Raw genomic sequence first — 992500 nt, forward strand, 5'->3', positions numbered from 1 at the left:
TAACTAGAGATACGACAATTTGCACAGTGCATTCACTTTTTTGGGGGTTTCTCTTCCCCACTTTCAAAAAAATCATAACTCTTTCTTTTTTTATCCATCACTGTAGCGGTGTGAGGGCTTGGTTTTTTTGCGTTATCAGTTGTATTTTTCAATTTATTGTACCATATAATGTGCTGAGACACTTTTAAAAAATTCTAAGTGGAGTGAGATGGAAAAAACACACAATTCTGCCGTCGACCTGCAATGACGTGACAAGGGTAGGGTGGTCTTGTTTATATGGTGCACGCACTGCAGCAAATATTACTGTTAAGAAAATTGTAGATCAATGTATCAGTTAATTATTCTATATTGCATTGTAGAGCATGATACTGGTATGAGTAGTTAAAGGGTTAAATATAACCCTTCTTTAGGCCTCCATGTCTTCTCAGGAAAGATGATAGTCTACTAGACCCCCCATGTATGCATATCTATAGACAGGAAGCTACACACTACAGGGGGTAAGTCTGTAAAGTATTACATGCATTCCTTTCTCCTGAATTCATAGTGGTCTCATTGTATGTAATAGATACACCCTAAAAGGTGTAACTTATGTTAATCATTTTTTATCTTAAGCCTATCATATATTCTATCCATCTTGAAGGTATATACGTTTTGCTATGATGTCATTTAGGCTATATATGCTTTGTCCACCTCAGAATAAAGCAGAAAATCACTTGATACCATATAAAGTTGGTTTGATTGAATTTCTCCTGGATCCAGACTTCTGCACGGGATCTGGATCGTTTCTCTTTGATAACACATAAATTCCTCCTTACATTTTTGGTCCTTCGAGCCGGAATCACTCACTGCAGAGGGAGAGGACAGCCTGGCTGTGAAAAGGTGGGTCTGAAGTACTCTCCGATCATTAAAAGACCTCCGTCTTGCTTAGACGTAATTAGAGGCCAGTCGGGCATCCTGTCTGAAACAGTGACGTTTTCCGAAACTAGCCGGAGATTTGGAAGCCTCCAGATAACGTGTAGTAAGTATAGCAATGGTTGAACTTCTCTCTCTCTTCTTCGTCTTCTTCTTCTTCTGTATACTTTAGTGTTAGTAGAATTTACAATGTGTATTGTAAATGAGAGGCAATCATAGACGAAGGGACAATAGCAGTAGTCTATGTGAAATGTGTAAGGTAAATGAGAAGTATAGACGAATGGGTTGCCAAAGGGGCAATAGCAGTAGTCTATGTGAGACCATAGCCATTGTGAGAAGGCTACAGGAAAGAATTAACTCCGTGCGACACGTAAAAAGTGGTTAGATGACGTCATGGGACACAGGGGTGTCCAGGAACTTTACTCCTTATCTTTCTATTACTTTCTCTTTGATATTGTGTTATAGAGTAACTAAGATATGAAGAGGGCGGCCGCCTACTAATATAATGTACTATTTGTATTGCTGTCTTATATTGCATGAAGCGAATGTGTGAGGAGGAGATGGTAGATCCCTTCTATAGTATAATCAGAAGGGAATAGGAGGTTATATAATGAGGTACATGGTTACCCTGAGGATGGGATCCTTGCAGGATGTTTTGCAATATGCAAAACATGCAGAAGAATGTGATATGATGGTTCAAGAAAGTCAGAGAGGTTATTGGATAGCAAGAGGATGTGAAAGTAGAGACAGAGGAAGAAGCAGATGTGGGATGCAGCTCAGGGATTTAAATGTGTGTTGGAATTATGGAAAGTCTAGTGATTTTGCCTGAGAGTGCCCTGAGAAATAATGTTCTCAGCGACCTTGGGGAAAAATGACTAGGAGGGGTCGATGTACAACACTTGGAGGATCTCATGGCAATCTCCACTGCCTGAGATAGATCTCCAGGTGAATGGGCGGATGATTACTTTCCTGGTGGCTCAGGAGCGACCAGGGCATTAATACATCCCAATATGTGGCCAATATAAAATGTAGTAATAGTCATATCCTGGTAAAAGGGGTTAATGGCCGGACCCACAGGGAATCCCTCTCTGAACCAGTTATAACAGACCTAGAGACAAATAAGCCTGTGAAATGTCAGATTATGTAGTCTTGAATATGTCCAGTAAATGTGTAGAGATGAGATATTATGATAGAATTAGGTATACCTTCACCAGGGTACCTCAGGGCTGCTGTGAATCTCCAACAATGTTCTCCCAGGCTATGTCAGCACACTTAGCCCAGTCCCAGCCTCTTAGAGGTAGTCAGCTACTACTATATGTTGGTAGCCAGCAGCAGACAGTGGAGAGAATTGTGGGGGGGACACAGTCACACTCTTGAGGTTTATTTATGAGCAAGGCCATAAAGTAAACATGTAGAAACTCCAATATTGTCAGCAAACGGTTAAATATTTGGGGTATAACCTGTCAGATGAAGGTAGGCAAGCAATTCTGGAGGTCCCAAAACTATGAGCAAATGATGTCCTCTTTGGGAATGACAATGTTACGTGTGCTGCTGGGATTTGTTGTTCTATTGTGTTTCCAGCAGCACAGCACTCACAGGGTTAATGATTGAGCTGGCTGGGTGTGGTACTGTCTGCTAGCCAATCCCCTGGTCAGTCTATATGGCCCCTCAGGTGGGCAGTCATGAATGCTTGTCTGGTGAGGTTTGCAGTGTGATCAGGTTCATGTCCATTTGTACGTTTATATTCTGTCAGTTTTGTGTTAGCTTGCTGTGTGTCCTGCTATCTGTGTCCTGTCCTGTTGCAGCGTGCGGTGTGAATGGTGTCCGGTTCTGCTGGACTCCTGGGTAGTGTAGGGACTAGCAGTATAACCAGGAGCCATGAAGTGGCCTGCTAGCTTTCAACATCTTGTACAACATGTCAACTAATACCTGGTATTTATATTCAGCTTCCAATCTGGTACTAGTGGTTGCATGTTGTATGCAGTGTATTCTGGGTCTGTCATGTGGCATGTGAATGCATCCTGTTCTGGTGCGTGGCTCCTAGGATCAGCTAGGGCCCAGATCCGAAGACCGCTGGGCTGCCCTTATTAGGGCAATGTCCCCGCTTAGGTAGGGCCACTGCCATCCTCCCTTGTAGCACAGGGTCAGTTGCCTGAAACCGGTGTGAGTCCCGTGTGACCCTGGTGATACCCGTGTGCGTCCCCTTTGGTCATGATCATGTGGGTTCCGTGCTTTGCCTGCCCACACGATCGTAACAGACAAACTTCTACAGCTCCTGGATCTCCTGCATCTCTGACAGCGCTTCTTACCAGACTCTGGTGGGCACATCAGTCTGGGGGCTGCTGAACTAGAGCAAGCCCTTTGTGCTAACTGTTGACTCAGGAGAAGGATATATCACCTCTGTGTTAACTCAGGGACACGGTGGAAGCAGACTAGATCCAGTGGCCGAGCGCCTCCCACCCTGTGTACAAGTGGTAGTCAGACCTTCTGCCACTATAGTGCTGTCCCCCCACACACTGAGTACCGCACGCAGTTAGTTATACTCATATCTTAGTCCTTCTAGACATCCCCCTGCAGGGCACTACTGCTCACAGCCACACCTGACAACCTAGGGATGTACTACGCTCCATCCATGCTACCTTACTGCCTATTCTTCAGACGTTCCTTCATACAACTGTCTAGGAGAGATGGCACATAAGGTGTTATCCAGACCAGATCTGCAGGATGTATCTCTTGTAGATGCTGAATACACTCTTTGTAGATGGGCTGTACATCTCCGTTAAAAAAAAAAATTAAAAAAAGCTATCTTACCTAAATTGTTCTTCAGATGTGCAGCAGTTTTGAGCCATGGCCTGTGTCATGTCTCAACAGGGGGGATGGTAGCACTCATATGGAAAGTGTTCACGAGCCTAGGGGTTTACAAACTACTTAAAAAAAAAATTTTTGTCTTGTATTATTTGTGCTAAACAATGCAGAAGGGAGTATAAGACCAGGAGGGGGCGCCGTCCGACACATGGGGGATGCTGGGAGAACTCTGGGTGTAACTTCTATAGAAGGAGTGACGAGCGCCATACTGGTAGATCTGCTCCCTGACCTACTGACTGCAATCCCTGCTAGCCATCATAAACCGCTCCTGCAGTCACACAGTTCTGCCGTCACAACGGCTAAATGTCTGACCATTGTCTATGTGTATAGCATCTCTCACTCTCTACTCCGCCATACTGTGCACATCTCCACCCCGCCATTACTGTGCACATCTCCAGCCCTTTAGCTTCTGTATCCCCCCCTGTCCATGTAAGCGCTGCGGGATATGTTGGTGCTATACACAAAGATTATTATAGATGTGTGTCAGATGAGGGACTTGTTGGCATTGCACACAAAGGGGTAAGGCGTGGCTAGATGCTTGCCTGGCTTGATCGTACTCCTAGTCAGGCCAGGTCCCTGGCGGCCATCTTAGTACTAGTCATGGCCTGCGGCCATTTTAGTACCTGCTGTAATACCTTCGGCCCGCCGCCCAGACGCCATCTTGGCTCCTTACATCCCATAGCTGTACCTTCTACCTGGCATCCCAATGCTTGCACTTGTAGTACACAACACCAGTGATTAGTGCCTTCTCTGAACTGCATAGGAATAGTCAGCAGCCTCCATCACTGTCCTCTGTGTGTTGATGATATGTTGTCTACCTGAGGTGTGCGCTATAAGATGGGGTCAGTATGATACTGTGGGATATTTAGTCGTAGCAGAGGAATATGTAAGGTCTCCTTCAGATAAGTGTCAGAGGGGACAGGTTGCTATGGGTGACGGTAGTGAGGGGACAGGTTGCTATGGGTGACAGTGTTGCTGACAAGGACCAGGGATAGTAGGCAGCCGGACAGAAGGGATGATTACATGATGCAGACAGTCCTGGGATCACACAGTGAGGGAATGAAGGTTTACAGTAGTATTAGATGAAGATGACAATGGCCTGAGTGCTGCTCTGTGTGCTGGGGTCAGCTCACAAATGGTTAAATCATCTGTTACATGGGAATGCTTCTTTCACCCTCACCCCCACCTTTTAGCTTTAGAGTTCAGTGAGAAAAAGGGAGGGGGGGAGTGTGACTGACTCTAGCCATGCTCTGCTTGCTTGATATGAATAGACCTGTAATGAAGATGATCAGGAGTGAAGTTTAGTATAAACCTGTGTGAACAGGGAACGTCCATTCTTGCTGTTATTTGTGTACATGTCAGTTCTGTGATTGGTTTGCAGTGATTTTGATTGTTAAATGGTGTTTTCAATGTGATAATGTCATGTAAGATATAATAATAATAATGAAGTTGTTGATAATGTGAGAGCTGAGTGTCCCTATTACGGGAAGGATAGCACAAGGATGCTGCAGTTAGCTGAAGGAGTCCAGACACAGCTAAAGCTCTGTTTATCTTACTCCATCACCTCTCCCTGATAAGAGAAATTCCTGAGGGGGGTTGTTAAGGTTGGAGGATCAAGCGACTGCAGATGATTGGAGTAGTAGTAGTTGTGTGAATCTTAATGTTATGCAGTAAATATTGTGTATAGAGAATTATATGTTATTAATAATAATAATAATTATATGAGATGGGAAGACTTGACCGAATGATAGATAAAAGTTAATGACAAGTCTTCAAGCTGTGATGAACGTAAAATGTGTGATTAAGCTTCTGAACTGTACCTACCCCCCACAGATAAGTGATCCATGTTATACATTGAGTTTGCTGTTTCCACCTGTGAGCGGGGACCAAATACCTGCTGTTGCCTCTGATCCTGGGGTTATACTTGCTTCGCGCTACCTGGTAATGGGACCGAGGCAGACTACGGGAGACTGCCTGAGGGATACTGTGCGGAGAGGAGAATCGTAAGGGCACGCTGTCTCTGGGATATGGCCTGAGCTACAGAGAGCACGCGCAGATGTGTGATGGTTGTGTGGTGACCGGGCCTAGAACAGGTGCCAGGTACGGCCCCTAACGGGATTGTGCTTGGTACAACTGATAATGCCTATATACCTCATGACCTCCGAGGGCAACAGCAAGGGCCGTGTCTGGAGAACTAGGAACACCTCTCCCAAAGGTTCCTCTGACCCATCGGGGTCCCAAGGGGGGTACCGGACGAGTATGGGACGAGAAATCGGATGGCTGCAGGGGGTTTGAGTCTCTTCTCGTATGGTGGGTAACAGTGAATAAAGATGTAGACCGGATTAATTACACATACTATAACCAACAGAGATTTGTTAATTATACAAGAGATGCAATCAAGGGCCTAGAGGAACAACTAGGACACACCTTACACTCATTGCATGGCAAAATAGAATGGCTCTTGTTATATGTTACTAGCAGAGTTTGTAAAATGATTGGAGGATATTGTTGTACTTTCATTCCTAATAACACAGCACCTGATGGTAGTGTTACTCGAGCACTGGAAGGGTTAAATGCATAATAAAATGAACTAGCTGATAACTCTGGAATAGACGATCCATTCACAGACTGGTTGGAAAACTTGTTCGGACACTGGTCACAAGTCATATACTCCACATTAGTCTCTATGTCAGTATTTGCTCCCATTCTAGTACTCTGCGGTTGTTGTTGTATTCCATGTATTCGAGGACTGTTACAAAACCTTATTAACACTTCCATCACCAAAACTATGTTCCAAAATATACAAGATGACGAAGAACAAGATCACTTACTGGGTCAGGTGACCACCTCTGTCTGACAAGTGATGGGTAAAAGTTGTATGAAGGAAGCGCCATTTTTCTTTGATGATTTTGAAGTGTGACATTTTGATTCCAGTGCGTTCTGATTGTACCGGAGGAGCGCTCTAATAACTGAGTGACATTTCAATAAATAAGATTTTATATCATGATGGACAATCATTTATATATGAAGAAAGAAGCATCAATTGGATAATAAATCAAGGCCAAGCTTCTCTTGGAGGCGGGCCTAATTGTGGGTACAATTGGTGGAATGACTTTTATATATATATATCAATGCAATGCTTTTATATGAAATAATTATATACTTAGTCTTGAAGTGTGAACCCAGGCATCCTGGTAATAAAGCTTCGGGCCGTAGCCAGGGGAGTCTGTGGTAGAGTCATTATATATGTGTATTACTGTTATACTGTGTTGATGTATTGATCTAAAGTGGGGAATGTTAAGAAAATTGTAGATCAATGTATCAGTTAATTATTCTATATTGCATTGTAGAGCATGATACTGGTATGAGTAGTTAAAGGGTTAAATATAACCCTTCTTTAGGCCTCCATGTCTTCTCAGGAAAGATGATAGTCTACTAGACCCCCCATGTATGCATATCTATAGACAGGAAGCTACACACTACAGGGGGTAAGTCTGTAAAGTATTACATGCATTCCTTTCTCCTGAATTCATAGTGGTCTCATTGTATGTAATAGATACACCCTAAAAGGTGTAACTTATGTTAATCATTTTTTATCTTAAGCCTATCATATATTCTATCCATCTTGAAGGTATATACGTTTTGCTATGATGTCATTTAGGCTATATATGCTTTGTCCACCTCAGAATAAAGCAGAAAATCACTTGATACCATATAAAGTTGGTTTGATTGAATTTCTCCTGGGCCCAGACTTCTGCACGGGATCTGGGATCGTTTCTCTTTGATAACACATAAATTCTCCTTACAATTACATGATAACTTTATTCTATGAGTCAAAATTTATATAGTTTTTAGAATTAATAAAACTTTTATAAACTCATTTCTCCTTTTTTTCAGTACACATAGGGGACTTGAACTTGCGATCGCTCCTGCAGTATGATGTAATACCATATTTGATTATGGCAACCAAACGTCACTCCGTAATGTCATTGTGGGGGCATTTGGGACCCCCAAACTCTATATTGACAGATGTATTTAAATACCCCTATCCCCTTCCATACAAACCCCACACGCCCAGGACGTAACTATATGTCCTGGAGCATTAAGGGGTTAAAAAAGGACTAGAGATGTCCTCATAGCAGTGGGACTGCCTACATAGCTTGGCAGCAGAGGCTGATGACATCTTTCTACGGTCTGATGATCATTCAGGTCAAATGAACATTTGTAGTAAAGTTCTTGCTCGACCATTGGGCCATGTAAGGGGCTCTAAAAATGACCAGTCATGTTCTCCTGTAAGGCACGCTGTCTCCAATTAAGGCCCAATGAATTGCAGAAACCGCGCGGGTGTTAGTGTGACACCAAGTTCAGGATACTGTGAGGTCTGCTACTCTTCTCTGCCGCCCTCTTTCGGCAGAACACTCAGAGGCTAACTCTTCTTTTCTTGCTTCCTCACCCAGGGACATGTGACCCGCCCTGCCAATCAGTCTATTAAAGGAGATGTCCCGAGGCAGCAAGTGGGGTTATACACTTCTGTATGGCCATAATAATGCACTTTGTAATATACATCGTGCATTAATTATGAGCCATACAGAAGTTATAAAAAGTTTTTTACTTACCTGCTCCGTTGCTAGCGTCCTGGTCTCCATGGTGCCGACTAATTTTTGGCCTCCGATGGCCAAATTAGCCGCGCTTGCGCAGTCCGGGTCTTCTGCTGTTCTCTATGGGGCTCCGTGTAGCTCCGTGTAGCTCCGCCCCGTCACGTGCCGATTCCAGCCAATCAGGAGGCTGGAATCGGCAGTGGACCGCACAGAAGAGCTGCGGTCCACGAAGATAGAGGATCCCGGCGGCCATCTTCAGCGGTAAGTATTGAAGACACCGGAACGCCGGGATTCAGGTAAGCGCTGTGCGGGTGGTTTTTTTAACCCCTGCATCGGGGTTGTCTCGCGCCGAACGGGGGGGGGGTTTAAAAAAAAAAAAACCCGTTTCGGCGCGGGACATCTCCTTTAATCAGCTTTTCTTCTATCTTCCCTGCTGACCACTACGTGGCATTAAAGGTTTATGTTCATGTAAACCATGCATTCGTTATATTACTCCATTCAGTTTTATTACTGCATGACTATCACTGTGCAATTAATAAAGCGCAAATAACCACAAAATGCTCATAACACTTGGCTACCCCTCTACAGTTGCACCTGGGCCCTGGAGCCTTTGGGGGCCCATAAGATATCTCTACCACCAGTATTATAGTTAATAGCCCTGTTACTCACCATGCATTGAGGAGCAACAGCTTCAAGCTAAGCCAGTTAGGTTATATTTACAAGGGCAAGAAACTTGTGTGAGTTCCATCCTATCCAATATGGATGGAACTTGCATGGGAGAAAGACTCATTGTTTTAACCCCTTTGTGACTGCTAATGTGCCTTTTTACGGCAGTCAATAATGGGCTTAAAACCTGAACATACTTTTTTTTAAGGTTGGTCTCAAAAGGGGCGGATTGGATTCTGCATACGGGAGGACTGCAGCAGATTCCAGCTGTGAGCCCGGCCGGCAACCTGCGTACCTGATTTTCTCTGTATTGCAGTAGTTTTTCTTTTAATGTTTGTATTTCCCGCGCCGTCGCTTAGCGATGACATGAGTACCCACGGGCCATAAGCAATGTTAATTGTGCATGGGCTGTGGGTTGGATGGCCTCCATTGACTTCAATGGAGTTCGTCCGCACAGAATCTGTGGGTAAATAGAGCACGCTACGATTTTTCCTCCGCTCGTAGAATATGCAATTCGTATCCGCGGGTGTGAGCGAAAACGCGATTTTACATTCTTTACAATGCCCGTGTTTTGCCGCGGATCCTCCATGCGGTTTTCAATACTGGATTCCGCAATTGGAATCCGCCGTGTGAGCCCAGACTACGGCGGTTGCTTTTCTGACTACTGACAGCCAGGCTCCTGGTCTAACTGCCAGGAATGGAGAAACCTTAGATTTTGGCAGTTTAACCCCTTTTATGCCACAATCAATAGCAACTGCACCACATAAGCAGATGACAGGGGAAAGGGACTCTTTTTGTCACCCATCGGCACCACACAATGCGATCATGATGTACCAATGGGTTCCCATAGCAGCATAAGACTGACATAGGCCTCTGTGTCTGCCATATTACTTGGTCGATTGGATCCCGCCTCAAGCAAAGTCGAATAGCCTGATATTATAGACAATGTAGAATGCAATACTTAAGTAATGCAGTGTACTATCCTCCCGATCGAACAATCACATCTTCAAGTCCTCTTGAGGGACAACTTTTCGCATTCTTCGGAATGCATCACCCATTGATTTCCGTGGGACCTTTAATGCCTCTCACGGTGAATGTGATGCGAGGTTTCACATTGAAACACTTCCGGTTCTTTTGCGCGTGAGAGAATTGGAATTTCACAGATGTAATGCAAGATGTATTTGCCTGAAAATCGCTTTGCATCTGCGGGTAAATCGCATGCTCAGAAGCGTGATATCACGACCCGATATCACGCTCGCCCCTGTGTGTAGGTAGCCTTAGAATGTGGTGATACAAATTCAATTGTTTTTCCTTAAAAACTTTTTACTTTTTTCGCTAAAGTAGTAAAACATTAAAAAAAAATCCATATAAACTCAGTATGGCAGTAATCATGCCGATCAGATAAGAAAGTTGTCGTTGTTTTTACCGAATGGTGAACGCCGAAAAAAAAAAAAACCCAAATAAAAGTGGCAACATTTTTGGAAGTTTTTTCCATCCCCTCCAAAAAATGTAATACAACGCATTATATGTACCCCTGAGTGGGGCCATTAAAACATACAACTCGTCCCAAAATAATCCAGCCCTCATATGGCGATGTCAACGAGTTATGGGCTCTTGGAATGCGATTATGAAAATGGCTTGGTCCTGAAGGTACAAAATAGGCCGATCACTAAGGGGTTAAATGTGTTTATACACAATTGCAGCATATCTAATTATTTCCTATAGAAGCATGATTTGCATGTGAGTGCGATGCATTTTTTTTTTCCATTTCAACTTTTTGAACAACATGCAATTTTTTTTTCATGCGTATCAAAAATGCGAGTGCAGTGAGGCGAATCATGAATTTTTAATACCGAAATGCATGGCAATTGCAGAAAGCTAGAGTGTGATAGGTCACCAGCCATTTCAGACGGCCGGTACGGATCATAGCTGTGCATGAACAAGGTTTTTTTTTTCCCTTGCCAGCCATTCAAACTCTGCGCCATAGCACAGGAGCTTGAGGAAAACAGCGGGAAGATAGGTGCCGCCCGACCACACAGTATTAACTAGGGCAAGTGCTATAATTTCTTGCTCATACTATTAGCCAGCGAGAATACTGCTAGGGCGCACGTTTAGTTTAGCCCCGTTATGCGGCTGTGATTATGCACCAACCTATTCCGCAGCGCTTTCAGGTAATTTATTTATTACCCCCCATCAAGCTGGGTACTTATTTTACAGACCTCAAAGGAATGGAAGGCTGAGTCAACCACCAGGGATTGAAACCATGCAGGGATTGAACTCACAACCTTCAGGTCATGAGTGAGAGCTTAGGACTGCATTTCTGCTGCCATAACACTCTGCACCACATGAGGCTCTATTACACACCCATGTAAGGAAGCCTAAAGAAGTTATCCAAAAACCTAAAGTTATTCCCTATCCACATCCTACTGATGGCAATAGCCACGCAAGTGCGGTACCGCTCCATTCCCTTTCAACAAGACTGCCGGAGGTAGCCAAGTACAAGTGCTCGGCAGTTACAGTTAGCCCCATTGAAATGAATGAAGCAGTGGTCAGACACACTCGGCCATCACTTTTTTTTCATGTGAAATCTAAGATGCAGTTATGAGAAGTGGACGAAAGTGGACTCTATACTTAGGATCAGTGGGGGGGGGGGGGGCTCAGCTGTGAGACCCCCATGGATCATAAAGTTATCCCCTATCCTGTGAATTTTAGATAACTCCTTGGCTCCTCCACTGCTTCTTCACATGGGCGTGATTTTGACTCTTTATACGGCCATGAAAATCATGGCCACCTAACAGGACGAAATCAAACCATTGATTTCAATGGTTTCCTTTTCATTAGCGGTACTCTTTTATACACAGGCAGCTATTTAGGAGTTTTTGCCCCTCATTAGTTTGCAGTAGGGTTCTGGCTTGGCTAGTAATATGCCTATGAGGTGACTCAGGAAGGGTATCGTCTCTCCTTAAGGACAGCATCTAACAGGTGGCGCTACAGAGGTATTGTTCCATCTTCCTTATTTGCATATATTTCCCAGAGGACCATGCATGGCCTTATAAGTCTCTTCACACCTTCTAAGTGCTCTCCCTAAGGAGTGATGATACCCCTTCCGACAGCCTTCAAAGTTTCACTTTTGACTTCAGTGTTCCTTTAGTGCCCCTTTACACGGGCCAATAAATCGTTCAGAGGAAATCCGAACGATCATTATTCAGAGTAAATGCACGCCCCCATCGAATGACGAATGAGAATTCATCCGCTTCCCATTCGTCACTCAGTTTCGGCACGCATAAAAACTGAACGACGATCAGCCGTATAAACAGGCAGTTCTTCATCTATGAAAAACTGCCTGTTTACTGTGAATGGAGGCAGGTGGGCCAAAACGATCCCAGGGCCAATTCCCCTCCAGTCACTTAGCTCATTCCTACGTAAAAGCGCAGGAATGACCTGTCCGGCATCTGCGCCCTTAACCACCCATCCCGGCATGCTAATAAAGGACGTCTTGTTTTAAATTCACGCCGATCCCTTTTTTCTATACGAAGCCCATTTGTTACAAAGTGTCCTGCGGTGCTTTATCTGCAGAGATAATGGTTATTTCCAAGATGTACTGGATTAAGAAGAGAGACATCTAATCTGGTTTTTGGATCCCGGCGAGACTACCGCTGTCAGTTTGAGCCTGGTACATTGTAGTTGCCTTCACTGACAGCTGGCTGTGTGCTTGTCTCTGCTGCCCATGTTCTGGGATATTGTAAAGCATAATTAATCTCTGGAGTTATTTTCACTTCAGCAGCTCTTCTACTGCTGTCTGTCTATCCCAGATATCCCCGACTCTCCGCTACTAAGAGATAAAAATATATGTGTCTATGCGATAAGAAATGTGGCACATCAAAAAAAAATATATATAGAAATCAGTTTTTGCAATCTGTCGGCTTTATGTATCTTTTTTTTTATTGTGTTTTTTTTATTTGTTTTTTCGAGCCTTCTAATGGATTGCTCTTCCGTGTCACCACCGCACTTACATATTTAACTTTGCCTATCCGCTTTACTATCTGAATGATTTCTCGGATGCAGTTTATTGCTACCCCGGAGGCATCTAAAATATCCTCCCTCTCCCTCCACCCATCACCGTCTTTCTATAACCGAGGTCTTCCACTGATGTGTTGTGGATATTCAGACAAATATATTCACAGTGTGTGATGCTTTTCCAGCCTCCCCCCCACCCCTTTCCCTCATCACCTCTGCTGCTCTCGCATCGAGGACTGAATCTGGCACCGTCTGGGTTTTGTGTCAGAGGGAAGGTGGGTGGGTGAAGATCTGAGAAAGAGAGATATTAATGCAAGCGATCGGTCATCAAGGAACATAAAAAAAAAAAAAAAAGACTCCGGTGAAAATCTACCTCCAGGGACTGCAAGACACCGGCTGCCGCACCAGTTAACACACAGCTGAACGCTGGTCTGAAATCCTTTTTTTATTCGTCAATCTGCTTGGTTTTTGTTTAATCACATTTCTTTCCCTGTCTGCGTGTGAGAACGAGGTGGAGATGGAGCAAGAGGGAGAAAGGATGAATTCCGATTCTATTGGCCGGTGTCTATTTCTCTCTCCACCCACAGCAGTTCCACCTCACCTTGGTGTCTCCCCACGCACATCCAACCCTCCTTATCGCAATGAAGAAATCTACAGCCAGAGTTTCTATGGATTGTATTTATAAACATTTACCCCCAACTGGCGATCGTTGAGTTGACAGCAAGCTTTGGTGGTGGGGAGGGTTGAGAGAACTGAGGGAGCTGCTGCTTCTACTCCGGTATTTCATGTAGAGAGGTTTTAAAACACACATTAAAAAAAATATATATATCAAACTGGAGGTGACAAGGCTGTACCTCCCAAGTGGAAAGATGGATCTGAAGGAGAGCTCCAGCGAGGACAGCCTGGGGAGCCTCCACCCGTCTAGTATTCAGATCTTTGCCAACACCTCCACACTCCATGGGATCCGGCATATATTTGTTTACGGCCCGTTGACACTTCGGCGCTTTCTGTGGACAATTGCCTTTCTATGCTCACTGGGCCTTCTTCTTCTGGAAAGTTCAGAGAGAGTGGCCTTTTACTTCTCCTACCAACACGTTACAAAAGTGGACCAAGTGGTGGCGGACAACCTGGTCTTTCCCGCTGTCACCATCTGTAATTTCAACTCCTACCGGTTCACTAAAATCACGACGAATGATTTATACCACGCGGGAGAACTGCTGGAGCTACTTGACGTCAATGGTCATATACTTGAACCTCATTTGGCCGACCCGGAGGTCTTGGCTGTTCTGGAGGAGAAGACCAAATTCAAGCAGTTCAGACCGAAAACCTTCTGTATGGAGGAATTTATGGAGCGAACGGGCCATGACCTGAAAGATATGATGCTTTACTGCAAGTTTAAAGGACATGAGTGCAGCTACAGAGACTTTCAGACCGTGAGTACTTTTTACCTGCTATTAATGAGCCTATGCTACTGCTTTGGAACGTATAGCCTGATGGGCCTAAGTATGCAATAAGTTACTTGTATCCTTTGTATATCATGTCCTATGGATTTTATTGGAAGGATGTAATCTTCATATGTGTACGTTTCTGTCTATTCTTCCTTCTGAGTTTACTCGAGTCCGGTTGCAGATGTTATAGTCGAACCTCCTTGCAAAGGCTTAATTGGCACTTGATAGGCTGTGCAAGGGTTCTAGAGATCCCAAGTCAGAGTGACACATGGCCACAAGGCCTGCCAAATTCCTGTCTGATATAATGCACTGAAAGTCCGAGTTATACACATTCCTGCTTGTCCGCATCGTAAAGACAAAGCCAGAGGGCTTAATAAACACAATTGTTTGGCTCAGCTGGAGAGCTGGCTCTTCGGGGAAGAGTAGGCCAAGGTCAACAGGTGTCAGGCTTGGAACAAATAATTGGATGGATGGAATCAAACAATAACTGTATTCATCTCCGTGTGAATCGATCATGTCATTAAGTTGAATTTATCGTTTTCCTGGGTTTGCTACAATTCTTGAATATTGTCATTCACCTCATTCGAGGTTTCATGAGTTCATTAAAATTGCCGTCTGCCTCTGTAGCCCACGTCTACGGAGCGATCTGATTTATCATTTCCTGTAGGATCAGAGTTTTGTCATGCCGGCTTTTGACTATACGTCTCACTTTTCCTCTGGTATGCTGAGAGTTGGCTACATCGGTTAAAGCAAACGGTGGCTGATGTAGATCCCTAGTTGGGTTTAGCATGGACTGGCATGGAGTCAATGTGCGGCGCAGTTCTATAGGATGTAAGTCTTGTTGGTTATTGAAACGCATTCATTTTCTGTTGCCTCCAAGTAAACACTGGCAGTGGGTAGGTTAAAAAAATACGGTTTTGCTGATAAATATTGCACACGGTAAGGCTTTGTCTAAGGATTTATCTCCCATGCTGGCTTATCTGTAAAGCTCCTTTCAAGAAAACTTATGGCTGGTAATTAACAATTGCTCTTTGCATTATCTATACATTGCAATTTATGGCTACGGCAGTGGAAGAGATTGCAGATACTCAGATCCTATGCTATGTGCTGGTGCATTATGTGTGCTTGCCTTAAAGGACTCCTCGGGACAAAAGTGATATTATGTCTAGTGCAGGGCCCGGGGGGGCGGAGCATGGCACAGGAAATCAGAGGACACCAAAGTGCAAATCCCTATGGCAGGCTCCGCCCCCTTTGACCCTGTATTACATCATAATATTATAATTTCACTGAAATGCTTGAAAAAGATTCCCGTAAGGCCTGGAACACTCAGTGATAAAGTTTCGATGTGTTTTACTTAGTTTGATTGCTTTTCTTTAGCCAAAGCTGAACTTTTGTTGTACAGATATGTTTTAGGGTACTTGGTTGGTTTGGTTTTCTAGCTGTAATTAAAGTTGACTTCTTTTTTTTTTTTACTATTGGCAGTTGGGTACATGGACATATGGAAATATGCTTTCGCATGGCCTCGTTCATTATGCATTAAGGCCTATCCGGGATGCATGCTAATGGTGTTCTAACGTTGACATCTGACATATAGAACAAATGCAGTCGTTTCTTTCTATCCGCTTCTTCCAAGCTGCATTGTATTAACAAGCTTAAAGGCTGTTCCATTAAAATTTGCAAACTGATTTGCCAACATGAGACCTTGAAGTTGTTGTAGATGGTACCGCTGTCATAAACTCATCTGCACTCATATAATGTATGTAAGCTCATGGATTACCATTTCTGGTCCTTTTCCATTTTTAGATGTGTCAGTAAAAATAAGCAGTGCACCCCTCCTCTACGTAGCAGACTACTGGGGTATTAGGTCTTGCGGGGGATTAAGGGAGCTTCAACCATTAGGCCAATTAGGCAAGTGCCTAAGGGGGCCGAAACAGGGAGGCCTAGGAAGATGTGAAGAAGGATTCATACATGTTGACAAAAAACGTTCAATATTAGGAAATTGAGATTGTTAGATACAAAATCAGGTGACATGAACTGCCACTTCCTATTTTGCGGATTCTTACACAGAAGTATCACGCGTGTGAGAAGCGGGTGTGTGCAGGTAGGTCTTTTTGTGAGTCTGTGAGAACAGAAAACTAAGACAGGGAAGTTGTATCAGATTTTATCAGTTCAGTAAGCAAAGAATTAACCACGTCCTGCCCCATGACGTACATGTATATTATGGGAGGAAAGAGGTTGGCACCAAATGCCGTACATGTACGACATGTAGATGGTGAGCGGTCTGGAGCTGAGTCACGCCATCCACAGCAGAAGTCAGCTCTAACCGGCAGGGTTCCTCTGCAGCGGCGAGGATCGCAAATTATTGTAAGGTTCTGCACATGGACAGAGGAAAGACATGTCACCATTACACACTAAATGGGAAACCACTGGGGGACACCGACATCGAATAGGACTTGGGGGTTTTAGTTATCTGTTAGCTTAACTGGAGCAACCAATGTCAGGCAGCTGCTGCCAAGGCAAATAGGATCATGGGGGGCGTCAGAAGATGTCTAGGGGCGCATGATGAGAACCTTGGTCCTCCTCTTTACAAGTCACTGGTCAGACCACACAGGGAATATTGTGGACAGTTTTGGGCACCGGTACTCAAGAAGGACATATCAGAGCTTGAGCGGGTACAAAGGCGGGTAACTACAGTAATAAATGGAATGGGTGGACTACAATAGGTTATCAGAATTGGTGTTATTTAGTTTAGAAAAAAGATGGCTGAGGGGCGACCTAATAACTATGTATAATATATAAGGGGTCAGTACAGAGATCTCTCCCATCATCTGTTTATACCCCGGTCTGTAACAAGGGGGCCCTCTAATAACTATGTATAAATATATGAGGAGATAATACAGAGATCTTTCCCATCATCTATTTATACCCAGGACTGTGACTGTAACAAGGGGCGCCCTCTACATCTAGAGAAAAGAGGGTTTCTACACAACATAGAAGGGGGTTCTTTACTGTAAGAGCAGTGAGACTATGGAACTCTCTGCCTGAGGACGTGGTGAGGGAGAACTCAATAAAAAAGTACAAGAGGGGCCTGGATGCCTTTCTTAAGTGACATAATATTATACGTTATATCACTGATTACTCAGAAGGGTCGGTGATCCGGGGATTATTCTGATTGCTAGATTGGAGCCAGGAAGGAATTTTCCCCCCTAAAATGAGGAAAATTGGCTTCTACTTCATTGGGGGTTTCTTGTCAACATGGGAGGGTGGGGGTAATAGGCTGAACTAGATGAACATACGTCTTTTTTTCTGCCTTACATACTATGTTAATTCTGATTTGTGCTGTTAACTCTTTACATGCCATGATCACAGCATGTAAGTGGTTAACAGGGGGAGTGATGTCACCAGTAGAGATGAGCGAGCATACTCGCTAAGGACAATTTTTTCGATCGAGCATTGTCCTTAGCAAGTATCTTCCCGCTCGGGAGCAAAGTTTCGGCGGCAGGCGCGGGAGAGAGGTGAGTTGCGGCCATGAGCAGGGGGGAGCGGGAGGGAGAGAGGGAGAGAGAGATCTCCCCTCCGTTCCTCCCCGCTCTCCCCTGCAGCTCCCTGCCCACCACCGGCAGCCGAATCTTTGCTCCCGAGCGGGCAGGTACTCGCTAAGGGCAATGCTCGATCGAGCAATTGCCCTTAGCGAGTATGCTCGCTCATCTCTAGTCACCAGCCCTCTGCATGGGGTAGAGAGGAATCTGGTGTGGCTCATTAATATGCATATATTCACTGCCCCTCCTCACCCTGCTTCCGATTGACAAGTCTCTCCATACCATTGTGCATACAGACAGAGAAACCTGTCATTCAGTAGGGAAAGAGTTGTAAGTATATGAATATTAACCCCTTCAGGACGCAGACGTTTTTTTCATTTTCAGTTTTCCTCCCCACTTTCAAAAAATTCCAAACTCTTTTATGTATCCCTCCACGTCGCTGTATCCGGGCTCGTTTTTTGCAGGACGACATGTATTTTACAATGGTATCATTTAATATACCATATAATGTACTGAAAAACTTTAAAAAATTTCTAAGTGGTGTGAAATGGAAAGAAAATAGATATTCCGCCATCTTTAGGGTGTCGCGTACACACTGCAGCAAAAATGACATGATAACTTTGTTCTATGGGTCAGAACGATTACTGCGATACCAAACATAGTTTTTTTTATTGTTTGCTGCACTACTTTAAAAAAATAATATATATTTGAAAAAAAAAAAATTTCTGCAGCCATAACTATTTTATTTTTCTGTTGACACAGCTGTGCGGGCTCATTTTTTGTGGGATGTCCTGTCATTTCCATCGGTACCGTTTTGGAATACATATAACTTTTTGATCTTTCTTTATTAGGCCGCCTGCACACGAGCGGAAATCCCGCTGCGTGATTTCCCGCGGGATTTCCGCTGCTGAAAGTTTGCATAGGAGTGCATTAAAATACGCACTCCTATGCAGACGGCCGCGGTTTGGCCGCGCGAAATCTCGCGCGGCAAACAAACCGCGGCATGTTCTAATTTTCTGCGGGGCACGCACTCACCCGGCCGCCGGCTCCGGTCTGCGCATGCGCCGGCTGCGCGGCAGCCGGCACATGAAAGAGCCGGGGCCGCCAGGCGCGGGTGAGTACGCGCTCGCCCCTGCAGGCGCTCGGGTCGGATCGCGCGGCGAGAATTCTCGCTGCCGGATCCGACCCGCTCGTCTGCAGGCGGCCTTACATTTTTTCTTGGAGATGGAAGGACCAAAGAAGCGCAGTTCTGGCTTTGCATATTTTTTTTTTTCCGGACAACGCTCACCATGCGAGACAAGGAGTGTGTTACTTTGGTAGATCGCACTTTTACGGAATACCAATTTTTTTTTAATGTTTAGATTTTTTTTTAAATTATAAATATGGGGAAAGGTTTTTTTTACTTTTTTAATATCTTGTACTTTTTTCTAATAATTAAATTTCTTTCGGGTGCATTCAGACGACCGTATATCGGCTCGGTTTTCACGCCGAGCCGATATACGTTGTCCTCGGGTGCAGGGGGTGGAGGATGGAAGAGCCAAGTGCAGGAACTGAGCTCCCGCCCCCTCTCTGCCTCCTCTCCGCCCCTCTGCACTATTTGCAATGAGAGGAGGCGGGACGGGGGCGGGGCTAAAGTCCGGGAATTAGCCCCGCCCCATCCCACCTCTCCCCATTGCAAATAGTGCAGAGGGGCGGAGAGGAGGCAGAGAGGGGGCGGGAGCTCAGTTCCTGGCCCTGGCTCTTCCATCCTCCCCCCCCCCCCCCCCCCCCTGCACACGAGGACAACATATATCGGCTCGGCGTGAAAACCGAGCCGATATACGTTCGTGTGAATGCACCCTTCAACTGATTTTTACATTTTCTTAGCTGGACTTGAAATTATGATCGTTTGATCGCTTTTTCAGTATGATGCAATACCACAGTATTACATTATACAGCACTTTGGCAGGCAGTCTATTAAGCTGCACCACAGGCATGCTTCATAGACAATCATCCAATGCAGCCCAGGAGTTGGGGAGTGGGCGGGGCTCATTCAGAATCCCGCCAAACTGATCAGGAGATTTCACGTTGATTGTGGCTGTTCCCGGCGGGGGTCAGCTATGATGATCGTCCGTCACCTGCTTTGAAAGGAGTAGGATCGCCTACCGATCCACTCCGTGCAAACGCTTAATGCAAAGAACGTAACTGTGCAAGCTGTGTTGTTAAGGGGTTAATGAGCTGCCTCTGACTTTTTTCTGTCTGGGGCTGTAAACTTTGAATTTGAAGTTTTCTACAGCCGCCCAACTAACCAGTATCAGCAATAGAGCAATGAAATCAGCATGTCTATAGTCGCCTGAGGACCATTAGGGAACTAAGCGGTCCCCTTTAAATTCCTAGTACTTGGGACTGGTTCATATGAAGACTGAATGACGATATACGAAACTAAATGTTGTGTAAAAGCAAAGAAAAGACATAAAAGTGCAGTAAGGGCAATTAAACCAGGCATTAAATGTTATGTAGGAGTCATTATGTTCCTAGAGAGAATCTCCGCGTGCCGCCGCTTACATGTACTGTAGATTAATTCTAGACAGGACATTGCCCAGGAAGGCTACAGGTATGACTATACCAGAGGCGTAACTTGAAGCTCCCGGGCCCCGATGCAAAACCTGTAACAGGGCCCAAACTATAATGCTTTATTCATAGTACTGGGCTCCCTATATGGAGAAGAGAGGCCTTATGGGCCCCCTAAGGCTCCTGGGCCCGGGTGCAACCGCATCCCCTGCATCCCTTATAGTTACGCCCCTGACTATAACCCCATAGTGTAGTAAGTACTACTGCAGGTATATACTGGACATGCATAACAGCGCTCTTCTGTAAGTAGGGAAATGACCGGACTCTACTGTAATGACTAATGAATGTCACCTATGGGTAGATGATAAATGCTTTTTGTGGTATAACCTCTTTGAAGAGAACATCTGAGCTCTCCAGGCGTGTCTGTTTTAGTAAAATTAGTGTGCTATCCATGAAATAACACTTCTGGAGCATCGTTTCTTATAACTCTGCATTGTACTGTTCCTCTGTTACTCCTCCTGGAGATTTATGAATACGTTACCAGTTTTGAAGGTTTCTGACATTGTTTAATAAGTGTTGATTGTGCCAGATTTGTGTAGAGACACACCTCTTTGACATGGAGAATGGTAAATCTCAATTGTCCGTTTATAGATGCATTTCCAGGAGGAGTAACAGAGGAATGTTAGGGTCCGTTTACACCAACCGATTTATCATTTGAATAAGGGAACAATGTCAGAGTGTTTATAAAGGTAGGTGAATTGTTGCCTCGTTCACATGAGAAATCATTTGGTCGTTCACATACGCTGTATAACTGAGAACGACTGAAGGAGCGGTATTTAAAGCGAACGATTAGCGATTGAGCCAACAATGATTTTTATGCCTGCAGGAAGTGAACGACGAACGAAAAGCAAACGATTTATCGTTCATCCGTTGGCTGCGGAATAATTATTGTTCGTTTTTGCTTGTTTAAACACGTTTTTTGAACGATAACCGTTGCGTGTAAAAGGGCCTTTACAAGGCAAACTTATAAGAATGTGGGCCCCAGCACGCTTTTTCATAGGGAATACCAATATTTACTAAAACATGGTTAGGATTCTGACACATCCTCTTTAAGTGGTCCACGCACTTTGCAACAACTCTTTTTATATGGTCGTCAATGTGATAATTAGAAAATATGCAAATCACTTTACCTAAAGAGATTTTTTGTGCTGAAAAGTCCTTCTAAAGTTCGGGCAACTGGGGTGCTCCCTTCTTTCTCATTGGTTGTCCAATGCCTGTTGTCATGTGATGTGATATCTACCGTATCTCTAGTAACAGTCATAACAAGACTGATAACAGGACGTGGAGGAAGAGGATGACCCATGCTGAACGTAGAAGTCTATAGAGAGTAGAGGGGGAGTTGCTAGAGGGAGAGAGAGAGACTCACATAGTTGCTGATGCTTATGGTGAGTAATTTACTGCCACACAGTTACTGAAATCACATTTGCACTGCTCAGCACTTTTGTATAATGTCCTGCATGATATATAAATCTGTATATATATATATATATATATATATATATATATATATATATAAATATGTGTGTGTTTTAAACAGAGTAGGGGCGGACTCACATGAGCGTGTATTTGTGTATATCTGCACGCACAATGCACAGAGAATAGAACCCATTGTTTTCAATGGGTTCATTCTCACTTTCGCTTTTGCATGCACATTTTGCATGCTAAGAACTCCACAACAGGCTCTATTTTGGTACACATTTGCAAATCAAATGCACCATAGGAATCTAATGTGATGAGACCCTACCTAAAAACAGAGCGCTTACCCTGATAAGGGCAACCCCGCTTTAGAAACCTGGGGACAATCCGATACCCGCCTAAATGTGCAATATGCTCCTCAATTTAGCGGGGAATTGAAAACATCTGCACTAAATAGGCTACACAGCCTTTTTAAATCACGGTGTGGGTGTCCCACGCTAATGTGAGCGGTCCCTAGTTGCACAAAAATACAGTAAAATGTTCAGAAAATGCAACGTTCGACATGAAAAAAGTCACGGTATTGTGCACGGTTTTTGTGCTTGCGCTCATGTGATGGGAAGGGAGGAAAAAGGGGCAACAGCATGGTAGTCTTGGCGTATATGCCTTGGGACCCATGCCGTCTGAACGGGCGCACAAACATTTCGCCCCAGATGATAGCATATATTGGCAGGCCATGAAAACGCTGGTCGATATACACCCCTGGGAAAGAGCCCTAGTACTGATGTATAAGGTTCTCCATGATGCTGTTACCTATAAGAGTGTGTTACAAAGAGATAGGGGAGCAAAATTTCCTCTTTCTGCTCTTCTGACCACCTGGGGGTGCAATGTTGTTTAACCCTTTCAGGACCAAAAAGTTCTTTCCTTTTTCATCCCCCGCCTGCTAGAGCCATACATTTTTTCATTTACATAGCCGTATTAGGCCTTGTTTTTTTTTTTTTTTTTAAGGATGAGTTGTAGTTTTAATGGTACCATTTAATGTACCATATAACATACAGAAATACCTTTAAAAACATTTAAGTGTGCAGTGTAAGGAGACAATATAGTAGCCATCCACACCCACCAGCTGAGAGATAGAGAAGAGATCCTGCTCTCATATGTGTGGAGTGTATGGAGACATCATAGCAGCTGTCTACACCCACCAGCTCAGAGAAAGAGAAGAGATCCTGCTCTCCTATGTGTGCAGTGTATGGAGACATCATAGCAGCAGTCTACACCCACCAGCTCAGAGATAGAGAAGAGATCCTGCTCTCCTATGTGTATAGTGTATGGAGACATCATAGCAGCAGTCTACACCCACCAGCTCAGAGATAGAGAGGAGATCCTGCTCTCCTATGTGTGCAGTGTAGGGAGACATCATAGCAGCAGTCTACACCCACCAGCTCAGAGATAGAGAAGAGATCCTGCTACCCCATGTGTACAGTGTATGGAGACATCATAGCAGCAGTCTACACCCACCAGCTCAGAGATAGAGCAGCCATCCTGCTCACCTATGTGTGCAGTGTATGGAGACATCACAGCAGCAGTCTACACCCACCAGCTCAGAGATAGAGAAGAGATCCTGCTCTCCTATGTGTACAGTGTATGAAGACACCATAGCAGCAGTCTACACCCACCAGCTCAGAGATGGAGAGGAGATCCTGCTCTCCTATGTGTACAGTGTATAGAAGACATCATAGCAGCAGTCTGCACCCACCAGCTCAGAGATGGAGAGGAGATCCTGCTCTCCTATGTGTGCAGTGTATAGAAGACATCATAGCAGCAGTCTACACCCACCAGCTCAGAGATAGAGAGGAGATCCTGCTCTCCTATGTATGCAGTGTATGGAGACATCATAGCAGCAGTCTACACCCACCAGCTCAGAGGTAGAGCAGCGATCCTGCTCTCCTATGTGTACAGTGTATAGAGATGACACAGCAGCTGATGTACACCCTCCAGCTCACAGAGCACTGCGAATTAGAGATGGGGCCTGCAGAGAGAAAAACTGGTGATAAATACAGCATAAAAGCCATATACCGGACAGATATAGTGTTATTCCCCGTGTAACACACACGGCCTCCTCTTCTGAAATGTCATCTGAAAAGTGCTGGGATGCTGTAATAATAACTCAGCCTACAAGCAAAATAATAAGAGAAAATGGCTTGTACACTTCGAATGTACAATTGGGGAAATTTTATCTATTTCGGGTGATTTTTCGCTCTTCTTTCTCTTCTATCTAGCGGTTGTGATCTTATTTTGATCTGCGCGGCTCTTTTATTCAAGCAGTGTAGATAATGGCTCCACCACCCGTGCCAGAATAATATTTTTCAATTTTTATGTGGATTCCATTTGGGAGCAAACTCACAATGACATTAATTCTGTCCTTCAGCAGACACTAATGGACCGCGCACACAGCTAGCAAGCATTTCCATGACTTGCAATACGGCGGCCAATATAAATGTAGTTATCGGTGTACGGAGATGATGGAATTGCTGATCAGAAATGAAATGTTAACTCCCTCTAGAACTCTTTGGTTTACTCAATTGCAGTTTCTTATGTTTCAGCAACACTGTGGGTATAATGACGTAAATAGAGGTGATTAGCTCTGGAGGAAGGGAGGGGGAATATGTTAATTTGTTCACTGTAATGAGCTAAACTGGGGAACTGCACCATCATAATAAGCTTCTTAATGACACCATTTAGCATAGGCATACACTGCATGCACGGTGTACAGAGATCGCTTGTGGTTTGTCTAAAGCTGGCCATACACTAGAGACTTTGGATGACTGAAAAGGCTAATTTAGACCATTTTCTAACCACCACCGGCGCCTTTTTATGGCATGAAGGAAAGTCAAAGATGCCATCCGATGGAACATGCCAGTCAAAAAGTTGATAAGGGTTGTAGTTGAAAAGTCATTCGTGGCAAATGGCAATCTGCATCCCATCGATGTTGGCCCAGGCCTGGTCACACATCACAGCCGGGATCAAGCACTCATTTTATCTATATTGTCATTTTAACCCCTTAGTGACGGAGCTTTTTTGCTTTTTTTCCTTTTTTGTTTTTTCCTACTCCCTTTTAAAAAATCATAGCTCCTTTATTTATCCATCGACGTCGCTGTATGAGGGCTTGTTTTTTGCGGGATGAGTTGTATTTTTCAATGGCACTATTTATTGTACCATATAATCTACTGAAAAACTTTTAAAAAATTCTTAGCGGAGAGAAATGGAAAAAAAACGACATTCCACCATCTTTCGGTGCGTCCTGTTTCTACAGCGCACAAATTGCAACAAAAATGACCTGATATTTTTATTCTATGGGTCAGTACGATTACTACGATACCAAACTTGTATAGTATTTTTTTTTCTGTAGTACTTTTATTTTTTTTTAAAGATATTTAATTTTTTTCAATTATTTTCTGCGGTCATTTTGTGCGCGCAATACCTTTTTTATTTTTTCGTTGATGTAGTTGAGCAAGGGCTCATTTTTTGAGGGATGTCCTGAAGTTTCCGATAGTATCAATTTGGAATACATACGACTTTTTGATCACTTTTTATTGCGTTTTTTCTGGGAGACAGGGTAACTAAAAAAGTGTATTTCTGGCGTTCTTTATTTTTTTTTTTCACACGACGTTCACCGTGCGGGAAAAATAATGCACTACTTTGATAGATTGGACTTTTACGGACGCGGCGATATCAAATACATATTTTTATTTTATGATTTAGATTTTTTTAATAATTGATATGGCAAAAGGGGGGTGATTTAAACTTTTATAACTTTTTTTTTTAAACAATTAAAAAAACTTTATTGATCTTTTTTTTTACTTTACTTTGAAGTCCCCCTGGGGGACTTTAACATGCGATGCTTTGATCGCTCCTGCAGTAGGACGTAATGCTATAGCATTACGTCATACTGCTTTTTTACAGGCAGTCTATGAAGCCACCCTGTGTGGATGGCTTGATAGGCAGTCTGCTAAGGCAGCCCTGGGGCCATTCATTAGGCCCCCGGCTGCCATGACACCTGCACGGCTCCCCCGATCTCACCTTGGGGGGGCCGTGTTCGGGGCATTTCAAGGGTTAATAGCCCCGATCGGCCGAACGGCCGAGCGCAGCTATTGCCCGCGGGTGTCAGCTGTAATAAACAGCTGATGCCCGCGCTGTATGGAGGGATATAGCGCCGCTACCTCCCTCCATACATGTCCTGCAACAGCAGGACGTAGTTTCCCGATGGGGCGGTCATTAAGGGGTTAACATATCCAAGACAGGAGAAGCTGAAGAATGGTCCCAGAGACCCAAAGAAGACGGACATGCCTTCATCGACTTCAATATGCAACATGTTTCGCTGACCAATTGACCAATTCATCTGGTCACTTAATTGGAAAGTTGACTGCATTGCTGGAGAACAGGACCCAGAAATGATGGATATGCCTATTCTGACTTCAATGGACAACGCGTTTTGGTGTCACTGACCAACCTGATCACACATTGAAAGAATAAACATAAAGTTGTAGTTGACCATACACTGACCTGATATAAAGTGTCAACACTACACCAAAATGCGTTGTGCATTGAAGTCAATAAAAGCACATCCCTCATCTTTGGGTCTCCGGGTCCGGTTCTCCAGCAGCGCGGTGAGTGACTCATGATGGTGTCAATTAGAGATGAGTGAGCACCAAAATGCTCAGGTGCTCGTTACTCGAGCCAAGCTTTTTGTAATGCTCGAGAGCTCGGTTCGAGTAACTAACCTCATTGAAGTCAATGGGAGACTCGAGCATTTTTCAAGGTGCCCCATGCTTGGCATAGGGGATGGTTTTCTCCCTCCTCCTCCCTCCCCCCTCTCTCTCTCTCTCTCTCTGAAATTTACCTGAGCACCTCGTGGTGCTCGCTCAAGTGACGAGTACTTTCGAGTATGCTAATGCTCGATCAAGCATCATGCTCGCTCATCTCTATTGTCAATTCGACACCAAAATGTATTATCCATTCAAGTCAATAAAGGCATATCCCTCATCTCTGGGTTCTGTTCTCCAGCAGCGCCGTCAGCTCCTCTTCTGTCTTGGATAGTTACTCAGAGATGCCAGTCACCAGTCCAAGGCTATCGGCCTTGCTGTGCCTTGAGCATAACTGAGGCAGGTATTAATTTTGCTTACTATTCTCTCCATTGATTGTTAATCAACTATTGAACCATAGAGCGCTCCTTTTTGTTTTAATACAGTATTTCAACTTACGGCATTGTCATCCAGACGTCAGCCTTCATACACCAACCATGAACAAGTCATTCAGGAAATGGACATCTGAAATCCCCAATGTACGGCCAACCTACATCTTTCTGTTTATTCAGTCAGCATGGGATGGGGTTGGTCGGTCAAGCAGAGCACTTGTGGCAGCTTGTGAGAGCTACATATTCATTGCTACACTTCTCAAGCAATGAAATCAATCATGGAATAAGTTTCCCAGCTACAAAAAGTAGCAGCTTCATTGCATTACTGCCACCTTAGGCTACAGTCACACGGGCAGGCGCGATATTGGGCCGAGAAATTCAAATGTGCGTTTTACCTGCGGGTGCAAGGCATTTTTCATGCAAAAATGCCTTGCTTCGCTTTAGTGATAAAACCCCTATAAAGTTTTTTTCCCCTCTTTGATTCGTACAGAGTCTGAATAAAATGGCGCCATATTACGAATGTATCGTAGCTTAGAAGAATATGAATCCCATGCGAGAATGCCTGAGTAGTTCTGCTGTAAAGAGTCCCTATGACACTGTAGTATGGACTGTAGGGACTTGGTGTGCAATGATCTAGGCCAGTGTTTCCCAACTCCGGTCCTCAAGGCACCCCAACAGGTCATGTTTTCAGGATATCTTATGATAAGGACACCTGTGGCAATGTCTGAGGCACCAACAATAATTACTTCACCTGTGCAACACTGAGGAAGTCCAGAAAACATGACCTGTTGGGGTGCCTTGAGGACTGGAGTTGGGAAACACTGGTCTAGGCTATGTGCACACAGTTCTGCCTTGTGTTTGAGGTCTGAGTCCTATAGTAAAAATGGTTTGGATCTACTATCCTTAGCATCTGACTACTTTGCTTCTAAAGTTTTACTAGTTGGCTGAGTACTTCCTTCCAAAAATTTCAAACCCATTTACTAGCACAGTGAGGGCATTTATTCAGTACTCAGATACTACCAGGGCTTATGATAAGGCTGATATTATATATAGCTAATTAGCTACTTAAGAGTTCATTAGCATGTAAATGAAAGCTCCTGCTGTATGCAGATGACAGCGGGAGTGCTGTTATCTGCAAACAGATGCTTTGTTCTCTGAGTTGTCAGCGGTATTCCGCTGAGAAACCCAAGCGGGATAGCAGCTGAGAGAATACTATCAGCGCTATCCTGCTGAGAACTCAGCGTGTGTGCTGATTAGGCTCATCGCTGACTTCAGGCTGGCTTGAAGTCAGAGTTGAACGAATAGTGCACGAAAAGTGCACGATGGGCAGGAGTTTAGACACAGCGATTATCGCTGAAAAGATGGCTTTTGTGTGAATTTTGAGCGATAATCATTGTGTCTAAATGGGCCTTAAGTCTTCCCCTAATCTATCCCTGACGCTGACCCCATCACCAGACACCACTGTCCCTTAGTGTCCCTAATGATATCCCTAACCGAACCCTTATCTAAACCCCTGACCCTGACAAACAATGAAAGACCACTAAGACCCAGAGACGAGGAAACCAAACTGGAGCAACACTGAACTAAGAAACAGGACAAACACAAATATAACAGGAGGGAGCAGAACAAAACCTACAAGGCTAAGAAGCAAGAGCTGAACTAGAAATAACCACACAAACAAGACTAACAAGAAACAAGCTACAGTACTAGAAGCATACAAGGAATACTGGAAAAAAATGCACATAGATTTTGCTATGACTAGCAACACATTGCAGGAGCCAGGAATATTTAAAAATTAAACATACTTTCAGGTGATGTTTTAAAATAATCTACAAAGTGTATACATGAGGAATAACACTATATCTGGTCATTATGACTTGTATTCTGCATTTATCACCTGTTTTCAGTTTTCCTTGAGCTGGTGGGTGTAGACAGCTGCTATGATGTCTCTCATACACTGCACACAGCAGAAGAGGATCTCTTTTTCTCAATCCCTCATAATATACACCTTCATAGGTTATACAGCAGTACTGAACAGTGTAGATGTGATTCCAGCATTTGTGGAAATCACTTACTAATAGCAGCAGCCACATCTCTGCCAGTTTTTCTGTCCCATTTCCTTCTACAGCAAATTCCTTCTAGCCCTTTCCTCTGCATAGATCTCTATCCGCAGCATGAGACAGCACTCATCCCCCTTTCTATTTTGTCTTGCTGTTTCACTTCACTTGACAGCAGGTAGAAAGTAAGAGAAACCCCTAGTGGCCAGCACTTTTGAGGGATTTTTCAGTACATTTAGATAAATAAAGTGATTTGTACTTTTGCTAATTATCACATTGGCTATCATATTAACAAACATCGTCTCAAAGTGCGATTACCATTGAAAAAGACACCAGCCAATCAGGAACTCCTCTCCAAATGAGGCTGCAGCAGTGTGTTCACCTAACCGACTCTAATGGATTAGCTGTGGTATAGTTGTATAGTAATTGCCCCCAAAACAAACGAGAAGAAGGAAATGACGGAAGGGCAGAATTCCTACTGATACCGTTGGGATAGAAAGGATAGCAATTAGAGATGAGCAAGCATACTCGCTAAGGGCAATTACTCGAGCGAGCATTGTCCTTAGCGAGTACCTGCCCGCTCGAGAGAAAAGGTTCGGGTGCCTGCGGGGGAGAGCAGGGGGGAATGTATAGGAGATCTCTCTCTCCCTCTCTACCCCCTGCTGACTCCCGCAACTCACGGCTCACCCGCACCGGCACCCAAATCTTTTCTTCCGCGCGGGCAGGTACTCGCTAAGGACAATACTCGCTTGAGTAATTGCCCTTAGCGAGTATGCTTGCTCATCTCTAATGGCAATGATTCTGAATGCTATTTCTAACATGCGGGTCTGACCTCTGGCATTGCCCAGCAGCATGTAATACCGTATATCTCCCAATAGGCATTGAAACTCTCGGTTTGTTTCCTTATGGTTTCATTTTCCAATAGAGTTTGCCTTATTTGCTCGCCTTATCGAGAGCAGCGAGATGAGATCTCCGAGTTTATTGCGGACAGCTGTTTAATTAGCAGTTATTTATAACTTACAACCAACATTTTCTTAGGGCTATTAGGAATTTCATATTATCTGTTCTACAGCTTGGAGAAAGAAAAATGGGGTTATTCATTATAAAATACGGCAAGTATGTGAAGTAATGGTGGCCATTAAAATCTGCCTCTGCCTGCGCTCCTTCTCTGTAGTTTAAATATTTAGTTTGTTATTTTAACTTAAAGCGAAGAAGGGGGGGGGGGGGGGGAATGCTGGAATAAAGTAGATGGTAGAAATGATGGGAGTTTTATGCATTGTTCTTTTTCCGGAAGCAAGGAAGAATATTATCTGCCTACATTTAATTTTATTATGCAGTGCTGCAGTTTCGGCTTTCTGGCCCGCTGACAGGCTTAGTGGTAAAGTCATAAAATTGTCGGTGCTTTCATGTATTCATCAAAATAGAAGTACTTTTACTCCCTCCCAACATGCATAGGGCTATATAATAATGCTCGCAGTGGCATTTAAAGAGTTATTGACGGTGGCATGTAAAGGGTTAACAGCTGGCACCCGCCCGTAACATGAAGGTAACTCAGCTGATACTCACTGTGGATGAAGCAGGCCTGTGGCACATCTTTATGGGATTCTTTTTGAAATACAGTATACTGTAATACCATAGTATTGCATTATGTTGTTTTTTTTCTGCAGTGATAGAAAGGCGGGCTTGATTAATTGTTATAATGAGCCGACATCCTGTACCTCACCTATGACATCACCGATGCAGGACTGCCACAGTACTATGTGATGCCTTGTCGGAACACAGCCGGAAGTGGCTGATCTGACTTCAAGGTACCAGTAAAAGATTTAAATCCCTGGATAGCCCCATTAAGATAACTTTCTGCACCTACTCACCTCTCCTTGCCCCTCTTGGATGCAGGTGAAGGACTACCAGGTTCTGGTAGATGGAAGTCAGGTGATGATGTGGCCAATCAGAGGCAGCAACATTACTGTCCCAAACTCTTAGCATCATGGCACTCAGGATGTGAGCTCTGTTGCAAGGAGAGCTGATGGTGATTCTGCAACCTCTGGTAGGCCACAGGATCACCTGACTTTTGCCAGGCTGTCTACCCAAAAGCCGTGGATGTGGTAGCCGTTCATCTGTGTATTTGAGGGCCAAGGCGTGTATGCTTTAGTTTTTCATTTTACAATGGGCCTGACTGTTTGGAGAATTTTCTTTGTAAATGCAAAACCTCTTTAAGTCAGCAATAGCTTTTAATGGCTGAAGATGAGGTTACTTCTTGTAGAAAGCTTTCATACTCAAGATAACTTTGCTACATCCGTCTCCTAGAGTCTGGTTTGATCTGATCATTCCTTATTGGTATCCCCCTTTCCTTAGCTCATTGTTTGGCTTGCTTGTTTGGCCTCTTGTCTGGATCTTCGTGCCCCCTTGTTCTCAGAGATAGTATTTCAGTAAGTATTTCTGAAGGCTACTTGTGGACAGTGATGTCTTGTGTTAGGGTCAGTGTCAGGGAGAGGAGACAGAAAGACATTGAGAGAGCCAGGATTTATCTGGTTCTTATTTCTATTCCACACCATCTGCCCCTATCTCCATTGCCAGTTTCATCATCATCATCCGCTTACCATAATTTTTGTCTCAATCATATAAGGCTGCAATTGGTGGAGTTGCAGTGTGATTCACAGGTTGCTGCGGTCGCACAATATACAACCTCCAGCAACCTGCACTGTGACACCAATGATTTCAACTGCAGTGCAATGTCACTGTTTTGGTTGCATGACACCTGTTTTGGCCAAAGTCACCATATAGCCATAGCTTAACCGTAAGACCCTAGACTTCTATTGCTGTTTCTATTGTATCGGTAAGTACTTCATATCTATTATTCTTGCAACAGTCTGGTTGTTGAAATAGTAGTCGAAGGCAGACCTCGCCCCTGAGGAGCATAAAGGCCCTTTGACCATATGAGAAGACACAATTGTAAGCGGTACATGGTAGGGGGAAGTTGTTACAAATTGTGCATTGGGGTCCACGACCTTAACATTCCACCTCAGTGCTCAAGAGTGGTACAGAGAAGCACAAAAAAAGAAAAGTTACCCATTAGTAAGGGAGGGCAGGTTTCCAATCGTGACGCCAGTACCCGCCCGGTGACGTTAAAGAATAAAATAGTGCTTAAGAAGAAAGCTTCTCAATTGTGTAAACCAATTTTCAGGTTACCATCTCATGGGGAGCTACAGTAGAGTTCACTTGCTGCTGTTGATTTGAAATCTGTTAAAATAAATTGGCAATACATGCCGAGCCGTTAAAATGCTTCCATATGAAGGAACCGCCTCAAATCGCCCATAAATGCTATGTGTTATTTTTGCTGCCTTGTTAAGATAATAACCAAGGTTCATGGTCAGGTTTGGCTGATAGACGTCTACTCCCTCCTGGAAATTTGCAAAGCCGAATTGCCAGCAACCGGACACCCCCCTTAAATTGTACCCATCAATGATATGTGGTGGAGTAATGGCCAATGTTACTGCTGCGAATATGTCTAATTGGGAAAAGAATTGCAAAGTTTGCCTGCGTTGTGTGAACCTCCGTTCAGGCATTGTGTTTTCAGGGTTTGTTGCTTTTGTGCTCAGCCATTACACGATGGACTTTGTAATTGCAGATTCCGAATTCGGAGAGAACAAACAAAATGAATTTTATAAAGAAGCCAATTTCTCGATCAATGGCACGGCACAGTTTAATGTGTCTGATCCTGGCCTTTGCAAGCAGCACTCTGATTTCATTGAGAGCAGGAGGCTGCATTGGAAATAAACAGCTCTGGGGACGTATTGCTGTCTAAAAACTCAATATATTTGTGACCTTGACTTTAATTTAATGGGCTGTAAATACAAAGTACTTAGGAAGGAGTATTGTCACTTGTTACTTCACCACACCGGCTCCCTGATATGTAGTGTCACCCCGCCAGTAATTCATTTTGGTGGTTTTTAGTACCTACAGTAATATGACGGGTAAATAAAAAAAAATGATCAGGTGGTAAAGTGATCTCAAAGACTAACTAGAGTGTGACCCGTGATCAGGGCCGGCTATAGGTTTATGTGGGCCCCTGGGCCACAGAGTTTTAGTTGGCCCCTTTGCAGTGCATCACTACTCATGCAGTGGAGCATCTGCAGTCTCTTGTTCACCACGTTACTCTAGAAAAAAGACGGCTCAGGGGCGATCAAAAAACTATGTATAAATACATGAGGGGACAATACAAGGATCTCTCCCAGGATCTGTTTACACCCAGGACTGCGATGGTAACAGGAGGGCATCAGCTACGTCTAGAGGAAAGCAGGTTTCATCACCAACATAGAAAGGGGTTCTTTACTGTAAGAGCAGTTAGATTGTGGAACTCTCTGCCTGAGGAAGTGGTGATGGCAAAATCCATAGAGGAGTTTAAGAGGGGACTTGATGTCTTTCTGGAGAGGAAGGATATTACAGGATATAAATCTTAGGGTAATTGTTAATCCGGGTTTACAGACAGGTAGGAACTATTAGGGGTTGATTCAGGGAACAGTCTGATTGCCATTAGGGAGTCGGGAAAGAATTTTTTCCCCAAAGGGCTATTTGGCTTCTGCTCTTGTTTTTTTTTGCCTTCCTCTGGATCAACATCACAGGAGGATAAACAGGCTGGATTAGATGGACATTGTCTTCATTCGGCCTTACGAACCATGTTACTATGTTACATCATGGTATTCCCTCCACCAGGCTTCACAGTTGAAGTTTTTTTTACTGTCCTTCTTGGGTTTCTTCTCACTTCTTTTAGGATTATTCTTGGAGTGATTTTAAAAGGACACCCACTCTTGGGGAGATTGTAGATCCAGTTGCAGATATAGATCCATCTGCAGATAATTTGTCTAACCGTAGACTGATGTACATGCAGGTCTTTAGCAATGTTTTTGTAGCCTTTTCTATCTTCATGTGTCTCTATAATATTTCTGAAGTTTTTTCAAGGTTGTTTGCATTGAGAAATGCTCTACACTAACCTAGCTCTTTCGAGAAGAACAGATGTGTCAGTAACCAGGCTTTGCATGACTTTATTTAACAGACAAAGCGCTGTGAAAGGCACATTTCTACTTTTAACTCCTTAAAGCGAACCTGTCATGTCTTTTATGTGGTTCTCACTGAGGGCAAAATAAAATACTGACAGACATGCGGATTTGAGAGTGCTGTCACTTACAGCAGTGTTTCTCAACTCCAGTCCCCACGGGCCCCCAACAGGTCATGTTTTCAGGATTTCCTCAGTATTGCGCAGGTGATATAATACTTGTTGGTGCCTCAGATGTTCTTACAGGTGTTTTTACCATAGGATATCCTGAAAACATGACCTGTTGGGGATCTGTGAGGACTGGAGTTGAGAAACACTGACTTATAGGATAATGTGTAGTGAGGTTTTTTAAGAACTTACAGCTTATTCCTGCTGCTCCCAGCAAGAGATGAGTGCAGTTTATTCAAAAGATTCTGCCAGCCCTGCCTATCTGTTTTGATTGACATTTATATAGCTGTTACACTAAATACTGCAAAAAACTACTACAGACGGTGGGCAGGACTACCTACACCACATGGATAAACTGCACTCATCTCTCATGACCACTAGAGCCAATGAGAGGCTGCAGCTTTACTGATGGTTCTCCTGACATCAGCGCTGACATCTTGAGTGCCATGAGGCAAGAGGTTAAAAAATGTGATGCTGCAGCTTTTTATTGGCTGCAGCAGTCATGTGATTTCCTGTGATATCATCTGTCACAAAAATCACCGGGACTGCAGTGGGCTGCAGCACTGGATCCCAGCAGCTGTGGAGTTTTAAGTATGTCTGTGTTTATTATTTTCATGCAAGGAGTCCTATTGAAAAAAGGGTTTCTAATAACCGGACAACTTCTTCAAGGTGTTAGGGTTTCTGCTGGGATCTGTGGTACTACATTGGGGTTCCAGCTGCTCAGCCCTACAGGTGGGGTTGATTGAGCTGGCTGGGTGTGGATTGCTCCAGTTAGCCAATCCCCAAGGTCTGTTGCTCATATATACCAGCTCCCCTGCTAGAGGCTACGGGGCTTTTCGCTGTTTGTTCAGTGTGTTCAGTGTCATGCTCCTGCGTGTCTGCGGCTCTCAGCATGTGTGGTATGAACTGTGTCTTGCTGTGGGTCCTTTATCATCTAGAACAAGGTAGGTCCCTAGGTTCCAGCGTGGTGTCATCCCTATCGGAACGATCGCCTCGCATTGCAGGCAGGTTAGTTGTCTGGAGTTAGTTGTCTCATTAGTATAGGAACCCGCAAAACAATGAGGACCTGTGAAGTTGGCTTGCGAGCTTAAGTGTCTTGGCCAAAATCCAAACTAATACCTCGTATTGTATCTATTCCATCTGTTTATACATGCAGGTATGCTTGGTGCCTGTTTTGAGCATTTATCAGCTGTTGGTTTGTGTCTGTCCATGAGTATGAAGTCCGTTCCGCAGTTCTACTGTTGGGTCTGGTTTTGCCGGTTCGTGAGTGTGAATGGCATAACGTTTATGTCTGTTTCTCAGTCATGTTCGCGAGTTTCGTGTCCAGTCTACAGTTCTGCGGTACAGTCTGAGTTCACCTGCTGGCGAGTTTCATGACCAGTTCGCAGTTCTGCAGCTCACGTGCCGGTAAGACTCTGCAGAGTGTTCATGTCCCAGTTTGCCGCTAACACTATGCCACTTTTCCTACCGTAGCTCGCTTTAATTCTAAGTAATCTCTCTATTTATTTGTATTACACTAATTGTTGTCTTTATTCGTCTTTTTGCACGTGTTATCTTGTTATGGTGTCATGGCATAGCAGAATATTCTATAGTTTTCTGGTCAATGAAAGTTTAACTTTTGGGTCCCCTGTCAATTCCGAGAATGAGGTCCCTTCAGTCTTTTTACCTGCAAAGCAATACTCTGATCCATGCACTCTACAGGGAACTTCAACGCAGCAGGTGACCGAGAGCGTGCTGGTGCAGGAAGATGTATGATGGATGAGAAGGAGGCGTCTCAGCAGTCAGATCCCAATGGATTAGTAAATGATGGCTTGTCCTGAACATATGTCATTACTGTATGCCTAATGAGGAAAAAAACCCTCCAGCACCACGTCAGACTCTGTAGTAATGAACGGCACTCATTTCAGAGTTTTGGACATGGAGAGACACCTGTGTTTCTAAGACCCTGAATGACAACCCACTCTTTTATGCCCCCTTCCTGAATTGGACTGTCACTCTTATGCCTCTGCCACAGCCGTAGACCTTTTACACAGGCCAATAAATCGTTCAGATTCCGGAATCCAGCAAGAGTCTGAACAATCATTCAGTGTCAATGCATGAACCGACTGAATGATAAATGATAATTCGCTCTCTTATCATTCATCATTTAGTTTCTGCATCCATAAAAACTGAAGACGATCGGCCCTTGTAAACAGGCAGTCGTTCGTCTATGAAAGACTGCCTGTTTACTGTGAATGGAGGCGGTTAGGCCAGAACAATCCTTGGCCCCCGATGATCGTTCCTGTGTAAAAGGCTAAGAAACTAGTATCTCAGCACTGCTCTCCAATGAAGATCATAGGACAATGGGATGAAATATCCAACTTTTCTTTTATTACATGAATTAAAAAACAGCAGTTATGCGTTTCGGGGTGAACCCCTTCATCAGTCAGGCTGGTATACAAAGAATAGTCAAGATGATTGAAACAATTGCAAAACACAGAATGTGCATTGCCAGATATAGAAGGGGGTAAAACGAGCAAAATAATAGAAACATAAAAAAAAGCAAATAAGTGATATGACTAAATAAATAATACAAGTAAATGTAGAGATAATAGCAAGAAGATGCATCTTAAAACAGGAGCGCATAAAAAAATACTGCGAATACATTTGTGCATCATATAAACAACTAGCTGATATACCCGACTTCACCCGAGTTAATTTAGTACAGGTGATTACTTGTTGTTGGCAGTGAAGATTTTATGAAGTCATGGTTACTTCAGAGGAACCGAGGAATAAAATATATATACACATAGAGGAGCGTTAGTTTGTGTTCAGACTGCATGTACCGATGTCCCTCTGCAGAATGTACCACACTTGTCACTTTTTACCCTTAAAGGTAACGTCCCTTTTTCTTTAAATTTACCCCCAGAGTGGAGGTTGCAGCCCCTTCTTTTCCTTAAAGGCATGCTCCATCCTTGCAGTCCATGTCCGTTTCCTTATGGACTTTACTACCTTTCAGAATATACACATAGAGGTCAGTTAGATTCTCCTCAGTATATACACACAGAGGTCGGGTATTTTCTCCTTAGTATATACACATAGAGGTGAGGTGGATTCTCCTCAGTATAAACACATAGAGGTGAGGTAGATTCTCCTCAGTATATACGCATAGAGGTGAGGTAGATTCTCCTCAGTATATACACATAGGGGTGAGGTAGATTCTCTTCAGTATATACACACAGAGGTCAGGTATATTCTCCTTAGTATATACACATGGAGGTGAGGTGGATTCTCCTCAGTATAAACACATAGAGGTGAAGTAGATTCTCCTCAGTGTATACACATAGAGATGAGGGAGATTCTCCTCAGTATATACACATAGAGGTGAGGGAGATTCTCCTCAGTATGTACACATAGAGGTGAGGTAGATTCTCCTCAGTGTATACACATAGAGTTGAGGTAGATTCTCCTCAGTATATACACAGAGAGGCGAAGTAGATTCTCCTCAGTATATACACATAGAGGTGAGGTAGATTCTCCTCAGTATATACACAGAGAGGTGAGGTAGATTCTCCTCAGTATATACACATAGAGGTGAGGTAGATTCTCCTCAGTATATACACAGAGAGGTGAGGTAGATTCTCCTCAGTGTATACACATAGAGGTGAGGTAGATTCTCCTCAGTATATACACATAGAGGTGAGGTAGATTCTCCTCAGTGTACACACATAGCGGTGAGGTAGATTCTCCCCAGTATATACATATAGAGGTGAGGTAGATTCTCCTCAGTATATACATATAGAGGTGAGGTAGATTCTCCCCAGTATATACATATAGAGGTGAGGTAGATTCTCCCCAGTATATACACATAGAGGTGAGGTAGATTCTCCTCAGTATATACACATAGAGGTGAGGTAGATTCTCCTCAGTATATACACATAGAGGTGAGGTAGATTCTCCTCAGTATATACACATAGAGGTGAGGTAGATTCTCCTCAGTATATACACATAGAGGTGAGGTAGATTCTCCTCAGTATATACACATAGAGGTGAGGTAGATTCTCCTCAGTATATGCACTCAGAGATCTGTAAGAGTCTCCTCAGTATACAAATCATTTCCCTGGGCTTTTGTGGTTTCTGAGAAAAGAACTATCGCATCTATAGCAGATTTTCGTAGTTTTTCATGCATTGAATTGTAGATTGATGTTGTGACCTCTTTACTTTTCCTATTTAGGACATAAAGAATGGTTGTGCCAAATTTCGTGTTTGTGCGGTACAGATGTGTGTTATTAGTTATATTACATAGGGGGTCACATACTTTTGCACGTAGAATTGAATAATCAAGTTGCTACCCCTTTACCTTTCCTATTTAGGAGTGGAAGTTAGAGAATTAGTGATGAGTCAGTCCGTTAGTCAGTCAGTCATTGAGGCCTTTCGCCTTTACATATATAGATGTGAGATATCAATGTTAAAAAAAGCAGAAACTGATAGAAGTATATAAAATATAACAATATAATAGAATAAAATAAGAGATAAATAATGACATATTGGGGCCGTATAGTAAATGCATGAAAACCAAAGTGCACATAATACAATACAGTCACTAAAATTAAAACGCAATACATGTATATATTATTTATTACATTTTTATTTTCCATTTTTTTTACATTTTCGATGGCTTCTGGAGTCGCAGTATTCAGCTTTCCCATCATTTATCTCACCGCAGAAGCCCCCAGGTTACTTTTATTTAGGGGTGTTTTCACGTGCCCTTTTTTCCCTCTCAACTATCGCAAAATGGTATCAGAAAAAGGCACAGTTTTGCATAATCACATTTTTTTTGCTGTGTTTTGTGATAATTGCGCTGGCACCCTACAAAACTACGGAATTAGTGTGTTTTTATTGTTTACCTGAATAATTGTTTTTGAACTACATTGATTATTCCTGTCTATAGTGTTTTCAAGTGCTTCTTGCTTATTGACTGACTCTTTGGTAGTAGAGGCAATCACAAGCATTCTATTGACATGATGATTAGGTGGTTCTCATTACTTGATTGCTGGCCTCTGCTCAATTATGTTACATGATTCTGAGATTACTTGTAGCAGGGGATTTATTTATTGACGTTTGTATGACTCCAATGCACATAATCAAGACTGGGTTCACAGGTTGCAGCTATGGGGCACTGCTTGTGATCTTGGGGAAAGTGTAAGGATGGTATGACTGTCAATGATTGTTTATGGTTCATTTGATGTTCTGCTGTGTCAGTGATTTGTAAACTACTACTGTGACTTTAAAGAGGCAAGGTAAGGAGGAGCAGCTTTCTGAGCAGAAGGAGGAGACAGGAAGTGGTCAGTCTGTGCAGCTATGCTGCATTGTGAGGCGCTCAGGATACTTCCCTGAGTCTGCGCAGCTATACTGCAGTGTGAGGAGCTGGAGATACTTCCCTGAGTCTGTGCAGCTACACTGTAGTGTGGGAGTTAGGAGTGTGGGATACTTCCCTAAGTCTACGCAGCTATACTGCAGTGTGAAGAGCTGGAGATACTTCCCTGAGTCTACGCAGCTATGCTGCAGTGTGAGGAGCTGAGGATACTTCCCTGATTCTACACAGCTATAATGCAGTGTGAGGAGCTGGGGATACTTCCCCGAGTCTGTGCAGAACACTGTAGGGTGAGGAGCTGGGGATACTCCTCTGTGTCTGTGCAGCTATGCTGGGGATTGAAGAGCGAGGGGTACTCCCTGGTATAAGCGAAATTGTAGTGCAAAGGATTAGCCCTATGGGGTCTTTAATGGGACACTTGTTTCTTTTGGCTAAAGGCTGAACTAAATGCAAGCATTGGAAAGACGTCTACCTAATTGTTCCCCTCCTCTTTTCTGTCTGACAATGTTGATATGATACAGAGCTGCTGGTGACTGGGTAAGGACTTTTGATAAGCTTTTTACATGGGGAAAAGAGGATTGTAACCAAGTAAGGATATTGAGAAACCTGAAGTATGGTTACTGGACTATTAATGCAACACCACTAATGCAGATCCTCATCAATAGCCAACCAGTACCCGACTCTGAGTGACCTCGGAACAAGACTTAAACCGTTTATCTGTTTTCTTTTAACATTTCATTAAAGTTTGCTACTGAAAGCAGACATGTCAGCTCTAAGACCCTATGGGAACTATTCTCGGAGCCTCTGTGCTACGTACCAACACCGTCTTGGGTCACTGGGAAAACCCCAAACCAGATACCAGGGCCCCTTCACAAAAGGACAGGAGAAGTGCATGAAAACCACATGCTTTACCAGTACTTGCTGAAAATTCATGGCAATTTATGGTTAACATGTACAGTTTTGTAACACAGCACATTACCTCCTCATGGCTGCAACATGAGGACCCGGTCAAAAGAAAAGCAAAATACTGACTGCAAACTAGACCCCTCCTGCTTTATGAACTTTTTAGAAAGGACCTGTCATGTTCTTGGGTCAACCAGGATAGCTGCATAGCTTTGCAGCTTTGGCCCCACCAACTACATTACAGGTTTTCTTTTGTCTCTACCCCCTCCCTCCCCATACTAACATTTGACTCCCAGCACTTTGAATGCGTCAAGTGGGCAGTTAAAAGCCAGTTCGGGGATGGGCAGGCCAAGGGGTGCAACTGCCATGGGGCAACTTTAATTGTGCAGTTCCGCTGGGCCCAGGAGCTAAAGCAATGGGTGAGCCCAGACAAAGGCCCTGTCGCAAGAACTCCCCACATAGGAAATGTACAAGGGGCCTGTTATGGGTCGCCACCACATCGCGCAGAGTCCACCTTCTTGCTCAGGAACTTTTAATTAAACAAGTGATGCAGGACAAGGTTTAATCTCATCAACATCAAAACAGCGGGTACCGGCTGAGAGAGGCAGAGATAGCAGAGATTGCAGCTCTTTCCACAGCATTCCCTTGTAGTGGTTCCGATGCTCCATGACGTTGCAGACCTCCAACAGGTGGTCCTGCCGGCCAACAACCGGTACGGAGGAGCTGCAGCTTCTCCTTCTTTTCCTTGGCACAAACTTCCCCATAACTCCTTATACTATTACTGCAACACTGGCCGTAGGCTTGCATCCAGTTTTTAATATCTCCTTCCTCTCGCTATTCTCGTGGGAGTTAATGCCCCAGCAATGCCTCACGCCATTCCTGAAAGAAACAGTATGTTTTTTTTCTTTCCTTAAAGAAGCAGCACAAATAAAAATGCACTTAGTACATAACTTTGTTAATGGATCATTAAGCAGAGCCCCAAACCCCTCTGTCAATCCATTCTTACCTCATTTGGTGATGGTAAGCAGCAGGCTCTCCTGATCCCGAGGGCCTCTTTAAGGGTGGTTTCACACCTGTGTCGAGGGTTCCGCTTTCCTGCTCTCGGAATCCCCGCGGATGAACGGCTCCGTCTTAGGATGGAAACCAACACCACCAAAGGTTCCCATTGACTATAATGGGATCTGTTCGCTTTCCGCTCAGCTTCCCTGACTTTCAAATGGAAGAAGAACCACTGCATGCAACGCTTTTTCTCCCGGCATTTTTCGCCGAATCTGTGGCGGAACCTCCAACACAGATGTGAAACCACCCTAATTTGTAATAAACTTGGGCGCATATTTTCATGGTACTTTAAAAATTGTAAAATTTGTCAAACAGCAAAAAATTGGGGGAAATTTATTAATAATGATTCACCATGCACCAGAATCCCCCCCCCCCCAATGCAATCTGAGCCAGATTCATCAATAGATTGGGGGTTAAAGAGGTAATTCCATCTCCCCTTTTCATTGTATTGTCCTACTATGCACAAAATAAACATATTTCCCCACTTCAAAATAATAGCTTACCCCGATGTCATCTGTATTACACTTTATTATTTGGCTTCTTGTTCTCCGGCTTCTCTCAGCGAGTGGTACTTAGGTCCTTCATTACATGACCAGCAGGGGGTACTATAATAGGCATCAGAGTACCGCTTGCCTCTGTGTGCACGCTGCCCATGCTGCTATGTATATTAATTGCAACATAACAAGTAACAACAATGTGTCAAGTCTGGTTACGGTGCAGCCTGGGAGCAGCCCTATTCTCATGCCTGTTGTACTGCAGAGAGGTAGCCGGGGGCTACTGAATATGGCCTCCCAATGTGCGCTCCCAGGAACCCGGACAGATGCATTGGCGTCTAAGCAGGCTCATCTGCGCCATTCTGCAGCACCATGGCGGTAGCCATAGGTAACCAGAAAGTTAAAAAGTAGAGGACCCAGACTGAAGTACAATAGGGGAGCTTTATCAACCCGTTTTTGGCACAAAAAAGTGGGAACATTTAGCACCAGCTGCACTTGCACAAATTTGTGCGATTTTTCAGAACAGTATGCCGCTCAGCGACACTTTTCCAAAGAGAAGGCGTAACATGTAGGGATGGAACAGAAAAAAGGGGTTTGGTACGGTGTTAGTCAGTAGAGCAAAACGTGATTGTTCCAAGTGAGAGAAACCAAGGAATCTTGTAGATATGATACCTTTTAATGGCCAACAAAAATACATGATGTTATAGCGAGCTTTCAGACCTCTCAGGGTCCTTCCTCAGGCTTAATGGCACAAATCTAGAGACATATTTAATAAATACACATGATCACATGGAAGGGCACGAACATGGTGTACTTAATTTGCCATTATACCTGAGGAAGGACCCTGAGAGGTCTGAAAGCTCGCTATAACATCATGTATTTTTGTTGGCCATTAAAAGGTATCATATCTACAAGATTACTCGGTTTCTCTTATTGAGAACAGTCACACTTTGTTGGGATGGGTCATGAATTGGCATAATATATCTCCCCAAATGTATGAATAGCTACCAGTGGTACTGAACTGACATTTGAAGGCAATTGCATATATTTAAAAGTTTACTAAAGGGACAGACTTAAAGGGGTTGTTCAGTTGTCCGGTTGACCACAGGATAGATCATCAATCACAGATCAGTGATAGTCTGCTGCCTGGGTTCCCGCCATTCAGCTGTTCGCCAGGCTGGTGTGCTCATACACTGAGCTGATTTCTGCAGGAAGTGGACAGCTCTGTTCCCACTGCAGTGGCCAGGCTTGGTATTACAGGCAAGATTCCCATTGAAGTGAATGAGACCTCTGTGTGCAATACTAAGGCTGGCCACTGCAGGGTGATCGGAGTTGTCTGCTTCCTGCAGAAATCAGCTGAGTGTATGAATGCAATACCTCAGCAAATTGCTGATCAATAGGGGGATCCAGACGTCAGAACATAACCAACATTTTTCAACAGATACAGGCAAAAACTTATATTTTTTCAGAAAACTAAATACTGGTAAAAGTGCCCCGAATGAGCTGCCATTGGCATCTGAATCACGCCTGGATTTTGTCCCTTAGCATAGGAGTGGCTTGTTAGCGATTCCCTGTATTTATGAATGTCTGGTGTTGTATTGTAAGAAAGGAGCGCACTTCCGCTAGACTTGGCCCGGCGTAGCGCTCATGTCTTTTTTCTAACATTGTATAGTACTGAATCATTTCTCCATGAGTGAACATTTTGAAGAATGTCTCAGACATCACTGAAATCTGTGACATATTCCCATAGTATTAGATCTTGTCACTGCGGCGCGGCACATGTAAGGCGGGTTTGTGGATGAATGTTTATAAGTATTGTGGAGGTGGATGCACTATGTGACGCCTCAGTGCATGCATGCTTCCTCTCATCCATGGGAACGTTAGATGTGCTACACCACAAATGCACACGAATGCAGTCTACCTCTGCAAGACTCAAGGCCCCCTGCACTCCCTTCACCAAAGCTTAACCCTTGAGGTCTTGGTCCTTTTTTTTTTTTTATTTCCGATTTCTCCCCCCACTTTCAAAATTGATAATTTTTTTTATTTTTCTGTACACAAGGCTGTCTGAGGGCTTGTTTTTGTGGAATAATGTATTTTTCAGTGGTACTATTTAATGTACCATATAATGTACTAAAAAACTTTAGAAAATTTTTAAGTGGTGGGAAATAGAAAAACAGCACTGTCATAGTGCTCAGTGAGGAGGGGACAAAAGAATCCCCTTCCACAGCTGTCACAGAGAAGCATGATGCCATCCCATTGCTTTCAATAGGGCCGGTGCTATTGCCGCCCCATTGAAAGCAATGGGAGCGGATCTCTATCCCCTGCTGCGTCTGTGACAGCTGCAGCAGGGAATTCCTTGGATGTGAAACCCCATATAGGCTGTCACATCCAGAGGCTTCATCTTGTTGTCAATGGGGACGGTGACAGCAGCGCCGGCCCCATTGAAAACATAGGGAGAGGATGCGTTCCTCTGCCACAGCTGAGTACTGCCATTCATTGAATTAATTGAATGGCTGAGCGCTGCCTGTGATTGGCTGAGCACTGTGACCAATCAGAGGCAGTGCTCAGCTGTCATTCAATGGATGAGAGCTGCCTCTGATTGGTCACAGCACTCAGCCAATCACAGGCAGCGCTTTCTGGAGGTGGGGATTCAATCCCTGGCCACCAGAAGACAAATGAAGACTGCCAAGGATGGGGAGAAAAGTCGGACAGCGCTTCTAGGTGAGTTAATGTTTTTTTTTTTCTACAGCTAGGGATGATATTCAGGGAAGGGCTTTTATTTCAAGCCCTACTCCAAAAATCAGCCCTGTAGGGGTTGCCTTCATCCCACTACTCTCAATGGGGTGGCAGCATTGTCAATGGGATGACATCGTGGTCCTCTGCCACGGCTGTGACAGCTTTGGCAGGGGATTCTTTCATCCCTGCTGCAGTCCCCTCATCACTAAACACTGTGACAGTGCTGTCACAGTGTTCAGTGATAAGGGGATCTTTGTGGAGCAGCTGCGCCTCTACAAGCACAGCTGCTTCAGTAAAACAAAGCTTTGGTCACGCGCATTTTGCTGATCCGTGGAGCGCTTTTTTTTGTGTGCACATAGGTGTGCAAAAAACAACGCTCGTATGCCTAAGAGCTCAAAAAGTAAAACATAAATATATGTATTGTTTTTCTGCTGCTGTCGGAAGACAGCCATAACTTTTTTTTATCTTTCCATCAATATACTTGTATGAGGGCTTGTTTTTTGCGAGACAACCTGTGGTTTCTATTAGTACCATTTCAGAGTACATGCAATTTTCCGATTTTTTTTTTTACATTTTTTTTCTTGGAGACTGCGAGACAAAAAAAAGCACAATTCCGGCATTATCTAATTTTTTTTCTGACAATGTTCACTGTGTGAGATAAATATATGCGTGACTTTGATAGATCGGTCTTTTACAGATAAATATGCTTTAGTTTTTTTAGTTTTTTTTATAAGTATGGGAAAATATTTTTTTTCAACTTTTAATGCCTTTTATTTTTTCTAATAATCAATTAAACGTTTTAAACTTATTTTTACTTTTTTTAGCTCCTTTGGGGGACTTAAACTTGCGACCGTTTGATTGTTTATACAGTATAATGTAGAATCATAGAATAGTTGAGTTGGAAAGGACCTTAAGGGTCATTGGGTGGCAACTCACGATCTCATTGTGGGGGATAAGTTCGGGACCCCTGAACCCTAATCGGGAAATTCAAAGGGTTAATAGCTGCAATGAGTGTAAACATTGATCGGGACTGCTGCCAGCGGGTGTCAGCTGTCGGAAACAGCCGGAACCCGCCCTGTATGTAGCGGGATCCCCACTGCATACAAACCTTGACATTGTATGGTGTATGTGTATGCCCAAAAGTGTCAAGGGGTTAATTTGGGTAATTTGTTCCCTAATGTTGCTCAAGTTACACCTGGAGCGCAAATGCTTGTTTGCTTCCTATGGGGTTGCTTAGGGCTGAAACACTAGTTTCTCAGGAGAGACACCCATAAGGGCACTGCAGCCCAAAGTCTTTGTGGTAAATACACATGCAAATGTCAAAGCGTACCTGAACTCTCCAATGACTTTTTGGAATAAGTTGCCGTGGGTGGACTGCATGTTACACTTGAAAATTACACCTTTAATTAAATTAAATGCATGGATGGATGGATGAATGGATGGATGAAGTGGGAGGGGCCACAGCCTTATTGAACAATAAACATTAGAGAACAAAAGATACCCTGAAGGGCCATTAACCACAATAGATCTTGTCCAGATGGCCTGAAATGCTAACCCATGTAGGTTATCCAGCACCCTCAGGGCTCATGACCGCCAGCTGTGACATCTGCAAAGAACAAGAAAACTGTACGAACATCTACCCATAAACAGCACAATGCTAACACGTTTAACAACAAGCCGAATAAGCCAGCTGAACTGGTGTACTTTAACGAGGGGTGTTCTGCACGCTGTTCCAGGGGGTAAGAGGAGGAGTCACTCCCATCTCCACTTCTTTATAGGACCCTTGTCCCCACCTCCTCCCAGCCAAAACAGCCAATCCTGCTCTTGTGCCCTTTAACAAATTGAGGGAAAGGGGGAAGGAATTAATTCCATCAGCTCCATGGCAGTCCTTACCCCCTTAACTGTATGATTTAGTCGCTCAATACACAAGGTATAACACTATTTCTGGACATATTATGACTTAAATATGGAATTTTTCAGCAGCTTTCCAGTCTGCAGGATCTATCTCTGAGTTTCAGGTTTGCCTGAACTGGTGGGTGTAGACTGCTGCTATGATGTCTCTGTACACTGCACACATCGGAGAGCAGGATCTCTTCTCTATCTCTGAGCTGGTGGGTGTAGACTGCTGCTATGATGTCTCCATACACTCCACACATATGAGAGCAGGATCTCTTCTCCATCTCTGAGCTGGAGGGTGTAGACTGCTGCTATGATGTCTCCATACACTGCCCACATAGGAGAGCAGGATCTCTTCTCTATCTCTGAGCTGGTGGGTGTAGACTGCCACTATGATGTCTCCATACACTGCACACATCGGAGAGCAGATTCTCTTCTTTATTTCTGAGCTGGTGGGTGTAGACTGCTGCTATGATGTCTCCATACAGTGTACACATATGAGAGCAGGATCTCTTCTCTATCTCTGAGCTAGTGGGTGCAGACGGCTGCTATGATGTCTCCATACACTGTACACATAGGGGAGCAGGATCTCTTCTCTATCTCTGAGCTGGTGGGTGTAGACTGCAACTTTGATGTCTCCATACACTGCACACATCGGAGAGCAGGATCTCTTCTCTATCTCTGAGCTGGTGGGTGTAGACTGCCACTATGATGTCTCCATACACTGCACACATCGGAGAGCAGATTCTCTTCTTTATTTCTGAGCTGGTGGGTGTAGACTGCTGCTATGATGTCTCCATACAGTGTACACATATGAGAGCAGGATCTCTTCTCTATCTCTGAGCTAGTGGGTGCAGACGGCTGCTATGATGTCTCCATACACTGTACACATAGGGGAGCAGGATCTCTTCTCTATCTCTGAGCTGGTGGGTGTAGACTGCAACTTTGATGTCTCCATACACTGTACACATAGGAGAGCAGGATCTCTTCTCTATCTCTGAGCTGGTGGGTGTAGACTGCCGCTATGATGTCTCTATACACTGCACACATAGGAGAGCAGGATCTCTTCTCTATCTCTGAGCTGGAGGGTGTAGACTGCTGCTATGATGTTCTCATACACTGCACACAAAGGAGAGTAGGATCTCTTCTCTATCTCTGAGCTGGTGGGTGTAGACTGCTGCTATGAGGTCTCCATACACTCCACATATAGGAGACCAGGGTCTCTTCTCTATCTCTGAGCTGGTGGGTGCAAACGGCTGCTATGATGTCTCCATCCACTGCATACATAGCAGAGCAGGATCTCTTCTCCATCTCTGAGCTGGGGGGTGTAGACTGCTGCTATGATGTTCTCATACACTGCACACAAAGGAGAGTAGCATCTCTTCTCTATCTCTGAGCTGGTGGGTGTAGACTGCTGCTATGAGGTCTCCATACACTGCACACAAAGGAGAGTAGGATCTCTTCTCTATCTCTGAGCTGGTGGGTGTAGACTGCTGCTATGAGGTCTCCATACACTCCACACATAGGAGAGTAGGATCTCTTCTCTATCTCTGAGCTGGTGGGTGTAGACTGCTGCTATGAGGTCTCCATACACTCCACACATAGGAGAGCAGGATCTCTTCTCCATCTCTGAGCTGGTGGGTGTAGACTGCTGCTATGAGGTCTCCATACACTCCACACATAGGAGAGCAGGATCTTTTCTCTTTCTCTGAGCTGGTGGGTGTAGACTGCTGCTATCATGTCTCCACACACTATACACATAGGAGAGCAGAAAAAGGAAATTTTGCTCCCCTATCTCTTTGTAACACACTCTCATAAGTAATAGCATCATGGAGAACCTTTTACATCAGTACAAGGGCTCTTTCCTACAGGCATATATCGGCCAGCATTTTCATGGCCGGCCAATATACGTTATCATCTGGGGTGTAATGTTTGTGTGCCCGTTCAGACAGCATGGGTCCCAAAGCATATATGCCGAGACTACCATGCCGTCGCCCCTTTCCCCTCCCTTCCCATCGCAGACTCACTTCTGCTCTTCTCCTCGCTCGTCCTTTGCAATGGGAGGGGGCAAGACGGGGGTGAAGCTGAGCACCGGCCCGTCCTGCCTCCTCTCATTGATGGCTATGGACAAGGGGCAGGGAGAGGGTGGGAGCTTAGCTCCATCCACATTCTGCCCCTTGTCCGCAGCCAGCAAGGGGAGGAGGCAGGACGGGCCCGCACTTAGCTTCACCCCCGTCTTGCCCCCTCCCATTGCAAAGAACGAGCGAGGAGGAGAGCAGAAGTGAGTCTGCACGGGGAGGAGGAGAGCAGAGGGAGGTAGTTTAGCAGCCACACTGCAAAACTCTCTCCCACCTCCGGCCGCTGCCATGTGCTCCCATAGGAGCTCATGCAGCGGCCGATGTATTCCGGCCCAAAAGATAGTTCCAGGACTATCCTTTGGGCCCGACGTAAAAAAGCCCGGTGCTATATTGGCCGGCTGGGCGTTTTTACATTTCAGGAATACAGCCATGTGATCTGATGCATTGGAATCCAAAAACGATGATAACTTTTGCTAGTTGCCACATTGGCGATCACATAAGCACAAGTTTGTAGAAAGCGCAGTCCCTATTTAAGGCATGTTCACAAAAAAACGTAAAAAGATAAATAATTGTTGAAATGATGGCTTGATCATGTGGATCAGAGATATTCCTTACATGGTAGTCAGACCACAACTGCAAGTTACATGTGAAGTCTTGTTCAGTCTGGCAGCACATAATTAGTATTAATTAGTATTGTGATAATTTTAGCTTATGTTCCCCTCCCTTGGCTGTTGGGCCGCTTAGTCTGTCATTCTATGTGCTCTTTCCCTGTCTCTCTGACATTCTGTGTGCAGAGTTGTGGGAACAGATGTGAGATATTGGGGGTTTACGACTAGTTCTGGGAGCCACCGATAACACATCAGTAAGCGCCTTTGCTTTTGGAGATTGGGTGAAAATAATTGCATCCTGCTGCTTTTTTTGTTGGCCGACAGAATGAGCCGCGGCTTGTGTTGCAAATGATAGGGCTGTTCTTTAGAGAGCCGTGCATTAATAGCTGGTGAATTAAACCCCTTATTTATAAAACATCAATATGCTTAAGCACGTTGCACCGAGGTTGTTTTCCTTGTTCATTTATATAAAATTGCAAACGAATTGGCGATATTTCTTTCCATTTAAGTGACTGGAACTCTCTGCATATTAGACTTAAAATCGACCTCATTTGTCACCGAAGCTTTAGAGCTATATAATCAAATGCAGAGCTCCAAATGCCCTGCAAAGACATATGGGCTTATGCCAAGACGACATCCCCCTATAAGGGCACTTGAACATTATACACTTTAGGGCCACCCTCTATGCCGCAGAATGGAGAGCTGATCAGTAAGAACGGCCCCCATCCTGTCAGACCTTCTACTGTTGTAGTGTTACAGGACTACTATTCATGTGAAGGGCCATCCTGTAGGACTATATCCCCCCCCCCCAAAAAAAAAATTTCAGACCGGTGGCGGCTTCCTTGACAAAATTAGCTTTTTGCTGGAGGTGCCAAGAGCAGAACTTAAGTCCCATTAACACGCAAAGATAATCTTTTAAAGGACTGAAAGATTTTGCGATCTATTTGCATAAAGTGATAATGGCCATTAATGGCCATTAACACTTTATCAGCTTCATTTGCATGTAAAAGGGCTTCCAGGAGCTGTTTGCAGAGCCCAAGGTGTGATTAATCACACTGCCAGCTGTGCACACAGCTGTATTGTTTTGCTCTCTGACTGCAGATTACAATGTTATCTACCGTCTCTCATGGAGTTAACAGCCTGCGGTCTATTGAGAGATACTTTATCTCTTGCTAGCTGAATGATGGATTTTAAGTGCACCTTAAAATCATCGTTCAAACGAAAAGTGCACAATGCCCTCATTTACATGTAATGGTTACCACTCATTTTCAGTCGTTTGAACTAACTTTGAGCAATAATCGTTACATAGAAATGGACCTTTAGGGTGATTTGCCCTGGCCCCAGATTCTGGAAGGGGTTGTGCATCTTGGCACAACCTCATACAATAAGGTTGCCAATGCACCTTCAACAACTGTTGGCTGAACTATTGGTTAACAACTGTCAATCGTCCTAAACACCGCATTTTCAAAGGAGTTGTGCATCTAATGATAACATTTTGCCTGCCTACAGCCAGTACTAGAGGAAGTTTAGCAACATCTACTTTAACTTTTTGAAACTTTTAAAGAGGCTGTCCGACCCCATGAATTATTTTTATGAAAAAGTTTACAATAGTTTAAAATTAGAGATAAGCGAGCACGCTCGTTTAAGGCAGATATTCGAGCAAGCATCGGTCTTCTTGAGTAACTGATTACTCGTCCGAGCAAATGCAGGGGGGTGGCGGGTGTTAGCAGGGGTGAGAGAGAGATCTCTCTCACTCTCCCCCACCGCCCTCCGCCGCTTCCCTGCATTTGCTCGGATGAGTAATCAGTAGAGATGAGCGAACGTACTCGGATAAGCACTACTCGTCCGAGTAATGTGCTTTATCCGAGTACCGCTGTACTCGTCTTGAAAGATTCGGGGCGCTCCGCTGCTGACAGGTGAGTCGCAGCGGGGAGCGGGGCAGAGCTGCGGGAGAGAAGGAGAGAAAGATCTCCCCTCCATTCCTCCCCGCTCTCCCCTGCAGCTCCCCGCTCCGCAGCGCGTCCCGAATCTTTCAGGACGAGCGGGGAGGTACTTGGATAAAGTACATTACTCGGACGAGTAGTGCTTATCCGAGTACGTTCGCTCATCTCTAGTAATCAGTTACTCAAGAAGACCGATGCTCGCTCGAATGTCTGCCTTAAACGAGCGTGCTCGTTCAGCTCTATTTAAAATGAGTAAAGTAATAATGCTCCCCTTCCTCTTCCCCGGTCGCTCCTGTGACATTCTTCTCCTATTTCCCACTAGTGTCTGTGCTTATTACTTCAGTGTTGACATGTCAGCACAATATGTGACGGCTGTAGTGGTGATGTGATGACACCACCAAAGCCACCGCTACAACTAGTGACTGGCTGCAGCGTTCACATGTCAAGTTGACACGTCGTTACTGGAGCAAGAAGAACAGAGACTGGCAGGGAACCTTGGAAGCAGCCACAGGAGAGCAATAAGGTGAGTATTACTTATTTTGTTATTCAATAACAATGTAACTACTTCTTAAAAATTTTCAAGACTTTGGACAGCCGAAGTCTTTTTTTTCCCCATGTAACACTTTCTTAAAAGTCCTTACCCGGCCACCAGTAATGTAGTCTCTGGCAGCTTTGTATCACATCAATGTTGTGAGGCAGAAGAGAGGAAGGGAACAAGGAGGCATTCAGCTCAACCTTTATCCAAAAGAAATGTCCTGTTGAGGAGCTCACACCAGGGAGTATCCTTTGCTCCTAACTCCACAGCATGGTTGCACGGACTCCGGGGAGTATCCCCCGCTCCCCACACTGCAGCATAGCTGTACAGACACATGAGAGTATCCCCAGCTCCCCACATTGCAGCATAGCTGCACAGACACATGGGAGGATCCCAAGCTCCTCACTATGCAGAACAGCTTAACAGACTAACTATTGCTTGTCTCTTCTTCCTGCTCAGCTGTTCCTCATTTCCTCCCCTCTTTAAAGTCACAGTAGTTTACAAATTACAGACACAGTAGAACATCAAATTAACAATAAAATAGTCAGCAACAACCATACACCCCTCACACATACATTACATGTCCATAACCTAACCATTGTCTAGCCAAATTGGGTCCACAGAGATATGTATCTAGATGTGTGGCCACCAGGTCAGACCTAGGAGGGGATAAGCAGGGAGGGAAAATGAGATGGTAGTCACGGTGGCTCTGCTGCTCTTCCTGGAAAGGTGGCAAACACGGTCTGGCGTGGCTGCACACATTGGCAAAACTTTGGCAGTTATCACTGCGTATTGCTCGTGGGTTGGGCTGGGTAAGATCTTGTCTTGACGCTAGACCGTATATGGGTAGGGACCCATTCCGAACAGAAATAATAAATATTAAAAGTGGAGAACTAAACAAAAATGGGGGTGGTAGTCCCTGCTCCCGGAGCGTTAATTGGGGTACCTCAGTGCAATATGTTGATAATGGGAAGACACTCCAGGCCACAGACTTTAGATGATTAAACAATGTAACTCTTAATTGCATGGAGAGAGATAGTACTTGACGTTGCAGTGATGACATAGATTGGATTAAATTCATTTGAGTAGATGAAAACTTTGAATTATTTTTTGTAGACATTGATTAACTTCTGAACTTTCCTCAGGAGATCAGCACAAGATATTGCATCTGTAAATTTCTGGCTTTTCTTCCTGGCTTTGACTATTGCATTGCTCATGAATTAACGATTTGACTTGACTCCTTTCCTCTCTTTTTCTGTCTCTAGCTCTCTCTTTCCTTTTCTGTCTTTGCTAACAATTTTGGTGGCTTTACTACTCACACTTAGATGTTCAACTTCCCACTGCACTGGCTATTGTAGATGTCCTCCTTGTTCCTCCCCAGTCTCTATCTTGTGGACCTCTTTGCTCCAGGGCTAGACTACTTCAGATGAGTGGCTGAGATCTTCTCCGTGTTCCCCCCCCCCCAGTCTCTATATCAGGCTTCCCTAAAATAGACTGACTAACCCCTCCCACTCTCTACCTTTTATACTCTTCCTCCTCACCAATCCTGAGCTAGGGGAAATCTAACTATCCAATCCCTCTTCTAACTAGGGGTTAGGGTGTATTCTGCTAGGTCCTACAGGGTTAGGTGGTAGGAACACTAAAAATTAACACATTATTGATCATTTAAAGTGGTATACACCTAATTATACAAATATACATACATACATTAACAAAGTAGCTGTAGACGTGCTATGGAACCCCTACTCTGGGGTACTACAGATGCTGAGTTCCAGGTTTGATTTTTTCCAAAATATTTAGATACAGAACTATTGCAGCAAACTGAATGTTTCATCCAGGTGAAGGAAAGCCCAGTTAGGACTCTCTTGTATACAATGTCTCCATTACAAAGCTATACAATTCCAAGAGCATAGTCAGGAAGTGTTGCATGAAGATGTTGGCAAATCTCCTTTTGAGAAATCTTGAAGAAATCACTTAATAGTTGTATTAGTATCATTCACAATAGTTTGAGAGTTTGTCCAAAATATATTGGTACTCCAGATCCCTCAAGCCCCGCTATGATTCAGCCACACTATTCCGGTAAGGACATCTGTAGATGTAGCACAGCAGATTTTTCATTTTGCACACCGTGCCATTACAGTGGGAGTACATCTTGATGTGTTGTCTGCTATTTTCCATAAGACTGTACTTGAAACTACCAAAGTATCCTAACCCAGTGAGTTATCATACTTCACAAAAAATATAAAAATGAGACATACGATAAAAGTTTCACAGCTTCTGTATTTCAAACCTGCATCAAAATTAACCATCTTCATGCATAGAGTCTTGCTCATTCTGCAACATTAAGTTTAAGAAGACTGAAATAGAAGGGTGGGGAGTCTGACTCATAAATATAGTCTACCAGTCTGAGAAATCTCACAATGTAATTGTGAATTTGTCTTCTCGGGAGTATACCTGTCTGATACTCCTTCTACAGATGTCAATTAAACTCAGTAAATTGTAGGTTTAAAGGCATTGCCTTAGGAAACACATTAATAGCAAATCGCTAGCTTAAGCTATCAATGTCCAGTCTTCAGTGGTCTGACCACTGTGACCACTAGATCAAAGTGGTAACAACATGATTTAAAAGGGGTTTCCTGGGACTAAACTATTAATGACTTCAGGAGAGGTCTTCAATAATTGATCAGCAGGGGTTCACTACTTTGGATCCCCGCCGATCACCTGATTGAAGAGGCTGCAACACTCCAGTGAGTGCAGCAGCCTCTTCCCATGCCAGTTATGTCACATTCATTTGTCATGTGGCCTGGGAGCAGCTCTGTCCCATTCAAGAGAATGGGATGGAACTACGATACCAGGCACAGCTGCTATGCAGTATACAGCATTATACCTGGTATAGGCTGAAGTGATACTTGTGCGCTGCTGTTCTTCAATCAGCTGATCAGTGGGGATAAGTGATAGACCCTCACTGATCAACTATTGATCATCACCCATCTTGAGAAGGGGGTCATCAATAGTTAAGTGCCATAAAATCTATTTAAGTGTTATGCCATCTTGTGTTCTCTCAGCTTTTTTCAGAGGTCACAGGGCTGGCCATTGACTATAATGGGCTAAGTGGAGATAACAAGAGATAAAGTGGCACCACAATGTGGTTATTATTACATGATGGCCATTTAGATGAATGGCCAAAACATATGTTTTAACAATCATAGACATTTAATATCTGAAGAAAATTGCACAACTGTTGTTCATACTAACCACGTAAAAATACAAAGTTCTTAGCACATATTTTGATCAAAACATGTGGACCCATCCGCCACATACATGGAAACATTACTGGACAGGTACCTAGGTCTAAAAGCTACCTCACTTTGGACTAGAGGCCTCCATTGGACTCTGGGAAAGCTGGATACCTGGCTATATAAATTCATTAACCCACCTGGGACAGATAGGCGAATGGAGTGCCAGACAAAAGTGAGAGTAGGCACTCCCCACAAATGCAATACATACAAAAAACAGAAGTCAGCACTTCCAACAAATAAATGTGAAGGTGCATGGAAGCCTTGGCTGCAACACATACAGTAACAGAAGCACACGCTTCTGCACTCATAAACATTTAATATCTGAATAAGATTGCACACTCGTAGCTTATACTAACCACACGCAAATGCAAGGTTCTTAATGCATATTTTGATCAAAGCATGTGGGCCCATATGCGAATACAGAACAGCTCAAATTGGCTAGAACATGAGCTGCTCACACCTGTCCCTAGCGGATCTCCATTTATGATGTCCATGAGTCCGAATAGGGCATATGAAGAGTTGTTTCTGTAATAAGGATGCGGTAGGCATGTTTTTTTGTTGTTGTTGTCCTGAGAAGCAGCCGGAAGTGGGAGGGGCCAAAACAGATGAATGGAAGTAGAGTGGCAATCTATATAAGATACCGCAGTAGTTTGCAACGCAGCAGAAAATAAGTACTAAGCATGCCACTGGAGTGAGCTGTCCATCTAGCCCAATGTTTGGAGAAAGACCAGTGCGGAAAATGAGATGCAATTTAGAGAGTCGTAGCTACCAGGGAAATTATATATAGACTCTGCTTCAGTTGCTTAGGTGAGAGCGGACCCCGATCAGACATTGAGTGCACTATCGATTGTGAACTAGCGGAGAATAATACTGATTCCTGCTTGTTCATTGCTCCTGCTAATAAAGAACATTTTCTGCAAGAAAGATGAGTCCGCATGCTGGTAATCTGCCTCCTTACCGTATCCGGCCTCAGCTGGAATTCTCCCAGAAGTTCCGTTACCTGCATTATTTAAGCGACCAGTCAAATCCTGTTTCAGGTGGAATTTTGCTGTAAGTGGGTGGTTCATCCCACCAAACCCACTAGAAGAAGATGATGAAGAAGGTGTGGGGCTCAGCAGTTAGCACTGTTAACTTGCAGCGCTGGGGTCCTGGGTTCAAATCTAACAGCATCTGCATGAAGCTTGTTCAGTATGTCCTCCCTGTCTCTCATAGAGATCACCTGTCCTTATATAGCACATGCATATCATGCAGCACTCTGCTCAGATTTGAACGTAGGACTCCAGCATTGTTAGAAAACTTTTTCCTTTTTAAAAAGTTTACCAAGATTTCTAACATTGTATTTTCACTTTGTTACTATGAGGTATTAACCCTTTGCAATCTAATTTAGGATTCAGGGCTTCCTAGGGGGTTTTCTCTTTCTGCCATTATACAATGGCGCCATCTGTTGGCTAGAGGCAGTACTGCGGTATGGGACATGCTGGAGAGGCCCCCGACAACAGAGCGGCTAGTAATTAATGTACAGTAAGAATACTCTGCCGGACATCTTCCAACATCAGAGCTGTACAGCCTTCAATAAGAATATCTTTACACGTCAGGCAGTGGATTGGAAAGGGTTAAAGGGGTTGTCCCGCGATAGCAAGTGGGGGTATACACTTCTGTATGGCCATATTAATGCACTTTGTAATGTACATTGTGCATTAATTATGAGCCATACAGAAGTTATTCACTTACCTGTTCCGTTGTTAGCATCCTCGTCTCCATGGTGCCGTCTAATCTTCAGCGTCTAATCGCCCGATTAGACGCGCTTGCGCAGTCCGGTCTTCTCCTTTGCTGAATGGGGCCGCTCGTGCCGGAGAGCGGCTCCTCGTAGCTCCGCCCCGTCACGTGTGCCGATTCCAGCCAATCAGGAGGCTGGAATCGGCAATGGACCGCACAGAAGCCCTGCGGTCCACCGAGGGTGAAGATCCCGGCGGCCATCTTCACAAGGTAAGTATGAAGACGCCGGACCGCGGGGATTCGGGTAAGTACTCTCCGTTTTTTTTTTTTTATCCCTGCATCGGGTTTGTCTCGCGCCGAACGGGGGGGCTATTGAAAAAAAAAAAACCCGTTTCGGCGCGGGAGAACCCCTTTAAGTAAGGAATGATGTGAGGTGGGGGTTGGGGGGGGGTGTTTTGGGGTTTTTTTAAATTTGCACAAGGCCATAACATAATTTTTTTTTTTTTAAGTGAACGGGTCTGAACACTTTTGGGACCCACTGTATTTTATCCAAAATTTGTGTTACAGTTCCTCTTTTGTGGGATCGGACCAGACAGGTTAGCCTTTGCTTCTATACATGTCAGTGAAACTTGAAAGTCCGTGACCTTGTCATTGTCAGTGTCTTTCCTCTGACCACTTTGGGTGAGCACTAACCGGACCTACTGTTCTAGAGATGCTCTGACCCAGTTGTTTGGCCATCATAATTTGTTCTCTGTCAGACATCAACTTCTAGAACTGACTGTTCTTGAGGAGGAAGAAGAAGCACGGTGGCTCAGTGGTTAGCACTGTTGCCTTACATCACTGGGGTCCTAGGTTGAAATCAGACCAAGGGCAACATCTGCATGGAGTTTGTATGTTCTCCCTGCGTTTGTGTGGGTTTCTGCTTCATAATAATTACTATTATATTTACATTTATTGAAGAGGAGGAGAAAGAAGAAGCATGGTGGCTCAGTGGTTAGCACAGTTGTCTTGCAGGCTCAAGGCTCAAAACTGACCAAGGGCTGCATAATGTGTGTGTGTGCGCGCGCGCACGCTATACAAATAAAGGTAGTTACTACAAAACACAGGGAAAGCATAGAAACTCAATGCAGGTGTTGTCAGATTTGAACCTAGAGCCCCAGCACTGCAAGGCAGGAGTACTAACCGCTGAGCCACCAGACCACTACCCAATCAGCTTTAATGATATTGGTAAAGTTCCTGTTTAGTTGACCTAACTAAGCTTTCTTCTGAAATTCAGTGAACAGGTCAAACCAAACTTTTCAAAAGTTTGCTTATCTTTAGTTACCTGACCAAAGGTATGTCCCCATGCTAATGACATGTCTGCAGCTAAAACCTTAACAGGCCCATCCAATAACCTGATTGATTGTGTTAAAGGAGTTTTTGAGTTGTGAGCTATTGATGGCCTATTCTCAGGATAGGCCATTAATAGCCGATCGGCTGGGATCTGTGGGTGGATCAGCTGTTTGCACGGCCATTCCAGTTAGACACTTTCAGCTAAAAGCAAACAGCGCTATTCTCACTGCAGTGGCCAGACTTGGTATTGCAGGCCAAGTTCCCATTGAAATAAACAGGGACTTCACTTTCAACATTGCATGCTTAGTAATATTAAATTCCTATGTAAAATCTTAGAGACTATTGAGTCATCACAGAAATTAGGGATTGATGAAGAGGAGGGTGCATCTCATAAATTAAAAGAACATTTCGGATTGCAGTTAGTTTTTTTTTCATTGTCTCCTGATACCATACAGTTTCCAAACATTACCTAAGCAATTATCTGTTATTAGGAAGGGAGAATTCCTAGCTTATTGTATTTCATTACATACAAATATTAATATAATTTCCCTAATTCATAGATACATTTACTAGAGATGATTGTATCATTTTCAAGCCTCGGGACACTAATGGTTATTAGAATTGCCATAGTAACCATCATAGACAGCCGGTAATAGGATTCCATAGGGGCAATATGAAATAACAGGAAGAAAATGTACCGGGTTGGAAACCTTAAATGACCTGTTTGCTATTCTCATCCAGCCTCGGTTGCGACTTGCAACCCGTAGTGTCAACAACCTGCGACTTCACCACAACACCATTGGCTTCAGCCTGATGTGTGAAGGCTCATTTGTTAGCCATTAAAAGCTATCATATCTACAAGGCAACTTGGTTTCTCTTACCAAGAACAATCACATTTAACAAGTTTCAGGGCTACACAGACATTTTTGGTCGGGCAACACTTGTCGTAGAGAAAAGTGCCGACTGGCTAATTCCTGGTGTCAATGAGACCAGCGCTATCTGCTTCCATTATAGTGGCATGGTTTGGTACTGCAGGCAGAGCTGCCAAGAAATGTAATTGGAGGTGTGCCTTAATGCTCACCCAGCGCTGCACTAGGGGCAGCGTAGACTACTTCCTGCACTGCCCATGTTGGGAATCAGCTGATCAGTGGAGGTCCCAAGCAGCAGACCCCGCCAATCTTTTATTAGTAACCTATCCTAAGGATCAACAGAAAAATCACGCAAAGTTTATGGTTTAACCCTTTGCAATCCAATTTTGGATTCAGGGGTTCCTAGGGGGTTTTCTCTTTCTGCAATTTTACAATGGCGCCATCTGCTGTCTAGAGCCAGTGCTGCGGTATAGGACATGCTGGAGAGGCCCCCGACAACAGAGCGGCCAGTAATCTACAGTAAGAATACCCTGCCGGACGTCTTCCGACATCGGAGCTGTACAGCCTTCAATCAGAATGTCTTCAGACATCAGACAGTGGATTCGAAAGGGTTAAAGTACCTATAAAATGGGCAAACTTTGCCAAAGGTCATTGTTTATCAGTCTTTCACCTCTCTGTTAAAGAATTTCAGAACACTCATTTCTGCTGAAATGATTTTATTCAGTAAGCCTCGGTTCACACAGGACTGTTTCACCACGGAAATCTTGCGGTTTTGCGGCAGCGAAAAACCGTGGGATAAGCGCAGCTCCAAAACCCGCAGCGGGTTTTGGAGCCGCTTTGCCGCATGCTTATCCGCCTGCGACCGGCTCTCCCATAGAGAGGAGCGAGGCCGCAATGGAAGAAAAAAAATTGATATGCTGCACCCCAGGAATCCGTGCAGCAGCAGCAGCCAGCTTTGCCGCGACGGATTGTCCACCCCGAGTGGATGAGATTCTTGACAAATCCACATGGCTGGCTAATCCCAGGATTAGTGACCGCTGGTGGATTTGCCGGAGCAAAATTTCGTAAGGAAATTTCGTGGCAAATGCACCCTGTTTGAACCCAGCGTAACAATGATGAGCCACAGTAAGGCGTGGTGTGCCTCTGTGCTAAATGAACAGTTCAGAAAACTTAGAGTTTGAAGCTTGAGTTTCTAATTGCCTATTAAATATCTTGTTACTCCATCCTACAGAGCTGTGGAATGATGTGGGGATGACATTTTAATTAGTTATACTTTGCTACTCAATTATTCATTGTGTTCATTCAGGTACTGGACTTTTTGAGTTGCGTTTTGCGTATTTGGGTATTCATGTAGTTAGATGAGATTGATTAGTGAAAGCGATAGAGTTGATTTTGGTAAGATATTGGTACCCCCAATGCATGTACACAGAGCAACAAATAAAGTGAAACATGTTATAGATTAACAGGGTTATCCAGCCTTTAAAAACGGATTACCTATCTTCCAGATAGACCATCAATATCTGATCGATGGGGGTCTACCACCCGGGATCACTGTCAATCAGCTGATTGAAAGGATTGTCATGGCCTCGGAAGTGCCACAGCCTCCTCAATGTTTGTATCTGAGCAGGGACGTACCTAAAGGCTCAGGGGCCCGGGTGCAAAAGTTCAGCTCGGCCCCCCCATCCCTCACACCGGGCCTCCACCCCACACCCCCCGTACCCATACCTAGATCGTGCTGCATACATGATCTGCCCCTTGGCGTAATCTTTCCAAACATGACGCATTTCCTGCACATGAAAATTTGTAACCCCACAGGCCACTCACACACACCACTTTTTACCGCTATTAGCGTGGTGTCCTGAGCGCCGTACTAACCACAGTACAACACTCCCATTGATTTTGATCAGGTTACTTAAACCTGCGCTTGAACGTGGTGTTTCTAACACTGCGATTTTCGAGAGCTGTCTGTTCTATGTTCGCGTTTTCGTGGTTTTTAACACACCTCCTCACAATGATGGGGTGCATTAAAAAGCGCTGTCACACGCTGTAACCTGTGTTCAAAAATGCTGCTTCAAAATTCCTGTAAAAATGCCACGATTTCAAGCTGCGTTTTTTGAACACATGTGTGAGAGCGGCCTTAGAGGGGGTCATGTTTTTGTTGTACTTTAGAACCACAATTAAGAAAAACACATAAAAAACCTGCAAGCAGTATTTAAAGACCACCAATGTTATTAAGAAGGTGCAGATAATTAAAAACTGCATATGGTTTTGATGCGTTTTTTAATTGTGTGTGAAGGGTGAAATTATATACAGTAAATCCAGGGAGATGTGTAACTTATATCAGAGAGATAGATAGATAGATAGATAGATAGATAGATAGATAGATAGATAGATAGATAGACATATATACACATACCCTGGGGCCCGGACCACTTCTTCTTTATGTGACAGCAGCAGCACAGGCAGATGCAGCAGCTTCCGTTCAGCAAGAGGCAGGGGGCAGCACATGATCACATCATCACTGTGCCCTGCCGGCCCATGTGACTGCCTCCCTCTTCCTCCCCCCTGCTCTTCTAGGCTTACTCTCAGGCTGGCCATTCTGCCTGCTTCGTGATTGGAGCCTTGCTACAGACAGAACGACCAGCCATTGATGCACTCAATGTGCATATGTGCATAACGGAGGGCGGCCTCGGGGCCCCTCTGGGCGCAGGGGTCGGGTCGCCACCACGACCCCTGACGCTATGCCTAGGTATCTGAGAATGATTCTATCAGTGCTCAGAATGCTTTATTATTTATAGAGGCTATTTTGAGTACTACAGGCTTGCCATGGCCCCATCAATTAGCTAATCAGTGAAGACTCCGAGTGGTGTACCCTCACCGACCAGATATTGATGGCCTATCCTGAAGACAGACCATTTATTTTTAAAGGTCGGATAACCTCTTTAACTGTTTAGGTGATGATATGTGAATATGACAAATATATATATAATTTCTAAAGGTAGGTAATTAGTAGGTGAACTAAGGAGAACTTCAGAGATAGTGATAAATGTTGTGGATGTGACAGTAGGGGTTTCTGAAGTTTCTCTTAAAAGGGTTATCCCAAAATATAAAGTTATCCCCAATCCATAGGATAGGGGGTAAATTTATTATCATTGGGGGTCTCACTGCTGAGACTCCCGCAATCCTAAGAACAGGGATCCCATGTCCTCCTCTTCTTATCACTGAAAGGTCGCCTCTTCCAACCGAAGTGACGGCAGACTGAACAACTCATGATCGCCCACTAATTTCTTCCAGGTTTCAAGCAGCAGGCCCTGGGGCTCCAAAGACGGCCAGGAGAAACTACTAGAGTAGATGAATATGCATTTTTCCCTTTCCTTTACACCATTTTAAAGGGGTTGTCCAGTTGTAAACTATTGATCACCTATCCTCGGGATAGGTCATCAATAGTAGATTGGTGGGGGTCTGTCACCCATATGCCCCACCAATCAGCTGTTCGCTAGGTCAGCGTGCTTGTGCCCAGAGCTCTGAGTTAATTTCTGCAGCAAGCACACTGCTCTGTTCATATTATAGTGGCCAGACTTGGTACTGCAGGCAAGGTTCCCATCCCTTTTAAGGGGAACTTAACTTGCAATAGCAAACTCTGCCACTGCAGTTAGAATAAAGCTGTCTGCTTCCAGCAGAAATTAGCTCGGACTAACCTGGTGAACTGTGATTAGCAGTAGTGATGAGCAATGGATTCCCGATAATCTACTATTGATGACCTATTCTAAGGATAAGCCATCAATAGTTTACAACTGGACAGCCCCTTTAAAGGGGCTGTTCAGAGTTAGAAAAATCTGTCCGCTTTCTTTCAAACACAGCGCCACCATTGTCCATAGGGTTGTGTGTGGTACTGCAGCTCAGCTCCACTGAAGTGAATGAGAAGTGAGCTGCAATACCAGACACAACTCACGGATAAGGGTGGCACTGTGTTTGGAAGAAAGCAATCATGTTTTTCTAATCCTTGACTACCCCTTTAAGTCTGTAAAAAGTTTTTTAAGTTCTGTAAAACTCTTTTCATTTAACTTCCTGTAGAAGGGACTATTGAAATAGAATGAATGATGAGGCAAGGAAGAGTTGAGAACTACAGAACCACAAGTATATTCCTGATATTTTGTGTTCAGAGAACACCAAAGGTGAAATATTTGCCAAGTTACTATTAATACGGTCCCCTCTGTTTTCCTAAATAGCCCTGCACAGAAGTCTGTGATGTGTAAATGTCTTATTAATGCGATCAATCTGAGTGAAGAACATGGGTAATCTCTCTCCACTTCTTCATGTGCATTTGTATAAATGATTTGGTAATTGGGCGAATCTTTTGAAGTGCAAGCAGAAGTCGTGTATTTGTCACAGTGACATCCCTTCTTAAGTCAGGTCTGCTGGGTAATAGATCGCTCCCTCTTTAAAATGTAATGTTTCACTTTTAATAGGATCATTCTTGTGGCTAAATCATTCCACTTTATGTATATTTCATAGAGCCGTATTTACTTAGCATATGGATGAGTCTCTTTGAATGGTGATGTATAATTGAATCAAAGATATTAATTTGGGGATATGCAACTAGCAAGATAAGTGACTTATTATGACCGATAGCTAATATGAAGAAGAAGCGCCGTGTGCCTCACGGATAGCAACTAGACAGGCTGGAAGTGACTCAGTAAGGGGCTGGTAGGTTGTCTCTGGTATCTGGAGCCATGCTGACTGCACAGTTGCTGGAGGGTGCGTGGGGGAGGATCCATAGAGCGTTGATCAAGATGGTCCCATAGATGTGAAATTGGGTTCAAGTCTGGGAAAGTAAGGGGTTAGGGAAGTACTTGGAAGTCATGCTCTTCCAACCACTATCGGACATTTCTAGCTAGCCATAGTCTTGCTGGAAGATCCCATCTGTTCCTGGGAAGGCAAACAAGGTGTATGTGATCTGCAAGGATGGATCAATAACCAGATTGGTTCAGTGTAGCCCATAGATAAGCGGCCCAGAAAATGCCATGAAGAACTCCCCAGACCATAACGCTGCCACCAACAGCTTGTGTTCCTCCAGCAAGAGTTGCAGGATGTTTGTTCTCTGATGTTTCTTGCCTGTCACATCATTGTCCATCCGTTGGATGAAGCAGAAAACATGGCTCATTGGGGAAAGCAACGCTTTGCAAATCAGCGGTGGGTCCAATTCCAATACTGCCATGCGAATTGGAGCCTTTTCTTCCGATGTACCTTTGTTAGCAAAGGTGCAGTGACCATCCATCTTCTTCAGAGCCCCATATGCAGTTGGGTTCACTGAACTGCTGTTTTCGACACACGTCTGGTAGCCCCCTGGTTCATTTGCATGGTGAGCTGCTCCACTGTAGCATATCGGGTGGCCCTCACACACCTTCGTAGCCGATGTTCCCCTATATCAATGGCACTCGGTGCTTAGCAATTTCCACGTTGGTTATCACCAATGGTGCCATTTGTCCACTCATGATACCCTTTCACCACCAGAAATACCACCACCCTTGGCCTAAAAGCCAATAATCCTCCCTTTCACAACTCTGATAAATCTCCCCTTTTACCCATGACAACAATGAGTAATATGTCAGCAGACATCCCATCGTACACTTTATATACCCGCCAAGCCAGCCTACAGCACGTCACTTACTTCATGGGCCATGCGCTACCAATGTCTAAAGTAGAAGGTGGTCATAATAATAGGACTCGACCATGTATAACCTTTTTTTCCCCGTTTTCTATATGGAACATTAGGGCCAAAGGAGCCCCACCAAAGATTAACATATGGAACCAAATCCTACTTTTGATTCTTGCTCAGGGGTCCACTTACCAGGATAGTGTAATAGCGGAATATTTTTCCTTTCCCTTTTCTCATTTCGGTGCTGGATTACTGGAGCAGAGGTAACATATTCTTTCTTTGTTTTCCTTGTTATGAACTTGATGTGAAGTTACTGAAGTCGGTGCTTTCTGTTGCAGTTGCATGAGCAGGTTCTGCTGCACTTATACATTAGACAACAGAACAGTCACTTCAGTCCTCCTGGGCTCGTTGAATTCTCCATTGCCGTTCCGCTCACATCACTTCTCTGCAAACACTGACAAAGCTAGTGTCACCACTTGCCAAGTTCACTGCCAAATGTCCCCAGCTAGGGCCATTAGTAACTCCTGAGTAGCTAATGACTTCAAAGGTCTTTAAATTATTCTTGGAGCCATAGCAGTGTGTGAAATATTTAGCTTCTGTTTCGTCTTCTCACAAGCAATGTGGAAATGAATGTTTTATTGAAGGTCTGGAATGTGAAAAGAGTTTTCTTTTCAGCTCCTTCTTCTTCCATGCTTGTCTACTTAGTCTGACTGGTACACAGCATACGGAATATTTTGTTTAGTTATTGTATATGCCTTTCTAATAGATTCTAGGTGGCCATGTACTATTAAAGAGCTTTTTGCGCATCACTTTTTCTAATGAAATGCCATAAAACACTGAATACTTGAGGACCAACCTCTGGGGAGACTTTAACTGGTAGTTGCTTTAAAGCATATCCGCTATTGCATGTGACTTTCAGAATAAGCTGCCTTGTGTGAACATGAGGAATTATACTATATCTGGTCATTATATGATTTGTATTCTATATCTCTGAGCTGGTGGGTGTAGACTGCAGCTAGGATGTCTCCATACATTGTACACATAGGAGAGCAGGATCTCTTCTCTATCTCTGAGCTGGTGGGTGTAGACTGCTGCTATGATGTCTCTGTATACTACACACATAGGAGAGCAGGATCTCTTCTCTATCTCTGAGCTGGTGGGTGTAGACTGCTGCTATGATGTCTCCATACACTGTACACATAGGAGAGCAGGATCTCTTCTCTATCTCTGAGCTGGTGGGTGTAGACTGCTGCTATGATGTCTCCATACACTGTACACATAGGAGAGCAGGATCTCTTCTCTATCTCTGAGCTGGTGGGTGTAGACTGCAGCTATGATGTCTTCATACATTGTACACATAGGAGAGCAGGATCTCTTCTCTCTATAAGCCCACTCCTACATACAAGCCTTCTCTCTTCCTGTTTCTCGGCTGTGTGCTGCCGTCTTTAGCGTGTCCGTGGTGAGAAACAATGGATTTTTGCAATGTTCCTGAATTGCAGGTGGTATGTTCAGGGCCTGAGACTGGAGTTGGGGATAAAGGAGAGGTCAGAATCAAGTGTAAACTCAAGGCACCGGGCGTGCTGTCTGGGGTTATGATGATACTGGATACTGATATGGATATGTTGAGGGGAGGTCGGCTCTGACAGAGAGTGGAAAGACTAAAAGGTTTTTGAGAGGTTAAGTTTGAGAAAGAGGGAGGATATGGTGTTAGAGACAGCAGACAGACCGTCGGTGATGTGTTGGAGGAATGATGCTGAGATGTCGCGGGAGGAGGTGTATGGTACGATCGTGTGGGCAAACTAAGCACGAGGCCCACACGATCGTGACCAAGAAAGATGCACACACGGATGCACATGGGTTTCAGGCTACTGACCCTGTGCTACCGGGAGGATGACATGGCCCTACCTGCGTGGGGACATCGCCCCAATAAGGGCGGCCCAGCGGTCTTCAGATCTGGGCCCTAGCTAATCCTAGGAACCACACACCAGAACAGGACAAACAAACATGTCACAGGCAGGGACAGAACAACAGGACACACAGAGCCAGAAAACATAGCATACAGCAGCCAAAATGCAAGCACTAGTAACTGATGATAAGCTGAATATAAATTCCATGTATTAGTTGACATTTTGTACAAAACATGGAAGCTAGCGGGCCAACTTCACAGCTCCTGGCTATACCGCCAATCCCTACACTAACCAGGAGTCCAGCAGAACAAACTGACACAAAACTGACAGAAAATAAACGTACAAACAGACATGAACCAGCAAGACCCCAAACACACAGCAAGCTGCAACAGACAAGGATTCATGACTGCCCACCCTGAACACCAAACACACAGCAAGCTGTAACGGACATGGATACACGACTGCTCACTCTGGACACCAGAAAGAGACTGACAGGAGCTGGGTTCATATGTGAGCAAAGACCCAGGGGATTGGCTAGCAGGAGATCACCACACCCAGCTAGCTCAATCATTCACCACCTGTGTAGCTGTGCTGCTAAAAACAATAGTACTACAGGTCCTAGCAGCACAACGTAACAGTGTTTAGTTGGATGTCGTCAGCGTAGAGATGGTATTGGAGGCCAAATCTTTGGATGGATTGACCAATTGGGGGTGTGTAGATGGAGAAGAGGAGGGGGCCTAGGATAGAGTCCTGGGGGACCCCAACAGCGAGAGGAAGTGGGAAGGAGGTAGAGTCTGCTCTGTGTCTCTTTGGCTAGCTTCACATTCTATTAATTCATGGCCAATATTTATGGTGATACATTCCCTTTAATGAATGAAGGATTTAAGGATACACAGGAGATTGATTTTGATATGGAAAGAAGTCTTTTATAAACCGAGTAAGGCTTCTGTATTGCATTCATTCATTCTGGAAGTCTCTAAGTACAATGTGTTGTATGAGCCAGCTGTCTCTGTGAAGTAAGGAGCATTGCCATACCTGAGATTCGCACTGCTCGGAAGATAGCAGGACATTTTAATTTGACATCTCCTGAATAAAGTGCTCCACTCAGGTTTCATAAAAAATAAATGTGGATTCTGAAAGAAAGGTGTTTGAGATTGCAGAACTGAATTTTTCTATTACTGTTTCTTCCAGACTTTATTCATGCAGCCATATTGTGCTTCCAAGTTAACATCGTAGGTTTAGCATTAAAGTTGGAATTGGATTTCATCATGGAAACTCAGCAATACTTCCCTGAACGGTTTCTCCTTTGTGAAAGGTTCATATGAGGCATAAATACATAATCCCCTCGTTTGAGAAAGTCACTTTCTATTTTGATCTCTAACCTGTAATAATCTGTGATCTCTGGAAAATAAGCGGATACTGAAAACTAAACCTGTAATGAGAATGGAGCTGCCACGGTGATGGTACACACGCTAACGGTGCTCATTAGCGATGAGCCAGCGTACTCGTTAAGGCAAATTACTCGAGCAAGTATCACCATTTTTGAGTACATGCCTACTCGTCCGAAAAGATTCGGGGGCCGACGGGGGTGAACAGTGAGTTGCGGGAGTGAGAGCAGGTGGGAATGGGGGGGGGGGGGGCAGAGAGAGAGAGATCTCCCCCCCCCCCGCTCTCCCCCACCGGCCCCTGAATCTTTTCGGGCAAGTAGGCATGCACTCGAAAATGGCGATACTCGCTTGAGTAATTTGCCTTAGCGAGTACGCTCGCTCATGTCTAGTTCTCATACATGTTGGATTCACATTGGTTGGTCTAATAGAATAAGAAGGATCAGTAAGTATGTTGAATTTCAACATGCCCAATCTTTTTGCTTTCATGGGAGATGAGCCATTTCCAGAGGTGTCAAGAAGCAGCTTGTTCGCCTCTCCCAATAGAGGATAGATGCATATTTGGTTAGGCATCTTTATGTGGATTGGGAGGAACATCTGTTGGCTGAACAACTATAAGGCTGATAGCTATCTGAGGTTTATGGCCACCTTTAGCTCTAACCTACGACTGGACCTTGTGTTGTGATAAGCAGGAATTCTCCTGTTGTTTCATGATCTTCTTTCTGCTATGTAACTATCCCACAATTGATCCATTAGAGTGGGCCTGCTGAGCTCCCTACAGCAGCCCTGGTTACTTTGGAGAGAAGTTCCTGATTGGCTAGCCTTTCTTTAAATATCCCTTGCTTCTGCAGTGTGTTGCTGGTTATAGCATAAGCTATTTGTGTTTAAATATAGTATTCCTTGTTTGCTTCTAGCATCTTTTTCATAGTCTAGCCTTAATATTTTGTCAGTGTGCTCCTGCACCTGTGGTTATTTGTAGTTCAATCTTTGCTTCTTTGTCTGGTTGTTTTGTAGTTGCTTTTTCCTGTTTTTATCTGTCTTTGTCTTACTTCTTAGTTCAGCTCTATTCAGTTTAGTTTTCCAGTTTTTATATGCTTAATGTTTCGAGCTTGGTTCTAGTATAGTATTTATTCACTGAGCTGTTCTGGTGTGGGTATGCTGCTATTGTGTTGCTTTTTGAACAGGCAAAATACAAGCAGACTGCCTATCAGTGCAGTGTATATCATTTATTTCTTACAACCAGAGACGGGAGTGCAAAAAGAATTTAGAACAGGGTGCCATTTAATTTAATGCCGGAACTCTATCTACCGTGTTTCCCTGAAAATAAGACAGTGTCTTATATTAATTTTTGTTCAAAAAGGTTTAACTTTTTTTTTACATGTATAGCTGCCTGGACACTATTTAAATTTACTTTTTAAATTAACTGTTAGCAGGGCTTAATTTTGGAGTAGGGCTTATATTTCAAGCATCCTCAAAAAGCCTGAAAAATCATTTTGCATCCTCAAAAATTCTGAAAAATCATGCTATGTCTTATTTTCAGGGTATGTCTTATTTTCAGGGAAACGGGGTATATTTGATAGTTTTGTTTTGTTTTGTAGGGAACACATAATATTTTTCTTTCTGTACAACACATATTTGCTTTTGAGGGATGTTTTATGCTATTGTCTTTTTTAGTCTTACACTTAAGAGTTTTATGGGTGTAAACTATTGGTGGCCCATCCTCAGTAGAAATCATCAATGGTAGATTGTGGGGATCCGTTGCCCAGTACCTCCACAGATCAGCTGTTTTCCAGTCCAGTGTGCTTATGCACTGAGCTGATTGCTACAGGAAGCAGACAGCTGAATTTCCACTGCAGTGGCCAGGCTTGGTATTGCAGGTAAAGTTCCCATTCATTTCAATCGAAACTTGGCATGCAATACCAAGCCTGGCCACTACAAGAGTTGTCTGCTTCAAGCAGAATTCAGTTCAGTGCATCAATGCAAACGGTTGATCGGCAGGGGTCCTGGGCGATGGAACCCAGACAATCTACTATCAATGACTCATCCTGAGGATAGACTATCAATAGTTTGCAACCAGAACAACCCATTAACCCTTTCCAATCCACTGTCTGACGTCTAAAGACATCATGATTTGAGGCTGTACAGCTCCAATGTTAGAAGATGCCCATCAGGGTTCTCTTACTGTATATTGCCAGTCTCTCTGCTGTCGGAGTCTATCCAATGTGTCACCTCATGCAGTACTGGCTTTAGCCAGCAGATAGCGCCATTGTATAACAGCAGAAAAAGAGTAAGCCCCCTAGGAAAACCAGAATACACATTGGATTGGAAAGGGTTAAAAGTAGTAATACACATTGAGTTTAGTGATACTTACTGACCACCTAATGTGTACATGGGTGTCTGATATATGATTACAGATGTTAGGGGAAAGAAAGATAGGACATATTGGCTTTACTGATCCCTTTTTTTTACTATCAAGATTATCCACCGTCTGGTAGCAACTTATTCCTCTCTCCTTATTAAGAACACATGCGCTCTGGGCTGTGCATAGATACATAGGAGGGTGGGGGACATTGGCGGAATAGCTGTTGGTTATCTAAGATGTAGGGTCAGTTTTAGACTATAATGTAGCAATGTGTAACAAAGACCCAGAGACACAATGCTATATATAAAACTTAGTATCTTACATATTTATTAGGTTTATGGCCTGAAGTTCTAATGCCTCAATAGGAAGCAATCACAGACTTGGCTAGTTAATCTCAAGTCAAGCCTTTTATAACATTTTCGGAAAATATAGTCAATATTCGCCCCCCGGAGTTTCAGCTCTTCTAATATACATTCTTTAGTAAAAGGAATTCAATATATGCTGAAATTTAGCAAAGCGGAGGCTGACTTGATTTTATCATGACGTTGACACGGACTTGAACTTTCTGCAGTTTGCAGCCAGATGAAAGGTCTTTAAAATGTAATGACTGCATTGAATATTAATCCTACCTAAAACATTTATTGTTCTAACCCAAATTCCAGAATTATGTCCCTTAAAATATGTAGTCTAACACTTGTACTGCTAGAAAACTAATGGATAATCACCGAAAACCAGGAAACGGAACAGGGATTAAAAGGGGTTCTCAGTTAACCGCTGATGGCCTGTCCTTAGGATAGTGTCTGATCGATGGAGGTCTGAGCCCTGAGACATCTACCAATCAGTGCAAGACAGACACGGCAGCCATGGTTCCTTCACTGTGATCAGTAAGAATCCCAATAAACCCCTTATAGCCACAAGACATACAGTTACATAATAGGTGATCGGGATTTGTATGGATCGGGATTGAGAGCCAATCCTACTCCATAAATTATGAGTGCCAGCTGTCTTTGACAATTTATGCCCACCCGCAACAAATGTGATCAGTTTGAACGTTAATCGCGGCTGTTAACCCTAAAAAAAAGTCACTAGTGGCCCCACCTTCTGGAGGCCCCCAGGGCTGCCATGTCTAATTGCCTATCAAACCCCTCCTGTGGTACTCCTGTGGTGTGGCTTGATAGACTGCCTGTCAAAATGAGATATAAAGCAATACAATGGTATTGCATTATACTCTAAGGCCTCCTTCATGTGGGCGACACCGCATCGCTGCACTGTGCGATATCGCTGCGATTTTTTCGCAGCATTACCGCGATTTTGTAGCGCTACAAAGTAGCATGTGACGCTACAAAATCACGTGACTTTGTAGCATCACATGCAAGGATTTTCGGGGGGGGGGGGGGGGAGGTGAAATATAAGCCCTACCCCATAAATAAGCTGTAACTAAAGGAAAAAAAAAAGTATACATCACCTCTTCCTCGCTGTCCGAGGTGCCGCGCAGCTTCTTCCCAGGTCCCGGCACTGATCTTCTTCTTCATCTTCTGGCCCGGGGATTGAAAAATCCCTAGCTGCTGGAAGCGCTGGCTATGATTGGTTGACACTTAGCCAATCACAGCTAGTGCTCGAAGAATGGCTGTGATTGGTTCAATCACTGCCATTCATCGAGTGCTTGCTGTGATTGGCTAAGTGTCAGCCAATCACAGCCACCGCTTCCAGGAGGCGGGGATTTTTGAATCCTTGGCCAAAAGAGAAGAAGATCAGTGCCGGGAACTGGGGAGAAGCTGCGGCCGGGCTGACAGCTCGTCTAAGGTGATGTATGTGTGTTTTTTTCTGGCAGTTAGGGCTTAGATTATAGCTTTGACAGTAGCATTTGCTACTGTCAAAGTTGCATCGCATCGCATGCAAACCACGTTTTCGTGCGATGCGATGCAACAGAGAGGAAGGCTCCATAGGGAAACATGGGCTACAAAATCTCGTGTGTCGCGGGCATATCGCCGGACCTGCAAGGTTTGTGTGTCGTTTTGTGGCAGGCTACAAAACATCTCATGTGTGAAGGAACCCATAGGAAACCATGGGCTTCACATACATTGTAGCAATGCTACAAAATCACGCGAGTTTGTCACCTGTGTGAAGGAGGCCTAAAAGCGATCAAACAATCACAAGTTCAATTCTCCTATGGGGACTTAAAAAAAAACCCCTTTTTCAGCACATTAAATGGTACATTTAACAACACAATTGAAAAATATAACTCATCCCACAAAAACCCTCCGACAGCTGATGGACCAATAAGAAAAGTTTTTGAAAGTGGGGGGGAGCCGAAAACCAAAAAAAAAGGGCTGCATCATTAAGGAGTTAATGTTTTAGCCCCAGAGAACCCTTAAGTACCAATAATCCTTTACAACAGCAGATAGTACATAGCAGGCATACATGTGGTTACTTGTACATATGCAACTGTTCTAAAGAGAATTTCTTAATCCAAAATGATTTTAGTGTTAGCTTTCTTGGACATTTTTTGTAATATTAGCACAGAAAGTCCAAAAAGGAACATTTAAAAGGGTATTCTGGGCACAGACTAACATTTTAATATCTAATGTACATCATCACAATAAATCATTCTGTAATAGGTACTGGGTCTAGCTACTTTCTTCATTTTCTATCTGTCACATGACCCTCCGCTCGAAAAATATCCCTATTCCTCTGACATTTTGTCCACTACTCCTCTGCTATCCATAGCCTCCAGCATCCTGTGAGCAGTGCATGATGGGAGGACAGGTAGAAGTACTGCACTGTACACTGGAAGTTGTAGTAACAGTCTGTTGCTGTGTTTACTGCGGAAGTGACACATGTACACACGGCGGCAGATCGGCGCCCGCACGGGACAAAGAAGAAGAGGGTCCAGAGAGGCAGATAAAGGGTACAGGTTGCTGCTACTTAACTGCACCCAGGGGCGTAACTATAGAGGGTGCAGGGGATGCGGTTGCACCCGGGCCCAGGAGCCTTAGGGGGCCCATAAGGCCTCTCTTCTCCATATAGGGAGCCCAGTACTATGAATAAAGCATTATAGTTGGGGGCCCCGTTACAGGTTTTGCATTGGGGCCCAGAAGCTTCAAGTTATGCCTCTGTGCAGCATGGTTTAGGTATGGGTACGGGTACAGATACAGATAGAGGGGGGGCCCCAGCTCACGTTTTGCATCAGGGCCCCTGAGCCTTTAGTTACGCCCCTGACTGCACCACCTAGATGTCAGCATTTTCAGAATTTCCGTTTTGTGCCTGGAAAACCTCTTTAGGTAATCATTACATCACTGTTACCTAGGAAAAACAGGTACCCTCTATCGGGGCTGGCTCAGGCTTACGTGGGCTCTTGGACCACATTGAACCACCTTTGCAATTCATAGGCCCTGCTTTGCCTCTTGAGTCATTTATAGGCCTCCTGTGCCCGCTGAATCACTTGCGCTCCCATTGTGGCCCCTGATACATTTATAGGTTCATTATTCCCCCTAAGCATTTAATATGGCTCCAGTGTCGGCAGGCAATAAAATAATAAACTCACCTCCATCATGCTTCCACAGCTTCCTCCGTATCTCTCTCCCTTGGCCTCTTCTGGCCAGGATCTTGCAGAACAATGCAGGTGGTGTGATAATATCATTTTCCCTACCTGGGGGCAGAGACGTTGCCAGGCGATGGACCAGAAAGCGCTTGGCTCCCTGCAGTGCTGCTGTTATAGTCAATTGTATCCACATCTCTAATCCATGGATACAATTGATTTAAAAGAGCAAGGACCCGTCAAACCCATTCCTGAAGTTTTCCTGGACCTATACTTAACCGACTCACTGGACCTAGAGATGTAGTCTATTAGAGCACTCCATACTCCCCGTACTCACCTGATACTTCTGCCTGCGTCATCTCCAGTGCCATCTAAATAAGATTTCCATGGGCACATACAGCGGGGTAGATTTACTGGTATTGTCTAATAGTTAAACAGTTCAAAATTAGACTTGCCAGTTCTAGAATGCGCCATTTATCGCAGTGGCACATGCTGGATGATAAAGCTGGTGCATCTTTACACATTTCTGTCTTTGTACCGCCTACCGCATTACATGGCTTACGTTATATGCGTCTTATGGCACAATTTTGACATATGATGTCACATTTAGGGCACTCACTCTTTCCTGTATAGCTACCCCTCTTTCCCATGAAGCCCCAACCCCTTTTCTGACATGCCGAAAAAAAGTGTCAAAAACACATCATAAATGGGGTTCAAAGCATGGAAGACAATTTTTTGGTGCAATTTGCATCAGAAAACTCATGCATTTTCAATAGTAAATCAGCACCGGTTTGTCTTAGTGAATGCAAGGTGCTGCAGCTTATGGATGATGCAACCAAACCTGAAAAAACATATTTAGATTGAATTTTACTTTAAGTTTGTTTCCACATGCACCCAAACCTCAGGTGGTTAATTTCAGCTGAAGCGAAGTTGATAAACCCCCTAAATCTACAACTGAACACTAAATAAGAGTCTGAAACAACAGTGGCAGTGTACTACTGAAGCACGGTGGCTCAGTGGTTAGCACTGTTGCGTTGCAGTGCTGTGGTCCTAGGTTCAAATCTGACCAAGGACAAGATGTGCATAAACTTTGTAAATCTCCATGGATATGTTGTCCTTGGTCACATTTTAACCTAGGACTGTAGCAGTGCTAACCAGTCGGCCACCATGCTTCACGACTCCCCTCTTTTTGGAGCGGTGGTCAAACCAAACTCTTTAAAATGTGCTCATATCTAGCAGACAGGACACGTAGATTACCCCTCCAGCAACAGGCGACAAAAACATGGTCAGCTCACCTTAACGAAAAGTATGGGTCTCAGGGCATCTTCTTATAATGCAAACTTCGAACATGGCCCAAACCATCCAGGATAAACATTCCCAAAAGCAAGGGCAACCAGCTCCCCACTACTGTGCATAGCCACCCACTCGGAGGCTCAGGTCCTGCATAGTCAGGCAACCATCAAGTAGAAAAGGACAGTTCCTCCAGCTCCAGAATCAAAAGCATCTTTATTGGAGACCATTAAGGTTTTGAGAATCTTGAACCCAACGCGTTTCAGAAGTAACAGATTCCTGGGCTTACTATTGTGCTGGATGAACGTTCCTTTTCTAATCTGGAATACAATAAATGATTCATTGCCGGTCTTCAATGCAACATTTGAAGTTTGTACTTTCTGTAAAATGGTCTTGATATGCCGAAGCCCTAAGTATTCCCTCCTGCATTGACGGAGAGCTGCTGAGATGGCACCACTGTCCCGTAGAACCATGGTGTCCATCATCCATCATCGCTCCTGCTAATTATATGTTTAGATTTGTGTGTCTGCATTTTAATCCCTATCCCTTTTCCTTCCCTGTAGGGCGATTGTTCTTGTTCAACACTTTCCCAAAGTTGACAAATGTCTTTTTTACTTGATGCGATCTCTCTCAGTTTCTCTGAATGACCTTGAGGGACTTGCTTCATCCTTTTCCCTGTTAAATAATTAGTTTGCAAGCTGTTCTGCAATTAGATGCCTATGTGGGGGTGTGAGAGAGAACGGCCTTTGGTTCTAGGAACATGTCGTATTATCACACAGGAAGGGTCTGCCACCAAGTGCAAGAACTAGCATGTGAAGGAATCGGTACCAGACAGGAACGTCTTCATAGCCAAGGTGATATGACATACCAGTGGAACGGCCAGCTACAGGATGAGAGGGTCCTAGGCAGATGAGTGGTAGAGTGATGTTAATGACAGATTGCTAATTAATTTGAGAGTGTTCATATCTCCAAACTTTTGCGCTATGAAGGGAGGGACATCTTTATGTGATGGATATGCCCAATTAATGCTATGCCACGCCCACATCCCACAATACTACCCTTCAGTGACCCCTCCCCTCATGTGAGAATAGGACTTGTAAAGTATGGTATCTCACACATCACACAGAACACAGATAGCGTGTCCATGCGTTGTGCAATGCCAGTTACACCCAAAGGTCTTGGGTGCAACTTGCTATCGGCCATGTAAATAAGGCATTAGTGGCCTCAATAGTAATAGTGTCCCTGTTGGCGGTCCCAGTAATAACAGTGACCCCCATTAGTAACCCCAGTAGTAACAGTGTCCTCAGTAGAAATAGTGACCCGGTTAGTGGCCCCAGAAGTAATAATGCCCCCAGTAGTAATAGTGGACCCAGTCACTTCACCTTCTATGCTGCCTCTCCGCTTTATATACTATCCCTCCATATCCCAATGATCTTGCCTGGCCTTAGTCCCAACCAGGGGCTTAACTATAGAGGATGCAGGGGATGCGGTTGCACCTGGGCCCAGGAGCCTTGGGGGGCCCATAAGGCCTCTCTTCTCCATATAGGGAACCCAGTACTATGAGTAAAGCATTATAGTTGGGGGCCCTGTTACAAGTTTTGCATTGGGGCCCGGGAGCTTCAAGATACGCCTCTGGTCCCAACAGCCAGTCATGTGTTGGACGGCACATGACAGCTGCAACCAATCATTGGCCTCCGTCACACTAACACTAAAGCAAAGGATGGTTGCAGCAGGGAGATCAGCGGGATCAGAAGGGAGGGCTGGCAGAGTGGAGAGACAGCGGGCAAGGTGAGTACAATGTGGGACTTGCCTCCTGCCACCCAGGACTGCGGCAAGGTGTCTCAAATCCAGGACTGTCCCGCAGAATCTGGGACGGTTCAGATGCATGAGTTTTAAGTTCACAAAGGATACTTGTAATATCACAATATCAGTGGACCCTTCTTTTATTATATAACTTTGGGGGAACTTATAGTTCTGGAGAAACGGTTTAACTATTAATTGGGGAAGTAAACAAAAATAAACTGGCGGAGGCACAAACTTCCAGTTTATACAATTGGAGGCAAATGGAAAAAGTCCAACTTCTCTTTTATTAATTGTGACCCAGCAAAAAGAACACGTTTCGGGGCAAAGAAACACTTCTGTGTAATCATTCACTCTCATAAGAACAGTGTGCCCCCCCAGCTAAACCGAGGAAGGGGTTATTAACCCAATAGCGCGTTCTTTTTACTGGGTAGTAGTTAATAAAACAGAAGTTGGACTTTCTCCATTTGCCTCAAAGTGTATAAAATGAATTAGAAGTTTGCGCCATCAACAGTTGTTTTTGGTTTGCTTTTCCAATCACGACGAATACACCCGCTACTCGTGGATGTGGCGCGTTTACTGGATTGGCAGCACTTCCGTGATCACCCCAAGCCACTAAGGATTTACCTATCTAACTCAGTGGTAGCTCCACCCACAATTATTTTGCATTCTATCTTTAACTATTGATTACCTATGCTCAGGATAGGTTATCAATATCAGCAGGGAACAGGGTTCCACTGCTCAGGCTGCCTGCCAATCAGTTGATTCCCAGGCCTACTGTCAGCAAAGAAGCAAATAGTGCTGTCCGTATTGCAGTGGCCCAGACTGGTACTGCAGACACAGCTCTCTTTGAATTCAATGGGAGCTGTACCTGTAGAACCAAACTGAGCCAATGCAATGTTGACAGCACTATCTGCTTCCAGTGGTGTCCACACTGATAGCAGGCCTGGGGGATTTTAAATGGTAGACCCCAAAGATCAATTATTGACCTATCATGCGGAGAAGTAGTCAATAGTAAAAGTCCTGGAGAACTCCTATCATGTAGCATGAGCTCCATAAACTAAAGTTATGGGCTCATAGGAGAGGGGTCGTTGAGTTTAGGGTGTCGGTCAAGTTTGCAGTATTTGTAACGTCAAGAGGAATACATTATTCTTCCTGAAAAACCCGATGGGAACCCTGCGGCGGAAGTTTCAACAGAGCCTGATATTGCAGAAAACACAAAGGAGAAGTCCAGAGAACTCCTAAGATCGTCGATTCTTCTACCGGCTAAGTCTGGAAATTACATTTATGATTATTGTGAATGGAATAGTAGAATTTGGGTTTTATAGTATAATGGTCCGAAATTCTGTATCATTCTTCACCGGCCTTCTTTATGTTCTACCAAAGAAAGAAATCTTTAGTCTTGTAATGAGGAAGCCAAGAAACAGCTGGTGATCAACACAGTCAAAAAACCTCAAATGGCGAATATTAACATTTTCTCTTCTTATTCATGAGACATGGTGACATCAGTCATGTTCTAGGTCATAAAATTTCTCTTCCAATATAGGTTTTCTGCTTCCACATGGTTAATTCTGTGTAAAACATCTCAATCCTTCTTGCCTGTAGTCATTGGGGAAAGAGATGTAATATTTTGACATCTGCTCCACTGGATCTGAAGCCCGTGGGATAAGATGTTCTACATTTACTGCAAAAATCGTGATGTTCTCTGGATCTGTATAGAATCTGTAAGTGGCCAATTCAGTTCAGTACTCAACACATTTTTCAAGGCCTTGTATTTTTCCTTGAGTAATGCCAACAAAAAAAAAACCCATGCCGTGGAACTCCGGGGTCATGGTCTTTGGTTGTCACATTTGTTTTGTCTTTGAAATTGGCAGATAAGTCTAGTCTGGACATGATATAGCCCCCTATTCTAGGAAAACTGGGTGACAGCCTCTGAAAGGGCTATAAGATTGGGCACTGTTAGGGCTCTTGCACACTGGCGGTAGAGAGAGGAGATGGAGCTACAGGGGATCTCCCACATATCTCCCCATATTTGGAGAGATAGGGGGCAGAGCTAGAGGGTTCTCATGGTGATTCTTCTGTAGCCAAGAGGGTGGCCCCCCTTTCCTGGCAAGAGAAGAATCACTAAGAGAACCCCTCTAGCCACGCCCCCTATAGCCCGGCGCCTCTCCCCTCGCTTCCAGAGAAGCCCTGGGAAAGCCCTCTAGCCCCGCCCCCTATCTCTCCAAATATGGGGAGATATGTAAGAGATGCCCTGTAGCTCCGCCCCTTCTCTATCCTTGCTTCGGGGGATTCTGAAGCTGTTTTGCTATCTTCTCCCATTGATTTCAATGGGGCCGGCACTGATTCAGCTGGCCCCATTGAAAACAATGGGCGATATCGCAGATTTTTTTTTTATTGCAACTTGGCTTGAGTGAACACATCAGACATAAGAATGAAACCATTGAAAATCAGTGGTTCCATAATCATGCATTTTCACTCACTCTCGCATAGGCCGCACAACACACCGCAAGCTGCGATAAATTCTGCGCCGAAATCTATAGGCTACTTGTAATATTTGTTGCAGAATTGAAAATGGCTTAAAACCTGTCTGCAATTCCTGTGGATTTGGCTGCGTCCTGCGGCGTATTTTCGTCCCATATGAAAGGTCCCTTACGGGCAACAAGAATGCTCTTTCTGGTTCGTCTTCCCCTGTCTACTAGTTTGTTGTTTACCCTACAGCAGGTTCCTCAGAGAGGGTCAGCCGATCTTACTGCTCCAGCCTGGTCTTAGTTTGGAAGAGGAGTTTGTATTAGTTTACCTGGCTTCTGCAGTGTGTTGCTGCTTATAACGGAAGATATGTGCAGCTAAATCTAGTATCCTGTTTGCTTCTAGCTTCTTGTTTCTAGCCTAGCCTTGTGTTTATTTCTTGTCAGCTTGCTCATGTAGTTTTGTAGTCTAATCCAATCCTCTCTTCTAACCTTGCGAGTAGCTTGCTTGTTTTCCCCTGTTTGCATCTCGCTTGTCTTGCTTCTACTTCAGTTTTGCTCAGTTTGGTTTTCTTGTCTCTGAATCTTAGTGCCCTCGCATTGTTTGTCAGGATTAATGTTTCAAAGAGGGTTTCCATTAGCTACACTGTAATTGAGGGTTACTCAGGGACAGTGGTGTCTGGTGTTAGAGTCATTGTCAGGGATAGAGTCGGAGATGATTTAGGGAGAGCTAGTGTTTGGGTCAATTATTTTCAGTTTGTTCATCTGTTTCATTATCTGAAAAACATCAACATCCTCCATTTTGGCCATCATCTGATTACTCTCATCACCCTGTTCCTGTCATCTTTTAGTGGGTTCCAATTTTTGCATTATGTGCTAGTGTTGATATATCCTTCATATATTTGTTCCTTCGACTGTCTATTTGTCACACTACATGGCTCTACTGTAAGTCTTAGGCAATCTAAGCCCTAAGAGACTAAATCGGCACCCAGTATAGATGACGTCTATACAGTTCTGCCTTCTTGTATCCAGCCAGTGTCATTACAGACAAATAACAGGGGTGGGGAAAAATCTGGAAACACCGTAGGAAAGTTACATGGGATTATAAATCCTATTTCAATAAGACATGTAGAGACCGATTTTAAGTGGAGGTAATATGACACAGATGCTGCGGGGCAGAAGTAAACATCTGCCCAATCAACAAGATCCCATTAGTAAGGGGTTTGAGTCACTCAGCTGCTGTTACCAGCCGGCTCCCAAAACTACCCTGAGCAGGGCAAGAGGTGAAGTCAACACCAATTTTGCGGGAAAGCTTTCAGCCAAGCAGTAAAAGCAGCTCAGTGCTAATGACTAAAATCTCATGCCTTTCGTATGGTCTCTCCATATTTTTGTCCACCCTCTGTATATCCTGCTTTAAAGCAGTTGCCCTGTTGTAAGCTATTCTATCCCTATCCTCAGAATAAGTCATCAGTAGTAGATTGGTGGTGGGTCTGTAGTCTGGGCACCTTACTGATAAGCTGTTGGCCAGGCCAGTGTGACAGCTCCATTTGTGCTGTAGTGGCCAGGCTTGGTGTCGCAGGCCAAGTTCTTGTTGAAATCAGTGGGAACTTTGCCTGCAATGCCGAGCCTGGCCACTACAGTAAGAACGGAGCCATCTGCTTCCTGCGAACATCAGCTCTATGCATGATCACACTGGCCTGGCAGACAGCTGATTGAAAAGGTGTCGGGGTAACAGATCTACTATTGGTGACTTATCTTGAGGATAGGCCATGAACAGTTAACAACTAGACAACCCCTGTAAAAACTGATGTGGATAAGAAGCTGCTGAATGATAACTGGGAATAGAAAGAAAAGCTCAATTCTCTAGCATGAAGTTCTTTGCCAACTTTAAAAGTCTGTATAGGGTCACAAGAAGGCGTTTTATACCTCGGACCAGGGCTAGGTATTGGTTATGTGAAATAGATATGGACAGGGGGTGATAGGATGGGGGTGGGGGGTGGGGGGGGGTTCAAGAGAAAATGAGACACTGTTATCTATAGTACATCAGCAATGCAGATGGAAGATGGGAAAATACCTCTTTAGCGCCACCTATTGGAATGTAGCTTCTCTATAGATCAATGTTTGCTTCTTTGACAACACATCTTTATGGAGGAGACTCTGGCCTGACTTACATGTTGATGGCTCCTTCACACGGGCATATTGCGTATTTCGGTCTACGAATATGCAGCGTATTCACGGACCGTAATTCGCCGTTTCTCTGCCTATTGACATGTACACAAAAAGCAAGAATTTGCAGTGATTTCCTGCAAAAATGTGTAGCTATTAAATGCGGATTCAGATGGACGGATTTGCGCACGTTTTTGCACGCACAAAACACAGAGAATAGAGCCCAATGAGTCAATGGGTTCTTTGACATGATCACATGATCATTTCAGTCGTGCGCCAAAAAATAGGTCCTGCTGCATTTTCCTGTGTATTTACGCACCGGTCACCATAGAAGTTTAAGGGAGGTGTGCAAAACGCTGCGCAAAATAACACATCTGGACCTGATTAGGGTATATAAATGAGAACGGAGGGGTGGAAGGGTGTCGCATGCGTACATGAACAGGGCCTGCATGTGCGAAAATGTACAATGCTATGCGCAGAGACATGCGCAAATCATCCTCGTTCAGACATAGAGTTAGGCCGGCCGCACACGGATGTCTTGGCGCGTGGACATTCTGAACAAGCAGCACGCAGTGAAGAAAGCCCATTGATTTCGGCTGCGCAAAAAAAAAAAAATTGCTTTATTTTCTTGCGTATGAGCGCACCAAAGTTCCCCGTAGAAGTCAATGTGGGATGCGTAAACGCACGCACAATACGCAAGGCGATACGAGAAACACTGCGTAATTGTGCTGGAAAAAAAACATATCTGGAAATAATTAGCCTTTTCAATCGGTGCGTTTGTTTGCTGCCCGCGCAAATGTACACGCCCGCCGGCGGGAAAATTACAGGCACATATGCTGACACCCACACAAAAAAGTCTCATTCATAGCGCAAAAACGTTGCACTAAGGTGCAAAAAATTGCGCATATGTCCGTGTGCAGCCGGCCTCATAGGGAAGCTACCTTTGAACAGGTAACACATTTTAGGATCTTCTATTTGCATACGTCATTTCCCAGGGAGCTTTGCACTGCCTGCAAGTCTTCCGATGCCATCTTGGTGGTCTCCACAAGGAAAAGCGGCCATTACCCCTCCAGACTTTAGCAATGGCTGCATTAAAACGCTTCATGGCAACATTTACTGAAAAATGTCAGAAAGCATCAGAAACGTGTCACAAAAGGGACTTTTCACACGGGACGGAATCGTCAGCAGAGTAGATGTGGATTTTGTCAATAAGGGAGGTCTCACATGAGCGCATTCGCACCGGCAATGTGCAGTAAATAGAAACCATTGACCGCAATGGCTTCCTTTTACAGATGAGCGAACGTACTCGTTTAGGGCGATTTCGCAATCGAGCATTGCTTTTTTTGAGTAACTGACTACTCGGGCGAAAAGATTCGGGGGGCGCCGGGGGTGAGCGGGGGGTTGCAGAGGGGGGTGGGGGGAGAGAGAGAGCTCCCCCCTGTTCCCCACTGCTGCCCCCCGCTCCACCACGCCGCTCCCCGAATTTTTTCGCCCGAGTAGTCAGTTACTCGAAAAAAAGCGATATTTTTGGGCGCCATCTGCACAAAATCATGCGTGGATAGAATTGTGACGCGGAATGTCCGTGCGGAGTCATTCCGTCCCGCATGAAAGGTGCCTAGGAGACCCCTTAAACCTGTACCCCCATCAGTGCTTTTACACGCAGGGACGCTTCCTCCATGTGAGCCCCTCCACCTGCCGTAGGATGTATTACCCAGCAGCCCCCCTGTATCCGATGAGACGGCGCCGGTTTCCGCAGCTCCGAGCGTGCGTGTTGGAATGGGCTGATTTAATTTAGCCAGTGATTGAGCTAATGGTAAATGTAATAATTTGGAATGTTGCGCCGCGCCACGAGGATAATTGTGGTCACTCAGACAAGTATAATGAGCAGCTGGTTCTCGTGTTCGTCTCCTCGCTAATATGCAGTGCTGTGCACGATCAGTAGTTACCTGCACTGTAACATTACCCGCCACGTTTATAAGCGCGCTCTCATCACGCCGTATTCTCTCAGCGCCGCCACATCAAAATTTCCCTCTGTTGGCGTTTCTTCACATGCACTCATATTGGGCACTTTTTACCCTAAAAAGCCAGTCTTTTTTAAGTGTGCATTCACACTTGTGATAAAATTGCGTGATTTTCACGCAGTGCGAGAGTGAGTTAAAACACAGGACTATGAGACCCGCGCTTTTCAAAGGTTTCCCTCACATTTGCGATGTTTTCACTCATGAGATGTTGTGTGAAAAAAAACGCCTTTCTTTTTGGATTTTGCGTTTTTTCATCGCCCGTGTTTCCCCATGGCGCCTCCTTTTTGTGGCATCACAAACCACGAACTTGTGATTTTTGTGCAAACATTAGAAAGTCCTTTTGACTTTTACGCTAAAAATTCACAGAAAGATCGCACGAGAAAATCGCAAGTGGTGGCGATGATTTTCCGAGAAAAAGCAGCGCTGACGCTCATAAGCGTGGGAAAAAAGGCGCGATTTTGATGCAATTTTCTCACAGCAAAATCGCGTTCCCCAGTGTGAAGGAGCCCTCAGGCTGCGGTCCCAGAAATCTCATGGAATGTCCGCATCGGGACCGCACGGAAATTGTGTAAGATTTCCGTGGCAGAAAGGTAGCTTCGCCGCCTGCATCCTGCTGCGGCCATCTCTCCCCATAGAGAGGCGAGAGTGCGAAGCGGAAACAGCGATAAAATTAAAATGCCGCAGCTTTGAATTCCACGCAGCATTGAAGAGCGCGGGTCTCATAATTCTGCGTTTTCACTCACTCTCGCATCGCGCGAAACTCGCACTATTTTATCGCAAGTGTGAAGGCGGCCTAACTTGTACATACGTTTTTTTACAGTTTTTTTCTTTGCCACGCATTCCCAGCAAGCGTTTTTTTTCTGCCATTTTTCTTATCCAATCGAGAAGATTATGGAAAACGGCAGACGGTGCGTGCGCAGTTTCTATTCGTGCTATGAACGAGGCAGATTTGTGTGCACATCGGCAAATTTTACGCTCGCAGGGCTTTTTGCGCGGGGGACACAACCACACCCCAATTTAAAAGACCATTTAGCCTGATGAGGTCCACGCTTCTCTTTTTTTTTCCATGTAAATTCTGCGCATTTGCTCACCCGCCGTCGACCTTTATACACAGAAAGATAGAGCAGGTCCTATTTTTTTGTGTGCGAATGAAATGCGTGCGCAACACACGTTCACGAAGACAAACGCATTGGTGAACCCAACGACGCACGCAAATACGGTCGTCTGAAGAAGACTTAAACTAACCATTCCTTAGGCCGGATTCAAACGACCGTATTTGCGCATGCAATACACAGTGAATAGAACCCATTGATTTCAATAGGTTAGTTCACGAGTGCATATTTTGCGTGCGCAATTGTCGCGTATTTTGTATCGAGCGCAAATGTGTACAGTAGAGTTAAAAAACGCACAACCAAGCTACGCCTAATCCGTACATATGCACACAAATACGCTTATGTGAATCTGGCCTTAGGGATCTCTGGCTTTGGCTTCGGCTGTATGTGCGAATTGCAATCTTAGACCGGACACACACGGAGCGGTTTGGTATTTTTGGGGGAGCAGAATTTTTTATTTTTTTTTCATTGCTTTGGCAGTTTTTTCCCCCATTGCATTTTTTCGTGTTGCCTTGCGCCAGCCGAACGCGGGAGAGGAGGCCTCATGGCGGATTGGAACTTTAGAAATCCAATTCACATTGTGTACTATAATTAACCTGTGGTTTTAGTTGCAGTCAAGCTGCGACTTCAGCGGAGAAAGCCTGCCGACCGTGAAACAATGTGGTTTTCCATGTAAATCAATTCCAGGACGGTTTCTCGGGATTGGTGCTATAAAAAGAAAACAGCGATCGCCATCGGAGCACATATATTTGCATGCATTTTATTTTTGCTCTGCTGTAATGCTGTATCTGAGGGCTGCTTAAGGCCAGCTTCACACGGGCATAGGCGTATTTATGTGCACCACGTATTTGCGCAATGGGCATTGTGTATTTATGCCTGCATGCACGTGCAAAAACAGTCATCCGAATAAGCCCTAATACACTGCGCAAATACATAGTAACATTATATGCAAGTCCGAAAAAAGACATATGTCCATCCAGTTCAGCCTATTACCCCCCAGTGTTGATCCAGAGGAAGGTAAAAAAAAACAATGAGATAGGAGACAATTTTCCCTATTTAAGGAAAAAAATTCCTTCCTAACTCCATTCTGGACTTCGATGAACTAGCTGGGATGATTGACAGCCCAGTCAGCCAGTGAGTAACTTCCTTACGCTATTTAAATCAGTTCCTCCTTGCTGATGGTGCTCATTATACTCTTTGTATTCTGGCCCTGTCAAGACTCAGTCTTGCACTATCAGCATAGTGGCTATTGTCAGTATCCGCTGTCAGTGTTCAGCACACTGTGTTCTGTGCTTCCATAGTCCCTGGTCCGGTTCCCTGGTTTCTCTCTGACTTCAGACCTTGTCACATGCAAGCAGTGGGGTCGTCCTTTTCAGGGCGAGTGCCCTGCTTCATGGAGATCCAATTGGGAAGATCCAGGGTGTTCCATTCAGATCAGTACCATTGTGTTCTGTTCGGTTTTGCATCTAGCTACCGTTAGTCTCCAATATACACATCTGTCCAGACTGCTCTGGTACCCTGCTCACCTTTGTTTCATTAGCAGTTCTGGACAGATGTGAGACCCCTGTTCTCTTATATTGGTCACTAGAGAAAAACTTCACTGATAACAGAAAATTAGAAGGGTAAACCCTAGTGACCAGCACATTAGAGGGACTTTTCAGCACAAATTTCTCATTTTAGGCAAAAAAGTGATTTGAACTTTTGCTAGCTATCATATAAGCACAAGTTGTTTGAATAGTTATGGACCATAAAAAGACAATGGGCACCATGATGGCGTTACTCAGAGAGACTGACATTTCCTTTCCATTACACAGACATAAAGGGAGGATGAAGAATATAGTTAAATTTAACAACCTCACAAAAATATTAAAGGGAATGTGTCATCGGAAAATAGTGTCTTGTTTAAATCAAGTTTTATGTGAAATACCTCTTTAATTATGGGCGAATTTTTTTTAATTCTGAGAGCTTCTGTAGGTTTTCAATGTTACAATCTCATATATATATATATATATATATATATATATATATATATATATACACTACCGTTCAAAAGTTTGGGGTCACCCAACCAATTTTGTGTTTTCCATGAAAAGTCACACTTATTCACCACCATGCGTTGTGAAATGAATAGAAAATAGAGTCAAGACATTGACAAGGTTAGAAATAATGATTTGTATTTGAAATAACATTGTTTTTACATCAAACTTTGCTTTCGTCAAAGAATCCTCCTTTTGCAGCAATTACAGCATTGCACACCTTTGACATTCTAGCTGTTAATTTGTTGAGGTAAGCTTGAGAAATTGCACCCCACGCTTCTAGAAGCATCTCCCACAAGTTGGATTGGTTGGATGGGCACTTCTGGCGTACCATACGGTCAAGCTGCTCCCACAACAGCTCAATGGGGTTCAGATCTGGTGACTGCGCTGGCCACTCCATTACCGATAGAATACCAGCTGCCTGCTTCTGCTGTAAATAGTTCTTGCACAATTTGGAGGTGTGTTTAGGGTCATTGTCCTGTTGTAGGATGAAACTGGTTCCAATCAAGCGCTGTCCACTGGGCATGGCGTTGCAAAATGGAGTGATAGCCTTCCTTATTCAGAATCCCTTTTACCCTGTACAAATCTCCCACCTTACCAGCACCAAAGCAACCCCAGACCATCACATTACCTCCACCATGCTTAACAGATGGCGTCAGGCATTCTTCCAGCATCTTTTCATTTGTTCTGCGTCTCACAAACGTTCTTCTTTGTGATCCAAACACCTCAAACTTGGATTCATCCGTCCACAACACTTTTTTCCAGTCTTCCTCTGTCCAATGTCTGTGTTCTTTTGCCCATCTTAATCTTTTTCTTTTATTGGCCAGTCTCAGATATGGCTTTTTCTTTGCCACTCTGCCCTGAAGCCCAAAATCCCGCAGCCGCCTCTTCACTGTAGATGTTGACACTGGTGTTTTGCGGGTACTATTTAATGAAGATGCCAGTTGGGTACCTGTGAGGCGTCTGTTTCTCAAACTAGAGACTCTAATGTGCTTATCTTCTTGCTTAGTTGTGCAACGCGGCCTCCCACTTCTTTTTCTACTCTGGTTAGAGCCTGTTTGTGCTGTCCTCTGAAGGGAGTAGTACACACCGTTGTAGGAAATCTTCAATTTCTTAGCAATTTCTCGCATGGAATAGCCTTCATTTCTAAGAACAAGAATATACTGTCATGTTTCAGATGAAAGTTCTCTTTTTCTGGCCATTTTGAGCGTTTAATTGACCCCACAAATGTGATGCTTCAGAAACTCAATCTGCTCACAGGAAGGTCAGTTTTGTAGCTTCTGTAACGAGCTAGACTGTTTTCAGATGTGTGAACATGATTGCACAAGGGTTTTCTAATCAATTAGCCTTCTGAGCCAATGAGCAAACACATTGTACCATTAGAACACTGGAGTGATAGTTGCTGGAAATGGGCCTCTATTCACCTTTGTAGATATTGCACAAAAAACCAGGTATTTGCAGCTGGAATAGTCATTTACCACATTAGCAATGTATAGAGTGCATTTGTTTAAAGTTAGGACTAGTTTAAAGTTATCTTCATTGAAAAGTACAGTGCTTTTCCTTCAAAAATAAGGACATTTCAATGTGACCCCAAACTTTTGAACGGTAGTGTATATATATATAAATAACTAATATCTTGCAGTACTCTAGCTGACCGCTGAGCCTAATGATAGCCTGATGTTTCCTGTTCTGCAGAGAAAACTTTTCAGCAGTCATGTCATCATCATCACAGGCAGGATTACAATGAAAAGTAATGTCCAGTGTAGGAATGCAGTACCAGAAGTGGTCTCTAGGAGTATTGAGAACAGGTTTTGAGAGGAAAACTCCAGCACAGAAGGGTTTTTGTCCTAATTAATCAGCTAACACCTGGGCGGGTCTGGCTGCAGTACAGAAAAGCTCATGAGCTTCTGAGCTTGATTCTTCATTCTGGGATACTTTGTCCCTGGGAGAGGGTCCTGAGAGGTCCATTGCAGAACGAGCCATAGTCCACTGCTGAACCCTTAATGCTGGCTGAGAAAACTATGAAGCTGACAGGGGTGGACGTCCCCTAGGTTGACACTCCACATGGGTATGATGTGATGGACATTTACACTGTATGTTAAGGCACTAGGCTTGTGTAGTGGACTCTCTCATTGAAGTCAAAGTATGACGATATGTTAGGGGATTTGGAGTCCAACAGGCAATGCAAAAGTGTTTCAATTATAATTCAATTTGTAGCAACAAGATTCAACATAAACGATAAAACTGAGTTGCAATATAAAAAGATCTGATTGGAATCTGCAGAGCATTATGGATTACCAGCAGCACGGAGTAGATGACAGTCCAAGTAACAGGACGCCAGAAGAATCAGAGTCGCAAAATAAAGAATAACAGAATCAGGAAGACAGGAAACAGGAAGTTGGGAAATCAGATAGCCCAGCGATCACTGCGATTGGCCACAGAGCCGATGAAAAATGAGCTAATCCCTGGCTGCAGAAAACATATGACTGAGACAGCGAAGACAAATAAGACGGAGTAGCATAGTGGTCAAGGCTGTGAAGCATGACCCGCGGCTCAGAGTTCACAGCTCCAAGTAAACACAGCTCCTGACATAATGAGTCCCCCCTCCTGTGATTGTGTGTTCGGCCCTTTAGGCTGCTGTGCAGAACAGAAAGTCTCAGACTATTATTAGGCTCTGTGGCCAGAGGGAAAACTGCAAGATGCAGTATTAGGATTTTTCTTCAATGTAGAAAGCAACATGGAAAACTAGAAAACAAAGTTTAAAAAAAACATTTAACCCCTTAACAATGGCCATATAGGTCTTCTTACAGCAGCCGTTCAGGGTACTTCTGATGTACTGTTTTTTCTATGGTGGCACTACAGAAGAAGCTAGCAACACTAAGCTGTCCCATTGCCTAAGGCTGTTTCTAGCATCCTAGGCATTGGGTGTCAATTGGAGACCAAAAGCGTCGGCCTCCTACCACTTCATCCCCTATGCCATGGTCACTACTGGCCGTGATATCTAGGTAGGTTGGAAGCATTGAAAAGCATTGGCTCTATGTAGATGCGGATCGCAAACGCAACTGACAGATGCGCGTACAAATGCCCGTGTGACTGAGCGCTCAAAATGCGACAGATTTATCATTCAGTGATAAATCTGGCATATTTTAAGACTGTCTATTCTGAGTTTGCACTGTCTAACTTTTAGACAGTATTAGTGAATAAACCCCACTGAGTCAAGAGAAGGTGTTCGCCCCTTCTTTCTCCATGAGGAAACAATCCCGGGGATCTCGTACCTGGACATACTACAGATATAGCTTTTGACACAGATAGTGATGATAGTAAACTTCTTCTTCCTTGTCCTCCATGATCCCCGGACCGGACGTCTTGTGGTTTTAAACCTTGGAGTGTTCATAGAATCCTAGAATGGTAGAGTTGGAAGGGACCTCCAGGGTCATCTGGTCCAACTCTCTGCTCAATACAGGATCCACTAAATCATCCCAGACAGATGTCTATCCAGCCTTTGTTTGAACACTTCCATTGAAGGAGAACTCACCACCTCCCGTGGTAACCTGTTCCACTCATTGGTCGCCCTCACTGTCTAATATCTAATCTGTGTCTCCTCCCTTTCAGTTTCATCCCATTGGTTCTAGTCTTTCCTTGTGCAAATGAGAATAGGGCTGATCCCTCTGCACTGTGACAGCCCTTCAGATATTTGTAGACCGCTATTAAGTCTCCTCTCAGCCTTCTTTTTTGCAAGCTAAACTTTCCCAGATCCTTTAACCGTTCCTCATAGGACATCATTTGAGGTGATAGAGTCAACATGCCCACCATGATCTGCGGCATCCTAGAAGCCATTGCATCCATCAGTCGGAATATGCTACAACATGTATGGCACAAACTTGACTACTAGTTCCATGTGTGTTGAATGACAAAGGGGGGTCACATTGATCACCTCCAAACATTTATGATGTTGTGAAGCAAAACTTTTTGAGTTTCTGTTTCCAATTCTATCAATTTTATGCATTAAACGGGAGTTATGAGGGTTTCACATCTGGAAGAGGATTTGTAATAACCCAGAATATTGTATCCACTACATCCTTTTGTAGTATGGCAACTGCACCCGCTAAATATTACCGTGAGCAAACAGTTAAAAAAAATGTGCAGGTTGCTTGCTGTGTAATTACCATTGGGGCTGCTGTGAGTAATACACTACTTGATATACATAATCAACGGCAGGGCTGATGGCTATAATAATGTGATTTGCCTGTAAGCTTTTGTATGCTGACACAATTATGGTGCAATGAATATTTGAAAAGTGAGGTGTGATGATAATACGGAAGAATATTCCGGCATGCACTCATGTTTGCATTTATTTAATAGTGATTAAACTGACCTTGCTTAATTGGTTCGGCAAACTTATCCTTGTGCTGAGATTGTCATCTTAAATAAAACCAGTAAAAATAAGAAATGACGGCAACTACTAAAACAAGCAGGACAAGCGGCGCCCTCCTTCTTAATGACTTTGCTTTTTTTTAAGTAGAATTTCAGCATTATTCTATCAAGTCTTCTATAAATGGTAACATTTATATAAAGTATATGGTTAGCCTTCAGCTATGAGCTACAGCTATTGGAAACTTCAAATGGTCTTGCTAAAAATGTCTAAAAGTGGCCTCAAGTTGTAGGTGGGTCTGAATTACTAGCAGAGGGGCGAATACAAGTATTACCTGCTGCTGGATCTGTGCTTTGAGATGTCAGCCGTTCGTTGCTTGTTTCTTGGGGTCCGGATGAGCTGAGCGCAGCGCACAATTGCACCAGTTCAGTTCTTTATCAGAAAGGAAGCAGAGCAGGATGCTGAAATTAGAGGCGACGCTGCAGCCACCTGAGGGCGAGCACCCACTGGCGTTTGCGTTTTCCGCGGGAAAAAACGCAGCGTTTTCGCCGCGTTTCCCGCGATTTTTCCGCGCGTTTTCGCGGCTTTTCCATTAATTACCATTGACTTTCATGGGTGCATTAGGAGAAAAATAAGGACACATATGCAACTGACAGTTCCTATGTTAAAAACGCAAACGCAACGCAAAAAAAACGCCAGTGGACAGGAACACATGTTATCTCTATGCCTGTGCAGGAAAAACGCAAAACGCAGGTAAAAAAACGCCAGTGGGTGCTCGCCCTGACGATGACAGGGGCGCTAACACCACCTCCATGCTACATAGCGTTCTGTAATGGAGGGTCCTCTGCTGCCGCCAGCCTGCGGCTGCTCCCTGGAGCCCCTGAACCAGTGGGAGAGCGGGGTCTGTAGCAAGTGCTCCATCTTATATCAACCCTAATTCAGCTGCAGTAAGCCCACTAGAGTGCAGCTGGTCCGTGGATCCGTCCAGGCGCTGACGCCAACTCTGCCTGACTAAATTGGCCTACGTGATTTTTACCCACAGAGTCTATGGTAAATCTGCCTTTATAAGCAGCCTTGGGACACTTGCAAAAATGTCTAAAATGTGGCCACCATGTAGCCCCAGCCTTATGTGAAGTTTAGCCCCAATTTAATGTATATGTGGAAAAAAGCTTCCAATGTATACATTAAACTGAGGCTGTGACAGCTGCCTAAAGGCCCAGTTACACGGAGCGATGATCGCTCCAAGATCACTCAAACGATGGTTTAAGTGACAGCATTTAGCAATCATTTTGCATAAACTATTAAGTAACTACTCAGCTACCTAATAGCAATTTTGTATGCAAATGAAGCCTTAGCTGAAAGCAGTTAATAGCCTGAGGGCTCTTATCTGCATTCAGTTTCTTTGTTCTCAATGCTATCAGCACTCCCCGTGGAGAACTGCCAATAAGGCTGAACAACGATTTTTAGGCTGGCTTGAGTTTAACGATCAGCTAGCAATGCACGAAAAGTGCATGATTGCCGTTTGTGAAAAAAGCTGTGCACAAGTGGCCAAGAGCCCTACCACCACTCCAAGATTCAACCAAGTATTTAAATACGCCATTGATCCAGACTTCAGATGAGAGTCTCTCTTTTTTCCTATCATGTTGTCTACTGCCTGTTGTCATGGAAATTCTGCCCTCAGTAACAGAAATCAAGATAGATTACAGAATGTGTGTGAGTGGTGTTGTCTTATGCTGCCTGTAAAAGTCTATTGAGGGAGGGGGAACTTCTGCAGAGGGAGACAGGAGAGAGACTCACACAGCTATGCTATTGCAGCTAATAGTGAGTGCTTACTGTCTCACAGCTACTGAAATCACATCTACACTGCTCAGTACTGCTGTTCATTATCAATCATAAGGATGTTACTGTAAGATTGTGCTATAGAGAGGTAGAGAAGTGATCTTGCTCTCCTATGTGTGCAGTGTATAGAGAAAACATAGCAGCAGTCTACACCCACCAGCTCAGTGATAGAAAAGAAATCCTGCTCCCCTATATGTGCAGTATATGGGGACATCATAGCAGCAGTCGACATCCACCAGCTCAGAGATAGAGATCATGCTGTCCTATGTGTGCAGTGTATGGGGACATCATAGCAGCAGTCTACACCCACCAGCTCAGAGATAGAGAAGAGATCCTGCTCCCCTATGTGTGAAGTGTATGAAGACACCATAGCAGCAGTCTACACCCACCAGCTCAGTGATAGAAAAGAAATCCTGCTGTTCTATGTTTGCAGTGTATGGAGACATCATAGCAGCAGTCTACATCCACCAGCTCAGAGATAGAGAAGAGATCCTGCTCTCCTATGTGTACAGTGTATGAAGACACCATAGCAGCAGTCTACATCAACCAGCTCATAGATAGAGATCCTGCTCTCCTATGTGTGCAGTGTATGGAGACATCATAGCAGCAGTCTACATCCACCAGCTCAGAGATAGAGAAGAGATCCTGCTCTCCTATGTGTACAGTGTATGAAGACACCATAGCAGCAGTCTACATCAACCAGCTCATAGATAGAGATCCTGCTCTCCTATGTGTGCAGTGTATGGAGACATCATAGCAGCAGTCTACACCCACCAGCTCAGAGATAGAGAAGAAATCCTGCTCCCCTATGTGTGCAGTATATGGAGACATCATAGCAGCAGTCTAGACCCACCAGCTCAGAGATAGAGAAGAGATCCTGCTCTCCTATGTGTGCAGTGTATGGAGACATCATAGCAGCAGTCTACACCTATCAGCTCAGAGATAGAGAAGCGATCCTGCTCTCCTATGTGTGCAGTGTATGGAGACATCATAGCAGCAGTCTACACCCACCAGCTAAGGGAAGACTCAGAATTAGAGATGGAGCCTTTGGAGGGGAACCTAATATTAAATGCAGGATACAACTCATATATTAACCAGATCCTCATGTATACACAGCAGTTTATTCTGAAATGTCACCTAAACTACAGGTACACTTTGAGCTCTTTTACAATCACTTATACAGTATTTGACTGTAGACTTGTGAAGTAAGTTTTGATTTTGGTTTACATAAGAGTATTTTCCATAACTGAGACAGTCTGCTATCAAGCCCAATCATCCGTGGAGGGTTATCATTCTCTTTTATTCCTATTTTCTGGTCCTGAGTGAGGTAACAGAGCAATATATTGTAAGCAATCAATTCACTCCTTTGACAATATGTGAAAGAATGGAATTTCTGCAGTAATAGTACACAATGTTTCAGTGTCTTCTGACCTTAAATTTCAAGTGCAATAAAAGTTAACAAACACTGTAAATTCTATAGACAGCAGACCAGGGTGCAATATATCTAAAAGCAAAATCACAGCACAAAATTAATGGGCAACCTTGCTGTGCGGAGTCAGCTATGAGGGCGGTATGACTAAGATTGTCCTGCTCGGCAGTCACCCATGTGTAGACCCCAGAGAAGCTGGCGTTATTAACTTGCTGAACCTTCAGACTGATGATGTATTACTTCAAATCTAACATCTCGGGGAGATCCATATATGAAGTGATTCTGGAAAACAAGTTTAGATATAAATCTTCAGTCTCCCGACTTGTTGGCCATTTCTAACTAATCTTCTGACTGTAAAGCACAAATTGTTACTTTAATCTTTATTAAACAGGTTGTCCAACTTGTTTTTTATTACTCTAATAACCCCTCATGTTGTTCAACACAAGTTCGTTAACGCACAACTCCACCGATGCACTGGTGTTTTCCACAGCGCCATGTTATGTCATCTCTGACATCACCCGTGCCTTCTGGCCTAGTGGTGTGCCGTACATCAATAACATGGGCTAGGAGCAGGTAGTCCAAGTCTTGTATATTGGATGTCACTAGTGACGTTCCGTTTGGGGTGTGAAGATGGCAGGAGATTGGCTGCAGCGGCCATGCGAGTATACAAATGTAGTGTGCAAGGAGTGGGAGGTGACATTCACGGTGGCGATTATGGTATATGTGCCTCTTTAACTTGGCTACACTACAATTAAAGGCTGGGGTTTGGTGGTAAGGTCTTTGCTCCCTGGGGTGACATTTTGGTGCAATGTGATACTCTCAGTGTAACGGGGTGCAGGGAAACAAAAAGGGTAACCATTAGCTCACATTTTTTCATCATCTAGATAGTGAAGGTCCAAGTCCTTCACAATCCAGTTGTTCTGTCTTGAAGGCGGTGGCTGTAAGTGCTGCTGCCTCTCTATTTGCTCTATACTGCTGATGTGGGGTTTTCACTTGGAAATCTTCAGCCTGCACTATGTACCTTTTCTCCTCCAGAAGTGACTGTTCAGGACTGTGAGGATCTATCCCCTAAACCAGCGGACTTGCTCACTTTGCACTACCTAGCCATCTGCTCTCTTCTTCTAAACTGACATGTCTAGAACATTACAAGAACTCATATAACTTTTACTTCTCCAACCAGCCCAATGCTGACTGGCTGATGGGTAAGAGGCTGTATTATTAGACTGCCCTATGCTTATCTAAACGAAACAATATGCTAGCCACCACTCTCAAGAGAAAAATTTTAAAAAAAATCTTGTTATTTGTATAGCACCAACTTATTCCGCAGCGCTTTCAGGTAATTTATTTATTACCCCCCACCAAGCTGGGTTCTCATTTTACCGACCTCGGAAGGATGGAAGGCTGAGTCAACCTTGAGCTGGCTACTTGAACCATGTGGGGATTGAACTTTCAACCTTCAGATCGTGAGTGAGAGCTTAGTACTGCATTCTTTAACACTCTGTGCCACACAAGTGTAGACTAGACTATAAGACATTACCCAGAACTACCAGTACAATTCTGTAATATATTCCAAAGAAAACATATAGAACCAATTCACATACACCGGACTCGATTTCAGAAAATATATAGCATGGAGTAGAGGAGGAGAAGCTACTTCAGCCATAGGTGGATCAAAGACACGAGATTATCTCCAGCACTCATATAGGACCTAATAAAAGCTTGACCTTTCTTGTATATTCCTTAAAAGTATCTTCACAGGAGCAGAGAGATAAAACAAGTCACACTATTTATGCATTTCAAGCTCATACTCAGGAAAACCCATTACTGCTAACTCATTGTTGCATGCAAGAAGTAGCCATCCGGCACACATTATAAAGGAGAATTTATGAGGGCCGGGCGAATGTGCAGTAATGATGGTGATTATACACGAGAATGCCGGTACATTACCAGATGCTTGTGTTACAGGGGTTATGGAGATACATTGATTAACCCCTTAGTGACAGTCAATATGCCTTTTTAGTGACCTCACTAATAGGCTTTAAACCTGCACATACGTCTTTTTAAGGTGGTGGCCCGGCTGACAGCCCGGCTCCTGCTCTAGGAGATGAGGCACCTCAGATTCTGGCAGTTTAACCCTTTACATGCCATAATCAATAGCAACTGCAATGTGTAAGTAAATAAGAGGGGTAGTGGACTCCTCCTGTCACCCATCGACTTCCTGCCATGCAATGACAAGGAAATAATGGGTTCCCATGGCAGCCAGAAGCTTGACAAAGGCCTTCATGTTTATCATGTAACTCAGTCTGTTAAACCCCGCCTCTGACAGAGTCTAAGGCCTTCTTCACACAGGCGTTTGCAGAAATGCAGTGTTTTTCAACTCTGCGTTTACTGTGGTCTCAGCAGCATCGTCATGCATTTTTTACAGCATTTTGGCACAGCTGAAAACGCAGCCAAGGAAGCTGAAAAAAAACCAATACTCACCTAGCAAGCGCCGTCCGGGTCCCTCCAGCTGCTCTCTGGAGCACCTGTCATTGCCATCAGTGCAAATATTGCTAGTGACGGGGTTCAAAGACCCCGCCTCCAGCAAGAGATTCCTCTGATTGGCAGAGCTTGTGGGTTCAGCCAATCACAGCCAGCACTGGATGCACCAATCACAGCCATTCATTTAATGGCTGTGATTGGTTCATTGAGCGCTGGGTCTGATTGGCTGAGCCAGCACTTGATGAACCAATCAGAGCAATCTCTTGCTGGAGGCAGGGTCTTTAAACCCTGTCACTAGCAATATATGCACTGACGGCAATGACAAGTGCCCGGAAGCCTGCCCGGAGTTCTATAGAAACGCGGGAGGGACCTGGACAGCGCCTGCTAGATGAGTATAGATTTTTTTTAGGTAGTGTAGCTAGCGCTTGCGTTTAGCGCTGTCAAAAACATGGTACCAAGTTGTGCCACATTTTTAGGAGCACTAAAGCCACTTCCCCATTTATTTCAATGGGCAACGCAGGGCTAAAAACGGTCAAAGATTGGCAGTGATGCATGTTCTTAGCGCAGCATTTTGACGCTTGTGTGAGCAGCCCCACTGTAATCAATGGGAGCGTTGTACAGCGTTTAGCGCAGTGTTAAAAAAGGCAGCACTGGACGCTGTACAAAAATGCCTGTGTAAGGCAGGCGATTGACACAAGCGTGTTTATGTGCATACAGTTGTGCGCACAAAACACGCTCCTATTAGAAACATTGATTCCTTATGGTGTGTTCAGATGTTCGTGTTTTACAGTCGTGCAAACCCACGTACCTGCAAAACACAGGACATGTGTGCATCATAGGTCCATGGTGCGCGTCAATATTCCCCGCCGGAAGAGCCCTTGTCACTGAATACTGTGACAGCACTGTCACAGTGATCAGTGCCAAGAGGACTTCCCACGGGGAGTAAAGAATCTCCTGCCACAGCTGTGACAGCTATTGCAGAGGATCGCGATGTTCTCCCATTGCTTTCAATGTGACCAGCACTTTAAATATAAGCCCTTCCCTGAAAATCATCCCTAGAATGTGTTAAAAATTAAAAAAAATTATATTCACCTCTCCGCAGCTGCCAGGGCTCAGGCGCGTCTACCCTGGCTTCTCCCTGCACTGCTCTGAAGCTCTTTCAGCAGGTGGGGATTTAAAATCCTGGCCTGCTGAAAGGTCTGTATCTGATTGGCTGAGCGCTCAGCCAATCACATGCAGCTCTCAGCCATTCATTGTATGACAGCTGAGTGCTGCCTGTGATTGGTCACAGCACTCAGCCAATTACAGACAGCATCTGGCCATTTATAGAATTCAATGAATGGCCAAGCATATCTTATATGAGTGCTGGAGGTAACCCTGTGTTTTGGAACTGATAATTATGTAGTGACACTTTTGGGCCACTGCACAATCACATCACTGTTGCAGTCAATGTAAATAAAGACTTGAGGATAGGCCATCAATAATTGACCTTTTAACTGCAGATATATTATTGAGGCTTTCCTTTTGCGAAAAACCTTGATCTTGTTGGGAGGACTCATAAAATGATTGCTAACTAGTACTAAGTGAAACAAAACAAAAGGACTCTATTTCGAGTCTGAAAAGTTTGATTTGGCACAAATGGGTTTGATTTGCTCAGCACTAGTCCTGACACTGGGGTATAGCCTTGCCTAAGAGCCATAAAAGCCCTGCATATCACTCTCTGTTATGGCTTTCAGATAGTGTTATAACCCAGTTTTAGGAGTTTTGTGAGCTTTTGGTTCAGTTCGAACCAATTTGGACCGAACAAAATGTTTTACAAAACTTCAGTGAGCCAGGCAAACCGAACTTTTCAAAAGTTCACTTATCAATAATGTTAAGCCTAAAATACCTTGTCTAGCAATTAATGGTCTGATCCCCCATTGATATAAATATAAAACTCTTGGACGCAGGGTTGTGAAGCTGGTTAAGTGAAACTTCCTATTCTGACCGCGGCTCCTCTATATATCCAATTGCAGCAACAAATCCGACTTCCCCGGAGATGGCTCATGTATAACTATTAATACAATTACTGTAGGAAAATTGGAACTTAAGAGTTAATATCCATATCTACATATACTGTATAATATTAAATATTTTATATCTTTACTTTGGAATTGATACATTTCTACCGACTCCACTCAAAATGGACTCCAACTCACAACTCTGACTCCATAGCCCTACTTGTAAGATCAGACTTCTTGGCTCCACTCATGACTGTAACAACCATTCAAACAACCATTGATTACATAGTCAATGACTTTTCAAAGAACTTGTGCTTATGTGATATGGAATTCTCCATTGCCATCAGAGGAAATAGTTGTACACAAGTGGCCAAGAACTCCACTAACCTACAAGACTCAACCAACTATTCAAAAATAGAAGAAAATATATGGACAGCACTCCAAACAATAGTAGGTTAGTGGATTGGAAAAGGACTCACCTGGTGTGGACTGCCCATCGGGTAACAGGCGTCTACACTGCCGGTCCAAGTCGGCTTTATATGTCTTTAAATATCCAAAGCACCGAATCCCTGAAGGTCTTCAACACCCAGGTAGAGCGTCAGAGGGGAAATCCTAGGGTATAGGAAACACCTGGGTGGTATAAAACAGAACAGAAGGAAATAAAATCCCCGCGCTCTAGTCGAATGGTTAATCAATGGAAAATTAGGTTAACTTACTTCTTAGAGGAGTCCGCTGTGGGATGGGACTCCTCTAAACTCCAGAATAGCCTGCAGTAAAACCAAGTAGATGATGCAGAAGTCTAGTTTCTTCTGTCAGACTACAGTCAGCTTTCCTCCTGCCTCAAACTAGATTCCCGCATGATCTACTTGGTTTTACTACAGGCTATTCTGGAGTTTAGAGGAGTCCCATCCCACAGCGGACTCCTTTGCGAAGTAAGTTAACCTCATATTAATTGATAAATCATTCGCCTAGAGCGCGGGGATTGTATTTCCCTCTGAACTATTCAAATACGCCGCTGCACCAGATCTCAGATGAGAGGTGTGAGTGCAGTTGTCAGCTTTATTCCATGACTAATGAAATACATGGAGGTACTGCTTTGGCCATAGTATGGCCTTTCTTGATCCAATGTGATGACTAGAAAAAGGTTTCAAATCACTTTATTTACCTAAAATGATGTTTTTGTGCCGAAAAAAATCACTCTAAAGCACTGGCCAATAGGAGTCTCTCTTGTGCACTGTCTGTTGTCATGTAAAGTCTGTCTCTAGTAACAGAGTTTGGGGGTGTTGCCTTGTGCTGCCCATAGAAGTCTATTGAGAGAGGCCGGTTTCACACATCCGAGAATCTCGTGCGAGCTTGGTGCGTTGCGACACGCACAAAACTCACGTAAATATTAACGCCATTCTTTTAAATGGAGTCATATACATGTCCTATCGCTTCACGGTCCTCAAATGCATCGCCAACTGTTTGACAATGGGATAGTAAAACCCATTGAACGCTGCGTGATGTGCATGTGAGTGCGATACAACGTTTCTCATTGAAAACAATGGGAAATAGGTGTCAATCTTGAAAGCCGCGCTGGAAGATTGCTACTTCACAGAAGTGATGGAAGGCGTTTTTGCCAGAAAAACGCCTCTCATCGACGTAAAAACGCATGTCATAAAGAGTTCACACACACACAGAGTTCAATTTTTCAAGGCTGAACCGGGAAAATCAGTTTTTTTGAAGAGCAACGTGCAAAACAGTTCAAAACGATTTACATCCACCGTCAGGACACTGGTGCAGGAGGACTTGTGGTGTGACACGGAGGAATCACAGGATGACAGATGAATCCACAGGCAATGTTATCTGTGGAGTTCTGCTCCCGGCCACTCTTCTTCTCTCTCTCCAACTCCCTACCGGTACACACTGACATTTATGGACACTCACTCAGCACTGCACGGTGGGCTCTCGCATACTTGCAGTTCTCCTAGTCTTCAGCATAGAGGCCTGGGTAGATTGGGCCCAGGGTACACACATGGCATTCGCTCTGCCTCTTCCATCTTCGCTACACCAAGACTGAAGGTGTCTGTGTGGAGCCAGGCTCCCCAACTAACTAACCAACCTTTCCCTCTCATGCACCTTGCAAACATAGATATATAAAACAAGGTCACAAGACATACAACAAGATACATTTTCCAGCCATAACCCAGACAGTAATCCATTCAGTGCTGCAGCTATGCAATACACATCATATTCACTCACATAGAAGACAGTGACAATACATCTTGTAATGTGGTCAGCAGACGTACAATCTTTGCATTGTTAGGCTACGTTCACATGGAATGAATTTGCTGTGGCAAATCCACAAAATCTACAGGTAAATCTGCAGAGGCAAATCCATAACTAGTGCAGACATTGACACAAATTTACCGCCAAGTAGATAAAAAGTGTACTTACCTTCCCAGTGTTCTTCCCGTTCCTGTAAGGACGCTTGTCATATCTCTCGCTAGTCTCTTTGTTCTGGCCTCCAGCGATGATGTATCGACACAAGTGACTGATGTCACCTGTCTGGGGAAACCCCCGAAACCAATCTGTCCTCAATCCACAACTGGAAGTGACATCCTACGGATTTAAAAATCTGCACCATAGGTTGATCTCTGCACAGAAAACTTCCACAGTAGAAAAGAGTAGCAGCATAGTCCAGTATTGCAGTGTATTAGCATTTTTTGATATTGCCTCCAGCAGGCTCTGGGCTGCCATGCTGGCCTCTCGCCACGCCGGTATACTGACGGGGCTCTAACTGTTCAGACATCTCATCAGAATGTGGCATCTAAAAAGTTAACTGCCACAATCAGAACTAATGCCGATCATGGCAGTTACTGGCGGCTGTCTGAAACCACTTATAGCCGCCAGCTATGGAGTGGACTCTGTTTCCGAGCCCGATCCATACACTCATCACGACCGCCCGATGTAAGTTTACCATTGGTGGTTGTGAAGTCGTTAAAGCGGTTGCCCAGGATTGAAAAGACATGTTTGCTTCCTTCCAAAAATAATGCCTCTCCAGTCTATGGCTTGTATCTCGTATTGCGGCTCAGCTCCACTGCAGTGAATGCAACTTAAAAGTGCAGTTCCACACCCAACCAGCAGGCATATGTGGAGCTGTTCTTAGAAGAAAGCAGACATGTTTTTCTAATCCAGGACAACCCCTTTAAATTCACCAGATCTTTGGTGGTTCATCAATTGTATGAAATCGTCTGGCCACAGGAAGCATGAACAGAATCCAGGGGGAACGCAATACAAGTAATCGCTGTGGTCGCCGCTATATACCGCTTTCTCCCTCAGGCATTTAATCATCATGATGTTATGATTGCTTATGTTGCTTCCCTTTGTCTCACTTGATTGCGAAATATGAATAGAATCATCTGACTTTTCCAACTTTGTCATTTTCGAATACTATTAACTCAGTCACTGAACTGAATCTTTCTTACAACCCTTAAAGCCGGTCAACCGTGTGCGTTATGTCCCCCGTGACATAAAATGTTATCTGGCCAATGACAGTGTTCGAGTTCAAGGAATATTTTGGCAAACCTGTGTAGTTCTTCAAGACTATATAATATGCTTCAGTTACTTCTATATGAGAGACACACTGAGTGACCCCTTTATTAGAGCCCTGGCCCTCTCATGATTGTCGCATCCCTGTTACCCATGGATCAGTTTCAGTGTGAATCCACATAGATGGGAAAATCCAGTGATCTGAGCGACTTCCAACGAGGTACGGTCATCGGTGCTAGACTAGCCGGGGGCCGGGATGTCACTGCCAACTGTGTGGGGTTTTCTCATGCAATGGTGGAGAATATACAGAGGATGGTGTGATCTAGAAAAACATCAAACAAAACAACTTGTCACTGAAAGGGATCAGAGGAGGATGTCAAGAACTGTTCTGACCACTAGGTGCTGTATAGTCAAGCAAAGTGCAGCCAAATACAACACTGTTGCCCCAACTAATGTGCCTGAAAGTACAACTCTTTGGAGGGAATTCAAAAAGTGTTTTACACCAGAATTCTGGCTTGACAACGGCACAAATTTTGTTGCAAGCCCCACTTAAGCCGAAATTTGTGACTTTTCTGGGGGGGAGGGGGAGTGTTATGCCTTCCTCACCACTTTTACATAAAGGGGACATGGCCAACTTGGACTGACACATCTATATATAATTTACACCACTGACTGGTATAAATTATACCAGAGAGGTACAGCAGGTTGGACCTGGTATACATTTCTGTCTAGGCACCCAGAGATGCGTCTAGATATATGAAGAGGTGTGCCTCGAAAGGAATTTTAGTAAGACCGGTATTTAAAATACTGATCTTAATAAATTTCCCAATCGTTCCTTCACACGGTTTGGCTATAACAGCAAAAGACCGGTTCAGGCACGATTGTTTCTAAGAGAAAGGTGAGACTCAAGCGGGCAAAAGAGCTCCAAAATTGTATTACTGAGTAGCAGAAAAAAAATCACCTTATCAGATGAATCCAGATTTTCGTGCTGATTGGAGGTCAGAATTTGGCACAAGCAGCATGAATCGATGACCCCTTCCTGTCAGCTGGTCAGAACATGTCAGCAGCTTGTTATGGGAATAAATCATATTCCAGACAATATCACTGGTTTGCTACAGTTTGGGTATAATGAGAAGTTTCATGCATGAATATATGTATTTTAACTGACTGGTGTTATCCGTCAGTCCCCAATACTCTTCTGCTTTATTCAAAGAAATACAATACAGATATAGTTGAACATGATGCACCAATTACATGCACCCCCCCACCCCCAACATCATAACAACTCATGATTGGCCTAGTATGTAATGACGCTAATGATTAACTGGTGTATGTCGCTATGTGAACATGTAATTCCTATATACCCAAGTAGCATAGACTTTATTAATATTCCAATCTGAACCAAAGGAATTCAGTAAGATAAGAAGTTCCTCCCCTTCATAGCTACCACTGGGAAGATGGTAGAGGGTTTAGCTTCAACATTGTACTTGTACATACCAGGGTATAATATTGAGCTCGTTAACCATTTAACTTCTAGCTATTTCCTATGAAGGTGGATATATGAATATATATATGTTTGCCTACGCGGATTTAAGAAACACATTTATATTATTACTACAACAACCTCCATCTAATTTGCAGCAACTACAAGAAGCTTCCTGTCCACGGGGGCCGATATTCCTGCAGAATGATTTAATCACCAAATGGAATCTACACCTTGAGAAATTGCTTCAGTTCTGAAGGCCAAAGGACTCCAACGCCCTACTAGATGGGGGTCTCCCATAAAGTGACCATTCAGTGTATATCCATTAGCCTGGAGCCCATTGGCGCGGTCTACTGCCATATTTATGGGTAAACAGCTCTTAAATGGAGGGATGTTTTTTTTTTATCCTCACGTCTTACATTTTAAGAAATCTTTCAAACGTTAATTTCTCGCCTTGTCTTCAGAGGGAGGGTTCCCCGCTGTTACAGTATTTCTTCTGATTCCTGTCTCTTCTCTCTGGTTCTTTCCTTGTGTTTGTGTATTTTGTTCCTACTTTTCTGTATAATTACACTAATATGGATTACGGAACGACAGGTTTACTTTTATGTAACTTTCAAGTCTGGCCACACAGCTGCCTTCCCCGGATTCTGCTTTCTTCCCATTTCAAGCTGTTCTGGAATCAGCCACTTAGCACCGTGCCATTAATTTTTCTTCATCCATACATAATACCTTGCAGTAGCTGTTTTGTCCTCTTCATTCAACATCAATTTTCTCTTCTTCTCTTCACATCCATATAAAATATGATTAGCGCCGTACACTACAGAACGTAATCCTATCCTTCTTATCGCCTTAGGCTTCTCGTTATCATATCTTTAAGATTGTAATCTCCTTCTTTTCCATGTTTTTAAGCGTTTTTTTTTTTCCACTGAGGGTATGTTTTACTCTTTTGTTATGACTTTGTAGATCCACAACAAGATAGGAGGAATTTAGCTGAAACTTTTCCACTGTTGCCTGCTACTACAAATGTTGGAACGAGAGATGAGCGAGTAGTGCCTTAGCCGAGTATCTTCCCGCTCGTCTCTAAAGATTCGGGGGCCGGCGCGGGTGACAGGTGAGTTGCGGCAGAGACAGGGTGAGAGAGAGATCTCCCCTCCGTTCCTCCCCGCTCTCCCCCGCTGCTCCCCGCCCCCTGCCGCCCCCCCGAATCTTTAGAGACGAGCGGGGAGATACTCGGCTAAGTCAATACTCGCTCGAGTAATGTGCCTTAGCGAGTATACTCGCTCATCTCTAGTTGGAACAACTTTTATTAGGTGTTCAAAAGTTTTACAAGTATACAACATGCTCCAATTAGAGTGCAAGTATAGAGTGTAAGGCAACGAAGAAGTAGAAAAGTATCATCCTAATCAAGCCTGTAAGCAGGACTGGAATGGGCCGCGGTCTAACAGCAACTGTACATTAAAACACTGAAGCAGGGTGGGGGGGTCATGTAGCGAGTAGCCATATATAAGTGGAGCTAGTCACTAAGGGGGCTTTTAGATGGGATGAAATGAAAACACAGTAATGACGGGACATGGAAGGGATCTATTATGGAGAAGAGCTTTCCATGGATTCTGAACTAAATTATAACCTGTAATGGTAAGGAGAAGAAAATAAGGACCTATCCAAAGCAAACACACTTTAGGACAGAGCCACCAGGTAGGATTCTTTTCACCGGGTACCTGGCCTCCCCTAAGTCAATTGAAAGAATAGCCAGGAACCGCTTTAGCTATATGGGCTGGAGACGGATACCATCTTGTGAGGACCTTGATATTAATTTCTAGCATCAGGGTGTTCAAGAGCCTTGAGGAGCAAGAGTTCCATACCCTAGACTACTCAGCGTCAGTGAGCTCCTCACCTATGTCAGCCTCCCATTTAGGAACATATGACAAGTCATGGCAGGAATGTGTTTGGGTAAGGTGGGAATATAGGAGAGAAATAATTCCCAGAGAGTGTGGGTCTTGACGGGAACTCAGCTCAAACACAAAGGGCCTCTTACTACAAATGTTCGTACTCATTCTAAAAACTTAACCGATCAATAAATACACACCTTATGTTCTTCAGCATGCAGAATTTTATGATATCAGTTTGAAAATATGATATCTTGATATCACGTCTGTGCAGGTAAAAGAAACCCACGATGCCCCGTATTAGCGTCAACAAACTGGACAATAGACGGACAGAACAGATGCCGGACTGGGAATTCTTTCCCTAATCGAATAAGGACTTGGTGGGCCTCTGCCTGAAAGCAGGGTGATTGTCCTGATAAGGAAGTCCCGTGTCTTGCATCTGCTGGTCCTAGTCGACCCTAGATGACAACTGGAGATAACAGACACAAGAACATGTCAGACAGAGAATGGTGCCACACCAAACACAACATGAAACTGGCATCTCCATACCTATGGATGGAGGGGATTTGAGCACCCAAGGACAATAAGGAGAAAAGACAGGACAAAGCTCTGGTGTCCGCCTATCAACGGACGGAGCAGCACAAGCAGAATGAGACTCTGCAGTCTGCTCACTAACAGACGGGTTGGACAAACAGACATAAACCAGGTATCCAACAACCAGTCGGATGGGTGGATTACATATCAATGGACAAATGGACAGACAAGCAACTAGATAAACTAAGTAGTAAAAAAATAGTAAAAAAAAAATTAAAATATAACTACCAAAACCCCAGCTTTCCCCCTTTACTATGTAAAAAAAAAATTTGCATATGTGGTATTGCTGTGTTCGTAATGACTCAGATAAAAAAAAAGTTAGTACATTATTTAACCTGCACAGTGCATGTCATGAAAAAAAATACAAAAAACATGATGAAAAATAGTTAATTTTGTTTATCGCACCTTCCATAAAATGGAATAGAAAGTGATCAAAACATTACATGGATCAACAAATGGTACCATCAAAAAGTGTGAAGAAGTTGCAAGAAAAAAACCCCAATACCTATATAAATTTCGTATTGACATAATCGTAGCGGCCTGCAGAATTAATTTAACATATCTCTGTGCTGACCACCCCATTGCTACTGCTTTTGTGGGCTGCTGCTGTCACACTTCCCTGGGCCTGCTGGCCTCCCATCTCCGCTGTTCTAAGTGCAACCACCCCGATGCTGCATTCCCTGTCCACCCTGCTATCATCTCCGGACCCACTGCCCTATCACCTTTGGTTTGTCGAACACCCTTCGCGGTCCGCTGCTGTCACACTTCCTGCCCTGTCCCCGCTGGCCGGGCGGCGTTCGGGCCCCTATCTATGCTGCTGTCAGTGCTGACCACCTCGCTGCTTGCAGAGTGCCCTGTCTCCGCTTCCCTGCAGCATCGGGGAGCTCACATACCGAACTGCACAGACAGGAGCCCAGCCAATCAGCAGCTGTGGGCGTACCGTATACCTCCCACAGCTGTATCCCAGCTCTCCGCCCATTTTTGTGGTGGAAACAAGATACAATAGTACCGACCCCGGGGTAGCCACAGGCCCCTGTGAGAGAGAGAAGACATTCCGCAGAGTTGAGTGTCCGCTGTCTTTGCTGCAATCGTGAGTGTGAACAGGGAGAAAGAGAAAGAGAGAGAGAGAGAGAGAGAGGGAGAGGGAGAGAGGGAGAGAGAGAGAGAGACTTTTAAATAGACTTTTCTCCCCAATCCCCCTAAAAAATGTAATAAAGTTATACGTCATATATACCCCAAATAGATGGCATTAAAAACAAGCCCTCATATGGGACGTTGGCGGAAAAATTAAAAAGTTGTGGCTCCTGGAATGGGACAATGAAAACAACTGAAAAATTAGGCGCAAACAGGCTTTGTCACTAAAGGGTTAAATCAGGGGTGTAACTATAGAGGATGCAGGGGATGCGGTTGCACCTGGGCCCAGGAGCCTTAGGGGGCCCATAAGGCCTCTCCTCTCCATATAGGGAACCCAGTACTTTGAATAAAGCATTATAGTTGGGGGCCCTGTTACAAGTTTTGCATCGGGGCTTCAAGTTACGCCTCTGGGTTAAATTAACCATTAATGGTGATACAATGGACTGGCAACATATAGTTTAATTGCTTCTCATGACATATTTTTAGAGCCTAATTCCAACTGTCTGAGAAAGAGGCAGCTTTGCTCTCGAAATGTGGCACGGCCCGGCATAAAATAGAATTGTTCTCACGTTCATCTTTTCTAAGTCCACTTTCTCTATTGAGGTTTTGCGCCTTAATCCTAGTTTTTGTCATGCCTTTAATCCATATACTTGACCCCTGCTACTACCACACCTCCACCGTTTACAGCAGCTCTGCCCACCCTTCATTTCTTCTTTGCAATTACATCCACAGAAGATCTGTTCTTCGTTCTCCAAGATGTCTGGAACCTCCAGCCGAGTTCCATCAAAAGCTTTGTCCAAGTGTCCCTAGAAGAACTGATGCTAGTCGGAAGACAGAGGCTGGACCCTTCAAATACTCATAGGATTCAGTTTTCTCTTTTGTTCAGTCACTTTGCACTTTATTACCTTCCAAGAATAAACTATTAACCCTTCTATATCTGAAATCATTCCTACTCTGCAGCATTTCTTCCACACCCGCCTAAAACTTTTGCACAGTTCCGTGTGACTTTGTAGACCCAAACCAAGATAGGTGGAATTCAGCAGAAACTTTTCCTCTGTTATCTCTTGCTACAAATGTTCATAGTCATTATAAAGACTTAATTGATGGGTAAGTATAGCACGCGCGCCGTATGTTCTTTAGCCTGGAGAATATTAGGACATCAGCTTGAAAATATGGTATCTTGAAATCCGGAGCTACATAAACAGCAGTTCCATTGATTTCTTATAGTATGACTAGTACTCCTCAGGGCTGGAATAAATTTAAGCTCCCCCACCTATGAGCAGAGAAGTACATGCACATCATGGCCTCAGACACAGGCTTATGTGATGGGATGCAGGGAAACCACAGGCAACTGTAATTCCCTGCAGTCTGCCTACTCTATGAGAAGACTGCACACACTATTATAGAGAGAAAGTCGGATAATTCTCCATGATTGGAGGGGATTACAAGGGAAAAAAATCAACACCCTACCTAGAAGGCCAGAAGTAGTTTTTTTTCTTCACTCAACTGCCCATATTTAGGCCTCATACACACATTACATAAGCATGGATCGTGTTCAGGGATACAAAGAGATCGAATATAGCAGTTGTTAGCATGACTGTCGCATCGTGATAACTCGATTTACACCATTGTTGTGCATTGTGCTTCACACCTTAAAGGGACCTGCCCTCTTTTTCACTGATGATCTGTCCTTTGGAGAGGTAAGTTGAACAAACGTCCCGCTTTAGGCGGCACAGTCCTGCTTTGGGGCCATGTGTCCTGCTTTCCCCAGGGTCGCGGGTGGGACAGCCAATTGTAATCACTCACTGCCACCACTGTGGGATGGACACACTGATGTCAGTGTGTGCATCCGGGATATTCCTTCCCTGATCTCTGCTTGCTGATTCAGCTGGAGGAGAGGGCCACACTGCCATCAGTATGTGTGTCCCGCAGCAGCGCCAAGCGAAGGAGCAGTGGTGCTTTGAAGACAAGAAGGAGGTAAGTATATGGGTTTCAGGGGGGGCTCAATTACCCTCTGGGGCTACTGTGGGGGGTCACTGTCACTACTGGGGTCGATAGTAGTAATAATGTCCCCTATATCAACCCCAGCAGTAAAAGTATAACTACTGAGGCCACTGTGGGGGTCACTATTACTACTGGGGCCCCTGTGGGGGGTCACTATTACTACTGAGACCACTGTGGGAGTCACTATTACTACTGAGGCTACGGTAAGGTTTACTATTACTACTTAGGCCCCTGTGGGACACACTACTACTACTAAGGTCCATGTGGGGGTTACTAGAGGGACCAATATAGGAGACGCTATTACTACTAGGGCCACTGTGGGGGTTACTGTTACTACTGAGGCCAATATAGGAGAAACTATTACTACCGGGGCTGATATAGCGGTCACTATTGCAACTGAGACCACTGTGGGAGTCCGTATTACTACTGGGGCCAATATAGGGAACGCTATTACTACTGGGAACGATATAGGGGACACTATCACTACTGAGGCCACTCTGCACTTGGCAGTATACCTGAAGCTGACTTATGGTATGTTTACATTTGGTGAAAATGCTGCGGAATGTCCGAAGCTGAAATTTCAGTGGCAAATTTCACAGCATTTCCGCATCCAAAAAACAGTCAAATCTGGAAATCAGCTGCATATCGGTATCCCTGACCACACCCCTATGTCCCGCTTCGTCCCTTGGAAAATCTGGTCACTTTAGGAGGGGTCATCAGTACTTGATGGATGGGATCCGCCTCTCGGGATCCCCATCCATCAGCTGATTGTCCAGAGGGCCAGATGTTGTCATTAGCCGTCAGCACAGGAACCGAGCTGCTAGGACACTTCCTACTTCTCTCCTGGTTGGACCCCACATCAAGTCCTGACCAAGAGAAGAGTGGAAAGTGCCGTAGCAGCATGGCTCTCCCATTGCTTTCACTGGAAATGAAGATGGCGCACGTGATTCCTCCCCGATCCGCTAATGAGAACATCTGTCCCGCTGCTCTAGGCAGTGGACTGGATGATCAGAGGACAGGTCAACAGAGAAAATAAGAGCAGGCCACCTCTTCAGGGACGCAACCTTTATTTTTATTTTTAGATTTTGGGTTTTTCTTTCCCACTTTCAAAAAATTCATAACTCTCTTATTTTTCAGTCATCGTCGCCATATGAGGGCTTGTGTTTTGCGGGACGAGTTGTATTTCTTAGTGGTATGATTTAATGTACCATATAATGTACCGACCGGTCCCTCCCCCCCCCCCCCGAAATTCCACCATCTTTGTGGGGGTTTTGTTTTTACGGCGTAAACACTGAGGGAAAAAGTGAAGGTACAATAACAACAATAGCAGATTAAGATTGTCCTTTTTTTGCTTTCAAAAAATAATATATCTTTGAAAAAAATATATATTTTCTGCCGCCATGATTTTTTAAATTTTTTCGTTGATATAGTTGTGCGAGGGCTTGTTTTTTTGCGTGACGTCCTGTAGTTCCTATTGGTACCATTTTGGAGGGCATATGACTTTTTTGGTTGCTTTTTTATGTTTTTATTCCTGGCGAGGGGGTGACCAAAAAAGGGCAATTCTGGTGGAAGGTGTTGTATATTTTAACATGTGGCAGCACTCTGGAGTACATGTAATATGTTGCATTTTTGGGGGAAGGAGAGTGGGAGAAGTACATAAAGTCCTCCATTTTTTTTCACATTGCTCACCATTCGGTAAAAATAACATTAGAACTTTCTTAGCTGGATCAATGTAATAACGGCGATACCATTGTTATTTATTGCATTTATATTACTGTATTTTTGTTTATTTTTTACTGCATTTGCACAATAAAAACACGTTTAAAACAAAAAAAATGATCCCTGCATCGCCGCATTCTAGGTTACGGCACTTTTATTTTTACGGTAACAGCTCTGTGAGGACTTGTGTTCTAGCTTTCATTGGTACCATCTTGAGTTTTGTATGACTTTCGGATTACTTTTTATTATGTTTATTGGTAGGCGAACAAAAGAAAAATAGCAATTCTGGTGTAACTCTTAAAAATTATTCTTACAGCAATCCCTTTGTAAGATAAATAACAAAATATTTTCACTGTCTGGGTCGTTACAGACGCAGTAATGCCTACTATGTGCTGCTTTTTATATATTTTTTCCTTGGTGTTTCATCCATTTCAGGGCTCATTCAGACAGGCGTATGTCGGTCGGGTTTTCATGCCAATATACGCAGTCCCTCTCTGCAAGAGGAGCAGGCAGGTCTGGCCGGGAGCAGTGCACTGAGCTCCCGCCCCCTCTCCGCCCCTCACCACTATTTGCAATGAAAGAGGGCGGGGCAGGTGGCACTTAGCTCCACCCTGCCCCACCTCTCCCATTGCAAGCAGTGGTGAGGGGCGGAGAGGGGGCGGGAGCTCAGTGCACTAGCTTCAGACCAGGCCCGCCTCCTCCCCTTAAGAGAGGGACAGTGTATATCATCAAGGCGTGAAAACCCACCTGTCTGAATAAGCCTTGAAACAGGTTTTCTGGGGAAAAATATGTATTTTTTTTTATGTCATTTTTTTTCTTTCACTTAAACTTTATTGAATTTATATTACACTCGTTTTTAGTCCCTCAAGGGGTCATGAAGATGTGATTGTACATTACTTATGTAGTGCATTCTACTAAGCCTATGGCAGCAGCCTATTAGACTATATATTGGAGGCGGGGCCTAATAGACTAGACATGAGTTACATGGCAAGCTTGTCAGTCTTTCAGTTGCCATGATAACCCATTGGTAAGTTGTGATCACACCGTGTGGTGCCAATAAGTGACATAAAAAGCCCCCACCCCGTGTTATCTGCTTACATCTATAGGTGGAGTTGATTATAGCATGTAAGGGGTTAAACTGCCAGGATCTGTTCCCCTATGTTTCTCTCTCCCTGGCTGTTAGAGCAGGAGCCTGTCTGTCAGTAGTCAGTCGAGCCACCGTCTTAACCCCTTAAGGATCAAGCGCCGTAAATATACGGCGCTTAGTCCTGGGCTTTAATCCCCATGATAGCAGATGTACGGTGCGGGATTAAAGCCTCTGCTCCTGCAATCAAGCAGAAGCAGGTTGGGTCCTCGCTGTCAGACACATTCCTAAAAATTGCCTGGTCCTTGGGGCTTATTCAGATGACCGTATTTCCGCAGATATTATCGGCACGTTTAAAAGTCACACAGAAAACGCGACCATACGATGCGTTGGATTTCAATGGCTTCATTCAGACGAACGTGCTTTTTCCACGCAAAATATTAGTGCAAGAAAAAATAGGTCCTACTTGATCTTTTTCGGACACCTTTTTTACATGGTCTTGCCTTATCTTCAGCCGTGTTACACAGCAAGCTCCCACAGGCTTTTATGAGAGCAGAAAAAAAGTGAGGGGAAGGGAGTTAGCCAGCATACAAGAAAAGAAGACCGCTGTATAAGCGAACATAGAAATGCATACATTTGTGTGAAGGAGGACTTAAGGGGTTAAAAAGATGCCTATGCAGGTTTAAAGCCGAACAGTGGGGTCAGTAAGAAGGTGCATTGCAGTCACAAAGGGGTTAATCTTCTCCTGCAGACTTCGGCTCCAGAATGTGAATTTTGGTGCAGCATTTTCTGCGTTGTTATGTGCATCTTGCAGAAATATTCCGCATGTGTGAAAGGTCCCTGACACACTAAAGTCTGAGGTGGCCCTCTGTTAGGGCAAGAACTGACAGCTGTATGTGCTCACCGCTACAGAATAAAACAGCGGGAAGATAGGCCCTGTCTTACCTCTTCTGCATGCAGTATTGATGTCCTATGTTTACTTGGGCGTACTATACCGCTAATGAAAAGAAAACCACTAAAATCAGTTTCATTTCGTCCCATTTAGAGATGAGCGAGCATACTCGCTAAGGCACTTTACTGGAGCGAGTAGTGCCTTAGCCGAGTATCTCCCCGCTCGTCTCTAAAGATTCGGGGGCTGGCGCGGGTGACAGGTGAGTTGCGGCGGGGAGCGGGGGGGAGAGAGAGATCTCCCCTCCATTCCTCCCCGCTCTCCCCCGCCGCCCCCCTAATCTTTAGAGACGAGCGGGGAGATACTCAGCTGAGGCACTATTCGCTCGAGTAATGTGCCTTAGCGAGTATGCTCACTCATCTGTAGTCCCGTTATGTGGCCGTGATAATCATGGCTGTGTAACGGAAATAAACAGAGGTGTAACTTGAAGCTTCTGGGCCCCGATGCAAAATCTGTAACAGGGCCCCAAACTATAATGTTTTTTTCATAGTACTCGGCTCCCAATGTGGAGAAGAGAGGCCTTAGGGGCCCCCTAAGGCTCCTGGGCCCGGGTGCAACCGCATCCCCTGCATCCCCTATAGTTACGCCCCTTGGACTAAATCACACCCATGTGAAGAAGTTCTTACTTTGTTTATGCCCATCACACAAGGGTGTAGTGTCCCAGAACCAGAGTCCTTGTTACCCCCAGTGCAAAGTTGTCGTGTGGTTGCATGAAGCATATTTCTCACATGCATAATAATATACATTGTTTGTTCCTTGCATTGCACTCTTATATTTGCAAGACTTTGCATAAATTGTACAGATGAAATGTGATGTTGGTTATCAGGCACGTCCTTCAGCAAATTTTGCAGAGTTGCATCAGTGTTTGCAAAACCAAATTGTATCAGTTTTGCAGGACAATCCCCGCGAATGTGGGAAGAGCCAGACAGAGTTTATTGTTTGGAGTGTAGAGCGAGAGAGAAGGAGTGCAGCCTGTCAGCTCAGTGAAAAGCCATGAGAAAGAGCCCATGAAGTCTTTGCCCACCCTGCCATTTGTGCAATGCTGATTTTTTTGCCAGTCCATGCTGTGAAGGGAATTACTGTGTCATGAGCTCTGAGGTAAAGGGACAGAGCTGAAGCTATAGAAAGAGAGGATAAGTTGTACAAGGACCCTCTGCGTACGCCGTGTTTTTTAACCTCTGGTGGAGACAGTGCTAGTCAGCTACCACGCTGATGAATCATCCCCGCATGCGTTCTTCCAGGTATTGCATGATGAAACTACATTGTGGGTAACAAATGGGTATTGTAATGCTATGTGAGTGGAGCGCCATATCAGAGGTTAATCTAAATTGGATTGTGCATGTTAGCAAAGATATTCCTGTTACCAACCAAGTAGGAGACATTCTCCAAAACATTATAGGCTGTAGCTTCAGTAACTCTGCTAAAGCAGCCACCTTAAAGGCATGATAACCAAATTCATCTACTGCTGTTTTGTAATACCTCATGTTCAGCTATGATCGACTGTTGTAACCTGGAATGTGCATAACAAGCTACAGTAAAGTTTAAAGTTGTTTCACAAAATCTCAGTGTCAGAAGTCAATCCTGCACTCCATATAACTGAAGCAACTCGCTTGACAAAAAGTATGGTGTGCAGCCTGGGACCCTCAGGTTAGTGAAGTCACACTGCTACGTGACATAAGAACTACAGCCCCTGCCAGCCTGCTGTATTAACCCCCGGTGCACCACAAGTGTACTTGTGAGCACTGTAGTGCAACTCTTTGCACACTGAAGGACCCCTTTTTTGCACGCGTATCAGCAAATTTTACTGCACTTTTCTGCCCACAAGGCATGTTCATTTGCTTGCCTCAAACAAAGACGCACCAATTGAAATGGCTAATTAGTCTTAGTGAGTTCCAGATGTGTTCTCTTTCCAGCGGAATTACACTGCATACTATGCATCTCCTTGCGTATTACATGCGTATTTGTGCACCCTGCATTGACTTCTATGGTAAGTTTTGCTGCACAAATGCACAGAAAAGTAGAGCATGCTGTGTTGTTGGTTTTTTTGCACAACCATAATGCATACGCAAAATACGGAAATGTGAATAAACCCAATTGGTTCTATTCTACTCGCTCAAATACACCCGTGTGAAGGAGCTCTTAGGCTGGGTTCACACAGGACGGATTTGCCGTGGTTTTGCCGTGTTTTTCCATTGCGGTTTTGCCACAGAAGAACTGCTTCTGCGGCAAAATCGCTTCAAAGGTTAATTTGAGCTTGCGGATTTTTCTGCGGATTTTTATTTCAGACTCAATAGCACAGAGTTAAATGGTACCCCCCCAAAAAAACGTTTCATGCACTAATATGGTCTGTAGCGGCTAAGCGTATTAGCGCATGCGCCCATGAGGTTTTGCTCCTAGGGTCTGCGGAGGCATTTCTGTACGGAGGGAAAAGAAGACAGCTGGCCCTAATTTGGCGCTTAAGTGCCATTCTGTTCCCCAGGAAGGGTGTAACACGCGAGCATGGGAACTGACATTTCAGTCAGTGCTGTTCACTGGCCCTTGCATATTAGCCCGTTCACTTGCCATCTCCCAACCTAGTTTATGCGTAGCGGCGAGCGTATTAGCGCATGCGCCCACGTGTTTTTGCCCTTAAAGTGAGGAAAATCTGCCCTGTTATAGTGGCCGTATACAGAGGCTTGCATCTATATACAGAGAGCTCCTGATTTGCCCCTCAGATATACGAGAGGATCGCTTCCTTTTGAGATTACAGCCGTAGCTAACAGCATGACTTGGACGGAAAGAATTGAGAGCAAAGCCAAATAGCCCAAAGCAAGACTCTGAAATCAGACGAGAGCGTAGCTTGAAAACGGGGTAGAAAAGCATGTTGGATCTTAAAGAAGGTGAAATGTTGAAATTAAAGCTCAGTTTGTCTCCTTTGAGACCCGGGAAACTGGAGTGCGGAGTTCTTTCTCATATGTTGGAGGAAGGCGCCCATGAGAGTCAGAACAAGGCTTTATAGAAGTCCTCGTAATACTTGTGGAGCCCACACACAGAGCGGTAATACAGATCATTGTAGAGTCCGGTTTAGGCTAATCCCCTCTAAGTCCCAACTATTTCCTTGACCCCCAAAGTTCCCCTGACCATTTTCCTCCCCTCTCTGCCTCACCCCAAATAACGACATGGACACCTAAATTCTTTGGATAAATCTGGCCATAGTCTTGTGTCGAAAAATGCAAGAGTGGAGGTCCGTGAAGCCACAGAAATCTGGTGCCACATATATCTGGAATTAAATAATTGTTTTACCCCCCATCCGACACCTCAGTGGCACCATTATCCTCTACTGGTGGCTAACTTAAAGATTGCCAACTCCCAAGGACTCAATCCCATCAGAGCTGAAGACAATTGTTCCATCAAGATGGAAGAAAATGGTGGCTATCTTCACCATGACTCCCCACCAACCAACTTAAAGGACTCCACAGCCGCTGTGACATTGCAACCTTCCCTCTTTGTAATATGCCATGCTTAAGACCTTGCTACCTGACAACTTTAAAAGAACCCTCCCGAATTCTTCATATGCACTAACAACGACCATGATACACTAGCTGTCCCGGCACTAACTGACGCTCCCAAGCACTGAAATGCATTTTTGATCCCCTAATGCTGGGTTCACACAGGGCGGATTTGCTGCGGTTTTTCCATTGCGATTTTGCCGCAGAAGAACTGCTTCTGCGGCAAAACCGCTTCAAAGGTTAATTTGGGCTTGCGGATTTTTCTGTGGATTTTCGTGCGGAAAAATCCACAGGCGTTTTTTTCCGCAGCGCTTTTTTACTTTTTGCCGCGTATTTGGTGCGGATTTGGCTGCGTCCATAGAGGTCTATGGACAAAAAAGCGCTGCGGAAAAGACCACAGAATGAACATGCTGCATCTTTGAAAACCGCGCCGCAGTTGCATTTCCGCACTGCGGCTGTGCGGAATAAATCCGCACTGTGAGAACAGCTTTTTGGCAAATCTCATTTGTGCTGCATTGCACTGCAAACGCAGCGGATTTGCCGCAGTGCGGATATGCAACGGCAATCCGCGGCAAAACCGCAGCAAATCCGCCCTGTGTGAACCCAGCCATACACTTAAGCCTTCAACTTCGTGTCCTACAATCCCTGTCATGAGGGCCTCCACCCACGGCCTATCGCCTCTGCTTAAGTCTTGACTGTATAGTAGTCTTCGTATTACAGCGCTTATGCTATGGTGCCATACCGTACCTTCATACACCGCTGCCGTTGTGAGCATCACAATAGCACGCACATAGGTGCGGGACACACCTCCTTCATGATTTAAAAGGCTATGTAGCCTAATTAGTTCCATATGTGTTCTTTTTCCCGTGAAATTGCGCAATTACATGGGTAACAGGTGCGCAATGTGGCCCCCCCTATAGGCTCCTATGGGACCTTTGGTGCACAAAAAATGAGAAATTAGAACGAACACATCGCAATCAATGGGTTCTACTCTCTGAGTATTGCATGCGCAAATGCGTCCGTGGCAAGCCGCCCTTTTTGTCGTGCACTAAAACCGCATCCGAAATGCTGCATGCAGTTTTATTGTAGTTTAGCACAAATCATGGTAAAATTGAAGTTTTTATCGAAGCCTTGCCCCCCCCCCCCTGTTTTAGGGCTGTTACTCCCGTCCGTGACGCCGGTACCCCGACTCACGTGTATGTCAGACACAGGGGACTACAAAAGCTTTTTCCGGCACATTTTCACAAATCCGCCAAAAATCATTGCGGCGCGCTCCATTGTTCGCCTTGTACACGGGGCTATTCTACTAGAAGCGTCGCTCAATACACCGGAGTCGCTGCGGCTGTCATAAAAGTAATTCTTAGATTGCAGAGTCTACATAAAGCTTCTCACTTGTTACACGGAGATGAAAGATTTTTCAATTACTGCAAAGTTGAAAAGGAATAAAAACACATAAAGCATAAAAATCTGGTGGTTGCCGACTGTATGGAGGGAAAGCGTCTGTGAAATCTGGACATACAGCAAACATCAGAGACGCCGCGGCGTGTAATCCGTTCAGAGCGGAGATCGCTGCACTCTAGGTATGGAACAGCGGTAAGAGCCTGTAGGGGGCGGTACGATATCGGGTGGGGTAAAGCATCTCGAACAAAGGGCTACAGTGGCAGCTGCAAACCCAAATGTAGGGGGTGATGCATAAGCGTGGAAAAATATTTATGCGCCCATGCAAATGTTTAATGACACAAGCAAATATTTTTTGAGCTCGAGCTAAGCCACGCCCTTTTCATGAGAATTACCGGCCAATCAAGTGAGAGGGCTTTCTTTTCTGGAAAATGCTGAACCGTAAGTAAGGTCGACCTCCATAGCAATAGTGGGTGTGCAGGGATCGTAGTTGTTATACAGGCCTATTACCTGTAGAAACTCTGCAGCAACTAATACTTAACTCCTTAAGGACCAGATACTTTTTAGGCATTTTACCCATGTGGTGGTTTTATTGTCCTATTGTTTTCCTTTAGCTACCAAGGTTATTTTTGCTGCATTTTTTTTCTGTTGCATACAGGTCTATTTTTTTTATATACATTTTCACTGACTTTTTTATTCAGTTTTTTAGTTTTATTAGGGGTATAAGGGTAAAAAAAAAACAGATTTTTCAAAATTTATAGTTGTTTATATTTTAAATTTAGTATATTTATACTTCAATAAAGTATGAGAATGGGTTGCTCATTTTGTTTCAGGCATTTTGATATATAATTCGTATAGTTTGGGATTTTAGGGCGCATATGGCGGCGGTTTAGGTTGGCGTCGGCGGTGGGTCATTTACTTCATATATACAGTATATATTTCTGTAATTTATTTCATCTATTTTTGTAACTATTTTTTTACCATCTATGTCCCCCATGACATCATATAAGTTCTCTGCGGGTCATTCACATTATCTTTTTTTTCATTTCACACTTTTCTTCTGTAGCTGGGGCATCCATAGCAGCTGCATCCATAGGAGCCCCAGTTACAGGGGAAAAGCATCCCCCTATAGTGATATCAGCCACTAACAGAGATATTCTGTGTCTGCTAGGTCCCTGCAGCTCTGCTGTGGCAGGCACCACCCGGCGGTCATGTGGTCACCATGTCGAATAGCCGAAATAACACTTCTGCTTTCTCCATTCCCCACATAGTGTTCATAGCGCTATGTAGCCTGTAAAGGAGAAGGCAGAAGCGATCAAAAAACGCTTCTCCTCCGGGTCCTCGGCTATCACTAACAGTCTGCTGCTTCTAGATTGCAGAAGCTTTAATACCACTCTGTATTTTTACTGTCGGCCGAGATGAAAGTCCAGGACCAAGCACCGTAAATTTACGGTGCTTGGTCCTTAAAGGGCTAAATTGACACTGCTCCGAAGTCACGACGGAGGCCAAGTGCTGTACATTATCAGGAGCCTTAAGGGCAAAGTTGCTAAGTACAGTTATAACATGCTGATAGCATGGGGGTGTTAACCCTTCCCATCCTGTGAACTACAGTGCAGTCTACTAGAGCCAGGCAGTGCAGAGTATCTGTTTCATAAGGCCGTTGTTCTTGTTCTCTTAGTGACTAGTATTCACAGACCGGAGCTAGAGCAGTTACCATATTACTGTAAAGCGAGCGTTAGACCGCTCTGACATCTGCGCTGGAACCTCGCAGTAGGTCTTCTTCTGGTAAAATGACGGACAACTGAGCTGAAACTGAACGGATTCCATTATAGATGGACCCGCTCAGCAAGGGGATTCCCCTTTCCTGCTCCCCGAGTAGAGCAGGTAGATGGAATTCCTGCAGCAGATGTGAAAGCAGCCTAAGTCTAGTTTCACAGCAGCGATCATGATTTTGCCGTGAGAAAATCACGGCAAAAATCACATCTTTTTTCCCGCGATTTAAACGTGTGATTTTTTATCGTGAAAGGAAACCATTGTAAAGGCCCGCTTACACGCAAAGATAATCGTTCAAAAGATAGGCTTTGAGCAATTGTTTTGCATAAACTGCTAATGGGCACTAATGTCCGTTAGCAGTTTATCACCATCATTTGCATGTAAATGAGCCTCCAGGAGTTGCATGCAGAGAACAACAGGAGATCTGTTCTCTGCATTCAGCTCCTTTGTTCTGCAGTGGGCTTTCTGCTGAATACAATGTAATCAGTGCTCCCATGGGGAATACAGCATCATGGACAGCAAACACAGCATGCAGTCTGTGTTATCTTCTCTCCGGCTGAGCCATGGATTTTATGCTCACCTAAAAATCATTATTCAGTTGTGAAGAGTGAAAGATGAGAGCATTTACACACAACGATTATCACTCAAACGATGGCTTTCGAGCGAATTTTGAGTGATAACGCTGCGTGTAAATGGGCATTAAATCATTGGTTTCCTAATGGTTTTTTTACTGACCGATTTTCTTGCCCGTGTGAAACCACCGTAATCGCTTATTTCCTCTTATTGCTCGTCTGCTCTCATACCAGTTTTGTTACCCTTTGTGTATTCTAAAATGAACCATGTATATTTTTGTAATTCCGTTGGCTCCATCATATCCTGAAACCTGCGACACTACTATGATCTAAATTACATGATATCAATAGGAAATAAGACTGGACCCGGAATAGCCAACTTTGCATTCAAAAGTCGAAGAGAAAATCGGCAAAGATGGGCAAAGAGGAATTGATTGGAATGGACTTCCTTCCTCAGCCGCCGTAGGTTCCACGCCAAAATCCGCAGGTCTACCTGCCATGCTGAATTGAAAGTGTTTTAAAACCTGCCTTCAATACTGCATCAAAATCTGCAGTCAGACCTGCTGGACTTTGATGTGGAATCCCACAGCTGAGGATTTGACTGCGTCCTGCGGCGTAATCCTGTCCCATGTGAAGGTCCCTCAGAGGAATAAAGTTAGGAAACAAAGGAGCACTAAACAACAAGACGAGGAACTTGGGTGGAATTTGCAGAAGTGCCTTATCCTTACATGGGGAGGGGACTAATTGACTTCTATGGGAGACTTTCCTAGGCATGCTCAGTGATCTCTGCATTGTATCTTGTGGGCTTTGATTAGTTGAACCATTCTACTCCCTGTTCAGTGAAGCACAACTGCAGCAGCAGACCTCCTCCCAACCGCAGAGCATCACACAGCTGACTGCTCACTCATGCAGTCACCTCATGGACATACACTCATCCATTTTTACTGCATGGCTCCAGTAATGCGCAGCGGGGTTCCAGCCGGAGAGCGCAGCCGCCTCCCTCCGCTAGCATCCTGTCATGCTGAATAATTGTTCAATTTTGTAAAGCCTAACTCCACTCAAGACCTAATCATTCACAGATTGCTGTAGTTACTCTGAATATTCCACTGCTTCTTCCCCTGGTCACTCTCACAGGCGTAGGCGCCCTGCCCCTAAAAAATAACTGCAAGCTGGCCGGGCAGCAACCTGACAAGTATTGAACTCACTCCGTCTGCAGGTCCCTTATGGTGACCACCGTTGTGGTAAGCAGTCTGTGACCCCTGAATGCTTCCCACCCCCACTGTGTTCTTGCTACGAATGGAGTGAGTTTAATGCTTGTCCGATTGCTGCCTGAGGTCCACTGCAAGGGACACTATTAACACTCGAGCCACATTGGGGAAACTACTACTACTGGGGCCCCCAAGGGGGCACTATTATTAATAGGGCCAACATGAAGGTCACTATTTCTATTGCAGTAACTATATGAGACATTATCACTACTGGGGCCACTAACGGGGTTCCTGTTACTACTGGGACCACCATGGGTGTCACTATTTCTACTGGGGCAACTATACATGACACTTTTACTAATGGGACCACTAAGGAGGACACTATTACTACTGAGGCCCTTAAGAGGTTCAGTGTTACTGCTAAGAACACTAACAGGATCACTATTACTAGTGGGGCTATTAAGAAAGGGGTTCACTATTACTACTGAGACCACTAACGGGGTTACTTTTATTAATGCAGACTATTAAAAGGGCACTACTACTGGGACTGCCATGGGGTCACTATTTCGACTGGGGCAACTATACATGACACTTTTACTATTGGGACAACTAAGGTGGACACTATTACTACTGAGAACACTAACAAGATCACTATTATTACTGGGGCTATTAGAGAAGGGGGGCACTATTACTACTCAGACCACTAACAGGGTCACTTTTACTACTGCAAGCCATTAGGGGGCACTATTACTATTGGGTCCACTACTTGGGGCTCTATTATTCTGTCACTTCAGACAAGTTTTAATGGTTCAAAGATGTGTTGCATTTTTGTGCATTGGCGCCCACTATGCCTATAATATGAGTGGGTTTTGTGTGGGGTGAGGGCGCTATTTCACACTTCACCTCAGGCAGTAGAAAGATTTTGGGCAGCCCAGGGGTCCAGGAGGTTGATGGAGTCTGAGAAAGGCTGCAGAAGCGAGGGGCCAAAGATGTTTCCGCAGTAAACTCTCCAGTTGTTAGGAGAAATTGTAATAACGGTCTGTTCCACATGGAGAAGAAAAGGAAAGAGAATGGCTACAACCAGAGAAGTTATCACTGGATTTAATGGGGTTGTCCAGTTGCAAACTTTTGATTGTCTATCCTTATGATAGGTCATAAGTAGAGATGAGCGAACGCGTTCGTCCGAGCTTGATATTCGTGCGAATATTAGGGTGTTCGGGATGTTCGTTATTCGTGACGAACACCATGCGGTGTTCGGGTTACTTTCACTTCCTTCCCTGAGACGTTAGCGCGCTTTTCTGGCCAATTGAAAGACAGGGAAGGCATTACAACTTCCCCCTGCAACGTTTAAGCCCTATACCACCCCCCTGCTGTGAGTGGCTGGCGAGATCAGGTGTTCGCCTAATATAAAAGTCGGCCCCTCCCGCGGCTCGCCTCAGATGCGGTGTGAGTTAGATGAGGGACAGTGCTGTTTATACCGGAGCTGCTGTAGGGAAAGAATTGGTAGTTAGTGTAGGCTTCAAGACCCCCCAAAGGTCCTTATTAGGGCCACTGATAGCTGTGTGTTGGCTGCTGTTAGCAGTGGGATTTTTTTTTTCTCAAAATCGCCTCTGCAGACCGTTGCACCTGGCATTAGGGACAGAAGTGCTGCATAGGCAGGGAGAGTGTTAGGAGTGAGTGTAGCCTTCAAGAACCTCAACGGTCCTTTCTAGGGCCATATTTATCCGTGTGCAGTACTGTCCAGGCTGCTGTTAGCTGTGCTGCATTTTTTTTGGGCTTCTCAAAATCGCCTCTGCAGAGCATTCCACCCTCCATTGATACTGCAGGGAAAGAATTGTATAGGCAGGGCCACAACACAGTTGTTATTCATTGAATATACGCAGTGCTGCCTGTTGGTGGGAAAAAACTGAAAACAAATCTATTTGTCCAGCCTGTGTCCGTCCTTACGCCTGTGGAGACGTGTGAGCTGCGTGAAAAACATTGCTAAATCATACGCAGCCAGCTACGCTTTACTGCTGGGTTCGCCATTTGCTTTCCTTAATTGGGAAAAAAAATACCTGCTCTGCCACAGTTAATAACTCTGCTACCCTCACGTTCTGTGACACATAAGCAGGGACACAGCACAGTTATTAAACTTCTCAGGTTCATTGAATATACGCAGTGCTGCCTGTTGGTGGGAAAAAACTGAAAACAAATCTATTTGTCCAGCCTCTGTCCGTCCTTACGGGCGGTGGAGACGTGTGAGCTGCGTGAAAAACATTGCTAAATCATACGCAGCCAGCTACGCTTTACTGCTGGGTTCGCCATTTGCTTTCCTTAATTGGGAAAAAAAATACCTGCTCTCCAAGAGTTATAATAACTCTGCTACCCTCACGTTCTGTGACACATAAGCAGGGACACAGCACAGTTATTAAGCTTAGATAATTCATTCACTAGAGGCAGTGGGGCCTTTCGTTTTCCAAAAAGGGCAAAAATTATATTTGGCCTGCAGTCTTGCGCCAATTTATTTCCTGCCTGGGAAATCTAATCACTGGTAATACAGCATGCTGAGGGGTAGGGGTAAGCCTAGAGGACGTGGACGTGGACGTGGCCGAGGACGCGGAGGGCCAAGTGAGGGTGTGGGCACAGGCCAAGCTCCTGATCCAGGTGTGTCGCAGCTGTCTGCTGCGCGATTAGGAGAGAGGCACGTTTCTGGCGTCCCCACATTCATCGCCCAATTAATGGGTCCACGCGGGAGACGGTTATTAGAAAATGAGCAGTGTGAGCAGGTCCTGTCCTGGATGGCAGAAAGTGCTTCGAGCAACCTATCGTCTACCCGCAGTTCTGCGCCGTCCACTGCTGCCAATCCGAATCCTCTGTCTGCTGCTCCTCCTTCCTCCCAGCCTCCTCACTCCACTACAATGACACCTGCTCAGGAGCGGGAACACTCCCAGGAACTGTTCTCGGGCCCCTGCTTAGATTGGGCAGCAGCGGTTCCTCTCCCACCAGAGGAGTTTATCGTCACTGATGCCCAACCATTCGAAAGTTCCCGGGGTCCGGGGGAAGAGGCTGGGGACTTCCGCCAACTGTCTCAACAACTTTCTGTGGGTGAGGAGGACGATGACGATCAGACACAGTTGTCTTGCAGTGAGGTAGTAGTAAGGGCAGTAAGTCCCAGGGAGCAGCGCACAGAGGATTCGGAGGAAGAGCAGCAGGACGATGAGGTGACTGACCCCACCTGGTGTGCAACGCTTACTCAGGAGGACAGGTCTTCAGAGGGGGAGTCAAGGGCATCAGCAGGGCAGGTTGCAAGAGGCAGTGCAGTGGCCAGGGGTAGAGGCAGGGCCAGACCGAATAATCCACCAAGTGTTTCCCAAAGCGCCCCCTCGCGCCATGCCACCCTGCGGAGGCCGAGGTGCTCTAAGGTCTGGCAGTTTTTCACAGAGACGCCTGACGACCGACGAACAGTGGTGTGCAACCTTTGTCGCGCAAAGCTCAGCCGGGGAGCCAACACCAACAGCCTCACCACCACCACCATGCGCAGACATATGATGGCCAAGCACCCCGCAAGGTGGGACAAAGGCCGTTCACCGCCTCCGGTTTGCACCCCTGCCTCTCCCCCTGTGCCCCAACCTGCCACTGAGATGCAACCCCCCTCTCAGGACACAGGCACTACCGCCTCATGGCCTGCACCCACACCCTCATCTCCGCTGTCCTCGGCCCCATCCAGCAGTGTAGTTCAGCGCACCGTTCAGCCGTCGCTTGCGCAAGTGTTCGAGCGCAAGCGCAAGTACGCCGCCACGCACCCGCACGCTCAAACGTTAACCGTCCGCATCACAAAATTCATCAGCCTTGAGATGCTGCCGTATAGGGTTGTGGAAACGGAGTCCTTCAAAAGTATCATGGAGGCGGCGGCCCCGCGCTACTCAGTTCCCAGTCGCCACTACTTTTCCCGATGTGCCGTCCCAGCCCTGCACGACCACGTCTCCCGCAACATTGTGCGCGCCCTCACCAACGCGGTTACTGCCACGGTCCACTTAACTACGGACACGTGGACAAGCACAGGCGGGCAGGGCCACTACATCTCCCTGACGGCACATTGGGTGAATTTAGTGGAGGCTGGGACAGAGTCAGAGCCTGGGACCGCTCACGTCCTACCCACCCCCAGAATTGCGGGCCCCAGCTCGGTGGTGGTATCTGCGGAGGTGTATGCTTCCTCCACTAAAGCACCCTCCTCCTCCTCCTCCTCCTCTGTCTCACAATCAAGATGTGTTAGCAGCAGCATGTCGCCAGCAGTCGGTGTCGCGCGGTGTGGCAGCACAGCGGTGGGCAAGCGTCAGCAGGCCGTGCTGAAACTACTCAGCTTAGGCGATAAGAGGCACACGGCCCACGAACTGCTGCAGGGTCTGACACAGCAGACCGACCGCTGGCTTGCGCCGCTGAGCCTCCAACCGGGCATGGTCGTGTGTGACAACGGCCGTAACCTGGTGGCGGCTCTGCAGCTCGGCAGCCTCACGCACGTGCCATGCCTGGCCCACGTCTTTAATTTGGTGGTTCAGCGGTTTCTGAAAAGCTACCCACGCTTGTCAGACCTGCTCGTAAAGGCGCGCCGGCTCTGCGCACATTTCCGCAAGTCCCACACGGACGCTGCCACCCTGCGCACCCTGCAACATCACTTTAAGCTGCCAGTGCACCGACTGCTGTGCGACGTGCCCACACGGTGGAACTCTACGCTCCACATGTTGGCCAGGCTCTATGAACAGCGTAGAGCTATAGTCGAATACCAACTCCAACATGGGCGGCGCAGTGGGAGTCAGCCTCCTCAATTCCTTTCAGAAGAGTGGGCCTGGTTGGCAGACATCTGCCATGTCCTTGGTAATTTTGAGGAGTCTACCCAGGTGGTGAGCGGCGATGCTACAATCATTAGCGTCACCATTCCTCTGCTATGCATCTTGAGAAATTCCCTGCAAACCATAAAGGCAGCTGCTTTGCGCTCAGAAACGGGGGCGGGGGAAGACAGTATGCCGCTGGATAGTCAGGGCACCCTCCTGTCTATTTCTCAGCGCGTACAGGAGGAGGAGGAGGAGCATGAGGAGGATGAGGAGGAGGGGGAAGAGACAGCTTGGCCCGCTGCTGACGGTACACCGGCTGATTGCCTGTCATCCTTTCAGCGTGTATGGCCTGAGGAGGAGGAGGAGGAGGAGGATCCTGAAAGTGATCTTCCTAGTGAAGACAGCCATGTGTTGCGTACAGGTACCCTGGCACACATGGCTGACTTCATGTTAGGATGCCTTTCTCGTGACCCTCGCGTTGCACGCATTCTGGCCACTACGGATTACTGGGTGTACACACTGCTCGATCCACGGTATAAGGAGAACCTGCCCACTCTGATTCCCGAAGAGGAAAGGGGTTCGAGAGTGTTGCTATACCACAGGACCCTTGCGGACAAGCTGATGGTAAAATTCCCAGCCGACAGCGCTAGTGGCAGAAGGCGCAGTTCCGAGGGCCATGTTGCAGGGGATGTGCGTAGATCGAGCAGCATGTACATCCCAGGCAGTGCAACAGTCTTTAAGGGCCTGGCCAGCTTTATGGCTCCCCACCAAGACTGTGTCACCGCTCCCCAGTCACGGCTGAGTCGGCGGGAGCACTGCAAAAGGATGGTGAGGGAGTACGTAGCGGATCGCACGACCATCCTTGGTGACGCCTCTGCCCCCTACAACTACTGGGTGTCGAAGCTGGACACGTGGCCTGAACTAGCCCTGTATGCCCTTGAGGTGCTTGCTTGTCCTGCGGCTAGCGTGTTGTCGGAGAGGGTGTTTAGTGCGGCTGGGGGAATCATCACCGATAAGCGTAGCCGCTTGTCAACCGACAGTGCCGACAGGCTAACACTCATCAAGATGAACAAAGGCTGGATTTCGCCAGACTTCTGTTCTCCACCAGCGGACAGCAGCGATACGTAAGCAATACGTAGGCTGCACCCGCGGATGGAAGCTACGTTCTCTCTCACCATCCAAAACGGGGACATTTCTGCTTCATCAATCTGTGTCTAATATTCCTCCTCCTCCTCCTCCTGCTCCTCCTCCTGAAACCTCACGTAATCACGCTGAACGGGCAATTTTTCTTAGGGCCACAAGGCTCACTCAAATAATTTTTCAGAACAATTTTTATAAGTTTCAATTAGCTTAAAAGCGTTGGAACTTTAACTTGAACCAATTTTTCGTTACACTGGGCTGCCTCCAGGCCTAGTTACCACTTAAGCCACATTAACCAAAGCGATTCACCTGCCATCTTGGTTGGGCATGGCCAATTTTTACTGAGGTACATTAGTACTGTTGGTACACCAATTTTTTGGGGCCCTCACCTACAGTGTAATCATAGTAATTTCTATGTTCTTCGCCTGCACTCATGGTACAGAAAGGTGTGTGGGGTTGGCCTACAGTTTAGCTACATAAATGTCACTTGTGCCTTGGCTATACTAAGGCTACTGAAATGGAACGAAGACTGCGCTCCCGCTATACTGCTGCTTCAGAATTGTTACTGGGGCCTGTCTTGAGTGCTACTATTGCTTACATGGAACGAAGACTGCGCTCCCGCTATACTGCTGCTTCAGAATTGTTACTGGGGCCTGTCTTGAGTGCTACTATTGCTTACATGGAACGAAGACTGCGCTACCGCTATACTGCTGCTTCAGAATTGTTACTGGGGCCTGTCTTGAGTGCTACTATTGCTTACATGGAACGAAGACTGCGCTCCCGCTATACTGCTGCTTCAGAATTGTTACTGGGGCCTGTCTTGAGTGCTACTATTGCTTACATGGAACGAAGACTGCGCTCCCGCTATACTGCTGCTTCAGAATTGTTACTGGGGCCTGTCTTGAGTGCTACTATTGCTTACATGGAACGGACACGTGGAGAGGACACGTAGTGCCTCAAAAACATCCCCCTCCTCCTCCAACAGGGAAAACATTGTTGGCAAATGCCTTTGCATTGGTTCGTCTGGTGGCAGTCCAAGAATTTCACCTTTACCGACACTACAAGAGAGCCCCCCCACCATCCCCCCGCCACGGCCCACTTAATCCTGGCCACATTCCGAAAACCAACAAAATACAACCGTGGTACTAGGTCCGCAGTCACCACCACATTACCACCAACGCGGTTACTGTTAAGGTGCATATAACCACGGACACGTGGAGAGGACACGTAGTGCCTCAAAAACATCCCCCTCCTCCTCCAACAGGGAAAACATTGTTGGCAAATGCCTTTGCATTGGTTCGTCTGGTGGCAGTCCAAGAATTTCACCTTTACCGACACTACAAGAGAGCCCCCCCACCATCCCCCCGCCACGGCCCACTTAATCCTGGCCACATTCCGAAAACCAACAAAATACAACCGTGGTACTAGGTCCGCAGTCACCACCACATTACCACCAACGCGGTTACTGTTAAGGTGCATATAACCACGGACACGTGGAGAGGACACGTAGTGCCTCAAAAACATCCCCCTCCTCCTCCAACAGGGAAAACATTCTTGGCAAATGCCTTTGCATTGGTTCGTCTGGTGGCAGTCCAAGAATTTCACCTTTACCGACACTACAAGAGAGCCCCCCCACCATCCCCCCGCCACGGCCCACTTAATCCTGGCCACATTCCGAAAACCAACAAAATACAACCGTGGTACTAGGTCCGCAGTCACCACCACATTACCACCAACGCGGTTACTGTTAAGGTGCATATAACCACGGACACGTGGAGAGGACACGTAGTGCCTCAAAAACATCCCCCTCCTCCTCCAACAGGGAAAACATTGTTGGCAAATGCCTTTGCATTGGTTCGTCTGGTGGCAGTCCAAGAATTTCACCTTTACCGACACTACAAGAGAGCCCCCCCACCATCCCCCCGCCACGGCCCACTTAATCCTGGCCACATTCCGAAAACCAACAAAATACAACCGTGGTACTAGGTCCGCAGTCACCACCACATTACCACCAACGCGGTTACTGTTAAGGTGCATATAACCACGGACACGTGGAGAGGACACGTAGTGCCTCAAAAACATCCCCCTCCTCCTCCAACAGGGAAAACATTCTTGGCAAATGCCTTTGCATTGGTTCGTCTGGTGGCAGTCCAAGAATTTCACCTTTACCGACACTACAAGAGAGCCCCCCCACCATCCCCCCGCCACGGCCCACTTAATCCTGGCCACATTCCGAAAACCAACAAAATACAACCGTGGTACTAGGTCCGCAGTCACCACCACATTACCACCAACGCGGTTACTGTTAAGGTGCATATAACCACGGACACGTGGAGAGGACACGTAGTGCCTCAAAAACATCCCCCTCCTCCTCCAACAGGGAAAACATTGTTGGCAAATGCCTTTGCATTGGTTCGTCTGGTGGCAGTCCAAGAATTTCACCTTTACCGACACTACAAGAGAGCCCCCCCACCATCCCCCCGCCACGGCCCACTTAATCCTGGCCACATTCCGAAAACCAACAAAATACAACCGTGGTACTAGGTCCGCAGTCACCACCACATTACCACCAACGCGGTTACTGTTAAGGTGCATATAACCACGGACACGTGGAGAGGACACGTAGTGCCTCAAAAACATCCCCCTCCTCCTCCAACAGGGAAAACATTCTTGGCAAATGCCTTTGCATTGGTTCGTCTGGTGGCAGTCCAAGAATTTCACCTTTACCGACACTACAAGAGAGCCCCCCCACCATCCCCCCGCCACGGCCCACTTAATCCTGGCCACATTCCGAAAACCAACAAAATACAACCGTGGTACTAGGTCCGCAGTCACCACCACATTACCACCAACGCGGTTACTGTTAAGGTGCATATAACCACGGACACGTGGAGAGGACACGTAGTGCCTCAAAAACATCCCCCTCCTCCTCCAACAGGGAAAACATTGTTGGCAAATGCCTTTGCATTGGTTCGTCTGGTGGCAGTCCAAGAATTTCACCTTTACCGACACTACAAGAGAGCCCCCCCACCATCCCCCCGCCACGGCCCACTTAATCCTGGCCACATTCCGAAAACCAACAAAATACAACCGTGGTACTAGGTCCGCAGTCACCACCACATTACCACCAACGCGGTTACTGTTAAGGTGCATATAACCACGGACACGTGGAGAGGACACGTAGTGCCTCAAAAACATCCCCCTCCTCCTCCAACAGGGAAAACATTCTTGGCAAATGCCTTTGCATTGGTTCGTCTGGTGGCAGTCCAAGAATTTCACCTTTACCGACACTACAAGAGAGCCCCCCCACCATCCCCCCGCCACGGCCCACTTAATCCTGGCCACATTCCGAAAACCAACAAAATACAACCGTGGTACTAGGTCCGCAGTCACCACCACATTACCACCAACGCGGTTACTGTTAAGGTGCATATAACCACGGACACGTGGAGAGGACACGTAGTGCCTCAAAAACATCCCCCTCCTCCTCCAACAGGGAAAACATTGTTGGCAAATGCCTTTGCATTGGTTCGTCTGGTGGCAGTCCAAGAATTTCACCTTTACCGACACTACAAGAGAGCCCCCCCACCATCCCCCCGCCACGGCCCACTTAATCCTGGCCACATTCCGAAAACCAACAAAATACAACCGTGGTACTAGGTCCGCAGTCACCACCACATTACCACCAACGCGGTTACTGTTAAGGTGCATATAACCACGGACACGTGGAGAGGACACGTAGTGCCTCAAAAACATCCCCCTCCTCCTCCAACAGGGAAAACATTCTTGGCAAATGCCTTTGCATTGGTTCGTCTGGTGGCAGTCCAAGAATTTCACCTTTACCGACACTACAAGAGAGCCCCCCCACCATCCCCCCGCCACGGCCCACTTAATCCTGGCCACATTCCGAAAACCAACAAAATACAACCGTGGTACTAGGTCCGCAGTCACCACCACATTACCACCAACGCGGTTACTGTTAAGGTGCATATAACCACGGACACGTGGAGAGGACACGTAGTGCCTCAAAAACATCCCCCTCCTCCTCCAACAGGGAAAACATTGTTGGCAAATGCCTTTGCATTGGTTCGTCTGGTGGCAGTCCAAGAATTTCACCTTTACCGACACTACAAGAGAGCCCCCCCACCATCCCCCCGCCACGGCCCACTTAATCCTGGCCACATTCCGAAAACCAACAAAATACAACCGTGGTACTAGGTCCGCAGTCACCACCACATTACCACCAACGCGGTTACTGTTAAGGTGCATATAACCAGTCTGACTGGGGCATGCAGACACCTTGACAGAATGAATAGTGTGTGGCACATAGGTTCCCCATTGCTATGCCCACGTGTGCAGCTCCTGATGGCGGTGGCACAGGATTGTATTTCTCATTGCTTCTGTACAGCATTGTGGGCTATCGCCCCGCCCCTATTAAAGAGGGTCGCTACCTAGCCGTGCCAACCCTGTGCAGTGTGTGCCTGCGGTCCCTCGTCGTGGCAGACGCACTTCTAAATAGACATGAGGGTGGTGTGGCATGAGGGCAGCTGAAGGCTGCGCAGGGACAGTTTGGTGTGCGCTGTGGGGGGGAGGGGGGGCGGTTGGGCAGCATGTAACCCAGGAGAAGTGTCAGTGGAGTGTCATGCAGGCAGTGATTGTGCTTTGTTGGAGGTAGTGTGGTGCTTAGCTAAGGTATGCCATGCTAATGAGCGCTTTTCAGAAGTAAAAGTTGTTGGGAGGGGGGGGGGGCCCATTCTTGCCGCTATTGTGGCTTAATAGTGGGACCTGTGAACTTAGGATGCAGCCCAACATGTAGCCCCTCGCCTGCCCTATCCGTCACTGTGTCATTCCCATCACTTTCCTGAATTGCCCAGATTTTCACACATGAAAACCTTAGCGAGCATCGGCGAAATACAAAAATGTTCTGGTCGCCCATTGACTTCAATGGGGTTCGTTGTTCGAAACGAACCCTCGAGCATCACGGGAAGTTCGTTACGAATAACGAACACCCGAACATTTTGGTGTTCGCTCATCTCTAGTCATAAGTAATACATCAGCAGAATCAGTCCCCCGAAAACCCATATGATGAGCGATTCTCTGGGCTGCTGTGCTTGTACACCGAGCTGCTTTCTGCTCGAAGCAGGCCACTCTATTTGCACTGCAATGGCCCAGCTTGGTATTGCAGGACAAGTTCCCATTGAAATAAATAACTTGACCTGCAATACCAATCCAGGCCACTACAGTGAGAACGGAGCTGTCTGCTTCCTCAGAAATCAGCTCAGTGCATGGGCCCACCAGCCCAGAGAACAGCTGACAGTGCCGATCCAAAGCGACTGACCCCCTATCATTCTACTACTGATGACCTGTTCTGAGGATAGTCCATCTATAGTTCACATCTGGAAACCCCTCTAACTATATTGCAATCACATACAGATGGTGCTACTGTCAGATGGTTATTGTATGGTGGAATCATGCAATATGTTACCTTACCACAGTCCCTCTTAGGATACGCTCACACAACAGATTTTAAGGCACGGAAAAAAGGAAATGGGGATACGCAAATGTGTGCAAAATACGCTGGGAGATACGTGAAACACTGAGGAATTGCGCAGGAAAAAGAACACATCTGGAGCTCATTAGACTAATTAGCCATTTCAATAGGTGCGTATCTGGCGAGTGCAAAAAGAACAGTAAAATATATCAAAGCACGCGCAAAAAAGAACAGCTCGCTGCGCAAAAATGCTATGTTCATGCGTGCGCAAATAAGCATAAGCTTGTGGGACGCTATCCCTTCACATTATTTATCCCGCATGGTGAACGTCATCCAGAAATAAAATAAAAATGCCAGAATTGCGCTTTTTTTTGCTACCGTCTTTAAGATTTTTTAAAAATAAAAAGCGATAAAAAATATATTACTATTTGAGGGCGGCTTCAGACAACCGTATATCGGCCGGGTATTCACGCCGGCCGATATACGGTGTCTCTCTCTGCAGGGGGAGGAGGCTGGAAGAGCCGGGAGCAGTGCTCTGAGCTCCCGCCCCCTCTCTGCCTCCTCTCCGCCCCTCTGCACTATTTGCAATGAGAGGAGGCGGGACGAGGGCGGGGCTAAGTTCCCGGAAATTAGCTCCGCCGCTGATCAGCCTCCCCTCATTGAAAATAGTGCAGAGAGGCGGAGAGGAGGCAAAGAGGGGGCGGGAGCTCAGTACACTGCTCCCGGCTCTTCCAGCCTCCTCCCCCTGCAGACAGAGACGCCGTATATCGGCCGGCATGAATACCCAGTAGTGATAGTGCAAAGTTTTTCAGTACATTATACGATACCATTAAAAAATACACCTCGTCACACAAAAAAACAAGCCCTCATACAGCGACGTCGATGGATAAATAAAAGAGTTAGGATTTTTCGAAACAGGAATTTAAAAAAGGGGCGGTCCTTAAGGGGTTAATATTCCAGTTTTCTGTTAAGCTACTGATTAGGTCACGTCTGCTGTAATTAGAGCAATGCAGTAGATGCCAGTCCTCAGTGTAGAAGCCTCGCCTCGGTCTTCCACGAGGAGGTTATATAATGTCGGCCTCTCGCTGCATCAGAAGGAGGGTTCCCGCGCCTCATTCATGCATTATTTCGCCGGCAGTGTTACACGGACGTCTGGCACATGGGCACATGTTGAAGCCTTCCATCTGTCCGTTGTGTCACCATCCTATCTCCGACGCTCCTCCGACGTCACCGCCTACCTGCAATGGAGACAATCAATTAAAAATATCTTGCAGGGTCAATTTGTGCCTTCTACACCGCAACGCCTCGGGTTGCAGTTTAGTTGCTAAACTCTAATTTTGCCATCCCAGCCTGCCGCTGCACATTAGATTGCAAGTTCTTGGCAAGAAAGGGAAGTGGAGACGTTAACGCTCCCCTCCATTGTATAAATGCCTAAACATGCATTTTCCGTGCGCCTATGTGATGCTGATATGAAGGGACAGTGTCTCCCTGTACTCTCCACCCCCACCCCCCCATTCCCTCCAAGCGCATCCCCTACATCTGCGGGCGTCCCCGGGCTGTCACTTCTCATCCTCCTGACAAGAGTCAAGAACTGAGAGAATCCATCAGAGCAGAAATTGGAAGGAGGAGGGCGGTTGGAACCGCTGCAAGGATGCTTGATACAAATGGGAGAGGGCTGCGTGTTACTGCTTTGTGGGGAGGCCAGTCTGCATTACTCTTCTGTTCGGGGTCTTGCGGTCTATGATTTCATGGTTCATAGTCATAGGATTGTGTTGTTCCGCTGGTGGGGACAACGTAGGTCTGTTGTGCGTCTCACATAGTCAACACATCAGCGCATGCTTTATAGGTAGGACTGTTGGCGTGTCGGGTGGCAAACGGCTGGTTAATCTTGGCCTAAACTCTACGAACTGCGGGCATGTGTACATACAGCGCCCGCCTTAGGTTAGATGGCGTGCGGTGCGGAATTTTTTTTTTTTGTGCCCCCATCATAAGAAATAGGACTATATTTATAGGCAATCTGCTGTATAAATGCTTGTGGTTCATTTCTGGGGTGCCGGGCAATCCTGCGGGCTGAACTGCATGTGGCGCTAGTAATAGGTTATAAGGCACTACACATTGCGCACGTCTTGCATGTGCAGAAAGTACAGTAAAATATGCAGATGCACACGCAAAAAAACAATGTTCGTTCTTTGAAAACGCTGCACTCATGTAAATTCGGCCTAATACCAAGCAGCCCCCAAAATGTGGCCCAATTGATTTCAATGCGAGCTGTGCCTGAAATTGCAAGTGGCGGCAACTACACGGAGGTCGGCACGGAGGCTTCCACTCCGAGCTCTATGTATTTGCGACGTTGACAGCATGCGCCCGCTCAGCTGATCAGTCGGGGTCCCGAGTGACGGACCCCAGCTGATCAACTATTGATGACCTATCCTGAGGACAGCTCATCAATAGTATCCTGCCCGGAAAACCCCTTTAATTCAGTATGAACAAGACGCTGCCACACAAAGGAAGATCATCCTGCCAGATGAACCTAAAAGGGGTGATCAGCCCCAGTCTAAATTGCCTTGTGCCCTCCCCTACAAGTTGGTGGCTAGTGCCTGGGGCAACCACATAGATTGCATGTAGCTATGGCTGGCATGTGTGCATATGGGGCTAGTTGTTTATAGATGGAGCTAGTTGTGTATAGATGGGGCTCGTGGTGTGCAGATGGGGCTCGTGGTGTGCAGATGGGGCTCGTTGTGTGCAGATGGGGCTAGTTGTGTATAGATAGGCGAGTTGTGTGCAGATGGAGCTCGTTGTGTATAGATGGGGCTTGTTGTGTGCAGATGGGGCTAGTTGTGTTCAGATGGGGCTAGTTGTGTATAGATAGGCTAGTTGTGTTCAGATGGGGCTAGTTGTGTATAGATGGGGCTAGTTGTGTTCAGATGGGGCTAGTTGTGTTCAGATGGGGCTAGTTGTGTTCAGATGGGGCTAGTTGTGTGCAGATGGGGCTAGTTGTGTATAGATGGGGCTAGTTGTGTATAGATGGGGCTAGTTGTGTGTACATGGGGCTCGTGTGCAGATGGGGCTTGTTGTGTATAGATGGGGCTCGTGTGGAGACGGGGCTCGTTGTGTGAAGACGGGGCTCGTTGTGTGCCGATGGGGCTTGTTGTGTATAGATGGGGCTCGTGTGCAGACGGGGCTCATTGTGTGAAGACGGGGCTCGTTGTGTGCAGACGGGGCTAGTTGTGTATGGATAGGGCTTGTTGTGTGCAGATGGGGCTCGTTGTGTGCAGATGGGGCTCGTTGTGTGCAGATGGGGCTCGTTGTGTGCAGATGGGGCTCGTTGTGTGTAGATGGGGCTTGTTGTGTGCAGATGGGGCTTGTTGTGTGCAGATGGGGCTAGTTGTGTATGGATAGGGCTTGTTGTGTGCAGATGGGGCTCGTTGTGTGTAGATGGGGCTCGTTGTGTACAGATGGGGCTAGTTGTGTGCAGATGGGGCTAGTTGTGTGTAGATGGGGCTTGTTGTGTGCAGATGGGGCTAGTTGTGTGCAGATGGGGCTAGTTGTGTGTAGATGGGGCTCGTAGTGTACAGATGGGGCTCGTTGTGTGTAGATGGGGCTCGTTGTGTGTAGATGGGGCTCGTTGTGTGCAGATGGGGCTCGTTGTGTACAGATGGGGCTCGTTGTGTATAGATGGGGCTCGTTGTGTATAGATGGGGCTCGTTGTGTACAGATGGGGCTAGTTGTGTGCAGATGGGGCTAGTTGTGTGTAGATGGGGCTCGTTGTGTACAGATGGGGCTCGTTGTGTATAGATGGGGCTCGTTGTGAGCAGATGGGGCTCGTTGTGTCTTGCCTGTCACTATTTAGCTATTTTCTTCCTCTGTTTCATGTATCTTTGAATCCGAGCCTCTTTTATGCCAAGAGATGAAAGGATGTAAACCAGTTTATCTTTGTTTAGAACATAAGCATTAAAATTTAACCTGCTCATGTTTATTTCATGGTTGTTTGCAGATCAGAAAGTTGTGCAAAGAAAATGGGTTTCCGGCTCAATCTGTAATATTCTGGGGAGCGCTGTTATGGGGGGCTCTAATATCACATCCACTATCCGTGTGACCCACCGTTGCCCTATCTGTGCCGTCCAGGAATGAAGCCATGAAGCTCTCCATCACTAGGAACATGCAACTTTTTGGCATCTAGTCTTTTCGGCTTAGGCCGGCTGCACACGACCGGGTTTGAATTGCGGACTCCATCGTCTCGTGTGGCATTCCGCACCGATTCAAACCAGTAGAGCATCCACATGTTCGCTCACACGAGTGGATAGCGACTGCGATTTTCCGTTCACAGAAAAAAAACGCAGCATGCTCAATTTATGCGCGGATTCCACGTGGACGGCTTCCATTGAGGTCAATGGAAGTTGTCCGACCTGCGGCCCTTCCGCAATTGACATTGCGGAATGGTCGCGGATTTTGCCTCATCACTAGGCGATGACGCGGGAAAAGCAGGAGTTTAAAGAAAAAAAATCTTTACTGCCCATGTCCGATGGCGAGCCGTGCGGACCATCCACAGTATAGAAGAGAAGACCTAATGACAAGTACGTGCGGACGCCGGCTGGGCACAGGGTCGGATTCCATTGTGGGCTCCCGCATGCGGAGTCCAGCCGTTCACATGCAGCCGGTCTTAATCTTGCAGTTTTCTCTTTGAGGAGTAACCCCCAGTCACTGTCAAAGAGACTCTGTCACCATATTTTTGCAGCCCTCACTGAGAGCACCATGAAGTAGTGACAGGCACACTGTTTGCAGTGATATGTCTGCTGTATGTATCTGTGCAGTATTTTGGGAGAAACTTGCATTTTGGGCAGCAGCACATAGAGGACTACAGGAAGTAGTCTTGGATATTCATGAGCTGCAACCTAGTCCCACCCATCCTGCCCACCAGCCGATTATTGGCAGATCTCCCTATGCACAGTAGGAAGTAGATAGCTATCCATCAATGGCTGGAAGGCAGCTCATGAATATCCAGGACTACTTCCTGTAATCCTCTATGCGTTTCTCCTAAACTACTGCACAGATCCACACAGCAGATACATCACTGTGATCAGTGTGCCTGTCACTACCTGCTCTCAGAGAGGGGTGTAAAAAGATGGTGACAGAGGCTTTCAGTGGTCACCGGAAGTAGTTAAAACAACTTATTAGTGAGGATTAAAGAGCCCAGTCACAGATTTAGCTTTGTGCAGAAAACATTTAACCCTATCAGATCCGTAGCGGATGTTACGGTGCTTTTACATGGAACAATTGATTATTCGCACGACTGAATGATGTCAGAGTCCGCTCACAAAGCCTGTTTGTACAGGCAGATGAATCGTTCATTCACAAATCATTCAGTCGTTCACATTCTGCGTAGCAGTGAATGAGAATGACTGAATGACCGCTATTTAAACTGAATGATCAGCGAATGAGCCAACGATGATTTTTTATGAAATCATCTGCATGAAATGAATGATGTAGATAAGGGAATTAATTATTATTAATCGCTCAATCGTTGGCCGTGCTTGCATGGAATGGTTATCATTCCACTACAAAATCTGTATGTATAACTGCGAATTTTGATGCAAAATTGCAGGCTGATTTAAACCATTTTCATTCACATGGGGAATTTACAGCGACTTGCCGCGTAAAAGGGCTCTTAAGAGGAGAGGCTGTCCCACTTCTCACAGGAAGCAGACAGCTCCGTAAATTGCACAGTGGCCTGGCTTGGTACTGCAGGCTTCAATTCCCTTCAATAGGACTCAGCCTGCAGTACCAACCCAGACCACTATGCAATGTTTGGAGCTGTCTACTTTCTGCAACAAAATAACTAGAAGTGGGATAACCGTGTCAAAATCCGCCATGGACACATCTGCACCAGGATCCTCTGCATATTTTCCTTACCAAGCTGGTGTATCAGGATCTTCTTGTATTTTTATTCCTTGCCAAGATCTCTGCTTGTTGTCATCAGCGCTGTCTGTTGTGTACAATCAGAGGCTAAAAGCTCACACAGACCTCATACTTCTCACAGCTATATCCAATCCTATGTGAGACGATTGTGTCAGTTTGCTAGATTTGCTACAATGTATCAATATAGGTAACATACACTGATTGGCCGCTTTATTAAAGCCCCCATGTAGTAGCTTGTTGGGCCTCGTTTGGCCTTTAGGTCGGCAGCCATTCATTGTGGTGTAGATTCTACTAGGTGTTACAATCGTTCTGAAGGAGCCGTTCTGCAATATTTAGCTCTTTTGCCCACTGCAGTCTTGCCTCTCTATTTCTTAGACACAATGGAGCTGGAACTTTGTTGTCTCCTATTATAGCCCATCTGTGCTGAGGAACAATGACTTTTGTATTCAGATGTGTTAGTTGGTGCTCCAGCATTCTACTCAGCTGTAATGTGTTTAACAGTTCTTGACATCCTCCTCTGACCCCTTTTGGTGATGAATTGTTTTCATACACAGGATCCCCTTTCGCTGGATGTTTTTCCCCGATCATACCATTCTTGGTATATGCTTCATGCCGTTACATAAGAAAACCCCACACGTTTGGCAGTGACATCCCGGCCCCGGCTAGTCTAGCTCCGATGGCCCGGCCTCGTTGGAAGTCGCTCAGATCGCTGGATTTTCCCATCTAATGTGGATTCACACTGAAACTGATCAACGGAAAACTTGTCACGTGATTTTATGCTGCACTCCGAGGTCACGGCCCTATTTTCCATACGGGGAAACTCCAATCGTAAAAAGGCCGGGGTTCTAATAAAGGGGTCATTTACAGGATGCCAATCTGGAGCACAGACTATTTAGGCTTACATTGTCTTCACTGGATACAATTGTAGAACTTGATACAATCGGAGCTCGCAGTCACTAAATTCTTCTGACCGTGAGCAAAGGTCATGAAATTGGTAATAAATATTAAAAGTACATTAGAACACTGCTTAACTTGTCATTAAGCGACAATTAATCTTTATTTGCATAAAACTGGAAATCCCTTTTACATTTAGTGTGTGAGGTCCTTAAACAAAGAGGCTAATGTATTACTCCTGGAGAAGCCAAGTAACCTACATAAGTCACCACCAGTGTCAGCCTTCGGTTAGATGGCACCCTGTGCAGAATTTGTTTTGGACACTCACTCATCATTAGAAAACAACTACATATATTCCACTGATAGTCAAGATGGCAGCATACCCACACCAGAACAGCTCAGTAAATAAATACTGCACCAGAACCAAGCTCAGGACATAAATACAGCACCAGAACCAAATTCAGTACGTAAATGTAGCATGAGAACTAAGCTCCTAAGCTCATAACATAAATACAGCACCAGAACCAAGCTCATAACATAAATACCGCACCAGAAACAAGCTCATAACATAAATACTGCACCAGAACCAAGCTCATAACATAAATATAGCACCAGAACCAAGCTCATAACATAAATACTGCACCAGAACAGCTCAGTGAATAAATACTGCACCAGAACCAAGCTCATAACATAAATACAGCACTAGAACCAAGCTCATAACATAAAAACAGCAGCAGGACCAAGCTCATAACATAAATATAGCACCAGAACCAAGATCATAACACAAAAATACCGAACAAGAACCAAGCTCATAACATAAATACTGCACCAGAACAGCTCAGTGAATAAATACTGCACCAGAACCAAGCTCAGTACATAAATGCAGCACCAGAACCAAACTCAGTACGTAAATGTAGCATGAGAACTAAGCTCATAACATAAATACAGCACTAGAACCAAGCTCATAACATAAAAACAGCACTAGAACCAAGCCCATGACATAAATACAGCACCAGAACCAAACTCATAACATAAAAACAGCAGCAGGACCAAGCTCAGTACATAAATACAGCACCAGAACCAAGCTCATAACATAAATACAGTACCAGAACCAATCTTAGCACATAAACACAGCACAAACCAGCCTCAGCACATAAATATAGTACCGACTATATTATATAGTATACTATATATAACTAAGCAATTGTGTTGGAGGGGTGCCAAAGGACTGACCCCGGCGCCTCAGAACATCAGATGGGAGAAGCCAGAGCCAGGAGGAGGATACTTCATGTAGCTTCATTAGACAATGCCACACAAAGAAAAAAGATCAGCTATCCCAGCGGACCTAAGCCTACATCTAAATGGTACCCTCCCTACAAGATGCTAACCGGTGCCCGATGCTACGGCCAACCATAGTCACCATCGTTGTACTCTTCTCACATGACAACTTCCATGTATTGAAGTATTACCCTAGAGTTACTTCCTCTTATTTTGGTCTGATATGTGCATTTTCTTGCCTATCATTCCTCTTCACAATGTATAAGTGTGGCAATCTCGTGCTGCTCCTGGCATTGGAGTATTGTTTCCGTGCCATCTTAGTGGAGCGATGTGACGCGTACCTTTAAACACTGCGCAGCGATCTCCTGTTATACTTGGCACGCTGCCATCTTGATGAAAAATCTTCCTATCGCATTCCTTTCTCATATATTAATCCCCTGATATTTGCAGTTTGGCAGAGATGGTGGAATTACAGACATAGCGTATAAGTAGTTCGCCCGGCGCATTCCGCGTCTCATGCATTAGCATTTTTCTCCTTCTTGTAATGAATAGTATCAATAGGATGTTGGACAGAGATCATTTTGTTTTCCGTGCCGCTCTCCTGCTTTTCGCTACAATATGGCGTGCGTTATCTAATATACTTTACAGAAAATATCAGACGCACACAGATCCTGCATTACGTTTGTTCGCAGTTCGCTTTAACCCCTTAGCATCCTGGGTATATGTAGATCCTGGGTGCACTGGGTCTGTATCGAGCTGAGCCTGTTCCATACATGGCCGGTGTTTTTTGACAACTGAAGCCTGGCCCCAACAATCATGATCAGCTGATCATAGCTGTTGACCCTTTAAATACCCAGTTTGGGTTAGGGTGTCCCAAATGCACCCCATCGTGATGGGATCACAAGTTGCCATCCAGGTGTCATGGCAGCGGATGGGCTTCTGAAGGCCCCCAGGGCTCCCATGAATTCCTGCCTATTAAGTCTTGCCTATGGCCTGACTTAACCCCTTGAGTGGCAGGTTTCCTACCACCCTGTCGTGCCCACCAGGGCAGGTTTTTTTAAATGGTCTAATCATTGAATTTCAACTAGTTTTGCAGTTGCGTCTCAAGAGCCATAACTTTTTCATTTTTTCATTGACATGGCCATATAAGGGCTTGTTTTTTGCGGGACAAGTTGTGATTTTTTAAACAGGGGGGAGGAAAAAAAGAAATGGGGAAAAAAGAAAAAAAGGGGCCATGTCATTAAGGGGTTAAATAATGTATTAACTTCCTTCTCTGGGTCATTACGACGCACACGGATACCACATGTGTGATTGTATTTTTGATTTTTTACAAAGTAAAGGGAGACAAGTGTTTTTTTTTTTTTTTTAATAATTTTTTTACTTTTTTTTTTTTTTTTATTTTTTAATTTTTTTTAAATTTTTTGTCCCTTTAGGGGACTTCCACAGGGACCCATCAGGACCCCTGATCACATTCCGGGGGTCCGATGGTGACAGCCCTTTACATGCTGCAGTGACAACCCTTTACATGCTGCAGTCACATAGACTGCAGCATGTAAAGGGTTAACACAGCAGAGATCGGAGGTTTTCTCTGATCTTTGCTGTAAGAGCAGGTACCTAGCTGTCCTCTGACAGCTAACAACCAGCTCTCCCTGCCACAGAGACCATCCGCTTGCTTCTGACAAGCCGATGGTCTCTATGGCAACTTGTAAACAAAGCAGGACATTGCCGACATGTCGGCAATATCTTCTGCTGGTTTTTCAAAGCCCTTGCACTGCTCTGTGTGGGTCTGTGCAGGCAGAGCACACTGTTGCAGCTCCCATAGTGATACATAGCCCGGAAATCTTCCGGGCTATGTTGCTATGAGCAGTGGAGCTCGTCCCGGAAAATTTCCGGGCGTGCCACTCAAGGGGTTAAAGGGGTTTTATCACAATTACAAGTTATCTCCTATCCACATAACTTCGTTGGGGTCTCAATCCTGCCAATCTCAAGAATGGGACTCACACGTCCTAGTCTGCCTGTTACTGCGAGAATGGCTTCTCCCTTTGCAGTGACATCACTGCAAATGGAGCGTTGGCCGAGCGTTTCAATGAGACTGATGGAAACAGCGGAGTGGGTGCTGCTCAGTTATTTCCACCGTTTCATTGAAAGTGAATGGAGTTATAGTGTGCAGCACTCCACTCAGTCTCCTCCTCACTGCTGCTTGGGGCAGTAACCCCGCAGTGAGGAGGAAGGGAAAATATGGGAATCCCATTCTTGAGATTGGCGGGGGTCTCAGCGTTGAGATCCTCAACAATCAGCCAGCTAAATCAGGGCTTTTAATAGAATGCCTGCAGAATTACCATATACTGCAATTCTAAAGTATTGCAGTGTATAACATAAGTGATCAATCAGAAATTCAAGTCTGCAAAAAGAAGCAAAAATATATATCTTATTTTTTACATTTTTTTTGTTTAATTATTGTAAAAAATAAAGTTTATAGTTAAAAAAAAAAACCTTCTTGTATCTATAATTAAAAATCAGGATAACCCCCCCAAAATATATTTGGTGTCTCCATGTCCGTAAAAGCCTGATCTATCAAAATGACGTATCCCTTCACAGATATAGATAAAAATTAATAACGTTTATTAAATTACTTAAAAGACATTGGTTTACATTGACAAAAAACAACACACACATCAAGACGGAACAGGGAAGAGAACCCAGAAAGAGTCTCCTGGTTCGGAGTTAGGTGGGGAATTAAACACCTCAATAGTACATAGAGGTAAGTATATTCATCCCTTATAGTCTATATAGGAATAGTCCATAGGTGTTAGTACAGACAAGTTTTGTCCAAGGATAGATGGTGCAGGGCACGTCAAATCTAGAAATATGAATCGTGCTTGGATGTATTCGGACAAGGTATGTATGAATCCTTATATAACCCTATGATGAATCCCCAATGGTACCACCATTATTGTTCAAAACTAGAGTTATTGTTTACTGGGTCTGGTCAAAGAGTTATTCCGATATTAACCAGAACCCACGGAAACAAGCTCTTTGTACCTTGGTAGTATTAAATCTACCAGCAAGAGGCCGAAATTGGCCCGGTCATGCAGCAAGTAGGAGTCTACAAGCTCACAGCTTGCTGTTATGCCAAGAGTATATTCGTGCTCAGAAGTAGGCTTTTGTACCTTGGTAGTATTAAATCTACCAGTCAGAGGCCGAAATTGGCCCGGCATGCAGCAAGTAGGAGTCTACAAGCTCACAACTTGCTGTTATGCCAAGAGTATATTCGTGCTCAAAGGTAGGCTCAGAGTATATTCGTGCTCAAAGGTAGGCTCGACGCGTTTCCCTATCCGATTTTTTGGATAGTTCCTCAGGAGCAAAAGGTACGTATACCGTCAGTTCATATGTAGTCCTTTTTGCTGTGGACCAATCAGCACCAAGGTAGGTGAAGAACTATAGACCAATCAACACCAAGATAGGTGAAGAAACCATAGCCGGCCGCTCACCATCAGAGCCGCAGGCACTATCTCTTGCTCTCCTCACCTTGACCACACACCCGAGCCCCATCTGACTGTGGATGGGACTATCTGTAGGGGTGCTGTTGTCTCTTTGTTCAGGCTCTTTTCTGTATACGCTCTGCTGGGATTTAACCCTTGAAGTTGCCAATTGGGTTATCTTTTCCATCCTCTTAAACCTAACAGAGCAACCACTGAATGGTATATGGAGTACCTACTCCGGCTGTTTAGAGATTGACATACAGCCATATCACTACCAGATCAGTGGAATTGGGGTACTATATTCCCCCCTTCTTTTCGAAATATTACAGAGCCATTATAGAGTGATAAATGGAGCATTTGCTCCGGCTGTGCAGAGATTGATATACAGCCGTATCACTGTTATTTTAGGCGCTAAGAATTAACCGGTAAGGGATGTTGCTTACGCAACCCAGTACAGGTTTAATGGCAGATTTAAGCACGTAGCCAAAATATACTCTCTTAAAGCAGACTCACAATAGAGATTACCTACACGGACACAATCTCTTGTGTAGTAACTGCCACATATTAAGGGCTACTTGGCCTCAGCTTATCTCACTAATGACTGATCATTCAATAGTACCGACAGCTATATTTTAACACCAGTCGGTCTGACAGTCAATGTGGATACGCGATCTAGCGCTTACTGAGAGCACGAGAAATAATACATAACCGTATCTCACGGTATTTTTCAATTAAGGAACGGGTGGTTAAATGATAAATCCACCAAAAAACTTTCTACTTAGACACTGGTTTCTTCACCTATCTTGGTGTTGATTGGTCTATAGTTCTTCACCTACCTTGGTGCTGATTGGTCCACAGCAAAAAGGACTACATATGAACTGACGGTATACGTACCTTTTGCTCCTGAGGAACTATCCAAAAAATCGGATAGGGAAACGCGTCGAGCCTACCTTTGAGCACGAATATACTCTTGGCATAACAGCAAGTTGTGAGCTTGTAGACTCCTACTTGCTGCATGCCGGGCCAATTTCGGCCTCTGACTGGTAGATTTAATACTACCAAGGTACAAAAGCCTACTTCTGAGCACGAATATACTCTTGGCATAACAGCAAGCTGTGAGCTTGTAGACTCCTACTTGCTGCATGACCGGGCCAATTTCGGCCTCTTGCTGGTAGATTTAATACTACCAAGGTACAAAGAGCTTGTTTCCGTGGGTTCTGGTTAATATCGGAATAACTCTTTGACCAGACCCAGTAAACAATAACTCTAGTTTTGAACAATAATGGTGGTACCATTGGGGATTCATCATAGGGTTATATAAGGATTCATACATACCTTGTCCGAATACATCCAAGCACGATTCATATTTCTAGATTTGACGTGCCCTGCACCATCTATCCTTGGACAAAACTTGTCTGTACTAACACCTATGGACTATTCCTATATAGACTATAAGGGATGAATATACTTACCTCTATGTACTATTGAGGTGTTTAATTCCCCACCTAACTCCGAACCAGGAGACTCTTTCTGGGTTCTCTTCCCTGTTCCGTCTTGATGTGTGTGTTGTTTTTTGTCAATGTAAACCAATGTCTTTTAAGTAATTTAATAAACGTTATTAATTTTTATCTATATCTGTGAAGGGTTTCAAAAAGTACATATAGATTCTCATACCACTGTGACTTCTTATCAAAATGACGTATCAATTATCCTGCATGGTAAATGTTGTCAGAAAAAAATACAAAATACCAGAATTGTGCTTTTTTGGTTATCCCAAAAATGTAATAAAAAGCGATCAAAGTTTCATATGTGCTCCAAAATTGAGACCACGGGAAAGTCGGGACAAGAAAACAAAAATGAAAAAACAAAAAAGGGCCGCGTCCGTACAGGATTGTCTGACTTGTAAGAACTCTAGACAACCCCTTCCCCGTGCATTAAAGTAACAAGTTGTGATGCGCTCACCTCTCCTGCTGTTTCCCAAAGCGGTGCTCGGTCCTCCGCTCACGTCTCTGTTTACAGCTCTAGTCCCGCCCAGTCCAATGGACATCACAGGGGCTGCAGCCAATAAAAACAGAACTCAGCAGTAGATCACTGAGCTCTGTGATTGGCTGCAGCCCTGTGACATCCTGTAAACAGGGTGGGACTGCAGCTGTAAACGGAGACGGGAGCGGAGGACCGAGCACCGCTGTGGGACATAGCTGAGAGCAGAGGCGTAACTTGAAGCTCCTGGGCCCCCGATGCAAAGCTTGTAACAGGGCCCCCAACTATAATGCTTTACCCATAGTACTGGGTTCCCTATATGGAAAAGAGAGGCCTTATGGGCCCCCTAAGGCTCCTGGGCCCGGGTGCAACCGCATCCCCTGCATCATCTATAGTTATGCGCCTGGCAGGAAGCAAATCATGATTTGTTATTTTAATGCATGGTAAAGGGTTCTTCAGAGTTCTTACAGATAACCCCTTTAAGGGGTTAAATAATGTCCATCCATGTGAGCCTCCAATATTTTGCGGATCAGTCTGTTTTCAGGTGGCAGGATCTTGTTCCGATCTGTGCCGTTTAGTGAATGTTATGCCTTCGGAATAGTCAATAGTCATTGCAGCCTTGCTGTTTAATGAGCGCTCTTCCTGAGCAGTCTAGGCATGGAGGATAATGATCTGTTAATTGCTTGTGAGAGACACATATAGTCTAATGGCAGAGGTTTGGTTACATCCTATCATTCAATGAGGAGCATTGAAAAACAAAAAACGCTGGATCGGTGTAGTCTTCATTTTGCTCACTAGAGTAGATCACACAAAGGGTAACATAGTATGCAAGGCCGGAAAAAGACATATGTCTATCCAGTTCAGCCTATTACCTCCAAATGTTGATCCAGAAGAAGACAAAAAAACAACGAGCTAGAAGCCAATTTTTTCTAACGTAAGATCACATTTAATAGATGCAGGATCAGTTATGAAGGAACATGGGAGCGGGGTCGGGAGGGGGAGGGGGGGGGGCTCACCTTCCACCGTCCCTGAGGCCTTTTTGGTAATTTGGTAATCCTATCAAGCTAAAGGTTCTTTCACACGGGCACTGCAATTTTTGGCCTCTCATATCGCTGCAGAAAATCGCATGAACAAGAGTCAGCCATGACCAAGTCACAGTGCATCTCCTGTTTTCTCGTCCATTTAGACGGCTGGGGGAAGAGAGTTCAGCTTCATGTCCTCCATGCTGGCAGAGCATTTCTTTCTGGAAGCGGAGCTTAATTCCTTGCCTCCAGCAAACATAATGCTCTGATTGGCTAGCCAGCAGCGGCATCAGCCTATTAGAAGCCAGCGCTGGGTTAACCAATCACAGCTATACCAATGACAAGTGGCAACTCTAGTGAGAGGACGAATCACAGGGGGTTCACATGGGGCCCAGGTCCCATGGGTGAGATTTTTTTTCCATGAAGAGTCCAACAACTTCAACCACTCCCCAACTTGCGCCCTACATCGCGGGTCACTGTATGGAGCAGGCTTTCCTTGACAGCCAACATCGTCCCCCAACAGCCACAATCAGAGATAACAACCTTTATGGCTGTTAACCATTAAAATGCTGCTGTCAATTCTGACAGGGGCATTTAAATGTCCTGATCGGGATTGACATGTCCTGAATGGCCCCTCCTACAATTCAGGTGTAAAAGGCAGTGGAATGAATACTGTTAAGCTCCGCTTGGTAGGAAATACAACTAACCATCTGCCTGGATCCACCGAATGTTCCCCAGACCAGAAAGGTGACAATCATAACATGTCATTTTTTCCACCTGTAAATTGGCGTATTTGCTGTTTTTTTTTCTCTATTTCACCCAACTTTAACATTTTTCCAACACACTATGTGGTGCGTTACATTGTATCATTAAAAAATACATCTCCTCCCACAAACAAACAAACAAGCCCTCATGTGGTTATATTATAGGAAAAATGAAAAAAGTTACAGTTCATAGACCGCGGGGATAAAAAAAAACACGAAAAATGGCTTCTAGTTACAGAGTTAACCCATTCCTGGACACATAGTGGATGCGCTTCTTACTCTCTCGTGGTGCGCTGGTTTATACAAGTCATTCACAAACATGAAACAAAAGAGTTTGGAAGGAAAAGTTTGCAGAGATGTAAGAATAATCGACTTATTCATACAGCGCCAAAATATTCCGGCGCTTTTCTTCCACAAAATATAAAGTATATACAGATTGACAGACACGGCCTACGAATCTTTCGCCAAAGTCTTTAAGAAAGCAGGAGACACAAGGAGGGAGGGCCCTGCTTATTAGAGTCTGCAGAAGTGCTTGTTTTATACAGTGGACAGACGGATGTGAATACCAAGGGGATTGTATCTAATACCGAATGATCCGCTACCCAGCCTTCATCTGAGAAAGAGCGAATATGAAATTAAATTGAGTTAGTATGAACTGGAGGGCATGCGATGTACGGTCAAGGTGTTTTTATAAGCAGTAGACGATCCCCATTGCATAGTAATGGCGCTCTACTGGTATATCGCAGTACGTATCATAAAACATTGTAACAGTTACTATTTTATTAAAGGGGTAGTCACATCTCAGGAATCCCATTTCAATGTGTTCAAAATCGCAAAACAATGCACTCACCCATAAGATGTCTATTTCCATAATGCTCCGTTCTCCAGGTGTTGATTCCTTTGCTCTCTGGTTGTTTATTGGTCATTACCAGCGAACAGACCACCTCTTCTATGGAAAGAGCAGTGGAGGCCAGGACTTGTGCACTTCTTTCATCTGTATCTGGTGCCCGGAATCCTAGGAGCGCATGGAGCCACCCCAGCTACCACTGTGCTGTGCTATTTCTTTCCATAGAAGAGGTGGTCTCTTCCTTGGCAACAATCAGAGAGCAACGGAATCAATAGCTGCAATGCCTGGAGAACGGAGCATTTTGGAAATAGACATCTTATGGATAAGTGGATTGTTCTGTGATAGACATAGGATTGCTGAGATGGGAATGCCCCTATAATTGTCATTCTTATAGCACAGAGGTAAGAGGGTATCTGTTCTGCTATCTACGTCTCGAATAGTACTGCTTCTAAATTAAAGGTCTAGTCTAGCATTGCAATGAATTACTAGATTACTGCAAAGCATTAATAGTCTTAATTAAAAATATCCTCCCATTTTATGTATACAGCACCTATGCAGAACAATGTGTCTCCCCGGTTACATACTTAACCCCCTTAACCCCCTCCCTCCCCATGACATAAGGGTACATCATGGGAGCGGGGTACTTCCCGCAAAATGACGTACCCTTACGTCATAGAAATAGCACGAGATCATGACTGATCTCGCACTATCCCGCAGCGTCAGCATCCAAGATGCGCCCCCGCTGTTAACCCCTTCACTGCCGCGATCTATATAGCGCTCCCTCTGTGAAGTTGTCGGGCTCTCGCGATATAATCGCAGAGAGCCCGGCCTGTTGCCATGGCAGCTTGTCTCACAAAAAATAAGCCCTCACAGAGCTCCGTACATAGAAAAATAAAAGAGTTACAGGATTTTGAATGCAGCGATATAGAAAAAAAAAAGATTTCCAAAAAAAGGGTTTTTATTGCAGAAAAGTGGAAAAACCTAAAGAAAATATAAGAATGTTGGTATCGTTGTAACCGTACCGGCCCGCAGAAAAAATGTATTGTGTCATTTATGCTGCATGATTAACGCTGTAAAAAAAACAAACCCAAAAATCTACGGCCGAATTGATGCGTTTTTTCTCCCTGTTATCATAAAAAATAAAATAAAAGTTTTACAATATAGTCTATGTACCCAAAAATTGCACCAATAAAAACTACAGTTCGCCACGCAAAAAACAAGCCCTTATACGGCCGCGTTGAGGGTAAAATAAAAACGTTATGGCTTTTGAAAAATGGAGATGGGGTTATCGCAGTGATTGGTTTATTGAGCGCCGGCTGTGATTGGCCAGCGCTCGATCCAATCACAGCGCTGACGGCGGGGAGAAGACTGCAGCAGCTAGCCGCACCGCCGGGGACAGCATCGCGCCGGCGACACAGACGCTGGCTGATAGGGGAGTACTGTTTTTTTTTTTTTACCAACTATATACTGGAGTATAGCTCGGCTTATACTTGAGTCAATAAGTTTTACCAGTTTTTTGTGGTAAAACTTACTGCCTCGGCTTATACTCGGGTCGGCTAATACTCGAGTATATACGGTAGTTTGTTTCTTATGTAGTACTACTTAAAAATAAAACACCTTTAAAAAAAAATTGTTTTCTCCCACATCTTCTGACTTTCTTAGTTTTCATCAATGGGGGTGTTTGAGGGCTCGTTTTTTGCGAGGTGACCTGTATTTAGTATTGATACCATTTTGGGGTACATATAACCTTTTAATTGCTTTCAATTTTTTTCTTGGCGTCAGGGCGACCAAAAAAGCTCAATTCTGCTATTCGTATTTTTTTTTTCTGACAGGGTCACTAATGTGATGTTTTACTAAATTGGACTTTTATGAATGCAGCGAGTTATACCTTCTATTGCACTTCCGGCTCCGACCCAATGTGGACTGACCTGTCAACATCCGACCTGCTGCACTAAGTGCGCGGGGGGGGGGGGGGGGGGGGCTGACATCAGGTGATCCTTGGTGGGTCCCTAGGTCATCAATATGGCAAGAGGTTAAATGCCCGGAATACCGCTTTAGGCCATTAAAAACTTTTGCTATCTCATCTTAGCACAACAAAACCCATGCAGTGAACGGGCAAAAAGTTATCCCAACGCGTTGCGTCTCAAGTTACAATTTCCTGCATCTGTAATGGTTGACCGTTTAGTCCTGGGGACGGATCGGGGTCAAACAAATCACATAGAACTTGCTACGTTACATAAATAGTACATTGAATAAAACTTGAAGCCGACGGCCAAGGTTTGATGTAGTGGAGCCGGTTCTGTGACGTTGACAACGAGGCCGGCGTATTCCAACGGCTGCACATTCCACTGATCGTAATCCGGTAAAGCTGCTCTAAAATGCGGTGAGATGGGAGATCCCAAGCATGACTGCACCGCTGACAAATGTTCTGCAACCTCATGGTGCTGTCACATCCATACAGAATCTCTATATCCAGCATGAGTGAAATGATGGATTGTACCGCCACGGCAAAGTTGGCCCTAGTAGACTAGCGACCGGCAGAGTAAGGGTCAAAAAAATCAACGGATCATGCATAATAACAACGTGCTTTTATAAGGGCAGGCTCACACCAGCGGAATGTAATAGCATTGATTACGTGCGTTTAAACGCAACGTTGCTGAGCGGCAGAGTGTGAAATGGAAAAAAAAAGGAAAAAAAAGATCAGGGTTGTTAACCCTTTCCAATCCAATTTGTATCCCGGTTTTCCTAGGGGGCTTACTCTTTTTCTGCCATTATACAACGGCGCTATCTGCTGGCTAAAGCCAGTACTGCATGAGGTGACACGTTGGATAGGCTCCGACAGCAGAGAGGCTGGCAATATACAGTAAGAGAACCCCGACGGACGTCTTCCAACATCAGAGCTGTACAGCCTTGAATCATAATGTCTTCAGACGTCAGACAGTGGATTGGAAAGGGTTAAGGGTTCTGATTGGATAGCAGGGATCCCCAGAGGTTCGTCCAATGGTGGCAGGAATGTATTTACAGAAGTCTTCCACCTGGAACCTTAGAGTTGATCCTCTTTCGTTGTCTACCTGGTGGCAGTACAGTGGCGTCAGTTATGTCTTACGAGATACAGTAGAGTATATATTATATATATATATATATATATATATATATATATATATATATATAGATAGATAGATAGATAGATAGATAGATAGATAGATAGAGATAGATATATACATATATATAGATGCCTTTACTTCTCTCTCTATGTTAGCATATTTAACATCCTATTGACTGAGGTTCTTGCTCGTCATTCAGTTTCAGCCAGCATGAAAATCATCACCAGCCCATTGACTTCTCGTGCCGTTTAGACACCGATCTTCAGTCTTTCACATGGGAATGTACGAGAACTGCGCATTTCTCAACGAAAATCATGCAGTCTAAACAGACGGCCTCATTCACTTGGGCAAATCTTCCCATGTGAAAGCGGCATAAGGGCTCCTGCGGACGAGCATAGGTGCAAAAACATATCTGCGCAGTGAAGGTGTCTTCTTTGTGCGTGACTACTGTGTGCATTTGTGCAGGCATCGTCTGTTGATGTTGCAGCTGTGCCGGTATCATGCCCTCGCGTTCAGGCCAGGTTCCAGCTGTTTCCTTGTCTTTCCTGGTTCTGAGGTGCGTGGTGTCAGGTGAGTGATGGCAGCTCTCACCTGGTTCTAGTTGTCCAGCCCTTTAAAGTCTGGCGCTGGCCAATTTAGTATCCTCCTGGGATTGCTGGAGCGCCTGTTTGTTCCTGTGGACTGCTGCCAAGCTAAGTACCACCGCTGCTATTCTTTGCTACTGTTCTTTTGTTCAGTGTTCTCTGGTAGGGACTTCTTGGTGACTGAGGTTGGAGGGTCCACCCCTTATCAGAGCGATCGGCCTGCTGATTAGGTAATGGCCCCTCCTGGGTAAGGGGACTTGTTTAGGGATTTTCTCTTTTGGTTTCGTTACGCACTCATCGTGCTTCATTGTGTTCGTTTGCGCGTCCAGTTTGGATGTAACAGTTGACTTGGGTAGAGGAATCCCCCTGCCCTAATTTAAATGGCAATTAATCCAAATTAGTTGACAGTGTCCGTGGGTATCTGCAGTGGTTTGCACATACCCTTACATACATATGTGCACATTTGCGCTCCCCTATACCCTCCAATGACTAACTTTGGTGCGCGAACGCACCAAAAAATAGACCATGTTGCGTTTTTTTTTCACGCAAGCGAAATGCACTTGTAAAAAAGCACAGTGGGAATGAAAACCCAATGTCTAATGCGCTGATTTTTTAAGCGCAAACACGTCTGTGTGAATAAGCCCTATGTGTCTGATATGAACTTTGCACATGCTAGTAATCTCCTATGGCTGAGAAAGAATCTCAGGCTTGTGTCAGAGAAACATATTTGCGCAGGTTTTCATTCGCGTGCTCTTCTTTCCTTTGCATTTGCGCACGAAAATAGTAGATATGGAACTCATTGACTTAATTGCCCATTTCAATGAATGGCAGCGTGCTTGTGCATTTTTTTGTGTGCGCAAATGCACATGATTTGTGTACAGTAAAGTACGCACTTTTGCGCACAAATACGAACTGCCCATTGCAAAAATGCATAAATGTGCTTCTGCCTGTGTGAAACCGGCCTAATGGTGATTCACACAAGCAATTTTCACAACCATTCACTGCCACATTTGCAGCTGATGGCGCATTGGCCCGTTACGGTCCACGGGGTTGTGCACAACTACGTTTTTTATTTTATACAAGCTCTGCTATTCTGCTCCAAATTTTTGGACAATAGTCCCCCATTCCAGGTATTGGGTGCCAAGGCGTGCCGGGGGTTGCCAACCGGAATTTTTCTTATTGCGGGACAACTCATACGAAACTTATGGACTGGAAAGCATAATACTAAAGATCAGAAGTTCTGCAGTCGGATACTGACTCATACTCGTTACCAGCATCTACTGCGAGCTGTAGAATAATTAGAATAACCTGCGCAAGTGTCAACAGCCTAAAAAAAAACACAAACGCATCTATTTATTTTTTTCACGGACACCAGAAAAAGTGTTTTTCTGGACTATCCAGGAATTTCTGGACGGTTAGCAACCCCGCTGGGTGTCCGCAAAAAATGGAGCTCACATGTAGGACATCCGCATTGCTCTATTTTTCAATGATCATTTCTAAGGGCTCCTTTAGGCTGGCAATCGCGATTTTGCCGCAAGAAAATCTCGGCAAAATCACATCTTTGTTCCCGCGATTTTTGAGCGTCATTGATGCTTTTTTTTTAATCAATGGGTTCTATTATAAGTGGGTATTGCATGTGGAAATGTTTGTACGTCATACGCTGGGCAGATATGTTTGTGTGAATAAGTTCTTCAGCCTGTGTCACACGGACATATTTGCACAGTCTTTTGCGCGTGCGAAGCTGGCACGCCCAATATACAGTGAAAATAACCTATTTATTTCAATGGGTTCCTTCACATAAGCCTATTTTGTGTAAACATTCCGCGTGTGTGCAAAAGGACAGGGCATGCTCTACTATCCTGTGCATTTACGCAGCAACGGTCCCCGTAGGCTCAATGAGCGCGCAAATGTGCAATGTACTGCGCAATTCTGCCGGAGAAAAAGCACATCTGGACCTCATTAAGCTAAATAACTATGGAAGGGGTTAAGCAGATGGGCGCTTGTGCTAATGCGCTCGCCAGTACAGAGCGAGAAAGACGGGGCAGGTCCTATCTCTTCACACCAGTACTATTAACGCACGAGAATCACGAGAATGAAAAACGAAACCATTGAAATCAGTGGATTTGTTTTGTCCCGTTTTGCGACTGTAACTTTCACGGCCACAAAAGGGGACAAAAACACGCGCAAATGTTTAAGCCGTCATTCAGGGAGTGTTCAGCTGCTGTGTGGAAATGAATGTGCCCTGCTGTGCAAAAAGTGCATTACAATGCGCCAATAAACACGCAAATCAACCCCAAGTATATGTAAGCTGGTCAGAACTGAGATCACATGACCATCTGAGGGAAAAAGGCGAAAGATTAAGACAGAACGAAATAACTAACCGATGTAACACAAGTTGTATATACTGAGGGGCTAGCTGTATCCTGAATGAATGTAAAACTATCTGTGCAACTGGGTTTTCAAGAAATATTACAACTGGGGCCACTAAGAGGGACACTATTACTACTGGGGCCACTAAGAGGGACACTATTACTACTGGGGCCACTAAGAGGGACACTATTACTACTGGGGTCACTGTGGAGGACACTATTACTACTGGGGCCACTAAGAGGGACACTATTACTACTGAGGCTACTAAGAGGGACACTATTACTACTGAGGCTACTAAGAGGGACACTATTACTACTGAGGCTACTAAGAGGGACACTATTACTACTGGCGCCACTGTGGAGGACATTATTACTACTGAGGGCCACTAAGAAGCACACTATTACTACTGGCGCCACTGTGGAGGACACTATTACTACTGGGGCTATTAAGAGGGACACTATTACAACTGGGGCCACTAAGAGGGACACTATTATTACTGGGGCCACTGTGGAGGACACTATTACTACTGGTGCCACTAAGGTGGACACTATTACTACTGGGGTCACTGTGGAGGACACTATTACTACTGGGGTCACTAAGGGAGACACCATTAATACTGCAGTCAATAAGGGAGACACTATTACTACTGGGGCCATTAAGAGGGACACTATTACTACTGGGGCCACTAAGATGGACACTATTACTACTGAGGCCACTGTGGAGGACACTATTTTTACTAGGGTCACTAAGGGAGACACCATTATTACTGGGATCACTAAGGGAGACACTATTACAACTGGGGCCACAAAGAGGGACACTATTACTACTGGGGCCACTATCGAGGACACTGTTACTACTCAGGCCACTAAGGGGGCCACTATTTCTACTTGGGCCACTAAGTTGGACATTATTACTACTGGGGCCACAAAGGTGGTCACTATCACTACTGGGAGCACTATTACTACTGGGGCCACAAAAGTGGTCACTATTACTACTGAGAGCACTATTACTACTGGGGCCACAAAGGTGGCCACTAAGGTAGCCATTATTTCTACTGTGGCTGCTTTTGCTACTGGGGCCATGAAGGGGGGCACTATTGCTACTGGGGACACTAAGGGGGGCACTATTGCTACTGGGGACACTAAGGGGGGCACTATTACTACTGGGGACACTATTACTGCTGGGACCCCTACCGGGAGCACTATTACTGCTGGGACCCCTATTGGGAGCACTATTACTGCTGGGACCACTATTGGGGTGATTATTACTATTGGGCCACTATGGGGGACACTGTTACTACTGGAGCCACTAATGGGGACATTCTTACTACTTAGGACACTGAGGGGGACACTGTTATTGTTGGTGCCACTAAGAGGGTGCCACTAGTTGAGGCCACTAGAATAACGGAGGTAAAAATATACATCATGTTAAGCCACGCCCCAAACCACTCATTTTACCTTGGCCAATATTTTTAGTTACAAGGGTGGCAACCCTACCCGAATGCCCATCCTTAGAAGGTGCTCACACGTCGGAAAAATAAATATCCCAGTGGATTTCGCTGCACATTAGCTGCTGATTTCGCATCATTGAAAGGGGTGGAATCCACAGTAAGACTCTGCACCTGAAATGTAGACTTTTAGAGGCGTGAAGAGAAGGAGGCTATAGAACATAGGATATAATCCATCACCGAAAAACCTGGCTTGGATCTGAATGGTCTTTTGGAGACGTCCCATTGTATACACTATGCCGTAAAATATAGCGCCGGCGTTCCTTCTTGATTACACGTAGGCTTATCCGTTCTGTAGCCTTCATCCATATTTCATTAAATAAACAGTAGCAATCTCCAGCTGCATTACAATTTCGGCTAACGTAATTCCGAGCGCTCGCCTTCTAAAGAACGTTGTCACGGATAATTTGTGATGTACATTTATCTACGTTGGAGAAATTGACGGAGCCTGCCATCATCTGAGGCTTGATATCAGACCCAAAATTTATAGATGATCATGGCACTGAGTGAGCATCTTTTATGTGTCTATGAGATCATAGGATGTAAACTCTACCGAAATTACCTCTAAATCACTTATTAGAGCTCTTCGGAGATTTGGCAAATAAGTCATGGCAGCCGGCTAGAGGCAAAGACATTTTCCGGGCTCGAGTGCCTCCCTGGCAAGAGCCTACTTGCAGGTGGACGGTAGGCTGAAGAGGATGCCCAGGTCAACGCAACGGGGGAAAATGCCACGGGCAGCACTTTATTTGTGTAAGACCGAGAAGATGTCTGCCAATGAATGAGTAGGACCGAGGAGAGCTAGGAGAGGTAATTAATTTATAGAGTCGTTAATGAATGCAACTCTTCCAGGGCACAGCAGGGAGAGCCATTCCCCCGTGATCTTCGCGTTCTTAAAGAGGTTTTATGGGAAGCCTCGGGGAGTCATTTATCATGGCAGGCAGTGGAATAGATCTGTGGTTGGGTGGGTGGGTGGGTTATAGATTGAGAAACGGTTGGGGGGGGGGTTAAAAAAAATTAGGGAGAGGAAAGCAGAGATTTTGGATGGCCGTGCCGGTCTCATGCTGCATCAGTGTGCATGTGAATAATTCAGATTATCGCATGCAGAGCCGTATGTGAGAGGAAGTCAGCGGGAAGGAGGGATGCTGACTAGTTTATGTCTTGCAGAGGGGAGAAAAAAAGTAGAAGACTAACAAGTGAGACGTGGGGGTTATTGTGATGGAAATCTCACCGCATGAAAGCCATTTTCCAGGCGCTTCTGATAGCAGTAGGTGACTTGATGCATGCGTTGCGTTTTAAGATACTTACAAGATACTTTTTTCTCTTCTTAATCTAATCCAAATCTTCACTCTTCAGCTGTCCGGAACTGGAGATATCAAAGTCAACAAACCATTTCGAGAAGGTCTCCAGAGTCCTTTTAACTTACTGTAAGATATCATTGTGTTGTCACGCAGTCATTGTTAACTGCTTTCCCAAGGAAAAGTAAAGAAAAGAGACGTATTCTTGTATTCCGCGCCGTTCCTTAACAACTTAATGTATCGGCGTCTGCTAGAGAGGAAATAGAGGGCACCTAGCTATTAGGGAGTCATTGTGCAAGATGATGTTACGGCCGCCGATTTCTTCACTGCTTCTTATCCAGACCCATTGATGGTTGCAGAAACTGTTTTCAGATTATAGGTGTGTGCTAGTAGTACACCTTCATACTAAAGAGGTTGTCCAGTTGCCAACAATTGTTGATGGGGCTATCTGCAGGCCATTTATCATGGTGCGCTTCCGTCACGGCTCACGGGCTCTCGCAGTCGTGATGGTTCGCTGCCGAGCTCCAGCTCCTTCTTCTGCTCCCTCCCTGAGGTCTTCCTGTAGGACTCATACATGCTCCCCATTCTCTTGAAGGGCCAGTGCGCATTCCCATAACCCGTTCCCCTACGATCCTGTTCCTGCACTGCTTGTATTAGGCATCCACACCCAAGAGTGAATGCTGAAGCTATTGGTCCCATACTACCATAAAGCACCAGGTTGGTCATGTTCTGGTTCTGACTCTTGCTTGACTTTCACTATTCTGACTTCTGTGCTCCCTGACCTCGGCTCTGTAGTCTGGACTTCATTATTGCTCGCTGCCTGCCCTGACCTTCAGCTTAGACTTTGTTATTGCATTTGTGCCACCAAGCCTGATTTCTACCCATTTTCCCACTACGCTTATGTTCACACCATCAGGTAGTGCACCTCGGCCCAGTGTAGCATCAGCAGCCACATAAGCTAGACTATCTATGCATGTAATGGCTTGGGAACCCCGGTAGAAAAGCGGTATCCCGCATGAAATCCGGGGCTCACCAGCTACTGCCACTCCCAATAGCCACAGCCAAACCAGTGTATGGCAAGGTGGATCTACATCCACATGCCTAACACCATCAATAGTAGATATATGGAAGTCCACTGCCCAGGACCCCCTTCTGGATCAGTTGTTTGCTGGTCTGGTGCATTCATGCATTGAGCTGATTTCTGCAGGAAGCAGACAGGTCCACTTTCACAATGTTGCGAGGTGAAACCCATCACTACTAGCTCTGATGCTCTAGTTTGCTCTGCATGGTTAAGGTTATTGTATCACTTTGTATGTGCTGTATCTTTAAGAAGGGGTGGGATCCCTGAGGGCAGGAAACAGAATCTGCAAAGCACCATGTCAGAGTGGTGCACTGCTTTTGGAGGCCATGAGTCTTCTGCACAGTGGATTATGAAGCCTTACTGTTTTGGCCCGCTGTTGCTGTGCTTTGTCGGAGAGGCTTGACAATAATTGGGCATATCGCACTGTTGGGTGCTGCGTAATAAATACGGAATTCAAGCCCCGTAGGTGCTTGCAGAAATGTCAATGCGGACTAATTCCACCCAGTATGAAGGGTACTTGGAAGCTTAACTATAGGGAGTGCAAAGGTTGCAACTGCGTCGGGGGCCTGCAGTCTGATGAGCCTGCCCACAACAGGTCAGGATACTCTGTCACCAGTCCTGCTTTGACCTCCAGAACATCGGAGGATTAGCCAGTGTTTCCCATTGTTTTCAATAGGAAACCTCGCATCGCATTCGCATGCATCACGCAAAAACATAGAATCACTTGTATTTTTGTGACTAAGGGTCCCCATAGAAGTCTATGAAAATAATACATGACTGTTGAAAAAAAAAAATACTTATACATCACCTGGGAAGCGCTGTCATCTTCTTTGGTGCATCTTCTTGCATGTCCTTGCACTCTTCTTCTCCTTGTCTTCCGGACGGGGATTTAAAAATCTCCGCCCCCTGAAAGCGCTGCCTCTGATTGACTGAGCGCTGTAACCAATCAGAGGCAGTGCTCATTCAATGAATGACAGTTGTGCGCTGCCTCTGATTGGCTTATATTTCAAGCCCCCTCCGGAAATCCTCGCCACGGGGAGTCCCCTGCCACTGCTGTCACTGCAGTGGCAGAAGACCGCAAGCATCTCCCATTCATTTAAATGGGGCTGGCGCTGGTGAATAGGCGAGATTGCCAAAAAGAATGGACATGCCGCGATTTTGTTTTAACGCTGCATCGCAAGCGTTAAAACATCACACATGTACATGTACGTATTTGGAGCCATTGGCTTCATAATTTCACGATTTCTCACCGCGCTGGGAAATTGTGCGATTCCCTCACCGGTGTGAAGCCTGGTTGGATTTTCGTGCCGCATGCCTACTTGAGCGGGTGGTTCGCAGGAGTGGGTGAGTATATGTATATATATATATATATATATACATAAAAAAAATCAACCAGCTCCATCACATCCACTAACAGCACCATAATGGCGCCGCGGGACGCGACGGGTTCCCTTTAACGCAAGTATCTTTCCTCCTTCAGCGGATCGCACATAAGATAACGTGATTCATCCGGTACCGAACGAAAAAAATGCAAATCAATGGAGATCTGTCATCCCTTTATTTGAAGCACCCAGTGTTCTTGTACCCGTACGGCTTAGATTCCGTCTTATCAGTGAAGTCAGCGGTTATTACACATAATGAAATATTCCGAAAATGGCGTCCTCCGCTGTGTATCGTGTGGACCGCGCACGTTATTACTTCTTGTGTATCAGCCTAACATGGAACGATCACTTGGCGCTCCGACCGGTAACTAAAGTCATAAATACAAGCCATATTTATCACAGCAAATCCCCGGCGTCATTTATCTGGCTCTTGGCGGCGCGGATGTACTTAGTCCGGCCTCGCCGAGCGGCTTTATCACTCCACAACATGCCGGCTCTTCATGCTTTGTTTGATACACAAGTGACTTTTTGGTTTGTTTTTGTAAAACGAAATGATTTTTTTTTTCTTGAAGTGATACGATTATACAAATTATATCGTGCGCTAAAAGGGCTCCTTTGGGGCTTATTCTCTATTTGATTTCTCTACTTGTTATCGGAGAGAACGAGCTTCTCTATTAGTTGGTGACTAGACGGGAGAAAGCCTTGGCTCATCCTGAAATCAACAGATTGAGGAGTTGGAAAAAAAAAGCAAAAAAAAATGCTTAAATAATACAATAGAAGATGGTGTCATTGGTACTTGGACATGAAGCTTCACAGAAGACAATAATTAAAGGGGTTGTGAACGATGGATGGCCTATCTGCAGTGGGGATCTTCAACCCTAGATCTCCAGCGATCTGCTGTTCCATGGATCAGTATGCTTGTATGTTGAGCAGACAGCGCCGTTCTCACTGTAGTGGCCAGAGTTGGTATTACATGCAAATGTCTCATTCTTTTCAATAGGAACTTTATGTGTAATACCAAGTCTGGCCACTGCAGAGTGAACGGAGCTGTCTGCTGAAATCAGCATATTGACCAGTTGTGCATGGGGATCCTGGGAAGCAGACCCTCACTAATCTATTATTGATGGCTTATACTTTGGATAGGCCATCAATCATTTGCAGTTGGACAACCTCTTTAAGCACCAGTTTAGTCCTGGAGTTTGGAAAGTACTGACATTGATTTCTTGTTTATTATGTCGTCTTCTATCATGGAGTTTATGGGCTGAAAGTAGGTGACCCGATGGGTCCATTAAAAAATTTAGAATGGGCGGACTACTTAGTGCACCACTCAATGAGCGGCAGCTTTCAGCACGATAGGGGAGGTAAGTAGGACACTTACATCCTCGGACTCAGAGGCTCACCTGCTTCCACAGCCCATAGGTTCAGCTTGTAGGGCTAAAGGTAGGAGATCCGATTCCATTTAAATGTGGCTGCCAGAATTGACAGCTACAGTTAAAGGGTTAACAGTTACAATTCAGCGTGAACTTCAATTGCAGCTGTTGTAAGCAGGTGTCAGCTGTCAAAGACTGCCGACATTAGCCATGTATACTCCCTGTGCACCTAGGATGTGTGTATATATATATACATGCCCCGGGACATGATGGGGTAAAAAGAACTGGAGAATATTAGTCGACAGCAAACTGAATGGTTGAATCGATGCCAGGCGGCTGCTGCCAAGCAAAGAAGATCAAAAGGGCCATCGATGTGCGTTATTGTTTACAGCTTTATAGAAAAGGCGTACAAGAGAGACCTACAGATGTAGCAGTCGTTAACATGACCGGCGCACCGCGAGAAAGAGGCTTAAAGGGGATGTGGGAAGAAAATGACCTATAGCAGAATCCTATTTTACGTTAACCATATTTAACCCTTTAAGCATGTGGCCTATTTTGGACATTTTGGGGGGATTTTTATCTAGATATTTCAAAAAGCCATAATTCTTTTATTTTCCCGCTGCCCATATTTTGCGCGGCGAGCTGTAGCTTCTATTGGTACCATTTGTGGGTACATATAATGTATGGTAAAACTTTTATAATTTTTTTTGGAGGGCAGGGAGAGAAAACACATCAATTCCAGCATTGTTTTTTATTTTGCAGCCTAAGGGCTTATTCACAGCAGCGTATATCGGCCGCTGTTTTCACGGCCGGCCGATATATACGCTACCATCTGAGCTGTCTTCCCCCTTCCATCCCCCCCTTGCCAGTTCTCTGCCTCTCCTGTTGAAACAACATGCGATGGTCATACGTGTAAATAACGCGATGCGATGCATTTTTCTCGGAAACGCATCGCACCTCGCAGGCAAAATCGCAGGTTTACAATTGCTATAACACTCTGAATTTCTCCGAACGATATCGCACTCGCCCACGTAAATACCGCCATAGGCTGTATACACACGCGCGCTCAGGATGTCGCTAAGTGAAAATCTGGCGTGTTACACGCATCACACTTACTTGCATTTTTCACGTGCGTGAAAAAAATATCTAGTAGCTCCAATATTAAAATGCTAGAAAAATCGCCCTCGTATGGGGACCGCGCGGCGCGAGAGTTTGAGAGGTTTTTCAGGTCCCATAGGAAGCAGCGGGCAATTCTTGAACAAGAATCGCCAAAAAATAGGACTTGCAGTAATTTTTCAATCTTGGACTTGCGGTCCGTAAAAAAAAAAATAATCGCTAGTGCGTATAAACGAGGTGATTTACGCACCGCGTGTGGAAAAAAAATCGGCATGACCACTTCCATTGCCACCCATATGTTCTATCTTTCGTAGGTGCGGATTTTTGCGCCCTCCCAGTGATTCTCATTTGCATTTAGATCAATACGTTCCTGTACAATACGTACAAAAATATAACATACTGCGCTTATTTTTCCCCCCGACTGAAATGCGCACGCTAAAAACGCGCACGTGGACGAATCCATTAATATACGTGGTCTAGTCATTGCCTATTGTGTGCGCAACTTTGGCAAATGTAATATGCAGCGCAAATGTGTTCGTGTGAATAAGCCCCCAGAGACCAGACCTGGCATTGGTGTGTCAGCGGAGAGCCGGCCCTGGAACTCGCAGACACTTCTGCCGCACGGAGATTCGCATCTGTTGTTTGTTTATAATAAAACGACACTGACAGAGGCCGCGTTCCCAAGGGGCGTTAAATTGAGTACTGCGCCATTCATCCAGGAGCATTAGGTAAATGAGAACATAACGTTTACTAGCGATTAGGTCATATTATAGGTAATTGCCTGTCTAGAGATGCCGGGGACTGCGACAAAACCGGAGCAAACGGTTAATTGCCAGGAATTATATCTGCAGTTATGTAAATGAAGGCGGGGGGCCCGGACTCTGACCGCAGCGCGAGGCAATAACCGTATTACATAATGGGCTGTAATATGTATGAGCCCGGGGGGATTATGTGACCTCGGATGCCATGTGATATGGAAGGTTCGCATCGCCGCCAGAAACCCCTCATTAACGTGTTGAGAAGGGAGGAAGACAAAACATAACCCTTATTAACCTGTGAAATGAGAATGAGGACCTTTCACACGGGACGGGATTACCCCGCAGGGCGCAGCCAAATACGCGGCTACCCAATTCCACACTGCAGGTTTGGAAATGGAATTATAGGCAGAATTCGGCTATTTTCAATTTCGCATGGGGCTGAATATGTAGTGGCCCGGAGTTGGGGTGTCTTCAGAGTAGCTGTAGGTCCGTTTTGTGTAAACTGCCTTGGGTGTACTTGTGTTCTGTGTAGGTGCTAACAAGCTGTGTTGTGGCAACTCTGTTTCACCTAACTTGTGTGTTGTGTGGGGTCTCATGGGAGTTTAGGAGTAGGTGGATTCCGTGAGTAAAGAAAAACATGTACGTCCGGTTTTGAAAACTATCTTTGTCTGTGGACTCTTTTATTTAGCAACGAGTAACCATTTACTTGAAAAGAGGTACTGGCGTCACGAGACAACATCAATAGGACTGTTCACTATCTGCATGTTCTTTTTGCACTGCATGCGACCGAGCTGGACCACGTTCCGCCATTCTTGGGGAGAGATCACAGAGCCACCTGTGACAACCACTTTGAGTACCCTGTGGTCTCACCTGCAACGGCCAGCCTCGCTCGGGTGCCGCAAATATTCTGCAAGAGGGCGTATTCCGCAATGCTGTTACGGAATGTTCCGTCCTGTGTGAAATGTCCCTTAAAAATCCATTTCTATCCAAATGTTGATCTAACTAAAATTACATTGCATTCATTCACTCACTGTTAGGCACGGGCGTATGTGTGCATGGAAATGTTTCAATACGCAGAAGACAGAACCCATTGATTTCAATGAGTTCATTCTCAAGCGCAGGTTTTGTGTGCGCAATTATGTTTCACAAAGTACCATTTACGTAGGAAAAGAACACACGTAGAAGTCATTAAACCAATTGGCCATGTCAATGGCTGAGAGCATTGGGGCATGGTTTTTTTTTTGGCGCACGCAATTGGGCACGCAAAAATACAGTAAAAACCGCTATTAAGCACCTAAATATGCAACCGCTGATAAGCAAAATCTCATACACTCATGTGACACAGACCTTGGTTAGGGTAATGTCTGCGGAAATATAGGGTAGATTTATTAGGACCGGTAAATCATACATTTGCTTCACTTGCGAATACGGCTGTGTGCCCCTACTCTAAAGATAGGGAATGTCTGCAGCACTGCATAGGTATAATCCCAGAACAGGAGCCCAATACAACACACACATGTAACATCACCTAATATCCGGTTTTGTCCTCATTGGGGCTCACAATTTTTTTTTTTTTGAGTGTAGGAGGAAACAGGAGTACCTGGAGAAAACCCATGAAAATATGGGAATGCGGTATAAACTCTATACAGATGTATAGAGTTTGGGATTTGAACTCAGGCTCCCAGCACTACAAGGCAACAGTGCTAACCACTGAGCCACCATGCTAAAGCTGCCAGCTGTCCCAGGAAGCCACTGGAGCTCAATCTGCAATCCATACATATGTGACCGCATCTGTATGTTTACTTATTCTTACTTAACATCTTGCAGTAACATTTCAACCCTGCATGTCGTATGTAGCAAGCCGAGGCGTAACTAGAAGCTCTTGGGACGAGATCCAAAATCTGTTACAGGACCCCCCATCTACCATGTGCTAATTATAATACTGGTGTCTAATGTGATGGAGTGGCTTTTAGGCTCCAAAAGGCTCCATGGCGCGCCATTGACTGTTACCCCTGCAACTGCAGTGACCAACCCAGACAAAGGAGGTATTATCCGTATATGGGCAGGGACCCAATCCGGCCAAAAAATAAAAATACAAAAAGTGGAGAGCTAAACAATAAGTGGTAGTACTCCTTGTCCTCCTGTAGTGTCGTGTGGTACCCCAGTGTGGTTGTTATAGGTGGTGGGAAGCAATTCAGGAAGCAGACTTTAGATGAAAACAATTCCAGACTTTATTAGGAGATTACTCCGGCTCCAGAACAGTTACACAATTCCAATTATGGGGACATCATTGAGATCACAAAGTCTATGAGTATCATTCATTATTGATTCCGTTAGTGGACGTGTACTGCAAAGTGTTAACTGACGACTTTCCTTTCCTTCCCTTATTTCTCTGCATTGTGCTCTCTCTCCTCTGAACTCACTTCTTCTCTTTCCCCTCTAAACAGTTCTTGGTGTTCGTGTACTCACACTTAGATGTTCTGGCTTCCCACCACACTGGCTGTCCTTCAAAATGGACTCCTTGTTCCTCCCCGATCTCTATCTCTGGCTCTCTTCTCTGCTGACTCCAGGACTAGACTGGCTAACCCCACCTACTCTCTATCTTTTATACTCTCCCCACTAACCAATCCCGAGCTAAGGGAAAACTGCCTAACTAATCCCAGGCTAGTTAGGGGTGACTGACAGGTGTAAAAGCAGGTTAGGGTGTACTATGTGCAGTCATGCCACCGTAGGTGGTAGAAACACCAGACATTAACACTTTAGTGCCCATTTAAAGGCATATACCCATAAGTACACACATTTTGTATATTAACAGATACATATATACACCTTACATGAGGTAGCAGATAGTAATGCTATGGGACCACAACTCTGGGGGACTACACAACCACTATTGCTACGCCCCTGGTAGCAATATTCGAATTACAGAAACAGCCAAGGGAGAGATTATTACCTGGGATACTCCTATTAATCTTATCTCTACTATATTTGCCCTTTTTAAACGTGACTGCCTTTATTATGAGCTAATGTATAATAAGATATACAAACTTTTTTGCAAGATTTGTTCTAAAATGTGCATCTTATAGTCCAAAAAATACCCGAATAGCAGAACTAAATGAAACAGCAAGAAATGACGCCTTCCCCGCATTGTAAGCCACAACGGAGACTACTGTGAGCGTCTGACATTGTATCGCACCATTATATCTCTCCCAATGTTAAAAGGGAATATTTATGAACTTCTTGTCTCGCTCTGGATTCCTGGCTCTTGTGTGCCGGAGGAAAGGCTTGTATTCTCCCTATTAGGGGGAATAAAATCATATGCTTATTGGGAAGCGGCGCTTCAGCGTTCATTATAATGATGGATGACTTGGATGCCGCCATACTGTAAAATCATCATTTTTATGTTCCCTCCAATGCCTCCTCCGACATTATAGAGGAAGCTGTGGGACATTGTGATGGAAATATCCTCACCTTCATTTTATTCACCGGATCCTCCAATGCAGAAATGTCACCTTTTACAAGATTCCCATGTAGTATGCTGATGATGATGATGATTATCCGTTCAGTCGCTTCCGACCCTCGGTCACTCCATGGATCAATGTTATCCTTGCATTTCTGTCTTTTATGGCTTCTTTCAGTTCGGTGATTGATATGTTGTTGGTGTCCTTGATTGTATCCAGCCATCTTTTTCTTTGTCATCCTGATCTTCTCTTCCCACTGACCTTGCTGAGCATCAGTACTGTTTCCAGTGATTAGCGCGCATCACGTCTCCAAAAAAAGAGAGCCGCTATTTGATGATTTTGTGCTCTAGTGATATTTTCGGTGTGAAGCGATCTAACACTACCTTGTTTGTTGTCATGGCGGTCCAAAGTATCCGTAGTGTTCTCCTCCAGCACCAGAGCTCAAACGCATCAATTTTCCCTCTGTCGGTTTTCCTAAACATCCAACTTTCGCAACCATACGTAATTATGGGAAAGATGATTGCATCGACCAGTCTGGTTTTTGTTGCGATGCTAATATCCTTGCTTTTCCAGATCTTTTCCATTCCTTGCATTGCATTCCTGCCAAGTGTAGTAATCCGCCTCTTGATATTGGGTCCAGATTGCCCGTTGCAATCAATTTTGGATCCAAGGAAGATGAAATCTTGGACCGACTTCTTCGTTGTTAATTTTTATGTTCCCTGTACCGTTGCCTACCGCGGTCATGACTCGTTCTCTTGCTGTTGAGGTTCAGTCCCATGCGTTCGCTTTCCTTTTGCACTCACTGGATAAGGTATTCCAGGTCCCTTTCACTTTCTACAAGCAGGGTGGTGTCATCTGCATATCGGTGGCTGTTGACATTTCTGATACTGATTTTGACTCCGATTTCTGATTCATCCAGATTGCATCGCCTCACGATTGTTTCTGCATACAGATTGGGAAGGACTGGTGATAGAAGGCAGCCTTGCCGTACGCCTTTCTCGATTCCATACAAATCGGTGTTTCCATAAGCTGTCCTGACTGTTGCTTCCTGGTTGTGGTAAAGCGACCTTATAAGCTGTTCAGTATGTTCTGGGACGCCCATTTGCTTCAGACACTTCTAAAGCTTGTCAAATACCTTGCTGTAGTCGATGAAACACATGTACACATCTTTTTAATACTCCCGGGTCTTCTCCATGATCCAGCGCAGGTTCGTGATTTGGTCTCTGGTGCCGCGTTCTTTGCGGAAGCCAGCTTGAACATCCAGCAGTTCCCATTCAAAAATTATCTCAATACGTTTTTGTATGATCTGTAAAAGAATTCTGCTGGCGTGGGGTCTGAGGGCGATGGGGCGGGAATTGGAACATTCTTGAGCACCACCTTTTTCGGAAGTGTGACGAAGACAGATCTTCTCCAGTCTTTTGGCCGCGGTTTGGAGCTCCAGATCTTCTGACATAGGTACTATGCTGATTACTGCTAAACCATCCAATTGGCTTTCTCCCACTTCTTTCAGTAAAACACACCCATTACATTCTGGACGTTGCAGCTCAAGCATCCAGAGTCACCTTGCGCTCTGGATCAGCGCCTGCGCCGCACTTGGGCATCCGAAACGTGTACTGGCATACTCTTGTCCATTCACATCATCAATGACCTTCTACGCGTGCACCATTAGTGCTGACCCTCAGGGCAGAGACATGAGCGTATTGCAAAATGTGCTCGCTCCTGCACAACTTTTTTTTGTTGCAGCGAACGAGTGTACTTTACGCACGTGCTTGGCCAAGTACTGTGCATATTTGTGCAGGCACTGCTAGCTCACATGGGCGGAGAATCATCCTGGCATGATTTACATGGTTATTAAGCCAAACAAGGTGTTCATGGGCATGCACAGCGTTTTGTATACACCCACGCGAACATATGTGTGCATATGCGCACCTCCCATTGACCTCTATGGATCTCTTTAGGGTGCAAATGCACACAAAATAAAGCAGGTCCTATTTTTTTTTGCGCCCAAGAGAACTGCACGTGCAAAAAAATGAGAATGTTATACATCTTCTTGTATATAGTGATATGGAGTGTGCTGGTATAACCTGGGTATCTCCTGTATATAATTATATGTAATGCTGGTATAAGTTACACATCCTGTATATAGTGAACTAGGTATAAACTGGAGATCTGTATATAATTATATACTTACAGCTGGTATAAGTTATACACCTCCTGTATATATGGAGCACGCTGGTATAACCTGGGTATCTCCTGTATACGATTATATATGTACAGCTAGTATAAGTTATACATCCTGTAAATAGTGATATGGACCACACTGGTATAACCTGGGTATCTCCTGTATACGATTATATATGTACAGCTAGTATAAGTTATACATCCTGTATATAGTGATATGGACCACACTGGTATAACTTGGGTATCTCTTGTATACGATTATATATGTACAGCTAGTATAAGTTATACATCCTGTAAATAGTGATCTGGACCACACTGGTATAACCTGGGTATCTCCTGTATATCATTGCACACTTTACACACAATTAAAAAAAATGGGGAGAGTTCTTGCCTTTAGCTATGCTCCTGGCCGGGACGGAACTGTGTGATATTGTAGGACCGCATAGGGGTTAAGGAGGGGGTTTGAACCGCTGTATACTCGTCGTCCTATGAAGTTTTGGCTGTGCGGTGTGATTCTTGTTTTCTCCTTTCCTGGGAGGTTGGTAGCAGCCATCCATTCCTCCAGCGCTGCGCTTTGAGCTGTGCCCTGAGCCATTTGGAAGTTTTATGCTATTTATACTTCTACAGCAATGACTTGCATCTCAACGTGAGACGGAAACTCGTACTGAAGATTTATACTTTCTCTAGATTGTCAGTGATATTATGAAATTCGTGGAGATGTGAAAATTTACCACTCAATTGAATTTCATCTTCTCCTACAATTTGTGAGTCATATCAGTTGATTCCCGCGGACAGTAAAGAACGGAGAAATAAGAGCTACTTGGTCAGACTGACAGGGTGTCGAAGGAAAATTTACTGGGGATGAACGTGTCTGCAGTGTATATTAACCTGTTAAAGCAGATTTATAAAGTGCATGTCGGCGTCGGTAGCCTGAATGGAAAGGAAATGTCTACAGTCATATGAGAGGAGGTTTACCTGATAGAGAGAAGATGTTCATAGACTAAACAATGCCAGTCCAGTCACGGCTTTAGGCGTTTAGCATTCAAGTGTCTGAATGGCTCAGAAATTAAGGTTGGAGGTAATGTCGGTAGTGGCTGAACTGCTGTGCCACCAGCCCTTTGCTGGGAGGATTGATATACTTGTGTAATATACAGTATTTATAGCTAGTGTTGAGTTAACGGAAAAAGTGGAAACCTGTTGTGGGTCGAATTTTACTAAAAGTTTGGTTCGGAATGAACCTAAAACTCTGGTGGTTCATCTTGGCTGAACCTACAGGAAGAAGGTGATGAAGATAACAACAAAGACTGAGAAGACAACAAAGGCAAAGAAGAAGACGAAGAAGATGGCAAAGACGGCAAAGATGAAGAAGACAATGAAGAAGAAGATGAAAAAGAAGCCAACGCAGACAAAGAAGTCAACCAAGAAGACAAAGGCAACAAAAGAGAACACGACGAAGGCGATGATGAAAACAAAGAACAAGACTATGAAGACCAAGAAGATGTTGAAGACCAAAGACTTTTTCTTCCTCTTCCTTTTGTTTCTTGTCCTGTTCCTTTTACTTTACACTCTTCCTCCTCATTCTATTCCTTTTCCTCCCTCCTCCTCCTTTTTCTTCTACATTATCGTTTCCTTATAACAGCTTATAAGTACTTAGTTGCACTCCTAGTAGAGATGAGTGAGCATACTTGCTAAGGGCAATTACTCGAGCGAGCATTGCCCTTAGCGAGTACCTGCCCGCTTGAGAGAAAAGGTTCGGCTGGCGGCGCAGGGAAGCGGTGAGTTGCGGCAGTCAGCAGGGGGGCGCGGGGGGGGGGAGAGAGGGAGAGAGAGATCTCCCTTCCGTTCCTCCCCGCTCTCCCCCGCAGCTCCCTGCCCGCCGCCGGCAGCTGAACCTTTTCTTCCGAGCGGGCAGGTACTCGCTAAGGGCAATGCTCGATCGAGTAATTGCCCTTAGCGAGTATGCTCGCTCATCACTAACTCCTAGGTGACCTATGACTGTTATGGTAGGCTTTTACGGCTCTTAGATAGTGTTATACGCCAGTTTTAGGGGTATTGGTGAAGTTCCGGTTCAATTCCATTTCCATTTTGCCGAAATTCAGTTGCTTAATGCTATTTCTATCTAGAAGACACTTTTCTCTGAGTTCCAGAACTGGCAATCGATGAGGTGTCACTACATATGATTCCATCAGGATAAGGTTTTGTAATAGATGGAGAGAAATTGGCATATCAAAGTTTAGTACATAGTCAGCACTATATAACTAATAGTAGGCATATTAAAGGGTGAAAATTGTTGCTATCCGTTACAGAGTATCTATACTGAATGATCATTTTATTAGAGCCCCCCATCTAGTAGCGAATTGGACATCCTTTAGCCTTCAGAACCGCAACAATTCATCATTGTGTAGATGGTAGATGTTGAAATCATTCTCCAGAAATATTGGCCCCTGCGGACAGAAAGCTTCTTGTAGTTGCTGCAGATTAGATGGTGCTGATATGTTCTGACCAGCTGATAGGAAGGAGTCATCATTTCATGTTGCTTGAGCCAAAATGTAACCTCTCATCAGCACGGTGCAACAGAAATATGGATTACTCTCACCAGGCAGTTTTTCCACTGCTTAGTGGCACAATTTTTGTGCTCTTTTGCCCACTGGAGTTCTACCTTACTATTTGACTTAGACTTGCTGTTGTAGCCCATCCATGCTTGCTATACTTGAGCAAGACAGACCAGGTTCTTGTGCATGAGAATGGAGCTTTTGGCGCTCCCAAACACGTTGCATCCTTCCTTCTGTACTGCTAAATAAACGTATTTCTATTTGCTCATACCACAGAGGTGTCTCCTTTGTTGACCAACCCTCGCTGATCTCATAAGATTTTTTTCTTATTGTGGTCTGCACCTGTGTCTATCTTAGGCAGTGTCATTTAGTGTGCTTGTAGGTCTCCCTGAGCGCAGGAGTTATTTTTCTCTTTTCCCTTTTCACTGGTCATTGTTGCTGCGCCCCAGTTCTTCTCCATGCATGCTCTATGTTGATGTCCCCTCCAGGACAGGGTTTCCTCCACCTATGAAAGCTTTAAAGGAGTTGTCCCGCGCCGAAACGTTTTTTTTTTCAATAGCCCCCCTGTTCGGCGCGAGACAAACCCGATGCAGGGGTTAAAAAAAAAAAACAGACAGTGCTTACCTGAATCCCCGCGCTCCGGTGACTTCTTACTTACCTTGTGAAGATGGCCGCCGGGATCTTCCCCCTCGGTGGACCGCAGGTCTTCTGTGCGGTCCATTGCCGATTCCAGCCTCCTGATTGGCTGGAATCGGCACGTGACGGGGCGGAGCTACGAGGAGCCGCTCTCCGGCACGAGCGGCTCCATTCAGAAAAGAAGAAGACCGGACTGCGCAAGCGCGTCTAATCGGGCAATTAGACGCTGAAAATTAGACGGCTCCATGGAGACGAGGACGCCAGCAACGGAACAGGTAAGTGAATAACTTCTGTATGGCTCATATTTAATGCACAATGTACATTACAAAGTGCATTAATATGGCCATACAGAAGTGTATAACCCCACTTGCTTTCGCGGGACAACCCCTTTAATACACTACATTTCTTACTCTCTCACGCTGTGAACCATCACTGGTTTACTTCACTTACTTCCTGGCTACAAATATCTGAGGCGCTGTCCAGACCATATTTTGGATTCTTTTATCTTACATCCAAGCTAAAGACAGCCCAACAGGGTACTAGAGCTTCCATGCTCACCCGTATCACATCTTGTACCCAAGCTAGAGGCAGTACAACAGGGCACTAGAGCCTCCATGCTTGCCCGTGTCACATCTTGTATCCAAGCTAAAGGCAGCCCAATAGGGTACTAGAGCCTCCATGCCCACCTGTATCACATATTGTATCCAAGCTAGAGGCGGTACAACAGGGTACTAGAGCCTCCATGCCCACCCATGGTACAACAGCGTACTAGAGCTTCAATGCTCTCCCGTATCACATCTTGTATCCAAGCTAGAAGCAGTACAACAGAGTACTAGAGCCTCCATGCCTGCCCGTATCACATCTTGTATCCAAGCTAGAGCCGGTACAACAGAGTACTAGAGCCTCCATGCCTGCCCGTATCACATCTTGTATCCAAGCTAGAGGCGGTACAACAGGGTACTAGAGCCTCCCTTCAAAGGGTCATTTTTCTGCAATAGATGATCATTTTGCTCTGATATGTAATCACTTATATCAATGTTACAATCACACAGAGAAAGTTTCATTCCATTCTGACATTTCTAGGGGAGGGATTGGTGCTCACGATGAGTTTAATATGATATAGATGCAGAACAGTCTATGGTATATGAAAGAATGAAAGTAAAGGAAAGGGATGTTGAAATTTATGCACCCCGCTAACAATAAGGGTCATGGTAGGTGAGGTAGAAATCTCACACATAAGTTATGTACAGATTTAGCAAATGTTAAATTGACATTGAATGTGCTACAATAACTACAATGTACTTCATTGCTGTAAACGGAGTTATCCCAATACACTGGTCATGTTAATGATTGCTACCTCTGTAACAAGTAGTGTTCAGAAAGTGACGCCCTCACAACACCGGAGCATCTGGTTCAATTTTTAAATTCTTGAAGCAGATGGATTTCCTGAAATCTTGTGGATTTAGTGAGGAGTTAACTTGTACAAAGTTTGGTCAGCTGATTCGCCAAAACTTGGCAAAAAGATTGATTCGGTGCAAATTAGTTCAAACCAAATCGGAACTTCATCCTCAACTGGGGTATAACACTGTTTAGTAGCTATAAAAGCCCTGTATAACAGAAGGAAGGATAAGAAGAAGGAAGAAGAAAAATAAGCATAAAAAGAATAGGGACTAGAGAAAGAGGGAAAAGAAAAAAGGGGAAGAGGAAAAAGAAAGGAAGAAGTTTTCTTTTTCCTACTCCTCTTCTTTCTCTTCTTCTAGTGGATCCAGCCATCATCAACCGCCTGAGGTTCAAGTTCACGCCAAACCAAACTTATGGTAAACTTTGACCTGAAACAGGGTTCTACTGTTTTGGTTTGCCCAACACTAGTGTTACTATGTCAGTGACAGCGATTGATACTCCTGACAGATTTCGGGCTCTTCTTTAGGGCCCTCATGACGTCATTTTTTAAATTTTAGTATAAATGATCACTAGAGATGAGCGAGCACCAAAATGCTCGGGTGCTCGTTACTCGAGTCGAACTTTCAGTGATGCTCGAGAGTTCGTTTCGAGTAACGAACCCCATTGAAGTCAATGGGCGACCCGAGCATTTTTGTATTTCGCCGATGCTCGCTAAGGTTTTCATTTGTGAAAACCTGGGAAATTCAAGAAAGTGATGGGAACGACACAGCAACGGATAGGGCAGGCGAGGGGCTACATGTTGGGCTGCATCTCAAGTTCCCAGGTCCGACTATTAAGCCACATTAGTGGCAAGAGTGAGACCCCCCCCCCCCCCCCACTGTCAGCATAAAGATCGTTCTCCTCTGCCATAGCTGTAACAGCTGTGGCAGAGAAGAACGATGTTAGCCCATTGAATTCAATGGAGCCGGCAATACAGCCGGCCGCTGAATACTACTCACAGCTGTTCAGAGCAGTTCAGGAGGACTGCCGCTGGCCGCGCTGAACTCCGTCTGCCGGGACCAGGTGAGTATATATATATTTTTTATTTTTACACATTTCTGGATGAATTGCAGGGAAGGGCTTATATATTTAAGCCCTTCCCGACAATTCATCCCGCGCACGCCGGCAGCCCATTGCTTTCAATGGTCAGTGCTCGTTTAATCGAGACGAGTACCGCGTGGTGCTCGTCTCGAGTAACGAGCATCTCGAGCACCCTAATACTCGAACGAGCATCAAGCTCGGACGAGTATGCTCGCTCATCTCTAATGATCACACATAACGTTTATGCAACCATACACAATGGGGTCCATTTACCAATAAACGTGTAATTCAATGTTAACTTCTCAATGACTGAAATCCCTTAAAAATGTGTTTATCCTAAAAATCTTCTGTTGAATAGAATGAGAATGAAACCCGATATCGCTATTAATATATGCAGAATCGGAGCCCCCCCCCCCCCCATCCCTTTCTACTGGCTCAGCTCATTCGGTGACCCCTTCTTTGTCATCATCTTTCCAGCCCATTTCTGCTGTCTGGTAATTGCTAGACTCGGAGATGGAGCTGTAGTTTAATAAAAGCCTGAAGTTAATGCCCATGATTTATTAATACCGTGGAGGTGGCTGAATTTAAAATGAACATTTATTTTGTTCCGTTATTTTAGATAAAGTTTATATCAATTATTCACGCAGTGAAATCTAATCTCGGGCTGACCATAAATATTCTCTCCATGCGCAATAAGTTGTGTAGAAACCTCCAGACACTGTATGTACACATCCACACCATGTTTATGTCCACAGGTTCTTGGAAGTGAGATTGAGACAAAACCATAGACTGTTATCATTAAAGCGGAGACCAAAGGTACAAACTTTGGTCTCCGTTTCAGCAGGTTTTGGCTAATTTTTGTGCTGGCTACAATAGCCCCCTGGACCATGTTATTGTTTCCAATCCAAATGCCAGTAGTGAACCATATATGGCTGTCATTGCTAAAATGAAGATGAAGGCAACGGGTTTTGGCCTCCGTTTCAGCAAGTTTCCATTCCTTTCGCAGTTGACTGGGCTTGTTTAGTGTTGTTGACTATTCTGTCTGTCGCAGATGGTGGAAATACACAAACTTGCTGAAATGGAGACCAAAGTTTGTAGCTTTGGTCTTCATTTTAGTAACGACAGCCTATGGTTCTATTTGGGGTGCCGTCTGAAATCACAATGGAAGCCGGGGACATCAATGTGATCTGAATGCACCCTAAGCCTTTTTTCACATTGCGTTCTTCGATCCGGCTCCATCTCAGGTTTCTATTTTCCATACATAGGGATAGGAACCATGAGAAACGGAGTGAGAGTGACCAGACTCTCCTTCCCATTTTTTGGGGATGCCCTTGTATCTCTAATTTTTGAGAGGGAGGTCATCGCATCATATGTAGAGCCTTGCATATAGATTCCCAAGTCCCTGGTTGTATTTCTCTTGCACCTCGCTGATATCAGAAGTGCCGTGAATCCATTACTAAACATCTTATAATTGCGGCTAGATCTTGTATCCCGGATCTCTGGAAGTCCACTCCACCACCTCCTCTCCTGCATTGGAGCCACAGAGTGGACAATATGCGGGAACTGGAGGAGCGTACTGCCTTGTAGCATGGTAGATTTGAATCCTGGTATGTGACTTGAACCCCATGGATGATCTTTCAGAACTCCCAGGAATATTGTGCTATTGGGAATGTACATTGAGTCTCTGTATATGTCTGTTAGCGGGTAAATAATCCTCAGACGCGGCGCCTGTTCGTGCCTACTTCTTCCTCACCCCCCCCCTTTTTTTCTTTTTCTTTATCTCTCCGTTCCTCTCTTCCTTTTTATCCTTCTTTCTTTCTGATCTAGTTTTTGCCCTTAATAGAGGTAATTATTAGAGATGATTGAGCACCAAAATGCTCGAGTGCTCGCTACTCGAGTCGAACTTTCAGTGATGCTCGAGAGTTTGTTTCGAGTAACGAACCCTATTGAAGTCAATGGGCGACTCGAGCATTTTTGTATATGACTGGTGCTCCGCTAAGGTTTTCATTTGTGAAAATCTTAGCAAATCACCAAAGTCATGTAAAAAACACAGAAATGGATAGGGCAGGCGAGGAGCAACATGCAGGGCTGCATTTCGGGCTCCGAGGTCTCACTATTAAGCCAGAATAGTGGCAAGAGTGAGACCTCCCCCCCTCCTGCACTGTCAGCATAAAGATCGTTCTCCTCTGCCACAGCTGTAACAGCTGTGGCAGAGAAGAACGATGTTAGCCCATTGAATTCAATGGAGCCGGCAATATAGCCGGCTCCATTGAAAGCAATGGGCTGCCGGAGAGCGCAGGATGAATTTTCGGGAAGGGCTTAAAAATATAAGCCCTTCCCTGAAAATCATCCAAAACTGTGTAAAAAGTAAAAAAATATATATGCTCACCTTGTCCCGGCAGACGGAGTTCAGCCGCGGCCGGTCGGCAGTTCTCCTGAACTGCTGTGAGTAGTATTCAGCAGCCGGGGATTTAAAATCCCCGCCTGCTGAATGAGCTGCCTCTGATTGGTCACAACTAGAGATGAGCGAACACCAAAATGCTCGGGTGTTCGTTATTCAAAACGAACTTCCCGCGATGTTCGAGGGTTCGTTTCGAATAACGAACCCCATTGAAGTCAATGGGCGACCGGAGCATTTTTGTATTTCGCCGATGCTCGCTAAGGTTTTCATGTGTGAAAATCTGGGCAATTCAAGAAAGTGATGGGAACGACACAGCAACGGATAGGGCAGGCGAGGGGCTACATGTTGGGCTGCATCTCAAGTTCACAGGTCCCACTATTAAGCCACAATACCGGCAAGAGTGGCCCCCCTCCCAACAACTTTTACTTCTGAAAAGCCCTCATTAGCATGGCATACCTTTGCTAAGCACCACACTACCTCCAACAAAGCACAATCACTGCCTGCATGACACTCCGCTGCCACTTCTCCTGGGTTACATGCTGCCCAACCGCCCCCCCTCCCCCCCACAGCGCACACCAAAGTCTCCCTGCGCAGCCTTCAGCTGCCCTCATGCCACACCACCGTCATGTCTATTTAGAAGTGCGTCTGCCATGACGAGGGACCGCAGGCACACACTGCACAGGGTTGGCACGGCTAGGCAGCGACCCTCTTTAAAAGGGGCGGGGCGATAGCCCACAATGCTGTACAGAAGCAATGAGAAATAGAATCCTGTGCCACCGCCATCAGGAGCTGCACACGTGGGCATAGCAATGGGGAACCTATGTGCCACACACTATTCATTCTGTCAAGGTGTCTGCATGCCCCAGTCAGACCGCGGTTTTTAATTCATAGACACAGGCAGGTACAACTCCCTATTGTGAAGTCCCTGTGGACCCACAGCATGGGTGGCTCCCTGGAACCCACCGGCGGTACACAAAAATATCCCATTGCATTGCCCAACACAGCTGAGGTAGTAATGTCGTGCGTAATACAGGTGGGCTTCGGCCCACACTGCATGCCCCAGTCTGACTGGGGTTCTTTACAAGTGGAAACACATGCATTTATAGTTCCCTGTGGACCCACTGCCTGGGTGGGTGCCAGGAAGCCACCGGCGGTACATAGAAATATCCCATTGCATTGCCCAACACAGCTGAGGTAGTAATGTTGTGCGTAATACAGGTGGGCTTCGGCCCACACTGCATGCCCCAGTCTGACCGGGGTTCTTTACAAGTGGAAACACATGCATTTATAATTCCCTGTGGACCCACAGCATGGGTGGGTGCCAGGAAGCCACCGGCGGTACACAGAAATATCACATTGCATTGCCCAACACAGCTGAGGTAGTAATGTTGTGCGTAATACAGGTGGGCTTCGGCCCACACTGCATGCCCCAGTCAGACTGGGGTTCTTTACAAATGGAAACACATGCATTTATAATTCCCTGTGGACCCACAGCATGGGTGGGTCCCAGGAAGCCACCGGCGGTACATAAATATATCCCATTGCATTGCCCAACACAGCGGATGTAACGTCAGCTGTAATGCAGGTGGGCTAAAAATTAATTTGATTACACTGTAGGCGAGGGCCCACAAAAATTGCTGTATCAACAGTACTAATGTACATCCAAAAAATTGGCCATGGCCAACCAAGATGGCAGGTGAAACCCATTAATCGCTTTGGTTAATGTGGCTTAAGTGGTAACTAGGCCTGGAGGCAGCCCAGTGTAACGAAAAATTGGTTCAAGTTAAAGTTCCAACGCTTTTAAGCGCATTGAAACTTTTAAAAATTGTTCAGAAAAATTATTTGACTGAGCCTTGTGGCCCTAAGAAAAATTGCCCGTTCAGCGTGATTACGTGAGGTTTCAGGAGGAGGAGGAGGAGGAATATTAGACACAGATTGATGAAGCAGAAATGTCCCCGTTTTGGATGGTGAGAGAGAACGTAGCTTCCATCCGCGGGTGCAGCCTACGTATTGCTTACGTATCCTTGCTGTCCGCTGGTGGAGAAGAGAAGTCTGGGGAAATCCAGGCTTTGTTCATCTTGATGAGTGTAAGCCTGTCGGCACTGTCGGTTGACAGGTGGGTACGCTTATCTGTGATGATTCCCCCAGCCGCACTAAACACCCTCTCCAACAAGACGCTAGCCGCAGGACAAGCAAGCACCTCCAGGGCATACAGCGCGAGTTCAGGCCACGTGTCCAGCTTCGACACCCAGTAGTTGTAGGGGGCAGAGGCGTCACGGAGGACGGTCGTGCGATCGGCTACGTACTCCCTCACCATCCTTTTACAGTGCTCCCGCCGACTCAGCCTTGACTGGGGAGCGGTGACACAGTCTTGGTGGGGAGCCATAAAGCTGTCCAGGCCCTTAAAGACTGTTGCACTGCCTGGGATGTACATGCTGCTCGATCTCCGCACCTCCCCTGCTACCTTGCCCTCGGTACTGCGCCTTCTGCCACTAGCGCTGTCGGCTGGGAATTTTACCATCAGCTTGTCCGCAAGGGTCCTGTGGTATAGCAACACTCTCGAACCCCTTTCCTCTTCGGGAATGAGAGTGGGCAGGTTCTCCTTATAGCGTGGGTCGAGCAGTGTGTACACCCAGTAATCCGTTGTGGCCAGAATGCGTGCAACGCGAGGGTCACGAGAAAGGCATCCTAACATGAAGTCAGCCATGTGTGCCAGGGTACCAGTACGCAACACATGGCTGTCTTCACTAGGAAGATCACTTTCAGGATCCTCCTCCTCCTCCTCCTCCTCCTCCTTCTCCTCAGGCCATACACGCTGAAAGGATGACAGGCAATCAGCCGGTGTACCGTCAGCAGCGGGCCAAGCTGTCTCTTCCCCCTCCTCCTCATCCTCCTCATGCTCCTCCTCCTCCTCCTGTACGCGCTGAGAAATAGACAGGAGGGTGCCCTGACTATCCAGCGGCATACTGTCTTCCACCGCCCCCGTTTCCGAGCGCAAAGCGTCTGCCTTTATGCTTTGCAGGGAATTTCTCAAGATGCATAGCAGAGGAATGGTGACGCTAATGATTGCAGCATCGCCGCTCACCACCTGGGTAGACTCCTCAAAATTACCAAGGACATGGCAGATGTCTGCCAACCAGGCCCACTCTTCTGAAAAGAATTGAGGAGGCTGACTCCCACTGCGCCGCCCATGTTGGAGTTGGAATTCGACTATAGCTCTACGCTGTTCATAGAGCCTGGCCAACATGTGGAGCGTAGAGTTCCACCGTGTGGGCACGTCGCACAGCAGTCGGTGCACTGGCAGCTTAAAGCGATGTTGCAGGGTGCGCAGGGTGGCAGCGTCCGTGTGGGACTTGCGGAAATGTGCGCAGAGCCGGCGCGCTTTTACGAGCAGGTCTGACAAGCGTGGGTAGCTTTTCAGAAAGCGCTGAACCACCAAATTAAAGACGTGGGCCAGGCATGGCACGTGCGTGAGGCTGCCGAGCTGCAGAGCCGCCACCAGGTTACGGCCGTTGTCACACACGACCATGGCCGGTTAGAGGCTCAGCGGCGCAAGCCAGCGGTCGGTCTGCTGTGTCAGACCCTGCAGCAGTTCGTGGGCCGTGTGCCTCTTATCTCCTAAGCTGAGTAGTTTCAGCACGGCCTGCTGACGCTTGCCCACCGCTGTGCTGCCACACCGCGCGACACCGACTGCTGGCGACGTGCTGCTGCTAACACATCTTGATTGCGAGACAGAGGTTGCGGAGGAGGAGGAGGAGGAGTGTGCTTTAGTGGAGGAAGCATACACCTCCGCAGATACCAGCACCGAGCTGGGGCCCGCAATTCTGGGGGTGGGTAGGACGTGAGCGGTCCCAGGCTCTGACTCTGTCCCAGCCTCCACTAAATTCACCCAATGTGCCGTCAGGGAGATGTAGTGGCCCTGCCCGCCTGTGCTTGTCCACGTGTCCGTTGTTAAGTGGACCGTGGCAGTAACCGCGTTGGTGAGGGCGCGTACAATGTTGCGGGAGACGTGGTCGTGCAGGGCTGGGACGGCACATCGGGAAAAGTAGTGGCGACTGGGAACTGAGTAGCGCGGGGCCGCCGCCTCCATGATACTTTTGAAGGACTCCGTTTCCACAACCCTATACGGCAGCATCTCAAGGCTGATGAATTTTGCTATGCGGACGGTTAACGTTTGAGCGTGCGGGTGCGTGGCGGCGTACTTGCGCTTGCGCTCCAACAGTTGCGCAAGCGACGGCTGGACGGTGCGCTGAACTACACTGGTGGATGGGGCCGAGGACAGCGGAGGTGAGGGTGTGGGTGCAGGCCATGAGGCGGTAGTGCCCGTGTCCTGAGAGGGGGGTTGCATCTCAGTGGCAGGTTGGGGCACAGGGGGAGAGGCAGGGGTGCAAACCGGAGGCGGTGAACGGCCTTCGTCCCACCTTGTGGGGTGCTTGGCCATCATATGTCTGCGCATGCTGGTGGTGGTGAGGCTGTTGGTGTTGGCTCCCCGGCTGAGCTTTGCGCGACAAAGGTTGCACACCACTGTTCGTCGGTCGTCAGGCGTCTCTGTGAAAAACTGCCAGACCTTAGAGCACCTCGGCCTCTGCAGGGTGGCATGGCGCAAGGGTGCGCTTTGGGAAACAGTTGGTGGATTATTCGGTCTGGCCCTGCCTCTACCCCTGGCCACCGCACTGCCTCTTGCAACCTGCCCTGCTGCTGCCTCCCCCTCTGAAGACCTGTCCTGAGTACGCGTTGCAAACCAGGTGGGGTCAGTCACCTCATCGTCCTGCTGCTCTTCCTCAGAATCCTCTGTGCGCTCCTCCCTCGCACTTACTGCCCTCACTACTACCTGACTGCAAGACAACTGTGTCTCATCGTCATCGTCCTCCTCACCCACAGAAAGTTCTTGAGACAGTTGGCGGAATTCCCCAGCCTCATCCCCCGGACCCCGGGAACTTTGCAATGGTTGGGCATCAGTGACGATAAACTCCTCTGGTGGGAGAGGAACCACTGCTGCCCAATCTGAGCAGGGGCCAGAGAACAGTTCCTGGGAGTCTTCACGCAGCTGAGCAGGTGTCATTGGAGTGGAGTGAGGAGGCTGGGAGGAAGGAGGAGCAGCAGACAGAGGATTCTGATTTGCAGCAGTGGACGGCGCAGAACTGCGGGTGGACGATCGGTTGCTCGAAGCACTTTCTGCCATCCAGGACAGGACCTGCTCACACTGCTCATTTTCTAATAACCGTCTCCCGCGTGGACCCATTAATTGGGCGATGAATGTGGGGACGCCAGAAACGTGCCTCTCTCCTAATCGCGCAGCAGTCGGCTGCGACACACCTGGATCAGGAGCTCGGCCTGTGCCCACACCCTGACTTGGCCCTCCGCGTCCTCAGCCGCATCCACATCCTCTAGGCCTACCCCTACCCCTCAGCATGCTGTATTACCAGTGATTTGATTTCACAGGCAGGAAATAAATTGGCGCAAGACTGCAGGCCAAATATAATTTTTTCCCTTTTTTGAAAACGAAAGGCCCCACTGCCTCTAGTGAATGAATAATCTAAGTTTAATAACTGTGCTGTGTCCCTGCTAATGTGTCACAGAACTTGAGGGTAGCAGAGTTATTAACTCTGGCAGAGCAGGTATTTTTTTCCCAATTAAGGAAAGCAAATGGCGAAGCCAGCAGTAAAGCGTAGCTGGGTGCGTCTGATTTTTTTAACGTTGTACACGCAGCTCACACGTGTCCACAGCCCTTAGGACGGACAGAGGCAGGACAAATAGATTTCGTTTCCCTTTTTTTACACCAAAAGGACCCACTGCGTATATTCAATGAACATGAGAAGTTTAATAACTGTGCTGTGTCAATGCTAATGTGTCACAGAACTTGAGGGTAGCAGAGTTATTAACTCTGGCAGAGCAGGTATTTTTTTCCCAATTAAGGAAAGCAAATGGCGAAGCCAGCAGTAAACCGTAGCTGGGTGCGTCTGATTTTTTAACGTTGTACACGCAGCTCACACATGTCCACAGCCCTTAGGACGGACAGAGGCAGGACAAATAGATTTCGTTTCCCTTTTTTTTACACCAAAAGGACCCACTGCGTATATTCAATGAACATGAGAAGTTTAATAACTGTGCTGTGTCCCTGCTAATGTGTCACAGAACTTGAGGGTAGCAGAGTTATTAACTCTGGCAGAGCAGGTATTTTTTTCCCAATTAAGGAAAGCAAATGGCGAAGCCAGCAGTAAACCGTAGCTGGGTGCGTCTGATTTTTTAACGTTGTACACGCAGCTCACACGTGTCCACAGCCCTTAGGACGGACAGAGGCTGGACAAATAGATTTCGTTTCCCTTTTTTTTACACCAAAAGGACCCACTGCGTATATTCAATGAACATGAGAAGTTTAATAACTGTGCTGTGTCCCTGCTAATGTGTCACAGAACTTGAGGGTAGCAGAGTTATTATAACTCTGGCAGAGCAGGTATTTTTTTCCCAATTAAGGAAAGCAAATGGCGAAGCCAGCAGTAAAGCGTAGCTGGGTGCGTCTGATTTTTTAACGTTGTACACGCAGCTCACACGTGTCCACAGCCCTTAGGACGGACAGAGGCAGGACAAATAGATTTCGTTTCCCTTTTTTTACACCAAAAGGACCCACTGCGTATATTCAATGAATAATAACTGTGTTGTGGCCCTGCCTACACAATTCTTTCCCTGTAGTATCAATGGAGGGTGCAATGCTCTGCAGAGGCGATTTTGAGGAAAAAAAAAATATGCAGCACAGCTAACAGCAGCCAGCACAGTACTGCAGACGGTTAAATATGGCCCTAGAAAGGACCGTTGAGGTTCTTGAAGGCTACACTCACTCCTAACACTCTCCCTGCCTATCCAACACTTCTGTCCCTAATGCCGGGTGCAACGCTCTGCAGAGGCGATTTTGAGAAAAAAAAAAAAAAGTCACTGCTAACAGCAGCCAACACACAGGTATTACTGGCCCTAATAAGGACCTTTGGGGTTCTTGAAGCCTACACTAACTGCTATTTCTCTCCCTACAGCAGCTCCGGTACCAGCAGCACTGTCCCTCATCTAACTCACAAGGCATCTGTGGCGAGCCGCGGGAGGGGCCGACTTTTATACTCGGGTGACATCTGATCTCCCCAGCCACTCACAGCAGGGGGGTGGTATAGGGCTTGAACGTCACAGGGGGAAGTTGTAATGCCTTCCCTGTCTTTCAATTGGCCAGAAAAGCGCGCTAACGTCTCAGGGAAGGAAGTGAAAGTAACCAGAACACCGCATGGTGTTCGTTACGAATAACGAACATCCCGAACACCCTAATATTCGCACGAATATCACGCTCGGACGAATACGTTCGCTCATCTCTAGTCACAGCCTCACCAATCAGAGGCAGCTCTCACTCACCCATTCATGAATTCATGAATGGGTGAGTGAGTGCTGCCTCTGATTGGCTCAGCGCAGGGACCTGTCATTCAGCTGAGAGCTGCCCCTGATTGGTCCCTGCGCTGAGCCAATCAGAGGCAGCACTCACTCACCCATTCATGAATTCATGAATGGGTGAGTGAGAGCTGCCTCTGATTGGTGAGGCTGTGACCAATCAAAGGCAGCTCATTCAGCAGGCGGGGATTTTAAATCCCCATCTGCTGAATACTACTCACAGCAGTTCAGGAGAACTGCCGGCCAGCTGCGGCTGAACTCCGTTTGCCGGGACAAGGTAAGTATATATATTTTTTTTATTTTTACACATTTTAGGATGATTTTCAGGTAAGGGCTTATATTTTTAACCCCTTCCCGACAATCATCCCGCGCTCGCCGGCAGCCCATTACTTTCAATGGAGCCGGCTGTATTGCCGGCTCCATTGAATTCAAGGGTCAGTGCTCGTTTAATCGAGACGAGTACCGCGTGGTGCTCATCTCGAGTAACGAGCATCTCAAGCACCCTAATACTCGAACGAGTATCAAGCTCGGACGAGTATGCTCGCTCATCTCTAGTAATTATGGTTAATTTCAATTTACATATAGTGTTAATGTTATCATGTTCATTTGGCAGATTAGTAGAGTTCTTTGCTTCTGTGTTTGGGACACTACTTTTTTTTTTAACCATTGAATTGTGTTTTTCCCTTTACTCATTCTTGAAGCTGAGGATGAGTTCCGCTGTGCTTCGCCTTGTTTCTTATGCCTTGGTTTGACTCGTCTACTCTTTGATTTGTGATAGAACTGGATATTTTTGAAAATTAAGAATTTTTTTAAAAGCTGTGACCAGACACATCCTTATAGGGTACTTCCATAAAGCATCATAGTAAAGAGAAGCTAGTAGTTGCATCTAAAAACTCACTATTCAGACCGCCCCCAAAAATGTGTTAAATGTTAGATACAGTCGCGGAGCATCATTAGTCAGCCAGAAGCACTCAGAGGATTCACTCTTCAGCTACTTACTACTATATAAATTAATTGAGAACGATCCTGTTCAGCTCGAAGGAACTGACACGTGAACTGCCTCAATGCATACGAGAAACGGTAATTAGCATAAAACACGTGCGCTATTCTGCCCCTCATCACAGAACGGGGGGCTTGTTTAGTGGGTACAAATACATAATGGCAGTAAATCATCATCCCGCCACTACAATGCTTGACAGTTGATGAGGGAGTTCTTGGAGGAAGCTGAGACTGGTGATTGAAAACGTATCCAAGCATCGGTAACTCTTAGTCCAGATTCTCGGTGGCTATTCTCATAAGAGTCTGTTTTATTACAGCGCTTTATTGTTTTTGCTGGAAGAACCCATCAAACTTGTTGTGCTTTTGTAGATTGACTGACATTATGGCTAGGGCAACCTCTCACAATAATGTCTCTATGATGGAGGTCCACTGCTACGTACCCACTCCACTGCCTTTGCCTCTAGAGGGCTTTGAACAACTTTGAGTTTTTTTAGGGTATTTTTCACCCAAAAGGATCGGTCCTTAATAGTTGATTGGTCTGGGTTTGCTGCTCGGGACCCTGGCACCGCTGCAGAAAGGGATCGGATTGAAAGACGGTGCTCCGCTCCCTGTATAGTGGCAGTCACTTGTAACTGTAGGTGGCTGGAGTCTCATTGAAATCAATAGGAGTGGCACCTGCAGTTACAAGCGCCGGCCACTATACAGGGCTCCGAGCAGTGGCTTACACTCCGACCCCTGTGTATCATGATGCTGACAGCAGATGCCTGATCAGCTGATCAGCCAGGGTCCCAGCAGTGGAGAACGACAAAATAACTATTGAGGACCAAATCTAAGGATAGGTCCTCAATAGAATTTAGCATGGAAAACTTCTTTAAAGCTATCCTCTGGTTTCGGACAAAATTCTGTCTAAGCACTGGAAGAGGTAGGGTATATTACCTGCAGTTGTCCTTTTCTGCCATGCTTCCAAACAACGGGACCGACACGGTCCTGTTGGTAGTTCAAGATGGCCGACCCTATCTTCAAACTATCTGATACCTTACAGTGCATTGATAGTGTTGGCTACCGAGCGGGGTCGATAGGCAATGAAGACAGCCGAAGGGACACAGCACTTGGGTAGGCGATGCAGACTCTTCAATTCAGCGATCATTGGGGATCTCAGCACCCGGACCCCCACTGATCTAAACCTTTGACATGTCAAAAGTTTTTAAAAAGTGCAGCTACTCTTTGAATAACTAAAATAGCCCCATTCTGTGTCATGATCAATATGGAGAATGGGGCTCAGTTGCTGAAATCAGCCAGTCACCCAGCCCTCCTTGCACTGGCGTCACTGATGTGGAAGTGCCGACACCGCTGGACCCCAACTGAATCGGGGTACAGTAAATAAGTGGAGTATCTCTCTGGATAAACCCTTTTAAGCTCATGAAGAACATACTCTAAGTGTAGGATCTGTATGTCCAAATCTCAAGCACTCAGTCATATTTACTCTTCAGTTCTTCTTTTGTTCCTTGATGTATTATCACTCAACGGGTGAACATTTTGCTCGGAGCTCAGCAGCCATTGATCCCTGTGCTAATACATGCAGGGTGTGTATTCACACGAGCATAGAAAATTAGGAAAAAGGGTTTTGTTGTTCCGCTTTACAGAGCAGAGTGAGACCTTCTACTATTGGGACTTGTTTCTACTGCCGAATTCCATATTGTGCAAAGCTATGAAGTGTGCTGCGGATTACTTTATGGACTATAGGTGACGGTAATATAAAGGTAACAGAGCACAGGGTAAGGTTCTATCACGCCATCCTGTGTTGTGCTGCTTCTTGCAGTTCCATCATTTGTATGTAGGTGTTTGATAGTATCAGGCCAGCACATTCTCTGGTGGACGGGTCTTCTTTTGACCCCTCCAAGCATTAACTAATGAACAAGCTCACATTATGTGGCCGAAGTATGAGGTTCTCTGTTTCGTAATTTTGCCCTCCAATGAAAACTTTAGTCTGATGCGGTCTAGGACTGTCCCGTTCGTGATCTTGGCGGTCCAAGGAATTCATAGGAGGTTCCTCCAGCACCAAAGTTCTAAAGCATCAATCTTCCTCCGGTCCATTTACTTCAGTGTCCAACTTTCGCAGCAATAAGTTGTGATTGGCAAGATGATTGTGTTGCCTATCCGGCGTTTCGTTGCAGTGCTGCTTAAGTCTTTTTCCAGATCTTCTCTTTACTTAACATTGCGCTGCGACTAACGCGATTCATCTTTTTTTTTTTTTAATCTCAGGTCCTGATTTACCATTGTGGCGGTCAATTTTTGATCTGAGGAAGATTAATTCTTGAACCGCTTCTATTTCTTCATTGTTGATTGTGATTTTTCCTGTACCGTCACCGGCTGTCATCATGATCTTAGTGTCCCTGATACTCAAATACAGGCCGCTTCTTTACTTCCTTCTTTAGTTTTAACATAGTAGCATAGTATGTTAGGCTGAATGAAGACAATGTCCATCTGGTTCAGCCTGTTTCCACCCTCTAGTTGATCCAGAGGAAGGCAAAAACCCCAAGAGGTAGAAGCCAATTAGCCCATTTGGGGGAAAATTCCTTCCCGACTCCATAGTGGCAATCAGACTAATCCCGGAATCAACCTCTGGTAATTCCTACCTAAATGTAAGACCCGGAACAACAACCCACTGATTCACGTAATGTCTATCCTGTAATATCCTTCCGCTCTAGAAAGGCATCTAGTCTCCTCTTAAACTCCTCTATGGATTTTGCCATCACCACATCTTCAGGCAGAGAGTTCCACAGTCTCACTGCTCTTACAGTAAAGAACCCTTTTCTGTGTTGGTGATGAAACCTGCTTTCTTCTAGATGTAGTGGATGCCCTCTTGTTTTGGTATCACTTGTTCAAGATCTTCCTGACTTTCTGCCACAAGGTTTATCATCTTCATATCTGAGACTGTTGATATTTCTTACACCAATCTTGACTCTGATGTTGGATTCTTCTAAATAGCGATGCCTAAAGATCTCCTCTGCATACAGGTAGAGCAATGCGGGGGTAAGGTGCAGCCTTGGTGACGCCTTTACCAATTATGATAAATATATAATGCTGTATATTGTAATATAGTACATGTTGTTAACCAAGTGCTCTTGCAGAAGCATTGGGGGGCTGAAAAGGAATGTATAATCTTTATTCTTTACTAATTAAAACCAAATACTAGTGAAAATTTTCAATTTTTCTAACTTGTTCTTATTTTCTGATATGTTGATTTTTTTTTTTTAATTACATTTTTTGTAAATCACCATGGGGGCGGCCATCTTGCCTGAGCTGCAGTTAACTGCAGTTAGAGCTATTCTTTACAGCAGAGCACATGGGCCATTCACACAATGACCAGCAGAGGGCCTGTGGACTTTTATGGGAGAGTGTTGTGGGCGTGCTCTGTGACCTGTGCAGAGGTTATTGTGCAGGGAGGGGAGGAGGTGAGCTGTGAGCATCATATTGTGAATGGCGACTCCTGTGCTATCTATAGATAGGTGTCAGCTTTCATTGTATTCTTCCCTCTGAGGATAATGAGATGATGGCTGAGATTTGATCTCCACAGAACAGGAAGTGTCAGACTATTAGTAGACCTAGGCTTGCTTCACACAGGTGTAAGTGCATTTACATGCGCATTTGTATTACATATGTATGCGTTGCAGTTTTATACAAGCTTGTGCGTTTTTTTTTACTGATTTTTTTTTTTTTTGTGCCTGCATGTAATGCGTATTTGCGTGCGCAAAAAAATACACAAGCATGCTCCCATTGATTTCTGTGGACATTTAAGTTAAATTAGTTTAATATGTACTATACTCGTTCACGCAAAATACTCTCATGCGAACAAACCCCGTTGAAATCAATAGGAACGTGCTTGTGTGTCTTTTTGCATGCGCGAACATATACGACATGCGCACACAAATACAGTAAAACACACATGCGTGCAAAAACACAATGTCCATCACACATATACACAGCGCAAATGCGCTTACACCTGTGTTACCAGCCTAAGGGCGTCGGCACACGACCGTATGTGTAGATCCGCTAACAAGAGGATGATGTGATTGTGCTCTGAATGGAGCGTGATCGCCTGCTTTTGCGCATCCAAGCTCATTTTACTGTACATTTTTGCACTGCTGGGTCTGTTCACATTGGTGTGGGAGACACCCATGCCAGTTTTGAAACAGCTCATCAGCCTAATTAGTCCCTTGTATGAGCTATTAACACTGTTAAACTGTTGCGATAGACACCAGTGAGCCTCAGGTACACAAATGCGCACAAAAGTAAAGAATGTTGCATATTTTTTTGCCTGATGGAAATACGGGCTCTAAAACGCCCCAATGAGGGAGCCCATCAAAATCAATGGGTTCAATAGTCTGTAATTTGTGCAAAATCGCCCATGAGCAGGAGCCCTAAAAGGGGCTATTCTGATGATCAAAAATGGGATTGACAAGGCAACTATTAGGTGGATTCACAACTGGCTGAGTGATCGTACTCAAAGAGTGGTCATAAATGGCTGCACATCCAAGTGGAAGAATGTATCAAGTGGGAACCACAAGGCTCTGTCCTGGGCCCAGTGTTGTTCAACATTTTTATAAATGATCTGGAGGAGGGAATTGATGGGAAACTGATCAAATTTGCCGACGACACAAAGCTAGGAGGGATAGCTAACACTAGGGAAGAGAGAGAGAGGATTCAAAAAGACCTAGACAAACTTGCACAGTGGGCGGCGACTAACAGAATGGTATTTAACCAGGAGAAATGCAAAGTCCTACATCTGGGCAAGAAAAATGAAGAAAGCGCATACAGGATGAGAGGAATTGAGCTAAGCAGCAGCACATGTGAAAAAGACTTGGGTATACTAATAGATCATAGACTGAACATGAGTCAACAATGTGATGCAGCAGCCAAAAAGGCAAACACAATTCTGGGATGTATTAAGAGAAGCATAGAGCCTAGATCATGTGAGGTAATTATTCCCCTCTACTCTTTCTTAGTTAGACCTCATCTGGAATACTGTGTCCAGTTCTGGGCACCCCACTTTAAAAAAGACATCAACAAACTGGAGCAAGTTTAGAGAAGAGTTACCAAGATGGTGAGCGGTCTGCAAATCAGGTCCTATAAGGAACGGTTAAAGGATCTGGGAATGTTTAGCTTGCAAAAAAGAAGGCTGAGAGGAGACATAATAGCCGTCTACAAATATCTGAAGGGCTGTCACAGTGCAGAGGGATCAGCCCTATTCTCATTTGCACAAGGAAAGACTAGAAGCAATGGGATGAAACTGAAAGGGAGGAGACATAGATTAGATATTAGACAGTGAGGGTAATGAATGAGTGGAACAGGTTACCACGGGAGGTGGTGAGTTCACCTTCAATATAAGTCTTCAAACAAAGGCTGGACAGACATCTGTCGGGGATGAGTTAGTGATCCTGCACTGAGCAGGGGGTCGGACCCGATGACCCTGGAGGTCCCTTCCAACTCTACCATTCTATGATGAATGGTCTGGACCACCCTGTATGTTACCAGAAGACGTAGAGACATTATAGAGGCAGCAGATTAACTAGTAAGAAACTGACCAATCAATACTTCAGACCTCAGCGATTGGTTGGCTGCAGCTCCTATGATGTCCCGTAAATCGGGCAGGACCGCAGTTATAAACACAGACGGGCATCGGCATGGAACACAGCGGGGAGAGGTGAGTATATGACTACTTCTTATGCGGAAGGGGTTGTACTGAGGTATTAATCCTTTGCAATCCATTTTTGGATTCAGGGTTTCCTAGGGGGTTTTGTACCATTATACAATCACGCCATCTGCTGGTTAGAGCCAGTACTGCGATATGGGACATGCTGGAGAGCCCCCCCCCCCCCCCCTCGACAACAGAGCGGCCAGTAATCTACAGTAAGAATACCCTGCCGGACGTCTTCTGACATCGGAGCTGTACAGCCTTCAATCAGAATGTCTTTAGACGTCAGACAGTGGATTGGAAAGGGTTAAAACTCAGACAACCCCTCTAATGGAGATTGGAGTTAATGTATGTAGACCGTTGTCATTGTGCGCACCATAGAATCATGCTGAGTGATAAAACATGGAGCATTGTGTTCCTTCATTGTTCGTCTCAGTCCTTTTAACTCATTTAGATGTTAAGTGGATGCTTTCAGTCCTCGCTCTAATGGAGATAGCAAACAAGTATATCCACTGGGTATATATGAGTATATTGGCGCCCTGTGTTTAGGTTGACTAAATTCGTATCTTCAGTAGACTAACCCCCTCATTAGGCCGGGAGCAGGTTCGCTTCTGCTATTGACGGGTGTCATGCGATCGCTTTCTACTATTTCGTTTTTTGCCTTTTGGTTTTCCGTTATTTCTTATCTTAGTGATTTTGGAAGATTGCAGGATTATAGACTCCAGCAGGGCCGTAACTATAGAGGGTGCAGGGGATGCGGCTGCACCCGGGCCCAGGAGCCTTAGGGGGCCCATAAGGCCTCTCCTCTCCATATAGGGAGCCCAGTACTATGAATAAAGCATTATAGTTGGGGGCCCTGTTACAGGTTTTGCATTGGGGCCCAGAAGCTAGAAGGTATGCCTCTGTGCAGCATGGTTTAGGTATGGGTACGGGTACAGATACAGATAAAGGGGGGGGGCTCAGCTCAAGTTTTGCATCAGGGCCCCTGAGCCTTTAGTTACGCCCCTGGACTCCAGTATCTTCTTCAACATATCAGGATATTTATGGGCCTTTTAAGTCTTTTTCTCTCCTACCCAGATTTTTTCAGTTAGGATGAAGTCCGGACGTAGCCGCCATTACCATGGCGGGCGAATCGCGATCACCCGATTTACGGAATTGCAATTGTAATTAAGTTATTATAATGCATTATATATCAAGAAGTGAACGTTTGCCACATCCGTATCATCTCCGAGAATTGATCAGTTCATGATAGAATGAAAGAGTAAACAATAAAAGGGTCTTTACCAGGAGACTGGCGCATCCGAAACATAGGCACAAATTACAAAAGAGAAGTGTCTTCCATGGTTCGCACCAGATTGATCATGATTTAAGTCCCTTTCGGACAATTTTTACGACAAAGGGGTGTGTTTTCTTAAGGAGGTGTGGCCTAAATAAGCCAACTATGCGCCAACAGCTTGGCACAATTTTTGCCATAAACTAAGCTGACAAAGTCTGCATGAAGTTAGACGGATCAGTTTGATGAGACCTCAGATTTATCATCCAGATGATGGCGCTGTGATAAATCTGCTACATCTCTCAGACTGTCTAGTGTAAGTCTGCAGTCTCTTAGACAGTATTAGTAAATCTACCTCATTGTGTATAGTGCTGTACTGCAAATGGAAGGGTGAAGGCACAGGGGCGGATTTGAATGGCGGAATCTGGAGCAGCTGACCGCCTCTGGATTCTGCAGCAAATAACTTGTGTCAGGCAGTGTACCGACCTATAGTGTCATACAGTGCCCAGATAGTGTCATACAGTGCCCAGATAGTGTCATACAATGCCCAGATAGATAGTGTCATACAGTGCCCAGATAGTGTCATACAGTGCCCAGATAGTGTCATACAATGCCCAGATAGATAGTGTCATACAGTGCCCAGAAAGCGCCATACAGTGCCCAGATGGTGTCATACAGTGTCCAAATGGATAGTGTCATACAGTGCCCAGATAGTGTCATACAATGCCCAGATAGTGTCATACAGTGTCCAAATAGATAGTGTCATACACTGCCCAGATAGTGTCATACAGTGTCCAAATAGATAGTGTCATACAGTGCCCAGATAGTGTCATACAGTGCCCAGATAGTGTCATACAATGCCCAGATAGATAGTGTCATATAGTGCCCAGAAAGCGTCATACAGTGCCCAGATGGTGTCATACAGTGTCCAAATAGATAGTGTCATACAGTGCCCAGATGGTGTCATACAGTGCCCAGATGGTGTCATACAGTGTCCAAATAGATAGTGTCATACAGTGCCCAGATAGTGTCATACAGTGCCCAGATGGTGTCATACAGTGTCCAAATAGATAGTGTCATACAGTGCCCAGATAGATAGTGTCATGCAGTGCCCAGATAGTGTCATATAGTGCCCAGTTAGTGATATATATAGTGCCGGGATAGTTAGTCATACAATGCCCAGATAGTGTCATACAGTGCCCAGATGGTGTCATACAGTGTCCAAATAGATAGTGTCATACAGTGCCCAGATAGTGTCATACAGTGCCCAGATGGTGTCATACAGTGTCCAAATAGATAGTGTCATACAGTGCCCAGATAGATAGTGTCATGCAGTGCCCAGATAGTGTCATATAGTGCCCAGTTAGTGATATATATAGTGCCGGGATAGTTAGTCATACAATGCCCAGATAGTGTCATACAGTGCCCAGATAGATATTGTCATACAGTGCTCAGATAGTGTCATACTGTGTCCAGATATAGTGTCATACAGTGCCCAGATAATGTCATACTGTGTCCAGATATACAGTGTCATACAGTGCCCAGATAGTGTCATACAGTGCCCAAATAGTGTTATATAGTGCCAAGATAGATAGTGTCCTACAGTGCCCAGAAAGGGTCATACAGTGTCCAAATAGATAGTGTCATACAGTGCCCAGATAGTGTCATAAAGTGCTCAGATAGTGTCATATAGTGCCCAGATAGTGTTATATAGTGCCAAGATAGTTAGTGTCATACACTGCTCAGATAGATGCTGTCATACAGTGCCCAGATTGTGTCATACAGTGCCCAGATAGATAGTATCATACAGTGCCCAATCAGATAGTGTTATACAGTGTACAGATAGATACTGTCATACAGTGCCCAGAAAGATAGTGTCATATACTGCCCAGATAGTGTCATACAGTGTCCAGATAGATAGTGTCATACAGTGCCCAGAGAGTGTCATACAGTGCCCAGAGAGTGTCATTCAGTGCCTAGATAGTGTCATACAGTGCCCAGAAAGAGGGTGCCAAGATAGTTAGTTTCATATACTGCCCAGATAGATGCTGTCATACAGTGCCGAGATTGCGTCATACAGTGCCCCGATAGATACTGTCATACAGTGCCCGCCCAGAAAGATAGTGTCATATAGTGCCCAGTAAATGTGTCATACAGTACCCAGATAGATAGTGTCATACAGTGCCCAGAGAGTGTCATACAGTGCCCAGATGGATAGTGTCATACAATGCCCAGATAGATAGTGTCATACAGTGCCCAGATGGATAGTGTCATACAATGCCCAGATAGATAGTGTCATACAGTGCCCAGATAGATAGTGTCATACAGTGCGCAGAGAGTGTCATACAGTGCCCAGATGGATAGTGTCATACAGTGCCTAGATAGATAGTGTCATACAGTGCCCAATCAGATAGTGTCATACAGTGCCCAGTAAGTGTTATACAGTGTCCAGATAGATACTGTCATACAGTGCCCAGATAGTGTTATACAGTGTACAGATAGATAGTGTCATACAGTACCCAGAAAGATAGTGTTATACAGTGCCCAGATAGATACTGTCATACAGTGCCTAGAAAGATAGTGTCATATACTGCCCAGATAGTGTCATACAGTGTCCAGATAGATAGTGTCATACAGTGCTGATAGTGTCATACAGTGCCCAGAGAGTGTCATACAGTGCCTAGATAGTGTCATACAGTGCCCAGAAAGAGGGTGCCAAGATAGTTAGTTTCATATACTGCCCCGATAGATACTGTCATACAGAGCCCGCCCAGAAAGATAGTGTCATATAGTGCCCAGTAAATGTGTCATACAGTGCCCAGATAGATAGTGTCATACAGTGCCCAGAGAGTGTCATACAGTGCCCAGATGGATAGTGTCATACAGTGCCTAGATGGATAGTGTCATACAGTGCCCAGATAGTCATACGGTGCCCAGATAGTGTTATACAGTGCCCAAATACATAGTGTCATACAGTGACCAGAAAGAGAGTGTTATACAGTGCCCAGATAGATACTGTCCCTTTCTGGGCACTGTATGACACTATCTGGGCACTGTATGAAAGTATATATCTGGGCACTGTATGACACTATTTATCTGGCGACTGTATGACACTATCCATCTGGGCACTGTATGACAGTATATATCTGGGCACTGTATGACACTATCTGGGCACTGTATGAAAGTATATATCTGGGCACTGTATGACACTATCTATCTGGCGACTGTATGACAGTATATATCTGGGCACTGTATGACACTATCTGGGCACTGTATGACACCCATCTTTCTGGGCCTGTATGACACAATCTATCTGGGCACAATATTACACTATCTGGGCACTATATGACACTATCAGGGCATTCTATTACACTATCAGTCTGGGCACTGTATCACTATCTGGGAACTGTATGAAAACTATATATCTGGGCACTTTTTGACACTATTTATCTGGCGACTGTATGACAGTATCTATCTGGGCACTGTATGACACTATCAGTGTCATGCAGTGGCAAGGTAGTGTCATACAGTGCCCAGATAGTGTCATAGAATGCCCAGATGGATACTGTCATATAGTGTCATATAGTGCCCAGATAGTGGTATACATTGTCCATATATATAGTTTTCATACAGTGCCAAGCAGATAGTGTCATACCGTGCCCAGACAGATAGCATCATACAGTGCCCAGATAGTGTCATACAGTGCCCAAATAGATAGTGTCATACAGTGCCCAGGGAGATAGTTTTGATACAGTGCCCATATAGATAGTATCATGCAGTATCCAGATATTTAGTGTCATACAGTGCCCATATATATAGTGTCATACAGTGTCCAGATAGCATCATGCAGTTTCCAGATAGATAGTGTCATACAGTGCCCAGAAAGATAGCGTCATATAATGCCCAGATAGTGTCATACAGTGCCCAGATAATATCATACAGTGCTCAGATAGTGTCATACAGTGCCAAGAAAGAGAGTTTTATACAGTGCTTAGATAGATAGTGTCATACAGTGCCCAGACGGGTAGTGTTATACAGTGCCCAGATAGTCATATGGTACCCAAATACATAGCGTCATACAGTGCCCAAATACATAGCGTCATACAGTGCCCAAATAGTGTCATACAGTGCCCAGAAAGAGAGTGTTATACAGTGCTCAGATAGATACTGTCATACAATGCCCAGATAGTGTCATACAGTGCCCAGATGGATAGTGTCATACAGTGCCCAGATAGATAGTGTCATACAGTGCCCAGATGGATAGTGTCATACAGTGCCCAGATAGTCATACGGTGCCCAGATAGTGTTATACAGTGCCCAAATACATAGTGTCACACAGTGCCCAGATAGTGTCATACAGTGCCCAAATAATATCATACAGTGCTCAGATAATATCATACAGTGCTCAGATAGTGTCATACAGTGCCCAGATAATATCATACAGTGCTCAGATAGTGTCATACAGTGCTGATAGTGTCATACAGTGCTGATGGTGTCATACAGTGCCCAGATAGTCATACGGTACCCAAATACATAGTGTCATACAGTGCCCAAATACATAGCGTCATACAGTGCCCAAATAGTGTCATACAGTGCCCAAAAAGAAAGTTTTATACAGTGCTCAGATAGATACTGTCATACAATGCCCAGATAGTGTCATACAATGCCCAGATAGTGTCATACAGTGCCCAGATGGATAGTGTCATACAGTGCCCAGATGGATAGTGTCATACAGTGCCAAGAAAGAGAGTTTTATACAGTGCTTAGATAGATAGCGTCATACAGTGCCCAAATACATAGCGTCATACAGTGCCCAAATAGTGTCATACAGTGCCCAGAAAGAGAGTGTTATACAGTGCTCAGATAGATACTGTCATACAATGCCCAGATAGTGTCATACAGTGCCCAGATGGATAGTGTCATACAGTGCCCAGATAGATAGTGTCATACAGTGCCCAGATAGTCATACGGTGCCCAGATAGTGTTATACAGTGCCCAAATACATAGTGTCACACAGTGCCCAGATAGTGTCATACAGTGCCCAGATAATATCATACAGTGCTCAGATAATATCATACAGTGCTCAGATAGTGTCATACAGTGCCCAGATAATATCATACAGTGCTCAGATAGTGTCATACAGTGCCAAGAAAGAGAGTTTTATACAGTGCTTAGATAGATAGTGTCATACAGTGCCCAGACGGATAGTGTTATACAGTGCCCAGATAGTCATACGGTACCCAAATACATAGCGTCATACAGTGCCCAAATACATAGCGTAATACAGTGCCCAAATAGTGTCATACAGTGCCCAGAAAGAGAGTGTTATACAGTGCTGATAGTGTCATACAATGCCCAGATAGTGTCATACAGTGCCCAGATGGATAGTGTCATACAGTGCCCAGATGGATAGTGTCATACAGTGCCCAGATAGTCATACGGTGCCCAGATAGTGTTATGCAGTGCCCAAATACATAGTGTCATACAGTGCCCAGATAGTGTCATACAGTGACCAGAAAGAGAGTGTTATACAGTGCCCAGATAGATGCTGTCCCTTTCTGGGCACTGTATGACATTATCTGGGCACTGTATGACTATATATTTGGGCACTTTATGACACCATCTTTCTGGGCACTGTATGACACTATCTGGGCACTGTATGACGCTATCTTTCTGGGCACTGTATGACACTGTATATCTGGGCACGTATGACAGTTTATATCTGGGCACTGTATGACAGTTTATATCTGGGCACTGTATAACACCCATCTTTCTGGGCACTGTATGACACTATCTATCTTTGCAGTGTCCAGAGAGATAGTGTCATACAGTGCCCAGATAGATAGTGTCATACAGTGCCCAGATAGTGTCATACAGTGCCCAGATAGTGTCATACAGTGCCCAGATATATAGTGTCATACAGTGCCCAGATAGTGTCATACAGTGGCCAGATATATAGTGTCATATAGTGTCCAGGTAAATAGTGTCATACAGTGCCCAGATAGTGTCATACAGTGCCCAGATAGTGTCATACAGTGCCCAGATATATAGTGTCATACAGTGCCCAGATATATAGTGTCATACAGTGCCCAGATATATAGTGTCATGTAGTGTCCCGGTAGATAGTGTCATACAGTCTCTCCTCTCCAATCTGTCCTGTGTTGATTGGATGACTGCATAATAGTTTGCACTGAGCATGTAGCTCCACCTTATCCTAGTCTGGCAGACTGCATTCTATCAGGGTTTACGGTAATCGTGCCCATCAGGTATTGCATTTTTTGGGGATCTTTCAGTAAAATTTCTGTAGTATCATACGGTGCTCAGATAGTGTCAGACAGTGTCCAGATATACAGTGTCATACAGTGTCGAGATAGTTTCATACAGTGCCAATGGTGTCATACAGTGCTCAGATAGTGTCATACAGTGCTGATAGTTTCATACAGTGCTCAGATAGCTTCATACAGTGCCCAGATAGTGTTATACAGTGCTGATAGTGTCATACAGTGCTGATGGTGTCATACAGTGCCCAGATAGTGTTATACAGTGCTGATAGTGTCATACAGTGCTGATGGTGTCATACAGTGCTCAGATAGTGTCATACAGTGCTGATAGTTTCATACAGTGCTCAGATAGCTTCATACAGTGCCCAGATAGTGTTATACAGTGCTGATAGTGTCATACAGTGCTGATGGTGTCATACAGTGCTCAGATAGTGTCATACAGTGCTGATAGTTTCATACAGTGCTCAGATAGCTTCATACAGTGCCCAGATAGTGTTATACAGTGCTGATAGTGTCATACAGTGCTGATGGTGTCATACAGTGCCCAGATAGTGTCATACAGTGCTGATAGTGTCATACAGTGCTGATGGTGTCATACAGTGCCCAGATAGTGTTATACAGTGCTGATAGTGTCATACGTGCTGATGGTGTCATACAGTGCCCAGATAGTGTCATACGGTGCTGATAGTGTCATACAGTGCCCAGATAGTGTCATACAGTGCTGATAGTGTCATACAGTGCCCAGATAGTGTCATACAGTGCTGATAGTGTCATACAGTGCTGATGGTGTCATACAGTGCCCAGATAGTGTCATACAGTGCTGATAGTGTCAAACAGTGCCCAGATAGTGTCGTACAGTGCCTAGATATATAGTGTCGTACAGTGCCCAGATATATAGTGTCATACACTGCTAAAATAGATAGTGTCATACAGTGCCCAGATAGTGTCATACAGTGCCCAGATAGTGTCATACAATGCCCAGATAGATAGTGTCATATAGTGCCCAGAAAGCGTCATACAGTGCCCAGATGGATAGTGTCATACAATGCCCAGATAGATAGTGTCATACAGTGCCCAGATGGATAGTGTCATACAATGCCCAGATAGATAGTGTCATACAGTGCCCAGATAGATAGTGTCATACAGTGCGCAGAGAGTGTCATACAGTGCCCAGATGGATAGTGTCATACAGTGCCTAGATAGATAGTGTCATACAGTGCCCAATCAGATAGTGTCATACAGTGCCCAGTAAGTGTTATACAGTGTCCAGATAGATACTGTCATACAGTGCCCAGATAGTGTTATACAGTGTACAGATAGATAGTGTCATACAGTACCCAGAAAGATAGTGTTATACAGTGCCCAGATAGATACTGTCATACAGTGCCTAGAAAGATAGTGTCATATACTGCCCAGATAGTGTCATACAGTGTCCAGATAGATAGTGTCATACAGTGCTGATAGTGTCATACAGTGCCCAGAGAGTGTCATACAGTGCCTAGATAGTGTCATACAGTGCCCAGAAAGAGGGTGCCAAGATAGTTAGTTTCATATACTGCCCCAATAGATACTGTCATACAGAGCCCGCCCAGAAAGATAGTGTCATATAGTGCCCAGTAAATGTGTCATACAGTGCCCAGATAGATAGTGTCATACAGTGCCCAGAGAGTGTCATACAGTGCCCAGATGGATAGTGTCATACAGTGCCTAGATGGATAGTGTCATACAGTGCCCAGATAGTCATACGGTGCCCAGATAGTGTTATACAGTGCCCAAATACATAGTGTCATACAGTGACCAGAAAGAGAGTGTTATACAGTGCCCAGATAGATACTGTCCCTTTCTGGGCACTGTATGACACTATCTGGGCACTGTATGAAAGTATATATCTGGGCACTGTATGACACTATTTATCTGGCGACTGTATGACACTATCCATCTGGGCACTGTATGACAGTATATATCTGGGCACTGTATGACACTATCTGGGCACTGTATGAAAGTATATATCTGGGCACTGTATGACACTATCTATCTGGCGACTGTATGACAGTATATATCTGGGCACTGTATGACACTATCTGGGCACTGTATGACACTATCTGGGCACTGTATGACACCCATCTTTCTGGGCCTGTATGACACAATCTATCTGGGCACAATATTACACTATCTGGGCACTATATGACACTATCAGGGCATTCTATTACACTATCAGTCTGGGCACTGTATCACTATCTGGGAACTGTATGAAAACTATATATCTGGGCACTTTTTGACACTATTTATCTGGCGACTGTATGACAGTATCTATCTGGGCACTGTATGACACTATCAGTGTCATGCAGTGGCAAGGTAGTGTCATACAGTGCCCAGATAGTGTCATAGAATGCCCAGATGGATACTGTCATATAGTGTCATATAGTGCCCAGATAGTGGTATACATTGTCCATATATATAGTTTTCATACAGTGCCAAGCAGATAGTGTCATACCGTGCCCAGACAGATAGCATCATACAGTGCCCAGATAGTGTCATACAGTGCCCAAATAGATAGTGTCATACAGTGCCCAGGGAGATAGTTTTGATACAGTGCCCATATAGATAGTATCATGCAGTATCCAGATATTTAGTGTCATACAGTGCCCATATATATAGTGTCATACAGTGTCCAGATAGCATCATGCAGTTTCCAGATAGATAGTGTCATACAGTGCCCAGAAAGATAGCGTCATATAATGCCCAGATAGTGTCATACAGTGCCCAGATAATATCATACAGTGCTCAGATAGTGTCATACAGTGCCAAGAAAGAGAGTTTTATACAGTGCTTAGATAGATAGTGTCATACAGTGCCCAGACGGGTAGTGTTATACAGTGCCCAGATAGTCATATGGTACCCAAATACATAGCGTCATACAGTGCCCAAATACATAGCGTCATACAGTGCCCAAATAGTGTCATACAGTGCCCAGAAAGAGAGTGTTATACAGTGCTCAGATAGATACTGTCATACAATGCCCAGATAGTGTCATACAGTGCCCAGATGGATAGTGTCATACAGTGCCCAGATAGATAGTGTCATACAGTGCCCAGATGGATAGTGTCATACAGTGCCCAGATAGTCATACGGTGCCCAGATAGTGTTATACAGTGCCCAAATACATAGTGTCACACAGTGCCCAGATAGTGTCATACAGTGCCCAAATAATATCATACAGTGCTCAGATAATATCATACAGTGCTCAGATAGTGTCATACAGTGCCCAGATAATATCATACAGTGCTCAGATAGTGTCATACAGTGCTGATGGTGTCATACAGTGCTGATGGTGTCATACAGTGCCCAGATAGTCATACGGTACCCAAATACATAGTGTCATACAGTGCCCAAATACATAGCGTCATACAGTGCCCAAATAGTGTCATACAGTGCCCAAAAAGAAAGTTTTATACAGTGCTCAGATAGATACTGTCATACAATGCCCAGATAGTGTCATACAATGCCCAGATAGTGTCATACAGTGCCCAGATGGATAGTGTCATACAGTGCCCAGATGGATAGTGTCATACAGTGCCAAGAAAGAGAGTTTTATACAGTGCTTAGATAGATAGCGTCATACAGTGCCCAAATACATAGCGTCATACAGTGCCCAAATAGTGTCATACAGTGCCCAGAAAGAGAGTGTTATACAGTGCTCAGATAGATACTGTCATACAATGCCCAGATAGTGTCATACAGTGCCCAGATGGATAGTGTCATACAGTGCCCAGATAGATAGTGTCATACAGTGCCCAGATAGTCATACGGTGCCCAGATAGTGTTATACAGTGCCCAAATACATAGTGTCACACAGTGCCCAGATAGTGTCATACAGTGCCCAGATAATATCATACAGTGCTCAGATAATATCATACAGTGCTCAGATAGTGTCATACAGTGCCCAGATAATATCATACAGTGCTCAGATAGTGTCATACAGTGCCAAGAAAGAGAGTTTTATACAGTGCTTAGATAGATAGTGTCATACAGTGCCCAGACGGATAGTGTTATACAGTGCCCAGATAGTCATACGGTACCCAAATACATAGCGTCATACAGTGCCCAAATACATAGCGTAATACAGTGCCCAAATAGTGTCATACAGTGCCCAGAAAGAGAGTGTTATACAGTGCTGATAGTGTCATACAATGCCCAGATAGTGTCATACAGTGCCCAGATGGATAGTGTCATACAGTGCCCAGATGGATAGTGTCATACAGTGCCCAGATAGTCATACGGTGCCCAGATAGTGTTATGCAGTGCCCAAATACATAGTGTCATACAGTGCCCAGATAGTGTCATACAGTGACCAGAAAGAGAGTGTTATACAGTGCCCAGATAGATGCTGTCCCTTTCTGGGCACTGTATGACATTATCTGGGCACTGTATGACTATATATTTGGGCACTTTATGACACCATCTTTCTGGGCACTGTATGACACTATCTGGGCACTGTATGACGCTATCTTTCTGGGCACTGTATGACACTGTATATCTGGGCACGTATGACAGTTTATATCTGGGCACTGTATGACAGTTTATATCTGGGCACTGTATAACACCCATCTTTCTGGGCACTGTATGACACTATCTATCTTTGCAGTGTCCAGAGAGATAGTGTCATACAGTGCCCAGATAGATAGTGTCATACAGTGCCCAGATAGTGTCATACAGTGCCCAGATAGTGTCATACAGTGCCCAGATATATAGTGTCATACAGTGCCCAGATAGTGTCATACAGTGGCCAGATATATAGTGTCATATAGTGTCCAGGTAAATAGTGTCATACAGTGCCCAGATAGTGTCATACAGTGCCCAGATATATAGTGTCATACAGTGCCCAGATAGTGTCATACAGTGCCCAGATATATAGTGTCATACAGTGCCCAGATATATAGTGTCATACAGTGCCCAGATATATAGTGTCATGTAGTGTCCCGGTAGATAGTGTCATACAGTCTCTCCTCTCCAATCTGTCCTGTGTTGATTGGATGACTGCATAATAGTTTGCACTGAGCATGTAGCTCCACCTTATCCTAGTCTGGCAGACTGCATTCTATCAGGGTTTACGGTAATCGTGCCCATCAGGTATTGCATTTTTTGGGGATCTTTCAGTAAAATTTCTGTAGTATCATACGGTGCTCAGATAGTGTCAGACAGTGTCCAGATATACAGTGTCATACAGTGTCGAGATAGTTTCATACAGTGCCAATGGTGTCATACAGTGCTCAGATAGTGTCATACAGTGCTGATAGTTTCATACAGTGCTCAGATAGCTTCATACAGTGCCCAGATAGTGTCATACAGTGCTGATAGTGTCATACAGTGCTGATGGTGTCATACAGTGCCCAGATAGTGTTATACAGTGCTGATAGTGTCATACAGTGCTGATGGTGTCATACAGTGCTCAGATAGTGTCATACAGTGCTGATAGTTTCATACAGTGCTCAGATAGCTTCATACAGTGCCCAGATAGTGTTATACAGTGCTGATAGTGTCATACAGTGCTGATGGTGTCATACAGTGCCCAGATAGTGTCATACAGTGCTGATAGTGTCATACAGTGCTGATGGTGTCATACAGTGCCCAGATAGTGTTATACAGTGCTGATAGTGTCATACGTGCTGATGGTGTCATACAGTGCCCAGATAGTGTCATACGGTGCTGATAGTGTCATACAGTGCCCAGATAGTGTCATACAGTGCTGATAGTGTCATACAGTGCCCAGATAGTGTCATACAGTGCTGATAGTGTCATACAGTGCTGATGGTGTCATACAGTGCCCAGATAGTGTCATACAGTGCTGATAGTGTCAAACAGTGCCCAGATAGTGTCGTACAGTGCCTAGATATATAGTGTCGTACAGTGCCCAGATATATAGTGTCATACACTGCTAAAATAGATAGTGTCATACAGTGCCCAGATAGATAGTGTCATACAGTGCTGATAGTGTCATATAGTGCCCAGATAGATAGTGTCATACAGTGCCCAGATAGTGTCATACAGTGCCCAGATAGATACTGTCATACAGTGCTGATAGTGTCATACAATGCCCAGATAGATACTGTCATACAGTGCCCAGATAGATAGTGTCATACAGTGCCCAGATATATAGTGTCATACAGTGCCCAGATAGTCATACGGTGCCCAGATAGTGTTATACAGTGCCCAAATACATAGTGTCACACAGTGCCCAGATAGTGTCATACAGTGCCCAGATAGATAGTGTCATACAGTGCCCAGATATATAGTGTCATACAGTGCTGATAGTGTCATACAGTGCCCAGATAGATAGTGTCATACAGTGCTGACAGTGTCATATAGTGCCCAGATAGTGTCATACAGTGCTGATAGTGTCACACAGTGCCCAGATAGTTAGTGTCACACAGTGCCCAGATAGTGTCACACAGTGCCCAGAAAGATAGTGTCATACAATGCCCAGATAGTGTCATACAGTGCTAATATAGATATTGTCATACAGTGCCCAGATAGTTAGTGTCATACAGTGCCCAGATAGTGTCATATAGTGCCCAGATATTTAGTGTCATACAGTGCCCAGATAGATAGTGTCATACAGTGCTGATAGTGTCATACAGTGCCCAGATAGATAGTGTCATACAGTGCTGATAGTGTCATATAGTGCCCAGATAGTGTCATACAGTGCTGACAGTGTCATATAGTGCCCAGATAGTGTCATACAGTGCTGATAGTGTCACACAGTGCCCAGATAGTTAGTGTCACACAGTGCCCAGATAGTGTCACACAGTGCCCAGAAAGATAGTGTCATACAATGCCCAGATATTGTCATACAGTGCTAATATAGATATTGTCATACAGTGCCCAGATAGTTAGTGTCATACAGTGCCCAGATAGTGTCATATAGTGCCCAGATATTTAGTGTCATACAATGCCCAGATATATAGTGTTATATAGTGCTAAAATAGATATTGTCATACAGTGCCCAGATAGTGTCACACAGTGCCCGGATAGTGTCATACAGTGCCCAGATACTGTCATACAGTGCCCAGATAGATAGTGTCACACAGTGCCCAGATAGTGTCACACAGTGCCCGGATAAAATATGAGTGAAATCTACGTCACTGGTAGAAAGCACTCCAGAATTGTAGAGCAGAACCATCTTTCAGACTAGAACCCTCATTGCGCACGACGCGCTGCCGGTTGGGACCAAGTCCGCTGCTGCTTCCTTTGTTGAATAACGTCTTGTAAGAACAGAGGGTGATGGCGGCTTTTTAACTTCACAATTAAAATTCACACTTGCTGTAATTACTGATCTCGTGTTTTAGAAGGAAGGAGCTGGCATCTAAGATTCCACTTCTTACAGCACTTTCCTTCTGAGAGCTTTCCTCTGTCTTTCCAGCTCTTTAGATCATTCTGAATGTCTGATTGATTGAATTAGAATACTTTTGATTTGTATCAAGATTCTCCGACTTTCTTCGTTTCAGTTTAGGAAAAGGTAGAGCAAATCTGCCAAGTGTTTCCATGCAAACCCCCACCGCACAGCCCCCGTTATACCATACAAGGGGTGTTCCGTCAAGTACTGCCATGCCTGGGAGAGAAACCCTGGCCCTCGTCCAGATTCATCATCCTGGTAACAAATCTTCGAAGGAGCCAAAGTAATTTCCCTTTCTAATAACATAAAACAAAATTCTAGGAAGTTTCTACAAGATGGCATTTAACTCCTGAGAGCAAAACATATCTCTTCCGACTCGGTGCTTTAGCTCATATATGGTGGTTTTCCAGATTGTCTGCTGCCATTGGAAAAGGGTGGAGAATGTATTAATTCCAGGCAAAAATTAAATATTCTATTAACCACTTTGCCTGCCCTACTTCAAAGGGTTGTACAAAGATATAAGGTTATCCCCTATCCTCGTACTCGGCAATTTCCGGCACAATCATTTAAATGAATGGGGTAGAGTCTTCAACTCTACTCTTGTGGGAACGAACTGTGTCATGGCGCGCCAATCATCTACTATCACTGTGCACCACTCATCTTCGGTTGCAGCACGCTACTCTCCTTCAGCTGCTTTCGCATCTAGGGTCCTCGCTCACGGCAGATTCCATGTTAACTTCTCAATTAGGTCTTCCGTCTCTATCTGAAGAGCGCGCCTACTCAGCATGCCCTTTTCTAATTTGTCTCCCACCAATTATCTTCTAGGTCCGGCTATAGCCTGTTCCTTCAGCTATCTGGCTTTAGCCTATTTTCTGATAACCCTGACTTCTCCATCCTTACCCTTGGCTAGATTTACTAGACCTCACTCCCTGCTCATTGCCTGCCTTGACCCAGACCGTCTATATTGTATCTGAACCTTGACCTGTTCCTGACTATCGGGCTGAAGTTCATGGTACCAGCCCTGATCTTTGGCTTGTCCTACGGTTATGTCTGTGTATTCATCCTCCTGTAACACGCCTTGCTGTAGTGAAGCACCAACCTTCTCTTCAGTGAGACTAGTTCTGTGAGTGATGGCTTGGAGTCCCCACAGCAAAGACCAGATCCCACCTGAAGGGGTAAAGGGTAAATCCATGGGGACCCCAGTTGCTGTTTTCAGATCTAGCCCCAAGGCAAACAGTCTGCTCGATAAAAGTTGGGGCCTCAATTCTCGTGACTGATGGGAGTCCCAGTGGGTGGACCACCGCCGATCACAAAGTTATAACCTATCCTATTAACAGGGGATCATTTTACATCTTGGTACAACCCTTTTAATGCCAACATTTAGAAAATTAGATGTTCTCTGTTGCTAAGTGGAAAATTGCAATTAGTTGGACACGTTCTAACATCCCATATTCAAGAACCATGGCTAAAATCCAAAAAACTCAAAGTTTCGAAAAAGGATGAGTATTATGAGGATAAACTTGGCAAATGTGAAGCCCTTTGACCCGCAGTCACTTTACCTGCAGACCTTATGATTCTTCTCTTCTATCTCCCTTTTCTTAGTTCTATTCTTGATGGGGATTATATTCTACTTTTCCAATTCCAGCTCTCTCCCAGTTAATTTATAATTTTTTAGAGAATCCTCTAATGTTTAACACTTTGTGTTTTGTTGCTTTAGTGCAAGAGCCCGTTAGCATCTGTGTGCCATGATGCGCTGCCTTGCTACTGTGGGGCAGCGGTTGGGTGCCGTCATCCTCCACACACTGCACATCCTGTCTTTTCCACCACTGGTTCCCTGTTGCGTGCCTGTAGGGTTCCCATGTGCTCCTGCCCCCTTTCTTAAAGGGCCAGTGGACGCCCCTCTTATATTTCCATGGAGGATGCCTAAACAATTGGTCTCATTAGCCATTATGACCAAGTCCCTGTAGTGTTCACCTCGGTTCTGACTTCCTGCTTGTGTACCCGTTTGTCTGAATTCGGTGCTCCCTGACCTTGGGTCTGTAAACTGGACTTCGTTATTGCTCACTGCCTACCCTGATCTTCTGCTTGGGCCTCATTATTGCACCTGTGCTACCTGCTCCGACCATGGCCAGTCCTCTGGGTACGCACCCGTTCACACCATCGGGTACCACAGCATCAGTAGCCACTAGAGGCCTAACTTGAAGCTCCTGGGCCCCAATGCAAAACCTGTAACCGGGCCCCCAACTACAATACTTTATTCATACTACTAGGCTCCCTTAAAGATAGGCCTTATGGGCCCCCTAAGGCTCCTGGGCCCGGGTGCAATTGCATCCCCTATAGCCATATTGCCAGTACTATCTCCAAAGTAACAGCTTGGGAACCACAAAGCAAAGACCATACCCCGCTTGAAGACGTCAAGGGTGTTAATCAAGGCTCCCCAAGGGAAGCCTCTTCAGATAGCCCTAAATCAAACCGGTGCGTAGAAAGGCGGATCCACAGCTGTCTATCTGGCACTGTGACTTCACTACTTTCTAGGAACCGCTGATACTAGAAATAGCTTAATCCTCGCTGGACAATGTTTGATGTCTTGCATGTGACCTAGTTCTTTTTTCCCTTGCATCCCTCCTTCCCCTTATCGTACTTTCTGTCTTCACTATCCCATTTCCCTTTGCTTATTATCCTACATTATTGATGGCATTGGCTCCGTCTCATCTGTTTGCCTCCCAAGTTGTGGGATTTTTTCTTCTTCTGAAAACTCAACAAAAGTTTGAATTAAAATAAACTTCTTCTGCACTTCTAGTTCTGGTGGAGGCACACAGCTCATACTAGTTCTGGTGGAGGCACGCAGCTCATACTAGTTCTGGTGGAGGCACACAGCTCATACTAGTTCTGGTGGAGGCACGCAGCTCATACTAGTTCTGGTGGAGGCACGCAGCTCATACTAGTTCTGGTGGAGGCACGCAGCTCATACTAGTTCTGGTGGAGGCACGCAGCTCATACTAGTTCTGGTGGAGGCACGCAGCTCATACTAGTTCTGGTAGAGGCACGCAGCTCATACTAGTTCTGGTGGAGGCACGCAGCTCATACTAGTTCTGGTGGAGGCACGCAGCTCATACTAGTTCTGGTGGAGGCACGCAGCTCATACTAGTTCTGGTGGAGGCACGCAGCTCATACTAGTTCTGGTGGAGGCACGCAGCTCATACTAGTTCTGGTGGAGGCACGCAGCTCATACTAGTTCTGGTGGAGGCACGCAGCTCATACTAGTTCTGGTGGAGGCACGCAGCTCATACTAGTTCTGGTGGAGGCACGCAGCTCATACTAGTTCTGGTGGAGGCACGCAGCTCATACTAGTTCTGGTGGAGGCACGCAGCTCATACTAGTTCTGGTGGAGGCACGCAGCTCCTACTAGTTCTGGTGGAGGCACGCAGCTCATACTAGTTCTGGTGGAGGCACGCAGCTCATACTAGTTCTGGTGGAGGCACGCAGCTCCTACTAGTTCTGGTGGAGGCACGCAGCTCCTACTAGTTCTGGTGGAGGCACGCAGCTCCTACTAGTTCTGGTGGAGGCACGCAGCTCCTACTAGTTCTGGTGAAGGCACGCAGCTCCTACTAGTTCTGGTGGAGGCACGCAGCTCCTACTAGTTCTGGTGGAGGCACGCAGCTCCTACTAGTTCTGGTGGAGGCACGCAGCTCCTACTAGTTCTGGTGGAGGCACGCAGCTCCTACTAGTTCTGGTGGAGGCACGCAGCTCCTACTAGTTCTGGTGGAGGCACGCAGCTCCTACTAGTTCTGGTGGAGGCACGCAGCTCCTACTAGTTCTGGTGGAGGCACGCAGCTCATACTAGTTCTGGTGGAGGCACGCAGCTCCTACTAGTTCTGGTGGAGGCACGCAGCTCCTACTAGTTCTGGTGGAGGCACGCAGCTCCTACTAGTTCTGGTGGAGGCACGCAGCTCCTACTAGTTCTGGTGGAGGCACGCAGCTCCTACTAGTTCTGGTGGAGGCACGCAGCTCCTACTAGTTCTGGTGGAGGCACGCAGCTCCTACTAGTTCTGGTGGAGGCACGCAGCTCCTACTAGTTCTGGTGGAGGCACGCAGCTCCTACTAGTTCTGGTGGAGGCACGCAGCTCCTACTAGTTCTGGTGGAGGCACGCAGCTCCTACTAGTTCTGGTGGAGGCACGCAGCTCCTACTAGTTCTGGTGGAGGCACGCAGCTCCTACTAGTTCTGGTGGAGGCACGCAGCTCCTACTAGTTCTGGTGGAGGCACGCAGCTCCTACTAGTTCTGGTGGAGGCACGCAGCTCCTACTAGTTCTGGTGGAGGCACGCAGCTCCTACTAGTTCTGGTGGAGGCACGCAGCTCCTACTAGTTCCGGTGGAGGCACGCAGCTCCTACTAGTTCCGGTGGAGGCACGCAGCTCCTACTAGTTCTGGTGGTGGCACGCAGCTCCTACTAGTTCCGGTGGAGGCACGCAGCTTCTACTAGTTCTGGTGGAGGCACGCAGCTCATACTAGTTCTGGTGGAGGCACGCAGCTCATACTAGTTCTGGTGGAGGCACGCAGCTCATACTAGTTCTGGTAGAGGCACGCAGCTCATACTAGTTCTGGTGGAGGCACGCAGCTCATACTAGTTCTGGTGGAGGCACACAGCTCATACTAGTTCTGGTGGAGGCACACAGCTCATACTAGTTCTGGTGGAGGCACACAGCTCATTCTAGTTCTGGTGGACGCACACTGCTCACATCATAGGCTGGACAACGCAGTGTTACACGTGGAACCTTATTGGATGTCATTGTACCAACAGTCTTCTATCAGCTTGTGCCGACTGTACTGTATATGCACACACAAAGCGTATTTGCAGTCCTGAGATCTTGGCTCCGAGGAGCATCAGCCTACTGTATAGATTTCAGAACGTAATTAGTGTAGGACTCATTAATATAAGTACAAAGGTTTAGAAAGTACAGAACCCTTCGAATTAAAACTGCAATTCATCAACACAAATTGCATTTCTAATAATTGAACAGCGTGCTTTGTCATGAGCCGGCCCAACTTACAATTCATCGCTGCAGTCAATTTATATCATATACTACTAGAGTATCCTATCATCTTTCATATGCAGTAGACTCTTGCAGTTGGAGGTTGATAAATAAACAGTATTTTGGGTATTAGAGGGCAAGTAAAGGTAAGAATAAAGCCTTGTGTTGTGCAGAGTGCAGCAGTATGCAGTCCTTAGCTCTCACTCACAACCTGAAGGTTGTGAGTTCAATCTCCACTTGGTTCAGGTAGCCGGCTCAAGATTGACTCATCCTTCCGAGGTCAGTAAAATAAGTACCCAGCTTGCTGGGGGGTAAAAGATGGCTGGGGAAAGGTAATGCAAACCACCCCGCAAAAAGGGTCTACCAAGAAAGGGTCGGTCACGACTCGGTGCATGCACCGTAAGAATGACATAGTGCCATAACCAACAATCTATACACATTAACACTGATATTTTCCATTCATACCAAACATGAATTTCTTCGTCAGTCTTCATTGCCTTTTCAGTTATTTTTCAGTTGTAGGCCTTCATTTAAAACGTTGTCCCAAATTATTACCTTCACATAACATTTTTTCCTGTTCCACCATCGTAGTGATGTAAAAATTTCTCCTTGCGGCTTGTCTCAATATTTGACAGTTTGACCTTTTCTCAGATTCAGCATTTATGCCTGGCTCTTATTTTTCATGCCTTGAGTAGTATTTGTTGCTTTGGTTAAAAAGCCGAGTTTCAGATTAATTTACATTGTTTGTGCAAAATATTTGCTCTTATTAACTTTTTTGGCTATTATTGAGTGATCATGGCCGGCTGTAGCTACATGTAACCTGTAGCTTGGGGGAGGGGGGCACACGGAAATCGGCTTGGGGCGGTTCACCTGGCCAGATAATCTTCCTCCATGTGGCTCTATCATTTGTAGCTACTTTAATCATCTTCCACCTGGCTCTGTCTCTTCACCTCTGATGTTCTGAGGCATCATTCTCAGCCCATCGCCGCCCCACAACATAATCACTTAGTTCTGCTACTGTATTTAGTTTATGAACTTGATTCTGGGACTGAATTTATGTTATGAGCTGGATTCTGATGTTGTATCTATGTACTGAGGTTGGTTTTGGTGCTGTACATATTTTATAAGCTTGGTTCTGGTACTGTATTTATGTGCTGAGGATGATGCCTGCTGTATTTATGTATTGAGGTTTGTCCTGGTGCTGTATTTATGTTATGAGCTTGGTTCTGGTACTGTATTTATGTGCTGAGGATGGTGCCTGCTGTATTTATGTATTGAGGTTTCTCCTGGTGCTGTATTTATGTTATGAGCTTGGTTCTTGCGCTGTATTTATGCGCTGAGGTTGGTCCATGCTGTATTTCTGTTATGAGTTTGGTTCTAGTATAATATTTATTCACTGAGCAGAATACTAGCAAACGGCCTTTCTGTTGAATATAAAAAAATTTTTCCTAAAAAAATAATTCTAACTAGTGTGGAAGGCGAGGCCTGGCAAGTCAGACAAGGTCACTATTGCTAAGGCCACTTTTGTTCTTACAAAAGAAGTTTGGCAGCCTGAAGTTGGTGGGATACCCTCATTACTTCAAATGATCGCCATTGAATTTTTTCATATCTTCCATAGATATGAGACAGAGCCGTAGACATGCACTACCACCTATTCAATCACCGGCTACCGTGTTGTTTGTTTTTTTTTGCGCACCTACGTGGGCAAAAAAAGCGATCCACGCATTATCAAAATGCACGTGACAGTAGCTTCGTGCACATTGCTTTCAATGAAAGCAATGAGATTCAGGCAACCCCCGCAGTGATTTTCGGGGAAGGGCTTGAAATATAAGCCCTTCCCTGAAAATCATTCCTAGGTGTATAAAAAAAACCCCAAAACAAAACATTACCCACCTAGCAGCGCTGTCCGGGCTCTGACGCGTCTTCTCTCTTGCATGCCTGCATTGATCTAAAGCACTTTCTTCTGGCTGGGGATTTAAAAATCCCCGCCTCTTGAAAGTGCTGGTCTGATTGGCTGAGCGGTCAACCAATTGAATGACTCTTATTGTCTAAACACTGTGACCAATCACAAGCAACGCTCAGCTGTCATTGACGACATGCAAGAGAGAAGACGCGCCGGAGCTTGGGCAGTGTTGCTAGATGAGTAATGTTTTTTGTTTCTTTTTTTTCTACACCTAGGGATGATTTTCAGGCAAGGGTGTACATTTCAAGCCCTTCCACAAAAACCACTGCGGGGGTTGCCTGCATCCCATTGCTTTTAATCAGGCAGCTGCAACGCCGGCCCCACTGAAAGCAATGGGAGAACATCCTGATCCTCTGCCACAGCTGTGGCAGGGAATTCTTTAACTCCCGCGGGGAGTCCGATCATCACAGAACACTGTGACAGTGCTGTTACAGTGTTCAGTGATGAGGGCACTCCCCGTGGGGACTCAAAACATGCAGCATAGATCTTACCGGGGCACGCATGTCTTATCTTTTGCAGGTGCAAAGATTTTGCGCCTGTAAAAAACGGACGTGAACACATCATAGGGAACCAATGGTTCTATCAGGCACGTTCGCTCTTTATTGCGCACATAGGTGCACGCCCAAAATTGCTCATCTGATTTCGCCTTTAGGTGGAAAAAGGGTCAGGGGAACCCCATCATGGAGATAGATGAGGCTCCAGAGGTGAAAGCCGCATGTGTCAGACATTCATGGCATAATCTTTGTTTAAGATTAGAAGTTCCAGTTCCACCTACAAACATAGTGCCGCACCATGCCGTCGTTGCTCACATCACTCACCTGCTGCTGGGGCCGCAGTTGGGCTGCATTATCGTCAACACTCTGCATGCCATGTCTTTTCCTCGGCCCAGCCCCTGTGTCAGCTCATTGGGCTCCCATTCGCTTCTGTTCCGGAATTTAAACAGCTAGTGCACGCTCCCTATCAATATCCCCCTCCAATCCCCTTTTACCCCAGGCTACATTGGGCATCCACACCCAAGGGTGGATGGCTAAGCAATTGCTTCCTATCTTTGCGACAAAGCTCTAGTAAAGGCCCTTGTAGACAGATTTATCGTTCAACGAGTGAGTGATGTCAGATTTCCCTCGTAAGGTTCCACATCAAGCCTCACCAAGAGACAATTTGACAAAAGTTTAAGAAGGAACATTTTATAAAAAACATCCAGAATGAGGAATATACTGATCACAACTTTAAATCTCTATATAGGGTTATTACAAATGATCTTCTCGATTTGAAGCACTCCTAACTCCCATGTAATGACTCTCAGTTACGTAGATTTGGCATCAGTGGAAATGGAAACTGAAAACATTTTGTTGCTCAACATCAAAAATGTTTTCCCCATCAGAGGTGATCAGTGTGGCCCCCTTTGTCACTCGACACACATCGAGCCGGTAGTCAAGTTTCTTCCATACACATTGTAGTGTATCACGACTGACTGATATAATGGCTTCTGGGATGCCGAAGATCATGGTGGGCAGTAAGGGTGGCATGTAGACTTTAACACTCTACCAGAGGAAAAAAATCACAAGGCGTAAGGTCCGGGGAACGTGGAGGCCAAGGTAGACATTCACTACTGTCACCACCTGCACGACCAATCCATCTGTTTGGTGGTCACTTCTGGCTTCACTGTGAAAATGAAGAGCGGGGAAAGGGGTGCCATCCTGTTGGAAGATGAACCCTGGGATGTCCTGTTCCAGCTGCAACAGAAGCCATATCTGTAGCATCCAAGTAAGAAATCATTGTTTCCTCATGGAACAAGAAGGGGCCGGATACTTTCCTACAGGCTAAAACACATTCACCATGGTGGAGTCGTGCATGACATTAAGTTTATTAACTGCGTCTGAATGTTTCAAATCAGGAAGATCATTTGTAATAACCCTGTATTTGCCCGAGCCGTCAGTGGGACCCTCATTTTTAGATAACCTTGGTAAATAAGTATTGAGTAGTTATTATAGGATGGGTATCCAGGTGTGTTAATTTTTGAGGATAATACCCTCAGCAGGGGCCAGAATGATGGAGAGGTTCAGTTTATCAACCACTGTGTTGACCAGATAAATACCCTTATATTCGGGTCAATGAACATGCACAAATATTCGTTCACCTGATTATTGGTCCATGTAAACAGGGCATCAACCAGCCAACAAAAGAGCAAACAGTTGGCAGCACATCTCCTTGTGTGAACGGATGATGTGCTGCCGTCAGAGCTGAAAGTGTATGGGGAACGGTTGACTGTTCATCCCCATAATGTCTGAACCAGTGTTCCTTCCGAGCTGGACTTATCCTACCTGGCCTACACAGGCACAGATATAATGTCCCAACAGGATATACACACAGTATACTAATGCGGATAACACAAATATATATATATATATATATATATATATTATATATACAAAACCAAAAATGGGGAAGAAAGGAAATCTGACCCTAACATACTGATGGAAGACAGCCATGCCTCTACGCAGGGTGATAACCCTGATGAGGACAGCCCAAAATCATGAGCTGGGTTGACCCTGACTTTCCCTTGATGGTAACAAAGAATTTGGCAAAGGTTAGATGGATTAAAAATGTATAAAACACAGTTGCACAAGGAAAATATATATATAATCTCACATCAGATAGAGTAATCACTAGGCAGACTATTTGGATAAATATACAGGTCAGGATCAGGAACCGCCGACTGAACCAGAAACCACTCCAGGCACAGGGTGTTCAGGCAAGAATCATACAGGAGTCAGATAGGAGTCAACCAGAATACAGACAGGAGTCAAACAGGTTTTCAATGTAGAGTTCAGACAACAAGTCAGACCACATCAACCGATGCAGGAGTATAACTGGCGTCCTTTGAGAGGAGGGGTCAGAATAAATATATATGCACAGACAAATGGTGATTTTCTGACTGGGCAGTCCCACCTTACAGCCATGTAACCAAATACATATTTCATTAGCAGCCACTTGTGTAGTACAGTCATCCACTACAACATCTTCCATGCTCTGTGCTCCTCCCCTCCTTGTTTAGAGCATTACATGACAATGCGCAGTTCATACACCCGACCAAAACAGATAATACAGCCTTTAGCGGTGTCAAGTCCTCCACAGTTAGGCAATATTAAATCAACCCTTCGGTTTCGAGACAAACTCCTATGCCTGGGCAGTAAGGGAGGCAGTTGTATATTACCTGCAATTGTACTTCTCTGCCATCCCTCCAATCTACTGGTTTCGGGACCTATTTTTGGCTGTCCAAGATGGCTGCAAGAATTTTATAGCCACCTTATATATACACAGTGCACTGCCCTCTGATTGGCCAGTGTTGATCAAGTGAGCAGCTCTGACCAATCAAAATAGGTATAGTGCATTGGTAGTCTAACACTAGCAATGTCCTATGGGGATTAAGTAGTTTGAAGATTGTGTTGGCCACCTTGGATGGCCAAAAAACGAACCCAGAACCTGCACATCATGTGGTCGGCAGAGAAGAACTGCAGGTAATATCCCCCCCCCCCCCCCCTCCCATCCTCCTTGGGTTCCAGAATAGAATTTTGTCCTGAAACCCAAGGCTTTCTTCAAGGCACCGTGTTCGAATGCTAAGAGTTGACATCAAAGACCATCGAAAACTTTATACTGTTGGAGACTTAAAAGTTATTGATTACATACGTTTGCCCCCAAGTCAATGTATCTCCAATCCACAGGAAACGGTTTGAATTGCTTCCATTTTGGGTCATTTTCTACCATATTTTTACTTCTACAATCCGACTCGTAGTAATCTATTCTGATTGCCCATTCCTTCCTGCAATAGCCTGTAAGTACATAATGCGGATACATTTAGGGACACACTTTCAGTGAAGCGAGCGGTTTGGAATGAGTGCGGCTGTCATTTCGGCTTTCGCCCTGGTATATATATAGGCACGGTATGTTCCGTATAACTATAAAGATGATGGCACGCAGCACATTGTGTGACACATAAACAGAAGGGTGAACTTTGTAACGACGCCCACACATTGTGTAAAATAGAAAGCGTTCTGTATATATTCTGTATGGAGTCCTGCATGCTCATCTAGATGAAGAACAAGACTACTTTACTGTATATGTATTATAAGTCCCCGGGGCACAACTATTGTATATGGCTTATCCTGAGTCTGCACTGTCATTCTCTAAGGCCGCTTTCATAATAACGGCCAAAATCCGTCGGCCTATGAATTTATGTGCAGTTTAGCAGAGCTGCTGCAGGTCAGACACGGCATCCACATTACAGCTGCCTGAAATGATCCTATACTGATAGTAAAGCATCTATAAAGAACCTGTCAGCTCCTTTTTTTTCTCCTTAGACACGTACAATGGTGAGCTAGCATTTTTTACCCTTTCTTTTAACCCCTTCAGGACCAAACCTATTTTGGCCACAAGGACACAATGATTTTAAGGGGATTTTCATCTCCAGTTTCCCAAAGCAATAACTTTTTTTTCATTTTTCCATTGACATGGCCGTATGAGGGCTCGTTTTTTTTTGGAGGGCAGAGAGAAAAAATACATCGGTTCCGCCATTGTTTTTTCTTTTCTTTTTTTTTTTTTTACAGCGTTAAATACGCAACATACATGACATGATCATTTTTTTCTGCGGGTTGGTATGTAGAGATGATCGAACATGTTCGGCCCCGCCCCTTTCCGCCCAAACACCGAACTTTGCGAGTACTTCCGTGTTCGGGCGAAAAATGTTCGGCGGTCGCCGTGGCAGCGCGGGGGGGGGGGGGGGTGCGGCGGGGAGTGGGGGGGAGAGGGAGAGAGAGAGGGCTCCCCCCTGTTCCCCGCTGCTGCCGCCCGCGCTGCCACGGCGACCCCCGCCCCCCGGCGGCCCCCGAACATTTACGCCCGAACACTGAAGTGTTCGGGAAAGCCGGTGTCCGGGTGCGTAAGTGTCCGTAACGGACACGTTCGATCATCTCTATTGGTATGATAACGACAATACCAAAATTATATTTTTTTTAGGTTTTTCCACTTTGGCACAAAAAAAATTTGGCCTTCATCGCATGAATGGAATGCTATGGATATGTTTGGTTTACTTGATTATGGGGCGGTCATCTTGCCTGAGCTGCTGGTATAGTGACCTTCTGGTTCAAGAAAGACCAAGATGGCTACACTGCTTCTCTGACTACCTGACGTACACTGTGCGAAGATAGTCTAAGACATTATATGCTGCTCTAATTGGCCAGCAATGTTCATGTGAGCAGCACTGGCGAATCAAGCAAAGAACAGTATCTTAGAGTGCATATATGCCACAAATGCACAGTTTAGATCAGGTAGTTAGAGATGTGGTGCTGCCATCTTGGCTTGCACAGGAGAGTCATGGAATCCTAGAATGGTAGAGTTGGAAGGGACCTCCAGGGTAATCGGATCCAACCCCCTGCTCAGTGCAGGACCATGCAGTCATCCCAGACAGATGTCTGTCCAGCCTTTGTTTGAAAACTTATATTGAAGGAGAACTCCCCACCTCCTGTGGGAACCTGTTCCACTCATTGATCCCCCTCACTGTCTAATATCTAATTTGTGTCTCCTCCCTTTCAGTTCAATTGCTTCTAGTTTTTATTTGTGCAAATGGGAATAGGGCTGATCCCTCTGCATCGTGATGGCCCTTAATACCGCTATTAAGTCTCCTCTCGGCCTTCTTTTTTGCAAGCTAAACATTCCCAGATCCTTTAACCCTTTCCTCATAGGACATGATTTGCAGACCGCTCACCATCCCGGTAGCTGCAGTTTCCAGTCCTTCCGTGATTCTTCTGACTGGGACTTAGATTACCATATTGTCCTATGAGTCCGGTTCAATACAACAGTGGGAGGTCCTGATACTGCAGCTTAAATATACACGCTAAAATGCTCCCGTGTTCGGTCTTATCATTGCAGTCCAGAAAGAGAAGGGATTTAACGGAACTGTCAAGAAATTTACTCTTTATTAAAAGTCTATCGTGTTTTACTGGCAGGAACAATTAATATTTCCCCATCGTAAACACTGTGGGGCTTATATATTATTGGAAATTCAAAAAATGTTTAGACCCTTTACAACTTTTTTTTTGCTGTGTCCAACAAAGGGACATTAGTTTGTAAAAAAAAAAAAGGGGTGGGGGGGATGTCCTAAACTGCCCCAAAAATTGTGCCAATTTTTGGGGCAGTTTAGGACATCCCCCCTTTTTTGGCACAATGTTTGACATAAAGGAAGTCATCTTAAAGGTGATCTAAACTTTGGCTAGACAGTCTTCAAATTCGGCAGATTTATCCTGCAGCAAAAAAAAAGAAAAAGAGAGTGAGTGACCTACTAGATGCTGGTGGGTTTCTGCCCAGCTGGAGGTTCAGAGTGTGGAGAGTACAGAGGGGGCCCTATTATTATTGGGGTCACAACTATGGGTATTATTACTACTGGGGGCACTATTACTTTTCTGGTCACAACTGGGGGCACTATTACTATTGGGGTCAATACTGTGGGCACTATTACTATTGGGACAACTACTGGGGGCACAACTACTATTAGGACTACTATTAGTATGAGGTCCACTACTAGGGACACTATTACTATTGGGGCCACTATTAGTATCAGGGCCACTGCTGAGAGCACTATTACTGTTGGGAGAAAGTTACTATTTGTGTAACTAATAGTGACAGTACTGCTATTGGGGCCACTATTTGTATTAGGGCCACTGCTGGGGGCACTATTACTATAGGGGCCACTGAGGAGGCGTTTACTATTGGGTTCACTACTGGGGACACTATTACTATTGGGACCACTATTAGTATTAGAGCCACTACAGGGGCCATTATTACTATTGGGATCACTATGGCCACTGCTAGAGGCACTATTATCATTAGGGCGACTCCAGCGGGATGGGGGGGGGGGTTAATTATGCATTTACCATATTCGAGCCACTGCTGTGGTCACTACTACTATTAGGGTCACTATTAGTATTAGGGCCACTACTAGGGACATTATACTATTGGGAGCACTACTCGTATTAGTGCCACTGTTGGGGGCACTATTATTATTGGGGCCAATGAGGGGACAATTATTATTGAAGACACTACTAGGGACATTATTACTTTTGGGACAAATATTATTAGGGCCACTGCAGGCGGCACTATTACCATTGGGGCCACTGATGGTGGGCAGTTAGTATTGGGGAAACTACTAGGTGACATTATTACTGTTGGGGCCACAATTGGGGGCACTATTTCTATTGGAGCCACTACTAAGTGCGCTATTACTATTATGACCACTACTGGGGGTACTAATACTATTGGGGCCACTGAGGGGAGCACAATTACTAGTTGCGGCTACTAGAATAACGGAGGTAAAAACATACGATGTTCTAGTCCACTCCCTCTAAATACACCCCATTTACCTTGGATGGGATTTTGGGGGAACAAGGATGGCAACCCTATATACAATGTAGCAAATATTCAACGCATTACGACAATCTAACTGCAGTGATCCGGTTATCACGATGCCGACAATTGCTCCATATTCCATACATTGTACGCTACATTTGAGAAGACATATGTCTCGCATTGTGAGGCCGGAGAACGTGACTTGGCTTCTGTTCACCAGCGTCTGCAAGAAGTGCACAATGTGCAGTAATCCTGTGTGTGTTGGGTGCCCTCATCAAGCATTTATTAGAGGAAATATAGCAAATAAACGTCCCCTTTGGATTAGCCGAGTCAGGCAGAAAGTCTCAAAATGTCAAGAATCCAACCCGTTACCATGGAAACAATCTCCACAGAGAGATAAATGAGCTACGCTTACACCAAGCAATAAGCGACTTGCACATTAGAGTCTCGACATGCATGTGTACCTCGCTCAATGTGTCCTTCCTCATCCTCTATCATAGACGTTCCCCCCGGTTACCGAACTCGCTGGGCTTCTCATCATGTATTCCAGCGTGCGGCTAGGGGAAAAATCCGCGGACGCTAAATTATAGGCTTTTGTCAAGTTTGCAAACTTAAGCAGGACGAATGCAACATGCTGCGCAGCACTATGGGGGCAGCGGCTTCACAAATGACATAGGGGGGCTGCCAAAGAGCCGATGTATGGCATGTAATGGGGAAAACAGACCACTAGCTCAGGGGGTCAGCCTCATCTTCACCGAGGGTCACATCAGCATGGTGGATGCCTTCAAAGGACCGATTATAAGGGTCATTCACACGGACGTATTAGTGCGCTGTATGAGGGCGGCTTCCCACGTGCGAGATACGGAGAATATAGAATCCATTGATTTCAACGGGTTCATTCTGACTTCCGAAAAAAAAAAACAACTCAGCATGCTCTATTTTAGTGCGCATTGGCACACCAAAGGCCCGATAGGAGTCTATGGGGGTGCAAACATGCACCCGATACTTACGTAATTGTGCATTGCGCTGGCTGTTTTTTTTCCGGAAAAAGAACACATCTGGAACTAATTTGGCCTTTTAACCCTTTGCAATCCAATTTTGGGTTCAGGGTTTCCTAGGTGGCTTTCTCTTTCTGGCATTAAACAATGGCACCATCTGCTGGCTAGAGCCAGTACTGCGGTATGGGAAATGCTGGAGAGGTTCCCGACAACAGAGCGGCCAGTAATATATAGTAAGAATACCCTGCCGGACGTCTTCCGACATCGGAGCTGTACAGCCTTCAATCAGAATGTCTTCAGACGTCAGACTGTGGATTGGAAAGGGTTAAACAACGGGATGGGTGTGTTCCACACCCAAGTGAGATGTCCCTATCAGCGCAAGAAGATACAATAAAGTGCGCAAAATGCACTTCAGAAAAAAACGTCACATGCTGTATTTTTGGCTGCATTTGTGCATCTAAGGCAACATTTGCGCAACAGAACCCCGCGAAACTGCGCGATAAACAGTGCAATTTAACGGGGAAATCTGTCACACTGGGGACTAATTAGGCTGCAAGGAAAGTCCTAAGCAGCACAGACAGTACAGTTAAATGTGTCGATAGCACACAATAGCACGACCTTCACAACGCAAAAAGTCACGCTAATGCGAGCGTATATGCGCCTATGCTCGTCTGCAGGAGCCCTTAGGCATGTACTTTTCATGCACGTAAAAGCCCATTGATTTCTACTGGGTCACTCAGACGCGTATTGCGTACGTGAAAAAAAAGGAGCATGTCCCATTTTGGTGTTTAGTACGCATGTAATACGAAACAATATAGCCTATGCAGATTTATCATATTGTGTATTTTATGTACGTGAAAAATATGCACATAACACGCAGATCACATACGTCCGTGTGATTGAGGCCGTAGGCTGCTTCCTGGTGAAAGTATTACAGGTGCAAAAATATGGCCGTATTATGGACAAGTGGCCGAGCCCGACCGTGGGTCTGCTGACCAAGACAGCAGCGTCATGGAGCGCAGGGGCCTAACTCATTAAAGGGGTTATCCAGGGCTTTTACTACTGATCGGCAGGGTTCCACTGATCAGGATTACTACCATTCAGGTGGATGCCGTTGAACAGGGGACACGTGTTGCATGTACTTTCTCCTGCCTTTTCCCCAGATAGATGTCATGACACGGTAAGGCTTTATTACCAATGTTATATTGCCACCTATTGATCTCTGTTCGAATCACACTCAAGGATGTGTAGTGCTAGAAGGTAGAGTGGGTCATGTGGTGGTGGTCTTGTAGGACGCCAGGATGACCCTGCTCATGCTGAGTATATACAGCTTAGTTCTGCACCATGTTGGAGTTGTTGTTGGCGCCTTCCTGAGAAGGAGAGAAGACAAGGCTACCGGTGGGGGACTGCCCTAGCTCCTCCGGTAGGCTTTGGAGACCTCAGCTTACAACTCTTGCCCTGGTGAGGAGATTGCCTCAGTCAGAGCACTCGGCCTTGCAATTGTTTTGTGTCCTGAGGCTCAGTGCCCCACCATCACTACCCCTGTCCTAGGAGTGGCAACTTCGCACAGCCGTCTGAGTGAGTTACCGCAGCTTGGAGCACCATGCTAGCGGTTATTGTTGCACTATTGAAACCTCCGTTCTGCGGCACGGACGGCTCAGAGCCCGATTTAACTTCTGAGCTATCCCCTGGCTTATGGAGTATTGTTGTTTGGTAAGGACTGTTTGTTGTGCTGCCAATTATCTCCGTAAGAGGACTGTGTTTATAATTAGCGACGCTTGGTTCAAGTGCTTCACCCCCGCAACATCAAGACATAAGAGTTATTCCGGACCGGTTGCACAGGCAATAAGAATGGTACTATAACATGATTACTGCTGTTTAATAAAACACACGTTGTAGAGTTACTGAAGTTATGGCGTATGTTTCCGACCCATTTGGCCCTAAGCCAATGGTCGCGCTTACTACAGGCTTGTGACTGCCAATATGTAAAGACATATGGATATGGAGTTTGTCTTAGGCAGGAAACCTCCCCAACTAGGGAGCATGTAGCCAGCCCACGCCCTCTGTTCGTCTCAAGGTAAGACACCCATCTCCTGAAGGGACAGAACCTTCTCTCCCCGGGTGACCCTCCTTATTCATCATCAGTGTGGACAGTGCTGCAAGCAGATTGCGCTGTCAACATTACAGGAGCTTGATTTGGTGTAAGGTGCTACCCACAAGGACATAATATAGGCAGCCTCTATGCATAGGGGATAATGGATGGGTGCGAGTTCGCCCACTTTCCTACAGTCACTAGAGCTTGGCACGAAGTGGCGCAATGGCTGGAATCTGGTGGCTAAAGAGCAATCAAAGCTTTCATAGTTCAAATCCTCTACAGGGACATGGAAAAAGATAAATAAAACAAAAACAATTACAAAAAAAACCCTTTTTTGCGCACTTTCCCGTTTGTATAATTTTTTTTTTCTAATTTAAAAATTCTACCTATTTGGTATCATTGTATCTGTTATGACCAGTACAATACATAGAACACACTATTTATCCTGCACGGCAAAAAACGTAACCCCCCTCCTCCTAAAACATGGAGACAAAATGCTCGTCGTGTTCATTTTGCCATAAGTCACCGGTGGCAGAGTATTCCCCCAAATAGGAAAACTAGAATTCACTGAAGGGGAAATAAAAAAAAAAACACAATGAAAGTGATAAAAAAAGACCCATGTACCCCAAAATGGCACAACTAAAAAAGAGGTTTTCCTAAAAAGGAGGTTTTATTGTTCAAAAGTGGAAAAACCTACACAAAGTTGGCATTGTCTTAATCGTACCAGCCTACAGAAAAAACCTATCATGTCATTTATACTGCATGATTAACACGACTTAAAAATTAACAATGGCAGAATTGATGTGCTTTTTCTTCCAGCCCTCCCCCTAAAAATGTATAAAAGCTATACATTAGAACAATCACTTAATTTAGGTGATACTCATTGGTTATAGTAGCCTCATCAATCAGGTATGCCTAATTATTGGTCGGCTTTCTTCTCTGATGCAAAGAGAAACACTCAGATGATGATCCCAAACTTTTCTGTGTCACATTTACTAAGTACATCTTATATAGTAAACTTAGTACTGACATGAGCTGATCACGAGCTCACCCCATTAGTATCCAATCAAAATATAAGAAGCCTTTCATAGTAAGGTTATGGGGCGAGCACATTAATAAGCGCTTCATAGAGAATTTCTTATCAGTGATGTAACATAAAATAATTAAGTGAAAAGATGAACCTTTGATAGGGAACATCCAGTACATAGACCAGGAATAATGCCAGTACATCTGGAGTGCAGGGTTACATTTGTCTACTTCAAAAGAACAGTTCATTATTCAGTGTTCACTTGTTGCTTTGTGAACTGTGATGAGAACGAATGATGTAATACAATCACTTGTTAAAGAAAAATGTATTATTAGAAATTGTATTTTTCCGCCGCTTTATGAATGATAAACTGGTTAAAGGAATGATGTGCTTTTAAACCATTACTAGTTACTTACACTTTATGCAATACATTAGATGTACGCAAAAACTCCAGCTCATCACACAAAAGCAAGCCCTCATACGACCAAGGTAAAACAAAAAAGTTACGGTTTTTGAAAAGTGGACATGAAAATCCTCCCCAAAATTGTTGTGCCCCTATGGCCAAAATAGGCCGAGTCCTTAGGGGGTTAATGTCCTCTCTGTTGAGAACTCGTTTTCTCCAGTCTGCTCCCCTTATACAAATTACAATGTGGTGATTGTTTTCTATGGTTGTAAATAAACAGGGCTTTCCTTCATCGCTGCAGACTCCTTTCATCTCAGCCAGAATGGAGGGATTCCCCTGCAGGGGAGCTGGAGGGATATCTCTGCTGCAAGGAGATCCCTCCATTTGACCTGCAGATAGTCCTCTCTCCCCGCTAAGAGAAAATACCTTCAGCCCCGCAGAGATGAAGAGAGTCCCTAGCGATGAAGGGGGCTCCCTTCATCTCGCTCTCTCCATCTCCACGGGACTGGAGAGTCCCCAGCGATAAAAGGGGATTCATAGAGAGAAGAGAGTCCGCAGCAGAGACGGCGATACAATTGACATGTTGCAAATTTGAATTTCGTCCCGCATGTCAGTTTTCACGCAGCATGTCTGCAGCGGGCTGTCAGCAGCGTGTGAATGAGATTTTTGCAAATCTCGTCCACCTTACTGCTTAGTCTCAGGTTTAAAAGTGCATGCGGGAAGTCCGAAAGGAAATTCTGCGGCAATTCCGCCCCATGTGCACCCAGCCTTAAAGGAAATGTATCATCTATATTTATTTTTACAAATTAAGACCAGTTAGTGTAACATTTTCCATTTCTCTAATCTGTTTGTATTTTCTGATTGTAGATTTTTTTTTTACTTGTTGCCGGAACATGACGATGGGGGCGGTCATCATGACTGAGCTGCAGTTAGCAGTAATTAGATATGTGCTTTACAGTAGCTTTATGGGCCATGGACACAGCAGACAAGATGTAACTCCTTTATTTCTATGGAAGACTGTTCTAGGCATGCTCTGTGACATGTGCAGAGGTCATTGTGCAGGGAGGGGGAGGAGGTGAGCTGTGACATCACCTATTGTGAATGGTGGATCCTGTGTTATCTATATATAGGTGTTGCCATCATTGTAATCCTGCCTGTGATGATAATGAGATGACTGCTGAGAAGTTTTCTTAACAGAACAGGAAGTGTCAGACTATTATTAAGCTTTCATACGGGATGAAATTAGTCCGCACGGATATTAGTGCATCACAATTTTATCCTTATGAAGCCTGAATTCCACATCTGTTAAAATCCGCACATCTTTACTCTAAAGCCGCAAGATTAAATTCCACAGCAGAATAGCTTTCTACAGCGGCATCGAGGAATCTTGTGGAATTGTTGTTGCCGATTTCTAACATACCGGAGATGGAATTTCGAAATGAAAGTCTGTGGAAAATGCGCAATAAATTTCGCAAGACGAAGAACAAATTCCGCAGTTAAAAAGGCAACTAAATTTGCACCAATTGACAAAATCTGCATCTGCGGTGCGTCCTGCGGACAGTTCTGTCCCGTGTGAAAAGTTCCTAAGTGGTGAATGTGAGAACTGCAGGATTTCAGGATTTTTTTAATGTACAGTATATGCTCACACTGAAAATGTAACACAAAAATCACCAAATATTCTTCACAGGTCATTTTCTGTTGAAATATTCCCTTTACCTAAGGTGACCAGATGTCCCGATTTATGCGGGACAGTCCCGCTTGGGAACCCTGTGTCCCGCCTTCTACAGGGTCCCAAGCGAAACAGCCATTTGCCCAACTTTCGGGACACCTGGCAACATTAAAGTAATTATCAGCTGGGGTGCCGCGGCTCCCCAGCTAATAATCACTCAGGGACCTTTCTCCCCTGACCTCTCCTCCTTGGTTCCGAAGAAGTAGAGGAGAAGTCAGGAGGCGCTGCTGCAGGCGCACACACTTCCACCCACAGCAGCACTGAGAAGAGGAGCAGCGGCGCTCTAAAGACCAGGAGAGTAAGTATATGGGTTTCAGCTCTATTAGTGCTGGGGCTACTGTGGGGGTCACTGTAACTACTGGGGCTACACTAATACCGCTGAGGTCACTATTACTACTGGGACGGATATAGGGGATACTACTACTACTGAGGCCTTTTGAGGTCACTATTACTACTTTGAGCACTATGGGGGACACTATTATTACTGAGGCCACTGTGGGGGACACTATACTATTGTTGCTGCTGTGGGGGATACTGTAACTACTGGTGCTGCTGTGGGGGGGGGACTATTACTACTGGGGCTGCTGTGGGGGACACTATACTATTGTTGCTGCTGTGGGGGATACTGTAACTACTGGTGCTGCTGTGGGGGAGACTATTACTACTGGGGCTACTGTGGGGGACACTATTACTACTTTGGGCACTATTGGAGACAATATTACTACTTTGAGCACTGTGGGGGACACTATTACTACTGGGACCACTATTACTAATGAGGACAACATTACTATTAATGTCACTATTACCACTGGGACTGATACAGGGAACATTATTACTACTGGGGCCACTGTGGAGGTCACTATTACTACTGGCTCTACTCTGCAAGTGACAGCATATCTTTGGTTGACTTATGGTATGTTTACACGTGGCTGAAATGCTGCGGAATGTCCTCAGCAAAAATTTCCGGCAAATTCTGCAGCATTTCCGTATTCAGAAGCAAACAACATTTGTACCATTGGTGTGGATTTTGACTGGAAATCTGCCACGTATCCGCAGCTGATTCCATACTAGGTGGAGCTCTGCTCACCTCCTCCGAAGGCTTCCTGCTTTCAGTGTTCCCCAGCTTCCCTTTCCCAGTGGCCTGGTCAAGTCATGCTGGTCAGGCAAGGCCACTGCAGGCCTTCGGGAGCCGTTAGCTAGGGAGCTCAGACAGCGGGCAGCCTTTGGAGGAGGTGTGGGGGAGTGCCACAAAGTATGACATAAGCTGTGGATACACGGCTGATCTCCAGTCAAAATCCGCACAAATGATACAGATCTTGACTGTTTTGGGATGTGGAAATGCTGTGGAATTTTCTCCCAGCATTTTTTCAAACTGCCCTGTATATTTTATAACGGCGGAGGTAAAATCATATGTCGTTATAAGCCCCGCCCCTGACCACACCCCTCCGTCCCACTTTGACCCTGTGAAAATTTGTCACGGGGGTCAAAACTGCACATTGCCACATTTGCTTTATGCTTTTTGGTAATCTGTTTTTTAAAAGTAAAGAGTTTTAAAAATAAATGTTTTTCAGGGTAACGGGCCGCTCAGCACACTGTTACAATGTGCAAACTCAACCTTAAAGGGGTAACCAGAGCAGTCACTAATGTTGACCTACAGGAGGAAAGCCTTTTCTTATACTTTCAGCTCTGACCACCGATGGGGATGTCCAGACCGGCTGCACTGACAAAAGACCCGAAGATCAACTAATCAGCAGAGGTCCCGAGTGGCAGACCCCCACGATCAATAGTAAAAGTCATAGAAAACGCCTTTAACACCACAAGACGGTCAGTTACGTCTTGAGTCTGTGGCTGCCAGTGATAGCAGACATTTACCACAACAGCCACGATCAGTGCTGTTGGTAATTACAGCTGTTAACCTTCTAAATGCTACGGTCAATGCTGGCTGTGGTATTTAAATGCCCCTATCGTTGTTCAGGGGTTCCAAACAACCCTCTGCATGCCTTCATAGACTCCCTGTCAAAGTGCAGTATATACAGTAGTATTACATTATACTCTATACTATAAGCGATCCAATGATCAAAAAATGTAAGAGAAAATGTGATTAATTGGGAAAAAAAATCAAATAAAAGTTGAAAAAAACCTTTTCCTGTTTTGCTAAGAAAAGACAAAACATATTTGGCATCGCCGCATCCGTAAATGTCCAGTCTACTAAAGTAACGCATTTTTGATCCCGCATGGTGAACATTGTTAGAAAAAAAACACACAAGGCCAAAATTGCGCTTTTTTGGTCACAAAGGAAAAATTTGATAAAGGGCTTATTTAGACGACCGTATATCGGCTGGGTTTTTACACCAAGCCGATATACGGTGTCCTTGTCTGCAGGGGGGGGGGGGATGGAAGAGCCAGGAGCAGGAACTGAGCTCCCGCCCCCTCTCCGCCCCTTGCCACTATTTGAAATAGCAGGGGGCGAGACGGGGCGGAGCTAAGTCATGGAGTTTAGCTCTGCCCCCACCCTGCCCCTCTCATTGCAAATAGTGGTGAGGGGCAGGGAAGGGGCGGGAGCTCAGTTCCTGTTCCTGGGTCTTCCATCCCCCCCCCCCTGCAGACAAGGACACTGTATATCGGCTCGGCCTGAAAACCGAGCCGATATACGGTCGTCTAAATAAGCCCAAAAAGTGATTTAAAAAGTCATAAGTACTCCAAAAAGACAACGATAAAAAAAGACCCCTAAAACAACTATGTTAACGGAAAAATTGAAAAAAACGTATGACTCAAAAGTTGGCAGCAGAAAATAATTTTTAATTTTTTTTTAAAGTAGCACAGTGAAAGTAGAACTATAGAAATTTGGTATTGTCATAACCATACTGACCCATAGAGTAAAGCGGCGTCGTAAAAACAAGACCCCTCCCAAAAATGGCGAAATAACGTTTTGTTTTTTTTTCTTTTCACTCCAGTTTTTAAAAGTTTTTCAGTACATTCCTCGGTACATTAAATAATACCATAGACCAATACAACTCATCCCGCAAAAAACAGGTCGTCCTCGGACCACTACATGGATAGTAAAATTAAAGTTATGATTTTTTTTTGAAAGTTAGGAGAAAAAAAGCGAAAATGCCAAAAAAGGGTCTTGTCATGAATGGGTTAAAGGGAACGCCTTAGGTGAGCATATACATAAAATTGTATTTCTCTTCTATAAACAAGCATGTGCATTCACCGGAGGCAAACGGGTCAGTTAGTTGCTATGTAACTGCAATGACTAGATGCAAGCAGAGGAATGAGGAACGCTTCCATTACCAATACTTGAATGTCGCCTGCGGTTCCGTATTAGCAATAGTATCAGCAAGTGGGTGGCCAAAAACAAATGCAAGTCTCACCCTCCCCCCCCCCCCCCCCATAAACATAAATTTCACACAGTTGGTGACTGCAAAGTATTATGATAACGCTCAGCAATCATACATTTCCCGATGCGAAGGGAGTCCCCGCGCTTTCAATCTCCCGGAACACTGCAGTGCCTCGCACAGCGAACAGTTCATCAATAATTGTGTGCTGGCAGACTGCAAACCCCAGGGTGGCGGCACAGTACATACACGCACATTGTGACTATAGACAATGATCATCTAAGTGATGTTGTGTTATTGCGAGGGTGTGTGACGGAGAGAAGCGCTAGCAGATGGAACTCATCTTTGTCAACTGCTAATTATCCCAAGCAATTAAACCCTTTCAGAGCCGAGATTAGTCAGAAGTTGGGAAGTATTGTTAAAAGTCACACGTTTCATACTTTTCAATACTTTCCAGGAGGCCCCCGACGGAGATGCAATATTGTGTACCGATGATCAGCATATATTATATTTAGGGTGGTCTAGGGTATTTTTTTTTAGAAAAACACCACTGCAGTCTTTGGAGCCAAAATCAGAAGTGGATTCAGAAGGAACAAGAAATATAAAGGAAGGACGTCTACCTCTCCCCACTGTCGGATCCACTTCTGGTTTTGGGTCAAAGACTTTTCACATCTGTGTCAGAACCTCCGGCCGGAGATTCCAATACAGAGCTGACTCAAAATACTGGAAGCAAAAGTGCTGCAAAAGTGGGGAGGTAAACGGAAGGACCCCGTTATAGTCAATGGGGTCTGTCCGGCGCTGTTTGGTTCCATGCTGAGACAGAGTCGTTGGGCCACGGGGATTCCCCTTTCCTGCTTCTAAATGCAGTAGGAAAGTGGAATCCCCAATGTAGGTGTGAAACCACCCTTTCCCTACTCCAGTCCTTAAGGCACCCCAACAGGTGGTGTGCAGCGTCCGAGGAGCGGGCCCTCAGCCTAGGAGACAGTGGAGTAGGGTTTGGGCCTGGTCACGGGGGTTCTACAGTCTCCCACCCTGAGGGTAGCATGGGACCCATCCACACAACTGAGGTAAGGCCTACAAAAGGGTAACTAATAGTGCAGTTTAACTTGGTGAAGGGTTGTCACGGGTGATGCCACCGTTCTTCATCTGCAGTGAATCCGTGTGATGAAAGAACTGATCCACACTCAGAGTAAGTTTAACTAGCAAACGGTCGGCAGTGCTTCTTTACTTGTAAAAAACGTATTTACAGTCCAACACGATACAAATAACGCCAGCAGGATAATTAGTGTAGAAATCACAAAGTGGTGCGACAGGGAGGAAATCACGGGTTCCCAGAGGAATCTACAGTCCCAGTTATCTGTAGGGCTCCGTGCCCGGCACAAACACCTCTTCTACTCAACAGCTCTCTACAGGTCTGCACTCACGTTTGGCATACACTCCACACTGCGATGGCGGTTCACTCTCTCTCTGTTTCTCCAGATAAGGTAGCGAAAAGGCAGCACTCCAGGCAGCCAATAGATATGTATAAAGACCTTTATTAGCCCATGGTCATAGTGCCAGCGACGTTTCGACCCTAAGAGGGTCTTTTTCAAGCTGTCTATTTCTCAGTGGGTCAACACCACTTTTTCTCTCTCTCTGTTTCTCAGTGGGTCAACACCACTGGCATCTCCTGGGTGTAAAAGGGGCCCAGGGAAGGCTGAGGTCACCATTCAGCCTCTTCCATTCCTAGCCACACAGGACTGATGGTGTCTGTGTGGCTCCCTGGCAGCTCAGAACAGAAAAAGCACAGACAGGATAAGACCCTTGCACAAACCTTGCCATCACATATATAAAGCACGATCACATGACTACGGTAACAACATGATACATTTCCAGACATTCTCATATACCAGACAGTTAACCCATTCAGTGCTACAGAAGTGCAATGCACATCATATTCATGCAATTTGAAAGATACTGACATTTCATAGCATGAGACTAATGTATTCATACATTATGGAGGGGCCCGTTGTTCTGGGCCACTACACGTTTTCAGGATTTCCTCAGCGCTGCACAGGTGTAATTCTTGACATAGCCACAGTTGTTTTTACTATTGGATATCATGACCTGTTGGGGTGCCTTGAGGACTGCGGTTGGCAAACACTGTGCTTAGGGTTTCCTTATTTTTTATTATGAGATACAGCATTCTGTACAACATCGCTGAATGCGATGAATGAACATGTTACAGCCTGCGCTGCCATCAGCTTCACATAGTAGGATGGAACACGTACACGATATGGCCTTCATAAAGATGTTTAGATGCATTTATCATGCATTACACGGCACCCGCACTAAATGATTGTCCATTAGCTGTGGTTTTACATTGTTTTATGTGTTTTTACAGTCTGGCTCTGAGCCTGCACCTATACACGCAGTCTATTGCACTGGGGTTACCAGCTTGGGCAAAAAAAAAATACCGGCCAAGTTAAAAGGGTATGTGGTTTAGGGCTGTGGTGGGTTTGTTGTGACATGATTTTTCATGATGTGTGTTTTTGCATCCATTATTCTAGTGGCTACAATTTGTAATTGTGCCCCTCTGAGTGGCCCCAATAGTAGCCCCAGTAGTGACCCTGTTACTAAGAGTGCCCCTAGTAGTTGCTTCAATAGTAATAGTGCCGCCAGTTGTGACCCTAATAGTAATAGTGTCCCTAGCAATGGACACAATAGTAACTGTGCCCCCCTCAGTGGCCCCAATAGAAGTAGTGCCCGCAGTAATGACCCTAATACTAAGAGTGGCCCAATACCAATAGTGTCTGCAGTAGTGGTCCCAGTAGTAATAGTGCCACCAGTAGTGGCCCCAATAGTAATTGTGCACCCAGTTATGGCCCCAATATTAATAATGCCCCGATTAGTGGCCCTAATACTAATAGTGGCCTCAATAATAATAGTGCTCAGAGTAGTGGTCCCAATAGTAATTGTGCAACCAGTAGTAGCCCAAATAGTAATAGTTCCACCAGTTGTGGCCCCAATAGTAATTGTGCACCCAGTTATGGCCCCAATATTAATAATGCCCCGATTAGTGGCCCTAATACTAATAGTGCCCTCAATAATAATAGTGCCCAGAGTAGTGGTCCCAATAGTAATTGTGCAACCAGTAGTAGCCCAAATAGTAATAGTTCCACCAGTTGTGGCCCCAATAGTAATTGTGAATCCAATTAGGGCCCCAACAGCAATAGTTCGCCCAGTAGTAGCCCTACTACTAATAGTGGCTCAATAATAATAGTGCCTGCAGTAGTGGTTTCAATAGTAATTGTGCAGAGAGTTGTAGCCCCAATAGTAATAGTGCCACCAGTAGTGGTGCCAATAGTAATTGTGCAGAGAGTTGTAGCCCCAATAGTAATAGTGCCACCAGTAGTGGTGCCAATAGTAATTGTGCACCCAGTAATGGCCCTAATACTAATAGTGGCCGCAGTATTGGTCCCAATAGTAATTGTTGCCCCAATAGTAATAGAGCCCCTAGTACCCTAGTACTACCTCCAGTAGTAATAATCTCCCCAGTTGTGGCCCCAATAGTAATAGAGCCCCTAGTACCCTAGTACTACCTCCAGTAGTAATAATCTCCCCAGTTGTGGCCCCAATAGTAATAGAGACCCTAGTATTACCTCCAGTAGTAATAATGTCCCCAGTTGTGGCCCCAATAGTAATAGAGACCCTAGTACTGCCTCCAGTAGTAATAATGTCTCCAGTTGTGGCCCCAATAGTAATAGAGCCCCTAGTACTGCCTCCAGTAGTAATAATCTCCCCAGTTGAGGCCCAAGTAGTAATAGAGCCCCTAGTACTGCCTCCAGTAGTAATAATGTCTCCAGTTGTGGCCCCAATAGTAATAGAGACCCTGGTACTGCCTCCAGTGGTAATAATGTCCCCAGTTGTGGCCTCAATAGTAATAGAGACCCTAGTACTGCCTCCAGTAGTAATAATGCCCCCAGTTGTGGCCCCAATAGTAATAAAGCCCCTTGTACTGCCCCCAGTAGTAATAATGTCTCCAGTTGTGGCCCCAATAGTAATAAGCCCTCTCTGTGCTCATCACACCTTGCACCTGCAGTAGTGCAGCGACCCCACAGCCCCTAGTATGTAACTCACTTTCTCTGTCTCTTTAGCTTCCATCCAACCATCATAATCAGAGTTGTGACGCATGACCTCTCCTCCTGGCATCTGCAGTGCACACAGGGCATGCAGGAACACAGACACCGGGAGGAGAGGTCAGGGCTTAAAGCTCTCATTACGGCAGAGGGAGTGAGTGGCATAGCAAATGCTGTCCGGCCATAGATGCTCTCAGCTAACAATTATTTTTACAGGCCATTAACAAGATAAATACTGGCATCGGCCTTCGGATTTAATTACCAGCCAGGCCATCGAGTAACTGGCCGGATGGCAAGCACAATTGCACATAATTATAAGGTGATACTTGTATGGACATCATCGTCCATTTAGTCCGTTTTTTTTTTCCTAAAGGGGTATTCATTCCTGCCCTGGGAATCCTATATCAATGTGTTTGAAGTCACAAACGAAGTACATGACCCAGTGTATTTTTATTTTTGACGAGGTGGATTTTTGTCATGGCATCTTGGTGAGTGGGGGGTCCTTGGAGTCATTGGAAAATTGTGTGTGTGGGGGAGTTGGGTGGGCACGGTCTCACCTGATAAGACTCCCTCCTTAGTGTTAATGGTATGCTATCTGGTGCGGTTACTTGGCTGGTGGGGGGGGGGGGGCAGTAGACTCCCTCCGCCTTAAGTGACGGTAGTGGTAGCCACCCCATGGGCGGTTTGAGTTGCCTTTGAACCTGTTGGTCCAGCTGGGGCAGGGTTTCATGTTTCATAGTTGCACCAGGGTTTCGTGGCTCCAAGGACCTCCCCTCGTACTTTGTATGATTATTGTTAATTTTTTTGTACCGTTTGTTAATAAATTGGCTGCTGTGGCCATTTAAGCCAAATAAGCAGTTGTCTGTCTTTATTGGGTGGGGTGGCTGCAGTGCAGGTTACTCTGGCCTCCCCGGGTCATGGGAAATATAAAGGAAGGACTGCCAGAAGTCCATCCTGCAGGAAGGAGAAGTAGGGACCATTTACACGAGATGGAATTAGTCCACGCGAATATTGCTGCATCACAATGTTATCCCTATAGGGCTTGAATTCCGCACCTGTTAAAGTCTACTTGTCTTTACTTCAAAACCGCGAGATTAAGTGCCATAGCGGAAAAGCTTTCTGCTGCGGAATTAAGAACGACTTGCGGAATTGTTGTTGTGGATTACTAACATATAGGAGATAGATTTCCACTATTACAGTCTGCGTAAAAAAAAATCTAGAAATTCCGCAAGACAATCCGCAGAACGCATTCTGCATTTAAAGACGCAACAGAATCCACCTCTAATCTGCACTAATTGACAAGATCTGAAACAACGCTGCGTCCTACGGATAATTCCGTCTCGTGTAAAAGGTCCCAACTTCTCCTTCCTGCTGGATCCACTTCTGGCTTTGGATTGAAATACTGCATCAAGAACTGCTGTGGTCTTTCCAATACACGCTGGGTGTAAAATCGCCCCAAAATGATGAATTGTACTGGATGACCTCTAAGACTGTAGGGACAATTCATGACCGTGTAGAGATTTCAGCGAGTGCCTGTGGTTTTTTTACATATGCAATACGTATATTATTTTCTACGGCCATAACACAAAGGTCAGAGCGCCTGTCTGAAGGTGATGGGTGCCGAACTCAGAGCCGTAGTATTGTAGGTGCACAGTTATTTAACTCCTACCATATCCATTTATGAACTCATAATCGGGGCTGTTTCTAGGGAATTTGGCCAATAGAGCGAATAAACACCCTCCCGTCAAGAATTTCAATACCATTATATGGTATTTGTGACATCCATAGTGGGACTATGGAAGAGGCTGACATCCTTCAGCCTAACCTGAGTCTGCTCTACCCAGGATGTACTGGTGTTACCACTAAAACACAGAGAGAAAGAAAGCACCTGAAGCTTGAGTGTTGACCGGTAGAGTGTAGGAGAGAGAGAGTCGCCGTGAGTGGGATCGCACAGATAACTAGGACTGTGGATTGTCTGGATTACCTCGAGAGAGCCTCCCTGTCACACCACCTTCTTAAAGTGTACTTTGTGCTGAGCTACTGTTATCTTGTTGGAGTTAAGTAAACAAACATTACCGACCATTCCTGGTTTTGTTCAGAAAGTTTCCCTGTGTGTGGACTATTTATTACAGCTTCAGGATTTACCACAGAGGATGGAACAGTGGCGTCACGAGTGACAATGAGCTTTAAGGTAACCGTTAGTTACCCTTTCCCTGTGAGCTCCCCCAGCAGTAACTTGGACAGGTGCTGAGCTACTGGCATGGGAGGAGATGGTAGAGCCATCATGACTGAAATCCCTATCTACCCCACCATCTCCACTGCTATGGGCCCACTCCTTGGACGCTGCAGTGGGTGGGTGTCAAAGGCCATACACATAATAGGCACTGTGAGACCAAATGCTCTTCAGCCAAGCTACTGGAAATGGTTTCCGATAGACATAGGAGCCTCTGCCAATGGTGCCACCTGTCTCAGGATGGCGGACAATGAAACAGTTGGAGCTGCTCATGCGTGTCGGATACTCAGATAATCCTCTCCAATGGTGGTCTGTCGGGGGTCCTGAGCCTGGTCACCTTGTGTGCCCTCACACATCCACTGATGGCAACACCTCCTAACAGCCTGGTCAGAATGGCGCGGATGGCTGCAGTTCGTCAATATAGCATTCAGCTTCTCACATCCCAATAATGCGCCTCTCTTCGACCCTGGTAACGGGTGAAATCTTTTCTCTGTGTCGTAGAGGCATCTAGTGGCCAACAAGCTCTACACAAGCAGAAGAAGAGGTCACTACATACAAGGAGCCTCCGAGAGCCTTTATAGGCCAAGGAGGGAACTATTTTTGGGCCTCTGGTGACAAGACCCTTCATCTAATAATTCTAATCATTTACAGATCTGCCTGAGATGTAGCTGCATGCCCAGTTTTGCAGAAAAACAACAATAACTTGTAGGTACTTGATTGTTTTTGACAAATAGCGTATTTTTTTCTAACTCCAGGCAGCCGTTTTAAGGTATCCGTTTTCTTCATGTCTTGTCTGTAGCTGCGAATGAGACATATCAAATATCATCCATCAGAGGTAGATGGGCTACCGGTTGGCAGTAGCTGTAAGTCTTACTCCGCCATGCAGGTGCACCACCTACAATAAGTAATCATGTAGCTTGTTTGCTCTTGCAGGCAGAGTTTTTAGGAAATATGTTAGTGCTGATTGAGGACTAGAGGATCATTTCAGATTATTGTGTTTCAATTGCTACATAAAGTGTCATGGAGAATGAAAAATGTTTCTCCTCTCACATTCTACATATTAAACAGAAATTGGATCTAAAAAAAAATTACATTACTTGTATTAAAGTGACATTCGGTGTGATGAGCTTGGAAAATGGGAATTGTTGTAGAGTCGTAACCTTCGTGTTTTTCTTGTGTTATATTTAAATGAAAGTTATAAAAACTGTCAATCTTCTATAGTGAGGAATAGGGATTCTGCCATACAAATACAGACTAGAAAGCCAATAAAATACCAGCCTGATTTACCTGACCTTTACACTGTCCTACCAGAAGTAATTGGACATCTGTACAAGAATCAACAGTAGTATTTATTTCCATATGTTAGTACTTAGTGGGGCTCCTTTGGTCCTAATGACATCAGATACTTGCTGTGGCATACTTTCTGCTAATGGCTGATACACCCCACCTGGTATTTCCCTCCAGTCATCCTGCAAATGTCTGGCAAGTTCTCTCAAAGAAGATGGTTGCTTTTTATATTTCCTGACCTGACAGTCCAGGTTTGTCCCAAAGATGCTCAGTAGGGTTCAGGTCGGAACTCTGTAGAGCCAGTCCAATCGTGGAACATCCATATCCTCAAACCAATGTAAAACAGCGTTGGATTTGTGACAAGATATGGCTGACCATTCCCAGAGTATTCCTACATTGTCGGCTGCACATTATCATGTAGAATGTCAGGGTACACCTCAGTGTTCATGGTTCTTGTCTCTACAACCAACAGACCGAGACCATGCCACGTAACACATCCCCAGACCATAACAGAGCCTCCACCGTGCTTAACTGTTGGCACAACACACTCAGGCAAAAGCCGTTCCCCAGGATCCCCCACACCCAGGTACCCCCTTGTGATGTGGAGATGTAGTAGTGTGATTCATCACTCCATAGACCGTTCTTTCATTGCTCAACTGTCCAATAACAATGCTCCTTGTTCAGCGTCCTGTAGGGTGACCCTGGACACAGGGCATACGTTGAGGAGCTAGAAGGGCAAGATGGACACTGGTCACAGTGGCAGTCACCACACTCCCTCCCGGAGGGATGCACGTAGACTCGGCCAGGGCAGGGCTGGGCCTCTGCCGGGCACCCCTCGAAAAGGGATGCCCAATTACTTTGCAAACAGGTATAGGGGTTGTCATGGGTGATGCCACCATTCCGTTACCCACCAGAAAGACCCTAGGTGGTAAATAATCAAGCCACAGGCTTGAGTAATGTACCTCAGTTCCCTGGGAATGGTCAGGGCCTGGCAAAACTCTACTTTGCATAAACAATGGGTGAAAGGCACAGTTTACACTGAACGGACGTGCAGGCAAGCAACAATATTATAGTATCTCTACACAGTGATCCCTAGGCACACGACGTCCGTGTAGGAACAGTAGGATTGAAGTATCACTACACGGTGATCCCTAGGCACAGGATGGATACACAGGAACAGCAAGATTAAAATACCTCCGCGGGGGGTTTGGCCTTAACTCACCACCAACACACTCATGAACTCTCTCTTTTGGAGCTCACTACTCTACGGTCACTGGCATACAGATATTCGGGAACCACTCTTCCTCCATACTTCACCACATGGGAGTTGAAGGTACCCCCATGTGGCTGGCACTCTCAATGGAACTCCCAGAATCGAAAAAGCAAAAAGCCCTCGACACACCTAAGGCACTCATATTTATATCCTCACTTACACCATGCCACAAGACAAATTGATACATTGCAGGCATCTCCCAGTCTCTTGCAAACACTTAACTCCTCATTTGCTGCAGCTGTGCAATACACGCATGGCGCACCAACAAAAGACAGTACATTTATGACACTTATGGAGGGGCCAGCAACATAGACTTCTAGCCGCTGCACAATTGTAGTTGGGCCAATTCATCTTCTTTGACAGAAATCGCTAGATGTTTACAGGTTGAATGGAGGAAAATACCAGCTGAAGTGTATCAGATGTTAGTAGAAAGTATGCCACAGCGAGTATCTGATGTCATTAGGCCCAAATGAGCCCCACTAAGTGCAACGACAGAGACAAAAGGCACTTCACTGAGGAGATGGCAGGGGTAGTTGTTAGGGATGTCACGGTGGCACTACCAACTCCTCCACTGAGGGACGCATGCAACCTTGGCCAAGGCGCCGCCAGGCCTCTTCCAGGCAATGCTGAGGCAGCGGTTACCTGAATAAATGGTGTAGTGGACTTGAAGAAATATGTCACGGGTGACGCCACCGTTCCTTACTCTGTAGGATGTTCGACGGGAAAAGTAAGAGAGTCCACACACGGTTAACTTAATAACTTCAGTCGCTAGGAACGGTCAGTTTTCACACCTACACTGGTGTGGAAATTTGCTTTCAGATTTGATAAACTCCCACACCAGTGCAGGGAGAACAAATTACGGAGGTGAGGGAGGAGGACACAGGAGATGAAACCGGGCATACAGGCTTAGCTATCTGTATGACGCCCCTCCTGGACACGCACACCGGAGGAGTACAACACTCCACTGACACTCAGTTGCAGACAGTTTCTGAATAATTAAAGGGGTTGTCCCGCGCCGAAACGCTTTTTTTTTTTTTCAACAGCCCCTACGTTCGGTGCGAGACAAACCCGATGCAGGAGTTAAAAAAGAAAACCGGACAGTGCTTACCTGAATCCCCGCGCTCCGGTGACTTCTTACTTACCTGGTGAAGATGGCCGCCGGGATCTTCTCCCTCGGTGGACCGCAGGGCTTCTGTGCGGTCCATTGCCGATTCCAGCCTCCTGATTGGCTGGAATCGGCACGTGACGGGGCGGAGCTACCAGGAGCCGCTCTCCGGCACGAGCGGCCCCATTCAGAAAAGAAGACCGGACTGCGCAAGCGCGTCTAATCCGGCGATTAGACGCTGAAAATTAGACGGCACCATGGAGACGAGGACGCCAGCAACGGAACAGGTAAGTGAATAACTTCTGATAACTTCTGTATGGCTCATAATTAATGCACAATGTACATTACAAAGTGCATTAATATGGCCATACAGAAGTGTATAGACCCACTTGCTTTCGCGGGACAACCCCTTTAACAGCGGACTCTTTCTCTTAGTGTAGGGGTCCTGGAATTAGGTCATCAGGATACCTCTCTTCCTCTTCCATTCTTCACCACCTGAGGGTTGAACGTACCCCCATGCGGCCTGCACTCTCCCTCCACACACAACCTTTGAAGCAATGGAATCTCCTCTCTTACCTGTCACTCACATATATACCTTGCATACCCACGTGCCAACATGACTTGTTACAATTTCCAGACATATCCCAGACATTCACAGACATTAACCTCTCACATGCTGCAGCTGTGCAATACACATAACTAGAGACAAGACAAGACAATTTGCACAGAGCATCCACATAAAAGATATGACATGTATGACAGTTATGGGGGCCAGATATATAGACTTCGAGGCACTACATAAGTACTAACATACGGAAATAAATACTTGCTTAATTGTGCAATTACTTTGGTAGCTTAAAGGGGTTCTATCATTAGAAATAAAAATCAATACTTACCTATTCCTCCCTTATCAGCCTTCTTGATGCATTTTCTCCTCGCTGATCTTCTCCTGGTTCCTCCAGTCCACCGGGTCACCTCACCTCCAGCCTCTTCTTCTTATTATGTAGCATCCATTAGCTACAGTTCACTTCCTGCAAGGAATGCCGAATTCTCTGCTACCTGCTTTATCATACAGGCGCGGGCTATTACTGTAACCTCGCATGCGTGTTGTCTCGCCACTAGTGTTTCATATAGTTGGGGTTGCCACCTTTGTCACGAAAAAATACCGACCATGGTAAATGGGGCGTGTCGGGGGTGTGACTTGGGGCGTGGCTTATCACAATTTTTTTTCGCCCTCCTTTATCTCCTGGATCCTGTGCAGCCGCTGTGCTCATGCACGGGATCCAGGCCAGCGTGTTCTCGTGAGTAGATGGCGTTTAGTGTGAATCACACATAATCTACTCGTATACAATCTACACATATCTATATATATAAAGACGAAAGCCCCCTCTGACTCACTCACTGACTGACTCGCCACTAATTCTCTCACTTCCTGATGTCGTAGAAACATGAAATTTGGCACGAGCATTGATTATGTCATTAATAGGAAAAGTTCAAGGGTCCCAACTCGGCTATTCAATTCTAGGCGCCAAAGAATTAGCGTCCAAATTTTACATACGGAATATAATTTTCTCACTTCCCAATGTCATAGAAACTTTAAATTTGGTACGAGCATTGATTATGTCATAAATAGGAAAAGTTAATGGGTCCCAACTCGATAATTCAATTCTAAGCGCAGAATTACATTTACTGAGCTCCCCGTGTGATTCCTGACTCCTCCCACACAGGGTATCACATGACGTGACATCAGCGTCGGTTCTGGAAGCTGCCGGCTCTCAGGTCTGTGTTTCCCCTGATTTCAGGACTGCCGGAGTAGGGTTAACCGGCGCTAGGGGGCAGTGCAGGCTCTGAAAATACCGGCCTGTAACAGGGCCGGTAAAAAAAAAATACCGGCACCGGCCTGACAGAAAAAATACCAGCCAGGCCGGAGGATTACCGGCTGGGTGGCAACCCTACATATAGTATATGAACAATCGCGGCGAGACAACGCTAGGCAGTGAACGCTATGTTACCAGTGAAGTAGCGTACATTGACCTGCACGAAGCAGAATGCCACGAATGTATGCTACATAACAGGAAGAAATCGATGTCGCCGGCTTGTGGTGAGGTGACCCGGAGGGCTGGAGGAGCCAGAAGAAGATCGGGGAGTAGAAGATACGGTAAGAAGACTGATGGCGGAGGAAAAGGTAAGTATGTATTTTTTTTTTCTAATGACGAACCCCTTTAATGTAGAAGCATCAAGTGGGTCATCCAAAGTCAACAATCCTGCACCAGGCGGTAAGGAGAATCCTGACTATACCTGTGTATGGGGATTTCGCCCTGGCATGTATATTTTATTTCGTGTAAAAGCAAATTAACATCACTGTCTCTGTAGAAAGTTGTTTTAATGCACTGTGTGAGGAGGTGCGATTCAGAGGTTGAAACAACTCAACTCAGTTTAACAGTAAGGAGTTGATAACACAGTCCATTACTAAGGAGACTTCCTCTCACAACTGTTCTGAGGAAGGTGTGAGCCACAACGCACGAAAATACTTCCAGGCTGTTTACTTGGGTCACGGAGCTAAAAATCATGGAAGCCGCCTGAGAGCGAGAGAACCTAGCCGGCTGGACTGATTTTAACTCTGTTGGCTCAACCGAAATAAAGGCTCGCAACCTTGTGAGTGAGACCCTGCACCGCGCACCTGCTACGTAGAAGAGCCAAGACTCCTTAGGGACCAGTCACACGGGACGGGGTTATGCCACAGGACGCTGCCAAATCTGTAGCTGTGGAATTCCACACCAAAATCCACAGATTTTGATGCAGAATTAGGTTTTAAGTCATTTTCAATAATCCGCAGGTAGCCTATGCATTTTGGTGTGGAATTTACCGTGGCTTGTGGTGCGTTGTGCGGCCTATTCCGTACTGTGTGGAAGGTTCCTTACTCGTTGCCGAACCGCTGAGTTCCATTCTGGAGAATCTGTGACCAAACCTACTGTGCATAATGAGTTTCCACTGTGTAACGGTGCTACAGTATACATCAGCATGAAGGAAGGTTCTATAGCAGACCGAGCAGTGTAGATGATATTTCAGTAGTTGTACATGTAAATCACTTAACAGTTAGCTGCCGACACATCTGTGTGTGAGTGTCTCTCATTCCCTCCTCCTTTGCTTTCCTTAGACTTCAATGGGCAGCATGAGTTAACACTCTACTCAATCTCTTCCATACATCTGAACAAGCTTGTTTCTGAAGCATGTGTGTGGACTTTTATGAAGGCCATTAAAATACATGGGACAGTCACAGTAATTTATACAGCAGATTTACTAGAAGTCAATAGTGATGAGCAAGCATACTTGCTAAGGGCAATTGCTCGAGTGAGCATTGCCCTTAGCGAGTACCTGCCTGCTCGAGAGAAAAGGTTCGGCTGCCGGCGGCAGGCGAGGAGCGGCAGGGGAGAGCGGGGAGGAACGGAGGGGAGATCTCTCTCTCCCTCTCTTCCCCCCGCTCCCCCCTGCTGACTGCCGCAACTCACCGCTCCCCCGCGCCGGCAGCCGAACCTTTTCTCTCGAGCGGGAAGGTACTTGCTAAGGGCAATGCTTGTTCAAGCAATTGCCCTTAGCGAGTATACTCGCTCATCTCTAGAAGTCAACGATGTGAGCCAGTAGAACAAAATGTGCACCAAAGAGAAAGGACATGGCGCGATTAATTTGGATTTATTTATTAATGCAAATTAATCACACCATGTCTCTGCTCTTTTGTGTATATGGATGTTTCTTCAGATATATTTTCTTATGCTCTTCTGATGAAGGGGTGTAAGTAGTCGCAACAGCCAGCATTGTTAACATCATCATGTTGTTAGCCATTAAAAGGTATCCTATCTACAAGATTACTTTGCTTCTCTTACTGACAGCAATAACATATTTTTCTTGCCATGTTGGTAACTGATTTATTTTTTTATGAAGTGTATCATACCCGCTGCATTTCTGAAGAAAAGGCTACAGACCTTGGATATTGGACTAAATATAGAGGATTAAAGGGTTGTCCAGTTGTGAACTATTGATGGCCTTTCAACAGGATAGTTCAGTAATAGTAGATTGACAGGGGTCTGTAGCTAGGGACCTCTGCCAATCAGTTGTTTGAATGTGCTTGTGCCTCAAGCTGATTTCTGCAGAGAGCAGACAGCTCCGTTCTCACTGCAGTGGCCAAGCTTGATATTACAGGCAAAGTTTCCACTGAAATGAACTTGGCCTCCAATACCAAGCCTGACCACTGCAGTGGGAACGGAGCTGTCTGCTTCCTTCAGAAATACAGTTTATTGTATTAGCACATCCACCCAGGAAACAGCTGATCGGTGAGGGGGCCCTAGTGGCAGACCCCTGCCAATATATTATGGATGACCTCTCCTGCTGATAGATCAACAATAGTTTACAACTGGTCGGTCCTTTTACAAATTTTTAATTCCAGTACTCTTGATTTCAATCATTAAAGGGGTTATCCAGGAAGCGGCCGTCAAGATACAAGCAGGGTCAGAGCGAAAGCTGGCCCTGTGTAGTGGCCAGCGTTCGTAATTGCAAGCGCAACTATCATTGCATTCAATGGAAGCTACATTTGTAATTGAAGGCTGGGGTCCCATTGATTTCAATGAGGGCTGCGCCTGCACTACACAGGGGTTAGATCAGTACTTCCGCTCCAACCCCAGTGTATCCCAGCTGCCACTTCCGGAATAACCCCTTTATGGCTGCCCAGTTTTTGCCCTACATCTTTGTATAATGGACAGTGATTGGCTGTAGCGGTGAGTCTGTATACAGAATTTTGTCAACGGCAGCCTGTTAACCCTTTCCAATCCACTGTCTGACGTCTGAAGACATTCTAATTGAAGCCTGTACATCTCTGATGTCGGAAGACATCCAGCAGGGTATTCTTACTATATATTACTGGCCGCTCTGTTGTTGGGGGACCTCTCCAGCATGTCCCATACCACAGTACTGGCTCTAGCCAGCAGATGTCGCCATTGTATAATGGCGAAAAGAGAAAGGCCCCTAGGAAACCCTGAATCCAAAATTGGATTGCAAAGGGTTAATAGAGTTGGCAGGAAGAACGGGAAACGCGGCGCTAGAGGGTCGGGTGTCCAGAGACGGCGAATATATGTTTTTTAATTATTTTTCACCTCTGCCCGCTGTTTAAACCAAAGAAAGAATAACTCTGAAACCCTCCTTTAAAGAGCAGCCGCATCCATGTGTCATCACCGGTAATAACCCGGAGGGGGTTTATGTTTGTCGTCTTGTTGTTTTTTTTGCTTTTATGAGCGAACACATTGGAGCTGAGGTGGCAGACAATTGCCGTGTTTGTAATATAATGCACGGAATCTTGTAACTTGTGATTCCTTGATTCTTCGCTATACTCGTAAATGCAAAAAAAAATGGGGCCTATTAAAAATAATAGAGGAAAGCAATAAAATGCTTTACAAACCTTTCCCTTCAGTATATTCCGTTTTATAGGCCAACCTGTTTATTGGTTTACGCTGGTGGAATATACTAGAACATCATATAGATTGACACCCAACACGTGTTTATTGACTTGTTGAATTATGGATCTGAGAACATGTTTGAAGTACATTCTGCAGATGGGTACATAGCTTCCCAATGTACAGGCAAGACGGGAAGAATTCCCCAAGACAGATCTGTTTCCCTGAAATTAGTCTTGACATCTACCATAAAGGATTTTGAAACCAGTGCGGCATAACTGAAGTTGGCACCGGAGTAATCAAGTTTTTATTTCTTATTTGTATGTTTTGTTGGCATTTACAGCGGTTGTCATATTGGATTATTATATTGTCTTCATTTAGGCTTCTTTCATTTCTCTGTTAGTGGCTCCAGTGTAGATCCAACATGAAATGCTATATGAAAAAGTCATTCACGCAAGACTTTATCATCAGGTAAAAACACCGGACAACTGAATGGACCACATGGCCTGCAATACCAAGCCTCACCACTGCAGTGGGAACAGAGCTGTCTGCATCCTGCTGAAATCAGCTCTTTTTATAAGCATGTAGACCAGCAAACAACTGATTGGTGGGGGTCCTTTTGATCTGTTATGGTTCCCCAATCCTGCTGATAGGTCAACAATAGACTTTTGTACCAGTTGTACAAATTTCTTATTTGTACGTTTGTTGGCATTTACAGCAGTTGTCATCCTGGATTGTTATAATAGTACATTATCTTCATTTAGGCATCATTCACATCTGTGTAGGTGTCTCCGTTTAGAGCCTACTGTGCGGATCCGACATGAAAGGCCAGATGACGAAGACTTGTATTCAAGACGCAGGAACCGAACTGACCACATTATAGAACCACGACTCCAAAACAGTTGGGACGCTGTGAAATGTAAATAAATGTGAAGAAAAGAAAAATACAATCATTCGGAAATCTCATCTAACCATTTTTAGTCTCAGTACAACATTTGCGAGACGTAAAAACTCCCAGACTGCCAATATAGCACCGTGCATTTTTACATCGAGCCCAAAACATAGTTCCGGAACTATGTTTTGGGCCGGAATACGTCGGCCGCTGCATGGGCTCCTATGGGAGCCCATGGCAGCGGCCGTAGGTGGGAGGGAGTTTAGCAGCGTGGCTGCTAAACTACCTCCATCTGTTCTCCTCCCCTTCTCCGCGCAGGCTCACCTCTCTTCCTCCCCGCTCGTTTGGTGCAATGGGAGGGGTCAGGATGGGGTGGAGCTAAGCACCGATACACCCCGCCTCCTCCTATTGATGGCTATGCACAATTGGCAGGACATGGGCGGAGCTAAGCGCCTGCCCTGTTCCCACCCATTGTTCCTAGCCATCAATAGAAGGAGGGGCAGACCGGCGCTTAGCTCTGCCCCATCCCGACCCCTCCCATTGCACAGACAGAGCGGGGAGGAAGAGAGGTGAGCCTGCAATGGGGAGGGAGGGGAAATGGGAGATGGCCTGGTGAGGTCGGCGCATTTGGCCATATGAACGTGCACACAAACATTTGAATTGTGTGTCCGTTCACCAGTTTTTCCGCCCCCCAACGTAGCGTATATCGGCCAGTCGTAAAAAACGGCCGGCCATTATGCGCTCGTGTGAAAGAAGCCTTAGAGAGGCAGAGTCTCTCAGAAGCAAAGATGGTCAGAGGTTCACCAATCTGTGAAAAACGGCCTAAAATTTGGAACAATTTCAGAAAAACAATCCTCAGCATAAAATTGCAAAGACTTTGAATAGTCCAACATCTACGGTACATAATATCATCCAACGATTTAGAGAATCGGGAGAAATTCATGTGTACAAAGGACAAGGCTGGCAGACAATACTGGGTGCTCGAGACCTAACCTTGTACACAGAAGGAAGTATATACACTGAATGGCCACTGTATTAGAGCCCCACCCAGTAGAGCATTGGCCTTCAGAATCACAGCAATTCTCTATGGTGTAGGTTCCGTTAGGTGATGAAATTATTCTGCAGGAATATCGGCCCCTGTGGACAGGAGTTCTGTGTAGTTGCCGCAGATTAGATGGAGGTGTTCTGACCAGCTGACAGGAAGGGGTCAGCGATTCATGCTGCTTGCACCAAATTCTGACCTCCCATCAGCACGGTACAACAGAAATCTGGATTTATCTGACCAGGAGATGTTTTTCCACTGTGCAGTCATACAATTTTTGCGCTTCTTTGCCCTCTGACGTCTAGTATTTCTGTCTCTGACACAATGGTTCTGGAACCGGTCGCCTGCTGTTATAGCCCATTTGTGCTAACGAATAGAGATGAGCGAACGTACTCGTAATGAGTACTTACGCACCCGAGTACTGCCATTTTCGAGTACTTCAGTACTCGCGCGTAAAGATTCGGGGGGCGCCGGGGGGCGGGGAGAGGCGCGGCGGTGCGGGGGGTAGCAGCGGGGAACAGGGGGGAGCCCTCTCTCTCTCCCTCTCCCCCCCACTCCCCGCTGCAACCCCCCGCGCCGCCACAGCGCCCCCCGAATTTTTTCGCCCGAGTACGGAAGTACTCGAAAATCGCGGTATTCGGGCGAAAAAGGGGCGGGGCCGAGCACGTTCGCTCATCTCTACTAACGAACTGCCAGTTGTGCGGTTGTACATGTTATTTGGAGCACTAATGTTGCATTTGACTACAGTTTCCTTGAGTATCAGTTGACAGCACCTGTTCATGAGAACGATTCCTGACATCCTCCTCTGACTCCTTTCATCGACGAGTTCTTTCCGTCCACAGGATTCCCTTTCGCTGGATGTTTTTCCTCAATCACGCCATTAACTGAACACTCTCCACAGCGTTGTATGAGAAACCCCACAATGATGGTAGTTTTTGAAATATTGGCCTAGTCTAGCACTGATGACCAGACCTCATTGGAAGTGTGAGACTATGGTGATACAGTACATTTATAAGTGTACTCAAAAGTCTCTGCCATTACCATTAAAGATTTAAAGCCCAATTTCAAATACCCTATTAGGGAATGCTGGGTTAATAGAGGTGGGTTCCCCCATTCAGGACCACTATATATTAGTTAGGTTGATGAAAGGCTTCAAAGAATGTGTCTGTCTTGGGGAATGATGTTATGATCAACGCGTGAGGACCCACTGTGCCAACTAACCGGTTTGACTTTGAGTTAGACCTAAGGGCATTATCCTGTCGGCTCCCTGGTATTCACCCTTTAACCCCTGTGCAGGGATCTGGCCTTCACTGTGGGGAACCGAACAGGCCGCTATTTCCTGGAATAGTCTTGGTGTAGTTGGCGGCTGTCCTATGGGGGTCGGCGACACTGGTGCAAAGCACCACGAGACAGGTCAGAGTGCACATTCAGGATACGGTCCAATGTCGGGGCTGGCGCTGTACAAAGTAGATCCAAGTAACAATTCCAATGGTCAGGGCAGGCAGAGTTCATGCAAATCTAAGTCCAAGGGTCGGTGCATAGAAGTCGGAAGCAGTATACCTCTGGGAGCAAGAAACAAACGAACACCAAAGCTCAGGCAAGGAGGGGCATCTCTGGCCCAGTTACATATAGAGGTGTGGAGAGATACAGCTGCACACTAGGCCATACACTGGCCGAGTCAAGCACACAACGCCAGGCTACAGTAGTATTACATATACTGTAGGTCCTATGAATCAGGATAAGACCCAGGGACAGTACTCGGGTTGTAAGGTGGCCTTGACTTTACCTTCCAGTGTGCAGTGGTGTCTTTCTGCATCTGATCTGAAGATTGACTGGGAGAGTCACATTGGAGAGATGCTTTAACAGGTCACTCCAGCAAAAACACAATTTTTCATCCCTACTCCACCTGTCTGTCACACTCTGGACGCTTGTGATGTATACTGCGGTCACTTACATGCAGCCTCCTGCCTGGTACTTATCAAACACCATCCTGATGATGAGATTTCTACCTGCTTTCTCTTTCACTATTTTGTTCTATCAATCCCATGATCTATCAGCACAAGATCACATGGGCAGCTAGAGCCTGTACCATCTCTGCCTGCTAGGAGGATGCTGAAACTATCACTACTCTGTATATTCACTTATAAATAAGCTATTGACCATAAGTAAATCGTCAGGAGAGTGAGCTGTCATCTCCTTCATTATAACTGTGTGACAGGAGCCACTAATCCTCATCAGTAAGGCCTTTCACTGCATGTGTATGTGCATTTTTGGTGTTTTTGTGTACTTACGCATTGTTGACTTCCATGTTTCATCCATATTCATGTGATTTTTACTAATAAAGTAAAAAAAAAAACGCAAGAAGACTTATTGATGTAACTTTTTTCTCCCACTGTCTCCTGGCAACATATGTAAAATCGCAGTAAATATACTCGCAACTGCATATTTCAGCGTTTTTCCATGATCTCATAGACTCTAATGGGGACATTTATTTCAGTGGAAATGAGCCAAAAATGCAATACCTGATAAGGTGCAAACCAGGCGCGATTGCCATAAGACCGGCCGTAGGGTCGGCACAATGGCCATAGAACCTAACAATATGCAGCAAGCCAGACTACAAACCAGAGGAGCTAGACTGTCCACTGTAGACTTATATGCAGCCACCCACTCAACCAGCCCAGATTGGGGAGGGTTCCAAGATGTCAGCCAGTGCAGCCCACTGTTGAGATACGGGGCAACCCACTGCCATGTCAGTGTGAGTTGTCATCCTGTATTGTGGGATGCACCCATCTATTGGCTGGCTTCTGTGGTATCGTTCACATTGCAGGTTTAGTTGCATGCAGTCGCTCCTCCCCAATCTGGGCTGGGTTGAGTGGGTGGCTGCATATAGGTCTGCAGTGGACAGTCTAGCTCCTCTGGTTTGTAGTCTGGCTTGCTGCATATTGTTAGGTTCTCCGGCCATTGTGCCAACCTTACGGCCATTGTGCCCACCTTACGGCCATTGTGCCAACCTTACGGCCATTGTGCCAACCCTACGGCCATTGTGCCCATCTTATGGCCATTGTGGACCCTACGGCCATTGTGCCTACCCTACGGCCATTGTGCCTAGCCTACGGCCATTGTGCCAACCTTACAGCCATTTTGCCAATCCTACGGCCATTGTGCCCACCTTACGGCCATTGTGCCCATCTTACGGCCATTGTGCTCATCTTCTGGCCATTGTGCCAACCTTACGGCCATTGTGCCTACCCTACCGCCATTGTGCCGACCCTACGGCCATTGTGCCTACCCTACGGCCATTGTGCCGGCCTTATGGCGATTGTGTCTGCTCTGCACCTTATCAGGTATCGCATTTTTGGCTCTTTTCCAGTGAAATATGTTTTAATGGGGAAATTGTGTCTATGATAAGAACCAAAATGGACGGGCTGCGATTTTTTTTTTTTTACATATCTAAAATACGTGCGTAAAACATGCAACTGGATGCACCAATGCAAATGAATGGGGTTGAATGTTTTCAATATTACATGCATAAAAAATACTGATGTGATGCGGACCGCGAATACACTTGTGTACATGAGACCTAACTGTGCTAGAAGTTCCTGTATGCTTTGTTACTATTTACAGCAATGTCCAATAAAGGTAAAAGAAAGCTTAGAACAAGATTCCGGCCGCATTAGTGAAGATAAACGGGCCGCAGTGTTGTGTAGGAGTCCAATGATATCCCTATCTGAAAGTCATCGAGTATCACAGCTGTATTTAGTGCATAGAGTTTATCGCACTTCAGTAAAGTTGTATAACATGGGGACTGGATTAAACTCAGACTGTCCGAAATGTTACATGGACGGTGCAGGTTTTATGTATATGGTCCGGGATTGTGGAAAATAGCGTGAATTTTGGAACGGGGCACCAGAGATTAAGAAATCTATCTTGTCAATATGGGTCCTATTCCCAGAACTTGTATACTGGGTATTATTGATGGGCCTGGCGGGTATACTCTTCTGGGAACTCAGAGTATTGTATCATGAGCTGTTGCTGATTACTGCCTGTTGGATGCAGCCGGCCAGTGGGAGATTATGTTGCAAAGATAGAACTTCTTATCTTTAGAAAGGGAGAATTATCGAAAAAAGAGGCTGTTTGAGCATGGGCTCTTTCACACGAGCGTATATCGGACCGCCGTTTTCACGGTCGGCCAATATATGCTACGATCTGATGCATTAGATTCCAATGCATCAAATCACATGGCTGTATACCTGCAACGTAAAAATGCCCATCCGGCCAATATAGCACCGGACGGTTTTACGTTGGGCCTAAAAGATAGTCCTGGAACTATCTTTTGGGCCGGAATACGTCGGCCGCTGCATGGGCTCCTATGGGAGCCAATGACAGCGGCTGGAGAAGGGAGGTGGGAGGGAGTTTAGCAGCGTGACTGCTAAACTCCCTCCCTCTTCTATCCTCCCCTCCGGCTGATTGCAATGGGAGGAGCCCTGTCCTGCCTCCTCCCATTGCTGGCTGCGGACAAGGGGCAGGGAGGGGGCAGGAGCTTAGTTCCGCCCCCGCCCTGTCCCATTGCAAACAGCCAGAGGGGAGGAGAGAGGAGGCGAGCCGGCGAGGGGGATTTAAGGGAAAACGGTAAAAGCCTCGGCGTATAACACTCATTTGAAAGAGCCTTAAAGGGGTTGTCCCGAGGCAGCAAGTGGGTCTATACACTTCTGTATGGCCATAATAATGCACTTTGTAATGTACATTGTGCATTAATTATGAGCCATACAGAAGTTATAAAAAGTTTTTTACTTACCTGCTCCGTTGCTGGCGTCCTCGTCTCCATGGTGCCGACTAATTTTTGGCCTCCGATGGCCAAATTAGCCGCGCTTGCGCAGTCCGGATCTTCAGCAGTCTTCTATGGAGCCGCTCGTGCCAGAGAGCGGCTCCGTGTAGCTCCGCCCCGTCACGTGCCGATTCCAGCCAATCAGGAGGCTGGAATCGGCAGTGGACCGCACAGAAGAGCTGCGGTCCACGAAGACAGAGGATCCCGGCGGCCATCTTCAGCAGGTGAGTATGAAGACGCCGGACCGCCGGGATTCAGGTAAGCGCTGTGCGGGTGGTTTTTTTAACCCCTGCATCGGGGTTGTCTCGCGCCGAACGGGGGGGGGGTTTAAAAAAAAAAAACCCCGTTTCGGCGCGGGACATCTCCTTTAAGATTGGGGAAATTTGGGGAAGATGGTCTGATACACATAAAGGATCGTTCACATGGTTTGCTGTTGTATTGAGGTATTTTAGGAAAGCGGATGGAATTTGGAGGGGTGAGAAGAGGGAGCAGAGGGATGTTTTTTTCTTTCTTTCTCATATTTTGTACGTGTCTAAATATTATTTGCAGTTGGGGAGATTGTGATTTGCTTAAATACAGCTATGATGAATTATATGGCTTGGGTGGGTAATGACATGTTCTATATATATTATACTTATGTACGAGAAATGTGTAGAAATTACGGGGTAATTGCATTCAAAAATATAATTTCCATAAAAATGATCTAATTAAAAAAAAAAAAAAACCCTCTTGACTCGCACTATTCTGAGTTTATGCTACATTTACCGTCTCTTTATTCTGTTACTCTGATGCTTATTGGGTAACTTTTTGCTATTCCCAGTTGGCATGAAGCAGCAGAACCACAATCTGGTCAGGTGGCGATGTGCAGCAGCTTGTGTGCGAGATAATTACAGGGACTTTGTAGCGCTGAGCTCACCTCCCGGGGTGAAGTTTGGTTCCATCTCCGCTCCAGATTGTGCTCTGCAAATTCACTATCCTCAGCAACCTGTTTACCTCCATAGCGATTACAGCTTGAGACTAAATTCCCAAAATTCATTGCCCTTTTCTTTGCCTTTCGACTATGATCAGTCCTGATTTTGAACAAAATTGCCCAAGTGTTCCACCCCCAGTGCTTCGGCTGTGACTGCTGTGCTATAAGAAGTTGGGGTCATGGCTTTTACTAATGCCCCCATTAACAGAACTGGTCTGTGACAAAGCCGAGCCTGTGCCAGGCACTCCCGAGGGTGCATGCATACCAGGTTGAAAACTACTTGCTAAGAGCAATGTGTTAAGTAGGAGCTTAAAACAGTTGTGCCAAGTTATAAAGTCATCCACAGCACAGGGCATAACTTTATGATCAGTGGGGGGCCGACCTCTTGATCCCAAGAACGGGGATCCGATCAGTCCTTGAGTAAATGGAGTAGAGGTCATGCAGGTGCGCTGATGCTCTTTTGATTTCAATGGCAGTGCCAGAGATGACCGAGTTCAAGTGCCTTCAGCAATCGTCAGCGCTTACATTGAAGTGAATGGGTGCAGCGGCGTGCCTGCGCGACCTCTGCTCTGTTCACACAGAGATGAGCCACACCCTCGCTCTTCGGATCGGTGGGGGTCCCAACTGTCGGATTCCCACTGACCATAAAGGTATCTCCTATCCTGTGGATAGTGGACAACGTTAGAACTTGGCAGAACCCAACTAGTTGGAATGTGTCAACAGAAAATGATCTGCTATATCATTCAAGCTTTTCCATTAAACATACTTTATAAGAATTTTGGTGACTTTTCATTTTATTTCTGATGTCATCATGATCTATAATAAAAAAAATCCTGAAATCCTGCAGTTCTCACATTGACCACTAAGCCTAATGATAGCTCTTAGTCTGACACTTCCTGTTCTGGTCTTAGCCCCTTAAAGCTCCAGGATATACAGTTAAGTCCTGGGTGTGCGGTGGTTTGCATGAAGGGGGATCTAGAGCCGATCTAGAGCTCAATACAATGCAGGAGCCGGCTGTTTCTCATAGCTGATAGCCACCATCAGCGCTCACACTGATTGTGGCTGTTAACCCTTCAAATGCTGCTGTCAATTCTGGTAGTGGCATTTAAATCAGAGATGAGAGTTTGAAATCAATGGCACCTCAGCCTGCTGCAGGGGTCGGAGCAGCAGCCTCCACTCCGACCTCGGTTTACCCCGGCACTGCATCTATGAGACTTTTATGGCCTATCCTATGGATGTGGGTACCTTTGTTTTATGGTTTGCGTTTATAGCCATTGTTTTACCTTACCGATGATGTGAATCAGCCACCAGCCTTCATTTCTGCAGATACCTCGCAGCCTTCATGGGCTTCGCTACTGTATTTCAGGTATAGTAAGTGCAAAAGACATTCCAAGGATATGGTGACCTGATGACTTCGCACCTACAGTATCTGACTCACAGTCCCTGGAGCTGATGGGATTTAATTGATGTTCTGTACCTGCGATGTTTCGTACAGGCTAGATAATTCCCAGGAGCCAGGTCACTAATGCTCCCAAACTTTCTGGTGCAGAACTTTTTTAGTTAGTATCAGAAAAAACAGCACGCTATAGTACAGAGAGCTAAAGGGGTTATCCAGGCAGCACCCGCTGGGATACACCGGTCGGAGCGGAAGAGCTGCTCCGACCACTATGTAGTAGCTGGTGCTCGAAATTGTAAGCGCAGCTCCCATTGAAATCAACGAAAGCTGTGCCTGCAATTACAAGCACTGGATGCTACACAGGGGTCAGAGCAGTGCTACCCCTCAGACTTTGGTCTATCCTGACGGGCGCTGCCTAGATAACCATGCTGGTATAACCTGGGTATCGCCTGTATATAGTTATATATGTACAGCTGGTATAAGTTATTCATCCTGTATATAGTGATGTGGACCAGGCTGGTATAACCTGGGTATCTCTTGTATATAATTGTATATGTACAGCTGGTATAAGTTATACATCTTCCTGTATATAATGATATGGACCATGCTGGTATAACCTGGGTATCTCCTATATATAAAAAATAACATATGTACAGCTGGTATAAGTTATACATCTTCTGTATGTAGTGATATGGAGCATGCTGGTATAACCTGGGTATCTCCTGTATATAATTATATATGTACAGCTGGTATAAGTTATACATCTTCTGTATATAGTGATATGGAGCATGCTGATATAACCTAGGTATCTCCTGTATATAATTCTATATGTACAGCTGGTATAAGTTATACATCCTGTATATAGTGATATGGAGCATGCTGGTATAACCTGGGTATCTCCTGTATATAATTATATATGTACAGCTGGTATAAGTTATACATCTCTCTGCATATAGTGATATGGAGCACGCTGGTATAACCTGGGTATCTCCTGTATATAATTATATATGTACAGCTGGTATAAGTTATACATCTTCTGTATATAGTCATATGGAGCATGCTGTATATAATTGCATACTTTATACACAATTAAAAAATTCATCAAAAACCTGCCAAGGGGTTAAATCATATATGTAAATTTGTTTTGCAGTCGTATGCAGCACGATTTAGGTATGGGTACGGGTACAGGTGGGGAGATGAGCTGAACATTTGCAACCCAGTAGTGTTGCCATAGCATGAAATCAACGGGCAGAAGAAATCACAAAGGACCGGATCTTACTGTTAGGCAGTTTTGCTAAATTAGGCCCAAAAAGTTTTATTCTGCCGTAGTCGTCGCTAGGGGAATATGAGACGAAATGGAACAAAGACAAGAGAGGGTTTTGTGTCCTTGATTTTTACGTCTACCAGTCTGTTAGTGAGCAACGTCATTTTCGATGTACAGCGATGAGGTGCAGCCAAGACCCATCACCATCTCAGAAAAATTGCTGTTTTACTAATTGCGATGTAAGTCCGATTTTTTTAAGACGAATATTATATCATGCGTTTGTGTGAATACAGCCTAAAAAACATTTAGTATCCGGCAATAATGTGGTTCATGCAATTGATATAAGGTGACATACCACTGAATGGGCATTTTATTAGAGACCCCCATCCAGTAGAGCATTGGACCTTCTATGGCCTTCAGAATCGTAGCAATTCATCATGGCGTAGATTCCACTAGTGGTGAAAACGTTCTGCAGGAATATCGGCCCCTGCGGACAGGAAGCTTCTTGTAAGTACATAATGCTTTCCTGATATCATCCAATGTGTTGTCTCTGCAAAAGGGAATAAAAAGTACTCTCCGCTTATGTATTTGCCGCAGATTAGTTGAAGGAACTGGTGCAACAGCCTGGAATCGGAACGGGTAGCTCTTGTGGTATCTCCAGCTTGTGTCACGGTGGTGGCTACCCTACCTTGAACTGGGGCCTGTGCAGCAGACGGATTACCCAAAAACAAAAGATTGTTAGAGCAATTGTCACGTGACGCCAGTGCCTCTGAGAGTGATGTCATTAGTGAAATAAAGAGTCCAAGTCAAATAATCTTTGCAAACGCGGAGGCACACAGTTTTACCATCTCTTTTATGTTGATGAAGACTACATACACGGAACGGTTCTTTCAGACAGTAGAAACTCCAACCGTACTTTACACAGTCATGTAGCAACCGTTTTTGATTCCTTAACTCTCTCTTTCTATTCCTCTCTCCCTCTGCAAGTAGATGATGTGGGCAATCTAAGTTATCTGGTCGTCGCCCTGAGCAGTTATTTGTGGAGGAATTGGCAGGGCTTGCCAGAGGGCACACTTGGATCTGCGGATAACAAGGCTCGTTTTCCTTCCGGTTGTGTGGGTCTGCCCTTACTCCGATACTGTCCGGTAGGGTGGAAAAAGACTCCTGCGGCCAGTCTCAAAACTTGAGTTCTGCTTGAAAAGATCCAGCTCAGGGCAAGCTGGACCTGAAATGAGCTCCAACTGGATTTTGAGCTCAGACTTAACGAGATACCTCAGGGGCCTGCTTCCCCCCCCCCCCCCCCCGAGGCTCTCTCCTTCTCCTCATCTTTCCTCTTCTTTCTTTTCCTTCTTCTTCTTCTTTTCTCTTTTTCCCCTCACCCAATGTCTGCCCTTTCATTACATTTCTCCTCAACCAATCCTGAGCTAACAGAAGTTACAGCACCCAATGCCAGGGCTAGCTAAGGGGTAATTGACAGGACACTGAGTTGGTTAGGCCAATTGATACACCAACAGACGCAAGTTGGACAATACCACCAGACAATGACATTCACACGGGCAGACCGGATTCCACATATGGGAGGGCCATACCAGATTCCGTGTGTGAGCCCGGCCGGCGACCCCGCGTACCTCAATTTTCTGTATCGCTTATAACCACAGCAGCAAGCCGTCACTCATGAGAGGTCCATTTTTTTTACTGTTTGTACTTCCTGCGCCATCGCTTAGTGATAACGCAGGTACCCGTGGCCAATACGCAATGCTAATTGCGTTTAAGCTGTGGGTCGGACGACTTTATTGACTTCAATGGAGGCCGTCCGCTCAGAATCCTCTGCAAATAGAGCATGCTATGATTTTTTCACCACTCAAGGAATCCGCAATTCGTAACCGGGAGTTTGAGCGAAAAAGCGATTTAACATGCGTTTCAATGCCCGTGTTTTGCCGCGATCCTCTGTGCGCATTCCGTAATTGGAATTCGTCCGTGTGAAGCCGGCCTATTACACTGGTGCAGTAACTCTTTAATGCTTCAACTACTGTCTAATTTTCTTACCCTAAAATGGGCATACTTCCGCCCTCCTTTTTACAGCACCCCCCCCCCCATCTTACTCGCTTAAACTTTTTCCTATCCAAATCTCAGCTCCCGAAGTGGCACTGCCATACCGATGACTATTTTCTCTGTAAGCGGAGAGTATTTTTTCTTCCCTTTTGCAGAGACGACACATCGGATGATATCAGGAAGGCATTATGTACTTAAACCTGTTGTACCTGCTCCATTCCGTGTGCATTATGCTTTATAGGCAGCAGGAAGCAAATCTCTTTATTCATATTAGATAAACAGTAATATTAGAATATCAGCTTCCGCCGCTTCCTGAGGATTTATAGTCAGTGATAGCCGCGCAATTTATCAAACCGCTACTGTAGATGTAGGCAGATCTCTCTTTAAATGACTAGACGAGATGTTTTTCATATTTCCCGTAACTGAAGTGAAGCGGCGGCACGATTGTCTCTCTAATCGTTTGTTTGCATCTTTCATTCGCGCCTTACGGGGGATATTTCAGGTGGGGATATCATATACACTGCATTATGGGTAATTACATGCTGATAAATAAAAAGGATGTTAGGCTAGCTTCACACGGGCATATTTGCATGCGCCAAAAATGCCCGTATAAGGGGAAAAAAGTACGTCCGTGTGACATTAGCCTGCATCTGAGATGGACAGAACCAGCGCAAGGAAAGAAACTATTGAATTGAATGGGTTAATTCAGATCAGATCAGAGCAGAGAGATGGAAACCCTGAACTGACCCTAACACCGGTGTGAGAGCAGCCTAACAAGTCATCTCCTATCCACACTATAGGGATGATCAGTGGGGCCTCACTGCTGGGACCACCACTGATCTCGATACTGCAGGTGAGAGAGAACAGGAAGAGGTGGAACCCCCCCATCTGCAGGATCGGTGAGGGTCTTACCGGTGAGACCCTCACTAATCAGCAGGTTATCCCCCATTCTACGCTTATCATGTACATTCGTTCTTCTCTTCTTGCCCGTTCTGGGACTTTCTCTGGAGTTTCATGCAGTTCTTTAGAACACATCAATGACCAATTTTTTTTCGTGCTGTTGAAGCCAAATCTTCCGTTCCTTGATCTCTCAGATCTCTTATCCCTTGTCACTATCACACAGTACAAGAAACTGTTTAACCCCTAACAGTCACATTAAAACTGGAAAGTCCCTCCCAAATATTTTTTCTTGAAGATTTTGAATTTATCTCTTGTGTAAATATATTTGGCGCAAAACTCAGTCGCCTTAATGCTATTTTTAGTCCCTCGGCGACAACTAATTTAAGTCTTAAGAACCAGTAAATTGTTTCCCTTTTTGCGTTCCGGCGGCCGTAACATTTTCATGTTCTTCGTCAGTGTAGCTGGATGGCATCTTGTATTTTGTGGGACGAGATCTAGTTTTTATAGGAACTTATTTCGGGTCCAAATAATGTATTGGATAACTTTTATACATTTTTTTCTTGTGGGGTTCATGAAAATTGATTTGGGGATTTATTTTTATGGTGTTCCTATAGAAACACTTTTGTTCATCACCACACTTCGTGTTTGTCACCACATTCCAAGAACAGAGTATTTTATCTTTCTGTTGGCAGGTCTGTATGAGGGCTTGTTTTTCCGCAGGATGACTTGTAGTTTTTATTGGTACCATTCTGAGATCTATACAACTTTTTATACTTTTTGCTCCTGATTTGGGAAAACGGATGAACAGATTAACCCCTTAATGACACGGCCTTTTTTGGGCTTAAGGACGCAACGCTTTTTGGCGGATTTTCTTCTCCATTTTTCAAAAGTCATGACTTTTTTTTATTTTTCCATCGACGCGGCCGTATAAGGGCTTGTTTTTTGCGTGGCGAGCTGTAGTTTTTATCAGCGCCACTTTTGGGTACATAGACTATATTGTAAAACTTTCATTATTTTTTTATGATAACAGAGAGAGAAAACGCATCAATTCTGCCGTAGATTTTTTTTTACAGCGTTAATCATGCAGCATAAATCCATTTTTTCTGCGGGTCGGCACGGTTACAACGATACCAAAATTCTTACTTTGTTTTAGGTTTTTCCACTTTTCTGCAATAAAAACCCTTTTTTGGAAATCTTTTATTTTCTAAATCGCTGCATTCAAAGTCCCGTAACTTTTATTTTTCTATATACGGAGCTCCATGAGGGCTTATTTTTTGTGAGACGAGCTGTAGCTTTTATTGGTACCATTTTGGGGTACATACGGATTTTATGATCACTTTTACTGCGTTTTTAAGGAGGCAAAATGCTAAAAATTAGCATTTTGCCTCAGTTTTTTAGCGTTTTCTATTAACGCTTTTTTCCGTGCACAGTCAAAAGCATGTGCAGCTTATTGTACGCGTCGTTATGGACGCGACATTACCAAATATGTGGGGTTTTAATTTCTTTTTACCTTTTTTTATGCTAATATGAGAAACTTTTTTTTTTTACATTTTTCTTTTTTATTCATTTTTATTATCCTTTTTTTACAACATTTGTGTCTCTCTGAGGGACTTACAGTATAGCACTGATGATCACTGTGATAAGACATGGCAGGGCTACTGCCCTGCCATGCCTTATCGCTTATACAGCGATCACAGGCTATGGCAATACAGGACGCCAGTGTCTGGCGCCCTGTTGCCATGGCAACCAGCCGGGCTCTCTGCGATTATATCGCGAGAGCCCAGTGATGTCACAGAGGGAGCGCGCTCCCTCGGTGAACACCTCCCATGCTATGATCTCTATAGATCGTGGCAGGGAAGGGGTTAACAGCGGGGGGCACATCTCCGATGCACCCCGCTGTAGCAGCGGGAGGCCCGCTATGACTGACAGCCGGCTCCCGCTGTGGGATAGCACGAGATAATAAGTGATGTCGCGCTATGCCCAGGACTTAAGTTTACGCATGAGGCTTGATAAAGGCTAAATTGTATAGCCGAAACGCGTTGTTATTTTCAATAAAACTGCCATCTTGGAATCCTACCAATACGAACCCATCTGCATTACTACACGCTAACCAGGATTTTAGGGGTGTCAATCACACTGACACCCCTATGAAGTAAGTTCCTTTCTGTTCTCTCTACATACCTAACTACTGGAGCACCAGGGCTTTTTTCCTTGTAACAAAAATTATGCAACTCCTCCAAACTGCGCACATGGACAGGATTTATCTAAAAAGGACCTGACACCAAGGCAAAGATGGCAAAATGGGAGAGAGTAAGGCAACCCACCCTACTGATATAGCGTGCACAGGACTTATCACTACGGGCCTGATGCGGACGCCGGCCAGTCAGCAGGAGAAGGAAGGACACACAGGTACATCCCGCACGGGTCTACAGCAAATTACATCCACTGGGCGCACCACGCCGCAGAACGGACACCGGGCCAGAAATACAGACTGCATAACGCAGGACGGGTAACAGAGAGATGGAACTCAGACACAACATGCATGCCACCAAAGCTGTATGGAGCCACCACACCCACCGTACAAGGGGAAGGACCACCAGAACACCTATCTGGCCTATAAGGAAAGTTGTGGCCGGCATCACCAGCTCGCACCACGCACATGAAATCAGATGTTTGGAGGGCGCACCTGCCAAGGCAAAGGAGAAACCTGTGAGTGGCTGCATTTGCACGGTCACCGTACACCAGGAGGGGAGGAACAGCAGGTGTCCAAACCATCTGCGGCGAAATACGGGGAAACTTGCTCCAACAACCGCATGCAACAGACACTACAGCACAGTGTGTCTAACATACATATGAACACCATACTAAGAACAGGACTATCCACACCTGATGTCCGGCCACCTGCACAGACACTGGACAAGACAATGTTCACATACTCCTATCATACTACAACATACCCATTCTACATGTAGCAACACATATCAACATAGAACATACTAACATAGATGTTGCACAACATAATGCCATAACATACAACATGATGCATACAACATAGCATAGCAACATATAACATACCATAGCAACATAGATGTTGCACACCATACAACATACTAGCAGAACATACTGCATACAACATACTGCATACAAACATACAACATAGTACACACCCAGCCAGCTCAATCAATTAACCCTGTGAGGGCTGTGCTGCTAGGAAGCTTAGCACTACAGATCCCAGCCCCACATGCTTTGTCACTCACTCTCGCATCACAGGGAAGTCGGATCTCTAGTGGGTGTAAGCCCTTACACTGATATGATCAGCCCTTACCCGCTGGTGATGGCACAGGTGCTGGGTTTTAGCTACTTAGCGCACACAATCACTCTGCAATAAATCAGTGCCAGCTCGCAGAATCTACAGTACCTGCCATTTGTACCGCACGTTGACGGCACAGATGACATAAAAACCTTTATGGTAGACTTTTGTGTAATCTGTGTAGCAGAGATGCTGACGTTTCATGTCAGTTTTTTATGTCACCCCCATCTACCCTTCTTGTTTCCACTGACTTTACTTTACAAACCACACGAGGACTGTCTCTTGAGATTAATGGCCCGCTTGACTTTGCTGCAAGCAAATGAAATCAACAAGGCTTTTATGAACAACCTTGAAAATAAAGACTTCTGGTAAAAGGAATCTCATACCTGTGTGATATAACTAGACCGTACAAGAATGGTAGGCTGTGTTCTTCAAAAGACTGAAGAGTCGAGAGAGAGTGCTTCATGCGTATAGGCAACGGCTTCACTCCAATGTATATTGTGTTTGACAAGTATTTAGGTATAAATGGATTGGAATGCAGGTGTATTGTTTATAAGTACATGTACAATAATACCTAGAACTATCATTCCTTAATATAAGGCCCCATATACATTAGACAACAGTCATCTGAACCCAACTGCTGCGACCAGTTGACTGTCCTCTGAGGAGATAAGCCGTTGCCAGCAGAGGTATCTGGCTGTGGATTTCTCCACTGTCCCCATGTAAAACCCTTGATTGTTCAGTCAAACTAAATGTTCATGTATGGATGTGGGATTCAGGGGAATAGCCATTGGCTAGAGGAACGTTTGGTCATCAGCTAGTTAAACTGCAAGGAAAACTTTCAAAAAGTCATGTAAGTGATAAGTTTTTAATGTCTGTACGCATTCGCTTGACTGTATTATGGTTCTATGCAACAGTCACACATTGAAGAGTTTTGGGGGGGGGTTTAAAGGGGTTGTATCAGAATAGCAAGTTATCCCCCTATCCACAGGATATCCACAGGATAGGGGATAACTTGCAGTTCTAAGGGGGTCTCACTGCTGGGTGACATCACTACGGAGGGATAGGAGAGTCGGACTCGGAAGTCCCGTTCTCCAGATCAGCAGAGGTCTCAACGTTGAGACCCCCACCAATCAGCAAGGATTATCCCTATCCTGTGGATCATCTGTGTATAAGGGATAATTTGCTATTCTGATACAACCCCTTTAAATACTTATTATGACCTATCCTCAGGATTGGTCATCAATGCACTATTGATCAACAGGGGTGTGCAATATGGGCCCCCAGCAATCAGTTGTTTTCGAGCCTGCTGTCGTGCGCAGATGGAGCTGTAAGCTGACAGCTCTGTCTGCATTGCAGCAGCCTGGGTTAGTAATACATTACCAGCCCTGGCTGCTGCAAAGTATAAGAGACTGTCAGCTTCCACTGGCAATGGGCCTAATGAAAGCTAATCGCCCCGAGACCCCCACTAATGTGCTGTTGATGACCGATCCTGAGGATAGCTCATCAATAAAGTGTAACTGTGCTTTTGAAAAACACATCATAGGGACATGTCAAAAGCTTTGATCACTGGGAATTTGGGTGCTGAGACCCCCACTGATCGCTAGAATGAAGCAACTGCAGTGCTTGCTAGCTGAAGGCATACTCCATAGAAAGTCTATAGGTCCATCTTCAGCTAGCCAGCAGTGGTAGTGCTCAGATGAGTGCTGCATCTGCTTCGTTCTAAAGCTTGGCGGGGTCTTAGCACTCAGACTCACAAGGATCAAAACTTTTGACATGTCCCTATGTCAAAAGTTTTTCAAAAGCACAGTTACACTTTAAGTCCCTAAAAACCCCCTTAAGTGCCGAGGGCGAGATCTGACGCTGTTCTGCTAGATCAGGAAAGCCTTTCCCAAATAGTTCTTTGGAAAAAACTTTCCAGATTTCCTGAGACACCGGCCAATCACGTTCTTGGCACTATACCTACAACTCCTTGACAAAGATGCACTAATGCTATATACATCAGCCCTAAGAGTAGCATGTTATATGTGAACCGGTATATCAAATACAGAGGTAGCAAAGTTTAAGTTTCTTTTACAGGGGGTGATTTTTGGGTGCAGATGTCCCAGCGATAATCATTCTTGTGCTTTTACACAGGAGCAATCATAGCATCGGAGCGAACCGGGGATTATTTTGGCCGACCCACATCCATTCACATTAAGAAGGTTAAGGGGCGACCAAATAACTCTGTATAAATACATGAGGGGACAATACAAGGATATCTCCCATAATCTGTTTATACCCAGGACTGCGACGGTAACAAGAGGGCACCCTGTACGTCTGGAGGAAAGCAAGTTTCATCACCAACACAAAAGGGGGTTCTTTACTGTAAGAGCAGTGAGACTGTGGAACTCTTTGCCTGAGGATGTGGTGATGGCAAAATCCATAGAGGAGTATAAGAGGGGACTAGATGTCTTTCTAGAGCACAATGACATTACAGGATATAGACATCAGGTGACCAGCGGGTTGTTTATCTCAAATGTTGATCCAAGGATTATTCTAGCTCCCATATGGAGTCAGGAAGGAAGGTTTTCCCCCATAGGAGGTAATTGGCTCGCTGTTTTTTTTTGCCTTCCTCTGGACCAACAAGGGGGAGGTTAAACCAGGCTGGACTAGATGGACATTGTCTTCATTCAGCCTCACATACTATGTTACACTGAACGATAATTCTTCAGATTCCTGCGATCTAATGAGAATTGAAACGATGATCGTCCCACATAAAAGGGCTGTAATTTGAGACTTAGGCCTCTTTCACACGGACGCTGTGATTTTGGCCGCCCACATTGCGGCTGAAAATTGCATGAACGAGAGGCAACCACGATCATGTCACGGCTGCATCTTCCGTTTTCATGCCTATTTAGATTGCTGAGCTACGGCCCAATATACCGTCGGATGGGGGGAGAGAGTTCAGCTCCACTAAACTCCCTTTTTCTTGCCCCCTTCTCACTGCTCCTTACCCGCAAGGGGAGAGGGCGGGAGTTTAGCAGAGCTAGTCATGCTAAACTCCCTCCCCCTCCCTCCCCAGCCAATGGGAACTGCCAGTAAGGGGTGAAGGAAGGACTTTAGCAATCTGAACAGCTGCTTAACTCCCTCCCCCTTCCCTTTTCTAACGCTTTTCATAGGCTCTGAAGGAGTCTATGGGAACAGCCATCGTATTCCCGCAAAAGATAGTGCAAGTCCTATCTTTTCCTGTCGTGCGTAAAAGCGGCCGTCCAGAATGCGCACCGTACGTGCTATCCGGCCGTGCCAGAAACTCGCCCATCTGAACAGATGCATTGGAATCCAATCCAGTGCTGGCGATAAAACGCTGATGTGAAAGAAGCCTTAACGTATTAAGAAAAAGTTATGTCCTGCCTCATCAATTGCTTTTCAATGGCCTTTGATGTGTTTGGGTAACAACAGCTTTGCAGTGGCTGAAGTTAACGTGTTGCAGAAAGTTATCACACCGAAGTTAAACTTTGCTATACATTCCTACCTCGTTGCGATCCCCTATGCAGCGCCTTCTACTTCATGCCTTTGAGTTCATCATTACATTAAAAAGACATCTCTTTTCACTGCCGCTAACATTACTTCTGTGTTCTTAAATGGATGAGGAAGCGTTCAGTCACGAAGTGTCCCATTTCTTCAGAAATAGCAGCACTCACCCTGTAAAGATAAAAGTAAGGCCAGCACCTTTTCTCGAGAGCAGCAGGAAGCTCTCCGCTATAACACAATAATTAGGAGACAATTAGGCAATGGGCCCTTTCAGATCAATTCAAATTAATCCTCTTAAATGTTTCTCTTCTGATCTCCTGCCAACATAAAGCCCTTCACCGGCTCTCCTCCTCGGTAATCCTCCATCTCCTAGACAGGCCCCCTTCCCGCTCACACGCTGTTGCTCTCCTTGGCTGTTCTAGCCTTTCGCTCATTTTGCTATAATTTGTTCTTCACCTCTGCAATCATTTCCCAGCCAGATTTTTCCCCAGTAATCCACTCTAAGCCCGTTGCATTCACTAATGGTTTTCTGTCAGTAATTTAATCTCTTTGATCTTCATTTTGGTGCTCTATGCTCACTCAGATTTCCTCTTATCAGTAGGTCTCCCACTACTCAATCGATTCACCTCTAAAAACTTTACCAGCTGTACTCAACTACTAGATCTCTTCAAAGTGGATGAAAGCAGTTGGAATGGGCGCTGCTCCCAAAGATGACTGACAAAAGGGGTGACAAATTCTGAAGAAGATCCCTTTCTGCGGTTGAAACATCTGAAGGGGTTATCCAGGTTATGAAAGGCCATCCAAAAGGTCCCCCATGGTGTAAAATAACAAAGGAGCTGATACTCACCTCTCCCTACTCATGCCCCACCGGTGCCTTGCTGTTTACAGACTGCAGTCAGTCTTGGAGGCAAGTAGGAACTTTCAAATGTTGATCTAGAGATTATTTTGACTGCCATTGTGAAGTCGGAAGGATTCTTTCCCCCCAAAATGGGGTAAATTGACTTCTGCCTCATCAGGGTTTTTTTTAGGTAACCGGCTCAAGGTTGACTCAGCCTTCCAGCCTTCCATGGTCGGTAAAATGAGGATCCAGCTGACTGGGGGGTAAAGATGACTGAGGAAGGCAATGGTAAACTACTCCGCAAGAACAGTCTGCCAAGAAAACATCACAATATGACGTCACCTTAGGAGTCAGTTATGACTTGTTGCTTGCACCAGGGAACTTTACCTTACCTATGTTGACTGCAGCCTCTAAAGATGATGTCAGCAGGGAGACTGGAGATGCCAACAAGGAACGAACAGGGAGAAGTATCAGCTCCTTTGTTATTTTACTCCATGGGGGACCCTTTTGGATGCCCTTTTGGACAACCCCTTTAAAGCACAATCAGCAGCACTACCCCAAATGATATTAGCATGCTGCAAAGTCCTAAGGTTGCACTGCCAAAACCTTCAGAAATGACCAAAACCATAAGATAGGACTGCACACACGTCTTGCATTTGCAAAAGGTTGTAGACATGTTTATTCCAGATGTATCAGATGTTCACAGTACATTCAAGCAACGTTTCAGGCAGCATAGCCCTTTATCAAGCAAACATCAAAAACATCAAAGTCTGGCGTAAAGTAAATGGAGTATAATTCCAAGAGGGATTGGTGGTTGCATTTGCCAAAAGACACTGGTGAGGTTTGGGGAAAGGATCTATGGTCGTGACCATTTACTCTACACCAGACTATGATGCTTTTGATCTTTGCATGATAAAGGGCCTTGGTGCCCAAAACGTTGCTTGAAAAGTTTCTTTTACTTTGATATCGCAACTAGTTTTGAGCTTTGGGGAAGGGTCTCTCGGAAGTCCTGAGAAAAGGCTGTCAGCTTCTTTGTAATCCCAGGAGATCATTCACATGATGATGTTTTCTGAATTCCAATAGAAAAGTTGAGGGTTAAAAGGGGAATTTGCTCCTTAAATAATGTTTAGTTTGTTACTTTCCATATGAGAGTTTTAGGCAGTATTATTGGGCTTCCTGGATTCTTCCTTAAGCAAACCCTCTCTCACCACTTCCCCCATGGTGTAAAATACCAAATCGGCGGTTACTCACCTCTCTCCGCTCCCCGTTTGTCCACCGCCTCTGGTCTCTGCTGTCTCTGTTTACAGCCTGCTGTGATAAGAAATATACCCCCCCCCCCCTTCTCCTCTGGTCCTGGGGCAGATTTTAGTTGTGAAACTGGAGTGTTGCCTTCAGCATTCCTCTTGATACAGTTTCCCATATGCAAAAAAGAACAAAAAGTAATATAACTCTGTCCTCTTCTTGTATAATTCCGATTCACCTACTACCTCTTAATTCATCCGATCACTCCAAGACTCATAATGACTCAACTTATCAAGCCTTAGTGCCTCTAATCTTCTCCCCACATCTAGTCTTATTTACTCTCTTCACCGCGTCTTCCAACGTTGTCTTGATTTTTCAATTTCCTGGCTAAATAAACTGTACTTGCAGATATAATATGTTGGATCAGCTTATCGTTTTCTGTAGAAGCCTAGAAAAAAAAAAACCTAGTGGGAGTAAATCAACCCAAAACCGCAGAACTTTATATAACAATTGTCTACACAAAACTCTTTTACAGTTATGAGATCCCCCCAGTGCGCCCCTCTCCCCCATCCTCTAAAACAGCTGGGAATTTGCATTAGGGTAAATTATATTGGGTCCCCCGGTGTTCGATATGCTTCATCTCGTATTTTGTATAGAGGTCTCTGGTTTGCCGACTTCTGCTACATAAACTCCGATTGATCCTATTCCATTTATTTACAGTCCAATCTATCTTCATATCCAATCCAATACTTCTGAATGACTTACTGTTTTAATGTCCTTGTAAATATGTGCGCTGCCCCGTAGGCGTATAGCTCATCTCATTGTCTTCGCAGTAAAAGTTATACTTACTGCTGTATTATGGATCCGTAATACATTAACAATAGCCTACAGTCTGCCAATATGGAATCCTTAAAGGGAATGTGTCATCAGTCATTTTTTTTTTTTTATGTTACACATATATTTCAGAATTTTTGCTCATTTTCTTTTTCACGATCTACGAAAAAAATCCTGAAATCCTGCAGTTCTCACACTGACCACTAAGCCTAGTAATAGTCTGGCACTTCCTGTTCTATAGAGAAAACGTCTCAGCATTTATCTCAGTAACATCACAGGGAGGATTACAATGAAAGATGACACCTAAATATTGACAACACAGGATTCACCATTCACAGTAGGTCACAGCTCACCTCCTCCTCCTCCGCCCACAACATTTTCCTATAGAAGTCAATGGGTCAGCTCTTATCCATTGCGTCTATGGCCCATGATACTATTGTAAAGCATGACTCTAAATGCTGTTAACTGCAGCTCAGACAAGATGGTTGCTACCGTATTCATCTATAGACAATACAAATTAAAATAAAAACATACAATTAGAAAATAAGAACTAATTACAAATATGGAGTGTCATAGACCGGTTACATAATTATTTTATGTTAAAACGAGTATTTAATAGTTTTTGATGATTTTTTTTTAGATGTCACAATCTATAAGAAAAATCCTGAAATCCTGCAGTTCTCACACCGACCACTAACCCTAATAATAGTGGGATACTTTGTGTTCTGTAGAGATAAACTTCTCAGCATTCGTATAGGTAATACATTCCCATTAGGCTGGTTTCACATGAGTGTATTGTGACATGTCTGTAATGTGGATCTGTAATACGGCCGTGTTACAGATTACATTACATGCGTATGACATCAGTATCTGATCTGTATTTTCCTTCATTGACTATATTTCCTACTGAGCAAATACGGATGCGTATTTGCCTGGTAGAAAAGAATACAGATGAAAGGAAATACTGATCCAACGGATGCATCCATATGTTAACCACTTTCCATAGACTACAGCAGGCTACATTTTGTAAACAGGGCTATGGAATATACACCCATGTAAACAGATTAGAGATGAGCGAGTATACTCGGTAAAGGCAATTGCTCGAGCGAGCATTGCCTTTAGCGAGTACCTGCCCGCTCGAGATGAAAGTTTCGGGTGCCGGCGCGGGGGAGCGGTGAGTAGCGGCAGTCAGCAGGAGGGAGCGGGGGGGAGAGAGGGAGAGAGAGATCTCCCTCCGTTCCACCCCGCTCTCCCCCGCCGCTCCCTGCCCGCTGCCGGCAGCCGAACCTTTCATCTCGAGCGGGCAGGTACTCGCTAAAGGCAATGCTCGCTCGAGTAATTGCCTTTACCGAGTATACTCGCTCATCTCTAAAACAGATCCATAGATCTTCATTAGCTCCGTATTACGGTCTTCAAAACGGACCAAATACAGAGTAAAAATACACTGACACCAGCCTCGAAAGAGATAGATAGTTGCAGGCTGCTTCATTGAATGTCAAATGATGGATATTGTTCCCTGGAAGCGTAAGATGATCATTAGTAATCCTCTGCTTTATCGGTTGCAAAGAAACAAAGGGTCTTGTTTTCGGTTTGTCTTGATGCCTCTGATTGCACTTACATCACCGTCGTACTGTTTGCTGAAGGGGAAAATGATTTTCTAGGTGGAAATCAATGTTGTTGTGGTAGATATCTTGCAGGGTTTGGCCCTTTAACAATCAATGTCCCTCTCAATCATAAATGGTGTAGAGTGAACCAAAATGGTAGAACCCTGTTCCAGATTGAGTTTGGTAGCCCCAGTAAAACGTCTCTTCTTTTTCCTTCTTTTTTCTTTTCTGTAAAGAAGAGAAAAAGAAAAGAAGAAATAAATCTCTCTCTTCTTCTTTTTTCTTCTTTTGTTTCTCTTCTTCCTCTGCTTCCTCTTCTTCTTCTTCTACTCCTTCTCCTTCTCTTCTTATTCTTCCTCATCCTCTTCTGCTTCCTCCTCTTCTTCATCATCTTCATCTTCTTTCTCCTCATCTTCATCTTCTTCCTCCTCCTCTTCTTCTTTCTCCTCCTCTTCATCTTCTTCCCCCTCCTCTTCTTCTTTCTCCTCCTCTTCATCTTCTTCTTCCTCCTCTTCTTCATCTTCTTCCTCCTCCTCTTCGTCTTCTTCTTTCTCCTCTTCGTCTTCTTTTTTCTCCTCTTCGTCTTCTTCTATCTCCTCTTCGTCTTCTTCCTCCTCCTCTTCTTTGTCTATTTCTTCCTCCTCCTCTTCTTCTTTGTCATCTTCCTCCTCCTCTTCATCTTCTTATTCCTCCTCTTCATCTTCTTCCTACTCCTCATTTTCTTCTTCATCATCTTCTTCCTCCTCCTGTTCTTCTTCGCCGTCTTCTTCCTCCTTTTGTCCTAGTCTTCTTTCTTCTCCTCTACATCTTCCCCTTCTTCCTCCTCCTCTTCTTCTTCATCTTCTTCCTTCTCCTCTTTGTCTTCTTCCTCCGCCTCTTTGTCTTCGTTTTCCTCCTTCTCCTCTTCTTCTTCTTCTTTATCTTCTACCTCCACATCTTCTTCCTCCTCCTCTTCTTCATCTTCTTACTTCTCCTCTTTGTCTTCTTCATCCGCCTCTTTGTCTTTGCCTTCCTCCTCCTCCTCCTCTTCTTCTTTGTCTTCTACCTCCTCATTTACTTCCTCCTCCTCTTCTTCTTCATCTTCTTCCTACTCCTCTTCTTTGTCTTCTTCCTCTTCATTCCTCATTCCCATAGTTTTTTTTTTGAGCAGGTGAAAAAGGCAGTGAATACATGTGCAAAAAACAAAAATGCAAGAAGTTCCGAATACACATTGTATGCGCACAGTTCCAATCGGTGAAAACACTGCACATTTTACTGACTGAAAATGCTTTCACCCGTGTGAATGAGCCCTAGATGTAACTACTCCTTAACATGGCTATGGAGCTCTCTGTACTATGATGGGGTTTCTTCCCTTCCACTTCTTTAGCACAGAGCTTCCTACCTTGGAGGGTGGCTATGGTGCCCGGGTAGGGCTGTCAGAGCTAAGCCAACACCTGTGAGCTGCTGAACAGAGCGGTGTGGAGGTGCGCCGAAGCTCAGAATCCAAGATGGTGCCCGTTCCCTGTGCTGGTGTTATCCTCTCTGCCAAGCACTCTCTAGGGAAAGTGGAGAGCCGGTCCTTCTGGGTCTGGACCTCATCAAGGGCCACCTAAAATAATGTGGAGGGACGTATTCGGCTGGCGGGCTTTGAGTTTGATGCGTGTGTTATAGGGTGATCTGCGGCAGAGAACCAACTCCTCCAGACTCTGGTTTCTGCATCTTAAATTATTCACACGCTAAGTTAGTTTTGCATTAAGATTCAGAATGTCATTTATTTCATCCCACTTCTGTGGCCTCTTCTCATTCCGTTTGATGTATGCAGTCGAAATCCTCTACTGTTTATTAAGGAAATTGAGGAAATAAGTCTGCAGAGAACAATTTATCAGTATTGATTCCTAAAGTTAATTAACCTCATTTATTAATAGAATATAACTTCCTTTCAGAAGGGCTCCAACATCTTGAGCGCCGCCCCCATCTTACTGATGCCTGGCACGGCTTGTGGCTGAGGTTCAGATCCAATAATATATGTTTTAGAGGGCAAGTAAAGCCCTGGCTGGACAGACATATACTTCAAAAACTACATCCTATATGTCCAACAGTGCTGCATATAATCTACAGTCATGGCGGGCCCGGGCAGTGTCGGTGCTGCACACGTTACTGGAGCCCTTCTCTAAGGGTATCCGGCAGCAAAAATCATCATATTAGCAAAACTCAAAAATAGCGGGACCGGTCATGGCCTCAAAACCTCCGCTCTCATTACTACCGCTGCCCTGATGGTAGCCCACCTTGTTTTTACTAGCACTCTCCATTTACTAAATATTGGTTTATCATCTTTCTATGTGGGATATGCAAAATGAGGGCTGGATTACCCTAAGGATAGGTCATCAATAGTGACCCGCTGGTGACCCGCTGCTTTGGATTCTTGTGACGATCAGATGATTACCTGACAGCTGTCAGTGTAGCGGGCCGGATGTCATCTATAGCGGACTTTACTCTCATTGAAGTCACTTGGAGCTGAGGCCGGGTATTACACTTTCGGCACTTCTGCCTCCAACACCGGGGTTGGACGCGGAAGTGTAATAGGAGGTTTCATCTCCCTTTGATTTCATTAAGAGTGAAGTCCGCTATGGGACTTCCTGTCCAGACTGCAATGGCGACATCTAGCCATCTGCATCCTTGGGATTGGTCATTAATGTTTTTGCCTGGAAAACCCCTTTAGCATTGGGTGGGCACTGTTGCTTTGATACAAAGAGTTTGCCTTCTAATGATGATACTGTCCAATCAGCGTGGACAGGGTCAGAGCGGCTATTGGAGCGTGATCTTGTGAGATATAACCTCTGTCATGACATCACACCCAGTTTCCAAAGCCAGGTGAGTGGAGTATGGCAGCGGAGGACCATCTTCTCCTCCTCAGAAGATGAAGATTCTGAGAAAGGAACAGGAGCAAAGGAAAGATGGACATTGAGTTGTCAGTCCACCGGTAACCAGAACGGAGGAGAGAAGAATGCCGAGCTGACCGCCACTCTGACGGTGTCCATGCTGATTAGACAGTGTCAGAGCCAGAAGACCCCCCCCCCCCCCCCTTGCATTGAAGCACTGCCATTCACCTTGTAGGCTTTTTTAGCCTTTACTTACATAAGTGGAGCAGAAACAGGCAGCACCAATATCTATGGAATGGGGTGGCTAGTAAAACATAGTAGACTACCATCAGTACAGGGGCACCAAGGGACTGGTAGTGGGTTCTTCCTTTCTTTGAGAAAGGTTTTCCTAACCTCACAGGAAGGGATCAGATCCAACCCTTGGCACTAAATGGAAAGCTCTTGAACGGAGGGGTTGTCCACTTTGGAAAAATGCCCATGGGACAACTATTGGCCAGATAATTGCTTGGAAGAGCAAATGCAAAGTCGGTCCTAATAACTTATTGATTAGTCGCTAGTCATTTAATTTCTCAAAAATAGTCGCTGGTTGATCAAAAGTCATTCGGTGGAACGACTTGCATGGAGATCCCCTCTAGGAATGATATGTCAGCGAACAATAAGTGCTCAGCGTAAATGCAAACAGACGACTGGCATTAATTAAGTCCAGCGACTTATCGGAATGACTATCTGAGTGAAGGTAACTTTATGGTTATAAATGGGATAAAGGATCACAGGCGGAAGTTTTCTTTCACAGGCAAAAGCAGAATGAGATGGAAGGTGGTGAGTGTTCACTACTGCCCCCCTGTGGCAGCTGTCAGTTAATTCCATTCCATTCTCCAGCAGTTTCTCATGTCATCCTTGCTATGCATTTGTAATCAGTTGCTGTCTGCATAACATATGTCGGTGCCATCTATGAGGCTGGAAGAATGTCTTTGGGAAGTAGAAGTGTATTTGCAGATATGGCAGATCTGAGTTTGTCATGTAGCTGTGTCTTTTGTGTGCCGTGATCGATCAATGTTAACAAAACCCCAAACTTTCCTGTGCTGGAAACTTTTATTTCCATCCGCCTGCTTTGTTCTGTGTCAGCTATGACCTTGTCTTCTTTTGGTATTGTAGTTGTTCCTGGCAGCAACTAAATTACTGCAGAGGTTCTTTAATAGCAGTAGACTTCTCTTTCTTCATAGAGTTAGTTTCACACAAGCATTTATGTGCCCGTAATATGGACGAGCGTCTCACCCAGACCGCCGGTCTACTGACCCAAACTCAGAGCATCATAGATCCATTTACATCCATTTAGGCACCTATTATATGGACAAGTATTCCTGCACGATTGTGGGCCTATTGCCCTAAATGGTTTCCTCATCCCTCTCCCTTCCTTTCTCCATATACTTCTATAGGTAACGTGTCATCTACCTTCTTCACTTCTTGCTATCTGTCTTATTCTCTCTGTTACTAGAGACAGATATCACTTGACAACAGGCAGTGGACAGCAAATCCGACGAAAGGGAAAACCCTATGATGCTTTGAATTTGGGTCAGTAAACCAGTGGTTGGGCTGGAACACTCATCCTTAATACATTCGTGTGAAACTGGCCTATCTCAGACTTCATAGAAACATCGATATTGTTGTTTCTCTGTACCCTCCTCTGTTCTTGTTTTACTCCTACTTACTCTTACCAATTTTATACTAGGTTCCATCAGTGCATGAGAACCTGGGAGAGTAAAGGTGGCCAAAGATATTAGATGAATGTCGGCTGAATCCGCTGGCATGACCAACCATCCAGTATGTATGGGGGTGTTCCAGCTATTCCTTGATGACAGATGTTGGGAGAAAGAGGAATTGGCCATGTTGGATTTCACTATTATTAGCTGCATTTACATTTGTGTGAGTTACTGTTCCTCTACAGTGGACTCCTCCTTCCCCTCCTCTCCTTTCTCCATAGACTTTTATGGGCAGTAGGGGTCAATGAGTCATCAACCTCCTTCACCTTCTGCTATCTATCTGTCTGTCTATCTTCCTATCTCTACTACTAGAAACAAACTTCCCTTGACAACAGGCAGTGGACAGTAAGTTATAAGACAAGTAGACCCCTAGTGGCCAGCACTTTAAAGGCCATGTTGGATTTCACTACAATTAGTTGCATTAATGTCTTTGTAAGTTAATAACCCACTCCAGTGGCTTTCTCCTTCCCATCTCCTCCTTTCTCCATACACTTCTATGGGCAGTATGAATCAATGAGTCATCAACCTCCTTCATTTTCTGCTATCTATCTTACTATCTCTAATACTAGATACAGACTTTATTTGACAACAGGCAGTGGACAGTTAGTTAGAAGAAAGGGAGACCCCTAGTGGCCAGCACTTTAAAGGGATTTTTCAGCTTAAAAATGTTATTTTAGGTTAAAAAAAAGTATTGCAGTTTTGCTAGTTATTACACAATCACAAGCTGTCTCAAAGTGGGGTGACCATTAAAAGATAGAAGAAAAATCTAAAAATCCGCTGAGCTTTAATACAGTAATCTGAGGAATGTCACCTGAACACTGTAATAAAACTATTTCCCTTTAGGCCGCTCCCGTATGGGTGACACGATATGGACACCAGAAAATAGCAGCAATATTGCATCGGTGGTCCGTGTGATATCGCTACATTTTCTCACGGTGATAATGCGATTTTGTGGCGCTACAAAGTCGTGTGACTTTTTAGCACAACAAGTGAGGATTTTTTGGGGGGGAGGGGGGGATTGAAATATAAGTCCTATCCCAAAAATAAGCTCTAGCTGTGTTAAAGACCCTCCCCAAAAAACTCACACATATCACCTTAGCTCTGGCGCGTCATCTCTCCGGTCCCTGGCAGTTGTCTTCAGGCATTTCTCCCTGGTCAGGGATTTGTAAATCCCCACCTCCATGAAGCGCTGCCTCTGATTGGCTGAGCGCCACGGCACTCAGTCAATCAGAGCCGGCGCTTGATGAACCAATCACAGCTATTCATTAAATGGCGAGGACAGAGGAGAGGACAGAATTTGGTTGTAGATGGATCTGGATAAGTTGGGGCAGAAAAGTGGCAAATGAGGTTTACCACTAATAAATGTGCGGTTCTGCACACGGGCAGATGAAATCCATGTCACCATTATACACTAAGGGCTCCTACTCAGTAGCATTTCTTTAGAGCTGCGATATCACTGCGTTTTTTTCAATGGGACTTTCTAATGTTAAAATCGCATCACACAAAAATGGCAAGTTTGTGGTTTTGCAGTTTTTGTGTGATGCGATTTTAACATTAGAAAGTCCCATTGAAAAAAACGCAGTGATATCGCAGCTCTAAAAAAATGCTACTGGGTAGAAGCCCTAAATGGGAAACCACTGGGGGACACTGACATGGAAAAGGACTTGGGGATTTTAGTTAACTGGAACCTTAACTGAAGCAACCAGTGTCAGGCAGCTGCTGCCAAGGCAAATAGGATCATGGGGGGCAACAGAAGAGGTCTAGGGGCGCATGATGGGAACATTGTTCTTCCTCTTTACAAGTCACTGGTCAGACCACACATGGAATATTATGGACAGTTTGGGGCACCGGTACTCAAGAAGGACATATCAGAGCGTGAGCGGCTAATAATAATAAACGGAATGGGTGGACTACAATACCCAGAGAGGCCAATCAGAATTAGGGTTATTTAGTTTAGAAAAATAAGGGGCGACTTACCAACTATGTATAAATATATCAGGGGACAAAACAGAGATCTCTCACATCATCTGTTTATACCCATGACTGTAACAAGGGGGCGCCCTCTACATATCGAGGAAAGAGGGTTTCTACACCGACATAGAAGGGGCTTTACTGTAAGAGCAGTGAGACCATGGAACTCTCTGCCTGAGGATGTGGTGAGGGAGAACTCAATAAAAAAGTACAAAAGGGGCCTGGATGCCATTATTAAGCGATACAATATTATGTGTTATATCACTGATTACTCAGAAGGGTCGGTGATCCAAGGATTATTTTGATTACCAGATTGGAGTCAGGGATGAATATTTTTCCCTTAAATGAAGGAAATTGGCTTCTACCTCATTGGGTATTTTTTAGAGATGAGCGAGCACCAAAATGCTCGGGTGCTCGTTACTCGAGACGAAATTTTCGTGATGTTCGAGGGTTCGTTTCGAGTAACGAACCCCATTGAAGTCAATGGGCGACCCGAGCATTTTTGTATATCGCCGATGCTCGCTAAGGTTTCCATTTGTGAAAATCTGGGAAATTCAAGAAAGTGATGGGAATGACACAGCAACGGATAGGGCAGGCGAGGGGCTACATGTTGGGCTGCATCTCAAGTTCACAGGTTCCACTATTAAGCCACAATAGTGGCAAGAGTGGGCCCCCCCCTCCCAACAATTTTTACTTCTGAAAAGCCCTCATTAGCAAGGCATACCTTAGCTAAGCACCACACTACCTCCAACAAAGCACAATCACTGCCTGCATGACACTCCGCTGCCACTTCTCCTGGGTTACATGCTGCCCAACCCCCCCGCACGACCCAGTGTCCACAGTGCACACCAAAGTGTCCCTGCGCAGCCTTCAGCTGCCCTCATGCCACACGCTGGCCTCATAGCCACACCACCCTCATGTCTATTTATAAGTGCGTCTGCCATGAGGAGGAACTGCAGGCACACACTGCAGAGGGTTGGCACGGCGAGGCAGCAACCCTCTTTAAAAGGGGCGGGGCGATAGCCCATAATGCTGTACAGAAGCAATGAGAAATCCAATCCTGTGCCACCTCCATCAGGAGCTGCACACATGGGCATAGCAATGGGGAACCTATGTGCCACACACTATTCATTCTGTCAAGGTGTCTGCATGCCCCAGTCAGACCGGGGTTTTTTATAAATAGTCACAGGCAGGTACAACTCCGCAATGGGAATTCCGTGTGCACCCACAGCATGGGTGGCTCCCTGGAACCCACCGGCTGTACATAAATGCATCCCATTGCAGTGCCCATCACAGCTGAGGTAACGTCCGATTAAATGCAGGTGGTCTTCGGCCCACACTGCATGCCCCAGTCTGACCGGGGTTTTTAATACATAGACACTGGCAGGTACAAATCCCTAATGTGAAGTCCCTGTGGACACACAGCATGGGTGGCTCCCTGGAACCCACCGGCGGTACATAAATAAATCCCATTGCATTGCCCATCACAGCTGAGGTAACATCAGGTTTAAAGCAGGTGGGCTTCGGCCCACACTGCATGCCCCAGTCAGACTGGGGTTCTTGAGAAGTGGACACATGGAGTTACAACTCCGTGTGGACCGACAGCATGGGTGGGTCCCAGGAAGCCACCGGCGGTACATAAATATATCCCATTGCATTGCCCATCACAGCTGAGGTAATGTCATGTTAAATGCAGGTGGGCTTCGGCCCACACTGCATGCCCCAGTCAGACTGGGGTTCTTTAGAAGTGGACACATGCAGTTACAACTCCGTGTAGACCGACAGCATGGGTGGCTCCCTGGAACCCACCGGCGGTACATAAATATATCCCATTGCAGTGCCCATCACAGCTGAGGTAACGTCCGATTAAATGCAGGTGGGCTTTGGCCCACACTGCATGCCCCAGTCAGACTGGGGTTCTTTAGAAGTGGACACATGCAGTTACAACTCCGTGTGGACCGACAGCATGGGTGGCTCCCTGGAACCCACCGGCGGTACATAAAAATATCCCATTGCATTGCCCAGCACAGCTGAGGTAACATCAGCTTTAATGCAGGTGGGCTAAAAATTACCAGGATTACAATGTAGGCGAGGGCCCAAAAAAATTGGTGTACCAACAGTACAAATGTACCTCAGAAAAATTGCCCATGCCCAACCAAGAGGGCAGGTGAAACCCATTAATTGCTTTGGTTAATGTGGCTTAATTTGTAACTAGGCCTGGAGGCAGCCCAGTTAAAATAAAAATTGGTTCAGGTGCAAGTTTCAATGCTTTATTGAATTGAGAATTGAAACGTATAAACATTGTTTACAAAAGTTATATGACTGAGCCTTGTGGGCCTAAGAAAAATTGCCCGTTCGGCGTGATTACGTGAGGTTTCAGGAGGAGGAGCAGGAGGAGGAGGAGGATGAATATAATACACAGATTGATGAAGCTAAAAGGTCCCCGTTTTTTATGGTGATAGAGAACAATGCTTCCATCCGCGGGTGCAGCCTACGTATTGTTTAGGTACCGCTGCTGTCCGCTGGTGGAGAAGAGAAGTCTGGGGAAATCCAGGCTTTGTTCATCTTGATGAGTGTTAGCCTGTCGGCACTGTCGGTTGACAGGTGGGTACGCTTATCCGTGATTATTCCCCCAGCCGCACTAAACACCCTCTCTGACAAGACGCTAGCCACAGGACAAGCAAGCACCTCCAGGGCATACAGCGCGAGTTCAGGCCACGTGTCCAGCTTCGACACCCAGTAGTTGTAGGGGGCAGAGGCGTCACGGAGGACGGTCGTGCGATCGGCTACGTACTCCCTCACCATCCTTTTACAGTGCTCCCGCCGACTCAGCCTTGACTGGGGAGCGGTGACACAGTCTTGCTGGGGAGCCATAAAGCTTTCAAAGGCCTTGGATAGTGTTCCCCTGCCTGTGCTGTACATGCTGCCTGATCTCCGCGCCTCCCCTGCTACCTCGCCCTCGGAACTGCACCTTCTGCCACTAGCGCTGTCGGATGGGAATTTTACCATCAGTTTGTCCGCCAGGGTCCTGTGGTATAGCATCACTCTCGAACCCCTTTCCTCTTCGGGTATGAGAGTGGAAAGGTTCTCTTTATACCGTGGGTCGAGCAGTGTGTACACCCAGTAATCCGTAGTGGCCAGAATGCATGTAACGCAAGGGTGACAAGAAAGGCATCCTAACATGAAATCAGCCATGTGTGCCAGGGTACCTGTATGCAACACATGGCTGTCCTCACTAGGAAGATCACTTTCTGGATCCTCCTCCTCCTCCCCAGGCCATACACGCTGAAAGGATGACAGGCAAGCAGCATGGGTACCCTCAGCAGTGGGCCAAGCTGTCTCTTCCCCCTCCTCCTCATGCTCCTCCCCCTCCTCCTCCTCCTCAACGCGGTGAGATATAGACATGAGGGTGCTCTGACTATCCAGCGACATACTGTCTTCCCCCGGCTCTGTTTCCGAGCCCAAAGCGTCTGCCTTTATGCTTTGCAGGGAACTTCTCAAGAGGCATAGCAGAGGAATGGTGACACTAATGATTGCAGCATCGCCGCTCACCATCTGGGTAGACTCATCAAAGTTTCCAAGGACCTGGCAGATGTCTGCCAACCAGGCCCACTCTTCTGTAAAGAATTGAGGAGGCTGACTCCCACTACGCCGCTCATGTTGGAGTTGGTATTCCACTATAGCTCTACGCTGCTCATAGAGCCTGGCCAACATGTGGAGCATAGAGTTCCACCGTGTGGGCACGTCGCACAGCAGTCGGTGCACTGGCAGATTAAACCGATGTTGCAGGGCACGCAGGGTGGCAGCGTCCGTCTTGGACTTGCGGAAATGTGCGCTGAGCCGGCACACCTTTCCGAGCAGGTCTGACAAGCGTGGGTAGCTTTTCAGAAAGCGCTGAACCACCAAATTAAAGACGTGGGCCAGGCATGGCACGTGCGTGAGGCTGCCGAGCTGCAGAGCCGCCACCAGGTTACGGCCGTTGTCACACACGACCATGCCCGGTTGGAGGCTCAGCGGCGAAAGCCAGCGGTCGGTCTGCTCTGTCAGACCCTGCAGCAGTTTGTGGGCCGTGTGCCTCTTCTCTCCTAAGCTGAGTAGTTTCAGCACGGCCTGCTGACGCTTGGCCACCGCTGTGCTGCCACGCCGCGCGACACCGACTGCTGGCGACGTGCTGCTGCTGACACATCTTGATTGCGAGACAGAGGTTGCATAGGAGGAGGAGGAGGAGGAGGAGGGTGGTTTAGTGGAGGAAGCATACACCGCCGCAGATACCACCACCGAGCTGGGGCCCGCAATTCTGGGGGTGGGTAGGACGTGAGCGGTCCCAGGCTTTGACTTGGTCCCAGCCTCCACTAAATTCACCCAATGTGCCGTCAAGGAGAGTGGCCCTGCCCGCCTGTGCTTGTCCACGTGTCCGTTGTTAAGTGGACCTTGGCAGTAACCGCGTTGGTGAGGGCGCGTACAATGATGCGGGAGACGTGGTCGTGCAGGGCTGGGACGGCACATCGGGAAAAGTAGTGGCGACTGGGAACCGAGTAGCGTGGGGACGCCGCCGCCATCATGTTTTTGAAAGCCTCAGTTTCCACAAGCCTATACGGCAGCATCTCCAGGCTGATCAATTTGGCTATGTGCACGTTTAACGCTTGAGCGTGCGGGTGCGTGGCTGCGTACTTGCCCTTGCACTCAAACACTTGCGCTAGCGACGGCTGGACGGTGCGCTGAGAGACATTGCTGGATGGGGCCGAGGACAACGGAGGTGAGGGTGTGGGTGCAGGCCGGGAGACGGTAGTGCCTGTGTCCTGAGAGGGGGGCTGGATCTCAGTGGCAGGTTGGGGCACAGGGAGAGAGACAGTGGTGCAAACCGGAGGCGGTGAACGTCCATCGTCCCACCTTGTGGGGTGCTTGGCCATCATATGTCTGCGCATGCTGGTGGTGGTGAGGCTGGTGGTGGTGGCTCCACGGCTGATCTTGGCGCGACAAACCTTGCACACCATAGTTCGTCGGTCGTCTGCACTCTCAGTGAAAAACTGCCAGACCTTTGAGCACCTCGGCCTCTGCAGGGTGGCATGGCGCGAGGGGGCGCTTTGGGAAACAGTTGGTGGATTATTCGGTCTGGCCCTGCCTCTACCCCTGGCCACCGCACTGCCTCTTCCAACCTGCCCTGCTGCTGCACTTGCCTCCCCCTCTGAAGACCTATCCTCAGTAGGCTTAGCAAACCAGGTGGGGTCAGTCACGTCATCGTCCAGCTGCTCTTCCTCCGAATCATCTGTGCGCTCCTCCCTCGGACTTACTGCAATTACTACTACCTGAGTGATACACAACTGTGTCTCATCGTCATCGTCCTCCTCACCCACTGAAAGCTCTTGAGACAGTTGCCGGAAGTCCCCAGCCTCATCCCCCGGACCCCGGGAACTTTCCAAAGGTTGGGCATCGGTCACGACAAACTCCTCCGGTGGGAGAGGAACCATTGCTGCCCATTCTGGGCAGGGACCCGAGAACAGTTCCTGGGAGTCTGCTTGCTCCTCAGAATGTGTCATTCTAATGGAGTGAGGAGGCTGGGAGGAAGGAGCAGCAGCAGCCAGAGGATTCAGAGTTTCAGCAGTGGACGGCGTAGAACTCTGGGTGGTCGATAGATTGCTGGATGCACTTTCTGCCATCCACGACAGGACCTGCTCACACTGCTCATTTTCTAATAAAGGTCTACCGCGTGGAACCATTAATTGTGAGATGATTCTGGGGACGCCAGAAATGTGCCTCTCTCCTAATCCCGCAGCAGTCGGCTGCGATACACCTGGATCAGGAGCTCGGCCTGTGCCCACACCGTGACTTGGGCCTCCGCGTCCTCGCCCGCGTCCACGTCCTCTAGGCCTACCCCTACCCCTCAGCATGGTGTATTACGAGTAGAGCAGAAACAGAACGCTGTAATTAAATGTGCCGCTTATTGGCCTGTGGTTGGAGGCTGACTTCGCTTACGAAACGCACAGCAGAGCCAAGAAACAATTTTGCGCACGCCTGTAGTGAGACGTAGGTGCGTATCACTGAGCTAGTGGAATTCACAGCTCAGAAGCAGTCAAGTGGCCAAAGGCCAGTAGTAGGCCTTAAGTATTTTGCTTTTTTTTTTTTTTAAATGCTGAGCTGATACAGCAGACAGATACTGTAGGCAGCTTATAATATTATGTATACTGTTTCCCTCTACCGGGATGACGGCGGTGATGTAATGGAGACAGCAGAGGCAGGAAACAATTTTGCGCAAGTCTGCTGTAACGCTTAGCTGCGTATTAATTAGGACTACTACCCCCAGCAGACAGATACTGTAGGCAGTGTATAATATTATGTATACTGTTTCCCTCTGCCGGGATGACGGCGGTGATGTAACGGAGACAGCAGAGGCAGGAAACAATTTTGCGCAAGCCTGCTGTAACGCTTAGCTGCGTATTAATTAGGACTTCTACCCCCAGCAGACAGATACTGTAGGCAGCGTATAATATTATGTATACTGTTTCCCTCTGCCGGGATGACGGCGGTGATGTAACGGAGACAGCAGAGGCAGGAAACAATTTTGCGCAAGCCTGCTGTAACGCTTAGCTGCGTATTAATTAGGACTACTTCCCCCAGCAGACACGCAGTAAACTGTACACGGTCACAGGCAGCCCAAATATAGTATTTTTCCCCAATATTTTTGAAAAAGCCCACTGCCTATATAGCCTGTATATCTCTTTCCCTGCCTCACCAGTACTGGCCTTATACTCTGTACAATGACTGCAGACTGCGGACGCAATGCTCTGCACGCCCGATATACAAAAAAAAAAAATTGTGCAACACTGCTAAAAGCAGCCTCAACAGTACTGCACACGGTCAGATGTGGCCCTAAGAAGGACCGTTGGGGTTCTTAAAGCCTAATATAACTCCTAACGCTCTCCCTATAGCAGCTCCACCATCCGCAGCACTGTCCCTGATCTCTGTCAGAATGCATCTGTGGCGAGCAGATTTAAATACTCGGATGACACCTGATCTTGCCAGCCACTCACTGCAGGGGGGTGGTATAGGGCTTAACGTCGCAGGGGGAAGTTATAATGCCTTCCATGTCTTTCTATTGGCCAGAAAAGCGCGCAAATGTCTCAGAGATGAAAGTGAAAGTAACTTGAACATCGCGTGGTGCTCGTCTCGAGTAACGAGCATCTCGAACACGCTAATACTCGAACGAGTATCAAGCTTGGACGAGTACGTTCGCTCATCTCTAGTATTTTGCCTTCCCTGGATCAATGTAGGGGGAATAGGTGAATTGGATGGACAGATGTCTTTTTTCAACCCAACATGCTATGCTACTATGTAATATGTATATTCACATGTGTAATTTTGCTTATCGGACATGACAAATTCCCTTCAAGAAGAATGGCGGAGACAGCTACTTAAGAAAAAACAAAATAGCACTTTGTCTTTACATATGTAACTGAAACATCCATGTCACTGGGTAAATCAGGGCTGATAGCTGCTGGGTGAGTGACTGTCTATTAGTACTTAATGGGAACAAGGGCAGGGGGCTTATAAACACCTCTCTTGTGCAATAAGAAAGGTTGCCCCGCCCCTCAGGAACAATCATCCATTTACATCATTAGAGTCTATTTAGGGGTTCGTTTGTTTAAAAATAACATCCTATCCACTGTCCATTTTTTTCACTCCTATTTAGCAGTGTCAGTCCTGTTTTGAACAATCGTATCTTTCATTACCCATCAGGCTGCCCTTTCATTCTTAAACATTTATCTAGAAAGCTTTTAGCAAGACAAAATAAAATATAACTTTTCTTTTGCATATTACAGGTTAGATCATAGCTGGAGCGACTAATACGTATTTGAACAAGGGCAAAACACCCTTTAAACACCTCTCTTATGCCCCGCCCCTGAGGAGCACTCCTCCATTTACATATTTAGATTCTATTAATTCTCTTGCAAGTTTGTCTTAAATAATATCCTCCATTCTTTCCATTTCTTAGCACTTCTCCTATTTATCAGTGTTAGTCATGTTTTGAACAATGGCATCTTGCATGATCTATCAGGCTGCCCTTTCATTGCGCGACCTTTATCTAGAAAGCTTTTATGAAGATGCTTATTAACTGAGACATCAAGGCTCGCTAAAGGTTTCTTTATGCAACTTGAAGAAAGCAAATTCAGCTTTAAAGATGGGAGAAACATATAAAATACCCTGCTAACAGAAAGCCCCACGCACACGCTTGTTAGTCATTGATAGTCGTGGAGCCGCACACTGAAGATGCTGGGTTTTTTTTTTCCACTGCGTTCTTCAAATTGCAAAACGGAATAGCGCTGCCTCTCTTCTCCTCAGAGCTGCGAGGATGGCTCATTGTGTAGGATGATGTGTAAGGTGTGAATTATTCCAGATAAGTGTTTTAAGTGGACCCACCAGCGGCGCACAATGGATGCCATTATTTTCTTCATTTGTAATTAGTGCCATATCTTAGTCACTAAGTGCATATTATCCGGTGACATCACTCGTCTTGGTGAATAGATACCAGGCTGCATTTGAATAACTAGCGCTTCATCCCACACATTTACTGTTAAGGAAAATGTCTTTTCTCTTTTGTCTATCGCCAAAGTACCGCAAATCTATAAATGCATTGAAAGCAGAGTCATGTTTGATAGTGTCAGCTAAGAATGAAATTACCTAATGCACTTTCTTAACTCTCGACGCAATCAGCCACGAGGGAAATGCAAGAAATGAGTAATGAGAAGAACCCTCGGGGTCGGTTAATGTGATAATTTGATGGATCGCATCTATTCACCGTGCTGATTATTGATTTAACTAGCGTCATGTTAATGAAAGAAGATCTCCAACCCAGAAGTGTTCTTTCTTGCGGCGCTGTGAGTGGGCACGGATCATGCAGCAGTATCGTCATCTGCACTGCAGCTTCCTAGCTGCAGTATGAGCCTCTGTTGGGCCGCTGTGAGGTTCTGGAAGCCGAACAGGTGACACCAGCTATAGGGGGGCGTTTTAGGAGGAAGCAGAGTCGATGGCTGAGTGAAATGGAATTGTATGTTTGCATTTGCCAAAGTGTTGAATGTTAACAGCTTCTACGTTGGGCAGGACTCTAGAGATGAGCGAGCATACTCGATAAGCAAACTACTTGAGTGAGCAGTGCCTCATTCGAGTACCTGCCCACTCGTCTCTAAAGATTCGGGTGCCGGCAGGGGTGGCAGGTGAGTTGCGGCGGTGAGCAGGGGGGAGCGGGAGAGAGAGATCTCCCCTCCGTTCCTCCCCACTCACCCCTGCCGTTCCCCGCTCCCTGCTGGCACCCGAATCTTTAGAGACGAGCGGGCAGGTACTCGAATAAGGTACTACTCACTCGAGTAGTTTGCTTATCGAGTATGCTCGCTCATCTCTAATAGACTCCCATGTGCGAATAATGGAAGGACAGATAAGATATGAGTCTTTTTTGCCAGAGTGTTGCCCGAGGGTAAGTTGATCGTAGGGTGTCCCACTGCTGGAACCCAAAGAAATCAACTTGAATCTGCAGGGGAATCTGCTGAAAGTGCAAGGCCACCTAAGGGGAAATGAAGCATTTTGTACACTAAATGGTCCCTTGAAGGGGTTGCGCCATAATTGCAAGTTATCCACTATCCACAGAAGAAGGGATAGCTTGCTGATCAGTTGGGGTCTCACCACTTAGACACTCCTTGATCCAGAGAACAGGGGTCCCTTGTCACTCATCCTCCTCACTGGAGGGTTGTTGCTCCCCCTCAAAGTGAGGAAGAGACTGAATGGAGTGCTGGTCATGCAAGCACACTACATTTACTTTTAGTGGGATAGCTGAACGGCACCCGCTCCGGCACTTCTATCTGCCCCATTGAAATGGATGGAACGTTGACCGCGTATTCTCAGCCAGCGCTCTATTTACAGTGACGTCAGTGCGGGGAGGAGAGTCAACATCCATAGAGTGAGACACCGGAGTCCCGTGCTTGACATTGATGGAGGTCTCAGCAGTGCAGCCCCGCGGTCCTCCTCGGCTTTGTTTTGGATTGTCTACCAGAGACTGCTGTGGTCATGTGCCGTTCTCTTGGTATCACCACTCAGATGCTGGGAGCCATGAGGCCAGGAAAACAGCACATGCCAGGCTTTCTGTGGATCAGTTTCAGTGTGAATCCACATTAGATGGGAAAATCCAGCAAACTGAGCGACTTCCAACGAGGCCGGGTCATCGGTGGTAGACTAGCCAGGGCCGGGATGTCACTGCCAACTGCGTGGGGTTTTCTCATTCCACAGTGTGGAGAGTATACAGAGAATGGTGTGATCGAGGAAAACCATCCAGCGAAAAAGGATCCTATATATGGAAGCAATTTATCACAGAAAGGGGTCAGAGGAGGATGTCAGGATTTATCCTGAGCAACAGGCGCTGTGTAGTCAGGAGCAGCCAAATACAAGCAGCTTCCTGTCCGCAGGGGCCGATATTTTTGAAGAGCAATTTCATACCTAGTAGAACCACTGCCATAACAAATAGCAACAGTTATGGAGTCCAAGGCGCCACTAGATGATTGTTTTTAATAAAGTCGGCATTCTGTATAGTTCTCATTGGCATCGGTGTGCAGTCTGTGTAATGCATGGTCTAGGCCAGAGCAACTTACTAGCTTGTTGTTCACAGGCTAGCTGTCACATGTCCTAAGTTAAAGGGGTTTTCGGGAGAATTTACTATTGATGACCTCAGAGTAGGTCATTAATGGTTGATTGGCTATTGAAGACTATAGATCCTAGGGCCTGCTGTCAGTGCAGCTGAGCTGGAAATCCGTATTGTGGTCCAAGCTGGAGGTGCAACAGAAGGCATTACTTCCATTAAAAAACAATGGGCGTGATGCCTTCTCTTACACTTCCGGCTACAAACCCAGTGTGGACTCTGCAATGAGAGTAAGCCGGGGGATCAGCTGATTGTCAGTAGACTCCGACTGCTCAACTATTTATGACCTACTCTGATAATAATAGGTCATCAATAGCAAATTCCTAGAAAACCCCTTTAAAGAGAACGCATGGGGGCATTCACACGTCATAGCCAAACTGCATGTGTGGCTTCAATTTCTGCAGAATCCCAAGGTGTGAATGCAACCTAAAAGGCCAGAAGCCCCTCCATGTGACATCCAACAACAGAGCGCATCCAGATGGGGGCAAATACTTATTGTTACTATGGTATAGATTGCACAGAGTTCTACAGCACTTCCACCCGGGGGGGGGTTCTACCCTCTTCGGATGCCTTAGAAGAGCGGCGCCGGTGCCTTCATCTAGTAGTAGCTGGGAGTAGACAGGTTACTTTCCTATTACTTAATCGTCCCATCATTTACTTTAAATGTACCAGAGAGATCCCTTTAAATGAAGAAGTGTGCGGCGGGCTCATAAGGAAGCCGTTTGCTTCGGGAATAATATTGCCTATAACATATCTTAAAGATTGATAATTAATACGGTTCAGATGAATAATACGGCGCTCGATACAAGCTGATTAACTCTTTTATTAGTTGTAAAATGAAGATTTCAAATGATTTCACTGCTACTGATGTGACCGGAATAAATGAATAACTTTACCTGCTCAATCGCTTCCTGCTCCCCCTGGTGGTAAAAGCTCAATATTGCAGTGATTTTGTAACATCTGCAGAGCTCTTCCTGTGTGGAACTGAAAGAGTTAAAGGGAATATATCACCTATATATTTTTTAAATACATTTTTCAATTGTAGGACTTTATATTCTGCGGTCTATACCTGATTATGGGGGCGGCCATCTGCATTTAACAGCAATGAGAGCATTTAGAAGATATGCTTTACAGCAGCTTCATGGGCCATTCACACAATGGACAGTAGCTGACCTATTGACTTGTATGGGAGACTTTTATAGGCATGCTGTGTGACCTAGGTCGAGGTCATTTTGAAGGAAGGGGGAGGAGGTGACCTGTGTTATCTATGTACACATGTTTACTTCCCAGTGTAATCCTGCTTGTGATGTTAGTGAGATGACTGCTGAGAAATTTTTATACAGATGAAGAAGTGACAAACCATTATCAAGCTCTGGTCAGTGTGAAGAATGCGGGTTTTTAGGATTTAAAAAACAAAAAAATTGTGACCAAGAATTAAAAAAAGAAAAATCACCGAAAAAATCTTTAAAAATATGACCTGTTATATATATATATATATATATATATATAATAGGTCATTTTCTGATGACACATTCCCTTTAATACTAAAATAATGGTAGTTTATGCTTCCACAAGTGTCTTCTAGATTAAAGGGAATGTGCCATTCCCTTTCATCTAGAATTGAATGACCTATTGTATAAATCAAGCTTTTATGCTACAGCTATTGTTTCAAATGTTAACCCTTTCCAATCCAATTTGTATCCTGGTTTTCCTAGGGGGCTTACTCTTTTTCTGCTGTTATACAACAGCGCAATCTGCTGGCTAAAGCCAGTACTGCATGAGGTGACACATTGGATAATCTCCGACAGCAGAGAGGCTGGCAATATACAGTAAGAGAACCCAGACGGACGCCCTCCAACATCGGAGCTGTACAGCCCTAAATCATAATGTCTTCAGACGTCAGACACTGGATTGGAAGGGGTTAATGATTTATTTTAAATTTTCAATGTCACAATTTATATTTAAAGAAAAAAATCCTGAAATCCTGCAGTTCTCACACTGACCACAAGTCCTTATACTAGTCTGATACTTTCTGCTCTGTAGAGAAAACTTCTCCACAGTCATCTTACCAATATCAAAGGCAAGATTACTCTGAAAGGTAACACCTATATATAGATGACATGGGATCAACCATTCCCAATAGGTGATGGTCACATCTCACCTCCTCCCCCTCCATGCACATAGCACAGAGCCTTTCCCACAACACTTTCATAGAAGTCAATGCACACTGGAGAGTGATGTCGCTCTCGCAAACCTTCCGAAACCCCTGGATGTAAGGCACTTTCATGTGAAAACAGCCTCGCATCCCTGCAGGGGTTCCCTTCATCCCATTGCTTTCAATGGGCCTGCAGCAGCGCCGGCCCCATTGAAAGCAATAGGAGAAAATCATGATCCCCTGTGGCAGCTGTGGCAGCTGTAGAAGGGGATTCCTTGGATGTGAAACTGCTGGATGTTGTTACATCCAGGGGCTTCACCTTGTTCTCAATGGGGCCAGCGTCAGCAGATTGCGATCCCCTGCTGTAGCTGTGACAGCAGCGGCAGGGGATTCTTTCATCCCTGCGGGGAGTCCCTTCATTACTGAACACTGTGACAGCAGCAGCAGGAGATCGCGATCTTCTCCCTATGTATTTAATAGGGCTAGGGCTGCTGCCATCAGCCCCATTGAGAACAAAGTTAAACCCGTTTATTTGACAGCATCCATGTGTTTCTCATCCAAGGAATCCCCTGCTGCAGCTGTCAAAACGGCAGCAGGGGATCGCGATCTTCTCCCACTGCTTTCAATGGGGCCAGCGCTATGTGAAGGCGCCCTAAATGCTGTTAACTGCTGGTCAAGTAAGATGGCCTTAATGGTTGGGTGAAAACTGATAGATTGGTGGGGGTCATTCACTGGGACCCTCACTGATCCAGAGAATGGGAGAGCCATGTCCCCCTATTTCACAGTTTGTCACATTCTCGCATTTCTGTAGTGTAGTGGGGAATGGAGCCGCTAGTCACACATGTGCAGCAGCGCCTCCCTTCCTCTCAAGGGTGCAGGCAGATAGCTGAGCGCTGGGCTCAACTATCTCTGTTTGCTCCATTCATTTCAATGGGGCAGACGGATAGCTGAGCCAATACAGAGATTCCTTCACAGATCGGGCACAAAATACGCAGCAGCACTTTTTCTTCTGGGCAGTTGATTAGAAAGTGATTGGACCCCATTATAGTCAGTGGAGTCCGTTCAGGGCTGTTCAGTTCTGTCTTAACCCCTTAAGGACCAGACACTTATTAGGGATTTTACCCATGGGGCGGTTTTACTGCCCTATTTTGTTTCCTTTAGCTACCAAAATTATTTTTGCAACTTTTTTTTCCCATGACATATGGGGCAATTTTTAAAATATCTTTTTCACTGACTTTTTTCCCGTTTTTTACTGTTATTGGGGGTAAAAAGCTAAAAAAAAATTTTTTTTTAAATTTGTAAATTTACGCTAAAATAAAGTATAGGAACGGGTTCCTCATTTTGTTTTGGACGTTTTGATATATAATATGTATGGTTTTGGTTCACAGGGCGCTAATAGCGTCGTGTTTGGGTTATTTTCTTTCTTATGTATGTATTGTTGTTTTATTCTGTAATTTTGTTTTACTGATGTATGTAATTATGTTTTTTTACTATCTATGTCCCCCATGTCGTCATATAAGACCTCTGGGGGACATTCACATGTTTGCTTTTTTTATTTGATACTTTCCCACTGTAGCTGGGGCATCCATCGGAGCCCCAGTTAAAGGGAAAAACATCCCCTGTAGTGACATTAGTCACTTGCAGAGCTGATCAGGGTCTACACGGACTCTGCAGCTCTGCAGTAGCAGGGAATCTCGGTGGTCATGTGACACTGGGGCTCGCATAGTGGAAGAAACACTTTCACTTTAGTACATTGCGCTCATTGAGCGATGTGTACTAAAGAAAGGAGGCGGCAGAAAGGGTTGACAGCGGCCAACTCGTGCTGCTTCTGATTGATTACAGAAGCAGGAGACTTTAATCCCCACCGTAATTTTACATACAGCTGAGCTTTAGGCCTCCTTCACATGAGCAACAAAGTCGGGTTGCTACAATGCTACAAATCGCATGTATGTGAAGCCCATGCTTTCCTACGGGTTTCCTGCACTCATGCGATGTTTTGTAGCATGCAATAACCCGACACAAAAACCTTGTGGGTCCCTCAATATGCATGCAACTCGTGAGGTTTTGCAGTCCATGTTTCCCTATGGAGCCGTCCTCTTTGTTGCATCGCACAAAAACATGGTTTTTGTGCAGCACGATGCAACTTTGACAGTAGGAAATCCTACTGTCAAAGCCATAACCTAAGCCCTAACGGCAGGAAAAAATTTAAAAGACCACGTACATCACCTTAAAAGCGAGGTCTGACGCTGCTGCAGCTTCCTCCCAGTCCCCGACACTGTTTCTATTCATCTCTTCTGGCCGGGGATTGAAAAATCCCAGCCTCTTGGAAGCACTGGCTGTGATTGGCTGACGCTTAGCCAGTCACAGCCAGTGCTCGATGAACCAATCACAGCCATTCATCAAGCGCTGGCTGTGATTGGCTAAGTGTCAGCCAATCACAGTCACTGCTTCCTCCCCGGCCAGAAGAGATGAAGAAGAAGACTGCCGTGGACTGAGAAGAAGCTGCGGTGGAACCCAGGACAGTGTCTCTATACTTCTATACAGTGATGTATACTTTTTTTCTGCAGCTACTGCATATTTTCAGGGTAGGACTCATATTTCAGGCCCCCTCCCCACCCGAAAATCCTTGCATGTGGTGCTAAACACTTTATAGCACTACCAAATCGCGTTATCATCACGAGAAATCGCAGCGATATCACACTAACCAGCGATTTTCTCACTGCGATGCCGTGTCGCCCGTGTGAAGGAGCCATATATTTACAGTGCTTGGTCCTTAGTGGGTTAAGGCAGAGACGATCAGCCATGGGGATTCCGCTGTCCTGCTCACCGAACGGAGTTGGCTAGATTTACCTTGGTTAGTTATTTACTAGAGATGAGCGAACGCGTTCGTCCGAGCTTGATATTCGTGCGAATATTAGGGTGTTCGGGATGTTCGTTATTCGTGACGAACACCATGCGGTGTTCTGGTTACTTTCACTTCCTTCCCTGAGACGTTAGCGCGCTTTTCTGGCCAATTGAAAGACAGGGAAGGCATTACAACTTCCCCCTGCAACGTTTAAGCCCTATACCACCCCCCTGCTGTGAGTGGCTGGCGAGATCAGGTGTTCGCCTAATATAAAAGTCGGCCCCTCCCGCGGCTCGCCTCAGATGCGGTGTGAGTTAGATGAGGGACAGTGCTGTTTATACCGGAGCTGCTGTAGGGAAAGAATTGGTAGTTAGTGTAGGCTTCAAGACCCCCCAAAGGTCCTTATTAGGGCCACTGATAGCTGTGTGTTGGCTGCTGTTAGCAGTGGGATTTTTTTTTTTTTCTCAAAATCGCCTCTGCAGACCGTTGCACCTGGCATTAGGGACAGAAGTGCTGCATAGGCAGGGAGAGTGTTAGGAGTGAGTGTAGCCTTCAAGAACCTCAACGGTCCTTTCTAGGGCCATATTTATCCGTGTGCAGTACTGTCCAGGCTGCTGTTGGCTGTGCTGCATTTTTTTTGGGCTTCTCAAAATCGCCTCTGCAGAGCATTCCACCCTCCATTGATACTGCAGGGAAAGAATTGTATAGGCAGGGCCACAACACAGTTATTATTCATAGAATATACGCAGTGCTGCCTGTTGGTGGGAAAAAACTGAAAAGAAATCTATTTGTCCAGCCTGTGTCCGTCCTTACGGGCGGTGGAGACGTGTGAGCTGCGTGAAAAACATTGCTAAATCATACGCACCCAGCTACGCTTTACTGCTGGCTTCGCCATTTGCTTTCCTTAATTGGGAAAAAAAATACCTGCTCTCCAAGAGTTATAATAACTCTGCTACCCTCACGTTCTGTGACACATAAGCAGGGACACAGCGCAGTTATTAAACTTCGCAGGTTCATTGAATATACGCAGTGCTGCCTGTTGGTGGGAAAAAACTGAAAAGAAATCTATTTGTCCAGCCTGTGTCCGTCCTTACGCCTGTGGAGACGTGTGAGCTGCGTGAAAAACATTGCTAAATCATACGCAGCCAGCTACGCTTTACTGCTGGCTTCGCCATTTGCTTTCCTTAATTGGGAAAAAAAAATACCTGCTCTGCCACAGTTAATAACTCTGCTACCCTCACGTTCTGTGACACATAAGCAGGGACACAGCACAGTTATTAAACTTCGCAGGTTCATAGAATATACGCAGTGCTGCCTGTTGGTGGGAAAAAACTGAAAAGAAATCTATTTGTCCAGCCTGTGTCCGTCCTTACGCCTGTGGAGACGTGTGAGCTGCGTGAAAAACATTGCTAAATCATACGCAGCCAGCTACGCTTTACTGCTGGGTTCGCCATTTGCTTTCCTTAATTGGGAAAAAAAATACCTGCTCTCCAAGAGTTATAATAACTCTGCTACCCTCACGTTCTGTGACACATAAGCAGGGACACAGCGCAGTTATTAAACTTCGCAGGTTCATTGAATATACGCAGTGCTGCCTGTTGGTGGGAAAAAACTGAAAAGAAATCTATTTGTCCAGCCTCTGTCCGTCCTTACGCCTGTGGAGACGTGTGAGCTGCGTGAAAAACATTGCTAAATCATACGCAGCCAGCTACGCTTTACTGCTGGCTTCGCCATTTGCTTTCCTTAATTGGGAAAAAAAATACCTGCTCTCCAAGAGTTATAATAACTCTGCTACCCTCACGTTCTGTGACACATAAGCAGGGACACAGCGCAGTTATTAAACTTCGCAGGTTCATTGAATATACGCAGTGCTGCCTGTTGGTGGGAAAAAACTGAAAAGAAATCTATTTGTCCAGCCTGTGTCCGTCCTTACGCCTGTGGACACGTGTGAGCTGCGTGAAAAACATTGCTAAATCATACGCACCCAGCTACGCTTTACTGCTGGCTTCGCCATTTGCTTTCCTTAATTGGGAAAAAAAATACCTGCTCTCCAAGAGTTATAATAACTCTGCTACCCTCACGTTCTGTGACACATAAGCAGGGACACAGCGCAGTTATTAAACTTCGCAGGTTCATTGAATATACGCAGTGCTGCCTGTTGGTGGGAAAAAACTGAAAAGAAATCTATTTGTCCAGCCTGTGTCCGTCCTTACGCCTGTGGAGACGTGTGAGCTGCGTGAAAAACATTGCTAAATCATACGCAGCCAGCTACGCTTTACTGCTGGCTTCGCCATTTGCTTTCCTTAATTGGGAAAAAAAATACCTGCTCTGCCACAGTTAATAACTCTGCTACCCTCACGTTCTGTGACACATAAGCAGGGACACAGCACAGTTATTAAACTTCGCAGGTTCATTGAATATACGCAGTGCTGCCTGTTGGTGGGAAAAAACTGAAAAGAAATCTATTTGTCCAGCCTGTGTCCGTCCTTACGCCTGTGGAGACGTGTGAGCTGCGTGAAAAACATTGCTAAATCATACGCACCCAGCTACGCTTTACTGCTGGCTTCGCCATTTGCTTTCCTTAATTGGGAAAAAAATTCCCTGCTCTGCCACAGTTAATAACTCTGCTACCCTCACGTTCTGTGACACATTAGCAGGGACACAGCACAGTTATTAAACTTAGATAATTCATTCACTAGAGGCAGTGGGGCCTTTCGTTTTCCAAAAAGGGCAAAAATTATATTTGGCCTGCAGTCTTGCGCCAATTTATTTCCTGCCTGGGAAATCTAATCACTGGTAATACAGCATGCTGAGGGGTAGGGGTAAGCCTAGAGGACGTGGACGTGGACGTGGCCGAGGACGCGGAGGGCCAAGTGAGGGTGTGGGCACAGGCCAAGCTCCTGATCCAGGTGTGTCGCAGCTGTCTGCTGCGCGATTAGGAGAGAGGCACGTTTCTGGCGTCCCCACATTCATCGCCCAATTAATGGGTCCACGCGGGAGACGGTTATTAGAAAATGAGCAGTGTGAGCAGGTCCTGTCCTGGATGGCAGAAAGTGCTTCGAGCAACCTATCGTCTACCCGCAGTTCTGCGCCGTCCACTGCTGCCAATCCGAATCCTCTGTCTGCTGCTCCTCCTTCCTCCCAGCCTCCTCACTCCACTACAATGACACCTGCTCAGGAGCGGGAACACTCCCAGGAACTGTTCTCGGGCCCCTGCTTAGATTGGGCAGCAGCGGTTCCTCTCCCACCAGAGGAGTTTATCGTCACTGATGCCCAACCATTCGAAAGTTCCCGGGGTCCGGGGGAAGAGGCTGGGGACTTCCGCCAACTGTCTCAACAACTTTCTGTGGGTGAGGAGGACGATGACGATCAGACACAGTTGTCTTGCAGTGAGGTAGTAGTAAGGGCAGTAAGTCCCAGGGAGCAGCGCACAGAGGATTCGGAGGAAGAGCAGCAGGACGATGAGGTGACTGACCCCACCTGGTGTGCAACGCTTACTCAGGAGGACAGGTCTTCAGAGGGGGAGTCAAGGGCATCAGCAGGGCAGGTTGCAAGAGGCAGTGCGGTGGCCAGGGGTAGAGGCAGGGCCAGACCGAATAATCCACCAAGTGTTTCCCAAAGCGCCCCCTCGCGCCATGCCACCCTGCGGAGGCCGAGGTGCTCTAAGGTCTGGCAGTTTTTCACAGAGACGCCTGACGACCGACGAACAGTGGTGTGCAACCTTTGTCGCGCAAAGCTCAGCCGGGGAGCCAACACCAACAGCCTCACCACCACCACCATGCGCAGACATATGATGGCCAAGCACCCCGCAAGGTGGGACAAAGGCCGTTCACCGCCTCCGGTTTGCACCCCTGCCTCTCCCCCTGTGCCCCAACCTGCCACTGAGATGCAACCCCCCTCTCAGGACACAGGCACTACCGCCTCATGGCCTGCACCCACACCCTCATCTCCGCTGTCCTCGGCCCCATCCAGCAGTGTAGTTCAGCGCACCGTTCAGCCGTCGCTTGCGCAAGTGTTCGAGCGCAAGCGCAAGTACGCCGCCACGCACCCGCACGCTCAAACGTTAACCGTCCGCATCGCAAAATTCATCAGCCTTGAGATGCTGCCGTATAGGGTTGTGGAAACGGAGTCCTTCAAAAGTATCATGGAGGCGGCGGCCCCGCGCTACTCAGTTCCCAGTCGCCACTACTTTTCCCGATGTGCCGTCCCAGCCCTGCACGACCACGTCTCCCGCAACATTGTGCGCGCCCTCACCAACGCGGTTACTGCCACGGTCCACTTAACTACGGACACGTGGACAAGCACAGGCGGGCAGGGCCACTACATCTCCCTGACGGCACATTGGGTGAATTTAGTGGAGGCTGGGACAGAGTCAGAGCCTGGGACCGCTCACGTCCTACCCACCCCCAGAATTGCGGGCCCCAGCTCGGTGGTGGTATCTGCGGAGGTGTATGCTTCCTCCACTAAAGCACCCTCCTCCTCCTCCTCCTCCTCTGTCTCACAATCAAGATGTGTTAGCAGCAGCATGTCGCCAGCAGTCGGTGTCGCGCGGTGTGGCAGCACAGCGGTGGGCAAGCGTCAGCAGGCCGTGCTGAAACTACTCAGCTTAGGCGATAAGAGGCACACGGCCCACGAACTGCTGCAGGGTCTGACACAGCAGACCGACCGCTGGCTTGCGCCGCTGAGCCTCCAACCGGGCATGGTCGTGTGTGACAACGGCCGTAACCTGGTGGCGGCTCTGCAGCTCGGCAGCCTCACGCACGTGCCATGCCTGGCCCACGTCTTTAATTTGGTGGTTCAGCGGTTTCTGAAAAGCTACCCACGCTTGTCAGACCTGCTCGTAAAGGCGCGCCGGCTCTGCGCACATTTCCGCAAGTCCCACACGGACGCTGCCACCCTGCGCACCCTGCAACATCACTTTAAGCTGCCAGTGCACCGACTGCTGTGCGACGTGCCCACACGGTGGAACTCTACGCTCCACATGTTGGCCAGGCTCTATGAACAGCGTAGAGCTATAGTCGAATACCAACTCCAACATGGGCGGCGCAGTGGGAGTCAGCCTCCTCAATTCCTTTCAGAAGAGTGGGCCTGGTTGGCAGACATCTGCCATGTCCTTGGTAATTTTGAGGAGTCTACCCAGGTGGTGAGCGGCGATGCTACAATCATTAGCGTCACCATTCCTCTGCTATGCATCTTGAGAAATTCCCTGCAAACCATAAAGGCAGCTGCTTTGCGCTCGGAAACGGGGGCGGGGGAAGACAGTATGCCGCTGGATAGTCAGGGCACCCTCCTGTCTATTTCTCAGCGCGTACAGGAGGAGGAGGAGGAGCATGAGGAGGATGAGGAGGAGGGGGAAGAGACAGCTTGGCCCGCTGCTGACGGTACACCGGCTGATTGCCTGTCATCCTTTCAGCGTGTATGGCCTGAGGAGGAGGAGGAGGAGGAGGATCCTGAAAGTGATCTTCCTAGTGAAGACAGCCATGTGTTGCGTACAGGTACCCTGGCACACATGGCTGACTTCATGTTAGGATGCCTTTCTCGTGACCCTCGCGTTGCACGCATTCTGGCCACTACGGATTACTGGGTGTACACACTGCTCGATCCACGGTATAAGGAGAACCTGCCCACTCTGATTCCCGAAGAGGAAAGGGGTTCGAGAGTGTTGCTATACCACAGGACCCTTGCGGACAAGCTGATGGTAAAATTCCCAGCCGACAGTGCTAGTGGCAGAAGGCGCAGTACCGAGGGCAAGGTAGCAGGGGATGTGCGTAGATCGAGCAGCATGTACATCCCAGGCAGTGCAACAGTCTTTAAGGGCCTGGCCAGCTTTATGGCTCCCCACCAAGACTGTGTCACCGCTCCCCAGTCACGGCTGAGTCGGCGGGAGCACTGTAAAAGGATGGTGAGGGAGTACGTAGCGGATCGCACGACCATCCTTGGTGACGCCTCTGCCCCCTACAACTACTGGGTGTCGAAGCTGGACACGTGGCCTGAACTAGCGCTGTATGCCCTGGAGGTGCTTGCTTGTCCTGCGGCTAGCGTCTTGTCGGAGAGGGTGTTTAGTGCGGCTGGGGGAATCATCACAGATAAGCGTAGCCGCTTGTCAACCGACAGTGCCGACAGGCTAACACTCATCAAGATGAACAAAGGCTGGATTTCGCCAGACTTCTGTTCTCCACCAGCGGACAGCAGCGATACGTAAGCAATACGTAGGCTGCACCCGCGGATGGAAGCTACGTTCTCTCTCACCATCCAAAACGGGGACATTTCTGCTTCATCAATCTGTGTCTAATATTCCTCCTCCTCCTCCTGCTCCTCCTCCTGAAACCTCACGTAATCACGCTGAACGGGCAATTTTTCTTAGGGCCACAAGGCTCACTCAAATAATTTTTCAGAACAATTTGTATAAGTTTCAATTAGCTTAAAAGCGTTGGAACTTTAACTTGAACCAATTTTTCGTTACACTGGGCTGCCTCCAGGCCTAGTTACCACTTAAGCCACATTAACCAAAGCGATTCACCTGTCATCTTGGTTGGGCATGGCCAATTTTTACTGAGGTACATTAGTACTGTTGGTACACCAATTTTTTGGGGCCCTCACCTACAGTGTAATCATAGTAATTTCTATGTTCTTCGCCTGCACTCATGGTACAGAAAGGTGTGTGGGGTTGGCCTACAGTTTAGCTACATAAATGTCACTTGTGCCTTGGCTATACTAAGGCTACTGAAATGGAACGAAGACTGCGCTCCCGCTATACTGCTGCTTCAGAATTGTTACTGGGGCCTGTCTTGAGTGCTACTATTGCTTACATGGAACGAAGACTGCGCTCCCGCTATACTGCTGCTTCAGAATTGTTACTGGGGCCTGTCTTGAGTGCTACTATTGCTTACATGGAACGAAGACTGCGCTCCCGCTATACTGCTGCTTCAGAATTGTTACTGGGGCCTGTCTTGAGTGCTACTATTGCTTACATGGAACGAAGACTGCGCTCCCGCTATACTGCTGCTTCAGAATTGTTACTGGGGCCTGTCTTGAGTGCTACTATTGCTTACATGGAACGAAGACTGCGCTCCCGCTATACTGCTGCTTCAGAATTGTTACTGGGGCCTGTCTTGAGTGCTACTATTGCTTACATGGAACGGACACGTGGAGAGGACACGTAGTGCCTCAAAAACATCCCCCTCCTCCTCCAACAGGGAAAACATTGTTGGCAAATGCCTTTGCATTGGTTCGTCTGGCGGCAGTCCAAGAATTTCACCTTTACCGACACTACAAGAGAGCCCCCCCACCATCCCCCCGCCACGGCCCACTTAATCCTGGCCACATTCCGAAAACCAACAAAATACAACCGTGGTACTAGGTCCGCAGTCACCACCACATTACCACCAACGCGGTTACTGTTAAGGTGCATATAACCACGGACACGTGGAGAGGACACGTAGTGCCTCAAAAACATCCCCCTCCTCCTCCAACAGGGAAAATATTGTTGGCAAATGCCTTTGCATTGGTTCGTCTGGCGGCAGTCCAAGAATTTCACCTTTACCGACACTACAAGAGAGCCCCCCCACCATCCCCCCGCCACGGCCCACTTAATCCTGGCCACATTCCGAAAACCAACAAAATACAACCGTGGTACTAGGTCCGCAGTCACCACCACATTACCACCAACGCGGTTACTGTTAAGGTGCATATAACCACGGACACGTGGAGAGGACACGTAGTGCCTCAAAAACATCCCCCTCCTCCTCCAACAGGGAAAACATTGTTGGCAAATGCCTTTGCATTGGTTCGTCTGGCGGCAGTCCAAGAATTTCACCTTTACCGACACTACAAGAGAGCCCCCCCACCATCCCCCCGCCACGGCCCACTTAATCCTGGCCACATTCCGAAAACCAACAAAATACAACCGTGGTACTAGGTCCGCAGTCACCACCACATTACCACCAACGCGGTTACTGTTAAGGTGCATATAACCAGTCTGACTGGGGCATGCAGACACCTTGACAGAATGAATAGTGTGTGGCACATAGGTTCCCCATTGCTATGCCCACGTGTGCAGCTCCTGATGGCGGTGGCACAGGATTGTATTTCTCATTGCTTCTGTACAGCATTGTGGGCTATCGCCCCGCCCCTATTAAAGAGTGTCGCTACCTAGCCGTGCCAACCCTGTGCAGTGTGTGCCTGCGGTCCCTCGTCGTGGCAGACGCACTTCTAAATAGACATGAGGGTGGTGTGGCATGAGGGCAGCTGAAGGCTGCGCAGGGACAGTTTGGTGTGCGCTGTGGGGGGGAGGGGGTGCGGTTGGGCAGCATGTAACTCAGGAGAAGTGGCAGTGGAGTGTCATGCAGGCGGTGATTGTGCTTTGTTGGAGGTAGTGTGGTGCTTAGCAAAGGTATGCCATGCTAATGAGGGCTTTTCAGAAGTAAAAGTTGTTGGGAGGGGGGGGGGCCCACTCTTGCCGCTATTGTGGCTTAATAGTGGGACCTGTGAACTTAGGATGCAGCCCAACATGTAGCCCCTCGCCTGCCCTATCCGTCACTGTGTCATTCCCATCACTTTCCTGAATTGCCCAGATTTTCACACATGAAAACCTTAGCGAGCATCGGCGAAATACAAAAATGTTCTGGTCGCCCATTGACTTCAATGGGGTTCGTTGTTCGAAACGAACCCTCGAGCATCACGGGAAGTTCGTTACGAATAACGAACACCCGAACATTTTGGTGTTCGCTCATCTCTATTATTTACTTATTTCTGAAACCGTCTGGCGTTCTTCTCCTCAGATGGGACATGTGATCTCATTCCGACCAGAATTATTTGGCTTTATGTTTTCTCAAAAACTTTATGTTCTCTGGACTTTACCAGACAAGCTCTCCATAGGGAGTACAGAAACTCCCATCATAGTTGCTAATAACAATTAGAAGCGCCTGTCACATAGTTATAATGAAGGAGATGACAGTCCCCCCTCCTGACTGTATACTTATGGCCTGTAGTCTATTTAGTTTAATATAGAATACAGATGGTAATGACAGTGTCCTCCCAGCAGGCAGAGATGATATTGGCTCTATCTGGCCATGTGATGCTATGCTGATGCATCCTAGGAATGTTAGCAGAGCATTGAGAAAATGAGCATGAAGAAATCTCAGCATCAAGATGGTGCCTGATAAGAATCAGACAAGAGGCTGCACTGCATGGAGGTGACTGTAATATATAGAGGAGTGTGACAGGCAATCGGGTTGCATGTGGGCAAAAACCATGAAACAAATCTGTATGTTGCAATCCGCCCAGTGACACCGCTAATCAGCATGGGATGGCGAGTGCCTATGTAATATCTAAGCCATAAAATCTCACATATCGCACGGATGAATAGTTTAACGAAAATGCAAGTTTATTTCTATAGCATCCCATGAATGGTGGAAGACTGAGTAGAGTGGACATCCGGCCGGCTCTGCTACCCTACATGAATACATTATGTCTTTGGCCCTGTTCACATCTGTGTTGTGAATTCTGCTTTAGGAGCTGAAAATGAAATTAGCTGTGATGTGTTCACCACATGATGACACAAACTGCACCCGACGGACTTCATAGACTTATAACGGGGTCCATCAGGTTCCATCATAATGTCCGCTGTATTGCTGCTGCAGAATCGGCAACAAAATCTGCAACAGAAACTCCTGATGGAGCCTCCAGTGCGGGCGTGAACTATACTGAACGGGCCGAAAGTAATCGGACACCTGAGCAACAATCAGAAGGAGGATTTATTTCCATATGTTACTGGTAATACTTAGTGGAGCTTCTTTGGCCCTAATGACATTGAATACTCTCTGTAGTATACTTTCCACTTACATCTGATACACTTCAGCTGGAGTTTCCCTCTATTCATCCTGCAATCGTCTGGTGAGTTCTCTCAAAGAAGATGAATGCTGGTCATATTTCCTGACCCGTCATTCCAGCATTGGATTTGTGACAAGGCACGTTGTCTTGTTGGAAGTATGGCCGACCATTCCCAGAGTATTCCCACATTGTTGGCAGCACATTATAGTCTAGAATGTCACCTCTGTGGTCATGGTTCTTGCCTCTACAACCACCGGACTGGGACCATGCCACATAACACATCCCCAGACCAGAACGGAACCTCCGCTGTACTTAACTGTTGGTACAACACACTCGGGTAAAAGGAGTTCCCCAGGATCCTCCACACCCAGGTATGTCCATCTGATGTGAAGACTGAGCAGCTTGACTCACCACTCCACTTTTCCATTCCTTAAAGGGGTTGTCTCGAGGAAGCAGTGACATTTTTTTTTTGCCCAGTCCCCCTTATTAAGCATACATTACTAATCACCCATGTAAATGACTTTTCTAATCGGTTTCTACTTACAGTTCCAGCGTTTCAGCAACTTATAAAAAGTTTCCCCAAGATGGCCGCCGGCTCTTTTCCCGTCGCTTGCTGTAGCCCGACGTGCGCGCTCCCGAGACGCTACCAGCTGTGTCTCCCTGACAACCAGACGCCCCGCAGCCGCCGACCGGACCCACCGCGGCTGCCGACCACGGCACACGCTCTTGGACCACAGTCACCCACCGCCAGGCAGCAGGTAACCGGCGCTAGGCCCCGGCTCCCCAGCGCTAGGCCCCGGCTCCCCCGCGCTAGGCCCCGGCTCCCCCGTGCTAGGCCCCGGCTCCCCCGCGCTAGGCCCCGGCTCCCCCGCGCTAGGCCCCGGGGCCACAGCGGTAGGCCCCGGGGCCCAGCGGTGGGCTCCGGGGCCACAGCGGTAGGCCCCGGGGCCCAGCGGTAGGCTCCAGGGCCGCAGTCCGTCACTCGTCACCCCCGTCAGTCCGTCACCCATCACTTACCTGGGCGGCTGAGCGGCACTGCTGGGCGCCTCAAGTTTCTGCACCTTCCTCTAAGAGAGGATGGTAGCAGAATGGCCGCTCCAGCGCGCTCCCGAGAAGATAGAGCTCGTCTGCGTATGCGCAGAAGAGCTGTAGCGGCGAGCACACTGAAGCGGCTCGTGCTCAGAGCAGAAGACCAGACTGCGCAAGCGCGTCTAAAAAAGCAAGCCGCCAGCGAAATTAGATGGAACCATGGAGACGGGGACGCCAGCAACGGAGCAGGTAAGTGAATAACTTCTGTATGGCTCATATTTAATGCACGATGTACATTACAAAGTGCATTAATATGGCCATACAGAAGTGTATAACCCCACTTGATTTTGCGAGACCACCCCTTTAAGGGCTCCTGCACACCTGTGGTTTTCTTGCATGTTTTTTTCACATGATATCGCTGCGTTTTTTCAACATGATTGTCAATGGGACTTTCTAATGTTAAAAACACATCCCAAGTTTGTGCTTTGCAATTTTTGTGCGTTGCGTTTTTTAAAAAACGCACAAGAAGAACACAGGAGCCCTGACTGTCCAATGACGATTAGACATGAGCGAGCATACTCGCTAAGGACAATTACTGGATCGAGCATTGTCCTTAGCGAGTACCTGCCCGCTCGGGAGAAAAGGTTCGGCTGTCGGCGCGGGTGACAGGTGAGTTGCGGCAGTGAGCAGGGGGAGCAAGGGGGGAGAGAGGGAGAGAGAGATCTCCCCTCCGTTCCTCCCCGCTCTCCCCCGCCGCTCCCCATCGCCGGCAGCCGAATCTTTTCTTCCGAGCGGGTAGGTACTCGCTAAGGGCAATGCTCGATCGAGTAATTGCCCTTAGCGAGTATGCTCGCTCATCTCTAATGACGATGCTTTTGACACCATTGTAGATGGGCCAATACATTTTCTTTGAGAGAGCTTGCCAGACATTTGCAGGAAGAATGGAGGGAAATACCAGCTGAAGTGTATCAGACGTTAGTAGAAAGTATGCCACAGAGATTATGCAATTTCATTAGCGCCAAAGGAGTCCCACTAAGTACTAACATATGGAAATAAATTTGATTCTTGCTCAGATGTCCAATTACTTTGGGTAGAATAGTGTATCTTACGCAATGTATTTACAAATGTAGACACCTTTTTAATGTAGGTTATCCCTATGTATATCTAATAAAATGGTGTTTAAGATAGAACATGGAATATCGAGTGCCTTCACGACTGAACACCGATTTACAGTCCAGTTTGACATTCACACATAATATTCCAATGAAGGTTGATGTTCCGTCGGTCCTCATCCCAGCCAGGACCTTCACAATTCACTGTAGTCACGGACCGACCATGGTCTGTTTAACCTTTGCTGGATAATAGTGAGAAGAAAGAGAGCTGATGCCATATTTCACATTCTCCAAAGTCTCCCTGGACTCCCCGGCTATTGGATCTGCCTCTCTGCTCAGTGAGAACAATTTGTATCGCAGCTTTGTTACATTGTTGCAGCTGCAGTTAACCTTTAGGGTCATGATGTGATTTGACAAGAGAGAAGCACTTTTAGCCAGCGAGATATGGAAACAGCAATCCTGGATCGCCGGTATAATCTCTGCTGACATTCACTTATTTACTCCTTTTACATTGTGTTTTCTGACTATTTATGGCCAATGATGCGGGGCATGAATGATTTGATGGCGTGAGATTTAGCAGCCGTGCCTTTCTTTACAGGGGCGTAACTATAGAGGATGCAGGGGATGCGGTTGCACCCAGGCCCAGGACCCTTAGGGGGCCCATAAGGCCTCTCTTCTCCATATAGGGAGCCCAGTACTATGAATAAAGCATTATAGTTGGGGGCCCTGGTACAGGTTTCGCATCGGGGCCCGGGAGCTTCAAGTTATGTCTCTGTGCAGCATGGTTTAGGTATGGGTACGGGTACAGATACAGATAGAGGGGGGGGGGGGGGGCCCACTCACGTTTTCAATCAGGGCCCCTGAGCCTTTAGTTACGCCCCTGATTATTTATGATGCTTTTTTACCCAAACTATACCGCTTGGCTCTGGTGATGATAGGGCAAAGGCCGCTTTAGGCTGCCTGTACATGGTGGGTCAAATCCTGCAGCGGAATCCCGCCCTGGCGGCTGCAGCGGTGTCCGTGCGTGCTTGCTTTCTTTTGATTCATCAGTATGCGGATGGTCCGCACGTCTCGCCATCGGACATGCGCAGTACAGATTTTTTTCTTAAACTCCTGCTTTTCCTAGCGAGGACGCGGAGTCCGTGACCTTTTCACAATGTTAATTGCAGAAGTGTCACGGATCGGACGACATCCATTGAAGGAATCCGTGCAAAAATGGAGCATGCTGCAATTTTTCAGCCGCAAGCGGAAACCGCAATTGGTTTCCGATCGCGTGCAGGAAGAATCGCTTTTCCATTGCATGCTATGGACAGTATTTGCTGCGGAATCCAGTGTCGGACATCTGCTCCGGATTTTGCAATGCAAATCCACCCGTGTGCAGGCCGCCTTATAGTTGCATACATAAAGGGGTCTCATAACAAATATAGTGTCACGACTCGCCGGCGCATGCTCAGTGTCATCCTGGCACTAGACGTCAACAATAACACTTTTCTGTGGGTGTGTGGATGGATTAGTTGGCTGGGAGGTGTGTGTCCCAGCCGACCAATCAGCATCTGTCTATGCATATTTATTCCGGCTCCTCCTTAGAGAGGACGCTGGTTATACTTCTAACCTGTAGGTGTTTCTGGTCACGCTGGTGGCTCCTGTCCTGTTCCACTATCAGATAAGTCTGTTTGGTGTAAAGGATATTTTGGGGTGCTGTGACATCTATCTGACTATTTTGCCAGTGTATTTCATCTTTTCTTTGCACCCTTGTTTCCATCTATACCCTAAATTTGGTTATTATCTGCAGCAAACATTATCCCTATTTTCCAGCTTGGGAGAGTCAGGGTAGCTCCAGGTTCCTGACATGGGGTCGCCCACATCAGGGCGAGTGCTCTGCTTTTAGGTAGGGTCTCATCACATTAGTCGGTTAGGGTCAGATTTCCTGTTCCCCCACTTTTTGTTCTCGTTATTCGTATTTTTGTTCCCAGCGTTAATACATTGTGTGTATGTTCATCCTCTTAAGGACAGCAATTCACATTCAATACGGATGAGCTATTTCACTTCCAGCTTGAATGTAACATATAGCAATTATACCTCTTGACACCACTACACTTCTAACCACCAAGGCTTGAGTACGTAAATAAAGTACATTTTCACTTTGTAGGCTAGCATTGTACCTCCTGTGGAGACTGCATCTCTGCACAAGTTACCAGCAGCCATTTACATAATGGCAAGACCAACAAGAGTGCCCACCCTCTACATGAGCCACATAGCAACAACATGGGTTGCCTCTATAGTATGAGCTCCTTTTCCTCTCTGCAACATAAGAGGGCAGTGTTGCTATAAGATATATTACCATGTTGTGGAAATGACCTGAGATCCTATGTGGTTTCATTGCAAATTTTTCAACCTTGGTACTGCATTACAAAATCTGCAGTTTTCCCTCAAATCTTTACGCAAATTCTGTAGCTTGAGTGAATTTGTAAAACTCCAATCAAGTTTGTTGTATCTGCCAAGATCTGCAGATTGTCTCCTGCTTTATTGTTCTCTACTGCTTTCTGAGTTTGCTGTTGTGGAAGTTGTAATGCAACTGTTCTCACAGCTGAACGGTTGGAGGGGATAAGCAGAGCACACTGATGAGTCTTAGTCACAGAGGAATGTCTGATTGGTTAGTTTCTCTATAAATACTTTTGGTTTCTGCAGAGTGGTGCGGTTGATAGCTGTGACAACTTGTGTTCTATTCAGTATTCCTTGTTCTAGTTTGTCCATTCGTTGTGTCTTGCTCCTTTGTTATTTCTAGGCTGGTCTGTGGTTTGATTTATCACTCCTTGTTTGTTTCTGTCTGCCTTGGTTCATATTTCAGTTATTGCTTATTAGCTTCTTGTCTGGGCCCCAGGGCAAGGCAACACTGTTATGGTATTGACTGAACCACCATGCTTCTTCTTCCTCCTCCTTCTCCTTCTTTCTTTTCCTCTGGAGGAAAAGAACAAGGAAGAGAAAGGAGGAAGAAGAGTAAGTAAGGAAGCATAGTTGCTTAGCACTGTTGCCTTGCGGTGCTGGGGTCCTAGATTCAAATTTGACCAAGGACTACATCTAGAGATGAGCGAGCATACTCGGTAAGGCAATATACTCGAGGGAGCATCGCCTTTTTCGAGTACCTGCTGGCTCACTCTTGAAGATTCGCCGTGGCCGCGGGGGTGAGCAGGGGGTTGCAGAGGGGATCGGGAGGGAGAGAAAAAGAGAGGGATCTCTCTCACTCTCCTCCCCACTCCCCCTCGCTGCCGCGTGCCGCCCCCGACCCCCGATGAATTTTCAGGGATGAGCCAGCAGGTACTCAAAAAAGGCGATGCTCTCTCGAGTATATTGCCTTACCGAGTATGCTCGCTCATCTCTAACTACATCTGCATGGAGTTTACATGTTCTCTCTGTGTTTGTGTGGGCTGTTTCTACATAATAATAACCTTTATTTATATATATTGCATACATTTATGCAGGAGGTAGGAGGAGAAGTTAGATCCATGGTGGCTCAGTAGTTACCACCGTTGCCTTGCAGTGTTGAGGGGGCCTAGGTTCAAATCTGCATGGAGCTTGTGTGGGTTTCTTCTTCTTAATAATCCCCCCTATTTATATAAACCATACATTTATTAGAGAAGAGGAGAAAAACAAGACATTTCAGTGAGTATGGCTGAACCGCCTGAGGTTCAGGTCTGCACCGAACAATCAGCGAAGTTCGACCCAAAACAGGGTTCGACTGTTCCATTTGCTCAACACTAATGTCGATAGTAAGGAGTTGGCTGAGGTCTTGACTATCCTCCTTAGGCCTATACCTATTTCTGAGGGGGTTGGGGGGATCAATTTTACATGAACTAGTCACCAAAACAGTATATGGAATGCTACTATATGGAAATCTTGTATGCAGCCTGAAAACTACCGAGTTAACCTCCATGTAAGCCATTTGTTGCCTGCATGACTGAGAGCACAAATGTCAGCAGGTCTTTACATTTAGCTTTGATTTCTTTCTCCTAAATAATTTAGGACTATTTATATTCTCCGACATCAAAGGATTATTGCCTAATATAATTTCATAGAGAAAACAAATGTTCTCGCTCAGTGACAGAATATTATGCCTTACAGCAAAGACCATGCGGCAGAAGCAGTGGAGACGGGAACAACACGGGTTGTGTATAAGTGAAGGCAATTAATAGCTAATTCCATAGGAGATTAAACATTCCATTACAGTGAAGATCCGACTGTTTTCTTACACTGCAGCTGGTGCGCGGAAGTCGGTACAGACGCACAGTACGCCATTTCGCCATCCTGTAGAGCAGACAGATGTGGGCAGAACATTTCTATGGAGGGTTTTGCTGCATAATGTCCTAGCCGCTAATAAAATGCTTAGTGTTGTTGTCCTAATTGATAGCTGCTTTCGGTACGTTCTAATAGGCATTTACGAGTGGGGTCTTCAGAATCGCCCTTGGAGAGCCAACACAAAAAAATGGCTGTTGGACAACGGTCATCCAATCAGACTCTACTGGAAGAGATTGTGAAAGGGTGAGCAGGTCCTCCCACTGTGGTCAACTGTGGGAATGGCTGGACGGAGGGAACCCCTATGTGAACACGTAACAGAGAAATTAGACCCACTGATATAACAGTCAAGGCAGTGAAGACAAGAGAAATGCAGTCCTAAGCTCTTGCTCACGACCTGAAGGTTGCTAGTTCAATTCCCACATTGCTCAAGTAGTTGGTTCATGGTTGACTCATCCTTCTGAGGTCAATAAAATGAGGACCCAGTTTGCTGGGGGGTAATAAATAAAATTACCTGAAAGCACTATAGAATAAGTTGGCACTATACAAATAAGATTTTTTTTTAGGTATGCTACACCATTACTGCACAAAACAAGTGAGGAGATTTCTTCTAGAAACAACGTCACACCTTGCCTACAGGTTGTGTCTGGTATGGTTGGTCAGCTCTATTGAAGTGAATAGGGCTGAATTGCAATACCACACACAACCTGTGAATAGATGTAGAGCTGTTTTTGGAAGAAAGCAGCTATGTTTTTGAAATTTGTATATGAGACTTGAAAGGGTGTCTTACAACAGGTTTTACCTATCATGCCAAAACCCCAGGCACAGCTCGACCTGAAATGTATGATAGCGGATGGCCATGCATTTGCACACCACTGCTCCATTCGCTTCAGTGGGACTACCGGAAAGAGTTGCGTCGGCTGTCTGCGGCAGATGCACTAAAGTCAATGGAGCGGTGGTGCACATGTGTGACCAACCACTTCCATATACCTAAGGGCGAGCTGTGGCTGGGGTATCTGCATGTCAGGTAAAACCTCTTGAAAAGCAACCCCTTTTAGTAAAATATGATGTTGTGTTCTATTTTTTTTTAAGTGGGAGGGGGGCAGGCACTGTACACAGGGGTGTGTGGGGAGTTCTTAATATGAAGGAATGCTACTGTACTGTTGTAGAGACCCAGACCTAGGAGGTATTAAGCAGCGAGGGGGAAAATGAGATGGTAGTCACAGGGGCTTTATTGCGCCTCCTGGTAGCTGGTAAAAATGGTGGTCTATTGGGCTTACCTAATAAAGTGGTAAAAATAATAAATAAACTAAAATAAACCATAGTCAGCTGTTCTGGCCTGCTAACCAAGGAGTCATGTAGGGTAAGATGTTAGTTTGTCGTGACGCCAGTCCGTATATGGGCAGGGACCCATTCTGGACAAAAATAATAAAATAAAAACATGGATAACTAAACAAAAATGAGGATAGTAGTCCTTGTCCCTGAAGAGTTGGTGTGGTACCTCAGTGTAGTAGGTCGATGATGGGAAGAAACTTCAGGAAGCAGACTGTAGATGGTAAAACAGTTCTTAAGTATTTATTGGCAGGGAGACAGAGAGTACTTGACGTTGCAGTAGTTACATCACTTGCATTATATTCACTTGATGTCGATCATACACTTGCATTACACTTGAAGACATGGGTCTATAAATAAGTGAGGAGACTCAAATGGCCACGCACGCTCCTCTGGGTAATATGCAAATAAGGGAGATGGAATAAATCCTCCACAGTGCCACCTACTAAAAGGCAGCATTCCTTCGAGTCAAAGTGGGACTTTTTATACAAGTCTTGCTACAATGACTGGGAATCAAAAGCAAAGCCAGACCCCATGTACATACAGCTGTTTCCGGGTTATTGCCCATCATCAGTGTACAGTAGGAGTCTGGCTTTTGCTAGTGAGAGGCCTGGGACAGGGGTTCTTTTGATTCCCAGTCATTGTAGCAAGACTTGTATAAAAAGTCCCACTTTGACTCGAAGGAATGCTGCCTTTTAGTAGGTGGCACTGTGGAGGATTTATTCCATCTCCCTTATTTGCATATTACCCAGAGGAGCGTGCGTGGCCATTTGAGTCTCCTCACTTATTTATAGTATATAGTTGCTCTCCCTAAGGAGAAAAGAGCGTTTCTGACCCCTGTCCCAGGCCTCTCACTAGCAAAAGCCAGACTCCTACTGTACACTGATGATGGGCAATAACCCGGAAACAGCTGTATGTACATAGGGTCTGGCTTTGCTTTTGATTCCCAGTCATTGTAGCAAGACTTGTATAAAAAGTCCCACTTTGACTCGAAGGAATGCTGCCTTTTAGTAGGTGGCACTGTGGAGGATTTATTCCATCTCCCTTATTTGCACTTGAAGACATGAAATGCTTCTGACCCTTTTCTGAGGGGGCTGCCATTAGCTTGCAGCTTTATCTCCCTGGCTTTGACTGTTACATTGCTACTGTGATTATTGTATTGATTTCTTGCCTCTCTCCCTCTGTCTTCACTGCTCACACTCCAACACAAACTTGGCTTGTTAGTACTCACACTTGATGTTTCCTTCCCACCGCACTGACTCTGGTAGCTGTTCTCCCTGGAAGACTTTGCGAGAATGTTCTCCTTGTAACTTCCTGATCTCTATCTCTGGCTGTCTTCTCTCAGCTATCTCGAGGACTAGACTGGCTCCAGGACTAGACTCTTGCTGATGAGTGGATAAGATTAGAGATGAGCGAACCTACTCGTTTCGAGTAATTACTCGATCGAGCACCGCGATTTTAGAGTACTTCAGTACTCAGGTGAAAAGATTCGGGGGGCGCCGGGGGGAGGTGTGGCGGCACGGGGGGTAGCAGCGGGGAACAGGGGGGAGCCCTCTCGCTCTCCCTCTCCCCCCCCACTCCCCGATGCAACCCCCCACTCACCCACGGCGCCCCCGAATCTTTTCGCCCGAGTACGGAAGTACTCTAAAATCGCGGTACTCGGGCGAAAAAGGGGCGTGGCAGCGTAGGCTCGCTCATCTCTAGATAAGATTTTCTCCTGATTCCTCCCCAGTCTCTATCTCAGGCTCTCCTGGAATAGACTGACAGACCCCGCCCACTCTCTACCTTTTATACCTATTCTATGCACCAATCTGGAGCTACGGGGAACTCTTTCTATCCAATCCAAGCCAGCTAGGGGAGACTGGTAGGTATGGGAGCAGGTTAGGGTGTTTTATGCACAGTCATGCAGTGGTAGGTAGTAAGAACACCAAAGATTAACCCTTTCCTTAATCTCTAATTTTCAGTCCTCTCTGAGGTGGTGGGTGTAGACTGATGCTATGATGTCTTCATACACTGCACACATAGTAGAGCAGGATCTCTTCTCTATCCCTGAGCTGGTGGGTGTAAACTGCTGCTATGATGTCTCCATACACTGCACACATAGGAGAGCAGGATCTCTTCTCTATCTCTGAGCTGGTGGGTGTGGCCTGCTGCTATGATGTCTCTATACACTGCACACATAGTAGAGCAGGATCTCTTCTCTATCCCTGAGCTGGTAGGCGTAGACTGCTGCTATGATGTCTCCATACACTGTATACATAGGTGAGCAGGATCTCTTCTTTATCTCCAAGCTGGTGGGTCTAGAGTGCTGCTATGATATTTCCATACACTGCACTAGGGATGAGCGAGTATACTCGCTAAAGCACTACTCGCTCGAGTAATGTGCTTTAGCTGAGTATCTCCCTGCTCGTCCCTGAAGATTCGGGGGCCGGCCCGGGGAGCTGCGGGGGAGAGCGGGGAGGAACGAAGGGGAGATCTCTCTCTCCCTCTCTCCCGCCCACTCTCCCCTGCTCCCCGCTGCGACACACCTGTCAGCCGCAGCGGCACCCGAATCTTCAGGGACGAGCAGGGAGATACTCGGCTAAAGCACATTACTCGAGCGAGTAGTGCCTTAGCGATTATACTTGCTCATCCCTACACTGCACACATAGGGGAGCAGGATCTTTTCTCTATCTCCAAGCTGGTGGGTCTAGAGTGCTGCTATGATGTTTCCATACACTGCACACATAGATGAACGGAATAAAATCTTTATTTATTTCTCTGTAGCACACCACAATAATTATACAACCATACTGAGCAGTGTAGATGTGATTTCAGTAGCTGAAGCTAAGTAAACACTATTTTTCATTAACTCTACCATCTTAGCAGTTTTCAAACCAGGTGGCTCTGATACTTCTGTTTCTTGGCTCTACTATATCAGTCTTCAGTCAACAAACGGTTAATCCTTCCTGCTTTGGGCTCCATCACTCCTAACTAGAGATGAGCGAGCACGCTCAGATAAAGCAGTTACTCGATCGCTCTTCTCGAGTAACTGCTTACTGGTCCAAGCAGGCTCAGGAGGGCTGCGGGGGTGAGCGGGGGGCGGCAGGTGTTAGTGGGGTGTAGAGAGAGAGAAACATCTCTCTCACTCTCCCCCCCGCCACCCCCCCAGAGCCTGCTCGGACCAGTAAGCAGTTACTCGAGAAGAGCGATGCTCGCTCGAGTAACTGCTTTATCTGAGTGTGCTCGCTCATCTCTACTCCTAACCCATCTGCTGTTTTCAGTTTAGTTTGCTATATAATACTGTCTGCTCCCATAGTCTGTGCTTCTTTATCAATCCTATGCTCCTCTGTATGCTCCTATATACTGGTCTCTGTTCTGTTCCTGACCCAAGCCACCTTGTCTGTTCTTGTCCAATTTTGGCTTCTGCATTAGGGTGCCTACCCACTAGCAATATTTTTTCTTGCGCTGCGAGATCAAGTGCCTCGCAGCGCAGAGAAAACGCCGCAATACCGCACACTGTTTTCAATGGGTTGTGTCTTATTAGCATATTTCTACCCAGGACTGTGACGGTAACAAGAGGGCATTCTCTACGGTTAGAGGAAAGTAGGTTTCATCACCAATAGGGATGAGCGAACGTGTCCGTTACGGACACATCCGCACCCGGACACCGGCTTTGCCGAACACTGCAGTGTTCGCGCGTAAGTGTCCGGGTGCCGCCGGGGGGCGGGGAGATGCGCGGCGGCGCGGGCGGCAGTAGCGGGGAACAGGGGGGAGCCCTCTCTTTCTCCCTCTCCCCCCCACTCCCCGCCGCACCCCCCCGCGCTGCCACGGCGGCCCCCGAACTTTTTCGCCCGAACACTGAAGTGTTCGCAAAGTTCGGTGTTCGGGCGAAAAAGGGGCGGAGCCGAACGTGTTCGCTCATCTCTAATCACCAACACAGATGGGGGTTCTTTACTGTAAGAGCAGTGAGACTGTGTAACACTCTGCCTGAGGACGTGGTGATGGCAAAATCCATAGAGGAGTTTAAGAGGGAACTAGAAGTTTTTTAAGAGTGCCATGATATTACAGGATATAGACATTAAATAACCAGCGGGGCTGTTGATCAGGGGATCTTCTGACAGCTAGGGATTATTCTGCCATTATTGAGTCGGGAAGGGATTTTTTTCTCCCAAATGGGCTAAATTGGTTTTTCCCTCATTATTATTATTTTTTTTTGCCTTCCTCTAGATCAACAAGGGGGGGTGGGGGTGAAAACAGGCTGAACTAGATGGACATTGTCTTCTTCCTGCCTAACATACTATGTTTCTATGTCACATGTCTTAAACCATGCTACATAAGATGCAGGCCTTGGAGATGTCAGCTATAGCTTGCAATATGAACTGCATGCTAGAGCCCTGTGTAGTGCAGAGTGCTAAGGCAGCAGAAATGCAGACCACTCATGACCTGAAGGTTGCAAGTTCAATCCCTGAAAGGTTCAGGTAGCCAAGGTTGACTCAACCTCCTATCCTTCTGAGGTTGGTAATGTGAGTATCCAGCTTGGTAGGGAATGATAAATGACCTGAAAGTGCTGTGGAATAAGTTGGCACTATACAAATAACAAGACTTATTCTTATTGGATATATAGCTTAAAAATACCGCTGCACACAAGCCGTCCATCATGAAATGCAATGTATTGACCAGTTTACAATTATGCAAGGAGCATCGTCAGTGGACAGTTGAGCAATGGAAGAACGTTCTATGGAGTGATGAATCGTGCTATTCCATCTTCACATCAGATGGACATACCTGGGTGTGGAGGGTAGTGGGGTTCACCTTCTGCCTGAGTGTGTTGTGCCAACAGTAGAGTACGGCAGAGGTTCCGTTATGGTTTGGGGATGTGTTACGTGGCATGGTGTCGGTCCGTTGGTTGTAGTGACAAGAACCATGAACACGGAGGTGACCCTGACATCTAGACAATAATGTGCTGCTGGCAATATAGGAATACTCTGGGAATGGTCGGCCATACTTCCAACAAGACAACGCTCCTTGTCACACATCCAACGCTGTTTTACGTTGGTTCGAGGATATGGATGTTCCACGATTGGACCGGCTGCACAGAGTCCGACCTGAACCTACGGAACATCTTTGGGATGAACTGGAACATTGGGTCAGGAAATATGAACAGCGTCCATCTTCTTTGTGAGAACTCACCAGACGTTTGCAGGATGAATAGAGGGAAATACCAGCTGAAGTGTATCAGATGTTAGGAGAAAGTATACCACATCGAGTATCTGATGTCATTAGGGCCAAAGCAGCCCCAATACGTTTTACCATATGGAAATAAATACTACTTTATATTCTTGCTGAGATGTCCAACGACTTTTGCTAGGCTAGTGTAATCTGAATCGGGGTTCTCAGACCCCCCAAAATTTGCATTAAATCAGAACTCTTAATATAAACTAATGTAAGAGCTCTAATAGGTGAAGAACCCTCTAATTGGGGAACAGAGGGCTCTTCGGAAATGGGAATAGACCTAAGAGGGCTAGTTGGAGCCTTAGTGGACCTCTTATTGGGTCTTGCTGGCATTTGGGCGCAGGTACTCCATAGGACAGCAACACTCTAGTCTGTACTGATAGAAAAACACCCCGTCCCAGGACCCCCTCATATAGACAGACGCCGGGCCATGTTGATGGGACTTTATTTAACCCAAACAGTGACTGTACTATGATAACAATTAACTGTTTAAACCCCAGGAACTGCTCCAGACTTCTTGCCCTGTACCTTCATCAGCATCTTAGTTGCTGCCTTCTTAGTAGTCAGGGAAGTCTTACATCTGCGGTGGTCAGCGACAATATAAAGTCTTGTAATCTGAGCGTTTACCACTAGATGTAGATGTTGGACCAGAAACATCTCCTTCATGTGAAGTCGGAGCCCCGCACCGCGCCGGCAAAAAATGGACTAATTTTCTGTGTCATAAGAGGGGGATTTGAGTTAATGCTGTGGAATTTATGTTTTTCCTCTGACTGCTCCATGACATTTCTTCATAGGCCGATGACAGCAGACAACAAGGATTAGAAGAAGAAATAAAGTGCGAAGCAAGCCAGCGCATCGCAGAATGCCGCCTGCGCCAATTACAAATGCCGGACAGGAAAAAATATAGACTTGGGGGCATCCGTCTCCTCGTTGGTGCCATCGCCAACTCCTCCTAAGAAATTAGGGCATGGGTAATGTGTTTGGAAGGCATGTAAAGAGAGTAGATTAAAATGGGCTGAAGGCGAGGCGGTACGGAGCGGAGGGATCGGCGCGGCGCACACACGGAGGTTTTCTTTTCAGAAAGTGAACAAAAGAATTAGAATCAGTTTCGGCCGACTGAGGAGGAACTTCAGACGGAATATTCAGCGTGTGGAGACCTTCCGATCCACGAGGGACTCTGCATCAGCGGCAGGATGTCGCTGTTTACCAATACTGCTGCCGCTCGTCAGCCCAAGGTTTATCTCCACTCCTCAGTACCGCAGCCGGCGCACACCTCCACGACCAACTCATTATTCCGTTTTTTTTTTCTTTGTCGCATTCCCAGAGCTGTAGTGTTTTAATTCTTCCATTAACACATTAACATAGGGCTTGTTTTTTGCGGGTCAGGTTGTGTTTTTTTCATTTTTGGTTCATTTTTGGTTACATATCACGTATTGTGTAATTTTTATTTATTTATTTTTTTAGGAAAATTGCGATTAAAAAAAAGACATTGCGCCATTTTTTTGGGGGGGGGATTTCACTTTTATGGCGTTCAGTGCACAAAATAAATCAGGGGATAATATTAATCTCTTGCTCAGCACGATTCCGGCGATACTGAGTTTATACAGTTTTTTTTACGTTTTGATGGTTTTATACACAAAAAAACTTTAAAAAAAATTTACTTCCATGTCGCCGCATTTCAAGCGCCGTAGCGTTTTCATTTTTCCATTGATGTTTTTTCGCAGGATGACCTCTAGTCTTATCAGATTTGGGGGAACATATAACATTTTGATTGCTTTTTATTCCATTTTTTTCTAGAGGCAAGATTAAAATAATTAGTTTAAAAATTTTTTTGCAGCGTTCACCGTGCGGCATGAATGATATGTTAGATTCATTCTGCAGGCCAGTACGATTATGCCAATGCAAAATTTATATAGGTGGGGCTTTTTTTTGTAACTATTACGACTCGTTTGCGTGCGGGCGGCCTCAAGGCGAGTTTGACGATTGTGAGGTATTTATTTTTAACAACTTTTTAAATACTTTATGTTAACTTTTTATTTCTTGTCCCACTAGAGCAGTGGTCCCTAATCTTTTTTGCACCAGGGACTGGCTTCAAGCAAGACCATTTTTCCATGGCCTGGCGGGGCGGGGATGAGGCAGGGCTTTGATCATATGGGGGCGGGGCTATGCAGCGCTACTTAGCAGTGCTATATACCAAACAACGCTGTAGACCGGGGGTGCTGGCGGGACCTCGCTGTGCAGCGCTGTAGACCAGGTCCCCACCAGGAGGTATGTCAGGAGCCGCGACACTGTGGCCAGATCGCCGCCCCACCGCGCCCCACATAATATGCTATGCCGGTGATAACGCAGAATCCGTGACCTGTCCATGGGTCTTTGCCCGTTGCACATTCCGCAGCAAAAATCCGTTCTTGTACAGGCAGCGTTATAATACACTATTATACTACAGTATAGCTGTGTACTATAAAGCCTATGAAGCTCAGCCGGAGGCTGATCGTCATAGGTTACTGTAGCTGGCAGTCCCAGAGGCCATATTCAAGCCTCCGGGTGGCATAGAAACCCATCAGGACCCCATGATTAAATTGCGATGGCTTTTAGAGGGAGCCCCCTCCCTCTGTCGGCCCTTTACATGGTGTGGCTGCGCTGACCGTAGTGTGTAAAGGGTTAAGCAGCGGGGATCGGAGGTTTCTCTGGTACCCACTGTTTCAGCATGGGACACCCTTGCTAGGCTTCTGGTGCAGCCACAGTAAAAAGGTGATTGTATCAGACTAAAGCCCTTTAACTGCCCCTGTCAAGTCATATAAGTAGTCGTTAAGGGGTTAAAGGGTTAAAGCTATGCGGTATAATTGTATAGTTTGGGGGAGGGGGAGTTACAATGGTGTCAGCTGACCGTCAGTAAGTGCATAAGTGAGATGCATTAATCATAGACCCTAGGAGCTTATTATATGCCCCCCCAACCAGAGTCCATAGAAGCCAATTACTGATCCTGGAAGATGGTGCGATGTCAGATGCCCTGCCTGTAGGCTTGCCAACCAAAAAAGCAAAAAGCTCTCCTGGCTGTGCCAATTATAAATTGAAAGGGATTCCCTCACAAAACTCCAGCCAGCCAACTAATTCAGACCCTGCACTTCAGCTTGCGGGCATTTCGTTGGAAGCTTATTACTCCCGTCTAATGTAATCCTTGTCGGACACTTTGTAGACACTCCTGCTTATAGTGCAGTTTAAGGGATTCTGTCACCGCGATACTGAAATTGCGCTGTGAACAAAGCGTCATCGGCCACATGGCACACGGACCGAGCAAGTAGTTATTAAAGGCGGACGACTAGTTATTGCTGGTAATACTAACTTTTATAAAGTGGCGCCAATGGGCCTCGAGCCATTGAGTTGGGCCGTCTGAGCTCTGAGTTATGCTGACGCCCTTCCGTCGCTCCTGCACCCCCAGATAGCCGCTGATATCAGAGCAAGCTATGTGCCTCTCACCCACCTGGGCGCGGACATGCGTGTTGGAACGGAGGTGTTTTACCCACCTGGGCGCGGACATGCCCGCTGGAACGGAGGTGTTTGCACCTCGACTACAGTGATACGTTGCGCATGCGCCAACACCCGCCTTGTAGAGCTTCTGGGTGGGCCAGAGAGCCACACAGTGCAAGTGTGGGATTTCCTTGCTACTTGTGCTGACCCCTACAGTTATAGGGTAGGGCTAGAGTGATGGAGGGGCATTAGCAGAGACAGGGCAGTGTGACTCGGAGTCAGGATCCACATGTGGGAGGCCTGCTGTGGATTCCAGCTGTGAGCCCGGCCGCTAACCCTGTGTACCTCCCTTAACTGTACTGCGGATGACCGCAGAGGCTCACAGTTAGTCATGCGTAGTACAGTTTTTTTGCATTTGTTTATGTCCCGCAGGTACCCGCAGCCCATACGCAATATTAATTGCGATTGGGCTGTGGGTCGGACACTTTCATTGACATTAATTGGGACCCTCCACTGCTTCCGCAGCAAAATACAGCATGCTGCGATTTTTTTCTTCCGCTCACGGAATACGTAATTTGTAACTGCGAATGTGTATTGAAAATACATGCCTTTCAATGCCTGCGTTTTACCACAGATCGGCCACAATACAAATCCGGTAGCATGAGCCTAAAGCAGCCCTCAGATGTCTCTGCTTCAGGACTGGAGGGGACGGGGGTATATCGCCTGCAGTTGTTTTTTTTTGTCAATCCTCCAATCCACCAGTTCCAGGTCCTGGTTTTGGCCATCCAAGATGGCTGACGCATCTTTAGACTACCAAATCAACACAGTGCTACCGATGCACCGATTTGCTCTCTGATTAACAAGAGTTGTTCATGTGATCAGTACTGACCAATCAGGACGAAGTCAGACAAGCGTTTTTTTGCACACACCTATGTGGAACTATTGGTTTCCTATGGTGTGTTCACATGTCCGTGTTTTACAGGCGCAGAATACTCGCACCTGCAAAAGATAGGACATCCATGTGGAGGATAGGTCCATGCTGTGTGACAGTGTTCAGTGATAATGGGACTCTCCTCTCATCACTGAACCCTGTGACAGTGTTCAGTGATATGGGGATTCCCTGCGTTTGTGTGAATATGCTGCGCAATTTCATGAAAAATAGAACACATCTGCACCTCATTAGGCTGAATATCCTTTTAAAGCAGGGCGGGGGTATATTGTGCGTATGTATGAAGTGGCCCTGGGTGCTCAAAAAAGTACAGCTCTATGAGTAGATATGCATTCGATTCAACCTCGTTCACCGTGCACATATTTGCGCATACGCTCGTCTGAAGCCGCCTTCAGTCAGTGATATACACCAAAGTTATGGACTAGTGTTGAGTAACCCGAATTAGTAGAACCCTGTTTTGGGTAGAACTTTGCTAAAAGCTTGGTTCAGGTTCGTGCCAAACCAAACTTCTAGCAAAGTTGACCTGAAGCAGCGGCCTTTGGTTCGGATCGCTCAAGACTAGGACAGAATTGTGAGCCCTACTGTGCATCAATGTACAACTATCAGCGGAATTATTCTAATGGAAGATTAGATGTAGTTTACAGTATTGTATTATAGTGACAGCACTTAATTGTATTCTTCCGCCCAATGCACAAGAAGAATGTGCTTGTTAAATCTATAGCAGATGATATTAGTAACGGCATCCAACAGGCGCATAGAGAAACCAATAAAAAGACCAAAATGAAGACATAAAAGGAATAAGAAACAGCAGATCACAGGGAAGAGCATGCAAATAACAAGTGACTAGAATACAATGTATTGTTTGAATGTAAGGAAGGGCAATCATACATGTACCCTGATTGGCCACTTTATTAGAGCCCCCGGCCCTTTCACAATTGGAGCTCTCCAGTAAATGATCCCCAGAGTAAGACATAAAATCAAGTGACAAGTATTTTGTGGATCAGTTTCTGTGTGAATCCACACTGGGGTCTCTAATAAAGTGGCCAGTGAGTGTATAAGCCAGTAGGTCATCAGGGGCTGCCTACTTTATATATAGTGGTCAGATAATGGATGGAATGTCAGAAGTGATAATAATTCATACACTGAGTTGAAAAAAGGACTTGTTATACCCAAACTCAAGAAGGAGTCATTATTAGGAATGATGAAAGTCTCATCATGCATAGCTAAATAATCATTTGGCTTTTTTTTAAACTAAAATATGCACTATTAGCAATAAAAAATCTAGCTAAAAAGTGTGTGCTCTTTGGTCCAATTTCACAAGGGTCTGGTATGACCAGACCCCTCTAACTGCTTCCATAATGATTGATCATAGCGCAAAAGCACTGCAACTGATCATTAGGATCAGCAACCCAACCAGGAAAATTGATTCCTTGCCTGCATAGCTTTGTTCCGGGTGTTTCTGAGTATCACAAGCTCTGACCTCTGAAACTTCCTCCCGGTGTCTGCGCTGCATGTATAGGAAGTGCAGTATTGCTAACATCAGTAGGAGGTGTCAGAGGTCTGTGATTCTCAGCGGCACCTGATTCTACACAGGGAAGGCAAAATACTTTCTGGTTGCTGCCCCACCAGAGGTACTGGGGGCACTCTTACCACTGGGGGCCACTGTTACTACTGGAGGCGCTATTACCACTGGGGACTATTACTACTGGAACCACTCAGTGCTCTTATTACTACTGGAACCACTCAACACTTTTATTACTACTCTGCGCTGTTATTACTACTGGGGGAAGTATTATCGCTGTGGGCAGTTATTACTGTTATTATGTGACACTATTGTTACTGAGGGCACTATTACCATAGGGGACCGCTATTACTACTGGAACCACTAGGGGCTGCTATTACTATGGGGTGCTGCTATTACTACTGGGGGCACTATTACAACTATGGGCTGTTTTTGCTTATGCGGTCACTATTACCATTGGGGACCGCTATTACTACTGGAACTACAAGGGGCCTCTATTACTAATGGGAGCTACTACTGGGGGCACTATTACTATTTGAGGGTCACTGCAGCTATCCATGTCCACTTCAAACTAAACCCTCTACTCCTTTAGACCACTAAGTAAATTTTCATTAGTATGAAATATTTTTTTCATGTTTTCTATTGTCTAAAACTGGGTGCATCTTATAGTCCGAAAAATATGGTATCTTCATGCTTTTAGAAAAACCTCCCAGGTGAAGCATGGACCCCTCCTGGAATACATTTATTCTGTCAGTACAAGTTCTATTCCGATGTTTCTCTAGTAATAATTATGTAATTATCTAATTGAAGACATTCTTGCAGGGTTGGAAGAGTCATGATGCAAATTACAGCATTTACATGGGGCTAGAGAACAGATGAGAAAATTGGAAAATCTATTGTAGCTGAGGGCATTAATAGGGAGGCAATTTGAAGCTAAAAGATTATAGAGGTATAATAATTAGTCAATCACAGCAAGAAAAAAGCTCGGCCACCATGGCTGGTCCATACTAATACCGAGCCCTGGTTAGTTCGGAGAGGGTGCTGCATGAACCTTGCTGCCTGCAAAGTGAGCAATGTAGTTTTAAAGAAGTGAAATAGGGTGTTCTGATGGGCCGGATTTAGTGCAGGGTCAACCACCCCAAGACCTACACAGGGTAGGACAACCTTCCGCATGAATCTGTGGACTGCCCAAAGCTAACTTCTACTGCTCCACACCATGTGCTTACACCAGGTGCCCGATCAGTTGATCGGTTGGGTCCCAAGCGCCGGACCCCAGACAAACAATTTTAATGACCTATCCTGAGGGTAGGACATTCTCATGAGGATAGGTCATCGATAGCATTTGCCTGGAAAACCCCTTTAACATCCTGACAAGAGGATTCAATAGCTACATGTAGAGTGTGGGGACATCCTGTTGGACAAAGAGTTGGTCACATAGGTCAGTCATCATGGTCGTCATTACATTCTCATGTTGGTTAAGTGGAATGTGTCATCAGAAAATAACTGCTGTGTATGGCCGGTCTCACACGGGCGATCTAGATTCCCCTAGTGAGAACCTCCAACATCTAACCCCAGGTGGCGACCCAGTGTACCTTCACTTTTCTGTATTGCGGATGGCCACGGACGTTTGCCGATGGTCATGCGCAGTACAGATTTTTTTTTTTGTATTTCCTGCGCCGCCGCGTATGGGCTGTTCATCGGACGCCTCCATTGACATCAATATAGGCCGTCCATGCATTTTTTCAATGTGTGCGGAATACCGCGGCTCGTCCATGCAGATGACGATCACAGATTCCGCAATTGAAATTCAGTCATGTGAGACCGCCCTAAGTCAAGTTTTTATGTTACACATATTTAAGTCATGTTGGTGGTTTTTTTAATTTTGGAATAGCTAAAAAAAAATAAAAAACTGAATTCCTGCAATTTTCACACTGAACAAGCCTGATAATAATCTGATACTTCCTGTTCTGTAAAGAAAACTTTTCAGCAGTCATCTCATTGAACGTATTTGTTACCATGCAGGGCGGCGCAGGGTCCCGCGGTCAGCGCGCACGGCTCCGGCGTCCTGGAGCTCTGACGCCGGGGCTCTCCCGGCGACGTGGAGCGGCTGGTGTGCGGCGGCGTGGGCGTGTCCACCCGTAGGGCGCCGCCCACACTCCACCACTCTTGTGCAGTAGGAGGGGAGCTGGCTCCTCCCACTCTCCACCCCTGGGGCGGAGTCTTCTAGTTAAAAGGCTGGCAGTGTCCTGAGCTCACTGCCAATTATTGGTTCTGCTAGCATCTAGTCGGTCCTGTCTGCAGCTAAGTCTCAGCTCAGCCTCTAGTTGGCCTGTCAGCTTCCATTTCCAGCTTTGCTTACTCTGCATGTTCTGTTGGTCATTTCCATCTGCCTTCTCTGTCGGCACTCTGTTCCCCCCATCAGTTAGTCACATCTTGTCAGTCGCCAGGTCCCTAGCCAGTGCAGGGACCGCCGTCCAGTTGTCCGCCTGGGGTTAGCCAGGGCCGAGGCAAGTAGGCAGGGACAGTGGGGTGCGGGAAGATCAGGGCACCCCACCTGGCGCTCGAGGGGGTCAGAGTGCCATAACAGTATTTTTAAAGAATTTTTGATGATGTTTTTTTTTTATTTTCAATGTCATGATCTACATTTAAAAAAATATCCTAAAATCTTGCAGTTTTCACACTGACCAAGTCTGGTAATAGTCTGACACTTCTCATTCTGTAGTGAAAACTTTTCAGCAGTCATCTTATTAAACGTATTTTTTAAGAATATTTGATGATTTATTTTTTTTTACATTTTCGAAGTCATGATCTCTAAAAAAAACCCTAAACTGCTGGAGTTTTTCACACTGACTTAGGGCTATTTCCGACGACCGTATATCGGCTGGGTTTTCACGCCCGGACAATATACGGTGTCCTTGTCTGCAGGGGGAGGAGGATGGAAGAGCCAGGAGCAGGAACTGAGCTCCCGCCCCCTCTCCGCCCCTTACCACTATTTGCAATAGGGGAGGGCGAGATGGGGTGGAGCTAAGTATCGGCAATTAGCTCCGCCCACGTCCAGCCCCTCCCATTGCAGATAGCGGCAAGGGGCGGGGAAGGGGCGGGAGCTCAGTTCCTGCTCCTGGCTCTTCTATCCCCCCCTCCCCTGCAGACAAGGACACCGTATATCGGCTCATCGTGAAAACGCAACTGATATATGGTCGTCTAAATAAGCCCTAAGTCTGATAATTAGCTGAAACGTCCTGTTCTGCAGAGAAAACCTTTCAACAGTCATCCCACTGGCAGGAGTACACTGAGATGATCCACCATTCACCATATATGATGTCACAGCTCACTACCTCCCCCTCCCTGCACAATGACAGAGCAGGCACATAACACCCTTCCATAGAAGTCAATGAGTTTATTCCTGTCCATTCAGTCTGTGGCCCATGAAGCTGCTGTAAAGCACATCTCTAAATGCTGTTAATTGCATTGCTCCTATGGAAGAAAAAAAAATCATCAATCAGAAAATAAAAACTGATTAGAAAAAGGGTTTTAATTAGTTAAAAAAAAATCTAAGTGATCTATTCCCTTTAAGGGATAAGGAGAACATCAAAGGTTAATCCCGAGCTTTCTGCCGCCTCTTCTTCTATGTACTGTACCTGATTTGCATTACCTCGGGAACTCTTCATGAGCTTAATGTTTCTTCACTTTGTTGTTGCCTTAGTTTGATAATCCTTTCAAGGTGTAAAAACGGTAGTCGGGCTTCATTCCATCCATCTTCGTCCTACCGGCCCCATATATATCTCCTGTAGTCAACATTAGTGGCGCACGGTGTAAGTAAATCGTGATTTAGCAATGCTATGGTGACAAATGTGCCGTGAGAGACGGGGAGGGGAGAGTTATGGTAGGTGACAGAGTCTGCTCCTGATTATTCTCTCCTGCAAAGACAAAAAGGTCAGACTTGTCTCGGCGCGCCGCTGCCTCCTACATTCTGCACCTGTCTCCAGTTAATCCCGTAGCATTTTGAATGCCCCCCTGCTGCAGTTTGTCTATTTGCGAGAGTTGACTATTTTTACCTTCATCATTTTCTTCTATATCTCCCTGTAATTATGCTTGGGATGATTGTCTTACTGCATGACCCCGCTGTGCTGCTGACAGATGGCATGATATTCTCTACAGAGTTGGCTGATCCATCACGCTTTCTTCACCGATGGCAAGGAGTCCACATCCTGCTATAGAATAGCTGCTCCAAGCGTGCATGAGACACTTATGAAGTCATGCTTTCATTATGTTGCGAGGCCTGTTAAAAGGTCAGATATTGACTCATAGGGTAGCTATATTCCAATAGATGGCGCTGTGGAGGCATTATTCCATCACTCATTTGCATAGTTTTTTTCCCCAGGGTGCATTGCATGACCTATAAGACTTCTTACGCCTTTGTGATGCTCTCAACAAGATGAAACGATACCCACTTGGACGTACGGAACAGAGGATGTTGCATTGCAGAGAGCATGATGTAGTATGTGTAGAGGGGTATCCCATAGTCCTCCTGAGGTTGAAGTGTTTTAATTGTAAAACAATTCTGTTATAATTAGAGATGAGCAAATGTACTCGGTAAGGCCGATTTCGCAATCGAGCACCGCAATTTTCGAGTACTTCACTACTCGTGTGAAAAGATTCGGGGGGCGCCGTGGGTGAGTGGGGAGTTGCAGAGGGGAGTGGGGGGGGGGGGAGAGGGAGAGAGAGAGAGCTCCCTCCTGTTCCCCGCTGCTACCCCCCGCTCCACCACGCTGCCCTCTGCCCCCCGACGCCCCCCGAATCTTTTCACCCGAGTAGTGAAGTACTCGAAAATCGCGGTGCTCGATCGAGTAATTACTCGAAACGAGTACGTTCGCTCATCTCTAGTTATAATATATTCTGTTAACTGTGGGGAGAAGATACAAATATGCTGAAGAACTCCTGGGGGTGGTTGTTGTTGCTGAATACTATACAAAGAGTATGTGTATGCTCCTGTAGAGGGGTAACCCCTCTATGTAGCTGTTATATCCAAGATCTGCTAGGAGGTACTAGCTAAGATGTTGTGCCACCTAGTGCCTAAATAAATTGTTAGATTGTTTTCTTGCAATTGTTCTTGTTGAGTTGTCTGACTGGATGGGCAGAATCAGGTAACTGAGAAGTGTGATCACGTGAGTAGGCATCTCTCTCAGGGCGGTTACCCACTGGCAATAGGCTTCCTTGCGATGCGAGAGCGAATGAAAACACATGATAAAGAAACCAATGATTTTCAATGGTTTCATTCTCATTTGCGATGTCTTCCCTGCAGCCTCGTAGCTCTAGGAAAATCTGTGATATTGCCCATTGAAATCAATATGAGAAGATTGCGAAGCAGGCTAGAAATCCTCCATAGAGAGGAGAGAGAGGGGGTCGGAGCTACAGGGGATCTCTGACTTGTCTCCCCATATTTGGAGAGATAGGAGGTGGGGCTAGCGGGCTTTCCCGAGGCTTCCCCGTGAGCAGGGGCGGGGCTTGAGAGAGGATGGGGCTACAGGGGTTATCGTAGGGATCCCTCTCTAGCCAAGTGAGGGGGCGGGGCTAGCGGGAGATAATGAACCAAAATCATTGGTTTCATTATCATGTATTTTCACTCACTCTTGCATCGCTGGAAAGTCTATCGCCGGTGGGTAAGAGCCCTCAAGGAGATAAGGCGTTACAAGAAGAGGAAGAAAGATGATGTGTGCTTGAGTGTCTCTCTCAAGCAAAGGCTGAAACGCCATACGGGCTTGGTTACAGTGCCCCCCTTATGAGTGTAATGGGGTAGCACTAAAAATGCTCCACCTTACCATAGACAGTGGCTCAGCTGCTGCCATAAGTGGCTTGAAAGATGTGGCATTTAGCACCACCCCTTCCGGTTCAGGACCCATTCAGGTAGGGGAGTAGAGACTTGTTGAGTGCCGAGACAGGCGGAACCTGCTGGCACCAAGAATACAAGCGCATGAAAACGCTGTGTAGAGAGGCCTTGCTCCCTGCCAGACCGTCTGGAAGGGTGCAAGCAGTTATAAGTAAAAGTGCTATGCTATGTGAGAAGACGCCGACCCTTCCCTTGAGAACAGCGGTGATGCCTCTAGTGCATCATGACTAGTTCAGCCCCCATGATAGGGCAGTATTGCGGGGCTAGGCCTGCCTACAGTCACAAAAGTTTGAGATTTTTCTAAGCACCCTATACAGGGAGTAAGAAGTGCGTCACAGGCTGAATGACAGGTAAAGAGTGTGGTAGAGCAGCATCTGTGTGAGTGACCTAGCACACTGAGCAATGGGAGCAGCACAGAAGAGAGATGACAAAAGGCCCGGTTGATGGGGGCCAAAGCTGGTGAACCAAGAGGGCCAAAGGATGCAAACAAGCTGCACTGAAGGAGAAAGAGTTTCCCTTCCCATGGGGAGCTCGATCTCCGAAGAAGATGACATCATCATGGAGCTGCAGGGTACGAAAGACCAGACCGACAACTAATTAGTGTGCGCACACTTAGTACATTGATGGACAAGTGTAGACTGGGAAAGTACCTCTACGGAGGTGATGCAACGTAACGTTAGAGTTAGCATGTGACACAATGCGTAGAGATAGTTGTGTTAGATAATCACCATATGCGTAACGAAGTTCAGAAGTAAAGTGATGTCATGTGAAGATGTTGTAACGGGAGGTCCAGACATTTGAAACAGAGGTGTCAGGCGCCGAAGTAAAATGTACGTGAGACAGGAATGTTGTAATGAAGATGTATCTCATGCATCTACAGTGCATTAAGCCCGCAGTGACACGGTACTCCCAAACTGGTGATGTACGCTGGCACTTACGAGGCCGCGATGTTGACATGTCATGGACCTTGGAGGATGTAATGATAAGTATGATAAGTGTGGAGTACTACAAGTAAGTTGCGAGAGAGTTTGAAGTGCCTTGTCTCGTCGAAGTGAGGCACTGATGTGGAACTATGGATATATGGAATAAGTGTGGAACCAAGTTAAAGAAGTTGAAGTAAATTATAAGTGTGATTTCCGATTATATTATGCAACATTTAAGTATGAAATGTCCTCCTATGGAGTGAGACCAGTTTGTGCGCTGCCTCCATCTATTACCGCCGGCCCATACACGACACCAACCGACTGCTTCATGAGCGCATGGTGTGGTGCCACCTACCATTAGGCACATTAGGCAAAGCCATTTTCTTCATCATGTGGCTCCAGCTAGCACACTGCCATAATGGCTGCCTGGTCCTGCTCATCCATCAATAAGAAAACACCTATATTCGAGTGTCTGAGTTTAATACATTAAATGTAAGTATCACACAAAAGTCCAGTTATGTCTCAATGTCTGACCCTTGCCCCGGTGGTACAGAAGGCTGCTCATTCCGTCAGTCCCCCATCCAACCACCTATACACTCTGTGTGGTAAAGATGGGTCGCAACTGTAAAGATAAAGGAAGGAGTGATACAATGCCAGAGAAAGTTCTATCATAGAATCCTAGAATGGTAGAGTTGGAAGGGGCCTCCAGGGTCATCGGGTCCAACCCCCTGCTCAGTGCAGGATTTACTAAGGCATCCCAGACTATGCTGAACAGTAAAGGCAAGTACTATGATCACTGTCTGGGTAAGATCCTGACTGCAGCCACGGCTCATCCTCCTGAGCCTATGCCTGATCCTAAGAACCCCTGCCTGACAGTCTCCATTAGCTGTGTGGGCTGTCTAGTAGCACACGGGAGCGTGAGCCCAGCAGACACATGGTAGCAGGCCAGTGACTTGGCGCCGGCACTAGTGTGTAGAACAGGCAGCCTGCAAGCAGCACGATGGCTGCCATGGAGTGACAGGAGCTCCAGAGAGAGAGAGTAATGGGAGCAGCACAGGAGTGCGCTGGAATCTGGAAAAGGCCCTGATGACCCGGGGCTGAAAATGTCACACCACATGGAAGGAGTGGCATTCTACCTTCCTGCAAGGGGCTTGGTGCCAGAAGCAGATGACAGTGCCATGGACATGAATTCGATGACAGTGCCATGGATACAGATGTGACTATGCTGAGGGATGCGTATGACCAGCCCTATGACAGTCTCACGTATGTGCTAGGGCAGATGTGTGAAAATCAAGGCCCACTGCCTGTTTCCAGCCTGCCGTGTTGTTTTAAGTGGCCTGTGACAAAGTCTGAACATGGAAAGACCATCTCTTCACTCTCCCCAGAAAACACAGCCAGCGTTTAGCAGAGAGGACGGTGCCAGCACATAGAGCGGGTGCTATCCTGGAGTCTGAGCTTCGGCGCACCTTTACACTGCTCTGTTCAGCAGCTCACAAGTGGTGGCACAGCTCTGACAGCCCAACCAAGGTAGGAAGCTCGGTGCTAAAGAGGTGGAAGGGAAGAAACCCCAACATAGTACAGAGAGCTCCATAGTCATGTTAAGGAGTAGTTACATTTTTAGGGCTCACTCACATGGGTGTATGCAGTTTTAGTAGGAGAATTTCACAGACCCAAACTGGGCATATTCATCTTACGTGCGGGAAAGATAGGGCAGGTCCTATTGTTTCTTGGCTGTACAAATCATGGACAGGAAAAGAGGTGGTGAAAACGAGACCACTGAAATCACATAGAGATCAGAGGTTTCAATTTGGCCTGTTATATGGTTGTGATCATGGCTTACACAGATGGACATGTTTCAGACCCATTATGTGGCTGTGATAATCATGGCCGCATAACGGGACAAAATGAAACCATTGATTTCAATAGTTTCATCTTCACTAGCGGTATTCTCGCACGTTAATACTACGAGCAAGAAAAGATAGGGCAGGACCAATCTTCCGCTATTCTTTTCAAACTCCTTCGCTATGGCAAACGCCTTTGTGGAAATAATATGGATACAATTATGAGTATGGAATACTACTACGAAGATATTTAGTAATGAGAGAGCTCAAAGTGCTGTGTCTCACCGAGGGTTCCCCTGATGTGTATATGTGTGGTAGCCAAGAGCCGACCTTCATGAGGAGACAGCGGGGAATTAGGATCGTTGTCAACGGCAGCTCTACTATCCCTCCTCTGAATATCCAAATGCGGTCCAGTGGCAAAATAATAGAAATAGTAGTAACCGTTATAATTTGAATGTTCGCCAGTGCCTCTTAAAGGTAATAAAACATCAGAATCAAATAAAGAGTCAATAGCAGCAGCATAGCTTGAAGCTTCTGGGCCCCAATGCAAAACCTGTAACAGGGCCCCAACTATAATGCTTTATTCATAGTACTGGGCTCCCTATATGGAGAGGAGAGGCCTTATGGGCCCCCCAAGGCTCCTGGGCCCGGGTGCAACCGCATCCCCTGCATCCCTTATAGTTATGCCAGTGGTCAATAGTTCAAGTGTTGTTTGAACCGGAGGCACACAGTTTACTTAAAAGCTGTAACATTGTTTTTTTAGTAAATGCTGTAACAGTCTTAGGTGACAACAGATTTGGCCCATCTTTCCCTCACAGTCGCCAATAAACTTCTGTTCGCTAACGCTCCTTCCCCAGAAGCATGGTAGTCATCAGTCTCAGTTATCTGACGGGGGCTTGTACAAGGGAGGACTCTCGGCATGGCAGAGGATATACGGACAGTCTTTCTCTATTTCTTAGATCCTCTTGTAATGGACCCAATGGTCATTCCACGCACTCACTCACGCCATACTTGTACTCCAACCGTCAGACGCAGAGTGGGTCTTGTCTTACACTTCTGTAGTTAAGCGGGGGAGTGGGTAACATTCTCCGCCGTTCCTTCCCAGAAGCTCTAACGGCCCTTCATCCCCGGAGGGGTCACATCCCATTTCCAGGTGAGATGGGTTTTAGCTTTTGCCTATGGCAGCATCGTAGCTGAAGTCTCCTCTACACGTCCTCCTTCCCCAAATACATCTTGCTTCTCTTACCTTTTTCCTCCTTTTGCCCAGCCCCCTAACTTGCCCACTCTCCATTTGCACAACCCCGAGCAGGTTAGGGTGACAGGAGCATAAAACACTGATCTAACCTAAAGAAACACATGCAGACACAGACAACGTGCAAAAGAGAGCCAAAAAAGTGCTGTAGGGTCATTGAAACTGCACGAGTCGCTGACACAAAGGGGCAGTTGCGCTTACCCCACCTTATGAACATCTCTGCTAGCTCCACCCCCTACACTTCTCGCTATGGTGGTCTTCAGGGCTCTTTCCTTACTGCAGCCCTACAAAATACAACAACGCATGGAGCAGAATCTAATGATGACAGCTGCAGCTACATTACCGAAGTATTTTGATGACCTTCATGGACTTTATCTCTCGGCAATAACTCCGATTTATTTTGCCGTCACCTCTTGCACATCATTGCCTGAGTTGATGTACAAACTTCTCGGGATGTGATAACGGTCATCTTGAAACAGACTTTTGAATCTCTGGAGATGTTCTTCACTGGAAATGTCACATTATGAGTTGAAGATGACGTTACGTGGTAGATTTATCATGCTGGTGCTCTCTACAGCTTACTGAGACCTTTCTGGGTGATAAAGACTTAATACATAAAGTCTGGGACAGAGTTCTGATGACTGCACTCAGAATTATCCAAGTACTAATGATAAAGCTATAAATCCTCCCGGGCAGCACTCAGACTCGACAGATTCTCAGAATGATAATGTTTCCGAGCCGTGTCCTAGTGTGCCTCCAGTCTACACACCAGAGGACAAAGACGTTATGGCGCAGATCTACCAATACTGTCTAATAGTTGCACATCCAAACTTAGGGCGGCTTTACATCTATTGGCCAAAAAATTGTTTAAATGAGTCATTTTCAGAGTTGTTGGGACCTATTTCTGTATTCTTAAATAAAACATATTTTTGTTAACTCCATGGCTCCATCGTATCCTGGAACTTTCATCACGCACCACAACTAAAGGACCCTTAGGCTAGACGGTCTTAAAATGCGCCAGATTTATCCCATGCTGGATGATTATTCTGGTTCACCTTCGGACACCTTTGTCTATCTTTATAGTAGGCATTGGTTACTTAGATTACGGCATTTTGTTGCACGATGCTACAATTAGGCTACATCTCTTTCCTGGTAAGTCGTGCCCCCCTTCCAGGAGAACCATGGCGGAGTTTCAGCCAGAAAACAACTATGGGGGGGATTCATGAAGGGTTTCATGCCTGGAATCTTGGTGTTAGGACAGTTTCACAAGGCCGTCAAAATCACACGATTTTCTTGCGACGCGACAGTGCTACAAATCGCATGTGTGTGAATCCCATGATTTCCTATGGGTTCCTTCACATTAACCATGTTTTGTAGGCTGCTACATTACAATAAAAAAAAAATCGTGGGTTGCTAAGCATTACCGCAATTTGCGATGTTTTGTAGCCCATGTTTCGCTATGGAGCCTTCCTTTCTATTGCATTGCAACTGTGTTTTCATGCGATGCAACTTTTACAGTAGGAAATTTTACTGTTTGAGCCCTAAAATAAGCCCTAGCTGCATAGTAATACAAAAAACCAAATACATCATCTAACAGCCGCTGTTCTCTCCAGGTCCCCAGGCACTTCCTCAACAGGGGTTCAAATTGTCCGCCTCCAGGAAGCGCTGGCTGTGATTGGTTCTCGAGCGCCTCGGCTTAGCCAATCAGACCCAGCGCTTGATGAACTAATCACATTGAACTAATCATCATTGAATGGCTGCAATTGGTTCATCAAGCGCTGTCTCTGATTGGCTGAGCTGAGGTGCTCAAGAATCCATCATAGCCAGCGCTTCTTGGAGGTGGGCTATTTGAACCCCTGACATGACCAGGAAGTGCTACAAGCAAGCGCCGGGGACCTGCAGAAAAGAGAAAAGACGCGGCGGAGTGAACAGCGGCTGTTGGGTGATTTTCTTTTTATGCAGCTACGGCTTATTTTCAGGGCAGGGCTTATATTTACTTCCCCCAAAAATCCCAGCAAAAGAGCGCTACAAAGTTGTGCAACTTTGTAGCATCACAAATTTACTATATCGCCACATGGAAACCCAGCGATATTACACGGGCCACCGAAGTGATATCGCTGCGTTTTCTTGCGCGATATTGTGATGCCATTTGAAAGAGGTCTTAAAAATTCGCTAATTTTGGCACAAGTCCCCTATGCCAATCCCGGAATGACACATATATGTATACTTTGCATCAGAAGCTGGCATAAATTATACAGAAATGTACGCCAATTCAGACCTGGGCCTGGGTACTGTAGGCGCATGAGGGAGCTGAGATGTACCTAATAAATGAAGAGGGGTGCACCAGTCTTAATAAATTTCCCCCAAAGTTGCTTACAAGCCAATCCATCTTTTACCATTGAATCTTATAAAACGTTTTAGCTCTATCCAAAGCGGAGACACTGCGGGGCAGATTTACTAATGCTGTCTAATATTCAGAGTAGATATTCTGCAAAGACGCAAAACATATCATCCTCATCCTGGATAGGGAATTGGCTGCGTCTTTAGATATTATTGTCTGGGTTTACACCACCTATCAGTTGGCTTACCATGAGCCCAAATTTGGCACACTTTGGTGCATTCTAACCGGTCATGGCCTTTGAGCTCCATATACTAGAATATGGGGCTGAAAGATGATAGAACGGGGAGTCTGTGCAGCGGTGTTTGATACTCCAGTGCTCTTTTCAGTCCGCTGTATGAGCGCGCTCTCCAATTCATCTCTATGTGTTCAGCAACTTAATATATGAGGTAGTGGAAGACTTTTTAAAAATTTATAAGTGGGGCGAAATGGGTTAAAAATGCAATTCCACCATTTCGGGGGTAGTGAAGTGTTTTTTATGGCATTCATGTTGCAGTGAAAATGACAAGCTAGCCTTATTCTGTGTTTCATTATGATTACGGTGATACCAAATATATATATATATTTTTTTTTAATGTAGTAGTGCTTAGAAAAAGAAAACCCTTAAAAAATGCCTTTCTGTCGTCATCTTTTGCCCCCCACAATTTTATTTTTCCACCAATGGGGCTGTGTGATGGCTTTTTTTTGGGGGGGGGGGGCACCTGTAGTTTTTATTGGTACAATTTTGGGAGACATATGACTTTTTGATCACTTTTCATCCCATTTTCACATGGAGATGGGGTGAGCAAAAGTGTGCAATTCTGGCATTGTGTCATTTTTTTCTGACAGTGTTCACGGTGCAGCATTAATAAAGTGGTGTTTTGATTAATTGGAACTTTATATATGCATCAATACTAATTTTCACCTTTTTTTCGATATGACAGCTGGGAATAGGGTTTTTCTTCATTTTTAGTATTTTTTTTTGTAATAATTACAAATAACTTTTTGACTTATTTTTACATGTTTTTGTCATCACCGTAGGAGACTTGAACTTCCCATCGTTTGATCCCTTATACAGTATAGTGCAATACTGTGTCTGTATTTTAACAAGCTTCCTGTTACAGACATGCCACAGGCACGTCTTAATAGACAAACAATCACAACTACCCTGGGGGTCTTCAGAAGGCCCAGGCTTGTATTACTCTAGGACAGCATCTTACTGCAGTGGGGCTGTTCAGGACATTTAACCCTTTCCAATCCAATTTGTATCCTGGTTTTCCTAGGGGGGCTTACTCTTTTTCTGCCATTATACAATGGCGCTATATGCTGGCTAAAGCCAGTACTGCATGAGGTGACACGTTGGATAGGCTCCGACAGCAGAGAGGCTGGCAATATACAGTAAGAGAACCCCGACGGATGTCTTCCAACATCGGAGCTGTCAGCCTTAAATCATAATGTCTTCAGAGGTCAGACAGTGGATTGGAAAGGGTTAAATCCCGATTGACTAAGACGGCGGCATTTAAAAGGGTTAACAGCCACAATCGGTGTTATCTTCAATCGCGGCTGTCGTGTGTGGCTGTAAGCTGTCGAAGACACCCAATAACTACCATTTACGGATCGGGCTGAGCCTACTCCATACACAGCATATACTGTGGGCATCTGTATACATCCTATCTGCATGGGGCATAGAAGTTAGAATGTATATAGCTGCCAGGGAGGGGTTAAAGATGCAACAAATGTATCAACATTATGCCACACTTGATAAATTTGTTGCTTCTATAATCTGTAGAAGGGAAGAAAAACTGCCAGAAAACCGGCGTCAATAATCCCCCCGATGCTAAATAACCCCCATTGTATGGACTAGATTCCCATATCCAAAGCAGGACGTGTGATGTGAGAGCCGCGCGCGGGTCCTTTGTGCGTGTGAAAATTTCACTTCAAAGGATGTGACAAGGGCCCCAGGAGTCTGTGTTTGGCTGGTTGCTAGCTGAAATCACTGTCCCTATCCTCCTCCTTCCTCCTGCTGCCGGCTTGACATTTTCAGTCTATCCGTGTGTCTTAAGGGGTCTATGCACTACACGCACACGGACTCATACATCATCCGCTAACATGTAGGAGGCTGTCAGTTCTCCATGCTGAAACCATTCTGCAAGCCAGACTAGACAGTTTGCATAAAGCCTAAAATTTGGAACGGCATTTGCCCACGCAACGTCCAAGTCCTTGAAATCCCCCCTATTAGAGATGGAGGAAGCAGTCAGAGGCCATCAGCTGCTCGAAAAGAAGCAGATGCTAGGGCAACCTTCTCTGGGGGTCATTTAGAACAAAACATGGGGGTCTGGGGATAGAAATAAAGCAGACAGACGGGCGCGGATTCCTGCAGGAGCGCTCATTACGAAAAGTTCTACCGCATCGGTTAATGAAGGATTCTGAGGTCTTTATACTGAAGACGTGGATTGGCACGCTTCCTGTAGCAGTCATAGAGCTTGTGCTTTCATCATGATTGCATTGTGGCATTCTACCATAAAAGGGTTTTCTATATAGTAACTATACGCGGGATAGTTAAACAGCGGGATCCTCCGGGGTCAGGGCTGTGGCTTCTTTTCAGGTCTGTGATGTTAAAAGGGGTCACTACGACAGAGCCCTCCACCCCAGGACTGGGTTGGTTGATGGATGTTGTAGCCTCTGGGAGGTCAGCGGCCTACCTGGATCTCAGGATGGGGAGTCCTCTACGGGGCACCTGGCGTCCACATTATCCACCTGGCTCGCAAACGTTTTCTCAGCCACCGTCTTGTCTCCCGCTCAAGTTAACCGGTTCTCTTTCTGGTACTCAATGAAATCGCATCTTGGCAAGCACGACATCCGGCCTAGTTTCACGGCCTGATAGCGCACTCGCCCATGTGAAATTAGCCTAAGCCCTCAGTCCATCACAGATGTGGTTCTGAAGGGAGATGCCTTCTGCGACTTGCTATATACAGTGATATGTAAAAGCTGCAGAAGCCAAATGGTGCAACATTTTTAACACCCTTTTGGAAAAATGATGGTCAGCCCAACATACATGCATTTAAGTGAAAAAATGACCCCAAAGCCAACCAGAGCCTCTAATGTCGGAGTCCAGCTGTGCAGCCATAATTGCTTCAATCTAGCAGCTATCCTAACGCAATGTTGTCCCTCAGTGTTGACATTAAAGTCATGTTTTTTATTTTCCCGAGTTCGATGTGTGTAATTCTTGCTTACTCAAAGATGAGACAGTTCAGTTTGTGGGTTGGAAGGATACAATTATTGAAAGTAATGAAACGGGTGACTCATTCTGCATTGACATCCCTTCACTAATGACCACCTCCAAAATGTAGAGCACTAGTGGAAGATATCTACCAGCGGGATCGGATAAAGTAAGGGGCATTCTTGAGATGGATTTTGCTCTTCTAGTCACTTACTGCATCTCTTGGTTGAGATCTTATGTATAGCACCATAACATAAATAGTCTCACCCTAAAAAGTTGATAATTTTTTAAAAAAAACTAAAATAGGTGTCTGAGATGAGTTAAAAAAAATGCATCCAAGAGTACCTTAATTTTTTTTTGCTTCCCTTTGTGGTTAAATATTACCCAAAGGTGGAGCTTCACTTTAGAGGGGTTTTCTGGGCAAATACTATTGCCGTTCAGGACCTCGATCGATCAGCTGATGTTGCATCCACTGAGAACGCTGGTATGCACAGGGGCCGGACTGGTATCAGATCCTCCACCTCTTGTCTAGTGGCCAGTGCTTGTAACTGCAGGCATAGCTTCTATTGATTTCAATGGAAGCTGCTCTTGCAATTACAAGCGCCAGCCACTACAGAGGGGTTAGAGCAGCGACTTCAGCTCCAGCGCACTGTCAATGGGCACACAATCAGCTGATCTTTCAGGGTTGGGAGTGGTGGACCCCAGCGATCCACTATTGATGACCGATCCTGAGGATAGGTCAACTATATTATTTTTCCCCGGAAAACCCCTTCAAGGGAATTTCTCTAATTGATGTTGGAAAGTAGAGTTCTTTTTGATGTTTGATGTTTCCAAACAGAATGATGATGTGCGACCAACAGCGGTTATCTGCAGGATACGCTTTACTGCTAAACTCCTAACATGATTGAAGCTAAAAGAATATCATCCCAGTAGACTTTAGTCATCCTTTGTGAATATTGTATGATGTTTAAATACAAAGATGTGAAGATCTGTGATCAGACTGCAATTATACAAATTAAACACAACTGCTTTTATTAGGTGTAATTGCTTCATCTGCCTCCAGAATCCAAATTGTCGTATTTATAGAGCGCATCGCATACATTACGTTACTGCAGACTTTTTTTTTTGTCTTCGATATTATCCACTCGGCAGCTCCCACTGTGACAGGTGGAAGGTCTGAGCCGTGTGCAAAGACTTCTCACCTCTCTAGTCTCATCTTACTGTATAAAGTGCCAGGCATGTCAAACTACAGCTTCTTAGAGACATTCCAACAGTAAGTGTTAACTGCAACATGCCACTTATGTAGGAAAAGTTACAAATGCCTTTTCATAGACACTCAAGTATTTATATCTGGGGGAAATGGGAAATATACAGTATATATTATACATTTGAAGAGCTTGTCTGGTGAGTAGAGGAAAATGTCTAGCTTTCCAGTAAGCCAGGAAAACTGTGCCCCCTACAGCCCCCAGGAGCAATTATAAGAAGCAGATACAGGCAGAGTAAATATCTGGTGTGGTGACTTACTTTGTTTTTTTTCTTCTCCATGCAGCCCAGACCACCCTGATGGTTTCTCCCTGTAGAGATTGCTGCTGAAACATCTTTTGACCAAAGCATAGCTGTAGTGGGTGCAGAAGCAGCAGTTGCACCCGGGATCTGGGGTCTGCTGTGGCCCAAAGGTCTCTCTGTGAACTATAATGACCAAATGATAGTTGACTTCCAGATCAGATTCCATAATTAAAGCCTACCCCCAGGTTAGACGCCATAAGTAAAGAGAGCCTGTCACCACAATCTGTTTATACCTTCTAAAAGCAGATGAAATCTGCATTTCCCAACTAAGTTTCTTCTCCTCAGTGCACCATGCATACCTGAAAAATGAACACTTTGATTGTACCCGTGCCATATGCGAATAATTAGGATTTGGTCTGATTGTTGGGCCAGACCATTTACAGTGTGCTGGCCGGACCGTATATGGAACCCCTGGTAACTCCCCCAGCACCACCCCTCTCTTGGCAAGTGTCGTACAGATGTTCTCCATGTCATCACAGCGGCAGTCAAAGTCTAGCGCATGCACAGTTTCGCCCGAGATCACATGCACAGTAGGAATTAATGAATCCGACAGATGTACTGTGTATGCGCCGATCTTGGACATAATGGAGCATGATTGAGACTTTGACTGCCACTGTGATGACATGCAGAATGTCTCCACATCACTTGCCGAGAGAGCAGTGATGTTGAGGGAGTTACCAAGGGTTCCACAAACGGTCCAGCCAGCCCACCACAAATGGTCTGGCTCGCCCACCATACCGAATCTTTGTTAGTTGCATACAATGTGGGAACAATCAAATTGTTCATTTTGTAGGCATGCATGGTACACAAAGAACAAAAAAGTTAGTTTTGATATTTCATCTGCTTTTAAAAGGTTTAGACAGATTACTGTAAGAAAAAGTAGTTCCCTTTAAAAAAAAAACCTTATATCAAACCCCATAAATAAAAAAGGCCTCAAATCAGACCCCATAATTAATAGACACCCTAGGCTGGACCAGACAAGAGGCCCCAGATCCAACCCAATAGTGAATATAGCTCCAGTTCTCTTTCAGGCCTCATACCATGCAAAAGACAATTGCTCACCTCTTCTAACTCCTTCTGTCCAAGGTCCACTGATCTGTGAATGCTTTGGGTGCCACCTCTGACCCTGATGCCACTCCAGTCCTTTGGGATCTCCTCTGCTGCGGATGGTACACTATCTCCTGACACCGATGCACACTACATCTAGAAGTGGGCAGCATCGGAACTCAATGCAGTGCTCAAGCCCATTAATCAATGGTGGAAGATATTGTATAGAGTGGTAAATGTGGCAAAAAAATCACTAATAAAATTGTGCCGCTTTCTCCTTTCACCTACAACAAAGTGGCACCCTAAGGGTTGGCCACCCTTGCCTATAATTTGTCCCAGCCTTGCTTCCAAAAGCTGCTTCCCTTTTTTCCATTTTTCATAGTTTAGTCACCTGAATGGGTTACAGCTGCTATTTCAGGCACAACCTAAACATAAAAGTGGAGCTGTTCCCAGAAAACAAAACAGGACAATCCCTTTAGCCATTAACACATGCACAGTTTTTGATGCAGTTTTTTGTCCCAAAGCTAGAAGTGGATCCAACAGGGTGATCTGGGCCACCCGGAGAAGAAAAGTAAAGTGTGTCACAACACTAAATATTTACTCTGCCTGTATCTACTGCATTTAAAATGTGCTTTAATCTCTTTTCAAAATATCATATCCCTTTTGACCCCTCTTCTGGTGTTGACTCAAAAAACTGCACCAAAACTGCATGTGTGATTCTAGACCTAAGACAAAGGTATGCTGTGTAAACAGTAGTGTGTACAAAATGCTTATGAAGGGTTAACTTAAGGCAAATTCATTGCATCTCCTGTAGGCTTTTGCAATACCGGGCTTCAGGGGCTGTACACTGTATCTGCTTGCCAACTGTGCTTGATAACTGGGTGGCTGCACTCTGCAAATTGGCGCTGCTGGACTGCGGTTAGCAGGTGGATCTCATAACAGGCGCAACTCTTAAACTCCGTGCTGATGTGTTATTTGTTGTACATTGGGTCAGTGTCACACAGCTGTAATACAGACACGACACCCACTAAACCTTCCATCACTGTCCGCTACCATGTGTGGATCACCAAGGGCTCCAGTACAGAAAACTGCATTGTAGCATCCGTATTGCTGCTGTGTGAAACTGCTTTTTACTGACGCGATTTTTGCCTGACGCGAAAGACAGTAAAAAAGGAGACTATGAAACCAATGATTTACAACGGCCTCCTTCCCATCTGCAATGTTTTCACTGATGCGACGTTGAGAGGACCAAACATCGTCGCATGCTGTATCTTTTTGCGTTTTGCCTTTTTTTTATCACCCATGTTTCCCTATGAGCCCGCGTTTTATCGCATCGCACAAAACATGCACTGTGATGCCATTTTAACATGAGAAAGTCTTATTGACTATATAAAAAATGGCGCGATTTTATCGCGGGCGGCAGTGATGCGAGATTATTCTCAAAAAAAACTTTGCTGATGCGTTTTCTTGTGGTAATATCGTGACTTTATGTCACTACAAAGTCACGCGACTCCAGCGCTCTCTCACTGGGATTTTCGGGGAGGGAGGACTTAAAATACAAGCCCTACTCTGAAAATAAGCCCTGGCCTACCTTTTAATGGCTACCAAAAATACATGATGTTACAACAAGCTTTCGGGATATCGCCCCCTTCGTCAGGCTAATGAATGAAACTAGTTTGGATGGCACATAATTATAACATACAGATGCAGAGGGGGGGGGGGCACCCCTCGTGATCTAAATAAATGTTCACACACTGAAATTTGGAATTAAAAAAAAACACAAGACAGTCTGAGCAGGGAGACAAACACTAAATCAGTCCACTGAGCTGAGAAATGCAACAGTTAAAAGGTATCATACCTACAAGATTGCTTGGTTTCTCTTACTGAAATTAATCACACTTCACTCTACTGGCTAAGACAGTAACAAACCTTTTTTGCATGTTGATCAATGAGTCGTGGTACTAATTGTTTCAGGTTGATGGTAGGGTTTGTGTGTGGGGCAGACTTAAAGGGGTTGTCCCTCCAATCAGGAGGCTGGAATCGGCAATGGACCGCACAGAAGAGCTGCGGTCCACGGAGGAAGAGGATCCCGGCGGCCATCTTCACCGGTAAGTATAGAAGTCACCGGAGCGCGGGGATTCAGGTAAGCGCTCCGGTAAGCTTTCTTTAGGTCCCTGCATCGGGGTTGTCTCGTGCCGACCGGGGGGGGGGGGTTGAAAAAAAAAACCCCGTTTCGGCGCGGGACAACCCCTTTAACAAAACCTTGGACTCCAGTTTTCAACAAGGCACTGTGCAGGCTGATGGTGGTTCCATACTGGTGTGGGGTTGTTCTCATGGCATGGGTTGGGTCCACTGGTCTGCCTTAACACATCATTGACTGATGCCCGCTAGGCTTCACTGCTTGCTGACCATTTCCAGCCCTTCATGGACTTCATGTACCCCCACCATGATGGGTATTCCTGCAGGATAATGCACCGTGCCATCAAGCCCAAGTTGTCCACAATTTGGTCAAGGAGCATTCTGGAGAGTTTCTATGAATGGAGTGACCTGCACGCATTAGCCCAATCAGGCATCTATGGGATGTGTCAGAGAGGTCCATTCACACCCAAGATCCTGCACCTACAAAAAGCACGGAGCTATGAGTGGCTATCCAGACGACTCAACATCCCTCCCGATGTCTTCTGTCCACTTATGGAATTGATGCCATGTCCGAATGCTGTGATTCGCAGGGCTAGAGGGTGTCCTACAGGATATTAGTTCTTGTCCCAGGACTTCTGTGTAAGTGTATATTAAATGTCCAGCAGTCAATCATTTCCCTAAGTGGAGGTCGACGTTGAAGATAATTGTGGTTTCTCATCGTGCTTTAAGATGGAAGTGAAATTTGGGTTTTACAAGGAGAATTAGAGGTCATTCTTATGTGGAACTTCTACATTTATTAGGAATCAGAGACAACAATGTTGTGAGCCATCAAGAAAATGAATTTGGAAAATTACCTCCATCCGAAGCTTCTCTACTTCATTGGTCCTTGGTGAATTATTAAGTTCAATTCAGTGGAAAACAGATGTACTTTAAATCTTTAATTACTGTCTCTTTTCCAGTTTTATAAGACTTTTCAGATGCTTTTTTTATGTCACCTCAGAACATTGGCTGTCAAATAATCCTGCAGCCTCTCGACTATTATAAATATCTTCTAGATAGCCCTATCTGATGAGAATGGAAGATGTAAAATACTACTTGAGTTGTCTGGCATAGCAGACTATGTTAGTTGAAAGGGTTGTCTCACTTCTAGCTGTTTTGCTACAGGAAGCAGACAGCGCCATGCATTGCTCAGTGGCCCAGGCTGGTACTGCAGTAGGACTGAGCCTGCAATATCAAGTCATGCCACTGCACAATGCATAGTGCTGTCTGGTTCCTGCAGTAAAACAGCTAGAAGTAGGTTACCCTCTTTATTAATGAGCTTGGCAAGCATTGGTATCCAGAGGTTCATGGATCTTCACAAGTCACCAAAAACATACTTATATCAACATGTACACTGAATGACCACTTTATTACAAATCCCCATCTAATAACATGTTGGACCTCCTTTGACCTTCAGAACTGCAGCAATTTGTCATGGTGTCCATCCAGTGATCAGAGGACCTAGAATGTGCCAAGAAAACTTTCCCCAGACTATTATTCGACCTCCACCGGCCTGAAAGGAAGAGGTCATTGATTCATGCTGCTTGTCCCAAAATCAGACTCTCCCATCAGCACAGTGCAAGGTCTGGATTTATCTGACCAGCTGATGTTCTTCCACTGCTCAGTGATACAATTTTTGTGCTCTTCTGCCCACTGGAGTCTCGTCTTTCTGTTTCTCTTATGGTCTTTCTGTTTCTCAAACTGGTCGTCTGCTGTTATAGCCCATCCGTGCTAAAGAACAGCAGGTTGTGCGTTGTGACATGTTAGTTTGAGCCCCAGCATTGTATTCAGCTGCGGTTTCCTTACTGTGCAGTACCTGTCCATTAGAACAATTCTTCACATCCTCCTCTGACCCCTTTTGGTGACGAGTTGTTTCCGTCCATAGGATCCCCTTTCGCTGGATGTCTTTACTCAATCACACCATTCTCAGTAAACTCTCCACATCGCTGCATGAGGAAACCCCACCAGATTGACAGTGAAATTCTGGTCAGTGTAGCACTGATGACCAGACCACGTTGGAAGTCACTGAGGATGCTAGATTTCCCCATCTAATGTGGATTCACACTGAAACTGATCCACAGAAAACTTGTCAGGAGATTTTATGCTTCACACCGGGGTCACAACTCTTATTTCTAGTGTTTAGCAAACCAAAATAGTTGAGCCCTGTGTCAGGTCGAATTTTGCTGAATCTGGGGTGGTTCATGTCGGCCGAACCTATAAAAATAATTCTTTTTTTTTCCTTTTTCTTCTTTTTTCTTTCTTCCCATTTTTTTCATCCTCTCTTCTTTTTCTGTCTTCTCCTCTCTTCTTCTTCCTTCTTCTCTCTTCTTCTTCCCTCTTCTTCTTCTTTCTTCTTTTCTCTTCTTCTTCTCTCTTCTTCTTCCTTCTCCTTCTTCTTTCTTCTTCTTCTCCCCTACTCTTCTTACCTCTTCTTTTTCCCTCTTCTTCCCTCTTCTTCTTCCCTCTTCTTTTTCCCTCTTTTTCCCCCTCTTCTTTTTCCCTCTTCATCTTCCCTCTTCATCTTCCCTCTTCATCTTCCCTCTTCATCTTCCCTCTTCATCTTCCCTCTTCTTCTCTCCTCTTCTTCTCTCCTCTTCTTCGCTTCTTCTCTCCTCTTCTTCTCCCCTCTTCTTCGCTTCTTCTCTCCTCTTCTTCTCCCCTCTTCTTCCCTCTTCTTCTTCCTCTGTCTTCTTTTTCCCTCTTTTTTCCCCCTCTTCTTCTTCCCTCTTCTTCTCTCCTCTTCTTCTCCCCTCTTCATCTTCCCTCTTCATCTTCCCTCTTCTTATTCCCTCTTCTTCTCTCCTCTTCTTCTCTCCTCTTCTTCTCTCCTCTTCTTCTCCCCTCTTCTTCTTCCCTCTTCTTCTCCCCTCTTCTTCTCCCCTCTTCTTCTCCCCTCTTCTTCTCCCCTCTTCTTCTCCCCTCTTCTTCTTCTGTCTTCTTTTGCCCTCTTTTTTCCCCCTCTTCTTCTTCCCTTTTCTTCTTCCCTTTTCTTCTCTCCTCTTCTTTTCCCCTCTTCATCTTCCCTCTTCTTCACTCTCCTCTTCTTCTCCCCTCTTCTTCTCCCCTCTTCTTCCCTCTTCTTCTTCCCTCTTCTTCTTCCCTCTTCTTCTTCCCTCTTCTTCTTCCCTCTTCTTTTTCCCTCTTCTTCTTCCCTCTTCTTCTTCCCTCTTCTTCTTCCCTCTTCTTCTCCCCTCTTCTTCTCCTCTCTTCTTCCCCCCTCTTCTTCCCTCTTGTTTTTCCCTCTTCTTCTCTCCTCTTCTTCTCCCCTCTTCTTCTCCCCTCTTCTTCCCGCTTCTTCTCTCTTCTTCTTCCCTCTTCTTCTTTCCTCTTCTTCTCCACTCTTCTTCCCTCTTCTTCCCTCTTCTCCTCTCTTCTTCTTCCCTTTTCTTCTTCCCCCTTCTTCTTCTCTCTTCTTATGTCTTCTTGTTATTTTCTCTTCTTGTTATATACCAGTTTTAGGGGGATTGTTGAAGTTTCGGTTCAGTTCGAACTAATTTGGACTGAACCAAACTTTTTGCCCAAATTCAGCGAAGCGGTTGAATCAAACTTTTGAAAAGCTTGATCATCACTACTACCGTAATTTCCAATCATGAAAGGGTCGGGGTCTCTAATAAAGAGGCCGTTCAGTGTATTTTCAGTAGGACTTGTGGTCATAAGCACCTGTCACAACTTTTGTAACACCAAGTTAAGCGCCACCTTGACACATGCTTGGGTTCTTGACTCTTGCCAGAGGGCACATTTTTAGTCCCTGCCAACAAAGCTAAAGTGCGCCCTGAATGCATCTGCAGCAATAAATGATATTTAAGATGTTAAAATGAATATAAAAATGCTTTAAGTTTTGGCAGCAGAAAAAGGACGGCGGCGCGCGACTTAAAAGGGTTAAGGACAAGTGGCTGTCTGCTTTAATGATGCCCCCTCCTCCTCCTCCCTCCACATGAACAGGTAATGTAATTTATTTCTGATGCTGTTTGATTTATAATCACAATCCTGGGTATTATAAGAGTAAATCCTCGCAGATTGCTTTCTGACCTCATTAGTAAATACAGAACCATCAAAGATGGATGAAAGAAAGCCCTCGTCACGCTCTGCCGAAATCCTACAGGTTATGTTCATAAATATCAGGCGTTACATTGAATCAATCCCCAGCAGCCCGCTGAATGCCGCTGATTTACCGACATTTTACATATCAATACTAATTTTACCTATCAATAGGAAAGACGATTTAATCTTCAGGATGGAGAGCTCTCCGAGACGCGCAGATGCTTCATTACCATTTAAAGTAAAAAATACAGTAGAGCAAAACTTGCTTTAATTGCTCAATCAAGTAACAAAATATGGGATTGGTTTCCTTACCCGAGGCTACTATCAAGTGGTACTGCTGTTATTTATGTGCCGAGTTTGTTATTGAGGCTGTATTTACATACTGAGCTTGGTTCTGGGTCTGTATTTATATTACAAGCTTGGTTCTACTGTTGTTTTTACTTACCGAGCTTGGTTCTGGTGCTGTATTTATGTACTGACTTTGGTTCTGCGGCTGTATTTATATTATCACCTTGGTTCTGGGGTTGTATTTATGTTAAGGGTTTGATTCTGGGACTGTATTCATGTACTGAGCTTGGCTCTGGTTGTGTATTTATCTTATGAGTTTGGTTTTAGGGCTATATTTACGTACTGAGCTTGTTTCTGGGGCTGTATTTATGTACCAAACATGGCTCTGGTGTTGTATTTATCTAATGAGTTTGGTTTTGGAGCTGTATTTATGTCATGAGCTTGGTTCTGGTGCTGTATTTATGTACTGAACTTGGCTCTGGTGCTGTATTTATCTTATGAGTTTGATTCTGAGGTTTTTATTTATGTACTGGGCTTGGTTCTGGGGCTGTATTTATGCTTTGAGTTTGGTTTAAATGCTGTATTTATGTACTGAGCTTAGTCCTGGGGCTGCATTTATGTGATGAGCTTGGTTCAGGCCAACATTTATTCCTTATGGTTTCTGGTGAGGAATGCTGCTGCCTTGCACAGGTGGGATACCTATCTATGCAATATGTTTTTTTTTTCTTATGATGGGCGCACCACAAAAATTCTGCACAGGGTGCCATCTAACTTAAGGCCGGCACCGCCAGGCTCCTGTGACATGGGAGCGGCGGGGGATCAGGTGAGGTGAGTATGGCTTAATTTATATTATTCCACCACAGTGAGCAGATATGCAAAAAAAAAAAAATCCCCGGAGAATCTTTTAGGCCCTCTGTCCACATCAGCATTGCTATGGAAAGCGTCGGCACCTGTACACGAGTGGAGAATCATTGCGATTCTCCGCTCGTGGCGGGCAATTTGCAGCATACTGCGAATTGCCCCGATTCTCCGTAGTCAGCCTATCTATTAGATAGGGCTGACCGGCGGAGATTCGGCGGCGGCTCCTGCTCCCGAGCGGCGGCTCCCATGGCAGAGCTTCGCCGTGGGATACCGCAGCACCTGTGGACAGCCGGCCTTAAAGTGTTGGTCTAGTTTACATAAAATGTTTCCGGTACACTATAAGCATATTATAAGTTCATACTAGTTCAGGACCTCCACAAATCAGCTCTAGCAGAGAGAATGGCTGCAAAGAACATCTTTTTTCTCTGTTGGGCCCAGCACATCCATATATTACATGCCGGCACCATGTAATGCTTCATCTCTCCGGTGGTGAAGCTGCAGGGTAATTGCGCACTTGCTGTTGGGTTTTCCCGAAGACTAAGCAGCAGGACACAATGGGACGTGTCTAGCAAAAAATAATTGCCTCCCTTAACACGTGCCTCCGGTTGTGGCGTTACCTGGTTTTATAGACTGTTTTAGGAAACTGCAGTTCTCTAATATAGCGCACCATTCTCTCACTGGATCCAAAGATACAGAAGGGATTGGGGAAATCAAATTCCTGCAGCTTTCCCGTCAGTCCGCCAACAGGCCGCATACTGTTTTATAATTGTCTGTAGCCCGCGCTTCATATAGACCAGCTTAAATGATTGTGTAGATGTCAACGGGTACTAAAAGCAACCGCAGAGAATATGATTTCCTCACGTCTGCCCTGCTCCTGTTTAGGATTCCTACCGCCTGCAGCCTGAGCGCGTCTGCTGGCGAAAATATATATCGGGGAACTGCAGATAAAGGAGCTAAAACACCTCTGAAACTGGAGCTTCGGGGACGAGATTGCATCACATGCCACTATAAATTGGAACAAGCTGTTGCCGTATTATTGTGGCTACTTGGAAACTACACTAAATGGCCACATTATTACACACGGTCGCAGTTTACTTGTATGGAGCCGTGACCCCGGAGCGCCGTATAAAGTCACGTGACCAGTTTTCCCATATTAAATGGAAAAATCCAGCCATCTGAAGGACTTCCAACAAGAGTTGATTCTTGGTGCTAACGGTGCCTAGCTGCTTTGGGGGAAGGAATATGTTCACACACTTCTCTTCATCTACACAGACCTTTGCATGGCCGTCTATTTCGGCCTCAGGGTAAAAGTGGGAAGGGAGATTCGCTCTCCTTCCATACACTGTGGGGTCCTTGGCCGCTCCTGCATCCTCAATGGCCACCTTTTCACAGACCCTTCTCAGGCCCTCTTTATGGCTTGCACCACTCCTCCAATCTTCTGTGCCACAAGTTAGTTAACCCAAATCTATTTGAGCCCCGGGCTGCTCAACTCTGGTCATATCTGCAGCCTGCACCACTTTAAGATTCTCTAACTTCCTTCTCTAAAACAGTTTCCCCCCTTCTGTAGCTGCTACGTCACACTCCACTGGACTGTGATGCGGTTCTCAGCTTATATATGAGGCTGCATCTAGACACTTTTGGAAGAACTTCGGAAGATTTCTCTAAACTTCACAGTAGTGATGAACTAGCTGCATTACCACTGCATCACTCAAGGGGGCAGAGGCTTTTCCTGATGCTTGCAGTACCCTGTCTCTCCCCACTCTAGTGCTAAATAATAAGGCTAACTGCAACGAAGGAAAACCCTATCCTTAATAAACTTAAAGGGGTGGTCTCGCGAAATCAAGTGGGGTTATACACTTCTGTATGGCCATATTAATGCACTTTGTAATGTACATCGTGCATTAAATATGAGCCATACAGAAGTTATTCACTTACCTGCTCCGTTGCTAGCGTCCTCGTCTCCATGGTTCCGTCTAAATTCGCTGGCGGCTTGCTTTTTTAGACGCGCTTGCGCAGTCCGGTCTTCTGCTCTCAGCACGAGCCGCTTCAGCCTGCTAGCCGCTACAGCTCTTCTGCGCATGCGCAGACGAGCTGTCACTGCTCGGGAGCGCGCTGGAGCGGCCATTCTGTACCATCCTCTCTTAGAGAGGGGTGCAGTAACTTGAGCCGCCCAGCTGTCCCGAGAAGCCGCCCAGCTGTCCCGCCGCCCTGCCACCCAGGTAAGTGATGGGTCGGGGAGCCTCAAGACAGGTGAAGGCCCCGGAGCCTAGCGCTGGGCCCCGGAGCCTTCACCTGTCTTGAGGGGACTGCCACTGGGCCGAGGGGACTGCCGCTGGGCCGGGGGGACTGCCGCTGGGCCAGGGGGGCTGCTGCTGGGCCGGGGGGGCTGCCGCTGGGCCCCGGAGCCTTCGTCTGTTGTCAGGGGCCTAGCGCGGGGGAGCCGGGGCCTAGCGCCGGTTACCTGCTGCCTGGCGGTGGGTGACTGTGTGTCGTGGTCGGCCGCGTTCAATCCCGGGGTCCGGTCGGCGGCTGGGGGGCGTCTTGTTGTCAGGGAAACACAGCTGGTAGCGTCTCGGGAGCGCGCACGTCGGGCTACAGCAAGCGCGGTGCACCATGGGAAAAGAACCGGCGGCCATCTTTGGGAAACGTGATATAAGTTGCTGAAATACAAGAACTGTGAGTAGAATCCAGCTTTACAACCCATTTACATGTGTGCATAGTTATGTATGCTTAAAAAGGGGGACTGGGCAATAAAAAAATTCCACTCTTGCCTCGAGACAACCCCTTTAACCAGGGAAGGAACATGCCTAAAAAGCAGGCAACCCATCCTGACAAGGACGAACCTGACCACGTACCCCGCCACTAGTTAACCCTATGTGGGATAGGGGAATAACATAGAAAACAAGATGAAATAAATATAAACTGTTATACTCAGCTTTGCATAGTCACAGGTAAACAGGGGAACCAGCCCCAAGCTTCTGGCTTCCTCCACCACCAGCGGAGGATGGAAACTCTAATGAGACAACTTCCACATGACACCTGATATGCCCTGATAAGGACGGCCGCGCACTGGAACCTATGGACCCAACTGCCCAGGGTGGAAAACGAACCAAGGCAGGATGCAGTTCATACAAACACACTAGGAATAGCATGCAACACAGAACAGGACTGTTCATAACTAATTTCTGGTCACCTGCACAGACCCACAGAACACATCACTGTTCACACACATATACACTGAACATGCCTGTTCACACTTGATGTCCGGCCACCTGCACAGACACTGAACATGCCTGTTCACACCTGATGTCCGGCCACCTGCACAGACACTGAACATGCCTGTTCACACCTGATGTCCGGCCACCTGCACAGACACTGAACATGACACTGTTCACACCTATGCATGCACAACACATAACAGGCATGCAAGAAAACCAAACCCTAGAGTGAAGGGATACCAGATTCCTCTTGCAGAGAGGCTGGTATATATGTGCAGCAGACCAGTGGGAATTGGCTGGCTGGAGAAATCCACACCTAGCCAGCATAATAATTCCACACCTGTGAAGGTGTGCTTCTGGAAACCTGTAGAACGACAGGTCAAAGTAGCACAACCTGACAGAATGGCAACAAGAGATGTCACACCTGTGTCATATGGAGGAATTACCTGCGGAAAATGCAAGGACAGCAGATCAATTTGTGTTCGTATGGCAGCCATGGATAGAATTTGAGTTCTCCACAGAGATCCAAGCCTTGTTCTCTTAGACATGATGAATATAGGTGCCATTTGTGGGCCATCAGAATGGCAGGGTTAGCAATACTAAACTTACCTGCTTTCCCTTCACCCCTTCCCTCTTTCCCTTGTTTTACTTCTTCTATCACCCCGCCACCACCCTTACCCCCACACACATTTTTTTTCTCTTTCTTCTTTTCTTATATGGGTGAAGATAGGATTTAATCTTATTGTCAGGCCAAGTACTACCTGAGGTACTTAATCTACATCCTCATCCGAAGGTGTTAGATACTTACCTCCCCGCCGCAGCCGTGACCCCCGCGGGGATGAAGAACACATCTGCCACGTGCAGCAAATGTTTCCTTCATACCCGCTAGTTAAAAGAATTCCCTGCTGCTAAATCTGCCACATCTGTGACAGATGCAGCAGGGAATTCTTCAATTCTCTACCGCAGCTGTCACACATGTCAGCTGCGGTAGAGGATTCTGCTGCCGGCAACCTGTTCAATTGATTTCAGGGAAGGACTTTAAATATAATGGTGAGGTGCTCAGCCAATCACAGGCAGCTCTCCCCAAATGAATGACGGGCGAGAGCTGCCTGTGAATGGCTGAGCACCTCAGCCAATCACATTCAGCTCTTTCAGCAGGCGGGGATTTTAAAAACCCACCTGCTGATAGATCAGCACCACAGTGCAGGGGACAGCAGGAGAAGACGTGGCTGTGCCCCGGCAGCTGAAGGGAGGTGAGTATCTATTTTTTTGTTCTTTAAAGCACTTTTACTGGATTTTCAGGGAAAGGCCTCCCTGAAATCAATTGCCGGTGGTGCCAGCAGCAGGATCCTCTACCGCAGCTGACATGTGTGACAGCTGCGGTAGAGAATTGAAGAATTTCTCTGCTGCATCGGTCACAGATGTGGCAGATTTAGCAGCAGGAAATTCTTTTAACTAGCGGGGATGAAGGAAACATTTGCTGCATGTGGCAGATGTGTTCTTCATCCCCGCGGGGATCACGGAAGCGGCGGGGAGGTATGTATATATCTTTTTTTACACTAAAATGTTTCTTTTTCAGGGAAGGGCTTATATGTAAAGCCCATCCCTGAAAAAGAATGCAGGGGGCCGGCAGAGCATTGTTTTAATGGTGTTGCAGGCAGCAGCCGCGGCTCCATTGAAAACAATGCGTGCATTCCCAATGGCGCACGCATGTCCTATCTTTGCAGGCACACGCCTGTAAAACACGGACATGTGCACACACCATAAGGAATAAATTGTTGCAAATAGAAGCGTGTTTTTGTGCGTGCGTATGCATGTACAAAGACACGCTCATGTGAAGCCACCCTAAAACTGATTGAACAATAAATTTGCTTTCACCATAATCATACTAAGGGCTTATTCAGACGTCTGTATATCGGCCGGGTTTTCACGCCCGGCTGATATACGCTGTCCGTCTCCCTCTCTGCAGGGGGAGGAGACGGGACAGGCTGAGAGCAGTACATTAAGCTCCCGCCCCCTCTCTGCCTCTCACCACTGTTTCAAATGGGAGGGTAGGGATGGGGGCGGAGCTAAGTTCTGCCCCTGCCACACCACCTCCCACTGCAGATAGTGGTGAGGGGCTGAGAGGGGGCAGGAGCTTAATGTACTGCTCTCAGCCTGTCCCGCCTCCTCCCCCTGCACAGAGGGAGAGGGACAGCGTATATAAGCCGGGCGTGAATACCTGGCCGATATACAGATGTCTGAATACGCCCTAACTGACAAGTTCATATGCCATTTTTACTGAACTCTGAATGCTGTAAAAGCAACCAACCCCCCCAACTGCCAAAAAAAAAAATGTCACAATTGCCTCTTTTCTTATTTTTCCCACAATTTTTCCCATACATCACATGGTGCCTTAAGAGGTACTATTAAAAAATCCAACTCCCTCATACTGCCATGTCAATGGGAACATTTGAAAAGAGATGGCTTTTGGAAGGCGCGGAGGGGGATGGGGGGGGGGGCGAAAAAACAAAAACTAAAAAAATGAAAAGCCTCTGGTCCTGACAGGGTTAAACCTTTTTTTTGTGTGTTTGTGTGATCTAAAGACTACCTTTTCTAGTTGCAGAATTTCCACATTTGTCATTTTTACGCCTTTTCTGCTGCAGAAAGATATGATATTGGCGACTGCACCGCGATCCACACTTTCACGAGGCTTTAGCGTGCAGAGCCCGTGCCCGATGCGTACAGCGGCGGAGTGTTTTAGCAGCAATCAGGGTCCATTGAAAAGACATCAGGCATAAAAAAGGCTGCAGAAGCGAATATATTGGCCAAATGAAGCAGACAAACCAGAACATACTGGAGGACGGAAGGGCTAAATGGCTGTATACCCCTTTATATTAACCCTACGCGGAGATGCGTCTGCTAGACAGTTGTTAAGCCCCCGCTTTGGCGCAAAGAAACAAATTGCAGAGCCACCCAGGGCCCGGCGCTTGAAGCACTGCGTGGGCAGACAAGGTGTAACAACACCGGGGATGCCGAGACAGGAGTGATTGCAGGAAAACGATCCTGAAGATGATTCCGGGAGGAGAGATATCAAAGGCTTTCATTACAGCGCTGTATGGTAGCTGAGAGCAATCAGCATTAATCAGACCCCCGGAAAACCACTCGACAATCCGGAGGGCCACAGGGCAGTTGTTTAAAGACTAATAGGATTCTTCAAAGCAGACTGCATGAAGGCAGCAAGGAACCCTCCCAGCTACTAGGATGGGGGGAGTGGGAAGACCTCAGAACCTTGTAGGGGGCTTATTGTAGAGGAGGGACTATTACAGCAAGGCTTAGGAAGATACGGGCGCGTTTATTAAGACTGGCATGGTGCTGCTAGGTATGCCGGAGCGGGATAGTAAATGTGAGAATGGGAAGATACGCTATCAATCAGCTGCATCATTTTTTACTTTTAACGAGCCTAATAATGTCTTAAAACTGGCATAAACCTCTTATAGGGCTGGGTCCACACGGGGCGGAATTGCTGCAGAATTTCTGTATGGAAATTCCGTTGCAATTTTAGGGTGACTACCCACTACAGTTTTTTTTCACTGTGAAATTCGCAGACTTTTTTTTCTGTAGGGGTCTATGGGACTTGTAATGTTAAAATTGCGATCACGCAAAATCGTGATTTCGCAGTAAATTGCGATTTTGCGCGATCGCAATTTTAACATTACAAGTCCCATAGACCCCTGCAGGAAAAAAACGCTGCAAATTTCGCAGTCAAAAAAAAAAAACTGTAGTGAGTAGTCACCCTTAGGGCGCCTACCCACTTGCGATTTTTTTTCCTGCGATGTTTTGCGTTTTTTCTCAAGAGCAATTAGTATAGAATGTGTTCTTGTCCATCTGGGGTTTTTTTTTCCGTTTCGTGGGTTTTTTTCACATAGGAACTGTCAGTTGCATATGTCTCCTTATTTTTCTCTTAATGCACCCATGATTGTCAATGGAGGGCTGCAAAAACCGCGCAAAAAACGCCACGGAAAACGCGCAAAAAAACGCGCAAAAACGCCGCGTTTTTCACGCGCGAAAATCGGCAACGCAAGTGGGTAGTGGATAAGATTTGCAAAAAATGTCGTTCATACACTGCCAACAAGTCACGCTGAAACTGACATGCGGCGCGGAATTCAAATCCGCGACATGTCAATCTTAGGCCGGCTTCACACGAGCGTGACGGGCTCCGCCGCGTAATATTCCGCAGTGAAGCCCGTCACGGCGCCCCCCAGAGACCCCATACTTACCAGCGGAAGATAGCGTGAAGACGCTTCCCCGCCCACCGCCGTCACGTCATGTGACACGCCCACCGCGTCACATGACGCGGCCGGCCGTGTCACGTGATGCGCCGGCCGCGTCATATGACGCGCGGCGGTAGGCGGGGAAGCGTTTTTTCACACTATCTTCCGCTGGTTGCAGCGGGAGATAGCGTGAACGGACGGCTTCCATTGACTGCAATGGAAGCCGTCAGCGCGTACACCCGCGGCAAATAGAACATGCTGCGGGTGAGAACGGGAGATTTCACGGTGCGAAATTCCGCGGTGGAATTCTGCACGGTGAGCATTGTGCTATTAGGTTCAATAGAACCTAATAGCAGGGGGCAACGTAGCGGATTTTTGCCGCGAATTTACGCGGCGTAAATCCGTTCGTGGGAAGGAGGCCTTAGGGCTTATTTAGACGACCGTATATCGGCTGGGTTTACACGCCGAGCCGATATACGCTGTCCTTGTCTGCAGGGGGGGGGGAGGATGGAAGAGCCAGGAGCAGGAACTGAGCTCCTGCCCCTTCCCCGCCCCTCGCCACTATTTGCAATGGGAGGGGTGGGATGGGGGTGGAGCTAAGCACCCTTGCTTGGCCCCGCCCCCATCTCACCCTCTTCTATTGCAAATAGTGGAGAGGGGGCCGGAGCTCAGTTCCTGCTCCTGGCTCTTCCATCCTCCTTCCCCTGCAGACAAGGACACCGTATATCGGCCGGGCGTGAAAACCCAGCCGATATACGGTCGTCTAAATAAGCTCTTAGTGCCGTTTCCGCTGCCGTCTCTCTTTTCTCTATGGATATTTCTGTAGCAGAATAAAATTCTGCGCCAAATTTCCACTGCAGAATCTTCGTGCCGTCCCACTGCGGATATTCCACGAGATTTCTGCCCTTTGTGAACCCACCTAAAGGTTATTGGGAGTGCAGAGAGTAGGACAGTTATGTAATAGGGAATAATGTAACCCCAGCCGGCCTCAGGTAAGTGTAACTGCTGTGGTCAAAACCTAGAATATTAACCTCTTCATGACTGCTGATGTTAAATTTACATTGGGCGGTTGTGAATGGTGTATGGAGCATGTCCACTCCCTAACTGGCGGCTATTAGCTGTTTCTGATAGCTGCTGGTAACCGCCGCGATCAGGACTAACTGATTTGATGCCGCAGTCAAAGCTGACCAGACATCTAAAAAGTCAGCAGGAAGGGGAAAACCCCCTCCCATGCCACATGAGCACCTGCCTGCGACGCGATCAGGGGGTGCCGATAGGCTAGTATCGAAGCCTGGAGCTAACTGAAGGTTCTCACGGCTGCCATATGTAGATGCTTATCAAGTGCTGCCTTTTGACAAGGCTTGAAAGGCAACAGCAAAAATCACAATATACTGCAATACTGAAGTATTGCTGTATGTAGTACAAACAATCAAATGATCGCAAGTTGAATTGCACTGTGTGGAATGTTAACCCCTTAGTGACGGAGCTTTTTTGCTTTTTTCCATTTTTGTTTTTTCCTACTCCCTTTTAAAAAATCATAGCTCCTTTATTTATCCATCGACGTCGCTGTATGAGGGCTTGTTTTTTGCGGGATGAGTTGTATTTCTTAATGGCACTATTTATTGTACCATATAATTTACTGAAAAACTTTTTAAAAATTCTTAGCGGAGAGAAATGGAAAAAAAACCACATTCCACCATCTTTCGGTGCGTCCTGTGTCTACGGCGCACAAACTGCAACAAAAACGACCTAATATTTTTATTCTATGGGTCAGTACGATTGGTACGATACCAAACTTATATAGTATTGTTTTTGCTGTAGTACTTGTTTTTTTTTTTTTTAAGATATTTAATTTTTTTCAATTATTTTCTGCGGTCATTTTGTGCGTGCGATAACTTTTTTATTTTTCTGTCGATGTAGTTGAGCGAGGTCTCATTTTTTGCGGATGTCCTGTAGTTTCCGATAGTATTAATTTGCAATACATACAACTTTTTGATCGCTTTTTATTGCATTTTTTCTGGAAGACAGGGTAACTAAAAAAGTGTATTTCTGGCCTTCTTTATTTTTTTCGGACGACCTTCACCGTGCGGGAAAAATAATGCACTACTTTGATAGATCGGACTTTTACGGACGCAGCGATACCAAATACAATTTTTTATTTTATGATTTAGATTTTTTAATTATTTGATATGGCAAAAGGGGGGTGATTAAAACTTTTATAACTTTTTTTTTTTTTACAATTTAAAAAACTTTATTGATCTTTTTCTTACTTTACTTTGAAGTCCCCCTGGGGGACTTTAACATGCGATGCTTTGATCGCTCCTGCAGTATGACGTAATGCTATAGCATTACGTCATACAGCTTTTTTACAGGCAGTCTTTCAAGCCATCCTGTGTGGATGGCTTGATAGTCAGTCTGCTAAGGCAGCCCTGGGGCCATTCATTAGGCCCCCGGCTGCCATGACACCTGCACGGCTCCCCCGATCTCACCGCGGGGGCGCTACCTCCCTCCATACACGTCCTGCAACAGCAGGACGTAGTTTTACGATAGCGCCGTCACTAAGGGGTTAAAGTAAATTAAAAACTTTTCCCATTTTCCCCATAAAAGTCTAAACAATAAAAAAGCTCATATTTGGTATTGCGGTGTACAGTAAAGCCTGAGCTATTGACATATAATAAAGGTTGTAGGAAAAAAAAGGACGGAATGCCAGAATTGTAATTTCTTTTTGCTATCTCAGCTCCAAACAGGGTGCTAGACTGCAGTGTGCAGGGGGAGCAACAGGTACATGCAGGCTGCGAGTGATCGGCCCCTTGGAGGGGTCCAGACGGGGCGGCAAATGAGGACCTTCTGCACAGAAATTCTGCATCATTTACAGTAGCAGCAAAGTGAATGGGATTCTGAAAATGCGGAAATAACCCGCACAAAACCCATGCAGAAATTGATATGTGGTGAGTAGTGATGAGCGAGCATACTCGCTAAGGGCAATTACTCGAGCGAGCATTGCCTTTAGCGAGTACCTGCCCGCTCAAGAGAAAAGGTTCGGGGGCCAGTGGCGGGCAGGGAGCTGCGGGGGAGAGCGGGGAGGAATGGCGGAGAGATCTCTCTTTCCCTCTCTCCCCCCCGCTCCTCCCTGCTGACTGCCGCAACTCACCGCTCCCCCGCGCCGCCACCCGAACCTTTTCTCTCGAGCGGGCAGGTACTCGCTAAGGGCAATGCTCGCTCGAGTAATTGCCCTTAGCGAGTATGCTCACTCATCACTAGTGGTGAGGAATTCAATTCCGCAGGATGTCAATTTTATTGCCGTTTTCGATGCGGAATTCACCGCTTCTCAATGGGGGAATTCAGTGCACGATAAAACACGCTTCAAATTCTGCACCAAGTGTTGCTGGTTTGGAGGCAGGCTTTATGCGGCTGATCAGCAGCAGTACGCCCGATGCGGACATTACCGACAAATCAGCCCCCATGTGGACCCAGCATTGGGTGGTCCCGGCCATTGGGCCTTCTTCCTGTGTGTGTCAGTGTCTGCAGGGTTGATCTACATGAATCCTCATCCTTCTGGCTCTTCCCCGCTGATGTTCCTGTGCTGGGATGTGACGCCGGTTGCAGGATACGATGCTGACTACGGAGTTACAAAACAGTAAACTTTTTATTTTGGCGAAGAACTGAAAGAAAACAGTATTATGCAGTTCAGGAAACAGTTTGGAAAGCAATTGTACTCTCACAATACGGCTGTGCTAGTCGGAACGGTTACTGCTATTATGTGCGTTCTGGAAATAACAATATTTCACACCTCGTAATAGAGAATTACAATGCTAGGAACACACTGAAGATGAGATAACTCGAACTGCACCACAGTCTATTAGAACAGCAAATCAGAACTTAACGCTCACAGTTAACAAAATACTCTCTGCAACCGCTGGAATTGTAAGGAAGTTAACCCAAAAAAATACACAGACCCAGCACTCAGCTGAAAACTCGAGCCTGTTTGCAATGTCCAGCATCCCAGAGGATCGCATTCATCTTGTTACCCCTAACAGCAGGCTTGTTAAGTTTCTAAAGAGTTGTAATAAGTCTGCACGCTTTTAATGAGGCCGGCTTCACTTACAGTCTGATGCTAATGAAATCCTCAAGGTAAGGGCAAAAATACATGAGAGTTTTTTCTCCCCTTATACGGCCGTGATAATCATGGCCGTATACCAGAATAACACAAAAACACTGATTTCAAGAGAAGGTCAGTGGTTTTGTTTTCACTATTGGGATTTCTCGTCTGTGAATACTACATGCGGGGAAGATCAGGCAGGACCCATCTTCCCGCGGCTTGTTTCAAACTCCGGCACTCTGGCGCAGAGTTTGAAAAGTCGGTGAAGGGGAAGAAATTCCCCTCGTTCAGGTGCAACTAGGTGTAGTTGCGCTTACAGCAGTGTGTTTTTACCCTAATTCTGTATAGCTTGATTTGTGGGCTCTGCAGGACAGCTATATACTCTCTCGCCATTCTGCAAATCATTGCTCCCCGTAGCAGCTTCAGTAGCAGCCTCTCCACAGTGTTGGGCAGATACTTTGTCTCGGTCCTGGGAACCCCAACAATACTGTTACCTCTAGGTTACTCATGAATTGGCGAAACTCCAGAGGAACTCAGAAACAGCAAGAGCAACATAACACAATGACTGACAAACACCCAAAACATGAACCTTGTATACCTATATGCATAACCAGATGGAATTGATAGAGAATTGATCAGGTATTAGTTCGTATTTTGGCCAAGATACGTAAGCCTGCGAGCCCACTTCAAGGGTCCTTGTTGCCTCGCAGGTCCCTACTCTCACAAGACAACTTACCTTAGGAGTCCTGCTTGCAAGCAGGGTGATTGTCCCAATCAGGAAGGTGCAACGCTGGTACCTGGGGACCTGCCTCACCCTTGATGGTAAATGATCCAAGAGGACAGAACACAGTTCACACCAACACAGCATGTAATGCATACAAAATGGAACAGTATAAAGAAATGGTCAGGGAGGCGCTTCAGATGGCTAATAGGGAGAGTATATTAAGGTGTCCACATAGAAAAATGTGATGAATTGGAATAAAATAAAATGACTCACCCGGTGTATGGTGAAAACTCCTGTGGAGAGGAGTCTCACCAACACCTCCTAGTCCGAGTTGGCTTATCAGATCGCTGTAGGAGCTTTCCTATGGCGTCCAAGCCTTATCACTAAATGGAACAGGACTGTTCATACTACATGCCTGGAACCCAGAAAGACACACAGTACACATTGCAACTCACATCCACAGAACCACCATGAGGAAACCAGCTCCCACTAGCCAGGGGGCTGGTATATATGTGCAGCAGACCAGTGGGTATTGGCTGGCTGGAGAAACTCACTATCCAGCCAACTCAATTATCCCACTGGTCATGTAGCACACTCCCAATTGCTCCCTAAGGTAGGTGATGTCTTCTGGTAGAGACACACTATTCACGTCACCGCTGCATCATAGAGGAGCCTCCTTTTGAGCACTTTATACGCTCTGAACATGGCATCTGTAGCGCCTTCCTTCCCCGCTATGTCACTGGCTAGCAGAGGACCTTCGAATATAGTGCTTAGTAGCGTGCCTTATCTTTTTTCTGCTGGGTCCTGGGCAGGGGGCAGGGTTTAACTGTGGTGGCTGGGAGCCACGTGTATGAGTGGTGAGCCACATAGTTTGTGCTTCCCCCTTACATTCCGAGCTGTCACTAACGGCCATCAGCATCCTTGCAACACAATCGCTTAGTTTTGCTAACATATTAATTGTTATGAGCTTGACTCTGGTTCTGTATCTGGCTGCTGAGATTGGTTTGTGCTGCATTTGTTATGAGCTTGGTGGTGGTACTGTGTTTACGTACTGAACTTGGTTCTGGTGCTGTATTTATGTGGTGCTATATTTATGTATCGAGATTGGTTCTGGGGCTGTAGTTATATACTGAGGTTGGTTCTGGGGCTGTATTTATTTATCAGGGTTGGCTCTGGGGCTGTAGTTATATACTGAGCTTGGTTCTGGTGCTACATTTATGTGGTGCTATATTTATGTATCGATATTGGTTCTGGGGCTGTAGTTATATACTGAGGTTGGTTCTGGGGCTGTATTTATTTATCAGGGTTGGTTCTGGGGCTGTAGTTATATACTGAGCTTGGTTCTGATGCTACATTTATGTGGTGCTATATTTATGCATCGAGATTGGTTCTGGGGCTGTAGTTATATACTGAGCTTGGTTCTGGGGCTGTATTTATTTATCAGGGTTGGTTCTGGGGCTGTAGTTATATACTGAGGTTGGTTCTGGGGCTGTATTTATTTATCGGGGTTGGTTCTGGGGCTGTAGTTATATACTGAGCTTGGTTCTGGTGCTATATTTATGTGGTGCTATATTTATGTATCGAGATTGGTTCTGGGGCTGTAGTTATATACTGAGCATGGTTCTGGGGCTGTATTTATTTATCAGAGTTGGTTCTGGGGCTGTATTTATATACTGAGCTTGGTTTTGGTGCTGTATTTATGTTATGTGCGTGGATCTGCTGCAGTATTTATTCACTGAGCTGTTCTGGTGTGGGTATGCTGCTATTATGCTGCTTTCTACCCAACCAAAATATAAGTAGACTGCCTATCAGTGCAATATATATCATTTTGATGGGGGACCAAAAAAAATGCAGCACAGGGTGCCATCTAACCTAAGGCTGGCACTGTATGTAGCCTATGTTACTATGCAATAGTGGTCTTTAACCTGCAGCTATTGTACAATGACAGTGTGACTCCTGCTGGGCCCGGCAGTCTGTTGCATCCTGAGAGATGTGGTTTGACAACAGCTGAAAAGCCCCAACATCATCATACTGACAAATCTGTTATCGTCCCATACCCACAAAAAGGAAAAGAGCAACAGAAAATCCATATGAAGTATTTAGTAACTTTGTAAATATTTTGCTTTATGTATTGTATATCAGTTGTGAGTCGAATGATGATTTCTTCTCCATTCACATCGGAAATTCAGAATTCTGCGTGTTTCTGATTAAACAGGTTGTACCACAAATCACCAATAGATATTACAGTATCTCTTATCCACGGAATAGGGATAACTAGCTGATCGGTGCCGGTCCGACCTCTGGGACTCCACAGATCATGCAGGCCCACGAAGGTCCCTGAGTGACTGGAGTGATGGTCAAGCATGCACGCTGCCGCTCCATTGATTTCAATGGGACTGACACACGTGTTCCCGTGATCAGTGGGCGGCCCAGTGGATGGACTCCAGCGATCAGTTAGATGCCTCCGATTCTCCTATAGGGGATAACCTCTATTGGGGGGACAAGTGCATTGTGGGAGCTCTGATCTCAGTTACATTTAGAACTAAGCTTAGGTCACACATCTGACAGCAAATTGGGAATAAGCCAGAGTTTGGTTTAAAGGTCAACCAAAGAATTTTGTTTATAGAGAAAAGAATATAAAGGAACACAAATACCAATTAAACGTCAATAGAAAGCAGGGAAGTAAATCTGCAAAAAAGGGAAACATTTATGAAGAGTTTTTTCGAGAGGGGGGTACATTGATGACTTATCCCCTTGGCCGCTCTTGTCACTGTCCTGTGGGTCTCCATTCCCTTCCTGGAAGCACAGTCACATGATATGAGCAGTACCAGCGCTGAGCCGGAGCATGGCTGGATGCCAGGAGGTGAACTGAAACTGACAGCAAGTGGGGAAGACGAGGAGAGCAAAGGGGGGAGTATAGGAATTTTTTTACTTCATTGGGCCACAGACTGTGTGAAGGGGCCCAAAGCTGTTGTGTCCTCCTTATTTCCTCCTCATAGAGTGTAAGCTCTTGTGGCCTCCTTAGTTCCTCCTCATAGAGTGTAAGCTCTTGTGTCCGCATATTTCCTCATAGACTGTAAGCTCTTGTGTCCCCATATTTCCTACTCATAGAGTGTAAGCTCTTGTGTCCCCATATTTCCTCATAGAGTGTAAGCTCTTGTGTCTCGCTTATTTTTTTCCCCATAGAGTGTAAGCTCTTGTGTCTCCCTTATTTCCTCCTCATAGACTGTAAGCTCTGTGTCCCCATATTTCCTCATAGACTGTAAGCTCTTGTATCCCCATGTTTCCTCCTCATAGACTGTAAGCTCTTGTGTCCCCATATTTCCTCATAGACTGTAAGCTCTTGTGTCCCCATGTTTCCTCCTCATAGACTGTAAGCTCTTGTGTCCCCATATTTCCTCCTCATAGACTGTAAGCTCTTGTGTCCCCATATTTCCTCATAGAGTGTAAGTTCTTGTGACCTCCTTATTTCCTCCTCATAGACTGTAAGCTCTTGTGTCCCCATATTTCCTCATAGACTGTAAGCTCTTGTATCCCCATGTTTCCTCCTCATAGACTGTAAGCTCTTGTGTCCCCATATTTCCTCATAGACTGTAAGCTCTTGTATCCCCATGTTTCCTCCTCATAGACTGTAAGCTCTTGTGTCCCCCTATTTCCTCATAGACTGTAAGCTCTTGTATCCCCATATTTCCTCCTCATAGACTGTAAGCTCTGTGTCCCCATATTTTCTCATAGAGTGTAAGCTCTTGTGTCCCCATATTTCCTCCTCATAGACTGTAAGCTCTTGTGTCCCCCCTATTTCCTCATAGACTGTAAGCTCTTGTATCCCCATATTTCCTCATAGACTGTAAGCTCTTGTGTCCCCCTATTTTCTACTCATAGACTATAGACTCTTTCCTCACCTAAGGCCTCCCCCCCTCACTTCTAAAGGTCATTTGGCATTAAGGGGTCTCATCCTGCAGAGCTTCTTCATCCCTCCTGCCCTCCGGCTCGGCACTCGCTATACTTCGACTCTCTAAGCACTGAAGCTGCCGGGAGGGAAGGAGAAGCTCTGCAGGACGGTACACAGCCTCAGTGTTGGATGGCAGTGCATATGGGTGTTAATGAATTTAACTTTTACTGCCATTGGCATATTAGGAGGCCCCACTGGGGCGGCAGGGGGGAGTGGAGCAGTGCCGCCGGGTGTTAGAGTAATTTTGTGGTAAAAATGAGAAGGGGCTGGCTGACCGGGTGAGGGACCATGAGTACCTGGTGATCAACCATTGAGGATGCGCCATCAATAGTATTTGTGCCAAGAGGATACAGTCCTATATTACCTGGACACCAGCATGCAGTCCGGCTTTGTTCTCTAACCGCCTCCAGAAGGCAGGATGCGATAAACACTACGTTTTGCAGGAGTTTAGGGGTTATAAAGTGCTATCGCAGTAGTTGGCATCACACCGACGTGCGGGATCGCCTTCTTTAAGTGTTTGCAGGAACTTTGTAACATTGTAACAACTTTCTGATTCATTAGATACAAGGGCTCTCTGCAGAAAGCGGCGCGGCTGTGGATATATGTACATCGAAGACCCTAGAGGCTAAAGGCAACCTTTGATCAGGATCATTATGTGTTCTGTGACCCGTTATCTGTTATCTCCGGTCATTTGGGTATAGGCGGTTGCTATGACAACTAGTACAGATACAAATGGGGCATCTGCAATGTAGAGAGTACGGGCAAAGGGTTGGCATAGCAACCAAAGAGCATGAAGTGCCGTAGCCGTCCTAAAGTCTTTGGATCCGAGCGAGTATCCTTACTGCATCTCACCCTTTACAGAGACCAGAATCTAACAGTTATCGATGCGACTGCAGAGCGCCGTGCCGCATTTATAATGGAAGCAAAAGTTTTGTCTTGAAAGAAGAAGTTTTAGTTTTGCTACAACATCTTAAGAAACTTTTTTTTTTAATTTCATGTTTTTCCTCCCCACTTTCAAAACATTCCAGCATTTTTATTTCTCGGGTCATATGGCTTGTCTTTTTTTTTTGCTGGATGACTTGTATTTTTCAATAATGCCATATACTATTTAGAACATTTTCTAAGTGGGACAAAGTGGATAAAAGCGTAATTGCGAATTTTTGGCGCTTTTTTTAACGGTTTTCACTGTGTGGTGGAAAGTAAGGATCATTAAAGAGGTTGTCCGATCCACAGCAGATAACTTACTGAAGAGTGGGGGTCTGATCGCTGGGACCACACTGATCCCAACAATGGCTGCCTGGAATATCCCGGATTGAACTGAGTTGTGGTTGCACGTCTATGCTTAGGGTTGACACCCAACTGGTAAACCACTGGTCCAGCTGGTAATATACTCTAGAGACTGGTGCCGGTAACCACAGCAGAAAGCACTAAAACTCATTCTGAAGTTACTGTTGGAATGGTGTTGCAGCACTTTTGGAAAGTCCTGACTCCTCCCCCAACCATCTGCCGTCCGACTATACATCACGCAGACATCAGGAAGAGGAGTAAGGATATTCCATGGGTACAGCAGTGGCATCCCAATAGGAGTTTGTTATAGTTCTTAATAGAGGCATAACTAAAGGCTCAGGGGCCCTGATGCAAAACGTGAGCTGCGGCCCCCTCTCTATCTGTATCTGTACCCGTACCCATACCTAAACCATGCTGCACAGAGGCATAACTTGAAGCTCCTGGGCCCCAATGCAAAACCTGTAACAGGGCCCCTAACTATAATGCTTTATTCATAGTACTGGGCTCCCTATATGGAGAAGAGAGGCCTTATGGGTCCCCTAAGGCTCCTGGGCCCGGGTGCAACCACATCCCCTGCACCCTCTATAGTTACGCCCCTGGTTCTTAATGATATGGTTGCTGCCTGGCCGGAGGTTCACAAGTGGGGAGATAGCAAAACGACCGCAATGGCTGATTTTTTGAAAGGCATGAATTGCTCAGCTCTACTGGTGTGATGGATTTGATTTCCTCCCATAATTCGTCAGGGTCTTTGCCGATGGTGCTGAGCACTTCTAATCGGTTATTCACTTCGTGAAGGGATGTTGTCTGTATCGAAACGGCGTATTGCTGGTGACCCTCTGATGTTGCTGAATCTGAGCTTGATTTTTGTGACCAGTATCTGATGATCGGAGCCGCAGTCTGCACCCGGAAGTGTTCTCACAGCCAGAATTGAGCTTTTCCAACGCAGTTGACATGGGAAGTAGTCGATTTGGTTTCGGTGCACTCCACTTGGAGCCGTCCATGTGTAAAAAAAACAGCGTTTCAGCTGCTCAAACCGTGTGTTCATGATCGATAGGCAGTTCTCCATGCAATATTGGACTATACGGTCGTCAGCATTATTCCGTTCACCCAATCCGAATTTGCCAACGACTGGTAAGTCTTCTCCAGAGCTGATTTTTGCATTGAAATCCCCTGTTATAAAAGTGATATCCTTGGCAGGGGCCTGACTGATTGCTTGCTGGAGATCGGAATAGAATTTTTCAATGTCCTCATCTGTTGCATCGGTTGTGGGCGCATAAACTTGCAAAACTGTGACAGAACGAAGATTCCCATTGATGCACATGGATATGATCCTATCGTTTATGGCATTGAAACAATGGACAGCTTTGACGTCTGCCTTGTTTGTGTTGAATGCCACTCCATTGTGTCTGATGGTGTCATTGCCGGAGTAGAATACGATGTCTCATGGCTATTGAAAAAAACGTTGCTTGTCCAGTGAAGCTCACTGATACCAAACAGGTCGATGTTGAGCCGTTCCACTTCATTTTTTAGGATTTCCCATTTGCCCATGTCCATGCCACGGACGTTCCATGTGCCAGTGTTGTGAATCTTTGACAAAAGCAAATGAAACCTTTCACTTGGAGCTGCATCAGCAGATCAGCATCTGAATGGCTTTGTCCTGCCCACGTCATTAATGCCCGGGGTATTCGAGTTTTGCTCTTGTTCTTCCATTAAATATTTTGGCAGTGGTAGTGGAGTAGTTTGCCATGGCTCTCCCCACCCCTCCCCATTTATCTGGGCTTGGGACCAGTACACAGCTGTTGCTAACAATACGGCTGGGATTACTGGCACCAGTAAGAGGGCACTATTAATTTTGGGGCCACTAAAGAGGTCCTTAATGCTACTGGGGCCATTAAAGGGAATCTATCGCTACTGGGGCCACTAAAGGTGCTCTAATCCTTCTGGGGCTAATAAAGGGGGAGCTATTACTATGGGGCCACTGAGAGGGGATATCATTACTACTGGAGCCACTAGAGTAATGGAGGCAAAAACATACATCATGATAAGCCATACCCATAGCCACACCCCTACATTTCACGCCCTTTTAACTGGGACAGCATTTGTAGATGGCAACCCTCTGTGTGCTGTTACTCCATCTACTGCACTGGGACTACCAGAGCTACAGTAGCTGAGGTCAAGCCCTTGGCTATCTCCAGCAGTCCCATTGAAATTAATGGAGTTGAGTTTTTTAGATGCCTAATAGGACATCTGGGAAGGGGCTTAATTCATGAGACAACCACTTTAAGTCATGTGCGTAGCTAAAGATGTCCAGTACATAAAGTATTCAGATATTTAGGTAACATATATCAAATAATGTCATAAAAGCAGACAAGATGCACAGTGCAATTTATTAGGGATTATAAACATAAACCGCTTTCATAGGGCAGGTATAAAACGAGGTTCTATCGACTATAAAAAGATAATCACATCGGGCCTAATGTTGCCAGTTAAATTACCACTCCTGCACTTACACTCCCAAAGTCATTAACAACAAGATATATTGGCACATGCATCACTTCTCTAATGGTAAAAAAACAACTTGCAAATGATGATTTAGTGCACTGATTCATATAATCATGGAATCGTAAAATTAGAAGGGACCTCTAGGGTCGTCGGGTCCAACCCCCTGCTCAGTGCAGCATTCACTAAATCATCCCAGATAGATGTCTGTCCAGCCTTTGTTTGAACACTTCCATTGAAGGAGAACTTCCCACCTCCTGTGGTAACCTGTTCCACTCATTGATCCCCCTCACTGTCTAATATCTAATCTGTGTCTCCTGCCTTTCAGTTTCCTCCCATTGCTTCTAGTCTTTCCTTGTGCAAATGAGAATAGGGCTGATCCCTCTGCACTGTGACAGCCCTTCAGATATTTGTAGACAGCTATTAAGTCTCCTCTCAGCCTTCTCTTCTACAAGCTAAACATTCCCAGATCTTTAACCGTTCCTCATAGGACATGATTTGCAGACCGCTCACCATCTTGGTAACTCTTCTCTGAACCTGCTCCAGTTTGTCTATGTCTTTTTTAAAGTGGGGTGCCCAGAACTGGACACAGTATTCCAGATGAGGTCTGACTAAGGAAGAGTAGAGGGGGATAATGACCTCACATGATCTAGATTTAATGCTCCTCTTAATACAGTCCAGAATTGTGTTAGCCTTTTTTGCTGCTGCATCACATTGTTGACTCATGTTCAGTCTATGATCTATTAGTATACCCAAGTCTTTTTCACATGTGCTGCTGCTTAGCCCAATTCCTTCCATTCTGTTTGTGCTTTTTCATTCTTCTTGTCCAGATGTAGGACTTTGCAATTCCCCCTGTTAAATACTAATCTGTTAGTCACAGCCCACTGTTCAAGCTTGTTTAGATCTTTTTGAATCCTCTTTTGTTTCTAGTGTTTGTTAACTGACATCATCTACAATATTAGTTCTCATGGATGACCCCAGTGATATTTTGATGGTTTGCTCCAAACAATTAAAAGGAATGTTCCACTTTTAAGATTGATGGCCTATCCTCAGGATTAGACATTAATAGCTAAATGATGGGGTCCCTATCTGCTGGTTGTAAAGCTGATGTTCCAATGTATGGGGCTACTTTGTTGGCGGAAGCAGCTAGCGGCATACATTGTGCAGTGGCCCATCTTGGTACTGCAGACTTATTGGCAGTCACAATAGGTCATCAATCTGAGAGTGAGAGAATGCCTTTAAGCCCTTGGCGACATTCAATGTAAATGTAAATTGTATGTGCATGGGGTCAGTATGCAGGATGCTCAAGAGCCAAGCCCACCTTGACAGCCGATACCTGTCCTCAACTGTGCAGTCGCTCAATTGAAGCCTAGAAATCCTAAGCTGTTTGGTTGCCTTGGCAGCCAGGGGCCTTATGAAGGCCCCTAGGACTGCTATGCATATCTGCAAAAGGACAGTATACTGCAGCTCTATAGTATTACGGTATATTGTATTAATTGATAAAATAATTGCACATTCAAGTCCCCTTAGTAAGCTTAAAAAGAAAGAAATAAGTGAAAAAAAATTTAATAACTCCAAAAATACAAAAAAAAGTAAACCAAAAAAACTTTTTCCATATTTATAATGAAAAAAAAGGATAATATTTTAAAACACATTATTTATACTACAAGACAAAAATTCCCCTCTCTTGGCCATTCTATATTCAAATAAAAATGCAGTTAAAAACTATCAAACAGTCATATGTACCCTAAAATAGTACCAATAGAAACCACAGGTTGTCCTCACATAGGTAGATCAATAGAAATTTTTTTTTTAAAGTTCTGGTGTTCAGAAGACGGTGACAGGAAAAGAAAAATGGAAAGATATTTCATTTTTTAAAAGTAGCACAACACAAAAATTAAATAAATATATTGTAATCGTACTGAGCCACAGAATAAAGTTATGTTGTTTTTGTCACTGTGTATACGCTCTAAAAAACCAGAGCCCTCCCACCACCTGGGATCCCAATGCTGGATCTGTGTGCTCATGCTCTGTGCCCCAGTTTTTTTTTTTTTTGTCTTTTCAATGGTCTTTGATGTGTAAGATCAGATAGACTGTGATAGATCACAGTTAAAGGGGTTGTCCAGTTGTAAGCTATTGATGGCCTATCTGCAGGATAGGCCATCAATAGTAGAACAGCAGGAGTCTGTCACCCACGACTCCCTTTGATCAGCTTGTTCTTAGGCACTGAGCAGAGTTCTGCAGGAAGTAGAAAGCTCCATTTCCACTGCAGCGGCCAAGCTTGATATTACAGGCAGAGTGCCTATTCACTTCATTTGGAGCTGTTCCTGTAATACCAAGCCTGTCCACTGCAGTGGAAAAAGAGCTGTCTACTGATTAACTGGAGTCGTGGGTGACAGACTCCTTCTGATCTACTATTGATGGCCTATCCTGCAGATAGGCCATCAATAGTTTACAACTGGACACCTCTTTAACTGTGATCTATCACATTCTATCTGATCTTACACAACAGAGACTGCAGTAATAGTGACCCCCACAGCAGCCCCAGCAGTAATAGTGACCCCCACAGTGGCCCCAGCAGTAATAGTGACCCCCACAGTGGCCCCAGCAGTAATAGTGACCTCCACAGCAGCCCCAGCAGTAATAGTGACCCCCACAGCGGCCCCAGTAGTTATATTGACTCCCATGGACTGCAATGACTCCCTAGGACTGCGGCCCCAGTAGTTATAGTGACTCCCACAGTGGCGCCAGTAGTTATAGTGACTCCCACAGCGGCCCAGTAGTTATAGTGACTCCCACAGCGGCCCCAGTAGTTATAGTGACTCCCACAGCAGCCCCAGTAGTTAAAGTGACTCCCACAGCGGCCCCAGTAGTTATAGTGACTCCCACAGCGGCCCCAGTAGTTATAGTGACTCCCACAGCGGCCTTAGTAGTTATAATGACTCCCACAGCGGCCCCAGTAGTAATAGTGACCCTCACAGTGGCCCCAGTAGTAATAGTGACCCTCACAGCGGCCCCAGCAGTAATAGTGACCCCCACAGCGGCCCCAGTAGTTATATTGACTCCCATGGACTGCAATGACTCCCTAGGACTGCGGCCCCAGTAGTTATAGTGACTCCCACAGTGGCGCCAGTAGTTATAGTGACTCCCACAGTGGCCCAGTAGTTATAGTGACTCCCACAGCGGCCCCAGTAGTTATAGTGACTCCCACAGCAGCCCCAGTAGTTATAGTGACTCCCACAGCGGCCCCAGTAGTTATAGTGACTCCCACAGCGGCCTTAGTAGTTATAATGACTCCCACAGCGGCCCCAGTAGTAATAGTGACCCTCACAGTGGCCCCAGTAGTAATAGTGACCCTCACAGCGGCCCCAGCAGTAATAGTGACCCCCACAGCGGCCCCAGCATTAATAGTGACCCCCACAGCATCCCCAGCTGTAATAGTGACCCCCACAGCAGCCCTTGTAGTAATGCTTTTACTATTGGGGCCGATATAGGGCACAGTATTACTAATAGTATCCCTTATATCAGCCCCAGTAGTAATAGTGCCCCCCTGAGACCCATATACACACCTCCTGCTCCTCTGCTCAGCGCTACTGCTGGCGCTGATCCCAGGTGCATGCTGTGACATCAGTGCGTGCGTCCAGACGCCTTCTTCCCTCGGCTCACACAGAACCAAGGAGGAGACGTCAAGGGATGGGGAGGCGGATCCCAAGTGCACACTGATGTCACAGTGTGTGCCTAAGATCAGCACCGCTAGCAGCACCACTGAGTGAATACCGGCAGGGGAGCCACAGCCCCCCAGCCGGTATTCACTTCCGTGGTGAACGGCCACTGGTGCACGTGCCAGCAGGGAGGGCTCTGCATGCTGCCTCTGCCACGCATGTAATAGGTTCACCAACACTGTTCTAGCGTATATTTGCTAATTAAAAAAAAATAAACAACTATTATTTTTTTTTTATATATATTTTTTAGCTTTTTACCCCCAATTAAATTTAAAAGTCAGTGAAAAAAATCGCCCTATATGTCACGAAAAAAAACACAGCAAAAATAATTTTGGTAGCTGAAGAAAAACAAATAAGCAAGAAAACCTCCACATGGATAAAATCAGTAAAAAGTGTCTGGTCCTTCAGGTACAAAACAGCCTGGTCCTTAAAGGGTTAAGATGCAGGTAGATGTGCTTATGGCAATAAATCTTTTGTTCGCCTTATGCAGTGAAGGAGCTTGTACATAAAACTAGAGAACCCCAAATAAGAGAAACGTAAAGCTGTCAATCAGGAGTGAGGAGCTTGGAGTCGGAGTTAGTGTTTTGTGAAGTTGCAGTCTGTAGAAATATACCGACTCCATTAAACAATATATATTAATACATGATGTTACCCCTGATACAGAGGCGTAACTTGAAGCTTCTGGGCCCCAATGCAAAACCTGGAACGGAGCCCCCAACTATAATGCTTTATTCATAGTAGTGGGCTCCATATATGGAGAAGAGAGGCCTTATGGGCCCCCCAAGGCTCCTGGGCCCGGGTGCAACCGCATCCCCTGCATCCTCTATAGTTACGCCCCTGCCCTGATACCATTTTACTACACACAGATGCCAACAGCAGTTTTCCTATAAGCCCCACATCAACATAACTGTCTATCTGGGACTATTGTTCTAATAGAGGGGCTCAGATATGTGGCTCCACGGGAAACTAAGGATTAGCCAGGCTGTAATGCAGCCTACAGGACTGGGAATATGAATATATGGAGCGCGTCTCCTGGGAAGCAAAGAACTGGACATGGTGTAATGCAACCTACACAATTCTAGCTCCCCCATCATCAGACGTTGAGGGACATTTGGCCTCTTCTCTTGTATATTAGATTGTCAATCAATTTTCTTAAAGCAGGATCAGTCAACAAAACTGTAATTGGCATGGCCATCTCAAGTTGCGAAGCGTAACTTGGAACTGCTGGGAATCTTCCATGCCCGGTATGGTATTAGTGCTGTACTCGGTGCACAGCAAAGACTACAAGCTACAGATGTGTCCACAATTAACTTCTACAGCTAGGATGGAGTACAATCCGGTGAAGGTCCTAATAGAAGTCTTTTATGTTAGATAACTTTTATCGATCCAGAGTTTCCACTAAGCGTTACAAATCAGTACTGGATTCTTCCTCAGGTGGAACGCGCAGCAGAAGCTCCGTAATCAATAGAGGTTATCAAACAGAAAAGCCGTTTTCAGCGACTTCTATTAGGACATGTGCCAGACTGTACTCCATCCTAGGTGTAGAATCTCATCACAATCTCTTCATCCGAACCCCAGGTGTTTGGCATCTGTGGAGTCGGCAGCAGTCTGAGGAGTGTTGATCATGCCTCTATGATGTTGTGTATTCACTACTAACCCAGGTAAGTCGTCATTGTATTACTTATCTGGTAAAATCTTCACATGTTGCGCTCATTCTCTCTTTTATGTACACTCAACTTTACAGAGTCCAAGGTTCAAATCCCATCAAGGATGACATCTGCATGGACTTTATAAAACTCCATCCAGATGTTGCACTTGGTCAGATGTGAACCTACACTCCAGCACTGCAAAGCAGCAGTGCTAACAACTGAGCCACCACACAGAACCTTTCTGCTCCAGAGAAGGAGAACAAAAAGAATATATACAAAGCAAACATAAAAACACCATCCAGATGTTGCCCTTTGACAGATTTGAACCTAGAACTCCAGCATTGCTAGGCAAAAGTAATAATAACACTTCCTCTTTTTTTCTTCATTCTCCAGAGAAGAACTTGGAGAAAAGCTATAATTATAAACAAAAAGAGAACATACAAACTCCATGCTGATGTTGTCCTTAATCAGATGGAAACCTAAAACCCCAGCTAGCCAATGAACCACCACACTTCTAATCCCTTACTCCTCCTGCTTCTTCACTGGAGAAGAAGGAGAAAAAGAAGGATGTTATGGATTTTAGATTGTGGATCCACTGGAGCGACCTACCAGGCTGGGGTCAGTCTTGGAGAGGTTGGTGGCTGACACATCAGATAGATGGACTGTTATCAGAAACAGGGAGACTGACACTTGGCTGCAGAGGGAATGGCAGACCCGTACCTATAAGCAAAGCAATTGCCCCGATAAGGGCGGCCCTGCGCTGGAACCTCGAGTCCGAGTATCCCTGATTGGACAGGAACAGGAAGCAGACAAAGGAGCACACAAATGTAGGATAGAGCAATGGGAAACCATACACAGCAATGGGAATTGACAGAAAATAAACATACAAACAGAACAGAAGGCCTGAAACAGACCCAACACAGAGAGGCAGACAGGACACAGATCACACAGAACTCAGACTGCTAAGACAGAACAGAGTGACCAAAGAAAGCTGAGTGTCAGGAACTAAAAAACACCAATACTGAGGCAACACGGAAGTGCATCAGGTTCAAATCCCATCAAGGATAACATCTTTATGGACTTTAAAACAACTCCATCCAGATGTTGTCCTTGGTCAGATGTGAACTCAGCTTAAATGCCTAATTAGCACCTCAGGTGAGCTGACAGCAGAGAGTTGGCTAATGCTCTAAGTGCTGGATGAATGGACGCTAGCAGGTGCCTGGTACTGCATGAAGGTGGCAGAAAACAATCAGCGACCATACAGTACATCCCTCTTTATGCCCCCTCCTTGTCCTGAATCTATCAATCCTGGAAACAATCCCCTAGGGCTGTACATTATTTCCTTAGTGGGGAGTCCACGGCTTGTCGCTGAAGGTACAAGGAGATTGGATTGCTATGTCCAGCTACAGGCAGGAACCCCAATCTAGAGCCAGGAGGGGCTTCTAGCAGGTCCTGGAAATGCAAAGCACCGAGAGAGGACTAACAGACTATAGAGGCACACGGACAGATATACAGAAACAGAATCATAACTGGCAACCATGCCAGCATAGACAGATCAGAAGGCCTAGAACAGACTCAGCACAGAAACACACAGACACATATACAGATACGGAATCAGAAATAAAACAGTCTGACAAAAGAACACACAGGACTTATCAGCACAGAGAACATGTACACAGAACAGATATACACGTCACACATGTAACGTCTGTTACGTCTCTCACACCTGAAGATCAGCGGAATCCATGGTCTCAGAATACTGTTACAGATTTATGGATAATGGATCCACTGGACCAACCAACCAAGCTGAGACCTGTCTTGGAGAGATTGGTAGCTAACTCCTCAGATGGATGGACTGTTGCCAGGAACAGGGAGACTGAGCCTTGGCTGCAAAGGGAATGGCAGACCCCTACATATAAGCAAGGCGATCGCCCCAATAAGGGTCGTCCCTGCGCTGGAACCTCGGTTCTGACTATCCCTGGTGGGGTAACACACATAGGAACAGGCAGCAGACAAAGGAAACAACATACAGACAGATCTGATACGCAAGAAGCCTCAGACAGAACAGAAAGCCTGAAACAGACCCAACAGAGAGAGGCAGACAGGACACAGATCACACAGAACTCAGACTGCAAACACAGAACTCAGCAACCGGGGCAGAACTGAGACCGAGCAGAGTGACCAAAGAGGGCTGAGTGTCAGGAACTAACAAACACCAATTCAGAGGCAACAGGAAGTGCATCAGGTCAGCTTAAATAGGGGAGCAATGCCTAATTAACCCCTCAGGTGAGCTGAGAGCAGAGAGCTGGTTAGCTCTCTCAGTGCTGGATGAAAGCAGACAGGGAGGGCAGAGGAACACTAGCAGCTGCCCAGAACAGCATGATGGGGGGAGAAGATGAGCAGTGACATTACTAAGGAGAAGGAAAGAAGATCTTATTCTCCATCTCTGTGCTCCCTTTTTCCTCCCTCTTTGCTTTCTCCTCCTTCACCTTCTTACACTTCTCCTCCGTCTCCTTCTTCTCAGTTTTTAGCATGGTTTCCTTTCAGTGCTGGGGTCCAAGGTTCAAATCTCTCCACGGAAGACATCTGCATGGACTTTGTAAGCTCACTTTGTGTTTCTCTGTCATCTCCTCCTGTAGACAAGGAAGACCAAGCACGGTGCTTAAGTTGTTAGTACTTCTGCAATGCCTAAGTTCTAGTTGCAAATGTATCAAAGGGCAACATCTGGATGGTGTTTTATGTATCTTTCCTGCTCTGGAGCAGAATGGTTGTGTGTGGTGGCTCAGTTGTTTGTAATGTATTTGCCTTACAAGAAAACAAATAGAAAGCAAATAAAATGTCATACGGTTCAAAAAATGGCACTAATAAAAGGTATAACTTGTCCTGCAAAATAAAAACCCTCACACAGCACCATTGATGAAAGAAGTAAAATGTCAGTGGTCTTTGAATGTGGTGATAGAAAAATTATTGGTTTTTACATAAGGGCTTATTTGGACGACCGTATATCGGCTTGGTTTTCACGCCGAACCAATACATGGTGTCCTTGTCTGCAGGGGGTGGGGGAGGATGGAAGACCCAGGAGCAGGAACTGAGCTCCTGCCCCTTCCCTGCCACTCGCCACTATTTGCAATGGGAGGGGCGGGGGCGGAGCTAAGCGCCAGGACTTAGCTCCACCCACGTCTCGCCGCCTTCTATTGCAAAGAGTGGCGAGGGGTGGAGAGGGGGGAGCTCAGTTCCTGCTCCTGGCTCTTCCATCCTTCCCCCCCTGCAGACAAGGACACCGTATATCGGCTTGGCGTGAAAACCGAGCCAATATACGGTCGTCCAAATAAGCCCTTAGGGTGCAAAGTTGCAAAAAACACTGTATAAATTTGGTATAGATCTAATCGTACTGACATCAAAATGTGGTAAATGAAGACTAGAGCTCATCCCGCAAAAATCAAGCCCTTACACAGCTCTGTCGCTGGAAAAATCAATATTTTATAGCACCTGGAATGCGGCAAAACAAAGCAAATCTTAAAAACGAGAGCGAGAGATGGAATTTCTTTTTTTTTCTTCAAATCCACCTTAAAAAAGATTGTAATACAACTAGAGTGGGGCGAACATGCTCATCCGAGCTTGATGCTCGTTCCAGTATTGGCATACTCGATGGTGCTCGTTACTCGAGCTAGTACCACGCTGTGTTCGACCCCGCCCCGTTTTGACCCTTCCCCGCATTACCACTTCCTGCTGAGAGAGAAAGAAAAAAAAAAGCCCGGAACCCGGCGGGTCCATTGCAAAAATGCTCGGGTCTCCCATTGACTTCAATGGGGATCATTACTCGAATAGAGCTCTCGAATATTACAAAAAACTCCACTCGAATAATGAGCACCCGAGCATTTTGATACTTGCTCATCTCTAAATACAACATATTATATGCACACCAAAATGATGCCATTACAAAATATAACTTGTCCCACAAGAAACAAGCCCCTATACGGTTATGTTGGTGGAAAAATTAAAAAGTTATGGCTTTTAGAATGCCATGATGAAAAAAAACCCTGAAGAATTGGTTGCTCGTTAGGGCATAACATGGGCGTGCCACTAAAGGGTTAATGTTTACTGCCACCTAGTAGAATGTATACAACTTGTGATTATGCTATGAGGGAGCGGTTGGCTACATTGACACTCGAAGTCTCCGGTGCAGCAGAGATAGGTGTCTGAAGCAGACGCTCTCCTCCGGCCTCTGGCCCAGTGATGTTCTTTGGGAACATGTGCCCCAACAGCACCCATGTTACGTGTTGGCATGCATTACTCCACCTCAGCGAGGGGGTTTGGCCTGCAGAAAGTAGCAAACTAACATTGTAGCTTTACAATGTTACCAGAACTATGTTTGCAGACAGACGTCTGACTTCCGTCTAGTAAGTGCGCCCATGCCGCCACCTGAATGGACCAAATGCACCAAATCGCCCGTTCCTGATGTGGCCGAGAGCATTATAAGAAACATCCGATAACGGTGGGAAATTCCACTAGCAGGCCCGTTTTGATGCCTAACCCAACGGTTGTCTCCAGCTCACCCGCGGCCCGATCCCTTCTGTGGCACCCGGAGTCAATCACTCATTTTCATCTATTTGTAGTGCGGAGACACATCAGCTTCTGCCTCCTACTCAGGTCCCAAATAACTCTGGACGTCTTACTGGGCACCCAGTGCCAACATAGTGCCACCTCAGCCTTGTTGCCTTGGCATCGGTGACTTACTGATGTTGCTAGGCAGCGAAGCGCTCATGTAGGAAGACACATTTTAACTCATTCTACGTTATTAGGGCTCTTATCTAGAAACTGTAATCTTTCTTTCGGGTCACGGATGGAAACATTGTAACCAATCATAAATCTACCGGAGATTATTGTGAAGCAAAACATATTTATTTATTCTCGCGGGATTTTTTTTTACAACAAAGACTAGTTTTTTATTTATTACAACCCAGAAAGCGCAAAAGATTACAGACTCAGGGGGCAGATTTATTACTGCGTTGTAGTAGAATTCTACCGCAAGCTGCGCCTTTTTTGTGCAAATCAATCTGGGCAGATTTACTATTGATTTGCACCAATAAAAAAGAGATGTTCCGTCTCTCACTTCACTTTTCAGAAGTGTCTAGAATAATAGCCGGGGTTAGTGGGGGGAGGGGGGGGATGTTTTTAGAGACGTATGAAATATGCAAATTTTTAAAGAGTCTCAAAATTGTCATATTATTAACCGCTTAAGGCCGGCTTCAGTGCGAAGAGAATAGAATCCGTTGATTTCAATGGGTTAATTCACGTTTCCAGATTTTGAAGCGCAAAAAAACACTCCGCGATCCCCCACCGTATGTGTCAGTCGTGCGGAGGATTGCTACTTTTTGATACAAACACACCTCGCATCTGTGGCAAAATCGCATGTTGGCGACCGTGATATTGGGCTGAGTTTCTCGGCCTGATATCGCACTTGAACGTATGAAATTAACCTAAGGGCTCCTGCAGACGGACGTAGGCGCAAATATGCTTGTGATAGCGCAACTTTTTTACTTTCGTCCTATTGCGCGCATATCTACGCTGTTTTCAGTACTTTCTGCGCTGTCCCGGGGACCGTCCATAGCAGCGCGGGACACACCCGTGCCTTGATTTAAAAAGGCTGTGCAGCCTAATTAGTCCTTGGTGTTACTGAGTTTCCCGCAATATTGCGCAGTTCATTGCGCAGTTCTGCAGAGATTTTTTTAACCCTTTCCAACCCACTGTCTGACATCTGAAGACATTATGATTTAAGGCTGTACAGCTCCGATGTTGGAAAACATCCGTCGGGGTTCTCTTACTGTATATTGCCAGCCTCTCCGCTGTCAGAGCCTATCCAACGTGTCACCTCATGCAGTACTGGCTTTAGCCAGCAGATAGCGCCGTTGTATAACAGCAGAAAAAGAGTAAGCCCCCTAGGAAAACCAGGATACAAATTGGATTGGAAGGGGTTAATACCCGTTTCCACAGAAATTGTTTTCCGTTTTATCAGGGGTAACGTGTACAAAAAGTTGATTTTGCTTACATTTCTACTTCTTTAATTTTAAATGGCGTACACTTAAGCCACTCACACACATGCGTTCAGTTAAACGCCGATCGGAACTGTGGCATTTTACCGCAATTTCGAGCTGCGTTTTTGAATACATGTCGCAGCGTTTGATAGCGCTTTTTAGAGTACCCATGCATTATGATGGGTGATGGGGTGCGTGAGAAAACGTAACAATGGTGCTCAAAAGATCGAGGTGTTACAAATGCCACATTGGAGCGCCGGTCTGAAAAGCCCCATTAAAATCAATGGAAGCATTGTACCACTGTGCTCGGGACGGCACACTAATCGCGGAAAAAAGCGGTGCGCGTGAGAGCGGCTTTACGCTAAAATAAAGTACAGGAATGGGTCCCCCATTTTGTTTCAGAAGTTTTGATATGTAATTTGTATGGTTTCCGATTACCGGGCGGTTAGTGGGACCATTTATGTTGGCGAGGGGCGCCGTCTGTGATCAATATGGCTATAGGAGTGCGCTCGTATTGGGAGGGCTTATGGGTAACTGTTGCTTGCGCAGTGATAAAACAACCGGCAAGACGTCACTGCGATGAGGGGAGGGGGACCGGACGGGACACTTGGCTCTCGCAGATCCCCGGAAGGGAGGGTGGTTGTAAATAGGTAGACGAGACATCATTCGAGTTCAGTTTTTTTGACCTCAGAGCCTCGTCCTATAAAATATGGCTTGCGTACACGGCATAAGTACTCTCTTAACATCCCTCGCTCATCACTTCTCTTTTAATTGCTTGCAAATAACAGTTTTCTAGCCAGCCTTCCCTTATAAATTACATTGGGGCAATTAAGTTATTATCGACATTCTCTTTCTCCTCCTAACACGATGCGCTTGTAATGTTCCCTTTTCGACAGGCTGACCCGGCATCATCACCGGCCTCGGTCATATTCATCTGAACCCTCCGAACACTTCCAGCCCCGGTCATACACATTAAGTAGACAGTAAAATCACAGGCTCAGTGATTTAAGCATTAGTCCATTTCCATTAGGCTTCACCACGGGGCTTTTAAGGTCCTTCTGAGCTATAGATACAGTAGAACAGAACATCACGAGTCTTCAAACCCGTTTCTACTTCATTTCTAGTGTTTGTTATTTCTTCCTAATGGCAGAAAAAAAAAGGACTGGATGACTCATGAATGACTTTTACCCGGGCCGATAAATAGTTCACATTCCCACATCCAGCGGAAATCCGAACCATTATCGTTCCGGGTAAATGCCCCGACTGGATGACGAATGAGATTTTGTTCGCATTTCCTTTGTTGTCCACCTTCTGCATGCAAACAACTCAACGGCAGATCAGAATGGAGTTGGGTGGGTCGGAACTATCCATGAACGATCCATGTAAAAGCACAGGAACGGTTATCGCTGGGACGACCAGTTGGGCACCTGCACCCCTCAGGTCATGCCATGTAAAAGGACCCTACGGCACACATAAATGCACAACTGTGTGCAACAGGAAGTCCTAGTACTCCCATCCCAATGTTGGTGATCCACATATGCAGTATACTGCAATACTATGGCAGGTTCTCTATTAGGACATGCTATAGGCACATCTTAATAGGCAACAATTACTGCAGCACTGGGGCCTTCAGAAGACCCCAGGCTGTCATGACACTCAATCAACACCCTCATCATGTGATCTCATCTTGTGTGTGTGTGTGTGTGTGTGTGGGGGGGGGGGCATTTGTGACAGTTAGATGGCGTTGTCAGAATTGACAGTGGCCTTTAAAGGTTTAAAGGGGTTATCCCAAGATAAGACAGGTGATAAAGGTCTCATCAGTGGGCTTCTTACTGCTGAGCCCCCCACCATTTCGATAGATAGTGCAGTTGGGCACATGGCATAGAGGATATATGGAGTTGAGTAATGTAACACGGGAGTGCATCCACTAGTATGATGACGATGTATGTACATTTTAGACGTGTGACGCTTTTAATACGCAAGAACTCTGCTCCTGCGGGGCGTTTGAGGTCGACGCCTATGGCCATAAAGAATGATGGCTACTAGGTATGTAGCAGTTGCACTGTTAAAGTAAAACAAGAAACACTGTTTATTATGCTTATGTTCAGTAAAGTTATTATTGTAGAAAAAAATTTGCCGCTTCTGCCTTTCTCATCGCCACGCCATCCTGAACCCGTGTCGAGCCATCACCGTGCGAAACCGGTTACATATGCGCCACCAATTGACAAGCTGCTGGCTCTAGCATCTGTTACGGTGGAGGTAAAAACAGCCAGAACAAAAACATGTTTGTTAAAGATCATGAACATCTGCGGCGAGAAACTTTTTTTTTTCCTTTTAACCTGAGAAAATGATATATGGACTTTATATTCGGTGCACTTTCTCACCCATCTCTGTGCTCAGTGAAGTATTAAATGTCACACTAAGAGAAGCAGCTGCTTTCAAAATCTCTATTCTTGCTAAGTACATCAGTTGCATTCACATTTACAAAGTGCTATTAATACATGGGATTAAATACCCATACACATACCGTATATCTATCTATATTATTGCTGGGCTTTCTATATATTCCTGCTGGAACCTTCAGAGAGGATGCATGGTCGTGTTTTTTTTTACTTTGCTGCTGTGGATGAACATGAACTGAACTAATTAACTAAGTAAATACTGGGTATAAAAGGCAGGTCCTGTTCTCAGGTTCTGGCGTGACTGCAGTTTTTACAGAGAGCCTTGTGAGGAGTGAGTTGCCCCAGTGCTACTAGAGAGCTGGAGTTCCTGTACCAAAGAAAGAGAAAGAGAGGGGGCAACTCAGATTCCTAAAAGGTGCTACCCAGCTCTTGCCATGCAATTGTCAGAGGGTGGTTTGCCGATCGTCCAAGGAAATATTAGCTGTAATTATTGACCACAAGTCCCAAGCTGTCATCAGGAGAAAGGCCACCAGCTAAAGCAGATAGACTGACAGCCAGTATCCAGTTATTCAAGTTTCGATGTTGTGTAATCGTGAGTACCATGACCCAAGCTCATCACCAGTAAAATAGATTATTCTGACTTCGTTGTTGTACAGCCTCCCCAAAGGTCCTGTGCTAGTAATTTGTTGAGGGGACAGTGACTGCAGATTTTAGTTAGTAGACTTAGTTATTTGGTTACTGAGGTTCCTCCAAAAGTATTGTAAATCCCCGTAGTAAAACTTTCTCTTCTAAAAAGTAGAATAATATGTGTTACGTGTGCTGCTGGGATCTGTATTTCTAGGCTTCCTAGCAGCACAGCTACAGGTGGTTGAGGGTTAATTGAGCTGGCTTGGTGTGGTACTTCCTGCTAGCCAATCCCCTGGGTCTGTGCTCACATATAAACCCAGCTCCTGGTCAGTCATGAATCGTTGTCTGTTGAAGTTTGCTGTGTGATCTGTGTCTTGCTGGTTCATGTCCATTTGTACGTTTAAATTCTGTCAGTTTTGTGTTAGCTTGCTGTATGACCTGCTATCTGTGTCCTATCCTGTTGCTGTGTGAACTGTGTCCGGTTCTGCTGTACTTCTGGTTAGTGTAGGGACTAGCAGTATAACCAGGAGCCATGAAGTGGCCTGCTAGCTTTCCACGTCTTGTACAAAACATCAACTAATACCTGGTATTTATAGTCAGCTATCATCTGTTACTAGTGGTTGCATTTTGTATGCTGTGTATTCTGTTGTACAGTCCCTGTCATGTGGCATGTGTATGTATCCTGTATGGTGCGTGGCTCCTAGGATCAGCTAAGGGCCGAGATCCGAAGACCGCTGGGCTGCCCTTATTGGGGCAATGTCCCCGCTCAGGTAGGGCCATGCCAACCTCCCGGTAGCACAGGGTCAGTTTGCGAGAAACGCGTGCACGTACCCAGTCCTTCTTTGGTCACGATCGTGTAGGCCCCGTGGTTAGTTGCCCACACGATCGTAACAATATGATTATGCGTCAACCATGGACATAATAGAAGCATACAGGGAACCTACCTATGATGCAGAAACACCCCCTTTCACACGGGACAGAATTAATCTGCGCAACCATTTCTCTGTCACAATGTAATCCCCACGGGGCTTGAATTCCGCACCTGTTAAAATCTGCACATCTTTACTTCAAAGAGATTAAATTCCGCTGCAGAAAAGCTTTCTGCTGTGGAATTAGGGACGTCTTGCAGAACTGTTGTTGCACATTTCTAACCTACATAGTTGTAATTCCGCAATTTAAGTCTGTGGAAAAAAACAAGAAATTCACAGAACCCATTTTAACCTAGTTAAAAAAGCAACAATATCCGCACTAATTAACAAATCTGCATCTACGCTGCATCCAATTCCATCCCAGGTGAGAAGTCCCAAATTCCTGTTATATGTGGCATGATGGCTTATGTGAAAGGCCATGCCTATTAGCACGAAGGTCCGAAGTGGTGCTCGAAGACACAACATCTGTTCATGAGTATGCAAGCTGTGTGTCACGGTACACTGCAGCTCTCACTGGAGCCATGGTCGGGCGCCACTATACCCCGCAGACTGCCTGCCATGCTCAGTTCACTCCATTCTCCACTGCTTCTGCTTCTTATAGGGCATGCATGCGCTCCTGTCCCTCCTCTTCAAATGCACATGTCCCCATTAGGTCCCTCCCTAACCAGCAGCAATTTCCTGCTATATTAGGCATCCTCTCTGCATAGAGGACACCTAAGCAGTCCATCTCCGTTAGCCATTGTGGCAAAGCTGATGTTCATGTATATTCTGGTATTTGACAGCTGTTTGACCCTCAACTACTTTAACTATTTTGCTCCCTGACCTTGGCTCTGATTACTGGACTATGCTATTGTGGTGTGCAACTGCGGAGGGGTTGATGGCTGTAATTGCAGTAGCGGTGGCACCATAGCTCCCCTTACTGACGCTGGCAGCAATCGACAAAAGTAAAATGAAGTCTAAGTATGGCATTTTAGGCTACCCATCAGTCGGGTAGGGTATGGTAATATTAATGTTGTCAAGTTTGGGACGCCAGCCCGTGTACAGTCCGAAACCTGTTCTGAGCAAAGTAATAAGTAAAAATGGAAACATTTAAATAAAACGGGAAATGAGCCTTCCTCCTATAGTGCGGTGCATATACCTCAGTGCAGATGGTGGGTTGGTGAGAAGGGAACTCCAGGAGTCAGGATCAACATGAAAACAGTAATACAATTTATTTGCATCAATGGATCTTCAATAAATTATGCTTCAGACATTAGGAATAGATTCACTCTGGGGAAGATAGCTGCTGGGAAGTAGAGGAATGACATCTATATGCTTGTATTGGTAATAAAAAGGGCACAGGAACCACATTTGTACACTATGCTTTGCCCTTTTGCTTCTCTCTTCCTCTTGTAGTTTAAAATATCAATCTCCTTTCTTCTGCTGCTATTGTTACTCAAACTGTTTCTTTTACTTTTCTTTTTTCTTCTCTTATTACATCAACTGATTCTTCTTTCCTTTTTTTTTGTCTGTCTCTGATATAACCCACTTCTTTAGTACTCACACCTCTTCCTTCTTACCGCACTGCCTTTTCTTTCACCTGATCCTGCTTCTTGTTTCCTCTTTCTTCAAAAGCTCAACTCCAGACTGACTTGCTCTTACTAACACTTCCCCTTTTTCCTCTGAGTGACGACTCTCAACCTACCCATGCGGAGGGCTCATCCTCTAATCACAGGAAGATCTCCTTGTTACCTGGTTAAGTGATTGGGTGCAAAGTGAATTACCAAGAAGAATATGAATGAAAAACAAGCAACTAACATTCTTAAAGTAGTACACACATATTTCAATAAAACAATTGCATTACCTTCTGCAATGGGAAACTACACTATTACTCGCATACTGCCGTGACCATCTGTCTGGATCTCGTTTTTGCTTCTATGCCACCAGCACTTACCATTGCCTATCTACTACTCTCCAGTTCACACCATCAGGTACCGCGTCTCAGCCCTGCACAGCCCCAACTGCCACACCACTGGGACTATCAGAGTAATAGCCTGGGGACCCTGCAGCAAAGAACATATCCCGCTTGGAGGGCTCAAGGGGGAAAACTGGAGTTCCTCAGGTGCTGCCTCCTTAGATAGTCCAAAGCCAAAATGTTGTGTGACAAACTGGGTCCACATCCGTCTTTCTAAGGCTAGTTTCACATGGGTGATTGATAGTTTGCTGCAAGAAAAGTGCGGCTAAATCACGTCTTTGTTTCCACAATTTTTGAGTAAGTAATCTCACATCGCATTGCTGCTGCCTGCGGTAAAATCGCACATTTTTATCGCGAAAGTCAATGAGACTTTCTAATGTTAAAATCATATCGCAAAGTTAGTTGCCAACCGAAAATTGCCTAAGACCATGTGAATGAGCCCTCAGGGTGGTTTCATATGGACAAGACAATCGCGTGATTTTTGCACAATTTTCACCTTAAAAAAGCAGATTAGGAATCTGGTCGAAGAGAAAACAAGAGGATCTGCTATCTTGGACCTAATTCTTACCAACATGGAGGAAATGGTTGAGGAAGTAATGGTGGCTGGGACCTTAGGAGGCAGTGATCATGATATCCTTGAATTTTGGATAAAATTGGGAGGAAGACCTTAGAAAACTCAAACCTCAAGGTTGGATTTCAGAAAGGCAGATTTCAATGAACTCAGAAAGAGGATAGGAAGAATCCAATGACTGGATGTTCTTAAGGACAGAAATGTCCAAAAAGGTTGGGAAATATTGTGAAATTAGATTCTCAAAGCACAATCGTTAACAATCCCTAAAAGAAGCAAGAATGGGAAGCATTTAAAGAGACCAGGATGGATGAAAGCAGAACTTGCATACATGTTAAAAAGGAAGAAAAATATGTTTATCAGATGGAAAGAGGGGGGAATAGCTAAATAAGAATATAATGGGGTCTGCAGAAAGTGTAGGGCAAGTATCAGAAAAGCTAAAGCTAATAATGAATTGAAGCTTGCAACAGAGGCCAAAAGCAATCAAAAAGGATTTTGAGGGTATGTCAAAAGCAAAAGAAAAGTCAAAGATGCTATTGGATACTTACAAGATTAAAATGGTGAATTGGTTAAGAATGATGTTGAGAAGGACGTACTTTTAAATTCCTATTTTGTGTCTGTTTTCTCTCAGAAAGTAGATGTAACATCAACTGATCTTCCCTGTGCTATTGGGGGGGAAAGAATGCAGGCTATCTGTAAGCAGAGAAATAGTGAGGGAACACTTAGCTAACTTAAATGAATTAAAGTCTCAAGGTCCAGATGAATTACATCCTAGGATACTAAAGGAAGCAGCAGAGGCAATTGCTGAACCATTGGCCATAATCATTGAAAATTCCTGGAGAACAGGAGAACTCCCAGAAGATTGGAAAAGGGCAAATGTTGTCCCTATCTTCAAAAAAGGGAAGAAGGTGCATCCAGGAAACTACAGGCCCGTGAGTCTGACTTCTATACCTTTGAACAAATTATTAAACAACATGTATGCAAGTACTTGGATGAAAATGGAGTAATTAACCAGAGCTAGCATGGGTTTGTAACAGACAAGTCATGCCAGATGAATCTAATTTCCTTCTATGACAGAATCACCGACTGGGTTGATCAGGGAAATGCGGTGGATAGAGTATATCTTGACCTTTAGTAAAGCATTTGACAAAGTATCTCATACCATTAGAGATGAGCGAGCATACTCGTTTGAGTATTAGGGTGCTCGAGATGCTCGTTACCCGAGACGAGCACCACGCGGTACTCGTCTCGATTAAACGAGCACTGACCATTGAATTCAATGGAGCTGGCTATACAGCCGGCTCCATTGAAAGCAATGGGCTGCCGGCGAGCGAGGGAGTGAGACCCCCCCCCCCGCACTGTGAACATAAAGATCGTTCTCCTCCTCTGCCACAGCTGTAACAGCTGTGGAAGAGAAGAACGATGTTAGCCCATTGAATTCAATAAAGCCGGCAATACAGCCGGCTCCATTGAAAGCAATGCGCTGCGGGCGATCGCGGGATGAATTGTCGGGAAGGGGTTAAATATATAAGCCCTTCCCTGCAATTCATCCTGAAATGTGTAAAAATAAAAAAATATATATATACTCACCTTTCCGCTGCAGCCGGAGTTCAGCTGCGGCCGCCGGCAGTTCTCCTGAACTGCATCTCTATACTATTTAGCAGCCGGGGCTTAAAAATCCCCGCCTGCTGAATGAGCTGCCTCTAATTGGTCACAGCCTGACCAATCAGAGGCAGGTCTCACTCACACACCCATTCATGAATTCATGAATGGGTGAGTGACTGCTGCCTCTCATTGGCTCAGCGCAGGGACCAATCTGATTGGTCCCGCTGAGCCAATGAGAGGCAGCAGTCACTCACCCATTCATGAATTCATGAATGGGTGTGTGAGTGAGACCTGCCTCTGATTGGTCAGGCTGTGACCAATCAGAGGCAGCTCAATCAGCAGGCGGGGATTTTAAATCGCCGGCTGCCGAATACTACAGAGAGCAGTTCAGAGAACTGCCGCCGGCCACCGCTGAACTCCGTCTGCCGGGACCGGGTGAGTATATATATTTTTTTTATTTTTACACATTTCTGGATGAATTGCAGGGAAGGGCTTATATATTTAAGCCCTTCCCGAAAATTCATCCCGCGATCGCCCGCAGCGCATTGCTTTCAATGGAGCCGGCTGTATTGCCGGCTCCATTGAATTCAATGGGCTAACATCGTTCTTGTCTGCCACAGCTGTTACAGCGGTGGCAGAGGAGAACGATCTTTATGCTGACAGTGCGCACGGGGGGGGCACTCTTGCCGCTATTGTGGCTTAATAGTGGGACCTGGGAACTTGAGATGCAGCCCAACATGTAGCCCCTCGCCTGCCCTATCCGTTTCTGTGTCGTTCCCATCACTTTTGTGAATTTCCCAGATTTTCACAAATGAAAACCTTAGCGAGCATCGGCGATATACAAAAATGCTCGAGTCGCCCATTGACTTTAATGGGGTTTGTTACTCGAAACAAACCCCCGAGCATCGAGGGAAGTTTGACTCGAGTAACGAGCACTCGAGCATTTTGGTCCTCGCTCATCTCTACATACCATACTTATTGAAAAAAATGACCAAATATGGGATCGACAAGGCAACTGTTAGGTGGATTCACAACTGGCTGAGTGATCGTACTCAAAGAGGGGTCATAAATGGCTGCACATCCTAGTGGAAGAATGTATCAAATGGGGTACCACAAGGCTCTGTCCTGGGCCCAGTGTTGGTCAACATTTTTATAAATGATCTGGAGGAGGGAATTCATGGGAAACTGATCAAATTTGAAGACGACACAAAGCTAGGAGGGATAGCTAACACTAGGGAAGAGAGAGTATTTAAAAAAGATCTAGAAAAGCTTGAACAGTGGGCATCAACTAACAGAATGATATTTAACAAGGAGAAAAGTCCTACATCTGGGCAAGAAAGATGAAGAAAGCACATACAGAATGGGAGGAATTGTGCTAAGCAGCAGCACATGTGAAAAAGACTTGGGTATACTAGTAGATCATAGACTGAACATGAGTCAACAATGTGATGCAGCAGCCAAAAAGGCAAACATAATTCTGGGATGTATTAAGAGAAGCATAGAGTCTAGATCACGTGAGGTAATTATCTCCCTTTACTCTTCCTTAGTCAGACCCCATCTGGAATACTGTGTCCAGTTCTAGGCACCCCACTTTAAAAAAGACATAGACAAACAGAAGCAAGTTCAGAGAAGAGTTACCAAGATAGTGAACAGTCTGCAAATCATGTCCTATGAGGAACGATTAAAGGATCTGTGAATGTTTAGCTTGCAAAAAAGAAGGCTGAGAGGAGACTTAATAGCTGTCTACAAATATCTGAAGGGCCGTCACAGTGCAGAGGGATCAGCCCTATTCTCATTTGCACAAGGCAAGACTAGAAGCAATGGAATGAAACTGAAAGGGAGGAGACACAAATTAGATATTAGACAGTGAGGGTGATTAATGAGTAGAACAGGTTACCACGGGAGGTGGTGAGTTCTCCTTCAATGGAAGTATTCAAACAAAGGCAGGACAGATATCTGTCTGGGATGATTTAGTCTCTAAAGATTCGGCTGCCAACGCGGCGGTGAGCAGGGGGGAGCGGGGGGGGGGGAGAGAGGGAGAGAGAGATCTCCCCTCCGTTCCTCCCTGCTCTCCTCCGAAACGCTCCCCGCCCCCCGCCGGCAGCCGAATCTTTAGAGACGAGCGGACAGATACTTGAATAAGGCACTACTCGCTCGAGTAGTTAGCCTTAGCGAGTATGCTCGCTCATCTCTAATGTAGAGTAGTCGTACATGCAAGGTGTGAATAATATAGACCCAGCCAGCTCTGACCACAGACATGTCTGCAAGGCGATGAAGAAGCGAGAGAAGTATACAGTTGCAACCAAAATGATCCAACCCCCTTTGCAAATTAGCTTTATTTGCCAACTTTACAAACTTTCAGCTGTTTGCCAAAAAAACTATTAAGCAAGAACAATTTAAATGGCTGAACACAAATATAACAAGCGGGTTCTCCATAATTCCCCATAAAATGCCACTTTTACTGACTACCGCAGCCTCCGAATTATCCAACTTCCTTATAAGAAGTGTCTTTAGTACCTAGTAGAGCCCTTTTTACTGTTATGAGCTGCCGCAGACATGATGTATAGCCAGACAGCAGCTTCTGACAGCGATCCTGAGCAATCCTAGCCCATCAGTCATAGGCAATGGCCTCCAGGTTTATAAATCTGGCAAATTAATCTGATTTGCATCTGAGGTTGAATCATTTGGATTGCAACTGTACACAACGGCATCAGAGGACTACACTCAGGGACTGTTTGTAGTCTGTTACCATGGCAACACATAGATCAGCTTAAGAGCCTCAACAGACGAACATAATTTTGTTCAATTGTTTCATTTTCACACAGGAGGGAATTGCCCGCAGGACGCAGCTCGGATGCACTTTTTGTCTATTAGTGCGCGTTTTGTTGCGTTTTTATCTGCAGAATGCATTCTGTGTAGAGATGAGCGAGCACGCTTGGATAAGGCAGTTACTAGAGCGAGCATCGCTCTTCTCGGGTAACTACATTATCGTCCGAGCAGATCTCTCTCTCTCTCCAACCCCCGCTCACCCCTGCCGCTCCCCCGAGCCTGCTCGGACAAGAATGCAGTTACTGCCTTATCCGAGCAAGCTCGCTCATCTCTAGTTCTGCGGAATTTCTTGCGTTTTTCTCCGCAGACTTTACTTGCAGAATTACATCTCCTGTATGTTAAAAATCTGTAACAATTCGGCGAGGTGTCCTTAATCCGGCAGTAGAAAGGGTTTTTTTGCGACATCTAACCTTGCGGTTTTGAAGTAAAGACAAGCGGATTTTAACGGGTGCAGAATTGAAGCGCTATAGCGATAACATTGCGATACGGAATTATCCGTGCGGTCTGATTCCGTCCCGTGTGATTGGTCCTTTAGGTATTGTTAATACGGACTATTTGCAAACTTACTTCATTTTTGGTTTTGGATGCAATAGAGCGCAGAAACAACTTGGCCGACGCTGACAGTTGATGGGAACAAGAATCTATACAGTTAAGGTCACAAAACTAATTTTCTACATCATAAAAAGGTGCAAAATATTAATTGAGAAAGTGTTCCTCGCCGGGCGGCGGACAGCCGGCTTGTACTGTGCCACCTGCAATTATAGCACTTGTGTTGGCTGCATGGGGGACAATGTATTGGGCGAGCGTCATCCCACATTACTCTATACACACCTGATTGCATTTGTATTGCTATATACCAGAAGTCTTTGACCTTTTGTAGGTTGCAGGAAACTGTCACTATGACAGACTGACTATTCAGAGGACAGACGTCTGTCCATGGGTTGTGCCTCATACTGTAGCTCAGCTCTATTGAAGTAAATGGGCTGAGCTGCCATACCACACACAACCATCGGACAAGTGTGGTGCTGTCTTTACAGGGAAGCTGCCATGTTTTTCTACCCATGTAAAACTTCTTAAAAATGTTTCCAGGACTCTTTCTTAATGATGAGCTATCCTTAGTTTAGGTCATCAATAGTTGACCGGTAGGGATGCGCCACGTGGGATCCCTGACAATCAGCTGATCAACAGGTCCACTGTTAACCCTTTCCAATCCCATTTGGATTCAGGGTTTCCTAAAAGGCTTTCTCTTTTGTGCCATCTGCTTGCTAAAGCACTGGGAGCAGATAGCGCTATGCATTTTGCAGTGGCCTGGTTTGGTAGTACAGGCACCGCTTTTTATTGAATTCATTGGAAGCTGTGCTTGTGGTACCAAAACGGGCTGCAGTAATGCTGACAGGACTGTCTGCGTAGGTAGCGGGCCTAGCAATCAGCTGATTGGCCGGGCTTCCGAACAGCGGACTCAACTTTTGATGACCTATTCTGACGCTAGGTCACCAATAGTAAAAGTCCTGGACATTCCCTTTAAAAAAATATCCTATGACCTACCTTGAGTCACCTTGAGACATTTCTATGTATCTGTATGGTTGAGAAAGGCCTTCTGGTCGAAACGTTGTTGCTATTATTTCCTTAGAGGAGTAAAGACTTTTAAACTTTGCACCTTGAATGCCGTCATGTCTTTCTTCTATGGTTACAGCAGTGGCGGACGTCGGAGCTACAGACCAAGTGAGTTGAATGCTTGTCGCTTTGCTGCCAATTATTTTTAGCGGCCATTAATAGTAACGGTAAAGAGAAATCCTGCCTTAAAGGGGTTGTCTCACGCCGAAACGTTTTTGTTTTTTTTTTCAATAGGCCCCCCGGTCGGCGCCAGACAAACACAAGGGATGGGTTAAAAAAAAAAAGTTTAGTAATTACCCGAATCCCGACTTCTTACTTACCTTACCAAGATGGCCGCCGGGATCTTCACCCACGATGCACCGCGGTTCTTCTCCCATGGTGCACCGTGGGCTCTGTGCGGTCCATTGCCGATTCCAGCCTCCTGATTGGCTAAAATCGGCACACGTGACGGGGCGGAGCTACGAGGACCAGCTCTCCGGCACGAGCGGCCCCATTCACCAAGGAGAAGACCGCACAGCGCAAGCGCGTCTAAAATCGCCAGAAGACAGCGAATTTAGACGGATCCATTGCGACGGGGACGCCAGCAACGGAGCAGGTAAGTGAATAACTTCTGTATGGCTCATAATTAATGCACGATGTATATTACAAAGTGCATTAATATGGCCATACAGAAGTATATAACCCCACTTGATTTTATGAGACAACCCCTTTAATTACTGGCTGGGCTAGTGAGTTACCTCTTGGCTCCTGCCTGAGGCAGCAGGCTCAAGTTGCCTCATGGTAGGGTTGCCCCTTGGCCAGGGGCGTAACTAAAGGCTCAGGGGCCCTGATGCAAAACGTGAGCTGGCGCCCCCCCTCTATCTGTTTCTGTACCCGTACCCATACCTAAACCATGCTGCACAGAGACATAACTTGAAGCTTCTGGGCGCTAATGCAAAACTTGTAGCAGGGCTCCAACTATAATGCTTTATTCATAGTACTGGGCTCCCTATATGGAGAAGAGAGGCCTTATGGGCTCCCTGAGGCTCCTGGGCCCGGGTGCAACCGCATCCCCTGCACCCTCTATAGTTACGCCCCTGCCCTTGACACACCCCCTGTTTGCCTGCTCTGCAACCTCAACCAATGATCAGGCAGTGAGTCTGATCCTAGTACCAAGATCTAGTAATACTATGCCTTTCTGGCCTCAGAAGTGCATTATAGTATTTATAGCTGCCAGCAGCTGGGCAGCCACATGCTGGGGGTACAAGAGCATCTTGTAGCTCTCATGCCAATCTAAAAGATTGTTTGGCTAATGCAGGACCCTTGTAGGACAAGAGCGAACACTGATCTCAGTTGCTGACTTTACTAATGCATTCCTAAGTTCTTCATCATTAATATCATCGAGGCAACAGGTGCAATTTTAGAATTGCAGTAGCACAAAAACTCTGAGCAGAATGGCCAGCTATCTTGTCGGCTGTGTAATAGCTCTGCAGAGATCACCCTTTTGTATTTGAGATTTGGATGGGAGCCCGGCACAAGCTGACAGAGGCTGGAACATCTCCACCTCTGATATACACCACACATAAATGGGATGTGTGTGCACAGCAGTGATTTACAGACTCCTTCACATACTGGGCTGAACTGTGGCTCTTCTACAGGATGGCTGCCGTTATGTACGATGGGTGTGCCTGGCTGCGCGACAAAGGAAAGTGCTGAGAGGATCAGACCCCATGGAGGGAGGGAAATAAAATATTTAGAAGAAATGTTTGTCGATTAAAGATGAGATTCTCTGCCGGCGACAGAACCGCTGCACTGCGAGGCACAGAAATATAGGCTTTAGTATCATGAAACGGCTACTGGGCTCCCAGCTAATGCCAGTCACTGAAGACTAAATTACAGATACGGTTTATGGCGCCGTCATAGGAAGGATTGGATCCGGTACATGCTGGACCCGTACGGCGCCGGATAGACCCCTTTCACTATAATGAGGTCCGTCCAGCTTTCTGATATTTTTTTGGATGAAACACCCTTAGGCAGCAATGGCATTCGAGCGGGCCGTCTGCTGTTATAGCCTAGCCACGCTAAGGAGTTGTGCATTTGGACACATTTGCTGGAGCAGCAGCATTATAATTGGCTACAATTTGCTTGACTGTGCACCATCAGAATAATTCCTGACATCCTCCTTTGACCCCTTTTGGAGACATGTTTTTTACATCCACAGGTTCCCCCTTTTGCTGGATGGTTTTTCTTGATAACACCATTCTCCCTTTACCGTCAAAACTGCAGCAATTCATAGAAGCATCCATCCGCAAGTATCAGAGGACCCAAGGTGTGCCAAGGAAACATCACCTTCACTATTACGCCATATCCACGAGTCTGACAGGAAGGGGTCATCAATTCATGCTGCTTGTACTAAATTCTGACCTCCCATCACTACGGGGCAATGGAAATCTGAAGTCATCTGACCAGGCAATGGTTCCACTGCTCAATTTTTGTGCTGTTTTACCAACCTGTTTCGCTTAGACACAATGGCGCAGGGACTAGTCATCTGCTGTTATAGCCCATCTGTGCTAAGGAATGCCAAAGTGGAAGTTTGGACACTTTAGTTGAAGCTCCCGCATTGTATGCAGTTTGCTTGACTGTACTGGGCCTGGTCATCAGAACAATTCTTGACTTCCTCCTCTGACCACTTTTGCCTCCCGTCAACACGTTGCAACAGGAGTCTGCATTCATCTGACCCGGAGATGTTACTCCTCTGCTCAGTGATACAAGTTTTTTACTTTTTTGCCCACTGGAGTCTCACCTTTCTGTTTCTCTTGGAAAGAAATGGCGTTGGAACTGGTTGTCTACTGTGATAGTTGTATGTTCAGACACATTAGTTGAAGCACCAGCGTTGTACTTGGCTGCAATATCCTTGACTTTGCTGTGCCTGTCTGTCAAGATGATTCTTAACATCCTCCTCTGACCCCTTTCGATGAGTTGTTTCCTTCCACATGATCCCTTTTTACTGGCTTTTTTCCCCCGAATATGCCATTCTCAGTATGCTCTCCACACCGCTGCATGAGAAAACCCCACACAGTTGGCAGTGAAATCCTGGCCCCGGCTAGTCAACCCCCAATGACCCGGCCTCGTTGGAAGTCACTCAGATCACTGGATCTTCCCATCTAATGTGGGTTCACACTGAAACTGATCCATGGAAAACTTGTCAAAAGTTATGCCCAAATTTAAATAAGATACACTGATTAATGAAATTATATGTTTTTGAAAACAAAAACGAAAAACAGTTTTTTTTTCCCAAAGTGGCGCCACTCTTGTCCGCGGGTGGTAAGTGGTATTACGACTCTGCACCATGTACTTGAAGGATATAATGCACGGCTCATGTAGAAAGGCAGTGCTGTTTCAGGAGAGAAAAAACTGAGCAATTTTCTCCTACGGCCCTCTGACATCTCCTCATTATCTGCAGTTTCCTAATATACTCGCACTAGAAGAATCGCTCTGCCTGAAAGAACTCTTCCTGTCTATCTTCTTGCCAGCCGAGCTCAGAAGAAAATATCTATTGTCAGCACTGATTTTTCAGATTTTTGGGGAAGAGGATGATGCTCATTGCAAATCCACAAAGGAGTAGACCTTAAAGGGGTATTCTGGATTAATGGATGTCAGTCCCTGTATAATGGGAAGTTCTGGAAGTTTCTAATCAAGGTCTCCATTTGTTGCGTTCCTTACAGTGGATTTCAGTTACGGTTTTGCAGGGTGAATTCTGCGCCAAGAATTCAACAATGAATTCATTGCTTGTCAACATAGCCTTAGACGCTCTTCATGTAAGAGCTCACCGGCATTGGCTTCCGGGCTTCCCCGGTTTTCAAGGTCGGTGGTAGCCTGGTGGGTAAAAGGCTGGTCTGATTTCTGGGCATGGAGCGCCAGACTGAGCTCAGCCAGGGAAGCCATAGACATTTTCTCCTCAAATGCGGACAGTGGGAATATAAGGGACTCATGTCCTGGTTCCGTCAGTTGGAAGACCCTGAGGTGGTGGCTGGACTCCCCCTCGGTTCAGAGGATAGGGGAGCTACCTTGTGTGCTTCTGGTGGCACCTGCTGGTTACCCTGATCTGGGCTGGATAGCTGCAGCTGCTTTATGTCTTCCCCCAAGGACAATAGTTCTGGGGTCGGTACCCTCTATGGGGTTGCCAGGCTGTAGACCCTAGGGTAGGCCTGTCTGTATCACTAATTAAATAGGCTGTTGACGTAGCATGGCTCATTAACTGGTTTAATTCAACAACATTGTCAGTATGAAACATCTTCTGCTTCAATAGAAGTACAATCTTGGGATTGAACACAAACAGGGTTCGAGTAGCGAATCAAACAGTCTCTGTGCCTGACTTAGAAGATATATCCCACCTGTGTTTGTGTCTATTAGCACGGAAAGCCTCTGCAATACTGAGGAAATCCGGAAAATATGACCTGTTGGGGTTAGGAGGAGTTGGGAAGTACTGTCTTAGAGCATGTCTCTGGCCCCAGGCAAAACACCCCTTCCTGTCTCCAGCCTCCTCCTCGACTCCTCTGCACCACCAGCCAATAGAATCACACTTACTGAAATTACATTTAGAATAGCAGAACTATTACACTCTTTCACCAAAGGTGGTGCTCAAGACCACAGATCAAAAAACTGCATAAAATAGTATCACTGAACTGTAGATGACTATGGAAAGCAGGGCACGATGAGCCGCACCTCACTACACTGTTTCGGGTGAGGGCCCGGTCTTGAAATAGGTCCGATTAGCAGCCATAGCCCGGGGATTTGGGGGGTAGTTGACATAGGCCACAAGAGGCACCATTGCTGAACAAAACAAGTTTTTTATTGGAACTGTAACAGCAGCTGTAGGACTTGTGTCCCGGTCTTGTGGGGTAACTGAGTCTTTTTTTTCTTCTATGTAAAATGGGTTAAGAACAGAAAGAAAATAGTCAAAACTCCATGTAAATGGGATATCGGCCAAGTCCTCTCCCCGGTTAACCGGGGTTTGTCCAACTCAGAGTTTGTTGACACGGGTTCACAGTAAACAGGGGGGCAGGAACTGCTTGCCTTCGGGTAACCAAACTTTCTAACTTTTCTCAAACTTTTCTCAATGCGTTAGTCCCTTTCCTGGAGGGCGCCATCCATAGGACCGTCTGCAGCACCATGAGGACAGACTTCCTTTGTCCACCTCTGTCTTACACCAAGCTGCTCTCTCAACTCCTTCCTATCCCTTCCTACTTCGCTCCTGCCTCCTCTTAAAAAGGCAGTGCAGTTAAAAGGACAACATCATATTTAACCACTTGGTGACCGCTCATGCGCCTTTTTACAGCACTGCATCGGAATCCCAACACTTGTCTCCCGTGGCAGTAGGAACAGCTTGGGACCTGTGAAACCACCCATCCCCGTTTGACCCATTACATACCGCTATCAGTGCCACCACGGCATGTAAAAGGCTAACAGAGGGCTGTGATCATGATGATTGCTATGGCATCAAGAGGCTAGAACATGGCCTCCAGGTCCACCATCTACTGTAGCCTATGAGGCCGATCCTCCAGTTGAGACTCATCAAGCCATATAATACACTGCTACACTCAAGTATAGCAGTGTATTATACCAACGATCAAAGGTGATGACTTTTAAGTCCCATGGTGGACAAATATAAAAAGTGAAAAAAAGTGTAAAAAAAAAAGAGTAAACTAAGAATCATAAAGCAAAATAAAAATAAAAAATGTCAAATCCCACCGTCCCTCCTTTAGGCTCGATTCACACGAACGTATATTGGCTCGGTTTTCACGCCGCATAACAGGACTAAAGCCCGCCCATGTGTTTAAGCCCTTACATGCGGGGCACATATGCCCTTGTGAGTGGGCCCTAATGGGAGATATACAGAATTAGCTATTTTTGACATGTTTTTATTTTTTTCACGGCGTACACTGCGTTGGTTAAATCATGTACTAACGTTTTCCGTAGGCCGCTATGAACGTGGTGACACCAGGGTAGTGATGTTCTATTGTGATGTTCTATTGTTACATAATAAGGCTGGATTCACACGAATGTATATCGGCTCGGTTTTCATGCCGAGCCTATATACGTTGTCCTGATCTGCAGGGGAGGGGGGAGGATGGAAGAGCCAGGAGCAGGAACTGAGCTCCCGCCCCCTCTCTGCCTCCTCTACACCCCTCTGCACTATTTACAATGAAAGGAGGCAGGAAGGGGGCGGGGCTAAGCTCTGAGAATTAGTCCCGCAAATAGTGCAGAGGGGCGGAGAGGAGGCAGAGAGGGGGTGGGAGCTCAGTTCCTGCTCCTGGCTCTTCCATCCTCCCCCCCCCCCCTGCAGATGAGGACGACGTATATCGGCTCGGCGTGAAAACCGAGCCGATATACATTCGTGTGAATCCAGCCTTATTATGTAACAATAGAACATCACTACCCTGGTGTCACCACGTTCATAGCGGCCTACGGAAAACGTTAGTACATGATTTAACCAACGCCGTGTACGCCGTAAAAAAAATAAAAACATGTCAAAAATAGCTAATTCTGTATATCTCCCATTAGGGCCCACTCACAAGGGCATATGTGCCCCGCATGTAAGGGCTTAAACACATGGGCGGGCTTTAGTCCTGTTATGTGGCCGTGAAAATCACGGGCGCGTAACGGGATGAAACAAAGCCGTTCATTTCACTGGTTTCATTTTCACTATCGAGATTCTTGCGTATTCACAGTACGGGCGAGGACAGATAGGGCAGGACCCATCTTACGGCTTAATTTTTTTCAAACTTGTGCGCAATAGCGTGATGTTTGAATAGTACAAAAAGAATCCCCGGTTCATGCACAAATACGCTCCGTAGCGACGAGCTGATTAGCACTTGCGCCCATGTGTTTTTGCCCCAACACCCGGGACTAATTAGGCTTTCCCGCCTACTAAGCAGATTGCGGTGCGTCGTGCGACCCGTTCTATCCCGCAAGAAGACTGGCTGGACGGCTCTGCCGCTGGACGCGCAGATTGGTTAATGTCACCTGTGATTCCAGTAGTAGCGTTAGCCATGGCTCCGCCCCTTCTAATTACCAGTTTTCTAGAACTTTACTATATTCTTCCTTGACTGCCAGGAACAGATCTTTGTTTCGGCGAGTTCCACATTACAGCGCAGGCATCTCAGGGCTCGCTCATACGGGCGCAACTGCGTTTCAACCGCGTAAATATCTTGTGTGTTTACGCAACCAAAACTTGCTTACAACACGTATTTTCCAAATATTTTGCAAAAAAAGCGCCCGTCCACTTCCTGCGCCGATAGGCCAGATCCGCTCCTGGAATCCCTATAATTTATTTGCGGTGTTACTTAGGGGAATATTTCCGTTTTCTTGTCACGTTTTTGACATTTAGCAATTGACATGTTTTTTTGCTATTATAGACTCACCATTTCACTGGAACACTCACTGAGTTTACTGTTGGATTACATGTCGTAGGAAGAGGTAAATGTACGCCTTGTACAGTATATACTGAATGGCCACTTTATTAGAGACCCCCATCTAGTAGCGGGTTGGACTCATTTGGCCTTCAGAACCGCAGCAGTTCATTGGGGCGTAGATTCCACTGGGTGATTAAATCGTTCTGCAGGAATATTGGCCCCTGCGGACAGGAAGCTACTTGTAGTTACTGCAGATTAGATGGAGGCGCTGACATGTTCTGACCAGCTGACAGGAAGGGGTCATCCATTCATGCTGCTTGTGCCAAATTCTGACCTCCCATCAACATGGGGCAACAGAAATCTGGATTAATCTGATCAAACAATGTTTTCCGCTGCTCAGTGATACAATTTTAGTGCTCTTTTGCCCCCTGGAGTTTCACCATTCTGTTACTCCTGGACACAATATACCTGGAAGCGATCATTAGCTGCAATACTCCAAGGAGCAACGAGTTATGCATTCAGGCACATTAGTTGGAGCACCAGTGTTGTATTCAGCTGTTATTTGCTTGACTGTGCAGCGCCTGTTTATCAGAACGATTCCTGACATCCTCCTCTGACCCCTTTTGGTGAGGAATTGTTTTCATCTACAGGATCCCCTTACGCTACATGTTCTCTGTATACTCTCCACACCATTACATGAGAAAACCCACGCGGTTGGCAGTGACATCCCGGCCCCGGCTAGTCTAGTAGTGATGACCAGGCCTCACCGGAAGTACATACAGCCTAATAGTACAAGTGTTTGGTTTCTTTAACAGCATGTTAGTGGGGGGTAGTGATGCTGCCATGACCGTGTGTTCCAGAAAGATGAGACTAGTCAGTGGTTGAGCAAGATGTGGTCAACATCCACTTCACATGTGCCACATTGTGGGGAGATGTAGTGTTCCATCTCCCTTATTTGCATATTACCCAGAGGAGCATGAATGGTCTTATAAGTCTGCTCACTCACTCACCACTTTCTAGGTGCTCTCCCTAAGGAGAAAAGATAGCATTCCTGACCCACATCACAGACCTTTCGCTAGTCACACCAGAAACCTACTGCACAATGATGAGGAGCAAACACCCCAAAACAGCTGTCTGTGTATGGATTCTGGCTTGGCTTTCAATTCCCAGTCATTGTTACAAGTCTTGTATAAAGAGTCTAACATTGACTTGCAGGAATGCTGCCTTGTAATAGGTGGCGCTGCAGAGGTATTGTTCCATCTCCCTTATTTGCATATTACCCAGAAGAGCATGAATGACCTTATAAGTCTCCTCACTTACCTGCTCTCTCTAAGGAAAAAAGATAGCATTTCTGACCCACATTGCGGGGAAGCATGGAGCCCAATGGCCCTGGACAACCACTCATGTGCTGCCACCTGTTGCCCCCTATCTCTGCCGCTGCCCGTCAGGCCTATCCCTACTCTTGTCTTCACTGAAACCGATCAACAAATAACTTATCATGTGATTTTATGCTGCATTTTGGGGTCACGGGTCTAGTAGCCAATCGTGAAAGGGTCGAGTCTCTAATAATGTGTCCATACCGAGGTGTGTGATAAGGATGGCTAGCAGACATCGATGTTCATGGGATTGTCTGAATTTTGGCGGTTTGTACCACCTTATTGCAGAGTATAGTCTCCATCATCTACGGCCCTTACCCTTTGTCCGCTGGAGCATTCCAGGTAATAAGGAAGAGCCTGTGCTGTCAGCACAATGCAGCAGCCGCTCATGACACCTGTATTCTGTCACCGGGGAATAGAGAGCCCATTCAGTTATATAACATTATCATACTGACATCTCCAAAGAGAGCAAGCAGCCGGGATTTGATTTATGTGAAACTGTCTTCCATTATTAATTGCTCTAACTCATAAAATAAAGTGACTTCTGACTTTTTGAAGTATTTGTGATATATGAAATCCTCTAATATATAAAGAAACCTTCATTGTCTGCTATCTTAATATAAAAAGTGCGACATACAAAGAAAGCCGATCTGCATCTGCAAAGTCACTTTAACATAATCTAATGATAAAACTCTGGATTTTTCAGACTAAAAGATGCACTTTTTAGCAACAAAAAAGTGTATATGCCATTTGTTTCCATGTCAGGAGGGTCTGGCAGTGCCAGATGCCTCTAACTGCTTCCATAATGAGCAGGCACAATGCTTTTGCACTCTGATTGATCAAAAGGACCACCAAGCCTACCCAAAGTACTTGTCCTCACTCTGCGGCTCCGGTCTGGCCGACGCTGAGACTGTGACCTGTGATCCTTTGACCTGGCGACTGTGCTGCGTACGGGACATGCAGTAATGCAGAAGCTGGGGGGGAGATAAGGGGTAAGAGTCTCTGATAATCAGCGGTAGCCAGACCAGAGCTACAATGGAAGGTAAAGACCTTCGTGGTGGGGTTGCTGGAGGTACATGGAGCACTTTTATTATTGAGGCAACTATTACTACCGGGACCACTGGGGGGCACTTTTACTACTGGAGGCACTATTACTACTGAACACCACTATTATTACTGGAATCACTGAGGATCGCTAATACTACTGGGTCCACTCGGGGCAAATATTATTACTGGGACTACTGAGGGTTATTATTACTACTGGGACAACTGGAGGCCGCTATTACTACTGGGGGCCACTATTACTACTGGGACAACTGGAGGCCGCTATTGCTACTGGGGGCACTATTATATAATCCTAGAATGGTAGGATGGAAGTAACCTCCAGGGTCATCGGGTCCAACCCCCTGCTCAATGCAGGATCACTAAATCATCCCAGACAGATATTTGTCCAGCCTTTGTTTGAAGACTTCCGTTGAATGAGAACTTGCCATCTCCTGTGGTAACCTGTTCCACTCATTGATCACCCTCACTGTCTAATATCTAATCTGTGTCTCCTCCCTTTCAGTTTCATCCCATTGCTTCTAGTCTTTCCTTGTACAGATGAGAATAGGGCTGATCCCTCTGCACTGTGAGAGCCCTTCAGATATTTGTGGACAGCTATCTGTCTAATATGAAATTATCACTGGAATCATTGGGGATCACTTATATTACTTGGACCACTGGGGCAATGATTACTACTGGGAACCACTATTACTACTGGGTTAATGGGGGGCACTATTTCTACTGGGGAATGTATGATTACTATAGGGGCCACTGAGAGGGAGCATGATTGCTATAGGGGCCACTGAGAAACAATGCAATTACTTTAGGGGCCACTAAGAGGGGATGCAATTACTATAGGGGCCACTGAGAGAGAGTAACATTACTATAGGGGCCACTGAGATGGAATATGATTACTATAGGAGCTACTGATTAGGAGCATGATTACTATAGGGGCCACTGAGAGAGGGTACAATTACTATAGGGGGCCACTAAGAGAGGGTATGATGACTATAGGGGTCACTGAGAGGGAGAATAATTACTATAGTAGTCCGCTAAGAGAGTGTATGATCACTTTAGAGGGCACTGAGAGATTATATGATTACTATAAGGGGACACTGAGATGTGGCACTATTACTATAGGGGCTACTGAGAGAGTGTATGATTACTGATTACTATAGGGGCCACTGAGAGAGCGTAGGATTACTATAGGGGCCACTGAGAGGAAGTATGATTACTATAGGGGCCACTGAGAGAGGGTATGATTACTATAAGGGCTTCTGAGAGAGCGTAGGATTACTATAGGGGCTACTGAGAGAGCGTAGGATTACTATAGGGGCCACTAAGAGGAAGTATGATTACTATAGGGGCCACTGAGAGAGGGTATGATTACTATAGGGGCCACTGAGAGAGGATACAATTACTATAGGGGCCACTGAGAGAGGATACAATTACTATAGGGGCCACTAATAGAGGATACAATTACTATAGGGGCCACTGAGAGAGACTAAGATTACTATAGGGGTCACTGAGAAAGGATACAATTACTATAGGGGCCACTGAGAGAGTGTATGATAACTATAGGAGCCACTGACAGGAAATATGATTACTACAGGGGCCACTGAGAGAGGGTATGATTACTCTAGGGGCCACTGAGGAAGGGTATGATTACTCTAGGGGCCACTGACAGGGAGTATGATTACTATAGTGGCCACTGAGGGAGGGTATGATTACTCTAAGGGCCACTGAGGGAGGATATGATTACTCTAGGGGCCACTGACAGGGAGTATGATTACTATAGTTGCCACTGAGGGAGGGTATGATTACTCCAGGGGCCACTAAGGGAGGGTGTGATTACTATAGGGGCCACTTCTTTAGCTCACCAGTGCAGTTTTAATATCCTTTTGATTTACACCCTATAGTCCTTTTTCTGGAATGCCTATAAACTCAGTAGGAGGTTTTCTTGCCGTTTCATTTCCCTTTTTAGACATCCGCGATAACAATGTTGGCAACTTTAAAATCCGACTGCACATTTCCATCTGGCCACCAGGAGGAGCAGCAGCACATGCCTACGCACAGGAGCCCACATTTGTATGCGCCGCTGCGCTCCTCTCATCACACACGAGCACCACAGTTGACCGGAGGGAGATAGGGAGAAATACAGGTCTTCCCCAAATAGCGATTCTGTTAAGCAGGCAGTCTAGCCTTCCTTCCTGCGCAGTATGTCACATCTGGTACTCCGGGGGCTTCTGTCCGACCGCTTTTATACGCCTTCTCATCATTAAAATCTCGCGGCTCTGTTGATTTATGAAGTGCTTAAATCTAACGGCTGCTTTTCACTTCTTATTTATCGTTACGGCGGCGCTGCTGGAGACGCTGCGAGCCCTGAAGCTGCTGAACTACAAGAGCCAACAATTCCCGCAGCCTGGTACTTGTAGTGCCACAAAAGCAAATTGTGTTCTAGCAGTAAAAAAGCTCTGGATTATTCATTAGGAGCCCCGGCTATCCCCAACCCCTCGGACCACCAGTATTGCAGTGCAGAGGTGGGCAGCCTGTAGGGTCTAGTGCACACAGTGTACATCAGGCAGTCAAAGAAACGGCACAGAGATCTTCGACCACAGGGGAGCTTTAACCCTTTCCAATCCAATTTGTATCCTGGTTTTCCTTGGGGGCTTACTCTTTTTCTGCCGTTATACAACAGCGCTATCTGCTGGCTAAAGCCAGTACTGCATGAGGTGACACGTTGGATAGGCTCAGACAGCAGAGAGGCTGGCAATATACAGTAAGAGAACCCCGACGGACGTCTTCCAACATCGGAGCTGTACAGCCTTAAATCATAATGTCTTCAGACGTCAGACAGTGGATTGGAAAGGGTTAATGGGGTTTTTCAGGTTATTGAAAAATTGGAGGGAGGGCAGGAAATATTTTGCTCACACAATACACAGCGAATAGAATCCGCTGATTTCAATGCGCAACATGTTCTATTTTCGTGCGTATTGCGCATGAACATAGCACATATTAAACTCATTTAACTTACCTACCCATTGAAATCATTGGGGGCGCGCTTACGTGTTTTGTTGTGAGGGCAAATATGCACGTAAAAAATACAGTAAAACACGTGTAGGCGCGCACACAAAAACGCAACGCGCATCGCGCAAATGTCGAGATAAATGAGCTTATGCCCATATGAACCCGGCATAAGGGCGCTTCTCTCCCCTCTGGATAATTAGCGCTGCAGCACCAAGAGCGCAGTGCCCACTGCAACTACTAGTGAGCGCCGCCATTGCTGGTCAGGTGATGCAGAAGTGGGTTGCCTGTCACCGGCAGAAAGATGGCAGTCCTCTGTAGCGGTTGTCAGATGATGGTGTGCGCAGGTGAGGCGAGCGTTATCAGCTGCAGGATCGCAGAATCCGAGTCCAAATCTGCACCAATGGTCTGGATTTTACTGCAGAAATGCTGCAGATTTTTCCGTGGATTTTCCGCTATGTGTGAACGCATCCTAAAGAATGATTTTACTCTTAAGTGGACGGTGCAGCTAGAGACTGATCAGTATAGTTTAGTTTGATATTTTTAACCTTTTCCTACCCTCTCCCCAATTCAATAGTACACAGCCTGCAGTTCCAAGCTGGGCCACTGTACAATGTACGGAGCTGTCTGCTTCCTGCAGGCCCTCTCCTATGGACCTGTTTAAAGATAAACGGACCCCATACACACATTAGCATTTAATGTAACTAGTTCAAGACATTTTCTCCCGCTCAGTTTTTAGTACATACAGCAGTAATTTTTTTCTGTTTCTCAAGTATTCGAATATCTTTGTGTCTTTTTTTTCGTGAGACTTTACTTTTCTGTCATTTTTATGTAGTTTTTTTTGGTGATATCTGAGGGAAATGCAAAGAAAAGTAGAAACAAATGTCTGTTTTTCACTTTTACTCTTTCAATAGCAGAAAGTGCCGCTAAGTTGTGTTTTTCGTGTTTGGCCCCTCCGGGCTCCTTCACACGGGCGTATTTGTGCCCGCAATCTGTAGAGAATAGACCGCATTGATTTTAACGGGTTTGTTCACATTTCTGTATTTTGCACACACATGTCGGTCACCGCATGCGGTACTCTTCTGCGCACAGAAGGTCGCCATAGAAGTCAATGTGTGCTGCGCAAATGTGCTCAGAATACGCAGGGAGATGCGTAATACGCTGTGTGATTGCGCTAAAAATAAAGCATACGGAACTAATCGGCCATTACAAGCAGCGCATTTATATGGACATCTCTGCGGGTGAAAAAAGGACAGTAAAACGTGCGTGCGCGAAAAAGGATCGTTGGTTCCGCAAAAACGCAGTGAATGCCATTACGCATACACCTACATGAAGGGGCCCTTATAATCATTGTAATGCTGATCTCACACCTGCGTTAGGGTCAGTTCACAGTTTCTGTCTCTCCGCTCTGTTTTTCGAGTAGAGAAACTGAAATATAACTAAAAACAAAGGATCCGTTTTTTTCCTCCCATTGATTTCACTAGGGTTTTTAAAAAACGGAAATTCTTCTGTCTGTTCCATTCCATCATGGATGAAAAAATAATGCTACAGATTGCGCCATTTTTATGTCTTTGGAAACCTGACAAAAGGGAGACAAACTGAAGGCTTTCTATTTGCTTTCCGTTTTTTTTGAACCGCATTGAAATCAATGGGAAAAAAAAACATATCCTTTTTTTTTTTTTTTTAGTTTTATTTCAGTTTCTCTCCTCCAAAAATGGAGTGCAGAGGCAGAAACCCTGAACTGACCCTAACGCAGCCTAATGTAAGGGCTATATATTTGTGGGTCATTAGGGGTGGGGTTAGCGGTGTGATGCCTCTTTTTAGGAGGGGGTGGGGCATGATAACATTGTAATATATATTTTGTATTATAGCTGATTTCTCCGATAAGTGGCCCCTAGAGGAAATACAGGGTGCTGAAATACTGTGTTGTCATTGGGTGACCATCACATGACCATTGGGACCGAAGCAGGACTCCTCATGGCGGCTTGCTATATTGTACCAGAGCCCTGATTGAGCGCCATATACAGATGTGACAAAGTTTAACAAAACTTTTAATGCCTTGGGCTAACTTTCTGTGCAGCAGTTTGTTTCCCCTTTCAGTTACTTCTTGCCTTGTAATGGATAACATAATATAACTGTCTGCAACCAGTCAAGCTGCTACATATGTATCCAGCTAGCGGCACAGCTGGCCGCCTTCTCCTATAGGTATACGAATAGCGTGCAATTGCAGACTCTGCAGGTGGTTTAGAAACGTCTCCGCAGAGCCAACCGCGGATTGACCGGACGTTCTAAGATGTTCGTGTTCCTCTAGTAGCTACATTTTAAAGATTCCGTCAAGAGAATAGAATGTAATCAGCGATGTGCCGAGTGCCGACCGGCATGCACGGCGATCAGTGCTCATTTGTCTTTTACAAGGGCTGGAAATTGCCGGTATGGGGATGAGCAATCCTTCCAGCGACCCTCCATCCTCGGAGACCCAACCTGCAAGTGTTTTTATGCTTACCGAAAAGCAGTAATCAGCCGGCAAACAAGCGTTCGCATATTCATTGGCTAATCATGGTCTCTTTTAAAGAGCTCCACAATTGGGTGAAGGCGTGTTCATATCCAATAATTGCGCAGCGTAAAAGAGCTTTAACGCTTATGGGGTCAAAGTAAGTGACCCGCTGAGTCCAAGGATGTAAGTTTTATACTCACCTTCCCCGCTGTTCTCTCTGTGTCGGCTCTCAAGCTGGCCGCTGCAATCCAATCTGTAGACTACAAGGTGCGACTAAGTAGTCCTCTCATTCTATGTATGTGACTCAGTAGTCCACCAGAAGCGATGGCAGTTTTGACAGCTGACTCAGAGAGAAGGTAAATATAAAATTTACATCTCCACATTCATCTCTTTGAGTCCATGAACAAAGCTTATAAGGCACGAAGTACTGAAAGATTCCCTTTAAAGAGCTTGTCCAGTTGTAAAATGATTGATGACCAATCCAGGAATCCAGTCTTACACCCAGTAATTTGGTGGACCAGTGTGCTTGTGCACTGAGGGAATTTCTGTAGGAGGAAAACAGCTCTGTTCGCACTGCAGTGGCCGAGCTTGGTATTACAGGCAAATTCCCCATTGAAGTGAATAGTCTGCAATACCAATCAGCTGCGTATCTAAGTGGATCTCAGAAGATAGAGCGCTCCTCTCACCTCCAAAGTCTTCGTGCTGTCAGTGCTTCCCGGTACCTGCCGGCCTATAATGAGCATAGTGCCACTTGTTAGGTGGCACCACTTCCACGTCAGCTGACCAGCGGGCTGCACTTACCACAAGTCGCCGGGTGCCATGTAGCGCTAACAGTGCAAAGTCTCAGAAGGATTCCGCAGACATTCAGCCTGTATCAGTAACGCCCACCACCGGAAGAAGACTCCTGATTCATTCGGGTACCTCCTCATATGTTGGCGCTATATAAGGAGATATCAGTATCACAATTAACATGAATGTGCTTTAATTCTCCTCCATAGAAGTCCTTCTATTAAAATCTTCCTCTTGACTACAACACATATATTATTTGACTCCTCAATTTGAGAAGACGTTATTATCAGCAATGCAAGAGCATCCAGATATCTTGAGACGGATGGTATTTTGTGCACGGTGTGCTCTGCTGTCCGAATCCTGTTAGAGTTGCTTCTATTCTAGACTTGTTGGTAATTTAGAGCTCTCTGTTGTACTTAGAGAAATACGGTAATGCAGGATTGCACTGGTGCACAAATAGAGATGCCTGTGTGCAGCAGAGACGGCGAGCGAGGGACACATGATGTGCCAGCGCTTTGGAACAACTTAGCAGGACTGACCCTCACACTGGATTTACTCCCCTGCAGGCAAGATGTGCGCCATTGCATGTAAATAGCATCAAGTGCTAGCCGAAATGTCTTGTGCAGAAGGACAGAAGCTTTGAGTGCTGTCTATCTGTCTGTCTGGTGAACACATCTCATACTGGGAAAGGCAAAAAGGCTCTGCATCTCCAGTGCTGAGGACCTGATGCTGACGGAGCTGTCCGCAGTGCTGAACTCACCCAACCCATCTCTTGCTTTGGATTTTCAAAGTTTAGTTGGATGGAAAGTGCTGCAAGTCATCCGGATAAAACTAATGGATATCCGTGTGGCCGATTCTCTCGTGTCTAGTGACTGAGTGCATAGAGCTAGGCAACATTCCTTGGCCAATCAACCAGAGATTAGAGACGTCCTTGCCAAGTTTTGCAACCTTTCCGAGTCTTGACATTACCGGTAACAGCTTCACACCCCGTGAACCTTTAATAATGAATGTGCTTTGATGTTGTCGTGGCCGATCTGCTTAAAGTCCAGGAGCAAATCCTTGGGGAACGCAAAGTGAAAGACGCCATGGAGGATGATAGGCTTCAGATTTTCTCTTGTGACCTGCAAAATGGACAAGATGACGGTTGGGTAGCCCGTAGTACTTCATGCCTGGAAAGCATCTAACTGCAGTGGAAATGGCACAGGTATGTTATTAGTGCCAACTGGGCTCATCGGGCAAGAGTTTATCTTCTAATTGCTCACCTTCTCGGAAGGTTGGCAAAGAAAAAAAGGAGATTTTCCGACTTGTTCTCTAAATGCTTCCCACCGTCATGGCAATCTGGCTTTGCAGGAAAGGAGAAATGTCTTTCCCTATCTGAAGTGTGTGGGAGACAACTAGTTGCTTGTGTGTTATTACCGAGCGTTCATTTAAGGAGGTTCCTGTTTGCTGATTTACAAAGGGAAGGGTAAAATGACTGTCAGTACTTTTTCGTGCTTCTTCCCAAGAGATTGATATACGTAAGGAAGAAAGAACAGAAGTCAGCAGAGCATAGGCTACTGGGGGTAATTGTATGGAGAGGGTATTGACCACCCTGCTATGCCAACTTTGCCTCTGATCTAAAGCCAGCTTGGGTCTTGCTGGATATTGCATTTTTTTTAGCTAGCAGTCTGGGCATTCCTTTGACTGAATGAATGAGGGGGTGGTGGTACTCAGCTGTGCTGCCGATGCCCAGTGCGAGATGCCCCCCTGCTGGTGAGTCCCTGGGGGTGTGTCATGACTCGAGAAGAGAGGATCCGGGCTTCAGCTGGCAGCTGCCCCTCAGGTGCAGCCAGAAGAGATGCCCAAGAGGTGCCGCCACCGAAATGCTATACTCAGACACAGCAACGCCGTGCCTTATCGCTGCCCTCTTTAGAGCACACCAAGCTGCATGGCCTAAAATACATTTGCTCGCCAAGATTAGCATTTCAACGAAGAGCATTTTGGTTCCTTGCCTTCTTCACGTCACTGGGGCTCTTATTGTCTTGGTCATCCAACAGGCTGCTCTACTGGTTGTCCTTTCCGTCTCACACGCGTGTGCAATTGGAATGGAGCAAGGAACTGGCTTTTCCCGCTGTTACCCTTTGCAACAACAACCCTGTACGATTTCACCGGCTCAGCAAAAGCGATCTCTACTTCACGGGTTACTGGTTGGGTCTCCTCTTGGCCAACCGTACGGCTCGTCCGCTTTTGTCAGAGTTACTGCCAGAGGACAAACAGAAGTGGTTCCACAAACTGGCTGATTTTCGGCTTTTTTTGCCACCTCGGGACTTTGATGGGATCAGTGTTGGATTCATGGACAGACTGGGTCACCAGCTGGAGGACATGCTGCTTTCTTGTAGATATCGAGGAGAGGCTTGCGGCCCACACAATTTCTCCACTGTGAGTGTTATTACTTGTTCTGTTCCATCACATTAATCTAGTAGACGTTGCAGTCCGGGGGTCGGTACAATGTACCCCTCGCATCCACAGGAAAGCATAAAATTGTCAGATTTATTTGCAATTTTAACGATTTAGCTCTATTGAGAAAACTATTTTGTATTCTCTTCCATACTTGCTTTTTCTGTATGTATACAATGCAAACCTTTATATGTTGACTATGAATGGACCATTTGTGGATGCACTAAGATTATAGTCATATACTACAACATTACCTTTGCTGATAGTAGCAGATGATTTATGGAGCCATGAGCCACGTCTTTATTCTCTCCCCTGTTTACTCCCTTAAGATTGAATGGAGCCGACTCTGGAAGAATACAGGCGCTCTGTTGTAAATGAAAGGCTATAACATTTCCCGTCCTGTAATAAGCACTGCTGAGAGTGATGGTATGGACGGATGTGTCCTCCATTAATTCGTTCCTTAAAGGGGTATTCCAAAGATTGGACGATTTTTTTTCAAGTTTTCATTGGATAGGTAAAAACTGATAGATCAATGGGGCTCCAACCACTGGGACCTCCATGTATCCCAAGAACACAAGGTCCTGTTTCGCCATTCTTCATTTTTGGTGGCATCTCCCACCTGCAGTGATGTAATTTAACGAATGCATGGCCACCACTCCATTAATGGCAGTGGGCTGACGCAAGATAGCTGAGGGTTTTTTACTTGGTTATGTTCGGCAATCCCGTTGAAAATGAATAGAGCGACACTGTGCCTAAGCGGCCGCCGGTCCAGTCAGTCTCCTCCTCCACATTGCAGGGACTGCAGTGAGGAGGATGGAGGAATTGAGACCCCCTTTCATGGGAACAGTAAGAGTCCCAGAGCTCAAAACTCCATATATCTATCAACGAAAACTTGAAAAAAGTGTCCAGCCCCAGAATACCGCTTTAAGTTGACTAATCACAAGATGAAAACAAAAACAATGTATACATCTAGTGGATGACATCCATTTCTGTAGGCTTCCATGTCAAAACATTTCTTAAAGTATACGTTTAACCCACTTTTTTTTTAACGAATGGCCATAACCAATGCCTCCAATGCCATCATCACCCATGTTTTGTATCCTTCAAATTTGGAATCCTTAAAGGGTTTGCACCAGGATCGCAAGTTATCCCTTATCCACAGGGAATAACTTGCTGATAAGTGGGGCTTGACTGCTGAGATTCCTAGCAACCCCGTGGGGGTCCCGTGTTCCCTGACCTTACGGCAGCTCCCGCAGTGAGGCGGAGACTTTAAAGAAACACTAGTCGCACAAGCGCACTGCCACTCCTTTCATTCTCAGTGGGACTGCTGGAGATGGCAAGCACTTGGGTATGTCCATCACAGCACTGAAATGAATGGAGCCGTAGCCAACTATGCTCGGCCAGCGCTCAATTCACTCTGACATCACTGCAGGGGAAGAAACGACCCTGCAGTTACAGGTAAAGTGGAACATGGGACCACTGTTCTCAAGATTGGTTGACTGAGACCCCCATAGATCAGCAAGTTATTCCCTACCCTGTGGATAGGGGATAACTTGTGATTCTGGTACAACTCATTTGAAGGGGTATTCCAGGCATTTACTATTGATGACTTATCCATAGGATAGGTCATCTCTAATTGATCAGCAAGGGTCAACAGATCAGCATCCTTGTTGATCATCTGATCCTCCAGCACAACCAAGCCGGATATCCTCATTGTTGGTCAGGGGTAAAAGTGTAATAGAAGGCATCACTCCCATTGAATCCTGCACTGAGCAGGGGGTTGGACCCGATGACCCTGGAGGTCCCTTCTAACTCCACCATTCTATGATTATATAAGTCAATGATTGCAAAGCATCCTATTACACTTCCAGCTCCAACCCCAATGCACATTCCCAGCTCCATTGCACAGCCACTGGGCCCGAAAATCAGATGATCAGCGCGAATCTCAAGTAGCAGATGCCTACCGATCAACCATTGATAACCTATCCTGAGCATAAATGCCTGAAAAACCCCTTTAAAGGAGTTCTCCAAGAACTGAAAAATATGGTCACTATCCCTGCAACCTGAGAAACCCATCCTAGAATGTAACAAGGATGAGTTCAACGCATCAGTAGACCAGAAGGGGAAGGGGCTGGACTGCGGGCAGACGGCAGAGCCACACTGTTTGTTCCTGTCAGGCTTAGCACCAGTTAGGCTCCTTTTAGATGAGCCAGTTCTCATTTGAATGAACAAGTGGCGTCACCGCTAGCTCATTCACTCGCGTGCAACCTGTTTAGACGGGCAGGCACATTGCTGGCCCATTCAAAGAAGCATCATTCAGAATCCTTCAGTCTTTTACATTTGGTGTATAAGTGAATGAGAAGGACTGAATGAGTAGTGTTTAAACTGAACGATAAGTGAACGAGCCGACGATCATTTTTGTGCCTGCTTGATATGAATGTTGAACGAAAAATGAATAAATATTGTTCGTCATTCAGTTGTTGGCTCTGAATGATCATCGTTCCCTTTCACTCATTTGAATGAATTTCTGAGCGATAATCGTTCTAAAAGCGCCTTAAGCCTAACATGCATGAACATTGTGACATTAGGCACTGCCCTGCCCCACGGCCCTACACCTTCACCCTCCAGTCTAGAACTGTATTGAACTCCTCCTAGTTACATTCTAAGATGGGTTTCTCACAAGCTGCAGATATGGCGGTAATATTATTCCATAACCTGGAGAAGCCATTTAAGAAAATTTAAGAAAAGTTAAAGGGAACCTGTCACCTCCTATAAGCACCAAGTTATGGTGCCTATAGGACCGGTTTTGCAGAGTCCAGGGGTGTAATATTATTTACTTACTGGGCTCCTCATTCCTGCGCTGTCACCCGGGAGGTTGGCGCTCCATCTATCAGTAGGACTTCGTTCATTCAGTCAGTGTACACACGCTCCACTCTTCTCTATGGGAATACGGACAGAATGAAAAGAGTAACGCTAATGGATGGAGCACCAACTTCCATGGGGGGGCAGTGCGGGAATGAAGGCCTGGTAAGTATAAAATGTACACCCCTGGACTTTGCGGGACCGGTCCTATAGGCACCAGAACTTAGTTTAAAGCTAGACACATCTCTAGGTATCACTAGGGGTAGCTAGGACTAGTTGTACATACTGAATGTTCTCACATAGTACTGCAGGTGTCACACAGTATCGGCAACATTGTAACCTAATGTTACCGTATTCTAGTGAAATGTTAGCCATCTGCAGAGTGACTTCATCGATGTTACAATATGTTTCAGACTGTTTTCTGGGGATTCTTAGCATGTATTAATGTGTTATGCTTTTAACGTTGCTTAAATAGGTTATGCCTACATCGAAAGTTATCCATAGGATAAGGGATAACTGTCTAATTGGTGGGGGTCCAACTGATGGAGATTATAGGGGTCTCGAAGGTCCTTGAATAACTCGTCTATCTCCAGCGGTCCGACTGAATGAATGAGGTGGTGTGAGCATGCTCAACTGCTGCTCCTCTATTACTTTGGGACCCGTTCTCAGGATCATTGCTGGTTCCAGCTGAAGGTCATCCTCTGTCCTGTAGATAGGGGATAACTTTCAATGTTGGCGCAACCCCTTTAACAAAAATAACCTGATGTTAAATCTACAAAGCATTTTCCCAACCCAAATGCAGATGGAATCACACTGCTGTTTTGCAAGACCTCTAAAGTATCAGTTGGTCATCTTACTGCCTATCTAGGTGTGTGTTCTAGATTTCTGTCTAGTAGTGGGTTTGTCTTATGGGTCTTCTCTTACCTTTGACTCAACATACTGTATCATGAGGTGTGAGAGGAGCCAGATGAGAAAAAAAAGGATTACATGATACTCTGCCGGGAGATGTAAATGCTATATTCATCTATATGTGACTGACTGGTGGTTGTGATGGGAATTGCAGCCTATCAAGGGCTTTGCTAGCATGTTTGTTTTGTGGGAAAATGGAGTCCTTAATCTGTGATAGTAGGACAAGAAATACAGTACTTGTGCAGATGTCATACTCTTCTACTCTATGGTTTGTAGGCAGCAGTGATGAGTGAACTTTTGGACATATGGTTCAGCCAGCTTGCCGAAACTTTTGCAAAAAGTTTGGTTTGGTCCGAATTAGTTTGAAGTTTGTCAAAACCCCTAAAACTTCTCTATTTGCACATACTTGCATCTGTTTAGGCCCTAATGGAACGCATTATCGCATGAACTGTTTTTTTTTTTGTGACTATTCAAACTCCGCGATAATGTGCGCAAGTTTGAAGAAAAAAAAAGCAGGAAGAAAGGTTTTAACACTGAGAATCCTAATAGTGGAAACAAAACCATTGAAATCAATAGTTTTGTTTCATCCCATTTTGCAGCCGTGATTTTCATGGCCGCAAAATGCGACAAAATCACGCCCATCTGTTTAAGCCCTCAGGGCGAAAACACATTGCCGTCAGTGCAAATACGCTTGGCAGTACGGAGTGTAGTTGTGCCTGACTAAGGAAGATTTTTTTCGCCCTCGTCGGCAGTTCAAACTCTACAGAACAACGCAGGAGTTTGAAAAAAGAGGCAGGAAGACAGTGGCTGTCCGATCTTTCCCGCACCATGTATTCACTACATGCGGGGGAGATGGGGTAGGACCTATCTTTTCTCAGCAGTAGTATTCACGGCCGAGAAATCCTCACAGTGAAAACAAAACCACTGAACCCTTATAGACGTCAGTGGTTTTGCTTTGCCCCGTTATACGGCTGTGATTATCAGGGCTGTATAAAGGGAGAAAAACACGGCCATATGTTTAAGTCCTATAATGTGGAAATCTATACTTGATGAGACTTTTCACACAGGATGGGATTGTCCACAGGATGCAGCACAGATGGGGATTAGTGTCAGTGCATAGTAATGTAATTTTTGCGCTCGCAATGCCAATTCACACGCGTGCGTGATCCTCCCTTTCCATGTAATAGAATGGCTATGTAAAGTCTAATTAGAGCCAGCTGTCTTCTTTTCCCTGTGTTGTCTTGATTTTGTTAACCTGCCATAGATGTCTATGGCAGCTTTCTGCATAAGTTGGTCATATTTTGGGATAGTTTTGCTGGTGTTTCTATCTGCCCTCTTGTATCTGTATATCAGTAAGTATACAGCCGCTTTCTGGGATTTTTTTTTTGTCTGTTTATAATCCCTTTTTCTGTGATTGTAATGATGTTAGTGTAGGGACTCACAGGTAACCGAGGACCCTTGACGTGGGTTGTGAGCTCACGTATTTTGGCCAAAATATTAACCAATACCTTGTATTTATCAGTAACATGCAGTGCGGCTTTGAATTCTGGGAGAGCCCAGGGTGCCAGTGTGGCTCACCTATGGGGTGCAGGGCAACCCGCTGGATTCAAATATGGTATCACTAATAGGTCGTAAGCCTGCATGGTGCACTGCACGTACCATGTGGCCAGACACCCTGTATATGCCCTCTTTTTGCAAGTATAGTACTAAACAGCTGCCCCCTCAGTATAAGGAAGGTGTGTGAGTGGTTGTTCATCAGTACCTTCACCTTTGCTACTGCTCCTCCATATAGCAGTTTGACCATCTGCATGTCGAGGGATGTGGTGCTTCTACCTGCCCTCTTGTATCCGTATATCACTAAGTATATGGAGCTGTCTGTGATTTTTTTTGTCTGTTTCTATTTCCCTTTTCTGTGATTTTGAAATACGCAGCGAATGGAACCCATTAATTTTAATGGGCTTATTCACATGATTCTTTTTTTGCGTGTGCATTTCAATCATAGGTAAAAAAAAGCGCCACACACTCTACTTTTGTGCACATTTGTGAACCAACGGTCCCCATAGGAGCTTATCGAGGTGGGCAAATGGGCACATATGTACATGCAAAGCGCTGCAAATACTGTACCTCCAAACACTGGCACCTTGTATGGCTTAATAGCCATTTAAATCAGGGTGGGGTGACTTCGCATGTACTCAAAATATATACACATATATATTGGAATACGCTCATGTGTCTCTGCCCTAATTTTACATAAAAGTCTGCATTGAGGCATGCAGAATTTGGTTTTGAATTTGCTATGCTGCAAATTTCACCACATGTCGCGGCACTAATCCTCCCATGTGAAAGGTCCTTAAGTGCATATTGAGAGCAGCGTATGTTATGCTCACCACTGGTCGACACTATAAGGCTGCATTCACACAAACGTATATCGGCTCGGTTTTCACGCCGAGCCGATATACGTCGTCCTCATCTGCAGGGGGGGGGGACGGAAGAGCCAGGAGCAGGAACTGAGCTCCCGCCCTCTCTGCCTCCTCTCCGCCCCTCTGCACTATTTGCAATGAAAGGAGGCAGGACGGGGCGGGGCTAAGTTCCAGAAATTAGCCCTGCCTCGCCTCTCCCAATTGCAGATAGTGCAGAGGGGCGGAGAGGAGGCAGAGAGGGAGGGAGCTCAGTACCTGCTCCTGGCTCTTCCATGCCCCCCCCCCCCTGCAGATGAGGATGACGTATATTGGCTCGGCGTGAAAACCGAGCCGATATACGTTCGTGTGAATCCAGCCTAAGGGCTCCTTCACACAGGTGAAGGCGTATATATGTTGCAAGGATGTGACATGATTGCGCTGTGAATGGAGCGCTATCATGTGCTTTCGTGTGCGTATTCGTGCACTCTACTGTACTTTTTTTATGCTGCTGGGCCCATTCACATTGGCTTAGGAACACCTGTGCCCTGATTGAAACAGCTGGGCAGTCTAATTACTCCTTGGTGTAATCGATTAACACCACAAAATCGTGCCATTCAGTTTAGACGTCTATAGCGCCTTGGGCGCACAAAAGTGGAGCACGCCGCGTATATTTTATTTCACGCAAAAAGCTAAATGTAAGGGAACTAATTGAAATCAATCTATTCTCAATGGTTTGCGCAAATGATTTTGCGCAGGCGACATCGTCCGTCTGCAGGAGCCCAAAACTGTAAAGCCAACTGTGTGGAAGCATCAAGTCAGACCTTTCCTCCAGTCTTCACGAGCGTGCGCCCATTTGCTGATGCTACGCACGCTACACGTATATGATAAAGTTGCCTTATACCGCCTATAGTCAAAAAGACCGATCCAGCGCTAATACTGGTGTCCTATATGACTTCCTGGATGATCTGCACCTATCGCAGCAGAAGGAGGCCACTTCCTGTACCCTTTCCTTACTTCAGCCATAGCAGCGGTCCCATGGGACTTAGAAGGATGCAGAAATCAGATTTCTGCTTCTCCCGTGCTACTCTTCAACTTTGCAATTGGGTTTTTACTCTCTATCTCCTACAGGAGCCACAACACAAAATTGAAATCCATCTTCCGGGGCCCCCGAGGACCCATGCTCCATACCATCATGGTCTATGCCTTCCTATTTAGGTACCTTGGGGCATCATAGATTTTTGCTTATGATGATGCTGGAGTTTATAAACTGTATCAAAGCTCGGCACGGCGCCAGTAATGTGACGGGTGACACCTGATTCCTGGAGTCTTCTCATCTCTTTGATCTGTTCTATCGTGACTTTCACAAGAGACCATTGATCTTCTCTCTTGCAGAAAAACACGACAAGATGTGTCTGTGTCATTTGTTGATTGCGCATAAAGAATATCAATGTTGCAGCGAGTCACGTTGTATGGCAGCTGTACACCGCCATATACTGGATGCAAGTTCGACGGGGCAGCGGCTCATCATCAACCTTCCTGGCGATCCATGAAGTCAAGAAATACCTGACACTTCTCACTTCCGCAGCTTGATATGGTTGGACGTACCTCCATCAACTCACGAAGCAGTGCTCCCCCATCTTTAGCTTCTGCAAAACTACAACTCCCAACATATCCTTACAGCCTGCAGCTTTAACCCCTTCACACAAGAGGCCGTACATGTACTCCCTCCAGGGGGTGCATGGAGCGGGTCCTGCTGCAGCTGAGACCATCGGCAATAGTCAAAATGAACACTAATGCCGATAACGGCCATTTAACCCCTTAGATGTCACGGTTAAAGGTATTGTCTGACTTTTGTTTTCCAACTACAGAAGCCCCTTGCCCCAAAGTATATTTCACACATGCACTTATTGTGGTGCTGGAGCGCCAAATCGGAGCTCCACCGCCAAGGTCTGCCACCCGTGATATCACCTGGTCTTCTATCCCAGTGAAGTCTCTTAGAGATGATGAGGGCTTCTAGAAGCCCTGGCAGGGTTATGGGATGGCACTAATGATGTCCTCTTGTGGGGCTGCTATGTGCTGCAGTGGCCTGTCCGTAAACAACTACATGATCACTATAGACAACATAAACAAAGTGACCGTAAAACGGGGTAGCAGCACGTCAGCTGAGAGGTGAGTTTGTGTATATACAGTATATATAAATTTAATATATATTTTCTATCTCCCCACGGCCACCAATGAATCCTATATCAGAAAAACCCTTTAATAATGATCGCTACATCTAAGCCGGTAGATCGAGGGCGTCCTCCTCCCCATCACTCCATTGGCCGCTCTGCAATATGATCGCTGGGAGCCGTTGGTTGCCAGACCAGTCTGTAACCTAGTGAAGGCTTTCCAGGCTGCCATAGAATCAAGCCTATTTACCCCTGCCTGTGGTAGGGCTTAATAGGAGATAGAAGTCCAATATAGCACAATAATAATAATCTTTATTATATAGCGCCAACATATTCCACAGCGCTTGCTGCAATACAGAAGTACTGCAGTATATTGTACTAGCAATCACATTATTCTAAGTTCAAGTGCCCCATCGAGGCCAATAAACAATTGCAAAAATAAGTTAATTAAAAAATTTTTTTTAAAGAAATTCAAAAATGAAAAAACCTCTTTTCCAAACGAAAAAGTAAAAAACTAAAGAATAACAAAAATAATTGCATTGTCACCACCGTAAAAGTCTAAAATATTAAGATATAGTATTATTTATCCCAGTGAACAGTGAAAAAAAACTATGTAATGCCAGAATTGGGCTTTTATTGGTTACACCATCTCTAAAAAAAAAATGGTAGCAATAGAATCTATAGGTCACCCTGTAAAATATGCACAGACGCACGCAAAAAAAACGCAAATGCATATGTAAATATGCTTATGCTTTACTTGTCTTAGTTTATACTAGTTTTTGAGCCAAAACTTTGGCACACCTTTTAGCGCATGCGCATGCATTTAGGCCACTCCCTCCTTTTACATGAAATCCCTCCCCCTTCTTGCCAAGTGACACCCCCTTTTAGACTGATTGAAAAAAAGTGTCTTAGGGACCTTTCACACAGAATATAATTGTTCTGCAGGATGCAGCAATTTGCCGCTGCTTGAATCCACATGGCTAAACGTGGATTTTGATGCAGAATTGCCTGCGGAATGAGGCTTCCTGCACAGGGCCGAGCGCGGTATCAGGCCGTGAAACTTGGCCCCATACTGTGCTTGGGAACGTGTGATGTCCCTGCGGATGGGAGGCATTTTTGTGTCAAAAACGCCTCCCATCAGTTCAGTACAGTCGCGATCCTTTGGCTGAAAGCCGCGCGGATTGATTAAAGGAAGTAGCAAGACATAAAAAAAGCTACCTAAATTTGGCATCGCCGTAACCATACGAACCCGCAGAATAAAGCGATCACGTCACAGGGGGTGCAGGCAGGGGGGGAGGGTAACAGTTGCTACCAGGCCCTGTAGTCTTAGGGGGACCAAAGGCACCTCTATCACATGAGAAGACACCAGTAATAATACTTACCTCCCCATATGGTAGGTCAGGGGCCTTGTTACAAATTTAGCATTGGAGCCCAAGACTGAACAACAATGGTGCAACTGCATATTTTTTCCCATTTCACCCCACTTAAAAAAACTTCAAAAAGTTTTTAATACCTTATAGAATACATGAAATGTTGCCATTAAAAATACAATTTCTTTGTTGATACAAACATAAAACAATCGCGGCTCTTAGAGAAGACGACGATAAGACGATGAAAAGGAAAAAAACTCTAAAAAGTTCAGGTCTTCAAAGAGTTAAAAAATATCCCCATCTAATATATTTCTTTTTTTCTTGTATTTCTCTGTTATTGTGAATTTCTCAAGGTCTCTGGATGAGATGATGTCCATTCAGGACGCACGCGGGCGGTACGGCTCATTTAATGGCTGGGAACAATGTCTCACTGCATGCGCTGGCGGTTTTCTGTAACCAGTGGTTACATGTGTTGTGCGGTTTGTCATGGCGGAGTCATGTAATAAGAATTGCGCGGCGCGGGGTTTAGAGGTGCGTTTTTGAGTTTCAGAGCTTCAGGAAAATTCCATTTGCAAATTTTTACGATGATAACAAAAAGCCTTCACTGGATATTGAGGAGATGGGAGAAATTTGTCATTGCGGGTTACAAGAGACCTCTGTGACTCGGGAAGCCTTGTCAGCTCATAAATAGTTATTAGGAGCCGCTTTCTTTTACGAGAGTGTTTTGTGACTATCGGCACGCTCATCTCATTTCGAGTCAACCAACGTGACCCGAGCCGGAGAGCTGTTGTACATCACAGGGAAACCGTTCACAAGCGGCTGCCTACTTCTAGGGAGGAAGCCAAGCAGATCGGGCAATGGATGGAAACCAAAGGCTTCGGCACTAAATATAATTAGCTAGATTACATGGAGCAGACAATAAAGAGAGAGGCTGGAGAGGGCAGATGAAGGAACTGCAGGTAGGCAATGGGCAAACATAAATTATGGAGACGGGCATGTATGGCTTTAACCCTAAAACCAATCTGGTTTATTGATGTAGCTATATGGCCAGATGGACTAGCGGCTCTGCAGGATAGGCTACTAGATCAATGGGGGTCTGCCATCCAGGATCTCTACTGATCAGCTATTTACCGGGCTGGTGTGTTCTGCTTTGAGCTGATTTCTACAGGAAGCAGACAGCCCTGATCTTACTGTAGTGGTCAGGTATGGTATTACACACAAAGGTCTCATTCACTTCAATGGGAATTTTACATGTAATACCAAGCCTGGCCACTGCGGAGGGAACGGAGCTGTCTGCTTACTGCAGAAATCAGCTCAATACACTGATGCTTAGGTCCAGAGAAGATGATCAGTGGAAATTCTCGACCTACGGTTAATGATAGGACATCAATGGTTTGCAACTGGACAACCCCTTTAAGGCCACTGTATACATCAGCGTCCAGTTTTATGACCTGGCTTGAGATAGATTTCATTGGGTCTTTTTCTTCTCAGTTTGCTTCCGTCGCCTCCATTCCACTTGGTTTCCATCTTTTTTAGAGAACACAAGAAATCTGAGGCCCCGTTCACATCTGTACCAGGACTGCAGGCCAATTTCATTGTCCGGCTCTGTATTCCCGGTTCTTCTCTATGGGAGCAAAAAGAAAAAAACGCATCATGCTCGCATGAACATGCACGCTTCATGGGAGGGCGATACGTTTTGGCTGTCATAGGGAATAATAGGTGATTTTCACGTGTTTTATACACGTATGACATAGACACGTATGACATATGACATGGACATTTTCTAGCAGTCCTGAAAAATCGGTATGATTTTTCATGCTTTTTTGCCATTTTCACTGAACATTTCCATCCATTTTGCATCCGTTTGCCATATGTGAAAAGAATAGCATTAATGTACAGGTCCGCACCTACTGCTTCTCTTTATGTTTTTTATGGACATGCTGCAATATTTTTTTTACTTGGACTTTCGTCCAATGCAAAACGCAGATGTGAATATCCCCATGCGGATTAATGTGTTCGGTTTTCATGCAATTTCAGACCGATTTTTTTTTTTTTGGTACCACTTTCAGGTGTGCCAACTACCTTGATGGATACTGCACCTCCTCGTAAGGTTACTTATTGGTGATGTGGAAATTGTACTTATCACAATTCCCCACCCAGAACTCCTCCTTAGTTATTTTCAGACATCCTAGAGACCTTTCCGAAGGGAGCAAAGAGACCCCTCTGATTCCCTTATTAAAGAGACAGTGATGTATGAGAAGCCACCGGAGCTCTTCATCACTGTTGCGCTACTGCAGCACCGTCATGACACAACGTCATTGTAACGAATGGCTCATCTGCCGGAGCAGAACATTAAAGGGGCCAGCCACTCAACTAAGAGTCCCATTTACACGGCTCAGTAACAGCCCTTTCACATCCTGCCCAGAGAATTAGGTATGTGTCCCCCATCTAATATGAATCGGCCTTTGTCCGCTGATCGGAAGCATATTCCCGAGGCCATGTTGTCGGGCAAATGTATATTCCTACAAGTCAAGCTTGATGCCCCATTATTGGGCCATGTAGAAGGCCTAAATGGGTTATTCTAAAATTGACTTTTATCAACTAACCACAAGATTAGCGCCAAGACCCCAACCGACCTTGAGAACAAGGGTCCCGTATCAATAACCTCCCTGCAGGCTCACTGCAACCCCTGCAGTGATGGAGGATTGATTGAAGTGGTGGTCAAGCATGCACAATGCCACTCCATTCATCTTCAATAGGAATGACAGAGATACTGCAGCTGAGCGCTTGTACTTGCCTAATTCTGTCAGCGCCACTGAAATGAATGAAGAGGCACTGCTCATGGTTGACCACCACTTCATTTAGTCTGCACGTCACTGCAGGGGGTGCATTGAGCCCACAATGAGGAGAAGAGGGGGAAACCAGAACCCCATTCTGGAGATTATTCACAGTGAGACCCCCACTGATCAGATTTTTATCACCTATCCTATAGATAGGTGATAAAAGTCAATTTTGCAAATACCCCTTTAAGCATTACTGCTCCTTCTTTCAGTGCCGGTAGAATACCTAATTTGGTAGTCATGCACATCATTCAAGTCATGGCGTCTTGTTGGAGAGTGCTCCAATAATAAGCTAAGCACAGGTGAATCAGCTGTAATATGTAGGGATATCTAGTAGCATGTCTTCAATGCCCCTGCAGCACCTCCGCAGGGGAAATTAAGCATTACACAGCCAATTGGCTATATGTGTAATGCATAATTATGTTGGGTCCTCCAGAGGGAGAGACTCCTTTTGTAGCCTCTTCAACTATAGCATATGTGAATTTTTATTTTATTTTTTACTGTAAAGGCAAGCATGGTGTAATATGTTTTACAATGGAGAGGAATACAATAAAAAGTCTGTCAAGCAGTATGTGTTTGAAACTTTAAAAATCTGTAATTGAAAAGTAAAGCCCAGCAAGAAAGTCCAGCAATCATACAGTACACTACCTAATATGTTCTCTGATACCAGCCTTCGCTATATGGGTTCTATTAAAGGGGTTGTCTGGGAAGGCAAAAAAAGGCTGCTATTAGTGTAGCCTGTAGAAATCTATTCTAGTATGGAATTGTAGGGTTAGGCTCTGACCCTGCCCATGGCCCACCTCCTTCTTTTATGGGCCGCACATGATTTTCCTGTCCTAGGACTGTTTTCATTGACAGTAGCTGCTTTATGCTAGTCCTGGACAACCCCTTTAAGTAACACTGTATGGTTACTGTTGTAACAATGCCGCCTGAATGCTAAATGGCAGACCTTGACTTCACCTTTAGCAGGCTCCTTTCCTGTTTACCAGCAGTGTTTCCCAGTATTCAGATACCTCCAGGATTTACAAAAGAGCTGAATAATGTAAAAACCAAACAACACAAGAAATATAGATATGGCACACATATGAATGCAGAGCAAACATGAATGTAACAAGGGACTTTTCATTAGATGACAGGCACAGAGGGTTATGGCAACCAAATAATGATTGAGAAGATAATGAAACTCACAGTGCAGACTGTAACAGATACAATATTATGGAACCAAAATAACAACCAGAGAAATGCTGACCCTAACACTGGTTCTCCTTGTATTTCAGCCTACTCTATCCCTGTCAGTTTCCATCAACACCAAACCCTGATATCTCTAAACAGTCCAAAGTTGTCCCTATGGATGACCCTGTCTAAAACACTATTCCTGGGAACAGGAAGGCACTAGGACTCAGAGAAGAGGGGGGAAAATAAATGCAGGAATTACAAAAAGGCAATTGAAACAAAGAAGGAAAATTAGATAAACCCCAAATACAGACTGAACTGGAAAATTAAAGAGCAAAACACACTGACTGGGCAGACTAGAAAAGACTGGACTAGAAAACCAAGGAGCAGGATACACAGACTGGACAGAATAGACAAGAGTAGACTAGAACAAGGTACTTGGTACCAGAACAAGGAATACTGGAAAGAGTACAGGCTGTCACAGCTATCAGCTGCACCACACTGCAGTAACCAAAAGTATTTATAGAGAAGCTAACCAATAAGACACTCCTCAGTGTAACAAGGCTGAGCAATGCGGTCCACTGATCCCCTCCAACGGATCATAGCATAGATCTTAACAACAACTTAGAAAGCAGGCGATAATGATGCTGCAGGATTTCTCCCGCTGATTATAACAACTGTTTAACTGATAATTAAAAATTCTCCATCATTTTTGCAACTCGGGAAACTGTTTGGTGTAATTACACTATCTGCTAACGTTTACATTCTCGCATGGGCTGATCACACAAATTGGTGATAAACTGCTTTTCTCCGATAAGAGGTTCCACATCAGTCCCTTTATTATATGAGATTGTTTCTAAAGTCATTTCTCAAATTAACCCCTTAAGGACTCATTCACATGAGCATATTTGTGCTCTTGATTCCCCCCCTTTTTTATGTGTGTAATACAGAGAATTTAAACCCCTTTCATTCGCATTGGGGTAGTCAGACATGCATTTTTCACCCGCGTGAAAAAAAATCACACCATGTCCTATTGGGGTACTTATTATGGACCGAGATTGCCTATTAAAGTCAATGGCATTATGTAAATATGTATTTGTGCATGAAGGCAGGTAAAATCAATGGGCCCTTCTTTTTTTGTTTTTTTTTCTATGTGTGAAAAATGCTATGAATATATGTGTAAGAAAAACACAATAAAGACGTCTTCAGATGACAGAATTTGCATGTTTTTCTGCAATACGCAGAGAGTAAAACCCATTGATGTCAATAGCTTCTTTCACATTAAGGATTTTTTGCATGCACTTTGTGCGCTTGCAAAAAAAAGAATAGCACCTGCTCTATCTTTTTGCGTATTGTGCAGCAAAGGTCCCCATAGAAGTCTATAGGAGGTGCGCAAATGCGCACTCAATGCGTGCGTAAAAGCGCAAAAAGTGCAGTACCATGTGCCAAAATGCACACAAATCAAACTTGTTCATGGGCAAACATATTGACTGAAGTGTGCGCAATTATGCATATGGTTATTTGAAGCCACCCTGAGGTCCAAACACGCAGTGAATATGCACAGTTTTGGTCTGTGAAAGCGCTGTCTATTTCACGGACCAAAACTGCATATGTGCGTGGGAATAAGCCCTAAGGAACCTTTCACATGGGATAGAATTACACTGCAGGACGCCGTCAAATCTGCAGCTATGGAATACTTTGTAGTACAGAGTTATGGACGTTATGGACATTTTTACATTTTCGTTTATTTTTTTATGAAAAATCTAAACATTTTGATACCATGCTCACAAATGACTACAGCATCTGCAGGGTTAAACGGCATAGAGAAGTGGTTAGATGAGCAAGTGCCCATCTTTCACTCCTTTTCTGGGATAAAAAAAACCCTAATATATGACAATCAGAGAGAAAATATGTTCTCTGATTGATAACATGGGAAGGTGATAACTAGAGATGAGCGAGCACCCAAATGCTGGGGTCCGCGTTATTCGAGTCGAGCTTTTCGAAAACTTCGAGAGCTCTACTCGAGTAACGAACCCCATTGACTACAATGGGAGACTCGAGCATTATTGTATGTGGGACGCCGGGTGCCGAGCTTTTTTTTTTTTCTAGGTTCGTTTCTCTCTCTCTCTCCCCTGCCTGCCAGACAAAAAAATTGCCAATGACGCGTGCTGCGTCGCGGTGGTGAGGTTCCAAAACAGGCACGTCACAGCGGGGAGGAGCCAAAAACTTGGGCAGGGGCGAACACGGCTTGATACTCATTTGAATACCCTAATACTTGAACGAGCATCAAGTTCGACAGAGTACGTTCGCTCAACTCTAGTGATAACATGACCAAAAGTCTGTTACCCCTCCCCTGGGATAGACAGGAGAATCACAGAGCTTCTCTGCGGCCTGCTCCCACCCCCGTTGTCTCCTCCCCACTCCCATCAGACATGGCAGCTATAACTTTAGTGTTTCGGAACCAATTCAAATGGCTGCAGCTCTGGATCTATTGGTGCTACCAATACACTTTTGGGACCATTCTAAAACAAAGATTACTGGCTTTAAATTACATCAAAGGAATTAGAGATGAATTAATAGCTCTCGGCACTAGAGTCAAGAAACAAAGAAATTAACTCCCTACTGGCTCAGATTTCAAGCTCAGAAAAACTACCTAAAAACACACCAAGAAGCAAAACCCAGGTAGAATTGAAAAGTGAAAAAACACCCTTAATATAAAAAAAGCAGAAAAAATGCTTTTTGCATCCAAATATACAATTTATATCACGGAGACAAGGGATCCAAAATAGTGTCAAACTGTATTAAAAAAAACAAAAAGAAAAACATTTATCTATAGGATAAAAGACCCCTCAGGAAAAACAAAGAGATTTTTCATTCAATAAAAATACTTCCTGCGCTCACAGAACTTTAAAATCGCATTTAAAAGAAAAAAACTTTTTTTCCTTCAAAAGAAGGAGACTTACTTTGAAGGAGGGGGTTATGATGTCCAAGGAGGGGGAATATTGGACATCATAACCCCCTCCTTCAAAGTAAGTCTCCTTCTTTTGAAGGAAAAAAAGTTTTTTTCTTTTAAATGCGATTTTAAAGTTCTGTGAGCGCAGGAAGTATTTTTATTGAATGAAAAATCTCTTTGTTTTCTATATGGGGGTTCCATTTATGGATCCCTGAGCGACTCCCAGCGTCTCTCCTCCAAACAAGAGAGGATATTTTGCATACAAATACAGAACTTGAGAAGATCCACGTTGAGGTGAGATCTTGAAGGTATTATACCAGTTTTCTTTTCTCCTTTCTTTTGGAAGTATAAGGAGAAGTTTTGTATATCTTTCCTTTGGCGCTGTTTTCCGTTTTTTCTTAAACCTCAGGAAAAACGACAGCTTCTACTGCAGACATACCCAAGGAATTTGAGAAATTTTATAAAACTCTATATAACGCATCTGATAACACCGCACCAGATTCCCACGACTCTACTATAAAGCTTCATTAACATTCCTAGAGAACCTTAGACCGCTGAAATTGTCTGATGAGGAGTAATGCAATTTATTGCACCCACTCTCCAACCCTGAGGTGGCTGCAGTTCTCGCCTCCATCCCCAATGGGAAGAGCCCAGACCCACACAACTTACCAATTTTGAATTACAAGAAATCCTTTAACATACTCGTTCCTATTTTCACAAAACTCTGCAATTCTCTCCTAAGGCCCCCTGTCCACAGACCTGATTTCGCCGGCGGTAAATCACCGGCGAATAATCACGTTGTCTGAAGCTTTCCATAGCGTTGCTATGCCACGTGTCCACAAGCAGAGAACCATTGCGATTCTCGGCTCGCAGCCTGCAATATGCAGCATGCTGCAAATTGCCATGATTCTCCGTGGTCAGCCTATCTGTCAGGTAGGCTTGACCGCAGAGATCCGTCTGCCGGCTCCTGCTCCTGGGCGGTGGAGATCTGCCGTAGGATACCGCAACGCCCGTGGACAGGGGGCCTAATGGGGTCAAACATTCTTAAACAAAACTTAGAAGCCTTTTAACGGTAAACTGGGAATACATGATGTTCACTTATGAAGTTTGGCTTCCCTGACCGGTTCATTAGGGCTATGTTTACCCTTTACTCTAACCCTTCAGCCAGAATACACATAAACGGAGCTCTTTCGGATTCTTTCCACATCAAAAACGGTACTAGACAAGGCCAATTATCCCCTACACTATTTATCTTAGTGAGGGAGACCTTGCTTCATGGTATTAAACAGAGCTCGGACATAGAAGGATTAAAGATAGACAGCAGTACTCATACTACATCTGCTTTTGCAGATGATCTCATTCTTATGACCAACCAAAAAAAGCTATTTTCGACCCTTTTGACAAACTTTCTAACTTTAAAGTCAACTTTGATAAATCGGAAGCTTTAAACATCATGACACCAGTCGATATCATAACAACCTCACCGAAACAATAAGCCTTCAGATGGCCCCCACTCAGGTATTAAATATTTAGGCACTCTAACACCGCCCTTCTATAGAGTGCCAACTACACACCTCTCCTTAGAAAAATCCAAACTCAACTCCAACATATAAACATACCATTGTTATCATGGATGGGTAGAAAAAGTCCACTTTCTACCTATGAACTACCATATAATTGTTACACCTTACAAACAGTACCGATAGACGTCCCTGGCTTATTTTTCTCCCAGATACATCACTCTTTAGGAAATTCATAAGGAATGAACAGAAGCCACATTTACCCTTCTCATATATGTCCCAAAAAAGACCACAAGGAGACGTTGGCCTTCCAAACCTATTTTTATATTATAAAGCGATACACATGTCTAGATGTATCTCGTTGGTGGACCCTAAATCAGACTCATCTACACTCAATTTAGAGAGATTCTTATTAAATCCAGATAACCAATTTATTTAAGCCTGGGTTCACACGGGACGGAATCCCGCCGGAAATATCGCGGTTTGGCTGCAGCAAAAACCGCAAGATTCCCGCTCTTTTGCTGCGTCCGTGCTCCCATAGAGGAGAGCGCGGCCGCAGCGGAATGAAAAAAAGAATGGACATGCTGCATATTCTGAAACAGCGACGAGGTTTCTGAGAAATCTCGTCCACATGGCTGGCTAATCCCAAGATTAGCGGCCGCGGGCAGATTTGCTGCGGCAAAATTCCGCACGACAAAACCGCGGCAAATCCGCCCTGTGTGAACCCAGCCTAATAGTCCAACTAATCTTTTTCGAACAAACCTCAACACTTAGCCCAAGGCACGATTAAGGTTTTAAGATCCCTACTTCTAGAAACATCTGATCGCCTTAAACTCTCACCACTGACCCCTGCTTCAATGATCTCCTCCATGTTAGCTAATAGACCACTAAGAACAGTTGGGTCATGGTCAAAGCTTAACTCTTTAACAATACATGAAAACATCAAGGGCACCAAAATAACTAATAACTAATCAAATGATCACAATTATGCCAAATAGCCCACTAACTTCTATAGAGGCCATAGACATCTACAATTTACTGAAGAAATTCTAGGGGACTTGTCACAACAAGCTCGGAAACCCACTATGGTTAGAGACTAGAGATGAGCGAACACGTTCGGCTCCGCCCCTTTTTCGCCCGAACACCGAACTTTGCGAACACTTCAGTGTTCGGGCGAAAAAGTTCGGGGGCCGCCGTGGCAGCGCGGGGGGGTGCGGCGGGGAGTGGGGGGGAGAGGGAGAGAGAGAGGGCTCCCCCCTGTTCCCCGCTACTGCCGCCCGCGCCGCCGCGCATCTCCCCGCCCCCCGGCGGCACCCGGACACTTACGCGCGAACACTGCAGTGTTCGGCAAAGCCGGTGTCCGGGTGCGGATGTGTCCGTAACGGACACGTTCGCTCATCCCTATTAGAGACCTATCTTTCCCTCCCGATGTGACTAAAGAAGCTCATGACACACTTATACAAGGGTTTGCTTCTAAAATCTTCCTCTGACAAGCCATGGTTTCTCAGGGAAAGAGACCAAGAGACCTGGAAGTCTCCTTCAACAAAGACGAAACTAAAAAAAAATTGTAAAACTCACATGGATTCTCCGGATGCATTCCCATTCAGGAGAATTCTTATAAACTACTCACTACATGGTACAAAATGCCATTATTCAGAGTCAATCTTGTGCCATCTGACATCTGCTGGAGGTGCGAATTACAGAGGGGCACAATTCTCCACATTTGGTAACAATGTCCAAGCATTAAAATTTTCTTGGAAACAATCAACCAACATATAAACAGAATTTGTGTGACCTCCTACACATTCTCTCAGGAGGAAATGCTGCTCTTGAAACCCTCAATTCACTTTAGGCCTTCAAAAAAATCTTAAGCAACCATCTTAATTTCCGATGCCACACTCCTCATCCTACCGTGCTGGAGAAAGAAAGAAGTACCCACATTGTCCCAATGGAAAGATGGGGTGTCACAGATACTCCTCTTTGAGGAAGTCACTGCCTGGGACTCGGGAACCAGATTTAACTTAGTGAAATTATGGTTACCATGGTTAAACTATCTAGAGAAACGAAACTAATAATCCAACTCTAGCCAACGTATGTCCAAGTGCCGCTCTCAACCTAACTCACTAATAATTATTCAAGTAGTTATTATACTCAAGTATGGCCTCTAACTATTCCAATGCCCCTTCTCTTTACTGTTTTCTTCTCAAGATTTGGCAATAATTGTGTGTTCTGTAGTCAGTGCTGAAACACATCAATCTACAGGAAATTTAACTGTACCACCAAGGACATCTATGGACTCATAACTAATACTTCAAGTGTTCTGACAAGGACCTGTGTGTCTACCAGCTTGCTTGTTACCTGGACCAGCTGTTTACAGGCCCCTTTTTGTATGTTTACATTCAATAAAAAGAGATTGTTTAAAAAAAATGACATCAAAGGCGTGTCAGTAGAGGTTATAGAACCTGAGCTACAGCCATGTAAAGTAGCTCAGTTCATCCAAAACTATAATGTTTGTTTCTGCAGGACTTTTGGTGGTGGTTATCTGTAGGGGGGTTAACACAGGATAACAGCCTATACAATAGAGTCGTGCCATTTATTTTTTAATCGTGTTCCATGCTATAGCACAGTACATTCTGAGAGTAATGTTTCTGGTTCTTTTCGCCCGTATGTCTATCCTTAGCGGCTGTTAAGTGTTCTGTAGGAAATAAATGAACATATTATAATGACGGTGACTCATTCGTTATGTCATATTGTTCTGGTCTTCTACATTTGAACTTAGGTCTCATACTTTTATTAATTGCTGAGTCGAACATAAGCAGAACAAAGCTCCTTAGATAATGAGATATGTTAAAGGGAACCAGTCATTCTGTAAGAGTCATGGATGATGAGGATGGTGGTGTGTCCCTTAGGGGATGATGCTCTACAGGCTCCCTAGGTAATAGAACACATCTCCTAGGCCTAGGGTCAGGATGAGATCTCCCTGGTCACTCAACCTCCCTTAGACATCTACAGCTTATAGGATGGCTTGGGGCTAGATGTAAATACCCCGGGTGTAAGTGTCTTTCTTCATAAAGTTAAAGTTTGAAAAATTCGATTCCATGCTCAAAAACCAATAACTTTTAGTGCAAAATAGTTAGGAATATGGCTTCTATGGAACTTCTGGGGTGCAGAGATTAAACACACTTCCGAAACAGTAAAAGGTCTACGGTAGGCTATAGAGTTTCGCTCCTGAGCACTCTGCCGATGCGTTGGTTTAAAAGTTCCTAGGCAGGGTTTCTTCCTGCTATGTCAAGACTATCAAAGCCCTACTTTAGCTTTACCTCTATTAGGCCTGCTGCGAGAGAGGACTTGTGGCTGTGAGCTCCGGACTGTCGGTGCACATGTATATGTCTCTCTATCATCATCTCTATGTAGCAGTGCTAACGCATGTTGCGTTAGTGCACTAGTCTGTTAAAGAGGCACGCCGAGCTGCAACTGCGTAGCACCACCGCCATCACTCTGAACGGCAGTGGCCACACTACGATATTAGCGTAGTGAAGCCGAAAGGTGCCCAACGGTCTGCACTACAAATGTAGGGCACCCGCTACACATAGAAAGCTCCCGAGTGGTTGGGCCATGGGCAAGGCTTAGCCCGTTATTTCCTAAAGTGGGGGCAGTTTCTTCATAGCGGTGATGCACTAACCACATCCCCACTGATGATGTCAGGAGTTGGATCTCCACTGATGATGTCATGGGCTGGAGTCTTCTTTTCAGTGCTATGAGCATTACCTTGGGATTTCAGCATCTACCGTAGTAAGCACGGATGTTAGTCGTTAAGAGGAGGTCCAAATCACACAAGAATGGTGTGATTAGGTAGTACTGCTAAGCCCACCCCAATGACACCAGGCAGTTACTCTATAAACACCATGGTCCATGATAAACTTAGTTTCCAGGACATGGTTGAAATATTGAATAAAAAGTCCTATTCCACCATGCCCTTAGTTTAATATTGCAAAATCTGATGGCAGGTTCCCTGTACGTTGACACTACATGATATCTCATTAATTGTGGACATAAATTATTTTGCATTGCTATATAGATCGGCAGGGCGGCCATTTATTCTTAATAATCTTTCCAATACTTGTGAATTATGGTGGTCATTATTAAATCATCAGAATACCATTTATCTCATACTGTGGAAACCAATTATTTCTATAACCTGGCAAACGGTAATGAGCCATGAGGATTTCCAAGCAGGAACGATTCTATTGACAATCTATGTATTGATTGTTAATTATCACTTTTACCCCTTCAAGCTGGGAGAATTACTCCTAAATGGTCACATCTAACCATTCATAACCCCATGTGATGCCGCTGTAGAGAGGAAGACTCCATCCAATTAGAACTTGCTAGTGAAACGGAAAATACCTATGATAACCCGAGGTGCAGAACTCTCTCAGTGATATAGAACTGTTTGCAACAAGGGATTCTGAGTTTTGTGTGTTCTTGCATTGTTTCTTAAATGGTCACCATGGTTTAAGACAACTTGTCTTAATATGATAACTAATGTAGATAGTAGCAAAAGGGAAAATCAGTTTATTTACCTAAAATTGTATTTTTTTTACTGAAAAAATTCTCTAAAGTGCTGACCGCTAGGGGTCCGCTTTACTTCTAATTTGCCATCCACTGTTGGTTTTCATATGAAGTCTGTGTCTAGTAACAGAGATGACAAGATGGAACACAGGAAGTAGAGGAACATGAGGACTCATAGACTTTATCAAGAGAGGATGGAGGGGGGTAGAGGAGAGAGAAAAACTCAAACAAAGGTATTGCTGCTAATAGTAAGTGATTTACTGTGTCAGCTACTAAAATCATGTCTATACTGTTCAGTACTTCTTTAGTATCCTCAATGATGCTGTTATTTCTGTCTGCGTGTTACAGACAGTTGGGGAGCAGGATGTGTTGTTTTCATCATGTACACTCTATAGGATCATAGCTGCAATTTACACCAAGCAGCTCAGAGTGAATTGAAAATTGGTGATACAGACTACAAAGGATTCCTATGGTGCTCAGTGTTCAGGTTAGGAGACCTGTGGGCAGACCAGGACATTCATCCATATAAAAGGGGTTCTGTTATTAAAAAAACAAAAACAAGAAAACAAACAATACTTACCTAATCCTCCCCTGTCAGTCCCCTTACTGCATCTTCTCCTCGTCGATCAACTCCGGGTCACCTCACCGCAGGCTGGCCAATTCTTCTTCTTCCTGTGACTGTGTTCATTCTCAGCAGTCTCCTTTCTGCAGGTCAGGAAGAAGGAGGAATAGGTGAGTATTGATTTTTTTTCTAATGACAAAACCCCTTTAATGATGCATAAATGAGCTTGTAATACGCACCTTTAAAAAATGGCCTCATGCTGTACAATGCATTTGACAGTTTCGTGTCATTTTTTTTAATGAAGCCACGCCCCCTCACCATAAATGTCATCTTCCTGGACAGCAATTCTGCTTCATTCTGCGAATGGCCACCATTGAGGATGGGTAGGTGACATGACCCCGTCCTTCAGTACCTCCCACTGACATGCACTGCATCTGCATCAGTTTCTGTCCTGGCAAGTCCCAATCACTTCCTACCAGATTAATTTTAATTCCAGAGAAATGTTCTCAAAGGAGTTTTCCTAAAAAAAGGAATTGAGGGAAGAAAGTGTGTTAAAAAAACAAAAACAGTACTCAACTTCTGAAACGTCCCTCCATTGCCACCAGTCTGATCCTGGCAACTCCGGTCAGGTGCATTGGTCACATGGTGTTTGTCATTCACATGACTGCTACATCCAGTCACTGATCTCTGCAGTCACATGTCATTCATGCAGACATGACTGCTGAGGCTGCAGCGATCACATGAAGAATGAATGGTGTGTGATCACTGCAGCTGATATAGGACCAACAGGACTGGGGTGTTCGGACATTTCTAAGGTGAGTACCGTTTTTACTCTCTCCTACACATTTTTCTCCCTTCTGGAATTTTTTAAAGTTGGAAAACCCCTTTAAGGGCTCATATGCACAGTCGTATTACAGATCCATATAACATCCGAGATACATAATACAGCACCTGTAGACGTCTCTGAGGCCATATTGTACCTTTCTTTGCCTCCGTTTTCAAATCCTATTGCATCGCTTCTACAGGAGACTATCTCTGTAACAGAGTGCCATACGGCATGTGCCGCTGCAGGGCTACGTGCCAATGGCTCTGCTGTGCACATGAGGCCTGTGCTGTACGGTAAATCAGGATTGTGGTGTAGGGATTATTTTCATAGTCCTGCAAAAGTTTTTATAGGCATGCCATTAGCAGGGAGCTGAAATCTGGTACAGAAGAATACATGAATATGTATAGATGTAATAAAGTTTCACTTGACTGTGATAACTTCCTGCAGCAAGTTATCTTATGGTAAGCCATTGAAAAGCTGTTGTTCTCTTATCTTAATGCAAGAAAGCCCATTGTAAAGCTTTTTAAAGTGCAAACAAGCTGTAGCACAGGAAGTTATCACAGTGCTCTAAAGGTCAATTTAAACTTAGCTACATCTGTATCCAGGGAGGTTCCTATCATGAGGCAACTTGAGCCTGTTGCCTCAGGCGGCACCCTGCAGCTTTAGAGCTACTGGCTGAAAAACCTTATCAGCAGCTATTGTGCTGCTACCTTAAAAAAAATCAAGCATGCGCTTCCTTAAGTCCTTGAAGAATTGACATTTTTTGGCTTTTCTTTTCCATTCTTGCCTTTCAAGAACCATAACTTCTTTATATTTCCATCAATATAGCGGTCTGAGGGCTTATTGTTTGTGGGATTTTTCAATGGTACCATTTACTGGACCATAAACTATATTGTCTAACCTTTAATACCATTTAAGCGGACTGAAAGGACGTGTTTACTTCATTCTGTGGCTCAGTGCAGTTACAGTAATACCAATTTTAAATAGTTTTTTGCTTTACCGCTTCTAAAAGTAGAAAACTTTACTTTAAAATTTAGCTTTTTGTCACCACATTCTGAGACTTACAACTTTTTTTTTTCACAGGGCTGGTTTTTTGCAGAGCGGGCAATAGTTTTTATTGGTACCATTTTTGGGTACATATGACTTTTTGATCACTTTTTATTCTTAATCCTTTTGCAGGACAGAGGGGTGTTAAAAAATGCAATTCTGGTGTTGCGCATTTTTTACAGCATTTACCTACAGTATAGGTAATACAATATTTAGTAGTTCAAGCTTTTACCAATGTTACAACATCAATTATGTTGAATCTTTTTGTTTTGATTTTTTCATGCAAGTACAAGGCAAAAAGGGCAATACAGCTCACCACGTCTTGATCATACAAGTAAATTCTCATGTTCTCCTGTGTGATCAGAGACAGTAGACAAGGAAACAACCAGATCCCAGGTTCTTCAATATGATGCAAAAACGAAAAATAATTTGTTCCAGCCCTTAAAAACAAATTATCTTCATTCAATTCAAGGTAAAAACCATGGAGACATGCCACAGCGCTCGAATGTAACAGAACCTAGCATTCCTGCCTAAAAGGCTGCTGGTAAAAAGTACAATATACTGCAGTACAGGATTGCAGCATGTTATATAAGCGATCAGGAGATCACAAGCTGAAGTTCCCTATGGGGACTAAAAAAAAAAAAGTAAGAATAAGTTTAACACAGTTTTTATAAGAATTCAAAAAATTATTAAAATAAAATATTTTCCCAGAATACAAATAAAAAAAATCAAATAAGAGGAAAAAAAAAAAAAGTTTGTTGCAGCACAAATAATTTTTCTTCAATCCAGATTAAAAACATGGAGGTGTGTCACAGCAATGAAAATGTAAAGGAACCACGCATCTCAGCTTTAGGGCTTATTCACAGGAGTCTATATTGGCTGCCGTTTTCACGGTGGCCAATATAGGCTATTATCTGGCTAATATACGCTATTATCTAAGCTGTCTTCCTCTTTCCCTCCCCCTCGCCGGTTCACCTCCTCTGTCCTCCCTTCTGGTTGTTTGCAATGGAAAAGGGAGGGTTGGGGCGGAGCTAAGCTCCCGCCCCTTGTCTGCAGCCAGCAATAGGAGGGGGGGAGTGGTGGAGCCTAGCTCTGCCCCGCCCATCCCATTGCAAACAGCTGGAGGAGAGAAGAGAGGCAGAGAACCGGCAAAGGGGAGGGGAAGGGGGAAGACAGCACAGATAGTAGCATATATCAGCCGTCCATGAAAACGGCGTCCGATATACGCTTTTGTAAATAAGCTCTTAATAAGCATATAGTAAGAAAAAAGGAAATGATGTAGTCATCTGATTGCTCCGCCCTCATGAATGAATATGCAAAGCACTAAGAAATGAACATTAAATTCCAACAAACATTGAGCCCTTGAGGAAAGCGGTCTGTAAACTCATTATCGATTACGCCTCGCGGGAGAGGAGCTTTTTGAACCAATTACCCCCTCTAATGTGGCGGGAGACTCTTTCAATACCTGTTACTTCTAGCATGCTGACATCACCTTGGTGTAAATCCAAAAAGTACCTTGAGGCAGCAGATAAAGCCTGATAGCATTAGTATTAGGTACCGTACCTGCAATGTGTTCAGCTATGTGAGGTGCAACCTTATAGATTCCTTTACAGTTACAACGCAGCGCCATATCTTCATGTTTTTAACCTGGATTGAATAAATATTTTTTCTAAAGTGCTGGAACAAACCAATTTTGGGAGGGGGGGGGGTGTTTGCAACATATTTGATTTTTATGCTCCTACTGGGAGGAGTTTTTTTTTTTTTTTTTAATATTCTTTTAAATCCTTATAAAAGCTCTGTTAAATTTATGTGTACTCTTTTTAGTCCCCATAGGGGACTTGAGCTTGTGATCTTCTGATCACTTGTGCAATATCCTGCAATCCTTCTGTACTGCAGTTTATTGTACTTTTACCAGCAGCCTATTGGGCAGTAACACATGCAACCCTGGGAGCCTTTCAAAAAACCACAAGCTGCCATTGTAACATACATGCTGCGGTTAGAGCTCTGTAGCTGCAGCTCATCCTGGCTGGTTATGCACAAGCTCTAGCCGCCACACCGAACTCCACTTTCAACAAGGTGGCGCTGCTTAGGCTTCCTACACACAGCCGAGCATGACATTGGGCCATGAAACTTTGTATCAAAAATGCCTCCCATCACTTCAGTGCATTTGCGATGAGTTCCGAGAGAACGCCAAAAGATAGAACATTCCGCAATTTTTTTTCCAAAAGAATGGAGTTCATATTCATGCATCTCGCAACACACAAATCTTACGCGATTTTCACCGCCGCGTGAAAGCGGCCTTAGGGGAGTGGCCCACCTTGCCTTATGACAGATGCGCCCATGGATGGAGGGGGGCGCCTTTCTATAGTTGACCTCAGTCAGCAGGCTAGGTTCACCCCTGTCTGCACCTATGTGCTGTATATATGTAATGGAAATTACCGATGAAGCTTCATAGCGCAAATATCAAATTTCCTCCGAAAATAATAGGAAAGTCTGCAGCCTAAAATGTTTGCAATTAATCCATAAAGTCAAACAAGCAAATACAAAAAACCCCATCTAAATATTTGCAAATATCGCCAGCTGCTTTCCCTCGTTGGAGCACTAAAACAAATGAGGGGACGTGCGCTTACTGAAAATTACACAGCGGCGGCAAGAGGCGCGGATTAGGGATGAAGACGGATGGGGTGCCTTTTACTCATCTGATGCTTCCCTTCCATTGATTAGATTAGCAGCAGCTAATTGCTGCCGTCAGATGACTGTAACATTTACAAAGTGATAAAAGACGACTGATAAATAAAAGCTGCCTGGCATTTTCAGGTCATTATGCCAAAGTGGAAACGGCATCCTGAATGATGTAATGATGTGCTTTTTCATCTGCAATTACTCTTAACTCACAAACTGTATCAACGGAGTATAAAAGGAGTCATTTACCTTACTAGTTATAGGGCGTTTAAAGTGGCACAAACTTTTCAGGCAACTTCTCCTCTTCTAGTAGCTTGTGTTAGTCGCATCATTTCTGTAATATACTTTCATTAAACATTTTGCTGCTTTACTACTGTAAATCACATTTCAAATGGCTGCCACTAGGGGTCTCCATTCCAGCTTCTCTGCAATTTACTCTCTATTGTTAGGTAACAAGGATACAGATATTTCCATAGCAACAGGAGAAAGGGCTATCTTCAGAATGGTATTCCCATGCACTCAGAGGTTGCAGGTTGACAGATCTGCAGACACTGTGATAACAATCTCTGCCTCTCCTGTGTGCATTTATACACATTATATTGGGATTACTCACCATTTGGCCAGAATCTTGAATTGTCCTTGGAGAGCATAGGGGCGGACATTCAGATACTGGCGCCCTGCTGACTGGACCACAGACTGTGCAATATAGCATGGAAAGTCAGGGCAAGGAAGTGCAGGACAGTGAATTACTGGCAGAATTGTAAGCTTGCTACAAATGGCTTGACAAAGGCTCTTGGAATAGGAGCTGAAACATTGCGTGTAGGTGTAGGTAGGATAAGGTTTCAAGCTTTACCCTGATTGCTGTTGGACATCTCCTTTTACATATATTTGGCACAGTGGATACTAGATCCATCCACCATCTGACGTGCAGGTGAGCGCTCCAGCCACTGTTGGGCCTTATCTGGAGTGCTGCTGACATCATTATAATTCTTAAGACATGAAAGTACACCAGACATCACCAGGGTGAAAAGGGGGCACTACAAGTGCATGAGTTAAATGGATGCTTTCACCAGAGTGCAGGAAGTCCAGCTCTGCTACCCTGGAGGATGAGTCCTTCTAGTGGGATCTACGGTGTAACCAATTCTGCAATGCTTGACTCTTGGCTCTTTTCACAGGCGAAAGGGCGCTGACCAGTAAAATTCTGGTTATATTGTATCCCGCATGGTTGCCAAGTAAAGTTTTGTTACCTTGTGACCTAAGAAACTTGCAGTCGGAGCACACCCCAAGTGGCCTCCTGTACCGGCCAGTTATCACCTCCCTATCAACTGACTCCTCCATGCAGAGGGCATATAATGTCTCCCCTTGCCTTGATACCCAAACCGCTGAACCTGGGACCCCCGTTCACCTGTACCTATCAGACATTTATGGCCTATACTTTTTGATATACCATAAATAATATTATTAACCCTGTAGCCCTTGGGAATGGTTCAACATCACAATGTGGCCCTTGGACCAGAAAAGTGTGCATCTCTGCTTTAGATAATAGATGACGGACCTGTACTTCCCCCCCCCCCCCCCCTTCCCATACAACTTTTACTAACTCGCCTAGAATGAACAAAAGCAAGCAGAACAGCGTTCATTGTGTTACTTTTTTGTTCGTCACTGGATAGACAATGGCATCTTCCATTGTTAGTATGCACGGATGAAGCATTATGGGAATTGTAGTTCGGTGACAGATGGTGTATCCATCATGATGCCTGTAGACATTATCCATCTCTTCTTTATCAGGCCGCTGTTTCAAGGACAGAGATGTCTTCCTTGAATAAATACTTTGCTTTTCGTATTGTTTAATCGCCATGCTGTTGGAGTTCTTGTCCCGGCGTACATTAAAATTAATTACACCGTTTTCCAATGTCTGTCTGCAGCCATTTAAAACTGTATGGAGGATTCACAACATTAATGATGATGTGATAACAAGAACACGGTTTTAGCTTCATTTCTCCGCCAACAAGATGAGAGCAGAGATTTCTATGCATCTTCTCCTGACCTGTCCTTCCTATGATTTATATCAGGCTAAGAAGTCCGCGGCTGCCAAATGTCCCCATGTACAGGACGAGACTTTGAAGTTTTCCTTCTCCTCCGGCAATGTCTTATTTTTTTCTCGGCCCAACTTTATCATATCTTCATCTGTGAACTGATGGAAAAACAACCTTTAAGAGTTTTTTTTACATTTTTAACTTGCAAAACTTATCAAACAATTTTCGGGGCATTACATTTTACTTATATTTATGTGAAATCCAGATGGAAATAGGGATGTAACAAACAAGAAGTTTGCTGATAGCTTACTGGGTAAAAAAGTCCTTCTTAAGCAGGGCTGTAGCCCTTTAGTACATCTTTACCAATGCTCATCTCCACCATTATTCCACCTGGGCCAGAGGGGAAAGAGTCGGCCCCATCCTGCTCCCTCTTCTGCTGCCGTAGCTGCCCTTTCCTCCATCTCCTTCATTGGTCATGCAGTAGCCTCTGAGCATGGAGAGGCAGTTTCGTGTAGGGTAGTAGCACGACTACTTCAGGCCTCTCCTCCACAATTGACAGTCGGGCTGCAGGATTCAGAGCTGGGAGTGGGACATGGAGAGTAGAAGCTGAACCGCCATCATCACTACCACCTTCACCGGCATTGACATCTATTCAATATTCCGCTGTGTCCCAGGTCAGCAGTCAGCCCTGCATTCCCAGTTATAGGAGCATAAAAAAATACCACCCCAACCATCTACAAACAAAGAGTCTGAACACAAGTGATGCACAGCTGCTAGCAATGGAAATGCTGCACTTTGGGCTAGTGGACATAGAAGCCTTCTGCAGCGTGACGCTCCATACTAACCCACAGTGCCATTTCTTTGCCCAGAAAACCATCCCTGCCCTGTGCAACCTTGTGAGTGATAACATGTCACTGGTTTTGAAGAACCCTTTGAAGAACCCTATCAGTGGCAGGATGTACCTAACGCAGACATGTAGTCCAGCAAGTATGGCCAGGGGCATTACATATCCTTAACAGCACACTGGATCAATGTTCTGCAGGTGGGGCATGAAGCCGAAAGTGGTGATCCATGTTTCATGGTAACCTCAAGAGTTACAGGACATTCATCCTTGTCTGTTCCTTCCTCACGCCTCTCCTCCACCTCTACATACCACTTTTCAACACCCTCCACATGGGCACAGATATCTGTATGTGACAAAATCCGGCCTCCATACAGCAATGTACGTGGTAAACGCCAAAATACTGTCCTAAAACTCATATATCTAGGGGAGCGCAGTCACTTGGCCGAAGAGCGGTTGATGGCTCTGCAGGTCGAGGATGACACGTGGCTAACCCCGCACAATCTGAAGCCAGGCAAGGTCGTGTGTGACAATGGTCCCAACCTGCTGGCAGCCCTTCGCCTCGGCAATCTCACACACATGTACCTTGCCTGGCCCATATGATGAACCGGGTGGTGCGGCGCTTCCTAAACAATTACCCAGGTTTACATCCAGTGCTGGAAAAGGCCAGGAAACTACTCACACTATCAGCGCTCACACCCAGCCGCCTCTAGTCTAGCGGAGGTGCAGCGGCAGTTCGGACCACCACCCAACCGTCTCATCTGTGACGTGCCTTTACGGTGGAGTTCCATATTGCATATATTGTAGAAGCTAAGTCAGCAGAAGTAGCGATCACAGAGTACCAGATGGTTTATGCCATTAGCAGACGCTGTATGGAGGTCGGTCAGTTGATGCCTGTGGAGCCGCTGCAGATCAAGGATGTGTGTGCCGTTTTATCCAGCTTTGAGGAAGTGACCAAAATGGTCAGCCATCATCACATACTGATCAGTGTGACCGTCCCTATTGTCCGCCTGCTGGAACAGATGCTACAGGACCTCAGGGACAATGACGTGCTGTTGTCACAGGAGGAGGAAGGGATACCAGTTTCACAACTGTCTGGCCAGTCCGCCATTACTCAACTGGAGGAAGTGTGGCTTTGGGCAAGAAAGGGGGCATCTTTTCCAACACGTTTCTCCACCCATGGGAGAAGTATAGAGGAGGGGGATAATATAGGACCAGAGTCAGGGGAGGGTGCTATACAACGTTTTCACCTGATTTCTGCACCCCCATGGTACTTCTTCACTGATTAGTTGACACGCCAGTAATTGATACTCACATATGACTGAGCATAGATTTATATCAAAGACCACAATGTGCTCCTGCTGGTAGTGGAACGGCTGCTGCTCTCCTTCTCTTGCTTCCGCCATGTTTCCTCCTCCTACTGCCCTCCAAATGAAAAATATTTCAATATGGAAATTTACCCTGACAAAATCATTTTTCAATGCCAAGATGCCAACAAATAATAAAACAAGACATTTAACCGATATCCGGCATTCAGAACGACCCAAACAAAGATGTATTTTTCCCGTATTGCAAATGATGTAAAGAAGAATGTAAAAGTGAATTCCAGAATCACTATTTTTCCTTTGTCTGCCTCCTAACAAACTCAATAAACAGCATTCCAGAAGTTTCCGGTATCGCAAAATGGTTCGAAAGAAAATCTACAATTCCTCCCACAAAAGCGAGGTATCACACAGCGTCGCTGCTAGGAATATGAGAATGTTCCGGGTCTCGGAATGCAGAGATGTAGATTCCATTTTTTTGCCTTTACAATAGTGTTGTATTGTGAGAAAGTAATAAGAATAAATATAGGATCAGAATAACTGGACTGAACCGCGGATCGCAGTCACAGTATCATGTCACTGATACCGCACGGGAACGCCGGGGGGAAACAACGCCAGGATTGCTGTTTTGCTGATTCTGTATCAAAATATAGAAGAATAGTGGCAGCATACAGGGATATCTTAAAAGTAGTCAAATCTTTATTTTCCCATGATCTAAGAAGGTAGGCTACTAGAGATGAGCGAGCGTACTTGGTTCAGGTGTTTTTGCACTCGAGCACCGCTTTTTCCGAGTAACTGACTACTCGGATGAAAAGATTCGGGGGTGCCAGGGGTGAGCGGGGGGTTGGAGAGGGGAGTGGGGGGGGGAGAGAGCTCCCCCCTGTTTTCCACTGCTACCCCCTGCTCCACCACGCCGCCCCCCGGTGCCCCCCGAATCTTTTCGTCCGAGTAGTCAGTTACTCGGAAAAAGCGGTGCTCGAGTGCAAAAACACCTGAACCAAGTACGCTCGCTCATCTCTATAGGCTACGTTTCGGCCCTGAACAGAGCCGAATTCAAGTAATTGGACCCCTGAGCAAGAATCAAAAGTAGTATATACTTCCATATGTTAGTACTTAGTGGGGCTCCTTTGACCCTAATGACATCAGAGACTCTCCGTGGCATAATTTCTACTAATGTCTGATACACTTCAGCTGGTATTTCCCTCCATCCACCCTGCAAACATCTGACAAGGCGTTGGATAGTGTATAAATGGCACATGGTAAGTGGTGGGCCCTATTACAGACTTTACATTCGGCCCCAAATGCCTCTAGTTAAACTTTGTGTGCCCGTTCAGCCTTTCTGTCTGGTTCACTAGACAGAACTTTTGCTGGGTTTCATTTCTCTATTTCCTCAGGTTCCATTTCCTTTCCGGCATTTTTTGCTGCACGGAATAGCGTAGGCTTTTGATTTCAATCCAATATTGTCTGGAATATTGAAAATATAATTGAACTTTATCACCCGCCGGCCTGTGACTTATTTCTCTAATACATCTGAGCTGCTCATTTGCGATTTATCATTTTGACAGCTGTCATTATGGCGGTGTACTCAGATAAGGCATTGACACCATTTTTCACTCTCGGATATTTTCAGATTTGCTTATTTATAGAAAGTTGGCAGACTGCCTCTGTTCATGTGTCTTGTCATGCCTGAGGATCGTTTAGCCATCTGTTCACCTGGACTAAGTTAGTAGCTGAGGCTTCACGGATTTTGTGTACAAATTAGGAGTTCTGCAAGGGTACGAGAGTGAAAATGTTATTAAACTTTTATAAGAGAGGACTACCCACTGAGCGTTCTGATACGCAGTCCTGGCAAGGTTAGATAAAGAGTGAAGGGAAAAAGAGATAGGAAAAGTTGGTAGGTGTCAAAAAATGTGTAAAAAGTTGGAAAAGAAAGAAAGAAAATCGTTTTTCTTTTTTTTAGTTTTAAGGCCCGTCCTCACTGACGTACAGTCATCCATAAAATGGACACATTTTTACTTCAAATGCAGATGAAAATGTAGCGCTTAGCATTCTTATAGACTACAGTGGGTTATATGTAGTCAAACAATGCATACATTGGGCTGTGTTTAGCCAGGCATACCTTTCTGTGCATTGATTTTTTTTTTTTTTTTTTTTGAGGTTGGGGGGGGGGGGGGGGGGGATTAAAAAGCCTAGCTTACTACACTTATGGAAATGTATACTTTTTTTAAGATTGCAGTCAATGAAGTATTTTATGGTTGTACGTTTCCATATGCTTAACCACTTAAGGACACGGACATAAGGACGCTACCATTTTTGGGGGATCTTCATTTCCACTTTCCAAGAGCCATAACCTTTTCAGTTTTCCGTCGACACAGTTGCAGCATGTAAAGAATTAACAGCGGGAGTTGCTATGCTTATGCAACCCCACCGTTGCAGCGGGAGGCCGGTTATCAGTAACAGTCGGCTCCTGCTGCCAGATGGCGCAGGCTCATTTCCGATCCTGTGCCATCTACATGGCGTTAGGGTACGTCATATTGCGTTAAGTACCCCGCTTTCATGATGTAACCTTATGTCCGGTGGCGTTAGGGTGAATGTGTCTTTAAAATGTGGCCTATTATATAAATCACATTTTTGTGTTAAACATGTTTTTAAGAATTTTTGGTGATTTTTTTTTATTTTTATTTTCGGCCACTTTTAAAAAAGTGGGTAAGGCATGTGTATTTGCGCACAGCAAACAAAAAAAAAACCCACTGATGCTTCCAGCCATTGAAATGGCTAATTACTCTAATGACTTCAGTATTATACTCTGTTTAATGTGTATGTTTTTTGTAATCAGATGCCTTAAAGAACAAAAACGTGTCGAATTACAAAATTTTATGAAGAAAACGGCACGCATGATTTTAAAAATGTGAACGTATGCTTAAAATGTGGGCGTTTTTAAACATTTTTTCATGTACGTTTCTCGCATACATGAGTAGGAAAGGAGAGGGGTGGAGCAAACCCGATGGTATTGAAGGTTTTGATCCCAGATGGTGTCTGCAGACCAAAAAAAAACCTTAGGGTGGGCTATGAAAGTTGAAGGAGTTGTGGGGGTGCTGTCAACCAGGAGAGCCCACCAATGGTGGGCACGACAGTTATGTGAAGAGTTACAGAGGGAAAAAAGACTGGTGGATAGGCGCAACTCTCTAAAAAACATAGTGAGATGGTGGGATATATTATCTAACATCTCTTTTATTGCGTGTATTAAAAACCAGCATAAGATACGCGTTTCGGGGGGGAACACCCCACTTCAGTCACACTGGGTGGGGCATCACTTCTGGGACTTCAAGAATACGGTTCCCAGAGAGTGCTTGTGCAACCAGTGGTGATGCTGGAGACACGCCAGGAAAAGTGGAGAATGGAACTTATGTGAAAGTGTCAGTGTGTATGGCCCTTTAACAATTTATCAGTTGACTACTTGGAGAATGTGTTTTGATATACTATAGGACACTTTTTCCTCACTCCTACAACAAAAGGGTGTGGCTTTGTGAAAAGGGTATATGACCTAAATTGTGCTAAAGTTGCAGCAAATTGTGCCAAAATTGTTGCACAAATTTTGGCTTAAACTAAGCCCATTAATATGTGGAATACACTTATAAGAGATAGTCTTAAAATTGCCAGATTTCACAGCCAGCATAGGTCACCATGACGAACCGGCACATTTTAAGACTTCGGGGGACATTTAGAAAGGGCTGGTGAAGAAAAGTCACAGATTTTGGTGGAAAAAAATTGTGACTTTTCGGCTTTGTGTGCCACTCTCCCTACTTCTATTACAAAGTTAGCAGGCTTGTCGGGAGGGGGCATGGCTGCCCCAGATCAGCACATTTATGTATAATTTATGGCAGAAACTGTGATTCAGATTTCTGTGTTGGCGCACGGTGGCACCAAGATGCGTCTAATATATGAAGAGCCATGCACCTCTTCATATATCAGTTGCATTGTTTGCCAGCGTACATTATATAAAGACCAGTCTTGGTAAATTTCCCCCTGTCTGTCTTAGTTTGCACTGTCTAACCTTTAGACAATATTAGTAAATGTACCCCATTGAGTCCAGGACTCTTTAGAGACCATTGCTCTTCAGTTTGGTAAAGATAGTTCTTTAGGGCCTTGGCCATGTTTACAAAAACCAGTTAGAACCAATTGGACTTCTTTCTGATTGGATTTAGAAATAGATGAGATTCTACTTGTAATGTCGAGAATTGCTGATTCCGATAATCCTGACCAAATCACCAACTCCACATGCAGGAGCACATTCTGAAACATGGAGCCCTTGCCATCATTGAATGACTCTTGTAGCGCTCTTTAGCTCTTCTATCAACACACCGGCTTGTCTCCACTTGTTGGTCGTTCCGTAGGTTAGACTCTCTTGACTTTGTTTCAATTTGCTGCTCACTTCTAACAAGAACCTCTTTGCTGGAGAGTGGTAGACTGTGGGTTTGGAAGCCGAGTAGTTTCAGCTATATCAGATATACATCATTTTGTATCGGCTCCATGATCACCGTATTTCTGGTATTTGGCCTCGCCACGTCGATATGTGGTTTGTCATGTAAAGTAAAACTAGAGACTCTGGGGACAAATTCAACATATCCGGTACACCAGCCTTCTGGCGTAAAATAAAAATGTTGTAAACTTTTGGCCATTTTTGAACTGGCCTTGCTAGTTTTCCAAAAAGTGGGTGGGCATCCGCTGAAGACGGCGTGACTGCCCGTGTCCCAGAAAATTCACTACACCTGACGTATAACAAATTTATTAAAAGGCATGCACCTCTTAATAAAATGTTGCATCTTTCTGCAGTGGGCACATATAAAATGCCGGTTTGGTAAATGTACCCCAATGTTACCACAGGTAGATCATATTGGGGGAAAATTTAATCTGTTACTAGTAGAGATGAGCGAGCACCCAAATGCTCGGGTCCTCGTTATTCGAGTCAAGCTTTTCGTAAAATTCAAGAGCTCTATTCAAGTAATGAACCCCATTGACTTTAATGGGAGATCGAGCATTTTTGTATGGGACCCGCCGGTTGCCGAGCTTTTTTCCCCCTGTGTTCTCTCTCTCTCCTCCGCCAAGCCAGTCACAAACTACCATTGACGTGCGTAGCGGGGAAGGGTCAACTCTGACACGTCAACGGGGGGGGGAGGGGCCAAAACTGGGCCGGGGTCGAACACGGCGTGATGCTCGCTCTAGTAGCGAGCACCATCGAGTATGCTAATACTTAAACGAGCATCAAGCTCGGAAGAGTACGTTCGCTCAACTCTAGTTACTAGGTTCATGCTGCCCGAATCATGCGCTGTTGCATTTCCAAGTAAGCATACTTTGAAGTTTGACTCACACATGTGCTTTGAGTCACGGGGTGGACCGCGTTGTTCTCTCCCCGTCTGTATCATGAACAGTGACAGCTTTCTCCCTGTTTGTGTATAGGAAGCGAACTGTCACTTTAGATTATTCGGGCAGGGAAAGGCCCGTGCGGCCCACCCCTGTGACTTTCTTCCCCTGCCCAACGGTATCCCGGGGCTGCGGCGTATATATGCCGCAGGCCCGGCCGTCTGGACAGGCGTTAAAATGAGAGATGCAGCCGTGACTTGGTCATGGCAGCCTCTTGATAATGCGATTTCTTTGCCACGCTGTGGCCAGACGAAAGTCGCAGCGCCCATGTAAAGGGGCCCTAAAGTTTAACATGGGACGTAATTGGGACCATCTTATCCCGTGCTCTATAGTGTACCTACAAAGTTATTATTGGAAAACACTTTATATTGCTGACTACTAGAGATGAGCGAGCAATGCCCTTAGCGAGTATCTGCCCGCTCGGAAAAAAAGATTCGGGTGCCAGCGGGGGAGAGCGGGGAGGAACGGAAGGGAGATCTCTCTCTCCCTCTCTCCCCCCCGCTCCCTCCTGCTCACTCCCGCAACTCACCGCTCCCCCGCGCCAGCAGGCGAACCTTTTCTTCCGAGCGGGCAGGTACTCGCTAAGGGCAATGCTCGCTCGAGTAATTGCCCTTAGCGAGTATGCTCGCTCATCTCTACTGACTACATTGGGTAGTAGGCGGGTGCAGCACAGGGTAGAACTTTATACTGTGCTTGTAACAATAGAAGTAGGCAGAACCCCCATGATATATTATAACTACTAAATCCTATACAAGTCTATGGGAGAAATAACTCACTCCGCTCCGTCACGTCCCCCAAAAGCACCATAGCTTAGTTATGGTACTGTGGAGACATGACAGGTTCCCTTTATTTTACTCATATCTGTTGTTGGAATGGTTGCTGGAAAAAGTCTCCATTCTCTATGTACTATAGTTATAATGTATTTAGGGGGGGGGGGTCTCATCCAGCCGCTGGGTCCCCCAGCAGGCAGGACCCGCAGTATATGTGTGCTGCAATGACATCTATAAGCTTCCCGGCAGTGGTTTAATTGTGGGCGATCCATACGTAACATGGAACCAAAGTAGGGCAGCCACAGGCGATATTGTTCCTGATGACAAACTTTTCTTCTCGTTAACATTTAAATGGGTTGTTGTTTGCATCATGTTGAATTTATTTGCATATTTTCAACTTAAATTGGAAGAGAACAATATAATTAGTTTTAATTAGAATACAATACATTTCTTCTGAGTCGAAAATTATAGCCCGCCTACACCCCCAGGTAACATACTGACAGGATCCAAGATCAGCATCGGGCTCTAATAGTACGGTGACTGATGGCAGTTTTTCTTCTAGTCGTCAGACAAAACAACTAATATGTTATTGTAATTCTGCAGTGATTTGTTAAAAATCATTGAATGTAAATTGGTAAAGTGCTTGTTCCCCTCTCCTTCTCACTGCACCCTCCACAGTGAGGAGAATGAAAGGATCCGCGATCATGCATGGGCGCCAGTCCTTTCATTTTCAATGGGACTGCTGTAGATAGTGAGCGCTTGTACTTGACTATTACCGCCAGCCCCATTGAAATGGAGCGTTTTTGCGCATGCACAACCACCACTCCACTCATTCTCTGCGTGAGACCCCCACCAATCAGACTTTTATCACTAGTGATGAGCGAGCATTGCCCTTAGCGAGTACCTGCCCGCTCGAGAGAAAAAGTTTGGGTGCCGGTGTGGGGGAACGGTGAGTTGCGGCAGTCAGCAGGTGGGAGGGGGGGGAGAGGGAGAGAGAGATCTCCCCTCCGTTCCTCCTTGCTCTCCCCCGCAGCTCCCTGCCCGCCGCTGGCAGCCGAACTTTTTCTCTCGAGCGGGCAGGTACCCACTAAGGGCAATGCTCGCTCGAGCAATTGCCCTTAGTGAGTATGCTTGCTCATCACTATTTATCACTTATCTTATGGGTAGGTGATAAAAGTTGTTTTTTGGCACAATCCCTTTCATTTTCAAAGATTTCCAAGGGTCACATCATCGTTTATGGAACCAGTCACATTGTAGGGGCAGTCCAATCTGTGGGTAGCATGGAGAAGCTGAGCAGATCAATCCCTGCCCTTTCTATGCTTTGGAGTCCTACTAATTGATTGACAGTTTTCACCATATCGATCTGCTTACAAATATAGCCGTCAATCACTGCTAGGACGGCCCACTGGACTCCTCAATAAGATAAAGTATACGGGGCTTCATAAATGGAGAATCATTACATCTCTGACTGTTATGGGGACTATACGGGCTACACTTCTAATTTATTGACCATCAGCCACTATATAACTTCTTCAATCTTCACCGGGTATAATTGCCCTATATTCCCAGATCACATCAGTCTGTATATGAGCCTGTATACATTTCTTACTGTGCCTTTTATACTTTCATTTGCAATATGCACTATCCTACCTAATTGGACACCTGAGCAAGAATCAAAAGTAGTATTTATCTCCATAGGTTAATACTTATTGGGGCTCCCTTGGCCGTAATGACATCAGATACCCTCCGTGACATACTTTCTACTAACGTCTGATGCACATCAGAAGGGATTTCCCTCGATTCATCCTGCAAAGTTCTCTCAAAGAAGATGAATGCTATTCGTATTCCCTGACCTGATTCCAGTTCATCCCAAAGATGTTCAATGGAGTTCAGGTCGGGACTCTGTGCAGCCCGTCCTATTGTGTAACATCTATATCCTCAAAACAATAGAAACCAGCATTGGATGTGTGACAAGGCTTGTTGTCTTGTTGGAAGTATGGCCGAACATTCCCAGAGTATTACCACATTGTGAGCAGCACATTATTGTCTAGACTGTCAGGCTACACCTCCGTGTTGTCACTACAACCAACGGACCAAGACCATGCCACGTAAGACATCCCAGGACATAACAGAACCTCTGCCGTACTTTACTGCTGGCACAACACACTTGGGCAAAAGGCTTTCCCCAGGCTCCTCCACACCCAGTTACCTCCATCTGATGTGAAGATGAAGTAATGTGATTCGTCACTCCATAGAACGTTCTTCCATTGCTCAACTGTCCAATGATGACGCTCCTTGTAATATTGTAGACAGGCGATGCATTGCACTTCATGATGGACGGTTTGTGTGCAGCGACATAACCCATATGTCCAACAGCATGCAGTTCCCATCACAAACTACAGCTGACACCTCCAAGGGTCTGCACCTTATGTAGCATGCTTTAGGACATGACATGCTAATAAGACATGATCCATTCTACTGATAGGAATGTCCAAATACCTTTGGCAGGATAGTACAAGCAGGCAGATAAGCTCTAGTTTACATGAATGCACCGTAGCACAATTATTTGTGATATACTTGCGTTTTTATATACTATCAATTAAAGGGTAACAGTTTGACTTGTATTCCTGGGTTTCTGAATGGTGTTATTGACTCTTTTTCTACTACTTTTGCTCTTTTTTGCTCTTCCACCATATTCCACCAGCTGTCGACTACCACCGAGCATTGTCTACCTAGATCTTAGGAGTCAGTGATTGGATGTAGCTATTATTTTACTTTTTTTTTTTTTTTTTGCTAAATTCCCTTTAAGAACAATTATAATTTGCTTTTATTACATTTACAAATACTTTCCCAAATGTAATATTTAATGCAATTGTTTTGACTGATCCAAGCAAAACTATGCAAACTTTCCTCCGGTGGAAATACGATTGTGAAGTCGTGATAGTTTCCTGGGCAAAATCCTTGGATTCCGTGCTGGCAAATCTATTATTGAGCAATGCAGCAACAGTGTGTAAACTCCAAGTGGCCCTAACATGGTCTCTGCATTTCCCTGACCTACTTTTTTTGCTCAGTGCCGAGGGGAGAGTTATAGTTTCTGGCAGCTGCCAAGACCACTACCGGTTCAAGAACAACAGCATAGCAAGCTGTGCTAGTAAGAGACCTATGGAGTGTGATCAAAAAGGATGATACATGCAGAGTTCCTACCAGGCTCCAAATTAGCTGATCTCATTCTGGTGCCATGTAGCTTGGAGCTTGAGACTTAATTGTATTTTTACATTCACGACCAAAATAGAATTGGACATGTACATTGTGTATGTGCCAGTGAATGTCTATGTGGAGCAGGGAGATTAGCCTGGTAACGTATGTGGGCTTGCCCTGGATTTACAAAGATTGGAGAGCTTGCGGGCCATCCTCTTTGGAGTAATTGCTCAGGGATTGTACATTGGACAACTACTTTTTATATCATTTGCCATCTGTCCTTTAGTGCCAATCATTTATGGATGGACACAGCCATAATGAAAAGTAAGCTGTACTGCGGATGCATCCTATATTCGGACCCTCATGGGTTGTTAAAATGCCCCTGCATTATGGCGGTCTGAACCGGTCCTAATGGTGATGATGGTAATGATTATAAATGTCCATATTAAATTCCAGGAGGAGATTGTCTCAGAATGGGATTTAAAGAGTACCTCCATTGGCGGGAGATGCAGCGGTACTACCTTTGGAGTCTCATATGGAAAGCTCCCATTCTACCAAGCCTTAGCACATCAGACAGTTGCCTCAATATCACCTAGGGCCATTTTAACACTTTGGGTCCAGTGCAAAAGTGTCATGATTGATTCTGTTTCTAACCCCCTTTCGAGAATGTTAATGTGCCACAACAGATAAGACTTATACTCATCTGATCCCCGCACACTGCAACAACATCCAATCACTGACTCCTGAGATAAAGGGAGACTATGCTTGTTGGTCGATGTCTAATGGAATACAATAGCAGAACAAAAAAAAGCAAAGATATTGAATAAAGAGTCAAGCACATCTGTTGCTACAGCTGTGCTCTCCTGGTTTGACCAATAACTGATGCTTCATCTCTTTTGATGCATCTGCTCGCCTTTCCCTCCTTCCAGTTTCCTTCAGTTCAGCTGCTCTTCTGATCATAGGACTGCCTTTCTTCCCACTTCCTTGTTCCACTGCAAACCAGTTCTTTACATCAATGTTCCAAACCAGCCCCACTTCTATCTGACCCAGACCACCATGAAGATTTCTCCCAACCATAACTTGTCTCTTCGCACTCTCCTTATCTTGCCACTACCTCTAATGCTCCTCTCAGTTATCCAGACACAGTAAGTGCCCTCAAACAGTAAGAATTTCTGTACTGTGCCCACCACAAAACAATAACCTCTTCTGCCCCCACAGTAATAAGCCCCTGTCTGTCACCATGGTAATACGCCCCCAGCCTTGTGTCCCCACACTAATAAGTCCCTACTCTGTATCCACATGGTAACAAACTCCTGCTTTATGCTCCCATCAAAATAAACCCCTCTGTGCACCCAAAGTAATAAACCTCTCTGTGCTCACATAGTAATAAATCTCCCTGCGCCCCCATAGTAATAAGCTTTTTTCTACCCCCTAATAGCTGTCCTGTGCCCCTATAGTAATAAGTCTCCCTGTGCCCCCATAGTAATAAACTTTATTGTGCCCCCAGAGTAATGTCTCCCTATGCTCTCAAAGTAATAAGCCCCTATGTGCCCCCATAGTAATAAACCCATATGTGTCCCTGTACAAATAAGCCTCTATGTGCCCCCACAGTATTAAGTATCCCTGTGCCCCCATAGTAATAAACTTACTTATGTCCCCATAGCACTAAGCCCCTCAGTGCTCCATAGTACTAAGCCCCTATGTACCCCATAATAAAAAGCTTCCATGCACCCCCATAGTACTAAGCTCCCTTGTCCTATCATAGTAATAAGTCTCCCTGTGCCCCCATAGTACAAAGTCCCCATGTGCCCCTATAGTAATAAGTTTACTTGTGCCCCCATAGTACTAAGCCCCTCTGTGCCCCATATTAATAAGCTTCCTTGTGCCCCATAGTACTAAGCCCCTATGTGCCCCATAGTAATAAGCTTCCTTGTGCCCCATAGTACTAAGCCCCTATGTGCCCCATAGTAATAAGCTTCCTTGTGCCCCCATAGTACTAAGCCCCTATGTGCCCCATAGTAATGTCTCCCTATGCCCACATAGTACTAAGCTCCTAGGTGCCCCTACAGTAATAAGTCTCTCTGTGCCCCTACAGTAATAAGCCCCTCTATATTCCCACTTCTCTCTTCTCTGCAGCACTTGTTAATTTTTCTTTAATTACCTCTTTTTGCCTGCACTTATTACTTATTTAATCAGCAGTTCTTGCACACCTCCCAGCGCCTTGCTGACACGGTTCGCATCTTCTGTACCCTTCCTCTGTCTCTAGCTTCTCTCAGAGGAGCCGAAGAAGGGGAGGAGGATGGATTAAGTGTGACTGAATAAGTAATAACTGCAGGGAGAAAGAGCTGATTAAAGAGACATCCCCAGTGTTGCAGTCATTCAGTTAGTGGGGGCACATTGCAGCCAGGGGGGCCCAACCTGAGGACCACTTACCCTAAGCCTACAATAGCCCTAACATGGCCAGATCTGATTTCATTTACGCTAGTCTTTAACCTTCTCTACATTGTATAATAGAACTAGTTTTTCTGTTTGAATCGAACCATTCGGTGCCTGAAATTTAATACGAGCCTTTAGTCATCTCCATCTATCTAGGTCACGACGACCTCCTAGGGAGCAGCTTGATGATGAATGGTGCTACTTCCAAAAACTAAAGCCGGAGTATTCAATTGTGAGCAATTAATGGTCCTTCTTCTTCGATTTTATTATTTCTCTTTTTTTTTTTTTACTTCTTGTCTCTTTTTTTTTAATTCCATCATTTTCAAATTTGCTGCAGTTTTACTTCAAAACACAAAATTAGCTTAAATGGGATGGAATCCTAAACGCTCCTGAAAGAAGACGAAGCCAAGAGCAGCGCCGGCTGCCAGCTGACATCATCCATATCACTTTGAACATATAGTGATTTCTGAAATGAATCATTTGTGTTAATTCTGCTCCATTCCCAATTAGAATCTCGGGGTATTTCTGCTTGTATTAGGATGTAGAGACGGGAGATCATCTGTATTCAGAGCGCACCGTCCCCGCCATCTAAATTCCTGTACTAATAACGCCTGCTTGTAAAATCCCCACCCGAACAATACAGAACGGAACATAAAAAGAAGATTGGATTGGGATTAATTACCCAAATAACTTCAATTTCAAGAGAAGGATTTAGTGATAACGGCACGCGGACATTTTAATTTATAATCTACTTTGTTGATTAATTAGCGCCGACAGGAGTGTAAATAAAGCCATGCTGCGAGGATAACGCCTGTGATGTCTTTTCGAGGGGCTTTTGATTATCTAAATGGGACTTTTTCGACAATTAGGATAGAGAGACTCCAAAGGAATGTTTCACCTTATATATTTTACTAATTAAACCCAGTCAGTAAAACATTTTCCGTTTTTTTTAATCTGCTTCTATTTTCTGCTTATACATTTTTTTTTAAAATCTATTGTCTATACATAACTTTTGGGGCGGCCATCTTGCCTAAGCTGCAGTCAATGGCATTTAGAAATAGGCTTTACAGCACCCTATGCGCCATAGACACAATGGACAAGAGAAGGAAAATTGCCTTTTTTGGGAGAGTGTTGTGGGCGTGCTCTGTGACCTATTGTTACGGTAGGTCTTGATACGCCAGCCCAGGTGCCCTAGATCTCATCCACAACCCCTGTCACTGCCTGCTTGCCTCCACTCCTGGCTAACCCCAGGTGGGCACCTGGGTGGCGGTCCCTACTCTAACTGGGGTCCGAAAAAGGGACGCTGGTGTACCTGGATAGAAAGGGTAGAATACTGACAGAAATGGCAGATGTAAATAACCAACACGAACAGTACTAAACAGAACTGAGGCAGATGGAAAAACCTGGCGGATAATAGCAAAGTATAGCAGACAAGATGACAGAAGCAGGAGACCAACCGAGGCAGACTAGCTAGCACACTGAGGGAAACCAATAACTCACAGTGATTGTCAGTCTCTGCCCGACCTCTAAACAAAAGCCTCCGCCCAGGGGCGGAGACAGGGAGACAGCCAACTCCCAACAGAACATAATAAAAGGGAGCTCGTGCACGGCAGCTGCACTCACACATGACGGCCAGGCACCTGCGCCCCCGGCAGCCGGACAACAAGCCGGGGGGACGCTCCCCGACCACGGGACCCCACACAACGCCGCCCTGGGAAGACCAGCAACCGCCGCATGGTAACACCTATGCAGGGACGAGTAGGAGGTAATGATAATGAGATGACTGCTAAAAAGCTTTTCTCTACAGTACGGGCTGTTATTAGACTATTATTAGTGCACACAGCGCTATTATTTCGTCCTATAAAATGCCAGACAGACAAACAGAAACCAAGCGGACCCTATTATAGCTAATGGGGTCCGTTCAGTGCTGTTTGCTATGTCATATGACAATTCTGTCTATTATTTGGCTTCGTGGCCAGTGTGAAAACTGCAAGATTTCAGGATATTTTTTGTTAAATATATCTCAGACTATTATTAGTGCATTCAACTCTATTATTTTGTCCTGTAAAATGCCAGTCAGCTGGTCAGAAACCAAGCAGACCTTATTATACGCAATGGGGTCCAATCAGTGCTGTTTGGTTACATCATATGACAATTCTGTCTATTACTTGGCTTAGCGGCAAGTATGAAAACTGCAATATTTCAGGATTTTTTTGGTTAAATATAGAATATGACATCCAAAATTTAAAAAAAATGCAGGCAGAATGTCAGAAGACATGGGAAGGACCAGAAGGGCACTTGGGGAGACATGATGTTAGTGGATGCCGCTAAACAGCCTTTTGCCCGAGTCATGTAAACCAGCAGCCGGATGCAAGATAGGTGACCAATGCATATTAATTATAGCTGTATTGGGCCAATATAGAACTAATGCAGCTTAGATGAAGAAATCTGGAAGACCCCTTTAACATAAAAACTTGCTTAATACAATACCATTTTCTGATTAAACATTCCCTTTAAGGACAGAGCTGATTTTGTTTTTTTCTTGGTGTTTCTGTGCAAATTGTGAGAAGTAAGGTGGTGATACTTAAAGTGTATGCTCAGTTTTGAATGTAGATATAGGAGTAATCTACAGAAAGAGCTGAAAAACTATGCAAATACACTCAATTACTTGTACTTAACCAACCAGTTCAGAGCTGCATTAACAATTCTGCAGACTTCAAAGCTGAAATTATCTATCATTCCTTCTGGCTCATTGCCCATACCGAACTTGCTTTTGTGATTTACATCCTAAGAATTGTAGTCTTTATGCCAGTTATACAATAATCTGATGTGGGAAGAGCCAACTGTCTCATTGTATTACAGATGCTGAGTTAAAGGGGATGTTGAGTTTACAAAAAGCATTCTAGGTACTCTATTAGGAAACTAAGTTAGTAGCAAGGGATCCCTTGGTGAGCGTCACCATCTCTTGGCCAATAGAGAACAGCTAGAAGGAGCGTCTTCGAAAAAGTAAAGATTGTCCAAAGCAGAAGACTCCTGCTTTCACTGGCAACCAGAAGAACTCTGAATACAGCTCTGGATTCTACTACATCCATTAACTCCTTCAGGACACGGCCTACTTTAGACCTTAAGACACAACAACTTTTGGGAGATTTTCATCTTCACTTTTCAAAGCCTTAACCTTTTTATTTGTCCATTGACATGGCCGTATGAGGTCTTATTTTTGTGCTGTGAGCTGAAGTTTTTATTGGTACCATTTTCGGGGTACATATAGTGTATTGAATAACTTTAACTTTTTTTTGGAGGGCAGGGGCACATCAATTTTGGCATTTTTTACAGTATCAATCATACCATGACTACATAGCAGAGGGCCAATGGGGTGTGCCCTCTCTCTGTGAACCCTTTACATGCTGCGATCAACATCGATTTGGGTATGTAAGGGGTTAACAGCGGGGATCGGTGTTGTAGCAGGAGATTGGCTGTCAATCATAGCCGCTTCTTCTACAGATGGCACTGGCTCAACTTCTGAGCACGCACCACCCACAGGACGTAAATTTACATCCTTTAGCGGTAACCCCTTTCCAGCCAGGATGTAAACTTACATCCCGGGTCGGGAAGGGGCAAAATGGGTCACCCTACAGTAGACTTCTAACACCTATCTACAGGATAGGTGAAAACTGGATGCAGTGAGGAGTCCAGAGAGACACTGCTGAGACCTCAACAGATCATAAGAATGGGGGTCCTGTGTTGCCCTGCACCATTCGCAGCAAGGAGGAGCCTGAATGGTGCAGTGGCTGCCGGTCCATTCATTTCAATGGGACTGCCAGAGGCAGCCAAATTCAAGTACTCGGCTATCTGTGGCAGTACTATAGAGACCACCACTGATCACTAAACCAGGGGCAGGACCTGTGCATGATACAAGCTGAGTGCCATACTGCCAGTGTGCAGTTGTGTTACTCCATGCCCCATCATATCGGACATAGGAGTATGCCTGGGTAAGACTATGCATACATTTGGGGCAGCAAATGCTTTTTCCACTTAAATGCATATATTTGAGGCTGCTAAACATTTTTACAGAGGTTGATTAAAAATTTGTCTTTTGCAGCTTCTACATATCACTGTATATAGAAACTGCACTCTCATTCTCAATAAGAGATTCGTCACTGAGGCTTGACTGATGGCTTAGGGTCCTTTTACATGGGATGACCTGTTGGGTGCAGATGCCGCCCCAGGCTGTCCCACCCATGATGCTTTCACACAGGAATGAACATGCTAGTGAATGGAGGTTAAGTGCGCCGGGGATCGTTCCACTCCACTCACCTCCTTTCACAGTGAACAGGCAGTCATTCATAGATGAGCGACTGTCTGTTTACACGGGCTGATTGTCATTCAGTTTTTATGCCTGCAGAAACTGAGCGATAAGAGGGTGAATACCTGCTTGTCATTCATTTGGTGCATGCCTTTACACTGAACGATAATCATCTAGATTCTCGCTGCATCCTGGAATATGAATGGATTTTCGACCCGTGTAAAAGGGCACTTAGTTTTCAGCCCTTATCTCGTCACTCCTGCACATTCTTATCAGCTAATTTATGACCACAACAAAGATAAACTAACTTTCATAAGAAGGTTCAAGAATAGAAAGAGCAAAGATAAACTAAGTCTAGCCTCACTTACGGATCTTCTATTGAGACTAGGGGCTCTTTTACACGGAACGACTTGTCGAGCCCAGATACACGATAAGTTGTCCCAGAAATAATAATTTCCTCTGGATGCGGGAATCTGAATGATTTATCAGCCTGCGTAAAAGGACCCTGAGGTCTCTTTCACATAGGCGTTGTTTAAATGCTCAAGTAACCACGCTAAAACAGAGCTGCTGAGTGTTAAATTGGGTGAACGAATAGCAGCCGCGAGAACATCGTAGGTGCTATTCACGAGTATGCCGCACCCTCCCTTTGCCAGCCGGCTCCCATAGGAGTCTATGGGAGCCTCTGGCGTTGTGTCGTCAACAAATAGTCCTATCTTGTCCTAGCTTTTCAAAGAGAGAAATCTTTTGACACGCGATTTTTTGGGGCGCATCAAAAAATCATTCCTCTGAGAGAACCCATAAGAAACCATTGATTCTTTATGATGCGATTTTTTGAGGTGCCTGTTCAGCGTCAAAAGAGCGCTTGTGTGAAGGAGGCCTTAGGCTAGTTCCACACGGGCAATCATGGTTTTGCCGTGAGATTGTGATTGTGCCTTGTGATGCGATAAAAAGGAGGCTCCATAGGGAAACATGGGACATAAAAAAAAACTGCCCATCGCAGAAAAATAGAGCAGCCGCGATTTTTTGGTCTCATAACATCGCATCTGTGAAGACATCGCAGAAGGGAAGGAAACCATTGAAAATCATTGGTTTCATAAATCTGCTTATTGGTACTCACCCTCGCATCACGTGAAAATCGCGCAATTTTCTCGCCCGTGTAAAACCAGCCTTAGACGGCAGTGTCTATATACAGGGATATATTAAAATCAAAAATAATTCTCATCGCAAAAATCTGCAGTCAAGTGAAAAAAAATTGCCCCCAAATGTATCCATAGTCCTCAACCCCCATAACAAAGCCTTGCTATCCATGTAGGTGTAGTCTGTAATAATGGAATAATACCATGCAAGGGCGTAACTAAAGGCTCAGGGGCCCTGATGCAAAACGTGAGCTGGGCCCCCCCTCTATCTGTTTCTGTACCCGTACCCATACCTAAACCATGCTGCACAGAGGCATAACTTGAGGCTTCTGGGCCCCAATGCAAAACCTGTAACAGAGCCCCCAACTATAATGCTTTATTCATAGTACTGGGCTCCCTATATGGAGAAGAGAGGCCTTATGGTCCCCCCAAGGCTCCTGGGCCCGGGTGCAACCGCATCCCCTGCACCCTCTATAGTTACGCCCCTGATAGCATGATGCACCAAACCATACTGTCTCCTTAGATACTTTGTTATACTACAGTGGCAAACATTACAATCTTCTGTGCCGTTTCTCGCCTTCAGCTGTCATAAAACTGTAAAAATGCTCAATAATGGAAGACACAAGATTTTTTATTGGTTGAGTGTCAAAACATTCTAGAACAAGGCATGTTCCTTCCTGCGGTGTGGGAAGAACTTGAATATGCAGCTTTGCAAATGTCCTTTTTAATAGATCCCCCTGTAGTGAACAGGCAGCAAACTAAATAGAAAGCTCATTATTTTGTATCACAACCCGCTGATAATATTGATTAATGACACCAAAGCTTCAAAGGAAATGAGCTCAATGTGAACCTGAATGAGGCGGCTGCTCGGTGAAGAACAGAGGACCGCCGTACCTGGGAGCTGTGCCTAACGCTAATGTGCGGCTGAAACTTGAAACAATTTCCCTCTTACTTTGAGGTTTCCTATTGCTGTGTAGGCGGCTCTCTGCAGCCCACCCGCTGATTTGAATGAACACCCCCATTTATACTTGTAACAAAAACTATTATTGTATTCGCCTGGTTATTTTATGTTTTATACCCCCTTGGGTTGCAGGAAGGGGTTAATGGGAAGCAGGAATAGGCGCACGGTGGTTGACCACATAGCAGTTGCCACTCACATCGGAGTCTCTACCTCTGGAGTAGATTGTAGAGCTGTGGCCAGCGTTGTAGGCCCACCGGAACATCACTGCGCATCTATGGCACTTCAAATGGACTACTTTATTCAAAAGGTATATAATGGTTCGCAGAATCTGGAGAGTCGGTAAAGGAAGCAGCATCTTAGAATTCTGCATCACTTGCGGCAGGGACCCTCCCGGGCTCTCTCTGCCATCAGGAACTCATTTTTCCGGGCAGCAAAGAATTCAGTAGTCCAGTCTTTCAAAAGCATCTGGCACGGCTCCTGCAGTTTCCTGGCTTGATCGCGGCTCACTTGATCCATGCACGCTGAGTGGGCACGACTGCTCTCAGCCAGACTCCCCTACTTGGCGGTGGGCTTGACTACATTTATCACTTCCGCCAAAACAGACCTGTGTCTCATTTCTTCACTCTCTGACCACCTGGCGGGGCAATGTTGTTTTTAAACTTTCAGGACCAAAAAGTTGTTTCTTTTTTCATGCCCCGCCTGCTAAGAGCCATACATTTTTTCATTTCCATAGCCGTATTAAGCCTTGTTTTTTTTGTTTTTTTTTGAAGTATGAGTTGTATTTTTAATGGTATCATATAACATACAGAAATACCTTTAAAAACATTTAAGTGTGCAGTGTAAGGAGACAATATAGTAGCCGTCCACACCCACCAGCTGAGAGATAGAGAACAGATCCTGCTCTCATATGTGTGGAGTGTATGGAGATCATAGCAGCAGTCTACACCCACCAGCTCAGAGATAGAGAAGAGATCCTGCTCTCCTATGTGTGCAGTTTATGGAGACATCATAGCGGCAGTCTACACCCTCCAGCTCAGAGATAGAGAAGAGATCCTGCTCTCCTCTGTGTGCAGTGTATAGAAGACATCATAGCGGCAGTCTACACCCTCCAGCTCAGAGATAGAGAAGAGATCCTGCTCTCCTATGTGTGCAGTGTATGGAGGCATCATAGCAGCAGTCTATACCCCCCAGCTCAGAGATAGAGAAGAGATCCTGCTCTCCTATTTATACAGTATATGAAGGCATCATAGCAGCAGTCTACACCCACCAGCTCAGAGATAGAGAAGAGATCCTGCTCTCCTATGTGTGGAGTGTATGGAGACATCATAGCAGCAGTCTACACCCACCAGCTCAGAGATAGAGAAGAGATCCTGCTCTCAAATGTGTGCAGTGTATGGAGACATCATAGCAGCAGTCTACACCCACCAGCTCAGAGATAGAGAAGAGATCCTGCTCTCCTATGTGTAAAGTGTATGGAGATATCATAGCAACAGTCTGCACTCACAGGCTCAGAGATAGAGAAGAGATCCTAGTTTCCTATATGTACTATTTATGTAGACATCATAGCAGCAGTCTACACCCACCAGTGCAGAGATAGAGAAGAAATCCTGCTCTCCTGTGTAGTGTATGGAAACATAGCAGCAGTCTGCACCCACCAGGTCAGAGATAGAGAAGAGATCCTGCTCTTCTATGTGTACAGTGTATGGAGACCTCATCACAACAGTCTACAACCACCAGCACAGAGAGAGAAGAGATCCTGCTCTCCTATATGCATAGTGTATGTAGACATCATAACAACAGTCTACACCCACCAGCTCAGGGAAAACTGACAAACAGAGGTTGAGCCTACAGAGGGGAAAACTGGTGATAAATGCAGGAGACAAGTCATATAATAGCCAGAAATAGTGTTATTCCTCATGTACACAGAACAGCCTAAAAAATCTTCTGGAAGATAACAGATATGCTTTAAATATCAATATTCAGCAGTTCCCTACATATTACTGTAAATTGTACAGTTCCGGATAACCAGATATTCCAAAGCTTTCAGCATTTGTAATGATTCACTTCATCCTCCCACTCATCCTTTATGAAATACACTGAATGTCTTTTATTGATACTCAATCAGTCAGGAGAAACAGTGAACATATTGTCCATCTCACGTCTCTCCAACGGCACCAGGCAAACTCTTCTTTCATCCACATGACGTAGACTAAAGGCTAGAGACACCTGCAGCGGGTGGCAGACATATTCCGAGACTGTCCCGTACATCGGAACGGGAATTGCAGAAATCAATGCCCATGCTGTCCAAACAACCCCACGGCTCCCTCCTGTGCCATCCCCTAATTCACTAGGTTCTCCTTGATGGCGTGCCACCTTTTAGCATGCTGTTGTAACACTAACATTGTTGCCAGTATCTACGAGATGGGTATATTCTGCAGGTTATTCGGTCTGCTTGCCAAGGTTGAAGCACTCATCAGTTGTGTCCTCTCCCTTGCCAGTGTGTGATTACAACCTGGCATCCCTTTCCCCCTGCCCAGCTGTCTACGAAGGCAGGGCTGATGTTGCCCCTGCCAACTGAGGGCAGTTCAGGGCAGAATGAAGAGAAGCTGGAAACTTGTTGGTGTATTAGTTTAAATCGCTTCTTTCTCAGATCCCTCATCCTCTATACGAAGCTCGTTAGTCTGCAGCGGGCTCCGTCTGCCAAATCTTGCATCTGTTCCCCAAACAGGCTCCAAAATTAGCAATATTCTGAACACTGAGCTGCACCTGCTCATGACTGCGTCGTCTGTCTCCTCTGTGCATGGGTTAATCAACTAAATGCCGCTGCACACCAAGGAGGGACCGCTGTGCTGGGAAAATAAAACAGGGGAAACCAAAAACCATGATTAAATAGGATGAGGCTGACTTAAAGGGGTCTTTTTCATTAAAGGGGATAGAAAAATGTGGCTGTTTTTTTCTTCAAACATAGCGCCACCCTTGCCCATATGGTTGTGTGTGGTATTGCAGCTCAGCTCCATTGAGCTGCAGTACCAGATACAACCTGCAGACCAGGGTGGTGCTGTGTTTGGAAGAAAGTAGCCATGTTTTTCTAACCCTGGACAACCCCTTTAAGGACATTGATTCCCTATCCATAGGATAAGGAATAAATGTCTGATCAGTGGGGGGTCCAACTAGTGATGCTAACTGCCTGATGTGAATGGAGAAGCGGTGTGCATGCTCGACTGCAACTCCATTCACTTCTATGGGATAGGCAGTGATGATTGTAATCGCTGTAAGAACGGCTTCACTTGGGAGAATTTCCGCACTGATTTCAATGGGCTTGTACACATCTCTGTAATTTCCGCGTGCATTTTGCGCATGCAAAAAAAACACAGCATGCTCTACTTTTGGGTGCATTTGCCATAGCAGTCTATAGGGGGTTTCCAAATGCGCACGCAATATTCACGGAGATGCGCAATACGCTGCCCAATGCCACTGGAGAAGGACACATCTGGAACTCAGACTATATAGCCCTTTAAATCAGAGCGTGTTTGTCTGCAGCGCGCAAATAAACATGCCCTGCGGGTGCAAAAACTGCAGTGAAGTATGCCGACACGCGCGCAACAAAAAACTCATTCAAAGTGCAATTAGGGCTTCTTCATAGGCGCAGGTAGCGTGACTTTTTCTGCTGTGAAGGTTGCGCTATTGCACGCGTATAGGCACTTTTAAGTGTACTTTCTGTGCTGCCAAGGACCATTCACATTGGCGCAAGACACACCCGCACCGCGATTAAGAAGGCTGTGCAGCCTAATTCGTCCCAAGTGTTATTGATTTTAATCCCTTCCTGACTCCTGGAGCTCCTTTCCACTGGGCACCATGCTACACTATGGCATCAATCCCAAGAGCAGCACATACCATCCAGTCCCCGTCATTCCCTGTAGTGCTGCCGGGTGGGAGTTATAGACTGCAGCCATCGGGATACTAGCCTCCTGCTCTGGCTCACTACAACTGGCAGCAGTACATCAGTCAGTAATGAACCTTTCTATGGTATACTTAGAGATGAGCGAGCACGCTCGGATTAAGCAGTTACTCGAGCGAGCATCGCTCTTCTCGAGTAACTGCTTACTGGTCTGAACGTGCTCGGGGGTGGGGGTGAGCAGGGGGCGGCAGGTGTTAGCAGGGAGTAGAGAGAGAGAGAGAGAGAGAGAGAGAGAGAGAGATCTCACTCTCCCCCCCCCCCCCCGCCACCCCCCCTGAGCCTGCTCGGACCAGTAAGCAGTTACTCGAGAAGAACGATGTTCGCTCAAGTAACTGCTTTACCCGAGCGTGCTCGTTCATCCCTAGATACATGTCTCTTTTAATGCCCATAAGTCCTACATACCTCTAGAAAAACAGTTTTAAAACTCCAACAACATATGTTAATTAATTTCAAACGATCTGGTGGACATAGTTGGACCCTTCCAGTCGCCCACTCCGCTGAAAACATACTCCTCTCTGTGGATGACATTCAGGCAGTATGCTCCAAATCTTGGCTTTCACCCAGGGGCGTAACTAAAGGCTCAGGGGCCCTGATGCAAAAGGTGAGCTGCCCCCCCCCCCCCTCTATCTGTATCTGTACCCGTACCCATACCTAAACCATGCTGCACAGATGCGTAACGTGAAGCTTCTGGGCCCCAATGCAAAACCTGTAACAGGGCCCCCAACTATAATGCTTTATTCATAGTACTGGGCTCCCTGTATGGAGAAGAGAGGCCTTATGGCCCCCTAAGGCTCCTGGGCCTGGGTGCAACCGCATCCCCTGCACCCTCTATAGTTAGGCCCCTGCTTCCACCACTCTGTATGCTTAGTAAAACCTGGCATGTTTACCCAAAGCAGGGCAAAACCAACTATGTATGTGCCACTGCAAGGATTAATGTTGAGGGAAGCGAAACAGTTGAACCCTGTTGTGGCTCAAAGTTTGCTAAAGGTTTGGTTCAACACAAACCCGGACCTCAGGCGCATTGTCTCGGCCAAACCTACTACAAATTCCTCCTCCATGGTACGTACTGTTGCTTTGCAGTACAGGGGTCCAAGGTTTAAATTTGACCAAGGATAACATCTGCAGGGGTCTCTACAACCGTTCATACAGACTCCATTCAGATGTTGTCCTTGATCAGATCTGACCCTAGGACTTTAGCACTGCAAATGAACACTGCTAACAACTGAGCCACCAGGCTTCTTTTTCCTTCCTTCCTTCTGAAGAAGGATAAGCAGCAAAAGAAGGTGGAAGAGGAGGATTTTGATGGCCCTTAGACAGTTTTATACACCATTTTTAAGGGCATTGGTGAAAGTCTGGACTCATTTGAACTGAACTTGTTGTTGAAATTCAGTGAACCGGCCATACTTTTCAAAAATGTGCTCAACGCTCCCCAGGATACATAGCGCAAGCCAAAGATTTGGAGCAACTTGTAGACGATGTAGGGACGTCATCCGCATTGATGAAGGGGTTGTGTTTACAGAGGACAGGAACAGTCCAAGTACTCTGGCGGGCCTGTTTGGAACAAATTAACATACTGTACAGTACAACATTTTTTAAAACCCGCTTTTCTATAAGTATGCCGGGCTTACAGGCACTAAAGTGAAGGTTTAGAAACGTTCATTGCTGAGACTGATGTTCTGCTGCCAAGGGTTCAGAAGGGCAAATCCTGGAGATCGGTTCCATTTGGAAAGCGACCAAACATTCTCACGGTTATTATTCAACATGAAGACATAAAAATATAAGATTAAGGCTTATAAAGTTTGTTTTTACAGTCTTCTCTTTGGGTAGACCCATCCCCTGAGCCTCAGGTGCCAACTCATGGGTTTCATGGAGAAAGTGTTAAAGCAATTATGCCTGATCTCCTTGCTTTGTGTAGTAAACTTTAGTGAGGGATCAGCATGCGTTAAATTCATCCTACACACAATAAAACACAAATGCCGGTAAAGTGGCCGGATTATTGCCCATTTCCAGCTTGGGTTGTAAAGATGGAAATTCAGACTGACAAAGGCACACTGCTTCCAGTCTTCTAAAGTTACCTCGTCGTCCTGGGAAGTGCCCTGCCGGGAGACTGTGTGAGTACGAGCCGAGGCGAGAGGCTGCAGATGTTCTGTGCCTCCTGGGAACACATCACCAGGCGCTGGATGGACGGCGTTTACCAAGGTCAGGGATACCGCTACAGAAACTAAGTACTTGGCGTTACAAATGTGTCCCCTCGATTCCCGTGTCTGGGACTGGCACGTTACTCCTAAAGGAATACATATCCGTGTGCCAGACTCTCATGTTTCAGCTTTTGTGACTCTTGAGAATTTGTTAGGAAGAATCTGGCGATATACAGATATATCAATCATTAGCAAGACTGGCACTTCATGATAACTAGATTTATAGCATTGTAGTACATTGTAGTCAAGTTATTATAATGCATTCAATTAAATCTGTAGGAGGCCCTTACCAACATGTGAGCAATGCACCTGATATGACATGCTGTCCATAGAGATTCCACATAACTACCACATCCAGAATCAAGCTGAGTGCATAAATACAATACCAGAACCAAATTCATGACATAAATTCAGCACCAGAACCGAACTCATAATATAAAAAGAGCACCAGAACCAAGCTGCGTACATAGATACAACACCAGAACCAAGCTGTGTATGTAGAACCAAGCTCGTAACATACAGCACCAGAGCCCAGATACGTAAATAAATACAATACCAAAACTAGAACCAGAAGCGAACTCATAATATAAAGAGTACCAGAACCAAGCTGCATACATAGATACAATACCAGAACCAAGCTGTATATGTAGCTACAATACCAGAACCAAGCTCATAACATACATACAGCACCAGATCCCAGGTAAGTAAATAAATATAATACCAAAACCAAACTTATAACATAAATACAGTACCAGAACCAAACTCTTAATCTAAATTTAGCACCAGAACCAAACTCATAATAAAACAGCACCAGAACCAAGCTGAGTACACAGATACAATAGCAGAACCAAACTCACAACATCAATACAACACTAGAAAAAGACTCATAACATACATACAGCGCCAGATCCAAAATAAGTACATAGATACAATACCAGAACAAACCCCATAATATAAATACATCACCAGAAACAATCTTATAATATAAATACAAGAGCAGAACCAAGCTCATAACATACATACAGCACCATGGCCATGATAAGTACATAAATACAATATCAGAACCAAACTCATAACATAAATATAGAACCAAGCTTAAAACATAAATATAGCACCAGAAACAGCTTCATAATATAAGTACAGCACCAGAACTAATCTCAGTACATAGATACAATACCAGAACGAAGCTTGTAGCATAAAACAGCACCGGAGCCAAGATAAATACATAGCTACAATATCAGAACCAAACTCATAACATAAATACAGCACCAGAACCAAACTTAGTACATAGATACATTAACAGAACCAACATCATAACATAAACATAGCCCCAGAACCAAGATAAAGACGTAGATACAATATCAAAACCAAACTCCCAACATAAATACAACACTAAAACCAATCTCATAATATAAATACAGCACCAGAATCAGGCTCAGTACATGGATATAATACCAGAGCCTAACTTGAAAATAAGTATAGCACCAGAACCAAGCTCATAACATACAGGAAATACAGCTACAGAACCAACCTCATAATATAATTACAGCACCAGAACCAACCTCATAATATAATTACAGCACCAGAACCAACCTCATAATATAATTACAGCACCAGAACCAACCTCATAATATAATTACAGCACCAGAACCAAACTTAGTACATAGATATAATAATAGAACCAACCTCATAACATAAATACAACATTAAAACCAACCTCATAATATAACTACAGCACCAGAATCAGGCTCAGCATGTGAATAGAATACCAGAACCTAGCTTGTAACATAAATATAGCAGCAGAACCATGCTCATAACACACAGTAAATACAGCAACAGAACTAAGCAAATGTGTTGCTGATGCACCAACAGACTGACAGCGGGGAACATCAGAAGGTAGAAGACAGAGGTGGGAGGAGGATAATTCATGGAGCTCCACAAAATGCTACAGATCATCTGACCGGGCGGACTTAAGGGGAGTGACCCTCCCCAGCGACATCCGCCTGGTGCTCCCCTACAAGCTGGTGGCTGGCGCCCTGTGGGGCTAAGGCCGGCCATGCAGAGGACCAGCACTAGTCCAAATAAAGATGCTCCATTGTTGGGACTTTATGGCGAATCTGAGCCTTTGCTAGAACAGACAAGTCAAGAGATCTGAGAGATCCTCATTAAACCTTCCTTTTCCTGCCGTTGTGACCGGAATAAGTTATTACTGTATATTTTAATCCTAAACAGGAGTGCTGCGTACCGCCGGAGCAAAGCAAGGACGCTTCTCCCCGTCGAAGGGAAACTTTGCTCGCCTCCTTCCGACAGGATGCAGTGGGAGGAGGCAATGCTGTTTTTTGACATTGACATTGGCATTTCATATGACCGTGTGAATAAAGCCTGGGAGTTTGTGACAGCAAGCAGAGGAAGAGACGTTCGTCTGCCAAGCACGCGGCGTGTAGAGCAGACAGCCTGCGAAATGTTTGTTTATTGTGGCGCTGCGCTGACAGAAGTTGCTATTAGCAGGGAAACTTTAAAAGAGAAAACATAAAGGCTTCAACAAATTTGTGCTGAGAGATTTCCTCATCTTAGATGTTGGCACTCACGTCCTCCTCCGCAGAGCTCTACAGCGGGGGTTCAGCTCCGGGCGCTTTGGTGCTCTCAGATAATGCAATTTCAAGGTTGATGTCCGGGCATCAATTAAGGAGCAACATTGTGCCGTGGTAAGAAATGGATACCAGGTGCTTTATAAATGGTTTTCTAATATGCTTACAAGAGGTCGGAGGAAAGGACAGGCGCCCACATTACATCCAGGTCACAGATGCGGGGAGCCAGATGGCGGCTGTAAGCTTCACTTTGTGAAGTTCATAGTCTGTACTTACAGCGTTTCCCCGAAAATCAGACAATGTCTTATATTAATTTTTGTTCAAAAAGGTTTACCTTTTTTACATGTATAGCTGCCTGGACACTATTTAAATTGACTTTTTTAATTAACTGTTAGCAGGGCTTCATTTTGGAGTAGGGCTTATATTTCAAGCATCCTCAAAAAACCTGAAAAATCATTTTTCATCCTCAAAAATTCAGGAAAATCATGCTATGTCTTATTTTCAGGGTATGTCTTATTTTCAGGGAAACAAGGTAGTAGATGCTTCCTGTAGCGGAATGATGAGGTTCGAGCGATACTTTCTATCGCCAATTGGACATTTTAGAATGCTCTCCTGTGACGAAATACATGGATCGGCGCTGTTTTTCAAGGTCCATTGTGAAGCAAGAAATAAAATTGGTTCTCCTTCCGTTTTTTTGTTATTTACGTGAAAAAGACGGATGACACGCATAAGTAAAAAAACCAGACATATACAAAATACAGATGACATACCGATTACAATCGGTCTGTTCTTTGCAGACTGAAATCAGTCACGCTCATCCGAATAAGGTCATAAGATCCTTTTATGTTAAAGAATGAAGTGCCAATGATCAGGGCTGGGCAATGTGGTTCGCAAGCAGATTAGGAAATTGACTCCGCCCCCGCAAAACCTGGAATTGATTAAAAGCTAACTAACTAATGAAAGAGATTGAAACCCATATTAAAAGAAACAGTGACATGCAAAATACATATTTAATTTGGTGACTAACTTTGCTTTTCTTCTCCATTTGGCCCAGACCAACGTGGTTCGTAAACAGAATAGGAAATTGACTCCGCCCCCGCAAAACCTGGAATGGATTAAAAGCTAACTAACTAATGAAAGAGATTTAAACCCATATTGAAAGAAACAGAGACATGCAAAATACATATTTAATTTGGTGACTCACTTTGCTTTTCTTCTCCATTTGGCCCAGACCAACGTGGTTCGTAAACAGAATAGGAAATTGACTCCGCCCCCACACAACCTGGAATTGATTAAAAGCTAACTAACTAATGAAAGAGATTTAAATCCATATTAAAAGAAACAGAGACATGCAAAATACATATTTAATCTAGTGGCTCACTTTATTTTTCTTCTCCATTTGGCCCAGACCATCCTAGTGATTTCTTCCAGAGACTGAAAAGTTTGCTGCCAAGACACCTCTAGCCCTCTGGGTGTTCATCTGCTACAGGCACTGCAGCTTGTCTTGATGCTGATGCACACTACATCTTGACATGGGCAGTGTTGGAGCTCAGTGCAGGGCTGATGCCTGGAGCAGAGGAGGACCAGATGGGAGAGAGGATTGGTGAGCAGTATAAAAGATGGCTCCTGCTCCCAGGGACTCCTGTAACAATGAGCGCTTCCATTACTGATAGAAGCGCTCATTGTATAGAAAGTTAATAGAAAAAAAAATCTATAAAATTGTGCCCAATCATACTTGTGGCAAGACAGTGCTCTAGGCAGTCACCTACTCTTGACTACGATTAGCACTCATCTAACAGGCATCCAAAAAGATCAATTCAGACTCTATTAGGGGGACAAACAATTGTCTATACAGTGGTTCGTCCCCCATAGAAGTACCTTCTAGAAGCCTTGGAGGAGTCCACCATTCCTGCCAGGAAGGGTAGCCTTCTTAGTGGAGATGTGAGGGTTGTGTGGGAGGGGAGGAATTGGGGGGAGACTTGTCTCAACAGCTGCAAGAAGGAAGTCACGGATGGCTATCTGTAACATGGTTTAAAGGGGTCGTCCAAGTATAATAGAAAATTAAATACAGCCCGTGATATAAAATACCCCGCCCCCCCAAAAAAAACCTCACCTCTCCTCTCCACTAGGGAAAGAGTTTACTGGCTCCTGCGGCGGCCCTGTTCTCTGTTAACAGCGGAAGTCAGCTGACTGTTGTAGCCAATCAGAAGTCATAGCATCACTGCCTGTTCTCCTGGCATCAGCGAGCACATCCTGAGCACCATGATGACAGGAGTTCCAATTGGTGACGTCAGGCAGTACCTCTGACAAATTCGGCATACCCCAAGTTGGCGCGGTGTGACTAGGGGCCTCAAGTTCTGTGGTGTTGATTGCCATCCTTTACTCCCTCAGAATTCTTCTCAGCTGCATAATGATTTACCTGGTTATTACTATATATGAAAATCTTTGGTAATTTTTGATATTTGGTAGAGATGAGCGAGCGTACTCGGCCACGCCCTTTTTTGGCCGGAGCACCGCGATTTTCGACTACTTCCGTACTCGGGCGAAAAGATTCGGGGGGCGCCGTGGGTGAGTGGGGGGTTGCAGCAGGGAGTGGGGGGGAGAGGGAGAGAGAGAGGGCTCCCCCCTGTTCCCCGCTGCTACCCACCGCGCCGCCACACCTCCCCCCGCCCCCCCCCGAATCTTTTCACCCGAGTACTGAAGTACTCGAAAATCGCTGTGCTTGATCGAGTAAATACTCGAAACGAGTATACTCGCTCATCTCTAATATTTGGTTAATAAAGCGGTGGCCATTTTATTTTTTCGGCATCACTCAGCATCATGAGACTTTATTTAAGGTGGGTTGGGCAAAGAAGGGAGGGGGGGGGGGTATTAGGAAGTACCCTGTCGGAGGACGCGCATCTACAATACCCCAATCAGGTAAAAACAATGACAAAACATTTCCAATTCCCCTTACAATCCAAGGAATGAACATTTGCTCATCATCAAGTGATCGACGCTTCCTTCACATGGCTTGATGATCGGGCAAAAGACCGTTCCTAGGAATGTTCTTATCCAATCATGGGGCCGTGTAAAAGGCGCTTTAGTCTTAGATGTTCTTAATTATAAACCTAAATGTTCCTTTGTACCTAAAGAGTAACTAAAATGTAACAAGTGGAAGCGATGCATTTACTTGGGTGGGGATAAGATTAGAGTAAGCAGATGAGGTTTAAGATGTTTTAAGCGAGAAGCACTAATGGGAATATTCAGTTTCTAAGTGTGCACTGAAGTGACAAATGTAGCAAGGGATGTCAGTCATACACTGTGAACACAAGGTTGGATATAAATATCCGTGTCTGGCAGGAAAATGTTCATCGTAGCCATTTTGTGACTCTGAATTTCATGGTGAGATATGTTTTATAGCAGAAGAAGCAATACTCAGAATCTCACAGGCATAGAAATTGGGAAATGCTTCATGGAATATAGTGCCATACGGAGGTGATGAAGACTTTGTAGTATGGAGTTCTTATGGATGGTGGATGGAATTTATGAAGACCGGTGTTGGAATTCTGCATGCTAGTAAACTTTTGAAAAGTTTGATTCGCCTGGTTCACCGAAAAGTTAGGTTCGGTCCGGATTAGTTCGAACCAAACCAGAACCTTACTAATCCCTCTAAAACTAGTGGAAAATTGTCTAGAAGCCATAAAACAACTTCTTCTTCTCTTTCTCTTATCCCCATTCTTCTTCTTCACCCCCTTTTCCTCCTTCTCTTCTCTGGAGGAAGAAGGAAGAAGAAGTAGGGAGGCTCTGTGGTCTTCAGTGCCTACTGCTGAGTCACAGGACCACCACCTTTTAGTGGGTTCGGCAAGGATGAGTCACCCAAAGTTTGGGTTTGTGCCGAACCAAACTTTTAACAAGGTTCAACCCAAAACCAGGGGTCTACTGGTTCGGGTCGCTCAACACTACTGCATGCGCACACTAATGTTTGAAGAGGTGCACACCTCATCCTACATTAGATGTATCTCTTGCCATCTTTGCTCCTAAAGAGGAATGTATGTCAGATAGGAGGTGGAGTCGATTTCTGGAAATTATACTTAATGGTGTTGTCTCATGAAAGGTTTTACTTGTCATACAGACACATCAGCTGTAGCACAGTCACAAAGTCAATGGGACCTCCTGGGATAGCTGAGTTAGCTATCTCCAGTGGTTCCATTCTCTCCAGAAGTCCCATTGAAGTGAATGGAGTGGTATTGCATATATGTAGTTTTTCCTTCATAAATCCCCCTATGGTTGTTGCTGCACAGTCTCTAAGCATGCCTTATGATTAAAGCTATATTCTGGTAATATCAAGTTATCTCTATCTTAGGCTAGTGGATAACTACTTCATCGGTGGGGATCCAAACACTGACCTTTCAAGCACTCGGCTATCTCTAGTAGTTCCTATTGAAATGTATGGAGTGATTATTGAGTATGCGTGTTGCCAGTCACACTGGGTGACACGAACCCTTATTCTGGCGATCAGTGGGGGTCCCAGAGGTTGGACACCACAGATCAGATAGTTATCCCCTATAATATAACTTGATATTACTGAAATGTCCCTTCAAAGGGGTTGTGCCTAATTATAAAGTTATCCCCTATCCGTAAGATTGGGGATAACTTCATGATATGTGGAGGTCTCACTGCTGGAACCCCATCAATCCTAATAGCAAAGTCCAATGGGTCCCCGAGTCATTTTAATAACAATGCTGAAGATTACTAAATTCAAGCTCTTCAGCAATCTCCAGCACTGTCATTGAAATGAGCACCGGCACGCCTGCATGACCTCCACTCCATTCACTCTGGGACCAACTGGACCCCTTTCTTGTGATCAGTGGGAATCCCAGTGTTCGGATCCCCACGATCATAAAGTTACTCCCTACCTGTGAATAGGGGATGACTTTATAACTTGGTAGAACCCCTTTAAAGTGACCCTCTGGTTCTGGGAAAATAACTCTGTCCTGGAGCTGGAGGAAGTGGGGGGGTACATTACCTGAAGTTGTTCTTCTCTTCTAGCCCTCCGATCCATTGGTTTCAGGCCCTGTTTTAAGTCATCCAAGATGGCTGATGCAATCTTCAGACTACCTAATCCTCTCAGTGCATTGGTAATGTAAGACTAATAATACACTATAGTAGCTCTTTGATTGGCCAGAACTACTCATGTGTGCATTAGGTGGACAACAAATTGCTGCAGACATCTTAGATGGCCAAAAGCGGGGCTCAAACCCGGCGGATTAGAAGAACAACTGCCTCCCTCTCTGGACCCAGGACAGTTCTGTCCAAAAACCAGAGTGTTGCTTTAACCCCTTCCTGATACAGGATACAAGTTTACATCCTGGCTGGGAAGGTAATTTCACAAATGCATGTAAACTCATGTCCTATGGAAGGCACAGACTCAAAAGCTAAGCCCCTGCCATCCACAGCTGTGACTGATAGAGGGCCTCCCGCTGTTATATGGTACGATGTTGATTGTGGCGTGTAAAGGGTTCACAGAGGGAGGGCGACCGTGTCTGCCATGGCGTATGATCGCTAATGATAGTGATAATACATCGCTGTACAGAGGTACATAGTGATCATAGCTTCACAGGTTCAATTCCCCTACAGGGGCATAAAAATATTAAAAAAATAACAGTAAAAAAGAAATAAGCCTAAAAAAGTAGTAAGAAAAAAAACCTTTTGTGGACTTTTTCATTTTTATCTATATAAATAATAAAACCCACATCGTTGGCATCACCACATCTGTAATGACCAGTACAATAAATTGAACGCACTATTTATCCTGCATGCCAAAAACTGTAATGCAACCCCGTAAAACAATCAGAGCAGAAATGCTTATTGTATTCACTTTACCTCCCAGGAAATGCACTATAAGTGATCAAAGAGCAGTATGTACCCAGTGGCAATGTTGGCGTGGGGAAGGGGGGGGGGGGAGGGTCCGGCTGCCTCGGTCCATATAAAAGTCCAAAAACCTTTATTTTCCATGAATTTTGAGCAATAACATGGAAAATTAGTGGAAACACGGCAGCTACTGGCAGCACACTCACTACTAACACGCTGGCCTAGTAGCACTATGTGTCACCATAATGTCCATACGTATACCATACATATACCCAACCGTGTGTCAGTCTGGGGGCGTCCTTCCTTGTCAAACTCATGACTGTACCACAGCCTGGTCTACCACAGACGTCAGGCTTTCAGCCACCCTCTCGAGGAGTAGCTCCAGCTCTCTCTCAGTGCCTTGCCTAACTCTGGCTTTCAGCAGGGAAATTCAAGCCCTCTAAAGGCCTTCGTGTGTACTGCACGTCTACAACTTCAAAATGGTACCAATAAAAACTATAGCCCATGATGCAAAAAGCAAAAAGCAATCTCTGTTTATGGACAAATAAAAAAGTTCTGATGCAAAAAAAAATCCAATAACAATAATTTCCCAAAAAATGTATACTATTGGTATTGTTCTAATTGTCATTGTCATGTCATATATATCGTATGATCTTGCGCGCATATATTTGCACCTGCAATTTTTGTCCGTGCCCCATACGCACAAATAGGACAATTGATTTTGATGATTTTGTTCGCAAGCGCATATTTTGCGTGTGCAATTGCATCACGCAAAAATACGCAGCATGCTCTATGGCGTGCAAGAGAACAAAAATCTGACACGCATTAAAGAATTTAGCCATTTCATCCGAGCATCAGTGGGTATTTTTTTTGCTCAATTGACTTGCATGCACAAAAAAGAATATAAAAAAACACAGTTGCACGCGCTAATACGCAACTTTCATTCCACAAAAATGCGCACCAATACACATGCGCCCCTGTGAATTCGGTCTCAGGCCTCGTTCACATGAGCATTTTATCGCGGCTACCGTGCTGCAATAAAACTCTGGACAAAACTCGCCACCGTCTGAAGCCTTGGATTCCAATGCATCCATTCAGATGGGCGATCTTCCAGTGCGTAAAATTGGCCGGCCGGAAAAGATAGCGCATACAGTTTGAGTTCCGGCGGGCCGCTCTTACGCGAGGCCGGAAAAGATAGGACTTGTCTATGAGAGCAGTCAGGAAAAGGGGGAGTGGGAGGTGGGAGGGAGTTTAGTAGCGGCTCGCGTCGCTAAAGTTTCTTCCACTTCCCTTGCCGGCAGTTCCCATAGGCTGGGGAGAGAGGGGAGGGAAATTAGCATGGCAAGCGCCAGAGGCGTAACTTGAAGCTTCTGGGCCCCAATGCCAAATATGTAACAGGGCCCCCAACTATAATGCTTTATTCATAGTACTGGGCTCCCAATATGAAGAAGAGAGGCCTTATGGGCCCCCTAAGGCTCCTGGGCCCGGGGGCAACCGCATCCCCTGCATCCCCTATAGTTACGCCCCAAGCGCTACTAAAGTCCCTCCCCCTCCTTTTGCTGTCAGCTTCCATAGGCTTCTATGGCAGCTTCTACTGCCGCAATCATCGGCAAAGGGCAGGGGAGAAACTTTAGCAGTGCTAAGGTCTCTCCCCTCGGTCAACGGAATTCCGGGCTGCGGCGTATATACGACGCAGCCCAGCTGTCTGAATGGGCGAGGAAGCGTAGATTTATCCGAGACTGGCTCACGGCTTTCTCTTGTTCATGCGATTTCTTGGCCGCAATGCTGGCGGTTGAAAATCGCAACTTCCGTGTGAAAGAGCCCTTAGACTAACTTCTTTCCCCCCGTCAGCAGGGCTTACATCTGAATGGCAGTGGTGACTAAACACAACAATCTATAGTTCTGTTCTCATATTTAGCGCAGTTGCCAGCCAATAGATACAGCTGGGAGCGTGCGGCCACCTTATGTCTGAGTCCCCGCATGCACTGCTTGGAAGATTGCGAATCTGCAAATAAGCATCAGTCAACGGGGCCGAGAATATTTGCACAGCGTGCGATGAAAAGCAGACACGACTGAAATGTTGGGATGCTCAGCATGCAGGCGGCGGACAGACGAGGCACAATGTCTGACTGCCCAACCATTTATTCCACGGGACAGCAGACTACCGATTCCACTTCTGCGAACACTAATTGATACAACGGGGAATTAGGAAATGTAAATAGCCCGACTTTCTCTAATCTCGCTGTTTGTAATAAGTCGTGCGGTTTGTCACGCGGCCACCTCAACTTTTTTCCTTACTTTATGTGAAAGTTAACGGCTCTAATTTACGTCAGGCCGTATTTAGGAGGCTACATGAGGCGGCCATGTTGAATTTTTCACGTTTATATTATATTATGCTACTTCTAAAAATTAAAAAATGTAGCAAGGAAAAAAAAAATGGCTATTTCGTTTCATATTCTGAAACCCATAATTTTTTGGTTTTTACACTGATGGAACTGTGTGAGGGTTTTTTTTGTTTGGTTTTTTTTACAGGACGAGCTGTAGTTTTAATTGGGACCATTATGGGGTATGTATGACTCTTTAATCACTTTATATTCAGTTGTTTGAGTGGTGAGGTGACCAAAAAAATTATTTCTGGCATCACAAATTTTCTGTCTTGCAGCATTGACTGTGCGTGATAAATAATGTGTTATTTTAATATTTTTCAGATGCAGCAATACCGCATATGTTTTATTTTATGTTCTGATTTTACAATGGAAAAACTCCAGAAAGGGGCTTGAATACTTAATGTATCTTTTTTGTAATATTAATTTATTTTTTTTCCATCCCATTAGGGGACTTGAACTTGTGACTGTCTGATTGCTTGTAGAATTTACTGCAATACTTCAGTATTGTGGTATATTATTCTTCTGATATTAGCCTTTTAAGCTAAGTTACTGGACTCAGACTTCTCCTTCATCCCCCACTTACAATCTCTGGCCCGAACCTGCCACATGCACCTCAGGAGCATTGCAAAGATCTGTCCGTTCCTGACCACGGACACGCTAAAGACACTCATTGTCGCCCTCATCCATTCCCGACTCAACTACTGCAACTTGCTGCTCACTAGCCTTCCCTGCAACAGACTCTCCCCTCTCCAATCCATACTAAATGCGGCAGCTAGACTCATCTTCCTATCCAGCCGCTTCTCAGACGCTTCTGCACTCCTCCAATCGCTGCACTGGCTGTCCATACATTACCGAACTCAACTTAAACTCATCACCCTCGCCCACAAAGCTCTCCACAGCGCCGCACCACCATACATCACCACCCTCCTGTCCATACATCACCCAACCCACGCGCTCCGCTCTGCCAACACAGTCAGACTAGACATCCCCCTAATACAAACCTCACATGGTCACCTCCAGGACTTCACCAGAGCAGCACTGACCCTATGGAACGCTCTACCCCAAGACATCCGGACAATCCCCGACACACAGAACTTCAGACGTGCCCTGAAGACTCCCCATTTCAAAGAAGCATACCAACTTTCCTGAATTAGTCCCCACCCTCAAATTTCGCCCATCATATTTATTACCTGCTTGCATACCTCCCCACCCAGTCGGTACTGAACCCCCCATGGACTTGAATGCGCTGCGGAATAAGTTGGCATTATACAAATAAAGATTATTATTATTATGTCACAAGCAAGGCTTAAAGGGGTTATTATACCAAGACTATAAGATAACTTGCTTAAGACCCTCACCAATCTCGAAAATGGGGTCCCGAGTGTCATCCACTACCATTATAAAGTCATCACTGGTGATGCTGTAGCTGGTGGGCAAGAACCAGTATGTAGTAAACCCACTCCAACTAGTCCCCTGGATGTACCCGAGGTCTCAGGCAAGCTAATATACAGACACCTGCCCCTTCAACAACCCCCTTGCTGCCAGCCTATCTCCGCCCCTTCCAACATTTGCATGACTCCGTCAGCTACCCCATTTGGTCATGGCTAGAGATGAGTGAACGTGCTCGTTTAGAGCAATTACTCGTACGAGCATCGCGTTTTTCGAGTAACTGCCTACTCGGGTGAAAAGATTTGGGGAGTGCCGGGGGGCGGCAGGGTGGAGCAGTGGGTAGCAGGGGGGAACAAGGGGGAAGCTCTCCCCCCCCCCCCCGCAACCCCCTCACTCACCCCCGAATATTTTTGCCTGATTAGGCAGTTACTCCAAAAAAGCGATGCTCGTTCGAGTAATTGCTCTAAACGAGCGCGTTCGCTCATCTCTAGTCACGGGCCACTTTCTCCACACAGTCTAAGGGTCTAAAAACATGTGCAAACATGGCCGTGTGAATTTGCAATGTGTGAATGAGCCCTTAGAGTGCAAAAACTAAATTGAACAGTTACATAACCATAAAGTCCCCAATATATAGTCCATCACATACCTATTATTGTACTTTCCATACCGCTCCTACACATCCAGCAAAAGTGACTGCCATAGGGGAAGTCAAGTGCTGCTGTCTAGTATCCGGCCGTGTCGTACCACACTGGTGGTCTCCTTGGTTGGGCTCTTCTCTTACCTCTCAGGGTTAAACATGGTTAATCAGCCGTTCTCAGGTACCGCAGTCATTGATTGATGGCTCCATGCATGAGGGAAGGTTGGCAGATATGTGCACTCGCAGTTCTTTTTGGATATCTAGAGATATGAAGGCGAGCGCTCCCGGTTCTTGCAGCGTACCGGCGGCCCTGGAGTGTGGGGAAATGCGGCCAGGAAGGCCCTATAAATGTCTGGTTTCTTTATAAGCCATTAGTGGGAAGAGATAATAGCTGCAATGTTTGGTCATCACTTTCCAGAAGGAGAGGACAGATTTAGAAATATTTGGATGTTTGGGGCGCAGTGAAGCGGATAGACAGAATTGCTCTTTCTGTGCTCTTCTGGCAAAACAATCTGAGAGCAGCAGGATGGAAAAGAGGGTCTGGAGCGCGTGCCAGGATGTAACTGCGCTGGAACATGTCACATTACACACATGACTCTGGAAGCCGCTCCTACAGCTTGGTTTGTCAAGCTGTCTGTTCCTCACAAAATCTTCCCGTAGAAGAGAACGGCGTTATATGGAGGGCGAAGTATGGATATTTGATGATTTTTTTCTGGCATACACTTGAGGATTCCCTATAAATTAGCCATGTATATACAGCACAATTCCTGCATGGTCATACTTAGCCAAAAACAGCAGTGAATGCAGACGTAAATCCATCCATGTAAACTATGAGCAGCTATAATTACATTAGTCTGCAGTGATCCTGAGTTATATCCTGTATTATACTCCAGAGCTGCACTCACTATTCTGCTGGTGGAGTCACTGTGTACATACATTACTTATCCTGTACTGATCCTGAGTTATATCCTGTATTATACTCCAGAGCTGCACTCACTATTCTGCTGGTGGAGTCACTGTGTACATACATTACTTATCCTGCACTGATCCTGAGTTATACCCTGTATTATACTTCAGAGCTGCACTCACTATTCTGCTGGTGGAGTCACTGTGTACATACATTACTTATCCTGTACTGATCCTGAGTTACAACCTGTATTATACTACAGAGCTGCACTCACTATTCTGCTGGTGGAGTCACTGTGTACATACATTACTTATCCTGTACTGATCCTGAGTTACATCCTGTATTATACTCCAGAGCTGCACTCACTATTCTGCTGGTGGAGTCACTGTGTACATACATTACTTATCCTGTACTGATCCTGAGTTACATCCTGTATTATACTCCAGAGCTGCACTCACTATTCTGCTGGTGGAGTCACTGTGTACATACATTACTTATCCTGTACTGACCCTGAGTTACAACCTGTATTATACTCCAGAGCTGCACTCGCTATTCTGCTGGTGCACTCACTGTGTACATACATTACTAAAGCTCCATTTACACAGGACGATGCCCGACACTCGTCCCTGTGTTTCCTTGCTCCTGCACGGGAGCTAGCAGAGCTGTCCCATTCACAGGGCGGCCAGCAGGGGCGCTACAGAAAGGCCGCTGTTTAAACTGCACGATAAGCGACGAGCTTCACCGCTCATCAGGCAGTTTAAACAGCGGCCGTTCTGTAGTATACTTACGCTCGTGTGAATGAGCCCTCCGGCTGCAGTCAGACTGAGCTCCCATCCTAAACAATCCCAATCCATCACCCGCCCCGCGGCCGTCCGGATATTGGTCCGCTTTATATGTACTTTCCATTTGCACTAGTTCGGCGGAGTCAGTGGGGGCTTAACGGCTCCTGAATGGAGATTACTCTCTTTTTACTGACTTTTAGGCTTCTCATTTTATTGTTAATATTTGTGTTTGTTTTCCGCTCGTTTCCCGGAGAGCGCGTCCGTCTGTAACGTCTCGCGGTCTCCTCCGCCACGCTGCTCTATCCCTTCTGTATCGCTGGAACGAGTCCTTCTCTGTATGAAGTCACAGTTTGCGAACAGACTTGTATCTCTCTCCTCATCTCTATTCATCCCTTCATCTACTTTTTTTTTTCTTTTAGCCTTTTAGAAAGTGATCCTCAGATGAAAGTAGTTTGCACCTCCTTGCAGGAGTTGTATAAATGTACACTCTCCCTCCAAAAGTAAATGAACCCCTGAGCAAGAATCAAAAGTAGGATTGATTTCCATATGTTAGTACTTAGCGGGGCTCCGTTGGCCCTAATGACATCAGATCCTCTCTGTGCTATACTGTTTACTAATATCTGATACACTTCGGCTTTTTTTGGCGACTTTTGGCTGTCCGCATCGTTTATGAAAATCGCATGAACAAAGAAAGACGCAAGAAAGTCGCGGCTAAATCTGATGCTTTCTCGCCCATTTACACGGCATTTGCGGTGTATATATACTGTAGCCCAAAATTCTGTGAAAGGGGGGGGGGGGTGGGGAGAATTTAGCGATGTTAAGCTGTCTCCCCCTTCCTCTGCCGGCTGATCATGGCAATAGAAGTTCCCATAGGATTCTATGGGAGCTGCCGGCAAAGGGTGGGAGGGTGATGTAGTTGATCAGCGCTAATCACTGCTAATGTCCCTCCTCCTCCCCTTATTGGCAGCTTCCATAGACTTCCATGGGAGCTGCCAGCTGATCATGGCCAAAAGATAGGGCAAGACCTATGTAAAAACAGCTGGCTATGTTTTCGGGCTGGCCGATTTTACGCGCCCGAAAATCGCCCAGCTGAACGAATGCATTAGAATCCAATGCTTCAGATGGCCATGATTTTCGGACAACATTTTATCACTGGTATTTGCCTTCATTTATCCTGCAAATGTCTGGTGAGTTCTGAGAAAAAAGATGCATGGACCTGTCAGCAATAGTGCAAGGAGCGTCGTCATTGGACAGTTGAGCAATGGAAGAACATTCTATGGAGTGTGAATCACATTACTTCGTCTTCACATCAGATGGAGGTACCCGGGTGTGGAGGATCCTGGGGAATGTCTTTTACCCAAGTGCGATATACCAACAGTTAAGTACGGCGAAGGTTCCGTTATGGTCTGGAGATGTTTTACGTGGCATGGTCTCAGTTGTGCCAAGAACCATGAGCATGTAGGTGTACCCTGACATTCTAGACAATAATGTGCTGCCGACAATGTGGTAATACTCTGGGAATGGTCGGCCATACTTCCAACAAGACAACGGGCTTTGTCGCACAGCCAACACTGTTTTACGTTGATTCGAGGATATGGATGTTCCACGATTGGACCGGCTGCACAGTGTCCCATCCTGAACCTACTGAACATCTTTGGGACAAACTGGAACGTTGGGTGAGGAAATATAAATAGCGTCCATCTTCTTTGAGAGAACTCGCCAGATATTTGCAGGATGAATGAAGGGAAATACCAGCTTAAGTGTATCAGACATTAGTAGAAAGTATGCCACGGGGATAATCTGATGTCATTAAGGCCAAAGGAGCCCCACCAATTACTAAAATATGGAAATACTAGTTTTGATTTTTACTCAGGTGTCTGATTACTTTTCTCATTTTGAGATTATATATGACAAGCCGGGTTCACTCGCCTCTGGATCGCCGTTCACACGGTCAGGAAGTGGTGCACCTCACGCGCAAATAGGCTTCAGGGGACTGAAGTTTCTTTAAATCTTTGGCTCCTACCAGTCCGGGTGACAGACCCAACTGGTTCAATGTAAAGCTCATAAACACCCCCACCTGGGTGTGAGGTTAGTGTTGTCATCCTTGACAACCTCAGGGCCTTTGCTGGTCCTCACTGGACCCCAGCTTGCAGCCTGTCCTGTTCTACCAAGCTGTAACTTCCCCCTTGGTTCTGGCAGGAACCGGCTTATATGCACCCAATTCCTGCTACACCCATCAGGTGTTAACCCTATCTTTCCCTTTCCAGGTATCAGACTGCCTGACTAGCACCCTCTGTAGGCCATACTGATACTGTACCACTACAATATATATATATTTTCATTAGAAAACATTAGGGCTTATCTAGTAGAGCTTTGGACTTTTTTGGCCTTCAGAACTGCAGCGATTCATCATGGTGTAGATTCCACTAGGCAATAAAATCATTCTGCAGGAATATCAGACCATATGTACAGAAATCGTCTTGCTGCAGATTAGATGGAGCTTCTGACATGTTCTGACCAGCTGACAGGAAGAGGTCATCGGTTCATGCTGCTTGTGCCAAATTCTGACCTCCCATCAGCAGGGGGCAGCAGAAATCTGAATTCATCCGACCAGGTGATGTTTCTCTGCTGCTCAGTGATACAATTTTTGTTCTCTTTTTCCCACTGGAGTTTCGCCCTTCTGTTTCTCTCAGACAACAATGGCGCTGGAACCGGTCAGAAACATACACAGATTTTTTCTTGTGTAGCTAACATTCCAATATAGTGTGCCTACAACACCATACTCATGGGAACAACACAGCTGAGTTGGGGAGTTGCTGTGCCGGACTCTCACACTACTGACTGATGATAGTTAACATTTTTCCTGACTAACAAAACTTCAGCTTTACAGGAATCCAAAAATTCACTTTTTTTTGATCTTGTAGAGCTGCCTTTTTGTTAGCGAAGTAATATCCTCATTGGCTCTCAGGTTGGAGGACCTTACCACACAAATCCCTACCTCTTAGATCCACAGACTGGAGGGAGTGAAGTCTTTCTAGTGTAGCTATAAGGATCCCGACACACCAGAACCTTTTAAAAGGATTCTCCATCTTAGGGCTTAAACAGTCAACAAATGTATTTTGCGCTCATGCCTACGCAAATACTGAGTGTATATGTGTAGGCACCATTTATTCACACGGTCGCGGGAATTACCTCGCGCTAATTTTTACCCCACCAAAGGCAGTGCCGGTGATCATGGGTTTGCACAGCGTTTAGTGCATACCCGCGCAGGCAAATGTGCGTGTTTGCGAACCTCCCATAGACCTCTCACCATCTTGGTAACTCTTCTCTGAACTTGATCCAGTTTGTCAATATCTTTTTTAATGTGGCGTGCCCAGAACTGTACACAGTATTCCAGATGAGGCCTGACTAAGGATGAGTAGAGAGGGATAATGACCTCACATGATCTAGACTCTATGCTTCTCTTAATACATCCCGGAATTGTGTTTGCCTTTTTAGCTGCTGCATCACATTGTTGACTCATGTTCAGTCTATGATCTATTAGTATACCCAAGTCTTTTTCACATTTGCTGCTGCTTAGCCCAATTCCTCCCATTCTGTATGTGATTTTTCTTGCCCAGATGTAGGACCTTAACATTTCTCCTTGTAAAATACCAAATCTGTTAGTTGCTGCCCACTGATCAAACTTGTCTAAAGTATTTGAATCCTCTCTCTCTCTTTTCTAGTGTTAGCTATCCCACCTAGCCTTGTGTCGTCGACAGATTTGATCAGTTTCTCCTCAATTCCCTCCTCCAGATCATTTATAAAAATGTTGCACAACACTGGGCTTAGGACAGAGCCTTGCAGTACCCTACTTGATACATTCTTCCACTTGGATGTGCAGCCATTTATGACCTCTGTTTGTTCTAAAGGCTAAAGAAGATTGAATCTGCTACTAGATTGGTGTTTCAAATAAATTGCCACTTATATTCTATAAATGTCAAAAACGGTGAAATACCCCTTCAAGGGTTCCTAATAGGATATGCAGGCAGTACACGAGCCATACGTCTTTAAACGGACTGTGGCAGGTTATAAAGTAACTTTATGATGGGTGTGGTTTCAATCACTGGGACCACCACTGATCATGAAGATGGAGTCCAAGCAGTTCCTGCTCCATTCACTTCAGTGGCGGCTCTGGAGATTGCTGAAGAACATGAACTCAGTAATCTTCAGTGCTCTCATTGAAGTGAATAGACTGCCGCTCCATTGACTTGGGAACCAACCAGACCCCGTTCTTAGGATAAGTGGGGATCCGATTCCTCACCGATCATCAGCTTATCCCCTATTGTGTGAATAGAGGATAACTTTATAACTTGGCACAACCGCATTAATGACATAAAATATAAGCTAAGCCAATCTGCCCACTGATGAGTTTACCCATGGCATCCATAATGGGATGTCTCCATCTAGAACACATAAAATTCTGTATGGTATTTTAGAAAACTTATAGAATAGGAAACATTGTTTGCAGAACTTTTCCCTAATTATCTGTACAGCCATTTCATACATTTGGAAACATAAACCTTGCGAATGTATCACTTTTATGGCAGTTCTGTTTCAGTATTAAAGAGAGTGATGCCAGGTTTCGGGTACTTTTTTATGACATTTGTCTTGACCTCACGTACCCTTCGTTTTGTTTGAACAGTTGTCTTTTGCGGTACGGGTAATGGTGCACCGTAGGACAGACCCGCGGAGTTTTTCTTTAATATAGCGCCTACACGGCTGCACAATGCAATCATTGTTGTAGAATTAACACAGCTATTCCTGTGCTTTATGAATCTCTCCCCCAGCGCTGGCTGTAAAATTAACTGCGCCTCTCATTGCCTCCCTTCTGCCATTAACGGAGGTACTTGCACGGAGAGGGGGCTGTAAAATACACACTTTATTACACACACTAATCACTGAAGTTGTGGCTTTCACAGAGATGCCAGGGAATGGTAGAACATTAGGCCAGGTAAGGATGCCAGGGCGCCGCTTCTAGAACTGATAAAGGGAAAAGAAGGCTCACGTATTGTTCAGGGGCCCTCTGGTATTATCGGACCTGGCCATTAAACTCATAAAAGGTTAGAATGTAATGCTGGCTTTTACTCATTGTGGTTATTACATACACTGAATGGTCACTTTATTGGAGATCCGCATCTAGTAGAGCGTTGAACTCCTTTGGCCTTCAGCAATTCCTCATGGCGTAGATTCCACTAAGTGATGAAATCATTCTTCAGGAATATCGGCCCCTGCGGACAGGAAGCTGCTTGTGGTTGCTGCAGATTAGATGGAGCTGCCGACATGCTCTGACCAGCTGACAGGATGGGGTCATCGATTCATGCTGCTTGTGCCAAATTCTGACCTCCCATCACTACAGTGCAACAGAAATCTGGATTTTTTGTTTTTCCACTGCTTAATGATACAGTTTTTGCACTCTTTGGCCCACTGGAGTGTCATAGTAACATAGTATGTTAGGCTGAATGAAGACAATGTCCATCTAGTTCAGTCTCTTTCCACACTCCCTTGTTGATCCAGAGGAAGGCAAAAAAAAAACCCAATGAGGCAGAAGCCAATTTAGCCCACTTGAGAAAAAAAATTCCTTCCCGACTTCATAATGGCAGTCAGAATAATCCCTGGATCAACATTTGAAAATTCCTACCTGACTCCAAGCCCCGGATCAACAATCCCGCTGGTTGTTTAATGTTTATATTCTGTAATATCATAGCGCTCTAGAAAGACGTCTTGTCACCTCTTAAACTCCCGTAGGGATTTTGCCATCACCACGTCCTCAGGCAGGGAGTTCCACAGTCTCACTGCTCTTACAGTAAAGAACCCTCTTCTATGTTGGTGATGAAACCTGCTTTCTACTAGACGTAGCGGATGCCCTCTTGTTACAGTCGCAGTCCTGGGTATAAACAGATCATGGGAGAGATCCTTGTATTGTCCCATAAAGTATTTATACATGGTTATTTGCTCGCCCCTTAACCGTCTTTTTTCCAGGGTGAATAATCTCAATTTCATAGCCTCTCTGGGTGTCGCCTTTCCATTTCTCTTAGATAGATGACCACCACTCTCGTTGATCACCGCTCGTCATTGGGACTTTATCTTTCAATGTTAAATACCCTTGGCCAATGCATTGGTGGCCAATGGAGGAAGGTTTTTGTGTCCTTCAGTCCAGCTGTTTGTTTACAAGGGTGATGCTACTAAGCAGCCTGGACAACGTTGTGCTCCTAGATTGCTCGTTTTGGGCACTTGACTATTTCACTGCAAGGGTGTAATGTCTACTGCAATCTTTCCTTCCGTCTCCAATATTTTGTAGCTTGCTGAACTCTTTTCTGCCTGAGATTTTCCTTGTTGACTTAAATCACAGTTTTAACATGTGGATTTCCTTCATATCAGCTATAGTCTCCTGTCACACCTGCACCAGGGATTTATGAGATTACCATTGTTTGGTTTTGTTCTAGTAGCAGAACAACGGAAATACTGGAAAATGTTAGATATTGCACAAAAGATATGGCACACATATGGAGAAGAACGGACCTCATTGACTATATTGGGGGGTATCCGGGTTTCAGCATACTGACTGGCATTGTACCATATGAAACATCTCTGCATGCTGCATAATGTCATCTGGGATCTGGGCCGGAAGCCCACTGATACAGATGTGAATGGGCCTTATGATGTTTCCATATGGTATGCTCACATGTAGCAGACTAAATCCGGATGCAGATCTGCAGCTGATTTCACCCTTTCAATAGAAGACATTATAGAAAACTGAAAGGGAGGAGACACAGAATAGATATCAGACAGTGATCAATGAGTGGAACAGGTTACCACAGGAGGTGATGGGTTCTCCTTCAATGGAAGTGTTCAAACAAAGGCTGGGCAGACATCTGTCTGGGATGATTTAGCGATCCGGCACTGAGCAGGGGGTTGGACACGATGACCCTGGAGGTCCCTTCCAACTCTACCATTCTATGAAAAGGCATTTGTATATGTATCAAAAGTGGCTTCCTTTTAACCCATGTCTAAGATAAAGCTAGTCTAATGTAAGGTGCAAAATAAAAGGTCACGCTCTGTTTTGTGCGAATTTGCGCACCAAAGAGCCCCATAAAAGTCTGTGGGAGGTGTGCGAATGGACACATATGTATACGCAGGTCTGCGCAAAACGCTATGCAAACCTGTCCCTACCAGAAGCTTATTTGGCTTAATAGCCATTTAAATCGGGGCAGGATGATTCCCCCCTTCATGTGAACTAGTGGTGCCTGCGCACAGAATTGTGCACAGGCACGGGCGCAAAGTACACTCAGTCTCTACACAAAAAATTGCACACGAGTAAGTGTATTTCGTCTGAAGCTGCCCTTAAACATGCAATATCCACAGTGAAAATAGAAAAATGACATTGCACTAATATGAAAATCACATCTGCATGCCAGTTCAATGCAATTTTTTTTTGCTCCCATAGAAATTAACAGGCGATGTTTCAACAAGAATCACCCTAAAAATAGGACATGCTGTGATTTTGCAATCTTGGACCATCAGTCCGAAAGACAAATCCCTCATGTGACTAAACACATTGAAAGTAATGCGTAATTATTACATATGAGTTCCTTCCATATCTCTATTGGACAGATCTCATGCGTGAAAACCACCAGGCTGGTTTCACATGGGCTAGCGCGATATTGGGCTGAAAACCTCCGATGCGAGGTGTTTCATGTGCGCTAGAGGATGGGAAATGTTTCCCATGGATTTCAATGATAAACCTCGCGGGAGCCATTGCATAGAAGGTCCCATTAAAATCCGAGAGTCGCGAAAAAATAAGACATCCAACAATTTTTGCAATGCTGGAGGGAAAACATTGTTCCTGTGTATGACTCAACTTAAAAGAATGGAGTTCATATTGTAGACTTAGGCTACATTCGCACAGGCAAGTGCAATATCGGGCCAAAAAGCTCTACCTATAACAGGGTTCTACTGGTTCAGTCCGCTCAACACTACAAGTGAGTCATGGTGGCGGCGCACCGTAACACATTTATTCTAGATGTATGGTATTACCCCTGGCTTCCCATAGTTTATGCTATTCCAGTCTGCCCAGCCGGTCAGCTGTTACTCTTTGGACATAACCTGGAGACTCTTTGCAGCCAAGTCCAACCATGAAGCGGGGCAAGTGCGAAGACCAAGAACTCTCAAAGACTCTACGAAGTAAAGCGATCAACGCCAACTCCGACCACTGTGGCCTTTTCCGATGGACAAGCTAGACCTATCCTTGAGGGACATTGCGGCAGGCTCATCAATGAAAACGCTCTACAACAAATGTATCAAACAGCTTCAACCATTTTTGAAGATGCTGAAAATCCCCGAGAGCCTTCTGGATTTGGTGTTTCAGAAAGGGATGTTATGGGATGAGCCATGAGATGAAGACATGGTTAATACATCTGTTCTATTAAAGCCGCTGGGATTGATAGACTGCACACAGATGTCAATATATAACTTTAGCTATAAGACACCGCTGATCATATAATCGTTCAATTCCGCCGCTTAGTAACTGCTTCATACTGCGATGACACTTCTATCAGTCACTTCTCTCTCAAGTGCATCTCCTGTAGGCACGTTGTCTTTTAATTTCTCTATCCTCCAGCTTGGCTAATTCTAGCTAATAAAGCCCAGTCCCCTGCAGACCGATGAAATAATCCCGGCAAACAGCTTTCAGATGTAGTAATCTTGCTAGCGTTGGCCTGCGGTGCCGCGGCTCTTACCGATATTGTTAAACAAGTTCCCTACTTCTCAATATTTCCATTCTGGCTTGCTAATGAGACGAGGAATGGCGCTCCGAGGCCTGGGTAAACAAGAGCTAACAAATAAAGCAGCAACATGTTCCTAGAACCTACTTGTTCCAAAACACAATTTTCTGGCTCACCCGGCGCCGCACAAAATGGAAATAGCCTGGAAATCAAAGCTGCTCGGATCACCTAGTGTTCACCTCCAATAGGCAAGTAGGCAGGAGCGAAGGAAACATGCCGGCCTGATAAGAAGGGATGGTAATTGGTAAGGAAATGTAATGTGTGCTCTCTCCGAACTTCTCACAATTAGGGATTTCAGCTATTTACTGAAGTTACTGCTGCCCGACGGCAAGGAACGGCATTGCGATAAGTCATGAAATGCTCCTTAGGAGCAGTCAGCAGAAAACTCAAAAGAGGCTGATTGTATGCTCATCAGAAGGACGGTGCAGGAAGTAATTAATCGGCCCTAAATATTTAGCATTTTAGTGCATTTTAGTATTAAAGGCAAAGAGTGAATACTGATTCTGTGACCATGGTGGACCTGGCTCTGTAGTGTATAACCGATTCCTGCCCGCCTGTAGACTATAAACATCCAAGTGGCCCATGTTGGCATTGAAAGTAAGTGAAACTTTTGGAAAGGGTGTATTCACATGGGTGAGGGCGGTCTCAGACGGCCGTGGGCGCACAATATGCAGAGAATAGAACCCATTGTTGGGTTCACTCTCATGAATGTGTTTTGCGCATGTGCAAAAAAATAGGACCTGCTTTGTTTTTCTGCGTAGTTGTGCCACAGAAGCCTCATAGAAGTCTATGGGAAGTGCACAAAAGTGCAAAATGCTGCACAATTTGGTAAAAAAAGGACACATCCGGACCTCATTAGTCTAGATATCTTTTTAAATAATGGAAGGGGTGTGTCGCCACACATGTGAACTGACCCTGCGTCCGCAAAAAGTAATGTACTTTGGGCTGATATGAACGCACATTTATGTAATTAAATCTCGCTCACTGCGGAAATATGTTGTGTGGAAGCTGCCCAATTGCACGTATGGTGATCTGAAGGCGCCCTTTCACATGACTTTTCATGGACATGAAAAAAAATTGCATGTGGTTCCAGTAGTAAAATGATTTAAAAACAGATTGCTTTGTCATGCAAACACTCATAGCATGCGACTGTGATCCGGTTTTGGAACACTCCCACTGTCAAACATGGAGGAGGAAGAATGATGGTCTGGGGCTCTATTGCTAAATCCAGAGTTGGCAACTTGCAAAGGATGAGTGGCGCACTGAATAAAAAAGGCTATCACAGCATTTTGATATGCCATGCAATACCTTCTGGTGTGCGCCTCTTTGGTCAGTGGTTCATACTACAGCAAGTCAATGATCTCAAACATACTTCTAGGTTATGTCAGAACTATTTAAGAAGACAAGAAGAAGCCATTAGGTGTCAAAGAATTGAATATCCTACAGTCTTTGGCATGAAGTGGACAGAAGGGTGAAAATAAAGCAAAAACAAGTGCAGCACATTTGTGGGAACTTCTGCAACAATGTGGGGAAGAAATTCCTGAACAATATCAGAATGCAATTGTAGAAAGAATGACTGGATAGTGTAAAGCTGTTATATCAGCTGGAGGGGGCGACTGTGAAGAGTCAAAAATCTAGATTTAATGTAGTGGAACAAAGGTAATCCATTATCTTTATTCTCTGCTTTCATTTAAAAGTACATTTGAGACATTAAACTCTGTAAATATAAATAAAAACTGGAAAAATTGAGGTATTCCAAAACTATTGACCGGTAGTATATAAGCATCTCAGACCTTACAATAGGGGTGGGTTCACCAGGGACAGGCACGGCGTTTCCACAAAAAGTTGAATGATTTAACTTTTATTCAAGATACCTTTCAATGCATTTTAGGAGTCAAAGTTGATTATCCCTTCATGTGGAATATACATTCATATACAATTCACATGAGCTTGTATATAATACTTACAGTGAGATCCTGGTGCTAGCTGCTGCAGTGTTCCGGACATGACTGGAAGTACCCGTGACTGGAAATCCAGCCAGAAGCAGGGATGCACTCTAAGGCCTCGGTCAGACGACCGTTTTTTTGCCGCGATTTGCGGATCGCATGCGCATCCACAAATCGCGTGACCGGGGCCGAAAAATCGCCCAAAAAATCTGCAGCTAGCAGCGTTTTCGGTGAAAAGGCCCCGATCAAAGGAGCGCTGTCCAACCCATTGCAATTCAATGGAGCCGGCAATACAGCCGGCTCCATTGAAAGCAATGGGCTGGCGGTGAACGCCGGATGAATTTTCGGGAAGGGCTTAAAAATATAAGCCCTTCCCTGAAAATTGTCCAAAAATGTGTAAAAATAAAAAAAATATATATACTTACCTTGTCCCTGCAGCCGGAGTTCAGCCGCATCCGGCCGGCAGTTCTCCTGAACTGCTCTGTGTAGTATTCAGCAGGCAAGGATTTAAAATCCGCACCTGCTGAATGGGCTGCCTCTGATTGGTCACAGCCCTCACCAATCAGAGGCAGCTCTCATTCACCCATTCATGTACACTTTCTTTTTTAAATCCAGCCCCTAGAAGTTGTTGCCATTTTGCTGTAAACTTGGCATGCAGATACAACTTGTCACCTGAGGCCCTAAAAGTGGTTCCCCCCTTGGCCTATAAAAGGCTCTCGGAGGCTCCTTGTGTGTAGTGACCTCTTCTCCCGCTAGTGTAGAGCTTGTTGACTACTAGACGCCTCTACGGCGTAGAGAAGAGATTTCTTTCAGGTAACAGAATTTGAGAGTTACTGGAAAGCAACAACCTTGGATGCTCATATCAATGAATTGTGCCCCACCGGGCCATTCTGACCAGACTGTTAGGAGATGTTGGAACCAGTAGATATATGAGGGCACACAAGGCAACCGGACTCAGGACGCCCCCGAAAGAACACCAGTAGAGAGGACTGTCTGATTGTCCGACAACCAGAAGCAGCTCTAACTGTTTCGCTGTCCAGCATCTAGAGTCAGGAAGCGCCATAATTTCAGCCATTTCTGGATGCTTGGCTGAAGGACATTTGGTCTAATGACGAAACATTATGTGTTCTGCTTTTGACATCCATCATCACCTCGGTTTGCAGTGATGTCGTTAATGACTAAACTAGACTGCTAGAGAGTGGAATCGGGTTGTCTTCAGTGATGAATCTAGTTTGGGCACTGATAACGGCCGTGTTCGTGTCTGGAGACCTAGAGATGAGCGCCTCATTTCTGTCTTTGCTCTAGAGTGCTACACTGCCCCCCCTGCTGGTGTGATAGTCTGGGGGGGCCATCATATATAATAGTCAATCACCCCTAGTAGTGGTATGAGGGACAATAACAGCTCAGCGATATGTTTAGGACATCCTGCAGCCACATGTGTTCCTCTCATTGCTGGGCTTCCAAGAGGCAGCAGAATAATGCTCGGCCGCACACACAAGGGGGTCACAGGAAGCCCACACAAAATTGCCAGAGTTCTGTGGCTGCCCGGTCGTCAGATTTATTGCCAATAGAACATGCATGGGACCATCTGAGATGCCAATTTTGACAGCCTATGAGTTTTCACGATCTAGAAGCTGAGTTGTAGCAAATACCAATATGCCGCAGGATACCATATAGAACCTGTTTGCCTCCATGCCCGCCTGTATTGCAATTTGTATCCAAGCTACAGATGGCCCAACAGGGTACTAGAGCCTCCATGCCTCTCCATATTACATCTTGTAGTCAAGCTAGAGGTGTTACAACAGGGTACTAGAGCCTCCATGCCCGCCCATATCACATCTTCTGTCCAAGCTAGGGGCGGTACAACAGGGTACTAGAGCCTCCATGCCCGCCTGTATCACATCTTATATCCAAGCTAGAGGCGGTACAACAGGGTACTAGAGCCTCCATGTCCGCCCATATCACATCCTGTGTCCAAGCTAGGGTCGGTACAACAGGGTACTAGAGCCTGCATACCCACCTGTATGACATCTTATATCCAAGCTAGAGGCGGTACAACAGGGTACTAGAGCCTCCATGCCCGCCTGTATCACATCTTATATCCAAGCTAGAGGCGGTACAACAGGGTACTAGAGCCTCCATGCCCGCCTGTATCACATCTTATATCCAAGCTAGAGGCGGTACAACAGGGTACTAGAGCCTCCATGCCCACCTGTATCACATCTTATATCCAAGCTAGAGGCGGTACAACAGGGTACTAGAGCCTCCATGCCTGCCCATATCACATCCTGTGTCCAAGCTAGGGGGGGTACAACAGGGTACTAGAGCCTCTCTTAATGGGCTCAGTTTTCCACAATAAATTCTCCTTTTGCTCTGAGATTGTAATCATTTACTTATATCAACGTTCCAATCACACAGAGAGAGTTTCATTCGATTCTGAGAACATCTACGAAAGGGATTGGTTTTTTTTACAATAAGCGTATATTTCTGATGAAGGGGGCATCAATTCTGACTCCCAAAGAGCGTTGAAATGTATCTTGAACAAAAGTTTTTTGTGGAAACACTGTGCTGACACCTGGTGATCTCATCCCAATTCTAAGGCCTGAGATCCCTATATGTCCCCTTTCTAGGATTCTAGAGGGTCAGCCTTTGACAGCATGAGGCTCCTCTCCTAGACATGATATTTTAATCCCTATATACTTGCTCTTCCCATCAGCTTCTCCTGCTCTGAGGACCATATGTGTTTTTCTTTCTGTGCCTTATAATAGTTGGTGCTGTAGAGGTATTGTTCCATTTTCTCATTTACATAAATTTCCCAGAGGAGCATGCACGGCCTTATAAGTTCCTCACACCTTCTAAGTGCTCTCCCTAAGGAGAAATGATACCCCTCCTAATCCATGTTCCCTGTCACCCTCAAGGAATCGGTGGGTGAAGGTGAGATGTATGTGCCAACGTTAAGCCACAGAGCAAGCTCTCTTTAATTCTGCCAGTCACCATGAAGAATTAAGCACTAAACACACAGGGCACGGCACCGACTAACCATGCATATGATGAATCATGCTTGATGGGTTAATGAATAGGATGCTAGGCAAGGTGATGGAGGTTAACAGAATTCATGCTTCTAAGGGCTTCCATCCACCAATTCATTCAGAGGGCATTTCAAATGCCTCATTAAAAAAAATAGAGCACACCTTGGCAATGACTCTGCCCGTCAGCCTCTTAAAGATATGTTTTACAAGTGAAAGAAAAAACCTCTTTCATTTCAAGTGAGATGGGGACCTACAGATCACGGATGCCAATCTCTTTACATTTTTTGCTCCGCTGTGAAGTGAATCTCTCAGAAGTGTTTTTTTAGCGAGAACAGGATTATAGGTCCGCTGTCAGACTGTGCGTTGCCCCCTTCTCTGGAAATGGCCAGCTAATCTGTTAATCCCCTCACCTTAAATGCACCTGAACACACAGAGAATACGTAGAAGGCACATGCCCGGAGAATAAGCGCCCAACGGAATTCACCCTTAAGGAAAATATGTCACTAACCATGACTGGTACGGTGAGCACCTAGGATGTGTCTCCGGTTTCGGATCCCACGCTGTGCTAAGGATTTTTTATCTTCTGTCTCTTCCAAATATTTCTTCACGTACGAGAGAATTATTTCTTCTCCTCAATTTTTGGATTTGAGCGAAACTGCAAGGAAGCAGATGACTTGGGAAGGGTGAAGAGATTTCATCAGCTCGGCTTGAGCTATTTTTGGGCAACCATATAGGCAACAATCGACTAAAATGGTCCTTCAAGAAGCCATCCAGATGAATCCATTAGTTACTGGCCATTGCAAGAGCCATAAGCCGTTGACATAGCCGTACGAGGGTTTGCTTTTTCGTAGGGCAAGTTGTGTTTTTTAATGGCAGAACTCTAAGGTACATATAATGTGTTGTAGAACTTTTCATACATTTTTTGAGGTGTTATGGGAATAATATCATATTCCATGTACTCCACTGTCTGCTCCAAATTGGTTATAATGAGAAGTTGCATGCATGCAAATTCATCTGACGCTGACTGTATATTGGTCATCCTCTAGTACACTTCTGGTTTATTCCCATCATAACGGTACAGATATAGTTGAACATCACACATCAATACACATGTACGCCCCCGACATCATAAGAACTCATGATTGGCTTAGTATGTCATGAACGCCCCAGATGTATGTCGCTACCAAACACGTCACCTCTAACTAGATGAGAACAAACCACACTTATACTGTGCTCAGTATCCAAGTACCTTTTCCTTATCAGTGTATGAGGTCCCAGTCCCCCCCCCTCAGACAGGTTTCCCATGAGAAAGATGCGGGAGAGTGTAACTCAACATTCTGCTTGCACATTCCAGGGTATACTATTGAGCTTGTTAACCATTTAACTGCTAGCTATTTCCCTTGAGGGTAGAGTTAGGAATATATATATATATATATATATTTACTGGTAACATCTGGAGGTACCTGTGACTTTTGGATTCCTTTTCATTGCATTTTTTTTGCAAGGCCAACATAAGAAATCTAGCAGTTCTGGCATTACTTTTTAAAAGTAGTGGAAGATAGTGTTCAGTGATTCTTCTGTCCACAACACTTGCTCCCACTCATTTGTAGTCAAAGAATGACACTCCAAACACCATCGTAGGCGCCGAGGTGCAGTCACTGCTATGATGTTGTGTGCAGCCGCTCGTCCATGGTCACCCTTCGCATGCAGTTCCCTACAGATGGTTCTGGTGCTCATGGATGTTCCGCGAGACCTCCGGAGCGAGGGCAGTTGGTGTCTTCACAGCTCCTACAAGGCTTTGTGGTTCACATTCTGACAGTTTATGAGGTCTCCCCAAACTTGGCTGCACTGCACACATACAAGATGTCTTCCATTTCCAAATGACATTGCCAACAGTGGAACTTGGAAGGTCAAAAAGTGCTGCAATGTCCCGTAGTGATTGGTTGTTCAGATTTCATCCCACCCCATTGTCAGCTCTACACCTGGTGGCATTCTGATGGTTTCTGTACTGAGATATGCTTGTGTGACACTCTCCTTTATACCTAATGCTCATGCATCCAATTTGTATATGCTCCTCACCTGATGGCACAGGATTGGTGGGGGGCCCAATACTTTTGTCAATATAGTGTATCTCTGACAGTCCCATTAAAATGAATAGAGCAGCAGTGCACACGCTCCTCCTAACTGAGGGCGTTGCAGTGAGAATGAAAGGAAGACTGTCAGGAGACCCTCGTTCTTGAGATTAGTGGAGGTCCGAGCAGTCAGACCTCCACCAAATAGACATTTATCACCTATGTCACTTATGGATAGGTGATAACTATTGATTCTGGGACAACCTCTTTAATTACTTCTCTCCTGATCTGATCTGGAGAGATGCAGCCCGGTGAAATTATACAACACCCGGTAAGTATTGTGCACAGGTTCTATTAATTAGAATTGGACCTGTGCACGATACTCGATGGACACCATACAGTTGCTGAGGCAACTATACTGCCCAGCATGCAGTTGTATCTCATCTCTCTCGGGCAGGACAGTATGCCCGAAGAGACACCTTAAAGGGGTCGAGGCAAGTTATAAAGTTATTCTCAATGCACAGGATAGGGAATAACTTTACGATCAGTGGAAGTCCAACTGCTAGGACCCCCACCGATCCTGAGAGAAGGGAACCGGTCGGCCCCCGAGTGAATAAAGCAAAGGTTGTGCAGGTGTGCTGCTTGTGCGTTGACAACACTGGAGACAGCTGAAGGGTTTGAACTCGGTAGTCTTTGGTGTTGTCATTTAAGTGAATGGATCGGCAACACACCTGTGCAACTTCTGTTCCATTCACTCGGAGACCAACCAACCCTTCGATTTTGGGATTAGTTGCGATCCGGTTGGTCCCCGAGTGAATGGAGCAGAGGTTGTGCAGGTGTGCTGCTCCTGTGTTGACAGCACTGGAGATAGCTGAAAGGTTTGAACTCAGTAATCTTTCGTTTTATCATTGAAGTGAATGAATCGGCGGCACACCTATGCAACTTCTGTTCCATTCATTCGGAGACCAATCGACCCTTCGATCTTGGGATTAGTGGGGATTCCAGTGGTCGGACCCCCACCGATCATAGCGTGATAACTTTATAGCCTGGCACAACCCCTATTCGTATGGTCTATTAGGGCATATGAACATCATAGAGTATGGCCCCTCACCCAGAAGCTCAAACGAACCACCACTCAGTAAGAGCACTGCCGTCCTGGTAGACCTCGTGCTGTCTTGGTATTACAGGACAGCCATTCATATTTATATGGCCATCCTGTAATACTCCTGATGCACAAATTTGTGGCTGGCTACAGCTTCTCTCGGCAAAATAAGCAGATTGTGGAAAGTGCCAGGATTGGGACCTGGAGCGATCATCTGATTGCCCCAGGCCATGCATTGAAGGACGGACTATACAAGTTGGCACAACCCTTGTTGAACACTTCTGATGTGATCGCAAGCTTAGAAAACAGCTCCGGTGATCTTGTTGCATGTTTCTAATGTTCTTGATGTGCATTCATGTACTTTGGCCGTGCTCTACGCGGGATTACTGATTTCATTGTAGCAGACATGCCGACTTTCAAGTCTGCCTAGTAGCCTCTATTTCCATGGTGACAAAAGGGTTATTTTTACGAGCTTTAGGATGTATTTTGGTCCTGATGAAAATGAAGCGAGATGGCGCAGTATGGATGCTTCACTGTGCACATCCGTCAACTCGTCTCCATGTGTCCTGATACCGCCAAGTTGCAGAACATGCAAATAGGTGGGAGGGCGCAGACTGACATTAGTAGGACACCGCGGCTCTAAAATAGATGACATTTCATGCAGACAACAGTCATCTCATTCTCCAGATAAATGGCAGGGCGACAGGCCCACGTATCCAAATAATCTGCACAACTGTAAGGTACAGAGGACGCACACAATTCCACCTGTCAGAAATGTAAAACGTCTTCATCGCGATTCGAGTGAAGGATTTTTTTTTATTCTATAAAATGCGCCACGGTTGCCTGCTTTCATTTTTCTATTGTTAGATTCCCTGAAGTGCTCGGGGGATTTCCTGCAGATTGAGGTTATACCTTTAGACCACACAAGAGGAATATGAAAAACGGAGAGAGAAGCCAATTAATGCCACATTGTTCTCCATCCTCTCCAAGATGAGACCACTTACATAAAGCGATGCATGTAGATAATATGATAATGAAGCTAATAATTGACTGCACACTTGCCAGATAGAAGGATGAGGCTGGAAAGTAATTCTGTGATTTGTAGTTCAAAGCAGCCAAGAAAAGGTGAGGTTTCCAGAGCTTAAATGAACACGCTTAGCAAAACACATACCGTATCATGCCTAATGCAAGACATGAGCCGGCAAACAGTACAAAGGAGAGAAGTCCTGCGCCCGCTCACCTCCTGCGCTGTAAATACACATGTGGCGTCCGAGGCGCGGGTCCACAGCCGAGGGGATGGCGGGGAAGGTAAAGACCTTGTTGCGTTGGGTCTACCATCTCCTCCCCTGAGGGTAGCTCGGAAACTGACCACGTTACTGCTGGGGGAGGTCAGTAACCAGAGGTTACCTTGAGTTTCTTTAGTCACGCGTGACGCCACCGTTCCATCCTCTACTGTGAATCTTGATGGTAGAATAAAGTAGTTCACATACAGGGAAACGTTCTGGACAAACCAGGAACGATCGGTAATGTCCATTTACTGTAACTTCTGCAAAGTCCACTTTACAATAATAGTTAGATACAGCAAAAGAATGTGGTCTGACAGGGAGGATTCTTGGGGTATTCTGGATGATTCACAGTCCTAGTTATCTATGTGATCCCACTCCCGGCAACTCTCTCCAACTCTCTACCGGTCAACACTCACGCTTCCTGTGCCTGCATCCACCAAGCAACGATCCCTCTCCTCATTCAGTGCTTAGTGGTAGCACCGGTATATCCTGGCTAGACTGGTCTCAGGCAAAGTATAAGAGAATCGCTTGGCTTCCTCCATTCTCTCCACACACAGATTAATCTCTGAAGTGCCTGTGTGGCTCACTTACTGACTTCTCTGCTCTCTGATTCCTCACTTGCAGACTTGTCAGAAGAACTCCTTGCACTGCCACGGACTTGCATGGACTCTCTAGCATGCCCCTTGTAAACACATATATAAGTCATAGTCACATGACACACAAAGTGATACTTTTCCAGACATAACTCAGACATTAACCCATTCATTCCTGCAGAGGTGCAATACACATAATCCTGATGCATACTACACATAAGACACTGACAAGACAATGACAAGAGTCAGACATAAAACATTATGGAGGGGCCTCACTCACTCTGAGCCACTACGTACATTTGCACACACGGACTTAACTATAGGGGATGCAGGAAATGCAGTTGAACCCGGGCCCAGGAGCCTTAGGGGCCCCATAGGCCTTTGTTCTCCATATAAGGAGCCAAGTACTATGAATAAAGCATTATAGTTGGGGGTCCTGCTATAGGTTTTGCATTGGGGCCCAGGAGCTTCAAGTTACGCCTCTGCGTTAAGGGGTTAGGAGAAGTTGGAGGGCCCTAAGATAAACCTTTGCACCTGGACCCGTAAGCGTTTAGCTTCGCCCCTGTTTGCATATGTAGCAAAGTTTAACTTTTGTGATGAATTTTGTCTGACCTTAAGCCATTGAAAAGCTATTATAATCGAAAGCCATTGTAAGGCTATTGATCACTTTTCCTTTCACTTTCTCTACTGCTCTGCTCTAGCAGTAGGGCAGGAACTGCCCTCTATTTATTTATTTTTTTGGTTTCTAGGCAAGCAGGGACCAGCACATAGATCAAGGCAGCAAACACTCCTCCCCAGGCACAGAGGGGAAACACTGTACCTTAAACAGTGTAAAACATTACAAAATAATGAATGCAATATAAAACCGTGCAATCATCATCAACATCTGTGCACAAACAGTATACATTCCTTTACACATTAAGTCTCGAGTTACACTTTGCTACATCTGTGCAGTTAGACTAATTGGGAGTCATCAAAGCAGCTTGCAATTCTTGTTGCCATGCGTACCCAAGGTGAAATCTTCGGTTGGAGATTCGGATGAAATGAGAGGAAGAAGAAGAAGCACAGTCTATAACGACGGCCCGCAACCTCTGGCCCGCCAGCTGTTTGGTAAAACTATAGCTCCCAGCATGCTGAGAGTTGCAATTCTGCAGTCACTAAGCACTGGCATTGCATGCCGGATACTTTAAGGGCGTATGCGTTTTTGTGGTCGCCTGACTGCGACGTAAAATCGGGTGAATGAAGAAAAGACATGATCAAGTCCCGAGTCTAATTAGCATCTTCTCGTCTATTCACACGGCCGGGTGCGACGTAGTAGCGAAAAAATACGCTGCAGCCCAGAAATCCCTTGCTCTGCATAAATCCTCGGAATGACTTCAAATGCCTGAATAGAGGCACATGTGAGCCTTTCTGGGTGTTGCACACAGCTGAACTCCCTCCCCCTCCCTATTTTTCCAGCTCCCATAGGAGTCTATGGGAGCCATCAGTGTATATCGGTCAAAAGATAGATCTAGACCTATCTTTTCCAGCAGCATATAATTGCGGTCACCGATTTTGCCGATCACCCTGACATGGAAACTACATGTGAGCAGCCATGCATGTATTTCAGTGTCCAGGTGATTGAGCACAGCGAAGTGCTGATAGGTGATGCCCCAGAGACCATGCTGTTATCGTGAGGTCAAAACATATAGGAAAGTTCATGGGCTGTACTGGTGAGCAGAAGCTAGAGCATATGTAGTGCAGGACAGAACACTATTGAGGAAGCTCTCTAGTAGACATAGCAACGTCGCTTAAAGGGGTAGTCTGGTTGGAAAAAATTTTTTGTCCTATCCTTAGGACAGGTCATCAATAGTATACCCGCAGGGGTCAGATGCCCAGGACCCCTATGTGCTGAGGTCAGCATACTCGTGCACTGACTTGATTTCTGCTGGAAGCAGACAGCTCTGTTTTTACTGCAGCTGCCAGGCTGGGTATTGCAGGCAAATTTCCCATTCATTTCAATGGGAACTTTGGCCTGCAATACCAAGGCTGGCCACTGCAGTAACAACGAAGCTCAGTGCACCAACTTGGCAAGCAGTTGTTTCTCAGGAATCCTGGGTGACAGACCCCTGCCAATCCATTATTGATGACCTTGCCGGATGATAAACTATAAGTAATTTACAACCAGACGACCCCTTTATGGGTGCGTTCACACATCGCTGATTGGCTGCAGATATTGGCACAATAACTTTAATTCGGATTGAAAAGGTGAAATCTGCCGCAGATCTGCGCCAAAATCCACAGCAAATCAGCAATGTGTGAACACACCCTAAGCGATGCTGTGAGAGCCCTGGTGTTTGAGACGGCAGGGATTTGTACTGTCACCCGGTCATTTGGGTACGCCACGGAACAGTGGGACTAGCTTCACGTGGTCACCCAGTCCGCCGCTCACTGCGTTTGCCAACGTGCCTAGTTCCTACAAAAGGAAATAGTGGACAGATTCATAAACGCTTGTTTTTGAGAATTCAGATCAGCATCATGTGACCATTTCCGCTGCGCTCCATCACCACGCTGCTATATCGGAGCGGCCTGGGACTGGATGCCCCTCCAAGAACAAGCTGAATTACATCCCTTGCCATTCGGGCTGTTACCCTCACTACCACCCCTATCCGGCTGGTCCATACCCGGACCTCGGTGCATTGGCATAAGCCCATTAAAGGGAATATGCCATGAGAAAGGGACCCATTGTATAAATGATGTTTTTATTAAACAAGTTTTTAAAGAATTTTTGGTGATTTTTGTTTTTAAATTTTCATATTCATTCTGTCTATGACCCATCAGGCTGCTGTGAAGCCTATCAGTAAACAGTAGGTCAGACAGATGACCGCCCCCTCATGATCATGTACAGGGAACAGAATAAAAAAAGTTACAATGAGATAAGAAAAAAAAAAAAAGTGAAAAATTAAAAATGTTTCACTATCTGGTTAGAATTAGTAACAAATCCTTTTTGTCGATACATTCCCTTTAAGGCTCGGCCTCTTCCCTGTTCGCAGTGCAGCCCGGTAATACATGTGCAGTCCATGACTCCGGAGGATAATCGTAATGACTGTGAGATAAGCTGCGCCCCCGCCTCTCGTTGGCAGTGCCCACTCCAGTGCGCGGGGCTGGCAGTTACAGGGTAGGAGTACACAGCAGTAATTGAAATAGAATCCATCTGCCAGTCGTGGGCTGCAGAGGTTCCAGCGCTTCCAATTATCAACTTTGTCTGCGCTTCCTAGCCCGGCGTGAACCCTGCGCTGCGGACTCTTCCTGCCAGTCTCTATTCTCTACGGCTCGCTCGCCTTGAAGTTGGCTGCACTTTGCTTTCTCTTTGTCCTCTGTCTCTTTCCCCCAGCCGCTGTCTGTCTTTATGCCGTCTTCCTCTTTCTGCAACTCGCTTGCTCTTATATCCAAAGTTGCACCAAATCCCAAAAACTAGCGGCGAACTGGCGACATCCGTCTCCAGGGCGCCCTGACATCATCCTTGTCTTTGTGCCGTCTGACTAGGTCCTAAAGGTCTGCAACCCCTCCAGTCATCCTTCTCTTGTCAAGGCTGCACAGATGGACCTGCTGTTGAAGATAGTCAGCAGGTGAGGCGGTTAAAAAACAGATTTTTCCCCCCCCCATTTTTTCTCAAAGGCATTTTTTTCCGGAAAAATTGAAAAAGTGTGTAGAATATGTGATAATATATCTGTGACACGGTATTCAAACTATATAACATAAGAATGGCTTTTCGAAAAAAAAACAAATTTTTGTCCAATTTTTCTGTTCCCCCCCCCCCCCCTCCCATGCTTTCCTATCTCTGTAGGGGCGTTTTAGTGCATGAACAAGGCAAAATAGTTTTTTTTTTTTCTCTTTTAGCGTTCAAATTTTGTGCGGGTAAAAAAAGCCGGAAGATAAAAAAACTACATGCGAGAAAAATAGGGCGAGTCCTGTAGTATTAACACGAGAATCCCGCTAATCGAAATGAAACCATTGGAATCGAGGGGTTTCATTTAATCCCTTTTTGCAGCCATGATTTTTACAGCTGCGAACCGGGACACAATCACGGCATCTGATCAAGCGGTTAACTGGAGCTTTTTTTGACATGTGAAAAACAGATGGCACATGGATGGCACACAACCATGACACCCCCCCCCCCCCCCCCCTACACACACACACAAATGCAACAAACTGGGGTGATGTCATATTAGTGAGTTAGGGCAAGCACATACGGGCGTACGAGCAACTATGCTGGCAGCTATGGAGCGTAGTTGCGCATCACCGTGTATTTTAAAAACATTTTCGGGGCTTCATATTCTGCACCATAGCACATGAGTTTGAAAAACATAACAGGAAGATAGGCCCTACCCTATCTTTCCCGCATATAGTTATGTCACAGTGCAGGGATAATACACATGGTGATGTCACAGTACAGGGATAACACGCATGGTGATGTCACAGTATTGAGATAATACACACAGTGATGTCACAGTACAGGGATAATACACAAAGTGATGTCACAGTACAGGGACAATAAACACAATGATGTCACAGTACAGGGATAATACACACAGTGATGTCACAGTACAGGGATAATGTACACAGTGATGTCACAGTACAGGGATAATGCACACAGTGATGTCACAGTACAGGGATAATGTACACAGTGATGTCACAGTACAGGGATAATGTACACAGTGATGTCACAGTACAGGGATAAAACACACAGTGATGTCACAGTACAGAGATAATACACACAGTGATGTCACAGTACAGGGATAATACACAAAGTGATGTCACAGTACAGGGATAATGTACACAGTGATGTCACAGTACAGGGATAATACACACAGCGATGTCACAGTACAGAGATAATACACACAGTGATGTCACAGTACAGGGATAATGTACACAGTGATGTCACAGTACAGGGATAATGCTCACAGTGATGTCACAGTACTGGGATAAAACACACAGTGATGTCACAGTACAGAGATAATACACACAGCGATGTCACAGTACAGGGATAATACACAAAGTGATGTCACAGTATAGGGATAATACTTACAGTGATGTCACAGTACAGAGCTAGTGAACACAGTGATGTCACACTACACAGATAACAAACACAGTGATGTCACAGTACAGAGATAATACACATGGCGATGTCACTGCACAGGAATAATGTGCACAATGTTGTCACACCACAGCGATACTACACAGGGGGATGTCAGTTCTGCTTACCTCTGAGGAAGCTATCTGTGTATAGCGATACGCGTGGGGATTTTACTTTGTGCCGCCCTTTTGTTTGTTTGGGCTATATTTATTTTTTCTCCTCGGCAGCCCTTAGGGCTCTCATACAAGCGTTTTCTCCTGTGCGCCGCAGGTGTATCTCCCACGCTTTGCATACTGCTGTGTACTGACAACTTCTCATACACTACCTTGGTGTGTATGTGTGCGTAATACCTTCCAAGATAGTGCATGTTGCCTTCTTTTTTTTTGCATGCGGTGTGTGTGAGAGGCGCCGTGGAGAAAGCCCTTATAATGGGGTCTAGTAATTGTATATGTTTCTTTATATCAAATGTTGATGTCACTATTTATGTACTTGTCTGCACTTTATCTTCTAATATATATATAATGCCAGTCACAGGGACGATAGATAGATAGATAGATAGGAGATAGATAGATATGGGATAGATAGATAGATAGATAGATAGATAGATAGATAGATATGGGATAGATAGATAGATAGATAGATAGATAGATAATAAAAGAAAAAATTAGGGTGGCGCTCCTGAGAATTAGGCTTATGCACACAGCTTGTTATAAGTGCACTTTAAGATGGTGTTTCCACTTACCCGGTGTATAGCAGAGACCTTGGCTAAGATCTCCACTAACACCCCAGATCCAGTTGAGCCTGTAGAGAAATAAGTCCTGCCGGAGGTCCTTTATATCCCACTGGGCTAGACTGTGGGAGAGCTATGCGAATCCTGCCGTCTCTCTATCCAGAGAGCCGCTGAATAATCAAGTAAACTGTATAGGAAAAAAACTGGATATCGCGCTCCTTAGGAAATGCACACCCCGGTCAGCAAGTTGTTCTGTTCCACTACCTTTAATCCTGTACAACGCGTTTCGTCTAGCGACTTTTTCAAGTACATAATAATCATTTAAAACACTGCATCTATATATACATGACAAGCATTGCTGGTTATTACCTTAGCTGATTGCATTCTCGTGGCTCCCGTCCTCCTCCGGCGTCCAGCGGCGTCCCGCCCCCATACACTGCGTACCTGTGTTGAGGGAACATGTGATCCTGACGTCGCTACGTTGGGCGCCGCCCCCTGTGCGGGGAGGAGTGAAGACGGGTGAAGCCACGGCGTCTATGGGAAGAGAGTTTCCATGGTTACACATGTAAACGGTGTCTCTAGCCTACACCGTGTACTGTTCATGCCGTTGCTGTGTAACCCACATTTCTGCTCTATCTTCCTTCTATTGCAGTATCCTTTATAAAGATATAGTTAGAGGACAATAAAACAGCCCCAATAGTCCTAAAAACAGTATTTCTATATATGCATATACACATTATGAACTTTTACTTATGCACAGAATTTGATACATATATATATCTCCTGCATTCCTATACCTATTAATACCTGTATTTACCTTAAAAGCCCTAAATTATTTTATTTATAAATATAAGTTTAAAAATCCCAACTAATTATTTTAGGTATATATATATGTATCATAACATATCCTGCACATGCGTATATTAACAGTATACATTTATCTTAATAAAAATTATCCCTTATAATCATAAATATGTAATTATAATTTTTCTAAAATTTCGTTTAGTCCCTTAGGGACCAATGTATTTATCCTAAAAATCCAGAACATCTCCTTTTCCCTAAGTTTCTGGGTGGAGATGTTCTGGATGTATTCAATTGGAGTCACTCGCAAGCCCGTAGAATTTTTTGCATGTGCTATAGCGAAATGTCGCGATATACTATGTTTTATATAGCCTTTGTGTATGTTACTACGGTGCTGGTTTAGCCTTTCCCGTAGAGTATTCACCGTCCTCCCTACATATCTAAGTCCGCAAGGACATTCGAGCATATAGATGACCCCTTTAACATTACAAGACATTTTTTGTTTTATTATAATGTTCTCTCCATTTGTTAATTTTATACTCTTGGCTCCGTGATTAATATTTGCACAACATTTGCACCTCTTTTCCCTACACTTATAAACCCCTCCCCCTTCTGGATGTGCTTGAAGTTCTATTTCTCTATTACTTTTTCTCTCTTTTTTGGGGCATGATGGTGCGATAAGATTTTTTAGGGTTTTGTTTCTCCTAAATATGCAAGGAGGTGCCTTTGGAAGGCTATCTTCCAAGAAAGGGTCTTCCTTCACGATAACCCAATTTTTCTTTAAGATACGCTGAATATTACCGGATTGTGTACTATATTTTGTTACGAAAGATGTACAGAATTTTTCTTTTTTCATTGTTGTTTTCTCACTGGTTTCTATCTGTTTCTGTGAAGGTCGGGTTCTTTTTTGCTTTAATACCCTCTCATAGGCTGAGTTAACCAGTTCTTTAGGATATCCTTTTTCTAAAAAACGTGCTTCTAAAACTTTTGCCTGTACCTTAAAGTCACTTTCTTTACTGCAGTTCCTTTTAATCCGCTGGTATTGGCCGTATGGTATACTTCTTTTCCAATTTTTTTGATGGCAGCTATAATAGCTCAGGTAACTGTTAGTATCTACCTTTTTAAAATGCGTCCGAGAAACTATTTTCTTATTCTCCCCTTCTAGTTCTAAATCCAGGTATATCGCCTTATGTGCACTGATGTTATATGTAAATTTAAGCTGAAATTCATTTTCAGCCAAATTTTCAATGTATTTCTCAAGATCTATTTCCTGACCGTTCCAGATGATTAGTAAGTCATCTATGAAACGTTTGTAGAATACTATTCTAACATCACTAAACCTATCCCTCTCGAATATACCCATAACTAAGTTTGCGAAACTAGGTGCGCATTTAGTGCCCATTGCAGTCCCAGTTCGCTGGCGGTAAAAATCGCCGTTATAAGTAAATATATTCTGTTTCAAAATGAATGTTAGGCCTTCCTTCAAAAATTCTCTTTGATGAGTGGGCATTAACGGATCTTCACTGAGTATTTTTTCTATGGCCTCTACTCCCCTTTTATGGTCTATGTTCGAGTATAAAGCCTCTACATCTATTGTACACCAAATAAACGATGGTTGCCACTCTATATCTTCCACCAGCTCCAATAGGTGTCCCGAATCTCTAATGTGGGAGGGGAGACTTACCACATATTTTTGGAGCTGGCGATCGATATACTCTGACAATCTATGTGTGATGGCCTGCATACCTGCAATTATAGGCCTCCCTGGGGGATTGTGTAGGTCTTTATGCACCTTAGGTACATGATAGAAATAAGGCGTTCCCGTAGGCGTTTCCTTTAGATATTTAAATTCCATTTTTGACATGCTATTTCTTTCGTATGCTGTTTGTATCAAAGAATAAAATTCTTTCATAATTTCTTTCGTTGGATCTTTTTTCATTTTTTGATAGTATTTCTCATCCCCTAAAATCCTCATAGCTTCTGTATGGTATTGGTCATACCCCATAATTACAATGGCTCCCCCTTTATCGGCGTTTTTTATCACGATGGAATCTTCTTCCATCAGTTTTTTTAGGGTGTTCCTCTGCTGTTTTGTTAAATTATGATTCATATTTTTATTATCCTTACACATAATTGTGAAATCTTTCATCGTTTTATTGTAGAACATTTCTAAGTATTCCCCTCTGGCCTCTATGGGGTGAAATCTACTCTTAGGTCTTAAATCCGTAATTATGGGTTCCTCTATATCAAATTCCCTATCTTTCAGTTGGTCCATGGTTTTTATACCTGCATTTTTCTTTTCCTGTATTGCAAAATATCTGTTTAGCGTTATCTTGCGTATAAAGGAATTCAGATCGATAAATAAATCAAAGAGGTTAGACCCCCTAGTTGGGCTGAATGACAATCCTTTAATCAATACCTCCATTTCATTCCTTTTTAACTTATATTGTGATATATTAAATATACCTTTTGCTTTTGCTTCGTCGAAGCTCACTATCTCCTCACCCCGTGATTCTGTCCTTCTATTCTTTTGGGAAGTGCGGGCCCCACCCCTTTTGCCCCTCCTTCTTCTCTTCCCATTTTTTTCTTTATAGATACTGTATTTATAGGTTGATAAAATTGATGTATCTTTGTTCTTGCTCCCATTATCATGGGTCTCTTGCTGGATTGTATTCCTACAGTGTTTTTTTCTGTGGTTGTTTTCATATTTACTATCTCCCGACTCAAAGGGGACGATGTCAACCCTGGTTCCTGGGATGTCAATGATCCTCTTCCCCCCAAAAAAGGAACCTCCATTGTATCGTTGTGTTCAAATGAGTGTCTACCCGACCTTCCCCTTAAACTCAGGTCGATAATCCCTTCCATATCTGGGGGGGAGTTTGCCATGGGGGAACTCAAGAGTATTTCTTCCACCTCACTTGGTATAAGTGTGGGTGTCCGCAATCTCTGTTCGTTCCCCTGTTTTCTTCCCTTTCTTTCCACCACACTGCATGTGGTGGAATCAACTACATATAATGACTTACTATGTTCGTCTAAATATTGGCCCATTGTTTTTATTGATCGCATTGGGGTTTGTTGAATGGTGCTCCTAGTATATTCCCTAGTGGGTATAATCGGGTCTGTTTGTGTATTATTATCTACCACCCGCTTATACTCCCTATTTCTTTGATTTGTACTAATATGTCTATTTTTTGTATGAAACTGTTCCCCCCTGTTGTTATTATGTCTCTTGTATATACTGGGAGATGATCTCCCTGTCTCATACCTGCCATTATATCCTTGTCTATTTGTTGTTCTATTATGATTATGTTCTTCATTCCTTCTTCTTGGCCCCCACTGAGTCCCTCCATCTCTCTGGTGTCTCTGTATATCATAATTTATATATTGTGGTATGTATCTCTCATTATGATCATATTGAGGCCCTCTATAATGTGGCCTGTCTCTTTCCCTCCTAGTCCCCCTTATATTCTGTACTGGCTCTTTATATGTGGTTTCTTCATGTGGTTTATCTATATCTTCAATCTGAGCATTTCTTTTCTTCTTATAATCCTTAGGGAAGAATACCTTTAATTCATAATCCTTATAATCCCTTATAAGTTTCCTAATTTTCCGGGATATAATTTCCTTTTCATATTTCTCTACATGTTTATAAATTTCTTCATAAGCCTTAGCATCATTACATGGTATGATCTCCTTCATTTTAAGGGACAATAGTGACAGACGTTTACTTATCAATTTAGACATCATCAGGTTGGCGAACGTATGTAGCATCAATACCCACTGTCCAGAAAAATCCCCATCTTGCGGAAAGGCCGGAAGAATATTCACTCGTAACCCTCTGGGTACCAATTTGTTCAAATCATAAATTTTGAGGAATATAATATCTAGGGAATGTTTCCAGATGTCCTGCATCGTTCTTTTCATATAATATACCTCTTTCCCCACTTCAATGGGGTTTGAAGTGGTTTCCCATATCAGATCGTCATCATTCAAATGAGGGACTTTATTAGCATCCACATCTTTCAAATTCCTCTGCATTTCTTCAATCGCATAAATTATCCTAATATCCATAGTTGACCAGTAATCTTTTAATTTCTCCATTAATTTGCCTTTATTCGGTGCGCCCACTCCTATATTATACTCCGGAACTCCAAAGAAGTCCGTGATAAAACAGATAATAAAAGAAAAAATTAGGGTGGCGCTCCTGAGAATTAGGCTTATGCACACAGCTTGTTATAAGTGCACTTTAAGATGGTGTTTCCACTTACCCGGTGTATAGCAGAGACCTTGGCTAAGATCTCCACTAACACCCCAGATCCAGTTGAGCCTGTAGAGAAATAAGTCCTGCCGGAGGTCCTTTATATCCCACTGGGCTAGACTGTGGGAGAGCTATGCGAATCCTGCCGTCTCTCTATCCAGAGAGCCGCTGAATAATCAAGTAAACTGTATAGGAAAAAAACTGGATATCGCGCTCCTTAGGAAATGCACACCCCGGTCAGCAAGTTGTTCTGTTCCACTACCTTTAATCCTGTACAACGCGTTTCGTCTAGCGACTTTTTCAAGTACATAATAATCATTTAAAACACTGCATCTATATATACATGACAAGCATTGCTGGTTATTACCTTAGCTGATTGCATTCTCGTGGCTCCCGTCCTCCTCCGGCGTCCAGCGGCGTCCCGCCCCCATACACTGCGTACCTGTGTTGAGGGAACATGTGATCCTGACGTCGCTACGTTGGGCGCCGCCCCCTGTGCGGGGAGGAGTGAAGACGGGTGAAGCCACGGCGTCTATGGGAAGAGAGTTTCCATGGTTACACATGTAAACGGTGTCTCTAGCCTACACCGTGTACTGTTCATGCCGTTGCTGTGTAACCCACATTTCTGCTCTATCTTCCTTCTATTGCAGTATCCTTTATAAAGATATAGTTAGAGGACAATAAAACAGCCCCAATAGTTGAAGACGGGTGAAGCCACGGCGTCTATGGGAAGAGAGTTTCCATGGTTACACATGTAAACGGTGTCTCTAGCCTACACCGTGTACTGTTCATGCCGTTGCTGTGTAACCCACATTTCTGCTCTATCTTCCTTCTATTGCAGTATCCTTTATAAAGATATAGTTAGAGGACAATAAAACAGCCCCAATAGTATCCTTTATAAAGATATAGTTAGAGGACAATAAAACAGCCCCAATAGAGAAGAAGGAGGGGCAAAAGGGGTGGGGCCCGCACTTCCCAAAAGAATAGAAGGACAGAATCACGGGGTGAGGAGATAGTGAGCTTCGACGAAGCAAAAGCAAAAGGTATATTTAATATATCACAATATAAGTTAAAAAGGAATGAAATGGAGGTATTGATTAAAGGATTGTCATTCAGCCCAACTAGGGGGTCTAACCTCTTTGATTTATTTATCGATCTGAATTCCTTTATACGCAAGATAACGCTAAACAGATATTTTGCAATACAGGAAAAGAAAAATGCAGGTATAAAAACCATGGACCAACTGAAAGATAGGGAATTTGATATAGAGGAACCCATAATTACGGATTTAAGACCTAAGAGTAGATTTCACCCCATAGAGGCCAGAGGGGAATACTTAGAAATGTTCTACAATAAAACGATGAAAGATTTCACAATTATGTGTAAGGATAATAAAAATATGAATCATAATTTAACAAAACAGCAGAGGAACACCCTAAAAAAACTGATGGAAGAAGATTCCATCGTGATAAAAAACGCCGATAAAGGGGGAGCCATTGTAATTATGGGGTATGACCAATACCATACAGAAGCTATGAGGATTTTAGGGGATGAGAAATACTATCAAAAAATGAAAAAAGATCCAACGAAAGAAATTATGAAAGAATTTTATTCTTTGATACAAACAGCATACGAAAGAAATAGCATGTCAAAAATGGAATTTAAATATCTAAAGGAAACGCCTACGGGAACGCCTTATTTCTATCATGTACCTAAGGTGCATAAAGACCTACACAATCCCCCAGGGAGGCCTATAATTGCAGGTATGCAGGCCATCACACATAGATTGTCAGAGTATATCGATCGCCAGCTCCAAAAATATGTGGTAAGTCTCCCCTCCCACATTAGAGATTCGGGACACCTATTGGAGCTGGTGGAAGATATAGAGTGGCAACCATCGTTTATTTGGTGTACAATAGATGTAGAGGCTTTATACTCGAACATAGACCATAAAAGGGGAGTAGAGGCCATAGAAAAAATACTCAGTGAAGATCCGTTAATGCCCACTCATCAAAGAGAATTTTTGAAGGAAGGCCTAACATTCATTTTGAAACAGAATATATTTACTTATAACGGCGATTTTTACCGCCAGCGAACTGGGACTGCAATGGGCACTAAATGCGCACCTAGTTTCGCAAACTTAGTTATGGGTATATTCGAGAGGGATAGGTTTAGTGATGTTAGAATAGTATTCTACAAACGTTTCATAGATGACTTACTAATCATCTGGAACGGTCAGGAAATAGATCTTGAGAAATACATTGAAAATTTGGCTGAAAATGAATTTCAGCTTAAATTTACATATAACATCAGTGCACATAAGGCGATATACCTGGATTTAGAACTAGAAGGGGAGAATAAGAAAATAGTTTCTCGGACGCATTTTAAAAAGGTAGATACTAACAGTTACCTGAGCTATTATAGCTGCCATCAAAAAAATTGGAAAAGAAGTATACCATACGGCCAATACCAGCGGATTAAAAGGAACTGCAGTAAAGAAAGTGACTTTAAGGTACAGGCAAAAGTTTTAGAAGCACGTTTTTTAGAAAAAGGATATCCTAAAGAACTGGTTAACTCAGCCTATGAGAGGGTATTAAAGCAAAAAAGAACCCGACCTTCACAGAAACAGATAGAAACCAGTGAGAAAACAACAATGAAAAAAGAAAAATTCTGTACATCTTTCGTAACAAAATATAGTACACAATCCGGTAATATTCAGCGTATCTTAAAGAAAAATTGGGTTATCGTGAAGGAAGACCCTTTCTTGGAAGATAGCCTTCCAAAGGCACCTCCTTGCATATTTAGGAGAAACAAAACCCTAAAAAATCTTATCGCACCATCATGCCCCAAAAAAGAGAGAAAAAGTAATAGAGAAATAGAACTTCAAGCACATCCAGAAGGGGGAGGGGTTTATAAGTGTAGGGAAAAGAGGTGCAAATGTTGTGCAAATATTAATCACGGAGCCAAGAGTATAAAATTAACAAATGGAGAGAACATTATAATAAAACAAAAAATGTCTTGTAATGTTAAAGGGGTCATCTATATGCTCGAATGTCCTTGCGGACTTAGATATGTAGGGAGGACGGTGAATACTCTACGGGAAAGGCTAAACCAGCACCGTAGTAACATACACAAAGGCTATATAAAACATAGTATATCGCGACATTTCGCTATAGCACATGCAAAAAATTCTACGGGCTTGCGAGTGACTCCAATTGAATACATCCAGAACATCTCCACCCAGAAACTTAGGGAAAAGGAGATGTTCTGGATTTTTAGGATAAATACATTGGTCCCTAAGGGACTAAACGAAATTTTAGAAAAATTATAATTACATATTTATGATTATAAGGGATAATTTTTATTAAGATAAATGTATACTGTTAATATACGCATGTGCAGGATATGTTATGATACATATATATATACCTAAAATAATTAGTTGGGATTTTTAAACTTATATTTATAAATAAAATAATTTAGGGCTTTTAAGGTAAATACAGGTATTAATAGGTATAGGAATGCAGGAGATATATATATGTATCAAATTCTGTGCATAAGTAAAAGTTCATAATGTGTATATGCATATATAGAAATACTGTTTTTAGGACTATTGGGGCTGTTTTATTGTCCTCTAACTATATCTTTATAAAGGATACTGCAATAGAAGGAAGATAGAGCAGAAATGTGGGTTACACAGCAACGGCATGAACAGTACACGGTGTAGGCTAGAGACACCGTTTACATGTGTAACCATGGAAACTCTCTTCCCATAGACGCCGTGGCTTCACCCGTCTTCACTCCTCCCCGCACAGGGGGCGGCGCCCAACGTAGCGACGTCAGGATCACATGTTCCCTCAACACAGGTACGCAGTGTATGGGGGCGGGACGCCGCTGGACGCCGGAGGAGGACGGGAGCCACGAGAATGCAATCAGCTAAGGTAATAACCAGCAATGCTTGTCATGTATATATAGATGCAGTGTTTTAAATGATTATTATGTACTTGAAAAAGTCGCTAGACGAAACGCGTTGTACAGGATTAAAGGTAGTGGAACAGAACAACTTGCTGACCGGGGTGTGCATTTCCTAAGGAGCGCGATATCCAGTTTTTTTCCTATACAGTTTACTAGATAGATAGATAGATAGATAAGGGATAGATAGATAGATAGATAGGAGATAGATAGATAGATAGATAGATAGATAGATAGATAGATAGATAGATAGATAGATAGATAAGGGATAGATAGATAGATAGATAGATAGATAGATAGATAGATAGATAGATAGATAGATAGATAGGAGATAGATAGATAGGAAATAGATAGATAGATAGATAGGAGATAGATAGATAGATAGGAAATAGATAGATAGATAGATAGATAGATAAGGGATAGATAGATAGATAGATAGATAGATAGATAGATAGATAGGAGATAGATAGATAGATAAGGGATAGATAGATAGATAGATAGATAGATAGATAGATAGATAGGAGATAGATAGATAGGAAATAGATAGATAGATAGATAGATAGATAGATAGATAGATAGATAGATAGGAGATAGATAGGAGATAGATAGATAGATAGATAGATAGATAGATAGATAGATAGATAGGAGATAGATAGATAGATATGGGATAGATAGGAAATAGATAGAGAGATAGATAGATAGATAGATAGATAGATAGATAGATAGATAGAGATATGGGATGGATAGATAGATAGATAGATAGATAGATAGATAGATAGATAGATCTATCTATCCATCCCATATCTCTATCTATCTATCTATCTATCTATCTATCTATCTATATATTATTTATGGGATATATGTTGGTAACGATTCTTTACCGACATAAATGTAGTCTTTATTATATCTTTTACTTACATTATAGATACTTTTTATATATTTTGTATGTTGATCCACAGTTGGGAGTTTGACCTTTAACTTTGCTGATTGTTTGCTGTACCATCATTGGTTGCAAAGACTTTTCTGTTTTTTTGGTTTTCTTGCTTGTTTTTCAGTGTCTTTGCCAAACAAAGTTCATTTTTTCATGTTGTATTCGCTCTTTTTAAGTATTGTATTGCTTTCCCTTTTTTCCGTTCTGTATTGTCTCGTTCTGTTTATTGCGGTTTTCGGTTTTTATCTCACTTCCTTGGTTAGACACTTTAATGATCTGTCACAGAAAGTTACACTAACCTTTTACAAAAGTTGTGCCATTATCTTGAGAGCCTTCCCCGGGAGAGACGTGTGATCCGTTAGATGCTGTGATTGCTGGAGCCCGGGCCTGTCTTACGGCACGACATAATAAGGACGCTGCGGCATTGTCCGGGTCAGGCGTCTGCGGCGCCACGCTTTATTCCTGTCTTATCATTTCCATTGCCTCTCGTTTCCCGCAGAACATGATAAATTGTTTGCATTTCTAAATACACAACGAAGGGTCCGCTAACATCTTACATCTCTCATATCTAGCACCGCTCCCGTCCTCCGCGCTGCTGCCTTTACTGACCAGTGTAGAAGACCGACGGGAATGGACATTATGTCTGATGAACTCCAAAGAGGTTTCCATCCCACAAACTTTCCCCGGTGGTCATATCCCAGATTCCCAAATTTCTGCATGTAGGACGATCCAGCACTGAATGTCGTGTGAAAAGGCCCTTAAAAGGGTATTCAGGCAATTCCAAGTGAATGCTATATGCTTCATAAGGCCATTGATATTTATAACATGTAGTTTTGCTATATAATAGTATGACTTTTTTACACAGCTGCATACATATCACTTTACCGGCAGCCTCCGCCCCTCTTAGTTCTCCACCGCTATCCAATGGTTACGTCCTGTAGGCACCGCTGTTTACTGGTCGGGCATGCTCAGTGCCTTCAAATCCTGCAATGACAACACAGATTATACAGCTGTGTATGCGCACTTGCCGGTAGCTGGCAGAGGGGCATTGTGGGAAATGTAGTTTTTGAACTCTCTGATGGCCATTTTCAATAACAATGTGGAAATGTGAATCTGGCTGGAAATCAGCGATGATGCAGGTCAGTGAAAAAAGGTACCGGAGTTCAGTTTGATGATTTAGATGGACATTTCGTATAATGGCAATAAGTTGGAAAGTTAGAGAAAGTTTCAAAGTTCGGATCAAGTGAAGATAATGATCCCCTAGGGCATAATGCCAATATTAGAATCCTATATGAAGACAACTAAAGTCCCACCAAAATGTCAGAAATGTAACAAAAATTGTTTATTGAGAATCACAAATATAATAAACGCATTAAAAAACAGAACATAAAGGAAATGCAGCAACAATACAAGGGAAATCCATCCCCTCCGGTCACACATATAAGAGGATCCCAAAGAAAGTCGCTTGTATAAATCTACAGTCCCAATGTCATGCATATAGGAAAGTGTTACCTCGTGATCGAGGATCTGGAAATCCCTGTGCCTTGATGCGCATGTTTCACCCTTAGCTTCATCCAGGGGGTCACATCCTGATCAACCGCCTACTGTTATTGCAGCGCGGCTGGAACGTCCACATTGGTGATCAGGGCTGGAAGTGTCATTGATGGCTTCACTCTCATTATACTTCTATTACACTTCAGTTTCCAATCACAATGAGGACCCAGAAGTGTAATGGAAGTATCACTCCTATTAACCCCTTCAGTGGCAGGTTTATTATTATCATGTCATGCCTCACAGGGCAGGTTTTTTAAGTGAGTCAACAGTGCAAGTAAAAACCCCAGAAGATTTCAGATGACAGCTCATTGCTCTGCACATTTCAGCACTAGAGCTGTCCATGAAAATCTTCCGGGGTTTAACTGCATGGTCAGTGCAGCAAGCCCCGGAGATTTTCCGGACATGCCACTAAAGGGGTTTATGGAAATGAGGCCTTTCTGGCATTGACCACTGATGCGGATGTCTGGCCCTGCTGGACTGTCAGCGAGCCTGAGCACCCTCTGCTGATCAATTATTGATGGCCTGAAGATAAGTCATCAATAATAATTGCCAAGAATACCCTTTTAAAGTGCTGTTCCCATCTCTAGTTTTCAGGGTTGAGATGGAAAAACCTAGCCCTGTTTTTCTGACCACCTGCTTCAGTGCGGCGCTATTTATGTAGCTCTACACTGATTCCGTAGCTCTCATTCACTTCAATGGGAGCTATACAAATAGTGCTGCGCAGAAGCAGTCGGCTGTTTTCATAGTTACCGTTCCTGTGGTCAATAACTAATACCCCATTTACACTGATAGATGATCGCTAAAAAGTCGCTCAAACGATAGTTTGAGTGACAGTTTTGAGCAATCATCTTTGCATAGTCTATAGTAGCTAAATAGCTATTTAAGAGCTATGCAGGTGGAGCGGGACACCGCCACTATCACTCAGCGAACAATACAGCTGTTCTGCATAAGCAAACAGCTGTATTGTTCTCCGCGCTTACAGGTCGCATCCCGCTGTGAACTACCAGCCAGACACGAGCTGAAAGAATCTTATCAGCTCTGCCGACTGTGATAACAGCCTGCACGGCTGATAAGAGTTCTTCGCTCAATTCTAGAAAACTAGAATTGAACAAGAAACGAATCGTGCAAGAAAACTGCACAATGTCCGTTCATTTAGGCGCAACGGTTATCGCTCAAAAGACGGCTTTGGCGAATTTCGAGCGATAAGCGGTGTGTCCAAATGGGTCTTAAGACAGCGGATTCCCATAAAAAGCCGAGATGGAAATAGCCCTTTAAGGACAAATATAATAAAAAAAAACAGACAATTTGCATATTTTAATACTTTTTGCAAACTTTCTCATGTACTAAACCAATCCATACTGATGTTTTTGGAAAATTGGTGGAATGCAGTGATTATTATTATTATGTTGAGTTTTACGGCCAATCTCTGCCCCTTATGTTTAACACTTTGAGTGCACACAACCCCCAGCCATGAGATTCCCTACAGAGATGTTAATAGAAGGTTCTGTATCCCACCATCGGCATTATGCGGGGTTAATATACCGCTCCCAGCACTGCAGGTTAACTCGATGCTCCGCGGGTTCATTGTCCATCACTCAGAAAGTACATCAGGAGACTCATAGCATAAGGTGATCTGAGACTGTAAATTCCCCCCAATTACGTTGATGGGGGTGAATATGTTATCCGCCCGGGGGATGCAGAGAGAGGTGGATGAGCAGCGAGAGATTAATGGCCGTTTTTATAGATGGCTGTACTTCTCAATATAGACAAATATGAGCCGAAATTGCAGCTGTCTCCTTCACGCACACCAGCGATAAATAAAACTGTCTGCTGCCAGGAGACGTAGCGCCAATCTGCTCTGCCAGTCACACGGAACTGGTAAAGTTTGGGATTCTCTATTCCATAGTATACAATGATAATCTATGACTATATGAAATTGTGAGCGGTTCTTCGGTTAGAGAATGCGGATCAATGAAGCCGAACCCATCACTACCAAATAATGGTGGGACGAGCTGAAGATATTTCGTCAGTTCAGTCTTAATTTACTCCCTGGCTTGCAACGAGCAGTAGATAGATAGATCTTGATGTCTACGGATGTAGCGAAGTTTAACTTGACCGTAACTTTCTGCAACAAGTTATCTTATTTCAAGGCAATGAAACGTTATTGTTATCTTAACACATTGAAAATCAATTGAACGGCCCAATACATAGTGGCGCAGAAAGCTACCCTAACATGTTAAGTGTCAAGTTAAACTTTGCTACATCTGTACATTATAAATATATCTTAGGAATACAATTCCTTTCCTCGTCTCCAATTATGTGACCGTCTTAGACAGGAGTCCCCCACTTTGGATCTCCTCCCTTAGCCCAACTGGTACACCACTAACAAAGAGTGACTCCCACTTTGGTGGTTGGGTATTTACATGGCCAACCAATCATTTTAATGCTTGGCATCTTAGACTAGACCTACATGGAGACATGATGATCGCAAAGTCCTATAATGAGCTCGCAGGTAACGATTGTCTATGTGATCGCATTGCAGCATGTGACATTCCCGCGACTTTGACGTGACCAAACCTGTTGGCTTTTTGGTTGCAGTTTGGAAGTTGCACACAACTTTTCTACTAGAGATTACATTGTAAACCACCGGCGACTTGGTCACGAGATGTCTGCAATTTTGTGGAGCAAAATCCCAGCTCTAAATTAGTCACGCAACAAGTCACAGACAGATCTCATACGTTATTTGGTTGTGCTACTTGTCTAAGACTTGGTAACACATATAACCGCGTAGCCCTTGTATAATACTGCATTGGCGTTTACAACACCCAACCTCAACGCCCCCATTGATATTCACTATTGGGTTTGACATCCATATCTGTGTTTGCCTACTTCTTTAAGGGTGACTGCTTTAGAGCTGTGTTTTTAATTACACTTTTGTATATAACATCTACAGTAGTCAATTGTTTCCGCACAGTGGGGGGGGGGGGGGGGGATTAATTAAAGTGGTTGTTCAATAGTTTGAATGAAAAAAGACAAGCCATAAATGTTCTTAAAGGAAGTCTATTAACTAATTCCTGCCCATTAAACTCAATATACCCACGCATGAGCGAGTGAATGATGCTTAACATAGAAAGGCCATATATTAATTAGCTTGGGACTATCTGGTCGGCTGTTCACAACTATCAGCAGTCCGCGCTTTCTTCCTCCATCTTCTGCTAAAAACGCCCCCCTTTTATGCATTCCACATATGGCGCGCCTGCACTGCACTGAGGATGGCGCATGTGTGTGATGTAATTCCTGCCAAGGAGGAGTCATAGTACATGCGTCAGTGTGGTTTAGGCAAGCTGCAAGTACAACGCATGACGTCTCCAGCAGCTGGAGTCATCTATCATCATAGAAAGGGGCGTTTTAGGCAGAAGAGGAAGGGAGGGAGAGAGCCCGGACCGCTGGCAGATGTGAACCACCCATCGAACGGTCTTAGGCTAATTAACATACGGTGCTGGAAACTTTCTGAGGCTTCATCTAGGGATGGGAGTGACAGTGCACAGAGTTAATGGTACTTACTTAAAGGGGTTGTCCCGCGCCGAAACGGGTTTTTTTTTTTTTCAACTCCCCCCCCCCCCCCGTTCGGCGCGAGACAACTCCGATGCAGGGACCTAAAGAAAGCTTACCGGAGCGCTTACCTGAATCCCCGCGCTCCGGTGACTTCTATACTTACCGGTGAAGATGGCCGCCGGGATCCTCTTCCTCCGTGGACCGCAGCTCTTCTGTGCGGTCCATTGCCGATTCCAGCCTCCTGATTGGCTGGAATCGGCACGTGACGGGGCGGAGCTACACGGAGCCGGCATCCTGCACGAGAGGCTCCATTGAAGAAAGCAGAAGACCCGGACTGCGCAAGCGCGGCTAATTTGGCCATCAGAGGCCGAAAATTAGTCCGAAACCATGGAGACGAGGACGCCAGCAGCGGAGCAGGTAAGTATAAAACTTTTTATAACTTCTGTATGGCTCATAATTAATGCACAATGTACATTACAAAGTGCATTAATATGGCCATACAGAAGTGTATAGACCCACTTGCTGCCGCGGGACAACCCCTTTAAGCTTCATTCAGTCACTCATGCGTCACTATAAAACTATCAGACAGCTTCTTACAGTTAACGATGGAGAATAATGAGCAGCATAAGGAATGTTTTTCCATAAAAAACGAATTGCATCGGCAAAGATGCTTCTTTATCGGCTCCAAACAATGTACAGCAACGTTTCAACCCTATCCAGGGTCTTTGTCAAGCTGCACAGGGTTGAAACGTTGCTGTACATTGTTTGGAGCCGATAAAGAAGCATCTTTGCCGATGCAATTCGTTTTTTATGGAAAAACACTCCTTATGCTGCTCATTATTCTCCATCGATGACTACTTCTCTGGACTACGAGCTCTGCATTTAATTGTTACACCTCCCACATGGTAGTGGTTTCTCTTGGAGTGCTGCTGAAATATCATTATCTGAACTTCTTACGGTTAAGGCTGGATAAACACATTAAATGTATTTGGCGGGATCCGCTAACCATCCAATGTTCATTAAGGCCACTTGACTCTGCCTTGATGGTGATGTTGGTGAAGATAAGGTCTGGGCAGTTGGATTTCCTAATCCTTTTGGTTCATGGGGGGGATAACAGCTTTCTACCCTCTCTGGACTCAATATGCTCACATGCTTGGCCAAGCGTGCATGTGTATGAGGAATCGGGCAAGACAGCTATCAGGCAAACGCTTATTTGGCCGACAGCTACCTAATGTGGATGGACAGCCTAATGCCCCGCGGTACAGAACTTGTAATTTGCAGGGCAGGATGCACTTTTACTATAGTAATAGGCACACCTGTTGAGTAATATGGTATAGTCTAGCGTTAACCTTGTTTACTGGCGCTTCTAAAAATACAAAAAAAGTAGAAGCCCTCACACAGCCATATCGGCGGAAAAATAAAAAATCATGGTGGGCAGAAGATGGCGGCAGAAAATAATTTTTTTTCAAAGCTAATTAAATTTTTGAAAACTATATAAAACTGGTATAAACTATATAAAACTATACAAACTTGGTATTGCCGTGATCGTACTGACCCACAGAATACAGTTATCACATCATCATTGACAGTGTGTACACCGTAAAAACAAGACCCCCTAAAGATGGCGGAATTGCAGGGTTTTTTTTTCCCATTTCCCTCCAGTTAGAAATTTTTAAAGGTTTTTCGGTACATTTTATTGTACATTAACCCTTTCCAATCCACTGTCTGACCTCTGAAGACATTATGATTTAAGGCTGTACAGCTCCAATGTTGGAAGACATCCATTGGGGTTCTCTTACTGTATATTGCCAGCCTCTCTGCTGTCGGAGCCTACCCAACGTGTCACCTCATGCAGTACTGGCTTTGACCAGTATATAGCGCCATAATATAACGACAGAAAAAGAGTAAGCCCCTAGGAAAAGCAGGATACAAATTGGATTGGAAAGGGTTAAATAGCACCATTGGAAAATACAACTCATCCGACATAAAAACAAGCCCTCAGAGGGGGGGGGGGGGGGGGGTAGAATAAGAAAAAAAATTGATACCTAAACTGTAATTCTCAACCTCCCCTATTAGACTCTCTCCGTCTTCCCCAATATTGCTAGATCCTTCTTGGCAAAGCGTAAGATGCTATTTTTGTAGCATTTGTTAAAATCAGTATTTGCTGAAGGTTAAAAGAATCTCCTTCTCTTCCGAGGAAGAGCCTCTGGCTGAGGTCTTTATCGTCTAAACCAGTTAATAAGATCAACCTTTCATGAAAAACCGCACACCGCAAAGAAGACAAATCGTAGTTTGTTGGGAGTCTGAATTATCTGTCTCCAGAATAGCGCGAGGCTCAAACGCTAATTTAATAGATTCTCAGTTAATTAGCCTTAACCATTTCAATAGAATCAATGGTACATTCTGTGCCGAGACGTCTTCTCCAGACTCCACCATCGATGAGCGGGTTAAGTACGAAGTCGATGAGTGGACAACCGCGTCATATGGACCATTATTAATCTTTTTCTAAATCCTGGGGCCATCTGTGGACATGGCGACGTGTCTCATGAATAAGATCGATACTCGCCAAGACAGATGAGGGAGCTGATTCTTTATAAAAGGAGACAGGAAGTGATGTGTTTCACCGGGAGAAGATTCTCGGCAGCGCAAGATATTTCTTTTTGCTGTCGTAACTCTACAGATTGTTGATACAAAATTGTTCTTTTAAGCATAGAACAGAATCATCACTTATTGCCTGCGAGCGGATAGGATTCGCAGAGCGCCGCATTGAGGGCTAGGACGGGGCTTGTTCTTCTTCCTGTATGGAATACATAGGAACATATTGTGGAAGGCTGAAAAAGAAGGCATATGTCCATCCAGTTCAGCTTACTACCACCCCCCTCCCCATGTTGATCCAGAGTCATAGCCATAGAGGGCGCAGATATAGCAGTTGCACCGTGGCTCCAGTTTCTGAGGAGCCACTAGTATAAGGCTCTGGATGGTCACTTTTTTGGAAACCCCTAATGTAGTTGCATGTTGGACCTCATTTCGCCATGGCATCTATCCACAAGTATCAGGGGACCCATGGTGTGGCAAGAAAAACTTCCTCACACCATTACTCCACCTTGACCAGGAAGGGGTCAGCGATTCATGCTGCTTGTGGCAAATTCTGATCTCGCATCAGTACGGTGCAGCAGAAATCTGGATTAATCTGACCAGGTGATGTTCTTCCACTGCTCCGTGATACAATTATTGTGCTCTTTTGCCCACCGGATGATAAAAGCCTTTCAGTTTGTATCTTTTAATGACTAAATACGGAATGAATACAGACCCATTGAAGTAGATTGGTGTATTCAGACGTACTTATGTGCATATTTTACACGCATTAAAAAAACACAGTGTATAATATTTGTCACGGACCAAAATCGCCCATGAAAATCTATGGGAATGTCAAAAAGTGCAGTGAAAATGGATGTTACCTGTGTGCTTACTGTGTTTTTTAAGCATGTTGCCAGGAGGCAGAAGAAAAATAGGTGACAGAACTCAGTGAGTACGCAGCGTAACAAATGCACATACGCACCAAATACGCACATACAGCCATGTGAATGAGGCCTTAGGTAGCAATGGCACTGGAATTGTCCGTCTGCTATAATAGCCTACCTCTGGTAAGAAATGGCGAGTTTTGCATTGGAGCACCAGCGTTGTATTCGGCTGCTTTTGACTGTGTAGTATGATTCCTGACATCCTCTTCTGACCCCTTTTGCTAATGAGTTGCTTCTGTCCATAGCATCCCTTTTCGCTTGATTTTATTCCTTAATCACACCATTCTCTGTATACTCTCCACACGGCTGCAAAAGAAAACCCCATGCGGTTGGTAGTGTCATCCTGACCCAGCTAGTCAAGCCCCGATGACTGGCCTTGGAGGAAGACGTTCAGTTTGCTGGATTTTCCCATCTAATGTGGATTCACACTAAAACTGATCCACAGAAAACTTGTCACGTGATTATACCGCTCTCCGGGGTCACCAGGATAATTTCCATACAGGGAAGCCCCAATTGTGAAAGGGCCGGGGGCTCTAATAAAAAGGCTTTTCAATGTGTATGGGACAAGGTTAGAGATGAGCGAGCACCAAATTGCTCGGGTGCTCGTTACTCGAGCCAAGCTTTTTGTAATGCTCGAGAGCTCGGTTCGAGTAACATACCTCATTGAAGTCAATGGAAGACTCAAGCATTTTTCAAGGTGCCCCTTGCTCGGCATAGGGAATGGTTCTCTCTCTCTCCTGAAATTTACCCGAGCACCTTGTGGTGCTCGCTCGAGTGACGAGTACTTTCGAGTATACTAATGCTCGATCGAGCATGCTCGCTCATCTCTAGACATGGTGAATGGAAGACACTGCTACAGATTTAGAATTTGGTTTTCAAAGCTTCAACTTCCATCCGTTTATCAATAATGAATCAAGCTCAACAGGCTACCCAAGATGCGGCCGCTACATAGACGACGCTCTAAAGATGAACATTTCTACTTTATTGCTTAAAGGGGTTGTCTCGTGCCGACACGGGTTTTTTTTTTTTCCATAGGCCCCCCGTTCGGCGCAGGACAACCCCAAGGGATGTGTTAAAAAAAAAAACATATTACTTACCCGAATCCCCGCTCTGCGACGTCTACCTTCTTCCTTCACCAAGATGGCCGCCGCAATCTTCACCCACGATGCACCGCGGGTCCTTTCCCATGGTGCACCATGAGCCCTGTGCGGTCCATTGCCGATTCCAGCCTCCTGATTGGCTGGAATCGGCACACGCGATGGGGCGGAGCTACGTGATGATGCATAGAAGGGGGCGGAGCCAGAACGCCGCTCGTGCCTGGACCGAGCAGAATGGGAGAAGACCGCACAGCGCAAGCGCGTCTAAAAAAAGCAAGAAGACATCAGAATTAGACGGATCCATGGCGACGGGGACGCTAGCAACGGAGCAGGTAAGTGGATAACTTCTGTATGGCTCATATTTAATGCACGATGTATATTACAAAGTGCATTAATATGGCCATACAGAAGTGCTGAACCCCACTTGCTGCTGCGAGACAACCCCTTTAAGTTTCAAAAATTGAAATAAGTTGGAACTATCAGTCCCCTCTAAGCCATGCCTAATTAGTACTTTATCATACTGGCCTCTCTGTTTCCAATCTCTTCTCCCGAAGACAGTTAATTGGAGTGAGTGCCATCTCCAAAAGACTTGACTGCCGCTCTCACAAGACAGTTGACACCAGACATTGCCGTGCGAGGGTGATTAGCCGCAGATTTATATATATTTTCTTTTAATTCTCCATTTAACTGCAATGTTGTCCCGGAAAGTTATACAGCCGGAAAATTCCGTAACTTTCGAATCAATACTATAGCCTAAGGAAATGCTGAGCAATGTATCCAATTTAGTCATGGGTTCTGGACGGAGACATGCAAATGAGAAGTCTTGGCCCGCATGTCGTGTCAGAGGCGTATAGAGATGTTTTTTAGACGATGCTTAGTGAATGTGATGATACATGCAATCCTGAACCTGACACACAGTGAAATGTAGAGCCTGGGCTTCCTGGAGCTCATTATGAGAGATAACTGGAGGCATGTCCCGGGGAGAAGAGCTGAACATTACACAGTCATCCCGCGAGGGAAGGTAGGCTTGTCGTTAGGAAAGTGTACCTTCTGGGTAACAGCAGCGCACACTTAATAATTAAAATTCAGCTGTGACTGCATATCAAGGATCATCAATGCTAAAAAGTACTGGAGGAAAAAAAAACATGCTACGGAAAGTCTGAGCCTCCGATTTCCTTTTTTTAACATGATTTCATTGCATTGTAGTTAACTCCTTAGTGACGAGCCTATTATGGGCCTTTCATCGTCGCATTGCAAGAGCCATAACTCGTATGAGGGCTTGTATTTTTTGGGACAGGGGTCTCGTGTGATGCAGGGTGTTAAGGCAGCAGAAAAGCAGTCCTAAGCTCTTGCTCATGACCTGAAGGTTGCAGGTTCAATCCCCGCCTGGTTTAGGTAGCCGTCTCAAGGGTGACTCAGCCTTTCATGCTTCTGAGGTCGGTAAAGTGAGTAGCCAGCTTGGTGGGGGTAATGAATAAATTACCTGAAAGTGCTGTAGAATAAGTTGGCGCTATACAAATAACAAGATTTATTTATTGTGCGTTGCACAACTTTTATTACATTTTCGGGGCGGAGATGGAAAAACACCCCCAAAATTCCGCTATTGCGTTTGGATTTTGACTTTCTGGCATAAAATGATGGTTTTCTTATCTGTATCAGCGCTATTACTGGGATACTAAGTTTATAGAGATTTTCTTAATTTTGACTACTTTTGCACAATAAACACACGTTTTAAAAGAAAAACAATGGAATCTGCATCGCCGCATACTAAGACCCATAACAGGTTTACTTTTCCGGTAACGGAGCTGTGTGGGGTCTGGTTTTTTTTGCGGGAAGAGTTGGAGTTTTTATTGGAACTATTTTGAGTTAGGCCGCCTGCACACGGGCGGAAATCCCGCGGCGGTATTTCCCACGGGATTTCCGCCACTGAAAGTCTGCATAGGAGTGCATTACAATACGCACTCCTATGTAGACGGCCGCGGTTTGGCCGCACGAAATCTCGCGCGGCAAACAAACCGTGGCATGTCCTATTTTTGTGCGGGGCACGCACTCACCCGGCCGCCGGCTCCGGCCTGCGCATGCGCTGGCTGCGCAGCAGCCGGCACATGAAAGAGCCGGGGCCGCCAGGCGCGGGTGAGTACGCGCTCGTCCCTGCAGGCTCTCAGGTCGGGTCCCGCGGCGAGAATTCTCGCTGCCGGATCCGACCCGCTCGTCTGCAGGCGGCCTTACATGTGACTTTTGGGTGCTTTTATTATGGATTTCGGGAGGCAAACAAAAGAAAAATGGGCATTATTTTATAGCGTTCTCCGTGTATAATAAATAGTAGAGATGAGCGAACGTGCTCGTTTAGAGCAATTACTCGAACGAGTATCGCTTTTTTAGAGTAACTGCCTACTCAGGCGAAAATTCGGGGGGTGGCGGGGTGCAACGGGGGGTAGCAGGGCGGAACAGGGGGAGCTCTCTCTACCCTTGGTTCTGGTACTGTATTTTTGTACTGAGTTTGGTTCTAGTGATGCATTTATGTTATGGTATTTATTCTAATGCTGTATTTATGTTATGAGCTTGGTTCTGGTGATGCATTTATGTTATAGGCTTGATTCTAGTACTGAATTTATGTTATGAGCTTGATTTTGGTGCTGTATTTATGTACTAAGTTTGGTTATGGTGCTGTATTTATGTTACACGCTTGATTCTGGTGCTGTATTTAAGTATTGAGATTGTTTCTGGTGATGCATTTATGTTATAGGCTTGATTCTAGTGCGGAATTTATGTTATGAGCTTGTTTCTGGTGCTGTATTTATGTACTGAGTTTGGTTCTGGTGCTGTATTTATGTACTGAGTTTGGTTCTGGTGCTGCCTTTATATTATGGGTTTAGTTCTGCTGCTGTATTTATGTTATGAGGTTGGTTCTAGTGCTGTATTTATGTTATGAGGTTGGTTCTAGTGCTGTATTTATGTTATGAGGTTGGTTCTAGTGCTGTATTTATGTTATGAGGTTCGTTCTGGTGATGGATTTATGTTATGGGCTTGATTCTGGTGCTGTATTTATGTTATGAGTTTGGTTTTAGAGGTGCATTCATGTTATGAGCTAGGTTTTGGTACAGTATTTATTCACTGAGCTGCTCTGGTGTGGGTTTGCTGCTATCTTGCTGCTTTCTTCACAAGCACAATGCAGGCAGACCACCTATCAGTGCAATATTTCATTGCTATTTCCTTCAGACGTGGTTGGGGGGCTCCATACAAGGTGTTTTCTAACTTAAGGCTGGCACTGGTCAATACAGACCCAACGCCAGGAGCCTAAAGACCATATATTGTATATACATACATTGATTGGCTGCTTTATTATAGACCCCCATCTAGCGGCATGTTGGACCTCCTTTGGCCTTCAGAATGGTGTTAGTACGGCTGCACTGTAGCGGGTCGCACTGTTTTGTCATTCTGCAGATGAGCTACGGTGTCGGCCTCCATGAAGATGGCATTCACATCATGAGCCTTATATCTGTCTCGGCTGAGTAATTGCGGTTGGCCCGGGATCGCCATTCCACGCTGTCACGCTGACGGCTCAGAGTACGCCTGCATCCTGCCGCTCACAGTTTGTCTTTCTCCAGCACGATGTTGTCAATTACCATCGGCATTGCGCCTGCGTGTCGCTCCGGAATCCACGCTGTCCGCCATGAATATCCCCAACGCTGCTGCTATCTCTATGATATCTATGCTACTGCATGGATATTATATCCTCCTAGCGGGGATATACTTGTTACGATTGATGGACTAACACTTGGGTGTGAACATCTCTCCAGGCTCTGCTGACACTAAGGCTACATCATTGCAGAATATCCTCAGCGGAAATTCGCATAAATGCCGCGCCATTTGATGTGGATTTTGACATTGACTATAATGTAGATTTTGGTGTGGATTCGCCCCTCATTAGAAGAAGCACCAACGTTCCGCCGCTTTAATTGACTTGCTGCGTTTCAATATCCACACGGGTTTTGCGCGGATTTTTTGGCACTTTGCTGCTGTAAATACTGTCATTTCAATGTGTTCGTTAACAAGTGCGTATTTTGCGCGACTCATTACATTGCGCAAAAAATATGCAGCATGTTCTATTTTCCGATACATTTGCGCAGGGAGATAGAACATACGGAACTTATTCCACTAATTGGCCATTTTAACGGTTGGGACTGTGGTTGCGGGTTTTTTATGTGCGCACAAATGAGCATGATTTGCGTACACAAAAATACAGTAAACAGCGCAGCAGCACGCAAAAAAACGCAATAACCAATGCGCATATGCCTGTGCGAATCAAGTCTATGGGTAGACTTAAATGGGAGTACTGCGAACACAACAGCAGAGAGTAGAACACATGGAGCTCAATGGGTTCACTTTCAGCTTTCGTTTTTGCGTGTACAACAAAAATGCAGCGTGCTCTATTTTAGTGTGCTCACCAAAGCCCCATGCCAGGTGTCGGGGGGGGGGGGGGGGGCACAACACACCAAAGCAGCGTCCCGTTGGGTGACTCCGGATATGGGGCATACATTGAGGAGCTGGGAGGGTAAAGTGGTCACTTATCACGGTGGCACTTACCAGGCTCCCTCCCGGAAGGACACACGCAGCCTCGGCCAGAGCAGCGCTGGCCCTCTTCCGGACACCCCTAGGGGAGGGATGGCCAATAAACATGGAAACAGGATAAAAGGTTGTCACGGGTGACCCCACCATTCCGTCACCCACTGGAATGACCCTCGGCGGTAAATAAAGAAGCAGCAGAATCTATAACGTACCTCAGGTTCCAGGGAACGGTCAGGGCCTGGCAAAACTTTACTTGCAGAAAACTTGGTACAAGGCACAAATGCAAAAGACGGGCGTGCAGGCAAAACAGCAGATTAGAGGTCAAGGAGGAAACACAGGATGACACCGGTCCTGCAGTCTCAGTTATCTGACAGCAACCACTCCTGGCAGGGGAACTCTCCAGAGGAGGATAGGGGTAGGGTCACTCCACAGACACTCATGTAGGTCAGTACCTCTGCACGGTGATCTCAGCCTTTTTCTGGACACGCGCACTCTCAATCTCTCTCTCCCCCACGGTTCCTGGTATAGGGACCCTCAGGAACTGCTCCTCTTCTTCCATCACTTCACCACATGAAGGTTGAAGGTACCCCCATGTGGCTCTCTGCAGAAGACTCTGTGATGGAACTCTAGACTCTCACGCAAATCACTCATACTTATAAACAACATAGAGCATGTGACAGGACATAAATTGATACATTTGCAGACATCTCCCAGTCTCATGCATACATTAACCTCTCACTTGCTGCAGCTGTGCAATACTCATAACTAGACAACTTTGCACAGCGCATCTACAAAAGACATGACATTTATGGAGGGGCCAGCAACATAGACTTCTGCCCACTACACCAAACTCATGCAAAATTCTCGGCCGTGTGAAATCAGTCTTAAATGGGAAAAGTTGGCTTCTACCTCATTGAGTTTTTTTTTTGCCTTCCTCTAGATCATCACTTGGGGGGAATGGCTGAACTGGATGGACGTATGTCTTTTTTCAGCCTAAAATACTATTACTATGAAACTATTGATGATCTCTCCTGAGGATCAGACATTTATTGGAAAAGTCCCAGACAACCCCTTTAACAACTCTGTTACATGGATTCATTTATGCCTGTGGGACGTATACTTCATGCGGAGCCTTCCAAGTCCACAGTATCTCATTTCTTAGCATCTATATTCAAAGTTCCCTACAATATCCCCTATTTGCACCTTTCCGCATATGTATGGCTTGTAATTAGGTACACTGGGCTACCTACACTCAGGCTTGTGAAACTTGGCCCGATATCATACTTGTGAACTTGTGAGCCTTGCGAGCGTTTTATGCGTGATGGAGAATCGGAAGTGTTTCCCATTGATTTCAGTGGGAAACCTCACATCACACTCGCATGCACATCACACAGCATGGGAGGCATTAAAGATCCCATTGAAATCAATGGGCGATGTGCTCCGGGGAATGCAAAAAGCTAGAGATGCGATGCAGGAAAACATCGCTCGTGTATATGACTCCATTCCAATCTCGTACGATTTTCTCTGCCGTGTGAAACCGGTCTTAGTCTTAAAGGAGATGTAAGAATATAATGGCAGGTGCAGCTGTGATAAAATAATAAATCAAGTAGTGCTTACCCATCCTCAGCCCCAGCAATTCAGCACTGCAGCCCTACTGTTGTCCCATTCTCTATTGCAACCAATCAGAGGCCACCGTTCAGGACTCCTGGCATCATGGCGCCCAGGATGTGAGTAGTTGTGAGGGCACCCTGGTATCTGGCTTGGGGCTTCCCTAGTGATCTGGGATGGTGTTGGTAGCATGGAGGCTCCGGGGATATCTCACAGAGGGTCCGGTTGCCAAGATGCATGCTTTCAGTAACAAGCTTTAACCCTTTCCAATCCACTATCTGACGTCTGACGACATTATTATTTAAGGCTGTACAGCTCCGATGTTGGAAGACATCCATCAGGGTTCTCTTACTGTATATTGCCAGCCTCTCTGCTGTTGGAGCCTATCCAAATGTGTCACCTCATGCAGTACTGGCTTTAGCCAGCAGATGGTGCTGTTGTATAACAACAGAAAAAGAGTAAGCCCCCCTAGGAAAACCAAGATACAAATTGGATTGGAAAGGGTTATTGAGGCATTCCAAAAAAAACTAGATAAACATTTTAAGTCAGTTTCTGGGGCCTTTCCTCTCCAGCAGCATGCAAAGTGACACAAAAGGAGAGAGATCTGTCACTCTGCATGCTGCCGGTGGGGTGAGTCCGGCGTGGCCCGCCTCCGTGACTCGGGGCTCAACTTCATGAACCTGGTGACAGAATCCCTTTAACAAAATAACCATTTCCTCATTGTCTAATGTATCGTTCCCTACGTGCCATTGGTGTCACCAACTCCAGGCCGGTGACAGTTTCCCTTTAAGGACTTCCTAACTTGTTCATCAGATGTATGCCCCGCGGCTTAAAGACAATGTTCTATAAATTGACACTGACAGAACAATTCATTAAAATCTAAAGGATTGTCTTCCCAGCAGCACAATAAATACATTAATGTAAAATGCTTTATCTTAAAAACAAGTAGTTATTGATTGAGAAAAAAAAAGCGCCATCCCACATAATAGAGGTAATAAGACATCCCGGCCGAGCTGCTCAGCCGCGGGAATCCATATCCGCGGAGCCCTCACTTCCAGTAATTATAGCCAATTATTACTAGGTGCAAAATCGGGGAACTAGCAAACAGAATGAAAAGAGCACTTTACGTGTTTTACTTGGATGTCATTTCTTGATTGGGACAATTATCCTTTCATCCTAAACTCCCCACTTTCTCCTTGAGAACAAGGAGTGAGAAAGCTTAGTTAGCTAGTTAATAACCACTGAAGTTCTTGTCATTTCATCCAATTACGGCAAATGAAAGCTCGGCTTGCAGTTCATGCAAACAAGATGCCTCCCGTTGGTATATGCCGCCTGCGGCCATCCTTTGTCTTTCTGTCTCTAGTCCTTAGCGCCTTAAGGCCCTATTCACATGAGCCGCGTCCGGAAATCGCGACCATCTAAAGCATTGGATTCCAATGCATTCATTCAGATGGGTGATTTTCCAGCACGGAAAAATAGCGCATACCTTGCGGATTCCGGATGTCCGCTTTTACGGCGGTTGGAAAAGATAGGCCTTGCCTATAGAAGCCTATGGGAGTTGCCGGCAAGAGAAGGGGGTGAGATTTTAGCAGTGGTTAATGCTGCTAAACTCCCTCCCACCTCCCTACCTTTGCCGGCATCTCCCATAGGTTTCTATGGGAGCTTTTATTGCCACGATCAGCTGACAGAGGAAGAGAGATTTTAGCATTGCTAAACTAACTCCACCCGGCCGATGGAAAGCTGGGCTGTGGCGCACCCCGCCGTCTGAATGGGTGAGAAAACGTAAGATTTAGCCGCGACTTGGTCACTGCTTTCTCTCGTTCATGTGATTTTTGGCCGTAATGTAGAAGAGCCCTAAGAATGTGACCTTTTTTTTTCATTTTCATTTTTTACTCCCCACTTTTAAAAAAGTATGAACTCTTTTATTAACCCATTAACTTTGCTGTATGAGGGCTTGTTTTTTGCAAACAAGTTGTATTTTTCAATGGTGCTATTTAATGGACCATATAATGTACTGAAAAACTTTCCAAGTGGGGTGAAATGGAAAAAAAAAACTATGAAAATGTGGAAAAATGGAAAAATTCCGCCATCCTTGGGGTCTTGTTTCTACGCTGTACACACTGTAGCAAAAATGGCATGATCACTTTATTCTGTGGGTCAGTGCGATTATGATGATGCCACATTTATATAGTTGTGCTTTCGCTGTACTACTCTTAAAAAATTAAACATCTTTGGAAAAAAAATAAAATAATTTCCGACAGACAGACAGAAGTTTGTATTCTTCCGTCAGATCTTTGCAGGGTGTCCTAGAGTTTCTATTGGTACAATTTTGGAATAGATATGGCTTTTTATTACTTTTTTTTCTTGGAGACGGGGTGACCAAAAAAGTGTAGTTCTGGCCTTGTGTGTTTTTCTCAGTTGACGTTCACCGTGCGGGATAACCAGTGCATTCGTTTGATAGATCAGACTTTTACAGATGCCCATTTTCATTATAAATATGGGAAACATTTTTTTAAAAACATTTACTACTAGTGATGAGCGAGCATTGCTCTTAGCGCGTACCTGCCCACTCGAGAGACAAGGTTCGGGGGCCGGCGGCGGGCAGGGAGCTGCGGGGGAGAGCGGGGAGGAACGGAGCGGAGAGCTCTTTCTCCCTCTCCCCCCCCCGCTCCCCCCTGCTGACTGCCGCAACCCACCGCTCCCTCGCGCCGGCACCCGAACCTTGTCTCTCGAGCGGGCAGGTACTCGCTAAGGGCAATGCTCGCTCATCTCTATTTACTACCATTTTTTTAAATAAGTAATAAACCTTTTCCTTACTAATTGTTAATTTTTAGTTCCCATGGGGGCCTTGAACTTGCGATTGTTTGATCAGTCCTGCAGTATAATGCAATACCATAGTATTACATGATACCGCAATCTGACAGGCAGTTTATAAGGCCACACCACAGGCTGTGAAGTTATAATATCCCATTATGCACATTAGGCAAACATTAGCCAAACCCACACATTTTGGCCAACCATGTAATGGGTACGGGAGTGCCTTAGCTTTCTCCCAATGAGAGACATGAGGAAAAGAATGGTTAGGCATGCTCTATCCTTTTTTCTCAAGGAGGATAAACTGCCGACAGAAGTGTTCGTCACCATCTTAAAAGGCACTAACTTTTCAAATAACTTGTGCTTAATAATAATCTTTATTTTATAGCGCCAATTTATTCCGCAGCGCTTTCGAGGCACACGGGGAACACAAACAATACGGAAATTACAGAAATTACAAACATTACATGTGGTATTCAACTATTTGAAGAAAAAGGGGGTGGGGCAAGAGGGAACACAGCAATGCGACAGTAACATATGATAGACAATTTTTGGGACACAAACGGAGTGGGGTAGTACAGGAGGTGCGGGGCAGGAAGTGTACTCGATAGGCAAGAGTGGAAAGCTGTATGGAGGAGCAGGGGGCGTATTGCAGGGGTGGGAACTAGGTGAGGAGGTTTGATATGCCTCTATGAAGAGGTAAGGCACATCTGAAGTTCCGTGTATCGGGGATTGTTCGCATGTTTTTTGGTAGAGCGTTCCAGAGGATCGTGCTCCTCTGGAGAAGTCCTGAAGGCGAGTATGTGAGGTGCATATTAGAGGGATGTTTAGGCTGAGTGTGTTAGCTGATTGGAGTGTGCGAGGTCAGTGACGTATGAACAGCAGTGTCTGCAATTTCCACAATCTTTGCCTCTCCTTCTGTTACAGCACCTGTGAGTGTGTGCACACATTACTTTGGGTTTACTAATCATTTGGCCAGAATGTCTATGAATGTCCAACTCCTACAATCGTCCTGGGACAGCATAGGAGCGGGCAATTAGATACTATATCCTTGCTGATTGGACCAGAGACAGTACAATGCAGCTTTTGAAGTGAGGGAAAGGAAATACAGGACAGTGAACTACTGGCAGAATTCTAGGCTTGCTACACTCCCCCTCGCTGATAGTGGAAAGTGCACAGCAGGGCAACAGAAAAATGGGGAAGACCACCTGAAATCAGAACTGGCAGACACGAAACAGTGTGCAAACAGCAGGAAATGAGCGGGCAAAGAGAACCTGGTGTATTTTTGAAAATCTATTGAAAACTCAGATATGCCTTTTCAAATATCATTCAGACAGTCGCTCAGAAAACTCACTAAGGCCGGCTTCACATGTGCGTAAATTGACTTGGCAAGGCCCCACTAATTGCATAGCATGGCCACCATTGAAAGTGAATAGTAGCAGCTTAAAGGTGCTGGGTGGTCTGTGCTGCAGATGTTGTGCACCACCCTTCAAAGAGAGCACTCTTGCATGACATACTATAGTAATAGGATTGTTAAGCGCGGCCCAATCTTCAGAGTGACCACCGCTGGAAGCGGAATGTAAAAAATACATCACCCGGCCCCCCGTCACGTCCCCTAACAGCGCCATAACTTAGTTTATAGTGTTGTGGGAACATGACGGGTTCCCTTTAAGGTTGAATTTCTCTTTAAACTTCCAATTTGCAACCAGCTCTCTCTCATCATCAGGACAGAACGAGGAACAGACGCCATCAGTCTGTCTCGCCTCTGACAAATTAGTAATTTTAATAAAAGGTGAGACAGCAGATGAGAAGCGTGTGTACAGCCGGCCAGGCTGGAGGAAGGCGTGGATCGCTTCCATGGAACAAGAATAAGGGATCAAAAGCAGACATCGGATGGCCGAAGGGTGTGTTTGTTCAAAGGATGACTCGCTGTGCGGTCTGATGCCTGCGTCTAGCAAAGGGGCTGGAAATGCCGCTGTCAGCATCTTGTGATAAGTGTTCAGTCTTCTGAGCTGGATAACACACAATGGGGAGAAGGTAGAGTTTGGATGAAGAAAGATTCTATTTTACGGCTTTCTTAAAGGAACAGTACCCTAGAAGTGTAACATGAGTCAGTAAAAAATAATATACAGGACCCATTTCCTTTAATGTTAACCTATTGGGGTACATTCAAACCGATGAAAATCTGCATCACAAGACGCATAAAACTGGCATAACTATGAACGCCATTCTCTTCAATGGACTTATTCGCATGAGCGCTACTTTTTCCTTGCAGCAATGCTGGGAGGATAAAGATTGTAGCATGTTCTTCTATTGTTTGGCGTTCCTTTAAAATACCTCGCCTATTGTTTTCAATGGGACCTTAAAAGACACCGTATGGCACTCGCATGCCGTGCAATGTGCATGCAAGTGTGATGTGGCTGAAAGTGGGATCGCTACTTCCCTGAAGTGATGCGAGGCATATTTGACACTAAATGCCCTGCATGCCCAGATACTTTGCACATTGGTGAGCCCGATATTGGGCTGAGTTTTACGGCCCAATTTTGCGCTCACCCATATGTCATTAGCGCCAGAGAGATGCTTTCCAGCAGTCTCATGGGTCATAGATACAATGGGCAGGATAGGACCTACTGGCTTCTATGTGAGGGGTAGGGGGGACCTCTTACCATCAGCTATTCTGAATGGTGGATCCTGTGTTATTTATGCATAGGTGTAATTCTGTCTGTGATCATAATGAGATTTGGAAACTTTTTTGCTTTGTCTGACAAAGGGGGGTCATTTTATGGAAAAGGTGGTAAGGCCAAAACTGCGGCAAAAAAAATTCTCAAAGCAATGCACCATTGCATGGAACAAAGTAATAGGTGATATAAAGTTAGACTAGGCAGCCTTAACATTTGATCTATTTAATATTGAGCAGAGTCACCATGGCGCATTTTAGGACTGTCTAGTCCAGTGATGGGCAACCTTAAAGCTTGGTGTGTCAAAATTCGCCAAAAAAAACGAGCATAACTCGGGTGGTGTGTCACTTCGAGAAAAAAACATAAATTTGCGATATTTATAGTATAAATAACAAAAATGTATAATTGTAATATATAACTGTATTTAATAAACCCAAAACACCTATAGCACAGGCCCTCGCCTCTCGCTGCCTCCCCCCCACTTATCTTAGTAATGGTGAGCCCCCAGCAGTGACAGCACCCCCCCCAGTGGCCCCCAGCGGTGATAGTGCCCCTCACAGTGGCCCTTAGCAGTAACAGTGCCCCCCAGCAGGGACAGCGCCCCCCCCCCAGCAGTAATCCCCAGTGGAGATAGTGCCCCTCACAGTGGCCCTTAGCAGTCACAGTGACCCCACAGCAGCCCCCAGCAATGATAGTGCCCCCCAGCAATGATAGTGCCCCCCAGCAATGATAGTGCCCCCCACAGTGCCCCCCGAGACCCATGCACTTACCCCCTCCATGTCCTGGAAGCTCCGCTCCCCCTCTAAACTCCGCGCCCTCCAGCAGCAATGATCTCCGGCGCACACTGTGACGTCAGTGTGCTCCCGGACGCCTCCTCCCCCAGACGATCTCGCGGAGCCAACATGTAGGAGACGTCAGGGCAGGGAGAAGGAGGATCCCGGCTGCACACTGACATCACAGTGTGCGCCAGGAACAGTGCTGCTACCCTGTTTCCCCGAAAATAAGACGGTCTTATATTAATTTTTGCTCTAAAATATGCGCTATGTCTTATTTTCAGGGGGTGTCTTATTTCGCCGCAGCAAATCCGTCTGTGGCTGCTAATCCCTCAAATGGCCAGCTTTGTGGACGAAATTTCTTAGAAATCTCGTCCACATGGGACAGCAAATCTGTCACGGCAAAGCTGGGAGAAGCCGGTGTTGTGGTGCGGATTCACCGGCCACAGAAACGGAAAAGCGTGCAGCCAGGTCGCTTCAAAACAAGCGGCTGAGTGCTGTGGGTTTTGAAGCAGCGCTTTCCCGGCGGAAATCTTGCTGTTTATGGCTGTGGCCAAACTGCGAGATTTCCGCTGGAAATACGCTGTGTGAGAACCCAGCCTTAAGAATCACACACAGGGTGCCTGACTCACACACAGAGCCATAAAAAAATAAGGCCTGTAAAGTAACGTACCTGTCTGCAGACAGAAGTTCCTGTACCACTTGTAAGCAGGGATGGTATTGCAGCTTCCGGCCATCAGGGGGAGCTCATCACAGCAGACATGTACAGCAGGAATAGAACGTACAGTATGGACTTTTCCAGCCAGCAAGGGGAGCTCACAACAGCACACTCGTACAGCATAGCAGGGACAGGATAACAGCAGACTGTCTGCAGATCTACCTATACATCTGGAGGTAGGAGACAACGGGGATGGCAGCAGGGGACAGGCCTCTTGACTTGCCTGCACACTTTACTATGCCTTACTATTGGCGTGTGTCTTATATTTGGGACTTCTGCAAATTTCAGGGGGTGCCTTATTTTTTGGGGGTGCCTTATTTTCGGGGAAACATAGTAGTAGTGCTGGTTAGTGAATACTAGCAGGGGAGCCGCGGCCCCTGCCAGTATTCACTAACGGGTTGAGCGGCCGCGTGTTAGCAATTATGGCGTGTCATAGGTTTGCCATCACGGGTCTAGTCTAAGTTTGTACTAACTGTTAGACAGTATTAGGAAATCTACGCCGATAACTTTATATATACAACAGGTCATTTTCTGGTGACAGTCCCTATAATACGACTTCAAAGTATCTACTATTTTTCGCTATTGAAGAGAGAAGGTCTTTATGGCTTTAATGAACTCCTGAGACATTGCAATATAGTGTAAGGACCAAGCTGCAGACAAGACTGTGATGGGAGAGAGATGGAATTGATTCTGCCACTGCGACAGAATTTAATTTATAGGTAGTTTACTGTAAATCAATGAATGCTTTAAATGGTGGCTGTGACCTTACACGTTGTCCATAGACTGTTGGGTTTGCATGTGTGAAGCGAACCAAGACAGGCATCTATATAGAAAAGATCTGTCTGGGAACTAAATGTCTACCATACACACTCTTTGTAAAGAAACAATCCCGCCCCTAGAAAAAGTTGTCATTTTGCTGTAAAACTCGACATACAGTTACATCTCAGGCAGATATACAAATAGTTAGAGTTGTGGTGTTTAGATGAACCGTCTTGTCACCGGAGGCTCTAAAAGTGGTTCCCCCTTGGCCTATAAAAGGCTCTCGAAGGCTCCTTGTGTGTAGAGACCTCTTCTCCCGCTTGTAGAGCTTGTTGGCCACTAGACGCCTCTACGACGCAGAGAAGAGATTTCACCCTGTTACCAGAGTCTGAGAGAAGGTGAATTATTGGGATGTGAGGATTGTCGTATTGGCGAAGTGCCGCCACCTGGGCTATTCTGATCTGATTGTTGTTGGTAGGTGTTGGGACCAGTGGATTCGTGAGGGCACACAAGGTGTCTGGGCTCAGGGCACCTGGCAGACCACCAGTGGGGAGGATCATCTGATCGTCCAACAAGCATGAGCAGCTCCAATTGTTTTGTTGCCTACCATCCAGACACAGGTGGTGCGATTGTTACAGGCCCCTGTATCTGTTGGAACCATCTCCAGGTACTTGGCTGAAGGACATTGGTCTCATGTAGAGATGAGCGAGCACCAAAATGCTCGAGTGCTCGTTACTCGAGTTGAACTTTCAGTGATGCTCGAGAGTTCGTTTTGAGTAACGAACCCCATTGAAGTCAATGGGCGACTCGAGCATTTTTGTATATGACTGGTGCTCCGCTAAGGTTTTCATTTGTGAAAATCTTAGCAAATCACCAAAGTCATGTAAAAAACACAGAAATGGATAGGGCAGGCGAGGAGCAACATGCAGGGCTGCATTTCGGGCTCCGAAGTCTCACTATTAAGCCACAATAGTGGCAAGAGTGAGACCCCCCCCCCCCTGTCAGCATAACGATCGTTCTCCTCTGCCACCTGTGGCAGAGAAGAACGATGTTAGCCCATTGAATGGGCTGCCGGCGAGCGCGGGATGAATTTTCGGGAAGGGCTTAAAAATATAAGCCCTTACCTGAAAAAGAAAGATTTTAGTGTAAAAAAGAATAAAAATGCAGGCATTCTCTTCAATGGAGCCGCTGCTGCTGCCGGCGACTCCATTGAAGACAATGGTCCGCTGGCACACCTGAATTCTTTTTCAGGGACGGGCTTTACATATAAGCCATTCCCTGGAAATGAATTAAAAGTGATTTAAAAAACAAAAAAAATAGATACTCCCCTCCCTTCAGCTGCCGGGGCACAGCCGCATCTTCTCCTGCTGTCCCCTGCACTGTGGTGCTGAACTGCTGTCATTTAGCTGAGAGCTGCACTGAGCCAATCAGAGGCAGCATTCACTCACCCATTCATGAATGGGTGTGAGTGAGATCTGCCTCTGATTGGTCAGGCTGTGACCAATCAGAGGCAGCTCATTCAGCAGGCAGGGATATTAAATCCCAGGCTGCTGAATACTACAGAGAGCAGTTCAGGAGAACTGCCAGCTGGCGGCAGCTGAACTCCGTCTTCCGGGACCAGGTGAGTATATATATATATATATTTATTTTTACAAATTTTTGGATGAATTGCAGGGAAGGGCTTATATATTTAAGCCCTTCCCGAAAATTAATTGTGCGATCGCCGGCAGCCCATTGCTTTCAATGGAGTCGGCTGTATTGCCGGCTCCATTGAATTCAATGGGCTAACATCGTTCTGCCGGGACAAGGAGAGTATATATTTTTTTTTTACTTTTTACACATTTTAGGATGATTTTCAGGTAAGGGCTTATATTTTTAAGCCCTTCCCGAAAATTCATCCCGCGCTAGCCGGCAGCCCATTGCACCACGAGCGTGGTGCTCGTCTCGAGTAACGAGCATCTCGAGCACCCTAATACTCGAACGAGCATCAAGCTCGGACGAGTATGCTCGCTCATCTCTAGTCTCATGGCACCCATTACATGTACTGTCTTTGACACCCAAGAAGGACATGTCAAAGCTTGAGTGGGTTCAAAGAGGGGCAGCTAAATAAGGAAATGTAGTGGGTAGACTACAATAACCAGAGAGGTTATCAAAATTAGGATTATTTAGTTTAAAAAAAAAAAAGACTTCTGAGGGGTGATTTAATACTTATGTACAAATATATCAGGGGACAATATATAGATCTCTCCCATCAACTATTTATACCGAAGACTGTAACAAGGGGGCACCCTCTATGTCTAGAGAAAATAAGGTTTCTACTCAACATAGAAGGGGGTTCTTTACAGTAAGAGCAGTACTTGAACTTGGCTATCTTCAACGGTCCCATTGTAATGTATGGAACAATAGTGCACATGTGCAACCATTGCTGTCTCCATGTCAGAACATGCCATAGTGTCACTCATGGGATCAGTGGGGGTCCCGGCCATTGAAGTCCCACCCATCTGAAAATGGTCCTCTACTCACAGGGTAGGGGATCACTTTAAATCATGGCACAACCCCTTTAAGGGTAATGACCAGGGCTTCTTTAGACTCACATTACTCCCATCCCGTATGAGGTTCCTTGACATTCTAATAGAGATGAGTGAGCACGCTCGGTAAGGTGAGTTACTCAAGCCTCGCTCATCTCAAATAACTATTTCAGGAAGGGGGTGGCGGGGGTGAGTGGCGGGCAGCGTGGGGTAGCCGGGGGGGAGAGAGAGAGATCTCTGTCACTCTCCCCCCCACTCCCCTCTGCTCTCCCCCCCCCCCCCCCGAGCATGCTCGGAGGAGAAGGCAGTTACTCGAGATAAGCGAGCCTCGCTCATCTCGAATAACTACCTCGGGGGGGGCGGCGGGGGTGAGTGGCGTGGGGTAGCCGGGGGGAGAGAGAGAGATCTCTGTCACCCCCCCCCCCCCCCCACTTCCCTCCGCTTCCCCCTTCCCCCCCCCCCCGAGCACGCTCGGAGGAGAAGGCAGTTACTCGAGATAAGCGAGGCTCGCTCAAGTAACTCACCTTACCGAGCGCGCTCGCTCATCTCTACATTCTAACCATTTTATTGGGCCCATACACGTGCAACCAAATGTTCCAATACGTTCTGTCAGGTGAGTTAATTCACTCTTCGCAAACTTTATTTTTCCATGCCTCAAAAACATTTTGATCTTTTTTGATCTCCGTTGATAGAACCTTGTCAATGGGGAATGTTGCAGATGGAGTAAATGCATTCATCTCCACATCCCTTCCGTTTTATTCTCGCCCTTTCTTTCCCAAATGTATTCCTTCAAGAGTTTAATAAACCAAACATGAAGTGGCCGCTCTCCCGCTGGCCCATGAAGTACCTTTAATGTAATCTAAAAATTAGGGATTTATATAAATAGATTGGGAGCGTGGGCTTCAGAAATTGTGATCGTCATTAAGATTCCAGCCTCATGCAGGGGAAAGCGGAAAAAAGACTTCAGAATAATTCTGCATTTATAAGGTAATGGAGAGCTCCGAGCAATTAGATCTTGGCATTGATGGCCATTTAATATTTACCGCATAAATCCTGGAAAAAAATCGCCGTTGGATTAGTGGCACCATTCCGATGAACATTTTATCACAGTGTTGTGTTTTCTCTATGAGGCGCATGAGAAATCATCAAACACAACAGGAAGTCGCTGTAATTTCTTTATGATTAATGATTAGTTAGTCAGGTGTTTCTTGGCACAGAACTCGCCAGTGTCTTCAATGCAATTGGATGATTTTAAGGAGGAGGTATTTATTCCAGTGTCTCAACATAACTTAAAGAAGTTTTCCAGGACTCAAGCATTGATGATCTGTCCTCAGTATAGGTCATCAATATTAGATCGGTGGGGGTCCACCCAGAGGCATAACTTGAAGCTCCCGGGCCCCAATGCAAAACCTGTAACAGGGCCCCCAACTATAATGGTTTATTCATAGTACTGGGCTCCCTATATAGAGAAGAGAGGCCTTATGGGCCCCATAAGGCTCCTGGGCCCGGGTGCAACCGCATCCCCTGCACCCTCTATAGTTACGCCCCTGGGCCCACCCTTCCAGATCCCCACTGTACAGCTGAGCATGAGTGTGAGCACCATGGCCTCTTTTCAGGTATGTGATGTCACATTTATTGGTCACATGGCCTGAGAGCAATTCAGTTCCCGCTCTCAAGCACACACATTTATACCTTCTCTCATACCACCAGACAAGACAGAATTGCTACATTTACCAAACAGTCAGCTCAAACTTTGCAGACATTAACCCATCACACGCTGCAGCTGTGCAGTACACACAAAGAATGACAAAACCGTTTTGCACAGAGCATCTACATAAGGCTTCTTTCGCACGAGCGCATATCGGCCGGTCGTTTTCACAGCCAGCTGATATACGCTGCGTTGGGAGTGAAAAATCTGGTGAACGAGTGCACAAATCAAACGTTTGTGCGCCCGTTCATATTGCCTAGTGAGGCCGGCGCAAATGCGCCGAGCTCACCAGGCCATCGCCCATTTCCCCTCCCTACCCATCGCAGGCTCAGCTCTTGTTCCTCCCTGCTCGTTGTGTGCAGTGGGAGGGGGCAGGACAGGGTGGAGCTAGGGTCCACCCTGCCTCCTCCCATTGATGGCTATGGACAAGGGGTGGGCAGAGGGCAGGCACTTAGCTCGAGGAGTCAGAGAGGACTGGTGCTTAGTTCCACCCCCACCCCGGCACCTCCCATTGCACAGAACAACCGGGGAGGAACGAGAGGTGAGCCTGCATGCGGGAAAAGGAGAACAGAGGGAGGGAGTTTAGCAGCCACGCTGCTAAACTCCCTCCCACCTGTGGCCGCTGCCATGGGCTCCCATAGGAGCCCATGCAGCGGCCGATGTATTCCAGCCCAAAAGATAGTTCTAGGACTATCTTTTGGGCCCGATGTAAAAACGCCCGCCACTATATTGGCTTTTACGTCTCAGGAATACGCCTATGTGATCTGATCCATTGGAATCCAATGCATCAGATCACAGCGCATATCTGATCATACATGTATGACATTATGGAGGGGGCCACTACATATGTACATCAAGGGTGGTTTGATAGTTTTTGGTGTCATTTTTTGAACCAAAATTAGAAGTGGATTCAAAAGGATGGTAAATATAAAGGAAGGACTTCTACTGCTCCTTCCAGCTAGACTGGCTGCTCCACTTCTGGCTTTGGCTCCAAAAAACTGCATTGAAAACTGTAGCTTTTTCCCCAAAACTTATGTTTAAAAGTACCCTTAGAGAAATAAAAGTAATGATATACAACATAATTCCCAGATACAAGTCTTCACTATGCATTGATCCTGATTTAGTTTTTCTTCCCCAGGCTGCCCTAGAGTAATTCATTCAGATAATCAGGAGAGTACAGTAAGTGTCTGATGTCTCTCGAACTGCATTAAGTAATTGATTCTAAATGTATTTGCTTAAATCATTTGGGAAATATCTGGTGCAGAGCTCATGCAAAAAACGTATAAAATCTCAATCAGCAATAAGTCCAGGTCCCTTCCAACGCATAAGTCACAGGTCTTGAGAACTTGTGTTAGTATAACCCCCGGTAGCCCCTTCCGCAAGGCAGAGAAAAATAGTGACTTTCATACTTTCCTCAAATAATAGAATCAGGAAGAAAATCTGTCTCAGATGATGTCGGAGAAAAGAAGGATTGGAGGCTGTCAGATTGGACTATCTGATTTGGCTTTGGGCTACCTCCTGATGGCAGCACCTAGGGGTTCCTTGGATTTCACCCTTTAACCCGTCCAACTGGGATCTGGTCTTAGCTGCAGGGGCCCCTAGGCTGTTACCCAAAGAGTACTCTCGGTTTGGTGGTAGCTGACATTCACAGGTCAGATGCACCAAATGGTGGTACTGAAGTAGTAGGCAGGGGTGTAGCTAAAGGCTCATGGGCCTGGATGCAAAAGTTTATCTTGGAGCCTCCCAACTTCTCTTAACCCCTTAACACAGAGGCATAACTTGAAGCTCCTGGGCGCCAATGCAAAACCTGTAACAGGACCCCCAACTATAATGTTTTATTCATAGTACTAGGCTCCCTATATGGAGAAGAGAGGCCCTATGGGCCCCCTGAGGCTCCTGGGCCTGGGTGCAACTGCATAGTTGATATACCAAGCTGAAGTCAGGACAGTGAGTTAGGCAGAGGGTCAGGACAGGCAGCACATGGATATAATGCGGTCAGATTAGAAGCTGGGGTCAGAACTGGAGAAGACAGGAAAGCTGGGTAAGTCAGGCATAGGTCAAACCAGGAATCAGTCAAGATATCAAAGCACCTTTGCAAAACCATATAGAACTAATTTCTCAGCCACCCAGAAGTAGGGGGGGGGGGGGGCTTTAAAGGGGTTGTACCAGAATCACAATTTATCCCCTATCCACAGGACAGGGAATAACTTGGTGATCAGTGAGGATCTTACTGATCTCAAGAATGGGAGTTCCGGGTCCCTTTTTGCCTGATACTTCTCTGCTCGCAGTGACATCAGACTACATGGAGCCCTGGCTGAGCATGCGAGTGCCATTCATTTCAATGGGGCTGACAGAAATACCTGAGCACTTGCCACTCAGCTATCTCCGGCAGTCACATTGAAAATGAATGCAGTGGCAGCACACTCAGCACTCCATTTAGTCTCCTCCTCATTTCGGGATGCAGTAAGCCCTCAGTGAGGAGGGCAGGAGACACAGGACCCCTGTTCTCAGGGGTTGTGGGGTCTCAGAGCTGAGTCCCCACCAATCAGCAAATTATCCTCTATTCTGTAGGATAGGAGATAACTTGTGATCCTGGTACAACACCTTTAAGTAACTTGGGTGCTGTATGGATTGGTCAGGAATCCGAAAGCTGGGTATGCACACTGGTATGTGTACACCCTACCTCCAGCAGTGATAGGTGCCCTAACAAAACAGGTGTGTGGCGTCTGCTGCTGACGACCATGACCGGCGGAAAGAGAAGGTAAGAAGAGCTGCCACTGACTATAAGATTGAATTTCAACATCCAATCCTTTTATTCCCCGGGAGATAAGCCACCAACTTATCTCCCTAAACACATGAACAGTCAGCAGTGGATTCCTGTGCATGGTAGAACTGCCGAAACAGCTATTGCCAATATGGTCATTCAGCTTTTGAAGGTATATGGCCACCTTTCGTCTCCTTACTTCTGAGCCCACTCTTTCAGAAGACCACCATGTGCCATAGTTATATATTACTGGTGTAACTGCAACTTCTACACGTCCTAAAGCGTAATATAAAAATATCAGTTTCGGTAAATATATTTAGCCTGCTATTTTCGACCCTTCTGGTGGCATTTATAGTTATTTCAGATATATGACATAATTAAGTAATATCTCTAGAAATAAAATGTGGCTTCAAAGAACCTAAATTTGTAGCGATGAAGAATCTATTCTATGTTGTTATTCCGCCGGTCTGTAAAACAAAAACCTCAAATCCATTTCTTCCATATTATTCTCTCTAAACAGTAAGTCATCTCCCATAGGGACGCCAATCTTAATTAAGCAGCGAGCGACTTCGAGAGTCTGATAATGAGCTGTACACCATCACTAAGAAGAGACGAAGTTTTATTCACTGGCTGCTTGTTGTAGTAATGACCATGGCTGGAGATTATTTATGACTCCGCGGGAAAGATCATTTACTGGTCAGCGCCTTGAAGGATCAGTAGTGCAGAAAGGAGAAGAAGCAGTGAACGTTCTTCCACTTTGCTGCTTTTCACATCATCGCGTCTGACTAGCAGATTTCCGTTTTTCAATATATTCCATAAATAATCTGTGGTGTTGGGCCCCGCCGGGTGTGATATCAGAACTATCTGCTCCAATTAATTAAATCCCCCCTGCTGTTCACCACTCCCCTCTCACAGGGTAAGTCTTGTGCAGAGGCAAAGAGACTGTAATGGTATCCCTCTCCCCTCTCACTGCCGCAGGTCCATCCCCCTCCACTCTCACTGCTGCAGGTGCATCCCTCTCCCCTCTCACTGCTGCACGTGCATCCCCTCTCACTGCTGCAGGTGCATCCCTCTCCCCTCTCACTGCTGCAGGTGCATCCCTCTCCCCTCTCACTGCTGCAGGTGCATCCCTCTCACTGCTGCAGGTGCATCCTTCTCCCCTCTCACTGCTGCAGGTGCATCCCTCTCACTTCTGCAGGTGGATCCCCCTCCCCTCTCACTTCTGCAGGTGCATCCCCCTGCCCTCTCACTGCTACAGGTGCATCCCTCTCTCCTCTCACTGCTGCAGGTGCATCCCTCTCCCCTCTCACTGCTGCAGGTCCATCCTTCTCCCCTTTCACCGCTGCAGGTGTATCCTTCTCCCCCCTCACTGCTGCAGGTGCATCCCTCTCCCCTCTCACTGCTGTGATGCATCCCTCTCCCCTCTCACTGCTGCAGGTCCATTCCCCTTCCCTCTCACTGCTGCAGGTGCATCCCTCTCCCCTCGCACTGCTGCAGGTGCATCCCCCTTCCCTCTCACTGCTGCAGGTGCAGCCCTATCCCCTCTCACTGCTGCAGGTGCATCTCCCTCCCCTCTCACTGCAGCAGGTGCATCCCTCTCCCCTCTCACTGCTGCAGGTGCATCCCTCTCCCCTCTCACTGATGCAGGTGCATCCCTCTCACTGCTGCAGGTGCATCCCTCTCCCCTCTCACTGCTGCAGGTGCATCCCTCTCCCCTCTCACTGCTGCAGGTGCATCCCTCTCCCCTCTCACTGCTGCAGGTGTATCCCCCTCTTCCTTGTGCCATTGGTTAAATGCCCATAAATATACGTATATTGTTTATTTATTTTACCCATTTATACAGCATATACATTTTCTGCTGCGCTGATATGGGTTTTTGTACCTTGTTTTATGGCCCTGCCAGGACTGCCAGAGAGAAATCACATGACTTTGTTCACTCTTTCTACTACACTTCCAGCTCAGATTAACAATGTGGATGCCCCGCTCTGTTACACTGACAGCAGCCAGAGGACTGGCTATTGGGTGGGGGTCCCGAGTGGTAGACCCTGCCAATCAACTATTAATGACCTATTCTGAGGATAGGTCATCAACAGTAATATCCAGAATACCCCTTCAACCCTTTAAGGACACAATCTATTTTGGCCTAAAGGATTTGGGGGGGATTTTCATCTCCACATTTCAAAAGCCAGAACTTTTTTATTTTTCTGGAGACATTGCCGTATGAAGGCCTGTTTTTTGAGTATCAAATGCTAATTAATATTGGTACTATTTCTGGGTGCATATAACGTATTTAACTTTTTTTTTCGAGGTCAAGGAAAGAAAACACATCAGCTCTGCTATTGTTTTTTCTACAGCCTCAGGGCTTATTCACAGGAGCATATATCGATGTACACTACCATCTGAGCTGTCTTCCCCCTTCCCTCCCCCTCGCCGGCTCTCTCCTCCCCTTTAGGAGTTTGCAATGGGAGGGGGAGGGGCTAAGCGCAGTCCCTTCCCACCCCCTACCATTGCTGGCTGGGAACAAGAGGCATTGGGGGTGCGTGAGCTGAGCTCCACCCGGTCTCCTCCCATTGCAAATAGCTGGAGGGGAGGAGTGAGGCAGAGAGCCAGGGAGGGAAGGGGGAAGACAGCTCAGACGGTAGTGTATATCGGCTGGCCGTGAAAATGGCGGCCGATATACACTCGTGGGAATAAGCCCTTAATCATACAGAATAAATGACATGATACTTTTTTTTCTGCAGGCTGGTACAATTATGATGATACCCAAAAAAATTTTTCCCCCGATTTTCCACTTTTGCACAATCAAACCCTCTTTTAAAAAAAAACAAAAAAAAATTATTTTACATTGTTGCACAACTTTTTTATTTTTTTATGGAACGAGCTCTGTCAGGGCCTGTTTATTTTTTGCATGACTAGCTTTATTTCTATTGGTACCATTTTGGGGTATATATGGCTTTTTGATCACTTTTATTGTGTTTTTTGGAAGACAAAATGAACAAAGTAAACATTTTACCTCAGTTTTTTAGAGTTTTTTAATGGTTTTTGCCATGCAGGATGAATAGTGTGTTCAATCTATTTCACAGTTCATTACTAATAACGAGGTAGAGTTTGGACCTTGTCACAGGGCTTTACCATCTCCCACCCTGAGGGTAGCATGGGACCCGTCCAAGTTACTGCTGGGGGGAACTTTCACGGGGCTAAGCCAGTATGTGGTTTACCTTTAATAGTCTTTTGTCACGGGTGACACCACTGTTCCTTCCTCCGTGGTGAATCCGGATGATGAAATAAGTGGTCCACACACAGAGGGAACTTTTAGGAGCAAAGCCGGGAACGGTCGGCAGTGCTCATTTACTTGAGAACTATTTACAGTCCAACATTAGAAACACATGCCAGCAGGAAAAGGGTGCAGAATCACAAAGTGGTGCAACAGGGAGGAAATCACAGGATTTCAGAAGAGTCTACAGTCCTAGTTATCTGCGGGGTTCTGTTCCTGGTACAAACTCTTCACTCTGCCAGCTCTCTACCAGTCGGCACTCACATTTGGCAGGCACTCCACGCTGCATGATGGCTCCACTCTCACTCTTCTCCTCAGTGGTTCCGGCTACCACTGGCATCTCCTGGGTAAATCAGGCCCAGGGAAGGCTAAGGATACCTTTCAGTCTCTTCCACTCCGGCCTACACAGAACTGATGGTGTCTGTGTGGCTCTCTTGCAGATCCTACAAAACGCTCCTCTCACTAGCAAGACCGGAACAGAACGATCCTTGCACACACCTTGCAATCACACATATATAACACAATCACATGACAAACAACAAGATACATTTTCCAGACTTCTCACATACCAGACAGTTAACCCATTCAGTGCTGCAGCTATGCAATACACATCATATCCGTACACTGACAACACATAGGCACAAGACCAATGCATTCACGCATTACAGAGGGGCCCCGTTAACTCTGGGCCACTACACATCCACAGGATGCAAGCTTACGTCCAGTTGCATTAAGTACCATCCTTCCAGGATGTAAACTTACATCTTGTGTCTTTAAGGGGTTAAACTGTGTCAAGTCTTTCCATTTACGGCATCACATATCAAAACCGATTTCATATTGTTCTACACTAGATGGCTATTTTTGGAGGCTGAGAAGGTTACTGAACATTTAGAGAAGGCGTCAGACAAGGAAAAGGTAATGACATGCTTCTGAAAAATGAGGAAGATGATGGATTTCCCTCGTAAGATACATTACAACAATTTTTTTTTAGAATACTACATATGTACTAAAATCCTGGTGAAATCACCGGAGCCGGGGGAATACGTTACTCATCATGTCCTTTCATACCTATTTGTTAGGCACATTATTATTCCATCACTTAGGCTTCATTGATTTGTTGCATTTTATCTAATTAAGCACTGAACACTTTGCATATTCTGATCACAGGACCAACATAAACCGCCCCGAGGCTACATAAACTGTTAGCAGGAAGCAACGCTAATTAATAAATGTTTCCCTTTTGACAAGTGTTGATCAACAAGGTCAACGCTCGTTTGCCTGACCTTCACACAAGCCAATTCAGGCGCCATGGGGGGGGGGGGATATTTTGACATCGTTGTCAACAGCACATCTCCCGTTCACACGGGGGTAGTCAGCTGTCAACAGCGGTTATTTTTTTGTGCCGCATGAAAAATGTGATCAACCGGCGAATGAGCAATTAGATCTGAACCGGTCAGAATTGGGATCACATGACCATCTGCGGAAAGAGCGGCCAGAAAGAAAAAACTAAGCAAGGTAACACCAGCTGACATATATATTGTGGGGAAAGCTGCATAATGATTAGGGGGGTGGGGGATCATCGGAATGGCTCTTTAACCTCTTAACACCACAGAGCATAAGTTTATGTCCTGAGTGTAAGGTACTTAACGCAACAGGACACAAACTTACATCCTGTGGATGGCACGGGCTCAGAAGTGACTGATAGATGGCAGAATTGATGTTTTCTTTTTCTTCCTGCTCTCCCCAAAAAATGAATGAAAGCTTTATTAAATTATTATACATTATGTGTACCCCAAAGATAGTACCAATAAAAACTATAGCCAAATAGACCAAATACTTAAAAGGTTAAAGGGATCTTGTAGGGCCCTATGAGCACCATTAACTAAGTTTATAGGCTCATTGCATCGGACCAGCTGAGTTCGGGGTTGGTATTATTATAAGCACCTGCCTTCCCGTTCCAGCGCTGTCAGACTGCAAACATAATGCTTGTAGCATGGAACTGATTCCTTCAGCGCATGTATCCATTGTGATATAATGAGAGGGCAGTGGGCACATGCTGAAAAGATTTGCTCCATACAACAAGCGGCGAGTTTGTGCTCTGGCAGTGTCAGAAGGGGAAGGCAGGTCCTGTGAGCCTATAAACTTACATGACTGAGGTTAACTAGACTTACATCCACTGTGGCCTGGCCACCTTGCTACTTTAACCCCCCCCCCCCTCCAATTAGACCATAGTATATTTATTGGATATTTTGGCCACGGCAGCCACTTTATTTAAAAGAATAACCATACATATTAACTTTTTTAGAATATGGAAAGGAGGTCCTAGGAGCCACAACAAAAGGGTCTGGTGTTTCACACATAAAATCGAACCTTGCCTCCAACCATACACCCAGCTCGGAGAAACCACTTCCCCCCCCCCCACCTCCACTCTATTACTGGGGGGATAGAATATCAAAAAATTATCCAGGCCACCTAGGATCCCTTCCCTGGCCTTACCCAACACACCAGACCCAGTCCACCCAATGTAAAGAAAAAATGGCTTCAAGGCCACCCCCCACCCCCCATCGGCCACAGGCTGCCATGACATGACATGCACAATTACCACCAGACATATTCATATCACTTGAACTTCTTGAAACTCATGGAAGGGCGGGAGTTACTCTTCTTGCTTTATTCTTTCCTGAAATGGCGCTCCCACCTAAAACTTCCCCATTTTATCACTTTCCCTAATTCACTCCCCTAATACTACCTCCCCCAATCCCCATCTTTTCCTTCCTTAATCTCCACACCCCCTTTTTCTCCCACTCTCTCCTATTAGCTCTTTCACCCCTTTTGGCTCCCTAGCAACTCTTACATGTAGGCCCCCCCAAATGTGGCCCTGTACTTTATTGGACTAATAGGACATGACAAGATCCCATGAAGTTGACACTGTCTAAATATCAGATAGTCTTACTAACTCTGCTCCATTATGTACAAAATATCTGAGATGACGGTGTTCTACTCAAAGATCCTTTCTGGCCTAAAAGTTGACCGGCGCACCTATTAATTAGGCCTGACAAATGTCAACCTTTACTGCCGGCTGGATGAAAATGTACACTTTTTTTGCTTTTACACCATGATTATCTATAAATTACTGTATTTATTAAAAGTTAATGACATATAATCTAGGACTTACAACTTTTCCACATTCTGCCAGAGTGTACAGAATTTAAATGGCCCCTGGAGCCGAGCAGGATGACTACAGAGATGATCCGGTCATTAGACAACCCCTTTATTAAGCTCCGGTATATTTCGCTGCGCCTCTAGGGAAATTATCTGCATATAACTTATTTATTCCTTGTCGCCATAGTATCTATCTATCCATCCCATCCCTTCATCCTCATTAACCATTCTATACATCCGGATACAACTGTTTGTAACACTTCCACTCTGAGCCTCCTTCATGTTGCCACCTTTTCTTCCCTATTGCATCGGAGTGTTTGATATAAATCTCATTCTGTTACCTGTAGTTTAATATCATCTCTTTGTTTCCCTGGGGCTCTCCATGTGCTATAAAATAATCTCCTCCACTGTATTTTGTTTAATCTATTAATGTTCTGTGTGAAAAGCAATTTCGCTCTCCCATTCTAGCTTTTCTCCTGTTAGACAATGTTTAATGTTTTTTTTTTTTCAGACTTCCGACAAAGGCTGACTGGCTTATAGGCGGCCCAAAACGAATGTACATCTATACAAATCACTAATAGGTGACACCCAATTTGACAGCTTGAATTATTTTAAAAGGCTAGATGCATCTCTGTTCTGTTCACAGAGTCGGAGTTGCGTTTACACCCTCCTCAAATGTCATTACCGTATGAGATCCCACCTGTCGCTGCTGGGAGTGTGTCCAATATATCCATTACCTTTTGCTATACAGATTGTTAAACCATGCTGTCATTAAGTCTTGTACCTTTCTATTCATCCTGCTAATGGAATGATTTAGCGAGTCCTAAGACCCTATGGTTTCACTGTCTTATGCAACTTATAAGGTACCTTGGAAGGGTGAAGCTAACCAATGTGAGAGGAAATATCTCAAAGCATGTCTCCCTCTGAACAACATGGGTTTTTAGGAAGTAACTATGGTCACAAACATGACCTGGAAGCAATCACAGGGGTTGACTTACTTCCATTCCGTCATTCCTGCACTCATTGCAAGATATAGCATAAGTCATATCTCGATACAGTCCTTCACACCCTCAAAAATACTCTCTGCCACCAATGACCTAGGCAGGCCTGCCTCCTTAAGTTTAGCAATGCAATGGGCCACTCATTGGACTCCAGTAGCCAAAACTTACACTCTTATCTGGGTCTATAGGTTTTTTTTATAAAGCAACAAGGACTGAACTTAATACATTTTAAGCTTTATTAAAAAAAGTAAGAATTCATATAAAATTAGAAATATGCAGATATTTCCCCATGAGGGACTCCTAGGAGGAGCTATGGCCGCCATATTTCATAAAATGATTCTGGCCTGATCCAGATGGAAGCAGATGCATATGACTCGGCATCATCTACCAATTCTGGATATATGATTCTCAGTCTACACTCGGCAAATAAACCGGAAACTTCAGTTATTAATTTCCCCATTGGGTTACCAGATGGGATAATCCAGGGATGAGTCAACGGAGGGATTGTGTATTTGCCTCAATAGCTAGGACAATTAGGAGGCTCCATGTAATAGACGTTTGGTTACAAACTGCTTAGCTGTTAGGAACAGGAAAAATATACACATACTCAGAGACCGTCCTTGTTAGCAAAAGAGAGATAATTGGACCAAAACCGCATATTCATAACTTTACCAGAAAACTCATGAATATTGATGAACTTGACTTGAACAGGATATGTGGAAGCAGGAATATCATACTCCGTAACAAACATGTTTTAGCAGTGAAAGGCACCCCCTACATGGTCAAAAATCAGTGATCACTTACAATGTTAACCCTTTCCAATCCACTGTCTGACGTCTGAAGACATTCTGAGTGAAGGCTGTACAGCTCCGATGTCGGAAGACGTCCAGCAGGGTATTCTTACTGTATATTGCTGGCCGCTCTGTTTTTGGGGGCTTCTCCAGCATGTCCCATACCGCAATACTGGCTCTAGCCAGCAGATGGCGCCATTGTATAAAGGCAGAAAGAGAAAGCTGCCTAGGAAACCCTGAATCCAAAATTGGATTGCAAAGGGTTAAAAATTGGATGAGTGGTGCGGGAACAGACTTGCCAAGATACTTAAAAAAAAGTATTATTGTTGCGTGTCGGCACTGATCCATTACCAAAACGTGTGGTACTGTCTTCAATGAAATGTCATTGGAAGTATTCAAGCAAGTCCATTCCTAGAGTGCGAAGTTCCAGCAGAGCTCGTTCCAAAGAAAGAGCCTCTTCTCTGTTGATCCGTTGCATCAGTACTCCCTGCATGAGGTATTCCCAACCAATCCGGTGGCGGGCCACCTGTCCCATAGGATCATCTTGCAAGCTCTCAATAGTGCAGTGCCTAATAATGCAACCTCTCCAGGGTTGTATCAGTAAACCTTATACCTCTGGCCCTTGTTCCAAATGTTTTTTCCCAAGGGACATCCCAGTCTTTTTGCTTTTTCTATGCAGCCCCATAGTTTAAATAATGTATTTCTGCAAACCGCTTACACATCTCAACATGCATAAATAAACATTTTAATCTGTAGTAAAATTACAGCTTTTTGTTGGCACTTCACTTGAGCTAAATGTCATATCACATCGCCATAAATAACAATATAAAGTAGAAAGCTCATCGTTTTTCATAATCGGCTGGTAATAACTGCCGCATCTGCAACTTGTCATCACTCGAAAAAAAACATAAAATGGTCTCCTCTTTCACTGCACGTCTAGAAGAATTTTAACGAAACATCCCAATATAAATATATATTTTCCTCACCACTATGAGTGGTATTTGCCTTCCTCAACCTCGGTCCTCTACCAGAGGCTTAGGAGTTTGAGAGTCCTGCACAGGACCTTAGCTGTCCCTAGTATTATACTTGTCTGCTCGAATGTTGTTCTTGGACTTGTTGGAGTTGTTTCCCCACCTTAGAGTTACAACCCCAAGTGCTCCTACCACCACTGGAACCACTTTGACTTTCACTTTCCACAGTTTCTCTGGGTCTTCTTTGAGGCTCTGGTACTTCTTCATCTTCTCATGCTCCTTCTTCTTCATGTTGCTGTCACTTAGTATCACTACATCCATCACCACCGTGGTCTTCTGGTCCTTGTCAACTATCACAATGTCTGGTTGGTTGGCCAGCTCCTGTTTGTCTATCCGTATCTGGAAGGCCTGCAGGGTCTTAGCCCTCTTAGTCTCCACAACGTTCTGCGGAGTCTCCCGTTTGGCTTTGGAACAGACAAAAAACTCATAAAACATGAAACAATGGATCTGCTTGGGATTTTCCGCAACGAATCCATAGAAAATCTACAGATTTTCATTTGAAGATGCTGCGGATTCAGTGCGATTATAGATTAATCAAAATTTAACTTGAGCGTGACGCCTTGCTGTGACCCCTTAGTGACCAGCCTATTTAGTTTCTTAGAGCTCATTCACATGAGGGAAATTGTGCAGATAACTTACATGCGCCAAAAAACTAGATTAGAACCAATGGCTTCCAATGGAAAGAATTTTAGGCATGCAAAAAAATCACACCTAAAAAGAAAAGACATTAGCCACTGAAATTTCCTGCTGCACCAAAATGTAGGTCTTGACCTATCTTTGGTCCGCAGAGCGCAGGAGTGTCCATAGACTCCTATGGGAAACTATGCGAGCTGGCTGGATAAGGGAGAACAAGGGACTCCCCTGCAGCGGGGATTGATGGGGCTTCCCTTGTTTTTCCCTGCAGGAGAAATCCCTTGAACCCATCCATCCCCACTGCGGGGGAGTCAGAGAGAAAGATGAAGGTAAGCCCCACTGTAGAGATGAAGGGGGTTCCCCTGTGGCTTCCCTTCATCTCACTCTCTGCAGTGAAGGAAAGTCCCTCTGTGGAGACGAAAGGATTTCCCTGGGGCTTCCCTTCATCTCTCTCTCTCATTCCAAAGCTGCAACGCATTTATTCTGCAGCATGCAGCTCTGGATTGTGTAAACTCAGGACTTGACCAAGGAAAATTGTCCATTCACGCGATTTTTTGCACAGTTAATCGTGTTTTTTTTTTTTTGCGCGGCTATCTTCTGCATTATTTTGAAGCCCATGTAAATGAGCCTTTAAGGTTCAAGGGACTTTTATCATTGCAAGAGCCATAACTTGTTGACCTCACCGTATGAGGACTTTGTTTTTTGGTTCATGTTGTATATTTTAATGGCAGCACTCTGGGGAACATATCATGTGTTGTAGAACTTGTATTACATTTCTTTGGTGGGAGATGGAAAAAATGTCCAGAAATGCTGCCAATGTTTTAGGTTTCGTTTTTACAGCGTTCACCATTCAGCAAATATAACGGATCCATTATGTGATAACTTTCACATCTGGAACAGCACGATTACTGCGATACCAAGTTTATATAGATTGCTTTTATTATTTGCTGCTTTTGCACAATAAAAACACGTTTTTAAAGAATAACAATTGAATCTGCATTGCTGCAGTCTAAGACCCATAAAACTTTTATTTTTCCGCCATCAGAGCTCTGTGAAGTCTTGTTTTATGTGGGAAGAGTTGTACCTATTTATTAGTATTAGTATGAGGTACATGTGACTTTTGGATGAATTCAATGTATGGCTGAGTGCTGCCTCTGATCATCTGAGCGCTGTGACCAATCACAGGCATCACTCAGTTTTCATTCAATGAATGGCTCAGTGCTGCCTGTGATTGGCTGAGTGCTCAGCCAATCAGACCTAGCACTTTCAGGAGGCGGGGATTTTTAAATCCCCGGCCAGGAGAAAGTGCTTCAGAACAGTGTCGGAGAGCCAGCGAGAAGATGCGCTGAAGCCCCGGCAGTGGTGGAGAGGTGATGTATATATTTATTTTATTTTTTACAGCAGCTAGGTATGATTTTCAGGGAAGGGCTTATATTTCAAGCCCTTTCCCGAAAATTCCTATAGGGCCAGCCCCATTAAAAGCAATCGGCACGGAGCTGCGATCATGCGCATTTTTAACATGTGTGGAGTGCATTTTTTTTGCGCACATAGTCGCTCATCTGATTGAGCCTTTAAAGTCTATTTGTCACTTCAGTAAAAAAGCATCGCTAAGGGGTTAACACAGCAAAAGCTATTGAAAAGCTATTGGAAAGGCAAATAAACTGTGGCCCAGAACTTTTTCTTAACGTCTTCTGTGTCAAGTTATACTTTGTTACATTTTTATTCCTTGTGCTTATCAGTCCAAATTCGGTTGTATGGCTTGGGGTCCTCTCATGACTACGGGGTAAGAGCTACGATACTCAAACATCGCCTGCATTAATAAGTGTCATCGACGAGAGAATATGGATCAGTAAACACATGCGATTTAGTGTGTATGATGGGGCATGCACAAGATAATGTAAACTGGTGTCTCAGGGAACGTGTCCGTGGCTTTAGAGCATTTCTTATGTGTTATGGTCAACGTTTCGTGTTTTTATACATTTTTCCCATTGGATGAGCTGGACCTTGTCTTTTTCCTTCCTTGTTGGTCAAGCGTGTCCGTGCGTTACAACAGATAGTAAGGCTATTGAACAAAAAAGAGAGAAATCCATACATGCACAATACCGTGGCCACAAAACGTGGGGGGTCGTCCACCTTGGAAGACGGCAAGTTACGCTTTTTCCATTACTACACACTGCAATGAAAGTGGGGTCTGCAGTGTAAAATCTGCCATCGCCTGAACGCGATCGTGAATCCCCATAGCTCTCACATCTGATGTGTAGTAGGCATGCAGGTTCCAGCAGCTCCCTGGAAGAGGCAGAAGTTCTTGTTTTGTTCTAGTTTTCAAGTATTCTTCTTTGTTGCGGAGAAGCGCTGGGAATGCCCTTTTGACAAAACAGTCTTTCTATAATAAAATAGTCTCTGTTCCCTGCACAGATGGCTTCCCCGCCTGTCTCCAACCTTCGTGTGAGTCAGGCATAACTTCATATAATACGATCTTTCTGTCTGATCCTGATATGATTGCTTTTTCGCCGTCTCAGAAGAAAAATTGTATTTTCACTTCTCGGCAAGAAAGATGATTTTTATTGTAGTCCTGACAGATAGAAAACTGTCAGATAATGGACCCGGAGGCGGCTAAAGAGTTAAGTAAAGCGACGAAGCAGGAGAACGTCAATATGGTGTTCTATATAAATATTTCCACGCAGAAATGCATTGAGCGCTCGGAGCAAATTCAGTAGACCTCAAATATGGTGGGCTGGCTTGGTGGGTATATAAGGTGCGATGGGCTGTCTGCTCACATATCAGTCGTTGTCAGGGGTCAAAGGGGCGATTTAGTAGAGTTGCAAAAGGGATGATCATTGGCTTTCAGCCCAAGGGGGGCTGTATTACTCAAACAGCGCAGTTTGTTAACTGTTTGCATGATGTTGTGGTGAAAGTGTATCGTGAGTGGACAAAAGCCACCATTGGGAATAAGCAATGTGGAGACAGTGGAGCACCACTTGCCATTGATGTGAGAGATGAACATGGGCTACGAAGGTGTGCAAAGGCCGACTGATACGCTATAGTAGAGCAGCTTACCATGAAAATGAACCAGGGGGCTACCATACATGTATCTAAAACAACAGTTCAGCGAACCCTACTGGAGCAGAAGGATGGTCATTGCACCAATGCCAACAAAGATGCATTGGAAGAAAAGGCTTCAGTTTGCACGGCAGTATTGGAATTGGACCTCCGCTGATGGATAAAGAGTTGTCTTCTCTGATGAGTCATGTTTTTGCTTCATCGAATGGATGGACGTTGGCGTGTCAAGCGAGAAACATCAGAGAACAAACATCCTGCAACCATTACTGGAGGAACATCAGAAACATCAGAGAACAAACATCCTGCAACCATTACTGGAGGAACAAAAGCCGGTGTCGGCAGCGTTATGGTCTGGGGAGTCTTTTTGTGGCGTTCTCTGTCCAGCTCGTCCATGTGGAAGGCACTCTGAACCGATCTGGTTTTGAATCCATCCTTGCAGATCACGGACACCCAGACATGCTGTTTGCCTTCCCAGAGGCAGATGGGATCTTCCAGCAAGACTATGTGACACAGATAGAAATGTCCAACAGCGGTTGAAATAGCACAACCAAGACTTCCAGGTTCTTCCCTGGGTCCAAGACTTGAACCCAATTTAGCATCTATTGGACCACCTTGATTGTCATGTTCACTGTATTGATCCTCCCCCACCCTCCATCAACTGTAGGATGCACTTCAGACACTCGAGACCACCTACCCGTCCCTTATGGAGTCATTCCCAGCCTGTTGAGCTGATGTCCTTACGGCACACAACAGTTACTCTGGATATTAGCTGGTGGTCATAATAACGTGACTCGACCCTGTAGATGATATGAGATATAGATACTGTAGATAGAAGTATATAGGTAGATTATAACCCCTATTGTAAATTAGGTTTATTTGCCAATTTACAAACGTTCAGGCATCTGCAAAAAAAGAATCAAAGAAGAACAATTTAAATGGCTAAACACAACTAATATAATAAGCGGCTTCTCCAAATTCAACACAAAATGCCCCATTTAATGACTAATGCAGTCACTGAATTATTCTACCCACCTGAATAGAATTCGTCATAAGAGCACATTTGCACAGCAGGTGTTGTCTAAAGCACACCTGATATAACTAATCAAGGGCTTTGTTACTTGCATCAGGTGTGCTTAAGATAAAACACATCATAGTACCTGGACTGGCGAGAGCTTTGTTGACTCTGACATTTGATTGCGTGTTAGAAATATGATTAAGGCCCAATGTCCATGGGTGGATTTGATTTGCGGAATCCCGCGTGGGAGATCTGCAAATCAAGTCGCCCATAAGGAAGCATGGGCATCTGCAAATGAATTAAAGCATACAAGTTTGTTTTACGGACCTTTTCGCAGCATGCTGCATTTCAGTGTGGTTCCCACACGGACGGCTTTCATTGAAGCCAATGTAACCCATCCGATCTGCGGCACACCTGCCGCTGACACTGTGGACGTGGCGCAGATCCCGTGGGAAAGCAGGAGCTTGAAAAAAAGCAAACTGTACTGTGCATGTCTGACAGAGAGCTATGAGGACCATGCATAGTACAGCAAACCCAGAAGGGGAGAGATCCGCGCGGACGCCGCTGCCGGGGAGATACAGGTACACAGGGTTCACTGGCTGTGCCCATGGACATGAGGCCTAAGTCAGGAAAGTGGTCCAAAAAGTTAAGAGACAAGATCATTGCCTGAAGAAACAAGGAAAAGGATACAAAAAGATAGTAAAGACACTCGGTGTTCCTAGACGTACAGTTGGAAGCATAGAGAAGTTTACAAATTAAACATTAGAGGAACATTGGCTATAATGGATGTGGCAGAAAGAGGAAGCTATCACCGGCTGCCACCAGATTCCTGAGGAGGCAGTTGCTCAAATAACCCCTCAAATAACAGCAAAAGAGCTGCAGCAAGATTTGGTGGCAGCAGAAAATGTCTCTGTCTCGGTTTGCATAGTAAGGCATATACTAAATGCTGAAGGTCTTCACATCTGCACTCCAAGTTGTCACCTCTACTGACCCAAAAGCGCAAGAAAAGTTGCTCCAATATGCTGAAAACCACATAAATAACCCATAGAAGTTTTGGGATTTTGTTCTGTGGAGCGATGAAGCAAAAGTGGAACATTTCGGGTGTCTGGATCAGCGTTCTGTCTGGAGGAGGAAGATGAAGTAGATGCTGCAATGAACCCCCTGCCTATATTGAAGCATGGCGGCGGCTCGGTGATGCTCTGGGGCTGCTTTGCTTCCTTTGGCGATGGAAACCTGCAGCGTGTGGAGAGCAAGTTGGATTTAATCTGGTATCAAGAGATGCTAAGAGAAAACGTCATGTGAGGAAGATGAAGCTTGGGCATCGTTGAACCTTACAGTAGGATTATGATCCCAAGCATGCTTCAAGGTCCACCAAGGCTTAGTTTCATAAGACGTTTTGACTTGAACCCCATAGAAAATCTTTGGCGGACTGTTAAGAAGGAAGTTTCAGCACACAAACCCAAGAATTTTCTTAAACTGGAGACTATTGTCAATGAGGAACGGGCTAAGATTCCTCACTATTGCTGTTAGAAGCTGCTCTCTGGCCATGTATCAGCTCATAATGGCAAAAGGTACTCTACGAACTATTCAAGACACTCGTCATGAAGAGGTTGGATAATTCTGAGACTGCAGTAATCAGTAAAAGTGGCATTCTGTGGTGAATTTTGGGGAAATCGCTTGTTCTACTTGTTGTGTAACTAGTCACATCGCTCTTGTTTGATTTCTTTGTGGTAAACAACTGAAAGTTTGTACATTTGGCAAATAAACTTAATTTGCAAGGGGTGGTGGGGAATAATTGTAACCGTAACAGTAGATGGCTATGAGAAGGATGGATGGAGGAAGGTAGACAGACAGAGCCTCCCTTACTGTGCTCTGAATGTAACTGCTTCCTAGTATTCAGAGCCAAGTATAAATGGACGCCTGACTGACCTCATTTTATCAAAACCTCCCTCCCTGCAAAAAATCTACAGCAACTTTTGATTAAAATTATTGATCAGTGAAATAAAGAATGATCTGATTAATTTATCTCTCTCACATAGGATGTACCGCTCCCCGACAGCAGCAATCCATCCTGCTCATTCTTCTTCCCATCTCCAGGGATGTAGACGGAGATGGGGTTGTCTATGCCAATCCACTTGAGGTATTACAGGTAGATGTCCCTACTACATACAGTATTTAGTTAAAATTAAAAGGATTGGCCTACTTTGGAGAATCCCTTACCATTAGAAGATTCTACAATGGTGAACCGATCACAGAGGGATCACTACTGGGACCACAAATCATTAGCTGTGGGCAGAGGCATAATTTGAAGCTCCTGGGCCCCAATGCAAAACCTGTAACAGGGCCCCCAACTATAATGCTTTATTCATAGTACTGGGCTCCCTATATGGAGAAGAGAAGCCTTATGGGCCCCCTAAGGCTCCTGGGCCCGGGTGCAACCGCATCCCCTGCATCCCTTATAGTTACGCCAGTGGCTGTGGAGGACTCTTGTAGAAACTGTTCTGTTCCTCACCGGTAACATAAAGTATCACACAAGTCCCACGAAGACCAATGGGCTGTCCGTGTCACTTATGTATATATAAAGTCATCTACAGTCAGAGACTCACTTTCCAGTTGCTTTCCATTGTGGTTAATAGGCGAAGGTCTTAAACGGGGAAGCCCTCTCTAGAGGTTTTGGAAAAGGCAGCTATAATCCTACCAAAAATGTCAGTCCTACGTATTTATTAATGTGTCAACCCCAAATCCATCTCCGAGACGGGACTGCAGAAATTATCCTCAAATTGTTTATTGAAAATTACATATATAAGAAAAACATAAAAAAAACAGAACATGACGGAGATGCAGCATTAATACAAGGGAAATACATCACCACTAGAGATGAGCGAGTATACTCGCTAAGGTACATTACTAGAGCGAGTAGTGCCTTAGCCGAGTATCTCCCCGCTCGTCTCTAAAGATTCGGGGGGCAGGGAGCGGCGGGGGAGAGCGGGGAGGAACAGAGGGGAGATCTCTCTCTCCCCCCCCCCCCCCCCCCCCGCTCCCTCCTGCTCACCGCCGCAACTCACCTGTCACCCGCCCCGAATCTTTAGAGACGAGCGGGGAGATACTCGGCGAAGGCACTACTCGCTCGAGTAATGTGCCTTACCGAGTATATTCGCTCATCTCTAATCACCAGGTAACGTATATAAGAAGTTCCTAAAGAAAATCATGTTCATATCCACCTAAAATAGGTGCAACCAAGCTCAATGTCATGCAAAGTGTTACCATGTGATCAAGGGTCTGCAAATTCCCGTGCCCCGGCGCACACGTTTCGCCCTTTGCTTCGTCCAGGAGGGCTTCTAAGTGGTACAATACCTATATAAGTCTGTAATTTTAGCAGGTGGGCCCATCGGAAGTGTATGCATATAGTCCTCGAGGCTTACCTTAGGCAAGTTAGTTCTCTCGAAGAGCCAGTAGAAGTACTCACAGGAGCAAGGATTGGGTCAGGTGAGACAATAAGAGGACATGGAGTGCGCTCTTTGCCCTATGATTACTTGTCCTTTTTTCAACAAACTCAATGGAGAAGTGCAATTGGTCACAACTGCAAAATGTTTCTTCCAGTTTGGGTCTCCCGGGCAGATAGTGCTGCGTCTTCTGACACCGCTCATCGGCACTTTAGTCCGCTGAAAGTTACTTCTTGACAGGGTTATAACACCCATAGTAAAGAGCAGCTTCTGTCGCCGAATCCTGGCAGCCCACGGATGATACCCTCAGCCTTTCTGCCCAACAAGAAGTTTTGCCGTGTCTCACACCTCAGCCTGCAAACATGGAATCCTATATAGGCTCCTATCCTTGTAAAATCTCACGAGACGTCTGCCATCACCACCCTACACTCCAGAAGCATTAACCTCTTAAAGAAACAATTATAAGGGAACGTTCACACATATCGGAAAATCTGCGTCAAAGTCTACTTTATTGGTGCAGATTTTGACTGTGGACATGCAGCTGATTTAAGCCTCCACATTGGGGTGCTCCTCTCACCTCCGAGGACTGAGCGCTCTCTGCCAGCCGTAAGAGCACAGCGTCAACCAGCAACTGCTACTGAGCTCTGCCTCCGCTGGTCAGGTGATGCGGAAATATCACCGGGAAAGAAGTGGCGGTGCTCAGTAGTGGTTGTCAGGTGACGGTGTGCTCATGCACTCTTGGGAGTGCAATGTTTCACATGTTGTGCTCACCTTTGCAGATTATGCGAGACACAACATTGATTAAGCCAAATCAATAGTGTCCAGGACTGCTGCCGGCTCCGATCCTCTCTAACCAGGATGTCTATGGGTAATGGTAATCGATTGGATTTGGAGTTGATCGGTGCCATGTTTGACTCATTCCATTGAAGTAGTTACCAGAGAAGAATGCCTTGTGACTTTAATGGTAACTACTTCAGTGGACCATGCCAACTAGGGCATTGGTCAGCTCCAAATTTAGCATTTTGGTAGTTCCGTAGTTTGCCTTGTACAATCAGATTTGTACCGAATCTTCAATCACTGCATTTTTCATATATTTCCCAAGATTAGCTTCTTTTATGAGAGATCAGTGGTTGACCTTTAAGCTTCTGTATGAATATACGTCGTCCCAATTCCTGCAATGGAAGTGGCGTAGCTTTATTATTAGGGTATAATGGCTATAGATTCTCTACCAGATGGAAAAACATCCAGGAAATTGCTGCCTTCTAAACCTCCTCCCTCCCGTTACTTCTCCATGTTGGCGTTTGCATGTCTGCGTAATATTTAAAGGTTATCTCTCATCATCCATCTTGGAAAGGAAAATTGGCAAACTGAAGCCAGATCTTCTGAAGCCTGCCATAGCCCATTTTACTGCTTACTTCATTTGCCCATTAAGTCATGATTTTCCATTGCTTGGAGTGCCAGCTTTTCTCTAAGATCTCATATCGTTTCTTCTCTTCGCATTCTCTTATTTGCTTATATGGTTTGCTATGCGATTCTTCTGAACATGTCTGTTTAATAGTCACCTAATCACTATCCTTACTGCCTTTGGCAAGGGCTATACGATGGAGCAAGGAAGTCCATTTGGTGGGAGTTCAACCATTGGAGGTAGCTTGTTTGGCTGTTGTCTGTAATGGGCAAACTACAAAGCCTTAAGAGAAGTTTGAGCAGAACCAACAGGAAACAAAATAAGAAAACTTTCCAAGCACCTCTTATATTTTGTTTTGTGATCAGTGGGGATCACACGGTTTTTCTGGAGGCAACATGATTGGTAATTGCCTATAGTGGGCCAACTATGAAGCCATAGCAAAAAGACTGAGCAGAAACAATCAGAAGCGTAGTAACACAAGACTTTCCTGGCGCCTCCTCCATTTTGTTCTAGTGATCAGTGGGGGGGGGGGGGGGTCACATAGTTTTCTGGAAGCAGTATATTTGGCCATTGCCTATAGTGGGCCAATCACAAAGCCTCAGGAGAAGGCTGAGCGGAACATCAGGAGACAAAGTACCACAACACATTCCTAGAACATTTTAATTTTTTTCTAGTGATCAGTACTGGTCACATAGTACAGAGTCCCTACTGAGATTACTCCTCTAAAGGGGTAGCCTCATGACCAAGATTGGGTTTATCTGGATAGAAAATCAAAGTTTTGAAGCAGTTTGTTTCAAGTTGTCCACCTGCTTCTTTTCCATGGCAATGCCTTAGTTTTACACCCTTGTTGCCATTAGACATGGCCCTCAGTGTTCCTTGCATTGGTTGCTGGCCATACACGGCTTGCTTTGTCTTGCTCTGTGCAATAGGTACAAGTCCCGAAAGTGGTTGGACCTGGGCATGCATAGTTGAGCAGAGCAAGCTTGCTGTTTTGAATGAATCAGGATCAGAGGCATCGGGTCATCAGGGCTGTTTGCTAGGAAAAGCGTATGTCGGTAACAGGTGGGAGATAGCCCACCATTTATGGAAAGGCTTTACACAAGTTCAGTTAAACAAGCAAGAATTTACTAAGTATCTGATAAAGGAAGCTATGGCAATAACATACAATAGTATTATGTGGACACAATGGAATCAGTTATTAATGATTAATTAACGCTATAACTCAGTCCGTACCGTATGGATGAGATACACTTAATGCCGCGCGTACTTTTGGAATATCACAGCCAATTTCGTTGCCAATATCCCGTGGATATGGGATAACGTTTAATCTTGGTGAAGCCCCTTTAACTATATATTGTATGACTATTAAGTCTAATTCTAGGTGCTGAACAATGTGATATGGTGTATGACATCCGGCCTATACTCTCTGCTTAGTTGTGTTTTGTATATTTACCATGCTCGTTATTTTGGTTCGGTCAGATATGCTGAATTTGGGGATTTTGTCTACTCCTATATACATCTGTGTACTTCTTGTCAATTGTGTTAACAAACTTTGTAGGCTCACTTGATAGTCTATCACCGGAAAATGACTGCTGAACTACTTCCAACTGTGCATTGGCGCTCTGGTGATAAGTATTAGCCTACCTTCTCTTTTTGTAGCGGTGCAGCTGTGGTCCAAGAGTTACGAGAGTTTACAGGTTCCCCGCACCATATGCAGATAAGCTACAATCCATCCGATGGGCAGACTTGCGGGTCATTATGGTTCAGGCTCTCTGCCGCTGGGTCCTTCTCAGCCCCTCCCTTGTCTAATGATTGGTGCATACACAAATGGAGGGGCTGAGTAGGACCCAGCGGCAAACAGCCTGGACCAGAACGAACTGCAAATGTGCCCATTTGTCGAATTGGAGTTGATCTGCATACGGCGCGGGGAACCTGTAAAGTCTCCTAACTCCTGGACCGTGGCTGCACTCCTACAATAAGAGGAGGTATGTTACTGCTATCGCCAGAGCGCCGTTGGGAGTAGTTCATTGGCGATTTTCCAGTCAGACTTTTTTTTAATATCACGAACAAGTGGTAAAGAGGGATTGTCATCATCAAGGGGTATCCTTTCATCTCCGCTAGGCTGGTACTCCCTCTGCACACAGCAGTAGTTACAGAAATAATCATTTTTATGACCCTAAGAAACACAATTGGAATGTCTGCATTACCGGCTTCTTCATTTCTTTGCTTGTTAATACAAATTTCAGGGCTTCTTAGCCGTCCCCAGATAGAATTCTTCTAAAACTAACATGACTATAAATGTGTCTGTCAATTTTAGGGCCATTTAAACACCAGCCTTTAAGTTAGAAGATATTAAAAAGATATGTGAAAATGTGACTGCAAAGTGCCGCACCGTGACGAAGAAATCCTGCACTGTGCGCAACGAGCGGCTCTCTCTTACCATTAGTTGCAGCCTTTTCAATCATTCGGGTTCTAGTAGTTGCTTTTCTGTATATTTATTATCAATTTAGTCTCCATAACATTACTCTCTGTCATCATCTCATTTGTTTTTGAATAGAAACTAGGTAAAAAGTGCAAAACATGGGATTATTACTAGTATTCTTCATGTTTATAGGACTTTGGTTTAAAGTCAACCTAACTTTTTAAGTAACTTTTCAGAATAAGCTGCTGTGTGTGTAAATGCGGAATAATACGGCATCTGGCCATTATGTGACTTGTATCCTGGATGTATTATCAGTTTTCCCTGTAGTAGTCTCTATCTCTAATTCTCAGTTCTTTCTGAGCTGGTGGGTGTGGCCTGCTGCTATGATGTCTCCATACACTGCACACAGAGGGCAGCAGGAACCTTTCTTTTCTATCTCTGAGCTGGTGGGTGTAGACTGCTGCTAAGATGTCTCCATATACTTCAGACATAGGAGAGCAGGATATCTTCTCTATCTCTGAGCTGGTGGGTGTAGACTGCTGCTATGATCTCCATACACTGCACACATAGGAGAGCAGGATCTCTTCTTTTTTATCTTTGAGTTGGCTGATTCTAAGATATTGCCATACATTACAGACATAGAACAGGATCTCCTCTCTATCTCTGAGCTGGTGGGTGCAGACTGCTGCTATGATGTCTCCATACACTGTACACATAGGAGAGCAGGATCTCTTCTCTATCTCTGAGCTGGTGGGTGCAGACTGCTGCTATGATGTCTCCATACACTCCACACATAGGAGAGCAGGATCTCTTCTTCTCTATCTCTCTGAGCTGATGGGTGTAGACTACTGCTATGATGTCTCCATACTCTATACACATAGGAGAGCAGGATCTCTTCTCTATCTCTGAGCTGGCAGATGTAGACTGCTGCTATGATGTCTCCATACTCTATACACATAGGAGAGCAGGATCTCTTCCCTATCTCTGAGCTGGCGGGTGTAGACTGCTGCTATGATGTCTCCATACTCTATACACATAGGAGAGCAGGATCTCTTCCCTATCTCTGAGCTGGCGGGTGTAGACTGCTGCTATGATGTCTCCATACACTGTACACATAGGAGAGCAGGATCTCTTCTTCTCTCTGAGCTGGTGGGAGGAAACTAGCTGCTCTGGCCATACACTGTACATGGAAAAACTGCAGATTCTGATCTCTGTACTACACAGGAGACATACCTGCATCAGGGAAGACATTACAGCAGTGCTGAACAGTGTAGATGTAACCACAGTAGCTGTGAAACAGTAAATCCACATTGAGAGTTCCTGGCATGAACATCGATCCAATGATGCCTCCATGCTAGAGTTGAGCGAGCATACTCACTAAGGGCAATTGCTTGATCGAGCATTGCCCTTAGAGAGTACCTGCCCGCTCGGGAGCAAAGATTCGGCTGCCGGCTGCGGGGGAGAGCGGGGAGGAACAGAGGGGAGATCTCTCTCTCCCTCTCCCCCCCCTCTCCCCCCTGCTCATGGCCACAACTCACCGCTCCCCCGCGCCGGCACCCGAACCTTTTCTTCCGAGCGGGGAGATACTCGCTAAGGACAATACTAGAGCAATTGTCCTTAGCTAGTATGCTCACTCATCTCTACTCCATGCATGTATCACAGCCACTTTGGCTACTTTGAGTATGCTTTCACATAAGCCGCACTGCCAGAACTTACGTTTACTTACTTCAGTCCTAGCAGCGGTCCTACAGGACTTAGAGAGACGCGGAAAGTGTATTTCTGCTTCTCCCATGCTACTCTTCAAATTAGTAAATGGGTTTTACTCCTTCGCTCTTACAGCTTCCACAACACAAAATTGAAATGCAAGTTCCAGGGCCCTCAGAGGCCCATGCGCCATACCGTGATGTAGCACATCCATGCCTTTCTATGCAAGTACCCTATTGCTACTTCTCTATGGCACATTAGTACTGCGATATAGTGCCGGATCTGTCTTTTGACTACAGCCTGTATAGAGGGACTCTGAGTATACATATGCTCCTGGTACGGCTTCCTTGCTTTCCTTCTTGTCCTCGTAGACTTCATCTAATTCAAGAGTTAATAAAGTTTACTGACATGAATATTTAGTAGTTCGGGGCTGAACTGTCAGTGTTGTGATGACTCTATGAGAACATCAGAAATACGATGGGCACCTCCACCACAATGTTCTTGTACCTCGATAAATAAAAGAAAGTCTTCATCTGCGGGTTAGACGTCTACGTAGAATACAAGCCGTAGTATGCCAGGCTTTTATTAGTCCGCCTAGAAATGAATATGTATTCCAAGTTTCAGCATTCACCTCTTGCTGACCCTCTCCAGAAAGACATATTTAAGAAATTCTTTCTTATCTCTTCTGGCATTTCCTTTGATCGCGTCTTGCTGTTTTTGTAGAAACTTTGCGCTGACTTAATTCAGTAGGAGTCAATATAAACAGGCCCAAGCTTCTTGGAATTGGTCATGTGTTGTCAGCTAAGGCCTTCATCACTCTTGGTTGAAGTGATGCAACCCAAAAAAAAAACCTGCTTGTGGGTGGGCTCCCAGGGATTGGCAGACTGGTGTTTATCAGCTTATATTTGACTTCTTACAGTTGATGTAATTCGTTTTCTTTAGTAACGTATTTCAACTGAACGGCCGCATTATTAAAAGGGTTGTCGGCCCTTTTGTTCACTGTATGCTTTGGATAGGTCATCAGTAGAGTTGAGCGAACATACTCTGCCGAGCTTGATGCTCGTTCGAGTATTAACGTACTCGATGGTGCTCATTTCTTGAACGAGCATCAAGCCGTGTTCGACCCGCCCCAGTTTTTGGCCCCTCCCCGCTGTGACGTGCCTGTTTTGGCCCCTCCTCGCCGCGGCGCAGCACGCGTCATTGACAAATTTTTTGGCTGGCTGGTGAGAGAGAGATAGAGAGAGAACCAAGCTAGAAAAAAAAAAAAAACCTCGGCACCCGGCGCCCAACATTCAAAAATGCTCGAGTCTCCCATTGTAGTCAATGGGGTTCATTAATCGAGTAGAGCTCTCCAATTTTACGAGAAGCTTGACTCGAATAACGCGGAGTCAAGCATTTGGGTGCTCGCTCATCTCTAGTCATCAGTAGTTGATGGACAGGGGTCTGCCGCTTAGAAATGAGCGAGCGTACTCGGTTCGGGTGTTTTTGCACTCGAGCACTGCTTTTTCCGAGTAACTGACTACTCGGACAAAAAGATTCGGGGGGCGCTGGGGGTGAGCGGGGTGTAGCAGTGGGGAACAGGGGGGAGCTCTCTCTCCCCCCCCCAATCCCCTGTGCAACCCACCGCTCACCCCCAGCGCCCCCCGAATCTTTTCGTCCGAGTACTCAGTTACTCGGAAAAAAATCGGTGCTCGAATGCAAAAACACCCAAAAAGAGTACGCTCGCTCATCTCTAATCCCTGTCCATCAGCTGATCGTCTGGCCCGCTGTGCAGTGCAGTGGGCTGGAAGTTGTCATAAGCGAACTGGAAGAAGTGTGGAATCAATTGGAGAGCAGCGCTGGAACGGCACATCCAGTCCAGAAGATAGGTCATCAATGGGCAGACAACATAAATGGGCAGACAACATAAATGGGCAGACAACACCCTTATCTCAATCTACACCAGAGGTTATTCATTTCTTTATTTAGTTTTTTTTCGTCCCCGCCTTCCAAGAGCTGTAACATTTTTATTTTGCCATCAAAACAGCTGCATGAGAGCTTTTTTTTTGGAAAGGAAAGGGGGGGGGGGGCAAGTTGTATTTTTTTATTGGTACAATTTAATGTAATGCACTAAAAATGTTTAAGTGGGGTAAAATGAAAAAAAAAAAGATTTTTTTTTTGGAAAGGTCTCGTTTTTACGGTGTTTATGCTACAGTAAAGATGACATATTAACCCTTTCCAATTCAATTTTGGATTCAGGGTTTCCTAAAAGGCTTTCTCTTTTTGCTGTTATACAACAGTGCCATCTACTGGCTATAGCCAGTGTGTGCGCTACAGAGAGGCTCCCACAGCAGAGTGGCTGGCAATAGTTGGTAAGAATACCCTGTCGGACGTCTTCTGACCTTGGAGCTGTACAAGCTTCAATCAGAATGTAGGAAGATGTCAGACAGTGGATTGGAAAGGGTTAGCTTTGTACTGTTGGTCAGTAGAATTACAGTGATACAAATTTATATTTATAGTTTTACTGCTTTTAAAAAGTAAATTAACTTTCTTTTTTAAATTGCCTTCTGCTGATTTAAACTGCGGCATCTAAATAGTTAAGTACTGCAATCGGAGCTAGCTCCAATCACGGCAGTTGCTGATTGCTGTCAGCTGTCAAACACTGATAGTCTCCGGGTATGGAGCGGATACGGCTCCTGAGCCCACTCCATACACCATTCACAACTGCATAACATAAATTTACCATTGTTGGTCGTGAAGCAGTTGGAGACCCTCATCTAGTAGAGCGTTGACCTCCTGTGGCCTTTAGAATGACAGTAATTCATCGTACTGTAGATTCCACTGAGTGTTGAACTCAATTTTTGGTAATATCGGCCGCTGCGGACAGGAAGCTTCTTGTAGTTGCCGCAGATTTGATGGAGGTGCTGACATGTTCTGACCAGCTGAGAGGAAGGGCTCAGCGATTCATGCTGCTTGTGCCAAATTGTGACCTCCCATCAGCACGATGCAACAGAAATCTGGATTCCCCTGACCAGGAGATGTCTTTCCGCTGCTCAGTGATACAATTTTTGTGCTCTGGAGTTTTTCCTTTCCGTTCCTCTTAGACCCAATGACAGTGGAGCCGGTCATCTGCTGCTATAGCCCATCTGTGCTAAGCGACACCAAGCTTTGAATTTGGACATGTTAGTTGGAACGCCAACATTGCATTCAACTGCAATTTCCTTGACTGTGCAGCACCTGTTAAACAGAATAATTCTTGACATCCACTTCTGACCCCTTTTGGTGACACCGTTACACCAGAAAACCCATGTGGTTGGCATCCCGACCCCGGCTAGTCTAGCACTGATGACCAGGACTCATTGGAAATTGCACAGATTGCTGGATTCTCCCATCTAATGTGGATTCTCACTGAAACTCATCCATGGAAAACGTGATTTTACGCTCCGGGGCCATGGGGATAATTTGCATAAAAGCAAACTCGAAATGTGAAAGAGACGATTGCTTTAAAAAAGTGGTTCTTCAGTATATATTCGTGTGATAAACAAGCCCTGTTTCCCTTGACTCGGCTCATTTTGGAAATGGAAGATAATGCAAAAATCCATCTATATGCGTCTGGCTTGCCAGCAAAGGATGTCAACTTGAGAAGAGTAATAGGAATGGATGTCAAACTCGGGCTCAGTACTAATCCATCCTATAGCAGTGATTTCATTTCAGCATTCACAAACATGTAGAAAACGTCTCATATTTAATGATATATTGAGATAAATCAAATAATAATTGGGAATATGCACTAGAAGGCTCCTCCTTTGCTCATCCTAGTTAATGAGCTGTCACGGCGCTCTCCTGCTGTGCGCTCAGTACAACTTCCTGTCACCGGTGGCTTACATGATGCTGAATGAGAACTTGGAACTTGTTGAATTAGTGCGAGATATATTCACAGCTTTATGCAGATTACTAAATTAGACACCCCCTTTCAAAATAGGACCTTAATCAGCTCATTGCCCCGGGTCCCGCTCCTGGCAAAAAGCTAATCTGGTTATAGAAAGCCGAAGCCAGTTGTGCGGTTATTCCAGAGCAGCTGCTGCTCTCATACAGCCCAATGGACAGGAGGGACCCATTGACATCTATGGGAGAGTGTTGTGGGCATGCTTTGTGACATTTGCAGGATGGGGGAGGAGGTGAGCTGTGGCTAAAAGCTATTGTGAATGGTGGGTCCTGTGTTATATATACAGTGGTTACTTCTCAGTGTAATTCTGCCCGCGATGAGAATGAGATGACTGCTGAAAAGTTTTCTCTACAGAACCAGCTCCCTGGTGTCTGTCCTTGGCTCATTCACACATTTACCCTCTCTTTGTATATTCCAGTTCTCTCTTTTGCTTGCACTTCTGACCATCATGTCTTCTACGCTGCCTGACCACGGCTCTGTATTGCTTACTGCCCACACTGACCATCTGCTTTGACCCCCATTATTGCTTCTATGCCACCAGCTCTGACCATTGCTACATCCCTGGATATGCATCTGTTCAAGTATCGCGCCTCAGCCCTGTGCAGAGTAAGCAGCCCTAGTACCAGGACTATCTGTGCAAGTAACGGATTGGGACCCCTGTAGCACAGACCGTATCCCACTTGAAGGGATCAAGGGTGAAAATCGGGGTTTCCCAGGTGCTGTCTCCCCAGACAGTCCAAAATCAAATGAGTGTGTGACAATGCGGATCCACATCTATCTGCCTGATGGATTCCCTTCAACCAGTGGGTTGAGCTTTCCTGTTGCCATAACAGAGCAGGAAAGTACAATTGAAAGCATTAGTGTGAAGAAGCCCAAAGTGGTCAATGTGAAAACTGCAAGATTTCAGGATTTTTTAAAATAGAAATCTTAGCATCAAGTTACAAAAAAATATATTTCATATAAAAACTTAATTCAAGCAAAAGGTAAATTTCGGACAATGCGTCCTCCATAAAGGCTGACGAAGAGGCTAAACAGAATAATGAAGCGTCAGGTCAGCCGTGGTCAGGATTCCTGATTACACCTAGCTAAGCGTGCCATGCAGTGTGATTCTGGATGGCGTCTCCCTAGCGGTTTACTATGATTATTGTCAAACAGCCTGGCGCTATTCTTCTAAAATCTCGACTTTGAACATCTTCAATGACTTTACCGATGATGAATCTTACGCTACGACCCTGTAAATGGAACTTTCTGTGTGTAGGATGAAGGAAGGAGGTGTCATTCCCCGGTTTATTGTTCTCCCCTCCACTAATACGCCCGCATTCGGTGTCACAATTACTCCTAACATTTTATTGTTGGAACCGTCTATCCGATCTCGGCTGCAATAAAGAAAGCCGCGAAGATAGCGGATGTCTTATCCTATAAATCAGCCGATGCTGGAGTAATTTAGGAGGAAAACCTTATCACGGAGGTGAGGAAGATGAGGTGAACGGCACCCAGAGGAGTTCCCTTATGTCGCTCTGTGTATTTTGTATAAAATGTCTCTGCTAATAAAAACTCCTCATATATTTTCTGCTGTCGAGTAGCAAAGAAAGGAATAGAAAATTAAAGGAAAAATCCCTCTGTGGGGAAATCCAAATGTTAAAGGCCGGATTACAGATGAGCTGTGCATCAGCCTATGAGGAGATAATGTATACAGGACATGGGGCTTACAGCTTTCTGCCAAGATGTACCAATCTACTAACATCCTTCCACATACATCACCCATGCAGAGCTGTAGTTATTGTATGTCGGCGGAGTGCATGTTACTTCCCTCTTCACATGCGCCGGTGTGAGTCAATGGAGTGCTGGCCTGAGAGTTGGCATTGCAGATACACTGTCCTTCCAAAGTAATTGGACACATGAGAAAGAATCAAAAGTAGTATTTATTTCCATATGTTAGTACTTGGTGGGGCTCCATTGGCCCTAATGACATCAGATAATCTCTATGGATACTGTCTGCTAATGGCTCATACAGTTCAAGATGGTATTTCCCTCCGTTCGTCCTTAGCTGCAAACTACTGATGACCTATTCATAGATAAGCCATCAGCAATAGCAAGGCAGGGGTCCACTGCCTAGGTCCCCTGCTGATCAGCTGTTTGGCGAACCAGTGTGCTCATAGACTGAGCTCATTTCTAAAGGAAGTAGACAGCTCTGTTCTTACTGAAGTGATCAGGATTGATATTACACCCATTCCCTTCAGTCACAACTTTGCCTGTAATACCAAGCCTGGCCACTGCAGTGAGAACGGAGCTATCTGCTTGCTGCAGAAGTCAGCTCAGTCCACTATCACATTGGCCTAGCGAAAAGATGATCAGTGGGGTCCCAGGTGGCAGACCCCTGCTATTGTATTATTGATGGCCTATTCTATGGATAGGCAATCAATAGCTTACAACTGGAGAACCCCTTTAAAACAATTGGATGTCCCGTAATCAGAGTATAGTAACTGCTGTTGTTCTTCTCTCCCAATGTCCCACCGATCTGTTGGTAAGGTATCTTGTTTTCAGGCATCCGAGATGGCCATGTAATTTTATAGATATCTAGTGTACACTGTGCTCTCTGATTGGCCAGAATTGATCACATGAGCAACAACGGCTAATCAGTAAGCAGGTATAGTGCGTTAGTAGTCTGAAGACTTTGTCAGCCCTCTTGGACGGCTGAAAACAGGATCTGGAACCAGCGGATCAGAGGGGCATTGGCATAGAAGACCAACAGCAGAGAATACAACATTCGTTCTGGTCCCAGGACAAAATTCAATCTTGAAACCGGAGGGTCATTTTAACTCTTCTTGAATCTCGTTAAAGTCTCCAATTTTTCAGAAATTGGAAAAGCGTACTTTTTGGCGGTTACTTTTTAACATGGGAGCTTATATGGGAAAGATAGGCAACAGATGGCATCTGTTGGAGGCATCCAGTAGAAACGTTTACATTAATCGTACATGTTATATAGAAGCCAGTGGTAACAGATGGTCTACGGATGGCATCCATCGAAGGCATTCGTAGGACGTATATGCCTTTTTTCTTTCCTCAGGAGTTAGCGGAGGACGCTTCTGTATGAGTGCCATCTGCAATCTAGAGGAATACTTCTACAGATCTCAGGGCACTTCTGGGCCGCATCTGTCACTTGCTATGAAAATTGGAAAGCAACAAAAAGTCTGTGTGTAGCCTCGGGTCAATGGGTATAATTCAGCAATGTGGTTCTACGGCCAAAAAATGTGTACCCCTCTGTCTGCCAACACCTACCCTACTAAAACTGAACAACAAGTTGGGTACATGCTTTACAATTTTAGTAAAGCATGGCATTCGGTAAAGATGTCGCGAGGCTCGGTTGTATCTTTCCAAACGTTTCCTCTAGACAGTCATAATCATTGACCTTGCGAAATTAGTTGTAGAGGAATTGGCTTACCATGAAATATGACTGTGGTAGGAACATTCGACTGTAGGCTCCACTGGGAGATGCAGCAATGTGCAATATAGAGAAAGATGAAATCTAGATCAGCCCCGCACTGGGAGAAGTAGAGGGCAGCCTGTCATACCGCTAGCTACACATCTTGGTTGATCAATCTTTTATGAGGGTGATAGATTAAATATTGTCTTTTGATGAATTATTAACACCCTGACTCTTCTCCCTTTCTAGGTGTTCACAAGATATGGTAAATGTTACATGTTTAATTCTGGGCATGACGGCCGCCCTTTACTGACCACTGTAAAAGGAGGGACTGGAAATGGCCTCGAAATCATGCTGGACATCCAACAAGACGAATACCTTCCCATCTGGGGAGAGACAGGTACGTGGCTCTATATAAAGGTCTTATGTTATGGCTTTCATCTTCGATGCTCTATATCATCCATGTAATCTGTCCACAGAATAGTCATCAATAGCTGATCGGTGGAGGTCTACCACCTGGGATCCTGGCCAATCAGCTGTTCACAGGACCTGCTGTCACCCGGTACAGAGCAGGAAGCAAATAGCTCCATACATTGTACAGTGGCCTGTCATGGAAGTGTAATTCAGGACGCGTCCCAGATAGGTGGTTAGGGGAAACTGAGCGCCCCAGGCCACCCAGTTCATGCATACGGTAGCTTTGGGTAATAAAGCAGAGGATGGGCCTAAACCAACGCTTGGTCGCAGGCATTGCCCATGATAAAAAGCACATACAGTGGTGAGAGGACGCGACCACATAGTGAACCAGTCCGTAGTTCAGAACATGCTGTAATTTTTTAGTTTTCTCTCATCCACGTGGTTCATCACAGCCATGGGTGGACGGCACTGATTCTGTCAGAGGTCCTGTGGTGAAACTGGCAGCGTGTTGCCTTCAGCCAGTGGGATCGGAATCCGTCAGATACTTGGCATTAACTTGTGTCCAAGGGTAACTCCCTAATGTCTGAGTGTAACTCCCTCGTTGAGGGTTCGGTCCCTAGGAATGTATACCGCAGTGGAATATCCACAGCGATCTGGTTTTCTGAGTCCTTCTTCAGCAGAGTACTCCCACTAACTGACTATAGGCCCTCTGTACTTCCGGAGCCCGCTCAGAGAAAAAGTACATCTCCATTCTTACCACATGTTCCCCGTTATAATGACAGGCACACAATAAACATAGTGGTATATTCAAACAAGAGAAGCAACACAAGTACAGCATTGAAGTGAATGAAAGGTGTTCCAGCAATACCACACTGGGCCACTGCATAATGTATGGAGCTATCTACTTCCTCAGTAGTATTAGTGGCCCCCCACAGTGGCCTCAGTAGTAAAAGTAACCCAAATGCAGTGGCCTCAGTAGTAATAGTAACCCCTATAGTAGCTCCGGTAGTAATAGTGACCCCTATAGTAGCCTCATTGGTAATAGTGAGCATACCATTGGCCTTAATAGTAGTAGTGACCACCCCCCAAGGTGGTCTCAGTAGTAACGATGACACCCCCCCCCCACAGTTGCCTGAGTAGTAATAGTGACCCTTCACAGTGGCCTCAGTAGTAATAGTAACCCCCCACAGTGGCCTCAGTAGTAATAGTGACCCCCCACAGTGGCACCAGTAGTAATAGTGACCCCCACATTTGCCTCAGTAGTAATAGTGACCACCACAGTAGCCCCTGTAGTAAGAGTGACCCCCACAGTAGCCTCAGTAGTAATAGTGACCCTCCACTGTGGCCTCAGTAGTAATAATGACCCCCACAGTGGCACCAGTAGTAATAGTGACCCCCACATTTGCCTCAGTAGTAATAGTGACCCACCCCAGTTGCCTCAGCAGTAATAGTGACCCTCCACAGTAGCCTCGGTAGTAATAGTGACCCTCCACAGTGGCCTCTGTAGTAATAATGACACCCCCATAGTGGCCTCAGTAAGTAATAGTGACCATCCACAGTGGCCTCAGTAGTAATACTATTACTACTGGAGCTGATATAGGAGACACTATTATTAATAGTGTCTCCTATATTGACCCCAGTAGTAATAGTGACTGCATCATGCAGAGGAAACTTCCAGAGTGTGATAGGCAATCAGGTGAGGGGGCAGGGATGGAAAAATGTGTATTCACCCTTTAAAAATGTTCCACACAAACACGTTAGGGCTCACGCTCTTGTCAGCATTTTGCTTTTTGTTTTTAATGGATCCTTTTTTAAAAAAAATGAAATAGCCAAACAGAATTAAAATGGAACCAAACAAACTGCAGTTTCTGGTTTTTAGACATATCTGTCACAAAAATGGACCATTTCTATCAGTTTGTTTCTGTTTTAATGCATTTGCATCCATTTTTAACAGATCTGTTGTTTTTCTCTTATCTTTCTTCCCTTCTGTGAATGCTCATTAAAAATGGATCCCTTAAATGGTAAACAAAAATGAGACTAAACGGAAACCTTTCCATTCATCCATTAGGTTTGATCTAAAAAAAACAAAAAGCAGAAGGGTCCTTTCTAGATGCTTTCCATTTTTTAAGTAGAAAGAAGAGTTGCAAAATGTGCTGTTTTTCTGTTAAAAAAAATGGAAAGCCTGATGGAATGGAACCGGCCTGAGCATGGCTGCGGCTCAGAAAAGCATGAGAATCAATGGGAAGTAAGATGGAACCGCTACTTTTTGTTTTACTGCTCATTTTATGGAACAGCAAAATGGAAAAAAAAACGCTGTTGTGATTGAACCCTAATCCCTATCTACAGGAGAGGGGGTAATTAGATGTTTGATGGGGTCCAACCACTTTGATCCCAACTAGAGATGAGCGAGTATACTCGCTAAGGCACATTACTCGAACGAGTAGTGCCTTAGCCGAGTATCTCCCCGCTCGTCTCTAAAGATTCAGCTGCCAGCGCGGGTGACAGGTGAGTTGCGGTGGGGAGTGGGGGGGAGCGGGGGGGGGGGGGGAGAGGGAGAGAGAGATCTCCCCTCCGTTCCTCTCCGCTCTCCCCCGCCACTCCCGCCCCCCGCCGGCCCCCGAATCTTTAGAGACGAGCCGGGAGATACTCGGCTAAGGCACTACTCGTTCGAGTAATGTGCCTTAGCGAGTATACTCGCTCATCTCTAATCCCAACCAATTCCAAAAACTGGGATCCCTAGTGTTGGTTAAACATGTGCGCTGCTACTCCATTAACTTCAATGGTACTGCCAGAAGTAAAGGGCTTGAATTTGGCTACGGTATCTCCGGCGGTCTTATTGATATAAGGGTAGTGGCGGTGCACATGAATCACTGTTGCTCCTCTCCTTCTGGGGCACTCCAGACCTCAATTCTCAGGTTTGGTTGGAGTCCCAGTAATTGGACCCACAGATCAGCTAGTTATCCTAGGGATAACTTGTCATCGTTGGACAACCTCTTTAAGGGGTTTTCCAGCTCTTAAAAAAATGATGACCTATCCACCTGACAGGTCTTCAATAGTTGATCAATTGGAGTCCATGACTCGGAACTGCCAGGCCAACGATCACCCTGTACAGAGCAGGAAGCAGATGGCTCCATACACTATGCAGTGGCCCCAAATGGTCTTTGTGATACAACCCCCTTAAACAAAATACAGATCCCTTTCTTTTGGGTGGTTCTTCTAATATCCATTAGCCCAATCGGTATTTTGGATTCTTGAAGGCAGCCATTTTGGTTGACTGTCTAGTGATGCTAGGTTACATCTTGAAGTGTTCAATTACTATTAACATCAGGTTATGCTACAACAAGAAGAAAAGCCCAAGCTGTCAAGGATGAATCTATAATGGTAGCATTTATTGACGCTGCTATGTCAGGAATATATATGCATAATATGTAGACAGCTACCAAACACAGAAGTACCGGGGATACGTGTGTTATAAGGATACAACTCAATAGGTATACAATAGTGGAGGTATTGTAGTATCACATCACACCCACCAATGGAAAAAATTCTAATTGTGCATGAAAGAGATTCCTCTAATGACGTTCCGATCATAGGGGTGACAACAACTAGTTAAGTCCTCGCCAAGGCGGACGGGTCGCTGTTTGAGAATCGGTACACAAGGTTAAAGCGCATTTCTGCAAATAGAAATGATGGAACAGTTGAAGGCCAGGTTACCGGTTTGCCTATATTGTATTGTACACAGAATATCGAGCTGTTATTGTGCGCCTCGCTCCGGATACTAGGTGTGTGGGTAGATGCTGGAACGGCTGATGGATTCGGAGATTGAATGCAAGCGGCAGGACAGCGGTTTACAAGTAAACAATTAACAATCGGACCATTGACGTTCCTGCTTTATATCTGTGATATTGTGATTAAGAAGTGCTCCTTTATTATTTGTGCAGAGCCGAAAAGTTATTTCAATGGACCTCCTTCTGCTCGTTTGGCATTGGAAAATGTCAACGCTAACGCTCTCAACATCCCCCTCTCCGAAATAGAAGCCCCCTATGGTTCTATATTACAGGGAACATGCTACGTAGAGGGGGATGTGGATACACCTGTTGTGCCTGAGGAACAGAGTGCTATTTGGACTGGCAAAGCATCAAGGTCTTTCCATCTGTCCTTGGGATCAACATATTCGGGACAGGCATGGTGTCTTCTGAACCTGTGATTCCCTCTGGCAGCAGCCCCTACTAGCAATTAAACTGCTCAAAGTTATCTTGCTAATGAGCATGTTGAAGCTGTTTTCGAGAGAATTGCACATAGCGCATGGGGAGGCTAGGGGATGGCATGTAAAATGAGTGCAGGGACAGGGGAATTGTAGTCTGAAGGGTGGATTAGGTAAGAGCCAATCATGCCAGACAGTGCGGAGCTTTAATAGGACTACTGTGTGCCATGCTGTGCCTTGGACATTGGCAAAGCGGATGGAGTGAATACAGGACTCTATCACTATAAGCAAAGAAGAAAGCAGATATGGCGCACCCCTCTCACAAATAGTAGTCAAGACCAAGGATAGATCCGTGATCTCGACTATTAGTCGTGAAAGGGGCTGTTTCATTTGCTCAGTCTTTCTGCTTTCCTCTTTGCCTATGTTGATACGCCCGTTCATAACTGTGGTGTTCTCTGAGCTGGCAGAACCCTAGAATTCTGTCTCATTTATCACTAAAATGTGAACCCCCTAGTCTGCTGTCATAGCTCCACTTCTTTCTGTACTTCTTTTGGATACTATCGCTATAGAGCTCTGATGCACTGATGATTCATTCATAGAGAGAAATCCTACTACATTGTTAGCTTCTGTTTTCTAGGTTGTTGGGGTGGTTAATATGACCTGTTGGAGGGCGTCAGCGGAGTACACTGCTCTGCTTTGTTCAGAGAGGAGAGTTTGATTGATTAGCCTTTCTATAAATACTTTTAGCTTCAACAGTGTGGTGCAGTTGATAGCTGTGACAACATATGTTCTTTCTAGGATACATTGTTCTAGCCTGTCCATTCATTGTGTCCTGTCCTTGGTTTGCTAGTCCAGTCTTGTCTAGATTTTCACTCTGAAAATTCAAAGTCTCTGACTGTTTAGCTTTTCCTTAAAGGGCTTGTACAGGAATGCCACAAATTGGCTACGGTCCATGCAGCCTGTCTCCCAGTACTCAGATACCACCAGAACGTATAGTAGAGCCAAGTAGCATAACGACTGGATGTTACAAGAAATATTGATATGAAGCACTTTCAACACCATAAAACACAAATGCCATTAGGGACTCATCATTAGATGACAGTTTTTTTTTCAATGGAAATCCAACACTGATGTGAATGAGCCGTTAGAAAGGGTGAGACTAGATGTTGTGCATAATGTGGGTTGTGTTCCCCAACAGGAATCCGTTATACTTGGGTCATAAAAACGAAACCAATAAAATCTAGTGATGAGCGAGTATACTCGCTAAGGGCAATTGCTCGAGCGAGCATTGCCCTTAGCGAGTACCTGCCTGCTCGAGACAAAAGGTTCGGGTGCCGGCGGCGGGCAGGGAGCTGCGGGGGAGAGCGGGGAGGAACGGAGAGGAGCTCTCCCTCTCTCCCCCCCGCTCCCTCCTGCTGACTGTTGCAACTCACAACTCACCACTCCTCTGCGCCGGCACCCGAACCTTTTCTCTCGAGCGGGCAGTTACTCGCTAAGGGCAATGCTCGCTCGAGCAATTGCCCTTAGCGAGTATACTCGCTCATCTCTACTGAAATCCCATAGAGATCAGTGGTTTCATTTTGTCCCATTATCTGGCTGTGATAATTTTCTCATCTGAATCCGCCTTTAGACCGCGTTGTATACCGGTTTTAGGAGTATTGATGAAGTTTCAGTTCTCTTTGAGTTGATTCGGACCAAACCAAACGTTTTGCTCAAATTTGGCGAACCGGAAGAATTCAACTTTTTCAAAGTCTGCTCACCACTACTCTTGATATAAGCGTATTGACTGTCACAAAGCAAAATGTAAACTTATGCTGACTACATCCTGATCCTAGTGGATCAACAGATGCCCTATGGGGACAGCCTACCGATGGTCCGTTAAGGCTTCATGAACTCGAACAGATTTTTGCTGAAGAATCCGGAGCGGGCATCCGCCTTCAGATACCGCAGCAATAACCCTCCATAGCATGTTAGGGAAAAATGATTCTTCATGCACACGAGTGGAAACCAATTGCAGTTTCCGAATGCGGATGAAAAATCGCAGCATGCTGCATTTTACTACAGTTCCCGTATGTATGGCTTCCATTGAAGATAATGGAAGCCGTCCGACCCGCAGCCCATCCACAATTAACATTGCGGACGCGACGCAGACTCCATGGGAGAAGCAGGAGTTTAAAAAAAATCTGCGCTGCACATGTCCGACGGCGAGCCGTGTGGACCATCCGCAGTACAGAAAAGCCGGAAGAAGACAGGTCCACACGGACGCCGGTGAAGAGGATGACAGGTGCGCAGGGTCACCTGCCGCAGTCAGGGCCGGATTCCGTGCGGGATTCCGCATGCAGAATCTGCCCTGCCCACGTGCATGCGGCCTAATATAGAAGAGCAGTCAGGAGGATCTCTGATGCATCAGCAAATTGAAATGCAGGCAGATTACAGACTTCTGCAAGATGTAGGGCAGCCTCAAGGAGTTTATGGTCCCCATCAGTCCGCACATATATTCTGAGCCATCGTCCCATTTCCATAATGCTTTGTATTCTATGTGATTTCCTCACACCTTTGGGGTATGTATATATAACATTTGAATATTCACAGCCTTGTTAGTCTTTATTACCGTTCACCCATGTGTGTTAATTTATCACATTTATTAAAAGTTGATCATGCAGAAAAATCCATTAGTCGCCCCAAAGGCTGATTTGCTGACAAAGGATGTGGCACATTTGATGTGTGAGCTGATACAATAAGTTGCTCAGATTCTAGTCGAAGACACTTTATTAAATCTTTCCTGAGCAAGAAGAACATAAACCGGAGCTGCGAGTCAATAGGAATCCCGTAGTAATGTGCGGTACAACTTATTAAACCCGGACAGGATGCAGGAAATATTTTCAGAGGAAAATTGTTGCAAGAAGCATATGAAGTATGCCGGAGCAGCGCTCCCTCCATATGATCAGGCATACTCGTACATGTACTCCTGGAAATGCCACATGTGGCCTGGAAGGAGTCCATTTATAGATCATCCTGTGTTTCCCATTAATTACTCAACTAGCGGCCCACTCAATGCAGATGAATTCCTGGAGAGTCATTTAAGATGCGTCATGTTCAGAGGTGAATCCCAATTCTGCTATGTATAAAGAAACTGTGCATAGGAATGCTAAGATTATTCATTGCTTTACTGAGGTGGGTCTATCTATCTCTTATCTATCTATCTCATATCTATCTATCTATCTATCTATCTATCTATCTATCTATCTATCTATCTATCTATCTATCTCCTATCTATCTATCTCATATCTATCTATCTCTTATCTATCTATCTATCTATCTATCCCATATCTATCTCTCTCCTATCTATTTATCTATCTATCTATCTAGCTATCTATCTATCTCTTATCTATCTATCTATCTATCTATCTCTTATCTATATATCTATCTCATATCTATCTATCTATCTATCTATCTATCTATCTATCTCTTATCTATCTATCTATCTCATATCTATCTATCTATCTATCTATCTATCTCATATCTATCTATCTCATATCTATGTATGTATCTATCTATCTATCTCTTATCTATCTATCTATCTATCTATCTATCTCATATCTATCTATCTCATATCTATGTATCTATCTATCTCATATCTATCTATCTATCTCATATCTATCTATCTATCTATCTATCTCATATCTATCTATCTATCTATCTATCTATCTATCTATCTATCTATCTATCTATCTCATATCTATCTATCTATCTCATATCTATCTATCTATCTATCTATCTCATATCTATCTATCTATCTATCTATCTATCTATCTATCTATCTCATATCTATCTATCTATCTCATATCTATCTATCTATCTATCTATCTCATATCTATCTATCTATCTATCTATCTATCTCATATCTATCTATCTATCTCATATCTATCTATCTCATATCTATGTATGTATCTATCTATCTATCTCATATCTATATATCTATCTCATATCTATCTATCTCATATCTATGTATCTATCTATCTCATATCTATCTATCTATCTCATATCTATCTATCTCATATCTATCTATCTCATATCTATCTATCTATCTATCTATCTCATATCTATCTATCTATCTATCTATCTATCTATCTATCTATCTATCTATCTCATATCTATCTATCTATCTATCTATCTCATTTCTATCTATCTATCTAGCTCATATCTATCTATCTATCTCATATCTTTCTATCTCATATCTATCTATCTATCTATCTATCTATCTATCTATCTATCTCTCTCATATCTATCTATCTATCTAGCTCATATCTATCTATCTATCTATCTATCTCTTATCTATCTATCTATCTATCCCATATCTATCTATCTCATATCTATCTATCTATCTATCTATCTATCTATCTATCTATCTATCTATCTATCTATCTATCTCATATCTATGTATCTATCTATCTCATATCTATCTATCTCATATCTATCTATCTATCTATCTCATATCTATCTATCTATCTATCTATCTATCTATCTCATATCTATCTATCTATCTATCTCATATCTATCTATCTATCTATCTCATATCTATCTATCTATCTCATATCTATCTATCTATCTATCTATCTATCTATCTCATATCTATCTATCTATCTATCTATCTCATATCTATCTATCTATCTATCTATCTATCTATCTAGCTCATTTCTATCTATCTATCTAGCTCATATCTTTCTATCTCATATCTATCTATCTATCTATCTATCTATCTATCTATCTCATATCTATCTATCTATCTATCTATCTTTCTATCTCATATCTATCTATCTATCTATCTATCTATCTATCTATCTATCTATCTCATATCTATCTATCTATCTATCTATCTATCTAGCTCATATCTATCTATCTATCTAGCTCATATCTATCTATCTATCTATCTATCTATCTATCTATCTATCTGTCTTAATAATAATAATAAATAATAATAATCTTTATCTGTATAGCGCCAACATATTCCGCAGCGCTTACATAGACAGGGGATACAGAAAGACAAAAGTACAAACATTACAGAACCACGGTTACATAGTAATCAACTGATGGAAACAATAGGGGTGAGGGTCCTGCTCCAACGAGCTTGCATACTACGAATAGTGGGGTGATACTGAAGGTAAAGGGGCTGGAGATGTGCACGGTATGGGGAGGTGGAGAGTGAGGGATGCTATACACACAGACAGTGGTCAGACGTTTAGCCGTGTGATGGCTGAAACAGTATGACTGCAGGAGCGGTTTATGATGGCTAGCAGGGATTGCAGTCAGTAGGTCAGGGAGCATGTTATCAGGTGGAGTACAGAGAGGTTTGTTTAGGGAATTCGGTATGCCTCCCTGAAGAGGTACATTTTTAGAGCACGCCTGAAGTTCTGTGAGTCCTGGATTACTCGGGTATCCTTTGGTAGTGCGTTCCAGAGGACCGGTGCTGCTCTGGAGAAGTCTTGGAGGCGGGAATGAGAAGTTCGAATTAAAGGGGCGCTCAGTCTGGTTTCGTTAGCAGAGCGGAGAGCCCGGGCTGGGTGATGGATTGAGATGAGGGAGGCAATATAGGGGGGCGCTGCGCTGTGGAGGGCTTTGTGGATGAAGGTAGCGAGCTTAAATTGAATTCTGTATTTAACGGGCAGCCAGTGCAGTGACCGGCACAGGGCAGAGGCGTCCGAGTAGCGGCTGGACAGGAAGATGAGCCTGGCTGCCGCATTTAGGACGGATTGGAGAGGGTGGAGTCTGGTGCAGGGGAGGCCGATCAGCAACGAGTTGCAATAATCGAGACGGGAGTGGATGAGGGCGACAATAAGCATTTTTAGCGTGTCCACAGTGAGAAATGAGCGGATTCTTGTGATGTTCTTGAGGTGCAGCTGACCTGTTCAGGCCAGAGACTGAATGTAGAGGGGTAAATGATAGATCAGAGTCGAATATGACCCCAAGGCAGCGGGCATGTTGTCTAGGAGTTATGGTGGCGCCACACACTGAGATGGAGATGTCAGGATGAGGTCGGTTAGTGGAGGGTGGAAATACCAGTAAGTCAGTTTTAGAGAGGTTTAGTTTTAGGTAGAGAGAGGACATGATGTTAGAGACAGCAGACAGACAGTCGGTGATGTTTTGGAGTAAAGGTGCAGAGATGTCACAGGAAGAGGTGTATAGCTGGGTGTCATCAGCATACAGGTGGTATTGGAGGCCAAAACTCCTGATGGTTTGTCCAATAGGGGCTGTGTAGATGGAGAAAAGAAGGGGGCCAAGAACCGAGCCTTGGGGGGCCCCAACAGCAAGGGGAAGAGGAGGGGAGGTAGAGCCAGCAAAGGAGACACTGAAAGAGCGGTCAGATAGGTAGGAGGAGAACCAGGAGAGGGCAGTATCCTTTAGGCCAATGGAGCGGAGCATACAGAGGAGGAGTTTGTGGTCAACAGTGTCAAATGCTGCGGAAAGGTCGAGGAGGATCAGTAGGGAGTAATCGCCCCTCGATTTGGCTGTCAGTAGGTCATTGGATACCCTTGTAAGGGCAGTTTCTGTCGAGTGTTGAGGTCGAAAGACAGACTGTAGGGGGTCTAGGAGAGAGCTATAGATGAGCTGCCGCCATACACTGAGGCCATTTACACACAGCTGAGAAAATCTTTTAAATGGGGTCATACACATGAGCGATTTTTATTTATTTTTTTCCTTTATTCCCCTCACTCGTACACCATCCATCGGTAGGTGCACACTATTGTGATGTCTCCTATTGAAAGCAATGAATGGGAGACACTATATCTATATCATATCTATCTAATTATCTATCTATCTATCTATCTCATATCTATCTATCTATCTATCTTATATCTATCTATCTATCTATCTCATATCTATCTATCTATCTATCTTATATCTATCTATCTCATATCTATCTATCTATCTCATATCTATCTATCTATCTATCTATCTATCTATCTATCTATCTTATATCTATCTATCTCATATCTATCTATCTATCTATCTATCTATCTATCTATCTCATATCTATCTATCTATCTATCTATCTATCTATCTATCTATCTATCTATCTCATATCTATCTATCTATCTCATATCTATCTATCTATCTCCTATCCATCTATCTCATATCTATCTATCTATCCATCTATCTCATATCTATCTATGTATCTCATATCTATCTATCTATCTCATATCTATCTATCTATCTATCTATCTCATATCTATCTATCTATCTATCTCATATCTATCTATCTATCTCCTATCCATCTATCTATCTCCTATCCATCTATCTCATATCTATCTATCCATCTATCTCATATCTATCTATGTATCCCATATCTATCTATCTATCTATTTATCTATCTATCTATCTATCTCATATCCATCTATCTATCTCCTATCCATCTATCTATCTCCTATCCATCTATCTCATATCTATCTATCTATCCATCTATCTCATATCTATCTATGTATCCCATATCTATCTATCTATCTATCTATCTATCTCATATCTATCTATCTATCTATCTCATATCTATCTATCTATCTATCTATCTATCTATCTATCGATCTATCTCATATCTATCTATCTATCTATCTATCTATCGATCTATCTCATATCTATCTATCTATCTATATATCTCATATCTATCTATCTATCTATCTATCTATCCATCTCATATCTATCTATCTATCTATCTATCCATCTCATATCTATCTATCTATCTATCTATCTATCTATCTGTCTATATTATTTATTAATATCTAGGCCTTACTACTTGTAGGCAAGCAATCAATAATCTAATGATCAAAATTGTTGATGAGGAAGAAGATCATTCATCCGGAGGCATTGTTGGTCTACATGGACTTCTTACTAGTAGTGCCTCCAGATGCACCATTTTTTTCCTCTTCAACCAATTTAACCCCTAGCAGTTTACGATGAGCTCTGTTCATTTTGCCCAAGGCATTTCGAGCTGGAGGGTTGAGATGCAGCGTATGTACTTACTACAAGCTTTGATAAATGTTGAGCTTTCAACACAACACGGTAAAGTGGGAAGATTTCACACTTAAAGCAACTCTCCAGTTCTGGAGACCAGAGGGAGGTGGGAGTTATATTGCCGTCTGCCGTCCTTTCTCTGTATTCTGCTGGCGATCTGAGGCGAAGTCAGTACACGCACAGCTGGACTGTGATTTATCAGAAGGGACTGCGCACGCATTCTAATCCATCTCTACGGGAGTGCGTGCGCAGCCTTCTGACAGCAGTCAAGCTGATATGTGTGCTGACCTCACTGGGGACTACGCAGGAAGGTGGGACCTGGTAAGTATGACACAAAAGCTCTCCAGACTCCACATCACCGAAACTAGAAGCAATATAACTTCTAATTGATGACCGGGTCCCTTTAAGATTTTTTTGTCAACATCTATCCTTTTTAAATGCAATTTCTAACCCCGTTTGTAATATCCCTTATGCTATCCCTTACAGCACATGCTTATTTTCTGGAAGTGTAATCAAGCTCCCATGTACAGTAGTAATACTAGGTTTCGATTACAACAAAATGACCCCTGACTGCGAGTTACCATCCAAACCAATATGTTGGACATTTTGTGGGCAGCTAATTGATGGATAGGAGCCAGATCTGTATAATTTCTGCCCTTGCTCCACACTTCTATTATTCCGTTGCGAGAGGAAACATTATCTGCCGTCGCCGTTTCCATAGATCAGTCATGAAATAAATATAAGGCTTCTATTTCATAAAAAAACAAATTCCGATGGCGGTAAGACAACTTCTATTAAATCTGCAGCTCCGTAGCTTGCCAGTGGGATCATTGAAATTCAATGACCAATCCCATCAAATCTCTCCGAATCCCTTCAGACTTTCCATCTGACGTGTATTAAAATGCCAACATAAATAGACGGATCAGTAGTCATGCTCGAGCAGCAATAACCCAATGGGGGCGGTTATCCCCCAGGAGGATGATTTCATCTTGTATTGTTGGTTTTTTGTTGCTTTCTTAACCCCATTTCTTCGTGTAAACTCAAGGCGGCGCGTCCGTGGTTCATTCCCTTTCTTTTATTCTCCGTGATCCGAGCTTACATCCAGCTAAACATTACACTTTGCAATGCATAAGCTCATCTTGGGCTGATTCCAGTTATCTGAGCCTGAGATGTATCGAGTTCCAGAACTGAATGTATTGTTTTATTTGCTTTACATTCGCCGCGGCTTTGGAGCTCATTAGTATTATTTATATCGTTGTAGGACATGAATAGTAGTAATACAATACAGCAAAAAGTATCCTAATGAAGGATGTCAGACTCGGGAGAGTGCCATCACTGCGTCCAAATCTGATTCGATTCCCTCTCTCTCTTATTGCTTTGCATCGGGCGTAGGGACTGACGATCAGGCTGGCTGGATAATTAGCTAATAGAAATTAGATTTAAGGATGGAGATTAAGATGAGGGGTGAAATAATATACAGTAGTGTGGGAAAAGTTTTAGGCTGGTGTGGAACAGGCGCTGAAAAGTTCGAATTACTGTATATACTCGAGTATTAGCTGACCCGAATAGAAGCCGAGACAATAAGTTTCACCACAAAAAACTGGGAAAACGTATTGACTCAAGTATATACTGAGTAAAAAAAACCTCCATACTTACCTCCCAGTCTGTGCAACAAGCTGCTTGAATTCTCCCCACTGTCATCCCCACCGTCCTCTCTGCTCGACTCTGTAAGCACTGTGATTGGATTGAGCACCAGCCAATCACAGCCGGTGCTCGATCCAATCACAGCGCTTATTTACACAGTGCTGACGGCAGGGGATTTAAAAGCTGAGCAGAGGGAGGACAGTGGGGAGAATTCTAAAGCAGCTTGATTGGCTGTGAATGATCGAGTGCCGGCTGTGATTGGCTGGCGCTCAATCCAATCACAGCTCTTACTTACGGCGGGGGATGACAGAGCTGACCAGAGAGGACGACGGGGGATAACAGCGGAGAGAATTCAAGCAGCCTCCCGCACCACCGCCAGAGACACAGACGCTGGCTGGGAGGTGAGTATGGAGGGTTTTTTTTTAACCTTTCCCTGACTCGAGTATAAGCCAAGGGGGGCTTTTTCAGCACAAAAAAATGTGCTGAAAAACTAGGCTTATACTCGAGTATATACAGTATATCAAAAATCGAAGGCGTCTGATTGGCTACAAATTTATTCTGCAGCAGGACAACAATCCCAAACATCCAGCCAATGTCATTAAAGGGGTTGTCTCGCGAAAGCAAGTGGGGTCATACACTTCTGTATGGCCATATTAATGCACTTTGTAATATACATCGTGCATTAATTATGAGACATACAGAAGTTATTCACTTACCTGCTCCGTTGCTAGCGTCCACGTCTCCATGGCTCCGTCTAATTTCGCTGGCTTCTTGCTTTTTTAGATGCGCTTGCGCAGTCCGGTCTTCTGCCTGGTGAATGGGGCCGCTCGTGCCGGAGAGCTGGTCACCGCATCGTCATCGTAGCTCCGCCCTGTCATGTGTGCCGATTCCAGCCAATCAGGAGGCTGGAATCGGCAATGGAACGCACAGAGCCCATGGTGCACCATGGGAGAAGACCCGCGGTGCACCATGGGAGAAAACCGCAGTGCATCCCTGGGAAAGGACCGGCGGCCATCTTAGGGAGAAGATTTTTTAAACTCCTTATTTCGTCAGATCGGTGAGTAGCAAGTGGTTTAAAATCGCTTTAATTTGCTATTTTATGCCAGGGGGGTGACAGGGGGAATGGGGGAATAAGGTTATTTAAAATTTTGATGCTTGCCGCGAGACAACCCCTTTAAGCACTATATGGCCCTACAGAGCCTGGATCTCATCATCATCCAGTCTGTCTGTAGGAGACAGAAGGATTCGAGCAAGCCGACATCCACAGAAAATCTGTGCTTAGTTCTCAAAGATGCTTGGAACAACCACTCTGTTGAGTTTTTTCAAAAACTGTGTGCAAGTGTCCCTAGAAGAATTGATGCTGTTTTGAACACAAAGGACGGCCACACCAAATACTGATGTGATTCATATTTCACTTTTGTTCATTCACTTTGTAGTCTGTTAATTGACAAAAAACTTTTAACTTCTGTTTCTGAAAATTTCTTACATTGGTAAGATGGTAAATTTTTTCCACACCTGCCTAAAACTTTTGCACAGTACTGTAACTCTAGTAAAACGTTGGAGTTTTATACCACGAATAGATTGGAAATGGCGGTTTTATTTACAGATGTAGCAATCGTTTACAGAACTGGTGCATCTTCATAAGTTGATTGTAATAGAGTACAGTGTAGTTAAGTCATCATAATGCGTTAAATGTCAAGTGAAAGTTTGCAAATAAGGGAGATGGAATAATACCTCTACAGTGCCATCTACTGGAAGGCAGCATTCCTTCAAGCCAAAGTTAGACTCTTTATACAAGCCTTGTAACAATGACTGGGAATTAAAAGCAAAGCCAGACTCCATGTACAGACAGCTGTTTCAGGGTATTTGCCCTTCATCAGTGTACAGTAGGAGTCTGGCTCTGCTAGTGAGACGCGGGTCAGAAAGTGAACATTTGTTACATCTGCATTACTAAGTATTGCATTCAATTAATACAGATGAGCGAACTTTTCAAGAGTTCAGTTCCGCCTGTTTGCCAAATTTCATCAAAAAGTTCAGTTTGGTCTGAATTAGTTCAAACCGAACCAAAAGTTCCTAAAACCCCTAAAACTAGTATTGAATTAGTTCAATGATGATGTGAGATAAGAGGGAGTAGGAGGAACTCCATGTAAAACTCTATGCAGATGTTGTCATTAGTCATAGTTTAACCTTGGACTAGGGGGCTTCAAGGCAACAATGCTAATCACTGAGTCACTGTGCTTCTGTTGTTTCCTTTTTCAAAAAAGGAGAAGAACAACAAGAAGAAACACAAACTGAACATACAAACTCCATGCAGATGTTGACCTTGGTTAGATTTAAAGCTAGGAATCTAGCACTGCAAGGCAACAGTGCTATTTACTAAACCACCGTGCTTCTTCCTCCTTCCCTGGAGGAAGAGAATAATGAGAAGAACAAGAAACTCAAAGAGAAGATACAAACTCCATGCAGATGTTGTGTGGTATCCAAGACCTGAGGCACACGCTGAGGAGATGGCGGGGTAGAGATGGCACTTGTCACGGTGGCTCTACCAAACTCCTCCTCAGCAAAGACAGCACTAGGCCTCTTCCAGGCAACACTGGGACAGTGGTTACCTGTATAGGGATGTGTAGTGGACTTGAGAAGTTGCCATTCATGATCACCGTTCCTTCACACTGTTGGATGTCCATCTGGAAAATAATAGAGTCCACACATAGTTATATTTGAATACTTCAATCACTGGGAACGGGCAGTGACTGGAACTTTACTTCTTCAATGCAAACTTCACACACCAGTGCAGGAAGAACAGTTCAGAAATGGTCAGAGAGGAGAACACAGGATGACAATGGGCCTACAGTCCTAGTTATCTATATAACTCCGCTTCTGGACACACACTGAAGGTGGACACAGCACTCCGCTGACGCTCACTTGCGGTTAGTAATTTGAACCGTACACGGTTGGCTCCTTCTTTCACTCACTCTCAATGTAGGGGTCCTGGGCTGGAATCATCAGAATACTTCTCCTAGGCTTTCATACTTCACCAAATGAGGGTTGAAGGTACCCCCATGCGGCTGGCACTCTCCCTCCACACTCTACCATTGAAGCAATGGAACTCCCTCTCTCACCTCTTGCAACCACATATATATCATATAGCACTACGTAACAAGACAATTGGTTACAATTTCCAGACATATCACAGCCATTCACAGACATTAACCTCTTATATGCTGCAGCTATGCAATACACATAACTAGAGACAAGACAATATGCACAGAGCATTCACATAGAAGACATGACATGTATGACAATTATGGAGGAGCCAGATATATAGACTTCAGGCCACTACAGTTGTCCATGGTCAAATGTGAACCTATTACTCCAGCACTGCAAGCAACACTAATAATGCCTGAACCACCGTGATTATTTGGCTTTCCTCCTCCTCATCTTTCTTTCTACTCCAGTGGAAGAGAAGAAGAACAAGAAGAAACAGAAACACAGGGAGGGCATACAAACTCAATGCAGATGTTATTCTTGGTGAGATTTAAACCTAGGACCCCAGCCCCAAAAGGCAACAGTGCTAACCACTGAGCCACATCCATTAAACCAGGGGTCCCCAACTCCAGTCCTCAGGGACCACCAACAGGTCATGTTTTCAGGATATCCCATGGTAAGAACACCTGTGGCAACGTCTGAGGTGCTGATAATGATTACATCACCTGTGCAATAGTGAGGAAATCCTGAAAACATGACCTGTTGGTGGTCCCTGAGGACTGGACTTGGGGAACACTGCATTAAACCACCGCCACTGCAGCTGTCATTGTTTCAGGGCTCTTAGACACTGGTTAGTACTTGTTTTAGTGGCTTTTATGAATGTCTAGTTTTAGTAAAATTCAGTCCTAAACAAGGTTCTTTTGGTTCAGTTTGCTCAACACTATCAATTGTTCTTAAAAGTTATGGACTACTTTCACAAGGGAATTATTTTCATTTTAAGCATCTGTTTTGGGCTGACCAACATTTTCGTAATAGGGATTAATTAAAAACTATGCACCATTTGTCTTCTACAACTTTTACATATCACTGTATGTAGAAACTGCTTAACTGGAAAAGAGCCAAAAATGCGATACCTGATAAGGTGGGGAGCAGGCACGATTGTCGCTAAGCAGGCACAATCGCCATAAGACCGGCACAATGGCCGTAGGGTCGGCACAGTGGCCTTAGGGTAGGCATAACGGCTGTAGGGTCGGTACAGTGGCCTTAGAGTAGCCACAATGGCCATAGGTTAGGCACAATGGCCGTAGGGTCGGTACAGTGGCCTTAGAGTAGGCACAATGGCCATAGGGTAGGCACAATGGCCGTAGAACCTAACAGTATGCAGCAACATAGTAACATAGTATGTAAGGCTGAATGAAGACAATGTCCATCTAGTCCAGCCTGTCTATCCTACTGTGTTGATCCAGAGGAAGGCAAAAAACCCCAAGGCCAGAAGCCAATTAGCCCTTTTGGGGAAAAAATTCCTTCCCGACTCCCTAATGGCAATCAGATTGTTCCCTGGATCAACCCCTAATAGTTCCTACCTTCCTATATACCCGGATTAACAATTAACCTAAGATTTATATCCTGTAATATCCTTCTTCTCCAGAAAGACATCAAGTCCCCTTTTAAACTCCTCTATGGATTTTGCCATCACCACTTCCTCCGGTAGAGAGTTCCACAGTCTAACTGCTCTTACAGTAAAGAATCCCCTTCTATGTTGGTGATGAAACTTACTTTCCTCTAATCGTAGCGGATGTCGTCTTGTTACCGTCATGGTCCTGGGTGTAAACAGATCACGGGAGAGATCCTTGTATTGTCCCCTCATGTACTTATACATGGTTATTTGGTCGTCTCCTAACCTTCTTTTTTCTAGAGTAAATAGTCCCAATTTAGATAGCCTCTCTGGGTATTCCAGTCCCATCGTTCCATTTATTAGTTTAGTTGCCCTTCTTTGAACCCCCTCAAGCACTGTGACATCTTTCCTGAGCACCGGTGACCAGAATTGTACGCAGTATTCCATGTGAGGCCTGACAAGTGCCTTATATAATGGAAGGATAATGTTCTCGTCCTTCGCCCCTATACCTCTTTTAATGCACCCCAAGACTTTATTTGCCTTTGCAGCAGCTGACTGGCATTGGGTACTCCAGTTTAGTCTATTATCCACTAATACCCTCAGATCCTTTTCCATATCACTTTCCCCCAGTGGTACCCCATTAAGTGAATATTGGTGACATCCGTTTCTCCTGCCCATGTGCAGAACCTTATATTTATCAACATTGAACTTCATTTGCCATTTTCCTGCCCAAGCCCCCAGCTTATCCAGGTCCATTTGTAGCCGCACATTGTCCTCCGTTCCATTAATTATATTGTATAATTTTGTGTCATCTGCAAATATTGATATTTTACTGTGCAGCCCCTCTATCAGGTCATTGATAAATATGTTAAACAGAGTGGGGCCTAATACTGAACCCTGTGGCACCCCGCTAGCGACTGTGGTCCAATCAGAGTACGAACCATTTATTACCACCCTCTGCTTTCTATCATTGAGCCAATTTTTTACCCAATTACACACGTTTTCGCCCAGTCCGAGCTGCCTCATTTTGTATATTAGCCTATTATGTGGCACGGTGTCAAAGGCTTTAGAGAAGTCCAGATATACAAGATCAATAGATTCTCCCTGGTCCAGCTTAGAGCTTACTTCATCGTAGAAACTGATCAGATTTGTCTGACATGAGCGACCCTTCATGAATCCATGAATTCCCTTATTCTCCTTAAGGTACTCATCGATGGCGTCTCTCAGAATCCCCTTGAAAAATTTTCCCGTTACTGAAGTGAGACTTACTGGCCTGTAGTTACCAGGCTCACTTTTGCTCCCTTTTTTGTAAATTGGAATCACGATGGTAATGCGCCAATCCAATGGTACTATACCGGTCTTGATAGTGTCCAGAAATATTAGGTATAGCGGCCTAGCTATCTCGTCACTTAGTTCCCTTAGTATCCTTCGGTGTAATCCATCTGGGCTCGGCGATTTATCAATTTTAGTTTTCTTTAGACGCTTCCGCGCCTCCTCCTGCAAGCCAGACTATAAACCAGAGGAACTAAACTGTCCACTGCAGACTTATATGCAGCCACCTACTCAACCCAGCAACCCAATTTAGCTCCACTGGTTTATAGTCTGACTTACTGCATATTGTTAGGTTCTACGGCCATCGTGCCGACCCTACGGCCATTGTGCCGACCCTACGGCCATTGTGCCGACCCTACAGCCATTGTGCCAGTCTTATGGCGATCGTGCCTGCTTAGCGGCAATCGTGCTTGCTCTGCACCTTATCAGATATTGCATTTTTGGCTCATTTCCAGTGAAATATGTTTTTGTGTTCCCCCTCACCTCTGTGATTTTATATAGAAACTGCAGTCCAAATCTCAATAGGAGATCATTCAGTGGACTGATGGCTTAAGATCCACTTACACGGAGAGAGGATCGCTCAGAAATTGCTAAAAAGCCATAGTTTTAGCGATAATCGTTGCGTCTAAATGTGCGCTCATCATGCACTTTTCGTGCACTGCTAGCTGATCGTTAAATTCAGGCCAACCTAAAAATCATCGTTCAGCCTTATCAGCAGTTCTCCATGGGTAGTGCTGATAGCTTTGATTCCCCTCGGAGCCCCCTCGGGCTATCAACTTCTTTCAGCCAAAGGCTTCATTTGCATACTAAAATGCTATCAAGTAGCTGAGTAGCTACTTAAAAATTTATGCAAAATAATTGCTCAAAGCTGTCACTCAAACTGTCGTTTGAGCGATATTTGAGCGATCATCGCTTCGTGTAAATGGGCCTTTAGTCTTCCTCTGCTCTCTCCTCCCCTGCATCTTTGTTGTGATCATTAGTTAGCTGATAAAATGTAGAGCAAGAGAAAAGGTAAAGGCTGAAAAACTAAGCTGTCAGTCCAGCCTCACTGATGGATTTCCTATTGAGGCTTACACTGCAGTATCCAGGGGCGTAACTATAGAGGATGCAGGGGATGCGGTTGCACCCGGGCCCAGGAGCCTTAGGGGGCCCATAAGGTCTCTCTTCCCCAAATAGGGAGCCCAGTACTATGAATAAAGCATTATAGTTGGGGGCCCTGTTACAGGTTTTGCATTGGGGCCCAGAAGCTTCAAGTTATACCTCTGTGCAGCATGGTTTAGGTATGGGTACAGGTACAGATACAGATAGAGGGAGGCCCCAGCTCACGTTTTGCATCAGGGCCCCTGAGTCTTTAGTTACGCCCCTGGCAGTATCTATATATAATATAGAAGCTGCAGAAGACAAACCGTGCAACAGTTTTAATTTAAAACCTATTGCAAAAATGATTGTCAGCCCAAAATACCTGCATGTAAGTGAAAATAAATTGCACCCAAAAGGCGCCCATAGCCTTTAAGGGAATGTGTTATCAGAAAATGACTTATTGTTTAAATCAATTTTTAATGCTAAAGGGAATCTGTCACCAGGTTTCACCCTTGTAAACCATTGGCGGTGAGTTATAGCTTAGGAAACTCGCATTCAAAACATGTTTACTACTCGACAGTTGGCTACTCAAGCACTTGCTATGTCGACTATATTCTTACAATCAGGTGATAATGTTATATCTAATAAGTGCGAAAAGTTATGATGTTATTGTTCTTAATTCTCTACTGTATTATGTGTTCTGCCAATTTTCTCCAGCCCCTGGTCTCCTAGCAACATCCAGGGAAGTGGTTAACAAGACTCAGCAAAGAGTGGATAGCCTGGAATTGGCAGCCTGGATTCCCATTACAGGTTGAGCTACTGTGGCAGTATAAAAGAGAGGAGTGGGCAGAGTTAAAGGAGTCTAGTCCAGGGAAGCCTGAGATAGAGACCAGGGAGGAATCAGGAGAACATCGTTACTTAATCTTCTAAATACAGAGCTAAGCTTGAGAGAGGCCAGGGAGGAACAGCGAGAAAAGCCAGTGCGGTGGGAAGCGGAACATCAAAGTGTGAGTAACCAAGGACCAGTTGTTTGGAAGAGTTAGCAGTAGAGAAAGATAGAGAGAGTAAAGGAAAATAGTTTGTCCAAGAGAAAACTGCAGCAAGAAGCTAGTACAGACAAGTAAGTCAGAAACAGTCAGTTATTTGTAATCCCAGTCAGAGGAATAAAGCTGGAGTGTAAAGTATGGAGGTCAAAAAAGTTGAAATTTAATCCTCCCCTCCCAAGTCTAATTAAAGTGTTTTGCTAATGTCAAGTTGCCTTAATCTACTTCAAGTAACTGTAATTCAAGTTGTGTCACTGCTGCCAAGTAAAGAACTCTCTCTCTCCCAGCCAATAAAGTGTTACCAGCTAAATCCTGCTCCCTGAAGTGACTTCCCACCATCTACACCATCTGCACTGAGGCACCACACTATACACTCCAGACAAGGACTACTACCTTCATTTATGTTTAGTTCTCCACTGTTTATATTTATTATTTTGTTTGGAACAGGTCCCTATCTGTACACGGTCTGGCGTCAGAAGAAAATAACATCTTCCTCTACCTGACTCTGCAGTAGCGCCCCACTGGGGCATCACCAGCTTACCCTGCATGATCTTAGGGGCAATATGCAGTGAGAACTGCCAAAACTTACCACTGTGTAGCACCACATCAAGACCATATTCACCAACTGTCCAAGACAAGCAGCATAGCCACCGTAACGATCATCTTAGTTTTCCTCACTGCTTAACCCCTCCTAGGTCTGTCTTGCTGCACATCTATGTATTAGTACTCATTAGCCCTGCATGTCTTCTGACATTAACTGTAGACTGTATTCAGATGGCCGATTATGAGTTGCTTTTGAGAAATTTGTGCACAACTCGCATTGGACAGCACACAGACAACCGTTTCCGAGCAGCTGGATATTCGTGGAAAATGCATATCGCACATGCAATTCTCATCTATTAAAATGGACAAGAATAGCCCATGCAATGATTTCTTTTAGACCTATCTGTGCAGGCAATGTCCTACTCCCTGCACCACCAATGTGGGGAGTGTATGACTACACTTCTGCCTTATCATTTTGTACTATTTTACAAACCATCAACTGCTGCTGTTGAGGACTACTTTAGGGAAATCACCAGTGGATATCCTTTGGAAAATCCATAGCCCTCTGAGGGGTTTCAATGTTTTAAGGCAAAGATGGAACAATATCTTCAAGTCGGCCCCTCAGTTTAACTTTGTTCACACTTTGTCCAGACGTCTATACGCAACATACCCATACCCAAAATGTATACACCAACGATTCTCAACTCTAGTCCTCAAATATTTCCAAAATGTTAAGAGTTGGACTCCACAATATCTTCTCGCCATTCTCCTTGCCAAATAACCTTATTCTAAACAATTCTTTGTGATTATGTTTTCACCCGAAGCTCAGCACTTGTCCCAGCCAACCTGAGCTGAAAGGGCAGGTCAAGTCCTGCTGCTCTGTGAAGGTCACTATTGGAGACGCTGTCTAATACTTCAGTTATATTGAATTAGAACATGTCCTGCGATCAGCGAATGGCTCCGGGTGCCTCTACAGAGCTAAAGCAGATTATGTCCTGTTCCTGACTGTGAGAGGCAATTTTATATACCACTTGCTCCTCTATGATATTATACTATACATTCAGCCCTGTTACCTGGATGGACTTCACAGAGGGGGCAGTATAGAGTCAACTAGGAAATATAAGCCCAATTCACAGAGGTGACTACCACTAAAAACGTATTTTATTAAATATATTAAGACATAAACTGGGCACTACAAAGACAACACACAGCAACCAGGTACCTCCAGACACAGATTCGTTATAGGAGGATAAGGACCTGGAGTTATTTGATACTTGATAAGCGATAAAAAAAAAAAAAAATGTTTTATGATAACAAACAAAAACACTCTACCCAAGATGGATTCAAAAAAGCAAAGGATAGTTCAATATAGGAGCCAAAAGAGCTGGTTTATTCTATGTGTAAACAAGGCAGGGTTACCATTTGGACTCTCACTTGTGATAGAACACTATCACTATCAGTGATCAGGACTCAGGCTCCAACAATTGAGCGTCCTGAATTGTTATGGGTGTCGACAAGACAGGATCACCATCTAGGTATTCACTTATGATGATCAGTACTTGAGTAAGCCAGTACAAATACTCAGATCAGTACTAGAGTTGGTCAGTACTTATACTCTACGCGTTTCACCATTAATTTGTTGGATCATCAGGAGATACAGTACTTGAGTCATAGGTTCAAAGGTAGAGGGAATGAGAAATCCCCGAGAGAACATCAAACTAATATATAAAAAGCTGTATCTAAGATGAATACAGCAAAACTTGTGTAGTGATCAGGATAAATATCCTTATTATAGGAGAGTTCTATACTCTCAATTAGGGCATTAAGGTAACTCTTAGGGTTGGGGGCCTGCCAAAAGGTACCTCTAAACAAGGAAGCTTATCTTGTGTGCTAGCGGTTAATAGCTAGATGATATATGTAGGTACATAACGAGAGGTGTTTATTTCAAAGTATGCCCGTCAATACACGCACAGAGGTAGAGTAGAGCGTCCCCGAAAATATGGGGGGGGGCACTGCTCTCAAATATCTGAGCGCTAGAGAGATGGTATAATGCTTGTCATGCACAAGTAGGATACTCAAAGTAGTTAGCGTATCGAGTTAGAATTTAGGTCATCAATATGGGGATAAGGCATAAAAATATGTCCTGATCTCCTGACCCAATTAATTGCACTTAAGCAAACAAGAATAGCTAAAGTGCTAGATTCCAACCCAAAGTGCTCGCATTAGAGGTCATATGAGTCAAACTCTCCTGACCTAGTTGTAGAAACACTTTTAGACGCTGTGCATGCTCTCAAGATAGACAAGCCATAAAGCTAGTTTCCTAGTAGTTAGATTTCCCTAGCCTACCATCAAGGCGATGGGTCATACCTTTTTCTTTGCTCTCTCTTGAGCCCTATATCTGGGGGGTTTGCTGGGGTTGCTTGCCTGAAATCTAACTACTAGGAAACTAGCTTTATGGCTTGTCTATCTTGAGAGCATGCACAGCGTCTAAAAGTGTTTCTACAACTAGGTCAGGAGAGTTTGACTCATATTAATGTCATACCTCCATACTAATGACCTCTGTGCAAGCAATTTGGACATCTAAAAGTGCTTCTACAATTAGGTCAGGAGAGTTTGACTTATATTAATGTCATACCTCCACACCAATGACCTCTAATGCGAGCACTTTGGGTTGGAATCTAGCACTTTAGCTATTCTTGTTTGCTTAAGTGCAATTAATTGGGTCAGGAGATCAGGACATATTTTTATGCCTTATCCCCATATTGATGACCTAAATTCTAACTCGATACGCTAACTACTTTGAGTATCCTACTTGTGCATGACAAGCATTATACCATCTCTCTAGCGCTCAGATATTTGAGAGCAGTGCCCCCCCCCCATATTTTCGGGGACGCTCTACTCTACCTCTGTGCGTGTATTGACGGGCATACTTTGAAATAAACACCTCTCGTTATGTACCTACATATATCATCTAGCTATTAAAGGAGATGTCCCGAGGCAGCAAGTGGGTCTATACACTTCTGTATGGCCATAATAATGCACTTTGTAATGTACATTGTGCATTAATTATGAGCCATACAGAAGTTATAAAAAGTTTTATACTTACCTGCTCCGTTGCTGGCGTCCTCGTTCCCATGGAGCCGACTAATTTTTGGCCTCCGATGGCCAAATTAGCCGCGCTTGCGCAGTCCGGGTCTTCAGCAGTCTTCTATGGAGCCGCTCGTGCCAGAGAGCGGCTCCGTGTAGCTCCGCCCCGTCACGTGCCGATTCCAGCCAATCAGGAGGCTGGAATCGGCAGTGGACCGCACAGAAGAGCTGCGGTCCACGAAGGTAGAAGATCCCGGCGGCCATCTTCAGCAGGTGAGTATGAAGACGCCGGACCGCCGGGATTCAGGTAAGCGCTGTGCGGGTGGTTTTTTTAACCCCTGCATCGGGGTTGTCTCGCGCCGAACGGGGGGGGGGTTAAAAAAAAAAAAACCCCGTTTCGGCGCGGGACATCTCCTTTAACTGCTAGTACACAAGATAAGCTTCCTTGTTTAGAGGTACCTTCTGGCAGGCCCCCAACCCTAAGAGTTACCTTAATGCCCTAATTGAGAGTATAGAACTCTCCTATAATAAGGATATTTATCCTGATCACTACACAAGTTTTGCTGTATTCATCTTAGATACAGCTTTTTATATATTAGTTTGATGTTCTCTCGGGGATTTCTCATTCCCTCTACCTTTGAACCTATGACTCAAGTACTGTATCTCCTGATGATCCAACAAATTAATGGTGAAACGCGTAGAGTATAAGTACTGACCAACTCTAGTACTGATCTGAGTATTTGTACTGGCTTACTCAAGTACTGATCATCATAAGTGAATACCTAGATGGTGATCCTGTCTTGTCGACACCCATAACAATTCAGGACGCTCAATTGTTGGAGCCTGAGTCCTGATCACTGATAGTGATAGTGTTCCATCACAAGTGAGAGTCCAAATGGTAACCCTGCCTTGTTTACACATAGAATAAACCAGCTCTTTTGGCTCCTATATTGAACTATCCTTTGCTTTTTTGAATCCATCTTGGGTAGAGTGTTTTTGTTTGTTATCATAAAACATTTTTTTTTTTTATCGCTTATCAAGTATCAAATAACTCCAGGTCCTTATCCTCCTATAACGAATCTGTGTCTGGAGGTACCTGGTTGCTGTGTGTTGTCTTTGTAGTGCCCAGTTTATGTCTTAATATATTTAATAAAATACGTTTTTAGTGGTAGTCACCTCTGTGAATTGTGCTGTTACCTGGATGGAGCACATGTATGTACACTGAATGACCACTTCAGTAAAGACCATCATCTAGTAATTAAGAATCACCAGCTGTATGCTAATTGCTTCTGAATAGTCCAGTGGGCATACCTGGACCATATCAGCCGCCCAGATTCTTCTCTGTAAACCGGTTCCTCTGCCTTTGATTGAGCATACCTAAGTCATCCACAAGGCATGGAAGATGCCAGTGTCATGGAAGTCAGAGATGGACTGGCAAAGTCATATTTCATTATATATATTTTCGCAGTTTTCGCTCTGGTCACTGCACTAAAGACCTGTTTATACCCCCAGATTGTTGGGCACAAATATTCTTCTGAACGATCATTTGCCTTCTCCTTGAGTTCTGTAAAAGGTATAATGTTCAGCTGATGAATGAGCAAATCCTGGATTGTTGGCTGATTGTTGGCTTTCAGCAAGCATAAAAATGCTTACTGATCATCAGTGCATCTTCCCGTGTGAGATGTACAGTCAGCCTCTAGGGACAAACAATCTTAGTTATGTTCTTTCATTCCCATAGGCGACTCTCGGCCCATTTAAAACAAAATTAAATGAGCACTGATCAAACGGCTTGTCAATCAGCGCTTGTTACATCAAGCCGAGAATTCAGACCATGTTAAAGCTCTCTAAATCTGGCACTTTCTATTTCATGCAGAGAACATTTCCTCAGTCATGGCATTGTTGGATCGTGCCTAACTGGTGGTTGGGGTATGTCCATTTCCACCAGGAGGTCCAATGGTAGAGGAGCAGCGGGTTGAACAATGGCCGGAGCTGGCAGAGCTGACTGGCCAAGACTATTCTTCTGGTTGCCATTGTTCCCTTTTCTGCAGTGGCAAAGAAATAGGAAATTAAAACCTTGTGGCCGGGGATCAACTCAGATTCACTGGAGGCCAGTGTTGGCTCTCATTGTATTGCACCTGTGATAAGATGGGTGGGTGAGAGCTTCTCGGGAAGACGGTACATGGATGATTCTTATTCACCTTAGACACTTCAAAACTTTAATACAACAATAAGTAACAAGGCCGTACCAGCTGGTAGTAACCAAGAGAATCCAGTGGTGGTAAACAGCAATATAAGCCCTCCCATGCTAAAAGTTCCAGTTAGGCTTTTTAGGCCGTATCCAGTTGCAATGCCAAGGAACTAAGCCTTACCAGCCTAGCAAGTCCTGGTGGCTAGGCGTGACAGTTGCGGTGACCGCAAATAATCCAAGTCCTCTCTTTAATCTCAATGGCTAGTAATATCTTTTCAAGCTGGTGGTTCTGCTCCACATATCCGTGTAGCCGAGTAAATCAAAGCAGGTGAGGACGAGGATATCTAGAACCAGGTACCAATCGTTCCAAGAGAGAGCAGTCTGAGTGCGCTGACACTCCTCTTAATGCCCATAGGGTGACTGGCGCTGGTGTCTTATAAGAACCAGGCTTGAACTGATGACCTGCGTCCACACATTATCGCTGCTTGCCTTGCACTGATCTCTACAGCCGGGTACTAACCAGATAGACCCGGAATAATGGGAGGAGTGCCCTCACATCACAGTCCCCTCTCCGTCGCTGGTCCTTCAAGCATCGCTGTTCTTGAAGCAGTATCACACACAGTAACATTACACTTCGAATTAACATAGTCCTGGAACATGACCCCCCTTACAGCATTATCATCACAGACAGGGTTACCATGAAAGGTAACACGTATATATAGATAACACATTGCCATTTATGTGGTCACAGCTCCACTCCTCCCCTCCCTGCACAGTGATCTCTGCACAGAGCATGCCCACAACTCTCTCCCATATAAATCACTCCGGTCCATTGTGTCGGTGGCCTACATAGCTGCTGTACATTTTTAGGCTTAGTGGTTAGATTGAAGATGGTATGATTTTTTTTGAACATACTTAGTGATATGGAAAATGTAAAAAGTCACCAAAAATGAAAAAAAAAACCCCTATGTTTTACATAAAAACTTATACAATAGGTCATCTTCTGATGACACATTCCCTGCAAAAGGCGGATATTCCATAAGTGACACACATGTAAAAGCATTACTCAGAAAAAATAACGCCAATATTAAATGACTCAAAGAAAAAAGAATAAACATTTGTAATGTGCTTTTCTCACAAGAGACTCAAAGCGCAGTTTGTAGATGATACACAGCATGAATAGGTCGAAAATAAACATACAGCATATGCCTATTAAAATCTTTTTTGGAATGAGCAAGTAGGAATTAGAAGCAAAAATTCCCACGCTCTGGGTGGGTATGTAATATGCAAAGGAACAACCAATATTAGATAGAAAGTCGACAACACTTGCTTCATAGAGGAGTCCATTTGACCCGAAGGACTCCTCTGTTATCTTGGTCAGCATTGAAATCCCCGAAGGTTAACGCCAGCTTCAGGAATATTTGTGTCTATTTATTTTATAATATGCATAATTTATAATGTAAGGATGAAATATATCATGCCTCGCATTTCAGAAGCTTGATAAAGGAGGACCCTTGACCTCTGAAACTAAAGATGAGCGAACACCAAAATGTTCGGGTTCGCGTTATTCGAAACGAACTTCCCGCGATGTTCGGGTGTTCGTTTCGAATAACGAACCCCATTGAAGTCAATGGGCGACCAGAACATTTTTGTATTTCGCCGATGCTCGCTAAGGTTTTCATGTGTGAAAATCTTGGCAATTAAAGAAAATGATGGGAACGACACAGCAAGTTCTCCTCTGCCACAGCTGTAACAGCTGTGGCAGAGAAGAACGATGTTAGCCCATTGAATTCAATGGAGCCGTCAATACAGCCGACTCCACTGAATGCAATGGGCTGCCGGCGATCGCGGGATGAATTGTCGGAAAGGGGTTAAATATATAAGCCCTTTCCTGCAATTCATCCAGAAATGTGTAAAAATAAAAAATATATATATACTCACCTGGTGCCGGCAGAAGGAGTTCAGCGCGGCAGGCTGCAGTTCTCCTGAACTGCTCTGAACAGCTGTGAGCAGTATTCAGCAGCCGGGGATTTAAAATCCCCGCCTGCTGAATAAGATGCCTCTGATTGGTCACAGCCTGACCAATCAGAGGCCAGCCCTCACTCACACCCATTCATGAATTCATGAATGGGTGTGAGTGAGGGCTGGCCTCTGATTGGTCAGGCTGTGACCAATCAGAGGCATCTTATTCAGCAGGCGGGGATTTTAAATCCCCGGCTGCTGAATACTACTCACAGCTGTTCAGAGCAGTTCAGGAGAACTGCAGCCTGCCGCGCTGAACTCCTTCTGCCGGCACCAGGTGAGTATATATATATTTTTTATTTTTACACATTTCTGGATGAATTGCAGGAAAGGGCTTATATATTTAACCCCTTTCCGACAATTCATCCCGCGATCGCCGGCAGCCCATTGCATTCAGTGGAGTCGGCTGTATTGCCGGTTCCATTGAATTCAATGGGCAAACATCGTTCTTCTCTGTCACAGCTGTTACAGCTGTGGCAGAGAAGAAGGATTTGTCTTCTATATGTTCTCAATGGGGTTGGCGCTGCTGCCGCCGGCCCCATTGAGCGCATATAGAAAAGATTTCTCAGAAAAGAAAGTTAAAGTAACCCGAACATCCGAACATCGTGTGGTGTTCGTTACGAATAACGAACATCCCGAACACCCTAATATTCGCCCGAGCATCAAGCTCGGACGAGTACGTTCGCTCATCTCTATCTGAAACGTATTGCACTATATATTTTATACAGCCCTTTGGGTTGAATGGACTTCTCTACGAAGTAAGGGTTGTCAACTCTCAATCTAATAGTGGTTGTTACTAGAGATGAGCGATTATACTCGCTAAGGCACATTGCTCGAGCAAGTAGTGCCTTAGCCGAGTATCTCCCTGCTCGTCTCTAAAGATTCGGGGGGCGGCGGCGGGCAGGGGAGAGCGGGGAGGAATGGAGGGGAAATCTCTCTCTCCCTCTCTCCCCCCCGCTCCCCGTCGCAACTCACCTGTCACCCGCGCCGGCCCCCGAATCTTTAGAGACGAGCGGGGAGATACTCGGCTAAGGCACTACTCGCTCAAGTAATGTGCCTTAGTGAGTATACTCGCTCATCTCTAGTTGTTACGTTGCATATTAAATACCCACCTGGACCGCGGGAATTGTGTCTTCTAATTCCTACTCGTTCATACAACAGAGGTTGTTCTACTACCTGGGGAGTTGTAGTTTCACAACAATTGGAGACCACCATTGTATCTATAGTTTGGTAGTAGTATTGTCCTCTACTAGCGCAGTAAAGGTCCTGTTGCACGGGCTGATCGTCGGACATGAACGTTCCACTGCCCAATAATCGGCCGGTCTGAATGTGCTGCCATTCAAAAAAATCATTGCTGTTGGCATCACATTCCCCTTGTAAACGGGGAAGGTTCTACCGATAATTCTGATATTCTATGTGGACGAACGATCATTTGTTCCCTAATAGAGTCTGAATCATGTGATGGCTGGGCAGACAAGCACTGATCTCGTTGATCGGCACTTGTCATCAGGAGCACATTGTCTAACGTCAAAAGGCCTTACTTAGAGGAGGACACATTCTATTAAATTCTAGATGTGGAAATTAGTTATTACTAGAGATGAGCGAGCACGCTCGGATAAAGCAGTTACTCGAGTGAGCATCGCTCTTCTCCAGTAACTGCTTACTGGTCCGAGAAGGCTCGGGAGAGGGGGCGGTTGGGTGCGGAGGGGGGGGGGGGGGAGTGAGAGAGCTCTCTCTCTACCCCCCACTAACCCCCGCCGCCCTCCCAAGCCTGCTCGGACCAGTAAGCAGTTACTCGAGAAGAGCAATGCTTGCTTGAGTAACTGCTTTATCCGAGCGTGCTCGCTCATCTCTAATTATCACCAAAGCTTGCACAATAATCACAGCTGATATGTTCACTTAGGGTTTCTTCCATCTTCTGCTGTTTGTTGGAAAATGATAACACAACTCACAAGTATCTGCCATGTATCTCTTGGAACTCAATTAATTTTCCCAGATTTAAAGGCACAGATCAGGGAAGGTCTTGCTAACCAACCCAAGGAGTAAACTATGGAATTATTGTAAGAATTCTAGTTCATTCTTATCCACAATACACCAATCAGCCATAACATTACTACCATCTTCCTAATATAGTGTAGGACATTTCTTGTACCACCAAAACATCATTGACTCATCAAAGCATGGACTTCACAAGGCCTCTGAAGGTAGCAAGACGTTAGCAACAAATATTTTAAGTTCTGTAATTAAAGTGTGGCCCCTATGGATCTGAGCTATTTTTGCAGCACATTCTACAGATGCTTGATGAGACTGAGATCTGGGGAAATTGGAAGCCAAGCCATCACATTCAACTCTTTGTCATGTTCCTCAAACCACCCCTGAACAATTTTTCCAGTGTGCCAAGATATTTTATCCTGTTGAAAGAAGTCATTGCGATTAGGGAATACTACGGACATGAATGGGGGTACTTGGTCTGTACAATGGTTAGGTAGGTGGTACATGTAATATCCACATGATACAAAGACCCAAAGTTTCCCAAGAGAATATCGCCAAGAGCATCGCACTGCCTCCACCAGCTTGTCTTCCTCCCATAATGCTTCCTAGTGCCATTTTTTTCCCAGATAAGCAAGTTACACACTTGGCCATCCTCATGATATAAAACATGATTCATCAGACCAGAACACCTTCTTCCATTGTCCATGATCCAGTTCTGATGTTCACTTTCCCATAGTAGAAGCACTTTCAATGGTAGACAGGAGTCAGCATGGGCATTCTGACCAGTCTGCAGCTATGCATCCCTTTACACAGCAAGCTGCAATACCTTGTGTGATCTGACACTTTTCTATCATAGCCAGCTTGTGCAACCATGATGTAAGAAAGGAGCCCAGGTTTGCGTTTGTGCTGTGATGAGCTCTGTTATAGTTGTTATAGTTACGTAATTTGGATGCTGTAAGAGTAATTTTTGCTATTCGCTCTACATTACTGCACTTTCTATATTGCCCTATTGAGTGTTGTATATGACTTTCCATTGGCTGGAGAGTTCAGGTGGAAGTTTTGGAGGACTTGAGATGATAGAGAGCTGCAAACTTGAGAGCAATTCCAGTGGTACTGAGCCTCAAGAGGGACTACACTCCCAGGAGAGAGAGCTTCCAAAGAAGTGAGGAGTCAGCTTGGGGAACCGAGTGAGACGTGTGCTGGAGCTTCTGGATCTGTTAGAGAGGAATAGTTGCACAAGAAAAGAGGCAGACATTATTTCAAAAGTGCAGCTTCATAATGTGCCAGAACCGACATTGCTGAGAGAACAAAGTTGCAGAAACCACAGCTAGAGAGACTGTTACAAATGATTTACATAGTCCTGTAGCTTTGCAAATCTAGGTACCCCCAAAAGACATCCAAAGATGCGTCACCTGAATTCTAAGACAGAACACACTGGAGATATATGTAAGTGAGGCCGGCCCTCAGGGAAAGGCCCGATGTGTGCACATGGGTAGTGACTGAAAAGCATGCTTGCCAGTTGAAATACACAAGCTGACACTAGAGGAGCACATATTTATCTTCAAGTTGTGGACAAGTTATTGGGCAAAGCTTGCGGGCAACCGCCATTTCTGGGTTGAAACGTTGGGTGGTACTACCATGTATTCTACAGTTGAAGTGTGTTGCCGATCTTTGTGATGTATAACAAATTGTTTCCATACCCCACTCACATTAGAGTTCGGCATATTCCTAGAGTCAGTTAGGTTGTCTAATGTTCCTGAATAACCGCATATTATTTATCTATTAACAGAAGCTTCTACTGCAACCTTATCTCCAAGATCATTTGTTAAAAATGTTTTAAAAAATGTATTTTTGTAAGGGTGCCTACCCACAAGCGATATTTTTTTCTTTCACTGCGAGAGCAAGTAAAAACACACGCCTCGCAGCGCTAAGAAAACTCTGCGATATTGCTAATTGCTTTCAATGGGGCTGGCAGCAGCGCTAGCCCCATTGAAAACATAGGGAGTATATCGCGGATTTCTGCCACAGCTGTGATAGCTGAGGAAGGGGCTTCCTTCATCCCTGCGAGGACCGCTCAGCCAATCAGCACAGCCCTTTCAAAGAGCTTCACAGCAGTGCTGGAGAGCCAGACAGAAGATGCACCTGAGCGGCGGAGAGGTGAGTATATATATATTTTTTTGTTTTGTTTTTTATTTAATTTTTTTTTCACCACCTAGGGATGATTTTCAGGGAACGGCTTATATTTTAAGCCCTTCCCCTAAAATCATCGCTGCGGGGGTTGCCTGCAACCGACTTCTTGTAAACGGGGCTGCAGTAGCGCCGACCCCATTGAAAGCAATGCCATAGCATCCTGGACTTCTGCCACAGCTGTCACAGCTGTGGCAGAAGTCCGTGATGTGCTCCCTATGTTTTCAATGGGGCTAGTGCTGCTGCCGCCGACCCCATTGAAAACACAGAGCGATATCGCAGATTTTTTTCTCTACATTGCGAGCCCGGAGTGAAAAATCGCAAATGAGTATCAAGTCACTGAAAACCATTGGTTTCATAATCATTGCTGTTGCATCACAGAACAAATATCACTAGTGGGTAGGCACCCTTAGCCCAGGGTGTCCACATTGTACCCTGATTCCTGTGTCACCTGCCCCTACCGCGACAATGACTCTGTTGCCAGTTGACCGGTTGACCAGTTGACCTTCTCCAAGGTACTAACCACCACATCCTCGGAACATTCGGCTCTTGTTAGAGTCACTCAGATCTTTACGCTTGCTCATCTTTCACGCTTTCAACACATCAACTTCTAAGAACTGGCCGTTCTCTTGCCGCCTAATATATCCCAACCCTGACAGGCACCATCGTCACGATGGTAATCCATGTTGTTCACTTCAGTGGTTTTAATCTTGAAGCTGATGGGTGTCTATCAGGCATTAGTAGGCAGCACCATTACCTGCTGAGCGTGTAGGCTCGCTTCTGCTGTACGCACAGTATGAGGATGGCCTCTCGGGAATGGAAGTCCCCATGCTGCGATAATGAATCATTCCAAATATCCATCATCGTTCACTTGGGAAGACTTAAGAGAAGACACATCAAATTGTTTAATGTCCAAGCAGAAAACAGAAATAATTGACATCACAGCCGACTCTTCGTTTACTCTTCTCGTGAAGCCATGTAAATAAAAAGATAATGAGGGCCCACGGTGGCAATTTAGCCATCACAAAGAAGGTAGAAGCCGGCCAGGAGTCTGTTGTGTCTCATCTAATAAGAAATCACTCATAGTTGGAGAAACCGTTTGTATATTGCTGAGATTTGCAGCCGCCGCCGTGGAAAGTAATTTACAGTATAAGTGAGGACGTGGCACTCGTGGTCACGCCGTGTATTTCTGGGTAAATATACATTAATATCGCAGATATCAAAGCATGGACGTATTCTAATTATATTTAACGAACCCAGTGAGAGAAATCTCATTTACAATTCAAATCTATTAAATATGTTTTGGTGACAAGTTTGTAGAGAAGCGAGAAAAAAAACTGAAGATCTATAACTAGCGGCGCTCGGAATGGGTTTAAAGGAAGATTCAATTTAAAGAACATTTTGTAAACATAGTCACACTGAGATAGAGGTAGGAATATTGATGCGTCCGAAGACTCGGTAATAGCATTGTTATTTCTGCCTACTGCAGGGCACTCATGTTTATTACTGATAGAACAGCAATTATCATCTCCGCTTTACAGGAGGGTAAGAATTGTTGTTGAGGACTGTCAACTTTGGGAATTAAAGGGGCTGAAGCAGAACTTCTAGTTATTTCTAGAGATGAGCGAGCATACTCGCTAAGGGCAACTACTCGAGCGAGCATTGCCCTTAGCGAGTACCTGCCCGCTTGGAAGAATAGATTTTGGTGCCGGCGAGGAGGAGTGGTGAGTTGCGGGAGTGAGCAGGAGGGAGCGGGGGGGGGGGGGGGGGGGGAGAGGGAGAGAGAGAGATCTCCCCTCCGTTTCCCCCCGCTCTTCCCCACCGCTCCCCGCCCCTCGCCGGCACCCGAATCTTTTCTTCCGAGCGGGCAGGTCTCTCTCTCCCTCTCTCCCCCCTGCTCCCTCCTGCTCACTCCCGCAACTCACCGCTCCCCCGCGCCGGCGGCCGAATCTTTTGTTCCGAGCGAGCAGGTAGTCACTAAAGGCAATGGAGTAGTTGCCCTTAGCGAGTATGCTCACTCATCTCTAGTTATTTCCTGTACCCAAGATTCAAAGGATAGGGGATAACTTGCTGATTGGTGGGGGAGTCAACGTTGAGATCTCAAGAATGGGGCTCCCGTGTTCTGCTCTCCTGTCACTGCCAGGTCACTTCTCTCTCTGCAGTGACATCACTCTGAATGGAGCGTTGGATGGCCATGTATGTCAACGCTCCGTTCATTTCAATGGGGCTGAAGGACATACATGAGCAGGTGCTGCTCTACAGTCCCATTGAAAGTGAACGGAGTGCCGATGCGCTTCCATGACCAGCGCTTCTTCCAGTCTCCTCCTCACTACGGGGGGTACAGTAACCCTGCAGCAAGGAGGATGGGGGACACGGGAGTCACGTTATTGAGATCAGCGGGGGGCTCGGCAGTGAAAATGGCACTGATCATTGGGTTATCCTTTACTGTGGATAGAGGATAACGTGAAATTTTGGTACAACTCCTTTAACTCCATAAGGACCAGGCTGTTTTGTACCTTAAGGACCAGACACTTATCCAAGATTTTACCCATGTGGTGGTTTAACTGCCCTATGTTTTTTCTTCAGCTACCAAAATTATTTTTGCTGCGTTTTTTTCCCCGTGACATATAGGGCTATTTTTTTAATATCTTTTTCACTGACTTTTTTTCCCAATTTTTTAGCTTTATTGGGGGGTAAAAAGCTAAAAAAAAGATTTTTTTTTAACATTTATAGTTTTTTAAATTATTAAATTTGCACTAAAATAAAGTACAGGAATGGGTTCCTCATTTTGTTTCGGATGTTCTGATATATAATATGTATGATTTCGGATTACAGGGCGCATACGGCGACTGTTTGGGTTTTTGGTTTTCTTTTTTTCCACTGTAGCTGGGGTAGCCATAGGAGCCGCATCCATAGAAGCCCCGGTTACAGAAAAAACATCCCCCTGTAGTGACAATAGTCACTGGCAGAGCTGATCAGGGTCAGTTAGAACCCTGCAGCTTTGCTGTGCCAGGGGATCCCTGCAGTCACGTGACTGCTGGCTCGCGTAGTAGAAAAAACACTCCTACTTTCATTCTTTAGTACATAGCACTCATTGAGCGCTGTATACTTGGAAAAGGAGAAGGCAGAAGGGGTTAAAAACCACTTCTCACTCCTCCTCTGGGTTCTCAGCTGTGGCTAACAGCTCACAACCCATCCTGCTTCTGATTGATTGCAGAAGCAGAGGCTTTAATCCCACGCCCCGTATTTTCCCTATCGGCTGGGATTAAAGCCCAGGACCAGGCGCTGTAAATTTACTGTGCTTGATCCTTAATGGGTTAAGTAAGAAAAAAAAAAGTTACAAATTGTTAACTCTAGTTTTCTAGTGCAAAATAATTAGATTTTGGCATTGAAGGTACAATATGTTTTACTGTTCCTATGCCAAGAACTTATTTTTAGTTAAATGGGATTCTGAGACTTAAATGTTTTTCTAGGACATGAAAAAAAGCGTTAAACGGGCTTAAGATTAAATAAAATTGAATACTCACCTATCTTGGCTGCTTCCTGTCCGGTAGGGGCAGGTGACACCGGAACCAGAGTACAATTTGGTCACTAGGCTTACAAAAGCTTATATATATATCACGTGTTTTCTATTTGAGGTGTATTGCTGATTTTTGTGATTTATAGAATATTTTTATAATATTCTGCACACATAAGAGTTGCGCTTAAAGGGGTTGTCCTGCGAAAGCAAGTGGGGTTATACACTTCTGTATGGCCATATTAATGCACTTTGTAATGTACATTGTGCATTAATTATGAGCCATACAGAAGTTATTCACTTACCTGTTCCGTTGCTAGCGTCCTCGTCTCCATGGTGCCGTCTAATTTTCAGCATCTAATCGCCGGATTAGACGCGCTTGCGCAGTCCGGTCGTCTTCTTTTCTGAATGGGGCCGCTCGTGCCGGAGAGCGGCTCCTCGTAGCTCCGCCCCGTCACGTGCCGATTCCAGCCAATCAGGAGGCTGGAATCGGCAATGGACCGCACAGAAGACCTGCGGTCCACCGAGGGTGAAGATCCCGGCGGCCATCTTCACAAGGTAAGTCAGAAGTCGCCGGAGCGCGGGGATTCGGGTAAGTACTGGACGGTTTGTTTTTTTTATGCCTGCATCGGGTTTGTCTCGCGCCGAACGGGGGGGCTATTGAAAAAAAAAAAACCCCGTTTCGACGCGGTACAACCCCTTTAACCTTAATTAGAGTTAGTGAGAGTATCCAACGTCTCTGTAATAACTTCATACTGCTTATCTATTAACAGAAGCTTCTATTGCCGACCTATTACACAGGATTACTTACCCTTATACCTTCCAAGAAAACATCATCTGCATCCCTTACATATGGAACTCAGAAGAAGTGGCGGGCGGTCACGTGCCATTTATTCTGCACATGACCGCTCAGCCATTCAAAGGCATTAGTGGTGATTCTTCAATGGAAATTGGAGTCAGAAATCCGCACTGTTGTAGTGCTTTTTTTGCAACAGATTCTCATTTAAAGATGCCACAGATCCGCCCACAGATTAGACCTCTTCTCTGTCTCTTTATTGGCCTTGGCAGAGAAGAGGTCTGGCTTGGTTAGTGAAATAAGTCAAACAGCCAGTCCCTTGTGATGACATCATCAACAGCCAGAGAGGGGACGAAGACTCCACTCAACGAGACTCAATGTTTTATGAATTTTATGGCGCTCGCTATGTATTTGCCAAATCTGGCGTAATTTTATTTCCCAATCACCTGAGGTCTATGTGATTTTTTTTTGCGCATCTCTCATAAATTGTGGTGCATCTCAGCTTCTTATGCCTCCTCTAGTGACTGTCTCCTGCCCGGCGTGTGCAGCATTCAGACACCCTGGCAGGTAGTGTGTTAGGTCAGTGTTGCCCAACTCCATTCCTCAGGGACCGCCAACAGGTCATGTTTTCAGGATTTCCTCAGTATTGCACAGGTGATGTAATTATTGTCGGTGCCTCAGACATTGCCACAGGTGTTCTTGCCATAGGATATTCTGAAAACATGACCTGTTGGTGGTCCATGAGGACTGGAGTTGGGGATGCCTGTGTTAGGTGACTGAGGTGATCAGTGCAGGACAGACAGGTCAGCCAATCGTTACCATAGTACTTGTAAAATCCACAGAATCTCCAATGTGTTATCTCTCACAAACCCAGGGAGCTTTTATGTATCTCTGCCAGCAGCCTAATCAGAGTGACTTACTTTTGGTGATCCCAATTTTTATTAGCTCCTCACAGTAGAATTTGTACCTTATCCATGCCTTGGGATCCACTTTGCGTTTAGTTCAGTTGTGCTTTACTCGTGGTCTCCACACACAAAGGCTAAGTCTCCTTTGCGGGTGTCATGGCCCAGAACACCATCCTGGTCCCCTCCATAAATGTCATACATGTTTTGTCCTATGTAGGTGCACTGTGCAAGGCTCGTCTTTTTATATCCAGTGTGTGTGTTGCACAGCTGCGGCGCTTGAGAGGTTAACAGTAATAAAATCATTGACTGCTTGTAAATGTATCACTTTGTCTTGTCATGTGGTATGAGAGAAGGTATAAATAGGAGTGATTGAGAGCGGGAAAAAGAGATCCATCTTGCCTGCTACAGAGTGCTAACACAGAGCCACATGAAAGCACCTTCAGCTTCCATGTAGGTGAAGATGGAGGAAGAGGAGCGACATCCCATAGCGTTTGGAGTGTGGATGTGAGTCCCATCATTAGAGAAAGAGAGCCCTACCAAAGTTCTAATCAAGGTACCCGTTCACACTACGGGCTTTTCCTGTGCAGCCATCCTTCGTTAGGATCACCGCACAGAGGTACTTTATTGTGACACCCATGTTCCTGCCGTGTGGGGTGTGACTTGGCTAAGCCTCCTTTAACAATTGTTTGCCAGAGAGTCTGTGGAGCGACCCCTATCCCCCTTCCTCCTCTGGAGTGCTCCCAATACAGGACCGGTGACATACAGATAATGTGGATTGTAGGACCATATTCATCCTGTGTATCCTCCCTACCTCTGAGCTGTAGCCTGCTAATGTTTTACCGTAAATTTTACCTGCATTACCTTTTGTAGGATGTTTATTGTTAAGTAAAACTTATACCGGGCCCTAACCGTTCCTGGGGACCCAAGGTACTATACACAAGTCTCTGTGTTCATTTCTCTGCCGCGTAGCATACCGGTGTGTGGGAACGGTGGCATCACGAGTGATAAGTACTACTACTCCCCCATCTCGTTTATTGACATTGCCTATCATAGGGGTGTCGAAGCTGGCCTGCGATCCTGCTCTGGCCTTGGCTGTGTGTCATCCCTCTGGGACCAGAGCCTGCTAAGTGCCACCATGACAAAACAGCACTTATCCCTCCCAGCTCTTCACAATAGCCAGGTGCCCAGGGTCACCTCTCTGGGGCGTTGCACAGGCTAGTAACAATCCTGCAGTGTTGGGTGCTGTATGCTGACTGAGCAGATAATTCACTACACTCTCTGCTTTGCTCCAATTCTACACTCTCTCTACTTTGATTAAATGGTTTACTGTTGTAAACTTTGGGAAACTTTGGCGCATTTTGTAAAATTGTGGCGCACCTACTAGTTTTTCCATTGCTTCTAAATATTCACCACATTTTTTAAGCCCCGTTCACCTCTTTCATAAATATGGTGTAGATTACATCTGTTGGGAACTAGTATCAAACCAACGCAAATTACATCAAATAAGCCCCACTGTGGTATAAATATGACAAAACTTGAACCACTATCCAAAATAATATATTTGATGATTCCAGTAGATTTGATGCAAGCTCATTAGCTAGATGTGGCCTCACCTTTGTGCAATTCACCATACCATATGGCAGACATAGCTGTTTGGCGCGTCAGCGGTAAATGATAATAGACGGACTTATTAGGATTTGTCCAGATGAAGAATTCTCAATCTGCTTCTGAGTCTCCTGGGTATTTACCAACAGCATCAATGCTCCTTCTGACAACCAGTCCATACCAACAGCTGCACTCCAAATGCTGTCTGAGTGCAGCTATATGTCTAACTACTAACCAGGGTCTACGATGATGGGGGTGGATGCAGTTGTCAAAGAGATTATAGAATTCATCACTTGCAAACCCTATGAAGGTCTCCAGTGGGGATGGATATCATCCAACCATGTAATCCAGTATAATTGGACTATGATCCTTAGAAGATGCCTTTTATAGATCTCTTATATTGTCATTTCAGTCTGGAAAATGGCCCGTCGGTATCTGTAGAGTAGACATATTTAGATAGAGCACCCGTTCTACGTACTGTGCATAGTGTACAGTATAAGTGAGTGATAGCTTCCCCATCCTTTATGCATATTACAAATAAAACAGCTGTGTGTAAATTGCATCTATCATGAAAGAAGACCCAATGTAACGGAATATTGCCAGAATAAACATTTATAGAGGTAATACATTTCCGATCGTTGGGGGTTTCACCATGGGGACCCTCACTGGTCATGACAATGGAGTCCCCTATCCCATATCATACCCTGCTTTCATTAAGAGCACCAGATGTCCCGATTGAAACCCTGTGTTCCGCTTTCTCAAAGGTCCCAAGCAGGACAGTCGTTTGTCCCACTTTCTGGACGTCTGTCCCGCTTTTGTCCTGCTTTCAGGAAGCTGGGCCACCATTAAAGTGATTACCGCTGAACGATTATCGCAGCTTCCAGCTGGTAATCACTTAGCGGCGCCGCTGCCGGATGCACATGCTAACGTCAGTGTGTGCATCTGGGATATTGTTCCCCTGAACTCTCCTCTTTGGTTCTGCAAGAGGAGAGGAGAAGGGAAGAGGCACTGCTGTGGGCGCATACACTTCCACCCGCAGCAGCATTGAGAAGAGGAGCAGCAGTGCTCTGAAGACCAGAAGAAGGTAAGTATATGGGTTTCAGGTGGGGCTCTATTACTATTGGGGCTATTGTGGGGGTCACTGTTACTACTAAGGTCGATATAGGGGACACTATTAGTAATAGTGTTCTCTCTATCAGCCCCAGTAGTAATAGTATTACCACTGAGGCCACTGTGGGGGTTCACTATTACTACTGAGGCCTCTGTGGAGGCTCACTATTACTACTGAAGCCACGGTGTGGGGTCAATTTTACGACGGGTCCACTGTGGTGTGATGTAAGTAGAGGAACCATAAAGTGACACATGAAGAGTCTACAGATCTGAAGCCTTAATGACTCCATGACTGTCAAAGGGCTTTGTGCATGAGGCCTTAAACTATAACTCCAGACCTGCCCATACACATGGACGTTCAGCTAACCATGCATGTGTTCTGAATACGAAAAAAGCCGCTGGCACACACCTCTGATTGAAATTTATCTCCCCTAAGAACAGAAGGATCAGATATGTTGAAATGTAGAGGCTCAATTCTTTTTTCCCCTGACACTCCTGAAATCAGGAGAGAGTCAAAACACCCCCACACGCATTAGATAGCCTGCCGAGCATGCAAAAAACTGCCAGCTCTGGCTGATATTAATCTAATGTGTATGGCCAGCTTTAGGTTAACTTGTAGGCTTGTGACAGAACCACAGGTAGCCTAGTGGTTTCATGATGAATTTAGTCAAATGACTCGCTCATCACTATTTCTCCCCAGTCTGCTGTGAGAGTGGCTATGAATAAGGGCATGGCCAGCTCCAAGTTTGCATTTATAGGTCCCACTGTGCTGATGTCGTATGAAGGACAGGCAACACAGGAACCGGAGTACGATGCGGACACCGGGCTCACGAAAAACAAATTATCAACAAAGAATTGTAGAATTCTTAACAAAGATTATTTGTAACGAAGAATTATTAACAAAGGAAAATTGGTTATGAAGGGAGAAGATATTATATGACTTTAATGCTAGAGCTTCGACTGGCTATGCTAACTAATAAGCATGACACATGAACTGGCACAAAGTCCTTGTGGCTTTTCTTTAGGTCTGTGAAAGTACATTTCTGTGCGCACGAGCTAATAGAACTGCAGACATCTAACTAAGTTACACAGTATGTCCCTGACTAGCAGGCCTGCTTCCTATCTAACACCTGTTGTCTGTGTGTGCATACTCGCTTTTCATAGAGGTCCACTCTCACTCACTGGCATTCTCTTTTCAATTGTCAGGGTGATGAGTTCCTCAGCGGCCTCTGATGTGGGTAACTGTTAAATGATATGTGACGTTTTCAGAAGTGATCCCTCAGGCTGTAAGCTTTAGGATTCTGCAACACGAACTTCTACAGCAGAACTCTCTCTCAGTAGTCCTTCCTGACACAGGGTTAGTGCAGACAGTAGTATACAGCCCAGTCACTCAGCTACACTCTATTGGATAGTCTCTTTCTCACACCACCATCCGTCTCACCCTAAACTATGGGAACTCGGGCCAGTTCCATCCACAGAGTCTCATTGTGGTTTCAAAATATTCGTTAGTGCGAATAAACATACATTCGGGTGTACAAATTTTTGGCAAATGCTTCCATATCCAGGAGAGACCCTCTCTATATCCACTTAGTAATTTATAGGCCCTTTAGTACCCCTTTAGCAATTTGTAGGCCTGTTCTGCCCCCTTATTAATTCACAGGTCCAGCTGTGCTTCCTTTATAATTTATAGGTCACACTCTGTTCCCTAAGTAATTTATAGGTCCTGTTCTGCCCCTTAGCAATTTTTAGACCCATCTGTGCCCCCTTAGTATTATATAAGCTCTGCTATGCCTCCTGAGTCACTTATAGGCCGCACTGCATCCCCTGAAGTATTTATTGCACCTAAGCAATTAATAAGGTCCTACTGTATCATACTGATTTCAAAGAAGAAAGGACCAGATCCATAGGCGTACATATAGGGGGTGCTGGGGTCGCGGTTGCGACCCGGCCCCTGAGCCCCCGGGGGCCCTCTTTCACACGGACTGACCGCAGTTACTTTCATTAAGGTCTCTGCGCCGGCCGGCAGCTTCTCCTGTACACCGGCGCTTCCTCCCGGACCTCCGCTCAGACTCCTCCCCTCTGCAGGAGAAGCTGCCGGCCCACGCGCATATGTTTCTTTTCAGCCCCACTTCTGTAGCCTTGAGTACTTCCAGCAACCTCATTGCTTGTTGGGGACACACCTTCCTTTCAGATGTGCCCGAGGATACAGTTACACAGATCCGCCGTGTATTCACTGCTTCTCGTGCTTCCACAGCTCTGTGAATACACGGCAGATCTGTGTAACTGTACTCCTGTCAGCACCTGCTTCTCGTGCACAGCTCTGTGTAACTGTATCCTCGGGCACATCTGAAAGGAAGGTGTGTCCCCAACAACCAATGAGGTTGCTGGAATTGCTCAAGGCTACTGAAGTGGGGCTAAAACTGCGGTCAGTGTGCGGGATGGGGGAGAACGAGGGGGACCCTGTGTGATGGGTTGAGGGGTGGGGGAGAACGAGGGGGACCCTGTGTGATGGGGGTGAACGAAGGGGACCCTGTGTGATGGGGCGGGGGAGAACAAAGGGGACCCTGAGTGATGGGGGGGGGGTTGGGAGAGAACGAGGGGCACCCTGTGTGATGGCGGGGAGAACGAGGGGGGCCCTGTGTGATGGGGGGGGAGAACGAGGGGGATCCTGTGTGATGGGGGGAGAACGAGAGGGATCCTGTGTGATGGGGGGGAGAACGAGGAGGATCCTGTGTGATGGGGGGAGAACGAGGGGGATCCTGTGTAATGGGGGGAAAACGAGGGTGATACTGTGTGATGGGGGGGGGAGAGAATGAGAGGGATCCTGTGTGATGGGGAGCATGAGGGGCACCCTGTGTGATGGGGGGGAGCACGAGGGGGACCCTGTGTGATGGGGGGTGAACGAAGGGGACCCTGTGTGATGGGGCGGGGGAGAACGAGGGGGACCCTGAGTGATGGGGGGGAGAGAACGAGGGGCACCCTGTGTGATGGGGGGGAGAACGAGGGGGGCCCTGTGTGATGGGGGAGAGAACGAGGGGGATCCTGTGTAATGGGGGGAAAACGAGGGGGATACTGTGTGATGGGGGGAGAGAACGAGAGGGATCCTGTGTGATGGGGGGGGGGGAGAATGATGGGGATCCTGTGTGATGGGGAGTGGGGGGTGGGGAACGAGAGGCATTCTGTGTGATGGGGAGTGTGTGGGGGGAAAACAAGAGGCGTTCCGTGTAATGGGGAGTGGGGGGGTATAAGGGGCATTCCGTGTGATGGGGAGTGGGGGGGGGGCGACGACGACAAGGGGTGTGATGGGGAGTGTTTAGAGTGTCAATGTGTATGGAAACAATGTATTGCGTATGGGCGGTTTATCACATGCAGCCCATACAAGTGTACAGGGCTCACGTTGCATGGTACACAAAGAAAGAGAGCATGCTGGGATTTATTTCTCTTGCATATCTACACGCAGTCCATTGACTTTCATTGACTTAGTTCACTGCGCACCACGTGTGTGTGCCCAACGCACGCATAATAGGTGGTGAAAACCTGGCCGTGGACATGAGCCCTAACATGTTATATAAAGTTAGCTTATGTTGTCTCTATTGTATGTATTGTTATTATGCTGTCTCCAATGTATATATGTGTGTATATATATATATATATATATATATAAATTTTCTTTCCTGAGGAAGCAAAGCATGCGTTGAGGCTTTTGTTCTGGATGTTTTAAAACTCTGCTAATCCCTGATTACTAATGATCTATTGATGGGTCATTTAAAAAAACTGTAATGTAGCTAAAAGTGATGTGGAAGGAGAAGCCGTGAAAAGGAGTGGGGGTTGGAGGGGTCTGCAGGGGGGCCCCAAGCTAAACTTTTGCACCTGGGCCCATGAGCCTCTAGCTACGCCCCTGACCAGATCAATCCCACCCCTGAATAGGCTTCTTCTTTCTCAGTGGGTCCAGCACCTGTCCAGGTTTGTCAAATGCAAATGCTGGCCCAGCACAAGGGAATCCACCATTGCAGGTCACAATTGATAATTTTACAACTCTGAAAATAAACTTTTTGCTTAATTTCTTAAAAGTTCTAAATGTACAAATTATAATTTTTATTTCTTACTATTTTGTCATTAAGATTTAGACTATAATGGCCCCAGAAGAAGAGTACTGCGGTGCATTATTGTATCTGTACCGGTGTCAGTACAGTATTAAGTCACCGCCATTAAATCACTGTGATATTCCAATCATTCTAGTGATTTCCTGGAAGAATGCTAAAGATTTATTCTGGCTTTTTATGACAAAATGTGACTTATCCTGGAGATTTTATTTAAAATTCTGGTTCTAAAGTTTCCTGCGTGTAATTTCTCCTTGAACCGTCCTTACAGTTAGATTGTATTTCCTGTGATTTGATAATTACGACTGCAGAGAATGGATCTTTTTATAGTATATTTTTCTAAAAGCTAATGTGTGCAAAAAACAGACTCGCCAAGACTCATCCCAAAAATAACAAGTCCTAACTTGCTGTGTGCTTTATTTCTCATTTAGGAAGTTGAGAGTATATTGACCAAGGACATGGCGGAGGTTACAGCAGGGACAATGATGATGCCCAGAGATAGAGATAATCTGCTCTGACTTTTCAGTGGCCAGAATTTAATTACTATGATTCAGCTGTGTTGTACCAAAAACTACCTCTGACAAAGACCTAATGCACACAAGTGTGTAAAGACTCCTTATACATTGAATGGCCACTTTATTACAAAGTGTGAGATACACTGACAGGCCAAAGTCCTGGAATAGCAGTTTGTAATTGGATTATCATAGAATGGTAGAGTTGGAAGGGACCTCCAGGGTCATCGTGTCCAACCCCCGGCTCAGTGCAGGATCACTAAATCATCCCAGACAGATATTTGTCCAGCCTTTGTTTGAACACTTCCATTGAAGGAGAACTCACCACCTCCTGTGGTAACCAGTTCCACTCATTGATCACCCTCACTGTCTAATATCTAATCTGTGTCTCCTCCCTTTCAGTTTCATCCCATTGCTTTTAGTCTTTCCTTGTACAGATGAGAATAGGGCTGATCCCTCTGCACTGTGACAGCCCTTCAGATATTTGTAGACTGGTGCCCGCCATGTTTCAATGCTCAATGACCATTTGTATCCCTTCATGGACTTTATGCACCCCCACAAAAGTGGGATATTCCAGCAGGAAAATACACTGTTAGGCCCAAGGTGTCTACAATTGATTCAAAGAACATTCTTGAGAGTTCCTACAAATGGTGTGGCCTGCACGTTCACTCGACATAAGCCCAATCAAGCATCTATGGGATGTGGTAAAGAGGTCCATTCACATCCAAGATCCAGCAGCTACAAAATAGAACAGATCTGTGGATGATGACCCAAAAAGCTCAACATCCCTCCAGACACTTACTGTCCACTTGTGGAATCCATGCCATGTCAAGCTGCTACACTTCACCCATAGTCCTACACAATAATAGTTCCCATCCTATGACTTTTGGCCATTGTAAGGAGAAAAAGTAAGATTTTTGGCTGCAGTGCTCCCGTGTAGATCCTTTGTTCTCCTTTGATTAAATTCTTCATTTTTTCAGTCGAAGTATGCCAGGAATTCTTTCACCTGAAATGATCTTGAAATTATTCACAACTCTCATCACGCTTTCACACATAAGAATTTTACCGTCTGGAATGTTTATTTTGTAGGGATTGCCATTTGTGATAACATGTCTTTCTTCTTTGGATGAGCGCATCCAGAACTTTGAAATAGAATTTTCCGTGATAACCAGTCGGTACAGTCAGAGATTTCAGCAGTGCCTTTCTATCCTATGATGCCCTAGAGACGGTTGACCCTTGTGCTCCGTCTAGCGTTTCAACCATTGACTTCAGTAGCTTCTTCAGTGTCATGGTTCGTCTCCCAGAAGATTCTTGTCCTGCAACTATCTTTAGGGAAAATGACCTGATCTAGATGATGAAGACATGGCTTCCTACCGGCAACACCACTGTATAAAGGACTGCACTCAGGACCCTGAAAAGCGAAGAATGGTTGCGCAATGGTGTTAAACGAATCCCTAGTTTTTCTCTTTGAGATCACACTGTGTTATCTTTATTTTATTATTATCTTTAGACTTTATCTTTAGATTTCCAGTCTTTGTTGTACAGTTCTCTATAAGCTGGCAGTAACAGTCAGAGTAACCCTAAGGGTTCATGCACTTGGCATATGCATTGATGTTGTAAAGCTGCATTATTACAAACCCTAAGGCACTTTTTGTTTTGCCATATGATGCCTCTGCCAGAAAGCTGTTCCGTAGGTAAAGATGTCCATAATAAAGCATTCACTAGCCATTACTGTGTGCTACTGTTTCTTTTTTTAAAGGGCCACCCTGGGAAACTCTTTATTGTTTCCTTGGAAGTGGGGTTTACCATACAGAGCCTACTTGGGTAGATAAGATACTTACCAAATGTTATATTAGTTAAATATCCCCCCCCCCTTTATTCCATATTGTCTCCGCTAATGCTGATCTGAATCCTCCAGCAGACCAAAAGTCACAATCTCTATTGATTGTGTGACTGAGTTTGCGGCTCTAATAGGAATGGATAGAGGAAGTCACTTCTGGTCCACACAACAGATGGAGGAGGATTCTATGAGTCACAGTGGAGCAGTGGTAGGTAGACTTTGCAGTTGCTACAGGGCCCATGGTGAGGGGGGTCTAGCCATGATGCATGTCTCCACATCAACCCCTGTCTCCCAACAATGATCCCCACCACTGTTCTCCTTCTGACTTGGCACAACCTCTCTTGGGTGGGGTGGTGGCCAATGTCACTTCACTGTTTTACTTAGGGCTCACTTCCAAGAACAGGCGAGTTGGCAGCTTTTGCACTGGGAAGCTGAATATCAGCCAGGCTCAGCAACAGTTATTTTGCTAGCTGAGCAGCCTGCTTTCCTTTCTTGTGGATCTGTACACTGCAGTAGTGGAGAGCCAGAGATAATATCATTGGTAAGCACACAAGACTGAGAGCCCCTTAGACACCCACCGAGAGGGTCTCTCTGATATGGTGGTGTGGCGTTGTGTTTATGGACTGGAGAGAGTCGGGTATTTTTTTTTTTTGCTATGTGGCCCCATAATTTCTATGTATGTGCCTAGAAGTCACATGGAATGAAAGTGGACTGGAATTGATATCTCATCAGTATAGCATTCAGTAAGTAGTGTATATCATCGCCCCCCCAGTAGGCAATTGTACCCTGGGGCAAATGTAGAAAAAGTTTCTCTGGAATGACTCTTTAAAAATTCATATGGTTATTCACATGAGCCCTAATATATTTTACATAAGTGATGGGCAAACTTTTGAAAAGTTCAGTTTGGTTGGTTCGCCCAACTCTTGCAAAAGGATTGATTTGGTCCAAATTAGTTCAAACCGGGACTGAAAGTTCACCAAAACCCCTAAAACTGGTTATAACACTGTCTAAGAGCCACAGACACCCTATATAACACTCTGAGTATTATGGAGAGCCTTTTTGGCTCTCAGACAGTGTTATGGACTAGTGTTGAGTGAACTAAACTAGTAGAACCCTGTTTTGGGTAGAACTTTGCTAAAAGTTGGGTTCAGCTTCATGCTGCATTCAACTTTAAGCACAGTTTGACCCGAAACAGGGTTCTACTGGTTCGGCTTGCTCAACAACATTCTTCATAGTGTTCTCCGTAGTGCAGATTCCAGTGTAAGCCTTTCTCAAGTTTTCTAGCCTACAACTTGCCTAGAAATTTGACGAGTCTGAAACCCAATTTACGACTTTTCCCTAGCAGGTATAACGTTTTCTCAGGGAATACTGTGACAAATGTGGCCAATACTATTTCAGTCATTAATACAAACACGGATCCATCACAACAATATACTTTGTATAGACGACATTTCCTGCCGCCATTCAGTCAAGTCCTCGGGCCAAAGCAGTCTCACTTACAAATCATGAAAGTCCCAAAAATGTGATTTATTTGTCCAAGACATTTCTAATAATATGAGCTTATTGAATAATGTTGGCCCCGCTCTGTAGTCTAGTGCAGGAACGCTCAAACTGTGTAAAAAGCCCTCAGCTTGAACCTCCAATTTGCCATCCTCGAAATCTGTTCTCATATCACAGAATGTTTCTGTCACATTTAATATCCTTATCGTTTACACCAGAGAGCACACGTTCCCACACTTATCCCGTTATACAATATTTCTTTATTGCATTTTAACAAGAGCTAATATAGAAAGCAGGGGGAAATATGAGAAATGAGCAATGAAATAAAGAAAAAGCAAGCAGAAACGAATTAAAAAAGTCTTAAAAGATAAATGCTTATTCAGTTCTGCTCTGACATCTATCGAACCGCAAACAGACAGACATCTACCAGCATACGAGTCTTCCTGCTCCTTACAGAGAGACCGTTCCCAAGGATCAAGAGTTTAGATCTTTGCTACAGGACAAGAATTCTGTCTTCCAGTCAATGACTGACCTTAGGTATGTGCAACCCATGTGGTCACACAGGGCTCCATCCACCAGTTTGTGGAAGGGGGACCAGGCGGATGTAGGTTGGGGCCAGGGGCGTAACTATAGAGGATGCAGGGGATGCGGTTTCACCCGGGCCCATAAGGCCTTCGGGGGCCCATAAGGCCTCTCCTCTCCATATAGGAAGCCCAGTACTATGAAAAAAGCATTATAGTTGGGGGCCCCGTTCCAGGTTTTGCATTGGGGCCGAGGAGCTTCAAGTTACGCCTCTGGTTGGGGCTGATCATCCCCCTTAGGTCTGCCTGGCCAGATGATCTTCTTCCTCCTTGTGGCAGTATCTTGTAGGTCTACATGAATCCTCCATCTTCTGGCTTTGTCTCCTTCTCTCTGATGTTCCAAGGGGCCACTGTCACCCCATTAGTGCCCTTGCAATATGATCATTCCTTTGTGCTACTGTATTTATGTTATTTGGTTCTCGTATTATATTTATATACTGTAGTTGGTTCTGGTGTTGTATTTATGTTATGAGCTTGCTTCTGTTGCTGTATTTATGTTATGTGCTTGGTTCTGATGCTGCATTTATGTACTGATCTTGGTTCTGGTGCTTTATTTATGTACCAAGCTTAGTTCTAGTTCCGAATTTATGTACTGAGCTTTTTCTGGTGCTGTATTTATGGTATGGGATTGTTTCTGGTATTGTATTTATGAACTGTAGGGATCATAAAAAACAGAAAGAGGGAGGGGTTACTTTATGTAATATCCTAATTAAAGCCCACACTGCAGGAGGATATATGGGAGGGAGATGAACATATGGAGTCTGTATAGGTAGAGATGAATGGAGGAAAAAACAATAATAAAATCCTCAGAGTAGTTCTCTATAGACCCCCAAATATAATAAAAGCTACTGAAGATCTATTGTTATTATTGAAACAAATAGATGAAGTGGCAAATAACAATGCGGTAATTATTATGGGGGAATTTAACAATCCTTATAAAAAAAAACTGGGTTTTACGTTCGTGTGGGCAACTAAGCACCGGGTCCACACAAACATGACCCGAAAGCACGGGTTTAGGGACAACTGGCCCCATACTGATAGGAGAATGGCATGGCTCTACCTAACAAAGCAGAGCAATTGCCTCAATAAAGGCAGCCCCATGCTGGAACCTCGGCCCTGCTCTCCCTGAAGGGGGGACTCTCACAACCAGCGAAACTGACAAAATGCACAAACTCACCACACAAACCTTGCACTCTACAGCAGATGGAAAAGCTGAATATAAAAAGCGAGGAATTAGTTCTTGCATTGGCCAATTAACTTAAGCTGCAAGGCCACAGCTAAGATATTGCTATTCATGAATGAATAGCTAAGAGCTATTTGTCATTGGCTGAGCGCTCAGCCAATAGCTAAGCACTAGCTGCTATTGGCTGAGCCCTCAGCCAATCAGCACAGCCCTTTCAGGAGACGGGGATTTTTGAATCCCCGCCTGCTGAGAGAGCTTAACAGCAGTGCAGGGGAGCCAGCCAGAGGACGCCTCTGAGCGGCGGAGAGGTGAGTAATTTAAAGAAAAATTTTTACCACCTATTGATGATTATCGGGGAAGGGCTTATATTTCAAGCCTTTCCCCGATAATCATACTGCGGGGCTAGCCAAAAAGCAGTGCTTTTAATGGGATCGGCAGCAGTGCTGATCCCATTGAAAGCAATGGGATAGCATGCCGCAGACTTCTGCCACAGCTGTGACAGCTGTGGCAAAAGTCTGCCACATTCTCCCTATGTTTTCAATGGGGCTAGCGCTGCTGCCGCTAGCCCCATTGAAACCACTTGCGATATGCCGGTTCTATACCGGCCTCTTTCTTACGCTGCGAGGCGAGAGTTTTCCCGTGCTCTCGCAGCGCAGGAAAGAAAATATCGCCAGTGGGTGTCCACCCTAACAATGATATTCTTGGAATTAGCAAATTGCACTGGACAGGTAATGGATATTTTCAGCCGATGACATCACATTGCACTATGCCGGACACAAGGAAATCAAGAGGAATGGAGTATCCTTATTACAAACAAGCAGACCTCAAAGGCAATAGAACGTTTTAGAACAATCAGCGACCATATCATAGCTATCCGGATATGTGGTAAGCCAGTGAACATCTCAGTCTTACAGGTCTATGCCCCAATGACTGATACTGAGGAAACCATTGAAGATTTCTATGCCGACGTCCAGAAAACTCTAAACGAACTGCCAAAGAAGGACATCATTTACATTATGGGCGACTTCAATTCCAAAGTCAGCAGCCAGCCAGCAGCAACCATCACATGAAGATCTGGGCTTGGTGAAAGAAATGAAGCTGGTGATCACCTGGTACAGTTCTGCCAAGAAAGTCGGCTCAGTATAGCAAACACATGGTTTATGCAACCCAAGGGCTGACTGTTCACATGAACATCTCCCAATGGCCACCATTGAAATCAGACTGATTACATCCTGTGTAATCATCGTTGGCGAAGTTCAGTTGTTGCAATAAAAACCTTTCCTGGCGCCGACTGTGGCACTGATCATGAACTCCTTGTGGCTAAGATCAAGATCAAATTCTGTAGCATTAAGAAAGGCGCTCCATTGAGACAATTCGACACCTCTAAAATCCCCCAATCATACACTATGGAGGTAGCAAACCGATTTGAACTGCTTGACACATCAGAAAAGTATCCAGAGGAACTATGGTGCAATATACAGTCCACAGTTATGGAAACAGCCAGTAAGCATCTCACCTATAAGAAGCAGGAAAAATGACACTACTGGTTGTCCGAGCAAACCCTCAGAATAGGCGATAAAAGAAGAGCAGCAAAGGCGGCCGGCAACAAAGACGAAGTTCGGCAACTAAATGCCGATTTTCAGCGAGCGGCAATGAAAGACAAGAAAATGGACTGGAATGAGCATTGCAAACAACTCAAAGCAGAAGCCATGAAATGCCATATGTGAGATCTATTCTCACAGGTCAAGATGGCCTGAGAACGTTTCATGGCATGCAACAGCGCAATCAAAGCTAAAACTGGGTAGGAACTCAATGACCAACAGAGTATCAAGGATAGGTGAAGGGAATACACAGAAGAACCATATGCCTGCAACCACATACCTGGACCATTGCGTGAGGTGGAGCCTGTGGACTTGGAGCCTCCATTATGGAGTCAGAAGTGGTTATGGCAATAAAACAACTAGCCAAACATAAAGCACCGGGCATAGATAACATACCGGCAGAGCTAGCGCTGCCAGTGCCAGTGAAAACCATCACAGCGCTGTGCCAGGCAATATGGGCATCCACATAGTGGCCACAGGACTGGGAAAGATCTGTCTTCATCCCTCTGCCAAAGAAAGGCGACTTCCAGAATTGCTCCAACTACCGACAATAGCCCTCATTCCACATGCAAGCAAGAGCCTTCTCAAAATTATACGGGAAAGACTGAGATCGGTAGTTGACGCGGCGCTCCTTGATGCACAGGCAAGAATCCGGTGAGGACGCGGCACCCGCGACCATATTGCGAACTTGCGATGGACCATGGAAAAAACTCAAGAATGCCAGAAGAAAACTGACATGGAAAAGGGCTTAAATACCAGGAAACAATACAAGGATCTCTCCCATGATCTGCTTATACCCAGGACTGCGACGGTAACAAGAGGGCATCCGCTACGTCTAGAAGAAAGATTTCTCCACCGACTAAGGCCGGCTTTACACAACCGGATATGTGATATTCCTCGCCTATTGAAATGATAGAACTTTCGCATGTTCACTCAGATAAGCGGAAAGCAATTGTGATTTCCGCAAGCGGATTCAAAACTGCATGTTCTATTTTTGTGTGGAAGTCAATGGAAGCCATCCGACCCGCGGAGAACAAATATTTAAAGAAAAAAACTTGTACTGCGCATGACTGATGGCAAGCATCTGCGGTCAACCGCAATACAAAAATGACAAAAACATATGGTTGCCGGCCAGGGTCAGAGACAGAGTGCGCTGCAGGCTCCCATATGCGGAATCCGACTCATTCATGTGCAATCGGCCATAGAAGGGCTTTTTCTTACTGTAAGGGCAGTGAAATTATGGAACTTTCTGCCAGAGGATGTGGTGATGGTGAACTCACTAGAGGAATACAAGAGGGGCCTGGACACCTTTCTTGAGGGTTACAATATTACATGTTATATCACTGGTCACTTCAGAAGGGCCGCTGATCCGAGGATTATTCTGATTGCCAGATTGGAGTCTGGAGAAATCCCTTGAATGAGGAAAATTGGCTTTTACCTCCTAGTTTTTTTTGCCTTCCTCTAGATCAACATTGGGGCAGGGGGTAATAGGCTGAACGGGATGGACATGTCTAACATGCTATGTTACTGGTGCTGTTTTATGTAATGAGCTTGGTTCTGATGCTGTATTAATGTATAGAATTTGATTTGGGTGTTGTATTTATGTACTGAGCTGAGTTCTGGTATTGTATTTTTGCTATGACCATGTTTATGGTGCTGTATTCATGTACTGAGCTTGGTTCTGGTATTGTATGCAAGTTCTGAGCTTGGTTCTGGTGCTGTATTTATCTACTGAGCTCGGTTTCGGTGCTGCATTTATGTACTGAGCTTCTTCTGTTGCTGTATTTATGTTATGAGCATGGTTCTGGTATTGTATTTAAGTGCTGAACTTGGTTCTGCTACATAATATGAGCTTGCTTCTGATGCTGCATTCATGTTATGTGCTTGGTTCAGGAAGTGTATTTGTTATGTGCTAGGTTCTGGCACTGTATTTATGCACTGAGCTTGTTCTGGTGTGGTATTTATGTTATAGGCTTGGTTCTGGTGCTGTTTTTATGCACTGAGCTTGTTCTGGTGTAGTATTTATGTTATAGGCTTGGTTCTGGTGGTGAGAGAGAGAGAGAGAGAGATTGGTTCTGGTGCTGTTTTTATGTACGGAGCTTGGTTCTGGTGGTGTACTTACGCACTCAGCTTGTTCTGGTGTGATATTTATGTTATAGGCTCGGTTCTGGTGCTGTTTTTATGCACTGAGCTTGGTTCTGGTGCTGTTTTTATGCACTGAGCTTGGTTCTGGTGCTGTGTTTATGCACTGAGCTTGGTTCTGGTGCTGTTTTTATGCACTGAGCTTGGTTCTGGTGATATATATATATATATATATATATATATATATAGAGAGAGAGAGAGAGAGAGAGAGAGAGAGAGAGAGCTTGGTTCTTTTTTTTATGTACGGAGCTTGGTTCTGGCGGTGTACTTATGTTATGAGCTTGATTCTGGAACTTCCAATTTACCATCTGTTCTCATATCACAGAATGTTTCTGTCGTTTCTAATATTTTCATCGTTTACACCAGAGAGCGAATGTTTCCACACTTTATCCCTTTATCCAATATTTCTTTACTGCATTTTAACTAGAGCTAATATAGAAAGCAGGAGGGAAAGTGAGAAATGAGCAACGAAGTACAGAACAGGGAAGCAAAGGGGGATTAAAAGAAGAAATGCTCATTCAATTCTGGTCTGACATCTATTGAACCATGCAGGTAAAAATGTAACCGCTCTTCGCTGAAAAATTAGCATGTCTGAGACATCCGCAGGTACGGGCCGGCGCTCAGATATAGGGAGATTATGATAAAGTGCGTAAAGTTTCTTGTGTCATGACATCCAGAATACATGCTGATGACCGCACACCTCCGGACTACTTCTATGAACTGAATGATAAGTGCAGACATTGTATACACTTTATTAGAGACAGGGCCCTTTTATGATTGGAGCTTCCCTGTATGCAAAACTAGGCACATGACCCCAGAGTGTGGCGTAAAGTCACATGACTAGTTTTCTACGGATGAGTTTCAAATTAGAACGGGAAAAGCGAGCCATATGAATTAGTTCCAATGAGGCCTGGTCATTGGGATTAGACTAGCTGGGCCAGGATTTCACTTCTAACCTCGTGGGGTTTTCTCATGTTCCGATGTCGAGAGTATACTGTGAATGGCAAAACATCCAATGAAAGGCGATCATGTGGATGTAAAATACTCATCGGCTAAAGGGATCAGAAGAGAATATAAAGAATCAGGCGCTGCCCAGTCAAGCAAACTGCAGCTGAATACAACGCGGGTGCTCCTACGCACACATCCAAACACACATTTTGGTGTCCTTCACATGGATGGGATATAGCAGCAGACGACCAGTTTCAGCGTCATTACTAAAAAAAATAAGGGAGATGGAAGAATACCTCCGCAGCACCACCTATTGTAAGTCAATGTTAGACTCTTTATACAAGCCTTGTAACAATGACTGGGAATTGAAACCAAGCCAGAATCCATACACAGACAGCTGTTTCGGGGTGTTTGCCCCTCATCAGTGTGCAGTAGGTTTCTGGCTTGGCTAGCGAAGGGCCTGTGACGTGGGTCAGGAACACTATCTTTTCTCCTTTGGGACCTTTAAAGAGTCTAGGATTGACTTGCAGGAATGCTGTCTTCCAATCAGGGGTGCTGCAGAGGTATTGTTCCATCTCCCTTATTTGCATATTACCCAGAGGACCATGACTGGCAATATAAGTCTCCTCACTCACTTTCTAGGTGCTCTCCCTAAGAAGAAAGCATAGCGCTTCTGACCTACTGCCTAAGAGAAACATGTGAGAACACGGTGGGCAAAAGTTTGCCAAAATTGAATCACTAAGCAGTGGAAAACCATCACCCCGTTAGATGAATCCAGATTTCTGTTGCAACGTGCTGGTAGGAAGTTAGAATTGGGTGTAAGCATCATGAATCGGTGGCCCCTACCTGTCCAGTAGACAACCACTTCCAATGCCTGGACAGAATTATCTGCAAGAAGCATGAATCAATGAACCCTTCAGCTGTTCGGAGGATATCACTACCTTGATTAACTACTAGAAGCATCCTGTCCGCGGGGGCCGATATTCCTGCAGAATCTACGCAATGATAAACAGTTTTGAAGGCCAAAGGCGTCCAACGCCCTACTGGAGGGTCTCTAATAAAGTGAGAATTCAACATATTTATCCCTGGCTCCATGCTGTACTACCCTCCTCCTCCTCATATGTACGTGCTCCAGTCAAATGTGACTTTACGATATTTATTTTTCAGACTTGTTTTTAATCACAAGTCCTAACTTTGTTCCGGTAAACTCCTAATTTCCCACTAGACGAAATTGAATTTTCCGTTTTTTGTTGCTAGACTTCTAACCCCTCCATAAAGCAGATTGGCTGTATAATTACAGATAGCAGCTGCATTCTGTACATACCGAATTAAAGCTTTACATACAATATCAATGCTTCATCCTCCCATTAAATGGACTAATGGGTTGAACACCCAAGTGAACCGAGTTGCTAGGTTCTCCGCACTGAAATAGCACCGATGAACACACATAATTTCCTTCCTCTGTGATCTGCCAAGACAGATTTGAACCAGCTGAGCTCCGTACCATCCAGGCCACAAAATTCCTGTAGGCACTCTTTTAATATTCATAGTATACAATATCAAATGCCGCCGACAGATCAAGGAGAATTAGGATTGAACGTTCAGTCATCAGAAGATCATTCAGTACATGAATCAAGGCAGTTTTGGTATAATGTGATTTCTTGAATGAATTGGGTCATGGAGGTGGTTGGTTCACCAGTTGTCCTGTGTTGACCTTGTCAACCCTTCATTAGCTGTATAATTTGGCTGTAACGAGTGTTTGCCTCGTACTAAAGGCAGTTTTCCTTCTCATTCCCTGAACGAATATTGTCCTTTCCAGGTCATCGCGGCTTAGAAGGAGGCACGTTGCACTGTGTAATGGAACAAAACCTACATAAATGTGCAAAAAAAGAGCCATTAAGAAGTCCTCTTGAAGCTTAAATCCATGACTCGTCAGAATCACAGTTGAGGACTATCATTATATTTAATCTTATTACCACATTAAGGGCGCAATTACAGGAGAGCCGTTAATGCTGGTGAAATAGGGCTAATGGCCAAGTTGCACCTGGATTTGCAGGTTCAGCATGGTAATTATTGGGAAGTTGTGGTTGTTAGTGGTGGCCATTAGCACTCGTGTGATAGGGCTTTCACTGGAGTATATGATTGGCACCTAAGGGATCTTTAACTGGGTCCACCTACTGTACATCAAGTAGTTAGCTTTACTAGAACATGAAATCAAAGCTGTAAACTAAGCAGGAACCTCTTTGAGAAAGATGTCTATCAGCATACAAGTCTACCTGCCCCTGGTGACAGTCCGGGCTTTGGGGTCTGGGCTTTATGTCTTCTCTACAGTACCAGAATTCAGTTTTCCAGTCCATGGATGGCCTTAGCAATGTGCAACCCATATGGTCGCACTTGTAGGAGAGCACTAGGCAGATGTAGGCTGGTGGTGATCAATCGCTCAAATGGATGCATCCAGCCAGATGATCTTCTTCTTTCATGTGGAACTATATAAATCATCCACCTCCTAGTTCTGTATCCTTCTCTCTGATGTTCCGAGGTTCCATTGTCAGCCCACAGTGCTCCGAAAAAAAATTGCATATTTCTGCTACTGCATTTATGTTATGAGCTTGCTTCTGCTGCTGTAATTATGCAATGAGCTTGGTTCTGGTATTGCATTGATGTACTAAGCTTGGTTCTGGTGCTGTATTCATGTTCTGAGTTTTGTTCTGATGCTGTATTTACGTATTGAACTTTTTTCCGATGCTGTATTTATGTTATGAGTTTCATTTCGGTGCTGTATTTACGCTACGACTTTGGCTCTACTGCTGAATTTATGTACTGAGATTCTTTCTGGTGCTGTATTTATGTGCTAACATTGGTTCTGCTGCTATATTTAGGTATTAAAGGGGTTGTCCCGCGCCGAAACTGTTTTTTTTTTTAACCCCCCCCCCCCGTTCGGCGCGAGACAACCCCGATGCAGGGGTTAAAAAAACAACCCGGGTAGTACTTACCCGAATCACGGCGGTCCGGCGTTTTCATACTCACCTGCTGAAGATGGCCGCCGGGATCCTCTCCCTCCGTGGACCGCAGGGCTTCTGTGCGGTCCATTGCCGATTCCAGCCTCCTGATTGGCTGGAATCGGCACGTGACGGGGCGGAGCTACACGGAGCCGGCATTCTGCACGAGCGGCCCCATTGAAGACAGCAGAAGACCCGGACTGCGCAAGCGTGGCTAATTTGGCCATTAGAGGCCAAAAATTAGTCGGCTCCATGGGAACGAGGACGCCAGCAACGGAGCAGGTAAGTATAAAACTTTTGATAACTTCTGTATGGCTCATAATTAATGCACAATGTACATTACAAAGTGCATTATTATGGCCATACAGAAGTGTATAACCCGACTTGCTGCCGCGGGACAACCCCTTTAAGCTTGGTTCTGATGCTGTTTTTATGTACATAGCTTTTTCTGGTGCTGTATATTTCTATTGAGGTAGGTTCTGGGGCTGTATTTATGTTATGAGCTTGGTTCTGTCACTGTAACTACCGTTTTCCCCAAAAGTAAGCCCTACCCCGGTTTTCGTGGGAGGCTTGAAATATAAGCCATCCCCCGAAAATAAGACCAACCTAAAGTACATGAAAAAAAAACATCAATACTCACCTGGCCCGCGGCGTCTGAGTCCCTTGCGATGGTCCCTGGTGCTGCGGTGTCATCTGCGCTGAGAAATCCTCTTCTTTCTGATAATGCAGCTTTGAATACCCCGCCTCTAGCAAAGCGAGCGCTGTGATTGGATCGAGTGCCAGCCAATCAGAGACGGCGCTCGATCATTCACAGCCATTCAGTGAATGACATCACTGAATGGCTGCAATTGGCTCATCGAGCACCGGCTGTGATTGGCTGGCGCTCGATCCAATCACAGCACTCGCAAAGATATCTCAGCGCGGAGGACACTGCAGATTGCCGCATTCCCGGCGGAGACGATCGCTAGGCACGGAGACGTCACGGACAAGGTGAGTATAGTCCCCCCCCCTGAAAATAAGACACTGTGCCTCTTTTGGGCAGTGTCTTATTTTTGGGGAAACATGGTAAGTACTGAGGTTGGTTTTTGGACTGTATTGATGTTATGAGCTTGGTTCTGTCCATGTATTCACGTTACGAGCTTGATTCCAGTGTTGTATTTATGTACTGAGCTTGGTTCTGGTACAGTACTTATTCACTATGCTGCTCTGGTGTGGGTATGCTGCTGTCTTGGTGCTTTTTGCACAAGCAGAATACAGACAAAATGCCTATCAGTGCAATGTATATAGTTTTAGGGGGCACTAACAAAATTTCGCCTGCGGTGCTATCTAACCGAAGCCAGCACTGCTCAAGGCCTAAAGATAGGCAGACTCCTGAGTTTTGATCACCCTCCATACTTAAAAAAAAGTGTCATTAGCCAATCCATCTAATACGCACCAAGACATATGCAAATTAGTCTGAACACATTTACTAATAAAGGTATACCGGCAGTTATGTCCCGACGTCTATGACTTCTTTGACGAGGAATGAAGAGCATCCCTGATAATGACTAGAGACGGCGCGCATCACTTCTGGTATGATGGTGATGATGGTAGCTGTTATCTACGGTATATCCGAGCCCAAAACAAGCCCCAATGTCATTAGTTGCTGCCTACTTTTCTAGTCCAAACGTGTCCCAACATTTCGGATAAGTGACATCCAACGCGTTTCCGGCCCTAACACCACCAAATCCAGGCAGGTCGCTCGTTCTCCTAACCTCGCGTCCACAGTGCCCAATTAATAAGAGAGGAGATCCACCGGCGGTTCTCCTCCCGCAGTATACCGGTTGGATAACGCCTCGGTTTTCTCTGAAGAACATTCCTCTTGTCTTATGTTATTTATAACCGGGAACATCTGCACTTCAAACCGCAGAGCTTCAAACATTTCATTCGTCTCTCTGGAGCCATTTTAAGAACAAACTCAATTTGTTCGCTTCCATTAACTGTATAATTGATATATGTTGTGATTTTTTTTCTCTTCGGGAAATGACCGGCTTTCATTTGGTAAGAGAAGAATATTTATAGTATTTCATCCAATTACCCGCGGCCGGGCAGGCAGGAGGCCGCTGTAATCGCCGGGAATGGCTGTCTTCTATATTCCTGGCATTGTGGCGTTATCAGGAGGGTATTGTCTTCTGCAAGTCAGTCGGGATTCGGTTCGGCCCCGGACGAGATATAATTAGCGTACAGATTGAAATTTCTAATTCCATCTGGGTGATTTCCGTCTGACTAAAGGGCGAAGATACATTTGCTGTGGATGTTTAATATCTAAATTATACTTACAACGGGGCAGATGTCAGGCTGGAGGGCTCCAATTATGGAAAGGTGCGAAATTAATGGCGCTTAAAAAGAAAGCGCTGGAACGGCTCCAAGGCTTAATGACAAAAATACAATGAAAAACATATTATTAAACATCTGATTATAAATGTCGGCTGTGTATTACCAGACCGTTGTCTCTACGTGTCTCTATGTCTTCTGTGAGGCCGCGCTCCCATTTATCTGGCAGTCCGGCAAAACTGAAGCCAGAACTGATCCCATAGTCTTTTATCCGGCGCATCACTTTTGATGACAGATGTCTCCTTGTACCGGATAGAAAAATGTTGCATGAAGCGTTTTTCTGTTCGGCTGTGGATACCAGAATACTGTGCAGAGTGCGCCAAAGTGTCATTGAATGTATCCGGCTATGGCAGAAAACCACTGGTGGGACACAACTGATAATTTGGCCCCGGCATTGAAGTGGTTGGCCAGTTGTAAACTATTCATTAGTAGATTGGGACCCGGGACCTCCACTGATTAACTGTAACTGGGTCTTTGTGCTCTTGCACTGAGCTAACATTTGCAGGAAACAGACAGCTCCGTTCTCACTGCAGTGGCTAGGCTTGGTTTTGCGGGCCAAGTTCCCATTCACTTCAGTGCCGGTAATACCAGGTCTGGTCACTGCAGTGGGTATGGAGCTATCTGCACAAGTAGAAAAGCCTAGTTACAGGTGATCGGTGGGGATCCAAGCCGGTGGACGTTTGCCAATTTACTATTGATGACCTATTCTATGAATAGGCTATTAGTAGTTTACAACTTAACAACCCTTTTAATAACAACGTTGCAGCATATTGAATGCAGCATACAGTGTTTACCCCTTTCTTAGTTGTATAAGTGAACATACTAAAATGGATATCTTATGGAAAAGTCTACACTACTTCCAAGTCTTGCCTATTCTACTCGTTAGATGATTCTTTTTGCTCCTTAAAGCCACCTTCTAGTCCCAGAACTGGAGGGTACAGTTATACTACCTGCGGTTGGTCTTCTGTGCTGATTCCCCTCCAATTTGCTGGTTCTGGGACCCATTTTTAGCCGTTCAAGATGGCCAATGCAATCTTCAGACTACCTAATTTGTTGACTACCAATGTATTACACTTGGTCTATGATTGGCTAGTGGTGATCACTGGATCAGCATTGGCCTATCAGTGAGCAGTGCACAGTGTACACTAAGTTTAGAAAATTGCACCAACCATCTTGATGACCAAATATGAGACCTGGAACCAGTGGATTGGATGGACATTGACAGAGAAGAACAACAGCAGGTACTATACCCTCCTCTGGTCCCAGGACATAACTATCTCCCAATTGGACAACCAATAGATGGTGGCATACCCTGATATAGTCTTGGCATGGTACAAATGCAGAAGTCATACCGTCACATACTGCAGAGGGAATAAACCATAGAAAACAGGCAACACAAACCTGAAGATAAAATGCAAAAATACTCAGTAGGAAGTCTCCATATGTGTACAGCTGAGGCAACGTTTTGAGCAAAAAGGCCTTTGTTAAGCCAGTGGAAGGACGGACTGGTAACATAGGTTGCCGCATGAGCAGCCATTTATAAGGAAGAGGTTATGGTCACGTTTAATGCATAATTGCTGAGGGTAAGACCCTTAGGACCCTCACCGATCGCGAGGCTGGAGGCCCTTTATCCCCGGTTTGAGTAGAGCAGCGGTCAAACTTGTGCACTGCCGCTCCATCTAATGTCTATGGAACTGACAGAGATCCCCTCGTACACGATTGAACCAAAAACAAAGATGCATGTAAATAAGTGTCAAGACATGGGCTTGAAGGCCTTTACCCATTAAAGACATTCATTCCCTATCTACAGTAAAGGGGATAAATGTGTGATCACGTGTAGTACAACTTGTGGGACCTTTCGGATCTTGAGACCAACTCACCTAAATGCTCGATGCGAATGGACTGGTGGAACCGCACTGCTCCATTCACTTCTATGGGACGGAGGGAGAAGTGAACGGAGAGATGGTCACACATGTCCACCAGCAGTCCATTCACACTGGGCATTTAGGCGCGTTGATCTCAGGATCGCTGGGGGTCCCAATGGCCTGACCCCTAGTAACCAGACATTTATCCGATATCCTGATTTCTGCTAATGGAACAGTGCTACCGATACAAAGAAGAATGGTAGAATAACTCCATTCATCCATCATTTATCAACCTGTGAAGCCGGAGGACAGGTATCTACTACCTATTATGTCACTAGCCAGACTTTTACTCTTAGTTGACTTGTTTTATGGGCCATTTGATGTCGCTAACGGAGTTTTATGTAAATTAGTCATCAGGTAATGAACATTTATGCAACTATCTCATATACTTTGGCCTCATTTATCACACCTGTCTAACACATCAGTTCAAGACATAAAAGCTGAGCTCTGATGGGTTGCCACAGGCAACAAGGCCCATTTTGCTGAAGGTTTTGATAAATCAGGCCCTCTCCGTAACAATTTCTCAGCAACTGATAGAGATGTACGGCGTGTCACACTGGATGGGTATATGCATGCGTCGTATCTGTAAAGTCGCAGCAAAAAGCATACTTCCATCTGCAAAATGTGAACAGACTGTGGCACGGCTCAACCCTCCTAACAAGCGGTGCACCTCTGTGAGGCCAGAGGCGTAACTATAGAGGGTGCAGGGGATGCGGTTGCACCCGGGCCCAGGAGCCTTAGGGGGCCCATAAGGCCTCTCTTCTCCATATAGGTGACCCAGTACTATGAGTAAAGCATTATAGTTGGGGGCCCTGTTACAAGTTTTGCATCGGGGCCCAGAAGCTTCAAGTTACGCCTCTGTGTGAGGCAGACATGTTACGAGCATTTATGGGACACAGGGAATTGCCACAATCTGCCCTCGGTCTAAGCCTTTAACCCCTTAGGGACATGGCATATTTTGGGCATACGGTAGGGACGCAACGATTTTTGGGAGATTTTCATCTCCACTTTTCAGAAGCCATAACTTTTTTACTTTTCTGCCGACACGGCCGTATGAGGACTTGTTTTTTGTGTGGAGAACTGTAGATTTTATATGTGCCATTTTTGGGTAGATAGACTAAAACTTTCATTCATTTTTTTTGATCGCAGACAGAAAAAAAACCCCATTAAATTCTGCCATTTCCTTTGGGCCACATGCTTCCATTCCTCTGCTTATGCAGGTACACTGGGCATTTATTTTCCTTCAACATTTTGAAGACTTTCTTTTAGGGCTCACACCCACTTGCGTTTTTTTAACTCTGCGATATCGCTGTTGTTTTTTTTTTAACCCAGTTGTCAATGGGACTTTCCAATGTTAAAGACGCATCCCAAGTTGGTGCTTTACAATTTCTGTGCGTTGCGTTTTTAACATTAGAAAGTCCCATTGACAATCGGTGAAAAAAACGCGCAAGAAAAACGCCAGTGTGCAGAGCCCTTACTCTGTCAAGGAAATCCTCATCTTCCTGTTACAGATTTTGCATTTAGCCCCCCTACATTTAGCCTCTGCCTAATCTTTTAAGATTCTAGCAATGCCCCTGGCAGCTATTGCTGCCTCGGTGGGCTTCCTAAGGGACCCAACGATGCAGAGGAAGGTTTTGCAAGGGCCGGACTTTTGCATCCTAGCCCAGGAGCCTTTAGCTACGGCTCTACAATAGGGAAATGGTGTCACAGTATTACAGTCCACATCAACTTCCTCCGAAACCTCCCGTCACCCAGTAGTGTCACATCTTTGCTTTAAGTAGAAATCACATTTATTCCTCCGAGTTTCCTAAAATAGATGAATGTAAGAGAATAGCGCAGAACGCCTCCACTGTTGGAAGGAAAGGGATCTCTATTCCATGTGCTCACAATGATTACAACCTGATTTCAGCTTAGACAGTCAAAGTCCCTTTGTTGTAATCCAGAAGCCAAAAATGTGCCCTGAATATGTCCAACTCACATAGGTAGATGGCTCGTTAGGAGGGCTAACCATAAATAGAGCAGTGGTCAAACCTGTGCACCACCACTCCATTTAATGTCTATGGGACCGACAGAGATCCCCTCGTACACAATGATTGAACCAGAAAATCCAGAAACAGCACCACACCTGTCCACAGGTTGTGTCTGGTATTGCACATCTACCCACTTCAATGGAGGTGCGCTGCAATAGCCAAGCATAAAGAGTAACCAGCTCACCAACCATGTATATCAATCCTCCAAGCACGAGCTCCGTTGACCTGACATGAAGAACAGAATATATGAAAGATAGCCATCATATTCCCGGATATTAAAGCATAGGCAACAAATACCTAGTATCTAGAAACCAATTCTGATATGTCTCTGGCGGGTCAATGCACCCTTAGCTGTGACTGAGGCACATGGATGTGCCAGAAACGCGTCAGCAATATCTCTAGATGCCGGCATTTGTTGCCAATCTATGTTTTACTATTTTTTGGATAAATTAAATTACGTGATTATAAATATATTTTTTCAATCCGGGAAAAAGCTGGTTATTTTTTGTACATAGCTGAGCAATACCTGCAATACCTAATACAACCTGTGGACAGATGTGGCACTGTTTATGGAAGAAACAGTCTATCTATAAAGAAAAACGCGCTATAAATTTATAGATGGGTCATTGATGCTTTGTTATCATTTGCTTTATTCGGAAATAGGAAGTTTACAGCAGCTCACCTGAGTTTCGTTGGCTTAAAGTGACCTTGTGGGACAGGAGGGAGTGGGAGGTATATTACCTGCAATTGTTGTTCTCCACCATCCCTCCAATCCTCTAGTTCCAAGTCCTGTTTTTGGCCGTCCAAGAGGACAAAGGCCATCTTCAATGTACCTCAGAGCATTAGTAATATTAGACTACCAATGCACTATACCTGTTTTCTGAATGGTCAGAGATGTCCATGTGATCAGAGCTGGCCAATCAGAAAGCAACACACAGTTTGCATTAGGTAGTTAAACAATTGCTGAAGCCATCTTAGATGGCGAAAAACCCAGCCTAAAACCAGCGGATCAAAGGGAATGCAAAGAAAACCACTGGAGTTAATATACCCTCCTTGCCCTCCTGTCTCAGGACAGAATTTTTCTCAAAACCAGACTGTTGCTTCATAGGGGTTTTCCAGGTGAGAACTATTGGTGAACTATCCACAGGCCAGGCCATCAATAATTCAGACCCAGATAACCCCTTAAAGGCTACAAATACCTGTTACAGAAAATCTGCTGCAGATGCACTTGCGGTCCCTACTGTGTTTCCCCGAAAATAGGACAGTGTCTTATATTAATTTTTGTTCAAAAAGGTTTAACTTTTTTACATGTATAGCTGCCTGGACACTATTTAAATTGACTTTTTTTAATTAACTGTTAGCAGGGTTTAATTTTGGAGCAGAGCTTATATTTCAAGCATCCTCAAAAAGCCTGAAAAATCATTTTGCATCCTCAAAAATTCTGGAAAATCATGCTATGTCTTATTTTCAGGGAAAGAGGGTAGTACTGTCTTCACAGCCTGGATTTTTTCCACTGTGAATTTGAAATACGCATTACAAAAAAAAAAAAAGCATCCTTTCCCTTCTTAAAGGGCTACTATGGTGAAACAAAAACATTTTTCCATCCCTGCCCCACTCACCTAATTGCCTATCACACTCTGGAGGTCTCCTTTGTATATGGCCTAAATAAGCTAAAGACCATAATCATAATCATCTAAGATCTCCTCTATTATAACTGTATGACAGAAACCTCGATCGCTGAGCTCTGTTATTGCCTGCAGTGCCTGTGACATCTTTTAAAGTGGGCAGGACTGCAGGCTGTAAACAAACAGAGCAGTGGCGTACCGAGCAGTGGTGTGGACATACAGGAGCAGGGAGAGGTGAGTATATGTCTATTTGCTATTTTACTATATGGGGAACAGACTGTAAAACTATATCTCAGACTACCGCTTTAACTTGTGGGCTTAATTTACCTTCAAGGTATGTCATGCAACTTGGACACTTCACACCCATCAACCTTTACTGTGATTTCCTAATCATCACCTTTCATCTTATACACAATCTGTAGTCTTAGAACTCTAGTTTATCATCATGTCAATGCCGTGCCTTCCCCCCATTTGTCATCCTGCCTGTAATGTAAATTAATCACCCCATGTCTCTGTTCTGTTGTGTATAAATGTTATAATCTGACTATTGCTTAATGAAGGGGCATTAAACAACCTCCAAAGCTTGCATATATGCCGTATATACCGTATATCTGGATGCACCCAGATCCTAGACGACAGAAAAGAGGAAAATGTATTTCATGCTAATTAAGGTTTCCTTGATCGTTTAAACAAGTGGAGGGACTAACGTCACTAACTTTGATCTCATGGTCCAAATTCGGAGTCCCATGTAATGGCGGGCAGTGGGTTTTAATGGGGTTCTTAAAGACAGGACACTTCAAACGGGGAGGTTAGATTTGTGAATTAGCATATATTTTACTAGAGACAAAGAAGAAAGAGCCTTAGAGGAATCTAATGAGGAGGTCTGCTAATGATAACTCTGAGAAGTTCCGAAAACTCATAAATAACCCATGTGGAATAGTCTTCAATCCAGGCAGATAAGTATGGGGGGAGCCCGGGGGCCTCTGCTGCCTGTATATTTCTCCATAGTATGCTATGAGATGATGGGTTATTCAACGCTGGTTACATGAGAGCAGGAGGCTTACCCACAAGGGAACTATTTGAAACAGCGGCTCATTGGGTTGTCTGCTCACTCCTGCTTAAGAATTCGGGGCAGGATGGTACCGGCAGCCACACAGAGCTGGCCTACTGATGAGAAGACCAGGGAGGAGGAGCACATGGTACACTAAGGGCTCAACCGGGATTAACTCTAGGAAATGCTTCTTTGCTGGCTGTTAGTGCCAAGGAATTCGGGTGATATTTTAATAAATGGAGCGCCCATAGAGTGAGATGGCAGTTCCGGGCAATCAGGTACAAGTTATGGGGGTAGTTCTTGTCTCCTTTGCTGGGTAAAGTGCTCTATGGACGCTCTGCTCACACAATATGGAAGTGGTCACCCCCCCACCTTCCCCGACTCTCGAGTATAAGATGCACAAACATTTTAGCGAGATCTATTCTTGCTAAAAAATGAGTCTTATAGTCCAAATAACACGGCCAATAAAGGTATCACCTCTAATCATTTTTTTAATACAAGAATATTTAACATTACTGAGATTTTTCTGGCTATCACGGTACAAGATTATACAGGAAGAAAGAATATAATCGTCAGCTGGTCACAATGAGATCACATGACACACCTGAGGAAAGGACTTCAGGAAGTAATAACTAAACAAGTTAGTAGTGCCTCATGTATCGACGACCTCTCGGACCAGAAATGGGCACCAGACATGTAGACATCACTCCAGACACTTGCATTTCATTAAAACGTACTGAGTCCATAATTCAGGGTCCACAAACCCACAGGGTCCCCATCACTAAACCCATATCTAGAGGGCATCCTCCTCTTTCAGACTGGGTGACGGGTCCCAAAGTGGTCCACAGTGGACCTCAGGCTCCAAGTCTCTGATGCAGTTCCTTTATTGCCTCTCTGGCTAGCAGCCAGCTTTCTGTCTCCTGAGTGTGACAGGAACTGATCTTTTATCTTACTTCCTGACACACCCAGATGTTTTTTCTTTCTTTTTTTGCAGATATCAGAATGCCTGTTTAACCCCGTCTGCAGGCTTCTCTGTACACTGCACTCCTACAATACTTATATATACTGAGGGACTAGATGTATAATAAATGGGGGAAAAATCACAAGAGTGGCCCTTTAACATGGATCTGCATCAGGAATTCTGCATTCACAATTTGCCCATTAACAAAGTCTAATTCTGCTGCAGCTTTTAGAAGCTATAGCCACACACAAATATCCATGACAGATTCCCCCATGTGAATATACCCTAGGGTTTCCATAGCCCCATTAAACTAAACCTCAGCATTCAGACTCTAAGACCCATTTACCCTACCCAATCTGTGTCTCCACCTGTCTTTTTGGCACACGAGTAAGACAAACAGTTAATATAAATGCATTCGATACACTGTACACGCAGCAAATATATCATCAGCTCCTGCTAAATGAAAAACAAATGGTGATTGTCAAGTGTTAATTACCTAAAAGAAGTTACGGCACAATAAAATGAGGCAAAGCAGGACCCATTACTGACGTTCAGTCTCCTCAGTAGTTCCTCATCGTTGGTTTAGTTGCTTGTGCTTTATTCTCATCTGCTCTCCTTGCTGTGATGTTTTAGCACCTTGCAATGTGTCTATGGTTATACAGGAGGAGGGAGGAAGAAGCAGCCTGAGCCTCAGGGGAGGGTCCTACAATGTGGTACGCACAAGCGGGCGAAAGCCCCCGACCACGGTGGGTAGGGGTTGCAAGATTTGGCCAGTAAAACAGCAGTATTACTGACAAGATCGTCCAAGCATTTGTCACCATGGGTGGGCAGGACTTCATCTACATGCACTTTACTGCTTCATGGGTGGAGTAGGAGCAGTTTATCGCTTTGTGGGTGGGACCATGCCCAACCCTCAGACTCTCAATAGATAGTGCAGCTCTGCTACAATTACTGTATCAGTATTGCTCAATGCAGCAGAGATATAAAGGTACTAACTAAAATTTTGGAACACCATAATGGGACACTTTAAAGGTTTTGACTCATCACAGGCATCCCTTTTAAGGGGTAGTCCAGTCTTTTTCTCCACTGATAACCAATGCTCTGCATAGGACATTAATAGTTGATGGATGGATGCCTATTAGAGATGAGCGAACGTGTTCGGCTCCGCCCCTTTTCGCCCGGACACCGAACTTCGCGAGGAATTCCGTGTTCGGGCGAAAAAAGTTCGGGGGTCGCCGTGGCAGCGCGGGGGGTTGCGGCGGGGAGTGGGGGGGAGAGGGAGAGAGAGAGGGCTCCCCCCTGTTCCCCGCTGCTGCCGCCCGCGCCGCCGCGCCTCTCCCCGCCCCCCGGCGCCCCCCGAATACTTACGCGCGAACACGGAAGTCCTCGGAAAAGCCGGTGTTCGGGTGCGTAAGTGTTCGTTAAGAACACGTTCGCTCATCTCTAATGCCTATCCATCAGCTAATCATCCAGCCTACTGTCAGTGCAGTGGGCTGGAGGTCGTCATCAGCAGACGGGCGCTGGCTTTACTCCCATTGAAATCTTAGGGTGTGCCATGCTTCTATTGCCCTTCCTGCTCCTTGTTAGGGACGGGATGTCCAGTTCTGTCAATAATAATAGCAGCATGCCAATAATAGCAGCATGGCACTCACATTTATTTGAATGGGAGTGTATGCCAGTGCTGCTACTATCTCCCTCATCTACTTATAATGACAACCGGCCCCATGCAGTGATAGCAGGCTGGACAATCAGCTGATAGACAAGGATCCCAAGCAGCAGACCCTCGTCTATCAACTACTGTTGATCTATCCAGATGATAGGTCATCAGTTTCAAAAAGGCTAGACTACCTCTTTAAGGCTGGGTCTGGGAGCAGTAAACATGTTTTGTATATTTTTTACCAATCTTCTCTCCCAGCTGGTCCTCCTCTGCTCCAAGCATTGGCGTTGGCCCTGCTCTGAGTTCCAACGTCACGACATAGTGTGCATCAAGGCATGGTACAGCGCCCGCAGCAGAGGAGGACCCAGAGGACTGGAAATATTTTGGCAGCATACTTCGCAGTCTTTGAGAGAAATCACCAGGACGGTCTGGGCCAAATAGAGAAGAAAATTAAAATGAGTCACCAAATTAATTGTTTATTCTGCCTGTATCATCTGCTTCTTTTAAGAGGGGTTGAAATCTCTTTCATTAGAGCAGAATTCGGCTTTCAATCGATTTGTAAGGGTTGAAGGTCAATTCCCTAATCTACCTAGGGCTCTGAATCACCTTATTGACTATAATGGAGTCCACCATTTTATCGGAAAATAGCGCTGCATGCCGCACTATTTTTCCAAGCGGGGATATTTCATGGAAGTTCCATCAAATATTAGACTTATCCGAGTCTAGAATAAGACGGTTGTAGAGCGGTAGACAAATGCTGGCTGGGAAGCAACATTCTGCATACTGATTGGAATAAGTGGACTCTTTAAATGTATGAGACTCAGCAATGATGCAGTTCTTCAGTCGGCTTATCAGAAGTTACTTGGCCAATGCTAAACTAACCACGGAAAAAGGATTTTGCGAAGGGAAATAAAGGAGATTAATAAAATAGTGGAGTCCCTGCTGTAATTGGCTGGATCGTTCTGCTGCCTCTGATAGCCGAGACCGCACTCTGTTTTATTTAACCAGCATCCGCCTGGGGAGGTGTGCTCAGATAAGATGAACGAAAACCTTTATCCCTTCCCCACTTCAGTGTAATCGCCCTGTGCTGCGAGAAGAAGAGCCGGAGATGGTTTCCTGTTTCATAAAACAATGAAGAAGAGCAGAGAATGTGACAACAGATAAGACTCATCCGCTTTATTCCAACCGGCGGTACAACAAATGCTATTGTGTCTGTGTTGGATGACGCGCAGCAGGTTTGTGCCACCTGTACTCTCCAGCTGTTACTACAAACACCATCATCCGCCTTCACTGCACGCACGGTATCAGGCTGACAACTCCCAACCCGAGGGATACGGGCTCCTTTAATCTGCCGCAGTTACTGAAGCTCATGCATTCCATGACCAATCGCTTTCAATTCCCGGTCATTGTTGCAAGGCTTGTATAAAGAGTCTATCATTGACTTTAGGTACTGCTGCCTTCCAATAGCTGGAGGTATTGTATCATCTCCCAACCCGAGGGATATGGGCTCCTTTAATCTCCCGCAGTTACTGAAGCTCATGCATTCCATGACCAGTCGCTTTCAATTCCTGGTCATTGTTGCAAGGCTTGTATAAAGAGTCTATCATTGACTTTAGGTACTGCTGCCTTCCAATAGCTGGAGGTATTGTTTCATCTCCCTTATTCCCATGACCAACATACACTCAACTAAAGTGATCAACTGTATAAATCAGGTTTTTATGTTAGACATATTTTTTAATGATTTTTTTTATTCTTTTAAGCTTTCGCTGTCGTGATATATATTGTAAAAAGAAATCCTGAAATCCTGCAGTTCTCACACCGACCACAGAGCCTGATATTAGTCTGACACTTCCTGTTCTCAGCAGTCATCTGATTATCGTCACAGACAGGCTGATACTCTGTGGCTCCTTCACACGGACGTATTTGTGTACACAGAATCTGCACGCACCATACTCTGTGAATACAACGCACTGATTTTAGTGGGTTTGTACATATTTTGCGCAAAAAAAGGGTAGACCATTTCTATCTTTTTGCATATTTGCGTACCAAAGTCAATGGGTAAATGCACATGCAATATGCAAGGAGATCTATGTAACTAATTAGGCATATCAATCTGTGTATTTGTTTCCCACGCACAAATAAACATGCCCTATGGGCACAGAAAGTGTAGTACAATATTCCCATATGTGCGCAAAAAAAGCCTGGTTCATAGTGTTAAAACATTGCGCTCAATTGCACTTATGTCTGTGTGAAGCTGCCCTAAAGGTGGCATCTATGTATCGAAAACACAGTATCTACCATTCATAATAGGCGATGGCCACAGCTCACCTCCTCCCCTCCCTGTATTGTACCTCTGCACAGGTTACAGAACATGCCTACAACAGTATCCTATAGAAGTATAAGAGAAGTCTCCATGGCGTTTTATTTGTCATATTAGACAGTTTTATGAAAACGTGCTACTGTTTCTTTAAAGAGGTTGTCCGAGTTATATGAAGTGCCTCTTAACGAGTCCCCATACTGTAAAAATAACAAAGCAGCTGATACTCACTCTCACCTTCGCTGCTGGTTCCGGGTCTCCGCTGTTTATTTACAGGCTGCAGTTAACCTGTGATGTCCTGTAAACCTGCCACTCCGGCCAATTACAGCTAGAATCTTTGAGTGCCGTCATTGACTGCAGCAGTTTGTTTGTAGACAGCTCAGGATGACTGCAGCTTCTGCAGATGATGTCAGCAAGGAGACCAGAGCCGGCAATGGAGGACAAGCGGGCAGCGGGGAGTATCAGCTGTTTAGCTAGCTTACAGCATGGTGGTACCATCTCGTTGGTGCAGTGTGTGCAAGATGTTTGCTCATGAGGGAGAGTCTCCCGGCAGGCACAGAGTAATGCCTGAGCGACAATGAAGAGGCAGTGTGCCGCTCTGAAGATGTTTGTTCGGAGAACTTGTCCAGACCCGTATTGATCTTCATTGCTACCAATTTCTCTGTACTCTCTAGTCCGCACACACAGAGTATAGTTGAAAACAGAGCCGGGAACGGTCGGTAATGTTGCTTTACTTGTAATCTCCAACCTCCAACAATAACAGTTCATCAGGACATATGCCAGTATACAGCACGGGTGCAAGTAAAATGGGTAGGGAGGCAGAACACAGGATGAATACCGGGCCCACAGTCCTAGTTATCTGTGCATCTCTGTCCTGGAAAAGGCACACTTCTTATTCCTCTGGACTCTCAACCTGCCAACACTCACTCGTTCAAACGTCTCTCAATGCTGCTTGACGATCTTCTCCTTCTCTCTCACACGCTTTAGGCTGCACACCCCTGAGGGTAGTCCTCAAATAGCCCTCAGGCCGTCCTCTCGGCCTCCTCCATTCTGGGCCTCAATAAGGCAAGGCACGGTTTCTCCTAAGGCCTAGCAGACTCGCTCATGGCCTCCTCTGCAGAACTCCAGACAGACTCTCCTAGACTTGCTCTCAGACTGGCTTGCACTCACTAGACTCCACTGACTAGACTAGACTCTCACGAACTCTGCAAACATTAATGGAAAGCATGGTCAGGTGACCACAGACTCACAACACAAAGTGATACATTGTTAGACAGAGACAGCTCACTTCCAGACATTAACCATTTCAGTGCTGCAGAGGTGCAATACATGTACTTCATGCACACAGAAGTTACAGACAATACAAATGCACAAGACAAACATGAAAGACATTCTGAAGTGGCCTATGAGTCTGCTCACTAGACTACCATTCCATGATTATACCTGGGAAAGGCAACTGCTAAAGGAGAAGCTGAATTCCGCTATTCAGGATCCAGCCAATGCTGTTACACTTGACAACGGAAATAATGAATGCATACCTGACGCTTAGACCCCATTTACACTGACAGATGGTCGCTCAAATGATAGTTTGAGTGACAGTTTTGAGCGATCATCTTTGCATAGTCTATAGTAGCTAAGTAGCTACTTAAGAGCTATGTAGGCGGTGCGGGACACCGCCACTATCACTCGGCAAACAATACAGCTGTTTTGCATAAGCAAACAGCTGTATTGTTCTCCGCGATTACAGCTGACATCCCGCTGTGAACTACCAGTGGGATGCGAGCTGAAAGAATCTTATTAGAGCCACCGACTGTGATAACAGCCTGCCCCGCTGATAAGAGTTCATCGCTCAATTCTAGAAAACTAGAATTGAGCGAGGAACGACTCGTGCACGAAAACTGCACCATGTCTGTGCATTTAGACTCGATGATTCTCGCTCAAAAGACAACTTTGAGTGAATTTTGAGCCAAAATCGTTGGGTCTAACTGGGCCTTAACATGTAGGGATTCAAAGACCCCCTATGTGGAATTTTACCCTTAAAGGTTGGAAATAGTGTGAACCAATCTATCTTAATTGCTAAGACTACAACAAGGGGGGGGCAGATTAATATGATGGAAGTGTGCTGGGTTATTGGCTATCAGGTGAGCGGGTAAAATGTGGTCTTTGAGGGTAATTTCCCTATCTCCCTCCAAAAGTGCCTTAGTGCATTGCATGCATCTTGTAGTCAGGCTGCTATCGCTTGCAGTGACGGGGTTAACATCTTGGTGTGGAGTTTAATCTTCCGTCTATATATTCCACTTCCAGACATTTATTTAATTAAACCGGGCCCAAAATAGCATAAAGCAATTCATTAAGAATATGTAATCAGTCAATGGCGCAGGCCCTGAATCATTGTCCTGTGCCGAGCCGAGAACGGTATTCAGGTATGTGACAAGCGGCGGCCTTCTGCTCCAGCAATAATTCACGTATTCAATGCCATTCAATGCTCGGCTCTCCTTCACCAGTCAGAACTAAAGGCCGTATTATATAGATATTGTAGCTGACAACAAGGCTGCATTCATCACGACAAGAGGACTCCAGGAATCCACCCGTTGTTGTCGCACCCCCCCCCCCCCCAGCGGCTTTCATATGTAGATACCATTGATCTCGCAGCGATCCCCATCAGCCTCCCGGTCACGACTATAGACTTTGTTTCATCAATGTTAGTATTTTGCCAAAAGGGGGATATTTTCAACCAAGACCCGTATGCCTGAGCCCTCCATGTTTCCTTAGTACATAAGACAGGATCTTCGCTGAAGCGCCACCAGCCTCGGGGATATCAGAAATTCAAAGTAAATTTATGGCTGCAGTCACCGGAATAGTTCACCCATAAAATGGATCCCTCCGCTGTGCGAAGATGAAAGACGCTCCCGGTACAATTCTCTACTGCTTCTTGTCAAAGAGACCGCTAACACTTATTCTTCATATTTGTCACAGATAACTAGACAACCATTTTGCCCTGGGAAATCTGCGGCCCCCCAAAGCGTAATATTCATTTATAGAGGCACGTCACTAAATATATAGTGAATGGACATTTCATTAGAGACCCCATCTAGTAGAGCGTTGGACTCCTTCGGTCTTCAGTACGCAGCAATTCCTCATGGCGTAGATTCCAGAAGTATTAAAACCAAGTCTGCAGGAATATCGGCCCCCGCGGACAGGAAGCTTCTTCCAGTTGCTACCGATTAGATGGAGGTGCTGACATGTTCTGGCCAGCTGACAGGAAGGGGTCATCGATTCATGCTGCTTGTGCTAAATTCTGACTCCCATCAGCAACAGAAATCTGGATTTATCTGACCAGGTGATGGGTTTCCACTGGTCAGTGATACAGTTTTTGCACTCTTTTGCCCACTGGGGTTTCTCTTAGACACAATGGCGCTGGAACTGGATGTCTGCTGTTATAGCCCATCTGTTTTAAGGAAAGACGAGTTGTGCATTTAGGCACATGACTTGGAGCACCAGAGTTTTATTTGCTTGCAACTACCTTGACTGTGCAGTGCCTGTTTATCAGAATGATTCCTGACATCCTCCTTTGACCCCTTTCTGTGAGTTACTTCCATACACAGGATCCCCTTTCGCTGGATATTTTCCTTGATTGCGCCATTCCTGGTATACTCTCCACACCCTAACACGAGAAAACCCCACGAGGTTGGCAGTCTATGAAATCCTGGCCCCGGCTAGTCTAGCACCGATGACAGGGCTCGTTGGAAGTCGCTGGATTTTCCCATCTAATATGGATTCATATATTGCAACTGATCCACGGAAAACTTGTCCCGTGATTTTATTCTGCACTCCGGGGTAACGGGATAATTTCCATACAGGGAAGCTCTAATTGTGAAAGGGCCGGGGTCTAATAAAGGGGTCGCTCAGTTTATACAATCCCAATGATAAGACTGCAGGGCTGTATACTATTGGCAGGTCTTAACAGACAGCAGCTGGTCCGCAGAGTACAGGCTGCAGCAATCACCGTAGCTCTTTTCGGGCTCACGGGGGGATAAATTGTCGCTGCGTATTATACATATATTTCTTAGACCTCTTTCACACGTGCGTTACGATTTTCGCCAAAATTCGCATGAACATAAAAGCTGCCGGCTGGACTCCGCAGCGTATGAGCTATCTTTTCAGGCTTACCGATTTTACGTGCCGGAAAATTGCCCATCTGAATGAATGCATTGCAATCTGATACTTCGGATGGCCACGATTTTTGGGCGACGTTTTATCAAAATGGCCGCGATAAAACGTTCGTGTGAATAAGGCCACAAACGCATGAACCGCGGACCACTCACAGCTGCGGGGGTTTTTCATGCGCTTATTACACGCCAGGATCCGTCTCCTAGAACGCTTCTCCTCGGCGGTGGTGTTTGTACGTGCCTGACAGATTGCTCTATCACTCATCTAGCAGATAGCAGGAATCATTAGTGCTAATTATATAAGCAATTCTTTTTATTCTTCTAGTGATTACTGGGGGAGGCAACGGGAGGAAGTAATGGAGTCTGAAATATCTCCGTCTTTACACGCAGCTCAGATGAATGAAGATATTGCTTGTAAAATCCGTGCTCCAAGTCCCACTGAAAAGGCTGGTAATGGAGGCTTTACGAACCGCCGCCATGTGTGAAATAGTGTATATATCTGAGGTTTAGTGCCCCGATGGGGAAGCTGTTAGTATGGACGTCATCTATGGCAGTACAGTCCAGGATGGAGATATGGGAAGAGGAGAAAACAAATGGTGGCTACAAAATGTATTGCCACGAGAATAAAGTGCATACGAGTCGCGGATAATACACTGCAGTAAATTGCAGTGCACTTAATTAACTTTGTAAAGTATTTCATGCAGAACCAGAAAAAATGGAACGTGCTGAAGTTGTTGACAGGTACAATAACTTTCTCTCCAGTGGGCTTGTAGTGTTGATTCTAGATAGTTAATGGAAACCCAAGTGCAACAATAAAGCAGTCATGGTTAAAATATACCCTGAACAGACACTTTATTAGAGACCCCCATCTAGTATTACATTGGACGTCTTTTGGGGTCATCGATTCATGCTGCTTGTACTAAAATCTGACCTCCTATCAGCATGGTGAAACAGAAATCTGGATCCATCTGACCAGGTGATGTTCTTCCACTGCTCAGTGATACCAATTTTATGTTCCTTTGCCCATTGGATTCTCGCCTTTCTGTTCCTATGAGACACAATGGTGCTAAAATTAGTGATCTGCTGTTATAGCCCATCCGTTCTAAGGAACTCCAAAGTGCTCAGCCTCGTTAGAGTGAGGAGTGTCTGGTTGGACCACCTCTCTATAAATGCTCTTATTTTCTACTACAGTGTGGTGCTGTTGATAGCTGTGACAACATGTGTTCTATCCAGCAATCCTTGATCATGCTCCAAGTGTTACGTCTCCTTCATACGTGAACTCATGAATAGAACTCACGGACAGACATAAACCAATGACTGAGAAATGCCCAAAACATTCACCCAGCATACCTGCCCGCATAAGCAGATAGAATAGATATGGTACAAGGTATTGGTTCATATTTTGGCCAAGACACTTAAGCCCATGAGCCCGTGACAAGGGTCCTCATTGTCTCATGGGTCCCTACTTACCTCAGGAGTCCTGCCTGCAAGTGGGGCGATCATCCCAATAGGGATTGCCCCATGCTGGAACCTAAGGACCTAACTCACTCTAGATGGTAAATGAGCCAAAGCAGGAAAGGACACAGTTCACACCAACACACCAGGAATTGCATGTAACACAGAACAGGACTGTTCATACCACATGCCTGGCCACCTGCACAGACACAACAGAACATATCACTGTACACACACATAGAACATGCAAAAAAAGCAAAACCCCGGGGTAAAGGGAAACCAGCATCTTCTAGCCAGAGAGGCTGATATATATGTGCAGCAGACCAGAGGGATTGGCTGGCTGGAGAAACTCCACACCCAGCCAGCACAATTAACCCACACCTATGAAGCTGTGCTCCTGGAAACCCATAGAACAACAGATCCCAGCAGCACAACCTGACTCCAAGAACCTTGTTGTAGTCTAGTCTGTCCAGCCAGTTGTTGTATTCAACAATAATTTCCTTGACTATATAGCATCTGTTCATCACAATGATTCCTGACATCCTACTCCGACCCCTTTCAAGTTGTTTCCATCCAAAGGATCCCGTTTCACTGGATGTTTTTTCCTGATCACACCATTCTCTGTATACTCTCTACACCACTGCATTAGAAAACCCCATGCGGTTGGCAGTGAAGCCCCGGCTAGTCTAGCACCGATGACCCGGCATCGTTGGAAGTCACTCAGATCGCTGGATTTTCCATCTAATGCGGATTCGGAGATAATTTCCATATAGGGAAGCTTCAATCATGAAAGGGCCGGGGCTCCACTAAAGTGGCCACTCAGTGTATACTGATTGGTGCATACTTAACCTCTGTGCAACCGGTCATGATTTCTGGGTCAAGAGGTCCATTTTCTTATATAAAGTTTAAAAGTGGTTGTCTCACATTAAAAAAAATGTCCACTCTTGTCCATTGGTTGTCTCTGCTATTGCCGCTCGGCCCCATTCACTTGTTTTTGGAGCTGAGCTGCAATACCAGATACTACCAGCGGACAAGACTAGCGCTGGAAACATACAAGCCTAGTTTTCCAATCTCTTGCAAAGCTTTTACTGGAAAGGGGAGATATACCATAATGATCTAATCAAGTGACTATGGCATTTAATAAAAAAACTTTTGTCAAGTAGTGATGCTAATCCTACAATCAGTCCGAGGAGTCAGTAGGGTATAATCCACCGTACGTCCTTATATACATTGTACATTCTTGTTAGTGTTGTGTTGGATATTGTGCTCCATGGAGGGACTATTTGCTCCACTCTCTCAGTAACACTATCAATCAGCGGCTGAGATGTATCTTGGATGTATCTTGAAGTCCGTGAACTGTGATGATTTGTTTTCCATCTTGGCCCGTGTGAGATGATCCATGGGGTTGTCAGGTACTGTACAGAATGTCCAATAGTCATCTGTGTGCCGGCGCCTAATACATAATACACTTGTCATTACAATGCCGGTTGACGGGGAAGAAGTGAACTTCAGCTTTCTTGCATCTCATCAGAGATGGAACAGAGATATTTACCTGGTGGCAGAAATGCAGTCGGTAATTGTGATTTTCAAAGAAGGATTGTCCTCCATTTAAAATGTGTTCACATGTAGTGGAAAAGTGGCGGATTTACACTAAAATCTGCAGCATTTCTGCATCAAAAGCTGGGTCAAAATCAGCACCACTGGTATGGATTTTGACTTGGATTCAGCTGCAGGATGTCTTTCAGCTACAGCAAGTATTTAATAAGAGCAATTAAAAGTACTTATCCCCGTTCCTGCTTTGGCGAAGAGCGCCACCCATTGCCTTTGCCCCCCTAAGTGCTACTGAGTGACTTTGACTTTTCACAGCACCTAACCAGAGTGGATTTAGTCAGGTCATGCACAAGTGTGCTCAGAGTTCAGGCAGAGACTTAATTCAAAGGTACGTCTTGTTACCTCCCTTGTGAGCCTGCTGGGAAAGACCGCACTCCTGCAACCAGTTACCCATTCAACCACCAATTTCAGAGGAGACACCTGAAGTAATTGGGTGTTCACCATTAAACCTCACCAATCTGGGCATCGCTGTATGGTCCCCAGGCCATTACTTTGGAAGGGGTCTCAGTAATATTGTAGCTGTCGCTACTATAGACCTATGGTACCTGAGGGGGAGCGCAGTCAGACAGTCCGGGCAGACAAAATTGTCATCACTTTAACAAGCTGAGATAAGGAGCGGAAATGAGACCATTATCAGCCAAAGCCAGGAACCATAGAATCAGGACACACTTAGGACCTTAAAGGGGTTCTGTCATTGGAAAACAAAAATTCTACACTTACCTATTCTTTCCACATCAATCTGCTTACCGCGTCTTCTTCTGTTTCCCGCAATCCCCCCGGGTCACCTCACCACAAGCTGTCCGAATCTTCATCTTCCGGTGTTGAAGCGTTCATTCTCTGCAGTTTCCTTCCTGCAGGGCAATGTACCCAGTCACTAGTGATGTAGCGTTCACAGCCTAGTAGGGAGTGCCGAGCTATTGCCGAGACTGCACATGCGCACTGTCTCTCTGCAATAGTATATGGACTCTCGCTACGAGACAGCGTACATGCGTAGTCTTGTCAATAGATCGATATTCCTTGCTAGGCAGTGAATGTTATGTCAATAGTGACGGAAACTACACTGACCTGCCGGAAGAAGAATGCAGAGAATGGACGCATCATAACAAGAAGAAGAGGATCCAGCCGGCTTGCAGTGAGGTGACCCCAGAGACTGGAGAAGATCAGCCAGGAGAAGAATGCAGAGAATGGACACATCATAACAAGAAGAAGAGGATCCAGACGACTTGCAGTGAGGTGACCCCGGAGACTGGAGAAGATCAGCGAGGAGAAGATGCTTGAAGAAGCTGCCTGGGGAGGAATAGGTAAGTATTGAGTTGTTTTTTTTTATTTTTTATTACAAAACCCCTTTAAAGCAGGACAAAATGACCACAAACTCAAGCACCCTCTATAGGGAGAGGGTGTCTAATATAGCCAGAAGATAAGTGCATGATGTGTGTCACAGTCTCCAAGATGGGTAAACTGGTGGCTGCAAACGAATATGATCGGTGAGGGAACCTGACTATAAGTGTTCAGTTTCCCTTTAGCGCCACCACAGGGGAAGTTAAACATTACACAGCACCTATCCATACCAGTGGGTTGTCTGTGTAATACAGAACATGACAGGTAAGGTCCTCGAGTGCGAGAGATGCTCTTTATAACTGCTGTCCTCTTTGGCCAGGAGGTGAGAGTCCTGCACAGAGGACCCCCTCTGATGAACCAGCTGATCACCGGACATCTCAGTGGTGAGACCCTCACCAATCTCGATATCGGGGGTCCCATGTTCCTCGTGCTCCTCACTGGAGGGGTTCCTGCTCCACCCAACAATGAGGAGGAGGCTGAATGGAGCGCTGATTGTACAAGCACATTAGAGCTTCATTTGCTTTCAATGATAATTTCCGGCACTCCTATTGACATTAATGGAGCGCTGACTGCACATGTTCGGCCAGCGCTCCATTTAGAGTGACATCACTACTGGGGGAAGAAACAACCCCTGCAGGAGAACCCAACATCAGAGTCCCATTCTCCAAATCGGTGGGGTCTCAGCGTAAGACCCCCAAGCTCAGCAACTTATAAGCTTGGTGCAGCAGCTTTAGCTTACAATTAGGGTATAGGCAGAGGAATCGAGGTGATCAGTCATATATTACCTTCTATCCCCTTTTCTATCCTTCACTTGCAATATGGCAGCCTGAATCAGCGTGTTTATTGTAAAAAGCAACAAGGTTCCTCCTTGATTTAGCTCTTGCACATCACCCACAATGTCTGCTCCTGGCACCATATGGCAGACTTGTAATGCATGGCTCTAACTGCACATATGGCTTCATGCCCAGCCTCAACTTTTTCTTCTAAGCATCATCTCTATGTGGTTTGGGTTTCTATTATCCACAAGAGATATACATTAATTATCAGATTTAGCTTGTAAAACCAGTTAGTTATCCCGACAATGACAACATGTAATAACAATCTGCCACATTGGAGTTGAATGGGAATATATTCTTTAATCTCGTGTTCGTGCAATCTCCGATGACTTTTCAAAATAAGCAGCTGTCTGTAGATGAGGAATAACACTATTTTATAATCATTATATGATTTACAACCTGCATTTATCAAAGATTTTCCCCTCTGCAGTTTGCATATCTAATTCTCTGTCTTTTCCTAGCTGGTGGGTGTAGACTGCTGCTACCATGTCCCCATATACCACATACATAAAAGAGTAGGATCTCTTCTCTATCTATGAGCTGGTGGGTGCAGACGGCTGCTATGATGTCTCCATACACTGCACACATAGGAGAGCAGGATCTCTTCTCTATCTCTGAGCTGGTGGGTGTAGACTGCTGCTATGATGTCTCCCTACACTGCACACATAGGAGAGCAGGATCTCTTCTCTATCTCTGAGCTGGTGGGTGTAGACTGCTGCTATGATGTCTCCCTACACTGCACACATAGGAGAGCAGGATCTCTTCTCTATCTCTGAGCTGGTGGGTGTAGACTGCTGTTATGATGTCTCCCTACACTGCACACATAGGAGAGCAGGATCTCTTCTCTATCTCTGAGCTGGTGGGTGTAGACTGCTGTTATGATGCCTCCATACACTCCACACATAGGAGAGCAGGATCTCTTCTCTATTCCTGAGCTGGTGGGTGTAGACTGCTGCTATGATGTCTCCATACACTATACACATAGGAGAGCAGGATCTCTTCTCTATCTCTGAGCTGGTGGGTGCAGACGGCTGCTATGAGGTCTCCATACACTCCACACATAGGAGAGCAGGATCTTTTCTCCATCTCTGTGCTGGTGGTTGTAGACTGCTGCTATGATGTCTCCATACATTGTACACATAGGAGAGCAGGATCTCTCCTCTATCTCTGAGCTGGTGGGTGTAGACTGCTGCTATGATGTTTCCATACACTGTACACATAGGAGAGCAGGATCTCTTCTCTATCTCTGAGCTGGTGGGTGTAGACTGCTGTTATGATGCCTCCATACACTGTACACATAGGGGAGCAGGATCTCTTCTCTATTCCTGAGCTGGTGGGTGTAGACTGCTGCTATGATGTCTCCATACACTATACACATAGGAGAGCAGGATCTCTTCTCTGTCTCTGAGCTGGTGGGTGCAGACGGCTGCTATGATGTCTCCATACACTCCACACATAGGAGAGCAGGATCTTTTCTCCATCTCTGAGCTGGTGGGTGTAGACTGCTGCTATGATGTCTCCATACACTGCACACATGGGGTAGCAGGATCTCTTCTCTATCTCTGCTAATGGGTGTAAACTGCTGCTACAATGTCTCCATACACTGCACACATAGAAATGCAAGATCTCTTCTCTATGTAAATTGCTGCTATGATTTCTCCATACACTGCACACACAGGAGAGCAGGATGTCTTCTCTATCTCTGTGCTAGTCGGTGTAGACTGCTGATATGATTTCTCCATACACAGCATACATAAGAGTGCAGGGTCTCTTCTCCATCTCTGAGCAGGTGGGTGTAGACTGCTGGTATGATGTTTGCATACACTGCACACATAGGAGAGCAGGATCTCTTCTCTATCACTGAGCTGGTGGGTGTAGACTGCTGCTATGAGGTCTCCATACACTGCACACAGAGGAGAGCAGGATCTCTTCTCCATCTCTGAGCTGGTGGGTGCAGACTGCTGCTATGATGTCTCCATACACTGCACACATAGGAGAGCAGGATCTCTTCTCCATCTCTGAGCTGCTGGGTGTAGACTGCTACTTTGTTGCCTCCATACACTACAAACATAGGAGAGCAGGATCTCTTCTCTTTCACTGAGCTGGTAGGTGTAGACTGCTGCTAATTTGCCTCCATACGCTGCACACATAGGAGAACAGAATCTCTTTTCTATCTCTGAGCTGTTGAGAGACGACTACTGTTTTGATGTCTCCCCATACACTGCACATTGAGAAAACAGGAGATTCAGCTCTGTAATTCCCTTTACTGCAAACAGTCAGAGGATACTAGCAAGTACTGAGCAGTGTAGATGCGACTTCAGTAGCTGTAAATCACTACTATTAGTTATAGCTGTGTCTATGTGAGTCTCTGCTTCTGTAGCCCTCCATTCCCTCCTCTCTTAATAGATTTTTATTGGCAACATGAGAGAACACAAACCTCTACTATCTGTTATCCATCATGTTATCTCTGTTATTATAGATGGACTTCACTTGAAATGATGCAGTGAGCAGCAAATTAGAAGGAAGGGAGACCCCTGGTGGCCAGCACCCTGATTATTTAGCATAAAATCAACATTTTAGGTGAATAAAATGATTTGCACTTTTGCAAAGTATCATATTGGACATTAGCTGAGCACAGGTTTGCCGACAGTTAATAACCATTTAAGATGATGTAGCAGATTTACCTACAGCCCTGTGCAAAATGACATATAAACACATCGGAACACAATCGCTAATAGCAGTACATCCCTCCATGGGAAGCCAGGGTAGGATACTAGTGTAGTATACCCCATATTACCCAGCAGGCCCTCAGTGGGATGCAGTGCGGCTCCCGAACAGCAAACAGCAGGTTGTCGGCTGTTTCTACCCTGAAAATAAGACATACCCTGAAAATAAGGCATACCATGATTTTCCAGAATTTTTGAGGATGCAGAATGATTTTTCAGGCTTTTTGAGGATGCTTGAAATATAAGCCCTACTCCAAAATTAAGCCATGCTAACAGTTAATTTAAAAAGTCAATTTAAATAGTGTCCAGGCTGCTATACATGTAAAAAAGTTAAAGGGGTTGTCCCGAGGCAGCAAGTAGGTCTATACACTTCTGTATGGCCATAATAATGCACTTTGTAATGTACATTGTGCATTAATTATGAGCCATACAGAAGTTATAAAAAGTTTTATACTTACCTGCTCCGTTGCTGGCGTCCTCGTCTCCATGGTGCCGACTAATTTTCGCCCTCCGATGGCCAAATTAGCCGCGCTTGCGCAGTCCGGGTCTTCTTCTTTTCTGAATGGGGCTCCGTGTAGCTCCGTGTAGCTCCGCCCCGTCACGTGCCGATTCCAGCCAATCAGGAGGCTGGAATCGGCAATGGACCGCACAGAAGCCCTGCGGTCCATGAAGACAGAGGATCCCGGCGGCCATCTTCAGCAGGTGGGTGGATTCAGGTAAGCGCTGTGCGGGTGGTTTTTTTAACCCCTGCATCGGGGTTGTCTCGCGCCGAACGAGGGGGGGGGGTTAAAAAAAAAAAAAACCGTTTCGGCGCGGGACAACCCCTTTAAACCTTTTTGAGAAAAAATTAATATAAGACACTGTCTTATTTTCGGGGAAACACGGTATTCAGAAAACAAATGGCAGAACTGATTAACCCTTAAGAGTGCTTTTAGACAGGGCGGTATTAGTCCGCACAGACAATGTTATCCCTATGGGGCTTGGGTTCTGCACCTGTTAAAATCCAGCGTCTTTACATCAAAAACGCAAGATTGCGGAATTAAGGACGTTTTGTGGAATTGTTGTTGCGGATTTCTAACATGAAGGAGATGTAAATCTGCCATCATAGTCTGCGTTAAATACGAAACAAAATAAACACTAAAGGCTCCTACAGACGAGTGTATGTGTAGATATGTTCGCAATAGCGTGACGTGCTGGGAAGGGAGCGCTATTGTTCGCAAATCTGCGCATTCTACTGTACTTGTCTACGCTGCCGGGAATCCATTGAAATCAATAGGTTACATTCCCTGCAACTTGCGCAAATGTAAGCGCTAAAACACCCTTCAGCAGACGCCCTAATGGACAAAATATGCATCTGCGCTGCTTCCTGCGGACAATTCCTTCCTGTGTGACAGTAAAGCGGATAAGACACTTTTACATATCTTAACCCCTTAAGGACCAGGCTGTTTTGTATCTTAAGGACCAGATACCTCTTAGGGATTTTACCCATGTGGCGGTTTTACTGCTCTATTTTTTTTCCTTTAGCTACCAAAATTATTTTTGCTGCATTTTTTTTCCGTGACATATAGGACTATTTTTTTAATATCTTTTTCACTGACTTTTTTTTTCCATTTTTTAGTTTTATTGTGGGTAAGAAGCTAAAAAAAATCTTTTTTTTATCATTTATAATTTTTTTTAAAATTATTTTTATATTTACACTAAAATAAAGTATGGAAATGGGTACCTCTATTTGTTTCGGACGTTTTGATATATAGTATGTATGGTTTTGGTTTACAGGGCGCATACGGCGACGGTTTTTGTTTGCATCTGCTTTGTGTTATTCTCTTTCTTTTGTATGTATGGTTGTTTTATTGTGTTATTTTGTTTTACTGATGTATGTAATTATGTTTTTTACTATCTGTGCCCCCCATGACGTCATATAAGACCTCTGGGGGACATTCACATGTTTTTTGTTTTTTATTTATTTGACACTTTCCCATTGTAGCTGGGGCGTCCATAGGAGCCCTAGTTACAGGGGAAAGCAACCCCTGTGGTAACATTAGTCACCTGCAGAGCTGCCAGGGTCTAGTCTGACCCTCCAGCTCTGCAGTAGCAGGGAATCCCGGGAGGTCACATGACCCCCCGACGCTCCCGTAGTGAAAGTACATGTTACTTTCACTTTCCCCATACAGTGCTCATAAAGCACTGTAAATCGGGGAAGCAGAAGGCAGGAAGGGTTAAAACCCCTCCTGCCTTCTGCTCCGGGTTATCAGCTGTCACTAACAGTTGATAACCCGTTCCTGTCTCTGACTGATTGCAGAGGCAGGAGACTTAAAGCACCGCTGTAATTTTACTATCGGTGGTGCTCTAAGCCCAGGACCAGCCGCCGTAAATTTACTGTGGCTGGTCCTAAACGGGTTAAGCATGCGGTGGTTATATGACCCTATTATTGGGCTACCAACATTATTTTTGCTGCTTTTTTATATAGACATAGTGCTGTTTTTTAATACACCTCCCCATTTTCTTTGTGTTTTTCTCTTACTAGGGGTAATATGTGCAAAAAAAGAAAGATTGACAAAAACATTTAATTAGTAACATAGCATGTTAGGCTGAAGAGAGACGATGTCCATCTAGTTCGGCCTGTTTCCCCCCCACCCCCCACTGTTGATCCAGAGGAAGGCAAGAAGAAACAATGAGGCAGAAGCCAATTAGCCCATTTGGGGAAAAAAATTCCTTCCCAACTCCATAATGGCAGTCAGAATAATCCCTGCATCAACGTTTTGATAGTTCCTACTCCACATCTGAGCAGAGCGTGCCAATGTGGGGGAGACCACGGGTTATCAGGATGGCTGTCATGGTTGGCTCTGTGATCTCTCCTGGCAATGGCGGTAAAGTGCCTGACTCGGTTGTGCACGGTGACAAAAGAATCAATATAGTAAACACAATTCAACAGTGGTTTGTCACGTGACGCCAGTACCTCTGCAGGAAGCTTGGGGTTAATGATGAAATAACGGACACGAGTCCTGATAGCTTTAGTTTGCAAATTGGAGGTACGCAGTTTACTGGCTTTTGAAACTGTTGGACAATAACAACAATGGCAGACTTGCAGATTATGGGAGACTTGCAGACTATGGCAGAGGTATTTACTTGGCATACAGTGGATAACATTGTTTTACAAATCCAGTTCAGTACATTTAACAATTTACTCTTCAGCGTTCTCCCTATTTGTTCCTAGAGGTTAACTAACAGTGCTCCCACAGTCCTAGTTATCTGTTGGAGTGTCTGATCTGAAGGCTTTATGGTAGTAACTGAAGCTGGTTTGAAGCTGGGCCTCTCTTACTTTCCCTGAATATATTTGAGCAGGGTTCAGTGTAACTCACTGTTAGATGAAAAGGTCCCCGTTTCTTCCTCCACACTGTGGGTTGATTTAGAAACTTTTTTAATCCTGGCTTCCTACTGCAGGCAATGTTCTTCCACTCTGGTATGTCTGCGGAACACCTCCTGCACGTCCTGCTCTGACAACACATCCGCTCCCTTCCTCCTCCTAACTACGACTCCCCCCTCTTCCTGTTGGTTCTCTTGCTCTTCCGATACTCCTCCCCTTAGCATCCTGTCTCGCGCTGTGCTTTTTCCCGATCTTGAGACTCTCACCCTTCCCCCTCTACCAATGAGTGTCTGTTCGACAAGCAGCCAATCATCAGCCAGCTGTTGCCAAGCAGTTAATTGAGCTTGTTGAAAGAAAGGGGAAAGATAGGGCTTTCTGATGTACAGCACCTTCTATGTCTCTGACTGATCATGTAGAAAGGTGTTCACAGGACAATGAGTGTGTGGCTATTCTGGAGGACCCTCCAGGCCACTATACTACCTGACTCCAAGACCCGAATCAATAACCCCACTGGTCACCTAATGTCTATATCCTGTAATATATCTATCAATTTTGCCATCACCACTTCCTCAGGCAGACAGTTCCACAGTCTCACTGCTCTTACAGTAAAGAACCCCCCTTCTGTGTTGGTAATGAAACTTGCTTTCTTCTAGACATTGCAGATGCGCTCTTGTTACCGTCGTAGTCCTGGGTATAAACAGATCATGGAAGAGATCCTTGTATCACCCCCTCATGTATTTACACATAGTTATTTGGTTGCCCCTTGACTGTATTTTTTCTAGGGTGAATAATCCCAGTTTTGTTAGCCTCTCTGGGTATTCCAGTCCTCCCATTCTGTTTATTAGTTTGGTTGCCCTTCTTTGAACCCCCTCCAGCACTGTATCATCTTTCCTGAGTAGCGGTGTCTAGAACTGTACGCAGTATTCCATGTGGGGCCTGACAAGTGCCTTGTATAGTGGAAGGATAATGTTCTCGTCCCTCGCCCCTATACCTCTTTAGTATATTAACGCTTTCCCATTTTGTTTCAGATGTTTTGATACATAGTCTGTACAGTCTCTGTTTACGGAGTAGATATGGTGACGGCTTGGGTTGGCGTGGGGAGGGGTGTTTTTTAAAAAATTTCTTTAAATATATTTGTATTTTATTATAGAGTTTCTTAACGTATTTTTGTCTATATTTTTAAACCTACATTTTCCCCATAACGTCATATAAGACCTCTGGGGATATTCACAATATCATTTTCCCCTTATCTCTCAGTTTTCCTGTAGCTGCAGGATCCAGATGAACTCTAGTTACAGGGGAAGACACCCCACTTTAGTGATGGAAGTAGCTTCCATAGCTGGGTTAGGGTCTGCTATGAGTATGACCCAATAACTCTGCCATGTTGGGTGGGACCACATGACTGTTGGGTTCCATAGAAGAAACAGCACTGCCACATCCTGTATTCTCTACATAGAGTTTATTGAGCACTAGTTAGCTTACAAAAGAGAAGGTAGAACTGTTAAAAACCACTTCTGTGCTATAAACCCCTTCTGTCTCAGATACCCGAGCACCCGACCCGTTCCTGCTAGATGGCAGGAGCTTTAAACCCATGTTGCATACTTACAATGGTGCAGGATTAAATCCTCAGGACCAGCGCAGTATATTTATGGCACTTGGTTCTTAACAGGTTAATAGATCGGTCTATCAGAAAGTGACTTTGTTAGCCACATTCTGTTGGAAAATTGTGATGCAGCGTCTGAGTAGCGGGTCCACAGCCAAGGAGATGGCGGGGTAAATAAGGATGATTTTGTCACAATGGGTCTACCATCCCCTCCCCTGCGGGTAGCTCGGGACCCGTCCAAGTTACTGTTTGGTGAGGTCATAGGGAATGTGTAACGGAAGGTTACCTGTAGAGATGAGCGAACCTACTCGGCCACGCCCCTTTTTCGCCCGAGCGCCGCGATTTTCGAGTACTTCTGTACTCGGGCGAAAAGATTCGGGGGGCGCTGTGGGTGAGTGGGGGGTTGCAGCGGGGAGTGGGGGGGGGGAGAGGGAGAGAGAGAGGGCTCCCCCCTATTCCCCGCTGCTACCCCCCGCTCCGCCACGCCACCCCCCGCCCCCCGGATCTTTTCACCCGAGTACGGAAGTACTCGAAAATCGCGGTGCTCGATCGAGTAATTACTCGAAACGAGTAGGTTCGCTCATCTCTAGTTACCTGAAATCCTCTTGTCACTCGTGACGCCACCTTTCAATCCTCTGCAGTGAATCCTGGAGTTGTAATAAAGCAGTCCACACACAGGGATAACTCTCTGGACAAACCGGGAATGGTCATTAATGCCCGTTTACTGTAAACTGTTAAGAACATGCATGGTACGACAGTAGATTGGCACAGATACAACAGGAGAAGGTGATGTGACTGAGAGGACTCTCGGGGTAATCCGGACAATCCACAGTCCTAGTTATCTGTATGATCCCACTCCCGAAGACTCTCTTCTTTTCAATTACTCTCTACCGGTCCACTCATGCTTCCTGTCCCTTCATTCGCCAAGCAACGATCCCTTTCTCACTCAGTGCTTAGTGGTAGCACTGGCACATCCAAAGTAGAATAGTCTCAAGCCAAGCTATAGGGAATTGCTCGGCCTCTTCCATTCTCTCCCTCATGAACCAATCAGTGTCTGTATGGCTCACTCGCAGACTTCTCTTGCTGACTCTCTTTTGCAAGAGGACAACCAGACAGATCAGACAAAACCAGACCTTGGTACACCCAGAACCAGACCTTGCAACCACATATATATGACGCGATCGCATGACATACAACATGATACATTTCTCAGACATAACCCAGACATTAACCCATTCAGTGATGCAAAGGTGCAAATACACATCACAAATGTATACTACATAGAAAAAACTGACAATACCATTACACGAGACAATCACATAACATTATGGATGGGCCCCGGTAACTCTGGGCCAGTGAGAGGTGTCAAAAAAGTAGGAGGGGGCTTCATAAACATGGCATTCACGTCAAGCTTCATTTTTTCCAATGCAGTGACCAGATAACAGAAAAAACTGTAATGCACAGTATAAGACCCTCACTACTAAATGTAAGGCAGTGTATGTGCCGTGGGTAGCGGAGGTATTCCGCGGGTCTTACATATGAGGAGGCACGCCGGAGGCATTCAGCGTCTTCTTTTGCAATGAATACAAACGTTATTGGCCCACTGCCCCGGCGCCTCCTGGCCTTTTCTTTTACTAGGTTTGTCTTCTAATCCTATCAAATGTTCATTGTTGTTGCTGAAATGAGATCCTGCAGGTCCCCTGATGTACAACATCCTGTCTACTAACAGTATTTAGTGTCCCCAATGAGTAAATCTCTCTTCCAATCTTGTCAGCTCGCTTATTAAAAGGGCCGAAACTTATTCCTCCAGTCTCTTTTCATCTTCAAGATTTCTCTTGTTTTCTCCAAACAGCTTACAAGCAATGAGACTTGTATTACATACCTGAAAGAATCTCAGAAGACGCAAGAAGAAGGATGTTGTGAAAGCCTCAGAGGCTCGCTTACTATGCAGTATATTCATATCAAATCTCCCAAGTACGGCAACTTACAGCGTAGGAAGCACCGTGCCCATTATTTCTGGAGGACAAAACAGTGCAGTCAACCACATTATTCTCTCCTCCAAAGGTAATAAGAATGAGCGGAGACAAAAGTTGGCAACTTTGGTCTCCATTTGATTAATGAAAGGCAATGGTTCCATCTGAATACCGATTTCAGCAATTCAGACGAATCCCAAAACGGAAAGGCTTGGTGCAAACTAGAGCAGGGAAAGAGAAGTGATGACCCTGTGGATGGATCGGGGCCAGAAGAGTAATATCCACTCTGGTAGTATCTCTCCACTCCGGCTCATCATCGGGATCCCAAGTGACAACCTCTACAAGTCACAACTCCTTCAATCCCATCCAGCTCCGTGACGTACATGTATTGCATGGTTGGATGGCGATCCCGTAAAATGTTGTCCATGTATGGCCTAAGAGCTGAGTCTGCACCATCTAAGCGCTATACAATATACAGTTGGTGCTATACAAATAGATATTATTATCTACAGCAGGAACCAGATATGACTGACAGCCGACGTAACACTGCAAGAGCGAGGAATGGCGAGAACTCTAATCTCCACCATTAATCCCTTACATGTCGCAATCAGTGTTGATCACAGCATGTACAGAGTTAACAGAGGGAGGGAGCTCCCTCTGTGACATCATCAGCACTTCGTCACGGAATCTTGTGTAAGGCTGCTTTCACACGGGCGACAAAGTCACGCAATTTTCTCGTGATGCGACAGCACTACAAAGCTGCTACATTGCTGAATATTGCTGCGATTGGTGATGTTTTGTAGTCCATGTTTCCCTATGGAGCCTTCCTTTGTTTTGCATTGCGTGCAGTGCGGTGCAACTTTTACAGTAGGAAGTCCTACTGTTTCCCCTAAAATAAGCCCTAGCTGCATTAAAAATACCCAAACCAATACATTATCTAACAGGCACTGTCCACTCCGTCACAGTTCTCCTCAAGTTCTCCTCAAGTTCAGCCGACGCTTCTTGGTCAGGGGGTTCAAAAACCTGCCTTCATGAAGCGCAGGCTGTGATTGGTTCCTGAGCGTTGTGGCTCAGCCAATCACTGCATCACTCGATGAACCAATCACAGTCATTCAATGCGTTACATTGCAGTGATTGGCTAAGCCGTGGCGCTTGAGAAGCAATCAGGGCCAGTGCTTCCGGCAGGCGGGAATTTTGAACCCACTGACCAGGAAGCGCTGGCTGAAGACTGCAGACAAGTGATACGGAACTGCCAGGGTAGAAGTGTGGCGGAGCGGACAGTGCCTGTTAGCTAATGTATTGGTTTGGTTTTTTTAATGCAGTTAGGGCTTATTTTCAGGGTAGGGCTTATATTTCAAGTCCCTCTGAAAATCCCAGCTGAAGAACACTACAAAATCACGATATTGCCATAAGAAAACGCAGTGATATTGCACAGAACACAGATGCAATATCGCTGCAGTGTTTTGTCTGAATGATGATAAGACCACAAGTTCAGGTCCCCTACAGGGACATAAAATAAGGTGAAATAAAATATAGTAAAAAAAAAAAAAGATGCAGAAAGTAATAAAAAAATAAACTGTTTGCGCATTCATTTGGTATTGCTGCCTCCATAAGGACTCATACAATAAATCAAACACACTTTTTCATCTCACGCGGCAAATGCTATAAAAAATTTAAAAAAACCAGCCAAAATGCTCTTTTGATCATTTTGCCACCCAAAATAACACAATAAAAGTGATAAAAAAGTGATATGTGCCCCACAATGGTACCAATAATAACTACATCTCGTCACACAAAAAAAAAGCTTCTACTCATCTCCGTCCATTGAAAAGTTCTGAATTTTTGAATGCAGCAATGCAAAAAAAATTTCTTCCAAAAAAAGAGGTTTTATTGCAATAAAATTGAAAAACCTAAAAACAAAGTTGCGGTGTTATCATAAGGCCTCCCTCACACATGAACATGGCAAAGCGCCACAATTTAAGTTGCAGCGCTTTGCCGCGTCTTACCTTAGTTTTAGTCCGCAGCAACGCCGGCTTCTAGCACTCCTCATCATTTGTGCTAAACGCCCCAAAATAGAACAGATTCTGCTAGAAAATTACGGCGCTGAAAAGTGCCACGTTCGAGCGGCTGTCTGAGACGGTGTGAACAGCTCCATTGAAAACAATGGGAGCTTCTGACAGTGTTTCACACCGCTAAACGCTGAAATAGACATATATGTGTGAGGGATGTTCAGTAGGTTCTGTTATGGTGTGAGATTGTTTTTGCTGCGAAGGACTAGGGCCATTGATTATAGTGAAGTCCACCCTCATCATCAATGGGTACATACACCATGGCAAAACTTTGGTATAGCTCTGTGTCTCTGCCAACATGAACTGATAGGATTGCCCACTGGACTCCTAAGCAGAGAATTAGATGTAAGTCACTGATAGGACTGCCCACTGGACTCCTAAGCACAGAAATATGTGTAAATCACTGATAGGACTTGTCCACTGGACTCCTAAGCACAGAAATAGGTGTAAATCACTGCTAGGACTGCCCACTGGACTCCTAAGCACAGAAATAGATGTACATCACTGATAGGACTGCCCACTGGACTCCTAAGCACAGAAATAGATGTAAGTCACTGATAGGACTGCCCACTAGACTCCTAAGCACAGAAATAGGTGTAAATCACTGATAGGACTTGTCCACTGGACTCCTAAGCACAGAAATAGATGTAAGTCACTGATAGGACTGCCCACTGGACTTCTAAGCATAGAAATAGATGTAAGTCACTGATAGGACTGCCCACTGGACTTCTAAGCACAGAAATAGGTGTAAGTCACTTATAAGACTGCCCACTGGACTCCTAAGCACAGAAATAGGTGTAAATCACTGATAGGACTTGTCCACTGGACTCCTAAGCACAGATATAGGTGTAAATCACTGATTGGACTGCCCACTGGAATCCTAAGCACAGAAATAGGTGTAAATCACTGATAGGACTTGTCCACTGGACTCCTAAGCACAGATATAGGTGTAAATCACTGATAGGACTGCCCACTGGACTCCTAAGCACAGAAATAGATGTAAGTCACTGATAGGACTGCCCACTGGACTCCTAAGCACAGAAATAGATGTAAGTCACTGATAGGACTGCCCACTGGACTCCTGAGCACAGAAATAGGTGTAAATCACTGAAAGGACTTGTCCACTGGACTCCTAAGCACAGAAATAGGTCTAAATCACTGATAGGACTGCCCACTGGACTCCTAAGCACAGAAATAGGTGTAAATCACTGATAGGACTGCCCACTGGACTCCTAAGCACAGGCATAGATGTAAGTCACTTATAAGACTGCCCACTGGACTCCTAAGCACAGAAATAGGTGTAAGTCACTGATAGGACTTGCCCACTGGACTTCTAAGCACAGAAATAGGTGTACGTCACTTATAAGACTGCCCACTGGACTCCTAAGCACAGAAATAGGTGCAAGTCACTGATAGGACTGCCCATGGGACTCCTAAGCACAGAAATAGGTGTAAGTCACTGATATGACTGCCCACTAGACTCCTAAGCATTGGAAGATCAAAGATTGAAATGACTATATCACTACTTGTGCTGCATCTTTTCCCTCAAATCCATATATAACTGCTTACCTCCTCCTAGCCTATACCATGATGTCTGCAGATAGGATTGCATCTTTTTAGTAAAATCTGTACGAAAAATATCTTTTCTGTGATGAAATTTTCTGCCTTTACTGTATCTCGGTGATGTAAATTAGATGCTCACATCTCCGCTTCTTTCCACAGAAGAAACCACATTCGAGGCAGGAGTAAAAGTTCAGATCCACAGCCAGTCGGAGCCGCCATTTATCCAGGAGTTGGGGTTCGGCGTGGCCCCTGGATTCCAGACGTTTGTGGCAACTCAAGAACAAAGGGTAGGCGGATTGAATTTCCTTGTTTTCATGTGCAAATAACTTGTCGTTGGCCTTGGTGTCATCCCGCTACATAGAGGAGAGAGGAAATTGCTAGGATTTGGTGTAAGATATACAAAAGCTTCCTGAGCTGCAGCCACTTAAATCCATACAGAGGGCTGACAACAAGGGATCAAGAATTGACACTTGACTTTTCTTATCGAGCGCATTAGCTCTCCTGACATAGATAGGAGGATCATGGCTCTTTTTACGGTTCGCTAGAGACAATGCTAGTGAGAAATTATACGGCAAAGTTTAATGAGCTTCCAGTATAGAGAGCAGGGCAGCTCCATCATGTCTACATTAGGATGTCATCACTCCTCGCACCGTGTAAATGACTTAAAATGAATGTTGTCTGTTGCTGATTGATGTACTTATGGAGGCGAAGAGGAGCTGGCCGGGGAGAAATTTCCAGGTGAATGTTCCTGTTTCCGCCTTAGTAATGAGGCTGCAAAATTAATTTTTGATTGATGCACTTCGCCTACGCACTGCCATCAGACGGGGATAGAGCTGAAAACCTTGGATTATACATGTCACTGCATAGAGTGCGAACTGGACGTGGTTGAAAGTAAAGCTTTTCCTCATATTAGAAAGTCAAATTTTCTTCAAGATCAATTTCAAGATCTACTTTGGATGTATCACATAGACGTGTCAGGAGATGACACCTCCTTGTCACATTGCAGCTGCTGCCTGGCATCAAGCTCACGGATTTTGCTGGGGAAGCTTTGTCTAGCTAGATATTCGTGCGGCAACTGCAACGTACTTGTAGTATTACATGCCGGCCATTAAAGGGGTTATCCTAAAATGTAAAGTTATCCTTAACCCATAGGTGATAAAAGCTGATTGTTGAGGGTCTCACCATTGAGACCCCACCAACTCCGAGAATGGGGTTCCCATGTTCCCCTTTCTTCCACACTGGCGGCTCACTGCACCACCTGCAGTGAGAAGGAGACTGAATGGGACTATGGCCGTACGCGCCCGGTGCCTCGCTATGCCCTTTCAATGGGACTGACGGAGATAGCAAAGTACAAGCGCTCAGCAGTAGCCATCAACCCCACTAAAATGAATGGAGCAGTGCTTGGCCATCGCTCCATTCAATGTAACATTACTGCGGGTGGGAGAACCATCACCGTAGTGATAGAAGAAAGAAAAATGGGACTCCATCCTCAGGATCGGTGGGGGTCTTAGTAGTGAGATCCCCACTAATCATAACATTATCCCCTATCCTGTGGATAGCCGATAAATTCACATTTTGGTATAACCCCTTTAAGATGAATGGGTGTCCGTGTAATACATGAACAGTCCGCTATATCAGGAGCCAGACCTACAGAGCGGCTCTTCGGTCCTGTTCATAAAGTTGGGAAGGTTTCAACGGGGTTGCCCTTAGGAGACAACTCCTTTAAAAAATCCTATTAAAATCACACCTGGAAAACCCCTTTAATCCAGTGATTTCCTTCAAAGGGGTATTTCTAGTATATACTTTTATCACCTGTGCATGGGATAGCTGATAAAAGTCTGATCGGTGGGAGTCTCATTGCTGAGACCTCCAAGATCCTGAGAATGGGAATGCTATGTCCCTCGCTCCTCCTCATTGTGGGATCACTGCACCCCCTGCAGTGACATGGCGATTGGTCACACATGTGCAGTGCTACTCCATTCATTGAAATGGGGCTGACAATATATTATGGCATCTCTGGCAGTGCCATTAGAAATGAATGGACTGGCACCACATATGTGCAACGACCGCTCCATTCAATCTCCACATCACTGTGCGGATGTGGTGCAGCGAGCCCGTAGTGATGAAGAGAGGGGAGCACGGGAGCCATGTTCTCACGATCGGTAGGGATCTTAGCAGTGAGATGCCCACCATTCAGATTTTTATCTCCTATAGGTAGGTGATACAAGTCTATTGTGGTTCAATTGGCAAGTGAGGAGAGTTAATGGTGAAAAAGAAGCAAAAAAAACTATGCTCACCATTCTGATGGCCCATCCGGTACAAATTCACCCCTCTGGTCCTCACTGGTCCAGTCTTGGAAAAGACAGTCGCGGTGACATGCCATCAATCAGTCACATGACTACTCAGTCAATCACTGGCTTCCATTGGTATTTGTACAGGATTGGCATGTGATCACTAAGGCCAGTGATTGGTTGAGTAGACATATCAGCAATGAAAGGCACATGACTATCGCTGTCTCTTGGTGGATAGGACTGGCAGGCACCAGTTGGTCAAATGCAATCAATCAGTCACATGATCATTCAGTTAATCTTTGGTCTACATTGGTATTTGTACAGGATTGGCACATCATCACTAAGGCCAGTGATTGGCTGAGCAGATATCTCAGCAATAAAAGGCATATGACCATTGCTGTCTCTTGATGGATAGGACTGGAAGGCATCACATGCCATGACGCCACATGCCATCAATCACACAACCACTCGGTCAATCATTGGCCTCCACTGGAATGGCACTTGATCACTAAGACCAATGATTGGATGAGTAGATATGTCAGAGATGAAAGGCGTATGACCATTGCTGTCTATTGGCGTATAGGACTGGCGACGCTGCTTCGGGGGCACCATTATTTCTGCCTTGGCAGCTTTTTTTTTCACCCAAGCCTTTAATCCAGTGGTTTTCTCTAAGACCAGATATGACTTGATGTGTAAGCAGTAAAGAGAAGAAGCAAACCTGACTCTTAGGGTCACCTCATCCGGACTTTGGAGTTTTGCAGCGAGCAGATTAACGAGACCCGGTGTATGATATGTTGTGTTCTTTGCTTAGTCTGTCTGTGTGAGCAATAAACAAAATAATTAAGGCTAATCTGAGGCGCGGGGAAAGCTAAGAGGGGTGAGAGCCGTCATTTACTGAACAGCAAGACCTTCTATTCTAATGGCATTGAAGGAGACTGCAGGGACCCACTTGGACCCTCTTACCAAGGACTTTAGATGCAATTGCTTGTACTGAGCTGACTACTTAGCAAATACTGTATTCCGCCGGAATGTTTACTCGTGTTTTCATATACATGCAGCGTACGCCAGAGTATATATTTATATTCATAAGTAGAGGGTGGCGGTGGTGGCTTACCCCCCTCCCCGGTGCCTGCAGCCTCCTTCGGTCTTGCTCCGTTTGTCTAAGTGCAGATTCATTTATCTGTTACGTTGTCAATGCGAAATAAAAAAGTACAAAACTAAACCCAAAGCAATAAGATTATAGCATCTGAATGCACAAAGCAGAAGCCATGGAGGAGTCTATGCAATGAAGACATGCTAAATAAGTAGTTGGGATCGGGCCGCGCTCATCAATCCCGCTCTTCTGATTTCACCGGAGCTCACCGGAGCAGCACAATATTTATCTATGTTACAGCTTCACCAATTAATAAACATCGTCTTCACCGCCGGCCTCATTGGTTGGTTGTTAATAAACTCGCAATGTCTGCACCGGATGGTTAGTCATGTAATTATACTATCTAAACACAATTTCAAATGGTTCCCAGGTGGCTAAAATATTGACCCAGTGGATTAACTACAATTTAATGATTTCACTTCGATGCAGATCCAAAAGTTAACTTTTTGTCCTGGAAAAGAAGAAAAAGAATTCTATGCAGTAGTTCCAGGTATGATAGTCTTAAAGGGGCGGTCTGGGGAGAAAAAAAAAAATAAAAGGGTTGTCCAGGACGTTTTTTGTATTGAAGACGTATTCTCAAGGCAGGTCATCCTTTGATGGTCAGCGGGGGTCTGCCGCTTGGGATTTGTTGCCAATCAGCTAATTTCCCGGTGCCACTGTCAATGTGGTTTTGATGGAAGCACATAGCACTGACTACATTGGCGCGACTCGGTATGGTACTGCAGCCATAGTTTCCATTGAATTTAATGGGAGCTGTGACTATAATAAAAGCCTGGGGTGCTGCACTATGGGCAGCACAGTCTGCTTGCTGTGCTGTCCATGCTGACAACGGCACTGGGAATCAGCTGATCCGTGAGGATCCTGAGCGGCAGACCTCTTCTGATCTTCTATTGATGACCTATTCTGAGGATAAGTTATTAATAGTAAAAATACCCAAAGTCCTGGAAAATCCCTTTAAATTTATATCTGCTTAGTGATACATAAAAAAGTCATGCCCAACCAATGCCCCGCGGCTCCCGTTTTGGCAGTGCCTAGTTTTCCTCTACACTCTTCTTCTCACTCCAGCAATGATAACCCATCACAAGAACATGTGATCGCGATAGCCAATTACTGGCTGATCCTGAGTTATACACAACCGGGATTGGTTTCATTCTCAAGATCAATGAAACTGGAGGGCCCCCATTTATTAGATTTTATGGGAAATCCTATGGATGACACGTCTTCTGAGGTCTTCTGAAAGTTATTTGCATTGAAGCATGATTCACACTAAGGCTTCTTTCACATGAGTGCACATTGGCCGGCGTTTTCATGGCCGGCCAATATATACTTCCATGTGGGGCGTAGAAGCTTGTGAAGAGGCGCACAAATCTAATGTTTGTGCGCCCGTTCACATGGCATGGGGCCCAGAGATTTGTACTGAGCTCACCATGCCGTCGCCCATTTCCCCTCCCTCCCCATCACAGGGCCGCCTCTTGTCTCCTCCTCGCCCGCTCTTTGCAATAGGAGGGGGCAGGGTGGAGCTAAGCGGTGGTCCACCCCGCCTCCTCCCATGGATGGCTATTGACAAGGGGTGGGGAGAGGGCGGTAGCTTAGCTCCACCCACATCCCACCTCTTGTCCATAGCCATCAATGGGAGGAGGCGGGACGGGACGGCGCTTAGCTCCGCCCCACCTCACCCTCTTCCATTGTACAGAACAAGCAGGGAGGAGGAAAGGTGAGCCTGCACGGGGGAGGAGAGCAGAGGAAGGGAGTTTAGCAGCCACACTGCAAAACTCCCTCCCACCTATAGCCGCTGTTATGAGCTCCCATAGGAGCCCATGCAGCGGCGGATGTATTCCGGCCCAAAAGTTAGTTCCAGGACTATCTTTTGGGCCTGACGTAAAAATGCCCAGTGTTGGCCTGGCCGGGCGCTTTTATGTCTCAGTAATGCGCCCATGTGATCTGATGCATTGGAATCCAATGCATCAGATCACATGGGCGTATTACCCGGTCGATATCGCGGGGAATTGCGATTTCGCGGGGAATTGCGATTTTGCGCGATCGCGATTTTAACATTACAAGTCCCATAGACCCCTGCAGAGAAAAAAATGCTGCGAATTTCGCAGGGAAAAAAATCGCCAGTGGGTGGGCGCCCTGGCGTTTGCGTTTTTTGCCGCGTTTTCGCGGCGTTTTCGCGGCTTTTCCATTAATTTCCATTGACTTTCATGGGTGCATTAGGGGAAAAATAAGGACACATATGCAACTGACAGTTCCTATGTTAAAAAACGCAACGCAACGCAAAAAAACCCGCCAGTGGACAGGAGTACATTCAATTCTAATTGCTCTTGAGAAAAAACGCAAAACGCAAAGAAAAAAAAATCGCCAGTGGGTGGGCGCCCTAAGGGTGCATTTATGCATGCTTATATTCTGTCCATGTGCTGTCTATGTATTTCAAGGACAGCAGACAGACACAATATAACTAATGAGGCTAGTCACATGTGAGTTTTCACAGGGACCAATGGTCTGGGTGAAATAAAATCACAGCATGTCCTATCCTGGTCTGTATCACAGAAGAGGGTAAGACATGCAACGTCCACTGTCCCGCACATCGACAGCACACAGAATGGGTGTACTTGTGCTGCGGGATGAAATTTGCACTTGAGATTCTGAGACGCAACTGACACACAGCTGTCTGAACACAGCCTAAAAAATATTTCTTGAAGAACAGATTTATCAGTAACCAAGCATTGTGTGCCTTTATTTAAAGGGCAAAGCACCTGCACTTCCAATTTCATCTCCTTAACTGAAACACTTTTTATCAGTTAGCTCTTGGTGAAATCACTATCACAGAGGTTCACTTACTTTTTCTTCCTGCACTGTGATAGTGACTTGACTCAACGTGCTCAAAAAAGACACAAATGTTTGTGTGTTATTAGATGATTTAGATTGTATTTATCTATAATTATTAGACAACAATCAGACCACTTTTTATTAGAGATCTGTACAGAAATGCAGCGAATTCCAAGGGGTTCACTTACTTTTTATTGCAACTGTAATTGACTTTGAATCAGATAGCGGTGTAGAGTTCATTGCTCACATACTGCACAGTCTTTACACTGATGGCTGAAAAATGAGGCGGAACATTTAATATGGCCGATAAAATCCAGCACTATGTCAGGGACGTCAGCGCGGAGGCAATAGGCCAGGTATCATCCAGCTGCCAGAGCAAGCCTGGTGATTTATTACTATAGCCTACCTGCATGCCTATAATGGATACGCTGTGGTATCTTGATGTAATGTGACATAGTGGATATATTGTTACTCTGAAGACGCAGTATTGCATACATAAACTATATACTGCTATCTGCTTAAGTCGTATGCTAAGATTTCAAGGTTTTGGAGCAAATGCCTCAGATTTAGTGTTTCAGCCTTTATGCTCATAGAAGCGTTCCTAGCTGTTCCTATAATACATCTAGGCAGTAGAGGTCCCCCCTACCTGGAGCAAAGTGTGAAATGCCCCCCACTCCAAACCCCCATCCACACACACAGAAAACCCAGTCCTTTTATAGGCATCGAAAGCGCCGATACACAAGATACGCAACACATAGTTGAACCATTGAGACTTGTCTGAAGTGGCAAAGTAATGTTACCCCCAGTAGTAATAGTGACGCCGATTACGGCCCAAGAGAAATAGTGACCCCCTTAATGGATCCAGTGGTAATAGTGACCCCCTTAATGGCCCCAGTAGTAATAGTAACCCCTTAATGTCCCCAGTAGTAATAGCGACCCCCTTAATGGCCCCAAGAGAAATAGTGATCTCCTTAATGTCCCCAGTAGTAATAGTGACCGCCTTAATGGCCCCAAGAGAAATAGTGACCTCCTTAATGGCTCCAGTAGTAATAGTGACCCCCTTAATGGCCCCAGTAGTAATAGTGACCCCCTTAATGGCCCCAGTAGTAATAGTGAACCCCTTAATAGCCCCAAGAGAAATAGTGACCCCCTTAATGGCTCCAGTAGTAATAGTGACCCCCTTAATGGCCCCAGTAGTAATAGTGACCCCCTTAATGGCCCCAGTAGTAATAGTGACCCCCTTAATGGCCCCAGTAGTAATAGTGACCCCCTTAATGGCCCCAGTAGTAATAGTGACCCCCTTAATGGCCCTTGATTAACATGTACTTTACTTTTAGGTCCCATTTTGTTAATCCCACATCTGGTTGATATCCATGCTAACTTCTATGTTGTTCCTTTTAATTGTGGTTTTACCATTGCCTATTGTTTGTATTGACATCCAAGTAGCACATATTCTCACTCTCATATTCACCATCTGGTTTATATTTATTATTTGCTATTTATTGTTATTTTTATGTAGCTAATTTTTATTGTGTTTTCATTTTGCTAATTCTGATACTAATGTTGCATTTCATTGTTTTATATTTTCCCGCATTCCTTCCTTCTGTTCCACATTTTCATTGTTACTACTCTATTTCTGTACCCAGAGGCGTAACTTGAAGCTTCTGGGCCCCAATGCAAAACCTGTAACCAGGCCCCCAACTATAATGCTTTATTCATACTACTGGGCTCCCTATATGGATAGGAGAGGCCTCATGGGCCCCCTAAGGCTCCTGGGCCCGGGTGTACCCCAGCGTGACTGATGAAGGGTCTCACCCTGAAACGTGTTTTTATTGCTGGTTTTAATTGAATAAATAAAAGGAGTAGTTGGATATTTTATCCTGTTGTCTCACAGCCTTACCTTGGGGAGTTGTGCCCACACCCCAGATCATCGGCTTACATATACAGTAGTAAAAGGAACCCTGTTATTGGCCCCAGTAGTAAAAGGGACCCCGTTTGAAGCCTCAGTAGTAATAGTGACCCCTATAGTGGTCCCAGTATTAATAATGACCCCATAGTGGTCTCAGTAGTAATACTGCCAACCCATTAGTGGTCCTAGTATTAATAGTGTCTCCCACAGTAGCCCCAGTGGTAGTAGTGACCCTCATAATGGCCTCAATAGTAATAGTGACCACAAAGTATTAACAGTATAGCCCATACTGGACCTCGGGCAGCAACCCAACAAATATTGAACTCACTCAGTCCGCACCTTTCTTGTGACCACCATGGTTGTAATCCATCTGTGACCCCTGAACTCTCTCCCGGTATCGATGCTGCATGCAGGAGTGTGGATGCCGGGGAAAGAGGTCAGGAGTCACAGACTTATTGCAACAGTGTCAGCCGCTGGAAGGGAGCTGTGAATGGGGTAAATTCAATGTCTGTTGGTTTGCTGCCCAGCCAGGTCACAGCCCCCCCCCCCCCCCCCCATGAGATCCTACAGACTGCCGTCTGAGCCAGCAGCCTCAGGTTGCATTATGGAGGGGCTGTCCCTGCTAAGCAGCTTTGTGCACCATTTTGTAGGATTTTTGACCCCACCATGACACCAAGTATTTTATAAATTGTTGCACTATTTTGTTCCTAATTAACATAATGAACGGTATGTTTAAGGCATCTTTTATACAATTAGGATAATAGTCTAAATTAATTACAAATGTAATTACCGCGTTGTATTCGAGAAGACGGCAGAGCGGTTTACTGCGGCGCTGAAGAATGGCAGGTTGTATACCGGTTTCAGTTTTGATATTTTACTGTTGTTCGTATTTTTAATTATAAGGATGATGCAATTTATTTTATGGTTCTCTATATTAACTGCCATAATAGATTCTGCCGGAGCATCCGCTAATAAATCAGCTTCTGCTCTCTCCCATTTATATTAGCTGCTATGATAGTGCTAGACTGACAGCAGGTATCTGATGCCGCCTGCTCTGGGGAATGGCTGCGTTCACACTGGCGCTGGTTTAGCACATAGGGAGGTACAAGCTGTTGCTGTTCAATATTGAATACTATATTGTTTCCCACAGTACTCTCTCTTTAAGAGCGGGGCACGAATGGAGGAACGAGCTGAGCGGGAAGGGGCAGGAAGTAGAGAGTGTGGGAGGGCAGTTGAGTTGCAGGCGGAGGATAAGGAATTGCTCCTGAATTCGTGCTACCGGGCTGTAGCCGCAGTCCTACAGACGGTGTCTTCCAGAAGGGAAGAAGGGCATTGGAATTCTGTAAGCAAGCACTTCCACCCTCTCCCTCCCATCCAACTATGTCGTTACCATGATAGTCAACTTGAGAGAAATGTGATTCCTGGTCAGCTCGGTGCAGGACTATTGCCGGTACCCCGAATGACTTACTAACAGGAGAAATTGTTATTAATTACCAATCCTGGACTACTGGGCATAAGGACAAAAAAGCCCTGCAAACGGACTGAGTTTCTGGTTAGAACAATCATTACTTGTTAAGAATAAAAAGTATTTTCTTGTCCAGCCATGATGTCTCCTGTGGTCAATATCAGCTTCTCCAGGGCTTCCAGGCCCGTTTTAAGACCTGATCCTCACCTGAACTGGCTGGTTGACAAGTCCCTTATGTCCCCATGGCCCAAACCCAAGGAAAAAGTAACTATACCTTGCTTGTGGAGCTGGGCCTGGCACTCCCTGCTTGAAAATCAGACCAGTTTTTTGCCCACCAGCTTGCCACCTACCCAGTATACCAGGAGAGTCCAGAACCAGCTGCCTGTGGTCCTTTACGCAATGACATGTCTACACGTGGCCATTGCAGCTAGGCACAGGCTGTAGAGGTCACCTGTTGACACACCATCACTGGAGGCCAGGAGAGACCGTGCGGGAGCAGGCAAGCATTGCCATGGGAGTGCCAGATGATTTCTAAGCTGAGTATACAGCTTTTTTTACACTAAAAGGGAAATCATCAGCAAAATCCACACAACTAGATTTGCATTTCCTTGCATACTTTGTCAGATCGGCAGCAGAAATTTGTGAGCTCCATTCCGAATTACATCACTGTGAGGGAAGAAGCGCCCGCAGTGGTCGGAGAACAGGATGGGGGATAACTTGAAATTCTGGTACAACCCCTTTAAGGGCTGATAGTAATATTCCTCCTAGCCTAGGGTCATTAAGAAATTAATGATAACCTTCCCAGCGGCCTTGGCTTGGAAAAGAGTTAATCTTAACATCTCAAGTGGTCTTGGATTCTTAAGCATTTCATAGTTGTATCCCTGGTGGTCTAGGGTCATTCACAGTGATGTTACTGCAGGTACAGAAGCAACCCCTGCCATGCCAAAACCAGACACAGGAATACCATTGTGGAGATCAGCAGGGGTCTCAGTGGTGAAACCCCCACCAATCAGTAATTTACCCCTTATCCTGTGGATAGGGGATAACTAGTACTTTTGGTACAACTCTTTAATACTGTGCATACAATATAGAATTATCACAGTCAATAAATAGTTTACTTTGGGCAGGGGCAGAGGTGTAACTTGAAGCTCCTGGGCCCCAATGCAAACCTGTAACAGGGCCCCCAACTATAATGCTTTATGCATAGTACTGGGCTCCCTATATGGAGAAGAGAGGCCTCGTGGGCCCCCTGAGGCTCCTGGGCCCGGGTGTAACCGCATCCCCTGCACCCTCTATAGTTACGCCCCTAGCCAGGGGTAAATAGCTCCCCAAATGCTGGTAGACAATAGCAGTCTCCTCTGAAGTAACTTAGTTTTGTAGGAACCTTGGTTAACCAAATGTCTAAATCTGCTACCTAAAATATGCAGTCACTGTCCCTTTACCAAATTATTAGCACTTCTGCAGAGGCTGTTCAGTGATGAATTTAAAATAATCCACTTTACTGGTCAAGAGCCTGGTTGATGGAACTCAGGATTACACACCACTGAATATACGGATACTAGCTAACGGTCTATCTGCTCTCACTGGTGGTCTCTTTCTCAATGACAGCCCTGCGTTTGCGGTCAGTAATCGTAGCTGAAGTTTCCTTGAACGATCGGCAGATCTTCTTCTGGCACTTGTGTTGCAGCAGCCGTGTAGCGCCACTCCAGGAATCCGAGCTGCTCTCTCTTTCTGGTACAAGAAAACCCAGGTCTCCAATAGAACTGGGGCAGCTCACTCCCCACAAGGCTCTCTATTCTCTGCAAAACCTGTTGAGTCACACTAGAGCCCTCGAACAGGACCTGCCTTTTATACCCAGCCCATCAGCCAATTAGCTCTGGCCCTGTTAGTCCTCAGCAGCAAAGTTAATGTAAAAACATGTGACCTCTCTGAAGATTCTAGCAAGAACATATAAGTGCAGCAATAATAAACGTAGCTATATACGTATGAGTATTTAACCTCTTACACAGCCCCACAAATGCGGAGAGCAGTGAGCCTTAGCAGTCCGTGATAGACGTCATGATGTATAAGTAAGTCATGATATATGGGTTGCGCCATAACATAATGGGACGTACAACAGAGATTGAGCGCCATCACTTCAACATCTGCATCACATTCACTTCACTCTTACAACACATTTATTGAAAGTGCTCACGGAGGACTCGGCCCGACCGTTTTTCTGAGCGTTCGGCGTACAACTGAATGTTTCATTTTTGACATTTAATATTCTAGTTTCCTCTTTATTTAGTGTAACAGATTCGCAGTGTAGCAGACGCTTCCCCTGAGAAGGCTCTTGAATGAATTAATCCACATGAAGGCTTCACTTCTCCATCTCTGGCAGACATTTTCCAGTCTTGCAGTTTTCCTCCATCCGCTGTACGTATCACGTATATCCAATGTCATGCTTACCGGGAAAACACAACACCAAACATTTCATCAATTACTATTCGCGGCCGTGGGCTCCGCAGATCCCTGCCAGCTGACTAATTGCTGTGTTAACCAATTGATTTATCTGAAGGGTGGTGTGCGCTGATCTGTGCTTAATAATATGGAAGGAGAGCGATAGACAGACAGCTAGATGTAAGCCGCTGTCTGCCCAAATCCGTTACACTTGGCCAGGTGCATCTAGAAAGACAGATCATCGGGGCTCATGCATTGTGATCTGCTCAGTGAAGAGCAAAGCCTCCCGCTGCCCATGGGCAATAGTTTATTCTTAGCTGCAAGATGGCAACAATTAACTTCTTTGCCCCTTTACTACGGCGCTATCAGCCACTTAGATTGGGGGAGTTGAACTAAGAAAGAAATATAGCAGGAGAGTTTGCACCTTTCCCTTCATCCTATTTCGAACCGTTCAGCAAAAGATATGCATTGGTATTGTACCGCTCATTAAAGGATAGGCCATCGATTGTAGATCGGCAGAAGTCCTTTGACTGGGATCCTGCTGATCATGTGTTCATTAGGCCAGTGCACTCCTGTACTGAGCTAATTTCTGCAGGAAGAACACAGCTCCGTTCCCACTGCATTGGCCAGGCTTGGTACTGCAGGTCAAGTTCCCATTCACGTTAATGCCTGTAATACCAATCCTGGCCACTACATTGGGAATGGAGCTGTCTGCTTCCTGCAGAAAAGCACAGCGGCCCAAAGAACAGCTAATCAGCGGAGGCCCCAGGCGACAGACTTAAGTGAACTGCTATTGATGTCTCACAAAGCCCATTTATCACATATCCACAGGACAAGTGATACCGTATATGTCTGCCAACTGAGACCCCCACCAAACAGGGGTCTAAAGTCTCCTGTTTGTTCCTCTTCATTGCACTGTACTCAACGGTTTCTGCCATATGAATGACCGAGAATCGATGGACAAGCAGGGCGCACTGCGTGAGGTCGGGTAGTGAGGAGGAACATGGTGTTGGGATCCCTATTTTAGTCATCAGCAATCAGCCATTTATCACCTATGCCGCGTAGACGTGATAAATGTCCTTTGTGGGATGACTTTAAGGAATAATCATAGCCTAAAAAAAACAATTTTGGTTTAGTGGCCCTTTGTCTTGACTGTGCCGTGACTTTTGGGTTAGTCTGGGATGTCATCACAACGCCAGTACATTCACATTTCACTTGGCCTTGGCAGTCAAGGGTTAATTATTCCTTCTGCTGTTTAGCTGCTGTGCTGGCTGAGATGATTGTCAGCCCAGCCAATCAACTTCTTTTTTACTGCTACCCTGTTTCCCTGAAAATAAGATATACCATGAAAATAAGCCCTACCCCGATTTTTCAGGATTTTCAGAAAGGCTTGAAATATAAAACCTACCCCGACAATAAGCCCTAGCTGCATTACATAGAAAAAGGAATATATTACCTAGCAAGCTCGGTCCAGGTTCTTCGTCTCCAGGAAACGACGGCTCAGATTGGCTGAGCAGCACTTGAGGACCAATCAGTGTAGAGCTCGATGAAGCAATGCGATGACTGTGATTGGTTCTTCGACCACTGCTCAGTTAAATCAATGGAGCACTTGATGAACCAATCACAGCCATCACATTGTGGAGGTGGGATTTATGAATTGGCCAATCAATGTTGGAGCTCCGGAGAGCTTTTTTTCCCTGTGTTGTCGGCAGGGTCACATCTTTCCCCCTTGCTTTTTTTTAACCTGCCATAGACTTCTAAGGCAGTTTTCTGCTTAAAACGCAGAAAGATAGGGCAGGTCCTATCTTTTTTCGTGCACAGGAATTGTGCATAAGGAATTGCGCAATTTGTCATGTTTTCCGGGTGTGAGAATGACGCGTGCATAGACGTGCGCAAATATGTTTATCTGTTTAAGGCCTCCTACACACGACCGTATGCGTTTTTACGTTATACGCAGAAGTGATGAAAACCAGCTCTCGTTGTAAAATGCTCGGAACGACAATTAACCCTTTCCAATCCAATTTTAGATTCAGGGTTTCCTAAAAGGCTTTCTCTTTTTGCTGTTATACAACGGTGCCATCTGCTAGCTAAAGCCAGTGTGTATCAGAGAGGCTCCGACAGCGGAGTGGCTGTCAATAGACGGTACGAATACCCTGTTGGACTCCTTCTGACATTGCAGCTGTGCAAGCTTCAATCAGAATGTAGGAAGACGTCAGACTGTGGATTGGAAAGGGTTAATAGTTAGAGATGAGCGAACGTACTCGGTAAGGGCGATTTCGCAATCGAGCACCGCGATTTTCGAGTACTTCACTACTCGGGTGAAAAGTACTCGGGTGCGCTGTGGGGCGGGGGGTTGCAGAGGGGAGTGGGGGGTAGCAGCGGGGAACAGGGGGGAGCCCTCTCTCTCCCTCTCCCCCCCACTCCCCGCTGCAACCCCCCGCTCACCCACAGCGCACCCGAGTACTTTTCACCCGAGTAGTGAAGTACTCGAAAATCGCGGTGCTCGATTGCGAAATCGCCCTTACCGAGTACGATCGCTCATCTCTATTAATAGTTAATTAGGAATGAACCCATTGGATTCCAATGCCTCGAATGGTCGCGTATTTTCGGTGATTTTTTTTACGCGCCGAAATACCGGTGCAAATACAGTCATCTGAATAAGCCCTAAGTAAAATAGCAACCTCTTCTGCTGATGAAGCCACTTCAGTGCAGTTCTTCGCCTCCTTTCGGTTGTGTTTGTTCCCCTCCGCTGCGCTGTAGAACTCTCCGCTATAATGAGGCGCAGTGGGTCGTGCTTGTTGTTTGCAATGGAAATGAATGTGAAAACACTCCATTTGCTTTCCTTAAAAGCAGAGTGCAACAATCACAATTAATAATTCACAGAGAGCAATTACGCGTTCCTCCAGCTAGCAAGCAGTATTGTGCGTAGCTCCCCGACCTGCCGTACGTACCTTTACCTGATTGCTGATGAAGGAGGTCTATTATTTGTCGAATGGCTCCATCTGTACACAAATAGTCTAGGAGAAACAAAAAGGTGAGATTCCAGTGGGCAAAAGAGCAAAAAATTACACTGCAGAACAAAAAATAATGTTTCCATGGTGCCTGGAACTTTAGGCCTTATTCTGGGTATTGTTGTACCACTGATTCCGAAAATATCAGCCGTGCCGTTCTAGGAGCTCTAGTGGTTTTTGTGATATTTCTGATGTCATTATCTGTTTTTGTCATATTTCCTTTATTTTCCCGCCAGCACTTGCTTACTATTAGTACATATGATACATATCGCTACACTCAGTTTCATGAAACAATGTGTTAAGACAGTGAAGAGAAATTAAACATTTTGCTACAAATGTAGAAAACTTCCTGCGATGAGCATGGGGAAGCTAAAAGCAGGTAAATTCGGTGGACCACAAATCCGGGAACTCATGGAAGACCAGTGTTTCCGAGATTCAGTGGACACTCTGAGGCTCCGTCGTAGTTTTGTAGGGTTTTAAAGCATTTCCTTGGGAACTATAAGGCCGACTGCACAATGCGGATTTGAATGGCCGAGTCCGCGGTGTGTGTCCGCCTCCGCAGCAAATAATGCCCCATAGCATGCTAAGGAAATACAGGATTTCCTCTCCACCAGCGGAAATCGATTGAGATTTTCTGCTTGCGGAGGAGAAGTTGCGGCATGCTGCGATTCTGTGCAGGCTACGCACAGACTGCTTTCATTAAAGTCAATGGAAGCCATCCGTACCGCAGCACTTCCATAGTGAACGCTACAGAAGTGTCTTGGGATCCATGTCATCACCTAGCGCTGGTGCCTACTGTACATATGTGTGATGGAGCAACGGCTGGCACAGAAAGAAGACGCCAGACAGGTACACAGGGATCACTGGCCAGGCAGCGGGTCAAACTCCGCTGCGGAAATCCCGCATGCAGGATTCGACCCGCCCATGTGCGCCTGGTCAGATGAATCCAGATTTCTGTTGCACTATGTTGATAGGAGGGGCAGAATTTGGCTCAATCAGCACAAATGGATGAACCGCTCCCGTCAGCTGGTCAGAACATGTCAGCACCTCCATCTGCTTTGCAGCAAGTGCAAGAGGGTTGATATTCCTGCAGAACGATTGCAACTAGAGATGAGCGAGCATACTTGCTAAGGACAATTGATTGAGCGAGCATTGTCCTTAGCGAGTACCTGCCCGCTCGGAAGAAAAGGATCGAGTGCCGGCGCGGGGGAGCGGTGAGTTGCGGGAGTGAGCAGGGGGGAGTGGAGGGGAGAGAGGGAGAGAGAGATCTCCCCTCCGTTCCCCCCTCTCCCCCGCCGCTCCCCGCCGGCACCCGAACCTTTTCTTCCAAGCGGGCAGGTACTCGCTAAGGACAATGCTCGCTTGAGTAATTGTCCTTAGTGAGTATGCTCGCTCATCTCTAATTGCAACACCTAGTGGAATCTACACTACATATTGCTGCAGTTCTGAGGGCCATTGGAGGTCCATCGCTCTACTAGATGACCATAGATAATGTGGCCATTTAGTATATAAGGAAATTGAGCGGACTGACTCTACCTGCCTATAGCTTTCTATACTCGTTCCAGTTGTTTGGTTTTACATCAGGGCGTAAAGATCACAGGAAAGCCTTGGAATGGAGTACATTTCATACTCGCTCCATTAAGCCTTGTGTAATGCACTCTATTGTGTTCGAGAGTTCCCGGAGATGGCTGGAGTCACGCTAAAAGCATCGGGCTGGCAGTTTCCGTGTCCGCTCACCTTGTACATACATGCTGCTGCAAATAGGGGATGGCTTTGTAATGGAGAACTGACAATGTCCGGGCATTAAATGTTAAGTGTAACGGCGTCCGTGTTATCGCTGTAGAACGAGGCGTTTGGCTTTCTCCGTTGAACACATAACACATTACATCTTCTTCTATCAGAATTTACATTCTGCACTTAATGCTGGACGTGTGAATGGTTTTATATGACTCCTGGGGCGAGCTAAATGAAGGTTATTGCATGTACGAGAGGAGCAGTAATACTGCCAATTCATGAAGCACATTACAGCCGAGTGCGGCGGTCCGGCCGGAGCGATGCAGACGCGGTATGCAGTGTGACATACTCATTCTCGCATCCTTGAGGGGAGCAGTTTTTTCCGTCCCCTGCAGTTTATGGTTTTTGTTTTAGAATTCACAATCTTCTCGTTTCACGATTCATCAGAAATACAGATCACACAACAAAAAATCGTATTTTATATCTGTGACAAGAACGGTCTTTACGGATTATGCAATCAAAAGAAAAGGTTAACCCTTCACTATTTGCCAGACAGTGAGTGGTGGTGATGAAAATGCATCAATCCCGAACAACACCGAGAAGCTCACATGTGTGAGGTCCTGCTGCACAATAACATGATCACATTGGGTTCTGCTGCTCAATAACATGATCACACGGGGTCCTGCAGCACAAGAACATGATCACACAGGGTCCTGCTGCACAAGAACACGATCACACAGGGTCCTGCTGCACAAGAACACATTCACACAGGGTCCTGCTGCACAAGGCATGATCACACAGGTCCTGCTGCTCAATAACATGATCACACAGGGTCGTGCTGCACAAGAACATATTCACACAGGGTCCTGCTGCACAAGAACATATTCACACAGGTCCTGCTGCACAATAACATGATCACATGGGGTCCTGCTGCACAAGAACATATTCACACAGTTCCTGTTGCACAAGAACATGATCACACAGGGTCCTGATGCACAAGAACACATTCACACGGGGTCCTGATGCACAAGAACATGATCACACAGGTCCTGCTGCACAAGAACATGATCACACAGGGTCCTGCTGCACAAGAACATGATCACACGGGGTCCTGATGCACAAGAACACATTCACACGGGGTCCTGCTGCTCAAGAACATGATCACACGGGGTCCTGCTGCTCAAGAACATGATCACACAGGTCCTGCTACACAAGAACATGATCACACGGGGTCCTGCTGCACAAGAACATGATCACATGGGGTCCTGCTGCTCAAGGACATGTTCACACTGGGTCCTGCTGCTCGAGAACATGATCACATGGGGTTCTGATGCACAAGAACACATTCACACGGGGTCCTGCTGCACAAGAACATGATCACACGGGGTCCTGATGCACAAGAACACATTCACACGGGGTCCTGCTGCTCAAGAACATGATCACACGGGGTCCTGCTGCTCAAGAACATGATCACACAGGTCCTGCTACACAAGAACATGATCACACGGGGTCCTGCTGCACAAGAACATGATCACATGGGGTCCTGCTGCTCAAGGACATGTTCACACTGGGTCCTGCTGCTCGAGAACATGATCACATGGGGTCCTGCTGCTCAAGAACATGATCACATGGGGTCCTGCTGCTCAAGGACATGTTCACACTGGGTCCTGCTGCTCGAGAACATGATCACACGGGGTCCTGCTGCTCAAGAACATGATCACACAGGTCCTGCTACACAAGAACATGATCACACGGGGTCCTGCTGCACAAGAACATGATCACATGGGGTCCTGCTGCTCAAGGACATGTTCACACTGGGTCCTGCTGCTCGAGAACATGATCACATGGGGTTCTGATGCACAAGAACACATTCACACGGGGTCCTGCTGCACAAGAACATGTTCACACAGACACTGCTGCACAAGAACATGTTCACACAGACACTGCTGCACAAGAACATGATCACACAGGGTCCTGCTGCACAAGAACATGATCACACAGGGTCCTGCTGCTCAAGAACATGATCACACAGGTCCTGCTACACAAGAACATGATCACACGGGGTCCTGCTGCACAAGAACATGATCACATGGGGTCCTGCTGCTCAAGGACATGTTCACACTGGGTCCTGCTGCTCGAGAACATGATCACATGGGGTCCTGCTGCTCAAGAACATGATCACATGGGGTCCTGCTGCTCAAGGACATGTTCACACTGGGTCCTGCTGCTCGAGAACATGATCACACGGGGTCCTGCTGCTCAAGAACATGATCACACAGGTCCTGCTACACAAGAACATGATCACACGGGGTCCTGCTGCACAAGAACATGATCACATGGGGTCCTGCTGCTCAAGGACATGTTCACACTGGGTCCTGCTGCTCGAGAACATGATCACATGGGGTTCTGATGCACAAGAACACATTCACACGGGGTCCTGCTGCACAAGAACATGTTCACACAGACACTGCTGCACAAGAACATGTTCACACAGACACTGCTGCACAAGAACATGATCACACAGGGTCCTGCTGCACAAGAACATGATCACACAGGGTCCTGCTGCACAAGGACATGATCACACAGGGTCCTGCTGCACAAGAACATGATCACACAGGGTCCTGCTGCACAAGGACATGATCACACAGGTCCTGCTGCACAAGAACATGATCACACGGGGTCCTGCTGCACAAGAACATGATCACACGGGGTCCTGCTACACAAGAACATGATCACACAGGTCCTGCTGCACAAGAACATGATCACACAGACACTGCTGCACAAGAACATGATCACACGGGGTCCTGCTGCCTAAGCCATGTTCACATGGGGTCCTGGTGGAAAAGGGTATGTTCACACAGGGTCTGTGACTAACCCTGCCAAAAATCAGATGAACGAAGAATAACTGCGACCAAGTTGCAGCTACTATTCACGATTTTACTGTCTATTCACATGACTGGCTGCGGTGAAATAATGCTGCAGCCCCGAAATCCCTCCGTCGGCATAACTATTTTAATGACTTTTAAACCCTCACTAGAGGCACCTGTCAGTGATTAGTAGGGCTCACCACTACTGAATTCCCTCCCCCTCACTTTTTCGGACGACTTCCATAGACTCCCATAGCAGTTTATGGAGCCTCCTGTGTTTTGCGGTCTAAGGGTGACTACCCACTACAGTTTTTTTTTCACTGCGAAATTCGCAGCGTTGTTTCTTCTGCAGGGGTCTATGGGCAGTAATCCACACTATGTGTGCGGGCGGCCTAAGGGCTCAGTCACACGGGCATTTTAATGTGCGTTTTTCCGCGCGTTAAAAAATTCATACTAGATAGAACCAATGCTTTTCAATATCAGAGGTCACATGTGCGAATTTGACATGTGGAAAAACGCCTGCGGTGAAAATGATAGGACACCGGTTCGCAGAACGCATGTACCTGCGGCAAACTGGTGTTCTGTGTATGTGAAACCCCTGGATGCTTTTGCATCCAGGGGTTTCACCTTGCGCTCAATGGGGCCGGCGACAGCAGCGCCAACCCCATTGAGAACATATACTGAAAATAGTGATCCTCTGCCGCAGCTGTAACAGGAGGAGAGCGATGTTCTCACATTGAATTCAATGAAGCCAGCAATGCAGCCGGCCCCATTGAAAGCAATAGGTTGCCGGCAAGCGCTGCAGTGATTTTGCAGGGAAGGGCTTCAAATATAAGCCCTTCCCTGAAGATCAATCCAAAAATGTGTAAAAAAAAAACTATACTCACGTCTCTGCAGCTGCTGAGGCTCAGCCGCATTTAGCTGGCTCTTCTCCTGCACTGCTCTGAGGAGTATTCAGCAGGCGGGGATCTAAAATTCCTGCTTGCTGCATGGGCTGCCTCTGATTGGCTGAGCACAATCAGAGGCAGCTCTTAGCTATTGAATGACAGCTGATGGCTGCCTCTGATTGGCTGAGTGTAGGGGCCAATCAGAGGCAGCACTCACCCATTCATGAATTCATGAATGTCACAGCTGCGGCAGGGGATAGCAGGCAGCGCTCTTTTTGAGCGGCAAAACGCCCGCGTGACCTAGCCCTTTTGAGCGGAAAAACGTTGCAGCGTTTTTTTCCACCGTGACGCCCGCTTAGGTCACGAAAATCTTTGAACGCATCAGTTGTGCGTTCACAAACGCCCGTGTGACTGAGGCCTAAGACCTCATCCAAATCTGCATCGGGACTTCCACTCGGATTCTGCTAATTTACTGGAAAAAAAGTCTTGCATGCAGCACTATATTTTCCAGTGAGATGCCGGACTTAATGACGGAAACCCAACAGACTCGGTTATAATTAACCCCTTAAGGACCAGGCTGTTTTGTACCTTAACCCTTTCCTGCCACAGGGCGTAACTGCATGTCCTGGCAGAGGGGTAGTTAACGCAACAGGACTGACATTCACGTCCTGGGTATAGCGCAAGATCAGAAGAGATTCCTGCTGTTAACCCCTTCTCTGACGCGTTCTATGTAGATCGCGGCATGTAAAGAGTTCACAGAGTTCCTGAGAAATTAGTGAGGTATGTGGTCACATGAGCGAGAAGCAATTCCTCTTACGACGCGGGGTTGGACCCAGCGCCGTCGTTCACCACGAGCTTGAAGAAATGTGAGTGTATTTTAAACCTATATATATAATGTATTTTATGTGTTATATGCTTGAGAAAGGCAAGTTAAGTTTGCCGAAACGCGTTGCATAAATAAAGTAACTCTTCGTGGTACAAGTTCATAGTTGATCTTTCTTAATTCTGGAGTGCGGGGATCTTTTTCTCTTTCATCGATTGGAAAAACCTTTAAAAAAATTTGAATTTTGGTAACATTGTAATCGTACCGACCCGCAGAAAACATTTAGTGTGTCATTAATGCTGTGTGATTAACGCTGTAAAAAAAAAAAATCTATGATGTGTTTTCTCTCCCTGCTATCATAAAAAAAAATAATAAAAGTTTTACAATATAGTCTATGTACCCAAACATGGCACCAATAAAAACTACAGTTCACCACGCAAAAAACAAGCCCTCATACGGCCGCGTCGACGGAAAAAAAAAAGTTATGGCTTTTGAAAAATGGAGATGAAAATCCGCCAAAAATCATTGCTTCCTTAAGCCCAAAATAGGCCGTGTCCTTAAGGGGTTAAAGGCTTAATGGAGTCGGACGGGTACCGTTAGTGTACAATGGATGCAGCACTGCCATAACTTCATGGCTGTGCTCCTGTAACGGTACAGAGCAATGGAAGTGGTTAACGGTGATGTGATTCGTGACAGTGTGCAGCTCTGCACCTGCTGCTCCTTAATTAGAGGTACAAGAGAAGAAATGATGCTGCATTTATCACAAAAAGAGCTCCAATGACCCCGGGTTCAAAAAGCAGCACTGGGCATTACAGATAGCAGCGAGCAAGCAAAGAATCAAATGGCATCACTGATACAAAGAGAAGTAGCATAAAGTCATAATGTAACTTCGCACGTTTCCACGTTTACATGTCTGGAAGATAGAGAAATCTAACTTCAAGGCTTCTTTCACACGGAGACCCACTCACGGAAAAATCGTACACGTAAAAAGCCTGCGGCTAGTAGTACCAATGGTTTCCTATGGGAACGTTCAGATGTTTTTAGCGCATCTAAAATTCCTTTATCTGAACGTTCCCATAGGAAACCATTGGTACTAATAGCGTTTTTAATGCGCGTGATTTTTGCGGGTGTAGGTCCCCATATAAAGAAGAAGGCAGGGGTTTCCTGGATAAGAACAGCATGGCTCTTTTCTTCCAGAAATAGCGCCACATCTGTTCATGCGTGATATCTGGTATTGCAGTTCAGCTTCCTTAAACAGGTATTCTAATAGATCATAGACTGAACATGAGTCAACAATGTGATGCAGTAGCCCAAAAAGGCAAACACAATTCTGGGATGTATTAAGAGAAGCATAAAGTCTAGATCATGTGAGGTCATTATCCCCCTCTACTCTTCCTTAGTCAGACCTCATCTGGAATACTGTGTCCAGTTCTGGGCACCCCACTTTAAAAAAGACATAGACAAACTGGAGCAAGTACAGAGAAGAGTTACCAAGATGGTGAGCGGTCTGCAAATCATGCCCTATGAGGAACGGTTAAAGGATCTGGGAATTTTTAGCTTGCAAAAAAGAGGGCTGAGAGGAGACTTAATAGCCGTCTACAAATATCTGAAGGGCTGTCACAGTGCAGAGGGATCAGCCCTATTCTCATCTGCACAAGGAAAGACTAGAAGCAATGGGATGAAACAAAGGGAGGAGACACAGATCAGATATTAGACAGTGAAGGGGATCAATGAGTGGAACAGGTTGCCACGGGAGGTGGTGAGTTCTCCTTCAATGGAAGTGTCCAAACAAAGGCTGGACAAATATCTGTCTGGGATGATTTAGTGAATCCTGCACTGAGCAGGGGGTTGGACCCGATGACCCTGGAGGTGGCTTCCAACTCTACCATTCTAGGATTCTAAACTAAATGGGGCTCAGCTGTAATACTACATACAGCCCCAGACAGGTGTTTTTGGAATAGAGCAGCCATGTTTTTCTAACCCTGGACAACTTCTTTAACCACTTAAAGGGCCACTCCAGTGATTTTTTTAATTCATTCATTATGCAGTTATCCTGCCAGTATATATGTGTTACCTTATATAAGTATATATATATGTGTTACCTTGGTTAGCTTTTTCTTTCTTTCTTTCTATCAGAAACATCCAGCCTCGTTCTCCTCAGCTGGTCATGTGATCTCAGTTCTGACTGGATCAGATCTACTTGGGGTTATGTGTTCACTCTCTAGTCATTTTCATCTAGTCTATGAGGGCTTGTTTTTTTGCAGGATGAGTTGTAAATTCAATGCTAACATTTTGTGGTTATGAGGGTAGATGAAGGGAAAAGAACTCACGGCTATGGCATAGAGCTGTAATGCCGAAGCAACAGCAGGCTCTGTCATGGCACGACCTGACTGCTCTTTTTATTAGTGCATTATATTTGCTGGCAGTAAAGCGGTTCTCTGGTTACTTTATGAAATTTTAATGTCAGATACAGATGTGTGAAAATAACAAATATAGCGATACTTACACATCCTTGGTCCCGGCAATCCTCTGGTCTCTGTTGACAGATGTCACCTGACCACAGCCTGCCAATCAGAGGCCGCCATGTCACTGCCCGTTCTCCTGGTATCAGCGCTCACATCCTCTGCGATGCTCGCACAGAAATAGGACATGCCGCAATTTGTTTATCGCGCAACTTTTTACACAGTCAAATCGCGGCTGTCTGCATGGGATTGCATAAACCAATGCTATCCTATGGCAGCGTGCACGGGCGGAAATTCTGTGTGAAATCTCGCCGCGGAATTTCCGCCCGTGTCCATTCATCCTTACTGAGGTCAGAAAACAGAGCCACCAGCAGGGCCAGAAATAACATCAGACTAAAGGCTTGTTCACATGAGCGTATTTGTTCAACGTATTACGTGCGCAATTTTTGCATGTGTAATACGCATGAGCACATTTGTATTTCCCCACGGTGTTCGATTCCATGAAAATATACACGCCATATAATATGTTGGTGTGCATTACACATGGCAACAGACCAGGGGCGTAGCTAAAGGCTCATGGGCCCAGGTGGAAAAGTTTTTGGGGGGGCCCTCAACTTTTCTTATCCCCTTAATGCAGAGGCATAACTTGATGCTTCTGGGCCCCAATGGAAAACCTGTAACAGGGCCCCCAACTATAATGCTTTATTCATAGTACTGGGCTACCTATATGGAGAAGAGAGGCCTTATGGGCCCCCTAAGGCTCCTGGGCCCGGGTGCAACCGCACCCCCTGCACCCTCTATAGTTATTCCAGTGCAACAGGCTATTGGAGATAATGGGCCGGTGCAAATACACGGGTCCTTCTGCATATTTTATGTCCACACAAGAACCCGCAAGAGCAGGTGAAATACGCGGGCGTAAGGGATTTTCGCTCATGTTTACGCGATCAAAATGCACTTATGAGTGTGAGTATAACCAGTGTCCTTTGTGAGAAATAGCCAGAACAAATGTACCCAAACTAAGGGCAAAAAACATTGTCGTATGCGCATCTACGCTCGGCGCTATGAACGTTTTTTTTTCTTTTTGGAGTTTTTCGCGCTATAGAGAGCGAGTTTGAAAAAAAAACACCAGAAAGACCGGTCCTGCCCTATCTTTCCTACATGTAGTATAAGCTACATGCAAGTAAGATAGGGCAAGTCCTGTCTTTTCTCGCCTATACTGTCAAGAATCCCGCTAATGAAAAAGAAACCATTGAAATCAATGGCTTCGTTTAACCCTTTCCAATCCACTGTCTAAAGATATTCTGATTGAAGGCTGTACAGCTCCGATGTCAGAAGACGTCCGGCAGGGTATTCTTACTGTAGATTACTGGCCGCTCTGTTGTCAGGGGCCTCTCCAGCATGTCACAGGCTGCAGTACTGTCTCTAGCCAGCAGATGGCACCATTGTATAATGACAGAAAGAGAAAACCCCCTAGGAAACCCTAAATCTAAAATTGGATTGCAAAGGGTTGATCACGTTATGTGATTCTCACAGCTGAATAACGGGACTAAAACTCGTCCATGTGAAGAAGCCCTAAGACTGACTCTACTGACCTCTCAGTCAACCAATCAGTCCATAAACCACAAGAGAAGGGTCCCCATCCGTGTCCAGCACCAACATTACATTGAGCATACGGCAGCATTAGGATCACGTGAGCCGGGCTGACACTACGCCGTCGCCCCAATCCACATTTGCAGCCGGCAGACCACGACAGCAGCATCTGAGTTCCCAGCTTGACACAATGGTTGTGGTTTTGCGCTCCGTATACGAGGAAATGTAACAGATGACGAGCGAGATGAATATTTACCTATTGTGGAATCACTCCGCACTCCCGATTATAAGGGGCTGGCAGACGACATGCGGCATATGTATCACACCAAAAAAAGTCATTTATAGTCATTTGTAATATTCCGTAAAATGTACGTTATTTACTCGATGACTTTTCTGTGAAGTTTTTTTATAATGTTTCAACAGATTTCCTTTAACACCTAAATGTTACAATCCCTGTTTGTATCTCAAATTAAATCTGTCACCGAAAAATTACTGTAACCGATCCAAAGATGTGGGGTATGCAGACTAGCAGAGCGTTTTAGTAGCTTTTTCTCAGTTTTGATGCTTTTTTTGTTTCCAACCATAACATTTTTTTCTGTTCACAATGACTTCAATCCCCCCAAAATCTTCGATCCAAGCTCCCGCTCCCCCTCCATTGTCTCAAAACCCACTGCTTCGCTCTTGCATGACATCTTCGGCGCACATGCACCACACTTCCGGATCGGTGAATGCGCATTGGCGTTCTGTGCTGCCGCCATCTTGCTCAATGATGGATGTTGTAATTCAATCTAACTCCCCAGAGGAAGAAGAATGCACGTGACATCAACAAGCACGACGGGTGCAGCAGGGTGCGTCAACATGGATGCGCTAGGGAACGTCACGTGCGGCGCATGCACAGTGATTGGATAGCACGGCGTTTCAAGCTCCAATCAAGAGCCAAGGGACATGTTTTGAGATGATGAAGGAAGAGAGATCATGCAGACCAATCTTGAACATGAAACACCTATTGGAGCAGTCCCAGCTGATTAGCATGAGCACATGTAGCATGGAAATTACAGTTTTGGGGGATTGGAAACTCGCGCAAGTTTTGTGCGATGCACACAAAACTCATACAAGCATGTAATCCATGTTCTATTTTTGGATCTTCCTCGTGGGAGGAATCGAAGGTACTTCCTATGGGACCTGGGCAGAAAAAAAATTGCATGACACTCCCATGAAGTCTTAGGGAAACTTTTGCACTCCTTTCACGCGCATGAAGATTGCAATTTCACAGAAGCGGTGCGATTTTTAATCCAAAACACGTTGCAATGCTATGAAAATTGCAAGTTGACAAGCCTGATATGAGGCCGAGTGAGTGCATCTCGCTCAGCTGTGTGAATGCGCAGCGTCCGAGGAGCGGGCTCACAGCTGAGGTAGAGAAAGGCCTTGTCACGGGGCTCTACTATCTCCTCTCCTGAGGGTATCTCGGGACCTGATCAAGTTACTGCTGAGGAAGATCACAGGAATAGTAACCGGGATTACCCTAAATTTAGTTGTCACACGTGACGCCACTGTTCCCTCTTACAATGCGGAATCCCTTGAATAAAGAATGTAGTCCACACAGAAGAGTTCTTTCTAAACAAAACCAGGAACGGTCGGTTTCGTCCGTCTACTGTAACTTTCCAAACTTCAATTCACATAAACAGTTCTGGTACTGGTACAACAAGATAAAGTGGTGCAACAGGGTGGATACTCGGGGTATTTGGATAATCCACAGTCCAAGTTATCTGTGTAATCACGCTCCCGGCGACTTTCTCTCTCTCTACCAGTCAGCACTCACGTTGTCCTCCTCTCACTATGAAGCTTCATTCTCCCAGCACTCAACAGTGGTACTGCGACTCTTGGGTGCTCACGGGCCCAAGGTGAACTTCAGACCATTGCTTGGCCTCCTCCATTCTTCAGACACAGACCAACCAGTATCTGTGTGGGCTCGCACACTTCTCCTAGACAACCTTTTCTTGGACTGGCTCTCCTCTCCCAGACTGACTCTCTTCTCTCCTCTGCCTTGCATTCAGCAAACATAAATATATGAAACATAGTCACACGACGACGCACAAAACGTTACATTTTCCAGACAGGACACCGCATACCAGACGTTAACTCATTCAGTCCTGCAGCCATGCAATTCACATAAACCAAATGCATACCACAGACAAGGCTCTGACCAGACAATGGCACAAGACAGACATAAAACATTATGGAGGGGCCCCACTAACTCTGGGCCACTACAAATGTAGCCCCCTTCACATAAGAGTATGCGCAGAATCGTGACTTTTTTCCTACATTTTTTTGAGCGTCAGCAAAAACATCGCGGCCGTTTGCGACTTTGTGACGCATCTTATTTCACACAATTTTCTTGCGAGTAAGACAACAGGAGTATCTAATGTTAAAAATCCATCGCATGGAAATCGCAGGTTCGTGCTTTGTGATGCGATAAAAAAGGAGGCTCCATAGGGAAACATGGGAGATTAAAAAAAATTTAAAAATCGCATATCGCAGAAAGATAGAGCATGGTTTTTTTCTTTCTTCCACATCGCATGAGTGAAAACATCGCAAATGTGAAGGAAACCATTGAAAATCATTGCTTTCATAATTCTGTGTTTTTACGTAACCTCACATGCCGCGAAAAGCACACGATTTTCCGGCCTGTGTGAAGGCGCCCTTAGTGCAACAGATTTGTGTTATGAACGAGTTTCTTTTGCGCACATGTTGGTGTATTTTGCTTTACTTTTTGCACCCGTAGCGCATGCTTATTTGCGTGCGGCGGACAAACACCCCCCGATTTAAATGGCAGTTTAGTCTTATTAGTTCAAGATATGTTCCTTTTCCAGTGGAATTACGCCAAGTTTCACGCATCTCCTTACGTTTTGCACCCCCATTGACTTCTATGGGGACCTTTGCTGTGCAAATACGCAAAAAATAGAGCATGCGCTATATATTTTTGGCGCGACTGAAATGCGCGTGCAAAATACGGAAAAGTGGGAAACAGGTCATGCTGCGTTGGAAATCAGTGGGTTCTGTTCTCTGCGTCTTGCGCCGTCTGATGGAGTCCGTAGACGTGTCAGCCTTTCCCACATCTCCGGATAGGAATGGCTTAGGGCGATCATTTCTCTTAAAGCGTAACCGTCGCTTCAGTTTTTTCCTTATAAATCATAGTGACAGAATGTGAGGCTAAAAACAGCCGTCCGTCCGGCTCAGCCTAATGGATTGTACAAGCGGCGAGGAGAGACTTTGTCATTCATCTTCTTGCTTCTGTCCAAACTCCTCTGATGCCTCTTCTCCTTCCACCGACACCGATCACTAACTCTGAAGTCACCGGCAACATCTAAAGAACTCGTGGGAAATATTAGGCAGAAGTGAAGTTGGATTATTTAGGCCGCTTTCACACATTTGCGAGCGCAAAATTTGCGCACGCAATAAGCAGAGAATAGAACCCATTGATTCCAATGGGTTGGTTCACATGTCCGTATTCATAATTAACCCTTTCCTATCCACTGTCTGACCTCTGAAGACATTATGATATAAGGCTGTACAGCTCCGATGTTGGAAGACATCCGTCGGGGTTCTCTTACTGTATATTGCCAGCCTCTCTGCTGTTGGAGCCTATCCAATGTGTCACCTCATGCAGTACTGGCTTTAGCCAGCAGATAGCGCCGTTGTATACCGGCAGAAAAAGAGTAAGCCCCCTAGGAAAACCAGGATACAAATTGGATTGGAAAGGGTTAATAAATTAGGTGTATCTGTCTCGCGCGCACTGTCAATTAAGACTGGCGTGTGAAATGCTATTCTTAGTAAATGTGCCCCAATGGCGTCTTTTACGCAAGTTTTTTTACGTGGGGGATTTAGGCGCGATAAAATATCCCGACCATTGGAAGCATTGGATTCCTTCAGCTGGCCGAATATTAGCCGCGTAAAAACGTCCGGCTGGCGAGAATAGGACATCGACAGCTGAATACGCCAGGCGATGTTTAGATGTCCTGCCCTCTGTTTCGGCCACGATCAGCTAGCAGCTCCCATAGGCTTCTATAGGAGCTTCCGGGAGGGAGTTTAGCACGGCTTCACACACGCGTTTTTTTTTTTTTGGCGCATAAAATTTATGCATGCAATACGCAGGTAATAGAACTCATTAATGTCAGTGGGTTCAGACACGAGCCAAAAAACAGAACCATGTATTCCACGGACAGCACATAGCCCCATTATAGTCTATGAGACCAATGGCATCTGCTACTCTTGTGCATTGTCACAGAGGAGAATAGGACATGCAATGTGCAGGGTCCGTGTAGATTGGACGGCACACAGGCCTTGTTCTAGGCTGCTCCAGATTTCTCCCACTTCAATTGATGGGTGAAATCTGCTGTGGATCTGTACCAAAATCCATATCAAATTGTGTGGATTTTGCCAGAGACCTTGGAAAATCTGCAGTAAATCCACCCCACAAAAATTATATTCTACAAGACAAGCTTTATAATGTAGCAGGCTTAGATGGAGGGGCTCAGCTTTAGTATACCACTATATACAGCCACCATATAATGTCCTCAAATACCAGCTCTAAGGTGCATTTAGACTGAAAGATGATTGCTGAAAAATCGCTCAAACGGCAGTTTGAGTGACAGTTTTGAGCGATCATCTTTGCATAACTCTTAAGTAGCTAATTAGCTACGTGAAGAGTTAAATGCAGACGGAGCAGGACACCGCTGATAAATCCGAGAACAGCAGCTGTTTTATATATGCAAACAGCTGCTTTGTTCTTGCAGTTATCAGCGGTATTCCACTGAGCCAATAGCTCCGAGAAACAGCAGGAGCGCTGACAGCTGCTTTGTTCTTGGAGCTTTCAGTTAGTATCCTGCTCAGAAGTCCCAGGGGGATACCAGCTGAAAGAATGCTATCAGTGCCGCCCGCTGCAAAAACCACCGCATGGCGCTGATAAGAGTCATCGTTGATTTCTAGCTTGCTAGAAATCAACGATGAACGAACAGTGCATGATGGCAGCACATTTAGATACAGCAAATTTTGAGCAATAATCTTTGTGTCTAAATGGGCCTCTAGACAATGATATTGATTACAGTGCAGTTACCTCCAGTGATCACAAGTGATGATGTTTCTAGAATCATGCATATTTAGTTTTCTTCTCTCTGGGCCCAGATCTGCCATTGAGATTTCTTCCAGCCATGACTCACCTCTGCACACTCTCCGTGATGCTGGCAAGACCCATAATAAGCTTCTTAGTGTCCCTGTTGTAGTCGCACTTAGTAATAGTCCCCCCTGTGTGCTCCCATTTTGTAACTGTGACCCCTCTGTGGCCCCACTTTATTAATAGTGACCCCCTGCAGCTCCAATTCGTAATAAGACCCCCTCTGTGCCCCACTTAGTGATAGGACCCCCTGGGTGTCTCCACTTATTAATAGGACTCACTTTGTGGCCCCAGTTAATAGTGACCCCCTTTGTCATCTGAAATACTAACAGTTCTTCCTCTGTGGCCTCGGTTAGTACTCGGGCCCTTTCTGTGGCTGATGGTAGGGATCTGGTGTAGTGGCCCAGTACAATGGGGTGCCTCCTAAGAAGTGTGGATGTTGTATATTGTCTTGTCAGTGTTTTCTGTGTTAGGTGATTGAGGGGTGTTGCATAACCGGCAGCACTGAATGTGTTAAATGTATCTTGTGTATGTCAGATGACCAAGATGTTCGATGGGAATGCAAGAAAATGCTAGAGAGTTCTGGGTAGTTGGGAGCTCTGAGAGGTGTTCAAGGCAGCTATCTGTGGGTACCATCGACTCACAGACACAGAATGGAGGAAGCGGAGAGAATAAACCTCACCTAGTGTGATGACCTAAAGCCTGAGAAGCCGCGCACTGTGGAGTGGCCAGTGAGTGCGGACCGGTGGAGAAGTAAGAGTGGAACCAGACCAGGACCTGCCGATAACTTGGACTGTTGTTTCTCCTGCTTCTCTGTGAATTCTCTCTGTCATACTACTGGACTAGTTTATTCTTAACCCCTTAATGACCGGGCCATAGTGTTTTTACGTCCTGCAGCTGCAGGACGTGTATGGAGGGAGGTAGCGCCGCTATCTCCCTCCATACAGCGCGGGCGTCAGCTGTTTATTACAGCTGACACCCGCGGGCAATAGCCGCGTTCGGCCGATCGCGGCTATTAACCCTTTAAATGCTGCTGTCAATTCTGACAGCTGCATTTAAATCCCCCGAACGCTGTTTGGGGGTCCCGCACGGCCCCTCCGCGGTGAGATCGGGGGAGCCGTGCAGGTGTTATGGCAGCCGGGGGCCTAATGAATGGCCCCAGGGCTGCCTTAGCAGACTGCCTATCAAGCCATCCACACAGGGTGGCTTCATAGACTGCCTGTAAAAAAGCAGTATGACGTAATGCTATAGCATTACGTCATACTGCAGGAGCGATCAAAGCATCGCATGTTAAAGTCCCCCAGGGGGACTTCAAAGTAAAGTAAGAAAAAGATCAATAGTTTTTTAAATTGTAAAAAAAAAAAGTTTAAATCACCCCCCTTTTGCCATATCTATTATTAAAAAAATCTAAATCATAAAATAAAAATATGTATTTGATATCGCCGCGTCCGTAAAAGTCCAATCTATCAAAGTAGTGCATTATTTTTTCTGCACGGTGAACGTCCTCTGAAAAAAAAAAAATAAAGAACGCCAGAAATGCACTTTTTTAGTTACCCTGTCTCCCAGAAAAAACGCAATAAAAAGCGATCAAAAAGTCGTATGTATTCCAAATTGATACTATCGGAAACTACAGGACATCCCGCAAAAAACGAGCCCTCGCTCAACTACGTCGACGGAAAAATAAAAAAGTTATCGCGTGCACAAAATGACCGCAGAAAATAATTGAAAAAAATTTAATATCTTAAAAAAAAAATACAAGTACTACAGCAAAAACAATACTATATAAGTTTGGTATCGTAGTAATCGTACTGACCCATAGAATAAAAATATCAGGTCGCTTTTGTTGCAGTTTGTGCGCCGTAGAAACAAGACGCACCGAAAGATGGTGGAATGTCGTTTCTTTTTCCATTTCTCTCCGCTAAGAATTTTTAAAAAGTTTTTCAGTACATTATATGGTACAATAAATAGTGCCATTGAAAAATACAACTCGTCCCGCAAAAAACAAGCCCACATACAGCGACGTCGATGGATAAATAAAGGAGCTACGATTTTTTAAAAGGGAGTAGGAAAAAACAAAAATGGAAAAAAGCAAAAAAGCCTGGTCACTAAGGGGTTAAGTTTGCAAGCTGTTAAAGTTCGGTAAAGCAACCAGTCGGCTGTCCGTTTCCGGAGGCTGTGTCTTACAAAGGTACCCATGTAAATTGACTCCGCCACCTTAGAATTCCCCTACGGAAGCTGCGCTTGAGAGGATTTACTCCACCAACCAGGGATCCCCGCCGCAGATGAAACAGTGGCGTCACGAATGACAAATGGAGCCATGGTAACTAAGGACCGTGTCCTTTTTTTATCAAGCTGCTCGCAACCCTTGGACGCGGCATGGTTACCCTCCAGGTGGGAGACGATAGTGCCACCGTGACTAGGGCCAGACCCTACCCTGCCGTCTTCTAGGCCATGGCCCGTTCCTTGGTCGTCGCCCCCCCCCCCCCCCCCTTCCTTCTGGGGCATTGCACTGGCTCTTCTGCTAGAACTTCAAACTCTGTTCACTGGGAGACGAAGAGGTTAAATCCATGAATTCTCTTACACAGGCTTCCGACTCTGCCCAAACTTATGCAGGGACATAACTATAGGGAATGATGTTGCACCCGGGCCCAGGAGCCCAAGGGGGCCCATAAGGCCTCTCCTCTCTATATAGGGAGCCAAGTACTATGAATAAAGCATTATAATTGGGGGCCCTGCTACAGGTTTTGAATTAGGGCCAAGAAGCTCCAAATTACGCCTCTGGCCTGAGGTATTTACTCCTCCCCAACGACTCCAGTACTCAGAGTACAGAGAGTTACGGAACCGGGCAAGGAGTGCTGACGTCATGCTGTGAGCAGGGGCAGCTACGGAAGCCTGTGTGACCGCATTCATAGGTTTAACCTCTTATTCCAGTGGCCAAAGTTTAAGGAACACAGAATATTATAGGGGCAATTTGCACATCTGTGGCCACCCCAAAACATTCACCCAATTGTCCTTATTATAAGCCACTCATCGGGCCATGTCAAAGACCCTATAAACAGAGTCCCCGCTGTAATAGGTGATGGAATACTACATCATGGCCCGTGGATATTCGCATTGTAACCTGGAACTGAGAGGGTGCCTAAACCTATGAGCAATAAACATAAGAACGGCAGAAGTGGCAATATATAAGCTGTGGTAAATAATGACTGGTTCCAAATATGCCACCCAACTAAACACGTCCAAGCAGACATCAGATTACAGCAGCGGTGCGCAGCTTTTACGCATTCCTGCTCAAAGTCGTTTTACCTTTATGATATGTGTTGCTTTTACAATGTATCACCATCAGACAATTAGATAATTAGACAACAAGACAATTTATTAGGCTTCTGGATGACAACCAACGTGTCTTCCCTCCGCCCGTACACCATCAACCACCTGCTTGTGTTCAGATCGGCACGTGACCCGGGTATGGCGCGGATGGCCCTCTGTTGGGGCACTTACTAAAAACTGGAAAAGAACAGCTTTGATTTAACAGCTTCTCTCAGAGGTTAACAGAACAATTCGTATAAAACACGTACCCAGATGGCGCCGAAGCTTCTTCCTGATGTCCCCGCCCGGCAAATTGCTCATCAGTGGATGGAAGCTGCAGAGAAATCCTAGGGTCCTGATTAGCACATGAGAGGAAGGTGGGAGATGGAACTAATGTCATCGCCCCATTAGCTCTGCTGCGTTTCCTCTTGACACCTGTATACCCAAAATATACCCCCCGGTGGCGGATCTTCTGTAGTGCCCATGCATGGCAGAGCTTCCGGTACACCAGCTGCTATATAAACTACCTGCAGTCAGCGCTCTTATATTCAAGGACTGATTTCCCATCGGATCGCGCAGGCTTACTTTATCGGATTTGTATATCAATAAATGTTCAGTTACATAAAGGCTCACAAAGCCAAAATCTGCAGGTTTACCCGCGGATCCTTGAGGTCAGTCTGTTACGCTAAACATGCGGGTTTCCAATTTGACGCAGAATCCGTGTCAGATCCCGCAAGCAACGTGTCACTTTTTTCTGCGATGCAGATTTCTAAATCCACGTCGTACCGTACGGACAAAGGAGATAGATAGGATATAGATAGATAGATAGATAGATAGATAGATAGATAGATAGATATGAGATAGATAGGATATAGATAGATAGATAGATAGATAGATAGATAGATAGATAGATAGATAGATAGATAGATAGGAGATAGATAGATAGATAGATAGATAGATAGATAGATAGATAGATAGATAGATAGATAGATAGATAGATATGAGATAGATAGGATATAGATAGATAGATAGATATGAGATAGATAGGATATAGATAGATAGATAGATAGATAGATAGATGATATATATGAGATAGATAGAAGATAGATAGATAGATAGATATGAGATAGATAGGATATAGATAGATAGATAGATAGATAGATAGATAGATAGATAGATAGATAGATATGAGATAGATAGGATATAGATAGATAGATAGATAGATATGAGATAGATAGGATATAGATAGATAGATAGATAGATAGATAGATAGATAGATAGATAGATAGATAGATAGATAGATAGATATGAGATAGATAGGATATAGATAGATAGATAGATATGAGATAGATAGGATATAGATAGATAGATAGATAGATAGATAGATAGATAGATAGATAGATATGAGATAGATAGGATATAGATAGATAGATAGATAGATAGATAGATAGATATGAGATAGATAGGATATAGATAGATAGATAGATATGAGATAGATAGGATATAGATAGATAGATAGATAGATAGATAGATAGATAGATATGAGATAGATAGGATATAGATAGATAGATAGATAGATAGATAGATAGATAGATATGAGATAGATAGGATATAGATAGATAGATAGATAGATAGATAGATAGATATGAGATAGATAGGATATAGATAGATAGATAGATATGAGATAGATAGGATATAGATAGATAGATAGATAGATAGATAGATAGATAGATAGATGATAGATAGGAGATAGATAGATAGATAGATAGATAGATAGATAGATGATATATATGAGATAGATAGATATGGGATAGATAGATAGATAGATAGATAGATAGATAGATAGATAGATAGATCGATCTGGGATACATAGATATGAGATAGATATGAGAGAGAGATAGATAGATAGATAGATAGATAGATAGATAGATAGATAGATAGATATTACATAGATATGAGGCTAGATAGATAGATAGATATTAGATAGATATGAGGTTAGATAGATAGATAGATAGATAGATAGATAGATAGATAGATAGATAGATCGATCTGGGATACATAGATATGAGATAGATATGAGAGAGAGATAGATAGATAGATAGATAGATAGATAGATAGATAGATAGATATTACATAGATATGAGGCTAGATAGATAGATAGATATTAGATAGATATGAGGTTAGATAGATAGATAGATAGATAGATAGATAGATCGATCTGGGATACATAGATATGAGATAGATATGAGAGAGAGATAGATAGATAGATAGATAGATAGATAGATAGATAGATAGATAGATAGATAGATAGATAGATAGATATTACATAGATATGAGGCTAGATAGATAGATATGAGGTTAGATAGATAGATAGATAGATAGATAGATAGATAGATAGATAGATAGATAGATAGATAGATAGATGGGAGATAGATATTACATAGATTTGAGGCTAGATAGATAGATAGGAGATAGATAGATAGATAGATATGAGATGGATAGATAGATAGATAGATAGATAGATAGATAGATAGATAGATAGATAGATAGATAGATAGATATGAGATAGATAGATAGATAGATAGATATGAGATAGATATGAGGTTAGATAGATAGATATGAGATAGATATATAGATAGATAGATAGATAGATATGAGATAGATAGATAGATAGATAGATAGATATGAGATAGATAGATAGATAGATAGATAGATAGATATGAGATAGATAGATATGAGATAGATAGATAGATATGAGAGAGATTGATAGATAGATAGATAGCAGAGATATATTTTTACGACGTTCACCATGAACGATAAACAAAATATTTCCACTGTTTGTGTCTTACAAATGCTGTAATACTTAGTTTTTACGTGTTGCTTTTTAAAAAAAAAAATTGTTTGGTATTTTATCCGTTTAAAACAGGTTTTAGGGGGGAAAATGCATGTTTTTTTGCATTTCTGCATTTTTTCTTTAAGGCCGGCTACACATGACCGCGTTGGATTCTGCTTGCGGGAGCCCACAGCGGAATCTGACCCTGTGTCCGTCCGGCATCCACATGTACCTGCTATTTCTCTTCTTTCCTCTGTACCGTGTATGGTCGCGGCGAGCCGCTGTCGGACATGCGCAGTACAGATTTTTAGGCAATGATATGGAATCCGTGACCTTTCCGCAATGTCAGTTGTAGAAGGGCCGTGGGTCGGAGGCTTCTATTGACCTTATTGCGGGCAGCAGATTATTCCCTAGAAAAAGCATCGCTGACATTCAAAAATCGCAGTGAACAAAGACGCCATTTTGCCATGATTTTTTCAGACTTCATAGACTGCAAGGGAAGCTGACCAGCAAAGAGAGGGGGAGGGAGGGGCTCACGGCTACTATCTGTTTACGCGATTTTATGCACCGATAGACGTTTAGCGCAGCTATCAGAGCGTTAAAAAAGTTTGTGTGAAGGAACCCTTACTGTGCCAACACCCTGGACATGGAGGTGGGAGAACAGTGGAAGATCTCCTTGTATCATGGCGGCACATGAGAGGGCCGCGCTAAGGACATAGTAAGAGAGACCTCATGAAAGAGAACTAGGACACGTGGGTGTAGTTGGCAGTTAGTAAAGAAGAGTATGGCTGCTTTCACATCTGTGGCGAATGCTCTATTTGGGGAGCAGGAAAGCGGAATCCCTTGGCCGAGCAGGTCCGTCTTATGACAGTAACGAACAGCGCCGATTATAACGGGGTCCATTCAGTTTTTGCTCAGCTGTCCAGCATCTCACCAGAGGAGGAACCGCTGGATCTGCAGAATGGAGAGCGTTACCTCTAGGAGCCCGAGTTACTGATATTGACTATTTGGGGGTCCCACGTTTATAAAGGGGAGCACACTCTTGATATTCTTGCATTAGGCTCACCATCTGGACCTATAATGAAATGCTGAGTCCATATTTGCTTTGGATAGTTACAGCCTGGTACTTTTTATCTACAGTATGTCATGCTCATATCCAGTCTTAATAACACTTTAGTCCCAATCTTTCTGAGCCCCCACTCGCTGACTGCACTGACCGCCCCATCAAACACCTGCGCATACAGATGGAGGAGTCTTTATTGGTCCAGGTGGGGCGATTCACTGAGCTGCAAAGGCTGCCATTCCCTCCTCTTGTATGCAAGAACCTAATATGTTGTTAATACACACTGTGCTGGTTTGTGCGTTACCCAGATCGTGTTTACACGCCACAGCCGGTGGCCGTCAGGGACATATATAACGTCCGGGAAGAAGCAAGAATGTACTGGAATTCTTCAAATTCTCCACAAAATCCATATAAGAAACAGGTTCTAATTACAGATGAGATGGAGCAACGCAAGAACCCTGGGACATAATTAATCTAGGGGGGGCCACAAGCTTTGGAAACGGATGTACATATTTAGCAGATGTGGTATATAGCATTTGTGTTGTGTTGTATTAGATTGATTTGCACAATCTGGATATAAATGTTCTGTGCTGCAATCTACAACTCAGGGAACTGAAGCAATCGGCATCGGAGAATAAGAATGGACAGGGAAGAGGAGCACTCAGTATTTGCTGCTTAGGATATTGGTTCTTCTAGACTAGGATACGTGGAGAAATACTTAGCTGTACAGTACCATAAAGATGAACAAACAATTAAAATAAAAATGGAAGATCTAATTTTCTTACTTCAACTCTCCAAATATTCTTGGCTTCTGCAGTATGTTGCTGGTTATAGCGTAAGCAAAGATGCAGCATCTTTAAAGCTAAATTTCACAGCATGCTTTGCCATTAGCATAACACAACTACAGAATTTATTTAGCGATCCTGCATCGAGCAGGGGGTTGGACACGATGACCCTGGAGGTAATAATAATAATCTTTATTTGTATAGCACCAACTCCGCAGTGCTTTCAGGCATGGATAAATGCAAAACAATACAATAATTACAATATGAGGTATATTCGGTTAGATACAAATGGGTTGGGGGTGGTACAGGAGGTGCAAGGGCTGGGGAACACAGGCAATAGGAAATTTCATGTGCAGATCAATTATTAGAAGGCAAACGGGGTGGGGCACCATAGGGAGGGGCGAGGGACTAGGTCTGGAGATTTGGTATGCTTCCCTGAAGAGGTGCGTTTTTAAGGCACGTTTGAAATTTCGTGCATCGGGAATTGCTCGGATGCCTTGGGGTAGAGCATTCCAGAGGATGGGTGCTGCTCTGGTGAAGTCCTGTAGGCGAGCATGTGAGGTTCGTATTACAGGGGTGTTTAGTCTGAGTGTGTTAGCTGATCGGAGTGAGCGGGCTGGGTGGTATACTGACAGTAGGGAGACGATGTATGGTGGCGCAGCGCCATGCAGAGCTTTGTGAGTGAGGTAGAGGAGTTTAAATTTAGTTCTGCAGTGGATAGGCAGCCAATGCAGCGACTGGCATAATGCAGAGGCGTCTGAATAACGACTGGATAGAAAAATGAGTCTAGCTGCTGCATTTAGTATGGATTGCAGTGGAGCGTGTCTAGTGTGGGGGAGGCCAATGAGTAGCGAGTTGCAGTAGTGGATGAGGGCGACCACGAGTGTCTTTAGCGTGTCCGTGGTGAGGAACGGACGTATTCCAATGCTACCATTCTAGGATTCTATGAATTTGCATAGCCCAACAGTAATTCTATTGTTCTGCGCATTAAGCAAACATGTAAGGTGACAAACGCCTACATCTGTATTTGTGTTTAAATCAAGTATACCTTGTGTGCTTTTAGTATCTTGTTCCTAATCCTAATTTCTTCAGTGCCCCCGACAGACATTCCAGTGACAATGGCTCCTGTGTCGCACAGTGACCGGAGGCAGTGGGGGCCAGAGATCATTCCGCCATCCCATCTCTCTTCACAGTAAACCAGCCATCGTCCATCTAAGAATGACGGCCTGTTTACACAGAATGATGAAGCGGCAGACCAGCAAAGACTTTTAGGCCAGCATTAAAGATCCAATCAGTGATTTTACTGCATGCATTCACACAGCACAATTAATGTGCAAACCGTTCAATATAACGAGCGATTTGCATGGTAATCATGCCGTGTAAAAGGGGATTAAGAGAAACACAAAGATCAGACTCCAGTAGGGAAAAACAGTGCAAAAATTGTATCACTGAGCAGTGAAAAACATCTCCTGGTCAGCTGAATCCAGATTTCTGTTGATGGGAGGTCAGAATTTGGTACAAGTAGCATGAATCGATGACCCTTTCCTGTCAGCTGGTCAAAACATCTCAGTACTGCCATCTAGTTTGTGCAACTACAAGAAGCTTCCTGTCCGCAGGGGCCGATATTCTGAATAATGTCATCCCCTAGTCCAATCTATGCCATGACTGGCTTCATTAGCACCAGCAGAATTGCGAGTGCAGCTCTGAAGTATAACAGGGATTCCATCCCAAGACTAGATGTACATCCTAAATGATGTAATATAATTGTTCAACCTTTTATTTATGCTTTTATATGAAACTGCAAGATACGTTCAATGAATGCTAATAACGCAACTGTTACATCTGACCCAGATGTCTTGGTAGCATCCTAGATGGTCATATATTCAGAAACACACTGTATAAATGCGAATAACACCAAATAGTAAAAGGGCAACACAAAACGGGGAAGGTAAAGAACTATCCCTAAATACTCAGGTAAGAGATGACCCCGGCCTGCCAGTGGAGTACTCACCCTGATGAGGGCAGCCCCATGTCAGGATCCTGAGGCAAGCCTGACTTTCCCTAGATGGTGACAAGGTTGGATGACGCTCAAAGAACAATTAACCACTAGACTATGGGGAAATAAATGTTCAGACACCGCAGATAAATGAATAAACCACAAGCAGATGTATCTCAACCAAGATGCAGGCCAGAACCAGGAGCAACTGACATGACCAGAAACACTATGAGCCAGAGTATAACCAGCGTCCACTGGGGGAGGAGCCAGAATAGATGTACACAAATTAAGGCTGATTGGTTGGCTGGAAGGTAGGTACTCCAGCCAACCAATCAGTCCAAACACCACAAGAGAAGTGTCCTCGTCAGCATCCAACGCCGAAATGATATTGCGCATGTGCCGACGTGAGGATCATGTGAGCCGGGGTTGATGCCGTGACATCGCCCCGATCCTCATATGTGAACAGCTAGCTGTGAAGAAGCATCTTTGAGTTCTCTGCTTGACACAATGGTTGTGGTTTTGCGCTCCATGTATGAGGAAATGTAAGAGATGACGAGTGAGATGAATATTTACTAGAAATGAGCGAGCACCAAAATGCTCGGGTGCTCGTTACTCGAGACGAACTTTTCGCGATGCTCGAGGGTTCGTTTCGAATAACGAACCCCATTGAAGTCAATGGGCGACCCGAGCATTTTTGTATATCGCCGATGCTCGCTAAGGTTTTCATGTGTGAAAATCTGGGCAATTCAAGAAAGTGATGGGAATGACACAGAAACGGATAGGGCAGGTGAGGGGCTACATGTTGGGCTGCATCTCAAGTTCCCAGGTCCCACTATTAAGCCACAATAGCGGCAAGAGTGGCCCCCCCCCAACAACTTTTACTTCTGAAAAGCCCTCATTAGCAATGGATACCTTAGCTAAGCACCACACTACCTACAACAAAGCACAATCACTGCCTGCATGACACTCCGCTGCCACTTCTCCTGGGTTACATGCTGCCCAAACCCCCCCCCCACGACCCATTGTCCACAGCGCACACCAAACTGTCCCTGCCCAGCCTTCAGCTGCCCTCATGCCACGTCACCCTCATGTCTATTTATAAGTGCGTCTGCCAGAGGAAAAGCAGGCACACACTGCAGAGGGTTGGCACGGCTAGGCAGCGAGCCTCTTTAAAAGGGGCGGGGCGATAGTCCACAATGCTGTACAGAAGCAATGAGAAATGCAATCCTGTGCCACCTCCATCTGGAGCTGCACACATGGGCATAGCAATGGGGAACCTATGTGCCACACACTATTCATTCTGTCAAGGTGTCTGCATGCCCCAGTCAGACCGCGGTTTTTTATAAATAGTCACAGGCAGGTACAACTCCGTAATGGGAATTCCGTGTGCACCCACAGCATGGGTGGCTCCCTGGAACCCACCGGCTGTACATAAATGCATCCCATTGCAGTGCCCTGGACAGCAGAGCTAACGTCAGATTAAATGCAGGTGGGCTTCAGCAGCGTGCGGGTGCGTGGCGCCGTACTTGCGCTTGCGCTCAAACAGTGGCGCTAGCGACGTCTGGACGCTGCGCTGAGAGACATTGCTGGATGGGGCCGAGGACAGCGGAGGTGAGGGTGTGGGTGCAGGCCAGGAGACGGTAGTGCCTGTGTCCTCAGAGCGGGGTTGGATCTCAGTGGCAGGTTGGGGCACAGGGGGAGAGGCAGTGGTGCAAACCGGAGGCGGTGAACGGGCATCGTCCCATCTTGTGGGGTGCTTGGCCATCATATGCCTGCGCATGCTGGTGGTGGTGCCTCCCCAGCTGATCTTGGCGCGACAAAGGTTGCACACCACTGTTTGTCGGTCGTCAGGCGTCTCTGTGAAAAACTGCCACACCGTAGAGCACCTTGACCTCTGCAGGGTGGCATGGCGCGAGGGGGCGCTTTGGGAAACAGTTGGTGGATTATTCGGTCTGGCCCTGCCTCTACCCCTGGCCACCGCACTGGCTCGGCCTGTGCCCACACCCTGACTTGGGCCTCCACGTCCTCGCCCGCGTCCACGTCCTCTAGGCCTACCCCTACCCCTCAGCATGCTGTATTACCAGTAGTGCAGAAACAGAACGCTGTAATTAAATGTGCCGCTTATTGGCCTGTGGTTGGAGGCTGACTTCGCTTACGGAACGCCAGGAAATAATTTGGCGCAAGCCTGCTGTAACACTTAGCTGGCTGCGTATGATTTTGTAGAACTACTACACCCAGCACACACAGACTCAGAACACTGAGCACAGTGACAGGTAGGCCAAATAGATTTTTTGCCCAATATTTTTTAGAAAAGGCCCACTGCCTATATTCAATGAATATGTCTTCTGTCCCTGGAGTGTGTCACAGAACTGCAGAGTGTTGCACTGTCAACTGCAACACAGCGGTGATTTCAGAGCCCAGACAGAGCCAGGAAATAATTTGGCGCAAGCCTGCTGTAACACTTAGCTGGCTGCGTATGATTTTGTAGAACTACTACACCCAGCACACACAGACCCAGAACACTGAGCACAGTGACAGGCAGGCCAAATAGATTTTTTGCCCAAATTTTTTTAGCAAAAGCTCACTGCCTATATTCAATCAATAATATTAATATGTCTTCTGTCCCTGCCTACGCACTTCTGTCCCTGGAGTATTACTGCAGGGCGCAATGCTCTGCATGGCCGATATACCAAAAAAAAAAAAAGTGCAACACTGCAAAAAGCAGCCTCCACAGTACTGCACACGGTTAGATGTGGCCCTAAGAAGGACCGTTGGGGTTCTTGAAGCCTACAATAACTCCTAACACTCTCCCTATAGCAGCTCCAACACGATAGCACTGTCCCTCAGCTATGTCAGAATGCATCTGTGGCGAGCCGCGGGAGGGGCCGATTTATATACTCGGGTGACACCTGATCTCGCCAGCCACTCACTGCAGGGGGGTGGTATAGGGCTTGAACGTCCCAGGGGGAAGTTGTAATGCCTTCCCTGTCTTTCAATTGGCCAGAAAAGCGCGCTAACGTCTCAGGGAAGGAAGTGAAAGTAACTCGAACATCGCGTGGTACTCGTTACGAATAACGAGCATCCCGAACACCCTAATATTCGCACGAATATCAAGCTCGGACGAGTACGTTCGCTCATCTCTAATATTTACCTCTTGTAGAATCCCACGGCACTCCAGATTATAAGGGGCTGACAGACAACATGCGGCATATGTATCACACCAACAATAGCCGGCTGGTGAAAGTCATTTTTAGTCATTTGTAATATTCCGTAAAATGTACGTTATTTATTTGATGACTTTTCTGTGAAGTGTTTTATAATGTTTTGACATATTATTATCTTTAACGCTTATATATTATAATTCCTGCTGTGTGTTTCTTAACCCTTTTCCAATCGACTGTCTGACGTCTTAAGACATTATGATTTAAAGCTGTACAGCTCCAAAGTTGGGGTTCTCTTACTGTGTATTGCCAGCCTCTCTGCTGTCGGAGCCTATCCAACGTGTCACCTCATGCAGTACTGACTTTAGCCAGCAGATAGCGTTGTTGTATAACAGCAGAAAAAAGTAAGCCCCCTAGGAAAACCAGGATACAAATTGGATTGGAAAGGGTTAAGTTAATTTTTTATGTTGTTTTTTTCTCACTTTTGATGCCTTTTTTACCTAACTGTAACATTTCTCTTCCCATTGACTTCTGTCCCCCCAAATCACTAATTTTGCATGGTGCGATATGCCCGGACATCTCCAGCTCTCCGCGCACATGCACCACACTTCCAGTTTGGCAAATGTGCATTGACGCTCTGTGCTGCAGCCGTCTTGCTTGCTAGAGGATGCCGTGATTCAACCTAAGTCCCCGTTCATGGCATCAACCAGCATGATGACCGCAGCAGGTACATCAATACGCTGGGCAAAGTCAATTGCGGAGCATGCACAGTGAGAAGAACAAACAGCGTCTTCTGCTCCAATTAAGAGCCAAAGGAAATATTTTGAGGCGATGGAGGGGAAGAGATCCCTAAGACTAGTCCTGTAAATATAACACCCATCAGACAAGTCACAGCTAATTAGCATAATGCACATGAAGCACAAAAACTGGAGTTACCCTACTGTGGTCTATGAGGTGTGGAATGTCCTATTCTCATCCATTTTCGCAGACAAAAAAAGTACATGCAATGTGCCTGGTCTTTGTAGATCAGACAGGACATGGACGGGTGTCTGTGTGCTGTCCAATGCAAATTGCTCTTGAGGTCCTCGCGTGCAACTCCTTTTATAACCACGTGCCTATGGCCTTAAAGGGGCATTCCAGAGGGCTTTTTCTGAAGTTTTTTCTCAAGGGGCTTTTTCTCAAGTTTTCACCCATCCACTGAATGGGGGAAAACTGATAGATCGGTGTGGGTCTAACCACTGGGATCCCCACCGATTCTAAGGTGCCTTATTTCCCTATCCCCCCTCACTGTGAGTCCATTAATTGTGAAAGGGACTGGTGGAGGTAGGCGAGTACAAGACCTTGGCTATTTCCATCAGCCACATTAAAATGAATAGTGCAGTCACAGTGCAAGCACAGCCAGAGCTCCATTCAATTTGATGTAACTGTGGGTGGGAGAAGCCACACAGAAGTGAGGAAGAATTGGGAAATGGGCCTCCCCAGTCTCAGAATCATGGGGGTTTTAGCAGTCGGACCTCCACGAATTTATTAGTTTTCACTCATACAATGGATGGATGAAAACTTGAAAACCCTTAATGATAACAACTAGAGATGAGCGAACACCAAAATGTTCGGGTGTTCGTTATTCGGAACGAACTTCCCGCGATGCTCGAGGGTTCGTTTCGAACAACGAACCCCATTGAAGTCAATGGGCGACCAGAGCATTTTTGTATTTCGCCGATGCTCGCTAAAGTTTTCATTTGTGAAAATCTGGGCAATTCAAGAAAGTGATGGGAACGACACAGTGACGGATAGGGCAGGCGAGGGGCTACATGTTGGGCTGCATCTCAAGTTCACAGGTCCCACTATTAAGCCACAATACCGGCAAGAGTGCCCCCCCCCCCTCCCAACAACTTTTACTTCTGAAAAGCCCTCATTAGCATGGCATACCTTTGCTAAGCACCACACTAGCTACAACAAAGCACAATCACTGCCTGGATGACACTCCACTGACACTTCTCCTGGGTTACATGCTGACCAACCGCCCCCCCCTCCCCCCCACAGCGCACACCAAAGTGTCCCTGCGCAGCCTTCAGCTGCCCTCATGCCACGCCACACTCATGTCTATTTAGAAGTGCGTCTGCCATGAGGAGGAACCGCAGGCACACACTGCAGAGGGTTGGCACGGCTAGGCAGCGACCCTCTTTAAAAGGGGCGGGGCGATAGCCCACAATGCTGTACAGAAGCAATGAGAAATAGAATCCTGTGCCACCGCCATCAGGAGCTGCACACGTAGGCATAGCAATGGGGAACCTATGTGCCACACACTATTCATTCTGTCAAGGTGTCTGCATGCCCCAGTTAGACCGGGCTTTTTAATTCATAGACACAGGCAGGTACAACTCCCTATTGTGAAGTCCCTGTGGACCGACAGCATGGCTGGGTGCCAGGAAGCCACCGGCGGTACATAGAAATATCCCATTGCATTGCCCAACACAGCTGAGGTAGTAATGTCGTGCGTAATACAGGTGGGCTTCGGCCCACACTGCATGCCCCAGTCAGACTGGGGTTCTTTAGAAGTGTACAGATGTATTAAAAACTCCGTGTGCACCTACAGCATGGGTGGCTCCCTGGAACCCACCGGCGGTACATAAAAATATCCCATTGCATTGCCCAACACAGCTGAGGTAGTAATGTCGTGCTTAATGCAGGTGGGCTTCGGCCCACACTGCATGCCCCAGTCAGACTGGGGTTCTTTAGAAGTGTACAGATGTATTAAAAACTCCGTGTGCACCTACAGCATGGGTGGCTCCCTGGAACCCACCGGCGGTACACAAAAATATCCCATTGCATTGCCCAACACAGCTGAGGTAACGTCAGCTGTAATGCAGGTGGGCTAAAAATTAATTTGATTACACTGTAGGCGAGGGCCCACAAAAATTGCTGTATCAACAGTACTAATGTACATCCCAAAAATTGGCCATGGCCAGCCAAGAGGGCAGGTGAAACCCATTAATCGCTTTGGTTAATGTGGCTTAAGTGGTAACTAGGCCTGGAGGCAGCCCAGTGTAACGAAAAATTGGTTCAAGTTAAAGTTCCAACGCTTTTAAGCGCATTGAAACTTATAAAAATTGTTCTGAAAAATTATTTGAGTGAGCCTTGTGGCCCTAAGAAAAATTGCCCGTTCAGCGTGATTACGTGAGGTTTCAGGAGGAGGAGCAGGAGGAGGAGGAGGAATATTAGACACAGATTGATGAAGCAGAAATGTCCCCGTTTTGGATGGTGAGAGAGAACGTAGCTTCCATCCGCGGGTGCAGCCTACGTATTGCTTACGTATCGCTGCTGTCCGCTGGTGGAGAAGAGAAGTCTGGGGAAATCCAGCCTTTGTTCATCTTGATGAGTGTTAGCCTGTCGGCACTGTCGGTTGACAAGCGGCTACGCTTATCTGTGATGATTCCCCCAGCCGCACTAAACACCCTCTCCGACAAGACGCTAGCCGCAGGACAAGCAAGCACCTCCAGGGCATACAGCGCTAGTTCAGGCCACGTGTCCAGCTTCGACACCCAGTAGTTGTAGGGGGCAGAGGCGTCACCAAGGATGGTCGTGCGATCCGCTACGTACTCCCTCACCATCCTTTTACAGTGCTCCCGCCGACTCAGCCGTGACTGGGGAGCGGTGACACAGTCTTGGTGGGGAGCCATAAAGCTGGCCAGGCCCTTAAACACTGTTGCACTGCCTGGGATGTACATGCTGCTCGATCTACGCACATCCCCTGCAACATGGCCCTCGGAACTGCGCCTTCTGCCACTAGCGCTGTCGGCTGGGAATTTTACCATCAGCTTGTCCGCAAGGGTCCTGTGGTATAGCAACACTCTCGAACCCCTTTCCTCTTCGGGAATCAGAGTGGGCAGGTTCTCCTTATACCGTGGATCGAGCAGTGTGTACACCCAGTAATCCGTCGTGGCCAGAATGCGTGCAACGCGAGGGTCACGAGAAAGGCATCCTAACATGAAGTCAGCCATGTGTGCCAGGGTACCTGTACGCAACACATGGCTGTCTTCACTAGGAAGATCACTTTCAGGATCCTCCTCCTCCTCCTCCTCCTCCTCCTCAGGCCATACACGCTGAAAGGATGACAGGCAATCAGCCGGTGTACCGTCAGCAGCGGCCCAAGCTGTCTCTTCCCCCTCCTCCTCATCCTCCTCATGCTCCTCCTCCTCCTCCTGTATGCGCTGATAAATAGACAGAAGGGTGCCCTGACTATCCAGCGGCATACTGTCTTCCCCCGCCCCCGTTTCCGAGCGCAAAGCAGCTGCCTTTATGGTTTGCAGGGAATTTCTCAAGATGCATAGCAGAGGAATGGTGACGCTAATGATTGTAGCATCGCCGCTCACCACCTGGGTAGACTCCTCAAAATTACCAAGGACATGGCAGATGTCTGCCAACCAGGCCCACTCTTCTGAAAGGAATTGAGGAGGCTGACTCCCACTGCGCCGCCCATGTTGGAGTTGGTATTCGACTATAGCTCTACGTTGTTCATAGAGCCTGGCCAACATGTGGAGCGTAGAGTTCCACCGTGTGGGCACGTCGCACAGCAGTCGGTGCACTGGCAGCTTAAAGTGATGTTGCAGGGTGCGCAGGGTGGCAGCGTCCGTGTGGGACTTGCGAAAATGTGCGCAGAGCCGGCGCGCCTTTACGAGCAGGTCTGACAAGCGTGGGTAGCTTTTCAGAAAGCGCTGAACCACCAAATTAAAGACGTGGGCCAGGCATGGCACGTGCGTGAGGCTGCCGAGCTGCAGAGCCGCCACCAGGTTACGGCCGTTGTCACACACGACCATGCCCGGTTGGAGGCTCAGCGGCGCAAGCCAGCGGTCGGTCTGCTGTGTCAGACCCTGCAGCAGTTCGTGGGCCGTGTGCCTCTTATCGCCTAAGCTGAGTAGTTTCAGCACGGCCTGCTGACGCTTGCCCACCGCTGTGCTGCCACACCGCGCGACACCGACTGCTGGCGACATGCTGCTGCTAACACATCTTGATTGCGAGACAGAGGAGGAGGAGGAGGAGGAGGAGGGTGCTTTAGTGGAGGAAGCATACACCTCCGCAGATACCACCACAGAGCTGGGGCCCGCAATTCTGGGGGTGGGTAGGACGTGAGCGGTCCCAGGCTCTGACTCTGTCCCAGCCTCCACTAAATTCACCCAATGTGCCGTCAGGGAGATGTAGTGGCCCTGCCCGCCTGTGCTTGTCCACGTGTCCGTAGTTAAGTGGACCGTGGCAGTAACCGCGTTGGTGAGGGCGCGTACAATGTTGCGGGAGACGTGGTCGTGCAGGGCTGGGACGGCACATCGGGAAAAGTAGTGGCGACTGGGAACTGAGTAGCGCGGGGCCGCCGCCTCCATGATACTTTTGAAGGACTCCGTTTCCACAACCCTATACGGCAGCATCTCAAGGCTGATGAATTTTGCTATGCGGACGGTTAACGTTTGAGCGTGCGGGTGCGTGGCGGCGTACTTGCGCTTGCGCTCCAACAGTTGCGCAAGCGACGGCTGGACGGTGCGCTGAGCTACACTGCTGGATGGGGCCGAAGACAGCGGAGGTGAGGGTGTGGGTGCAGGCCAGGAGACGGTAGTGCCTGTGTCCTGAGAGGGGGGTTGCATCTCAGTGGCAGGTTGGGGCACAGGGGGAGAGGCAGGGGTGCAAACCGGAGGCGCTGAACGGCCTTCGTCCCACCTTGCGGGGTGCTTGGCCATCATATGTCTGCGCATGGTGGTGGTGGTGAGGCTGTTGGTGTTGGCTCCCCGGCTGAGCTTTGCGCGACAAAGGTTGCACACCACTGTTCGTCGGTCGTCAGGCGTCTCTGTGAAAAACTGCCAGACCTTAGAGCACCTCGGCCTCTGCAGGGTGGCATGGCGCGAGGGGGCCCTTTGGGAAACACTTGGTGGATTATTCGGTCTGGCCCTGCCTCTACCCCTGGCCACCGCACTGCCTCTTGCAACCTGCCCTGCTGATGCCCTTGACTCCCCCTCTGAAGACCTGTCCTCCTGAGTAAGCGTTGCACACCAGGTGGGGTCAGTCACCTCATCGTCCTGCTGCTCTTCCTCCGAATCCTCTGTGCGCTGCTCCCTCGGACTTACTGCCCTTACTACTACCTCACTGCAAGACAACTGTGTCTGATCGTCATCGTCCTCCTCACCCACAGAAAGTTGTTGAGACAGTTGGCGGAAGTCCCCAGCCTCTTCCCCCGGACCCCGGGAACTTTCGAATGGTTGGGCATCAGTGACGATAAACTCCTCTGGTGGGAGAGGAACCGCTGCTGCCCAATCTAAGCAGGGGCCCGAGAACAGTTCCTGGGAGTGTTCCCGCTCCTGAGCAGGTGTCATTGTAGTGGAGTGAGGAGGCTGGGAGGAAGGAGGAGCAGCAGACAGAGGATTCGGATTGGCAGCAGTGGACGGCGCAGAACTGCGGGTAGACGATAGGTTGCTCGAAGCACTTGCTGCCATCCAGGACAGGACCTGCTCACACTGCTCATTTTCTAATAACCGTCTCCCGCGTGGACCCATTAATTGGGCGATGAATGTGGGGACGCCAGAAACGTGCCTCTCTCCTAATCGCGCAGCAGTCGGCTGCGACACACCTGGATCAGGAGCTTGGCCTGTGCCCACACCCTGACTTGGCCCTCCGCGTCCTCGGCCGCGTCCACGTCCTCTAGGCCTACCCCTACCCCTCAGCATGCTGTATTACCAGTGATTTGATTTCACAGGCAGGAAATAAATTGGCGCAAGACTGCAGGCCAAATATAATTTTTTCCCTTTTTTGAAAACGAAAGGCCCCACTGCCTCTAGTGAATGAATAATCTAAGTTTAATAACTGTGCTGTTTTCCTGCTAATGTGTCACAGAACGTGAGGGTAGCAGAGTTATTAACTGTGGCAGAGCAGGTATTTTTTTTCCCAATTAAGGAAAGCAAATGGCGAAGCCAGGAGTAAAACGTAGCTGGGTGCGTCTGATTTTTACAGGTTGCAGACGCAGCCGACACGTGTCCACCGCCCTTAGGACGGACAGAGGCCGGACAAATAGAATTATTTTCCGTTTTTTGGCACCAAAAGGCAGCACTGCGTATATTCTATGAACATGAGAAGTTTAATAACTGTGCTGTGTCCCTGCTAATGTGTCACAGAACGTGAGGGTAGCAGAGTTATTAACTGTGGCAGAGCAGGTATTTTTTTTCCCAATTAAGGAAAGCAAATGGCGAAGCCAGGAGTAAAACGTAGCTGGGTGCGTATGATTTTTAAAGGTGTCACACGCAGCCGACACGTGTCCACCGCCCTTAGGACGGACAGAGGCCGGACAAATAGAATTATTTTCACTTGTTTTACAAGCAAAAGGCAGCACTGCGTATATTCAATGAATAATAACTGTGTTGTGGCCCTGCCTACACAATTCTTTCCCTGCAGTATCAATGGAGGGTGCAATGCTCTGCAGAAGCGATTTTGAGAAGCAAAAAAAAATGCAGCACAGCTAACAGCAGCCTGGACAGTACTGCACACGGATAAATATGGCCCTAGAAAGGACCGTTGAGGTTCTTGAAGGCTACACTCACTCCTAACACTCTCCCTGCCTATGCAGCACTTCTGTCCCTAATGCCGGGTGCAACGCTCTGCAGAGCCGATTTTGAGAAAAAAAAATTGCCACTGCTAACAGCAGCCAACACACAGCTATCAGTGGCCCTAATAAGGACCTTTGGGGGGTCTTGAAGCCTACACTAACTACCAATTCTTTCCCTACAGCAGCTCCGGTACAAACAGCACTGTCCCTCATCTAACTCACACGGCATCTGAGGCGAACCGCGGGAGGGGCCGACTTTTATGTTCGGGTGACACCTGATCTCCCCAGCCACTCACTGCAGGGGGGTGGTATAGGGCTTGAACGTTGCAGGGGGAAGTTGTAATGCCTTCCCTGTCTTTCAATTGGCCAGAAAAGCGCGCTAACGTCTCAGGGAAGGAAGTGAAAATAACCAGAACACCGCATGGTGTTCGTTACGAATAACGAACATCCCGAACACCCTAATATTCGCACGGATATCAAGTTCGGACGAACACGTTCGCTCATCTCTAATAACAACTCTTCATTGCTGGAACCATCTAGTACAAAAATTCAAATGTGCTCCAAGAGGCCCGCCAGCAAAACTTCCCCTAGAGATTCTCTCTTTCATACAAGATTTACACATTAAAGAATGGTATAGAAGGGGGATCAAATACGTGTCGGACCTCTCGGGGGGGGGGGAAACCCCCTTACTTTTAACTTACCCCAAAACAAATTCAACATACCAGACAAAGAGGCCTTTACACACATGAAGGTGGTCTCCTTCCTCCATAGCTCCCATTTGGAAGGTTGTTCCTTCCCCAGAGAGGCAGAGTTCATGTCTCACAGATGCTCAGTTTCCCAGGACTCGCTGACCAGAACAATTTATGATATTCTTTCTGGCAATATGAAAGAAACAAAAAAAAATCTATTTGTTAAACTGGGAGTCGGACCTACGAAGGAATTTCCATACCTCAAAATGGCTAAAATCCTTCAACTGGGCAAATAAAGCCACGTTGTCAGCTAGCCTAATACAAACACACCACAAAGTTCTATCTAGGTGGTATTACACACCCACAAAGCTAGCTAAATCTTTCCCAAACATCAGCAAAAAAATGCTGGAGGGACTGCGGGCATGAAGGATCACTTTACCACCTATTTTGGGACTGCCCCATAATCCAAAACTTTTGGAGAGAAACGGGGGTGAAGTTAACTTACTTTCCTGGTTTAGCTCTTCTTTTGTTGGGCTGCGAGTTGATCCCCCAAAGGAAAAGAAAATGGATTTGCCACTTTCTTTTAGTGGCAAAAAACATCATAGCGAGGAAGTGGAGGGAAGCCCTCCCCCCCCCCCCCCCACACTCTTGGTGAATTGTTGGATGTGAGGTCAGACCACTGTTGCGACGAAAAACCATATGCAAAAAATAACAATTGTTTACACAACTTTAATTGTGTTTGGAAGTATGGGCAGCAATTTAATTTAATTTGATTTGAGTTAAGTTGTTCGTTTAAGTAATTACAATACTGTTCTTTCCCGATTTAACGACTCACTCTAAGTACATTATCTCACTACTAAATAACCACAACTAAATCGACATAGGTTATAGCCACAATCACATACCACAACCTATGCTCAGATATTTGCAATCACATGAGCTACATGAAGATTTACACTTTCTAAAGCTTAAAACCTACTGCATTTAATTCACTTCTCCACAAATGTAATCATTATCCGAATATGTAACAGCTAGAGATGAGCGAGCACCAAAATGCTCGGGTGCTCGTTACTCGAGACGAACTTTTCGCGATGCTCAAGGGTTCGTTTCGAATAACGAACCCCATTGAAGTCAATGGGCGACTCGAGCATTTTTGTATATCGCCGATGCTCGCTAAGGTTTTCATTTGTGAAAATCTGGGCAATTCAAGAAAGTGATGGGAACGACACAGCAACGGATAGGGCAGGCGAGGGGCTACATGTTGGGCTGCATCTCAAGTTCCCAGGTCCCACTATTAAGCCACAATAGCGGCAAGAGTGCCCCCCCCCCAACAACTTTTACTTCTGAAAAGCCCTCATTAGCATGGCATACCTTAGCTAAGCACCACACTACCTCCAACAAAGCACAATCACTGCCTGCATGACACTCCGCTGCCACTTCTCCTGGGTTACATGCTGCCCAACCCCCCCCCCCCACGACCCAGTGTCCACAGCGCACACCAAACTGTCCCTGCCCAGCCTTCAGCTGCCCTCATGCCACGCCACACTCATGTCTATTTATAAGTGCGTCTGCCAGAGGAACCGCAGGCACACACTGCAGAGGGTTGGCACGGCTAGGCAGCGACCCTCTTTAAAAGGGGCGGGGCGATAGCGCACAATGCTGTACAGAAGCAATGAGAAATATAATCCTGTGCCACCGCCATCAGGAGCTGCACACGTGGGCATAGCAATGGGGAACCCATGTGCCACACACTATTCATTCTGTCAAGGTGTCTGCATGCCCCACTCAGACCGGGGTTTTTTATAAATAGTCACAGGCAGGTACAACTCCGCAATGGGAATTCCGTGTGCACCCACAGCATGGGTGGCTCCCTGGAACCCACCGGCGGTACATAAATATATCCCATTGCATTGCCCATCACAGCTGAGGTAGTAATGTCATGTTTAATGCAGGAGGGCTTCGGCCCACACTGCATGCCCCAGTCAGACTGGGGTTTTTTAGAAGTCGACACAGAAGCATTTACAACTCCCTGTGGACCCACAGCATGGGTGGCTCCCTGGAACCCACCGGCGGTACATAAAAATATCCCATTGCATTGCCCATCACAGCTGAGGTAGTAATGACATGTTTAATGCAGGTGGGCTTCGGCCCACACTGCATGCCCAGTCAGACTGGGGTTCTTTAGAAGTGGACACAGATGCATTTACAACTCCCTGTGGACCCACAGCATGGGTGGGTGCCAGGAAGCCACCGGCGGTACATAAAAATATCCCATTGCATTGCCCATCACAGCTGAGGTAATAATGTCATGTTTAATGCAGGTGGGCTTCGGCCCACACTGCATGCCCCAGTCAGACTGGGGTTCTTTAGAAGTGGACACAGATGCATTTACAACTCCCTGTGGACCCACAGCTTGGGTGGGTGCCAGGAAGCCACCGGCGGTACATAAATATATCCCATTGCAGTGCCCATCACAGCTGATGTTATGTCAGCTGTAATGCAGGTGGGCAAAAAATTAATTGGATTACACTTATGGCGAGGGCCCACAAAAATTGGTGTTCCAACAGTACTAATGTACCTGAGAAAAATTGCCTATGCCCAATTGAGAGGGCAGGTGAAACCCATTAATGGCTTTGGTTAATGTGGCTTAATTGGTAACTAGGCCTGGAGGCAGCCCAGTTAAAATAAAAATTGGTTGAGGTGAAAGTTTCAACGCTTTAATGAGCATTGAAACGTATAAAAATTGTTTAGAAAAATTATATGAGTGAGCCTTGTGGGCCTAAGAAAAATTGCCCGTTCGGCGTGATTACGTCAGGTTTCAGGAGGAGGAGCAGGAGGAGGAGGAGGAATATTATACACAGATTGATGAAGCGAAAAGGTCCCTGTTTTTGATGGGGATACAGAACGATGCTTCCATCCGCGGGTGCAGCCTACGTATTGCTTAGGTATCGCTGCTGTCCGCTGGTGGAGAAGAGAAGTCTGGGGAAATCCAGGCTTTGTTCATCTTGATGAGTGTTAGCCTGTCGGCACTGTCGGTTGACAGGCGGGTACGCTTATCTGTGATGATTCCCCCAGCCGCACTAAACACCCTCTCCGACAAGACGCTAGCCGCAGGACAAGCAAGCACCTCCAGGGCATACAGCGCGAGTTCAGGCCACGTGTCCAGCTTCGACACCCAGTAGTTGTAGGGGGCAGAGGCGTCACGGAGGACGGTCGTGCGATCAGCTACGTACTCCCTCACCATCCTTTTACAGTGCTCCCGCCAACTCAGCCTTGACTGGGGAGTGGTGACACAGTCTTGCTAGGGAGCCATAAAGCTGTCAAAGGCCTTAGAGAGTGTTCCCCTGCCTGCGCTGTACATGCTGCCTGATCTCTGCGCCTCCCCTGCTACCTGGGCCGCGGAAATGCACATTCGGCCACTAGCGCTGTCGAATGGGAAGTTTACCATCAGTTTGTCCACCAGCGCCCTGTGGTATAGCATTATTCTCGAACCCCTTTCCTCTTCAGGAATGAGAGTGGAAAGGCTCTCCTTATACCGTGGATCGAGCAGTGTGTACACCCAGTAATCCGTAGTTGCCAGAATGCGTGTAACACGAGGGTCACGAGAAAGGCATCCTAACATGAAGTCAGCCATGTGTGCCAGGGTACCTGTAAGCAACACATGGCTGTCCTCACTCGGAAGATCACTTTCAGGATCCTCCTCCTCCTCCTCTGGCCATACACGCTGAAAGGATGACAGGCAAGCTGCATCTGTAACCTCAGCAGTGGGCCAAGCTGTCTCTTCCCCCTCCTCCTCATGCTCCTCCCCCTCCTCCTCAACGCGCTGAGATATAGACATGAGGTTGCTCTGACTATCCAGCGACATACTGTCTTCCCCCGCCTCCATTTCTGATTCCAAAGCGTCTGCCTTTATGCTTTGCAGGGAACTTCTCAAGAGGCATAGCAGAGGAATGGTGACGCTAATGATTGCAGCATCCCCGCTCACCATCTGGGTAGACTCCTCAAATTTTCCAAGGACCTGGCAGATGGCTGCCAACCAGGCCCACTCTTCTGTAAATAATTGAGAAGGCTGACTCCCACTGCGCCGCCCATGTTGGAGTTGGTATTCCACTATAGCTCTACGCTGCTCATAGAGTCTGGCCAACATGTGGAGCGTAGAGTTCCACCGTGTGGGCATGTCGCACAGCAGTCGGTGCACTGGCAGATTAAACCGATGTTGCAGTGTCCGCAGGGTGGCAGCGTGCGTGTGGGATTTGCGGAAATGTGCGCAGAGCTGGCGCACCTTTCCGAGCAGGTATGACAAGTGGGGGGAGCTTTTCAGAAAGCGCTGAACCACCAAATTAAAGACATGGGCCAGGCATGGCACGTGCGTGAGGCTGCAGAGCCGCCACCAGGTTACGGCCGTTGTCACACACGACCATGCCCGGTTGGAGGCTCAGCGGCGCAAGCCAGCGGTTGGTCTGCTCTGTCAGACCCTGCAGCAGTTCGTGGGCCGTGTGGCTCTTCTCTCCTAAGCTGAGTAGTTTCAGCACGGCCTGCTGACGCTTGCCCACCGCTGTGCTGCCACGCCGCGTGACACCGACTGCTGCCGACGTGCTGCTGCTGCTGACACATCTTGATTGCGAGACAGAGGTTGCGTTGGAGGAGGGTGGTTTAGTGGAGGAAGCATACACCCCCGCAGATACCACGCAATTCGGGGGGTGGGTAGGACGTGAGCGGTCCCAGGCTCTGACTCTGTCCCAGCCTCCACTAAATTCACCCAATGTGCCGTCAGGGAGATATAGTGGCCCTGCCCGCCTGTGCTTGTCCACGTGTCTGTTGTTAAGTGGACCTTGGCAGTAACCGCGTTGGTGAGGGCGCGTACAATGTTGCGGGAGACGTGGTCGTGCAGGCCTGGGACGGCACATCGGGAAAAGTAGTGCTGACTGGGAACCAAGTAGCGCGGGGCCGCCGCCGCCATCATGCTTTTGAAAGCCTCTATTTCCACAAGCCTATACGGCAGCATCTCCAGGCTGATCAATTTTGCAATGTGCACGTTTAACGCTTGAGCGTGCGGGTGCGTGGTGTCGTACTTGCGCTTGCGCTCAAACAGTGGCGCTAGCGATGTCTGGACGCTACGCTGAGAGACATTGCTGGATGGGGCCGAGGACAGCGGAGGTGAGGGTGTGGGTGCAGGCCAGGAGACGGTACTGCCTGTGTCCTCAGAGGGGGGTTGGATCTCAGTGGCAGGTTGGGGCACAGGGGCAGTGGTGCAAACCGGAGGCGGTGAACGGGCATCGTCCCACCTTGTGGGGTGCTTGGCCATCATATGCCTGCGCATGCTGGTGGTGGTGCCTCCCCAGCTGATCTTGGCGCGACAAAGGTTGCGCACCACTGTTCGTCGGTCGTCAGGCGTCTCTGTGAAAAACTGCCACACCGTAGAGCACCTTGACCCTGCAGGGTGGCATGACACGAGGGGGCGCTTTGGGAACCAGTTGTTGGATTATTCGGCCTGGCCCTGCCTCTACCCCTGGCCACCGCACTGGCTCGGCCTGTGCCCACACCCTGACTTGGGCCTCCGCGTCCTCGCCCGCGTCCTCTAGGCCTACCCCTACCCCTCAGCATGCTGTATTACCAGTAGTGCAGAAACAGAACGCTGTAATTAAATGTGCCGCTTATTGGCCTGTGGTTGGAGGCTGACTTCGTTTACGGAACCCCAGTAAATAATTTGGCGCACGCCTGCTGTAACACTTAGCTGGCTGCGTATTTATTTGGAGAACTAATACCCCCAGCAGACACGGACCCAGAACACTGAGCACAGTGACAGGCAGGCCAAATAGATTTTTTTCCTATATTTTTTTGAAAAGGACCACTGCATATATTCAATCAATAATATATGTCTTCTGGCCCTGCCTACACACTTCTGTCCCTGGAGTATTACTGCAGGGCGCAATGCTCTGCACGGCCGATATACCAAAAAAAAAAAATGTGCAACACTGCTAAAAGCAGCCTCCACAGTACTGCACACGGTTAGATGTGGCCCTAAGACCGTTGGGGTTCTTGAAGCCTACACCAACTCCTAACACTCTCCCTATAGCAGCTCCAACACGATACCACTGTCCCTCAGCTATGTCACAACGCATCTGTGGCTAGCCGCGGGAGGGGCCGATTTATATACTCGGGTGACACCTGATCTCGCCAGCCACTCACAGCAGGGGGGTGGTATAGGGCTTGAACGTCGCAGGGGGAAGTTGTAATGCCTTCCCTGTCTTTCAATTGGCCAGAAAAGCGCGCTAACGTCTCAAACATGAAAGTGAAAGTAACCCGAACATCGCGTGGTACTCGTTACGAGTAACGAGCATCCCGAACACGCTAATACTCGAACGAGCATCAAGCTCGGACGAGTACGTTCGCTCATCTCTAGTAACAGCCTTACTCTGCAACTCAACTGTAACCTATGGTAACTATTCATTGTCATTGTAAGAAATTGAATATATGCTTGTTTTGAAAATGACCAATTAAAAATACTTTGGTAAAAAAAAAAAAACTTGAAAAAACATCCCATCTTCGGAATAACCCTTTAACCTGGTGTTAATTGCCAGTGGTATGGTTTTGACCCAGTTACTAAGTCTGGCAATGCTATGGTCCTCATGCTTCCAGCTGTTCTATTGTGAAAGAATGTTCACACCTTGGCAGGATTGGCAGTGCCGTTGCTCTGGCCGTAGACATTGGGATTAGGTAATTGGTTATATAGACAGACATACCATTATACTATTTCTATACATTCATGTCTTACTGCTCGCAAGGGACACAGGTAAAGGTATTTCACAAACCCGATGGGACTTCGGAGTGATGCAGAAATACCGTCATGTCTCGGCTCCCTCTGAACAGCCCGAGTCATTCATGCTGTGGCATCTGTTCTAATGCTCACACTCCAACGAGCACCAGGCGGGGTGTTACTGGACGATAAACCCCGCCAGACGGTTGATCACAGGCTGGAGCGAGCCCTAGACGCTCTCATCACGATTCTCTCTTGGTGAGCGCTCTCTCGGCTGATGAATTAGACAATAAATGGTTGTATTATGAAGAAATTAATTGCAGAAGTGTCCAGAAAACTGTCTCAGACAAGACCAACAGTCCATCAGCTTCTCCGGTTTAACATTTGCGCGGCGATGAGATTCCCCCTAACAAAGCCAAATCAATGTATTTTATTAGTGAAATAAATTATCCTAATTATACGATAAAGTTAGAGACGCTTTCTGAGAGAGCGGTTGGGTACGACTCCCCTCCTCGCGGTGCGCCTTTCACTGTGGGCCTTTATCACGTTCCAGCGGCATAAGAAGGCGGCTTTTATTTGGGCTAATATTTGTGAAATGTCATAAATTAAAGATGCAAACTCCTGGCGAAGTATAAAGGCAATGGAGTACAAGTCACCGAGGTATTAATGAGCTGCTATGAGGGATGAGCGAGCGTATACGGTAAGGACAGATACTCGAGCGAGTATCGTCCTTACCGAGTACCTGCCTGCTCGCCCGCAAAGATCCGGGCACCAGTAGGGGTGAGCGCTGTGATGCGGTAGTGAGCGGGGGGAGAGAGAGAGAGATCTCTCTCCTGTTCCCCCCGCTCTCCCCCGCCGCTCCCCGCCCCCCCGAATCTTTGCGAGCGAGCAGGCAAGTACTTGGTAAGGACGATACTCACTCGAGTATCTGTCCTTACCGAGGACGCTCGCTCATCTCTAGCTGCTATATGAATAAAAGCCACTCCCTAGTGATCCGAGCTCGATGACATGAGTGTTGTCCTGCTGAAAGATGGCACTGTGGTCCTTCCTGAAGATATGGGTGCTGATGGTCAGTCAACAGGTCCCTGCAGCCTTGCAGCCTTCACCATTCAAGGATAGTGGTATGGTGACCGACAGTCCTAGCCTATGCCAGGAAAACACTCCCCAGACCGAGATACCACCACCACCACCACCGGCCTGTTGAACTTCAATTATATTCCCACAGGATACAGCTTTGTGCTGTTTATGCCAGATGAGGACCCAGCTACATAAATTGCCTTGTTGTGTTACATTAATGCCAGTCACTCCAGACGACCTTCTGCCATATGTCCGAGGTCCATTGACGTCTTTTCTGAGCTCATGCAAAGTGTTGTTGGTGATGACGCTTGGTCTTCAGGGACACCCTCGTTGTTCTTCAGCTACTAAACCCACCAATGCAAGGTACGCCACATAGTCATTGTGGAAATTTGTCTAATTTTCTTGTTGTACTGTTGGGTCAGTTGGCCAACTGTGGCACATCATTGCTGAGATATCAGACGTGCCACCCGACATTCGCCACCCGACATTCACCTCTAGGAACAATGACATATGGCCTGGCGCTGTGTGATCTTCTGTCCCATGTCTGTTCATGGTCCAACTAGTCTTGGTATACTCTTGGTACCGTGGTTTGGGAACAGCCAACAAGTGTGACTGTTTCAGAAAAACAGGAACCACACCTCCGGGCACCAACAATCTGTCCACAGTCAGCACATTATCTAGAAGCAGATTGTGACTAACCCATCACGTGGCACTGCATTACTAACCACAAGAGACACGACCGCTATACTTAATGCAGTGATTGGTCATTGTAGATACAACGTACAGATGTCTCTAAAAGTACCTCCTGAACTCCTCTGTGCCCTGCAATCACCACACACGAGGAGCTTAAAGGGGTCTTTGTGAATAAGACGTTGCCTATCCAGATTGGTGGAGGTGCAAACAGTGGGACCCCAGCCAATCAACAGAATGGGTGCCGCTCGGTACACTGTGCAAGATTCTGAGGAAGGGACTAACCTTCTCTTGCGTGGATTGGACACGTGACTGGTTGCTGGAATGCTACATGCGTTCCAAATTTACACTAAACTTAAGTAAGCCTCTTACTGACAGGGACCGTCACTGCTTTCCACTGCAGAGATCAGAACAATAAATTATATTCTAATTAAAACAGTTGCCTTCAACCATGACAGCCCGATCTCATAGTCCTAGCAAACACATTAAAAACTCAACATGTACATTGCAAATATTAATAATCATAAATTGTAATAATGAAGAAATAAGCTAAAAACAAAAATTCAAGTTGAATCTAATGTACAACTTTAATTCTTGTTTTTAGCTTATTCTTCATTATCACTATTTATTATTTATTTATCATTATTAATATTTGGTTAATATTTGGTAGATTTGCCATACCAGGTTTAACCCACCGTGCACCAGATGAGTGTACTTTCACCTTCCATGTTTTATTGAGACTCTTGCTGCGCATGGCGCAATTCTGATCATAATTTTAGAGATCAACAGAATGGGGTTCTCATGTCCATTCTAAATGGAGTGGCGGCCAAGCATGTATGCTGCTGCTTTATTCAAAGTCTATGGGACTGATGAATAGGGCCGAGCTATAGGTGGTACTACAGCTCAGTACTATTCCTACACAGCATATCTGAAGGGTGCGCAGAAAGCACTACATATTTGCCAGGAGCTTAGCTCAACGGGGATCGTTAGAGCTGTAAACCAGTATTATTGTATCTTGACACCACCGGCAGCCCCTGTCACATCCCTAGCTTCCGATTGGCTAGATTGAAGTAGGTCCTAGCAGGAGCGTCTGGATAGCTTTTTGCCTGTCCTGGAGAATAGACCCCCGGCGCCGCTGCCGGCAAATTGCTGCGCTCTTCACACTGCGCCCCACCACTGCTCAGCACTGACATGTGGCGACCGGCGGCTGACACCTTACTGCATGGCCACCGCTTACATGTGGCGACTGGCGTCTCTCACCTTCCTCCACGGCGGCCTCAGGAATGTGAACGGAAGTGGCAGAATACAGACAGCAGGAAGAGTCACCGCGGGGTGGCTAAAAGGGAGTGGAGCCGATGCCATTCAGCAATGCTGACCTGTGACCCCGGGAAGGGGGAGACAGGCGTGCAGCCAATCACAAACAGGGAGCGTCAACCCCCTGTCAAACACCCTGCATCTTGGCTCCACCACTACTTCTGGTGGTGTCAAGATACAATAATACCCGGTCAACCATTAGAATTTTCTCTGCAGGTTTGGGTGTAGCTTAGACATACTACAACTAAAGCGAGGTGTGCACTTGCTTTAAAAAAGTCCATGTTATTTCTGTAAAAAATGGATGTTTATTTCATGTTTGCGGTCTCGTATCGCCTTCATATTCAGGCCACATTTTGTCTGTGTTTTTTTTCCCTATGTTTATTATGTCCGCAAAAATGACTGAAACCAGCCCAATTCTTTTGTTCTGATGGCATCTGAGTGCTGTCCGTTTTTTTCTATCCCTGTTGACTTGAACAGGCGAGTCAATAAAACGGGCCAGAATAGTGCATGCGATGAGCTTTTTTATCCAGTCCGTGTCTGCGTGCAAAAACTGTGTCTCGCTTCAAAGGAGCATATACACAACAATTGCAATAGTCCGACATTTTGCACTGTGAAGGTTGCGCTACTGTGCACATTTTAGCACATTTTACTGTACTTTCAGCACTGCCAGGGACCGATCTCATTGGCTTGTGACACCCCCGCGGCGTGATTGAAAAGGCTGTGCAGCCTAATTAGTCCCAAGTGCTGTTGATTTCCCCGCAAAATTGCCTAGTTCATTGCACAATTTTGCGTGGATCGGGCCATGTAAAAGACCCTATAAGCAGAGTCCCCACTGTAATAGGTGATAGATGGAATACTACATCATGGCCCGTGGATATTCACATTGTAACCTGGAACTGAGAGGGAGCCTAAACCTATGAGCAATAAACATAAGAACGGCGTAAGTGGCAATATATAAGCTGTGGTAAACAAATCTTTGTTGCTTTTACAATGTATCACCACCAGGCAATTAGATAATTAGACAACAAAACAATTTATTAGGCTTCTGGATGACAACCAACATGTCTTCCCTCCGCCCGTACACCATCAACCACCTGCTTGTGCTCAGAATGGCACGTGACCCGGGTATGGCGCGGACGGCCCTCTGTTGGGGCACTTGCTAAAAACTGGAAAAGAGCAGCTTTGATTTAACAGCTTCTCTCTGAGAGGTTAACAGAACAATTCGTAGAAAACACGTACCCAGATGGCGCCGAAGCTTCTTCCTGATGTCCCCGCCCGGCAAATTGCTCGTCTGTGGATGGAAGCTGCAGAGAAATCCTAGGGTCCTGATTAGCACATGAGTAGAAGGTGGGAGATGGAACTAATGGCATCGCCCCATTAGCTCTGCTGCGTTTCCTCTTGACACCTGTATACCCAAAATATACCCCCCGGTGGCGGATCTTCTGTAGTGCCCATGCATGGCAGAGCTCCCGGTACACCAGCTGCTATATAAACTACCTGCAGTCAGCGCTCTTATATTCAAGGACTGATTTCCCATCGGATCGCGCAGGGTTACTTTATCGGATTTGTATATCAATAAATGTTCAGTTACATAAAGGCTCACAAAGCCAAAATCTGCAGGTTTAACCGCGGATCCTTGAGGTCAGTCTGTTACGTTAAACATGCGGGTTTGCAATTTGACGCAGAATCCGTGTCAGATCCCGCAAGGAACGTGTCACTTTTTTTTCCGCGATGCAGATTTCAAAATCCACGTCGTACCGTACGGACAAAGGAGCGGATTTCCTGATTTCCACCATGAAAATACCTGCGGCACATTTACCAAGGCGTTATTTATACGGGTAAACGCGATATCAATCCGAGAAACTCGGAGATTTCCAAGAAAAACACACCCCGCACGTGCGATGTTCATGTTCATGTTACACGTGGAAAATTGCATGTTGTTTCAATAGTAAAAATAAAAAAATCACATTGCATGGAAATCAAATCTGCAAGCAAGTGTGAAGCGTATTTTATTATTCTCCCTTGGAAAATAATCAACTTAAGTCGATGTGTCAGGGCAGCGGCGGCCCCTCAAATAAAGTTGCATTCCTCAGATAAGGGCGCCGACTGCTCCATGACCCCGGGCACACCTCAGTGAGCCAGCGTGCAGCTGATGCCGGTCACTTCCTGCTTCTCTTGCATCAGCGCGCCCACTCCTCCCTCTCCCCTCCCCACAGTGCACAGTGCCGGCTGAACGTTGCTGTGTCTGCCTGCCTCCTGACACAGTACAGCAGCTGAATCCCCAAAGTGCCGGCTGAACGCTGCCTGCCTCCTGAATCCCCACTGTACTACATAATGTAAGTGCTGTACAGATGATTACAGTGCAGTATAGAAACGTTTGCAAATAAATACTGCAGTCCTATGTCAATGCACAGATAACACAGTGATACGTACTGCTATAATGATGTTCCTGCAAGGTTTATTTATTCTTTACAGTTGTGTTTTATGTTCATTCAGTATTGTTATTGTTTTTGGTATTAAAGACCAGAGTTATTCTCTATTAAATGGGGTTTGGTGTGTTTTTCGGAAGTCTAGAACCAATTAATTGGATTTACATTAATTCCTATGGAAATAATGTCCTCAACTAACATTGATTTCTACTAAAGTCTATTGCTTCTGGACGGATTAATGACGTTAGTTGAGGTTCTACTGTAGATATATATATATCTATAGATATATATATATATATATATATACACTGTAAATATGTAACAACTGTATATTAGGGTATGTCATGCACATGCATGTTTGATTTTCGATTCCGTATGTCACTATTCTTATGTATTGACAAATTCTAAGTTGATTGGGTGTAAAAAAAATTTGGGGGAAGCAATTTTTGCTACTGGGAAAATGTAATTTACTTAAAATTCAGCGTTTTTTCTAGGAGTCGACTATTTTCGTCATGACATTTGCTATTATCGGTGATTATTCCTGTGCCTGTGTGCACGCCATCTAGGTGAAGATAAGAAACCTCTCATATGTGGTAGCAAGAAGGTGTTTCATGCCAAAGAACTGCTATGAAGTAGTCGAGAGCAGAGGAGTAGTCGAGAGCCAATGTTGCAAAAAGTAACATCACTGGCATTCTTGTGGATAGCAGGAAGGATAGCACGTTAAAGGGGTTGTCCCGCGAAACAAAGTGGGGGTATACACTTCTGTATGGCCATATTAATGCACTTTGTAATATACATCGTGCATTATGAGCCATACAGAAGTTATTCACTTACCTGCTCCGTTGCTAGCGTCCTCGTCGCCATGGAGCCATCTAATTTCAGAGTCTAATCGCCCGATTAGACGCGCTTGCGCAGAAGGGTCTTCTCCCATCGGCTCGGTCTGGCAGCAGCAGCGTTCTGGTTCCGCCCGCTTCTACGCGTCATCACGTAGCTCCGCCCCGTCACGTGTGCCGATTCCAGCTAATCATTGTTTTCCTATCATGTGTTCACATGTCTGTGTTTTACAGGGATTCAAATTCGTGCACCTGCAAAAGATAGGACATGTGTGCACCACATTGATCTGTGCTGCGCACAAATATTCCCTGCGGTGAGTCCCCTCATCACTGAATACTGTGACAGCACTGTCACAGTGTTCAGTGACAAGGGGACTCCCCGTGGGGAGTAAATAATCCCCTGCCACAGCTGTGACAGCTGTGGCAGAGGATCGTGATGTTCTCCCATTGCTTTTAACATGGCCGTCGCTGCTGCCGGCGGCCCAATTGAAAGCAATGGGAGGCCAGCAATGCCTGCAATGATTTTCAGGGAAGGGCTTTAAATATAAGCCCTTCCCTGAAAAATCACCCCTAGTTTGTGTAAAAATTTAAAAAAATATATACTCTTCTCTGCGCCACTGGCACGTCTAGTCACTTGGCTCCTTGGCCCTGTACTCAAGCTCTTTCAGCAGGCAGGAATTTAAAATTTCCACCTCCTGAAGGGGCTGCATCTGATTAGCCTGTGATTGGTTGAGTGCTCAGCCAATCAGACGTAGCCCTTTTAGAAGGCGGGGATTTTAAATCCCAGCCTGCTGAAAGAGCTTCAGTACAGTGCCGGCGAGCCAAGCGGCTAGACGTGCCGAGCCCTGACAGCAGCAGAGAGGTGAGCTAGGGATGATTTTCAGGGAAGGGCTTATATTTAAAGCCCTTCTCTGAAAATCGCTGCAAGGGTTGTCGACATCCCATTGCTTTCAATGGGGCCGCCAGCAGCAGTGGTACACAGGAGCTAGTATGTGCGGGACGAGTGTTGGGCATCGTTTGCCCGACACTCATCCCGTCTAAATGGGCCTTTAGCCTCAAACTTATTGGCAATGATACCATGATGTCTGGCTGGAAAGGATACAGAGGTCTTGAAGGTGCGTAACACAAGTTTACTTTCCCATGTTCTATGAGATTAAGATGAGAAGCGGTGTCTTGTCTCCTTAAGGAGAGCACCCAGAAAGTGTGTGGAGATACCTAGGGGGTGAGTGGGTTGGGTAATGGTATAGTCTCTCCCCAAGGAGAGCAGTCAGAAGGGGTGTGGGGACACCTAAAAGATGACTAAGGAGATTTATAAGGTGATGCTAGCTCCTCTGAGAAATTTATGCAAATAAGAAAGATGGAAATTACCTCTATAGCGCCATCTATTGGACGGCAGCATTCCTTCAAATCAAAGTGACTTTTATAACAAGTCTTATCAATGATTGGGAATAGGAAACCAATCCAGAAAACCATGATTTTCTGGCTTGGTTTCCTATTCCCAATCATTGATAAGACTTGTTATAAAAGTCACTTTGATTTGAAGGAATGCTGCCATCCAATAGATGGCGCTGTAGAGTTTTTTTTCCATCTTTCTTATGAGATTAAGGTGAAACATGAGATCAAGTATGGACCTTGACATCTAATAAAGTTATTTTAACTTTGGCAGAAGCAAGATGCGAGGGTCAGGGATGCCTCAAAGCCCTACCTAAAAAGCGGATCCTGGTGCGAGGGTCAGGGATGCCTCAAAGCCCTACCTAAAAAGCGGATCCTGGTGGGCTGAGCCTGAGAATGTACTCGTCTCTCTTCTCTGTTCTGATGATACAAGACAGAGAGTGTTTGCAGTTGACACAATTATGGCAGTCAGGGCTGGAAGTGAAGAAGGTTCCACTGCAGTGTGGGCACCCCCTGTTGGAGATGGGCGTTTCAGGTACACACATGGACAGCAATGGCGGCAGGCATTTCCTCCTCTTTCAGCTGTTTTTGCAGCAGGTGTAGCTATGATGACACTTAAGGTATGTTATACACCTGTTTATTATTGCTCATTATTGTAAGTCTGGGTGATTGGTTCAGGGGTTCTATATATGTGCATAGGTTGCTCACTTATATCAGCTTGACAAAGACCGAATGTTGAGGTCGAAACGTCGCCATTTTTGAGATGATACGGTAACTATTCTGCATTCCTATGGAGGCATAAAGTCTGGTTTTTTGCAGCAAAAATTTGCTGCCTGTTTTATCTTTTTGATTGCTGTACTTTTATGGGACTTGGATTCAATCCCGGTACAGGCGTGCAATATACCCTCTTTGGAAGAGATCTCTTGTTTACCCCCCTGGTTCTGGTGAGTGCTGCTGGCTTCTATTATACTTCCAATGGGTTACAGAGGCGGCTGAATCAGTGCGTGGTTGGGCCAAGAGAGATGGCTTTGTACCAACACAGTTCCGTAATCGGGAAGTGATGCCTTCTTTCAAAATAAAGAAAGACTTTCTAAAAGTGTCCCAAGCTTAAATAATCACATAACTATATCACCGACTGCCTGGAGTTTTGCAGTTCCGTCATTATTCGTACGCACGTTGTTTTATCACCTGTTTGTTCTTATGTACTGGTGTTTTATTACTAGCAGTGACTAAAGGAGGTTTTATTTTACTTCCATCTTGCACTTTAATTATTAAATACATGTTATTAATTGACACTAAATGTCACTAAACTGTCAATAAAAGGCAAGCGTTATATGTTTAATACGAACATTATTGCGTAATTTTAATGACCATGACCCAGTAGGTAAACCTCAATATTTTACAAAAATAATACCAGAAATGAATTCTCCATATCCAATTTCATTCAGGAATTCTTCAAATACTCATAAGAGGCAGGTTCTAGTTACAGAGGATATGGAGATTGACACTGCAGGAACCGCTGAGCACACCCGGCCGATATACGCTGCCCCTCTCTGCAGGGGGAGGAGGCGGGATGGGCCAGGAGCAGTGCACTGAGCTCCCTCCTCCTCTGCGCGGCTATTCCACCCTGTGTGAACGCAGCCTAAGGCCAGATAAACAAAATAAAATAAAAATATGTTTTAATTTTCCTACTTAGCCTCGCTTTAAATATTCCTGGCTTCTGCTGTGTGTTGCTGGTTATAGTGTAAGCTATCTGTGTTTAAATCCTGTATCTCTTGTTTGCTTTTAGTATCTTGCCTAATCTAACCTTGTCTCTGGTTAATGTAGCCTTGTTCCTGTGGTTTTTTCTAGTTCATCTTGTACATTTTGTTTGCACCTTCCCTGTTTGTAACTTTCTTTGTCCCGCTTCTTTTCTTTTAGTAATCTATTTTTAATAAGAATAATAGTTAACATTTAACAAGAGTTTTCCTCATTTCCCTATTCTCCTCACTTCTGGGTGGCTTTTCCTACCCACAGCGACATCAAAACAAGAATACTTAAGAGCGGTTGTGTGAGTTATGTGAAGGGCATCTTAACGGGTCCCCCATGATGTAAAATACCAAAGCAGCTGATACCTCTCACCACTTCCCACTGGCAGCTCCAGGCCTCTGCTGTGCTGTTTCTTTACAGTCTGCAGTCAATCTATGACGTCCCATAAACCTGCTGTTGCAACAATTATTGCTGAGGGCTGTCATTGGCTGCAGCAGAATGTTTGGTGACAGCTCAGGCTTACTGGAGCTTGTAGAGATGACATCAGCAGGGAGACCTGGAACTGCCAATGGGGAAGGAGCAGGGAGTGGGGAAAGGTAAGTATAAGCTGCGTTACATAACTTGGACAACCCCTTTAAGAAGAAAAAAAACTACATTAAAAGTAACGATCTACAATAAAGTAAAACAAAAATACTGAATTAGTTCAGATATATAGAGTGCTCAATGCATGTAGTGAATTCCAGCATTCAGAGCTGTGTGTCTGTCCTGGAAAATGGGAAAGGTATCTCTGTAAGGAGAGCACTAGAGATGAGCGAGTATACTCGCTAAAGGCAATTGCTCGAGCGAGCATTGCCTTTATCCAGTACCTGCCCGCTCGAGACGGAAGGTTCGGGTGCCGGCGTGGGGGAGCGGTGAGTAGCGGCTGTCAGCAGGAGGGAGCGGGGGAGGGGAGAGAGGGAGAGAGAGATCTCTCTCCTCCGTTCCGCCCCGCTCTCCCCCGCAGCTCCGTGCCCGCTGCCGGCACCCGAACCTTCCGTCTCCAGCGGGGAGATACTCGCTAAAGGCAATCCTCGCTCGAGCAATTGCCTTTAGCGAGTATACTCGCTCATCTATAGAGAGCACCTAGGAGGTGAGTGAGGAGACTTATACGGTCATGCATGCTCCTCTAGAAATATATGTAAATATGGAAGATGAAACAATACCTACAAAGCAAACTAACTCTTAGTACACAGATACAGGCCCAAAATCAAGATCATAACATAAATACAGCACCAGAACTAACCTCAGTTTATGAATACGGCACCAGAACCAAGCTCATAAAATAAGTATAACACCAGAACCAAGTTTGTAAGATAAATACAGAGCAAACTAACCCTTAGTACATAGATACAGGCCCAAAATCAAGATCATAACATAAATACAGCACCAGAACTAACCTCAATACACGAATACGGCTCCGGAACCAAGCTCGTAAAAGAAATATAACACCAGAACCAAGCTTGTAAGATAAATGCAGAGCAAACTAACATAGATACATAGATACAGGCCCAGAACCAGCATCATAACATAAATAAAGCACCAGAACCAATGTCAGTACATATAGCCTGAGAAGCAAGCTTATAACCTAAAGACCCTTCTGTAGCCCTGATTAGTAATAGGACCCCTGCTGTGCCGGTGTCAGGAACCTACAGTAAGTTTTGCAAGCAAATTTTAGGATGGGACGGAGGGTGGCCCCAAACACTTGCCCGGCCCACCCATGTCTTGACGCGATTGAACTAGATTAACAGCTCTTATCCATGTGTCTAGTGGAGGAGGACAAAGACATGTCTTAAAAACAGGAAAAAGGAAGGGGGAATAAGGAGGAAAGAACTCAACTTTTCAGGGAAAGAGAAAAAACTCAGCTTCAAAAGAATGTTAGTAAAAAGTGCCAAAAAGATTATTTTCCAAAGAGCAGGTCCCTTCCATGTAATCTGATTGCCCTTACTGATGATTTGCGCATATGGGCACGGAGAGCGGTAATCATTATTGTAGATATATACTGTTTAGCGGTAGTCCGGGCCTGATCCAACACTGAATGCATTTACTTCATCTTTTGGGCCGCTGCCCGATAACGTCTATGTGAATTAATGGTAATATCGCGGTTGCCAAGATCCTGACTGCATTTTGCTATGAAAACACTGTTTGCAGTGATGCGTTTTTGGACGCCGGGCTCTAACATTATACAAATAATCATTAGTCTCCAATTAATGAGAACGCAGCTTGAAAGGAATTGGTTTTCTCTGATGTATGCCTCCATATCAAATGGCACCGGCGATTAATAGCATAAAGCCGTATCTTCTCAGATGAGATTATACTATCTGTGTACTACCAAAGCAGAACATGAAAGGGGAATGTATGTAATGTTACATGGAAATCTGCAGAACCGAACAAGGAAGCCTCAGATCATTTTTGCACAAAGTGGAAATTTCAACCTTTGCAGTGCAGTGGGTGAAAACCAACACAAATCTGGAAAGAATATGCAGAAAATGTTCAAAAGTACGCCATTGGAGGTTTTTCTAACACCTCCTGCAGATGCATTGTATGTTTTGAGTGTCGTTTAATGAACATTATAGTAGATATTTTCCTGTGACCAGAGGAGAAGATTGTGCCTGATGCAAGGGAGATAATGAGCACCATAAAATCTCCAGCTTGGTTGCACATCATGTTGGCGAATTACCATGCCACCAACTTCTATGTATTCATGATGTCAAACTACACGTAGGAGCTGCTCCAAGGTGCTGATCAGGGAAATGCGGTGGATATAGTATATCTTGACTGTAGTAAAGCATTTGACAAAGTATCTCATATCATACTTATTGAAAAAATGACCAAATATGGGATTGACAAGACAACTGTTAGGTGGATTCACAACTGTCTGAGTGATCGTGCTCAAAGAGTGGTCATAAATGGCTGCACATCCAAATGGAAGAATGTATCAAGTGGGAACCACAAGGCTCTGTCCTAGGCCCACTGTTGTTCAACATTTTTATAAATGATCTGGAGGAGGGAATTGATGGGAAACTGATCAAATTTGCCAATGACACAAAGCTAGGAGGGATAGCTAACACTAGGGAAGAGAGAGAGGATTCAAAAAGATCTAGACGAAGTTGAACAGTGGGCATGGTGGGCACTGTGGGCGGGGACTAAAAATGATATTTAACAAAGAGAAATGCAGAGTTCTACATCTGGGCAAGAAAAATTAACAACACATACAGAATGGGAGGAATTGGGCTAAGCAGCAGGGAGGAATTGGGCTAAGACTTGGGTATACTAATAGATCATATACTGAACATGGGTCAACAGTGTGATGCAGCTGCAAAAAAAAGGTAAACACAATTCTGGGATGTATTAAGAGAAGCATAGAGTCTAGATCACGTGAGGTAATTATCCTCCTCTACTCTTCCTTAGTCCGACCTCATCTGGAATACTGGGCCCAATTCTGGGCACCCCAATTTATAAAAGACATCAACAAACTAGTGCAAGTTCAAAGAAGAGTTACCAAGATGGTGAGCGGTCTGCAAATCATGTCCTATGAGGAACTGTTAAAAGATCTGGGAATGTTTAGCTTGCAAAAAAAAGGTTGAGAGGAGACTTAATAGCCATCTACAAATATCTGAAGGGCTGTCACAGTACAGAGGGATCAGCCCTATTCTCATTTGCACAAGGGAAGACTGGAAGCAATGGGATGAAACTGAAAGGGAGGAGACACAGATTAGATATTAGACAGTGGGGGGGATCAATGAGTGGAAGAGGTTACCACGGGAGGTGGTGAGTCTTCCTTCAATGGAAGTCTTCAAACAGAAGCTGGACAAAGTCTGTCTAGGATGAATTAGTGAATCCTGCATTGAGCAGGCGGTTTGACCAGATGACCCTGGAGGTCTCTCTCAATTCTACAATTCTGTGAGCCCCTCAGGAATCTGTAGAGTTGCAACCCAGCTAGTATATCACAGGCCAAGCTGGTAATTTAGTCTAAAGGCCGGTGCCAATATTTTTTTTTTAACAGCCATATTTATAGTTAGCTGGTGTGTGCACCTCCGGGCGGGCAGCAACCCTATTTCAATAAGTTCCCTTCGGACGCCGCTGCAGCACTCAGAGCTCCTCTCTCCTCCCCCTGTGTTCCTGCACTTACTGTACTCAACGCTGACGCCTGGAATTAAGTGAGGATCTCTGAGTGCTGCAGCAGCGTCCAAAGGGAACTTTGAATGACAGAAGTTGTCCTGATGGAGGTTTGGAGCTGAAAAGGGAACAGCGGGGGCCCTCTTACTACTGGTACCACTAAAGAAGGCATTATTACTACTGAGGTTACTAAGGGGGCAATATTACAATTAGGGCCACTTAAGATGGCACTATTACTACGGCGTGCACTAAAGGGGGCACCATTACTACTGGAGCTTCTGAGAGGGGTGCTATTGCAAATGGGGCCACTGAGGAGGGGAACCAATACTACTGGTGCCATTGAGAGAGAGAGCACTATAAGGGCCACTGGAATAACTGGTAAAATCATATGTAGCAACAAGCCATGCCCTGAACCACAGCCCCTTTTAATTTGGCTGGTATTGTTTTACTGCATTTCTGTCACTTCATATCTGCTATGGAAAATGGCTGATCATGTAATATACATGGAACGCCGCCTTCACATATTGAGATGTCATAGAGTTGGCTCAGAAGAGCATCAGATAAATAGGACTATTGCTAGTACTGATGGCAACTGCGGCACTCTATAATGTACCCAGACCCTTGGAAGAACTTGCAGGTACATTGTTTTTGAGATCCTATTTGCATATGTTTTTCCCATGGAGCATTGCCTGGAAATAAGGCCCCATACACCAGCTGCGTCTCCTCAATAAGAAACAGTATCCCCCCCGCGCAAAACTTTACCCAGGATATAACATTTATATTAGCCTTATGTGTATGAATTAGAGTAAAGTAAAATGGAAGATGCAGGTTCAGTAAAACGTCAACTTATCTGTCCCGGCCATCTCTATAGACACTTTTGTAAAAGGCAGCTAGTGACTCTTCAGTGAGACAATGCTGCTCAGTAGACTGGAGGAGAGAACCTGGAGGTAACAAAGCCGCACACATTACATAATGGTAGCTTCTATCAAAGACTAGTAAAACAAGAGTCGGAGGTAAAAGATCATGGTGTGAGGCTGCAGGGTGCAGGGCTCAGTAAAGATGTGAGGAAGGAGTACTTTGCTTTATTACACGCTGCGCTTTCACTTTACAGCACGCATTCATGTTAGAAATGCTGCCATTTTGTAGCACTTCTGAAATGTACTAAGAAGAAAAGAAAAATATCCCATTGATATAGGAAAAAAACTTTTCTCTGTAAATAGGAAGTGTGCTGCAGGACGGGCTTCAGAAATATCTGCCAGGAGACACTTTCTTGTTCTTTACTTTCTGAATGGCATTGAGATTGTTTTTCAAGGATAAATATATCTTCTCTATGTGTCTACAGTCTAACACAACCGGAAAATTTACACCTCAGAATCTAAAACAAATAGGGTGGGTTTCCACACAGCAAAAACCACAGCCAAAAGCCCACCCACAATGCCCACTGGCCACACAACTTAGCTGGTAGAAGCTGGCAAAATTGTGTGGCCATTGGCTGCCATGGGGCTTCAGCCACTTGTAGTTTTCACTACATAGAAACCCCGTCTTATCATTTAGCCAAGAAACTTGAGATCCACTCTCCAATTTCAAAGAAAGGTGACAGCATACCAGGTGCATAAGTAAGTTCCTCTTTATTCCTCCAGTATTGTGACATTTCAACCCCCTGGGGGTCTTTGTCAAGCTTGACAAAGACCCCCAGAGGGTCAAAACGTCGCAGTAATGGAGGAACAAAGAGGAACTTATTTATGCACCTGGTATGCTGCCACCTTTCTTTGAAATTGTGGACTTTATATATGAGTCACAGGCTCTGACTCTTCAGCGACATTGCATATATTACTTCGGATGCCAGCTACTGATCACATGCTATTTGAGTGCTGCTGTCTAATAGTCTATTGTCCAAGACTTTTTGTAGATCCACTCTACTACAGACTGGTTTGGCGTAGGGCCAAATCCAGAGGCAATACCTGAGGTGCCCCAGTCTTAACTCTTCAACTTGTTAGCGCAATTTACACTGTTCTATATACTGTGGGTGCCATATTAGATATGATTAATGTACGGAGATTCCCCATAACAAACATGCATTGTAGTATGTGTGTACCACAGGACATCTGCTCTATTCAGGTAGGAAAAATCTTTATATAGGTATTCAAACACAGGAAGGTGGGACATTCAGATACATTACAACATTTTGTGTGCTGATAGGTCATTCTCATAGGGAGGTATTTTTGAGGCAGCTGTGAGCTCATTCACCGGGGAGGAGCTTCCACTGAGCATGCTGTATTTATTTCTGCTTTACTCTCCAAAAGAAAAACTTCCTGTTTTCCTCTTCTCACTTCCTGTTCTTTAAACCAAAGCATTCCTTCTTTCATGTGGCAGTAATCTGAACACTGGAGATGTCTTCTGCTGGTGAAAACCCGTCTGAACTGTTTTTATAAACAATACATTACTCTAGAAGTGGCCCCAGTAATGTGGCAGCTGACACTACTGTAGACCAAGGTGCGTTACCTGACGGTGTGAACTGGAGCGTAGTCAGAAAATCCAGATCGGGACGGGCAGCACTCATTAAGTAGAAGGGAAAAGCCAGAGCTCAGGTAACAGAGCAGAAGTTCAGCCTGTTGCAGCAGTCCAGAGATGTCGGGGTAGGCAGCAGACAGAAGCACAAGCAGTATAACTAGCCACTTCAGGAGAGGAGAAGGAACATACTCGGGAATGGCCAAAATCAGGATCTAGAGAATCATTAAAACCTAAGTAGCACCTTGAGTGGGACTAAAGGATCCCAATATTCAGGCACCCTGCATAGGGGGAGGATGTATGATCTAGCCAGGGGTAGCAGATGATCGGCCAGGTGTCTGTTAGTGAGTGAGCAGATGCAGGATTTTCTATATGTGAGCTGTGACTGCCACGAGGGGTAAGTTGGTGGCTGCAAACTGTAACAAATTTTATCCACTTAGTAGCCAACAATTATTAAAGACAGATTTGGAGGGGCATGGCCTGTCCATCTAGATATGCCAGCAAAGGCTTGTGGGCTCACTAGTAGAGGTCTACAGCTGGCTACCCCGGCTCAGGGATTCAAGGTTCTCATGGGATCAGGCTCCACCGTGCTGTACATGCTGTAATGTTTAACCCCTTAGTGACCACCCCATAGTATTTTTATATCATGCCTAAGTGGGCTTTAATCCTCAGGGCCATAAAAAATCATATCCGTGAGGGGATATGAAATTACGTACCTAAGGTCCCCGGATTGATCCATGGACCTTCTCCAAACAGGCCCATCACCAAAATGGCGGACGTATGTGCAAAAGCCGCGGATTGACAGGGTAATTTAAAATCTCCCTGCTCCTGGCTTCCACACATAGCTGAGAGCCTGGAGATTTCAAAGGGGGTTCTGGAACGCGGTCCTTGGTCACATAATCACTGTTATCCAATGGATAACAGCAATCATGTAAAAGAAAAAAAAGTTAGAAAGTTTTACCTCCCGTCACGGATCCGATCCATGAGGACAATTGAAATTACTTACCTAAGGCCTCTTGCAATGTGCCTGTCAGCAAAATAGACGCAAGCGTAGAAGCTGGGGAGGGCACAGGAAATTTTAAATCTCCTTGCCTCTGGCTACTAAAGGTAGCCAAGAGCCTGGAGCAGTGACCGAGGGCTGCGGTGAGTGGTCTCTGGTCACGTGATCGCCGTTGTCCAATGGATAACGGCGATCACGTAAAAGTTAAAAAAACAGTTGAAGTTTAAGGTTCCTTTGGTTTGGACCCTGTTGTGCATATGGACATAGTATTAGGGCCACAATGGGTATGTTTCTGAACACAGGACAAACAGGGGGATCCATTTTGGGGTGAAAATCTTCATTCATATATGTGGTGTACAAAAAAAACTTTTTAAAAATGACACGATTGCCATAAAAATGAAAATCGTAATTTTTTTCTGCTTTGCTTAGATTCTGTGTGGTCAAAATATGCAGTACACGCCTTGATGAATTCGTTAAGGGGTCTAGTTTTCAAAATAGGTTCATTTGTGGGGGTTCTCTATCCCTTTGGCCTCTCAAAGGCTCTAAAAGTGTATAATGGGGCCTGAAATACCTTCAAGCAAAATTACTGTTCTGAAAGCATACAGATATAAGATTAGGGTCACAATAGGTATGTTTCTGAACACAGGACAAACAAGGGTATCCATTTTTTTTTTTGGGGGGGGGGGCAAATCCTCATTTTCATGGGCACTCTAGAAAAAAAATCCTGTGTTTAAAATGACATATTTGCTAAAATATGAAATTTTATTTTTTTGCCTCTAAATTTCATTAACTCCTGAAAAGAAACAGTGGGGTCAAAATACTCCTGACACCCCTCAGTGAATACATTACGATGTGTATTTTTTAAAAGGAGCTCATTTATGGGGGCATCTATCATTCTGACACCTACGAGCCTTTGCAATCTTGGCTTGGTGCAGGAAAACAAAATGTTCTTCAAAATGTTAACAATCAATGTTAAATTTGCATGTCTCCTAAATGGTTAAAAAAACTGAAGTTTTTCCAATGTGCTTCCAGAATAAAGTAAACAGATGGAAATATATATCTCCTCAAAAAATTTGTACATATTTGAGATACTGCAGTTGAAAATGTTAAAAAAAAATGACAATTTTTTCAAAATTTTCCCAATTTTGGCGCTTTCAATATATATACACAAATTTAATCGGTCTACTTTTACCATCTAAATGAAGTACAATACATGGCGAAAAAACAATGTGAGAATTATTTGGATATGCAAAACCTTTAAGAAGTTATTATATGTTAAAGTGACACATCAGATTTCCAGAATTTGGCTTGGTCATTAAGGTGCAAACGGGCCTGCTCACTAAGGGGTTAATAAAGCATGGCATGACAACAATTTTCCAAAAACTTTAATTTGCGTATGTGTTTTATTGTATGTGGAGGATAAAGAAGGGGATGAGTCCCTAAAGTTTTGAAGGTGTGCTCCTTATTCAAGAGGGGAAAGAGAATGGAAGCTCTTCCTGTTCCTTGTAAGCGCCGGATCACTAGTGTTCCAACGTTAGTCAATGTATGAAGTCCAGAAATAGCTTGCATACCTTTATTAGGCAGCGTTTACAGGGCATTATTGACTACGCTGTGTGATTACATCAGGGGGTTCTGTCACAGGTGCAGAAAACAGCATTATAACAGAACCCCAGAACCATTCACCACTTTAGCGTCTGTTTTGCAAGATTTCGTTTTTTTCCCGTTTAACGCGTAGTATGAATGACGTAGTTGACTATGCTATTCTGTACTCAAATGAAACAGAAACTAACAGAGACCTTGCAGAATGGACACTAAAGTGAATGGTTCCATTTGGTTCTGTCGGGGCGTTGGGTCACAGCACTGTTTTCAGCATCTGTGATGGAACTCCCCAACGTAATGACTAGAGTTGAGTGAACATACTCTGGCGAGCTTGATGCTCGTTTGAGTATTAGCGTACTCGATGGTGCTCGTTACTCGAATGAGCATCAAATCGTGCTCGACCCCTTCCCAGTTTTCGGCTCCTCCCCGTTGTGACGTGCCTGTTTTGGCCCCTCCCCGCTGCGACACAGCGCGTGTCATTGGCAAATTTTTTGGCTGGCTGGCTGGTGAGAGAGAGAGAGAACATGAACCAAGAAAAAAAAAAAAAAGCTCGGCACCCGGCGTTCCACATACAAAAATGCTCGAGTCTCCCATTGTAGTCAATGGGGTTTGTTACTCGAGTAGAGCTCTCGAATTTTACAAAAAGCTCAACTCGAATAACGCGGATCCGAGCATTTGAGTGCTCGCTCATCTCTAATAATGACACACCATATCCAATTCCGCAGTGTGATCGCTACCTATGTTTCACATTTGAGAATTTATGCACCAAGATTTTCCTTACAGTCAACAAATGATCAGTGACTTGAAAAATCGTGGCCGAAGATCTGATAGACATTTCCATTAGTAGGAACCTTCCAGCCGGCACAAAGAGTGCTATTTTTGCATAGTGGTGGCACTAACAAGCTTTTTGTGCATTGAGGTGTTTTGAGGTTATGTGTTGTGGTTGGGGATTGTGTAGCCTGTCTAACATTTTATACTGTGGTCTCATCTATGTATATTGTAGTTTTAGGAGGACTTTAAACCATCAATCCAATAATTTAAGCGGCAGTTCAAAACCACATTATAATAAGAACCCTTATCAATTATAATACCATGTGCCACGCGGAATGTGGCTTTAATAATCCCGCAAGTTAATTTGAATAAAGTGTGTTTTTATGTATTGATTACACACATCTGTAAATATTTATGGCGGCTTATCTCCTTGCCCACATTTCCACTGGTTCCCTGGAGCAAGCTCTCGCTTCATAACTGCTTTGAGACAATTAGAATAAGACGACTGCACTGTTGGCTCAGCTCCACCAGAGCAGTCCGGAGGAAACAGCTAAAAAGCATGAAATAATCTTGTACTTTACTAAATGACTCTAAATGTTTTCATTATTATTTAACAAGCTCCTAGACCACAGAAGAATTCCCGAGGACGCATGAAGTATCCATAGTTCCATCAGTCTGGATGAATGGCTAGAATGGATGAGTAAACCAGATTTGGTTATTGCCTTCTCCAACTTATAGAGGAGCTGTCATGTCTTCAGGCCAGTGGGCCAGCTGCATAGCTTTGCTAGCTTTGTAGCTGCGGCATCGCCGACTAGCAAACCTTTTTTCTTACTCAATCACCCCTTCCCGTTACAAGTCCCGTTAGATTTGACTCCCAGTGCTTTGGATCTCTCAGTTGGGTGGCCTCTACCACTCATTGATTAGGTCTCATTTCCATGACCACATTTTCATGCAGTGAATGGAGTTACTGAAAGTCAATGGACTTTCATTGATCCATGCACATGTGTATGTAAAACAAAAAAAGTTTGGCAACGTGTTATCCAGTAGAGCAAAATGTGATTGCTCTCAGTAAGAGAAACTAAGTAACAAAAATACATGATGTTATAGCAAGCTTTTTCAAACCTACTCAGGGTTCTTCGTCAGGCTTAAATGAATAGATCCGAACAGGCATGCATATATATACATACATATGACAAGGCACAGAGATGGTGTCATTAATTTGCTCTTAAAACAATTCCAGAACAAAATGAGCATAGGAGTAAATACTTAATTAGTCCCCAGATAGGTATGTGACAGTTTTATGGTCCCTGGATTTGTGTTAGGGGGTCACCAGGCCAGCAGTGTTATTTCTCATATTCTCCACTGATGCAAGAAGCCCTCTCCGAGGTTCATTCCGCCCCTGACAGTGTCAAAGCTTGTTCTAAATTTGTACTCCTAAATTCTTCTGTGATGCTGGGATTTGAAATCGCCTTTTAAAATAATTACTTTCATATTTTCTATGTTGTGTCCGTGACTAGAAAAATGTCCCGTCACAGATAATTCTGTCCTTCGCTCTTTAATTGTGCGGTGGTGACGCTTCATCCTCGCTCTAAGTTTTTGCTCCGTTTCTCTAACATAAAGGCCGCCAACAGGACATTAACGTTTTTACGAATGGTCGCAGGTCATCCGTTGTGGAAGCTGACCCATTTGTGTGAGCCTGGCCTCAGACTTCCTACACACGACTAAGCGTGATATCGCACTTGTGCATGTGCGATGTACCGGCGGATGCAAGATGTTTTGAGGGACACGCATGCTGTGACATCACTCATGTATGACTCCATTCTAAAGAATGGGGTTCATATTCGTGCGAGATTTGTCAGTCTCGCACGATTTTCTCAGCCGTGTGAAAGTGACCTACAGAAGAGACCTGCGCTAACTGACGGAGCTCCGACTTCCGGCTGATTGGGTTAGGGCTCCTACCCACTTGCATTTTTTTAATGCGATTGTCAACGGGACTTTCTAATGTTAATCGCAAACTTGCGATGCGTTTTTTAACATTAGAAAGTCCCATTGACAATCGTGTTAAAAAAACACAGAGATATCGCAGCGTTAAAAAAACGCGAGTGGGTGTGAGCCCAAAGTGTAAAAAGCACATCCCGGACTCCTCGTTCCACGTCTTATAAGCACCACAGCTCGGTTTATGGCACTTACAGGACATGCAGTTTCCCTTTAAGGACATGTAGTTGTGGGATCTCGAATGGCGCTCACCCAGACAGGAAGTGGAAAGGTTGCTAGGCAACCCGATATACCAACAGCTTGCAGAATACACGGGGGGAGCAGAAAGAAGACGGATAAACCGAGCAGAATTAATATTCTATATATATGATGTGTCTGCAGATGTGTTGGGCTTCAGGCCATCTGCTCACCTGCAGACTCTCTACCTGTACCCGCACCTACCAACTTTTTGCTCAGTTAAAGGGGGCAGGTTCGTTCTTCCATCCATATCTGTACGCTTGAATGCTTTTAATTTTGATATTAGCACAAAAATAATCATTATATATATATATATTTTTTTTTTTTTTAAGATCCATATAGCACCATGTAATGTAATAATATGTGAATCGGGGTCTCGGATACAGGTAGATTATAGAGCAATATGATAAGTTTATTCATACAATTCTATTTCCAAGGTCAAAAAGAAGGACATAAGGCCAAAGAGGGACTTGGATCAAAACTAGGGACTGCCCCTCCAAAAGAAGGACACTTGAGAGCTATGCCTGTACCCCACTGTCATATTTTGCAGAGTGAAGCAAGCGGTCATGGCCACTCCGAATGTCCTGTATTATTATCCCTACAGACTCTGTACTATGTATAAAATATAGTATTTTTGAGGTTGGCAATTGCTACTGGATTTCAGCCCTTAAAGTTAACTTGTCACCAAAACCACAGTGTAATGGAGCATTATATAAGCAGGTCAATAAGGAGGATGGAACAATACCACTGCAGCGCCACCTATTGGATGGCAGCATTCCTGCAAATCAATGTCAGATTCTTTATATAAGTCTTTATAACAATGATTAGGAATTGTTATAAAGACCTGTATAAAGGGTCGGGCATTGATTTGCAGGAATGCTGCGATCCAATAGGTGGCACTGCAGAGCTATTGTTCATGCATGGCTTTATAAGTCTCCTCCCTCACATTCTAGGTGCTCTCATTAAACAGTGATGATACACCCCCCCTCCCCCCTTCCCGCTCCCATAAGCAGGTCACTAATAGTTTTACACAAAAAAGCCATTCAGCATTTACAGAGATTCTTACTTTATATTTAGCGCTCCCATTATGCAAATGCGCTACTTCGAGTCAAAGGGGCAGCACCATCGTTCCTCCCAATTAAGATGTCATTGAAGAAACTTGCCTCTTCTCCTGCCTGTCGCCACCATCCCGTGCATGGATGTCAGCGCTGCTGGCACTGAAATCTTGCGCATGCACCATGCCGCATCTTCCCCACGCATGCGCTGGGAAGTGTATATTGCACATGCATAGGGAAGATGCGCGAGTGCTAGCAGTACTGACATCCATATATTGGGGATGGTGGTGAGCCGGAGAAGAGGCCGGGTTTCTGCAGTGATGTCTTGGCTCGGAGGACTGATGGCTCCGCCTCTTTGACTCTTTGACAGTTGTAAACTGAGCACGCTAAATATAAAGCATGAATTTCTGTAAATATTAAATGGCCTTTTTGTGTAAAAACAGGTGCGGCCTGATTGTGTAACACCCCATTACACTATGGGCATGGATTTAAACAGTTTTTTCTTCTGACAGGTTCCCTTTAAATGGGTTTCTTCACTTGTAGCTATTGGTGACCAGTCTTCAGGATGTAACAATGTTGCTTCTCGGGTCTGGAACATAATGGGAGAGGCAGCCGAAGGCCTCATGTCCACGGGGTAAAGAAGAATTAAAACCCGCAGCGGATTTTAACTCTTCACCCACACGCGGATCCGCACCCCATAGGGATGCATTGACCACCCGCGAGTAGATAAATACCCGCGGATGGTCAATAAAAGTAAATTTAAAAAAATCCTGGAGCATGAAAAAAAATGTACATGCTCCATTTACATGCGGGTCTCCCGCGGGGACGGCTCCCGCAGGCTTCTATTGAAGCCTATGGAAGCCGTCCGGATCCGCGGGAGACCTAAAATAAGAATAAACTTACCCGCAGCGGGCCGTGCAGATCTTCCCTTCTTCACGGCCGGATCTTCTTTCTTCGGCCCGGCGGATGTGCGCGGCGCATGCGCGCGGCACGCTGCCGGCATGCCGAGCACATCCGCCGGCCGAAGAAAGAAGATCCGGCTGCGACGGAAGGAAGACACGCACGGTCCCCTGCGGGTAAGTTTATTCTGATTTTTTAGCATCATGTCCGCGGGGCAGGAGGGACCCGCTGCGGATTCTCCATGGAGAATCCGTTGCGGGCCTGATTTTCCCCGTGAACATGAGGCCACAGTCAGGTATAAGCAGAGTTCAGTACACAGAGATTAGAATAATGGTGAGCACAATACACTGAACAGCCAGAATACTCAGGCACAAGAAGTCCAGGATAGATGGTTTAAATACTGCAGCAAAATCTGGGATCAGCCACAGGGCAGGTGGAGTCCATAGTTACAACTAAGCAAGGCTAGGAACAAGGATTTGGCTAGCATAATAATCAAGGCGGCAAGTTGCAATAGAAAAGATGAGGATTCATGTCCTGGCATTGTTATTCCTGACAAGAGGTCATCAATAGCACTTCAGCAAAGTCCATCACTTGGGGAATCTGATGATCAATTGTTCCCTCGGGTCAGTGCCTTAGTGCACAGAGCTGTTTTGTTTCCACAAGCAGACAGCTCCATACTTTGCATAGTGCCCCAAGTTGGTGTTTTGTTTCCACAAGCAGACAGCTCCATACTTTGCATAGTGCCCCAAGTTGGTGCTGCAGGCTGAGTCCCACTGAAGTTAGGCCACCTGGGTATTATTGTATCTTGACACCACCGGAAGCTAGGAGTTTGACAGGAGGAACGTCCCTCTCACACCCCCAGCTCCCGATTGGCGGCCAAGTGTAAGGTCCTACAATGCAGTGGATGAGGGGCTGAAGCCCCCTTGCATGTCAGTGACCCGCAGTTTGTTAGGCGGCTGCACACCACTCACCCGGCTTCCTGTTACACTCCCAGTGGTGTCGGCTCCCTGATTCAGTGTCCCTGCTCCACGGCCTGTCACTAGGGGGAAACACTAATTTTGCCTCCCGCTTGATATCATATAGGACAGGGTGTGTTTGGTATTAACTCTAATTTGAATATATGTCAATGGATGCAAAACAAGACAAATGAGAACACAACAAAAAATAAATATAAGTATATCTAGAAATATTTGATCTCAAAATCTGTTATATGTAAGAATTAATCAATACTAATGAATATGAACCCAATGTGTATGCTGTCTCATCAATTTAAATATAAGGTAATCAATGTACATATGTTAATAGGAAATAGAGTAGGAGCGATCAGTATAATAATTCTTATGTATATGTTTAATGGCCAGCATCACGCTTTATATCACATGTACTTAAGGCTCTGTAAGTCCTCTGAAACGCGTCGTCTGTCTATTCTGAATAAACTGGGTATGGTTACATATTTTCTTAGATGCTGAATGTTTCCAAATCCTTTGCACCAGGAGCGTAGCTAAAGGCTCATGGGCCCAGGTGCAGAAGTTTATCTTGGGGCCCCCCAACGTCTCTTAACCCCTTGATACAGAGGTGTAACTTGAAGCTCCTGGGCCTCAATGCAAAACCTTTAACAGCCCCCCAACTCTAATGCCTTATTCATAGTACTGAGCTCCCTATATGGTGAAGAGAGGCCTTATGGGCCCCCCTAAGGCTTGTGCAACTGCATCCCCTATAGCTACATCAGTGCTTTGAAGTGAACTTGGGAACTACTACTTATGGAGAACCTGGATCTTAACCCTTTGCAATCCAATTTTGGATTCAGGGTTTCCTAGGGGGCTTTCTCTCTCTGCGATTATATAATGCCGCCATCTGCTGGCTAGAGCCAGTACTGCAGTATGTGACATGGCCCCAACAACAGAGTGGCCAGTAATATACAGTACGAATACCCTACCGGACGTCTTCCGACATCGGAGCTGTACAGCCTTCAATCAGAATATTGGAAGAAGTCAGACAGTGGATTGGAAAGTGTTAAAGGGACTCGGATGGATCATGACTTCCCCTCGAAGTAATTATTTTATACACTTGAACCAATTATCAACACCTGGAGCGCTGGGACGTTTTATTTCTTTGAAACAATGGGTGACAGGTGACCAAACACCGTTCTCCTCTGCCTCCAAAATGGCTAATAATGGCCACTTTACTGCTTTGTTTCTATGTTTAAGGAGCCCTTTAAGAAAAAAAGAACAAGAATTGATCAATTCTGCTGCAACGGCTTTTTCTGTGACCAAATATGTTGCGCCTGAATGGCTAAAAGTAAGAGGACAAGCATAGGCAGTGATTATAGGATCCACCCCGGGAGTGTTCATCCTCCGCTGAGAGTTACTTTGGGTTTAATAGCCGCAGTGCTGTCTCAGTTGAGAGCGCGGCGCGTCTAGTAGCCCCACAATATCCTGCACACGTACAGACATCTTAGCACACAATAATCTGTAAAATGCTGGAATATTCAGATCATTTCAGAGCCTGTGGCGACGGGAAATGTTCAGATAAAAGGCAAGTTACTAAAAACAATTTGTTGCTGCAGAATTCTCGGCAAATCAAATCAAATGATATGTGGAAAGCCGCCAGCGTTGGGATACACGGCTGCATTCATATAGGGAGGTGGAGAACTGCCAAAGATCTTATCTTCTACTGCACAGAGATAAAGATCCCTCACCTGCCCGCCTGGCATTAGTGTCACATGGGTAATGTGCCATCCTGTCACACTCGGAGATGGTATGAGGAAGCGTCTCACGCTCCGCTTCACCTTATTTACTCATTCATTTCCCTGACTCAGACCTGTCATCCTCACAATGGACGTGCATCACTTCTATTGTTCGTACCGTGTGATACAGAATTGCATGCAGTTTACACATGCATCCCAACCGTCCCGGATTCTGCAGTACGGTACCGGATTTAGGGTGCAGTCCCAGGGTTCTGGGTGGCAGGAGGCCTGTCCCACCTCCCCCCCGACTAGCGCTTGTAGTCTCGGTCTGGTGGCAGAGACCACCGCTGCTATAATCAGTGTGACCCTTGACTTCTGGATTGGGACAAATGGGTTAAATGCTTGTCGAATCACTGGAGGTTCAATTTGGAGGTCAATATTAAGACTCGGGCTACTAATGGAGGTCATTATTACTACTAGGGTACTAACAAGGGTCACTATTACTGCTGGGGTCACTGCATGGGCACTATTACTACTGGAGCCACTATGGGGGTCACTATTACTACTGGGACTGCTAATGGGGTTACTGTTACTACTGAAACGACCATAGCAGTCACTGTTACTACTGGGGCACTATGGGAGTTGGCACTATTACTACTGGGTCCATTGTCAGAGTTGGCACTATTACTACTAGGGCTATTATGGGAGTCACTATTACTACTGAGACGACTATAGGAGTTACTGTTTCTACTGGGTCACTATGGGGGTTGGCCCTATTGCTACTGGGGCCACTATGGGGGTCGCTATTACTACTGGGACACTAATCGGGTCACTGTTACTACTAAGATTACTAATGAGAGCACCATTACTAATGGGGTTACTGTTGCTACTGGGGCCACTAATGGGGATATTATTATTACTGTGGTAACAAATGATGCACTATTGCTACTGAAGCCACTATGGGGTTACTGTTACTACTGAGACGACTATAGGAGTCACTGTTACTACTGGGGCACTGTGGGGGTTGGCACTATTACTACTGGGGCCACTATCGGGGTTGGAACTATTACTACTAGGGCCATTATGGGGGTCACTATTACTACTGGGGCCATTATGGGGGGGGGGGGGGGGTCACTGTTACTACTGAGACCACTAATGAGAGCAACATTACTAATGGGGTCACTGTTACTACTGAGACGACTATAGGAGTCACTGTTGCTATTGTGTTACTATGGGGGTTGGCATTAGTACTACTGGGGCCACTATTGGGGTCACTATTACTACTGAGACCACCATTACTAATGGGGTTACTGTTACTACTGGGGCCACTAACAGGGATACTATTATTACTGGGGCAACAAATAAGGCACTATTGCTACTGGAGGCACAATGGGGATCACTATTACCATTGGGGCCACTATGAGGATCACTATTACTGAGAGAGGGCCACTGAAGGGCACTATTATGGGGTACAGAGGGTATGGCTTTGCATAAAAGGGGTATGGCCTTTATAAAAATGTGCCGCTACAAGCATTACTATAGTTGTCCCACTTTTCGTTGGGCGGTATGAGTTTACACTTCGGTACATTGGTTGTTAGTTCGTAGAATAGATTTATTTGGCTTTCTTCCATTGCCAAGTGCATCAACATTCCCGCTGCCAAGTCTCACCCCACTACATATTCGTTTGTTCTGTCTACATAACGAGCCTCGTGCCACGTCCTGCTGCCTCACCTGTGACTATCGCTTAAATGTGTTCTTAAAAGCCTTTGACACCACAAAAGCTCTAACCGACTGGCAAGGCACATCTAGGCTGCTGCCATCTCTTCCAGGCCAGCGCGGCACTAACCCCTCTGTCTCCGCAGCACTTCATCTACACTGGAGTGGCCAAGACAGACAGTCGCTGCTTCTTATCTGATATTCATGCCCACTGTGCAAATCCCTGCACCAACTTCTAGTTATTCAAAAACCAATTCTCAGCTAAATCCCTTAGTCATGCGGCTTACTCTTACATCTTACTGCTAATTCTTTGCTCTCTGGTTCATGCACTCGGCTCATCATGGCTCTCAGCATCTCTTCTCCTTGAGCTCAGTTCAGAGGTGACTTTGTATTCTGGGCAGCGACTGACTGTGTCTCAGGGATAACAGAATTCTTGTAGCCCTATTAATGTAATGGCATATACAATGACAGAGTTGTATGCAGCGAGGGCCTCAGGTTAGATGGCACCTTGTGCAGAATGTTTTAAGGCGCCCCATCATAAGAAAAAAAAAAGTATATATATTGCTCTGATAGGCAGTCTGCTTGTACAGAAAGGAGCAAGATAGCAGCAAAACCACACCAGAACAGCTCAGTGAATGAATAACCAAGTTCATAACATAACTACAGCGCCAGAACCAAGCTCAGTACATAAATTCAGCACCAGAACCAAGCTCATAATATGCATGCAGCAACAGAACAAAGCTCAATATATGAATACAGCACTCAAAATAAGCTTATAACATAAATACAGCACCAGAAGCAAGCTCAGTACATAAATACAGTACCAAAATCAAGTTCATAACATAACTACAGTACCAGAACCAAGCTCAGTACATGAATACAGCATCAGAACCAAACTCATAATATACACTCAGCAACAGAACCAAGCTCAAAATATGAATACAGCACCAAAGCCAAGCTTATAACATAAATACAGCACCAGAACCAAGCTCATAATATGCATGCAGCAACAGAACCAAGCTCAAAATATAAACACAGCACCAAAACCAAGTTTATAGCATAAATACAGCACCAGAAGCAAGTTTTCAATATAACTATAGGGTCATTACCAAGCTCAGTACATGAATACAGCATCAGAACCAAGTGAATAAATAATGAGAACCAAGTTCATAATATAACTATAGCGTCAGAACCAAGCTCAGTATATGAATACAGCATCAGAACCAAGCTCATAATATACATGCAGCAACAGAACCAAGCTCAAAATATGAATACAGCACTAAAACTAAGCTTATAACATAAATACAGCACCAGAAGCAAGCTCAGTACATAAATACAGTACCAGAACCAATCTCATAACATAACATAAATACAGCACCAGAACCAGCTCATAATATATATGCAGCACCAAAATCAAGCTTATAACATAAATACAGCTCCAGAGCCAAACTTATTACATAAATACAGCACCAGAACCAAGCTCAAAATATAAATACAGCACCAGAACCAAGCTCATTACATAAATACCGCACCAGAACCAAGCTCAGTACATAGGTACAGCACCAAGGCGACACAATCTGAGATTAGTTGTGGGTAAAAAACAGAAGCAATGTGAGGAAATATTACTTTAGTGAAAGAATAGCTGTTTGCAACAAACTTCCAGGAGATGTCGCTGGAAAAACAGTAAATGATTCAAGCTGCCTGGGAGAAGCATAGATCCTAAGAGAAAAATAAAAAGGAAATAATGTAAGGGTAAACTAGACGGACTATCTGTTTTTTTTCTGCTGTCAATTTTCTATGTATCTGTGTAGCACCAGGACCAAGCTCACAGCATAACTACAAAACCAGAACCAACCTCAATATATTCATACAATACCAGAATATGCTCATAATATACATACAGCCCCAGAACCAAGCTCAAAGTTCACTACATAAATACTGTACCAGAAGCAAGCTCAGTAAATAAATAGAATCACCAGTACACTGGTCATTACACAAGGAGATGTGGACAGGGTCGTAGAAGGATATCAGCCCAGCATCAGAACTGGAGAAACAGGGAGAACAGGAGAACCGCTGCCAGGACCCTAAACTGCCAGAAAGAAACTCCATGAGAGTGGCATGAGGACCCGAAGTCTTATAGTGGAACCATCACAGCCCAACAACATGCAACTCAATGGACTACAGAATGCTATAGTCCGACATTGGCGCGCCGCTCTCTTCACAGATGAGACCAGGTTCAAACTGAGTACATGTGACAGATCTTAGATGACACGTCTCCATTGTTTCTAGGACTCCTGCACACTGGTGATAGTGATATCGGGATGTGATTGATGCCCCCATATCGCTCCTGCAATCCTTCAGAAGCCCTGGATGCAAGGCATTTCCACAGGGAAACAGCCTCCCATCCCTACAGGGCTGAAAGAATTCCCTGCTGCGCTGTCATCACCTGTGCGCCTTCTTGCAGGTCCGGTCATATTTCTTCTGCTTCTCTTCTGGCCGGGGATTGAAAATCCCCGCCTCCTGAAGTGCTGCCTCTGATTGGCTGAGTGCTGTGACCAATCAGAGGCAGGGCTCAGCTGTCATTCAATTGTGAACGCTGTCTCTGATTGGTCATGTTGCATGTTTCGGCGTATACTACTGTAATTTTTGCGCCTGCAATGCCGGGTCACGTGCGCGATACTCCTGTTCCGTGGAATAGAATAGCTATTTTTGAACATGCCAGAGACTTCTATGGCAGCTTTCTGCATAAAATACAGGAAGACAGGGCGGGTGTGAGAAACACGCTGATGAGAGCAAACCCATTGAAATCAATGGGTTCGCTTAGTCACGTTTTACGGGCGTGAGTTTCACGTGCACAAAACGTGCGCAAACACGTTTGTCTATTTAACCCCTGAGGCCGGCTTCCCACTGGGGGAAATTCATGATTTCAATGGGTTCATTGAAATGCGTGTATTTGCCCGGACGCTGCAGCCCCTCGTCCTGCTCTAAGAACAGCACGTCGCCGCTCAACGATAAGTGGAATCGCTCTCTTCACGCCCGATCCCCTCCTTTTAATGTGCACATAATTCCGTTCCTCGCGCTGAATCATCACTCTGGTAATTGAATCGTTTCTTAATTAAGCCTGTCCATTTTGATTACCTGCTGCTGAGGCCCCGGGTGTCACATACTATCCATCCATCTAGGAGCCGAGCGAACACAATGCGGCCCGGCTGTCCTACCTTCATTCTTTATTGTGCACTTTGGTCTGAAGGACAATGAGATTATATCCATTACTGCCGAGACAGATGGCTGCTCGCGGCGTATACTGTACGTCCCTGCGTCTACAGGTCGGCCGTGGAAAGTAGGCCGCCACCGCACTCTGCCTTGGTTGCCCATAGCAACCAATCACAGCTCAACTTTCACTTCTTGTACTGCTGAGGTAAAATGAAAGCTGGGCTGTGATTGGTTGCTATGGGTACCAAAGATTTTCTTTTGCACTGCTTTCATAACAGTGTGCCCATAGCAACCAATCGCTGCACAGCTTTCCAGTAAAATTGCTGAAAAAGCGAATGCAAATTTTTTTTTTTCGGACCTACGTCCCACTCGCCCGTGTAAATGCAGCTTTATAGCCCTTTAACCCTTTCCAATCCATTGTCTGACGTCTTAAGACATTATGATTTAAGGCTGTACAGCTCCGATGTTGGAAGACATCTGTCGGGGTTCTCTTACTGTATATTGCCAGCCTCTCTGCTGTCGGAGCCTATCCAACGTGTCACCTCATGTAGTACTGGCTTTAGCCAGCAGATAGCGCTGTTTTATAACAGCAGAAAAAGAGTAAGCCCCCTAGGAAAACCAGGATACAAATTGGATTTGAAAGGGTTAACATGGGACAACTTGTGGGGCAGAGATGCCCAACCGGTCATCCCAGCAATACGCTAACAGGTTCAGTGACACCCTACTTCACATCAGCTGGCGGTAATGTAACTCTCCCTTCTGTCCAACTGACTTCTGCTCTCTGCGGAGCTTTATTAGGTCAGCGATGACTACGCAGCAAGAAAACTCCACCTCTCTGCATTATTACGCCAACTCACCCAGGAGCTGGAGGCAGCAAATGTAAAGCAACAATTGCATAATGAAACAAAATGAATAAAGCAAAAATAAAAAAAATACTTCAAATGTCACAATTAGGGCTCATTCACACCAGGGAATTTGCGTAGCTAATTTACACGTGCAAAAAAAAAAAAAAAATCATAACTATAAGGATCAATGGATTCCTATGGAAACGTTCATATGAAGGAATTTTAGCGAGAAAAAAAAAATTCTCATCTAAAAAGATAGGACACCAGCGACTGGATTCCCTGCTGTGCGAAAATATAGGGAAAGGGACTCGTTATTTGTATAGCACCAACATATTCCGCAGCGCTTTCATGTTATTTATTTATTACCCCCCAGCAAGCTGGGTACTCATTTTACCGACCTGGGAAGGTTGGAAGGATGAGTCAACCTTGAGGCAGCTACCTGAACCAGGCAGGGATTGAACCTGCAACCTTCTGGTCATGAGTGAGAGCTTAGGACTGCATTCTGTGCTGCACAAGGTCTTGACCTATATTTGGTGCACAAAACGCAGGAGTGTACATAGGCTCCTATGGGAGCTGGAAAAAAGGGAGGGGGAGCAAGTTCTGCCGCACCGCTAAACCCAGAAACACTGTGTCCTTCCGGGAATGAAGGGAAGCCCAGGGGCTTCCCTTCATTGGAGAGAGAGAGATGAAGGGAAGCCCCAAGGGACCCCCTTCATCTCCGCGGGGCTTTCCTTCACTGGAGAGAGAGAGATGAAGGGACTCCCCAGGGGTTCCCTTCATCTCAGGAATAAGGGGACGTCCTGGGAAAATGAAGGGAAGCCCAGGGAAGGTGAAGGGGCTTTCCCTCATATCTCTCTTCAGTGGTGCATATTTTCATTCCCTCTCGTTTGGCACGGAAAGATTACAGCTAAAGCTCGGGACTTCAGCACGGAAAAACCATCTAATAGCGCTCATCATCACTGAGACATCTGTAAATGTAAAGGACCCTTGGTCACAGCGTGACTGTGCCATTGAAGGAACGGGATTCAGTTGATGTCATTGCATTAGCCCCGGCCCACATGATCTTCCCATGCTCGCTGTCATTCTGGCGCTGGTCCTCTACCTGTGTAGGAGTGGATTGGTTGGTTGGGAGGTGTTACAGCTCAGTCAGCCAATCAGCACTAGCCTTTGTACATATATTCTGGCTCCTCCTCTGAGAGGAGCTGGTTATACTTTTTGGTCAAGTCTGTAAAGACATATCTGAAGGTATTCCTGGTCTGTGGACTTCTGTCTGGAAGATTTTTTGGTCTAGTCTGTGATTCCCTGCCTGGCTTGAATCTGAAGTCAAAGCTAGGTTAGCTACTCATTCACTTTATCATCTGTGAAGTCGTTAACACCTTGCTGTCCTGTTTCCTTAGTGGTCATTTATAGGTTTGAGTGCCATGCGTCCCTGTCACCCAAAGGAAAACTCAAGGTCACCCATAGGTTACTGCTGTGGGGTCGCACTCATCAGTGCAGGCACTCCATTTTTAGGCAGAGGTTTAGGGTCAGATTTCCCATCCCCCCATTTCTTGTTCGATGCGTTAGAATATTGTGTGTATATCTATCTTCTAAGAACAATTTATTACGTTCGATCCGGATTTACCATTCTTTGGAAGCTGAGAGAAGACAAGCAATGTAGAACGGGAGAGTGCAAATTATCAAGCAGAGAGTGTGAATGCATGGCAGTCGCTGGGCTGTACATAGCAGCAGGTATGTCTCCAGACACTGATACGTGTAATTTGGGGGAGAAGCCATTCTGTAGAAGGACGGCATATATAATAGAGGATGTCATGCTGGGTTCAGACTCCTGGAGGTGGGCCGCATGTCCATCAGCTTACATTGCTGATTACGTCTGATACTAACCTGCAGCTGGAGATCACAATGCCCGTTCTCCATCACTTGCCAAAAAGGACCATAGTTGGCTGCAAACACTGAACGCTGTTCTTATATGCACTGAGCACATATTGCGTATGTATAGCACCTGGTTAATCTATATAGTAATGCTGTGTACATAATCATTAGTAGTGTTGGGTGAACCAATCCAGTAGAGCCATGTTTCGAATCGAACTTTGCCAAACGTTTGGTCCGGCACATACTTAGCAAAATTCTACCCAAAACAGAGTTCTACTGGTTGAGTTCTCAACACTACTACTGAACACTGGTGTATGACACTCACCCTGGTGTATTTGCCCTCTGTATTATGTGCCCATTATATACATCCGTAATACTAACTGCATAAACCCCATGGACTTCTACTGGGGTATGTGACAAAAATCACAGCATGTCCTATTTCGGTCCATGTTTCAGACCAAAACTGCCCATTAAAGTTGATGGGATCATGTAAATACAACGTAAATATGCACGATACATTCTGACTTGCCATCAATATTGCGCCTTTTTGCCCCTGGAGTCTCGTCTTCTCTTAGACAGTAATGGCGTTGGAACTGGTCGTCTGCTGTTATAGCCAGAGGCGTAACTGGAAGATCTTGGGCCAAGATGCAAAAAGGGCCCCCTACCCTTAGAGTCTTCTTATGTGATGGAGGGGTCTTTGGTTTCCTAAGACTCCAGGGCCCGGTAGTGACTGTTACCCCTGCAACCCTTGTAGTTATGCCCCTTTTTATAACCCATATGTGGTAATTTTATAGAGCAGTCGGTGGTAAGAGTCTGGTATTTCAATAAGCCGGTTCAGAGTGGACTGGGAACTGGCCACTTGCCCACAATTCCCAGAAGCTGGTGTTGGCCAGCAGTGGCGAGAACTAGAGCGAGGTTATGGCATCACTGCTTGCAAAATTTGTAATCAACTCCCCACACAGTACAGGATGACTCTTCCCTCTGGTACAAGGCTTCGAGTGATGAGAAGGCACGGTGGTATGGTCTCTGTGTAAGGCCTCATGCACACGGCACGCACGGATTTCTGTAGCGGAAGACCTGCGAGTCAGTGCGGAAATGATTTTTAATCATCGAGGATACAATCGTTTTTCCACATGGATGCACAGCGGATCATCCGCGTGGGGAAAAAAAAAACGCAAGCCAAAGTGACTCCCCCTCCTCCCCACCTCCCTGTTTGATCTCCAAGCAACCAGAGAGGTATCTACCTACAAATCCGCAATGCATCCGCAATTGAATTGCGGATGCACTGTGGGTCACTTGCTTCGCTAGAGATCAATGGAGCCCATCCGCGCCGAATCTGTGGTAAAATAAAGAATGCTGCAATTTCTTTTCTGCATGCGGAATCCACAAATCAAATCCGCATGTGTGTGGGAGCTGAGGAAGCTGCATGCTTTCCTATGGGCGACTAGTAGAGCGGATCTCCCGCGCGGGTGGTGATCGCGGATTCCGCAAATCAAATCTTCCTGTGTGCATGAGGCCTTTGGCCCCCTCGGCTTTTACGGGCAGTCTCCGCTGTAGAGTCCTCCACAAGGATCGTATGGGTGCCAACACTTTGCCACAGGGGACCACTTATTAGTTCTACCCTCATTAGCGTCCCTCAAGCACTTCAGATGCTTACTCCAACAACACTACGCAGCAAGCGCTTGCGCACTTAGTACTTATGTACTGCACAAAGTGCCGGGCTCTCACAAGACTTTCTCCGTGCCATCTCATCGTACAATAACTTTTTAAAGAAACATACCCCCATTTATACGACAAGATAAACCTTTATCTAGTTTCTGACCCTTTTTTTTAACAACCCTCTTACATTAAGGAATGACAAGTTCTGCATTCGGACACATGAATCGAAGCACCAGTATTGTATTTGGCTGAGGTTTGCCAAACGGTGTAGCACCTCTTCATCAAAGCGATTCCTGAAGTCCTCCTCTGACCCCTTTTAGTGTTAAGTTGTTTATGTCCACAGGTTAAGCCCCATTTACACACAAAGATGACCGCTCAAAATTCGTTCAAAAGATAGGGAGAATGACAGTTTGAACCATCACTTTGCATAAGTACCCATTAGCAGCTTAATAGCTTCATTTGCATGTAAATGAGCCTCCCTTTGCTGCATGCAGATAACAGCATGTGGTCTGTTATCTGCATACAGTCCCTTTCTTCTGCTGCAGGACAGCAGCTGAAAACATTGTTATCAGCGCTCCCGTGGAGAATCACAGAGTGCGTTCCCTGCTATCAGCTGGCCGGCTGAACGATAGATTTTAAACTATCATCGTTCGACCGAAAAGTTAACGATGGTAGCATTTACACGCGATTATCACTCAAAAGATATCGTTTAAGCGAATTTTGAAATGCAGCGTATTTTTGTGCACCAGTGAAATGCGCACACAAAATGCGCTCATGTGAAGGAACCCTCTGTAATCAATGGGCTCTATTCTCTGCGTATTGCACATGCAAGGTTTTAGCGCGCAATTGCGTCTTTGTGTGTAATCCTTAAAGGCAATGTGTTTGTTCGCATATCCTTGTGTAGAAAAAAGGAGTATGCTCTATTGTTGTGCTCATTTTCGCACCAAGGGTCCAATAGAAGTCTATGGTAGGTGTGTAAATGCACGCTCAGATGTGTAATACGCTGCGCAATTCCATGACAAAATGAACACATCTGGAACTCACTGGTCAAAACAACCTTTTAAGGCTGCCTGTCCACGGGCGTTGCGGTATCCCGCGGCGGAGATGCGTCACAGGAGCCGCCGCCTGGAAGCAGAAGCCAGCAGACAGCTCTCCGTGGTGAGCCTATCTGACAGATCCGCTCACCGCGGAAAATTGCGGCAATTTGCCGGCCGCAAGCAGAGAATCGCTATGATTCTCCGCTCGTGGACAGGGGGTCTGCACTTTCCATAGCAACGCTATGGAAAGCGTGCACTGCGTTCCCCACGGCCGGATTATCGCAGTTGGGAACGCAATTCAAAAGCGCCCGTGCACAGGCGGCCTAAATCGGAGCGTGGTAGTGCACCATGCATTCCGTGTGCAAAAAGTACAGTAACGTGTGCAAAAGTTCATCGTTCATTGCGCAAATGCGCTGTGCTAACGCAGGCGTTTTTGCGCATGCACCCATGTGAGTCCGCCCTTATATGCATATATCACGTGCATAAAATATGTAATACACAGCAAATACACACGTATGAACACGCGCATTTGCTGCATATGTTACATCCCCATAGCCTATATTGGTGCGCAGTACGCGGGTCAAAAAACGCAGATCCAATATGGGCTTTTAGTTCCCCCTATGCCGGACAGCATACGCCTGTGTGCATGGGCTCTTCACGGTTAACAGACAGAGATGCTGCAGCAAGCTTTTGACGCTCCTTGGCCTCCTTGTCGGGGTTCGCCGCGGTACGATACGGTTAAACGTTTTCGCCATGGGAATGCATCTGTTTACGAAGCTCTTGATACGCGACTCCTCTGAACGCAATTAGGATTGACAGAGCTGCATTCACACGTAACCCGCTGTTAGATGCCGAGTAGAATACCCCCCGCTGCGAAGGGTTAAGAGCAATTGCTTAATTTTGTGAAACGTAAGTGGTAAAGCTATTAGCGCTAAAGTAACCAGACAAGACAGAGAGCTGCCGTTTAAGTGAAGAAGATGTAGCTATGAAATATTCAGAGATGGAAGACCCAGGGAGGGATCGGCTGGGGACGGCGCGCCGCGCACGCTCTCCTGCAGCTGCTCGCACATATATTACCAGGCGGGAGCTCGTTCTGGTTGGATGTGACACTGGCATAATAAATTCTATTTCCATCCACGCACATATGCATTAGTCTATACACTCAGAGCAAACCGCGCTTGTCATACAAATTACCGCTAATCATTTTTTTCCATACTCCAATTACTCAATGCAGCCCGCTGAAGACTGTAGGGAGCGGGAGCAGCGCCTCCCCGACGGCGGGGGCAGAGTAGGGTGGCTTTTATGGTAAGCACTGCAGGAAAGATGTACAAGTCCCGGCGGGACGTTACGGCACATGCCGCCATATACAATGCTTTCGGAAAGCCTACAGACCCTTTTAATTTCTTTTTAGATTTTGGTATGTTGTGGCCTTATGCAAATTTTTAAAAATTCAAGTTTTCCCCATCATTCTGCACTCAGTACCCCATAAGTATTCACACCCTGGTTTCCTTCAGACATAAGGCAACGTACCTGCAGTGACCGAGGCACGAGACACACGCTGAGGAGATGGCGGGGGGGTAGAGTTGGCACTTGTTAAGGTGGCTCTATCAACTGCTTCTCTGAGGAAACCTCGGCACAAGTACTGCGAGGCCTTTTTCAGGCAACGCTGGCACAGTGGTTACCTGAAAAGTGGTGTGGTGGATCTGAAGAGTTGTCACGGGTGATGCCACCGTTCATTACTCCGTTAGGTGTGTGACGGGCAAATAAGAGAGTCCACACACAGTGGAATTAGGAACCTTAAACACTGGGAATAGGCAGTGACTGGAACTTTACTTCTCCACCTTAAAACTTCACACACCAGTGCAGAAAGAGCAGTTCAAAAAGGTCAGGGAGGAGAACACAGGATGACAACGGGCCTACAGTCTAGGTTATCTGTATGACTCCGCTCCTAGACACACACAGTCCGGGACACAGGATGACACCAGGCCTACAGTCTTAGTTATCTGTATGGCTCTGTTCCTGGACACACACATTTCGGGACACAGGATGACACCGGGCCTACAGTCTAGGTTATCTGTATGACTCCGCTCCTGGACACACACAGTCCGGGACACAGGATGACACCAGGCCTACAGTCTTAGTTATCTGTATGGCTCTGTTCCTGGACACACACATTTCGGGACACAGGATGACACCGGGCCTACAGTCTAGGTTATCTGTATGACTCCGCTCCTGGACACACACAGTCCGGGACACAGGATGACACCAGGCCTACAGTCTTAGTTATCTGTATGGCTCTGTTCCTGGACACACACACTCTGGGACATAGGATGACACCGGGCCTACAGTCTAGGTTATCTGTATGGCTCTGCTCCTGGACACACACACTCCGGGACATAGGATGACACCGGGCCTACAGTCTAGGTTATCTGTAGGGCTCTGCTCCTGGACACACACATTCCGGGATACAGGATGATACCGGGCCTACAGTCTAGGTTATCTGTATGGCTCTGCTCCTGGACATACACATTCCGGGATACAGGATGACACCGGATCTACAGTCCTAGTTATCTGTACGACTCCGCTCCTGGACACACACACCGGAGGAGGACACAACACTCTATTGACACTCACGTGCAGGTGGACACTGCATGGCAGGCTCCTTCTCTCACCCTTACTTAGGGTAGGGGACCTGGAGTTGGAACATTTGGGTACCACTCCTCTTCTTTCATCCTTCACACATGAGGGTTGAAGGTACCCCCATGTGGATGGCACTCTTCCTCCACACACTAACAATGGAGAAAATGGAACTCCTCTTGCACACATTGCACTCCTATATATATCCTGCATACCCACGTGACAAGACAATTCGTTACAATTTCCAGATATATCCTAGACATTTATAGACATTAACCTCTTACATGCTGCAGCTGTGCAACACGCATAACTAAAGACAAGACAATTTGCACAGAGCATTCACATAGAAGACATGACATGTATGACAGTTATGGAGGGGCCAGATATATGTACTTCGGGCCACTACAATAACGCTTAGAATTGAGGCCAAAAAGTTCAATTTTGGTTCCATCAGACCAGAGAATCTTGTTTCTCACAGTCTAACAGACTTATAGGTGCTTTTTGGCAGACTCCAGGCAGCTTTCATGTGTCTTTTACTGAGGAGAGGCTTCTATCTGGTCACTCTACCATAAAGCCCAGATTGGCGAAGTACCACAGTGATGACTGACCTTCTGGAAGTTTTTCCCATTTGCACACAGGATCTCTGCAGCTCACCCAGACTGACCATTTGTTCTTGATCACCTCTCTTACCAAGGCCCTTCGCCCTGATTACTTAGTTTGGTGGGTCGGCAGCTCTAGGAAGAGTATTGATTCTTCCAAACTCTTTCCATGTGAGAGTTATGGAGGCCACTGTGCTCTTGGGAACTTTCGGTGCAGCAGAATTTTTTTTTGTAGCCTTCTGCAGATCTTCGCCTCCACACAATCCTGTCTCTGAGCTCTATAGGCAGTCCTTTCCTCCTCATGGCTTGGTTATGGCTCTGATATGCATTGTGAGCAGTGAGACCTTATATAGACAGGGGGTGTCCTTTAAAATTATGTCCAATCAACTGAATTAACCCCAGGTGACTCCAATCAAGGTGTAGAAACATCTCAAAGATGATGAACAGAAACAGGAGGTCCCCAGAGCTAGAGTGTCATACTAAAGGGTGTGAATACTTATGTCCATGTTAGTTTTTAATTTTTCGAGAATTTACAAAGATTTCTAGCATTCTGTCTACACTTTGTCATTGGGGTACTGAGTGCAGAATAATGGGGGGGTGACTTTTTTTTTTTTTTTTTTAGCACAAGTTCACAACATGACGAGATGCAAAAAAGTGAAAGGATCTGAAGACTTTCTGAATGCATCGTATGTGATAGATGAATGTAAACAAAAGGGAGATCATCAACATGTTGGCAGCATCTAGTATAATCACTGGCTGGTGCCACCACACTTGTCTTGGCACATGTCTTACCTGGCATCTATACATAATAATAAAAGGAGTTTAGCCACATGGTGAATTTAAACAGCACTCGCAATGGCTGATCCCCGTGGAGAAAAGCATATGTGCTGGATGGAGTGTGACTACTACTTGCTGCCTTGTGCTGCCAGATATACTTGCTGATTCTTCTCATCGCTCACCAGTTATACGCTCAATGGCCACTTTATTAGAGACCTCCACCTAGTGGCAGGTTGGACCTCCTTTGGCCTTTAGAACCGCAGCAATCTGTTGTAGCATATATTCCAGTAGGTGATGACATCGTTCTGCAAGAATATCGGCCCCTGCGGACAGGAAGCTTTTAGGTGTTGCCAAAAATTAGATGGAGGTGCTGAGATCTTCTGACCAGCTGACAGGAAGGGGTCATCGATTCATGCTGCTTGTCCCAAATTCTGACCTCCTATCAGCAACAGAAATCTGTATTCATCAAACCAGGTGATGTTTCTCCACTACTCAGTGATCCAATTTTTGCACTTTTTCGCCAACTGGAGTCTCAGCTTTCTGTTTCTCTTAGACACAATGGTGCTGGAACTGGTTGTCCGCTGTTATAGCCTATCTGTGCTAAGGAATGTCGAGTTGTGTGTTTTGACACGTTAGTTACAGAGTTACACTTGACTGCTGTTGACTGCACCACATATTGTCCTAATGATTCCTGACATCCTCCTCTGACCCCTTTATAGTGCTGAGTTGTTCCTGTCCACAGGATCCCCTTTCACTGGATGTTTTTCCTCGATCACACCATTCTCCATATACTCTCTACACCGTAACATGAGAAAACCTCACAAGGTTGGCAGTGACATCCCGGCCCCGGCTAGTCTGGCCCCGATGGCCAGACCTCGTTGGAAGTTGCCCAGATTGCAGAATTTTCCCATCTAATGTAGATTCACACTGAAACTGATCCGGGATGTCATTTTATACTGCACTCCGGGGTCACATAGATAATATCCATACAGGGAGGTTCCGGCGGGTGTCTCTTATATAGTGGCCAGTTAATGTAGATTGTAGACAATAATGGCAATAACCAGTTGTACTAATTTTTCTTGTTTTTTTCCCTTTTCTCCATCTCCTCGACATTCTGGTCTTCCCTCCCAGCTGACGTACCTCCCTTCTCCTTGGGGTGTCTGTCGATTTTCCGACCTGGGTTCGGACTTCTTCCCGGTGTACAGCATCTCAGCATGCAGGATTGACTGTGAGACCAGATACATCGTCGAGAACTGCAACTGCAAAATGGTCCACATGCCAGGTGAGGCGGGCACCGCAGATATAGGGGTCCATCCTATGAGTCCGGGGAATTGGTTTCCCCCCATTTCTGTATGTATTTTTGTATTCTGTATGTCTGACGGCACGCTTGTGATACACGATGTCTTTGGGTTTGCAGGTGACGCTCCCTTCTGCACGCCGGAGCAGTATAAGGAATGTGCGGAGCCGGCCCTGAGTGAGTCATGCACCTCACAGCTACACACACAGAATCAGCTCCGTGCGCGCCGCTCATTTATACACACAGACCTCTGGGTATTTGCATTTTTCATGGGATGGAAATGGTAGGCGCACACGGTATCTGAGGATGAATAAATAATGTGGCGATAATCCCATTCCTCCCAGCTATAGACCTCTGCAGACCTCAACCGGAGCTTAGATGGATTCATTCAGGCACACTTAATGTTTTATGATCAAAAAATGCACAAGTCGCGGGCGCCATCTTTTTTTTCTTCTTCAAATGATGTAAGAAAGGGGCGTGGCTAATATCAGAGGCGTAAGTTGAAGCTTCGGGGCTACAATGCGAAATCTGTAACAAGGCCCCCAACTATAATGCTTTATTCATACTACTAGGCTCCTTGTATGGAGAAGAGAGGCCTTATACGCCCCCTAAGGCTCCTGGACCCGGGTGCAACTGCATCCCCTGCATCCCCTATAGTTAGGCCCCTGCTAATATCATTCAATGGTCTCACACTGTTTATTAAGGACTAGGGCCTAAATATAATACTCATGTGCATCTATGGTGGTCATGAGGCGGCCTAAGGTCCAATGTCCACAGGTGGGTTTGAATTGCACAATCCGCGGGGGAACCCGCAGGGATGATCCGCAGTTCAAGCTGACCATAGGGAAGCACAGGCGTCCGCACCGGAATTAAAGCATGCAGATTTCATTTGCGGGCCCTTTGATCCAGAAAACAAATCACAGCATGCTCCATTTCAGTGCGGTTCCCACACGGACGGCTTCCAGTAAAGTCAATGGAAGCCGTTCGACCCGCAGCCTGTCCACAAATGTCACCACGAACGGGCTGTGGGTTTCCCGAGAAAAGCAGGAGAATTAAAAAAAAATCTGTAATGCGCATGTCCGACAGCGAGACATGTGGACCATCTGCAGTACAGATAACCCAGAAGAAGAGGTGTCCGCACGGACCATGCCAGCTGGTAAGCAGGGTCTCTCGCCATGGTCAGCGGCCGGAATCCGTGCGAGATTCCACATGTGGAATCCGACCCACCCGTGGACATGAGGCCTAAGGAAGAGAAAACTAACACCATTCAGTAATTTTTTACTTACTTTTGTAACTATTTGTTTTTACCATCCATGTCCCCCATGACATCATATAACAACTCCAGGGGTCATTCACATTGCCTTTTTTTTATTTCACACTATTCCACTGTAGCTGGGGCATCCATAGGAGCCTCGGTTACAGGTAAAACATTCCCCTGTAGTGACATCTGTCACTAACAGAGTTGTTCAGGGTCTGCTAAGCCTCTGCAGCACTGCCGTAGCAGGGCACACCTGGTGGTCACGTGATCACCAGATCGAATGCCGGAAGTAAAAATTCTGCTTTCCCTCTTTAGTACATAGCGCTCATTGAGTGCTATGTAGCATGTAAAGGAGAAGGCAGAAGCAGTTAAAAGCCGCTTCTCCTTCGGGGGCTCGACCTGCTCTTGCTTGATTGCAGGAGCTTTAATCCAGCGCCGTACTTCTGTGCTTGGTCTTTAAGTGGTTAAATGAGCATGCGCAGAGGATTAGGAAGGCAAAAGAGAAAAATAAAAACAAATCCGTTAAAAACAGATGTAAATGGAAGCAAATGGAAACAAACTGATAGAAACCGTTTTAATGGGTCTGTTTACTGGATTCGTACAAAATAAGGAAACTATGGTTTTCGTTAGCGTTCCATTTTGCTATCCGGTTCATTTAGAAGAAATTTAATGGTTACACTTACAAGATAAAAGCTTTTAAACATCATATCCACAACCACAATTCCAAAAACGTTTGGCTGCTGAGTAAAATTTAAATAAAAAAGTTATGAAAAAAAAGAATGCAATGATTTGGAGATCTCATCTAACCGTAATGTATGCACAATAGAACACATATCACATGATACTGCTTTAACTTGTATTTGTGGATTGGACAACGAACTGACACAGACAAGGATTTCTGGAAGTATTCCTGCGCCCATGCAGAGATTTACATTAAAGAATCATTCCTGTTTTTAATGCAGTGCCGCCTGAGGGCCGTAGATCTCAAGCATCCGATATTGTCCGTTGGCCTTGTGCAGCGTCCGAGGAGTGGGCCCACAGTCGAGGAGACAGCAGGGTAGAGAAAGGCCTTGTCACAGGGTTCTACCATCTCCTCCCATGAGGGTAGCTCTGGACCTGACCACGTTACCGCTGGGGAAGAGCACAGGGGGGTAGTAACGGGAGTTACCTTAAGTCTAGTTGTCACTCGTGACGCAACCGCTCCATCCTCTGATCTTTCAGATGTAATAAAGTAGTCCACACACAGGGTAACTTTCTGAACAAGAGCGGTCGGTTCTACTTGTTTACTGTAAACTCTTGAACTCAGATCTAAACAAACAGTCTTGGTGCAGAAACCACAGATCAAAGTGGTGCAACCGGGAGGACTATTGAGGCATCTGGATAATCCACAGTTCAAGTTATCTGTGTAATTCCTCTCCTGGTAAACTCTCTCTCTATCGGCAAACACTCTCTCTCTCTCTCTCTCCCTCTCTCTCTCTCTCCTCTTCTTGCTATGAAGTGGTCAGTCCTTCTCTCAGCGCTCAGTAGAAGTACCGAGGCCTCCTGGGTCGAATGGGCCCAGGCTGAGTGCAAAGAAGTCGCTCAGCCTCCTCGATGCTTCCCCACACAGACTGATCTGTCCGATGTCTGTGTGGCTCACCCAGTCACTTCACTCTTCTCTTTCTTCCTTTTTTTCCTCCTTTCTCGCTTTTTCTTCTTTTCTCTCACCTGCATTCTTGCAAACACATATACTTATATCCTAATCACGTGACCACAAAACGATAAACTGAATCCAATACATTTTCTAGACAGGACAGAACATACCAGACGTTAACCCTTTCAGTCCTGCAACCATTCCATATACATAAATCAAATGCATTCCGTGAACAAGACACTGACAAGACAATGGCACGAGACAGACATATAATATTATGGAGGGGCCCCACTAACTCTGGGCCACTACACTTGTCCCTTGTGCGCATGAATTTCTCCAGATTTTCTGAATATTTTGGTATTATGTACTGTAGTTGGTGGGATATTCAAAATCTTCCCAATTTTGCATTAAGGAACATTTTTCTGGAATTGTTGCACAGTTTTTAGACTCACAGATTAGTTAACCTCTCACCATCTTTGCTTCTGGGAGACTCTGCCTCTCTAACATGTTCTTTTTTACACGGTCATGTGACTTAGTAGAAAATTGACCCTCCAGCTGTTTTTCATTACTACGACTTACTTCTCCAGCCTTTTGCTACCCCTGTCCCAACTTTTGTGAGATGTGTTGCTGTCATCAATTTTTAAACCTTTCCAATCCACTGTCTGACGTCTAAAGACATTCTGATTGAAGCCTGTACAGCTTCCAATGTCGGAAGACATCCGGCAGGGTATTCTTACTGTAGATTACTGGCTGCTCTGCTGTCGGGGGCCTCTCCAGCATCTCCCATACCGCAGTACTGGCTCAAGCCAGCAGATGGCACCATTGTATAATAGCAGAAAGAGAAAGCCCCCTAGGAAACCCTGAATCCAAAATTGGATTGCAAAGGGTTAAATGAGTTACTTTTTAAGTTTAAATGGAAAAATATCTCCCTGTCCCCTTCTGATATGTATTCTGTTGTGAATAAAACATGGCTAGATGAGATTTCCAAATCATTGCATTCTTTTTTGTCTCGTATTTACATTTTACACAGCGTCCCAACTGTTTTGGAATTGGGGTTTTAAAAGCCGAAAGTCCGTGTGAGCCCAATTACCGAAGTTTTACTTTCCAGCATCTTCAGGGGATGAATCATCAGGGCTCATCTCATCCATTTATAATGCCGTTCCCTCCCTCATGCACTTGCATCATCACCCCAGGAACAGAGAATCTATTCATCCCCAACATAGTTATGTTCTAATATAACAGCTCAGATCAATGTCTACATTAGGACTCCCTAATGACCATCTATCGGATGAGTAGATGAATCCACTTTCTGGTTACAGTAGCATCTCCTCCTCTCCAATAGTGATCAGCTGTAGCAATGTCTATACTCCTTAACTCTTTCCATAGAGCCCACATATAAATAGTCACCATTCTAGACGAATGGTTAAGTTCTTTAGGGCCAATGGCGGCCACCTAACATTTATGATTCAAGTAGAGTGCTACCACTTTGTGGATCGGCATTTCCCTGGCACTAGATTCCGGTAAGTAGAATGAACACATTATTGAGTTTACAGGAAGCAGCCAATACCATGCATTGCAGATCAGAACACAATGCTTCCTCGGAGAGCAGAAGAAGAATTACCAAGAATTATGTTCTGATGAGAAACAGGTCGTATTTGCTGTTTCCTGTAAACTTAAAGGGGTTGTCCCGCGGCAGCAAGTGGGGGTATACACTTCTGTATGGCCATATTAATGCACTTTGTAATATACATTGTGCATTAATTATGAGCCATACAGAAGTTATAAAAAGTTTTTTACTTACCTGCTCCGTTGCTGGCGTCCTCGTCTCCATGGTGCCGACTAATTTTCGCCCTCCGATGGCCAAATTAGCCGCGCTTGCGCAGTCCAGGTCTTCTGCTCTCTTCAATGGAGCCGCTCGTGCAGAATGCAGGCTCCGTGTAGCTCCGCCCCGTCACGTGCCGATTCCAGCCAATCAGGAGGCTGGAATCGGCAATGGACCGCACAGAAGAGCTGCGGTCCACGGAGGAAGAGGATTCCGGCGGCCATCTTCACAGGTAAGTATAGAAGTCACCGGAGCGCGGGGATTAAGGTAAGCGCTCCGGTAAGCTTCCTGTACGTCCCTGCATCGGGGTTGTCTCGCGCCGAACGGGGGGGGGTTGAAAAAAAAAAAAACCCGTTTCGGCGCGGGACAACCCCTTAAATCATGGGAATCCTACTTCAATGTGTTTGAAATCACAAGACTATGCACTCACCCATAAGATGTCACACAGTTGTGACAGCCTTACCCGGCACCCTAGCCAGCCCCCAAGTTAGGAAGCTTGGTGCTAAAGAGGTGGCAGGGAAGAAACCCCATCATAGTGCAGAGAGCTCTGAGAAGGAGTAGTTACATTTAGGGCTGTGAATATCCACAGTGTAAGGGCGCCCACCCACTGGCGTTTTTTTTTCCCTGCGAAATTCGCAGCATTTTTTTTCTCCTGGGGGTCTATGGGACTTGTAATGTTAAAATCGCGATCGCGCAAAATCGCAATTTACCGCGAATCGCGGTAAATTGCGATTTTGCGCGATCGCGATTTTAACATTACAAGTCCCATAGACCCCTGCAGAAAAAAAATGCTGCGAATTTCACAGGGAAAAAAAAACGCCAGTGGGTGGGCGCCCTAAATCGTAGCTTCTTGCATGTTTTTTTGTAACATGTATTCACTGTGTTTTTCACGTGCGCAAAAAAAAACTGCAAGAAGGTCCCATAGATTTCTTCAGCCTTCATGCATAAGTATGCAGTGAATACGCATTTATTATGCATATTCAATGAGTATTTACGTGATCCCATTGACTTTAATGATCAATTTCAATCAGTAATATGGACAAAATGCAACATACTGCGATTTTATTTTCACGGGTGTTAAGTACACATGTAAACAACGTATGTCTAAACTTTCCATATTATGCGCATAAAAAATATACACGTAATATGGAGCACAAATACGCCCGTGTGAATGAGCCCTTATAAATCGCCCTTTGACACCCCTGCTCTAGATGTAGAGAGCGCCCCCTCGTTACAGTCCTGGGTACACACAGATCATGGGACAGATCTCTGTATTGTCCCCTGATATATTATACATAGTTATCAGGTCATCTATCAGCCGTCTTTTTTCTAAACTACATAACCCCAATTCTGATAATCCCTCTGGCTATTGTAGTCCGCCCATTCCATTTATTACTGTAGTTGCCCATCTTTTTACCCGCTCAAGCTCTGATATGTCCTTCTTGAGTACCGGTGCCCAAAACTGTCCACAACATTCCATGTGTGATCTGACCAGTGACTTGTAAAGAGGAAGAAAAAGGTTCTTGTCATGTGGCCCTAGACCTCTTCTGATGCCCCCCATGATCCTATTTGGCCGCAACTTACCCAGATCCACATTCTGATTTCTCTTATGTTAATTACTTTGCATAGTTTTGCATCATCCTCTAATATTGCTATTTTACTGCACAGTCCCTCCACAATGTTTTGGTCCCCCACTAGTAACAGTGATCCAATCAGAGAATGTACAATTTTTTTACCCCCCTCTGCTTTTCATCACAGAGCCAGTTACCCACTTACACAGATTCTCCCCCAGACCGAGCATTCTCATTTTATATGCCAACCTTTTATGCGGCAAAGTATCAAACACTTTGGAAAAGTCCAGATACAGAAGATCCCGTGACTCCCTGGTCCAGTCTAGAACTTATCTCCTCGTAGAAGCTGATCAGATTAGCTTGACGGGAGCGATCTCTCATAAACCCATGCTCAGAGGCATAATTTGAAGCTTCTGGGCCCCAATAGAAAATCTGTAGCAAGGCCTCCAACTATAATGCTTTATTAATAGTACTGGGCTCTGTATGTGGAGAAGACAGGCCCTAAGTTTTCAGGGCCTGACTGCCACAGCATCCTCGGAATCACCTATAGTTACCCCCCTGCCCATGCTGATATGGAGTTATACAGCCATTTTACTTGAGGTCCTCCAGATTAGCATCTTTTAGAAACCCTTCAAACATTTTATCCACAACAGAAGTCAGACTCACTGGCCTGTAGTTAACAGGTTCACTTTCCCCTCCCTTTTTCAATATTGGCACCAGATTTGTTATGCACCAATCCAGTGGAACAGCTCCTGTCACTATCGAGACCTTAAATATAAGAAACAATGGTCTGTCTATCACGTTACTTAATTTCCTTAGAACCCGGGGCTATATGCAATAAGGACTTGGCAAGAGGGTGAGCCTCTTAGGATCTGTGTCCATCAGCAGATCATTTGGGTTTGTTGTCAGTGGAGTGGAACAGGACATCAACATCGGTGATCAGAGCTAGAAGGCTTTACTTCCGTGAAATCAATGGGGCGGGTGCCTCTTATTACACTTCCGGCTCTGACCATGTATGACGGTGTCCATCCTACTGCATTGATAACGGGCCAAAAGATTAGTTGATTGGCGGGGATCCTGAGTGACTAACCCCCTGCCAATCAACGATAGGTCTTCAATAGTAAATGCCTGGAATACCCCTTTTAGAAGTGTGCGCCTCCATAAATTTTGACTTCTTTCACTTCCGCAGGTATTGCACTGTCTAGCAAGTCAATTCCCTCCTTGTATTTCTCCAGCATAAGACAGTGCAACTTCTTGATGTTCCCTTAGGGCAGTGCAATCATCTGTTGCTTAATCATATGCGGGGAGAGAAAGTATTTAATATGTACGGCTCATACATCTGACCCATTGAGCGCTGATACAAGTAATGGCGTCGTCAGTGCTTACACAATGCATATCTGATGAAGTCTGGTGTGGAACAATCAGCATAGCTCTCGCTGCTCCAGTAACCTGCAGATCACACACAACCTGATTCGGTGACACCAGTCGTAACCGCTTCCTTTCACGGGTCATTTTGCCCGCATTTCTTGAGGTTTATTATAAAAACAGCAGTAATTAGGGTGTAATTGTTTCTGCCTTCAATCATTTTTTTCCCTCATTTAAGCAGTTCAGTGATTAGCGCCTCTTCTCACCGCCTCATAAGAACGTTTAATTATATTTGATTGTCCAATAAAGAGCGAAAGAAAGAGTTTGATTTTCTCAACCCCCGATCGATATAGATTACGTATCTTTTCTTTTTACTGGCCCGTAATTAGTCCATTTTACTATGGGATGGGAGAAAAATTTATGATCAGTGGGGGTGTCAGCACTGAGACCCCCACTGATCCCAAGAAGAAGGGTCCTATGCCCCCTTTCCATCCCATTGGGGGATTGCTGATCCCTCCACCCCCACCACCACCAACACCACAGTGAAGAGGAGATTGAATGGAGTAGCGGCCACACATATGTGGTGCCACTCCATTCACATTTATTGAGACTCCCATAGATCAATTTCTGTCAGCCCCATTGAAATTAATTTAGATATGCTTTAAAAGGGGTTAGTGATGTCCTCATGTCAGCGGGGCCCCCTCCATGACTTTGTAACCACAGCCTGCTGACTTTAGCAATGTCTTTCTTTTGTTTATCCTCACCACCATTCCTCCGTACAGGATCTTCTTTGATTGAATTCCTAGCATTGTGAATGTGTCAATTGGGCGGTCCCCTCAGCTCACTGTCAATGGACAACAGTAGACTTCATTGACATTGAGCAGTAGGGACCGCCCAATTGACACATTCACAGCACTGGGAGGGGAAACTAAAAAAAGCCATATGGGGGAACAGAGGGAAGGATGAACTGAAGAAAGACATTGGTGGAGTCAGTGGGGCTGCTGCCACAAAACTGGGCACCTGGCCCCACTGGTATGAGAACATGACAGATTCTCCTTTAGGGTATTTCATGCTGATGAACAGAACACCTCGCACCTTCAATTGAACATATAAAGCCTGCTGTGGATCTGCAGCACAATCTGCACCATATGCTACAAATTTGTCCGGTGAGGAGATTCCGCACCAATCCACTACATGTTAACGCATACTAATTTCAACTCCGATCAAGACTCAGTCCAATTCTTTCCACTAAATACACAGCCGTGTGTCTGAGCTCTACGGCTGCCAATGGAAGTTTGTTTCCATGTTATACTTTTGCACAGTTGCAGCTTAAACTCTTTGAGAATCATAAATGTACATTTGAAATGGGAGCGGTAACACGGGGTGTCCCACCCGCTGGAAGCCTGGAAAAATCGGTTATAAGTCCAGTACTAATTAACATATTTAATGAAATTTGATTAAACCTTAGATTACCCAATAAGAATTTAGAACCCCTTAGAATGTGCTGAAAGTGTCCTCCATTTGTGGTCAAGTATGACTCAACCTGACGCTTCATATTACTGAATGTTCTAGTAAGCAAGTCCGGCGTCACTGCAGCAATTTTTTGCCCAATGTTACTTTTCAAATCTTGGATAGTTTGTGGCTTATTCCAGTAAATGTCCCCCTTCATGAGGCAGCACAGGGTCCTATTAACTGCATAACCGAAAAACATGGCTGTCAGGGTGGCGTGATGTGCCGAGTGAGACAGCCAGGCTAGCTGCACAGACTAACCGTTCTGTGTCTCTTACTGTGGACGGCGGCAGTTGGGTTAAAGCGTGCTCGATGACTATGCTATCAGGGCTTCCTGATTCTGATTGGTAAGGTATGCTTTGACCAAATTTCATTAAAACCTTCCCTTTGTAAAGGGTGTATGGAGTGGGCACAAGAGCCGAGTCTGCTCCATACCCGCATCTATCAGCTGCTTTTGATAGCTGCTGGCAACTGCTGCGATCAGAGTTCACTCTGATCATGGCACTTAATTGTTTACATAGAGCAGTAAAAGCTGAGGGGAAGGAACTCTGTCCCATTCCCATAAGGAACCCCACAGCAACACAATCACAGAGTACTGATGGGCCAGCATGGCACCCCAAAGCCTACTGAAGACTCCCCTGGCTGCCATACATAGATGACTATCAAACCCTGCTCGTGGAAGGGCTTCATAGATAGCATTAAAAAAAAAGTTACATACTGCAATACTGAAGTATTGCAGTTTATAGTACAAGAACTCATTGTTTCCAAATTCTAAGTTCCCTGTGGGAACTAAATAAACATGTAAAATATATCTAATGAAGTTTTTTAACAGTAAAAAAATAAAAATATTAAAAGGAAAAAAATACCCTTTCCAATTTTTCCCATTAAAAAACCTGAACAACTTAAAAAAAAACAACATATTTGTTATCGCCATATACGTAAAAGTCCGAAATGTTTAAAAGATTTTCAGTACATTATATGGTACATTAAATTGTACTAGCTCGTCCCACAAAAAACAAGCCCTCATACAGCAATGACAATGGAATAATAAAAATGTTTTGGACTTTGGAAGACGGGGATGAAAAAACGAAAATAAGAAAATAAAAGGTCTCTGGTCCTGGAGGGGTTAAAATGTGTTCATTAATCTTGGCGTTATAGCTGATTTTCCCGGGCCTCCAGTGAGCGGGGCAGCCCGTATTGCTCTTTACTGGTTTATGATTTTGTATAAGAACATAAAACCTAATCCTGTTACGACCATGCTGGCTCCACATCATCCGCCATCTTCTCCGCAGCCTACATTTTTGTCACACATAAACCAGTTTGGGACAAATCTGCTGCATAATTCGTTAAGCCTCGAAACCCCACACAGCAGCGTCCTCCCTCCCCGTCCAACACACAGCCGGTAGAGCGGCCATGCTTACTGCACTTGACGTTATTTGCATGGACTCTTTTGCTAAGAGCAGTGAAGATAGAAATCAATGACCGTTAATGACTGTCCGTTAATGACTGTCCGTTAATGACTGCCCGTTAATGACTATCCGCTAATGACTGTTTCCTTCTGTCTGAAGGTTTACTTACAGAGAAGGATGCTGGAAGCTGTATGTGCACAATGCCCTGTAATCTCACCCGATACAACAAGGAGCTGTCCATGGTGAAGATCCCCAGCAAGACGTCGGCCAAATACTTGGAGAAGAAGTTTAACAAGTCGGAGAAGTACATTTCGTACGTATGGAGTGTAGTAAGCGCAACGTGGTGATGGGGAAACAGGAGGAGCATTGATGGAGATGTACCGAGAAATCTACCATGTGTAAAGAGATCTGCTAGCGTAGATTTATAACCACGGGAAATGATTGTTTGAAGCCAAAAGCCCAAAGAATGAGGCTGCACTCCTGAGACGTTCTAATGACAACACACACTTTTCTCATTTCTGTTGTCATGAAGACCTTGTGTGGATTCGGCTCACCATCCACACAAATATCTTCATCCTAACTGGCTTAAAAGTTGTATTGCCTTATAGGTCATCAGTAGTTGGTGGATGGGGGTCCACCACTCGGGAACCCCATCCATCAGCTGATCATCCAGCCCCTTTGTCCATTACAGCAAGTGGGACGTCATCACAGGAAAGAAAGTGTGGCTCCCGGATTCACTCCCAATGAAATTAATAGGACCACTGGTCTTCCATTCCACTTCCTGCTCTTGTTACAGACATCCTGTCCTGGGTAGGAAGTAGAATAGCAACACGGCACTGCTTTCAAAGGGAGTGAAGCCTGCGCTCTCACTTACTCCCTTGTCCGCTGATGATAACATTCAGCCCGCTGCACTGACAGCTGATAGACATGGATCCCAAACAGTGGGGCCCCGTCCATCAACTACTGATGGCCTATCCAGAGGATAGGTCATTCATTGAAAAAAGGTCAGCAAACTTCTCTAAAAGAGTTTTCTAATCTTTAGAAAAAGATTTGCTCCAGAGTAGGGAATGGCATAAAAAACTAAAATAGCCATTACTCACCCTTCCACTTTACATCCTGTCTAGTACTGCCGGCCCTATCCCCCCTGTTCTGGTCCTCACTGCAACAGGAGGTGATGACGTCACGGTTATCGCTCACATGGCCACAGCTGCCAGTCGCTGCCAGTTATGCGCACATGGCTACAGCGGCATTGCTTTATGATTTAGAGGTGACCGGGTTGGCGGTGTTGGTCCGGAGACAATATGAGTAAAGTTACCATTACATGGGATGACCCTCCCTCCTATGCTTTTACACGTTCTGTCAGTGGAGGCAAAGTGTGCTGGAGATCACTTCTGGGCACCCACCTCTATTCACTGTGAACAGGCAGTCAGAAATAGATGAATGACTACCTGTTTACATGGGTTGATTGTTACTTGGTCTTTAGCTAAAAACCAAGCGACTCCAACAAATGAGCAATTTGTCACTCAGTATCTTGTCGGTGGCCGCATTTCAACGGGTCAACTATCGCCCACATTCATTGTTTCTAGCGACTATTTAGGTGATAATCACCCTGTGTAATGTGTCTTAATGTCCATTTAGTTTTTACCCTATTTCCAACCCTGGGGCAAGTTTTTTTTTAAAGGTCTGAAAATCCCTTTAAATAAGGACAAAATATAGTGTTTCCCTCCCTCGATTCCACTCTGGTCTCACTCGTAGCCAACAACAGGAGTGAATAGCATTGCCGACTGCCTTCTATGCTGGCGCTCGAGCCGACTTGTACACATCCCCTTTCTACTGTGACCAATAACAGGTATATGTGGGCCCTCTACACAGGCCCACATATACCTGACAGGGTCTGGTGGGGGAGCAGATTATTCAAAGTGTTACATTGAATACTACCAGATGTAGAGAGACAATTCATATGATGAGGGATAAGATGTACTTCCAAAGAAAGTAGAAAGATTGGATCCGTGGTCGGGATCTACTTGGAGCGTGCATCAGCTGTTCGCTTTCCACCAAGTTTGTGGTAAAAGCGTGTGCTGCTTCTCACATACAGTTATTGGAGGGATGAGATGTAGACATGGATATTGGAACAGGGATGGGCGAATGTCTTGCCTTACTATACACTACCCTACCAAAAGTAATTGGACATCTGAACAAGTATCAAAAGTAGAATTTATTTACATATGTTAGTGGAGCCTCCTTTGGCCCTAATGACATTGTAAATTCTCTGTGGTATACTTTCTAGTAATGTCTGATACACTTTAGTTGGTATTTCCCTTCATTCACAACACATTGTGAGTTCTCTCAAAAAGAAAATGCATTGGCCCGTCTACAATGGTGCAAGGAGCGTCGTCATTGGCTAGTTGAGCAATGGAAGAACGTTTTATGGAGTGATGAATTGTGCTATTCCATCTTCAAATTCGATGTGTGGAGGATGATAGGGATCAAACACCTTCTGCCTGAGTGTGTTGTGCCAACAGTTAAGTATGAAGGAGGTTCTGTTCTGGTCTGGGGATGTGTTACGTGGCATGGTCTCGGTCTGTTGCTTGTAGTGGCAAGAACCATGAACATGGAGGTGACCCTGACAGTCTAGAAAATAATGTGCTGCTGACAATGTGATATTACTCTGGGAATGGTCGGCCATACTTCCAACAAGACAACGTGCCTTGTCACACATCCAACGCTGTGTTACATTGGTTTGAGGATGTGGTTGCTCCACGATTGGACTGGCTGCACTGAGTCCCGACCTGAACCCTACTGAACATCTTCGGCATGAACTGGAATGTAGGGTCAGGTAATATGAACAACGTCCATCCTCTCTGACAGATCTTACCAGATGTCTTCAGAATGAATGGAGGGAAATACCAGCTGAAGTGTATCAGACATTAGTAGACAGTGTACCACAGAATGGAAATATCATTTGGGCCAATGGAATCCCCACAAAGTATTAACACATGACTACTTTTGATTCTGGCTCAGGTATCCAATTGCTTTTGATGGGACAGTGTAGACAAGATGGGGCAGCGATTTCATCTGAGCCTTCATATTAGTGTTACAAATAAAACTTTTTGGCAAGACACTTGTTTCCCCAAAAACAAAATGGCAGCTGTGTTGGTTTGGCGATTTAGATGCTACTAGATAAGACACCATTGTTTTCCTCTCTTACCAGGGAGAATATACTTGTCCTGGATGTGTTCTTCGAAGCTTTGAACTATGAAACCATAGAACAGAGGAAGGCGTACGAGGTGGCCGGGCTGCTTGGTGAGTTTATTCTGTACATGGGATTACAGCGTGAAAAGCATACGGGCAGTGATAGTGAAAGGAGTAATCAGACCCGAGACATGAACCAGTCCAGCCTGATATATAAGTAGGTTATACTCTTCATCCAGGCACAGCGGCTCATCCCTAGGTTGTATTGCTGTTCCGCCTCATTCATTTCTTTGACAGTGAGGGTCTCGGGGGTTAGACCACCGCTGCTCATATACTCGCCTTTAATATATTTTCCATTTACTTCATAGGGGAAATGTGGAAATAAAAACGGAGTGGAATGATCATTAATCATTGGGATGTAATCAGGGACATAAATGAACATCAATGGGAACTTTACTGCTTTCTCTATATAGTTTGCTATAACTTCTGAGGTTTGGTTCTAGCTTTCAGCATGTGGGATGATGATTGTGGCTTATCTCCCCTGCAGGTGACATTGGGGGTCAAATGGGACTGTTTATAGGAGCGAGCATCCTGACTATCCTGGAACTATTTGACTACATTTATGAAGTGAGTAATCTAAACTTTTCCCTACATAATACTACATATAATTTACCTCCTTTTTTCTGTACAGCATATATTTTTCTAGCGGCAACATTGAGTATATGACTCCACCATTTAGTCCTCGCCTCTCCTCCGGTCAATAGAGATGGTTAGGTGATCGACAACAGTAATGTTGGTCATGGGTGGTCAATCCTCCAACCCCAACCCTACACACTCAATGCTGCGTTCTCTTTGTGAGACAGACTATGGCCATTTTCCCCATGTATATGGTGGTATTAAAGGGGTTTCCTACGACACCAGTCATTGATGACCTATCCTGATGACGGGTCATCAATATCTGATTAGTGGAAATCAACTACTCAGGACTCCCACTAATCATCTGTTTGAAAAAACTACAGAGCTAGGATATGCGCCGAGGCCTTTTCTCGAGCCAGTGAGGTCACCTGGCTGAGAGCAACTCATTGCCATTCAAGTGAACGGGACGGAGATGTTATACCAGGAACAGCCATTATAAAATGCATGGCGCTGTGCCTGGTATGTAGTGAAGAGTGTGACAGTGCTCACCCAAGCAGATGATTGTTGGTGGGTCCAAGTGGCATACCCCCATACTATATCCTAAGGATAGGTCATCGCTATTGGAGCTCTTGAAAACCCCTTTAAGAAAGTGCTGCTAAATGACGGATGTGATATCTGCTCTAAATGGAAAATCACACATTTATCTCCCAGCATCCATCTGTACAGTATAAATAGTCCATACATTGTGGTGTAATAGCCTGTCGTCTGCTGACAGGAACAGGACATCAGCAGGGAACTATGTTAATAACTATATAAAGTACTTACTGTATGACCGATTCTCATACATGGTCTTCAAAAAAGAGGAACCATACTGTGCGCTGCCACAATAAAGCCAACAAATGAAGGCGCTGCGTTTACACGTTGCACAGCGGCATACATCACCGCGTTTAGCAGCGAGGGAATATTCGCATAAACAACAAAACAAACATCATTTCTGTAGATTATGTATTTAGTTGTCTGTGAAATCTATATTCTCATTAAAATGAAAGCACAATCCTACATTTTCTCCACAAGGTTCTGGCAGGTGAACGTCCCAACATTCTGCTCTATTAGCACAGTATGATCACCATTGTTGAGATACGCTATATGATAACGGGCAGTTATCGTCAGTACACAGCAGCAGCAATTCATTTGTACATATTAGAATAGAGCTGGAAGAATGCATGTGTAATAGTAAGACCGAAAGAAGACATATGTCCGCCCAGTTCAGCCTATTACCCCCAATGTTGATTCAGAGGAAGGCAAAAAAAACCTATGAGGTAGAAGCTAATTTTCCTCATTTAGGCCTAATTCAGACGAGCATTTTTTGTTTTTTTTTGAATGATTGGCTGAGTGCTGCCTCTGATTGGTCACAGTGCTCAGCCAATCAGAGGCAGTGCTCAGCCATACATTGAATTTAATGAATGGCTGAGCGCTTCCTCTGATTGGCCGAGCACTGTGACCAATCAGAAGCAGTGCTCAGCCATTCATTTAATGATAGCTGAGTGCTGCTTCTGATTGGTCACAGCAGTCAGCCAATCAGAGGCAAAGCTTTCTGGAGGCAGGGAATTTTCAATACCCGGCTACCAGAATACAGGTAAAAACTGACGGAGACAGGGAGAAGAGCTGCACAGCGCTTCTAGGTGAGTTACATTTTTTTTTCTACAGCTAGGGATGATTTTCGGGGTAAGGCTTATACTTCAATTCCCCCTCCCCCCTGAAAATTATCGCAGCAGCGGGTTGTCTTCATCCCATTGCTTTCAATGGGATAGCAGCAGCGCCGGCCCCATTAAAAGCAATGGGATGGCATTGCGATTCTCTGCTACAGCTGTCACAGCTATAGCAGAGGAGCGAATCTTCTCCCTATGGTTTCAATAGGGCCGGCGCTGCTGCCGCTGGCCCCATTGAGAACAGGGTGAAGCCCCTGGATTTGACAGCATCCGGGGATCCATGGATTTCACATCCAATAAATTTCCTGCTGTCACAGTGTTCAGTGATAAGGGGGCTCCCTGTAATATTAAACAATGTCTTTACGCGCAGCACAGACCTTACCGGCGCGCATTCTAGGCACGCATGTCCTATCTTTTACAGGTGCAAGTATTTTGTGCCTCCAAAAAACGGACATGTTTTAGAAAACCAATGGTTCTAATAAACGCAAATTTTTTGCACTTAGGTGCACAAAAAAAGCTCATCTGAGTGAGCCCTTAAGGGAAAAAAATCTTTCCTGACTCCAATCTCGCAATCAAAATAATCCCTGGATCATCAAACCCTGGGAAGTAATCTGTGATATAACATGTAATATTATTGCACTCAGGACCCCCCCCCTTTTGGTGAGGTCCTTAGCAGGAGCATAGCTGGGAGGGGAAAGGCGGGGCTTCTGCCCTGGGCGCTGGGTTGGGTAGCATAGATTTTCCCAACCTTTCCAGCCTTGGGGAACATCTAGAATTTTTTTTTACCACAGGGCACCCCTAACAAAAAAGGAATGTGTGGTCAGAGGGCATGTCTAGGTATGTAGCCTATCACGACGTATGATTTTACCTCCATTATTCCAGTGGCCCCTACAGTAATAGCGCCCCCTGTCAGTTGGCCCATTAGTAGCAATGCTGTCCCTCAGTGGCCCCAGCAATAATAGTGCCCTTCTCAGTGATCGCTATTGAAGCAGTACACCCCTTAGTGGCTTCTGTAGTAATAGCGTATCATAGATGTACCTGAAGGACCCTGTCCTCAAGGTCTCCGATGCGCCATAGACTAGTGCATTCCACAGACACCCACATCTTCTTGAATATGCTCCTACAGGCTGCATTTGATGCCCGTAAAGGACAAAAACCTCAGATTTCCCCATAGTGCCATTCTCAGATGCCCCCATAATGTATAGTGTCACTGCCCCTCCCCATACAACAATTTGTAGTGTCAGTGCAACCCCTCTACCCCAACAACATTATGCAGTCTCACTGCCCACCCCATTCTCCCCAAACAACATTGCCATAGGCAGTTCCGCTCACATTAGTGTGTAGGAAGTGCGTAATATGCAAGAAGATGGAATAATGCTACTACAGCGCCACCTATTAGAAGGCAGCATTCCTGCAAGTCAATAACTGACTTTTTAACAGGCCAAAGGAGAACCTTTACCCCTCCCGACCCACATCATACACATTTCTCCCAGCCAGTCAGCAACCTACTCTACACTGATGAGGGGCAAAAACCCTGAAATACCTATCTGTACATGGTTCTCCTTTCCTTCTAGAGAAGACTCTGACTTGGCTTATATTTCCAGTCATTGTTACAATGCCTGTAAAAGGTCTGACTTTAGGCGCAATGTCCACGGTCGGGTCAGATTCCGCATGTGGGAGCCCGCAGCGGAATCCGACCCTGCCTGCGGCCGAAGACGATGCTCACCTGTCCGGGTTTTCACTGCAGAGGTGTGCGGAAGCGCCGGCTGGCGCATATGCGCAGTACAGTTTGTTTGTTTTTTTAAACTCCTGCTTTTCCGCGGAATCTGTGGGCCATCCGCAATGTCAATTATGGACGGGCCGCGAATCCGACGGCCTCCATTGACTTTAGTGGAAGCCGCACTTTCAGGAACTGCACTGAAATGGAGCAAGCTGTGACTTGTTTTCTGGACCAAAATGTCCACAAAACAAATCCACATACATTAATTCATGTGCGGACGCCCATGTTTCTATACTCAGCTTAAGTCCGCCCGTGGACATTGAACCTTAGGAATGTCTTGACTTGCAGGAATGTCAAACTACTAACGACCACTTGTCTGTGATTATGTATGTATGTGTGTGTGTGTGTGTGTGTGTGTGTGTGTGTGTGTGATCCCTTTGCTCCACCCCCTGGTGATGTCATCACCCTGCCCCTGAAGACATCATTGAAGGCCCTACAACATATATAAAACACAGAGCCTAACCGACAGAAGAACAAAACAGTTAGGGCTCTTAGAAGGGGAGGAAAAAAATAACAAAATGAAAATACAACTAAACTGCTATTATGTCAGACACAACTGACAGTCCTGACAGAAGACACTGACCTACCACCACCACAGAGATCCGGTGGGCTGAAGGGCATGTGGTGATGTCACTGCTGTAGGAGGAGCCAAGCTGTGTTTGTCTTGTGTGGTAATCAAGCTACTCTGTGTGTGATGTGCCACCAGAAACTCCAGGACTATAATTTCCTAATACTAGTTACCTCTAGGGGGCACTCTAGAGGCATTGTTCCATCTCCATTTGCATGAGTCTGTAGTCAAAACCACCCAAAGTTCTGAGAGAGAAATGAGCAATGGTGCTGTATGTGCTAAACATCTTCAGGCTGACTCCTTGGGCTGATCTCATCCTTCTTAACAGCTTTCCATTTTTGTCAGAGGGGGATATTTATTAATAGATTTGCACATTTGATTGCTCCTCCTAGGCCCGCTACTGTAGCTCACTATGGGGTATATTCATGTATGCAGTCAGTGACTACAGTCACCCCACCCTACATTCCCATACTGCATTCTGTCTCATTGACATTAGCAGAATCACTTTATAGATACTTTTTGAGTCTTGAATGTCTTCCGGGGTAGTTGGATCCAGTAGGGATGCGGTAGAACAGATGGAGGATGATTAGTACAGAAGTGTCAGAAACTGTATTGTAGGGAGGTGTTACTAGACCCAATCAATGCAGGAACCTCAGCAAGGGCCCTTTTTGCAGGCCGACCATCGTTTAGAGTCTCGCTGGAACGCAGGACTGTGAACGAGGAATGTTCACTATAAATGCATTCACCGACTGAACACCGAATGATTTGTTCAGTTAACGTTGGTTGGTCAGTTTATGCAGGCATAAAAAACTGAACACCGATCGGCCCGTGTAAATATCTAAAGGCTCACAAACAGATGCAAGCATTCATCATGGAGTCCCCCCACTCAACTTACCTTTTCCTCCTAACCCCTTGGTGACCAAGCTTTTTTCGTTTTTCCATTTTCGTTTTTTCCTCTCCCCTTTTAAAAGATCGTAACGCATTTTTTAATCCATCGACGTCGCTGTATGAGGGCTTGTTTTTCGCGAAACGAGTTGTTTTTTCAATGGTGCTATTTAATTTGCCATACTATGTACTGAAAAACTTTAAAAAAAACTCTAAGTAGAGAATTTTATCCGAGGCATCCTGGAGTTTGTGTTGGTACTAGAGATGAGCGAGTATACTCGCTAAAGGCAATTGCTCGAGCGAGCATTGCCTTTAGCGAGTACCTGCCCGCTCGAGACCGAAGGTTTGGGTGCCAGCACAGGGGAGCGGTGAGTAGCGGCAGTCAGCAGGAGGGAGTGAGGGGGAGAGAGGGAGAGAGAGATCTCCCCTCCGTTCCGCCCCGCTCTCCCCCACAGCTCCCTGCCCGCCGCCGGCACCCGAATCTTCGGTCTCGAGCGGGCAGGTACTCGCTAAAGGCAATGCTCGCTCGAGCAATTGCCTTTAGCGACTATACTCGCTCATCTCTAGTTGGTACGGTTTTGGAATACATACTACTTTTTGATCACTTTTTATTGCATTTTTTCTTGGAGACATTCCTTATTTGTTTTCTCTGATGATGTTCCCCGTGTGGGGTCAATAATACATTACTTTGATAGATCAGACTTTTACGGACGCAGCGATACCAAATATGTATTTTTTGTTTTATTATCTTGATCCGTTTATCAAAATATAGCAAAAGGTTTTTTTTTTTTTAACCCTTATTACTTTTTAAAAAAAATAAATAGTACAACTTTATTGATCTGCACCCCCTATAGCTATGCCCCTGATTGGACCTGAAAACAATGTGGCAATATAGGGTGGACATACATTTGAAGCATTAAGGACCATTATTACTCTTTCCCTTTTAAGAAGAGAAATGGTATCCTTTAAATATGCCATCTGCAGCAACTTAAGCAGTAATTCCCTTTTCATTTGCCATTAATGTCCATAATCTTTGCAAGATGAGAATCAGCATTTTTCTGCAGGAACATAACAATCCAAGACGCTCAACCACTTTTCTGCTTGCTTGATTCAGGCCTCGGGGTAAAGTGCTTTAATGGAGTGCTGAATATGAGAGAGATTCATCGCTCACTCCTATAAATGTGAGAGTCTCTTACCTCTATCCCCTTTATAGGCTTTAGGCATATATGGTATAGTTATAGGAGGAGGGTTCCCACCAAAGGGAATCCCCTGACTGCACCAAGAAGGTTAAACTGAGAGGTGACTGTGCGTATCATGCAGCTCCGTCCAGTAAAGTCTATGGGATGTATGGAGTCAGCAGAGTCTAAAGTGGAAAAACTCCTAATGGGATTCTAAGTAACAGAATAAAGGAGGCGACCTCATGGTCAGCACTTCCAACAAATGAATTCAATGTGAGGGTGCATGTAAACCTTGGCTGCAACAAATACAGTAACAGAAACACATGCCTCAGCATTCATACACCCTTAACACCTGAATTAAATTGTACAGCTGTTGGGTAAAATGCAGGGTTCTTAGTACATGTAGAACTTTAATCAAAACATGTGGGCCCATCCGCCACGTCAAGACAAGCCTTATTGGATGAGTTCCTAAGTCTAAAAGACACCGCTCTTTGGGCCAAAGGCATCAAATGGACTCAGTGAAAGTAGGATACCCAACTTTCATTAAGATACCTGGGACAAATAGGTGAATGGAGTGCGAGACAAAACCATCAATGCAATGCATACTAAAAACAAAGTCCGTGATGACAAACTTCTTCTAGTGCAGGTCCTTGAGATCAGCTCTGTTGTATCAGAAGATATGTACCATCTCCAGCATCAAAATAAAAACATTTAAAGAAATTCTGTACCCAAAATTGACAGTACATCATAAACCAATCCTAACCAAAGATGGGGGAGCAGCAGACAAGCGTAACAATGCCATTGGATTTCTTCACATTGACTCCCCGATACGAATTGCCTTTTCGCATGGTATGTAAATTAGTTGCAAGCTATCTGATGGGCAGCTCCCTCAATGGACTGGTCCAGGTTCATCAGCACAAAGCACGCCCTTTGGCTGAAGGCGTTGTTCACTCCACACACTACATTTGTGTGGCACCTCTGGAATTGGCATTTAGCCAGTGATGTTCCCTTCCCTTGTCATGAGCCTAGCCAATGTTACTGTGCATGCACCAATTCTGCACTGTGGGGCTTATTTACTTAGATCGGCATTTCATACACCAGTGTAAGTAAACCATGCACCCGTCTGGGAACAACAAATACCTCTGAATACATTTGTCTCATCTGGCGGCACTCCAGTGTTAAAATCCTAAAGCAGCTATGCATTAGAATAGGTTTTTGCTTTAAGCCATGCCAGTGTCTAGCATAGGTTATATTAATTGTGATCATGAAGCCATGACCCTTAAAGTTGGGCCCCACACACCTTTTGAAACAATGGTAGGGCACAGGACAAATGCCCCAAAATTCACAGTTTTGGCATGTGTCAAAATTGCAACTTTTTGAAGTCACAATTCTGGTTTCCGGGCATGGTCAATAAGCCCAAATATCTCCAGCTCAAGGGAGCTGAAGACATCAATCATTAGCCAACTGGCATGTATTGTGTTGGTGGAGGCGGAGAGAGCACGGACCAGTCCAGTGAGTGGACCACCCATCGGATGGTTTGCAATTAAATAGCATGTCGCGGTAAAACAGTGATTCTGGGGGTTGTGGAGTCACTGTGAAGAGTAGTGACGTTACACATGTCTGCAATCTCCCATCTTTGATTAGAAGTGGCTCATGATGTGAATTTTTCGGCATCGTACTATCTTTAAATATTAACTCAGAATAATATATGCCCGGTACCATAATATTACAGTGAAATTTGTTCTTACTAATTATTATACATGAGCCATTTATGAGGGAGTCGGAGCTGAGGTTGAAGTGTGATAAAATATAAGTCGGAAGTTTGACTTACCGTATCCTCTGCCATTTTTGTGGTCTCTCAATACATGCAGCCATAACTTATACTACTGGCTATTAATCTTTTGCACTGACCTATCTGTATCTGTTGTTTCACAGCTGATAAAGGAGAAACTGTTAGATCTCCTGGGCAGAGATAACGAGGAGGGAAGACACACAGAGGATCTGGTGAGTTTCTTCTCTGTAAGCAATCTATCAGTTGCGAGCATGAGGAGGATAAGGAGTGCTCAACAAAATCTAACGGTGCCCATACACATCAGACTGATCAATCAATTGTCGGTTCAATCGATTTTCAGCCATTCAATGCATCATTCTCCTCTATACAGACCTTTTGATTACTGCTGCCTCAAGTTCACTTAGGCTCATGTTGGGGTCAGATTTGATGGTATCAAGTCATCGAGTTCTTAGTGGCCTTTCCTCCTCCTTCTGACCATTCCCAGTATGACTGCCTTCTCGGGTTAATTGCTGCACCTGAAATGGCCGAAGTAGGATAGTTTTTGCTTGGTGATATTGACTTCTTGCAAGATCTTTGGCTTGATGCAATTAAAGACTTCTTGTTTGGGGATTCTCACTATCTACGGGATGTGCAACAGTCTTCTTCAACACCATAACTGGAAGGCATCAATCTTTCTTGTCTGTCTGTCTCCTTGGTTATCCAAGTCTTGCAGCCATAGGTAGCTATGGGGAAGACAATCGCACTGACTAGCCTGGTTTTAGCTACAGTGCTGATATCCTGACCTTTCTAGATGGCTTTCATGCTCAACGTTGCTTTCTGTCAAAGCTTAACTAAAGTTGATGTTTAAGGACAATTTCAACCCAAACGATTGCTCAGCAGGTGGAATATAACAATTAAGAGTCATTTTACCCCAACTTAATTTTAGCATGACTGTAATTGTTTGGGAATAAGCCAGCTACATTTGGCCAAACACCCCATAGTCAACCATTGCCCAATAGAGACCTTTTTTGTCCACAAACAATCTTTATTTGGAAGAACATGCCAAGGAAGATTGCCTGGTGACTTTGAATATAATGGTTAGTTTGAACAACCATAGTGATCAATATAAAATACTTATGGCCACATCTGTGAAACCATCGTTCACCAGACAGTCGTTCGTTCAATAGCTGCTCAACCATTAACCTACTTCTATAATAATAATATAATAATAACCTTTATTTGTATAGCGCCAACTTATTCTGCAGCGCTTTCAGGCATGGATAAATGCAAACAGTACAACAATTACAATGTGAGATACATTGGGTTAGACACAAATGGGTTGGGGGTGGTACAGGAGGTGCAGAGGATGGGTGCTGCTCTGGTGTCCTGTAGGAGAGCATGTGAGGTTCGTATTACAGGGGTGTTTAGTCTGAGGGTGTTAGCCAATCGGAGTGAGCGCGCTGGGTGGTGTACTGACAATAGGGAGGCGATGTATGGTGGTGCAGCGCCATGCAGAGCTTTGTAAGTGAGGTAGAGGAGTTTAAATTTAGTTCTGCAGGGGATGGGCAGCCAATGCAGCGACTGGCATAATGCAGAGGCGTCTGAATAACGACTGGATAGAAAAATGAGTCTAGCTGCTGCATTTAGTATGGATTGGAGTGGAGCGAGTCTAGTGCGGGGGAGGCCAATGAGTAGCGAGTTGCAGTAGTCAAGGCGGGAGTGGATGAGGGCAACCACGAGCGTCTTTAGCGTGTCCGTGGTTAGGAACGGACGTATTTTAGTGATATTTCTGAGGTGCATGTGGCATGTTTGGGCCAGAGATTGGATGTGGGGGGCAAAGGAGAGGTCAGAGTCCAGTGTGACCCCTAGGCATCGGGCATGTCGTCTGGGGGTTATGATGGTGCCAGACACTGGAATGGAGATGTTGAAGGGAGGTTGGTTAGAAGGTGGAAAGACAAGGAGGTCTGTTTTAGAGAAGTTTAGTTTGAGAAAAAGGGAGGACATAGTGTTAGAGACAGCGGACAGACAGTCGGTGATATTTTGGAGGAATGGTCCAGAGATCTCACGAGAGGAGGTGTATAGTTGGGTGTCATCAGCGTAGAGATGGTATGGCCACTATCTGATGTGTATGGCCACCTTAAAGTGTCCCTACAGTTTTGGGACAAAATTCTGTTCCAGGACCAGACTCGGTGGGAGGTGTATTACCTACAGTTGTTCTTCTCAACCATCTGTCTGATTGGCTGAATCTGGGTCCTGTTTTTGGCAATTTCAAGATGGCGGAAACATTCTTCAGACTACCTAATCTCCACAGTACATTGGTGTTTAGACTACTAATACTCTATATCTGCTCTGTGATTGGCCGGAGCTGCTCGTGTGATCAGCACTGTCCAATCAGAAAGTAGTACACAGTTTACATTAGGTGGTTAGAAAATTGTTGCAGCCATATTGGACAGCAAAAAGCGGGACCTTGAACTGGTGGAACGGAGGAATGGTAGAGAAGAACTGCAGGTTGTATACCCCCTTGGCCCTCCTTTACCCAGATAGAATGTTCTCCCGAAACCATAAAGTTACTTTAAGTTTCCTGCTTTTTTTAGACCCTACCCGAACCCTCTCTAGTAACACTCTGTGTTTGCTTTACATCCAGAGTACCTGTGACAACATGCCAAACCATTCAGAAACCATTAGCCACACTGTGACGGTGCCACTGCAGGCCACGCTGGGGACACTGGAAGAAATTGCCTGTTGACGCCTTGAAAAACACTCTTTATTTTGTGCCAAAATTCTAGTGGACACAGCATGGTGTATGGAGACGGATCCCGCCAAGGACCCTGGGAGAAAGAAGAGGAGGGGACTGAGAGAAATCTGTATACTGCCAACTGTACACAGCCCTGCATGCCTGCAGTGTATACGGCACTGATCCTCATATGACATGTGAGGAGACACCCTCACAGACACACGACGCACACACATTGCGCTACGTCCAGCTCCGTGTGCTAAGCGGGTTCAACAAGGGGTTTTTATATATAACAAAAAAGAAAATGATAAAATAAAAATTCATACAACGGCAAAAAAAAAAATGTTGTGTTTTAACTTGGAGGGGGAGGAGGGGATTGGGCGAATTCTAGGGAAAGCAACATGATTCAACGGACAACGTAACAGCATGATATTGTCGTAACTTCTGTTAAAATGTAAATTCTGCTCCCGAGCGGGCAGCCATATTGTTTGATGAGCCAATATTTCCAACATATTAGTTTGCTAAGAACTGGTGACGTCATCAAGTATCTTTGAAGGGGTTTTGCCGAATTATAAAGTTATCCTCTATTCACAGGATAAGAAATAACTTTACGATCGGTGGGGGTCCGACCGCTAGAATCTCCACCGATGCCAAGGACGGGGTCCAATCAGTTCCCGAGTGAATTGAGCAGAGGTTGCGCAGGCACTGATCCATTCATTCCAATGACAGCACCGCAGATTGCCAAAATGCTTGAACTCTGCAACCTCTGGCGCTATCATTGCAGTGAACTGTGCAACCTCTGTTACATTCCCTCGGGTACTGACCTTTGGAAAGGGTATAATTTTATAACTTGGCACAACCCCTTTAAAGCGGTTATCTAGGACTGAACTACTGATAACCTATCCTCAAGTCAATGGAATATGCTTGCAATGCCATCTCAGGCCACTGCTGTGCATATGGAGCTGTGTGTTTCCAGCAACATATTGGCCCTTATGGTTTGGTAATCAGCTGATTTGGTGGTAGACCTCCACATATCAACTATTGATGACCTATCCTATCTCAAGGGAAAACCCCTTTAACATGTAGCATTATCAAAAACTTTGCTCTTGAACACAAATTGATTGCCTTCATAGTGTGGGCTGCAATTGTAGAAATATCGCTCTAGCGATTGAACAGTCACCGCTGGTGTAAATGGTCAAAGAAACCACCCAACATAACTTCCAAAAAACGTGGTTTTCATTTCAAAGACAATGTTTTGGCACTGGTCCGGCGTCTGAATGGCCTTTTACATGGCCCAATTATCAGATCTGATTGATGGCCTGCCTAATGATAGGGCTGTATAAAGGTGCCGCCGATCATCTGACAAACCAGCAAAAGCATATTCATTGAGTCATTGCATCTTTCATGAGACACAAAAATATCATTGCTATCGCTGCAGTTAACGCTCAGTAATAGTGCCAATTTCCGGTCTGCGCCTGCGCTTGCAAGTTCAGCCCCGCACTTGTTGGGAAAACACGAGTGCTAGCGGTACGCTCTAGCACTTGTGTAATAACACCCCGAGTCAGGTCAGGTACAATACAATCCATATACAAATGTTTAACAGATAAAAAGTTGTCAGTACCAGCGAACGTAGAACCTCCTTTCTTCAGACTGGTTTGGTTTCGGGCTGAATCTTGAGGCGGGACTTGAGGTACCCCGGTTTCAGCCTATAACATTGGGATGTGGGCTTGCTGTGGTGTCCTTAAGCTCTGGCACAGGAAGTAGTCCTAGTAATATGGCATTTAACGCCACTTTAGGCCTAAGTATAGTGCTTGAGGGTATGAATGGGAGCGTAGTCAGACAGTCTGGGTCGGGACAGGTAGCACACTTCAGCATGAGGAACAAGCCAGAAGTCAAATCATGGAGACCAGATTTAGCATGGACAATTAGGCAAGAGGCCAGGATAGGCAGCAGACAAAAGTGTATTCGGCATATGGGGTCATGAATTGAGACAGGAATGCAGTCCAGGAAAGCCAATGTCAGAAACCGGAGAATCAGAATGAACTTCAGTAGTACCTTGAGTGAGGCCAAAATTACCACTAAACTTAGGCACCCCCTTAGATGATGGCCATTTAGAATGTGGTGAAGAGACATCATAATTTACATAATTAGCACCTGGGGTACCTTGTACACCCCCAGCACCAGCTTAAAGGGGTTTTGCCACTTCTTACTATTAATGACCTACCTTCAGAAAGGGCCATCCATAGCTGATCGCGCGGCCCACTGTCAATGCAGCAGGTCCAGAAGTGTAATAGACGCCTTCACTCCTGTTTAAATCCACCTCCAACCTTCACCACATCAGGCCCCGCTGCACTGCCAGTGGGACGTGTGATCAGCTCATCCACAGCACAAGACCCCTGATGATCAACTACTGAATATACTGAGGAGAGCTCATCAACAATACGAAGTGGTAAAACTCCTTTAACTATTCAGTCGCTATTATAATGGTGCTTTTGGTTACAGTAACTCTTTCTAGATCGTATTGCACCTGTCCTGATGAAGACACTGGACCATTGCCAAACCGCATTCTCTACGAAGAAAAAAACACTTTTTCTGGAAGTTCTATCACAGTGGGCTTTTTCCTCAGTTTCCACCAGTAGTGGCCAGTCAATTAGATGTTTCTACAGCCCCGGTAGTAGTCCTGGTATTGGGGAGAAGAGGAGCTCCGGTGCGCCGCAAAAGCTTCTGCATGTAGAACCCTGAGAGTTCTGAGAAGTGCTACATAGAGTTGTGCCGATGCTTCCTACAACCACATCAGGTTAGTGTTTTTCGGCTCTCTCCAGATGACTAAATCTGAACATTATTACCCCAGGGAGCGATTCTAATTTTTATCTTTCCCAGTTTTCGTAGTGCAGAGTTAACCTTTAAAAGCTGAACGGTAGCACTTCCTATCACTTAGGCTTATTTGCATAGTGCCGGGTTCTTGGCTTCTTCTGCTGGACTGAATATTAATATTTGTTTATTACGAGGCTTTCTTGTAAATCTCACTGACCTATTTACGTACCGTCGCTCATGTACGCAGATGCTCCACTGATACCTTGGTAACAGATCAACTAGAACAAACCAATACCGGTTATAGACTATGCTACAAGTATTAACCCCCCAACAGCCTCGTTAATAGTGGAGACAAAAAAGTTCAAAAATGTCACTTTTTTATTGTAGGTTTTGAATTCATGCCTCCTGTAAATATATTAGACGCAGAGCTCAGCCGTCTAAGTGCATTTTTAACACTTTAGGCCTCCTTAACTCAAGCGTATGCCTACTTGCGGAATGAAGTATACTCCTTTGCATGTGCATCGGAGTATTTTACTGTACCTTTTGCACCCATAAGACATGTTCATTTGCGCGCGGTTCCTTCCTCTTTAGATTGTCACGTAATGTTTGTGCGCACAAATACGCCCGTGTGAAGGGGGCCTTAGTGACAAAACTAATGTTATCCTTAAAGGGGATCTGTCATTAGAAAGAAAATTCTAGACTTACCTATTCCTCCCCAGGAAGTCTTCTTCTGGCCGATCTTCTCCTGGCTCCTCCAGTCCCCTGGGTCACCTCACCTCCAGCTGGCCGATTCTTCTTCTTCCGCTGATGTAGTGTCCATTCGCTGCATTTCAGCATTCACTACCAAGCAGGAAATGCCGAAGCCTCAGCAGCCTGTTTTAGCGCCCAGGCGTGGAATATTGCTGCGACTGCTCATGCGTGATGTCTCAGTGCAAGTGTTCATAAAAGCATAAGTTTTCCTAGAACCCCTTTAAGAAGCGGTAAATCTTTTCCCCTTTTGTGTTTCGGCGGTCATAACGCTTTTATTTTTTCGTCATTGTAGCCGTCTGACATCTTGTATTTTGCAGAACAAGTTCTAGTTTTTACAGGAACCAGTTTGGCGTCCATTTAATGTATTGAATTACTTTATTATTACCGTATATTCCGGTGTATAAGGCTACTGGGCGTATAAGATGATCCCCCAACTGTTGCCTTATACGCCGGGAATGCGGTGTAGAAAAAAAAAACAGTACCCACCTCCCGCGGCATTCTGTGGCGCTGCTGCCGGCTGTCGCTCCCTCCTCCTCGCCGACAGAGCATTGCTTTCTGGATTAAAAACCCCGCCTCCAGAAAGCTAATGCTGTGATTGGCTAACTCAGGCAATGTCAGCCAATGAAAGCTGGCGCTGCGTTAGCCAATCACAGCCATTCAATGACATCATTGAATAGCTGTGATTGGCTAACTCAGGCGGCATCAGACAATCACAGCCATTCAATGATGTCATTGAATGGCCGTGATTGGCTGACGCCGCCTGAGTTAGCCAATCACAGCATTAGCTTTCTGGAGGCGAGGATTTCAAGCCCCACAGCCAGAAAGCAATGCTCTGTCGGCGAAGAGGTGGGAGCGACAGCCTGCAGCAGCACCGCAGAACGCCCTGGGAGGTAAGTACTGCTTTTTTTTTTCCGGACACTGTATACCCGGCGTATAACACGACCCCCGAGAGCAGAGCAGATTTTTCGGGGTTAAAAGGTCGTCTTAAACACCAGAATATACGGTACTTTTTGCTAGGGGCCAATAGAATAAAGCAATTTCACCAATGTTGTTTGCCATGTATTTTTATGGCGTTCACCGCGTGGTATAAATACTATGTTGTCTCTGTTTTACGGGTATTCACAATTATGACAATACTAAATTTATAGAGGTTTTATTATGTTTCACCACTTTTTCACAATACAAATATATGTATTTTCCCCTGAGCTGGATCAGCCCCGTTCTTTGTCGAACAGCTTGGAGTTTTTATTGGCATCCTTTTGAAGTATTTATAATTTTTTTATTAATTTTTATTCTTGTTTAAGGGAAGTGAGATGATCTGAAAATGGATGTTTTGGATTCTTTTTCTTTCTTTTATGTAATTTTCTGTGCTTGATAAATAATGGAATATTTTCTAGTACAGATTGTCACGGATGTGGCGGCACCAATTATGTGTTGTTGTTTTTTTGTTCTTTTCTTTCCTTTTTACAATATTTAAAGCCTTGTGTGAGGGGAAAAGATGTTTATTTTATATGAGCACAAGTTGTTTGAAAAGTTAGGGCCTCTTCACACGGGTGTATTTGCAAGAAAAGAACCCATTGATTTCAGTGGGTTGGTCCACATTCCTGTATTTTGCGCATACATTTCATGTTCTATTTTTCTGCGTATTTGTGCACCATGGGTCCCCATAGAAATCAATGGGGGTGCGCAAATGCTCATGCAATACACAAGGAGATGAAACTGCTTAATTCCGCTGGGAAAACAACACGATCGGAACTCATTAGCCAGTTTAATTGGCGCGTTTGTTTCCCATTTGCAAATGAACGTGTCCTGCGGGCAGAAAAAGTGTAGTAAAGTATGCTGATACGTGCGCAAAAAGCCTCCTTCAGTGCACAAAAACGCAATTGCACTTACGCTCGTGTGAAGCCAGCTTTGCTGTCCATTTAAGTGGTGAAAGAAAAAAAACTTCAACTACAAAGATAGACTTTAGGGTGCATTCAGACGACCGTATATCGGTTGGGTTTTCACACTGGCCGATATACGGCGTCTCTTTCTGCAGGGGGAGGAAGCTGGAAGAGCCGGAAGCAGTGCACTGAGCTCCCGCCCCCTCTCTGCCTCCTCTCCACCCCCTGCACTATTTTCAATGAGGAGAGGCAGGACGGGGCTAATTCCCAGAACTTAGCCCCGCCCTTGTTCTGCCTCCTCTCATTGCAAATAGTGGCGAGGGGCGGAGAGGAGGCAGGAGCTCAGTGCACTGCTCCTGGCTCTTCCAGCCTCCTCCCCCTGCAGAGAGATATGCCGTATATCGGCCGGCGTGAAAACCCAGCCGATATACGGTCGTCTGAATGCACCCTTAGGGCGAGCACCCACTGGCGTTTGCGTTTTCCGCGGGAAAAAAACGCAGCGTTTTCGCCGCGTTTCCCGCGGTTTTTCCGCCCGCTTTCCGCTGCGTTTTTCGCGGCGTTTTCGCGGCGTTTTCGCGGCTTTTCCATTAATTTCCATGGAGAAAAATAAGGACACATATGCAACTGACAGCTCCTATGTTAAAAACGCAAACGCAACGCAAAAAAAACGCCAGTGGACAGGAACACATGTTATCTCTATGCCTGTGCAGGAAAAACGCAAAACGCAAAACGCAAAACGCAGGTAAAAAAACGCCAGTGGGTGCTCGCCCTTAGAGTGAAAAAATAGATGTAAAAGCAGTACACATATGATTAAACTCACATCCATGTGTGTACTGTTGTCATGTATGATTGATTAACTTATACACTAAACACACAATAAAGAGAACCCGTCACCGGCTGTGAGCACCAAAAACTAAGTTATGCTTAATCGCTTTTTATTAAAGTTTGTGTATATATGAAAATAAAATAAACAGTAGCAAGTTGGTCTCACAAGATCGTATAAACTGTATGAAATATTTAACAATATTACTAGAACAGGCCAGAAGCCTACTGCACGCTAATGAGGGGCAAACACCCCGAAACAGCTGTCTGTGTATGGATTCTGGCTTGTTTCCTATTCCCAATCAATGTATATCAGACTTGTTAAAAAGTCGTACATTAATTTGAGATATATATATATATATATATATATATATATATATATATATATATATATATATTGTGACAACACGGGGGTTACATATCACGCCAAACGGTCACTTCTCCTCTTTACTTGCACTTTATTCACACAATCTTTAACAGCAACATAAACGACTGGGTCTCCAGATAAATAATAATTGATTGCAACAACAAACTACTCTATTCTAGTTTTAACCCTTTACAGTCCGTAGGGCAAGCAGATAAATCCTCAGCTGAGGAGACCATATAAGTCCATAGAGTCTCACAGACCTGTGAATGTCCAGAGCGCAGCTGGTCCTCAGTCTGTCATGCCTTTAGACCCTTTGTCCCAGGGCAGGCGTACTTCAGGGGTCCTGCTATCTCTCGCAGCGCCTTGTCCACAGCGCCTCTCCACTCACAAAGGGAATCACCACAGCCTGGATCTCCCAACCACACACCTCTCCTAGGTGTGGAGGTGAGGGGCGTCTCCCTCTCCACCTCTGGCCTTCTTAGTCACACACTGGGCCTAGCAGCCCCAGCTCCACTGAGCTGTCACACTGTCTCTGGTGTTGAGGTGAGGGGCGTCTCCCTGTCCACCTCTGGCCTTCTTAGCCACACACAGGGCCTGGCAGCCTTACAGCTCCACTGTGCTGACACACTGGGCCTGGCAGCCCTGCACTTTTTCTCTACAGTGGGAACAACCCTTTTTTATAGCACTGACCACACCTGTGGGTGTTTTCCCTCTTGTTTCAGGCATCAGAATGATTGTCTGTTGCCCCATACAGGCCATCTTCTGTAGCGCACCCCTACAAAATATATATATATATATATATATATATATAGGTTTGTATGTATATCAGCTAGTATGTATATAAAGATGAAAGCCCTCACTGACTGACCGACTGGCCGCTAATTCTCTAACTTCCTAGTGTTGTACAGGCATGAAATTTGGCAAAAGCATTTTTAGGTCCTAAATAGGAAAAGTAAAGGGGGTCACAGCTCGATAATTCAATGCTAAGTGCAAACGTATTGGTGCCCCTGTACCTAATCTAATTCCCTAACTTCTCGGTGTTGTACAAACATGCAATTTGCCACGACCATTCTTTAGGCCCTAAGTGGGAAAAGTAAAGGGGTCACAACTTGAATATTCAATGCTAATTGCGAAAGTAAGTGCACCCCTATGTAATGTAACTTCCCGGTGTCGTAGAAGCATGAAATTTGGCCAAGCATTCCTTATGTCCTAAATGAGGAGAGTAGGAGGAGTGGCACATTCTGCAGAGGGACGTCGGTACATGCAGCCTTAAGGGAATCTAATGCCCCTCTATATGTATACATATTTTATTCCTTGATTACTCTAAAGTAACCTTGATTTCATAAAATTTTTTGTGCAAACACCATGTAAACAACTGTATCAAATTAACTTGTGCAAAGCCGGGTATATCAGCTAGTATATATATATATATATATATATATAGATGAAAGCCCTCACTGACTGACTGATTCACCACTAATTCTCTAACTTCCCGGTGTCGTACAAACATGAAATTTGGCACGACCATTCTTTAGGTCCTAAGTAGGAAAAGTGAAGGGGTCAACACTCAATTATTTAATGCTAAGTGCAAAAGTATTGGCACCCTTATGTAATGTAATAACTTCCCAGAGTCGTACAAGCGTGAAATTTGGCACAACAATCTAACTGACCTCTATGTTTATGTACTGAGGATAATCTACCTCACCTCTATGTGTATATATTAAGAACAATCTAACTGACCTCTATGTCCATATACTAAAAAACATTAAAGTACATAAGGAAGGTGCCATAGACTGCAGGGATGGAGCATGCCTTTAAGGCAAAGAAAGGGCTCCAACCGCCAGTCTGGAATTAAATTTGAATAAAAAGGAGCGTTGCCTTTAAGGGTAAAACGTGAGGAAAGTAGGAGGGGTGGAGCATTCTGCAGATGGACATCAGTACATGCAGTCTGGGGAGAATCTAATGCCCCTCTATATCTATACATATTTTATTCCTCGGTTCCTCTGAAGAAACCATGACTTTATGAAAATTTTCTGTTTGCACAACAGGTAAATACCTGTACCAAATTAACTCGGGTGAAGCCGGGTATATCAGCTAGTTTGATATAAACTAAGTTATGATGCTCATAAGCCGAACCCTGGGGAGGTATTTTTATACTTGCCCTCAGTGCCTGCACTGTCACCACCAGTGGTGTAACTATATAGGGAATACAGGGGATGCGGTTGCTCCCGGGCCCATAAGGCTTCTCTTCTCCATATACTAAGCCTAGTACTATTAATAAAGCATTATAGTTCGGGGCCCTGTTACATATTTTGCTTTTGGGTCCCAAAGTTTCAAGTTATGCCTCTGGTTGCTACCGAAAGTCAGCATGTGGACCATGCATTAGACTCAGAGCTCCAGTCTGTGCGTGTGAACTCCCATTATTCCAACTTTTGGGGCTGACAGCACAGGCAATGGGTAAGTATTAAAAATATCTGCCCAGGGCTCCTCGAGAAATATTAGAAAAAAACCTTCCTGCGCTCATGTTGTGCTCCTCAAAGCGGCAATCGGGATCAATATGAGCTGGTCAAGTAGTATTATCAAAAATACTTTTATTCCTTACATGAAAAGGTTCTTAATAGCAGTCCATAAATACTTCTGGTCATATTGATCCCCATTGCCGGTCCGAGGACCACAACACGAGTGCAGGAAGTTTTTTTCTGATATCTCTCGATTGCTATTTCCCCAATTTGGTAACCAATTTGGGATACTCCTGAATGCTGCTCTTCATGCTATATGGATCATCGGTGGACCTAAAAAGATGCCTTTACTGAGCCTACCAGGATCTCCGGTGCAAGTGGGTATCTCTATTATCTGGAGGTACTGCTTGGCACCAGGTGAGTTTCCTCTGTTATTAAATTATAAGAGCATAATCTGTATCGATGTGGACGAAGAGGAAAGAGAGGGGTGGAGCAAAACCCATACAGTCGTGTTAGTTGGGAACAATGATACTACATACGTAGTGAAGAGAGTGGCGTTATAACTACAATAGTGGAGGTGCTGCCTGACCAGATGGCGCACAACCTGGGTGGGCGTGACATAACAAGAGAATAGGACTGAAAACTGGCAGTGGTGAAGGCGCAACCCTCCAGGTTAAAGCAAGTAGGAAGTGACCAGAGGTATGGAAAACTTCTTTTATTTAATAAAGTACTTGATCAGCTTACAAAAACACATTTTAGGGATAACGCCTTCATCAGTTCGGCTGGTGTTTAAAATATACAAGCTATAAAGTACACATTAGAAGGCAGAGTAGGAGGTAGAGTAGAAGAAAAATAAAAGAATAAAACATATTATATGTATTGGCTATATAGACTTATGAGGGTTAGATGTAGCCTTTTATATATATATATATATATATATATATATATATATATATACTGTTTCCCAAAAAATAAGACAGTGTCTTATATTAATTTTTGCTCAAAAATATTTAACTTTTTCACATGTATATTTGCCTAGCTTTTTTTTCCCCCTTTCATTCAATTCCTTATCTCCCTGTTCCCTTAAACCCAGGGCCAATTGGAATGCAGGGACCCAATTCCCTGCCCTCTTCCCCAGCATATATAGCCTCACTCTCTCCTTGCTCACCAGAACTTCTCCTGCTCCTGTCCTGGCTGGCCCTCACGACACAGGTAAACTACTCCTATAGTATTCTCATTTCCTCTCCACCACCTCTCCTGCTTCCTTTCTCTCTCTCCAGCTCTTGCTCCCCATGCAGGCATATGACATTCCCCCACACCCCTGCTCGTTACTGGAATAATTTATCCATCCCTCATTTTCTATTCAGATAGCCTAATCCTTGTTAAACTGACATCATTATTGCATTCCTATCTTCCACCTATAGGATTAGGCTTGTTTTTGTCCCAACATATTTCTAATCTTTCTAGACAAAGTGTGTGCAGCATCCCATAGGGAGACCCTGGATACCTGACATACGTGGGGAGCTGGGAGGGTAGAGTCCTGGCTTGTCACGGCGGCACTTACCATGCTCCTTCCCGGAGGGACATTCGCAGCCAAGACCAGAGTAGCACTGCAGTCCACCTAGGACACCCCTAGGATAGGGAATGCCCAACAAACTGGATAACAGGGGATTAGTTGCCACTCCTGACGCCACCATTCCTACACATACCGGTATGCCCCTTGATGGATACGAAATTTAGCCACAGACAGTTCTTAAGTACCCCGGGTCTCTAGGATCAGTTAGAGCGCGTCATAAACTTTACTTGAAATTTGAAACACAAGGCAGTTCAATTGTAGACTTCACAGTGCAGGCAAATGAATAGACTTCGGAACTTAGTACCTCCACACGGCTCTTACAGACTCAAAGACGCACATGTGTGAATAGAGATTATTATCTTGCAGTACCTCCACCCAGCCTTGGAGGCGTATGGGTGTGATAAATAAAGGGTATACCTCTACACGGTGATCCAGACTTCAGATGGCTGCCAAGGAAAGAAAGTTGTTACTGACAGATGCTCTCTCTCACTCTTGGGGCTCACTCCATTAACATCCAATCACATGCAGAACGGGAAATCTCTCCTCCTCTTCCATGCTTCAGCAGATGAGGGCTGAAGGTACCCCCATGTACCCGGACCTCCTGTCCCACCAAACTCCTGAAGACATGGACAAGCTCCCTTCTCGCTCTCCAACACTCACTTTTATAATCTCTCTCATACCACATGACCTGACATAACTGATACATTTACATGCAGGCTTTGGATTTTTCCAAAAATTTTACCCTTCACTTGCTGCAACTGTGCAACACACATGCCGGAAATGACAAGACAGCTTTGCACAGTGCATTTACATAAGACATACATGTATGACATTTATGGAGGGGACCAGGATGGTGTACACTACACTACATGTGCACTTCTTATAACTTTATTATACATTTTATATATACTTTGTGGCCCTTTTATTGGGAAAACCAACATTCAAAGCCGTCTTTGAATATCTATTTCCAATTGAGGTATAGTATTATTATTATTTGATACTATGATATCTATCTATCTATCTATCTATCTATCTATCTATCTATCTATCTATCTATCTATATATATATAATTTGTGACTACATCTAACCCTCATTTTATATAACAGATACATATAATATGTCTTGTCTTCTACTCTTCTACCTCCTACTCTGCCTTCTAATGTGTACTTTATAGCTTGTATATTTTAAACAGCAGCCGAACTGATGAAGGGGTTCTCCCCGAAACAGGTTTTGGTAAGCTGATCACATACTCTATTAAATAAAAGTAGAAGTTTTCCACCCCTCTGGTCACTTCTACTTGCTTTAACCTGGAGTGTTGCGCCTTCTCCACTGCCAGTTTTCAGTCCTATTCTCTTAATTAGTATGGAGGCGCTGTCCTCTTCAATCCATTATGTCTATCCCCAGGGCCCCTGGGAACCTGCCGTATGAGCGCCATGTTTATAGTGCTCATAGCCGGTGACAGGTTCCCTTTAAAAACGTGATGTGAATAGCCGTACAGATCTTAGGGTGGATTCAGACGGACGTGTATCTCTCTCCTCATTGCCGCATAACAGGACGAAACCAAACCCCTGATTTCACTCGGATTTCAGGGGTCTCGTTTTCACTATCGGGATTCTCACCCATTAATGGCACGCCGATCAGATATACGCCTGGCCTTATCTTTTTCGCACGCACTGAATACTATCTGCAGAGACAATTGCGCAGCATGTATCTTCTTGTGCTTTTTTCAAACTCTTGCAGCCTGGGGTGAAAAGTTTAAAAAGCCGGTGAAGAAGAAATTTCCCTCGTTGAGGCGCAACTGCACAGCGTGCCCCCGAGCGTAGTTGCGTCTACACTCGTCTGAATCCGCGCGCAATAAAAAGTGTGACATACTCTATTTTTGCGCACATGTTGCGGCCAATCACATCAAAAGCGAATATCTAACAGTGTTTAACCCCTTAAGGCCGGTGTCACATGGACATAAGCACATTAATACACACATTTGCGCTGTATATTTGCGTATCTCCCCCCTACATGAGGGCTTGTTTTTTTTGTGGGAGCAGTTGTATTTCTCAGTGGTACTATGTAATGTGCCATATGATGTACTGAAAAACTTTAAAAAAATTCTAAGTGGAGTGAATTGGAAAAAAAATGCAATTCCGCCATCTTTATGGGGGTCTTGTTTCTACAGTGTACATACTGCGGCGCTGATAACTTTACTCTATCGGTCAGTACGGTTGTGACGATACCCAATTTATATAGTTGTACTACTTTTATAAATTAAAATATCTTTGGAAAAAACTAAAATGATTTCCTGCCCCCCATCTAATGACAGCCATAACTTTTTCTATCTCTCTGTTGACATAGGTGTGTGAGGGCTCGTTTCTTGCAAGACGTCCTGTGCTTCCTACTGGTACTAGGTTGGATCCTGTGTGACTTTTTTTTAATAGTTTTTTTTCTTTAAAAAATCTTGGCGAGACCATAAAATGCACAAGTCAGGCCATTTTTTTTCCCAAAGACGTTCGCCGTGCATAATAAATAATACAATACTTCAAAAGGTCAGACTTTCATGGAGGCAGCAATATGAAATATGCTTTTATTTTTTATTTGTTTTTTTATTATTAATATGGGAAAATTTTTCTTTTTTTATTAACTTTTACTTTTTTATTTTTTCCGATAATTAAAAAAAAAATTTTTTTTTTTTTAACTTCTCTTCACATAGGGGCCTTGAACTCGTGATTGTTGGATCACTCATACGGTATAATGTAATACCACGGTATTACATTATACTGCATTTTGACAGGCAGTCGTTGAAGGCATGCCAGTGGCATTTTTTAGGACAGAAGGCCCCCTGCTGCCAAGGCAATTGAACAGCACTCAGTGATCGCATCCTATGGGGTCCATTCAGGGGCCCCTGAACAACAATCAGGGCATTTAAACACCGCTGTCAGAATTGCACCTGTTGCAGCTGGGTGGCAGCTAGATTGCCGGCATCTGCCTTGTATGGAGCGGGATCGGCTCGTGACCCACCTCCATATACACCCCGCACACCCAGGATATAACTGTACGCTCTGTGGTGTTAAGGGGTTAAAAGACTGAGAAGATCTTTAGTCCTTTTCTCCTATTCTTGCAGTTTCCTTGATATTCTGTATACGGCCGCTGGCCGGACTCTGTTCTGTAGGGGGAGGAAGAGTTATTTGCAGAGTCCAGTCAAGAAGAAAGTAGATAACACATTGACCTCAGTCATGGCCTGCGAGTACAAATGGCGCCCCCTGCTGCTCGGCCAGTACCCTGTGCTTTTTCACAATTACATACATTGAGTTCTGTGTTATTATTCTCCATTTGTGGAGGCCACTTCCGTCCCTGCGGATTACATTCATGCTATCATTCTGTGTAACCAGAAGAGGTCTCCTTCTCCGAAAAGTGGATATTTACTCTGTAAGCAGATGCTGTGCTGAATAAAATGGCGTAAGAGAAAAGAGCGGCTAAACGGTAGAAAAGACAGGAAACGCTTTACAGTTTATTTCCAAGACGTGGATGTTGGATCAATAATATCCATCAAAGTCCCGACAGTTAAAGAGAAGCTGTCGGCTCTGCTGATATGTCATAGGCAGTGTTCACTACAACCCACAGAGCTCTGCTAAACCCCTTCTTATCCGCCCTGCACTGCGCAGCTCCTCTGTTATTCCTCCTGGAAACGTATGAATAAATGAACATCTAGGTGTTACTAGTTTGGGGTCCATCCCTGCACACTGACATTTGTCACGGGGAATCAAAGTATTTACTAAAACGGATGTGTTAGGAGGGGCAATGGGTTCTTCGAATGTATCCGTGCTATCCTTGAAGGATTTGTATTGCAAACCGCCTGGCATTGCTGCACTATTTGCGCAGCACGGCCGCTGCGAACGGTTTTAGCGAGGCTACATATGAATTTAAAAAAGAAAGCATAGACTAAAGTCGGTTTCACACTTGCGTCGGAAGCTGCAGTCAAAGATTTCGTCGCAGGTTCGGCTCAAAATACTGGAGGAAAAGCATAGCATGCTGCACTTTTCTTCCGTCCTAAAGCCAAGCAGCTCAGCGGAAAGCAGACGGACCCCATTATAGTCAATAGAGCTCATTTGGCGCTGTTCTGCCGCGGGGATTCCCCTTTGCTTTTCCCCTGAACAGAGTAAGAAAGTGGAACCCAGATAGCAGATGTGAAATCACCCTTAGGCCTCATTCACACAAACATCATTTTGCTGCAAAGTAGGTGCGTCAAAAAATTGCGCCTACTGGAACCAATGGTTTCCAGAAAATTGCGGCAAAATCGCATCTTTGTTCCGGAAAAATTTGAGCGTCATTGTTTCTTTTAGAACAGTCTTGCATTAACATCGCTGCCCCCCGCATTAACATCGCACAAGAAAATCGCGTGTTTTAATTGAATTTCGGATACATTGCGAATCGCTCGCTTCCATAGAGATCAATGGAGCCCATCCGTGCGGAATCCGCAGTAAAATGGAGCAAGCTACTCTTTCCATTTTCTTTCATTCCATCCCTGTGTTCAAAGACCTATGACTTTTCCATCCTTCTGTCGACTGTCATACGAGGACTTGTTTTTGCAAGACACGTTGTATTATGAGTGCCGTAAGAACAAAACCCAATGGCAGAAGCGTGTTTTTTTTTTTCCTTTCTACGCCACTTACGTTTTTTTCAATAGATGACGCCGTATGGAGCATTAAATAGTACTATTAAAAATCCTACTCGGCATTCCAGAGCCCAGCTCCAATACATCCGAGAAATAGTAGTATGAAAAAATGACAGCAAAATTGGCTGGAAGGGGTTAAAAATCTTGGTGGAACATCCCATTTAAAGGCGTCATCAGAAAATGACTGACTCTATAAATCACGTTTTTTTCCCTCTAATTATATTTTTATTGAGCATTCTCATTTTAATTAAAAAGTTAATTGAATAACAAGTCCAAAAGTGGAATCAGCGTTACATCACCGGCCGCGCAGGAAGCGAGACGGGACGACATAAATCAAACAAATAAGCAATTAAATATTGGTGTCCCAAGTCTTGTTTACTTTAGTCATTCGTGTGCATTAACCTTCTTAGATTAGAATTAGGGACTCTTCACGCGGGACGGAGTTACGCCGCAGGACGCGGCTAAATCCGCAGCTGCGCAATTCCACATCGAAATCTGCAAGTCTAACAGTGGATTGTGGAATTTCAGACAGATTTCAAGCCATTTTCAATTCTGTATTAAAATCCACAGTAGCCGGCAGATGTTGATGTGGGGTGTACAGCGGCTTGCAGCGCTTTGTGTTGCCTATTCCATCCAATGTGAAAGGTCCCTAAGGGTTCCCATACACATTCAGTTTTAGACTTGCTGACCTGCCATAAATGGCTGAGTCGGTCAAGTATCTGATGCGGCTTAACTTTTCCCTGACAGGTAATGTTGGGGAAAGAAGGACCGGGGACGTTCAGCTTCAGGTGGGGGAAAGGAACTGTCGAATGAACTATTGTAGTGGCCCAGAGTTAATGAGGTCCCCTCCAGAATGATCCATGTCTGTCTCATGTCACTGGCTTGCCAGTGTCTTGTGGAATGCATCAGGTATATGTGTATTGGATGGTTGCAGGCATGAAGGAGTTAATGTCTGGGTCATGTCTGGAAAATGTATTGTTTTGTCTAGTGTGGTATAAAAGGAGTTGAAGTTCCCAGTCTGGTTGACTGGTTGGACGGTCCTGTTCTGTCTGCCCATCTGAATCTGTCGGACTGCTGTGGTTCGGGCCAGAGAGAGAGGCAGTGTAGGAGTCAGTCAGCCTCAGTGAGATAACCCGGAGGAGTGGAGCATGGAAGAGTCGGAGAGAGGTGGTTCGTTGTTCCCCCTTGGGCCTAGCCTTCGCCTCCATCTCTAAAAGGAGTGAGCGTACCCGGACTATGAGAAACTCGTGGAAACCGCATGAGTCCGGAGAGAGAGAGAGGAACCGCTAGCAAGCGAGAGACGTGTGAGTGACTGGCAGGGGAGAGAAAGAGAGTTACTGGGAGACTTAATGCCTACAGATAACTGGGACTGTAGGGATACAAATACCTCCCTGCATCACCACTGTTAGACCCCATTTACACTAGCAGATGATTGCTTAAAAGTCGCTCAAACGACAGTTTGAGTGACGGTTTTTAGCGATCATCTTTGCATACCTTATAGTAGTTAAGTGCAATGGGCCTATCTCTCCTGGGTTCATGCTGTCTATGGTTCGGGCAGCATGACCCTGGTAACTGGTGTATGTCTCCCAGCAGAAAATCAAAAGAAGAAGCCTAGATGATCTATCCTAGATTCCTAGGTAGGAGCCAATATTACATAAGAATTGAGACTGGACAATGACAATGATGAGGATGAACAACCTCGTTCGTTCCCCTCCCCCAGTTATCTCATATCTTGTGAAGCTAAAGGGTCTCTTCTAGAGATGAGCGAGCGCACTCGTCTGAGCTTGATGCTCGTTCGAGTATTAGGGTGTTCGAGATGCTCGTTACTAGAGACGAGTACCACGCGATGTTCGAGTTACTTTCACTTTCGTCTCTGAGACATTAGCGCGCTTTTCTGGCCAATAGAAAGACATGGAAGGCATTACAACTTCCTCCTGTGACGTTCCAACCCTATACCACCCCCCTGCAGTGAGTGGCTGGGGAGATCAGGTGACACCCGAGTATTAAAATCTGCCCCGCCCGCGGCTCGCCACAGATGCATTCTGACAGAGATCAGGGACAGTGCTGCTGGTGCCGTAGCTGCTATAGGGAGAGCGTTATATTAGGCTTCAAGAACCCCAACGGTCCTTCTTAGGGCCACATCTGACCGTGTGCAGTACTGTTGAGGCTGCTTTTAGCAGTGCTGCACATTTTGTTTTTTGTATATCGGGCGTGCAGAGCATTGCGTCCTCAGTCTGCAGTCATTGTACAGAGTATAGGGCCAGTACTGGTGAGGCAGGGAAAGAGATATACAGGCTATATACGCAGTGGGCTTTTTCAAAATAATTGGGGAAAAATAGTATATTTGGGCTGCCTGTGACCGTCTTCAGTGTACTGCGTGTCTGCTGGGGGTAGTAGTCCTAATTAATACGCAGCTAAGCGTTACAGCAGGCTTGACTGCTTCTGCGCTGTGAATTCCACTAGCTGAGTCATATGCACCTATGTCACAGTGCAGGCGTGCGCAAAATTGTTTCCTGGGTCTGCTGTCTCCGTTACATCACCGCCGTCATCCCGCCAGAGGGAAACAGTATACATAATATACGCTGCTTACAGTATCTGTTTGCTGTACCAGCTCTGCATTTTATAAAATAGAAGCTAAATACTTAGGGCCTACTAGTGGCCTTTGGCCACTTGACTGCTTCTGCGCTGTGAATAACACTAGCTGAGTCATACGCACCTACGTCACAGTGCAGGCGTGCGCAAAATTGTTTGCTGGCTCTGCTGTGCATTCCGTTACATCACCGCCGTCATCCCGCCAGAGGGAAACAGTATACATAATATACGCTGCCTACAGTATCTGTCTGCTGTACCAGCTCTGCATTTAAAAAAATAGAAGAAAAATACTTAGGGCCTACTAGTGGCCTTTGGCCACTTGACTGCTTCTGCGCTGTGAATTCCTCTAGCTGAGTCATACGCAACTACGTCACAGTGCAGGCGTGCGCAAAATTGTTTGCTGGCTCTGCTGTGCGTTCCGTAAGTTAAGTCAGCCTCCAACCACAGGCCAATAAGCGGCATATTTAATTACAGTGTTCTGTTTGTGCTCTACTCGTAATACACCATGGTGAGGGGTAGGGGTAGGCCTAGAGGACGTGGACGCGGCCGAGGACGCGGAGGCCCACGTCAGGTGTGGGCACAGACCGAGCTCCTGATCCAGGCGTATCGCAGCCGACTGCTGCGGGATTAGGAGAGAGGCAAATTTCAGGGGTCCCCAGATTCATCTCACAATTAATGGGTCCACGTGGTACACCTTTATTAGAAAATGAGCAGTGTGAGCAGGTCCTTTCGTGGATGGCAGAAAGTGCATCCAGCAATCTATCGACCACCCAGACTTCTACGCTGTCCACTGCTGCAACTCTGAATCCTCTGGCTGCTGCTCCTCCTTACTCCCAGCCACCTCACTCCATTACAATGACACATTCTGAGGAGCAGGCAGACTCCCAGGAACTGTTCTCGGGCCCCTGCCCAGAATGGGCAGCAATGGTTCCTCTCCCACCGCAGGAGTTTGTCGTGACCGATGCCCAACCTTTGGAAAGTTCCTGGGGTCCGGGGTATGAGGCTGGGGACTTCCGGCAACTGTCTCAAGAGCTTTCAGTGGGTGAGGAGGACGATGACGATGAGACACAGTTGTCTATCACTCAGGTAGTAGTAATTGCAGTAAGTCCGAGGGAGGAGCGCACAGAGGATTCGGAGGAAGAGCAGCTGGACGATGAGGTGACTGACCCCACCTGGTTTGCTAAGCCTACTGAGGACAGGTCTTCAGAGGGGGAGGCAAGTGCAGCAGCAGGGCAGGTTGGAAGAGGCAGTGCGGTGGCCAGGGGTAGAGTCAGGGCCAGACCGAATAATCCACCAACTGTTTCCCAAAGCGCACCCTCGCGCCATGCCACCCTGCAGAGGCCGAGGTGCTCAAAGGTCTGGCAGTTTTTCACTGAGAGTGCAGACGACCGACGAACTGAGGTGTGCAAGATTTGTCGCGCCAAGATTAGCCGGGGAGCCACCACCACCAGCCTCACCACCACCAGCATGTGCAGACATATGATGGCCAAGCACCCCACAAGGTGGGACGAAGGCCGCTCACCGCCTCCGATTTGCACCACTGCCTCTCCCCCTGTGCCCCAACCTGCCACTGAGATCCAACCCCCCTCTCAGGACACAGGCACGACCGTCTCCCGGCCTGCACCCACACCCTCACCTCCGCTGTCCTCGGCCCCATCCAGCAATGTCTCTCAGCGCAGCGTCCAGCCGTCGTTAGCGCAACTGTTTGAGCGCAAGCGCAAGTACGCTGCCACGCACCCACACGCTCAAGCGTTAAACGTGCACATAGCCAAATTGATCAGCCTGGAGATGCTGCCGTATAGGCTTGTGAAAACGGAGGCCTTCAAAAACATGATGGCGGCGGCGGCCCCGCGCTACTCGGTTCCCAGTCGCCACTACTTTTCCCGATGTGCCGTCCCAGCCCTGCACGACCACGTCTCCCGCAACATTTTACGCGCCCTCACCAACGCGGTTACTGCCAAGGTCCACTTAACAACGGACACGTGGACAAGCACAGGCGGGCAGGGCAACTATATCTCCCTGACGGCACATTGGGTGAATTTAGTGGAGGCTGGGACCGAGTCAGATCCTGGGAACGCTCACGTCCTACCCACCCCCAGAATTGCGGGCCCCAGCTCGGTGGTGGTATCTGCGGCGGTGTATGCTTCCTCCACTAAAGCACCCTCCTCCTCCTCCTACGCAACCTCTGTCTCGCAATCAAGATGTGTCAGCAGCAGCACGTCGCCACCAGTCGGTGTCGCGCGGGTGGCATCACAGCGGTGGACAAGCACCAGCAGGCCATGCTGAAACTACTCAGCTTAGGAGAAAAGAGGCACACGGCCCACGAACTGCTGCAGAGTCTGACAGAGCAGACCGACCGCTGGCTTTCGCCGCTGAGCCTACAACCGGGCATGGTCGTGTGTGACAACGAGCGTAACCTGGTGGCGGCTCTGCAGCTCGGCAGCCTCACGCACTTGCCATGCCTGGCCCACGTCTTTAATTTGGTGGTTCAGCGCTTTCTGAAAAGGTACTCCCGCTTGTTAGACCTGCTCGGAAAGGTGCGCCGGCTCACATTTCCGCAAGTCCCACACGGACGCTGCCACCCTGCGGACCCTGCAACATCGGTTTAATCTGCCATTGCACCGACTGCTGTGCGACGTGCCCACTCGGTGGAACTCTACGCTCCACATGTTGGCCAGGCTCTATGAGCAGCGTAGAGCTATAGTGGAATACCAACTCCAACATGGGCGGCGTAGTGGGAGTCAGCCTCCTCAATTCATTACAGAAGAGTGGGCCTGGTTGGCAGACATCTGCCAGGTCCTTGGAAACTTTGAGGAGTCTACCCAGATGGTGAGCGGCGATGCTGCAATCATTAGCGTCACCATTCCTCTGCTATGCATCTTGAGAAGTTCCCTGCAAAGCATAAAGGCAGACGCTTTGCGCTCGGAAAAGGAGGCGGGGGAAGACAGTATGTTGCTGGATAGTCAGAGCACCCTCATGTCTATATCTCAGCGCGTTGAGGAGGAGGGGGAGGAGCATGAGGAGGAGGGGGAAGAGACAGCTTGGCCCACTGCTGAGGGGACAGATGCTGCTTGCCTGTCATCCTTTCAGCGTGTATGGCCGGAGGAGGAGGAGGAGGAGGATCCTGAAAGTGATCTTCCTAGTGAGGACAGCCATGTGTTGCGTACAGGTACCCTGGCACACATGGCTGACTTCATGTTAGGATGCCTTTCTCTTGACCCTCGCGTTACACGCATTCTGGCCACTACGGATTACTGGGTGTACACACTGCTCGACCCACGGTATAAGGAGAACCTTTCCACTCTCATACCCGAAGAGGAAAGGGGTTTGAGAGTGATGCTATACCACAGGACCCTGGCGGACAAACTGATGGTAAAATTCTCATCCGACAGCGCTAGTGGCAGAAGGTGCAGTTCCGAGGGCCAGGTAGCAGGGGAGGCGCAGAGATCAGGCAGCATGTACAGCGCAGGCAGGGGACCATTATCCAAGGCCTTTGCCAGCTTTCTGGCTCCCCAGCAAGACTGTGTCACCGCTCCCCAGTCAAGGCTGAGACGGCTGGAGCACTGTAAAAGGATGGTGAGGGAGTACGTAGCCGATCGCACGACCGTCCTCGGTGACGCCTCTGCCCCCTACAACTACTGGGTGTCGAAGCTGGACACGTGGCCTGAACTCGCGCGGTATGCCCTGGAGGTGCTTGCTTGTCCTGCGGCTAGCGTCTTGTCAGAGAGGGTGTTTAGTGCGGCTGGGGGAATCATGGGGCTGGGGTATAAGCGTACCCGCCTGTCAACCGACAGTGCCGACAGGCTTACAATCATAAAGATGAACAAAGCCTGGATTTCCTCAGACTTCTCTTCTCCACCAGCGGACAGCAGCGGTGCCTAAACAATACGTAGGTTGCACCCGCGGATGGAAGCATCGTTCTCTATCACCATAAAATACGGGGACCTTTTAGCTTCATCAATCTGTGTATTATATTCATCCTCCTCCTCCTGCTCCTCCTCCTGAAACCTGACGTAATCACGCCGAACGGGCAATTTTTCTTAGGCCCACAAGGCTCAGTCATATGACTTTAGTAAACCATGTTTATACGTTTCAATTCTCATTAAAGCGTTGAAACTTGCACCTGAACCAATTTTTATTTTAACTGGGCTGCCTCCAGGCCTAGTTACAAATTAAGCCACATTAACCAAAGCGATTAATGGGTTTCACCTGCCCTCTTGGTTGGGCATGGGCAATTTTTCTGAGGTACATTAGTACTGTTGGTACACCAATTTTTTGGGGCCCTCGCCTACAGTGTAATCCTTGTAATTTTTATGGGCTTCGCCTGCACTCATGGTACAGCAAGGTGTGTGGGGTTGGCCTACACTTTTGCTACATAAACAAACATATTACCAGTCTGACTGGGGCATGCACTGTGGGCCGAAGCACACCTGTATTGTTTGTCACGTTAGCTCTGCTGAGCAGGGCACTGCAATGGGATATATTTATGTACCGCCGATGGGTTCCAGGGAGCCACCCATGCTGTGGGTCCACAGGGACTTCACAATAGGGAGTTGTACCTGCCTGTGTCTACTTATAAAAAAACCCAGTGTGACTGGGGCATGCAGTGTGGGCCGAAGACCACCTGCATTTAATCGGACGTTACCTCAGCTGTGATGGGCAATGCAATAGGATATATTTATGTACCGCCGGTGGGTTCCTGGGACCCACCCATGCTGTCGGTCCACACGGAGTTGTAACTGCATGTGTATACTTCTAAAGAACCCCAGTCTGACTGGGGCATGCAGTGTGGGCTGAAGCCCACCTGCATTAAACCTGACGTTACCTCAGCTGTGCTGGGCAATGCAATGGGATATATTTATGTACCACCGGTGGGTTCCAGGGAGCCATCCATGCCGTGGGTCCACAGGGACTTCACATTAGGGAGTTGTACCTGCCAGTGTCTATGTATTAAAAACCCCGGTCAGACTGGGGCATGCAGTGTGGGCCGAAGACCACCTGCATTTAATCGGACGTTACCTCAGCTGTGACGGGCAATGCAATGGGATATATTTATGTACCGCCGGTGGCTTCCTGGGACCCACCCATGCTGTCGGTCCACACGGAGTTGTAACTACATGTGTCTACTTCTAAAGAACCCCAGTCTGACTGGGGCATGCAGTGTGGGCCGAAGCCCACCTGCATTAAACCTGACGTTACCTCAGCTGTGATGGGCAATGCAATGGGATATATTTATGTACCACCGGTGGGTTCCAGGGAGCCACCCATGCTGTAGGTGCACACGGAATTCCCATTGCGGAGTTGTACCTGCCTGTGACTATTTATAAAAAACCCCGGTCTGACTGGGGCATGCAGACACCTTGACAGAATGAATAGTGTGTGGCACATGGGTTCCCCATTGCTATGCCCACATGTGCAGCTCCTGATGGAGGTGGCACAGGATTGGATTTCTCATTGCTTCTGTAAAGCATTATGGGCTATCTCCCCGCCCCTTTTAAAGAGGGTCGCTGCCTGGCTGTGCCAACCCTCTGCAGTGTGTGCCTGCGGTTCCTCCTCATGGCAGACGCACTTATAAATAGAGATGAGGGTGGTGTGGCTATGAGGCCAGCGTGTGGCATGAGGGCAGCTGAAGGCTGCGCAGGGACACTTTGGTGTGCGCTGTGGACACTGGGTCGTGCGGGGGGGGGGGAGGCAGTATGTAACCCAGGAGAAGTGGCAGCGGAGTGTCATGCAGGCAGTGATTGTGCTTTGTTGGAGGTAGTGTGGTGCTTAGCTAAGGTATGTATTGCTAATGAGGGTTTTTCAGAAGTTAAAATTGTTGGGAGGGGGGGGGGCCCACTCTTGCCGGTATTGTGGCTTAATAGTGGGACCTGGGAACTTGAGATGCAGCCCAACATGTAGCCCCTCACCTGCCCTATCCGTTTCTGTGTCGTTCCCATCACTTTCTTGAATTGCCCAGATTTTCACAAATGAAAACTTTAGCGAGCATCGGCGAAATACAAAAATGCTCGGGTCGCCCATTGACTTCAATGGGGTTCGTTAGTGGAAACGAACCCTCGAGCATCGCGAAAAGTTCGTCTCGAGTAACGAGCACCCGAGCATTTTGGTGCTCGCTCATCTCTAGTCTCTTCACACTTTCTCAGTGATACAATTTGATACATAGAAAGGATGGTTTTGTTTGACTTATTTTGGCTTGGAGGTACCAGGAGGGACATATATCCTCTAGACACGGGATACGCCGACTGGGGCACAATTCTCGCCCACTTTCACTTGCCTCTATATGTCTTGGTGGGAGGAATTAGTTTTTTTATATCAAAATCCTTATGTCTCACATATTTATTGGCGATTCATAGGTGATATGTCAATAGTTTGGAAGGGGGATGATAGTGACAATGCTGGTTTTATGACATATATCAACAACAGTAATATTTAATATTTTTAGGTCACCAGGATAAGAGAGATTGTTTTTTTGGGCATCAAGCTGGAGGGCGATGTGATTCAGAAAAGGGTTTTCATGCCATTTTGCAAGCAGTTATCTGGGAAGACTTTTCTGCATGCTAGCAGTTCACACCCGAAGCACACAACTAAGGCAGGTATTTCTTTTTAAAAGATTTATTTTTATATATAATTTAAAAAATCTTTGTTTTATCTTCATTTTATTAGTCTTACTTTTTATTAGTCCCCATTGGGGACTTGAACTTGCGATTGTTTAATCAATTATATAGTATAATGTAATACTATGGTATTGCATTATACTGTATTTTAACCGCCTGCCTATTAAAGACCTGCCACAGGCATGCCTTAAGCAGGCAAACAATCATGGCAGCCCAGGGGGCCTTCAGAAGTCCCAATGGTGCCATGATACCCGGATGGCATCCCCGCAATGTTATAGCGTGGGAGCTCTTTGGGACATTTAAATCCCAATTAGAAGGTTTAAAGAGTTAACATCCGTGATGAAAGAGAACTGCTGTTGACAGTTGGTGTCAGCTGTCAGAGAAAGCCCATACCTGCCATGTATGGAGCGGGTTCAGGCCATGAGCCTGCTCCATATAGAGCATGTGTTGGGGATGACCATTTACATCCTAACTGCACGGGTATGTGTAGTTAGGATGTAAATAGTCGTATGTGTGTCACTAAAGGGTTAAAGAAGCCAGACCATAGAAGACATGACGCTGTAGCATTCGGCTACCTTCACACAGGACGTTTGAGCTGCTGAGAATCTGCCGCGGAATGGCGAGAGCTGACGAGCTTTACGGAATTTGCCGTGTTTTTTGCAGAGTTTCTGATTTTATGTTACTTATTGATCTCCTCGCCCATTGCCCATAGCCAGCAATGGGAGTGGGCGGGACAGAGTGGAGCTTAGCTCCACCCCCGCCCACTCCCATTGCAAATGCCGGAGTGGAGCAGAGAGGCAGAGAGTCGGTGAGAGGGAGGAAAGGGGGGAACTGCTCAGATGGAAGCTTATATTGGCCGGCCGTGAAAACGCCGGTCGATATACGCTCGTCTAAATAAGCCCTTAGGCTGTGCTCACACTTGGCGTATTTTAAAGGGGTTGTCCCGCGCCGAAACGGGTTTTTTTTTTTCTCAATAGCCCCCCCGTTCGGCGCGAGACAAACCCGATGCAGGGGTTAAAAATAAAAACCGGACAGTGCTTACCCGAATCCCCGCGCTCTGGTGACTTCTTACTTACCTGGTGAAGATGGCCGCCGGGGTCTTCTCCCTTGGTGGACCGCAGTTCTTCTGTGCGGTCCATTGCCGATTCCAGCCTCCTGATTGGCTGGAATCGGCACGTGACGGGGCGGAGCTACGAGGAGCCGCTCTCCGGCACGAGCGGCCCCATTGAGAAAAGAAGAAGACCGGACTGCGCAAGCGCGTCTAATCGGGCGATTAGACGCTGAAAATTAGACGGCACCATGGAGACGAGGACGCCAGCAACGGAGCAGGTAAGTGAATAACTTCTGTATGGCTCATAATTAATGCACAATGTACATTACAAAGTGCATTAATATGGCCATACAGAAGTGTATACCCCCACTTGCTTTCGTGGGACAACCCCTTTAATATATTCCTGAACTGCAGCAAAAGAAAGTATTTTTTTAAAAAGCATGTATTTTTTAATAACCAATAGGTGGCACTGCGGAGGTATTGCTTCATCTCCCTTATTTGCATATTACCCAGAGGAGCATGAATGGCCTTTTAAATCTCCTCACTCACTCACTGTCTAGGTGGTCTCCCTAAGGAGAAAAGATAGCGTTTCTGATTTAATAACCACATACATGCATTAAAAATCACAAACGGGTTCCAAACATATATTTTTTATGTTTTTTGCAGCTAAAAACGCAAATTTTGCGTATTTGTCCTTTAAATAGACGGCATACAAAAAGATCAGTTTCAGCCGTCAGTTTAGCAGATCCGTTTTTTTTTATTTTTGCTGCTTGCTTATTCTTAAAGAATAAAATGGAATTGAAGAAGGATTAGCGCCCCCCACTGAACACAAGGCTGTAAATCAAGTTATCACAAAGCGCCAGTCATATCACTGATTGCTACATCTATTGTCAGCTGCACGGTCAACCACACTAAGAAGAGATTGCCGTTACCTCAGGGAGAACAGGGGTCTCTCCTCACAGGGAATACTTTGATGGAATGTCGCGTCCTGCTGTGATGATCCTGTCGCGGGGAGGTGGTGCGTTTCAGGATATGATGGAGCTACGGAGTTAAAAATATACAGTGCTTTATTTAAGAATACAGAAATGGTGATAAAGCTTAACAATATGAGATTTGTAAGAGTTAGCCGGGGAACAGTGGAGCGCAGATACGGGAAGCGGTACACAGGCCTTCTGAATAAGATTGTTACTGCACTACTATGAACGCGCTATAACGAAACACATCGCCTGGACTCCCAAGACACATGCTGGCTTATTGCATTAAGTCTCTGTTCCTAACCAGGGAGCACTGCCTCTTTAACTAGAGATCTCTGCGACATTTCGCTATAGAACCTGCCTTTTGTGAGACTGTACTAGTCTGCACACTTATGATCCGGGTTGGAACCGATCTCACTTACAGTTTGTTGCTGAAGAGTATAAGTGTCTCTGTTCTTGTTTCCCCCGGTTTCCGATTACACAAGCCGTAGCACGTGGGTCTTGTAAAATCAGCATCAGCAATTGTTCTCCCTCTCTGTAGATTGTGGTTCCGTTGTCTCCTTCATGTTCCGTTGGGTTCAGGGGTCTCCCGGTGTCTCTCCTTCCAGATGCTGTGCTCCCCTCTCACTCAGCGATGTGTCCTTATGTCTTGGCAACCCCTTCTCTCCTCAGGCGGCACCCTCAGACCGCTCCACATGAGCACCTCTCTAGCCAATAAACTCTGGCCATTGCACCACTTCCGGCCGAGCTCTTCTGACTGTGAATGGGGCGAGCTCACACCCATCCATTATTCCCTAGGCACAGAGACTACCGTTATTAGCTCCTTACAATTCATCATGGACTCTCACAAGTCATGGAAGCTAGGAGTTGTAATCCATAATTCTCAGTGGATAAGCTTGCCGTTCACTTTAGGGCTTGTTCACATGGGCGAGAAAATCGCACAGAAGATAGCGTGAATAGACGATTTTCTGTGATCGAGTCCCGAGCTTCATTAGCATAAAAATCGCCCATTCACGCGATCAGGAGCTGCGTGTTGCAGAAATTTGGTAAACCCCCCTAATGACTTCTAATGCGTAAAGTACAGGCAGCTGTCTTCTTTTCCGAGCGCCGGACGCAGCTAAACTCACCCCCTTTTTTTCAGCTCCCATAGGAGTCTATGGACGCTCCTGCGTTTAGCGCACCAGAAATACGTCAAGACCTATATTTTTGCGCAGCAGGTAATTTCAATCACTAATGTCCTATTTTTTTAGTTACAATTTTTTTTTTTTGCGCGTGTAATTTAGCTTTTCCCTGGTATCAACGCTGTAAGCCACTGCTCAATGCACTGATCGGCGCTGATAAGTAGTTCGGCTGCTCTAATTTTATAATGGGCGGACTACTTAGCAGCGTTGCATAGTGCAACGAGCGGATGCTTCCAGCGCTCACACTGGGAATACCACAGGGGAGGTAAGTATAACACGTACATGCTCGGGCTTAGTGGGTCACCTACTTTTAGCTCAGAAGCTCATAGGGCTCAATGTAGGTGACAGGGTCTCTTTAGGATTAACTTACAGCATCTTGCCCCTTTACGTATGTAAATAAAATAGGATTTTACCAGACAGAGTTGGACTAAGAGCTCCTGTCCACGGGCGAATGTTCACTGCGTTCCCCGAGGCAATAATTCGGCCACAGGGAATGCAGTGAACGCTTTCCATAGCGTTGCTATAGAAAGCGCCGCCCTCCTGTCCATGAGCAGAAAATCATGGCGATTCTCCACTCGCGGCCGGCAATTCGCAGCATGCTGTGAATTGCCGCGATTCTCCGCAGAGATCTGTCAGCTCCTACTCCCGCGGTGGAGACCTGCCGTGGGATTGCGCAACGCTCGTGGACAGGAAGCCTAACAGGTGCAGAAATACACTTACTGTCAAAACAGTTCCAGAGGCGTAACTTGAAGCACCTGGGCCCCGATGCAAAACTTGTAACAGGGCCCCCAACTATAATGCTTTACTCATAGTACTGAGCTCCCTATATGGAGAAGAGAGGCCTTATGGGTCCCCTAAGGCTCCTGGGCCCAGGTGCAACCGCATCCCCTGCATTCTCTATAGTTACGCCCCTGCCTCCGCTAGAAGGAGTTGTCTGATTGGAATGAAATATGGCTCCACATTTGCTGTAACTGAGCCTCCGGATTGCGCAAACTCATAAGCTGTCAAAGTAGGCATCCCAGATGGTCCCGTTGGTGATAAATCTGGTGACCGGGCAGCCACGGAAGTGTGACAATGTTGTGGGGGCTCCTGTGACCCCCTTGTATGCGGCCAAGCATCATCCTGCTGAAAGCCACCCTGAGAGGAACACATGTGGGTGCAGGACATCCTGAACATATCGCGGAGCTGTCATTGTCCCTTATACCACTGTGGTGCTCACCCCTAGGTTTACAGACATGGACACGTCTGTCGTCAGTGACAAAACTAAACTTGAATTCACCGCTGAGAACAACCCGGTTTCACTCCATAGCAGCCCAGTTCCATCGTTCATGACACCACTGCGAATAGAGGTGGGTGTCAAAGGCCGAACACGTAATGGGTGCTGCAAGACCAAACGTCCTTCAGCCAGGTGCCTGGAAGTAGTTCCGACAGACACAGCAGCCTGTAACGATGGTATGGCGGACAGCAATACAGTTGGAGCTGCTTGTGCTTGTCACACAATTAGATGATCCTTTCTATTGGTGGTCGATTGAGGGCATGCTAAGCCCAGTCGACTTGTGTGCATCCACCATTCCCAACATCTCCTAAGAGTCTGCTAAGAAGGGCCCAGGTGACGGGCAGTTCGTTGACTGGGTGATTCTGTTAACTTAGCAAAATCTCTTCTCTACGCCGTAGAGGCGTCTAGTGGTCAACAAGCTCTACACAAGCAGAAGAAGAGGTCACTACACACAAGGAGCCTCCGAGAGCCTCTAATAGACCAAGGGGGGAACCACTTCTAGGGCCTCTGGTGGCAAGACCATTCATCTAATCACCACAACTCTCAGCATTTGTATATCAGCCTGAGATGGAACTGCATGCCGCGTTTTGCAGCCAAACGACAACTCCACTTTTTTTTACTAAGAGTGTAAAAAGCCTAAGACCTTTCATTCCTCGGAGCCGGGCCTCTGTTGATGGGTTAAAAAAAACTGGCAAATGAATTATTACTTTTGCTGCTTTCTATGCTCTCTGATGCAGTGCACTGATTCTTCTCGGGAGTCTATTGACCGACCTAAAACTCACAAATCCTTGACAAAAGTATCTGAACGGCTGCCAGGAAGAAGTTTTAGTTGTACGATTAAAGCAAGCAAATACACAAACACTAATTATTAATGTCACTTTCCTGATGCATTGCACTTGCACTGTAAAGAGGAGTACGCCAGTAATCAATACTCTGCTTTACTGTGAAGATCTGGAGAAGTCCTGTTGCTCTGCAGCAATGTGCTACCGTTAGTGTGCTCTCACACTTGCACTACCGTTTTACTGAATGACGACCAATCGACACACATTTTACCGTAATTTTTCAGGGCTGTTTTTGGCCACCATAGATGAAACAAGTTGAAGGTTGGTTCTATTCGGAGTTTCAGATAGAACTAATGTAACACTAGCTTACATATATACTGGGAGGATAGTTAATAAATGAAAAAAAAAATCACGGCTCTTTCATTTTATTTAATCTGGTGACTCACTTTTGTTCTCCATTTGGCCCAGACCACCCTGACGATTTCTCCCAAAACTGCACCGTTTGCTTCCAATGCATTTCCAGTTCTCAGTGTCCTCCTTTTGCTATGGGTGCTGATGCTGATGCACACTACTTCCTGATGTGGATGGCATTGGAGCTCAGTGCAGGGCTGATGCCTACAGCAGAGGAGAACAAGCCAGGAGAGAGGATCAGTGGGCAATACAAAACATGCTTGCTGCTCCAAGCGACCCCTGTAACAATCAGCGCATTCATCACTAATGGAAACACTAATTGTGTTGAAAGTTAAATGTTGCAAGAAAAAAAAATTACCATAGAAAGTGTCCTCCCCTCATCTTTGGCAAGTTGGCACGTAAGGCAGTCTTCTATCCTTAACTACCCCTCGTCCCAGCCATGTAAAGCACACTAGCAAGTTGCTCTGTTATCAATTAATTATTCTGTACTTGATGAAACAGATACATATCAGCTCATCTACGACAGGCTTCATTGAAGAGATTGATTAAAGCAAAATACACTGCTTTTGGGAGCAGAAAGACAGACTGCAAAGTAGATCATGTGCCGCAACTTTCATGGGAGGCAGAAGACATGGCCTGCAGGGGTGGCAGGGAATGGAAGAAAATAAAAACACAGCCAATGCTCACTTCTTTTACTCCCACCCCCACCCTCTGCTCAGGTTGGCACCGCTCCAATCCCCCACTCACTTCTGGATGGCACTATCATATTCCATCTAGCATGTGATTGTTACGGCCAATTACTGCCCATATTTAGAGCCATACTGGGGTCAGGTATTGCAGCAGCGGTCACATGATCAACTACTTGGAAGTCAGTGGGGGGAACAGAGAGGCAAAGACTGAAGGGGGGTGAGTATAGGTTGATTTTTTTTTTTTTTTTAGTATGTACGAATGGAACATTCTAGAGCAATATTCACTGAAGCAAAAAATGCAACTCCTGATAGACTGAAAGGTAGGTTTAATGGCCGTAGACCCTAGTAGAATGCAAAGAGCCATAGTACGATATGGAGGAGCAACTTGTTCATTGCAGACTAATAGTGCATTCACTCACTCAACTCAGCGCAGTTTGGGGAGGAGTGACTGCAAACAAACATAGTCTGTACATGGGAACGGATACCAAAGACACCAATCACCGATAGGTGTGCCACACTATACAGGAGTGTGACCCCTACTGGTAACGCAGTGGGTCGCTCTGTATCTCCACAGTGTGTAACACTGGCTGACATCTTGGGCTCCCCCAAATGTATAGCAAACTGCATGCAAAAATACTGATAAATACTAATAAATGCGGGTGTTATTTCTGCATTTTGGCCAAGACACATAAGCTGACGGGCCAACGTCAAGGCCACCACGCGTCCGTCAGAACCTACGCTATCTCACTGTTAAATACAATAAAATCACTGAGGTGAGAGAAAAAACAAGGACATTAGTCACTGAAAAGAAAGCCAAAAATGTAACACCTGATGGGTGCAGGCCATTTAACAGTGAGATAGCGTAGGTTATGACGGACGCGTGGTGGCCTTGCCGTTGGCCCGTCAACGTTTTCAATTTGCACGTCACTATCGGAATTGGACTACCACTGATTGGCAAAAGGTTGCCTTCTCCGATGAGTTCCGTTTTTTGCTTCATGAAACGGATGGACGTAGGCGTGAGAAACATCAGAGAACAAACACCCTGCAACCATTGCTGGAAGAACAAAAGCTGGTGGTGGCAGCGTTATGGTCTGGGGAGTTTTTCCTTGGCATTCCCTGGGCCGCTCATCCATTTGAAGGCACTCTGAGCCGATCTGGTTATGGATCCATCCTTGCAGATCATGTACACCCGTACATGTGATTTTCCAGCAAGACAATGTGACATGACACATGGCTAGGCATGTCCGACAGTGGTTGGAAGAGCAAGACCAAAACTTCCAAATACTTCCCCGACCCCTAATTCCCCAGACTTGAACCCAATTGAGCATCTGCGGGATGTCAATCCTCGTATTCGCTCTATGGGTGCTCCCCCATGTACTCTCCAGCAACTGTGCAGTCAGCATGGCTCCTGATATCTGAGACACCCTACCGGCACCTTACTGAACCACTCCCAGCCTGTCTAGCTGCTGTCCGTGCGGCACATGGTGGTTCCTCTGGATATTAGCTGGTGGTCATAATAACGTTACTCAAGTCTGTATTTATGTGACATATGATGTTCATGCTCAGGGATGGCCAACAATTATAAAAGACAAGTGGATTTAAGCCTCTTTCACACGGGCAACAGCAATATTGATGCTATGTACACACAATTTTGTAGCGTCAGGGCTCCTGCACACTGGCGAGAGCGATATCGGGCCATGATTCACCACCCGATATTGCTCTCACAGACCTTCTGAAAACTGTGACAGCAGCTGCAGGGGATTCCTTCATCCCCATGGGGAGTCTCCTCATCACTAAACAACCGGCCGCTGCTGTTACAGTGTTCAGTGATGAGGCGACTCCCCGCAGGGATGAAGGAATTCCCTGTCGCACCTGTCACAGCAGCAGTAGGAGATCGTGATGTTTTCATTATGTTTTCAATGGGGCCAGCGCTGCTGCCACCGGCCCCATTGAGAACAGGGTTAAACCTCTGGATGTGACAGTTTCACATCCATGCGGGGATAAGGAATCCTCTGCTGCAGCTGTCACAGCTGCAGTAGGGGATCGCATTCTTCTCCCATTGCTTTCAATGTGGCTGGCGCTGCTGCTGCCGGCCCCTTTGCAAATAATGAGCAATATCGCAAAAAGAATGGGCATGCTGCGATTTTGTTTTTTCATGCAGCATCGCATGAATGAATGAGAATGAAACTATTGAAATTCATTAGTTTCATAACCATGCGTTTTCACTCACTCTCGCAGCGCGAAAAAAGCACCTGATTTTCTCGCCAGTGTGAAGGCGCCCTAAAGTGTAGATTCTGCACTGCAAACCTGCTGCCATTTACAATACATGGTGATGCTTTTCTCTTTCGGTATTCTAAAGTCCTCAGCAAGCGCCATTATGTAACAGAAGAGTCCTGAATGTTCATTCTCGCAGCACAATCTATGGCAAAATCTGCACGTAAAACCTGCGTTATGCGGTAAAAGTCTGCTGTGTGTGTTCTTAGCCTCGCACCGCTACGTCTATCCGCAATATACTCGGTCACGCAATTCTTCCTTATGGTTTCCAGGAAATGACCCATCATAGCAGAGAAAGAAACCTCCTTCCCCCCAGCTGGAATCCTTTTACTTTTTAATCTATTAAAAGAACAATAACATGAATCTCAATCCGTGTAAAAATAACGCCTCCGGCGCAGCAGTTAGAGCGCAGCTTTGGCCCTCAAACTTAATTTGGCAGAGAAAAGCCAATTCAGAGCTCATGAAAGCCGAGCAGCTGCCAGAGCGGATGAGGTTATTGTCTGCAGACTCTGGAAGGACACTTAGGCTGGGTTCACACAGGGCAGATTTGCCGCGGTTTGGCCGCAGAAGAACTGCTTCTGCGGCAAAACCACTTCAAAGGTTAATTTGGGCTTGGGGATTTTGCTGCGGATTTTCGTGCGGAAAAATCCGCAAGCGTTTTTTTCCGCAACGCTTTTTTACTTTTTGCCGCGGATTTGGTGCGGATTTGGCTGCGTCCATAGAGGTCTATGGACAAAAAAGCACTGCGGAAAAGACCGTAGAATGAACATGCTGCATCATTTAAAACCGCGCCACAGTTGCATTTCCTCACTGCGGCTGTGCGGAAAAAATCCGTCCTGTGAGAACAGCTTTTTGGCAAATCTCATTTGTGCTGCATTGCACTGCAAACGCAGCGGATTTGCCGCAGTGCGGATATGCAACGGCAATCCGCGGCAAAACCGCGGCAAATCTGCCCTGTGTGAACCCAGCCTTAGAATACAACTTGCAGCACAGACCACCAGTCGCCTGTAGACTGCACTACGCTACTTGCATAGCGAGGCTGCTGCCATTCAAAATAGCATAGCCACGCCGAGTTGCGACTTATTACTGCAGTAACCTGCTAATGCAGTGTTACATCTGTATGTATGGAACAGGCCTATATGGAGGAAGCTGAGGAGTCTACTACCAATAAAAGTCTGGTCAGTGGTACGGCCATGTTTATACAGCTCACATACCACCCGACTTTGAGGGACAGCTGTCAGGGACATGTAAGTTTTATGACAGGCCACTCCCCTTTTATGTAAACCATGCCCTCTATTTCCCATAATACTGCTCTTCAGTGATCCTCTCACAATAATAATCATGTTCGTTTAGTAATAATGCTCCATTAAATAACAACACCCTATTGCCCCTCATGGCCAAATGTAATAATAATGTCCCCTGATGCAACGTGTATTAATAATGTCCTGCATGGCCCTATTTAATAATAATTCCCCTTTATGGCTCTGTTTTTTAATAATTTCCCTCATGCCCCATTTACTAAAAATGCCCCACTGGGACTCGATTATTAATAATGCCCCTCACGCCCTGCTTAATAAACATGCCCACATTTAATAATAAGGCCCCACATTGCCTTATTCATTATTAATATCCTGCATGGTCCTGTTTAATAATAATTCACCCTTATTGCCCCAGTTATTAATGCCCCTCATGTTCCATTTAGTATTAATGCCTCCTCATGGCCCCATTTAATAATAATTAGAGATGAGCGAACGTACTCGTCCGAGCTTGATACTCGTTCGAGTATTAGCGTGTTCGAGATGCTCGTTACTCGAGGCGAGTACCACGCGATGTTCGAGTTACTTTCACTTTCATCTCTGAGACGTTAGCGCGCTTTTCTGGCCAATAGAAAGACAGGGAAGGCATTACAACTTCCCCCTGCGACGTTCAAGCCCTATACCACCCCTCTGCAGTGAGTGGCACAGATGCATTCTGACAGAGATCAGGGAAAGTGCTGCTGGTGCCTGAGCTGCTGCTATAGGGAGAGCGTTAGGAGTTATTTTAGGCTTGAAGAACCCCAACGGTCCTTCTTAGGGCCACATCTGACCGTGTGCAGTACTGTTGAGGCTGCTTTTAGCAGTGTTACACAATTTTTTTTTTTTGTATATCGGGCATGCAGAGCATTGCGTCCTCAGTCTGCAGTCATTGTACAGAGTATAGGGCTAGTACTGGTGAGGCAGGGAAAGAGATATTCAGGCTATATAGGCAGTGGGCTTTTTCCAAAAAATTGGGGGAAAATACTATATTTGGGCTGCCTGTGACCGTCTTCAGTTTACTGCGTGTCTGCTGGGGGTAGTAGTCCTAATTAATACGCAGCTAAGCGTTACAGCAGGCTTGCGCAAAATTGTTTCCTGGATCTGCTGTCTCTGTTACATCAGCGCCGTCATCCCGCCAGAGGGAAACAGTATACATAATATTATACGCTGCCTACAGTATCTATCTGCTGGGGGTAGTAGTCCTAATTAATACGCAGCTAAGCGTTACAGCAGGCTTGCGCAAAATTGTTTCCTGGATCTGCTGTCTCTGTTACATCAGCGCTGTCATCCCGCCAGAGGGAAAGAGTATACATAATATTATACGCTGCCTACAGTATCTATCTGCTGGGGGTAGTCGGCGGGAGCACTGTAAAAGGATGGTGAGGGAGTACGTAGCCGATCGCACGACCGTCCTTCGTGACGCCTCTGCCCCCTACAACTACTGGGTGTCGAAGCTGGACACGTGGCCTGAACTAGCGCTGTATGCCCTGGAGGTGCTTGCTTGTCCTGCGGCTAGCGTCTTGTCAGAGAGGGTGTTTAGTGCGGCTGGGGGAATCATCACGGATAAGCGTACCCGCTTGTCAACCGACAGTGCCGACAGGCTTACACTCATCAAGATGAACAAAGCCTGGATTTCCCCAGACTTCTCTTCTCCACCAGCGGACAGCAGCGATACCTAAGCAATACGTAGGCTGCACCCGCGGATGGAAGCATCGTTCTCTATCACCATCAAAAACGGGGACCTTTTTGCTTCATCAATCTGTGTATAATATTCCTCCTCCTCCTCCTCCTGCTCCTCCTCCTGAAACCTCACGTAATCACGCCGAATGGGCAATTTTTCTTAGGACCACAAGGCTCAGTCATATAATTTTTGTAAACAATTTTTATACTTTTCAATGCTCATTAAAGCGTTGAAACTTTCACCTGAACCAATTTTTATTTTAACTGGGCTGCCTCCAGGCCTAGTTACCAATTAAGCCACATTAACCAAAGCGATTAATGGGTTTCACCTGCCCTCTTGGTTGGGCATGGGGAGTTTTTCTGACGTACATTAGTACTGTTGGTACACCAATTTTTTGGGGCCCTCGCCTACAGTGTAATCAAATTAATTTTTTGCCCACCTGCATTAAAGCTGACGTTACATCATCTGTGATGGGCACTGCAATGGGATATATTTATGTACCGCCGGTGGGTTCCAGGGAGCCACCCATGCTGTGGGTCCACAGGGAGTTGTAACTGCATGTGTCCACTTCTAAAGAACCCCAGTCTGACTGGGGCATGCAGTGTGGGCCAAAGCCCACCTGCATTTAATCGGACGTTACCTCAGCTGTGATGGGCACTGCAATGGGATACATTTATGTACCGCCGGTGGGTTCCAGGGAGCCACCCATGCTGTGGGTGCACACGGAAATCCCATTGCGGAGTTGTACCTGCCTGTGACTATTTATAAAAAAACGCGGTCTGACTGGGGCATGCAGACACCTTGACAGAATGAATAGTGTGTGGCACATAGGTTCCCCATTGCTATGCCCACGTGTGCAGCTCCTGATGGCGGTGGCACAGGATTATATTTCTCATTGCTTCTGTACAGCATTGTGGGCTATTGCCTCGCCCCTTTTAAAGAGGGTCGCTGCCTAGCCGTGCCAACCCTCTGCAGTGTGTGCCTGCGGTTCCTCCTCATGGCAGACGCACTTATAAATAGACATGAGTGTGGCGTGGCATGAGGGCAGCTGAAGGCTGCGCAGGGACAATTTGGTGTGCGCTGTGGACACTGGGTCGTGCAGGGGGGGGGGGGGGTTGGGCAGCATGTAACCCAGGAGAAGTGGCAGCGGAGTGTCATGCAGGCAGTGATTGTGCTTTGTTGGAGGTAGTGTGGTGCTTAGCTAAGGTATGCATTGCTAATGAGGGCTTTTCAGAAGTAAAAATTGTTGGGAGGGGGGGCACTCTTGCCGCTATTGTGGCTTAATAGTGGGACCTGGGAACTTGAGATGCAGCCCAACATGTACCCCCTCGCCTGCCCTATCCGTTTCTGTGTCGTTCCCATCACTTTCTTGAATTGCCCAGATTTTCACACATAAAAACCTTAGCGAGCATCGGCGAAATACAAAAATGCTCGGGTCGCCCATTGACTTCAATGGGGTTCGTTACTCGAAACGAACCCTCGAGCATCGCGAAAATTTCGTCCCGAGTAACGAGCACCCGAGCATTTTGGTGCTCGCTCATCTCTAATAATAATGCTTCCTCATGCCCTATTTAATAAAAATGCTCCCCTTCGCTCTGATTATTAATAATGCCCATCATTCCATGTTTAATAAATATGCCCACATTTAACAATAATGCCCCCTTATCGCCCCATTTATAAATAACGCCCCAAATGCTCTATTTAATATTAATACCACTGATGGCGCCATTTAATAATAATGCCTCACTAGGCCCTGCTTATTTTTAATGCCCTTTATTCCCTGTTTAATAAAAACGCCCACATTTAATACTAATGCCTTACTTGACCTCATCTATTAATAATGCCCGTCATACCCAATAATGCCCGTCAGTGAGGGCTTATGGTCACCACTGTCCCCAGGCCTGTCCACATGCAATTTTTTATCTGTGGCAAAATTTAAATCAGAAGGAGCATATTATTAATCTGCATACCTTGGATGAACTTGAGGAAAACACCACGAACACTATCTGCAGCATCACCGTTGGAGAGCTGCAGGAAGTATCAGCCAACATATTGTGGCATGTCCAGAGGTGCATAGAAGTGAACAAGAACCACTTCCAGTATCTCTTGTAACATGGGGAAATCAGTAAAGCTTTGAAAAAGCAATCCACTTGCTCATTCTTCTTGTCGCAGTATTGTTGGAGGTGAGCTACTTCTCCTACATTTGGGTACATTTTGCTTGACTATGCAGCACCTGTTCAGAATGAATATTCTTTGCATCCTCCTGTGATCCTTTTCAGCGCTGCAGTGTTTACGTCCACAGAATCCCCTTTCGCTGGATGTTTTTTCTTGATCACACCCTTCTCAGGATACTCTCCACACCATTTGGGCAAAAAAACACATAGCTGCATGCGCCAATATGCTCGCCACCGCGGAGCATGAAACGGGTTTTTTTTTTTTTGACTATTCAAACTCCGCTGTGTTGCATGTGCCAAAAAAGCACGCTGTGTATTTTTTTGTGCGACCAAATACGTCCATGTGAAGGAACGCATTGAAATCAATGGGTTTTATTTTCTGCGTATACAATGCGCAAATACGTCCGTGTGAATCCAGCCTGCGGGCTCCTTCACACGGCCGTATGCGTTTTTATGTTTTATCGGCCGCAACATAAAATTCATGAACGTCTGTTTTCCTGGAATTACGGCCTGTGTTTTCTTGCCCATTCACACAACAAAGAGCTACGTTTTTAGCGAAAAAATATGCCGCACCCCAGAAAACCCTCGCTCTGCCAAAATCCCCGGGATGCCTTCCAATACCTATAAAGAGGCACCTGTAAGCTATTCGCAGCGCTGGACGCTGCTATAATGCCTCCGCCTTCCTTTCTTTCCCAGCTCCCATAGGAGGTTATAGGGGCTGCCAACGTATATCAGGCACAAGTATGTTCCATTTTTCACGTTGCAATGTTTTTACACGCTGTATATTCGCCCGTGAGAACGAATGCATTGGAAACTCAGATTGGTCAACCGTACAAAATGTGCCGTTTATGCGCTTGTGTAAATGAAGCCTTAAGTTGTTGGGGTTTTTTGTGCCTGGATATTTTTCTGTTTTTGGGGGGATTAGGGTTTACTTCTAGTTCTGATTGGTTGTATGGCCCTGGTCGGTAATGAGATAATGATATGTTCCATGTAGAGTTGAGGGAACATACTCTGTCGAGCTTGATGCTCGTTCGAGTATTAGCGTACTCGATGGTGCTCATTACTCGAACCTGAGTTCCACCCCGCCCCAGTTTTTGGCTCCTCCCCGCTGTGACGTGCCTGTTTTGGCCCCTCACCACCGCAACGCAGCGTGCATCATTGGCAAATTTGCTGGCTGGCTGGCTAGAGAGAGAGAGAGAGAGAACGAGAGAGAGAGAGAGAGAACGAGAGAGAGAGAGAGAACGAGAGAGAGAGAGAACGAGAGAGAGAATGAGAGAGAGAACGAGAGAGAGAGAACAAGAGAGAACGAGAGAACGAGAGAGAGAGAGAACGAGAACGAGAGAACATACCTAGGGGGGAAAAAAAGCTCGGGACTCGGCGTCCCACATACAATAATGCTCGAGTCTCCCATTGTAGTCAATGGGGTTCGTTACTCGAGTAGAGCTCTCGAATTTTACGAAAAGCTTGACTCGAATAACGCGGACCCGAGCATTTGCGTGCTCGCTCATCTCTAGTTCTATGTATATTATACTTATATACGGTATGTAGAAATGGATAGAAATTCTGGGGTAATTGCAATAAAAATGACCTGATTAAAAAAAACTTGCGCCGTGATTTTCTGCTGCATTTCGGGGCCAGGCTTCTAATTTCCATACCGGGAAGCTCCAATCACGAAATGGCCGGGGGCTCTAATAAAGTGCATTTAGCATCTTCCAGTGTCTGGCGAGGCCTCCGGTCTGCATCCTGCATTCGGCTATGGACAGAGTTAAACAATTTGATGAATGTGCAGCTTGCCCGTGGAGAGCGCCAGGCTGTAATGTGGGCACAGCCTGCACCAGCTATTCTTATCTCACTCTTTGGCCCAGCAGCCCTCCCTTATCCATTCAATTTCTGGGCACCGGCGAGGGGGGAGCGGATCCATCACAGTTAAAGAGCTGGATATTAGCTCTCAGCATGCAAAATGTTCAGGATCCAGCTGGTTCAATTTACTTCCACTCTCCTGCAAATCCTCCCTCCTTATATCGATTGGCGTTCAGAGGAAAAAGGTGAGCGGGTCGGCGCTATGAAGTGCGGGACGGCCATCTGCTCGGAACGCTTCTGCTTTTATGGTGGGAGCGGAGAACGGCGCAAGAACATATTAATTGATAACAAACAGAACTGCTGCTCTGAGAGTAATCCGGGCGCCCGAACAGAGACGTTCCCGACCCGCAGCCGCCAGAAGACGAGCGAGAGCAGGAGAACACGAGATCAATCCCTTCACACTGCTGCAGCGAATGTAGAGTTATAACTAATCCAAGTCCTACTTAAGGGGACTTCACATGGGCAGATGGGATATCGCACTTGTAAAATTGCGATTCTGGATGCAGGCGCGATGCGTTGCAGCTATGTACTTGCGTTTTTTTTTTTTTATGAGCGTTTTTCACGCGGATGAAAAAATTGCAAGTGCTTCCAATAGTTACCATGGCAAAAATTGCATGTGAGTGCGATATACGATTTTTTGTTAAAGATCCCATAATGAATCGCTCAGCATGAGCATGAGCCTATCAGCAGGGGCGTAACTATAGAGGGTGCAGGGGATGCGGTTGCACCCGGGCCCAGGAGCCTTAGGGGGCCCATAAGGCCTCTCTTCTCCATATAGGGAGCCCAGTACTATGAATAAAGCATTATAGTTGGGGGCCCTGTTACAGGTTTTGCATTGGGGCCCAGAAGCTTCAAGTTATGCCTCTGTGCAGCATGGTTTAGGTATGGGTACGGGTACAGAAACAGATAGAGGGGGGGGGGGGGCAGCTCATGTTTTGCATTAGGGCCCCTGAGCCTTTAGTTATGCCCCTGCCTATCAGTGAGCGGAAGTTACAGCCTGCCCCTGCCAGGTACCGCCTGCGACCTCCTCCAGGTTCGCCCTCCACTTTGTGTTGGGCCGCATTCATGATCATTGCAGGTCGGACACCCTGGCTCTATTTGTTGAGAAATCGCCACTCGTTTTCCCTACAGAGTTCATTAGGTGGTGAAACCCTACCCATAATCGGCATGCGGACTCTCTCCACGATGTGTGGACATACCCTGATGATACGCGAGTTGTAAAGTGCTGCGGAATATGCTGGTGCTATATAAATAAACATTATTATCTAATATTATACGTCCACATGGGGCAAATGGTCCGCAGCAGAATGTGTCACGGTTCGGAGGCAAAGTCCTTGACTAAACCGGCATTAATTACATGCAGATTTCAACTAGAGTTCACCATTTCATTTCGAGGGATGAAGACCACTCTAAAAATCTGCAGCACGAATTAGCAAAAAAATGGAATGCTGCCACTCCATTTATTTCACTGGGACTATCAGAGACAGTCGAACGCGTGAAATTGACTATCTCTTGCGGTCTAATTGCAATAAGTGGTAGCATAGTGTATATCCAACCACATATTGCAATTAGACCGCTAGAGATTTTATCCACTATCTGACCGCTTCGACCCCCACCAAATCCAATAAACCGGGCTGTGGAATGTCTTGAGATGAGAGTAGTGGGAGTCGTGGTGGTGTGTATGTACGACTCCCATTACCCTCATTTCAAGACATTCCAGAGCCTGGTTTATTGGATTTGGTAGGGGTCGAAGCGGTCAGATAGTGGATAAAATGGTACCATTACGTTAGGGGTGACATAAATGCTACATATAGCATATAAGTTATATCAGTCACTGAGGATCATATGAACAGCACTGGCCAATCAAAGCCGCTAGTAGTGTCTTAGACTAATGATCCATACTAATTAGGGATGAGCGAGTATACTCGCTAAGGCACATTACTCGAGCGAGTAGTACCTTAGCCGAGTATCTCCTCACTCGTCTCTAAAGATTCGGGGGGCGGGGAGCGGCGGGGGAGAGTGGGGAGGAACAGAGGGAGATCTCTCTCTCCCTCTCCCCCCCCCCCCCCCCCCCCCCGCTCCCTGCCGCAACTCACCTGTCACTCGCGCCGGCCCCCCGAATCTTTAGAGACGAGCGGGGAGATATTCGGCTAAGGCACTACTCGCTCGAGTAATGTGCCTTAGCGAGTATACTCGCTCATCTCTAATACTAATGCATCTAGTGCATCAGATAGTGAAAGAAATGGTGCAGCCATCTTTGTTTCTCAAGGACTGGAAGGTCGCGTTAATCCATCATCAACGTTTTTTAGTAGATACCTATATTTTACATGTCAGCAGGGCAGGATCTGTCCATCAACCCCCAACTATTCGCGCATACCTGTTTGTATGCTCATTAAAAAATGCCTATATTATAAAGGGTTAAATACACGGTAAGCCAGAGTCAATAGTCAAGGCTATCCATTAAGGTTAGTTACTTGGACATAGAGATAAGAGATGGAGTGCTGGTTTATACAGAGGATTGAGTAGCTTTACTAAGCATATCCCCTTGTGCCTGGCGGGAACAGAATGAGCAGGAGTGTTTGTCTTCCTTCGCTGTCAGTCGATGACCTTTCACAAATGCCAGCTTGCTTTCAGCAAAAACTTACGGCTGATTGTTCATTAAAGATAATTCCATTTGATGAACCAGCCGCATCCGTCATGTAGTCTTTACCCACACGTCTAATCGGGTTGTGTGACTCAACAAACAACCGGTAACACAACCAGCCTCTGTGAGAAGGAAACCAAGATGGTACCTGCTTCGGGACATGAAATTCCAGCAAGACCGGTCAAGGAGGCAAGATAAGATGGTATAACGTAATAGGTACATTGCTGGAAGTCCCAATGTACAAGACCCCAATGGAGAGTAATGTGTCTATCATCATACAAATGGATTCCACAGAGGTCCTCATCGATGAATAGTAATGGAGGCCAAAACTCAAGCTGTCAACAACTGCTTCTATGCTCTGGCTGCCATCTACGATTTATAGGATGTCGAAATCATTAGGCTCACCCAGTAGATATTATACTATAAGTAACAATAATGTTTTTTTATAACATGCACATACCCATAATCCCAAGGGTTACCTAAAGTATACACTATCCTACCAAAAGTAATTGGACACCTGAGCAAGAATCAAAAGTAGCATTTATTTCCATATGTGAATCCCCAATTGGAGTGAAAATTGGTGGAAGGAACATAAAACAATCTTCGATATGCTGACGACACAACTCTACTTGCTGAAAATGAAAATGATCTTGAATAGCTAATTCGAAGAGTCAAAGAAGAAAGCGAACCCATGGGACTGTATCTGAATATTAAGAAAACAAGGATGCTGACAACAGCAAGCAATGCTGTACCACGCATAATAATCAACAATGAAGAAACTGAATGCTTCCAAGATTTCACTTTGCTTGGATCCAAGATCGACCGCAGTGGCGAATCGGGGCCTGAAATCAAACGAAGAATCAGCCTTGGCCGTAGTGCAATGCAAGGGATGGCGAAGATATGGAAGGGCAAAGATCCGAATAATCAATGCAATCATTTCCCCAATAACTACATATGCATGCGAGAGCTGGACACTCAAGAAAGTAGACAGAAGCAGGATGGAGGCCTTGGAGCTGTGGTGCCGTCGGCGTATGCTGCACATACCACGGACAGAGATGGTCATAAATAAGGCGATCCTCGATGGTGTCAGACCAAAGTATCACTAGAAAGCAAAGTCACCAAACAACGGCTTTCATACTTTGGTCATGTCAGACGAGCCAACTCTCTGGAAACAACATGAATGCTCGGCACAGTCAGTGGATCCAGAAGAAGAGGACGCCAAAGAAGATGACGAGCAGACATAATCAGGTTTGACACGAACATGACTGTGGAAAAGCCTAAGGAGGCGGCCAAAGACAAGTTAGCATGGCGCATGCTGATCCACAAGAGGACCGAAAGTCAGCAACGACTGAGTGGTTCATTATCAATACTTAGAGGGGCTCCTTCTTGTCACTACAAGCATCGGACCAAGACCATGTCATGTAACACATCCCAGACAATAATGGAGCCTCGGTTGTATTTAAAAACACACTCAGGCAGAAGGTATTTCCTGGGATCCTCCACACCCAGGTACGTACATCTGATCTGAAGACAGAGTAGTGTGATTCACTACTCCATAGAACGTTCTTCTATTTCTCAACTGTCGATGCTCCTTGCACCATTGTAGATGGGCTGATGCATTGTGATGGACGGCTTGTGTTCGGAGGCAGAATTCGTACAACCAATAGCCTACAGTTCCCATCACAAACTATGGCTGACAACCCCAAGGGTCTGCATCTTATGTAGCATGACATGGTAATGAGACGTGTGTCGTGGCCTGAGTCTGGTAGGGTTAACTTGAGGGACAATATTGACTTAGTTCTAGCTGCGGTGGTTGTCACCCAATACTGACCCAAGCAACAACACCCCTAACGGTTACACAAGGAATATGATGAAGATGGTGAATTAATAAATTCGTGACGCCAAAATCTCTTGTCAGTATCAAGGAAATATGTGTACATGTAAGGGAAAAATAACAGCAAGAAACAATTCTGGTAAACCAGAGACACCGAGTTTACTGAGAAGTGATAAAGAAATCATACGACAAGTAAGGGGGATTAGCAACCCTTAAGGCTCTGTATATGGGACCCACTGTTATAGAGGGGAAGACTTTATATTACCCTGGGGAACTGGAGGATCCCTAGTCTCGACTAGGAACATACGGAAGGGATGAAGGCACTGCACCACCCCACTGGTCTCCCTTTCTATTCACTGACTGCACTATGAGTGGACCTATAAGTCTCTCTCTGCTTCTTCTGTCAACTGTCTCTCTCTCTCTGCTTCTTCTGTCAGCAGTCTCACTCTCTGCTTCTTCTGTCAGCAGTCTCTCTCTCTGCTTCTTCTGTCAGCAGTCTCTCTCTCTGCTTCTTCTGTCGGCTGTCTCTCTCTCTGCTTCTTCTGTCGGCTATCTCTCTCTCTCTCTGCTTCTTCTGTCGGCTGTCTCTCTCTGCTTCTTCTGTCAGCAGTCTCTCTCTCTGCTTCTTCTGTCAGCAGTCTTTCTCTCTGCTTCTTTTGTGAGCAGTCTCTCTCTCTGCTTCTTCTGTCGGCTGTCTCTCTCTCTCTGCTTCTTCTGTCAGCTGCCTTTCTCTCTGCTTCTTCTGTCAGCTGTCTCTCTCTGATTCTTCTGTCAGCTGTCTCTCTCGCTGCTTCTTCTGTCAGCTGTCTCTCTATCTGCTTCTTCTGTCAACTGTCTCTCTCTCCTTATTCTGTCAACTGTTTCTCTCTCTGCTTCCTCTCTCTCTCTCTCTCTCTCTCTCGCTGCCTCTTCTCCTGTCAGCTGTCTCTCTCTATGCTTCTTCTGTCAGCTGTCTCTTTCTATGCTTCTTCTGTCAGCTGTCTTTCTCAATGCTTCTTCTGTCAGCTGTCTCTCTCTCTCTCTCTGCTTCTTCTGTCAGCTGTCTCTTTCGCTGCCTCTTCTCCTGTCAGCTGTCTCTCTCGCTGCCTCTTCTTCTGTCAGCTGTCTCTCTCTCTCTGCTTCTTCTGTCAGCTGTCTCTTTCTATGCTTCTTCTGTCAGCTGTCTCTCTCTCTCTCTGCTTCTTCTGTCAGCTGTCTCTTTCGCTGCCTCTTCTTCTGTCAGCTGTCTCTTTCGCTGCCTCTTCTCCTGTCAGCTGTCTCTCTCGCTGCCTCTTCTCCTGTCAGCTGATGCGCTCCGACTCCTTCTCCTAACTGACAACTTACGCACACTTCAAAGTTACTTACATAACTAGACTCCGCCCCCTGCTCTGACATAACTAGACTCCGCCCTGTCCGGCTTCAGAATGGCCACAGAGCTTAAGAAAAACCTAATAGTGGGAGAAACCAGGGGGTTCTAGCACAGGGCACCTCTACTGAGCCTGGAGGAATACAGAGGAGGATCCTCAGGGACTTACAGACCCACAGAAATACCCAGTGCGACCTTTGGGGCCACTACACATGATCCATTCTACTGATCGGGGTGTCCAATTTGTATTGGTAGGATAGTCTATCACTGCTGACAGCAGCCCAGTCCAAAGAAAAAGGGCCAATCTGCATCTGTCAGCGCTCACCTACTACCCAGTAGTAACTTGGATCAGCCCAATTTCCCTCATGTGAAATGGACAAAACACCTTTAATTTATTCAATGCCCACATTGTTACGACCAGCAGAAATTCTCCTCTTGGATTCTCCTCTCCTGCTTTTTGACCTGTTGTTGGGGCAGTTTCTATGTAATTGTTCCCACAACAATTAACCCTTTGCAATCCAGTTTTGGATTCAGGGTTTCCTAGGGGGCTTTCTCTTTCAGCCATTATACAATGGCGTCATCTTCTGGCTAGAGCCAGTACTGCTGTATCGGACATGCTAGAGAGGCCCCCGACAACAGAGCGGCCAGTAATATACAGTAAGAATACCCTGCTGGACGTCTTTCGACATTGAAAGCTGTACAGCCTTTAATCAGAATGTCTTCAGACGTCAGACAGTGGATTGGAAAGGGTTAATCCACTGGATTGAATCAGCTGACCTGATAACTCAACCAACCTCCATGATTGGACCGGCTGCACAGATTCCCTGACTGAACATGTTTGGCATGAACTGGAACGTGGGGTCAGGAAATATGAACAGTGTCCATTTTTTTCCCCAGAGAACTCACCAGACATTTGCAGGATGAATGAAGGGAAATACGATATGACATGTATCAGACATTAGTAGGAAGTATACCACAGAGAGTATCCGTTGTCATTAAGACCAAAGGAGCCCCATATGAAAAGAAGTACTTCTGATTCTTGCTCCGGTGTTCCATTACTTCTGGTAGGACAGTATATGTGCTTGTGTACGTAATCTGAATTTCCACTTACGTTTTGCCCGGTTTATTACGCCCATGCTATATGTATTGTATATGAATCCCATTGTCCCATACTGCCTCCTCTCTCCTCATCACTATTTACAAAGCGTCTTCCTCTTAGATATTTCTCTCGTTCTCTCAACAAATACCACCGGGTTTGTAAAAGCTACAAGCAAAACATAATTAATATTTCTCTGCTCTGCTGCCAGACCCCAAGCTGCTGATTGTCACAATTTCCAGAGGACACACATCTTGCACCCGTTCAATATTTAGTACCTCTCGAGCGAGGGTGAGAAAACAGGTTCCAAACAATTATTTCTTCAACTTTCTAAATAACTTCAGGAGTCGGAGGGGATCGATTGTGAACCTGCGAGCGGAGGCACCAGAGAAAATAATCTCCACGCCATGTCTCGCATTGATTTTTTTATTTTTGCCTTTTTAAGAGTCTCATAACAGAAATGTATTACCCAATACAGTGTACACAAGTTTAACCCATTCCTGGAACGACAGTGGGATGCAATATAACCAGGACTTACAGTATTATATAACCTGGCCTCTGTTCGGCTGTGTAATAGAATATCCGCTGGCAGAGTGGATGCTGTGGGCTAAATGCGGGTACATATATACAAGGTGGTACCGGAAAGAAACAGGAATACTCCTTTGATGGGTGGGACGTTACTAGGACAGGCTAGGCGAATGTCTGAGTAACCCTTCTGTAGTAGTAATGTCCCACCCACCAGAAGAAGATTGCTGTTTCTTTTGGGTACCCCCTGGTAAAGCCTTGGGGAAATGATAAAAATCCAGCATTTGGGAGATGCAGAAAAAATGAAGAACTCTTCCTGGCTGTGACTTAGTGTCCCTCGAGGATAGGCATAGGTCTTGGGGAAAGTTCCCAAGCCTCAGGCGGCTTCTTGGCCTTCATCTATGGGGATTACGATGCTACCTTCTCTGTCGCTGGTGTCACGTCTGACCAGGATGTACTGAAACCGGTCCCCAGAACAGTTCCTGGGCTATGTTTACACAGTGGAAAAAAGAACATAAATCACCACAGGTAATGTGTGCAATAACAAATGGAGAGGGTGAATTTTCCCTTTATGACACAGAATAAGAGACCGTATCTGCTTATAGTAGATATCCCGTCCTGATAAAAACGCACCCTACCCACGTTCATCGGCCTCTAACTGTCCCTTCCTGGGACAGAAGTAAGCAACTAAGTAAGAATACAACTACCACCAGTAACCACAGTACATAGCTTGAGATGAGCAGGAAAAAACAGGAGACCAAGCTCTGATTCCAACAACCATCAGATGAAGACTGAGAATAATCAGCACAGGTCCACAGCCAAGTCAGGAATAAAAGACATCCCTATTTGCTAGGCAGGTGCAACAGGTAGAAGAACACTCCCATGGACACTCGCACAAGTGCTAGAGAAAGCTAAGAGGAAATTCCAAAACAGCACTAGCATAAACCAGACCTCCGTGAATGCAAACCAAAATCTACTGCAACACCTGGCATGACATAGATCTGGAACAGCATATTCAGTTGTCTATACTGGTAGAAGAATGCCCAGTTATAAGGCTCCAAACTGGTACACGGTCAGAAATGTCACACAATGGATGTTCTCTTGGATGGTATAAGGGTGACCTTTAAAGTCTGTCATATATCACTGCATTTTGAGTATTACTCTATGGAGTGTTGTGTACTACTTCGGATTGGCTGCAGAAATAAGGTGGGATGTCTGGAGAATTGGGGATGATAGAGAGGTGCGCCTGCTCAGTGTGTTGAGGCAGGAATCATATGAGTCGGGTGAGAGAGCCACAAGCTGGAGATCGATCCCAGTTGTGCTTAGCCTTGAGAGACTGCATCGCAGTGAGAGAAAGCTACAAAAGGAGTGAGGAGTTGGCTGAGGGAACCATGAAAGAGGGGTCCTGGAGATTTTGTGCATACTAGAGAGAGGCAGTGGCACAAAAAAGAGGCAGCCTGTAACTGAGAAGTTCAACCTCATAACACATCAAAACTGACATCATTGAGAGAACAAAGCTGCAAGAACTACAGCTAGAGAGACTGCTACAGAGAGTCCACATAATCCTGCAGTTTTGTGCATCAGGATACCCACAACAAACGTCCAAAATCACTTCTCCTCCACTATGGTAACAAACACACTGGAGTTTTGTAAGTGAGGTAGGCCCTCAGAAAAAAAACAACAACGTGGGAACACGGAGAGTAACTTAAATGCAGGCTTTCCAGTTAGAAATATGTGAGCTCGAGCAAACACCAGGGAAATACATATTAATCCACCAGTTGCGGGCTACGGTTTGGACAACATTTAAGTTACCTTCGGACTGTGTGTGGGTAACCACCAATGCTGGGTTGAAACATTCGATGGGACTACCACGTGTTCTATAACTGAGTCGTATTGCAAATTTTTATGATTTGTGTCCGCATCATACTCTGCTTTATGTGTCACATGTCCTACCCGTGACAGAAGCATGCTACTCACAAATTTATTGGTAACATGAGTGGCACACCAACTTCAGTGGGAATGGAAAAGTTGGTTACTCTGGTGGATGCAGTACTATTTTTCTTGTAAACCGCTAATGGATGCCTGGGTTCATGGCATTGTATCTGTTCTCTCTACACTGGGTCAAGGAGTTTCTTTTCAGGGCTCTCATTACAATATTCTCTCACGTCTCACCTCTGTGAACATAGTCTTCTCTCCTACTCAGCAGATGTGCCCATCTATTCCATTCTGCTTGCCGCCGAAAGCACCCAGCCTCACCTGGAACACAGACTTAGATAAAGATGATAAAGATACAGAAACTGTATTAACGATGCACTCGTAATCTCCTCCTACCAAAGTTTAACTTTAACAAATCATTGTATCTTAACTCTTTGATGGCATGACCTATTTTGGCCCTAATGTTGCAGCAATATTGGGGGGGGGGGGGGGGATTTTCATCTCCACTTTACAAAAGTCATAACTTTTTTATTTTTCCATTGACATGGCCATATGACGACTTGTTTTTTGCATGGCGACCTGTAGTTTTTTTTTTTTATTATTGGTACCATTTTTTGGGGGTCCATATAGTACAGTGTATAACTTCTATTTAATTTTCTTGCAGGGCAGGAAGAAAAAAACAGCTCAATTATTTTTTTTCACACCGTTTATCATGCAGCATAAATGACATGATCATTTTTTTCTGTGCGTTGGTACAATTATGACAATACCGAAATTATACATTTTTTTAGGCTTTTCCACTTTTGCTTTTTTTTATTCGTGCATTGCTGCATTGAAAGTCCCATACCTTTTTTAATTTTCCGTGGACAGAGAGCTTATTTTTTGTGTAATGAGTAGAGATGAGCGAACGTGCTTGTTTAGAGCAATTACTCGATCGAGCATCGCTTTTTTCAAGTAACTGCCTAATTGGGCGAAAAGATTCGGGGTTGCGGTGGGGAGTCGGGGGGAAAGAGAGAGAGCTCCCCCCTATTCCCCCCTGCTAACCCCCACTCCACCTCGCCGCCCCCTGGTGCCCCCCGAATCTTTTCGCCCGAGTAGGCAGTTACTCGAAAAAAGCGATGCTCGATCGAGTAATTGTCCTAAACGAGCACGTTCGCTCATCTCTAGTAATGAGCTGTGTTTTTTATTGGCACCATTTTGGGGCATATACAGCTTTTACACTGTTAAGTTTTTTGGAGGCAATAACCCAATTAACCTTTTTTTCTTGTTTTTTTTTTTACAATTTTTTTGCCATGCAGGATAAATACTGTGCAGGTCGTTACAGATGCAATTATACCAAATATGTTGGTTTTAATTTTTTTAAATATTTTTTTATAAATAAAGAGAGAAAAGTGCAGAACAAATATTTATTACTATTTTTTTTTACTGTTTTTGCTTTACTATTTTTAATTTTTTTACATTTTTTATGCCCCTGCAGGGAACCTGGGAAGCTATGATTGCCATGATAATACATTGCAGTGTGTTTTAATTTTCTGGTTGTAGATTCTATATTTGCCTGTATATGACTATGGTGGTGCCCATCTTCCCAAGCTGCAGAGATTTGCTTTACAGCAGCTTTTAGAGATGTTTTACAGCAGCCTCATGGGCCATACACACAATGCACAGGAGATGACCCATTGGCTTCTATGGGTGAGTCTTATGGATACGCCTAGTAACCTGTGCAGAGGTCATTGTGCAGGGACGGGAGAAGATACCTCAAATGAGCAATTATGGGTGACTGTTGGCCCACGTACACACAACCCCCCGATAGAGGACTGAGCGATAAGACCCTCAGTAGGCGCCAGTCCTTCCATATAAACAAGCTGAAATGCAATGACTACTGAGCGACTGCCCGTTTGCAGTGAATGGAGATGGGTGGCCGGAAGAGATCTGCAGCCCACTCTGCCTCCGTTCTCTGACGGACTATAGCTTCCATGTGAAAGCCCTAGCCACTGGAATAGCTGTTGGGCGCTGATGCGCCGGATAGCCGAATCATGAATAGGTAGGTACTTGTTGTGGTCAGTCATTTGCATTTGTACGTTATATATAGAGATGAGCGAGCATACTCGCTAATGACAATTACTCGAGCGAGCATTGTCCTTAGCGAGTACCTGCCCGCTCGGTAGAAAAGATTTGGGTGCCGGCGGGGGAGAGGGGGGAACGGAGGAGAGATCTCTCTCTCCCTCTCTCCCCCCCGCTCCCCCCGTTCACTCCCGCAACTCACCGCTCACCCGTGCCGGCACCCGAATCTTTCCTTCCAAGCAGGCAGGTACTCGCTAAGGACAATGCTCGCTCATCTCTAGTTATATATCTACTGGTCACATGGTCTAGTTTATCCATGCTGCTTTGATATACGTATTTAATATGGACAGGATTCATCTTTGAGTGTTCTGTGTCTATTTTAATGTGTATTTTTTATTTTAATGTATACAATAAAGTCTTTTGGTATTGGTACTCAGAGTGTGTGTGTATCCTAGATGATGGCGGAATAAAATGAGCGGTCAGTGTGACAACTGCAGGACGTTAAGATTTAATATAGATCGAATCATCGAAAGTACAAAAAAACATCACATTTTCTTAAAAAATGTTTAAAATAAAAAATGTGCTTTATACAAAAATCCTGTTTCTCATAACAAATTCTCATTAATAGGATGTATGAAAATTGCTCTTCTAAGCTGGACACGTCCTTTATTACATAGACTGGATTGTATATACGGTCATGTGGGATTTTATTGTGAGTTTTCTTTTATGATTGTGATTTATTAGCTGAATTTATATTTATTAGGGCATTAAAATAGATAAAAAGTAGTGATTTATATTAATTGAACAGTTTCTAATGATTATAAAGCATACCCAGCTTTAGGGCTTTTTCACACGAGCGTAGCTATTTCCAGTCGGCTGTGTCATGGCCGAAAATCAGTGACGAACCCAGGTTTAGTTTGGGCACTGACGACAGCCGTGTTTGTACCTGGAGACCTTGGGGTGAGCACCTCAATCCTGCCTCTGCTGTGGAGCAGTACAACAGGGAACTAGAGCCTCCATGCCCACCTGTATCACATCTTGTATCTAAGGTAGAGGCGGTACAGCAGGGTACTAGAGCCTCCATGCCTGCCTGTATCACATCTTGTATCTAAGCTAGAGGCGGTACAGCAGGGTACTAGAGCCTCCATGCCTGCCTGTATCACATCTTGTATCCAAGCTAAAAGTGGTACAATGGAGTACTAGAGCCTCCATTCCTGCTCGTATCACACCTTATTTCCAAGCTAGAGGCGGAACAACAGGGTACTAGAGCCTCATTGCCCACCTATATCACATCTTCTATTCAAGCTAGAGGCTGTACAACAGGGTACTAGAGCCTCCATGTCTGCCCGTATCACATCTTGTATCCAAGCTAGAGAAGGTACAACAGGGTACTGGAGCCTCCATGTCCACCCGTATCACATCTTGTGTCCAAGCTAGAGGCAGTACAACAGGTACTAGAGCCTCCCTACAAGGGGTCGGTTCTCCACAATAAATTATGCTTTTGCTCTGATATGTAATCACTTATATCAATGTTACAATCACACAGAGAAAGTTTCATTCCGACAACTTCTAGGGGAAGGATTGGTTTTTACAATGAGTGTATTTGGTGGATTCATATAGATTATGTATAATGTTGGCACTCATCCCATGATACTATTTGGGATGCATTACATGTATTATCACTACCCTTGTTAACTGATATACTGTTGTTTTCTGTAATCCTCATTTTGAAGGACATATTTCTTAATAGTTTTAATATATGAGTAGTCCAGTATATGCATTTCAGATGGACTCCTTGTCTGGTGCTTGTTAATTTCTTTAATTTAGCCTGCCCTCAAATAGAAAGGAGCTATCTAGTGCTGACAACCCCTTTAATGTACTTTACTGTACATGCAGCAATAAACATCTGAAGTGTGAACATGATGAGTACCAAGAAATAAGGAGTCAATGGTGCTGCTCCAACTATTGCGTGAATCTTAATGATGCATTTCAGGCAATGGACAACTCAGCAGGCTCAATTTCTGATGCATACGACTGCTAGAAAATAAATTCCACTCTTAAAAGTGTGATAACTTGAAGTCTCTGAAGAAAGGCTCATGTAGTAGCCCGAAGTTGGGACCCCCACAGCACTTTAGGCCCATTTACACGGAGCGATGATCGCTCAAAAATCGCTAAAAAGCAATCGTTTGAGCGATCTTCGTTGCGTCTAAATGTGCGGCCATCATGCACGTTCCGTGAACTGCTAGCTGATCGCTAGATTCAGGCCAACCTAAAAATCATCGTTCAGCCTTATCAGGAGTTCTCCACAGGTAGTGCTGATAGCATTGTTTCCCGTTGGAGAACAAAGGAACTGAAAGCAGATAAGAGCCATCAGGCTATTAACTGCTTTCAGCTAAGGCTTCATTTGCACACTAAATAGCTATTAAGTAGCTGAGTAGCTACCTAATAGTTTATGCAAAATATCGCTCAAAGCTGTTACTCAAACTGTCGTTTGAGCGATCATCACTCCATGTAAATGGGCCTTAAGTTAGCTACCTCATGTGGAATGTTTATGTGTGTCTATGTCTGTATGTCTGTACTGCTAATTTTGATTAAGTTATGTGTATTGACCTACCCAGGTAATAAAAAGGTCATTGTCTGGGGTCAGTGTCAACTAAACTATTTATGCCTGTGCCTGGTTCACCCTAGTCTGTTCTGTGTCTTGTCAGTCATCCCTCTCTGGCTCAGGATTGGTTAGGGGGAGGAGTTAGGGTAAGGGTAGGTCTAAGACAGTGAAGAAGAGAGAGAGGAGAAGAAGAGGGGAGAGAGAGGAGAAGATAGGAGTCAGTCAGAGCCTAGCTCCGGTCAAGCTCAGCTTAACCTAGGCCTAGCCCTCTTCAGCTAAAGCTGGGATTCGAGTTGTGGAGCTAGCCATCGGAGAGTCTTTTTCCTCCCTACTTAAGTGGAAATCTAAGCCAGGGCAGACCCCAGGGAATCTGGAGGAAGAGCGCCATTTCAACTGTGAGTTTTCTTGTCCCTGCAAAAGCAGACATTAGCGAGACCACAGGAGAACCTGCTCCACTCCCTCCATTTCTCCACAAGTATTTCCTTAATGTCAGAAGCTTGGACCTTAGCTCAGTAGCTTTAACCCTTAAGAGAGAGAAAGTTGAGGGAAGATTGTACTTCATCTAGAGGGACTGAAAAGTGTAGAAATGGTTACCAAGTGTTCAATTGACAACTGAATGCTGTAACATCAAACTGCCAGCTTTAAGTAAACTGTGTGGCTTCAGTTTACTACTACTTATATGGACTGGTCTTTTTATTTCAATGCTACATTAGATTAAAAGGCACTGGTGTCACATGACATCCTCGCCACCATTACCGCTGACATTCTTTTGTGTAATCCACCTGCTGAACAGGCCATCATTCTGGGTAGAGTAGCCACCACCCTGACACAAGCTGTAGTTAGATTTACCATCTAGGGTGGCAGGAATAACGGTCAGGTATAAGTGCAGAGCAGAATTTCACAGTGGCAGTGTGAGTCCAAGAATTGTATATATCGAGAAGCTTACTTGGTTGGACCTTAAAGAATCCTAAAATATAACTTTTATTCTAATTAATTAAAAAGGTATAGAAGGACAAACATATACATGTATTTACAAATAGAGAAAGGATTGTTGAAAATAATCCGTTTAGAGCCACTAAAGCACTAAGATAACGACTGATTTGGTTAAGTTCCAATGGTGGGCGCTCAACTAACTAGTTCAATCAGTCCCGAATGTAACAGATATCTTGGTTATTTACAGTAATTACAGCGCAGGTGTCTACCCGATAGCTGGGTGACTACTACAAAGAGACCTGGACGGTAAGTTTAGCCCTACACATTTCCCCCATTAAAGGGTTCCTCGGGGGCAAGAAAAATTGGATGGTTCCAGTCGTAATGAACCGGATAGTGGCTTAGAAGAATAATATATAGAGAGATTAGCTTTAGTTAGACCAGATAGTGGCTAAAAAAGTTGCATATCTGAGTAAGAGGATAATAGCAATCCAAAAGATATAAGTCCAGATAAACTGGACAATGGTTAAAGATATATATATATATATATATATATACACTACCGTTCAAAAGTTTGGGGTCACCCAAACAATTTTGTGTTTTCCATGAAAAGTCACACTTATTCACCACCATGCATTGTGAAATGAATAGAAAATAGAGGCAAGACATTGACAAGGTTAGAAATAATGATTTGTATTTGAAATAACATTGTTTTTACATCAAACTTTGCTTTCGTCAAAGAATCCTCCTTTTGCAGCAATTACAGCATTGCACACCTTTGACATTCTAGCTGTTAATTTGTTGAGGTAAGCTTGTGAAATTGCACCCCACGCTTCTAGAAGCATCTCCCACAAGTTGGATTGGTTGGATGGGCACTTCTGGCGTACCATACGGTCAAGCTGCTCCCACAACAGCTCAATGGGGTTCAGATCTGGTGACTGCGCTGGCCACTCCATTACCGATAGAATACCAGCTGCCTGCTTCTGCTGTAAATAGTTCTTGCACAATTTGGAGGTGTGTTTAGGGTCATTGTCCTATTGTAGGATGAAATTGGTTCCAATCAAGCGCTGTCCACTGGGTATGGCATGGCGTTGCAAAATGGAGTGATAGCCTTCCTTATTCAGAATCCCTTTTACCCTGTACAAATCTCCCACCTTACCAGCACCAAAGCAACCCCAGACCATCACATTACCTCCACCATGCTTAACAGATGGCATCAGGCATTCTTCCAGCATCTTTTCATTTGTTCTGCGTCTCACAAACGTTCTTCTTTGTGATCCAAACACCTCAAACTTGGATTCATCCGTCCACAACACTTTTTTCCAGTCTTCCTCTGTCCAATGTCTGTGTTCTTTTGCCCATCTTAATCTTTTTCTTTTATTGGCCAGTCTCAGATATGGCTTTTTCTTTGCCACTCTGCCCTGAAGCCCAAAATCCCGCAGCCGCCTCTTCACTGTAGATGTTGACACTGGTGTTTTGCGGGTACTATTTAATGAAGATGCCAGTTGGGTACCTGTGAGGCGTCTGTTTCTCAAACTAGAGACTCTAATGTGCTTATCTTCTTGCTTAGTTGTGCAACGCGGCCTCCCACTTCTTTTTCTACTCTGGTTAGAGCCTGTTTGTGCTGTCCTCTGAAGGGAGTAGTACACACCGTTGTAGGAAATCTTCAATTTCTTAGCAATTTCTCGCATGGAATAGCCTTCATTTCTAAGAACAAGAATAGACTGTCGAGTTTCAGATGAAAGTTCTCTTTTTCTGGCCATTTTGAGCGTTTAATTGACCCCACAAATGTGATGCTCCAGAAACTCAATCTGCTCACAGGAAGGTCAGTTTTGTAGCTTCTGTAACGAGCTAGACTGTTTTCAGATGTGTGAACATGATTGCACAAGGGTTTTCTAATCATCAATTAGCCTTCTGAGCCAATGAGCAAACACATTGTACCATTAGAACACTGGAGTGATAGTTGCTGGAAATGGGCCTCTATTCACCTTTGTAGATTTTGCACAAAAAACCAGACATTTGCAGCTAGAATAGTCATTTACCACATTAGCAATGTATAGAGTGCATTTGTTTAAAGTTAGGACTAGTTTAAAGTTATCTTCATTGAAAAGTACAGTGCTTTTCCTTCAAAAATAAGGACATTTCAATGTGACCCCAAACTTTTGAACGGTAGTGTATATATATATATATATATCAGTTGGTAGATCCTAAAACAGACCGCAATTTCGTGCAGCTAAACGCTGAAAGGAGTGGAGGATTGGCAATTAGAGATGAGCGAACGTACTCGTCCGAGCTTGATACTCGTTCGAGTATTAGCGTGTTCGAGATGCTCGTTACTAGAGGCGAGCACCACGCGATGTTCAAGTTACTTTCACTTTCATCTCTGAGACATTAGCACGCTTTTCTGGCCAATAGAAAGACAGGGAAGGCATTACAACTTCCCCCTGCGACGTTCAAGCCCTATACCACCCCCCTGCAGTGAGTGGCTGGCGAGATCAGGTGTCACCCGAGTATATAAATCGGCCCCTCCCGCGGCTCGCCACAGATGCATTCTGACATAGCTCAGGGAAAGTGCTGCTGATGCTGGAGCTGCTATAGGGAGAATGTTAGGAGTGATTTTAGGCTTCAAGAATCCCAACGGTCCTTCTTAGGGCCACATCTGACCGTGTGCAGTACTGTTGAGGCTGCTTTTTGCAGTTTGTATATCGGCCGTGCAGAGCATTGCGTCCTCAGTCTGCAGTAATTTTACATAGTATAGGGCCAGTAGTGCTGAGGCAGGGACAGTGAAAAAGGTGAAAGACATATACTGTCTATATAGGCAGTGGGCTTTTCCAAAAAAATTTGGGACAAAAAAATCTATTTGGGCTGCCTGTGACCGTCCTGAGTGTACTGCGTCTCTGCTGGGGGTAGTAGTCCTAATTAATATGCAGCCAGCTAAGTGTTACAGCAGGCTTGTGCAAAATTCTTTCCTGGCTCTGCGTTGCCCGTTACATCACCGCTGTCATCCTGTCCAGAGGGAAACAGTCTGCAGTAATTTTACATAGTATAGAGCCAGTAGTGCTGAGGCAGGGACAGTGAAAAAGGTGAAAGACATATACTGTCAATATAGGCAGTGGGCTTTTCCAAAAAAATTTGGGACAAAAAAATCTATTTGGGCGGCCTGTGACCGTCCTGATTGTACTGCGTCTCTGCTGGGGGTAGTAGTCCTAATTAATACGCAGCCAGCTAAGTGTTACAGCAGGCTTGCGCAAAATTCTTTCCTGGCTCTGCTGTGCGTTCCGTAAGCGAAGTCAGCCTCCAACCACAGGCCAATAAGCGGCACATTTAATTACAGCGTTCTGTTTCTGCACTACTGGTAGTACACCATGCTGAGGGGTAGGGGAAGGCCTAGAGGACGTGGACGCAGGCGAGGACACAGAGGCCCAAGTCAGGGTGTGGGCACAGGCCGAGCTCCTGATCCAGGTGTATCGCAGCCGACTGCTGCAGGATTAGGAGAGAAGCACATTTCTGGCGTCCCAAGATTAATCTCACAATTAATGGGTCCACGCGGTAGACCTTTATTAGAAAATGAGCAGTGTGAGCAGGTCCTGTCGTGGATGGCAGAAAGTGCATCCAGCAATCTATCGAACACCCAGAGTTCTGCGCTGTCCACTGCTGCAACTCTGAATTCTCTGGCTGCTGCTCCTCCTTCCTCCCAGCCTCCTCACTCCATTACAATGACACATTCTGAGGAGCAGGCAGACTCCCAGGAACTGTTCTCGGGCTCCTGCCCAGAATGGGCAGCAATGGTTCCGAATCCTCTCCCACTGGAGGAGTTTGTCGTGACCGATGCCCAACCTTTGGAAAGTTCCCGGGGTCCGGGGGATGAGGCTGGGGACTTCCGGCAACTGTCTCAAGAGCTTTCAGTGGGTGAGGAGGACGATGACGATGAGACACAGTTGTCTATCACTCAGGTAGTAGTAATTGGAGTAAGTCCGAGGGAGGAGCGCACAGAGGATTCGGAGGAAGAGCAGCAGGACGATGAGGTGACTGACCCCACCTGGTTTGCTAAGCCTACTGAGGACAGGTCTTCAGAGGGGGAGACAAGTGCAGCAGCAGGGCAGGTTGAAAGAGCCAGTGCGGTGGCCAGGGGTAGAGGCAGGGCCAGACCGAATAATCCACCAACTGTTTCCCAAAGCGCCCCCTCGCGCCATGCCACCCTGCAAAGGCTGAGGTGCTTAAAGGTCTGGCAGTTTTTCACTGAGAGTGCAGCCGACCGACGAACAGTGGTGTGCAACCTTTGTCGCGCCAAGATCAGCCGGGGAGCCACCACCACCAGCCTCACCACCACCAGCATGCGCAGACATATGATGGCCAAGCACCCCACAAAGTGGGACGAAGGCCGTTCACCGCCTCCGGTTTGCACCACTGCCTCTCCCCCTGTGCTTCAACCTGCCACTGAGATCCAACTCCCCTCTCAGGACACAGGCACTACCGTCTCCTGGCCTGCACCCACACCCTCACCTCCGCTGTCCACGGCCCCATCCACCAATGTCTCTCAGCGCACCGTCCAGCCGTCGCTAGCACAAGTGTTTGAGCGCAAGCGCAAGTACGCCGCCACGCACCCGCACGCTCAAGCGTTAAACATGCACATAGCCAAATTGATCAGCCTGGAGATGCTGCCGTATAGGCTTGTGGAAACGTAGGCTTTCAAAAGCATGATGGCGGCGGCCCCGCGCTTCTTGGTTCCCAGTCGCCACTACTTTTCCCGATGTGCCGTCCCAGCCCTGCACGACCACGTCTCCCGCAACATTGTACGCGCCCTCACCAATGCGGTTACTGCCAAGGTCCACTTAACAACGGACACGTGGACAAGCACAGGCGGGCAGGGCCACTATATCTCCCTGACGGCACATTGGGTGAATTTAGTGGAGGCTGGGACAGAGTCAGAGCCTGGGACCGCTCACGTCCTACCCACCCCCAGATTTCCGGGCCCCAGCTCGGTGGTGGTATCTGCGGAGGTGTATGCTTTCTCCACTAAACCACCCTCCTCCTCCTCCTACGCAACCTCTGTCTCGCAATCAAGATGTGTCAGCAGCAGCATGTCGCCAGCAGTCGGTGTCGCGTGGCGTGGCAGCACAGCGGTGGACAAGAGTCAGCAGGCAGTGCTGAAACTACTCAGCTTAGGAGAGAAGAGGCACATGGCCCACGAACTGCTGCAGGGTCTGACAGAACAGACCGACCGCTGGCTTGCGCCGCTGAGCCTCCAACCGGGCATGATCGTGTGTGACAAAGGCCGTAACCTGGTGGCGGCTCTACAGCTCGGCAGCCTCACACACGTGCCATGCCTGGCCCACGTCTTTAATGTGGTGGTTCAGCGCTTTCTGAAAAGCTACCCACGCTTGTCAGACCTGCTCGGAAAGGTGCACCGGCTCTGCGCACATTTCCGCAAGTCCCACACGGACGCTGCCACCCTGCGCACCCTGCAACATCAGTTTAATCTGCCAGTGCACCGACTGCTGTCTGACGTGCCCACACGGTGGAACTCTACGCTCCACATGTTGGCCAGGCTCTATGAGCAGCATAGAGCTATAGTGGAATACCAACTCCAACATGGGCGGCGCAGTGGGAGTCAGCCTCCTCAATTCTTTACAGAAGAGTGGGCCTGGTTGGCAGACATCTGCCAGGTCCTTGGAAACTTTGAAGAGTCTACCCAGATGGTGAGCAGCGATGCTGCAATCATTAGCGTCACCATTCCTCTGCTATGCCTCTTGAGAAGTTCCCTACAAAGCATAAAGGCAGACGCTTTGCACTCGGAAACGGAGGCGGGGGAAGACAGTATGTCGCTGGATAGTCAGAGCACCCTCCTGTCTATATCTCAGTGCGTTGAGGAGGAGGAGGAGGTGGAGGAGCATGAGGAGGAGGGGGAAGAGACAGCTTGGCCCACTGCTGAGGGTACCCATGCTGTTTGCCTGTCATCCTTTCAGCGTGTATGGCCTGAGGAGGAGGAGGAGGAGGAGGAGGAGGGGGATCCTGAAAGTGATCTTACTAGTGAGGACAGCCATGTGTTGCGTACAGGTACCCTGGCACACATGGCTGACTTCATGTTAGGATGCCTTTCTCGTGACCCTCGCGTTACACGCATTCTGGTCACTACGGATTACTGGGTGTACACACTGCTCGACCCACGGTATAAGGAGAACCTTTCCACTCTCATACCCGAAGAGGAAAGGGGTTTGAGAGTGATGCTATACCACAGGACCCTGGCGGACAAGCTGATGGTAAAATTCCCATCCGACAGCGCTAGTGGCAGAAGGCGCAGTTCCGAGGGCCAGGTAGCAGGGGAGGCGCAGAGATCAGGCAGCATGTACAGCACAGGCAGGGGAACACTCTTTAAGGCCTTTGACAGCTTTATGGCTCCCCAGCAAGACTGTGTCACTGCTCCCCAGTCAAGGCTGAGTCGGCGGGAGCACTGTAAAAGGATGGTGAGGGAGTACGTAGCCGATCGCACGACTGTCCTCCGTGATGCCTCTGCCCCCTACAACTACTGGGTGTCGAAGCTGGACACGTGGCCTGAACTCGCGCTGTATGCCCTGGAGGTGCTTGCTTGTCCTGCGGCTAGCGTCTTGTCAGAGAGGGTGTTTAGTGCGGCTGGGGGAATCATCACAGATAAGCGTACCCGCTTGTCAACCGACAGTGCCGACAGGCTTACACTCATAAAGATGAACAAAGCCTGGATTTCCCCAGACTTCTCTTCTCCACCAGCGGACAGCAGCGATACCTAAACAATACGTAGGCTGCACCCGCGAATGGAAGCATCGTTCTCTATCACCATAAAAAACGTGGACCTTTTAGCTTCATCAATCTGTGTATTATATTCATCCTCCTCCTCCTGCTCCTCCTCCTGAAACCTCACGTAATCACGCCGAACGGGCAATTTTTCTTAGGCCCACAAGGCTCAGTCATATAATTTTTGTAAACAATTTTTATACGTTTCAATGCTCATTAAAGCGTTGAAACTTTCACCTGAACCAATTTTTATTTTAACTGGGCTGCCTCCAGGCCTAGTTACCAATTAAGCCACATTAACCAAAGTGATTAATGGGTTTCACCTGCCCTCCCATTAGTAATGTTGGTACACCAATTTTTTGGGGCCCTCGCCTACAGTGTAATCCAATTAATTTTTTGCCCACCTGCATTAAAGCTGACGTTACCTCAGCTGTGATGGGCACTGCAATGGGATATATTTATGTACCGCCGGTGGCTTCCTGGCACCCACCCATGCTGTCGGTCCACACGGAGTTGTAACTGCATGTGTCCACTTCTAAAGAACCCCAGTCTGACTGCATGCAGTGTGGGCCGAAGCCCACCTGTATTTAACATGATATTACCTCAGCTGTGATGGGCAATGCAATGGGATATATTTATGTACCGCCGGTGGGTTCCAGGGAGCCACCCATGCTGTCGGTCCACACGGAGTTGTAACTGCATGTGTCCACTTCTAAAGAACCCCAGTCTGACTGGGGCATGCAGTGTGGGCCGAAGCCCACCTGCATTTAACATGACATTACCTCAGCTGTGATGGGCAATGCAATGGGATATATTTATGTACCGCCGATGGCTTCCTGGCACCCACCCATGCTGTGGGTCCACAGGGACTTCACAATAGGGAGTTGTACCTGCCTGTGTCTATGAATTAAAAACCCCCGTCAGGTTGGGGCATGCAGTGTGGGCCGGAACCCACCTGCATTTAATCTGACGTTAGCTCTGCTGTCCAGGGCACTGCAATGGGATACATTTATGTACAACCGGTGGGTTTCAGGGAGCCACCCATGCTGTGGGTGCACACGGAATTCCCATTGCGGAGTTGTACCTGCCTGTGACTATTTATAAAAAACTGCGGTCTGACTGGGGCATGCAGACACCTTGACAGAATGAATAGTGTGTGGCACATAGGTTCCCCATTGCTATGCCCACGTGTGCAGCTCCAGATGGAGGTGGCACAGGATTGGATTTCTCATTGCTACTGTACAGCATTGTGGGCTATCGCCCTGCCCCTTTTAAAGAGGGTCGCTGCCTAGCCATGCCAACCCTCTGCAGTGTGTGCCTATGGTTCCTCCTCATGGCAGACGCACTTATAAATAGACATGAGGGTGGTGTGGCATGAGGGCAGCTGAAGGCTGCGCAGGGACAATTTGGTGTGCGCTGTGGACACTGGGTCGTGCGGGGGGGGGGGGGGGTTCGCAGCATGTAACCCAGGAGAAGTGGCAGCAGAGTGTCATGCAGGCAGTGATTGTGCTTTGTTGGAGGTACTGTGGTGCTTAGCTAAGGTATGCATTGCTAATGAGGGCTTTTCGGAAGTAAAAATTGTTGGGAGGGGGGGTGCACTCTTGCCGCTATTGTGGCTTAATAGTGGGACCTGGGAACTTGAGATGCAGCCCAACATGTAGCCCCTCGCCTACCCTATCCGTTTCTGTGTCATTCCCATCACTTTCTTGAATTGCCCAGATTTTCACAAATGGAAACCTTAGCGAGCATCGGCGATATACAAAAATGCTCGGGTCGCCCATTGACTTCAATGGGGTTCGTTATTCGAAACGAACCCTCGAGCATCGCGAAAATTTCATCCCGAGTAACGAGCACCCGAGCATTTTGGTGCTCGCTCATCTCTATTGGCAATCAATCCCCCTCGTTGATAAGGACTAGTATGATAGAATAAGAAGTCCTAATTTCAGTCATGCCGTTATATTCTAATGCATATGATCCGAACTGAACCCTCCACTAAGATATCTGGAGTAAGTATGATGTCAGCTGGTCACTGAAATAAAGCTCAGCCAGAAACTAGATATAACCCAAACTGGATAATAACTTCTAGTACAGTTAAATAGCTAACGGCGCAAGCTAAATCCAAAATGAAAAAAAAATAAATGAAAAAAGCGGCGGCATGTCAGCCCTGGTGGTGGGAGGATCTGCTTTCTGTGCAGACATTTGCATCTGCGAAGCATGAGGCCGCTATGTCTGCATTTTGCCGTGGACCTTCAAGTGTAGAGATGAGTTATGGAAATGTCATTTTGCAAGTAGAGGTCAATATAGAAAATGCCTTGCCATTCTGCCCCCGATATATACGTTATAGTAAAGTTTATTTGATTTTAAAGAAAAAAAACACAGCCTTTATCTCCATCTGTCAGCCACTGCACCATCATGCAATCTGCTACCTGCAACCCCTATCACAAGGTTTTTCGGTCTTGGTCAGAAGAGGTGTAATGTGCACAGTCTTTATGTAGCCTTGGCAGGTTTGCTCAATCAACAGACAGCTAGTTGGCCACTAGTAGTAGACAGCAGCACTGGAATTTACAGGACCCGCTTGGAACTCCCTTGGCCTTCTGTCTTGATCACGACCCAGCTATTTCCGCACAGAATAAATCAGATGAACACAAGTCCTCCACTCAGAGCGCTTACTCTATACTTCCACACCTGGCTGCAGTCTAACCTCTTTTAATTGTCGACACCTTCTGCAAGAGTAGACCCTGCTCTAGTGTCTTCACTATCCAGCAATGTGGGGTTACAAGATCTCACACCTAAAGCAACAATTACACAAAGATCACACATATAAAAGAATGTCATACATTGCTTCATGTACCCCTCACAAGATTACATGTGCTTCATTGATTACATCAAGGCGTTTGACTGTGTCGACGATGACAAGCTGCGGCAGGCCCTACAAGAGCTGGGCGTATCGGCACATCTAGTCAAGTTAATAAAATCAGTTTATACCAATCAAGAAGCCGCTGTGAGAACAAAGTATGGGGACACAGATTGGTTTGGGATCGGCAAAGGCGTCCGACAGGGCTGCATCCTCTCACCCTTCTTGTTTAACCTATACGCGGAAGTCATCATGTGGAAAATGGACCTAGACAAATTGGAAATCGGAGTGAAAATAGGTGGCAGAAACATCAACAATCTCCGTTATGCGGATGACACAACTCTGCTTGCAGAAACAGAAGCTGGTCTGAACCAACCGATATGGAAGATTAAAACTGAAAGGGAAAAAGTGGGCCTTTACCTGAATTTAAAGAAGACAAAATCATGACGACTGCAAAAAATGGTCAAACTCAAATCAAAATTGACAACGAGGCCATAGAATGTGTGCGAGACTTCATCTTCCTTGGCTCAAAAATTGACCAGGCTGGAGAATCTATGACAGAGATAAAACGTAGCATAGTATTGGGGCGAAGCGCGATGCTAAACATGGACAGAATCTGGAAAAGTAAGGATATCGGTATAGCAACTAAATGCAGGATGGTGCAAACCACCGTTTCCCCATAACCATGTATGGCTGTGAAAGCTGGACTGCGAAAACAGCTAATAGAACACGGATTGATGCGTTTGAGCTGTGGTGCTGGTGAAAGCTGCTGCGTATGCCCTGGACGATGAGAGTAACAAAGAGAGAAGTCCTGAATCGTATAAGACCCGATATATCACTGGAGGACAAGATGACCGGACTCAGACTCACGGAGGACAAGATGACCGGACTCAGACTCACGGAGGACAAGATGACCGGACTCAAACTCATGGAGGATAAAAATGACCGGACTCAGACTGACGGAGGACAAGATGACCGGACTCAGACTCACAGATTTTGGCCATGTAATGCGAGCAGAGCTGCTAGTAAAATCTATAATGCTTGGACAGATCAGTCGCAAAAGAAGACCTAGCCGCCAAAGAACAAGATGGCTGATACTGTCAGAGCTGATACTGGCATGAATATCACACAACTAAAAATAGCAGCGCAAAACCGAAAATACACGGAGGGAGCTCGCCTTTAGGGCCGCCGAGGGTCGTGAACGACTAAACAGCCAACAACAACACTTAAGCATCGGTCCATGCTATCAGGTTCTTCTATCTGATGTTTGGAAGTTTTTGGTACTTCTGCATATACCAACAATCTAGGCGCTGGATATTTTGTTATCTGAGCTGCTACGGTGGAAAAGAAAAACAGTGACTTATGATCAAATCTTAAATGAGGTTGCGGGGCAGACATCACACCCTGCAGTGATAAATGGAGCTAGTCAGGTGCGATATTGGAGCTCACACCGTGGCTGTAAGTCTCCAATGACCCAATTTTGCTGTAGCCACAAAGCTGACGTAGAGGCGCACAACCTGAGTGTGCGAGATTTACTAAAGGTGAAGAATTACTGAACGTGTCCAACAAATTGCCATATAAGCCTCACTTCGCTCCACTGCTACATGCTAAATGACAAAAGCTCAGACTTAAAATGACTAAAATTGTCATTTCCTTTACGGTCCTCCAGGGAGTAGCGCAATATGAAAATATCGGTGTAATAACCGCTCTGCTGGCGAGTGCAGTCCCGTACTCCGCAGGGGGCAAGTATAGCCCTACAATGAAGAATAAATGTGTGATGTACTTTCCTATTATTCTGTACAATGCAGTGAGCTCACCTTTCTAGAGACACGATTAAAAGTCGTATTTCAGTAACATGATGCACTGGGGTCCTGTAATAACGGCCATATTAGATACTCTGCGCTGGAAATGTAAATATACCGTTCTCTGATTTACAGGGGAATCTATCTTTAACAAACTGTAATGCTTTTATCATCAGTCGGTTTTAACCTATAAGCAGAAAAAAAACGTGTCAAGCTTTTATAGAGAGCTCTGTAAAATGGAAGCAATTAAAGTTTGCTAGTTATAGCAACAAGTTTCTATTTTTGAGTCGTTGCGCTCATTTTTTTACTTGGAAGTGTCATTAATTTAAATTGCTGGGAAAATTACATATTATTGCCACTAAAATGCTGCCGTCTAATAAAAGGGAGATGCAAGATAAAAGAACGAGAGCGTTGGCCTTTACATGGCTCAATTATATGTATATAGACTAAGAAAAAAATGGTGTATGGCGCGGCCTTCCGGAAAACAAGCATGAAGGTTGACTTCTGTTTTATTGTGGTATTAGCCGACAATAGACGCATTTTGAGGCACAAGGCCTCTTCCTCAATACTTTGTACAGCTATGGCCATGGGGAGGCTTAGTTGTACACAGAATTGGCGCTTAATCAGATTGATGTAATATATATATTAAAACAGAATAATAAATCTTGTTATTTGTATAGCGCCTACTTATTCCGCAGCGCTTTCAGGTAATTTGTTTATCACCCCCCACCAAGCTGGGGGATCATTTTACCAACCTCGGAAGGATGGAAGGCTGAGCCAACCTTGAGCCGACTACCTGAACCAAGCGGTATAATAAGTTGCACATATTTGTAAGTTTGGAGAGCTTTGGGTCTCTCACCAAGCACCCTACAAGAGCAGAATTATAGTACTGTGCAAACGTTTTAGGCAGGTGCAGAGTAAATAGAAGGCCCCGGATTGACTCTAAACTTATTCTGCAGCAGGGGGACGACCCCAAACATCTAGCCAATGTCATTAACAACTATCTTTAGTGTAGAGAAGAACAAGGAGTCTGGGAAGTGATGTAGGGCCTCCCCAGAGCCCTGTTCTCATCATTATTCAGTCTGGGATTACATGAAGAGACAGAAGGATTTAGGCAAGCCAGCATCCACAGAAGATCTGTGGGTTGTAGTGTTGATCGATGATTGAAATAACCGGGACAGGGGTAACCAACTAATTAAAAAAAAGTGATAGTGAATCGAGACTACCAATTTTGACTTCCATTAAAATCAGTTGAAAGAAAAATCATGTTCCTTGACTAACACTGGAGGTGGTGGTGGCAGTGGCGGCTCTACAATGGTGGGGTCCCAAGTTCAAATCCCCATCTAGGCTAGATTCAAACCTAGAACCCCAGCACTACAAGGCAGCAGTGCCGAGCCAACACAACTGTACTTTCTGCTCAAAGCTAAGAGCCAATATTTTGGCAATTGTTTGCTAAAAATCAGATCAGGATGATCCGATTAAGCACACATCGTCCCTATTATATCACTTGGCCGATGATGATGAGCAGCACTAATGGTTAGTTCTCCAAGATGTTTGGAACAACCTCCCTGCCGAGTTCCTTCTACAACTGTGCACAAGTGTACCTAGAAGAATCAATACTGTTTTGGAGGCAAAGGGCGGTCACACCAAATACTGATGTCATTTTCGATTTCTCTTTTGTTCGTTGACGTTGCCTATTGTTAATTTATAGAGATGAGCGAACGTACTCGTTTAGGGCAATTACTCGATCGAGCATCGCTTTTTTCGAGTAACTGCCTAATCAGGCGAAAAGATTCGGGCGGCGCCGGGGGTGAGCGGGGGGTTGCAGAGGGGAGTGGGGGAGGGAGAGAGAGAGCTCCCCCCTCTTCCCCACTGCTACCCCCCGTCCCACCACACCGCCCCCGGCGCCCCCTGAGTCTTTTTGCCCAAATAGGCAGTTACTCGAAAAAAGCGATGCTCGATTGAGTAATTGCCCTAAACGAGTAGAGGAGAAGAGGAGAGAAGTGAGAAAGTGCAGAAGAGTCAAGGAAGAGGAAGCAAGATCAGAAGAAAGCCAGTGTGGTGGGCAGGAAGAAAAGTATGAGTACCAAAGCTTGTTCATGTTGGAAGTATAGAAAGACAACAAGAGAGAATGCTTGGGTAAAGAAGAAGATGAAGGAAGAATTTAACAGTCAGGAGGCTAAAGAGAGTGATAGAGAGAAAGAGTAAAGAGAAACTCTATAGACAACCCCAGAGCGAGAAAAGCTGGAATAGAAATCAATGTGGATCAATGAGTATTCCCATCGTTCAGTTGTAGCCATCTACCCTGAGTAATTATAATGCAACTTGTTTAGCTGTCCCTCAGGGAAGATCTCTCTCTCTGTAAATAAAGCATTCCATTGTTTTACTGTTCAACCTGCCTCCTTGGAGTCCCTTTCCACCACCACCAACATCTGCACTGAGGTACCATACTCCACTCCAAGAAAAAAGAACAATTTCTCTTTTTATTTTACTTTTACCTTTTACTTATCCTTTTGTCTGGAGTAGTTCCCAGTCTACATACAGACTGGCATCATGAACTTAACAAAGCACTACATAACAAAGCAGAACATAACTTACACTGCGATGTTTCCCCGCAGGTCGTGTTTTTGTTGCGTCTGTGAGAAGGGGAGTAGCGGAGCCACCACTACTACCATTGATGACACCCACATCCCTCCATGGCCTGTGGGCACCACAACAGCGTATCTCACGTATGCTGTCGTGCGCAGTCCACCTGTTTTGTTTTTTTATATATTTCCCACGCTTCGCATTGGGCGCGTATACACTGATAATGTTGGGGGAAAGAAGGTTGAGAGATGTTGAATTTCAACACCTGAACCGTTTGTTCCCTGGGAGATAGGCCAGCGGCAGAGGTGTCTGTCTGTGACTTACCTCCTTAAAAGCATGAATGTTCAACCAAGCTGTAAGTTAATGTGTATGGAGCAGTTGGGGAAACAACTGTCAGCTGAATGATTGGTGTATGGGTGCCATAACGAGTAACTGTACTTTTTGAAAAAAACCTTGACATATCGGAACGACATGTCCAAGATTTTGGTTAGTGGGGATCCAGATTGCTGAAATAAAGGGTCTGCAGCACTCACTGGAGCCTTGTGCCCCTTTGGCTACCATTCTTGCCTGTCGGTTCCTCTCAGCAATTGAAGACAGATGCATAGACTTCTGTAGACATCTATGGGAACATCTTCAGCAGCTGAGAGGAGCCGAAGGGCAATGATGACCGCCAAAGTGTCTCAGCACACCAATCCCTACCTATCATGTTAAAAGTTTTTTAAAAGTGCAGTTACTCATTACGGCTTATAAAAGGAGTCATGATAGATATGATTGAGGCACTGTGCATTCGATACTACTGGATCCAAGTGACTCGGGTACTCCATAAATCATGAGACCTCAACCTCACATGCTTTCACCATGCCCACCACACACCAGGACACTATTATTTTGTATGATTATTCTTATTATACCCAGGAAGCTTGCTAGCATCGTAAAATAGCAATGACACGCATCAATCTTTACCACTATGGGTGACAACTCTTCCCTGAAAGTTCTCTGTGTGGGGACTATTTTTGGGATAGGTGTGAGTCACCTCATTGAATTGCTCTGCAAGGTGCCGTTAGTCTCGTAGGGTGTCAAGTTGGAAGAGTTATTCCAAGGTTGGCATTTCTTGCAAAAGTGTCATGATGTGAGGAAGAGTGACATCAGACCATACAGCCATCAGAAAACCTTTACTTAAGTAGCAATGAGAGAATTAAGTCGGATTGCTGGAGAATAAGTGAAACAGATGTCTCTATGAAAGAACATTTATCTGCCCACTGATTTATTGCTGTACTTTGCCCTTTAAATCATTTCTCGGTGATTTCAAAATGATCTCTGCACTATTTTTGCAAACGGGAATATAATAAATCTTGAAATATATTTTCGTTTTCCAACCAAGACATTGAATTGATATTACAGATGGCATTGACATGCAAGTGGGAGGTAGTATAGTTCCTCTTTAGTGCCACTAATTGGAAGGCAGCTTCTCTATAAGTTAATGTCTAAGTTCTTAACAGGACTTGTAATATGACTAAGGATATAAATCAAACCAGAATCTTCTACATAAAGAAAAGACACCCATCTGCATGCAGCTATTTTGGTGTTGTTACCCAACGCCAGTCCAAAGAAAGGTTCTGGTTGGCTGGATGAGAAGCCATTGGCATGGGTCTAGGGAAAAAATGTTTCTCCTTCTGGAGAGCCTCCACAAGCAGTTTTTCTGTCCAAAAATTGCAATATACAGGGGGTGGACAAAAATATGGAAACACCATATGAAATGCATGGGATTTTCAACATTAGCACTGAGCTGCCCATTTTGACTTCAGTGTGACTGAGAGCTTTCCCAAGTTTGTGTTTACTTCACCTCTTGCCCTGCTCTGGGTGGTTTTCGGAGCCAGCTGGTAACAGTTACATGGAGGATACATTTGTTGACAAAATCAACGCACCCTGCCTGCTGATTGGCTGCATGCTGACCTGGTAAAGCATGCATTATGGAAAAGCTGATTTTTCCAGGATTTTTGCAAAAACGTGGGTCCGGCTGACCCGATCCGATTCAGTGAAAATTGCCCCGATTTCATTGCTTGGCCAATCATGACAAGCAATACTAGTGAAGACCACCAACTTGAAGTGATGAGACTTATAGGCCCTGCAATCTTCCCCTTAATATAAAACTTTATTTACCCAAAACCCACATCAAACACCTCTCACCCAGCCAACCAGTACCCTGCTCTGCACTATTGACAGTCAAAACCCCCCAAACAGTGTCTTTTATTTATGGAGAAGACTCTGGTTTGGCTAGTATCTCTAGTCATATTGTAAGGCCTGTTAAAAGGTCAGACAATGACTCATAGGATAGCTACCTTCCAATAGGTGGCACTACAGAGGCACTATAGCATTTTCCATTTGCATACATTATTTCCCAGAGGAGCACTGCATGGCTTAGAAGCCTCCTTATGCTTGGTGTTCTCCATAAGGTGCCTCTGGGTAAAGGCTGGTTTCAGCATCCGGCAATGTCAGACAGATGCTAGAGCTCATTGATAGAGCAAGGGTCCACTACTTCTCAAATCTTACAAAACTTAATTTCTCCTGTTGACACAACATAACAGTGCTGCATGCAGACCTGGTCCAACTTTGGCACTTCGGAGCACTTTGCTATTAGTCAGAGATGTGGAAGAAGAGCAGTGGAAAAAGTGTTGGGCCAGATGTGATTGCAGTGCTGCTGTACACAAGAAATTAGGTTGTGCATGGGTCTGGATGGAGTTTCAGGACCATGTAGCTGTGGGGCCAAGAAAAGCTGCCATAATTATGCTGTGGAAGGCCATAGAGGGGGTTCAGTTACTTTATGGGGGGAGCACAATTTGTAAGAGGAGTCACAAAGGGGTCACACTTATTTTGTAGAGAGAGCCACAGTTGCATTGTGGAAGGGGCCATAAAGAGGGCACAAATACTTTGCGGGGCGCCACAGAGGGACCACATAATTCTAGAGCTGTCATTGTACTGGGTGGCCTATACAAAAAGCTGGCTGGTCGGCTGAACATCTTCCCATGTTAAAAGGGAGATGTACAACGAACCAGTGAGTGATATCTGTGTCGGGAGGAACAATTGAATTAGCATATACTCTCCCGGACTTATCCTAGTCTATGAGTTAGAACTTTTATGAAGAGTTGTAGCATCATTAGTCTTCTCTTTCTCGTTCTCTTGACAGTTCCCTATCTGCAGAATAATGACTTTTGGCTGTACTTTGTGTAGCCGGCTTTAGACAAGGTCCAGTATGCCGCTATAGGCTCTCCCCCAGTTTCTCTCTCTCTTCGGATTCCTTCTTATACTACGCCCCATGGGACTCCCTCAAGCTTCCCTGAAGACACATCTGCTCTTTGTTGCAGAGCTTTTCCCAATGAATCTGTTGTTTTTCACTTAAATCAGCAGATGACTTAGAAAATGGATTTTGTGTAAAAAAAAAAAACAGCAGGGAGAAGGACAAATAGCACCAAGGAAAAGTAATGAGGTTGGTGAACAGGCAGAAATCTTCGGAAGCAAGTCAATGTCTTGTGAAATCTATAGCAGTCTAAACACAAAGCCACAGATCTCTTCAGAGCCTCCGCAAAAACCCGAGCACCCACTACAATTTACTGACAGCCCGAGCGCAACAATGGCTGCAAATTACTGCCTGCGTTTGGGTTAAGATATAATTGTATATTGGTTTTGTAATTCCAGGCCAAGGTGCTGAAGGATCGATATCCGATCCTTCTGTGCCGTAATTACAGGGCAAGAAGAATGGAGGAAACCATTATTTTTGGTAAAGGAAGTATTCATCTTCCCTTGCATTCTTTTCAGCTTGGTGAAAATGTTTCATGGCCACTTAAAAAAAATGTATTCGGGAAAGAAAGTAGATGTAATACCTGCAGAAAATTGGATTTGTGTGATCTGGAAAAGTCTAGATGTTTAGATATGAGCTTCCAGAGATAGGAAAAAGATTATGTTAATATCCGCCCGCCTCCGGGGCTGTTCAGATGCTCTGGCAATTGTTCCCAACATAAGATATTTTAGTGTATCTATAAATCTACCGGCAATGTTTGAATTCTGTAATCGACTGCTGATGAAGAGACAGAGATCTGAGAACACGAAGTGGAGGACACACAAATCAGGTGTATGAACAGTTATTGTCATTGTACCATCACTTGCATCTTCCAGAGGATATTCCACCTACTGCAGACGGATTAGAGCAGAGTTCCCCAACTCCAGTGCTCAGGGACCGCCAACAGGTCATGTTTTCTGGATTTCCTCAGCATTACACTGGTGATGTAATTATTGTCAGTGCCTCAGACATTGTCACAGGTGTTCTTACCATAGGATATCCTGAAAACTGTTCCCAGTCTTTATGAATCCTACGCCAGTACTGGCTACCCATGTCATTACCAATACATAACCGGAGGCTGCTATGCTGAACCCCTGAGTGCCCCTGACCCCAGAGAGCAGAGAAATGGCAAATGACCCTGTCCAAACATCTGTATGCCAGTCCTAACTTTTCACATATACCAGCCCTGACATCAGTGTGTGTCAATGTCATCAATCTTGGAGAATAAAGACTTCTTATGGATCTGAAGTTTACTTTATTTTATTTAGTCACTAGGGGACTAGAAGCTGCAGTCATTTGATTCCATTGATTGTTAGCTTTATACTGATGGGTAATAATCAGACAATCTATTAAGTCTTGTATCTTTCAATCATAGCAGACGTGGAGCCTTTGTTATGCCCCAGCTGTTACATTAACCCATCTGCACCCCACGATCATGATGCTGGGTGTCGGTGGGCTGATAGAGTGAGTCCTTTTCCTCTGTCAAACAACTTAGATGCCACGGTCCCTATTGAGTTATTACTGATCTTTGCAGTTGTGGCAGGAGGTCACATGACTGTGTTTGTTTTTGTATTCTAACTTTATTGCTGTGGACTAACAGGGCCTGAGTCGCCTACTTATTAGCTGATGGTATAGGTATATGGTAGGTATAAAGATAAAGGAAAGGATCTGGTGTAATTCAACAGTTTCAGACATTGCAAAGCAAAAAGAAACTCTGTTAGTGTTAGCTGAGGCAGGGTGGAACAGAGTTTTTTGCAAAGAGAACAGAGCCTTGTGAGGAGTGAGCTGCCCCAATGCTGCTGGTGAGCTAAGTTTTCCTGTACCAGATTCATGAAGTAACACTCCCGAGAATGAATGCCACAGGGAGATCTGCCAATCATCCAAGGGAACAGCAGCTATAATTAGTGACTGCAAGCACCACGCCATCACCAGGAGGGAGACCATCAGTAAGAGCAGATAGACCGACAACCAGTATCTTGATATTCAAGTTTTCATGTTGTGTAATTGTGAGTACCATCACTGAAGCTCATCACCAGTAAAACAGATTGTTTTGACTTCATCATTCTAAAACTCCCCAAAGGTACTGTGCCAATAGTTTGGTCAGAGGACAGTTAATTGAAGTTCCTGCAAGACAAATGCTCCTTTTATACTGAAGGGGAACTGCACAATTCTTGTTTGCAAGAGCATTTTCACCAGCTGATTCGTGCTCATGAACACATATATGTCACAGAGAAGTACCTAGGACTTTTCTGTGATGGACAGGGCTTGCTACAGGATTATGCAACCCCATTGGCAACAAAGTCACAGTGAGCTGTCTTATGGTGGTCCCTCTATGGCCCCCATAATGTATTTGGGGCCCCCTCTACAACATACGTGTTACCTCTTTGTGCTTCTCCCCACAAAGTAACTGTGGTCCCCCTCTGCAAAATAATTCTGGCCTCTCTGTGAATTCCCCAGCAAGTTGTGACTTCCCCCACAAAGTAATTGAGCCCCTTATATGGCCTCCCACAGCATAATTGTAGCCCTTTGTTGGCCCCACAGCTGCCGTCTCCTGAAACTCTGTCCAGAGCCATGCACAACTTCATATCTTGCACATAGCAGCGCTGTATGCACATCCGGCTCAACATTTTCCCCTCTGCTCCTCCTTGACATCCCCATTTCTCAAAGCAAAGTACTCTGAAGTGTGGAAGACAAGAGGAGGAGTTGAGCCGGGTATGAACACAGCACTGTTATGTTGCATTGGCTTGAGAAACCAAGCAGCAGTGGACCATCACTCCAACAGTGGGCCCCAGTATCCACCCTGGTGACAGATATATACGTCTGATGGCATTAGGGGTGCGTTTTCAAGGTGGTTGTTGCTTACCTGTTTTATTATAGAAGCCTTATTATGCGTGTGTATGTTTCTTTAAGTCTGGTGTTACGTTCCTATGGGCAAATAAGCACAAGGCCCACACGAACGTGCCCAAAAATGGGGATATCACAAACACAGGGACCTCAAATGGATTTCAGACTTTACGTGCTGACGGAAACACAAACTGGACAGAGAACTGCATACTGTGGACTGGACTGACAGACAGACATAACATAGGGACTGACAAATGACCAAAACACTCACCTTGCATACCTGTACAAATAAGCAGTTAATATAGCTATAAAAGTACGAGGTATTGGTTCGTACATTAGCCAATAAACTTAAGCCGGCAATGCCACGATAAGGCTCCTCGTGTCTTGCGGTCCCTACACTAGCAAGACACATCTACTAAAGGACCCTAAGGGCCACCCTAGCCCAGAAATGGCAAATGATTTAGCAGGACAAAGCACAGACAAACTGACATAAAACTGACAGAAAATAAACGTAAGAATGGAGATGAACAAATAAGACACCAAATACACAGCAAGCTGCAATGGACAAGGATACATGACTGTTCACCCTGGACACCAAACAGACACTGACAGGAGCTGGGTATATATGTGAGCAAAGAACTGGGGGATTGGCTAGCAGGAGATCACCACACCCAGCCAGCTCAATCATTCCACACCTATGGGGCTGTGCTGCTAGAAACCTACATGGTACAACAGATCCCAGACAGAACAATCTAACAGTACCTACCCTTTAAAAAGGGGGCCTCTGGCCCCTTTGAGCATAAAAACTAAATTTATGCAACTCCTCCAAAAGACACCTATGCAGTACAGGACTTATCCGATGGGCTTGATGCAGACACACAATGTGTCCTGTCAAGGAGGGAGCAAAAGTAACACTTAACGTACACATAGTCAGAGGGGGAAAACAAGGCAACCCTCCCTACTGACATAGCGTGCACAGGACATATCCATACGGACCTGATGCAGATACCAGCCAGTCAGCAGGAGAAGTGAAAAAGCTCAGGTGCATACCGCACAGGGGTCTGCAGCAAATGGAAAGACTGGACATTTGCTATGTCCGCTGGGTGCACCTTGCCACAGCACAGACACCGGAAATGGGATTCAGACTGCAAAACGTAGGACTGGTAACGGACGGAGCTGGAACTCAGAACACAGAATGGGAGACTGACCCTAGGCTGCCGGGAGGAAGGCAGGTCCCTACCTAATAGTCGGAGCGGAGGGGAGGGAGAAACCTGCGAGTGAAATGCACCTGTGCGGTCACCGTACCACACACTACTGGGTGCACTACCGCAGAATGCTAGGAAGAGAGGGACAGCAGGTGTCCAATCCATCTGCAAAAAATACTGGGGAACTCGCTCCAACAACCGCATGCAACTACATAAAGCATACAGCATAATAAGTCTAACATAATATATGCCAACAACATAGCATTATGCTCAACATACCGTTTAACATAATGCCGACCAGTTACAAAAGGGGGTGCATTATGTTACGTTTGTGGGGCGAATAAGCACAAGGCCCACACACACATGCCCAAAAATAGGGATATCACAAAGACAGGGACCTAAAACAGATTTCAGACTGGATGTGCTGACGGAAACACAAACTGGACAGAGAACTGCATACTACAGACTGTACTGACGGTCTGCAGTATGCATAACATAGAGACTGACAAATGACCAAAACACTCACCTTGCATACCTGTATACATAAGCAGATGATATAGCTATTAAAGTACAAGGTATTGGTTCATTACATTGGCCAATGAACTTAAGCAGCAAGGCCACGACAAGGCTCATCGTGTCTTACGGTCCTTACACTAGCAAGACACATCTATTAGAGGACCCTAAGGGCCACCCTAGCCCAAAAAAAGGCAAATGACTCAGCAGGACAAAGCACAGACAAACTGACATAAAGCTGACAGAAAATAAACGTACGAACGGACATGAACCAAGAAAACACCAAACACACAGCAAGGTGCAACGGACAAGGATACATGACTGCTCAACCTGACCACCAAACAGACACTGACAGGAGCTGGGTTTATATGTGCGCAAAGACCCAGGGGATTGGCTAGCAGGAGATGACCACACCCAGCCAGCTCAATCATTCCACACCTGTGGGGCTGTGCTGCTAGAAACCTATGTAGTACAACAGATCCCAGACAGCACAATCTAACATCTGGCAAAAAGAGTGGTCCCGGACACTGTGAAGTGGAAATAGCTAAGGTGCCATGTTGATGGCACAGTTGAGGGCTACAAGCCAAGGAAGCAGAATGCAACTGATTTAGCTCCGTTTCATTATATACAGGTGTAGCGGTAAGTTTGTGCTTCTTTTAATGAAGTACAGAAGAAAGACTATCCAGAATAAGCTTCTGACCAATACAAGTGGGCCACCCGCCACTTTCTGTTCTGCGCACATTGTTGGAGCAAGTTAATAAAAAACTTTTGACTACACTATATGGAGGTCAGGTGATCGCCTTTCTGCAGAGCGACTAGCAAAGTGCCCTCCATGTGGTTAAGTGTACTTTCAAAGCCATTCCCCATCGATAGGTGCCTTCATGTCCGGAGGAATTCAAGCACCCCGGTTCAAGAAAAAAAATCGATCCGGAATTTCCAAATTTGGGCAGGTTACCACTAACCAAGAGGACTGACCCAACCGGGCAGCCCTTCAGCCTATACGGGAGAGGGTTTGCCTGACTTATGTTCACACATTAAAATTGCAGCGAAACCCCATCATTATAACTGTGACGTATTATTTCCCCCTCCTAGGTGCAGGCCAATTAGCTAGTGACAGCAATTGACAGCAATGCCGCTAGCTAATTATCTAAAAAACCCTGAATTGCGATGGTTCACACATGAACACAGGTGCCGCATATTAAAACTACTTCTACAGCTCCACAGAGATGCCTAGAACAGTAATGAGTTACTAATTTGCTAACTTCCAATTTTCGATGTCTACCCATATGAGATTTCGAGCGAGGTTGTAGAGGAATACCACTGTTTTGCAGATGCGTGATCTGATGACATTTTACCGGCTTTTCATGTTCCGTCTCAATAAGATCTTGTTTGCGTAAGCTAAAAATGACACCGGTGAGTTCTATCAACAGTCGTCTCATTATACAGGAGTACTTTCCCTGTTTTATCAGAAATTTGTTTTTCGAGGAGAGGAGGAAGAACTGAGGCTACCAATGATGGATACCTGCTGCGCGTAAACAGACTGTCTGCTTCCCTCCGAGAGGTCTTTATCCCAAGGCAACTCAGAAAATTTCCACATTTGCTTTCCCGCACGCAAAGGAAAAATAAAGAGAGCGATATAATGAGAAATTTCAGGTTAGCCTCCCTTTAAATGCTAACTGCTTGCAACACAGAGCTTGTGAAATCATTTCCTTGCAGGCGGCGAGGAAATATCTTTCTCAGGCAGCCACCTAAATTAACCAGGTACTTTATAGACGGTGGCCGGCTACCTGCTGAGCAAAGAACTAGGTCACCAAACAGAATATGCATTGTCCACAAAGCAGACAACAGCAAATCTTCACACAGCTCTCCCCGGAGCCCCGTGATTTGAATCTTTAATATTCCGAGTCTATCAGTCCCATATATATATATACAGTGAATATTTTCTTTACCTGACCCAGTGTCTGTGTAAATGCATTAATAAAGAAAACAGTGGATTGTGCCGAGTACTTACAATAGTTCCTACCGAAGTCATAAACATAAGCTGCCTCGTGTCTATGTAAGTCCACAAACTAAAAACTCATCGATGTGTGTTCAGTCCATAAGGTCTGGTGACATACCGTACCTGATGTGTGTGGAAAGAGTATCTTGTCTTGCAAATGTGAGATATCTTAGATTATGGCAGTAAAAAAATAAATAAAATAAAATCTGTTGCTATGCGAAAAGTTAAAAGAACTCTTTTGGCCCTCAAGAGGGTAACTTTAGTCAGAAACAGGCAACGTTGAGGACCATAGAAGCAGTGGTTGGCCAAGGAAACCTCGTGCAACTGATGGAAGACACATGATGCTTATTTTGGTTTTTAAATCAGATGTCCAGTGGTGGCACCAGCTTAGAACTGACCGGAACCAGTAGGATCCAGGTACACCCATCTACTGTTCGGAGAAGACTGGCCAGAAGTGGTCTTCATGGAAGAACTGTGCCCACAAAGCCATACATTTAATCCAGGAACAATGTGTCAGGTTGTGCTTTTGGGACCTGTTGTTCTATATGGGTTTCCAGCAACACAGCTTCACAGGTGTGGGATAATTGAGCTTGCTGGGTGTGGATTTCTCCAGCCAGCGAATCCCCACTGGTCCTCTGCACATACCTACCAGCCTCTCTGGCTAGAGGAAGCTGGTTTCCCAACAGCCTGGTGTTTGCTACCATGCATGGGGTGTGTGTGTGAACAGCAAAGTGTTCTGTGTGTCTGTGCAGGTGGCCGGACATGCTGTGTATTACCAGTCCTGTTTCTGTGTGGTATGCATTCCCTTTTGTGTTGGAATGAACTGTGTCCTGCTCTGTGTGGATCGTTTACCATCTAGGGCACTAGGTTTTTAGGTTCCAGCGTGGGGTCGTCCCTATTGGGACGATCACCCTGCATGCAGGCAGGATTCATGTTGAAGTTGTCTCGTTAGAGTAGGGACCTAGGAGACAATGAGGACCCTTGTCGGTGGGCTCATAGGCTTAAGTATCTTGGCCAAAATATTTACAAATACCTTGTATATTCTATAGCTATTACGTCTGGTTGTGTGCAGGTATGTTTGATTGGGGGTTTGTCAGTCCCCGTGTCATGTCTGCCTGTGAGTCCAGTCTACAGTTAATTTTCCCTTGGTGTTTTGATGTGGTATAATCTGTCCTAGAAAATACTGTGAGTGTGTTTTTACGTAGTTTTACTAGGATGCCTCCCTGCGTCCGTGCAGGTCATGGTGCTCTAGCACCTCGTGGATGTAACACAAGGCCAGGTCATGGCTGCATCTCCTGTTTTTAATGCCCTGTTTTTAATGTATATACACCGCAGCCCAGGATACAATCAGGTGGGGGGAGAGTGTTTAGCTCCGCTAAATTCCCTCCCCCTCTCCGCCTCTTGACGGCTGTCGTAAAAAGGAGGGGGCAGGATGGGGCGGGAGCTAGTGTGCTAATCTCCCACCCCGTCTTGCCCCCTCCTTTTGCCAACAGCCGGTAAAGAGAGGAGAGGGGGAGGGAAGGGAGAGGGAGTTTAGCAGAGCTGCTGCTAAACTCCCTCCCACCTCCCTTTTCCAGCAGCTCCCATAAAAGTCTATGGGACCGGCTGGTGTATTCCAGCCGGAAGATAGGTCCAGACCGCTCCGTATGTGCTCTCTTTTCCAGCCATCCGTTTTTATACACCGGAAAATCGCCTATCTGAACTGATGCATTAAAATCCAATGCATCAGATAGTCGTGAATTTCGACCAATGTTTTATCTCTGCAAAATTGGCGCGATAAAACGCTCATGTGAATAAAGTCTAAGGCACGCAATATCGTGACACATTGGATAGGCTCCGACAGCAGAGAGGCTGGCAATATACAGTAAGAGAACCCCGCCGGACGTCTTCCAACATTGTCACTGCACAGCCTTAAATCATAATGTCTTTAGACGTCAGACAGTGGATTGGAAAGGGTTAATTAACGGTGAAATTGCCCATTCACACAATTCAGAGCTGTGTATCACTAAAAATGAAGACTGCAGCACCGAGAGGGGAAAGAGAGAGATGACAGAAAGCCCCAGGGGAAGCCCCTTTTCTGCAGGGGCTTCCCTTCATCTCAGCTGGGCTGGAGGGATATCCCCCTGCGGTGATATCGGGGTTTGCCTGCAGGGGAGAATAATAAAATCCCGTGCTGCTGGAAACCCCAACATCATGCTTCTGGTGATTTCCTTATACTTCCCTGCAGGCAAACCTCGACTCTTCGGAATTCCCCCATAGCAAGGAGAGAGTAGGGCTAGAGCTGCTGTGCTGGAGAGAGGGCAGGACTAGAGGGGTGGCGCTAAAGAGAGGGCAGGGCTAGCGGGGTTCTCCCAGGATTTCTCCCATAGTAAGGAGATAGAGGTTGGAGCTAGAAGGGTGGGGCTAGAGGTGAATTCATGAATGGGTGTGAGTAAGATCTGCCCCTGATTGGTCAGGCTGTGACCAATCAGAGGTAGCTCATTTAGCAGGCGGGGATTTTAAATCCCCGGCTGCTGAATACTACTCACAGCTGTTCAGAGCAGTTCAGGAGGACTGCAGTCGGCCGCGCTGAACTCCGTCTGCCGGGACAAGGTGAGTATATATATATATATTTTTTTTTTACACATTTCTGGATGAATTGCAGGGAAGGGCTTATATATTTAAGCCCTTCCTGACAATTTATCCCGCGATCGCCGGCAGCCCATTGCTTTCAATGGAGCCGGCTGTATTGCCGGCTCCATTGAATTCAATGGTCAGTGCTGGTTTAATCGAGACGAGTACCGCGTGGTGTTCGTCTCGAGTAACGAGCATCTCGAGCACCCTAATACTCGAACGAGCATCAAGCTCGAACGAGTATGCTCGCTCATCTCTAGTCAGGTCCTATCTTTTCACACATCAGGGAATTTCAATTGCGGTATTTCAGTGGCGCATGTCCTATTATTCTATGTGCCTACACTTCTCCCGTCTTAACATTTTCATAGCAATGCATCGGTTCTTTTAGCCGCGATTAGCCGTGTGGGTAAGACAGCGAGCGTTTCATGTTCGTGTGAATAAGGAAGGACTCAGCGTCGGATTTAAATGGGGTTATCTAGTCCTATAATTTATGTCCATCGAGTGGTAGCATCAAGACTCGATTTATAATCGCTGATGTCTTTTCAGACGGATAACCAAAAGAGAACATTTTAGATACGGTTTGTAAATTTTCTTCATACATGATCAGCCGTCTCACCCTAGAAATGCCTGCGGAGCGTCTCCTGCCCGCTATTCACTGAAGCCAATCATGAGATTTATATATAGATATATGGACTCTGCACCAACTCGGTGAATAAAGACATGACCCATGAAGGAAAGCTGCACAAAGTTGACCCAAGAGTTTGATTTTCTAGAACTCTTTCATTTACCTACTAAGGCTCGGGCTCCGCAGCGACATTTGGTCACCCTTGAGTCATACCATATTCATGAAATTACTGCTACTGTACCTGCACATCACTTGAATGGTTCTCTATGGGGGAAAGTTGAGCAATAGTTACAAGAGTTCGTGCTTCTTCTAGTCTGTTGCCTGCAACTTTTTCCTTCACTGTGAAAAAAAATAAGGCAAAATATAAGTAACAGTAATGCTGCAATTTGACTGTGGCTCTTAGCTGAGGCGTAACTTGAAGCTCCCGGGCCCCGATGCAAAACTTGTAACAGGGCCCCCAACTATAATTCTTTATTCATAGTACTGGGCTCCCTATATGGAGAAAAGAGGCCTTATGGGCCCCTAAGGCTCCTGGGCCCGGGTGCAACCGCATCCCCTGCATCCTCTATAGTTACGCCCCTGGCTCTTAGAGGACCCTGAGTTGGTGCAGTTCTCTAGTTTTATGGTGTTGGTAAGAATTGAACATTTTAAAGCAATAAAGCAAAAGCTCATTGCCAACCAATGGTGATCTGCTTCAACATTGATCTTATTTTGTCTACTCAGATCGGCCACTTTATTAGAGCCTCCGGAGTGCAGCATAAAATCAAGTTTTCTGTTGATCAGTTTCAGTGCAAATCTACATTAGATGGGAAAATCCAACAATCGGAGCGACTTCCAACAAAGACTGGTCATCGGTGCTACAACAAGATTTCATAGACTGCCAATCTTGTGGGGTTCTCGTCCAGCATTGTAGAGACTATACCCAGAAGAGCATGATCAAGGAAGAACATCCAGTAAAAGGGGATCCTGAGGATGGAAACAACTCGGCAACGAATGACAGGTGCTGCTCGGTCAAGCAAATTACAGCTAAATGCAACACTGGTGCTCCAACTAACGTGTCCGAACGCACAACTTGTCGTTCCTCCGCACGGATGGGTTATAACTGCAGATGACTAGTTCCTGCACCATTGTGTCTAAGAGAAACAGAAAAGTGAGACGGGAGAAGAACACAAAAATAGGATCACTGAGCAGCAGCGAAACATCACCTGGTCAGATGAATCCAAACTTCTGTTGCCCCGTGCTGATGAGAGGTCAGAATTTGCAACAAGCAGCATGAATCGATGACCCCTTCCTTTTCAGGTTGCTGGAGGTGGAATAATGGTGTAGGAAATTTTCCTTGGCACATCCTGTGTCTAATATTCCAGCAGAACACTCTCAACATCTAGTAGAATCTGCGTCACAGCGAATGGCTGAGGTTCTGAAAGCCAAAGGAGGTCCAACGCGCTACTAGATGGGAGTCTCTCTGAAACAATGGGCGAGGTGTTCCACAGGAACACCCAAAGATAGAACGGGCTGCAATACTGCGAAGAAAAGATCGCTCATGTGAATAGGTTCGTTCAAAGGAATGGATTTCATATTCTTGCGGGCATATCTGACTAAGCTTAGAGGAGCTCGGTAGGTGGCAATTCTCTAAAAGTGGCCACACATGGGCATAAGCGCATATATGCTCGCTATCGCAAGACGTATATGCGTTATGCAGGGCACACGATCGCAGGCTATAGTGCCCCTATCAGCGCTTTTTACTGTATTTTTTTGCGCTGCCGGGACCACTTGCATCAGCACAGTCCCAGCAGCACCATGTTTGAGTAGGCAAGACAGCTTACTTAGTAGGTGGGACAGCTGGCTTGGTAAGTGGGTCAGCCGATTTGGTAGGTGGGTCAGCTGACTTAGTAAGCCAAGGTGTTCTTGTTTAAGGCTGCGAAATCGCGGAGTTCACTGCACGATTTTATGCAGATGGAGGCCTTTGGTGCACAATTGCACATGAAAATAGAGCATGCTGCATTTTTTCCCCTACACTTGGAATGTGCGCGAAAAAGGAACCCATTAAAATCATTCGGCGTGTACATTTTGCGGCCGCACATGCGCCTGTGTGAGGCTACCCTCAAACTGCATCATCTACTAGTTTCTTGGTCATAAGGGGTGGGCACCTCCTGAGCTGCAGTTCGGGAGTTGTTTAGTCGACTCACATAGTGCCTTTATCTATAGGAAAAGTATATCTGCCTGAAAACAAGTAGTGACCCGGAGGGTCTTACAGAGCAGGCACCGGGTTAATAGGTCCTAGGGACCTCACTATGAGCCCTTCAGTGGACATAGGGGGCATCCTTCAAAGGAAAAAAGTCTGTTTTTCCTTCTTAACGGGGAAAAGGGGGATCTGCTTAGCAGCAGCGTCCCCTCTGATTTGCTGCCGTCAGCTAATTTCCTGATTGGCCAATCCCTCCCAAGAAAAGGGTTTAGGTGATTGGAGGGAACTGACCAGGTGATGAGGGAGGAGTCAAGTGAAGCTCGCGAAAGCACAGGGTGTGGTGGAGGAAGTGAGTCGGCAGAGAGGAAGAGAGAAGAGCGGTTGGTGAGAAGAGGAGTGGAGACAGAAAAGAGCTAGCAAGGGCTAGAGAGGCGGAGGAGCCGAGACCAGGAATCCTACTGAGCCCAGAGTGGTAGCAGAGTCTTCTTCATCCCTGCCAGGAGGAACTTGAGCCAGGGCAGACCCCGCGCAAGATGGGAGGAAAACGGCTGGCACAACTGTGAGTTTATCTTGTCCCTGCAAAGTCAGAAGTCAGCTTGTCCACAGTGGAGCCTGCACTTCTTCCGCCATTCCTCCACAAATAACCCTCCAGTTACAGCGCCCACTCAGCCCCGTTTATCAGGAGAGAATTGAGAAAACCATGTATGTTATAGCATTGCATCTGCCCAGAGGCTGTTGAAGTATTTGACCACCTGTTACCCTGCCATGGGTGAAGGTTGTGTTCAGTCCACATAAACGAGTAAACTGTGTGCCTTCGGTTTTACTAAAGCTTTATTGGACTTGTCTCTTTATTCCACTGTCACCGCGTACTCAAAGGCACTGGCGTCACATCCAAACTTACACATCTTACCAATTTCTCACGCCAAGCACCCTATTACAATCCCACCTACTGCCCAAGTCACCATTTTAGGCAATCACTATGACATGGTCAGAGTTAGCGCATCCGCTCAAGCTGCGCCTGCCAACTCCTGCTCGGTGCCCATAGAATAAAACCTATTGATTTCAATGGGTTCATTCACAATTCTGTATTTTTCACACGCATTGCAGTTGGTGAAAAAAAAAATAGAACATGTTCAATTTTTCTGCGTATTTGCGCACCAAAGGTCTCCATACAAGTCAATTGGGGTGCACAGATGCATGCACAGTATGCAAGGAGATGCGTGAAGTTGCACTGGATAAAGAACACATCTGGAACTAATTAGCTATTTAAATTGGTGTGTCTGTGTTTGCCGTGCAGAAATTAAACATGCTTGCGGGGGCACAAAGTACAGTAAATTACGCCGATGTGGACCCAAAAAAGGCATTGTTCATTCCCAAAAACCGCTACGCTCAGTCACGCGCAAATATGCTTGTGCTGCCGTGAAGCCGGCCCTAATCTGACAGGTATCAGCATGAAGACGCAGGGAGGAAGGGTACAAAGCTATCTATTTCCAAATAGGAGAAAAGATTCATATCCAGCGGTAGACGGAAATATTTGGAAGTGATGTGCAGATTAAAGAGATGCGTTGGACGCTTCATTGCTTTTGTAATTAAAATAACATCAGTCTTATTGTCTTCGCTCTAATCTGAGATATCATTCTGAGGTTCATCTTTGATTTCCTTTTTTTTTTTCTTAATTGTTTTGGAAATGGCAACGTGAAAAGAGTACAAAGCTCATGCCTGGAGGACGAAGCATGGCCCAAATACATACAATGCTATATATTCACAGAGGCGACATCAAAACGGCTTCCAACCAATCAGATGGCCACCAACAAAAAATGAAAGACCATTATTGTTTAAAAAAATATTGATTATTATGTGACCCTTTTTTCCATAGATTGTATACATGGAACTATGATATAGCTTAGGGACAAGGGACTTACTAATGTACTACATGTTAACTTGACATTTAGGCTTCTTACACACAGGCGACAGTGATATCGCAGCTGTATTTCCGCGATTTTGTAGCAACAGTGATGCGTTTGTTTTTTTTTAAATCGCACATCGATTTACTTCTCAAACTCATGCAATTTTATCGTGAAGCGGTTAAGCCCTTCCCCTAAAATAATTCCTAGCTGCATTCCCGGGAAAAAAAGGAATACTTACCTAAAGGGCTCGGTGTGGGTCCTTCTGCTGCTCTCCGGAGCTCCGCCAGGCATCCTACAGTAGGGACCCTCCAGCACTTTAATATCTGCCTCTTGTGGTGTGTCTATGTGTTTGCACTGATGTGGCTGGTATGTGTATTGGCATTGTCTGGGTCTATCGTAGTTGAATGTCTGGTGTTTGTGTAACCCTAACTCTGTGTGTGTCTTGTCAGTCATCTTAAGCAGTCCTCAGATTAGGCTTAACTAGAAAAATGTAGAGTTTTGGTGTGGTAGGAGAGTTTTCCGGAGAGAGCCTAAAGATGTAGTCGAGATGGAACTAGGAGGGAGAGAGCCTAAGCCTGAGACAAGTGAGAAAGGTTGGAGTCGCTAGTCTGGGAGTGAAGTCTAATCAGGTCAGGCTCAAGTCAGAAGCAAGTTGAAGCTTAGAGATTCGGGTCGAGTTAAGCAAAGTCAAGGTTTGGAGGCCAGAGTGAAAATAAGTCTTTTTCATCCCTGCAGGAGACAGAAAAGCCACAGACAGGGCAGACCCCTCGTAACTCTGAGGAAAAAGTCTGTTACAAACTAATGGCCATCCGGAGGGACACCCCCCCACCCCCCACCCCAGATATCTTGGACTGGTGGGACCATCTTCCTGAACAGAGAAAGAGTAAGAGGGAGGAATTGGTACATGTATTGTATTGCTAACCGTAGAACTGTTGGAGTTAAATCCTAGTTGGAAAACCTCAAAATGTTAACTGTTGTTTAATCTTCCAAGTGTTAAGTAAACTGTGTACCTTTGATTTACTTTATCCCATGTGGTTTGGACTCTTTATTTTGTCACTACCAGAACACTTTATGGAGATGGTACTGGCGTTAAGAGAACACTAAAAGTACTGCATTCAACATCACTGTTAGTGCATTATCCACTGTGCGTAGCCGAGTCAGGCCATGTGTTAACATTCCAGAGAGGGACGGCAGAGCCTCCGTTGACGAACATATTATTCCCTGCCGTCTCCCCACAGAGGTCTGCACTCGGTCGCCACACCTGCAGTCCTTGTTTGCCCACAGAAGATCACTTCCTAGTTGCTGGATTCATAAATACCACCTCCAGGAAGCAATTGCTCTGATTGGTTCATCCAGCAATACTCAACCAATCAATGCAGCACTCAATAAACCAATGCGAAGGCTGTAATTTGTTCATCCAGCTCTGCATTGATTGGCTGAGTAGCGCTGGATGAACCAATCACAGCCATCGCTTCCTGGACGCAGGATTTTTTAATCCTGCAACCAGGAAGTGATCTTCTGTGGGTGAATGAGTACTGCAGGATGCAAGGCGGAGCTCCGGAAAGCAGCAGGAGGACCCAGACCTAGCCTGAGAGGTAAGTATGTCTTTTTTGGGGGGGGGGGGTGGAATGCAACTAGGGCTTATTTTAGGGGTAGGGAAATGTATTGCATCACACAAAAATCACTAGTTTGTGAGATGCGATGCGATAAACAATGAGGTTTTATAAGGAAACATGGTTTACAAAAAAATCACAAATCGCTCAAATATTTTTTTTTCTCGCAACATAGCATCAGAGAAAACATTGCAGATGTAAAGGAACCAATTTGAAAGTATGGGCCTCATATACATGCAATTTGTAGCACTGTAGCATCGTGAGAAAAATCGCGTTATTTTGTCGCAAGTGTGAAAGCGGCTTTAAGGAGTGATGCTAACTTTAATATCATGTTCTACATTGATGTAAATGGAGTTATCACAATGCGCCGGTCATGTTAATTGCTGCATCTGCATTGCTCACCTGCTCGTAGCCTACTGTCCGCCTTTCCCTGACATGTTTGGCTCTCTTCACATCATCTTTGAGTCTGCTGTCAAATAGTATATGTCGGAAGGATTCTCTGATTTAGGCCTCTGACAGCAGACTTTGAGGTTTGCCTCTATATAAGCTCCCACGTTGAAAGAACAAAGCACACAGTGCAGTTCGTGGGTTTTTTTGCAGAATAACTTTTCCTTAAAAAAGCGTAGTTGACGGCACTTTGATATATTTTAATAGAAGTTATCCAAGCCTAAAAAAAAATTGAACTTAGCTCAAAGTGTTGGACCAACAAAAAATAATCCATACTCATCTCACCAGATCCCTGCCATTCATGTTCTGCTGATGTCCAAACCCCTACTATTCTATCCTATGGGCTTTGTATGAAAGGCAGGTCCTATCCCCAGGCTCTAATTTTTGCAGAGAGTCTTGTGAGGGGTGAGCTGCCTCAGTGCTGCTGAAGAGAGTGCAACTTGGATTCATGGAGTGGAGCTACCCAGGTGTTACAACCCAAGTGTCAGAGGAAGGTTTGATGATCATCCAAAGAAACATGAGCTGGATTTACCGACCCCAAATTCTAAGCTGTCACTGGGAGAGAGAGCAGCAGCGAGAGCAGATAGACCAACAGCAAGTATTCAGATATTCAAGTTTTGGTAGTGTATAATCATGAGTACCTTCATCCAGGCTCTTCACCAAACCAGATTACTTTGACTTCATCACTAAACAGCATCCCCAAAGGTCCTGTGCTAATAATGTGGTCAAGGGACAGTGTCTGCAGTTTTCCAATAGCAGAATTAGTAATTTGGTTAATGGACGTTCTTGCAAGACTAAGTTGCTTTAGAAAAGACTCCTATTGTCCATCAGCAACTGTGGAGCTATTTACCCCTGGCCAGAGTAAACCATTTATTGACTGTAATAATTCTATATTGCATGCAGAATATTAAAGGGGTTGTCCCGCGCCGAAACTGTTTTTTTTTTTATTCAATAGGCCCCCCGTTCGGCGCAAGACAAACCCAAGGGATGGGTTAAAAAAAAAAACAGTTTAGTACTTACCCGAATCCCCGCTCTGCGGCGACTTCTTTCTTACCTTAGCAAGATGGCCACCGGGATCTTCACCCACGATGCACCGCGGGTCTTCTCCCATGGTGCACCGTGGGCTCTGTGCAGTCCATTGCCGATTCCAGCCTCCTGATTGGCTGGAATCGGCACACGTGACGGGGCGGAGCTACGAGGACCAGCTCTCCGGCACGAGCGGGCCGATTCACCAGGGAGAAGACCGGACTGCGCAAGCGCGTCTAATCGGGCGATTAGACGCTGAAATTAGACGGGACCTTGGCGACGGGGACGCTAGCAACGGAACAGGTAAGTGAATAACTTCTGTATGGCTCATAATTAATGCACGATGTACATTACAAAGTGCATTAATATGGCCATACAGAAGTGCTGAACCTCACTTTCTTTCGCAGGACAACCCCTTTAAGGACGCCCTATTCATAGGGTATGGACCGAGTTATAGTATTAATCAAACGATCGTAAACAATCTGCATTGTATCCAAATAACACTGTTGTATTTAATTAACACATTATTCTTTATAGTACATTTGGTAAAGCATTGTTTGCTCATCTCAACTGGTGTGAAGCCTCTCCATAATCGGCGTCATATTTCACACTTGCAGTTTCAAAGTCATTGACCCCAGGGTCATGTGGCCACTGTAGCCAGTTACCAGCTACTATGTCCAGTTCTCAACTGTATCAGTTACACGACCCATCATCAGGATGTCATCGACCAGTGGGGAAGTGACGACCAGCGGGGAACTAAGCACTGGTGGAATGGGACAGCAGCAGACTGGTTGAGTTTGGCTTTTTTTCGTTTTACCATCGGAATGAATTGACTTCATTTTTTTCTGCTCAGTTAACCCCTTTAAAAAAAAAGGTATACACCTGCCTGATGGAAGCCAAAAGACCTATGGATACATTTAATGTGTTTTCCCGATTTATATACCAAATCTGCATTGCAAATTAGGGGGTCGGAGTCGATTCTCATTTTGCAAATGTTTTATTATTACTCTTCCTTATTTTTTTGCAATGTTTGTGCATTTATATTGCCCTCGAGGTTGGAGTATGGATTTGGGGAGGTAGTGCTGAATACAGGAAGGGTGGGTGCAAGAGCTGCCAGGCGAAATTCTCATTGATAATAAAAAGCCCTGTTAGTTTCCAGGTAAAAGGAGAGTCCGGTGTAATTTAGTTAGGTGTGTACTGCCCACCTAGCAGGCTCAGGAAGACAAGGCTACGCCAGATAAGAGACAAGCCTTGCAGTTGTGAGTGTTGAAGACCATCTGACTTTCCGTGAGAGAAGAAGCAAGTGGGTTCCTTCCTTAGATACCATGCAGCAAAGCCGGGGCCTTGGGAGATCATCTGACCATGCATGCTATGCCTGCCATGTCTGTCCCACCATGTTCTTCTACTGATCTACTGAGTACCACGGCTGTTACCACCAGCCCTCTAGCCCCAGAATACCAAGGACTGTCCCATCCCAATATCTACCTGCTAGGACCCCTGTGACACAAATGTGACGTGAGCCTTTCACTATATTTATTCTTTACTTTTGCGTTCCAGGTTTGATGTCACCCTGATAAAACAAATACTGCAGTTAGAAGTGGAAAATTACTTGTTGCGACACGTTCTATAGTCTGAAGCGTGTCTAAATTGGCATAAACTCCACTGTGGCTTTCTTTTACAGTGTCAGCTAAAGGGGGATAATATTCTAATTATTACTTCAATATGTCCATTATTATATCCACACTCTAGACTAGAACAACCTGTGACATGTGGCACCATCAATGGCAGAGATCTGGGAGAGCAGAGATATAGACCGGCGGCGATGTCCAACTGCAACCTCGTGAGCAGATAAGCAGCGACGACGCACTGTGACACTAAAGCTCTATCCATTAGTTACATAATGAATAGAATTCATCAAGAAACATAAAGACCTTTTAATAATATGATGTACAAGGCAGCACTGAGAGGGTTAAAGTCAAGCAATGCATAACAAGCGCGACCGTCCATTGTGTTACAATCATTACACATCTCTTCATTTCCTCACAGCGAGATTGGATTGAAAAGAATCACATTGAGATGGGAGATGGGAGGAGGTGGAGAGAAACTATCCATTCTCCTCTATCTTTTCAATTCCATCTAATCTATCCATCTGTATTCTGCTCCGTCTTTGGAAGGCACATGGCTGCCCATTTTATTTACTTGAACAGCTACAACTTCAGAGAATCTGCCATGAAGATAAGGCAAGTTGGCCATACCAACCACATGGCCATTCCTGGGCACCATTGCCAAAAAATAAAGTGCTCATATAGTAGAAGAGTATAGAAATGGACAAAGCCAATAAAAGCACATATACATTCAACAACCACTGCATTAGGAACAGCTGGTGTGTGATGTCTTGTGATCAGTAACTACATGATGGCCTTGCTATGGTCTACTCTCAGAATGTGCAATGAAAGGCAACATTTGGCAGTCATGGGTAAACATGGTGACTTGAGGTCTTTTTGACTGCAGACAGATTGTTTTTGCCGGTATTTCTGAAACAGTTGCACTTGTTGGCTGTCACTGAACCACAGTATCAAGAGTGTGCCTAGACTGGTTGAATCATGGACAGACATCTGATTGAAGATCACACCGCGGCAGACCATGTGTGGTTGATCTTAGAGGCAAACGTCAGATGGCATGTCTGGTATCTCAGCAGTGATGTGGCACAGTGGACCAACTGACCCAGCAGTATAACAGTAAAGACGTTAGTCAAGTTTCCACAGCGACTATGTGATGTGCCTTGTGGCAATTGGCATGCAATAGCCAAAGATTGACAAGGGTGCCCTGATGACCCCACATAATTGCCAGCAACTCCTCACATGTGCCTAAAAAAGATCATGAACCTGGGCAGAAGGTCATCTGGAGTGACAAGTCCCATTTTCAAATGAACCATACGGATAGCTGGGTTTACATCTGGCATAAACAGCATGTGGTTAAATAGTATAGTGATGGCACATTTTTCTGGTATTGCCTAGGACAGTTTGTCATCATAATACAATCATTGAATGGTGAACACTGCAGGGACCTGTTAGCTGACCATCAGTAGCCATATATTCAAGGAGTCTTCCCCAACCACAGTGCCATCTTTCATCAGGACATGTCATAGAGCTCTAATCAGTGGGGATTGGTTGAAGGAACATGACAATTAAATCTCCATACTGCATTGTAGAAGAAAAGGAAGTCTTGCAAGGAGCAGAGACTACATATGGGGAGGAATCAGAAGATTAGCTAAAATCAAGATATATGAAAAGGACAGGTTTTGGACTGGAGATTATTAATGGAGAGGTATTGGGAGATCAGGAAAGAGACTGGTAATTATTAGGAAATTATAGTACCAGTGTTTCTGGTGGCGCAATGCGCCACACAGCTGTGCTACATGGTACATCCATTATGATCCCCACACATCACACACACAGCTCTACTACATCCATCCTGACCCCACACATTACAAACACAGCTCTACTACATGGTACATAAATTATGATCCTCACACATCACACACACAGCTCTACTACATCCATCTTGATTCCAACACATTACACACACAGCACATAATACACACACACAGTTCTGCTACAACCTGATTCACACACATCACACACAGCTCTGCTACGTCCACATCCATTCTGATTTCCGCACATTACCATACCCCAGGATACAGTGATCAGCCCCTGGTCATGTGATTCCTGACTCCACCCACACAGGTGATCACATGACAGTGGTGTCATCACAGGTCCTTGTGGCTGCTGTTGGCTTATCCAGTATACAGTAATTTCTACCAAACTGCACAATGGCTTCTCCTACAGCAGTGACATGACTGCAGGTCCCTCAGCCCACTGGATCTCTGAGGTGACAGTAGGTTGGTGTCTTCTGTCAGGATAGCTGAGTTTTATTCTCATTTTGTTATTTTTGCCGTCCATTTTCAAGATCCCTAACTGTGTTGTTCTTCTGTTGGTCAGGATCTGTGTTTTATATATGTTATAGGACCTTCAATGATATCACCAGGGGGAGAGCATCAAAAGCACTCACATACTAACTGATAAGTGGTCATCAGTAGTTTGATGTATGGAGGGAACAAGTTATGGATGATCTTGTATATCACAATGATATTTTGAACTGTATGTGCTGGACAGTCAGTAGTCAGTAAGGACTGGCAGAGGGGAGAGCAGGGAGTAATGGGGGAGGGTAGGATTAGCCAGACAGCAGCGTTGAGGATGCTTTGGAGGAGCAAAAGAGTGTTGGATGGAAGGCTGTAGAGAAAGATGTTGCAGTAATCTAGGTAAGAGATGATGAGGACATGCACTAGCATTTTTGTTGACTCAAAATTGAGGAAAGATCGTATTTGAGAAATGTTTTAGAGTTATGTCAAAAGCAAAATGAAAGTCAAAGATGCTATGGAATGTTTTCAAGATAAAAATGGTGAATTGCTTGAAAATTATGAGGTGAAGGACGATCTTTTAAATTCCTATTTTGTATCTGCTTTTTCTCAGAAAGTAGATATAACATCAACTGATTTTCCCTGTGCTATTGAGGGAATAAAATAATCCAGGCTATCTATAAATAGAGAGATGGTGAAGGAACACTTAGCTAACTCATATGAATTCAAGTCTCCAGGTCAAGAGAAATTACATTTTAGGATATTGAAGGAAGCAGCAGAGGTAATTGCTGAACTACTCGCCATAATCTTTGAAATTTCCTGGAGAACAAAAGTCCCAGAAAATTGGAGAAGAGCAAATGCTGTCCCTATCTTCAAAAAAGAAATAAGGTGGATCCATTAAACTACAGGCCTGTGAGCCTGACTTCTATACCAGGAAAGATCTTTGAACAAATTGTTAAACATCATATATGCAAGTACTTGGATGAGAATGGAGTAATTAACTAGTCATGCATAACAAACAAGTTATGCCAGACTAATCTAATTCCCTTCTATGACAGAATCATGGACTGGGTTGATTAGGAAAATGCGGTGGATATAGTATATCTTGACTTTAGTAAAGCATTTGACAAAGTATTTTATAAATAAAAAGGCCTACATCTGTATACAAGGGGCACCCATTTGGAACTTAAGGGCCACTTCCACAGGACGATTATCACGCAAACTTCGTTCAAACTAAAGTAATCATGCAAAAACATCGTTTCCTAGTCATTTCCCTTGTTATTACTCACGTTCAGCCGGCATAAAAATCATCACTGACTTCTCGCTGTGTGTAAGCTCTCCCCTCTCAGCGCTTCACATACATGGTACCTCTCTGCAGGTACTAGAAGTAGCATATATAAAGTCCAGTAATAATATACATAGGATATATGCATGGGAATTTAACCCCTTGCAAGCGTCCCAGCTGGGGAATGAGCTGGTAGTTGGCATCATCTGATGATACATTAGCTGTCACGATTCCCTTCTACCTCTCCCATAGATATACACTAGCGCAACATGACAGCGGGTGATTCACACCTTGGAGTTAGCACCTCTTTGGGGAGATCTAGAATGAATGTTTTATATATTTGTCCCCGTGATGCTATATATCTGCTCTGTACGTGAAGCACATATGCTAGAATTAGACAGATGTTAATACGTATTTATCACCTCTTATAAAAACATCAGAAAGTGTTTGTAAAGTCCTGACAGTTATATTAATGTTTGCCGTGATTTATACGCTAACCGGCTGCCAGCATCCATACAGTGTGGCTGAGAAACGAGGCCTCTCAATGAAGAGCTTACATTTTCATTTGTTTTCTCCCAGTTGGGCTCTGCACTATTACATTTACTATATTTCTCTGACAGATCCGGAGTCGGAGGGTGTTTAGCATTATACGCCAAATTCCAGCACCGTAAAGAAAGACTGATACAAGAAAACTCATGGGTTCATCATCGTCTAGTGAGCAAAAGACATATGTTTATTTCTTCTGTAGAAGACGCAATGTGGAATCAGGGAAGGATGACAGACGTGCATAAAACGAGTGGTGATGAGGGTGAAAATATGCATGCGGAGAGGGATGTGAGGGGCATTTAGCACTTGTATGACTAAGGGTCATTGATGCTCTTGTGTCCAGCTCACATATTGCAGTATGGGGGATAATTAGCAGAGATGGAAATATCCCAAGATAGGAAGCACAGTTGTTAAAGGGGTTGTCCTGTTGTAAATATTGATTACCTATCCAAGAGTAGATCAGCAGGGATCAATCGCTTGGGACCCAACTGATTAGCAATTTTCTGGGTTGGTGTACTCATGCACTGAGCTAATGTCTGCAGGAAGCTTCAATCGCACTGGGAAGGCCAAGTTGGTATTACAAGTTATGTCAGGACTCGAAAGGGGAACCTCCTGCACTCCAAGCAGTAGCCCTTCTTATTGAGCTATCCAGCCCCTGGACAGTTCCCTTTCTGAAACTCAGCTGTGTTCCTGTAACCTTGATCTAGTCCCTGTTTTGGCTCCATCCTACCTTTTAATTGGACTTCCTGTAAAAGCCTGGCTCTGCCACTTCCTCAGTGTGAGATTATTCTGCTCCACAGCATTGATCAGCTCCCCTTCCACCTGTTCCTCTGTGATTACGACAAGACCTCCTGATACTGACTCCTGGCTTTCCATCTGACTATATTACCCGCCTTATCCTTTGTACTGCAAACCGAGACTTCCCATTACTAACTCCTGGCTTCCATCTGACTACTCTCCAGAACTGCGGCTGCTACACTGGAGGCTCCTATTCAGTGCCAGTAAGATGTTAAAGGCAAAGTGCCACTGAAGTGAATGTAAACTGTGCCTGCAATATCAAGCTTGGCCACTGCATAGAATACAGAGCTGTCTTCTTCCTGCAAAAATCAACTCAGTGCATGAGCACACAGGCACAGTGAACAGCTCATCAGCAGGGTCCCAGACAGCGAGCCTATGCCAATCTACTAATAATGTATATCATATCCTACAAATAGGCCAAAAATAGTTTACAACTGGATAACCACTTTAAAATATTTTGTGCTAAGAATGGGCTTTGAAATTGTACAACCACACATGGAGTCTGATGTGAGTCACAGATATTCTTCTCTAGTAACAATGCTAGAGAACATGTATACGGGTGCCTTATTACATCTCCGTAGAATTTGTGTTGCCTGACTTACCTATTTTAACTAATCCAGTAACTACTGCGGTCCACTGACTTTCATGCAATTCAATATAGGCCTCAGGAATGCACTTTGATAGTAAAAATTGATAAGCTGTAATACAAAATTGTCCATGTAGCCACAGCTTGAGGCCGTCCTCACATCAGATTTGTCGTGTACTGTATGCTTAGTATGTATGGCAGGAAAGCTCCTGACCTACATGCAAAATGCTTCCATAGGCTTATATTAGCCTGACAGAGGCCAAGAGTTTTGGGCCTTTGTCTGGCTGATGTGCACAAGGTATATTGCCAAGAAAGGTATGAAATAATGTAGACTACTCTATCCCATACAGGGGTATACAGTAGAAGAAAAAGTACACAGTATGGGATTTTTTTTTGTTCAGCTGCTACACCGGAGGCTCCTATATGGAGAACTAAAAAACAAGATGCTCCATGGAGCAGCTTCCTCCAGACGATAGAAATACTGCAAAGTTGAGTAACATTAAACTGCTCATTGGCCGAGAGATGGATTTTATTGTCCTCCAAAAAAGGCGGAAACAACTGGAAATCAGGTCAAATGGAGAAATAAGTTTGCACCTTTGGTCTTTGTTTGCCTAATTAAAGTCAATGGCTCTGTTCAGGGATCTATTTAAATACTGTTTTCAGCTATTCAAATGTAAACTTGGTACAGAAATGCTGAGCCTCGGTCGAAACGCAGTTTAGTGCCTTATTACATTCAAATTTTCTCTGATTCTGCATAGTTTGCATGTTGTAAATGCACAAGTATATTGTTACTCATTTCATGGTTTACTGTGACCCTACTATTTAATTTCTCCACCTTTTAGTTCTGTTAGCGTTGTCTATATATATATATGTATATATATATATATATATATATATATATATATATATATATATATATATATATATATATGTCCAGTAGTTTATGCGGCAGTACACAGGTGTTTTACAGATCATATATGTCATTAAAGTACTGTTATATTCAGTGACTATTTCCTCTCTGACTGGAGTTGTTCAATTCCCCTTTTCTTCTGTATCTGATCCAGACAGCCATGACAACTTCTCCCAGCTACGACTTGTGTCTGTGGAATCTAAAACAGAAACATTTTTGGATCCTTGCTTTTTCATCACCCTTCCTACATTATCTACACCATTAAACAATCTCTTCTATAGTTTTCAAGATAATATTAATGCCACCTGTGGTACCCGACACAGCAGTACTTCCCTCGTTTTTATGTTCCCTATAGGTCCCACACAGTAAGTACCGATTACAGTGACCCTAACACAATAAAAGGGCCCCCACTTTGAAATAATGCCATTTTATGTCCCTACTCAGTAATAATACCCCCTTTTGCCTCCACTCAGTAATACTGACCCTTTTCTGCCATTCACTATTAATACCCCTCTTTTAGATATAATACCTACTTTTCCCGTTTTCAGAAATAATGCCCCCATTTGCCACCTTTTAGAAACAATGCCCCTGATTAGAAATAATGACTCATTTCATAAGTAATGTACCTGTTTTCCCACTTTCAGTAATAATGCCTTTTAGTAATAATGTACAATTTTTCATTATGTCCAGGTTTGCCTTCTTTTCAATAATAATGCCCTATTATCAGTAGCAATGCCCCTTTTTCAATATGTGTGCTCGAGTCCTGTGTCTGACCCAGCAGCCTGGGAACCCCTGTGACCCATATATGGTCACTAGGTGGAGTGGGTGCCCCCTGCTTAGTGGGCCTCGGCCTATGCCCATGTTTGCCAGGTGCTGATGCCGGGCCTATAGAAGTACAAATTGCAGTCGAATGAAGGTACTTCATGAGTGCAAATATGCATAGCCTTGGAATAAAGCCTATGTTGTTAATCCGGCAACACCACTTGCCAACTTGTTTGTCATCTTCTTCATTATGATATTACTACATGGCATCTGTCATAGATAATCACTTAACATATGATCCGGATGGCGATATGAACTGATGGCCAAACATAGTCGTTGGTCCCATTGAGTTGAACTTGAAATGTTGCGATCTTCCCTTCTAAATGTGTCATTTGCTCTTGTACAAAACCAATTCCTAACCAGACATAACAATACCCAATTAGTATTTTTTTTTCATTTGGCAACTGGAAAGAATAAATGGTAGCACATTTGCTATGATCAGTTGAAAGTCTCCTGCTGCATCGTCATCTCCTGCCTTCTAGGTCTGTTCTTGCGGCAGTTACTGTGTAGCATTCTCACAGATGATCCATTAAAGGGAATCTGTCAGCTCAAACATGTTGTATGAACTGCAGGCATCATGTCATAGAGCAGGAGGAGCTGAGCAGATTGATACATAGTTTCATAGGGAAAGATTCAGTATAACTTGTGGTTCATTCATGTAAACCTCTGCACATTCTGACCCGAACAGTCCAATGGGCGGAGCGATCAGTGATTAACATCTACGCTGTATGTAGAGGCATTCACAGATTGTTGTCAATCACTGATAGGACCGCCCATTGGACTGTTCATTTCAGAATGTGCAGAGTTATAAATGAATAAAACACAAATTATACTGAAACTTTCACCATAAAACTATATATCAATCTGCTCAGCTCTTCTTGCTCTATAAATGATGCTAGCAGTCTATACAAAATGTTCAAGCTGACAAATCCCCTTTAATGGGTTGGCTCAGGCTCTTTTGGGGAAATGTTCCTGATTGCTTAGCCTTTCTTTAAATATTCTGGGCTTCTGCAGCATGTTGCTGGTTATAGCATAAACTACGGCATGTGCATTTAAGTCCAGTATTTCTTGTTTGCTTCTAGTATTTTTTTTACTTGCCTTGTGATTTCTTGTATGATTCAACAGTTTTTTTTATAGCGTAGCTTGGTCTCTTCTTAGTATAGTTTTCTTCTGTAGTTTCCTAGTCCAGCCCTGGCTTTCAGCCTTGTAGCTTCCCCGCTTTCCCTGCACACTTTGATTTTTTTTTGTTTCTGTGTCCTCTGAATACTAGGAGACATCATTAGTACCCAGAAATGGTGACTGATATAGCTAAAGTCAAGTTCTGTCATCTAGCGTCAAGTTGACATTGTTAAGTCATCTCTTGCTACAGTACATTCACAGTAGACTTTCATATGAAAGGGTGAGAGTCTTTTTTGAAAGTCTCATCAATTTCCTGTGCGGTGAGTTCACGGGAAGAGCACTGATGATCAACAATTTGCAATGTGGATGAATTTTAAGAAACGATGTGGGCATAAACAGATTGTTAGAAAGCGCATTTGCAGATGAAAGAAAATTAAACTTCACAGTGTGATAATATAAAGAGAAATCCTGAATTATTCATCATGTTTTACAACCATTAAAAGAGCCTACTGCTTATAAATAAGTGGCCACCCTGTCTTGGCGCACCTTAGTGCCGCTCCCGGAATGTAACCCAAGTGCATCTGATATCCCAGATGAATAGTACAAACCTGATTTACATACAATTAGTCCATTGTAAACGAGTTTCTGCCTAATTTAGCTGAACTGCTTTCCCTTTGCTTACAACAAAGCAGGAACATGGGAGAAATAATGTAATTTAGCCAGGTCTCTAAATAATTGATTTCTTTTTCTAGCACAAGATTTGTGTTATTTTCTCGCGACCAACTGGAAATTTCATGGAGGTCTATAACCTGGAAAACAAAATACTTGACTACAGACGACAAATATGTCTGGAATAATTATATTGACCCAAGCAAATGATGAAGGTCCCTTAATTATACCGCCATCATTAATTGGATGGGTGAGTGTTAATTTTGTCTCCTGTTATTAGCAATCTCTATTATGAGAGATTAGTAGATATAAATTTAGATTCTGACCCTGAAGGAGTGAATACATTTGAATAAATTTGATTCCAAGGTTTAGCAGCGTAGGAAAACAGCGTAATTATTGATTGCTGGAACAGACTTAATGGTTCGACTTCAAATAAGAAAATCACCAGTAGACATTAGTTCTTAGTTGCTTTCTCTTCAGCCATTTCACAGTTATTTATGTGTCTCATAAGGCTGGATGATGAACAGTATGGCCACCACCACTATAGTTCCTACAAGGTTTGCCACTCAAATATGCCAAAAACCTGCATAGATATGCAGGGAAAAATATCTTGTCGCCGTAATGCTGCAAAACTATGTACACTGTCATACCAAAAGTAATTGGAGACTTGAGCAAGAATCAAAAGTAGCATTTATTTCATTTGTTAATACTTAATGAGGCTCCTCTGGCCTTAATGACATGAGAGGTATTAGTGTACCATGTCTCCACCAGGAGTATGGGTGGAGCTATGGTTTGGCAGGGGTGAGTTACAGGGAATGCCCACAGCTGTTGATTGGCTGGCCAGACACACACTTTCAAGAGTCCGCAGCATCCTTACCGCTGTACTACTTTAGCTCTGCACTCATCCCCGTTCTTTATCTTGCTGGCAGCAGCGAGGGGGTACTCAGGCCGGCTGCTCCAGTGATCGGCCTTCCTCATCACAGCGGCAGCAGCAGCAGCTCACTGTATCAGGCCCCCCTGCAGTTCCAGGAGGTGCTCACTAGCGCACTGTGTGTTCCCGGCACTCGTCACACTCGGCCAAAGGACGCTGCTCTCAGCCAATGAAGAAGTGGCTGCTGGCGGACAACAGCTGCGTGCCTATTCTTCCAAACAGCCGTCGTCACTAATCAGTTAGGATGCTGCAGACGGTCCCTGTAACTCAGGAATTGAGGCACCTCTCTCCTTCCACCTGAATGCCCATCCGGTCCCGTGGGAACCATTCCTAGGACTGTATCTGTAACACTGCATTACACCAGGAGAGACTCCTGCTTCAACCTCTGTCCTGCACCAAGCACCTCTCTCAAGTACTTCCTGTCTCTTCTTCCTTCTCAGTTCTGTTCCTTTGTTCCCACTCCTTCTTAAAGAGACAGTGCCATTACAAAGAAAACAACATCATACAATCATCAAACAGCAAAAAACCATTCCCCCTCCCTTACACGTATACAAGGTACAGCACTCAAAGGGGGCTTACATCATTGAGTTGGGGATTCAGTTGCCTTCTTTCTTAGAATGGTTTCTACAAAGCATCCAGTGACTATAGATGAAGCTCAGGGATGAAATATAATGGATGATCTTCCTTACGTTCCTTTTTTCTTGATTTTAAGCCTGTAGATTTTTTTCTCATGTCCCGGAAAACCCTTTTTATCTTGTATTTAATGATGAAATTGTTAGCTAAAACAACACATTTTGTGCTCAGAACAGGCATGGAACGCATTTTAGCTAGCAAATTTTAACGATTCTTAATAAATGCAAGTTTAACATTTCTACAGTCCAGATACGTCAGCCGAAGGAGAAGTACCAACCGTCCATTACGTTTTATCGTACAACCTAAAATTACGCAGCCGTTTATTACAACTTGCATAAAGCTGTTTTCTTCATCAGTATAAGATATGGAAATTGTAGCCTTGGAGAGCATCAAGACAGTCCGACCAGCAAGATGATGGTGCGGCGGCATGGAGGAACTCACAAAAATAGCACTAATGGACTTTTTAAAGGGGTTGTCCCGCGGCAGCAAGTGGGTCTATACACTTCTGTATGGCCATATTAATGCACTTTGTAATATACATTGTGCATTAATTATGAGCCATACAGAAGTTATAAAAAGTTTTTTACTTACCTGCTCCGTTGCTGGCGTCCTCGTCTCCATGGTGCCGACTAATTTTCGCCCTCCGATGGCCAAATTAGCCGCGCTTGCGCAGTCTGGGTCTTCTGCAGTCTTCTATGGAGCCGCTCGTGCAGAATGCAGGCTCCGTGTAGCTCCGCCCCGTCACGTGCCGATTCCAGCCAATCAGGAGGCTGGAATCGGCAATGGACCGCACAGAAGAGCTGCGGTCCACGGAGACAGAGGATCCCGGCGGCCATCTTCAGCGGTAAGTATTGAAGTCACCGGAGCGCGGGGATTAAGGTAAGCGCTCCGGTAAGCTTTCTTTACCTCCCTGCATCGGGGTTGTCTCGCGCCGACCGGGGGGGGGGGGGGGTTGAAAAAAAAAAAACCCGTTTCGGCGCGGGACAACCCCTTTAAGTGAAGGCTTAGCAGGGACCATGTTACAAAGGTTCAACAATTCCCCATGACTATGGCCGTAATTTGCGCAAATACATAAATGAGGAATAGAATTAAACAGCTAAGTTCTGATATATAAAATGCTTCAAATTACAAGATAAAATATATTAACCCTTTCCAATCCACTGTCTGACATCTGAAGACGTTATGATTTAAGGCTGTACAGCTCCGATGTTGGAAGACGTCCGTTGGGGTTCTCTTACTGTTTATTGCCAGCCTCTCTGCTGTCGGAGCCTATCCAACGTGTCACCTCATGCAGTACTGGCTTTAGCCAGCATATAGCGCCATTGTATCATGGCAGAAAAAGAGTAAGCCCCCTAGGAAAACCAGGATACAAATTGGATTGGAAAGGGTTAAAGGAAGATTAAAAACGTTACCTTTACTCACAAAAAGTCACTGCATTTGTACATAGGCAATATATTACACCTCTCGTGAAATGGCAGCGAGACTGCACCTTAGATGACCGCAAGATGTCAAGCAGACAAATAATATCAAGTAAACAATGGAGACGAAATCCAATAACTCCTCCAAGTAGATAACAATACAGAAAAATATGTACCTTGTAAATTATTGGCGGCTACTTGTATAGATAGAGGCAGAGTGTCATCATCGGCGCCCCGAGGAGGTGAAAGTCTAACCTGCAAATCTAATAGGAAGTCTATCAGGGCTAGGCATGGCCGGTGGCACGTGGGCACACAACATACAAGCAGGTCTCAGTGGATGCACCTACACTGCTGGGCGTTTGTCCCTTCCTAGTATTTACATTTTTGTGTCACTTTAAGGCGTTGTCTCTACAAGGACTGTCCATTGAGATAAAGACATTTTCATAGACTAAGATATTGATGACTTAATTTGAGGATAGGTAGTCAATATATATTTGGGAGCCCTGCTAATCAGTTGTCTGCGGCGCTTGGGTGAGTATGACTTCACTGAATACTAAGCACAGTGCCGTGCATTTCATAGTGGTGATATCTGGTATAGCATCTCAATCACTTGAATGGGACTGATCGCCTCTTTTATGAGCAAACAAATTCTCACTTTTCAGCTATAGATCGTCTTATGTGAACAGGGTAATGTGCAGCTGACTAATGATAGCAGTATGGGGATTGTATAAACAATCGTTTGTCCCCGGAAAGCCAAATATCCAAATATTTTGCTATGTAGACCTAATGTACAAGTGCTGACTGATATGCTCATTGACGGTCAGTGCTCGTTAGTTTGGACAGATGGTTTGCCCATGTAAAAGGACCCTAAATATCACAAATACAAAGAATGTAAAACTACCATCTGGTTTCTGGACCATAATCCGCCTTGGGACTGGAGAGTGGAGGGGGAATATTACCTGCACTCTAAGATCTCTGCCCCTTTGTTGTGTCGTCTCTAGTTCTATTTGTTTAGACGGCCGCAATGGCCGCTGCCATCTTTGGACTACCGATGAACTGTATCTGCTCTATAATTGGCCATCGCTACTCACGTGATCAGCACTGTCCAATCACACGTGATCAGCACTGTCCAATCATAGAGCAACACACAGTCTAGTTAGAAAATGGCGGTGGCCATCTTGGCAGCCCAAAAAGGAGAGTGAATCCAGCGCAAAGGAGAGACGAAGCTGAAGATCAAAAACAGATAATAATTTTTTGCAAAATCAAATCAGGTTAGTCCGAACCGATTTTTAGGGAAAATCGAATTTCCCATGTCTGCTGCAGAGGTCAGGATGCAGCCAATCATCAGCTGATGTCACCAAATGTGTCCTCCATCTTGCGTATGGGCAGTAGTTTCATTGCACAGCTGCATCACATGACCCACCATATATAACATAGGCACAACGCCCATTTTACAGTTGAGCACAGGATAGAGAAGCTGCATCACGTTTATATGCCTATATGAGACGTGGGCTGTACATTGGGAGAGGAGATATATCTGCTGCTGTCAACGCAAGGCAAAATATGCTTTGGTGTGGGGAATACTGCAGTCCTCAGTTTGTGGCCTCAGGCATTGTGCAAAGTCACCAGTTCGGCCACTATGAATTAATTGCAGACCTTATGCAGCTGGCAGTGGGATTTGGGGAATTCAATTATGTTGCACCAAACAGGGACAGCTCACAAGGCGGAATCCGGACCTGCCGTGTGCACGGGGCTTTAGATTAAGACTTGCCAACTAAGTAAACTGCAATACCTAGGAGGCATAATATGTGAGAACAGAAAGCCACAGAGTATAGCTTGTATATGCAATGGCTGGGATTGGTTCATCGAACGCTGCATTGATTGGCTGAGCCGCAGTGGCCGAGAACCAATCAGAGCCAACGCTTCCTGGAGGCGGCATTTTTGAACCCCTGACCAGGAAGCACTGGGGGAAAACTACAAGCAATTGTGCCAGGGACCTGCGAGGAGACGTGCGGGACAGCCGGACAGTGCCTGTAAGGTGATGTATTGTGGTTTGTTTTTTTGTTTTTTATGCAGCTAGGGCTTTTTTAAGGGAAAACAGTAGGATTTCCTACTGTAAAAGTTGCATCGCACCGCACGAAATTTACTAAAAAGCAATCAAAAACATATGAACTCCAAAATGGTACCAATAGAAATCACAGGAAACTGAACAAGAAATAAGCCCTCGCACAAAGTTAGAGCGGTCAGCAGAGGGCGGCAGAAAATACATTTTTTAAGATCGTGTTTTATAAAGGAAACAATAAAAAAAACTACACTATATAAATTGGGTGTCATCGGAATCGCACTGACTATGGAATAAAGTTACCATGTCACTTTTGTTGCAATGTGTACGCCATAAAAACAAGACACCCCCCCCCCCCCCAAACAAAATGGCGAAATTCCATTTTCTTGCCATTCTACTCCACTTAGGAACTTGAAAAAAAAAGTTTTTCAATACGTTATAAAATCAAAATGGTTAAAAATGAGAAAATGAGCAGTGACCCGCTTGGTGATCTGCACTGGACAAAGGGGGAAAGGATATGATTATAAAGGGACCTTTCACACGGGACGGAATATTCCGTAACAGCGTTATAGAATACGTCTTAATATCTGCACTGCTACCGTTGCAATTCCACATAAAAATCAGCAGATTTTGGTACGGAATTCAGGGGCGGCATATTCCGCAGCGCTGTTGTTTAACATTCCGTACCGTGTAAAAGGTCCCGAAGGTGTAGGGTCGGCTCTTCAATGGCGTTCCAGCGCCAGCCGCAGCACGTCGTAATTGAGCCTGTGGCCCGGATGGCGTTTGGCTGTCATATGTCACCGCGAGCCCCTCTGTCACCGACGTGTCATTGTGTATTTTAGACTCCGATAGAAAGGCCTTTCTACCTATCCCATCGGAAGAGTGACTACATGTGCCGAGGATTAATGGAGAGCGGCATCCTTCAGATAAACCTGTGTTAGGGAAGCAGCGCTCCTTTGTCAGTCTGGAGCTCTCGCTGACAGCTTTCCAGATTAATACATCTCCCCGGTGATTGATATCCACTTATACAGAGTGTAAGGGAATCTCTAGACCTCATTACAGTCCATATCCAAACAGCAAGGACGAAGACGCTGCCAAATCACCGCTGTGACCTCCAGCAGGAGAACGGCTCCGAGCCCTGGAATACTGATAGAATGTCCTACAGCCACCCTGCCCCGTTATCAGGAGGCGCTGACGATTGGGACAGACACATGCTGTCTATGCGAATCATTGCGCAAATTGAAATAGTTGGGAAGATACTGCAGTGCCGCTTAAATCAGCTCCATTTCTCCCTTCCCTATTTGATGCACATTGCCAGACGTTATTACTCTGGCAGATCTTCGAATCGCAGGACTTTTATATTAACAGCAAGAGTTGCAGAATTGATGTTTCACACCATAGCTTTCCTCGCAGGATACCTGTTAGCACAATTACACGTAGCGCATCTCTTTGCTGACAAGTGCGATAAGATGATTATCATTATACTGGCGGCTCCTGGATTCCCGTGCGCGTTGTGCCCGAATACAATCCAATAAGCCAATAGGATTGATTGGATATTCATTGACCGCCGTCGGAGGATATCATCGTAGATCATTCTCACGCACGCAAATAAGAGGAAATGAGAACTAACCCATTGAAATAAATGGGTTCTATTCTCTGTGTTTTGCATACACAACTTTGGCATGTACGAAAATTACCTCCATCTGAAGCCGCCCTAGCTCATCAACCTTGCTCAATGCACGAAGAGGGTGAAGCGTGCACAATTGCGCATGTCTGAAGAAGTCCTTACTGTGTATTTTATGCACCGGTCTATGATAATGGTGTGTATTATGCACGTATAACACACCAAAATAGGACGCGCTACGTTTTATTTCACGCCCATACCATGTGTGTGTGTGTGAGAAAGGCGGATCCCAACGGCGGCATATAAATCAATGGGCTTTTACCATTGTGTGTTATGCAACCAGAGGTTCTGTCACAGATCCAGCGGCAAATACTGAAAGAAAAGGCGTGGCGCTTTTTCTTCTGTCCAAAAGCCAGCCAGCTGGGCGGAAAGCAGACCGACCCCATTATAGTCAATGGGGACTGCCCAGTGCTGTTCGGATCGGCCGCATGGAAAGCAGAATCCCAAACGCAGGTGTGAAACCACCCTGACTGATCAGATCTTACTGATTAGATCGGTTCAGAAATCTAGGTGTTAGCAGACAAGCTGGGGGGCTGGCAGTTCTTGTATCTGGTACAATCTCCTAGAGTTCTGACCAAGGGGGTCCCGCAGCTCTGGGGTCTCAAAGGCTCTCCCAACCACACCTTCTACCTTCCACTTGTGACATCAGAGGGAGGTAAGACTGATTAGATGCTATAAACTTCAGGATGAATATACAATTCAATTTGGTCATACCTCCCCATGAGGGACTACTGTCATAGTTACATAGTAACATAGTATGTAAGACCGAATGAAGACAACGTCCATCTAGCTCAGCCTGTTTAACCCCCTTGTTGATCCAGAGGAAGGTAAAAAAAAACCAAGAGGCAAAAGCCAATTAGCCCTTTCGGGGGAAAAATTCCTTCTCGACTCCCTAATGGCAATCAGAATAATCCCTGGATCAACCTTTTATAGTTCCTACCTGTCTGTAGTTCTGTCTGCAAGAGGGCAATCGTCCCAACAGGGACGACCCTATGCTGGAACCTAGGTGCCTGGCTCGTCCTAGATGGTAAACAGCATACAAGCAGAACAGGACACTGTTCACACCAACAGATGAGGGAATCCCACCCAGAATCTCATTCATGCAGCAACACCAAGCAAACCATGCATTACTTTAAAAACCAGGGTTCTGAGAGGAATAAGGAGAAAGGTAAATGACCAGCACCCTCTAGCTAGAGCAGCTGGTATTTTTGTGTAGCAGACTAGTGGTGATTAGCTGACTGGAGCAATACATACGCAGCCAGATCAATCATTCCACACCTATGGAAGTGTGCTCCTGGAAACCCGTAGCAGAACAGGTCCCAGCAGCACAACGTGACAACTCCTAGGAGGAGCTATGCCCACCATATTTCATAATATGACTTTATCTATTTACAGACACCAAACACGGGGCATAGGAGAAATTATTGATATCCTTTCCGACCTGATCCAGAGGACAGTTGGAAGCAGATATATTTCCCTTGGAATCATCTCCCAATTCTGAGGATAAGATTATTCTCAGTCTACACCCAATGAAAGACCCAGGATCTCCAGTTGTTTCCACATTGTTTTAACATTGTTCTCATCCTCCTGGCATCGGATGGATTGTGTATTTGCATGAATGCCTAGGACAATGGGATAGCTCCATGTAAAAGAAATTCTTGTGATCACAGACTGCTTAGCTGCTAGGAACAGGAGGAGTATCCCAGTGGAACAAACATGTTTGTTTTGAAATGCGTTGGGTTTTGGGATTCAGCGGCTTCTGTAGCTGCCGTGTGATATCACCAGTCTGTAAATAAGGAAGATGGAATAATATCTCCACAGTGCCACCTATTGGAAGGCAGCATTCCTTCAAGTTAGACTCTTTATACAAGTCTTGTAACAATGACCGGGAAATCTCCCTTATTTGTATATTACCCAAAGGAGCATAAATGGCCTTTTGAGTCTCCTCCCTCACTGTCTAGGTGCTCTCCCAAAGGAGAAAAGCTAGCGTTTCTGTCACCAGTCTCTGTAACACGGACATGTGAGTTTGACGCTACTGGCCGGAGCACCTCTTACAATATTGTTCCTGATGACTTCTATTTAGCAGTTCAGGCAGCCTTTCTATCTATCCTTATAACGGGAGAGTTTTAGCTGGCGTTGGTCCCCCTTGCGTATATGAACAGCACATCCCACGTGGTTTTCACTTCATCACTGGTGAGATAATATATATTGATAGTCTTTCTTGGAATTTCACCTTTCCTCTTTAGCTCTGCTTCTATTATTATTTTAGCAGCTCGGGGCACTTTTTACGCTTTTACACTTCTGTGGTTCCGTTATAATGGATGCTTATTAGAGATGAGCGAACGTACTCGTCCGAGCTTGATGCTCGGGCGAATATTAGGGTGTTCGGGATGTTCGTTATTCGTAACGAACACCACACGATGTTCGGATGTTCGGGTTACTTTAACTTTCTTCCCTGAGAAATCTTTTCTATATGCGCTCAATGGGGCCGGCGGCAGCAGCGCCAACCCCATTGAGAACATATAGAAGACAAATCCTTCTTCTCTGCCACAGCTGTAACAGCTGTGACAGAGAAGAACGATGTTTGCCCATTGAATTCAATGGAACCGGCAATACAGCCGACTCCACTGAATGCAATGGGCTGCCGGCGATCGCGGGATGAATTGTCGGAAAGGGGTTAAATATATAAGCCCTTTCCTGCAATTCATCCAGAAATGTGTAAAAATAAAAAATATATATATACTCACCTGGTGCCGGCAGACGGAGTTCAGTGTGGCAGGCTGCAGTTCTCCTGAACTGCTCTGAACAGCTGTGAGTAGTATTCAGCAGCCGGGGATTTAAAATCCCCGCCTGCTGAATAAGATGCCTCTGAATGGTCACAGCCTGACCAATCAGAGGCCAGCCCTCACTCACACCCATTCATGAATTCACCAGGTGAGTATATATATATATATTTTTTATTTTTACACATTTCTGGATGAATTGCAGGAAAGGGCTTATATATTTAACCCCTTTCCGACAATTCATCGCGATCGCCGGCAGCCCATTGCATTCAGTGGAGTCGGCTGTATTGACGGCTCCATTGAATTCAATGGGCTAACATCGTTCTTCTCTGCCACAGCTGTTACAGCTGTGGCAGAGGAGAACTTGCTGTGTCGTTCCCATCATTTTCTTGAATTGCCAAGATTTTCACACATGAAAACCTTAGCGAGCATCGGCGAAATACAAAAATGTTCCGGTCGCCCATTGACTTCAATGGGGTTCGTTATTCGAAACGAACACCCGAACATCGCGGGAAGTTCGTTTCGAATAACGCGAACCCGAACATTTTGGTGTTCGCTCATCTTTAATGCTTATGCATATTGAATGTGGCATTTATTATACTCTTCTAAGTTTTGGACTTGCAGCGTTACTGTTGATTACTACTCGCTTATTTCACCTGTTTGCGCCTTGAATTGCTGGTGTAATCACATGTTAATGGTGAGGGAGAAGCCATAATTCAGCTTCAGCATCGGGGTAATTCATGTTTTGCCGTAGATACTTTTATAATTATTTTAAAAGTATACAAATGCTAAGAGATCATCTTATTTAGCAAAAGTCATGAATGCCACTTCAGTCCAATTTGGCCCAAAGCGACATTCATGACTTTACCAGGAAACTAATGAATATTAACGAACATGACTTGGACAGCATATGTGAATTAAAGAATACCATTCTCCATAGCATAGGACAATCCTGCTAATAAAGTACAAGGGACTCTTACAGCAAACACATCCAACCTTCACAGTAAAAGGCCTTTTCAAGGTCCAGTGATTGTTTGCCCATTTATTGGGCCGTGTAAATATACCCATAATCAGCCAACAAATGACCCCCATTGATTACTAGAACTTGAGTCTCCTATTCCTTCTCACTTGCCACTCCATATAACTCCTCTTCACTGTTTGCATGGGACTTGGGACCCCCATTCTAGAGCCCCAAAAATAATATATTTATTGCCTATTCATGGGACAAATGTTCTTAGTGGGAAAATCTCTTTAAACATCTTCTGATAGCACAGGATGGGGTCTATGCCCTATGACCCCAACCATTAGCTAGAATGAGAGGGTGTAGTTCCTTGAGCATCGTGTACCTTTGGCTTCTGCCTCTTTGGCAAACTTGCATCTTTGGAGGTCTATACATATGTGTTAGCATGTACTTCTCTCCACCCTAATTGGTCTTTCACATTTAGATGTTTACTATGCCCTTTGGATTACATCTCACTCTATGGTCATCCCCGTAATTCTTTCCGGCGTACATACTGTCAACTTATTGGTCTCCTTTTGAGCAAGAGAAGCGTATGGTTTTATCTTGCAGTTCCCATCTGAATCACAATTTTGGGGGACATAGTAAAAGCCAAAATGTGAACAGCCCCTTAGAGATACAATGCAATACGAATGTATTACTGGTTCTATAAGTTACTTTGGGTAACTTTTGGCATGTTTAATGGGGTTTACCCAGCGGTTCCTTTATTCTTTATACATTGTTTGCTAGTTTTGTATTCTTAGCTTGGATGTGGATGAATCTTTTAAAGGAGAAAATTTGGAGACGGAGGAAAAAGAAACGGCAAAGTGCCACGTTGTGTAACACAGTTTTGTTTAGAGAGCGTGACGAGTCAATAGCGGGTCTCTGTAGCTACAAAAGTTGATAGCTGTTGGCACGTGATATTGTATTACATAGAAGGGGAATAAACTCACTGTATCCACTCAAGCTGCTAGGTGCCACTTGACGAACCGAAAGACTCTCCAACCAAAGACTACCGGGCTTATGGGTAACGAGACAGTTAACTCCGTCATCAACACGTTCCTCTTAGCGTTTGGGAATCCTCTTTCACCCGTACAGAGTTTCGCTCCAGTCACTGGTAAAAATGTTTCCGAGTTTGTTTGCATCTGCTTTCAAGGGCTTTATTAAATGTTTGCCGTTGTTAAATAAACTGGTTTGAATCCAAACAATATGTGGAGTCATTGGGAGTTCTTGCGCAAGTTGGAGGCAAGAGCCTGTGGAGTCACATTGACCCCCGCTGACTGTGTCTGGACTCCAGACGGAACCAGGCTTCTAAATACTGCAACTGCAGATAAAGTAAGCCCCCGGTCAAGAGTTTAATCTTAGGAATTCGGACCAATCCATCTCCTCCATTAAATACGTACAAAACCTTGATGATGCCGAGCAGCAAAATGACGATAAAAACCTATTAAGAAACCTGAAAACATTTTGTTATATTACTGCACTAATGGATTGGCATGGGGAAGTGGCAGTGCAATTCATTTTAATCAGCTCAGTTGACAATAAGTAACCAGTAGCTAATTGGTTGCTATGGATTGCAGTATGGATTACATATGCTAACAATTAATTAAGCATATGCACTCATTGTCAAAAAAAATCCATCACCTAGAAGGAGTTTTCGGAATCTAATTAAAATTTCTCTGTGTGATTGTAATGCTGATATAAGTAAGTTATTACAATATCAAAGCAAAAGGAGAGCTGACCACTTATAGAGAGGTTCTAGTACCCTGTTGTACTGTCTCTAGCTTGGATGTAAGATATGATACGGGTGGGCATAGAGGCTCTAGTACTCTGTTATACTGCCTCTAGCTTGGATGGAAGATATGAAATTGGCGGGATAGAGGTTCTAGTACCCTGTTGAACCACCCCTAGCTTGGATACAAGATATGATACAGGAAGGCGTGGAGGCTCTAGTATCCTGTTATACCGCCTCTAGCTTGGATGGAAGATGTGATACGACCGGACATGGAGGCTCTAGTACTGTGTTGTTCCACATCTAGCTTGGATACAAGATGTGATACGAGCGGGCATGAAGGCTTTAGTACCCTGTTGTACTGCATCTGTATCTTGGATAAAAGATGTGATATGGGAGGATATGGAAGCTCTAGCACCCTGTTGTACAGCTTCTAGCTTGGATGTAAGATATGACACATACTGGCATGGGGCATTTAGTACCCTGTTGTACCGCCTCTAACTTGGATACAAGATGTGATATTGGCATGGAGGCTCTAGTACCCTGTTGTACCACCTCTAGCTTGGATACAAGATGTGATATGAACGGGCATGGAGGTTCTAGTATCCTGTTGTAATGCCTCTAGCCTGGATAAAAGATGTGATACAGGCAAGCATGGAGGCTCTAATACCCTGTTAGGCCACCTCTAGCTTGTATACAAGATGTGATACGGGCGGGCATGGAGGCACTAGTACTCTGTTGTAGCACCTCTAGCTTGGATACTAGATATGATATAGGTGGGCATGGAGACTCTACTACCCTGTTGTATCACCCTTTAGCTTAGATACAAGATGTATTATGGGCAGGCATGGAGGCATACAAGTTCTGTATTGTATCCTGCAGGATATAGTGCCATATTTGCTGTAACTGAGTATTTAGATTGTGCAAACTTGTAGGCTCTCAAAGTTGGTGTCCCAGATGGTCCCGTACATATTATAGTGATGATAAATCTGGCGTTCGGGCAGGCCATAGAAATATGGCAATGTTGTGGAGGCATTCCTGATACACCCATGTCTGTGGCCGAGCATTATCCTGCTGGAAAATGCCTCTTGCAAGCCCTGCCATGAGATAATCATAGAATGGTTGAGTTGGAAGGGACCTCCAGGGTCATGAGGTTCAACTTCCTGCTCAATGCAGGATTTACTAAATCATCCCAGACAAAGGCAACATATGTAGCTGCAGGATGTCCTGAACATATTGCTGAGCTGTCATTATCCCTCGTACCACTACTAGGGTTGACCGACTGTCATATGTGATGGCCTCCCAGACCATCCCACCAGCAGTGGAGACAGTGTGCCGCTCCACAGCAAAAGCAGGATTGAGTCACTCACCCCGAGGTCTCCAGACAGGAACATGGTCATTATCAGTGCCCAAACTAAACCTGGATTCATCGCTGAAGACAACCCAGTTTCACTCTAAAGCAGTCATGTTTCATTGTTCATGACACTTCAGTAGATGGAGATGACGATGGGTGGGTGTCAAAAGCACTACGCTTAATGGGCGCCGTGAGACCAAATGTCCTTCAGCCAAGTGCCTAGAAATAATTTGAATAGACACGGCAGCCTGTAATGATGGTGCCACCTGTCTCCGGATGGCTGACAATGAAACAGTTGTAGCTGCTCTTGCTTGTCAGAAGATCAGATGTTCCTCTCTACTGGTGGTCTTTCAAGGATACCCTAAGCCCGGTTACATTGTGTGCATGCCCTTACACATCCACTGGTCCCAACACCTCCAGTCTGGTCAGAACAGCCTAGGTGACGGACAATTTGTTGCTACCATCCAGATTCTCGCATTCCAATAATGCGCCCCTCTCAGTAATGGTGTGAAATCTCTTCTCTGCGTCGTAGAGGCATCTAGTGGTCAACAAGCTCTACACAAGTGGAAGAAGAGATCACTACACACAAGGATCCTCCGAGAGCCTTTTTACGAGGGGCTGCTGATAAGTCTTTGGCTTTACCCAGAAAGAAATGAGCTAGGAAGATGAAACTACAGTTATTCCACATACTCTCCACTGATGTCAACACACTTCTTACATCGGTATTCCAAGTTCTGTAAGCCTTGCAAAAAGAAGGATTTTGGTTGTGCCTCAAACCAGTCATCCATAGCAGCCATGGCATTAGAAAAGGTATGAAATTTGGTACCCTTGAGGTGTTTCTTCAGATTTGGAAACAGATGATAGTTGGAGGGAGCTAGATCTGGTGAATAAGCTGGGTTGTCAACCAGCCGGAAGCCTAGCTCCACCAGTTTTGCCGTGGTCACTTGTGCAGTGTGAGCGGAGGCGTTGTCTTGCAGGAACACGATTCCTTTGGACAGCTTGCCACACCTTTTGGCCTTCAGAACTGCCTTCAATTGGTCCAAAAGTTCAATGTAATACCTTGCATTGATGGTGGAACCATTTTGAAGGTAGTCCACTAGCAGCACGCCCTCCTTATTCCAGAACACAGATGCCATCACCTTAGTGGCTGAAATTCTTTGGGTGAGGAGAACTGCTGTGCCTCCACTCTTTTGACTGCTCTTTGGTTTCAGGGTCATACAAATAAATCCAGGTCTCATCCATAGTGACCAGTCGATCCACGAAGTTCTTATCAGTCCAGAAACGCTGACAAATGGACCGGGAAGTTTTTGTTCACATGCTTTTCTGATCTGTTGTCAAACATTTGGGGACCCACTTTGCAGATAGCTTCTTCATGTTCCAATGTTCATGGATAATGACACAAACACGTTTACGAGAAATCCCCATGATGTTGGCTATTCCTTTAGCTGACATTCGCCGATTCTCCAGTATGAGGTTGTGCACAGCATCGACGATCTCCAGAACAGCAACCTCTCTCGGTCGTCCAGGACGTTCCTCATCATTGGTGCTGAAGTGGCCCGTTTTAAATTTGGCAACCCAGTTCTTAACTGTAGAATATGAAGGGCATTGATCCGGGAATGTCTGCAACATATCACCATGAATATCCTTCGTGGACTTTCCTTGCAGAAACAAGAATTTTATCACTCCTCTGCTCTCAGTTGCTGTGAATATCGCCTTAGACTCCGCCATTTTGTTTTCCCGCGTGCCGAGATCGCTGTTGCCATAAGCTACAAACACAACATTTTGAAAACATATATTAGGCACATAAGGCTTTCATGTGATGTAACATCCGTTACCATAGAAACAAAAAAAGAACACAAAGCCAAAGACTTATCAGCACCCCTTCGTATAGGCGAAGGGGGGAACCACTTTTAGGACCTCAGGTGGCAAGACCGTTAATCTAATCACACCACAACACATTTGCATATCTGCCTGAGATGTAACTGCATGCCGAGTTTTGCAGCCAAACAACAACTTCTTCTAGGGGCTGCATTGTTTTTTTTACGAAGCGTGTACAACACAATCTTACTAGATACATTTATTCTAAGATGAAATCTAGACTCATATTCTGGTTTTGACTTCATATTCATCAATAATGAGGGTTTTTTTCGCTGTGGACTTGGACGATTTAATCTTTCTAAAGGTTTCCGCATTCCGCGGTCATTTATTTAATGGAGTTTGAATCTGCGGAAGACGTTCAATCCACACAGAAACTGACCTGATGGCCGACAGATCATTTATACTGTGCCACAGACGATGGATATTACTAAGACTGCGCATGAAAAAAACATGAATTGTAAAGCAAATATTCTCATCTCTGCTTAGATAAAGGCGGATCGGCTGAGCATACACAGGCAGGAAGCACTGGGAATAGTAAAACAAGGTAAACTGTAAGGAAGGAGCGTCTGCCATCGTCTCTCAGTGCTACATCACAATATATTTACCCGTGTTTCCCTAAATAAGACAGTGTCTTATATTATTTTTGGTCAAAAAGGTTTAACTTTTTTACATGTATAGCTGCCTGGACACTTATTAAAATTGACTTTTTAAATTAACTGTTAGCAGGGCTTAATTTTATAGTAGGGCTTATATTTCAAGCATCCTCAAAAAGCCTGAAAAATCATTTTGCATCCTCAAAATTCTGGAAAATCATGCTATGTCTTATTTTCAGGGTATGCCTTATTTTCAGGGAAACAGGGTATTATCTGCGAAATGTTCCGCAAAATAACATCTTTGTCTTAATTCTCCATTAATATGTTCTTATCCCTTTAAATCAGTCTAGGGGGCGGAGTTTATAAACTTTGTCAGTGTTGACTTAGACCAATCATATTCAGAGTTGATTAGCAATGAATGTGAGTTTAGTGACCATTGGCTTTAAACCTGCATATACATCATTTTAAGGTGGTTGCTTGACTGACTACGGACAGCCAGGCTCCTGCCTTCATCTTCGGGTATACAGAAAACTCAAATTCTGGCAGTTCAACCCCTGGAATGCCACAATCTATAGCAAAAGCAACATATAAGTAGATGGCAAGGGAAGGTTGCTCCCCCTGTCACCCATTGGCACACTGCAATAGATCACAAGGTACCAGTGGATTTCTATGGCAGCCAGAAGCCTGACAAAGGCTTCTATATCTGCCTTGTAACATAGCCTATTAGACCCTGCCTCTGGAAGAGTGTAATAGGCTGCAGTCATAGGCATTGTAGAATGCACTACATAAGTAATGCAGTGTACTTACTATTCGAACGATCGAACGATCGCTTTAACAAGTCCTCTTGAGGGACTAAGAAAATAGTGTCAAAAAAGGTTCAATAAAGTTTAATTTTAAAGAATCCAGTTTAAAAAAAAATACACATTTCTTTCTCTACAAAAATCTTTTTAAAGTGGATGAAATACCCCCAAAAAGTTTTAAAAAGTAACACCTTGTAGATAGAACCGCATTCGTAAGGACCCAAACAATGAAAGTATTTTGTTATTTATCTTGCATGTCACACAGCGGATTTTGCAGTGGTGCTCCACCAAAAACTGCATCAAAATCTGCAGTATCGGGAATCTGAGGCACATCCGTGTCAAAATCAGCACAAAGTCTGCTACATGTGAACATACCCTTTTGTAGGGCGATCATATTGGGACTATTAGGGTATTTTCACCCACAATGGATTTGCTGCAGACAAGAGAGGCCCAAGTTGTGTGAACACCCCGGGCCTTTGGTCCCTTTAATCTACCACTGGCTGCAAATACATGTTTTATAGCAGCCTCATGGGCCATTCGCACAATGGACAGGAGCTAACCCATTGACTTCTATTGGAGAGTGTTGTAGGCGTGTTCTGTGCAGGGAGGGGGCGGAGGTGCGCTGTGATCATCTTCTACTGTGGATAATGGATCCTGTATTAACTATATATAGGTGTTACTTCTCATTGTAACCCTGCCTGTGATGATAAACAGATGACTGCTGAAAAGTGTTCTCTACAGAACAGGAAGTGTCCGACTATTATTAGTCTTATGGCTCTTGTAGACACAACGATTTTCGCTCAAAAAACCTGTTCGTTTGTGTCGTCTACAAATCCACAGTTCTGGTCTGGTTTGAGTGAAAGTTTGCTTGAGCGTTCTTCAGTAGAGATGAGCGAGCATACTCACTAAGGACAATTACTCGATCGAGCATTGCCCTTAGCGAGTACCTGCCCGCTCGGAAGAAAAGGTTCGGGTACCGGAGCGGGTGAGAGGTGAGTTGCGGGAGTGAGCAGGGGGGAGCGGGAGGGGGGGAGAGGGAGAGGGAGATCTCCCCTCCATCCCCTCCCTCCCCCCCGCCGCTCCTCCCCCCCGCCGGCACCCGAATCTTTTCTTCCGAGCGGGCAGTCACTCGCTAAGGACAATGCTCGCTCATCTCTATTCTTCAGCACACGGCGACGAATACTGGTGGAATTAAAAATCAAAAACTCACCGACTTCCCCTATAATGTTTGTTGCCAATAGCTTTATACTGCTGAGGTAAAATGAAAGCTGCGCTGTGATTGGTTGTTATATATTATACCGCTGAGGTAAAATGAAAGCTGCACTGTGATTGGTTGTTATATATTATACCGCTGAGGTAAAATGAAAGCTGTGCTGTGATTGGTTGTTATATATTATACCGCTGAGGTAACATGAAAGCTGTGCTGTGATTGGTTGCCATATATTATACTGCTGAGGTAACATGAAAGCTGCGCTGTGATTTGTTGCCATATAGTATACTGCTGAGGTAAAAAGAAAGCTGCGCTGTGATTGGTTGTTATATATTATACTGCTGAGGTAAAATGAAAGCTGCGCTGTGATTGGTTGTTATATATTATACTGCTGAGGTAAAATGAAAGCTGCGCTGTGATTGGTTGCTAGGAGCAACACAGATGTTCTTTTGGACAGCTTTCATAGCAGTCGGTGGTGGACTCATATTTGTGGCCCATTTTGTATATTCCATGACTGCTGTTCATAAAAACACCGAGCAACGCATACTACTTGGTTTAACATAAGGAAAACTGCTTTATACAATAGTCCATTTTCTGATGACGCATTTTCTTTAATGGCGCCCAATCACTGGAGGCGGCTGAATGATATAACCCATGAGGGGTAAACAATAATCCAGATTGTCCCCACCTACTTGCGTTAGCGATTTGCGTTTTTTTAGCGCTGCGATAGAGCGCTAAAACGTTCTAGTTTGAAACAAATGAGTTGTAATGTGGCTATGCGCATTTGCGATTTTTTTTCGCAGGTGGGTGTGATTTTTTATCGATTGCGACTGCCCTATATTAGTGCGATGTCCGATTTCTCCCTCGCCCATGCAAGTCAATGGGTGCCGTAAAAACGTATTGCACATCGCAGAATCGCATGCACGACTGCGTTGCGATGCAATACTGCGATTTTTTTCTCTCAGGCAAGGAGGAGGGGAAGGGCACAGCAGTCAGTGTCAAAAACGCTGCGATAAAGAAACGCAGGACAGCAACAATACATAAAGCTTAGTGGGGGGGAAAAAATTGCAGTGCAAGTTGGCAACTACGATATCGCAGTGATTTTAAAAACGCACTATCGCCCTCGCAAGTGGGTGGGAACCTTAAATTGGGGCACAAACGAACATGCCCAGTGAGCGCAAAAAGTACAGTAGCGCAAATATGTTGTGCTGAGGCATGCGCCAAAACGCATTTGCCCATGTGACGCCGGCCTTAGACTAGGGACTGACTGGAGTGGTCAGGTGGGCATACAGGCACCCCACCGCTGTACACAATTCAGGTAGGACAGCAGCATTTGCTTCAGACGCAGAAATATCATAATTTTTTTTTTTATAATCCCGCAGGCTTAAGACATTTGCATGAATTTAATGCGGCCTCGGCGTTACGTGACGGCGAACAGATACTAAGGTGTTCCACGACGCAGCCATAAATCTGCCCCCGTGTTCCGAGGCTCATTCCTATTTTAATTCTCCATGTTGAACAAACCTTTTTGTACAAAAGTTTTGGAGTGGGTTGGCAGGCGTTCCTGACGTCGCCATCCAGAAAGTCACAGCGGAGACGTGTTTAAACAACAGCGCTCCGTCTGAAGGGAACTTCCACCGTGACTGTGTTCTAAATTATGCAGAATACAGCTTTGATCAGCCGGGAAGTGCTTGGAATAAAGTGTCTTGGACGGAAAAAAAAAAAGAAAAATTGGACCGTTCAGTCAAAACGGCACAAAGAAAAGAAAACAGCGAAGCGTTTCCAGAAGAGAACAATTGCGAGGCTATAATTAAAGCAACGGCAGAAAAGCGCTGAAGGGACATGTGACAAATGATGGCGCTGGAAACCCTGTGAAAGCGAAAGATTATAGGCGCACGTACTCCGCATAGTTCGCATTTGCGTGTATTAATGTTATTTTGCTTAGGCATGTGTGAATAATGCGCACGCCCTGCGCTGGCCTGCGTAGAGCCTACTGCGACTTATACCGGATCATCACGATTGGGTAAGGGTTACAGAATTTTTTACGACAAGAACAATGCAGCAGAATGGCGCAATCCCTAAAAGAAACATGATGCCAGTGATAGCCTGTTGCCGGGTACAAGGATAGCCTGTTTCATGGTTCTGGCCCCTCATCACTGTACTGTGAAGGGTAGTACAAAGTAATGTATACTGTTTGTGTACAAATGTTAGCGATGATGATGACTCTGTTTTCTATTGCATTCAGTAACAGATTTGCGGTTGGGCAAACTATACTTTTCATTATTTTGTAATGTTATACGCTGTTCAAGCTATTTTCCCTCTGTGCCTGTGCAGCGTCCACAGACAAGGAGACAGCGTGGTAGAGAAAGACCTTGTCACGGGGGTCTACCATCTCCTCCATTGGGGATAGCCGCGATACTGCTGGGGGAGATCAAGGGGTTATAACCGGGGGATACCTTAAGTCCAGTTGTCACTCGTGACGCCACCGTTCGGTCCTCTGCGGCGGATCTCCCAGATGTAATAAAGTAGTCCACACACAGGGCAACTTTCTGAACAAGAAGCGGGAACAGTCGGTTCCGTCCGTTTACTAGAAACTCTTGAACTTAGTTCCAAACAAACAGTGTTGGTACAGAAACAACAATCCAAAGTGATGCAACAGGGAGGACTCTTGGGTCATTCGGATAATCCACAGTCCAAGTTATCTGTGTGATTCCCACTCCCGGCAAACTCTCTCTCTCTCTCTCTCTACTGGTCAGCACTCCCTCTGCTGTTTCTTTGTCTTCTTGCTAGAAGCGCCGAGGATTCTTTGGTTGGTTAGGTCCAGTCTGAGCATCAGGCCATCGCTCGGCCTCCTCCATGCTCCACAGACTAGTCCGGTATTGGGTGTCAAACTCTCCTAGACTGCCTTCCATTGCATTCTTGCAAACACATATATAAAGCATAGTCACATAACTCACAAAATGTTACATTTTTCAGACAGGACACCACATAACAGACATTAACTCTTTCAGTCCTGCAACCATCCAATACACATAAACCGAATGCAATCTACAAATAAGACACAGACAGGACAATGACAGAAGACAAACATATAACATAAAAGAGGGCCCCCCATTAACTCTGGGCCACTACACCTGGGGAAGAGTGTTTGCTGCCTTGCACTATGCACTGGTCCTTGCCTGCTTGGAAACCAGAGTAGGTAAATAGAGGGCAGTTCCTGCCCTACTGCTAGAGCAGAGCAGTAGAGAAAGTGGGGAAAAAGTGAGGATACATGAGCTAAGATTACATTTACACCAGCTGATATACGAATTGGTGAAAATAGAATCGTATTGTTTGAATGAGCGAACTATATCAGAATTCACTCGTTCGCTCACGCAGCCTGTTTAGACAGGCAGATATATCATTGGCTCGTTTAAAACGAGAAATCGTTCAGTCAATTACCTTTGATGGATAGACTAAAAGTGAATGAGCCAAGAATGATTTTTATGCCTGCATAAAAAAAAACAATTAACGAAAAGTGAACGATTTATCGGTCGGCATTGGCTGCATTTAGACTAAACGATAACAGTTCACTTTCACTCATTTGTATAATTTTTGAACAATATCATTCCATGTAAAAGGGCCTTTAGCTCAAGTTACAGCAGGGAAGCTGTGAAGCTAGGAGATGAGAAGGAGATGGAGCATATCTGCTGAAGTGAGGATCTGCCTGTATGCCGTAGAAAAGGTGATTCATTCCCCAAGGAGGAGAGACCAGGGGAATTTCACGACTGAGCAATCCCCCAAAGCATCGTGAGAACCAGAAACATCATGGAATGCTGGCATTTCTTTGAAGGGTTGCAACACCCCAGAAGGGTGACCCTTAGCACCTGGCTAATGTGAAGAGCTGGGAAGGATAAGTGCTGTTTTGTCATAGTTGCACTTATCAGGCTCTGGTCCTGGAGGGATGACACGTAGCCAAGGCCAGACCAGCTTTGACACGCCTTTGGCAGGTAGTGCCAATAAAGGGGGTGAGGGGAGTAGTAATATATATCACTAGTGACCCCACCGTTCCCACACATTGATATTCTATGCAGCGGAGTAATAAACACAGAGACTCATGTACAGTACCTCGGGTCCCAAGAAACCGTTAGGGCCTGGTATAACTTTTACTTGCAATGAACTTGTATAACAGATAATACAGGTACAGTTCACTTTAAGTAGTTACAGGCTACAGCTCAGAGGTAGGAAGGATACACAGGATGAATATGGCCCTACAGTCCCCGTTATCTGTATGTCACCGATCCTGGATTGGAAGCACTCCGGAGGAGGAAGGTGGGCAGCGTCACTCCGCAGACAGACACTCAAGCAAACAATTATTCAGAAAGGCTTAGCCAATATACACCCCACACAGCAGATGCGTGCGTGTCTCACTAGAGTACCTCTGTGCTGTGATCCTAATTACAACGGCCACACAGGTAAAACCTGTGATGTGAACGGGTACCTGGTACGGTGAGTTCCTGTATACAGAATTATCTTGGGTTGCTCTCACTCTGGGGGTTTTAGTAACTCACATTCAAGCTAAAGGTGCTTCCTTGTATCACTGTGGGTCCTCCAACAGCATGGGCAGATGGATGATCATCAACCTTCTTTCCGCTCTCAGACACTCACATTTATAACCTCACTCGTACCATATGACACAGTAGAATAGATACATTCAACATGCAGCAGAGATGACAGGCAATGATCTTATGGGAGTTAACCCTTCAGATGCTGCAGCTGTACAACATACACACTGAATTTGACAAGACAACTTGGGACAAAATATGTATGAAATTTATGGAGGGGACCAGTATGGTGTTTTGGGCCACTACAGGGTCTCACCAGGGATTTGCTCACCTATCCCTTTGCACTTCATCTGTTGAACAACAGTTAAAGAATGACCAGGATAGTCCCATGGACAAGATGAAGATACAAGTTAGCCCCTGTCCCCCAAGCCGCTGCACTGCACCACTAAACTTATTATCTACTGATCCTGAACCTGTTCACACCAGCCCTAGCTGTTTAGCTAGTACCATCAGCAATTTGCTCCTTGATGTGCATTGCAAGGCCTATAAGTCTCCTTATGCTACTCTTGACGCTCTCCACAAGGAGAAATTGCCCCCATAGTGGCAAGTTGGGGAACACTTGCCTGCGGATCGCCCACCCTTCTACCCGGAGTGGCAACCACATGCACAGAAACTGCTCAGGAGCGGTTGATTTCTTTATCTGGCTCCTGCCAGCCTTTATTTGTCATCACATCAGACAATCGGAAACAGAGTCCAAATAAACACTCTTCAATAAAACAAAGTCCATATAAGTACCCCAACTTGGGTGTGAGTCCAGGGTCGTTGTCACTGTCGGACTCTGGCCTTTACTACGCCACCGGCCTGCAGCAGCTTAGCTCTGCTGCACAGGTCCTCTCTGGCTCACTCAGCCAACATCTCCCTGGCTGTAGCAGGAATGCACCCTTATATCCAACTTCCTGACCACACCTGTGGGCGTTTTCCCTTTTCTCAGGCACCAGAATGCCTGTCCACTGCCCCCTACAGGCCATTCTCTGTAGTACACCTCTACACCCTCCTGAATCACATCACAGAAACTTACTGTATACTGATGAGGGGCAAGAACACCAAAACAGCTGTCTGTCCATGGATATCTGTCACGGTGGGCTGACGCTGCCCTGGCACACCCTGCTGTTTGGTCCGCAGTCAGCTGCTGTCATCCTTGTTGGGTCCACAGTCAGCTGCTGTCATCCTTGTTGGGTCCGCAGTCAGCTGCTGTCATCCTTGTTGGGTCCGCAGTCAGCTGCTGTCATCCTTGTTGGGTCCGCAGTCAGCTGCTGGCATCCTTGTTGGGTCCGCAGTCAGCTGCTGTCATCCTTGTTGGGTCCGCAGTCAGCTGCTGTCATCCTTGTTGGGTCCGCAGTCAGCTGCTGTCATCCTTGTTGGGTCCGCAGTCAGCTGCTGTCATCCTTGTTGGGTCCGCAGTCAGCTGCTGGCATCCTTGTTGGGTCCGCAGTCAGCTGCTGTCATCCTTGTTGGGTCCGCAGTGAGCTGCTGTCATCCTTGTTGGGTCCGCAGTCAGCTGCTGTCATCCTTGTTGGGTCCGCAGTCAGCTGCTGTCATCCTGCACATGCTGTATGTTCTGTCCGCTGCAATGCTAACACTCTGCTGTCTGCCTGTAGGCCACATACACATTCTCGTTCCTTCGTTTAAAAGACCAGTGGGCACACTTCTAACAGATCCCCATCAACCACTTCTTGCTATATTAGCCCCTCACCCCAATGGTGGATATATAAGCAATTGCTGTACAATCTCTCAAATAAGAAACTGGCTAATCTAAACGCAAAATTAGTGGAACTTCGCACAGGGTATACTCTTCTGGGAGTCCAGAGAGCATTGTATCAGGAGTGAAGGCTGATTACTGCCGCTGGATGCAGGCTGCCCCCGGACAGCAGGAGATTTTGTTATAAAGAGAAGAAGTTCTATCCTTGGAAAGGGAGAAATATCAGAAAAGAGGCTGTTTGAATAAGTTTGAGGAATTTGGGGGAAAGTGGTCTGATTTATATAATGGATAGTTCAAACTGAGTGCTGCTTGCATTGAGGCATTGTAGAAATGTGGTGGGATTTGGAGGGGTGAGGAGGAGAGGAGCTAGGTCTGTTCCCTTTTTTTGTATGTGTCGAAATATTTTTTGTTGTTGTTGGGGAGATTATGATTTGTTTAAATATAGTTATGATTTGTTGCACTGCCTGGGTGGTAATGAGGTAATGATATGTTCTATGTATACTTATGTTTGTATAAATGTGTAGAAATGACGGGGTAATTGTATTCAAAAATATAACTTCAATAAAAATCATCTGATTAAAAAAAAATCTTGAAAGCAGGACCCTCACCCCTATATCCTCATAGATTTCAAGCCCTTTTGTGTAGGAGCCTTACTACTATTCCTCATGGATTGTAAGCACTGGCGTAACTATAGGGGATGCAGGGGATGCGGTTACACCCTGGCCCAGGAGCCTTAGGTGGCCCATAAGGCCTCTCCTCTCCATATAGGGAGCCCAGTACTATGACAAAAGCATTATAGTTGGAGGCCCTGTTACTGGTTCTGCATTGGGGCCCAGGAGCTTCAAGATACGCCTCTACGTTAAGAGAAGTTGGGGGGCCCCAAGATAAACTTTGGCACCTCGGCCCATGAGCCTTTAGCTACGCCCCTGATTGTAAGCTCTTGTGAGCAGGACCCTCCTCACCCGTTTTCCTCAAAGATTGTAAACTCTTGTGAGCAGGACCCTAACTACTATTCCTCATAGACTGTAAGCTCTTGTGAGCAGGACCCTCCTCACCCCTATTCCTCATGGATTGTAAGCTCTTGTGAGCGGGACCCTTACTACTATTCCTCATAGATTGTAAGCTCTTGTGAGCAGGACCCTTACTACTATTCCTCATAGATTGTAAGCTCTTGTGAGCAGGACCCTTACTACTATTCCTCATAGATTGTAAACTCTTGTGAGCAGGACCCTCCTCACCCCTATTCCTCATAAATTGTAAGCTCTTGTGAGCAGGACCCTTACTACTATTCCTCATAGATTGTAAACTCTTGTGAGCAGGACCCTTACTACTATTCCTCATAGATTGTAAGCTCTTGTGAGCAGGGCCCTCCTCACCCCTATTCCTCATAAATTGTAAGCTCTTGAGAGCAGAACCCTTACACCTATTCCTCATAGATTGTAAGCTCTTGTGAGCCGGACCCTCACTTCTATTCCTCAGGGATTGTAAACTCTTGTGAGCAGGACCCTTACTACTATTCCTTATAGATTGTAAGCTCTTGTGAGCAGGACCCTCACACCTATTCCTCATAGACTGTAAGCTCTTGTGTGCAGGACCCTTACTACTATTCCTCATAGATTGTAAACTCTGGCAAGCAGGACCCTCACACTAATTTTGTGAGTTGTTGTTTTTGTCTGTACATGATTTGTAAAGGGCTTCAGAATACGATGGCATTATATAAGGTTTATCATTAATGATATGGAAATAATACAAATATGAGGAAATAGAAATATGGGCTTGGGGTCTCTCTAAGAGCTCCTGTCCACGGATGATATGTCACTACGTTACCCGCGTGATAATCCGGCCATGGGTAACGCAGTGAACGCTTTACATAGACTTATCTATGGAAAGTGCAGCCTGACATCCAGGAGCGGAGAATCATAGTGACTCTCTGCTCGCGGGATTCAAATCACAATTTGTCGCGATTCTCCACGGTGAGCCTATCTGTCACATAGGCTTACCCCTGTGGCGGAATATCGCTAGCGATATTCTGTCACGGCCGTGGACATGGGGCCTAAATCAAACTTCTTGTCTCAGATGACATTTTGCAGTCCTGCTCGTATGACGAGAAGAACTCTGAAGGATGACTGATAACTTCGGTGTAATAACTTCTATAATAAGCATATCTCAGTAATTTTAATGTGAACCTGTCAGAGTGGATATTCCATTTCCTGATCCAGAAATACCTGATATGTCATGCTAGACTTGTCTTCCAGAAATGCAGATTTTTCTTTGCACTCTTGTTAGATATAAATATATGAGACATGCAGTATTGGGATGCTGAGGGAGCTCCGGGTGTGAAGGAGTACTGAACACCCACTGCAGGAACACTGATGTGTAACTATCATTCCATGAAGCATGCTGTAATGACTTGGGTACCATCTGGGCTGCAGATGGAGCAGAGCTCAATGTGTATTTTTCATTGCTTTGTTTAAAGGTTCTTGCAGATCATTCTCTTTTTGTCATATTATTATAAGGGTGCCTTCACACTTGCGAGAAAACTGGAACATCAGGTCAGAAAATATAAGCAGCGTTCATCTTCTTTGAAAGAACTTGCAAGACATTTGCAGGATGAATTGAGGGACATACCAGCTAAGGGCTCTTTCCCACGAGCGTATTGGATTCCAATGCATCAGCTCACATGGCTGTATTCCTGAGATGTAACAGCGTCCGGCCAGGGCAATATAGTGCCGGGCGTTTTTACGTTGGGCCCAAAAGATAGTCCTGAACTATCTTTTGGAACGGAATACGTCAGCCGCTCATGGGCTCCTATGAGAGCCCATGGTAGCGGCCGGAGGTGGGAGGGAGTTTATAAGCATGGCTGCTAAACTCCTTTCCTCTGCTCTCCTTCCCCTGTGCAGGCTTACCTCTGCTCTCCTCCCTGCTGGCGCTTTGCGATGGGAGGGGGCGGAGCTAAGCACTGTCCCATCCCGCCTCCTCCCATTGCTGGCTGTGGACAAGGGGCAGGGTGTGGGCAGAGCTGAGCTCCCACCCTCTCCCTGCCCCTTGTCCATAGCCATCAATGGGAAGAGGGAGGAGAGTAGAGGTGAGCCTGTGATGGGAAGGGAAAGGGGCGATGGCATGGTAGTTTTGGCATATATTCGTTTGATTTGTGCGCTCGTTCACCAGTTTTATCTCTCCTAACATAGCGTATATCAGCGGGACGTGAAAACGGCGGCAGATATACGCTCATGGGAAAGAAACTTAAAGTGCATCAGATGTTAGTAGAAAGTATGTCAGAGTATCTGACGTCATTAGGGCCAAAGGATCCCCACCAAGTATTAACATGGAAATAAATACTACTTTTGAATCTTAGGCCGCCCTCGCACAGGCGCTAGGCAAAACACCGTGATTTAGATCACGGCATTTTTCCTCGATTTTTCTTTAGTCGTCGGCCACAGGTTCCTGCGGCCGACGACGGGATTTAGCGCACCCCATCCTTGTTGCTGTATAGAATGAATGTAAGCGCCAATTGTTCAGTGTAAACACGGCTATTACCAAGACGTGAAGGTGCGTTCACACAAGCGATCGTGATATTGGACTGAGAAATTCGTACCAATATCGATCGCACTTGCATTTCTGCAATATCTGCTGCGAGTGTGATGGGTTTTGCAAGAAAAACATATTGAATCTCAACATGCGATTTTTTTTTTTACATGCATTTTTCTCGCGCATTAAAAACTCATGTTGTTTAATAGGAAAAATAGAAAACTCTCCTGCATCGATATGTGAGTGTGATTTTTTTTTTTCCTGTGGCCATAGGAATTAATGGGCGATTCTGACACCAAATCACCCAAAAATAGAACATGCAATGATTTTTTTTAATCTCAGATCATCGATCCGCGAAAAAAAAATTGGTGATGTGAACAAACATATTGTAAGCAATATCTGACCATATCACAATCAGTAAGATATCTCGTGTGAATCTCTGCCCTGTGATTGCACCATGAAGTATCCTTTAGGTCTGTTTATTTATTTGTGTATCTGTGTTATCAGGTCATTCGAGGTCCCTACTTGAGCCTCCTAAGCTCCATTAATACTGCTGTTAGTTCTGCGTTACATTCCTTCTTGTCTTTTCTGAGCCCCTCAAAGACTTTTCTTCAGGTGAAAGATATTTTTGCTGAAAAGTCTTTGACAAATGGATTCTCCGTGTTTCATCTAACTTTACATCTCCGCACAGCAACTTCTGACCTTTCAACACCCAAGTGAATAAAAGCTCCGGGAGTCCAAATAGAATCTAGTAAATAGTACAAGAAGTTGTCAGTTTCATCTTAAGGCTGATACAAGCACTGAGCATCGCTCCGCGTTGTGTAATACTAGATCGGGAATATAGACTGAAGTACCGCGTGTATGATTATTATCTACTGATGCTATACCGAACCCCATATATATACCGTATATGGCACCGTGAAAAGAGGGAACTTGAGCTTTTACCTAAAGATCAAGAAAACAGAGGCTGCGGCAGTGGAAGAATATATATGGCAGATGTTATAGAATAGTCTGGGGCTGGAGCAAGAGGTCCACAGAGGCCCGTTAAGAGGAAGCACCGCATGACACGGGGGAGTCAGGTAGCCAGGGCTATGGCAGTGAAGGGGTTAAGGAAGGAAAGGGGGTTAGGAAGGTACGAGAAGGTGAGTGAAGGTTAGCTGGGATTGGAGGAGAGTAGAAGGGGCGGTTAGGTTATACAAGGTGGGGTGAAGAGAGGGAATGCCATCTTGGGAGTTAGTAAAGAAGTGATGCAGTACCACCCTCCCGCCCAATTGGGAGTCTGTTGAGAGAGTGATTTTATTGTCATGGCAGTGCTGGCAGGTGGGGGGTACTTGGAGTCAGTTTCAATTGGTTAGTAGGGAAGTTGGGTGAGCACGGTTCCACCTGCTAAGACTCCTTTCTTTGTGTAATTTGGTTGGTGTCTGGTGCTGGGTGACTTAGCTAACAGGCGGGGGGATAAATTCCTTCTGGCCTTGAGTTATAGTTGTTAGCCACCCTGTCGTAGCTTGTCGGTCACGATAGCGTCGTGGCATGGTGGCCTCAACGCAGGCCAAGACCTGTCACCTTGTTATGCAGGACAAGGGTTAATGCACCATGTGCTGGTTGCTGTCTCTCTATGCTGCACGGATGCATGGTGATGATTAGTCATTCCTGGGAGAAGGTGGGGATGTGCTTCTCTAGTTGCTCTGCCAATCCTCAGGTGTGGAGAGCTTTATATTCTTGCCCCTCCCTTTGCTCACCGCTGCTTATTCAGCTCAATAAAGGAGTTGTTGGAGAGTGGTGTTCCTCGGTGCTGGGTGTATTGCTACTTATCCAGATAAGTGCTGCGGTTTTCTATTCAGTTGTATTTCTGTTTTCCTTTTTGTATTGCTTTGCTGTATCCAGTTCATCTCTCCAGGGACTCCTGTAGGCACAACCAGGGCCCAAGTAGTAGACAGTGTGGCCGCCTTTATCGAGGTGATGACTCCGCTTTTAGGCAGGGACCATTCACCTCCCTGCTAAGTTAGGGCCAGGCTTCCTCCCCTCTGGAGTGGTGCTACTGATCAGCATAGCATGGTGTTCTACTATTTCCAGCAGTGTGTTTGTTATTCTACGCCGTGCTGAGCGTGGTACTCTTGTGCCACACGGGCTTTACACACCGGCATTCATATTCCTGGTGTGGGGCGCACTGTCCTACAGAGCATAGTGTTAAGAACTGCAGTAAATGTGAACGTCACCCTGCGTCTGTGCTAGTGTTGTGCTCATGTGCCGCATGGACGTAACACACCCAAGGTCGACTTGTGGTGTCCCCAAGCCTGTCAATATGATTTCGGGCAAAGTTACTTTAATAATAAATATGTTTAGCACCAAATTTTGTGGCTTTAAGGACTGACCCTTGTGTGTTAGATTTTTGTAATTTTATGTAGATATGGTAATATTATGGCTGCTGTGGCAACTTTATCCAAAAATAGTGTGTGTGTCGTCATTGGAGGGGGTTAGCCACAACAGGGGGTACTCTGGCCTCCCCGGGTCAAGAGTTTCTATGCTCAAATATGGAAGTACAGTTTGTGTGGGTACTGGTAGATGGTTAAACATACGTTTATATGAGACCCCCTGAATGGATCATAACTTTGCATGGGCTGCAATAATCTACACTTACATGTTGGATTAATGTTTACAGTGCTCCCAATCTTATTTATTACTTTGGGTGCCCTTTAGATCTGGGTCCTTGGGATTTCCACCCATTTACTTAGAGAACCAAGCAAAACTGCAACCACCTTAGCTTTCACAATCGGTGGGGGTTTCAGCAGTTGGACCTCCACTGATCAAAACTTCTGAAAAGCCATTTTGACGTGTCCTAATGCAGCATCTGCAGAGCAGGCCCACAACCAAGGAGACAGCGGGGGGTTAGAGATGGTCACTTGTCACGGTGGCTCTACCGTCCCATCCCCAGTTATGGGCAACCTGTTCATGTTATTACATGGGGAAGTTGACAGGGAAAAATGATGAGATGGGTAACCGGCAAAGTTATCTGTAAGTCCAAGGTTGTTACAGGTGACGCCATCGCTCTTTTCTTCTGATGCGACTCCTCAATAGAATACATAGAGTCCACACAGAATAAATACTTTGCTGGACACACCGGGAACGGTCAATGATGAACACTTTACTGAACGTAGCAAAACCAATTTAACAGTCTTACAGTAGACTGAGTGTATTAGTGGTGGAGGTACACGGGGCATTCACACAAAGTCCACAGTCCCAGTTATCGGTATCTTGTCTCTCTCCCAGCAAAAATTCTCTCAACACCAGCTAGCTCACACTTACTCGCATAAGAGCGGCTCCTCTTCCTCTCAATACCTGATGGTTATCCTGCAGTCACTTGGAAAGATTAGCATAGGCCACATATCCAATAGAGATGAGCGAACGTACTCGTCCGAGCTTGATGCTCTTGCGAATATTAGCGTGTTCGGGATGCTCGTTACTCTTAACGAGTACCACGCGATGTTCGGGTTACTTTCAGTTTCCTCTCTGAGACGTTAGTGCGCTTTTCTGGCCAATTGAAAGACAGGGAAGGCATTACAACTCCCCCCTGTGACGTTCAAGCCCTATACCACCCCCCTGCTGTGAGTGGCTGGGGAGATCAGATGTCACCCGAGTATAAAAGTCGGCCCCTCCCGCGGCTCGCCTCAGATGCCTTGTGAGTTAGCTGAGGGACAGTGCTGCTGGTGCCGGAGCTGCTGTAGGGAGAGTGTTAGTAGTGAGTGTAGGCTTCAAGAACCCCAACGGTCCTTCTTAGGGCCACATCTATCCGTGTGCAGTACTGTGGAGGGTGCTGTTAGCAGTGTTGCCCTTTTTTTTTTTTTTCAAAATCGGCTATCTGCAGAGCATTGCGCCCTGCAGTAATAGTCCAGGGACAGAAGTGGTGGTTAGGCAGGGAGAGTGTTAGGAGTGAGTGTAGGCTTCAAGAACCCCAACGGTCCTTCTTAGGGCCACATTTAACCGTGTGCAGAACTGTGCAGGCTGCTGTTAGCAGTGTTGCATTTTTTTTTTTTTAAATCGGCTGTGCAGAGCATTGCGCCCTGTAGTAATACTACAGGGACAGAATTGTGTAGGCAGGGCCAGAAGACATATATTATGGATTGAATATAGTCAGAGGGCCTTTTCTTTAACCAAAAAAGGGAAACATTCTATTTGGCCTGCCTCTGACAGTCCTCAGCGTTCTGGGTACGTGTGTGGTGGGTGCAGAACGTAAACAGAAATCATACGCAGCCAGCTACGTTTAACAGCAGGCTTGCGCGAATTTATTTCCTGCCTGGGAAATCAAATCACTGGTAATACACCATGCTGAGGGGTAGGGGTAGGCCTATAGGACGTGGACGCGGGCGAGGACGCGGAGGCCCAAGTCAGGGTGTGGGAACAGGCCGAGCCAGTGCGGTGGCCAGGGGTAGAGGCAGGGCCAGACCGAATAATCCACCAACTGGTTCCCAAAGCGCCCCCTCGCGCCATGCCACCCTGCAGAGGTCAAGGTGCTCTACGGTCTGGCAGTTTTTCACAGAGACGCCTGACGACCGACGAACAGTGGTGTGCAACCTTTGTCGCGCCAAGATCAGCTGGGGAGGCACCACCAACAGCATGCGCAGGCATATGATGGCCAAGCAACCCACAAGGTGGGACGATGCCCGTTCACCGCCTCCGGTTTGCACCACTGCCTCTCCCCCTGTGCCCCAACCTGACACTGAGATCCAACCCCCCTCTGAGGACACAGGCACTACCGTCTCCTGGCCTGCACCCACACCCTCACCTCCGCTGTCCTCGGCCCCATCCAGCAATGTCTCTCAGCGTAGCGTCCAGACGTCGCTAGCGCCACAGTTTGAGCGCAAGCGCAAGTACGACGCCACGCACCCGCACGCTCAAGCGTTAAACGTGCACATTGCAAAATTGATCAGCCTAGAGATGCTGCCGTATAGGCTTGTGGAAACAGAGGCTTTCAAAAGCATGATGGCGGCGGCGGCCCCGCGCTACTCGGTTCCCAGTCGCCACTACTTTTCCCGATGTGCCGTCCCAGGCCTGCACGACCACGTCTCCCGCAACATTGTACGCGCCCTCACCAACGCGGTTACTGCCAAAGTCCACTTAACAACAGACACGTGGACAAGCACAGGCGGGCAGGGCCACTATATCTCCCTGACGGCACATTGGGTGAATTTAGTGGAGGCTGGGACAGAGTCAGAGCCTGGGACCGCTCATGTCCTACCCACCCCCAGAATTGCGGGCCCCAGCTCGGTGGTGGTATCTGCGGAGGTGTATGCTTCCTCCACTAAAGCACCCTCCTCCTCCTCCTCTGTCTCGCAATCAAGATGTGTTAGCAGCAGCATGTCGCCAGCAGTCGGTGTCGCGCGGTGTGGCAGCACAGCGGTGGGCAAGCGTCAGCAGGCCGTGCTGAAACTACTCAGCTTAGGCGATAAGAGGCACACGGCCCACGAACTGCTGCAGGGTCTGACACAGCAGACCGACCGCTGGCTTGCGCCGCTGAGCCTCCAACCGGGCATGGTCGTGTGTGACAACGGCCGTAACCTGGTGGCGGCTCTGCAGCTCGGCAGCCTCACGCACGTGCCATGCCTGGCCCATGTGTTTAATTTGGTGGTTCAGCGCTTTCTGAAAAGCTACCCCCACTTGTCATACCTGCTCGGAAAGGTGCGCCAGCTCTGCGCACATTTCCGCAAATCCCACACGCACGCTGCCACCCTGCGGACCCTGCAACATCGGTTTAATCTGCCAGTGCACCGACTGCTGTGCGACGTGCCCACACAGTGGAACTCTACGCTCCACATGTTGGCCAGACTCTATGAGCAGCGTAGAGCTATAGTGGAATACCAACTCCAACTTGCGCGGCGCAGTGGGAGTCAGCCTCCTCAATTATTTACAGAAGAGTGGGCCTGGTTGGCAGCCATCTGCCAGGTCCTTGGAAAATTTGAGGAGTCTACCCAGATGGTGAGTGGGGATGCTGCAATCATTAGCGTCACCATTCCTCTGCTATGCCTCTTGAGAAGTTCCCTGCAAAGCATAAAGGCAGACACTTTGGAATCAGAAACGGAGGCGGGGGAAGACAGTATGTCGCTGGATAGTCAGAGCAACCTCATGTCTATATCTCAGCGCGTTGAGGAGGAGGGGGAGGAGCATGAGGAGGAGGGGGAAGAGACAGCTTGGCCCACTGCTGAGGGGACAGATGCTGCTTGCCTGTCATCCTTTCAGCGTGTATGGCCAGAGGAGGAGGAGGATCCTGAAAGTGATCTTCCAAGTGAGGACAGCCATGTGTTGCGTACAGGTACCCTGGCACACATGGCTGACTTCATGTTAGGATGCCTTTCTCGTGACTCTCGCGTTACACGCATTCTGGCCACTACGGATTACTGGGTGTACACACTGCTCGATCCACGGTATAAGGAGAGCCTTTGCACTCTCATTCCCAAAGAGGAAAGGGGTTCGAGAATTATGCTATACCACAGGGCGCTGGTGGACAAACTGATGGTAAACTTCCCATCCGACAGCGCTAGTGGCAGAAGGCGCAGTTCCGAGGGCCAGGTAGCAGGGGAGGCGCAGAGATCAGGCAGCATGTACAGCGCAGGCAGGGGAACATTCTCCAAGGCCTTTGCCAGCTTTATGGCTCCCCAGCAAGACTGTGTCACCGGTCCCCAGTCAAGGCTGAGTTGGCGGGAGCACTGTAAAAGGATGGTGAGGGAGTACGTAGCCGATTGCAGCACCGTCCTCGGTGACGCCTCTGCCCCCTACAACTACTGGGTGTTGAAGCTGGACACGTGGCCTGAACTCGCGCTGTATGCCCTGGAGGTGCTTGCTTGTCCTGCGGCTAGCGTCTTGTCAGAGAGTGTGTTTAGTGTGGCTGGGGGAATCATCACGGATAAGCGTACCCGCCTGTCAACCGACAGTGCCGACAGGCTTACACTCATCAAGATGAACAAAGCCTGGATTTCCCCAGACTTCTCTTCTCCACCAGCGGACAGCAGCGATACCTAAGCAATACGTAGGCTGCACCCGCGGATGGAAGCATCGTTCTCTCTCACCATCCAAAACGGGGACATTTCTGCTTCATCAATCTGTGTATAATATTCCTCCTCCTCCTCCTGCTCCTCCTCCTGAAACCTCACGTAATCACGCCGAACGGGCAATTTTTCTTAGGGCCACAAGGCTCACTCATATAATTTTTCTAAACAATTTTTATACGTTTCAATGCTCTTAAAAGCGTTGAAACTTTAACTTGAACCAATTTTTCGTTCAACTGGGCTGCCTCCAGGCCTAGTTACCACTTAAGCCACATTAACCAAAGCGATTAATGGGTTTCACCTGCCATCTTGGTTGGGCATGGCCAATTTTTTCTGAGGTACATTAGTACTGTTGGTACACCAATTTTTTTGGGCCCTCACCTACAGTGTAATCATAGTAATTTCTATGTTCTTCGCCTGCACTCATGGTACAGAAAGGTGTGTGGGGTTGGCCTACACTTTAGCTACATAAATGTCTATACTGCAGCTACTGAAATGTGAAAGAGACTGTTATCTCCCTAAACTGCTGCAATGGGAATTGTTACTGGGGCCTGTCTTGAGTGCTACTATTACTGAAATGGAACTAAGACTGCGCTCCCCCTATACTGCTGCTAGTGATATGTTAGTGGGGCCTGTCCCTAATGCTACCGCTGAAATGTTAATAATTGTGGGCTCTGCCTATACCGCTGCTAATGGTATGTCACTGGGGTGTGGAAACAGAGGCTTCACAAAGACATGATGGTGGCGAGGCCATTTCCCACCAACGCTGTTACTGTTAAGGTGCATATAACCATGGACACGTGTAGAGGACACATAGTGCCTCCAAAACATCCCCCTCCTCCTCCAACAATGAAAACATTCTTGGCAAATACCTTTGCATTGGTCCGTCTGGTGGCAGTCCAAGAATTTCACCTTTAACGACACAACAAGAGAGCCCCCCCACCATCCCCCCGCCACGGCCCACTTAATCCTGGCCACATTCCGAAAACCAACTACATAAAACCGCGCTACCAGGTCCGCAGTCACCACCACATTACCACCAACGAGGTTACTGTTAAGGTACATATTACCAGTCAGACTGGGGCATGCAGTGTGGGCCGAAACCCACCTGCATTAAGCATGACATTACTACCTCAGCTGTGTTGGGCAATGCAATGGGATATTTTTATGTACCGCCGGTGGGTTCCAGGGAGCCACCCATGCTGTCGGTCCACAGAGAATTATAAATGCATCTGTTTCCACTTCTAAAGAACCCCAGTCTGACTGGGGCATGCAGTGTGGGCCGAAGCCCACCTGCATTAAGCACAACATTACTACCTCAGCTGTGTTGGGCAATGCAATGGGATATTTTTATGTACCGCCGGTGGGTTCCAGGGAGCCACCCATGCTGTCGGTCCACAGAGAATTATAAATGCATCTGTTTCCACTTCTAAAGAACCCCAGTCTGACTGGGGCATGCAGTGTGGGCCGAAGCCCACCTGCATTAAGCACAACATTACTACCTCAGCTGTGTTGGGCAATGCAATGGGATATTTTTATGTACCGCCGGTGGGTTCCAGGGAGCCACCCATGCTGTCGGTCCACAGGGACTTGTAAATGCATCTGTTTCCACTTCTAAAGAACCCCAGTCAGACTGGGGCATGCAGTGTGGGCCGAAGCCCACCTGCATTAAGCACGACATTACTACCTCAGCTGTGTTGGGTAATGCAATGGGATATTTTTATGTACTGCCGGTGGGTTCCAGGGAGCCACCCATGCTGTGGGTCCACAGGGACTTCACAATAGGGAGTTGTACCTGCCTGTGTCTATGAATTAAAAACCGCGGTCTGACTGGGGCATGCAGACACCTTGACAGAATGAATAGTGTGTGGCACATAGGTTCCCCATTGCTATGCCCACGTGTGCAGCTCCTGATGGCGGTGGCACAGGATTATATTTCTCATTGCTTCTGTACAGCATTGTGGGCTATCGCCCCGCCCCTTTTAAAGAGGGTCGCTGCCTAGCTGTGCCAACCCTCTGCACTGTGTGCCTGCGGTTCCTCGCACTTATAAATAGACATGAGTGTGGCGTGGCATGAGGGCAGCTGAAGGCTGCGCAGGGACACTTTTGTGTGCGCTGTGGACACTGGGTCGTGCGGGGGGGTTGGGTAGCATGTAACCCAGGAGAAGTGGCAGCGGAGTGTCATGCAGGCAGTGACTGTGCTTTGTTGGAGGTAGTGTGGTGCTTAGCTAAGGTATGCATTGCTAATGAGGGCTTTTCAGAAGTAAAAGTTGTTGGGAGGGGGGGGGCCCACTCTTGCCGGTATTGTGGCTTAATAGTGGGACCTGTGAACTTGAGATGCAGCCCAACATGTAGCCCCTCGCCTGCCCTATCCGTTGCTGTGTCGTTCCCATCACTTTCTTGAATTGCCCAGATTTTCACACATGAAAACCTTAGCGAGCATCGGCGATATACAAAAATGCTCGGGTCGCCCATTGACTTCAATGGGGTTCGTTACTCGAAATGAACCCTCGAGCATCGCGATAATTTCGTCCCGAGTAACGAGCACCCGAGCATTTTGGTGCTCGCTCATCTCTAATATCCAATGATCTCTCGGCCTGTTCCATCTTTACTACACACAGACCAATGGTGTCTGCGTGCAGGCAGACTCCCTCTCACCAGAACACTCACTGGCTGACTTCAACCACTACTCATTCTCCATCACTCTTTCTCATATATCCAACACGATCAACTGACTAACAAATGATACACACAAACTGACACAATTTCCAGACATACCTAAACAGTTAACCCTTGTGGTGCTGCAGACATGCAATACACATAATGCTAATCCATGCTACAAGCAAAACAAGGACATTACATGGGCACAGAACAAACATAGATAATTCAAGCACATTCTGGAAACTTCCATTAACTTCAGCCCATTACAATAAACTTGTATGAAACTGTAGACGGGTAACGCCCTGGGGTTGCCCAGCAATAATGGGGAGAGCTTACTTATTGTTAGTTTACGGGACGTTGGGTTTAATATATAGTTAGTAGTGATTATGTGTACATTCCATGTAATTGTAGTTTACTGCCATCTACTGGCCAACAGTTATAGGGCTTTTATTATACTTTATGCTGTAATATCATTGGTGGCGGAGAACATGTGTCAGGCATGGTAGGAACCGGAAGGGGGCTGAGTCAGGGAAAACCGCAAGTGTAAGCAGGTATTCTTGGTGTTTGGCATGCGGGTGGCTCCTGTACCAGGGACTGTCTTTTCTCAGTAAGCTCCCGTTCCTGCATTCTCTATGGGCCAACCTGCAAAAAAAGTTCTTAGCCAGTTTGAAGACCTTTTTTATTTAAATGCTTAAGAACAACTCACAGTAAATATACAGCAGCTGGTCGCAGGTAGTGCATGAAGTGGGCTCAGGAGCCAAGCCAGTTCCATGCATAGTGTTGCCGGCTGTTTCTGACAGTTGACACCTGCCTACAATGGCAGCCGTCTGAACTAGCTCTGATAGCTACCATTAAATGTTTAGATGCCGCTGTTAAAATTGACAGTGCATCTAAGCAGCCAGCCAGAGGGAAGGGGCCACCCTCCAGCGCCATATTGGCCCCTCATTTTTCTGCACCCAAGTTTCTATGTTTTCACACATAGTTGAGTTGCTTGGCCTTGCTTCTACATCCAAGGTATGGCTTTTGTGCTGCAGTTCTTCAATAAAGACCACTGCTGGCTAGTCTTCTCCAAACAGTAGATACGTGTACCCGGGTCCCACTGATTTCTGCCATTTCTGAGCTGATGGCACTGCTGAACATCTTCCGATTTCGAAGCCAAATAAGCATGAGGTGCTTTTCATCTGCTGCACTTAGTTTCCTTGGTTGACCACTGCATTTACGGCCCTCAATGTTGCCTGTTTTTTTGTGCTTCTTCAAATGAGCTTGAACAGCACATCTTAACCCTCTCCAATCCACTGTCTGACATCGAAAGACATTATGATTTAAGGCTGTACAGCTCCGATGTTGGAAGACGTCTGTCGGGGTTCTCTTACTGTATATTGCCAGCCTCTCTGCTGTCGGAGCCTATCCAATGTGTCATCTCATGCAGTACTGGCTTTAGCCAGCATATAGCGCCATTGTATAACGGCAGAAAAAAAGTAAGCCTCCTAGGAAAACCAGGATATAAATTAGATTTGAAAGGGTTAAAACCTGCAGTCTGCTATGAAATCTTTGCCTTGGAGAGACCTTGTTACTGTGCTCAGTCTTGCCATGGTGTATACAACTGTCTTCCATAACCTCACCTCTGTAGCAGAGTTTGGCTGTTCCTCATCCAGTTTTAAGCTTCCTATGTGGCTGTTTCTGGTTCAGTTAATGACTGTAATTCAAACTACATGAGAAAATGATGATCATTATCACCTGTTTGATATAATTAATCATGCACCTATTAGGAATGCTACAAAATCCCTGTAAGTATACTTGGAAGAACCAATGCTATTGTGGTCGCACCAAATATTGATGCCATTAGATTTCTCTTTTGTTCATTTACTTTGCTAATTGGCAAAAAAAAAATAAACTAGTAACACTTCTATTTTGGAAAGTTTTCTTACTTTGCAGCAGTTTTTTCACACCTGCCTAAAACTTTTGCACAGTACTGTACACTGAGTCATCTTGCTTTTTCATCACAGCGTATGCTTGGCTCTTCCTTGAAGAAGTGTGTACATATAGGACACTGCATGTTAGAAAGCAGGGTATTGTTGGTTCGGTACTGGGGGGTACACAATGAAAGCTTTATCACAAAGGGACGTATGCTGTCAGATGTAGCAATATGCCTCTATGATGTCCTAGGATGATACTGCTTTCACAGAATTATACTAAGTCTGAGGCTGCAGAATCACACCTGCAGTTTTTAATCCGGCTTTTTGAACCAAAGCCAGGATTGTATCCAAAAAAAGAAGAAAAAGTACAAAGCTGATACTTCTCTCTTTTGTATCCACTCTTGTGTTTGGCCCGAAACTGCATGTGTGATTCCAGCCTTATGGAGCCGAGACAAAGTGCCTTCTAGATGCGGCCGCTCAGAGATTGCTACATGTTAGTTGTTATGTAAATGTGCCGTCTGTGCTTACTGCTTTCTTATCAGTTTCTTTATTGGCACTGAGTACAAGTATCAGATCTGGAATAAAGAAGACGCCGAATAATCTTTACATCTGTCTCTCAGTGGCACGCCTCCCAGAGGCCTTCTATCATCATTACGCTTTGCAGGTTGTATTAATAATTTCCATACATTACAAATTTTCAAGGATACAACACTTTGAAATTGAGAAGAGAAAAAAAAAAAGCTCAGCCCTGGAGATTTGTCATGTACCGAGCCTATCGAAAGTGAGAATGACAGCGCCGGGATAACAATAACACTTAAAACCTGCTCGTCTCAGGATGCCAGCGAATACGTGTTTATTCTGAGAGGGATAGAATAAAGTAGTGTTTGCTTATTAGCAAATGGATGCGTTGTGTAGAAATGTGCTATTAGGGTATCAATTCTATTCTCATGTATCACGGACCGTCAGTGTGGCTTGTCTCTTCTTGGGAGTAAAGAAATGTGTCACTTTGTAATTTGGATAATGTCTGCATTAGATGAACGCCCCTCAAAGTCTCAGCAAATATATAGAGAAAAGCGCTCTGTGCGATGATGTCTGGGCCTTGTACTTTTAGGTCTCCTGCCCAAAGCTTTGCTTAAGGCCTTATTTTGCCATGATAAAACCTCACCCGAAAAACAAGACCCTCTAAAGCATTGGATTCCAATGCATTTCCTCAGATGGCCGATTTTCTGGCACGTAAAATCAGCCAAATGGAAAAAAAAGTACATACAAGACCATTTCTGGCCACCCGTTTTTATGCGTGGCTGGGAGAGATAGGTCTTGCCCTATCCTTTGGCCACAGTCAGCCTATAGGAGCTACAAGCAGGTAGAGGGAGTTTAGCACAGCAAGCTCTGCTAAGCTCTGCAGGCAGCCGGCAAGGGGAGGGGAAGGGAGTTTAGCAGAGCTAAACTCTCTTCCCCTGGCTGACAGAATTCCAGGCTGCGACGTATATACGCCACGCCTTGCCATGTGAATGGGTGAGAAAACAGGAGATTTTCAGCCGTGGTGAGGGCAGCCAAAAATCGCAATGCCTGTATGAATGAGGCCTGAGTGGGGTTGTCCCAGAATTCCGACTTATTCTCTATCTACAGGATAAGGAATAACTTGCTGATGGGTGGGGGTCTCAGTACTAATAACAGTGGCCCCATATCCCCCATCCATCTCACTGCAGGATTACTGTAGCCCCCCGCAGTGAGGAGGAGACTGAATGAAGTGTTGGTTGTGCAAGCTCACTAGCACTCCATTTACTTTCAATTTCCATCAGCCCCATTGAAATAAATGGAGCGCCAACTGCACATGCTCAGCCGTTGCTCCATTCAGAGTGACGTCACTGCGGGGGGAGAAGTGACCCTCATAATGAGTGGAGAGCGGGATATGGGAGTAGGAGAAAACTTGAAATTCTGGTACAATCACTTAGTCCTTTATTCTATGTTAAGCAATTTTTGCCATTCTTGCACTGTTAATTTGAAGAATTATAACTTTTTGATTTTTCTGTCGGCGTGATGGTGTTTTTTTTGCAAGACGAGTTGTCCTTTTCAGTGGCACCATTTTGAAGCATATATACATTTCTGGTAGTTGCCACAAATTAGAAGAGGAACTGACATGTTCTGACCAGCTGACAGGAAGGGGTCATCGATTCATGCTGCTTGCACTAAATTGTAGCCTCCCATCAGTCCAGAAATCTGCATTCATCTGACCATGGATCCATATCATCATTCACATCACCATCTGGATAGTTTTCCACTGCTCAGTGGTATAGTGAACTACCAGAGTTTCCTTGATTTTTTTGGAGTACATATACATTGATCGATCCAGCGAGAATATGAATAATTATCTTCCACTAGAGATGAGCGAGCATACTCGTCCGAGCTTGATACTCGTTCGAGTATTAGGGTGTTCGAGATGCTCGTTACTCGTGACGAGTACCACGCGATGTTCGAGTCACTTTCATTTTCTTCCCTGAGAAATTTGCGCGCTTTTCTGTCCAATAGAAAGACAGGGAAGGCATTACAGCTTCCCCGTGCGACGTTCAAGCCCTATACCACCCCCCTGCAGTGAGTGGCTGGCGAGATTAGGTGTCACCCGAGTATTAAAATCTGCCCCTCCCGCGGCTCGCCACAGATGCATTCTGACATTGAGGAGGGAAAGTGGTGTTGATGCCGGAGCTGCTATGAATTGTCGGGAAGGGCTTAAATATATAAGCCCTTCCCTGCAATTCATCCAGAAAAGTGTTAAAATAAAATATATATATATATATGCTCACCTGCTCCTGGCAGCCGGACTTCCACGCAGCCGGCTTGCAGTGGGTGTGAAGGGGGTGTGAGTCAGACCTGCCCCCTGATCGGCTCAGCGCTTCTGAAAAGCCCTCATTAGCAATGCATACCTTAGCTAAGCACCACACTACCTCCAACAAAGCACAATCACTGCCTGCATGACACTCCGCTGCCACTTCTCCTGGGTTACATGCTGACCAACCACCCCCCCCCCACGACCCAGTGTCCACAGCGCACACCAAACTGTCCCTGCCCAGCCTTCAGCTGCCCTCATGCCACACCACCCTCATGTCTATTTATAAGTGCGTCTGCCAGAGGAAAAGCAGGCACACACTGCAGAGGGTTGGCACGGCTAGGCAGCGACCCTCTTTAAAAGGGGCGGGGCGATAGCCCACAATGCTGTACAGAAGCAATGAGAAATATAATCCTGTGCCACCGCCATCAGGAGCTGCACACATGGGCATAGCAATGGGGAACCTATGTGCCACACACTATTCATTCTGTCAAGGTGTCTGCATGCCCCAGTCAGACCGCGGTTTTTAATTCATAGACACAGGCAGGTACAACTCCCTATTGTGAAGTCCCTGTGGACCCACAGCATGGGTGGCTCCCTGGAACCCACCGGCGGTACATAAAAATATCCCATTGCATTGCCCAACACAGCTGAGGTAGTAATGTCGTGCTTAATGCAGGTGGGCTTCGGCCCACACTGCATGCCCCAGTCAGACTGGGGTTCTTTAGATGTGGAAACAGATGCATTTATAATTCTCTGTGGACCGACAGCATGGGTGGGTGCCAGGAAGCCACCGGCGGTACATAAATATATCCCATTGCATTGCCCAACACAGCGGATGTAACGTCAGCTGTAATGCAGGTGAGCTAAAAATTCATTTGATTACACTGTAGGCGAGGGCCCACAAAAATTGCTGTATCAACAGTACTAATGCACATCAGAAAAATTGGCCATGCCCAACCAAGAGGGCAGGTGAAACCCATTAATCGCTTTGGTTAATGTGGCTTAAGTGGTAACTAGGCCTGGAGGCAGCCCAGTTTAACGAAAAATTGGTTCAAGTTAAAGTTTCAACGCTTTTAAGAGCATTGAAACATATAAAAATTGTTTAGAAAAATTATATGAGTGAGCCTTGTGGGCCTAAGAAAAATTGCCCGTTCGGCTTGATTACGTGAGGTTTCAGGAGGAGGAGCAGGAAGAGGAGGAGGAGGAATATTATACACAGATTGATGAAGCAGAAATGTCCCCGTTTTGGATGGTGGGAGAGAACGATGCTTCCATCCGCGGGTGCAGCCTACGTATTGCTTAGGTATCGCTGATGTCCGCTGGTGGAGAAGAGAAGTCTGGGGAAATCCAGGCTTTGTTCATCTTGATGAGTGTAAGCCTGTCGGCACTGTCGGTTGACAGGCGGGTACGCTTATCCGTGATGATTCCCCCAGCCACACTAAACACACTCTCTGACAAGACGCTAGCCGCAGGACAAGCAAGCACCTCCAGGGCATACAGCGCGAGTTCAGGCCACGTGTCCAGCTTCGACACCCAGTAGTTGTAGGGGGCAGAGGCGTCACCGAGGATGGTCGTGCGATCGGCTACGTACTCCCTCACCATCCTTTTACAGTGCTCCCGCCGACTCAGCCTTGACTGGGGAGCGGTGACACAGTCTTGCTGGGGAGCCATAAAGCTGGCAAAGGCCTTGGAGAATGTTCCCCTGCCTGTGCTGTACATGCTGCCTGATCTCTGCGCCTCCCCTGCTACCTGGCCCTCGGAACTGCGCCTTCTGCCACTAGCGCTGTCGGATGGGAAGTTTACCATCAGTTTGTCCACCAGCGCCCTGTGGTATAGCATCATTCTCGAACCCCTTTCCTCTTCAGGAATGAGAGTGCAAAGGCTCGCCTTATACCGTGGATCGAGCAGTGTGTACACCCAGTAATCCGTAGTGGCCAGAATGCGTGTAACGCGAGGGTCACGAGAAAGGCATCCTAACATGAAGTCAGCCATGTGTGCCAGGGTACCTGTACGCAACACATGGCTGTCTTCACTAGGAAGATCACTTTCAGGATCCTCCTCCTCCTCCTTTTCCTCCTCCTCAGGCCATACACGCTGAAAGGATGACAGGCAAGCAGCATGGGTACCGTCAGCAGTGGGCCAAGCTGTCTCTTCCCCCTCCTCCTCATGCTCCTCCTCCTCCTCCTGAACGCGCTGAGATATAGACAGGAGGGTGCTCTGACTATCCAGCGACATACTGTCTTCCCCCGCCTCTGTTTCCGGGCGCAAAGCGTCTGCCTTTATGCTTTGCAGGGAACTTCTCAAGATGCATAGCAGAGGAATGGTGACGCTAATGATTGCAGCATCGCCGCTCACCACCTGGGTAGACTCCTCAAATTTTCCAAGGACCTGGCAGATGGCTGCCAACCAGGCCCACTCTTCTGTAAATAATTGAGGAGGCTGACTCCCACTGCGCCGCGCAAGTTGGAGTTGGTATTTCACTATAGCTCTACGTTGCTCATAGAGTCTGGCCAACATGTGGAGCGTAGAGTTCCACCGTGTGGGCACGTCGCACAGCAGTCGGTGCACTGGCAGATTAAACCGATGTTGCAGGGTCCGCAGGGTGGCAGCGTGCGTGTGTGATTTGCGGAAATGTGCGCAGATCCGGCGCACCTTTCCGAGCAGGTATGACAAGTGGGGGTAGCTTTTCAGAAAGCGCTGAACCACCAAATTAAACACATGGGCCAGGCATGGCACGTGCGTGAGGCTGCCGAGCTGCAGAGCCGCCACCAGCTTACGGCCGTTGTCACACACGACCATGCCCAGTTGGAGGCTCAGCGGCGCAAGCCAGCGGTCGGTCTGCTCTGTCAGACCCTGCAGCAGTTCGTGGGCCGTGTGCCTCTTCTCTCCTAAGCTGAGTAGTTTCAGCACGGCCTGCTGACGCTTGCCCACCGCTGTGCTGCCACGCCGCGTGACACCGACTGCTGGCGACATGCTGCTGCTGACACATCTTGATTGCGAGACAGAGGTTGCGTAGGAGGAGGAGGAGAGTGGTTTAGTGGAGGAAGCATACACCCCCGCAGATACCACCACCGAGCTGGGGCACGCAATTCTGGGGGTGGGTAGGACGTGAGCGGTCCCAGGCTCTGACTCTGTCCCAGCCTCCACTAAATTCACCCAATGTGCCGTCAGGGAGATGTAGTGGCCCTGCCCGCCTGTGCTTGTCCACGTGTCTGTTGTTAAGTGGACCTTGGCAGTAACCGCGTTGGTGAGGGCGCGTACAATGTTGCGGGAGACGTGGTCGTGCAGGCCTGGGACGGCACATCGGGAAAAGTAGTGGCGACTGGGAACCGAGTAGCGCGGGGCCGCCGCCGCCATCATGCTTTTGAAAGCCTCCGTTTCCACAAGCCTATACGGCAGCATCTCTAGGCTGATCAATTTTGCAATGTGCACGTTTAACGCTTGAGCGTGCGGGTGCGTGGCGTCGTACTTGCGCTTGCGCTCAAACTGTGGTGCTAGCAACGTCTGGACGCTACGCTGAGAGACATTGCTGGATGGGGCCGAGGACAGCGGAGGTGAGGGTGTGGGTGCAGGCCAGGAGACGGTAGTGCCTGTGTCCTCAGAGGGGGGTTGGATCTCAGTGGCAGGTTGGGGCACAGGGGGAGAGGCAGTGGTGCAAACCGGAGGCGGTGAACGGGCATCATTGTGGGGTGCTTGGCCATCATATGCCTGCGCATGCTGTTGGTGGTGCCTCCCCAGCTGATCTTGGCGCGACAAAGGTTGCACACCACTGTTCGTCGGTCGTCAGGCGTCTCTGTGAAAAACTGCCACACCGTAGAGCACCTTGACCTGGGCAGGGTGGCATGGCGCGAGGGGGCGCTTTGGGAAACAGTTGGTGGATTATTCGGTCTGGCCCTGCCTCTACCCCTGGCCACCGCACTGGCTCGGCCTGTGCCCACACCCTGACTTGGGCCTCCGCGTCCTCGCCCGCGTCCACGTCCTATAGGCCTACCCCTACCCCTCAGCATGGTGTATTACCAGTGATTTGATTTCCCAGGCAGGAAATAAATTGCGCAAGCCTGCTGTTAAATGTAGCTGGCTGCGTATGATTTGTTTACTATCTCCACCCACCACACACGTACACAGAACGCTGAGGACTGACAGAGGCAGGGCACATAGAATGTTTCCCTTTTTTTAAAAAGAAAAGGCCCACTGACTATATTCAATCAGATAAGATATGTGTTGCACAGAAATGCAGTTATATGAAGTGCAGCACAGCGGTTACTTTTCCCAGGCAGCAAATAAATTGGCGCAAGCCTGCAGGACAAATTGAATGTTTCCCTTTTTGGGAAACGGAGGGCCCACTGACTATATTCAATCAGATAAGATATGTGTTGCACAGAAATGCAGTTATATGAAGTGCAGCACAGCGGAGACTTTTCACAGGCAGGAAATAAATTGGCGCAAGACTGCAGGACAAATACAATTTTTCCCTTTTTTGGAAACGGAGGGCCCACTGACTATATTCAATCAATAATATATGTCTTCTGGCCCTGCCTACACAATTCTCTCCCTGTAGTATTACTGCAAGGCGCAATGCTCTGCAGACAGCCGATTTTGAAAAGAAAAAAATATGCAACACTGCTAACAGCAGCCTGCACAGTACTGCACACGGATAGATGTGGCCCTAAGAAGGACCGTTGGGGTTCTTGAAGCCTACACTCACTAACACTCTCCCTGCCTAACCACCACTTCTATCCCTGGACTATTACTGCAAGGCGCAATGCTCTGCAGACTGCCGATTTTGAAAAAAAAAAATTTGTGCAACACTGCTAACAGCACCCTCCACAGTACTGCACACGGATAGATGTGGCCCTGAGAAGGACCGATGGGGTTCTTGAAGCCTACACTAACTCCTAACACTCTCCCTATAGCAGCTCCGGCACCAACAGCACTTTCCCTCAGCTAACTCACAAGGCATCTGAGGCGAGCCGCGGGAGGGGCCGACTTTTATACTCGGGTGACATCTGATCGCCCCAGCCACTCACTGCAGGGGGGTGGTATAGGGCTTGAACGTCACAGGGGAAAGTTGTAATGCCTTCCCTGTCTTTCTATTGGCCAGAAAAGCGCGCTAACGTCTCAGAGAGGCAACTGAAAGTAACCGGAACACCGCGTGGTGCTCGTTAAGAGTAACGAGCATCCCGAACACCCTAATATTCGCACGAATATCAAGCTCGGACGAGTACGTTCGCTCATCTCTATGAATGACCAATCATTCAATTATTATTCGGCATTCAGCTTCTGCCCCATAAAAACTGAATCAGGAACGGTCCATGTAAACAGGCAGTTGCTCATCTATGAACGACTGCCTGTTTACTGTGAATGGAGGCGGGAGGGCCGAAACAATCATTGCTCCATTCACTAGTGAGGCTCGTTTTTGTGTAAAAGTAGAGGAACGATCATCGTTGGGACGACCAGTTGAGCAGCTGCACCCTTCAGGTCATCCCATGTAAAAGGGCCATAAAACAAATAGATATATACGGTTATAAGCGCATTGAGATATGATGTCTCTGTCTTTGGCATCGTAGACCGCTAACGAAGGAGCACTCAAGAGAGTCCGTCTGCACTATTTTGCAGGCTCATCAGGTTCAGACTTGCACTGCAAAACAATTCCGGAGCCGTGTCCGGGTTCTCACATCAGATTTGGCTTCTTTTGACCCTTTACGTATTACTATCTCCAATATGTGCAGTAAATAAGAAACTGGGCAGAAGCCAAAATGTCTAGAAAATACTAAAAAAGATGTTTTCTTCAAGCCAAGAACTGAATCTTGTTTGTCGTGTATGTAATGATATTGATCTTGCAGTGGAGCAAAAAGAAGCCATTGTTAAATATATTATCTGTGTAAGGCCGCCGACACACTTGCAGTTTTTCCATCTGTGTGAAGTCCGTTAAAGAAAACGAACTACGCACAGACAGCATATGGATCCATGTTACTGTATGGTGCGGGTTGGGAGGGGTATCATCACTCCTTAGGGAGAGCACCAGGAAGGAGAGTGAGGAGACTTATATGGCCAGCCATGCTCCTCTGGGTAATATGCAAATAAGGGATATGGAACAATATCTCTGCAGCGCCACCTATTGGAAAGCAGCATTCCTTCAAATCAGAGGTGTAGCTAAAGGCTTGTGGGCTCAGCTGCAAAAGTTCAGCATGGAGGTCCTCCCACAACTTTCCTTTGCATCGTTGGGTCTCTGAAGAAGCACATCGTTGCAACAGCAGCAGCGGGGCATTGCTAGAATCTTAAAAGATTAGTCAGAGGTTAAATGTATGGGCCACAATGAAAAGTCTGCAACATCTAAGGCTCCAGGGCCAGGGAGTGTCTACTACCTCTGCACCCCCTGCAGCTACACCCCTGCTGACCCTTTAGACAGGTCTTTTGAGCAATGATTGGGAATTGAAATCCAAGCCAGAATCCATATACAGACAGCTGTTTCAGTGTTTTTGCCCCTCATTAGTGCGCAGTAGGATCCTGGCTTGGCTAGTGAGAGGCCTATGATGTGGGACAGGAAGGGTTTCATCACTCCTTAGGGAGAGCACAAAGGTAAGGGAGGAGACTCATAAGGCCATCCATGCTCCTCTGGGTAATATGCAAATATGACATCCTCTATAATGCGACACACATTAGCGAGTTCTAACCTGCAGACAAGGGACCACGTGAAAAAGCTCATCACATACACTACTCTGATCCATTTTACAGACAAGAGTTGCCCATTCAAGTCAATGGGGAAAGAATAAAAATGGATGCCATGTGTGCGCTGTCGGCTTTTTTTTAAAGATGCAGAAAAAAAGAAAAAAATTGGGCTTGTTTCTCTTTTTCTTTTGCGGATGTGAAAAATGCATGGAATACATAGAAGATACACGCACCGAATATGGAGGCCACACGGAATTGTGTCTGTATGAAAACATGTTTTTGCAGACGTAACAGACTTTTTTCTTAATGCAAGTGTGTATCTAGTGTTAGCTATCATGGTGCAAGACATTTATGGCAGTAACTATACTGAATGGCCACTTTTTTAGAGACCCCCAGCTAGTAGCACATTGGACATCATTTGTCCTTCAGAACCCCAGCAATTCCTCATGGTGTAGATTCCACTACGTGATGAAATTGTTCTGCAGGAATATCGGCCCCTGCGGACAGGAAGCTTCTGGCAGTTTCTGCAGATTAGATGGAGGTCCTGATATGTTCTGGCCAGCTGACAGGAAGGGGTCATCGATTCATGCTGCTTATGCCAAATTCTGATCCTCACACCCGCACGGTGCAACAGGAATCTGGATTCATCCAACCCTGTTTCTCCCCTTCCTAAGCTTAGAGCTTAGTGTTGGCAAATAGCTGGTTACCTATTGGCTGTCTGTCACTCCTCCACTGATTGGTGGGTGAGTCCAGGGCGGGAAACCTTAACATGAGTCCCAATGCTGAGTGAGTGGAGAGGAGTGAAAGTGCAGGAACAGGGAGCAGAAGTGAAGGAAGAGTCAGAGGAGAAGAGCGAGGAGAGAAGTTGGAGGAGAAGGAGTGTTCAGCAAAACGTGGTCGGAGAGGAGGAGTGTTAGCAGTTTAGCCATGTGAGCAGTGTCTTCTACAAAACCAGCAAGGATAGCGAGGTCCCATTTCACAGTGAGGAAATCTGAGATGGAGGCCAGCGTTCCACAAAACAGGGAGTTTAACTACCAGATCAATTCAAAGTCAGGATTAGTTCAGCGGCCATTTTCAACTATCATCCAACACCTGCATCATACACGTTCAGTAAACCACCAGTTAAACCAATACAGAGTGGCCTCTAGGAAAATAAAGCGAGAGCGAGGAAGTATCGTTTTGTGTAAAGTAAAAATCTACCATTTCAGCTTATTTAACCACTGCATCATGGTCGGCTATGCTACTGTAAATTTCAACTATATTCCATTTGCTATCACAAAAGCTTCAGTAAACCTGCGTACTCCCAGTTTACTAATACAAGCTACTGGACTGGTCTCAAGTTATTCCGCCATCACTAGACTTGTGAGTTCAGATAGAGGTACTGGTGTCACATGTGACAAAACAACTGTTCATATCAAACGTATCCTCATATGTTATCCTTGCCACTGTGTGACTGCTGATCAGAACACCGTTATCGCCACTGTCAGGTGGGATTGCAGAGCCACCCGTGATAATCATCTGCAAACCCTGTGGTCTCACCCACTTTGGTGCTCTCAGCTCGGTCGTTGCACTGGCCGTCTTTGACAACTGACACCCGCTTGCAACAGCGGTGATCAGTGCTCACACTGATCACGGATGTGAACCCAATATTTTAAAAGCTGCCACGAATCTTGACAGAAGCATTTAAATGCCCGGATTGGAGACCGGAGGTCCCGAATGGCTTTCCTTCGCGGAAGGACAGTCGTTTCAATTGTATGACCACAAATGCACGAAGTCTGATTGGTAAAGTGGGCGAGCTTGAAGCAAGAATGACTGATGAAAGTTATGATATAGTTGGAATAGCGGAAACATGGCTTGATGATAAGGGCGATTGGGCGGCGAATTTACAGGGGTACCATCTCTTCAGAAGAGACCGAAAGAACCAGAAAGGGGGAGGGGTATGTCTGTACGTCAAATCGAACTTAAATCCGAGACTACGGGAGGACATAGGGGTAGGAGAAGAACAGGTGGAATCTCTGTGGGTAGAAATAAAGGGAGAAAAAAAATAACAAAATCCTGATTGGGGTCTTCTATAGACCACCAAAAGCAACAGAAAAAACTGAAACCTTACTATTAAGGCAGATAGAAGAGGTGTCAAACCGCAATGAAGTTATTATAATGGGGGACTTCAATTATCCGGAGATAATATGAGAAAATGGGACCTGCAAATCTCACAGGGGTGATAAGTTCTGGAGAGTAATTAAAGACAATTATCTGAACCAACTGGTGCAGGAACCAACAAGAGGGAGGGCCATTCTGGACCTAGTACTAAATCACAAACCAGACCGAATAAAGGGGGTGCAGGTTGAGGGGCACTTGGGGAACAGTGACCACAATATAATCAACTTCCAGCTGTCAATCAATAGGAAGCCTTATCAGGGAGTGACAAAAAAAACTTAACTTTATTAAAGCAAAATTTGATGAGCTTAGAACTTCTATCGGTAACATTAATTGGGACAGCGTCCTCAAAAATAACAGTTCAGAGGACAAATGGGAAAAGTTTAAAAGGATCCTAATCGCCTCATGTGAGCAGTTCATTCCCTTTAAAAATAAAAAAATCTCAACTAAAAGGAAACCAATGTGGCTCAACAAGACGGTAAGGGGAGCAATAAACGAAAAAAAAGAAAGCGTTCAAACTACTAAAGCAACAAGGCAGCGAAGAAGCGCTAAAATCATACAGGGAAAAAAACAAAATATGCAAAGATACGATCAAAACTGCCAAGGAGGAGGCAGAAAGACGGATCGCCAAAGAGCGCAAAAACAACCCGAAACTATTTTTCAACTATATTAACAGCAAAAGGATTTGCAGGGAGAGCACTGGCCCTTTAACAAATAATGCAGGGGAAATCATTGGTGATGATGGAGGGAAGGCAAATCTCTTAAATAGTTTCTTTTCAAGCGTATTCACAAACGAAAAGGAAATGCCACATGAGATGCAGGGGAATAAAATAAACCCCTCGCAAAATATGTCATACCTAACGCAAGGGGAAGCGCGGAACCAATTAAAGAAGATTAAAATCGATAAATCGCCAGGCCCAGATGGAATACACCCAAGGGTACTAAGGGAACTAAGTGATGAGTTAGCTAGGCTGCTATACCTAATATTTCTAGACACTATCAAGACCGGTGTTGTACCATTGGATTGGCGCATTGCCAACGTGGTTCCAATTTACAAAAAGGGGACCAAAAGTGAGCCTGGTAACTACAGACCGGTAAGTCTCACTTCAGTAATGGGAAAAATTTTCGAGGGGATTCTGAGAGACGCCATCGATGAGCACCTCAAGGAGAACGAGGGAATAACTCCTAACCAGCATGAGTTCATGAGGGGACGATCATGTCAGACAAATCTGATCAGTTTCTACGATGAAGTGAGCTCTAAGCTGGACCTGGGAGAATCTATTGATCTCGTATATCTGGACTTCTCTAAAGCCTTTGACACCGTGCCGCATAATAGGCTAATATACAAAATGAGACAGCTCGGACTGGGCGAAAACGTGTGTAATTGGGTAAAAAAGTGGCTCAATGATAGAAAGCAGAGGGTGGTAATAAATGGTTCGTACTCTGATTGGGCCACCGTCACTAGTGGGGCACCACAGGGTTCAGTATTACGCCCCATTCTGTTCAATATATTTATCAACGGCCTGATAGAGGGACTGCACAGCAAAATTTCAATATTTGCAGATGACACAAAATTATACAATATAATCAATGCAACGGAGGACAATGTGCGGCTACAAATGGACTTGGATAAGCTGGGGGCTTGGGCAGGAAAATGGCAAATGAAGTTCAATGTTGATAAATGTAAGGTTATGCACATGGGCAGCAAGAATGGATGTTACCAATATACACTTAATGGGACACTGCTAGGGAAAAGTGATATGGAAAAAGATCAGGGGGTACTAGTGGACTGTAGACTAAACTGGAGTAACCAATGCCAGTCAGCTGCTGAAAAGGCAAATAAAGTTTTGGGATGCATTAAAAGAGGTGTAGGGGCGAAGGACGAGAACATTATCCTTCCATTATATAAGGCACTTGTCAGGCCTCACATGGGATACTGCGCACAGTTCTGGTCACCGGTGCTCAGGAAAGATGTCACAGTGCTGGAGGGGGTTCAAAGAAGGGCAACTAAACTAATACATGGAATGACGGGACTGGAATACCCAGAGAGGCTATCCAAACTGGGACTATTTACTCTAGAAAATAGAAGGTTAAGGCGCGACAAAATAACCATGTATAAATACATGAGGGGACGATACAAGGATCTCTACCATGATCTGTTTATACCCAGGACTGTGACGGTAACAAGAGGACATCCGCTACGATTAGAGGAAAGCAGGTTTCATCACCAACACAGAAAACGGTTCTTTACTGTAAGAGCAATTAGACTGTGGAACTCTCTGCCTGAGGACGTGGTGATGGCAAAATCCATAGAGGAGTTTAAAAGGGGACTGGATGTCTTTCTGGAGCCGAAGGATATTACAGGATATAAATTTTAGGTTAATTGTTAATTCGGGTTTACAGGCAGGTAGGAACTATCAGGGGTTGATCCAGGGAACAGTCTGGTTGCCATTAAGGAGTCGAGAAGGATTTTTTTCCCCAAAAGGGCTAATTGGCTTCTGCTCTTGGCTTTTTTTGCCTTCCTCTGGATCAACAAAACAGGAGGCTAGACAGGCTAGACTAGATGGACATTGTCTTCATTCAGCCTTACGAACTATGTTTGTCATGGCAGCCAGGGGCCTTCTGAAAGCCTCCAGGGCTGACATTGCAGATTGCCTATCAAGCAATGCCTGTGGTGTGGCTTGATAGAGTGCCTGTCAAATCACGGTATAATGTAATGTTATAGTAGTGAATTATACTACAGGAGCGATAAAAGGATTTCAAGTTCAAGTCCCCTATAGGGATTTTAAAAAATTAATTTAAATTTTAATTACATAATCACCCCCTAACTAAGAAAATTTAATGAAAAGCTATCAAAAAGTTGTATGTACTCCTTAAGGAAGCTTTAGTGCAGGGGAGCAGGTTATAAGGTTGGCCCTATTGTCATATTCATGTTCCTATTATTGTCCTATACATGTGAATATGTAGTATTTAATATGCTTGTTACATTATTGTCATCATTGTAAACATGATTGTGATAGTGTTAAGGACCGTTACACATGACCGGTCACATTAACCTTTCAAGCCTTGGGTTCCAAATTAGTTCATACCTGGATGCATCAGAGAGGCCAAAAACTATGATGTATAGTAATTAGCTCTCACAGATATGTCGAGATGAGCCGCGGCAAGTATATACAGCCCACTCTGCTTAAGGCGCGTACACACTGAAAAGTTTATTGACTGACTATAGTTCTAATACAGAAAATGAATACGTCATTAGTCACGGGGGTTAATCTCATTGGGTTAGAAAAAACATTGGAATCATGCACTGTTTAGTGAGAATATATTTATGTTCTCAAGCTTCAGCGTTATCTCGTCCTCCCTGGTCCTCCCTTTGTTATTCAGCTCGCTGTAGTACAGTCAGTTCCCTTGTCCAAGTTTTTCTGAAAGTGTGGGAGGACTTTTTCCTGATAAGAACTGTTGTCCAGACTTGGTTCTCATGAAAAAGAACAGAGAGAGACACATCATTACGCATTGCACCGAATCTCCTGCTGTAAAGTTATTTCTGCTTGAATAATTGTTTCACTACACACAAGCTTATTTACATCTTATAATGCTCCATTTTGTATCTAGCGACCATTTTGAGACAGATTCTTCCATTTTATGAGCCTGTACTTTCTCAATTCCCCCTAGAAACTGTCTCAAAATAAACGGTACTTTATAACTTCTACGGGGCGGGGTAAGGTTTGCTTTCCCTATCTCTAGTTTATGATCAATGCCCTACCTATCATTGTTGGTCAGCTGTCCAAGGGCTAATCCCTTCCCCGACAACTAATCCTAACTAACTAAACGCGAAGACCTGATGGACACAGAAGGGATCTACAACATACATACTACTCTATTCTAATGGCTGGGAGACTAGAGTGGTCACCCCTGTTTCTGCTGAGACAGATCCATAAGGGGACAAATCGCTCTGTTGTATTATAGGCATATAGCCATTCCCTGGGGTTTCCGCATCAACATATACGGGAGCAACAGGCACCATCTGATCTGTAAGCTTAGCACAGGAGCGTCTTATGCAGGGCACAATACAGACAGAAAGTAGCAGGAGTATGATAAGAGTAACCAGAATCCCTATTACTATCTGCATCAAGAATTGTTTCCATTGTCCGGTCCATACAAACCACTCATCCCAGGAGTTAGTTATCCCAGAATTACGCTTCAGCTCTTCTGACAATGTGGCCAATTTCTTTATTGCGATAGTCACTTTACCTGTAGGGCCCTGTGTTATCTGGAATATATGTACAGCAAGTTTTCACCAATCATTTTACAAACACCACCTTTCTCGGCTAGCATCATATCCAGAGCCACTCGGTTCCGGAAAGCCATGGTGGCCGTGGGGCCCAACTGATCAGCAAGCCCCTAAAGTGCATCTCTTGTATAGCTCACAAACCTTTGTTAGTTGTAATATATATACAAACATTCTTATTGATGGTTACTATTCCAAACAGGGACTCAAATCCGGCCTTAACTTGATCCCTGGCTTTAAACTCATCTGGCACCCCCCCCTTGGCAATCTGATTGCATCTATATATATATACACATGTGGATCAAACCTGCCACCTGGTTTCAGATTGTGACGCTCGTCTGTAGGACCTGAGAGAGAAACAGAGACCACAGAATGCGTTATTGACAATTCCTTGGAGAGACCTATGACAACATTAACAAGAGAATAATTTCCCAAACTTGGCTACTGTGGCATGTATCCTCCGGAGAAAAAGAAAAACTAATGGAAGATACTCAATTCAAGATTTACCCGTTTCCTTCATTGCCCATGGATCTACTTTCCCACTACTCCGTGGACGGTAGGGTGTGTGAAAGGCCTGGAATATACCCAAAGCAGACATGATTTGTTGCATTATTTCACCTGTGAAGTGTGTACCTTTGTTTGACTCAATCACTTCCGGTACCCTGTATCTGCGGATTACCTCATTCATGAGCTTCTGTACAGTTACCTGCTTATTTACTTTGGTAACAGGGTAGGTCTCCAACCTGAAAAGAAATCAACAACAAGCACATATTCATGCTTCCCAACAAGTGGGGGCTGAATGTAGCCAATTTGCAATCTCTGAAATGGGTAGAGTGGTCTAGGCAAGTGTTATGTGGCAAATTTACTTCTGCCCTGTTGCTTACGGCAAAGATCATGCAAAATTGGACAAGTGATGATGCAGCAACTACAGGAAACCCAGGAGCCACTCGTCCTTGCTCAAGCGTTGACATCATTGCTGCTTTGAACAGGGTGCTGGATGAGGCAAGCATCGCCACCATGCTGAAGGAGGTGCTAGAAGGTCTGGAGTACCTGCATAAGAACGGCCAGATCCTCAGGGATGTTAAGGCTGGAAACATCCCCCTGGGTGAAGACGGCTCCGTGCAGATCGCAGATTTCGGCGTCAGTGCGTTTCTAGCCACAGGAGGCAACATTATCAGGAATAAAGTCAGAAAGACCCTTGTGGGCACGTCATACCGGACGGCACCGGAGGCGACGGAGCAGGCCAGAGGACACGACCTCAAGGCGGACTTCTGGACCCCCGGTAGGTGTGTCTTTCCGTGCATTCGCTGGGCCATCATGGGGCACAGGGACCGTGGTGGGCAAGTTCTGTTGACTGTTCGCCATTCACCGTCCCATTTCTGCTGCTCCCCTATTTAGTCCATTTGTCTTTTTCTTCATTGCTGGCTTGTAACTGTAAAGTCTTTAGCATATCAAAGTAATTCAAAGTCCAAGTTCATATCAAAGTAATCAAAGTCCAAGGTTTATATCAAAGTCCAAAATTATTGTTAAATTCTTCTTTTCTTCTTTTCTTCTTTTCTTCCACGGCTTAAGGGCCGCTGCCTTTGCTGTGTGATCTGTGATGGCGTTGCCACTTGTTTCTCTGCTGTAGGAATTGGTGTGAGCTTTCCACTTTGTCACCGCTGCACCATTCTTAATTGGCTGTCCTGCTGAGGTAACAAGCTGTCTGGCCTTCCATGTTAGTCCGTAGTCATGAGCTATGCCAAATGCATACCGGGAGTCAGTGTAAATGTTTGCCGTCTTACCTGTGGCCACTCCACACGCCTCCGTGAGTGCTTTTAATTCCGCTTCTTGTACTGCGACATGCGGAGACATTCTGCTTTTTAGGACATCTTGTTGTGTAACCACTGTATATCCAGTGTGGAGTCGTCAATCACCCTGGGTACCATCTATAAAAAACAACTCAAAATATGCATTATTAACAAAAACTTTCAGTTAACATAAAGAAGAGACAGTGTCTGCAATTGCATCTTCCTGGACATGTGCCAGGGGGTACTGACGGACCAAAGGGGCTAAGAGCTTGTTCCTCTGCGTACGTAAGAGTGAGGACGGGTAGAGGTGTCGCTTGGTCTGCTGCCATCCGACATAGGGTCGGGTGACTTTTCAGACCCGGGGTGTATACGAGCCTCACCAGACAGGTGAAGTTTGATACAACCTCCCAAGGGTCCCATCACGCAATTCTCAATATGCTTTCAGGACCTTCCAGCATAAGGAAGCGCGTGAGGTATCGTGACCCTTTAAACATTACCTCAAGCGGTTCAGTTTCCGCCAGCTGAATTGGCACTTCTGAACCCCTTGCACCGATTACCGCTAGACAATCAGGCTGGTATTCTATTTCGAATAGATTAGAACCTTATTGTAAAAAGGAAAAAGAAAAAAAAAATTAAAAATTTAAAAATAGCTGACCTGCAACACCTAGATCACCTATATCTTCTCCCCCCCCCCCTTTGAACTAGGGTACTTAACTGGGAGAGTAACCGAGTTCAAGGTAGTAGCTGGATTTGACGGGCCAGAAATAAGTGCTTGGGTTGCACTTGCGTGTATACACTCCGGATATCATGGGGAGGGGGTTAGTTCAATACCAACTCCGAAGATTTGTTAACCATTGCCTGTACTGCTGCCACCGCACAAACACACGAGGGAGCTGCTTCAGAGGTGAGAGAGAAAAGAATAATTGAAAGACAGTCATAGAGTGGTTGCATAAGTAGGGAAACCGAGTGCATTCATGGTCGGCAGTATGAAACAAGGCCCAGAAAGGTGCGGGGTTTGGCAACGCATATAGGTACAGGTATGGCCGGGACAGCAGCCTTTTGTTCCTATGTCAGATGTCCAGTTCCTTGGCCTAAACAGTGACCCAGGAGAGTTTGTCTTTAGAGGCTTTACAGACATTTTCTGCAAGAAAAATTAACAGTGAAATTGTGGCCTGTTGGCAGGCTTCCAGATTATCAGCACACAGCACCTTCATGCGGTAGGTGGCTGACTGACCCTTCAGCGTCTTTTCTGGACTGGAAAAAGAGGGGTGTTTGTTGGAGCAGTTAGTTTACAAAACTCTTCTGAACCGGCACCGTAAGATATCAGTGCCAATAATAAAGACATGAATATTCTACAAACATCTATCCACATTGAAAATTTTACAGTCTGCATATGCAGAAAGGGGGGAGAAAAACTTGTATCCCCAGTCAATATCTGCATCACACATCTTACATTTATCATAGTCTGAACACGGGTCATTAACTCTCATCCATCCATGCGGTCAAGTCTGTCTCTCTCATTCAAATGTTAGTAAGAGTTCACACAGGACGTAACGCGTATGATGCAACTGTCCTCATCTTGCAAACAAATGCATTCAATCACTACCACCTCTCCTGTCTGTAATACCAGAGAAGTATACCAGATTCCACAGCACTAATATTTCCCATAAAAGGAACACACATTTAGAAATTATGCACACGTCCGACCAGTCACAGAACTGACATTTACACAAAGAACAGCAAAAACTGGATTCATTTTGGGTTCTATTCTAGTCAAGCAAACTTAATTAATTGTCCAGTGTTCTCCGCTCTAACTCTCAAGGCCTAAGACTAGATCGAAGAGAAAAACAAAGGGAAGGGGGGAGATTGGAGACCTGCTCCGGCCTAGCTGCGGCTTCTAATAGATCAAGCATTAACCCTCTATGTACTCCTATATATTTATATATCTATATATATTATCACATATTGACCCTCTCCTTCGTTCTGTAAGCTTTCCTACTGCCGTCTGCGATCCTAGCATCTATAGTGGCCTTTCTTCTCAGCAGTATCTGACTTATGAGGAATGGACAACACGTACAGCAATGACACAATGTTATGACATTAAAACATACAGGACAGACAGCACGGTGGTTAATTGCACATAATTGTCTGCAGACTCTGCATGAACTTGCTTCATGTCATAGGGGGACACAGACTAGAGGATTCCCTTTCTCCTCCATTTTTCCCCCTTGCAAAGTGGAAAAGATTTTTCCAGCAACAACTACATTCTGGGATGGGGGTGCTAAACACAGACTACAGAACAGATAATCGGGAGAAGGCTGTTTGCAGGTGGGATGAGGGGACTTGAATGTTTCTATGCAAAATTCAGAAAAGGCACTCGTCATTGCAGTGCGCAGAATTGGTATGCCAGGTAAAAACATACATAGATGGGAGGTCAGAGGCCAGCTCATTTCTGCTGCGGAGCTAAGATGACGTCTGAGCGGCAGCTGAAGGTATTGTTACAACAGATACTAAAATGGCCGCTGGGCTGTGGCTGGCACTGAAATGGCCACCGAAGGCGTGGCCTAACTGGGCGATGGTGACGGGAGGGTCCAGGAATACTACATACTAGACACGTATCAAGATATATCGACTGGTATTGGCCCCAATAACAACACGGCCATCTAGGGGCAGGACAAAAAGGGAGAAAAACATCGTCCATGACACGGCCGGGGCGGTGCCCTCAGATGGTGAAGAAAGGCTGCCTTTCTTTGTCTTCAACTCAAAGCATATGAATAATCGCCATCTTGAATCTGCAACTTTCTTACTTCAACTGTACGTCACTTACTGAAACATCTTTCTCTGCAAACTTGAGCAAACGTCTATTAACTACAATTCCTTCATTATCAGCTGACACACTTTTCAAGCCTTCTCCGACAGCCCCCACCTTTGTAAAACGGCTGTCCGCTCTTTGTGCATATGAACTATTCCCTGCATTTAGACTCATAAATAACACATATGCTGGCACCTTCTGATGACGCCACATGTTCTGCATTTTTCAACTCCTCTCTACATACTACCAACTGGACAGGATCCAAAAGACCATCATCTACAGTCTTCTTCTTAACAATTTAAACATCGTATATCACAACGGCCTAATTATAAGTATGTATAACTGCCTGAGACCCTGGTATGCCTGTAGCCTTATGCTCAAGCATGTAATGTAAGAACTCTAACGTCTGACGCCCTTTCACATAACTTCTTAACTTTTTGCCTGTTCTACATGACACCAAGTGGACAGAATCAAACAGACCACTGTCAGGTACCTTAATTTAAACATGTTCCGAAACTAAACTCTGAGCCGTCTCTCAACCGGGATCTGCAGTCCCTGAGAAGTTCGTCTCTCAACCGGGATCTGCAGTCCCTGAGAAGTTCGTCTCTCAACCGGGAGTCCGAAGCCGTATGCTCAATCACGTGATCGTACTTGTCACGTCCGATGCCGTCTGCTCAATCACTCCCTGAGAAGTATGCTCAATAAACTAAACCTCGAAGCCGTCTCTCAACCGGGATCTGCAGTCCCTGAGAAGTCCGTCTCTCAACCGGGATCTGCAGTCCCTGAGAAGTATGCTCGATAATACAATTTATAACGTCCTAAAAGATTCTGTCCCCTGGTGTCATAGACCACCCAAGACCTGAGGTAAACTTCTTTACCGATGACAACTATGATGTCAAACATCAAACATCCGACTGACCTAGGAGTCTGTCAATCAACTGAGCCAAAACAGACCAACGGCAGGCATCATATGATAAATATGACACTTACCGGGCTGTGTGTGAGGTTGATCAGTCCTCTGGTTTGGCACAGCGGATATATGTTCTCCCAGTCCGATGTCGTCGTCCGATGAGTGACACAAGAGTCAATCAATCAGTAAATCCTGCCGACTACGCCAACTGTTAAGGACCGTTACACATGACCGGTCACATTAACCTTTCAAGCCTTGGGTTCCAAATTAGTTCATACCTGGATGCATCAGAGAGGCCAAAAACTATGATGTATAGTAATTAGCTCTCACAGATATGTCGAGATGAGCCGCGGCAAGTATATACAGCCCACTCTGCTTAAGGCGCGTACACACTGAAAAGTTTATTGACTGACTATAGTTCTAATACAGAAAATGAATACGTCATTAGTCACGGGGGTTAATCTCATTGGGTTAGAAAAAACATTGGAATCATGCACTGTTTAGTGAGAATATATTTATGTTCTCAAGCTTCAGCGTTATCTCGTCCTCCCTGGTCCTCCCTTTGTTATTCAGCTCGCTGTAGTACAGTCAGTTCCCTTGTCCAAGTTTTTCTGAAAGTGTGGGAGGACTTTTTCCTGATAAGAACTGTTGTCCAGACTTGGTTCTCATGAAAAAGAACAGAGAGAGACACATCATTACGCATTGCACCGAATCTCCTGCTGTAAAGTTATTTCTGCTTGAATAATTGTTTCACTACACACAAGCTTATTTACATCTTATAATGCTCCATTTTGTATCTAGCGACCATTTTGAGACAGATTCTTCCATTTTATGAGCCTGTACTTTCTCAATAGCATTGGATATCTCTTGCATACACATGTCTCTATTAACATGATATGCTAGATGCCTTCTTTTTTTGATGCATTATTTCTTTTTCTTTGGGAACTCATCTCTTCTGTTATGTGATATTTTAATACAATTCTATTTAATGAAATGTAAACGTTTTTTTTCTATTAAGGCTTTTGCGCGCTGACTTCTTTTTATGTCAGTACATTATATGGTGCATTACATAGTACCATTGAAAAATATAATCCGTCCCACAAAAAACAAGCCCTCATACAGCTAAGTAGATGGATAAAAAAAAAGAGTTATGATTTTTTGAAAATGGGGAGGAAAACCGAAAAAAAAGGGACGCTTCCTTAATAGGGTTTAAACATATAAAAGCTGGAAAGCAATTTCAGTGGTAATGAGCTAAAGGTGTTTTGCCATAAAAAAAAAATCTAGACTTACCTATTCCTCTACAGGCAGTCTACATATGGCATCTTCTCCTCCGTGAGCTTCTGCAGTCACCAGGGTCATGTCTCCTCCAGCTGGGCTGGCTTGTTATCAACTTATCACATTCTTTAGTGATGTAGTGTTCACTGGCTAGGAAGGAATGCTGATCTATTGCTGAGACAGCATGCATGAGCAGTCTCTGCAATAGCTCGGCACTTTCGCTGCTGGACTATGAACAGTGACGTAACGTACATTGCCGGCAGGAAGAAGACTGCTTGTGAATGTACGGAACCTCACAGGAAGCAGAGGAATTAGCCAGCTTGAGGTGAGGTGACACCCCCCCCCCCCCCCCCCCCCCAGGACTGCAAAAGCCAGGAGAATATAGGTGACGTGAAGATCTGGTAAGTAGACTGATGGGTAATGAAATGAATAGGTAAGTATTAAATTTTTTCTTTTCTAGTCACAACACCCCTTTATGAGAGACGGCAGAGCTGGGAGTGAGAACTGCCAAAGAGGTGAAGAAAAGGATGTGAAAAAAACTGGTATGGAGGCGCAACCCTCTAAGCTACTGGAAGATGAAGATAAAGGTCCAATGTGTGATGGGGAAAGCACTTCTTTTTTTATTATTTCACAAATTAAAAACGAGCAATAGAATACGCGTTTCGGGGATGAGCCCCTTCATCAGTTAGGCTGGATAGGACAACAGGATGCCTGGGGGTGATGAAACTCCTAAGGTGTTTTGGATGTGTCGGAGGTTCTGTGTGTGCAGGAGGATAGGGGAGACAGAAGTGGAGCGTCATCTGGTTGGCAGCACCTCCACCATTCGAAATACTCCATCATTGGAAACACTTTGTACTCCAGAAAAGTTCCACCACCCTCACTGGGTCTTGCTCCACCCTCCTTTTTCATTTATTTTACTCACAAAGAGGTGAAGAGTCAGCTTGGGGAGCCGTGTGAGGCATGTGCTGGAGAATCTGTACCTGTTAGAGAAAGGAGACAGCCGGTGCTTGAGAAGTGCAGCTCCATAATGTGCTAGAACAGACGTTGCTGATAGTACAAAGCTGCAGGCACTATAACTAGAGAGACTGTTACAAAGGATTCACATCGTCCTGCAGCTCTGTGATTCAGGCTACCCCAACAGATGTCCAAAGACGTCACCTACATTACATTACTGAACACAATAGAGGTATGTAAGTGAGGTCGGCCCTCAGGAAAAGGCCCGACATGTGCACACAGGCAGTGACAGTTAAAATAGCAAGCCCGCCAGTTAAAATACTCAAGCTCGAGCCAACACCAGAGGAACATACATTGATCCGCCAGTTGCGGACAAGTTATTGGACAACACTTGTGTTGATTTTGAACTGTGTATGGGCGACCACCATTGTTGGATTGAAAGACTAGCTGGTGCTACCACATGTTCTACAGTTGTAGTGTGTTACTGATGTAGTGGCCCAGAGTTAGTTGGGCCCCACCATAATGTTTATGCCTGTCTTGTGTCATTATCTTGTCAGAGTCTTGTGTGTAGTATGTTTTTGGAGTATGTATATTGCACCTCTGCAGCACTGAATGGGTTATTGTTTGGGTTATGCCTGGAAAATGTATTGTTGTGTATATCACGTGACTATGTCTTATATATGTGTTTGCAAGGAAGCTATGCTAGAGTAGAGTTGAGTGAGGGCAGGGTTGAGTGGAGCAGAATTGAGTGAGAATAGAGTTGAGTGAAGCAGAGTAGAGGAAAGGAGTCTGCAAGTGAGTGAGCCATACGGATATGGATCGTCTCTATGTGGAGAGAATGGAGGAAGCTGAGCGATTATCTTCTGCTTGGCCTGAGGCCAGTTGGCCCAGGAGATGCCGATGCTACCACTAAGTACCGAGTGAGAGAGAAGGACCGCTGCTTTTTGAGAGAAAGGCACTAGAGACATGAGTGTTGACTGGTAGAGAGTTGGAGAGAGAGAGAGTCACCGGGAGCAGGATTACACAGATAACTAGGACTGTGGATGGTCCGCAATGCACTGAGAATCCTCCCTATCACACCACCTTCTCTTCTTGTATCTGTGCCAAACTGTGCATGTCACGTGACTGTGTCTTATATATGTGTTTGCAAGGAAGCTATGCTAGAGCAAAGTTAAATGAGAGCAGAGTTGAGTGAAGCAGAGTAGAGGAAAGGAGTCTGCAAGAGAGTGAGCCACACGGATATGGATCGGTCTGTATGTAGAGAGAATGGAGGAAGCTAAGATATTCCCTTCTGCTTGGCCTGGGACCAATTAGGCCAGGAGATGCCAGTGCTACTATTAAGTACAGAGTGAGAGAGAAGGACCGCTGCTTGTTGAGAGAAAAGCACTAGAGACTTGAGTGTTGACCGGTAGAGAGTTGGAGAGAGAGAGAGAGTCACCGGGAGCAGGATTACACAGATAACTAGGACTGTGGATCGTCCAGAATACTCTGAGAATCCTCCCTGTCAGACCCCTTTCTCTTGTTGTATCTATGCCAAACTGTTGTAAAGTGGACTTTGCTGGAGTTACAGTAAACAGACATTACCGGCCATTCCCAGTTTTGTCCAGGATATTTCCCTGTGTGTGGACTACTTTATTCAGTCGTGTGGATTCACAACAGAGGATGGAACAGTGGCGTCACGCGTGATAAAGAAGATTACAGGTAACCTCCAGTTACTTTTCCCTGTGACCTCCCCCAGCAGTGACTTGGTCGGGTCCCGAGCTACCCCCGGGGGAGGAGATGGAGATGGCAGAGATGTTATCTACCCTGCTATCTCCTCGCTGTGGGCCCGCTCCATGGACGCTGCACTCATCTGTGTGATGTATAACAGATTCTCCCTATTCCCCACTCACGTTAGAGTTCAGCATCCTCTTGGAGTCAGTTAGGTTGTCTAACATTACTTAATAACTACATATTACTCATCTATTAACAGAAGCTTCTATGGTAACTTCATCTCAAAGTTTATTGGTCAAAATAAAAAATAGATATTTTTGTAAGCCCAGTGTCTGCATTGTACCCCAATTCCTGTGTCACCTGCCCCAACCGCGACACAATCACCCATAGAAATCCCAAATACGGTAGTGTGCGCCTAGCAGAATGTGGATATTTTTTGCCCTCTCTACATCCTCCTGATGACCCTATAATAAAAGTGAACATTCTTTCTAGCCCATGAATGGTTTCCTTCCATTAGTACTGTCCGTGCGCGCTCTCAGCCGGCCGTTCTTGCCGTCACGCCTTACAATATACTTTGTGTTCCCTGAATGGCTCTGCTGGTTTTTCTTTCTTTACTCATTGGATTTCGCACGTTTCCTTTTTCCTGCAATCCAATTTTATTTTGCCCAACATCTGCATTGTGTGACTGCACGCTGCTCACTGGAGACTGATTATCGACTGCGCGTCTAATCTCCTCCAGCAGCCACGTTCTATTGACTGTCCCCCTATAAAATCACAGCGGATGGCGAGATATAACAAGAGTCACAAACTCATGCTGTGAGCTCAACCAACTCTCCGCACCGTTGTGCTCAGCGCCGTCGGGTCCAAATATCAGCAATACCAAGGAAACAGAGCATGCAAAAACCGCATTCTAACTGCCGGCAGTCAATCGGCAGCACCTTATTAACCCTTAATGACTCTGCGGGTGTAGGTCACTCTCTGCGGGATGCATGTTCACATCTTTCTGGGCTGCAGTATCTGCAAATGTGATCTGAAAGAAGCTGCAAAGCTGCTGGGCTTAATGAAGGACTCTTTTTGTAGGCGAAGTTTCAGTTTGTCGCTATTATAAGGCGGAGTGTTGCCTTACTTCTGCCTTACAGAAAAAGTTGTACCTTCTTTTTGGCGCAAATTATAATTATTAATGATTTGTGCCAAAAACAACGGATTTTAAAGGATTTGTCCCGTTACTATAGGATTTTCTAATGATAGGTCTCAAAATAATAAATCCAGCTGTACTTACCCGTCCTTAGCCATGGTGATGCAGTACTGTAGTCTTTTTTTTGGAATGGATACCACCTGACTCCTGTAGCCAATCAGAGGCCGCAGTGGTCTCATTCTCCTGGTACATCTACTCAGATGTTGGAACCAGGGCGTACATAGAAATCATGGGATCCATAGCAAAACTTAGAATTGGAACCCTTATTAAAAAACAATAATTAATAGTATTATTATATATATATATTAGAGACAGCATTCCTGTGTTATAACATGGTGGGTTTGTAAAGCGGTTCAGATCACGGATACCTCTAAGCCATGCAGCCACCGTATAATAGTCAGATACCAGTCTGCACAGTCATAGTCGTCCCAGCCATAATCCCTCCTGTTCTTTCACACAGCAGGGATCATCAGTCAGTGAATGGAGGTGGAGTGGGCAGGGGATCTGAACCAGAGAAAGACTGCTGGTTTACAGAGGTCCATCATCGTTTGACTTTTATAACTGCAGAAACTGAACTATGATCAAATTCTCATTCTTGGTTCAGTCATTGCTGGCATTTACACTGAATGATTATCAGCGCGAGTAGAAAGGTCCTTACCTTCCTGTTACTGTCGTGGCCCAGAATTAAGAGGGCCCCTCCATAAGTATGGATGTGTTTGTCTTGTGCTTTTGCATTGTCAGTGTCTTCTATGCATGAATTTGATGTGTATTGCATCTCTGCAGCACTGAATGGGTTAACGTCTGGGTTATGTCCAAAAAATAAATGTATCTTGTTGTATGTCACGTGATCGTGCTTGATACTGTATATGTGCGTGCAAGGTGCAGAGTTGGAGGGTAATCTATGCAAGCCTACAAGTTAGACGGTTGGTCTTCTGCAAGAGAATCGAACCCCACAGATAACTAAGACTGTGGACTCGTGTGAGCTCCTGTGAATCCTCCCTGTCACACCACTATTCTGTGTCCACCAGTGATATGCTGGAGTGTGTAAAGTTTTTGAACTTTAAATAGTTTTCTTTACAAGTAAACAAGCTTAACCGACCGTTCCTGGTTTTGCCCTGAAACGTTTCCCTGTGTATTGACTACTTTATTCAATCATCCAGGGTCACCACAGAGGATAGAACAATGGCGTTACGAGTGACAAAACAAACCGCATTTTGGGTTACACTTTGAAACTCCCCTAACAGTAACTTGAACGGGTCCTGTGCTTCCCCAAGGGGAGGAGATGGTAAAGCCCCATGACAATGACTTCTCTACCCTGCTATCTTGTCGGCTGCGGAGCTCACTCCTCAGACGCTACACTAGTACCCCTAATAAATCACTCAGTAACCCCTCCTCAATAGTACTACTGGCCCCCCCTGAACCTCCCTTCAAAGCACTAATGTCCCTCTAGGCCACCCCAAAGCATGGATGTCCCCTGTGCCCCCTAAGCACTGATTTCACTCTATGCACCCCAAAGCAATGATGTCCCTCTGTGACCCCCTGGTACTGTCGCCATGTGTCCCCCAAAGTACGGATGTCCTCTGTGCCTCCTCAAAGCATTGATGTCCCCCTACCAAGGCATTGATGTCCCCCTGTACCCCTACCAAAGCACTGATATCCTCTGTGCTCCCCTCAAAGCACTGATGTACCTCTACCAAGGCACTGATGTCCCCCTGCACCCCTACCAAAGCATTGATATCCCCTGTGCCCCCCTCAAAGCACTGATGTACCCCTACCAAAGCACTGATGTTCCCTGTGCCCTCTCAAAGCACTGATGTCCCTCTGTGTCCACGTCCAAAGCATTGATGTTCCCCTGTAACCCTACCAAAGCACTGATATCCCCTGTGCCCCCCTCAAAGCACTGATGTACCCCAACCAAACCACTGATGTCCCCTTTGCCCCCTCAAAGCACTGATGCCCCTCCTGTTCTTTCACATCTGGGTAAAAGAGCACTATAAAGTCGCACGACTCTGTAGCGCCACAAGATTGCGATATCCCCACGAGAAACCGCAGCAGTATTGCACAGAACACAGCTGCGATATCACTGCGATTTCCTTACGGCGATATCGCTGCCGCCCGTGTAAAAGAGGCCTTATACTGACAGGCTCCCTTTAACCTCTTCGTGACCAGACGATTTTGTGTCTTAAGGACCAAGCGATTCTCATTGTTGCATTGCAAGAGCCATAACCTCTTGACATAGCCTTCTGTGGGTTTACTTTTTGAGGAGGGGGGGGGATTAGTTGTATATTTTTATGGCCGCACTCCCGGGTGCTTGTAATGTGTTTTACAACTTTTATTACATTTTTGGGGGGAGGGCAATGGGAAAAAAACTGAAATTCCATCATTGTTTTATTTTCCCAGCATTCACCATTCAGTAACAATAACAGGACATCTTCTACACCATTACTGATATACCAAATTTATATATACATTTTTTTTTTACTACTTCTTCACAATAAATACATGTTTTTAACTAAAAGCAATTTAATCTGCATCGCCGCGTTCTGAGACCCATAACGCTTTTATTTTCCTGACAACGGAGTTATATGAGGTCTTGTTTTCTGCGGGAAGAGTTGTAATTTTTATTGGTACCATTTTAGGATACATGCGACTTTTGGATGACTTTTTATTACATTTTTGAGAGGTGAACAAAAGAAAAATACCAATTCCTACATAAGTTTTTAACTCCTTAATGCCACAGGACGTACAGTTCAGGATATGTATGAAGGGGGGTAGGGGATCGATCGCTTCTCCATACGATGCGGGTGCTGGCTGTTTCTTACAGCCGACACCCGACCGCAACAGCTCCGATAAGCCGCGCCACTCATCAGTGCTAATAACCCTTTAAATGCGGCCGTCAATTCTGACAGTGGCATTTAAATGCCCCTACTGATGTTCGGGGGGGCCCTATGCGCCCCTTCTCCCCCCATGATGAGATCGCGGGTTGCCGTGCAGTTGTCATGGCAGCCGAAGGCCTTCTGAAAGGCCCAAGGGCTACCATTGCATAGTGTATCACAGCCAGATCGCGATATGATGTCTTGCTGGGGCATTACATCATACTGCAGGAGCGATCCAAACATCGCAAGTTCGTGTCCCCTCTAGGGATTAAAAAGAAGGTAAAAATAAGTTTGAAAATGTTTTACTAATTATTAAAAAAAATAAAAGGTAATAAAGTTTTTTTTTAAAAAACCTTTTGCCATATTTATAAAATAATCTAAATAATAAATCAAAAACACATATTTGATATAGCTGCCTCCGTAAAAGTCTGATCTATTAAAGCAATGCATTTCTTACCTCGCACGGTGAACGTGGTCAGAAAAAAAAAAAAAAAGAACGCCAGAATTGGCCTTTTTTGGTCTCCCAGTCTCCAAGAAAAAAGTGCAAGAAAAAGTGATCAAAAAGTCATATTTATTCCAAAATAATACCAATAGAAACTATAGGAAGTTTTTCACTATATTATATGGTACATTAAATAGGAACATTGTAAATACAACTGGTCCCACAAAAAACAAGCCCTCAGACATCTGAGGCGATGGGTAAATAAAAGAGTTAGGATTTTTTAAAAGGGGGGAGGAAAAAACAAAAATGAAAAAAAAAAAAAAGGTTTGCATCCTTAAGGGGTTAAGGATGCATCGCTTTAAAAAAAAAAAAAACATTTTCAGCTTTTCCTCCCTACTTTCAAAAATCATAACTCTTAATTATCCATCAGCTGTATGAGGATTTGCTTTTTGTGGGACGAGTTGTATTTTTCAATGGTGCTATTTAATGTACTGAAAAATCTTTTAATGCTGGGTTCCCACTGGGCGGATTCCCAACGGAAATCTCGCGGTTTGGCCGCAGCAAAAACCGTGAGATTTCCGCCGGGAGAAGCGCCGCGGAAAAACCCGCGGCGGCTTTGAAGCGGCCCGGCCGCTCGCTCTTCCGCTGCGGCCGGCGCTCCCATAGAGAAGAGCGCAGCCGCAGCGGAAAGAAAAAAGAATGAAATGCTGCGGTCGGCAAAGCCGTGCCGCGGTTTCGGTCGGATTAACCGCAGCGGATTGGCCGTCCTGTGTGGACGAGATTTCTGAGAAATCTCGTCCATTTGGCTGGCGAATCCCGGGATTAGCGGCCACAGGCGGATTTGCCGGGGCGAAATTCCGGATGAAATTTCCGCGGCAAATCCGCCCTGTGTGAACCCAGCCTAAAAAGCTAAGTGGAATGAAAAGGGAAAAAATGCAATTCCGCTTATCTTCGGGGTAACCTCGTTCTTACAGCATCCGCATGGAGGCAGAAACAGTCAGATAACTTTATTCTGCGTATCAGTACGATTCCGACAATACAGAGTCATATAGTTTGTCTTTTGCTGTACTACTTTTAAAAAATAAATTATTTTTGGAAAAAAATAAAATTTTACGCCATTTTATGACCGCTATAACTTTTTTAAACTTTTCCGTCGACATCTGTGTGAGGCCTCTTTTTTTGCTGAACACCCTGCCGTTTCTATGGACACCATTTCAGGCTGAGGGCTCAGTCAGACGAGCGTTTTTTTTTTCACGCATGTATAGGCGTGATTTTAAAATGGCTCTTTTATAACCAATGCTTTCCAATGAAAGCAGTCGCATGATTTTTTTCTACATGCGATGAGCGTTTTTTTCCCGTGCCTATGCATGCATGAAAAATTCGCTCGTCTGACTGAGCCCTAAATAAAACTTTTTGATCGCTTTTTTATTAAATTATTTCTTGGAGACGAGAAGATCAAAAAACTGCAATTATTATGTTATGTTTTTTTTTCTGACGATGCTCACAGGCATGGCTTGATAGACAGTCTGTAATGGTAGCCCTGGGGGGCTTCCAGAAGGCCCATGGCAACTGAACTGCATGCTGCTATATCAACTCCAAACTATGGCATTTAAAGGGTTAACAGCCACAATAAGTGTGAGTGCTGATCTCGACTGCTGCTGGCGGGTGTCAACTGTAAGTAACAACCAGCAACAGCATTGTATGGAGCAGGATCAGGTTCGAGTTTGTGCTGCAATGAGTCCTGTTATGGTTCCTATAGTTAAGAGGATGATATAAGGGTCACCTCTACTGGCAGTTTGCGTATTTCTGTATGGAGTGTTGTATGTGACTCCCCCTTGGCTGCAGAGGGCAGGTGGGAGATCTGGAGGACTTGAGATCATAGAGAACTGCAAGCTGGAGAGCAACTCCAGTGGTACTGAGCCATAAGATAGACTGCAGTGCCAGGAGAGAGCTGCCAAAGGTTGTAAGGAGTTGTCTTGGGCCCAATAGATCAAACCTTGAGAGATCAAGTTATCCTCTGGTTATGCTTCTATGTGAGTGGGTCTTGGTCGACCCTTCACTGACTTCCACCTTTTGCTTACAAAAGCTGTTACCTGGAACTAGTATGAAAACTATGGACCATATGCTATACAATCACAAAACATGAAGAGCCGTGAAGCTACTGGAGGAGCGGAAAGATGGGGAGAAAATGGTTTGTGAATTACAGAGTTCTCCTCTGCCTCAAAGTGCGAGATGACTCAATGATTGGCAAGAGCTGTAAGGTTGACAGTGCGGAGAAAAGGGACATTTCACTAGAGAATGTTAGATAAGGTGCCTGGATGCCCAGAAGAGCTATTAAACTAAAGCCTCAAGTAGTAGTGGGGCATTCTACGGGAGAGGTGTCGAGAGAATCCACTAGCCAATGCTCCGAACATCTAGTTGCTGGATGTCCAATGCTGGGAGTCAATCACTCTGCGCATACTGGTCCTCAAGGAACAAAAATGCCTGGATCTTTCTTCAATCAACATTTCCAGCTTTAGCCAAGCCTTAAAAAAATGTATTGAAATTGACTGACGCTAATCAGTTGCCTGTTTCTGTAATAGAAGTTGCTTGGCTGAGAGTACAAATTTGTGGGCAGGACATTGGCAAGAAAGGAATAATCATCATCTGCGAACCCTTCCAAAAAGATGTCCCCAAGACTCTGGGCATAAATATTCAACGTGAATTGGACCAGATTGTTGTTGTTAACCATTTAGCTGTTCACGACCCTCGGTGACCCTAAAGGCAAGCTCTGTCTATGTTTTATGGTTTGCACTGCTTCTTTCAGTTGTGTGATATCCATGCCAGTATCAGCTCTGACAGTATCAGCCGTCGTGTCCTTTGGCGCTGGGTCTTCTTTTGGCACTGATCTGTCCAAGCATTACAGATTTTTCTAGCGACTCTGCTCGCATTACATGGCCAAAATCCGTGAGTCTGAGTCCGGCCATCTTGCCCTCCAGTGATATATCGGGTCTTATACGATTCAGGACTTCTCTGTTTGTTACTCTTGCTGTCCAGGGTATACGCAGCAGCTTTTACAAGCACCACAGCTTGAACACATCACCAACACATAGACCAGATAATGTTTACCAAGAAGGAGCCCAGTTATTGGAAGCAAACAACTCCCTATCGGCTGTCAAAGAAAGCTTTGCAGCAACTAATCCAAGCATGTGGTTTACAATGGAATATACCCGGACACCGGGCGGTGGGGACTGTCAGAATCCCTGGATGAGCCATTCTAACTCTACCCCCTCTGCATGAGTTGGGCATTGGAGAGTCATTCAATGCAATGGCTATGATTGGTTCATCGAGCGCTGCAGTGATTGGCTGAGCTGCGTGCCCAAGAAGCAATCACAGCCAATGCTTCCTGGGGGCTGAGATTTTGAACCCCTTTGCAAAACTTGCAGGCCCTCTGAATGAAATGTTAATAGGAACAGTTGGTGACCTGATCCATCTAGAGGCTCAAGAAAAAGCATTCTGAGCATTGAAAGAAGCTCTAACCACTGCTCCTATCCTGGCATATGTTGATTTTGACTAGCCGTTCTTACTGTAAACCAACAGCAGCCTCTACAGTCTTGGATCAGTGCTAGTGCAAATACAAGACAGACATGAGAGAGTAATTGCTTACGCTAGCCGATCCCTACAGGACTCAGAGCGCAACCCTTATAATTATAGCTCCTTCAAATTAGAGCTGCTTGCCTGATTCCTGTGTCACCTACCCCTACAACGACATTCTTCAAATTTCATGACCCCTTTTGTTGCTGCATTGGCCTGTCTCATACTGTAGGGCAATGGAAATTGACAGATCTACCTGGGTAACATAGGAGCTTTTGATAACTCTGCATGGTATGGAAACTTCTTGATCAAAATGATCAAACATAAAATTAGGATTTGTCTGAAGGTAGGAAACGCTTTTATCTAATCCTTTAAGTCTTTCTGATCTCATCTACAAGGTGCTTGCATAGAAACTCTTCTATTTTTATCATCCGTGTTTTGCTATTGAATGTGCGGAACAGCCATTTTATTAGACACAGCCATCTAGTGGTGCGTTGGACCTTCTTTGGCCTTCAGAACTGCAGTTTTAGGCTGGCGGATGTGGATCCACCTTCCCCCATATTAATTTGGCTTAGGGCTACATCTGGAGGCAGCACTTAAGGAACCCTGGTTTTCACTCTTGACCACTCCAATTAGGATTTGGTATTTGCTGCAGGGTCCCTAAGCTGTTATCTGCAGAAATCGTATCGTTGGTGTGGCTGCTGAGGCTATACAAGGCCAAGATGGGGTACCTGGGGGTATAAACACAGATGTAAGCCAAAGATAAACTAAGGTCAAGGCTGGAAGTATGTACTTCACTACAATAACCAGGCAATGGGTCAGGACAGGCAAAAGACAGACAGTGCGGTCTGATAACGTAGCCAGACCCTTGAAGAGGCAACATTTTTAGCGGACTGGCCCTTTAAGAGGTTGACCCTGACGGTACAGAAGTTAGGATAAATTAATAAAGTTTAGGTCAGGGCAGGCAGATATTGAAGTCCATCAACGTAGCCGAAGTCAGGAATACAGAGGTCAATCATAATCAATGGCTTAGGCATCCCCCGTAGGTGGAGGATGCCTAATGTAGATAGAAGTGATTGGTGATTGAAGGAGGACACTTTATAGGGAAACCAACTGGCCATTTAAGTCAGAGGGAGCACTCATGAGCCTTTAAAGGCAGAGACATGTGGCTGAGCAACAGAGAGTACAGGGTGTGGACCTCAGAAGCGAGGGCGGCGGTGCGCCATCACATGGAGCACTTTGTCATAGCAACCATTCACAGATATCAGAAACCCCAGGGTGTGCCAAGGAAACATTCCCCAAAGCATTACTCCATCTCCACAAATCTGACAGGAAGGGGTCATTGATTCATGCTGCTTGCACCAAAATTCTGACCTCTAATCAGCATGGTGCAATTGTAGTGGCCCAGCACTTTATCCGGTCCCCTTCATAAATGTCATACATGCTTGCCCTTTGTGGATGCACTGTGCAAGCCTGTCTTGTCATTTCCAGTGTGTGTGTTGCACAGCTGTAGCGCTAGAAGGGTTAAGTGTTCAATAAAATCCAAAGCCTGCATGTAAATGTATCAAGTCTGTCGTGTCATGTGGTATGAGGAAGGATATAAATAGGAGTGCTTGAGAGCGGGAAAGGTTTTTCATCTTCAACCTGTTTCATCTGGAGTTCCACCAAACACAGAGCCACATGAAAGCACTTTCAGCTTCCTTGTGGTGAAGATGAAAGAAGAGGAGACATTTCCCGTGTTGCTTGTTTAGGATCCTACTCGGCCGTCCAGAGCCAGGATCACCGCGTAGAGGAACACCCTCTAATTGTCACACCCATGCGTCTTTAAGTCAGGGTGGAGGTACTGCAAGAAAGTAGTCTGTGGTCACACACGTGCGTCTTTGAGGCTATGAGACCCATGTGGAGGTACTCCGTTGTGAAGTCATTTGCCTGCACTGTAACATCTTTAACTGAACTGCCTTGTATAATCTGTTCAAGTTCTTCAAGTAAAGTTTATTGCCGGGCTCTAACTGTTCCTAGGGACCCGTGGTACTAAGAACTGTCTGTGGCTGTATTTATTCTTCACCAAAGGTCATGCCATTGTGTAGGAACAGTGGCGTCACCCGTGAAAACTACAACACCTGTTATCCCGTCTATTAAGCATCTCCCTATCCTAGGGGTGGCCTGTGGTCTGCAGTGATATTCTGGCCTTGGCTGCATGTTATCCCTCAGGAAGGAGTCTGGTAAGTGCCGCCGTGACAAGCCATCACTTTACCCTCCCAGCTCCTCACATATGTTAGGTGTCCAGGGTCTCCCTATGGGACACTGCAGGACCCAAAATTTCTCGCATCACATGGAACAGGATCAAAACCTCTGAGCCAAGTTTAATGAACTGTAAATGTTGGTGTTACATAATTTTGTTTTGTGGGCTACCCAATTCACAGGGCTCTTCTCCGACTCGCTCACTCCCACCAAGAAGTTCCCGCCAAAGTCCTCGGTGCCAAAAGGACTACGTCCTGGCCAGACGCAAAGTAGGAGTAGGACCACCCCAAGTAAATGTACTTGTAGAAGCCCAAAAGAGGAGGAGTTACCAGCCGCTGCAGACTCCTTAGGCCTGAACACTACTAGCCGCATTGAAAACAGGATGTCTCCACCATCCAGTTCTAGCAGTCATGTAATATACAGACTGTGTCCCAGCCTTATGGCAATAGGAGTGCTGCTTCTGTGCATATACTTGTCCTAATATACAGCCCAATGATGTGCCAAGTTTCATTTGTTTAAACTGTGTTAAAGTTGAGTGTATATGTGTTTCTGTGATTCTGGTCAGCAGCCCCTGCACTGGGAATGTGATGCTGGAGGGACACACCCCTATGAGGTCAGCCTGCCAGTATGAGAAGGAAGCAGGATGTGATGACACAGAGAGAGCAGCAGCCATCTTTGCAGAGAGAGAACCAAGTGTCTGTGCTGCATTGAGAGTGTGTGGAGATCTTATAGGACTTTCCTGTGCAGCTAACCTGTGTGTAATTCAGTCCAGAGGCAGACAGAGTATAAAGAGACAGAATGTTCAGTGGAGCCATGCTAAAAGGACTGTGCCCAGTGGCTAACCAGTAATACTGACATTGTGGCTGTGGACATTGCCGCCAAAGCTAAAGACTGGCAGTGCTGTTGAGTACCGGATGGTAACTGCACAACCCCTGGCTTATATCACACCGTGGTGTATGGATTCTGCAGGACTGTTAGTGTGCTGAGCTACTTGCTGTTGGATCCCATTTCATCCATTTTGTTTTCCTGCCTGCTGAGAAGAATCTTATTGCCTCGGATGTTGTGATAACCGTGAGGAGAGGACACTTCGCTATACTAGAAAGGGACGACATCGGGCCCCAACGCGCGCTTCTACAAACTGTAAGCAGTACACCCGGACCACTGGTAAGAGGGGTGCGCACCCAAATGTGAAGTTAGGGTCAGTTTTGGGACTATTGTTCTTTCAGTGTCCGTGCTGTGGAGGTGGACATAGTAAACGTGGAATATATTGTGAAATCTAACTTGAATTGTTCCAACTATACTGTGTATGGTGCTTGTCCTTATTCCTGTTCTTTTACCATTAACTTGCCTTTATTAACCTGTAGTAAATACATTTTTCTTAACTTGACCACCCCGTGTGCGTCCTTTCTGGTTGCGAAGACCAAACCACCTGCCTTGCTTTCGGTTCACAAATTGGCGTAGTCGGCAGGATCCGCTTTCCAGAATGGACGGCAACGCACCAGTTAGAGGGGATGGTGCCAGAGAAGGAATGCCAGCAGGGGCCATAGTGAGTCAGTTAGTTAAATTTGATGGCAATAATATGTCTGTGAGTATGTGGGTGGAGCAGATAAGAATGGTACAGCGAATGCACCAGACCGCACCAGAAGTACTAGTAGAGCTAGCAATATTGACGTTACAAGGTGATGCTAAGACCACAGTGATATTAAAGCCATTCGATCAATGGCAGACATTTGAGCAAGTGGTACAGATTCTAGAAACCATCTATGGAGAAACAGCATTGCTGGGATCCCTGCAGACTCGATTCTTCCAGAGAGTGCAACAGGAGAATGAAAGTTTCCCCCAATATGCAAATGCCCTACAAGAACTGATCCGAGATATTCAAGGAAAGGAAAGAGGCTCACCGGCCTTCTGTAACCCTGATCGGACTCTCCGTGACCAGTTTGTACTGGGGATCCGCGACGGCAGTTTGACTGTTGCTATGCAGGACTTTATACGACGAGAGACTAATGCTAAATTTCATGACGTGCAGGTAGACGCCATCTCACGTGGTAATAGTATTGTTCCAAAGCCGCAGACCGCAGTTGGAGTCACTTTGTCGCAGGGGGCTAGTTCAAGCCTAGAAACAGTAGAAAGAGTGCCAGCTAAAGAAATTCTAACAGTAATGCAGAAATTGCAAGAGCAAATGGAACGCTTGCAATCCTGTTGTGATGAAAACTCTATGAGAATTGCAGACTTCCAGAGAACTAGAGATGAAGGAGTGGGCCGTCCACACCAAGAAGGTCAGAACCACCCACAACCTCGCTGGAGGGATGAGAACAGGACCTACCGAAGGGGTCCCAATAATTTTGTACAGCGCTCAGGAGAAACCGAAGGGGCTTACCGAAGGGGCCCAAATCGATGTCCAGAACGACGGGAAATACGTTGCTGCGAGTGTGGACGGATGGGCCACGTTGCTGCCAGATGTCCAGACCAGCGACAAGCTTATGAGAGACTGCCGTTAAACTAAGGTCCCCTGCTCCTGTAGGGCACGGAGTAGGGGAGACTGAGAAGGAGATTATGTGGGGAAAATGCCCTGATGATGACCTAATTGCTGCAAGTCCTGTCATCCAAATGGAATTAGAAGGTATTCCGGTTATCGGGATGATTGACACGGGTTCTCAAGTAACGACTCTGAGTAGAGATTGTTATGAACGGTACTTCCGACAACATGTGAAATATGATCCCCATACATTCGTACGAGTGGTCGCAGCCAACCAGTTACCAGTCCCAGTAGTGGGAGTGACCTGGATGAATGTCCGGTTATGTGGTCAAGATCTAGGTAAGAAAGGCATTGTGGTGGTACAGGAGCCACATGAAGTAAAGGCCCCTGTCATTTTGGGGATGAATGTGCTAAAAGAATTGGATCAGATCCTCTTTGAAAAGAAAGGTCATGGTTATTGGAAACAAACTACCACCCATCGGCCTACTCGAGCAGCGGTCCAGCGGCTGATCCGGATATGTGGCTTACAGGAAAGCTCGGATGCACAGCGTCCTCTGGCACGAATTTCTGTCCCTATGCATACAAAAGTTACACTGCCACCCCGTCGGGAGATGATAGTGTCCATGCCTGTAGGCACCTGTCGGAAATTAGAAGGCATAGCTGTCTTGGTAGAACCACTGCCGGCAGCCGAAGGAGGTGTTGATCCGCTAGTAGCCCGTTCCTTGGCAATAGTTCGCAATGGCAGAGTACCACTCCGATGTGTAAACACCCGGGACCAGAGTGTAGATCTGACACCAGGAAGGATGCTGGCTAACATCTATGTAACTCCGGAAGAAGTAAAGGGGGTAACGCCGATGCATCTGAAGCCGGCTGAAAGAGATGAGTGGACCATAACCGTGTCTATGGGAGGAGATGAGGGTCCCTCCTCTGAATGGAATGGCTGTGCAATTCGAGAACAGATGAAGATGGAGACTTATTCGTGTTCTCCAAAACAGGTCCAGAAGATAGATGAGCTGTTGTGGGAAAACAGAGCCACTTTCACGCGTTACGCTGAAGATTTTGGATATACAACTGGGGTCTGCCATGAGATTCCCACAGGAGACACCCCTCCAATTAGAGAGCGCTACCGACAAATTCCTTCACGGTTGTATCAGGAAGTGAAAGAACTGTTGACTAAGATGCTGCAAGGTGGGATCATCCGAGAAAGCCAAAGTCCCTGGGCAGCTCCAGTGGTGTTAGTAAATAAAAAAGATGGGTCTCTTCAGTTTTGTGTAGACTATCGGAAGTTAAATGCCTGCACCGTGGGAGATTCCTACCCCTTACCCCGGATTGAGGAGTCCCTCTCAGCGCTAGGGAGAGCTCGGTACTTCTCCTCACTAGATCTGGCTAGTGGGTATTGGCAGGTGCCGATGGCTGAGAAAGACAAGGAGAAGACAGCTTTCATCTTGCCCATGGGACTATATGAATTTAACCGGATGCCCTTCGAGCTGACAAATGCACCCGGAACGTTCCAGAGATTGATGGAGAAATGTCTCGGTGACTTCAACTTTGAGTTCACTCTCATCTACTTGGATGACATTATAGTGTATTCTGCAACCTTTGAAGACCATCTCTACCAACTGGGTCAAGTATTTCGACAATTGCGGGAACACGGGCTCAAATTAAAACCCAGCAAATGTCGGTTGTTCCAATCTGAAATTGATTACTTGGGTCATCGCGTATCAGGAGAAGGGGTGAGACCGTCGAGGGCCAAGATAGCGGCTATTCAGGATTGGCCGACACCAACTACCCTGCGAGAAGTAAGGGCGTTTCTTGGAGTAGCCGGTTACTATCGACGGTTTATTAAGGATTTTGCCAGGGTAGCAGCACCACTAAATGCCCTCCTACGGGGCACATCTGGTGGTCCGAAGAACCGACCTGTGAAATGGGGAACTGAACAGGAAAAAGCCTTCCTGGAATTGAAGGATGCTCTGACAACGACCCCAATCTTGGCGTACGCTGATTACCACTTACCGTTCCAGCTATATACGGATGCGAGCTTGTATGGTCTTGGAGCAGTGCTTTCCCAGGTTCAGGATGGCCAGGAGCGGGTTATAGCATACGCCAGCTGGTCTTTGCGGGATTCTGAAAGAAATCCTGAGAATTATAGTTCATTTAAGTTGGAGCTGTTGGCACTAGTATGGGCCATGACTGAGAAATTCTCTAAATACTTGACTGGGGCTGAAGTTTTAGTACTGACTGACAACAACCCATTAGCTCATCTGGAAAATGCCAAGCTTGGGGCTTTAGAGCAGAGGTGGATAGCCCGAATGTCTAAGTTCAATTATCACATTAAGTATCGGTCCAAGACAGAGAACCAGAATGCTGATGGACTTTCTAGGGTAACTACCCAGACCCCCACAGGAGATGAGGATCACGAGTTAGAGCATGTGGAGGTGCCTGACTTCAGCAGATTTTCACAGGCCTTGGCCACCGCTAATCAGTGTGAAATGGAAGGGACTGAAGTGGCTCCTTTCTTTGGTCCCTCAAGACAGGAATGGGCACAGATGCAGCAGGCCCATGAGGGGCTGGCACGGATGATCAAGTTTGTTGAGGAAGGCAAGAAGCCCTGTAGAGAGGAAAGAGAACGACTGACACGGGAGATATTATCGGTTCTGAGTCAGTGGGAGAAGTTGGAGATGAAAAATGGAGTTCTATGCCGAAAGGTTTATCTACATTCTGAAATCAACGTTCGATACCAAATTGTGGTGCCTAGTGAACTGGCTCGCTCATTGGCGATGGAGGCTCATAACAAGAATGGTCACTTTGGTCACGAGAAGACCTTTAGTTGGTTACAGCGTCTGATTTACTGCCATGGTCTCCGTCAAATGGTTGAAGAAGTATGCCGCAGCTGTCGAACTTGTGAGATCCATAAGGCAATAGAACAGAGGGCTCCCCTGCAAACCATAGTGACCCAGGAACCTTTGGAAATTGTCATGATAGACTATCTAATGGTGGGCCCATCCAACAGCGGGCATCAGTATTGCCTCGTAATGGTGGACCACTTCACCAAATTTGCAGTGGTAACCGCCACCAAGGACCAGACAGCTGAGTCAGCAGCTCGGGCTCTGTGTCAAGATTTCATTCGAGTGTATGGGTGTCCTCAACGCATCCACTCCGATCAGGGAGCCTGCTTTGAGGGCCATGTAATGAAGGAAGTTCAACGTATCTATGGAATAGAGAAGTCGCACACAACTCCATACCATCCGCAAGGGAACGGGGCCTGTGAAAGATTCAACAGAACTCTGCTACAGATGCTGCGGACGCTGGTGGAAGACAAGAAGTTACAATGGCCTCAGTTCTTGTCTGAGATGGTCTGGGCCTATAATAATCAGGTCCATTCTACAACCGGGTACTCCCCTTATACTCTCTTCTTTGGGCGTTCTGGGCGAAGTATGGAAGAATTACAGCTGACTGATGTGGATGGGTTCCCTCCAAGGGATCCAAACTCCTGGGTACCAGCACATCGGCAGAGACTTGAGACGATCCATCGATTGGTACGGCAGCATCTACGAGAACATTCTCATTCTGATAAGACCCCAGTGCAAGAAGCACCATTGCAGCCAGGCGACCTGGTTCTGGTGCGTGTCAAGAAGCCCCAAGGGAAGCTGGAAAGCAGATGGGAGGCTGTGCCATATCGTGTTGTTTGCCGCAAGTATGTCAATGGGTCAGTGTACCAAGTCCAGAAGGAAGGAGCTGATTATGTTCGAGTACTTCACAGAAATGCGCCTATGTCATTCTGAAGAAACAAATTGTACCAGAACTGCCAACGTCAACGAGCTCCCATAGTCAGAGACTGGTGGTGTGGAATGGGCCTATGACGATGAGGATGATTGCTGGCCGATCCTTGCTCCTGAGGATGTTCCACCGGTGACTACTGAGCCTCCAGCCTGTGCCCCCCTGGTGCGGAGTCTGCTAGTACTTCTCAGCCCATGGCTGAAGTGCACCAGAGTATTTCACAGGTCCTCAGATGGACCACTAGGACAAATGCTGGCACCCCCCCCTTTTCGGTATTTGCAGGATAAGTTTGTTTGGCCTGCCATACAACGGTACACTACCACTTTGCGCATAAAAGTACAACCCTCTGGATATTCAGTCGTTGGCAGGGACTGCCAATCTTAAAGTGGGGGGGAATATGTAATATAGAGACTGTGTCCCAGCCTTATGGCAATAGGAGTGCTGCTTCTGTGCATATACTTGTCCTAATATACAGCCCAATGATGTGCCAAGTTTCATTTGTTTAAACTGTGTTAAAGTTGAGTGTATATGTGTTTCTGTGATTCTGGTCAGCAGCCCCTGCACTGGGAATGTGATGCTGGAGGGACACACCCCTATGAGGTCAGCCTGCCAGTATGAGAAGGAAGCAGGATGTGACGACACACAGAGAGCAGCAGCCATCTTTGCAGAGAGAGAACCAAGTGCCTGTGCTGCATTGAGAGTGTGTGGAGATCTTATAGGACTTTCCTGTGCAGCTAACCTGTGTGTAATTCCGTCCAGAGGCAGACAGAGTATAAAGAGACAGTATGTTCAGTGGAGCCATGCTGAAAGGACTGTGCCCAGTGGCTAACCAGTAATACTGACATTGTGGCTGTGGACATTGCCACCAAAGCTAAAGACTGGCAGTGCTGTTGAGTACCGGATGGTAACTGCACAACCCTGGCTTATATCACACCGCGGTGTATGGATTCTGCAGGACTGTCAGTGTGCTGAGATACTTGCTGTTGGATCCCATTTCATCCATTTTGTTTTCCTGCCTGCTGAGAAGAATCTTATTGCCTCGGATGTTGTGATAACCGTGAAGAGGGGACACTTCGCTATACTAGAAAGGGACGACATCGGGCCCCAACACGCGCTTCTACAAACTGTAAGCAGTCCACCCGGACCACTGGTAAGAGGGGTGCACACCCAAATGTGAAGTTAGGGTCAGTTAGGGATAGTTTTGGGACTGTTGTTCTTTCAGTGTCCGTGCTGTGGAGGTGGACATAGTAAACGTGGAATATATTGTGAAATCTAACTTGAATTGTTCCAACTATACTGTGTATGGTGCTTGTCCTTATTCCTGTTCTTTTACCATTAACTTGCCTTTATTAACCTGTAGTAAATACATTTTTCTTAACTTGACCACCCCGTGTGCGTCCTTTCTGGTTGCGGAGACCAAACCACCTGCCTTGCTCTCGGTTCACAGTCAGGTGATCTGTGGACTAGCCGCCGGCTACCCAACCCCCAGACCTCAGTTTTACTGGAGGGATGAGAGGGAGCTCCAAGAAGAGATGGAGAGAGTTGTCCCAGCACAGCCTTAGAGAAAAAGATGATTTCCCCCGGGATCTGTTCAGCCGGCCAGACCATGAAGAATGGACAAACAGGCGGAGGGATTCGCAGTGTTGTCTACGGTCCCATCAGTGGGCATTTTGTGGCCCAGACAGGTGCCGCGACTGTGGCCATGCAGGAAAGAGGAACCGCCTCTCCCCTGGATCATGGTCCATAGAGACAACCACCTGGTCCGCGCTCTTATACCCCCGATGTTGCATCCCTTCCTAGGGGATTTTGAGGACCCGGGGGTATGGGTGCATTTCAGTGCGCGAGAGCGCCTGCTGTTTTGGGAGGAAGTTGCGCCCTCCCCTCTCAAGACCAGCTGCCACTAAGGAGCCTTCCCCGCTGCACCATCCAGAACTGCAGCCCGGTGTAGGAGAGATCCGGATAGCCCCTCTTCCATAGCGTTGTTGGGAGTGCGCTCTTGAAGCATTGCTGCCTCACTCTCTGGCTGGACCTCAGAAGAGGAATGAGAAATTTATGTGTCGCAGGTAATCCGGTGGCGCAAAAATCAAAATGGACACTAAATGAAATTCCAAAAAGGTTTCCCCTTTAAGCCCCTAAAGAAAAAGGACTTTAAAGCTTAATCCCCTGTTTGCATAAGATAGTAACTGTTTTTCATGTTGAAAAGTTTTATATTAATGCAACGTTATTATGTTCAAGTAATGTGCAGGACGAAAAGTAAAGGGGTGTTTATGGTTTACATCTTAGTTGCTCATACTCTCAAATCCATTTATTTACAGTCATTTATTATGCCAATGCATATATGTATAGCTTAAATCTAATTCATTTAAATATGCTAATTTAGAAGTGCTAGTTTAGTTAATGCCACCGTATGTATAAAATCACGTGTATGGTGGGAACGATGTGTGTGTATGACTGGAGGTTTCTTTTGTCCCCTTAAATCCCGTCTCAGTGTTTGCAGCCCCCTCTAGCCTGTCTCAGGGGGCGGGGCCTTTCATTCACCTCTTCACAAGTCACGGACAGCGGTATTGACGTAAGTTACTGACTGCTCCAATGATAATTTTTGCTCTTTTTCCTGCCAGTCACCCTTTCATGTTTTTATGCTTGGTAACAGTGTGTTTCCTTCTCAGTAAGAATCAGTGATGTTCATTCCACTGATCTCTAGCCTTTGGAGCAAAGTGTTATGTAGGAAGCTCCATAGCAATACTAGTGGTTTGGGATTCTGTCCACCCTACCAGATTTTCCACAAATGTACTTGCAAGTCATAGTCCTTTACACACTATCATAAATAAGAAGCCACACATAGAAATGACACTTCTTTTAGTCAGAGTACACTGGGAGTGGGTACATCCTAACATATAGGTGACATGGGGTAGGAGTTGTGTTTACAGGTTTCGCCTTGCACACTCTGTGACTGCGCAGAGTTCTCTTAAAGGGGATGAAAGTAATACACTCAAGATAGCCCGACTCCGGATTTATACACTCTGTTTTGGAAGCACCAGGGTCGGCTTCTTCTTAAGTAGGGGGGAATATGTAGTGGCCCAGCACTTCATCCTGGTCCCCTCCATAAATGTCATACATGCTTGCCCTTTGTTGATGCACTGTGTAAGCCTGTCTTGTCATTTCCAGAGTGTGTGTTGCACAGCTGTAGCAGTAGAAGGGTAAAATCTATATATATAAAATTGAATGTATGTCTGTCTGCGTGCGTGTCTGCGTGCGTGTCTGTTTGTCCTTTATGCGCTACTACACCATTCATCCGATCGCCATGAAACTTTGGGAAGTTGTTAAGTACACTCCTGGGAAGATTATAGGCATAGTACAAATATCCTACGATAAATGGCTCGCGAGCGTCGTCGAAAGTTACGCCCCCCCCCACGTAGATCGAATAAGTAAGCCACCTGCTATTGTGATGTCATCACTGATGTCATCAACATCGGACGCCCTTGAACATGCCCCAACATGTTCTATAAAGCTGCATTGTGATGTCATTAAGGCTCTATTATGACACGTACAGCTTGGAACCACTAGAGCACGCCAGCCAATTACCATTGGAGTTGGAAGTGGGTAAACAAGTACTAGGATATCTTCCTAAGAAGCCACAGCAGCCGGATAAATTGTATGTTCCACCCAACGGCTATTTTATTTAGCCCGCAAGGGGGAAGCAGCGGCCTACAAAATCTCATTCAGGTAGGTAGGTTCAGTTCTTGGAGGTTGGGGAATGCTTATGGGCAAGGCCTTATGTCTCATCCCAACTCGATTATTCAATTCTAAGCGCAAAAGAATTAGCGTCCAAATTTTACGTACGGAATTTAATTCTCTCACTTCCCAATGTCATAGAAACTTGAAATTTGGCTCGAGCATTGATTATGTCATAAATAGGAAAAGTTAATGGGTCCCAACTCGATTATTCAATTCAAAGCGCCAAAGAATTAGCGTTCACATTTTACGTACGGAATCTAATTCTCTCATTTCCTGATGTCATAGATAGATAGATAAATAGATAGATAGACTGTACGCAATAACCCAGATAGATAGATAGATAGATAGATAGACTGTATGCAATAACCCAGATAGATAGATAGATAGATAGACTGTATGCAATAACCCTGATAGATAGATAGATAGATAGATAGATAGATAGACTGTATGCAATAACCCAGATAGATAGATAGATAGATAGATAGATAGATAGACTGTATGCAATAACCCAGATAGATAGATAGATAGATAGATAGATAGATAGATAGACTGTATGCAATAACCCTGATAGATAGATAGATAGATAGATAGATAGATAGATAGATAGATAGATAGATAGATAGATAGATAGATAGATAGACTGTATGCAATAACCCAGATAGATAGATAGATAGATAGATAGATAGATAGATAGATAGATAGACTGTATGCAATGACACGTACAGCTTGGAACCATAAATACTAGAGCACGCCAGCCATTTACAGTCAGTCTCCATTGGAGTTGGAAGTGGGCAAACATGTACTAGACTATCTTCCCAAGAAGCCACAGAAGCCGGATAAATTGGATGTTTCACACAACGGCTATTTTATTCAGCCTGCAAGGGGGAAGCAGTGGCCTACAAAACCTCAGTGGTCGCTGCTGCCGTCATCTAGATATATAAAAACGAATGTATGTATGTATGTCTGTCTTCACAGCAACGCGCGACGGGTACGCTAGATATACAATAGCAGGTGGCTTACTTATTCGATCTACGTGGGGGGGGGGGGGGGCGTAACTTTCGACCTACAAAATCTAATTCTCTCATTTCCTGATGTCATAGATAGATAGATAGATAGACTGTATGCAATAACCCAGATAGATACATAGATAGACTGTATGCAATAACCCTGATAGATAGATAGATAGATAGATAGATAGATAGATAGATAGATAGATAGATAGATAGATAGATAGATAGATAGACTGTATGCAATGACACGTACAGCTTGGAACCATAAATACTAGAGCACGCCAGCCATTTACAGTCAGTCTCCATTGGAGTTGGAAGTGGGCAAACATGTACTCGGCCAATGATGGCGAACCTTTTAGGGACCGAGTGCCCAAACTACAACCCAAAACCCACTTATGTATCGCAAAGTGCCAACACGTCAGGGGGCGGGGCTTATCACAACGTATGATTTTCCAGCGATTCTCACACAACGGCTATTTTATTCAGCCTGGAAGGGGGAAGCAGCGGCCTACAAAACCTCAGTGGTCGCTGCTGCCGTCATCTAGATATATAAAAACGAAGTATGTATGTATGTCTGTCTTCGCAGCAACGCGCGACGGGTACGCTAGTGTTCAATAAAATTTAAAGCCTGCATGTAAATGGTCAAGTCTGTCATGTCATGTGGTATGAGAAAGGATATAAATAGGAGTGCTTGAGAGTGGGAAAGGATCTTCATCTTCAACCTGTGTTCCATCTGGAGTTCCACCAAACACAGAGCCACATGGAAGCACCTTCAGCTTCCTTGTGGTGAAGATGGAAAAAGAGGAGAGATTTCCCGTGTTGCTTGTGTTCTGGATGTAAGTGGAGTAAGCCCCCCAAAAGTGAGAGAGCACTTGTAAGTAACTACTTCTTCTCAAGACCGTAAGAGGGACTCAGACTCTCAATAAAGGATAGTGAACATGGCTAAGCCCCCCCTCTAGGGAACATTCTTGGTAACCCATCTTGGAGAGTGTAACTCAAGAAGGCAGAAGCAGCAGGAGTGCAGGGATAGTGTGTAGAGTTAAAGAGAGCTGCCAAGAGAGGAAGGGGGCGCTGTGCTAAGGACCAGAGACTGCCTGCTACAAAAGAGGATGGCAAAAGGGCTAAGGAAGAATGACCTTATGGCCCTGAACCTGAGAGGGCCATGTAACACAGACAAGGAGACTGAGCAAGGAGCTGCCGGATCGCCTGGGATCAGTCAAAGCGGCAACTCCCATGCATCAGATTATAAGTGAGGCCGACCTCATTAGAACTGGAGGTATGCATACTAATCAGACTAGGGATGGATAGTCTGCAGGCTTGCATTGAGGAATACTGGGTACCGCAAGAAGGCCATTAAACTGTTCATGGACAGATGCACATGTCACCTGTATACTACACAAGACCTAAAGAGATGTTGCCAGTGTATATAGAAATATGCATTTCCGTGGAATCTGCATCTATATCCAGGGCAAAAATCTGCTGTGTGATTGAGTCCTTCACCTGTTTATCTCCACCTTTACCAGAATCAAGCTCTTGACATAAATACAGCACCAGAACCAAGCTCATAACAGAATTACAGCACCAGAACCACGCTTATAACACATACAGCATTATAACCAAACTATTAAAAAATCCAGCACCAGAACGTAACTGAAAACAAATGCAGCACCAGAACCTAGCTAATAACAAATACAACATCAGAACAAAAAACATTACATAAATACAGTACCAAAACCAAGCTCATAGCATGAATACAGTACCAGAACCAAGCTAAAAACAAATTACAGACCAGAACCAAGCTAATAAGAAATACAGCAGCAGAACCAAACTCACAACATAAATACAATACAAAAACCAAGCTCAGTACATAAATACAGCACCAGAACTAAGGTCATAACTTGAATAAAGTACCAGAGTAACATCAAAACCAAGCTCTTTACATAAGCACAGTACCAGAAAAATGCAGGACCAGAACCAAGCTCAGTACATAAATACAACCCCATAACCAAAATAATAACATAAATACAGCACCAGAAACAAGCAGATTTGTGCTAGACATTTTGCTCCTGATATATGCTACAAATTTTGCGATATAAACTATGCAATAATAAAGTGTTTGAAAGAGCTTGGAAACATCACTTGGGTGTATTTCATTATTGGCCATACCTGATTGATAAGGCTACAATATCCATTGATTATCCCCTAAATTGAACGTACACCCTAACAGCTGCACCGTATCCCGAATCCTGCATCGTTACACCTTCACCCGCCACGTCTCTAATAAAGTCGCCGCTCACTGTTGTATGTCACAAAATCATTTAGAATATGTCACCGGAGTGCAGATTAGTACAGATTATGCATGTCTTGATTATAGATGGGGACAAGGAAACGTGCCAGAAGCTTGCCTGATGCCTGTCGTTGCTTGACCCTGCAACATCAAGCTTGCCAATGTTTGTAGACCTGAAGTGAAAACCCCTTTAAGAAATAATTCCAGAAATGATGTTTTTCTAAGGAGGTATACCAAATTAGTTCTACAGTGACTTAATACACTTTGTGGCTCTTCAGTGTGACGGATATGGGAATACCAAAATCTAGTTTATTTTTCAATATGGCACATCTATCTAACTATATCCTGCTCACTGTCTGATAACCTTGCCTTGGGATGACAAGCTGTGTATCTAATTAATTAGAAACAAAACCAGCATTCATCTAATGGACCATTATTTAAATTTTGACAGGTAATTACCAGCAAAGAAATGATAAATCCCAAGGAACAGTGTTTGTTTTCAACAGATGCATCAATAATGCGCCTGTGTTCTGCAGCGCCTCAGGAATATTAACCTGAGCCAAGCTGCTGGGAGCTCTGCCTGCTCCGGCTCTACTTGTCTATAATTAATTCTTTATGTAGTTCAGAATAATCCGAGATGCTGTTCGGAGATGTTACATCATATGTCTCTGCTTATAGTGTCAGTCACTTTCATATAGGATTCTGAAGTGATATTAACTGTCCAGCAATTAAGAACAATTAACATAGCCTAGTAGTCGCGGGAAAAAAAATCATAAACACTAAATGGCCGTTTTGTTAAAGACCCCCATCTAGTAGTGCGTCAGACCTCTTTGGACCATCACAACTGCAACAATTCATCATAGCATTCAGCCACAAGTATAAGAAAGGCCTGGGTGTGCCAAAAACACATTCCTCACATCATTACTTCACCCGTTTGAGAGGAAGGGTTCATCGAATCATGCTGCTTGTGCCAAACCATCTGTCTGACAGGAAGGGGTCATCGATTCATGTTGCTTGTGCCAAACCATCTGTCTGACAGGAAGGGGTCATCGATTCATGTTGCTTGTGCCAAACCATCTGTCTGACATGAAGGGGTCATCGATTTATGCTGCTTGTGTCAAACCATCTGTCTGACAGGAAGGGGTCATCGATTCGTGCTGCTTGTGCCAAACCATCTGTCTGACATGAAGGGGTCATCGATTTATGCTGCTTGTGTCAAACCATCTGTCTGACAGGAAGGGGTCATCGATTCATGCTGCTTGTGCCAAACCATCTGTCTGACAGGAAAGGTTCATCAATTCATGCTGCTCATGGCAAATTCTAACTTTCCATCAGCACGGTGCAACAGAAATCTGGATTCATCTTACTAGGAGATGTTTTTTCACTGCTCAGTAAAATACTTTTTGCACTCTTTTGCCACCTGGAGTTTCGCCTTTCTGTTTCTCTAAGTCAACAATGAAACTGGTCATCTGTTGTTATAGCCCATCTGTGCTAATAAGGAATGATTAGTTGTATTTGGACATGTTAGGTGGATCACCAGAATTGTATTCAGCTGTAATTTGCTTGACTGTGTAGTGCCTGGTCATCAGAACAATTCTTGACATCCTCTTCTAACCCCTTTCGGCAATGAGTTGTTTTCATCCACAGGATCTCCTTTCGCTGAATATTTTAATTAGCGGTTGTGGTCCCTGCTCCCGGAAGACGGTGTAGCATGTGGCATAGTGCAGATGTCCCATAGTGAGAAGGAGCTCCAGTAGTCAGGATAAGGGCTTGGTCAGACGAGCGTGTTTTACACACTGCCAAGCAACATGTAAACCACACTGCTGACATGCAGGGATTATGCGCATGAATGGGCTGCACCTAGTTCCGCGGAGCAGCCCATTCACATCTGTGGTGCAGGTAGCCTGTTTCCACGGTTCCCATAGGTGCCTATGGCAAGCACCCTGGACAGCGCGCACCACGGAGATGACAGGCGAATCGGCACTTGCTTTCTGTTCTTTTTTTAGAAGCGCAGATTGTGCGCTTCTGAAAAGGGTCCGTGTGAGCGCCTCCATAGCAACCTATTGGTTGCTACAGAAGCGTGGTTTTACACACTGCTGTAGCAGCCTGTAAAACACGCTGATCTGACTGAATCCTATTGGTGGATGTCTCTGTTCTTTCTTTAGTTAAAGGGGTTGTCCCGCGCCGAAACGGGTTTTTTTTTTTTTCAACCCCCCCCCCCCCCCCCCCGGTCGGCGCGAGACAACCCCGATGCAGGGAGGTAAAGAAAGCTTACCGGAGCGCTTACCTTAATCCCCGCGCTCCGGTGACTTCAATACTTACCGCTGAAGATGGCCGCCGGGATCCTCTGTCTCCGTGGACCGCAGCTCTTCTGTGCGGTCCATTGCCGATTCCAGCCTCCTGATTGGCTGGAATCGGCACGTGACGGGGCGGAGCTACACGGAGCCTGCATTCTGCACGAGCGGCTCCATAGAAGACTGCAGAAGACCCGGACTGTGCAAGCGCGGCTAATTTGGCCATCGGAGGGCGAAAATTAGTCGGCACCATGGAGACGAGGACGCCAGCAACGGAGCAGGTAAGTATAAAACTTTTTATAACTTCTGTATGGCTCATAATTAATGCACAATGTATATTACAAAGTGCATTATTATGGCCATACAGAAGTGTATACCCCCACTTGCTGCCGCGGGACAACCCCTTTAACTTTCCTTATTCTAATCTCTCTTAACCCCTTCAGGAGCAGGCTGTTTTGTACCTTAAGGATCAGACACTTTTTAGGGATTTTACCCATGTGGCGTTTTTTGTGCCCTATTTTTTTTCCTTTAGCTACCAAAATTATTTTTGCAGTGTTTTTTTCCCCGTGACATATAGGGCTACATAGGGCTATCTTTTTTTCTCTGACTTTTTTTTCAGTTTTTTTTAGCTTTATTGAGGGTAAAAAGCTAAAAAAAAAGATTTTTTTTTAAACATTTCTAGTTATTTTTTTTAAATTAGCATATTTACGCTAAAATAAAGTATGGGAACGGGTTCCTCATTTTGTTTTGCACATTTCGATATATATATAATATGTATGGTTTTGGATTACAGGGCGCTTATAGCGACGGTTTTGGTTGGCGTCGGCTTTGGGTTATTTTCTTTCTTATGTATGTATTGTTGTTTTATTCGGTAATTTTGTTTTACTTATGTATGTAATCATGTTTTTTTTTTACTATCTGTGTCCCCCATGACGTCATATAAGACCTCTGGGGGACATTCACGTGTTTTTGTTTTTATTTGACACTTTTCCACTGTAGCTGGGGCATCCATAGGAGCCCCAGTTACAAGGAGAAACATCCCTTGCAGTGACATTAGTCACTAGCAAAGCTGGTCAGGGTCTACTATGACCCTGCAGCTCTGCTGTAGCAGGGAATCCCGGCAGTCATGTGACCCCCGGGCTCGTGTAGTGGAAGAAACACTTCCACCTTTACTTTAGTATGTATTGCTCATTGAGCGCTGTGTACCCGGGGAAGGAGGAGGCAGAAAGGGTTAAACCCCACTTCTCCCTCCTCCTCCGGGTTATCAGCTGTGACTAACTAACAGCTGTGATTGATTACAGAAGCAGGAGGCTTCAATCCCCTCCATAATTTTACATATGGCTGGGATTAAAGCCCGGGACCAAGCGCCGTATATTTACAGTGCTTGGTCCTAAATGGGTTAAACCTTCCTACAACGTTCCCTCTCATTGCTCTATTACTTTAACTAATAACTACTCATTCTACTCTTCTCCTCTTCTCACTACCAACTTCTCTAGATGGATCTTTCTAGAATCTGGGTGGAGCCAGTTTTATACTCTAGGTCCTCCCCTGAGCATAGAGCTCAGGGGCTAGACAGGGGCCCAGTCTACCCACTAATTGGGACTTGTTTATCCTCTAGGTATCAAATCCAGTATAACATAAGGGTAAATTGAAGAAATATAACAGATTTAAATAAACTATGGATATACTCTATGTAATGACAACTCTGGGTCACTACATTCTCCATAGAGATACACAAGAAAACTCCACGTGGTTGGCAGTGAAATCCCGGTCCCGGCTAGTCTAGCACTGATGACCCGGCCTCATTGGAATCACTCAGATCGCTGGATTTTCCCATCTGATGTGGATTCACATGAAACTGATCCACAGAAAACTTACCACATGATTTTATGATGCACTCCGGGGTCACGGGGAGAATTTCCATACAGGAAAGGCCCAATTGTGAAAGGGCCGGTGTACATTACATATACTGACTATGATAACTTCAGTAGGATCTCCCACAGTACTTATGTCCTTGATGTAGCTACCATGCAATTGCACCTGACCCCTGGTGTCTGTGGGGATCTCGCTTCCATACACTGTGCTAACAAAAGTAATTAGACCCCTGAGCTAGAATAAAAAGTAGTATTTCTTTCCACATGCTAATATTTAGTGGGGCTCCTTTATCCCTACTGACATCAGATACTGTCTGTGGCATACTCTCTACTAATCTATATATATAAAATTGAATGTATGTCTGTCTGCGTGCGTGCGTGTCTGCGTGCGTGCGTGTCTGTTTGTCCTTTATGCGCTACTACACCATTCATCCGATCGCCATGAAACTTTGGGAAGTTGTTAAGTACACTCCTGGGAAGATTATAGGCATAGTACAAATATCCTACGATAAATGGCGCGCGAGCGTCGTCGAAAGTTACGCCCCCCCCCACGTAGATCGAGTAAGTAAGCCACCTGCTATTGTGATGTCATCACTGATGTCATCAACATCGGACGCCCTTGAACATGCCCCAACATGTTCTATAAAGCTGCATTGTGATGTCATTAAGGCTGTATTATGACACGTACAGCTTGGAACCACTAGAGCACGCCAGC

At 45.4% G+C, this 992500-nt stretch overlaps 1 protein-coding gene across 2 annotated transcripts; it reads left to right on the plus strand.

Moving 5' to 3' along the window:
• The first annotated feature begins 13768 nt into the window (after window positions 1-13768).
• Window positions 13769-799268, plus strand: LOC136588666 (acid-sensing ion channel 2-like). 2 transcript variants are annotated; one of them, XM_066588061.1, is made up of 10 exons: window positions 13769-14491; window positions 577012-577162; window positions 673247-673374; window positions 773766-773916; window positions 774052-774108; window positions 784658-784811; window positions 787710-787801; window positions 788238-788317; window positions 796382-796450; window positions 798862-799268. In XM_066588061.1, the coding sequence occupies exons 1-10, from the start codon at window positions 13928-13930 to the stop codon at window positions 798961-798963; spliced, it is 1548 nt and encodes a 515-aa protein (XP_066444158.1). In that variant the 5' UTR covers window positions 13769-13927; the 3' UTR covers window positions 798964-799268. The 2 variants fall into 2 exon arrangements, with proteins under 2 accessions (XP_066444158.1, XP_066444157.1); XM_066588060.1 differs by lacking the exon at window positions 13769-14491 and adding an exon at window positions 408569-410138.
• Window positions 799269-992500: the final 193232 nt, after the last annotated feature.

The sequence above is a fragment of the Eleutherodactylus coqui genome, chromosome 13 (genome assembly GCF_035609145.1).
Source record: "Eleutherodactylus coqui strain aEleCoq1 chromosome 13, aEleCoq1.hap1, whole genome shotgun sequence".
NCBI lineage: Eukaryota > Metazoa > Chordata > Amphibia > Anura > Eleutherodactylidae > Eleutherodactylus > Eleutherodactylus coqui.

Bases quoted from the DNA above. Each gene is read 5' to 3' on its own strand.
- LOC136588666 (XM_066588060.1), top strand. From the start codon at position 409,494: ATGACTCGAGAAGAGAGGATCCGGGCTTCAGCTGGCAGCTGCCCCTCA. The intron at 774,109-784,657 runs GTGAGTCATGCA...TTCTGTCTGAAG, and splicing joins ATGTGCGGAGCCGGCCCTGA to GTTTACTTACAGAGAAGGAT. The intron at 787,802-788,237 runs GTGAGTTTATTC...TCTCCCCTGCAG, and splicing joins CGAGGTGGCCGGGCTGCTTG to GTGACATTGGGGGTCAAATG.